The sequence below is a fragment of the Triturus cristatus genome, chromosome 2_2 (assembly GCF_964204655.1).
Source record: "Triturus cristatus chromosome 2_2, aTriCri1.1, whole genome shotgun sequence".
Classification (NCBI taxonomy): domain Eukaryota; kingdom Metazoa; phylum Chordata; class Amphibia; order Caudata; family Salamandridae; genus Triturus; species Triturus cristatus.
In genome coordinates, this window is record NC_140582.1 from 895090811 (window position 1) to 896244243 (window position 1153433).

Below are 1153433 nucleotides of genomic sequence, written 5' to 3' on the forward strand. Positions count from 1 at the left end.
CTTGCTATTACAACGTTGGCGGACGACCCGTCTATTACCATCAAACAGGCCGACAAAGGTGGGGCCACTGTTATAATGGCAACCACTGATTATGACAACGAGTGTTTGCGTCAATTGGGTAATAGGAAGTACTATACACCGATTCCGAACAACCCCACTCAACGTCTAAAAACAACAATTACTGGTCTGGTTGACTCCGCAGAGAGCAACGGTTGGTTAAGTGAGAAGGAGGCTTCCTTCTTAATCCAAAAAGAACCAAGGACCCCCTATTTCTATGTTCTACCAAAGATTCACAAGGGGGTCACACCAGTACCTGGACGCCCCATAGTATCGGGCATTAACTCAATTCTAGAACCCTTGTCGCAGTTTTGCGATCATTTCCTGCAACCTTTAGTGAAACGCACGCCTTCTTACATACAGGACACGACGGATGTTCTACGCCTACTGGACCAAACAGAGGATACCCATAACGTCAACTTCCTCATCACTCTAGACGTGGAAGCCCTATATACTAACATTCCACAAAGGGCAACTCTTGAAGTGATTGAGGAAGTACTTGGAGGTGAACCTTGGGAATCGCCTACTCCAGTGTCCTTCATCATTGAATGTGCCACCTTAGCCCTGACAGAAAACTTTTTCGAGTTTAAAGGCCAATTATACCACCAGACTCAAGGTACTTCCATGGGAAGTACCTTTGCTCCGAGTCTAGCCTGTTTGTACATGGCCTGGTTTGAGGGGTTACATATCTTCTGTGATACGAATCCATACCGTCAAAACATTCTACTGTGGAGACGATTCATAGATGATATTTTGATTTTTTGGTCAGGAGATTCTGGGAGCTACGAAGCATTCTATACATGGCTCAACCATTTGAATCCCCACCTTAACTTCACTATCACAGCGTCCCCCTCACAAATCGCATTCCTCGATTTAACCATTATGTTGACCGAGGGTATTCTTTCCACGACTCTTTACAAGAAGAGCACTGATCGCAATAGCCTGCTGCACTTTACCAGTCACCACCCGAGAGCCCTCAAGGAGAATTTGCCTTTTGGGCAGTTTCTTAGATTGAGACGAAACTGTAGCACTATCGATACTTTCAAAAGTGAAGCAGAAATCCTTTCCCATAAATTAAGAGAAAGACAATACCCGCTGCAAAGTATCACTAAGTCCAAAAAACGGGCACGAAATAACAACAGAGAAGCCCTTTTGGAACCCAGAGGGAACACCACTGCTGTTTCTGACATCCTTACCTGTGTCACAACCTTCTCACCCAACACCAACCAAGTAGTTAAGGTTCTAAAGAAACACTGGAATATCCTTAATACTGGGAAAATGAACCTTGAACCACCTAGATTTGCATACAGACGCACCAAAAACATCAAAGACTTGGTAATACAAACCAGACCTAGACCCAAAATCAAACCCACACAGAACACACTCTGGCAACTGCCTGCAGTAAAAGGACATTTTCCGTGTGGTATGTGTACTGCCTGTACATTCACATCTGTACATAAAACCGTCACCCTTAATACTACTTTTACTTGGGAATTGAGGTCACATACTAACTGCAACACCAGTAATTGCATTTATCTCCTTACATGTCCCTGCAATCTGTACTACATAGGGATGACGACCAGACCAATAAAATTGCGAATCTCTGAACATCGCAGCAATTTTCGGTGCAAAAAACAGAATACCAAAATCAGTGCCCATTTTCTAGAGAAACAACATTCCCCAGACTCTGTCAAATGGCTGATTCTAGAAACCAACCCTCAATTGTCACAACACAGTCTTTTCAAGAAGGAACAGAGATGGATACACCGTCTGTCTTCCAATGTTATTGGGCTTAACGATGATATTCCCTGGGGAGCCCTCAAGCTCTAGCGTGGCATGCTCTTGGCAACTAGTTCACTCTTCTGTCCTGATCTTCACTTATGCTTAAGACTAAATAACAATTGCTGAAACGAGTGTGCTTTTTAGTGTATGTCAAGGTTCACGTTATCAACCACAACCAGTTGTTACATCCTACTGAGGTTGTCTGTGCATCCTGCCTCCACTCTGCGTTCAATTGAGACAATGCAGATAACTTTATTGACACCTCGCTTCCCAAACCAAGATGGCCGACAATGTTGTCCTTCTTTCCCTTATGGAAAGAAATTTACTCACATTTAAAGATTTTTTGACATTCTAAGACTGATTACACTGCGCATCGATACTTTACTGATATACAATCCCAGCTCGAAAAAATAAACCCCTCGCTACTTGACCGAGATTTAGTTCCGATCATGTGACCTTGTCACGTGATATGACCGGATGCATTTAACCTTCACCCAGCGTCCAGGTCGCCACCTCCCAGACTCGGTGGCTCGGGTAGGTCCAGAGACAGAGCGTGAGCGGGGCAGATGCAAGTATTAATACACGGATGCCGTGTCTTCGTATTTTTTAGACCGGTAACTACCTCAGCTTCTCCCAGAGTGCTTGTGACACTCTCGTAATGTCAGCGCGAGCTAGCGGCTCTCCCGCTGACATCAGGCTGTCTGCATCGGGTGAAATAACGATGCTCTGACCGATTCCCCATCCTTAATTGTAACTCCACAATTACTGGGTCCTAAAGCAAGGAACTAGTGACGTATAATTGGGACCTCACTGACATATACTAGACCCCTGCAACACGAGTTGACAGTCTTCAGTCACATGAAATTTTTATTTTATTTTTATTTTCACCTCACATCTCTTGGGATTACAGCCTGACCATGGGGTTAATTAGTCAGCGAATGTCTAGAGCTTGACATTGCCATATGTCCCCAAATGTATCAATTGTGATTATTGCATTATTTAAGCTCGCTATCACCTTTTAGTTCAGACCTACTTGTAGAGGTCCTTCGCCTCACGCTGAGTCCACCGAGCACTGTTGTGGTCTACAGTCCTACTGAATAGGGTGAGTTCAATGATGTTTTCTGCCGCTTTGATTGTTTTTAAATGTCCCACATAGGTGTTTAGCCACTATAGTTCACCTTGTTGGTACACCACTTTTTAGGAGCAGTTGTTGACGCTCAAGCACCAGCAGTCACCACTGTTGCGTTTTAACTATGTTGGAGATGAATCACCTTGCAAGCCTTTTTGTTTGATTTGTATTTCCTGATACCTGTGGCTATATGTCTCAACAATGATCTACTTAATGTACCGTTTTTTCTACAGGTAGCACCAGACCTTAACAGGTATTTTAGAAATAAGTTTTTGTTCACATGACCCACTGTGACTAGGAGACTGTTATATTATAGATAGTCCCCTCTTACCATTGTAGATAGTTTGATAGGTCCTGACGAATCGCGAGCGCACGAGCTCTGAGCGAGAAACATGTTGACCACCAATCCCATGCACTACAACTAGAGACATTACACTCTATCTAGTGCTACATACACCTTTTTAATCAGGGAAGGAGACCTTTAGAATAAATTGATTTTCCATACTGGTACTTTCGACCCTGTTTTAACTCACTTTTTGTATCTACAATAATCAGGCCCACACACCCGCACTTCACCTGACGGCTGTTGGATTAAAAGAACTCCGATAAAGTGCCCCTTTTTAGGGAGCCCGTTAGGCATTGCACCGCCGGCCCGACGAGGAGCAGCCCAGATGATGAAGCATGACACCTGAAAGGGTGTGTGAGGGCATTAAAATCCAACAAAAGGATTACCCACTTTACACATAGTGTACATGTAGTCCTTTTAGGCTCTCTCACCGATTCACCTCCACTCCTCTCTTCTCTCTGAGGAACTACTGGTAGCCTTCTTTCTAAAAGTGACATACAAACACTGACATACTTAAAACCACTGAAAATATTTTTTTTCGGAAACTGGTCTCGCTAGCACGCCTTTGGTACTGCTAATGGAAGGAACTACAGCTGAGGTCATGCTGGTTGTTCCAATGACAAACAAAATTACTTGCAACTCAGTTAATGTCAGCAGTAACTGGTTACATGTGATGACTGGCATGGGTTCCACAACATCATATACGCTCAGCCAGTTTTCTTGGCGACACAGGAGTATAGTGTAAAAGCTCCAGGTGAGATAAAACTCCTTTCTTCTTTTTTGTATGTTTTTGAAGACAATGGCATCAGCTGTAGATCCTTCCATTTACTGGTCTGATAGTAGAAATGATGTTATATCTTGTTTTTAATTTCTGTTGCCATGACAACCAGTTTGCTGGAGAACAATGGCAGTCAAGTGTTGCTGGGCACCAGTAGCATTAATTGGAGTCATTCACCACTGGTGTCCTGGGCTACTACATTATTGAACTCCAATCTGGATAACCAAGAACTCTTTACGACTTGGCTCTTCCAGGGTAGGGAGACAACACAGTCCGAGGCTTACTCAAGGATGTGAGATGGGTTAGACATTCGAAATACAGTTTACACCATAATACCAGCTAGTAAGATCAATGTCCAGACAGTTCTTTACTTTATAAAAGAAAAGTATTTTAATACACACAAGAAAAATATACTGCACAGAAGATACACAATGAAAGGTCTCTATGACTTCTGAGCCAAAGTTTTGACCCCAAACAATATAATAACACATAGATACTAAGCACTATAAAACAGTTGCCATTGGGATTTGCAGACCATTCAAAGCTAGATCAATGGTACCTATACTTGTATACTTGTATTACAGTGATTTGACATTAGCAGTTGTTATGAAGTCAAATGTTCCCGGTCCATCCATAATACTACGTTTTCTAAATTGTTCAAGAACCACAGAGTTAATTTATTTAGAATCCTTGGCACCACAGACTTAATCAATGTGCCAACCAGACCCAGAAAACCATGGTTGTGCTGTTGCAATCCCACAAACCTCTGAGCAATATTTGAGTGAGGTGTGTTTCAGATAACAATTATTCTCATGAGACATTGCAGGTAAATTTAGAGGAACCCCAAATCCTATTTCATTAAGGAGTAACACACTCAAGAACACTAGAAAATGAGGAATACATTTTATACAATCAAATACCTAGTCTAGCGCACACAATATGAATTGTAACCATAATAAGGACAAATAAAATGGAAGCAGCAATGTTTACCAAAATTGTGAAATGGAGAAAACAACCTAACGTGATTGCGGTATATATTTATAGCAATTCTACCCCATATGCTGCTACTTCTAGGCACTAAACTAATTCTAGTGCAGTGGAAAAAAAAAACATTTTGTGTTTCAAAGATGGTTCTCACCTGCATGAGAAAAAGGCTTGTGTTCCATGTAGTAGCAAGCCCCGCTATTCTTGTCTCTTAAGGTCTGCACTCCAGCCAGCAGAAAGACAAAAGATATGTGCCTCCCCAGTACCCTTCAATTAGAGTGAGTGACATGATTCTGCTTGGCCTGTCCCTCAGTCATCTGGCGTGAAGGTCTAACCCTTCTCTCCTTATGCACAGCTTTTATAACATTATTTACCTGTTATAGAAACGATCAGAATATACAATTAGCACAGGATGGTATGATAGCCTTTCACCTATTTTCTTTCTGCAAGACAGTGTTCTTTTGAACAACAACAATAAACAAGAGTTATCCGAAATCAATAACAAATAATACAAGACGTTGAAGACTGTAATAACACAAGATAAGTATGGTTTCTATTAATCACACATATTCACTTTTGATTGATTAATGCATGTAACTCAAGCAGGGGAATACTCAAGGAGGAAAAGAGGTAATATTTATTACAACTATCCCACTGCCCAAAGTAACACTGGTGGTGTCAGAGTCTGGTTAGGAGTGTCTGGTGTCTAGTCACAGTTACTGGAGTCCCACTAATCCAGTAGCCACTGGGCCAGCTGTACAAAGATAGTGAGTGGTCACGATGCCAATGCACCCTGATACCCTCAGATAGTATAGCAATTGGTGAAGGCTTGTACTATGGAGTCCACTGGTTGCAGTCTAGAGTTTCTAACAGTAGGGCACCCACGGCACGGTAGTGCAGGGCAAGCAAGGAGAAAGCTGGATTTATGCAAGTTCTGAGCCAGAGACCAAGGGTTCAGATGGTAAACTCTTTAACTTGGCACACTTTCCCAACTACCAATGGTAACTGGAAGCATCTAGAGTCTCCCAGAACACAGGGGAGGGGATCAGCAGCAAAGCAGTCTTACGTGCAATGACAGTTAGAAGATTTCCCTGTTTCCATCGTTGTTGAAGTGCAACAGATGAAATGAAAGCCTTTATTGTTGATTAATTAAAATCATTACAAACAGGAGGTATTTAAAAACATTGTAACTTGAGAAGTAATATCGAAGATACACCATGTTTCAGTACAGTAAACACACTATATTTTAGCAGCATTTTGAATATTTTTCTTCCAGTTCCTAATTTAAAGTTCTAATGCTAAAGTGCCCATATATATAAACATTACGAAAGTGTCAACCCTCTCGGGTTGACATTTCAATTCTAATATTAGAAATCAGATGTTTCACACAAATAACTATGCTACATTATATATGATTCTAATAATTAAAATATCTAAAATGTTTTGTCAAACATGTCTCTACTACACCACGTTGTAAAATATACAGATAAAAAAAGTCATAGTTAAAATGCCGTAGATAATGATCATTGTACCATTCCTTTTCTTAAAGGAGCCTTTCACAAAGTCTTCTAGGAATTGCATACACTGCCCCCTTTTGATATCAGAAAATAAAGTGCCATATATAAATACCATTGTTAAAATGCCGCTGTGCAATCATTTAAAAGAAATCCTTTCTCACTTTCATAAAAATCTAAACAGTTGACAGATTAAGGTATAGTTGACAACAGCATCTTTGGGGCAGCATCGTTGAGTGAGCCAATAGTTGGTCACAAGCCCCTAACCTCTGGAGGCACACTCAACAGTTAACTTTTTTTCTGCATTGAGACTAAACTTTACAAACTGTGTGGTCAAATTAGTCGATTTCCCAGAGAGACAAATTATAATTGCTTGGCAACATGTCCTCACCCCATTTTCTTTAAAGATGGATTTTAATAGGGCTTTCTGCTCTTCTAGCAGTTGAGGACAAATAGATAAAATATGCAATAATGATTCATTATGAAAACCGCATAACCTACAACTGTTTGAAGACCATTTGTGCACCCATGGGGGGTTCCTTCCTTGGTGGGATTTCTCACAAGTCGTAAGAGCAAAAATGTGTCTCTTATAGATGGTTTTAAGCAGAAAATAAGATAAGATTGTGGCTCCAATGTAATAAATGAATTGATAACTGACCATGCATGACTTTTTTCCACAAACTCGTCCTTATCCAATAAAATCGTTAGGAAATTAGCTGACTGATTTAGTGTCTCTCTAAACTCTGATTTATTTCTAGCTACATCTTCGAAGGGCAGAGACTTAAAATTGCTTAGGCTCTCCGTTAGATAGGATCTCCAAACCTCATCATGCTCATACCCCATTATTTCCTGCCAGCAAGAATTTGCCAGTGTGCCTTGGTCTGAACAAAAAAAGGCTCTCACTAGGGAATACATGCCATCCCTTAACATGGCTCAACCTAGATGCCACAACTCCTTAGATGTCGATAAATGGGAAGTACCCATTAGTTGTAAGAACTGCAAACAGGTTTTTAAGCCTACACAGACCCTTATAGACAAAAATAACGCCACTCTGAGTAGCCTACGCGGTGGCCTCATAAATGCTAGATCAATGTATAAACATGAACTTCACGTCTATGATCTAATTAAAAATGAAGATCTGGATTGTCTTTTTATTACTGAAACTTGGTTGAAGGCCTGGTGCAATCCGGACATTGGGAATTCCCTTCACCCGGGATATCTCATTCAGAGACTAGATAGATCAGAGCAAAGGGGAGGAGGACTTGCAATTATATATTGTAGTACTTTTAGGTGCACGATAGATCAACTACCCAATCTTATAGCAGCGGAAGGCATCAGTTTTTGCTTACAACTACATAACTCCTTGTCATTTTCTGGAGCATTACTTTACCACCCCCCAGGACCACATAAGGTTTTTCTAGATAATATTAGTGAGGTGGTTAGCGCAATGACTCTTAGATTTGCTAATTTCACCCTGTTAGGTGATGTTAATCTTCACCTTGATTTTCAGGATGACCTAGGGGCTATCTGTTTCAAGGAGACAATCGACATACTTGGCCTAAGACAGCGTTCTTTATCCGCCACACACAATGCCGGCCATAGGCTGGACTGCATTTGTTCCAATTTGGAAATACTTATGGCCAAGCATCCGGTCACACAAACCTGGACAGATCATAAATTCATTCCTTTTGAGACCTTGGTAAAAACTAGGACTCCGCCTAAGGAATGCGCCCGGGCTCAACAACAGGATAAGCCCAGGTGGAAAGAACTAATAGCGCATCCAGATCTATGCTCAGATGCTCTGGCACACAGACCCAATGTATCAGGAGATCCTATAATAGACACTCAGCAGTTTGGACAGTGGATACACACCCTGAGAGATCAGTTGGTACCCTCAATTCCACATCATGACCGCCCAAGCAAGAAGCCCTCTGCCCCATGGTTTTCACAGTCTTTGAAATAAATGCAAACTCATATCTGACTCTTGGAACACAAATGGCGTAGAAATTATGAGGAGAAAGAATTAAATAACTTTAAAACAGCACTCAGAGAATATCATGTATTGATTAAGATGACAAAAGGACTCTATTATACTGAGGCAAATAAATCCACTACAACCAACTATAAAGTGATCTTTAAAATAGTAAATCTATTCACTAATTCTAAATCACTACAACAAGAGATTCCTCCCTCTCAACGCCTATGTAACAATATTGCAGACTTTAACAGAAAGTACGGACACTACAAATAGATTCCCATTCCCCCAGCCCTCCATCCGTTAATAGTGAGGTCTCAGCAGACTTGGCCAGAAAACTTATGTAAACTTTTTACCCAATAAATCTGGAAGATTTGCGTCCAGCAATCCTAAATTTGAAATCAGGCTCACCTTTTGACCCGTGTCCCTCCACACTACTACATGCCTTTATTGATATTTTTAACCCTAATATTAATAACATAATCAATTCCTTGCTGGCAACAGCCAAGATCCCAGCAGATTGGAAACTGGCAGCTGTAAAACCACTCCAAAAGAAACAACTGGTGGATCCTGCTACCCTTTCCAATCTACACCCCATCTCACTCTTAACAAGCCTGAGTAAGATCGCAGAGAAATTCATTAATACCCAAATTACAACATATCTGGAAGAAGCAAATCTGCTTCACTCTATTCAATCTGGCTTTAGAGCTCAGCACTGCACAGAGTCTGCCCTATTACACACAGCGGAATCCTTAAGAGCACCACTTGACCAAGGAAAAACAGCAGTCCTGGTGTTGTTAGACCTGTTGGCTGCTTTCGATACGGTCTCACACACCATCCTTGTGGACCGTCTCGCAGATTTTGGCATCTTCGGTACTGTCCTAGCATGGTTAAAGAATTTCCTGCAAGATCGCAGACAAGTGATCACGCTAGGAAAATACAAGTCACAAGAAAAGGCAATATCTTTCGGCGTTCCTCAGGGGTCAAGTTTAAGCCCTACTCTTTTCAATGCATATATGCTTCCACTGATCAGGCTAATATCGTCCTTTAACATTGAGACCATCTCATATGCAGACAATACGCAGCTAATTCTGGTCTTGGACAACAATACCACCTAAGCAGAAGAAAATCTCCGCTTGTGTCTTACCGCAACCTTTGATTGGACGAGGAAACACCATCTGAAGTGTAATTCCGAAAAAACAGAAATTTTACCTTTCGGCAAAGAAAACTTTTTCTCTCCCAAACTCTGGTGGTCAGTAAACACCACCGCTCCTCCTAACACAGTTAGTGTCGATAAGAATTTGGGAATAAAATTTGACACCAACCTTTCCTTCAAACGGCAATCTTTGGCAGTGGCTGGCACATGCTTTCACATCATCAAAAGCTTAAAGAAATGTTTTGATTTGCTGCCCATCTCAGCTAGGCAGACAGTTGCTGTAGCCTTAATTACTTCTAGGCAAGATTACTGCAATAGCTTATATGCAGGCACCAACAGGTCAGTCCTGCACAAGCTGCAGATGGTTCAGCATGCTGCAGCACGATTAGTGCTGCGGTGGCCAAGGAGGGCATCCGCATCGGCGGCGTTACAAAAACTTCACTGGCTGCCAATTCATAAACAGGTCCTCTTCAAGGTCCTTATTATCACCTTTAGATCCTTCCACTCCATGGGCCCTCAATATCTTCAAACCAGATATAAACGATACACTCCCTCTCGTAGTTTAAGATCATCAAACGCCAATCTGTTGAAAATACCAGCTTTTAGATTGAATCTGAAGGGAGAAAAATCACTTATAGTGATAGGCTCAAAGGTCTGGAATAAACTTCCTGTTCATCTTCGTCAGATTACATCTGAATCCCATTTTAGGAAGGCCTTAAAAACCTGGATCTTTACCGCCTCTGACACCCTGTGCAAGTCTCTGATCTGATTCCCTGTCTGCCTTTATCGTTTGCAGTTAACTGGTTAATTTACCTCTCCGGGTTCCGCACAGCGCCAAGATGCTCCTTGGAGTGAAAGTTGTGCTATATAAATGCCACATTACATTACAGTAAAGAGATTTTTAAAATGCTGATTGTCTTATTAAAGACTGTCTTTTTCAGCCAAATTTCAATTTAACGGTAGCATGCCCGATATTCTTTGGAACTCTAAATACTGACTTAAAAACTTTTATCTGTAGATTATCAAGAATTTTTGAGTCTTTCCCCAGAAATATTCCTGACCCATAGTCCACAAAGAGAATCAACTTAGCTTTCATTACTTTAAGTAAGTGCTCATGATTCGGACATTCCAACGTATCTCTCAGCTTTTTAAAAGCCGTAGCTTTGGCCTTTAAATTAAGAAAATTTGATACCTAAATATTTCTAAAATTTTACAGTTTCAATCTTTAAACCATTGCAATTCAACAGATGTTCTTATTTTGAGCAACTGCCTGGAGTACCCTTGGGCTTCAAAGTGGTTGGCCTTCCATAATTCACACAGATTGCTCATTTTGTGCTGGAATGCTACTTAGTCTTTGGCCTGGTGAGCTGACTCCTTTCGTAAGCTTAGCAAGTTCCTTTCTATGGGTAACCAGTCATGAAGACACCTTCTCAAACCCAGACACTGTTCCCGGGTCTGGCAGGGGAAATGGCAATCCAACTCCTAGTTACACTCCTGGATATCTGCTTACTCCACCCCCTCGGTATGGCTGGTTAGGAAACAAATACAAATAGAATCAAACCACTGGCCGATGGGGCCAGATATTTATCTTTCCTTATCGACAGGCTCATCCGGTCAGTGGGTGTGCTACTTTTGAATCCTGGGTCCCCCTCAAATCCTTGAGGAATATTTCCTGTATGTTCATTGCATGATCTCTGCAGAAGTAGTGGGTCATCCCAGCAAAAGAAGTCTGAGCTAAATCCAGCTGGTTCCTTTCCAAAGTTGCCAAGTTCCTGCAAGGACTACAGAGGGGCATGGAGGACAACTCGGCTTATATTGAACACAATGGCTCACCAATCCGTCTCCGCCCAGTGAACAAACTTGCTTTCATTAAAAACACTTACAAATATATGTACTTACCTGTGAAATTCTGTACCACCATATTCCTGTACCATGATATATCTTGATGATGTTTGTGTCACACAATATATTTGCGATAATAATGCGTATCATTTATTCAGGTATTGTTCAAAACAAGGCATTAAGGGGCGATTACGATGGTGGAGGGACTGGAGTCTGTCCGTCATCGAGGTGGTGATCGGGTCCGTCCGCAATGCATGCGGCAGTTCCGCACACTAAATTAGGATGCGACTGCCACCATGGCAGTCACAACTTGCATTTTAACTTTGCGGCAGGTGCTGCTGACAGCAGCACCCACCGCAATGTTGAAAATGCATGTTGCGCATCTCACTGCACTACGTGACAGGTGCCTGCCACTTAGTGCACTTCATGGTACCCCCCCAGTGCACAAACACCTCCCCCCGAAACATTGGGGGCCCACGCATCGTAAAATGGTGGACGGTGCCTGATCGGCTTTGCCACCATTTTATGGATGCAGACCGCTCTGCCAGGCATCGGTAGGATTGCCTGTAGCGGTTCCGTAGTGGACGTTCTTTGCATATGCCAAAGTCGCAGTCTGGATCCGTCATCCATCGTAATCTGGCGGGCGGTAAATCCACGTTTTATGGCGGACGGATCACCACCGCACGGCAAGCGTTGGCTGTCCTTCCGCCATCATAATAACCCCCTAAGGTTGCAAGTGTCATCTCTCCAAAGACTGAAACACATTCTCTTGTGCCTGGAAACTGTAATTAGTGAAAATTGCAAATCCATTTATTTCACAAAAGGTTGAAGAGAAGGGCATGCACTACAGAACATGTCCAGGAGTCACGGGAAATAATTTTTGTTATGAAGGCAGGGTAATTTGATCCATGCAAGTGTATAAGGATTGAGAATTTGCTCAAACCTCTTTTCCAATAAATTAGATTTTCATTTTGTTTTGCTGAATTTTGTTTTCTCAGGGCATTAAGTGCATTTAAAGACAGCCCATTTTCACAGTTTAATGAACATCAAGAGCTTGAAATCTGGATTTGAATGTGGACATTAGCATTAAGGATTGAAAGTGATCTCTATAAATATTACAGGAAAGAAATGCAGATATGGCAAGTGGATACTTCCGATAAAAGCCATACTGAAGGATGTTGTTGACGTTATGCAAAAACTATATAGTGGGGCTATTAGATTCAGCAACATACTGTCTGTCTATAGAAATTTCGAAATGTAGAAGAATTATAAGAATAAGATATTTCAGGATTTGACACAGGCAGATTTTGAACCACAGATTCTAAATATTCTTATAAAAAGGTTCTGAAATGGAATTTTTCTGGCACATAACTAGCTGTTGTCTAAAAAATGTAATCACTCATGGACAAAAAATATAGAACTGGAGGGGGATTCCACCAGTAAAATTGAAGATTTGTTTTTTGAGATGACTAAGCTGACAGCATCAGAGTCAATGTTGGAAAATAGCCCTCCCTGAAGGGATACCCCAAACGTTTTGCCTTCCTCCTCCTCTTTTTGTGACCTTGTTTTTGGTGGTTTTAGGACTTTAGGCTCTTTACCACTGCTGACCGGTGCTAAAGTGCATGTGCTCTCTCCTCTAAACATGATGGTGCATATCTGATTGACATATTTGTTATACTGATAAGTCCCTTGTAAAGTGGTATATCACATACCCAGGGTCTGTTCTTCAAATGCTACTAGTGGGACTGATGCACTAATTGTGTCACCCACCTAAAAAGCCTTTTAAACGTTTTAAACCTGTCTCAATGCAGTGCCTGTGTGTGCAGTTAACTGCCACTTCGACTTGGCATTTAAAACTGCTACCAAGCTTGAAACTCACCTTTTATTATACCTAAGCCACCCCTAAGGTAGGCCGTAGGTAGCCCTAAAGGCAGGGTGCTGTGTAAACGAAAGGAAGGGCATTTACTGATATGTTTTGCATGTCCTAGTACTGACAAACAGAATATTTAATGTTTCACAATTGAGAGGCCTACTCCTCTCATATGCTAGCATTTGGAGTTCTGTAATACACTTTTAAGCTGTGATTCCTGATCCAAGAAGAGTAGCTTTTTGATCTTCCATATGTTTGGAATGGTAATGACAATTCCTCCATACTGGTGAAGTTGGATTTAACATTACTATTTTAAAAATGCCATTTTTCGATAGTGGACATTTCTCTGTGCTTAAAATTCTGTGTCCTGTGCAGTCTGTCTCCAATACATGTCTGGGTTGAGTGACAGCTACACTTTGTGCACTCCCTCTAGACAGCCACAAACACAGGGAGGTGAGGCTCTTCTGCATTCTGAGGACTCACGTGCATTAATTTGCATTCTGGTAGGTCTTTCTGGGCAGGTAGAAATAGGAAGGAGATGAAACCTGCACTTCAAAAGGCAGTGTCCTGTCCACAAACAAAGCACTGATTTACCCCCAAGGGTCAGCATTGCAGACAGGACTAGGCTGAAAGGGATTGTGTGCATTTCAGATGCCAGCCTTTGATGTCACCTCCACTTCAAATGCACATTTGGGTATAACTACTGGATACCTGACTGACAAAAATCTGATACTTCTGGATCTTGAACTGAACCTCTGTCAGAAGGACTGCTGTGTTGCTTAGAGGACTCAACTGGACTGCTTTTCTGGAGGGCTGTTTTCTGCTTGTTGACTTGCTGCCTGATGCTCCCTGACTGCTGAAGGAGAGCTAGACTCTGCCCTCCAAGTGATCTCCATGGACTTGCTGGCTTACCTCCTGTTTTCTGAAGTCTCAGGGACACAAAAGACTTCTTGAAATTCTGCTGGTGCTGTTGGACTCTGCCTTCTGTGAGTCCTACCCTTGCCTGATGTTCGCTCTCCAAGTTCTGGGCCTCAGAAGTGAGTTGTGCAGCTGGTTTGCTAAACAACGGATGCATCGTTCACCTTTGTACCAATCAGAACCGACACATCGCCCTTCGATGGCGATGCATTGGCTGTTTGATGACAGAGGTTCTACTGCCTGTGCACCCAATGACAATGGTCTGCGCAGCTCGACAACAACCCATTGCCTTCATCTCAGCGAAGCTCGATGATGCAGTTACACGACTGCTTGGAAAAGATCGACGCATTGTACCCTCAGCATCAATGCTTTGCTACATCCAAGGTACTTTCTCAGTGGGCCCTTCGTGGGTCCTGGAGCTGGCCTGCTCTCTATCAAGGCAGGCCTGAACTTTGGATTTGCAGTGGTCCCTCATGACCCCAAGTAACCTTCTGAAAGCTAGTGACTTCTAAGCACTGTGTTTGCATTTAATCTTTAAACTGATTTTTTTTGGTTGTTTTGGTCTTATTTTGCTCTGATAAATAGTCTCTATTATTCTAAACCTGTGTGAAGTTTTTTGGTGTCGTATTCATTATGTTACTGTGTGTGTGTTGCACAAATACTTTACACTTTGCCTCTTATATATGCCGGACTGCTCTGTGCCAAGCTACCTGAGGGTGAGCACAGGTTATCTTTTAGAGTGTGTCTAGCTTACCCTGACTTTCTGCCTGGCCTGGGTGCATACCTCAAGCAACCAAGAATCCCAATGTTAACAGTCATCTTCTAACTGAAAAAACGGACTACATTCTAAAAGCATTATCTTGAAATGCATGAATGATTCTATATTGTGATATCAGACATGATTGACTTTGCGACATTTTCAATATGTTGTATATCTTTAGTGAATATAAGATAAAATATGTATTTTAATATTTTAGATATACTTTCACATCCATAAAATATTTTATCGATAACATTGCAAGGCAGTGTATGATTGTTCTTACATTTAATTGAAAATATACAAGTGAAACTTGCTATTGTTTCAATACTTGTCATCCCAATGAATGTTCTTCTGAAATTGCCTATGAGCCTAACATGTTATGATGATTTTCAACTCCCCTTGTAACCACATATTGCAGATGTTCTAATTGAAAATATGCAACCACATTTGGATTTCTGAATGATTATATAATGGTGTTCTATATCTTTCCTTACCATTATTGTTTATTCTTCCACATATTCACCCGTATTCACATACCGCCTGCTTGAATTTTGAACTGTTTCCTACTTAGATCCTCATTACGAATGGCCCATTAATTGGTTTGACAATGCTGGCTACTGGGATACTGGTACTGGTTGCAATGGGATCTCTGGGGGATGTGAAAACCCTGAACGTCCATTTAGGAATGGGGACTAATCCAAACAATTGGATTGAAGATACCTGATTCCCCTGGATCTTCCTCATTCTTGTCCAGATTTTCAACCTGAGATTTATTCTGCTTTGAGAAGCCAGAATCTTTGGGGAAATAGTGTCTGCAGGGTTTCTTCATTACTTGTAATCCCAATTGCCATGGTAACTCCTGCTATTAGCCCAATACAATATTGGAATCACTGACAATGAGGCCCTTAATCTGTAATAATTGATGCACAAATACATTTCAGTTTGTTTCAGCACATGTGAATATGTCAAAATATATTTGCTTAAAGTAATGGGGTATCACAAATGAAATTTGATGCGAATGCCCTGTGTTTTCCATATATAGAACAACATAGAACCAGCACACATTTTAGGACAGATGCTGACTAAACATAATGTGGAAGACATAACTTACACGCAATCTAGCAACAAAAAATGTGTTGCATACACCACTTTCGGCAGGCCCTTTTACATCCACCACACAATAATTAGGTATTAAAGTTCACAAAACCTGCCAAAGGGTCTGATTATGTTGTAGGTCAGATCACAACCGATGGCCTGCCAGTTATGATCCAACCGATATCTGCCCCTGCATACCGCCTGCCGCATTATGATGCGTGGGTTGGAGGCAACATGTGGAGGAACTGACTGCTGCTGTTCTAATGGGTTCAGGAGCCTGTCGGCCCAGCCGTCAGAATGTAATCCCTACAATAAGGGTGGTGCCTTCACAGGGATTATGATGTCTCTTTCGGTCTGCCTTTCTATGGCGCTCCGACCGCCATAACAAGGTAGATGGAAATTGACTTTGGGAATCCCTAGCAGGGGCCCCGTCTCTCTGCGGCCCCTAAGAGGCCTGAGGTGCCCCTCTGGTGCTCCCCAAACATCCATGCTCCTTGTGGCAGGCACGATGTGGTACCTGCCACAAGGTGCATGGATGTTTGCAAACATCCATTTTCCTAATGCGGATTTTGCAGCAGCCCTTTTCCGCCCACTGCAAAATCTGCGTTGTAGGTAAATGGATGTTTATGTCGTCGGATGGAACTGCCAACTGCTTGTCAGTTGGTTTCCATTCGGACATGACGCCGGTCGGACTCTTGTCCAACCAGCATCATAATTACGGCCTGTTGGAGATGGCCCTTTTTGCAGGGTTAGCCCCAAACGTTTTGCTTCTTCCTCCTATTTTTTCCTGACCTTCTGTTGTTGGTTTTATGACTCTGGGCACTTTACCACTGCTAATCAGTGCTAAAGTGCATATGCTCTCTGTAAATTGTGTTATGGATTGGTGTTTCCATGATAGGCATATTTGATTTACTTGTCAGTCCCTAGTAAAGTGCACTGAGTGTGCCAGGGCCTGTAAATCAAATGCTGCTAGTGGGCTGCAGCACTGGATTGTGCCACCCACAGAAGCATCCTGAAAATGTAACTCTGGCCTGCCATTGCTAAGTTTAGTATGCCTGAACTCAGAATCTAAAGATGCATCTATAAGTAAAGCTGATTTTTACATTCTGTGTTTGAAAATACCACTTTTAGAAAGTAGGTGTTTTCTTGCTTAGCCATCCCGTATTGACTGTCTGGGTTTGGAGTGACAGGGGCTGGGTAGGAGCAGTGGCTCCAGAGAGTCTAGGTGGGTCAGGGATGGGCTGAATAGACCTGGGCTGCATTCAGAGTAGTGGGAGGAGTTGTCACTAGCACCTGAATAGGCCCGGTGTGCATTTAGAGTGGTGGGGGGAGATTTCCCTAGCACCTGAAAAGGCCCTGTCTGCCTTGGGCAATGCTGTTTCCGCCTCCTGCTGGGAAGCTGGGCCAGATAGAACCAAACTGGTTTGCACTAAGCACAGACATTCTGTGCCTGAGAGGACAAATTATTTTGGACTATAAAAGGTGCAGCCCTTAACCCCTAAACTTTAGAACTCTTTTAGAACCAAGCTGACTGCCAAAAAGAAGAGCTGGAGAAGCTGTGAGGAGGAACTACCACTTTGCTGAGTGCTTTGCTGTGGTGACCTGCAGTGGCTACTTCTGTCTTGGGCAGTGAATGGACTTGACTGAACTTTCTACAACTTCTTTCTTTGAGTATCTCCAAGGGTTTGAGGTAGAGCTTGCCCCATGTTAAAGAAGTCTCAGGAACACCAAAGACTTTAAGTTCTTCTGCCCTCGGCACTGGGGACTGTCTGTTTTGTGCTGCAAATGAAGAAACGTTTATGGAAACATTGATTGAAAAGTGGCTGAAAAAATTAGCCCAAGGCAGAAACAGGGGTTGCGTCAGAATGGGGGACAATGCATCTAAGTCAGGGGAGGCAGTTAATGCTAGAGGGAGCAAGAGAATGTGTGACCATGGACACATTTCGATCAGGATAACAATAGTTGTTTATTTTCAATAGTATGCAAGGAATAATAATAGTTCAGGTACTCACATAAAAAAGTGACAACAAGCATGGGGTGCTCAGTGAGGGTGACTTTAAAATATGTAGAAGCAGGCTATGGTCCTCGCTTCCATAAAAGGCACGATGAATGGTCTCCACGGAAGTGTGAACCACAGCCCGCTCCTCCCTTGGAAGACTGACTCCGATGGTCTTACCACTAAGTGTCTCTTCAACGGAAGGAATTAACTATCCTCCGCATACAACACGGCTGTGTTGTTTCTTGAATCACCTTACTAATCATAAATGGTTGAATTTAATTCAGGCGCCCTTCTTTATTGTACTGGCACCAAGCAATTTTCCGCTAGTCCCGCACTGACGATATCCACGCCCCGCCTGGGCCCATAACACATTTGAGCTAATGTCCGCCCCAACGCTCGCATTAAAAGTTCTCCCTCTACGCCTTTATTGCAGTTACCCCTACTCATCTTGCAACTGTCCCACCATCCGTTTTATAATTCGGATTGCTCACATATGCCATGTCCTGAAGATGATCTCTAAATAACTGAGATCGAAACGCCGTCAACCCCCTACAACCTGAACTCCATACATTCTATATAAATTCTTTCATAAGGAGTTCACTTGTGTGTTGTCAATGTGATGTACATATTTTAAAGTAACCCTCACTAAGCACCTCACGCTTGTTGTCACTTTTTTATGTGAGCACCTGAACTATTATTATTTCTTGCATGCTATTGAAAATAAACAACCATTGTTACCCTGATTTAGATGCATTGTTCCCCAGTCTGACACAACCCCTGCGTCTGCCCTGGACCATTTTTCGGGCACTTTTGAACCATTGTTTCCATAAACATTACTCCACCCCAAGTTCTAATATTGGGGTACCCTTGTTTTCCTTCTACGCAACAGAAGAAAAAGCAACCTGACGCCGACTACGATGCTGCTGCCGACTCCGTATCCTGAAGGCACCACAGAGGGCACTACCGCAATGACACACCGTGACCCTGGTCTCACCGACGATGCCATCTGATGCCGCCACCAAGCCGCTGCTCGCACCGTGACCTGTGAGCACCACGATCCGCACCATCTCAATTCATGACGCCGCCTTGGTATCCCCGACGACGTTGCTTCATGCCGACATGGACACCGCTGCTTGCTAGGTGGTTCAAGGGCACCGCTCGTAAAGTTATATGATGCACAGCCCTCATCCCGCACCGTAGCCTTGGCCTACCGACGCCAGCATCATTGACTCCAGTTCGTCAGCCGATGACAGTGCTTCAGCTTGCATGCTTGCACCATGACCTGTCAGCACCGCGATGAGCACCGCATTACTTCGCACTGTGACCCTGGTCTCACTGACGACGCCATCTAACACCACCATCGAGCTGCTGCTCGCACCACAACCTGAGGGCATCGCATGCTGCACCGCTGCACTTTGCACCACAGCACCCGATGCCCGCCGATGCCAGCGCTCCTGACTTCAACCATGAGGAGTTTGATCTGCAACCGGTGTGACTTTGAGGGCACCACAACTCCTGCACCGACCTCCGGAACCGAGGCCTGCATACCCTGTTGCTTTCAGAAGCTCCACAAGAGGTCGCCGACACCCTGCATTTCTAAAGGTACTGTTTTGCGGGTCTCCCCGATACCGTAGCTAGCCCGCAGCACAGCAGTCATCCAGAACTGTTTGGATTTGTTTGTTCACGACGTCGTGATAGCCCCGGTCGGAGCCATGGACTTCAAGGAACTTTATTTCAAGGTAATTTTGATAACTGAAGATTTCTAAGTATTGTATTGTGGATTTTTATCATTCTTAGTCTTGTCTTAAGTATATAAAAATATTGGATATTTTTCTAAACTGGTGTGGTGTCCTTTTGTAGAGCTTACAATGTATTACTGTTGGTTATGTGCAAATGCTTTACACACTGTCTCTAAGATAAGCCTGACTGCTTGTACCAAGCTACCAAGTGGGTGAGCAGAGTTTATTCTAGGAGTGTAACTCCATTATCCTGACTAGAAGGAAGGGTCCCTACTTGGACAAGGTGCAAACCATTGCCAACTAGAGACCCTCATTTCTAACACGGCCAAAGTGATCACTCCTCCACTGAAAGTGATCCACTCTTACTTCAACAGAAACCCACAACCAAAGTCAGATAAAATTGTATTCGCTCAACTCCTCAATAAAAATAATAATAATAATTGACCAAACTAAAATGCTTCACTCCTTCATGAATATGTGAAATCAAAGAGAGCATCATGTTATCACCCAACAAACAAAGTAATGCTAAAGAATGCACATCAGAGAAGATTTTATAGAGCTGAAAGCTTTCTTCAGTGTATATGAAGACCTCACATATGCCTGCAGACAACATGTTCCTCAAAAAGAAACTCAACAAGATACAATATCACAATGACAACACTAAGCAAACCACTACCACAACCCCTTTCACAGTAGAGAATAAACCCAAATTATTTAACTTATTGGTACTCTCAAATGTTGGTGTCTCTGGCATCCATAATGTCATCACGTTTTCTCCTCAAAATCAGCCAATATATTCAGAATGCTAAAGTAAATCCCCCTTTCCCATAATTATTTAGCTATCTGCCAATTTATACTCGACCTGCCATTTATGAGAAAGCGAATCGCAAGAGCACACCCATCTAAATACATCATTAGATGTAATGGAAATCATTTTCTTCTTGACTATCACTGAAACTCTAGAACTCACTGCAGAACAGAGATTCCGCAAATCATTTATCAACATCCTTCCCATGATGACATTTGGAAATGCCCTTGATCCTTTGGCTCTCTGATGCCTTTGCCAAAACAGTCCCTCAAGCACCCATGATAATCTTTTCCACTCATATTTGATTCACTGTCACCAATCTTCTTTGATTCTCATTCCATTTTTCTGAGCCTCAATGTCATTACACTATCTGGTAATGGGGAACCTCCAATTCCAAATGAAGCACTGCTTAAAATATCCTTGTATTACCACAATTCCCATAGGTCAAAGGATATATAAAAGAAATAGACAAAAAAGCTAAAACAATAACTATATGGGCCTTAAATAAGTTCAAAATAGGGAACATGTATTTACTGATTGCCCCAACAAATTAAAACCAATCAATATTGTTGAAGAGGATAAACTGTGCTTAACTATTTCAATTGAAGCTAAAGTGAGCTCCCTTGAAACTCATCAAAAACAGTTAGTAAATTGAAAGCAGAATAAATGGAAGGTATGAGTGCACATGGCTAGATAAGAATATTGGGTTGTAACTAGTGAACAGACATAGAGGGATCCTTATGTGGAAGACTGCATGTCCGATTTGGAGATGTTTTCCTGGCATGTGCTCTCAGTGCAGCCACCTGTGCAGCAGGTGCACTAAAGGCAAGGAACAGTGTATGGATTGTGCCATATTTGTTGCACCCACTTAGAAAAAGATCATATTTTTCAAAACAAATATGCCTGGCACCTTTACTATGACCTGTTGGCCCAGTAGCAGATGGACTATTAGGTCAAAGACTTCTGATCGTAGAGCCAAGTGATATTCCTCTGTCATATTCTCTGTAGTTCCCCCCACTTCAAATAAGATGAGGAAATTCAAGTTTTGCTGATGGGGGAATCTATCATTTTTGGGGATTCCCCAAATGCTGTATCTTAAATGACTACCTTAGCTTTTGACATTTAAATCCTGACCACTGGCCCACCAGGTCAGTAGAGGTTACAGCTTCCACTCTCATGTTGGTGGTCAGCCCACCCTTTTAGAGAACCCCACTTTCCTGGTGGGGATCTCTAAGCCTAAGAATGAAATGTTGTTGCACTCACCTGGCACACTTTTTGTGAATTTCAAGAATAAATCCCCAGAGCGTAAGTGTGTACTTGGAAAACAAAATAAAAACAATGGTCCTAATGCACTGTTTTATTTCTGATATTGGGGGTATTTATTAATTTTTCTGCTCTTGTTCAGGATTGTCATGCTTTGCATGGTGGTCCCAAACAGGGAAGTGTACGGATGGTCGCCCCACCCTGAAGAGGGCAGAGTCACCTTCATTATGACCTGGCAGCCCAGACATGATAAGAGGTCAGAGAGTTAGCTAGAAGAGTCAGCAGAGTCTCTAGTGGAAACCCTGTGCGTCACTTACTTTTAACTGAGGTTTGGTGAGGCATGCACCGTAATGGAGGTGACTTCTCTGTCAAAATTTAATGGAGTGCCCAAGACTCTTTTTTGATTAAGACTATTAACCAGAAAAATGGGTTCAAATACATCATCTGGAAGGAAATCTGTGAGGTTGAGTAGGCTAGCTTGAGGACCAGAGTGAAGAAGAAAATAAATGAAGTTTAAAAAAACACTAAAGACAATGTAAGGTGGCACTTAATGACCAATGATTGATTCCATTCTACGTTTACAGTCAGCAGACACAGAAGCCTAACTTAAGGGTTTAAATGTGAAACAGGTCAGACACTAATGGAGTTCTTGTAACTTTGAAATAATATGAGTGTGGCTCCAGCATAAAAAACTACCCCAAGTGTAAAGAAAAGGAATGAGGAAAGGAAGATGACGTGGGTAGATTTTACCTGAAACAACGTTTTTGAAGTCTATTGAAATAATACCTTACACCACTTTTGCAAGTATTTAACCCCTTCAGTGCCCATGACGAGCTGGACTCGTAATGGGCTGCGGTGGCGCTGTGCCCATGACGAGTCCAGCTCGTCATGAACTCCGCCCGCTAATACAAAGCGCGGCACTGGGCGGGGAAAGGGGCGGGCATGCAAGGGGTTAATGCTCTGCTAGAATGTAATGGAAAACTGTGGAAACCATTGACTTTAGAAATGTGTTTTAAACAAAGATCCAATCGAAGTTGCAGGACTAGAGTATCCCAGATATTTAGGGAAAAGACTGAACATAATGAACCCCACCATAGGCCTGATCATTTAAATAAACGGACCTGAGAGATTATTGACTTCTCTTTTTAACCTAGAATAATGCATTCCCTTTCCTTTTGGTAATATTTAGATGTTTTATATCTTCAACTGAGGATACCTGTAGGTGTAGCTGACTATCATAGGCATCATAATTAGGATCATGTAAAAAGAACATCCTGTGATTCAGGGCAAATCACTTAATCTTCCCGTGCCTAACAAAAAATGAATGTGTGTCCTCATGTAACGTAACTGGTGCTATGTAAAGCGCTCTGATACCCGATTCGGATTCGGGTCAAGTTCACGCTATATAAAACTCTGCAAAAAAAAAAAAAGAAAAGTGAGGCTCTATCTGTACCAATTAACAGTATTACAATTCCTATTCTACTCAACTGACAAGCTTAAGACCTACTCTGCTTTTGGCGAAAGAGACCATCTTCAAGATACTGCAATTGTCATTTCAAGACTAAGGATAAGGTATGGCCACATTATGGTTGATATGTAGTATTAAAACATACAGCAAAAATCAAAAGGTGTCCCATTTACCTATCTCTGAGTTCGTCCTCATAATGCACAGTGCAGGCGATGGTGATATCTCTTATGACAATGCCACTACAGGCACTTTCTCCATGGATCACCATGGGATTGTGATGCTGCACATGAGAAGGCCATTGTAGAGGGCACTCAATTAAGAACAGAGCTCTAAAACATCATTTCTGCCAGCAGACATTCTATTTGGACTTCCATTGGATCCATGTTTGTCCCACGAAAAGAAACCTTATCCTTAAAACCCACATGCTAGTAGAAAACATTTAGCACATCGATAACATTACTTATGTGAGTCCTGAAACGGATCCTGTCTTTGAGGATCTAGCTCCAGGGAGGCACATAGATGGCTGAATGTTTCACATTCTGACATATGAAGCATGCCAAATTTGATATGTGAGGGTTCATCTTGTAATAATATATTATGTTCCCACAGGTAAACCCTAAAGAAATATTTGGCATCTAGGTATGCTTTACGTTGGGTATGTTATGGGGTAGATGTAATTGGCAAAATGTGCTGTAGCATAATTATGTGAAATTAGAGCAAAATTATATTACACTACACAAAATTATGCATGAAGCATAACTCTGCATTTAGCACTATTTACTTGCTTGCAAATGAACCTGAGGATGGATGTTGCTCTACAAAAATAGGGATTTAAGCAGCTGAACCGGTACAGCTGCAGCCAGCAGCTACTCTCACTCTGTTTCTGTGCACTTTCGTAAGCATTTATGCCCCAAATTGCTCCAAAATATGGGGCCATTGCGTAATTTCATACCTTTTGCATCACAGGAATATTGCAAAATTACTGAAATTACTCTGATTACTCCTGCATAATTAACATTTTGCCGAGGTCAAAGAATGTTTAATTTACAGTAAATGGAGGGCATGCTACATTCCCTCATTTGGCATCTAGGTGTGTAGTACTCTAGATATGTTTGGGGGTGGGTGTAATTAGCATAATTTGCTGTAGCGTAAATATGTGAAATTACAGAATAAGTATGCAGAATTATGCATGACGTGTAACCCTGCACGTAGCACTATTTTCTTAGTGCCCAAATCACCCTCACATGCAAAATGAACCAGAGGATGCATTTGCGCTACGAAAATAGGGCTATGTGCAAGATGAACAGCTGCTTCCAGCAGCGCTCACTCTCTGTTCCTATGGACTTTGATAGGTATTTTTGCCCCAAATCCACATTATGCCAAGGGGCACAATCGTGTCAGTTTTGGTAATTTTGTGTAACAAGAGTAATGTAAAATTTTACTGCATAATTCAAATTTTCCCCAGCCCTAGGTATGTTCAATTTACGGTAAAAGGAGAGTATACTACATTCCGCTAGAACTTCTCACTCCTCTCTAGGAATATAAAGCTATAAGTCAGAGACTCACCTACAGGGGATTAGTAGATAAGAAATTAGGCCTAACTTCCAGATCCATTCTGTTGCTACACAGATTTCCATATACAGACCTAACCTTACAGTAGAAAATGTATCATGACAAAAGACAATTACTTATCATATGATGATGAAATGGTAAACGGTTTAGCTAGACCCTCACTACTTAGGGGCAGGGTTTCAAACGTCCCTTAGGTAATGCAATCTAAATAAATGGGAAGTTTTGTGACCCCGAAAGAGAAAAATATAAATTAAAGCAGCCATCAAGGGCAATAATGACAGAGAATGTGAGAGAAAAGGTGGCCTCTGATTATTTGTGACAATTGATCCCTGAATGTTCCTTCATCAGGTGGCATTCTGAAGAGAAGAGTCACAGTTTAAGACTAGACAAATGGAAAAACAGTTAAACTCCAAAAAGATATCAATAAGTTCAGCAATGAAACAAAATATCTTTTCGCCAAAGATGACTACTACAATCAGCACTTTTAAGTAGACAACGCACCTTCCTTGAGTTCATGCGGTCTAGTGCCGGCACTACATAGAGTGATGTAACAGAAGTACAACTCTACCTCTTCAAAATTGTCCGCCATAGTTACACTGTGAGCTGATGCATCTTTGAATGCATTTTCTATGTTTAAAGTTTATTTATGCACTCTCTTGAGAAACTGAACTATCGTGTGATCAAGACACCTTGTGGTGTCGAAACACGTAGCAGTTGACAAGATTAAAATTTATGGTGTAGCAACTTAACCTCTGAGAGTGCGTCGGATTACTTTGGTGAAATTTTGGATATTCATACCCGGCCTTGGGTTTCGCCGGTGGACGCATCACCTGACTGTGGGACTGATCCCAGGAAAACCCAACTTGACTTTATTTATGTATATATTTTTATATATATTCAGTAAAAAAACATAGGCTTCAGGCACGTTATAGTTAGAAATTGAATTTAAAAACCTTAGAATTTCACTGAAAAAAACATAGGTTTCAGGGACGTTATAGTTAGTAATTAGCATTGAAAAAACCTTAGAAATTCACTGAAAAAACCATAGGTTTCAGAGACGTTATAGTTAGTTGGACATTTGACTCATATAAAACCAGAGACATTCGCCTGCTATAGTTAGTTGAGCTAACTATAACTTGCGTGCTCGCAATGCACTGCTGATGACATCAGATATTACCTCACTCATGACATCTCAAATGACATCACTGATGACATTATCCAGTGAATGTGTGTTTCTGCAAAGTTTAAATATTTTTCTTATATATCTATTCCAAGGTCTATTGAAGAATGAGTCGAAGTATAAGTGCCTGAATGGATTATTTAGTAGATGCATGACTGACTCTATAGGTCACTGACTGAACGTATGTTACTGAATGCATGGATTAGTGACTAAACTGTGTGAATGTCTCTATTAGTCTCTCAGTTGGTGTGTAAGCAGGTGCAGGGGTTGGTGAGTAGCTACATCAGTGTCTGCATGGGTTATTGATTGTTTGTATGAGTATCTGTATGGGTGTCTGAGTGTCTATCTGGGTGGGTGGGGGTGTCTGACTCTGTGCATACATGTCTGAATAGCTGTTTCACTGGTTCTATACATTCAAAACTGCATCTCGGAAGGGCTGTATGGGTAGCTAACTGTGTGTACAGGTGTGTTGATTAGTGAATTGATTTCTCAGTTGTATATATGTGAGTAACTATATATCTTTTAGACAGTATATGTGAGTGTTGGGGTGTATAATTAACTTTATGTGAGAGAGAGTGATTGCAAGAGTGTCTACATACATGAATGTGTACTAGTATTAGTGGTTGTATAAGTGAGTAAGTATGTGATAGTATCTATATAAATAAGGGAAGTGGTATTTGTATAAAAAAGTCAGGTGGTGTGTACATATCTGCATAGGTGATTACATGGATGTGTGATTGATTTTTGGCATGACTAAGTAGATGTGTGAGTAACTCATGGATCAGTAGCACTGTGTGAATGTATGTATAGGTGTATGAGTGGATATTATACTGATGTAATGATGAGTGACAGCATGTAAGAGTGACTGTATCAGTGTATGTCCGGCTCACAATATATAGATAGGAATCAGTGGATGGGTATCTAGTATCTGGTATTGGTGTGTCTATGGTTTCAAAATGGTAGTATGTATTTTAGAGTGGGTGTATTAGAGGTTATATTAGAGAGTGAAGAGGTGTTTCAGACTATCATCGGGATGATGTCATCAGTGATGTCATTTGAGATGTCATCAGTGATGTCACTGACCATGCCATGAGTGATGTAATATGTGATCAGCAGTGCATTGCGAACGCGCAAGTTATAGTTAGCTCAACTAACTATAACAGGCAAATTTCTCTGGTTTTATATGAGTCAAATGTCCAACTAACTATAACGTCTCTGAAACCTATGGTTTTTTCAGTCAATTTCTAAGGATTTTTAAATACTGATTTCTAACTATAACGTCCCTGAACCCTATGGTTTTTTCAGTGAATTTCTAAGGTTTTTTAAAATGCTAATTTCTAACTATAACATGCCTAAAACCTGTGGTTTTTTCAGTGAATTTCTAAGGTTTTTTAAATGCAAATTTCTAACTATAACATCTGTAAAACCCATGTTTTTTTCAGTAAATTTCAAAGGTTTTTTAAATATCGAATTACTATTGTGCTATTTGTCATTACTACTGTTTTTTCTAGCTTTTCAACTACATAAAATAAACTGCAAAACTATCATGTAATGTAACATATTTCACAAATTACAGTGAGTTTTAAAATAATACAAAATATTTTAACATTCAGAAAACGATTTTTCTCCTTTTTTTGCTGTCATCAGCTACTACTTAACTTCACTATTCACAGTGATGTCAGAGTAGTTTCATCATAAACAGCAGGGGAAAAAAAACAATCAACTAGATTGTTAAAAAAAACCATGGGGCATATTATCAAGAAACGGCGTTAAAATTATCGCCGCTTTAGCGGCAGAAAACTGCCGCTAAAGTGGCGATAATGTGCTTGATAATATGCCCTTGAGAATTCCCATAGAAGCAATGTTCTGGTGTCAACATGGGCTTCTATTGGAATTCTCTGCGACACATTATCAAGCCCATTATTGTCGCTTTAGCTGCAGTTTTCTGCCGCTAAAGCGGCGATAATTTTAACGCTGTGCTTGATAATATGCCCCCAAATCCCTAATTCTCACAAATATAATACAAAATCAACACAAATAACACATCCAATGCTATTTCCAATCTTTAAATCTTACCTTTACTTCGTAGTTTCTGTGAACATTTTCCCAATACACCAAATAATGTATCAAAAATTTTGCTTTGAAAGCATCCAGTATAAATTCCTTAAAGTATCTTTACACCTTCTCACAAAGCCGAATGGTGTATCTAAAATCTTTGTTTCAGAAATATCAAGTATAAGTTGGGTAATTCATAAGGCAATCCTCGGTTTCATTTCCAAGTGTGTATCGTTGCAGTGACTCCAACCATTATTACACTTTAAATAAACTGTATAATGTCCACTTGTGATAGTACTTCCAGCATGGAAAACAATAGCAACTGTTGCAAAAGTTCTACCAGAAATAGATACTTGACTAGCAACAAAATGTTTAATTTTGGTTTACACTTTTCTTCCATGTGGTCTACAGCGTTGTAGCATTATAATCAAACATTTTCCATATCTTTGTAGGCATGATGTAGATAGCATTGTTGATTTACGAGAACAGATCATCTCATGATCTGCTTCTTTTAGTAATTTAGAAAATGGTACAGATTTGCAGTCAGGTATTGTCAAATATAGAAATCGTTCTCTGTCAACTATAGTGCTTGAAGTTAACGAACACTGTTCACATTCAATCAATCAATCAATCAATCAATCAATCAATCGTGGCATTTGTAAAGCGCACTACATGCCCGTGAGGGTCTCAAGGCACTGGGGGGGGCAAGCTGCTAATGTTCAAAGAGCCAGGTCTTGAGGAGTCTTCTGAAGGCCAGAAGGTCTTCGGTCTGCCGCAGGCGAATGGGGAGGGTGTTCCATGTCTTGGAGGTGAGGTGGGAGAATGATCTGACACCGGCGGTCACTCTTCGGATGCGGGGGACAGTGGCGAGGGCGCAGTCTGCGGAGCGGAGCTGGCGGGTGGGGGTGTAGAGGCTGAGTCGGCTGTTGAGGTACATTGGTCCAGTGTTGTGGAGTGCCTTGTATGCCTGGGTGAGGAGTTTGAAGGTTATCCTCTTGTTGACAGAAAGCCAGTGCCTGTTTCTCAGGTGGGGTGTGATGTGGCTGCGGTGAGGGATGTCGAGGATCAGGCGTGCGGAGGCGTTCGGAATGTGTTGAAGCCATTTCAGGAGGGCTCCTGCTTAGAGTGCGTTTCCTTAGTCCAGTCTACTGCTGATGAGGGCCTGGGTGACTGTCCTTCTTGTTTCAGTGGGGATCCACTTGAAGATCCTGCGAAGCATGTGGAGGGTGTAGAAGCAGGAGGAGGAGACGGCGTTGACCTGCTTCGTCATGGAGAGGGTGGAGTCGAGGATGACCCCTAGGTTGCGTGCGTGGTCGGTGGATGTTGGGGTGTTCTTAGTGCAGTCGGCCACCAGGAGTCGGCCACCAGGAGTCGTCCCAGGCCGAGGGGGCCGATCCAAGGATGAGGACCTCCATCTTGTCCGAGTTCAGCTTCAATTGGCTGTTCCTCATCCAGTCGGCGACTGCCTTCATTCCTTCATGGAGGTTGGTTTTGGCGGTGTGGGGGTCCTTGGTGAGGGAGAGCATCAGCTGGGTGTCATCGGTGTAGGAGATAATGTTGAGGTCGTGCAATCGTGCGATGTGGGCGAGTAGGGCCATGTATGAAATGGGAACATTTATGTTCCCATTTGTAACTTAGTCCAAATAAACTCTCAATCTGAATTCCTTCATCTTCTAGTACTCCAAGCATAACCATCAGAAATTCTTGTGCATCTTGCTGTATATTAGCACTGAACGTTAAAGATCCAGTACATGTATCCAACAGTTGGCGAATACCAGAAGCAGAATGAATATTACTTCTATCAGTTCGCAATTCTTGAAATAAAGTGTAGAGTGCAGAACATAAAGTTTTTTCTTGACTTTCCATAATTTCACCACAAACATCTTCACGATAAAATATAACATTTAGAATGACATTACCATAGCAGTTGACACCAGAAGCATTTTCTAATTGGTATCCAACAACATCATCACTTGTTTGTATTTTCTGCTTCTTTACATCTTTTCTTTTCTGTTGATTTTCTTTCTGCTTTTCAACCATAGTTAACTCTTCAACATATTTGTGTTTTGAACACACAACACGTTTCTTATAAATAGGATATTCACCTAAATGGTGCGAAAAAAGCCTTCTCAAACTATTATATTCTCTTACACAATTAACATCAGCACTAACCTTGTTCTCATCAAAATCAATTAAATACAAACCAGACAACGTTCTAACTCGAGATAATGCAAAATATACCATTCCCTCTTTAAACACAGTTTTTTCAACATTTACCAAAGCATTATCTACATGTAAACCTTGTGATTTGTGAATAGTTATTGCATATGCTAAACAGAAGGGAAACTATTTTCTATGAGCATACAAGCCTTTTACAAGCAAAAAACGTGCGGCAGAACGTGCAATCTGTCTTACCGCTGCAATCTGATCAAATTTAACTTTCAAAAATTCAGTTCCATATCTATTTTGATATTTCACAAAATCAACAACTTTCCCCATTGCTCCATTCACTAAACCTTCTTCTACATTCAGTTTACACTTCAAAATTACCCGACAGTTTAAACATACATCTATATTTTTTCTATGCCAGCAGTTTTTGATACAGACTTTTCCAAAGAATCCAATTTAGTCTGTAGTTTTTCTGAAAGAACAATCGTTATTCCTTGATGCTCTATTTTATCAATAGTTTTTTTCCAATTTCATAAGCTCTTTATTAAATGTATAACACTCTTCCACTGTAGACATTAAGCAAACTATAGACTTTTTTTCTTTCAATTTCTTGTACATTACTTCTGCTGGTGTGTTTTCATTTGCAAACAAGTTCTTTAGTAGACGACTTTGAAAAGCTTGTTTACCATGTTTGCTTAGAACACTAATTCTTACATCTTTTAGAATATTTGCATAATCTTCATCTCTTGCTTGTCACATATTCTGAGTGAGTTCTTTATATTCAAAATTTAACCACAGATTCACATTTCCAATACTTCCCAGAGATTTCTTTGTGTCTTCATGTAGAAGAGTTTAAAACACTGGTTCTCCTTTTACAGGTGTTAGTTGTAGCAGATCTCCAAATACAATTAAATGTTTCCCCACAAAGAGAACGTCGTAATCTGTTTTTAATACCTGTTGCATTCTTAAGTGTACAAAAGCAAGCATTAAGTTTGAAACCATGCTCACCTCATCAATAATTAAAAGTTTCATTTTCTTCAGAACTCTTGACACTTCTTAAGATGCTTCTCCAGACAACTTCTGATATACTAATTTATTAGCATGCTCCACTGGTAACATCAATAATCTATGCAAAGTAACTCCTTTAACATTGCGTGCAGCTAATCCAGTTGGAGCTGTTACCACACAACATAATTGTGAACCAGTAGTTTTTTTAAGATAACTGGTCATAACTTTTATTAAAAAACTTTTACCTGTCCCAGCTTGACAACTAATGTACATCAGAAGAGGTTTAAAAGATAAACACAGATATTCTTTTTTTTCATGCAACAAACCATGTTCTATCCGTTCTCTCCTTGCACATATATTTCTTTCTGTTCAACATTTTCTTGTTCCTCTAACTTTTCCAATGTTATATTCTCCTCGTGTGCTTGTTCCATTGCAATTTCGACTTCATGCAGAGCAATCGCTGCTTCATTTTCCAGCATTGGTTGTCCAAGAGGATCTTGACTACATGGACCACTACTTTGACTATCTTGAGAACTTTCATGAGCTATTTTAGCTATAATAGTCTTCTCCTGTTCAACTTCATCATTCAACATTTTTAAATATGTAGGAAAAACTGGACATCGAATGCTATCTTTACAAGCATTAACAGAATCTTCGTAGCAGTCAAACTCTCCAAGTAATTAACTTTTGCTACGCCATGGTTTAAACAGCTGCAGAAGTGCTAAATAGTAAAATTCTCACTTATCTGGAGTTTCACAACCAAGGGGCATATCAACAAGGGCTTTATCTCTGCTTTTGTGGCTTTAAAAGCCAAAAAAGGAGAGATAAAACTAGCGCCCTATCAACAACAGGGTGCTAACATGCAAATTTGCATGTTAGCACCCTTTTACTCTACGCTTCCCCTTGCATCTCTAATGAGATGCAAAGGGGGCGTTCCAGAGTAAAATAATAGGAGAAATGTCGCTAAGCGACATTTCTCCTATTATCAAGAATGTCGCTAACCCTGTTAGAGACAAAAAAAGCAGCGCTAACCGCGGGTAACGCTGCTTTTTTACGTCAGGTATTTTTCAGACTTAGCCATGATATCCTATGGAAGGAGGATATCATGGCTAAGTTTGCCTGTCCCTATCAACAAGGTAACGTGTGATTATCGCTGGGTTTCCAGCGATAATCTCACGTTAGCCTGTTAGCGTGAGTATTTTTATCGCTATTGAGATAAGCATTGCTAATAGCACGCTATCTCAGCAATAAAAATTCACGCTAGCCAGCGATAATTATCCTAGAGCTAAGTGCGCTTAGAGATAATTATCGCCGGTTGTTGTTGATATGCCCCGAAGTTACTTGTGGTTTATAAGATTACCCTTTGCATGTTTTACTAAACAACCATGACATCCAACTACTGCAAAATTTTCTTCTTTTAAATTCTCTTTAACATTTCTTTTGAAGCTGTAATGTTGAAGTACTTCATACAGACATAGCTGTACCACATATTGACTCCTTTTCGGATAGTATGTGTCCAACATATTAGTTTTAAGAATGTCTGTACTATCTGGCTCATTTGCTGCTAATTGTTCAATTTCCTCCAATGATTTCAACACTCTATTTCATTTACAGGCAAGACCTAAACTTACCCAAATGATTCCTCGTGACTTTGAATATAAACTTGAAGAATACAAGCGGTCTGAACGATCCAATTTCTCGGTGGGAAAGCATTTTCTAACTACAGCTGTACAATTTTTTGCCAAGACTATTCTCTTGTGCAATTTCTTCCCACATTTGTTTCATCTCTGTTTTCTCAGATTTTGTTATGTACGATGTAGCATAACGTGCAACAGCAATTGAGTTATCAGCAACATACTGGATGTCCAAGTTCGCATTCCACATTTATAAAATGACTGGATTGTAGTCATTGATATACTTTGACCCTTCTGTTATTTTTAAGTTGTAGGTATTCTTTGGAGATTTCTAAGTTATTGTGTGCCTCACAGAAGACAAAAAAGAATTTACTCTTCCATTACAAATGACTGGACAGGGAAAACCAAACCGACATTTGGTGTAAAATTTTCCTTTAGACTTGTATTTTCTTCTGCAATACTTTCCGCAACGGTGACTTTGGAAACTTAAAACTTGCTGTATCAAGCTTCTATCTCCTCCTTCTCTTGGAATCTCACATGTCACATACTGTTCGATGAAAGACAATACTGTTTCATCATAAGCATTTCCAAATTTAGATGCATCCTTGACCTATAGTAGCATATGTATATGAGGTGCATCTCTTGTTTGAAACTCCTTTCTCCAAAAGAAATCGGTAACTTCTCCAAGAGGTGGGTTCTTTTTATTACAGATAAAATACATCATACCTTGAAACTTATGATTAAAATAACTGCACTCATTTACAGGATCCAATGAACACAGTTCACCAGGAGTCTTTATTTCAAATTTTTTTATATTAGAATTCGCTTCGCTTAAAAACTCAAGCAAATCTTCCCATGCATACTCTGCACAGCTAAGTGTGATAAACAATGTTGGTGTACCTAAGTTCCGTAACATACACTTGAGTTCTCCATGACGATGATACCAATACTCATTTGTTCCACGTTGACATGCCATCAAATTGATTAACTGTGCTTCTAAATTTTCATCTGTTTCTTGAACTTTCTCCAAAACATTATTTTGCAGAAAGAAGTGATTCATAAACTCCAGTTTTAAGTATATAATTCACTGCATACAAGAGAGAAGACAGATCACTTTCAAACAAAAGGTGAAATATGTATGGAATGCACTGTCAAAATCTAGGATCTTCAGAATATAATTTTGTTGACCGATATTCTGAAGCTGGAATCCGTACAGGTCGGTCATCATATCGTCCACCTTCTCCAGTAGGAAACAACTGTGGAAAACAACGAGCTTCCAAGCTTTTCTCCCATACACTCATTGGAGTTCCCTGTGCTTTTTCATTTGAAATAACTCAATGCTGCTTCCTATCACTTCTTTTGAATGCAAAGGACATATTGATTGTATAATGTTCATATATCTCTTCAGTCCTTGACGTATCCACTTTCTCTATTTGACCACTTGAAATTTCAAAATCATCTTCTAAACGTATTACCTGTTCATCCACATTTACATTTTTGTAATAAATATTGTTCTCTATAAGATATAAGGTAGCCTTTTCAACTTTGTTAACATCCACAAATTCTTGCCATATTGTCCGACTCTTTGTGGGTACTCCATTTACTAAAATAACTACTGCCTCATCTTCCTCTTTCTCTCCAGCAATAGTTTCAATGTTTTTCTTAAAATCCAAAGGTAAGTACACCACTCTTCCTTTCAGCTCTCTTTGCAAGTCTGTTGGAGGCAGTTTACCTGATTTAGGCTCCATCCGAATTATAGTTTGAAAAGGATGAACGGATTGAATTAGAACCAACTCATATGTATTCAATTTGGCCAGCTCCTGCGGAATAGCTACTAAATTCAACTTATTATGCACTGCTATAGCAGGCATTTTGTTCTCTTCTAATTTGTTGTAACAATATTTACATATACATTGATCACTACCTAACTCAAATCGACCTTCAACAAACAAGTTGCAAATTCTTCCCACTTACCATTGTTCTCCTTTTCACTTTTCAAATACAAATCAACATTCCTACATTGACTTTTATAATGAGTACATCGACAACAAACACAAACATAGTTTGGTATTTCAGAGCACACTACATTAAACTTTCCAATTTCTTCTTCAAACTGATCAGTGCTTATCACTTTCTCATCTCCTTCAACATCTGTAATTGTCAAACTTTCACTTTCTATGAACTGCTCTTCTGAACCAAAATATTGCATTTCAATATCATCACACTTTTTCTGAACATCTGATAAAGAACCATATAAAAGACTCAGTTCACTTAAACTTAATGCAGGACTTTTTACATAGTACAGTTTCTTTACAAAGTTCCGCATTTCTGAATGGTGTACTGCTAACATCCTCAAATGAAGAAAAACACTTTTACAAACTTTTCTTGAAAGACAAGCCAGAGAATGCCCATACTTCTCAGTATATTTTCTTACATTACATGGATCTAGTCCTTGTAACAACTTAATCTTCTGTTTTATACTTTTCTGAGTTTATTCTTGTAGCAAATTTCTCATTATATCAATGGATTCCTGTCGAATACTACAAATGCTACTACAATTCCACTTATACACAGGAGCTCGTGGACGATTCCCTTGCACTTCTTCAGCTATTAACACTTCTGTACTTTTACCAACCATTTCTTCCTTTGGAAGAGGAACACCATCCTGAACTTCGTAGCAATGACCTCCAGTATCAAATGCAAATGATAAACTATTTTCCTGGAAGTAACTTTCCTCATTAAAAAAGGCTCACTACTAGAAGTATGTCTCCAATGTCCACTAAAGATTTGACAAAAGTTGGTTCTGTTCACAAGTCTTTTTTTCTACTTTTGTCTTTCAATACTTTGACTATTTTATCCAATATTTTCATTCTCTGTAAAATCAAAATGAACAACTTCTGTTTCAAATTGAAAGCAATATCCTCTATACTTTCAATACGCTGCTTCACTTTGAATTGAAACATTCTTCTTTTATATTTGCAGCATGTTTTCAATAAATTCTGAATCACTCTAGATCGAAAAAGTCTCTGACGAATTTCTTGAAATTGTTTTTGTCTCCAAGTACCAGATACTATTTCTTTATCATCTTTCCTTTACCTCGTATTTGAAATTGAACTCTGCTTCACCTTACTTGAAAAATTCTTCTTTTTGTTTTGTGTGATGTTTTTCTCATTAAATGTTCGTAATATTTTTTTCAAAAATTGGCTTTTGCTTTTACTCAAACAAACAGTTTCTCTACTAGTTGCATTTTTTTACTTCAAGATCTTTCCTTTTCGTCAAATATATCTTTTTCTGCTCTTTTCTTTTATTTCACTTCTTCTAGACATTTCCAAATTTCAATCCAAACGAAATAATTTTCTGAAAAACAAAAAATAGAATCAATTATTTTTCACATGTCTTCACTATGTTAAAATAATAACATACATTTGCAAAACTTCCACTAACAACTTACAGACCCAGTGCTGCAATGTGATGGAGCACGACAGATGAGCACTAGGATGACAAGTAGTGCCATAGAACATACAGCAAGTATTTATTTAAATATTTACATACTCCTTTACAATTTATATATAACTGCACTACCTCATACTTTTCACCTCTCCGCCACACCCCACCACCCCACACCACTTTCTCTGCAACCCACCACACACAACTTTATAAATAGTATTTTTGAAAATTTTAATCTATGCACACATCAAAATTTCCATTATTACCTAACAATTTTATCAACAACTTCCTAAACATAACACTGCACCCAGGGCTTTAAGTGGAGGGGGTGCCTGTGGGGATGTGACCACCAGCACTTTATTTTTGGGAGCCTCGAAACGGGTCTTTATAGGGCTTTATTTTCCGACCTCACAAACGTAATCCATTTTTTTTCTTTATTGCACTGCAGTGACACTGTGAGAGCATGCACATTGCTCACTACTTAGAAGTGCAGACATCATGCGAAGTGACTCGCATTGTAGGAGAAGGGAAATCCTTTAAAGAGAGCCATATTCTCTCAGTATTTCCCTTCTCTTTTTGCAATGCACCAGCAACATCATCATGGGGTGATTAGCAAACAGACCACCAGGCGCTCAACGCCCATTGCCCCAGACTCTCTGACACAGCTTCCCGGGCGCACACACAGAGCCGCACCCGATTACTTCACCGTTGTTCAAAACATAATTTTTTTGTAAAGGAGAGTCTGTTCTTTTTCACCCCTTTTTACAACCCGTACATGCCCACTCTGCCTATTGCTGAAAGAATTAGGCTCCCCTGAAATTTCCCTCTGGTTGCGTCTCTGCAAACGACCACAAGGCAACTCCAGCACGAACCTGCTCTCACCTTACACACGGTCTTGTTTTAGTGCTACGAAAACACACACTTTGCCTGCCTCACTAAGTTCTCACTCCCCCTCTTTAATATGAACATAAAAGCTTTCCAATTACTTTTATATTCCTATACTGTACTTCACATGGAAATATAGAACTCAAGGTTCTCACCACCCCAAATTAGCTCTCTGGTATACTTTCTCAAGTATAAGAAGTGCAGGTATTCGGTATCTGTCAGTCACGGCCACTTTAAAACAGTGTACCTATAAACAACTCGACAAAACGTTATGTTTCTAAATTATCGTATTACACTTAAAAGCTCCTTTACACTTACACTTAAAAGCTCCTTTACATTTCTTTCGCTTGATTTAAAACACCACCAGGGAAGGGTGTTGAAGTATGCTCCACAGAGAGTAACTCAAAGCTTTGTTATTCTTTATTAAAAAATCTGCCTGTCAATGCTTTTTGCAAGCCTTTTCAACACCTTAAGAGGCTAGCTGGATGAGTATAATACGTCGTATTTAAGATTGGGGCAGACAATGCACGGAAATAAGAATGTATAGTTGAATAAAGGGCGAGTGGATGCATGGCCAGATGCATCAATGGATAGATACATAGATCAACGTATCAATGTATGGATGGATGGAAGGATGAATGAATGCAAAGACCAGTACTTACGATAGATGGGTGGGCTGATAAATGCTTAGGGTTGATTCTGGGACAGATATATCTATGCATATATAGGCGTATCGCTGCATGAATGGCACAGTGCTTACTATAAGCGAGTGCCCTCATAGTTGCTTAAGATAAGCAGACAAACAGATTTATGTATATATATAAGTAGGAATATATGCATCAATTAAAAAATGGTTGAATGGCGCAGTGCTTAGGATGCATGGATACTGTGCTTTACTTGGGCCGGGTCTGGGGACCGGCACTTATTTTCAGGCAGCCTCCAACCGACTCTCTACCAGGCTCTATTTTCGGCCCTATCAAAGATAGTCCAATTTGTTTTATTTTATTACGCTGCAGTGACAGCATACACATCGATGTATGCATGCTTATTTTGCTCACTACTGAGAACTGGAGACATCACACTAGGTTACCCACATTGTAGAAGAAAGGTAAATCCTTTAAACAATGTTTTTTTGCGAACCTACGATTATTGGAGAGGATTTTCTAAAGAACACAATGATACTTATCTTGATTTAGCCCACCCCCAACTTGCATAGCCCACACCCCTTTAAGAGCTTTGGCCCCATCTTTTAGAGCACCCCCACTTTTTCTTCTCCCACTTAAAACACTAACTACACCATAGTAACAAACAAACAGTGTAACCTTCCATTAAAATCTACAATGGCACTAAGTTTCATAATTTTCCATCAATGCTATCAGCCTTCTACCACAGTACAAGAGTGTCTATCAGCACGAAGATGTCTTATCCACAGAAAAGTTGTGTAATTTCTCGACCTGTCTGCTGGAACACTCATCACCAAAATGTATTAAAACATGTGAATTTGCCAGAAAAACATATACCATGCCATAAACCGATTCACGGCCACTGCATCACCCTCTTCCGCATCCTTCCTTAACTTCACAAAATTAAAGAAAGAGCCACACCAAACCTAGTAAACACACTATACCAATACAAGAACTTAATTTCAACAACCGTCTACCGGAACGCTCATGAGCGAAGCATATTAAAACCTACAAATGTGCGGGTAAAACATGCCATAGGGCACTTTATAAGTGCTTCCAGTGGTACTACATCACCTTCAGTAGCTCGACATCTGCACATTACTAAATTCTGTGTTTTAATCAGAAACATACCCACCTCCCACACACCAACCCCCGCCCTTCCTTAACCATATGAAATCAAACAGAAACCCCACCATTCCTAGTAGCACCACTATACCCATACACAGACTTAATTTTAACAGGTGTGTGCTGGAACACTTATAGACAAAAAGTATTCAAACATGCAAATTTGCGGGAAAAACATAAACCATACCACAGCACGGTGAATAAATAGGCCCACTCAAACTACATTACCTTTACTAATGACACATGCCCACGTTACAAATGTCCGCCTTATAATCAGCAACATACGCACATCCCCCACCCCACCCATACCCATGCTTAACTTTACGAAATCAAACAATGAGCCCCTGCACTCCCATTACCGCGAGTATAGCCATAGATAGACTTAATGTCAACAGGTCTCTGCCGGAACGCTCATCAGTAAAAGCTGTTAAAACTTACAATTTTGCAACTTAAACATACATCGTACCATAAGACGGTTTATAAATAGTCACAGTACCACTACTCCACCTCAACTCCTGCCCTTGCTTAACTTTACGCAATAAAAGAAAGAGCCCAAGCAAACATAGAAGTGCCACTATAGCCATACACAGCCTTAACTTCATCAGATGTCTCCTAAAAAGCTCATCAGCGAACCGTATTAAAATATGCAAATTTGCGGGAAAAACATATACCATGTCATAGGGCGCTTTATAAGTGCTCCCAGTGGTACTACATCACCTTTAGTAGCTCCGCATCTCCACATCTCCACATTACTATATTCTGTATTTCAAACAGCAACATAACTACCTCCCCCACACCCACCCACGCCCTTGGTTAACAGCACGAAATCAAACAGAAACTCCCCACTCCTAGTAGTGCCACTATACCCATAAACAGGCTTAATTTCAACATGTGTCTACCTGAACACTTATCAGCAAAAACTATTCAAACATGCAAATTGGCAGGTAAAACATAAACCATCCCATAGCACTGTTTATAAATGGGCCCAGTGAAACTGCATTACCTTTAGTAACTACACATTCCCACGTTACAAATATCAGTCTTATAATCAGCAACATACGCACCTCCCCCACCCCCACCCATCCCTTGTTTAACCTTATGAAATCAAACAACGAGCCCCAGCACTCCCGTTACCGTCACTATAGCCATACATGGACTTTATGTCAACAGGTGTCTGCCGGAACGCTCATCAGCAAAACCTATTAAAACCTGCAATTTTGCAACCCAAACATACACCATACCATAAGACGGTTTATAAATAGTCACAGTACCACTACACCACCTCAACACTCGCCCTTGCTTAACTTTACGCAATAAAAAAAAGAGCCCCAGCAAACGTAGAAGCGCCACTATAGCTAAACAGAGGCTTAATTTCAACAGATGTCTCCCGAAACGCTCATCAGCCAAACTTATTAAAACATGCAAATTTGCGACTAAAACATATCCCACGCTTTATAAGTGCTCCCAGTGGTACTAGATCACCTTTAGTAGCTCGAAATCTGCACGTTACTATATTCTGTGTTTCAATCAGCAGCATAACCACCTCCCCCACACCCACCCCCGCCCTTGCTTAACCGTACGAAATCAAACAGAAACCCCCACCATTCCCAGTAGCCCCACTATACCCATATACAACGTTAATTTTAACAGGTGTCTGCCGGAACACTTATCAGCAAAAAATATTCAAACATGCAAATTGGCGGGTAAAACATAAACCATCCCATAGCACAGTTTATAAATGGGCCCAGTTGAACTACACCACCTTTACTAGCCAGACATCTCTATGTTACGAAAGTTGTTTAAACCCTCTGTAGAGTATATAGCAGGGCATGGGGAAAGTAAACAACGTTCTAGTTCCCAAACTTTTGATATACAGTCCTTTTACTGTATCTATATTAAAGATATTAAATGGAATGAATAAATTGACAGGTGTCTCAAAAGGGATAGTGAAGCTCACCATCAGTAAAACACGAACCACTTCAGCGACACAGCCTGACAAATAGTATCACTTATAATCACATGTAGTTCTCTAATGTCAACAAAGTCATACAGAAAATATACCGCACATTTACATTTTTTTTTTATCTCTCACACATTTATAAAACATCTCTTCTAAAGAAGCACTCCCCAACTACTTCTATTCCATAAGAACAGACAATAATTAATACGTTTACTACCATATATTTTAGTATATCTACCTTTTTATTATTCACTAGTCAGAAACTACAAAAACTATTCACTATACCCAAATGCAAACCAGAAACCATATTCATATTTATCTCAACTTAGGATCACATGATTCAAACTATGCGTACATATAAAAGGAACGCATCACTTTTGCTATCTCCATCTCCTCTCCATGTAATCTCCAAACACTGTACATGACCCCACTGTGCAACAACCTACCCTGACTTACATTCAAACCTACCTCTCAGTGTCAAACATAAGACCACAACCTGCCCACATAACATTTCTGCATTTCATTTTATCGCTTTTAGCTTAATAACAAGTACGTCTCCTACCACCACCCCCACCCCACTATTTCCACAAAAAATATCAGTTGCAAATCTGCGACATTTTCTTTATCTCCCCAAATACATTACAAACTCAAATTAACGCTGTACCTCATTTTCAAAACAATACAGTCCTATAAAGATGACAAACTACACTTCTTCTCTGTGAAAAATTCCTTAACATATATAAAATACTTATATTAACAACAGCTCAAATTTTATGCATATTTCATAACCAATATCAAACACCACACTTTACTAACACTATATTACTTTGAAATAAAAAATACTTTCAAAATTAAAAACATCACCTCAAATACTTAATCAGTACTATAAAACATATAACACACCTTGTTCATTTCTAACTCACCTTTGTTATCCAGATTTAAAATGACACACACATTCAATTCTCTCTTTCTCACATAGTACATGTAAAGCTCCGACTTCATCAAGAATGAAACCAGGAATGGCACAAATTCCCTGTCGCTCCACACATAAATACATGTAAAGAACAAATCAGAATACTTCATTCCTTCAACGACATTCCAAAACTTACCTCCATTGGTTAATTTTGAATTTTCCTTCCGAAAAGCTACTTATTATTCAGCGCCACATACAGGTCACAAGTTCAACCTATTTTATCACCACACTTTCTGGAGCCTTATGCGACACCTGCAGGTTAAAAGTTCATAATTTTTTTTTAACCTGACGGTATACTTTTGCAACATTTTATCGAACATTTAACAGCACATGCACGTTAAAAGTTCACAATAGGGGTCAGTAGTTCATCAGCTTTATTCACAACTCCAGCAGCACCTCACCTTACGCCCCCAGCGCCATCAGACCTGTAGGAGTCAGTGCTTTCCACTTTCCAAGTACCAAATTCATTTCATACACACAAATTTACCTTCGCACTCCCTATATAACACCCCCTATGCACCATACATAAGTTACAATGTTCAAAACAAAAGTTCCTCCATGTAACTATAACTACATGCTCACACTACTTGCACAGATGTAGCAAAGCGGCCATAGCACATGACTTCACAGCATATGACACAAAGTTTGGGCTCATGCTTTCATCCCCGAGTCCAGCAGCAGCTCAGCTTAGCAGCATGAGACACTACACACTACCTCACATATTTTCCGTACCCCAAAACTTTCAGACCAGTACTGTTCAGTAGTTAGTCCTAGTAGTTATAAACACATGCTGACACACTTCCACAGCTGTACTGCAGTGACCATGGCACATGACTTCACAGCATAAGACACACAATTTCGACTCACGCTCTAATCCCCGAGTCCCGCACCACCTCACCTTAGCAGCATCACACTCTAGGCAATACCTCACTTAATTTTCGTAGCCTAGCACTTTCATACCGGTAGGTATGATTACTTCACTTCGCACCCCCTCTATAGCACACACTAAACACCCCACAGAGGTTACAGTGCTCCTACCCTCCTATTTCCCACTTCTTTCACCCTTTCTTCCCCTTACTCACTTAAACGGAATAACAAAATGGCAGCCAATACTTCCTCCTTACATGAGACTCTAGACAATACCTCACATATTTTCCATACCAGGACTTTCACACCATTACGGGTCAATAGTTCATCCTAGTAGGTATAAACACATGCTGACACTACTTCTACAACTGTACTGCAGCAGCCAGGGCACATGACTTCACAGCATAAGACACACAGGGTGAGCTCACGCTTTAATCCTCGAGCCACACACAACCTCACCTTTGAAACATCACACACTAGCCAATACTAAGCCTGGACAAAGCACTACGCTACGCTTGCGTAGTTTGCGAAGTTCGCGCTACTTCGCACTACGTGAATTGCACGTAGCACAGTGCGAACACGCGTAGCGTAGTGTTGTGTAGTCCTGTGGTAATTTTTTGCTTGCTCGCGGTCCTCAACGTCAAGTTGGCGACCGCGAGCAAGCAAAATTACATCCCGGCAAGACTTTTTCCTTGTTCGCGATCAGCAACATCAAGTTGGCGATTGCGAGCATGGAAAATAAACCTCCCGGCGAGATTCCCAACGCGAGGAGGTCAGGTATCTCATTGCGAGTGGTTGCGTATGCTCGCGACCGCTCGCGATGAGAAACTACCAGTTCGCGTTGAGAAAGCTGCCGCTCGAGTAAAAATCTGCTCGAGCAGCAGAAAACTACAGCTCGCACTGTCCAAGATGCCATTTTCAATGATTGCACAGTGCCGGTTGCTTATCCGCACTGTGCAATCATTGAAAACGACATCTGGCACAGTGCGAACAAGGTACTACGCAGTTCGCGAAGTGCTACGCGTAGCTCGCGTAGTGCGAACTGCACTTTGCGTAGCTTCGCGAAGTAGCACTTCGCGAACTACGCCCAGGGTTAGCCAATACCTCACTTAATTTTCATAGCCTAGAACTTTCACACCGGTAGGTATGATTCGTTCACTTCGCACCCCCTCTATAACACACCCTAAATACCCCACAAAGCTTACAGTGCTCCTACCCTCCTCTTTCCCACATTTTTGGTGCTTTTTCCCCCTTACTCGCTTCAACAGAATCACAAAATGGTGGCCAACACTTCCTAGTTGCAAACGCTCACAGTCAATCAGCAGTAAGCTTGTTCTCGTAACACCTCAGCCAATCAGATGGCAGTATTCCCAAATATCGATATCTGTAAATTTCAATATTTCTCAAAAACTACTGAACGGATTTACACCAAATAAACTAAAGCGTGCTTTCTAGACCAAGACCCTTCTCCCTGCAAAATTTGGGGTAATTCCATTCACCCGTTCGACCTGTAGTCTTGTCTAAAGTTTCCTATGGAAATTAACATGGAGAAAACACGTTTAGGGACCCCCTTTTTTCTTGGCTCCCCTTTGATGAATCACCCCCAAACGTTCACCATAGGAGCTGATATGAACAAAGAATTAGTGTGGAAAATTTCAGGAAGATTCATCCAACGATGTCAAAGTTATAAGCAAAACAAAAAATGCTCTTCCTATGGAAACTTGGTCCTAACTATAACTACCTACTGGCGACCTCCAGTAGGCAATATATATATATATATATATATATATATATATATATATATATATATATATATATATATATATATATTTCATGTATTTCATTTGCTATGAATTGTTTTATTGCATTTAATGTATCAATCTGTTCCATCAACCCGGTTACTTTTGTTTCCGACAGATTTTCGGCATCTTTTTGAGTAAACACACTCTAAGTTGCAGTATTTCAGTTATGTCTATTAACACTGAGCATTGTGATTGGGTGAATCTTATTTTAAATTGGATGGTCCGGCACCAGCGCGTCAGGTGATCAAGATCGCGGAGGCGATCGAAACGCGTCTGAGGCGGACACTTGTCTGACAATGAAATAAAACGTCAGAATTGAAAAATTTGGAATCGTTTGCTGTCTTTACTTTTGGACGTCAGCATTGTGCGTGGTGAAGAGGTCCTTACCTGTTTGCAGCTCCCTTTGTCTTACTGGGGAGTTCAGGACTTTGTTTCTATACAATTCCTTCCGGATATCGGCTGAACTCCGGATTTCTGGACCCTCTCCCTGTCTAAAGTCTAGTGGCGTGTTCGTGTTTGGCCGGACATCACATCTGTGATACTACGTGACTCGGCAGGAGTAATCTGGTCACGCCCCCCGTGCCTCGCTACAGTGTTGCAGCATGTCTCCGTAAGCCAGGCGAGGAAGTTTGTTTCTCTGGAGTCGGCGGACCCCGGACGGCTCTCTTCAGTCGCCGGTAAGGAGTGGGACACTGTCTTTAAAGAGGTCATTTTACGGGTTGGGAGATCCTTGCCGTTGCTTTAAATTTGAATTCTTCGTCCTCGACCAGCAAAGAAGCGGTTCCATTTATCCAACGCACTTTAAGCTTGCTAGCTTTCAATGTCAGCCCAGGACGCGCTGCGTGACCGGGAGGCTGCAGCAGAAGCGCTATTTGTTGATTTACCGACTGCCAATGTTACAAGTGAATCGCTAACCCATGAGGGCAATACAAATGATGTAAGAAGTTTACTGAGAAAATTGGAGAAACTTCAGAAAACCGAGCTATCCAAATGGTGGGAGAGCAAGTCCCTTGAGAAGTATTGTGATGTTGGCAGGGTGCCACGGGGGTTGCGAGTCATGATCGCACCGTCTTATGAAAATCCGCACCCTGAGATGCTTTCTGAATGGGCCACGAATAATCTCCAAGCCTCTATGAACATGGTTCACATTCTGATCAAGTACGCTGTAATTGACAGAGAGAGGATTCTTAAAGAGATTAACGAATTAAATCAAATTCTTGATGCTCATGACCAGAGGGATACTATTGCTAAAGGCAGAGTCTTGATAGCCAACAAACTGAAACAGTATGAAGAGACTATCAAAACCCGCAAAGCCTTCAAGTTCGCCAGGGACCGTGACGATTATCTGGCGGGAAGGGTTTTCACGTTTTCCCGCAAATTCGACAACGTAAAAAGGAAAGCCCTCACGGAGCAAGTCCAAGGGAATCGTGATTATGCTAGCAATGACAACTCTAATACTCCAGTGGACTCTGATGTCAATTCTCTGACTAGTGGAGACTCGGATGAAGGTCCTAGTACAGGGGTCACATCTAGTACAGTGGCCATTAAACATACTTTGGGGGAGGAGCTTAATTTTTTAACTATGGACAGGCGAGCAACCCTCCGCCCCAGAAATCCTCAAAGCCAAACAACCGCAGCAAACGGCGGAGAGAGAGGCGCAAATGCCGCCTCAAAACCATCAAGCAGGGGCAGAGGAGGACGGAGATGGAAACGCTAGAACCACCTGATAACACAATTATCAACTTGACGGACATTATGTTAACAAATGCTGAGCAACAACTGCTAAAATTGGGGCTATCATTCTGTCCGGAGTCCAATTTTTCATATAAACAGTCTCGCATAGATGTTTACAAGTTCATTCGAAAAATTAAACTAAAAAAATTCTTCCAATTAAATAAATCTATCAATACGGCCACTTCTTCTGACTTGCTGTTGGATCCACTGCAAGTTCGGGACTCTGAGACACTTCAAATCATGCAATCCTTGGCTAAGGAGAGTTCGGATCTTACTGCATCTGGTATTGTACCGGAACAAGTAGAAGGAATTAACACAGGATTGGCGGCTGCCAGTCCATTTCGTCCTCCTTCAAGTTTTTATCCAATTATGCCCAAGGACTCTGTTGATGTGTTCAGTGACATGGTAATTAGTGACCTCAAAAGTTTGAATCTGTCCACTTTTTCCAAATGTAAACTAATAAATGCAAAAGTGAGAAATTATTGGGCACTGATCAAGAAAATTCGTGGGAATGGTCAAATTGTGGTAATGGGTGCTGATAAGGGCGGTAACATAGTTCTCTGGCCCAAAGAAGATTACTTACAAGAGGCACAACGCCATCTGTCCGACACTAATTGTTACAGCAAAGTAGGTCGGGATCATTTGGGTGAGATCAAGAAATCTGTGTCCTCCCTATTAGCTCAATGGAAAAGAATGGGACTCTTGTCTAAGAATGAATATCTGTTCCTTAAAAATGATTTCCCAACTACAGCTACCCTTTACTTTATTCCTAAGGTCCACAAGGGTACTCATCCGGTACCAGGCAGACCTATTATCTCTGCACGGAATAATCTTTTGGAAGCTATGTCCAAATATGTAGATTACTTTCTCCAACCCCATATGACCGCTTTGCCGTCCTTCATTAAGGACACGGGGGATTTTTTAACTAAAATCAAGGCAATTGGTTGGCAATCTACTTTTGTTTTAATCACACTTGACATAGCTTCCCTTTACACCAGTATCTTACATTCACAGGGGTTAAATGCTGTCAAACATTTTCTAGATTCCCGTTCCATTAACTTCAAAGACCACAACACCATGCTCCTTCAAATGATTGAGCTCTGTCTCAATAACAACCTATTTTTGTTCAATAAAGTTCTATACAAACAGTTGAGGGGTGTGGCTATGGGGGCATGTTTCTCTCCAACCTATGCCTGCCTTCTGGTTGGGTGGTGGGAGGAACATGTCCTCAGGGCCAACCATAAAGACATATGGGATGCACACATCCGGTATTATGGCAGATATATAGACGATATTTTTATCGTCTGGGAAGGTTCCAAAGAGGAGGCCTCCTCATTTGTGGCTTCTATTAACAACAACTCAATGAATTTACAATTTACGGCTACTATTAGCACTGAGAGAGTGGAGTTCCTAGATGTGGAAGTGTTCATTATGGACCAACACATAGAAACCAAACTGCATAGGAAATCCACTGCTGGCAACTCCATCTTACATGCCAGCAGTGCACACCCACCACATCTCATACGTAGCATTCCCTACGGGGAGTATCTCCGTCTACGTCGCATCTGTAGCCGTCAATGTGATTTAGAACAATGCCAACAGGAGGCCACCAATCGGTTCCTTGCCCGTGGGTACAAACTAGACAATCTTAAAAAAGCCCTTGACAAAGCTAATCTTTGCTCTCGGGAAATCTGTCTTAGTGCCGGAAAGCCTCAAATTATTTGCCCAAGTTCGGAGGTGGACACAGAGGTCATTCAACCCATCAGACTCATTACCACGTTTTGTAAACAGCACAAAAGCCTGCGACATATTATTTACAAACACTGGCCTATTGTTTTAACCGATATGACTCTGAAATTTCTACTGCCTAATCTACCCGACATCACTTTCAGGAGAGCTCCCTCAATGAGGGATGCGTTGGTTAAATCCAATCCTGAAGTCACGGAAAAGATCACGTGGCTAACACGCTTTGGCTTTTTCAAATGTGCTTCATGCCGTGCGTGCAAATTCGGAATTAATGTTTCTGAATATTGCACTGCATTTAGCAATGTTCCGGTACAAATAAAACAACATTTCACGTGCCGCACTGATTTTGCGGTTTACGTGTTAGAGTGTACCTGTCACTTAAGGTATGTGGGGAGTACTAAACTACCGGTTTTCAACCGCATCTTACAACATCTTCGTGCGATTGTAAACTCGGACCCCACTTATCCCGTTGCACGACATTTTAAAGCCATTCATGCCAATAAGGTCAGTGACCTGACTTACTTTGTGATTGGGGCGGTACCACCTTCAATTCGGGGGGGCAACAGAGAGAAACAATTACGCCAGCTAGAATCCTCCTTCATCCTACTATTAGATACCAAGATGCCGAATGGGATGAACACGAGTGAGGATTTGCATAACTTTCTGTAAAATATGTTTCTTTTGGGGTTGTTTATCTTTACTCTGAATGTGGTTATTCCAACAGCACTTACAACTTCAATTTAGCGGTTTTTCTGTGACTGGCAGTCTTTTACAGTATGAGTATTCACTCTAATGCTTTCTGCTCTAGTTTCTTTGTTTTTCTTCCTTTCTTGTATTTATTAATTTTCTTCATCCCTATTTATGCTTTTTAACTTTTATTTTTTTTTTTCCCTTTAACTTTATTCATTGAGAGTGTGTTATTTGTGGATAAAAAATGAAGTATTGTTGTCGTTTCTTTCCAAAACATGCGAGCCGTGGTTAGGATTTGAGAATTAGCATTCTAGCATTCAGGGGCACTAGCCGTGTATTTCATTTGCTATGAATTGTTTTGTTGCATTTAATGTATCAATCTGTTCCATCAACCCGGTTACTTTTGTTTCCGACTGATTTTCGGCATCTTTTTGAGTAAACACACTCTAAGTTGCAGTATTTCAGTTATGTCTATTAACACTGAGCATTGTGATTGGGTGAATCTTATTTTAAATTGGATGGTCCGGCACCAGCGCGTCAGGTGATCAAGATCGCGGAGGCGATCGAAACGCGTCTGAGGCGGACACTTGTCTGACAATGAAATAAAACGTCAGAATTGAAAAATTTGGAATCGTTTGCTGTCTTTACTTTTGGACGTCAGCATTGTGCGTGGTGAAGAGGTCCTTACCTGTTTGCAGCTCCCTTTGTCTTACTGGGGAGTTCAGGACTTTGTTTCTATACAATTCCTTCCGGATATCGGCTGAACTCCGGATTTCTGGACCCTCTCCCTGTCTAAAGTCTAGTGGCGTGTTCGTGTTTGGCCGGACATCACATCTGTGATACTACGTGACTCGGCAGGAGTAATCTGGTCACGCCCCCCGTGCCTCGCTACAGTGTTGCAGCATGTCTCCGTAAGCCAGGCGAGGAAGTTTGTTTCTCTGGAGTCGGCGGACCCCGGACGGCTCTCTTCAGTCGCCGGTAAGGAGTGGGACACTGTCTTTAAAGAGGTCATTTTACGGGTTGGGAGATCCTTGCCGTTGCTTTAAATTTGAATTCTTCGTCCTCGACCAGCAAAGAAGCGGTTCCATTTATCCAACGCACTTTAAGCTTGCTAGCTTTCAATGTCAGCCCAGGACGCGCTGCGTGACCGGGAGGCTGCAGCAGAAGCGCTATTTGTTGATTTACCGACTGCCAATGTTACAAGTGAATCGCTAACCCATGAGGGCAATACAAATGATGTAAGAAGTTTACTGAGAAAATTGGAGAAACTTCAGAAAACCGAGCTATCCAAATGGTGGGAGAGCAAGTCCCTTGAGAAGTATTGTGATGTTGGCAGGGTGCCACGGGGGTTGCGAGTCATGATCGCACCGTCTTATGAAAATCCGCACCCTGAGATGCTTTCTGAATGGGCCACGAATAATCTCCAAGCCTCTATGAACATGGTTCACATTCTGATCAAGTACGCTGTAATTGACAGAGAGAGGATTCTTAAAGAGATTAACGAATTAAATCAAATTCTTGATGCTCATGACCAGAGGGATACTATTGCTAAAGGCAGAGTCTTGATAGCCAACAAACTGAAACAGTATGAAGAGACTATCAAAACCCGCAAAGCCTTCAAGTTCGCCAGGGACCGTGACGATTATCTGGCGGGAAGGGTTTTCACGTTTTCCCGCAAATTCGACAACGTAAAAAGGAAAGCCCTCACGGAGCAAGTCCAAGGGAATCGTGATTATGCTAGCAATGACAACTCTAATACTCCAGTGGACTCTGATGTCAATTCTCTGACTAGTGGAGACTCGGATGAAGGTCCTAGTACAGGGGTCACATCTAGTACAGTGGCCATTAAACATACTTTGGGGGAGGAGCTTAATTTTTTAACTATGGACAGGCGAGCAACCCTCCGCCCCAGAAATCCTCAAAGCCAAACAACCGCAGCAAACGGCGGAGAGAGAGGCGCAAATGCCGCCTCAAAACCATCAAGCAGGGGCAGAGGAGGACGGAGATGGAAACGCTAGAACCACCTGATAACACAATTATCAACTTGACGGACATTATGTTAACAAATGCTGAGCAACAACTGCTAAAATTGGGGCTATCATTCTGTCCGGAGTCCAATTTTTCATATAAACAGTCTCGCATAGATGTTTACAAGTTCATTCGAAAAATTAAACTAAAAAAATTCTTCCAATTAAATAAATCTATCAATACGGCCACTTCTTCTGACTTGCTGTTGGATCCACTGCAAGTTCGGGACTCTGAGACACTTCAAATCATGCAATCCTTGGCTAAGGAGAGTTCGGATCTTATTGCATCTGGTATTGTACCGGAACAAGTAGAAGGAATTAACACAGGATTGGCGGCTGCCAGTCCATTTCGTCCTCCTTCAAGTTTTTATCCAATTATGCCCAAGGACTCTGTTGATGTGTTCAGTGACATGGTAATTAGTGACCTCAAAAGTTTGAATCTGTCCACTTTTTCCAAATGTAAACTAATAAATGCAAAAGTGAGAAATTATTGGGCACTGATCAAGAAAATTCGTGGGAATGGTCAAATTGTGGTAATGGGTGCTGATAAGGGCGGTAACATAGTTCTCTGGCCCAAAGAAGATTACTTACAAGAGGCACAACGCCATCTGTCCGACACTAATTGTTACAGCAAAGTAGGTCGGGATCATTTGGGTGAGATCAAGAAATCTGTGTCCTCCCTATTAGCTCAATGGAAAAGAATGGGACTCTTGTCTAAGAATGAATATCTGTTCCTTAAAAATGATTTCCCAACTACAGCTACCCTTTACTTTATTCCTAAGGTCCACAAGGGTACTCATCCGGTACCAGGCAGACCTATTATCTCTGCACGGAATAATCTTTTGGAAGCTATGTCCAAATATGTAGATTACTTTCTCCAACCCCATATGACCGCTTTGCCGTCCTTCATTAAGGACACGGGGGATTTTTTAACTAAAATCAAGGCAATTGGTTGGCAATCTACTTTTGTTTTAATCACACTTGACATAGCTTCCCTTTACACCAGTATCTTACATTCACAGGGGTTAAATGCTGTCAAACATTTTCTAGATTCCCGTTCCATTAACTTCAAAGACCACAACACCATGCTCCTTCAAATGATTGAGCTCTGTCTCAATAACAACCTATTTTTGTTCAATAAAGTTCTATACAAACAGTTGAGGGGTGTGGCTATGGGGGCATGTTTCTCTCCAACCTATGCCTGCCTTCTGGTTGGGTGGTGGGAGGAACATGTCCTCAGGGCCAACCATAAAGACATATGGGATGCACACATCCGGTATTATGGCAGATATATAGACGATATTTTTATCGTCTGGGAAGGTTCCAAAGAGGAGGCCTCCTCATTTGTGGCTTCTATTAACAACAACTCAATGAATTTACAATTTACGGCTACTATTAGCACTGAGAGAGTGGAGTTCCTAGATGTGGAAGTGTTCATTATGGACCAACACATAGAAACCAAACTGCATAGGAAATCCACTGCTGGCAACTCCATCTTACATGCCAGCAGTGCACACCCACCACATCTCATACGTAGCATTCCCTACGGGGAGTATCTCCGTCTACGTCGCATCTGTAGCCGTCAATGTGATTTAGAACAATGCCAACAGGAGGCCACCAATCGGTTCCTTGCCCGTGGGTACAAACTAGACAATCTTAAAAAAGCCCTTGACAAAGCTAATCTTTGCTCTCGGGAAATCTGTCTTAGTGCCGGAAAGCCTCAAATTATTTGCCCAAGTTCGGAGGTGGACACAGAGGTCATTCAACCCATCAGACTCATTACCACGTTTTGTAAACAGCACAAAAGCCTGCGACATATTATTTACAAACACTGGCCTATTGTTTTAACCGATATGACTCTGAAATTTCTACTGCCTAATCTACCCGACATCACTTTCAGGAGAGCTCCCTCAATGAGGGATGCGTTGGTTAAATCCAATCCTGAAGTCACGGAAAAGATCACGTGGCTAACACGCTTTGGCTTTTTCAAATGTGCTTCATGCCGTGCGTGCAAATTCGGAATTAATGTTTCTGAATATTGCACTGCATTTAGCAATGTTCCGGTACAAATAAAACAACATTTCACGTGCCGCACTGATTTTGCGGTTTACGTGTTAGAGTGTACCTGTCACTTAAGGTATGTGGGGAGTACTAAACTACCGGTTTTCAACCGCATCTTACAACATCTTCGTGCGATTGTAAACTCGGACCCCACATATCCCGTTGCACGACATTTTAAAGCCATTCATGCCAATAAGGTCAGTGACCTGACTTACTTTGTGATTGGGGCGGTACCACCTTCAATTCGGGGGGGCAACAGAGAGAAACAATTACGCCAGCTAGAATCCTCCTTCATCCTACTATTAGATACCAAGATGCCGAATGGGATGAACACGAGTGAGGATTTGCATAACTTTCTGTAAAATATGTTTCTTTTGGGGTTGTTTATCTTTACTCTGAATGTGGTTATTCCAACAGCACTTACAACTTCAATTTAGCGGTTTTTCTGTGACTGGCAGTCTTTTACAGTATGAGTATTCACTCTAATGCTTTCTGCTCTAGTTTCTTTGTTTTTCTTCCTTTCTTGTATTTATTAATTTTCTTCATCCCTATTTATGCTTTTTAACTTTTTTTTTTTTTTTTCCCTTTAACTTTATTCATTGAGAGTGTGTTATTTGTGGATAAAAAATGAAGTATTGTTGTCGTTTCTTTCCAAAACATGCGAGCCGTGGTTAGGATTTGAGAATTAGCATTCTAGCATTCAGGGGCACTAGCCGTGTATTTCATTTGCTATGAATTGTTTTGTTGCATTTAATGTATCAATCTGTTCCATCAACCCGGTTACTTTTGTTTCCGACTGATTTTCGGCATCTTTTTGAGTAAACACACTCTAAGTTGCAGTATTTCAGTTATGTCTATTAACACTGAGCATTGTGATTGGGTGAATCTTATTTTAAATTGGATGGTCCGGCACCAGCGCGTCAGGTGATCAAGATCGCGGAGGCGATCGAAACGCGTCTGAGGCGGACACTTGTCTGACAATGAAATAAAACGTCAGAATTGAAAAATTTGGAATCGTTTGCTGTCTTTACTTTTGGACGTCAGCATTGTGCGTGGTGAAGAGGTCCTTACCTGTTTGCAGCTCCCTTTGTCTTACTGGGGAGTTCAGGACTTTGTTTCTATATATATATATATATATATATATCCAACAATACTCCTTCCCACGAAAAGAGCAGAAGCCACACAGGGGAAAGTCGAGGAAGCCCTTTATTTCAAGGTAATGGCGAATGCATTTCGGCAAATTGTTGCCTTCTTCAGCGCCCAAGAGTTTCAGGAGGCTTTCCTTTGCACTGTAAAAGTCCTGCCGCCCTTTGATTTGTTCAGGCATGCTCCGCCCCCACAAATGTCAGCTCACCTGTTTCCAGTCCTCGGTTCTCCTATGGACTGCACAGCCCAGAATGCACTGTAATGCTTTCAGGTAGGTGGTGCTTGGGGGTAATTCTGCCAAATGGTCGCGCAGGATGCGAGATGTTATGCAAAGTTTGAAAACCATTTTCCTGCTTGTATTCAATGATGAAAAGCGCCTCCTCGGGTCCCCAACCGCCTCAGCCTCTGGGTTCAGGAGTCCAATCAACGGGGGCAAAATGACAATGCATGCCGCCCTGCGTGAGGTGGAATACCTCACAACCGCATTTTCCTCTTCCCAAACGTTTGAGGCGTGCCCAGACCATCCGATACCTCGGAAAACCAAAAAACTGTCAAGACAGAGCCAGTGAAGTCCGGGCCGCATGTGAAGCAGGGGCCTCTGTACCACGTCTCTGGCTGACGTGGAACTATATCCAACAATACTCCTTCCCACGAAAAGAGCAGAAGCCACACAGGGGAAAGTCGAGGAAGCCCTTTATTTCAAGGTAATGGCGAATGCATTTCGGCAAATTGTTGCCTTCTTCAGCGCCCAAGAGTTTCAGGAGGCTTTCCTTTGCACTGTAAAAGTCCTGCCGCCCTTTGATTTGTTCAGGCATGCTCCGCCCCCACAAATGTCAGCTCACCTGTTTCCAGTCCTCGGTTCTCCTATGGACTGCACAGCCCAGAATGCACTGTAATGCTTTCAGGTAGGTGTTGCTTGGGGGTAATTCTGCCAAATGGTCGCGCAGGATGCGAGATGTTATGCAAAGTTTGAAAACCATTTTCCTGCTTGTATTCAATGATGAAAAGTGCCTCCTCGGGTCCCCAACCGCCTCAGCCTCTGGGTTCAGAAGTCCAATCAACGGAGGCAAAATGACAATGCATGCCGCCCTGCGTGAGGTGGAATACCTCACAACCGCATTTTCCTCTTCCCAAATGTTTGAGGCGTGCCCAGACCATCCGATACCTCCGAAAACCAAAAAACTGCCAAGACAGAGCCAGTGAAGTCCGGGCCGCATGTGAAGCAGGGGCCTCTGTACCACGTCTCTGGCTGACGTGGAACTATATCCAACAATACTCCTTCCCACGAAAAGAGCAGAAGCCACACAGGGGAAAGTCGAGGAAGCCCTTTATTTCAAGGTAATGGCGAATGCATTTCGGCAAATTGTTGCCTTCTTCAGCGCCCAAGAGTTTCAGGAGGCTTTCCTTTGCACTGTAAAAGTCCTGCCGCCCTTTGATTTGTTCAGGCATGCTCCGCCCCCACAAATGTCAGCTCACCTGTTTCCAGTCCTCGGTTCTCCTATGGACTGCACAGCCCAGAATGCACTGTAATGCTTTCAGGTAGGTGTTGCTTGGGGGTAATTCTGCCAAATGGTCGCGCAGGATGCGAGATGTTATGCAAAGTTTGAAAACCAGTTTCCTGCTTGTATTCAATGATGAAAAGTGCCTCCTCGGGTCCCCAACCGCCTCAGCCTCTGGGTTCAGGAGTCCAATCAACGGAGGCAAAATGACAATGCATGCCGCCCTGCGTGAGGTGGAATACCTCACAACCGCATTTTCCTCTTCCCAAATGTTTGAGGCGTGCCCAGACCATCCGATACCTCCGAAAACCAAAAAACTGCCAAGACAGAGCCAGTGAAGTCCGGGCCGCATGTGAAGCAGGGGCCTCTGTACCACGTCTCTGGCTGACGTGGAACTATATCCAACAATACTCCTTCCCACGAAAAGAGCAGAAGCCACACAGGGGAAAGTCGAGGAAGCCCTTTATTTCAAGGTAATGGCGAATGCATTTCGGCAAATTGTTTCCTTCTTCAGCGCCCAAGAGTTTCAGGAGGCTTTCCTTTGCACTGTAAAAGTCCTGCCGCCCTTTGATTTGTTCAGGCATGCTCCGCCCCCACAAATGTCAGCTCACCTGTTTCCAGTCCTCGGTTCTCCTTTGGACTGCACAGCCCAGAATGCACTGTAATGCTTTCAGGTAGGTGGTGCTTGGGGGTAATTCTGCCAAATGGTGGCGCAGGATGCGAGATGTTATGCAAAGTTTGAAAACCATTTTCCTGCTTGTATTCAATGATGAAAAGCGCCTCCTCGGGTCCCCAACCGCCTCAGCCTCTGGGTTCAGGAGTCCAATCAACGGGGGCAAAATGACATATATATATATATATAACATGTTTCGCGCCAAGCTTCGCGAATCTGTTTTTAGGGATGTGGGAGGATGAAGTACGGAGGGACCCTAAGTATGCAATACACCTCAGCAAAGTCGACACATGGTTGAGATATATCGATGACCTGTTTCTAATTTGGACAGGTAGTGAACAGGAGGCCATTGAATTTGTGAATCTGCTTAATGATAACCCATATAACATCATTCTCACTCACAACTTGCAAAAAGAGGAAGTAGAATTCCTAGACATTAAGATTATGGCAACAGGGAACACACTGGAAACAAGACTGTACCGTAAGGAAACAGCGGGTAACAGTCTCCTCCATGCCCTCAGCAGCCACCCTGAAACACTCAAATGGAGCATACCTTATGGTGAGCTGCTGAGGGCAAGACGAAACTGCAGTGAGATGGTGGGATATCTGGAGGAAGAAAAAACTATGTTATGCAGATTCAAGGAGCGAGGGTACCCAGATTGGGTGCTTAATAAAGCCGTATCCAAAATCAGGAATATAACAAGAGAAGAAACTCTAGGAGCTAAAACCCAGGAGAATATCGTAGAGAGTAAAGAAACGAGAGTGATCCTTACCTTCAACAAAGAATCATCTAAGATTCAGAAAATACTCAGTGAAAATTGGAACATTTTACAAAATGATCCTATTATAGGTCCCACAATTAGTACTAGACCCAAAATAACATATAGAAAAAGCAAAAGCTTACGGGATATACTAGTACGTGGAGATGTCACTGTTAACAGAGACCTCAATCAACACAACCTGAAGGGTTTTCATCCCTGTGGCCATTGTAAGGCCTGTAGAAACAGCAAAATGGTGAACGAAATTAGCGTACCAGGAAAGAAAGACAAGAAATCCATAACACAGTTTCTTACATGTAGCACGACATTTGTCGTATATGTGTTGGAATGTCCCTGTAAAAAGAGGTATGTAGGGAGCACTACCCATATGGCTAAAAAGAGAGTTCTGGAGCACCTGAGAGCAGTCAACAATAGGGACCCTCATTATCCCATTGCACGACATTTTGCAGAACTACATTCATCTAACAGCAACTTACTCTCCTACTTTGCAGTAGAACAAGTGAGAGTAGGGCGACGAGGTGGTAATAGGGAACTGACCCTAAGAAAACGGGAATCAAAGTGGATTATGGATCTGGAAACCAAGTTCCCAAAAGGCCACAATTTGGATGAGGAATTGGCAACTCATCTGATAGAAGACTAACTTGTGCAATTACCATGTTCTTCTTCTTCTCTTTTGTCTTCTTTTTTCATTTACGTGCATACTGTATACAACCTAGGCTGGTTTTTAATGGAAAATACTGTTTTGGTAATATTTTTAATACTATTTTTCTTTTCCTTTTCTTTCAGGAGGAAAGGAAGGGGCCCCTTATATCTTCACGAGCACTTAACGGGCTCCTACCCTTTTGTTCATACTCGCAGATAAGAAATCTGAAGATGAGTAGATAAGATATCACTTTTTTCTACACTTATCTTTTTTCACAAATTTCTGTTCTGTGTATGCACATTTTGTGTAGGTGGACTTATTAGATGGTCTATAGTCAGAAAACTGTATTAGAGGCAAAATGCTTTTCCTTATGGTACCACCACTATGGTGCAAGTATTGGTTAGACGAAGATATATGAGTACATGCATTTGTGTCTATACTTTATGGCCATATGTCACCTTGAAGCATAGAATGTTGGCTACTTTTTACTTGTGATTGCTGAGATGTGGCCACCCTTAGCGTGATCCCCGGAACATGTATCTGGTTGTTTTGTTTGTACACGAGTCACTATGACGAGCTCTAACAATGTTTAAAAATGTTACAGGCATTTCGTACAGTTACTGGTCCTCCCACCACTATGGTGTAAGTATGGAGCCATGAAAAAAACTTTTATCAAAAATTGTTATCAGTAAGTGTACGGTGTGTGTATGTACTGGCCAAAAGTCACCAGGACGTGAACAGGATTATTTTACAGTATGAGCACGCGTTTAAAGACGCCAACCTAAATAATGTTCCCGGTGGCCTTCCGATGTTCATTAGTCACTATGACGAGTCTTACGAGTTCTGTTAATGCACTGTGCTTTTATCAAAGAAACTGACTACAAGTAACATGTTTGCTTCCCTTTGCATATTAGAATGTACTCACTATAAGATGGCCGCCAAAGTTACTTCTGTTTGCACATGACTATGATCCCGAGTCCTATGACTATGTCTACCATTATGTATGCACTTATAGAGGATTGTGTTCGAAAATATCACTGTGTGACCAAGGGAGCGCGACTCCCGAAACGCGTAACAGTGTGTATTAAACTCGTTACTCGTGACTGCTACTGAGAGTGCGTGGCTTATTTGCATATATTTTGGATTAATATATATATATATATACATATATATATATTCACTGAAAAAACCATAGGTTTCAGGGGTGTTATAGTTAGCTGGACTTTTCACTTGTACAAAACCATTGAAATTCCCCCGTTATAGTTAGTTCAGCTAACTATAACTCGCGCGCCCGCAATGCACTGCTGATGACGTCACATATTACATCACTCATGACATGGTCAGTGACATCACTCATGACATCACTGATGACATCTCAAATGACATCACTCATGACATCACTGATTACATCATCCAGTGAATGTGTGTTTTTCTGAAAATTAAATATGGTTTATATATGTATATCTCAAGGTCGATGGAAGAATAAATGGGTATATAAGTGTCTAAATGGATGATTTGTTTTTGAAAAATTGATTGTGTAACTGACTGATTAAGTGTATCATAGTGAATACATGGCTTAGTGAGTAATGTTTAAATATGTAAATATCTGTATCAGTCTCTCACTTTGTGTATAAGTGGCTGCATGGGTTGGTGAGTAGCTACATGGGTGTCTATATAGGTTATTAGTCGGTTTTTTGAGTATCAGTCTGAGTGTCTGCATGGTTCGGTGGGGGGTATTACGTAGTGCATAGGTGCATGAATGAGTGACTCACTGTTTGTATGTGTTGAACACAGCATGTGTGCAGGACTGTATGGGTGGATGAGTGTGTGTATGGGTGTGTTAGTGAGTGAATGACTGTCTCAATAGTGTCTTTATGAGTAACTACATATGTTTTAAACTAGTATATGTGACTATTGGTGTATATATGTGAGTATATGTGAGAGTGAGAGATTGAAAGAGTTCCTGTATGAATAAGTATGTGTTTCTATAAGTGATTGTTTAAAAGACTAAGTATGTGTAAGTTTCCGTAGAAGTAAGTATGGTGGTGTGTGTATAACTGTATATGCAAGTAAATGTATGTTTGATTCTTTATTAGCATGAGTGACTATGTGTGTGAGTAACTCTATGGATGAGTGGCATTGTGTAACAGGATGTATAGGTGTATGAGTACATATGATGAGTGAGTACATGTATGAGTGACTGTATAGGACTGTTGGTGAATGAGTGGATGTGTATGTGGATCTTAGAATTACTGAAGAGGTTGTTGTAACTGGTATTGGTATGTCCAAATTTTAGTCTCTATTTTTGAATGTGTGTATCAAAGGTTATATTAGGGTGAGAGGAGGTCTGCCACTCTATCACAAGGATGATGTCATCAGTGATGTCATCAGTGATGTCATTTGAGATGTCATCAGTGATGTCATGAGTGATGTCACTGACCATGTCATGAGTGATGTAATATGTGACGTCATCAGCAGTGCATTGCGGGCGCGCGAGTTATAGTTAGCTGAACTAACTATAACGGGGGAATTTCAATGGTTTTGTACAAGTGAAAAGTCCAGCTAACTATAACACCCCTGAAACCTATGGTTTTTTCAGTGAATTTCTGAGGTTTTTTAAATGCTAATTCCTAACTATAACGTGCCTGAAACCTATGGTTTTTTCTGTGAATTTCAAAGGTTTTTTAAATGCTAATTTCTAACTATGCCTACAGAGATAGGACATGTGAAGAAAGAAGAAAAAATGCACAGAAAGAAACAAAAGAAGTGCAGAAAGAAGCAACAGAAGTCCTCAAATACGAAGATAAGTGCAGGAAGAAGGATAACGTGCAGAAAGAACAAAAAGAAGAGCAGAAAGAAGCCTTGTTGCAAAATCATCCTGTACCCTCAACTTTTTCAGACGGATACTGGTGGTAACTGAGTCTGACTAACCAGTCCTAGAGCCAGTGCTATGTTAAAAGACACTTAGAATACAGTGAAAACACCTACATACACTAGGGAACATTATGCGTTGGGGTCCCCCTGTGATTAGCATGACCTCCTCTGTAAGCCCCTAGTGTATAATAGGGCATGGGGATTAAAACTACCTCTTAAAACAGGCCACAGGGCGTTTTTGCACACGTTAACTCAGGCCCCGTCCCCTCCCTTCACCACTGTGTAAACACGCCCTGTGTCCATTTTTAGTTGGGAGATTAAGTTAATTTGAATCCTGAGGGTCCCTAGGGTCCAACTAGCCCACTAGGTACCTCCAGTAAGTGCCACAGAGCTGCGTTGCAGAGAGGTGTAAAAAGTGGCACGGCCTGGACCACCTCTCTGCAATGCAGCTCAGTGGCGCTTACTGGAAGCACTTGCTGGGCTAGTTAGCCCCCAGGGGCCCTCAGTATTGAAGGGAAATTATATCCCCAATTTAAAACGTGCCATAGTGCGTGTTTGCACACGTCACCTCAGGCCCCGTCAACTCCCTTCACCACTGTGTAAACGCGCCCTGTGGCTGTTCTAAGTTGAGAGATTAAGTCCCCCTGAATCCTAAGGGTCCCTAGGGTCAAACTAGACCACTAGGTACCTCCAGTAAGCGCCACAGAGCTGCGTTGCAGAGAGGTGTAAAAAGGGGCTTGGCCTCAGAACACCTGGCTGCAGCGCAGCTCCCTTGCGCATACTGGAGATGCCTGTTGGGGGCGCGTTTGCAGAGTGCTGCACGGAGGGGGCATGGCCTCCGGCACGATGCCAGTCTTTTATTTATTTTAGTTTTTTAAGAAGGGGGGCTGTTTGGTTCCCCTTCTTATTCTAATTTATTGGCCCTGATGACCCCATCCCCCAGGGCCAGTCTCCTAATTATATTTTTTTTACCCCAATCCCCAGGGCCGGCCACTGTTTTTTATTATTTTTAAAAAATATATATTTATAGACACACCTAGGACATGCTGGACAAACCGTACGTACCTATCACCATGACGATTTGCGTGATATTCATTAAAAGGCGACTATGCATGCAATGAATCCACGTGGAATGTATTTACACCACTAGTGAAGCTCTGACATGTCTGATGCCCTACCGTGCCTAATCCTGGTAGACACCCTTGTCGTTTATTTATACAAACATGGGTAGCTATTGACGGGCACATTTAATACACATGCACACCAAGCCATTCAAAGGGGATTCGACAAAAATTCGACCAAAACTATGCAAGAAACCCCCCTCACGGTTAATAAAACACACATCCACTGCCGGATGTGTAATACTTTTTATTTTACTCTCTGGAAAGGGGACGAACATCACTTGAGAGTCACAGCGTGCTCCTGACAGAGCCCAATGCTGTGTTACACCCACCATTGCCTGCCGAGTGCCACACACCTCTGTGTTGTATTCCACTAGCTAGTGCATATGCTATGACACTCTCTAGCCCATGTGCACTGTAACACCACCCCGTGAATATGTCATGCCACACTTGTCTTCGCACGGGTTATATTGCCCCATCTAACGTGCCTTTCTCGATGCCTATGTTATAACGCACAGTGCTATGCCATACATATTACAATCTGGGATCCATATCTTTGTCACAGTGCATATGCAACGTTACACTCCCCAGCACATATTTTATATTACAACTTTAGAGACTAGTTAGGTTACACAACACTGCCCTGTGCATATTACACTCCAAGGCGCATATCGCATAGCACGCGCTAGTGCCTGTGCTATCTCGCGCTCTCCAATGAATCTGTCATTGCGCACAATGTATTGCATATTATATTTCACGCCCGGTTCATCTTATATCACACTTTTTGGTGCATAGTTTATACCATACACTATATCTAGTTTTCATTTTCAATCGTGCTCTCAGGACTATGTTCTATATAACACTGTGTTCACCTACCCTTTTCACGGGCATTACATTTTGCGATAGGGGGTGGAGGGTCAGGGGGTGTTCCTGCCAAGTGAGCTCGGAGTCACAGTCACAAACGTCCTCTTCTTCCTGAATAAAAGTGAGATTATGCTGCATACTTGTTCATATTTTAAGTAGTTCGCACAGACACAATGTTTTAAAAACAATAAAGTTCCTAATACCCGCCTTCTCTGAACAGTTAGCTTGCTGCCCCATCCCCTTCCTCCCTATCCTCTGTTGTGTGAATCCATGGACTAGCCTCCTCCCTCCTGCCATGCATGGTCTGATGTGCTGCCACTGCCCTCAATTTAGTATGATGTACCAGTCCACTCCTCCTGCCCTCCATTGCCCAATTCTATGCCCCATCATTGACCTCCTGCTTAAACTCTGTGCTTAGCTTGCTGCCCCTATTCTCCTTCCCCCTGCCCTCCGATGTCTTTGTGCATGCCCCTGCTCCATCCTTTTTGCCCACCATGTCCCATGGACCTGCCACTCCTATCTACTCTGAGTGTTCTGTTGAGCTGCCACTCCCCTCCCACCTGCCTAGCATTGTCAGATGACTGTAACCTGTCCCTGTCACCTCTACCCTGCCTGTCCACATGCCATGCCCCTATCCTCTTCCTCCTGTCCTACATGGTCCATTGTACTGCCACACCCTTCTGCCCTCCCTGGTCTGTTGTGCTGCAACTGCTCCTCCTGCCTGCCCCGTGTGGTCTGTTGTGAGGTCCCTTCCCCTGAACTTTCTTGTCTGTGCGCAGGTCCTGACCCTCCCTTCTATCCTCCATCGTCCTTTGTGCATGCCCCTCCACCCTCCTTCTTGCCCATCATAGCCATTGTGCTGCCACTAACCCTCCCACTTGCCATGCATGGTCTTCTGTGCTGCCATGGCCCCTCCCACCTTCCCTGTGTGGTCAGTTAGCTGCCCCTGACCCCCTCCCACCTTCCCTCCATGGTCTGTGTGTATGCCATCACAGTCTCACTGTTGCTCTTCATGGTGTGTCTTGCTTCTAGTGCCCATCCTGCCTGACCTCCATGGCTATCTTGCTGCTCCTGCCCTGCCCCCTTGCCCCCAGCCCTACTCCCTCCCTCCTGGCTTGTCTGTTCCATTGTAATGCCCCTGATCCGTCCCTCCTGCCCTTTATGGTCTGTTATACTGCAGCTTTCTCTCCTGTCTGTCCATTATGGTCAGCTAGCTACCATTGCCTCTTGCCCCTCTGTTCTCTGTTGTCCATGTGCATGGTCCTGTCCCCTCCCTCTTGCTTTCTATGGATTGTTGTGCTGCACTCCCGTCCTGCATGCCCTGTGTGGTGTATTGTGCTGCTGCAAACCCTGATGCCTGCCCTGCAGGGTCAGTTTGGTGTACCTCTCCATGTCCCTCCTGTCCTCTGTTATCCAAGTCCATGTCCCTATCCCATTTCCTTCCATGATCCAATGTACCATACTTGCGAACATTTTGAACTTGGTAAGAGGGAGATTTTGGAAAAAAACTGGGGTATTGATTTTCCCCTTTGAGTTACATTGAAAAAGAGGATATTGTAGACAGGAGACAGATCAAATAAAGCCCATTTGAGCTTAAAAACATTGGACGTTTCCTGGCTGAATCGGGTCTGTTGGCATGTATGGTTGTACTACCATTGCCTCTTCCTTCTGCCCACAATGGTCTATTACATTGCCACAGCCTTGAAGGAGGGTAGATTTTGTATCACAGGGGGCCCCTGGCCCGTTCTGTCCACACCTGAAGTATGAGACCCTTGTCCTTGCCCTGCCAGCTGCATTTGTAGGCCGTATTAAATTGACCAGCGGGTCCTGTTTTGCTATATAATTATCCTGAGACATCCTTACCACTCAGCCAGCATAAAACCCCTGTGTAGGCCCTTCTGTTCAATATGTAGGCCTCTTTGTTAAATTGACCATAGCTCTGCAATTTTAGTGTATAGCAGTCTGAAGGCAGGTCTGCGAGGCCTTCTGATCCAAACTAGTAGCCCCCACCCTACCCGAGTGCTCCGTGCTCGGTATCAAAGTTCAACATCCCCCTGAAGCTGTCGACATACAGTAGGCTGCATCCTGGACTGGTACTTGCTTCCTGGGCAGGTTTCCCGCTTTTAAGGAAGTGGCAACCGCAGAGCGTCAAGTTAGGAGAACTGAGGAGATTTTATACATGAATAATTGAATTCCCGTACAATACCCATTATTTTCTGCTTGCTCTATGGAACTTACGATAAGCGATTGGCCTGAGAGACTGACCTTTTCACCCAGTCCATTGTCAGCATTAAGTGGGTAAATGACGAAATGTCTGGTAAAATCTGCAGACGAAGCTTTTGGGTAGCATACGTAGGTAGATGTAGCGTGCAAAGGAGCCCACAAAATGATATAAAAAGGGAGCACCCACAGATATCGACGGACTACCTCGCCGTCTGTATGTAGGTTAACAGGCAGTGCAGGTTTTCCCCAAGAGCTGGGAGCTCTTGTCTTCCTTTGCTTAAAATGTCTTGCTCTGCTTTGCTTGAAGTATCTTATTCTATTTTACCTATATGAAATGTCATGTTATGTTTAACCATTGTTCTCTTTACTTTTGCATTTAAAAGATTTTGTATTGTAATTGCAGGAATGCTTGCTCTAAGAGTAAACGTGAGTGTTCCTAGGTAACATTTTCCTTGGTGTAACTTGTTTCTCATGATGCATTTATAGATGTGTTTTCTCTCTCTCTCTGTCAGTACATTAATTGAGATACAGAGAATATTATGACAGCTGTATGATTATCTGGATTCTGTATTTTGTACTTTATGTCTCTATTCTGCGGTTTCTTTGAAGTTGCATCTTCTCATTAAACTGCCATTGTATTCTGCCTCCAATTCCATGTCTCATATGTCTGTTTCCTTCATTTTTGGAGCAAGCGTTCCTAGGCACCCCGGCTCAAATTAAGGTGCCCCTTTTGTCCCTGACTCACTCTCCTGCTCAGTTCTGTGGTGGCTCCCGGGGATCTGGGGACCGCCCCTAGCTTCCTTGACCCGTAATAGATCTTCCCTCCAACAGCCTCTCTTGCAAGTCCTGTATTGTTGGTTTGTTGCCCCTGCCCCCCTTTCCACTGCCCTCCATAGTCTGTTGTGCTTCCACGGCCCTTCCTGCCTGCTCAGTGTGGTTAAATTGTTGCCTTTGCACCCTCCTACCTGCCTTCAATTTTCAGAGTCCGTGCCCCTGGCCTCTGCCTCTCAACAGTATCCTAATGAACAACTAGATTGCTAACATTCTATATTTATTACAAAAGTGTGGAACGCCTGACATCATCTTGATGTAATCAAAACTGTAATACCTAGAGCATTTCCTTTAGAAATTACATATATGAGAGGGTCTTATTGGCATCAAAATTATGGTTAGTGCTCTAAAAGACTAAAATAAGGACATATTTTCTGAGTTTTCAAATAGCGACAAAGCACTTTTAAATTATTTGTTATCTTTATGTTTTTTTATCCAGTTGACCACTTGATTAAATGTTGCACTTAGGGGAGAGGATGTGGTGTTACTTCCAGAACTGCAGACTTTGCAACTGGGGAACCAGGTTGAAGTTTCTGCTTCAGCTCGACATTCTGTGATTCTGGTCAAATCACTTAGTCTCCCCATGTCTACAACCAAAATGAATTTGTTCTTGTGTGATGTAACCAATGCTCATGTAAAGCACTCCAATACCTGACAAGTCTGCACTATATAACACTGCAAAAACACAAAATAATAAGTGTTTTGCACACTTCTGTCATTGGGCTATATTTGGGCTACATCTGGGTGATTTTGGGCTACATTTGGGCTCTTTTGTCTCCGGTGGCCATCTTGGGAGACTTATTTGTTATGAAGTTTCCTAATTTCCTCATTTACTGCAGTCTCCTCAGTAGGAAATACTTTCAGTTTTTTACTTTGATTCCATCAAGAAGGCATTCAGATGTGTCACACATTTGCCATAAATTCAGAATGTTAGCACTCTTTTTGCTCATTAGATCACTGTAGTAAAGCTACTGCTCACCAGGGAAAACTGCTGCTGGTATTGAAAGTGCATGTTTCAGTCTGCATGTCAGAATTTTTTAATGAAATAGAAGAGGATTTGAGAAGTCACTCAAAATGTGCCCTAATTTTTCTTTCTGCAGCACTAATCATACTTTTTATGGAAAAATGAACCCCCTCATTTTGTTCCTTTTTAAATTAAATGTTTTAAGAGTTACCACTTTAATCCAAGCAAGATGGCTTCAGGTGTGCCATACGTTTATCATAAGTAGGACTGTTAGCGCTTTAGTAGTTCTTTGGAACACTCTGGGAAGCTGCAGTAGAACACAAAGAAATCAACTGACAGTCTCTGCCCTTGTTGGATGTACATGTTTTACTGAGAATGTCAGACTTCATTCTCACATGACTGAGTAAGATAATGTGAATTTACAGAAAATAAGCTCTCAGTTTAGCCTATAGATCACCTTCCAAACCTCTGTGGTAAAAGCATGAGAAAATATTTTTCTCTCAATCATGATATCCCAGCAGAAGGCTTTTTCACATGGTGAAATCACCTTAGAACATACCACAATTCCTAAAATGAGTATGGTACCATCAACAAATGATTTATAATGTAACTAAAGTCTTAAAACCTTCTATTAACTGCAATGCTTTTTAATGAGGTGCTATCATGTATATTGGTCCCAAGATGGCTGCCAACACTTCTTGGATGAAGTGCTGACAGCCAATCAGATCTCAGGATGAGATGTGTGGTTAGGCTCCGCCCACATATATATATGCTTTTAAATGCTATTTTCTCAGGAAATACTGAACAGATTTACACCAGACCTGCAAAAGGCACTTCCTTGACCTTATGGCTACCTCTCTGCCAAATTTCAAGTAATTCTGTTCAGCCGTTCGGGCTGTAGCTGTGTCTAAAGGTCCTATGGAAAAATGCATGGGAAAAACGCGTTTTGGGACCCCCCTTTTTTCTCGGCCCCTGCTTGACGAATCACCCCGGGACTTTCAGGGTAGGAGTGGAGCGTAGCGCCCCACCTATTTTGAAAATTTCGCGAGGATTCGTCGACCGGCGCCAAAGTTATTCCAAATAGAATGTTGCGGATTTCCTATGGAAACAGGGTCCTAACTATAACTACCTACTGGCGACCGCCAGTAGGTAATATATATATATCCAACAATGAGTTGCCTGCTGTTAGGAGGCCACACACAGGTAGGCTCAGTTATTGAATAAAGGAAAACAGTGTTCAAGCAGCGGCAGCGCCTCGTGTCAAGTGAAATGTCCTGCCCAATGCGTTCCGTGATAACAATCACTTCCTCAAGGGCTACGGGCATTCTGCGAAGAAGAAGCACGGCAGTCTAAATGCACCCATCTTTAAAGTATTTCTCCGGCCCTAATGGACGTGGCCACCCCGTGGCCTGCTGGTCTTTGGAGTGCAACTCTATTCGTCCCAGTGGATCGCCGTGTACTCCATTCAATCTGCATAAATGAAAGTCTCCGGTGGGTTGCGGCACACTGCAGATGCCTGTCATGCCTAAACAATCCTCCATAGGCAATCCTGTTCCTATAGCCACAGCGTCGATTGGCACTGTAGCAGGACTGCACAGAGTGCAGCTGGGCACTCCTCGTGGCTCAGGCGGGGACGCCAATACATCCACTAACGAGTTGCCTGCTGTAAGGAGGCCACACACAGGTAGGTTCAGTTACGCAGTCATTTATTGAATCAAGGAAAACTGTGTTCAAGCAGCGAAAGCGCCTCGCTTCAAGTGAAATGTCCTGCCCAACACATTTCGTGATAACAATCACTTCCTCCAGGGCTACGGGCATTCTGCGAAGAAGAAGCACAGGAGACTAATTGCACCCATCTTTAAAGTATTTCTCCGGCCCTAATGGGCGTGGCCACCCCCGTGACCTGCTGGTCTTTGGAGTGCCACTCTATTCATCCCAGTGGATCGCTGTGGACTTCCTTCAATCTGCATAAATTAAAGTCCCCAGTGGGTTGCGGCACACTGCAGATTCCTGTCATGCCTATACAATCCTCCATAGGTAAACCTGTTCCTCTAGCCACAGCATCGATTGGCACTGTAGCAGGACTGCACAGAGTGCAGCTGAGCACTCGTCGCGGCTCAGGCACGGCCGCAAAAACATCCAACGAGTTGCCTGCTGTAAGGAGGCCACACACAGATAGGTTCAGTTATGCCGTCATTTATTGAATGAAGGAAAACAGTGTTCAAGCAGCGGCAGTGCCTCGCGTCAATTGTAGGAATACCTTGAGACCTGGCGGAGGAAACCCACTGCGTGCTGAGCCAACGGAAATCGGGCAGTGAGGTGGTTTCAGAAAAATGCAGAACATGGTGTAAGGTCTTTGATGGCCCTGGGACCTCGGTGGAGAGCTGGGGGCAAGACAGCAAGCCCTTGAAGTCACTATGGGGTGTTCTTGGTTCTTTGTCAGCGGGGCAGCGCTCAGCAGGGCAGCTCAAGTAGGCAGAGTAGCCCTCCCTTGAAACAGTCAAATACAGCAGGATAACAATCCTTCAGCATGCAACCTTTACTCCAGCATAGTGTTTTCCAGGTCCAGTCGTGTACTGATTTTATAGGGTCAGAGCCCTTATACGTATGCTCAAAATTGCCTTTGATGTAGGGGGTGCTTTCAAAAGAGCCTTCTGAAGTGGACCAGGATCCCTTTCACTGCAACCCTAGTTCTAGACTACCTCTAGGGGTGAAACCAGCCCTTTGTGTGAGGCAGGAGACAACCTATTCAGATGTAAGTGTGAACCACCCCCCGCTCAGGAAGGCTATCAGAATGTAGTTGTATCCCCTGTCACTCCCAGCCCTTCCTGAGTTGTGGCTGTCTGGAGAGTATGCACAAAGTGTATCTATCACCCAGGTCAAACACGGATTGGAGACAGGCTGCAGGCACACAGAGCAATGTTAAGAGCAGAGAAATGTCCATTTTTTAAAAGTGGAATTTCTAAAATAGTAATGAAAAATCTAACTTTATCATTACTTTCCAACCATACCAAACATAATAAACCTACTTCTCTCTGATCAAGAATTACCACTTAAAGATTCCCTATGCTAGCCTATAAGAGGAGTAAGCCTCACAGCAGTGAAAAAAGAATTTAGGTGTTTGTCACTGCCAGAATATGTAATGCATAAAGGTACATGTACAACCTTTTAGAAACACAGCACCCTGCCCTTAGGGTCACAAAGGGACTCCCGTAGGTGTGATTGAGGTACACTAAAAGGGTGGTTTGGGGCTTGGCAATAGATTTGAAATGCCAAGTAGCAGTGGCAGTAAACTGCACACCCAGGCCCTGTAAAGGCAGGCCTGAGACAGGTTTGAAAAGTCTACATGTGTGGGTGGTATAATAAGTGCTGCAGACCCACTAGTCGGATTTATTTTACAGACCCTGGTTATATGGTATACCACTTTACAGGGGACTTACAAGCAAGCTAAATATGCCAATTGTGTAAATAACAATGTTACTATGTTTAGGGGACAAGCACTTGCACTTTTGCACTGGTTAGCAGTGGTAAAGAGTGCATAGTCCAAATGTCAACAAAAAGATAAAGCAAAAACAAATGGAAGCAAAGGCAAAAGGTTGGGGGGAAGACCACCCAAAGAATGACAGGTCTAACAGTCCAAGACCTGAGAGGAACCACTTAGGGGCCAGGAACTTGCTGAAGACAGATCCAAGAGCTGTTGCGGAGCCTTTTATGTCCCTGAGGTTCGGGTCAAGAGGCTAACTGACTAGCCCTTCAAGTCACTCTGGGGTCCTGAGTTCAAGATTGGGTTGCAGATCCAGTCCATCCTCCCCAGGCAAGAGGGCAGAAGGCAGCGGGCCAGCACTGTAGGGCAGCAGTTCCCTGTAGAGCAGTAGTCCAGCAGAATGGCAGTCCTTGAAGCAGTACAGCAGTACTTTTTCCTGGTAGAGAATCCACAGGCTCTGAAGCGTACTGAAGTGGTGGTAGCTGTGGTCCATTTTTTACACACAGTTGTGCCTTTGAAATAGGGAGAAGCTTTTAGAGGCATGTCTTTGAAGTGGACAGATGTCTTGTCTTACCTGCCCAGGCTCCAGAATAGCTACAGGGGTTATGCAGCCCTTTGTGTGGAGACATGATGCAGCCTATTCAGGAGTAAGTGAGGCTGGGCCCAGCTCCTCCCTCCCATCCTGCCAGTGATTGCCCATCCAGTCACACCTAAGCTCCCATTTTGTGTGACTGTCTAGGAGGAATACACAAAGCCCAACTGCCACCTCCACCCAGTCATGTGACCAAGAACAGGCTGCAGGCACCAATAAGCTAAGGCAAGAAAATGTCAACTTTCCAAAAGTGGCATTTTTAGAATTGCAATTTAAAAACTAACTTCACTGTAAGTTAGGATTTTGAATTGTGATTCCAGAGACACCAAACATGAACTGGTTATCACTTCCCATTAGTAAATTACACTTATAAAGTGTAATAATGCAACTTCAATGTTATGTTATGGGAGAGATAGGCCCTGCAGTAGAGAAAAACAAATGTAAGATTATTTCACTACCACAACATGTAAAACTTAAAAGTACATGTCCAACTTTTTAAATACACTGCAACCTGCACTTGGAACTCTCTAAAACCTACCTTAGGGGTGATTTATATATGTATTGAAAAAGAAGGTTTGGACCTCTCAAAAGGGTTATTTTGCAACAGGTTTCATGGCAGGTTAAAACTGCGCATACATGCTCAAAGGGCTACTTAAGTGGGTGATACCAAAGGGGATGATGGACAGAGCGTTTGAACAAATCAAACACTCACCCCCAGTCAACTGATCTGGGTTTATTCCATCATCATTCTTTAGCTCACTCCACCACCCCAGTTCAGACATGACCATATGCAAATCAGTCTGACCCTGTGCCTCATGGGAACAGTCCAGCCCAAACTGCCAAGCCATGTCTTCCCTGGACCAGAAACAAGCATCCTGGGACCGGTTTCGGGTTCAAAACCATCATCAGCCATGCTATCTTGAATCCAGTGGCAAAGTGAGCAAGGGACCCACGTCTGGGCATACCCTGCCAACTTAGGGCGAACAAAGCGATACCAAAGGGTATGATGGATGGAGCGTGAACAAATCCAACACTCACCCCCATTCAACTGATCTGGCTTTAATCCATCATCATTCTTTAGCTCACTCCACCACCCCAGTTCAGACATGGTCATATGCAAATCAGTCTGACCCTGTGCCTCATGGGAACAGTCCAGCCCGAACTGCCAAGCCATGTCTTCCCTGGACCGGAATCAAGCATCCTAGGACCGGTTTCGGGGTTTCACCCCTCTTTAGCCAGGATAGCTTGACTCCAGTGGTGTATAAATGTAGAAAATGTATGTTTTCATTTTTAACTTTGAATGGTGCCATATATTCAGTTAATCATTTACCCTTGGCACTGAGCCTTAAATGCAAAAAGACAGAAATGTTCAAGTGTAAGTTCCAGACTCTGGTTAAGACCACCTGAAGAAGACAAACTTTGCTTTTAAAAATTACAAATAAAAGTATCTAAGTTGGCTTTTCTGCATTCATGAAGGAAGGAGCATTTGCAGTAGTGTACACTTTCAAGGGTTTGGCCTTACTTATTACTGTGAGCACCCAAAAATCCATACACTTTAGCGTTTAACAACCTAATTTCAAATAGTTTCCCATTACAACAAAAACTCAGAATCTTGCTCTTGTTACAGGCAACTGTGGGGAATATTCTCAACAACGTGTGATAACTACCGCAAAATCAGCTTAACGCAACTCTTCACATCGCAGTCTATCGCGGTAAAATAACTCCTTGTTAAAATGGTGTTCCCAAGCCGGCGGCACCATGCGATAGTCCCACGACAACGCGCAAATGACTGCGCTAAAATCCATGCGACTCCACAAAAAAGCAAAACACCAACGCAAAAATAGTAGAGATGAGGCCATCGCGATACAAAAATCAGCGATAACCAGCGATAGGCCTGCAATTCCCACGCGTCATGTGGGAAAATGCACCATAAAAGCAGAGTTCAAAAACGGTGAGATGACAATGTACGAGCACAACCCCACATATGTGACGTAGAACAAATGACCATTGTTCCGCATCACATAGGCATCTCCTCACAGTCACAATGTACATTGACATGCAGTCTGCATGTAAATTGCACCAATGCAGACACATGTATGAAAAACAGAGTGAAACCCCATCTTCCCTTCACACTGCAGAGGGACAAGCAACTCCTCCTGCACACAGACGTGTCATGCCCATGATCAATCAATTATGACAGCGTGGACGAATGTAGGGGCAGTGACTCCCGCTTACGTTCATGTTGCCCATTTTGTGGGACTTGAGTCACAGGGGGCATCCCTGCACCATGGTGGTACATAACTGACCCCAAAAGAAGCCCTGTTGTCACCTGTAGGTCACAAATGGCATCCAAAATGGAATGATCTTGGACACATGTGAAACGCCGAAGAGTGGGATACCCTACTAACTGTGACACACAGAACTGGCAGTTCGAATACGTGACACACCCACCATCCATGACCACATCATAAAATCATTATCAACACATGTCGCACTCACACTAGTCTGATTGATGTGCCTGTACAGATGAGTGACATGCACTTAGGGAATGTCATTTTGGAATGCATTTATTTGCACATGATGTGCCTGTGGCTATCCTGTACTGTCCCATGTTTGCCAAGGACTGTCACAATGTGACATGCTCATCTGAAGAAATTTGCAATGATGGTGTCCCTGTGGGCTATACCTGCTGCGGCTGCAGTGGGGTGTGGTCCACCTGCCTCATCTTCATCATCAATATCCAGTGCCTCTGGAACTGGTATCCATGGTGCCTTGCTACGTACACATATGTTGTGCAACACACAACATGCAATGATCATCTTGCACACGATGTCTGGGCTGTACAGGATCCTGCCCCCTGTGACGTCCAGGCACCTGAAACGTGACTTCAACATGCCAAATGTGCGTTCCACGATGCCCCTGATGCGTTTGTGGGCCGCATTGTACTGCCTCTGGGGCTGTGTGTTCGGGACTCGGAGGGGTGTCATCATCCAAGCGCAGAGTGCATATCCTTAGTCACCTGTGACAATGCAGAGAGACATGAGTCAATAGTTGGTTCTGCATGATGTGTTGGCATGCTCACTGGTTCATTGGTGTGTGATATGTGTGACCTTGTGATTCCTGTATGACATGTACTGCTTGTTGCAAATGAGCTGCATCAATGTGTATTATGTAGCCTCACTGCTCCTCCTTCCTCCCCTCAAGCCTATTCACTAGTGTGTGCAGCGCGGTTGCATCACTTGCACCCCTACGGCACACCATTGTCATGCCCGTCTGCACATGTCCACAAGCTTGACAATGACACAATGATGTTGTGCACTGAAGGTGTGCAGCCACGTGTGTGTAGGCCTATGGTAAGGACAGGGTGGACACAGATGTAGAGTTCATGCCTGGCTGAACTCGCTCTGCGGTTGAGGGTAGACCTTTGGCTTATGCTGCGGAAATAGCGACACACACAACAGTTGGCATGTATGAACCCGGACCCCGTGGGCTTGCTCACCCTCATGTACCCCTCGGCCAAGGCCACCCTCCATGGGCATGCTACATAGCAACATTGCACATTGCGTGACGGGTGGCGCAGACACTACACCAGAGACACATGCATCAGTTACCTCATTGTCAAGGCCTAAACTCAACCACGCCCAGAGACACGTGTCGAATGACCCCACCCTTACGCTGTACTGCCGTACGCCGGTCCACTCACTTACGCTCACAGGAGGGTCCGACACAGCCACATGTCCCAGGTCTAACCCACTGCCTTAGGTGACAAGGTTGCGCATGCTGTACACAGCACAATGTGATGTGGTATGCCCGGGGCCCTCATACATACATAATGATCACACGGACACACTAAGATAATTTGTGGAACTGGCTATGGGCACAAGCGCCCGGCACCTTTTATTGCCAGGGTCACATGCCCAGTGACGCCTGTGCTGGATGGGTGTTGGGTAGTGTAAGCAATCCCTCAGGGGTTGGTTGGTGCTGGCAACAACTACAACAGTGATCAGACAATCAGAAGTTCAAAGTGCAAACAGCAAGGGCCCATGACTTGAGCTGCACAGAGTTAGTGGCCCCGGATGCACTGAGGCCGGCACAGGCACACCCGCAAGGGACGGTGACTTGTGGTGGACTGAGATAAGGCCACGAGAGCTGAGCGGGTCCTTGTTGATGCCCAAGGAGAATGTCTCAGAGTGTTACGGGGGACAGTGGAAGGTGTCCATTTAGGGCATGATGCAGGGGGCAGAAGCAAGCAGAGGAGTTGAATGCTACAGTCTCCTTTTTCCCACCGTGTCAGTATTAGCCACATGATGAAGACAACCCCCAGGCCATAGACTCAAACGCCAACAATGTTCAACGGGAGAGTGCCCATGACTTCCGTGGCACAGAGTTAGTGGCACCAGAGCTGGAAGGGGACGCAGTCTGCGATGATGCCTGTACAATGATATGAACTCTGCAATGAACAAATCAAGACTCAGTTCCAATTGTGTGTCCTACTCGACCGCAGTGTGTGCCGGAGGCAGCGGTCAGCGTAGGGCAACCGCTGTGCAGCCAGCTTCTCCTGGATCTCTAACCCACGGAGTTGAAATGGAGAAGATTCCTGGTTGATGGAGGTGGAGGTACCAGAGCTGAGTGGGTGTGCACCCTGCGATGATGCTGTGTCCTGCCTGGGACAGACTGTATTGGATTTGTCTGAGGCCTGATGGACCGGTGTGTAGGCCTAAGGCAGAAGTCTGCAAGGGCCCATAGACATGTGCTGTTGGAATGCTATGCACAGAGTTGGTGGCACCACATCGAAGGGAGTATAGGGATTTAAATGATGCCATGAATATGTACTCTGCCATTGTGTAATCAAGACTCAGTTCCAAATGTGTAACCTACTTGTCCGCTGTGTATGCCGGTGGAGTGCGTCAATGGGAAAGGAGTACTGTGAGCCTTGCTCGCAGAGGCCGCGATGGTCTGAGGAGGCTGCCAAGGTCATGGGCCTCTGGCTTGGAGCTAGCACAGGCATGTGGTGGGTATTCTTAGAGACATGCTGGTGTCAGCAGGTGAGCAGTGAGGCCTGGATGCGCCGGGGCAGAGAAGACTGGTTCGGAGACAGGTGGGCCAGGGTGCAGCAGGCACACAGGATCGCAGGCACCGCCGCACACGGTGTCGGCCTTGTGGCGGGGTGAGAGGCGCCACCCTGGCAGACACATTGGCCATTTTGGAAGAGAACCACGCCCAGGGCTTTGTGCTTTATATTCACACCCGTACGCTAGCCTGGTGTACGCTGGGTAATCCCACTCTGCACACGCTTACTGGGGGGACGTAACAAGCTACATTTCTGTGATCTTCCCCACTGGCTGGGGTGACATGGTTGTGTCCACTGTCCACAACACTACCAACAACAGCATTATGTGTCGACATGGATATGTCTGTGGTCTGCATACTGCAGTCTGTCCAGCACATCCATGCCACACTTGGCAATGTGTGCATTCTCATTCATGGGTCACTTGCCTCCTTCGCACATACCTGGTTGCCACCTGCCTCCACATTCCGCTGGTTTGTGGCTGATGTGCCATGCCATTGGTGGCTCATGTACATGGCTAGCCCAGGTTGCCACAGTAAGTTGTGCTGTCATGTCTGGTGGGTGGGCATGTTGTTTGGCATGTTGTTTGTGGGTTTGTAACATGTGTATTGCCAGAGTTGTGAGTTGCATGATTTTGATTTGGAGGTGTGTGGTGTGTTCATTTGGTACTTCCCAACAAGCACTGTATTTGCATAGGTGCCATCCTGGAAGCGCCGGTTGATGATGGACTGTCGGAAGATGTATGAGTCATGCACACTGCCTGGGTAGTTGGCGACGACATTGGTGAAGAGTCCCCGGTGGTCCACTTTTGCTTGCACATTGATGGACTGTGTGTGCTTTCTGTTACGGTAACTGTGTGCAGTGTCGGCAGGGGGCACAAATAGGACATGTGTGCCGTCAATTGCCCCCAAGACATGCGGGAATCCAGCTATGGCGTAGAAGCCTTGCTTGGTCTCCAGCTGTTCATGCGCAGTGTGGGGGAAGTATAGGTACTGGGGTACCAAGCTGAGGATGGCATCCAAGACAGGTTTGATGAACTTGGATAGAGCTGGCTGTGAGACTCCTCTGACTCTGGCAGTTGTTGGTTGGAATGTCCCAGAGGCCAACAGGTGCAGCACAGCCAGCAGCTTTGTCGGCGGAGGGATGTTGATTGTCCGCTGTGTTGGCCTGTGGGCCATGATGTTCAGGATGTGGAGGATGGTTGTCCTTTTGAGCCTGTAGTGGGCAACGACATACTCTGGTGTAAAGTCTGTGAGGCTGGTGCGTTTCCTGATGGTCCGCTGTCTTTGTCTGCACTGCCTCTGTGGTGGTCGGGGGCGGCGGTGGGAGCCAGGAGGGTGGCAGTCCTGGGGGTGGTGGCGGTGGATGTTGTGGCCCTGTTGGGGCTCCGAGCTGCATGATGAGTAGCTCCATGGCATCTGTTGTTCTTGAGGTGTGGCTCTGGGCTGGGCTCCCTTTATGCTGCAGGTTGTCATCGGCTTTGCATCAGGTCAGAGCAGGTGTTAATTTTCTGCTGCTAACGTGCCTTATCGCATGTTTTGTGCTCTTATCGACGATCTGGCTGGTCATTGAGAATGTTGCGGAGTGGTGTTGTCACAGCTTTTTGCTCTGGAACTCCTACTCTGCATTTCATTAGCGATAGTTGCCGGTCTCATCCGTGGCGATGTTTTTTGAGGATGCTATCGCCGGAAAACTTGTGAATGTTGCGATAAATTTAGCACGACTTTGGCTGTGCTAAAGTGCCGATAACTCGGCGATAGACCCTTGAGAATATGCCCCTGTGAGTGCTCTCTCAGGGACTCATTTACAAGGTCCTGTGGGATAACAAGCCATCACTTTTGTTGACGTTCCAACGGCACACCGTGCAGTGCCATCTCTACAATGTCACCTACAGCCACCCTGCATGGCTTTTCATGGCCTTGTAAATATGGTGTGAGGAAATGGAGTGCAAGTCGCTGAGTTGCCTCACACTGCGAGGGGGAGGTATGCCATGGGCGTTGCTGTGGGTGTTCCCACATAACACCCGTGGCATTTGAAACACATTCTCAGATTTACAACATTTTGTTAACCTTGGAATGCGTCAAAAGCCTACACCTCCCCAGGGGAGGAGTAGAGGAAGCACAACGAGGAGAAAAAACTTTATTTCTCCTCATCTTTCCTCTTTCTATGTGTGCTGCATTCAGCTGCCCTCTGCCAAAAACTTGAAAATGAGACCCTCAGTCTGAAAAAGAGTAGAGAACACCATATTTCTTCGAGGTAAAGGGTAAGGATTTATCAACATCAAAACATATTTCCCTGAGAAGAAACAAAAATAAACCGTGAGCAATTACAAATGTACACATTATTTCCTCAAATGAAAATTTGAATCTGTCCAGACCTAATCAAATAAATTTTTTGCATTGAGGTACTCTGAGACATCTATGACTGGCAATTTTAAAAGATAGCTTTAGGAATCTTTGTGAATCCCAAATGGAAGAGTAGTCCTACCCTGTGAATCGATACTTTATATCAATGCTCGTTTTAACGGTGACTTCTATGCCCAGATTCTGAAAGGTGTCACGCAATGCAGCGCAGCACCCAATGAGGCTAAGCTGCGTGACAGTGAGAGAGCAGGAGAGTGCCATCTACACAGAGATATGGCTCTCTCCTCCCCTTTCCCTAGCACTGGCGCTAATTTCAGCTGCTGTGCGCCAGGCACACACCTTGGCGTCAAAGTGCTAGGGTGCGTGCCTGAGTCTACCATAGGTTTTGTACAGGAGGGTTATGCTTCGAGCACAACATTTTATGGCTAGGCAAGTTTAAAACCTTTTCCTACTTTGTGTGTGTGAGAGGCACAGTGGAGCAAGCATGCAAAGTAGCAAAAGAAATGAGAAATTACAATATTTCTCCTTTTATCCCCTGCTTTACAGCAGTGTTCATTTTTGGCGCTAAACCCTGTCTACCAATATTAGTGAATAGGGTTTAGCGTCAAAAAGGATGGGTGGTTGCATTGGAACGCCCAAGTACCACCCATGTAACGTCCCCTTAATGCAAAGTAATGCAAAGGAGCGATTCGCAGTGCTTTGCTCTGCATTTCCATACAAACCAACACAAATACCACATTGCGTTGGTTTGTTAATCCCAAAACATGTTTAGCATCGGGTTTGCGTTAAAAAACAAAGCTAACCCAACGCTAAACGTCTGAGAATCTGGGCCCAGGTTTGCATACTTGCCAGTTGTACTTGGGGGCTCAGAAAATTCACAATCAACACATTCCTGTTTGTAGCATTAATTTGGGATTTATTCCCCGTTGTCATAAAATGAGGACTCACATTTCACGTGCAAAGTCAGTATCTTTCTTCTGGTTCTGCGGCGTAATAGACAAAAGTTACTGCTCTCAGTATCACGAGAAGCTCGTCCTCTGTGTAAGATTTGTTTTACTGCAGAGCGTCTGGGAAAAATAAAGGCCAGGCTGCAGGGAAGCATAGATCTGAGACGCTCCCTCCTTGTTCCTTCCCATTTCTCACCACCACTTACACTTCACCAGTATATTTATCTTTCCCTAATCACCATCTCTGGAGCTCTTGGTAATCAAGTAACATAGCAGGAGGAAGATAAAATAAAAGCAAATAAATACAACAGTCAAGCCATAGGCACTGCATTAAAAATGTGTGTTCTGATTGAGCCCATTCTTCAGAGGGCCCTTTTCAACTTCCTCTGCACTTGTTAAGAGAGAAGGTTTTCAATGGCTGGGATTTATCTCAAAAAAGCAATTCTGTGTCTTGCAATCCTGATTTTTTTTTTCAGTTGAAACAAACAATTGCATTACGGCTTCAGCAATGCGTTCTGTCTATCTGATTAGCCGTCTGTGCTTGTATCGCCCACGGAGCCCATGTGTCACTTTGTCTGGGTATCTTCCTACCTGCTGGACGGCTTGCATAGAGTCTGGCAGCCTGCCTTTGTAACAGAATCTAAGGGCCTGACTTTGAGCAGGGTGGCTGTGGAAGTTTGCAGATTTCGGGGGGAAGTGCGACTCTGAACAATAATATAAAGCTAGGATTCCAGAGGATGGGGTTCTATTCAGTCAGTCTTAAATATGCTGTTGGTGATTGTGTCTGTGTCTCATTGAGAGCTATGCACTGCCTCTTCCCTCGTTGGAACAAACTTTACACAGGGGCAGTGTTCCATGTATTTCATTATTTTTAAGAGTGTCAAAATGTCTAGCTTTGTCAATATTCTTCTCCGTTTTTAAGTGTATTCTGTGCAAAAGTTTAATGTGATTTTTGAAGGTCATACATGTCACTTATTTACCCATTCAATACATATACTTTTCAAGTTCATCTATGTCTCTGCAATGCACAGGGCATCCAATGTATCACTACACACTTGACCCGTAGCACTGGCTCATATATGCAGCACCTCAGGATATCTGAGCTATAAAGAAACAGGTGCTGCTTTATTATAAAAAAAAACAGCTAATCTGTTGGAGGGCAGCAAGAGAATCATGGGGTTCCCTCACGAGGACAGCTTCCCATTTGCAAATCAGTTTCCACTCGCTTTGAGGTGTAAGTATCTTTTCAATGGTTAGGAACTGGAATTGCTGTCACAAAATATTGATACATACCATTTTGAATTGCAATTAGGAGGGAAGCCCCTTACATGACTCCTCCTAATTGCCATTTGAAATGACTTTCAAACCTCCTTTTGGGAGCCCGAAAGGCTTTTTAAACTTCCAAAAGGGCTTTCGTACATGTCCAAACACCATTTTGTTGTCACAAACATCATCATCGATGAACTTTATTTTGATCACTATGGATCATAAAAGCATAACTAACAAGACAACCAACATCACAAATATACATAAAAATACAATATAAATAACAATAAATACAGCTAGAAAGGTACACAAAAAAGGGCCTTTAAAATGTGACTTAAAAAACTGTGTGAAACCACAAATTTGATGGACACGCAAACACTAACTGTAATGCATAAAAATACTTGTTTTTTTAAAAACAGCGCCAAAAATTAAGGCCTACAATAATATTACACACCAATCACAGTATTTCATAGGCATCAGATCATTCATTTCATGAATTGGAAACTGACTGTACATTTTTCAGGCGCTTTATCAAGAATGCCATTAAAAACTTGGCCAGACAACAAACCACGACCCGGCTGGTATCGGACTGCAGTAATCTAATGTTTCCTGGTACTTCTTACTACTCAAGTTTTTGCAAAAGGGAACAATCCATTTTACACACAGTTAGTTTTAAAGGGGGCAGAAGAACAAAACATGAAAAAGGGATTCAAGTCCTCTTTCACAACCTTCACACAGATCATCGTTTGGGCCACTATCCTGTTGCCATTTGCTGGTAAATGATTTTACAGGTTAAGTTCAATACCTAAACTGAAGGTAGAGTTTCCTAGCTAAGGAGGAATAATGTCATCGATAGTACTTTCATAGAGAGCCATTGGTTTGTGATCAGTAAAGGCCACGAATCGGGAGCCCTTGCACTGCAGAACATTATCAATTACAACACTCTCCCGAAAAATTGCATTTATGCTGGCTTTGTCAATTAAACACATGCTCTCTGGCAAGACCCAGTATTTATCCAAATTCAAATTCCGAAGTAGTGCCTTAACCCCTTCAGCGCGGCGCGGATTACCGCGCCGTGCTGAAGGTTCGTTGCGCGGGCGGGGCCGTGACGGAGCGGTTCCGTCATACGCACAGCGCGACGATGCGCATGACGGAACCGCTCCGTCATGCGCATCGAAAGGGTTAACAGTATAAAGCCACAGAATTTCCCATGCACACTGTGGGATCAAATGTCTTTAATACCCTCCTGATAGGACCCAAGGGCGGGTGTTGCCCATAACCAATACCAGTAGATTGACATTCTACACTCAATTTCTTGAGCAATTTTCTTTTGGGCCAAATACAAATATAGGGGAGTCAGTGGTGTACTTGCTAGGAAATTCAATTGAGGCCTTATGAACCTGTGCTCCACTGTGGAGAGGCTCTGGGTTTGTGAACAACCCCATAGCTTTACTCCATATAAAACTGCCGCTAGTACCTTCACATTATAGATTTCTAATGCTGAAGCCACCCTTCTAAATTAGATTTTTCTGTTTATTTTTCCTACATGTGCAGTGTGTTGGACCAGGGACAGCTGGGCTTTTTCCACCTGTGGTTCCCAACATAGATTCTTTGTGAGTTTGATACCCAAGTACTCAAGGTTTGGCACCACTTCTAGGGGGGTGTCAGCAACTAACATCCTCCCCTTATAGTGAGTTGACTTCTGTCTAGAAAAATCATGCATTTAGTCTTGGAGCTGTTAAGCTCCAGGCCTGGCTCAACACAAAACATTTGAAAAGAGTTCAGGAGCTGTAGCGACTTAGACATTGACAAGGTGTTGTCCTCAAAAAGGAGTGCAGGGACCCTCTGCCCTCCTATTTTGGGTGCATCACAGCCCTCCCTATCTAAAAAGTCAATTACATTATTAATATATAGCGTGAAGAGAGTAGGCTCCAAGACACACCATGCCTTATCCCCCAGTCAATGTCAATGGAGTCAGTCCGGGCCCCATCCCCATCTCTCTCTCTCTCTCTCTTTCACTCTCTCTCTTTACCGAATCGGTATTTACCGGATCAGTGAATGCAATGTAGAAAGCACATAAAAGAGTGCTTATGTGCTTAAAGAATTCGCTAATTACCACCAACTTCAAGTTGGTGATAATTAACGAATTCCTTTAAAAATTCACTTTTGAATTTTGTTTTAAGTGCCATGTGGCACACATCCGCATTTCAGGGGTGCAACATGGTGTCCTTTGGACACCCTGGCACCCTTGAAATACCTCCCGGTATTACCGATTCGGTAATACCGAATCGCTAATACAGAATGGCTTTACATTCATTCCTATGGGCCCCCAAGCCCATAGGAATGAATGGATAGGTATTCCTTATTACCGAATCGGTATTACCGATTCGGTAATAAGGAATATTAAGGAATCTGTATTTTTTACCGATTCATTAGCTACATAAGAAATACCGATTTCTTAATACCGAATCGGTAAAATTCGGTATTAAGAATTCAATATTTATGGATTATCTACATCTGGCCCAAAGACTCCTTGATCTTGTCATCTTGATGTCTGAGGGAAGCTTTCTGTCGTAGGACATTTCTCACCACCACACTCGTTGCGTAGAAAAGGCGCCCATACTTGGAGGAAGAGGTCAGATTGATACTGGAGGTTGTGTACTACATTTATTTACATCCCACCATAATTTGCTGCATGTATGTTTGATCCGCTGCATCATCCCAGCAAAAGAGTGCTTTTATGGTTCAAAGAGATCAATCAGAAAAACATGAAGTTCCTTTTACCTTCGCACTGAACACCCTTTCTTTTTTCCTTCCATAACCTCCATTGCAATTTTGTCACACACTATTTTGACACATTAATAGTGACAAATAGAAACCAAAGATACCCCAGCCTACATGAACTTATTAAATATGCTTTAAAACATGCCCCAGAAGTGTGGGCGCCATATATAAATCTTTTATGCAATGCAATTGCTAGGGGACAACCCATTACAGAATCCTGGAAGGGCGCGGAGATTGTCCCGATTCATAAAAAGGGTAGAAGGGACGATCCCGCAAATTACAGGCCCATACACCTGATAGATATAATGCAAAATGTTTATGCCAAGCAAGTCTTGGATAAGCTAAATGAATGGATAAATGAAAAAGATGTACTTTCGCCATGCCAGGCTGGTTTCAGAAGGGAAACTAGCACAATATATCAAGTCTTCAGACTTGTAATCCTAGCCTGGAAATACACAAAGTTGAGAGCCGGCCACATATATGTTTTTTTTATTGATTTAAAAGCAGCATTCGATTCAATTCCTAGGGGTCGACTATGAAAAAATTTGCTGCAGCAGAGGGTACCGGAGGAGATTCTACTCCAACATATAAGGCTACTTGAGGGCAATTTCACAAAGGTGCGCTGGGCCAAAGGGGGGGAACTCACGGATGAGATTCCAGTCAGGAGAGGTGTGCGCCAGGGCTGTGTCCTGGCACCAACCTTATTTCTTTTGTATGTTAATGATATGCCAGACAGTTCCTTCAAAAATCCCAACATGATTCCCCAAAGCTTGGAGGGACACATATTTGTGCGCTAACATTCGCAGACGATACAATTTTGTTGTCCCAAACACCAAGGGGATTACAAAATCTTTTAAATACGCTTAATGACTACTGTAAATTAAAAGGTCTGGAAATAAATCTTGTTAAAACAAAATATATGTCCATGAGACCACATAAATGTTTTAAAAACAATATATCATCGAATGGAGTGTCCCTGGAACATGTTTCCAACTTTGTATATTTGGGGGTTACCATCGATTCAAAACTCTCATGGAACCCACAGATAAAGAAATCAAAGTCTATTTTAATGCAAAACTCTGCCCCTATTGTGAAGAAGCAATACTTGACTATGTCAAAGGCCATTACCCCGACTCTGGAAGTTTATAAGTCCAGAGCACAAACTGCTGCCCTGTATGGCTTAGAGTTGTGGGGAGGTGAGACCCTCTACCCTTTAATTGTGGGGGAAAACAAGGTTCTAAGAAGGTTTATGGTTCTTTCCCAAAATACCCCAGTGAATCCTTTAACGTATGATTTGGGTATAAAACGACTAGAATACCAGGCTATCTGGAGAAAACTGTCATACTGGGTTAGAATCTGGTCTACAGTGGAATTAGAAACATACAGACAAACACTGAGGGGTCGATTCCGATTCCGGCCGTGAAACATACCGACCGACACGGACTGTGAACGGAGGCCGACCGACACGGACGGCACCATACGACCCACGCAGTACGATGCAACGCGTGTGAATTACAACCCACTCACATGGAACACGAGCCACATGACCGAACCGTACGCAAATCAGTGATTCGCCCGTAAAATGACCGGGAATCGTACCGACCGACTCGCATCAGGAATTGATGTGACCGAAACGTTCCCGCGATGCACGAGTCGCACAGTACGATGCAATACGTCTGAATTGAGACTGACTCGCATGGAGCACGATCAGGAAAACCGAGCTGTACAGCAAATAGTGACTACCAAACAACAGACCCCTCTGCATCCGACGCGTACACCAATGTCGAAAAACAGCAGAATGTCAGTGTGACCGACTCGGGTTAGCTCGCGCAAGCCACTGGCAACGTCCAACGTGGTCAAACGAACGTCTCCATCATGCACAACAAAAGCAAAGGAAATGTCACAAAAAAGCACCAAAGACACACCCACAACTCCACCTATATAAAGGCAAGAAATCCCTACCATGATCCTTTGCAAATTACAGGCATAGGACAGCAGATACCACCACCACACTGCAGAGACACATCACAACTCACACAAAACACACAACAACTACACCATTTGCACCACTCAAAAACTAAATCACATATTCACTGACAAACTCACACCCACCACACTCACATATACCCCTACACATCAATCCCCACAACCACCCATTACCAAGCCCCCCAAGAAGAATGCAAAGTTCACAGATAGTGAGTTGGAAGTCATGATTGACGAAATACTCAGGGTAGAGCCACTGTTGTTTGGCACATTGGTCCAACAGACCCCCATGTCACAGAAAACCAAGATGTGGGAGAGAATTATCGACAAGGTCAACACACCAGCACCTTGTTTGCGCACAAAGGACGATATACAGAGCAGGTATTATGATGTGCGCAGGAGGGTCAAGAAGCTCATCGACAGGGAACACACCCCGAGCAGGCAGACTGGCGGTGGCCCTCCGGCCAAACCAACGCACTTCAGGTCCTGGGAGGAGAAGGTGCGGGCCATCCTACCACCGGAGAGTATCCATGGATTAACAGGAATACCAGAGCCTGGTGAGTACACAACCAATTTACTCAAAATTGTCTGGCAACAAACATATAGCACTGGCAAGGGCACTGTGAAACCAATTACCATTAGCAAAGCCATAGCAACGGAAAGGCAAGTATCCTGTGAAGTGTATATCAGTTACACAAACACAATACCTGCCATCCCACAGTACTATGGAATTACGTCCTAACATGCACAAACCTAAAGACTAATACTGCAAGGCATGACCATAAATAACCAACAAACACTGTCATCCATTTTGCCACCACTGTCACACCACCTCACAGGCAAGCTGAGTCAAAATGAAGGAAGATTGGGATGCTGGGAATGTGCATGTAGCAGAAAGCATGATGCGAGTTGCATTCACAGCCACCAGTTCCCCACCCACATGTCCCTGCAAGCTCACACTGAACAATGCTCACCTCACAGGGAGTGCAAAAGTACTGCCAAGATGGCTGACACTAGGCCCTGCTGTGGAGAGCACACGGCCCAGCTGGGCCTTGGACTCTAACTGACAACAGGACACCAATGCCAGACAGCCTGAAAGGTGACTACTACTCCCTTGCAATGGAAGCATGCTGCATGGTGGGATGTCTGGACTGGGGGAGGAGGACTGCCAGCTTCGACTACAACTACCAGAAGGCACTTGCACACACACACACACACACACACACCCCTTAACACAAACCACACCCAACCCACCTGGACTAATGCAACCCCTCTGATTCCAAATAAATATCCCACAAAGATTTACCACACTGGGTTTTGCTGTGTGAAGGACATGGGCTTGTCGGGATTTGAGTGCGAACAAACACCAGGACACCACTGCCTTCCAACCTGTCAGCACAGGCACACCACCACATAGGGAAAAAGATTTACAGGAAGGAAGCTCAGGTATTGTGGGAAGGTGGGTGGAGCCAAAAGCATGATTGAAGTTGCAGTCGCAGCCACCAGTCCCCCACCCACATGTCCCTGCAAGCTCACACTGAACCATGCTCACCTCACAGGGAGTGCAAAAGTACTGCCAAGATGGCTGACACTAGGCCCTGCTGTGGGGAACACAAGGCCCAGCTGGGCCTTGGGCTCTAACTGACAACAGGACACCAATGCCTGACAGCCTGAACATAAATTGTGACTCCCTGCAATGGAAGCGTGACACATGGGGTATTATCTGGCCTCTGTGGGTGAAGGAGGTCCTGCAATGACTCAAAATGCCATCAATGCAGCCTCAAAGCACACCTTCTCAGCCACAACCCTTGGGACCAATCACTCCAAAAGTAAATACCTTGGCAAGATGGCTGACACATGGTCATGATGTATGAATTGGTTGCAAGTCACACCCATGCACTGGCCAACTCAAACACATCTACACTCACAGCCATTGGAACTGTAGGTATCCTCCCACTCTCTGGAGATGCAGTGTCCCTGTGGTGTCCCCTGACCTGGCTGTGAAGGTGTGTCTCGTAGTTGACAAATGGGGAGATGTAGACATAGTACATAGCAACAAGCACACACAATGTCACCTATACTTCATTGACAGTGGACACCTGACAGTGACTAGAATGGACACTCACATATAGCTGACACTGTAGCATGGTGTCATTCACAAAATGTGCAGTTGTGAGCTGCATTTCAATCCCACATCGGTCTGCGTTGTATGCATCATTCACACAACACATCATTCACTGTTATGGACACCGCAAACACAATGAATAACTTGAACTGCATCTGAGGAGGCATGCAACTCACAGCCGCTGAACTGAAACACACACCTCTGCCCATCACTGTCATGAGCATGGAAAAGCAAGAGAGCCTCTGTGCCCAATCCCTCTCATTATAGAGGATTTTGACAAGATAGAAGGCGTTACCATCTACAAAACTCAGCAACAACTTCATTAGCTACACCAACACCATGACTTGCATGAAAAGAGATGCGAACTAGGAACACAGACAACAAAATAGTATCTCATATTGGATCTCAGGCATACCGTACTGCAACCATTTGCACAGACACACCAATGTGATGCACAGAGGAAAGAAAAGAATCACACAACACATGCCACAAGCTTGCTACATACCCCAAGTGCAATTGTACATGTGGCATTGTTAAAGCACAAATGTGGACAGGGATAAAACAGCTGTGTCAGGCATGTGATGGAACCGGAGTGGCAATGGCCAGCTACAGACAATTGTTCAATACATGAGCTGGTCATGCACACAGCTTGATTTGACCATCAAAATGCTCCAGGTTGCCATTACAAAGTGCTTCAACAATATCAACCCCTGTCTGTCAAAACTTAGGACAATGCAATGTACAGATTCTAATAATGATGTTCAGTGGCAAATGTCATGTGTGTGAAACGTTGAGGTCGGTAGAAACATAACATACATGGTATGTCTCCTCCAACCACAGGGGATGTTGGGGACACAGCAGGACCTGAAGAAGAGTCCCAGTCCCAGATTCTGGCGGACCCTGAGCTCCCCAGCGTGGATCACTCTCCGTCCTCTTCGGACAACGACCTTGACCGACCTGGCACCTCTGGCGTGAGTCATCGTGCAGCCCCAGCAGCAGTAACATCAGCACCACCGGCAACCACTCCTGCCACATCTGACACCAGACAGAGTACCCATGCCAACACGGACAGGCCAGGCCACAGAACAACAATGGAACAGGTACACAGGCACCCCGGAAGCAAGGGACAACACCACCGGCGCAAACACTCAAGGGGGCCCAGTGTCGCCTGTGCCGACAACGGCAGTTCCTACCCGTGTGGGTTGGGCGGTGGGAGGGTGGGCAGGCAGAGGACACGGCCTGCAGAGGGGGCTGGACTGCATGATGAGCCACACCTGGAACGCATCATAGATGCTTACCAGGAAAGCACCGGAGGGTTTGGACAGGTTGTGGGGATCCTCAAGGAACTCAAAGAACAGCAGGCTGCCCATCATGCCCGCTTCGACTCCCACATGTCCCGGGTGGAGTCCAAGTGGGACAAATTGGATGAACTAACAGCGGTGCATAGGGACATACTGACATGCCTCCGCCAGATCAGCACCAACATGCCCACACCTCCCTGTGCGCCCACATCTGTTGCCACAACATCCGCAACAGCCACAGGGAGGGAGGAGGACTCTGGCAGAGAGTCCTCAGCACCGCAGCAGCCTGCACATGAGGGTCCTCTGAGAAAGAAGAGGGGACGTCCTGATATCGTCCTTTGTGTGCAAACCAGTTAACCTTGTCGACCTACATCCAAATCACCCACTTGACATGGAGGGTCAAAGCTGTGACAATGCACCAAATGACTGTGGATTTTACTCTGGACATTTCAACTCCCAAGACTACCAACTCACCTGTGAACTTTGGATTCCCATCACATTGTACAGCACTTCAAATTCCGTTCACCATCCTTACACATGTTTGGAAATAAAATCACAATCAAACAATACTTGCCTCAGTCATGATTCCTACTTGGTTTGTGCCATGGCGATGATGAGCTGCTAAGGAACACTGTGCATGCAAACTACTACAGCAATGTGAACACCGTTATGTGAGTCATGTGAATGTGACACATATGAGGGAGACACACCATTAGGACAACACAACACATACTCACCAGGGCCCTCTAACTCATCAACACTGATGTCAACAGGAAATATAGTGAAATGCACACACACAACACCCATCCTGGGTCAGTGGCAAGCAGCACACTGGTACAGGATGCAAATTACTGACAGATGTGTGGACACACACGGAGCACATCCCAAAGTGAAGGGTAGGTTTATTAAACATTCACAATGTGAGAATTCCACAACTGATGCATGTTAACCTCATGTGACAGTGAGCAAACAATTAAACATGTGGTGAACGATGAAAGTCCAGGGGTGTGTGGTACATCATTGGTTGGGACAACAAGTACTTGCACTCTGGAACTAGGATCTGGGACTTGAGGTTCAGATTAAAACATACAGCATCCAAAGTACCCTGTGAAGGACAGACAGAAAACACAATAAAAACCAAGATATACAGCAGACAACAACAATATACATGCCCAAAACAAAACACTAACTACCCAGACACAACCTAACAATCAGGTAAACACTGTTTGGGAGTACAGACTACCAGAAAGGACACATCACAGCAAGCATCCTGACAAGTAGCATACTGCCACACTCAATCAGCACCAGTGCACCACCAACATAGGTCAGGCTGACACAATACTTTGACAACACATACCTGTATATTGACATTCATGTGAAGAAGTTCTGGATCAGCTGGCACCGTACATCACCATCACCCTCATCATCACTGGCATCATGCCCCAGGCCAGGATCCTCCATGGCTGGCAGAGGTTGGTCAACGTCATACTGGATGAGAGGCAACTGCTTCCGCACTGCCAGGTTGTGTAGCATGCAGCACACTATGATGATCCTGCACACCTTCGCAGGTGCATATGTGAGGGCCCCTCCTGTCTTGTCCAGGCAGAGGAATCTGCTTTTCAGGAGGCCAAATGTCCACTCGATCACCCTCCTGGTGCCTCATTGTAGAACATCTCCGCCAGTGTCACAGGGTTCCTGAGGGGTGTCAGCAATCACGGCATGTGGGGTATCCGGAGTCACTTACAGAGAGACAATTGCACATTAGTTGAGTGTCAAAATGGTGCTAATCAACTTTAGCAAACACACACAATGCAAAACAGTCAGTACACACCAACAAGCCAGGAATGCTGGTACTGCATCTGTGCCATCATCGTTGGGATGCGACTACTCCCCATTATGTAGGCGTCGTGTGCTGAGCCCGGGTACCGTGCACACCCATGAGAAATGGTCATGTCCGCCAAACAAACCACCAGAGCATTGATGGAGTGGAAATGCTTCCTGTTCCGGTACGTCTGCTCATGTGCCTGTAGTGGTACCAAAGCCACATGGAGCCAATGACATGTGGCATCCTGCCCAGGGCATAGAAGTCCCCCTTGATGTTAGCGAGTTGTTGTGCTTTGGGGAAATGGATGTACTGGTTGAGGAAATGCAACATCGCCTCCAACACATCACGAAGCACACGGCTGAACATAGTCTGTGACATCCCACCAGCAGTAGCAACAGTGTGCTGGAAAGTACCGGTGGCAACAAAGTGCAGGGCTGCCATCACCTTCACCTTGGGGGTCAGCGCTGTAGGGTATGTCTGGCCAGGTTGCAGATGTGGGGCCAACTGCTCCGCCAATTCTTCGATCAGTGGCCTGGTGAAGCGGTACCGTCGCATGCAGTCACGTTCAACCATGGTTTCAAGGCCAGGGAACGGTCTGTGGACAGCTGGTCTCCTGCAGTACATAGATGAGCAAAGACAGTTTGTCATTCCCCCTATCTATGTGCCAGTGTACATGACAAACAGCACATGAAACTACATTACAGGACACAAGCACATGATGTCTGTGCTGTTGGGTATGGGCACACATGTCAGATACATGCCTGTCATCTGACATCTCAGCTCTACAGGTCCACACAACAAGGTCCATGTTGTGCTGTGAGCAATCAATGGGCTCTCTCACAGCACGAGTGCCACATACCAGACACACACCAGTGACTAGTGAGGACAGATGTCTACCCCACATCACAGGTTTTTGACAGACACACACAGGGACCTTGTGTCGCAACATGGACACCGTCATGATGTAGCGTCCCTTATGCACAGCACAATGCACACATGACACACACATGAAGTGCCCCATGATTTCTTGCCAGCTCACACATGGATGTCTGTGACACACAGACCCAACATTAACTCACATTGACAATATACTTGGATGTTGCGACCGTTTGACATTGAGCACATTCATCTATGCATGGAAATGCACACATACTGTGGATGAACATCACATATGTGGCACTGTGACACCCTGGGAGACACATACCATGCCACTGAAGAGTCAGGGTGTATGTCACATGACATATACAATGTACACCGGGAACTGTGTCCATGCCTCATGCACTGAAATGTACTCTTGACAACCACAGTGGTTATGTCTACAGGCCACAATTGTATCTGTCCCCATGACACCTTGCCCTGCCTGGGAGTGGGTGCCACTAAGTGAAACATCCAAAATCACATGTACACACACAGGTAATGCAGCTTGACATGCACTTTGAGATACTGTGTCACAGACTGTATTGTTGTTGGTGTGCCCATGGGTCAATGGCAAGCTATGGTGTGTGGCACCCCTTGCACATTGATTACTATGGTGACTGGCGCGGGTGACTGATTTGAAAGACGCGTCGGACACCTAGGGAAGGAGCCGCACTTATGCCTTGCACGCACGCCTTGCACATGGACTTCTATGAGGACTGATGCAGGTGACCGATTCGAAAGACGCGTCAGACACCTAGGGAAGGAGCCGCACGCACGCCTTGCATGAACGCCTTGCACATGGACTTCTATGGGGACTGACGCGGGTTACTGATTCAAAAGACGCGTCAGACACCTAGGGAAGGAGCCGCACGCACGCCTTGCACGCACGCCTTGCACATTGACTTCTATGGGGACTGACGCAGATTCGAGCCTGTTACGAATCGGTTACTAGAAAATCCGTTGACTGCCTGCAACAATGTATCAGACTCGTCGGTGCAATGCTTTTGAATATTTCAAACGATGTGGAAAGCTGTATGAGGCGTGCAATGCGATGGATTGGCCAGAGACATAGGATGCAAACGTGTTGGACCTATTGCTTTTGACGCATGGGACTGAATCTGCCTCTGCAGCACAGATATAAGGTTGTCTGTTCCCCTGGGAGCTCACTTGTCTGCAATATATGCTCCAGAGTGACATCTCTGCTACCACTGCTGCTGTCGCTGCATCCTCTGGCTCTAAGAATGGCACGTACTGTAGAGAGGGCCCCAGCCTTCACAGAGGAAGAGAACAAGGCCCTGCTGGACAGCCTCCTTCCACAGTACAGCAAGCTGTGTGGGAAACCAGGGGAGCAGGTGAGTGTGCACTCCACATCCCTTTTTCATTGTGTATGTTGTCTGACTGGCACCAATTACATTGTGTTCACCAGTGTCTAGCATGCTCACTGAGTAGTTGTTACCCCCAAAGTGTGAAGGTACCTGTACTGGGCAGGTACTGTGCATGAAAAGAGCATTTTCACACGGTTGTAATACTCAGGCAATGTTTCCATATTGAAAATGCAAGACAACTGTCAATCACCATATTGCACTTTCTGTGTCCATCATATGCCCTTGCAAAAAAGACATGTATATCCAACTGTGTGATGCACAAACATGTGGCATGTGTGGTGATGGACTTTTTTTTATCCTTGTCATCCTCACGGTTGATGCCCATCAGAAGCAGGAGATCTGGCTGACCATTGCCCGGGCTGTTCGTTCTGTGGGGGTCTGCAGACGCCGTATCTGCAACTGCCAGAAGAGGTGGCAGGACCTTCGTGGCTGGACCCGAAGGATTGCCAGAGTCCAGCTGAAGCTGTCGCCTCCTCGCAGAAGGGGCGGACGACGGACACTGACCCCCCACATGCTCCAGATTCGGGCTGTGGTCTTCCCAGACCTGGATGGGCAGTTAAAGGCCAGACAGCAGCGAGGAGGGGGTTAGTGCATGCATTCTATGTGTACTATGTCTCACATGCTCTTTGCACTCCTTCATCCTGGTTACACTTCCACAGATCTCCTGTCTGCTTGTACAGGAGTCATGTGCCCAAATTAGGTCATGGCCCATCCTCATCTGATATACAGGTGTGCCCCTTTCAGTCTATGACTTGTGTAACTTGGGTTGTGTGTCCCTGCTGTTGTCCAAATTTAAGGTTGTGAACAGAATCTGCTACCGGTGCATTGTTTTGTCTTCATGAGGGAGGCTAATGATTCCCATGTGGCTGCACATTGCCAGCAATCAGACATGTACTCTGTGTGGGCAATTGATATGTGTTCCAATTGATGTTTTGGCACACCATATGTGCCAGGGGTATTTGCCACACAGCCACGCAGCAGGTATGACATTTAGGGGCATCAGAAGAATGTACATCATGTGTTTCACACATGCATGAACACATGCTTGGTATCCAGGGTAATCCCATGTTGCACATGTTCCTGGTCAGGTATGCCTACTCCGGACATGAAGAACACTCTGTTCTTCTACTCCTGTGTGTCAGCCTACATTTTGTGCATTGTGAAATGTGCAAAATGGTGTCTTCCTCGGTGTCATTGTGGAGTGGCCTACCCTCTTAGACTCCTGTGGTGTTGGTTATTTTGGTCTGTGCAGCTAGCTGAGGTGTGGCTAATGGATCATCACAATGGGTTAATGCATAGGTGTGTAATGTCACTTGACAGTGCATAATGTTGCATTATACATCACAGTGCAGGCAGCCTCAATTCGTTCTCATCATGCTGTGATGTCATCATGCTTACATATTGGTGCTTGCAGTCACTCAACTGTTACATTTGTATTACGCAGGCCGGGTCGCTCCCCACACCGCACGGCTCCTCCTGTGCGCTCGTGACTCCACCGTGCTGACTTCCACTGCCGTGAGTTCGCCGCTGGTGTACTCTCCCTGACTCTGTACTGCTTGCTCTGTTTTGCTGCCTCTGATTGCTGATTGTATTTTTCTGCCCATAATTTGTATTTTCCTGATTGCTCCTAGCGCCCCCTTTTCTTCTGTACCCCCACCGTTCTATTTTCCTGTCTCCGCTTCCTGCCGCTGCTCCCCTGCAGCCCGCCCCTTTTTCCTTCTGTGACCCGTTCCCGACGCCCATTCGCCGCCCCGCTCCCGCCTCCCAGTTGCTCCTCCCTCCCACTTGGCCTTATATGGAGGACGCCAAGCGGCAGTGAGTGTGACCCTCGACCCTGCTCGCAGGCCAGGTCGCTCCCCACGCCGCATGGCTCCTCCTGTGTGCTCGTGACTCCCCCGTGCTGCCTTCCACTGCCATGAGTTTGCCGCTGGTGTACTCTCCCTGACTCTGTTCTGCTTGCTCTGTTTTGCTGCCTCTGATTGCTGATTGTATTTTTCTGCCCATAATTTGTATTTTCCTGATTGCTCCCAACGCCCCCTTTTCTTCTGTACCCCCACCGCTCTATTTTCCCGTCCCCACTTCCCGACGCTGCTCCCCTGCGGCCCGCCCCTTTTTCCTTCTGTGACCCGTTCCCGACGCCCATTCGCCGCCCGCTCCCACCTCCCAGCTGCTCCTCCCACCCACTTGGCCTTATATGGAGGACGCCACGCGGCAGTGAGTGTGACCCTCGACCCTGCTCGCAGGTCGCTCCCCACGCCGCACGGCTCCTCCTGTGTGATTGTGACTCCCCCATGCTGCCTTCCACTGCCGTGAGTTCGCCGCTGGTGTACTCTCCCTGACTCTGTTCTGCTTGCTCTGTTTTGCTGCCTCTGATTGCTGATTGTATTTTTCTGCCCATAATTTGTATTTTCCTGATTGCTCCCAGCGCTCCCTTTTCTTCTGTACCCCCACCTCTCTATTTTCCCGTCCCCGCTTCCTGCCACTGCTCCCCTACGGCCTGCCCCTTTTTCCTTCTGTGACCCGTTCCCGTCGCCCATTCGCCGCCCTGCTCCCGCCTCCCAGCTGCTCCTCCCTCCCACTTTGCCTTATATAGAGGAAGCCGCGCGGAAGCGCAGCAGACGTGTGCAGAGGGCGCGCCGCTGGCGTGCCGGAGGCATGCCAGAGGCAAGCCTGTCTGCGCCCGTCCGCACCAGGACCGCGCCCAGTGCCAAGACCACTGGACCCCGCAACCGCTGCAACACCAGACATCTCTACGACACCAGCACCCTCCACGCTCTCAACACCGGTCGAGACCACCGCTGCTTCTAGGCCACCCCCAAATGCACCCACGGCCCGTTCTCCTGCCGCACCTGCAGCTTCACCTGCAACAGAGCCACAAAACCCCCCAGGACCGGGGCCAACTACCTTCGCTGCATACTGCTCAACACCCGCTCAACACGCCATTGAGCTCTGGGACCTGCTCGACACCTCCACCCCTGACGTGGCCTTCCTGACCGAGACCTGGTGGAACGACGCCTCGGCACCCGACATCACCATAGCCATCCTGGACAGCTACAAGATCACCCGCAGAGACCGCACCAACAGGACTGGAGGAGGAATAGCCATCGTACACAAGTCCACCCTCAAAGTCTCCTTCCACTCAGACGACACCCTTAGTACCACCAAACACCTGCACTTCCAGATCCACACTGACCCAAACACCACCCTCAGAGGAACACTCATCTACAGACCACCCGGACCCCGGCTTCAATTCAGCGACTCCATCGCCGACCTCGCCAGCACCTACGCACTCACCTCCACGGACTACATCATCCTCGGGGACCTGAACTTCCACCTCGAGAACAGCAACGACACCAACTCCACCACCCTGATCGACAACCTCGCCAACCTCGGCCTCAGACAACTCGTCACGGATCCAACACACGCCTCCGGCCACACGCTTGACCCTATCTTCTCCACAAGCCCACACGTCACCTTCAACCACACCACCAAACTCCACTGGACCGATCACCGATGTGTCCACTTCACCTACAAGAAGTCAACCACTGCACCAAACAGCTCCCCCGCCGGGGCTGGAGTAAAGTCACCAAGGCCCTGCTGACCACCTCCCTTGCGCAGAACCTACCCACAGACACCACGGACCCAGACACCGCCGCACGCAACCTCAGCCATTGGATCAACAACTACGCCAACACCCTCGCCCCACTCAAGAAACCACCAAACAGCCACACCAGAAAGAAAGCCACCTGGTTCACCGAAGAGCTTCAGACCTCCAAACGGACGTGCCGAAAACTGGAGAAGAAATGGCTACACGAATGAACACCAGACAGCCACGCAGCCCACATGGACGCCTCCCGCAAACATAAATACAAAAAGGAAGGTGCACCAGTAAAAAAGTCCAAATCCCAATAAGTATTCTTGATATTTCTTTTATTCTTGTAGTTCAAAAAGATAAAACTCAGGCAACGCGTTTCATTCTACACAAGAACTTCTTCAGGGCAAAAAGACAACTTTATGACCTTCGGCAGTAAAAATGCAATGTAAGTAGTCCCATGTGCAAGAAAGGTTCATAGATATGACACTCCGAAATAAAGAGATGTTCAACATAAGGTGAATATAGACCAAGACAATGCATCTGAGAATACGTCCATTTGATATTTCATAATGTTACTCCATGATAAGAGTTCAATCAAGAGGGTTCCAGAAATCTTAGGAGTCCCGTAACGCTGGACGCCAACTAAGGGAGCGACGATATACTTGCCAAGTATATCGTCGTTCCCTTAGTTGAACATTTCTTTATTTCGGAGTGTCGTATCTATGAACCTTTCTTGCACATGGGACTACTTACATTGCATTTTTACTGCCGAAGGTCATAAAGTTGTCTTTTTGCCCTGAAGAAGTTCTTGTGTAGAATGAAACGCATTGGCTGAGTTTTATCTTTTTGAACTACAAGAATAAAAGAAATATCAAGAATACCTATTGGGATTTGGACTTTTTTACTGGTGCACCTTCCTTTTTGTATTTATCTTCTTCATCTGGCTCTCAGTGGAGTTATTCTATGACGAACTCCGGAAGGTTTGTGCACAGGACTTGAATATTAATTCGATACATTGGGATTCAAGTGCTAAACTAGGAGTCAGTCGTAGTTTCGTCCGAATTTGCCTCCCGCAAACATCACCACCTCATCAGACTGGCCAAAAGATCATCCCTCAAGAGCCACTTGGAAAACAACGCACACGACAGCAAAGAATTCTTCAGCATCGTGAAGGAACTCTCCAACCCGAGCGCCAACACCAACGACATCCCACCCTCCCAAGAACTGTGCGACTCACTTGCCGCCTTCTTCCACCAGAAGATCGCCGACATCCACGCCAGTTTCGAAAACACGACCGCCCCCACCACATGGGGCCCCAGCAAACACCACCCACGGCAAACTCCTAACTTCCTGGACCAACGTCAACAACGACGAGACACGCAAGATCATGAACTCCATCCACTCTGGATCACCGTCAGACCCCTGCCCACACCACATCTTTGACAAAGCCGACACTGCCATCGACCCCAACTGCGGAAGATCATCAACATCTCCCTGGAGACTGCCACCTTCCCGGAAAGCTGGAAACACGCCCAAATCAACGCCTTCCTGTAGAAACCCAAAGCGGATCCCAAGGACCTCAAGAACTTCCGGCCCATCTCACTGCTCCCATTCCCGGCAAAGGTCATCAAGAAAGTCATCAACGCACAGCTGACCCACTACCTCAAAGACAATAGCATTCTAGACCCGTCCCAGTCCGGATTCCGAAGAAACCACAGTACCGAGACAGCCCTCATCGCAGCCACAGACGACATCAGGAATCAACTAGATAACAGAGAAACATCGGCCCTCATCCTCCTGGACCTATCAGCCGCATTCGACGCAGTCTGCCACCGCACACTACAGGAACGCCCCCAAGAAGCCGGAATCCAGGGAAAAGCAATGGACTGGATCACTTCCTTCCTCTGCGGCAGAACACAGAGCGTACGCCCCCCCCCCCTTCCGCTCCAAGGCCACCGACATCATCTGCGGCGTACCCCAGGGGTCATCTCTCATCCCGACGGTTGTACAACCTCTACATGGCCCCACTCGCACAGGTCGTCTGCCGACACCACTTCAACATCATCTCCTATGCCGATGACACCCAGCTGATCCTCTCCCTCACCAAGGACCCGACCACCGCCAAAACGAACCTCCATGAGGGATTGAAAGCCGTCGCCGAATGGATGAGGAACAGCCGACTGAAGCTGAACTCGGACAAGATGGAGGTCCTCATCCTCGGACCCACACTCTCAGCCTGGGACGACTCCTGGTGTCTGACCGCGCTAGGAACAGCACCTACCCCCACCGACCACGCTCGCAACCTGGGAATCATCATCGACTCCTCCCTCACCATGGAGAAGCAGGTCAACGCGGTCTCCTCCGTCTGCTACAACACCCTATGAATGCTCCGCAGGATCTACAAGTGGATCCCCACTGAAACAAGAAGGACTGTGACCCAGGCCCTCGTCAGCAGCAGGCTAGACTATGGCAACGCACTCTACGCAGGCATCCCAGCCAAACACCTACGACGACTACAACGCATTCAAAACGCCTACGCCCGACTGATCCTCAACATCCCCCGCCGCAACCACATCACCCCACACCTGAGGGATCTTCACTGGCTCCCCATTGAAAAGAGGATCACTTTCAAGCTCCTCACCCACGCACACAAAGCCCTCCACAACACCGGACCAGCCTACCTCAACGACCGACTCAGCTTCTACACCCCCACCCGCCAGGTCCGCTCCACCAACCTCGCCCTCGCCGCAGTCCCCCGCATCCACCGCACGACCTCCGGCGGCAGATCTTTCTCCTTCCTCGCCGCCAAGACTTGGAACTCCCTCTCCACACACCTATGGTGGACCCAAGTTCTCCTCACCTTCAGAAGACACCTCAATACCTGGCTCTTCGAGTAGTAGTAGCCCCCCCCCCTCAGCACCTTGAGACCCTCACGGGTAAGTAGCGCGCTTTATAAGTGCATTGATTGATTGATTGATTACGTGTGATTATCTGATGCCTGAAGATGTGGGTAGCAGTGGGGGTACCTGTGCACTTGACAGCTGCAGGGCTTACATTCTCAAAAAAGTTAATGATTGTGACACAGTGCAGACTGTTTAATTTTGGATGCACTTCCCCTGAGACTGAAGCCAGTGATGGCTGCTTAGCCATACTGGGCCATAGCATGGTATCCCACTTGCTGATGTGTATCCCGCAGTAATGTCAGTTGTACAGCATGCAGTCTATTTTGGCATTGACCATGAAGACATGGGCACCTCATGGTGTCGTGTGAATGAAGCATATCCATTTCACTAACAATGATTTTGGCCATCCATAATCCTGACACATGTACTGAGTCAGTGGCAGGAGATGGGATGTGTGTGTACTGGCAGATTTCAATCACGATTTATACTGTTCTGAGACATGTCTATGTGGTGCATGTGCCCACATTTGAGAAGTGGCATATTACATTCACCAGACAGATGGGAACATGGAGGGGCAGGATATGAGGGGCATGGTTGACTGGCAGACTGACAGGTGTCATTTTCAAGAAATGTCTGCCCTTTTGCAATATTTGTCACTTGATGCAAAGGTGTCCTCTGTGATGTGCTGTACTGACTGTGATGTGTCAGGTGAAACAGGTGACTGATGTGGATCTGTTTATCCCGATTTATTGCAGATACATCTACGGCTACTGGAGGAGACAGCTCCACGGACCAAGAGGAGCCGCAGAGCCAGACTGGGTCCACTTCAGAGGATTTGGAGGGACCCAGTGGCACAGAGGGTGATGGGAGCCACACGGAGGAGACCTCAGCTACTACCACCTCGGCTGAGGAACGCAGCATCCCCAGTGAGGACTCCCTTGAGGAGGCGGGTGTCAGCAGACCACAGACAACACCTAGCGAGTCTGTCCCCGCCACAACCAACATCTCCAGCCTCCCATCCGCTCCCATCTCAGATGTCCGTGAAAGCCCCCGTGTGACGGAACATGTCTCCTTTGGTCCAGGCACTGCACCCCCTGCCCCTGTCTCACCTGATGCCCTTGGTGTGGAGTCTGTGGACTTACTGAAGCAGCTCCATGTAGGGCATACAGCGATGCTGAGTGTCCTCAATTCCCACACTACTCTGTTGACTCAACTGGTGTCCTTCATGGAGGGCATCTCATCCAACATGTCTGCCCTACATCGGACCATTCAGTCCATGGCCTCCACACAGATGGCAGCAGTGTCCCTCCTCCAACAGTCCCTCACCCCTCCTACCTCTGCCACTTCCACAGTCCCCACTACCCTACCTGTCCACCGCACACACACACCGGCACCGGCACACACCACAACAGATCCAAGCAGCACACGGTCACGCAAGTCAAATCGAAAGCCACAGGCACGCACACTTCAGGGACTGATGGCACACACACAGGGGATGGGTCACAGACACACAAACAGGCATTCACAAGCACTCCGAAGACCTCAGATGCCTCTCCCTCCAAAAGCACTTCCCCTGCTTCACCTGCAACCCCCCCCCCTTCCAAGCAGCTCTTCCTCTGTGACCTTGGCCTCTTCTCCACCGATCCATCTGCTCTGACGCACAAGGGGAAGAGGAAGTCACCACGCACAGGGAGGAGCTCCCCTGCCATACAGACACCCTCCCCCAGGCGCACGGACACTGAGGCTCCCATCCGCAAGTCCCCCCGGAGCAGGAAGAGCAAGACCCCCCAATCCCACCACTCAAAGTCACAGTCTCCGTCCTGAAGCCCCAAGGCCACCACTCCAGAAGTCCCCCACCACACCCTGCTCCTGGTTCCCCCATTCAGCAATACCGCATCCCCAAAATGCTTAGGCCTTCCCCCCTACCACATGCACTTCCACCCCACCTCAAACGCTCAGCCTGTTCCTGCCACTGATGTGGGGACCGTGCCCCCCCTCTGTCCTGGCCACCTCACCTGAGCTCTATGAATCTCCTTCGGAGTTTGGCACTGCAGTGGAGACCACGCCCCAAACATCTGACCTGCCCACTGCGGTGGTGCCGGTAACAAGCCCGTCTGACTTGAGCCCTGCAGTGGTGACAGCACCCAACCCCCATTGGAATTGGGCACTGCCGTGGTGATGGCACCCACTGTGTCAGACACCTCCACTGCAGTTGCCAGTGACACTCCTGCACTCACCAGCCCTCCCCTGCCTCATTCTGCTGTCCCCTGATCCTTTCCCTGCGGTGCCTGGCCTGCCACTGTCTATGCCCCTCCAAAGGGAGATGTCCCCTGCCCGTAGTAGTGCATGCAAGCAATGGGTGACAACTTGTCACAAATCCATCCCTGGGAGGACTCCTGATATGGACTGGCCATTGGCCTTTTGACATTGTGACTAAACGGTTTCAAAGAGTTATGTCCCCAGTAAAGTTAATTGCTGTTATCCAGTGTTGTTACATCAAATTTACATGATGTTGATGATGAGTGTCATGGACTGGCTGTTGTACAGATGTTTCAAAGGTATTACAGAATGATTTGTTGATGCGATGTACTCCATGTGGTCCATGGAATAAGTGTACTTTTCTGATATATATCCATGACATCCTTAGCTGCAATTTTAGGGTGTGATGATGGCAAAATGATGTCACCAGGCTTTTCTCTTTGGGTTTATTTGCTACTTCACATCTTTTGCATACACTGTTGCACATAGGTTGTGCTTACATTTGGGCACATAGTAAGATACCCTGACTCTGACCATCTCCACTGGACAGGCATGTTTGTGCATCCATGTTACACAAGTCATCTGTGTCATCAGGCCAACTTGCTCTACATGTGTATTGCGTATGTGCATATGACTGGACGAAGACTCCTGTACACAAGCTTCTGTGACCAAAGCTTTTCTTGTGTTGTAATTGTTGGATCACTAGGTAAGTGTTGTGCTGGCATGACAGAAGCCTGCACAGACAAAGTTTGGCACAGCTGACCTTCCCCAGGAGTGGAGTCCCCTCATGGCATTGTGTCATTCCGTGACATTGCCTGGGCACTTGGTGTGTGTTGTGTGAGCATGTCTGTGTGTGTTCACTTCCGTTTTTTGGACACAAATTGTGTTCCAGACAGATGTACCTGTTTTGTGGACTTGCTGACTTGGCCTGTGTTCATCTAACTTCTTTGCCCTGCCTTTTCTGGGATGTAGGTGCATGAGAAACTACTGGACATTAGGGTGTCATCCCTGGCTATTTCAGTTGTAAATTCCAGGGATGTTGTCCAACGCACGTGGGACACAATCTGGATTACCATTGGCACCTATGTGTTACCAACATCATGTTGTGAACTGCTTCCGGGCGACTCGAATCGGCTTTCGGAGGTACGGCTCATACGGGAAATGCTGCTGGAATTGCAGCCTACGTGTCGGACGGAATTGTGGCAGCTTTGCGCATCGTACTTCATAGCCCGGACGGACCGGCTCCCGGTACGAGTCAGTCGCGAGGTAAGGCTACGGACAGCTCTCGGAGGGCTGTCCGACCCGGATCAGAATCGAGCCCTGAGTGAGTTGCTGTTACTTGATATCCATGTTACTTTTCCCTGGTTTGCCCATATCCGTAAGTGGCTTTTTGACTTAGGTCTGAGCAGATTTTGGACAAATACGAGTCTGCTGATGCCTGATTTCAAGCTTGATATCAAGACCATTTATTGGAATTTCATCTGGCACAAAGTCACCTTAAATAGCACATCAGGAAGGCTTACAACACAATTCCTAATGTTTAAAACAACTCCATGTTTTGAATCGTTTCTGGATGAAACTGAACCCCAACTGGCAAAGACATTATATCTGAAATTTAGATATGGAACACTTCAGATAAAGGCTTTTACATCAAAATGGGAAACGGCACAGGATGGGGATAAGGATTGTAAGTGCATGTCATGCCAATCAGGAGTTAAGGAGGATATAGCTCACGTCTTATTCTTCTGCCCAGCACATGTAAATGCCAGAAGAAAATGGGTAAAACCATTAGGCAGAAGCTTGAATGTTAGAAAATATAATGAAATGCTGCGAATATTAAAAACTGATAGCTCTAAACTCATTGTATTCGGCATTAGCAGATTTTTACTGGCCCCTAATTTTATAAGGAAAAAGAAAGGGCTAGGATTCTAAAAATCTTTCATTTTTTCTTTGTTTTTTTTGTAATCATAACATTTTAACATAGGGGCTGACTTTTGCATTAGTGTAAATTGCACTCGGGTACAAGGATGGGTAATAATAAATGTGTATGCCAGGAGTTGAAACGATTGTAGTTTTAACAAGAATGTATTCATTAATATCATTGAAGTATTCTTAGTATTTTATTAATTGCGTTTTTAAAGAAGTCCCTGTTAATTTGCACTTTGCACTTTTTGGCACAACTTACAAAAAATGTAAATAGGGAAGTTAGGCTCAGTGACAAGATGAATTGAAGATCCTAATTTATGTAATTATAGTGTACCCTCATAAAATGAGGATAGTGCTAAAATGTTAATAATAAGTGGGATAATGTATGGTATGTGTTTTAGAAATGTTTTATAATATTTAAATAATGCTTTGATGATTCAGTGATTCGAATAAAGATCTTTTGTAATTGTAAATATGCTTTATCCCTCAGAGTCTTTGTGTAGACTTTACTATAGCTGCTCTATCCCTGTTTGCTATCACTTCCTAAGCTTGGCACGCCGATCTACAATGCAACAATAGGGACAGTGATAAGTGCCTTTAATATTGGTTCATCTATAAATCTGATGTGTTGTTGACTAACAGCATTTTCTTGAAAGCTTGTCTCTATGGCCTAATTATTAAGATTTGCCTTAATGTCCTTATATTACTGACCTAATTACCACCCAGTTCACTATGACTGCCTGCACACTCGCATTATGCACCTTCCCAGCACTGAAGCATACTGCAAAAATGAAGTCCTGGTAAGTGGGAATTAGGTTTGCAAAGAATCATTGTGTTTCCTTGACTTTCACTCAGTTGAGTCTAATGCAACCCTTCTTGTTTGGCTACTAGGTGAGCCTTCTGCTATTCATCCCCTAAAGGAGAAGTAACACCTCTAAAATTGCCAGAGAGTGATCGGGGCCACTGTATTGTGCACCATACAAATTGGCCCTCCAATTAGGAAGTAGCAATTTTATTCACACAACTCAAACGTGGCACACGTCCAAAACCATTTCAGTCTAATCTTTTTCTTTGACCATTTCCTCTTGTGATCTCACCACCAGCCAACTACATCCATTCTGGATAGATTCTGTGCTACCGAACACAGAAAAGCCAGTCAGACTCACAATCACATTTATTTTATCATTTTATAATTATACCGAAGTACCAACGCCAATTTCTAGTGAAAATCAAGCATGTAATTATATGAAACACAAATTCAACACTAAAGCACCATTTTTTAGGGCAAAACACAAACAACATTATCACTGTATAAGGAGTCTCTTCAACACATTGCAATATTAACTAGAGGAGCATGTAACAAATCCCAATGTAGTTGGGGTTTTGGTCCACAAAAGGAGAATAGAAGCCAAAGGTCAATTCTTGAATTAGAGGGTTAGAACGCTTTGCATACTGAGAAATGAACAGCAGGGTTTTGTAAGCAAATATTCCAATAAAGAAAAACATTCTGTCTGCAACTCATCGCTCAAAAACACACCCATTCAAGACAAACAATGCTTTATGCTTACTTTCGGGATCAGTGAGCATTAGGTCTCACAAAACAATGAGCTAATATAACTTTTGAAAAGGGCTTTCCTGGCTTTCTTGTTCCCTCAATGATTGAAAATAGTAATATAACTAAATATTTCTATGCTGTAGATCAGAGGTTATGTGCTTGAAATATGTATTTATTCGCTTCTCTGAGTGTTCTTTTCCTGAATGTGTAACAGTTTCATTCTTCTATGCTTTTTCTCTCTATTACTTTATGGTACAATAAAAACAAATATTTATATTGCCAATAGGTCTGTCTTTAAATCAATGCTGTATGTTAATGTGAAGCATGACAAGGAAATAGCATGGGAATGGATATGTATTTTTGTGGAAGCAAAGGAATGTTGAATAATGTTGGTGTAGGTGAAAAGCTCAGGTGAAAGTTGCACTTTCGAGCCAGACCTGAACATCCATGTAGGTTATTGACTGCCCTCCACCAATCTGTACTGCTGCAAGAGAAAAACACCATGAATTAGCTAGTTATCTAAGACACTTTAATAGCATTACAATGTCATGTATGTGCTCTTGAAAGTTTAAGCTCAGGCAGCTAGATACGTTATCAAATTTATCAGAGTTGGGTGAAGGGCAGGTACTCTTTGTGTTGAAGCATACAACTTCCAATTAAAACATATACTTCTGGCTTGCAACATGTGGGCTGAGCCAAAGCCCCTCTATAGTGATTCGCACAACATTTGCAACAGCTGCAATAAACTACAAACAGTAGAAGGGCCTGAGGTTGCAGATAAGGACCTGGGTCCCATTAATAAACCAAGGCCATGGTTGGAAATTTAGAATCTGATTACGAGTACGGCAGTCCCAAGACCACCGTACTAGAGGTGGTGGTCCAACCGCTTCAACATTATTGGTCCAACCACCATAACCTCCACAGTCCAACTGCCGGATTATGAGTACGGCAGTCAGACTACAACCAGCCCAATACACGACCGCTAGCACTGCAAGTATCCTGGATCTTGGGTGGTATGAAAAGTGGCAAGGGATGGCGGCAGCACCAATGTCAGCACCGCAGTGCCTATTCCAACCTGCCTTTCCGCCAACATTTTCATGAAGGGGACCCCATATAGGGCCCAATCATTTTCACCTTTGGATATTGTGGCTGAGAGCATATGTTGTGCAAACCTATGGGTGCACTGCTGTGTGCGCACTATGTGCCATGCATGACATGGTGCATGGTAACAGTGCAGGGACAATAGTGCAGGGGCTGCAATGTGGCGGCATTGACTTCAGGCTCACTCTGTGAGGTGAAGCATGCTGCCAGCACCAGACCACCAGGGACACACCGCCAGACTGTTGGTTTTCTTGTAATGTGGCGTCAGAATGCCGCTGGCTTGGTGGCATACTCCCGACTTCTGCAATGGCGGTCTGGCAATTGGAATGCGAATCTTGTAATGAGGCCCTTAGACTTTAACAGTCTTGGTCTCTCTACACATGCTGGTAATTGATTTATTTCACAACAGTAAATAATCATGTGTTTTCGTATTAAGCACACCTGCTTCAGAATTTGGATCATAAGAAGCCAGGGTCTTTAAGAAGTTATAACTGAATATGCATCAAATAGCTAACACTCTAGAATCCTATATGGAGACCAGGGTATCTCTGCCAAGAGACAATGAGCCTGTGCCAAATACACCCCCTTCTCTCTTGTTTCCAGGCCATTGAATAACATTGCTAGGTCCTGGAGTAAACCACGCTTTCTAACATCATTAAGCACAAACAAAAATTAAAACCAAAGGGCCCCACAAAGCAAGCGCCAGTATCAGAGCAATGATCAAATATGAATCATTAGGTCTGAAACCCTTATTGAGCTACCTTCCTACTTTTGTCTCTAGGTACTTTAAGCATGTTCAGTTCTGAGTTCTAAACCTGCATGTGGAGATTGTATTGCACCCTAGTGCTACACAAAAAAGAAGATCTAGAGTTACACTGTGTGTATGATGAGGCATGCGCATGTGGTAAAGGACCACACAGGACTAACACACAAAAGGATAGTTCCACAGATCTTGCATTGAAAGTTAAAAGATTCATGGGTCAATTAGTGTTGGCGGTCTCACCACCATACTGCCACAGCAGCAGTCCCAAGAAGACCACTGAGCGGGGACCTTCCGCCAACCGTATTATGAGTTTTCCTTCGGGCTGGGCAGCAGAGTTATGGTGGTGGCATGCTTCGGCTCTGGAAATGAGCCAGAAGTCAATGCTGGTCATACTATGGTGCCTCCAGCCATTACTTTGGTTAATTACCTGCCTTTTTGACAACTCTTGCATGGTGGTGTCCCCGCCAGGAATATGCATGCAGAAAGGCAAGTTGTAATTGAGCTGGTGGTGACCTGCACAGGATAGCTTCCATGGGCTACCTCTGTCTTAGCTGCAGCAGTAGTGGAAATGTTGGTGGTGGCCGCTGTCTTTTGGCGGTCTCACTGCACAGATCGTAATGAGGCAGTCGGACCACCAAGGAGGCAGTGGTCAGACCGCCAAAAACACGATGGCGGTCACAAGACTGCCGTCATCATAATCAGGCTCCCAGTTCCTGACATACCTTATATACCTTTTAAACATAAAATAAGGACAGAAATTCCTGACAGAAGAGAAGACTACATTATTAATGTTCGTACTAAGTTAAGATATTACAGCAGAATATTGTTAGACCTGACATATTTGGTGTGGTACTCCCCAATACTATGTGCCTTCACTCCTCTATTTTTGCTTAGCTCGTTTTTGCTGGCTTTAGAACCCTGTGCACTTTACGCCTACTAACTAGTGTTAAAGTGCTTGCGCTCCTGACCTTAAACATGGTAAAATTGGGATATATCTAATTGACATATTTAGTTTACTTATAGGTCCCTAATACATGGTACTACCTGTATCCAGGACCTGTACATTAAATGCAACCTGTGGGCTGCAGCACTCATGCCACCCATTAAAGTACCGCTGCAAAACATGTCTTAGGCTTACCACTGCAGTTTGAGGTTCAGTTTTAAACTGCTGTTTCATCCTGGCAAGGTAAATTTTTTGCCAGGCCTAAGCCTACCTTTTTATTACTTATATGTCACCCCAACGGTAGGCCATAGGGCAGAATGCATTGTATTTCAAAAGTGTGATGTAGGTTTAATTTTACATGTACTGACAGTGAAAAACTCTCAAAAACCTTTTTGTAACTGTAGCAAGGTTATCTCTCTCATAGACTAAAACCTAATAAGTGATAACTTCAGTTTGGCAACAGGTGGAGAAAAGCTTCTTTCACTCATATGAATTGAAATTTAAAACCCTCTTTAATAGTAAAGTCAGATTTTAAGTAACTGTTTTGAAAATGCCACTTTTATATGACTTTTTTTGTCTAAACAAAATGAGCCTTTCTGCCAGTGTCCAGGGTCAAATGACTGTGAATCAAAAATATAACAACACCGAAGCACTCTCAAACAGTAATAACGAAGATTAACACTTCCTTGAAGGAATAAACATTCTGGAAATGTGATAATTTTCTCCCAAGGTATATTCTCCACATATCATTTTTTTATTTGAGACTTCTAGTCCTCAGTAAATATATGCAATCAGCAGCCTCTAGGTTTCCAGTCTTCAACAGTTTCATGCGATAAACAGCTAACACATTTTTCATCGGATATAAACTTTCCCAAGGCTGTAATAAGTAGGAAATATGCAATTACTTCAACCTGAATTTTACATATAGCAAAAAATATGTGAAAGTGACTAATTCCCAGTCAGTGAACAAAAAAGAAAGAATATCACCGAGAATTTTGTTCATCAAATTGAGGAAGAAAGGAAATAAAATGTGCTGCCAATTGGAACAGTAATAGTCGTAATAATAAGCTACAAATAGATGCTAGACATCCAGGTGTAGATGATGTGAAGGCAGTGTATTAGCCATTGAATGTCTAAAGCAGATGAGAATTTCAAGGAGAGTTGTGTATTATAGGCATATTGTTATGATTCTTATTGTTATTGATTCTGATGCGGTTAGGAAAGCATTCCCACCTAGGGCCCGATTATGATGCGGTTAGGGAGGCCTCCTAATGTCATTTGCTCTTTCCAAATCAGATCGGGACCGTGTCTTCCTGACCGATGGCCAGATTATGATGCGGTTAGGAACATAGACTCCCATAGAAGTCAATGGGAGTCCAACCAAATCGTATCTGGAAGCATCCGGATGCATCATACTCGGTCGGTTGGACTCTCCCGATCCGAGTTGGTTGGAAACCATTTCCAACCCGATTTGATCGGGAAGATTTCCCACCCACATCAGAATCGGGCCCTAAATGTTGTGATCTGTTAGTAGGCCACCAAGTAGCTCCATAAAGAGGTTGAAGATAATAAGAGAAAGTATGGTCCCCTGGGAGACTCCACAGGTGAAAGACATTTTTGTATCTGGAGGTGCCTATGTGAACAAACTGGTGAAATGTAGGAGGAGAACCAGAGAAGAACAACACCAGTGAATCCCGACTCAAGGATGCATATCAGCGTGGAATGGTCAACTGTACTGGAGGAAGCTGATAGGTCCAGCAATATCAGGTGGCAGGGATCATGCCATCTTTATTTGTGATTAAGACGGCATTGTGTAAGATGTGTAGGGGAACAATCTCCATGCTTTACCATGATCTTGTCTTAGAATTACAGATATGCAGGAGATTGTTAGCATTTATCTGATTTCAGAGATGAACATATACCGCTTTTTCAATTATGTTGCCAATGAATGGTAGCTGAGTGATAAGCCAGTAGTTGGCAACAACAGGGTCTAGCACAGGTTTCATTAGGAGTGGGAGAAACTGGTCCATTTTAGAGCTCTAGGAAGATGCCATCAGTGAGGGAGTCATTGGCAAAGGAGAGTAGGAGGGAAATCCCTCGCCAGAGAAAATTTGATGAGGGATGATGGTAAGATACCATGTTCATATGTAGTGGCTTTGAGGGAGTAGAGTATATCAATGACATTTGAAAGAGATAGGGCTTTGTAGGATTCTATTGGGATGTGTGGGTGTAAGAGATGAAGCAGGCTTGGTGTTGTTGACTTGCTATCAGCTCTTCAGTACTTTATCACTGAAGAAGAGATTGATGATATAGCACTTTTCTGTGGAGTAAGGAATAGGTGTGTGTGGCAGGGGGCTGATGCAGTGCTTGATTGTCTTGAAAAGCATTCTGCTTCTGTTGGTGGCTTCATTGATGGTGCTGGTATAATAATTTGCTTTGGCTGTTGTGAAGATCTGTCTATGTGTTGGACGGAGGGATTTCAGTGTCACAAGGTCATCAGGAGTGATGGTAAAAACATTATTATTAGGACGTCTGGTAGGGGAGAGTGAGAAAGTGTGTGCTATGGGATTGTTCTACCCAACCATTTGAAAGTTCAATTACTATTCTTCCATGTGAGGTGAATGTTTCTATCAGGGTGTTTGGACAAAAAAAATGGGAAAAATAATGTTGTGATACAAAAATATTCATCATCAAATATCTTTATTTCGGTCAACATGACCATAAAAGAGTACATCAAAATACAATAAAACACATTACAGTATAAAAGCATTGCACGATTAAAAAGAAATAAGTTAACTCATTAGATCATCTCTGCTTGAAATTTGTTTAAGAAGGCGTAGGCGTGTGAACCACATCGACGTTAAGAATTTGGCAACAGCGAAGGCAATTGGGGGCGAAAGGTCAGACTTCAATATTCTAAAGGCGGGGGCGTATTGCTTAAAACCCAAATTTCTAAGTAGGGGGCGGAGCCAGTACTTCCTTGCTCTTTGATACGTCGGGCAGAAAAATAGAACATGTAAATCTGTCTCAGGTGTCTGCTCGCAAAAAGGGCATATAGCCGTATGGTCCGAATGTAACCAAAGTGCGGTATGTGCCCTGAGAGGGAGAGTATTGTAGCGCCATTGCAAATAGAGCTTCCTTGTGAGTGTGGGACCCATATCATTAAGAGTCAACTCTAAATGATAAAAGTCTTTAGAGGCCAAAAAATGGGCAGTGTGGGATCCCTCCCTCACATTCCTAATGGCATCTCGTAAATGATACTCCCGGAAGACCTTCGTGATGAGTTTACGAGAGACCCTAGGGCAAGCAGTCTCAGGATCAAGCCACAGCTCTGGTCTATCAAGTGCCTCACAAGTATGCTTTATATAAGTTAACCATGGTACTTGTATTCTGTTGCGAAGGCGCAAGATCTCTGTCAACTCTGCTCTGTATTTGAGGAGTTTCTGGGGAAGACCATATTTTGCACCAGAGGGTTAGGGGTTTTAAGCCCAACTCCTCTGAGATCGGTCTTAAACCCAGATCTAGTCTAAGTGGCAGGAGAGGTGTACTAACAGGTAAAGCTGTCAACTGCCTAAGAAAAGTATTCTCCGTTACCTGTAATTTCTGTGAAGACGTATGCCCCCAAATTTCTGCTCCGTAGGTGACGGCCCCCCTGGCCTGAACTTTATATATTTGTATACGTGGACCGAGGGGCCTATAGGTGAGTCCTTTAGTCATCCTGCCTATACCGCCCACCAGCTGAGTCAACTTCATATTTGCCCTTATTTTGTGTGATTCCCAGGTCATACGCTGATTGATGACTATGCCCAGGTATTCAAAAGTGTAGACCCTCTCGAGCCTAGAGGACCCTATACTAGGGCTAGCGCGTGTGGAAGAAGAAGGGGGGTTGAAGATCATGTATTTGGTCTTAGCGGCATTGATCTCCAATCCACGTTCCACACAGAATCCTGCAAAGCCATCCAGCACCCGTTGGAGTCCCATAGGGGATTTGGAGAGCAGCAGGGTATCGTCCGCAAACATAATTGCAGGGACCCTGCTGCCGTCCAACTTTGGGGCATCAATATCACTCAGGGTGTAAAGATAATCTACAACCCCGTTGACAAATAAACAAAAAAGGGTCGGGGCAAGGACACATCCCTGCCGGACCCCCTTATTAACAGGGAAGGCGTCTGACAGGGTGCTTCCTCTTCCACATCTTACTTTTGCGTAATTCCCCTGATGCAACCTTCTTAAAATTAAAAGGATGTCGGCGGGAACCCCCATGTCCGTTAGCACTGACCAGAGCTTGTCTCTAGGCACCAGATCGAAAGCGGCACGTAGGTCCACAAAAACTGTGTAAAGACTGCCGCCCTCGATCAACACCGTCTTCCATTCGAGAAGATTCAAGCGGAAGATTTGGTCGGTCGTAGAAATACCCTGTTGGAAACCCGCTTGAAAGGGACTCATAGTCGCCGTATCTTCGATCCATTCCTGGAGGCGATTTAAAATGAGTCTGTCAAAAATCTTCTGCGGTACATCTATGAGGCTAATGGGTCTGTAATTGGCCGGGAGCAGAGGCGAGCCCTTTTTAAAAATTGGGACAATCTCTGCCCCCAGCCAAGTGCCCGGGATAGCCATGCCGCCCAAGATGGCATTATAGAGAATCAAGAGATAGGGGGACCAGACATCCGGCTCCTGCTTGAACAAGTCACCCGGAAGCCCGTCAAGCCCTGGTGCCTTTCCTGATGCCAGTCCTCTCAGAGCATCTCGTAACTCCTTAAGTGTGAATGGTTCGCCAGCCTCGGGGGGACAGTAGGGATAGCTAGAATTTACCCCAGCATCCTCAGGTGATTTGTAGAGAGACTGGAAATGGTCCTGCCAAACCTTAGATGAAATATTAGGTTCTATGGCAGATATCAAATCCTCGGAGCCTGTGTTGATACAAAAATATTGTGACAAGGATATCAGGACACCAAAAATATAGTGGACACAAATATCGAAGGTAAAAATTTAATTTTGAATGATGTTTTTAATATTGTTGTAAAAAATATCATTGTAGAAATTATCATTGTTTGGAATATCATTTGCAAGGGATAATTAGGATGTAATGTGTTGTAATGCGTTTAACTGTATTTGTTTAATATTTTTTCTTATTTGTGTTTTTAGTGTGGAATTATTTTACTTATTAATTTGTTGAAATTTTTATTTTTAGTTGTATAAATGTATATAACTAATTGCTGAATATTATTTTTAGTAGCTGAAAATTGGGTTGTTAGGGGAGAAGTGTAGGGCGATTTTTATAAAAACGTATGTTTTAAATTGATATTGTAGGGTAATTATTATAAAGATATGCAAAGTAATAATTTAGTGTTTGCTCATTTATTTTAATATATCAATATTTTTGATATATTTTACTTTTATGTTAATTAAGAGATATATTAATGGTATTAAACATGTTTTAATATTATAAAATATGGTTGACATAATTTTTATAAATAAGTAGAATATTTAGAAACATTTTTATATTAAAATTAAAATGTTCACATTACAAAAATATTTACAGTTCTATAAATGATTTTCTTTTTGTATGAAAATAGTATTTTTATTTTGAAGCATATTAAAAAAAAAAGATGTATATAAATATATTTTTAATTTATGATTGTTAATTTGTCTGTTTTGAAATTATTTTTATTGTATTTTTTAAAGTTTATGAATTGTTGTAGATATTTTGAACAATATGTACATTTTTAGTACTACTAAAAATAGTCAGTTTATAATTTAAAATATTAATACATAAATACAGGTTTATTGTTCTGATTAGTGTGTTTTTAGAAAGCATTTTAGTTAATTGTATGTACAAAATATATGTGAGAGTATTGACTGTGTATGTAATATTTGTATTTTGTAATATTTTATCTTAAATGTTTACATTTTTAAGTGGATATTGTAAATTTCAACTCCTCAGTGTCCAACACCTTCCCCACATTTTGTATAATAAAGGAACGTCACACATTTTTCTATTTTTATTTGTTTCTGATTTTTAATTATTCAATAGTTTTACACTTTGGTGCTGATTATGTTGAAGGTTGGAAAGCCTCCGACCTTGGGTCAGAGGCTTTCCAACCCCCATCGTCGGTTTCAATTCTGACCTGCTCATTATGTAGCAGCCAATCCGAATTGAAACTGGCTGGATTCTGACGGGCTCAAGGAGCCTGTTGGCCAGTCACAACCATCTGGCAATCCCAAAGGGCGGGCCCTACCCGTTTTGGGATTACGATGCTCAGTTTCTGGCATGGTTTCCATGCCCGCCTGTCCGACATGGAAACCATTTTGGAAATCATGTTTGGGGGCCACCAGCAGGGCAGCCTAGTGTGTGCGACCTCCGGTTGGGAGCTGAGGGGGCACCTACAGTACCCCCCTGTTGATACCTGTGCCTCATGGCAGGCACCTTAAGGGTGCAGGGATGAACAGCAACTCTCATTTTCCTATGGGAGCATGTATTATAGCGGGTTTACCAAACAGTGTTCAGTCGCATTCTAATTAGGTAGTCTGAATTGCTAACTGGAGGTCATTCGCGAGCGCTGACCAGAGGCGGTCGGTCCCAGGACTGAGACGGTGTCGGGAGGACTTATAAATAACAATGAAAAATCATATATATTTGTTTGTTGTGCATTTTCAACTCTTATTTTCCATTGATAACAGTTGTTTTACATTTCTTAACTTTTTTTACATATATATTTTCAACATTATTTTAATGTATGTATTATTAGTGTATTAAATAATTGTAGATATTTTATATTATTATTTTATTTATAATTAACAATTTCTTTATAATTGTTTATATCATTGTTTGATATGTTTTACATGTTTAATCATTTTTTAATTTAGTTTTATATATCTTATTTTGTGATATATATTTTCAACATTATTTTACCATATGTTTCATTATCATATATTAAATAAATATATATGTCTAATACTACTGTTATTTAATTTATACTTCAATCAATCAAACAGTATTTGTAAGGCGCAATACTGTCACCCATAGAGGTATCTGGGCACTGTGTCTCCGTCGAAGAGCCAGGTCTTGAGACTCTTTCTGAAGTCTGCCAGCGAGAAAGCTGTAAGGAGCTGGAGGGGATGGTTGTTCCAGGTCTTCGCAATGATTTAGTAAAACGAGCAGCCACCGCTGTGGCTGAAATAGATGCGGGGGATGTGTGCAAGGGTGAGTGAAGAAGAGCACAGGTGTCTAACATGTTGGTAAAAATTCAGTGGATGGTTGATATGCCGCAGACTGTCTGCCTTAGGAGGGCCAATTTAGCCTTTGAAAGCAGGGCTATTACTGGGACAACACGCTGGTTAATATTGAAAGGTAACATGGCAGATGCATACCCACTGTAGTCTTTAATTAACACCTGCAGTGACTACTGTCCCCAGCTTAACTGATTAGGATTAGGGTGCTCAGCTGAGGGCAAAGAGACATTACTAGCAACTACTGGGACCAGAATACACCACAAGTGGTCCCAATTGGCTGGCTTACTGGTGGGTCACTGATATAAATTTCCCAGCAACTGCTAAGAAAGTTTGATAGATTGTCATTTGAACCCATGATTAAGGTCAGGAGACTGAGATGCGTAGTGGAGGCACACACCGTTTCATGTTCCGGCAGCAGTAAAATAACATTGGAACCGCAGTCAAGTGTGTCTCTCTTTCTCCAGGGCAACAGAGAAGTTTTAATATAAATAATTCAATACATTTTAGATATATACATTGTTTGCAGTGAATAGTAAATATTTTGTTTTTGATTTAATATAAATATGTGTAAAACAAGTTTAGGGTTAATTTGATGCAATTGTTTTATGTGAGCAAAAGACACACAATTGATGGACGGAAAGCAGAATAAATCAAAACATTCATCCCCAGTCAAGAGATCTGGGTTAAATCCATCATTCTTTGCTCACCATGTCACCCCAGTTTAGACCTGGCCATATGCAAATCAGTCTTGAACCTGTGCCTCATGGGAACAGTCCAGCCCGAACTGCCAAGCCAGGTCCTCCCTGGACTAGAAACAAGCATCCTAGGACCGGTTTCGGGGGTTTCACCTCTCTTCAGCCAGGATAGCTTGATTCAAGTGGCACAGTGAGCCGAAGACCCACGTTTGGGCATACCTGGCGTACTTAGGGCGAGAAAGCAAAAGACACACAATTGATGGATGGAATGCAGAAAAAAATCAAAATATTCACCCCAGTCAAGAGATCTAGGTTAAATCCATCATTCTTTTGCTCACCATGCCACCCAAGTTTAGACCTGGCCATATGCAAATCAGTCTTGACCGTGTGCCTCATGGTAACAGTCCAGCCCGAACTGCCAAGCCAGTCCCTCCCTGGACCAGAAACAAGCATCGTAGGACCGGTTTCGGGGTTTCACCCCTCTTCAGCCAGGATAGCTTGATTCCAGTGGCACAGTGAGCCCAGGACTCACGTCTCGGCATACTTGGCGCACTTAGGATGTGAAAGCAAAAGACACACAATTGATGGACGGAATGCAGAACAAATCAAAACATTCAACAGGCTGGTTAATATTGAAAGGTAACATGGCAGATGAATACCCACTGGAGGCTTTAAGTAACATCCGCAGTGACTACTGTCACCAGCTTAACTGATTAGGATTAGGATGCTCAGCCGAGGGCAAAGAGACATTACTAGCAACTACTGAGACCAGAATACACCACAAATGGTCCCAATTGGCTGGCTTACTGGTGGGTCACTGATATAAATTTCCCAGCAACTGCTAAGAAAGTTTGATAGATTGCCATTTGAACCCGTGATTAAGGTCAGGAGACTGAGATGCGTAGTGGAATCACACACCGTTTCATGTTCTGGCAGCAGTAAAATAACATTGGAGCATGCAGTCAAGTGTGTCTCTCTTTCTCCAGGGCAACAGAGAAGTGTTAATATAAATAATTCTATACATTTTAGATATATACTTTTTTGTAGTGAATGGTAAATATTTTGTTTTTAATTTAATATGAATATGTGTAAAACATGTTTAGAGTTCATTTGATGCAATTGTTTTATGTGAAACATGTTTTTTTAATCTTTTTATTAATGATTATTTAATGATTATTGATATGTTTATTTAAAGGTAACATTATTTTTGTTTTCAATATGTGTAAAAATCTATATTTCTAGCAACGATATTTGTGTTCTTGATTTTTGTGGTTTTTATAGTTAAGTATACGGAGTTGATTTTTTTAATCAATATTTAATTTCCGATATTTTTCTGTTTTGATATTTTATGGATCAATATTATGTCAGTGATCCACAATCAGTCCAAATGACGTATTCTATGGTAAAATTAGTAAGAAATGGAATAGCATAAAAAAAAGATGTGTCTCAATAAAAGATTCATAACAGGAAAATAAAAATGTCAAAGGAGATTGTAAAAGACATTGTACTTTCACTAATCAACTTCTCTAAAAAATATTCATTCATGTCCTCGCATTATGCGTGTTGATGTTTGTTTTATGATATGGTTGAATTCTTCAAAATGTGAAATGCTGGTGTTATCATAGGATTGAGACTAACATCTGGTTACATTTATTAGGTAAAAGTAGAAGAATATGTATAAAGTTAGTGAGCATTTATGTCACAGGCTAATTCTTCAATATGAGACACATGAGATTTCCAATGGAATAACACAGAACATGATTTTACAAGATCTGACAGCTAAAGAAGTCATCATAAAGGGTAAAGTCTATCCACTGTTCTCTACCAGTTTTATTAAACTGATTGTATCATAGGTAATTGAAGTGAATCCCAAATGTGTGTTTAAGTTTTTGCGATAACAAACTAGTTTTGGAAAAGATTTGGTCATGAAAACATAAAGATTAGCCAATGTGATAAAATCCTTACTCTTGACAGGACATAGATCCTATGATGAATTGAAAAATCAGACAAACACAATTAAAATAAAACACCACCCCATGAACTTGCCATGAACTAATCGTGCCTTTGGATATCATGATTGTCTTCTGTAGTAATCTGAAATATTACTGGAACAAATTAATCTAAAGTCTGCATAGAATATATGACTTCATGCTGAGCAATCACTTATGCATATTATCTGTTGCTGTGTTCTCTTTATTCCTTGCTCATTTGCAAAACAATATTCTATGTTTTGAATCTTTATAGCTTTCAATATTTCATGTGTGTATTGGAGACAATATTCACCACTAAATTTGTAGACAATCACCTAACCATTGCCCCATGGACGGACTGGCTACCGGGCATTTTGGTGGGCTGATTTCACTGAGGTGGAGGCTAATTTTGTTGCTGGGGACCTGCATGTGCTTCTAAATAAAGAAAGCAAAACAAATGGTTTTAAAGCATACTTTAAAGCCATTTGATTTTCCATTGTTTACTTAGAAAGGTCCGGTAGCCAGTCCGGCCCTGCATTTCCCAAAAGTATCATGATTAGTTGGAATGATTCACACAGCAAGATAGAAAATAATGTACTTTGTTTTGTCTCATGTATAAAATAAAAAACAAAATCTTTATAGGTGACACTAAAGACATCTATGAACAGCAAGTGCGGAAGATCAATATCTCACTAATGAAAAGGAATTTGCCCACCAACAACATCAAAGCAACCTTAATTTATGTTGTCAACATGAAAATTCGATGAGCATTTCAATACTTCAGGCTGCAATTTGTGAATTCTGAATTTTAGAATTTCTCAAATATCATTTTTAGCATTACAATGCTTCTTAAATCAGTAATGCAACCCAACACATGTTTTTATTTGTATACCCCACTATGTTACATGAATTATATCTCATGATGCGTATAACGCATTCACTAAATAGACCTAATCACGGACTCATCATGGTACGCAGTGATAAAAATAATAGTTAATAGGTTTATGTAAACAGTGTTGAGGGTGACAAAAATAATATACTTGCCATGCTGATGTAGTGGTAAGCAATGTACTGGATGGGATACAGGCGTCTTCTTTTCTGGCCCCTCGAAATAGTGTCCCATTGCCGGAGCCCGACCTATATGTGGGTAGACGGGCCTTATTCCTTGGGGTGCAGATGCTCCTGTGTAGGGGGGACCTGAAGAAAGGGATCCACGTTGAAATCTGCTGGGAAGAACTGGAAAGGGGTGAGCATGCACCCCAAATACTTATTTTGACTTTTAGGTGTCAGTCTGACCACAGCAGTCGGCTCATCGGGAAGTCAACTCGTGATACAGATGGCGGTATTGCGCCTCCGTACCGCCCAGTGGAAACTGCCTTTCCCCAGACTGCGCCCCGTTTGCCGGTGGTGTGCTGGGAGTGCTGGCGGTCCAGCTGCAGTCTTCACAAAGCCAAATTGCCCAACTTGTAAAACGGTGAACAGCTCACTGCCGTTGGACCGCCACCACCAGGATGGCAGTCCATGGACCGCCGAACTCGTAATAAGGCCCTATGTCTAATGTTTCAACTGTATTAAGTAAATCCATTATTTTGAAAGCTACAAAGTTAATATTACACTATCTCAATTCATTGTTTAAGTCTCTTACATTGCACACCATAAATATGTTATCCATTGCTAAAACGTACTTGAAATGCAAAATTTTGGCATTCCTGGATTAAAGCTGGTATTTTTTATTTTAAATATGTATATCATAATATTGCTTTTTTAATGTTTGAAGAATTGCAGCAAAAATCTCTTCTGCCGCCTTTTGATGTTTCCAAATATGAACTTTTATCTAACTCTATGCTAGATTCTTTTCCTTACAACTTTCCTTCAAATGTCACCTCTCATTTAGAAATGTATATTCAAACAGTAGCTAGTAATTCTCATGCTGTATCAATGATTTATATAAAAAAATAACTATTTTCAAGAAGATCATATTTTTTATCTACATTTTGGAATAATGAACAATCCTTATCGTTGTCTCATGATATATGGAAGAATATTTGGAGGAATAATATAGCTGGTGCTTACCTGTCAATTTGTACCAAACATACTCTATAATTGTCTATGGACTTTGCTAAAGTTTTGTTTCAGGCAACGCTTTATCTTCTTCTAATTTTTGGCATTCAAATTTTAATGCTGGTTCATTAAAACATATGCTTTATAAATGCCATATTGTTTCTAAGTTTTGGAGGGGGTTTGGGATGTCATTAAGAAAATATTGAATTTCTCAGCTATCCTTTTGTATAATATGTAGATTTGTAAATCTCTAGCTCTTTCCACTAACATGTCTGATTTAAATTGCAAACTTCAGTATTTCTTAATTCCTGTAGCTTTAAAATCTATTACTGCTAACGAGTAAAATTACTTGATTATTATCACTTCATACATGGTGGTCATGGATAATATTTACTGGAAGAGGTGCAATCTGGTGTAGTTCATAACAACTCTACTTATAATTTATTTCGGAAACCGATTGATAATTATTTAGCACTTTATGTATAAAGAAGTATTTCTAATGTGTTATATATTGTTCAATATATAAAGAATTTAAGGTTAAATTAAGTAGCTCTAGCAAAGAATATTTGGATCAACGTCAATATATATGTATTCCCCTTCTTTTAATATTTCATTTTATTTTCCATATCATATTAAAATTGTAATTGTATAGGCACATTTATTATATTACTTATCGTGTTAAGGAGAATCCTCTAGGTACCTTTTTTCGTGCTGTTTTGTGTATATTCTTTAGCCTTATTATAGATTTCCATAAAATATTTTTAACAGGAACCTTATCTATTGTGAACTGTGAGATTGCAAGTGTGGATTCCTTAGCTTATTTTCATGGTTTGATACATGCTAGAGCCAAATCCACCTTGGAAGTTAACAAAGGTAATGGTATGATGCAGGTAGGAAATCCAGTAGCCAAGGTTAGATTATAGTTGAGAGATTTATTGATCTTGAAAGGCCTCCTAGTAAGTTCAGTAGTACAGATGTAATCAGCCCCACCAGGAGCAGCCTACCTGCTGCTCAGCCCATGATCCAACTGACTCTCCACCTCACAGCAATCACCACATTCCATTACATCACCATCCACATCAACATTCTACACCACACATTCACACTGGCTGAGCAGCAGAGGCAGAGAAACAGGGAAGATGCATTGTATCAAAACCTAGAAATAACAGTTTTTCAATCATATTTTTGTTTACTAAAGACATAAAGGCATTAGTGCCTAATTTAGAGTTTGATAGTTGGCTTATTACATCGCATACATGATGGACTCCAGTTCACCTTATTACAAGTGCCATAGTGTACTTTTGATAAGATGAATGTGACATCCGTGATGGTGGTGATGGAGTATCCATCTTTCAAACTCTAAACCAGGCACTTAGTGCTAGATGGAGCACTGTAGGCTGATGTAAGACCTTGTACTTCTATTTCTAGTCAGTTTTGAGATTACCTGGCTTTCCACTAGGCTAAACCTAGCTCCCTTATCCTATGTCCTTTCAAATATGCTTTGCCCAAGGCCCAAAAGGTCTATCATGGGTGAACTGAGTCTTCATTTTCAGTCAGGTATGTTGAGTAGAGTTGATTCATATCCACCAGTAGGCTAATCTATAACTGAATGCTAATCATGTCATTGTCAGATACGATGTTTGGTACAACTGAGAAATCAGTTATCCTTTCCAAAATGTTACTTGATGTAAAGAAACAATTGCTCCAAGGATGGTTCTCATGTACACAGGAAGTAAATGTATAACTCCTTTATGCTTGGTCTATTAAACGCAAAGAATTACTGATTCTGAGATATTGCCCTTTAGGATGTGCCAATATAGGTAATGCCTAATATTATGTTTGACCGATTTACCTAGTACTTTGTCATGCCCATGTTCCATTCTCCCCCATTACGATGTTTTTCCAGTATAGAGTCCCATTCTGAATATGGATGTTCGAAACTCTCATTTGTCCCCAGTTTGTCTTGCATTTTAATTTTGGCAAAAATCTATTGTCCAGCTGCGTCTAACGATGTTTGTGATATTCTTACAGGTAGGAATTTCTTTATTCAAATGGCTTTCCTGTAATACGTGAAAGAGCTTGTGTCTGAGTTTGTCTCGTCTGTTTTTTTTGCGATGATCATTTTTCCTATCCATTCTTGCTTTTGTTTTTCATTTTTTGGGGGGCAGTCTTCAGTCTAGTTGAGGCACCAATTTTATGTGGATGCTTGCGGGAATACTCGGTGGTAGGAAATGTGTAGCTCCCCACAGATTCCAGAAATTTCCCTCGGAGAACTGAGAAGAAAATGTGTGTTTTTCATCAAGGTTTGAGGTTTGAAAAGGTTTTTGTGTAAGAAAACCTGGTGGGAGCCACACAAGTCACCTCAGAAATGTTCAGGTTTGCTAGGTTTCCCTAAGTGCCTGCTGAGCTGGGGCCCAAAATACACAGTTAGCCACTGCAAAAAAGGGTCAGTTTTCAGTTGAAAAATGTGATGTGTGTTTTGGGCCTTTCCTGTCATACGCACCAAAGTATGGCACCATTTTTATTGGGAGACATGTGGTAATACAGAATAGCACAATTGGTATTACCGATTGTGTTTCTTTGCATTTGTGCCTTCTATATATAAGGCAATGCATAAAAAAGAAGACATTTGAATAAATTGCCTCAGAATAACATGGTAGTATGGGTACCCACAACTTCAGAGATGCATATGAATTACCACTGCTCATAAACTCTGTATCTGGTGTCTATTTCCGAAATACATTGGTTTCTTTGATACCCTTTTTTGGCACTTTATCCCATATGAATTGCTCTATACCCAGTACACAATGAAAACCATTGTAAGGTGCAGTTTAGTTGTTGGTTCTGGGTACCTCTGGCTCTTAGAAAACCAAAAAACCCAATATATCCCCACAACCAGAAGGGTCTAGCAGAGGTAATGGTATATTGCCTTTGCAAACTGGCCATCGTGACAAGAAGTTGCATATGAAAACGTTGTCACAAATGGTCTATTTTTGTGCTCATTTTCCAATATATTTTTATTTCAAAAGTTAGATTGTTTGGTTAAGCCTTGTGGGATCTACACAAATGACCACTTGCTGAATTTAGAATTTTATACATTTTTCAGAATTGTATAGCTTTCCCGGATAGCCTGCAGGTTTCATTCTGGTTTCCATCAGAAACAGGAAGTAGGTTGGAACACAGAAATTAGGAAAACAGGTTACCTCTTTGAAAAATGCCAAAACTGTGGTAAAATATAGGTTTTTTGATTCTGCTCTGCATGTTCCTGATAGCTGGAAAATTGGGATTTTAGCAATGCAAACCTTTTGTTGATGCCATTTTTAGGAGAGAAAAAACTGCAGCTTTTTGGTAAAAACCAAAGCAAAAACCATCATTTTGCTATATTTTGACAGTTTTCATAGTCCCCTCCAAGAGAATCCCCAGGATGTTGGAAAACAGGGCACAAAGTTTGCCTGGACACCTTGTGTGGAAAACACAATTATGGAGGCCTGAACGTAAATCATCCCAAATAGCTAAAAAGGACTCAGAGTGAGGGGGGGGGGATAGAAGCAAACAAGTTCATTGTTTCTTTCCAGACGCATGCCTGTTACTGACTGGAAAGTTATTTTTCCTCTTTTTGGTAGTTCTGATGCTGAAGTGTAGTATATGCAATTGTGAATGGGATGACAAATCGTTTGCTCTAGTCCATATCTATGGGTATCTGATAGAGAATCTAAGAGGAGGCTGATATGATGAAGTTCAGTGTGTTGCCTTTGGCTATTGATGATTTTTTTTGTATTTCCAGTGTGTTGGGAAATATGTAGAAGACCTCCTACATGTGTTTTGTGTGGAGGTTCAAGGGAAGTTGAGTTTATCAAGGAAACAGAGTGGATATGTTGGATAAAGAGAGAGATGTTAAGGTTTGATATTTCTTCTAGGAAGTGCTTGTCTGGTCCTCATGGTCTGTAGACCAGATGAAAAGGAGCTGTTTTTGAATTTGCAAGCTGATCACCTATCTATCTCTATATTAGTATTGATCTGAAACTACAAAAATACTTCAGCTTTAAGCCTGAGAAGGGGCCACTCTAGACACAAACATTTGCTGTTAACGCTTGCAGAGATTAGTTTTGAAGACATGATCTGCACACACATCAAACATATAATGCTATTTATGTACTCACTATAAACAAATGTTTGTCTTGAATGTCACACAGGAGGGTAGTATTGTACCATTTGAACATGTGCTATCCTGAATAATTTGTTAACTGACTTCAAAACTCTGAAATACAATCCATAGGAATGATTTGAACAGAAAAAGCCCTTTTCACTGTCCTCCCATAATCCGGCTAAAGCTCTTCAAATCTACCCACAACACCATGCTTAAATTGTCACCATACATCCAGCATTCTCACATCTACATAGGCCACGCCTCTGATCCCATAACTTCCATTGCTAGTGAACTATTTACCACAAAAATGATATATACTTTTTTTATGTCTTGGTCAAGCCCAGTGCAATCATGTCACTTTTTTCCTTTCGGACACTCTCTCTCTTTCTGTGTTTCCCATTTACATGTTCTGTTTGTTGTTTCTTATACCTTTCTCTACAATTTCTGCATTTGGGTACCTTGCATTTGTATTACTTTTGTCTGGCCTTATCTCTCAAGATGCATCCCATTCCAAGTCACATTGCATGCATTTTCCTGTCAAATCTAGCAGATGCCCCCCAAAAAGGCATTTTCTGTGTTCATCTTGCTTGTCTGTCTGTCTCTTATAATTTACTGCTGATTTATGCTGTCTTCAGTTTACCTAAAATCCTGTGATGGAATGGGCATAGTCAGGCTCGCGTCATCCACTATTACATGTGCAACATACTCCAAACATTCCCCAAAGCTGTCACTGATATAAACAAAAACCTTATAGGAGCAGCTGGCTTTAGGTGCTTGAGGTCAGACTTAGGGCCTCATTTATTGGGTTTTGACATAGGGCAGCTGTGGCATCTTAGAGTTCTATGCCTGTTGCTAAGTGCTTTAGAATGTGATGATGTGAATAGGTTGTTCTGGCCACTGAGAGCCTAGCTGTGAAACCTGAAACAGCTTGTTGTAACTGCTGCTTGTGGATGGGATCCTTTCATGTGAATAAACCTACTTTCTACATCAAATTGGAGTGACCCAATTCTTACATTTGGCGACAGAGGATGGCTCTGGAAGGATCTCAACACTAATTCACGAAGAACTTCAAGGAGAACAATATTTGAATCTGACCTTCTATAAAACTAAGGTACTGTTTATTTAAATAATTGTGCCTTATGGATTCTCACTACATTCAGAGAGAAGGAAGCTCCCTATCTTGATAAATTTTCTGAATCTATTGTGGACGGGACCACTACATCAAGGAATCGTTGAAATAGGAGAAGGAGGGGAACGGCTCTGTTTACTTTTAAATATGCGTTTCCTACCTTAGAACTCGACTACTCAGCGCGCTCGAGCAGCATTCTCTCCAGCCTCCATTGTTTGCTGCCATTGCGCTGCTTCCTCTGCTTCGTTCCCTGGAAGTTGCATCATCCCGCTGCAAGTTGTCCTGTTGCCATGGTATTGTTCACGCCCTGCACGCATTCCACGACAGCGTGACGGCCATCCTGGAAATTGCTAGGCAACGCGCCGAATTTCTTCAACTCGGCTGATTTTACGTGGTGTACAGGAAAAGTGACACACGCTTGTAAATATTGGAGCGGTTACACGTGTCTTTCTTCACTACGCCTTCTCCTTCAATTTGTAACTCTTCGTGTATCACATCAGTGATACACACACTTTCGAATGATGCAGCTATACACCTTTTGCCAGTGACACGCTCACTATTTCATTTCAAGCCAGTGAGTGTGGTAGCTATAGAGGTTTGTACAAGCAACAGTGACACTGCCCTCTACAAGCCGCAGTGTGTCTTAACAGTGACACACACACTCAGGTAAAACAGCCAGCATGCAACAGTGACACGCACACTTATTCAGTTACAATTGTATTACAATTGGAAATATATCGTTTTCTATGTACTTTTGAACAGTTTGTTTAACCCCTTGAGTGCCCCGCCCTTTCCCCGCCCTGTGCCGGCCCTTTCATTAGCGGGCGGGGTTCATGACGAGATAGTCTCGTCATGGGCACAGCGCAACCGCGGCCCATGACGAGACCATCTCGTCATGGGCACTCAAGAGGTTAATACTACGTAATTATTTCTATTTAAATGCAAAATTTGCATAAAATGTTGACAATTTCATTTACAGCTTGTAGGTTTTAAAAACATACGTTCTAAGCAGTTCTATTACACATATAATCTGCAATTATTATTTAAAAAAAAAAAGAGAGTGAGGGAAAGTAAATCTGTTAATTATTTTTTATATTATAAAACAGTATGCAGAATGTGACTGCACCTCCGTTCTTTTTGTCATCACCTGGTGATCCACCCATTAGATGGCAAAAATGGCGGAAGGTGTTTGAGAGGTACACTAGAGTATGTGGCTCTTCTTTAAGTGCAGAGAGGAAGACAGCTTTGCTGCTTCATTGTTTGGGCTCGGAAGGTCAAGACGTTTTTGATCACCTTCCTGACTTTGAATATCGTGACCTTAATGAAAATGAGATATGCATAGCAAAATTGGACAAACACTACTTACCTAAGGTCAGTACTATCCTTGAGAGGTACCATTTTGGTCGCAGGTCTCAATTAGAGAATGAAAGTATTGAGAATTATGTAACATCACTAAGAAAACTAGCTTCCTCGTATAAGTTTGGTGACACTCTTGATGAGCGAATACGAGACCAATTTATGTTAGGCTGCAGTATTGAGCGTGTTAGAGAAGAGTTGTGACAGAAAGATGAACCGACCCTAGACGATGTTATCGTCATTGCTAATATTAAGAAAAATTGTGAAGTTAAAGATAAAAGCTCGGTCCAAGCAGTTAAAAGTAACACAAGGGAGAATATGCACCATAAAGAGGTCAAGAAGAAAGGACTGATTAATGAAGCACAAAGCAAGTTCAATGTGTCTCTTGTTAAATGTTTTTGCTGTGGGAAAATGGGTCACTTTGCTAATGATAAGCAATGTCCTGGTTGGAAGGCCACCTGCAGCAAATGTAAGAGGAAGGGACATTTCTCTATAGCATGTAAAGGAAAAAACTACAAAGGGAAAGTTAATGAAGTATATTGTGATGTTGATGATGATTATGTACATTTAGGAGAGGTAGACTGTGGACAAATTCAAGTTCAACTCATACAAAATGGGGAAAGTCAAAATTGTCCTACGGATGCAATTCTCGCTGAAGGAAAACCAACAAAAGTTCTATTTAACTCTGGTGCCAAAATCACCATAATATCGAAGGAATTTTATCTTAAGGAAATGAAAGGTAAAACTAAGGTTTTTCGTCCAGACATTAGACCATTTGCTTATGGCGGTGAACCAATACATTTATTTGGTTATTTCTGGGGTCTGATAGAGTACAAAAACAGGTTAACAAATGCCAAAGTGTATATTTCACAGAAAGGTGATAGCATATTAAGTTGGTTTCACCAAAAAGATCTGGGTGTAATAGTAGATCCAATTCCTCACCGTCCATTATTCTGAAAGAAAATGTTCATTCTAAGTCTATCTCTACCATTCATCAAGTTTCAGATAGCGAATTCTCACTCATGCTGAGAGAAAAGTTTCCAAGTGTCTTTTGTGGTAATCTAGGTTGCCTCAAGGGCTACATTCATCACATTCGCTTAATTGATGATGCCAAACGTGTATGCTGTAAAGTATGCAATGTCCCTGTTGCTGTCAGAGAAAAAGTTAAAACTGAATTGGAGCGACTCAAAGGAGATGGAGTTATTGAAGAAGTTGAGGCAACTCAATGGCTTGCTCCGGTTGTGGCCGCCCAAAAATCCGATGGGTCTCTCCATCTATGTGTGGACCTTAGAGAATTGAATAAGAATGTGGTTGTTGATCGTTTTCCTTTACCAAAAATTGCTGACATGTTAATGTTATTAAAAGGGGCAAGGGTGTTCAGCACCATAGGTCTGAGGTCGGCATATCAGATTAGATGAAGAGTCCAAAGATTTAACTGCTTTAGTTACTCCTTATGGCATGTACTGGTTTCTTAGACTTCCTTTTGGCTTAGTATCAGCCGCTTCAGTTTTTCAAAGGGCTTTGGAAAACGTTTGGAAAGGACTAAGTGGTGTTAGAATTTATCAAGAGGACATATTGATCTTTGGTGTGGACAATAAGGAGCATGATGCGAGACTGTTAGATGTTCTGGATAGACTTAGTGAATTTAGATTGACTGTCAAAATTGACAAATGCAAGTTTAGAAGAAGTTCCATTGATTATCTTGGTCACACTATTTCAGAGGGTGGCGTCTTGCCGAAAGAAAGTTTGATTACCACTATACAGAAAATGGTCTCTCCCACAAATAAGGAAGAATTAATGAGCTTTTTAGGAATGGCAGAGTCTTACAGTAAATTTGTTCAGGATTTTGCCTCTTTGTGTGTTAATATGAGAGCTTTATTGAGCAAGGGTTGTGAGTTTGTTTGGGATGAGTCTTGCGAAAAAGAGTTGTGTTTCCTTAATGATAAGCTAAATTCCACCCCTAAGTTAAGCAGTTTTGACCCAGAGAAGAAATCCATTCTTATAACTGATGCCAGTCTGAAAGGCCTGGGTGCGGTCCTTCTTCAAAGAGGCGATGGCAAGGATGATGTTATTCTATTTTTGTTTAGAAGTTTGAGGGGTGCTGAACTGAGGTACTCCGTAGTGGAAAGAGAAGCCCTAGCGATTTACTGGTCTGTGAAGAAACTTAAAAATCTGTTGTGGGGAAGTGTCTTTGAGGTCAGGACTGATCACAAGCCGTTATGTGAGATTTTTTTTAAAAAGGGCATTGATGCCGTCTCTAGTAGAATCACTAAATGGGTTGTGGGTCTACAAGATTACAATTTTGACATCAAGTACCTACCAGGTGTAGAGAACAAAGTGGCTGATGCTTTATCTCGTCTTCCTTAAAGAGGATATGGAAGTTGAAAATTAGCATGATGTGGAATTAGTTTGTGCTGTTGAAGAAAATATCATTGACAATGTAAGATGGCAAAAGGCCTTGCACGCTGGCATTAATTTAATGAAAGTATTGGAGTGTATTAACATAGGCTGGAGGGCTAAACCTAAAGATAAGGAAATTTTAGAGAAGTTTTGGCACGTCAAAGATCAATTGTCTGAACAGAATGGTCTGCTTGTTAGGGGTATGAGACTTGTTCCCCCAAATTCTATCAGGGAAGAGCTTATCTCTCTGGCACACATAGGACATTTAGCGATTTCTAAAACAAAGGAAAGACTGAGATTATCTTATTGGTGGCCAGGGATGGATTTACAGATAGAGAGAAAAATTAGGGACTGTGTTGATTGTGCATTGAGTGAAAGAGTGGCCAAACCCAAGGTACAGCCCATGATCATAAGGGATTGTCCTGATGGGCCCTGGAAAGAAGTAGGCTTGGACATTGTTGGTCCCATTTACTCCTCTGGTACAGACTGGTATATACTGGTTCTTGTTGATTTTTATTCAAGGTGGCCAGAAATAGCTATCACTCATGGAATTGAAACAAAACATGTCATTTCGTTCCTAGAAAAGCTCATCGCCAGGGAAGGGATACCCTGCAGCATTCTTACGGACAACGGCGTCCAATTAGTTTCTAGGGAAATGGAAGAGTTCTTGTCTAGGCATGGCATTAGACACAAAAAATCCTCGCTATATCACCCAGAGACAAATGGAATGGCCAAGAGGTTTAATCGTGTGCTCAAAGAAACCATTAAAATGGCTAAGTCGTCTGGTTTAGATTGGCGTCCTGAAGTTTGGAGGAATGTTGAGGTTTACAGATTATCTCCACATTCTGTCACCAAGAGAACGCCTTTTGAGCTCTTTAGAGGTAGGTGTGCCAACACTATAGTTACCCCTCCATGGGTTAATGAAATGCAACCTGACCGATTTCTTCAAAATGAAAAAAGTAACTGGAAGTTGGCAGAGTCAAGAAAAATGTAATATAGGAAAAGGGTTCATGATTTAAGAAAAAGTGTTAAGAAAACAGTGGTCAAGGTTGGAGATTGGATTCTCATAAAAAATCCTACCAACAAAAACTCTTCTACTGCATTTTTGAAACCAATCCAAGTTATTAAGACTTTCAACAATGCTGTTAAGACTGCTGATCACCGGATCTGGAATTTGAACAGGGTGGTGGTGGTTAGGAAAGAGTTTGTCTCTAATTCTAACAACTCTTCTAGCGTGTCACCTTCAACCCAAAATGTTCCCAGTGTCATTAGAAAGTCTTCCAGAGTATCTCATTCTCCACGTTATTTAAAGGATTTTGTCAAATAGTCATGACTAACTGTTTCTCAGTTATTCCTTTTTGGTAAGCTAGTTCACTTTGTTATTTACTTTTATGCTTTTGAATGTGTACATTTTGGTTATTTATTAAGAAGGGAGATGTGTGGCATCTTAGAGTTCTATGCCTGTTGCTAAGTGCTTTAGAATGTGATGATGTGAATAGGTTGTTCTGGTCACTGAGAGCCTAGCTGTGAAACCTGAAACAGCTTGTTGTAACTGCTGCTTGTGGATGGGATCCTTTCATGTGGATAAACCTACTTTCTACATCAAATTGGAGTGACCCAATTCTTACAGCAGCGCAGTAAGTCACCTTGTTGTGCTGCCCAATGTCAAAGTGCAGGAATCCACAGTATTTATCCAATACTGTGAATTCCTGCCGTTTACCCCAGCGCTGGTCAATGGCAGCTCCTCTGCTAAGGCAGAGGAGCGTCGCCCCTCTGCTTTTCGCAGTGAAAAAAAGGAGAAATAAAATGATAATAACAATGTTATTATTATTTAATTTTTCCTGCTGCCACGTCTTGGTGGGGCAGATCTGCTCTGGTCTCAGAGCAGGGGAGGAGTGGCGGGCACTCTGTAAGTGCACCTGAATGTTTGGCTGGTCCTTTTGGGCCGGCCAAACATTCATGCGTACTTTACATGTTTTCATGAATTACAGCAGCCTGGGTGGAGAAGATGCCCAGGCTCAAATTTCCTAGCTTAGTGCCAAACCACAGTGCCCCGACCAATCACAATGCTGCATTGTGGCATTGTGATTGGCTATGGGAAGCCTGGGAGCCCAGGTGCTTCCTGCTTTCTGTTTGCAGAGAAGAAGCCAGGAAGAGGATGGAAAGGACGGAGGAGAGGCTGCTGCCGGCCAGCTGACAAGCCAGCATGTTAGTGATTGTATTTTTTTTTAACCACCTCCTCCCCATCTCCCCGCCCCACTGCTGCTTCCGGGGAGGAACCGCCCCTGGCGATGGCTCAGTTTTGGCAGCCTCGCACCAGTGGAGGTACCCTTATATCATGGTGCAAGGGTGCCTGTGCTGTCAGCAGGACAGTTTTTGTGCAGGAAGAGGCACATTCCTAAAAAAAAATAATCCTTAGAAGCATTTTCCTCTTTCTAGTGTACTGCATAATGCAGCACACATTGAAAGAGGAATTATGACTCACCTTGGGAAGTGTAAGGTATTGGCACATCTCCACCTGTGGAACTATCAAAATCCATGGTTGTTGTTGGCGAACACCCACCACAATGCCCATGGAATGCCTCCAGAGAACAGAGTAAGGCAATGCAACAATTTGCGCTGCCTTGTCTTATTCCATAGCTATGACGCCTTTCAAAGCCATGCAAAGTGACTTTGCATGGCCTCATAGATATGAGTTTGTAATCTGTGCACCCAGAGCGTCACAAAAAGGGATGCTACAGTAGCTCAGGGGGCTCACAAATAGGGGGGAAATACCTACTCATGGAACAGCCGCAATCCTTGTTAGGGTGAACAAGAAAATGTTACTAAATTAATCTGCGCTTAACCCATTGGAATGTATGGAATGTTCTGCATTCTGTCCATCAATTGTTATTTTTGCATTTGTCACCCCGAGTGGGACGGGTATGTCCAGACGTGGGTCCCGTGCTCACCATGCCACTGGAGTCAAGCTATTGTGCCTGATGAGGGCTGAAAGCCTGAAACTGGTCCTAGGATGCTTGTTGCCCTGGCCTGACAGTTCAGGCTGGACTTTTTCCATTGGGCGCAGGGTCAAGACTGATTTGCATATGGCTGGGTCCAACCTGGAATGGCATGGTGAGCAAAAAAACAATGGATTTAGGCCGAGATCTCTGTACTGGGGTGAATGTATGACAGTGTTCTGCATTCTGTCCCTCAATTGTCCTTTTTGCATTTGTAACCCATTAGTAGCATGGCTGAAAAGCAGTAAGGCTTAGCTTAGAGGCAATGTGTAAAGTATCTATGCAGCACTTAAACAACCCAGCACCATTACCCCTTTGCATCAGGGTTAGTGTAGTACAGGATTTTGTGCTTGCATCAAAGGTTATCATAATTTTTACCAAAGCCAGCGCAGTCATTGCCATATCTCTACACACACACATTTCTGGAATACTCTGTCATCAGTAGAGAATTATTCTGGGGCTGTCACAAATTTCCTCAGGTCAATACCATCCAGGCCATGCACGACCTCCGAAGCTCATCAGCTTGAATGCTCTGCTGAGCCTTTTTAAACAGTAAGGTGGGGTAGGGACACACTGCCTCACACCCCAGGGCCATTGCCTCTTTGCATCCTGGTTAGTGTAGTGCATTTCATGCTTGCTAATTGCGCTATTTGTGTACTGCATTTGCTGGGATGTGAGGCAGTGTCCTTCCAAACTCCCTTTGGTTTAAAAGGCTCTCGTGAGCCAGCAAGCTGACGAGCTTTGGAGATGCACATGTGTGTCTGTGAATGGTACTGTAACCTGAGAGCAATTTGGCACCATATCAATCAACTCCAGGTAACCTTTCTTTGCTCTCTACTACTTCTGTTCTCCACTCAGTAAGTGCTAAACCCAGGAAGACGTGTCTCGAGATATACAGCCATGTCTGCACCAATGTTGGTGTAAAACTAAAGTTAATTTTGAAGTAGGCGCTAACTATGTACTGCATTTACCAGGATGCAAGGGGGCGAACTGTGATGGGTTGTGAGCACTGTGCTCCCAACACGACTTCTGATTAAAAGGCTGCCTTGAGCCATCAAGCTGAGCTGAGCATCGAGCTGTTGAGCTTTGGAGATGCACCTGTGTGCCTGTGAGTGGTGCTGTGACCTGAGAGCATTTCCAGCAACCCCAGATGCGTTTTCTTTGCTAACTACGACTTCTGCTCTCTAACGATGAACGGATAAACATAAAAAAAACAAGTCTAGTGATATACATCAATATCTGCACCAACTTTGGTAAAACACTACAAAAATGTTTGAAGTAGGCATTAATTGTATACTGCATTTACCAGGATCCAAAAGGGGCAAACAGTGCTGGGATGTGAGGTAGTGTACTCTCACCTCTTCTGTTTAAATGTCTCCCTGGAGCGCAAGCTGATGAGTTTTGGAGATGCACCTGTGTGTCTGTGAATGGTAGTGTGACCTGAGAGGAATTTGGCAGCATTTCAAGCAACCTCAGATGATTTGCCTTTGCTCTCTAATACTCTCTACTGATGAAGAACTAAACCCAGAAACTCATGTCTAGAGAGATACAGCAATGTCTGCACCACCTTTGGTGAAAAACGACAGCTAATTGTGAAGTAAGCACTATTTGTATGCTGTGTTTACCAGGATGCAAAGGGGCGAACTGTGCTTGTACACAAGGCAGTGTGCTCCCAATCCCTCTTCTGTCTAAAAAAATCAATATATACATGTATACAGCCATACCCACACATCTAAATATGTACATGGCAGGGACAAATGCTTTTGCCATATAGGAAAAGCCTATTTTTATTTATTCATAAGTCACCCATTAGGTGTGCCTTGTACATCCACTGGGCAGGGTGCAAATATGCAAAAATAGGGCATATTATATATACTTTCACAGTGAAATAAAACCTAAAAGCTATTTTACTGTCTAAACCTTGATAGACTTTGCCCTGAACAGGCGTAGATGGAATTACAATCTGTATTTTCTATCTCTGCTTGGGGAAATGCTAGAACAATGCTTCAATGCTTCAAAGTTATTTCCAACTTCATTTTGCCTTATTTCAAGAATATGGCATGACACAACTAAAGATTATTGCCTGGTTTACAATGCTTTCTTCACCTGAAGTGCCACACACCTCCATGTTAGATGACACTTGAATAGAATAAATAGTTACTGCAATCTTACCTGCCCTAGTGACATAAAGGTTCACCTAGAAATTTAGTTTCTCCTAAGACAAAATCCAAAAGTGATGACCTTTCTTTATCCTTAAGGTGATGGGAGTTTTCTCGCAACACATGCGTCAGAATCAATAGTGGTGGCTGTAATGGAACAGCACTTGCAACACGTTTCACCTGGTCACTCCATGATGGATACTTGACAGATGTATTGCGACCACAGTACCTAAACCACACTAAACCGTAGCCTGAGGATTTGCTTTGGGTAAGGAAAGCCAGTGCAGATATATTTATCCTTTCAGAGCCTAATAGCTGGTGCTAATCATGTAAAGAGTGTGGGTTATGTGTCTTCCTGTGTGTAAGTACCCAAACTCCACATAGTTTCTCTTTGCTGTGATCAGTAAGTCTTTAGTTCATGTCCTTTTGCTGTTTGAGGAGTGTTATTGTTAGCCCAGTAGAAATGGGATACTCACATCTGCACCAGAAATTCCACCTCTTCCATCACCCAGATAGATTGATTAACTCTTGATTGCCCTTCCAGAAACAAAGCTGAAAATCACAAAGTGAATTTATTTTGCTTTTCACAATATTGCCAACTATATCAACATGATACCATCAACCATACCTCACTTTTCTGCCAACACAGGGTTTGTAATTATGCTTTGAACATTATCATTATGGGCTTCAAGCCCCAACATGCAATCTGATGTTGGCTAAAATGTCAGAATTGGCTGACGGTGTCACACATGGCATGAATCCACTTGCCAGGTAGGTTTTTAAATTCTAAACAGTTATCTATTCCGTTTCAAAAACTGAGCTTGTTTCATATGAAAAACCGAAAAATGAGCTCTCTTCAGTCTATCAAGCACAGATAATTTTAGTCACTTTGGCTTTTGTATAGGGAAGCAGCAGGGCAAACCTTCCCAACACAAAGAATGGAAAGAACAGCTAACAGCGGTAAACGCAGTGGTACACGGTTCTGTTACAGGGAAAAGGGAACATATTGCAACCTTGCAAGCTTCCTCTCTGGCAGAATATGCACAATTGGAGCATCGACAGTGCAAGCTTTTCTGCCTCACAGAATAGGTACAGATGGGCAGCAGATGTATAAATGCAGCTTCGCAATCAAACAGGTACAACAGAGCAGCAGCTGTGCATATTCTCTGTTTAACAGGAATGGTGCGACTTGCTCATCAGCAGTGTAAGCTTCTCCCTCACAGGCGAGGCACAACTCAGACAACTGCAGTGCAAGGTTTGCTTCACTGGAGAACAGGCGCAGCATTGGAGCAACAAGCCAAGCTTCCCCATTTAACAGAAGGCCCCTGCAGTGCAGGTTTGCATTCTTGGCCAATCAGATGCAGCACTTCAGTAGCTGTGCAGGCTTCCAGAGTTGATGTCCAGTACAGTTACCTCAAGACAGAATGATACAAAGAAAAATACGCCTCTGTTGCTTTTTTGTAATAAACCCTTCATTGCCCCTCTGGTCTCTATTATTACTTAATGTATTAGATAGCTGCCCTCTATCTTTATCCAGTCTCTTTCTTTCCATTGTCTCCCTTCCTTGTTTTTCCTATATCTCTCTGTTTACTTTTTTTGTGTTCACTTCTTCAGCTTCCGTTCCTCTCTGTTTCTAGTCTCTTACTCTTCACTTGTCTTTTCACTCTTTTTTCTTACATCTGTGTCCCTTACACCCTGCCTCTGTATCCCATATGTCTGAAACGTATGACCTAGTCATATTCTTTTTCTCAGTCTTTAATTTCCTCCCTAACTAGTGGTAAGACTTTTCCATATCTGGGAGTCATGTTTTCTGCCTCTGGAGCCTGTCACCTAGTACTGCACATCATACAATGCAGTTCTCAAAGGCAACTGGCTCATTGTTTTCCCTCCCCTCACCTCGCGGTGGGGGGCAATTGAAAGCCATGTTGCAACTTTATAAATCTCAATGTGTCTCTATTGCCACTTACGCTTCCAAAATCTGGGAGTTTGCAAATTGTGAAAGTTTGCAAAATGAAGAAAATAGGTGCTGTAGGCGACTCCTCAGACTACCAATTTCCTCTACCCATACTATGTGCCATGAAGAGCTAAACTTTCCATACATAACTGATTTTATTAGAGTGAGGCCTTTACTATTTTGGCTATTTAGCTGGAGTAACGAGAAGGCAGCACTTACAAGAGATCTAATAACTGACTGCCTTTCCTGTGATAATGGGCTCTGAATTCCGTGGTTGGTATACAATACATCTGAATTAGGAAAGATTGGCATGTTGGGGTTTTTCACAGAGACAGATTTAAGCCCTAGTTTTAATAAAAGGGAAGTAACTTTTTATGAACTAACGCAGGAAAGATGCCTTAAAAGTGCAGAAGGGAAACCTGTGATCACCTCTTATCTGTCTTTGAGTGTTTCTGCGGCATCTCATGTGTATTTAGGGCAGCCTTGCGGGAGATAGGAAAGCCCTTTGTCATTTAGGTTTCGAGCTGACACCGTCAAATATTTACTGTGTTTTCCGCTTGGGTATCAACCAAACGTCGCTGCTATTCCGTGTCTGTGCGATAATAAGACGGGCCAAACTATGTCACACTTTTTATTGTCCTGTAAATTTTATGATTTTTTTACAAGGTTATTTTTTGATCCCGCTTTTTAAAAGTTAATCCCGTGACATTAGGCAGTGTAGAGCTATGTTTTTATCTGTTATTCAACTGGCCGGCAGTAAAACATGTTTACACATAGGTTCATTTCTGAGACATGCTGTGAGGCACTTGGCACTATATTATTTTAGCAACTTGCTGCTATCTGCAATTTCCTTTTCTGATATATAGAGTAGAGTTATGTTTTTATTTCTTCCTTAATTGTCTGACAATGAATCATGCTAATACGTAGGCTAATTTAAGACATGTTGTGAAGGCACTTGGCACTTTATTTTTTAACAATTTGCTGTTTTTGTTGTTTTTGTTTTTGTTCTCCCTTCTGATAATATTCAATTATGTTTTTAACTGTACGAAATGTCTATTGTTATATTATGTTACTTTTATGGATGGAAAGCCTTCCAAATAAATTGTCAAACTGAAACAGAATCCTCCTCTACACAACATACTGTGCCTATGATGCATTTCCACTTACTCCCGCTGACCTTTTTCCATGCCCCTCTCTTCCACCATGAGTTAGTTGAAGGATTTTACCATGCTAGTTAGGCGCATTTTTTCAGGAGTGCCACCATGCACCAACATCTAGTAAAGCTGAAATATCTGTGACTTGTATTGTAGTATAGTATGACATATCTTTCTGGTGGCAGTGTAGCCAACCACTTTCACAAAGAACTGTTCCTCCTTTCACCTGTCTCACTTCACAGTCTCTTTCACATCCATCTGCACTTTAACTCGTGCTTTCTTTTCATCCCCCTTTATCTTGAAATACATGCTCCTCACTAATTCCCCTTTTTCAGGCTCTCGCCTCTCTTTTCACTCTCATATATCCTCCTCCCTCATGCTCCTATCTCGCACTTTTAATTGCCATGTCCCATTCACCTCTAACTGCTGACACCCAATTTTCTCTCAATCCCTCACATGTTTATCCAGATCAACACAAACACTATTCCCTTCCTTACATAGCATAACATAACATAACATTTGTATTTGTGAAGTGCACGTTTACCCAGAAGTGTATCTTGGTGCTGAATAACAGATGTTCATTGTTACCCAACTTAATGGTACTCATTTTATCGATCTCGGAAGGATGCAAGGCTGAACGGAATCGTCAGGACTTAAACATGTCACTATGACGTCAAACACAGGCCCCTACAGTGGACAAATGAGTCCACTATGCCACCAGTCATCTCAGTTTCTCCTCTGATACCTTCCTTTCTCAGATCTTCCTTTTGCATATATGTTAGTCTCAACTTCTTCTCACACCCTAGGGTAATCCTCTCTGTTCCGAACACTGCTCCTACCATCTCACTCTCTCTTGCCCAACTCAAATCAATTATCTCTGAAACACTCTCTCTCACACACACTTAAGAACAAATATTCTTCTCTCTCTCAAATCTTCCTTTCTCTTGCAAATTCCTCCTAGCTGCCCTTCTGACACACACCTTAATCTTTCTCATACTCTGCCCTTCTCTGCTCACATCCTTACCTGTTTCTCACATGCTGGTTCACTTTTTATCTCTCTCTCTTCACATAGATTCACACTTGAAAGGATGGGTTGTTTTTATGCTTCCTAAAATACATTGGCACGTATTTATAATTTCCTTATTACAGGTGACTTGTGACGTGTAGCCACACAGCTGTAATAACATATTACAGTTAAATTGTGATGTCACAATGCGTGCTGCCAAAGCCAGCGGCCAAGGTTGAAGGCACAACAAAGCTGCATGGTAAGACACCAAATTCTGTCTTTTCCTTCTATTGCTGTGCTTTTCTGGATCAACGATGATAAACAGAAAGAATATATTTATGGCAACATATTTAATGTTTCCATGCTTTAGGTCATTTTATGAATGATAGAATCTCTCTCTGCATGTTTCTACATGTCCTGATTGTTCAGCATTTTTTTATCTCATTTGTAATAAACTGATTCTAATCTTTTGCTTCAAATATCTAATTTCTTTCTAGTGTATACCACATTCTACCACTTTCAGGTGAAAGAGCACCACACCTAACATTCAGGTGTTTTTGGAAATGGGATGTTTTGATTATGTAATATAAGGAATAATGTACCACCAGCCATAAATTATAAGTCGCATGTTACCTCGGGGTTCCATGACCTTACAAAATAACTCGTCCTTCTGCCTTTAACTCTTGGTTGACTTGCAATATCCTTATAATGTACAACAAGGGGTACCTTATCCCATATATAACCAATACAAATGTGGAAAGATTACTTTGTTCACGATTAAACTAGTGAAAGTAAAACTGTGTTCAACAACTTAGTAGTATTGACCTAGAGCCCCTGCTGATGAGTTCTTAAGTGAAAATTCTGTAAAGGATCATACATTTGAATCAATACAATCATGATTTAAAGATGAAACAGGAATATTTAGCTGTGCAAAAAGCAAAGGGAAGGTTTGGGACCTTTTACAAGCTGTGGTACTTTGTGTTGATTGATTGGTTTACCTTGAAAAGTAGAAGAATTGTAACCTATTGGTTCAGTGTTCGTTGGAGCAGCATTCTCTGTGTGTATGGTCTATTGGGCACACCCTTGCCAACCAGTTTGAAAACGATTTGAATGCAAGTGCTCCGGCCGCTGTGAAATTCCTTATCTGAAGTTGCACCTTTTCAAAATGTTGAGGGGTGCTACTGCCAACAGGATCCACCTGGTGGGCCTGGACAGGAACAAGGTTGGTGGAAATGGCATCAGAAGGACCGCCCTTAAGTGCTTCCGATGCCATGTTCGCCAGCGTTGGGCCCGTGGAATGTGTTCCCCAAATATGACGTCCTCTGCTGATCTCTAAATGAATATTGGGAACCATGAAGTAGGTGGACAAGACACCCATCAATTTTTGCCAAATGTCACATTGCTACTCACCCTTAAATGTCATCCTATGCGTGTCAGTTTAATTCAGCATTCAAGTGCCTTTCCCATGTTTATTATTATTGTCAATGGTGGCTGGCCAATAACACATCTTTTAGATTCTGACACAAAAGGAAATGGGTGTCTGGGAATCCTTCGGGAAATGAACAGATAATATACCGTTAAAATAGTTGCAAACCTAATAAGTATATCCAGATTTCTAAACAAAATTCCTTAGTGGCTCGTCCCCCGCTGTCATCTCGAGGCTTTCACCATTTGTACAGGCGTGCAGGAATGTCATGGATAATGCCACACTTGCCTTACTCAGGCAAAAACACTATTATGAAAACATAAAGGGTGGATATGCCACAAAAAGGAATGAAAATTCAACGTACTTCCAGGGTATTTTGCTGATGAATGTGAGATGTGAAAGAGTTGAAGCAGAAACACATAGAAGCAGTAGCGAGGCCGTTTATCTTTAGCAGGTGCAAACTGAATTCAAGTTTTTTTACTCATACTGTCCTTCAAATTATTTAACTTTACTTGAGATTTAATGATGAAGTACACTTAAATAGAGAAGCTTGTTTTGAACATGTTATAGTTTAATTTCCAGTGACAATAACGACAAGCAATTTATTTACAGAAATCTGTACAAAAGCAAATTAAATGATGTAAAATATTTCATAAATAGAAGTGAACTCGCGTACCATACATGTTGCCATGTTTAGCATAACTGCGTGCATAGTGACCAATAATAAACACTGATAAATTGTCTTCTGCTTCACTATCAACAACCAGGCTGCAGAACAATAGTCAATGAGTAATACTACACACACATTTCGTACCACACTGAATGCAAGTTCTTAAGCTGCAAGAAGTTCTTCTTGAGCGAGTACCTAGAAGAAATAGCGGGTTTTGGCTTCATTGAGAGTTGCATGTTCTCTCAAACAAAGACACATAGCTTGACTAAACAACCCCTCTTCTGGGAATTGGCTTCCCGCTCACATTTTATAGGAGAGGATTCATCAGGACAGCACATATCAGTAAATAACATTTGTCCTGCAATGTATTAGGGATTAAATGACGGCATGGCCGCCTCGCAAAACATGTATGTAACAGTAGACACTGTCAAAACACATCTATCCTCACACGTGGTAGAGACGCTTCCAGCCTCACTCATTGATTGGTCTTACAGAACTCACAGATGTGTGAGGAAGTCCAGCGTGAATGCCCTCGTGCCACTTTTTCCAGGGAGTCTTCTTTCTGTATTTAATTTCAGCGGCCTATAGAGTTGATTTGCATACAAAGATTCGAGTGAATGCGCTAGTTCTAGCAATTACAGATTTCGCGAGGACTTACAATGCAGCTGTCTTTTACCAATGGCGATATATTGAGATTACCAGCTGCAGTTTTTCACTAGGTCCAATGAACTGCCCCATTCCCAATTTATGCACCTCAGAATGTGGGGTCATTGGTTTTATCAGTAATAATACCAGGTGCTTCCCCGTTCCAAAGTGTAAAAAACTCGGAATGATACCGTTTTCCTCCCACAATTCCGCCAGTTTACTCACGGAGGAAATCCTGAGGTAAGAACCCCAAAATCCTCAGAACCCCCTTTGTGCCCCAGTCGGTTTTCCCGAAGGAATTTTCCTCTAAACTATACTCAATTATTTGAGATGTTTTTAACATATTGTGAAACTAAAGCAATTTTGCTGAACGCCAGGCAGCAGGTCAGTCTGAAACCACAATCACAGAATAGTTCAGCTCGGTAAGTTCTGTTAATTAGTTCTCAAATATTTTTAGTCCCCAAAATGTGTTTGAAAATCAGGAATATCAATTAAAGCAAACATTCGAATAAATGCATGTTACAGCAATACTCATCTTTAAATTGATAGCTGTGTGGGTGTTGGTGTGTATGTATCTACACACATACGCAAATATGAATATTTGTATACAATAAATAATGTAATCATTGTTTTAATTATTCAAATGTCTGTTTAGCAGTTGCTTCAGGCCAGGCATCACTAGATAGATGTATATTAAGGTAAAATTCTTTCAGTTCATTAGACAGTTCTGATTTTTAAAAATCCTTTCATTATTTCACATTACACAAAGAAAAATTGAAAGCAACAACGAAAAATAGTCTAATGATTATCTTAAATGAACGACAGGACCCTCTTTGATTGCTGGAAAGGCTTGCAACTTTGCTCAGTCATGTGTGATATTTGTGCCTGGCCTCTTTTGTGGGTTCAGCAGAAGGCAATTTTATTTTTTACATTTTTTATAGAGCTTCAAAAAATAAACGGACATAAATTTACAGATTCAAAGTAAGGTGGGAGTAGTGTGAAGAGTCCAACCCAACCACCATTTTACCATAATAACAGGTATACAAGGCACGGTTGTATATTTTGCATTCACTCTTTTATTTTTTTTTACTTTATTTTTTTATTGTATTTTGTTTATTTTGTACAAAAGCACTCTGTATATGAAGTGGTACCATCTTTGACCTATTTCAAATAAAAAATATACAAACACAAAATATATTTCTGTGTCATGCCAGGTACACATAGTAATCAATATATTGTGATGGCTATTGGTCAGTCCAGTGAAAGTTCTGTGAGTACTTACAATGAACTTGTGGTCTTCCCCTTTCATTTTGCATGTAAGTAGATGCAGAATAGTACTGTAGATGTCGATGACTGACAGCAATGCTACTGATGCGGTGGAAAAGTTGGTGTATGACTGCTGATCCACACAAACAGAAGGTCTTCTTGGACCTATATTAGTTGTGGACACTGGAAGTTTCAACCAATAATTAAACTTAGGTTTTTTCAAGATTATTTTTTACAAAAGGTCAGTTATGATCAATGGACGTATTTTAATGAACAACCGTACTGTTTGATACTGTATTCCGTTGGAACATGCAAGAAAAACTTTGTATACTTTACAGAAGTATCTTTAAGAGGCATTTTTTCTCAAGAAGTTCTTGCAGATTTAAAAACACAGAACTGCTTTACATAGTCTCAATTTCAATGTCCTGGTGTAGTATCTCGCTTGCCATTCCAAAAATAACGCCGTTATTATTAAACATATTTTCTCTTTGTATAAACCTGTGCCCATTTAACAAACTCACAATCCGAAAATGATCGGTGGAATGGAGGCTGCAATGCTCGGTGAAAGTGACAGCCCAAAAAGGCAGATGGACACAAAGAAAGATGCAGGATAGAAACAGATGTGGGTTGTACTGGTCTATCGAGCTACCTTTTATGCTAGGATACTCAACAGCATAACTCCTGTTACTCAGCAACGCATAAACAATACCTGTAGCTAAAATACAGGAGAGAGCTATCTGGTCATGCCTTACAGTTCAGTTAAACATCCAGGGAGTTGAATATATGCTTCTCTTCTGAAGCCGTCCTTATTGGGTGGACCGATTGTCAGCGGTAGGCCAGTATGCAAGCTCAGCTGTCCATTCCATTTCTTTGTCATCTGCAGCTTCAATTCTGCACATGCAGAATGCCGTTGCCTCTTAATTGTGCAGCCATGTGTCTCATTTCCTTTTCCATTTACAGTGTGCATGCAAAAGTGTAATAAATGTCACCACTCACTGCTCAGCTGCCATCTTAGGTTAGCAGGTTGGCCTGTTTTTTTTGTATTTTGAATCTCCACATGAGCACAGTGCAACAGAAGTCATCATTTTGTTATCTGCCCTAAATAATATGACAGGGTCATTGTTCTGACTTTTCAAGACCTAATCAAATATTCAGTTTTTTTCAGGCAACCTATAGCAGGCCTTCAACAAGAGCGATGAGCAGTTTGCACCCATTGTGCCATTGGATGCCCTCCTCCACCAACTGTGGGGAAAAGATTTGAATTTTCCTGGAAATAAATATTCCCAAAGTGGAAATTCTTCAGTCCGCGTACCCTTCAACGTCTTTCCTTATTAATGAATTTTCTGAAGTCTGATCAGCTTATAATTCTTTTTTCTTTATAAAAATATTTCTCTAGGTGCAAAAGAATATACGCCGAATGATGAAGCCAGTCAACATTTGCCCTAGATCCTTTGGGCATTCACCTGTAAATTTAACGGGGATAACTGTCTTGCATTCTTCACCTTCATTGACTATGGTGGAGCACAATTCCAGAATAGGAAAATGAGCAAATGTCTATTTGTTTTTGAATATCCAATTGTGCTAGGCAAAGATCAATTACTTAATATCGTAATGTACGGATGCTCTAATCTTTGGCCTTCAGTATTTGTTTTTATCCCAGACAGGTGATGATGAAGATTTTGTTAAAGTCCTACTTGCGACTGGAAAAAATCATATTTAGCAAAATGAGAGCAGAAATGAGTTATTATCTCTCATTTTCTCTGTGTATTTGACTCGAAAGTTTGAATTTTAAGGACAAAATATAAACCTTGATTTTAGGAGTCTCTGTGAAGTACATTGACACTCTTAGTGTGGGTACATTAATATTTTGCTGATACCAGCACCATATATAGATATTAAAGCTGATATTCTTCAAAATGTGCTCACTGGATTTACCTTTGCAGTAATTCATTTTGAAGAATTACCACTGGTTGTGACTAGCAATATTCTGATCAGAGGCGTGAGATTGTATTGCTGATCTATGATTATCCACACTAGGTCAAATGACAACAGGGAAAATCATACTTTTTAAAAATCATGCTTCATTTTAGTGATACAAATGATGTGTAGGGCTCTTCTATTCATCCTTGAGACCATGAGAAACTTGCAACCATCAATCAGGGAAAAGAAAAATCAGTAAAGGGAAATAGGCATGCAAATACCGCAACAATATCTTTACATTGTACAGAATATTCAAACAGGCCATATTATTTAAAAGCCTGATGTGATCGCAGAAGTCGCAGGCAATCTTTTGTCTCTTTGGTGCCCCCACAATTTATTTAGATACATTGTTTTCATTGAAAGAATGTGGCTGGATTCTGGTCTTGTATGAAAACCCTGTTCTTGCCTACAGATAGACTTCCCTTCGTGTTAAAGTGTTGACAGAAGATGGCTTGTAATCCCCTGTTTGAGTAAGGGGAATATCCTCGGGGCTGGCTTCCTCATTTTTGCTGTAGGTAGCTGCACTGAAGGTCTCATATGATGAGGTAACCTTTTTGTTGAGAAGGTTTCTGTTACGATCACCCATCATTGAGGCTTCCCCATTGGCCAGCTTCTCCTGGCTACCCCGTTCATCCACTGGCATAAAAGTGGAAAGTTTTGGCTGGTTCTTCGGCTTCCTTTCGGGGGATGTGTGTACTGGCATCCAGCAGGAATCTGAATGGCCATATTCTCCACAATCCCTGGTGCACTTTCCGGTCAGCGCTACATCAGGTAGAGGCCTTGCATCTGCAAATACAAAGGAGAGAGGCATGTCACACGGAGAAACAACAAAGTGTTTAGAACATCTTCTGACATGGAAACATTTAATGGAACATGAAAAATATAGAACATTCAATGTCGTAAGTAGAAGTAATACATTTTAAAGCCACATCATTTTGTTTACATTTATTTTTTATATAACTCAGGCAAAGTCATATTCGCTTGTCAAAGAGATGAATATTAGAGGTCCTTTGTGCAGGGTTGTTACCAAACGTTTTCCCATCCTCCTGTGTTTTTTTCTGATCTGTTTTTGTTGGCTTTAGGACTCTGGGCACTTTCCAACAGCTGATCTGTGCTAAAGTACATGTGCTCTCTCCTTTAAGCTTGGTATGCTTGGCTTAGACCTATTTGGCATATTTAATTTACCTGCTAGTCCCTTGTACTATGGTATCCTTTATACCCAGGGCTGTAAATTACATACTTCTAGTGGGCCTGCAGCACTGCTTTCGGCCACCACCAGAAGGAGCCTTTCAAATGTGTCTCAGCCCTCTGCCACAGCAGTGCCTGTGTGCGCAGTGTACTGCTACAGTGACTTGGTATTTAAAGTTACTTGACAAGTCTCGAACTCCCCTTTTACTACATATATGTCACCCCCAAGGTAGGCCCTAGGTTGCCCTTGGGCAGGGTGCTGCGTTGGTAAAAGGGAGGACATGTGCCTTCATTGTGTGGCATGGCCTGGAAGTGACAAACAGCCTACTTGGGTCCTTACCACTGTGAGGCCTCTCATAAGTGTGCATTGGGAATTCCCTGATATGTTTTTCTTTCGTAATTTCTGATCTGGAAGGAGTAGCTTTGCCATGATTGGTATGTTTGGAATGGTGGTGATAAATCAGCCCATTGGTGAAAGTGGAATTTTCATTAAAATTTTAGAAATGGCACTATTAGGAAGTGGGCATTTATGTGTGCTTATAACTCTTTGTGCTTTGCAGCCTGGCTCCAATCAACATCTGGTTTAGACTGACAGGGGCCTGTACGTGAATTCACTCTACACAGTGACCCAAATGGAGTTGAGCCCTGCATATCCTGATGGCCCATCAAACGGATAATGGGCCTTCGTGAGCTAGAGCGGTGGGATGAGTTGTCACTGACACCTGAATAGGACTGTCCTCTCACAATGCTGTCTCCATCCTGTGTCCGTGTCTGGAGCTAGGGCTGGGTATTGAATGGAGGTTTGTTTGAAGTTACCTCCACATAAAAGACATTTTGACTATAAGTACAGGGGCTCTGACCCTATGTTTTTAGACATTGCGTGGGACTTGTAACCAGAGGCTGCTGGCTCTACATAATGCACCAGAGGATTGCTGTGCTGTCAATAGGAACCACCATTTGGACTGCTTGCCTTGTTGGACTGGTCTGCTGCCTGCTGATCATTGGGGTGCAGAAGGGACTGACACTTTCCACTTGTTGCCTTATGTACTGGAATGATGCCTGCCTTCTCCTTGTGCCCCCAGTTCTCTCCAAAGGCATGTTGGCTGTTACTACATCTGCACATGGTGAGCGCTGCATTTGATAACTCTACTTGTGCCAAAAATAGTTTATGGAGAGCACTTGATACTTTCCAAGCAGTCAGCGCATGTCAACGCTTCATTGGTGGCAATCTGCTCAAAGTTACGCATGTTGTGCGCTTTCATCGTGCACTGGAGCAGCTTGTGCCCCAGCACTTTGCAGTTTCTTGGGACTAGAGGGTGCCCTAGCCAGCGCAAATGGAGCATGCTCAGCTGACTCATGATCAAGACCTGCAAGGCTCAAGAGACTCAGCCCTTTGTGGGGGTTAGGACGCCACAGCACCTGCTAGATAGCACCCATTATCGACTTCACAACTCCGAGAGCTTTCGCAATGACTTCGGGCCCGTGACCTCTGAGGCTGCCTAACACACCAGTGCTTCTTGCTCGGCTCCAAGGAGTTCCAGAGGCCTATAGAGTTTTTCCTCACCCCTGTGGAATAGGCACTAGGAAGTGCTGTGCTCTGTCATGAGCAGCTTTACCCAGGTGAGCTGGTTGGTTCCCGTGAAAGGCTGCATTTGGCAGCAGCTGCACCACGGGTTCGCTGGCAGCTGCCTTTGACCACTCTTCATGCGGGAGGAACCAGCGAGGCCTCTCGTATATCTATAGTACGGGTTCCTACCTTGGGGGCATTTGTTTGGCAGTGAGGGCATTTCTGGGGAGAGTCCTCATGGGTCCTTGAGTAAGGAAGTTGAAAACTGCTGTATCCCGTGGAATAGGCACACAGGTGCTCTGGGCCCTACTCTTGGTGATTGTTTACCTTATAACCCATTTTAGGCATGCAGATGCGCTGCAACTTATATTCTTTTAGGGATATTTGGTGATCCATGCTGTTATGGTGTTATGGCGATAAGTGATGATTCGTGGGATTTATTTCATAACCTGTTGCCTCTTTGGGCCCTTATGTGAGGAAGTATATTGTGTTTATGCCTTGCACAGTCAGGATAAGGAGTACCAAAGCAGGATTGCCTAGTATGCACAGCATTTATGATTCTATGTGTATTCACCCTCTAACCTAGCTGCTGCATTTCCAGCCCTGATGTTATGATATGTGTCGTCGTTTTATGCCTTGCAATGATAGGATATGTGCTTAAATGTGATTAATTTTGGCCCCATGTTGCAGACCAAGCGTCTCTTGTTTTGTTTTTTACTATTCAATATTTTCCATGTGTAATGCAACCAGTTTTAATGTATGCACTTTTTTAGATGTGATCAATTTGGGCCCCATCTTGTACATCAGATGTTATCTGCTTTGTTTTTTATATGCAATGTAATTAGTCTTGATGTGTGTACACTTTTATGGTTGTTTTACACATACCAAATAAAGGTTTCTTAACTGAACTGACAGGATAACGAGTATTATTTCAGGACCTGCAGAATATGTACAGTGATGGTGTTTTCATGACATGTGCAACATATAAATATTTATCTTATTGGACTAACTGTGATGTTATGGCAATTGCCTAGTTGGCAAAGTGATTTATGGTTTATGTCATGTTTGGTCTATGCGTTATATACAATATATTAGATCTTTTTATATAATATTGTGTGAAGTCTCTTTTGTGGTGTACTTAATGCATCACTGGTGTGTATGTTGCGCAAACGTTTTACACATTGCCTCTGGGATAGGTCTGACTGCTCTGTCAAGTTACCAAGGGGGTGAGCAGGAGTTATCTTGTGTGTGTAACTCCCTTGCCCGGACTAGAACGGGGGATGCTGCTTGGCTTAGGTGCATACCCTAGCCAACCATTTCTAGCACATCTTATTAAAGGTTGGGTCAGAAGCCCCATTTTCAATTTTTTGTTGTTGTCAATAGGATAAATAATGTTAGGTTTAGTTTATTGTTATAGTTCCAAGTCAATTGAAAATAAATCCAAATTTAAGAGAACTAGGGAAGTTTCACAATATTTTCAATGCTATGAGAAAGGGCAGATTTAGTGAAATGTGTGTACTTTTTAAGAACGTGTCAAGAAAAACATGTTTGAATCAGCAGGATGTTGTACTAAGAAATGCCTACTGCAAACAACTATGTGAACAGTAACATAGCAGGTCTCCTGATATTGAAAGTATATAGCTAATTTGTATGCACTTGAAAATTGGTGAATTTAAAAGTCAGAAATACCAAGACACCCCAGTTGTTTTACTAATAGGGATAAATAGGATCTAACAAACTTTGAAAGCACCTCCATGTGCATTTGAAAAGTGTGCGGATGTAGTAGCATCAAATGTAGATGGAAATAGAGACCAATAGCAGACCTGCCGAGCCTCAGTGCAAACCAGTAGCAATATTAACACCATGAAAAAGATAAGCAAAGGCATATTTTAATAAGACTAAACAATAGGCTCTCCTTATACTCAGATTTAAGGTACTCTATCTAGCAGGCCTAACGTGGTCCTTGTATCCGTCTTGTGCTCGATTGTGGTCAGTCTGAACTAGTGACTTTGTCCCAGTCCAGTGCAACCAGATAACCACAGTTCGGGCTTTGTGCTTCTAGGAAGTATTTTCCCTCAGACGTTTAAATTGCATATCTCTGGTTCTACTAACTGGATGTGTGTAATTTTGGTGTTAAATAATTTATAAAATTTTAATCTATTGTTCCAAATTGGTGAAGGATATTTCTTGTGTTGTGTTTTCAATGTATAGCTCTTTGAAGTGCTGCATAAATACTTCACACATTGTCTCTAAGTTAAGCCTGACTACATTTGTGCCAAGATACCAAAGGGTTAAGGACAGGTGAATTAGGGATTTGCCGGTGTTTCACCCTGAAAGAGACTGTGGTTGCTGTTTGACTAGGGCTTCACTCCCTTAACCAGTAAAACAATTTCAAAACCTTCAAATACCCAGCCCCTTCCCTTCCACTCTGTACCAGAGCAGAGCAGTGGTGGAGGCAAATTGCCTGGGGCACACTTGTTTTTCCAGCACACATTCTGCTCTGCCATGGCATCCTCAAGGCATAAATCCTGCAACAGCAGACTGGAATTTAGTGTAGAAACCCGGAAATCTGGGAATTTCTCAGCACTTGCCTCGGTAGAGTGTAAGACATCTGACTGTCCATAGACGTCTCAATAGTAACAGGGTGCAATAGCACTTGTCTTAGTTTTTTTCAGCTGATAATCCTGGCCTTTGGAGCACTCCAAGTGGGTTGCATGTGGATATGTCAACAGTCTATGCCAACCACAAAGCAACGTGGTAATTCCATAATAAACAATCCGTGGGGAGATCATCTATCTTCCCCATCTTAATCCTTAAAGTATTTCCATAACGCTGCAGGTGATGAGATCTAATAGAATTGTTTGAGCTGGCTCTTTTGGACAAAGTCAGTTTAGCATTAACTACACTGTCCCCCCAGTATCTACTCTGGAGCACTGCACTCCTCCCCAACCATGAAAACTCTTGATCAAGAGTCCTGCTAGGTAGTTACTTAGTATATTTTACAAGATTTTATGACAGGTTTTGGGCACTTGACATAAGTTCTCGGAGTACTCTGCACACATTTTCATGGACATAATAAACAACTCAGTAGAAATACCTTCATATTCTTGCTCTGACTCACACAATTTGCAATGAGAACACATACTGAAATCAGTAAATGCTTAGCAGCACTAGGACTGAAGCCACTACCTGTGGCTTTCTCCCCAGCTTTGGATCCAGTGGACGCTGATAAGCCTCCAGAGGGTTTCTGCGTTGAATGTTTTGCAGAGTCATCTAACTTACGTTGTGGGGCATGTATTCTGTAAATTGAGCAGATGAGCTTCTAAAACATGTTCAGCTAGGTTTAATTTACAAGCACAAAGTCAACAAATTATTTCCTTGTATCTAGTGACTCAAGATTTTAAAAGTACCATTCAACCAAGAGACCCATTTTTCAAGTATCTTTTTCTCAATTTCCTTAAATGTTTACTAATGCTCTCGAGGCGTCAGGTGGAGTGTTTACCAAAGCACTCTTTCATCTTTATACTTGGTCAGTCAAATCATCTTTGCACTTGGTCAGCCAAATCCATCTCCAAAATGACGTGTGTTCTTCTGAGAGGCAAACAACTGAATAGGTCTAATGTTTTTTCAATGTGAACTGAGCATTTGGCTCATAAGTACAGATATGTCTGGCCTCAGCCTGACTAGTCCAACCCAAACCAGTCCAACCTAAACTCAACTCACAACCCAGCATATCTTTCCTCATTTCTACTCAATCCAAAATCAAGTACAGAACTTAGGTCAGCACTTATCTTGATTAAGTTTCAAGTATGAATGATTCAGATAAGACTTCAGGGCCAAGCATACTGTACACCATTTATACACCTTACAACTTGCAATGTGTGTGCTTGTGTTTGTGAGCTTGTGTGCTTATGTGTGTGAGTATGTGTGCTTGTGAGTGTGTATGCCCGTGTGTGTGTTACTATTGGTAAAAGCTGCTGTGTACTTTCGGTTCAGACCATCTAACAATACCTAAAATCTTATTTATCCTACCAGCTGATTTTTCTTCGGGCTCATTGTTAAGCCGGTCTACCAGTTAAAACAAAAACATAGGAAAGAGTTGGATGAATGTACATCTCAGGTCTGTAATCAGTGAAGACAATTTTCAGACCTGAAGATCATCCATCAAAAATTGAGAATGTCTACTTATGACTTCCTAAACTGCAAGGTGCCGCTAAATTAATTTGTGCATTTGAGTATAACTTTGTTACATAAACAAAAACATTTACAAGGGCAAATTTTGTACTTCGGAGCTAATGTAGACACTTAAAATGTTCTGGAAGTATAGCCTAATTTTAAATCAACTAAATCTCACAGAGTAAGGTAGCAGCAGCAGGTAGGAACCACACACAGATTCACATTGTGGATGAATTCCGCTTTTGCACGTCATTTCTCATCCATTAAACAGGTGCACATTATATCTGACAAGAGCAGGAGTATTGAATCACTATGAGTACTCACGTGATGGACCAGTCAGCAATAAATATATATTGCTAACTCAGATGATGGTATGCCCTATCTGAAGTATATAGCACCACCTAAGTGTGGGGAAGGAAGCAAGTCCTTTTGATATTATATTCCCTCACACACCTTAGTGGTGTCATGCTTCATCATCGGGACACCCTGACGCCTAGAGGTCAGGGTGGGCTCGACCAATGTTTCAGGGAGCACTTAATATGATGATTTTGGCCAGGGGGTATAAAGATTAAAAATCGGTGTCAGACCCCAGTTTCCCTTTATTCTTGGGATTTGCACTAATATTAAAAACAAAAGAAGAGGGTATCCAGGGATATTATGGTCCTAGGACGCTTTTGCCAACATGTTTCTGTCCTTAATGTCCCATGAAGGGTGCACGGACATTCATCAGGGTATGTACCCCCTGTAAGATTTAGAAAAGTAGAAGGGAAGTTCCCTATGCTAATGTGCAGTAAGGGAAGGTAGCTGCTCCTTATTAAATTCTATCGTTCTGTAAATGAATTCACTCCATCTGTGAAAAACATAAAAGAAGACGAACAACATATAAAGCGCGTCAATTCCCTTTAGCAAAGAAACATATCATCAAAAATAATGTGATTGTCTCTATACTCTCCACATCATCATACGTGAAACCATGAAATAGAATGTGCGCGTGATTAGGGCATAGCCACTCGTATAAGTGACACACAGCATTGTGGCGTATATATATTTTTTTAGGTGGTGGAAATTTTCCGCATCCTATTTTCACTCATACTTGTGGCGTGTGATAATTAAGGTGGCGGTATTATACCGCATCCTATCTACACACATCCATTTGCGTGTAATTATAAGACATCAGTCTTATCAGTCGAACCTTCAGTGCATCAACACGAGTTTAAAACAAATCCACTCCTAATTCATTCCTATGTGGTGAATACGCATTAACACTCTCGCATATGTCACACAATGTCGCTTACCCCAATCTAGGAGAGGATAAACATCATGTGGGACCACTATACGTAGGGTAGCCCTGTAGCCACACACTGTGAATTCGCAACATAAAAATTGTATGCAAACCGGTGCATCCCCGACCATACGACCAAGGTTTTTGACATGACCGTTCATAGCGAGGAAGTCCAGTCCCACACATTGTGGCCGAAATATGAAAGAAAAGGAGAGAGAAGGAAACGAGGCAAAGTGGGCAACTACTCACTCGTAATCATTCTGTGTCTCAACTTGCTGCCTCGTGTACTTAAATCAGACATTCATATTACTCACGGCACCAAGGGTCCTGCCCCGTGTAGACACCTATTCGGTATTGGTTCCCACAGCTTGGAATCACTCCCGCTGTGGGAACCAATGGTGGCGTGAGTAATATGAATGTGTGATTTAAATAGACGAGGCAGCAAGTTGAGTCGGGGATGCACTGGTTTGCATACAATTTTTATGTTGCGAATTCACAGTGTGTGACTACAGGGCTACCCTACGTATAGAGGTCCCACATGATGTGTAGCCTCTCCTAGATTGGGGTAAGCGACATTGTGTGACATATGCGAGAGTGTTAATGCGTATTCACCACATAGGAATGAATTAGGAGTGGATTTGTTTTAAACTCGTGTTGATGTACTGAAGGTTCGACTGATAAGACTGATGTCTTATAATTAAACGCAAATGGATGTGTGTAGATAGGATGCGGTATAATACCGCCACCTTAATTATCACACGCCACAAGTATGAGTGAAAATAGGATGCGGAAAATTTCCGCCACCTAAAAAAATATATATACGCCACAATGCTGTGTGTCACTTATACGAGTGGCTATGCCCTAATCACACGCACATTCTATTTAATGGTTTCACGTATGATGATGTGGAGAGTATAGAGACAATCACATTATTTTTGATGATATGTTTCTTTGCTAAAGGGAATTGACGCGCTATATATGTTGTTCGTCTTCTTTTATGTTTTTCACAGATGGAGTGAATTCATTTACAGAACGATGTAATTTAATAAGGAGCAGCTACCTGCCCTTACTGCACATTAGTATAGGGAACTTCCCTTCTACTTTTCTAAATCTTACAGGGGGTACATGCCCTAAGGAATGTCCGTGCACCCTTCATGGGGCATTAAGGACAGAAACATGTTGGCAATAGGGTCCTAGGACCATAATATCCCTGGATACCCTCTTCTTTTGTTTTTAATATCAGTGCCAAACCCAAGAATAAAGGGAAACTGGGGCCTGACACCGATTTTTAATCTTTATACCTCCTGGCCAAAATCATCTTATTAAGTGCTCCCTGAAACATTGGTCGAGCCCACCCTGACCTCTAGGCGTCGGGGTGTCCCGATGATGAAGCATGACACCACTAGGGTGTGTGAGGGAATATAATATCAAAAGGACTTACTTCCTTCCCCACACTTAGGTGGTGCTATATACTTCAGATAGGGCATACCATCATCTGAGTTAGCAATAGATATTTATTGCTGACTGGTCCATCACAGGAGTACTTATAGTTATTCAGTGTTTACCCACGGGAGGGCGTACTCCCTCATAGAGTTCCTCTCGGCCCCTTGCCTAACTAGGAATCTTTCCTAATATAGGTTTGTGTATTATGTTAAGGGCAGGAGTATGTCTTTTTAGGATGAGCCTGGGCAGCGCATGTGCTATCTGCGAGGCATGCTGTATTAGAGTATGGCCATGAAGCTCCGCCCACTCTGCGCCCATACTTTTCATTGGCTTGTGTCATTGTTCTCGGTAAATGCTGACTTCTGATTCAGTAATAGGCTTGTTGGTTTCTCCTTAGTACCGCCTGGTCTTCATTTGTAACCTCCCATGAGGACTGGACCTTTTGCTGGTGGTGTTACACGGTCTGTTTTATCTCCATCTGTGAGCACTAGCTTCTTGAATGATTTTCAACCTTTCCACCCACGACGTGCTTTCCTAATACTGATGTGCTTTATCACCAGCATAACCAGGCGACGGGAACTTTCACCTTATATTTCAGCCCTGATGGAACATGTCTGCCCAGTTTGCTTTTGTCAATGCTTTATTTGGCACATACAGCTCAGCACAGCGCTCAATTAGAAAGCATGTGTTTTTTATTGGTCCCTTGCCGTAGACAGTAGGCATTGGAGACATGAGGGGGAGAGCGGGTAGCTTTGCCAGCGTACACAGGCCGGGCTCGGGCACGCTCCTCTCATCCCCTCACACTGTCTTTGCCTGCTCACACTCTATCCCCGCAGCTAGCTTTACAGCCCGACATGAGAGGACACCGAAGTGACACTGAGCCAAGGCCTCTAGAGGCAGGCTGAGCAAGCAAACTTTGCACAAAGCTGCTGCAGCTGGAGCGAGTCACCGATACACGAGGCATACAACTGGCTACCAGGGGCGGCTGGTGCATAGGGGCGAATGGGGCGTTGCCCCACCAGCCTCCGGACGGACGAGGATCGGAGGACAAGACACTAAGACACTAGACAGACACCTTGAAACAGTGTTAGCACTGCAGTGCAGCCCAGCCTTGTTGTACAAACACACACACACCCTGCGCATGACGTGTGGTGGACGTTCGTTCGATTTCAATATCGCCCAAGTCACGCATGTGCAGAGTGTGTCTGTGAGGCAGTGGTGAGGGCAAGCAGGCGCTACCTGAAGCAGCTGGTTTTCCAGGACTTCGGTCGGATTTTCGGCTCGCCCTGATCTGACGTAGTCACGTTGCTCAGCTCAGAGAACATTCTTCTAGTTCTAAGATCCCGCCTCCTCCCCTGACTGGATGACGTTGATACAGAGTCATCCTATGACAAGAGGCGGGATTTCAAGTACAGAGTACTGCTTCCTGCGCTGAGTTCCATTTCCCTCCTTCCTTGAACCAGCTTCCTTCAACCCGGTCCGAGACTGAGAAACCCATGACCAAGCAGCTGAAAACAGTGAGTGAGTAGTACTACTTGATTCCCCTTATTGGAGCAGCAGTATCCAGGGTGGAGGGGGTGAGGAAGGAGTTTATTCCAGCGCCGGACCGGCTGTGAGGAACGTTTTTAAAAAATATAGATTTCATTCCCCCGTCCGTGCGCGACCCCCCGCGACTGGCTAGAACCCCCCCCCCTCCTGCCCCCAGAAACGAGAGAAAGAGCACGACCCCTGCCCCTGTATAGATAAAAGCCGCACTTCTGTCTTGGCACGGGTGGCACTGGGAAAATGGGGCCTGTGTAGCTTGAGCCTTCGGTATAACGAGACCGCAGGTGCAGAGATATGAGTTGTATAGTGTGTGATGTCATTGGGTACTATAGTCCTAAGAGCACAGGGATGCATTGGTAAACTAACAAAGCTGCAAATGGTATAGCCTGAGGTGGTCGTGCCCGTGACTGATAGTTGCAGTTTTTCGAGCGTGTAGGTGACTGACATCATTTATTCTTACCCGGCTTGTAAAGTTTAGTGGGAGCAGTTGCACGTCTGTGCTTTGAAGGAGGGTGGTGGCAGGTGTACTTCCTAGGCCTGTGCCCTGATATGCGCAGTTAGTTGGTGCGGCCGGCTGCAGACTGGCAGCAGTTGCACTTTCTGGGCCTGTGATTCACACGGGAGTCGGGCTGGAGGTGTCCCATGTACTGCGTGAGGCCCAGGGGCGGCTCTTGTCATTCGGGGCAGCACAGGGCCCCGAAGACCAGCTCTGCTGAGAGAGTCGAGCACTGAAGACTGGCAAAACCCAGCCACCACTGGAGGAGTTATGCTGCGTCGCACCTCATGGCGGAGAGATGGTAAGCTTTCAGACGGCAACGATGAGTTGTACGGGTCGCATTTGCAATATAATCTAGAGCAAGTTTTTTGCCAGTCTTGGAAATCTGTTTATTTTTGACTGAACTGTTGGAGCCCTGGTTAACTGGGCTCCAACATTTAGATGTAGGGGAAACGTGCAGGAAAGCGCCTTATAAATTCCGAGGGCAAAGAGCGACGTTGGCTTTGCATGCTGAATGTATTCTAGTACATGAACTTCTACATTTAGAGAAAGAACAGATGATGCCTGGGAGTCTAAAAGGTTAGAAGATGGGTATTGGGATAACACTAGAACCGTCACGAAGTACGGAGTACTTTATATAGCGCTGCATCTGAAGTGATTGCACTCCCAAATGGAAGACATGTCTGTGCAAACTGCTGTTTTAAGCTTGGCGTGGAGTGTGTAAGGTTTGATTGATAAGTGTGAGTAGTGTTATGTTCTATTTGGCAATCAGTGCTCGCTAGAAAGAGGTTAAGCTCTGTTGTGTCAAGTTTCACAATTTCGAAAGCTGTTTTAAGCATTTTGTTGGGTTTCACATCAGCATTTGTAAGAGGAGCAAATGCCTAGACTCGCTCATGCTCTCCAGATTGTGTACCCTGGCCTCTTCACTCTCCCAAGCTCCCTCCCTCCGTGCTTCTAGGCAGGTTCTGCTGTTCTGAGGGCAGCTGTGTTTATCTTTACGTGTCATATGCTACGAGACAAATCATTTCTGACAATGTGATTGTTTGTGTGCTGGCAAACAGTAGCGTAGTCCATTAAATTCAGTTTCAGTCCTCTGCCTGCACGAGTTTATTCCAGCAGGAGCTGAGCTCTGCAGTCTGCACTCAACTCTAGAAGGGAGGAAGTGTCATCAGCTGCTCACCTTTGCACAGAAAGAAAGATGTGAGCCTTAAGGCAGCGCAGGTAAACTGGCCTCCCTCCCCTCAACTGGGTAGTAAAGGGCAGCCATAACTGGGATATAGTGCCGCCCCCCACCCATTACGATCCTGGGCCCTGATCCTATTGTATGTGCTACACTATTGATTACCAATGCACTGCTCCCACCCTAACCCCATGGGTGGGTTACACGGTTTGGTGCTTTGGTGAATTCTATGTGACATTCCTTCTTATTTTATGGTTTATTATTAATTCATGTCATTCTATTCTCTTTTCAAGTATTTCTATTTTATTTTATGAGTTCTCATATTATTAGCAATATTGTTACATTCCTGGACACCATGTTTGTTCATTAAGTTTGCTCGCTTCGCTTGCTACATAAGTCATGCCCAAATTTTACGCCCTACCACTTTCAATTGTCACCAGCCGCCACTGCTGGCTACCTGTAAAGGGTGTGCTTGTCTGTTTTCACCACCAGCTTTACGTTGCTCTCGCTCATTTGCTTTACTCCCCCTGCCCTCCACGTTGCTCTCTCTATCCTTTGCTTTCCCATACCCTCCGTGCCCCTTCCCCACTTGCGCCTTCAGTGTTGCTTCCTAAAACCCACGCCATCTGTGTTCCTTCTGCTACCTCCTGCTTGCACCCCCCTTAAAAACAAGCATTTGCAATGCAATGGGTCTCGCAATTGAGAGATTTTGAGCTATTGTTATTGTAAATGACAATGCCTGTTATTTATGTGTTTAAAAACAACACATAAATAAAAGGCATTGCTATTTACAATACTAATAGGTCAGTTTTAAAAATGTGAGACCCATTGCATTGCAAAAGCTTGTTTCATGGAAGGAGATGGGAGGAAACACTGGGTGGGGGTAAAGTGTAAAATGTTTCTGTACGTGGAATGCTATTTTCCCAATGGACAAATGCTAAAATATAGCCTGAGCAATTACAGTTGTGCACCATATTGAAAGAAGCGAAATGTTCAGTTGATCTATAAGATGTTGGAAAGGCATGCTCAGACCCTGCATCTTTCCTCTGCCGACGCCGATTAGGTGTTTCGCTCTTTATCTTTGGGACTGTCCTAAAATCTGGGAATGAATTAATCTAAAATTATGATTTTTTTATTGCCATTCTTGCAACTTTCTGGCGTATAATGTATACGATGTGCACTAAGGTAGACATTTCCAAAATGGGTTAACATTATAAGACTGATCCACGTGAATGAATTAAAGGACGTGCAGCTTTATCTATCATTGTTTCACAGAATAGGGAAGACACATTCACACTCTTTTAAAATATTGCATCCCAACAAGCCTGGCATCAGCCATGTCTGTTTCCACCCAAACCCTAAACTTCAGTTAGTTTGCCTGCGTCAAGAGCAAAGTCCATTTATGATCAACATTCTGTTGCAGCTTTAAATATTTTTTTTTAAAAATGTGAAGTACATACTCGTGAAAACAAGAGCACCCTGAGTATAGAATTATGCATGCCTGCACACGTTGCCTCCATATATGAATTTAATGTATAAATAAATCCTTTGGCATTAAGGCTGTGTGCACTCATTAATGTTCAGCGAGCTTTGCAAACACCTCTGAGTTCCGGCTGCGCAATGGCCCCCCTTGAATCCATCCCCAGTGACAGATGAGAGGGATATTGGCATTTCTCAGCCCATCCATTCCTACAGCGCGCTGGTGTGGGAGTTGTGCTCACTCGGCAGAAACTACAACAAAGGAGTTCCACCTCATCACAGCAAACACAGAATTACTCTTTCTTTCTCGCAGAGCGAAGAGACTAAGATCATTATTCATTATCGCTGCAAACAAGCCGGTATTTTGATTTTTAAGATGGGAGTAGTCATAACACTAGGCTGACATTCGCACTACCAAATGTCTTGAGAATTAATTTCATATTTTATAAATTCAAACTTTCTATGAGAGAGGAATAAGAATCACCATGAAAGCAGGTCAATCAAACAACAAGGCAACCATGTGTATGTAACACATTCGGAAAGCTAAGCCTAACAAACAGGCTCTGTGTTCAGGGCCTTAGACACTAAGGGGGAGACATCGACAACAATCTTCAAAAGACTAAAATCATGTGTTACGCCTACTGCTGAGAGAAATATTCTACCTTTGCTAAATAACAGTAATTTACTTTGGCATCTACTCTAAGCAGGAGTAACTCACTCCTCTTTCTGTAACTGTATTTAAGCATATCTTATGAGGCAAAGCTGCATTTTATGAAAGTATGTTCCACATTAGAGTTTTATGTTTTGAATTGTAGTTCTGAATGTGGAAATCTCTGCACTGTTTCTCTTTTAAGAACATTAGGGTTTTTCGGGAGCCTGTGGGTTTTCTGGGGCTTGTCAATATATCTTGGTACGTCACAGTGCATGAGTGAGTTGATCATCCACAACGTTGGTGGTTTGCAGTAGCCTCATACATTCACATGTCAACCTGGGAACACACACAGATGTGTCTCCTGGTTTGGAGATGGAAGCAAACAGGCCCATATTTAATTTGTTCCTGTTCCAAGAGGACCTGTCCAGATATTTCGAGTTGGACTATTCCTATTGGAGCAGTACCCAGGATTATTTGCATATGACTGGTTCCTATCCGAGGTGGTATGGAAGGCAAGAAAATCCTGCTGGTCTGGCATGCGGCTCCCTGTAATTGCCAGTATCTAAGTTTAATTCAAGCATTCCAGCAATCACTTTTTTCTTTTTTGAATTCAACACCTTAAATAGAATCAACACTGCATTAATCTGATTCTTACGAATCTGTATAAATGGGCCAGTATTTCACCTCACACTTTGAATCAACCTAGTGTAAGTATTGTACCATTCAACAAGAACTTAGCCAACACCTTACAAGACTTCAGAATTTGATGTATGTATTTCCAAAACGGATGATATAAGAATTTTTACCAGGTCACAACTATATTGAGGCATTAGTATATCTGTCTCCTGTAGCACCAAGTATTATTATTTATGGTGAAAACCCTAGCATGTTCTTGAGAAGCCAGACAGTTTTTTGAGTAAGAAAAAATATCATCAACCTGAGTCATCGTGCTGTTACATATTATTGTCTGTAAGATCCTCACATCTCAGACATAATTGTTTCAAATAAGTCTGTGAAACTGCAAAATTCACCAAGTTAGCACCAACCTTTACTGACACTTTGAAGATCCAATTATTCTTTTCAGCAGATTTTTATTTCGAATTCCCGGAGTAGTGTCTGTCCAATGTCCTAACTGTTGGGTACAACCAATGATCTTTTTGCAAGAACGAGAAAAAAGATCCAGAGGAAAGTTTTCACCAATTCAGGTTAGAAATCTTCGACTAAAAATCTACACAACATGAATGTCTACAAAAGCTTTGTTTTTTCACTGAGAGCAGTTAATTGAGTCCAATCAAGGATATTACACCTTGGTTAGAGACCTTATACAATGAGGTAGCTCATCTGTAACAGTCCAAATGAACTGAACAGTGATTTGATTTGTGAATGAGCCAGACCGTATTGTGATTTTTGTTTTAACCCCTTCAGTGCCCCGCCCTTTCCCCCTCCTGTGCCGGGCGTTACATTAGCGGGCGGGGTCCATGACGAGATAGTCTCGTCATGGGCACAGCGCAACCGTGCTCCATGACGAGACTATCTCATCATGGGCATAGAAGAGGTTAATTTCTGGGCAGGATAAGAGATTGTTCCCAGTGTCGCAGGGATTGCGCTCAGGAACAGAACTATGCTTGGGACCACAGAACATCAGTATGTACCGGACTGAGTCACCATACCACCCTAATATCTATGCACCCAAGTCCGACTAACTATAGTGCCTCACTTGGCCTCCTATCCTTTCCAGAGAGACAAGCAATTTTGCACCCCGAAACACAACACTCTCGACCCTCTCAGGGATTGCAGTTACAGGGCACACCCTTTCGCTCTCTCACGCGTACGTGTCCACAATAAGATAAAAAAGAGACATAAAGGAAGTTTACAATGGTTTTTTTTACACCTATTTGCTCTAAGATGCAATAATTGTACCACAATTATTAAACTGATACATATCAATAATTTCATTAACATAGTTAATAAACCATATTCAATGAAGAGCCCTGTCATGTTATCTGACAGATCGGTCTAAACACTCCCGCACTACTAAAGCTAAGAGGTTATAGATTATAGATCTCTGGGTTTGGTGGTGGACCCTGTACCTGGCAAACATAGGTGGATGTTCTACATCTCAGCTGATGCAGCGCTCTTGTCTCAGGACCTTCACTCGGTGAGACTGTTTTCAGAACCTCTGTCCTCAGATATATTACAAGATATGTGTATTCAAAACAGCAGGCTGCATTCTTTTATTATGGTTAGGTGCTAGTGCATTGACCCGAGAGAATAACAAAGGGCAATGTTGTTCAACCTTTCCTATGCTGTTCAGACTAAATCCCAGGAAATGAATAAAATGGGAAAAAATTGCTGATTCTGTGTGAAATGCAATTTGGCACAAAAGCAAGCGTGATATTTTGTAGCATGTGCTCACACAGGAAAACACACAACACCATTGTCTAGTGAAAGAGAAAAAATAGAATTGTCTCAATGTCACTCCATGAGAGCAGGATCTCTTTTTTCAGGTTATTTAGTTGCTCAATGAACAACCTTTATTCAGTGGTAGCTTTGACTTTGCAGAATGGTGTCTTTAGTCTGCATGGTGAGAGGTGGACCTCGATCTGCTGTCTCTCTTGTCTCATATGATGCTTCAGCAACAGTGAAGGGCCTTGCGCAAGACCTTGGTCCATGATTTTCAAGATTCTTCCCAGTTTCATATGCAACACAATGGTTTGGGAAAATAAGGATATCAGGCTTTCCTGAATCAAATGAAGCAATAATTGTCTCATTGTGCATCCATGTAGACGTTTGAAGCCTGTTCAATGTTTGTACAGGGTTCAATTTGACAATTTAGTCCTGAAGATGAGGATGGTGATCACCCCTAATGACTTTAGTCAGGAGGAGGATATGTTAAAGAGACAATATGATTGTTATCATATTAGGGTATGCTGCAGATCCTAGATAGGATGGTCCCCACATATTTCTTAAGGATGGTAGTTTCCAAAGGGAAGGAATGGGAGATTGTGTGAATTGTGGGAAAATGTGAACAGGCTATTTTCGATCTACTGGTGTCAATCAGGATACTGTTGCTGAAAAGCCTGTTGTTCATTGTTAAACATGTGGCTGTGAGGGTTGCTAAAAAATATGCAAATGTATTTTATAAGTTGCTTTCACATGTTTTCACCATTTGAGACAGACTTTGCTAGAAAAGAACGACCCTGCATTGTCTTATGAATTATATTTGTGTTATGAGAGTGAGGCCATCTATATTTGCAACATTCCTGGGACAAAGATTGATTATCATAACTAAAGAAGAATGCACCTGAATGTATTTTTTAGCTGAACTCATGTTGAGAATAAAAAAACACCCAATTATTTTGCATTTGTTTTCTTTCAATCGGAATAGGGGATTTGATGAAGAGAGAACAGACCTATGCTGTGAATTTGAAATTAAATGGGCAAAACACTTAGGAGTGATGAGTGGCTGAATTGAACTGATTCTGTGTCATGCTCGGTCTGTTAAGTCATTGTTAAGGTTAAGCTCATATTCTTTAACGCCTAATAATAAAATGCATCTTTTAATGCTCATATGAATTGTGGCAAAAAAGGAACTTTCTCAGAAAAATGCTATGTAGGCATTACAAAGGTATCCAATCAAATAATTTCAATAGATCAGGGCATTTTATACATAGGTCCACGACTTACTACAATGTGTTTGAATGTAGATGGGTTATATTACAGAATGCTACTCAAAACCTCAAACACTAACAAGAAGAAGAGCTAATTATAAGCGTAATTGGTGCTTACATGGAAAAGTTAAACTACTTATTAAGAGAGTTTTGTTAATGATGTCAAGTACTGGACATGGTTTTGGAACTAACTTACCAGAGAGGATATTGAAGGGAGTTTTCAGTAGAAGAGACTAGGGTGCCATACACAGATTTCACTTTGGAAAGCACATAGAGTAGATTGCAAATGAGACGTTTCTGGGGTGTTAGAAATGGTTTATAAGTAGAGACTGTTATTGGTCATGGGGCTTTAAACCAGTAGTGGTAGGGCAGATGTGGTTGGAATTAACGACCATAAAGGTTTGTTTTGAGATGAATTATAGCAGTGGCTATTTATAAAGCATATGCCTCAAGCTAAGCCCACCCCCACAAGGATGAAACACTAAGTCATTTATAACTCGTGGCCTGGTCTATCAGGGAGTAGTTAAGCTTCGATATTAAATATTGAAACAGGGGCATTTGTATGAGGACCAGCAATTCAGTTCACAAGGATAACGAGTTTCCCCTTAACTATGGCAATACAATCCACAGTGGTGAATCAAGTGTAAAACCACGGCCAGGAATAGAGAAAAGCACACATCATCACTAAATAATATACTTCAAAAATGCTAAAGATGGGATAAAGGGATCAGTGACAAGACTGGCAAAAACAGAAATAATTACAAATGGATATGAAAAGGACAAGATATGTATTGCATTATCCATAGCATCTGACAGCAACCAGCATGGCATTACAATTGTTACTTGAACGGGAAGCAAGTAATCAGAGGAAGACCTAAAGAGCTTGAAAATAGCAAGTTATCTTGAATCAATGCAAACTTCTGTAATGGGGATGTTCTGAAATATTTCAAAGATTTTTTAAAGTTGGACCATGGGTCAGAAGGAAATTCAAACAGGACAGCATGACTCCACTCACATACGAATTGATGTTCATATTCATCTCTTTAACGACTGGAGTTTTAGGAGGCACTCTACTTGGTTCAGGGTACTCTTTGGTCAGCATTTTCCTAGATCCACTACTTAATAGATTTCTTGCACACTCGTGTTTGATCAAGCCCTCTGAGTTGACAGTTATACTACCAGAGACAATCCTAATACTCCTATGGGCTTAGAAAACTGACTGCTTGATCTCTAGAAGTACTGTACATGGAGAATGAACTTACCAAGTTCTGAAGTACATATGAGGCAGGCAGGCAAACATGAAGGTAGAGCTATACAATTATTGGTAGATTAGTAAACATCAGATCACATTAAATGTAAAATAGTGGAAAACACAAGCAGGAGGTGTTAGAAATGGGGTTTCTGGTTGGCTATGGTATGCCCTGAGCAAGGCAGACCCCACCACTCTAGTCAGGGTAAAGGAGTTACACACACAAGATAATCCCTGCTCACCCCCATTGGTAGCTTGGCACGAGCAGTCAGGCTTATCCCAGAGGCAATGTGTAAAGCGCGTGCGCAACACACACACAAACACGCGACAGACTAGGCACACCACAAAAAAGAGACTCCACACAAGGTTATATAAAAATATCCTGTGTATCATTCATAAAATACATTAGATCACATAATGACTTTGCCAACCAGGTGATTGTCATGACATCACTTAGATCATAAATCACTCTGCTATAACTTGCACGTCACAATGAACATCATTACTGTACATATCACGGTAACCCCAGAACTACTGTAATGTGAGACCCCCCTGTGCGCTAGCATCATGGCATAAAATGGTAGCCATCAGTGTACACATCCGTTAGGGCACCCATAAATCACCAGATAACCCTATATTGCAAACATAAGGTAGGGTCCAGGGGCCTCTGCCCTATTACGGGAGTAATCCTGAAATGTGGCAAGTTCCTATGTAGGGGCCTCCGTCAAGTCTCCACCCCATAGTGTCCCCACATGGAACAAGTGCCCCCTGGTAAATGCCCAAGTTAGTGGGGGATCTTGCCTGGCCCTCTCCGTGTGTAGAGGTTGAGGGCAGCAGTCCACAATCATACTGACGAGCTGCTACTGTTAGTAAAACGGCCACAGGCGGTGAGCAGACCTGCTGGTCCCCCCACCACAATGAGAAGGGGTAGCTTTCTTTTTTATTAAAAGAGAAATGTACAGTCCAGTCCTTTCCCTGCTCCAGGCAGGAGCAGCCACTGCAGGCCATCCTACCCCACACATATCAGGGGCAGCACTCCTCACACAACTTCTACAGCTCTCCTCCCAGGCAGGTCCTTGTTAGATATAAACAGATCTTTCCTGAAGTCTTTTGTATCCTTAAGACTTCCAACAGGAGGCCCGCACACACAAGCCCTTGTAGATTCTTCACAAGCAGGATACCACAGCAGGACAAAAAGAGTCAGTCCTTTTCCTCCACCACAGACAGAAGCAGCAAGTGCAGGGCAACCTACCGCTCACTCAGAAAAGTCAGCGCAACTCACACAGTCCTTCTGCTCTTCTTTTGCGCAAGGCCCTCTTGCTCCTGGAAGTAATCTAAAGTCCTGGGGTTTTAGGTGTAATACTTATAACCCAAATTGTCATTGTTCTCTTTGCTGCAAGGGTCTCAAAACCCAGTCCAAACCTGTCCTGTACTCCCTGGTTCAGCATCACCACAGGTGGTGGAGACAGCATTGTGAAAATGGAGACACAGCCTATTCAGAGCAATTAAAACTCCTCCCACAACTCCAATTGCTGACCAGGTCTATTCAGCCCAGCGATGAGTCACCCAGGCAAAGCAGGGCACACCTCAACCCCATCAGTGACTGCTTAGAGTGAATGCACATCCCAGCTCCTGTCACTCAAACACCAGACGCTGAATACATAAACAACCAGAGGCACACAGAATGGTAAAGAAAGAAAATGCCCACTTTCTAAAAGTGGCATTTCCAAGCGCAGAATTTAAAAAACACCTTCACCTAAAGGTGCGCTAATAACTTCTGAGTTCACAGAGCCTATACTCCATTTTTCTATCTTGCCCCTTCTGCGAGTTACACAAGTGAAATTGTTACAGTGCAGCCCCAATGATAAACCTACGGGACAGATAGCCTTTCAATGGTAAAAAACACATTATTTCACAATCAGGGCATGTCACCCACACCAGTTCATGTCTTACCTTTCACATACACTGCATCCTGCCTGTTAGACTTGGGGGTCTCTAGTTGGCAAAGGTATGCACTTGTGACAAACAGGGACCCTCGCCTCTAGTCAGGGTAAAGGGGTACACTCCTAAAATAACCCCTGCTCACCCCCTTGGTAGCTTGGCACGAGCAGACAGGCTTATCTCAGAGGCAGTGTGTAAAGCATTTGTGAACACATACAGTAATCAAGTGACAACACTATAGATGAACACCACATAGGTTTTATATCAAAAATAAGTATTCTTTATATAGATGTACCACAAGACCATAAACGACAAAAATACACAATACTGTTACTTTAGATGGTAGAATTTAGCTTATTTCTTTTTAGTTCTTAAATGCGACACTTTAAGTCAATGTACCTTTTAGATACGACACGCAGGGCAACGAAAGTGTTGCAACGATGTTGATGCGTTGAAGATTTTGGTGCAAAGAAATAAAGACGTGAAGATCCTCCAGATGTGGCACGCTTCTCTGATGTTGCGAGAAGACTCGACTAGATGCGTCAGCTGCAGCGGCGACACACTTTACGCGATGCGATGACAGCAGCTTTGGCGACGACACTCTTCTCCGACGTTGCGAGATGCTTCCGCTCGATGTGACAGCTTGCAGCGGTGACACACTTTACGCGATGCGACGACAACAGCACTGACGGCGGCACGCTTCTTCCTCGATGCGAGACTCTTCTCTTGATACGGTGCAATGCGTCAGCTACGATGGCTGTAATGGCGACGCACTTCTTCGGCGGTGCGAGACACTTTTTCGATGATGCGAGACGCTTACGCTCGATGCGGCAGCTGCAGTGGCGACACACTTTACGCGATGCGACGACAACAGCTGCGAAGGCGGCACGCTTCTCCTTCTTCAGTCGTGCTTCCAGCTCCTTGCGACACGCCGTCCCTCAGAAAGCCCAAAAACAGCAGCAGGCACTTCCAAAGAACTCTGGGGAGCTGGGGGTTGAAGTCTGTTGTTCCTGAGACTTCAGTAGGAGGCAAGCTCTTTTCCAAGTCCTTGGAGATCCTTCACAAGTTGAGCAAAAGTACACACAAAGTTCCTTTCTCCTCTCTTTGGCAGTAGGCAACCCCTGCAAGCCAATCCCCCAGTTTCAGGGATAGTCTCTCCTCAGTTTCTTCTTGGTTCCTCTCCTCAGCAGAGTTTCTTCTGGTTTCCCAAAGTGATCTAAATTCTTGGGATCAGGGTCCCAATACTTATACCACAAAATCCTTTGTCCTCTGAGGGCAGAGGGGCCTTTGCCTTGTTCAAACCGGTTCTGGTCAGTCCTGGAGCACTTTCGTTACCTGACTCCTTCTTTCCTTTCAGAGTGCAGGGCAGAGACATCAGACGCACCACAGGAGGTGGAGCCAGCATTGTGGAGGGAAAGCACAGCCCTATTCAGGTCCCAGGTGCAACTCCTCCCACCCATCTACATAGAGATCTCTCTATTCAGCCCTGTGCTGACTCACCCTGTCTCTGGGAATTTCCCAGCCACCTGGAATTCCCCAGCCCCTGTCACTCAAACTCCAGACAAGGAATACACAGCCTAGCGGAGGGAGGTTTGGATGGTGAGACAAGAAAAGACCTACTTTCTAAAAGTGGTATTTTCAAACACAGAATGTTAAAACTAACCACTAAAAGATGCATTTTATCATTCTGAGTTCAGGCATACTAAACCCGAATTTCTACCATATTCCCTGAGTCAGTTAGGATTATAGGATGTAATAATCAAACTACACATTCTGGCCTATGGAGAACAGGTAGCCTTGCAATAGTGAAAAACGAAAATGGCTGTAATTCACTATGAGAACATGACACACAGACCAGGGCATGTCCTATCTTATACTTACAATGCACCCTACCCTTGGGCCTACCATAGGGGTGTCTGATATGAAGAAAAGGGAAGGTTTAGTGACTGGCAAGTGGGTCCACTTGCCCAGACAGCATGACATTACCAGACTGCACGCAGGCTCTGCAATGACAGACTTTAGACACACTTTTACAGGCTGCTTCTATGGGTGGCACAACCAGTGCTGCAGGCCCACCAGCAGTATTTGTATTTACAAGACCTGGGCACTCCTGGTGCACTGTACTAGGGTCTGACAAGTAAACCAAATCATCCAATCATGGAATCACTAATCCATACATCCATTTACAATAGGGAGAGCATATGCACTTTAGCACTGATCAGCAGTGATAAAGTGCCCAGAGTCATAAAACAGCCAACAACAGGTCAGAAAAAATATAGGAGGAAGGCAACAAGTTTAGGGATGATCCTGCAAAAAGGGCCAAGTCCAACACTGCCCATGTGGATACCTTTGGCCTACCTTAGAGTGCCTTACATGTACAGAAATGGAAGGTTTTGTCCTAGTAAGTGGGTGCACTTGACAGGGCAACATAGCAGTTTACAACTGTGCACACAGACACTACAGTGGTAGGTCTGAGACACATTTACAGGGCTACTCATGTGGGTGGCACAACCAATGCTGCAAGCCCACTAGTAGCATGTGATGTACAGGCCCTGGCAAACACTGTGCACTTTACCAGGGACTTACCAGTAAATCAAAAATGCCAATCGTGGATAATCAATCATATCAGAATTTGTACAGAGAGCCTATTCACTTTAGCACTGTTCAGCAGTGGTACAGTGCCCAGAATCATATAGCCAACAAAACCAGCGTCAGAAGACTAGGAGGCAAAAGGCAAAAAATGTGGGGATAAACCTGTCAAAAGGGCAAGGTCTAACAGGAGGAGTCTCTCACAGCTTCCTCATAACTTTTCATAAATTTGAAGTACATTTGCTGGGAGTCTAGCATGTGGTCAGTAATCCCAGTTGGCAGATTCAATCTAATCTTCAAATAGAGGACTTGAAAGTGTATCAACAGGATTGCAAATTGATAATGTCAGGTGAGGACTTTATCCTGATTGAAGGAAACAATTGACCTTTGGAGCAATGCACTACCTTAAAAAGAATTCAGTGTAAACTAACTACTGATGTACAATTGGAAGGCAAATAAATATTATTTATATGTTTGCTTAATGCCAGAGTTATTCTGTTTCTAAATTGTGTAACTGATTTTGACAGTGTTACAATGCCACTCAAGATATTGACCCTTTAGGAAGAAAAATTTACTCTGTCAGGGTGAAATAAGTACTCATGATATGAAGCCCACTTAGGATACCAAAGGCAACTGTTTGAATTGTTTAGTCATCTTGCTGGCTTTTCTGGGCTGGTTGTTATGGCAGCTAAATACTTTCCCTTCAAGCACAGAAGTACTGAGAACCAATGTTCAGATTAAAGTGTGAGCAGAAGTACTGAGAACCAATGTTCAGATAAAAGTGTGAGATATACATAGTTTAGCTGACAAATTAGCACATTCGTAAAGGTTCTCATAGCTGTAATTAATTTATAATGCTCATGATGCGTCCGGTTTTTGATAGACGTGAATCACTCATGTTTTAGTTAGTGCGAATGGTGAATGGTTCAAGCCTGTTCTTCAAACACGAGAGGCTCGTTTATGGTAGTATCTTGGACGATTGGATGGTGCAGTCTACAAACAATGAGGAACTTTAGATAGAAGATCAATTGATGTTTATCACAGGAGTTTCTTTATCAATTGTATTCATTTGTAAATTCATATGCCTTGTTCTAGAATGCTTTCATGTTCTCAGTTCATTAAACTTACAATTTAATGCAGATCCAGATATTTGCTGATGATATTGTTGGGTTATTTAAAGCCCTGGCCTACTGCGTCATGGAGGTGGGCTGCCACACTTTGAACTAGTAGCATTGAGACTTCCAATAGGAGTGATGTGACATTCAGAGGATGCCATGTTGACAAGACTAAGTGGTGACCACAGCACTGCCGAAATGTTACTTCCCTTCTCTTCAGATGACAAAGGTGGCTTTCTTTATTTGTCTGCCTTTCTGTCAAATAACGCTGAGGAATCTTCAAATGCCACAAATATGGGTGGGAAAATATAAAGTATTGAAAGAATGATGCCGGCTACATGACATAGGAAGAGAAAAGTTTAAAAACAACAAGAGGAGGGAATGTGTATCAGTCAGTCAATGTTTTAAATCAAAATCGTAGTTTATATGACATCCGAGAATCTTTTCAAATCCTTAGACGTTTTATTACTCTAAAGTTCATTGATATATTGCACTGTACTACCAGTACCTTATTGCTTTTTATCTCAGTACATTAAACTATTAATTTTGTGGGCTAAATGTCTCTTACGCCTTCCAAAAAAATATTTCGTCCCTGCCGCCTCCCTTACATGACGTTTACGTTTTCCACCCCAGAAGATAAAAAGCACAGCATCAGATCATTTCATGCATTTCAACTGCAAGGGGCGCCATCTCCCACAAGGGCCAGCATTCTACGATGCCGAGAGCGTGGAGCGTACTGGTCCAGCTGCAAGCATGCTAGCAGAATTCACAGTATGCCTTGACCTCCACCAGAGGTGCTCAATCTGTGCATGTTCAGCAGGTCCTTCAGTCTTTATGCAGTTTGCTGTTATTTTATACCCTAATATCGGTATCTTTTCTGGTGCACGCCTGCCTCAGGAATGTCTTAGCAAGTTTAGGCAAGACAGCCGCCTGCCTCATTTTTGCATGGGTCCCTCTACCTTTTCAGCCGGCCCTGGGAAGACAGCATGCAGTTCATTCATAGTGATGCTTTTGGAACAGTAGACTTCAAGGGACTATTCATTCTATCCAAGAATGATGTCTCATGCCATATGTCTGCACATAAATTTGTCCAACACTCATTGTAGCAGTGTATCCGACAGGGAATGTGACAGAAGATCACCCTTCACGCCAGAATAAAATGGGATGCTCTGCAAATCAAGCAGGCTAAGTGCAATCCTGTATTTCTGGAATCAGTTGCACATCAGTGTTTCAAGTACATTTGATTATATTACTGAATTGAGTGACATTTATATGAAGTCATATTTTTTAAACATTAAACATTCGAAAATACCCCGTGCCCTGATGACTTTAGCATCTGTTACCCATCATGTGTGTCTTTGCCATGTTTTCTTTTTATATGTCATATATTCCTAATAAATGTAAAGCAAGAATATGTTATACTAACCATAAACACCCAAGGTTTTTGTAGAGCACAGATCCTCTACTAAATTACTTCAATGTGATCTCAAAATGGATAGTTAAGGATATTGTTACATAATGAAGTAAAGCGGTAGGCCGTGGCTCACACAGGGGCATATTAACAAGCCAGGCGATAAAATTATCGCCGCTTTATCGGCAGAAAACTGCTGCTAAAACGGCGATAATGGGATTGATAATATGCTCTATGGAATTCCAATTGGAGCCCATGTTAGCTGTCCTTCACATCTAACATGGGCTTCAATTGGAATTCCATAGAGCATATTATCAAGCCCATTATCGCCGTTTTAGCAGCAGTTTTCTGCCGATAAAGCGGCGATAATGTTATCGCCTGGCTTGTTAATATGCCCCACAATTTGGTCATGTGGTTGGAGTGGATTTGAGTCCAGGACTGCATATGGTGTCTTTCATAGAGTGTAGGGGGACAGCCTACTCTCTTCAATTTATCACCAAAGATCAGTGCTTTGTGTTCAGTTATTCAATTACTGTTTATCAATTACGGTTAGTATACAGAGTTCAATAAGTACACTTATTGCACTTTCAATCAAACTTACACCATACACACATGTATATGGGATTCGATAGAGGATGTGGCATAAAGGCCAGGGCTTCCAACTCTGGATTTGGGGATTCGGGGTCGGAAACCGTATTTAGCTCAACATCCTGTGATTCTGGGCAATCAATCTCCCCGTGCCTACCAAAAATGAATGTGTTTTTGTGTAATGTAGTTGATGTTCATGGAAAGTGCTCCAATACCTTTGAGTAGAATTTGAGCTAAATAAATAAAAAAGAGATTCAAAGGTGGACTATTTTCTTTAGAGTGTTTCACAGACACTGATGGTCCAAATCAGAGTCTTAAATTAAGTTGCACTTCAGAAGTGTCTTTTTGAAGAGCTGTAACCTAGTAAGAAAACACTGTAGGGGCTCTGAAGCTGCATTTATGTGGAACGTATTTAACTGCAATCATTGAGGTGTTGATCCTCTCTCAAAATCGTTCTTTTTTCGAAGTCAGCCGAACCAGCAGTAATGTCAGCATACAATAGCATTTCCTTTCTTACCTTACTCTGCTGGCACGCTTGTCTTGTCAAATAGAATCATTTTAGGAAAGGCTCAACACCTCAAAGTCTGCAATTAAATAATTATTAAGTACCGCCCCCCCCCCCCGCCCAAGAGTACGCTCCACAGGTTACAGTGCTTCATAGAGACTTAGGGGACGTGCAGGGTAGCTTCAAAGAGACATGCTCATCTTTTCACACTTCAAAATATTGGGGGGGTGGGATATCATCCAATGTGTCCTCCCACTCAAAAATCTAGAGTAGGAAAACCACTCCACATAAATGCCCACTTGTTCCCATGGTTCTTACGCCCATGATATTAACGGCATATTGTGCGCTATACAAGGGCTACTTCCCAATAAAAAACAACATGTAGACAAAGGTTTGTATTTCAATGTGAGGCTAGTTTGGCAAGCACAATAGTGTGTAATGAAACACGTCATTATTTATAGTACTACACTATCATGGAGCAGTTTTGTAGTACCACGAACAACATCTTTTGGAAACTACAATAGAAGGAAGTAATTTCTTAGTCCTATGAAAGAGGTTACCCGGTTTTTCAACAGATACATGGTCAGGGTGTTGCAGAGTTGATCACATCACTATATTCACTTTTTGATTGTGAACGTCTGAGCTGATGATAGAGATCTGAGATTATTTCGGAAATGCCCCTTCCTGCCACTTTGGCCCTGATTAGGATGGGCGCTCAAATTGCACAGATTCCTTGTTGGAATTTGTTTGATGAGGGTTTTGGTACTTTCAATGTGTGCAGTTTGGGTCGACTCTGAATTGTGCTGTTTTCTATTAAGATGTGCGCAAATGGCCTCTTTGTGGTACTTGACTGCCTGATCAGATTTTACCTGATGAAAATCTGACTTGCAAGAGCAAAACCACCCATTGTGCGCATTTTGGGCACGGGTTATAAGACCAAGTCAAACTCAGATGGAAGTTTGCACCAAATGTATTTGCAGCACACCAATCTGGATTGAGTCATTTATTTATGACTCGTGAATTTAAGGCCAGAACAAAGTTGCCTAAGGTCCTGTTCCGAAATAATTCGGAAATAAAATACTTATGACTGCATTACTGAACACTGAATGTATATCCAATCATCATGCATGAACATTGTTCATTTCGGTGAGACCACAAAAGTTGAACATTCTAGCATAAACAAAGAACGAAAGCTCTGTGGCAGCTTTACTTTATGTTGCTTCTCATTCAACATAGCTACAGTCTATTTTAGATAAAAATGTATTCCTTTTTTCCTCACTGCAGGAAGCATTTCTCGGCTAAATTGCAATCGCTTTGCATGAAAATAAGTTCATTAAACCAAATGTCTTTCGTATTTTCATTTCATTAGATGATATAATACTTGAGGTTTTTCGCAAATGTTTTCTTTTAAAATGGAAGTCAAGAGCTGACTGATTGAGCACCGTAAGAACAGCTACTTAAATGACGTACTTGTGTAGATTAGCTGAAGAGAATCTTCAATGTTTCCTTGATTTAATAGTTGAGCGGATCCCGGCCTCAGAATGAATTCCAGAAACTACCCACAAGGTACTTCACACAGAGTTACACATTGCACCAATGAGGGGGCTACATTTAATGGAAATGGAGGACAGATGACGAGCTACACATTCACTGCAGCAAATTGCTAAATTACAGTAGACTGACACATTTTGACATTCCAGTACACTGTTACAAACCTTAAACATGTTTGAAAGCATCAGCAAATTTTCTTTTGCGCCTAGGGCTTAAAAAGAGTTAAACAGCAATTGAATATATCTCAAGAAGCATATACTGCCCTAAGGCTGGGGCCGCTGTCATTCCGAGTGCAGCGCGAGCTTGCACCCCAGAGATAGCGCATGCCATCTCTAAACCAGTCGTGCAGAATAAATTCAAACATAAATCATCCATTTGAGACAAGGAAGTAGTCCTGGATTAGTCACAGAGACCTTTTGCTTGTGGACAAAATGCAATTTATATGTGGTTTTTAGCGCTTAACCTCTGTGTGTTAGGAGAAGTCCAGACATTTTGAGAACATTATGTCTATTTAAACTTGTCCTGGCTTAATTTGATGCTAAAGTGTGTTGTTCTTGTGGGAATTGCACAAAGCTATCAAATGCTTTTATTGCAACTTCAGATGTCACAAATAGCAATGTATGTGTAGATAAAAATAAACAATTACAGATGGGTGAAATAAAATTTGCTATGTGCATAATATCGTGCAGTAGTATCTCTCCTCTAAGGCAAACGATGTTGTCGATTTAGAGATTGGGGAATTACCTCCACCATCCCGTGGGACCACCTGCTGCCAAATTTAGAGATGTCCACCAGCCCCACAGACTCTCTATAGTGACAGGAACAGCTGTTATGGTGGGTCCTGTCAATGTATGGAATGTTTGACAGACAGTACCGTCAGCTATGACAGCCGGGAGTCAAGCTGTTTTCTCATAGAGTCCGGAGGTAAATTTGTTTTTTCCATTTCCTCACTGACAGGCTTTTCCTCGCAAAGGGACTGGAAAAAAAGCATTAAACTGTACACCCTAATTAGGGCAGACATTGTAATGCCCTTCCCCTGATGGCCCCTACTTTGTCGGGCTGTCGGAGGAAGAGTTCTGTCAACTGAGGCAACGGGGGGTCAGTTGACGCAATGCTTAAGGCCACCTTGAGGCAGGCAGATTGAGGGGCATATTTACAATAGACGTGGCAGAGCGAGGTGTAAGCCTCCTTGGTTTAAAGCCGCACTCCACCACTTCTGAAACGCAGGGCTGCACCATATTTACAATATGGTGCAGCCCAGCGTTTTCGCCTGCGTTGGTGCTACATTTTGTAGCCTAGCGCCAATGCATGCACCCTTGCACCGTAGTGCAAGGGTGTCTGTGCTGCAAGGGAAGATTGTTTATGTGCAGGAAGGTCTCCCTTCCTGCACATAAACAATTTTTAAATGGCGGTTTGTAACCACACATAGAAGTTGCAAAACGTCAATTTTTTTAATGATTGTTTATGTCCAGGAAGGGACACCTTCCTGCACATAAACAATCAATGGCGTTTTGGTGATTCCATGTGTGCTGCACAACGCAGCTCACATGGAAACAACAAAAATGAGAAAAAATTAAACATTTCTCCTCGCTGCGCCAGGGAAAGACCAGGTTGTCCCTGTTCTTAATTTTGGCGCTGCCCCATATTTACGACACCCTTGTAAATATGGGCAGCGACAAAATCAATGGTTTTTGAGGTAGAACGCCCACCACAACACCCATTGCCCTCCGCTTTTATGCTAAGTATAGCTTGAAAGCGTGCCTTATATACAAGGCAGCTTTAAGCCATGGTAAATGGCTTAACGCTGTGGCTTAACACTGCCTTGTAAATAAGGCATAGCCCTTTCGCCACTACAATGTCGTGAAAAGTGACGATGTGGTGGCGATAGAGGCTTTTAAATATGCCCCTGATTGTTTGGCAGGCAGACAGTAGCCTGTCTACCAAACTCTAAATCGGGCTCTATGTCTATGTCTTAGTCAGAATAGCCCTAGGAGACCGTGTAATTACACTGGGGTAATGTGCATACTTCCCCAGGTTTGTACCTCATGAAGTTCCTGAAACTACTTCAAATTTCACATTACACAACTGTGCATAATTCTTGCAGGCAATGAACTTGTTTGTACAGAAAACATCTTACCAAGAAATATTTTTTGCTCGAACCAGATACCTGCCAGTATCTCAGAAGAGTATCCCAAGTTCGTGCTCATATGAAAAAAGAAAAACTAGATAGCAGCTAATCACATTTTGCTCTAAATGGAGAATTTTTAAAAACAATTATGGAATGTTTTAACATTTTGTGGAAAAAAGTATGTGAATTTGCCAACCTTTGATTTGTCCCCAAAATAGTGAGCATCCATAATCAGTTCTTGCACAAAGGTATGTGGGATTTGTATAGTGCTACCTGAGGTACAATGCAACAGGTCTTTTTGTAGAGTGGGGATGCAATGAAAGTAATGTGCTGTGTAAGAAAGGGTTATTAAGGATGCAGCTTTCTCAGGCCACCCCCGCCTCCAGCTATTATCCAATGCAGTGGTCTTCAATCTTTTTAATGCCACACCCCCAGGTGAAAAAATAAAAAATCGTCAGACCACCCCTCAGGATCTTTCATAATTATTCAATTACATTGGCAATGTTTTAATGTCTAGATGTATTTAAATGTTGAAATTAAGTTATGTTACTGTTTTAAAAATGCAACCAAATGCAAGATTGCCAAACATACTATGCTGGTCAGACAGGACTTAATAACGTGTACAATTATCCAAAGTGTGATTATTAGAAATGGGGGTGGGGATTTTGAAGAAAATTTAGAGTCCCTTCCCTTTTGTCGCATACTCCCAGTTCGAATATAAATAACAAAAGATGTTAGTGACGGCCCATTACAGAGATGCTTACTGCCACAAATTTTTTCAGCATAAAACAAAGTACTGCTATCCGTATAATGCTTCTTTTGGCCAGAGTCTGGGGTCACTTGAGGCCCCCCCTAGGGAGGCCCACCCTCCACGTATGAAGAACCCTGATCCAAAGTGAGGATAACAGTTTTAGGAACAACAGCAATGTCCATCTGAAAAACTTCCAGAATGTGACAAGGAACTGATGTTATCACTGCATCTATTTTAACCCCTTGCGTGCTCATGATGGAACCACTCCGTCATGAGCCACGGGCGCCGTGTGCTCATGACGGAGTGGTTCCGTCATGCTGCGGCCGTTGCGGCCGCTCCGCCCACGCGGCGCTGATTCCCCGCCTGTGCGGGCGAATAATGCGAGCGGGCGGAGTCGTGACGGAACCACTCCATCATGAGCACAGCGCGCCCGTGGCACATGACGGAGTGGTTCCGTCACGAGCATGGCGGCGTCGCGCTGACCCCGAACCCCCCCCAGCGCCGCGGCGGAATTCGTGCAGCGGCGAAGGGGTTAAAGTCTGGTCTATAGACTGATTAAACTGTCTGTTAAATACTTAAATGGGCTTTTGATCCACCCCTTGCTCATGATTGGATGTCTTCATCCAATCTCAGTTCCCAGCTCTTGATTCAAAGGATTTCCTCTTTATTCTTGTCCATCACATGGAGTATTTTCTTGCCATGTTTTGATTGCTTTTCTTGCCTACTTTGCTTTCTAATTATTTTTTTTATTATGTTACTTTTTAGAGGGCCTTGCATCAGCACACTACTACAGGACTGCTTTGCTCCTTGTTTGTTCTCTCTTTTCCCATCTCACTGTACTTTTTCATGTATTGTTGCAATGGTAGAGCAGCTGCTCATGCATTCCCTCTTCACCATATTCCCACCCACTGCTCCATGTATATTTTAATCTATTTTCACTATTTTGGTTGCTGCCGGAATGCTTGCTTACCACATTTTGTGCACATGCATTATTTTACGCTTTTAACAGCAAATTAAAAATAAAGTATATCAATGACCACTTTTACGCGTGCGCACACATTGTGGCCAACTTTGAATTAATTCTCTTTTGCTTTGAGAAAATCATTCAAAGATTATGGCCATGCTTGTACACGCATATGCTGTGCAAACATTGAAAGATTTATTTTTTATTTTAAGAAAAATACTTTGAGGGTGTCTAACATGAGTGCACAGGCAAGCAAGTGTGCACAAGCATAAATGGTTATTAGTGAATATTTTTTGCTTTTGCTTTAAGCAAAATAAATTCAAGATGATCGCTGCTTAAGCAAAATAAATTCAAGATGGCCGATGCACATGTGGGCCTAGACACAACAGACATCTAGAGCAAAAAAAGCATTGTCAGGGTTAATACAATTCACAAGTGAGACCTATTGGCGTTGCCAATGCGTGTTTCCCCATCACTGAAACTGCAAAATACACGACAGAGTTAATGAAGACAGAGGGGTGTCACATTTTGCTTGGCACAATTTACATGCAAATAAAGTCAATGCAGATGGGAAGAGATATGTGCTCTGTTTCCCTCAGCTCCACATGAGATCCCAAGAGTGTTGCAGTACTTTCCAAAAACGAATCAATAACTTCATGTATATCCAGGGCTGGACTGGCTATACCGGCTGTACCGGGGTGTTTCCCCAGGATGTTGAAAGGGTGGGGGTGGTTTTGCAGTGGTGAGGGCCAGTTTTGCAGCAGTGCTGCAATATCGGCACCCAGTAACAAAAGCATCAAGCAAGCATCTGCAGCAAGCAAGCATCTGCAACAAGCAAGCGTTTCCAGCCTCCCAGGGCCAACCAGTCCTTCACCAGGGGCTGGTCCAAGAATATTGCCAGGGCTTCTTTGGGTTCCCTGACCGGCCCTGTGTATAGCCTGAAGCAGGGACAAATAAAATGTGTCTGGTGGATGTAATGTAAGTTGAACCCGAAACCTTCGCTTCCTGCATTCTTAGTGTCTGTTATCTAGCTATGAACACCTGATGGGCGCTGTTGTACATGAAGTCAAGCCTACAGCAGTGCTGTAAGATACATTATTGCTCACAACAGGATTAACTAACAGTTACCTCCACCAACTTTCATCATGTTTTACTATCACACGAATGCTTTAGGTTGGCAAGTAAAAATTTGCTCAGATTCAAGGAGGAATCAAAAGAAAGTTAACATACTGCTATGTCCCTTACCAATGGTCTCCTTATGGAATCACCTTCAGTGCATAGGCTAAGCTTTTGGTGCCCAAATGTAAAGGTCCCCGTCAATAAGACTCAATGTGCCCCCACCGCCTGGACGCGGACTCAGACTTTGGTGCATGTGTGATATTGCAGTTGCACCTGTTGAAACTGTTAGTGCTGCACCTTAAATTTGTTGACAGTGACCTTTGTTTGGCGTTACATTTCAAGAAAATCGCATCCTTGTAAACGTTCCTCTGTAAAGTAAAAGCATTTTCCTAAATGCAGAATCATTTAAAGCAGTTATTTTATACATAACAGGGTACATAAAGTAATGTCTTCACATTAATTGTTTGTCTAGAAAAACGTGTGTACAGCTTAAGTAGTTGTACTTAAAAAAAAGGCTTAGCATGCAGAACTTCTTGGCCATCACAAGATATAATTAACTAGTGAATGCTCTATTGAAGCTTGCATATGGCTTATACTATATTGTCGGTGAATGATTATTCGTTTGAGATCTGCCCAGCAAACTTCTGTGCCTGCACCAACCAGTCGCAGGAATGCAGAGAAAGAACTCATTCCAAACTAAATATATCAAAGAATGCACTTGGGAAGGGTTCGCAAAGGTATGCACACTATCGGCATGTTGGGCCACGCAAATCCAACTGAGGTCAAGGAAGAGGCAAGGTTTGGAGACAAGAGGTAAACACAGAATTTTCAGAATTCATAAATATTCTCTTAGTTGCTTCTTATGGATTTGCGGTGGGGTGGTGGAAGAATGATTTTTAACAAAAGCACACCTCTCACACAGCCTCAATCAAGAATCTTTCTTATCCTATAACCCTGTCTCAACCTGAAAGCAGAGGTTTAAACATTTTTAAGAAACATGCACTTTTTTCCCCTGAGTTTTTATTTATTTTCAAAGAAACACACAAAACAGGGGGTAAAAATTGCAGCGACAGCACAAATAAGCCAGACACTCTGAATGTTCCAGAGAATTAAAAGGAGAGACATTGATCTACTTAATGTACAATACTAATTACTCTGTAATTATAGTGGTTGTTATCACAATGTAAACGTGTAAATAGTTACATCCGGCAAGTGGTAGACCAAGACCAATATCAATGATTTTACTCGGCCTGGAATGTAGGTAAACCAGGTCCTCTGGCTAAAGAGTGAGAATGTGGGAAAAGAAAAAGGGAGGTCAGAGGGGGGTAGGTCTAGGGGTAAAGAGGGATAAGGCCACGCTAGGCAGAGATGGTGTAGGGCCAAGAGTAGATCCTAGGGGAGGATGTCACCGAACTGAGAGGCAGATGTAATGTGAATATGATCCCTTGTAACACAAATGGAGATGTGTGGGGGAACATGTATTGATTTATTTTTCTGTAAGTATTCATCATAGGCTTCAAATAGTCATCAGGGGTACGAGGGACCATGACATTTAGAGCACATGATGTAATCAGTGCCTATAACTGAGTATAATAAGTTCTGCCATTTGTCAAATGATGTAGGTGTAGAGGATTTCTAATCAGAAAAGACAGTGTTGGTGCCTAGGGAGAGGAGGGGGTCTGTCAGTAAGGAGTTGGAAGAGTCAAATTTCTTCCATGTTGGTTGGCTTGGAGACCTAAGGTTATAATCAGGAAGTTTTTCTATCAGGATATTATAGTGAATCAGTATAGCAGGTCTTGAATTTTGATCCATAACACTTTTATTTTAATATCAACGAAAAAGGTACACAGTTCCTCAATTTGCAATGAAGAGATGAAGTGAATGTAGGGGATCAACCATCCACTAGCTACCAGAAGGTAACCAAGGGAAGACCAGGGGGGGAATTCCCTTGGTGGAACTAGAGCTCTCACACACCCAGCAAGCTAGGTGTCATGCTTCATCATATGAGCAATGCCCTTCGTCAAGTCGGCGCTGCAATCCTTGACGGGCTCCCGAAACCGGGGCTCTTTATCGGGGATCTTTTGTTCCTGCCGATAGGTGCATGGGAGTGAGGGGCCTAGTGTGTGTAGATGTAGCAAGGAGTGAATTAAAAAGGGTCAGTTAGTCCTAGTCGATATTTTATTTAGAAGGTAAACTACCCTGTTAAAAATGGTGTAGAGTGGCTAAGTGCAAGATATAATGTATCTAGACATGTAGCTCTACTCTAGGAGATCAACATGTTTCATGCCGTATGTGTCAGAAGGATCTGGGCAATTCTTCAGGATCAGAAACACTATCTACACTACGTGGTGGAGCGAAATCTACATACTACGTCCTTGGGTCTGTGACCTGTTGAGAAAATGCAAGATAATTAAAAACATCTCTTCTTCTTATTGACAAGGTATAGTACTGATGTTGTGAGATAAATTCAATAGTGTGGTGACTAACTAAACCACCGTGCTAGAAGTAGCTCAAATTGAAATTCTATATAGTGAAGTACCTCATAGGGCCGTGTGTAAATGGAAAAGTAGCGGGGGTGGGTGGTTAGTGGGGGGAGGAAGGGTGGTTAAAAACAGCTAACTAGCTGCCATTAATACATGGAGAACGCAAGGCCGGACTCACCTAGTAACGTTAGTAGAATTGCTAGCAACAGTTCTGGCGGCAACTAAAAGGACACCGATTGGGTCCTGTAAAACATAAAAAGTACCAAAATAAACTGGTTGGCAATACCTCTAATGATAATGAACAGAATAAGAGTGACATATCCGGGTACTGGGAGGTCCATCAATTGCGAATTATGGCCCACTCCAAAGCAAAAACCCACCGTATCCGGAGCCTAGGCGACTGATGTTTATCGTCGAGGCAAGCGGAGAAGCGATAAGGTCGGCAAAGCGGGGGGGGGGGGGGGAAATGCATAGGCGGCGCAACTCACCAGTGAAGTCCCGAGTACTGCTTACCGGGCTATAACCGATCAAAAAGGCTCCACAGGGAGATTTACTCACCAGCGTGATTTCACGCTAAAGCCGGAAGACCTACCCAAACCGCCAAGAACCGGGGTGGTGAATACAGGAAGTCGTGACAGAAGGATATACTCTATAGAGTATATACGTGGTGGGCGTTTGGCAACGCAATGACGTCTACGGTTGCTAGGTTACATCAGGAGGGTGGCCAACTCGGTGGAGGGCGTGTGATGACGCGGTGACGACTGTAGTTGCTAAGTTACGTAACGTAAATAGAAGGGCGGCTATCTAGGTGCAGGATAAAGGTATTCATCAGGTCTGGTTCAGTGTAGATATCCAAACTGCAAACAATGTTCCGTGGTGACATGAGACAATGGAACAATACGTGAGGGGATGTAGGTGGATCAACTTTAACTCAAATATTCAAATGGAGTCTAACGATGGTGTATATGAAGTATTCGTCATAGGCTTCAAATAGTCATCAGGGGTACGAGGGACCATGACATTTAGAGCACAGGATGTAATCAGTGCCTATAACTGAGTATAATAGGTTCCGCCATTTGTCAAATGATGTAGGTGTAGAGGATTTCTAATCAGAAAAGACAGTGTTGGTGCCTAGGGAGAGGAGGGGGTCTGCCAGTAAGGAGTTGGAAGAGTCAAATTTCTTCCATGTTGGTTGGCTTGGAGACCTAAGGTTATAATCAGGAAGTTTTTCTATCAGGATATTATAGTGAATCAGTATAGCAGGTCTTGAATTTTGATCCATAACACTTTTATTTTAGTACCACACAGAAACAGAGCATAATTGTACAATATGTAACAGTGAGAAAATAAATATTGCTTTATAAGGCCCTAAAAGATGTCTTTCAAAGACAAAGGGTTACTGGTTGAATGGAATATGAGCCCGGGTCAACCAGTAACCACTTGGCACAAGCAAACCCCAAATTATCCTGTGTTCATCCCCCTGGTAGCTTGGCACGGAACAGTCAGGCTTAACTTCGAGGCAATGCGTAAAGTATTGTGCAACACTTCAAACAGTAAAACAGAGAAAACACCACACAAGAAGTACCCCACTGCAGGTTAGTAACATACAGCAGATTTTAATAAACAACACAAGAAGACCAAAATGACAAAAATCCAACCGGTAGAACTGGAGTTATGTATTTTAGAGAATAAACTGAAAAGTAGCGCGAAAAGCATAAAGCATGAACCGTGGCTATCTGGTTGCATTGGGCAGGGTCAAAGTCAAACGTTCAGGCTGCAGGGTTTGCCCTGTTCACCCATAGATAATATTAAAAGTGAATGCATATTTATAATGGTCAGGAGCACATAGAGAGCGGCGGAACAGCTGTTAGTGACAATATACATCATTCATTTGTTGTGCCACATTAATTTTAGGAATTGTGGTGAGTTAAGAGGTTTTCACCCAATGAAAAATAATGGTCCTCTGTTTGGATTTCTTGAACTATCTTTGAGAGAAAACAGTTGTCCCTCTTGATTTTGTCATAGCAATTATGGTTAGTGCTACAGAAGCTAAACTGTGGATGTATTTTCTATACATTTGGAGATATCTACCATCCATGTGAGAAGAAATCTGACATATTGAATAAAACTTGTACTTCTAAAAGCAACAGCCTTGCAATGGATTTCCCAGTTTTCTACTGCAGCTTAACCACAGAGATTTAATGAACAGTTACAGGATAAACATTCCATATTCATGACATCTGAGACACTCTGTATATCAAGTTGCTGTAAAAGGAGTGGGAGAATTGGAAACATATTGTGCGTAGAAGTCTGCAGTAAAGGAATAAAATCAAGGCCTTAAATTTGTTATTGAAATTATGGTTAATGCTCCAGAAAGCTAAAATGAGTACAAGTTTTATGTAAATTCTCAAATACCATCCTCATTCATGTGAGAAAAATTCTACAATGCTGAGTGCACCACATACTTTCAACAGCAGCAGCAATCTGCCAGTTGATTTTTCTGTGTTGTACTGCAGCTTCACCAGATAGATTTAATTAACAACTAAAATCCAACATTCTATATTAATGACAAGAATGAGGTACTACTGAATCTGATTTTGTGGGAGTAGTCATTGTTAAATGTAAAGCCTTTCCTATCAAGCATGCTGAAGTAAATGATTAATAAGGGGTTAATGTCAATATGGAATAAGCTGGGTAAGTGTACAAAATAAGAGAGAAAGAAAGGGTTTTTGTAATTTATAGCATTAAATATTTATGATTATTTGAACATAGTTAATGACAAATCTCTAGGTCCACCATCCCCATCTGTTTTCTCAGACTGTACATCCTCTCTGTCTGTTAGTGTCACCTAAATTTGAAAATAGTAGCGTTATACAAGAAATACAATTTATTTTTATCTTCAATTTAAACAGATGCAAGTAGATTAGTAGAGGCCTATTTGCAGTCTATCTCATGTTTAAAATGAATAAATATTGTGCTCCTAAGGGTAATGATGCCCTCAGAATGTGCTGCCGCTTGTAAATTTCATTTTTTTTTCTATTACCACTTTTTTTGGTCAGTAATTGCATCTTCCTGCATGATTGTGTTCTATCTTAAAAATGTTTTTATTCTGAGTTAAATATAAAGACATAACAGAGGAATCACGCTTTACAACACAGTCTTTATGACGCAGCACCTTTACCATGCACCCTTTACAACACAGGTAATTACCATGCAGGTAATCTAGCTTTGCTACAAGGTACTTTACCAAGCAGGCATTTTGTTTTTAAATAAAATTATTATTTTTAGGTTACTTTATTTTTAAAAAGGTAAAGTGTGGATAGAGGTAACATGGAGGTATGGCTGGTTTTAGAATTAAGACATTGGTTAATGTAAAGGTAGGTAATAATAATTTCCTGGTTTTGGGGTGGGTAACAGTAAAGGAAAATAAGTGTGATTTTAGGGTTATGGGGTAGGTAGAGGTAAAGGTAGGTAATGGCAATTTTAGGGTTTAGTGGTGGGAGGGGGTAAATAAAGGTATGAGTAAATTTAAGGGAGTAAAATGTAATGAACAAACCGACACCAAAATGACAAAAATGGGATCAGAAGATACCAATTTTTCAAACCTTTTTATAAATATAGCCCCGAAATGCTCAAAACATCAATGAAATTCAATTTATGGTGATAGGCCATGACCTAGGCATGATTTCAGGCTTGCCTCGACAGACCTAATGTTTATCATAGTTTCCAAAACTTCCATTTGATGCCCAGTAAACCACAGGATGCACGTCCAAGTCCCCCAGGACACCAGGGAGCACTTGGAGGCTTGCAGGGTATCAGGTAGAAGCCAACACCAAAGTCCAGTTCAGACTGGTCAGCTGGTCATTTTAGAAAAAAGGTTGCTTAATCTTGTTGTTCCCCTGTAGCCACAAGGGAAGTCAGTCAACTGACTCTTGGAATCCAATTCCTTATCCTGAGTACAGGGAGGACAGGCATAGTCGTTCAGGGCTCCTCCCTGGTCACAGACAGCAGGTACAGTTCTCTCCTATTCTTCGAACACCTTCAGATAGCATTCTGAGAAGGTGTCTTCTGTGCCACATTTATGCCTGCCACAAACTAGTGGATGGGAGCAACTCCTGAGCACTCCTTAACCAATGAGGTAAATATTGTTTGGGCAACCCTACCACTTTTTCGGTGGTTCCTCTGCCTTACTGTAAACAGTCTCCAAATGCTAAGTTTCAGTGAATTTTCATGATGGAAAAAGTCTTCAGTTACACTACGCTTGGGCTCTGAGTGGTGGGTATGTGTGTGTGTGTGAAAGTGTTGGGGTGGTGTCATTGACAAATCAACAGTGTTCTGCCACATCTAACACTAAAATCTAGTTTGAAGCAGATACTAGAATTACAACAAACCAGGAGACAGACTGTTGAATGAAATACTGCATGGTCCCTCAGTGCCCAGATAAGAGATATACAAAAACTTTCTTACATCATGCCTGAATTGGATTTTTAAAACCTATTAAAATAATGGTTTAATGATTTTTCAAGCTGGTTCCATTCCGGACCTACAGCACTACTATTTAACATTTTAATCTGTACTCTAATTTTCACATAGGACAGCTGGGCCTGGGCCGCAGTGAAAACATTGCTTGGGCATCGTCACTCTAGGGACATAGAAATGTTAATTTTCTAAATGTCCCATTTTTAAATACCATGCACCCTGATTTGTGGGCTACAAGGCCTACATAAGAGGGACTTACTGATATTTAAAAGGCAGGTTTTTAGCAGTCTAATAGGGATATTTTGACAGGTCATGCTGCAGGTTCTATCCTGCAGTAGTCAGGGTGCACAAAGTAGGCCTGTAGCCATGTTTGCACTGCCACTAAAGTGGATTGGACAATAGGTGCTGCAGTCTACAAGTGGCCTATAGCTTCGAGGCCCTGTCTCGAATGAATGATTGAAGTCATTTTTAAAGCACAACCATTGGCCCTGAGGCATCTTGGCGCTGTGCGAAACAAGGAAAAAAGTGAAACCTCAACTAACCACACAAAAAAACAAATGGAATATATCAACAAGTTGATCGAAGGAAAATAGGTCCTGTCATCAGAAGGGGGTTCTCGTTGCAATATACCAGTTGCTTTTTGTGTGTGTTCAATGACTCTGGGAGAGTGCATCTGGTCTAATAATCTTTCGCTCTCTACCCTTGTGATAACAAACCTCAACTAATATCTACTGTTCAAAAAGAAAGGTTTTTAGCGACTTCCTGAATGCTGAAAGCGAGCTGGCAGCCTTTAGACTGTGAGGGAGGTCATTCTAATGCAACGGTATGCATCTGAAGAAACTCCTGCCACTCCAGGAAGATCGTTTAAAAGATGGCACCACTAAGTGCATGACAGATCTAGAACGTAGGAACCTGTGAGGCACATACCATCTCAGATCCTAACGTATGTGGGACCCTGCCCATGAAGAGTCCAATAAACTGTATATATCGGACTTTGATAAAAAAAAAAATCTTCACTGTCAACCAGTGTAGTTTGCTGAAGGCTGCTGTCGTAGAATGGAATTTAAGAATTTTCAAAAGAAAACACGCAGCCACATTTTGAAGGTTTTTTAACTTATTAAAAGATTGAAAGGTATGCATTTTTTATTTTTATGATCACTTTAAGGGCATGGAACAAGGACAAAGAAACCTTATTGACTTGACTCTCATATTTCAGTTCGTCATCTATCAACACCCCATGATTTCTAACGGGTCCTGAAAGCGAACCCAGATCATCAGGCCACCATGCAGGGGACCAAACAGAAGAGTTATTCCCAAAAAGAATGACCTCTGTCTTGGATGAATTAATCTTTAGGCAATTGCTGTACATCCATCTGCTGACTGTGCTTATACAGTTTCTAAATAGATCACTTGAGTGGGCATTATTTATTTTTTTAAGTGAAACTACTACTTGTGTATCATATGCATAAGACACTAATGAAAAACCAAAAGATTGTATCAGAACAGCTAAAGGAGTTACAAGAAGATTGGACAGTGTTGGGCTCAATGTCAAACCCTGTGGTGCTCCACAAGGCAAAGAGTGGGGCTCAGAGTTGAATCCATCAAAAGACAATGACTGAACCTTTCCTGACAGAAATGATTTCAGCAACCCCAGCGGCTGGACTTCTACTACAAGGCTATGGATAACGTCAACCAGAAGAACATGGTTGACCGTATTGAAAGCTGCATGCAAATTTAGCAAGATGAAGGCAGCATTTCCACCCTCATCTAACACTGATCTGATTTCCTTAGTGGCCACTATTAGCGCAAATTCTATGCTGTGGCCATGCCTAAAGCCAAACTTGGTATCATTTGAGATGATTAACATTGATAATCTTCACTTTCTACTCTATATGAAAGGGACCTACAGGAAAACTAAATATGTCATCAAGTGCAATTAAAATACTATTTTTATAACTTTAGTTTGAAATAAACTATAGAATCAAATAAACCACTGTTTTCAATATATATTAAATATCCAATTCAACAATGAAGTTGGATTTTTGTCAAATATATAGGAAAAGTAACTTTTAGATAATTAAGCTTTCCTTGCCTCTAGCTCCCATAGACTAATTAGCATTATCCAACCTAGAGCCCTGCTACCTGCCAGTGCTTTTCCCTTGTGTAGGTGTGACAATTGCTCCCAGCACAGATTGAATAGCTCATGCCTTTTGCAGGAAGAATAGAGTGTGAGGAATGGGACTCATCCCCTCACAGGAAAGGCAGCTGGAGAGGTTTTAGAAACTTTATTAACTTGAAAGGTACCAGGGTAAAGCCTGCCCATTCATAGTTAAGTGTAAGACCTGGGGAAGTGAGTCTTTTAATCGCAGGGTGAGCTGTAGCCAGCCTGGCATAATTCCAGTGGGAAGGGGATCTGGTCCTACAAAGGTTTGATATGGTTGAGGAGGAGGGAGCTTCCCATTTCCGTAGACACACCTCTGGTTAGTCCACGGACCTCCTCCAGGAGCACAAAGTTCTTGCATATTGGATTTCACACAGAAAGGTGCACCGTGGGATACTTTACTGTGAGACAATCAGGATGTGTTGAGAAAGAGTACAAGTTTGTTCTTGGGACCTTTTTACCAATTGATCAGGGAGTGTCAAAGTGTTATCCCCATCCACGGACTATTGAATTCTACAAAAGGGGCACACTACCCTTAACTCCTCAAAACAAATCTGGATAAGTGGAAGATCAGAGTAGGAAGACGTCTGTTCTCTGTGACCTGTTTAGAAACCTGAAGACTGGGCCTGCTGCCAGTACTGAAATGTGGACTCCAAGGGTCAGTTGCTGCTCTGCTGTGTAACTACAGGGACATCAAACACTGCAAGAACCTTTTCCTGGTATGACTAGTAGAGTGGCAACAAGTGGTCCTGGTCTGAACTGTGCTTGTGACATTCGCTAGAGAGAGTCTTAGATTCGAATTGCCCTAAGGTCCTGGGAGCCTTAAAAGTGGCCAAGAGGAGCTACCCCAGAGAAGGGGACAATGTTGGGACAGAGAAAGATATTCAGCTTCCAGACTTCTGGGGGACCAGGACAAACGACCTAATGCTATCCACCCTTGGAGTGACCTCAGCAGGCACTCTTCTAGTGGCCTTAGCAAGTAGATGCTCCTTGTTGGACATTGCCCTTTCTGAAAACATTTTGCCTTCACCTTCTTGTTTTCTGAAACCATTTTGTGTTGGTTTTTAGTACACTGTGCTCCTTACCACTGTTAACCAGTCCTAATGTGCTTGTGCTCCCTCCTTTAAACATGGTATAAATGGCTTACACCCAATTGGTACATTTAATTTACTTGTAAGTCCCTAGTAAAGTAATACTACCTCTACCCAGGGACTGTAAATTAAATGTTACCAGTGGGACTGCAGCGCTGATTGTGCCACCAACGTAAGTAGAACTTCAAACATGCCTCAGGCATGCCATTGCAACCTGTGTGTGCAGTTTTAAACTGCCATTCTAACCTGGCAAAATAAATCTTTTGCCAGTCCCAAACCTTCCTTTTTAAAACATATGTCACCCCTAGTTTAGGCCCTGGACAGCCCAGAGTGCAGTGTATTCATTAAGATGGACATGTATTTTTTTAAGTATTTTATGTCCTGGTAGTGAATAATTCTTATAGTCGTTTTTCACTTGCTACAAGGCCTACTTCCCCACTAGGATAACACTGGAGTAACCATATCACATTGAATAAACTGTAACTTCAAACTGGGAACAGGTAGACAAGTTGAATTTTGTGCCTAAATAATTGGAATTAAAAACCCTCTTTAAAGGTAAAGTCAGATTTTTAATCACAATTCTGAACATGCTACTTTAAGAAAGTTGCCATTTTCTTGTCTTGCCCATTTGCTTCCTGCAGCCTATTTTTGAGTCACATGACTAGGTGTAGCTGGCAGTTGGTCTTTGTGTATTGCTCTCAGACAGTGAGACAAAGGGAAGATAGGTGTTGGCAGGATGAGCCGCCTCTGACATGATGAGGGGGAGGAGCTGTCATCTACCAGACTTGCACATCAAAAAGCCTTTGCCTGAGCACACTCACAAAGGGTTTGACACTAGTCTATTTTGGCTCCAGATAATCAAGAGCAAGGACAGGGAGGAAGGGAATGCTTGACACCTCTGGAGGACGGAAACTCTATACACTTCCTCCACTTCAAGTTCTGCATCAGGTTTAAATATTAGACTCCAGAATTCAATTCTTCGGTACACTTCTAGACCTGTGTATGCTCTGCCAGGAAGAAGGACTGCTGTCCTGGAAGGACTGACACTCTGCTGAACTGCTGCCCTGCTGGGCTGACCTCTTGCCATGGATCTACATCTGTTTAACCCAAAACCCTAAAGTGACTTCAAGGTCTTGCTTTCTGACATCTTGACTAGAGCCTCAGGGACATAAGGCTCCAACAACCTTGAACCCAGCACCTGGAATATGCCATCTGTGAGTCATACCTTGCCAAGTGCTGCCACCCCAATCCTCAACCTTTTTAAGTAGGCCTAAATGTGTTCTGTCAGCCTATCTGTGGAACCAGTAGAGCCAACGCATCTCCTCTGCTGGGTGGTGCAATGTGAAGCTTCATCAACGCAGGCTCTTGTATCACAGCACCAATGACTACACACGTCACAACCTCGCAGCTCTTCAGAACTGTCAGATTGCTTGGACTGTGTGACGTACCCCCAACTCTGGGCTTTCCCATCTTATGTCCTCAGCTGGCCTGCGCTCCATTATAGTCGGCCTACACTGTTGACTTTGTTCGAGTACAGTCTGACTAGATGTCCACAGTAGGCTCTTTGTGCTTTTTGTTGCTATTTTCACCTACATCTCTAAAATTGCATATCTCCGGTTCAACTGGTTGGATTTTTACCATTTTGGTCTTTTTTATGTACCAGAAAGTAGTCTATTTTTCTTATTTAGCGTGGAAATTTTCTTGTGTTGTGTATTCACTCTATTACTGTTTGAAGTGCTGCAAAAATACTTTACACATTGCCTCTAAGTTAAGCCTTACTGTTCAGTGTCAAGCTACCAGAGGGTTGACCACAGGTTAATTTGGGGTTTGCTTGTGCCTCACCTTGACAGGGATTGCGGTTGCTGCTTGAGTAAGGTTTCACCTCCCTTGACCAGTAACCCAATTTCTTTCAGTCCCCTTGGAAGCACACCCTCTTGGCTATGACATTGAGCTATAGTGTGCCATGTCCAGCTTCAGATCTAAGGTTTGTCCAGCTGCTTGTTTTGAGCTAAAAAAAAAAAAGAGACTACAAACCAATATAGAAACCTTCACTGACCGAAAGGCAGAAAAAGTATGAACCCGATGCAAGGGCTTCTTGGGGGTGAAATGTACATGTTTAACTCACACCTTTTTATGCTAATACCAACAGCTTCAGTGAGACCTCGTCCAATGGCCATCCCACTTCAAGAGGACTTTGCCAGATACTCCCTTCAGCCTTGTGCCGTTGGAGGAATTTGACTTCCACAAAAAAGAATAAGGGCATGATTACGAGTTTGGCGTTCCTTGAGTGGAGCGATGCCAGTGATCTACAGGAGGACTGCCAAACCTGTATTGAGACCGCCCACCGGATTTCGATTGGAATCAAGGTCTGGCGGAGAGTGCTGTGGCAGTCCCACAGCGGTGCCTTTCTAAGGCTCAAAGGAGAGCCTTCCAAAGGCACTGCTGTGGGACCGCCACAGCACATTTCTGCACTGGAAGAAAAGCACCATGGCATGCATCCATTCCCGTACAGGAACTGGGGATGCAAAAAAAGGGGGGCACAGCACGTGCCCCCCTGCATGCATCCCCAAGCACAGAGGTGACAAGGGGCCTTGTAAGGGTGTCCTGCGTTGCCTTACACCACCCTCCCCATGGTGGGCTCACCATCATGGAAAGGATGGCAGTAAGGCAACTTGTAATATGTTCAGAGGTGCCGCAGCGGCACTGCCAGCATATTGTTGCCTCTGACCACTGCACTACCACCATAAGATCATGGATGCCCGGCGGTTGCAGAGTTACTATGGTGGTCCAACAGTCACAGTCAGAATGTGAAGGGCGGTGCTGCAGTGTGGCGGTACTCGGACTGCCACCACGGGTTTGGCAGTTCCATAGACCACTGGACTCGTAATCAGGCACTAAGTCTGTTGGTAAAACCTTTGATTAAGAGACCTGGCTGGTGCATATGACATACACTCCATCTCGGTCTGCTTAAAAATCCACCTTAGTCCCATTCAACCACAGTGACTTCTAATTGGCGCTTTACCTTTTCTTGACACTTTTTGTCTGTATGACTCTGCCACTACCTGACAGGCATGGAAGCACCTCACTTGAGCAGGTGAAGGATAACTCTCTTATGCCAAAAATGTATTTTAATTTCACCTGTAGAGTATGTAGAAGGCCATATCCCTCCTTTCCCCTTCCAAACGCAACATAAAACTCAGAGTTAAATCACTGTATTTGTTTACATTATTGGTAAACCTATTTTCCAGAGTGGAAATTTAATAACGCTGAATTCCGATCTTCTTTGTGTTGTGTACAGGTACCTCTCTTTCTGTGAGAAGACATAGGCTAAGGTAAGTCTGAGGTTTTTCGTCAGTCCTCAATGTGATATGCAAGAATTGGAAAGTACAAAGAGAAAAGAAAGGTTTACTGGTGATCATAGTTGCTCCTCTTGGGTTTGATTGCTGTGTTGAGAATCACAGCCATCAAAAATACCTTCTAAACAGCTAGTGAACACAGTCAAATCTATCCCCCAAAAAATGTTCAATTTAAAATAAAAAAGAACTGGTTTCATTAGATTTATAGTGTGAAGTATGGAGCAAAATCACAACTTTGCAAACTATGTTTGAGTTGAGTGCCCCTGGAGCCGGATTACATAAAAGTCTCAGAGGAGCAATGAGCTTTTAGGCCTGCTTTCTTTGTCCATGGGCAATCTCCATATTCTGACGGGGCCACAGATGTTTGTGCAGCCGTTTCTCTAATAAGTTTTTGCACTACTGCAATGTGAAGAGGGGCTCATTCATCTGCATGAGGAGATGGCCCCTTGCAATTAAGTAAAACCCTCCCCTGCATATCATTGTGAATCAATGCTTTGTTTAAACTAGTCGTAGAGTTAGAATTACACATAAAACAGAGACCTTTAAATTATCATGTTTTTACAATTTAAGATGTTCACATTTTTCATATTTTTCAGATGCCAAAGATTCTCAGAAGAAATGAAGACAGATTTGTACGAGTATTTTTTGCTTGAGTTAGGTGACCCACTTTTTGTATCCTCAATGAAAATGCATGGAACGCTGACTTTAAAGTCACAATATCTTCTTTTAAAAACGTTTTAGTTGCTTTAGAAAATATTTCATCAACATAATATAACATCAGTACAATGTTATGTGTAAGAATTATCTAGATAAAAAAGGATTATTTATTTGTTTATTTAAAATCAGATTTGAAGAGTTCATTAAATGTGACTGTCACCGTTCACAATCATCCTCGCATATTGTATTATGGGGCACAAGCAAATAATAAAAGCCAGAATCTTTTAAAACTATCATGATGTAGATCTCGCAGAAATTCACATTTTATGAGATGTCAAACGTTTCTCAAACCAAGTGAAGACAGATGTGGAGTTGCATTCTTTCCTTGTGTTTTGTGATCCAGTTTCTGTATCTGCATTTATAGTATGCAGAATTTAAAACCCCCCATTTCTCACTGGATTAGCTATTTCAACAAATGCAACATCAAAACAGAATTAAGTAATACAAGGACAATGGTGTGTACATATTTTGTAGAAAAAATCAGTTTGCATTTGCTAAAGCAGATTTAGTGTGTGATTTATTATAAATGCCATTGTTTACGATTATCCTTGCACTTAGTAGTGTGGAAAATAAAGAGTTAACATCAGAAACACTATTTTGAATGAGGGCACAGGAGTCCAAAAGTCTCAGAACTATATAATCAGACACACCTTTTGTGTTAAGTAGATGTGGCTGTATCCTTTCTTTCTATGCAAGTCTGATTGAAAAGCCGTCTTGCTTGCACTCAGCTTGTTCAAGTTTGAGTGTAATAAAAACCTTAATTAACGTGATTGAAAGAGATTGGATTGAGGAAGTTGTTTTTCAAAGCATCCTTGCCGGTTAAATCTAGAATTGTTTTCACTCATATGCCATCACGCATGTCAATTGCCTAACATTTTTTAAGAAACAGACATGTTACAAGTAATATTTTCAAAGTAGTTAAATTAAAGCAGGCCAAGAAATAATCATGAAAGAATGGCAGCAACAGCGGACTTAAATCTTTATTTATTTATTTGAAGTTTTATATAGCATTAGCTAGACCTGAAGGTATCCGAGCGCTTTACAAGTAGTGCGCATAGGATAATTCGATATACATGTGAGGATACGTGTAGTTCCAATGCAGTCAACAGCGGGTATATATAAAGCAGCCGCGGTCGGTAGTGGGAGTAACTGCAGGGCGGTGACGTGGGGAGGGGGAGGGGCAGGGTGGGGGGTAGTAAACTATGGATTACGGAGGTTTACAGGTAAGTTAATATATAAATTAATAAAACGAATTTTGTTGCGTGCACTGCATCCCCAAATGCGATACAGTGCACGCAACAAAATTTGTTTTATTAATTTATATGTTAACTTACCTGTAAAGCTCCGTAATCCATAGTTTACTATCCCCCACCCTGCCCCTCCCCCTCCCCACGTCACCGCCCTGCAGTTACTCCTACTACCGACCGCGGCTGATATAAAACATCAATAAAATAGTGAGAACCCACAAGCAAACTACATAACAATACAGCAAAAAGGTAATGACGTTACACAATTCAGTAAAAAGGTAATGACATTAGTGCCAAAGTAGGGACTGGGTCAGTTGACCAAAACGAGAGAGTCTGTAGAGTGGGGCAAGGTCTTTGGGAATCATATAACACTTGCATGCAGTAGCGGTCCCTGGAGGGAGTTCCGTGGGGCAGTGAGGCGGGGCGGGGAAATGTAAACACCGGAATATGGATGAACGGAGGTAAGTACACATTTAAAAAAATAAATAGAATTCCTTTGTGCGCGCTGCATCGCAAAATGCGATGCAGCGCGCGCAACAAAATTCGTTTTATTTATTTAAATGTGTACTTACCTCCGTTCATCCATATTCCGGTGTTTACATTTCCCCACCCTGCCCATCCCCTGCTCTGCCCCGCCTCACCGCCCCACGGAACTCCCTCCAGGGACCGCTACTGCTTGCATGTGAGTTGAAGTAATAGTTAAGTAGCAAAGATTTGAGGTCTCTTATGAAGCAAGAAAAGGAGGGGTTCCTCTGAGATCTTTGGGGAGTGAGTTCCATATCCTGGGGGCATTTCGGTAAAAGGCTGTATTTCTAGCATTATTTTTAAACAAAACATTTTTCTCATACTAAAAATACACGTCCAAAATGCTACTGAAATGTTTACAGTCCCTAAACTTCATTATGATAGTGATTGGTTGTTTAATTAATTTTAATCACGGAAAATCCCTGATTCAGATATTGTAAAGACCTGCTTCTTCTGAATAGTGCCCTGCACTCCAAGAATCGCTGAACACCTTCCAGTATCTAGAAAGGAAATACATGAGCTGTCCAGGCTAAGCCAGGGATACATTATCCGATTTCTTCTCCTAGAAACGTTATGGATGCAACACATGTCATAATTTTATGGATGCAAATATTGATATCATGAATGAATTAAATAATATGACTTTTTTCCATATTCAACACTTTGTTAAAAAATTTGCAACAACATAAAAATAATTCGATGATGCTCTGCTTAAAACCAAATATGACCGGCCGCTCACCTAGATACACTCGGATGACTTCCTACTTTTTGCTTATTAAGTTCTGGACTTTCTCTGTGAGCAAAGAGCTCCTAACGTGATCAGAACCAACAATGTACCACAGATTTTTAAACTCTGCCAATATTTATTTAATTCCAATGGGAAAAGTCAATAAGATCGGCAGTAACGTTATTATTACCATAACTGGGCAGACAAATATTAGCAAAGGAACTGAGGAATGTCAACATTCTTCTTAGTCAGGTAATTCCCAGCATTACACATTGTTATCCAAAATATGCTAAAAAGGAACATACGAAGGAGCCGAGAGGCGTAATTGCTCATTGACTCCAGCCAAAAAGGTTTTTAAAATCGAAACAAACGGGTAGAAAAAAAAACACACTAACTAAGAAAACATTGGGTGCTCTCCCTTGACTTCAAAGAAGAAATAATGCAAGGTTTGATGTCAGCTCTGCAATGTCCCAGCCTTTTATAGCTGAGGGTGGGCAGAGACTAGATTTCAGGCATTAATGTTTTTATTTATTTTTGTGTCCTTCGTGTTAAAAATCATGCTTTTAATTATGTAATGCCCTGTAATTCCCCATAAGGAGTCACTTGCGCACATCCCTCTTAACTAAAAGTTTGCAAAATATGAGAAAATGTGTGACGCATAGGCTCATACCTATGTTCTGGTAAAGCCTCCCAAGGATCGAGCCTGACTCCCCATCTCTTCAACCTCCCATATGGAGCCCCTGTCTGTGCTATGCAGGTACGTGGATGCCCAGGGCCGCTGGCATGCACAGGATACCCGGATATATCGCCAAGCAGCATCCTTACAAGATGTGGTAAGGCCATGAATCTCTACTGTGCCTATTAATTTAAGGATTGGGGCGCGAATCGATCCCACGGAAGTAACAAGACAATAATTAGTTTGGATTGCTAACTCCCAAACTTTGATTTTCTTTTTTCCTGTGCAGTCCTGGCTCCGAATTTATACTCACGGAAAATATGTTGCACTTGTTGATTTACCATTTCTGGTCAATTCCATTTGTGGTCAGAAATGTCGATTAATCTGGATCTGTCACTTGTGAGAGCAGGTGGCCTTTTCTGTGCACCTGGATGGAACTTTGATGCCCACATTTTGGACCAATCTATTATTATTTACGAAAAATATGGTTTAGGGAAAAAAATATGAAAGTTCATATACCATTATTTAGGAAACATGAGTGCAGGTGTTCACAGCATCTCGCTCTCGAGAGGTAATTATATTTCTACTGAGATGATTCCGTTTTTTAATTTTGTATTGTCGACAAAGGTAGAAAGTTAGTCAACATCGCTGCCTTCTATCTGTAAACCATTACGGAGCTGATTAGATTCCACCACAAGTGGTCTGCTGTAAAGTATTGCCTTCAGAACGTATTGAGTGAACTTTTAAATGCTATCTTGGTTCATTTGAAATCTTATCAACAATGTTAATTTAATGGAAAATATGCGCGGACTCTACTCCGAAATATCCACTTTTCAAGATAGCAGCATGAATATCTGCAAACCTCTGGGTTTTAATTTCCTAAAGTTAGATGTCATTGTTGGCAGCCTTGTTCTCATCCTGCTAGATCCCAGGGTGTAAACCACTGGAGTATTTCTATCAGTCAAATGAAAACAGGCCTTTCAGGAGAATGGTTTGATGTGTCTGCCCAAAGTAGCACAGACAGGAAGATGTGAAGACGTTAAAGCTGTCTAGTTGTCTACTGGTCTAATGATTAAGTGTTAATCTGTCACAATGTCAAATTACACGGGTTTTTATTTTTCCGGTACAACGAATCTATGTTGAGCAAGTCGAGTGAGTCTTCGCTGAAACGACGCATGGTGCAATTAAAATGTCATCACTACGGAAGATGTCTCTGTGAAAGTATGAATCAGAGCTTACATCAACATAATGTTATAGCTAATCACAGTCACATGAGCGTACCTGGTTACTTGGTGCGCGCACAGGCAAGTCATATGGCCCGAGAACCCATAATGCCAGCCCCTAAATCAAGAACAGATTAGCTCTAATTTCTTACACATCCTCTTTTGTTTTTTTTACCTCCATAATTAAAAAAACACATAGCTCTCCTAACAGAATATTCTTTTAATCTTCTAATTCAACCACTTAAGGACACAATAGTTATAAATAATATACCAAAAAGGTCCTGGAGAAAAACAATACCATTTCCGATTCTGATTTTCAACAGCGCTTTAGCAGTTTAACACCATGCACATTCTGGATCACCACCGGTACTGGCATAATATTTGCAATGATCACAAAATGTATTGCATTGCAGTATTTGTAAAGTCCTTTTCTATCCTTCAGAATTTCCCAATGCTAAACCTTCTTAGAGTTCACTGAATGATTGTATCAAAGAAAATTTGAAGAGTGTGATGTCAAATGAGGCTTCCTCTTCCCTTTTTTACCAAATAAGATATTTTATAGAGTTGCTGGCATGCTTCACAGGGACAAATAATTGTTTTGGGTTAGCTCCAGTAGGCTGTTAGCTACTATCATTACCTCTTATCTTATATTAACTCAGAACCTAATTTTAAGGGTAGACCTGCCATAATATCAATTACATTGTCATGCTATAATATTAGGATTTACAATTGGAGAAGGTCAGTAAAAGCCTCCCAGGTGCTGCTGCAGGTACATACACACATACACATGCACACACATGCACACAGACACACACATGCACACACAGTACTGTGATATTAAAAGTTTAAAGTAATCTACTTCTTGAAGATCAATCTTCTTCACTTCATGATGGTATGCATTAAACCGGAGTCCAATGTCGCAGTACTAACGTCCCTAATCAACACCAGGTTTTTCATTTCATCTTGATCGGGCCTGGCATCCCAGAAAATCAACTGGACTGACTCTAGAAATTCTATAAGTTGGTCACAATTCTAAGATTCAAGAGAAAATAACACTTTAAATCAACTCTGTACACATTAGCCCATTGTACAACTATCATGGCCTCAACAACATCTGCTTGACTTACAGATGCCAGGATAGAGTCCACATTACTTCTGCATGAAATTCATTTGCACACACCAAAATTGCCTCAGTGACATGCCAACAGTGTCCTCCTCGCCAAGCTCCACTCCAAATAAATGGACAGAGGTGAAAATCAGATTTCAGTCCAGGCACCCAGACTCTGCAACAATCTTCTGCTCTACCTACGCACCGTTACTGCCCTGTTCTGCTTGCAAAATCCCAGACCTGACTCATCCTCCCACCTCAGAGCCAGACTACTTGCGAAGCACAATGTTTTTCACAAAGTGCTTAATCTTGTGGTGACAAATATTTGCACTATATGTGGTGAGCAAAGTTTGCCAGTGCTAAGATAGGCTCACATTATTGTGAACCGTCAACTTTTTAGAGGTTTTTGTAGCCAATGTTCGTCTGTTTCACAGTGGTATTTCTGCATGCATTTCTTAATTCACACCAAAGAACTTTTGTCTCATTCATATTTTGTTTACAAATCAATATCTATGAAGTTGTTTGTGTAAAAACTTTGTTGGTGTTTCTTCATGATTGGAAACTTATATCACCTACTGTGAACATTTTATGTATGGTGTACAGTTCGAATATAATAAGTAAACAAATATGTCCTGCGCTGTATCTGGTAAAGCAGATTCTAAAAAGGCTGCAGTCCAAACATAACATGAGTACAAATCAAAACTGACATTATATTTTGTGTGTAATTTTAAAACAGTTGACTTGGGGAAAAAACAACATTAAAAAACAATGCAGACAATTTGTATGATGCATTGAGTTTGTTTTTGTGACGTGCCATGGCTCATTCTAACTCCACCGTTAAGGTTGAAGAACAAAGACACATTGTAGGGAAAAAAACAGCAGTTTTATTTGCCTAGAGCAATTCTAATCCAGGATTCCTTCGTTTTTCCACACCTGTGTAATCCTGAGTTAATCACCTCATTCTGGTTTAATACCATAAAAAAACAATATTGGGAATGCTTAGAAACAAGCTATCCCCACCATTGAATGTAGAGTGAAAACTTGACATTTTGAATTAGTACTCCTAACAAATGACTGTTTTAGCTTTATGCATATAATTAGTAAACGTATTCCCTAACCGCTTTTATGGACTTCATGTTTAAAACACAGGGTTCTTTTTAGGTCTCGCCTAGGCAGCGCTTGCGCTGTCTCTTCGAGACATGTTGTATTCAGGTATGGATTTTATGCTCCACCCACTCTCCACTCATCTTTTTAATTGGCTCCTGTCACTGTCCTTTGTAAAGGGCTTTTTAGTCCCTCCTTATTACCTCCTTGTCTTCTGTTGTTACCTCCCATCAGGACATCCCCTCTTACATGTGTTGTTGCTCTGTAGCTTTCAATAACAGCCTCCGGGCACTCTTTTGTTAATGGTCTTTATCCTGCCTCTTTTGCAGGCTGGACACAGTGTCCCAAGATTAATTTTTGTTTTTTAATTTAACTAGCATGGCCAGCACTTATAATGGCAGCCGCATGCCTTTTTCTAAATGTATTTACTTTTTTTACCATGCCTTCACCAGTTCTTTAGCTTTAAACAACTTAAGCTAAAACGTGGGTGCCGTGATTACATCAAAAGCAAAGAAATAGAAAACAAATTACATTTTATTCCTATTTCTTTACTTCTGTAGCAATCGCGGCACCCGCGCTTTAGCTTAAGAAGTTCAAAGCCTAAGCGCGGGTGCTGCCAATGTAACAAAAGTGAACAAATAGAAAGAAAAAAAAGTGTGCAGATGACATTTACCTTTTCTATTTGCTTTCTTTTGTTAGAATTGTGGGACTCGTGCTTTAGCTGTAAACACTGTAAGCTAAAGCGCAGGTGCTGCGATTGGTTAAAAAGTAAAGAAATAGGGTGCCGTGATTGCTTAAAAAGTAAAGAAAAAGAAAAAAAATATATTTGCTTTTTAAGGACTCTTTGCACCCACAATTTAGCTTATAATGTTTACAGCGAAAGCGAGAGTGCCACAAAGGACTTGCATTTGCAAGATTTTGAGGTATTGGCATTATTAAATGACAATGCCTTTTATTTATGTGTTTTGAAAACCTTCAAGCCCGCTTGCAGGTTTTCAAAACACATAAATAGCTCAAAGAATCGCAAATGTGAGATATATTGCACTGCAAATGCTTGTTTATTTGTGACACTGAATTTTAAGAACGTGTCAGAATTAAATATTGTCTGTTTTTTAAAACCTGTGACATCAACGCTAGTACCCATAATACAATCGCCTCAGCATTCCGGTTAGCGTATATTAAATTGCCATCAAATAAAGGAGAGTGAAGCTTAGAAGCCTCTTCACGTTGCACATGCTAACCATCCTCTAAATAATGCAAGGCTCAAGTGCAAAAGTGCAGGAATTTAAAGGAGCAAATAAATACCTTGAGACTACTTGTCTTTTTAAGTAACTGTCAAGAAAAAGTTGCCAAGCTGTATGGAAACTAGCAGTGACCTGAGGGATTCGTTTAGCTTTTACGCTGCGTTAAGAAGCTTCATTTAATTATGTGAAATGCTGTCCGGCAAAAAGAGTCCTAATTATCTAGCCATGATGTAGCTGTGTGTCTCAAATCTGTACACAGGGACTCTGCATCATTCAATAGGTTTAAAATGAAGTGTATATTTCAGCCTCTGCCGGGTTAGGTTTTGTGGAGATGAAAGTAATACTCTCCATAAATTATTTATGGATTCAGTAAAGCAAAATGCCCATTTTACCACACAGAAACGGATGAGTGAAACACAACATGTGTGCAATAAAAATGCATTACAAGATCCCTCCGCAGCCTGCATTAAAAGCAATTTGTATCCATTCACTGCATGAAGAGGAAAGCGCCGGGATAGTCTGGCCTACTCTAAGTAATAGCCCATGACGAAGCGCTGCGGAGCGCTCTGAGCAAATTACAAGAGGAGAAAAAACAGAGGTTTCCTTCGGAGGGAACAAATAAGGAACAGGGTTAGTGAGTCATAATCTAAAAAGAATATACATTGTAAAAATATAGCCTTTTTGACAATAGATTGAAATTGCCCGTATCCATTGAAGTCTTTTTTCACTGCTCTCATTTCAAGGCAACAGAATGGTGCACAATAAAAGCATTCTGTACATGTCACAGGTGATGGGGACTACTTTGGCTGATTACCAAACTGAAGCCAGGAGAAAACACGTTAGTATATATTTCATGCGAACTGACACCCTTCATACCTTGCAGGGACACTAACTACCTCAGTTGCACAGCGCCACACCATACGTCAGGAGATTACCAGCCTGGCAATAAAAAAATGCAAAAAAAGCCAGAAGACAAGCCTTCTCCATCTATGCTGCCAGGCTCTGGACCATCAGCCCAGAGACATCAGAACAGCCTCAAGTCGTCAGCAATTCAGAAAGAAACTAAAGACCCACATTTACAGACAGCACTACAACACAATTCTTCACAAATTAAAATACTGCTTCACTGTTAGCTATCTTAAATCGTAACTCAAGACTTTCACACTTGTTCAGCATTTTGCCACTTTCTAACTATGTTAATGCTATAGAAAGACCTATGCTTACATGCATCATCGCATACACTAGAACTTCTCTCCAGCAATTCACAAGAACTCGTGATTCGCCTGTGACCCCTTTAAGAATGTCCAAAATAATTGGGCAGAATTCACAAAAGTAACGTACACTTTTGAGTTAGTTTACACTTTTGAGTAAGTGTACTACTTTTAAGTATTCACAAACTGCCCTTTTGAAGCGACTTACACTTTTGCAGTAAGTCCAGCACTCCACATGGCCAAGCACTGGTTCTGCAACACTCTCACATAGTAATATTGCGGTAGGTGCTTACTAAAAAGAGTGTAATTTACTACAAAGAGTAAGTTACTACAAAAGCGCAGTTTGTTAATAGCAGCTTCTAAAACATTTTCTAGTACCCGGCATCTTGTGCATGCCATGGTATCCAAGTACATACACCAGTGCCAAGTCAGAAAAATAAAACCGATACCGACAACCCTACTCGTTGAATCTGCTTGTTTTCAATCAACCTTCTGCATATGATGACCCTTCCCTGCTCTTAACACAGGTCATTCTCTCTATTTAAACTTTCATTTTGTTGCGGTGTTGAAAAGACCTTTATGTCTAAATCCCATTTCCACACTTTACATTTGAAAAGTTCTTATTAATGGGCAAAGTAATGTCAATGTTATTGTCACCTTCTCACTGGTATCACCATTTGAGTGTTTCCACAAGAACATTTCTACAAATCTATAGAATTATTGGCCAACCAAGATAACCAGTTCTTTCAAAATGGTTACTAGGGCTCTTCATTGACAAAGAAAATAAGAATGGCCTTCGAGGTTAATATTCAGCAATGTAATTCACTGAGAGTTGTCCAAACTAAATGTATTTTCAGCTGGTGGTAAAGGACTTATAAAGCCCTGGTATATTTTTGGACTGGCAGACACCAAGTCTTCTTTTGGCTAGAGCTTGAGGAATAATAAAATAAATTATGTCACACTCAGAAGGGTATCAGCAAGCACTGTGCAGTCTAGAGCCATTTGATGGTTCTGCACATTCACTTTGTGGGGCATATTTCTGATCAGGGTCCACTAAGAGAACATCATTGGAGAGAATCGTTTTATTCCATTATTTCCTTGTAGTGTTGCCATTTTTAGATGAAGAATATATTCACCTAAAGATATGTTGTACTTTAATACACTACACTAAGAGAGTTTTCCAAATTCACTAACTACATTCATTGAGTAACACTATATTATTTGAGAGGTCAATTACAGAGGATATTCAGCAGTAACTACTTGGAAAGCTCTTCTTTAGTCACAGACCTAATACAGAGATCTATTGATCACTCTTGGCGTGCGAAATGTAACACAGTGTTTTTTATCTTTTCTGTTCAAATTTCACTGTATGCAATTTGAGCTCTGTTGCAAAAATAATTTGGTGGAAAGACATGAAGTCATTTATCAATCAAGCAGGATGTCGGAGAACATACTGTTTGGGAGTCTCAAGCTTGCATTAAATTGACTATTTTTATACAAAGATAAGTTCACCAAAAGGTCCTTTTTATGTTATAAGTTACTGGTGCACAGTGACATTATGGCGATCAATAAGTTAAGGGATTCCGTGAAACAACTATTGGTCAATCAAACAGCTGAAACACATCATTGTTAGAGAAAACAAAGTACTTCCTTCCCGCATGCTGACAAAATTATTCCACTGGAAAACCATGCAGATAAAATAATCTTTTGCTTTCCCACCAACTTCTTGTAAGAATCGCTGTGCCTTCATTGTTTTCGGCTCTTGCAGTGCCTCCCTGCATTAGCATATCATTTTCATTCATATATGAGCTTAGCTGCCTCATTCTGGGAGTCTACAGGTTTGGAGTGGGAACCAATGGATATGGTCAAGATGGTGAGCAGAAAATGAGAAACTTCATTGGGGTTGGGAGGAAGACTCCACAGAGACTGACTGCTGAATAGGTTGAGACAAGTAAAATGAAGCCTGGTCAGATCTTTAGTCAGTGGTACCAGTCCAATTTACACTTCTTTGCAATCTGGTACTTGTGGTCCTTGGGTTTATAATGAAAAACTCAAGGTGACACATAAAAAGAATGATAAGAAAATGAGACATAAATGAGCTAATTCATATGACTGCACCAAACTGAAATCTCTTATCAGATCTTTAGTAAGCAAGGACTTTTTCACATAACTACATTGTGGTAGCCCTAGTTCTGTTTTTCCCATATGGAAATAGGATTTAAATATCCGAGATGAAGAGCACTGTAGACAAATGATACGGGTCTGATTGGACACCTGACTTTAGACATGAGGCCCCTTGAGATTTCTGTCTTATGGGAAGTTGACCCTACAGTCTTCCTCCAAATTGCACAGTTACGGAAAATCTTGCTAAAAATGGCCTAAAGCTACACAAAACCTTCAGAGCACTGTACAGCACCTGATCTGAAAAGTACAATAAAGAAATTCATTTTGACCTCAAATTAAATGCATCTGTGCTGGGATCATAGGTAATGTTGCCTTATTCATTGGCACTGAGGAATGAAAAGAGATGAAGTTAGAGTTAAATATATTGTGAAAGATATGTAATGCACCACTTTCCTCTCAGCTAACCATTGTATAGAAGCTTTGTCTCATTTTCTAAAAATGTCCGCCATCAGAGCCCCTTTCCAAACAGTCCAAATGTTTCTATAATGTCGAATTGGATCATTCTCCCAGCAGTGGTTAACTCTCATTAGCTTTGATGGCATCATCCTCCAAATCAATGGCGCATCTTCAGTAACTTCAAGGACATAGGTCTCTCAACAACAGCCCACCTCCTGTGACGTCAGTGACATTACCTTCCAATGGACCAGTGTAACCATGGAAGCAATGGTGCGTTTCCAATGGGTTCAACAGAATGTCTCTCACACAAACCATCACCAGTGGTGAACCATGGCCTGACTTCAACGGATCCAAGTTATGCATCATCCTCGCAACAACTGTTCACCTCCATTGACATTGATGACATCTAATATCTACATCGCCCATTCAACAACGTTTCAGCTCAATATTAATGGCACCATCAATTGCACTTATCTTTTTCTTTTCGACTTTTTGGGATACAGAAACACTAATGGTAAAATAATGTACATGTATACCCTGAAAGAACTTGGGAAGAGAAGCTGCTGCTACAGATATTAGCCAGGGAAAATAGTATACAGCTGCCATGCACCTCTAAGGCCATATCTTAGCACTTACATTACATGTCAAAAGCAGATTCCCTCAGCAAGCAGTTGCAATCTCTACTGGCTCCAGCAAAGACATCCACTGCCATCTCTACTTACTGGCTGTGGCAACTCGCTTATGGCAGCTGGCCAAGCTCCGTCCTTCAGGCAGACTGAGGCTGGCATGCATCCCCAGAACCCCCGGGGGCTCGCACGGCCGGAAGTCTGCTGGCAGTGACTCATGAACACCACCAGGAACTGGCGCCAGCTCGAAGACCAGACCACTGCTGGGTGGGCCCATGAATGTTTCGAGTGGTGTTTGGTTATTAAATGTGGGCTGTTTAAAGCTGCTCGCTGTGTGGGGCCTTTTAAGATGGTTTCTGTTGATAGTTCTACAATGTTCCCCATCAATGGCATGCCTCATTAATAAAACACCGAAAGCATAGCGCTAAAAATTAAAATACGGCAAAATACTGAAAATACCACATTGACGGGAGTTGGACTCATGGACTAACTATTGTTACACGACAGAACTGGAAAAGTGTTGTTTCACCACAAAACAAAAGCTGTTAAAACTTAAACAGCCTACTGAATCTCATTTTATTTTAAATAAAACAAATACGTAAGCACAGAATGTGAATAGTCAAAAAAAAGCCAGATGACACATTTGATGGAATATCAAATAAATGTTTTATATCCCATTAGTATGAAAGCATATAATTGGAAATAATATTTCTCTAGATCACAGCTAGCTGCTTTTTTGAATCAGACATTAACCGCCCGTTTTGAGTGCAGGCTCCTAAGAGTCACGCAGAACATGAGTAAGTGGCAAAGAAATGTTCTTGTTAAAAGACAGAACACGAGGGCCTGGCTTAGCAAAATGCTGGAAATGGGCCTACTTAAAAAAAATATCTTCACGATGCACTGTCACAAATTATTCACAGTTCAGAGCTACTAATTCATCTTGTCACTACAGCTGTGAAACGCATTCTTTTGTTTTATTTGGTAAGAAGTTTCATGCCTTGTCCTCACTCGACCTTTCTCCTGATTTATTCTTGAATTTTATTTAAGACTGGAGTAAGAAATATGGGTTATGCAGGCATACATTTTCTGCACAGCCTCTTAAAATCTGTGCGTGCTAAACCCTGACAGAAGAAATACCGATGTGAGAAATGTCTGCACATTGTATATTAGCATTAACTGGGCGATTGCAAAGAAACATGCATAGGTGGTCGCTTTCCTCTCTCTCTTGGACTGTGCTCTGTGATGAAGAAATGGGAGAGGGAGGCAGGCGGCTGGAAAAGAAATCAGCATTTCTTCTGCTCGTAAAGTAATGACAGCAGTGCTGTTCCTATGCAATGAGCAAACACAGGCAGAATAAATTGAATAGAGAGAAAGGGGGCTTTCATTCAGGAATGGATGCCTTTTCATCCTGTAATTTACCGGTGAAAAGGCCAGTAAGATTGATTTTAATCATTTAGATTTTTTCAGCAAGGCCTGTGCAATCGTGGTGTGAGATATTGTGCAGCAAGTGGGCTGAAAGCAGACGCCTAATATCAATCTAGTGTGCACTTCACCAAGATTTAACTCATTTGCATGGAACCATTTTTGTTAGACTTTTCTGTGACTGCTGAAATGTGTTAACACATTTTAATTGCTGCCGCGCAGAGAAAACTGCGCCTTCACACCATATTATGTTGTCCAAATTATTTTAGTATTGAATGCAAAAACACCCATGCCTGTGTCTAGGTACGGGATTACTATGCTCTCGCTATTGGCTGCCTGTGTGCTTTGTGCACAGATTTATAGTTCCATAATTGATGTATGCGCACTGTGGGAAAACTGAGGCGCATGGGTCGAACAGAGTGCTGGAAAAGCGAATTATAGAACAATGTAGTGGAATGTCAGGTCTCATTGGGGAGTTGCAGGCCACGCCCACTTCATATCGACATCATCGTTAAATTACTAAATACTTCGGGGCTTATTTATGGGGAATGGGTGTAGGGCGGAGCCACAAGTCTTCTTGGTGCGCCGCACCAAGCCAATGTGAAAGGGCAGGAATGCACCGTATTATTTGCAATATGGTACATTCTTGTCCTTTCTCCCTGTGCTAGCGCAAAATTGGCTGCCCTGCGCCAACACAGGCACCCTTGCACCAGGTTTCCGCATGCTATGCAGGATTGTTTGCCCCTTCCTGCATAAATACAAACCAGAGAGGCATTTTCCTCTTTCCAGAAATAGAAACATTTCTCCTCATTACGCTTCCCCTGAAGAGGCAAAAGGTTTTGGTGCTTCCCCAGGGTCAAAATTCATGGGCGTTGCTAGGGAAAACCCGCCACTGTGCCACTGGACTGTCTCCCTGGCACAGGGTAAGGCAATGCGTTGCATTGTCTTACTCCATATCTACGAGGCCATTCAAAACCAGTCAAAGTGGCTTTGTGTGGCCTCATAGATAAGATTGAGAAGTTTGCACCACCGGAGTGTCAGAAAAAGTCACGCTCTGACAGCGCAAGCCTCTCATTAATAAGTTCTCCTGTTCCAAGTGAAAGAAAGGGACAGATATAGTGGCCAATTTTAATGCCTTTCATTAAGTGAAAATCCATTTATCAGTGCCCCCCCTCAACCTGGGTATGACCGCAACTTTGATTTTAATGTAGATAGTCTGAGGTGGCACGTTCTTGTCCTGGTATACACTAAACAATGGGTCCCGTGCACACTTTATCACTAGGACCAAGCTATATCTGACTGATGAGCCCATAACACTTGGAAAACCGGTCCTAGGTTGCTTATGTTCTGGGTCAGGGTGCACCTGTCTCAGCAGTTTGGGCTGGACTGTTCTCATTGGAGCAGGGTCAAGACTGATTTGCATAAAGCAGGGTCCAAACTGAGGTGGCATGGTGTGCAAAATTATGATGGAATGGGATGCGGCTCGAGTAATTACCAGTGGCTGAGATTAATTCAAGCATTCCCTTCATCACTTTTTGTACACTTTAATACTCTTGCCCTGGGCCTTAGTTGCAGCTTGAGCTGCAAGGAGGAGGAGCCAGGCGAGTGTGATTGATCAGCATCTACCCAAAAGGGGCTTTGGAATAGCACATTTTATATGCGCTCGTGCACTTGCTTTCAGACACACTGCCTATTGCTAAATCCCAGAACGTTAATCCCTAAAGAACAAATGGTGGGGGATATTGTGATTGGTGCTGCTTTCCTACACTGCTTCAACCTTTACAATTGCCATTCTTCAATTAGGGGTAAATGCGCTATCTCTGCCTATGTGCCTCATACAAAGGCAATTGCAAAGCATGTGGCACTGAAAGACAGAAACATTGACACTGGATATGGGTTTAAATTAGAGAGACATGCTTGCATAGGACAGCAAAAGGTGGTATTAGGATCAGAATGTCTTAAAAGGCAAAATACCATAATGAATGTCCTTACAGAACCAAGACGCACCCCCAAGGGCTAAAGTATTTGTGTGCGCTGTGCTACCACGGATGAGACTGGAAACTTTTACGCAAGCGAACACATGCATTGTAAAAATATGTGTTAATTCCTTGTATCTGATCCAGTGATTGAACCTAAGTAGACCTGTATTGTCACCATGCAACACATGTAACTCAATGTAAAGTGCACAGTCTACCTGCATGTGTAATCCTTGGCTTATGTTCAACCTTTGGAAAGAAATGGTTAAATAGAGAAAGAGTGCATGCTGATCCCAGTGGGGAGGACAAACCCTGCTGGTAAAGCACACGTCTGGGTATAAGCCAGCACAATGCCAGTGAACAGAGGAGCATGCCAACAGTTTTCTTGATAGGAACAAAGCAATTAGAAGGCAACAAAAGTAGTGTTTTGGATAAGTATCCCAGACAGAATAACCTGTACATTTTCTTAAATGGTATAATTGCCTACTTGTTGCATGGCTTTCTCTATTCTTTTCCAGACTTGAATGCAGACAGGATAATTCTCCGCATTTATGCAAATCCAGCTTAAAGGAAGTGTGCGTAAAATGACTATGCGACGCTTTCTGTCTGCATACTTTGTGGCGTTGAAGGGCATTCCACCAGGTGCCAGTCTCTTCCTAGTACCCGCCTAAGCTGCAATCTTAGCATTATTGCTGTTTTCATTCTCAGCTCCTTGCAGCTGCAAATACTTCTTAGGATAATGGGTCAAATCCCTTCTAAAAGCTGGTCTCGGAAAGGGAGATGTTCCGCCCCTGCCTGTCGGACATGAAAAACGCTGTTCTCTCCAAAACGCACATCCCCATATCATGCGACCGTGAGATCTCTCTTCAACCGATCTAAAAACATATCTCGTTTCACTTCACTGGCCACACATGCAATAGTCCTGAATAAACCCTTCAACACGCGTCCTCTATGCGAGAGGGCGACCAGAGACGGAGTGGCGTTTGTGCCTCGGAGAGAATTTCGGTGTGCAACGTGCATCTTTTTCAGCTCGCAGACCACACTGACAAACATTTTCAAAACAGTATGTTTACTGGAAGGTGCGGTGCTCTTTTTATAGTTGGTTGTTATAGGGACACGAAGAGCTCAGCATCTCTCTGGGACACCGTGGAGTCATTTAAACTTTTGCTTTTATTTATGTTAGAAAATCGAGGTTTAATTAAACTAATTAATTTCTAAATTCCGAAGGTATATGTGCACAGTAGCACTGCAATTACTTAACTAGCAAGCTTTACATATTTCTATATAACACGAAGCAATTTAATGATTTCCTCAGCCTGAGGGAAAAAGTTCACACCTCGGCTAGTCACCAGGAGGCTCTGTGCCTTACAACTGTCTACACACAGAAATGAATGATGAACGGTCCCAATAATTCAGTGCAGAATTTTCAGAGCAATCATAAAATCCTCTGATCGTGGCCAAAAAAAAATGAAAATAATTCCACATTTGTTACAAGGAACAGATATAGGGCAAAGCAGTGGTGTTCGGCGATGGAGAAAGCAGAAGCCATTAAGCAGACAACAGGAGGAAATCTATTTTTTTACAGACCTGTCTGCTAGTTCATGCTAGATGTTTGGACCTAATATGACCGTAACCAAGTATTTTTTAATCAGAAAAGTAGCTTGGTCCGTGCCATCCGCGCAGATGCGCACTCCCTGGCGCCCTCGCCCGTCCTGGCTTTGCAGTACGGGCCTTTGGTGTGCCGGCCACAATCCCCGGCAGCTCTGGACTCAGCGGATTCCCCTTCAGCTTAATTATCTTCTTATTCTGGAAACCATTAAAAATCTAACCGGTTGCAGAGCAAACCTTAGTCTGTTGTTTATGTTGTTCTATTATCCGTTATTGGTCTGCCAGTGTCACTGGCATACAAGCACAACATTTAATAACAAGGAACGAATACCTCAAATATGTTTCCATTTAACGGTACTGGGGATCTTACTAGACTCCATCATCCCGTCCTGTAAGGCCGAATATAGGTCGCACCAAACTCAACTAAACTCTGCCAATTTACTACACAGCTGGACACTCTCCTCCCTGGTCATTACAGAAAAGGAGTTTTCGGACCCCAGGAGTCAATGTCAGCACCAAATCTGGGGCATATGTACAAGCCCCTATCGCCACGGGAACGTCACTTTTTGTGACGTTCCCATGGCGATAGAGGCCTTGCCTTATTTAGAAAGCAGTGTTAAGCCACTTAACGTGGCTTAATGCTGCCCTGTAAATAAGGCCCCCTTTCACGCAATGCTTAGCGCGAAAGGGGTGGGAAGTGGCCCTATTTACAAGGGCAGCGTAAATAGAAGGCAGCGAAATTAATACCAGGGGAAACATGGTCTTAAGTTAGAGAAACGAGGAGAAATAAAGCATTTCTGGAAAAAAGCAAAAAGCCTTGGATTGTTTATGTACAGGAAGGGGGGCCTTCCTGTACATAAACAATCTTTTCCCTGCACGCAGACACCCTTGCACTATGGTGCAAGGGTGCCTGCGTTGGTCCTACAGTGCCAAGTGTAGTGCCAGTGCAAAGGGGAAACACAAGGCTGCACCATATTCTCGTACATATGGTGCAGCCTTGCATTTCTGAAGTGGCTGAGAGAGGCATTAAGCCATGACGGCTAACACCTCACTCCGCCACTTTTGTTATATATATGACCCCTGTGCGTTGCCTGATGCGTAGAATGCTCCAGTTCTGATTGATTCCTGCTCCATGTTCACGGCTATCTAAACAGTTTCACAGCATTTGAAAACATCCAGCCCAAGTTAACCCCTGAAGATGTTGAGCAGAGACAACGATTTATGATGAGCAAGTCTGTCAGCTGAAGCCAACATAAAAAGACCGCATTGTTGAAGACAGGAGATCAAGCAGTGTTTCAAGAGTGCCATTTTGGGGAGAGGGAAGTCCCGAACACCTTTCGAATGTGGTCCATAGATGGTGATCTCAAAAGACAGCATCAGATTCATGGCACAAGATAACCCAAAATGTGGCAATGTGGAGATGTTGAACCATCATTTAAGTTATTTTACATTACTATATAGCGCAGCATAAACAAAGTTGTGCCATGCTGTTAGAAATGGGAGTCTCTAGTTGGCAGAGGTAGGTACCTTTGTCCAAATAGGGACCATTGCTTCTAGTCAGGGTAAGGGGGATACACACTTTATGGTAGCTTGGCACGAGCAGGCAGGCTTATCCCAAAGGCAATGTGTAAAGTATTTGTACCAACACTCACAGTAACACAGTGAAAACACCACAAATGGACACCACACCAGTTTAGAAAAATAAAATATCTTTATCTAAACTAAACAAGACCAAAACGACAAAAATCCAGCATACACAGTTAAAAATATGACTTTTAAAAGGTTTCAAGAATTTGTACCATAGAAAACTATGGATGCGTGACTTTTCATCAAAGTACCTGTAGATGTGTCAAAGTTCCAAAAGCCAAACGGCCACAGAGTCAGAAAACAAAGAGATGCGACACTCCTGAGGCCCTGAGGAGGCGATGCAACAGTTCTGCGACATGCAGAGGATGAGTTGCGTTGAATCCGGACTCTATGGGGAGTGATGCATCGATTCTTCGTGATGGTTCTGGTTCGCAGGTGATGCATCAGGAAAGCGTGCCACACAGGTACGATGCAAGGAAATCTGGGAAGCGTTGGCGATCAATGCGGCAGCATCGAGCGGCGCTGCGTCGGTCCTCTTTGGCGGCGATCCCTCGATGCGTCGATTCCTGCAGCGGTGACAGGCGCTGTGATGGTATTCGCAGCGGCACATCGATGCGTGTATATTTTTCTCACGTAGTTGAGATGTGTTGAGAAAACAGCCGCAAGAAGAGCAATGCGTCGATTGTAGCAGTTCTTCACGTTTCTTCTTTCTTCCAGCTCCCAAACAGCAGCAACAACCTCCAGAGGCCCAAAACTGGCAGAGGCACCTCTAGGCAGGTCAGAACTCACAACAGCAGAGTTCAGGGGTGCTGGGGGTGAAGTATTTGTGTCCCTGAGACTTCTGAACAGGAGGCCAGCTCGCTTCAGGCCCTTGGAGATCTCCTTCAAGCAGGGGACATAGCACACAGCAAAGTCCTTCTCCTTTCCTTGGAAGAAACAGCCACTGCAGGCCAACCCCAGACACACAGCAAGAGCAGTACTTCTCCCCAGTCTCTCCAGATCTTCTCATTGGCAAAGGTTCTTCTTGAATTCCAGGAATGATCTAAAGTCTGGAGTTTTAGGTCTGATACTTATACCCCACAATATCTTTGTTCTGTTTGTGCAAGGGGCTCTGAGCCAAGTTCAAACCAGTTCTGGGGCGCACTCTGCAAGTGCACAACAACATCTATTGTCAGTGTAAGCCTTGGCTCCAGACACACCACAGGGGGGCAGAGCCAGCATTGTGGAAGGCAGGCAGAGGGCTATTCAGGTGCAGGTGATACTCCTCCCACCACTTCAAATGCAGATTATGCCTATTCAGCCTAGTGCTGACTCATCCAGACACCTGGAGCCTTTGCACCTCACCAGCCCCTGTCACTCCAAAGCCAGACAGTCAATCCACAAACAGGCAGAGGCTCACAGGATGGTTGAACAAGAAAATAGCCACTTTCTAAAAGTGGTATTTTCAAAGACACTATTTAAAAACCATCTTTACTAAAAGATATGTTATTAAATCCTGAGTTCAGGGATACCAAACTCAATTTTTCCATATTATCCCTATGGGAAGATATGCTTTTAAAATGGTATATGCTTGTAAAATGTTACAAAGTATTCCCTATTCTATCCTATGGGGCAAGATAGCCTTTCAACAGTGAAAAACGAAATTGGCAGTATTTCACTATCAGGACATGTTCCACATACACAGGTAGGAAGTGTCGTACCTTTCACATACACTGCACCCTGCCCAGGGGAGTACCTTGGGCCAACCATAGGGGTGCCCTATATGTAAGAAAAGGAAAGGTTAGGGCCTGGCAAGTGGGTGCACTTGTCAAGTCGAAATGGCAGTTAACAAACTGTGCACAGGCACCGCGGTGGCAGGCCTGAGACATATTTTCAGGGCTACTCATGTGGGTGGCACAAGCAGTGCGGCAAACCCACTAGTAGCATTTGATTTACCAGCCCTGGCCCACTAAGTGCACTTTAGTAGGGACCTACTGGTAAAACAAATATGCCAATCAGAGAGAACCAATCACAATAACAATTTACACAGAGAGCATACGCACTTTAGCACTGATCAGCACTGGTAAAGTGCCCAGAGTCCTATAGCCAACAAACACAGGTCAGGAAAAAGTAGGAGGAAGAAGCAAAACATTTCGGAATAACCCTGCAAAAACAGTCAATGAGTGAACTCTGAATAGATATTTATATTGAATATACTGCAAAATAAATGCAGAGAAGCAAAAAACATAGAGGGCATGGAGAGGCTATAACAATGAGGTGAGTATATTCGAGAGGATGAAGATATAGAACTTGAAGAATACAGAGGTTTAAGAAATGGAGAGAAGTGATAGAGAGGGATGACATGAGCAGGCAAAGATAAGAGAAGAAAATCAAAGCAAGTTACAACAGAGATACTGAGCAAACAATGAAAACATATATGAATGAAAGACGAACAAAGTGCAAGAGCAGACTTGAGTGTTAGAAAGGGAAGATGACATTTAGTTCCCTGAGAAACAATTTTGGTATTTAGTTGAATCATGAATGAGAGAAAGATTTAGAAGAAAGAGTAGTGGATAAAAGGATATGTGTAACAATCTAAAGGATGATGAGTGAACAGGAAAGAAAAAAAAATAACTGATGAGTCAGGAATGTGTTTTAAATGAAGGAGACTTAATGATTCAGATGGAGCTGAGACAGGTGTGGTTGAGTTTTTCCAGAAACAAAGCAAGTCCTTAGCACATCCAATGTCTTATTGCACTGTCTTGGAAATGGCCCTTTCTGCAGGGTCACCCCAAACATTTTGCATTCCACCTCCTTTTTTTCTGACCTCGTTTGTGTTGGCTTTAGGATTCTGGGCACTTTACTACTGCTAACCAGTGCTAAAGTGCATATGCTCTGTACTCAGAACATGGTGACATTGGCTTATCCACAATTAGCATATTTAATGTACTTATACGTCCCTAGTATAGTGCAATATATGTGCCCACGGTCTATAAATTAAATGCAACTAGTGGCCACCGCACCGATTGTGGCACCTACTTCAGTAGCCCATTAAACATGGCTTAGACCTGCCACTGCAGAGTCTCTATGTGCAGTTTAAACTCCAGTTTCAACCTGGCAAGTTCACCTACTTGAGAGGCCCAAACCTTCCCTTTTATTACCTGTTAGTCACTGCACCGTGCCTCCCTATAGGCACGGTGCAGTGTATTTAAAAGGTAGGACATGTACTTTTGAGTTTTTCACTACTGCAAGGCCTATCTCTCCCATAGGCTAACATTCGGATTGCCTTAAAACATCTTTTAAGCACAGTATCCAAATGAGAAGAGGTTAACATTTTGAGTTTGGTGTCCCTAGACTAACAATTTAGAATCTCAACTTATGGTGAAGTTGGATTTTATGTTTACAGTCTGAAAATGTCAATTTTTAGAAAGTATGCCTTTTCTTACTTTAGCAATTTTAAGGCCTCTACCTGTCTCTGAACACACGCATATCCTGATGACCCATCACCAGGATGAGGGGTCTTCCTGATTGGTCTTCCTGAGCTAGAGTGGGAGGAGGAGCTGATGTGTGCACCTGAATAGGGCTGTGCCTGTCCCCAACAAACAGCTACCTGCTCCCCAGTAGTGCGTTTGGAGCCACAGAAGGAAGGGCAGGGAAATTGCGAAGTTCAAAGGTCTCTCTAATGTTTGCCTACTTCAAAGACTGAAATGGGTATATGTACTGGGCCTCTGACACCATGTTCCCATCTCACTTTTGGGACCGGAGGAGACTCGGTCAGCATGAGGACCTGTGTTGCAGAATGGCTGCCAGTTTGCTAACTGCTCTGCTGTGTTCGCCTGCTGCCCATTGATTACTATGCTGTAGGAGGGTCTACCACTTTACTACTAGCTCTGCTGCATTGGCTTACTGCCTCTTGCCTGGCAGTGGGAAAAACTGGGTCTTTTCTCTGCAACCTCTACAAAGAGTTAAAGTAACTACACAGGCTTTTTGGCTTGCCTCCTGTTTAAGACGTCTTGGGGTATTAAAATACTTTGTTTCCCCACTCTATGTTGCTGTTGGACTCTGCCACTCATTAGTCTTGCAGCTCAGCTCCAGCGTTGGTTCTCTAACATGCAGACGGGCCCCACAAAGGTCAGCCCTTCGCTTCTCACCTGCACTGAGGATTACAAGGATCAGCGTCCAGTGAAATCTCCATATTGGCTATGAACACTGCTGCAGTCCATTATGACTCTACTGCGACACATTGGCGTGGTTACAAGGAGTTCCCCTAGCAATGCTCGTTGATGCAGCATCAGCAAGAGTAGCACTGTGTACGCCATCACCGGTGGCCCTTTGGAAAGAACCGATGCGGGCCCCAACTATGAGGCCCAACGACTCCCCATCAGCAGCCTCCATGCCTTGGACTCAATGCTTGGCACTGTCGACATTGGTGGCCCCAGACAGCAAAGGTATTGTGCTCAGCGGGGTCTGTGGATTGTTTATAGACGGCCTGCGCTCCTTCCTGAGCTGCTTAAGAACGTGCGGTAGCCCCGGTCCCAAGAGACCAGACTTCTCATTTTTCACTACAATGCCTCTTTGAGCACTGTCTTAATCATAATACCATGTACAAATAGCTATGCCCATCCCCGGATTGGATTTGTGCCATATTTTACCTGGTCTAGCATGACCGTCAGTAAGCTGTGAACCATGGGTGCTTCGTGAAGCACAGTATTTTTATTGATACTTTGGAAATTCATAAATTGAGTACCTATAATTGAATTTTTGTCATTTTGGCCCTGTTTAAAAGTAAAAGATATACAATTTTTCTAACTCAATGTGGAGCCCTTTTGCGGTGTTTTCACTGTGCTACTGCATTTCTAAAGTGTGCACAAATACTTTACACGTTGCCTCATGTTTAGCCTGACTGCTCTGTGCCAAGCTTCCATAGGGTGAGCACAGGAAGATTTAAGTGTGTGACTGACTTACCCTGACTAGGATTGTGGTCCCTATTTGGACAGGGTACAAACCTTTGCCAACTTGAGACCCAATTTCTAACACAGTGAATTCCAAATGGGTAGGACAGCACCAGAGATAGACTGGTTAGGAGCCGAATGATGTATTATTTTCTTTTTTGTGATAAAGTATCATTGTTCCATAAACTTCTCTGACCACCAGAAATATTCAGTAAGTTATGCAGATATTGTTTCATGTAGTGATTTGAGCACACTGCAGGGAGTTTTGAATGTAATTGTCACTTCCAAGAGAGCTAATGCACAGGAGTCATGAAACCAGCCTGACTGACAAGTGAAGAGGAGTTTGTATGGCTCAAGGTTGGATTTTGGCACTTTGACCAGATCTGAGTCTCCATAACAAATACGAGAAAGCACAAGTGCCCAAGCAACCTGCCTGGAATCTAAAGGCTGGAGAAAAAAGGCTTTACTTTTTTTAGAGAGTACATTGTAAGAGAGTACAGTGTTGATGTAACTGCTGAAACTGTGTGTGTCACATGAGAACATATGGCAAGCTGGTTATCCAGCTAGATACCCAGCAATTTACCTACATTCCTGTTGAGGAAGAGAATCCGATTGAGCGCAGGTCCAACAAATACTTGGGATGCCATTGAAGGTCATTAGATTTATGACAGGAAAAATATTCAGTTTATTTCAGGTTTTAGTCAATAAGTTTAGATAGACAGGATGTCAGGCCTCCTGTGTCTTAAAATATGATATTTTCAGATGCAATTGATTAGTATTTACATATTGATGAAATGCAATTTCAGTCCCTTTGAACAATATTCTGAGTGGCTCTATGTATATGCTAAAAATGTAGGGTAGGGTGTAGGACAGAACCTTGACGGTCACCACATAATATTGGAGCAATGCCAGAGCTGAAATTGCCAATTGTCACAAGGTGTTTTTGATTTGAGAGGTAAGATGAGAACCCATGCTAAACTGTTCCTCTGATACGCATGCGCTGATCAAACGTGCAGGTTAGCTTTTGGTGGTTTTCACAGGCTGCCAACAATCCATTACAAACATTTATCAGCACTGAAGATACATGCAGTATTAAGACACGTCAGCAGAGTGGAGCAACTCTGACATGCCTCTTGATAGCCCCCTCACCTTCGAAAGATCATCTGGCTACAGAAACCAGCCATAACTACAGACTGTCAGCTGAATCGGGCCCTCGGTGTTGAAAAGGCTACTAAGAACATTGCTCCCATCCACTCCCATCTGATGAGTCTAAACAGAATAGACAGCACTAAGATCTTTTAAACTGTGGACCATGGTTGCCAACTGGAGGAATTTGGTTCTTTCTTCATTTTTACTTTTTAATTATATATTCCATTTTATTTGGGGTGTTTTGTAGCACTCAGCCCTATGTTTCTTTGTCAGAGACAGTGATACAGGTTGCACCCAACTGCGGGGGAGGCGGTCCTAGCGGGAAGGATAAAGGAGCATGTATGCATTAACTCCATTCCGACCATGAAACAGAGTGTGTAAGTGTCATTCTCCGTACACCATTCCCAAGACCAGCACGAGGCCCGCTGTGCCACACAACAGGGATGGCAGAATTACCAGACAAAGTATTAACTTGAAGTCTTTCTATGTACGTAAGTCATCAAGGAATTAGACCCACTGAATTATATTTACTAAAGGACATGACCAATGTTGTAGTAAGAGAAGTGGTTGTTTCCACCCAAAAAACACAAGTACTGAAACAGTTACATATTTAAATGTGAAAAACATGAAGCAAGAGGTAACTTAGGGAAAGGAAACTCCAAGCCGTCTCGAATACACATTTTCAATCTGGTAATAGACAGGAAAACTGATGAACCCAGTGATGTAAAAACACGATGAATCAATCTACTCGAATGGCTGAATAAAGAAATTGAAGAGAGGCCAAACCTTTTCCAATGCACCAAATACACGTCTCCCACCCTGTGCTGGAAATATATGGGACGTGCTATATGGACCATTTAATTTAACTAATGGGAAATCTTTTTTCTCTAATCAAGCACGCTGTGGCGGCTCCTTGCTCTGCACACAGAATAAATGAGTTAAAGGTTCCCCAGTGACCACTTACTTGGCCGACATTATTGTTCCGCTTGGATGGATTAATGATAAATAAAATCAGGTACCGCGTTAAATGGAGAATATCCAATAATGTAATCTGGCTACGCTTAGGGAAAATACATAAAAAATCAAGATGAGTGTTAGCACACGTTGAATGGAATTATTGTGAAAACGAAAGTGTTTCTGGATGACCCTAGTTTAATTGTTCTTTACTGTCTTCACCAGACTTATGCTAGTTTCTTGCAGTCTTTTCTTCCAAGTAGAGATGTCCGGGACATTAAATCTCAAACTTTGACCTACCCCACTACTAAAAAAGGCAATATTTACGTGACACACACAATGATGTTTTACAAGATCGTAGGTTTGCTATCTCTTCCAAGAAATCACCACATTCGATGTTACCATCGTGTAGGCTTCCAGTGTGTGCATGCAGCAGCCGCAGACTGTGCAGGTAAGAGAAGTGGGGCGGTGGGGCCGGGTTGGGGGGATTCAACAGACAACCACAAGGGAAAATTAAATAAATAATTAATTTTCCCTCGTCGTTGCCTGGTGGAATCCCCACACCCGGCCCCACCACCCCACCACTCTTACCTGCACGGGCCGTGGCTGTGTGCATGTCTAGGAAGTAAGTGGGCAATCAACAACGTCTCCTCCGTCGCCCCACTGCTTTCAATCAATCAATCAGTCAAGATGAGAACCAATGCTGAACTCTTCCTTTGATACACATGCGCTGATCAAATGTGCAGATTAGCTTTTGGTGGTTTTCACAGGCTGCCAACAATCCATTACAAACACTTATCAATCTAACACGCACTGAATATACATGCAGTATTAAGACATTTCAACAGAGCGGAGCAACCGTGACATGTCTCTTGGTAGCCCCTTTCCCTTCAACAGATCCTCCGGCTAAAGAAACCAGCCATAACTAAAGCCCTCAGTGTTGAAAAGGCTACTGAAAACATTGCTCCCATGCACTGCCATCTGATGAATCTAAACAGACGAGACCACACTAAGGGCCACATGCATGAACACATTTACCCATAGACACAGAAAGGGAAAAACCCTTTGATGCATCTGGCCCTAAGATATTTTAATCTGTGGACCATGGTTGCCTCCTGGAGGAAGTTTGGTTATATTTTCATTTTTACTTTTTAATTACGTATTCCATTTTATTTGGGGTGTATTATACCACTGAGTCCTATGTTTTTTTTGTCCGAGACAGTGAAACAGGTTGCACCCAACTGCGTTGGAGGGGGTCCTGGAGGGAAGGATAAAGGGAGCATGAATGCAGTAACTCCAATCCGACCTTGAAACACAGTGTGTTAGTGTCATTCTCACTACACCATTCAAAGACCTGCTTTACATTATTATCATTTTATTTTTAATGTTGCAGTTGCACGGCAACCTGGTTAAGTTACGGCAGGTGGATCCGGGCTCCTGTGACGTCGAGGGAAGCGGAGTGGTGGCTGCACCTTAAGAGTGCATGACGGTTTGCCTGACTGTCTCTGGCCGGCCAAACCAGCATGTGCACTTTGCATGTTCTCCACAGGCTGTTTTGCACAGCCTGGGTGGAGAAAATGCCCAGCCTCCCAGTACCTCTCTGAGCGCCAAAACATGGCACTCAGTCCAAGCATAACGCTGCTGCAAGGAAGCTTTGTGATTGGTCAGGGGAGTCTGGGAGCTTGGGTGCTTCCTGGTTACTGCGTCTGAGGAGAGCGGGAAGCTGGCGACAGCAACTAACAGGTACGTTTTATTTTATTTTATTTTTTCTACACCCACTTTCCCCTCCCCCGCCACCGTTTACCTACCAGCTACCACTGTACGAAAGAATAAAAAAATGCTTCACTTTTTTTAATGCGACCTCCACCTTAATTAACAACAGGATGCATAGCCCTACAATGCACAGACATAAGGGCACCTTGTATATGCCATATAGAGAAAATAAGGGCTCCATTTTTGTGGTGCACAGAGATATTGAATAGCAGCCCAGACCTCTGTCACTGGCTGCTCACAGCCCCTCAATCGTTGAGCGAGACAATAAATGCACATGAAAGTGTGACTGTAGTCCCAGACTGCACATCTCTCAGGAAGGACCCAGCCGCTGTCGCATGGAACCTAAGTGCACGGTGTGTATCCACCCGTTTGCAGTCTGGCACTGGACCTTATATGGGAGGGCAGGCTTTCATGCCTTCTCCCTAAGTTCACCCTTGAATGGGTGGCCACTGCAAAAGTGGGCACTTCTTTTGTATACCAACTCAGGACCAGGAATGACAAATGGCCCCACGCGCCGTTTGCAGAGTCCACACACGTATTCACATGGCCTTACGTGCACACGGATATAAGCAGCCCGCCAAATACTTCACGTTTCGTTTTTTCTTCATAATTTAACGTAGACGAAATCGTCCTCAGAATCTATGATTTAATCGGCATTGTAAAACGATACTTCAGTGGCATTGCAATTAAAGATGTACGAAGGGAGAACGTGTCTACCGCCAGAGGAAACCAAAGAGATATCTCACTCTTACAATATTATGATTAAACAATGTATGCTTTAAAATAAAACGTTTTCCAGTTTCCAAAGTCTAATGTTATCTATGATAAGCAACAACGTAAAAGAAAGATTCGGCAAACCAATTAAACAAGCACGAAGCTTTCACGGCACATCCTGCTTGCATGTTTTTTAATTTTGTATTTCCAAGTGGTTGAAATTGTGCGGCAGACACACTGTTTTTCCTTCTTCTAAATCAGGTAAACATCAGTACTCTATTACTCATCAGAAGGCAAACAGCACTTCATTATCAGAGTCCTTCTCGCTCTAGAGACGCCTATAATTTGAGGGCTGGGACTTGGCTCCCGGCATCAGGTGTGAATTAAGCATACAGCTGCGGTTTGTGAGAAAACAAGAGGAACTGAGCATGTGTAGATAATCACACCCTGAGGTGAGGAGCCCGGCGATGTGAAAAACAATCAGAGAAACTCCCGCCCACATCTGACGGAGAACAATTAAAGAGCCAGGCGCCTTATGCTATGGATATTAGGGTATATAATTAAATAACAGTGGCAAGCTCTCGTGGAACCGTGTAGCGTCTGATTGCAATTTATTTATAAGAAAGATGGAGCAGTCGTTTCTGAAACACAGGAGTGTTGGTGTGCTGGAAGGTTGTGCATACAGTGCAGCACTGTAAATTACTTGTATTTTACCTTAACTCTTTAACAGGAAGTAAACCTATAGGCAAGGTCTGTAGCTTGGTCATTCCAACATGGCGGTTGTGCTAATGGGCCTTTGGGCCCTTTGCGCTTCCACAGGCTCACTTTCGTGTTAGGAAAGAAGCTTGGATGCTTGTGTGACCCTTCTGCAATGCTCCATTAGCAGGGGTACGTTTTGTGTTCTTGTCATGTGTGTTTGGCATTACTTGATTTGCAATGGGGCCTGGGCTGATGCAAATGTGAACATATCTTGCCTGCACCGCTAGGCTTTACTACCAGTACACGGAGGAAAGCAAACAAGCATTGGCATAGCCAATAGGTCTCGCCTTTGGGACCTTATAAGGGTTTAGCCATGCAACAGTTGCATAACTAAATACTTATAAGGTCCCAAAAGTGAGACCTATTGGCTATGCCAAGCGGCAGTGCGGCCGCGAAAGTGATCGCGATCACGATCAAACATCAAAGCGGCCATGCGGCCGCGAAAGTGAAAGTAATTGCGGTAAAGCGCAGCGCGCGCGCCCGCGCACATGCACTGTAGCTCTAGGCTGGCCTGGTAGCACTTTTTGGAGCCCTCTCAATAAGTCTCGCCAGACCAGCGCATGCGCTGGGTCAGGCGAGACCTAAAAAGTGATATATGGAATATTTAAAGATACTCGCTCTTTAAGATCTGTAAGGAATAAATATGTGAAGATCACAGGTGATAAAATTAAGAAACAACCATCATTATGTGAAGCAAATAAGATACCAAAAGCAGCAGGAAACCAAAGAAGGCTGACAGGTGCAATCTCTTTGTGTTTAATTACACTGAGATCACAGTCCTACACTACCAGTGCCAGATTAAACCCTGTGGAGGCCCCTAGGCAGTCGAAGTCTCAGGGCCCCCTGCAAATTAGCTCATAATACCTAATGCAGCACTTTTTTTTACATGACAGCTGCTGAAGATGAGCTTTTAAGAGACAAACTGTTAAATTACTCTGATATCTCTGGTTTATGTACTTGAAGTTGTTAATTGTACATTAATATTGTATTTTTTCTAAAGGAGTCTTTAATGTAAAGATTTTGTTTCTTTGAGTTGATTCATTTTTTTCTATCTTTTGGAATCAGTATTTAAGAAAGCTTGATTGTAATTTTCTTTCAAGATCAAATCAATATTATTTTGATCTGTTGTTGCGGGCCCCTAAAAGAAGTGGGGCCAATAAGTCACAGCCTACTTTGCCTATTTGGTAATCCGGAGCTGAACATGGCAGCTCCTGGGTCATGTCTATGCGTGGCAACCTTTAACTGGAAAGAAATAGCCAAGGCTAGAGTTGCTGAAGAGCTGGAGGTGAAACACCTCAGAACCAGGAGTCATGTGCTCTCTAAGTGAGGAAAGGGCTCCATTGGTTGAGGTGGCCGTTGCTGGGGCTTAAATCAGAAACGGAGATGTTGGAAGGATTGTGGGAACAAATTGTGATTCATAAGAGGACAAGTGGAGCCTTGCATCTTAACTCAATAGAAGAGGGAAAAATGGTCCTGCTAAGAATCAGATCATGCAAAGAGTTAAGACCGAAGCTTTCCCAGATGTATTGTTGTTCTGCTGGAAAGGACAAACAAGAGTGACTGATGTGTATAACCTAAAGAAGAACACATGATGCAGGCATGGAATGTGAATAGGGGAGTGAACCCCATGGGGAGTGATAATGCATATTTCCTGGCAGGATGCTTGGTGAAAGAAAAATGAACAGATAAGATGCTTAAAAGCCCCAGATGATCAGGATCTGGCAAGAGATACAGCACAAGGCCCAACATTTAATTCAAGTTCTGTGAAGAAAAGTGGCGCAAATACCTGCACGAATTGGATCTAATTTTTCATAATAGCAGAAACAAGCCTAGTTCACAAGGTTTCCGAGGACTGATAATTAAAAGCAGCCAGGAAAGAGACATTAGGAATTGTGAGTGGAATTGCCTCCTATTAAGAGACAGTGGGGTAAATTTACAAATATTTCACGCAAAACAATGCAGCAAGACAATTTGTTGTGCTGCATTGCATGAAAGGGAGAGAGCAGAAATTGGCCATATCTAGTAAGATATGGCACATTTTTCTGTCTCCTAGTGCTGGTGCACTTGTGTCTGCCTAACAACAACACAGGCACCTTTACACCATGGTGCAAGGGAGCCTGTGTTACAAGTAGTATTGTTTTTGTGTAGAAAGGAACGCCTTTCTGAAATGCATTTTCCTCTTTGTATGTGTGCTGCTGAATGCCTCACACATACAAAGAGTAAGTAATGAGGAGAAATGAAGAAATGTCTCCTCTTTATGCTCAGGTCATGGAGATGCACCATTCTGGTGCAATCTCAGGTTTACAGACCTATTTAAATTAGGGATTGTACCAAAAGTCATAGGTGGATGCTTGGGAATACGCACACTCCAACGGGCCTCTGCCACAAGGTAACGCAAGGCAGCGAAATGCGCTGACTTGCATTACTTTGGAATGACTACACCAGGCAGAGCCATCTAAGGTGGCTTTGAGTGGCTTAGTAAATCCCAGGTAAGGGCTTGTGTTGCCTTGCATTACCTTGCATGACACAAGGACAACACAAGCCCATAGTAAAACTGTCCCACTGTATGTAGAGTCACAAGAGTAGTCAGGAAAGATTTTTTAACTGTATAGGCAAAGCTCACAATGAGCTACAGGGAAGAAATAGCTGGTTGGCTACACCTAAACCCTGTATCTGCCTTTTGCGCCAATCCTGGTAATGACACAAAAATGCATTGTCATAGTGGATAAAGGATTTGACTCATTAAGAAGTTATATTGTTTACAAATATTCTAGCTATCAAGCTAGAAATAGCTTGAACTGCATTATTCAACCTTTTAAATTTGGCTTTGTAAAAGAACATTATACCCTTCATAGACAAAAAAAGGTAGAAAGTATAGGATGGAGGTAAAATTAGACTTAAACAAATCTTGATTCTTAAATATCCTTAGCTCCTAGAGCTTTTTTTTTTTCCTTTTTAAAGATATTGGGTAGGACCAGACAGAAAGGGCATGTTAATTATTTGCAGGTGGTGAGTGAAAACCATGAGAAGGAGGGATCAGATAAGGTGGAAAGAGAGTACTGCAGTGTCATTTTAGGTTCTTTGAAGGCCGATTGCTCTGTCATTAGGTAATACATGGAGAGTTAAATGGAGTGCTAAGTTGTACGTGTTGTAGAGGAAAGATTGTTGGCAAGCAAGAGAGAGAGTAAAGATGTAGAATTTTACAAGCTAATTACAATGGAGGTTTAACACTTTTATTTTATATTGTATTGCGATATTTATCTAATGCTTACTACCTCTGTGTAGGACGCTGAAGAGCATGCGTGCATCGGTACGATGCCACAATGTAGGGTATGTATTTGGAAGAATGCTGTCTTTGTTTGGATCCTGTGGGGCGAGTTTCCATGCTGAGCATGAGGACCATAAAGATTTGGTTATCGTGTTATGGGATTCAGGGGCATATTTATGAGTGGAGTTGCATTTCTCTTGCACCACACATTGCGGTGCAAAGCGACGCAAGTCAAAAGTGAGATTTATGAAGCCGTGCGAGGCCACTTTCCATGGCCCTGAGTGGCTTCATAAATCTGGAGTAAAGCAACGAAGAGCAAAGCACTGCATTGCCTACTCTACCCTGGGAAGGTGTTCCATGGGTGTTGCAATGCATCTCCAATGGTTTTGATGCACTCCCAGATTTACCCAAAGTGGTAGACCAGGGAATGTGCCAAAAAGATACACCTTCCTAGGGGAGGCATAACAAGGAGAAATATCTTTGTTTCTCCTTGTTACTTCCTCTTTCTATGTGTGCTGCAGTTGGCAGCACACTTAGAAAGGAATATGCCTCTCAGGATTGTTTTTTTGCAGGAAGGTTCCCTTCCTGCACAAAATCAGTCCTGCATGCAACATAGGCACCCTTGCACCATAGTGCAAAGGGGCATGCGTTAGTGCAAGACAGCAAAAATTGTGCCAGTGCAGGGACAAAGGCAGGAATGCGCAGTATTGTTTTAAATACAGCACATTCCTGCCCTTTCCCTGTCACGTAGCGCGGCAGTTAACTAGCTCAACTGCACTGCGCTGCATGGCATTCTCATAAATAGGCTCCTCAGTGATTTGAAGTGCAACAGATGAGGAAGTGAGAGAGAGGGGTGCACACTATTTTGTTTTCAGTAAGCTGGTGTTAGGCCATGTGGTTTCTGGCTCATTGAGATGCATCAAAGCCAGGCAGAATCCACCTTCTTAGATAGGATGAGTACAAAACACTTAACTCATAGCCTGTGTTTACCCTTGTTTAGCTTGGCATAGAGCAGGCAGGCTTATCCTTAGGGTCAATGTGTAAAGTATTGGCACAACCCCCACTCTATCAACACGCTGTGTATGCTACAAAAAGACCACATCATATGTATAAAACACTCGTCTTTGTATTACACACACGTTGAAATCAAAATGACATACACATTGGATATATACTTTACAGTTATATGCACTGGTCAAACTCTTCCATTAGCAGCAGAATGGCATGAACATATATATGCTAGTCCTAGGTATCCACTTGCCTCGTTGTTCCCTCAGCTTCGTAAGCAACATAAGCCAATGTGCTTACTTCCCTGAAGTGTTCACAATCCAAGCAATCCCTCCCACATCAAAAGCAACAGGAACATATAAGAATGCTGTTCAAAGGTATTCCACTTTCCCACTAACATATTGGCATATAACACAACATTACCAACATCGCATACTTGGTATAGTTGTAATGGACAACAAATCGCAGGTTTTGTCTACGCCTCATGACCCAGCCCCTCAAACTCCACCAGCCAACGATACAAGTGGCACCTGCTTGGCAGGACCGCTTAAAGTCGTAGGACGCAGTTACATGTTCTCGTCCACCCACATTAGGTCCTCAGGCACCCAGCAGCACCTTCATGAGTGCAGGATCACTATCCCCATGGTACACAAAAGACTGACACCGGATGCTGGCACTCTTCCAATTGGGAGAATGGTTTCCCCTCAGTTGGAGGTGTGAGCTGGAGTTGCTCCAGGCAGCCAGCTGTGGGTGCACACAAGGCACAATGAGACCCCTCAGGTCCAGTCACAGTATTCTCAACAACAGAGTACCTTGTGGTGTGGATCCGGAAAGAGGAAGCTGGTGACCTCGGACTGAGGTTGCGATGTCAGACACTATCGTCCTCCCGATCTGGAGTTTGGAGACATCCTAAACTGCCTGCTCAGGTCCTCCGGACTTGCCAAACTTCCCACAACACACTTCGGACACCACACACTACAGAATGCAACCTATGATATCTTTCCAGTTATAAGCTTGGGTCCCTTGGACTCAGCAAACTTCCCCCACAAAATTCAAACTCCTCATGATACGGCACTCCAAGGTGGGCTGCTGATCGTTATGAACACACTCCTCGGCATATTGTGAATACTGTACATGTCAGGACGGTCCTTGTCCCACCGACAATCACTTTCCCTCATTTTCGCTGCACCCTACTTGATCAGTATGATCTCGTGGAAATGGGGAGATCCTTTCTGTCCCTGTGGTCTTGTGGACAGGAGGCCAGCCAACCATCTCTTGGAGAGTGCTAAGGGACCCGGGCCACAACAGTTCGCAATTAGCTACAGGCCAGCAGCATCCAGGTAAAATCCACCAAGTGATAGCCCCCTTCCTAGAGCACAACAAGCCTCAGGTCACTACAAGTCTGTGGATAATCATAACTCCTGCCACAATAGTTCCTCTTTTTGATGTCCCAGCATTGAACCAGCGTAGTATGGTTCTAATCCTGAAAGTGTCTGTAACTCCTGAGGGCAGAACCCCAGAAGTTATACCAACAATGACCTTTAAAGATGAGATCAGTTCAGAAGGCCACCTTTGAAATGCATGTGCCCTCTCTAAATATTTTCGTGTCTGCCATCCTACTACAGGAGACTTGATCAATATAGTTAGTGGGGCCAGGAAGCTGCCCCTTGGAATCAAGATACCAATTCCACCCCCTCTTAACCATCCAAGGCAGGCCCCTCAGAGTCAGGGGTCTGCAGTTTACATTGAGCCCCTAGTTATGGCTGTCTTATCAGAAAATGCACAGATGTAGATGTTCCCCCAGTACCCAGCTGTGGATAGGAGACAGACGGACAGGCAAACAGAGCAACAAGCACAGAAATGTCCACTGTCCAAAAGTGGTATTTCCACAGTAGTAATGTCGAATCCACTCACACCACTAGTGAGGATTCACCATTACTAACTCATCGATATCAAAACTCTACTGCCACTCTTCAAACATAGGAAATGAAGCTCAATAGCCTTTCTGCAGATCCCTCATGTCAATCCAATGTAAGAAGAAGGCCCCATCATACCGCACATATCATCCGATGCCATTCACTACCAGGGCATGTATCGCACACATGCCCTACTTCTTCCTGACACCGCACCCTGTCCCAAGGAGTACTGCAATATAGTGAGCTGACAGCTTTGACTAACTTTACTTTTGGTAACACCTCTAATGTCCGTCTAGCCCATATTCAGTATTTGACCACGTAGCGCTGGGAAGCCTTAGGGCAGCCATGCGCTCTATAAATTCTTAATAATAATAATAAGAAGAAGAATAAGATCAAAGTCTATTTAGCTGGTTACTATCTGGCAGCATTCTGATATATTTTGCTTAGAGTTTATGGTTCCTAGCAGGCATATTTCTTAGCAAGGCATGGTGGAGAGATCTGCTGGCATGAACTTTAGTAATATCATCCCATATATGTCTTTCATTATAAAATGTTAAGAAGTAGTCATAGCATGTTGATTGTTGGCAGTTTCAGTGGTGGACTAAATGTAATCACTTTGCGGGCCAGAGAAATGTGGTACATTTCTTCGGTTATTGAATGCCTGTTCATTGGCTGATGGGTGGTTTATTGCTGTAGTTTACTTTAGTACTGAGTGATGGACAGTACCTGTAGCAGTTTTGTATTTATGTGAGTGCATGAGTGTCAAGCAATATAAGAAAAGCATTACGCAGTCTGTATGAACTGCAATCAAATGCCCAATCTCTGCGTGTTATGGTATTGGAATTAATGTGGGCCAAGAATATTATATATTGTATTGCATTGTACTTGTACAAAGTGCTTAATACATCTGATGATGCTTTGAAGTGCTTCCTCTACTTTAATAAATGAAAATACATTGGTGAACATTAAATTAAAAAACATGGGGAGAGCAATCCAAGACCCATACACAATTGTCTCAAAATATGATGAAATCTGAATGCAGTAAGGCGGATCAACTAAAAGGCATGCATAGAGGAAAAGTGCTGCTTGCATTTCACTGTCCACATCTTCAATGGACTTTTCAGTTCATGTGTAGTTCCTAATAGTAGTTTGCCAAGGATTTTTCACATCGCAATTCAACTCCTTTCACCTTCATTGAGCTCCACTGCCAAAAACATTCAGAAGAGGCAGGTAATGTGAATCACAACCCTTACACACAAACCCTACTGGTGAAGATCAAAATGTAAAACACGCACGCGATCGATCCTCAAAGAATTGCAATGCCAAATTGTACTTTTGCCAGACCATTTGTGACCATAAACAATCCCCCGCTGAAATGAGCTGCCTTGGCCGCCGAGGTGCTGGCCCTGCGTGGGGGCTGTCAGCCCCACATACCAGTTCTCGGGCAGGCCTGCACTCACCACCTCCTTCTTGCCACACCTGCTCCTGAAACTGAGTGGAAACCAAGGCCTCGTCCATTTCTGGCACAAACCAAAACCTCAATCGCAAGCTTATCAGTTTGCATTAAAGCCACTACTCCCTTCTTCATACAAAAGCAACAGAGTTGCCAAGAATTGAAAACAGCGTGTATCATAGTTACTAAGACTTTCAGTAAACAGAAAGGAAGGGGTTCTCCAAACGGCTAACCGTGCTTGTGGAAAACACCTTGCTTATGTCAGTGACTATAGCGGCCCACATCGTCCTGCATTGCTAAACACCAGACTATAGGCACAACAACGCACGACAACCCACTCTGACTTGGAAAGGTCCCTACACTTGCAGCGCCTCTTACCGATCCATTACAACAGCACAGACTTACGCAAATTGGCGGCCATGACAGTCTAGTCTTACACTTAATCTAAAACAAAGGATCTTTACAGTTTGAGTTTTATTTTGTTGTATTTTAATACACAGCTGATGACACAGAAGTTGCCAGGCTTGCAGGGCAGTCTATATACATCAAATAGAACCGCTTACATAATCTTTACTTCACAAACATCTTCTGCAAAATGTAGTTTAAAATTCTATTACAGTTTGAGAAAGCATACTAAAACAATACTAATCCCAATTTATTTCATTTAGTATTCAAAAATATCGAACAATAAATGTGTGTCCTCCTCGGTACATACTTCTATTTGCATAATTATTTTGCTATTCAGAATCTTGTATTCAATATTTAAAGAATGGCATCAGTCCGCCTCCCACGTGGTGTCAGCGCATTGGTATTTCAGAGCCCAGTCACTCTTAGGCTACTTCTTCAGGGCAGTGGGTTTTTCAACAGTTTGAAATATCACAATTACTGACACACTTCCCATATTTGAGATGTCTTAAGGATCGGAAGAGTTAACCAGCCTGTGATGCTACAGAAACAATGAGCTGAGGTATATACAGCATCAACCCATTACACAGTTCTGGTTGTCGGTTTCTCAGATATACCTGCACACTCCGGGAGTAAGCAGAAGGAATCTATACCAAACGAACTGCTCCGATGAGGAAGGTGGCGTTGTCGCTTCTGCATAGCGAGTAATGGCAACGCATAAAAAAACGAGATCTCTAGTCAGCCACTTATGATCTCTGTAGATTTATTGAGGGAACGGGCACATTATCATTTCTTTCCTGGATGGATGGACAGTGGCAATTAGTGTGGCAGACAGTGAGGGAAAGGTGATTCGTGGACCAGCACCCTTAATACAGAATGATCTAACATCGATGCACAACTGCTCACAGGGGTTCACAAGAACCTGCCCACATGTTAAAGTGATTGGGCTTGTAGGAAGATTATTGTTTAATCCAATCAATTTAGAATGCAGGGTAACATCCGTGATTCTTGTGTAAACCCTGCCATGGGCTTTGATCCTAAACCTTTTTGGCAATTGAAGTCCAGAGAGTCTATGTCAAACTGCGAATACCAGCTCCTACCATACAATCCTATGCTATGAGGGGAAATATGTTCGGTAATATATCATAGCATAGTGTTTGGTTACAGGAAATACTCAGAGAGGACAACAATTGTCATAGTCTCCTGAAGAGAAAATCCCAGGAAAGATAAAGTTCCTAAAGAGACCTGTCAAGTGATGGAGATGTCAACATAAAGAAGTGCCCTATATATGACCGAATACCATGTTTGGTCCATGGTAATGCTCACATATCATGTTTTGTTAACTGGACTAGAACGTGGTCCCTTTACTGGTATATCACGGATAACGGCAGAAAGATCCTGTGTAGCGCCTCTGAATTCAACTTCGGTGTAAGCATGGCTAGCCTGTATTTGATGGCCAGAAGGCATGCTGTCACGTGGAATGCATAATGCTGGCTTCATGCCTACATTTATACGTTTTGTAAGTGAGCGCATACCTGAAGGTATCGGAGCACCTGTGATGCACAACAAAGAGAACATTTAAGAATGTATGACTTGCTAACCTCGAACCTTCCCATACAGATCCAGCCACGAGTAATCTCTTGAGCCCACTCAATGCCTCAGCCGTTTACCTAATTAGTGATGATGAAATATATTTACTAAGTAGATATACTTGGATCCAGCATCAACATTGGGTATGTGACCATCCTTTTGATGGAGGGCCAATGGTAATATTTACCTATACTTCCGCAGGACATGCCCCCATCCACCAAGATTAAATGGGCCTTGCTGATGTAAGGAGCTGACTCCCTGAGAAATGGCAGGATGAGAAAACTGCTCAGAAGCCAAGACTTTTTTTGTTTTGGCTAACTTTTTCAAAAAGTTGTACATTTCTCGCACAGGGAGGCTGTCCATTCATGAGTAGCGCATGCCGGTGTGTGGGTCAAATTCGTGTGCGACTAGGCTCGAAAAGGTACCAGTATTCCTCTATGTGCTACATTTGCATGCAGAACAAAGACACTTGTATTCTGCAAACATATGTTATCTTGTCACATCAAAGTCATAAGTGTTTCTTTTCAGATACTTCATTCAGAACACGTTCATAAACAAATCGTAGATCATACAAGTTTAGAGGGATATTATCACAACTGTCAAATAGGCAAACATCAAATATAAATGCATAGTTAAAAACTGCTCATTCTAAGAGTTCTTCCTGATATGACTGAACTGTAACTTTTAACAAACGACCTGTTAATCATATCAAAGATGCAATTTTCATCTGGCTACTGTAGCAGCTCAATATTTGTCATTATCTGAATGAGCACTTTAGAGTTCAGCATTCTGTCCAAAGCAAACCCAGTGACAAAAAAATGCAATTCCATTTTCTAAAGACCTTTATGGTAAATAGGATATGACAACTGATTACAAATCTGTCAGCTTGATCAGAAAGCTCAGCAGTTTATTTCTAGCTGTATTTCAAGCCTGCTGGCTCCCTAATCACACAAATGGAAACCCTTGCAGATTTTCCAAGGCGGAAAGGCGACTGAGCAAACGCGGGCTGCCAGTCAGACCCCTGCTCAATACTGAAGCAGCACGAAACCTGTTTGCTGCCTGATTGGCCGGTTAATGCTGTTTGGCAGAAGCAATGCAAACAGAAAGGAGGTAAGTGTTGCTGGGTCTCCCCAAAGCGGCATCAATTGTATTTCTCTTACTATTTCAGGAAAGTCACTTAGGAAGAGGCACAAATATGTGCTTAACAGTTTCTACCTCCCTTTGTGTATCTCACATTCCCTTCTGACCCATGTGCGGTTTACTAGTCTTCAACAACAAATCACTACCTCACTGTCATACACAACTGATCTTGTGTAAAGTGAAGCCTAGCTTTAGTGAAAGTTGGCTAACTTGATTTAAGGTTTGCTTCGCCTAACTTCTTGTAGAAATATAGAATTTTAATTTCATGTTTATAGGATATGTCACTTCTTCTCATGGGCAACATTATAATCAATAAATCACATTCAGTTATTTCTTTTGACCTTGTGCATTGACTGAGAAGTGACATAACATGAAAAGACTACCCCCATCCAGCCACGGTCGGTAGTAGGAGTAACTGCAGGGCGGTGACGTGGGGAGGGGGAGGGGCAGGGTGGGGGGTAGTAAACTATGGATTACAGAGGTTTACAGGTAAGTTAACATATAAATTAATAAAACGAATTTCGTTGCATGCACTGCATTGCACTTGGGGATGCAGTGCACGCAACGAAATTCGTTTTATTAATTTATATGTTAATTTACCTGTAAACCTCCGTAATCCATAGTTTAATACCCCTACCATGCCCCTCCCCTCCCCACGTCACCGCCCTGCAGTTACTCCTACTACCGACCGCAGCTGCCCCCACCCCCTTCCTGGAAAAGGGTTAAAAGTCACCCTGGGTTTTGCCACCTGCTGTGTGGCTCATCGACTGCCTGCGTTCCGTGAGGTCCTGACACAAATATAATGGGTTGATTTGGCTTCGATGATTGTTGGGGTCCGTAGGACAAAAGGACAGGAAAGGCCCCAATAGTGCCCACTGTCATGAATTTCTAAACCTTGGATGTCAGAGTTTTCGACATTGTGTTTTATTTATTTTGAAGTTTTAGTATCACGAACTCGACCCAAAGGTATCAGAGTGCTTTACATGAGCACCAGTTGCATTAGAGGCAGACACATTCATTTTTTTTTTAATTTAGGCACGGTGAAATTACGTGATTTGCCCAGAATCACAGGATGTTTGAGCCTCCCACCAGACTCAAACCTGGTTCTGCAGCTTCAAAGTCGGCCGCTTGTACATTTTGAAAAAATACAAATCTATACCATTTGTTGGGTCACTTCTCTAAACACTGACTACACTGCTGCAACCCTAGTAGATCATCAGTTTTACGTCTCATGTCCCATTTCTGTGCCTCCACAGTCTCAGAATGCACAACGGATTAGTGAGTTTTACTTGCCAGTGCTTTTTTTGTGGCAACAAAAACCTCCAAAAGTTATGGAAGATTCTCAGCAGTTTAAAAACAATTAAATTCTGGATTCTGTGTCTCTTAGTGTTCACAAGCAGGCATAGTAACTTTACATGTCAGTGCCTTTTATTGCTGCTTGTCATTGAATGTAAACATGAAGGGATATGTTGACAAAGAGTTCATGCAGTGCAGCACGTAAATTTGCTATGATGCCCTGCATTGCGCTGCGTGGCAAGAGAAAGCAAAACTGCGTCATATCTACTTAGTAGTGGTGCAGTTCTTCTCTCTTCCTACACTGGCTCAGTTGTAGCTGGCATCTGCCAATGAGGGCACCCTTGAGCCACAATGCAAGGGTGCCAACTTTGTAGTTAGAATCGTTTTTGTGCTGGAAGGGCCTTTGCCAAACCTTTCTGCACAATATCTATGCGTGAGTCCCTTGCTCACTTTGCCACTGGATTCAAGCAAGCCTGGCTGAAGACGGCTGAAATGCCAGAAACCGGTCCTAGTAAGCTTGTTTCCGGTCCAGGAAAAGCATGGCTTGGCAGTTCGGGCTGGACTGTTCCCATGAGGCACAGGGTCAGACTGATTTGCATATGGCCATGTCTGAACTGGGGTGGCAGAGTGGGCTAAAGAACGGTGATGGATCAAACCCAGATCTGTTGACTGGGTGTGAGTGTTTGATTGGTTCTGATGCTCCGTCCATCACCACCCCCTTTTGTACCGCTTTGTAAATCCCAGCATTAAACTTTGCATCAGGTTGCATTAAAAAAGTAACCAAAACCCGATGCAAACTCTTTTTTCATCTGGACTGAGATGTAGTTCGGCTTCTATTAATCTTTCAAGTCTACAGTTTGTCTCCAGTCACAGGGTTTGCAAACACACATGTCAATCTGATCAAAGGTCAGTCACTGAGTTGGGAGACAACAATAATATACGCTGCTCACATGAGCACAAGGTGTTGTGCATCTGAAATGAAAGATATGTTGTATAAAGACAGGCTCAGAAGTTTGATGCCAGTGGCTACAGCCATTAATGCAAAATCTGTTTTTATCCCCTGCAGAACAGTAAAGCCTCAGCAATTATGCAGTTCAGATGCCAGGCTTAGCAGCTCAATACAAGAGAAACACAAGAGTGCACATATTGACACTACCAACTCCTCCTCTCGTCTGAAATATGGGAGCCCTTGAACGTTGTCACTTGTTGGTCTGCTCTGCTGATGCTTGTCATGCCCCCGGTTTCAGATTCCTTCAAAGGAGACTCCCTGCCTTACACTCTCACCTGCACTCTAAACCCTTCAAGGGGGAATTAGCCACGTCAAACATTTCACAGGGCGAATTCAAACTGGATTTCTTGGCAGATAAACAACGGCGCAGCAGCATTTGTAAACCCTATTTGTACGAAAACTTAGCAAACTGTCACGGGGGGGAGGGGGTCGGACTCCTTTTACCCATTTTACCGACTTTCCATTAGCATTTACCATGAGATTAAATCTCGGGAAAAATCTGATTTATTTATTGCTTTTGTTATATATGTCAAACCATAAATACCTTGTACTAAATCGAGCAGCTACACTCTAACAGTAAATTACAGGTCGCTAGTGAATATGTGAACTATCAGGCACATGCATCAATGTGAAAACCGGTCGCAAACGGGCAGATTCTCTGAATCTGCCCCTTTGCGACCGGTATTTTTGCATTTGGGATGCATCATCCCAAATGCAAAAATCGCATTTTAAGGAATCTCTAAATTGCGATTCCTTAAATTGCGATTGCATTTAAGGAATCCCAAATTGAGATTCCTTAAATGCAATGCATGAAAGTGAAAAAATTTGCGATTTCGCTAATAGGGGGAGCAAATTAACATGAAGTTGAACTTCATGGTAATTTGCAAAAACTTTGAAAAATGCGCTTTTGTGCATTTTTCAAAGTTTCATGTTGCGCACACACATGCCCTAGAGCATGTGTGTGTGCAATATATGTGCACAGATCAATTTCAGGGGTGCAATTGGGTGTCATTTTGACACCCTTGCACCCTTGAAATTGCATGAGCAATTTGCGAGTACCTACTGGTACTCGCAAATTGCTCATGCAATCTCCAATTCATTCCTATGGGCCTGGAGGCCCATAGGAATGAATGGGACGGCATTCCTTAATTGCGACTCGCAATTAAGGAATTTGTAGGAATCGCTATTTTTATAGCGATTCCTACATGCATAGGCTTTTGCAATTCCTTAAAAATCGCAATTAAGGAATCGCAAAAGTCTTTGTTGATGCATGTGCCAGCTTGTTCTTAAAGATGATGGCAACTGAACATTTTTGTGAACCAGTTTGTTTATTCTCTTCCTTGATCTTTCTTCACATTTGAACTCTGCAACAGGGTTTGCATTATCTAAATGTAAATGTCAAGGTACTTATAGAGCGCACTGTCACCAGACGGCCACCTTGCGGTGTCGCCTTTGCGGTTTCCTGGCGCTGATACTCATACCGCTGTGGAACCCCTCCTGGCTTTCCCTGTGAAGTGTCCACTCCTGGGCACCCCCAGGGTGAAGCCAGGCATCCTTAGCGCTGTTGGGGCCGGTGTGGAGGCTAAGCAAGCTATTGCCCAGAGTTGCAGCGTGGGGCCCGTGATTAGAATAGGCACCGAGGCGAGAATAGACAGGTCCGAGGAAATTGAGCCCGAGCCCCACCGAGGCAGGAATCGAACCCTGGTCCCTGGCCAGAACTCTGCTTCAGGGTCTACCGCTCTAACCATTGAGCCACACTCCTCCACACAGTGGAGGAGTGTGGCTGTATCTGTGGAATACTAGAGATGATGGACGGCGCGCAAGCACAAGGAGGCATCAAGCAACTGGAAGAAGACTCATTGCCTTGGCCGCCTCAGCCACCCCATCTCTATCAAATAAATACATCTGTCATGCTCTTCTGGGGGTACCATTCTCAGTGTCTAATGTTTCCTGCTTGGACCTCAACCAGCTCTACTACGATGACTGATTCTGCGTCCTCCTTTACTAAGAGTTGCGTGGTCACACGGGTGGCACTGCACAATTTAGTGTGAAACCCAAAACCTTTGTAAAGATTCGGAAATCAGTGCAATGCTTTGTGTCACTTTGCACCAAGTGAGCAACTCCCACAACATGTTAGCAAATACCCCCTTCTTTCACAAAGTCTACTACTATTTTGTGATCTTTTTCACAAAGTTCATAACGATTTTCTACAGCTGAGGCAGCTGATTAGCCAAATACAGCTCATTATGTGGGATTCTTGTTTGATGTACATGAGACCTGTGATTAACTATTCATATTACATAACCATTGGTCCTTGATTGGAAACCAATCCTAAATACTGTCCGATTGACTAGGAAGAATAAACATATATGATTACTAGAGAACAACTCTTTAATTGGTCTGTGGCTTGACGCAGACTGACACCTAAGTAAGTAGCGCTGGATTGTACCATGCACCTCAAGTCAAACTTGAGTCTTCAAACGACAGCGCGCTGTCTATCACCGAATTGTTTTTCACCTAAAAGTCAGTAAAATAAGGGTGATTTAGCAACAATTGAATTTCTCTATATTGATGGAGTATTTCAGTTTGTCAACTTAGTCCACGGTGTGATGTGAAATACAAAGCATTGTGGGGGTGTGAGTTAATTTGAAATCACCCCAATTCCACTAACAGTTGGCTGTCAATTAGCAACTTCTGCAGCTCATGAGCAGAGCCAACTGACCACATTAGACCTAGTTTACTTTCCAGTATCCTTTTATTGTATTCCCTGGTGGCATTATCGATATGGTCATAAATGTCAATGTATTGGAGTGCTTCCATTATTAAGGGACTGATTGCAAGTTTGGCGGTCTTCTTGCAGGTCGCCACTCTAGTGCCCCGCAAGAAGACCGCCATACTTGTAGTCAGACTGCCCACCAGATTACAGGTGGCAGGTGGTGAGTGCTGCAGTGGTCCTATGGCGGTGCCTTTCTAATGGGCAAAGGCGAGCCTTAGAAAGGCACTGCCATGGGAGCATCACAGCACATTCCTGCACAGGAAGAAATGCACGATGTTGTGCATTTCTTCCCGTGTAGGAACAGGAGGTGCAGAAATACAGCGCAGCACGCCATGTGGCCCCTGCATGCACCCCCATGCACAGAGGTGACAGGGGGCACTGCTAGGGCCCCCTTAGTTTCCTTACCACTACCCTTTTCTTGGCAGGCTTACTGCCATAAAAAAAAGGTCAGTGAAGAAACTTATGATGTGCTCAGTGGCGCATTTATTACTTTCTCGGCAGCTGCGCCACTGCTGCGGGATTACGGATCCCCAGTTGTAGCAGCGGGTCCAACTGCCAAATTCGTAAAACGGCGGGTGGACCGCCAGTCTGGCAGTCCACAGACTTCTGTCACACCCGTAATAGGAGAGCCAAGTACACCCCCTCCTCTCTGGGTGCATGAGCCGCTCTCATATTCCCTGTTGAGGAGTTCTACACCTAATTTCTGGCCTCCGATATCAAAGTAGGTCTCTGAATTTTCTATGAAGACCAAGACTATCACTCTACAGTCCTCACTGCACCTCCATGGCATGCACTATATTTTTTCACAACCTCCTTCTCAAATGCACTGCTAAATATTTGACAGTTCTGATGATGATCCTTGGCATAAGCTACCCAAGTAGAAATATTGATTTACTACCAGTGCGTCAATGGGATGCATAGGCTTTTGATGCAGAACTGCTAAGATCACAACATGACTTTGTAAGCTTGGGCCCTTTAGCACAATGTTTCGCTACTTGCAGTTTACATTGGGGCTTATTGGTTTTCCTAATTGCCTTCCTTCATTTTCCATTGGCTAACTCCGTTGCACTGAGCACACCTATGGTCACCTTAACCATGTTATTCAAAATCTGTATATCTTGACTAATTGATTTATCATTTTTGTTTGGAATTAGTCTCTTTTTTGAATGCTCAATTGTTTGAGTTTTGACAAACACTCTCTATTGTCATTACAGGTATGAGTAAAACATTGATTGATTACATTCCTTACAACAGACTGGAACCACTCAATGTACCGTTAAGCCATTTGTAACCCCTATGTTCTAAGTAGGGTGATATAGTCTTGTAGAGTTTCATTTTACAGACCTGCCCCTAGTTTACAGAGCCTCCCAGTATTCCTGTGCATTCACATAGTTTTCTCTTGCACATGCTAATTAGGGCTGGTAACTCATGAACCTTTCCTATACAAGTGCATGACCTTGGTGAGTTACATTTGTTTTTACAAAATTACACTCCAATACAAAATACTTGTGAAAGACCTAATTTCCATGCAAAAGCCCAAGAAACTTTGTAACCTTCGTGAATGTTTCAGATTTTTCGAGACATGTGAAAGAACTAGTTTTCATGCAAAAGCCCGACCCACAAGCAACTTTGCAACCTTCATGAATTTTCAGACTTTTCAAGACATGGGATAAGAGAGAGAAGCCTGGGGGGATGAGTGCATAGAAACAGGAGTCATAGTTGTGCCAGTGGCATGCAATCGAACAAATACAGCAAAGAGCGATTGTTAGGGAGGGGGGAAAGTATGATAGGGAATATATGAGAGCGAGAGAGAAGAGTAAGGATGGGAAAGATGTCAAGAAAGAGTAAAACATCGAGATAGAAAGAGAGCAAGCTAAAGAGAGCAAGTTGTGAGATATGAGGGAGTAAGATGTAAGGGACAGGAAGCGTGTGGTCAGAAATGAACAAGGCACTACACGAAGGTGGGAACGATTTTAGTACCAACGAAAAACAAAGAGAGACAAACAGAACTGAGAAAATATTATAGGCTATTTATATATTTTTTTCAACAGTAAATAAGTTACTGTTCTCAGAAATAAAGAGCTAGGAAACAAAGTCAGTGCGTACTCTCTGCAAATGAAATAGCAGCTGTCCCCAGGGGAAATTCTATTGACATCTCTCGTCGCGGCCTGCGACAAATGTCCTATTTTCCTCTGAGAAAACAATGCGCGTTCCCCCCCAGTCATTCAAGCGGCTGAGACCAGCACAGAGATGCTTTCTTCTGCAGCGGCCCATTGTTATCCTATGAAGTGCTTCCCAAGCCTCCCAATATGGCTTTTGTTTCTTTTCTGAACTGCTGTGCTCGGAGCATGCTTCTTAATGGGCCTTTCACTGAGTTGATGTCTATCTATTACCCTGCCACTGTGCACAGAGGACACAGTATACAAATGCACGTCGATAGACATGCAGTCTTGCGGAGCGACATGCTTAAAATGGGTCTGGAGTTCAGACATACACAGAACGGCATTAGAGATTGTCTAAGCCAAAAAAGGGTGCTTTGTGCAAATTGTGTGGGGCATAATGCAGCGAGCAAATGGCCTATAGCTGTATTCATGGGAAAGACTTCAATTTAAAATTAAAAAAAAACTTTATTATTCACGTAGGATGCAATATTTTAAACGAATATCATATAAAAAGGGGGATCTGTTGCACTTAAATAGATTGTAATGTAGTATGTATAACTTATTTACTCAATGCAGTAAGCTTTACTGAGTTCATTACACTGAGTCGCCAAAATACAGCGGTCACGGGCTATTACATATGACTTGAACCAGAGGAAGGAAGGAAGGAAGGAAGGAAGGAAGGAAGGAAGGAAGGAAGGAAGGAAGGAAGGAAGGAAGGAAGGAAGGAAGGAAGGAAGGAAGGAAGGAAGGAAGGAAGGAAGGAAGGAAGGAAGGGAGGGAGGGAGGGAGGGAGGGAGGAAGGGAGGGACGGAGGGAGGGAGGGAGGGAGGGAGGGAGGGAGGGATGAAGGAAGGGAGGGAGGGACGGAGGGAGGGACGGTTTCTGTGTAATACCTTGAAAGCATAGTCTTTAGCAGTTGTAGGTCTCTAATATAAACTATTTTATGGTTGGCATATGTCAATGTTAAATATCCGTTCTGACGTACCATACTAAGCTCCGGCCACATAGATTTAGGCTCCTGTCCAGCGATGAGTCAGTCATTGGTATACGCCACCAAACAGTAATGGTTGGCATTCCAATGCAAGAACCAACTAAGACTATAATTCAAATGTCTATTTCCCCATTCCATTGTCAGAGTGTGTTCCTATTAAGACCACACAGCCATAATTTGAAAACTAGTGACGTTCGGGGCAGGAGAAGGCTCTCGCCTGTTAGTTACAGAAACAGTAACCGCACATATATCTCCCACTTATCCTCCAATCTCACTCTTCCCAGACCTTCGTTGCAAGGGCTTGTCCAGTGCTCTACAATCTACACAGAGGACTATGGGCCAATGGGTCGATGTTACCAAGAGGTCCAACGAGATTGCAGCTGCATTGTGGGCCGCACATGGCATAAAAAACAATTCACTGGCGTTGAGCACTCCATACTGATGTGTTCTGAACAGATTTCCTTCTCCGCCTAATGCACGTGCATATTCATATTTTGCAAAGCAGTTAATGTCCCAAAGGGTTCAGGAGATCCATAGACAGATATAGGAAACACTTGAAAATAATGCCATCAATGTACAGCATTAATCAGAGATCCAATCAATAACACTCAGGAGGAGTGCCCTTTGGCAGCGGTCATCAGTATGCAGAGCGAGATGGCGGCCGATCCTAGTCAATGTGGCCAGTGCGGCACCTTGACATTTCATCATCTTGGCAATTTTACACACAAATTGATCCTGTCAATGGATTTACTCAGAAACAAGATTCAAAACCAGGAAAAACATTTGTCTCCGTTCTCTTCAAAGTATGACAGAAATACGTTTAGAGAATAAAAGGGACTTGTAACTGTGATCTTGTGCTGCACTTATTGTGCAGCTATATAGTTTGCACCATCATAGATGCATGCGCGTTGTAGACTGCTCTCTGGTTACAAGTGAAGGCATCATCCAATAATGCACAGTGTGCAACGAGATGGCTATAATCACAAGTTAGTGTGTAAAAAAACAAATGTATAAAAAACCCAGAAATAAAATAAATGCGGTGTAGTTTGCACCGCAGTTGAGGAAATATATTCCACATGCTCCCTTCTGCACAATTAGGACTGCACCAGAGGAATAACAGTTGTTAATTATAGTTTGCGCAGTTGTGATCCCAAGCTACAGGTGGGGTGCATGGGGAGGGTTTAATAACTGCCATTATTGCCCCACAGGTAAGGGCAATAAGGCTGGTAGCCCCCCTTCTGGTTACCCCCCCTCAAAATACAAAGCGCTGCTTGTATAGGAGCTGCCTCCCACCTTTATTGACTTGGCAAAAAAGTGGCCTGATTCCCCTGTGGAAATGCCCCTGTTGGAGTTCAATGATCAGGGTCACATAGGGCTGTCCAGGCTGCTCCCATTGCTTTTGTGAGAGGAAAACCCAGGCCGCTAAATAAAAATACAAAACGTTTTTATTTTTTCTTTGGCAAACTGGCCGTCTCTCTCCCTAAAAGCAAACAGAGGAGCTTTGACAGCCATGTGTGTACCCGGCTGGTCCTGGTGCGATGCAGCGGAGGGGAAATGGAGCTGGTATTTTAACCAACCATTAAGGTGCGGGAGACCCTCCTGCTGCCACAGCACTACCTAATTGCACAGAGAACACGGGAGGGATGTTGAGAGCTGGCCTGTTACCTCGTTTTTAGTCCACTACACCGTAAGATATGGTCCGTACAGAGACAACTGTGATTGGCTGGCCAACTTCCAAAGTTCCACTATGGGCGTTAATATGCATTAATCAACTGATACTGTGTACGCTTGCAGGGTTAATGTGTTATTGTATGAAAACCTTGTCCACTCATCGCATAACAATTCATATAAATCGCTTTTTTATAATTGACACAGTGTGATGCAAAGTCAGCTTTATTGTATTGGTCAGGGCATTAAAGATCTGAGGTCATAGTCAGAGAGATGGTATAAATACTGAATTACCAATCATAATCTACATTGCAGGAAACATACGGCGCAAATATGAGGGACCTATGTCTGCTCAACATTTCATCTGCTTTAACCTGCTGATAAAATTGATTAAAATCCATGATTATATTCTTCTGGAAGAAACATGACTTTCGTGTGGCCATACGCACCCAGCTACAAAATCAGGAAACTTTTTCTTTATTTTTTAAATGAAAAGACCTTATCTTTGTGTCTGACGTTAAGAACATTCTGATAATATGTATTTGTCCCTCCAGTTGCATTTGTTTGGTAGCTAAATAAATATCCATATTCTGACAACTGTACTTTTTATCATCTGGCAGTAATGATCCCAGGTGGTTCCTCCTAAAGCAGGTGCATTCATACTGCTGGCAGTTATGCACATTTGCATCTCCAATAGGGTGGGGACCCAGCAGCCCTGTAACTGACCACCCACAGACATGCAGGCATAAGGACGACCCTGATGTTCACCGTCCCAGTTATGTTCTATAGAAGGTGCACATGGGCTCAGGAGCAGACACTGTTGTTAACATATATCCCCTGCCATGTGACAAACCATGAAGTGCCATGTTGCACCAGAAGTGACAGCATGGCACACGATAAATAAGCAGCTGTGATCATACCTCGAACTCAATCACATCCTTGACCCCTCACAATGTGGGTTCTGACCAGGGTTCAGCACAGAGACTGCACTCCTGCCCGTCACTGAGACAGGGGATGGATGCAGGAAGACCTGTGGCACTGATACTATTAGATTTGTCGGCAGCCTTTGACACCATCTCTCACCCAAAGCTTGTGAAAAGACTGCAGGCAATCGGTGTCCAGGGGACAGCACTAAAATGACTGCAGCATTTTCTGTTAGATAGACAGCAGACGATCATCCTAGGTCCATATTCCTCAGGCAAAACGCGCTTGGACAAGGGCTCATGCCTGAGACCCACTTTGTTCATTATTTCTATGGCCCCATTAGCAAAGATCGCAGAGCATTTCGGCTTTGAGATCATATCATATGCTGATGACACCCAGCTGATGTTTACTATCGGCCAAGACCTGGGATTGGAAAAATATATATATCTCGGCAGGAATGCTAGCAATCTCCAATTCGATGACTTGGAACTGTCTCCAGTTAAACCCAGTAAAAACAGAGCTTATGCTGCTTGGAAAAGCCCCAGCCATCCGGTCGGACGACTGGTTGCATCACCAATTGGGTGCTAATCCCGTGCCCAAACAAACGGTAAAAAATCTAGGGATAAAACTAGATCAAGCTTTAACAATGAAAGATCAGATTGCAGATACTACAAGCTCCTGCTACTAAAATATGAGCCTTCTGCGCAGAATTTTCACTCTTCTCCCCATGAATGTCCGTAGAACTCTGGTTCAGGCAATGGTGATAAGTAGACTGGACTACAGAAATGCCCTCCTGGCTGAAGTTAGTGATACCTTGCTCACCAAGCTCCAGGAGTTACAGAACACAGCGGCCAGACTTATAATGACCCGTCCCGCAGGTACTCCTTCTGCGCCTTTGTTGAAAGAACCGCATTGACTACCAGTGAAGAAGCGCTCCCGCTTTAAAATCTGTTGCCTCACGTATAATGCCCTAAGAGGCAACGGCCCACACAATCTCCAAGATGAACTAACGACTTACATTCCTAGCTGCAATCTCAGATCCAGCACGCAAGCCCTTCTGTGCATCCCCCAAAGTCTTCAAATTGGCGCCGGGGGAAAGGCCTTCTCCTATATCGCCTCAGGGTACTGGAATAAATGACCCATTGCCCTCCAAGAGACTCCCCCATACAGTAAATTCAGGAAATTACTATGAGCCTACTTATACTAATCTTCCCTGGTATGCACCTCCTGTCAGGATCCGCAACAGCGCCAAGACGCCCCCGGGTTAGACATGCGCTATAGCAAACTGTTACGAGTCAGGCTTCCTGTACTATGCTTCAGACTACATCTCCCAGAATGCCTTGCGAGTGAAGGGAGTTGTGTGCTGTCCCATACTGCCTTAGCACTGGTCACTTGACTGGGAGGTTCTTAAGTCTCCAGTTATGGTGCCTAAGTGCTTGGCTTTCATCATGAGAACCCTGCCCTGTTCCTTGTTTGGATCACCTTTGTCGAATTCCTTCCCCGGATTTGTGTTATCGTGTTTGTTGGAGCCTTTAACCTCTGGAACTCCTGAATTTTTATTTGCCGCGAGCGCGAGGACGCGCTGTGAGTAACAGCTGAGGTTCTACCCGCCTGCTGACTCCCCGTGCATTCCTACCGATTCCGCAGCGCGAGGACGCGCTGCAATCATACATTAAGTATTGTTTCTTGTGACCTTGGACTATTTAATTTCCCATTTTATTGCATTGCGAGGACGCGTTGACTTTCTCCCCGCTGTCGTCCCTGTAACAGGACGTGCAGTCATTCCTTTTTGTTTGAACGCGAGGACGCGTTGAATCTCATGCCTGCTGCCGCCTCCATTTGCATAAGGCGCAGCTGTTCGTTGTTGTGCAACGAGCGGGCGTTTTGATTTTTACTCTTTGCCTTATTCCGTGTGGGGAGCGCTACCGTCCACTGAAGCTCGTTTTGAGCTGATTTCAATTTCTTTAGTTTTGGCATCATTCTACTGGCATTAGGTACTGTTTAAGTCACCTGAACACTCCATATTTCCCAGGCCGGATACAAGTGCTGCATATTGGATAACGAGCAGAAGTATGCTCTAGTATTTTCTTTTTGTGTGCTGGATTAAGGAATCGCTACCCCACCATCCTTTCTACTTTTTTTAATTATAAAGAGACCGTCTTCTGGGACACTTGTGACTCATCTTAGGAGACAACCCCCAATCTTGAACCAAGTAAGGGGCATATCAACAAGGGCTTTATCTCTGCTTTTTTGGCTATAAAAGCCTTAAAAGGAGAGATAAAACTAGCGCCCTATCAACAACAGGGTGCTAACATGCAAATTCGCATGTTAGCACCCTTTTACTCTACGCTTCCCCTTGCATCTTTAATGAGATTCCAGAGTAAAATAATAGGATAAATGTCGCTAAGCGACATTTCTCCTATTATCAAGAATGTCGCTAACCCTGTTAGAGACAAAAAAGCAGCGCTAACCGCGGTTAACGCTGCTTTTTTACGTCTGGTATTTTTCAGACTTAGCCATGATATCCTATGAAAGGAAGATATCATGGCTAAGTTTGCCTGTCCCTATCAACAAGGTAACGTGAGATTATCGCTGGGTTTCCAGCGATAATCTCACGTTAGCCTGTTAGCGTGAGGATTTTTATCGCTATTGAGATAAGCGTTGCTAACAGCACGCTATCTCAGCGATAAAAATTCACGCTAGCCGGCGATAATTATCCTAGCGCTAAGTGCGCTTAGAGATAATTATCGCCGGTTGTTGTTGATATGCCCCATAGTGTGGGATAGTACACTGTAATGTCGCGATACTCACGTGACACGCACAGGCGTGCGCGTCAGGTCACGTGTTTACAGCGAGTAATAAATATGACGTCATGCGTGCACGTAGGCAGAACGGCCACGGCAGCAGAGACGAGTAACCACACCACAAGTGTCCCGAGTCGTTATTGCCACGTGCGAGGACCAGGGTGCAATAGGCCCCACAGCGTTACCCCCCCCCAAACACAACAAAGTGGCGACGAGGGTGGGCGTGCCCTCGCTCGTGCTCTCGCGTCCCGTAGGTGTGGCGGCCGGTGAGCGTGTCTCGCTCTCGGTACTCGTGCCCCTGCGGCGAGTGCACCGCGTCTATTTGCCCCCTCCTGCAGCGTGGTGAAGTGGTGAGGAGCGCGAGCGCAGTAACGCGCTCCCGACTATAGGCGGAGAAGTGTGGGGATGACAGCTGCCTCGGCGCCCCCAGCGCGCTGCTTGCCACGTGCGTGCTGCCTCTCTGGAATGCCCATAGCGCGCTGAGCGCTTTGTATCTCCTGCTTCCCGGCTGAGGCCTGTCTCCTGGAGTGGCGCTGCCACGTGGTTGCCGGGAATGGTGCTGAACCCACCACCTCTGTGCCAGTGACTACTGTGGATGGCCCCGTGTGTGTGCTGCCTGAGGGGGAGTCACGAGGGACATGACTGAAGAGCGCTGAAGGTCCCCACATACCTGTTACACCCGGGGAGCACAGGAGGGAAGTTCTGACCTAGCCTGAGAGGAAGGCCCCCACCTGCCACGTGGGAGAGGGGAAAGGATATTGAAAGCCATCACAGTCAAGGGCAGGAAAAGGTCTCGCCTAGCGCAAGCAGCGCACGCGCAACATGGCAATTATATTCCACCAATCGAGCCGTTCTCAGTAGAGGGGTCCCCATCAGCAGTGGCAGCCCGATGGAGAGACTGGGAAGATAGAGTGCGCATTTTCTTTGAGGCCACGAAGGTTCAAAGAGACCAAAAACGTGCGATGATAATCCACCTCGGAGGGAAGGAGATCCACAATATAGTTAAGACGCTCGCGGAGAACACTCCCAAAACACACACGACGTTGATAGCGGCGCTCAACGAGTACTTTGAACCGATGGCGAACCGCGATTATGAACGATTCATATTCCGCCAAGCACGCCAACTGCCCGAGGAGTCGCTTGACAAGTTCCACGCTTGTCTAAAAAATCTGGCGGCTACCTGCGGATTTCGGGATGAGACGGAGGAAATAAGAGGCCAGATAATACAGGGGTGCGCGTCAGTCAAGCTGAGGGAAAGGATCTTGGAGGAATCCGGCAAGCCCCTAACAGACATATTGACAATGGGTCGGAAGAAAGAATTGTCAAAAGCGCGTGCTGCGCACATGGAAGCAGCCCTACAGGTGCCTGTGAAGACAGAGCCAGTTAATACAGTGGCAGTCAAACCAAAACAGAGATGGCCCAGAAGAGGAACAGGTCCGGCCGTTCAAGACCAACCCAAATCCTGCGGGTACTGTGGTGGTTCGCCACACACCGCGGCAGAGTGTCCAGCACGAGGGAGGAAATGCATGGGGTGTGGGCGCTTCAACCACTTTGAGAAAGTGTGCCGGTCGAAAAAATTCCGAAAGCCCCGCCAAGCAGTGAACACGGTAGAAGAAGGAGGCCCGGTGGCCAGCGACATGGATGATGATGAGGAGGAAGAGAAGGTGATACAACGAGTACACATGATAGGCACGGCGGTACGCAGGACTAGACGATTCCCGCAATGCAGCGTCCGGGTAGGGTCGCAAGAAGTCACCACGGTAGTAGATACAGGGGCTAGCATTAATATCATGGCCGCTGCGATGCACAATTCCATGCACCCAAAGCCAATACTACACCCGTCAACGATAACGGTGTTCGCATATGGACAGGAGGAACCATTAAAAGTGCGGGGAAAATTCAGGACTACGATATCCCATGGAACGCGGTCAATCACGTCAAATATCTACGTTACAGAAGACGGACAAGGTATGCTCCTAGGCTGCAGAGCTGCAGAAGATCTGGGAGTGGTAACGTTCGCATTTGGAGTACACCAAGAGTCAATACACCACACCCTAGAGGAGTTTGAGGAGATATTTCATGGAATAGGCAAGTTCCGCGGCAAAGAAGTCCACTTACACATTGACCACACTGTTCAGCCGATAGCCTTACGACATCGCCGCATAGCGTTCCATCTCAGGCCGCTGGTGGAAGCCGAGCTGAAGAAGCTAGAGGCGGCGGGAATCATCGAGAAGGTGTCCGGGCCAACCCCGTGGGTGTCACCTATCGTCGTGGCAAGGAAACCCAAACAGCCAGGCGCTGTCAGAATATGTGTTGATATGCGGCTCCCCAACGCTGCCATCAAAAGGGAGCGCCATATCACTCCTACCATCGATGACATCATCGGAGAAATGGCGGGCGCCAAGTGGTTCTCGAAGTTGGACTTACGCTCTGGGTATCACCAACTAGTACTGGACGAAGCGTCCCGGAACATCACCACGTTCTCAACGCATGTAGGTCTAAGGCGGTACACGCGTTTGAGTTTTGGAGTGTCGAGCGCTGCCGAAGTGTTCCAGAACGTGATACAAGAGCTCATCGCTGGAATCCCCGGAGCGATTAATGTCAGCGATGACATCATGGTGCATGCCACGACCGTTGCGGAACACAATGAGAGGCTGGTGCAAGTGCTACGACGCATAAGAGACGCAGGCCTTACACTGCATCGTGAGAAGTGCGAATTTCTGTGTAAGAAGCTCCAATTTTTTGGATACACCTTCTCGGCAGAAGGCGTAAACCCGGATCCGGACATGGTGAAGGATATCAAAGAAGCGGCTGCTCCCACGAACATTACGGAGGTACGAAGCTTCTTAGGGATGGTGAACTATTGCGGCAGGTTCATCAAGGACCTGGCGAACCTAACGGCGCCACTGAGAGAGCTCACTAAAGAATCCACCCCCTGGACATGGAGCAGCGAACAAGATCGAGCATTCGAGGAAATCAAACAGGCACTTTCAGAAGCCACGACATTGGCGTTTTTCGATCCAGCCAAATTGACACTAATTGCCGTAGACGCAGGTCCGGTCGGATTAGGCGCAGTCCTGCTACAAAGGAAAACGAGTGCAGAGGAATGGGCTCCGGTGGCCTTCGCCAGCAGGTCACTCACGGAGACTGAGCAAAGATATTCACAAATAGAAAAGGAAGCAATCGCCATTCACTGGGGTTGTCACCATTTCCACCTGTACGTGTACGGCAAGCCATTCGTTGTAGCCACGGACCACAAGCCGCTGGTATCCCTGTTTGCGGGCACATCCACGAAGCCGCCACCGAGAATCGAAAAGTGGATGTTGCAACTGCAAAATTATAACTGCAAGATCGAGTACCAGCCGGGCGCACGGAACCCGGCGGACTACTTATCTCGCCACCCTCGCAAGGCAACCCCACAAGAGATGAATGAGGCGGCGGAAACAGAAGAGAACGTAAGATGTATCACTGCGCGATCGTGTCCCAGGCCAGTGTCAATGGCCAGCTTGTCGCGGGCTACCAGTGAAGATGAATGCCTGCAAAGGGCTAGAGTGGCGGTCCAAAACAACAGCTGGAACAGAGCCAGAGAAGAGTGGAAGAGTTTGACACCTCGGGCGAAGCAGATAATGGATAGTCTGTACAACGTAAGAGAAGAACTGACTGAAGATGACACCGGATGCTTGTTGAGGGGCCACAGACTGGTCATTCCAACGTCCCTAACCCAGAGAGTGGTGGACCTGGCCCACATTGGTCACCAAGGTATGGTCAAGACTAAGTCTAGGCTCCGCACTAAAGTGTGGTTCCCTCTCATGGACGAGTTAGTAGAAGTCACCGTTCGAGCATGCCATGCCTGTCAGGTAACTGGAGAAGCACCCCAGCCAGCCCCTGTCGTTATGGAACCTCGACCCAGAAGGCCGTGGTCCAAGATAAGCGTAGTCTTTGGCAGCCTGCCGGACGGAAGGCACACCCTTGTTGCCATAGATGACCACTCGAAGTATCCCGAAGTGGAGATACTAGCCGTTTTGAGTGCCAAGGAAGTGATCCCGAAATTAGAGAAAATCATGGCGACACATGGTATAGAAAAGGAATTCAGAACCGACAATGGGTCACCGTTCCAGAGTCAAGAATTTGCAGCGTACCTGCAGGCCTTAGGCATTCATCACCGGCGAAATACCCCCCGTTGGCCTCAAGCAAACGGAGAAGCTGAACGCTTCATGAGGACACTCAACAAAGTGATAAGAATTGCTGACGAGAAAAGCCAGTCTGTGGAGCTAGCAATCTTTACATTTCTCCGAAGCTATCGCCAAACGCCCCACTCTACCACGGGAGTGGCCCCTGCGCATCTGCTAATGGGACGGGTCGTCACCGACACAATACCACACCATCCAGAGTGGAGGCCCGAAACGCCTGATGACAGTGCTATTGATGATCACCGACGTGGAGCTTTTGCTCATGTTGATGCCCGATGACGGGCTGTTACCCCAAACATGGCCCCAGGTGACAGGGTGCTGATCCGAAATCGGATGCCAGGTAGCAAGTTTCGGTTGAATTTTGAACCACAACCGTGGACTGTGGAAAAGGTCACGGGTACGTGCGTGACAGCAAGGAAAGGCGGAGAGAGGATAACGAGGAACATCTCATACTTCAAGAAAATTCCAGTGCCCCTTGGAACGGGAGACAGACATCAAGACATTCCCCAGAGGCGCACGCCACGAGAAGAGAGGTTCTTAGAACATGCTGAGCATATGGACTATGCGAGTGGAGGAGCTGATTCCCCGGATCATGGAGTTGTCGCATCGCAGCAAGGCCACCAGCCAGAGGTGGTGCCACCAGAGGAAGCTGGCGCGCCAGAGGTTGGAGATGATGGCGTAAATGGTGAATCTGTGAGTAGGGGCATGGGTGTTGTGCCGGACCGTGGGGAATCGCGATATGATCTGAGGCCGCACCCTGAGCCCTCCCGTCGCTTAAAGGACTACGTCAAGTAAGACTGTTTTTGTTTCATTTGAGTTGGTTAGTGTTGCAAATGTCTAGAGCGGAGCCGACAACTACGAAGGTATCTGTGGTTCATGATTGAAATGCATTAATATGTTTGGTTGTTGTTTTAGTTTTTGCGTGTTGGGGAGGAATGTAATGTCGCGATACTGACCTGACACGCACAGGCGTGCGCGTCAGGTCACGTGTTTACAGCGAGTAATAAATATGACGTCATGCGTGCACGTAGGCAGAACGGCCACGGCAGCAGAGACGAGTAACCACACCACAAGTGTCCCGAGTCGTTATTGCCACGTGCGAGGACCAGGGTGCAATAGGCCCCACAGTGTTACCCCCCCCCAAACACAGTACACAAACAACGTTTATTAGTTTAACTCTTGATTGTGCTGTATATTTCCTAGACTTAGGTTCTTAAATAATTGTGTTTGTTTTCTTGTCTTTTCAATATATAGACATCCTGCGTCTAGGTGGACTGGACCTTCTTCCTGTTGGTTGCATTGGGACCTTTCTGATTGTCCTCCTTGGTCTCTTCATCTTCTGAAGATACTCGCATTCCTCTAGTGTGTTCTGTTTTGGCACTGTGGAGTCTGTATCTTTAGGAAAGGGAGGGGCTCCCTCTTCGCTCCTGGGGAACGGGTACTTCTGCCTGGGACATCTGTCTCCGTCCAACAGCAAATAATATTAACATAACATAACGAACCCCGAAATCCATGCATCGGGAAAAGAGAGAAATGCTGCAGTATTTTAAGAAAGTAAAGCAAAGGCCAGGCATATTTACATTATTTTACACATAAAAAAATAAGACACCAACTTCAGGTGTGCTCTAACGCAATAACAGAACATGAACTCATTCACACCTCATTATTGACTGAAATCTAAGCTCATGTTTGCCATCACGCTGAAACGCCCAAAGAAAGCAATTTGCGTGGAACATGCAACCAAGGAAGCTGGTCTTAGATAAACAAGTGTATTAAACATTTGCACATCGTGAAAATCGCAATATTCGGCGTCAGCCTGTAAAGTGGCCGCGCGGAGCGCGCGCCTCCCCGGGCCTGCTTTCCTCGGCGTGCCCTGGGCTGGCAGCCCCCGTGTTTGAGCTGGCATTAGCCGATCAATACGCTGCTCCTTCAGCTGTCTCCCAAAGAGGACAGGGGCCGCCACAACAAACACCATCCTGGCAGCCGCTAACGTGCGCCCCTCCGCCTGGTATTTAGACGCTGTTTGCAAAGCCTTTATATGTAGGCCACGTAGCCCTCTGAAAGCTCGCGCTCGGATTTTAACAGAGAGGCTTATTAGACACAGCAATGCTTTAAATTAAATCATAAAACAAAGCCACTTAGAGCTCGTTTGCCACCAGAATGCGCATTGTGCTGCAGTCAGAGTCAAACAATGCCGTGTTGTCACAATTAGAAAATGCTGGCGCCGTAAACAAAACGAGCAGGAAAACAACTGAAAAGACTACGGCGTTCTATGCCGCAGCCTTTTCTCCGTGCACCACTCTTTGGACACAAAGAGGGTGTGCATAGTTGCACAACACTAACATTGTTGTTAAAACACTGAAAGTAAAATGACCATATACACATTACTTGTCCGTTCCTGCATACGTTTTGCTTGAAATTTTGCCAGAAAAGCAGAATAGTTCATTCACTGCAGAGCATGTCACAAAACATGTCTATAGCGCTGCAGGAGCTGCGCTGTTCATATCATCACGTGTCAAGCCTCTTTTTTGCGCTAATATTGCCGATCGTTCCTTTATCAATTCAGAATGAAGCCTTCCAGCCTGCTCCCTGTACTTTAGTGGAGAAGAGCACCACCCTGTGGCCGCTCGGAGTCATGCTTCTCTTTCCTTCACCGGTGCACGTCACCGCAGTACTCTCGACAATAAAACGTTGAATCGAGGCCTCAAATGTTATGGCAAGTAGAAATGCCAAGCCGCTTGCTTACTCCAAACAAATCCTTGATTTATATCCGAGGTGTTAAAAGCACTCACGTTACTACCACTGTGTTTCTGTTTATTTTAAATATACACATGGGCAGCATAGAGCAATTGTCGGGAATTCCTGAAAACATATTTGTGGTTAGCTCGGACACCTGAATAAAATCAATCGGATTCAGAGGGGGAGTGAGGGGGTTCTACGAGGACAATGTTCCCTTGTTTTCTTAGATGTACAAAAAAATTTCCTATACTTTTTTTTATTAAAAACAAACATCCACATCCCTGGACGGTGAATGCCGACCTTCAGATGCCCGCAGATGAAAGGGATGGAAGGGCTCATTGGAAGAAGGGAAAGGAAGCTGTAAACGAAACAACAAGACTTCCTTCAGGGTGTCTGCTACCTGAAAATGTATAAATGTGTGCAATTGGTTCCTCAACTGATGTAAAGGCTGCTTCGGAGCCTGTGTAGGCGTTAAGCCTTACTTGCTGGAGTCACTTAAAGCTTCCATGGTGACAAAGATTTGAGTCTTTTTAATTTACACTTATAAAAAATGTTTGCACTGAGCGCAGCCTGACTCAATTACTAAAATATATATTTTGAGTGTATGTTAAACACGAAGGACCTGATTCACAAAGGTAAACTTACACTTTTGTATAAGTTTACTTCTTTTCAGTATAGTACATACTGAGGGCATCATGTACACGGCATTTTGGTTGTAGTGCAGTTCAGTGCAGCAAGGCAATTTACTGCGCTGCCCTACGCCAAAGTGAAAAGGCAGGAATGCGCCATATTTAAGCAATATGGTGCATTCCTGCCTTTCTGCCTGCGTTGTGCCGCTTTGGCAGCCTAGTGCCAACGAAGGCCCCCGTGCACCAAGGTGCAAGGGTGCCTCTGTTGCAAGTAGGATTGTTTTTGTGCAGGAAGGGGGCCCTTACTGCACAAAAGCAATCCAATGAGGCATTTTAGTCTTTCTATGTGTGCTGCATTTGCAGCACGCATGGAAAGAGGAGAAAACAAGGAGAAATTAACATATTTCTCCTTGTTGCGTCTAACCTTGGGAGGCATTCGGATTTGGCAGCTCCCCAGGTTTACATCACTTTGTAAATCTGCAGCAGTGTCAAATTTCATGGGTGATGCATGGGGAAACCCACCGGAACGCCCATGGAACGCCTCTCGGAAGAAGTGATTTGCACTGCATCGCCTTACTCATGATCTATGAGACCCCTCTAAACCTCACAGGGTGACTTCATAGTTCTGTATGAGACCATGTACCACTTTACTTGGTGAAAAAGTGACACAGGGCTCTAAACTATGCTCCTGAGTTTTACAGCTCTGCACTCCTTATACTTATGTGTGCAGAGTTCTCTGTTCCCATCGTGAAGTCCCCAGGTGCGGAGACCTTTGCACTCATAAGTATAGGGAGTGAGGAGTTGTACAACTCCATATGTGGTTTGTGAATACAAAAAAGTAGTAAACTTACAAAAAGTGGAGTTTACCTTTGTGAATTAGGCCCCAAATGATTATGCACATTTTGTGGTAGCCTAACTTATACTGTCTATGCAATACAATTTAATAAAAAATGGCTTACATATTCATAACAATTTCTGTAAGAGGCTGGGACCTCGTAGCACTTAAAATACACAAGTCACAACTCCCCACTTTCCAACAAGTATTCAGTTCTGAGTCGGTGATGCGGTTTTACAAAAAAAGTTATTTCAACCCCTCGTCATCTATTAACCCCCCTCCCACACCCCGCCGTGCTCTACCTTGCTCCGGCTGCTCCTATCTCAGGGGTTGAAGTGCATAAAAAGAGTGGGAACAATGATCCTGAGAGCAAAGTGGACAGATTAAGTGATGTTGCAATGAAGAACAAAATATTCTGCAACTATTTTGTTGGTCTGTCACCTTCAGGTATCTGCACATAAAATAAGGGACTCCTTACATAAAAAATTAATGTATGCATGTTAATCAGTAAAAAATGAACTCTTTTAAGTTACAAAATCTCAGTTGTTAATGCGATCTCAAAAGATGTGTCTGTGAAACCAGAGAGTCACAGAACAGAATCCTTGTTGGTGAGTGGGGAATTGTAACTTGTGTATTTTAAGTGGTGTGAGGTCGCGGACTCTGACACAGTCGGTGATGAGGCGAGAGCAAGGTTAAGTGGCTTTCTTTTTTTTTAATGTTATTTTAACTCAGTGTCATCTTTTGACTCTTGCTCCCAGTGCCCCACCGTGCTTACCTGCACCGGCTGCTCCTGCTCTGAGCAAATTTACCTTGTCATGCAAATTACAGAAATTCAACTCCAAGTTCCATTCTATTTTAAACTGTGTAAAATAGAAAGCCCTTCATTAAAAATGGTCTCCAGTATCAGGCATGTTTGGGCATTGTCACTAACCGCATTCCAACTGCGAGACCTCTGAGGCAGTGGGAACTCAAAGGTTTCTCTTAGTTATATGTGCAGGCATACTTTTCCTTTTTTGATGCATGTTTATGAATTTTGACACATCATTTCTACATCATGAACCGTTCAGAAGAAAACAACTGTATGACACCAACACTAACAAATAACAGCCACACAGCCCTTTCATTTTTTTCTACTACAAACCAGCATTACTATCCCATATAGCACCATCGTAAAATATTGATATTTAAGAATCATTAACAACTTTCAGATGTTCAAGCCTGAGATGGGAAGTGATGGCTTTTTTGATCACACCACTATTGGCATGTGCCAGTATATTTGTCAAAGAAATTACACAAAGAATAGTCTTATTATGGTGCTATATGGAACAGACACATCATACTACCCAATATGCATATAGACTGGTGAAAAACCTCTGTTAACATGAGAAACTGATGTACCAAAGCACTCAACTTATAATAAATAAATGGTGTTGTCACCATATACAGTGTTGTCCAAAAAACAATATCAGGGAACAGGAGTCAAAGGCTCTTTAAAGAAGCTTGTATTGCAATCCAGAAAACAGCCTAAATGTGTTTCGTCACACAAGTGACTTCTTCAAGGCTACGTAGATTAATATTGTTGTCACGATCCTGTAGATCAACAAGCATGTGTCAAGAAAATATTCTTACACGTCAGAGCCCAGGATGAATATGTCATCCATAGGTCCTCAAGGGTATCCAACTGTTCCACACCGTAGATTGTAAGAAAATTTTTTCAACAGGTCAATGTTCAAAGAATGTTGTCAGCAGTAAAAAAATAATAATCTCAATGTAGTCAAAGTCGATCGGCTATATGAGCTTCCTCATATATGAGCTTCATCAGGTGTCCAACGTTCTCCATGTGTAGAAGAACCAGTCTTATAAAACAACCAATGCGGTCCTGAGACCACTGAATGTATATCTTGTTGATATGTTAATGGATAATACCGTCAAGGAGCACCTTGATAAGCCCCCTCTGTTCCGCGTATCGCGTCTAAATATCGCTCTCGCCGTACCGAAAATAGTTTTAGAAACCTTTCAAATGTTCACAACAAGGGGTATTTCAGCACAGCATAACATTTTTTTATTGTTATCAACTAAATAGTACTCATTTTATTGACCTTGGAAAGAGGAAAATCTGACTGGACACATCTGGTTATGAAAGTAACCATGAGGTCAAGCACAGATTCCTGTAGTGGACGCATTTGTCCACGGAGCTACCCGACCCAGCATTCACAGATGGACCGGGCATAACAGACTCTGCTATAGGTAATTCCTACTGCCGTATATCCTACAAACACACTAAAAGGTTCTGTAAAGGTATATGAACTTTATCATATATTACAGAGAATCATAAAACAATCTGAATAGATTCTTTTTCCAAATTAGCAATCAACACCAGCATGTCCCATTCTGGATAGCAGCATGCTTTATAGAGGGCAAACCATTAACTCAATGCAAGGTAAAGAGTTAGACATGCTTTACAGTCCATAAACATCACCCAGGCAATATCTAGTGATAGAAGGTAGAGCTGTGGATAATTATGCTGCCTACTGCTGCTAACAAATGACTAATGACACTATGAGCTACAGTGCAGGCAATTAAAAAAAGAGGTCAAAAGTGATTATGTTTGTATAAAACACAAAAAATCAATGTGTTGGACACTGGGAGTTTCACCCAGGATGTGGGATCTTTTTTGAATTTTTCTGTGTGTGACCATGTGTCAGTTGTGGACAGGAAAAACTGCATTGCACCTCAAGCCAGGGACCCTGTGGTAGTTGGGCTGCCAGCAGGGAGTTTACAATGGTGCGGTTGACAGTTGCTTCTCTGCAGGTATGTACGAGCGGCTCTAAATGAGGCGGCAGGGACGCAAAGTGGTTAGAAAGGGTCATCTGTCAAATTACTAGTGATGTCCCAATCTGTTCAACTATAAATGACTCCCGAAGTCTTTGGTGCAAATTGATTTAGGTTTCTCATGGATGAGTAAGAGTGAGAGAGCATGTGATTACTCATGCTATAACCTATATCTCTGAGGCAGTCTCTAGATGTTGGTTTCTAGCAGAGCCGTAGCATGGACTGCCAGCACCCGGGGCAAGGCAAGTATAGCGCCCCCTAACCCGTGAACCATTAGCACTTCCTGGTGCAAAATTGTAGTACAAACTTTTTTCTTTTATAAATGTGTGCACCCTAAGAATTTTGTGCCCTGGACAACTGCCTCGTTACCCACCCCCACACTCCCATGCTACGCCACTGATTTCTAGCATGATGAAATCCCGGACAATATTTTTCTTTGTGGACTGTACCAGAAAAGCTGGCTGTACAGCACATTGGGGTTTATTTAGAGTTTGGCAGGTGATCCATTGCTCCTGCATTATATCTAGTCCATGACTTGATTAATTGTGAGACTCAATATTGGTGATACCATGGTTAATGTATAAGTATAGGCGTATAAGTGATGTTAAAGTGCAGTTCCATCTGTGACATTGGCAATGTGTTTTCAGAAATTGTGCTATTGTACATAGTCGGAACTTTTGAAGGTACTGAAGCTTAGCAGAGAATGCCCCATGCTTAATGTGCCTGCTCAGTAACATTTTTTATTAGATTTCAAAAATATATTACCAAATTGGGAGTTCGTTATTGGCGTTCTATTAGTTGCCTCTATGCGTGTGGGGGCTCAATCCCTTTTTTGCTGGTCAGGACCTCCAGGCTCTCTATGGCAGTCCGGGAAAGGAAAAAAAGTATATTGGAACGTCTGTCCCAAATAGGGTGAATGGTCTGAGGTTATTTTTTCAACAAGCCATTCATTATCTGGCAAGCCAACATAAGCATGGCGATTTCCCCCTTTCTAAACAGAGTGGAGGAAGTGGAAATTTGCCACACGAGATATCTGCTGTGTTTTTGATGAAGTATCCCATCCATCGCATACTAAATAAGGCTCTTAATCTAGTTGTTGCCTGTAAAAAAGAACATTAGTTTGATTTGAACACAACATATGACATACCTTTAGTGTCCAGGATTTGGTTGATATCAGGTTGCAGACAGAGTCTGGCATTGTGGCTTACTGTTTTTCTTTGAAGTCTTCCACCTGTAAAATTGGAGAAAGGCGAGTATTACCTATGCAGTGCATCACACCACAATGTCTGGCTAGTAAATGCTATTGTGTGGTCGCATTTTTTGTCCACAAAATTTACAGGTAGAAGACGACAAGGAGAAGACAAAATAACACTAAAGACACAAATAATGTTTTATGTGTTAGTTGGCATATTTCAGTTAACACACTTTATTTGTAGCATTGACAAATAAGGGATGAAGCGAACGCAGCTTAGTGACAGTTACTTAAAGATGGCAGCATTAACAAAATAGAATGTCACTTTATATTGTAAACAAACAATTGAAAACAACAGTGTCCAACATTGTTATAGGATTCCCAGGTCTGTGTCACACATTTATTATAAGATCTGACTAAGTAAATGATTCCCATTTAGGTTAATTACATGTGCATGTACCTCATGGTGATATTCTGAAAATGTGGCATGGGTCTAGAACCCATCAACTAACTTTGGACACACGTGGTCTAATGATTTTCCTGGTAGCATAATTATCGTTATATTATGTTTATTTTCTTGTGTGCTTGAAAGCGGCTCCTTAATCGTTTTGCTCTGTAACCATTACAACCTGTGCCCATGCTTAACATCATTTTGTTAAACTCTACAAACAGTGCATAATGAGTCAGCACATTTAGGAGAATAGTGGACCTGCTCAGTGTAGTTACACCTAACATTTATTGTCTGTAGTCAGAAAAGGCTGTGGGGAGAGGGCAGTAAAAGTCACCACTGCGGGATGGTCACCTTAAAGAAGTACGCAAAATATCCTGCGATACCTTTGGGCTGGGACAGTTTGGGGTGGGTTACTGGTCACATATAGGCTTTGCATGTGCCTTAAATGGTAGAACTCTAGATGGTTATGACATGATACGAGAGAATAACATATTACAAGACTGCTGTCACCTTAAAAATTAATCAGAGACCCAACTTTCCAAAAACAAAAAATGCCTATCCCCAAAAGGTGTAAGTGTTTTTTTGGGGGGAGCACCCGTCATACACAAGGATTTACCCTCTGGAGATCCACTGCCCCCCTTCTCAACAGAGAACCAGAGTTCATAATGTTCAGGCTAAGACTGAAGTTCATCTTTTTCTAGATCCCGTACGAGCTATGATCACACCTGTCCATTTGACCAACAAACAACAAAGAAATTGAATTCAAAATAAATAAAGGGTCGGTAGCATTCTAGCCTTTGAAGGAAGAGATTTTGTCTAGTGGTTGACCCGTTGACTGCTTAACCTGTGGTCCTATGTTCTAATTCCTGCACTGGTAATTAATTAATTCTTGACTGGAACTCTGTGATTCTGGGCAAATCACTTAATCATTCCGTGTCAAACATTGAAACAAATGTGAAATGTGATTGTAAATGTATGAAATGTGTTGGCAATTTAAATATGTACCTTTATACCATGATATACATAATCTTGTGTTACCTTCTTTTCAAGTAATTAAAAGAACATCACTCCGGGGGATTGCGCTACACAAATATCAATGTGTTTGAATGGATTACTTTTAAATGATGAACTGTTTTATATCGAGACTGTGCCGTAAAATTATTTTCTATCAGAATAAATACATTTTTAATTTTGAAATATTTCCAAATGCAGAAATAGCATCCTGATTACTAAATACTATCTTAATATTCATCCTTACTGCCATGTTGGCCGTGAAAAGAAGTTTAACAACGTACGTTTTACCAGTCGTGATTTAGAGGACATTGCAAAACATTAGTGCTACTCTATGACCGACACAGCTTTATTTACATTTAAAATGAGTGTGCACGTGCGTTTTTATTCTTAAGAAGCTGATGGTACACTAACTATTTCGGATCATCATTTTAGTTTGGTGACAAACAATGTTTGTTGCTCTAAGTAGTATTACACTTTACAATGCCTCATTTGGACATGCTCAATATGACGGAGACTGTAACCGGAACAGTTACTCCCTCCAGACATTAGGACCCGCAAAGTACCCCGGAAGTAACACCGGGCGCACTTCCAACAATGTGCATTGTCTGAAGAGCTTTCACTGCAACCCCAAAGGTGAATTGAATACCTTTACCAGTGTACTGGTAATCCTTCACTTTCTTTAACTAGGGTACTTTAAATACGTGAATGTATACATATAGTCCTATACGTACACCCATGCGTACTTACAAACAAGATTCAGGCTGGATACTACAAGCAAAAAGCGACCAGAACAATCCCAGTGGAATAACTTTAAAATAGCCATCCTGTTCTGTGTGTTTTCTAAATCCAGAGAGACTGCTGAAGAGGAGACTTTTGTTGGTAATGGAACGGGAGACACGGTCTAGACCAGCCTAATCACAGTCGCCCTTGGCCTGGAGCCTGAGTTTCTGCTGCTTGAAGAACATTACAATTTCTCCTTCTCACAGCAGCAAGGGAAGATTCCCTGTAACAGAGGGACTGTACTCGGCTCTACCGCTTGTTAGCCCCCGAGACCTGTGGCGTACCGAAGCTTGAAGGGGCTCCCCTATTCAAAGTACTTGGACAGGGCCCCCAGCCTCTGGACCCAGTCAGGAGCTCTTACCTGCCGACATGCACAGAGGGGACCCCCTAGTGCTTGCCCCCCCGCACCGCCTATACTTTTGTTACGCCACTATCAGAGACCAAGATAGGAATACACAGCATGCATGCTTTGAAATATCTATCATGTGTGTTGTGGAGATCTTACGAGCTATATAGTGTTACGCGACAGTTCATTTTATGTCAGGTGATGCTCTGAAATTTGATGCAAGCGTTTTGCGCCATGTTTCCATTGCGCATTACTGTACGGTATCAAGAAGACGATCTCTGCCTGGCTGGTCAGAATTATGTCACACCAATGAATTTTTGAAAAAGTAATAAATGGAACATTTACTATTAATTTAATGAACAGAGTGACTTGTTAATATGTACTTAACGTGTATAATTTAAGTGTTGTACAATGTCCGAGGCGAGAACAACAGCAACAACAATAATGATGATGGTGTTAATAATAATAATAATAACAAAGAACAATAACAGTGATTCTGTAACCTCGCCGCTGTGCATCGATCACTGGGGAGTGTACAGTAAACCCCAACTATTCCAACCATCGCTTTCAAGGACAATTTATTTAGACCTTTCTCTTTAAAAACTGTGGATTTTTTATATCTGGGACACTAAATACATGTAATCACTTTTAGTTGTGATGATGATACTGAAGTCTGATTAAAGCAATCCTCATATTTTCTCTACATTCATGTGGTGGGGCACTTGAAGTTCTGGGGAATGGTATGATTACCTGTAGTTCTTTAAAGGAATCTCTTTATTTGCCATTTCAGTACATGGATGACCAACTTAATGACACTTTGGATCGCCATGAGTGCACTGGCATGCTATCTACTAGTGATATTTGCTCACTCTGAGAAGATCCCGCTATAGACGAGTACAACATTCACTTCTGGCAGGAGTCGCACATTTCTGCTAAAGCGAACAAATACAAAGATGTTGCTGGTGATGCAACTACCCGCCATAGAGTAGGTTCTTGCTGATGTCACTGCGATGGGTCATATTGTTTATAGTTGACCGAGGAATAGTCCAAGTCATATGATTTTTAGTTTTAGGGAATTGCTGGTCACTGTGGTAAAGTATGCACTACTGTTACCAAAATGGCCTTGCTCTTCATTCATATTAGTGAACTGACTTGATATCAAACATATGAGTAGGAAGGTTAGCAATAAAGCATTAGAGAGGAACTTAATTAAGAAAATGAAGATATTTGTGAAACAGGATTGCAACAGGACCTCCTCAGTTTGCAGCTTGAAGTGGAAGGATAGCACCATGACTTCATAAAAAAGCAGACGGCAGTGCAAGTAAGAAAGACTACGCTCATCCCTGCTGCGTTGAGACTCAGGATGTTCTTTATACTTTTTCAGATATGGAACTTCCACCAACAATTGGCAGATGTGCTGCCTCCCTCAATTAAAGTGCATGCACGTGTATCCTCACTAAATAGGGTCTTTTATCTGCACTGTAGGAGGGCAGATGGGATATCAGACATTTTCTGTGGGATGTTCCAAGTTTGTCAATCTCTAAATAACCTCCTGACTTGTGAACACCGAAGCACAGAATTCCTTCAGTCCTGCACTTCAAAACATGGAGACCACTTCTGTCCCTAAAGGTCGCCAGGAAGTGAAAAGACATTCTACTGAGAGATGTTGGAGAAAGCATGTTGGTAAAAATATGTGCAGAAGAAGAGGAATGATTGTTACAAAGAAGGCATTTGTAAATAAGGGTTGGCTCTCTGCCCGCCAGCTTCCCGAATCTAAATATACCAACTAAGTATTCCCAGTAAATGTCAGCTGTTCCACAAGTGCTGAATAATACCTCTGGTTCTGTAATTGATATATCAAAGGGATTGCATAAGAGGGCATAATTTACATATTTTATATGGAATAGGCAGTGATGTAGAAGTTAAAAACTATGCTATACTGCACTAATACTATACTATATTATACTATAATATGCTATATCAAATATTCAAGTCTTTTGTAATATCGCCTCGTCAATCCACTTAACACTGAGGGGTTACACTTCAGGCAATCTTAGAATTTATATAAGAAAATAACAGTTGAACTCAAAAGTGTTACCATTAGCTATTTGTCTGAGTGAAGAATGCCAAATGTATTTTCATATTTTAACCTGAAAGAGTCTTAAAGCCTGATTTAGAGTTTGGCAGACAGGGTGCTCCTTCAAAAACGTGATGGAGTACCTGTCTGCCAAGCGTTTGGTCTGCCGCTTCATTTAGAGACAAGTGACCCTTCAGCTTTCAGTAGACAGAGCCCCTGCTGGAAAGCTTCATCTGGCAGCTCAACAAAGTTGGGGCCGTCGAAGGAAGCACATTACACCGCCCGCCCTATTTAGGGTGGATGGTGCAATGTCCTTTAATGCTGTCCATTAAGGACAGAAAAATAATTAATGATCTTCAGAGTCGGGGAGAGATCTTCAGGGGATGGGGGGGGGGTCATTTTGTGTTGGTTTCCAGAATCAAACTCAAGCTTTGGGAGTTTGTTTTTGAAGAGCAACATTTATGAAAGTTTAGTGAGCAGCATCAAAACCGACAGCAGCCGTCCACCAGTTTGTCTGTATCTTGAAGGCAAACACCATGACAGCTGTTCCCTTCAAGGTACAGAGATGTCTACTGTGCCAGCAGACATCTTTAAATATGGTAGGAGGTAGTTCGACTGGGTGGAGGAGGTAATGTCCTCTGACACCCTGATGGACAGTGCACCATCTGCCAAAGTCTAAATAAAGCCCTATTGTGAAGACAAATTCAAATGTTAAGGTCTGTCTAATGGCAAAAAATATTGTTTGCATTCTCACTATTTCACACTTATAAGTGTGTGGGATGATTTAGAGACCGCTCAATAGTGTTGGTACCCAATTCCTGTATCATTGTCATGCCCCCCAACTCAATCTTGCTCATGTGTAGGCGATTTCACGTGGCCCCCAGGTAGTGCAGGTGTATCGTATCATTTGAAGTGCATAAAATGGAAAGGTGTCCCATGAACCTCTCCTAGACTAACCTGGAAAAGGATCCAGGTTAAGAACAGATGAACCATACAGCGACAACAGTTATATTTTATGAGTTCCCCTTCCCTATTCCCTAGGCCAACGCCAACACACACACACACAAACGTATTGTTAGAGGCTTTTACTAGAGACCAAGCTAGTAAGTACAAAATGTAGGCAAAATTATCGTAGAAAAGACCACAGTTACAATGGCACTAGGAAATAGGCAGAATGCTAATATTATGAAAAAATATAACACACCATTATTGGTATTTTCCGTTCTTTTGAATCAATATTAATGGAAATTTGCACCTAAAGGTCTTTTACTACAAGAAGTGGAATCCATCATTGCATACCTGTTTGGTATGGGCAGGCTGCTTTCAGCCCTCAATGAAAGGCCCTCTCTGTGGTACCTTAGCTGGGTCACCATTGATGCAAGCAATATGTGCCTCTTCATCTCAGAGAGCTCAGGTTGGCATATTTCTACTTTTTGTTGGGAGAACAGTGAGTAGTTGCCCGCGTGATATCTGATTCAGCATGTGAACGTCATGGGAGTGCTAGCAGTCTTATAAATGAGTATACATTTGAAAGAAAACTGCGACTAACCTCATCCCAGTATAATTCATGGCCATAAGACGTAAAGCATAAGCAATATATTGTTGCATAATTATATGCATTGTGTAATAAAAGCAATCAGCAACAGTCACGTGTGGTTAGAAGCTTAGGCCACAGATAAGTGTTGGGCACCAATGCAAAATAATGTATAAACACATGCCAAAATAAAAGCCCAAAGCATCCTTGACGTGACATTATGTTTGGTCTAAAAATAATAGAAAAGTGGTGAGCAATTGTCCATGACATATATTTAACTAATCAGTAAAGGTAACATGCAAATCTGCATAAGAAGAGCATGCTAATCTTGGACTTTAAAGATTTACAAAGCGACTAATTCACAAACAATTTTGCACACTTACATGTAAGTTATCTTCAAAAATATATCAATAAATAGTAATATTCACAAACACCTCATGTAAATTAGTGGAATTATAAACTACACTTATAATAGCAGAAATTCAGCCAATAAAACTATCATCAGTTCACCATCATAGCTATCATTATGTGTTCACAACATTTACTATGGATTATACCTCATTTTCTTTATTGTGCAATAGTGATACGATAGCATAGTGAGGTAAGTGCCTCCTTGTAAAGTACTAACAGGTTTTCATCATTTTGATTTTGGAAAAATAAGAATGATTGCGTTGGGCAATAGTAGCATTTATTTTCAACAACAGCACAGAACTGTAAAGTTATCAAGTGCTTTATAGAAATAAGGTAATGCTAATTCAGCTACATGTTAAAATCCACTGTGAAATTTTATCAGGCCGTACTTTTCAGAACCTTTTAATTGTCTTATAAAAGTCACATAAAGACTCCTAGTTTACACGTTTGCATCGCTATTGCTTATTCATCCTTAAAGGTAAGGGTGTTCTATACACTGATTCGTACTAGTGTTACCTTTAAAAGAACAATCTTTATAATAGCTGTTAAATTAATTTTTTTGTCATCTAAAAAGGCACCTGCAATGGCTGATGAAATGAATGCTAACATTCTTACATGTGTTATTAGTAGGCACGTTTTGATCATAAATATTGAACAATAAGTTACTATTGTTTGAATCACATGAATGAGCTACGAACATAGGACAAATATGAAAACCTTCAAACAGCTGCAGAAAATAAATGTCATTTTTAGGTGGAGCTTAGCAGCGCGCATGCGCTGCCGTGTGAGGCATGTTGTATTTACTTCTATGGGTTTTGGCCACGCCCTCGCTGCCGATTAGTTTAAGCTTTCTTCTGTATGGTTTATTGACCGTCTCTGCCCCACCCTCTCCTATCTTACTCCTCCCCTGGAGTATTGACCTCTTACGGTTTTCTTTCTCGGGAGAGTTTTTCCTTTTGAGTTCACGCACTCTTGGTTTTATGTTGCAGAGTGTATGGACACGATGCTCATGTTACGCGGTCTGCGACCGTTCCACTCCCGCTCCGTTTGTTCTACCCCCTCGCCGGCCTCTCTCCTGGTGTGCTTTCACATCCTCTCAGTCCCCCAAAACTGTTGTTACACATGAGACGCCGCGCTTCACTTGATGTTGTTTAGTTATTATTGACATTGTGCACTTCTTGGAAGTGCCTGTGCCTTTAAATCCTGCAAAAACAACAGTTTATGGACAGAATGCAGAACAATGTCATACATTCACCCCAGTACAGAGATCTGCTCCTAAATCCATCGTGTTTTTGCTCACCATGCCATTCCAGTTTGAACCCAGCCATATGCAAATCAGTCTTGACCCTGTGCCCCATGGGAACAGTCCAGCCCAAACTGCCAAGCCAGGTCCTCCCTGGACTGGAAAGAAGCATCCTAGGACCGGTTTCGGGGTTTCACCCCTCTTCAACCAGGATAGCTTGATTCCAGTGGCATGGAGAGCACGGGACTCACGTCTGAGCATACCCGTCCCACTCGGGGTGACAAATGCAAAAACAACAGTTGATGGACAGAATGCAGAACAATGTCATACATTCACCCCAGTACAGAGATCTGGGCCTAAATCCATCGTTTTTTTGCTCACCATCCCATTCCAGTTAGAACCCAGCCATATGGGCAACTCATCCTTATGGCGGTTGCTTAGGGCTCCACTTTCCTTGTTTTCTTTTTTTATTACACTATTATTGAATAATGCTATGTTATTCACTATTAGTGTAATAAAAAATAGTGTACAATTAGCTGAAATATGCCTCTCCATGGAAGCTGAGGTAAGTAAAAATTGCTTTTAAATGTGTTGTGTGCATCCTTGTGGGTGAGAGTGTGTTTATGCAAGACACAGTGTGTGTATGTGTGAGTGTTTTTGTATGTGTAAGCGAAAGTAAAAGTCAGCTGGTGTGGGATGTTGCATTTGCGACCCCTGGTATTTTGGTGAATTGACGTCCCTGACAGAGACACAGGGAAGTAAAAGGATTGCTGCATCTCAATTCTGACTGGCTGATTTTGCTACCAAATTAAGGCACCTCTTTTTTTTTCTAGGACCAATGGCACCCTTAATATGCAACTGTGGTCACTGGCCTTCATTTGTACAGAAATCATTCTAGAAGTGCAGCTGCAAATGAGGACCTCGTGAATCAGAGAGATAATGGACCATTGTATGTTTCCTCTCCATCACAAACATCCTCCATCTTGATATGACGTTGCACCCCCTCTGTCTAATAAAACACACAGATAGTGCTGTAGATATGAATATTTTGGGTACTGAGCTACCAGAGACGTAATAGTACAGTCAGTCTCTCACAGGGGACAGGGTAGTCTTCATAGCAACACTCATCACCAATTATAGGCCACCCCGTAAACATTTGTATCACGAGTTGAGTGAAAGAGGGTCAGTGGTACCCGGGAAGATGATGCTTTGCATGGTTCAATGTTTTGCATTTATCAATGTCCTTATAAAACACTGATGGTGTATTTCTTACTTCCCAACAATGGACCTTTTTGCCAGTCACCAATCCATTCCGCTTGGTCATGAGTGGACTTGTGTTCCCGCACCTAGATTTCCCAGGTGTTGGAACACAGGACCGGATTTTTCTATGCAGTAATTATACATGGTAAAATCGCATTTTTTTCTGGAGTGTGATCATACAATGACTCTACCTGCAAGAACTAAGCTTCCCCTTCAATCCCCTACTCCCTCCAGACCCCTGCCACACTACACACCCCACCCTGAGCTCCCCACAGTTCGGACTGGACTGTTCCCGTGAGGCACAGGGTCAGACTGATTTGCATATGGCCATGTCTGAACTGGGGTGGCAGAGTGGGCTAAAGAACGGTGATGGATCAAACCCAGATCTGTTGACTGGGTGTGAGTGTTTGATGTTCTGATACTCCGTCCATCACCACCCCCTTTTGTACCGCTTTGTTCGCCATAAGTTGGCAGGGTTTGCTCAGATGTGAGTCCCTTGCTCACTTTGCCACTGGATTCAAGCAAGCCTGGCTGAAGACGGCTGAAATGCCAGAAACCGGTCCTAGGAAGCTTGTTTCCGGTCCAGGAAAGGCATGGCTTGGCAGTTCGGGCTGGACTGTTCCCGTGAGGCACAGGGTCAGAATGATTTGCATATGGCCATGTCTGAACTGGGGTGGCAGAGTGGGCTAAAGAACGGTGATGGATCAAACCCAGATCTGTTGACTGGGTGTGAGTGTTTGATTGGTTCTGATACTCCGTCCATCACCACCCCCTTTTGTACCGCTTTGTTCACCATAAGTTGGCAGGGTATGCTCAGACGTGAGTCCCTTGCTCACTTTGCCACTGGATTCAAGCAAGCCTGGTTGAAGACGGCTGAAATGCCAGAAATCGGTCCTAGGAAGCTTGTTTCCGGTCCAGGAAAGGCATGGCTTGGCAGTTCGGACTGGACTGTTCCCGTGAGGCCCAGGGTCAGACTGATTTGCATATGGCCATGTCTGAACTGGGGTGGCAGAGTGGGCTAAAGAACGGTGATGGATCAAACCCAGATCTGTTGATTGGGTGTGAGTGTTTGATTGGTTCTGATACTCCGTCCATCACCACCCCCTTTTGTACCGCTTTGTTCGCCATAAGTTGGCAGGGTATGCTCAGACGTGAGTCCCTTGCTCACTTTGCCACTGGTTTCAAGCAAGCCTGGCTGAAGACGGCTGAAATGCCAGAAACCGGTCCTAGGAAGCTTGTTTCCGGTCCAGGAAAGGCATTGCTTGGCAGTTCGGGCTGGACTGTTCCCGTGAGGCACAGGGTCAGACTGATTTGCATATGGCCATGTCTGAACTGGGGTGGCAGAGTGGGCTAAAGAACGGTGATGGATCAAACCCAGATCTGTTGACTGGGTGTGAGTGTTTGATTGGTTCTGATACTCCGTCCATCACCACCCCCTTTTGTACCCCTTTAAACCCTGACCTGCGTGTAGCTGTGCTGATTTCACCACTCCCTCTTCCCCTCACACATGCTGGGTGTGTCCAGGCCCCCGGAAGCAGCAGCTCCTCGTCCTCTGGGCGACCAATGAACATGGGGGGCCACTTTTACCCAGAGCACACTATTAATTAAGTATTTGCACCGGGTTTCTGTATCTATTTGGATGTTGACATGTGAGTGACATGTGCAGTTATTGCGAGTTGTTATCAAGATTTCATGGGGTTTAAGTCACCTTTATTTTATCATACTTATTAGATCTGCTGTCTTCTGTTTACTAAATCAACCTGCGCCACCGTGAGCAGAGTGAGGCCGTCACAAGAATTGTCTCTTCAAAACCAAACGTTCTTTTGCCTCTCTTTCTCTTAACCTGCAGTTTTGAGCTATTCAAGGTTAGACGCTGCAATAGACTCTTTGCACTCATACTATCACTGATGTTTGGAGTGGTACTTTTCTCATCTTTGTATTCATTCTTGAGTATTGTGCTCAACGGCTCGCTTCTATGTACTTCACGTTTCCTTTTAATGCACGGTGCACAACCGCCGCACGCGATCTCGGGTCTGGCTCTTTTCTTATACTTCTCACAACTGCTGTCTGAGTAACGCTTACTTTTCTAATAACTGTAAACAATGCTCATGTACCATTAGAGACTTATCCTATTTTCTGCAGTGTATATATATGATCTACGTTCCACAACATTTGTTTATCATTGTTACACAGCCTTGTAAAAGTCACTGTGTGATGAAACACGTGTCTACTGAGATCAATGTATTGAAAACTGGATGGATAGGACCTGTGAAACAAGATTTTACTTGGAAACACTCGAATTACGTTTTTCTATATTAAAGAAAATGTCTTGTTTCAAGACAAATCTTTACTGTTTGGATGTTATTTGTTTTGTGTATACTCTAAGCACAGTGCTGTGGTATTCTTTTCTGCTATATTGGTACATTGGGCCTTCGGTCCAACGTTTACTTACACCTTGGTAGCAATGTCTGGCACTACCTCTTAAGTACCATCTTTTTTAATACTATATCATATATACTTAGCATTTAATTATATGCCCACTAAATGGCATATCTTGAGCATGAGGTGTGATTTCTTTCCACCACTACCCACTCTCTTTTTGCTTCATTGCAAATGCGTGTGGGTTTTTTGTGATTTGTTTCGTGATAAATGCTATTGGGGTGAGGCTCCTTCAAGGAGCTAGCAATTCTCTTACATTCATGCAAAGAAATGCTGTCATTAACTACAATGCAGTGGTGCACAGGACAGCAATGACATTGGGACATGATATAAATCATTAGGTAAAATCTACAGACGAGACATGTTTGTGTTCATTCTTTCAATTAGTGGTAGATTTCAGTCCATGGATATCCACACGTTAATATACTTGAGTACCTGGTGGAAAAATATAAGCCTCACTTTACAAAAATTTTTCCTGTGATTTAATCTAGTAGTACTTCAGAATTCTAAGATGTGGCCAAGAGAACTCATGGCTCACTCCTGAAAATCATAAGTAAAGCAAAAGTACTAAAAGAGTAAGCACACACTTCATCATCCACACATTTTTGTGAATGATTAATTGTCTTTGTTTGTTACAGAACGTCACCAATGGGGTTTACAGATCCCGCAGGAGTAATCATTTCTTGCATGTGGGGGATATATTTATAGTAATTTTCCTCCAGAGTGGAATCATATAAATGTATCATTTTGTTCGAGGTGTAGAATCTGTGATCTCCTTTTGAGAAGCACAGATTTGAATGTTGTCCAGTAGTCTCTGTGCACTATGCAGAATTGTGTTGATGTATATTTTTCATTGATAGGGAGCCATGTGATCACAAATGTGTGGCTGCTCTTTGTTCTATCCCTTATCAGAATTTTGTTTCTAATACTTCTGAGCAAATGGCAGGCATGTAATTCCAATTTCAAATTCATGTATTTCTTTAGCAGTACTCTCGTAGGGGTTCCTAATAAAACTACACATCCACAGAGTTGTTTACTGGATAATGACGAAAGCCCTTGACTCCCTTCACTGGCTGCCAGTTGGAAAAATAATTATTTTCTAAGCCTTGTGTTTCTGTCACCGGAGTAAACAGGGGAAAGGTCCCAGTTACCTGCATGATCTCTTGACCCCTTATAACCCCATTCGGCAGCTAAGATCGACAGGATCTCACCTGCTCAAAATACCGAAGATGAAAAGGGCATGGATGGAAGCATGATCATTTGGCTATCTGGCGGCCAAAAATTGGAACACACTCCCACCTCTGCTGCGCGCAGAGAAATCTGAGTCCATCTTTCGTAGAGGCCTGAAAACCTGGCTTTACGAGTTAAAGTCCTGTCCTCCATCTGGACTCTTGCTGAAACTGCTTCTTAGCGCGGGGACACACCAGTGGGTGTAGCCAAGTGCTTTATAAATGGACTTATTATTATTATTTTGATACTTCATTCCAATGCCAGTTGATTAGCATTCAGTTTAATGCAGCGGGCCCTGATAGCGGAGAAGGACATTCATTTACATTATAGTGGCAGTGTGAACTTTGGTGATCTACCGAATATTGAAAGTGTTTCCAAATGTAATTACCATCTGCTGTAAAATAATGATACATTCATCTGGCAAGAAATATACGTGATTCAAAATATAAATTTCATTTAGTTAATTCCTGAAATTGATTGATTTCTGTGCAATGAATGATCAGAAGAGCACTTTCTCATCTTTTCATTTGTTTGTTCTTGCATTTGTCAAAATATTTTGGTGTAAATTCTCAAGGCACAAAGGCCTTTGGGCCAGATATATCAATATTGAATTTTACGATTCCATAATAGCGAATTTTACCGATTTGCTATTATGGAATTGCAAAATGCAATGTATGTAGGTTTCGCAATAATAATTGCGATTCCTACATATTCCTTATTTACGCCTCGCAAATTGCGAGTCGCAAATAAGGAATGGCTTCCCATTCATTCCTATAGGCCCATAGGAATGAATGGGAATTGCATGCGCAATTTGCGAGTACCCAATAAGTAATCGCAAATTGCGCATGCAATTTCAAGGGTGCAAGGATGCCAAATGGACATCCTGTTGCACCCCTGGAATATGCTTGTATGCACATGTAGCACACATACATGCCCTAAGGGCATGTATGTACGCCACATGGCACCTTGAAAAAAACAAAAAAGTGCATTTTTAATGGAATTCGCATATTACCACCAACTTGAATTTGGTGGTAATTTGCGATTCCTTAAAGGCAGGTCAAAAAATGTTTTGCCTTCCTGCATTTCATTTAAGGAATAACAAATTGCAATTCCTTAAATACATTCACAAAATAAGGAATCGCAATTTTTGCGATTCCCTATTTTGCGAATGCCTTTTTGGATGATACATTCCAAAAGGCTTTTTCCCGCTCCCAAACGGGCTGATTCAGAAACGGGAAAAACGCTTGATACATCTGGCCCTTAGTTTAGTGTAAGCTGCCACATTTCATCGGATGGCTTCAGCGTACAAGTCTGAACATGTGTGAAGTGAGTTGTTATAGTTAATATCACAGGGAGTGGTATTCCATACCTCCATCACAAATACAAAGCCACCATTTCAGTCCCCTGGCCTGAGCAGCCACAACCATTAAAAGTGTGGTATTAGTAATAGAATGTCTTTCTGTTGGTTCCTCATTTTGACCCCATCCTCAAACTCTCAAATATAATTCTCGTCTTTATCCTTCTCCGTTAGAGTTTACCACCGTTATATTCCTTTCAGCCATTTTTTGTGGACTAACAATCCCCACACATCACTTATCCGTACTCTTCTTACCCTCAAAATGTCTTCCTCAATCTTACCACAGCCTATTCACATCTCCTCAAACCATCCCTAAGCCTTATTTCATCAACATTCAGATCAATTTTCCTATATTCTCTGCCCTACATAACTTCTTCCTCCTCCTTCTCTGTCTTTCCTCCTCCATCTCTTGGCCATTTTTCTTTCTCCCAGTTGCCAGCATCCCTTTTATTTTGTTTTGCTTATGTAAGCCAACCTCCACTTTTACTTCCCTTCTCATTCCTGTAGCACTTCATATTCTTCCTTCTTTCAGGCCATATCTTTAGTTCTCCCGCCTTAGACCATTTCCCTCCTTATACTTCCCTAAAGCCGTCGTCTTCATTTTCCAGACATTTTTCTCATCTTCAATCTTCTACCTTATGCCCTTCACTGTTATTCTCCCTGCTCACATATATCATTCTTTCCCATAGCACAGCAATGGCACAAATATCAAATAAAGATACCGATTGGTATTAGCTGCCACCACTATCTTTCCCTTTCCTTCCCCTGGCACTGCTCCTAGATCAAAAAGTCACTGATATATTAAAAAAAGTAAGAATGATCAATTGAAATGAGGGCTTTATTCCTGCTCTTTAGTTGCCATGCTTGATATGTTTCTAGCCTCTCACATAAAATCGTGAGGCTGAATAGGTGATAAGGATGGGCCATAGGACATAAACTGTGGGGTAAGCAGGAAAAAGTTTACATGATATCCCTTCTGTTACCTCTGCAATTTTGCTAAATTCACATGTATGAAAACAGGGTATACTACAAAACTCCAAGTCAGAATTCTGAGGACTAATTGAGCCACCTGTCCTAATATTCTACATGAGTACTATAGTTCAGATAAGGTGCTGCCATCTTTGTCTGTATGCCGCCCCCATATTTACACAAAGTGATTGGTGCGCTTCATTCTTTTCCACCCACCGTTTGCAGACTGTAATTCCTTTACGCAGCTGCTGTCCATATCCCAATCTATCATCTAAGTCAAAAACAGACACCAATGTCTTTGAAATGTTCTAGGTAATGGAAGAATGTTGAGACTCCACTGCCACATTGAATTGCAACTTAAATTCATCCACGTGCTGAGCTTTGCAAAGGTGTTCTCTGGCAAACAGTTTCTCTCCAACTTGTACTTATGCTCGAGTGACATATATGATATTTAATGTTGCAATAATCCACTTTGGAAAAGTAAAAAGGTCCTCAAATTATTTCCTTAACTACCATTGTGAAAAAACAAAACACTGCCGAGTTATTATGCAAGAGCAAACTTTTGCTACCTACATATATATCCGAAATTGGAAAAGTACTGCTCTCGTGACACTTTTACTCAATAATGAATTCTCCTCTCGTGCGCAGAAATTGCTAGCTGCTAGTTTGAGCACGCAACATAAATGCTTAAATAGAAGAAAGTTAAAGGATAAATTGTATTGGGAAACCTTTAATGCTTTTGCAATTATGTCAGAGGCAGCAGGCACGCCGTGTGCTGAATCGTTTGGATCCATAAGTTGTAATGAGCTACATGTAATTATTACCTGGGAAACCTGTGGGTAGATATTTGTCTCCCAGTGTGTTTCGCAAGTTAGGAGAGAGTTGTTGCCTCATAATGACTGCAATGTGCGCATGTCATTTCTGATGGGTGTGGAGGAAAAGTTATAAAGCATAGTAATGACTTCTGCTCCTTGCTGTGGACATCCTACGGTTGTTGTCAATGGTGAAAGATTCAACATTATCCTTTCGGTAACATCCATCATCTGTCTTTGAATCACACAGTCCTTTCCTTCTTCACTGGTTGCTTCAGCATTTTAGAGAGGTGCAGCATTGAGCCTTGGATCAATCACTGTGATGAAGTTTGCAGATTGGGTTCAGAATAACCTGGGAATATCTAAAGGAGTCGTTCAATTTTTAAAGAGATAGGCAAATGCTCTTGAGCTGCATGCGCACTAAACAATTCTAACAAATGCGATCGGCACTGTATCTCCTATCCAAAGTGGGGCTCAAATCTCTGACGAAGCATTCCATGAGCGGTAAATGCCTCCGCTTCACGATACGCAAGCCTTGCCAACATGCGCAGGATACAGGGCAGCATATCGTGAAGCGGAGGCATTTGCTGCTCATGGATTACTTTGTCTGGTGATTTGTGGACCGCTTTTGATATGAGTTACAGTGTCAATCACATTTTCTTTTTAATTTTTAGACATTAAAGTGATTACTGCAGAATTTCTTGTTGGCACCTGTGTTATTTTCAGTTGTGGATAATATGAGACTACTGAGTTGGGGTGGGTGGGGTAAATAAGGTTTTTAAGTCTGCACTGGAAATGTAGAATTTGGGGATTGATAGAGGCTTGAAATGATTGACAATACTGGTCTGATAAGTCACTGATAATTTACAGCAAAAGTGATGGATACAAAGAATTTGTAGAACCATTACTATTTTAGTAATGTCAAGTTGTGCATTCCTGTATGTGGGTGGTCAAGATTGCAGTGCAGGGAAGTGATTGCACACAATTCAAATTCCATTCCGCCATTAGGGAAGGTTTGGTGACTGGGAGGAGTTAGGTGGTAATAAGAAAGAAGCGTTAAAAGAAAAAAAACTTTAATTTTAATGTTTAATATAATCATTTCCATAAAACCATGCACACATTTCTGGTGCAAATTCTGACATTGAACATTAATGATTTAAATAAACCTAGGAAGTCTGGTTCCAACTTTCAGTATTTCAAGCACACATGGGCGCAAATTATAATCCTTCAAGAATCCCACATAGGCAGGAAGAAATGGGGTCAGAAATGTGCTTGGACATAAGAATGACGGTTGCTATGGGGTTGAAAAACCTGCAGATTATTAAATATGAAAGTGATTCCAAGGGACACTAATATCACATCATAGTCTAACTTCAGACTATTGTGAGGCACTGATATGGCTATCACCCCAACTTACTGCCTATCCATTTCATATTATTTTTAAGAGGATTTCGATATAATCATGACACATTTAGATTATTCTGGTAAGTAAAAGAGGGCTAAAACATCCAAGAGATTAGTAAAAAGACACTCACTTAAACTAATGGAAGGTTCTGAGCTGAAATATATATTTGGTGAAACCAACATCCTGATGCACAACAACAAGCCTACAAAAAGTAAATAGCTTTGCAACTGCTGCCTGTGTACATAATTTCCCCCACATTTTCCCAAATGCAAGTTTTAGAGGTAGAGCTGAAGTTGGACATTTTTTCCGACCTTTCTAATTTTTTCATGCACGTAGATATACTGGCTGGCTAATGGATGGTATTGAATGGAAACATTCAACACCACTTCAAGTTTAGCGGTCCAGATCCAGTTAAATTTAGAGAACAAATAAATAGAAGCATAAGTCCTTTATAGTAAACCAAAAGAGTACATGAATAAGTTGCATAATACTCCTTTAAAGCACTACTGATTGGAGTGGGAAGAGATAGATGCTCTATACATTAACAGTATCAACTGTGAGTATGACTGTCTGAAGCTACCACACCAATAGTGGTGGAAAAGACTTGAGAAGAAATCAAGACATTCTCTGAAAAAAGAGCCAATCATGACCGCAGGTAATTATAGGCAGTGCATATGTAGAGAGAATGAAACAAGCTTGAAAGATTTTTTGGCTGGCAGGCATAAAACAAGTGAACAAGGGAGGAAATGAAACGCATCAGGGTAGACCAAAATGCCTTCTCTGTATCACCAATGCTTTTTGTAGCTGTACATGGAGAAATGTATCCACACTACTAATGACATCAATACCATTGCCAGAAACATTGCTTTGTATTTAGACACTGATGAGAATAACATCACTAAAGTATTCAATAGTGTTGATCATTTCTTGACACTGACGGGGTACAAGGACAATCAGTCCACAACTGAGGTGGTGACTTTTGTAACTGCATTATCTGCATTAGCCGTAAATATACGATCAAATGTACATCACAAACTCTGTAAAATATCTAGGCATAGATATCAACACTGGTGTTAGATGTTCACCCATACAAGCACATTCAGAGGGAACAGGCTTAATTTGGACTGATACTGACAACATCAGAGTTAATCTAAAGCTGTGAAATGATGCACAAGTTTTCTCATTTCAAATATCCAATGCTCACTCTATGAAACTTTTTTGTCAATTGCACTATACATCATCCAAAATCCATTCTTGATTTTCCAGTACTTGCCCGAATTGTCCAAGGGGTAAAAATGAGTTTGAGTCTTGGGAGCAAATGCTCATATATTTCCCAGTACTGCAGAGGTTCTGGGAATAACTACAGATCCAATTGGAAGCTCTTATTAGGAAATATGTGATCAAGAGTGCCAAGACAGCTCTCAGTGGACTTGCTTTTTTTCCTAGATTGAAATTGTGCCAGATTGATAATGTGCTTTATTGCAAACCTCTGCCTCCTCAAAGATCGATTGCCAAAAAGAAGAATGATCTAGGAACTCTAAAATAGAAGAATTGGATAGGTGAGAGGAAGTTTATAGCTTCTCAGGAAAGATTTTATTATACAAGAAATGGAATAATAATCAAAATGGCTCAAATAAAGGCACCTGTTTTCTTGTTTTTTTTTAAGCAGAATGGTGAGGGCTGATCTGTCGGTGAATTATGAATAATGGTATAAAGTGGTGGACTTCAAGTGTACGCTAAGACTTCCTTTTTTGTCCATACAGTGGGCTGGTTATTGAATTTTGACATCAACCTTTTGGCACTAGTTATTTATTCATTGTGGTGACACTGAATCTCAGATTTCTTTTTAACACATTTAATTATTACATAAGTTGCATATTTTAAATAGTGTTTGAGTTCAAATGAATTATATTGATGAATTGTTATCTTGTGTATTATAAATATATATATATGTGCAATTTCATCTATATAGCTCAATAACACATGTGTAGTCTCTTGGAACACATGTTCTTCTATTCATTGCTGCACTGTTAGTGTTCTCATTATCTCTGAGGTAACCTTGTGGCCTGTGTTGCTTTTCTCGCCATTTCCATTTGCATGTTTTATTTTGTCCAACCACCTACAATATCCTATTCCGCCATTACTTTTCTGAAATATGTATTATGATGCAAAATATTCCTACTCTTAAATGAACGATTTAGAAGAATATCTAGACCACACTTGAAATGTGTATGATACATGTCTATTCATTTCTCTTTAGCGTTTGACTCCACACAACATAACCTGGGCTTGCATCCATCCACTCATGAATTAAGCCATTTTGTGTGCATTAAATACTGATTATGAATATAGCAATTTCTGCACCACGATCTTTGTCATTTTGGACATTATAATACACTGATGCGAGTAAAGAAGCAATCATCTGTATTATCACACTAGCAGATTTCTTCACCCGCCATACCCTAAATAGTTTGTTATCGTTTTATTACTCCTTTCCATCCTTTTTATACCGCTGAGGTTTAGGGATGCTTCTTATTCTGTTTTTCACCTCTAAAATAATCTTTACTGTACTTTCCAAAAGATCTTGCCACACAAATTTGCTCTGAGAATGGAATCAAGTCACTTTTTCTCTTCTTCCCTTAACTTGCTTTAAGGTTTTTCACCTTGTAGATTTCAGGTGCCATAAAAAGGGAAATTTTTCATAGAAATCTGAGGGCTTAGGAGAGGGCCTAATGTGAATATTTATCATTCCAGCAATAAAATTTACTTTTATTTTATAATATTCATAAACTTTTCTATTTTGTTACCTTCCAATTACAATGGCCATTTTTATCTTTTGATGGTTAGACCTTAGACCTGGTTGTAATACTTGCATTAATAATATTAGTGATAATGACAACAGTAACACAAAACAACTAAAGCATATTATTATTTTAGCTCCGGCTGTAACTGAAAATCTATGTGAATCTTGCTTGATAAGTGTGGGGCGGCCGCCACTCGTTTAATACCTGCCTGTTTTTCGCGGTCTCGTTTTTTCCAGCAAATGTTTTTTTTTTTTAGAAACGACCAATCTACTAATATAAAATTGTTAAAAATGAACCGATGACCACATTCTCTTACATACTGTAGGTAAGATGTGATCATCTTAACTTGAATGTTTTTTCGATGAACAGATGTGTTTTTTCTTTCTCTGTACAAGGTGGTACTCCATGCTGATAGCAGCACAAAAAACAAATATTTATTCTTCAGATACTATTATTTATGGATGTGCAACGGGTGTTTTATCTGCAGAGCGAACACGCCAGGAAAGCTGGTTGGAAATTAGAAAATCAAAGGGGCCTGCTGCCAATTCATACATGTATTGAAGGAGTAAATGGAAAGACCATGTCTGCTTTCTAGAAGATTTCATTTTCGAAAAACACATAACTATCTTCTGCATGTATAATTCAAAGAAACATAAGTGAAAGAACTAGTTTGAGAAAAAATCGTTTTTCTTACGCTGCTTTGGAGAGGGTGCTTCGAAACACAGTACATAATTAAATACCTATGATGGATTTTACTGAGTGGTTAATGCATGTCAAATTTCCTCTGACAATTCATATTTAAAGTCACTTTAGTTCCTATAAATCTTGCAAGAGTATAATTGACTTAACATTTTTCGAGTGCAGGTTAACTGTGGCTTTCCTTTCAATCTGTAATTAAAATTGAAGCCAGGCGCGCAGAAGGGAATTATTGACACCCAAATCCCTGACAATGACACCCTTAGGGAGCACTAGGGCGCGCGCGTGTGTTTATGCGCTTATCACTTGCTTTTAAGGCTTGAATTTGGCAAGAAGAAAGTGTGATACATTAAAAGACTCTTCACTAAATCGAGTGTTATTCATTTTTACCCACTTGTCCCGATGGTTGCATGTTTGTGATAACAGACCCTTCGGCATCCAGTCTTTTCTGTAATTTATAAAACATATGACCTCCAGGAAGAAACTGAAAGATATTGATTTAAAGATCTGTATACAGGGATATCAGAACTTAACCTCCTTGCCTTTTTCATTGTTTTATACTTTTTAAACCTTGACCTCTTTTTGCGTCGCTTTGGCATCTGTAATGGGAAATCTGGTTATCATTAATACTTTTTCTACAAACCCATATGCATTGCTCCTGTAGGAACTGCTATTAAAGAGGTAAAACCACAAAATATATACCATAAAGCGCTAGTATTCAGAACAGATGCAAAAGAGATAAACAAAACCTCACTCAACCAAACATAAATAACTTCAAGACACCAATTGGCAAGGTTATGCCAATTCAAACGCCTCTTTGCCGCCTTACATTAACATACATCGTAAATCTATTCAAACAAAGTTAACTGAACCAGACAACAATCCCACCGAGATACAATCTCACATCGGAAGCATATTCCAGACAAGACATCAATATTCAACAGACAGACAGTGGAGAACTAGAGACCCAGCTCAACACAAACATTCTTTGGCAGACTCACAAACACACATATCACCTTACAAAGATCTTTATCGGGATCAAACTCTTTTTACTCATTCTTACTAAACCACACATTTAGCAAATCTGTACAAAAAAATAATAATGTGACAATCATACACAGAAAATAAACTAAAATACTGGGGCACCGAGGTCAAGAAATTTGTCTAGAGATATAATGTTGGAACTTTCCGTACATATGTTGATAACATAACATAACATAACATGAGATGACATGACAGAGCACATACAGTAATAGAGCTGAATGTTTGCTATTTTAGCCATATTTGATGTGTGCCGAACATAAATACCATATCATTTATTTTCCGAGACCGTGTTGCCGGCCCTTTCAACGTGTGTTTGAGGTCACTCTTTACGTGTGAAATGCCATAAAAATGCATGCTAGATGCAGCCACTTAAGAGCTCCCTCATTTTAAAATTGACACAACACAATTAGTATGTAGCTCCTCAAAGGATAGTTTAGACTGGGCCTTGCTTAAAATTAAATTGATAAATATTTTGCTAACTGGTCTCAAAGTTATAACATATATTGTTATTACTCTATTCTCAAAATTGTAACAGTAGGGGATTGGGTAATATATCCCACTGAGATGTAAGATGAGCTGTGACAGCTAGCTAATTCGCTTCCAAAATATAGCCATATATTTTATTACTAATTTCCCATCCACTCTAGTCATATTTTCCATTTAAAATAGACATAAGCACACCTGTTCTTTCTGTAAAGGGCCTACGGATTAACATATGGGTTGTGTGATGGCAGCTCTAATTTCTAATCTATATAACGGAACAGGAGCTTTATTGCATTTCCTCAAATGCAGCATAATGACATTATGCCAACTTGACTGTATTATGGGTTATGAAATCGTCTGTGCGGATGGACAATAAAGAAGAAGGACTCCCATTTCTTGAAACTTCCTAACCACTGTATATTTTCTATTACCTTCTTTTTCTTTTAGAGCCTGATATGATTCCCTTCCAGCTGATCTCTTCTACAAAACTCTGGTCAGAGACTCATTCCCCGTTTTCTTGTCTGTCTCTTTGTTCCTACCCCAGGCATGCAGCCTTGGAAGAAACCAGGGATGACCCCTAAGAAATGTCCTTCACTATCTTTCCTGCCTAGCTCAGTCATCTGCAAAAATTATAAATACCAGGGGCTTGGTGGAGGCAGTAATTATTGCTTCCCTTTCCCCGTAAAGCCTTTTACTGAACAAAGATTAACTTAGCATTCAAGAGTCTTCATCAGGAGACACATGTGCACAAGAGCTCCCCAGTCCTTCAAAAGGTGACCAGTCCAACAAAATATTTTGATTTACTCAACTGCAACTATGTAACAACATTCTCTACCTTGTAAGGACATCCCTGATTTACAAGTTGTGAGCATGTCTGCCTAAAAGGACCACGGTTATTTCTTCCATGTATTTATTTATTATTTATGTATTTCAATACTCCTATGGAATGGGTGGGCACCTTGCCCTCAGATCACTCCTCGAGGTTGCATTGTTGATCAATTAAGCAAGGCAATCAGATTATCTACCTTGTAGAGTTGGCATTCCCATAAAGTAAATAATTCCTGCCTGCAATGTGGCAATCAGGTAGCTACCCGTAACAGCAATACTGCAAATCTCTGGGAATTGTCTTTAGATGACCTTTTGACTATGGAAATGCAAGGCCTTACTTATGAGAATAAAAGAAAATGTGATTGACAGTATAAATGTTCCCTTTGATTCTTGGTTATGGGTGCCTAAAGAGGGATTTGTAGTATTCTATGTCCCAGGCATCCCAGGCATGTGGGTCTGCCTGAAGAAGTAGACATCCAATAGCAACATAATTCACTTGTTCTAAGAATGTATGCCAAATTGGACTCCACAACCTCATATGGATGTATATTAATTTCTATATAAGAAATGAAACATAGACATATCAAGCATAACATTTAAAAAAAATGGATAGCCATAACCAAGCATAAGGTATCCCGCAGTGTCAAGCATGCTATTCTATTCAATTCTTGCGGATTTCTAGAGCGCATGGCTACCCAGAAGGGACTACTAGTGCTGAGACAATATTCAGGTAATGAGGCCTAGAGCAAACACTCTATCTGAAAAGAACACGTTTCTGGTATTTCCTGAATTTTAATTCTGACTCTGTTCTTCTTACGTCCAGTGGGAGAGCATTCCAGAGTTTTGGGGCAAGGAATGCGAAGCACATGTTCTCCAACAATGAGCGACCACCAAATCTCAGCAGGCCCTTGGATGATTTTGCATCAAAAGATTTTGTGATTTGCAACTCAGTTGATCAGATGAGAACACCAAACAGTATACATGTTCATTTTATTCAAAGTCAAGGTCTATTTACAAAACAAAATTCCTTCTTTACTATTTATTTACTTCAGTTTATTTCTTCAATTTTTCAGATACTTCAGCATAACTCCTTAAATGTCAGTGTGTGTGAGACAATACCTATTTATGCATGGTTTCCCCCATTTCTTGCTCAATTACTGGATTTTAGATGCTGTGCATTGGAGCACTGCTGAACCAGAACACTATTATAGTGTATTAGTACTTTTCGTTTATGAGTGGGCACATTTCTATGAAGGGCACATGTATTCTACATACGAGTTATAGAACTACTAGTGACTGTGGCCTTGTGTAGCAACATATGCCCCCATGGGCTCAGAATGGGTAAAAACTGTTTCATACATCAGGCCCTTTGTTACTAAATAAAGATTATGCACAAGGGCAATACTTATTAACTTTCATGGCCTCAAATGCTGCATAGTTTGTCTCCTAATAAAATGTGACATATCAAATATTTTCCACAGCTGCGACATTCATTTGAATAACTTCTATTACTGTCTATGCAATATCAAAAAGCAGCAATTCTGGTTTCAAGAAAAAACAACACGTTATCTTAAGACACCTGTTAAATTGAAATAGCTGAAGCCTTGAGGAACTTTCCACTGTTATCACTATCGAGCGAGAAAAGGAAATGCTGAGGTATTCTTTTGAGTGGGACGTTGCATGTGGGTCCGGTCTCTCTATTGCATCATTTCAGCTCCATCTGTCATTTATGTGGGCAAATTTATAACTAGAAGAAAATGTTCTCCCTCTTCCATGTTCACTCTGGGTATTAAACTGTCCCCTAATAAAAACGTTCGCTGACTTTACGATTAAACAACTTACGAAATGCTTCTAATTGGAATGTACTAACAAAGGGCACCAAGGTGGGTCATTGGGTACCGCTACAAAATGTTCTCATAAAACATGTTGTGAGATGAGTAGCAGAATATCTGAGGGAGATTCCATCACGATTGCTAATGGAAACCGTGTTTAATAAGTCATAAGTTAGAGTAGGAAAAGTGGAAAGAATTTCTTAGTTCTGCTAAATACACAGCTTACAGACGAAATTATTTTTCTGTTTTTTCATATTAAAGGAGTAAGATGGCACAGTGGATAACGTATCAGCATTAGGGGTGGGCGGAATTTGCGAAAGTGACAAACACGCGGAAATATCGCGAAGATGCAGAAGTTTTTTCCCCGCCCGTTCGCGGTATTTTCTGCGTGGTCGCGGCTCGCCAACTTACCCATGCGGTTGCTCGCGGGCGCGGCCATCTTGATTTCACTCTTCTCGCGGTGCATGATCACGAGAAGAAAGACGTGATCGCGCAACCAATGACATTACTGCAGGCGCGAACTGTCGCAAGACAACGCAAATGGCTACCAACAATCCAACATCTCGTGGAGAACGCGACCGGATCGGGAAAACTTGTCGGCGAACGTGGGGATTCAGGTAAGGCGATCGCGCACGCGCGAGAATGTATTATTTTACAGCGCGAGCAAGAAACAAATTATCGCTAAGCTGTGGAATGCGGAAATTTTGACATTTTCGTGCTCTCCGCGGAACGCGAAAATGTCAAATTATCGCAATTTCTGCGAGCGGAACGGAATTTTCGCCCAGGCCTAATCAGCATTCCATCTCGTTGTGTGTCCTCCAGGAGGCAGGCATGAACCTCAGCTGCCTTTTCTCATCCTTTCATCCTCCCAAATGACGATTTTTGAAGTCTGTTGGACATTTAGGTGGGTTATAAAACAATGCAAGGCAGAGGATCCTATAATTATTTGCCTTCTAGCACAGAAAAAACCATTCCAGCATGGCTGACACATACGTTTGAGCACTCATAGCATCCACCTTGGAATGATTTCTCTCTTGCGTAAAAAAATAATTCCAAGATGACCATCAACCGTGAGTGTGCTCACATGAGTGCCATTGGTGGGGGCGGAGCAGTGGTGTCACTGGCAGGATCTATTGGCTTAGTCAACACTTCTTATGCTACTAAGGGTTGGGGACATTTGAGCACTTAAGTATTTCGAATAACACTGACAAAACAAAAACAGCAAAACGATGCATATCCATCGCAAAGGGTGGTGCATTAAGGGTTCATCCAACTGGAACAGTGGCCAAGCATCACAGAAATGACGTGGCTCTAGCCACAGAAAAGGGTTGTTGTGTTAGAAAAGAAGGGCTAGGGTCTGTGACACAAAACTACAGCTGACTGCATTTCAGAGGGTCGTTGAAAAGGTAGCAACACATCACCCTCCATGAACCATTGAGAGAAGTCCAGGCTTTCATTGAGACTGCAGCAGCCTCCTTTCAGTTTAGGCGCCAAGGGCATGATTTTCTCTCTCACTCGTTTATTTGAAAAGACTCTACTGTCTTCAAATATTCAGATAACCCAGCTGGTCAGTGCAGAGAGGAAACCTGTGCTCAGCTCCTCGTGATGACATGTTACTCAACTACTAATATTGCGTAGAACAATCAAAGAACAGTGAATAAAGACTCGCTAACCACCGGGCTTTAAGAGGGGTGCGCCCTGTCCACTCTCAGATCCAGCAGTAATTTAAGACTGACTTTGAAATGGGCGCCTACTGGGCCCTATGGTCAAACCCTTACAGGCAAAAGCACTGGTCCTTTCCTGAGCAATGGCTGATAAAACCCTAATGTAAATCATGAGAGCGGTGGAGTCCTTGATCACATTCACGTTTTAATTCAACTTGCATTCACAAGAGTATTTGCATTTCTAGTTGTTATGTTTCTATAAATGTATCAGCCAACAGATGACTGTGGTATAATTCATACTGTGAACTGAGTCACATCTAGGTGTCTGAGTGAGTGCAGGTGTGAATGGGTGTTCTTGAGAGATCACCTGAGAAGGAGCTGAAGGCCGTGCGAGTGTCTGACAGTGACTGTGAAAGAGCCATACACACACTTCCAATCTCCGCGGAGTGCAAGGAGCAACAGTCACATATGTGCCAATTGTAATTCCCATTTTATGTAAAAGTATTTGAAGAAGGTACACAGCTTTTAAACATTGACAGTTCCGACTGGAAGGAGTACTATCCTTGCAGATGAGGAAAAAGAATGTGTGAGTGTGTGTGTGTGTGTGTTTGTGTGGATGTGTGGACTAGAGAATGAGAAAATGCATGGTGAATGGGAAGTGATGCAAGGAAATAGATGCAGATGGACACAGTGAAAAGAAAATTATGAAAAGGACAGTTATGACTTGTGCTAAATACAAAAGGAAGAATTTGGGGGAAAGGGGCCTAGTGACAAAAAGAGTGAGAGGAAATTGGCCTGAAGGGGAGAACGGAACTGATTAACACACTGAACACCATTGCCCCTTCTACAGATGTTAACAATGTTTAATTCACAGTGTCTTATTTTAAATATTGACACATTATAATTATTCACACAAAAATATTGTTTTACTCATTTATTTGATACTGATAACAAGCTTTGGCAAAGCCAATAGTCCTATCTCGCTTTAGGTGCATGTTTGTTGTTAGGTGGTATGTCTGGATGTAATAACAGAAACCTTGCAGTCACCCACATACTGGTTGGGGCGTTGGTAGGTGGGTGGTGGTGTGTGAAGCATAGGGGTTGTGTTTCACGTATTTAAGCCATGCCCTTAGGTCACACCTCCTGGAACACATTCTTGGAAGGGATCCACCCACATGTTTCATCCCATTTAAACCACTGACCAATCGCATTGCAAAAGGAGGATGTATAAGAGATAGATGTACTGTGCATCTGTTGGAAAGCAACAATGTGCCTTAAAAACAGGCTGGAGCTGAATTGGCAGAGCCAGGATCGTAAAGTTGCACGTCACCATGAGTTGTTCGATCGTGCGGATAACTGATTAGTTGCTTTTGTGCGCGTCGCACATTTTCTTTGCCAAAAACATTGTTGTGTAGTACCGAGTAACAGCGCTTTCCAAGGTCACGTCGTGACCTCGCGTGGCAAGATCCCAGGGACCTCTTTGTTCCCTGTCAATCTGAGAAAATCTATTTTTAAAATGGGATGTTTGAGAGGCCCGCTGTGTTGGTGTGAAGACGGTGGGAAACCGTGTCACAGTGTCAAACATAGCTGAATTTCAGGTTTCAGATGAGCAATCACTTCGGAATCAATCAGGTTCCCCACGAAATTGTGCATCTGGGATTCAAAAGTTCAAGAGCGGCCCTCTTTCTGAGACACAATGACAAAGGGCACCGATTTTCTAACTACACGGGCAGCATACCAACCAGTAAATCATTTCTCTGTGAAATGTGTAAATCTTCAAAACACCTTCACCTGCGGCCCCCATCTCTACGACACGGCACCGGGGTGTTATGCCAGCGCCATGCTTGGCTGAACCCATTCATGCCGACCAGAGAGCTGCTTACCGCGCACAAAGGGCCCGTTGGTGCTGGCAACCTCGAGCCGCCGGTCCATCGGTGGCAATTTGCTTCGTGCCAGGAAATCCCAAATCCCAAAGTGATGAGTTTCGAGTTTCTTGGGATGCGAACGCGCTCTGCTCGCGAGCGCTGCTAATTAGGATGTGAAACGTTGCGTGTACGCATGGCTGGGTCGCGAGGAGCTGTGGTGTGGTGTGTGCCAGGCAGGGAAACCAACCCGTCGCACAAAAAAGCGCTCTCATGAAAGCCTCCTGCAGAGACGGCCCGGTGAGCACCCCTCGCGCCCGTCTCGCGCTCAGTGTTTCTCATCCTCGCGGATCTACCCTGCCCCATGTCTCAAAACACCCGCTTGTCGAAAAGACGCCCCAGATTTCAACCCTTTGATATATGAGACAAGTGTGTTCGCGTATTGTGTAATGGGTGTGTGTAACAACCTTAAACGTGGCGCACGTGTACACTATCATGCATCGTATGTTTTTGTAAAATAAAGTTTTCACGCGCTATGTAAATGACATTTTAATACAATTGCCACGTGAATACAAGTAACGCTTACATTGTGATTTAAATGGCATGTTATCATTTTCATTCTTATGAAGCAAGGGCCAGTTCATGTATGTTCTTTGGTTAAAACGACTCAATTTCATGGACAGGAGAGTGCATTGCTATTTAGAATTCATCATGCAATTCTTTAGATGATTTTTGTCAAATTATCACGCTGCATATTCCCGTTAATTAACAAGTTCTTGAACAGATTTATTTTTGCGATCCTCACGATTCGTCCAATTGCAGTCTTGATTGAAACCCATTTACACATACACCGGCCCTGTGCTAGGATTCGGGTTGCTTACTTGCTGTGTTCCTTCTAGTTTAGTTGCTAGGTAATAGAGAGTCTGTATTAGAATGTGGGAGGATTGGGGCACTGTACTTGGAGGTGTAAGGACGTGTTCACTGTGGCTCCAGACAATAACGTTTTGTGCATCATCCAAGTTGTCCTGTGTACTTAACACTTGTTCTAAGGAGATCAGAAAAGGCACCAGCAGAAATGAAAAGTAAATGTATTTGAAGCACTCATAAGTTTCCTAAGCACAGGAAATATTGGAGGAACATTATTTTTTTCCCCTCATTTAAATGAGGATGCATAGCTGTCAGATGGAGACTAGGCCAGGTGTGGCATCTCGATGAAGTCTTGGCATCTCAGTAAACATCTCTCTGCATTTGTAAACTTTCCATTTCCTGACCACAGGCCTGGGTTTCTACGGACCTTGTTTGGAAGGCACGGTTGCCTCAGAAGCAAGACAGGCTGCACATATGACTAATGCTATGGAGACTCTTGGCAGCGGCGAGGAACAGGATGTCTTTGCACTTGTCTAGTTTTGTTCACTGCCTTGATACTCATTGGGTTTCTGTGTGATCAACAGCCAAGTGTGAATGTCCAGAGAGAACCACTCACTTCTGAAAGATGTTGATTTATTGTGTTCAGTACCCTAGGCAGCTACAGAACGTTCATCACAGGTGTTGAAACTAATACATTACAGGATCATGGAATTAGGTGTCATCAGAGGCTGTTGCTAAGCTTTCACAACACCAAGCTGAAAGTATCCTTAACGTGGTGTTTACATTCCAGGCGGTCACATGGGTTCAGCTCAAGATTTATACTTCTGCCCCCTTTACAAGGGCTGGATAGGTCCAGATTCGGAGCTGAATCAGGAACTGCAAGATGTCCCGCGTGCCCAATGTTTACTTCCATAGTCATTTTCCTCTGTCAAAGGTCGAAAAATATATCGAGGAAAAATGTTCTGCAACTGAAGATTATCATGTGGCTATAAGTGAGGAAACGCTAGAGGCTATTATAGTCCCCATTGGTTAGGGAGATTCTATGAATAGGACAAAATTGCTGCATGCCGGACGCACCAAAGATATTGGTACTTCATGGTTAACAACACCGAAGTGAGAGTTTTGCAAATGTTGGAATTGGAGCGTTGCTGTTTTACTTTGGAGGACTTAGAGAATGTATGGATCTAATTTTTTATATGGGATGCTGTCACATATAAGTGCAATTTGCATTAATATATTCACTTTTACTTTTGCCTTTGATGTAAACGGCAGCCTTGTTTCCAGATTAGGGCAAGCAAGCTTTTGAGCAATTAACAGAAATAGGAACTGCTTCTTCTCTTTGAGACTCTGCTATTTCAGAAGTTGCGATACTTTCTTCATACCCATATTCAGTTAAATAAAACACATCCCTACCTACACACAGGATTCTTTGATTGACTGACATATGACTAAATGTTGGATTATGTCCACTGTAAAGTAGAAGTAAAAGTGTGGGTCACCTTTCCCTTTAACTCTGGGTCATTTATACAAGTGTGGAATAGGATACTGTATTCCATAATTTAAAATGAATGCCATTAAGATAATAAATACTTTTTGACCCTAACATCACTGCTACCGGCCATGTCTTATGAGAATAAAACAATACATTTGTTCTGTATTTCGATTTTTTAATCATTATTATAAGAAACAGGTCCAATATGTAAATTGGCTTGAAAAGATCAAATATGAGAGCAGGTAAGAGCTGCCTATTTAGTTTTGGTACTTGTTAGATAAGAAATCTTGCATGTCCCTAAAGCTTAAGTTACTTAAAAAGATTTATTGAGAATGAATAGCATCCCCACTTTTAAATGTGGACTTAAGCCACTTAACACCCCTCCACATCTCTAAGTGGCCCTGCCTAAGCCATCTGACAGGCCGGGCACTTCAAGAGGAAGAAACACCAAACTGAAGAAGCTGGGGAGATATTAACATGTGCTCACTGACTAGACCTTTGGCACGAAGGGACAAGATATCACATAACTACTTTCAATGAAAGTCTTTTTCTAAGTCTGTTTCCCTACTCTCTGGAACCTCTAGGGGTAATGCAACAAACCTGAATGCCTCTCAAGTGGACTGAGCTACATTGTTTGGTGACAGATGGGGTTGGAAGCACAAAAGAGTTGCTTAACCATATTTCACTCTTTAGACATGTTGGATTTTAGTTTACTAAAATTGCCAGAAAAAAGAGGGCGGGTACAGTGAGCGAGTACTTTAGTGTTTCACTGGGGTCACCTGCCAATGAAATTTTGTTTCTCCTTCTGAAATATTGTGTTTATACTAAGTTCCTCCTGAACCATCTTGAAATAAGAACGAGGTAGAAAATAACACTTCCTGATAGAGAAACCAGCAGAGCTTCTACTATCTCTAGGTAAATGCTTATCCTTTAGAGTCTGATTTCAAGGTATCCAGCCTTGATGGTGTGGGGGGGGGGGGGGTAAATATACCGATAAATGTTTAATTACAATTCACATTTCAATGCTCTCTTTTTGTGTCTTTCAAGTTATGCACATTTCTTTTCCTTTCATGCTCTTAGTGTCAAGAAAGGATGTGTATGTGTCCTGAGAGGTTAAAATAAAGCTCAGTGAATACATACATCTCCTGTTGGAATGTGTGTGTGTGTCACTTACATGCCATAGGTTAAAATCCTTTAAAAACCAACTTTGCAGTTCACTGTTCTGTTTCCTAGGAACTGAGACACAAGCTGTACCTGTGTTGTACAAGGTCTAGCAGGGGTTTACAACATCGATAAAACAACTGGTTAAATTGATAGTTTTGCTCCTTACGCAAACAAAATATCTATAACTTTTGTGCAATTTTGCCACACACATTATGATACAGTTAATACATTTTCAGTTTTATTCTACCACACATTTTATTGTTAAGCATTAGATAGTAAGAGTTGTTCATGAATGGGTTGGGAGAGTTTAGAGAGAATCACAGAAAGCAGAACTTGAGTGGAGAGGATGGTAAAACTGTCAAGGAGATAAAAAAAAGTGTGGTCATTAGATTAAATAGGTACAAGAGAAGACAGCTAAGAGGGTTTGAGACTGTGGATGTCTTTACAATCAATACAGAAGACATCTAAACTGAAAGCATTGCAAGTAGAAAAATAGTAAATAGCGGTAAAGAATATTTGCATACATCTTTTACTTATTGTACCAGTGATCAGTGACATATCAAGTGGATCATCAATACATTTTTATCTTGTAATGCTCTGTTGCTTGAATATGAAATGCCTTGAAAAAACAAGAGACAAGAGGTGTTAGACCTTTCTTTTCCAGCGGGTTTATCACCAGACGTTTTGGCCTCCTGTTTTGGACCCTATTTTTGTAGGTTTTATGACCCTGGGCACTTTTCCACTACTGGTCAGTGCTAAAGTGCATATTGTCTCCCTGTAAATTGTATTTATGGATTGGTGATTCCATGATTGGCATATTTGATTTACTGTTAAGTCCCTAGTACAGTGCACTGTGTGTGCCCTAGCCTTTAAATCAAATGTTGCTAGTGGGCCTGCAGCACCGTTTTTGCCACCCACATGAGCAGCCGGTAAATGTAACTCAGACCTGTCTGTGCACAGTTTGGTTGTCATGTTAACCCACACACTTGCCAGGCCCTAAATGGCCCTTTTCTTACATTTAACACACTCCTAAGGTAGGCCCAAGGTAGCCCCATGGGCAGGGTGCAGTGTATCTGAAAGGTAGGACATGTACTGAGGTGTGTGGCATGTCCTGATAGTAAAATACAGTGTATTTTGTTTTTCACTATTGAAAGACTATCTGTCCCATAGGATAGAATGGGAGGTGTATTTATAACATCTTATAAAAATAATTTTCCATTGGGACAAGGTAGAAATATGAAGTTTAGTATGCCTGAACTCAGGATATAAAGATGCATCTTTTAGTAAGGATGATTTTTATATTCAGGGTTTGAAAATACCACTTTTAGAAAGTGGGTATTTTCTTGCTTAGCCATCCAGTGTGCCTCTGCTTTGTTTGTGTATTGCCTGTATGGCTTTGGAGTGACAGGGGCCGGGGATGTGAACTTTCTCAGACAGCCACTGGGGTGGGGTTGATGTGTGTCCTGCCTTTCCTGAATGAGTCAGGGCTGGGCTTAATAGACCTGGGCTGCATTTAGAGTAGAGGGAGGAGATTTCCTTGCACCTGAATGGGCCTGGTGTGCTTTACACAATGCTGACTCCACTTCCTGCCGGGAAGCTTCACCAGAGTGGACAGAACTGGCTTTGGCTGGGCAAAGAGCTTCTCTGCCACCAGAGAACAAATTAATTTGTGCTATAAAAAGTGGGCCCCAGGCCCCAGACATTTAGATTACTTCTGGAATTCAAGAGGAACCTTTGCCAAGGAGAAGAGCTGGAGAAAATGAAGGAGAAGTACTGCTCCTATGCTGTGTGCTGTCTGGAGTTGGCCTGCAGTGGCTGTTTCTGCCAAGGAAAGGACAAAGACTTTGCTGTGTGCTGTGCCCCCTGCTTGAGGAAGATCTTCAAGGGCCTGAATTAGAGGTCGCCTTGTTTTCTGAAGTCTCAGGGACACAAAGACTTCACCCCCAGTCCCCACTGAACTCCTTTGCTGGAAGTTCTGACCTGCCAAGAGGTGCCTGCCAGTGTTCTGGGCCTCTGGAGGTTGTTTCTGGGAATGGGAATTGCAAAACACTAAAGAACTCTGAAAATCGATGTGTCGCCTGGGTCCAGCACATCGTAGTGATGCAAGAATAATTTCCGACGCATCGCCACGCCGAAGAGTCAATGCAGCGCCTGCCCGCGGTTAAAGTGTCTGCCGTGCGACGAGTCCTTTGAACCGATCTCCAATGTCCGAGATCACCGCTCCGACTCTGATGCAGGCCCTGCTGTTAAGAACTGACGCATCCAGGGGGCGTGGCTGGGATCTCCGCAGTGCATCCCGGATCTTCACATATCATATTGTCCCGGATTGTCAAGCATCACATCGAGGCACCAGGTCTGTCGTGACACTGGGGGACACAGTAAGAAACCGACGCATCACCTCCCCACATAGTAAGAAACTGACGCATCACCTCCTCTCCCTGTGACCCTTTTCACTTGTGTTTTTGACGCATACAAAGCACTTTGTGTTGAAACTGTCACATCCACCATTTTCTATTAACAGAACTATTTCTACCTTTTAAAAGTCATATTTTGATTACTGTATTGTGGAATTTTGTCATTTTGGTCTTGTTTGGTTTAGATAAAGATGACTTATTTTTCTAAACTGATTTGGTGTTCATTTGTAGTGTTTTCACTGTATTACTGGATGTGTGCACAACCGCTTTACACACTGCCTCTGAGATAAGCCTGTCTGCTCATGCCAAGCTAATCAAGGGAATTGGCAGGGGTTATTTTAGGAGTGAATTCCCCTTATCCTGACTAGGAAGAAGGGTCCCTACTTGAACAAAATTGCAAACCATTGCCAACTAGAGATCCCCATTTCTAACAAGAGGTGTTAGGCAAAACAGAAACAGTTCATTTAATTAAACACTGCGGCCGGGAGAACAATTGCAGACATATGGTCTGAGGACTGTCTCAACTTACAATTGATCTGAGGGCAGTTTATATACAATTCATTGAATGCCATAAATTGTTCTGGCAATTCTTGTATGGTAAGGAATGTGAGTTACCGCCTTTTGAATCGTAAATTTAATTTATTCGATGGGGAATCTAGGTGATTGCATGGACACAATGCGGCCAGTTGGTAACTTATCCAAATGTCCGGCATCTGAAGCACATGATCACTGCGTGTACACTGTGTGCTGTGTCCTGATTTGCTATATGGTCCTTACTTATGCGGCATCTGACTTTAAGGTGTTTTTGGAGTTTGCATACCCTTCCAGTCATGTGTTCTTTATTGGAGCCATTCTCCCTAGACCATTATGATGTCTCTGCACCGATCTGCCTATGTCATGTCAATCAGTGACCTCTGGCCTCAGTCTTAGAGCCTACCTGACTATGTATTTCTGAGTCGGGGTTGACGTGGAGGTCACAACAGGTGAATTTGTAAATAAAGATGCAATCTCATTATATACATAAATGTATCGCTCTTCATATTGACATTGAGTTTCTCAATATTAACAGCTGCATCCCTAGGGAAATATGTGAATCATGAGCTGATCTATTTTTTATAAGAGAAATACTCTTTATAACATACACACACTGAATTAAAATATATATATTTATATCTACCTACAAATGCATTACTTTGGGAAGCACTCAAATTAGTTTTTACACTTCCCAAGTAGACCCAAAAGCCTGTGCAATAAACAGCAGAAAGCAAAGAAAATTGGCACTTGCCTCTACGTTGAACACCAACTTGGCACTCTGTCCTCTTATTGACGGTGGTATTGATTTTTCTGCACTTCATCCGTAGCCCTTGATATGATCCTCTTAATCCTGCATTGGAGACCCATCTGAGCTTGTGCGTCTCTACAGCTGTACTTGAATGTCAAACTGTGGAAAACACTGTATTTCCAGCAAAAGTAAGACACAAATGCTGAATCTAGAGCTGTGGCAGGATTCCTCAAAAATGCCATGCTTGGCATTACTGCTGCCGGATACAAAAGATGGCGAGTGTCTATGGGGCTCTTGTAGGCCTTGTCTGCTGAGGGATACAGCCACTGCATATGCGCCTGTGTGATTGTATTAGTATTTAACAGTAACACACTGAATGCCCTTCCCTGGCACACAACTGAAGCGTGCTATTGACTGGAAATGCAGTCATATTTCTTCAGAAGTGGAAAGTCTTAGAAAAATAGTTTGAAGCATTGACAGCACATGACGCAAACGTTACTGAAACAACACATTTTACATCCATGTTACTTAGAGGAAGATTGACCAATTAATACCTCATGATGTGTACCATCTGGACTTGATGGCACACTGCATGTAATTAAGGACGCTTTTCCCTTGTCTACTGCCGCCCCGCAGTAGTGTATTGTCACATGTGTGGCATTTGCCCATTAAAAAGAAGCAAACCATGATGCTTGCTTCTTCATCTAAGGCCTAACAATGCTCTGGGTCAGGAAGGATGTTATGACCCATTAGGTGCCGAGTGTATACATAAAACCTAGCCTGTACATAAATATTGCATTAAACTATGGCTCTCTCTGTCTCCCCAAATCCCTAGCTAGCTTGTCTTTGATCCTCGTGTCTTATTGCCATCCCTGCTCTGAGTGCATCTATGCCATATCTCCGCTGCTGGCTGTATTCCCTCTGGAGCAGCTGTGCAGCGCTAACATTCCGTACAGAATACCGTAGCAGGGTCTAGTGTAGAGGAGCGAACACCAGCAACCCACAGTCCAGTCTGCCGAACATATTTAAACGTCGGAACACCTGACACTCATTTATGTTTTCTAACTGAAAGCACTCTCATTTGGTGTTAATGTATGAAGCAAAGTAAAAGTAAAAACTACAAGAGAAAATGTGCTCCTATAGCTGAATGCATAAAAACGAAGGTTTCTGTTTAAGGGTAAAAATATATTTTCTTGTTTCTTAACAATTTTTATTTCTGATTCCAACATCAATGCTTTAATTGCACAGCAACACATGCGATTCTGATACATCCTCGATGGTCCTGGTGCACAGAACGTTTCATGACCTTCCCCTGGTAACACTAACACTCACACTCTCTCTCCTTCCAAACTCTGTTTCTGGGACCAAAGATCGACTGCTGCAATTGACAGCAAGATGCACGCCTTCCCCCATACAGCAACACACACACACATGCACACACACGCACTGAAAAGCGTTTATGGGAACACACATCTTTTCATCTCCCATCTAAAAATGCATTCCTTGATCTTTCAGCTGCCTCTTGTACATCCGTTTAGGTTGCAGCTTAAGTGTATTCACCAGAAACATTTTGACCCTATCTTTATCGTTTGTTTGTAAATTATTATTTCCCTAAACTGATGCCATTGCAACATGTGAAAGAAAGTCAAACGATGATGAAAGCTTCGCCACTAGACTGGAAGCCTCCGAAAAAAGTTTCTCTTAGGCTCTCGCACAACACCACATTGGACTCTTCCACATGCCCTCAAGCCCGTGTGAATTCACGGGGCCCTTCACCAAAACAAAAGATTGCTTTCAGTTTTCTTTTCTTTTATGGCTTGTTGAAGACGAAGAAAAACACCAGCCGTCAGCTTTACAGCACACGATTTGGGAAATAATACAACACCTAAACTAAGAATAGCCGGGAACAGTTATCTTGTTCCGACGAGCAGCCGCGAAGAAGCGCCTCACACCTGGCATTTAAAGGCACAGACAAGCCATGTCGCTCGCTGTTAGTCACCATTCGAACACACACTGCAGACTCCATTACATCAAAGTTCAAAGAGACAGACGCTCTTAGATCTGCCAGACGAGGGCTGACCTTACAAGCGCAGACACACTGAAGGAATACTCGGTGACCACCCATCGCCTGCTAATGAAACATACAGCAAAACACAGCGGGGCCCCCGGCAGGAAGCTCCAAAGGACTCCCGTTCCTCTCTGCTTTGATAACATTGTTAATATTGGAGTATGAAGAATGTTTCTTCCTGTCTAATTGCACCCATAGCTTACCCACAGTTTCACAGTACGCCGCCTGCTATTAGCATCAGGCCTATTTACACTGCTTATGGTAACCACTGCAGACAGCGTTCAGACACTGCCCTTGTGCTCCGTGCAACACTGACAGAGGCGGAGAACAAAGCATATTTGAAGAGGTAAATATTTCATACGCCTCAGCTCACACAATTCTTTCTAATTACCAGTTGGAGGGTCCTGGGAGAATGGTAAGTCAATGCCGGTGTTGTCCAATTACCAGTTAAACCCCGTTGAATGTGGAATTACCACGTGGTACCATTTTTTCGGGTCATAAAACCATATAGAAATTCCCATCTACCCACTGCTTCTGGTGATAAATGTATGTGGAGAGCTCAGGGTGGGGTGCCTAGTGTGGCAGGGGTCTGGAGGGAGTAGGGGATTGAAGGGGAAGCTTAGTTCTTGCAGGTAGAGTCATTGTATGATCACACTCCAGAAAAAATGCGATTTTACCATGTATAATTACTGCATAGAAAAATCCGGTCCTGTGTTCCAACACCTGGGAAACCTGGGTGCGGGAACACAAGCCCACTCATGACCAAGCGGAATGGATTGGTGACTGGCAAAAAGGTCCATTGTTGGGAAGTAAGAAATAAACCATCAGTGTTTTATAAGGACATGGATAAATGCAAAGCATTGAACGATGCAAAGGATCATCTTCCCGGGTACCACTGACCCTCTTTCACTCAACTCGTGAAACAAATGTTTAAGGGGGTGGCCTATAATTGGTGATGAGTGTTGCTGTGAAGACTACCCTGTCCCCTGTGAGAGACTGACAGCGCTATTATGTCTCTGGTAGCTCAGTACCCAAAATATTCATATCTACAGCACTATCTGTGTGTTTAATTAGACAGAGGGGGTGCAACGTCATATCAAGATGGAGGATGTTCGTGATGGAGAGGAAACATACAATGGTCCATTATCTCTCTGATTCACGAGGTCCTCAGTTGCAGCTGCACTTCCAGAATGATTTCTGTACAAATGAAGGGCAGTGACCACAGTTGCATATTAAGGGGGCCATTGGTCCTAGAAAAAAAAGAGGTGCCTTAATTTGGTAGCAAAAAAAGCCAGTCAGAATTGAGATGCAGCAATCCTTTTACTTCCCTGGGTCTCAGTCAGGGACGTCAATTCACCAAAATGCCTGGGGTCGCAAATGCAACATCCCACACCAGCTGACTTTTACTTTCGCTCACACACTCACACATACACACACTGTGTCTTGCATAAACACACTCTCACCCACAAGGATGCACACAACACATTTAAAAGCAATTTTTACTTACCTCAGCTTCCAGGGAGAGGCATATTTCAGCTAATTGTACACCACTTTTGATTACACTAATAGTGAATAATATAGTATTATTCAATAATAGTGTAATAAAAAAAGAAAACAAGGAAAGTGGAGCCCTAAGCAACCTCCATAAGGATGAGTTGCCCATATGGCTGGGTTCAAACTGGAAGGGCATGGTGAGCAAAAAAATGATGGATTTAGGCCCAGATCTCTGTACTGGGGTGAATGTATGACATTGTTCTGCATTCTCTCCATCAACTGTTGTTTTTGCCCCAGTGTTCCTGGCACTGATTTTGTCATCTCTGAAGCCAGGGGTCGCAGAGGCAGTGCTTCGGGTTGCAACGGCCAAGCCAGAAATCAAGTTGCGACCCCGGGTGACCCTAAAAGACGTCCATGATCTCAGGGACACTGACCTGGCTGCACTAATAATAGCTTGCCCCTCTGTGATCTGTGTCTCATTTCAGACCTTTTTACTGTTGTATTTCAGGAATCATTATGAATCCAAAGAGCTCCACCAAATTTAATTTAATTTAAAACCATCAAAATATGAAATAAAGCATAGAAATAGTTTGCCTTGCCTCACTAGACAAATTGCTGCAAAACAATTTTTCGGGCTTTCTGATTACAATTTGATCTTTCATCTTACTCGTAATTTCACCAATTCAGACCACTTGAGCAAGTTTTCCTAATTGGATTGTATACAATATTTCAATAAAACATGAATGGCTGTGTTGCTGGGTTAGGCAAGCCGAAGCTTGGAAGATGAGTAGGAGTAAGCAACATCATTAAATGAAAAAGCTTCTTTGCAGCATAGGCTCCAGTGCAGGTGAATTGGACTCCTACACTTGTGCTGTAAGAGAGACTAGAATATTCTTTTCTTGAACAGCTTCCAACACTGATTCCATATGACTTCTACTGCAACAAATATGGATGTGATTCAGACTGCGTGGCCAAAGGTTTTTGTTGGTTTTAACTGGATTCAGCGTGGGAGTCATCTTTATTTCCAAGCAATCATAACTTTTGGTTACTACCAACTTCATGGCACCTAATTAACAATGTTGACAAACTTTTTCCCCACTGAAAACATAGTATGTTTTCTATATTTAGTTACAGCAAATAATGCCTGATGTCTCAAGTTATTTTGACTGGCCATCCAATCCAATTAGTTAGCACAAGAAGATCAAGGTACATATTCTGCAGCAAACAGAAAATACATGACTTCCCACATAGGGGGTGCTCAGCAGATATGCTATGAAAGATGGCCTTAATAAGGGCAGGATTTCCGCCTTCTTTAAGATCACAAGACATCCTAATTAATGGGAAAACATTATTGTCAGTTGTCAGACGGATTTTTAAACCATGTCTCTGAATGGAGCTAAAAAAATAATTATAATGATAAATCATCATTAACATAGGTTTGAGCTAAATCCACAAAAAAATGTGGTCAACCGAATGAAATCCTTTTGATCTGAGTAAGCCACAAAGGGAGCTCAAAGATTGTGCACGCCTGTACCTAGGAGAACTTCTACCAGCAGTCTTACGACTTTAATATTATTAGAGTGGGCAATAATGTTACCAGCCTCAACACAACAAACATAATTTAGTAAGTTTTTGGTGGATAACTTGCCTTCACCATCACGCAGAGCAATAATTCCATAGTTAAACTTCGATGGATAGCATGTTTTTTTTAAGAAGTCCATCAAGATACTTCATTTCCAGCAAATGGAAATGGTCCCTTTTACCAACACAGTTGAACCCAGGTGGGTGAGCCAAGACCATAACAATGAATGGGCTGCCGGGGATGGCTACTTTGTACTTTTTAGGGCCCCGTGTTTCTATAATTAAATATATTGAAATAAAAAAGCAGGCCAGAATAGTTCATCCACTATACAGCAATCACGACCACACCAGTAGGTGATACCAACACCAGGTTTTGTTTTACCCCGGTGAACATTTTAATCTGATTACAAAGTATTTATTGGATTTAAAAACCAAAGATGGGCCCTGCAATAGTATTTGCCCTGGACCTCGGGAACGCTTTGACAAGCCTGAGGTCATCAAACACAGCCCAAAGTTTAGGTAACAGTTTCGAAATCAAAAGTGGCCTCCCACTGGTCGTAGAGGTTAAAGAGATTCAGAGGCTGTGAACTACTTGCCAACACAGCAGTAAACATGGGAGAGGATGTGGCCTAGTGGCCAGATCTGCCTACTTTGGAGCTGGGAAACTCAGTTTGAGTGTAGGCGTTGGCTCAGCATCCTTTCAGTTGGGGAAAATCAGTTCATCTCCCTGTGCCTACCAAAAATGAATGTGCCCTTTTGCAATGTAATTGATGCTCTTTTAAAGTGCTCCAATACCTTCGGGTCGAATTTGAGCTGTATAAAACTGCAAAAAAACAACTAAGGAGGGACTCCCCTGATATGCATAGTCTTCAGCCTGAACCAGTACTAAGCTCTGCTGCGTTTACATAAGTATTGCGTTTTTCGAACACATTCCCATGGAAGGATGCCCTCACAAGAATTCACAAGAAAGCACCGTAGTTTTAGATGTAGTTCTACCGCTTTGTTTTGTGCAATGGAGGTTTTAGATTAAATCAATTATTTATACTTTCTCATGAATCAGCCAATGCCAGCCCTGTGATAAACATGTCTGGCTTTCTGCAGCACCTTAGGTACACATTTCAAAAGAATTATATTTACAATACATAATTTTATGTCTCGATAGAAAAATGCAAAAGAACATAACTCATGATTTTTAAAACTAAAAACATTTGCTTCACAATAAACCCGTAGTCACAAAACTGATTGCGGGTTTTTCATTAAAATACATAAAAACCACAAGACCACATATTAATGTTAAGTTAAATATTGAATCCAGGTCCTGCACCCACATTCGGGGGGAGTGCTACTTTCAGACACAAAAGCAGTTGAACAGCTACTCAGTGTCGTGAGTTGCACACTCTTCTGCACATGTGATAAATATTTGTTTTACTGCAAAATGTACACTTGCATCCAAAATGGACCCAATGATGAATTTAGGACTAAGAAAATAGATCTAAATGCAACAGAACACAAACAGCAGCAGCTCCTCGTGCATGTTAAGTTCATTGTTCCTATGCTGCTGCAGTAGAATCTTTTAGCCAAATTAGTCATAATTACGCGAATGGACGCAATCTTGTATGTTTCGGTAATTCAGTGTCAAAGATTTAAGTGGAATTGCTGAAATTACTCCGATTACTCCAGCATAGTTAACATTTTGCCTAAACCTAACTATTGTGCTTCTAGTTTTGCTTTCAAATGAATGAATAGTGGAAAGGCTATTTTATGAGAAAACAGCAGTAACAACATCAGACAACATAAAACTATGGGAATTGCCTGGGAGGTCATATGTGCTCTAGGAAATACAACATCTACACAAGAAATAAGAAAATATATACATGCACCACTCATCTTTAGAGACTGTAAATCATTGGCTTCAGCCTTACATGGATTTCAGTCCAACAAGAAGTCAAAGATTCCCCTGTCTTTCCCTCAGTCTGCAGTATGCAGCATAGCCTATCCCAGCATAGGGTTCACTGTGCCACTGGAATCAAGCTATCCTGGCTAAGGAGGGGTGAAACCCCGAAACCGGTCCCAGGATGCTTGTTTCTGGTCCAGGGAAGACATGACTTGGCAGTTCGGGCTGGACTGTTCCCATGAGGCACAGGGTCAAGGCTGATTTGCATATGGCCAGGTCTAAACTGGGGTGGCATGGTGAGCAAAAGAATAATGGATTTAACCCAGATCTTTTGACTGGGGGTGAATGTTTTGATTTGTTCTCCATTCCGTCCATCAGTTGTGTGTCATTTGCTATCTGAGCATTGAAGTCTAACATTGAAGGATACCTACCCATAGTATACTTGACGGTAGGATATGAGTATTAAGATCACATAAATGTACAATGTTATTATTAGTAAGAAACTACATGACTCCCTTGGCCAACGATGTCAGATCCCACGGCTGAACATCATATCCTACACCGACAATACCTTGCTCATCCTCTCACTATCAGAAGACCCCTCAACCACGCTGACCAACTTCCGCAAGCATATGACTAACATCGCCAACTGGATGAGAGAAAACTACCTGCAACTCAACACTGACAAGACGGAAGTGCTGATCTTCAGGAAGAACACCTCCCCATGGAACAACGCCTTGTGGCCCCCGAACTAGGTCCCCGTACCCACTCTGACTAACCATGCCCACAACCTTGATATCATCCAGAACAGCAACCTCACCTTGAAAAGACAGATCAGCACATTCTCAGCCACCTGCTTCCTCACCCTTTATATGATCCCCAAGATCTTTAAAAGGCTCCCCATCGAAACCAGCCACATCATCACACAAGCCCTGGTCACCATCCGACTAGAGAACACCAACACACTTTATGTAGGAATCACCTTCACCTCCTCAAGAGACTGCAAACTATTCAGAATTTGGCGGCCAGATTCATCCTAGACCTCCCCAAACTGAGCCACACCACATACCCCCTCAAGAAGCTCCACTGGCTCCCCATCCAGATAAGATGCCAGTTCCTGATGTTGATCTTCAAAGCCCTCCACAACCAGGTACAAGCGTACATCAACCAGTGACTGAATTTCCACCTTCCCTCCAGGCACATGCATTACACTGCCCACTGCCTCGCACACGTAGCCCGCATCCACCGCAGCAACAGTGGAGGACTCTCCCTCTCCTGCCTCACTGCAGAGTCCTGGAACAACCTCCCACATCATGTACAGACCTCATAATTTCTGCTGGAATTCAGGAAAGGACTCAAGACCTGGATGTTCAACTGAGCCTCCTGCTCAGTGCCTTGATACCCTCATTAGTGATTAGCTGAGCTATACTAATCCTTATTGATTGATTGATTGGATATGCCTGATAAAAGTCTCACAAAAGGTTTAATTATTCAGGTTCCTTTAGCATAGTGCTTGATTTAGACATGGTTTGCACTCTATTTCAAGGGGTTTAGAGTTTTGTTTTATGTTCTTGCCACTTTACATATTTTCCTCCATTTTTTGTAGTGGAACACATACGTCTCACTACCTAGTGTAGATTCTTCATCTTACACATTTTTTTGTATGTCTCAAGTAACATAGAAATTATTCATTGTTTATTTCATTAAATATACTCAGCAAGGTTATACTATTTTTAGTTCAAGGATTTATTCTTCTTAAATTTGAGTTCATTCTCTCAGTTAACAGTGACCAAATACAAACCAAATAATGTTTCCATTTATCTAGAGAGCATTAGATGGAGACTGGGAAAGTGTATTCTTTGAAGGTGTTGCAAGCTTTCTGCATTTTTTCCAACCTACAGTGTTCTCAGGCAACACTTTTACAATTGTTTCTCCCTCTATCTTCAATACTCATTTATTTTTCGATTTTGTTCCTTTTAAAAATGTCCATTCTGTGATTCCAGTTGGCCATTTGGCTATTATTTGAGACCATTGTTAATTTTCTTGCACCTATGCGATCACATGCGTTTATCAAGAGAGTGCATTTATGCCTGTGCATTGGTTGTATTTTGAACAGGAAGGGTGCGGGTAACAAGTAAGAAACTGTCCAGAGATTGCGTGACAAAATAAAAAAATATATAAACAGATGCAGCCTGGCTTAGGAGGTCTCTTTCCTAGGCATAAGTCCTTTTTGTGCAAGATCGCACAAAACATATTGATTCTGACTCTTCCATCACTACATTCCAACCAGTAGAAGCACCTCCTTGTGAAAAGTTCATAAGGAGACACAAGAGGGAGAAGTCTAAAGGCATTCTTCTTTAAAGAATAGGGCACCAGGTGTGGGAATACTGTCAATAGAGAGTTTACCAGGCATACTACCTAGGACCGCACGATTTCTGTTTAGAAAACCAATTTTATTACATTTTTTTAGCACATATGTCATGTAGTTCTTTTTCATTTGGAACATCAAAGATTGCATCTTTTCGTATCAACATGTATACAGAAAGAATATAGCAATGCACATTCATAGGACATCACGAGACAGCTGTTATTCTTACGGTAGGTTAGAACAAACAACATCAACTTTATTGGGGATTGGTGGGAGGAGGTGTTTGTGCGAGCGGGTTCTGGTGCCAGTTTTAGCCAGGAGTGTTGATGTGTTGTGGGGATGGATCCAATGCTGCCATCTGTGGGGCCAGTTTAGAGGCTTTTGTAGTGAGGTGTCACGGAGGGCCAGCCTGGAGTCTGGGTCCCAAGCACGGAAGTCATAGGCAAGAAAATCTCTGAGGGGACCTTCTGCCATCCTGTGTAGTGGGGTGGTTCTCCCTCTGATGGCAGGAGGAAATCATTGGAGATCAGTTCTTTGTGAGCATGGACCAGGGCATCCCATAGATCCCAGATGGCTAGTCCCTGGAGTCCTCACTTTTCCTCCCTGCGCAGTGACATGCATTTGGCTTGTGCCCAGTGTGGAGGGCTCGTTGTGAGGAGGACAAAGTGGGAGAGGTTCCTGTCATTTTTGAGAGATGCCACAGCATGCCAGAAGGTGGTTAAGATCAAGGAACCTAGTGGCGAGCCTGGCTCCCTCCGGTCTGGGATAGCCCCTCAAGCGGATCAACATCAAAGAGAGCTGGAGGGGCCTATCTGTGAGGTGTTCAAAGGTGGAAAGGACCCCAGACCAAAATGGCTGCAATTTTGCATAGTCCCTAATCATATGGGTCATGTGGGCTGCCACCTGTTGGCATCGAGGGCAGTTGGGGGACATTGAGGGAAAAAGGACCTGCCATTTCCGGGGAGTTGAATGTACTCAGTGCAGAAGACATGTTTATATAAACTTCAAATGGGCTTTCTGGGGAACCTGTGAGGGGCATTGGACTGCAGTTCACCATTCAGTCTCATTGAAAGCTATATGAAGTTACCTTTCCCAGATGTCCTAATTGTGTGTAGGAGGGTTTTCATGTGTAACCGAATCCTTTTGTACAGTCAGGTCAGTAATTTCCTCCTGTGTTCCATTGTGTGTAATGACTATAGGGCCACATGTGTGGGCAGCTCCTCTGCCATGCGTGGTATAGCGCCTGTCACATCATGCTGTATGTAAAGAACACCCCAGCAGAGAGTTCTATGTGGCTGTTCAGGGTCTCAAAGTCAGAGAGACCATTCTCAAACAGGTCTACCACACTGCATAGGCCTGCAGTCGCCCAGCGTGACAAGCCACCTGAGAAAAGCCACGTTGGTCGAGTTGTCATATCTTTCACTTGATTAACGGGGCGTATGGGGGTGCAGTCTTAGTATAGGTCAGGGCATTGAGCCGGCAGGTACACGGGATGCCTAATAGTAGAGTGGACCTCAAGGAGGCTCTAGTATATGAAAAAATGTAATCATTAAGTATCCTGCTTATAACTGTTCTGCTTTAATCCCTGTTTTGGCACTACGGTGTTCCGCCAGCCAAAGTGTTAGCCGCTGTAGCTGTGCCGCATAGTAATATGCTCGAAAGTCTAAGGCATTTAGGGCACCTTGGCCAATGGAAAAGTAGAGTATGGACAAGGCGATCCACTGTCTCCAAAAGCCCCATATTACCTAGGCCCATATCATGATGGGATTTTCTGGTGCTCTGCAGAGCACCTGATCTATGCACCTGGAAGGCATAAAGCAAATGTATTTAACTCGTTATTATTCTTGATGCTTATTTTCAGATACTACAGCTCGGAACCAGGCAGCGAGATTTGGCTCTTTCTGTTTCTGAGCCGTGCTTTCTATAAATAAAGCACTAACATGGAAAAATGTTGGGTAAATTCAATTTACTTTACGCATTACAGGCGCATAAAACAGAATATGATACAGGCCTAGGGCAATAATGTCTTGAAAACGCAGCACCTACTTCACAGAGCCTTTCATGTATGTAGTTCTCACTCACACATGTAGCATGTAAAGCATGTGTATATGAGTAATGATCCACACCTGAATGAGCTATGTGCATGTGGTGCGCATGAGCAAATGTGTACCGCTACATCACCATTTCACTGGAGAGGAGCATGGAAAAAAGTAATTTTATAGAAAATATTTCCATGAATAAAACTAGCAATTCACATTATATGGTTTCACTTTCATCAAGTATACATCTTGCATTCGAGCATGTATGACTTAATCTTGAATCGGGCAAACATTGTAAAACGCAGTGAAGTTCGGGCTCCAAACATGGGACACAATGACTGAGTAATCAAGGGGCATCCTTTCCTGGAGAGACAGATGACCCGCCTTCTAGTCTAGATCTAAATAACACCCTAGTGACTTACTTTTACATGTCATAAACTACTTTGCAATTATAAAATTACATAGTGTGAGTAGCAAAAATGTATTTTCGCTTGTAAAACAAGTCAACTTCACTTTAAGTTAGCAAATCATAATGGCAATCGGGCCAATTATGTTTCCCTCTTCTCCTCATTTACTGCAGTTTTCCATTGTGTATTTGTAATATATTAATGTCATGTCTACAGAATAGCTGTGCACTTTGTGATTGGTACCTATTGGACAACTAACATTTGACATCGTTACACTGTTCCTGCAGTGTCAGTGTATTGGGAAACCAAAGAAACCTGAAACTCGAGCAACCTTCACTCTCTAATGTACCCACTCTTTCTGCTTTTGTTACAGAGTTTTATACAGCGCGAACTTGACCTGAATCGAGTATCAGAGCGCTTACATACCACCAGTTGCATTACATGAGGACATTCATTTTTGTTAGGCACAGGGCGATTAAGTGATTTGCCCACAATCACAGGATGTTCAGCGTCATTGCCGAGACTCGAACCCAGTTCCCCAGATTCAAGGTCGACCGCCCTATGTTAGGCCAACTCCTCTCCCCAGATTACCGTCCTAGAGCTAATGCCCAGGAGTCATTCCATGGTCTATGAGATGCATGGTTTGAGGGTTATCATCTCTTGAGCGCTGAGGGAAGTGGCCAGTGGCTGCTGACTGCATTTATCGTTTAGAGTCACAACAATGGTGATTAACATTTAGAAGTAGTTGAAGTGTTTATATTTTACGTGTTGATGGTGAGTGCATGTATGCATGCAAGTTGCACCCATATGTGTGAATGTTAATTATGTACATCTGTGCAGCACAATTTAAAGGATGACGGGTTGCTAGCTCACAATTCCATATCTGTTGTCACCCTCTGTCCCCTGCAAGTTCATTCAGCATGAAATTCGTGGCCTGACAGCAGCAGCATGTATTTAAGCTTCTTCTGAGTGTTTCCGCTGTTGATTTATTGTTCCGGATCCAAGATCCATTGCAGTCAGCCTCAAATTAAGCCTAGGTCCTGCTGTTCTGCGAACACAGACTATTATTGGTTCTTAGAGCAGTTTGATGCTATTTTCATTTAAAACTTTAAAAACAAATTTCTCCATTTCCCCTTTATGGATGTGCGCCATTTTGGTGTAATTTTTAAATAGGCATTTGCACTTTTTTCTAATATGGTTTGGGAATTGTATTCATTGGTGTTTCGATTTTATTACTGTTTTTGTACTGCATAACTAATTTACACCTTGCCTTAAGTTTATCTGGTCTGCTCTGTGCAAGGCTACTAGAGGGTGAGCTCAGTTTACTTTCTTGACTGAATCCGGTCAGGTGCAAATCGTTGATAGTGTAAAGCTTACAGACTGCATTAACATATAGAATTGTAGATAGGCAATACAGGGATGTATTTCACTGAGGGGTTCTACATGACATCATATAGACGACAAGAGCAAAGCTTGGGCTGTTATGATGTCACCCAGAGCCCCCAACATGAACAAGTAATGTTTTGACAGGTTAACCTTCCTTAGCAAAATTGGAAAGTCTTTTGCCTAAAATATATGAATGTCTGTTTTAATATGGAGCTTAATGGCGAGATTTCGTAAAAATATGGTTAATGTCACACTGGTATAGTGCATATAGTATATATATATATTACCTACTGGCGGTCGCCAGTAGGTAGTTATAGTTAGGACCCTGTTTCCATAGGAAATCCGCAACTTTTTATTTGGAATAACTTTGGCGCCAGTCGACGAATCCTCGCGAAATTTTCAAAACTAATGGGGCGCTACGCTCCGCTCCTACCCTGAAAGTCTCGGGGGGATTCGTCAAGCGGGGGCTGAGAAAAAAGGGGGGTCCCAAAACGCGTTTTCCCCATGCATTTTTCCATAGGACCTTTAGACACAGCTACAGCCCGAACGGCTGAACAGAGTTACATGAAATTTGGCAGAGAGGTAGTCTACAGGGCAAGGAAGTCTGGTGTAAATCTGTTCAGTAGTTCCTGAGATAATAGTATTTAAATCAATATATATATCTGTGACAGCGCTCCGTGTGCTTACAGTGCGCTTACGGTAAGCTTACCGTACGCGTACGGTGCCGTGCGCAAGCGCGATTCTGATTGGCTGTTAGATCTTAGTAAACATTCGAATCGGTCGAAACCAGGAAGTGGCGGACGCCATTTTCTCTCTCGCACTCTGAGGGGGGGAGGAAAAACAAAGTTTGATAACATGTAAAGGGGCAGGCTAGACGGCTCCTAACCACCTAGCCTTGATTAAGGTGTCCCAAAAGAACCCCCAAGGCCAAAAAATCCATGTTTTTTTTTTGTTGAAAAAACGCCGATTGCGCTTACGGTAAAAATTAATTAAAAAAATAAATTGTCCACATTTCCCCCCCCCCCGCGTGCAAAAGGTGCCTGCAGGGCACCTTTTGTGGATGGCATAGTAAATAATGGAACATTTAATAGATTACCTTTCACAACGAAGTGCATAATATGTCCTCCGTGTGCGGACGGTGCGCGAAGCGCATCGTGCGTACATGGCCCATCCAGCGTAACGTGGGCACGTGGTGCGCGTAGCGCACCGCGTGCCCACCGTGCGTGCACGGCACTAACTGCGTAAAGTGGGCGCGCGGTGCGCGAAGCGCACCGCGTGCTCACTGTGCACGCACGGAACGAACTGCGTTAAGTGGGCGCGCATGCCACGAACGGCGTAAAGTAACTTAGCATTTAAAAAAACGTACAAATTCACTGAAAAAACCATAGGTTTCACACACGTTATAGTTAGGAATTAGCATTTAAAAAACCTTGCAAATTCACTGAAAAAACCATAGGTTTCACACATGTTATAGTTAGCTGGACATTTTACTCATAAAAAACCAATGAAATTCCCCCGTTATAGTTAGTGCAGGCAACTATAACTCACGCGACCGCAATCCTCTGCTGATGACATATGTGTCTTTATGAAAAAAAAATATTTGTAATATATGTATAGCTAAAATTTTATGGAAGAAGACATGGGCAAATAAGTGTCTAAATACAGTATTAGCATCAGCAGAGGATTGCGGTCGCGTGAGTTATAGTTGCCTGCACTAACTATAATGGGGGAATTTCATTGGTTTTTTATGAGTAAAATGTCCAGCTAACAATAACATGTGTGAAACCTATGGTTTTTTCAGTGAATTTGCAAGGTTTTTTAAATGCTAATTCCTAACTATAACGTGTGTGAAACCTATGTTTTTTTCAGTGAATATATATATATATATATATATATATATATATATATATATATATATATATATATATATATATACAAGGTTTGTGCAGTAAACCCTCCGTGTGTGGCAACTCCAAGAGGGCAACCTTGTGCGTACAATTTGATGCGGCTAGTCTGGCCGCGGTGTTGCCCCGCCGCTGCTCGAGCGGATCCAGAGTGTTAGATGCTGCAAACACTCAAGGGAATGGAGGGGCCTGAGCCACAGGCAAATATTGGCGCAATAGCAGCAATGTCGACGAGGCTTTTCACCCGACAGGGATTAATAGTGATTTAAGCACGGAGTCAGCAGTGCACTTGTTTTAATGAACTTTCAAGTCTTGGGGCATTACCAAGATCTATCAAGACCAGAATGCCTGTCGCCCACTTGGGCGGGACTTAACATTGAATAAATTAGAGTTCTCAACCCATCTGCTTTTTCCGTCTTCAGTGCCAGTGAACAAGAGCAGTCCAATTGCTCGAAACGCGTATGGCTGATTTGAGGAGCTAAGGGCATGCTGTCATCGGTGCTACCTGTGGCGGTTTGTGCTGTAAACCCTCTGTGTGTGGCAACTCCAAGAGGGCAACCTTGTGCGTACAATTTGATGCGGCTAGTCTGGCCGCGGTGTTGCCCCGCCGCTGCTCGAGCGGATCCAGAGTGTTAGATGCTGCGAACACTCAAGGGAATGGAGGGGCCTGAGCCACAGGCAAATATTGGCGCAATGGCAGCAATGTCGACGAGGCTTTTCACCCGACAGGGATTAATAGTGATTTAAGCACGGAGTCAGCAGTGCACTTGTTTTAATGAACTTTCAAGTCTTGGGGCATTACCAAGAACTATCAAGACCAGAATGCCTGTCGCCCACTTGGGCGGGACTTAACATTGAATAAATTAGAGTTCTCAACCCACCTGCTTTTTCCGTCTTCAGTGCCAGTGAACAAGAGCAGTCCAATTGCTCGAAACGCGTATGGCTGATTTGAGGAGCTAAGGGCATGCTGTCATCGGTGCTACCTGTGGCGGTTTGTGCTGTAAACCCTCCGTGTGTGGCAACTCCAAGAGGGCAACCTTGTGCGTACAATATATATATATATATATATATATATATATATATATATATATATATATATATATATATATATATATATTCGTCCTCCGTTTGGCGGAGGCTGGTGGGCTGCCAAAACGTCTGTGGTGCCTCTGCGGGACAGGCGAAACACGTCTAGCATTACCAGCTGACATTAAATCACTTTGCGCACAGACATGGCTTCGACTTTTCTGTTTTGGAAGTGTGGCGAATATATATATATATATATTCACTGAAAAAACCATGGGTTTCACACACGTTATAGTTAGGACTTAGCATTTAAAAAACCTTAGAAATTCAGTGAAAAAACCATAGGTTTCACACACGTTATAGTTAGGAATTAGCATTTAAAAAACCTTAGAAATTCAGTGAAAAAAACCATAGGTTTCACACATGTTATAGTTAACTGGACATTTTACTCGTAAAAAACCATTGAAATTGCCCCGTTATAGTTAGTTCAGCTAACTATAACTCGCGCGCCCGCAATGCACTGCTGATGACGTCACATATTACATCACTCATGACATGGTCAGTGACATCACTCATGACATCACTGATGACATCTCAAATGACATCACTGATGACATCACTGATGACATCATCCAGTGAATGTGTGTTTTTCTGAAAATTAAATATGTTTTATATATGTATATCTCAAGGTCGATGGAAGAATAAATGGGTATATAAGTGTCTAAATGGATGAATTGTTTTTGAAAAATTGATTGTATTACTGACTGATTAAGTGTATCTTAGTGAATACATGGCTTAGTGAGTAATGTTTAAATATGTAAATATCTGTATCAGTCTCTCACTTTGTGTATAAGTGGCTGCATGGGTTGGTGTGTAGCTACATGAGTGTCTAAATAGGTTATTAGTTGGTTTTTTGAGTATCAGTATGAGTGTGAGTGTCTGGTTCGGTGAGGGGTATTACGTAGTGCATGGGTGCATGAATGAGTGACTCATTGTTTGTATGTGTTGAAGACAGCATGTGTGCAGGACTGTATGGGTGGATGAGTGTATGTATGGGTGTGTTAGTGAGTGAATGACTGTCTCAATAGTGTCTTTATGTGTAACTACATATGTTTTAAACTAGTATATGTGACTATTGGTGTATATATGTGAGTATATGTGAGAGTGAGAGATTGAAAGAGTTCCTGTATGAATAAGTATGTGTTTCTATAAGTGATTGTTTAAAAGACTAAGTATATGTAAGTTTCCGTAGAAGTAAGTGTGGTGGTGTGTGTATAACTGTATATGCAAGTAAATGTATGTTTGATTCTTTATTAGCATGACTAACTATGTGTGTGAGTACCTCTATGGATGAGTGGCATTGTGTAACAGGATGTATACGTGTATGAGTACATATGATGAGTGAGTACATGTATGAGTGACTGTATAGGACTGTTGGTGAATGAGTGGATGTGTATTTGGATCTTAGAATTACTGTATAGGTTGTTGTAACTGGTATTGGTATGTCCATTGTTTTTAAAATTTTAATTTCTATTTTTGATTGTGTGTATCAAAGGTTATATTAGGGGAAGAGGAGGTCTGCCGCTCTATCACAAGGATGATGTCATCAGTGATGTCATCAGTGATGTCATTTGAGATGTCATCAGTGATGTCATGAGTGATGTCACTGACCATGTCATGAGTGATGTAATATGTGACGTCATCAGCAGTGCATTGCGGGCGCGCGAGTTATAGTTAGCTGAACTAACTATAACGGGGCAATTTCAATGGTTTTTTACGAGTAAAATGTCCAGTTAACTATAACATGTGTGAAACCTATGGTTTTTTTCACTGAATTTCTAAGGTTTTTTAAATGCTAATTCCTAACTATAACGTGTGTGAAACCTATGGTTTTTTCACTGAATTTCTAAGGTTTTTTAAATGCTAAGTCCTAACTATAACGTGTGTGAAACCCATGGTTTTTTCAGTGAATTTGCAAGGTTTTTTAAATGCTAATTTTGTTTTTTTTCTTCTATTTTTTTAAACATATTTTTATTTTAATTTTCTATCCTTTTTTAAAGACTATGGTTAAATTTTTAAAATTCTATAATATGTTTTTTTTAATATATTTTATAAAATAAACATGTAAAATTTATTAGCAATACATTTTTTCCTTTTTTTTAAATTTTTTTTTAGTATGCGTACCGTAAGCTTACGGTAAGCGTACGGTTTACGCAACGTCCGTAATTTATCTACGCTGTTTGCGTATAGTTACGCAATTTGCGTAGCCGCGCGTCCTCCGCGTGGGACGCGTACGCGTGTACGCTACACGCGCACGTTACGCGGAAGTGTCGGGTAGTGACTGTTATGCGCATGCGCGCAAGCGCGTGTCTTTTTTACGCGCATGCGCACTTTTGCCGTAAGCGTACCGTAAGCGTACCGTAAGCGTACGGTAGGTCATGTGATCATGAAACACAACTTTTGATTGGTTGAAACTACTTTCAGTTCTAGAACTCTCCTACACCACACCCATTCCCCTCATTTCTGCTTGTGATCCCTTGGGAGAAGGAGCTGGTTTGTCTTTGGGATACGATGGCAGAACAGCAGAGCTCTTCTGAGAGTGAGGCTAGCACTAGCAGCACTGTCTTGAGGCAGAGATCGAGGAAACAAAAGCCCTCTTATGTATGGGATTATTTTACTTTTCCTGAAGGCCAGCAAAAGGTGAATGCACCCTTAGTAACTTGCAGGCTGTGTCAGCGTGTACTTTCTAGAGGTAATCCTGACAGGAAGTATTCCTTTGGGAATCACACCATGAAGAGACACCTCCAGGATGTACACAGAAGGACACATGGTCATCTTTTTGGAGGTAACTCTTCAGAAAGACAAGCAAGTACATCCACAGCAGCTCAGCCTGGACCATCATCTGCAGGGCTGACTCCTTCTTCTGCAGGTCAGGTGAGCCCTTCATCTGTGGGGGGAGCATCTCCTTCTGCTGGCCCTCTGGAAATTAACCCTCGTTTTCTGAGGGTTGATATTCGATGTGCCTCTTGTCATGATCTAATTTGTCATAGGGAGACCAGTGTTTCCCTAGTGAACAACAAAATAGATCAGCACACTTGTCACAGAGACTAATTTTTCCATGCTTTCTTTCCTCTGTCCCTGCATGAACACAACGGTTCTTTTAAGAGCCAACCTTATCTTTCATCTTTTTTTTACATATGTTTTTAAAAACGTATTTTTTTTTTTTTTTACCGTACGCGTACGGTGCGCGTACTTTTTTTTTTTTAAAAAACACTAAAAATCAATTATCACATTACAAGGTCCTTGAGAGACTACAATTATTATTATTGACTTACCATACCCACTCAAAAAAAATATTTATTCATTTGTTTTTTAAAAAAATAGCTTTAAAAATGGTTCTAGTTTTCGAAATTTTTCTATATCAATCTGAAAAAAAAGAAAAAAGTATTAACATTTTATAATACAGTACACATATTTACATATTTATCAAAAAATATTTTTGCCTTATTTTTGCTGTTTTCAGAATATATTGCATTTCACTATAAATTGTGAAAGCAATTGCATTCATCATTTTACAGCGGGCAAAAAAAAATAACAATCACAAAGATTGTATTAAAAAAGCCCAGAATCTCTTTTTACTTAAACTTAACATTATAGAAATGCATAATATTCTAAAAAAATATCATCTAATACCAATACTTATTTCTTTAAAATACCGTCTGATATGTTTGTTTCAGAAGTATAATCACAATATTATATCTCAAATAACTCCACAATACAACCAGCCTTAGTGATGCTGAATGTATTTGCATTACAGACTGAAACCTGAAAACCCCACTCGCTTGTAAATACTGTGCATGATTATACATGGCAAGCAGCTGGGTGTGTGTGCTAAGAGTCTGCTTCTTCCCCCAAAAAATCGCTCCCCCTTTCCATCTAATGCAACTGTGAAATCACCAGAGCAATACGCAATAAATCTCTGCCTATAATTCCTCTCTGCACACAGAGTCATGTTTTCACATTAGTCCCAAAACGAAATTTCTTTGCCAATTTGAAAGCACACTTACTGCTCTTTTTTTTTGGGGCAAGTGAAAATCACTTTTACAGACTGTCACATTATGAAACCACTTTTTTCGATTTTCTTAAATGCACATGTCCAAACTTCTTTTTCAGACCACCTCCATGTGTAACCTGGGTGGCTGCCTACACTCCAGCAAGGGCAACCAGCCTTAGTGATGCTGAATGTATTTGCATTACAGACTGAAACCTGAAAACCCCACTCGCTTGTAAATACTGTGCATGATTATACATGGCAAGCACATGGGTGTGTGCTAAGAGTCTGCTTCTTCCCCCAAAAAATCGCTCCCCCTTTCCATCTAATGCAACTGTGAAATCACCAGAGCAATACGCAATAAATCTCTGCCTATAATTCCTCTCTGCACACAGAGTCATGTTTTCACATTAGTCCCAAAACGAAATTTCTTTGCCAATTTGAAAGCACACTTACTGCTCTTTTTTTTTTGGGCAAGTGAAAATCACTTTTACAGACTGACACATTATGAAACCACTTTTTTCGATTTTCTTAAATGCACATGTCCAAACTTCTTTTTCAGACCACCTCCATGTGTAACCTGGGTGGCTGCCTACACTCCAGCAAGGGCAACCAGCCTTAGTGATGCTGAATGTATTTGCATTACAGACTGAAACCTGAAAACCCCACTCGCTTGTAAATACTGTGCATGATTATACATGGCAAGCACATGGGTGTGTGCTAAGAGTCTGCTTCTTCCCCCAAAAAATCGCTCCCCCTTTCCATCTAATGCAACTGTGAAATCACCAGAGCAATACGCAATAAATCTCTGCCTATAATTCCTCTCTGCACACAGAGTCATGTTTTCACATTAGTCCCAAAACGAAATTTCTTTGCCAATTTGAAAGCACACTTACTGCTCTTTTTTTTTTGGGCAAGTGAAAATCACTTTTACAGACTGACACATTATGAAACCACTTTTTTCGATTTTCTTAAATGCACATGTCCAAACTTCTTTTTCAGACCACCTCCATGTGTAACCTGGGTGGCTGCCTACACTCCAGCAAGGGCAACCAGCCTTAGTGATGCTGAATGTATTTGCATTACTGAGTCCAACCTCAAACCCTTAAACTATTCTTTTTTTTTCCAGTACACCTTAATTTATTGTGAAAACATACTCCATATTATTTTACATGTTCCTCACATTTAAATTTCTCCCAAAACAGAAAATGATAAACGCAACTACAACAAAAAGAATTTCCATTTCTATTATTCATTTCTTAAGTTACCACATACATCCCCTCTCAAACTCTAAACTCACCTTTAAAATTAGTTAGTTGTGAAAGAAATGTGACACTCAAACAGCAGATTATCAGAGCCAGGATCTCTGTTGTGTTCACCTCTCTCCTCTCAGCAGAACCAGATAATGGCAAACGTTCCCTCTATTTTTCCACACATATACATGTAAGTTTCAAATCTCAGTGCTTCCCCCTTTTTTTCAAATGTAATCACACATTTCTATTGGTTGAAAACCAACCCTTTTCCAAAAGTACCCTGCCCCCAACTTGACTTCTGCCTAGTACCCTTCCCCCAACTTGACTTCTGCCTGCTACCATAGCAACAGCTCATGGAACACTGCTGTGTGGAGTTAGATCAGAAGTTCGCCACACAATGTTTCAATTCCACAGAGCAAGAGTGCTTGACTTTTCAAACCTAACAGCAAATCCATAGTACTGTTCTTTGGTAACACATTTTTTTGTACCAATACAAAACATGCTTCTATTAGTTTACACATACAGCCTAGTTTTTATTCTAGAATGGTATGAAACAGCCAATCAGTTCTTTTTGTTTTGAAAAAAATATGTATGCCTCCATTTCCAAACTGTCTTTCTTTTCATATTGCCATTCTACTGAAAGACACCTCCTGAGTGCATCCAGTTCTCCTTTGAAGATGTTCACAGTGTGGATTGTAGGGCACAGCTATGTCTTCTGGAGTGAAAAGTTTGCAGAGAAAACAGATATGGTGAGAGACCTTGCTTTGCCAAATGTAGACATTAAATGGATTGGTCAGAGAGGGTTAAAGTGGCACCAATTGATGCCATTGGTGAAATCCTTCATGCAAATCCAACACCCTGACCTCATAATAGTGCACTGTGGTGGCAATGACCTAGGCACTTTGACTGGGGTAGGTCTGGAAATGCTTATGAAGGACACCTTTGCACAACTGTTTTCACTTTTCCCTAAAACTGCCTTTGTGTTTTCCAACATATGCCAAAGGCAAAAATGGAACTGGTCCAATCATTTCTGTCCGCAGATTGACAAAGCAAGAAAGCACGTCAACAAATCTGTTTCTGCTTTCCTCCGTGACTATGGTATGGGTGCCATTTACCACAACAACTTGCGTTTTGACATGCAAGACATTTATAGAGGAGATGGTGTGCACTTCAATGATAAAGGGAACAGAGTCTTCCTCTTGAACCTTAGACTCTGGATCGGTACTTACTTGTAGGTACCACTAAAAAATCATTTCATAAACACAACGGCTCTTTTTAGAGCCCCCTAATATCTAAACACTTAAATCTGAATTTCATTTATTTTTTTATTTTTTTTTTCTACCGTACGCTTACCGTAAGCTTACCGTACGCGTACCTCGTGATTTTTTTAAAAAATCAATAAATGTTTTCTTTGTACTTTACAGTCCTTCTTTGACCCCCTCACAAATGTAAGGGGGTCTGTAACTCTCCTCATTGCCCCCTTTTCTTGTTTTCACTCTTTTTTTTCTGAGTGAAACACACAAAATGGCGGCCGCCGCTTCCTGGTTTCGGCCGATTCGAATGTTTACTAAGATCTAACAGCCAATCAAAATCGCGCTCGCGCACGCCACCGTACGCGTACCGTAAGCTTACCGTAAGCGTACGGTAAGCGTACCGTAAGCGGGCTCAGATATATATATTGATTTAAAGGCTATTTTCTCAGAATCTACTGAACAGATTTACACCAAACCTACAAAAGGCACTTCCTTGACATAGGGACTACCTCTCTGCCAAATTTCTAGTAATTCTGTTCAGCCGTTCGGGCTGTAGCTCGTTCTAAAGGTCCTATGGAAAAATGCATGGGAAAAACGCGTTTTGGGACCCCCCTTTTATCTCAGCCCCCGCTTGACGTATCCCCCCGAGACTTTCAGGGAAGGAGCGTAGCGTAGCGCCCCACCTATTTTGAGAAATTCGCGAGGATTCATCGACCGGCGCCAAAGTTATTCAAAATAGAATGTTGCGGATTTCCTATGGAAAAGGGGTCCTAACTATAACTACCTACTGGCGACCGCCAGTAGGTAATATATATATATATATATATATATATATATATATATATATATATATATATATATATATATATATATATATATATATATATATATATATTCACTTAAAAAACCATAGGTTTCACACATGTTATAGTTAGCTGGACATTTCACTCGTGAAAAACCATTGAAATTCCCCCGTTATAGTTAGTGCAGGCAACTATAACTCACGTGACCGCAATCCTCTGCTGATGACATAAGATATTACATCACTGTATTTAGACACTTATTTACCCATGTCTTCTTCTATTAATTTTTAGCTATACATATATTACAAATATTTTTTTTTCAGAAAGACACATATGTCATCAGTAATGTAATATCTGACGTCATCAGCAGAGGATTGCGGTCGCGTGAGTTATAGTTGCCTGCACTAACTATAACGGGGGAATTTCAATGGTTTTTCACGAGTGAAATGTCCAGCTAACTATAACATGTGTGAAACCTATGGTTTTTTAAGTGAATTTGCAAGGTTTTTTAAATGCTAATTCCTAACTATAACGTGTGTGAAACCTATGGTTTTTTCAGTGAATTTGTACGTTTTTTTAAATGCTAAGTTATGCATTTTTTTTTTTTAAGGTTTTTCACTGTGCGCGTACCGTACGCGCACGGTGCGCTTCGCGCACCGCACGCCCACGTTACGCAGTTTGCGGAATTTTTCTGTTTCTACCATACGCGCACGCTACGCGCACTCCGCGATTTTTCGAAACAAAATTAAAAGAAATTTTGGCCCTTGGGGGTCCTTCTGGGACCCCCTGACAAAGGCTAGGGGGTCAGGAGTTGTCCACCCTGCCCCCTTTTCACGTTCTCCAACTTTGTTTTTCACCCCCTCAGACTGCGAGAGACAAAATGGCAGCCGACACTTCCTGGTTTCGACCGATTAGAATGTTTACTAAGATCTAACAACCAATCAGAATCGCGCTCGCGCACGGCAGCGTGCGCGTACGGTAAGTTTTACCGTACGCGCACGGTGCGCGCTTATAGATATATATATGCTTTTAAATGCTATTTTCTCAGGAAATACTGAACAGATTTACACCAGACCTGCAAAAAGCACATCCCGACCTGAGGACTACCTCTCTGCCAAATTTCAAGTAATTCTGTTCAGCCGTTCGGGCTGTAGCTTGGACTAAAGGTCCTATGGAAAAATGCATGGGGAAAACGCGTTTTGGGACCCCCCTTTTTCTCAGACCCCGCTTGACGAATCCCCCTGAGACTTTCAGGGAAGGAGCGGAGCGGAGCGGAGCGGAGCGGAGCGGAGCGCCCCACCTATTTTGAAAATTTCGTGAGGATTCGTCAATCGGCGCCAAAGTTATTCCAAATAGAATGTTGCGGATTTCCTATGGAAACACGATCCTAACTATAACTATCTACTGGCAACCGCCAGTAGATAATATATATATATATATATCCAAGTACCGCTAAGAAAATTGAAGACGACGGTTGACGCCACAACTTCAAATAAAAGGCGGACACGGACCTCCAGTTAAGTGCTAAGGTTATAGGGACATTATAGTTAGGTTCAGATTTCTCTCGTACAAAACCAGTGAAATTCAACAGTTAAAGTTACTTGAGCTAAGTATAACTTACGCCCCCAAAATACACTGTTAATGACCTCACCTATTACATCATTCATGACATGGTCAGTGACATCACTGATGACATCTCAAATAACATCACTGATTACATCCTCCCGTGACTGTCTTTCATAAATGTTTCTGAGACTTAAAGATATATACTAAGCTACAGCATAAGTTAATTACTATTATTTCTGTACAAGTAATTAGTTATACTATTTCTAACATATCTAATCTGAGTGAATTAGTGTGTGAGTGGATGCCTCAGTGGCTGTATGGTATGTGAGTATCTGTATGTATGTGTGAGTGCTTATGTCAGTAGCTGTCTGGGTGAGTGGGTGGCTGTGCGAGTGGCTGTATGGGTGACTGAGTGGCTGTGTGAATGGCTGTATGGGTGAGTGTATGGGGGTGTGAGTTTCTTTATGGGTCATTGAGTGGGTGAGTGAATGCCTGTAATGGTGTATGAGTGGGTGTTTAAGTGTCTGTATGACTGGATGTGTGAGTAGCTGTATTGGTGCGTCAGTGGCAGTGTGAGTGGCTGTGTGGGTGTGTGAGTATCTGTATGGGTGAGTGAGTTTTAGTGGCTGTGTGAGTTTCTGTGTGGGTGACTGAGTATGTGAGTGGCTCTATGGATGAGTGATTGGTTGTGTGAGTACTGGTATGGGTCTGTGAAAGGGTATGTTTCAGGCATAGAGTGAAACATAATTATGCAAAAAAAAGAAGCAGAGAACTCTTGGTAGTTCTCAAGTTTAGGTGGAAAGCAGCTCCAGTTAGAGCACTCTCATTAGAGCTCTTCAGAGAAGGGAGCACCCAGTATAAGTCAAAACAATACACTTTCATGCATTGTGTCTGGACAACGCTATACCTCTCTGAAGAGCTCTAATGAGAGCGAAACACGTGTCAGGGGTTGCTTTTATTCATTTCAGGTTGGCTTGGATGGTAATTTACCAATCCAAAGCTGTAATACTGTGCCTGGAGTGGTAAAAGGCTTTGGCCATTTTACAGCTCGGCATGGATGGCACTGAGCTAATCCTATGCTTAAAGACTTTGCTGCAGGAATGGGAAAAGACTTTGTCCCTTTCTATCTCTACATGGATGGCACTGTGCTAATCCTATGCTTAAAGACTTTGATAGAAAAGCAGACATTTGAGGTGAGAAAATTTAGAGTGTCACTGGTGTTGAGAGTGCTCTAACTGGAGCTGCTTTCCACCCAAACTTGAGAACTACCCAGAGTTCTCTACTTCTTTTTTTTTTCATATGTATTAATAGGATGTTGAGAAAGGCTGGGACCAGCCGAAACACATCAGGATGGACATTGCACTGTGAGTAATAAACAATGGAGTGCCCACCTCTGCTCTTCTCATTGGAGTTTTTGAAGGAATATATATATATATATATATATATATATATATTATCTACTGGCGGTCGCCAGTAGATAGTTATAGTTAGGACCGTGTTTCCATAGGAAATCTGCAACATTCTATTTGGAATAACTTTGGCGCCGGTCGACGAATCCTCGCGAAATTTTTAAAACTAATGGGGCGCTACGCTCCGCTCCTACCCTGAAAGTCTCGGGGGGATTCGTCAAGTGGGGGCTGAGAAAAAAGGGGGATCCCAAAACGCGTTTTCCCCATGCATTTTCCCATAGGTCCTTTAGTCCGAGCTACAGCCCGAACGGCTGAACAGAATTACTTGAAATTTGGCAGAGAGGTAGTCCTCAGGTCAAGGATGTGCCTTTTGTAGGTCTGGTGTAAATCTGTTCAGTAGGTCCAGAGAAAATAGCATTTAAATCAATATATATATCTGTAAGCGCGCTCCGTGCGCTTACCGTAAGCTTACCGTACGCGTACGGTGCTGTGCGCGAGCTCAATTCTGATTGGTGGTTACATGACTGTAAACATTCGAATAGGTCGAAATCAGGAAGTGTCGGCCGCCATTTTCTGTCTCTCGCACTGAGAAACAAAGGTGGGGAACGTGAAAAGGGGGCACCGAAGAGAGTTGCAGACCCCCTAGTGTTTGTCAAGGGGTCCAAGAAGGACCCAAAAGTACGAAAAATAAATTTAATAATTTTTTATAAAAATCGCGGGGTGCGCGTACGGTAAGCTTACCGTACGCGCACGGCAAAAAAAAATAAAAAATAAAATAAAGAAGTAACAATCACATTTATTAAATAAATTAAAGGACCCACAAGGGAGAAAAAAGCAAATGTTACTGTGTAAAAAAAGGCGAGGCGCGCACGGCATGGACGAAGCGCACCGTGCGCGCAGGGTGTGCGCATAGTGAAAAACCAGAAAAAAATAAATAAATAAATACATAACTTAGCATTTAAAAAAACGTACAAATTCACTGAAAAACCCATAGGTTTCACACCCGTTATAGTTAGGAATTATCATTTACAAAACCTTGCAAATTCACTTAAAAAACCATAGGTTTCACACATGTTATAGTTAGCTGTACATTTCACTCGTAAAAAAACCAATGAAATTCCACGTTATAGTTAGATCAGGTAACTATAACTTGCGCGACCGCAATCCACAATGTGTAATTTCAGATGTCATCATTGATGTCATGAGTGATGTCACTGACCATGTCATGAGTGATGTAATATGTGACGTCATCAGCAGTTTATTGTGGGCGCGCAAGTTATAGTTACCTGATCTAACTATAACGTGGAATTTCATTGGTTTTTTACGAGTGAAATGTACAGCTAACTATAACATGTGTGAAACCTATGTTTTTTTAAGTGAATTTGCAAGGTTTTGTAAATGATAATTCCTAACTATAACGTGTGTGAAACCTATGGTTTTTTCAGTGAATATATATATAAATGTGCCTTTAAATACAAGTTGAAAAATGTGGGGGTGCCGATGTGAGCAACACCTGTTGCAAGTTTGCTTTCAATCGTGAAATTATTGGAATTGCCTGCTAAAACTGGAATTAACTGTATAATTAAGCCTGTATAACATAACAAACACATATGATGATAATGGTGTACTTTAAACACGTACATTAACAGGAAGCTTGATTACTGTTTGAAATTTTTTTTATTGTTCACAGGCTGCTTCAAAAAAGTGGATTGTGCCTTTAAATACAAGTTGAAAACTGTCGGAGTGCCGATATGAGCAACAACTGTGGACTTTATTTATATTGTGTAGATGTTATTGCGCACTTTTCAGGTTGGCAAAGGCTTCATGGACAGCCGAAACGCGTTCCTGGAACTTTGGGCAAGTGCTACTTCAATAAATGAATGTAACCGCATTTCGAGTGTGGGCTCCTTCTGGATGTGGAGTGGAGTGTTTTAATATGAAGTAGGCGTGCGTGGCATTCGCCTCTGACCTGCACCACCAGCGGTCTGCATGCCACCAACAAAGCCACACCTTGGATTGTATGTATAAATATTTTCATGTAATCAAGGCTCGTCAGAGCCGAAACGTGTAATGGCTGTTTAATCAAATAAAAAATCAACTGCACAGATATCGTGGTCCGTGCCCGTTTTGTGGATAAATCCTGCGGTGTCGACGGAATCAAATATATATATATATATATATATCTAAATATATATGTGTGTGTGTATATATATATATATGTACACACATACATACATATGTGTGTATACTTTGCGTGTGTGTGTATATATATATCTATATATATATATATATGTACACACATACATATGTGTGTATACTTAGTGTGTGTTATTGGACCACATTTAGATTCACTTCCTGTGTAGAAATATAGTGTGATGTGGCAGAGAAAAAAAATGTGGCCAGAGAGCGTGAGAGAGAGAGTGAGAGAGTGTGTGTGTGTATTTAGAGAAACAGTGGTAAATGCATAAATGCACCTCCTAACTGATGCATAAGTGGAATACAGGATTGGACTAGGTGTCAGACAGAATCAAATAAATACCAATTGTTTGAGGGTAATAAGTAGGCCTGGGCGAAATTTGAATTACGTCAGGGTAATTGTGGTTATTCCATGTTACGCTTTGATGCAGAATTACCGATAAAGATGAGATTACTCCTACTCCCATAATAAGAGTAATATTGGAGACAAAATACTACCACAACAGCATATTTACTGAGTGGCTGCTCATACTCGGTATTCATGTTTTACTGCATCCAGTGCTATTTCTTAACACAAAGTGCATCCTCGCATCTATTTGGACGCAAACTGGAATTTTGCACAAAGAAAATAGTGCTAAATGCTGGGAGTAAATTGAGGGAAAATCCTACCATCCTACCTCAAAAGCACATTTAGAGAGTGCAAGTGGTTGCTAGTGATCGCTACTCATATTCAGTTGTATTTAGTTGTATTCCTTAGCTCAAAATGCATCCATGTGTCCATGTTGGACACAAGAAGGCATCTTTGCCCTAAGAAATAATGGTAAATACAAATTGCAGGTAAATGGTAATTTTGTGTGATTATGCTACACGGAATTACAAAAGTTACTTCCCCCAGTAATAATAAATTCTAAATTTTGAGCTGTTACAACAGCAGGTATATAAGAAAACAAGACTAACTTGATGTTCTTTTTAATGCCACCATAATATATACAAGACATTCATTCTATTTATACACATCCTTTTAAAAAATATCGCTTGATTTACTCTAGTACCTTTGCTCTGTGGCTGGTCGAGTCTTTGGTTCTTTTTCACAACATAATGCAGCACCTCGAACTATGTCAACTGTTTAAAAATCTCTATGTTTCAAAAGGATCCAAACTTGATGACTACAGTATGCTATTCCCATCCCACATCGGTTCGGAAAAATATTTTCTTTAAATTTATGTTTTTCTGTCGAAATCGATATATTTGAAATTTTAATGTTGTTATCATCTTGTTCCACCACAACTACAATTAGTAAGTGATGCCATATTTCCATAAATGGAACACCATAGGTCCTTGAATTCCATTTTGATTACTGATTATAGCATTTGGGGATGCAGGCCCATTCACTTAATGAACAGTGTTTAATGTGTTCTGGTGGGTGCAAGTGGTAGGCACCAAAACACATTTGAGAGGCTGGTGCTTCTTTCTGGATATCCGTCTTTGTCCCAGATCATGAAAGAGAATGGTAGAAAAGAAAGAAAGAAGGAGAAAGAGAAATGGAGGTAAACAGTGAAAAAAGAAAGGACCCAGGGATGAAAAAGAAGCTGAAATAGTAAAGTATATGGTGGTGGAAGAAACAGGCATGAGGCGAAATCAAGAATAGATATTGTTGGTATTCAGAAACCTTGGCATTCAGAAATGCCTGTGGTTGTCTCTTACGAAAATCATTGATTTCTTTTGTTCTTTCTTTCGTTCTTTCTAGCTTTCTTTCTCTCTTTCTTTCCAAATGAATCAAATACTAAGGAGGATATAACATCTCAGAGTTGAATGCCTTGACTATTACAAAGTATATATTTTTTATATTGAGACATGGTTACAAAAATTTATATTTCCATTTTTAATAAGGAAATTATATAAAATATGTTTTGACAGCAATTCAGGAAAAGCCTTAATTTAAATGAAAACAATTTAACATTTACTGTGCAACAAAAGCACACGTTTTACTGCCTAAACACAAATAATTTCCTAGAATGTTTTTTAAATTATTTTTGTCACTGATTTCTCAGTATAGATGTAATCCAGCATCCCGTTTAACGAAGTTGTTTCCAGTTCGATTAAATACTTTAGAAGGGAAAAGTCAGTCGACAGGAATGCTGTATAAATTCTATTTTTGACTAATGACGTTAATGACTTTACAATCAGTTTGCATTATACAAGTTATAAACACAGAATCAATGTATTTCCTTCTTTAACAGAGTGGCAACTTAATAGAGGCCATCCCAGGGCTGTAAGTAACTTGTAAGCCATCACTGGCGTTTGATCTTGGTAAGTGTTGATTGACAGAGGCGACTAGACAAAATCCCCATTTTAACACACACAAACTGTAAACAAAGATATCTATTACCTGACACTAATTAGCCGTGCCCTCTCTACTTGGATCACTGTATCAAGTTTCTACCAAAACAAATAGAGAATATTACTATCGTTTCAGTTAAAAGATAAAAGATAATGGTTAACTATTTGGTAAAGGTGTATTAACCTACTTGCACTGTGTACTAACTACACGGCATAATTATTGAAATATACATTGTATCAAGGCAAACCAGTCCGTTGTCAGGAGTTAAGCGTACATACAAGGACTGTTTTTTAACTTCTCTAAATTTGACATTTCGATTAAAGGCATTTCAGAAGTCGAGTCTGTAAAAATTAGACTTTGCAAACATAATATGATGTATCAACCACTTCGAGCAGATATGAAAACAGTCTCTCAAATTAGTTAAGTGCTCACATTAACATACCATTTTCGAGTGCATATTCAACAAAGTAATTACAGGGATGTCATGGTGAAAGGACAAGTTGTAAAAAAACGTCTTGACATTTGAAAGTATTTTTTACTGAGATGGCTATTGAACAAAAATATTTGTAAAATTGATGCTGACAAATGCTGTGGCATTTAACAGGCATAATTTTTTTTTTACACCACTTCACTTACTAAGAGCAAAATGGCAAATTGATTCCTATGACAATTTAATAAAAGGCCAAAGAACATTATATAGGCCTGTTACTTCCTTAATATCTCCTTCACTTTTCTCAGTTCTATCACAATCTGCAGCAAATAATTGTTTTACATATGCAAACCGAGAAATTGTGCTCTTTCTCTGTTATTATACTACAAAGAAATGTAAGTATATACAATCGGTCACATGTGCTTGAGGCATTTACTAAGAGTAATAGCAAGGTGATAAACAGTGCTGTTCAAAAATTCACAATAAATAAATAAATGCATGGATCTAATAAGACGGACCCTTTATAATAAGTTAAGGATTTTCTTTGATGAATCAATAGTGTGTACAGATATAGGTGAAATGTTAAGCATATCTTGTACCAGTGCTGGAACATTAAAGGTATGAAACTGGATAGGGCAGAATTGGTGAAATTAAGAGAAAATGTTCTATCTTTGATACATTTACAGAAGAATGTGTGAACAAAGGAAATATCATTTCAAATGTTTGTATTGTTAACCAAGTACCCCGCAACACCTTTTAAAAGTTTATTTCAAAGAATACAAATTACACCATTTCTCTTCTGGGTTGACATTTTCATTCCTGAGATCACTACTGCATCTATCATTTGTAACTGTTTAGCTTTTTCCACTTAATAATGATCTCAAATCTCATTTTGGAATGTATTCTCGATGATCAGAAATGGGGGTCTCTAGTTGGCAGAGGTAGGTACCTTTGTCCAAATAAGGACTCTTGCTTCAAGTCAGGGTAAGAGGAAAACACTTCTAAAATAACAATAATAATAGAGGAGAGGAGTTGGCCTAACGGCTAGGGCGGTCGGCTTTGAATCTGGGGAACTGGGTTCAAGTCTCGGCAATGGCGCTGAACATTCTGTGTTTCTGAGCAAATCACTTAATCTTCCCATGCCTCAAAAAAATGAAAGTGTCCTCATGTAATGCAACTGGTGCTATGTAAAGCGCTCTGAAACCCAATTCGGGTCAAGTTTGTGCTATATAAAACTCTGCAAAAAAAAAGAAACCTGTTCACCCTTCTTGGTAACTTGGCAGGAGCAGAAAGTCTTATCTCAAGGCAGTGTGTAAAGCATTTGTGAACACATACAGTAATACAATGAAAACACTACAAATGGACACCACACCAGATTTGAAAAAAAAGTAATCTTTATCTAAACCAAAACAAGACCAAACAACATAAAATCCACAATACAGTAATAAAAATATGACTTTCAAATGGTAGAAACAGTTCAGTTCCAGGCAAATTGCAGCTGCAACACTTTTTACACAAAGTACATTGGATGCATCATGCACACAAACAGAATGGGCTGCAGGGAAGGTGATGTGTCGGTTCCTTACACTCAGGGAAGGGGATACGTCGGTTCCTAGCTCCGGGGAAGGTGATGCGTCGGTACCTTACTGCTGCACAGGGGAGGTGATGCGTTGGTTCGTTACCGGAGAGGAGGTGATGCGTGGGTTTCTTACTGAGTGGGGAGGTGATGCATTGGTTTCTTACTGCATTCACCGATGATGCAACAGACTTGGTGCCATGATGCGGTAATCTGGGACGATGCGTAATTCTTGCAGCTGCACAGCAGGGCTTGCGTCGGAATCGGTGTGGTGATCTCGGACTTTGGCGATCGAGGTGCTACGTTGATTTTCCAGCACACAGCAGAAAACATTCTCTAGAGGCACCTTTTTGCAGGTCAGAACTCCCAGCAAGGAAGTTCAGGGGAGCTGGTGGTGAAGTATTTGTGTCCCTGAGACTTCAGAACAGGAGGCAAGCCCAGTTTCAAACCCTTGGAGATCTTCCTCAAGCAGGGGACACAGCAAACAGAAAAGTCCTGTTCTCATTTCCTTGGCAGCAAGTAGCCACTGCAGGCCAGCCCCAGACAGCAAACAGCTCAGGGGCAGTATTCCTCCTCAGCTTCTCCGGCTCTTCTCCTTGGCAAAGGTTCCTATTGATTTCCCAGAATTGATCTAAAGTTCTGGTGTCTGGACCCCAATATTTGTACTACAAAATCCTTTGTTCTCTGGACGCAGAGAAGCCCTGTGCTTGGTCAAAATCAGTTCTGTCCTCTCTGGTGCAGCTTCCTGGCAGGAGGTGGAGACAGCGTTGTGGAAGGCAGACCAAGCCCATTCAGGTGAAAGGAAATCTCCTCCCCATACTCTAAATGCAGCCCTGGTCTATTCAGCCCAGCCCTGACTCATCAGGCTCTCTGGAGCCACTGATCCTCCCCAGCCCCTGTCATCCAAAAACCAGACATACAATACACAAACCTAGCAGAGGCAAACTGGATGGCTAAGCAAGAAAATATCCACTTTCTAAAAATTTTATTTTCAAACACAGAATGTAAAAATCACCCTTACTAAAAGATGCATTTTAACAATATCAGTTCACGAATACTAAACTTTTCCTACCTTTTTCCCAGGGGTCGTTATGTTTATAAGATGTTATAACCAAACTCCCCATTCGATCCTATGGGAACAGTTAGCCTTGCAATAGTGAAAAACGAAATTGGCAGTAATTCTCTATCAAGACATGCCACACACACCAGGGCATGTCCTACCTTTCCCATACACTGCACCCTGCCCACAGGGCACCACAGGGCACACTTAGGGATGACTAACAAGTAAAAAAAGGGGAGGTTAGGGCCTGGCAAGTGGGGACACTTGCCAAGTCGACATGGCAGTACTAAACTGCACGCAGGCTCTGCAATGGCAGGCCAGAGTTACATTTACAGGCTGCTTATGTGGGTGGCACAATAAGTGCTGCATCCCACTAGCAGCATTTGATTTACAGGCCATGGGCACACAGAGTGCACTGTACTAGGGACTGACTAGTAAATCAAATATGCCAATCATGGAATCATCAATCCATAACAATAATTTACACAGGGAGCACTTGCACTTTGGCACTGAACAGCAGTGGCAAAGTGTCCAAAGCATGTAGACCAGCAAAACGGAGTCCAACACATAGCAAAAACACAGGAGGTCAAGGCAAAAATACAGGGTAACCCACGCCAATTATGCCATGTCTAACATCGATAAAGCAAAATTCCTGTTCTTGTGGCATGCAGTTGTACAAACGAGATGCACACATTGTCCAAATGACCTAAACTTAGGAAAGGAAAATTAAGACACTGGTGATTGCAAGAATGATACTGTAACATAATACAGTGTGATAACAATATGTTAGTGGGAAAATGGAATAAAATATCTATCTATCTATCTATCTATCTATCTATCTATCTATCTATCTATCTATCTATCTATCTATCTATCTATCTATCTATCTATCTATCTATCTATCTATCTATCTATCTATCTATCTATCTATCTGTCTGTCTGTCTGTCTGTCTGTCTGTCTGTCTGTCTGTCTGTCTGTCTGTCTGTCTGCTATCTATCTACCAATTGTGGTGTTGGAAATGGCCCTTTCTGCAAGGTAACCCCAAACAGTTTGCCAACCTCCTCCCCTTTTTGCTTAATTCAATTTTTGGGGCGTTAGGACTATGTGCACGGTATCGCTACTAACCTGTGCTAAAGTGCTTGTGGTCATTTCTCTAAACATGGTTTTATTGGAATGAACCTAATTTGCATATTTAATTTACTAATAAATCCCTTGTAGAGTTGTATGTCATGTACCCAGGGATTGTAAATTAAATGATACTAGTGGGCTTGCAGCACTGGTTGTGCCACCCACCTAAATAGCTCTCTAAAACATGACCGAGGCTGGCCACTGTGGCCTAAATGCAGTGTTCCACTGCAAAACTCCTTGTCAAGCTTTAAACTTCCCTTTTATTACATATACGTCTCCCCTAAGGGAAGGCCCTTGGTAGCCCATAGGGCAGACTGCTGTGTAATTGAAAGGTAGGACATATGCTTTTAAGTTTTACATGTCCTGGTAGGGAATAACTCCCAAAGAAATTTTTCACTACTGTGAGGCCTACCACTACCGCAGGATAACATTGGGGATTCCTTATTACATTTAATAAGCTCCAATTCCTAAATGAGAGAATATAGATCTGCCATGTTTAAGACCTATGGAATTGTAATGACAAATCCTGTTCAATGGCAAAGTCAGATTTATTGTTACAATTTTTTAAATGGCACTTTTAGAACGTTGCCATTTTACTGCTCTCAGCCCTGTGTGCTTGCAGCCTGTCTCTGATTGCATGTCTGGGTGGGGCGACAGCTGGGCTTTGTGTATTCCCACTAGACAGTCACACACAATGGGAGCTTAGGTGTTACTTGATGGGCCATCCTGGGAGGATGGGAGGGAGGAGCTGGACACAACCTCATACTTAAACCTGATTAGGCTACATCCTATCCCCACACAAAGGGCACAATACCCAACTGTAGTGAGTCTGGGACATGAGCAGAAAGGTAGGATATCTGTGAACTTCAAAGGCCCTTCTTTGAAGTTCTGCCCACTTCAAAAACACCACTGAGTATAAGAACTGTACCTCAGATTTTGCCACTTCAGTACACTTCTGGATCTGTGGATACTCTGCCAAGAAGAAGAACTGCTGTGTTGCTGAAGGACTGTCACTCTGCTGGACTACCACTCTAGAAGAACTTCTGCCTTGCTGTGCAGATCGGTTGCCTGCTGCCTCTTTCCTGGAGAGGAAGAACTGGAACTGGAACCCATCTTCAACCTAGGATCCCAGAGGCAGTAGCGGCCCGTGGTGGGAGTGCTGCTGGGCGCTGACGTGGGGCGGGGGAGGGGCAGGGTGGGGGTAGTAAACTACGGATTATGGCTGATTAGAGGTAAGTAAACATATAAATAAATAAAACGAATTTCGTTGCGCGCGCTGCATCGCCAAATGCGATGCAGCGCACACAACGAAATTCGAGTAGAAGAGCTGTGTGTCATTAGTATAGGACAAGATGTTGATGTTGTTTGCACAGATGACACTGACAAGAGGGGTCATGTATGCATTAAAGAGGGTCGAATCTTGAGGTATTCCGCAGATGAGTTTGTGAGCTTCCAACCTATCTATCAAATATATGTAATATTATTATTTGTTTACTTGTTTTATTTTATATTATTTGTATATGTATATGTAATTGTTTTGTATTTTTTTTTACATATTTTTAGTGAATATATTTTTTATATTAGTTTAATTTGGTCATTTATTTGATATTTTGCTTTTTATTTTTTATGCATTTAAATTTATCTCCTCATTTACTGCAGTATCCTCAGTAGAAAGTGCTTTCAATTTTCCACTTCGATTCATCTAAATTCAGAATGTTAGCACTCTAGATGCTCATTAGAACATTGTGGTAAAGCTACTGAGCACAAGGAAGTTAACTGGCAGTCTGCTGCTGGAAAGTGCATGCTTCAGTCTGCATATCAGAGTATTTTAATGATATAGAAGAGCAAGATATTTAGAAGTCATTTAAAATGTGTCCTAATTTTGCTGTCTTCAGCGATAACCATTATTTCGGTGACAAAATTAACCCGCCTCATTTTGTTCCTTACTAAATTAAATGTTTTAAGTTTAACCAGTTTTAGTCAATCAAGATGGCTTTGGGAGTGCCACACTTTTGTCATAAGTAAGACTGTTAGTGCTTTACTTGTTCTTTTGAACACTCTGGAAGGCTGCAGTAAAATCAACCGACCGGCTTCTCCTGATGGAAGTACATGTATTACTGAGAATGTCGGACTTTATTCTCACATGGCTGAGAAAGATAGTGTGAATTTACAGACAACACGCAACCATTTTAGCCTCTGGAGCACCTTCCATAACCTCTACGAGACAACCATGACAAAACAGTTTTCTCCCAAACATGATTCGTGAAATACCAGCAGGTCAGAGTTTTTCACATGGTAAAATCACCTTGGAACACACCACAATTCCTAAAATTAGTATGGTACCAAATGATTTATATTGTAACTAAAATCTGTTATTAACCTTCATACGTCCCCTTTTTGGTGAACCTCAAAACCTGCTATTTACTAGAGTGCATTTCAAAGGGGTCAATGTCCCATAGTTCTGTAACTGCTGCTGCAGCATGTTGTCCATGTTGTGGCCAGCCAATAAAAGAGTGGACCCAGTCAGGGGGTGGGTGTGCTCACTCTTTCCCCTTACATAACTTTTTAGATTCATTTCCAGGACACAGGGACCACGTTCCTGAGTCTTGTAATGGCCGCCAAATACACCATCTGCCCAGATATACAATTCTTTTTTAACCTTAATTTCTCTAAAACTGCAAAACGGATTTACACCAATACACAAAGTGCACAATCGGCAGGCCAAGATCTAACTTTCTGCCGAACTTGGTGTAATTCCATTCAGCAGTTCTTGCTGTAGCCCCACCTAAAGAAGTCTATGGAAAAGGCAGGGATATTTGGCGTTTTGGGACCCCTGTCTTTATCAGCCCCCACTTGATGCATCACCCCAAAGCATTCCAGGAAAGAATTGAGATAGAAGAACTGTCATTTGGACATTTTGGTGAAAATACGTCAAACTGGGCAAACGTTATTAGCAATCCAAAAAAAAGAGAAGGAGAAGGAAAGAGTGAGTGAGACAGAGAAACACAGAGACACATGTTCATAGATGGAAGAAGGTAATCAAGCAACAATCCAGCAACAAAAACACATACTGGATGACGAAGTAATTTAGGAGAATTGCAGAGCATGGAGTATCAAGGTAAATATAGGGTGAACACTTTTAAAAGTCTAAACCTTAATTTTATAGATCAAATAAAATCTGTGCATTTGTGCTAGGAAAACCATTGAATGCCCTAGACAAACAACAACTTTAAATTCCTACTGTTTCTGGTCTTTCAACTAAAGTCATATGCCATTACCAATTTGGCAGCCAGGGACCATTCAGAGTCAATCAATTATAGCTTAAAATATTTTTTGTCAAAAGAAAGATGTCCCTTATGACTTGCTGTAGTCAATCAAGACTGATAAGAAAAGCTGTTGTAATTGTTTCCAATTGTGCTTCACAGTGCTATATGAAAATTGTGGTGAAGCAACTGAGAAATTGAATGCTATTGAAAATACACTTAAACGAAAATGTGGATGTCAATAAAGTTCAATGAATGTATGAGCCCTAGGAGAGAAACAGATGTTCAGTACAGTAAAACTCTAATTATGAGACCAAAGGCCTTATTACGATGGTGTCAGTCACACCACCATCGTATCGGGCAGAAGACCGTCTGTCAATGAGTCGGCGGTCCCACCTGCCCTATTAGGATAGGACCGACATGCAGGCGGTCACAAAATGCTAGGGGAAATGGCCGCAGCACAAGCTGCAGTAGAAAAAGGCACTTTGTGCACATTCATGCACTGTGTGCCAGGCACTATGTGGTGCCTGGCAAACGGTGCATGGATGTGTGGGGAGCACTACATGTGCTCCCAGGGCCACTTATCAGTGGCAAACAGTAGACGGGAGACCTGCTTGGGGCCCCCAAGGTCTGTTTCCATCTGCCTTTTCATGGTGATGGGACAACCATGAAAAGGCAGTCGGAAAGGGTATTCCTAATTCCTACGGAGGTAACTAAACTCAATGGGTATGATAGCAACCGTAAACCTTAAAATGAGTACCACTGAGTCGGGTAACAATAACCATCTTTCTATTCAGTGCCAATATACCCTTGGGTGAATGTACACTTTACAAATACACGTTATGTTATGTTTTATGTTGAACATACCTTTAAAAATATTCCTTGCTGAATTTCAATGATTTCTAGACTATTTTGTTAATTGTAAACATGTTGCTGGAGTATAATATTTAATTATTTTTTATAATCAATTCTTCCTGAACTACAAATGCCCTAATTATATTATTAACGTTTTATCACCATGAGCAAAAATACAGTGTTCTGAAAATAGGGGATAAGGTTTACATTATATGGAGGCTAGTACTGTTCGGCTATCCTCTCTCTTTCTTTTTTCATTCATTTTCCCCTTAGCCTCATTTGCCTGAAGAATCCAATCTGTGTAGGCAGTCTGTAATCCTACCAGACAATGGAAATCTTGAAAATACACGAGGACGTTCCTTTAAGGGCAGTCCAGCTTTAAATGTCTCTCTCTGGCCACATTCTCAGATTAATTATATTTTTATTCACTGGATACCAAAGATGCCATACTTTTAACATAAAATCGCAGACGGAAAATGCATTCTTGCACTGCTCAGTAAAAGTCAAGTATACACTTTTTTTTGTTTTACAGGTTACTTGTTTTCTTACAAAGTTCTTTAGCCTTTTATTGCCTGAGGTTAAGTGGTGGCTTGCCACATTTGGCAAAAATACATTGTTGATTGCATTTAATATTAAACAACAAAAGAGTCACGTTTATAAACAAAGCCAAAATAACAAAGTGTTTTTTACAGCAGCATAACCCTGTAATCTCAATGGGTTCATTCATTGACTTCAGAAACGTGTTGCGGCCTGTAACCCATGGGTTCCAGTCAGGCAGTCGTTAAGGCTGCCTGTTATCCAGCAGAGGTTAACATATAGAATTACAGGTGGGTAACAGTGAATTACAGGGATGTTTTTCACTTAGGAGATTCGAGTGACATCAAATAGAGAGCATAGATCGAGTGGTCTATGATGTCACTCAAAGCCCTAAAGTGAAAAAAATCCCCATAACTAACATTTCACAAATCTATAATTTTATGTTCTGAATGACTTTGAAAATCATCTGCCACTGCTTTCAACTGCTAGGCAGGGGAGTAATAGAAGAACCATACATAACATGGCCTCTCCTCCCTGCTGCAAATGTGAAAAAAATACATTTTCTGCCATCCTTAACCAACTGCCTCCCCGCCACCTTCCTCTCCTGCAACTGTGAATTTTGCTTTCGGTCAAAACAGACACACAGCCCTGCGCGGACAGACTCTCGGGGAGGGTTGTCAATGTGCCTAGAAGGCCTTCCTGACGTAGCAACAGGGGGTGACCAAATTTGTCATCATCTGTTGCTACATCATAGCAGTGAGTTACTTGAGGCTACACAAGAAAGTAATGCATAACAAAATGATTACCAATTAGTTGGGTAACAGTTGTAGTGTCATTAAGGTAAAATACTGGGATAGACATTTAATGAAATTACCGTTGCAGAATGTTGACATCTTCAAAAGACGACATGCTGTACACAATTGTTAAAATGTGTTTCTTTTTTTCCACTTACTGCTATGCATTTGAGTTCTTTTCTGCTTCTTTAAAAGATTTCATTTTGAATGTTGGCACAACGAGGAGCCCTTTTTTTGTTGAAATCATAGATCTTACATTTTAATAATATTCATCATCGTTTGGTTGCCACATTTCAATGCTATTCATGTTTTCTAGTAGTTGTATTATTCACATTTGTGTTTCATGGTTGTCTCCTGTCTCTGTCATTTTCCTCAAATGACATTTTCCTCATTCTTCACCTTAAGCAGATGGTCAACGTGACATGATTTCCAGACTGCTCTATATTGAAATATTCAAAGTATTTGGAGCTATTCGTTGTCAGTCCCTCACTCTAGCCTTCAGGGGATCCTTTTCAGATGCGCGCTCGTCTGAAGCCTTCCTGTTTCACTTCGAGTACCTGGCTGTGCATGGCTCCATTTCTAATGTTTGCATCTACCTCTCTGTTACTTAGCTACTCTCTCCCATTCTATTTCATGTGAAGTGCTCTTACTCTGAATGTGCTGCTAATATTTAAAAGTTAGGCCTAGATTGCAAAGAGGACGGATTTATGTGCGCCAAAAATGAGCGACTGGAACTAATGTTCTATACAGTATTCCCAACACATAAATCCGGATACCAAGAATACTTGTCCCTAGGGAGAGGCTTAGCATGGGGGTGTACATTTACTGCATGAAATATCCTCATTCCTGGGACAAATACCTCTGAGCAGGTGGTAAGTGGATACAGGGGGTGTGGTGTGGGGCAGGTGGCAGCGGGTTGGGATGGGCAGCGCAGGGTATGAGGGTACAAAAGAAATTGTAGGCTGGGAGGGGAAGAGTTCTGTGCTCACTGTTCAAGTAAATGGAGTCCAGGGAGATGGGGCATGAGTTCAATCTGTATTTGCAACCCGAGGCTCATGTGGTTTTACCACCCAGATACTCTAGCTGGTAACATCAGGTTCAATATGTTCACACCCAGGAAATCTCGGTGCAGGAAGAATGGACCAGTTGTAATTAGGCAAAGCTGTATACCACCCCAGAATAATGCTCCAATCAGGACCTTAGTAGAGGGCCCCTTCTTAAAATAAGTTAATTTATAAACATTAAAACAATGCAAGCAGATATTAACAAATAATGCATCAGTTCCCTGTACACCGACATCTCCATCCAGCTTCCGAGAAGCCTTCAGACCATGCAAAACTCCACAGACAGACTCATCCTGAACCTCCCCACAAAGAAACATGTTGTTCCCCTCACGAGAGACCTCCACTAGCTTCCCATCCAGAAGAGATTCCAGTTTAAGATGGTCACGCACACCTAGGAAGCCCTCCGTGACCTGGGACCTTCCTGCATCAACCAGCAATTGAACTTCAATCCACCCTCTGGACACCTGCGCTCCTCTTCAATCCCCCACTCACACCCCCTGCATCTGTCACAGCTGTTTCTGTGGCTGCTCCTTCTCCTACATCGCTGACAAGATCTGCAACGACCTTAACCTCCAGCTCCGTACAGCCCCCTCGCTCAGAAACTTGAGAAAGAGACTCAAGACCTGGCTCTTCAACAGAGACACCGCACCCAGATATGCCTAGGGGTGATAGTGTTGTGCTTTACAAATGCTGATTGATCAGTCATTTTAAGTACCATTTTCAAAGGCACAAGTCTGATCTTTTGTGAGTGTTAAAATACGTGGAAAACCTTGTTGTGCCGGATTGATCTCAACAATTGTCAGTTTGTAGTAGTCTTTATTTTATCTTTCAATGTGTCAAAATGATTGTTTCTTTATTGCATTTTGCTATTCATAGGCTGTCTGAGATTCTGCTCCAGACACAGAAGACGATATGGAAATGCAGGACCGTTTTGCAGAAACAGCTTTCCTCTTTATGTTATGCATTTGCAGTCCAATTGTTAGTTCAATGAAATTGCGCAACATGCTATTATAAGGGGGGGTATTTAAATGTTCCTGTTGTGCCGTCGTTGTATGTTTACATTGCATTCAGTGACATATGCATGCTGTGCTTCATAGTTTCCTATACAATACATGTCATGTGCAAGTTAGTACTGTCCTACTCTTCATTGATCCATGATCCCTGATCATTAACTCATGATTTACATGCTGGTGATTTACAGTCCTAGAACATGAATAGTTTAGCAGTGCCGTTGTTTACCTACGAAAAATACTGAGCCCCATGTGTATTAATTGACAATAATTCATAATATGAGAGCAATTGTTTGTGTTGGGTTGGGAATATTCCCTGCATGATGTACAGTTGTGCCGCCTGCCATGCGTGCCCAAACTGATTACCAGTGATCCTGTATTTTTTTATATTTGGTCATGCCGCACTAAATCCAGTGTGTGTTTTGACTGATGTTCAGTCTTTTGACAATGATAGGTCCTGAACCTAATCCTGAATTGGGAGAGAGGCAGCAATTACACTCTCTTAGTGACAGAGGATTAATATTCCTGATCTGGGTCTCATCTCTGGAGCACAGTTGGAGCAGTGTACGGTATTAGTGAATTATAGTAATAGGATTTTACCCAAGAGACATGAATGCAGTCCTTTTAATCTAAAGTTATGTTGCTCACGATTCACCCAGAATCCTGAATGTGTCATCCCTTGAGTTGTACATGTACATCTGTGCTAGATCTAAGAGTGTGCTGTGCATGAGTGATACAGGTCTGCGGGTTTCATTTTGGAAGCCCACAGCCAGGACCAGAGTTTTAGGTGGAGGAGAGATTACTTTCTCCAGACAGCATATGTGCATTGATGGCATTTCCTAGATGGGTGGTGGACAAAGCAAAGGCTATGATGAGGAAATAGGATACTGGCTTTCCTTAGAAGGGCCATGGCCCTGCCTTATACATTGGGCTGTAAATTACTCTGACTGCAGCTACCATTATGTAGATACCAGGTGGTACAAGGTGAGGCCTGCAGTATCTGTTGTGAGGGAAAGGAATCCTTTGAAGGGGCAGAGATTATTATCTCTCTTCATGATCTCTGCGAGGAGTGGTCATAAATAGCTGGGTGCAGCCTGCTCTCACCTCTTTGTACTTCAATGGTGGCATTCAAACTGGAGATAGATTGTCCTGCTGGGCAGAGCATCCTTGAAGAGGCCATGCCTGGAAGATGGCATGGCCAGGAAACATGAAAAGGGAACTGACCTAAACTGGCTCCAAGGAAGTGGACCTGGAATGCACATCTTCTGTCTGTGAAATGGTTATGAATATGGGAGATTAAAACCCATCACTGTTCGCTGTAGTGATCTCTTCTAATGAGGATGGGGTACGCCACAGTGTCTATTAAGCAGGTATGAGTTGGTCATGCACTGACCGCCAACTACCCAGAGGCAAGGGAACATCACCTGAAGTCTAGTCTAAAGGACCAAATCTTGCACTGTCCGGTGTGCCAAATTATCCTACCTGTAAGTGAGGAAAGGAAGCCCCAAACCTGCACGCCAAGTGGATTGTGGACGTTACTACTGTAATAGACCCTGCCATAGTGTCTGTCTAACAGAGACTTGCTAAGCAAGTGCACCAAAGGACTCGCAATACTGCCAGATCAGGCAGTGCAACCTCAGTCAGCTATCCCCGTCAGAGCCGACAGGCACCTAGAACGGTTTGCCTATGTGGAAGGCCTGACTGAAGCTGAGATAAGCACCTGCTGGTGGTCTGTGTGCCCCACACATGGACTGCATAACTGTAGCACTGCCAAGTGTGTTGTTGGGTCAGGACAAGTCCAGAAGATCAAGTGACCCGAGAGGTGCCTCATGAAGATTTAAAGTCATCGCCTCGAGTCACTGTGTACCGAAGATAATGCCTTGCTTTCATTGCCATTAACAATGGCCATCTGTGAGTGTGTGTCCGTTGCTCTCAAAACGAAGCACCAAGTACTCACCAGAGTATTGGAGTGAGCCACACCATCAATCAAGTACCCACCAGAGTGCAGGAATTAGTACAATCTGCAGCCTGCCACTTGGAAGAGGGCCCCTGACAGAATCTTCCACTCCTGTCATGAGGCATTGAGCATTGCATCACACATTTGGCACCTACGAAGCCCACAGAAGACTGCCATATGCTGCCTGGATGTTTCCTTCTGCTGGTGAAATCCCACTCCCACAGGAGGATTGAAGACAGCCCCCCAGTGCTGCTTCTTTGAACCTGATGAGAAACTGATTGGGCCTCTCAGACTCAGTGCTAATACAATCCCAGGAGGGAAGCATGAGCTGCACAAGTAGACTTAATTCAAACTCTGAACCTGGAAAGGGGAACTTATTGGGAGGGGGCCACGAAAGACAGGTGGAAGCCTACAAGGCAGAGGCCCCTAGAAGACAAAGATTCACACCCACGAACACAGTAGGCATGCATTATTGAGTATGTAGTGGAATTCTATGTTTCCTGCGTAATAAAGTACTTGTCTACTCTACAAAGAGAACCACGGGGCTGGACATGAATCTTATTGAACTGCCAGGAGACAGTACTGAATATTGAACCTTAGTAACCCCCACTACCTTCCCTGAGAAGCCTGTGACTACTCACCCTCGATACTACTGAGAGTCAATTATGGAATGGTTTGCACTTGTCCCAGTTTCCTGAGCCATAGTAGACTTTGCCCTGGGACAGCAGTGGTAAAAGGCATCAGTCCACACACAAGTAACCCCTTACTGCCAGTTGCCTCCTAAATGGGGCTGACAGTTTGCTATTACAATTCATACATTTCTATGTCTCATTCTGTTTCTCTTATTCATTCAACAGTTCACTCTCTCTGTCTCCCTCTGTCTCCTGTTCTCTGTCTTTCTCTAAATGTCTGTGTTGTGTCATTCTGATTCTGACTTACCTTTTGTATCTGCCTTTCTGCATCCCCTTCTCCCTAGTGGTCCCACTCTCTCTGCCTTTTTTGCAGATTAGAGCCCTCTCAATTCATTAATGTATTCTTTCTTTCTTTCTTTCACTCTTTCTTTCTTTCTTTCTTTCTCTCTCTCTCTTTCTCCTTTTTCCTTTCTTAATCAACATAATATTTTCCTAGGCGATTTCATACAGAATGTTAGATTGTTTTCATTGTACTCCAGTGGAGGAAATTCTGCATTTTTCGATATCTAATGAATGTAAAAGACAAAATGTAGTTACTAATGTCCTAGGTCTTTTTCAGCTTTTCAGTGCAATATTATAGACCTGTCCTAAATATAAAGGATAAAATTTAGCTAGAAGTCAAAGAAGTGCAACGCAGTGCAGCAACCAAATGGTTGCTGTGCTACATTGCATGAAAAGGAGAAGGCAGGGTAAGGCCATACCAGTAAGATATACTGCTGTTTAACTCTTCCCCAAAGCTGGTGCACTTTAACCTTCTTAGCGCCACAATTACACCCTTGAATCTTAGGGTAAGATTGTCTCTGTGATATCTATCATAGGTTTTTTAGCTGCAAGTGTTCCCTTCCAGTACACAATACTATGCTTAGAATAGTTTAAATGTTGTCCAACTTTGTATATGTGCTGACCAGACAGCACACATGCAAAATTTGAAACGTTCGGAAAACAAAATACAACTTTACACCTGCCTCAAGAAGGCATACATTTTTAATGCAAAACCCTGTCTGTAAATGTTAGTAGAAAGGAATGTGATACAGAATATTAACCCCAAGAATATCGGGGCACAAGTATTTTACGGACAGAATATCAAGGGACAAAAACTTAAAATGTAAGTACATAAAAGGAAGTATAGATTTACTACTCTTAATTCCAAATGTACGTACCTTGAAGATATATGTACCACATAGACACATACGTCTGGAGTTAGGTATGGAAAATCTAGACTTACTTACCTGTCAATATTTGTTTTAAAATATTCTGTCCTTTATATTGTATCACATCGATATTCTAGAACGGATGCTCATGTTTCACAATGTAGGCAGGCCTTTGCCTCAAAATCTATGTGATTGCATGGGAATGCCCATATACCACACATGCGATGCCCCTTTGACTCTAATTACTTCAAAGCAGCTCATATTATTACTTTACATTTCTTTAGGGCAACTTTCAAGGACAAAATAAGATTTGTAGTTGACAGTAAATCTCAAATCAACAAATTGCACAGGTTTGTGTCATTTTAATGGCACTGCACTGGGACAAAGTGTTGATAAATCAAGCCCAAAATCACACATGGTCTCCCACATATTGTCTTTACTGTTGACTGGCCTTGTGGTGTGATTGAATTTATGTCTCTCTCTCTTTTTCTCTCTCTCTCACTCCCTCTTTTTGAAATAAAACAGTCTCAGCGTTGTTTTAATAACCATATTATATAGAAGTGTATTCACTGAGTCTGAGAAGACTGGAATGAAAATGTTAGATCTGACATCCTTAGTGTGGTATTTCCACAAACCTTTTGCCTTCACTCCTCCTGTTTGCTGAATTTCTTTTTGTTGGCAGTAGGACTGCGCTTTACCATTGTTAGACAATGCTAAAAAGCTGGCTCTTGCTCCATCAGACATGGTAACATTGCCCTACACCTAATTGGCACATTTAACTTACTTGTAAGTCTCTAGTAAATGGTACTACATGTACCAAGGTCCTGTCAATTAATGCTGCTAGTGGGCCTGTGGCACTCTTTGTGCCGCACACTGAAGTAGCCCTCTAGAAACATGTCAGGCCTGCAATTTCAGGCTTTAGTGCAGTTTTAAGCTGCCATTTTGACCTGGCAAAATAAACCTTAATGACAGGCCCAAACCTCCTTTTTAATACATATACGTCATCCCTAAGGGAGGCCCTAAAGACTAATAGGGCAGGGTGCATTTTATTTAAAAAGTATGACAGGTGGATTTAGGTTTAAAGTAGCTTTTAACTGTTGTAAGGCCTATCTCTCCCATTTACTAAAACTGGCTTACCTTATTACATTTAATAAGTGATAACTTTTTAAAGGGAGGAGATACAGATATGTTGTTTACACTCAAAATAATTTTAATGTAAAATCCTCTTTAATGGTAAAGGCATAATTCTGAAAATGACACTTAGTTGGCATTTCCTTGTCCTAAACATTTGTGCCTCCAGCCAGTATCCTTGGTCACATGACTGTGAATGGCTCTGCTGTTGGGGTTTCTGTATTTCTTCTAGACAGTGACACAAAGGGAACTAGGTGTAGGCAGGATGGAAACAACTGTGCCCCACTTACACTTCAAAGGGCTTGCCTACAGCACACACAAATGATACCGACTCTACTCTTTTGCACCCTAGATTTCTTGGATCCTTGACAGAGGAAGGGAAGAACTATCCAGAATCAGATCTGGGCTAATATAGGGAATCCCACCACTTCAAAGGGTGGCACCAGGTATAACTATTGGACCTCCAGAGTCACTTATCAGTAAACCACTGCACAATTGGACATTAGAGAGGAAGGTCTGTCTTTACCCCAGAGGACTGCTCTGCTTCTACCAGAGCCATGCCCTGCTGCTAGAAGACTGCCTTGCTCTCTGACAAATAAGGCTGGACCTGCTCCCTTCATCCCAGGTTAACCTGAATGACTCCAAAGACACAACAAGGTCCACAGGCCTTACTGCAACTGCCCAGCTGACCTTCTGCACTGGATCTGTGTTGGCCTTCAACTGGACCTGCCTTATGCCTTCTGGCCTCTGCTAGGGTGAGTTCCTGATCTCCAAGAGGTGCCTCCCCAGGTTCTGGACCATTGGCTGACATCAGTGGCTCTTCTCCTGTGAAGAAAGGTAAAATCCTAAAATATTGGGCTCATTGTGACTGCAAAAAGGCCTATGTGCCACGCACAACGAATCTTTGTGCTACAGCGACCACCAGCTTTAACTAGCAATGTTAGATCTGCACTTCACGCTACAGCAATGACAGCCCGTGGTGATTGCCAACATGAAGCCGCAGCAATGACAATCTGTGACGCCCAACCAGATATTCGCATTACAGCAATAACCATCCACAAAGCTATGCCTTCTCTTTGCACTTCAGAGACAACCATCCTGTTCCTCGCAGCCTCTTCCACCACGAATGGAGCTCCTGGCTCCAAACTTTTAGGAGGTAACTTTTTCAGTGGCAGTAACTTGGTCCCTCTATTTGGCCTGCACTCAGTCGCAGTTGGCACTGAACTTGTGACTTTACTCCGGTCTAGAACGACCAGATGACCACGAGTGGTGCTTTGTGTTTTTAGGTACTGTAGTAACCTAAAACTTTTAACTTGAATATCTCATGTTCTAGTGACTGGATTTTTGTCATTATAGTATTATTATATTTATAAAAATTTACTCTAGCTTTCTAAATTTGCTTGGGATTGTTCTTGTGTTGTGTTTTCACTTTATTACTGTTTGTGTGCTGCATAAATACTTTACACTTTGCCTCTAAAATAAGTCTGACGCGGGTTACATGAGATACACAAGAGATAGGACAATTTGTTCTGAAGCTGTGCAAATTTGAACTAGTTTTCAACCAATATGTGCAACGTTAAACTGTTACGCAATTTTCCTTTTCCACTAAATGGTTAAAAGGCAAATGTGATTGCAAAATTGATTTACACTCGTGTGAAATTGCCCAGAACCCGGGTTCAATTGAGTGGCATCAATAGAACTCATTTTATATGGGGACAGGCAGCTTTTTGTCAATAGTTTTACGCATGTTGCAGAAATCTGTGTAATATCTGTGACTCAGATGTTTGAGCTACACTAGGTCATGGAAGCCATTCACCCAGGCCAATCATATAAGTGCCATTTACTATACATAATAATAACAATAACATAATATTAACAAGTGCCATTGATAGGACTTCAGAGTTGAAAGCCTGTAGCAGAAAGCATTTTTAAATTGTATGTTATTATTTTTCTCAGTCATGTTTATCTTTAATCCCCTTGTTCTACAACATTTTCCCTGCATTCGTGGCTCCACCGGAAACTTCCTGCTCACGTTAGTGTTATGAAAGATCATAATCGGGTTTTCAATTCATAATGAGAACAGTGTGGAGCCCGTTGTTTGTGTTTTTAATAACGCGAGGCCTCTGCCACTCTTTACTATTGCAAGTTAATCCCCTTCAAATAAATCTGTGAATCTCACTTGGCTAACAGAAGCCTGGGATGCAATTCTTGACACCTCTCGGCAGATTTTCGTCTTATCCTTCCCCGTTGAAAACAGATGTTTAAAGAAATATGGGCTTTATAAGTAAAAACTGCAGAGGCAGATTTTAATCTGCAACAAATGTCTCTGAAGCCTGTGGGTAATCACGGTCCCATGATGCCCTCGTTCCGAGTGTCCCTGCAAAACCAGCTAGTAGTTAAGCATCCGTCATTTCTGGTACTGGAGGTACCTGTTGTTGGAGGTACCTGTGGTACCGTGTCCAGGCATTACCAGGAGATCACAAGCTGTTCCCAGATATTCCCTTATGCATTTGAAAATCAGTATGACCCCTTTGACTTCTCCATATAAACTTGCAATCCCATCCATTTACCGGGTTAACAGGCCTCAAGGAACCACTGCGGAATTTATACTCCGTAACATGTGCAATAGTACCGCTCCTTGAAATATCCCTTGTGAATGCTGGTGGGCCTGGACACGTCATTACCAGAACCACTAGGAACTGCAAGGCACTCACAATGAGCTCCTATGTGCTCTCAACCCGTAAATGTGCTCCTCTTAACTTTAAAAACCATGGAAACCCTGTGAAATCAAGTTGAAGTCACAATGTGGAATACATAGTGAGAGTTGTTTACGAAGAATCGTGGATTGAGCAGAACTTAACAGGTCTCGGATCTTACTAGCTTTCCACCTCTCATCATATGGTGCACTCATTGGCTATTTGTGTACGTGGTTCAAAGCCTGTAATCAAAAGTGAACAAAATGCCCCAAAACGAGTATGATATTTCACAAGCAGCTGCGCTGTCACTCAATGCTATCAGGAGCGGCTGGTGTCAGGGAAGAGTTTCGGGGCGGTGGAGGTTGGGGAGGGGGACAGTGACAACAAGAGACAAAAATAAAAAATAAAAACAATAAAAAAGAACTTTCCTGTCGCATAGCGCTCTTCTACTCCTCCCCACTGCAGGCATAGACTCCCAGACTCCCCTGCGGCCAATCCAGCTGCTGCTCTCATGCTGCTGGCAGCATGAGAGTAGTATCAGGATTGGCCTGGGTACCCTAGATTAGTGCTCCCAGAGAGACTGGGAGCCTGTGCCTGCTGTCTCCAACTCGGCACCACAGCTTGGCTTGGAGACAGCTCAGTGCGCATGTCAGTTTGGCCATTCTGAGATGGCCCGCAAAACCGGCATGCACACTGACAACAGTGCTCACCGCTTCCCCTCCTCAATATTACCCCGATGGCCCCGACCCAAAGACTCGGCAGGGGAAGGAAAAATAAACAATAGTAAACATGTTTTATTATCGTTTCATTGTTCACGTTTTTAGGTTGCTGGCAGCGGGGGGCCGCTCCTCCGCCATGGCAGAGGAGCCGCCGCTGGATGCTAGAGGATTTACTTGGGAGAGCACAACCGTCGACAATTGAAGACACAATTGCTCACCCCCTAACCTTGCAAGCACCATGAACAGCCTTTGCACTCCAATGATGGCAGGAAAGACTTGTTCCACTAGTGCAAAGCCAGAGATTAGAATATTGGCCAGTCCATGGGTACGAGTTTGTTGTTATGAAATTTTAAAAATCACGGTTTTGAAGTGTTGCCATGGCAAATCGGTTGTGAAATCCAATTCCCCTTCCATTAATCGATTGCCCAAATGAATTCCACTTTTCTGATACTTGCACTTTTCACACACTGTGCACTTTAAGGTTTTAAAGGGCAGAGGCCTTGTTATTGTTGTGATCGACGAGCCAGGTTTTGCTCTAGCCAACCTGCAGGGGGTGGGGACCATACACATCATTAAGAAAAACAATAAAAATAGAAAGTCTGCAGACAAAATGCTTAATATACAGTTGAAGTATAATGTAAAGTCCACTGAATTTACAGGCGAGTCAAATCCTCCACCTGAAGGATTTTCTCTTTTGGAGATGCTTCTGCTATGTTGTAGAATGGTGACGGTAATTGTGTCAGTGGAAGGTTTTTCTGCTGGTGGTAATCGAAGCAATGGCTGGGTTAGCACATACTTCCGAAACCAGTGGATTTAACATTCAAATGCCTTTCTAAATTAGGCCTAAAGAAAGGTATTCAGTGTTAAGTTTAGGCATAAAAATGACATAGAGAAGGGATCTAATTCTCGATTGCCGCTGCTTATTTCTATTTTTCTGTCAATTACATTCACTTAGATTTAATAATAAAAACAAAGTCATTCTTTATTCCAAGAAAATTCACTTAGCCGCATCTCTTGCCTCTTGGTTCTTTCTGGATTGCTGTGAGGCGCTCCCTGCCCTATTAAGGGAGGAGGGAGAACAAGATGCTTGAGTGAGATCACGCCTTGCTGACGTCTCCAGGGAGACGGCATCTCTCCTGTATCACAGTACACTGCCCCTTCGGGATCTCATCATTTGTGGAACATTAGGAAGGAATGCCCCCGGGAGCAGTGCGCCTGTCACCACTGAGCAGTAGGTCAGTGTCTTGGAATACATTAGCATAGAAATCAGAGACCCGGACCATATGAAGCCTTCTAGTGCCGGCCGGGAGACGGGTCGACAAGACGGAAGACATGCAATGTCGGTGTTTAGTCACCGAATTCTGCGGCTTGGAATCACCATTCAACACTCAATTCCCGGCAAACATGCCTTTTAATCTTGTCCCCGTCATGTCACCTTGGCGTGCCTCAGTGCCAGGCTTGTAATGAAAAGTACAGTGAACGATGAATGATATTCACGTGGACAGTTGCTGTGTCTTAAAGTGTCATAACGACTGCGCGTGTTACCTTGTCTACCCCTTTAGTACACGGATCTGAAGTGTCAGTTTACGTTCAGCCACAAGAATTGTGCATCCCCTGGCCTGCTCCGGGAAGGAATGGGCATGTCGCCCAAACCTCCTAACGGCAGCTTCCATAGTGGTCCATTTGCAGCAACAGATGCCTTTTTTATACCAAGTTTCATTTAAGCTCAGCTGTATAATGCATCGCCAGCAATGCGAATCTAAAGTCCAACTATACCTGTATAGAGAGACAGTGGCACTACCCTGTGGATAAATCAGGGACTTGTGTGTTGTGATTCTCCGTGTCACTTAATTTATTGAAACTGTTCTGAGCCCAGCACCCTCATGTTCACAATCTTCTTGTTCCGTCAGCCGTGGGTGACTGATGGAGTGACGACCACTGCTCCCTGCTTCGACCTCTGCTGTCTGGACCTCTCACACTTAGCTGCAGGGTTTCTGAATGAGTGTAAGTGCTCTACAGAGCACGATTGCAATTGTAATGGCATTTATATAGCACTCACTACCCCTGACGAGGCATCAAAGCGCTTTTTGGCGAGTAGGACGCTACTCTGGAACCCAAAAAGGATTAGTGGTGAATTAGTAAGGGATATATGAAATTCATGTATATCCCTGAAACTAGACGCGTAGCTCCGTACGGCACCTGTGCACTGGTTTAGGAATGCAGCCCCTAAATTCTTGGCACCTAAACAACAAGGGACATTTGGAAACCCTGCCATGACATATTGCTGAAAACTGGCTCTCATTTTTAAAGGGCAAGGAGGATTACAATGAAAGGAAGGCACTTTTAAATTATCAGCCATCTCTAAATAGACAAGGTAGGAAATGTCAGTCTTTATTTATTTAAGAGGCCTAAAGGCTCGAATACTTATAGATTTCCTTGACATATAAAAATATTTTTCCAAACGACTTTGAATATGGTGCAGAGCATCAAAGTAGAGTCTGTCTATGGCCTGGTGCAGGTGCAGAGCCAATCTCAGTTTGTTTTTAATTTGTGGACTGACAAGACTTCTAGGAGGCATATTTCCACTAGTCATTGAAGAATGTTCTATTACTTACCGGTAATCTTCATTACTCCGGGTCCCGTAGTCCTCGACACCGTCATGGACAAGTGAGATCTACTATCTCACTGACAGAAAAAAGAACGAAGGAATGCTGGACCTACCCTCCCCCTCCCACTGGGAGTACTTAAGGAGTACCGTCCCAGCATTCCTCCTGAAATACCAAGCACCAATGAAGGCCGGCAGACAGGGAGGGAGGGAGGGAAGTCATGACGGTGTCGAGGACTACGGGACCCGGAGTAATGAAGATTACTAATAGGACATTACCCCCAGGTCCCTCCGTCCTCGACACCGTCATGGACAAGTGAGAAATACCAAAGCAAACACCGGCATTCATACCAGAAAACACAACAAACCACCAGGATAGCAAACAAACCCAGAGATTTATTGGAAATAAGCAGAAAAAAACATTTAGGAGCGAACAGAGCTCAACACCCCCAATGCAAAACCTCCATCATCCCCCAAAAGATTGAGGAGACGATAATGCCTGATGAAGGTATTAGAAGAGGCCCACGTGGCAGCCCTGCAAATCTCAGAGAGAGGAACACCCCGAACCTCCGCCCAAGAAGCAGCCACCCCTCTCGTAGAACGACCCTGAACCCCCAAAGGAGGAGGAGAACCAGACAGAGAGTAGGCCAAGGAAATGGCTTGCTTCAGCCAACGGCCGATGGACACAGAAGAAGCCTTACACCCCAGAGAAGCCGCACCAAAGGAGACAAAAAGGGAGTCCGACTTGCGAAATTCCGCAGTTCGGTCAAGATAAATGCGCAGAGCCCTGCACACATCCAACAAAGACCACCGGGGACCACCAGGAGAATCCAAGACAGAGCCCATGGAGGGCAACACCAACTCCTGGCACCTGTGAAATTGCGAAGAAACCTTCGGCACAAAGGAAGAATCCAGGCGGAGGACAACCCCACCCTCCGTGAAAGACAGAAAGGGAGCACGTGCCATCAAGGCCCCCAACTCCCCAAGACGTCGAGCAGAGGTGACAGCCACCAGGAAAACCACCTTGAGGGTGAGAAACTTTAAATCCACCGTCTCCAAGGGCTCAAAAGGAGGACCGACCAGAACCCGCAGGACCAAAGGCAAGTCCCACAGGGGAAAAGAAGGGCGAGGCACAGGCCGGGAAACAGTAAAACTGCGAAGAAGACGAGAAACCAATTCTTCAACATCCGAAAGATTCCCCCACGGGGAACGAAAAGCCCGAACAGCGGCCCACTGGGCACGCAGCGTAGAAACAGCCAAACCCTTCTCGAAACCTTCCCACAAAAATTGAAGGACAACCGGCACGGAACAGAACAAAGGGGAGACACCCAACGCAGAACACCAGCGATTAAAATTACCCCAATGCTGATCATAAGCCTTAAGGGTAGAAGGTCGTCGGGAACGCTGAAGAGCCATCGCTAAATGTTCCGGAAAACCGCGCCGTCGCCAACCCTGCCTTTCAACCTCCACACCGACAACCGCAACCGGAGAAGAGACAGGCACGGGGAAGACCGCAGAGGAGACGGAGACAGGGGAAGAAACCAAGGACCCTGCACCGCCAAAAGCCGCACCGTCGGAAACCAAGACCTCCGAGGCCAAAACGGCAGCACCGCCACCACCTCCCGATCCTCCTGACACAACCGGGCCAGAAACCTGGGAACCAGCGCCAGGGGGGGGAAGGCATAGAGGAGACGCGACGGCCACGGGAGAGACAGAGCGTCCACCCCCCAGCAACCCTCCTGCAGAAACCGGGAGCAAAAACGAGGGAGCTGAGCATTGTGCCGGGAGGCAAAGAGGTCCAGAAAGGGACGCCCAAACCTCCCGCACACAAGCCGAAACGCAACCGGGGTGAGAGACAACTCCAGAGAATCCGGAAAGCACCGACTCAGGGCATCCGCCACAAAGTTGTCCACTCCCCGAAGATGAACCGCCGTCAGAGACAGCAGATGGCCCTCCGCCCAACAAAATAGGGGCACCACCACCGCATTCAAAGACGCCGAACGAATCCCCCCTTGATGATTCAGATAGGCCACCGTCACCATATTGTCGGACCGCACCAACACGTTCCGATCGAGCAACAGAGCTCGGAAACCCATCACAGCCCGGGACACCGCCGTGAGCTCTCTCCAGTTGGATGACCGGCGGCTCTCCAGGATGGACCAACGACCTTGAAGGGAGCGAGACCCCAAGGTCGCCCCCCAACCCAAGGCGCTGGCATCCGAAGTCAAGACCAGAGAAGGAGAAGACTGCAGGGGCAGACCTAAAGACAGATGATCCCTCACAGACCACCAAAGAAGAACCGGGAGGACCACTGGAGACACAGGAATGAGAATCTCCAAAGCGAGGGACCGGGGATCCCAAAGAGACAGAAGGTACACCCAAAGGGGGCGCAGATGAAACCGTGCCCATGCTACTGTAAAAACAGTCGCCGCCATCAGACCCATAAGACGCAACCAAAGGCGCACCGGAAAGGCTCCCCCCGACCAGAAACGATGAGCAAGGGACACCAACGTCGTCACCCGAGGTTCGGGGAGGAACACACGGTTCAGATCCGAACGGAATCGGGCCCCAATAAAAACCATGTCCTGAGACGGAGTCAGTTGACACTTGGGCAAGTTGATCAGGAAACCATGGGCCCGCAACGCCAAGCACACCACCTCCCTGGCCTCCAGCAACAGGACCCGAGATGGAGCATGGATCAACCAGTCGTCTAAATAGGGGTATACCATCACCCCTTGGAGATGAAGCCATGCGACCAAAGGCGCCACCACCTTCGTAAACACTCGTGGCGCCGACCGGAGACCGAACGGCAAGACCATGAACTGGAAATGACGTCCCTGAACACAAAACCTCAGAAACCTGCGGGACCGAGGATGGATCGGTACATGGTAGTACGCATTCTGAAGGTCGAGGGTACACATGAAGTGCCCCGGCAGTACCAACGGAATTATCCTTTGTAAAGTCTCCATGCGGAAAGGAATTCTGGCCACCCATTTGTTCATAACCCGCAGATCCAAAATTAAGCGGAAACCCCCGTGTTCTTTGGAACCAGAAAGACCAGGGAATAGAAACCCAACCCCGTCTCCAACGGGGGAACCTCCTGAATGGCACCTCTTCGAAGAAGGTCCAGAAGCCCGAGAGAAAGATGAGACCGCTTTACGCGACTCGAAGGCCAAGGAGTCGGCCGAACACCCGAGTCCGGAGGCGGAGTCGTAAACTCCAGAACATAACCCTGGCGAATGATGTCCAACACCCATGCTTCTTTTCCTTAAACAATTTGTGTAACTTCGCCTCCAACTCCCCCCCAAACAACATAGTACCCTGAAAGGGCAACCTCAAAGCGCATGCTTTCTGCGCAGAGTCAGTCTTCCAGTCCTTAAGGACAAGACTGCGCCGTGCAGCCACACAAGCTCCCCCGGAAAGAGCCGAAGCACGCACAACGTCAAAGGAGACATCAGATAGCAGTTCCACCTGACGCTCAATCTGCTCCAGCAAACCAGAACAGTCCGTGGCATTATCCATAGACTGATAGAGGGACTTCAGGTCAGACAACAGTGACTGCGACACATAAGTCCCGTAGATGCCTGCTCGTAAGGCCAGGTGGGAACCAGAATACACTTTAAGGAGCGCCACTTCCGCCTTCTTGTCAACCGGATCCTTCAGTACAGCATCCTCAGCAAGGGAAGTACGCCCCACCAAACTAGCCACAAACGAGTCAATAGGAATCGAATCAGGCAGTTCAGTAGCCATATCCTGCAGAGGATAGAGTTTAGTCATGAAGCGCGGAATCGGGATGCGATCCGGATCAGCCCACTCGCGCTTCAAAACATCTCGGATGAAGGGATGGACAGGGACATCGACAGTGGCAGCACTCTGAAATTGTCGCAACAAAGGGCCCCTAGAGGTACTAGGCGCGTCTCCGTCAGGGAACCCCATGTTCTCTTTAACATGCTGCACAATTGCGGACATAGTCTCCTTGTCCACATATTTGCCTTTTAACTCCTCCTCTCCCAAACCCGCAGACTCATCGCCACTAGAGTCCGAAGAAACAGGAGCAGGACACCTGCGACGGGATCCAGCATCACCCATCTCAGACAAAGTCTCCCTGATCAAGCGCTTAATATGCGCATCAGCACCAGTATCACGGCGCCTGGACCTGGCAGGAGAGGGAGACCTGGAAGCACTAGAGGAAGAGGACGACCTCTCCCGGTGATGACGTTTCCTGGAATGTTTTCCCATCACAAAAACACACCAACAACAGCAATTTTACCAGAGATAATAACCGCTATGCGGTACTCACCCCAAACGCTCGTTTTTAAACGAGTTTTCCCAAAGCCGGCAATCACGAGGCGCCTGACTTCCGTCCCCATGCTCAAAAACCGGAAGTCAGGCATGACCACATCCGGCCGGGGAATCAGCTCCATCCAATCAGAGGAGCAGCGCGGCCGCGCCCCCCAGCAAGCCCAGCAGGCCGGGAGAGGCGGCCATCGGGCCAGGAGAGAACCAACGCGGTATTACACCGCCGCGAGGTCCGGAAATGAAGAGGCCCGCGCCACTCCCCCCAAGCCCAGCAGGGAGGGAGAGGCAAACAGCGAAGGGCCGCCGGCACCAGGTAAGACCCAGCAGCCACAACGCCACATCCAGAAAGAAGGCAGGAGCGCCCACGCTCCTGCCGCGTCCTCACACTGTCAGGATGACAGAAAAAAGAACAGGAGGAATGCTGGGACGGTACTCCTTAAGTACTCCCAGTGGGAGGGGGAGGGTAGGTCCAGCATTCCTTCGTTCTTTTTTCTGTCAGTGAGATAGTAGATCTCACTTGTCCATGACGGTGTCGAGGACGGAGGGACCTGGGGGTAATAAGGGCTGTGCAGATACATTCTGCAAGGACTCAAAGGGAGGCCAGCAAGAGAGACCAGGAGTTGGTAATCCAAGATGCCATGACACAAACATTAATGCAGCAACCAATGGGTGCCACTTTGCCGGCACATCTGTAATTACAGTGCAAGCCTAGGAGGTAATGTTGTGGTAATATGAGTTACCCTGCGCGTAGTTTGCAAAGTAGCACTACCCGTAGCTACGCGAAGTGCAATTCGCACTACATGAGCTACACGTAGCTTCGCAAACTGCGTAGTGCACTGTGCAAGATGCTGTACGCACTGATTGCACAGTGCCGGATGCTTGTCCGCACTGTGCAATCAGTGCAAACTGCATGTTGCACAGTGCAAGCGGTCGTTTTCTGCCACTCGAGTAGATTTCTACTCGAGCTGCAACTTTCTCAATGCAAACTGGTAGTTTATCATCGCGAGCGGTCACAAGCATACGCGACCACTCGTAATGAGAAACCTGACCTCCCCGCGTCGAGAAGCTCGCCGGGAGGTTTATTTCCGACGCTCGCGATCGGCAACTTGATGTTGCTGATCACAAACGAGGAAATAGTCTCGCCGGGATGTCATTTTTCTTGCTCGCGGTCGTCAACTTGATGTTGAGGACCGCGAGCAAGCAAAAAATGACAGCTGCACTACGCTACACGTGTTTGCACTGTGCTACGTGCAATTCGCATAGTGCGAAGTAGCGCAAACTTCGCAAACTACGCGAGCGTAGTGTAGTGCTTTGCCCAGGCTTAAATATGAGGACTTCTAACCCTTGGATAACCTTCTAGAGCTGTTACTTTTAAATTACTTCAAGTTCATACCCATGTGATAATATGACGTTTTAAACAATGCCTGCTTTGATTAAGCTGATTTCCATCAGCCCCAAACTGCAACACATATCAACCCCTAATATTGCTGTCACTAAAAAACATATCCAGATTGCTACTTGGACAATTGTATTACATTATTGTATTCCAGAACATCTCCTGGGCAAATTGACATCTGCAGATTGAATAAACTGATAGTATATTAGCTTGAGGGACTATTATTAAAAGTGCATGTGATGTACTATTGTACAAATTCCCATTAGCCAATGTGAATCACTAACTTTAAAGTTTGGTTGTGTTTACATATACATCCAACATGTTAACAACATATACATCAATCATGTTATCAACACTAATGTTAAAGCAAGGATTGATTATGTGCTCTAGTCATTATCAGGTAGACTAAAATACCCTAATATCCCTGGAATATTCTGAAGACTTCATATGTTAGGCAACATATTTGCCCTGTTGCTTTTATAACAAGCATCTGCAAAGCAAAAGGTCTCATATTTACACGATTTTGAGCTATTGTAAATGACAATGCCTTTTATTTATGTTTTGGTTTTTAAAACATAAATAAAAGGCATTGTCATTTACAATGTCAATAGCTTAACCTCTCGCAAATGCGAGACCTTTTTTTATTCCAAATGCTTGAAGGCATTGGTTAGTTGCTCCCTTCTGTCGCCCATGGCCCCTGAAGAGCTCCCTGTTTGTTACGAGTTAAATAAACAAGCCGGTGGTCACAACTGCGCACCAGAGACCCTCCTGAAGTAAGAGAAACTCATTAAAGAAAATACTGCTTACAGACTAAAGACGACGTACCGTGTAATGCCGAAGTAAAAGGGCCAGCCCTCATAGGAGGTGACAAATGAAGACAAGGCAGTACTAATGAGGGACTAAGAAGCCCAATAACGAGTCAGAAGTCAGCATTTACGAAGGACAATGACACAAGCCAATGACAAATATGGGTGGAGAGTGGGCTGGGCTTCAAGTACATACTCCAATACAGCATGGCTCGCAGAGCAGCCCTTCCGTTGCTCAGGCTCGACCTAAAAACGGGTTGAATTAGTGGAAGAATCATATTGAGAAAGTGGGAGTTCCGCCTACACTCACAACTTTCTTCTGTCTTCAGTAATTGGCCTAGAAGTCTACAAGAAAGTAAAAAGGGAACAGCTCTTCTAGTGCTTTGTGGATTTCCAGATAGCCTTTGACTGGACAGACCAATATCTGCCACAACAAACAAGAAAACCTGAGGTAATGATTAAAAATTGGTTGGTGAGTCGTCCAGATATTACGTCATGTTTTCTGCCTAAAAGGAATGTAGATGAATAGTGGTGACCTTCAGCAGGTGTGGTGCGGGCTATTCATAATAAGTTACAAATGTCCATGGTGGGATGGACACAGAACAAGAACTGTTGTGTGAGTGAAGATGCAACTCTTGAGACAGAGAAACCATAAAAGTAGATGATCCTACACCACTGTTGACAGATTTGGTAAGCTGTTTCAGGCTAGACCAACATTATCCCATTAGTAGAGGTTCTCTGTTGAGTGGGGTAACTCGAAATAAATGGCCCCCAGGTAGAATGTGGTGAGGGGTCCCTGAAATGCGCATATCTCACACTTATTTATATGCCCTAATGCTGAATGGAGGGCCTCAAAGGGACTGTAGAGGCTGTTTTACGCCCCTTTGGAACAATGCTCGAAACAGTCTTTCAAACTGACTACTGTCTGAATCCATAATGTTTTGTAAATTAAAGTTGTGCCTTCATTGGAAGGCCCTAAAATACTGCCTAAACATGATTATGTGCCCCAGCACAGTTTATCATTTTTGCAGTTCATGAAATCAAAATAATCCAGAGTATTTATGTGTTAGGCCACACTTGGTTATCCGGCAATTCAAGTCCCTTACCTTCAAGCTGGTTTATAATTTCCTCAATACATGAACCCAAAATAGTGTAGCTCAGTGATTCTTAAACTGTTACCTTCTGTGGAACCCTATGTAATCATTATTGGAACCTGGGCCCCGACCGAACCATTATTTGAAACCGGGGACCCCCTGTTAGTCATTACTGGAAGCAGCGGACCCCAGCCTAAACATCTTCAAAGAGTTGAAGTGCAAAAGAATACACAAAAAATACAGAAACCAGCATTCATTAAACTAATACACAAATGATTTATTTTTTAATTCACAAATCAAAATCAAAAAAATCAAAATTGGAATTGCAATTGGAAGGTTGGAGCATTTCAAAAATTCAATTGCGGCCACTCATCATCCATACTAAATTCTGGTTGATGCACCTGCACTGTTCCCAGGACTCAATCTGGGGGTACTAACTTTGTTTTCAGGCTCCATTATCAAATTCCTTCACATTTACAGAACGTTTTAAAACGGCCATGTTTACATTGTTCTTCTTTAATTATATACACTTTATTCATCTATTAATATTATTTAATTTGCTAAGCAGTCGCGAACCCCGTGAGTCGGCTTTGCAGACCCCAGGGGTCCTCGGACCGCAGGTAACCAACCACTGGTGTAGCTCATGTAAAATAACTTCACCTGAGACCATAAGAGATTTTAGCATCTGAAATGAAATAGCCAAGAGAAACTGCTCTGTGCACCACACACTGACTCGAGTCTTAAGGGTACATGCACTCCCCTTGAAATCAGAAATGCATTTCATTGCACGTTCCCAATTGCCCCCCACAATTCTTCCACCCCCTACCCCCTCCCCCCCCCCCCCCACACACACACACACACACACAGTTGATGACACCGTCTGGTCTCGATTTGGACGGCGTTATCCTTGGGTGCAAAGCAGCCCTGCTGCTGTGAATTGCCTGCGATCCGACATATAACATGCTGTTCCTTCAATACTCGTTTTAATAGACTGAGAGGTTATTTCCAGTGGACACTTTATAGGAAAGGTTCGAACATTAATTGGACTAACGCTGACCTTTGAATGAACTGGGCAGCCTGACAACTGCAGTAAATCCTATTACTCTGGAGGGGCATCATATATTTTCTTTCCTAATAAATTGATTGCTCGGCCATCAATTGGAGGCATACAGTGCCGTGATTCATGTCCGGACTGCGGTAGTCCCCGGGCTGCCTTTTGTGACTCTTAAAGGTAATTACGGAGCGCTGCTGTTGTCAAGGATGTGCCGGGCGCGAGCATTAGGTCTGATCCACGGCCACCGGCAAACAGAATACTTTCTGCTGTAAAAATTATTTTCCCGCTCTCTGCGCCTTCATTGATTTCACATCAGGTGCATGCAAATTCGGATGCGGAATCCCGCGCGTTCTCTTGTTAGGAACCGTGCAAGCATCCTCCAGCGCCGCTGCTATCGGGGCGTCCTATTAATAAACCGCAGCAGAGAATGGAGTGGGTTCCTGCCGAGGCCTGTGAATTACCGCCTCGGAGCCCAGGAACCCGCGACCATTTCTGTCGTTTTCCCAGCGAGGGAGGAATGTTTTATTTTTTTCCCCCTGCAATCTGTTAAGAGCCTGTTCTACCTGCGGATGGGCGCTGAATTACCTCTGCTTTTGTCAGAGTTCATTCATCTCCCCGACAGGGCCGGCCTCAAATGCCAGAAAGGGCGCGGGCGGCCGAGGGCCTCGGCATCAGTGGAAGCAGCGAGGTTCTACCTCAGAGACGGCGGGGGCCGGGAGCCAGCTGGGCCGCGTCACACCGGACTGCTGAACTCTGCGCCTTGGCCTCACCTCGGAGAGTTTACAAATGGATTGACAGAGGATATGATGTATGTAGCGTCGGAGTCTATCGCTGCGAGGACTCACCTCAAACACGCTGGAAGGCGGGGCAAGCTGACCCGCACGGCGACATATGTTTCATACGAAAAAGGGCACTAGAAAAATGTCGACATTAAAAATGCATTTACTAAGAAACCGATGATGTTGGCGCCACTTTAACTATTTAGTCAGTTCAGTTCAGTTAAAAAATGCTTTATTCGGCATGTTTAAACAGCCACATAGCAAACATGAAATAACATACAACATCATACAATAAAACTTTAAAATAACAAGATATAGGCCAGTTACATAGATAGGTACAAAATAGAAATAATTGATATATTGACCCCAAAAGTTGTTTAGGTTACCATCCCCGTATAAAGTGCCAGTGCATGAAGGGATGAACAATATAAAACAGATAAAATTATTCCAGTAGACTTTAAATTTATATGACCAAAGAACAAACATGGCAGTAAGGGTACAGAAAAGAAATGCCAAGTGCAGTGCAAATCACGATTCTGGACATGTGCAAAAAGTCGCTTGTATTGCTCACTCGCTAAAGTGACAATGCAACTTATGGAAGGCCAAGAGAATTACATGATAATAGATTTCCTGGCACACATACATTTCAAAATATAAGTAGCTGTATAAAAACATATATCTGCACTCTCCAGATTAAACAGTAACTGCATTGCACTCTTTGTAGTCCGGACATTGTATTTTACAAAGATAGGTTTTAAAAAGTGACGTCTTAACTATTTAGTCTACGTCGCCATTTCCAACCCGCAGTACAAATGTGCATAACACAAGTCCGACTGCATCATTTCAAACATACATGCAACGCTGTTGTGTATTGTAACAATATACGTTCATTCGGATGTCAGCCTGTTGCGGGATGTTGAGGGTGACAGGAAGTCACGCTTCGCGTAAAGTGTGCACGCACAGACGCACGCTTAGAAATGCTCACTGCATTCTGAAAAGAACCGTTGGCTTCACAGTGCCCTTGAAAACATCGGACGCAGCTCAAGCAAAGTTTGTGTCCTGACACAGCCGAACATGAGTCCGCCAGGCCTAATCAGAGCAGAGATGCACCCTGTGCTTTGTTACCTGTGGGACCGAGGCCAGCGTTGAGCTTCTTAAACCTTTCAGAAACAGACAACTCTTTGTGAGCCGGTTGACCAAACAATACAGCTTAATATTTAGTCGAGTATCCCTCAAATACAGAGTTTCTGACTTTAATTCAGTGTGATATTTAAGTTAAGTTCGAAGTATAAAATAGCAACAATTTGCATAGAGTTTGATATATCACATGTGGAAAACATCGTGAAACTGTCTCCTCTTCTCCTCTTGTCGGATAACATCAAAACCATTGAGTTGGGTAGTAGCCAATAATGAAATATATCTTCAGATTAAGTATTGCAATGACTTGAGCTTGCCTCCTTATACTTGTGGCAAAAGTCCAAACTCAAAAACTAATCAAGGTTCCAATATATTATTAACGCTTTGGGTTGCATTAGCCTTTTTTGCCACAAATTTAAATCTGACGATAAATAATATAATACTATGGCATTACCACTGGACGAATAGACGTTTTATTCTGGGCCTAAGAAGGAACAGTACACAAGTAAACAGGAGGAAGGAGCGCTGGTTAGGAACTCGTCCTAGAGAACCATCCTTACAAGAAGGGGAGCTAGCATTTAGAAAGTCAGGGCACGAGCTCATTTTATAACCAGGCTTCTAAAGCGATCTTTACAGATGGAATTAACTTGTGTGAGAGAGGCATATGGGACGTATGGGAAAATAGCTGTAGGCACTTATCATTTTGAATGTTGTTACAGCTAGCTATGTGTCTTTATACGACAAAAGCAAACAGCCTAGGGCAAACAATTAACTTCATTATGTAAGACCTTTGATCTAAATCTCTGGTATGCCACAGAATTTCAGAGAAATTGACTAACCCACAGCCAATCACCAACAGACTGACCCACAACCCACAGTCCTTGTAAGAAGAACCGGAAATAGAAATTCACTGAAGCCTCTCCAGGTCCACTTGTGCCATTGTCTTGTGTCGTATTGGTGATGCCGGAGTGCCCGGACCCAAACGTTTCCCTTAACTATACTAAGACCTTATTCTGCTGTGCCTTTGCTGGTTCCTTGTGTGTAACTCTTGGAATGTCTGTGAGAACAATGTTGTGTTCATTGTGGATGGAAACCTCTAAGATTTTACCTAAGATTTGTGCCATGTTCTTTTTGTATTCTAATCCTTCACCTAGAGATTGTCTTTGTTTGTGATGACAAACATGAGAACGTCTTGAGTGTAGTGCTTTTAGAGGGTAACATATATGGGAAGACTCAAAAAGAGGTGTGACCAAAGAAGCAATACTAAGAATCGTTTTCAAGAGACGTGTAATTAAGTGAGTGACTTAAGACGTAAATAAAATGCTGTGCTTCACAGTGTATGTACCTTCTGAATAGTATTGAGTATCTCAAAGTGATTTTTAGGTAATTGCATACAGCACAAGAACAGGCATACACTTAAATACAAGCCAGACCCTTTGGCTTTGCCAGTTCATGTTAGCAGTATCAAAAAAATGAGCAAAAACATTTATTTTTGTGAAGGATTAGAATTGAAAATGTTTCAACTCTGAAAATATGGCACGGTCAATTAAACATTACTAAGGCACACTGCCTTTTCTTTAAGTGTGATGATGTTCATATTTTGACAGCTGTAGATCAAACAATTTGCCACAATTCACACATTTGAGACAGTTGCGCATACTGCAGAGGTGCCAAGGATTGGACGTACATATAGTCTGCACACCTTTATGAACCATTGCCAGTCACTTTGAGATACTCGCACTGCCTTCAACAACAGCTTCACAGTTCTCAAACCTGCCCAATCTAAAACACCCACCAACAACTTGAATTCACCCAGGCACCAAGGAGGTCACAGCATGAACTAGACAAGACTCAGATAATGCATGAAAAAAGGTACAGAAAGATAAATAATCTAAGGGAATGCAAGATGAAGTAAACCTACATTGCTCATAGGATTACCTCAAATGCGTTGACAGTCATTATTGAGAACTTGATCAGTGTTTTTACCCATAAATAAAACAAATTACATTGCGCACGCTGCAACGCCAAATGGCGATGCAGCGTGCGCAATGTAATTTGTTTTGTTTATTCATTAATGTACTTACCACTGTTCGCCCACATTCCGTGGATCACTAACCTCCAACCTGGCCCTCCCCGCCTCACCCACCGCCCCCCAGCACTCCCACTACGAGCCGCTACCGGTAATTAGAGCTTCAATGAAAATCATACTGAGCTACTAATATTTTGAGTGTGGTAACAGTAACAAGGTCAGACAAGATTACATTAGTGGCCACACCAGTAGCGGCTCGTGGAGGGAGTTCGGTGGGGCAGTGAGGCGGGGCGGGGGAGGGGCAGGGTGGGGAAATGTAAACACCGGAATATGGATGAACGGAGGTAAGTACACATTTAAATTAATTTGACGAATTTCGTTGCGCGCGCTGCATCGCAAAATGCGATGCAGCGCACGCAAAGGAATTTGTTTTATTAATTTAAATGTGTACTTACCTCCGTTCATCCATATTCCTGTGTTTACATTTCCCCACCCTGCCCCTCCCCCGCCCCGCCTCACTGCCCACTGAACTCCCTCCACGAGCCGCTACTGGGCCACACCCATGCAAGGCTACAAACAGTGATCACCTCAGTGCATCAAGCAGGGTTGTGAAAAAGACTTTATCTGTTTGGAATGCCTCTTCATGGTTAACATCGGACAGCCGAAGCTACAATACCACTAACACCAAGGTAGTAATATTAGTGATATGTCTCCCCAGTGGCGCATGATTTATCACTCAAATATGAGTTGGAAATCCAACCATTTTTCTACAAACATCAGTGTATGAGTTCTGAAAATCAACACATTTTTGTCGAATCACTAACAATATATCGGAACCAAAAATATCGTGTGGACAGAATATAATGTGAGAAATATTGAGGACAAAAGTATCATGGAGGTAAGTGCAAACAGGAAACTATAGATTTAGTATTCTTAACCTCACATCTACATACCCTGAAGATATAAATATTGTCAAGGTACATATATGTTGAGTAATATAGAGTAAAACTTACTACTTATAGAAGCGTACCTTCAAGACCTTTTTGTTCTCGATATTCTTGACATAATATTTAGACACACAATAATTTTGGTTCTGATATGCTGTTTAAACATAATTTATGCTTTGAATGCATGTTTTTCAATTTTGGGTTACACAGATTAATGCAACCAGGCAAAAGCTTTTAATTTAGTAAATGGGGCTGTACAGAGGAGAACCACTTACAGGTAGGTGGAGAGCTACCAGGAGCCTACAAGCTGCTGGTTGGAGATGCCTGGATTAGAGATCAGGGGGTGGCCTGGTATTCATTGACGATCACTTCTAACTCAGAAACTCTCCGAGTTGACTCATGAGTAGGACTTGCGCCAGTTTTTACATCAAGGGAAAAATACTATTTAGTGACTATCTGTCCTTTTTTCTTTCAATGAAATTCAACATTTATAGCAAGAGTGATATAAGTCCATTACTTGCATATTTTCGTAATGATCAGATTATGTTATGTATGGGGGACAAGGGACATTTTACAAAATTCCCTAGAGTTCATTACCTACATTCAAATATTGACCAATTGTAATCATATCTCTCTCTGAAGAGAAGGAGTTCGGTATGGAAAATGATCATTGAATAAAAAACATTATATAAGGCGTTCATTAGCTGAAGCTAAGATTGCATACAAAAAAGTGAAATCCGTATCTTAGCGCCATCAATTCTCCTGGTAAAGAATGATATGTGTACTTTAATGTTCACAGTTAACACCGGACTCAGCAATGGTACAATATTCACTTAATAGTGATTGAATGCGTTGTGAACTCCCAGAAAGGCTTCAAGGCAACAATGGCAGACGAGAGATGCCCTTCCATTCTCCCCCTCACCCCCCCTGCCTGCCCTCCGGCTCTGCTGATCTCAAGGGCACGCCCTAGTGTTGTGCAAATAGTGAATAAATGACTATCTCGCTATCTCCGCGTTTGTCAGAACTTCATGTAAAAAGCACCGTTATTGTAACCGAGGGAAAGCAGCAAAACAAGCAAATGTGAAGGCTTCTTTGAAATGAAGACGGGGGAGGGATGACTGTATTCACAACTCATATGTCGACAGATCGCAACATTCTGTACAGATGTGTTGAATGCCTGCTCCCTCATACAACGCGTAACAATTCACGCCTACACGTAAAGTGCGTTTTACAGCTGGCAGGTCAGGTTCCGTGTAATTTCGCTCATTCTAGTTTTTTGTGCTAAGTCTGACAGAAGAAAATAATGTGGTTTGTTCCAGGGAAATAATATAAAGGCTCTGAGACACAAAGGTGTTTTCCATAGGCGAGGCACTATCTATATAAACAACATTTGTAAAGATGAATTCTTTCATGAGATTGCCAAAGCCACGTGATCGCATACTCTTCAACAGTCCAAACCACTCGTGACACGATAATGATAGTCCACAACAGTTATGTCATGTTGTGTTGTGTTTTGTTATGCTAAGTTGTGGACTGTCATCAGCGTTACCCTTGCGCCTTCTTTCACAGCAAGGCACTATAAGCATTGTTGATCAGGATGCACTTTTTGTTCCCTCAGTTATATTTGATTGTTGCGTTTAGTTGTGTTTGGTTAGCAGACTTTTGTCAGTTGTCATTTTTGTTAATGGTGTGTGTAAAAGTAAAATTAACTTGATCCAAATAAATATCTTTGCGGTGTAGTATGTGTAGAAGGATATGTGCAGGAAAGGACTTTGCCATTTCTTGTTGATCTTGCTGTCTGGCTGTCCATTTCCTTCCATGTGCATATTAATTACTAGACGGGAACTGCTAGTGAGGTTCCTAACTATGATATGTTGTACGAGTGAATGTGCGCTATGTTTAAACTAACCATTCCATCATGTATTTGCGTTGTGAGGGATATGAGGAGGTTGAGCTGGCACCACATTGCTAACTGTGTGGCTTTGGTGATATGTGGGCATATGAGAATGCCAAGGGTCTGCTTAGCGGGTTTTGTTTGGAAAGACAAAACACAGGTGCGATTGGACATATGTTGGGAAATGAATAACGTTAGGTTTAAAGGGTTGTTGGGTGTCCAATGATATGTGATTGTCGGGAGCTCTTGGGTGTCTGATGATAAGTGATTATGTCATGCCCGAAGCATGTTAAGTGTCTAGGGTAAGACCGTTCTACTCCTTACTGGTTTTGGGGTTTTTGCTGTATCTTGGCTTTAGAAGATGATTGCATTATGAAAATACCCAAATAGGCATGTGGAGTCTTGTTTTAAGTGAAATGATATTGTTGTCTTGTGGGAGAGAATCAACACAGGAAAACAAAACAGACCAGTTTAATGTTAATACCTTCAGTGCCTCACTCGCAATGGGACAAAGCACACCATACACACATTGCAGGCTTTGCACATTTTACTCACTTCCTTGGTCCTTGACATAGGGCCTGATTTAGTTCTTGGTGGACGGGTTACCCCATGTCAATGGCGACGGAGATCCTGCCCGCTGACATATAAATTCCCTAGTATATAGTGGAATTCATATTTAGGCGGGCAGGATAACCATCACCGCTGTGATGGAGTGACCCGTCTGCCAAGATCTAAATTAGGCCCTTACCCCAAAATGTTAGTAACATGAGACCCGGTGTCCACAGGTGCTCCCACATGGAGCCCATGCGTGATGACAGAGGAGTGTTGGTTTCCACAGTTTATGACTACCTACCCACATTACCCAAGGGAGCAGAATTGAGATTTCTGAAACCTTAAACAAGTCTTTTATGTCATTGCTTAGAATTACAACCCCACAGGTACATTATGCATGAGAATGAAAACTACATGAGTGGTGAACTCCACCGCTCCTGTACTTCAGGAGCATCTGAGTACACTGTTTGTAATGCAGACGGGAAATTACTGTCTGCTCTCTGACTTGAACCATCTTCTAAAAGCTCGGTGCTAGGTCAGAATTGCTTCAGGAGAACTTGGGGGTTACTGGGAGCACAATTCAAAGTAGCTGCCTCCGAATGAGGGACGTTCTGGAATCTGGACCTACCACATCATTTGCACACTCCAAGTGCAAAATTAGCTTGAAGAGGGGCTAAACGTGTGGGCACGAGTCGATTTGAGCACATGAATCTGAGTCCAAGCATTCTATATAGTATGACATTTCCCTGTTGCACACAATAGAATGCCTAGGCCCAGACTTGTTAACTTTGGTACTCCTTAATGGTAACACTCTTCAAGCCTGAAATGGTTTCTCACAGAGAATGAACAGGATAAATCCTCACTTTAGTTCAAGGTTAGAGCAAGGGCAGGACCATGACTATACTGTAGGAGAAATTTGTAATGATTATATCTTTTCAGATTCAAGAGGACATCACTACTCTGTATTTTGTTTGCACACAATCATTTCCATATCACCCACCACTAGGCCCAGCCAGAGGCCATAGCAACCATCCTACTACGAACAGCATATGCAAAACCATGCCTTGAAAAAGTCCCTATTGGACAAAGCATCTTTGCTGTCAAATATATATGGAAGCAACAAAAACTAAATCATACCAGTAAAATAATTGATTTGATACAAATTCTCGTTCACTCCTAAATGTTTGCAAATTGCTCTAACAGTTGCTTTGCAACAATGGCATGCTTCTAGTTGTCATAAAAATCACTTTACCTTTTAGCATTTACTCCCACTGGAGACAACGCGTACCAGTTATAGCATACATAGTAGTAAGAATATTTTAAGTACATCCATTACTCATACAGAACTGCTCAAGGAGTAGACAATATCACTTTACCTACATCGAAATTGAACTACATTGGTTCCAAATATTTGTACAAGGGACTCTCCGCACACAGATTTTAAAAACATTCTTCTGGCTTTGCAGGGGTGTTTGAGGTGTCTTTATGCCCCGTACAAGCTTAACTTCCTTGCTTTGGAGGGTGTGCAGTTTGTTCTGATTGGTATATTTATGTATTCGATATTACCGCAATATCAATGAAGACACTATTTTTATAACCAATTTGACACTTTTCAGGGTGAAAGGGTTGGAATCCCCTGCTAAGCTGTAAGTTGTTACAGCTGTGGTTTCCACACAGATAGGCTTATGGCTGCCCACTGATTGTGGTGCTCTGCTAGATGTTTCTGTCCTGAAGAAGGCATTTATGATATTGTCAGGCATATGGGGTGAGTAAACTCTTTGGCTCATAATATATTTCTGCCTTATAACGGTGAGCACCATGAACATTGGTCCTGCTTTAGATCCACTTCTGCAAATATTTTGAAAGCGATCTTAACTGTGGATTACAAGGGCACCATCTTCATCTAAAGTAGGTGTTTGTTAGAAAAATAAGATTACTCAGTGTTAATATGGTTCAATGAGTTAAAGGCACACCTCTGGCATCAGATGTTATATGTAGATTAAAAATTAAATCACATTAAGTCCAACTCAGCCTTCTTATGCACCACTGAATTTGATTGGAGTAACATCAGACATGTGGGTACGGAGCACTAAATGAAAGTATTTTAGATTAAAACAGTTCTCATTTTTTTCTTGTAGCTTTCTTTCGGTTGGATTTTAGCAGCAGAGGACAATTTATTCTTGAAATGACAGTAGGAAAAAGAGGTTAATGTATCTTAGGCCAATTTCCAGCACAATATCCAATTTATTTGGTAGACTTGCTTATTTGGTAGTTGCTGGTTGTATTAGACATATAAACACAGTGTTCTTTCAAGCTGTGCCTTAAATGAGAATAAGCAAGACTGTAGGAAGTTAGGATCCTTCTGCATGGTTACACCCATAATTTGCCTGGTGCTGTGATGGTTTCTGAATAGTCTGACTGGGATCCTGCTAATCAGGACCGCAGTCTCTGTGCTTTCTCCCCTAAATTGGTATGGTAAGTACTCAGGTACACCCCAGATTGGATACTGGGGTACCCTTATAAGCCCCTAGTATATGGTACTAAGGTACCCAGGGCATAGGTACCCCAGAGGTCCCCCATAATCTGAAGCATGTATTATACCACCTATAGCAGACCATTCAAACTATCACTACAGGCCTACCATTGCAGCCTGTGTAAGCTGATGCTAGCACCACTTACAAAAGATATAGGTTTCCCTATATCTAGGTTCACTGCACTTAAAACATATAAGTCACCCCTACAGCAGGCCTTTTCAATCCTGAAGGCAGGGTACTTGGTTCTAAGTTTGGGGGTGCCTTTGCAGGAGCAGGACACCCCTGGGGCAGGGCAGGAGCGCTTGCCAGCGCCACATAGTCTACGTGCAGGGCACATTTGGTGCCCTCCATGCATAGTCCAGTTCAAATCTGTTCGGGGAGCAGTTGGCTCCTGCTCTGGTGTGAAACTAGACAAAGGACAAGGGGATTATGCTCCCCCTTGTCCAGCCCCTCCTTAGGGAGGGACCCCTGAATCATCCCAACCCTTTCCTTAGGGTACTTAAGGGCTTACCTGAGGGAGGGTACCTAGATTCGTCATGTGACATGATTCACTCCAGACACCACTTCAACTTCGATCATCTGGACACTCTGGACAATCTGGACTTTGCTGGACTTCGCTCTGGGCATCAAGGCTGCAACCGGGAAGACTCCTGCTGCTTCTGATCTCTTTGCCCTGCTCCTCCACTGCCACGTCCGTGCCTGTGCCCTATAAAAAAAAACTTGCAAGGCCTGTGGGCATCCAAGACACCTGAAGGAATCTCCCTTGAAGTGAAGGAGTCACTTCCCTGCATCTGCAGGCATCACAACTAAGCTGACCGGTCTGCTGATCCTGGGCTCCCACAGACTCCGAAAAGGCTCAGCAACACATGTGGTGGTTCATCACATCCCTTGAGGCATGCCCTGTCCTCTCACAAAGTTTGAGGCCAGTATCCCTCGTCGGAGCCACAGGAACTGAACCCCTGTGCACCTTGTTGACTTGCAGTTGCAAAGGCTTGGTGGCTTGCTTCCACCAAGATCTTTGGGCTACAAGTAGCCCCAACCTTTAGCATCTCCAGTGACCAAGATCTTTATCCTCACCGCATCACTTGCACTGTGGGCCTGCATCTTTGGTGAGCTACTCGAGATCTTCTGCGACTCCATTGCCTCCGGCCTTTTGGTCCTCTTGAGGGTCACCTTTGAATTCTTTTGGGCTCCCTGATTGTTCAAGGCTTGCCCTGATTCCCCTGCTTGTGGCGAGTCTCCTGGACCTAGCTGGTCCTGACATTGCACCTTCTTCAACTTCCTTGTTGGTTGCAGTTGCCAAGGCTTTTTGTCGCCGGACACCGACCCCTCAACTCTCGACATCCGACGTTGGACAGCACGTGTACAGCTTCTGGTCTTCCAAAGCATCGCCTGATCTGCACAGCTGCAGTTTCAAGGTCACCATCAATACTCTGCTGCAGCCGACGTGAGTGGGCATTTGTCTTCCTGCCTCCTGGTCATTCCAGAGTTACATAGACTCTGTCCCCTCTGCTTGCAGGTTCTTCACATCTTGAATCCACCTTTGGATTCCATCGGACACTTTCCCCTTCCCCAGTAGCGGCATCTTCCTGCAGTCCTCCACTGGGTTCGATGGAGGTTTCTGATGCCACTTCACACCTATGCACCCGGCTTCCCCGGTGCAGGCAACCTGGATCTTACGGTATCCACGAGTGAGGTGGCTCTCCAACCTCTAGTCTTCCATAGGGTTTCTTCAGGGCCCACTGGGAAGGGTCCTCTTTCTTTAAAATGACAACTGCAAATTAAACATTGATTTGTACCGAGAATGTGGTTGTGTTCCTACACTGCACACGACCTCTGTGGGGCTCCTAGATACTCACCTTGAGTGGTTCCTTGGGTCCCTGGCACTTCTACGTCCTCTGAGTAGTGTCTTGACTGGAGCCGTGGTTCGCAAACCACTATTTTAGTATATGGTTTGGTCTCCCCTGGGGACCACTGTCTATTCCATGTTACTTATCTGTTTCTATTGCAAAGGATTGTGTGTATTGTGAATGTCTCTGGCTAGGAGATATCTAAATGTGTTAGTGAGTGTCTTATAATAAATAAATATTTTTATAAATACTCTGTGTGGTTCTTTTTCACTTAATCGATACCTACAAGATTATGTTCTGGTAAAACAAGCTGCTTTGCACTCCTTCTGGACTAAGCCTGAAGGCTACTCTCCACAGCTACCACTTAGAGAGCTTTTAAAGGTTGTCTAAGACCACTAAAATCACCAAAAGGGTTGCCTGGATCAGTGCAAGGTGTCCACATACATCATATACTGAGCCAACCTCTCACAGAGACTGTTTAATAGTTTTAGTTAACCCTTAGCCAACATGAAAAATCATGGGTTTTTTTCCAAGCATGTTGGAACATGGTGCATGCGTGGCAAGTTACATGAGAATGCAATGTAACTGAGGTTCCACTGGCTTTAGATGCAGTTTGTCCACATAGCCTCAAAGTTGGTTCAATTGCCATAGGAGTGGACAAAAAGCCACTGTATTGACTGTTAACACAAACCTTTTCTCTAGCTCTGATTTTGCATGTTCTGTGAGTGTATATTTCACAAGAAGGTGTAAAAAGTCACTTTATTGGCAGGCATTACAAACTCTTTCCTTAGCCTTGATTATTAATGTTCTTAAGACTTTATTTACAGAGAGAAAATACAATGAAATATCACTTTTCAGATGAATGATCCTGGAGAAATTTGAAATCAGGACTCATAGAGGAGGGCTAACAGTTATATTTACATCTACACTGACATAAAATCAAAATGTCCACTCTGTTCAGCCTGATACCCCCAGAGAATCATTGTTATCGCATAGTAACATTTGCGTTTTAGCTGGTAAAGGACACTGCCTGCCCTCTGAATTTAGTGAGTTTAAGAATAAAAAGTGCATTCTCAGATAGTAATCTTATTACGCTGTCAGTGAAATTTTAAGTGTTGATTTAATATATTGACGTCACTCTAAAAAATGAGAATATATTAAGTTATCTATCACATTTGGAGACTCCACAAAAAAACATATATTCAAAGGCATAACATTTCTTCTGAAAACAATATGAAACAAACGATGTAAAATGAGGAAAATCAATGTAGATGGAACTGGGTTTTATTGATTGTCCTAGCCTGTGAAGCTCATAACATGAAGAATAAATGTATGGCAAAGGAGTTGATGATTCATCACTCGGGGAAAGGTTACCTCCAGACTCATTTCTGACTAATACAGTTCAAGAAAAGGGATTTTAAGCATGGGTGTTTTACACTATTTCAAATGCGCAGAACAACAATCACATTGATAAGATGCCAATACAATGTCACCTGAAGATTGATAAGGCGCACATTTACGCAGTAGGAGATCGTGGGTGTCTGGTGAGTGCCACCTTCATCCCATTGGAACAAACCGCAATTTAATCTCAGTAGACCTATTTGTATGTCATTGAAAAGTGTATGCTTTTCTCGAAGTTCTGGGTAGGGTGAGCAGATGTTGAAAACCAAAAACCGGTACTTTTAGATAACATAGAATGAGGCCCTAAGGAACTAATTTAAAATCAACTTTTAAACCGTATCCACATGGGTGTCATTTAAATTGTGCTCTGACAAGAACTGCTAACTCATGCTGTCTCTCAGTGCATAAAAACCTGCCTCTTTGTGTCGATCTTTTCTAAAAAAACAGGACATGAGCTAAATTTCCCAAAATCTGTTGAGACAGCTGGTGAAAAACCAGGATTGTCCCAGGAAGTCCGGGACGCTGGTTATACTAGTTCTAGGTGATAAGACATTAGAAATGTTTGAAGAATGTATTTTCGAGAGGGCGCTGTTCTTGTTTCACTGGCGCAAAGATCTGAGATAAGAGGCAAGAGATTGACTGCAGTGTCACTGATAAAGAGCATTCACTAGTTCTAGGCCTACCGCTAAAAGGACAGTGAGGTCATGTAAGGGATTCACTTTAAATCTAAAGATCACTAGGTAATTTAAAACAATATCATAAACAGGGTCACTGGGATTAAGCAGCGGATGGGGACCAAATTGTGTGGCAGTGTTCACTAAATTATGACTCAAGAAAGGGCATTTATGTGGAATAATGTGGTATGTTCTACAGCAATATTATGATGCTATTTTAGCACATATTCATTGCATCTGGGTAAAAGTTCACATTTTTAATACTTACTGACTGCATTAATTGTCATATGAAAGGCGACCTGTCATCCGACGGTTCTGCCATTATAGAGCACCACACCACCCTTCTTTTGTAATTAAAATTTGATCAGTTTGCGCTAGCAATACATTTTTTGTTGAAATTTAAAAATGACGCAGTAGATGGTTGATATTTGGAAAGTGCAGAAATGTGGCTGCAGAATGGCATAATCCCAGTCAAGCTTAACATTGCCTACCAAAGCCTATACGCTATAGTCAATTCGCACTCACAGCATAGCAATACCACTCTTTTTAAGTGTCTCATCTCTCTACAATACCCGACCCACTGAAAATGAATATTAAAGTGAGCCCTGCTCCCTTTCACAAGGCATGCACTGGACAGCTACAGCAGAATGAGGAGTACAGAGCCTAAGGGCCATGCATTGAGTTAAGAGTGGAAGGTGCATATGTGAGAGGGTGCAGTGGCACAACGGAGGACGACCGCGCGCTGCTCTGTGCTTTCTTTCGACGCTCAGCAGCCCCCAGCAGAGATCAGACCGCTCCATTTAAACACAGATAGGGACATACAGACACATTATTTTCTAAATGGCGCTAAATAAATGAATAAACCTGTGCAAACTGGACAATGCACCCGAGGATAACAGATGATGGTTTCGGTATGCTCTGGGCTGGGACTGCAGAATTGAAAATAATGCAATGCAGTATATTGCATTGACCGAGAATATGGCTAGTGTTGAAAACTATCCAATGGCTCATATTCACGATAGGTGGGAGGAACATGAACACAAAACGGAGCAGTAAGTATGCAAAATGTATCAGCTGGTTTGACAAGAACGTTGTTACTTATGGAAAATCGATTTAGGACATGATTTCCCAACACTAGCAGCTCAAATCCAGAATGATAAAGGGAAAGGAGACACATTTTTGCAATCATGCAGAAAAAAAAGTGACAGAGAAACTGAAGCTCTTTATTTTCTGAAATAAGGCCCGCAACATCCAGCAGAAAAACTCAGACGCATGTTTTATTTCCCAAGGTGCCCTATTAGAAGCATATTTTTCAGAGAGCGTGAGTCTATGCTGCCAGGAACACAATAATGTATCTGCCCAGCATGTGGAGGCTCAAAACCAATCACCGTGCGGGTCTTAGGCCTGCTCGAAGATTGCACACCGGTTTAGTGAAAAAACGATCAAAGCGAAAAACTGATCACAATAATCAATGAGCGGAAAAAAAATCATGTAGCTATTTCTTAGGGAATTTACTGGACTTTCTCAATATGTGGATGAAACGCATTTTTCAGTTTATATTATCATAATTCACAGGCAAAATCGGAGTGATGTGGTAATAAAATCTGAGTAAAGAATGGGCACTCTAGATTTCTCGAACAGTTGCCCAATACTTTCAGTTAATACATGGAATATGGAGAGAAACACTGGTTAGCTTCAGAGGTGAAAACGGGAGAGATCTGTGTGGAAAGATGTTTCACGTGCTTTGTTAATTTTATTTTAAAAAACTGCTCCCATGCATTTTGTTTAAAAAACAAGCCTACCATAACAGTTAAAGCCCACCTTCAGGTGTGTCTGCCTTAAAGCAACAAGGTGGGGGTCCTTGTGCTGTGAAGCCAAGCAAGGGACAGAGTGTTAAACATGAAACAACACACCTACCTCACCAGGGTGCCTGCTACCTGAAAGAAATGTAGATGTGTTCAGCTGGTTAACAAGCAAACATAATGGCAGCTTGAAATCCAGGATAGGCTTTAACTGATGGAGTCACTCGAAGGCTCGCGGTGACAAAGAGTTATTCTTTTCAAGGAGTAATACGAGTCTATTCCCAGCCGAGTTGTGGAGCATGTCCTTTTGATGAGTGCTTGCACTGGGTACAGCCTGACAGCATATGAATACAAATATATGTATTTTGAAAGCACTTGTTTTTTATTAAACCCTAATCCCCTTATTAAGAGTGCAGCAGTCCATAGGACCGCCGTACCCGTGGTGGCAGTCCCAAGAGTGCCACACTGCTGCAGTGTCCGCAGTATTACAACGGCAGCAGTCGGACCGACACAAGATTGCCGGCGCTGCTGGGTTCAAGGATCCCACTGGACAGGTGGTCTTTCACCGACAGGAATATGCTGGCGGTGTTGCAGCCGGCACCGCTGAGCATAGTCCGAGTTGTCATTTCACTGCCCTTTTCATGGCGGCGAACCCACCCTGAAAAGGGTGGTGGAATGGCAACAAACGGGGTCCTTACAGGATTTTGGCCTAGGGGTGCATAACGGGTTGGGGCACATGTAGTGCCACCCTGGATTTGCACCCGCCTTCTGCACAGTGTGGCATATATAGTTGCAGAAACTCCATGCCTCTTTTTGCAAATGTTAGATAAAGCAAGTTCTATTTCCATTGCCAACGCAAGTTTAGCATTCTGTTTATTAATGCCCTGAATTCGTGACCACAACAGTTTTTATTAGTGTAAATGACTTTTTATTAGTGTCTAGGAGTATCTACAGCAGATCATTTTACATTAGACTCACATATTTTTGGGGATTGCCATTCTCTCCTTTTCTTACCTAGTTTAAGTTCAATCTATTTCAGTTCTTATTATGCATTTTGTGGTTAGTGCAAAAGGAAATATGGACTGAAATATGAAATCAATATAAGTAGGGCTGGAATTATATGATTCAGACCATCTGCAATACTAGCCTCAAATATTACTGATCTGAAAGCACCCTCTTGCCTTAATTATCTCTAAAGTAAGATGCTTAGCGACATTAAAGTGATTGTGGAATGAAGAGACAATAATTAATGACGTAACACAAGTTATAGGGAAAGAAAGAAATCATACCACGGTAAAGAACATACACCAATCAATGTTACCAATGACATACTAAATGAGATTGTACACCATTTCTCTACTCCACGGATACCATTGCTGCATTGAAGAGAAGTAATTATTGGGATGAGAAAAACACAATGGATGCTTTTCCCAAGACACTTGCAAACCCAAATGACTCACATTAATAGAAAAAATGATAGTTGAAGCCACTGGGGATAAACAAATGTACCTTAAGTTAATGAAGCATGCAAACGCTATAGAGAAGTGTCCATCCAAGCTAAAATATGTGTAAACTTTAAACTAAATATTAAAATAATAGTCCAACTGTATTGTTTTACATGTCTAGGAACGCTCCACCACTACAAAAGCAAACGTAAAAAAGAAACGTCCTCAGGCCGCAGCTCCCAAATCCCTCACTGTCTTCCCCAGAGTTAAAAAAATCTTTCTGAACGGATTCCTTCAAGCGCCCTCTATTTCACCCTTAAAACATGTAAAGATATCTCTTTCCTTTTGCTTCTCTCACTAACCTCTCCCCTGGCTTTCATTGTGTGCCTTTCAACAAAAAATATGCCGGTTCCCCATCCTCTCTTTCAAGGATCTCTTTTCTCCAACCGCCCTGAGCCCAAGTGGAAATAACTACTTGGCTTGTTTGAATTACTAACCTTTTCTGTCATCCTTGACGCACAAATACATTCCTGTCCGAATTCGACTATTCCTCCCCTCCCTCACTGGCTTACCTCACAAGCCTTCAGCTGTTTTTACCATGCACTCGCGCCACCTTATGCAGCTTCTACCACTGTGGATTTACCCCCTCCACGCGTCCTGAAAATTGGACGTCAACTCTCTCAAAGGGAGTTGGGTACAGTCACTGACCACCCCTCACTTCCTTTGCAATTCTACTGATGATGGGCAAGATCCCGGAGGTGGTGAGACTGTGTACAACCTACGCCTCATATCATCTCTGCTCTGTAGGGGTTGGAAGGAGGGCAGAGCAAGTAGATCCCGAAACATCAAGCCTTTACTCAACTCACTCAGTCTGTAGAGACATAAGGGCATTGACTGCGGGTCCTTCTCTGTTCCTGTATACGTAGGTGGCGGGAGCGTACACTTCTTGTACATTTCAACAGTGTACAGACGTTTACAATTGTCTCGGTTCCTTCGATAGCCTGGTACATTAGACAGCCAAACCCAGTGACTTGCTATCGCAACATAAGCGAGCCATGTGCTATACATGACACTGTACCAGGGGGCAACATGTGTGCAATACTGCACAGATTGCGCACATTTACTCTATAGCTACTGTACGTATAGACTTTTCAATGAGCAGGGTGTGGGTGTGTGTGTTTGAACAAACTGATAAATCAATTCCTACAGATATCGGCCTTCAATGTTAATTAACGTCATTTGCTTTGTTCCCATCGAACATACAATAGTTGTAAAGTAATATTTGTTTGCGATTTTACTAGACATAAAAGCAGTAATACGGCGCACAAACGGTGTCCTTTACTGGAGACACACTGGCCTGAATTCAGAAACGGATCTCTTCTCAGTGGTCCCTTTGAACGTTCTGCTACTTACATGAGTGTTTAAAGCCATATGTTTTAATTCATTTTGCGTTTGTTTTAATCATGTCTTCCTCAAACAAAAACATAAACCATTCACCGCCCAGTTGCTATTGTTCGCAAAGCAGAACTGTTTATTTTGAGATAATACTTACTATTTCTAGCATTATTCCTCCTCAGGTGTATTTTAATATACTCACTCCATTTAGAATGGAGGTCATGATGGGATCACTCTTGTATGAAAAGGGGCAGCAGGCTAACAAAGGTCTTAAACAATTTGGAACTCCGATGACGAACTGGACCATTTCAGAGGCACGGGTCAGCTTTTGGGTTTTTTCGATGGACGGGTCAGATTAGTCAGTCCGTCGATGACCTGAATGACCTTCATCTGCTCTCCTGATAGTTCCCCGTAAATTCTGCCTGAACTGCTCTTGTAAGGTTTGCAATTGAAGACATTACTGGCCTGATACACACTGACCCGCGCCATAAAGTCATGTTTGCTCCCTATCGATCTGCGCCATTCATTCATCCTGCCTGCCTTTGTCCTTCCTTTGTGTCTGCGGCTGGCTGTCCTTCTGTATTAAGCCACTTTGTTGAGACCGCGCTCCAAACGATCGCTTCTCTTCCATCTTTCGCCTGGCAGGCGCACGGGGCTGACATGACTACACCGTCCCCCCCGCCGCTCCATGGCAGCGGTGTCCTCGCTTGGCTAAGTCGGCGCCATGACATTGCTTTTAGTGTACAGCTGGGATGCTCAGACGGACTTGGCCGCGCAGTATGGGCAACCAACCTCGACTGTAAAAGCTCGCGGCTGCTGGATGTTTTCCCTGAATTCACCTTTCACTCTGTATAAAGCAAATGAGTTGGAATTAACAGGCCTCTCCTTGCGTAAGTGAACAAGAAGGCTTACAAAGAATTTTACTGATTATCACAGCAAATTAGTCTTGGAGTTCGATGACATGGAAGGAGCGTTGCTGGCACCCAGCTGGAGGACTGGCGGTGCCTTCTAGCTGCGCAGCAGAAAGTGTTATTACTTTAATTCCGATGGAAATCTTCCTTTTAATCAAGTCAGTGCTGACACGTTGTAATCGTTCCTGCCTGACCTTATTTTGAAAGCTGCACAGTTCATGAACATTCATTGCATGGGTGTAAGTCAAGGAGGATATGTTTTACTGCACACAATTGATGCATTTTTTAAAACTAACTTTTACCTCTATTTCTAATGCTGCTACAAAGTTTAGTTTCCTTTTTTTTGTGGCGTGCTAAATCATTTTCATTAAAGCTGGGGTTCGATGCAAATCATTTTGCAGCACTTTAGGAGGAGTATATTATTAAATTAAGAATACCACAGAGTAGTTACCACAGAACATGGTAGCCATGCTTTGCATTTTGAAGTCAGTACAATGCCAACTCGACACAACAACAAGTTGTACCAGGAAATGTTACAGGGGCTAAAACAATATCAAGAAGCGGGTCAGATCTAAAAAGGCGATCAGCATGCTGAGCTCCAAGCCAACTCCCAAAGTGCAGCTGTGCTATAATCCAGTTGAACTGCTGAAGGTACAGTGATGAAGGTCAAAGAGACAAAGCATGAAAGGCAATTGCTGCAACATGTCTTCGTGACCTCAGCACTGCGACTGTGGCACATAATACAAAGTTAATGTTACCAACTCACAGCAACAGCAGCGTGTGGATGTCTACAGTTGAGAGGTAAAAAGCTGTTCATTCTAAAACTACAAATAACTGAAAAATAATTTCAGCGATTCCTCCACTACCCCTTCTTTTTTCCTTCAATCTCTGGCTAGTTTGAAATCTGCACACATAATTGCATTCTTTCCAGGCTTTTTTCTGTAGTTTTTGTATACTCGTTCCAAAGATATCAGAGCGCTTTACATAAACACAAGTTGCATTACAGACAAATTCATTTGTAGGCACAGGGAGAGTAAGTGATTTGCCCGGGATCACAGGATGATTGAGCCTCCCGCCAGACTCGAACCTGGCTCCCCAGCTTCAGAGTCAGCAGCTCTAGCCTTAAACTGCATGCTCCCCCCCTCGTTCTCCTGTGCCCCAATATAGAAGATCAACAATGCAATGTAGAAGGGAGAATACTATTAACACAGCTGAAAAGGGGGGAAGAAAGCATTTATGTACTCAACATCTATGGACCAAACACGGATGACTCCGGTTTCTGGGACGGCATCTCGGAAAGGCTGGAGTCACTCCCACAAAATGACCTAACAGTGATGGCAGGTGACTTCAACATGGCGTTAGACTACACTATAGACAGACAATCACAGTGCCATGCACTACCCCCGGGGGCACACAACGTACTGAAAATTGTATGTACCAGATTCAATCTTAAAGACAAGTGGCGACTTCAACACCCGGACACAAGAGATTACACATTTTACTCAAACCCACACAATTCATACAGCAGAATAGATTACATTCTGATCACAGGTACACACACCCACTTAATAGAGCACACAGACATAGCCACGAGAACTGTCTCAGACCACTCCTGAATCAGCCTTCTACTGTGCGGGCGCCACAATGAGGATCATCCACGAAGATGGAGATTCAACAGCGATGTGGTGACAGACCAGAGCAACAGATCCAAAATAGAGGTGGCCATAAAAGAATACATTAACTTTAACGACACTACAGACACAGACCCAAAAACCATGTGGGACGCTTTGAAAGCCACAATTAGGGGGACAATTATGAACATTAAAGGCAAGATGAACAAGAACGCAAAGGCACAGTTGGACCAACTAGAAACGGATATCCAAAGACTAGAGGCAACCCATATCTCAGACTCAAAGAACGCAGGGGTACTTACAGAACTCTCAAAGAAGAAATACGAATTCAACAGAATTCTGAGCGAAAGAGCGGGTCTGTGGATAAACAAATTTAAAGCAATAAACCTATGCGAGGCCAACAAAGCTGGGAAGATTCTGGCATCCTACCTAAAACACAAACAAAGACAGCATACCATCTCCACAATCACAGACTCACAAAACATCACACACACACACACAACATAAAGAAATTCTACGCAAAAAGTGTATTTTATCAGGAACTCTACAATAAAGACCAAACGCTGGACGAAAAGGGCTGCACCGAATACCTTAACAGACTAAACCTCCCAAAAATAACACCAGAAGACACTCTCACCCTAGGAAAAGAGATTAGTTCAGCTGAAATTGAGATGGCAGTTAAGTCGCTCAAAGCTAACAAGGCACCCGGGCCTAGAGAGAGCTATACTAAACAACCTTGAACCATTAGCACTACTAACAGCCAGTAAACATAAAATGGTAGTAAACCCAATACTCAAAAATACCAGAGGCACCCTACTGAAGGTAGACCAGAAGATGGAACATAGCATAAAAAACTCGAGATGGGAGTCACTATGGGCAAACAATAAGATAAAATACAAAGGCAAACCGCTCTATCCCACCACTTTCAGGACGTTAAAAACCTAGCACAACTTACCAGCCATTGAACTTTATAATTTCCTAAAAATCAAAACAGCACTGTCCAAGTCAAGACTTTCTGCTACCAAGCCGTCAATCATCCAGTATATGTCCAACCTCAATAAAATAGGTCACCAGGTTTCACACATTTATAGACTCCTACGGCCGAACACATCTAAACTTAATGAGAAGACACGTAAATACTGGGAGTCGCAGCTAGGAGATACACTGAGCGAGAAAGAAACCCAGGTACTATGGCCCTCCCCCACACAAAGTAAGATAACCCCGGTACTAGCTCAGACAAAATTCTGGACACTACACAAACTACACTGGACCCCAGCGCGCCTGGTGAACCTAGGCTTGAACACCAATGACCAATGCTGGAATTGTAATAGCGGAAGGGGGGATCTGGCCCCCCCACATATATCACTGTCCCAAAATCAAATCATACTGGGAGAAGATCTTTGCCTTTTTAAACGACATGTTAGGATGTTCCCTGAAAACTGAGTTTGCCACCCTGGTAACAGCCTCTGTTAGGACAGAGGCAGTCCCACAACAAGATAGCGACTACTTGATCTCCTACTAACAGCAGGTGTAAAAATGGTTCCAAATAAATGGAAAGACACCTCCAAGGCATCGTTTAAGGGATGGCTCAATTGGGTGACGTACCTTAGAGGTGCAGATACGGTGGCCCTATGAGACTCACTGTGGAGACAGCCCGCCAGGAAAATGTGTGAATCCCTGGACCAATACTTAGACCCCTATGAACCACCCTGAAGGTGTCTAGTATAACGACCTGGATACCAACCCTTTCTAGACAATGGCGAGCAGGCTTCTTCTCTCTCCGCTCTGGTCCCTTCTTCCCTGTCCCTATCTGTGCTTCCTGTGACCTTTTACGAGAACAGAGGGTGGGGGGCAGCCTAAAAAGCAAACAAAAAATTGTACCTCAACTAGTACAACCAATATGAGCTGCCCTGTAACATCATGCGATACAAAGTGCATGTTTTATGTTTTATGTTTATTTGTATTTGTTTTGTATGGCTTTTGTATGACAAAATCTCAAAAAAATTCTATTGAAATAAAAAAAAAAAGAAATGGGGTATCTAGTTCGCAGAGGTATACACCATGTCCAAGTAGGGACCACCACTCTAGTCAAGGTAATCTAGATACATACTAAAAGATAATCTATTCTCATTCTTTGGTAGCTTAGCACACAACAGTCAAGCTTATCTAAAGAGGCAATGTGTAAAGTATTTGTGCAACACACACACAAACACACACACACACACACAAAAAAACGTAAACAATGAATATATTGTTGCTGGAGTGTGAAATCCTTTGTAAAAAAACTGAAGATAAGAGGTGTTTGGCAAAACAGGAACTGGTTGTTTAATAAAAAATTACCACAGGGAGAACAGTTACAGGCACAAGGTCTGAAGACTGTCTCAATTTACAATGGGTTTGTGTCTTTCTTTTATACTAAACAAGACAGGTTATAAAAGTTTCTGGCGTACGATATTTGGTGAGGAATGATGATTGGGGCCTTTAAATTCATAAATTAATGGTCAAATATTGACTAGAGGAGTGTCTCGACCTCGCATGGACACAGTATGGCCAGTGGACAATTTGTCCGGATGTCTGGCATGAGAAGCACGTGATCACTGCGTGTGCTAGGTCGTGATTGGCTATGTCTTCCTAACTCATGTGGCTTCTGACTTTATGGTGTTTTTAGGAGCATGTGTCTCCCCTCCAGCCATGTGTGCTTTATTGGGACAATCTCTCCTGATCATTGTAATGTCGCTGAAATTATCTGTGGTATTGATCAAGAGTTTCCTGCCCAAGTATTTGGCTGCCAGCTACACACCCTCCCAGCTGTGACCTATCAATCAGTAATCCCGGGACTAGGTCTCATCGCCTGCTTGACTACATATTTGTGAGTTGAGGTTGATGTGGATCTCAGAAGGGGTGATTCTATTATTAAGGATGAGATTTCATTTTTATTGATGAATGCATCGATTTCCATATTAACATCACCACAAAAAGACTCCACCCAGGTTTAGAATAACAGTCAATAATTTCATACATAAATCAAGACGAAAACAACAAAAATCCAATGAAAAGAAGTTGAGTATGAATAAAAAAAATGAAAAAGAGTTCTAGCTCTTAGAAGCAATAAGCGCTTATGGGGGTTATCTGGCCGCGCTGGACCGGGGTAAAGTCAATAGTTCGGGCCAAGCATAAAGGAGCATTGTCCAGCCACAAGGTCCACGCAGGCCCTGGTGTCAAAAGTAGCTTATCCGGGTTGTAACAACGAGATGTCGGGAGCAGTTGAACAATGAGTCGAGTGATGCATTGATGTTGATCCTGCAGGGGTGGTGATGTGTTAGTTCAATAGACAAAGCACAGAGCCGAGGTGCATTAGTTCTAAAGTGTGATGCTCCGGGTTTCTCCACGCAGTCAAAAGATGCATCGATCTCTCCACGCTAATAACGTACAGTTATTATGCGATGGGGCTCTCAAGATGGTGTGTTGGTTCTGAGACTGATGCGCCGATTCGACGCCCACAACCATATAGGTGAGCTAGTTCTGCTACACACAGACTAGAGATGCGTTGATTTCCATGCTGCAAGTATCTGGGTCCAATTCCAGTGAACCAGGCACAGGACCAGTGGTAGAGACTTTGATATCCTTGAGTCTTAAGCAACAGGAGGCAAGCCAACAAGCCCTTGGATAACACTTTAGTGAAAGGCACAGTCCAGGTCTCCTCAGCAGGTTCAGAGAGCAGCAGGCAGCAGAGGAGCACAAGAGAAAAGCAGGCCTTACAGGTCAGCAGAACAGCAGTGTTTCAGTCCTTTATGCAGCACAACAGTTCTTCTGACTGAGTCCAGTTGTAGATCCAGACATGACTGATTTGCACCCAAATGTGATTTTGAAGTGGCGGTGACCTCAAAGAAGTGTCTTTGAAGTGTACACAGGTCCTTTCTTCCCAGACCTGGCTCCAGACTATCAGTAGGGGGTAATCAGCCTGTTGTGTCACAAACAGGACACTGCCTATTCAGGTGCCAGTGTCAGATCCCCCTCCACTCCTGCTGAAGAAGATCCATCAGAATGTAGATGAGTATTCAGACATATCTAACCTTCCTGTGTTTGTGGCTGTTGAGAGGGAATGCACAAAGTATAGCTGTCACCCACCCCAGACATGTATTGGAGACATGCTGCTGGCACTTAGAGCAGTAAGCGCAGAGTAATGTCCACTTCCTAAAAGTGGCATTTCTAATATAGCAATGTTAAATCAGACTTTACCAGTAAAGAGGATTTATCATTACCATTCCAAAGACAGAAAACATAATGCAGATATTCCTTTCCAATCAGAAATTACAGCTTAAAAGGTGTATTAAGGAATTACCAGTGTTAACCTATGAGAGGAGTAGGCCTCACAGTAGTGAAAAACGAATTTGGGTGTTTGCCACTATATGGACATGAAAAACGTTACATAAAAGTACATGACCTCCCTTTTACTTACACAGCACCCTGCCTAAGGCCTACTTTAGGTGTAACTTATACATATTGAAAGGGGGCGGGGTTAAGGCTTGGCAGGTAGTTTTAAATGCCAAGTCGAAGTGGCAGTAAACTGCACAAAGAGGCCCTGCAATGGCATGCCTATGACAGGTTTGAAAGGCTACTTGTGTGGGTGGCCCAATCTGTGCTGCAATCCCACTAGTACCATTTAGGTTATAGGCCTTGGGTTTATGGTATACCACTTTACAAGGACTTATAAGTTAACTAAATATGCCAATTGTGTATACACCAATGTTATCACGTTTAGAGGAGAAGCACATGCACTTTAGCACTGATCAGCAGTGGTAAAGTGCGCAGAGTCCTAAGGCCAACTAAAAGGAATCAGCGAAAACAGGAGCTAAGCAAGCAAAAAGTTTGAGGGGGAAGTCCACACTAAGGATGACAGGTCTAACAGACGATATACATCACACAAATGTTATACAGAGACAATAAATCCTATGTACATAAATTAGTGAATAAGACAATGAGGACTACAACGTGTAGGAGTCACACGTCATCCATACCAGAAGGCATTATGTTTTAGGAGTGCTTGCTCTGAAGAAGCACAAACTGAAGATTTAAAACATAACACAGTGGTTGGGGTTGTGTACATATTTCAATAACATATTTCTTCACTAATTATTCTAATACACATGTATATGTGTTCTCAGTCCACTGTGCAATTACTAGACTTCTTGAAGTAATTACTGGAAACGTTAAATTTGTTTTGATATTTTGATGCTACCATTCAAAATTTTTACAGCTACTGCATTAATCTCAATATAGGCAAGGACTCTGTAATCTAGGAAGCATTTTTTAATTAAACAGAACTCTTACAACGTTGAGTAGCTATCACGTCTCCCAGAGCTGTAGGCAAAGCCTTTCATTGAATTGCGGCTGGATTCCCAAAAGACAGAACTCTCACCTTTTCTTATTAGAATCCTCAACAGACCTTCCATATTGGTTGTCGGATTCTGAAAGCTATGTGCATGCTTAAGTGCAAATTAGATGCTCAATTAACTTAATTTACATGGCTAATGTAGTATTTATCATTGACAGAACTAACAATGGTGGGATTTGGCTCACATGGAAATTATCATTAGTTTGCTGAAACTTTCATTTAGGAAAGTTTAAATCCCATGATTAGGTTGTGGCCGTTCGTGAGTTTTTCTGCCAGTAAAGAATGTTGTACATTTGTAAATGTGTTTGTGAGAATTCATCAAACATTTGAATGCAATTTCGTAGGCAGAAGTAAGTGTTTATTGTAAAAAGAGGAGAACACTATAAAAACTAATGGGCTGAAGGGACAGGGATTTCTCCATGATGAATATAATTTGTCACCTAGTAATAGAATTATAAAGTTTCAAAATGCAAGCATATTCTGTGCTACAGTTCCTCGTGCAGAAATGCTCACATATACACATATTTCTATATACAGAAATAATTTTTCAGTTGAGTACTTTTGACATTTGGCAATTATTACAGATTTTAAAGCTGCACATCTGGAATCCTTTCTCAAATTTACACCAAAAACGGACATAATAACATTGCAGCCAATTTCCGACTTTTCATTTGAGCCTTTAGAAAATCTGCCCTTGATGATTTCTACTGAAACAATTTCAACTAAATATTAGATTGGTAAACACTATACATAACCGTATACAGAACTAAGGCTTAATTTCTATACAGTTTGCAAAAAATGAGTATTATGCTTTTGTTTACTCTAACTTAACTAGTGATTTGACTATAAACTACAACTTCTATCACATGAATTCCTTTAAATCTCTCCTATTACTTTTCTTCAGTCACAGCTACAGCTTTGCCAGGGAGGCAATCTGAAATCTGGCCTAGCCACTTAATTGATATCTGGCATAAAATGCATTTATTCGTTACTGCATGAGGAATATAGCTGAATTTAAAATTACCACAGGGTAGAGTAATGATTTACAACACGTTGGATAAAAAAGAACACTGCAGTATCAGCCACATGTACAAAGATTTCCGTTTTCGATTTCCTAATAGCAATTGTTTGTAATTCGTTATTAGGAAATCACAAACAGCTATGTACTACAGTGTGTTTAACACTGCTTGCAATTCCCAGTGGGTCGCAATTGACCTACCTCATTAATATTCATGATGTAGGTCGCAATTTGTGACCCATTTGGAACCAATAAAAAACACAGGGATGGTGGCCTGCTGAGGACAGCAGACCTCTGTGTTTGCTAACAACATAAAAAAAACATTTGAGCCTGTTTTCCTTTAAGGAAAATGGGACTGGTTTAAAAAAAAAAAAAAGTTGTATTTTCATAATTTAAGAGTAGGCAGTGGTCTGTGGGACCTCACTGCCTGCTCTTAAAAAACGTTTTTGCATACATTAACAAAGGGGAAGGTGTCCCATTTGTGAATGGGTTAACACCAACTTCAAGTTGGTGGTAAAATGCAAATGTTTTGCGACCGTATACCTGTCATAGAACATTCATATATGCCCTTTGAGTCACTATTAGGAAGAGACGCCCTACACACACCACTTCCTAATGCCAAATCGCGAACCCACTTTGCGATTCCGTAATAGGTTACTGAATCGAAAAAGAGGGATTGGTACATGTGAAAAGGCTTTTTTAGTCGTCGCAACCAGTCAAACTCTGCAAATCGGGCAGTTTTCAACAGCCACAAAGAGTTGTACATGTGGCACTAAGGGGCATATTTACAAGCCACAACGTGATGGCGATAGGGGCCTCGCCTCATTAACAAGGCATGGTTAAGCCACTTAATGTGGCTTACTGCTGCCTTGTAAATAAGGCATCCTTTCATGCTGTATTTAGTGTGAAAGGGGAGGGCAATGGGTGTTGTGGAGGGCGTTCCACTGCAACACCTATTGATTTTGACACTGCCCCCTATTTACAAGGGCAGTGTAAATAGGAGGCAGTGCCAAAATTAACACCAGGGAAAGGCAAAACGAGGGGAAATGCTTTATTTCTCCTAATTGTTGCTGTTTCCATGTTTGCTGCCTTGTGCAGCACGCATAGAAACAGCAAATTGCCTATGATTGTTTATGTGCAGGAAGGTACTCCTTCCTGCACATAAACAATCATTTAAAAAAGAAATGCCGTTTTGCAACTTCTATTTTTGCTGCATTAAGCAGCACACATAGAAGTTGCAAAACGACATTTAAAGATTGTTGCCCCTTCCTGCACATAAATAATCTTCCCTCCAATGCAGACACCCTTGTACTACGGTGCAAGGTTGCCTGCGTTAGCGATAGGCAGCTGAATTCAGCGCTAGGGGAAACGCAGGGGTGCGCCACATTCTTGTGAATGCGAAACATCCCTGCATTTTGAGAATGGAGAAGCAAGGCATTAGCAATGTTTGCTTAACGCCACACTTCTCCATGCAGCTGTAAATATGCCCTTAAGTTCCTTAGATAAAGACATGTACTCAGGCAGATCGCTAGTTGAAATGTTTGCTGTGTTTGTGAGTCTCTGGTGTGTGTGTGGGGGGGGTGGGTGGGTGGGTGGATGGAAAAGAAGATGATAGCTCAATAGTCAACTGACTATATATGACATTGTTTTGTCACAAAATGGACAAAGAATATATTTCTATGGGTTATAGATTTGGATATGTTTGGTAGACAGCCCCTTTCCACTCAGATGGTTGTATGACAGAATATCTAGATCAACAAAATTCGTACACCAGAATATTGTGTCAAAAATATCAGCTACAAATATAATGTGGAAGAGAATATTATCAAAAACAAGGCAACTATAAGGTAAGAATATTGAAAAAAATTATTAATATGTGTGTGTGTGTATATATATATATGTATTCACTGAAAAAACCATAGGTTTCAGGGGCGTTATAGTTAGCTGGACTTTTCACTCGTACAAAACCATTGAAATTCCCCCGTTATAGTTAGTTCAGCTAACTATAACTTGCGCACCCGCAATGCACTGCTGATGACGTCACATATTACATCACTCATGACATGGTCAGTGACATCACTCATGACATCACTGATGACATCTCAAATGACATCACTGATGACATCATCCTTGTGTTAGAGTGGCAGACCTCCTCTCCCCCTAATATAACCTTTGATACACACATTCAAAAATAGAAACTAAAATTTTCAAAACAATGGACATACCAATGTCAGTTACAACAACCTATTCATTAATTCTAAGATCCACATTCACATCCACTCATTCACCAACAGTCCTATACAGTCACTCATACATGTACTCACTCATCATATGTACTCATACACCTATACATCCTGTTACACAACGCCACTCATCCATAGTTACTCACACACATAGTCACTCATGCTAATAAAGAATCAAACATCCATTTACTTGCATATACAGTTATACACACACCACCACACTTACTTCTAAAGAAACTTACACATATTTAGTTTTTTAAACAATCACTTACAGAAACACATACTTATTCATACAGGAACTCTTTCAATCTCTCACTCTCACATATACTCACTTATATACACCAATAGTCACATATACTAGTTTAAAACATATGTAGTTACTCATAAAGACACTATTGAGACAGTCATTCACTCACTAACACACCCATGCACACACTCATCCACCCATACAGTCCTGCACACATGCTGTCTTCAACACATACAAACAGTGAGTCACTCATTCATGCACCTATGCACTACGTAATACCCCCACCGAACCATACAGACACTCAGACACTCATACTGATACTCAAAAAACCAACTAATAACCTATATAGACACTCATGTAGCTATTCACCAACCCATGCAGCCACTTATACACAAAGTGAGAGACTGATACAGATATTTACATATTTAAACATTACTCACTAAGCCATGTATTCACTAAGATACACTTAATCAGTCAGTTATACAATCAATTTTTCAAAAACAAATCATCCATTTAGACACTTATGTACCCATTTATTCTTCCATCGACCTTGAGATATACATATATAAACATATGTAATTTTCAGAAAAACACATTCACTGGATGATGTCATCAGTGATGTCATCAGTGATGTCATTTGAGATGTCATCAGTGATGTCATGAGTGATGTCACTGACCATGTCATGAGTGATGTAATATGTGACGTCATCAGCAGTGCATTGCGGGCGCGCAAGTTATAGTTAGCTGAACTAACTATAACGGGGGAATTTCAATGGTTTTGTACGAGTGAAAAGTCCAGCTAACTATTACGCCCCTGAAACCTATGGTTTTTTCAGTGAATATATATATCTATATATATATCCTTCACCACTTCCAGACTCCACTGATTCACCAAAAATACACCACCGCAAATCGAAGGTAGAATTCCAAGCGTTTATTTTTCTTGTAAGACTGCTACTCGTTTTGGCAGGGTCCTCTGCCTTGCTCACACAACCTATATATATATATATTGCTCCCATGAGTAAGTTTGTGGTCATTCTTGGGTTTCTCCTCTAGTAAGGATTGTTGTACATCTATAGACATGTTTGTGAGTATTCATCAAACATTTGCATGCAGTTTCACACCCTTTGTCATAGACAGGAGTAAGTGTTTATTGTAAAAAGACAAGAACACTAGAAAAACGAATGGGTGAAGGGATTTCCACATGATGAAAATAATATATGTATTACCTACTGGCGGTTGCCAGTAGATAGTTATAGTTAGGACCATGTTTCCATTGTAAATCGTATTTTGTCATGCCTATAGCTTTGGCACATGTTAATGAATCTTCATGACATTTTACAAAACAAAGTAAGCTATTAATTCTAGTAGTGCATGGAACGTTTCAGGTTGATCCATGAAGCAAGGGCTGAGAAAAGGAGGGGGTCAAAAAAATTGCATTCCCCATGTTAATTCCCATAGTGATTTTGAACATGACTACAGCCCAAACTGCTGGACAGAATGACATAGAATTTGGAGGAAAGCTGGCTCTTGGTCCAGAAAGAGTGCTTTTTGTTATTTGGTGTAAATCTGTACAGTCCTTTTAGACTTATTAAAAGAAATAAAACTGTATATATAGGGATGCGGATACTCCAAGGCTCTCACAACCCGTGCTGATATCTGATTAGCTGGCAACACTTCAACCAGGACGTGTTGGCAGCCATTTTGGGACTTGGTCCCAGCCAAGTCCCCCAAAAAGTTAAAAAAGAAAGAAAAGGGGTCAGAGTAAGGATACCCTGACCCCCCTAGCTCTGGTGCTGGGGTCCCCTAGGGATCCTGCCTGGGCAAATAAGCATTTCTTAAAAAAATATTGCTTTGAAATTGTGATGGAGTAGCAAATCCAGAAAAATGTAAAGAAAAACAAGAGCAGCCTTCTGTGCTTGTTTCTTTTTCAGCCCCATGGTGGTCCAGGTCCTGGGGGCATCCATTTTATCTACAAATGTGGAGGGGGCCCATGTGGCCCTTTCCATAAGTCTAGATTGAACCCTGGGCCCTGCCACCTCTACGGGGCTTTATTTATTAATTTAGAGGGGGGCATGCAGACCCCCCTCCTCAGGCCTTCAAAGGCTGTGGCGACCACCACCTCCCCAGGGCTTATAAATTGTAAAAGAGGGAGCCCCTCCTTCTACTTAGTAAATGCCCCGGGAACTGCCAACTCCTCGGGGCACAAAACAACTGAAAAAAGGAGGGGGCAATGTTGCCCCACACCCAGGCCATATTTGGCTCGGGAACCATCACCTCCCCAGAGCATGACAAAATTGACAGAGGCTGTGTGGTCCCCTTCATGGGCCATATATGGCCCTAGAGAACACCTCTTACTCAGGGCCAGCCTGTGCATACTAATGAAGGGGGTGCCACACAGCTAAACTTCTGGAGCCATTCATGGCCCAGTGCACCGCCACCGCCGGGGCCTTCTATCTCCTGATGTGCCCACCCTTGGGAGACCGCTGTTCTCCTTTGCTTGCGGGAGCTGTGGCTACTCATGCCAAGTGAGAGCAAACACTAACTCCACTCTCAGCAAGCGGTAGCTGTCAAATTGCTCCCACTTGCTGGGAGCAGATGTTTCGCTGTTTTCCAGCCCGCTGTCATCCAGGCAGGTAAACAAACAAAAGGATTGCTTCCACATGCAGGGAGCAGCATTTTTAGGTGCTCCCTACGTTTGGCAACAATGCCAGTTCCCATGCAGTGGAGGCACCCATGCACCAGGGTACAAGGGTGTGTTTGTTGGTGCTAGGCAGCCCATTGTGCGCCAGTGCTGGGAAAAGACTAGAATGAGTTGTATTGTGATAAATACGGGGAATTCCTGCCCCTTTCCTATAACGCAGGTCCACAGCACAGCCAAACTCATAATAAGGCCCTTAGTATTCACATACCAATCTAAGCAACAGTAGGGAAAGTGTTGGACTTTTGAGATTTACAATTCTCATGCAACCTAAGCAAAAAGAGGAAAAGTGTTGGAAAATGCAAATGTTAGATGTGCCATTCCAATTCCTAAACATTTTAAAAAAACATTTTAATATCTAACATCAAAATAGTGAAACATTAAAACTAGAAAATATATATCCATTAAACAATTATAAAACAAAGTAAATATTTTTAAAATTAATACCCTTCTCTCCCCACTACCCAAAAAACACAAAAAAAATAAAACTTTAAAATAATTGATAAATACAAATATTAACATTAAAATAGCACTAAAAAAACAAATAACATTAAAACAACAAAAATATGAAATTCATTCAAAAAAGCTTATTAATAAATACTTACCACTGAATAAGCAGTTAATTAAAATACATGTAATTGACATAACAAATACTCAATTATACAATTTACATAATTATTTGCCAATTAAATATGAAAAAAAAAATTTTTTTAATGCTTTTTTCTAGATTAGCTATTTCCCAAACTGTTCTCCTACAACCCCAACAACCGCTAACACATTCTAAATCTGTTAATAAAGTATACAAAATATAATTACACCTAATAAATCACAAATAACATTTGAATATTATAAAATAATAATACATCAATGAAATTAATTAAATATTTAATTTACATCAAAAGTGAATGTAAAAAATACAAAATTATAAAGCAATAATTTAGATACCGTCCTCCCTATTCCTCTACAAACACAACCTGCTTATACATTAGAAAATTGTATTAAAACTATAGAAAATTAAAATTGCACATTTAAAATCACAAAATGCACTTACATAATGAATCAAATAAATAATTTAAATAATTATTAAGCAAATAAATATTCAATTAACATAAAAATAATGTAAAATATAAAAATGCATTAATTCGAAAACTATAAACATAAAAACAATTGTCTTCCCTTCATATTCCATTTCTCAATATTTTTGACTTCAAGATGTTTTTGTCACAATATTCTTAAAACTCGACATTTAAAAAAAATAAAATCTTGTAATTTACCAGCTATATGGGGCTTTAGTGATCAGGTCCAGATGTGTCAAAGTAGAAACTACTGAAAGGAGTGCAGTCCTGGCGAGACCCTCATCACATGTACAATGGGCGAAGCTGAATGCGAATCAGTCACCTGCGGCATCAGTCATTTCACAGGGACATTTAACTGTTCTGCTTACTGTGCGCGCTCCAGATGGAGGCGCTGACACATCCTCGCTGCCAGCAACCATATTTCACTTATTTTTAAATTCGCATCTGGTGTCAGTGTTGCTTTCTGGATAACTGAATAATGTGAGTAATTAGCACATTGCAAATAAATAGGCTTATTTTTATTCGAATACTACACAAGTTGATGTTACTAGCTGCGTGTCTGTAAAAATAATTTCGAAATAGCTGCTGTCAGCATAGAACACTTCGAGAAACAATTTGTTTTTAGACAGTGAATTTATGCACCACAAACAAATGATGTTAACTTCACTTTGAATGCTTCTTCTAGGTATTAATCCTATCATAGCAGCAAATTACTGAGTAGTTTAATTGGTTAATTATGATTTTCATTATTTTATTCAGAATTGACTTTCACCTTGTGCTGCTATGGTGGAACCCCGCCCCAAAAGGCCAATGGACAAATTCACGAAGAAGTTCTTTTTTGTGCCATTATGGATTTCTTTCATTCTTGAAAGCGGGATTTATATTTTTAAGTGCATACACCCACCCACCAGCATAAAAAAAGCTGTAGGATGACCCTGGCGAATCACATATGCTGAAGCTGTCAGTGGCTACTAGCAAAAATAATGGTTCTCTTAGAATGAGATTGGAAAGCTTATCAGTCCTTCTAATTATACAGAACTCTCCATTTGTGCGCCGGATTCTGAGTTCAAGGTTACTGCCCATGGGCTATTTCACCTCGAGGATGTCAGAAATCTGAAGGGCTCTTTCTGAGCCTCACTGCCTTGCTGTGCCTGATCCCTTCTGTGAAACCCTCTGACCCACTCTGCCATTCGGAATGCCCTCCTTCAGATAAAATACTGAGAAATTGAGAATAAGATTTTAAAGTGTGAGCAGAAATGGAAAAGCCTTCTTGGTGGTGCTCAGGTGGGGGGATTTGTATCAGGAATGGCCAGGCTGCTGCTGTGATGGCACTCGAATGTTTACTGGCGCTCACTTTGACAGCAATCCCCAGGCCTCAGTCCATGCCAGCCACAGAGTCTTTACAACTATACAGAGCTGCCAGAAGCACCAGCAAATACACCACGCATTAGCATGCCCCCAGACACAAATCTACCCAGGGGCAGCAATAATACACAGGCAGGCAGACAAGGATCATAGACACAAAACTTGGGAACACCAGTTGCTCCCCCAAAACGACAATGCTCCTCTGCAACTGGAAGCCACTCCCCATCAGCTGCCTGCTCATCGGCTCATATAAAACGGAGCAGCAGCACATGAACTGAGCAGGTAGCAAGAACTGCTGACTCCCACCAGCAGACTGGCTACTAATAAAAGCAGCAGCTCTCCCTAAAATCGACATCTCAGTTAATCCATCTAAGCTCATCCCAACCTCTTGCCTGAGCCAATCTGCCTACAACTAAACATCCTCACGTCGAGAGTGGCTCACAACAGAAGTACTTCCTTTGGGTCAACTTCTTATAAACTCGCCAGCCATCACATCTGAGTAACTCAATACAAGTAATTCAATTCGTTTAAAGGGGGAATTGAAAACTGTTCCATAAAACTTTATAAGACAAGGGCCTAAGGAGCAGTTAATTTTAACTCATCAGCGTGCTTTCTAATGTGCAGGTATTTTTGACTTCCACTATGCCGCCACCTCTCGTAAATCCAGTAGCTCGCCATAATCCCTGTAGCTTCTTCTTGGTCACTCAGACAGCACTCATACAGCTCTTGATTTCCCTGGAGTCTCTATCCCGCAAGTATAATGTTAACTAAACTACCAGTTAGCAAAGAAACTAGCTTGCGAAGACAGATATGTTTGTTTGTAAACGTAACACTAGAAGGATGTAAATATGTTTTCACATATTGCTTAACACTGTCATATATATTAATACATATATTAATAAATTGGTCATCCCATAAATCTCCCCTAGTGACTCCTCCCTTCACTCCTGTAGCCTTCACTACCTCATCCTGATTTCTTATCTCCAAGTATAGGCTCCCAGTCTCACATGTTGTAGCTATCTGGTTCTCGTAGTAAGGGGCCTGACAACAGCCCTGTTAAAGATCCTGCTTGCTTCTTCTGTGTTTTTTTCCTGGGGTAATAATATATGGTGTGAACTTGACCCGAAGGTTTCAGGTATCAGAGCCCTTTACATGAGCACCAGTTGTGTTACATAAGGACAGATTTATTTTTGTGTGGCACAGGTAGATTAAGTGATTTGCCCAGAATTACAGGATGTTGAACGTTGTTGCAGAGGCGCAAACCTGGTTCCCCTAGCCGTTAGGCCCCATTCTCTCCCTCTTGAATGCTCCAGCACCCGCTCTCTCTTTCTCGTTCTCTGCGGTTGGATTGGTATGCTCCATTCCTAAGCGCCATAGAGATCAAGACATTGACACAGAAGAAGAGCTGGCATAGAGGGAATGCTTCAGGATCAGGGGTGTGTGTGTGACTGTGTAAAGAGAGAGAATGCAGGGGCTGTTTGGGCTTGTCTCTGTATGTGTCTGTGTAGATTGTATAAGAGTATTTAAGCCCCATTGCACCAAGTTGTGTGCAAGTAGAAACCTTTCATCCACTTGTACATAAGGGACCATTTGATTCTTGATCTCTGGATTTCTTAGCATATTATTCCATCACCTCCACCTGGACCAGAAGGCCTTGAACCACGAATTAGTCAAAAGGCATTAAATCAAATCCTGTGGGGAACTGATAAGACTAGTGTTGATCTTTCAAATTTGTCCAAAACTTGTCCTGATCTAGCCTGGCAAATCTCTGTTGGGACAAACGAGGCCAGAGACAACTGACAGTCTGTCCCCACCAGGCCATGAACACTTCTGAGTATAGATATCTGCATTTGTAGATGCACAATAAATACACAGCAGATTTTGTCAATGCTGCAGTGTCCTCCCAAGCTAGACGACAATTGATCTATCATTGTTTCAATTTGTTGTAGCTGATGTTGCTTTTTGGTCTTATGGGTGTGGCAAGACCATTTCTGGAGCCTTCTGGCGCCCATTTTCTCTTCTCACGGTGATGCATTTGATTTCTCTTTTGCTTTGCAGACAGTTATTAAGTGTTTTTCTTTCCCACAACCTCTGCATGTCTGTCCTATGGCTGGACATTTACATTCATGGGAAAATGAAAATCCACATCAGAAACATAACTTTGATTTCTTTAAAGAATCAACTTACTTGCATCTTGTTTTCGCTTGTGCTTGCTTTTCAGAGTCAGGGCCTATTCATGATGGGCCACTCCAGCTTTCATATCAGCTGCTTGTTGATCTGCTCATTCTTCTGTTCTCCCAGCGATTAGCACTTTCTCCAGACTGTGTGTTTCTCTCAACATGCGCCATCTAAATTAATCTGAAGGGGAGCCATCGATATTTCTGAGATGCATGACTTCTTCATTGGTGAATTTACAGAACTTGCAATGCCTAATGAGTGTATTAAGTCTTTCAACAAACTCACCCATTATTCCATCATCCTGTTGATGTTCTTCGTTGAAGATGTATCTTTCATATTCGACATTCAGCATTGGCTGGAACTTGGCTACCAATGCTTCTATTATCTTTTGGTATGATTTTGCTTCAGTTGGCAATACTTTCTTTACCATTTCTTTCACTCCATCAACATCAAGGTTCTTTAAGTATTCTTCTTCTAGTAGATCTATGAAGTCATCAAATGTTTCAATCCGTGCAGTCCATCTGGCACCAATATTCTGCTTCTTAGCAGTGTTGAATGGCGGTGATAGCTTCAGAAACATGGTAGCATTGTATTTAAGGCTCCCTTCTGTCGCCGCTGTAAGTATATGCTGTTCCGGCAGAATTCATTGCACTGGATGCTACATGCAAGTTTGCACCTATCAGCCTCTCACGTGGAGCTGGGTTGTCATGTCCAATTTGAGGTCCTGTTGCACTTCACTCTTTTGGGCTGGTAACTGAGATTCTGCTTTCAAACCTAGTTATCACTGCATTTACATTTGCTTTGCATAGATGATAGCCAGGGCTTTAAGTGGGATGAAAAAACTGGAGGGTCTCTCAAAGGGGCGTGTCCATTGTAATTAAGGGTGTGGCTTAAAAACACTTCAACTAAAAAATCGGTGCTTAGCATAGTGCGCCGCCCTACTTGTATTTTGCAGTTACTTTCATTGCATCTAGATATATGATACAACAAGTAACATCATACCTAAAAGAAGTCAGGACTATTGGCTTTGTCAGTGGTTGTTAGTTGCATTAGATAAATAAGCAGCAACTATGGCTTGTTGTATATAACATTGAAAAAGCTTCTACTTAGAGCCCTGGTGACACCAGGACTGTGTTGCTGCTCCCGAGTTTCAAAAAGAGAAGGGAAATCCAGAGAGAAAATGACTCTCTTTAAAGGATTTCCCTTCCCCAACAACGCTCACCTGGCGTCATACCGTAACTTCTCCACTAGTGAGAAGAGAGCAGTGTGAGCACACGCACATCATGTGTCTGCTGCCACTGCAATACGGAAAAAACACAGACTGCAGTGACAGCAGGCACAAAACAGAGCCCAAAAGAGGCCCTTTTCGAGACCCCCTTTAAAAAACTGCCAGTGTTCAGACCCGGTGAGAGCCGGCCCAGGCCCACTTAAAAGCCCTGATGATAGCTCTATGGTATTGCACAGATGCATGATTAAACAACTACAGCCTAAACCATTAATTTCTTAAACACAAAGCTAAACAACGAACAATCCCAAACCACTACATTTTTTACAACGAGTTCCTAAACCACAAAAAAATATTTAAATTGCTCATTACACATTTACACCACTTTTTTCTTTTAAATCCACATGTTTTTGACATTAAAAAAAATAAATGGATCAAAAACCCTAAAAGTTAGATTTTAGGTTTAAACTTCTTTAATAAATTTAATTGACCTACCTGACATCTTTGACAAAAAGCCTCATCTGCCCATCAGATAAACCACAATCATGATTCAGACATTGGCTGAAGCCAGAGCATTCCCAGAAATACTGTGCCCCCAAAGTACTACCAAGCTGGCAGGATGAAAGCTAGCTTTTTCCCTGCGCTCATCAGAGCCCGCCTTCCTGGTGATAGCAGTGCCGAGTGAGTCATGCCAGTGGGCCATGAACATGTCAGGTAAAGGGGGATGGAATAAAGAGTATCCAGTAACAGCACATCATCCTCACCTCCCACCGTGTCAGATGGTGCCACGCATTACCAAACTGGCAGGATGAAGGCTGTCTACTTCCTCGCGCTCGTCAGAGACCGCCTTCCTGCTGATTGCAGTGCTGAGTAAGTCATGCCAGGTGGCATCAGCATTTCAGGTTTGTTGGGGGCGGAGATGTGCCACGCATTATCAAACTGGCAGCATGAAGGCTGTCTTCTTCCCCGCGCTCATCAGAGCCTGCCTTTCTACTGATTGTAGTGCTGAGTGAATCATGCCAGAGGGGCATGAGCATGTACAGTTTTTGGTCGCGGAGACGTGCCACTCATTATCAAACTGGCAGCATGAAGGCTGTCTTCTTACCCGCGCTCCATTGCCGAGTGAGTCAAGCTAGGGGGGCATGAGCATGTCAGGTTTTTGGGGGGCGTAGAGGAGTGTACATGAGCATGTCAGAAAGTTGTATTGCCGAGTGAGTCAAGCCAAAGTGATGGTTTAGGAAAGTCGTGGTTTAGGTTTGGTCATTGTTCAGGATTCGTTGTTCAGGTAAATCGTTATAAAAACTTCGTTATTAAGGATGTTTCCCATACTGCACAGTGCAATATGTCTTCTTTAAGCCTTAACTGCAGATTCTGGTGGGATTTCCAAATGTGCTACTCTGCCGGGCCTCCAACTTCTTCTAGGGCACTTACGGACTGGAGCGTGGCTTTGACTCCACATATGCCGACCTCAGACTGCTTTACATCGAATTAGGGAGCACATAGCACAGTAGCGGTCCATGGAGGGAGTTCCGTGGGGTGGTGAGGTGGGGCGGGGGAGGGGCAGGGTGGGGAAATGTAAACACCGGAATATGGATGAACGGAGGTAAGTACACATTTAAATAAATGAAACGAATTTCGTTGCGCGCGCTGCTTTGCAAAATGGCGATGCAGCGCGCGCAACAAAATTTGTTTTATTTACTGTTTTCGTAACTTACCTGAAATCGGCCGTATGCCGCATTTTACAACCCCCCCACCCTACCCCTCCCCCGCCCCATGTCACCGCCCCGCTAACACGCCCTATACGGGCCTTGGCTGGTGTATACCTGACAAAAATTCCCTAACTCTTATGCACATACAAAGGGACTGTTAAGGGAGAAAATAGAAGTCCACATTTTGTAAGCTGTGTCATTGTAAATCCCTGGTTCCAGTGCATACTTTAAGATTAGAATTTGGGTTAACAAGCATTTACGTGGAAAGTTTGGCCAGGCTGGTCTCAGGAGGATTCCAACTGTTGACAGGGGAGGTAAATTCTTTAAGGGGTTTTATGCGTACAAGTATTTTCGAAGTCAAGAAAGGAAAATATTTGTTTTTTTGGGAATTTGAACTATGAAATAAATCTGGTCGTATATCTAGCTCAAAAGGTTTTTGAAGCATTTTTCCAGTATTATAAGTCAACCTTTAGATCTAAAATACAGTGATTTTAAGAGAAAATTTGATATAATAACTGCCTCTTGTCGGTTACTGGAACCACAGCAGTATTTATTTGCTGTGGAACCTCGAGCATGGGGTTCGTCGTTTCTGGACATCGCTACGCTTGAATTTAATTTCTATAAATGTAATATCCGTGAATTGGTCTAATTCTTTGGTTGAAAATATGTCTTGCAATATTTCCCTTATCTAGGATTTTCATCATGTATTATTGTTTGCCCTGCACTGCACTGTTACTGTTTTTACATTTTGAGGAAGCTGCTTTTGAAGGCAGCTGAAGCTGATCAATTTCTATTTTGCCCTGTGAATGAGCTAATTTGTCAAACAGTTTTTACATTGTTTTAATGCTTCTTAAATATGTATTAATTGCATTTCGCTCACGTTGTGCTTCACTGTCTTCATGAGGACCTCTCTTTGAGTTCCAACTCTTGAATAAAATAAAATTTGAATTGCATCTGTTGTTCTTTAGATTGTGCCTTTATTCTTGTTTCATTGACCTCAATTTGCTATGTTTGAGATTGTAACTGATTTTGGCTTTTCATTTTCCATGAACTATTTATTTCATATTATCGTTAACACTTTTGCTTTGACTCATGCTGAACATGTTCTCTTTTAATGTTACAAATACGAGGCGGGCAGAATAAGTTAGTGAAAACATCCTGTTTGTCTAATACAGCCTCGAAAACCCAGGGGAAACAGGTGAAACATTCAACAGAAACACAGTGGGCCGGATTTACATAGCTATTTGCATGTAAGTTTACATGACATATAAAGAAGCATTTTTTTGTAAGTGTAAAACCCCTTTTAACATTCTTTACCTCGATTTTACACTTGCTCGTACAAGTATGTATTAACCGAAATATTTTCAGATAGGAACATCCACTGCTCTGGATGTGGAGTTAGTGGAAAGTGAGCATTGTGAGGCTGGAAAACTCAGAAAGATTGTGAGTATTCCCAGAGTGGAAGCGAGAATGGAGAACTCTTATTTTGCAGATGGTGTAGCAGAAGGGATTCCTCTGCAGCAAACATACTGTTCCCGTGTTGGAAATACAGTCGAAAAATCACATTTGCATACATGCAAGGGCATTCCAACATACACAAGTGCACACTAAGTAAAACACGGAAGATCATTTGCGGCTGTCAGACTTCCCAGGCTTACATTTTAAATTAAAATCTATTTTGTTGGTACCAACAGACAGTAGCATACGGATATCAGATGTTGGCTACATCTAAAAAATAAAAATTCTGCTGCCCTGTACACCATGTGGTACAGATGCCCATGCACACGTTATCATGAAATGCACAACTAGTACTGCGTAGTTTAAGTTCACAAGCTTAAAGCAAAACACTCTTATCAACAAGCGAAAAAAATAATACAATCGCAGAACACTCCGGGTATCTCGTGTCCTTCGTGTTTTTTGGAGATCGAAATGCCCAGGCTTGTGAACTTAAACTACGCAGTACTAGTTCTGCATTTCATGATAACGTGTGCACGGGCATCTGTACCACTAAACTAAGGGCCTTGTGTCTGTTTGATGGGTTTAGGGTTATACCTTCGCCTGTAGCACCGTACGATATTAATATCATCTATACATATATACGTACACGAGTAGGCGCCATCGCATACCGCACAGTTTTAAACCCTTCTTTCGCATTCTGTACACCATGTGTCTGCACGTTCTATGCAATAAAAATCAACAAACCAAGCTGTAAACACCCAGAGCGTCAGGCACTAACTACTTTAAGGCACTGAAACCCCCAGGATAACTTTGTTAATACTAAAATTCTGCATAAGTCTATCTCCCTATGGCAACTCTCATTTTATTATTTGTATCTGAAGAACGAAGGGTGAAGGAACAGAAAGGGGAAACAAGGCTAAAACAGCAAAAATCACAAGGCATATCCAGGACCAATTTATTTCAGCCCTCTCTCCCCTCCCCCAAGGAGTACCCCCTGCATCAGAGCCCAAAATCTGGCATTGGACCTGGTCCTCCATAGAACCATCTTATAAATGAAACGAAAGAACCAATGTCCAAAAGTGACCTACTGCCAAGATGCAGATCCATTAAAGCCATAAATTAAGAAAGTGGATCAGGAATCCCCCCGAGTCAGTCCTCTTTGTTCTCCGGTCTTTTTAATCTTCAACAGTTCCTTCTTCCACACCAGGGCATTTTCACTCATATTCGAAAAGAAAGTAATCTGTCCTTGTTTACTCTCAGCACTTTAACGGGCAAGTAAATAATCTGGTTTCCCATGTCCTGTAGCAAGACCACGACCATTGCAGTTCCACCCCTGCCCAATGCACCACCTCTGTGCCTTGGAGGAAGACAGTATATTCTCCTAACCACTAAAGTGGTTCTTCCCTCTGGCCTACCCAGAGGAACACTTGGGGCAACCTTCCTCCAGTCACTGAGAGCTCAGCTCATTATCTTCTTAGTAATCTGAGATTCTTTTCCCTCTGCACATTATCCAATACTTCTAAATTCAATTTGAACCTCATCAAGGACTTAGTTGAATTAACTTTGAAATTTAACATCTTTCATCTCATTGATGGTTGCTACGTTCAGGTCCTACAATGCCTTTAATCTGCCCAAAATATATACAGTTCTCTGTCCCCCCATTACTGTTCTTCCATTGAGATTCCACAGCTGCTTCTTCAAATATTCAGCCACAGTTTCCATAGACCCAATCTTCTCAAGAAGATCCAGTTTAAAGACCGAGAATGAGCTCAACAATAGCCCTTCGCCAGTCATGATCCCCTCGCCACCACACACACATTGAAAAAATCCTATTCCCCTTTCTATTTTGCCACCATGTATGTCCTTCTACTGGTCACCTGTTCTTGACTCCTCCACTCTTAGGTTGTCCTCAAAGGAGATCTTGCTGGTCTCTCTCTGCCGTATGTCTACATGCCGCAACCTCCACACTTAGTTGCCCCTCCGGCCCGTCACTGGGCACAGCCAGAACTCCCACACACCTTTCCCTCTGAAGCCCAGATGACCATCGTAGCGTGTTGTGAGGGGGAACATGTCTGGTGGCCAAATGACCATCTCAGTTGGTTAAGGGGGGACCTCCCTCTCTGTCAATCACTCCTCCCCCAGAGATGGCATCACTTCTCATGTGCCAGCTAACCATGCGGCTCTTCCAGTCTCTGATGTTGTTTCCCTTTGTCTACTGCGGAAATATTGCCACCTCACCACCCCTTGCCTTTTTTTCATCAGGGAGGATGCTCTAATGCTTGTCACCACTGTCGCCATGTGTTATTCTGCACTTCAGTGCATCCTCTCAATCTAGCCAAAGCTTTGCGGCCCAGTCACCCCTGGATCGATACCCCATGAGTACAGCTTAGTACCCACTGCTCGCACCAAGCTAAAAGTCTCTGGCCCTCTACCCATATCTCAGTGAGCAGAGAAAAGAGGAACTGGTCCAGAGCTCCAAATGATGGCAGTCATCTTGGACTGCACCCCCAGTCGTACTCTTTAAAACTTTTGTGGATTGCAAAAAATCTGAAATATGCACCTATGCAAGGTCATAAACCTGAGAGTGAAGTACTTGGTGAATGGAACCCAAAGAGTCATGCCACGTATGTTTTTATATTTTTGCAATAAGAATAATTCTAGCCATGGAGACATAGTCTAGTTAAAAGTACATTATTTGACTCTGTTGTCCCTATGTTTATATCTGTCCATTTTGAGAACCAAGCAAAGGCCTCAGTGTTAAGCTGCTGCCGATCATGTGTGTGCCTGTGCTGTTTATTGGACCTCTGTTAGGATTATGTGGTTAGTTTCTATCCCTTTGCAATCCCAATAGGCTATACTTTTAGGCCATCTTAGTCTCATAGCAGGATATACATGTAATAATCTACTACACGACTACTTAACCTAGTAATCACATAGGGCCCGATTCACAGAATTAACTTAAGACAAAATCCTAAACTTACTACTTTTGGTATTCACAGAATGCACTTACTACTTTTGGTATTCACAGAATGCACTTACTACTTTTGGTATTCACAGAATGGATTTACGACTACTAACTTTACGTCCGCACTCGGGCCGGAAATTCCGGCCAGGAGGCGGAGCTTCTGGCCCGGAGGCGGAGCTTCCGGCCCAGAGGCGGGATTCCAGCCAGTGGCGGAGATTTAGCCATGGCCAAAATCTCCACCTCTGGGCCGGAAGCTCCGCCTCCGGGCCGGAATTTCCGGCCCGAGTGCGAACGTAAAGTTAGTAGTCGTAAATCCATTCTGTGAATACCAAAAGTAGTAAGTGCATTCTGTGAATACCAAAAGTAGTAAGTGCATTCTGTGAATACCAAAGGTAGTAATTCTAGGATTTTGTCTTAAGTTAATTCTGTGAATCGGGCCCATATTGTCACCACCAATATGTTTAATGAGGGATTACAAACTACTTTGACAATCAAAACAGACCTCTAAGATGGAATGTGATGTGAACATACAAGGGACAGTGTGTAGTTTTAGCCCCCTCCCGCCATTGAAAGTCTAGTAGATGTGTCATCCGTTGACCTTTATTGTTTCCTACAGGTAGAACCTTTATTGTTTCCCACAGGCAGAATCATATTTTACCTGTGTTTTCCTATCTTACATTCTCTCTCTGCAAGAGCACAAACACTACCACACTCAAGCCTACAGCTTTCAAAGCATTCAATATAAAAAATCATGTCCCGCAGCCAAGCATACTGTTCCAACATGTAACACTGAATCTTTGATAGAAGGAAAGCAGAGAGGCAGGATTTGACATTCTTGTTGACTTTTTTAGCATTTTTTTCCCTATATATTGGAAGACGGCTCTTTATATGGTATGCCAAAAAGAAGTATACCGTGCAAAGAGTCCAGGTATTCCCTTACCAGTGGACAGGGGCTTGCTCTAGCAATCCCAGGATGCTCTTCTAGGGGGTAGTGTGGCCGAGCAGCCTTAGGCTTGTCAGCGAGAAGTGTTAGACATCTGCACACACACAATGGTCAACATAATTTTAAATAACTTTTAGGCACTAAGATCATCAAAATTAGGTACGTATTTTTTTAAATAGCAGGTTTGAAGCAAACAGGTTTTTGAAATTTTAAATTGTAATTGAAGCACTTTGCGGTAATGTTAACTTAGGAAGAAAACATAGGCTGCATGCAGTCATATAACACCGACTTATGGGACCCTTCCCAGAGTCTTAAGGTGAGTAAGGGGCAAGATCTGAAACAACACCTACAGGTCACCTTGGGAGGCCCTGTGATGTCTGGGTGCAGAGGTGTGTTTTTCAGCATCAGATTATTTTGATACTTTAAATCATAATGAAAGCACTTTGTAGTAATGTTAACCTCTGGAAGAAAAACATGTATTGCATTTGAGCACTCAACAGCAACTTACAGGACCAATCTTCTGGAATTTGGGTGAGCTTCGGGCAAGGTCAAAGGCAGCACCACCTGTTCACTTTAGGCATCATGAGAGCAGCCGGGTGCAGACCTGCCTTACAGAGTTGCGTGTCTCATTCAAGTCTATGGAAATCGGTCTGTCGGAAAAGAGGCTCAACCAACAGGGGCGTCCAACTCTTGCGATGCTCAGGGATACCTTTGGTCCCCTTCTCCAAGAGTGATGGGTACAGAGGTGTCTTCAGGCATTGGATTTTGATTACCGGGAGCCCTCAAGGTAGAGGGGCCCAGCAAACAGAGGCTGCAGGTGAGTCAGAAAGTCCACAATGGGCAAATCCATGGGGGGCTTTGCTCTCTGGAGGTCCGGTAGACCATGTTGGTACCGTTGGCCCACTTCAACTCTGAAGCACGGGTGCAGTGGAGTTTAGCTGTGGTATGTTATTCCGGTCCGGACACCTCACAGTCTTCTTTGAGGTGCCTGCCGGAGGCAGGGAAGCAGCACTTCTGCTCTATGATAGTTCTAAGTATTTATTGAAGGGAGGGAGTCCTCCCAGGCCTTGGAGGCACAGCAGTTGCAGGACGAAATGTCTTTGGCGCAGCTTCGATGAGTAACAGCAGACAGGCCAGCAGGGCAGGTGCCAAGTCAGTTGCTCTTCCTCGGTCTTCTGCTTCTGCGGCTCTTCAGTCTCCTTCTTCTTCATAGGTCATCAGGATCTCGGGACCACATTAGCACCGTTGGCCCACTTCAGCTCAGGCTAGGCAGCGGTGCTTTCAGGTGTCGGGTATTTGCAGTCTTGCAGCCGCACAGCTCGGTCTTTGGTGCCTGCAAGGTGCAGGGGAACGGCTCCACTGTTCTAAAGGAGTTGCTGAGTCTTTGAAGAAGTGCTGGCAGTCCTCCCAGGCTTTGGAGGTTCAGCAGCTTGCAGGGCAAAACAACTTCGGTGCAATTGTCAAGAATAGGCAAACAAGCTTGCAGGGCTGGTGCCAAGCCAGTTGCTTCTCCTGCATTTCTTGCTTTCACAGCTCTTCGGCCCTTCTTCTTCTGACAGTCAGCAGGATCTGATTTCCTGGTGCCAGGGGTCCCCTAAATACTGAATGTAGGGGGTTAGGGGGCATTTGGGAAGTAGCCAATGGGCTACTTACCTCTGGAGTGACTACGACCCTATATGACCTTTTCCTGGGGGAAGTGGGCATAACCCTGTCCCACAGATTCTGAATTTGCTATCACCAAGATGGTCACTTCCGAAGAGTAGCATCCACGTCAGGTAGCCCAGTTCAGGGGGGGGTGCTTGGCTGGGTGTGAACAAGCATGTGTTGCCTAGCTAATTTTTCCAGCCTGTCCAGGTGCCAGGGACTCTGGACAAAGGGGGCCAGTTTCCTGTGAGAGAAGCCAGATATCATACCAAAGGTGGGGGGCCTCTTTGAAGCTACCCGGCCTTGGAATGCTAATTCGTAGGTCATCCTGTGGGTGGGGGTACAAGGCACCTCCTGCTCTAGCAGGCTAGTTTTATGGCCCAAAACAGCAAAGGTCCTCACTCTTGGGGGTCATAAACTCATCTCTGGTGACATGCTGGTTAGAACCAGTCAGTCAGCACACCATTGGCATGTAAATATTCAGGGGGCACCTCTAAGGTGCCATCTGTGTGCATGTATTACTCTCTCCGACACTGGAATCAACACAGGTTTATTCATACGAAATGCTTTTCAATGAAGCCATCAAGTTGCTGGGGATCTCGTTTCTATCAATGTCCAGCACATGCTTGTAAAATTGCCTCCCTGTTCATTGTACTGGCAGCAGTGGAACTGACCAGCACAGAAGCATACCTGCTCTTGTAGTGATGCCCTCACATGTAGTATAGTGCACCCTGCCTGAGGGCTGTAAGTCCTACTGTAGGGGTGACTTACCTATATTGCATGCAGGGTCAGTATGCATGGCACACATGCCATATTGTGTTTTCACTTTAGTCTGCACCAAAACACGCACCCTGCAGTGGCAGTTTGAAAGAGCTCGGTGCAGGGGCCCTTAGGGTGGCAAATTTGTGCTGCCACCCTTTGGGACCCTCATTAGTCCCTCAGACCCTAGGTACCAGGGATACGATTTACTAAGGAATTTCAGAGGGTACCAAAGGTATTGCCAATTGGGGAAAACAATTATATGGTTTGGGCAAGAGATCTGGCACTGAGGGCCTGGTTTGCAGAACTCAGTGACCTTTTAGTCTAATCACATAAAATACCAGGCTAAAAGTGGGGGCGACCATGTCGAAAAGGGTGCTTTCCTACACTATGTTTGGTTCATCCTTTTGTGACAGCTTTGCCAAACTCTGGATGGTGAAATATTTTCTTTTAGCAGTGTGGGATGATGCTTTCTTGAACTGTTCGGTGAGATCAAGAAGGGACTGTTCAGCTGCACTACACAACAGTTTCCGCTGGTGGCCTCCAGATGCTCAGAATCACTGCTTTGAAAGTCAGAATGAGACAAATGATTTAATAGCCATCATTTTATAATGAGTTTAGTAAAACACTTCCAGAAAACCATTCGCTACCCACACATATTGGATGTGACTTATTTCGGAATAGATCTACTTTTCTACAATTGCCAACGACAAAAAAAGTAAATCAAGTTTGAACATGTAATCAAACTTTGCAAGTACTCCTATAAAGCCACAGTTTCCAAAAATCAGCACCAACCTTAGGCCAATCACACTTTATACCGACAATTTACCATAAAAATAATCTTTATCAGTAGATACAGCGATTAAAATGTTACTTTGTTTTGCCTGCCTGTGATGCCCATTCTTCATATAAGAGCTTTTCGTAGATGAAGTCCCAAATTTTCGATCGTACTGTAAACCCTCATAAAAGGATATATTTAAAAAACTGAATTGTAGCGCTTTGTACCCATGACGAGACACTTAAGCGCTTGTGGTGGATGGGTAACATGCTACTTCTGGATTTTAGACCAGAATGAATATAGACTTTGACTACTTTCAATTGATTCATTCCGAATTGTTTAAAATTTGGAATTGTTTTGGAAAGAGATATCAATTATCACTGTTGATTCTTCTAAATAGCCATGTGACCGGAGGCGTGCATCCGTGTCATAGAGTAGGTACATTAATTTGCAGCAGGAGGTCGCAGCTAGGATCCAGTTTCCTTAGTGAAGTCTTCCTTGAGAGCAGAGCGAGTGCGGCATGTTGGATCTTCAGTGCTCCAGAGTGCTACTCTGCTGATCAGGGAAATTGCTGTCTGGCTGCAGAGGGAGCCCACGCTGGATGCACAACATTACTTTTCTGATTAATGTTCCTGTTTCCATTGTAGATTCATGTCCCCATAGAGTCACCGTTGAGTCATAGGCATGCATGCATACTTCACACAAGCCTGCGCCTGCGCAATGTTCCATGAGACCATGGTCGAGTGATTGCTGTTCGCCATCTTCTCATAAAGATCCAAATTTATGTTATGATAAGCAAAAGCAAAATCCAATACACAGCGCACAAGAAATCTTGACATGTCATCTCAGCCAATGCACACACTATAGAAACCATTGCTTTGCATTCATACCTTAAATTGTATTGCAGAAGCAGCTTGCTGTGACTTAGTGACGCAGAGATAAGGCAAAATGTACTCAGAGAGGCATGACAAGCAACTGAGGTTTGTGAAATTGCTGGAAACCAACGGGTTATCCAGTCCCACGACACACTACTGAACACACAGTATGCGGGCTAAAGAGATGCATCTATATATAAACAAATATAAACTCCAAGATTACAGGATTTTTTGGTTCAATACTCAGACGTTTTATTAGTAATCCATCAACGGAAGTTACTTGAGCATCTGAATATTGATCAGCAGCATCCCGCACAGGCAAAAGTGGTGGGCCGAGTGGGTTTGGGAACTTCGACAGACGACAACGAGGGAAAATTGATTATTTATTTAATTTTCCCTCGTGGTCATCTGTTAAATTTCCCCCAACACGGCCTCACCACTCTTACCTGCACGGGCCGCTCCTGATATTGAACCAAAGGATCGTGTAATGTCGGCGTTTATATTTGTTTATATATAGATAAATCTCTTTAGCCCATAGGCTGCGCATTTAATAATGCCTCTTGGGCCCAGATGACCCGTTGGTCTCCAGCTATTCCACAACTGTGCTTGTGTGTTGACGGACACAAATAAAGTGGAAGCCTTTTTTGACTGAAGTCCGCATCATAAAAGGAGTGCAGTTTTCGGTGAATTGTTTACATTAGAAAGTTTGAAATTGCATCGTATTTAAGAGTTATTTTAGGGAAAATGTTAGACGAGGAAAGATGCAGACATTTATAAGGGTGTAAACTTCTGCACATAGTAAAATAATGTTATCAGTGATTTTTTAATAACCCTCACGTCTGATATAAAAGAGAGAGTCATGAAATATAAAGTAAATAAAGACACACTGAGTGGATTCTGGCATGTTTTGTTCTTTAACAGACAGTCTTTTTGAATTTGGGAGTGTCTCATGTTGTCCTTTTCCAATCTGTATAGATAACTCAGCTTCCATCTTTAAGCGAACACTTCGTATTGGTGTATTTGGAGACGCTATCTAGGAAACACTTTCTTTAATAAGATAGATAAAACAAATAATATTTAGCCATTAAAAAAGGCAAAAACAAGCCATAAAAATCATGCAGAATTCTTTCGCACTAATAATGAAAGTGGAAGTTGTGTGAGAGGATATTCCAAAAGGGCAGAGATTGCCTCCTCATGTAAAACTACAAAGAGCATGGGTCCCTGGGATCTAAGTATTGGTTTGTGTGGCGAGGAAAAGTGAACTCAAGAGAAAGAGTGAATTGATTCATTCTTGTACAGCCAGGGAAGCGACCTAATAAGCATGTCATCACTCACCCTCGCTTGTGCGGAATGCCATTCCGGCTAGCGACTCAAAAATGGCACGGCTAGGTCTCACAGACATTAGGGAGACTTCTGAAACATGAGAGGGGCATGGGTTGTGAACTCTTTCTCAAGTGTTTGGCCTCCTTTGGCGTAGCAGGAAACAAAAGTGAAATGTGGACATATAAAGAATTTGCAGTCTCTTCTTAGGTTGCCAACCTTGATTGCTCTTCCACTTCCTTCCTTGCCCAGCATTTGTATTTGTACAGCAGTAGGCAGTAACCATGTCTTCAAAAAGTGGCGCATGGCTACTGCTCTTGTCACCAATTTCTATTCTTGCCACTTTGACATCATAACATTATTTGACAACATCTCTGCTTTGCCTATGTTGCCATTTGGACTATTGAACTTTTTCTGATTGCCATCTTCTTTTGGTCTACATGCAGGTAACACTCCGTTGCTGCACTGGATAGGTTGATGTGTACAGCTCCCTAACTTTTTTTAGTTCTTATACTCCCCCCTCCCCTGACTGGGAAACCTATCATTATTTTGCATGCTTTTCTCTCACTTTTGCCCCTCCATTACACTAACAGGTCTTGTGCTCCAAGAGAATAGAAGAACCCTTCTCTCTTCACTCACACACAACATCCGACTGATTCCCACAGAAGAGCACAAATAAGTTACTTTGCCAAATATGCACTACCCCAGGGTGTATCATACTACATATTTGAAAATGTGCCACAGGTCCTGCATCAGGGAATGAAAAGGTATATAAACTGTGCTTTGGTGCCGCAAAGTGGCATATGAAGAGGTATATGAATGATAAAATACAATATACTCATTAAAGAGCCCAACGTTTGTATTTTGAGGCTCCATGACAGCTAGCTTCATTGGTTGGAGAAAGAGCGAATACTTGCATTAACATGCTATTACTCCAAAGGACTGGAAACCTTAAATGGGGGCTGCATATTTCTCAATGCTTATGAAAGCTTCAAATGTTATGTGGTGTTAAATTTGTTTTTCCTTTTCTTACATGATCCACCACAAGACCTGCAAATATTTTCAACATCAGCAAGCCTTCATTTATGTACACATGTGACAGTCTCATAACCAGTTCTGCCTAGAATTCTCAAACTTGCCATCAAAGAGAATCCCATTCCAACGAAGAAGAGCTTGGCAAACCGCTATTGGATAATAGATGAATTTAATGCATGTTTTAGGACCTCTATGATTTTGATCTGTGAATGTTTCATCAGCAAATCTTTCAAGTATGAACTGCATCATCCAATTCCAGTGATACAGAAAATGAAGTTCTGTATCACTGTGATGCCCAAGGGAGACATGGCAACTGTGGTAAGAATGAAAAGCTTGATCTCAGGGCTTCAATGACCACAAATCAGGTGGAGCAATGTACTTACTGATATGATACTCTTGTGGATAAGAATGGCAATGGCAATGGCAGCACCAACACTTTGGATCTCGTGCTTTGCGAACTTATGACCACACAAAAGCAGAACAGGAACAAGATCAGTAAAAGTGAGTCTAATGACGAACAGTGGCGTGATGTCCTGCTAGCTCCCTATCCTGACCATCTAAGTAACTCTCAATACTATCATTGGAGCATATGTGGCTACGAAGATGCGGCAATCTGATGGTGGAAGGAAGGTGTGATTTCTACAGCTGCAAGCTTGTTAAATTCCAGAACAATGCACTTAACAATTATGTCAGTACTAACCCCAAGGAGTTGTGGAACTCAAGGCATGGGAAGTGCAACTGTATGTAATGCTTCTCAGAGCCTTCAATGATGTCTGTCAGACTATGTAGAATGATGTCCAAAGTGCAGGCAGGTAGCAAATGTCTTCCAGCAACACAGCTAATAAAACTAAGCTTGTTAAATAAGACTCATGCCCACAAAGTAATGCAGGAAAGGCAATTTAGGTAGGGCAAACCAAAAGAAAAGAGTCACAAAGATTATCCCAAATAATCCCCTAGCTTCACCATCATGACAGGGAGATCCTGGCCTGCACCCAGGACAGCAGTATGTTGCGTGTAGTGAGGAGAAGCAATAGTTATTGAAGCAATGACCTTACAAAAACATGTTGAGTTGCTGGTATCTGTCTGTCTGTCTGTTTGTCTGTCTGTCTGCCTGTTTCTTTCATTTCTTTCTGTCCATCTATCTAGATACACGTAGAAATGTATTGCACAAAATATATTGCCCTGTCAAATACCAAAAATAATTATTAGGTCCATGTGGGACATGGGTTTCATCATCATAATTACAGCCACCTAATTCCTCTGCAGAGCTTTCCATTTTCAGACCACTAGGAACATACTGCAATGGAGGACCATATTTTGAGGCAGAGTTTTTTAAATAATGCAACAAGAAAATACAAATTATGGGCTTCCTGCAGCACATTATCTGGTAGCATTATTCTAAGTTATTTGAACTGTAAGCAACATTTTCGCGACTGCAGTATGTCCACCATTTGGCCACTGTGCTTTGCAGCAAGTTCATCATTCGGCTACCGTGCCTTTTTTGATTTCTGCCTGTTTTAACAACGCACTAATCTTTTTCCTAAGTTAAGACCAGTCATCCCAGGAAAACCAAGGTGTGAGTGTGACCTACAACTCACTTTAGGTTCGCTTTGAGACAAGGAAACATTCTGCTTGGTGATATCAGAGCCAACATTAACTACTATGGTCAGAAGGGCCATGGCTCTTCTTTCAATAAATGTAAATCTGGGGAAACAAGCCTATCAAGTCCCACTCAGCACTGTCACAACCTTGCAAGAGTGTCCAAGAAGACTTTGATGGATTGTAACAATAGTCAATACTTTGCTTTATACCTTTCCTTCCCCATTTGATTATGCAAATGTTCATGCAATCTCACTGCTGAGTTTTCCTACAAAACCACTAGTGGGGACATTAATATCAAAGTTGCATAATTACACTGAAAGTTATACTATTCATGACCATTTTCAGGCTAACTTCAGTCTTTGTATGAGCACCACGGGAGCTATATTTAAGTGCTCACTGACGTGAGGAAAATGTATGGAAGGTGTTTGTGTCTGCGTTCTTATAATTTTATATCTGCTGGAACAGTCTACCATCTGCTCCTGCAGAAAATATCTGTCAGAAGTAGACATCCAGAGAACATCTGTAAAATGTGAAAGCAACACCTTTGATGTTCACTCCAAGTAAATTGTGATCCGCTCACATGTGCGTAGTGCAGTCGAGTGATGCATCGGTGTCGGCCGCAATTGAGGTGATGTGTTGATTTTCTCCATGCAACTGCGGTGATGAGCTGATTCTGAAGACAAAATTCAGGTTCTGAATTGCGATGGTTTCGAAGGAAATGCACCAGGTTTCTCCACACAGTCGAGGAGATGCATACATATCTCTGCAGTGGCAGCGATGCACTGGTTCCAAGTGAAATGCACCGATTCTGTTCCCACAACAGTGACAATGCTTGAATTCCGGTCTTACAGCAGATGATGCATAGGTTGCGCTGGAGAAAGCACCTGGGTCCACTTCTAATGGGCCAATTACAGGAGCAGGGTGGAAGACTTTGATGTCCCAGGGTCTTAGAGCAGGAGACTAGTTAGCTAGCCCTTGGATTCACTCTACATTCAGTGATGGAGTTTCAGTCTTTACTCAGTCAGAGAGAGCAGCAGGCAGCTGGGCAACACAGCAAGGCAGCAGTATTCCATAGCAGCAGTCCAGCAGAGTGGCAGTCCTTAAACACAGCAGGTTATTCTTCCTGGCACAGTGGGTCCAGGTCTAGAAGTATACTGAGATGATAATGCCTGATGTCCCGTATGTATAACCAGTTGTGCCTTTGAAGTGAAGGTGACTTCAAAGAAGGGTCTTTGAAGTGCACAGAGGTCCCTTCTTAATGCCCTGGCTTCAGACTCACTACAGAGGGTGGGTATGTAGCCCTCTGTGTGTGGATAGGACACAGCGTATTCAGGTGTAAGGGCGAGGCTGTGCCCAGCTCCTCCCTTCCATCATCCCAGGAAGATGCATCAAGTCAGTTCCCTTTGTCTGTGGCTATCTAGAGGAAATACACAAAGTCCAGCTGTCACTCAGCCCAGCCAGTGATCAGAGACAGGCAGCAGACACTAAATGGCCAAGTGAAAAAAAAAATGCCTTCTTTTTCTTAAAGGGGCATTTTCAAAATAGTAACAATAAAACCAACTTTAACATTAAAGAGGTTTTATCATTACCATTCTATAGGTACTAAAAACATGACAAAGCTATGTTCTCTCCATTAGGAATTACAGCTTATTAAATGTAATAAGAAATCCCCAATGTTAACCGATAAGAGAAGTAGGCTTGGCAAGAGGCTTTAAATGCCAAGTCGACATGGCATTGTAAACTGCATACACAGGCTCTACAGTGGCAGGCCTAAGACATGTTTAAGGGCTACTTGAATGGGTGGCACAAGGAGGGCTGTAGTCCCACTAGTAGCTTTTTTTTATTATTTAGAGGCCTTCGGCACATGTAGTGCACTTTACTAAGGTTTACAATAAACTAAATGTGCCAATTGTAGATACATCAACTAGACCATCTTTAGGGGAGAGAGCACATGTACTTTAGCACTGGTCAGTAGGGGTAACGTGCTCAGAGTCCCAAAGCCAACAAAAAGGAATTATCAAAATATGAGGCGAGCAGTCAAAACTTTTGAGGACGACCACCCTAAGGCTATCAGGTCTAACACAGCAAAACCAAAGGGGATGATGGACGGAGTGTTGAACATTGCAAGCACTCACCCCCAGTCAACTGATCTGGGTTTAATCCATCATCATTCTTTAGCTCACTTCGCCACCCCAGTTCAGACATGGCCATATGCAAATCAGTCTGACCCTGTGCCTCATGGGAACAGTCCAGCCCGAACTGAAAAGCCATGTTTTTCTTGGACTGGAAACAAGCATCCTGGGACCGGTTCCTGGCTAATCAGGTCTAAAACTTCAATTCATGATATTCTATTAGTCGATAGTGATGGTACAATACTCTTGTGCTCTTAATTTTGACATGCAACCTCATTTCGAGAATTAACTGTAAGATGTACACATGGATAATTGCTTATTTCATGAGCAGGAATCACTTGTCTATGGATCTAGGTTGATGAAAAAATGTTCTATTCACATATTGCATTCTGATATAGAGTTCCTAGATTTATAAATACGGGATGTCGCCATCTTTCATTTGTTAAAAAGTCAAAAGACCCTTGCCATTTGCCGTCAGAATCATGGCATACCACACAACCTTTTGTAAGCTCTGAAAGCAATCGCATGTTGAGAGTTTCGCATCTGCTATATTTGTATCTGTAAAGTTGGTTTCATTAGCAGCAGGGTGTCTAGGTTGTTGAGTAACCCAATACATTATCCAAGGGATTCTGATATACATGTGAAACAGCTTTATGGGGTAGAGAACCTCTGAGGCACTACAGAGGCTAAGAAAATATGAGTTTATCGCATCTGATATACTTTCTCTTCATTGGATAACATTTATGGTGCATAACTGATTCAATTCTCTTTATATTGAGAAACGTGCATCATTTACTGAGAAAAAATCACAAAATACCTCACTTGAGAGCTCCCACAGTTTGAAACACCAGTCTGCCATACTGTATAAATGGGCTAGATTTGGTGGTCAGCTTTTCGTAGTAACAATACAAAAAAAGGGTGGGGCCAGAGGAGGTCTAAAGACCAGCAGGGATTATCACCCCAAATGACAACAAAAGACACAAAAGAAACCCTGGGTGCACTGTATTTGAAGAATGCTAGAGGGTGTCCCCTTTAAAGGACGGTTTCCCTCACCCACCAGCAGGTGGCATGCTTCACCATAGGGCAACCTCCTCGCACCATGAACTTAGCCATAGTTTGGGCTATAAACCCCTCTCTGAGAGGGAGGAGCTCAGGGACTTTTTTTGTGTTTAAGAGGTATTCTAAATACCGTAAGTAAGGCCAATGTGGTAAAGGATGCTCAACGAAAAATAAATGTGAGTTAAAACTAGTTTAGGGGTGCGGAATTGGATTTATTGAGGCGTCCCCAGACCAGAATTAAAATGGGACTACAACAGGGAGGAATTAAACCTGTCATTGAGTGCAGTGTAAGTCATTTATTTTTCGCTGAGCGCCCCTTACCAGCCTTTCATACTACCAGCCAGATCTCTTTGGAACTTCCAGAGCATCACTTTGCACATTAAAAATAAGCACTTCAAAGTCAGTAGTGCCATTAAGCCTTATTACTCAATCTACAATGAGCCAAACACTACTGCATTATTAAAACTCGTCAGATAGGTAAAAAGTGCAATGGTAGAAGGTGTGAGAGTGTACAATGCCCAGCAAATTCCTGACTCAGTAGTTTAGTAAATATTTTAAAAAATCAAATAAAGAGTGCTGGCCAATATTGTAAAGTTGATTTTAAAAAGCTGAGCTTGACACGTTTAGCTGCATGCACTACTTTCCAAATTCTAAAATGGTTGGTATCAGCAGATTTGTCCTCATAGTACTGGGTATTGTTTTTAGCGTGCCATGTTTTAAATATGGGTCTTCGCTGAATAAGAGCTATCAATGATAATTGCCCTTGACCTCCTTCTCAATTTGAACCCTGCCTTTGGGAGTCTGACTGCAGCCGACAGGTAATTATCTAGTGATAATGCCTGCAACCGTGGGGACTACCGCTTCATTGCATTTTGCTGTGCCTCCTCAATATCTTCCAAATTAGTCTAAAATTAATTGACATTCATAATGAGGACTTTTTGCACACTGGCACAAACAGGCGTATGCGAACTTTACTTTGTAAAGGAAGACTGTTTATTACAAATAATTCACAGTTTTAGCACAACATTAAAAACCTCTAAGAACTGCAAAATATAAAAGAAATGAAAAGATAATTTGATAGATAGCACTCTCACTTATAAGGCTCAGTCCTTACATACACACAATAATCTGGAGCTGTATTGATACGCAAGTGTATCTAGCAGCATTTCAAATAAAAATCCCCAATATAATTTGTGAAACATATGCTAATTAATTTAACCATCGCGGGACATGTGATTGTTTGGTACAAACACGTTGCTTCATCCTAGAAAAACTAACTCAAGGGACATGCTGGACATGAATACCTCAATAGTTTCATTCTACATTGTCCATAAAGCACTCCAAGTGTGTTTAGTTTGCTAATTTTCCTGCTGCTAGGATTTGTTAGGTCGAGCCTACCAGACAATGCAATCTGTCTGGTTTGCAAAAGACGTGCTGTGGGCTTACCAAGCACTGCTTAAAGCTGTTTGGCTTTAGTGTCTCTCTCATTAGCGTGCCCCCCGGGTACCAGTCACTTTCATGTGCTTCTCGCTCTCTCAAGTGGTTTACCTCCTCTGCGTTCTTCTCTTCCCCACCCTTATGCATTGTGTTGTTCTTTTATCCATGTGAGCTTCTCCCCACCATGCACTGCTCTCTCCCTCATACGATGCTACCCCATTTGCTCCTCCGTTACACTCCCACCCCCCACATTTGCACTTTTACCCTAAAAAAATAGTCATTTTTTAATTCACTGATCCAAGTGGTGTCCCTCATCATGGATAGCTAAATAAAAAATGTAAGCAAATGGCAGATGCGTCATTCTGTGGACGCTCATATGTGTTCTGATGTTTGCACATGCAAACGTCAGCACGCATGCGTGCGCCAGAGGAATGATGCGACCATTAGCAGCAGTCACGTCATTGCATTTTTTTAAATATATTTTTTTGATGATGCTGCACAGAGCTGGGCAAAGCCTGATTTTGGGTGGAGAATCCCAAAAAGGCATTGGCAAAGTCAATAGGTCACACATGAACAACCAATTGGCTTTGCCAATACTTGTTTTTTAAAGCTTCTACCTTGATGTTGCCTGTTTCTGGTACCAGCACTTTTTTACAGATGCTAGGTCAAAGCAACAAACCTGAAAATCGTTTCATAAGTATAATGTTCACCTATTTTGATAGTTGTGGTAACTACATCTTGCATTTGGTATCAAATAAAAAAAATGGTAATGATGGAAATATCCGACCAACAACATGCTTCAAACCTCTTTGTTCACACACATTTACATATATTTGACTTTAAGTCTATTAAAGTGAAGAGTAAAATACGGTAGAAAAATATGTTGAGGTACAGTGCGTCGTTATGCTATTTAGGTTTATTACAGTATTGTTACCATTTAGTAATATTAGTACTGATTTCATTAAAATTAGCTTGAGGGTAATTTCCAAGAGGCTTTCTTTTTAGTACGGGTTATCAGTTTTAAGTAAGTGTACATAAAAGGCGCTACGTTACCTGAAGTGCTGGCAATCAATCTTTTGAAAATTATTTAATCAAATTATTTTTTTGCTATTTATAACAAGATTAATTTGCTTTCAGTCATAAAAAAATTTATTTCGACTTAGATGAGATCAAAAAAAATATTTGCTATAAGGGATAAAGTACCCCCTGCCATACTTTGTAAGTATATTAGAAGTCTCCAAGGAATTCCATAACTGTATAGAGGAACAGGACCAAAGCTGAGTTCCTTTATAAGGTCATGGAACTCAAAGGTTACTTGCAATATCCTTATCATGTATGTCAGGGGGTACTTTATCCATTATAATACGTGGTCACAAATAGAGAAGAAAAGCTCTTTTGTTTTTGTTGCTTTAAACAGCTGCTATAATTATGCTCAAAGACTTGACCTGCCTTTCACCTCGGCTGCTGACTCTGGCAGCTGGCAATGTGACATCAGAACTCCAATGTAATAACATAATAGTTGAGTTCTGAAGTTTTATATTTATAATCAGCGATTGGGTGCCTCAGAAGTCGCCAATTATAAAGAAATTAGAGAATGGCATCTGTACGTGGATTACAGAAACTCATGTTTTATCAATTGAATTAGTGGACAAATTAAACCAAAAAGGGCAATATAGTGTTCAGCATGTTATGATAAAAATTCATAAATTCCCGCTACTTATTTCCCAAATAATAGTGTGTAGATGACCGAAGGAGGGTGTATGATCATTTATAAAGCACATTGTTTACAGGTATAACCACCTCTTGGCAAAATTCAATAGACTTGAATATAGTTGTACTTTAGCTTGATTTTTCATGTACATCTATTTTGCTGCTATTGCACAATCTAAAATACCTTGAATTTCAAATGGTTTTAATGAATTATGCCATTTGCACAATTCAGAAGCTTCAAACTAAATTCCTACTTTCCTCCTTGGAGACCCAAATTTTAATTTAGAGTAAGGCACCAGATTTCAGGTTTAATTCTGGAGGAACATGGAAGGATGCAAGCATTGGGGTATTCTTTTTGGGGGTGGATGGGAAATAATGCCAGTTATGGCTACATGTCTCTGTGACAGGATGCCGACTATTGTGCTTAGTTAGAGCAGGATCCCACGTTATAGCATGTTCAAAGGGAGGCTAAGCGTGTGTTTGTCTGTGAGTGGAGGATGCACCAACATGCTAAGTAGCGGTATTAGTATATGGGGAAGAGAGCAAAGGAAGTATAGGAGTCATAAATACATATATATTTGTGTGTGTGTGTCTGTAGTTGTATAAGCCTGTGTCTATGACTATACATGTGTGTTTGGGAGTAGGCCAGGGTACCATGTCTGATTAATGTATGGATGGGTGGAGAGGAAATGCCAGGTATACGTCTATAGGTAAGAGAATGCAACTCTGTCATTTATGGGGATTGCTTAGGGATTGGGAGGTGGAACAGAATGCAAGGAATGTGGTTTGTTTTGGGGGAGATGAAGGATAAAAGCTATGTGTGTATCTTTGGAAGTGTCAGGTAGGGTAAGATTCTTGATGGATTTGGGCGCAGGATGTTACATATGGAGTATGTGTGGGGATGAAAACAGGAAGGGTGGTCATGTCAAGGTAGGTGTCTTAGAGTGATGGCAGGTCGAGAAAGCCATTTAGAGAATTTGGTGGTGGTGGCCTGGTTCACCAGGCATGCTCTACGGGAATTTCTGGGGTTGAAGAGGACAGGAAACATTGTATGGTACCGCTTGTGGAGAGGTGCAGGATGAATCTAATAGGAGTAAGGAAAATACACTTGGGTATGTGCATTTGGAAGTTGTCACCAGTTATTACAAGATTACCCCATGTCAGTGGGACTGGAGGCCCTGGACCTTTGTTGAAATAACATTGTATCTTTACAGTTACAGTTAAAGTTTTAGTTCACCGCAAAGAAACTGTTTGTGGTGACTGGAAGCCTTATACAAACCCTAGAAATGAATTGATAGCAGCCTTATAGAAACTCTAGAAATGAATGGGTGTGAAGACAGTAGAGGTGGCAATCAAAAGGCAGCACATATGACTTAGTTATTGTACCTTCATTGAAAGTAAGTTTGACAGCTTTGATGTATTGCTGTCACAGTACATTTGCAAATCTGCAATTATGACATAACTGCTTCTGTGCTACATAGTAATTGATGTCTACATACTAAACCATATTTTTAAGGCCAAGGTAAGAGCTCTCTTCAAACAAGCCTTCATCATCATCATCATTCATTTGGACAACATCTTTTGCATTTCCACTCATTTTATCCTTTGAATTAAGTGCAATGTGGCTTAACCATGCAGGTTCTGAATGCCATTTTAAGACAGAAACACTAATGTGCCACCATTGTGAATCCTTTTTGTTAGAAAAAAAGCAGTGACTCAGGGGCATATGTATCAAGCCCTTTTCCCGTTCGCAAAAGGGCCGATTCTCAGGATCGGCCCGTTTGCGAACGGGAAAAGGCCTTTTGGGATGTATCATCCCAAAAGGGCATAGTAAATTAAGGAATGGCAAATTACCACTAACTTCAAGTTGGTGGTAATTTGCGATTTCTTTGAATAATTCTCTTTTTTGCATTTTTCAAAGTGGCATGTGACACACAGACATGCCCTTAGGGCATGTATGTGCGCCACATGTGCACACATACATATTTCCGGGGTGCAACAGGGTGTCCTTTTGACACCCTGGCACCCTTGAAATTGCATTCTCATTTTGCGATTCTCAAATTGCGAATCGCAAATTGAGAATGTCTTCCCATTCATTCCTATGGACCTCATAGCCCATAGTAATGAATGGGAAGGTATTCCTTAATTGTGATTAGCAATTTGCTAATCGCAATTAAGAAATGCCAAGGAATCGCAAAACATTTGCAAATTATTTGTTACATCTCGTTTGCGATTCTCAAATAGCAATTCCCTAAAAATCGCTATTTGAGAATCGTAAATACGGTATTTGATACATATGCCCCTCAGTGCCAAATTTCAGTTTTCAAAACATCAAATACCCAAAAGCAAAATAAGTTAGACAAAGAAAGTAGATGGACTTCAAGGGAAATACGTGTCGGCATATGACATGGGTGCCCATCATTTGAATCATGCCATTTATTTACAAGATCCCAATAAGATAAAAATAAAAAAAGGGAATTTAAATGTGAATCATTTACATTTTTGTTGCTAGGTAGTTTCTTGTTTTGGTTGGTAATTCCTTTATGAGATATAAACATATGGAAGATTAACAGAAGATCATTCAGGAAATGAGGGGGACTAGCACACAGATTTATAATGATGTTCACCTTTCTGTCCTAGGATAGGTGACAGGATGAGCCTGATTATATATAGTGACTGTGGTTGAGAAACTTCTGTGGATAAACAACTTACAATAATGTAACATATCAGCCATCGTTAGGTACATCAAGAAATACCTATATATTAATTTGTTTACTTATTTTATTTATATTGCTCCAAACAGACTGAAATGTATTCAGACAGAGACCCAACAAGAGAAAAGTCCAGCAAAACCTGATCTAAAAAAAGAGCCATATTATTGTCTGTTCCTGTCTGATTACTAGAAAGAGCCAATTCCATACTCTATCACCCAAGACAAAGACATTTCCATTCCCATCTATACTTGCATTTCATCCGAGCAACCATTATAAGAAGTTGGTTAAAAAACTGAAAAGTCTGCTCTGGTTGATACCAGTTGAGGTTTTGGTGAAAAACACTTTTATTCTGATATCAACCCAAAGTCAATATGTGATCTTTTAAGACCAGCAATATAATTACATTTCTTCACCACGTTATCAATTGATCAGCTGCGTACTGAAGGTAATGAATTTGAAATCGAGGTTCAACTGGTACAGGAAATTCACATGCACTGAATCAGTATTTTAAACAAAACCCATAAAAGAACAAAACAATTCAATAACCCAAATACATCATAGCTAAAATCTCGTAATAGATAGCAAGTGTTTTATAATTCATAAAATAGTTAAAAACATACTAGTAAACACGTTTTTTTCCCTAAAAGTTAATTGAATTGGTTAATGATTGGCACAGTTTAAAAAATTACCAACTGATGAACACACCAAAGGAGTAGATAACATACACAAAAAGCAAGGTACCGGTCTGTACTGAAAAAATCTATTGACTTTTCAAAATTGGGCTAAACGGTTTGCGCCCAGGAAACACATAATACTTGCAAACAAATATAAAATGTGTCAGAGACTGAGGGGACATCGCATCCCACGGACAAATTAAAATAGGCTCCGTGTCATATTGAACAAGGGGGAAACCTAGATGACTTCTAATAGTGCCTAACCCAACTACATCCTTTCCCAGGTATTCTTCACAAAATCTAAATAGGGTTCTGTACCATGACAGGTCTGAATCATGACATAGTCCCTAACGGTAGATTTTTTATATTCTTCCTCTTCTTGATTTGCCCTATAAAAAGACATCCATACATTTTTTGACACCTTCAGCATCTCCTACAACTATCAGGTAAGGGCAGATAAACAATTCAGGTCTGTCCGATATTTTGGTAATTCTCCTAAAATAGCGGAGCAGTTCAATTTTATGCCACCCCCACCCCCTCAGACTAGACAATCAGAAATGACTAAACAATTAAAGATAGCCTGCTCGTTTTTCCAAATGGAAATCTGGAGGAGGAGTGGTGCTAGCTTGACAGAGTCCTCAATATAAGGGAGGCCCAACTCCGAATGTATTTAAAAAATACAGAGAAGAGGGTGGGAGTCCTAACAGCTGCCTACAGAAGTAGTTTCCCTCCTGTTGCAGTTTAGCACATTTTCTGTAGCCTCAGATGGCTGCCCTTTATGATAAAACTGGGAAGCATTTGCATTTATAGATTTCCAAAACAGAAAGCACCGGTTTGTTTCCTACCTTTCTGACTCAGTCAAATACGGTCCCCACAGAGACGCCTGTGTGAAATACAAGATAACCAAGAGCTCCGTGTGTCGAAAGTCACCCCCAGATATGAGAAATCATTCACTCTTGTAATAGATTTTCAATTGATAATGATTTGCCTGGCCTTATGACGTTGATTACCACAGACCATATAATGAGTTTTAGAGATGTTTGTTTTGAGGCCTAGATTGTCCATGAACTTAACAAAATTATCAATGAGGCTTCTCACACCATTGGAGGTGTGGGCTAAAATGGCGTTATCTGAATATGGCAGTGTTAAAATAATTTGAGATGGATCCCACGCTTGGTAGGTCCTTGCCATTGGTGATCAAAAAATCACTCGGCCTGTTGATACATTGATTTAATAATCAGTAATAATAATAATAATAATACCCATCACAATGAGAAGCTACTCTTAGACAGGGAAGCAGACTGAAACATGAAGACAGAAAAACTAAACTTGAACAGAGAGACTTGGACAGTTTCACTGAAACCAGGAACAAATGAAGCATGTACTATCATAAACATACTCATGTGCAAACAGACATTGAAACTGGCACTGTGAAGACGGACCCTAACATAAGGACAGTAGAACACAGTCCTAACTCAAGGACAGTGAAAGCCAGACATGCAAACTTAGGAAGATAGTGTCTTACATGCATATGTATGTTTAACTCTGTTTAACTCTGTGCTTCCTGACTACACTTACTCAGGTTTGGTGAAGAAGCACAAACTGAAATGTATATGTATTTCTGGAATGGGATACACAATTATTGCATTCCTTCTGCCTGTACACAGTCTTAAACTGAAAAATGTACTGTAATTCTGTATATCCAGGTTAGGAAAACAAGTCACTGGGACGGAGACAAATGTTATAAGGCTTGAGGAGAGGTGCAACTAAATAAAATCACAAAAATCAAAATACACTAATATCAAATTATCCTGTTCCCCTCTGGCAAAGCCAGGAAAACTGCAAAGTGCAAGTCATACCACTATACCGTGTATATTGTGTCAAAGGCAAGTATGCTGTCCTATATTTAGTCCATTTAGAAAGACATATACAAGATCTAAAAATAAAAAACACTCTAATCATTTTTATGTTTTCATATACGTACCCAGAAGATAATTTTATTTATTTTTAAAGTGACATTCATCCATCAGAATTTCTGGTGGCATGCTTCATCATTGAGTACTCACCATACCCTCCCTGTCTGGATGAGCTCTACCTTGATTGCAAGGGAGCAATTTATAAGGACATGGAATCTAATATTAAAAATTTCTAATGGATGCCACTAATATTGTCCTTTATTAAGAGGCCAGCTGGCAAGATTAAAAACAAGTTTGATGCTTGTAGATATATGGAGGAGAGAATTAGTTACTCCATCATTTATGCATCACCGGTCAGAAATCTCCTTATGGTCTAGTACATGGAAAATTGTAGAAGTTTATTAAACTTGAAAGATTTAGTAAACATATTTTATCATAAAGATTAATGTCAATTTCATATAATTTTTAAATGTAGACCCAAAATAAAAAGCTACAGAAGTGTTTAACTTAATCTTAAATAAAATATTTAATTAATTTAAATATATTACATTACGTTATTTTTTTTTAGCTTTAAGTAACCAACTTAAAATAAAATGTTTTTATTTAATTGTTATGAATTCAAAATATGTATGTACAATATTAATTCACATTAATGTCATTGTTTTTTTTATAAATTAAAGTTTCAATTATTTTTAATACGTTATTCATATTGAAATGTTTGAACACTGAAATTATTGTATATATATATATACATATATATTAAAATGAGTTAATGTATTTAACATTATTTCCTGTATGGTTCTATTTTAGGTTCCTGACTCCTTAATTTTCTAGGGAGGGGGTTGCAGGATCAGTGATTGGCTGCACTTTACACTCATAAATAGTGAATAGCCAGAAGTACTAAAGTTACTCAAGAGCATAAGAGCAAACATGTGTAACTTACTCAGAGGTGTAAGTTACCTCTATAAATAGCTGTTTGTTTGGGACAGCTCTTTATCAGTAGACTTCAGCACTGAGCACTCAAATGTATCAAGAGGCAGTAGACTTGGCAGTCTTTTGATTTGCTATAAATATAACACATGCAAATACACCAAGGCTTTAAAGGTAGTACGAAGCCCATAATAGAGAATGGTACTCTTTCTCACTTCACAAAACCATAAGAGTACCTTTAGGTGTGGGGTACTGCAGCATAGATAAACGGGGACGTCTCAGTATAGCTTCCTGGCTAGGCACAAGAGCATTCTAATACTGGATTAACAAGTGGTCACTATGACCAGCAAGGTGTAATTTATTGTTGCCCTTCTAGAAGGTCCATAAGAAGGTCATAGTCACCTTGAAAATGTTATCCCGTGCATCAAATAGTGAACAAAACATATACCAGTACACCAATGTATGCTTTACATTCATTGTGACTGTAGTCACATGTATGTTTATTAAATTTTCTATAATGAGACATATGCCAGTCAAAACAGTGGTTCCATCTTTTGTAAGGCACAGGCAACAATGCAAATGAGGGAACTCCCCTAAGTGAATGCATCATCTGAATAACTCCACTGGCATCATCATATTGTATGATGTACCATGTTCCATTTGTGTAATGGAGAATGACATAAATCCACCCTTTTAAGGGATTTGAACAACCTGTCATTCTCTCACAGTCTATGAAATAGAGGTATGTTTCGTTTAATTGCAGCCTTCATTTGACATTCTCTTTTCCCCCTTTGTTCCTCTTTTTTTGGCACTCCTAACAGGTATTTTGAAGTGCTGAAGTTAAAAAAAGAGCCTAGTTTGTAATAAACAAAACACGTTTCTTTTAAACTATCAAATAGAAAGCAAGAAATTTACTTTTTGTGACTTGCTTTTGCATTCAAATTGTGATATCATGAGCTGATGATTATTGACTGAAATTCAGGCCACATTATACCTTGACAATCAAGAAGCAATGGGAAATTCATGTTTCCATTGATGTGGAAACCTTATTCTTCAAATTAGCATCTGGAATGTCTAAAATTTTACTTGATTTAGATTTCTTTTATAACCTATTCAGGCTTTAATATGAAAAACCACTGAATAGCTAGTCATTTGCACTAATTTCTGTTCTTGTAACATTGTTCAGCTATAAAAGCAAATATACAAAGAGAACAGTTTGGAGAAAACTAATATGAAAAAGAGCAATAGAGTTATTGTTTCAAATGTGTCAAGTTAAAAATAGACGTTGGAATGATATATCTAGTTAACACTGACAATAATAAATAGAACTTACATGGATTGCACTGCTTTTTTTCCCCCTTCTGAATCAGTGGTCTATTATTTGAGTGCTTTAGGTAAACAATTATTATTATATTTGACTGCTGCAGTTCATGTGAATACTTGGTGTTATCCAAACAGACAATTGCACATACAGGGTGAATGTAATGATGGGTCAAAACTATTCATACCATCCCACTTTTGAAACAAAAATGCAATCATAGTGACAATGGTGATATCCTGGTGATTGACTTCAGACACATATGGAACTTATCATCAATTAGGGGAAATAAACATGGTGTTGAAGGTTTACAGTGTTCAAAAAGAGTTTCACATTGACATTCATAATATACCATCCATGGAAGAAAGAATATATATCTTAATTATGAATATGAGTTTGATGATGCAACAGAGCTGGAGGAAAAGCAAACTGGCTAATTATTTTTACATACCTTGTGTGCTTGAATCAGTTCTATCTGGGTAAAAATCAGTATCTGAAAAACAAATTGTGTCAACTGTAACAGTGCTGAAAGTCTGTTGACAATTTTAAAAGTTGATAAAAAGTGATTACATTCAATTCATAGCTGTATTGTTTTACACCAGTTGAATATGAATTATCATTCAATTGCATTTTAAGACTTTGGGTTTTAGAGTTCACAGGTGAGATACTTTGTCACAATTGTGGCGGATAACCCATCTTCTCTATTACATCATCCGCCAAACTCTAAATCAGCCCCTTAATGCCACTTCAGAAACTCCACAACACAATATACCAATTATCAAAACACAGAATATTTTCTCAAAAAGGGCTCAAACAATCAGGCAGCAGATACCTCAAGAGAAGGACACTGGTGTAAAGAGGATGGATTGTCAACTGTTTCTGCAGGACGATGTATCAATGGACCTCAAATTCATTTTCCAGATATCAAAACATACCAGGTAAGAACAATGAAACAGTATTTATTTAATAGAAGAGAGGTGTCCCTGCTTTCCAAGGAATGCTATCCCGAGCTCCCCTGATGTGCTTATGGAGAATAGTATAAGTCACTAAATTATGCAATGAGGTAGCAACATGAAGATCCATATAATCAGCACTATAACGGACAATGAATGACTCAACATATTTCATTATTTATTGCACACAAATATGTATATATTAGTTTGGGTGTAAAATTCAATTTAATGTTATTTGTGATAGAAGAAAGTCATATGGCAAAGTACTCAGGAAACAAGTGTTCTCACTAATTAAAAGCTCAAAATTACATTGCAGATTGCTGCATATACAGATTATGCCTTGCAGTGGGCTCGGTTATTTAACAAACAATCGAGCACTGGTCTGATTAAAATCTGCCCATCCACCTTGAGAACTGCATTGTGAGAGCTGCTGACTAGCATATTGTCTTTATTAGTTTAGTGGTAGGGGCAGTGAGAGCAGTTGTTGCTGTACTTAATTGCAAAATTGTTGAATTGGTATTTGTTCAACTATAAACTTGTATTTTATGTTAGATATGGCATTCATGAGAAAGTGCCACTTTTTACATAGTCATTCCCAATTTTTTAGGACTGATGCTGCAGGTTTTTTAACTCTGCACACTGGCACACTGCTGTATGTCCAGTCCCTAGTGTATATGCTCTGTCACCTAATGTATAGTAAAACCAGCTAACTCCTAATCGGCATATTCAACTTCCCAGTAGGGCTATAGTATATGGTGCAAGAAAAACATCAATGTTATGGAAAAGCTAAATGTAACCTGTGGACTGCAGAACACGGAAGGCTAACAAAGGAAACATGGTTTCAGGCCTACCTGTGTACCCTGACCACGGCAGATTTTAAACTTGCAAGCAAATCTGTCAAAATAACCCCTTTTGACAGGAAATAACCCAAATTTTAAATATTAAATGTCATTCCTAAGTAGGTTTTGTAGCCAACAAGGTAGGATGCCTTGAATTTAAAAGAGGTACTATTGGACTTGGCCCTTTTTGCAGGGTCATCCCTGAATGTTTTGCCTTCCTCCTGGTATTTTACCTATCAGTCCCTAGTAATGTGGTATCTCATATGCCCGGGGCCAGTAAATTAAATGCTACTGGTGGTCTTGCAGCACTGATTTCGCCATCTACCAAAGTAGCCTTTCAAACCTGTCTCAGGCCTCCGCCATTGCAGGGCCTGCACGTGCAGTTTACTGCGCTGTGACATGACACATAAAGTGGGTGCCACATCTGTGACTCCCCTTTTACTACATATCAGTCACCCCTAAGGTAGGCCCTAGCTAGCCCTATGGGCAGGGTGCATTGTAGGTAAAAGGTAGGATATGTGCCTTAATTGTATGGCATGTCCTGGTAGTGACAAACAGCCATTTTGATTTCTCACTACTGTGAGGCTGCCCTCTCATAGGAATGCATTGGGGATTCCCTGATATGTGCTTCAGTGGTAACTCCTGATCTGCGAGGAGTAGAGTGGTCAAGTATGGTATGTTTGGAATAGTGGTAATAAATGCTGTACACTGATGTTCACAGATTTATTATCACTATTTTAGAAAGTCCACTTTTAGAAGTGGACATTTCTGTGTGCTATGTACCTTTGTGCCTGTCTGATGTGTATTGCATGTTTGGCTCTGGAGTGACAGGGAGAGTCAGCACTAGGCTGAATAGGCCAATCTGCATTTGGAGTGGTGGACGGAGTAGCACCTGGGACTGAATGGGACTGTGCCTGCCTTCCACAATGCTTGCTCTGCCCCCCTGTGGTGTGTCTGGGGAAAGAGCCTACACTGACAAAGGGGGTGATGGTGCACCTTTAGAGAAAGGTGTGAGTGCCCCCAGTACTGGTTTGGACCGGGCGCAGAGCCCTGTGGCATGGGGAGAACAAAGACACTAAGGGGTATAAGTATTGTGGGTGTGATCCCATGAAAATGTGCTGCTGGGTGCTTACTTGAAGCCTGCAGCCAGCAGGCTGCTGGAGCAGGACTGGAACAGAAGAGGCTGCGTGGGACTGGAACTACACCTAGCCAGAGGACTGCCAGGAGGAACCACCATCTGGACTTTGCCTGGTGTGCTGATCTGGAGCCTGAGGGCTACCAGAAGGTATGGCACCTTCACTGAAGCTCCCTGATGTGCTGGCCTGCCTACCTGCTATCCCGGTGCAGGTGTCTCCAGTCACTCTGAAGAGAGGGGACCCTGCTGCTCGAAGCGCGTCGTGAGCGCTTCACCTTTTTTTGTTGTTGCTGTGTGCTCTTTACCCCCTTGGATTTCGAGGAAGGAAGGCTCCTGCTTCCAACACAACGGTAACAGGAAGTCAGGCGGCTATTGCCTGACTGTGGGAGGGGCAGAGGAGAGCCATGTGCTTGTCCTCACAGCTTAGAGCAAGGGGCAGAAAGTTGCTACCGGGGGAGGAGCTGTGACAGATGAGGGCTCCCCCCTAAACCCCAGCAAGTGTGTGCATTTGGGGACGAAGAAGCCACAGGAAGTTAGGCGTCTGGCCTGGTTGTTGGAGGAGCTTTGTCCCAGGAAGCCTGATTGCAGGCAGGGCTGCTGGAATGCGATGCCAGGGCGAGAGAGACTCCCAAAGTGTTGCTGAACAACCAGTGAGCCCGCCGGAAGTCAGGCAAGTCCACGCCTGATTGTGGGCAGGGCCCTGGTGCTGAGTAGGAGCCGGAGCCTTGCAGGCTCCACTTCACGACTTCCCACCTCCCGGCGCCTGGAGGAGAGCCGAGGAGGGCAGACAAGCCCTGAGGGGCACAGCAGCCGCCAGGTCAGTGGGAGTAGGCAGACTAGAGAATCCCCCGGGTGGAGTTTTTCAATCGGGCCACTGTTGCCAGCCAGAACATTGGAGGGGGCATTTTGCTGCCTTTTGGGGACATTGCGAGACTGCCTCAAATCTTGGGTGGGATCGTGATCTTGGCCCCACTCAGAGCCACAGCCCGAGACCGGGAGAGGTTTCCTACACGGGTAGCTGACGATTTTGGTACATGGTTGGATCATTTTGGGAGTGGCATCACGGGGCGAATCCAGTAGGGGTCCTGGATTCAGAGTTGCCACACATGTCCTGGCTGCACCTGGGGAGCTTGGGTGGAGACTTGCTTGCCTCATGACCAGGGGAATAGGCTTCTGTCAATTGTAGGCTACTTTGCGAAGGGGTAGTATTGCCAGGGCCGCCTGAATTAATGGTGTGTCACTGGGTGCAGTTTATGCCCTGAGGTGCTACAGGAAGCCTGCGAGCTAACATGCAAGTGATGTGTACCTGGTGCACTGTAGGCATGATGTGATGATAAAGTGTGCACCTAAGGAATGCGGTTAGTATGTTCACTGCTATTTAGGAAGTTTGCCTGATATCCTTATGCTAAGTGTACCAGTAGTTTCTGGTTGTTCTCACTAATTGTGATGGTTATGCCTAAAATGGGACTGATGTAATTATGACGTTCATGCTCAGGGTTTATGCATAATGTGATTGATGCATAATGTGTTTATGCTAGGTGCCTTAACCAGTAGTTACTGGTTGTTTTGTTACTTACCTGTTCTGATGTTGATGACAGTGGCCCGATTGGCCCTGTAATGTATATACTCCCTGTAAAGTAATACCTAGTGCCAGGTGGAACAGTGTATATATGTGATTGGATTCTAATGTGTTTTATGAGGAATACAAAGGCTATTTTTTATATAACCTTGTTTGGAGTTTCTTTTGTAGTGTGTGTCGCGTAAATGCGTTACACATTGCCTCTGGGATAAGCCTAACTGCTCGTGCCAAGCTACCATGGGGGTGAGCAGGGGTTATCTCCGGTGTGTGACTCCCTTGCCCTGACTAGAGTGGTGGTTTCTGCCTCCCTTAAGCGCTTGCCCTAGCCAACCAGAAACCCCATTTCTAACAGGTACATGCAAATATTTATTGTTGGCATGTACGTACAGTGACTAGCCCCCAGAAGCTACTTTCATAGTAAAGGTCTGAAGCTATAGCAGAATGCTGAATATAATCATAACCCTGCAATCGCCAGTTTGGAACAAACTACTGGAATACACCAGTTTTAATGTTTATTAACATTTAAATTCAATAGTAAAGTTAGATTTTTAATAAATATTTAGGAAAAGTTGCATTTAAAAAATACACTTTACTTGCCTAGGCCTCCATAGGTTAGTTAGGATTAGCCTTCTTGCAGATAGGACTGCTATTACTTTCCTTTTAAGAGATGCAAAGACTGTTCCCAGAGCAGAAACAATCACTTAAGCCTTTTCCCAGCAACACCTGGGTGTGAGGTATGTGATTCAGCCCAGGAAGGACAGCTCCATGTACTTTATTAACTTGAAAGGGACCAGTATGAGGCATGACAATTCAGAGTTAAGTGCAAAGGGAGAAGTAGGGAAGAAATTCTGTGTGTTCCCTAGGCCCTTTATAGCCGGTTGGGCGCCAGAGAGGAGGAGTTGGCTCAAAACAAGGTTTTTGTAGGTGAGGAGAACAGAAGCTCCTTTCTGGGGGAAAAAGAGTCTGACATGTGCTCAAAATAGTGCACTGTGGGCTGGTTTGCAATAAGGCAAAGAAGATGTGCTGTAATAGTGGAAAGGATTACCTCAGGGAACTTTTTCCTCATTGATTAGAGAGTGTCGAGGAGACACTCCCACTGACTGGCTAGTGAAAACTATAAAGCTGGTACCTTGCGTAATGGTCTGTAGATGCGCAGAAGAACAGGAAAGACCTGGGCCTGCTGTTTGAGATCTGTGTGGAGACCGAATGGCTGGACATGCTCCCACTTCCATCCAAGACAAAGAAGTTAACTAAAAAGATCAGTTGGCTGACCACCTATGTGGCTACAGGGATACAGCTAGCTTCAAGGGACCCTTTTCCTGATGTACTCAGCTTACCAGTGACAAATGGAACTGGACTGGACACTGCTGGTGGCCTCTGCTGCAGCCCTTGCCCATAAGTGCTGTGCCGGAGGTCTTGGAAGCCTACAGGTAACCAAGAGGTGCTGCGTCAAAAACTCTGAAAAGTTGAAACTTAAAACATGGTTTAAATTATTAGTCCTTCAGAGCTTCAGTGGGCCCTCACAGTAAAGTTGTCCAATTTCGAAATGACCATGCCAGATACAGCTACCCCTCTTGCTGGAGGATTTTGAGTTCCATAAAGAAAGACTAAGGTCCTAATTAAGAGTTTGGCAGTCCATAGGATCGCCAAATTTGCGCTGGAGGTGTGGTGGCAGTTGGACCGGCATAGGACCGCTGCAAACGCCAGGGATTCATGATCTCTGGCGCTGGCACTAAGATCTGAGAGCCACAATATGCTGGCAGTGCTGCTGCGGCGCCACCAAGCATATTGCAAATTTCTCACCGCCACAGATTTCATGGTGGTGAGCCTGCCATGAAATTTGTGGCAGTACGAAAACTAAGGGGCCCCCCACAGAGCCACCTATTCCCTCATGGCCTGAGGATGCATGCAGGGGGGCACATGGTGGGCCCCCTGTCTGCATGTGCCCCCATTCCTGCACGGCATAAACTAAACAGTCCATGCCGTGCAGGAAAGGCTTTTGCATTCCCATTGCAGTGGCTTTTTAATAGGCACCGCCGTGGGAATGCTAAAGAACTGCCCACCAGACCACAAAAAAACTCGTAATCTGGTGGGCGGCCATCTGTAAAGTTTGCTTTTGTGGGAGCGGGGCGGTGGCATACCGCCCCGCTCTCACACCAGCAAACTCATAATCAGGTCCTAAGTCCAAAAGTAGAAATACTGACTAGGTGAAAGCATGAAAATATCTGCCCAATGTGAGGACTTAGTCAGCTGCGAAATTGTAATTATTCCTATTCTGAGTTTTGCCCTCCAAAACCAACAGGTTCAGAGGACATCATCCAGTGGATATCCAGCTTCAATGTAACTTAGGCAGATACAGCATGCAACCTATTCCCACAGGAGGATTTGAACTTCCATTTTAAAGACTAAGCCAGAAGGTAAATTCTTTGACTGTGAGGAACCCAATAGATTTATTCGACTAGCGTTCCATCGCAGTCAGCCTGAATTCACACCAAGGTCCCTGTCATCTGCAAACAGTGACTACTAATTGACACTTTACTTTTTCTTTTTTCCCCTTAAACCTTTAAAAATTCATATCTCTGGTACCGCTTACTAGTTTTTTGTTGTTTATGTGCCATTTTACTCAATAATGGCTTGCTCTATTTTTCTATATTACATGTGTTTGACTTTTTAATTGTTTTGTTACCGCTAAATACTTTACACATTTTCCTAAGTTAGGCTTGTCTGCTCTGTGACATTGCAACCATGGAGTTGAACCCAGTTTTAAATTAGTGAAAGTGTGTTTTATCTTAACGAGTTTGTGGCCTTATTCCTTGTAGTGGACCCCCATCCACCCCAATTAATATTCCACTTTCTTACAGCTTTGTATATAGCACACACCAAACCCAGGAGGCAGCCAAGAGCTTTTCATAGGTGAATACAAAATAAAAAATAACAATATACAGCATGACTTTTAATACAGGAAATTTGCACAAATAGACTTATGGTCCTATTCACAAATGGGAATTCAATCATAAGAATACATTTGCAACCAAAGTTAAATTTTTTGCCCCTCCAGCAATTTCATTTGCTGGTGGGCATAAACCCATGTATGGGGATAGAGATCTTTACCTAGACTGCGGAGATCTCTGCAGTCATAATTTCCATCAAGAGGTGGGAAGTGAGCATTCCAAGGTTTTGTTTGCCCTGGAAGTTTGGAAACATCTTAAAACATGTATGGGTCTGGACATACACAAACTCCTTTCTGACCCTTACCCACTCTTGAAATGTACTCCAGCACTTTACTGGAGTAAGTCCTCTACCATGGTGGGAAGGGTACCTGATCACCTCCCGATTGGCTGACTGTATTTTTGCATAGGGGAGTCTATTCCTCCTGTGTTGAGTTCTCTGTTATGAAGAACTTTGTACATCGGGAATAAGAATCTGCTGGAAAGTCACCAGACCATCCCAGGAGTATGCAGAGAAACCTGTGCGTTTCAGAGATTTCTATGAGAACTATTAGAAATGTTTAAGAATAGCAAAAAGTCAGAAAAGTATGAAACAGATTTCCACACTACTTTTCTGTCTTTTTTTTAATAGGGCCCATAGAGTTTGCAAATCTTCAGGACACAACACATGTACATTTTCATTTTTGTACTCTTATTCTTTGTCATCCTAGCCCATAAAATTACAACAATTACTTTATTTTTGTTGATTTATTAAGAAAAGGGAGGCCGTTATCACACTCTTTCAAAACAAACTGCCGAAATGAAGTTCTATTTACTTATTATACAAACGTGTGATGCTACCTGTGTGAGCACTCAGAGAGACGTTTTAAATATATTAAAAGCACGTAAGAGTGGACCTAAAGAAAACAATTTGTAATATCTTTTTTTGTATGTCACAAATGGAGAGCTTGCAAAGTACGAGTAAATGTACACACGAGTGCCCCAACTTTTGCCCTTCTATGTATTTTTTGTGCTAAATATCATTTGGTAGAATCTTGGCCTACTTTTTGTATTCAGCATTAGTGACTAAAGAGTGCATTTTAAGCACTGTTCGAACTCAGTCCACAGAACATAACGTTCGCACATTTGAATAACCACAGACTCTCATGTTTGCCTCCATGTGTCCTTATCAAAATACATCTCTCATGTTGCAGATTCTGTCTTCTTAGCCTCACATCTGTACCATACACTTGCTTTTGTTATTATTATTATTACCACCAATGTTGAAATATTTTCCAGTTAGAAACTCACTGAATATATTGCTGAATACGTAGCTTTTATAAAATTCTCACTTCATTTTGGATTTAATTTGTCTGCATATGTTTCAGGCTTTCCAATAAACAGACAGTGCAGGTGACACTGCAGATGAGGGCCATCTATGAAACCATACTTTGTAAGTAGGACTGCTTGTTTCGGTATAGGTTAAAACACCTATAGGGAAGAGCTTTGCGCAATTCCTTCTCCTCATGACACTACGTGTTACTTCAGAGTGGGGACCAGTTTAGTACACAAACTCCTTCCCCGAGCTTTAATCTTTTAGCACTCCAATGTGTGTAAAAAAAAGTTCTTTGATCGCCCATTGCTTTCAAGACACCAGGCAACAAGAGGAGAATTCCAATGCCTCTATGACTCACCGGTGGCTGATGTGGTGCCTTTTAATGGATAGTTGTAAAGTGTCAGAGACTAGTAAAGTATCTCTAGACAATCATCTGATCTCATTCCGTAAGGAATGATAGTTCCCGTAAGTTGACTACTCACCAAACCACGAATATATTAGTTAAGGGCCTGCAAATATTCTGGCAATATAGTGAACGTTTCAGCATCTGAAAAATCATGCACACACTCCCTGTCTGGTTGTGTTTTTTTGCCACTTACAATACGTTTTATCCATCTCAGAAATGCTCAGCTCTATCTCTGGCTTGCAGCTTTTATCAAATAACTTCTGTTGCACAATATTCCATACATAACAAATGATATTTATTCGAAATATAACATTATCCCCCCGAAATGCAGAGGGCCAGATTTACTAAAGTTTCATGCAATGCAACACAGCGAGGGAACTTGCTGCACTGCGTTGCATGAAAAGAAGAGAGTATAAATGTGCCATATCTACTAAGATAGGGCGCACGCCTGTTCCCTCATTGTGCTGGTTCACTGTGTGCTGCCTAGCACCTATAAAAGCATCCTTGTGTCATGGTGTAATATTTCTCCTTGTTATGCCATCCTCGGGAGACACAGTATTTTGGCGCAATCCCAGGTTTAATGATATTTGTAAATCTGGGATTGCTTTAAATTCCAGTGGAGTGGATGCACAGAACCCCATGCTCCATCCATAGGATGCCTACCACTACAAAAGTAGAGCAACGCAGCACAAGTCACAGCATTGTGTTACATTTCGTTACAAAGTGAAACAAAGCGAACCAAAGTGCCACTTGAATGACTTAGTAGATATCACTTAAGGACTTGTGTTGCCTTGCACAGACTTTGCGTGATGCAAGGACGATGCAAGTCTATGATAAATCTGGGCCAGAATGACTGTTGTAGTGCAATAAATGCCTTTTGTGTGTTTTAGGAGTGTTAATGTTATTTGGAAGAAAAGTAAGCATAATAATGATATCTAATGCTATATATTTTTGGTCGAGCCTGGTAAGTGCAGGGGCTGCTCTGGGAGACATGCTGTATTCAGTATATCGTATATCGGCTTTCAAGAAAAGTAAGCATAATAATGATATCTAATGCTATATATTTTTGGTCGAGCCTGGTAAGTGCAGGGGCTGCTCTGGGAGACATGCTGTATTCAGTATATCGGCTTTCAACATGCCGAGCGCTTTTGGTTGGTTGGTTAGCCTACCTTTCAAAATTCCTTTACTTTGGGCGGTCAATATTGTCCATCTGTCCTGTCTTTGAATGCATGGTTCCCTCCCAGCGGCCATCACCGATTGATTCTTTTTGTTTGCCAGCTCTGGCATCTGTTGTCTGCTTGCTTACACCCCCTCCCCCGTCGTTTCTGCTGTCCTTCCTGCGCCGCTGCTGGTTTTTAAAGCGAGTTTCCTTGCACTGCTTTTTGTTGGCCATCTCTGGCCACCTGTTTCCTCCTAACTTGCACCACCTCCCTCCCATTGTGATATTTGCTAAAGAAACACTGTGCTGTGGAATTTTGTGGCATGATGGGCAATTCTGTGGTGTGAGTGGGATGTATGGGTGTGTTGTGTAATTGTGTTGTTGAGTGGAATGTGTGGTTTATTGTTGAATTATGGGATATGGATTGGAAATGTGTGGAGTTGAATTGTGTGGTGTGGAACTGTGTGGATAGCTTTGCTTTTTTGGTGATGAATAAAACAAATAGGTAGGAGTCAAGCTCCAGATCTGTGTTTTTGGGTATTAAAATAAACAACAAAAAAACATGCAATGCACTGAAGCAACGCACTTTATAGTGCTTTAATGTCTAATAAGGGTAGTATATAAACACAATACTAAAATACCTCCTTCCAAGCGGCCCAGAACATTTAATATATGTACATACAAAAGAACAGAAAGTTTGGTAATAGTGTGAAAGATTGGAGCCCCTCCCCCTTTTTTTCCCAATGTTATATATAGCATGCTCGACCGTCCAAAGTTAATTGCATCTTCCTTCTGCCCCTTGTTTAAAAGCACATATAGTCTAACGATGTACCTAACGAGAAAGATGAAGGTGCTTCCCAAGCTTTTGTTTTTCCGATCTTGCTAATATGCCATAAAATATACCCATGTGATTAAAAAACAGGTGAAGAAATAACATCATTGGTGGAGGGAAAGCTAACGGTTGGAGGCTGATGGCAGACCGTGGTGGAAGCGCTGCTATGTGTGATTAATGGGGTGAGAGGGCCAGAGTGCCGATAAGGGGGCTGGTACTGAGCTATGATGCATTCACAAGTCAGAGGTCCCTCACTCCGAAATCTGAGGAAATCAGAAAATAATCTGAGAAGCAGATAACCGAGGGAAGCGAGAGGGTGGGAGAAGAAGGGAGGGAGGGAAGAAGGTTGCACAAGTACTGGCCACACTCGAGAACAAGAAAGAGAGTTGCACAATACTGAATGAATAAATACATTATCACGAATGACTCAGTTTCCTGCGTATATTAAACGAAAACCACCTTCATGTAGCAGAGGCATGCATAGAACCTAAAGTTTGTGTGCACGCAGTGATAACTGCTGTTTAATAAATAGACATCAATGCACGGGCTTCCCTGAAACATTGTGAACAGCTGAAGAAAGCGTATTATATACTCTCTATGCTATCTGCTGCTTCTGAACATCCCAATTAAAGATAAATTACCCCATGGCCTCTTTTTATATCGTTCCTCGAGAAAATGATGGAAGTTTTCGATGTTTTAAAACAGGAATTCAATGAAACCGTCAAGTGGCATGTGCAAGCGCAGCACTGAAACAGGGATCCAACGACACAGTAGGATCAAAGTCAGTGGTTACAATAACTATTTCATGAGTAATGCACAAGGCAGCCGACATTATTCATGCAACGTCTCCTTGTCTTCTTCATGTTATAGATTAGCTTACAAGGGCCAATGTCTGTTTTTAGTACACAAAATATGCTTCACCTTTGCAAATATGACAATGCACTGCAGAGGTGGGCTGCTAATGGTGGTGTTGTGCATGTGTTAAGGTTCTAAGTCACACAAGTGACACTCAGAGTCCTATCAAAATAAACCATTCTCGCAAAAAGGCTGATTGCCCGCAGTGCTCAGTTCATGCGCCGAGTAACATGATCAGACTTTCAAGGCTGAAAGCCGTGTGATGCCTAGGACAAACAAGCTGGCTCCGAGGAGCCGACGGGGGGGGGAGGAAAAGTGAAGACGTGCGATGCGCACGCTGATAGGAGATGTGCATGCGTACGGAGTGCACATCTCCTGTCCGTACGCGTGCACATCACCTGTCCGCATGTGCCATCTCCTGTCCTCCTTCGGCACAGAAAGCGGCAACAATAGATCTCGCCAAGGTGAGCAGTGCACAGGCGCTGCGTCGCTAGGCGAGACCTAAGAAGAATAATAATCAAAAATTAGTTGAGTCAGTTAACTTCTTCAACCTTCTGTGGACAGTTGTAGGAGTGAAAGTACTCGCACTGGGAGGACATCTGTATATCTTGTCCTTTCTCTGTGTCTGTGGATGACTGTGTTTTTAGGTCGAGCCTCAGTCTGCTGCCATAAAGAAAAGAGTGAGGTTTTTTTTACGTGGTACTTATGCCACACTCGACATGCTGACACCTTGCCAACAGGACAGACTCCTCATTTTACGACCTCTGCTATAGTCTGTCTTCTCCTGTAGACCACAGCGGCCATTTTATGTCAGCAGCCACTGCTTGTTTTTTTGATAGTGTGGTGACACTGATTCTCGTACTCTATAACGTTGCTCCTTCAAAGCGCTACATCTGTTCACCATATCTGGGACACATTGTCGCAATCTGTACCTCACAGCTTTTTCCCAATTGCTTTCTTTCTCATCCTACTCCTCCTCCTCTAATATCCCCATTGTCTTTCCATGCCTTCATAGATGTCTGTAATCAAGGATTTTCATCCTTGCAGCAGGGCACAATTAAAGGGGGTTTTACACATATTTTCCCAGCAGAGACTTGATTTTGCTATCTTCATGCAAAAAAGAAGCATTCTTGGAATTCCTGGAACTAAGCAGCATCTCACTCCACAGGCAAACTCGTGGTCACCTGAACCATAAGTAAAAAACATTGCCCTTTATAATGCCAATAGCACCAACAAATAGAACACCTATTGCATAAGTAAAAAACTTTGCCATTTCCAATGCCAATATCCCCAACTTCAACAAATGCAAGCCCTATTGCATTTCCAATGCTTGTTTTATTTCCAATTCTTCTTAAATTTCCTATTCTATTTTATTATTTTTTCATTTCAAGTTGTTTTAACTTCCTCTAAATTCAGAATGTCAAGTGACTTTCTTAGACATGTTAGGGAAGATGTAATGCAGAAATAGAGCAGGGATGTGTTCATGTTATTTGTGGTCGAGTGAGCCTTGCTAGAGGTGAAGCTATAGCAGCCATGATTTATTCTCTTTATTATGTGCGCCTAATATACCAAGTTGGAAAGATTGGTTGTAAACGGCTTCCTGAAATGCTCTCAGCAGAGGGTCAAGAGCATTCGAGATCCCGAGATCCGGAGATCCTGGTCTCTATGGATTGATGTTATTGGCTTTTGATCTTGTATTGGAAATTGTTGGAAATTTCATCATTTGGACTGGTCTGGATGCAGAATAATGGACAGCCAGTTTTTGCAAACACTTTGCTCCAAATAGTATTAATCAGGGTAGAGACAATTTAAAACTTACTTCTAAACTCTTCACAGAGATTTAGTAGTGGGTTTGATTTTACCATTTTTACCAACGTGAAGGTCAATTTAACTGACATGTGTTGTCCTCGGTGCAGCCTGTCGGTGAGCTTTTTAAGGATGTGAGTCCACTGGACAATACAGCAATCTAAGCAAGCCAAATCTCGGTTTCTGCCTAGCTCCACCTGGTTGTTAATTAAAAAAATGTTAAGAGATTTAGAGCACAGATCTTTGGATGGCACTTGTCCTTTGTTGTTCTGCTGGCTGGTGTGCTCCCATAGAATAGGGTCTTTTGAATGATAATGGTTTGTCGTCTATGGTGGCCAGTGCAAGATTAGTATTTTTTGCACTATTGATTGAGAAGAGTTTCATTTCATAGAGTGATACACATGAACCAGACAGCTTCAGACATTAGCCTGACTAGTCTTTACATTTTCCAGCATGAAGCAGCTCTAGGTGTGAAGTTCTTCGTTCCCTTTAGTAATGTCCTATGTTCTATTATGTTTCAGTCTGTGGAGAGGGCAAGTCGAACGATGGTTGCCTAGTGTCATGTGGGGTAATGAATAGATACTTCGTGGATGCATCGGCATTGTTTCGGCTCCTCACATAGGCCTGAAGCCTATTTCGTAATCACGAAGCAAATTATGTTGCTATTCTGTCTATAGTTGGTTGGAATTAGATGTCAGCTCTAAGTTTATTCTGGGCTCTTTTCTTGAACAATTTGTTGAATGAGTTGAAGAATCATACACTATACCTAGAGATTATGTTTTACTTGTGACTACTACATAAGAATACAAAAGAGCAAACTAGAAGCCTAACTTTTGTACCATTGCTAGAAAAATGTTTGTCAAGAGATAAGCTACAATGAAAAAAACACTGCAGTTGTGTGCTAGTTGTTTTGTAACCATAACATCGCCCACACGAGCTACTTACCTAGAAATATATCAATAGCATTGGTTGTTCCAAACACCTTTGTCCTCAAAGTTAACAGAGAGGGAACATATCACCAGGTAAACTGCCAAAGAGTTCTAGATTGTTTCCGTAAGCATTGTTTCTCAGGATGCACACCATCTGATATAGTGCTCGACGGTATACTATCACAGTTGCTGAGACAGAGAGCATGTCCGTCCCAGCCAGTGAGTTCGCTAGATAATGTTTGTAGCCCAATAGGCAATTAGGTAAGAGTACATTCTCCAAAATAATAAAGGTGCATTTGCAGAAACTTCTGCAGATGGCAACCAACAAGAATGAATAAGATCCCTCCCACTTGTTCTGCTTTTGATGGCTTGTGTAACAAAGTCCATGTAATATAGATAGATCCCTGTGCACTCCACAAGGGTACTCTCCAAAGTTGAAAGACTTCACAGTAAATATTATCATAAAAGGTTCAAACCCTTGCATGTGGTACTCTTCGTGATTGTTGGACTTGGCCCTTTTTGCGGGGTCATACCTGAACTTTTTGCCTTCCTGAAACAGAAAGAGGTTCCCCACTGCTGTCATAAGAAGACACTGAAGCAGAAGTTTAAAAAACACAGAGGCCATGTCTGAAACCCGTGGAGAGGAACGCAGGCCCAACAAGCCTATCACAGAGCGGCTTAGAGACCCCTTTGGCGTATGTGTGGATGCGGTTGCAAATGGCGGAATGATGGTTCTCTTTTTATATTCTGCGCGGCTCTCACTTTATCTGCCATGGAGTCATTTCAGAATGGAAGATCGGACTACTTCAAATGCTTCGAATTTTCCAAATGCTCTAAAGCACTTCACTGTTTCTCTTTTAAAGCTGTGAACATGTTCGAAGACACTTACATATCTCACGTGGAGAGGGGAGTACTTCAGCTAATTACAGGAATGCAGTCACCCTCAAAATTGTTTTCAAATTAACACATGACTAAAAAAAACATGTAGCGTAGAGTGGGATGCGTTTTAACACATTTGGTGTTTCAACCTCAGTTGCAAGAACTTCATTTGGAAAAAAACGCCAATTAGGTCTTAACTGTACAGCTCCATTTTTCCCCGAAAAATAACATTAAAATGTTGTTGTACAACCTCAGTAGCTAAGCGTGGTCACGCATTTCAGGCTTAATGGCTAGAGTTGTTTCAAAATGGAACGAAAGTAGCTATCATACAGGAAAAAACAAAAACAATCTTATGCAGTTGCAAAAAGAGAACCTGCGCCGAGCAGAGTTTCCTACACTGGCTGCAGTACAGTTTGTACATTTATATGCAAAGTGTTTTACTTTATCCTATCCACTTTTGTTTGAAAATGTAAAATTTCTAAATGTTCTCGATCTCATTTGCATAACCCTTTGCCTGACATTCTGTCTTTTCTTTCCTTCTTTAACTTTTCACTGTGTTGCAGAAATAGGAGAAAAATACCTTCCCTCACAAAGAATCAATTAACATTTTCCTTCTAACTGCGAGGCACAGAAAAGATGGTTCCCTAAAGATAATCTGCACACAGGAAAATATTTAACTGTGCAAACAAAAGGCTGCCCTAACCATATATTAGCAAAGAAATGCCTTTAGGGTAAAATAGCTGCCATTTTCTTTAGCTGCTTCCAAGAGAAGTGAAATCCCCTTAACTCTAAATCGAAATACGGATTTAAAGATGCCTGCATTCTGAGGTCTTTTTTTGTACTCTACCTACCTTATAAATAATTACGTTTTCATATATTTTTTAGGTAAGGGACATGGAATATATTTTCTCCCAGAGTTTCTCACATAATTGTATTTCTGTGTTGCACGTAGTCCTACCAAAGGTGACAAGTAAAGAAGCATCTATATTTCTTTATAAATCGTTAATGTATTGTTCTTTTTGACATATGTTGGTATATGTTTTTCATATTCTGAGAATATGGAATTCCCACTCACACCAGATTGTCAGAAATAGCGTTGTGTTTTACCATACTGTTTTTTTTCTATTCTATGTTTTTTCTAGTCTATTCTTCCACTATTGTAAACAAGCAAATCACAGACAAATCTGCTACGGTGGAGGAGCATCGCCCCACTGCTTTTAAGCAGTGCGTGGAAGAAAAAACATAAAATGATAATAACGTAGAGTTATTATCATTTTATGTATCCTGCTTCTCTGCGGGCAGGCGGGCTGCTCTGCTCTCGGAGCAGGGCAGGGGAGCAGTGTGTAATGACTGTTTGGTCGGTCCTCTTGGGCCGCCCAAACCAGTCATGCAAACTTTCCCTGTTCTCCATTGAGGCTGCATTACAGCCTGCATTGAGAAAAACCCCAGGCCCCTATTCCCTGGTAGAGCATCGAACCACGACGCTCAAAACCAATCACAATGCTGCATTGCAGCGTTGTGATTGGTCAGGGGAGCCCGGGGCTCGCCAATCACAACGCTGCATTGCAGTGCTGTGATTGATATGGGGAGCCTGGGTGCTCACCAATCACAACGCTGCATTGCAGCATTGATATTGGTCAGGGGAGCCTGGCTGTACTTCCTGTTCCTGTCTAATGAGGAGAAAAGACGCAGGACCCGACGTGGCAAGGTAAGTGTTTTTTCTTATTATATATATTTTTTTAATTGCTCACCGTTCCGCCCCCGCACACGCCCCGCAACCTGAGAATCATGCCGGCCTCCACTGGACAAATCTAGTACGAATAACATATAAAACACAATAAGTTCCTTCTGAATAGATGAACAAATCGTCATAGCATGCTCATATAGATTAACATGGTTCCTCTGTCAACATTCTAATCACTATCAAGCAATTAGTCAATTACGCCATTGTGCGTATTGCCTCAATAAATAAGGGAACAACCTTTACTGTCTGAGCCACAAGGAAACAATTAGGAACTCAAGCTTCTCCTGACACGTCCACTGCGGTCGCAAAACCCCTCAAGGAAATCAAAGCAGTCCATTGGTCATTTGGTCACTCATGACATCATCCCATTACTGTCTTCTAGGGAAACCTCAACATTCATCAACAAATTCTGAAGCACACAGACCACCCAGGAGTGGAAAGAGTGGCCTTAGGCTCCACGCATTTCGAGCAATGAAATATGCTCCCTTCTTTCAGACACCGTCATCTTCTTAGACTAGCAGATTACCTTTACCAGATCCCCAGAAAACATTATCCAGAATGTAGTGTATTCATGTAACGTAGCAAAGTATCAGACACAGTGTTTTCGATCAGATCCATCAACTACATAAACACACCTCTACTTTACCATCAAGCAGCATGTCTCATTAAGTATGTCTCAGCGAACCCTTTGAGAACCAATGACCGTTCATACAACTCAATACTAAATAAAACCACACACCATGTGGTGAGTCCTGGTCTGCTTGAGCTGACTCTAAGATCTGTGGCATTAATAAACAGTGCATCAATCAATGTTGTTGACAGCAAGGCCACATGTTATATGCATAGTAAGGACAGCACAGGCAGTAACCTTCAAATTCAACGGGGATCTGAACTTGACTCTGCCTCTTGCCAGGGGTTCCATGTTGGAATCATCTCTTTCGACATACTTACTGCTGAATGCAGCCAGTCTATCACATTCTGATCCTGGGGCATCTGTTTGGGATCAATCTTTCAAGATGATCGGTATCCTCTCTATTCCCTCTCCTTGCATTGGTTGAGGGTATGACATGTCCATGTTAGTACAAAGAAATGTCCCAGATCTTCAGGCCATGGCACTCTCTGTTTTAGGTCTATCATCAGAAGCATCATTGCTGGTTCCAGACGGCCTATGGATTTGCGACCTCAGTGCCAATAATGTATTTCATTTTAGTCTGGGGTCTTTTGAAAAATCTGCAGACATTGATTTTTTGGGGAATGTGGGTGAGGGGGCCTTTCTGTTGCTGAGCCATTGCTATTACTAGGTGTGCTTTGCAATTGTATAAGAAGCAAGCCTTAATTAGCATGTGTGTGTCAGTGGTCCTAGAAGGTATCCTGTGGGCCTTTTGAAATTTCATTAGTGCTTGGAAAGGTTGCTTGATCAGTTCTGGCAGCAAAGCTGGTAGGACGACATATCACCAGATGCCATGCACCGTAACACTCCACTGAAGTTCACATTGTTTCTGATGTTACAGTATTAAATTTCCACCAGCGTCCAGTACGTGTGCCATATATTCCATCCCAGAACTGGACTGGTTTCTAAGCTGGGGTACTTAACTCTCTCTCTCATCTACTCTTTGATATGTAGTGTTCAATTGGAATAGAATAAAGGCAAGGTAATTTCTCATGGATTTGACTTATGTCATTGTGGTCAAAGTTTGCTCCCTTAGGGCCTCATGTAGGTAGCCCAATACCGGTCGGTAACGGCTGATTTTCGGTAAATATACCGTTACCGACCGGTATTTAGGCTTCTGATATGTAGGGGGACCATTTCTGTATTCGGTAATTTACCGAATCGGTAATTTTACCGATTCGGTAAATACCGAATACAGAAATGAGATATAGGGGGAGTGTGTGGTGGGTGTGGGGATTCGTTATTTACCACCAACTGACAGTTGGTGGTAAATGACGAATGTCTCAGTTAAGGCATTATTTGGCCCTTAGATGTGTGCAATGTGGCAGACACACATGCCCTCGGGGCATGTATGTGTGCCACATGTGCACACATGCAGGAATCAGGGGTGCAACAGGGTGTCAATGTGACACCCTGCCACCCTTGATTGAGCTCCCCCCATTACCGATTCGGTATTTACCGATTCGGTAATGGTAACTGGCTTCCCATTGATTCCTATGGGCCTCCTGGCACATAGGAATCAATAAGATACAGGTTACCATTACCGAATCGGTAAATACCGATTCTAAAATACCGACACTTACCGAATCGGTATTTTTTTACCTACATTACATTTACCGAATCATAAATACCGAATCGGTAAAATTCGGTATTTAAGAATCGGTAAATGTAATTTACCTACATAAGGCCCTTATTGAGCACATCATACCCTTAATATATGTAACTTCCTGAAGCAATGCCTCAATTGTAACGTTGGCCATTTTGCTTTGTTTCTCTTTTGCCTTTTCTTTTCCAGCTTCAGAAAGTAGAAGTTGCATGGAGTATTTCTGCCTTGAAATGTGCCTATGTCACTGTTGTTCGTATGGCGCAGCAAGCAAAAGCAAATATATGTTCTAGGCCAGCAGAATGCGCGCATAAGATGCCAGTGTCCTTGCATTTCCAAGAGCCATGTGTATCTTGGTTCATGTTATTGAAATCATGACCTGAGAAAATATGGGCTCCACTGCAGGTCTGCTGTGTTGGTGAAAATAAAGAGAAATGTGTTACCCCATCTGAGACTTTCCGAGTGAATCTGAATGTTGCAGGTATGTTTGATAGAAGATACATATAAGAAACTTGGTAACTGATTGAGTTGGGTGGAAGCCCTACTCAAGCAATAACCACAATCTTGTCAGGGTGAACCAGAAAAGTCATACAATTAACATGTGCTTAATCCTCTGATAACTTGACTTGAAGCAGTCAGGCTTAACTTACAGGCAGTGTGTAAAGTATTTATGCAGCACACAAACGGTAATAAAGTTAAAACACAACTGAAGGAAAATAGTGAAAATAATGACAAGGAGTATAAAGTGCCACTTATGGTTATCTAGTTGCGTTAGACCAGGGGGAAGTCAAATGTTCAGGCTGAAAACAATGGCGCGTGAGTCAGATTCAGGGACCAGGTTAGTTCTGCTGATGAGTTACCTTCTCAAGTCTGACGCAAAGAGTTCAGTTTGCATTGGAAGTGGCTTTTGGTGCAACGAACCATGTCGAACGTCGCTGACAATCGTTGCTGTAGAGCGAAGAGCCAGTCACTGCTGGTGCTTTGCATTTGTGGTCATCATGGACAGTCGCTGTAGCGCGTAGAGCAGATCTCACTGGAGCTTCGTACATGCGGTCGTCTTGAGCGGCAAGAGCGCAAATCTTCTGCATTTACACCTTTTTCTTGAGGAGTGGCTCTCTCTGATGACAAGGGTCCAGGTCCTGAGGGGCACCTCTCAGAGATCAGGACTGACTCCAGCAGAGGCCAGCAGCAAATCTCAGGCAGGTCCAGGCAGATCTAGTTGGTGCTGGTCAGCTGGGCAGTATCAGGGAGCCCTAGCGGACCTTGTTGTGTCCATGTAGCTCACACAGGACGTCAATAAACTGGCCCTTGGACTCACACTGAGTATCCTATGATGAAGGCAAGCAGGTTAAATCTTTCTTCATCGTGAAGCAAGGCATTCCTTCTGGCAGCAGGGCAGTTCTTCTGGCAACAGGGCAGTCCTTCTGGCAGCAGGGCAGTCCATCTTGTGAATCTTCCACAGGTCCAGGAGTGTTCTTATGAGTGGTTCTGATGGTCCTATGTTATACCTGGTGCCAGCCTTAGTGTGGGAAATTCTCTGGCCTACCCCCAAAACTGGTTCTAATCAGTGCTTCACCTTCCCTTGCTCCTGTCTCCAAACGGTCTGGGTGACAAAGGCAGGGACAGCCTGGAGTCAGGTTCCTTTCTGTGTGTTGTGGGCAGGGTCCTTCAAAATGTCATCTGGGCAAGGTACAGCTCCCCCACAGCCATCCTGCAAGAAAGACCCTTTTCCAACTACACCCAGGTCTCACTGTTCACTGTCTGGGCCCAATACACATTCTTGATGGGATAACCATTAACAGACCCAGGCAGCTGGAAACTCCTAGACAGGCCTGAGAAACTTTGAACGGGAAAACTTTCTAAAAGTGGCATTTTTAAATCCATTATCTGAAAGCTGCCTTTACCATTAAAGATAATTTTAAATTACAATTTGAGTGTAAACAGAATACCTCTGGCTGCTCCAAATCTGAGGATATCACTTATTAAATTAAATAAGGTAACCCACTATAGCCTATGGGAGAGATAGGACATACAACAATGAAAAGCGACTTTAGGACTTTTTCATTGTCAGGACATGTAAAATGTAAACACACGTCCTACTTTTTAAATACCATGCACACTACCCTATGATTCTTTAGGGCCTACCTTCGGGGTGACGTAAAAGTATCAAAAAGAAGCGTTTAGGGCTGGCCGCGTATTTATTTTGCCAGTTCGAAATAGTACTTTAAAACTGCACTACAGGCTGCAGCAACAGGTCTGAGTCATGTTTAAAAAGGCTACTTTTAGTGGGTGGCACAATGAATGCTGCAACCTACTAGTAGCATTTAATTTACAGGCCCTGGTTACATGTTGTACTATATTACTAGGGACTTACAAGTAAATTACATGTGCCAATTAGGTGTAGTCTAATTTGACCCTATTTAAGGAGAGAGCACAAGCACTTTAGCATTGGTTAGCAGGGGTAAAGTGCACAAAAATGAGTTCAGCAAAGTAAATGAGTAAAGGCAAAAATGTTATGGGAGTACCGCACCAAGAATGTCAGGTCTAACACTACTTATGGGTAATACACTCTCAATATTACAGATCTGCAGTGAAGGAATGATGACGAACAGCAGCTGTTGTGGGAAGAATTAGTTCCTATTCCATGCCAAGCATGCTGCTATTGCAGATGTTGAGAGCATACATCTGGGAATGGGAAAGAAGTGAGCAGCATTTCTTTATTAGGGGCCAGTCATACTCTTCCCTTAAGTCACAAAAAGGTGAGGCCTCTCGTCTGGGACAGGAGAATAACAGTACCTTCCAAATAGTGTCTGAACACGCTATTCAAGAGCCCTCTGGGCCACACACACCTTAGTACGTCTTCTCTCATTGCATTGTTGTTCCTGCTTCATAGATATCACAGGATCTTCACTGGGGCAGCCCACCCCTACTCTATAGAGAGCAATACGATATAGCGTTGGAGGCCTCTTGGAGTACAGGCGATCGGGGTCCACCTGACCCAAGGATAGCTCATGCCACTGCCCAGTTGTGCACCAGTGTTTTAAATACTGACCTTGGGCTTAGCAATGGAAGGGGGAGTGATTGGTCTGATTCTACGGCATGCCGAGGTCGAGTTCCACTGCTGCGTTTCCCAGGTATTCCTCCACTAGTGTGCTAGGAATCTATCTGCCTCAACAGGCCTTTCTGCACAGCTACTCTTACTGTTGCCAGCTGCTTCTAAACAGTGAGGATGTGAAGATTTCAGGGAACCTGGGGGAAGTCACTAGTACTTTTCAGACAAAGAAGTGTCAGCAGGTTGGGATTGCCTTTGGTGCATGCTTTGTAAAGGCGGTAAGGTGGTGGGGTGAGTGTGAGCTATACTTCATGTCGGACATCTCGACTCATGCTCAGCCTTGCCTCATCACCAACCACGTTCAGTAGTTCACAATCCATGGAAAGCAATTAGTGTTAACATCTTAATAAAGGTGTAATCTGGACAGACAATGAACACATTTGAGACCATAAAGCAATCTGGTCCTCAAATAATAGATCCAAAGGCCAAACTAGAGTGCCTTGCATTCCACGCCATCATGCCCTATTGCATGTCTACTAGTTTCTATCAAGCGTGGACTTGATACATGTATTCACCATATAGCCAGAAAGTGTGGAGCCTTTCATTGGCCATTTGCAATTTTGAACATACAACCTTCCTACTTTTGAACTGATATCAATACTATGCTCTTCACATGAACCAGCATAAATTGATTAGACACCAACTCTTCAGTACACTTGTGGGCCTACAGGCTCTGCCAGGAAGAAGGACTGCTGTGCTGCTGAAAGGACTGCCAATCTGCTGGACTGCTGCCCTGCTGTGCTGACCTGCTGCCCTCTCGCCTGGGTGAGAAGGAATGGACCTGCAGCTCTAAACCCAGGATTCCAAAGGGACTCCAAGGGTTAGTTGGCTGGTCTCCTGATTAGAAGCTTCAGGGACATAACATGCTTCCAACAACCTCGAACCCAGCCCCTGGACTCTGCCATCAATGAAGCCTACCCTGCCATGTGGTGCCACTCCAGTCCTGGACCCTTGGAAGTTGGCCTGAAGGTGGTTTGTCAGCCCATCTGTGGATCCAGCAGAACCAATACACCTCCCATGCTGCGCGGTGCAACCCCGAAGAGAGCTGATGCATTGCCTCTACTGTGTGGACTTTTCCAGGGCAAGGACTTTGCATCACCCTCACATTCCGCAGCCTTATCTTAACCACCGCTGTGTGAAGCATATGCAACACAGGCACTTCCATCACAAGCCTCTTGTTGACAACGGCCACGACAATGACGCATCGCAAGCCCCGCAGCTTTTTCGGAAAAAGCCAGTGTCAAATGCATCCTTGATGCAGAACTTGGGATCGAAAGTCCCCTCTTCCACGCCATCCGTGAAAATAGCATAGGACCTCACATTGCAGCCTTGCAGCTCCTCTGAAGTGACATTGCATAATGCATCTCTGCCCAGGACCTCGCATCGCCTTGGCTGTGTGGTGCAACTCTTCGCAACCAGAATTTAAGATTCTCTTGTTCAGTGGGCCTAACTGGATCCACGTAGCTGACCTGTGCTCCATCAGCCTGAACTTTAGGCCTTGTCCCTGTCTATTGAGACAAGATATCCACAGTTGGTACTTTGTGCTTTTTGGGGCTATTTTCACTTATATGTTAAAAATTTCACATCTCTGGTTCTACAGATTGGATTCTTGCAGTTTTGGCCCTAAATTATTTATTACATTTTACTTTATGTTTCTATATTTGTGTGGTATTTTTCTCGTGTTGTGTTTCACTTTGTTACTGTTTGAAGTGCTATATACATTTATGGCACGTTGCCTCTAAGTTAAGTCTCACTGCTCTGTGCCATGCTACCAGAGGGTTGAGCACAGGTTAATTTGGAGTTTGCTTGTGACTTCACCCTGGCAAGGATTGTGGATTCTGCTTGATTAGGGTTTCGATCCCCGCAACCAGTAGTCCACTTTCTTACAAAGGCACAGTCAGGAAGTAACATATCCTATGTTAAAAGTGGGTGTCTGTTATTGGTACCATCTGCTTAATATAAGGCTGTGGCAGCACATGTCAGCGCACCATGCACAATTGAAATGCTTTTTGCATGGCGCACGATTATGATGTGCTATTTTGCATGGACATATTTCATATAACACCGGCTCTTATATTATCTACATTCTCCTCTATTTTTATGCTAATGTAGAGCTCAAAGTCTGCTTGGAGAAATTAAACAGCTGCTGCCAACAAATACAACAAATTCTTATCAGTTGGGGGAGAGGGGCTTCGCATTGCCATAAACCATTCATAAAATAGGCAGGGAGGAAAACAATTGGGTTTGATGTAAGCTTCAGAATAAAGTTAATACTTGCCATGTATAGAAACAGTACATGATGATGTGCACCGCAAGCCCATGATCATAATTACATTTGAACATGTGATGGATTGTCAAACCGCTGCTTATCTCCAATTTAACGAGCTAACGAGAAAAGCTTCAAAAGAGATTCATGTTTCCTCTCCCTCGATGCAGACGTACTAGTGTGCGATTGCACGTGCCATGTTTGAAATGACCTGCCACCGCTTCTCGCGTTTAGTTAGCTGTGTACCACAGGTGACAATTCAAGCCACCAATTAATAGCCAGTTCCCACACTGCACCTGGCGAGCAGAGAGCGCGCGCGCCCGCATTCCGAAGGACCTAACCCTCTGATTAGTCAGTGGATGCCGGCAGGAAGGTGGCGAAGACAAGGTACCAGAGCCTAATTAATTTTATCCTCGAATGAGAATGTTCGGGGTTGCCTCGCCTTTGCTTAATTTTAGTCACCTTAAGTGAAAATGCATTAAATTGGAGCCCGGCTTGCGAATCCGGATGACAGAGCCTCGTTGTGAAGACGCATTAAGGAGTAAAGGGAGCGTGGACCGCTCCATTATCCTTGAAAGGAATCAGCAGACCTCATCATTCTACCGCGTGCCGCCTGGACCGGCTCATTAGCAGGCTCTACTGCCCTCCAACTTTGTGCCTCATTTTGCTCACGCGAACTGGACAAAGATCCCGACACTGAAAGTGAAAATGGCAGCTCATACCACTGATTAAACCGCCAGAGTAATAGTCATAGAAAAGCGCCATCTGCCCGCTTGGTACAAGCGACGTGATAGGACGTGAGGCACAAGGTCGCATTTCAGCGAGTGATGGGCACACACGCTGCATAGTAAGCAGCTATTTCCATGTCTTCCTTTCTTTTCCGTGCCCCTATGCGTCCAGGTTGTGGTGTCTGTAGGAATGTTACAATACACAATACATTCCACAATTCTAGATTGTACATAAGATTCTAATGCAATGAAATACAGCCTACCTTAAAGCAACATACTACAGTGCCCATTTTGAGAAACGTACAAGTCTCGAGCCTCACCATGGGGAGGGATTACTTAACCGCTAACTCGCGCGCTAGTCAAAACACTTGCTTTATGTTGCTGCTCTGTCTGATCGCACTGCTGTGCGGCTGATGGTAAGCTAGAGTAACAGACCTCCGGGAGTCAAAGATCATATTGATTTCAGGGCACTAATTAGGTCACAACAAATCCATTTTTCTTAATTATTTCCCTACTCGCCAGCCTGCATTTGCTCTCGATTGAATGCTGCCTTTTCTATTACGTTATCCATTTCTGCACAAGCACACACATTTTAAATCATAACTGTACTTGTTAAACCGTCTTGTTCTAAAATTAGCGAGCAGTGGGGAGCTGGGCATTGCAGCTTAGGAGCACGTTGTATTGTCAAGCGTATGGGATGCTGCAACAAAGGGGATAGGAATGCATCTGTAGTGCGGGCTGCAACCAGAAGCCCACCGCTGGCTGACTAAACTAAGCAGGGCCTACTTTCCTGTGCTGATTTAGTGAACGGTGCCGTAAATTATTAAAGGGCCTGCCATCGTGTGTTCAAACCCGTCTTCCTCAATCCATTAGGGCAATGTTTGCTTCCATTTTGTTCCCCTTTCGCGAAATGAAATATGCATTATGTATCTGAAAGCATTCAGAAGTCACAAAGTACCGTCTACTCGAATCCTGTAGTTTCATAGTGAAGGCTTCTGACGGGCAATGCAGGTATCACGCCAAGGAACCAGAAATATTTTTCATGCAGACTTAAATCACTCATCCCAGAGGCAGTGTTCTCCTTTGCTAGCTTCTGTTTTTTCAACTAAAAATAGTGAGGCTCTTGTTCTGCTACACTGTTATACATTTTTGGGCAGAAGTATTATTTTGTGCCCCACTTGATATTGCATGTAATGCAATTATTTTGCATTTGTAATTACCGTACCAGGCTTTCAAAGGACACGTTTGGCCAGGTAAAACCTTGCAGTATCTGTCCCTAGTAAACGCAGGGGCGGCACCTCCATAATGGTGGAGGAGTGTGGCCCTACTGGTTAGAGTCAGTCACAGAAACAGAAAAATAAAATGATAATAAAAGAATAATATAATTTTATTTTTCTGTGACTGGCTCTGGCTTAGGCATGCATATGTGTAGGTCAGGGCAGGGCAGGCCATGACAGGGAGGAGTGGTGGGAACTTAAAAGGGCTCATGTCAGTTTGGCCGGCCATATTAGGCCGTCCAGACAGACACGCGCACTTCTATTTCTCCAGCCCAGCTGTGTTGCACAGCCGGGTTGGAGAAAAGCCGCAGGCTCCCAGGTGCTGTCTGAGTGGCAGACCAGGCCGCTCAGTCCAATTCTGGCTCTTCCTCATAGCATGAGAGCAGTGGGATTGGGTAGGGAACCTGTGCTTTCCCAGTGACTGCCAAGACAGAAGCACCGAGGCGGCCATCGCTGGCAGCGACAGGTAAATTATTCAATTACTGATGGAATGTAGTGTGGGCTAGTACTACAATTCACAGGTACTCAAAAACACTCACTAAGTCATTGTTCAGTGAGTGATATTTCTTATAAAAAGGAAAAATATTTTATTGCTCTCATTCTACTGAACCCTACACATTAATAGGTAAACATGCACTAGTAGACAGATGAAAATACCTATGATGACACACTCCAATAAATTCACCCCCCTGAAGAGCCCTGACTCCTAAGACCACAATACCCACTATGTATCTAAGGTCCCATACAACGGTGGTGTAGCTAACTCAGGGAAGGCCTGCTGGCTTTGTCAGTTTCTCAATACAGTAATAATAACTGAAATAGATGATGCCAAATTGATGTAACACTATTAAAATCAATATGGAAGGTACAATTTTATAATAGTATTCATTACGTACTGTCATGACTCCCTGTTAACCTTGAGGTTGTCAATAAAGTATTTCAAAAGATTGAAATGATTTTCGTTAACACATATAATAATTGACTATTACGTTTATGATTGTCAATAAATGTATTTTATGACTTTGATTATAGCATTTAAGTTTCCTGTTGGACCTGGCCCTTTTTGCAGGGTTATCCCCAAACTTTTTGCCTTCTCCCTCCTATTTTTTCTGACCTGGTTTTGTTGGCTTTAGGACCCTGAGCACTTTCCCTCTGCTTACCAGTGCTGAAGTGCATATACTCTCTGTGTAAATTATATTGATGATTGGTTTATCCATGATTGGTGTTTCTGATTTACTAACAAGTCCCTAGTAAAGTACACCAGGTGTGCCCAGGGCTTTTAAATCAAATGCTACTTGTGAGCCTGCAAAAGACACACAATTAATGGACGGAATGCTGAACAAATCAAACATTCACCCCCAGTCAAGAGTTCTGGGTTAAATCCATCCTTCGTCCGGGTATGCCCAGAGGTGGGCCCCGGGCTCACTGTGCCACTGGAATCAAGCTATCCTGGCTGATGAGGGCTGAAAGCCCGAAACGGTCCTAGGATGCTTGTTTCCGGTCCAGGGAGGACCTGGCTTGGCAGTTCGGGCTGGACTGTTCCAGGGTCAATGCCGATTTGCACATGGCCAGGTCTAAACTGGGGTGGCATGGTGAGCAAAAGAATGATGGATTTAACCCAGATCTCTTGACTGGGGGTGAATGTTTTGATTTGTTTGGGCTGGACTGTTCCCACGAGGCACAGGGTCAAGGCTGATTTGCATATGGCCAGGTCTAAACTGGGGTGGCATGGTGAGCAAAAGAATGATGGATTTAACCCAGATCTCTTGACTGGGGGTGAATGTTTTGATTTGTTCAGCATTCCGTCCATCAATTGTGTGTCTTTTAATTGTGAGCCTGCAGCACAGATTGTGCCACCCACACGAGTAGCCATGAAAACATGTCTGAGACCTGCCACTGCAGTGTCTGTGTGTGTAGTTTTAAACTGCCATGTTGCAGGGCCAAACCTTCCCTTGTATTACACCAAGGCACTCTAGGGGACGCCCAAGATATCCCCATGGGCATGGTGCAATGTGCAAAGTTTTACATGTCCTAATAGGTTATCACTGGAGCTGCTTTGTAACATCTTACAAGTGTATCTACTGATTGGGAATAGATAGAGATTTGTAGTTTGGGGTCTCTGATCTCAAAATTTAAAAACTCATCTTTTGGTGAAGTTGGTTTTTAATAGGCTTTTTGGAAAATGCCACTTTTAGGAAGTGGGCATTTCTTGCTTAACCATTCTGTGCCTCTGCCTCTAGAATCAACATATGGGTTAGGATGACAGTTGGGCTATTTGTGCATTTACTCTAAACAGTCACATGAAGGGAGCTGAGGTATGCCTTGCATAACCTGATGGCCCATCACCATTCTAATGGGTATTGGTGGGAGGAGTTGTCACTGACACTTGATTAGGGCTGTGCCTATCCTCACACAAAGCTGTCTCCAACCGCCTGCACTGTGTCTGGAGCCAGGACAGGGAAAGGTAGGCTCTTGTGCACTACAAAGACTTTCCCTTGAAATCTGCCTACTTCAAAGGCAGAAAGGGGTATACGTACGGGGCCTCTGACATTCCCAAATCATAACACTTCTGGACAGAGGACATTCTGCCAGGAAGTAGAGCTGTATGCTGTAGGCGGGACCGTCACTTAGCATGTTGTTTTGTTGTGCTGGCCTGCTATTTCTGTCCCGAGAGAGAAAGGACTGGACTTTGTTTTCTGAATCCTTCTACCGAGGTATTCCAAACGTTTGTGCATGCTTGCCTCCTGTTAAGTAGTCTCAGGGCCATCAAAGACTTCACCTGCATCTTGCTAACAGCATGTGAAATTCTCTTTTGGGAGACCCATTTTCCAAGTGGTGCCAACACCATTTCCTGGGCTCTTGGAATCATGTGGCAGGTGCTGTAACAGTCGAGGGCACCTCCCATGAAGATCATGATGCACCGTTCCGGCTTACACTGCAGCCCTGGTGTTGCCGACGAGAGCAACTTATAAACACTGACATCGTTATCGAAGCTGCTGTCTGCACCGGAGCCAAGGGCACCACTTGTGAAGTGAGAGACCCACTGCCCGACACACACCACAACCCTGACCTCGCCAACGATAGCGCTTTGTACTGACAATGCACTGATATCTGCACCGGAGCTGAGGGCACAGATCATGAAGAGCACAATGCACTGCCCTGACTTACAAAGCAGCCCTGACACCTGTTGATACCAGCGCCACCACCACATAAACGCAGAGTTGATAACCGACGTGGGTGACCTCCCAAACTAATCGACACCACACCATCGTGAGGAATCAATGCACCGCTGCCGCTTCACCTTCCCTGCAACAGTAAAGAACCGATGCCTCCCCTATCCTGCACTGCAGTAATCAACCGACACCTCACCTACCCTGTGGCAATATGGAACCGACGTTGTACTGGCACCAACGACGCTTCACCTCCCAACGTGCCGTGTAAGGTCTTTGTTTTCATTGCTTTCAAGGTAGTATTATTGGGGGGTCCATGTAACTCCGTAGCATGCCAGCGCTCCTCGCAGTTGCCTCTGAACCACTGGATTAGTACCTTGTGTGACATCGAGATAGCCCTGGTTGAAGCGATTGTTTTCTAGGACCTATATGTCTTTACAGTAATTTTTTTTAAAGTAATATCTTGATTTGTGTATGTTGGATTTTTGTCGTTTTGGTCTTGTTGATTTAGATAAATATTGGCTATTTTTCAAAACTGGTGTGGTGTCCTTTTGTAGTGTTTCCACTATGTTACTGTGTGTGTAAATACAAATGCTTTAGCCATTGCCTCTGAGATAAGCCTGTCTGCTTGTGCCAAGCTACCCAGGGAGTGAGGAGGGTTTATCTTAGCTGTGTAATCTCCTTACCCTAACTACAATGAGGGTCCCTTCTTGGACAGGGTACAAACTACTGCTAACTAGAGACCCCATTTCCAAAAATTTCATAGTAAACACTGTCACTAGCCTTAAACATAATTTTAATGCAATGTGCGCAAGAGTATGTATTCTACCTTTACCTTGCTGCCACTACAGCTTTAGGACCAACCTGGAGGGATCCACACACTGCAGAGTCTTTGTGCAAAAGCACAAGCTCCAGGAGTACTTAAAAAGGCAAGAAGTCTCTCCTATGGAGAAAAATATAAAACAACTAGAAGACTTGGAGCAACTTCTATACAGTCTTCTGTAGGGGTTACTGCGCTTCCTGCAACATCCAAACAGCTTTTAAAACTCAGTTTGCATCCATAGAAACAGTTTGCTAATTTTTAGCCCCTTGCATTAGCTTATGGGGTGCTCCATCGCCCGAGATGGGGAATATTATCTGAGTGACTTTGCTGTTCTAAAAAATATGATTTTACTTTACTTAGAGAAAGGCAGGCTAGCACTGCATCTATTTCCGAAGTAAGGTGCCCCTAACCCCCCAAAGGGGCACTCAACACACAATGGCGTTCAGTGATGTACGAGGAGCCTACTCCTGCATCACCGAACTGGCTCCCCACACTGCTTACACTGTTCTGTGTCAGTACCGGAGTCAGCATCTCTATTTTCCTGCCATCATCTGAGCCATTGGTTCATTGCTGTGCTGTGCACTCCCTGCCCTCCATAGATACAAGTAAGGGCATTGAAGGAAAATCGCCTGACTCGCCAGGCTCTTGCTGCCCCGGGTGAGTGGAAAAGACTGCAAAGTCACTCATTATTATTCACATTCCTTAGTGCAGGCCCTACATCAGTTCTCATGGATTCAGATCTTCTTCAGGAAGGGACACACACACCCTCCCATATTTTCATAATTGCATTGATTCCCGGGGCCTTGGCCCATCCTTTGGGTATTTTAAAAAATGCAGCAGATTGCTACATAGTTCTTTTCTCTCTTGACCCTCCATCAGGATTAGCCTTCTTTCTCTATTTTCTCTGGTCCCAATCAGCCAAATTTCATGAACGAGGTATTGTTTTGCACCTGGGGGAGGACTTTGGTAACAAGGAGTATTTTCTTCAGGCGACCTGGCCCCTATACTTTACTTTTCGTCCTAGAGCTTGCTTTCACTGCTCTCCCTCTGATGAGGTAGGACCCAGAGCCTGCCCTTCTGCCCTTTAACGTCTGATACTGGGCCTGTTCTCTGTACTCCTGACAGCTGCCTTTACCCGGAGTCTTCCTCAGAAGTTCCTCTCCAGCCCTCTTGCAGAATACCTTCCCTCTGGCACACCCTAGTGCCCACGTTCTTTTTTTTTTTTTTGCTGGACACCTGTGTGCCAGCAGCAGAGTTAGTGCCCCCCTCCCGATAGAGGTCATTCATCTGCAACACCAATATATAAGTACATATGAATATGGCATTTCTATAAGCAGTGGAGCAAGGTACGTAGTCAAAGACAAGCTCTAAGTCACTGAGTGATAGGAAAGGAATGTTGCTAAAAGGGGCAGAGTGCGTTGTTCAACACTACGGTGTTGGACATTTATTGAAAAGTCTTACAGATCTCATTTATTGTGATAGATTTGTATTTTACTCATATGTTGTCAAAAGAGAATCCTCTTCTTTTATTACTTGTAGACATATGTTTTTTATCTCTTTGCCCAACGACCTACCCATTTACAGATCCAGTGCAAATATGTGCTTCTTGTGATCCAGTTCTAACACTAGATCACTCAGACAGCGCCATGGTCGGGGTGACTATGCGGCGTGACGGCCCAAATAACTAAGTGCTCTTGACTACAGGGAATAAAGTCCCTGAAGGAAGGGATGCAAGCTACAGAACTGGATCAGTCTAACATTTTTCTCTTTACAGTTCTAGAGGAATTGTACACAAGAGGTTTTGAAAGGGGTTAAGTATTTTACATACTATAAATCGAAATATTTTCTGGTAAAGATGGGCACAAATCGTGGGCGTAAAAGAGATCCCTGCATCCCCTTCGGTGCAAGGCGGTTCCAAGGTTCCTGGTCATTGGAGGCTTCCTCAGCCACCTCTAATCTTTGACCTAAAAGTCTGTCTGGGCATGAGCAAAACACCTACATGTGTTTTGAATGAGGTGGGGCTGAGGGTTTGTTACACTGCTGCAAATCTGAAAAACTCACATAGTTTGCAATTTCTATTTGGTACAATTATCTTCTAGAAGTTTGTTTGGACATTTTCTAGATTATTAAAAGTGAGTAATCTACTATATGATATAAACCACAAATAATACTGAGAGTGAGAAAATTCTCAGCATATCCAACAACACATGTCCTACAACGACCTCTGGATGGCTCTTGCTTCCGCTCAAAGCTTTTATTTTATAGGCCAGAAAGCTTGCATCAGACTACCTAAACCCTCTACCCTGTTGACTTCTGGGAATCCTTCTGAATCACTACTGGAAGCATTAGATCCCTACCTAAGCAAATTCTCCAATTTGAACCTCCAAAGAATGTGCAAACAATACAGAAACAAGAATGCATCAAACATACCCAAAACATATGAAATATTTTAATTAATTCAAAAAAACACCAGTATATAAAAATCAAACTTTTCATTTTACTGGAAAAGCTGAAGCTTTTTAAAATTTGATTTTGGTCTAAAAGACAAAGCAATATAATAAAGCCTGGACTATCACTTTGTTTTTTTGTGCTCCTAATGCGTGTTCAAATTTGTTAGCACATTCGAGTGCTTCAATTAAGGCCATTAATCGTCAATACTAGATTCTGTTTGCTGTATGTACTCTGCTCCCACAATTAAGGATGCCAGCTTATTTTTCTGTTTCCAGTTTCAAATTCCTTTACATTTGCATCGCATTTAACATTTTTTCTTTGTTACATATACATAATTTATTACGCTGTTATTAAATTCTTTTAAACAATTGTGAACTCTCTGAGTAGGCTTTGCTGGACCCAGATGGAGAACAGCTCACCCACACGTTTTTAATAGGGCCTTGCAACTCGCTATTAGGAAGGGACACCCTTGAAAAGCCCCTTCCTAATACCGAGTATCACACCCTAGCTTGCAAGTTGGCATTAGGTTACAAAATAGGGTTGGTACATGCCACAAGATTCTCCCTTTGCCACTGCTAAAATGCTTCGTACACGTTGCTCCCTATTTAGAAAAAGACAATATTTAGAACAGTTCCTCGGAGAGAGGCACGCGTATAAAGCAACGCAAACTGTGAATATTTACAACTAAATGTGTTTAGGAGGTGAAAACAACACGAGGCGTCCGCACAGGAGCGAGTTTACAGCCTCCTAGGAAGGGATGTGTTTGCAGAGCTTAGCTCCATCTTTGTAGCGCGGCTCCCCGCCCTTAACTGAATTCCCTCCCTTGGTATCTGCCATCGGTCCCTCACTGCTGTGTCTATTTATCTCCATGTCTTCTCCTGATATTTCACAGCAGTACACGCTGACTTGGGGCAAGCCATTATAACAGACCATTTCATTCCTGTCAACGCGCCGAGTGTTGGAGTAACAGCTTCTGGAAGCTGAAAATCCTTCCCCGCCAGAAGCACGAGATTAAAAGAAAAGGTCCAGGCTACCTGGAGACAACGCTCCCCGCGAAACGCGAGAGGCTGACATTTAAGGGAAATAGAGCATGCAAGATATTCTTAGCAACTGATGATAACTTTATTACAGGGCAGATATCTAACTGCACAGCTGGAGGCTCTCTCCTGTCAGCGCCTGAAACTTTAAACCGTGCATTCAGATTTAGACCTGACTGTTCATTATTATCATGCTGCTGTTGTTCTTTTTCACAAAGTTCGATAGAGGATGCATGCATCAAGGCATCTGATTAATAAAAATCACTTTTCATATGATGCTCTAAACTTGAGACAGACATTGCATTTTTTGCAATGTTGCACAATTGTATTTGTATAGAACATTATACCTCTGACAAGGAGCCGAAGGGCTTTTGGTGGCTGATGCATGCTGTTTGGATTGGAGCCAGGAGTAAGCACTCACAGGGGTGAAATGTATGCACCCTTTCCCCCAGGGACGCAGGGCTGATATCCGGCCTCTGTGAGGTGCACGTTCCTATCCAAGTACATCACCAACAATGCATTTACCAGGAGTTGTCTGGCATCAAGAGCCCCATGAAAGAGAACACATGTGACATATTTTACAGTTTGTTTTTAAAATGACATCCAGCTTCTTAAACTGAAGGTGAAAGAGAGGGAAATTAGACACCTGCGCTCTTCATAGAATAAAAATGACTGTTGCCCATACAAGAAAACACACAAGAGTAGGTCCTTAGCACCCTGGATGAGCGCCAGACATCAACCCTAATCTTTCTTCAATTATGACTGTATTTTATAGGTGCACTCGTGAAGTTAAAAGACAAAAACCCAGTTTTAGAGAGGTCTGGAGACACATCCTGCCCCCAGTTTATGAACTAGCTGAGGCTACTAAAAACAATGAGGAATGGAGGCAGCCCGCTGAGGGCTGAAAGCCATGTTCAGCAGGAGCTGGACAACCACAGTGAGTTGGGCACAGATCCTAGGCACCGCCAGATGTTATACCCAACCCCCCACTGTGCAAGGTCAAAGGCCATGGTTAATTCCAATGGTTCAGAACAAGAGTACTCTATTATGCAATAAAACCAGTAGTTTACGTTTGTAAACTACAATTTTATTTGAAAATGTTCACAGTCGCAAGCATTCTGGCTTGCAGCGTACATCTATGCAAGGTTGGAGCACACGTTCTAGAGCTTCCGAGCTCTCAAATCCTCCACTAGCGAATATGTTTAAAAAACGTTGTTTTACATTTTGTAAACCCGCTCAAAAAACCTGACAAATGCACGAAGAAAACCACAAAAAAATCATAGTTAAAGTCAAAATATGCTTAGAAAAAAAACTAAAATCCCCTGAAGTTCACAGTTATGTTTACCTACATTAGCCTTTTCACAAACCCCTCACACAGAGCTCACGTACTCAAACATGACATCAGTGATGACATCTTAAATACATTATTGAGGATATCTCAAATGAGATTATTGATGATATACCACTAATTACATTTTGCATATATTCTTATTGATTTAAAAAAAAATTCTTTGTATGAAAAAATAACTGGGGTGTTACCAACCTGTGGCCACCTTGTTTTCACATGCCATCATGTGATTGAAACTTCACCCCTGCCCATAATGTACAATAAATTGGATTTCTATTTGGCACCGTTTTCTATTGTGGCAATCTAAATATTTATCACACAGGAACAAAGTAACAATTTAACACACAATTGAAGTACTCATTCTGTCACTAGTCTTACTGTTATTTTTTTAGATAACATTATGCAATATAAATAGTCTTATTGTTATTATTTTAGACAACATTCTGTAAATAAAGTACCAAGAAACAAATGCTGCAAACACATACAAATCCATATCACAAGATTGCGCCTAACCCTGAAGAAATGTGAGCACAAAAATCACATCTGTAAATCACTCCACTGGTGGAAAAAAGATCAACATTAAAGCATTCTGAACCATGTACATGTCCTTGTTTTGTAGCTGCCAAATGATCAACCTTAGTCAAACACCACATTGCAGGTTTACCATGTGTGTTTGAGATCAACATATCTCTGAACATCCACTACAAGTAACTTGAACAAAAAACAACGTAGAAAAATCTGGGCAGAATTGCCCTTGTTCTTGAACTACGTCAACCTCAGCTTTGTCTTTGTCTAGCTACTAAATATTCTACCATCCTGAAACTGTCTTTGCTGGAAACCAACTTGGCTGCTAGCAATACACAGTTGAACCACCTCTCCTTTCCTAAGGAGCGGAGCCAATTCCCAACGTGACACAATTTGAACTGTACTCGACTCCCATTCCTCAGTATACATCTCTGATTAGCCTAAGACAGGCTTCTCCAACGAGTAGCTTGTGAGCTACTGGTAGCTCTCCAGCTACCTGAAAGTAACTCTCCTGTGTCCAGCCCAGGCTACGGATGTAGAAGTTTTTGTTTGGTTCAATTAATAAATATGTATACCAAAATTGAAAAGCATTTAGTTGAGATGAAAACGCATGCATTCTCAGATCTTAAAAACTGAAGTTTGGATAAAAATGGTTGAATTTCGATTTATATATATTTAAAATCATATCTCAATGATAAAACTTGGCGTTGAGGAGATTTAATATTAATTTCATGTCCTTGGTACCAGGGGCACTACAACTATGGCTGTTTTTTGCTATCCATGTAGAGCCATTCCACATTGATAAAGCTTTTTTTACATCTCTCCTGACAACCAAGCTTGATGACCTGAGGCGTCCACTGCTGGCAATCGTGCATATGGTGGCCACTAAAATAATTATGTCTGATCCGGTCACCATTCTAACACTAATTATTTCAGTAGGTCTGGATGATTTTCATTCAACATAAGTAGTTCCTAGCACAGGAAAGGTTGGAGACCCCTGGCCTAAAAAGTTCTCCAAATACACAGAACGGCTATACAAGTGCTCTGCTCTGGGCATGAAGCAAATACATGACAAAAATTGTAAACAATAAACCAAACAAAATAATCTGCTGGGCTGTATGTTAGTTACGGGATGTGACTGTTTGAAATGTGGTTACCATTAACTATCCATCCCCTTATACGTGACAACAGTTCTAAAATAGTCAGGGGGTTCTTGCAATTTTGGGATCAATGAAAGAAAAATGTTATTTTTCCTTTTTATGTACGGGTCAGCAGCGGAGCTGTGACGTGACCATGTCACACTCCCTTCCTTGCTACAAGAACCCCGATGCTCAACTCCTACTACATCCTTCTCCTACATCTGCTTGACAGTAAATCATCCTCCCACTCTGCGAATAAACTTACTCTCTGTAAAAACTGCTCTAACGCCATAAGAATGCCAGTGGATTTTCACTTCTTCTATTAAGAAATCCCATTTATTCTAGCTCTAATCACTTTCAAAATGTTACCTTTAGTTTCTGCTACCTCTGATCCACAGATGTACTTAGTTAGCTCTTATGTTTTTTTTGTTTTTTTGGCAGATTTATATAGTGCGAACCCGGCCCTGTAGGTATTTGAATGCTTTACATGAGCACTAGTTACACTACACAAGAACACATTCATTTTCAGTTTTAGAACCAGGGAAATTAAGTGACTTGCCCAGAGTCACAGTATGTTGAGCCGACACCAAAATCAAACCTGGTTCCCCAGTTCTAAAGTTGGCAGCTCTGGCCATTACCCCATATCCTTTCACCTCTTATTTCATGCATTAAACAGACCCCCCAGGATATTGCGGGATGGATTCACAAATTTAGCGGCACAAATATGGAAATTTAGCAGCACAAATATGGAAATATAGCGGCATTTTTGCGGCACTTTATTTTACTCATAATCATTCATTTTCAGTCTTAAATCAATGGAAACTGTTTTAGCAGAGTATTCCATTTTGAAATAGACATGTTTAAAGTTCTGCAGCTCTACGGAAGCAGAGCTCCAATCCTAACCTCGTGCCTGCCGGGAGACCTTTTTTGCAACCGAAATAGTACATATCGCAGCCATCGCTCTACCCAGCTGATTTCACGACTTGTTTTGTGAATCGCGAAATGCTGGAGGGTCTCGCTAAAGCTCTCTAGGTGTTTCTAGGTGTTTCCCTGTTGTTCCTAAATACTTTTAGAGTGATTCCCTCTTATATTTGCAGTTTCAATTCATATTTCAAGGGAGAAAGAAAATACCTGATTACCCTGATTTTCTCTATTTTGTTTTACCCGTCTTGAAAAAGAAATGATGGGCAGGCTGGTAAAGTACTGGCCAGGTGACAGTCATACCTATATGGGACAGCAGGCACCCCATGCCAGTGCAACCAATGAGAAGCTGTCTCTACTGTATTGAGGACAGAGAACACCTGTCCTTTGAAGTTCCCGCTTCGTGCCTACACGACACAGCGTTGACTCTGATTACAGGTCTAAATTTCCATATTTGTGCCACTAAATTTGCGAATCCATGCTGCAATATCCTGGGGGGTCTGTACAATATGACCTGGGGGGTCTGTACAATATGATGCCACAGCTGTCCGTTATGGCATTCTTCAGCCAAATATAGCATGCCATTGCAAACCAAAAACCAGGCGAACAAACAGGTGATAAAACATTTTTAAGAAGTTTAAAATGAAAATCACACCAATGAAATGGCATCTAAATGTGGGATTTCGATGACCATGTTATTAAATTGGAAATTATTCAAATAGTACAATCCTATTTAATAAGTGTCACAAGCAGGCGTTGGTTCTATCTGTGGTAACAGTTACTGGAGAAATAAAATGTGGTTTCACCTTTATATCTCAAAACAGTATAAACGGCAGATGAAGTCACCGAAGTAGAAGGCTCCTCCTTTTAACCAAACCTCGCATGATGAAGTTTGAGTGGTATTATAAACATATGTTTACCTCTGAACCCATAAATCACAGTACTATTTGATCATCAGTCCTTATTATTAGTCCAATATATAGATGGCTATATATAAAAACCAGTCTAGCAGAGATCCTGAAAAAACAGGGATAGTGGAAATAACTTCCCTTTTTTTCCCTCCCCTAAATAACAGGAACCTAATAAATATAAGGTTACCCCATGCCTGAACATTGAAAACATTGTTTCTGACTCTGCATAGGACCAGCAAAATCCAACTATTTTGAGGAACAATTAGTTTAAGGTCCCAAAGGTGAAAAATATTGGACTTTTTCATATAGATTTGAAAAAACTAATGGTGGAGAACCTAGTTACATAACGTCATATTATTTGTTTTTTGTATATGTTTGTGTAAAAAATGTAAATATTATGTACAGGATATATGTGTGAATATTGTAAAAAACAAAGGAGCCTATTGTTGTAGAGTTTACCCTGTATATAGAAAATTGTGAAAAAAGCAAAATGACATTGGTTTTCTCAGTCAATAAAAAGGACTGATGATCAAATAGTACTGTGATTTATGGGTTCAGAGGTAAACATATGTTTATAACAGTAAATTGATTCTGGCCTCTGTTACCCTTATCGAATCAATCCCCTATTTTCATATTCGAAGTTTGAGTGGTGGCATGTCGGCACTGCTCACACATTGCGAAGTGTGCTGCACTGCACTGTCCTATGTTCTGTGGCTATTTGTGTATAGCCACTGATGACAAACGAGTGCTTTCTCTACCCACTCGAGTGGAAGCTACCAGCGGCTGACATGTTGGCACTATTATAGCCTGCATTATGAGCCGCTGTCACGATGAAACCTTTCAACAACTCTTCCACCATTTTTCCGTCTCTAGGGAACCCTTCAGGAGCACCATACAGTTATTCTGTCGAATGTTGTACCAGTGATTTCAAGAGTGAAGGTTTTATGCATAATCTGCTCCTTGGTTTCGCAATACTACTTTGCCTGTTAGTTTACTTTAAGGGTAACCCTAATGAAAGTCCGTCAAGTCGTCCTTAGTGCGTTTGTAGATGTGGTTTCTGTCGGTCTGATTGTTTACAATTGAAAACTGTTCTTTGTGTCCTGGAGGAGCACAGTGCAAGTCTTGACACTCCAACTCAGACTGGGGGCCGGAGGATGCTGAGTGCGGTACCAATCTTTCTCTTTGATGACTCCACACAGCATGCGCTCTTCTGAGGGGGGCCTAGCCTAGCCAGTGTGTGTCAGGGTCCCTAAATGCATGGAAGGAAATCAGTCTCGGCTGCTAAGGCTGTACGGAGACACGTAGTGACGTGTTTGCGTACAGCCAATAAGAAGCCACCATTTTTCTTCATACCTGCCGGGTGGCCATTTTTGCGGCCGAAATAGCAAATATCGCGGCCATCGCGCTACCCAGCTCATTTCGCGATTTTTGCATGAATCGCGAAATGCTGGAGGGTCTGATTATATCACACTACTTGGAAGACTGTTGCTTCCTTGTCCTTTTATCTGTTAATATTCCAAGCCAATTGGGTCAATCCTCAGGTATGTAGGAAACTCTCAACAACTCCACATGAGGCACTGACTCAGCATTCTTCGTCCCAAAATTAAACAAAGGGCCCATGGCTGACAACCGGCAATGACAGAATTGCCAGTAAAATCAGTGCCGCAGACATGAGCAATTTGTTGTTAAATAGATATACTGCATTCAGGGCTGGTGCAAAGCTTATTGCAACGACCCTTTGCCAGTTCTATGATAACTCCTCCACAAACACCTTTAGGAAATGCCTTCTCATAACTCAGTAATTTCTCCTATAGCTGTTTATATCCTTCTCTGTCTGCAGTTCTGCCCTCTTCATCACCACTTCCGAGTCACCTCTCGCCATGCAGATTGTCCTTCCCTGTCAAACCTTTCATCCTGCATCACTGCCTTTTCTCTCTGTTCAGCAGCTTGCTCTTATCGCTCTCAATTCTTCTCTTGCAGAGTATCTCCTTCCTCTGACCTCTAACCGTCAGTTGGCTGCATTTTTTAGGCTTCTCCCTGAAGTATTCTCTCCTCCCTATCACTTTCGTTAAAATTCTTCTTCTCTCTCAGCCTCTGCAGATTTTTCCACACCATCTCACCTCTTCTGGGGATCTTCCTTCTCTCTCTTATCATGCCACCTGATTGCTTTCTGGCATCCTGTCGTGCTTGCAGCATTTTCTCCTACATTTCACCAGTTTCCACTGAGCTCTCTCTTTAGTAATTACTTCTCTCCTTGCTGTTTTATCTTCTCAGTGTCACCTTTCTTTTTGTGTCTTTCCTTTCCTCTACAGATTTCTTGTGCAATGCTCCCATCTGCCTCTCACATCATCCCTACTGCTATCGCTTCTTCCTGACCTCTCTTAGATGTATGTCCCTTATTCTCTTCTGCTTTTCCCTGTGGTTCTGTCGCCTTCCTCTTAAGTTCCTAGAAAACCTCACATCTCCCTCACCAAGTGCAAATCCACTCTCTTCACTCCACCTTACGTGAAGCTTTCATTTCATCATTTCACCACTCCTTGAGAAAACAATCTCCCTCTCCTGTCCCCTGCATCCTTTCCTCCTTTAAATCGCATAACAACACGTTTCATTCTAGCTTTTTCCAGTTCAATCCTGTCCTCCCATCTCCAAGCCAGCATTCTACCTGGCTCACCCCCCTTTTCCCACTGTTTTTGCAACTCTTCCTCTTTACTCTCGCCTTACATACCTGCTTTCATCCTTCCTCTTCGGAACACTCCCCTACAACTCTCCCTGCCTCCAATGATTGCACTATTGAATATCAAGCATATAAATATTGTGGTATAAGAATATCATGGACAAAATACCAACAGCTAAAGAAGGTCCAAACTGGTAACACAAACAAGCCCTGGCAATTCAGTTGGACCGGCCTGTGGGGGCGTGGGGGGCTACAGGCACAGGGAGGGCTACTGAGAAGCAATACTATTGCTTTTGTAACACCGGGCGATGTTGCAACACTGCTGCAATACCAGCCCCCAATAACAACAAGCATTGGCATAGCCAATAGGTCTCGCCTTTGGGACCTTATAAGTGTTTAGCCATGCAACAGTTGCATAACTAGATACTTATAAGGTCCCAAAAGCGAGACCTATTGGCTATGCCAAGCGGCCGTGCGGCTGCGAAAGTGAAAGGGATGGCGATCGCGATCAAACATCAAAGCGGCCGTGAAAGTGAAAGTAATCGCGGTCAAGCGCGGCGCGCGCGCCTACACACATGCACTGTAGCTCTAGGCTGGCCTGGTAGCACTTTTTGGAGCCCTCTCAATAAGTGTCGCCAGACCAGCACATGCGCTGGGTCAGGCGAGACCTAAAAACGGTCCTCACCACTCAAAACACGCCCCCTCCTTTCCTGGACCACCGGGAAAATGCCTGGTGCCCACTAAGGCTAGTCCGACCTTGGACCAAAATATCGAAAGGTAAGTGCATATAGGGAAGTATAGATTTACTATTCCTAACTCCGCATTTACATACCTTGAAGATATTCATATATATTGTCACGGTATATACATATGTGGAGTTAGGTATAGAAAACCTTAACATTCCTACCTTTCAATATTATTTTGGTGTTGTTATTTTGTCGTTAATATTTCCACACCACGATATTCTATCTTCGATATTTAGAGGGCCACGCCCTTTCAACTGCATCAAACTTCTGTTGGAAATCTCCCTTCATCGTCCCTCTTTTTTTTTCCCCTATGTGTTGATGGTCTTTCATCTTCAACTTATTTTTATTCGTGGATCTCGCAGCCAATGAATCTCTGGAAACAGTGTTTGACCAGTGGCGACTGGTAGGGAACAGGGTGGTGAGACGGGGACAGCCGTGGTCCATGCAGGTAACAGCGGTGAGGCTGTGGGGGGGGATTTCAAGGGACGATGCTGAGGGGAAAATAATTATTTATTTAATTTTCCCTCTGCATCGTCCCTAAAATTCCCCCCAAACCCAGCCCCACCGCTGTTACCTGCATGAACTGAAGCTGGGCGGGGAGGACATGGGGGTGATAAATATATATATAAAAATACTTACCTCTAGTCGCCTGCTGCATCTCTCCTCCACAGTCCCCGACCCAGGAAGCACCCAGGCTCCCCATAGGCAATCACAACGCTGCAATGCAGTGTTGTGATTGGCTCCACTAAGCCAATCACCACACTGTAATGCAGGGTTGTGATTGGTCTGAGCACTGTGGATCGGCACTCAGATGCAGACAGGTAGCCTGTGCATATTCCCTAGCAGGCTGTCCATTACAACCTTAGTGGGGAATATGCAAATTTTGAATGACTGTTTGGCCAGGCCAAGACGGCTGGCCATGCAGTCACACTTAGTGTGCACAGTCCACTCCTCCTCCCCTAGCCACCAGCCCCGCCATACCATAAACCAGTTCCACAGCAACGAAAAACAAAATGATAATAACCTTGTGGCAACGCTCCTCCGCCTTAGCAGAGGAGCCGCCACTGAGTTTGACCCAATCAGAACTGTGAGGGCCAGCTCAGTCGCCCAGCTTTCCGTGGGCATAAAGAGGAGTACCATTGATCTGCATTTATTACAGGATACTCTTGAGTGAAATCGAGGTTTTAAACATACACGGGGCATATTATCAAGAAACGGAATTAAAATGATTGCCGCTTTAGCGGCAGAAAACTGCCACTAAAGCGGCGATAGTGGGCTTGATAATACGCCCTTGAAAATTCCCATAGAAGCCCATGTTCTGGTGTGAACATGGGCTTCTATTGGAATTCTCTGCGGCATATTAGCAAGCCCCTTATCGCCGCTTTAGCTGCAGTTTTCTGCCGCTAAACCGGTGATAATTTTAGCGCCGTGCTTGATAATATGCCCCCACATTCTGTTACTTAGGGGCATATTATCAAGCACGGCGTTAACATTATCGCCGCTTCAGCGGCAGAAAACTGCCACTAAAATAATGGGCTTGATACTATGCCGCGAGAATTCCAATAATGTTGACACCAGAACATGGGCTTCTATGGGAATTCTCAAGGGCATATTATCAAGCCCATTATCGCCGCTTTAGCGGCAGTTTTCTGCCGCTAAAGGGGCGATAATGTTAACGCCGTTTCTTCATAATATGCCCCTTAGTGCTTCCTCCAGCAGCTTTGTTTAAAGTGCCTCCCCATTCTCTAGCAGCAATGGTGTTGACTCAGGAAAGCCAGGGGACTCAGCTCCTTCCGAAGGTAGACAGAAAACACCCCCGGCGCCTGCCGCCAACCTGCTACCACCCACTGATTACTGCAGCTCTAAGCCAGCGTCTACAATTGGGTACGGTTGTTGTGCATCGTTCACTTGCTGTTTTTTGCATGTGGAAAACGTTACAATGAAGTCTGCATTCTGCAGGCCGCCCCACACAAATTTTACTGAAAATTGATTTTAAAAAATAATGACACGTGGCATCTTCGGTTTCAGAGATTGAATAAAAAAAACGTAAAGAGGTTTTAATTCACGTCTTTCCTCGTGTAGACCATAAATCCATCACTCCACGGCTTGGCGGTACAACTGGCTTCTGTCTGACAGTAAAAGCTTTGTGCCGTGGGGCAGCGGCGCGCACTCGAGTTTCTGAAAGCACTGCGCACTCGAGAATTCAGCGTCTGAGGAAAATCCGCGTGAGGAGGGAAGCCTCCTGCAAACCAATATCTCAAGTGAGGTAATCACGAGAAGGAAGAGACAGAAAGACGGCTCGTCACTAAATACCTGAGCGTAACCCAAGACCCCAAAGACCCTTATCGTATATGCGCATCTCGGCGTGGCGCATCACTCGGGGCCCTTTACTCGAGGAATTCAAAGAAAAGACTCAAACCACCCACTGTCTGGACCGCAAATTGCTCATGAGTCGAGGCCCCCTTATAAATCTGTCTGCGGAAGCCGAGCAAGGGAGTCTTTTGTGCGCGGTAAACGCACACATTAGAGACCTCTGTACTTTCAAAACCGAAGACAAAACTGCGGCTGTTGAAGCAATTTTGCGAAAAGGGGAACGGGTTCAATAGGTTTTTGAAGCACTGCTCCTAAACCTCTGCATAAAAGTGTTCATTTTCAATGACAATGGAGGCTCTCTGCAATTACTGGAAGGCTGCCTCGCCTGATAAGACAGGTGAGAGGTCATTTTCCCAGAGGTGTGGGCCTTGGGGAGCAGGAAGAGACAGCTGTGGCTGCCGGACAGGAGGCTGGTTGTTGAGATCACCATCAGTGTTAGCCTGCCACTGGCAGAGTACTTCGGTTCTCATTTCAGGGATGACCTAGTTAGGCAGGGCTTTAAGTGGGATGAAAAAACGGGGGTCTCTCAAGGGGGCGTGGCCAGTGTAATTAACGGTGTGTCTTAAAACAAGTAAACTAAAAGTTTGTGCTTAGCGTAGTGTGCCACCCGACTGGCATTTTGCGGTTTCTGTCATTGCATCCAGATATATGATACAAGAAGTAACATCATACCTACAAGTCAGGACTATTGGCTTTGTCAATGGTTGTTAGTTGCATAACATAAATCAGCAGCAACTGTGGCTTGTATATAATTTCGAAAAAAGCTTCCACATAAAGCCCTGGTGACACCAGTGACACCACGACAATGTTGCTTCTCCTGAGTTCCGAAAAGAGAAGAAAAATCCAGAGAGAAAATGACTCTCTTTAAAGGATTTCCCTTCCCCTATAACGCAAAAAAAAAAATGGACCGCCTGTGCCAGAGCACAAAACAGAGCCGGATAGAGATCCGTTTCGAGCTGGTGAGACCCGGCCCACTGAAAGCCCTGGAGTTAGGAAAGACATTCCATTGCCAAGGTGAGGTTGTATGTGTGTAGAGGTGGATGTGTGTGTGAATGTCGCCCCATATACATCCATACAGTGTACATCTCTCTCTCTCTCTCTCTCTCTCTCTCTCTCTCTCTCTCTCTATATATATATATATATATACATATATTCACTGAAGAAAAAAAAAGTTACAGTAGCATTATAGTTAAGTGAAATGTTCAGTAACAACATAACTTTTTCAACTCAAAAGCCCCCAGAAATTCACCACTTATAATTATCGCAAGTATCACTTGCGCCGTACAGTAACTATAATAACTTGCACCCCACCATGCACAGCTTTCCTATCAATAATTTAATTGCAAATCTTGTAATGATATTATCGATGATGTCATGATTGATGTATTATGGGGAATAATTAGCAGCGTATGGTAAGGGTTCAAGTTATAGGTGCTTTTAAAAAGTGTAATGGCCCCGGGGTGGGGTCTCTGGGGTCTCTTTAAGGGTCAGGGAGAGGGTCCGCACGCTTCTCCTCCCTTCCTTTAATTACTCAGCCCTGGGGGATAGGGTCCGTGGGGCCTTCTTAGGCTTGCAGAGCAGGCCACATGCCCCCCGCCCCCCTATTTCAGCCTTGGGGGACAGGTCCCTGGGGCCTAATTAGGCTCCGGGAGGGGGGGCACATGCCCTCCTCCCATATTCTATGACCTCTATCCCAGGATATAGGGTCCCCGAGGCCTCTGAGATGCTTGGGTGGGGGCTACATGCCCCCTCCACCATAAAAATAATAAGAGTTGCCCCCGGCTCCCAGGTCCTGGCTTACCCTGAGGATTTTATTTTTGGGGTTTTTTGCAGCAATTTGTGGATCCCCTGCAAATTAGCATCATAATTTTTTTTTCAAATGTTGGGCCCCTCTGGCACCCCAATACTAGGCCTAGAGGGTCAGGCTATCACTACCTTGCCCTTTATCTCAGAAATGAGTGCTAAGTCCTAAGATGTCTTCCGCCACTTCCTGGTTTATGTGGTGGCAGCTAATTAGATCTCAGGAGGAGATCTGTCGCTTTCATGGATCTTTCACTGTGTGATATATACATTTTTTGTTACCATAATTTCTCTAAATATACTGAATGGATTTACACAAATACACTAAAAGCATTTGTTTTGGACCAAGAAATAGATATCGGTCAAATGTGGTGTAAATCCATTCAGCAGTTTGGGCTGTAGCTGTGTCTAAAGTTACTATGGAAAAAAGTATAGGGAAAACAAATTTTGGGACCCCACTTCTTCTCTACCCCTGCATGACGGATCATCCTGAAACTTTCAGTGCATACACTACTCAAAAAGTTCCACTTTTTTTGGAAAGTTTCATGGAGATTCGGCAAACGATACCAAAGTTAGTAGTAGGGGTGCGTGGAATGTTCAGTTCTGCCTGTGGAATTGGTGGAATTTTGGCCACACTGCGTTACACTTTAACACCAGGTTCTGGCCATACACTGCTAGTCACCAAGTGGCGGACTTTTTCTCCCACGAAGATCCAGAATATGTGAGCTGGCGAGCGCAAGTAAGATTTGGCGTCACCGTGCGTGATTTTTTAATGCTGGCAGGCATTTGAGTAGATTTTAGCCATTCAAGTAGATTTTCTCCTTGAGCGGCAGGAACATCAACTCGAATGAGCAAACGCTCTTGCACAACGCACAGTGCCATTCATACTAATTTTCAGTGCTACAGTGCTACATTGTAACGTGAGCTGCAAATCAACTGCCCGCTCGTGGACTTTTTCTGTAACTCCAAGGAATTCCATGGAGTGAAACTCTTTGAGTTTCAACCACCCCTTTTTATTGCAACACAAAAAGGCATTTCCTTTGGAAACATGATCCTAACTATAACTACCGGTGGCATCCACCATTGGGTAATGCATATGTACATATAGCTGCATAAATATATATATATATATATATATAGTAAGAGAGAGAGAAAGGTAGAAAGAGAAAACTGTATAGATGTATATGGTGGGGTATTCCAATACACAGCCACACACAGAGACACACACACATATGAAAACCAGTGGTGAATGTGAAGTTAAATCTAATTTGGTTATTAGACCTTATGTGCCTTTAAAAAACTCCAGACATTAACAGAACAAAAAAAAAACAATCAAAAAGTTACTCCCTTATTTATGTAAGAAGTGTAGGTGAAATAAAGCACCTATCATTACAACTCATTGTGGAATATAATTAAGGCAGAAGCAAGTACCTAACAATGAATAAATAAATTTAAAGCAGGTACAAACACAAAGCAGTTGCTAGGGAGATGCTAAAAAGCAAGTCCCTGAGATAGCAGTCTCTTAAATAGTTCGAAGCCAAAATAAAAGCTACTAGACATTGGTAGAGGCTGGCTGATTATGTGAAAAGATCTCCATTGTAATGAAATAAATTAGAAATCGTGGGGAATGTCAGCACATCTAAAGCAGATACGGGCTGAGTGGTATGTGGTCATTTGAAAGAGAGTCTTTATCGCTGCCTTCTAGACTTGAGGTCTCTGTTGGCTGCAGTTCACATGAGAGCATCTGATGACTGCTCGCGAAGTCCAAGCATCTTTGACACACTATGAGATTCACACTTTCTCATCTTGTGCTCTGGGGCCCTTTGTTCTGGTGTGTGAGTTTGAGGTCAGATGCTGGAAGAAGCGACTCTAAGACCTGCTACAGCTCCTAGGAGATTCTCGGACTCTTAGCACCATGCTGAGGATGTATGTTTTAACGAGAGCCTCTGAGGGGGCCTGGTGGAGCTAGGGGTCGTGAGGTCGAATCCTCTTTTCTCTGCTGTTAGAGCAAGGATTTTTGACCTTCTTTCCTGAGACATGTTGTTCCTGAAAGTGTCTGAAGTGACAAACTCTAAAGCTATTACATTTGATTATAAAATAAGCAGAGCTTTATTAAATGTATGTCATAGACGTACGAGACACTTGCAGTGTAACCAGAAATCAAGACAGATTCGAGAACTAATTATAAAAACAAGAGGGTGGCATAATAAATGACGGCGCAATAAAAATTAAAGCTAAATAATTTCAATGGTTACCATTAACTATGCATTGCATACTGTTCTATATTTATAGATATTGTCAAGGAAGTAATAAACAACCTAACACCAGATCATATTTACATTCCAAACCTTCACACTTTGCTTCACATGAGATCAGAGGCAATCTGGGATGGCCAACATGGATGAAACAAATCGGTTAAAGTCAAGCATTGTCTTTTATTATGTGAAAAAGTATTCCAGCCTATTTGTTCCTCTGCAGTCTAAAGATATTGTCCTCACTAGACCAGCTCTCTGAACGCAAGCAGTGAACCATCGTGCAGGTGCAAGCCTGCCACTCTCAGGCAACTTGAGTCACTCACACTGGGGAAAGCGGGGGCGCCTCTACATTGTTTGCATCTCCTTGAAATACCATAACTTAGCCAATCCTATTACCTCAACTGAAATAAATGTAGGTAGTTAAGGAAAGTGCAGTGGTAACTGAAGGGAGAGTTTTAGGTTTGGGATAGGTGGAAATGTGAGGGCAAGAGCTAAGGAAATGTTTAGGGTTAGAGGTGAGGAGGAGTGATTGGAGTGTGGTTAGGGTAAGTGTTAATGTAGGGGATACGTTTAGGGTTAGTGCCGCGTAAGGGCTAGTGCTGAGGTAAGAGTATAGGCATGGTTAGATTTAGGGATATGGAGGGGTAAGTGCCACTGTGAGCTAGCCATTTGTTGTGAAGTGCGGGAACTTTGCAGTATATCACGTGTTGGGCATAACTCAGGTTAGAGCGGCCTTTACCTGCAGTCTCCCCAATTCTTAGGTCGTCGCTTTACTTCCAAGACTGCCTAGGCTTGGGGGGGGGGGGGTACGTAGGAAGGTAGTTTAAGAACTGCAGCGATGCCATCAAAAATCGGAAGGTCAAAAGCCTTGTAATTCATGAAAGAGGGGATCATTCATGTCCTAACCTTATTATAATGATGGCCAGACCCCCTCTACCCCCTACATTTCGGATCCCACAGAGGGTACTACCTCGTGAAGCAGTCCTTGAGAATGGAGAAGGCACGGAAACGTGATGAGAGAAATCACCAGGTCAGTAAACACCGGATGAAAAAGAAAAGGCCAAGAAACAAGCTTTAACATTTCCTCAGCTCTCTGACCCAACAGCGCGTCTACACGCAGGGGTTTACCGGTTACAGATGGGGCCGCTCCACGTATCTGTGATGTTAAGTGCAACAGACGGAAACCGAGCCAAATTGCAGGACAAGAATGTTTAGTTTGGAAAATCACCTTCCTGGCACCAGATCTGCATAAAAAACGTGCGGTGGCAATTACAAGAAGAACATTCTAATTAGCTGACAAGTTCTCCTGGCGTCTCTGACACCCTAGTTTACTACTGGTGAACCCACTGCTCGTTCTAATGAGACAGCCGCTGCCGGAGAGAGCTGTTCCCTGATATTATCGCGAGCCCGCGGCATGTTGGGAGCAGAGCGGTGCCACGCCCCTCCCTGTGAATGGAAATTAGAGCCTTCTTTCAGCTGCCACCGAGTGTTTACTAGTAGGCAAGGGTGCGCCCTGTGAACCAATCTACGACAGATCTCAACAGGGCTGGGTGGCTCCCGGGAGCCATGTATCCTGCCACTCCCTGGTAATTAGGGAAAAAGAGCGTGCATTTAAATTGGATTTTCCCATTTCAAGGTAGAACCATGCAATCATTTGCAAAAAGTTCTCCCAAAAAACGCACCCGAAACACAAACTCAATACAAGTAAATCGCAGCCCTCTGTTACCCACTGCCTATATTAACGATTTCGATTTAAAGGCACGTGGGCATCTATACCCAAGTGCACCAAGATCGAAGGTCCCACAGGATTGCCATGATGATTTTAGACAATTGAAAAATATATAAATATGGAGCACGTGCTGATGATCTCAGCTTTCATTTTCTATACCATGGACATCAAGTGCGAATATATTTTTCTAAAAAGTGACAATCATATAGCGCAATATATATTTGTTTCATTGATTAATAATTTACAGGTTTTTTTGGAAGTAAATCGAGTGGCAATTATCCTCACACATGGCCTGCACTCTGACTCACAGAGCTGTTCGTGTGCATACTTGTAACATAGTTCAGGCATAGCTGTGACTTGAACTTTCAGAAGAAAGAAATGGGTACTCAAGGGAAACATGTTTGAGAAACAAGTCCAGAGGTAAGAGTGGATTACGATTAGCAATTTATGAGCGGGTCACAAATAAAACACTGATTTATGAGGTATCCCTGACACCCAGTGGAGAGAGCACCATAACCAAGTAAAGGCACTTTCAAATGCTCACCTGCTCACGATCCGATGATGCATTCTTGTCTGACTCGAAAGTGCAAGTTACTGTAACTAACTACCATTCCTCTGCTGAATGACATGTGCTTTCTATACTCCAGGGCTTTACAGGGCATCATTATCCTCTAAACAACTGCATTCACAGCAAGTACATATGAGTGGAGATGACGCTATTCAGTTTGTGGTGGGAAATAAAAGTATGTTTTAGAAGAGCTGTCTCCTGCTCTCAATGCTGTGTATTCAACAGTCCGCTTGTGACCTTCGTATTGGAAAACATTTTAGGCCCACGTTTGTCCAAGTACTCAAAAGCAAGAGCTGGCATGGGGTGACTGGAGCAGTAGGAGGTATTCAATGAACTATTTGATGGTTTAACATGTTTGGTATTGCAGCAAGCGTGTTGCCACGTGGCCAAGGGAGAGCTCTATTGTGCAAATACACCATGTGCCAACCAAAACAGTTGTCCAAGGAAAGCTGCTTACATTCAATGAGGATAGTTGATAAGTGACAGCTGGGATCCGTGCTGTGCTTTTTATCAGTGGTAATAGAGTAAACATTGGTTTCAAGGAGTTCGAGTCATTTGGAGGAGACAGGTAGGAATATCCATTGGGCTTTTGTTGGCCACTGAGCACATGCCAATTAGAGGTGGCCATAGTCTTCTATGAGCCGTGCAATTTTCCTGATTATCCTGAAGTACTGGGGATTCTGTCGAATTCTGAATCATGGCTCCAGAGCATCAGTTAATGACTCTAAGTCCAAGATATCTAATTGTTTACATTATATCCTTATACCCCGCTGCCGAGGGCTATAGCAGTTGTTAAAGACTGATACCAAGTTCGGCGAGGGCCTATTATGAGGAAGAGGGCCTTTAACAACCGATCTAACTTGAGGCAGGAGGGCTATAAGGCTCTAAGAACAGTCTACCCCTTAAGGGTAAATCGGGTTCTGAATTAAAACTGGAGAAACAAAAAGACAAACATTGGAATGTTAAGTAGAAGGCTCATACAGCAGTGGTTACTGGCATCGGGTGTCGAGCCCCGCCCATCTAGATTTTAGGTTATGTGGATGGTAATTGCTACCAGCAATTGCCTTCCCCTCAACACTTTATAAACTATTTAAACACTCTGCCGCCCTCAGGGCCTGGCTGCCTCTTGTGGCTCATGTTTTTGCTTCAGAACACAAAGGGGAAGGGATCTCTTGAGGACCCCTACCCGTTTTCAACGGGTTTACCGCTTATTTGAAATTGGTGATAACTGTGATTGTTTTGCAACAGCATTTATGGTCGCAAAATAAACGTACATCCCCCTGCGACTCACTATTCTGAATGGACGCCCTTGGCAAGCCCCTTCTTAATAGGGACTCACAAACCTTATTTTGCGCGTCGGTAAAAGGTTACCAACTCGCAAAATAGGGTTTGTACATGCTACAACCCTTTATAGCGGTCACAAACGGCCCGATTTTCTGTTCGCGACTGCTAAAAACGGCTGGCCCCAAATCTGTGAGATTAGTTCCCATTCCGTGAGGATGGAATCAGAATTGAACAGGATTTATGGAGTGTTTCTGAACGGTATTGGTGGGAAGCTTCCATGCTGCCAGTAACTTTCAACTTTTATTCAGGCCTTATGTCTCCGTGCAATAAATGCCTTCAATTTGAACATTGAAATGCTACTGTCCTCCTCATAATCCTTACTGTGGAGTAATTTTTCATGAATTTTTGTATTCTCCATAGGCCCGCTTTGCAGTTTCAGTTAGTTCTCTTGATTAACTATTTTGACTCCGCATTAACTGCTCTGTGCTAAATTGGAAGCCTCAAAAGTGTTTTTTTTTACCCCGTACTCTGCCAACTGGCAACTTTTTGAAGTGTCAGAGAAAGCTGCATTTCCATGTATCCATGGCACTATCATATGTCAATCTAGGCAATTTCTTTTGAAATGTGGCAAAGGTCCTGGGTGAGCTCGGGCTTGATAAAGGCAGCCCTTCCAAATCACACAGTGCTACTGTGTGTCGAACAATATCAGCTCCCTTCACACGGTCCCCCAGTCAACAGGCAATATCACGCAGTTTGCACACAACTAACTGGAAACCCCTGCAGACAGCAGGCTTCCAGTGAATTGTTTAGAAGCTCTGGGCAGCAAGCCAATGTCCCTTATGGGGAGTGAAACCTACCCAAGACATTGGTGGCAGCTTTAAAAGCTGTGTATTTTAGATGTAAGAGAGGGTAGGAGGTGTATTTAATGGGCCTCAGGCTGTGCTTGGGGCAAAGCTCTGCCCCTCCAAGGCCCGGCCCCCTCATCATGCGGTGAAACATTGTCGCAAGTTGGCAGGCATGCAAAGGCTCAGGACGCTCAGTCTCCTGCACAAGGGCGTTCAGCCCTGGCAGACACCCACAGTGTCACTGTATTCGGTCCCAGCATGTCCTTCTAGGTGTAAGGTCACTGTCAGAACAGTGCACTTGGAGGTATGAACTAAATGCAGTGTGCTGCATCTCTTAATGAAAGGAGTGCAAATTAATTTGCAATCCATAAGCCGGCTCATATTTATAGGCTGCCCTGTAATTCTGTTGAATAGCTCGAAATCGAAGCACCGATAGCTTCCATTTAATAGACACCAATTATCCTCAGCCTGCCGAGGCAGAACCACCGTCTGTGAACGGTGCCAACAGTTGCCTGTTTCATGTGCCAGGAAGAGGTGAGCTGCAAGGCTGCGGACTCGATAGCATATTATCGAAAGCGGGGATGTGGTCAGGCTTTGCAAAATGTAAATGCGGCTCTCAGGAGCTCACGCAGCAAAGCTCTGCAATACAAGGTTAATGTAGCATGAAGAAAAAGCCTTTGTCCTTTGCAGGTTGTAGGACCCGATTATTCCAAGAGAACGTGTTCACAATGTAGAAATGTAACATGTTCAGCATCAAAATGCCTTTTCCCTTCACAAATAAAGCAAATACAGAAAGTGTGCAGTTTAGTTGATAATGGGCATTTCTACAGTTCTCAATAAAACATGATTGTATAATCTGTGCTTTTCGGTGGCAAGTCTGTACAGCCTCCTAACACTGATTAAGAACACAAACGTTTCCCACACAATTGCAATGCAAATTGGATGCTCTGGAGGACATAACATTAGCTTCCAAGTTTAATACAGCAGGTCCTTAGGAAAATGGAATCTCTCCGAAGAGGAACGTGAACAATTGAACTGTCTGAATCTCCTTTTGATTAGCATCGTTTAATATAAGTGTTATAATTGATGTAGACATGCTTCGGAACTAACATACAGAATGCTGTACCTCTTTTACAATCAGCACAGTAGCACTGCATTCTTACACCTTGAACGAAGGTGTCTATATACAGTTACAGTGGCGTAGCTAGGCGGGGGTGGTCTGCCCTGGGCGGCACTATTTTTGGAGGCGTCGAAGGAGAGAAAGCCATGTCTGTCAACTACCACCATCCCCCCCAACCCCAAGAACAAGCCCCCCCTTGAACAAGTAGTCCGTCGGCCGCCACCCCACCACTCTTACCTGCACCGAGCCTGGGTGGCAGTACGTCTAGCTACGCCACTGCACAGGTATGCATGTATCTGAAAACGACTCGATAGATAGGCAGTGAAATTGCATTCCATTTTGTAGTGAACCAAACAATGAATGCATTGTAGTCTTTGTGTGCAGCCAGCAAGTTGGGCTCAGATACCATCTAACATAGACCTGATGTGCTCTAAACACAACAAGCTGATCCCATACCACACAATAACGTCTTCTGCGCACCAACAATCCCAAAGCAGAGAATAGAACCGTTCGAACAGCTGGATTTATGAATAACCTTACTATGATTAAGGTTTGATTTATCATCGAGGAATTCACAGAACAACAGAATACATGTCTTTTATAAAGCATTTGTCTCATTCCGTGATAACAACAGGATTCAGGTGAACACATATTTCAATAGCCCCTTTCTGATACACCGTTTTCTCAATACTGGAGTCAATAAACCATTAACAGTGTGTGCCAAGGGGGTTAGAAGAATTGGACAATGAAACATCTTCTAATAGATTTGGTATTTAATTTTAAATAAAATACATTTTATCTTTGCTAAAAGGCTTTGCCACAATACTTCTGCCTTCATTCATAGGCCAAGCTTACCTTACAGTACAAACTGTCTGGCTATGAAAGACATGTTGTGGGCTTACCAAGCACATACAAGGGCTTGCATCCCGCCTTCTGATTACCATTTGTTGGCTTTACTTTCACTCTAATTTTTCAGATTCTTATTTGTGGACACTTGTTAATTTTGTGTTTGTCACTCCCATGGAGCATAAACTCATTACCATCTCTTTGATTGACTGGCTTCCATGCTAACACTTCTTGCATTTTTTTCTTTTTTCTTAAGCACTTCACAAGAGTGCATGTGTTTTCCAGCTATCTCCCTGTGTAATTTTCTCCCCCTCCTCATTACATTCTCTCGACCATGTGCTCCTCTTCCCTTACCCACAGTCATGTTGCAATCTCTCACCTTTTTATTCTTCCCTCGTCTACCATGTTCCTTGCTTTTGATTATGTTACTTCACCCTGCAACTGAAATGTTCCTTCTATTCCACCTGCCTTTTTGCTTTTCCTCTAGCCCCTCCCTCAACCTTCTCCTGCAACCTAGTCATCCTTTTTAATTTGTGAAAAAACATGTACAATAGTTTTTAAAATATATAGATGCATCTTGGATTGTTAAATAAAATGATAAAAACGACCACCCCATTTTTTAGGCACGGACTAAGCAACCGCATCATTGCTTTTAAAAAAAAAAAGTTGTCTTGCCCAATAGTAGCGATGTTGTGCACCATGGACAAAAAAGATTGGAAAAGCCGAAATGTCTAATAGGTGAGACCTATTGGCTGTGGTAATGCCTATATTTGCAAGGACACATTAATTGTATCCTTCTACTTCTCCCTTTTGAAGCACTACATTTTTCTTTTGGCTAGGCACTCATAAAAGTGCATGGGCCTAATTCACAAAGGTAAACTTACACTGTGTATTTTTTTGCTATTCACAAACTATGAGTTAAAAGTTTACAATTGCAGGGACTCCACAGTTGGGACGGAGAACTTTGTACATAAAAAAATAGGACATGTCTTTCACCCGCGCGCCGTGAGAGGTACTATACCTGATAATTTTTGGCAGTCTACAGCACCCCGCATACGTACCTGCTCCCTGCTGACGAGAGGCAATTACCTCGAAACACGTGTCCAGGGATGGCATTTTAAACTTTTTACTCGTGGCATAGGTGTACCCGCCGCTGTCACTACATTCTCCAGAATCCTATGGGGCTATTTGCTAGTATGACGAGCGGTGTGCGACCCACTTCGCATTTTGTATTTAAAGCTCCCTGAGCTATGGGTTGACGAGCCCGGATCCCGCACCCGCGCGCCGTGAGAGGTACTATACCTGATAATTTTTGGCAGTCTACAGCACCCCGCATACGTACCTGCTCCCTGCTGACGAGAGGCAATTACCTCGAAACACGTGTCCAGGGATGGCATTTTAAACTTTTTACTCGTGGCATAGGTGTACCCGCCGCTGTCACTACATTCTCCAGAATCCTATGGGGCTATTTGCTAGTATGACGAGCGGTGTGCGACCCACTTCGCATTTTGTATTTAAAGCTCCCTGAGCTATGGGTTGACGAGCCCGGATCCCGCACCCGCGCGCCGTGAGAGGTACTATACCTGATAATTTTTGGCAGTCTACAGCACCCCGCATACGTACCTGCTCCCTGCTGACGAGAGGCAATTACCTCGAAACACGTGTCCAGGGATGGCATTTTAAACTTTTTACTCGTGGCATAGGTGTACCCGCCGCTGTCACTACATTCTCCAGAATCCTATGGGGCTATTTGCTAGTATGACGAGCGGTGTGCGACCCACTTCGCATTATGTCTTTCTTTTTATGTATGGAGTTCTCCAATTCGACTGTAGAGTCTCAGCAGTCGTAAACTTAGTACTAATTCCTGGTTTGTGTGTGATTATACAATTATTATTGTACAGATGTTAATTAGTTTTTAGATAAGCTGCATATTGTGGTAGGGTATTAAGTCTAATATAGTTGAAACAACAGCAAATAAAATCATATGCCCTGCTGGTCAGAGAATTTATATTATTTATTTGTATATGGTTGTGGATACATTAATCAGGTTAGAGAATGAAGAATATATGATATGATCACTCACCCTAAGCAGCTGAATTCTATCTACCCATCATTAAGTTTGTATTATATTGGATACACAATCAAAGGGAAAGAAACAATGCCCCCTACAGCAAAATACTCTCAGGCTGGACCAGTTCTTCTTGAGTCCTAAAAAGGACCCATATGCACACATTTGAGAAAATGAAGATTGTCCTGTCTGGCATCTGTGACAGCGCTATGCTTGCTTCCACATTAATATCCATTAGATAACTCTCTTGTATCCAACTCAAGATTTCCTTACATATGGATAAATACCTTCTCAATGGGTTAAGGATAGTTGGCTTTTTAGATACATTGGCTATCAGATACACAAAGTATTCTTAAAATTCTCGCTGTCCTCTAACTGCTCACTCATTCCACTAACCAAACCTAAAGTCCTCCCATTTCTATGTACAGCACATCCTGATCCATTTCCAGGTGAACTATTCAGTTTTGCGGCCTGCTTTGTAATGTTATGAAAAACAGACTAAGAGACCAAGTACCAGGTATTGGTCATCATCAGCTTTGAATTCTAGAACATGAATCATCCATAACTGTTTACCAATGACTTGAAATGGCTCAACATGTATTAGGTGATCTATGAATAGCCACTGTTGCACACAAGGCTCCAAATTGCAGTAATATGCTACTTCCAGTGCATTATGTTTAATGCCCTGGAAATAGCATATTACTGCATATTATTGCATGAAAAAGGAAAGGAAATCTTCTCCCCCTACTCTAAATGCAGCTCAGGTCTATTTAGCCCAGCCCTGACTCATCAGGCTCTCTGGAGCCACTGCTCCTCCCCAGCCACAGCCCCTCACACTCCAAACCCAGACAGTCAATCCACATCCTAGCAGAGGCACACTGGATGGCTAAACAAGAAAATGCATACTTCTAAGGTGTTATTTTCAAACACAGAATGTAAAAATCACCGTCACTAAAAGATGCATTTTAACATTCTGAGTTCAGTTATACTAAACTGTATTTTCCTACTTTGTTTCCAGGGGCAGTTATGTTTATAAGAGGTTATAAACAAACTCCCCATTCTGTCCTATGAGAACAGGTAGCCTTGCAATAGTAAAACATGAATTTGGCAGTAATTCACTATCAGGACATGTCACACACATCAGGGCATGTCCTACCTTTCACATGCACTTCACCCTGCCCACAGGGGTACCTTGGGCCTACCCTAAGGGTAACTAACATGTAAGAAAAGGGAAGGGTAGGTCCTGGCAAGTGGGTACACTTGCCAAGTCGACATGGCAGTACTAGACTGCCCAGAGGCTCTGCAATGGCAGGTCTGAGTTACCTTTTCAGAGCTACTCATGTGGGTGGTACAATCAGTGCTGCAGGCCCACTAGTAGTATTTGATTTACCATGCCCGGCACACTCAGTGCACGTTACTAGCAACTGACCAGTAAATCAAATATGCAAATTAGGGAGAACCAATCATAATAACAATTTACACTGGGCGAACTGGCACTTTGACACTGATTAGCAGTGGGAAAGTGCCCAAAGCATCTAAGCCAGCAAAAACTAAATCCAGGACAGCATCAAAAATACAGGAGATAGAGGCAAATAGTCTGGGCAAACCACGCTAAAGATGCCAAGTCTAACAGGCAGTTTAAAACTGCACATACTTAGTCTGAAGTGTCAGATCTGACATAGGATTAAAGTGCTACATAAGTGGGTGGAACAATCAGTGCTGCAGACCCAATAGTAGCATTTATTTACAGGCCCTGGGCACCGATAGTGGCACTTTACTAGGAACTTACAGGTAAATTAAATATGACAATTGAGTGTAAGTCATTTCTACCATGTTTTAAGCAGAGGGCACAAGAACCTTAACACTGGTTTGCAGTATTAAAGTGCTCAGATTCCTAAAAGCCAACAAAATCGGGTTCAGAAAACAGGAGGGTGAAGACAAAAAGTTTGTGATGACCTGGCAGAAAGGGCCAAGTCAGTGACTAAGCTTCACCTGCTTCCATCTTTCCAAGTGTCAGTGAGTTTCCATTGTACATTTTTAAGAGGCATGCTCTCTATTTATTAAAATAACTTTAATCTACCTATGTCTATGCCATTCAGGATACAGAGAGGATCTCCTTAATTGCTCATCTTCTTAAACATGAGGACACTCAGAAATGTGTTCCAAAGTCACCATCTATGGTTCTGTCCCAGTGTTGATAACATAGGTTCCCATTCTATTTTGTTTGTCACAAAATACTTATCTAATGCCTTAGCTTATGTATGAACAGGACTGGAGTAGTTGCCTTAGAGATGTAATAACATAGTAAACTAGACTTTGATGTCTGAGTGACCGTCGCCTCTCATAGCGGAGCCCCATCTGTCCCTCATAGCTTTTTTGAATCCATTATGTTTTTCTAGGCTATAGAATATAATTTATGCTTTGCCTGAAAGAAACAGTATAAACATGTTTTAAGTGCTTTTTTGAAAATTAACAATGTCAGCAATTAAACACCTGCTTCTGATATTTGATGTTATCTGAAGGCAACACGTTTAAAAATTAGCAAAACAAATTCAGCTTTATATTGTTCTGAGGTCAATAAATTGGCAACTGTTAAACAGCACTTAGAAATGGAAACAAAAAAAATAAGGTGAATAATGCTACACAAAAAATCAAGTTATTATGTCCACCTGTATGTAGCACACTTGGTCCTCAGCCACTGCTAGAAAGCCATCCTCATGGACATCGGAGAACTGCTTACTAACAATACACCGATGTTCCAGGATGCAATTGACCTCCCATGGCCTTTAATATGGTTGATTCATTCATGCAACTATGCCACCTCAAAGGTTAGCATTGCACTATAACAGTACTCATTTGTAACCTTCTCCAGTGATAATCAACTTAAACTGATATCCTTCCTGGTTACTAGTATAAGTAGGAAGTACACCAGGAGTCAAGTTTCATTATCAAGGTTTTTCAGTGTTTATATAACCGATTTGGCTTAAATGCTGGGCAACAAACTACAACGTTTGCTACAATATGTATGTTGATTTGACTTTATTTCATCTTGATACACAAGTGAGCATGAACGTCCTACATATTAAAACACAAATTAATATAGACAGTGTCTGATTCAATGTTGCCAAGGGGGAGTTAATCTTTGGTGTTGTCAACAAAGTCCAATCACTTTTGTGTGCCCAATCATGCTTGTGTGTCCACCACATATGACACTATTGGCTAGATCCAACCACCAAAAACAAAGTTTGCAGTCAGGGGCTACTTAAGAATCAAACTGATCTTCCATCCTGCAAGTCAACGACGGCCTAAAGTGAGCCTTGTATCAACAAAAACTGCTAAAGATAACAAGCACACTTCTGCAAGAAAATACCAGGAAAATGACCTTCAAGCGGAGTGGAGCTCTAACCCTCTCCATTTTATCGACTACCTGGTGGATCCAAACATTGAGATGGACAGGCTATAAAAACTATTCTATTGGATACATGAGTCCAAACATTGGCAAAGCCAATAGGCCTGTATTCAATGAGTGAACGGACCTGGTAATTGATGGGTGGCTTTGCTTTTTCCTGAGTTGACTCACCCACCCATTGATCATGGCAATGGGAACAATTTTATGCGAACAAAAAAACCTTGGATCTTTCAAAGTCATCCTATTGCTTGCCAAACCTGTTAACTGCACAGTGAAACAATAATGTCTCCATGGGTTTTCTGTGGAATGCCTCGAAACGGAAGAATTTGTAAGCCAAATAGAGCTGGCCTATAACATAAAGTGCAATTCATAAGCTTTGGCTTTGCCAATGCTTTTTTAAGAATCAATTGCCCAATGCTGCTTATATCAATATGTGTAATCGGTATAGTTTTTTTCATACACTCACCGATATCAGCACTGCATCATCCAAAGTTGCAAGTTTGAATCTTCCCACCATTAATATATATCACCTACAACCTTTAGGTGTCAGTAACACCCAGGACCAGGTGAACCATCAGTTACCAGGCAATTGCATGACATTTCAAGAAAGATGTTAGACTACTAAACGATGCCACATTTCAAATACTGTGTTTAACCGAGTACACTGAAATGTAAAGAGGACGATAGTAAGAGGAAAAGAAAATAAGAAATATCAATCCTTACATTGCAAGATTATATCGGATGGTCATACAATTCGCAAGAAATCTATTCTCATCAATAAATATTCTCAACTTGAAATATATTAAAGGTTCTTCCTAACACAGCAGCCGCATCTTTCATTTTAATTTATGTCAACATTATGGATAGCAAATCGATTAAAGCACTGGCTTGAGATAATGAGTTGACAAAGTGTCAACACCCTTAAATCTATTCAAACAGTGTCAATATTGCGTAGACCTCCTTGTCACACATTGCTGCACAAACAAAAGTACAAAAACATGCAAAGTAGTTGGGAGATTAATAAATATTAGCATTGAAAATCAATGGCTTATTTTATTTGAAAGTAAGATTGCTCTACATTGAACCTAAATGCTACATTTGTAGCTTCTTGTTTTGTGCACTTGCATTTCCATTATATTTGAGGTAAAGAAATACATTTAACAATGTAGAAGGCAAGATGAGCATGTTTTGTAGTGTTGCAGAGATGCTGGTAGATATATTCTCAAACGAACCATCATTTAATTGAATAAACAAATACATTTCACTTGCAACTGTACTGTTTACCCACTCCTTTAGTGCCTTTCATGCTGTAACATGTTTTATTATTTGCTTGTAGAATATCAAACTATTGGCCCGATTCATATTTCTGAGGAAGGCTCATTGTTCTACCATGGGGACAGAGTAGATGACTGCGTACCCATGGTGGAGGGACTGCCCATCAAATTTGTAAATTACCGCCAAGCCGGTGGTCATTTAGAAAGCATTGGCAAGAACCACCGACACAGCGGTTCCTGTCAATGCTCTTCGCTGTTAGGTGCAGAGCTCTGGCTGCATGAAGGAGCCCTACACCAAACAGTTGTCTATTTTATTTTTGAAGAAAAAATTCCAAAACAGGATTTTCTTTTTGAAACTAAAAAATAAAATGCCTCCTTCACAAGGAAGTCATCTCCCATGGCGAGGGGGCGTTATTGTTTTTTTCCTGCCCCATACCGCCAGGTTTTGCCTGGGAATGGAGCGCAGTAAAAAAATGGCTATGTCTACCCACCCTAATTGAGTGGGCCTTTCTCTGCCAGCTCAGCGGAGAGGTATAGGTGATGGAGTAGTCACCTCGATTGCCAAACCTATGGTTCTCTTGCATCGAAATCAGGGCAAACCATTATCTTGGTGATAAGCTTACTGAGATAGAAATCAGGCCCTATGGCTGATGCAGGGTTACGGTTGAGACACTCACGCTAAGAGCTCCAGAATGGCTGGGGGGCTTCTAGAGTGTCCAATTGTTGTGAGTGTAAAAGCAACTATATAAGAAACAAACTTGCAGTGCCTAGGTAATCTAGGCTGGCAACTCCCATCATAAAATAAGATTAGTATTACCAGTAGCATTTTACTAACTAGGTGGGAATTTAACATGCATTCTGACTGTGCTCATCCATGTGCATTGCAAAGGTGTTCATATTTCTGTCTAGGACCTTAACTTCTTCATATATTTTTGCAAGTTGAGCCTTTCATATGTTACTTCAAAGTACTGGACCATTAGTAGCCAGTAGAAAAGAAGGGAGTTCACAGATAGATGTAATGTGGGAAGGATATTTTGCTTTCCATTGGATTTCTGTCGCACTTTTTCAATGCAAAATAGAACCCATGTTAGTCCTATTGGCGCCAGGTACTGCAGGAGGCTGAAGCTTTTTTAGTAGCTCGTGCTTGCAGATTTTCTTTGTTGCTTGGAGGGTTGAATCTCGCAGGGTGAGTTATAGGTTACAGAGGTCCATAAAGTTGAAGAAGAGACCCACCATATTAGTCTTTAGGTGCTTGAATCTCTGGCATAATGTTGTTGTCACAAAGGCTGTTTTCAGGAATGTAAATTCTTCATACTCCTGAAAATTGAAGCCTTAGAATTTCATTAGGTCTCACTAGGCCACATCACAAGCAGCTGATTGGCTTACCCATTAAAACTCACTGGCACAGTCCAAGAAGAGAATCCTCCTAAACTGAGACCTGACTGCTCGCCTTACCACTGAATAGTTCCTGCAAGCATGTCAGTCTGAAAAGTGAATGAAACTCCCTATAGATCTGACTGTAAACAGCTGCTCTTGCATTTTCTCGAAGGCTTGAATGCCTGTCTCCTGCTAGCTTCCGAGGATTCACTTCCTGTCAATAAGGCTGTTTGCCCCTGTAGATGTTTTCTGCCGGGGCTGGTTTAGAAGGCCATAGGACAAGCGACACTGCCGCTTGCCTAGAAGAATGCCAGTAGATAAGTTACAATGCAATTTTCCTTTGTGCCCCTATGAAATCAAACTCCAGTGGCAGGAAGGTGCCAAAGGTCCTGAGGACAGATGAAGCTGATGCATATGGTAAGACATTCATGAGTAGGTATTTTTGTAGTTTGTCCGGCTTGTCCATTGGAAAATTATGACACTCCTTGTGCTCCATTTGTTTTAGAGATATTGTGAACATTTTTCTGTTGCCATTTCTGAACTACTTGAACAATCAGCTCCCTTCCTTTGTTAATTGTATTCAAATGTGTTTCACATTCTCTGAAATTAATGCAGCACTTTATGTTTTTTATATCTTACCTTGTGTTACAGTTGAGCAGTTACACAGAACAGATACATTTTATCTAGGGTTTACATAGCTACCAAGCACTAGTACTCTCAAATCTGTATGATGGTAATGTCCTGCTTCATGTCCTCCCAAACTCAGCACTAGAGCCTTTTAAGGGCAGCCTACATGCAGCTGCATGTTTGATCCAGGGCCCAAGGAAACATTATCACATCACCCCAATCCTGATGTACCGCCATTGGCTCACCCTACTAGGCCACACCATCCTCAAAACCAGCTGCATCATATACAAACCCATCACAACCAGCAACCCCTCTTATCTTACAGACAAACTCATCATCTCTGATTGTACTAGGCACACACCATCAGATTGCAAACCGAGACGTGTAAAAAACGGAAATACAACACAGCAGGCCTTCTCCATCCATGCACCCAGGATCTGGAGCAACATTCGCCTATCAGCCAGGACTGGCAAAATAATGCTCCAGTTTCGGAAGGAAATGACTCATAAATCAGCTTTCTCTCCTAATACTAGTAGACTTTATGCTCGTGTTTGCCATGTGCAGTGCTCCTATGCCTTATACCTAGGTTTGCACTATAAAAACACCATACACATACATACCAAATGAAAGACAAGGAAATCTCAGGAAAACTTGCTAGGTTGGTGGGCTTAATGGTGGGACATCACGCAACAGGCTAGAATTTCCCTTTATGGTCAACTCCGCAGACAAGACAGGAGGTAGAATTTTTGACTTAAGCCATTAAAATGGAAAAATTTCCAGCTTGCAGTGCCAGCAATGTCATCCCACCATCAAGGAGCCTTTTCCAAGTTATATGTCTACAAAACTGAATCTGTTTTAAAAAGTCACATATTTTAGACTTAATTTCTCCTCCTAACTCTATTAATAGGTGAATACACAATGTCAAGGAATTTATGTAAGCTCTCTCATAACTCTATCACTCTAGTGTTTAAATATGGTTATTTGATGATTCATGCTATTTGGAATAGTTAATAAGCATTTTTTCTTTTCAAGATAACTACATGGTATACTTCAATATTTTCCAATGTAAACCAATATATTGCGCCCACAGTAAAATGGAAACATACAGTTTTGGTGCTACTGGTAATATATAACTGCTGCGCCTTTGTTTAAAAATCAATCAATCATAGGTTAACCGCGACTACTCACCCGTAAGGGTCTCAAGGCGCTGGGGAGGAGAGGGTTCAGGTTCCAGTCTATCAGGGAGGGGGTTCGTCGAAGAGCCAGGTTTTGAGGTTTCTTGCGAAGATGGGAAGCGATGTAGTTTGCCTGAGGTGGAGCGGAAGGGCGTTCCAGGCTTTGGCCGCAAGGAAGGAGAAGGAGCAGCCTCCTGATCTGGTTCTTCTGGTGCGATCGTAGGGTCCTTTGGGGTGCGTGGAATTTGAGTCAGCTGTTCAGGTATGCTGGTCAGGTGTCGTGGATGGCCTGGTGTGTGTGGGTGAGCACCTTGAAAGTGACTCTTGCCTCGATGGAGAGCCAGTGGAGTGTGCACAGGTGCTGGGAAATGTGGCAGTGTCTTGGCAGGTTGAGGACCAGTCTTGCAGCAGCGTTCTGGAAGTTCTGTAGCTTGCGGGTGAGGTTTTTGTTTATTGCGGCGTAGAGTCTGTTGCCTAGTCGAGTCTGATGGTGACCAGGGCATGAGTGATGGTCTTTCTGTGTTCAAGGGGTTTCCATTTGAAGGTCTTATGTAGGAGACGGAGGGTGTGGAAGCAAGAGGACGAGACAGAGTTGATCTGGCGGTCCATCTTGAGCTTGGAGTCCAGGATGATTCCCAAGTTGCGTGCATGGTCCGTGGGGGTGGGCGGGTTTCCAAGGGTGGGGGTCAACAGGTGTCATTCCAGGTGTCGGGGTTTGAGCCCATTATGAGCACTTCCGTCTTGTTGGTGTTTAGTTGTAGGCAGCTGTTTTTCATCCATTTGGCGACTGCTTCCATGCCTTCTAGAAAGTTGTGTCTGGCGATGTTGGGTTCGTTGGCTAGGGAGAGGATGAGTTGAGTGTCATCTGCGTATGACACAATGTTGAGTCCGTACGTTCTGACGATGGGGGCAAGCGGGGCGATATAGACGTTGAAGAGCATAGGGCTGAGGGAGGACTCCTGAGGGACTCCGCTGGGGGTTGGTGTAGGGTCTGAGATGAAAGGGGGAGTCTGACCCGTTGCGTTCTGCCGGAGAGGAAGGAGCGGATCCAGTCCAGGGCCTTGTCCTGGACCCCTGTGTCGTGGAGTCTGCGTATTAGGGTGCGGTGGGAGACTGTGTCGAAAGCCGCTGAGTGGTAGAGGAGGATGAAGGCTTTTGTTTCTCCTTTGTCCAGTAGGTGTAGATGTCATCTGTTGCAGCGAGGAGGGCGGTTTCAGTGCTGTGTTTTTTTTCTGAAGCTGGATTGGGAGGAGTCGAGTATGTTGTTCTGTTCGATGAATGTGGCGAGCTGGCTGTTGATGGCTTTCTCGAAGACTTTCGCAGGGAACAGGAGTAGGGAGATGGTTTTGTAGTTCTTGAGGTCGGTGGGATCCGCCGAGGGTTTCCAGTTGTCGGGGAACGAGGCGGTCGCCAGGAAGCGGTTGATGGTGTGGTGGAGCATGGGTGCGATGGTGTCGGCGGCTCTTTTGAAGATGTGGTAGGCAGGGGTCTGTGGGAGCCTCAGAGTGGATTGATTTAATCGTCTTCAGTGTGTCTTTGGTGGTGAGGGCTGCCGTTTTGTCAATCGCTGGCTTCAGGGTGTCTGCAGTGGTTGGTGGGGGTTCTGTGTGTTGGTTGTTTTTGTTGAAGTTGTCATAGATGCTCTTGATTTTGTGGTGAAAGAAGGTGCTGAGTTTGTAGCAGAGGTCTTGTGACGGAGAGATGTCAGTCGACTCGCTGGTGGGTTGGGCGAACTCCTTGATGATGTTGAAGAGTTCTTTGCTGTTGTGTGCGTGTGTGGAGATTCTGTCTTTGATTGCTTTTTTCTTTATTTTTCTGATGAGTTGGTGGTGGGTGTTGGTAGCGGCTCTGAAATTGCTGAGTACTTCTGTGAATTTGGTGTTCCTCCAGGCCTTTTCGAGGCGGCGGCAGGTGCATCTGGACTCTTGAAGTTCAGTGGTGAACCATCTGGCTTTTTTGGCGTGGGTGTTGTTGTTTTTCTTAAGGTGGGCTATGTTGTTGGCGCTGTCGGAGATCCATCTGTGCAGGGTTCGGGCGCGGTTCGGGGCCGTCGTTTCTTGCGATGGTTGGGGTGGAGTTGCTGAGTGAGGAGGTGAGATGGTCGTCGGTGATTCTGGTCTAGTTTCTTCATGGGAGCAGGTGCTGGTGCTTGTGGATGGTGGGTGTTTTGAAGGTGAAGTGGACGCATCGGTGGTCGGTCCATGGGAGTTCGGTGGTGTGGCTGAAGGTGATGGAGTTTCCTATGTGAAGAGGGGGTCGAGGGTGTGTCCTGCTGAGTGTGTGGGTTCAGTCACAATTTGTCGGAGTCCAACGTTGTGGAGGTTGTCCAGGAGGGATGTGGTGTTGGGGTCCAGTTGGTTTTCGAGGTGGACCTTGAGGTATCCCAGCAGGGTGTAGTTGGTGGATGCGATGGCATACAGGGAGATGATGTCTGTGATGGAGTTGGTGAACGGTTCGCGGGGTCCAGGGGGTCGGTAGATGAGGGTTCCTCGGAGGGTGGTGGTAGGGTTTGTCAGTATCTTGAAGTGTAGGTGTTCCATCATATCTGTGGGCTCGTCGGGGAGTGTGCTCAGGCGGAGGGTGGATTTATGGACGATGGCGATTCCTCCTCCTGGGCGGGTGTGGCGGTCCTTCCTGGAGATCTTGTATCCTTGGGTAATGGCAATGGCGATGTCCGGTCCTGAGGTGGTGTTGGTCCAGGTTTCAGTGAAGAACGCTACGTCTGGGATAGTGCTGTTGAGGAGGTCCCAGATTTCGGTGGCGTGTTTGTGGAGTGATCAGACATTGAGGAGGATGCATTCCAGGGTCTTTGGTGCAGGTGTGTTCTTGCGGTCCGGTTGTGCTGAGTCCGAGTTCTTGGTGGTGTTGTAGGTTTGTCGGCAGTGGTGACAGCTGAAGAAGGGTCCGTGGGTGTCAGCTGGTGAAGCTAGCTTGCAGTTGTTGTTGCGGCCTGGGTTGAGTTCGCGGAGTGCTACTGGGTCGTACCGTTGGCAGGGTGAAGGTCCAGGATTCCTGGCGCTGGTTGCTGACGGGCGCAGATGGGCTTGTCTGAGGCGCGCCTTGGGCGCGCCAGCAGCGCAACCGCTTCAAGCGTCCACTGCGTGACCGTGCAATGGCCGCCATTAAGTAGGGGAGGGGGGAGGGACGGACAGCTGGGAGGCGGGAACGTGTGTGGGCCAGGGGGAGGGGCCGCAGGGGCAAGAGTGGCAGGGAGAGGGAAGCGAGATGCCAAATGAAAAAGAAATTGAAACAGGGGGCACAGAAAACGAAATGCTAATTACAGAAAGAAAAATACAATGCAGTAAAGATAGCGCAGCTCAAAAAATCAAGGGGCACAGATTAGAATCACAAACAGTGATACCGGTCACACAGCGGAGCAGGCAGCGGCCTCGAACCCCTCCAAGGAGGGTGTTGAGTCTCAACGGCAACGGCGAGGCAGATGGCATAGAGCTGCGGGGAAAGAGCAGGCAAGTAACCAAGGTCAGAGGTCTTACTTGCGCTCCCCCGCAGCAGCCACCATTAAGTAGGGGAGGGGGAGGAAGGGACAGCTGGGAGGCGGGAACGTGTGTGGGCTGGGGGGAGGGGCCACAGGGGCAGGAGCGGTGGGGAGAGGGAAGCGGGATGCCAAATGAAAAAGAATTTGAAACAAGGGGCACAGAAAACTAAATGCTAATTACAGAACGAAAAATACAATGCAGTAAAGATAGCGCAGCACAAAAATACAAGGGGCACAGTTTAGAATCACAAACAGTGATACCAGTCACACAGCGGAGCAAGCAGCGGCCTCGAACCCCTCACGGGGGGGGGGTGTTGAGCCTCAACGGCAACGGCGAGGCAGATGGCGTGGAGCTGCGGGGGAAGAGCAGGCCTGTGACCAAGGTTAGAGGTCAAAAGCCACATTAAGTGAATTTGATGTCTATTTTTTCAAGCAATGCCATTTAGAACAACTCTTTGTAGAACACAAATTATGCATCTAAAAATGGCACTAAATGTCCAGTTCCAAATAGAATACATACTGATAATGGCTCATTGACAGTAAAGACCCACCTTCATTTGCTAAGAGATCGTACTTGGTTTGCAATCTGTCACACTAGCTTCGAAAGAACACTGCAAAGAGAATTTGCAGAGAGGTAAACATCTGGACCTTTTTCATTTACATTGGTTGATTCGATGTGCTAGAACTGACATCCTTGGTGTGGTATTGTCTAAACATTTGACCTTTACCCCTTCTGATTTCTGAATTCATGTATGTGGGCTTTAGGCATCTCTGTGAACTTTACCACTGCCAACCAGTGCTAAAGTGCCTGTGCCCTCTCCTTTTAACATGATCAAATTGGACTACACCTAATTTACACGTTTGATTTATTTGTAAGTCCGTAGGGAATGATACTACTTGTACTCATGGCCTATAAATTAAATGCTACTAGTGACCTTGCAGCTCAAATAGTGCCACTCACTAAAGTAGCACTTTGAAAAATTGTCTCAGGTCTGGCACTGCAGCCTGTAGGGCAGTATTGAACTGCTGGTTCGATCCGGCAAAATAAACCTTTTGCCAGACTTAACCCTTCCTTTTTAGTCCTTATAAGTCACCCCTAAGGTAGTCTCTAAAAGCTCATAGGGCAGAGTGCATTGCCTTACATCTTACAAGTCATGGTAGTGATTAACTCTCAAATTAATTTTTCACTGCTGCAAGGCATATCTTTCCCATTGGCTAACACTGGGTGACCCTATTTAATACATTCTAACTTTAGATTGGGACCAGATAGAGATATGCGGTTTACACTCAAATTCATTGTAATTTAAAATACTCTTTAATGGTGAAGTCCAATTTTACGTTACAATTTTGAAAATGCCAGTTTTAGAAAGTGGGCATGTTCTTGTCTCAATCAACTGTGCCTTTCTACCAGTGTCCTGGGTCACTTGACTGTGAATGGCTCTGCTGTTGGGGTTTGTGTATTGCTTCCAGGCAGTAACATAAAGGGGGCTTAGGTGTGTACAGGATGGGCCTTCATGGCATGATGAGTAGGGAGGGACTGCACCCAGCCCACTTATACGTAAAAGGGCCTAGCCTCTTTCACACAGAAAGGAACCTGAAACCAGGTCTGCCCTGCCTTTTGTCACACCCAGATAGTTTAAAGCCTTGACAGGGGAAGAGGAAGACATTTCCAGAGCCAAATGTAAGGATAGGACAGGGAGTCCTCCCCACACAAAGGTTGGCAACGGATATGAATATTGGACCTCCAGAGTCACTCATCAGAACACTCCTGGACCTTAGGAAGTTACAGGAGAAAGACTGCCCTGCTGCCAAAGAACTTTCCTGCTGCTTAAAGGACTGCCTTCCTGTCTGAGAAGGAAGATTGGACCTGCTTGTCTTCATCCCAGGTTAACCAGAGTGACTCCAATGGTCAGTTGGCTGACCTCCTGTCAGAGCTACAGGGACACAACAAGCTTGAGAAGCCTCCCTGCAACTGCCCTGCTGCAGCTGGACCTTCCTGGAGCTGCAACTGGAGCTGCCCGAGCCCTGCTGCTGGCATTTCTAGAGTGAGTCCTAATCTACAAGAGGTGCTTCTCTAGGCCCTGGATCCCTGGCTGGCATCAGTGGAAGCTCCTCCTGAAAGAAAAAGTGAAAAACCTGAAGTTATGGCTCCTCGCGACTGTAAATGGGTCTGTTCACACAAAGAATTTGCCACCCACGATGACCACCAATGCGAAGTTCAGGTGAAACCTGCTCTTCACCCTGACAACAACTGTCTCTGGCAACTGGCAATACAAGACCTACCCTTCGCACAACAGCAACAACAGCCTGAGATGATCGCCAAAGCAAAGTTACAGCAACGATCATCTACGATGCCTGACCGGCTCTTCGTAATACAGCGATGACCATCCGGGCGCCCAACCTGCTCTTTACGCTACAGCAACAACTGTCTGCAACACTGAGCCTCCTGCTCGCAGCCTCCACCAATGTGAACGGAACTTTTGTACCAGACTTAGAAGGTAACATTTGAGCTGGGCTAACCTGCTCCCTGTACATGACCCATGCTCCATCATGGTCATCTTAAAAATGTGACCTACGCCCTGTCTAGCGTGACCAGAAGACCACAAATGGTGCTTTGTGCACTTAAGACTTCAAAATTGAATATCTCTGGTTTTACGGATTGTATTTTGTTGTTATTCTGATATCTTATTTATTAAAATGTACTGTATTTTCTAAATTGGTTTTCTTGTGTTGTGTTTTTGCTTTATAACTGTTTGTGTGCTGCATAAATACTTTACACATTGCCTCTAAGTAAAGCTTGACTGTTTTGTGCCCAGAGGGTTGAGAACAGGTTAATTTAGTGACTTTTATGGTTCACCCTGACAAGGATTGTAGTTGTTGCCTGAGTGGGGTTTCCAGCCCTCTCAACCAATAACTGTTTCTTACACGATGGATTTAGTCACAAAGAAAGTGAATAACAAAAATTACTTGCAAATCTGAATGATAATGTAAACTCTTTTTTTGTGTAAAAATGATGCTGGGCCCTGTAACCTTTTCTCTACAAATGGTATCTCATTGTCCTAGCGACAATGTGTTCTTTATATACTGTCATTGCTATTCCAGCTAACCGAGAATCCATCCCTGTGCTAAAGAGCTGTTATAGGGCATGTGAAAGGATTAAAACAATCCTACCTGTATTGCCTTTAGTTACTCGTGGAAACTAGCACTAGGTTTCAGCTCACACACTAATGCAGACGCAACAAAGTAGCACACCAAATGTTCAGCCTTACTCCAATACTCGGCTGGTTTCAGGTCCAGGACTGATTACAGCAGCAGGTCCCGAGGTATCAGGTGGTTGTCTTAGAGGGGGAAAGTAGAAAGGCTGGTCTGGTGGGTGGGGTGTAGGAATGAGAAGTTGGTGTGATGGAGAAGCATGTGAGAATGGGCCTTGACATGAGATATTTGAGTGGAAGATCACAGAGGACGCTTTTGCAACTCCAATCATGTTTGTAGACTGACTGTTTTGGTGAAACTGGTGGTGACTGTGCAAGGATAGCCAGGGTAATTGTGGTCATTTGCAAGAGAGTCTTTATCGCCTGCTTCTAGAATTGAGGTCTCTGTTGACTGCAGTTCACATGAGAGCATCTGATGACTGCTGGCGATGCCCAAGCATCTTTGACACACTATGAGATTCACACTTTCTCATTTCGGCTCGGTCAGAGGGTTATCAATTTCCTAAAACCCTGGCAAATCAAAGTATGGATATATATACTAGACATCCTACCCAATAACGGGAATTCCAGCTGAAACCTGTTTAATGTTGCAAAATGCAATAAAATCCTGATGAATCTACCATGCATGCATGGCATAGGTGATTAAATGCTTTATCATCACTCATTCACTTTTGTCAATCTATTGAAATGCCTTCACAGTTTACTGTATTGAATATTCCAGCACCTCTGTGTCCTCTCTGGCCTCTGCACACAGACACCTGAATATACAGTCCTACTGTGTGGGCAAAACCTTATTATAAATAAGGCTATACAAGAATCCTTCAAACCTTGGTGTTCACCAACCTGTGGATCCATGGCTGTATTCCCAGGAAGGTGCAAAAGCCTCACGAAATACTTGTAAGAAAGTCTGGAAATGCAACTTTCTTACTTTAGCACTTTTACTGGCGGTTTACAAGCACAGTTGAAATGCATAGAAAAAGTATAAGAACTGTGACCTTGGTGAAAGGATCAAAGGCATGACTAAAAATAACAAAATGTTCTCTAATAGTTCGTCTTGTTGGGTTTTTTCACCCTCCAGTAACTGCAGATAAAATAACACATACCGTGAATGTAATACAAATGCATTTAAAGTAATCAGTGGAAAATGCACTCTCTCAGACTATGAAACCTCCAATGGTTAACACAATTACTGCAGATGTCTGTGAGTGTGACCAGGTGTCACAGAACTGAATCTTGGTAGGTACAGTGGGGATTGGAGGCTTGTGTATTGATAGTGCTATGTGGTCCTAGCTGGTAACTTAAAGCACTGTGAATAAGAAGTAATTATTTTAAAACTATATTACACACAGTGCAAGATAGGCTGCCACACAATTATTACATGTTTAAAATAAAACAAGTACTTTCAAATTATATATTTAGTAACAGGTAATCAGACTGCACCTAGTGCAATCATTTTAATAAGTGTCCATTAAAAGGACACTTTCAAGAACTCAATGCCCTTATGTCACCTTTCAAAAGGAATAAACCTTTGACATCATAACACTTAAAGTGGCTCCATCAATTAAAGTATATCCTGGCTCCCAATCAGCCTTTACATTTGATAATTAACCAATTTCACGTTTTACATTTCTTTTAGGTAGCTGGCACTTAGGTGAGAAGGCCTATTTCTTCTTAAGCACCCTGTCCTGCCCCTGGCTTCACAGCACATGAGCCACCCACCCCTGCCTTCTTTCCCTTTCACCCAGCAGCACCTCAAGGTCCACATTATTAGTTCAGGGATAGTTGCTTTTTAACAAAAAGTTGGGGAACTGTTTCTGTAACATTTGCACATCATTCTGCATAACCCCTACCCACTTTGACATGCAGATGTCCTTCCAAGTGAGTGAAGGGATCGCAGGGAGGCCAGAAAGGTTTCCTTCAGAAGCAGAGCCCTGATTGTCCAGAATCCTGAGGCCTCTGAGTAATGGCCCAGGAGAGAGCGAGGAAAGAAGTGAGATCCGTGGACAGTGTCAAAGACATGTCCCGTAGGAGGGGGTGCTATCTGGGGTCTATTTAATTTGTCATTTTTGTAACTGAAAGGTCCATCAATAACATCAGTTCAGCAGGTGCAATGGCACTGGAACAAGGGTATGAGGGGGGCACTGCAACCCAATTATGCTGTCTTACTTGGAAAAAGAGCCATGGGGGCATTTTTCTTGCTAGTATTAGAGCCCAAGCTATCCTTGTTGCACAGGGCCCAATCAAATGGGGGGGGGGGTGAGCTGTGTTTTCCCCCCTTTCTTATTACAAAAGAGGCAGACTGCCTACTTTGGGCTTCAGGCCTAGAAGTTATGGCCCTGTGGAGTGGGCAGGGGAGGAAAAGTGCTTTGCAGGGCTGTAGGTATCATTGGTGCTGCAGGTGCATTTGGGCCGAGGCCCAGGATTGTGAAAGGCCAATTAAACTCCATTTAAGACTGTTTTACTATATTTCCTTGTCACATTAGGAACCCAGTGTGCTCTTGCTGTGCATGTGCCAGTGTTGCTATGGGCCTTATACCAATACCCCAATGAAGGGGAATATTGAAGCAGAGGAGACTCCTTAGCTTGGGCATCATAGAGACGACAGAGAAGGGGATGGGGCAAGATTGGGGCCCATGGTTTTAACGATGAGCCGAGGAGACTGCCTGCTTCACAAAGCAGTAGCTATCCATTAGTGAAGCAGGTATAGTGCCACTGGGGCCCAGTGGTGTGAGGGACCCACTGCATCACATCATCTTTTTTTTAACATTTATTTATTAACTTTTTAGTTGCACATAATAGATTACAGCAAACATAGGATACAATCTGCGTAATAACGACAGTTCAAATACGTTTACCTGCAGCACACTCTTAGCAACGCAATTGTGATTGAGTATTCAAATATCACATTAACACAATTAGTACAGCAATAAACATTGGTATACAGCAGTGATATACGACACATGTCATGCCTAAAAAAGGAAAAGCTTGGGTAATTGAATGAAAATAAACATGAGAGAATGTCAAGGGGGCAAACGTCGCAGATATGTAGACATAATATGGCAAACAACCTTATGCAAATCACATGGCATAAAAAATAAAGTGGGGGATCAGATGTCACTCCCATTATTCATTGGAGGCTCAAGGAGATATGTTTGGAGCGGTCCCCAGATATTTCGGGGGCACGAAGAGGCCGGGAGGAGTTCAGCATATGTATTTGTTTGCTCTTGCCACAGTAACAGGTCCTCAATCCACTCCTTAAATTTAGGAGCCCGTCCACGACCCCACCTGCAGGCTACCCTCCGTCGGGTCAGCAGTAGGCTAAAGGAGGCAAATTTACGATATGCCACTGGCATTTGTTCGGTATACCCAAGTAATGCCACGAGAGGGGAACACTGGATTGACGTAGAAATCATCTGACCAAGAGCTGCAAACACCTACTGCCAATAAGCATTGACCAAGCAACATTCCCAGGCCAGATGTAGGAAATCAGCCCCTTCTGCCCGACACCTGTTACACCTATTTGTGTCCCGTAGCCCACATTTGTGTAGTTTAACCGGGGTGTAGTAGGTGCGGTGCAGAAATTTATAATGATTACGGCACAACCGACTGCTAAAAGAAGCCAGTTCCGTCTGCTTACAGCAGTATACCCACTGATTATCTGTGAGTTCCTGACGGAGTTCTGCCGACCATTTATCCTGAGCTGCACACGGGGAATATTCGGTGTCAGTGTCAAGGTTATGATAGAGAGTAGAGACTAGGTGTGAGGCGGTGGTCGCACGCAATGCGAGGTGTAAGGGGGAGACCATTGGGGGTTCTTGAGGGAACATCGGAGTGCAATCTTTAATCTCTTGGCACAAATGAACATAAAGAAAGGTCTCCATAGCAGAGGGGGATGGGTCCGAACATAGTTGTTGGAGTGTGCGAAATGTGCCATTCAAGTATAGGTTGCCCCAGCAGCATATCTGACGTTGAAGTTTAACTCTTTTAAAAACGCCTTCTTGCAATACAGACAGTTTCGGATGGTAAGTGAGCGGAAGCAACGGGGAGTATAGTCTGGGAGTGTGTAGACGGTTCGCGATGCAAGTCCATGCCTTAATTGTGCAGTCAACAGAGGACGGATGAGTGGCTAGCATGGCCAGCAAGACCCCGTCCAGAGGGATTGGATCTGCCAGCCAGTGCTCAGTGCAACATGTGGTGTGTATATGGGAGGGCGAAACCAGTAGTGCGTATAATGTGCCTGGGCGCACAAATAATATAATTCAAAATTGGGGACATCAAAGCTACCCTGGGAGTACGGTCGCGCGAGTGTGTCCCATTGAATACGTGGCTGTTTGCCACCCCATACCAATTGGAGCAATTCCGTCCGGAGTAAGGAGAAAAAATGTTGGCCTGGGTCATACGGGATGTTTAAAAACAGGTATAGGAATTTCGGAAGAATTACCATTTTAATAAGGGAGATACAGCCCGCCATATTGAGGTGAAGTGCGTTCCACCTAGTTATACATCCCGTTACGTGGTCAAGTTTGCGCCCTTCGTTGAGCCTCATCAGTTCCTCACGGTCTGTGGTGATATGCACACCCAGATACTTAACCTCAGTAGAGCACCATTCTATGGGGTAATCTGTATCAAATGGTATCACCGAGGAGGTTAGCGGAAAAATCTGAGATTTGGCCCAATTTATATGGATTTATATGGATACCAGAAATCCCACCAAACCTGACGAATTCTCGCAGGAGCGGATTAAGGTTCTGCTGGGGGTCTTTAACATACAAGGTGACATTGTCTGCATATAAAGATATGAGAATCGGGCGAAGGAAGCATCGAAGACCCTTCTCATGATGATGTTGACGGATCTTAGCAGCTAAGGGTTCTATAACAAGGACAAATAGGAGGGGGCATAATGGGCATCCCTGCCGGGTGCCGCGGAAAAGAGACAAAGAGGGGGAGACATGCTCATTAATCAGAACTTTCGCCTTCGGGGAGGTGTAGAGAAGGCGAATATACGCCAAGAACCCGGTGGGCAATCCCATGCATTGAAGAATAGTAAAGAAATAATCCCACTCAACCGAATCAAATGCCTTTGTGGCATCTAGGAAAACCGCAACTAATTGTGGATCAACATTTTGGAGAATGGAGAAAAGCGTCCGGAGATTATGAGACGTCGCCCTTCCAGGTATGAATCTGGCCTGGTCCTGCAGAACAATTTTTTCCATCAGGTGACTGAGGCGGTTAGCCAACAGTTTAGCAAGTATTTTTGCATCGGTATTGAAAAGGGAAAGGGGCGGGAGGAGTCGCAACGATCCGCCGGTTTACCAGGCTTTAGGAGCGAGGTGATGAGTGACTCCCTCATTGTCTCTGGGAGAATTTGAGTCTCCTGGGCTTCGAGATAAACCTCTTTTAACACAGGGAGTAATTGGTCAAGGTATGTTTTGTAAAAATCAACGGGCAACTCGTCTGACCCCGGAGCTTTCCCCAACTTCATTTGCATGATAGCTTTGCGGCGTTCATCGTCCTCGAAGGGGCTGCTAGGAATTCCCGCTGGTGATCTCCCAGCCAGCCCAGAGCAATATCTTCAAGGTAATGAGAAAGGCCTGGAGGAGGAGTATTACAGGAACTGTAGAGATCAGCATAAAACTCGGTGAACGTTTGCAGGATTTCGAGCGAGTCCCTATGGCGTACCCCAGCTCCAACCACAACTTCTATTACGTAATTAGAGAAACGGGGAAGTCGAATTTCAGTTGCTAGAGCCCTACCGGGTCTTGACTCCTCCCCATTCCGCCGAGCCACAAAGTATTTGCCCCAGAATTTGGCTTCACGATCGGCTGTGGTGGTGCAGTCAGTGAGTTTATCCCAAAGTAACGCTCGTTGAGCTCCCGATGTCTTGTTCCAGAGACCACTCTCGAGGTGTTTCAACACCCACTCCAGACGTCTCCAATCACGGCGAATATCTCGAAAGACTCCGAATCTTTTTGACATGCACGTGCCATGCATCGTGACTTTGAAGTCCCCCCCACAAAACATGGGTGGACCCCACCTTAAGAATGCATCCCCAGAGGGTAGTGAAAAAATTGGTGTCATCCTTATTCGGCCCATAGCAGCAGGCCAGCATTACGGACTGTGTACCCAATGTGCCCCAGAGCATGCAGCTTCTCCCCGAGGGATCGCTGTAAGCACCACCGAAAATGAAGGGGGTGTTTTTCTTAATAAAAAATAAATGTGCCCCGTGAAAATGTGAAGTAGGAGAAAAACACTTGATCAGAAGTCCACCTGTTTTCAAAGCAAGGAGAGTGACAGGGATCAGTGTGTGTTTCTTGAAGCATTGAAACCTGCTCGTGATGCCTATCAAGGTATGCAAGGACTTGCCTACATTTGCGTGGGTCTCCAAGGCCCCTGACATTCCATGTAAGGAATTTTAATCGCAACCGATCAGGATGTGGGAACATTACCAAGTACAAAGAGCTGCAGGAGTGATGACACATTGTGTGGTAGTTTTGCAGATCGTATAGCATGAGTTAACATGGCGATCTGCTGATATGACAAATATTCAATAAAAGAATGCAACAATCCCGAACAACCCCCCACCCTACCCAAAAACAGTACCTCAATGAAGGTGAACAGAACCCCAACCATGCAAGCAGAGTATTGGTCTCCCAAAGACAAAAACCACCCCCACCCACAACAGCACCCCAAACATGCTGGTACTATGAACCCACCCAAAACCCACTGAAATCCTGACATTACAGTTCTTTCAAGAAAAAAAACCCAACAAAAAAACAAGTAAGATGGGGGATCACCCATTTGGGGGGCGCCTGTGGGCTACGAAACCCTCCCGTTTCCCAACATCAACTGCAAAGCAGTTCCCCGCTAGTGCAGAGGTAAAGGGGGAAGAGAGAAGGAGGGAGGGCGCTTGGCAAAGTCCAGAACAGTCCTACAAAATGCAGAGAGCCTACCAGACAGGTACATAGAAAACATGGGTCATTTGATACACTTATCTGTCGACAACCATTTGTAGGAGTATGAGACCAATAGGAGAGCGTACAATGTCTCACTTTAGTAATGCAGGCGATGACTGCGGCAAAACCAAAGGGGATTAAGGACGGAGTGTTGAACATTGCAAGCACTCACAACTGCGGCACCTGAGAATAAACAGGCCGGAGAAGACATCCCGAAGGCAGAGCAGACTAGGAGCTGAATCCCAATGTGTCACCATCCGTTTCTAGAGTCAGCTTCCTGGAGGGGATGGAGACCTGGAGGCGCGGTCGCCAGGATCATGATGCGGTGACCGGCGTTTGACAGTCTTGAGAAAGTCTTCGGCCTGTTGCGGGCTGGTGCAAAGGATATTCTTCCCCTTGTACGTAATTTGTAAGCGAGCCGGGTACATGAGGGCATATTGAATTTGGGCCTTGCGCAGCTTCTGCTTGACCTGCAAGACCCTGCAACGCGCCTCCTGTACCGCGAGCGTGAAGTCAGGATAGATGGTGAACTCATTGCCCTCGAAATGTAAGGATTTGTGTTCTTGGGCCTTTCTGAGGGAAGTGTTGCGGTCTCTATAGTTCAGGAGTCTGGCCACAATAGGACGTGGAGTGCTGCCTGGAGGGGGACGGGGGCCCAAGGAGCAATGTGCACGCTCCACAATGAGTTGTGACGAGATGGCCTCCACCCCAAATGCGCCTATCAAGAGGCGCTCAATGAAGTCCTCCATGCGGCGCGTATTAGTGCTCTTCGGTATGCCCACAATGCGGATATTATTATGGCGGCTGCGGGCCTCCAAGTCTTCATTTTTTGCCGCAATGCCTTTTAACAGCTTGTCCATTTGCGACAACTGTTGCTGCATCTGAGAGGTAGCGTCTTCAGTGTCCGATATGCGTCGCTCGGCCTCTTTAATTTGCTCATCGTGCTTATCGACCTTCTGGATGAGAAAGTCAAGGCGGCTATTCATTGTGTCCATCTTACCAGAAAGGTCTGTAAGGCTATGCTACATGGCCAAGAGCAGAGTTTTTAATTCATTTTCTGGAGCAGCGGAGGGCGTCTATGACTGTTCAGGGCCCGTTTGGCCAGAGTCATCTGAATTAGATTGCCTAGTGGCCTTTTTAGGGTCGAAGACGAGCTTAGGTTGGTGGCCGTCTGGCTTCCCCATGCTGAAAAATAGGGTGAAGTTCAGCGTGCTCAAATGCATGACCGTTTCTGGGTAGCACAGCGCAGGGAGCTACTGGAGGGGGGGATGGATGAAAAATAAAACAACGAAAAAACTACTTCAGGTCACTGAGTTTGCCGCCGCCACCAAAAAGGAGAGGCCACGCATCAGAGAAAAATAGAGCCAGGCGCCTACAGCAACTCCCAGTGAGGCCAAGGGCAAGCGTGAGTAATAGACCAAGTTGCAATGTACTGTGAGGGAGAAGAGCAGTGGGCCCCACAAAGTGCAAAGACAGGCTGCTACGAAGCACCGTGACCGTGCGCCAGATGTGGTTACGCCGAAATTAGCTGAAGGAGGGCCAGCCAGGAAATCATACCATCTGGCAAAGGGAGGAAAAGGGCAGAGCAAAAATGGCGCACTGAGGCCCAGTAGCAAGATGACACGCCTGAGGTACAGGACAATCGCGTGCAAGCGTAGTATGCAGCAACAAATAGGCCAAAGGTATGGGGAGGAAACAATCCGTAAAGCGATCCAGGCAAGCTGCACAGCCCAACTTTACAGCAAAAAGACAAAGTCCCCCGCAGTCCCCACGACAACAAGCCGCAGCACAGAGCAAGAGATACAGGAGGACACAAGGTGTCCACCAGCAGGTAGAAGTAATGTTCCCCAATGCACTCACGGGCAGCGTGGCAATCGGCCTGAGGATGCAAGCCAAGGTGTGATACAGGTGAGGACAAATGGCGGTGTGTAGGGTCAGCGAGTAGAGTCTCATGTAGCCCATTAAATGTCAAGGGCACAGCAATGTCGCCAGCGTCGCTGCACCAGCAGTCTCTACGGCCGGGTATGCAGTAGGTAGAGAGGCCCTCAAAATAGAAAAGAAGAAATGTCTACCATGCTGGACAACAGTTCAGTCCTGGAGATAATCGGAAGCAAATGAAGTCCGATGTGCAGCGGGGGGGGGACAGCGGGGCAGCGATGTGCCGCAGGTGGCTACAGATCTGAGTGGCGAGAGAAAATGGCGCATATGCAGGCAAGTGTCCACTTACAGGGCAGTAGTCATCTCACTACAGTCTTCTGGAGCAGCTGCTAAGCCCCGCCACCTCGATCATTGTAGGGTTTTGCAACACAAGCCACAATCAGGAATGAAAGCCGTTCCCCAACCGAGAGGCCTGCCACCACGCAGAGACCGGGGGGCTCGCGTAGTACTGTTAGCCGCGCTGGTCTCCAGGAGCGTTACTGTACCTGTCTCTCGGAACGCGCCTGGAAGTCGTCCGTCGGCCCGGAATGCCTCGTCCTTCACTCCAGCGCCGCAGGATATCCTCAAGAGCTGCCCCGATCTGCGGAGGGCACTGCAACACAAGCCACAGCTAGGAATAGTGAGAGCCGTTCCCAACCGAGAGGCCTGCCGCCACGTGGAGACCGGGGGGCTCGTGGAGCGATGTCAGCCGCGCTGGTCACCAGGAGCATTACTGTACTCACCCCTCGGAATGCGGAAGCAGCCTTGAAGTCATCCGTCGGGCCGGGGAGCCCCGTTCTTCACTCCAATGCTGTAGGATAACCCCAGGAGCAATTCTGGCAGGATTCCTGCAGTAGGACTAAGGATAAATGAAGAATATTGCTGCCAAGCAGCCAGAGCCTCACAGGCATGCGGTCATCTTGGTTGTGCGCCACCTAGCGCCCCCACTGCATCACAATCATACCTGTCTTACTTTCTTGAAAAGGCCATGGGCCTTGCAGCATTAGAGTCTGTGGAACGGATAGACAATCTGTTTCACGATTGGAATGATAGCAAGAAATTGTGGGGAAAGCATGAAAGAGGCAGAAAATACATCTTACTACCCAGGTCTGCAGCTATTTTAGTGCAGCAGGTGCTATTGCACTGGGGACCAGGAATGTGAGAAGCCCACAACACTCCAAATATTTGGAGCAGTGTTTTTTAATCAATTTCTGTTTTTACATACTTGCTATTTTATAATTATCACACTTAGTACAGATTTTGTGTTACTGAAAAGCCCATCTCATATTATCTCATAAGCCCCATCCCCCTGCAATCAGACTTGCCTCTCCCATTTTCCCAACTCCTGTCATAAAGTTTTGGAGGGGGACCGCACTTCAAAACATTTTGCTTAGAGGGGCTCAGAGCAAAAAAGTTTGAAAACCTATGAGCTATACTGTGCATGAGTCTTCAAATATTAATTAAAGCTTGATAATTATAAGTGGTTGTATCGCTGCAGAACTGAAAGCTTCTTTATTAAACATCAGTGCTGGGTAGTAGACAAAGATTTTGGGGCACATTGCCCACACAGCAGAGGCTACCTTCAGGACACATCAGACAACTCTGGCCATCAAGCAAGTTGATTGTGAGGGAAGGAAGGCATGTGGCCCAAACTTCAGTGCTTTTGAAAGCTGTCCGCAAGACCCTAAACCTGTGAAACAAGTGACTTGAAGCGGTACTATGAGACTTTGTGTGAATACACATCTTGTTTAACATAACACAACTGATTCAGGGGTATAATCAGTAGATGCTCAGAAGCTATAACATGAAGACTATTTCCATGGGTTTCCTAAGGTCTCTATTACCTTGAATCAACCATTATTGGCAATTTTAATTAGATTTATAAACAGTCTGTTCATTTTAGGGTACATATACTGTAGGAACATACATGCAACAATCTTTTTCTCTTTGGTCCTCCCTAAAAGAACTGATCAAAAGGATAGAAAACAAGCTCACAAGTTTTCTAGTAGAATGAACTATTTAAAACGAAAGGGAGGAAAAAGGAGAATAAAATAAACAATTCCCGAAGAAGGAGGCAATGGAAAACATGATAACACATTCTAGATCTTAGAGCCAATAATCTAGAAGTCCATTTGTGGCACATCTCCATAGTCAGCAAATTGTGAGGCAGAGCAGAGCTGTGTCTGTTATCTTAAAAGCAAACATAATTTTAAGGAACTGAAATTCTTGAAGCATAGATTCATAATGGTGACCTTTTATGGGTCTAAAGTTTTGATTAAAGTTCAATTCTAATAAAGTGGCAAACTGTTGAATATTAGGAATGCTACTTAATGTTAATCTATTCCTATTATTGCTAAAGGCTAACGTGAAGGTCAGCTCAGATTGCAGACCGCATTTATGCTAACAAATAATGTCAATTTCACATGGGGTCCAGAGGTTTTTCACTCAGGACCACCACTTACGTTCACAGACCATAGCACTTGTGTCCTTTTATTTGTGCCCAGATAGCGGAGTCATGGAACCCCAACTAATAGGCTTATGTTGTTGGAGAAACTGTACATGACCACACTGCAAAACTCAAAAAAGTGAAAATGTTACAAATGGCACATGCTCAAAGCTGAAGTCTATTTTTTAACACTATTACAGCTTACAACTACTGCTACTACCATGTCAGCGGATGCTGCTACTATTACTACTGCTACTAGTACTACTAATGTAAATGTGGCTCCTACTACTACTACTAACAATAATAGTAACTATGTGTGTCTTTTTGTTGTTGTTAAAAGTATTATGATTATTTAATTATCATGCTTATTTGGGTTATCATTAGTAGTACTAGTAGCAGTAGTAGTAATTGAAAAAGTCATAGCAGCAGTATTGTTAGTGTTAATATTATTATCGTTTGTATTTGTATTTTCATATATACATTTCTACAGCATTGTTTGACATTGTATAGCACTCTAAGTCATAGAGCTATTAAAACATAACTGAAATAGAGTCAATGTATCACCCACGGTTTACCATACCAGCCTTATTATACTCTCAGCTATCAATCAATCAGACCTGCTTTTCTCAATTATATCATTCAAAAATCCAATAGTCAAATGGCACCTAATAGTGCAGCCCTGTTTCTTATCGCATCTCCTCAGAGGGACATTAAGGCACTATACTGATGCTGAACCTGCAAAAGGTACTGTACCCAAAGCTTGAGGACATTTCCTCATTGGCAGGTATTCTGCACACTAAGCTCATCAGCCAACTTCTGTCAGGCAAATAATGTGCTAGAATGCTGCATCTGTCTTGGAGTGCTAACACAATAAATCTGGCTTTGCTATTCCCCATCAAGCTCTCTCAAACGTATATATCCTACAATTGAACTCAAAAATATTTTCCCCACAAAATTGTCTCTGCAGTACCCAGTGATCATGTAAATCCATATTACCACTTTCCAATTTTACCCCTTCAAAATTTACTCAAAGTTCTAGCTCCTAAAACTGCACTAAATTACTCCTGCCTCAACAATGCCATACAGTACAACACCTGTAGTGCTCCTCAGAATTGCTCTATACTTCATTCTGTTCATTATTTTTGCAAAGTGCTTTCTCTGCAACGTAGCTCTGTAAAGAAGCTCCAAGGCACTTTCATTTCAATACTGCTTTCAAGTACTTTATACTGTGCATGTTCCAAAGACTACACTCAGAAGAAGCCCTATAAAAAAACTTCCAAGTATTTTGTGTAGGAAACGATTATTATTGGCATGAATTCTCCCCAATTTTGCCCTGTTCTACTGAAATTAGAACTCTGGGCGCCTACATTCCCTGCTTAAATTGGCTGGCACCTAACTGACATATTTACCTTGCCTATAAGTCTCTAGTATATGGTGTAAAGTGCACCCATGGCCTGGAAGGCAAATGCCAACCGTGGACCGCAGCACATATTGTGCCAACCCTATGGTTGGTTGGCCTGTAATACAGTGTGTCAGGCTTATCATATGTAGCCTGACTGCAGGGGCCTAAAATCCTCCTGTCAAAAGTGCCAAAATTATGCTTTTTGACAGGAGGAAACCCTGCTTTTAAATATTTGGAAGTCATCCCTTAGTACACCTTGTCACCCGCAAGGTATAATGCCTGAGATTTAAAAATGCAGCATGTTCCTCCAGTCACATGACCCCAAAAGCTATTTTCACTGGCCAGGCTGTAGCTGAATCTTAGAAAAAGGCAAAGTACAGATTTGAAATTTGAATCTGTAACTTTTGACAGAAAAGTTTAAAATAGTCATTCAAAGACTATTTTTCATATTTATTAAACATCAAGTTAATTGTTGAATTTGGATTATTAGTAAATATTTCTAATTAACTAACTTTTAAAAAGTTACATTTTCCTTGCTTGAAGTTCCTGGAGGCTAATTTGCAATTACCTTAATGTGGTGTGGAAACTTCTCACAAAGTAGAACAATGGCTTAGGCCTGGTCACAGGATGGACTTGGGTGGAGAGTGTGATCTTCATTAACGCGAAAGGGATAGAGGTGAAGCCTTCTCATTCATAGTTTAGTTTGAGGGGAGACCTAAGTAGAAGACAGGCTTTTTTATTTAGGTAGCCATTTGGACACCAGCTCAGTGGGAGGAGGCATCGGTCCCCAACCCACTTTGTGGTAGCTGAGAAGGCGGGGACTGCAATTTTCCTAAATACACCTCTGACAGGCACCCAAGCTTCCTCCAAGGACAGAAAGCCTGTGCATTCCTAGATGTCCATTATTATCACATATCAGTACTACATCACTACTGCATCATAATTTATTAACTACCCACATCTCAGCTTCCTCTACTCTTACCTTACTCATTTACTTAATACTTGTCTTTGACCAAGTAAAGAGCTCAGCTGCCTTTTTTTTAAGTTCACTCTATAGAAACAGCATATACTTGCATACATACATACAATGATTGCATTAAGGTAAACTGGATATGCTGCATAAGTGAGAAGACTGACTCTGGGAACTCTTCCCCCATTGGTTGAGGAGTGTCTACCAGTTACCATCACCCACTGGCTGGTGCAAACCATAAATGTGACACCCTAAAGATTCCTCCTCAGAACACATTCTGTACCTATGGTGGATCAAAAGAGGACGGTAGAAGAAACCTATGACCTAAGAAGAAACCTAACAGATTGGACGTGCTCCCTCTTGCACCAGGACTGAGATGTGGACTTCAAAGATCAATTGGCTCACCTCCTGTGCTGCAACAGGGACACAAACAGCTGCAAGAGGCCTTTTTTCTGAAGTGACTAGCCTACCGGTACCAACTGGACCTGTACTGGACCTTACTGGTGGTCTCTGTTCGAGTGAGTTCTGATACTCAAGTGATGTCCCTGAGGTCCTCAGAGCTTTAGAATTGATCTAGAGGAGCTGCCCCAGAAACCAAAAAGAGTTAGCATAATTGTTGCTTGAAGGGGGCAACAATGCACTTTAAATAATAATCCACTTTGTTATAGTGTGTTTATCACTGCCAACATGATATACGATTGCCAAGTGTCGGCACTTATCCCTATCTGTCTGCTAGCAACTGATTCAACCTCCTCCCATTTGTGCATCTCATCAGCAGCGATCGAGTGAAGAGTGGTAACAGGTAACGCTGAAATATTCTTCATTATGTGCCAACAATCACCATACTGTCTCAGGTTGCACTCCAGCATAGAGGCTGACTCATAGGTACCAAAGAAAGTTGTACGTGTCGCATCTGATTATAGTGGCCTTGAATAGGGTCATCAGAGGTGGGATTTAGAAACTGTAACCATATTTATCTGCAAACAGTAAGTACACATAAACAGTGAGAATTGATAATATCAGACAAAAGGCTTATGTTAGTAGTTGGGTGCTGCAAAGTAGAAGCCGACGACTGTCTTTCAGAAAACTCTCATTGCAATGTTACAAACTAGGGAAACAGACGTGCACTTCTTGACCACATTAATCATCATTTTGGTTTTGGCTCTATTTTTTGGCCGATCCGGCCTATGCTTTACATGTAAACATTTTGGCTTATTATTGGAGCACAAGATCTTTATTAAATCTTTTAAGTGCAATAAATCCCATATATCACATACTTTGCATTTTTTGCTAATCGTGATTCATTTGCAGTTTTCAGACTTAAGATGGCAAACTTGCTTAATCATTTGCATGCATGCTATGAATAAATTCATCTGAAGTCAGAACCTTAATAAAAACAAAACCTTTTCAAACATAAACATAATCATCTCTAGCTGGCATTGGTTAGAGTGTGTTTTCCAGCTAACCCTCAACAGACAAGGAATGCTGACTGCGACACCCTAATCGCCGGATGTTCGCTCCTAGTCACGTCTGCGCAGTCACGGGGCGTACCCTAGTCAACATCTGGCATGATGCTCTGCACTCGCAAGTGGCCCTCCTCTGCCTGACTGGATGCAGGCCTCGCGCCAGAGGAAACAGTGAGTCACTTCGAATCGCATCAATCTGATTACTGTTCCATTGGCCGCCTTCGCTCTCCCCTACGAGCGCGCGCCGCCTTCTGCACAACAAGCTCGACTTCCCAACATGGAAATGCTTCGCATGCAGTTGCTGACTTTGTTTTATTCATCATTTTTTTTTTAGACTGGCTATTTACATAACTGGATACGGGAGGTGGTGATAAAAGGAATTCATACTTCTAATTAAAAGGAGCTCTCAGCGGGTATAATTGCTGGCCTGACCACCATAAACTCGGCATGCAGTCCGGCTCTTTATCACCGGAGCCCCCGCCGCGCTGTCACGAGCTCAATGGAAATGAGTCAGACACTAAACATCAGCCAATGACTACCAGAATAAACAGGCCCACAGGACTGAAACAGAATGGAAGATCATTTTTGAGCACAAAGACGCGGCGATAAATGACTCAAAGGACAAAACAAAAAAAAATAGTCTTGACAGTCACCGCAGTTAACAACATTTAATTAATTCAAAAGAAAATGTCAACTTCAAAGGGCCAAATTTGCATTAACTTTCCGATGAAACCGCGACGTTAACTTCCCGGAATAATGCATTCAAAATAACAACCATGGATTTATTGAAAGCCGCTAATTTTTTTAACGACTGTGAAAGATGTCATATCAATATTACTAATAATCACTGGCATTTCGAGATAAACTAATTGCAACTATTTTATTCTGATGGCTTCGTTTTGCTTTGGAATGAATGCATTCCAAAACCACGATCGAAATACCTAGGGTCAGATTCTCAAAAAAGTCGAACATTTACTCCCATATAATCTAATTTCCTATTTTCTTTAGGGAATTCTCAGAGGAAGCAAGCCTGGAGTACGACTTCTGGTAGCTGCAGCATTTACTGTTCTCCAAGAGTAGTTTTAGAGTTCTTGAAAGAGTCCCAGGCCATTACCTTGAGATAGCATGTTGACCTGTGTCAGTGTTGCACATGTAAATACATCCATACATAAACAATTGTGCGAGCAGCGTTGTGATTGGTCGGGACGGCGCCCAGACAGGGTTTATGGGGTGGGCATGTTCTCCATGCAGGCTGCATGGCTTATGGGGTGGGCATGTTCTCCATGCAGGCTGCATTGCATTGCAGCCTGCATGGATAAGGGCAGAACGCGCACAATAGGTTTGGGTGGCCCGAGAGGGAAGACCAAACAGTCTTTGCGCACTCAGGAGTGGGCACACAACTCCTCCCCTGCCCTGCTCGGAGAGCAGAGCAGCACCGCACACCCGCCCATCCCCAACACAAACATAAAATGGTAATAACTAAAAGTTATTACCATTTTATGTTTCTGCTTCTCGCACTACGCAAAAGCAGTGGGGTGACGCTCCTCCGCCATAGCAGAGGAGCCGCCCCTGTTTTCCTCCCGGTTTTCATAAAACACTGTTGGGAGGTCACCCATTTGCTGTGTGTGCCGCAAGACTCTGGAAGTCCCTTCCCTTGCATGTTCATCACGTCTCCTTTCAATATTCTTTTCGCATTTTGATCACAAGTTGTTTTTTTCACAATAATGTTTCACCCTTCCGATTTCTTGCCTGTATCTTTGTGGCCGGTCATTTAGCGACTGGACACACAGTTTGAGTAACTGTTTGGGCTATGTAAATACATTTTTAGTCATTGATTTGTACTGTCGGAACTTGCCTGTCAGAAGATAGTTTTTTCCCACAAATTTGAGGTTTATGAGTGTTCGCTAGTTTAAGCAGAAATCGCTCCCCTGCAGCACCCAGCATTCTCCCTTTGTATAAAATGTTATCAAAAGTAATGTTACACCATACTTTTGTAATACTACATGAGTTATATGGCATAAATTACCCTTTGCTGTAAAGCAGGATATTGCAAGTCACCAATATGTTCTGTGACCAAACAGAGGAGCAAGACCAAAGACTGTTATTTCACAAGGTCACGGAACTCTTAGGCAATTTATAATATCCTTTGAACTTTTGGTAGATTTTATTTTATTTCCTAGATTACATCGCACAAAGATGCTTCTTGCTGCTTCGAATAAAAGGCATAATAAGGATGTAGACATTAAGAAAAAAAGCAAAATCCATAGAATGAAATTTAACACACCAAGGCGAAATTAGTAATTTGTTACAACAACATTTTAGAAGCAATATAAATCAGATTAAATAAATACTGCAGCCCAGACTGAATAGTAACATGCTGAGAGAGTCTTTATTTTCTTTAATGAACTATAGCATACAAAAAATAAACGTATTGTCATGAATATATCTATTCTGCTGAACACCTTTTATTTTAGAAGTAGGTTATTAAAAATGAACCTTTACACAATGTTCTTATTGCAGGTGACTAGAGACGTCACAACTCAACTGAAATGAGAAACTCAAGGACACGTTTTTATGCAGGAATGGCAGACATCCATGTATTATAATCCAGCTACGAGAGAAATATCATATTTTCTTCAAACAATTACTTTATAGTTCTAAACTGAGGAGATTGCACTCCAGCATAAACACAGGTGCACAGATAATCTTGTGGATCCTGCTCACAAGATGTAACTTTACATTTGTAAATTGATGTATTTGTGAACCTGATTTTAACTTAAAAGTGCAAACATCTTTGTGAATCAAAAGGGTTTTCATATGCCTGTGCCACATTTTGAGCAAATTTCTGACTTTTTAAAACTCATTAAGAATTTCTGGGTTTATCATATGATACAGTGACGGTTTCAGCTTTCCAGAAGTACTGAGATGCATGATCATTTCTACATGCAGAATTGTGTGGATGTTCTCCTTTCTCACACTATGAACGGATTTATTAATACCCTTGACAAAATAACATGTATGTCCATTTCAGGATAGAACGCTACCTGCAAATGATTTGTGAGTGCTCAATAAGTTACAAGCTTGCTGGTGTTCACTACCTTTGCAATTGTCCTCACAATGAAAATCCATCACATTGCCCCATGATAAGATGTACATAAACATGATTAAAATCCCTATATAAAAGTAAAGTGGAAATTCCTTTTTTGGTATTTAGTTGTGCTTGAAAATGTGTGGTATTCGTACACCTAAGTGTCATTTAGGTGGGCAAATAACATTCCTTATTGGGCCCCAAAGGAGCAGAAACACTGAAAGGTTCAAATGCTGTAGGTAAGAATTAATTTGAGCTGCATCTGTTTAAATATGTAGTTTATACAATTGTTGCTTTTTTTGTGAATTCATTTATTATATGTTTTGTTTAGAAAATGATCTCAATTATAGCGATTAATAATCATCAATTTTCTTTTGATTGAATTGATGCTGGAATCTGTGTTGGTATGTGACAGACAAGTTTGGCTGGATCCTAAAGTATTCTTAAGTAGCACTATTCCATGTTATTGGTGAAAACCTAAAGCAGTGCTTGATGCAGACACCTTTTACCATTGTATAAAGAAAGCAGATTTCTGTAAGTGAAAATAGGTGAACGAATGTCTGTGCACATTTGTTTTGTGATACATAGCAGTAGTAATGTATCTTCTTGTATTTTGCACTGCTGTATTTTTGTGTTGCATTATTGCAATGTGATCTTGGGCAGTACTTTGGTTGCTGCTTTGTCTTCTGTTTTGGATGTTTTGTTGTATTGTGCCTTTTTATGTTTTAGTTATGTTGCTATGTTAATGTGTGTATGTTCTTGTGTTGTGTTACATTTCCAGTCAAATGCAGCCAATGCCATTAAAGTTCCCATGACAAGCAGTAATTTACCACTCTTCAGGTTATTAAAGTACCAGTGCCTCAGCTCTTTAAATATTAAGACATCACTCAGCCCATGACTGGCAGAACTGTGTTTTAACTTAGCACTTTGCAATGCTCACCTTATGAGATATGGCCCCATATAATAATAGATAATCTCCAACCAGACCGCAGATGCATTTCAGATGACCCTTCAACCAGCCTTTCTAGAACAACAACACTACTAGTGGGACAACATGTGGCCTTATTTTGCATTCATTCGGACCATGAAATTCACACTTCAGGTACCTTGTTTATTCAAATGGGTTACTCCTACACGCAACCTGTGCATGTTGCAACAATGGCTCAGGAGTCCTGCAAATATACATATTCCTGCCTCTCCTTAACACCGGGTTCTGGTAGTGCGAGTGCTGTCTCAGTGACTTTCGGCGAGGACTGCTGTGGACCGACCCGGCTGCACATATTGTTCAAGAGCAGATGCAATGGATACTAATGCGAGACAACATGTTATTGGACGCCAGAATACTTAAAACATTAAACAAATACTCCTCTAATCTAAGTGTGACTAAAATGTATGTTTTATCTGTTTTTAAAAACGTTTATTTCATTAATTACACAGATTGTGTTTTTTTATTTCTTAACACAAAGTTTATTTTAATATGCATAAGTACTAGTGTTTTATGAGATGCTTCGAAATACAATAACACTATGACCCAGTGACGTTTCTTTGAGCTTTGCAGCCTGCAATAGCTATTTCCACAAAACAGCTTTCTTTTTGATCAGTATATTGAAATAGAAATGTTTCAATAAATGCAAGCTAATAGTAGCACCCCACTTGCATTTAATAAACGAGCCATAATGTGTGCCACAAGCAGACAGCAATATTCGTCTCATTTCAGAAAATTGGCCCCAAGAGAAAAGCCAGTGACGTCTAAGGGAATTGGACTACAAGCAGCTGTAGGTGCATCAGCCAAAGTAAAATCGAATTAATGAAACATGAAGCACGCACAGATTTCAACTTACCTGGGTAACATTTTCCATTTTTATTCAATGCCTCAAACTTTCTATTGTCTATTTGCTTTCTTCTGTTTCTTGTTCTAGATTATAAACACATTTACTCGTGTTAAGCTGCATAACCAGTGGATCTTTAGCGGAAATTTGATAGAATTTTCATATTTTCCACAATGATTGCCATATTGATTGGTAACATTCTTCTCTCATGAGACCCGAATTTAATGAAAAGCATCATAAACGAACAGTGAAAAATTATATTCCATCTATGATACTTGATAAAATTAATGTGTATTTTAAAAGAAAATAATATCAGATCAGCAAAGAATGTTAAAACTTGTCTCTCAGTTAATTTATAAAATGCAGAGCACAATGTTCTTGAATCACAAAGATCTTCAATACGGTTAGCTCCATCCTTTGCGCTGAAATAAGTCTCAAAACGTTATTTAATGAATTGGAAGGTGCCTGGAATCAGTTTTGCATCTCATTGTGAGTACTGTTTAATGCTTTAACAGAGCCAACATGGGACAGCAAACCTCTATCTCATTATAGTTTAGAATTGACTATACATAGACAGACCACACAATGCCAAAGGAAGTGACTCTATATGAAATGGACTTTGGGTAGAGACTTCAGTGGCATATGGGAACACTGTCTGCTTCCCACAATCTTTGTGACCTGTGCAAGGAAAGTATAGGTTATCAGAAAATGATAGCTTAACCCTTTAAGCTTGACACTGGGAAATTAGGCCCGGTTGAAATTTTCCTTACGCTGGTGTAATCTAGTGCAATTTGGGTAATTTTGTGTTACTATTATTATGCAAAATTTCCACAATTATCCTATAACACCACATCTTGTAACTACGCAACATTTGTGTTAAAAATTTGCAGCAAATGTGCCATTCTCAGTAAAAATTACAGCAAACACAAAGGAACAATGCAAACAGCTGAATACGGCTGAACACAAGTGACTTTTGTTAATGGTGCTTTTACATTTTGTGCACTGTTTTGTGTGAAATGCATCCCTATGTCAAATGTGGATGCTAAAATACAAAACCAAATGCCAGTTTTAAATTTTGCATAATTGCACATAAATTCACATATTTTTTCAAAGTTTTGTGTAATTACACAAAAGCAAAAATATGTAAATTTCTCACAACCCTTTCGATAACCAGTTCATGTTATCTGGATGCATATATATTTGAAAAACATACATTTAAAGTCAAAAGAAGGGTGAAACATCCCTCTCTAACTGGAAACTTGGAAGGATTTGCAAATGAGAACATTGTGATTCACACTGGCAATTGCGAATAGTAATAGATTTTAGTGCATGCAAATGAAGACTTTACATTCATGAAGTCAGTTGTCCTGGCTTTGCAAATGCAAATTCATTTGTTAGGTTAATTACACCTATTAACGCATCTATTAAAAGGAAAATATCAAACCCATCTGGAGTAACATTTGCAGGGCACTCTAACCTGTAAACCCTACATGGTATTGTCAAGTGTTAATCTGCTGGGTCCGGTACATCATTTTTATGCCAGTGGTTTAACATTGCTTCAAAATATGCTTTGAGTGAATGAACAACTATATCTCTTTTTTGGTGTGCCTCTCCCCACACTAGCCTATTCCTCTCATCTGTCCTGTTTTGCTAAAATATTGTACTCTGTGTCCTATTTGTTTTATCATGGACTGTATGACTTAAAAGTTGTAAGTAGACATTTATGTTAGTACCATTTTGCCTCCCCTCAATTCTGGCCCTCTATTCCTGCATTGGAATATCATAGTAAAGGCTGCTACCTTCAGTATTGTTCGCTAGTGGTGCAGGGGCAACTGGGAAGTTGTATATCTTGGAGCCCCCCCTCCCACCCCCCCCGGCCCCCAACTTAACTAAAGGCCAGTTCAGATTTTACAGTCATCGTCCGTTTCCAATTAACTAAGACCCCTCAGTAGAGTTATGGAAGAGAGCTGAACAAATAACAAGCTGTTCTGCTTTGACCTGTAATCTCTGTATCTTCAAGCTCTGAATTCTATAAAAGCTGGTCTAGATTTTGTAATATAACCAGTATTTAATTGCATAGACTCAATGTCAACGACAAACAGATTATACCGTCCTTGCAAGCAACTAAGATGTCTGACGGAAAATGAGATACTAACCCTTTTGCTATCATATGAATCTCCCTCAAACCTCCCACTAAGTTAGACAAACATATCATTCAGTCAGTCCCAATTAACGCAAGCAGAACTGCAAAGACTAGCCATAGAATGCTAAACTTCAACAACCTAAAAAATGTGATCTTAATTACCCAAAAGCATGACTCGTTAAGGATCAAACCACAGAAACCTATTCTGTGTCTACTACTCAACTGTCGGTCAGCAAAGAAATATGCCGCAGACATAGCCGACTCATCTTAAAGCAGGAAATCAACGTAACTATCTTAACAGAATCATGGCTATCTGATTTATCCTCCCCATGCCTTGATCAATTAGTCCCTCGAACTACAGATTTGTGAGACTAGACAGGCTAACCAAAAAGGGCGGAGGCATCGCCTGTATACATAGATCTGACATTGCCATTACGAATGTACAATCAGACCCCTTAGTGTCATGTGAATACCTCGGCTTGTCCTTAAGATCCTTAGACAACCAAATTTGCAAACTTCACGCATTTTACCACCCCCAGGCAAAAACACCATGTTTATAGACCAGCTGTTAGAAATCATCACAGCAAACTCTACTCCCCATTACAATGATATTTTCCTAGGAGACTTCAATCTTCACTGGGAGGATCTTACTGACAATCAGATGAATCTGCTTCAAGCCTTCCTTGAAGATCAATCGCTGGTTAAAGAATGCCATCTACCAACCCATTCTAAAGGCTCTACCTTAGACTGGATCATCTATAAAGAAAGAGCTGTTGATAAAATCGAGATTATCCCTTGCTACTGGTCTGATCGTCACATCATTACCTTCCAAATACCCCACATAAAAACGAAAACCTCCTCGCAATCAATAAAACACAGAAAATGGGGTTGTGACACCAGAGGGCTTAATATTGAAAAACTTGCAGCACACTGTGAGAAAGAACTGCAACCTACTAATAACCTGGTAGACGTGAGTGACCTCAGGGAATATTACAACAATACGATGACAAGCATAATTGAGGATATAGCCCCTTTAAAACTCAAAAGGGTCCCTGACAAAGATAAAAACCCTGGTTTAAGGGATCCCTCAATGAAGAAAGACGATCACTCAGACCCACAGAGCGGAAATGGAGACAAAACCCTTCCTCACCCCATTTAATCCAACTAAGACAGGCCAGAAATGCCTACAATAAAAGCATTCTTAATTCAAAAAAAGACATCTTTAGAAAAGAAATGGATAATGCAAAAAACACACTGAGGAAACTCTTCGAACTGCTAAAAGATCAATCCAACAAAACAGCCAAATCTGCACCAATAGCTACAAAACTGAACATAAGCAGCGAAGAATTCTCCTCCTTCTTTACAGCCAAAGCCAAATCCATGGAGGTGGAGCTCAAAAAGGCTGTGGAGAGCCCTTTGTCAAAAAGAACACCCCAGCTAAGCCTCAATATCAACCAACTCTGGAAATGCCTAAAAATAATGCTTTATGGTCAAAATTCAAGCCCTATGTTGACATAGATATTGCAAGGATTATTTCAAACATAAAACCAAACAATCGCTTCCACAATCCTCTACCTGCAAAATGTTGGTCTACAATAAACCGTCTGCTCATTCCCTCATGGACAAAGATTATTAATGCTTCGCTATCGCAAGGCTCACTACCTGACTGCCTAAAAACAGGGCAAGTCATTCCAATATATAAAAAGAAAACGACATAGAACCACTCAGACCTTAACAACTTTAGATCAGTAACAAACATTCCCATGCTAGCCAAAGTCTTGGAAAAATGTGTACTACAACAACTGAGCCAACACATCTCTGAATTCAAACTGCTGAATGACTACCAATCAGGATTTACACCAAAGCACATTATTGAAACAGCAATTCTGCACATCGTGGACGATGATCTACTTGCCCTTGACCGCAATGAATCCTGTCTCCAAATCCTGTTCGTCCTCTCATCGGCATTCAACACTGTAAACCATGCCAAAATACTAGATGGCCTGAAAGAAAGGATGGGCTTAGAGGGTACCATCCTAAAGTGGTTTAGTTAGTTATTAGAGAACAGATAGCAAAAATCCATAGTGAACCAAACATGATCTGCATCATCCAGAAATCTTATTGGAGTAACACAGAGCTCAACACTATCACCTGCTCTATTCAATCTTTATGCAGAGCCACTCGCAGAAATCTTACAGCAAGCAAACATCACCTTCCATATGTAAGCAGATGATACATAGCTTTACATCAAGATCACATCGATAGAAGAGATCGGTATCATGAACTAGGCACTAAAGAGAACCGTCCATTGGCTAACTAGTAATCACCTCAAGCTTAACCCGCGTAAAACTAAATTCCTTCTGATTTCCCCCCAGAAAAGCACTAAGAATATCTTGGAATGGACCAAGCTGATCATGGCGCTAAACTATACTCCGAGGCTTGTAAATTCAATCAAATCCCTTGGAATTATGCCACACAAAAACCTGAACATGCTAACACACATTAACACGATGGCAAAAAACGCCAGTTTCCATTTAAGCTACCTCAGAAAACTGAAACTTTTTATAAATAACTCAGAAGCTAAAACAGCAGTCCAGGCATTAGTCATATCGAGGATCGAGTACGGTTGCACAACTCTAGCCAGTCTACCCAAGATTTCAACAGCACCACTGAAAGCTTGTCTTAATGTGGCCACAAGACTTATAACAGGCTCCAGAAAATTAGACCACATGTCCCCTCATCTGAAAGCGCTCAACTGGCTGCCTTACAAATTAAGAATACAACTAAAGATGGCATGTATCACTCACAAAGCGATACACTACCAAACACCAATGTACCTAGCCCAGGAAATCACACTATCAGGAGGATGCAGAGTTTCCTGGAGTCATGGAGATCTATCACTGAAACCGGCCCTCCTCCGAAAGAAAATAACTTATGACCGAGCTTTCTCTGGTGCAGCACCAAGCATTTGGATCGCTCTCCTCCAAACATTAAAAGAATATCATCCATTTCTACTTTCAAAAATGAAGCTAAATCCTTTTTTAAAAGCAAATTCCTTCCATAATTTCAGCAGACTAGACTTTATCAGATGACCTTGTTGTTAACACACATACTACCACACATCGACCCCTATCGGTTTGGACTTGTATATATGAGCGTGAAAGCACAAATGTTTCTCTCACAAATCAATGTATAATTACTTAGGACCTTGTAACATAACTTTTTCTAGCAACTTGTCGTACGCTGATTGTTTTGACTGAAAGTGCACGTCGAACGTGTTGTTCTAAGTTTAAAGCTACGTAAAGGTAAAGAACTCTGGTACCTTATTTAGGGTCATGTTCACGATATATAAAAGACCAAATCAATAAATAAATAACATAGGCAGTTTGGGGCCCACTACCAGCTGTACTACAAATAAACTGTGAGCATACAAGTTATGGAAGTGTGACTGCTCAAACCTCAAGTGAAATGGAGAGGTGCCAATTTAGCTAAATTAGCTGTGAGTAATGCTACTGAAAACTGTGGTATCCACCAGCAAAGTTATCATGCATTAGTCAAAATATCAGCCTCACCTGTAGATATAGATGAGTGTATTATAGTAGAATAGTAGGCCATTGTTGAGGAAGCAATGTTGATCATACCTCTTTGTTCTTGACTCACTGTTACAAATGCACTAAAGAGAAGTCCCACAAAAGTGATGCAACAAGGGATTGTCTTATTCTGGGTAATCCATTTACAGGATTTGTACATTTGCATGCTTTTCAATTGCACTGAAAAAGCAGGACTCTTATAGTTTGTACCTCATGAAGACACGCACAACAAGGTGTTGAATGAGCTGGGTCCACTTGTTGCATCTCCGGGTTGACTGTTGTTAAAAAAATCCGATTGGTTTCAGATCATTATGAAATTAAGAGATGGGTGTGAGAAATTGGAATTCTATATTCATGACAAAACTGAGGCATATTCTGTGGAAGAGGAGATATTGGCATATGACGAAGCTCAGTGTCCCACAGTTCTTATAGGTAATCTCAGAGAGTGACTTTATTTCTGCTGAAGTTTCCTTGCCATGATCTCTTAGAATGTGTGGGCTTTGATTAGGAAAGAAAGTACTCAAGGGTTTTGGGATAGTGCAGACTTTGAACTAATCTTTGTTTTGAGGCAATAGTTATTCCCTATCAATGCCCCACACTTTGTACATATGGATAAGTATGGAACTGCAGACCAGAAATGGAATTATAGAATTGTTGCTATTGATTGTGTTTTGACCTCCAGTGAAAGATTTGTTTAGTACTTTTGACTGAGGTAGAGGCCCCACTACAGTTAGTAAACAAGATGTTTTCAGATAATAAGATGTTCATGTTAGCAGACTGGAATGAGATGTTAGATGTACATGACCATAAAAAGCTACACTTACGATTTTTAAGAGCAATAACTGGTTGTTAATACCTCAGAACCTACATTTAAAATAATGGTTGTAAACAAGTGGGAGAATAAACTATTTTTTGAAGTGCTCTGAATATCTCCAGGCTGAATGCTAGGGTTTGAGTTTTTTCTTGTAAAGATGTGATAATTTCTTATTCAGTCTCAAACACTTCTGAGCCTCTTGTTCATCGTAGAGTCCTCATTATCTTAGTGAGTGAGTTCTGCCCCCGGGATAAGCTAGAGAATAGCCACCAACCACAATTTTCTATGTCTGCTTTAGAGGCTGGGACACTGCATGTTTATAGGAAATTGTGACAGTGTGTCATGGACAAGCAAAAGATCATGAACAAATTGAAAAAGGTTTATAATCCAAGAAAAGATTAGACTGGAAGCAGCTCTGGACTCTTAGAAACATCCCTGGGGATGTGAAGTTGCTGCAAAAATGGTTAAACAAGCATAGAATGGATTATTGAAAACATGAAAAAGAGAAGGTTTTGAATCAATAGTTCTCATGTTGGAAGTATTAGTGCAACACTTAAGGAGACTGGTATGAGTGAGGACTACTGGTTATAGTGATCGTAATTTGCAACTCTGAGACTTGGCAGACCATATTGAAATTCAGTTTGAGGCTTGAACTTGCAGTGGCGAGAAAGAATTTGTGACACCTACCTAAAGGATAGGGACTGTTGGGAATTCCCTTGTGATTGCTTGCATAAAATATTCAACAAAGTGTTGTGTGCCCACAGTCCAGACTACTTATCAAATGATGCATTACTAGCTCCACCAATAGGAATATCATTTCCGTGGAGAGGTGTGGTGCAGCGGCCAGGGCGGTTGACTTTGGAGCACAGGGCTCACGGTCAGATCGCCAGCTCCGGAGACAGCTCACCTCAGTACTATGTGACTCTGGGCAATAGCTCACTTAATTTCCACTATGGCCCCCAGCGCATTAAGACCCGTAAGGGTGAGTAGTTTGCGCTTTACAAATACGGATTTACATATATCTCCTAGAAAAAAATCTTTCTTTTTTTTTCCATCTACAAATAACGGGTACTAAAGACCCACAGAAAAGTACTCATCAATGTGGGTGGTAAAACCTTTGCAAAGATGCCTTGGAATAGCCCCCAACACGTATATAATCTAAAAAGCAGATATTCAAAATATAGTGGTGGAGATTCGTCCTTTCATCTTTCCAAGGTTGGATCATTTCTCAAATTTTTTCTCTATTTTTTTTTCAAAACATTTTTGACAATTCAAATCTTTCTACAGTCGTTGGCTGTGTTGGACTTGGCGCGTTTGACAGGTTTATCCCCAGACGTCTTGCCTTTTTGCTTATTAATTTTCTGACCCTATTTTTGTTCATTCTGTGCTATGTGCCACTGCTGATCAGTGCTAAAATGCAAGTGCTCCATGTGTAAATTGTAACTATGATTGGTTATCCATAATTGGCCTATTTGATTTACTGATATGTCCCTAGTAAATTGTGCTGTGTGTGCCCAGGGCCTGTAGATCAAATACTACTGAGCGGCCTGCATCACTGGTTGTGGCGTACACACAAGTAGCTTTTCAAATGTGTTTCAGACCTGCCACTGCAGTGTCTGCGTGCACAGTTTTTAAATGTCATGACAACCTGGCAAATACACCCACTTGCCGGGCCATAACCATCCTTTTTCTTACATGTAAGTCACCCCTCAGGTAGGCCCATGGTGTCCCCCTGGGTAGGGTGCAGTGTGTCCTGAAGGTAGGACACCTACTGGTGTGTTTTACATGTGCTGATAGTGAAATACTGTGTATTTCCTTTTTTACTATTGCAAGGAATAGCTCTCCCGTAGGCTATCATTAGAGCTGCACAGTATCATTTTACATGTGTAACTTTCAATTGGGAACAACTAGAGATTTGGAGTTCAAGCTCTCTGAACTCAGAATTTAATAACACACCTATTACTAAAGGTGGTTTTTAAATTGTGTGTTTGAAAATGCCACTTTTAGAAAGTGGGCATTTTCTTGTTTAACTGCCCTGTGTACCTCTGCCTGTTTGTTTATTCATAGTCTGGTTTTGGAGTGACAGGAGCTGGGGATGTACATTCACTCTTGACAGTCACAAGGGAGGTTTGACGTGTGTCCTGCCTTTCCTGGGTGACTCATAGGCAGGCTAAATAGACCTTTCTGCATTTACAGTGGTGGGAGGAGTTTTACTAGCAACTGAATAGGCTGTGTCTACTATGCACAATGCTGTCTCCACCTCTGTAGTGAAGCTTGACCCGGGAGGACAGAACTGTTTTTTACTGAGCTCATAGACTCTTGAAACAAAGACTACAAAGAGAAAATGAGGCATAAGTAGTGGACCTAAAATCTCAGAACTTTAGATTACTTCTGCATTAAGAGGACTCTGCCAAGAAGAAGAGGTGAAGAGCTGTCAGGAGGAGTACTGCCCCACTGCTGTGTGTTGCTTTGCCGGGTTGGCCTGCAATTGATGCCTCCGTCTGTGGGCAGTGGAAAGGACTGGACATTTGCCTTGCTCTGGTATCCTGCTTAAGAAATTCTCCAAGGGCTTGAAGTAAAGTTTGACTCCTGTTCTAAATTCTTCTAATTTCTGGACACAAAGACTTCAGCTGCAATTTGCTAAACAGTACCTGAATTCCTCTGGTGGACTCCTGACCGCCAAAGGGTGCCAATTCCTGGGCCCTTGGAATCATGTGGCTGGTGCTGCAGCCCAAGACATACCACACCCGACGCTGTCAGCGTCGCTGCCAGTGATGCCGCGATCTTTACCTAGGCAGTGGGCACCGCTCGTGAAGTGTACCATGCAACCCCCCAGCCTGCACCCCAGCTTCAACACCCAACTACATCGCCGACGCCTGCAAGTTATCGACCTCCCTAACGCCTGTCACCCCCAGAACCTGCATCCCGTCATCGCAGAGCTGATAAATGACGTGGGTGACTTATCGAACTCATCAACACCACACTGTTGAACGGAACTAAAGCCTCACTGCTGCTTCACCTCCACTGCCATCCCAGACTAAATGCCTCACCTCCTTGCAGACACGATGCCTTGCTTCCCCTGTGGTAGTGAGGAGCCTTGGCCCATCAATGCCTCTGTGACACTATGCATCATTCGTTGACTTCATTTTCCAAGGTATGTTACCTGAGGGTCCATATGACGCTGTAGTCAGCCCACGCACCTTGCGGCCGGCACCATACCTGGGATTTGTGCTTGTCATGAAGTCGTAAGAGCCCCAGTTGGATCTATGTGTTTATACAAGCATTACTTTTGCAATAACCATTTTAAAAGTGATATTTTGATACATGTATTCTGGATTATTGTTGTTTTGGTCTTGTTTGGTTTAGATAAAGATCCTATATTTCTAAACTTGTGTGGTGTTCATTTGTAGTGTTTTCACTGTGTTACTGTGTGTGTTATGTACAAATGCTTTACACATTGCCTCTGAGATACGCCTCTGTCTGCTCATGCCAGGCTACCAAGGGGTGAGTAGGGGTTACCTAAAGGGTGTAACTCCCTTATCCTGACTACTAGGAAGGGGCCCGTGCTTGGACAGGGTGCATGTATCTGCCAACTCGAGACCCCAATTTCTCACATTGGCTGCAAGTGCTATTTTTAAATAAAATAGTTTTTGATCACTATACCCACTGTCTTTTAAGTTTTTCCCCTCCATGTATGAACAATTCTAGTACTGTATGGGCAGCTGATGCAAACAAGAGAGCTTACCAGTACTGCATAAAAAACAGCGACACACCACTGCCCAATAGAAATCAGATCAAGGCTGAAATTGACAAAACGATGGCAATTTGTTGAGCAACATAAAATCAGACTTCAGTATGCAACATGAACAAAAGAAAGTAAAATCAGCTGCCATGTTGTAAAACACGTGAAACATCGCGGTAGCTTTCTGAAAAGACACATTCTCAAAATAAAACAAAACATAGCAATAACTGTTTATCACGACTCTTTTTTTTTTTGTCCCTTTAAGAAATCCATTCTTCTCAGTGTAGAGGCTACTATAAAAATCCTGTGCATAATGGTGTTTATACGTTTTGTTACATTCTTGTGTTTTGGTCGCCCATGGAAATGTTTTCTCTCCCAATACTGATGCAAAAAAATAATATTTTTTAACAAACTAAAAAGAGCGGAAAAGACTTGTGTTGTGCTCTCCCCAAACATTTTGCAGTGCATCATGACTACAACACATGGAAATGTACATGAAATGTAGCCTTCGATTGGAACCCATGCTATCACTTTATTTACTGCAGTCAACGCTTCAAGCATATGGCCCCCTTGCAAATTCGCATCTGTTAATCCATGAGACTAAATGCTTCCATTTCTTTTGGAACCCATGAAAGTGTCAACAAGAATAACTATGAATGACACACAAAACCAGGCTGAATTTTTCAATTGTCTCCGAGTCACAGTAAGAGCACACTAAAGAGACCAGAAGAAGCTGAGCATATGGGAGACAATTTTCATGATATATCTTTTCAATTTGTTTTTATTGTCATCCTCCATTATGCAATAAAAACATGTCAGCTTCATTATTGTAGAATATTAGACAACAGGCATGCATAGCAAATGTAACAATATAAAAACATCACAAAGTATTATATGGCCAATGTCAGTGCAGACATTAAATATGACACTTAAAAGAAGCTATACAATTCGTGACCTTGACAAATACCTCAGTCATTGTTTGCTCTTATCAAGCAATAAATACAAATATAACGTTACAAAAATGCATTTGGTGTGCTTCAATTTTTTCCCAATCACTTGTCATATATTAGCGGGAGTAAACATTCCTCACAGTTTCTCACTAAAAGAGGCAACTTAAGTGAGGTACACAATTCGTTCAATTTGAAGAAAAACAGCATAGCAAGACATTTTCACCAGAACAATACCTTGTATTTTTATATAGCACTGCTTACAAACATGTCATTCGAAAAGGCTATAAGCAACAGCTGTTACTGTTATCAAGTTTATAGTCCTCATTCCATCGACCTCGGAAGGATGAGGGCTGAGTGTGCCAAGTCACAATTTGACCTTGTGACCTCCAAACTACGGTGTCGATTAAGGGTGATCCTTCAGCGCACTGAATCATCCTGACAGCTACTCTGACATCTAAAACTTCCCTCCAGTTCCATCATCAAGCACATACTTCAGCAACTTAAAGCGCTCAAAGCATGACCAGCGTATTATTTCCTCCCCTTTGATCATTTACCTTATTTACATCTGTGTATGAGCTAGGCTTTTCTCTGAATCAAAGCTCTGACACACATGTCTGATCCATGTATGAATCAGCTCTTATACGAGATCTCCTTTCAATATTTGATGATTCACAAGATGACTAGGTGGGTATTAACCGCATCCGTCTGGAAATGTCCCTCAGCCCGAAGACTCATTCGGTCAGTCAGGAAAACGGGTGGATGCCCATCCGTGTGGTATTTATTATTTCCATCCTGAATTAAATCAGCCTCAAAATGCCCAAAGGAATACCTAGCGGTCTGAATCCAGAATGCTGTGTCTCCAGAGTGCATGTATTGCCCTTCTGAGAAAGTGTAATGCTCACTCGCGTGCTCTCACGTGCTTTCAGCTGCACCTCTCCTCTGAGAAACCTTGCTTTTTTAGCTGCTTCACCCCAGAGTTAGGCTGAAGATTTACACTCTGCTACCTGAGCCTCTGATTATTCATTGATTAATGGTTTGCTTTCCATTTTAATGAGGCCATTTTGCGCTGTTGCTGTAATTATGGTTTTATCTTCTTTTCTAATGCAGAAGCACTCTTCAGATCTAAACGACTGTTTATCTGTTGTCATAACACGGGGGGCATCTAGAGATAAACTGCACAGACAACAGGAAACATGTATTTACATATTCCGCGGGCCTTCATCTTTAAAGCCAATGACGACAAGCCAAAGTAGGGAAAATGAAAAACTGCCATCCTCTCTGCATCATTTCCATCAAAATTACACTTCCCTCCGTCTGCTCAATGTATCACTTATAGGTCATGTTTCTGCAACACTTGAAATTCTAATTATCTCTTTCCACTTCCTAAGTTTTAAATGGCTTATTCGAGAATTATTGTGTTTTTTGTGTGACAGAACTTTAGTTGGATTTCTCAAATTGCAGTTTTTTCCTAGCTTTTAATATTTCATTGTCTTTTCACAACGATTCCTTTTTGCAGTTATTTCACTATTTGCAGACATTGTAAGGCCATTCAAAGTCTGTTCTGTGAGAAGTGAACTCTATGGGCGGAGGGGAGGACATCAAGAAGGAGAGAAGGGAGACAATGGGTTGTGAAGAAGAAAACCCGAGTGCTAGTGTCTAACTTCATAAACAGAGAGCAACCCAAGACAGAACAATCAGTTCTATTTGTTTCAACGATGTAGGCCCACCAGAGGTTAATTCCATATAACTGAGTAAAAGTCTCAAAATATTTGAAGTAGTAATACATGTAACATGCATGTATCTGTGTACACACCACCAAGATGAAATTCCTGTTATTTACCCAAAACAATCAAAAATATTACAAGCCTGTCTTGCAGATAGAATCTTGTTTGCTTTAAACCCCAACTTTCACCAAATGTCAAGTAACTTGGATTCACCATGGACACCCACCTCACACACAAACTACACATTGCAAAAAAACGTGGCCTGGTACAAGATAGCACTCCTAAAGCAAGGGAAATTGTTTCTTCTAGAAAGCAATTTCAGATCTGCCATTCAAGCCTTTGTTCTCTTGCATATGTAGGACTCCAGGGCTTTCCAGACTCTAATTTGGCCCCAATAAGGGGATCCTACACACATAGGATCACACCACCCACACCCCGTTGCTTCCTGATCAGCCAGGACAATCTTAAAAATACAGCGGCATCCTTTACAATGCCGTCACGACCAGCACCCATGCTTATCTTGCAGACAAGTTTACTATCCCTGGTGGCTGATGACACATCTGCAGCCAGGACACCATGATTTTTTGGTAAACCTTTTTATTGGATTTTACAGTTATCATACAGGTTACACAGCAAGCAGTGATGTTAATCCTGGCGTTGCATTCATCATTGAAGCCAGGACACCATGATATTGGACATTGAGAGGTGTAGAAAAGAAAAAATAAATCACAAGGAGATTTCCGTCTTTGCATCCAGGATCTGGAACAACAACCCCACTTCAATCAGGACCAGCCCAATGCTGCCCCAGTTTTCGGAAAAGTTGAAGATGCACCTTTTTGAAGAACACTACATCAGAATGCGGTCACAGTACACTTTTGCTCCCAGACCTCAACTACTTCTCCTACCACTCATTGACTGAATGCTTGCCTTTGACCTTGTTCAGTGATCTGTTGCTTTTAACTAGGTTTACGCTATACAAATATTACATCCATCCATACATACGTACATGCATGAATGCATACATAAATACCCACATACATACATACATACACCATGAGTCCAAAAAGAGGACAAGACCCACTGTACTGCCCCCACTATGACCACAGCCAGTGAGTCCACCACAGCACCTCCAGACAAGAAAGTGAGAGGTGAGCATTTGGAGTGTGGCTGAAAAAGGGGTGCCCCCCACCCTGTTACCAACCAAGTTGGGTCTGTTGTGCAGGGGGCAGTAGGAAGCTGGACATGTCAATACTTGGTTCCCACAAATTTGCTTTTTATTTGCCAGTTGGTGTCGGCATGCTTGATCTCCACCTAAAAAATTCAAATGCCTGGTACCTTAGTGTCTGCTTGTAGACTTGATCTCATTACATGTGTTAAGAGGTTTACATCCAGTATCTACTCTTGGACACAAACGCCCATCCCTTTCTACCAATGTTATGAGTGCTGAATAGGTGGGGGTGGCCATGGGCACTTAACCTCCCAAGGTCCCGCTACTTTTAACCTCCAAGTGTCCTATGGGTGGGGGGGTCACTTATCTTCACATGTTCTGATGGTGTGCAGTACTCCAATATGGTCCTGTGATGACTTTGAGGCACTGGATATTGCTTTTGAACTTGCCACCTGTACAGAGGCTCTGAGAGAATTCAAAGGTGTGGAGGAGGGAAGGAGAAGTGTAGCACTCATGTCTTTAATCCTAGTGGCCTGTGGCCAAGTGTTCCCTTTGCAGCTGTTTCCTGTGGTCTCTTCTCCAGGTCTTGTATGCGGGTGGTATAAAGTTTTGGTTATATGGATGAGGTGTGTTATGGTTGCCTGGGACCGGCCCCCTGCACCCGCCATGTGGCTGCTCTGCATGCTTCCACTAGACCTCACCCTGTTCTGAATGGCTATGGTTGTACAGGGGGTGGGGTGTTTGTTTGGGTTTGATGCATGCGCTAAGGTAGCCACTTTTCTCCCTGGCAAGTTCTCTTCCATCCTGAAGGGCGACTGCATCTTTTAATGGTTGATGCGGTTCCAAAGTAAGTATATATGTCCAGATTAGTTTCCTCTCTCCTTGCACACTACACTTTTTTATTTTTTTATATTTTTTCTCTGATCATTGCTGCACTAGCGCAGGTCGCGCTGCCAGCGGGCTTTGATATTTTTAAATACCTTAGTTTATCTTGGCTGATTTTCGTTTTTTCCCCTGATTTTATCCATCGCTCTGCTGGGCTTCTGTCCCCTTACTCGCATTTAATTTGGTGAAAACTCACCGCCATTTGGCGGGTCCGGGTCCTGGGGCTGGATAGCTGTGGGTGCCATCTTTGATTGGGGTGAGTGTGTCCTTGCGCGGGCGCCATCTTGGAGCGTCCCGACGCTCGTGCTGGTTGGGGAGACGCCTATTTAAGGCGGACTCACACTGTTAAGTGTTCTGATCATTGCTGCACTAGCGCAGGTCGCGCTGCCAGCGGGCTTTGATATTTTTAAATACCTTAGTTTATCTTGGCTGATTTTCGTTTTTTTCCCCTGATTTTATCCATCGCTCTGCTGGGCTTCTGTCCCCTTACTCGCATTTAATTTGGTGAAAACTCACCGCCATTTGGCAGGTCCGGGTCCTGGGGCTGGATAGCTGTGGGTGCCATCTTTGATTGGGGTGAGTGTGTCCTTGCGCGGGCGCCATCTTGGAGCGTCCCGACGCTCGTGCTGGTTGGGGAGACGCCTATTTAAGGCGGACTCACACTGTTAAGTGTTCTGATCATTGCTGCACTAGCGCAGGTCGCGCTGCCAGCGGGCTTTGATATTTTTAAATACCTTAGTTTATCTTGGCTGATTTTCGTTTTTCCCCTGATTTTATCCATCGCTCTGCTGGGCTTCTGTCCCCTTACTCGCATTTAATTTGGTGAAAACTCACCGCCATTTGGCGGGTCCGGGTCCTGGGGCTGGATAGCTGTGGGTGCCATCTTTGATTGGGGTGAGTGTGTCCTTGCGCGGGCGCCATCTTGGAGCGTCCCGACGCTCGTGCTGGTTGGGGAGACGCCTATTTAAGGCGGACTCACACTGTTAAGTGTTCTGATCATTGCTGCACTAGCGCAGGTCGCGCTGCCAGCGGGCTTTGATATTTTTAAATACCTTAGTTTATCGTGGCTGATTTTCGTTTTTTCCCCTGATTTTATCCATCGCTCTGCTGGGCTTCTGTCCCCTTACTCGCATTTAATTTGGTGAAAACTCACCGCCATTTGGCGGGTCCGGGTCCTGGGGCTGGATAGCTGTGGGTGCCATCTTTGATTGGGGTGAGTGTGTCCTTGCGCGGGCGCCATCTTGGAGCGTCCCGACGCTCGTGCTGGTTGGGGAGACGCCTATTTAAAGTCGTCTTCCCCCGCGCAGCGGGAACGCGCAGTGGGACGCCGTCGCTTAGCCGGAGTCGTGCCAGAGTCCTGCCCGTCTGCGCTCGTCCGCGTCGAGGTAGCGGGTACGGGCTATGGACTCTGGCTTCCTGCCATTGTACCATCATGTGTAGCATAGCGACACTCAGGTACGGTCGTGCTGATCTCTTTTCCATAAGAGACAGCCTTTTGGCGTGTAACTCTGTCCCTGTACCTCCTCTCTCGGGACCTTATGACTGTTCTTGCGGCAGTTTTTCCCTGGCTACTCCCAATGGGGTACGACTTGCTGTAGGGACTGCTCGTGGCATTCATACGGATTGCACCGAGTAGGAACTTAATATATGGAGCTTGAATGTTAGATCCTTGGTCAAGCACCATCAGTCACTACGGGACATGATAGATACGGACCTTCCTGATATCATTTTTCTTACCGAAACTTGGTTACAGGACGCTGACACTGCCATTATAAATCTGGCTTTCCCCTCTACCTACACGGTGTTTACCTTGAACCGTTCGACTAGGGGAGGTGGTATAGCCATGGCGATTAAATCCTGCTTCCCAGCTGAGTGGAAGGCTTTTGATCTTCCAATGTGTGAAAGCGCCTCGTTTAAGGTAAGGGTTAGTCATCAATTTACCTTCAGTGGTGTGCTTATCTATCGTCCACCGGGGAACGACACTGCTTTTAAGGCTGCCCTTGCGGATGTGGTTGGCTCGCTGGCTCCTAGGTGTGCTAACTTTAGCATAGTAGGTGACTTAAATATACATCTTGATCAGACGTCATCTCTATCCATCAGCTCCTTGTTAGCGGACCTGGAAGCGATGCAATTTAACCAACTAGTCACCTCCCCCACCCATATAGGAGGTCATATACTTGACCCCTTTTTTCCACCCTAGTTCGGGCTAGATCATCTGACCCGATGGTGGTGGGTTGGACTGACCATCTGTTGGTCAAGGTGTCATGCCCCCTAGAAAATCCGCAATTTAAACCTGTGGATAAACAGATCTTAAAGCGCAATTGGCGTAAACTCAAGTTGGAGGAGTTTGTCAGGATATTGGAGGCACAACCCCTGGGCAAACTGCAGAATGTGGAACAGGGATATGACCAGTATTGCAACTGGGTCCTTACTGCCCTCGATTCTCTTATACCTCTGCGCTGGGCTAAATGTCACGTAAAAAATCACAGCCCTTGGTATAATGAGACTCTTGCCGAACTTAAGAGAACTTGCAGGCAAGCTGAGAGGGCCTGGCGAAAATCCTTTGATCCCACGTTAAAATCACTGTACTTTGCCCAGCTTAAGACCTATCACAGAGCTATCTGTCAAACCCGGGCCGCTTACTATGCAGCTGAGTTTTCCAACAGCCCTAACCCTTCTAAGTTAATTTTCAAGGTACTCAAAGACCTGATGGGGAAACGGGCTACCTCGCAAGAAATCTACACGGACTCTCACTGTGAAAGTTTGGCATCCTTTTTCGTGGGGAAGGTGCAGACAATCTATCGAGGATTTATACCATCTGTCTTCGGGGATGCTCTTATTTATATGAAGGTCCCGGTGTCCGAAACTCTGTCCATCCTGCCGGCTATGTCTAACGAGGTATTTGACACTCTGAGCCTTAAAATTAAATCTGGCTCCCCCTTAGACCCATTGAAGCCGGAGTTCCTTATTTGTCTCCCGCCTCTCTGTCGTGAACCCATTTTGGACGTGATTAATCTTTCCCTCAGTGAGGGCGTGGTCCCGCCATCCTGGAAGCAAGCTGTGGTCAGCCCCATTCTGAAGAAATCCAACTCTGACCCCTTGCTCCCGGAGAATTACCGGCCCATCTCCCTCCTGCCTTGGACCGCCAAGGTCACTGAGGCACACGTGAATTCCATCTTGTCTGCCCACCTCTCTCGTAATAACATTCTTGACGAGAGTCAAAATGGTTTTCGCGCCCAACACAGCACTGAAACTGCTTTGCTCTTCATGACCGAGCATTTGCGGTCAGTGCTGGATGCGGGGCAGACTGCGGCACTCCTATTGTTAGACCTGAGCTCCGCGTTTGACACGGTGTCTCATGACATTCTGATGCGGCGCTTGGAGGAAGTGGGTATTGGGGGGAAGGCTCTTCAGTGGTTCCGCTCCTTCCTCTCGGACCGGTCTTTCAAAGTAGCCATTCCACCTGGCCAGTCCTCTTTCCATTCTTTGGAACTGGGAGTCCCTCAGGGTTCTGCTTTAAGCCCCACATTGTTCAACTTGTATGTGAAACCGTTGGCCGCTGTCGTCAGGCAATGTGGCCTTACCATGACATCGTATGCCGACGACACGCAGCTGGCGGTGACACTCAGTGGGGACCCTGAGGTGACTGCGCCCAGGTTCCGTGCAGGACTTATAGCTGTGGCTAGCTGGATGCGTAGAAACTGCCTACAGCTTAATGCTAAGAAAACCGAGGTCCTGGTTGTGGGGAAGCAGGCGGAACTTTGGGGAGACCAGTGGTGGCCTTCTGAACTCGGGGTGTCCCCCATTCCAGCGGCCGAAGTTAAAAATCTGGGGGTGTGGCTGGATTCCAATCTTTCTTATACCAGCCATACAAAGAAGACAGCAGCTACCTGTTTTGGTATTCTGCGAGGGCTGAGGTCAGTCCTCAAATTCTTTGACCCCCCCACTCGGCAACTGGTGGTTCAGGCCTCTATTCTTTCCCGGCTGGACTACGGGAGTGCCTTGCTTCTTGGAGTCAACCAGGCTGAGGCTACTAGGCTTCAGAGGGTGCAGAACGCTGCTGCACGGGCCATTGTTGGCCTTCCGAGACGAGGCTCTGTCTCTGCTGTTCTGACCTCCCTTCACTGGCTTCCGGTCAGACAGAGAATCAAATTTAAGGCTCTCTGTCTGGCATTTAAGATCCTGAAGCTTTCCTCTCCCCCTGCTTTGGCGGGCCTTATTTCTCCTTACGTCCCCACGCGGTCTCTCAGGTCTGAATCTTACCATCTGGCGACTAAGCCTAGGTTCAGGCTGAGTAGGATGGGAGGACGCTCTTTTCGTGTTCTGGCGGCTGATCTATGGAATTCCCTTCCTTTACATATTCGCGCCCTAAACAGCCTGACTCTTTTTAGACGCGCCATTAAAACACATCTGTTTGCCCCTGCTATCTGATTTCTCTTTTCTTGGCCTTGACCTGTTGTGTTGTGTACCTGATCAGGCGCCAGGACGCCCCTTCGCTGGGGCAGCTGTGCGCCTAATAAAAGTGAATAACATAACATAACATAACATAACATTTGCAGTAAGGATTTGGATGTCTTTTTTTGTTCAGATCGTTTTCCTGTTAGGTACTAGCAAGCGCCAAGATGCAATTGTGATTTGTTTAGTTTTATTGACCTTTGAATGCTGGCAGAGCCAGGTTGCATAGACTTCTGCATTTTGTGTGCGGTGCTTGTGCTGAGGTATTCTACTGGCAAAGCATGCTGACCAGCAGAGCTCATTTATTGCTAGTGTGCTGTTTTGTTTAGTTGGGGAACCATTTAGTCTGGTGTATTCATCGCATTGCACAATTTATGGTTGCTATTTCACAATCCCATAAAGATAAGGTGTGTAACACCTATGCGTTCAAGCATTTGGTTGCTTATTCTGTGTAGAATTGTAATCTTGGCAAGTAGTGAACATCTACCCCCCATTCTTTTTCCCTTCCCATTTAATGGTTTTGTATACCAGTGTATTGTTGCTGGATGGGTTTCTGTAACGATCTGGACTGGAACAGTGTAGTTTTAATTGTAACAAAGTAGCTCATGTGTACAAATAAGGTTGGAGGTTGTTCACTGCAAAGAAGGTACAGAGAGCAAGCCAGTTGCGTGGAATGAAATGTCCCTAGGTAGGGAAGGGGATTTTTGCAGTGCCGCTACTGCTGCCTTGAGATTACACATTAAGGAACATAGCCTTTCCTGATCTACTCCCTAACAACATAGGTTGAGCTGAGGATGTCACTTCTTGGCTTGTAAGCTTACACTCTTCTCTTTTTTTGGATTTCCTAATGACTATGAATTGAATCATCCAATGCACTTGCACAACGAGCTGCAAATCTTTGTTGTGGTACTGGGCCATAAAGGTATATATGCCAATGCCTTGCAAATCCTGGTGTTACCCTAAATCGGATGGAATTACAAGACCGACCGACGGGATCACAGGGGATCTGAGTGGTCAGATCTTAATACCCTCACACACCAAGTGGGGTGCCATGCTTCATCATATGGCGATTCTCGTCAAGCCGGCGCTGCAATGCCTGACGGGCCTGGGAGCTCTTTATCTGAGAGCTTTTGATCTGTAGACACTGTAAGATAAGTGCATGTTAGGGTGTGGTTTAGTGAATAGGGTGGAAATAGGGTTTGTGTAAAATAGTCTAGGTTTACCCACTAATTCATATAGGGTAGGAATAATTCGGTCTGATCCTGATGAAATGCCAATTGACACTTCTGGCAATGTGGCATGAAACATGTTGACCCCACCTTATTCCTCATATTTGTAGCTATCAAGGTACATTGTGACTTAAGGATAGCAGCACTATTTTTACTTAGACAAGGGACAATTATCCTATAAATATTCCCTTGGTTCCCTTAGACTATTTTACATGCACCCCTATCACCTCTTTGCTGTGTTGGCCTGCTGCTTGCTGCTTCTGTCTTGGGCAGGGAAAGGACTGGATTGTACTTTCATCATCCTGCTTTTAGAGTTTTTCCCAAGGGCTTGAAGTAGAGCTTGCCTACTGTTTTTTATGGTATGCTTTGCGTTGATGTTCTCTTTTACTGCAAGCAACTTTCATCCCTGGTAGTTGTCCTCTCTTTGAGGTAATGGGGGTTTCACTGCTGGCACATAAACTCAACTACTGCACCGTTAATTTCTAATCAATTGCTGTCTGGCTCGCTGAATACATTTATAGAGTGGATAATACCAAACAAGCATTGACTAAACTAGTAGGTCTGGTTTAATGTGCTAGTGTACATACAGACAGGAATACAATAACGTGCCTTTGTGCATGCTTGGGTTAGCAAATGAGCAGCAGGGTGATGTGAAATAGTCCTCCGGTCATTGCAATTCATGCACTCCATTGGATTGGATGAGGAAACATACATCCAAATAGCCACTTACATTAGGTGAAAGAGTGAAAACACTCAGGATTAAGCCAAGAAGTGATTGACAAAGGCTCAAGCTTGTGATTGAAATTGATCGCTCAAAGAAAAGCTAATGGTTGAGAGGGACACACCTAAAGCAATTATATTCAGTGTTGTCAGACACAGAAGTAAAACGTTCTGTTTGCTTGGCTTTGATAGGAGAATGCGGGTCTTAGGAATTGTATTATGTCAAAGGTATGAGTTGTTTAATATAGAGAGAAGTGAGCATTGCATTAGATCAAATATCACACTAGTTACATCAAAGATTGTAATAAAGATCCACCAGAGTAAACATCTATACATTAGAGGAGTCAAGCTACACATGTGCACCAAATAAAATGAGCTGCTTTCAGATGCTATGAAAGAGCACGCACATGTACCATAGGCTGAGGTGGCACCCTTAAGGCAGCTAGAAAGAGCCTTATCATGGTTCATGTTATGCACATGTATTATATTGCAAGATGAGGATACTCTTCGCAGAGGCTTATTGGGGTTTGGATAAATATGTACACCACAGGGTCAGCATGTGGTGTGTTTGTACACAGAGTCCTGTGTAAGGCTGAGCAACAAATGTGCATCAAAGTGTGATCTTGCACACTTGAGGTGGTTACATACTATTTCATTTTGAATTTAGAAGATAAGCCTGTAGTGTGGAGGAGGCTACACAGAGTCAGAGATGATGGAAGTGGCTATATTTGTGCATCCAAAAGTAGGCCAGCATCTTGAGGTAGCTACACACAAACATTGGTGTCTGTTAATAAACGTGCAAATGAGGATGAGCCTGAATTCTGTGGAAGGTGCACATCATGGCCTTTAAGGCTGCGGGTACATGCATACCAAAGGGTGACCGTGCACCTTGGTGTGACTGTATTTAGAGATATGTGGCAGTCTAGTGTCATGCTGCTTTTATCATTACATATGTAGCCCAAATTGGACCTGTACATTTGTTGAGTTTTTGCTATTCACATGAACCGAAAGCAAAAACATGGGCCAACCTGCAACCCTGGGAACCTGGGAAGTATATTAAATCATAAACAAAATTGGTTCCCTAGGGGACTCCGCTGGCTGCATAAAATTAACACACACAACAGAGTTATATGTTCAATACATTGATTTCTTTAGTAGATCACACAGGCAAATGTCCAATAGGTTGTCCAAAAAGAATCTAATTGACCTCTATGCAAGTAGTGATGTTTTTTATAAAAAATAAAACAATTGTAAAATAATATTTCAAAACAGTACGCAAGCATATATTACACTCATAGCGTCAACCATCTCAGAAACTAAACATTCTAAAAGCGTCAATATTGAATCACATAAAATAATTGGCTCAATCTTACAAAAAACATAGATGCCTCCTAAATATTTTAGTGAATGGGACAATCTTCTGTGTTACTCAAAATGTTTTAGTGTAACATCTGTGGTCTCTTAAAATGAAAACTGCAGCTACTAGCATAAACCTCAGAGAAGTTGTTGATAATGAGGACTATGCTTCACCTTACAATGCTTCAAAATATTAGGCCATTTTCGGTGGCCCATTAATTTGTGGGTATGATGTGGGACCAATATGTGAAAAGCACATTATTACTGCAGGGCAGCACTTGCACTTTAAATAGATGATATCTTTTGAGGCTGGATGATGAGACAGCAAACTGCCAAAGCTCAATTTGTTTTAATATACACTTTTTTTAGCAATCAAAGTGGCTTGGGAGGACAGATTTGCATATTTCTTTGACTAAATTCAGGCTAGGGTTAGGATAGCTGCATTTTATGCAGTGTTTCTACTGATAGTTAGTCGGTCAGTCAATTCATCTTTATTCTACTATTTTATACAGCCATAAAAGTACATAAATATAATTAAAACATCATGATATAACTTAAGTAGAATAAAGTGCATAATTCCAGATAGTATATAAATTCCACAATCCAAAATTAAAACATTATTTACTAATTACACAGCTAATAAAATCTAATACATAATATTCTTCGATAAGTCAACAGCAACAGTAAAACACACTAATTCGTCATTTAAAAATAACAGAAACTGCAAGGCCTCATTATAATTACTAATACTCTGTGCGACAAAGATGGATTTAAGATAGTACTGCCGATACCCTGTATAAAAACTACAAAATAGCATTAAGTGCTTTGTGCTCTGCTTGCTCACTCCATCACGTGGACAAGGAGTCGATTTTGAAGGGCATACCTTCATAGAGGGCAAGGCTACCAGGCCGCAACCTAGTTAGCACATACCGATGTTGATTATTGGTGACACAGGACAAATAATATTGCTATCCGTCCTCCAAAGAAAGAGACATATACCTGCCGACTGTTGGTTTCCTCATTTTCGAGTCTTTCCTGAGAAATGCCCTAAAAGGTAACTTCAACCAAATTCTTAGTAAGTTTCAGAAGCGTTAAAGGATCACCACACACTGACAATTTAAAAAGAGTACTAAAAGAGGAATTAATATACGACAGCCAAGGGATGCGAAAAGCGTTATCCAGGTTCAGACAGTCTGTGACGATTGATTTGTCGAAACCAGTCTCCACTTTTGACCAAATAGAAATCCAAAGAAGTAGGGTTTGACCAAAAGCAAATCTTCTAAATTTTGTAGTCCAAGCTCTTGGTGAGCAATAAAATTAGAAGCAGAGTAGGGGAGACAGAGTAAATACTTAATAAAACTATTTTCATCAAGTTGCAATGGCTTATTAGGGGAGTAACCCCAAAGACCGACCCCATAAGTAGCGATGGCCACAACGCTAGCCTTATATATCTCTACCATTTCTTTGATTGCCCAACTTAGATGAAAACTTAGGAAGTGAGTTCAAATTTCTAGCCATTTGGGATTAATAGTATTTAACAAACAGCATTATTAACCTGTTGGGCCCAACAGCCATTGCTTGTGAAGAGGTCTCACAGATAATAAAAATAATTTACCCTGTTAGTTATTGTTCACCACTAGATGAACACTTTAACTTCTCACCTATACATTTTCTTTTTCAGCTAGCTCGAACTATAACACTGCTTGGAGTGGGATGTTGTATCCAATCTTAATGGATCTAGATGAGTACACTCTTTATTTTTCATAGTTTTTTTACTCCGTGTATTATGAAGAGTTCTGGGTTTTCAAATTTTGACATGTATAATACGGGTTTTAGCACATTTTCTGTTTGCTATGTCCATTGGTTTCATTATTGCAAGGCGGTATAATTTCAATGCACAGAAACATTAGCAGACATTATAATGCGCATGTTTTCTAAAGGTTGAACAGTAATGACAGAAAGAAGTGATTTTCACAGCGGTGTACCGTCTGCTGTATTGTTTTACCATAAATATATATCCTGGTAAAACAATACAGCATAAGGCCTGACAATGGCCTTTAAATATTTTATCAGCATAGTTCCCCCTGCTAGCCTCCATTTTCACAGAAATGCTTTGTGCAGCCCTCTTTTAACAACATTCTCCTGTTGAAGAACAGTGGGCCACTATTCTGTTTTCAATAGCTTCAGGAATTTTTGAAGCCTTATTATTTTAATTTGAGCTGACACTATTATATACTCTGAAAATTGTTCCTGTACTAGAGCGTATGATTGTTCCTAAACTTGCTTCAGAAACACTCCACCAATTTCCCCATATCCTGCTTCCAGGGCAGAAATCAATGAATGTTGTCTCTGGTGATTGGATGTAGAGTTGAAATTAACTGAATGCAAACACAGTATATAAAAACATCAACTGGTAGAGTGTGATACTGGGCACCATTGTTATGCTCACTCTATGCTTCTGATGCCAAAGAACGAGCACTATTTTTGCATAATCCTCACACTAAAGACGTTATCAGGATGCAGGCCTGTCATTTCAAAGTGATTTGATTTATTGATTTGTAAAGCGCACGTATGCCTGAAGTCGTCTTGGCGCTGGAATTGGCCGGAACGCTGAAGTTTGGCAGGTCCTGGTGATTCTGATATAATATATGAACAAGTCAGTTGGCGAATAGCCATGTTTTCAGCAGTCTTCTAAATGCCATGAGCGACGTGCTGCTCTTTATCGGGATCGGTAAGCGGTTCCAGGTCTTCGCTGTCCCTAATAGGAAGCTTTTGCCCCCCCTGCGAACCTGCTTGTACCTGGGTATTAACAGTAGTTGTGATGGGCTGACCTATACATAATCTGGGAGAGCAGGATTACTGAATGGTGTGTCACATAACAAGAAGGTAGTCTGTATTTTGTCTTCACATTGCCCCACGTGGGAGAGATGTTTCTATTTAACCAACAGGCCCAGGCAAAATTCCCTCTCCCAAAAATATTTTCTGCTTGAACTTGCCTGCTGATGATATCTCGAGAGTCTTTTTCACGCAAGGTGCCTACTTGCTTAAAAGGGTCATGACAGATTCTAGTAAAGCAGGTTTCACTATCAAATAATACATTTTTGTTATTCTACAAAATCAGAATGGAGTTTTATGAAGTTTCTTGTGAAATAAATAGGCAAATTTGCTCATCCCTACCATGAATCCCCTCCTAATTCTCTCCGTCTTTTAAACTACAGGTCACAAGTGATGAGTAGAAGCATTCGTTTTCATTATTCTTGCATCATCTTGGCACTAATGGGCATTTGGTGTTAAAGACAATTTGCATTCCAAGCTATTCGTTCAATCAAATTAAATTCTTTTAGCACCAGAAAGCTAAGGCAAAAGTAATGGCAAGGCTGTTAATTTTTGGGCTTCTGGGATTAGGTTGCGTAGATGGTGCCAGTGTTGGACACTTTTGCCTGGTGTCTATGATGTTTTTCTCTAATAGACTAGTGTAAAATTTCGATTTTGCACTAGTTGATGTCCTCTTCACAATCGTACTACAATTACAGATGGCATCCAATATCCCCTCCTCTTATTCCCTCCCAGAGATTGTGTTTTCTTCTACATTTTTCTCTTTTGTTTTCTTGACTACTCATTATAAACGGATGTGCACGTCCCTCGCTCTCTCTACTGTGGGGTACATTTCCTATTTCTATTCACAGTTCTCCTCTGTCTGCTGGGGCATGGCCTGTGCTTTTTAAATAAAATACCCGAATAAGTAAATAAATCAATACATAAATAAATATTTACATAAACAAAAGAAATCCATTTCGGGCCATCATTTTAGTGCAACTGCATGCCCAGCTATTCGGTTGATCCTTTTTTTCAACCACCAAAGTTAGAGGCTACTTTCAGACCTTGAAAAAGGATGTCTGATTGGTGCTCCTGGTGGCAGAAGGAGAAGAGAATGCCCAATCCTTGAAGCTGGAGCATTATCTCCTTTTCGCTACTCAGACTATCAACAAAGCAGTTCAATTTTGTTCAATTTGATTTTTGCGATATTGTTTTTATAGGACACTTCATCCAGGCTTCGGGCTTTTATAGGAACTACATATGACATTATCTGAGTATTTGCTACTTTTATGATACTTAGTTTACCAAGCTCGGAAGGATGAATGTCTGCAGTGACTCTTGCGGGATTCGAACGTGTGAACTTCAGATCGCTCCAGACCCAAAGGTGAGTGATAACTCACTGAGCCAGCTTGGTGGCAAGATGAACCTCGCCCTGTAGCTAGAGTACACTCTTCTTCTACTGGTGTGCCGAACAAACGTGCAGAAAAAGCTCTATTTTATTTCGTATTGTGTGTCTTTTATGTTACATGGTTGTAATCTAAGCAGCATGAGCCGTTTCCCTCCCGCTTCACAGCTCCTTGTCCGGTGAGAAAAATGCCTGGAATTCGGTGCAAATATTTAACTTCAGCAGTGATGGAGAGGCCCATCGCCCTGTGGTACCTGCTTATACTCGTGAATTCATCCAAACCATCACTCTTTCTCGTGCAAGTGCAAATTCTGCCTGAAAGTAGTTTGCTTTTTGCTATGGACGCCCAAAAGACATTTTCATTGCATCATTTTTGCCTCATAAACAAGCAGTTAAAAACAAACATGTAAAATGTAAAAACAAAGCGGAATATCAAAACAAAAAATTATTCCCAATGAGCCTGTTTACCGTGAAAGAGTGCACACATTATCAACTCCGCTACACAGGTTGAGACTTGAGAGATGACTTCCTTCTTTCACACTTAGGAAAGTTTGAGTAACCGAGTACTTAACTACCGACACATTTTTTGACTTTTTATTTACTGAGGCAATCGTCGCCACTCACTCTTCAATACAGAAGGCGCCGAATGAACTGCTTTGAAGGCACATTCATTCATTTACTCTATAAAGCATGGTAACATTATTATGAAGTTGGCTCTTACCCTACGTCATATCCCACTACAGAATGTGCGCACCCACGCCTCCCTGGGGCAGCCTTGCATGTAGGCCACAGTGGGCGAGAGATAGAATGGGCCCCGCCCCTCATGGCCGCCTTCCCTTGGTCGGAGCCTCTGCCAGCATCCCGTCATAGATGGCTGGAGTTTCCCAAATGCTAGATCAGGAAGTGCTACAAGGGGTGATATATCTGGCTTGGGAGCAAAAGCAGCGAACAACCCGGTCTTTAGGGAGGACGAAGTCCCTCTTGAAGGACGATGATAATAAGGAGGGGCCTAAGGCTCCCGCTCATGACCCATCCATGCCACGAATGGGCAATAGCAAACTCTTTCTGTCTGTGTGCACTAACTGCTACAGGGAAAAGACCTAAAACAAGGAAATGGCCACCGACAGCCCACATGTGGGCTGCACATTACTAGTGGGCCTCTGCTGTCCACAAAGGCTCAATATGTCCCTAATCTCTGGTGACAAGAGATTCAAAAGGAAAATCCGGAACAGGCCAAAAATCGAAATAGGACTAACGGGTGACAATGAAAGTGGAATGGGCATACAAGAAAGTGTGTGAGCACACACCACACACACAATATGTTGGCAGTGACCTTCAAACCCTCTGAAAACTGTTCTGAAGGTTGCAGGTTAAAACAGTTTTTCCATACTAAAACTCTGGTACTTTTACACATGTACCGGAACAGACCTATTCAAGCTAGTTTTACCTATAGAGTACGCTGGGTACTTTGATAAGCATCCTGGACCTGGTGCATCCAGCAGAACGATGGCCAGCTCGCTCCCAATGTTTTAGGCTCTTATTCATTTGAAATCTTAATTTTCTTACAAGACTTCATTTTTAAAGCATAAGCTATGGCGGCACGGGATGACTTCCTCAGGTCCCTCAGTCCCCGTCTTCTCTTTGCTGGGAGCAATAACTGAGGCTCCATCTGACCTTTTGTGACCTTGCGTAATGTAACTGGTGGTCATTTAACCCCTTCGGTGCTCATGACGGAACGGTTCCGTCATGAGCCACGGTTGAGCTGTGCTCATGACGGAACCGTTCCGTCATGACCACGCCCGCGCAAGATTCCGTCAGCACAGCGGCGGAATTTGCGCAGCATGGAAGGGGTTAAAGCGCTCCAATACTTTCGGGACGAGTTAGCCCTATAAAACTGCGAGAGAAGAGAGATTCATCACTTAAGTTGTTTCAGACTTCAAAGGCGTCTGTGGAAGCGAGGCCATATTCAGCCTTTCCATGCTGCTACTGGGCATCACCCAACCCTCTTTTAAAAATCCGGGACATGCACTTAAAACTGTGAACAGCATTGGGACACCGGGACAGACCTCTAAAAACTGGGATTGCACAGGTAAATCCTGGATGTCTAATTACCCTACCCTAATCATTTTTAGAAACATGGTTTGTATTCAAGATATTTCCCAAAAGAAAGCGGGGAGGTAGAGCAAAACAAAGAAAATAGAAACAGAAGAGTTCGTCCTCCAAATCAAACACATATTAATCATATTGAGTCCCTTTGTTACAAGAAGGGTTTTTTTCTTTCCACTTTCATGTTTTGTTTGAAAAACAATGAGTTTTCCTTAGATAACCCTCACCCACCAAAATTACCCCTTGGTGGCATGCTTCCTCGTCGGGGTCTTCCGGTTTTGCTGCAAGGAACTGGGCGTGCTTTGACCTACGTTGACATGGGAGCACTTATAGTTGGTACAATGTGTAGATGAAGTGTTGAGGTATGAGTGGGGGGAGATTCCTGGTGTCACTCTTACAACTCCTAATAGTTAGGAGGAAAAACAAATATGTAAAATATGTAAAAATAAATGTAATAAATGACAGAGACAAAGACAAAGGCGTGCGCTCCCCTTTAAGCAAGAGAGTAGCCTTGAGGGAAACGTGCCTACAGGCTCCCTTCCCCCGTACGGTGTTATGTTACGATTAAGAGGCAATTAAGAGGCAACTAATATTTGATACCAATCTATCGGGATATTGACACAAATGGGTGCTGTATACATTTATTATATTTATTTTTTACAAATTTGTTTTTCCTCCTAATCGTTTGGAGTTGTAAGAGCGGTACAAGGGAATTAACTAATCTTTGGTCCTGATGAGTCTTGAGGTAGGGCTAGTAACATGTCGACCAGTGGTACTAAGACACATTACCTCTTTTAAGTTCCAAATTTTCCCTATATTTTAACCATACCGCATAGAGGTAATAGTAAAAAATCTTTTCCTATTAGCCAGGTGTTTTAACTTTTCTGCCCCTCACTCATACCTCAACACTTCATCTACACAGAGTACCAACTATAAGCGCTCCCACGTCCCCGTAGGTCGGTGCATGCCCCGTTCCACAGTGGAACGGGAAGAACCCGATGATGATGCATGCCACCAAGGGGGAACCCTGGTTGTATTCAACATATACAGGTATTTTGACTGAATAAATGCTCTGTTCATCAATCCGGTCTAAAGGGGCCATTGGTAATAACTGTGGCTATTTCAAGATGATGCAATTTGGGTCATCATTGTTCCAGCAGAACGGAATTCTAAAGTAAAAAACCTTTTAGAAAGCAACTCTACCATATTCTGCCTTAGAGCAGCTCAGTAGAAAGTTTAAAGGGAAACATATAAGCAGCCGCGGCCCGTGGTGGGAGTTCCGTGGGGCAGAGAGGCGGGGCGGGGGAGGGGCAGGGTGGGGGGTACTAAAAACCGGAATATGGATAATTGGAGGTAAGTAAACAATTAAATAAATATAACAAATTTTGTAGCGCGCGCTGCATCGCAAAATGCAATGCAGCGCGCGCTACGAAATTCGTTTTATTTATTTAATTGTTTACTTACCTCCAATTATCCATATTCTGGTTTTTAGTACCCCCCGCCCCTCTGCCCACGGAACTCCCTCCACGGGCCGCGGCTGCATATAAGGTATTGCTTTGATTACACTTACCTACTACATTCTGAATAATAATTTGCTGTAATATTGACTGAGCTAGCTCAGTGGGTTAATGCAACAACTGCAGAAAGTCTTGTATTAACTAGAACAAAATAGGAACGAGTCCTGGTAAGGACAATAAAGCCTTTCAGTATTTTGAGCTCCATGGTTGATGTATATTAGCTCTGTTGCGAACTTCACAATTATCTGTGAACAGGGGGTGATTGTGAGCTGTATTCTAAGAATTAGTTTTATTATATTTTCAGTGGCGGCTCGCTGAGCAGTTGTGGAATTTGACAGACGACGGGCTAAGTAATATTAAATAAATGAAAAATAAAACCACTCAATTTGCGTTCGCCATATCGCTGACGCGGCAAAGAGGCAAGCGCAAAATAAAGTGTTTTTTATCTATTTATTTAATTTAATATTACTTAGCCCATCGCCTGTTGAATTCCACCACCCCCCACCCCGCTTCACCGCTCTTACCTGTGCGAGCCGCTACTGTTATTTTATCATGTTTGTATGATTGAATCACCTCTTTAAAACCGTGTCGAAAAATAACTGTATTCAGGCTAAAGTGCCACGAAAAGACGTGTACCTCATGAACCGACCTCTATAAACGTACTCGCACAACCTCTTGCAAGGTTCTGACGCGATATCTAAGGGTTCTGAATTCGGTGCAGCTGTCGTTCAACACGGCCGTACCGTACAGTGCGAGGGATGAGGGGGCTGGTTTTCTCTCAGAGGTGAACCGGAAATGACAAATATCTAACGTCTACAACCTGTACCAGCTTGCACTGTCTGCAGGCCATAGGCCCAGCCCCAAAAACGCCCTGGAGGATTTGAGCTTGGAATGGAATGTTGTTGACTTGAGAACCCAGATGAGCAAAACATGTCTCTTGCTAAAAAAAAAAAAAAAACACGGAGCCTATTTGAAATGCACACGCACACCAGTACTGTGTTTGCTTCTTTTTATTTAAAATCAGATTCAAGGAGGCCCTTTCGAAGAGACTTTTATCAGAGTGGGCAATGAATATTCATGCCTCTGAGCAGAAACAGCGAATAACTGCCACACGAGAAGCGTGGAATGCAAGGACAATAGGTCCAAAGGATTTTCCTATCACTTCTGCTGCATTTCACATTAACTCTACCGAAAATGCTACAACGTCAAAGGGCAGGATTCAAAAGTAGGCGAACGAATCTATGACAAAACAGGAGCTTCAGTTCTGAGCAGATTAGAATTCCTGAAATAAATATCAGTCAGAGATAAAGTTCAAGACAGCATTTATAAGAAGTAGCTTAAATGCCGAATAATTATATGTTGCAATAAAGGACATTTCACTCTAGAATTATCCATTAATTGCAGTTGGAATTCCAGACACGCTCGATTCACGGTGGGGGTTGTCATATTCAATGCACCTTTGAGCAAAGCGGGAGGGGGGATCTTAATGAAAGCATTTACATCTTTTCCTTGGTTCCTCAATATATATGTTGATGCTGCTTACACCCATTAATAAGATCATTTATAAGGGGAAATGATATGTTCTGAATGCAAACATTTTTTATTTATTTAATTTATTTGAAGAGTTTTATATAGCGCTGGCTAGACCCGGAGGTATCAGAGCGCTTTACATGAGGAATCACGAGTTACAAAATTACATTTTTTACTGGAGCCTAAAATACCAATAGGATAGGAAAAGACAGTGTTACACAGTAACATGAGTTCTAAAGTAAAACATAACAAAGACCAAATGTCTGAAGGGGCGTAGAGGGGGAGAAGTAAAAAAGGGATTGGAAAGACGATCGGATCAGGCAGACCCGCGAGGGGGAAAGTATTTCAGAGAAACCCAAAGTCAGACAAACGGGCAGGGGACCAGCATTCACAACATCCGGTGTCGCAGTGTCTGAACAAGTTGAGAGGGGTGGAGGGGACCTGAAGCGGGGGGTTGAAAAGAGGAAACAGATTTTCCAGAGACACAGGGACCAGTCCAGTGGTTGACGTCGTCAAGATGGAGGATCCTGGTTACGGGTACCGATAAGAAACACAAAATGGTGGGAGGCAGATAAACCAATTCCAACCACCACAAAGGGGGTTAACTCCACGGAGCAGGATTAGGAAGGGGGGGGTAGTCACAGGATTGAGGAGGGATGAAGGCTGGTGGACGCCGATCTCAAATGGGTCGTCAATGTGAGCTCGCTGGGGGCGCCTGGGAGAGGGAGGCAGCAGCTGGAATCCAGGGGGCGCTGTGGAAATTTAGCGTGCAAACTGAACATTATCTGCGCCATCTTGCCTCTTCCCAGCGCCACGCATAGCAAATGCACGGCCGCCATTTTAGGCACCCCACTCTCTCTCCCCGCTCACTCTCGATCGCCAGCGCTTTCCCCCGGCGCTGCGAGCATCCCCCGCGCGCCGGCCACCCCCGCTCTCTCATACAGGCCATAAACCCTCTCCTTCTGCGCGACCCTGCTACGGAACCACTTCCGACCGACAACCCATACATGGTCATGCCTCTCCTTTGATAACCCCCTTCCTCTGCGCCCCATTGTCTGAACTGGTCCCAGGCCATCACCTAGCCCTGCGGATGCAGTTTATTGCCCCTACTGTAAGGGAAACACCCCACATCAAAGGGATTACAGTAGAATCAAAGCCCCTACCCCCTGAGACCCGGCCGGTTGCACACACCGCCGGGAATTAGCGGAATTCCCTGCTGCGCGATAGCCATCTCCCACTGCGGGTAGGGTGGGAACCTCTACTGTAACCATGTGTGGGATCGGATCTGAGCCGGGGCTTCAGGGGATATTTCCCCGCACATCAAGGGAATCTCAAGAATGTACTATGTGTAATAAAGCAATAAACCAGTGTATAAGAGACCAGGTCTCAGAGATGCAGTTAGAGCACCTCGTGACGATACCTTGCTGTCTGATCTGATGTGTTCTGCTCCGACGGAATAAAACCTTGTTTCCTGCCTTCCAGTCTCCGGCGCCTGCCTCTTTTATTGGTAAATTATCGAGTGGTATGAGAGGCGATTACCGCCGGGCAAATATTTGAAAGGTTATCGACTGAAACTGCCGCTACCATTTAACAATTGGCGTCCCAAACGTGGGGCCCATCAGCGACACGTGGATCCAGTGGGAGAGGTCCCGACGACAGAGTGAACGACTGCAACGATCGGGAGAGCTCCTGCCCAATAGACCCTCGTCTGGCAGCCGATCATCCGAACTTCACTGGTTCTGAGCAGACCTCTCTCGAGTGATCTACGGTCCTGACTGGGAACCATCAGGAGTGCCGCGGCAAATACGGAGAGTAGAGGACGATCGGGCGCTGGAGGCGGAAGACGAGAAACTGTCCACGCGGTCCGGGTAAGGTCGTGATACACGACAAATTGAGAAATAATTGATTGATTGTTTGACGCTTTTGAAATACTAGTATTGCTCATTGATTGTGCTCATTGATTGTTCTCTTTGAGATATTCGCTGTCTACAAACGGGGAGGAGTAGAAATACTCTCTCTCTCTCCCTTTGCAGATAGTGAAGGGTAGGTAACGCAGACTTTTGTCCCCGTTGAAACCCGTCGTGCCTATCTTTATCTCCCCATTGATTGATTGTCCGAACATTGATTGTTTTGAAGAATAGTGCTTTTTGAGATATTCTCTGTTTGCAAATAACGTAGAATAGGAATATTCTGTCTAGTCTTTGCAAATAGTGAAGGGTAGGTAACGCAGACTTTTGTCCCCGTTGAAACCCGTCGTGCCTATCTTTATCTCCCCATTGATTGATTGATTGATTGTCCGAACACTAGTTGTTCGATATTGGTTCTTTGGAGGTATTCTCTGCTTACAAATAACGAAGAATAGAGATATTCTGTCTAGTCTTTGCAAGCAGTGAAAAGATAGGTAGTGCTGACTTTTGTCCCCGTTGAAACCCGTCATGCCTATCTTCTCCCCACTGATTGGTAGTTGGTTCTGCCCGGACCGCTTATTAGAGGTGAACCACCCGGCTCCACTGGAAGGCACCCCTAATAAGGACATGTTCACTAAATATGGACTAGTCGCCGTAGCTTATAGCAAGCTGTGGCATAAATATACCAAGAAGGACCCCGAAAGTCAGTGGCCACTGATGGGATCCTTCGACGACCGCAAGATAGAAGCGCTAGAAGTAGCTCTGCGTAGCAATAAGACGACGCCTACTATGCTTGACAGTATTGGCATGTGGCGCAAAGAAGCGACGCAACGGAAAAAGAGGGAAGAAGTAAAAGCAGAAAAGGAATTACGAAAGGCAGCTCACCTTGCCGCTAGAAAGTTAGAAGAAGACATAAAGGAGAGAAGGGAAACTAAACTAAGACAGGAGCCCGAAACCTCAGGCCAGTACGCTGTTAGGACCCCTTCTTTGCTCTACCCTGAGTTGTCCTCCAAGCAGCGAACGAATGACGAATTACTGTTAGGTCCCCGATCATTTACATGCCCCCTCCGTATGCACCCTCCCAATCAGTAGTGCAACACCCACAACCCCCGAACACGAGCATAAGCAGTACAGGGGCCTCGGCCCTCACGGCCTCCGCGCCGGCTGAGCCTCTTGTACTGAACCCAATGTCGACTACAACGCTAGATGACCATGAGATGGGAAAGAAAGAGTCCACCAGAATGAATCGATTAACTAAGGATGAACGAACAGGAATCGACAAGATAGTAAAGGCACTGGTAGGATCCTTTTTGACCTTACAAAAACTAAAATAACGCTAGGAGTTAGCCCTTTGTGGGACATATGAAACCAAGGGAAGGAGTCAAGCTCACGGTCGAGACGACCGCGAGGTAGCCCGACTCCATTACTCTCGCTACCTAAACATGTCTGCCCTACTGCCCACCCCGCCCAATAAGCATGACAAAATCCCGCACAAACGGAAGCCTGCTGACACCCACCATCAACGTCACCAAACTAGGGCTAGATCGCGCACAATTGAGCTATGTTATTTTTCCGATTGCACAGTAACCTTCTTGTGCTCGTCATCAGACTACAAATATGTACAAACACTCCAACGAAGCCATGTAGTTATAACATTTTAATAACTTATAGGATACAACAAACACACCAACAGGGTAAACAGGTTAAAACACGTTTTAAAACAACTATTTACATGACAGTCTGCTGCAACCTCCATCCCAAAGCCTTAACGTCCACGTGACACCGTCCTCGCCTCTCCTTCCTCGAAATTGCAACATTGGCCTGTTTTGGGCGGTCCCTCTTAGTTGACTTTGGGCTATAAAAGCCATGCAAAAATCCATCGACATCAGTGGCGAGCGATTGTGCGAATAGGCCGGAGGCTATACGAAGCGCCGAAGTTCTGGCAACACCAAGGCGGAGCCCGCCACGCTGTGCGGGCCTTTCCGCTTTCTCTTCTTCTTTCTTTAATGAGGGCTGGTGCCCTGGCGGGGGGAAGCGACGCGGACGGGCCTCCCCCACCTCCCCAGGTGGAGGCTCGCCGGGCACCCCAACCGTCTTTGACTCTCCGGCCAGCTAAGCTGCACCCAACCGTCTTTCACTCACCGGCCAGCTAAGCTGCACCCAGCCATCTTTTTCATCGGCCTGCTGAATTTCACCCTGGCACGCTGTGCGGGTCTTCCCAGTCACTTCTTCCTTCAATAACGGAGGGTGCCCTGGCGGGGGGAGGCGACGCGGACGAGCCTCCCCCACCTCCCCAGGTGGAGGCTCGCCAGCAGATGAGGGCACCCCAAACCGCATCTTTCACACGTCAGCCAGCTGAGTTGCGCCTTGCCACTTCATTCGCCGTTCGGCTGAGCCGGCACCCCTGCACGCGGCCGCCAGGCAACCACCCAAGCACCGGGTTCACCAGGACTGCCGCTAGCACCCGACGTGAGGAGTGGGCCCCCGCAGCAAGGTAATCGGGGACCCACCCCGGTGGTGATACCATCCAAACTGCTGTCGTCACTGCTACTGGGATCTCCCCGGTGGCAGTACCATCCGAACTGCCGCTGTTACTGCTACTGGCTCCTCTCCGGTGACTGTACCGAAGAGCTGCTGCTACTGCTGCCCTTGAACTCCGGCGGTTGACCCCTCCGGTTCCAGGCCTGGCCCACCGTGAGACAATTCTGGACTCGAAAGCTTGTTTGCTAGGGCATGGGCCCCACCCTTGACAGAACGCTCCCCTCAGCCTTGCAGAATTGGTTGGAGTCATTTGACGTTCGACTCCTGCGGACTTCCGGTAAGGACAAAACCACCACCATTGCTCTTTTTGCCCCCGGGCGGCAGCCACCTTGCCTCCGCTTGATACAGTGAGACAGTAAAGCGTCGGCGGAAGAACCCGCCTGCTGCCCCGCCCTAAGAACAAACCGTGGCATTGCTACAAGGTTGCAGTGACGCCATGCTGACGCAAAGTTGACGCTAACGAAAGTTCTCGAACTACCGAAAGGAATTCTGGTTCAGCTGCTAATTCATGGAAAGACTTAGACTGTGCACTGGCCCGACCCCGCCCTAAGATGGCGCTGATGTAGGAGTGGCCTACAACTCCTTGTGGCGTTCCAGTCACGTGACATTCGTGTTAAAAAGAGATATATATACATGTATGCGATGCTTTCACACATGACGATGGGGGAGAGGGGAGGAACGATTTTTATGTTAATCCAGTGTTGCTCATGTTGCTCGACGCGTCTCACACCATGGCCGGTCTATGGCGGCTGTAGGCCCGTACTTCCATACTGACATTGTTTTAAATAAAGGGCTTCTTAAAAAGGAATTACGAAATCAGTGTCATGACTAATCATCTGGGTTGTTGAAAGTTTTTTTCTTTTAAATAAATGATTGTTACTCCTAAGCGAAAGCATACAGATAACACAGACACAATTTGCCTAAAAATCTTTTTGTTTAACGGAATTTGTACCCATCACGCCTGCCCTTTTTCCAAGAATTGTCAAATCAATAATGAACTATAACTTAAGGTATATGTCGCATGCAAGGTATGGTATCCTGCACCATGATACACGACCAATTGAGAAATACATGCACGACCAGGGAACGCGAATTTAGGAGATGAATGAACTAGAGCATCTTTGCCTCAAACTAAAGAATAATGGGTCCGTGGTATTACCCACCCCTGCGGCTAGCCTGGTACCTGGTAGGTAGAACCTTTCGTGTCTGCGCGCGCTGGGGTATTTTGAATACTGCACCTCCCCTCCCCTCTTATTTCCCCTCTATAGGTCACGACGAAGTTCCGACTGAAGAGTGGAGTGGACATGGACCGCACCAAGTTCAATATCAGGGAAAACATAGACAAACGTTGTGAGATAGTGCGTAAAATTACAGACCACCATTGGGAACATGAAAAACTGTATGATATGATTGTGCGTGTGTACTACGATTATACGATATGAATGTGTATGCATTTCATGTTCGGATCACTTGAAGAGAGCGTCATTGTATGATTGAAGTGCGCGTCCACCGATCAAAGGGAGGAGAATAAAGGGTCAGACAACCCATAAGATGAACTAAAAAATACTGAAGGTGCGCAGCATGCATAGGAATAGAGGACAGGAAAGGAGAGGTCCCCGTGCTCGACGCAGCCCTGAGTCTCCGTCTTGATGCATGTACTGTCACACCCTATCCGGCATTTGTGTTTACGTGATCACCGAATTTATGTCTTTTCCCCGCTTGTGTTTTCTTACATGGAACAGACCCATGCTACTCCATGTTGTGTGTGCACCAAGTGGCCTATTATCTTACCCATCTCTCTCTCTCTCTCGTTTTGTGTCGTATGTATGCCAAAATAGCCTACTTGATGCACACGTCTCTCTCTCTCTCTCTCTCTCTCTCTCTCTCTCTCTCTCTCTCTCTCTCTCTCTCTCTCTCTCTCTCTCTCTCTCTCTCTCTCTCTCTCTCTCTCTCTCTCCCCCTGCCTCGCAAAAGGCTCTCTCTTGCCCTCTTTTCTTCTTGAATAAATTAACGACATACACCCCTTTGGTAAGTGTATAATTGGCCTGAACACAGTGGTGTTCGAACAAATTGACAGAAACGAAAACGACCATACTTTACCACGTTACTACCTCTCCTTTTTACAAACATTAAGCCTAATCGGCTGAGAAGGAAAGGACAGGTAAGACGACTGATGTCTCCCAATCTGACCCTCAACACGGGGACTATATGTCAGTGGTTTTTGTTCTTAAAAGACACCATCTCCACCACCCAGAATTACCCCTGACCAATTAGCCCGAAATAGAATGTCTAAAGCACCCTGTTCTCCCAGAGATAACTCCAGCCCTATACTAAGCCGTCTCAGAGTATCCCGAACGAAACAACTGATGGCCCTGTTTTAAACTGATAAAGGGTCACCTACTGTATGAAAAGGATACTCGTGAACGCATGACCATAGCACCTCGCACTTACGGGTATTACCAAACCTTGTATTATAAGGCGCAGAAACCGACACCTAGAAGGCCAGACGATGGACAGGGACACCCACAGAACCCTGCACCACAGCAGTAATTAATAGATTAGTAACACGCACATTAACATCAGAGTTAATAGGCACCAATCATGTAGTAACAGATAAGAGCATTTCCGCAACTACTCAGTGGTTGGGAGAGAGAATGAAGTATGTAAATGTCTTCCCTGCCAAGATCTCTAAGACTTTCGTTTCTTATAACCTATTCAAGGATAACCTGCAGCCATCGGAAGAGAGGGGTCGGACGTGACGCACAGTCTGGCTGCGGATCATAAAGCATCTATGACATCGACCAAGGGGGAAGCGACGAAGCAACAAGGGTGTGAGACGAGACACCATTATCAGAACGATGAGCACGAAGGGCTACATCGAGGCCCCTGCTCACTGACCAGCGTGCCTGAAGTCTCAACCCGTCGGGCCCGATTGATGGGCCCAGTGCTGAAAAGATTCTGCCCCCCCCCCCTTTGGTCTGCATTTTTGATCCGATCCCATGCCACCCCATTCTCTCTTCCTCTTTCATTTGGACTATGACTTTGACCTACTACCGAGGAACAAAAGGCCGGCACCCTGTCTCAAAAGTACCTGTGGTGAACTGTGTTAAGGAACAGGACTGTGATCAAAGAACAGTGAGTGGTCACACCCTGCCACGTGAAGAAATCGGATTTGAGCTGGACCTTAGTTCCACCGCCGGTGCTCAACAGTGCCAACGAAAGAAGAACAACAATGAGAGCTTACCAGTGATAGCTCTTTATAAAACAAGGACACTGGAAAGAAGAACCCATGTCAAAGTTGAAAATCCTCTCCCAACCACCTTATTATATTAACTATCTTCTTATCAAGTTTTCATGATGTTGCATCAATCACTTCCGACTATACACTGAGAAGTTAAGAAAATGTAACTTTGTATAGTAACATTCATACAACACCAGCCATGTACACGACTATACTGCAACTTTGAATGTACTTCCTCCTCGCCTACTTTATCAAACTGTATGAGACAATGTACAAATGTGTCAGATTACTCCAGCCTACCCTAACGACTCTGTATCTTTAAAATGTGTGACGAACATTGACGATACTGTAACTGAAAGGCTAACAAAGGTGAATATTGGCCGGACAAGCTGGCGAGATATGTTAAAAGGGAGGACTGTGGAAATTTAGCGTGCAAACTGAACATTATCTGCGCCATCTTGCCTCTCCCCAGCGCCACGCATAGCAAATGCACGGCCGCCATTTTAGGCACCCCACTCTCTCTCCCCGCTCACTCTCGATCGCCAGCGCTTTCCCCCGGCGCTGCGAGCATCCCCCGCGCACCGGCCACCCCCGCTCTCTCATACAGGCCATAAACCCTCTCCTTCTGCGCGACCCTGCTACGGAACCACTTCCGACCGACAACCCATACATGGTCATGCCTCTCCTTTGATAACCCCCTTCCTCTGCGCCCCATTGTCTGAACTGGTCCCAGGCCATCACCTAGCCCTGCGGATGCAGTTTATTGCCCCTACTGTAAGGGAAACACCCCACATCAAAGGGATTACAGTAGAATCAAAGCCCCTACCCCCTGAGACCCGGCCGGTTGCACACACCGCCGGGAATTAGCGGAATTCCCTGCTGCGCGATAGCCATCTCCCACTGCGGGTAGGGTGGGAACCTCTACTGTAACCATGTGTGGGATCGGATCTGAGCCGGGGCTTCAGGGGATATTTCCCCGCACATCAAGGGAATCTCAAGAATGTACTATGTGTAATAAAGCAATAAACCAGTGTATAAGAGACCAGGTCTCAGAGATGCAGTTAGAGCACCTCGTGACGATACCTTGCTGTCTGATCTGATGTGTTCTGCTCCGACGGAATAAAACCTTGTTTCCTGCCTTCCAGTCTCCGGCGCCTGCCTCTTTTATTGGTAAATTATCGAGTGGTATGAGAGGCGATTACCGCCGGGCAAATATTTGAAAGGTTATCGACTGAAACTGCCGCTACCATTTAACAGCGCGCTTCACCAGGCTCGAGAACTTTGTTGTGTTCATGAAGAAGGTAAAGGAAAGGAGAAGGGATACCATGGAACACTTGCCCTGAAAAGAAAGGAACTTTTACAATGATCATTGAGTTTGCTCTTATTTTAAACATATTTTATGTTTTAAAACCAAGTTCTTTACTCAAGAAATTACAAGCCAGGCTTTAAAATAAAGCAATGGTCTTCATACCTAGATTGCCCCACAACCATCCCTGGTCAATTATTATGGTACACCCCTGGTGACACCCTTTATGGTGATGTCATAGAAATGTGAGTAAAACAGACCCAGGAATATGCCTCATGGGCAAAACATACACAGAACTCTACAGAAGATCTAAATCTATGTGCCACCAGGGGCAGAAATTAAAGTAGGAGAAAGTATAGTACAGACACTGGCACTAGTCGACAAGGTTGAAGTGAATTTCACCTTACAGGTAGTGAAACCTATCTTAATGGCCGGAAAATGTAGGGAGTGAATGGGAATAACCTCTGCTATAGTGCGTAACATGGTATGCCAGATGACAACTCTTTAGTGTGCAATTGGATATTTCAAGGAACTCACTCATTTATTTCTTGTATGTATTTGTATTTAGAACAGTTCCAAAATGACACTCTTGGGCTACCTCAAGTATTATAAGACACTATTGTTAATAAGTGAATTCATGAATACTTCCAGCTTTTATGTCTGGAAACTGAGTAGTTTATTTCTTGATCTTTCTCTTAAATCTACTTAGGAATTTGCAAGGTAACTCAGAATTAAGAAAGGCAAGTTCCTTGTCTGTTTATTTCTGTTTCACTCTAAGTCTCACAACACCCTGCTCCCAAACCCTTTTTTATGATGTTATCTTCCCATTTCTTGTACATTCCTGACCTTGATTGCTTTCTTTAAACATAACTCTCCACTTCACCTTCCCTGTGGATCTACCTCCCACTTACTCTCTCTCTCACCATATCATTTATGTCTCTGTTTTATCAATTTACAAATTGTAAGGCTGCAAGGTAGTAAGGTTTGGCAGGAGTGGTGGCATCGAGCAAAGCAACAGAAAGCATTGCATTGCTTTATTAACCAGGATGAACACACTTGGGTACAGAGCTAACTTGTGTGGTGGGGGTGGCATGCAAGCACTCGCACGCGAAGTATATCACACATGCAAAACAATGCAGGAACTGTTGTATTACGTCTTTGTTGGTGTTTCTATACTCAGGCAAGGGCAGGCTCATATTTTCAGGTAATGTCCTGCATTGTTTTGCATGTGTGATATACTTCGCGTGCACTTTTAACTATCCATTGCGCAATTTTGTTTGATGACATAGAATGCACAGACATGTGCGCATTTCAAATGCAATTTGACACCATACTTCCTTGGAAACACACCATTCCAACATGTCTGCCATGTATTTGACATTGCAGTCTGACATATTTACTTTGTCCCCTTTTTGTTTTCATGCTTGTGAACTTTATCAGTCACTGTTGTATGTGCACTAATTTCACGTGAACAAGGCTTTGCAATAAGCCGAAACACGTAGTGAGATTAAACACCTTACGAACTTGGATTGATGTTGAGTCCTTTTATTTACTGAGAGCACATTGATTGGGACTTTCTTGGACATATTTACAGCCGGCGTGCTCCGCCGGCATATGTGCCACCTCTCTCAGGTCCCCGCAGTCAGAAGGAGCGCTGCTTTTGTGAGATATATATATATATATACATATGTATATATATATATATATATATATATATATATATATATAGTATTAAATATTATTGACATTTATTTCATTTACATTATATTAATGTTAAATATTACAATATTTAAGATTTACTATTTTAATCTATATACATTAAAAAACGATATATATATATATTTTTAAAGTTATTAGTGTGGAACAATATTTTTTCAATATATATGTACTTACCATTATAAGTAGGGCTCCCGGTTTTCCGTTTAAATGGATTTTTACATATAAATAAAGACGGAAAACAAGTTTTCCTTTGTCTGTATTTATATTTAAAAACGGGAAAATACTAGCACATTTTGCGGGGCTGCTGTGCTCCAGCAGAGAGTTGCCTCACAACGCCCTCTTCCTGACTTGCAGAAAACCGTGACTTCTCTTTACTCACAAGTATTGTGCCATGTGATGTGTGCGACTTTGGGATTCTTGTCTGCCATGTCTTGCTACTGGCCAATGTGTGGGATCAATGTGCATCACGTAGCCTCACAGCTGCTCCTCCCCCAAACATTTATCCTGGTGTGCGCTGCGCGGTAGCATCACTTGCACTCCTACGGCATGCCATTGTCACGCCTGTCTGTGCATGTCCGCAAGCCTGACAACAAAACTCTCCTGTCTTGCGCTTTGAACTCTCATGGTAGCGCTTCCATGCGTGAGTAATGGGAGCTGCCCTTTGCTTTACAGTGTTTGTGGGAGGATGGAGCAGTTTCCCGTACAGGGGAGAAGTGAGAATCGAGAGTGGGCCACTCTCCTGTGTGCAAACAGGTTAAATTGCATGGCGAATATAAAGTGTCAGGGCAGAATCCAGCATGCTCATCAAAGGGGACACCAGGGCCGTCCCTCACGCCTGTTTTTACATTCCCTACTAACGGCAGCTCACTTATGTCACACTGTCAAGACTGCTGTGGCTTGCGGGGGGAGTCCCATACTTGGTAACAGTTTCCCAGGGCGTGACATGCTGCAGCAAGTTCCTTACTCCGCCCACGCATGGGAGTTTAGGTCCTACACTTTGGCCTTCCATTCCGACTCTGACAGCATAATTCAAACAGTAGAGCAGGCACAATGCCCTTTTATTCCAACTGGGTTTGGCCCTCAGTACCGCCAGAGACACGTTCCGATTGCAGTTGCATTGGACTCTGAGTCAGATACAGTCGCTTCTTAACACTGACATCCCACTTCATTGTGGGGGACTAATTCACCAAATGTGCAATGCATCCGAGACGACAGGCCTTGCACTTGTTTTTCAAAATGTGTGGCATCTTGCATGGTCTGTACTTTTCAGACTATATTCGAGGTAATACCAGCTTTCATTCATTCTATTCATTCCAGCATCTTCGGCGGGTGGCACTTGATATTGGAGCTGGAAGCTGGTGTCATGCTTCTCCTCTTTGTGCTGCGTGATGGCCATTACCGCAATCACCTGAATGAGGCTTTTGGATGCTTGCCCTTAGCAACGATTGGTGTAAGTTACGACTTTTTTTTCGATTTCTATACTATCCTTGCGTTCAACCTGTGCTGCATTGTAAGAGATGTCCTTTCTCCTGGGAGATGGAACTTTGCTTATCGAACACGTGGTGTCCAATCCCTGATTTCAGCCAGTTGATGGTTTCCTTGGAGGAGCATGACCAGGCTTGTTCTGTGGATGGTCAGATGACACGTGCAGCTTTACTTGGAATCTTGGCTCAATGGGATATCTGTGCAGCTGCGCAGACTTTCCTACAACGTAGTTTCATTGAATATCACGCAAGTCTCCCATTTCTGGTTTTGGATGCTCCTGCATAATAGGTACATGTTTCTTCCTTCGACTTGTTTGATTGGATGTCATCGCTTTTTTTTAACAATGACAAAGATGAACTGTTAGAGAGAATTGCATTTCTTTGCACACGTACCATCATGGATTAACTGCTTGGGTCGTCACGACTCCGCTGTCTGCTTCATTTACTCTTTTTTCAAAAGCTGAATGTGCCTTTGGCTTTGTCTACGGACTTTCAATTTTTTCTCAAATTTTGCCTTTTTCACAGTCTTTATGAAATGACGAGTCCTTTTGTATTCTATGGTAGTGTTACAGTGCTGATGATTGATGATGCGGGCTTCATGCATTTTGATGCTGCTAGGCTTTCGCATTCTGTATCATGGATCACTATGGTGGAAATAAACATTTTCTGACTTATTGGGTGACTCTGAATATTCTTATGGTGGACAAGTACGAGAGGGCAAAGGATTGTCTTGTTCGGGACTGCCTCGGTGGTGGTCCGGGGGGGTTGTTATGGGGGTGGGGGTGGTCCTGGGGGTGGTGGCGGTGGGTGTTATGGCCCTCTTGGGTCTCCAAGTTGCATAATTAGTAGCTCCATGGCAACTGTTGGTCTTCAGATGTGGCTCTGGGCTGGACTCCATTTCTGCTGCAGGTTTTTGTCCTACTTAAGACCAGGAAAAAGCAGGTCTTAAGTCCCTGCTGCTAACGTGCCTTATCGCCTATTTTTGCTCCGCATCGCCGATCTGGCTGGTCGTTGAGAAAATCGCGATGTGGTGTTATCATGAGTTTTTGGATGGGAACGCCTACTCTGCATATGATTACCGTTAATTGTCACTGTCGACCTTGGCGCTGTTTTTAGCGGCAGCTATCGCAGGTAAAATGGCAATGTCGGCTGTTGGCGCGGGCTTATGAATAGGGCGATGTATCTAGCGCCTCTTTCGTGGCGGAAGGGGGCTGCTAAATTGGCGATGCATCCTTGAGAATATGCCCCTCTGAGTTTCTCTTCTCAGTGGGGCGGTATGGTGTTCAGTATGGGAGAGGATCTGGCACTCTCTGCCAATGACAGAAACTGCAAGGCTCTGAGACAAATGGCTTGTGATAGCATTTTTAAACCTATTTGCACCATTCTGCGAATGGCAAAGTTTTCAGATGAATGTATTGTGTTGACCAATAACAAACGAGTGCATGTGTGCATTGTCTATTTAAATAAATGTGGAAAAATACTAGCTGCAGCGTCGTCTTTTACTTGTGGCAAAAATAAATGTGGATGAATACAGATAAAATGGCCAAAAAATAAATATGGATAAATACAGACGGAAATGGCAAAAAATAAATACCATAAAACCGGGAGCCCTAATTATAAGTATAGGGAGACGATATTTTTGCAAACGATATTTTTGACACAATCTTTTTGTTACACAGTATTATTGTTGTTGTTATTGTGTTAGTGATTCAATGACCACAGTGTTTTGCAGCTTTCATTTCAATTAATAGAAAAACATTTGAATTGCCTCCTCTGTGATTTTTTTAATACTATTTTTGGATCACCTATTTACAATATTAATTCCTCATATTAATGAATTTGTTGTGTAAAGTTATTCAGCCCTCAGGCTACATTGCCAGAAAACAGATTTCCTTTCTTGGCTGGACTACTGCAATGCTTTTATATTGGGCTTCCAAAATACCAGCTGTATGAACTATAGCTGACACAAAATCTTGCTGCATGCACTATGCAGTGTTCTCCTAGAAGCACTCATATTTTCCGTATCGTAAGTGATGTTCATCGGCTCCCTATTTACAAAAGAACATTGTTCAAAGTCTTTGCATGTCCACCGTGTGCGTCAACAGCAGAGTTCCACTTATTTACCATTGAGAGTCTGCTGCCACATTCCACTTAGGCCTCTGAGCTCTTTTACTGATCATATTGTAACTATTGTCGGATATAAAAAGGCAAGACAAGAGGCTTCTCTTTCTTCGTTCTTGCCCCTAGGATTGGAAAGCCCTATCAACTGAAATAAACCATCTTGCATCAGGAAACATCTGAAGTCGTTTCTTTTTTGGGAGTTTTATATAGCGCAAACTCGACTTGAAGGTATCAGAGCACGTTACATGAGCACCAGTTGCGTTACAGACAGACACATTCCTTTTGTTAGGTACCGGGAGATTGAGTGATTTGCCCAGAATCACAGGATGTTGAGCGTCCCTGTCGAGGCTCAAACCTGGTTCCCTAGCGTGGAGGTTGAACGCTCTAGCCGTTAAATTAGTTTTTTTACACACTTTAGATTTTTTTGATTTAGCACTAAGACACTCTCGGATAACAGTGCAGTGTAGGGTTTTTTAACAATTCAGGAGTCTAATATACTTGTTGTGCAGTTCCCCCTACAAACAGAATGTGGAAATGTAGAGACAGCTTGTGTAAGGAAGTGCTGAAGTTGAGTTTGTAAGACCCATGCCTGCCACGTATACATTTAGACAGTTTCTCACAGAGGTGTTTTCACAATGTCGTCTCAAACTCCTGTCAATAATGGAAGAAATAGACTCATATTCAAAGATGTCATACAAGAAGTCATTGAGGTGGAAAGATAGTGGCTTAAAACATTATTTTTTTATGGCAAAAAAGATGAAAATTCTGTTGTCCAAGTTAATGGTGTTCGATCCAAGTGCTCTAGTAGAAGCTTACAAGGTAAGCACAGGGCATCTTCCACTTCAAACGATTCTAAACAACGAATACATAACAATGCGGTCTTCCCCATGCGGTAACACACAATGTAGATAACCACGGTGCGGATTCAGATTTCGTGCTCAAGTTGCACAAGAAGGGCTCAGGGAGGGCCAACGCCAATCCTCAGGGAGCCACGGGGAGCGTGAGAGGAGAACCAGGAATACGCAAAGATGTAGTTACAGTGCTCCATACAGAGCCAAATGGATACCCGTTGTAGCAATTTTTTAACCCCACTAAGTGAGTCCCTAGCATTGCTACATTAATTACCAGAGAAACATTGAGCTTGGGAGGCAATTACATACAAAGTAAGGATGTGAGACTGATGGCACATAGGCGGGCCAGCTCAGAACATCTAGCATGACATGTCCCAGAGAATCCTAGGACAGCGACATGGGACCTGTTGACGACCATGGGTTTTAATGTAGACCCCCGTAAAGTCTTAGTTTTGCCTCTATTACCACAACTAGCTTCCTTCTTGTGAGAGCTGAATATCCAGCCCATTAAACAAACATTGTTCACATCCTTCTGTAGTAGAGCTGCTTCGGCTCAGGGTCTCAAGAGACAGTAAGCCCATAAGCACGCACAAAACATGTAAAAAAGTAAGGAGAAAGCATAATACCAAAGACAAAAATAGCTGAAATAGGACCCTGAGCCTCTCCTTGAACCATCTGTAATCTATGGTTACGCGGCCACATGATGAATCACATATGTATGGGATGGTAATTCACACGCCTTCCCCCTCACGTGTTTAGCATTTTGAAGAAAACAGCATATGGGCTGTGCTACTTCTCTCACTACCTTCCCTATAAATAGAAACATCTGCTTACCAAAAACACACGGAGCAGAATAGTGCTATATTAACAACATTACAGGACTTGGGTGGCTACTCTCAGTTGACTTCTGTTTTTTACAAATACAGCTGTTGAAACATGAAATGTATCTTTATTGAAACTATGACGTGTTGCTATTCCTTCAGTGAGCATTCTACTATATAAATCTCATATTTAAGGGGGTCTTTCTTCCTCACCTTCTGCTCTGAGACACCTGCACTTCCTACCGCACATCATGCCCCCATAGTGCCCTCAGTCCTGTGATTCTGCACAGGATACCACCCACCACTGCTTTGATGCACACCATCAGATGTTCACCTGATGCATAAGGGCCAGTGTTTTCCAGATGCACGGCATTTGTTGCTCTCATGATGTACGCTGCCTAGAGCTCCCATGAAGCAGGGGCATACCGCAGGCCTCTGCAGCCCCTATGGTGTAGGGCGGTCCCAACCCTTCAGGCCGCCCCCTTTCAGCCCAAGGCCAATAAATAGCTGTGAGATTTGCGGGACTCAGAGGCCCTTTATCACATTCTTCAGGGGGGGGCTGTCATTTTGCGTTATGCCACTGCAAGAAAGCCAAGTATAGGTTCTCTCCTAAGTAAGTGGACACAAAGAGGTACATTTATTAAGACTTGTTGCCACCTTGAGGTAAGGCATTGATATGTTAATTACTTTCCAGAGCAAACTTTTTTGTGCTGGAAAAGTGCCCTTTTGTAGCACCAATAAGTATTTTGATCGCCTTTGAGCTACTTTGCATCAAGAGAGCTCCGCTGGTGGTACTTGCGCATTCCAGGGAGCTACCCATGGCTTTTTGACACAAAGTCCTATCTCGTAAAATTGTTAGACCGGACTTTGCATCACATAATAATGACTCCTTGCACTGTACTGCACTTGTTCAATGTGTGAAATGTCAAGGTGTACACTTTTGTCTTGGAAGCATCTCGTTCCAGTGCTAAGCGTATGCTAGACAGTACTCACACACCTATACACTATAGTGCAATGGTGTGTGTGCGAGGCAGCCTGAAAGAATGCCAGGGCATGGAAAGAGAGCAGCGGGAAGCCATATTTAGCAAATAGGGCTCAGTGCTGCTTTTTTCCGGCAACACACTGCAGTGCAGACACTTTTGCTGCTGTCCTGTGTTGCCCGACTTTTTTTTCTAAATCTGAGCCAAAATTTGCTTTTCGAATGGGCAAGACCCACTGCTCAACTAATGTTCATGAACTAGTTTTCTCTTGGAACACATAACCCCTTTCTTCCCTTGTGCACATCCCAGTGACGCAGCACCTCGCACCTTCCTAACGCACATCACACGAAGCGCCATGCTGCACACCACTGAGTGACACCATCCTGTGCCTTCTGCTTCTTGCCCACGTCTGATTGTTGGCTGTGCTCACTGATGCTAGTTCATTTGTTGCTTTGGGCACCGAGGATCCTTAATGTCTCTTGAACATCTGGAAAATAGTTGTCAGTGGGTGTGCTTGCTTGTTTGTGTGCGCATGTTGATGTTCTATGTTGATGTTCTATGTGTTCACAGGTGCCTGTATGTTTTGCTAATCTGAGTGTAATGCACCATCAATTATCAGCACAGCATTTTATAGGAATATGAAATGCATCCATATGATTGAAATTGGTACTGTTTAACAGTGCATTATATGTCCTGTAGTTTAAAATCTCAGATTTTGTGGCAGCGATGTCATGAATCGCCAGATAATGTCACGGAATGTTGGGTCAAAACATCTTTTCTCACTATCAACATAGAAATGGGGGGAGAGGGCCTTCCTGAATGATCAAAGTCTGACTCACAAAAAAGACCATTTATCAGTGCTCCATTTAATGGGTTCTGTGTCACATGACCAATCCGGTCACTCTGATTAATTGTCAGTGAGTGACAAAAACACAATTTTATGCACGGAAAATCGGATGGCACTCACAGAGTTAATGTGCAACAGGAAGCCCTGATCCTCGCGTGCAGAAGAAGGATAGGCCTGGGATAAGCAAAGCAGCCTGCGCGAGCCTCCTCCGCGCGCTTGTCGTAACCTGTTTTACAGTAGCAATGACTAAGAAACAAATCAACCCTAAAGCGCCCTGCAGGGGCACTTGTTCTTTTTATTGAGCAATCATGATTACAGTCCTTCATGAGCATGGGAAGAGGTTAGAAAGTGAATCACGCTTCCTGAAGCTGCCTGTACACGAGCTACAGGGCAGCGCGTGGTCGAAATATGCTGCTGCCGTGTCTCATGTCTGCGCCGCTCCTGCACTGGGCTCCTTTGTCCGCTTGGATCACAGGCGAAGAGTCTATCAAATGGAAGCTCGAAGGAGTCTCTTGAAGATTACACACAGCGCTATGCAATGGGGGAACTGCTGCTTTCATGTTAGAAATCCTACCCAGGCATTGTTTACATATGTGCAGCGGATCTATGGACTGGAGGATGTGTACCGAGTGAGTCTTTCCAGAGTAGCAGATTTCACATTAGCTTAGATTGTGTCTTCACCCCCATCCAAAAAAATAAATTATATATATATATATATATATATATATTCACTGAAAAAACCATAGGTTTCACACATGTTATAGTTAGCTGGACATTTTACTGATAAAAAACCAATGAAATTCCCCCGTTATAGTTACTGTAGGCAACTATAACTCACGCGACCGCAATCCTCTGCTGATGCTAATACTGTATTTAGACACTTATTTGCCCATATCTTCTTCCATTAAATTTTAGCTATACATATATTACAAATATTTTTTTTTCATAAAGACACATATGTCATCAGCAGAGGATTACGGTCGCGTGAGTTATAGTTGCCTACAGTAACTATAACGGGGGAATTTCATTGGTTTTTTATCAGTAAAATGTCCAGCTAACTATAACATGTGTGAAACCTATGGTTTTTTCAGTGAATTAGCAAGGTTTTTTAAATGCTATTTCCTAACTATAACGTGTGTGAAACCTATGGTTTTTTCAGTGAATTTGTACGGTTTTTTAAATGCTAAGTTACTTTACGCCATTTGTGGCGTGCGCGCCCACTTAACGCAGTTCGTTCCGTGCACGGTTTTTATCAACTTTAATAAGCCCTGTACATTTGGTGGCCTTCGGCCACCAAAAGCACAGGGGGTGAGGTCAATGTGGATAGTGTTTTTTTTATTTCGATTTTATAATTTCATGTTGCCAAAATTACGTTTTTTTTCTCTATTAATAAGCCCTGCACATTTGGTGGCCTGCGGCCACCAAAAGCACAGGGGGTGGGGTAAGTGTGGATAGTGTTTTTTTTATTTTTATTTTTTTACCGTAAGCGTACGGTAAGCTTACGGTAAGCGTACGGTAAGCGTACGGTAAGCGTACCCCGCGAAATTGCCGAAAAAAAAATAAAACCGTTTTTGCTCTTGGGGGATGTTTGGGGACTCCCTCAACATGACTATGTGGGAGGGAGTTGTCAAAACAGCCCCGTAACATGTTTTTGGCCATCATGTTTGATAAACAACACTCAGTGCGAGAGACAAAATGGCGGACGCCGCTTCCTGGTTTCGGCCGATTCGAATGTTTACTAAGATCTAAGAGCCAATCAGAATCGCGCTCGCGCACGCCACCGTAAGCTTACGGTAAGCGTACGGTAAGCGTACCGTAAGCGGGCTCAGATATATATATTGATTTAAAGGCTATTTTCTCAGAATCTACTGAACAGATTTACACCAAACCTACAAAAGGCACTTCCTTGACCTAGGGACTACCTCTCTGCCAAATTTCTAGTAATTCTGTTCAGCCGTTCGGGCTGTAGCTCGTTCTAAAGGTCCTATGGAAAAATGCATGGGAAAAACGCGTTTTGGGACCCCCCTTTTATCTCAGCCCCCGCTTGACGAATCCCCCCGAGACTTTCAGGGTAGGAGCGGAGCGTAGCGCCCCACCTATTTTGAGAAATTCGCGAGGATTCGTCGACCGGCGCCAAAGTTATTCAAAATAGAATGTTGAGGTTTTCCTATGGAAACGTGGTCCTAACTATAACTACCTACTGGCGACCGCCAGTAGGTAATATATATATATATATATATATATATATATATATATATATATATATATTTGTTAGTCGTCAAGTCACGATAAAACACACTCTCAGGCTCCAAAGTAAGTACCCAGTGGGATGTTTATTTCCACGCTACGCGTTTCGGCTAAACAGCCTTGATCAAGGCTGTTTAGCCGAAACGCGTAGCGTGGAAATAAACATCCCACTGGGTACTTACTTTGGAGCCTGAGAGTGTGTTTTATCGTGACTTGACGACTAACAAATATTGGATTACCGGGTGCTCTTCCGGAGTACACACCACCCTCCACGGGTCCGTGGTCTCACAAGGAGCGTTCTTCTGGTGGATATATATATATATATATATATATATATATATATATATATATATATATATATATATATATATATATATATATATATATATATATATATTTATATTTATTAAATGCTGCAATTAAACCACAGAACAGCCCTAGCAGAAGTAGCAAGCCACAATATTTACTGCTGATCCCTATGTATTGATTAATTTAGCATGACTGCCCGTATGTATGCTGTCTTGAATACATCCAATACAATCATGTCATGTATTAATATCTATATTTGAAGGAAGAACAAAATGTAGCCTGTCAGAATATAAGCACGCATGTTATATTTTTATTAATCATTTTTATATTGATTCCAAAAAGATTTTAGCAATAAGAACATGTGTACAATGCAATAGAAAGTTGTTTGCGCCCCGTAGGATGGGTAGATTAGAGGTACGTCTTTCTTTATGTTCCCAGCAGTCAGAAATTTCAATAGCAGCCAGGAATTAATGTACAAAAGAGTATGGGGTCAGGCCCAGTTTTGGAATCAGGCCTCACCTGTCTGGATCTCACAGGTGAGGTTGAAGTGTCCTCCAATGCCAGGACAATTGGCCTTCACCCTTCTTTTAGAACAAAAAACTATATTTGGTGTCTAGTGCATTTTCTGGCACCCTTGAGGATCCGATTTTGGATAAATGCCTCAATCTGCCCCTGCAGGGGAGAAGAAATACTGTTTTGGCTCCAGAAGTAGGAGCTGTGTCATGATGCTAGAATACGCCTTCCCAGACCATCTTTTTAAAAAAGAAAAAGCAATCTTGGATGTCAAGTGCATTTTCAGCCTGCCTGGTGAATTTTCCACTCTACTGCCCAGTGGGACATTAAGATGGTTTGGGCTTCAGAGGTCAGGAGTGGCCTGATGCTAGAATTGGCCTGTTCCTACCCCTTTTTTACATACAACAAAATCAATTAAAGAAAACAGTCCCTGATTTCTAGTCTGCTTTCTGCAGAAGGGCAGAAAGACCCTTTATCCTTTAGATATGTGAGGATAAGCAATAATGCTTACCCTATACCATTATTTTGTTTATGCCAAAACCTAGTGTTTAGGAAGCATCTGCCCCCACACCCAGACTGGGCAGATTCGTGTAAACTCCCAATTAGCCCACTGTACATGCTGGCAAACCTAGTTGGTGGGTAAAGTATTTGCCCATGCCTCAGCAGCTGCTCTCCCCCTTCAACTCCCTGGTGTCACCTGAAGCCATGCCCACGCAGGTATCCACAAGGGGAACCACCATTAAAAAGTGATAATATCCCCTTTCCGGCAGTGCATCTCTCCTTGTGGTTGGTGCTCTGAATATTGAAGTGTGCCCCAGAGCACTGAACATAGTGAAATGAGAAGGAGCTTTCAACTTTGACCTCCAATAGTGTACCGTTCATGCAGATAGTCATTCACAAAATATGCCTCAGGCTGCAGAGGAAGCTCTTTCCCAGTAGCTTGAGCTAGGTGCCTAAAAAGGAAATCCTTCCGGGGTGAGAAGCGGAGGGTATCCCAGCCCTTAAAGTGAGGATGTGATCTTCATGTTGTCTACACTTTGAAGGTATGTGGAGAAAGTGAACATTGCGTCCACTGCACTTAAGGACTTTATAGCCTTTTTACCCACATGCAGACTGACGTTAATAAATATTTCTTGCCCGTTGATGTATTTTGCACCGTCCCCTTGACCTAAGCCCCTAATTACAGGGTAAACAGTTAAACATGGTTAAAACTTTCTGCAGAGGGCACTTCTATTCCACATTTTTTTATATTTCCAGACATACCTGCTAAGGTATTAATATGATAAAACTCTTTACAATCCTTTAGTGCCCGATTACCATGTAATATAGTATCCAAAAAGCAAGTTAACATCTACCTTCAACGTTTCTCGACTATTTTCTCTGAAATATGGCACCTAGCATGTCTTCATTCAATTAATGCTATTCCTCTTTTAGATTGGCCCGTAAGATAAATGTCTAAAGCTAAGCCAGAGGCTGTACATTGGTAAACAGCAGAAATACCTCTACTATAGGCAGCTTTCATAAGTAATTGGATGAACTCTCTGCATGCATCAATGGGTTTCCTCTCAATGTATTTGAATGGTTTTAGTATCATGACATTAAAGAGTCACTGCTAGCTGTTGTGTAAGATCCAACATCAGCTTTGACTTTGCTACAAAAGTTGGTGGTTAGACCTATTCTCATTCTTGCATCAATTTGGTGAACACTTTGTGTCACTTATATGATTAGCCCGCAGTATACTTTTATTGACAGTTCCCAGTGCATACATCGTTCAAAAGCCCACCAATGTCTGCCCTCATATCGATTCCATCATCGACTAAGTCAGTTCCTTAGCCTAAAATCATGTCTTCCTATCTTTTTTATCAATAGCCACGAGTTTTAGATTTGTTTACAGATAATATTATTTCCATTTATGAGGAGAGATTAAAACAATCCCAATAAGCATGTCGACATGGTCTAAAATCATACAAACATACCTTATGCAATTTGTTCAAATCAAAGAAATTAATTTTTATTTATTAGAGGCATTGAAAAATGATGCAATAGACAAAACCTTTATCTATAAAGATAGAGTCCTTTAAGCAAGTGCCAAGAATGCTTCACGCTCTAGGAGATATTGGACAATCCGATTGAAAGTTGGTCATAACACTTCAAACAAACCTTCACTCCAAGTGGATTTTGAGGCAAAATGCAATTCTATAGCTAATGTCTTTGACGTGTTTACCTCTTCTGGGAAACAATTGGTCTCTATGAAAGCAATTCCAATTACAGTTGAACCCAGAGAGACTTCTGAATCTTGTGAATACAGAGCATCTTTCATAAGTAAGAACAAGAAAAAATATTTCTTTCACAGGAGAGGGAACGTTGCAAAGCCAGAAGCTAGAATTCGTAGGCAGTTCGTAAACAATCAACTCCTTATTTTCGACCCAAAAAAGGTGCATGTTGCATGTGCCTATGACAATCTTCAAAACTGAATGATATCTAATCACAGATTTCTACAACAGACAAAGCATTTGAAGACAGGAATTTAGAAAGAGACTTTTAAATCTCACAAGTATTATTCCATTCTAAGCTCTTCATCATCTATTACACGTGTGACCTTGTTTAGAGATTTTTTAAACTTTAAACTTTGGCAGTCTATTATAAGGGATTACAGTCATCTCTCCTGGAAATCCATAATTCAGATATTTTGGAAGATTAGTTTGAAACTGGGTGCAGTCTTTTGACGTCATCCATTTACAATATCAAAAAGAGCTGCAGTTATTTTAAAACGGAAGACATTTCAATTTACAGGCATTTCTTTCTGTTTTTTCTCCCTACCATTTTACAATGAAGTTCAATTAGATCCAGAAGAATTTGTTCTGGTATATTCTCATGATAGAGTGCAGTGTTCAAGAGGCTCAATGTAACTTGCAACCACTTGGCATCTGATGGCTTGATGTCAATTTCATGTACATCTCTCCAATGATTTAAAGATTTATAAATCGAGAAGATGATTAATGCATAATAGTTTCAAGCTCCAATTCCATCCCTCATGTAGGGACTCAGCGATGTTATCCAACCCAGCAGCATTAGCGTAGTTGCTGAGATCAGCATCCTTGCTGTATATTGCTGAGGAGTATGAAGAGGATGGTCACATTACCCGCCAGTGTGTCAAATGACAACCACTTAGCATCACTTGCAGCTCAACAATGTTGTCCAAGGAGCTCTTTAGAGACCAACAATAAGTCCCCCTTTTTGAAACACCACACCACAGACGCAAATCTTCTGGTGACATCCGGTCAGTGACCCAAATGATATCACTGGCATTTTGAGAGCTCTGTTGAAGACAATGAAGTGGCCCAGAGCCAATAATGTCTGGTACAGAATTTCTCCTCCAACAGACCAATGTTTGTCTTTCAGTTTCTCCATTTTTATTTTATAACATTCTACCCCCAGTGCGTGGAATGCTCTAATAGCCTCACCGTCCCTCTGCCTCAGGTTTTACAATTGCTAAAGGCCCCCACCCTCCTCATAGGCTCTAGTCTGTGTGTTGGCACCATCATTTAGTTTCAGAGCCACAACAACCATTAGTACCTTCAGTAACAACCTATAACATCTATGTATCTACAGCACAGTAGAATGTACCACACAGTGTACTCGCGGTGTGAATTCTACTACACCACCGCCCTGCTTAAGTCGCTCTAATCATAACTATATTATTATCTTCAATTGATTCTCTGATCACTCCCAAACCTCTATTACCTACCTCTCATTGATGTTTCTTAGCAATGAAACATCAAGCTCTGTCAATATCTCATGGTTTTATCAAATTGTACTTTGTTACAATTTTGTTGTGTGTTACCATTTCGAAGTTGTATTGATACAAAGAAGCAATTTATTATGAGAAGGGCTGAAAGGCAAATATTTCTTCTACTATTTCTTTCATTCTTTTTCTTATCCTGTTGTTCTTAATGGAAATGCCAGAACATGCACCAAATATTTCAAATTCCAAAGGAAAAGGATGTTACAGAAAAATCAAAATAACAAAGCTTTTTTTGTGATTAGTGGTACACCTATGAGCAATTCCTTCCCAATCCATGGAATTATTCCTGGCTATTTAGGTCATATTACATGTGTGAGCTGAAAATATGGAATGCTTAGGTATATCAATGCCAACAATGAATCATGCATCCATGAATCGGTCAAAGATACGATCAAGACTTTAAAATACACATCGATGTGTCAAAGACTCTTTCTAGCATATTAGTGAAAGTATACCAGCACCGCTTGGGCCTGCCTTATGAAATCAATTATTTGTAGTGCATTCACAGCCATCAGAGATTTTGGCTTGTCCTCCTTTGAGGCTTCCGAAGTAATGAAAAATTAATTAAAGCATCTTTGAATAAATCTGAATGGAACATTGTGTTTATATCTATGCATAACCGCACAAGTTTCTTGGAATGAAGGCTCTGCCCTGATGTTATTTTGCTGCCTACTTTAAACTGCAGATGAGATGGATGGATGATGTGTGCTTTCTCAATACCTACATTTTATCCTTAATGGCTATGGATTAGTGTTACGGTAAAGATGAGGGAGAATACCTATACTGAAGGAGAAGGTGCACATTTTTAGTTTTTACCCATATAATAATTATCGTCCTAAAAGGGAAACACCATCACGGTCATCTCAGATTTTTTGATTAGTGCAGAGGTATTACAGTAATCATGGTAGTTTTCTGCCCCTTAATTATTGTTTGTTTTAATAGAATGTATTGAAAAATGAAGTTATAAGGTGAATTAAATGTGCTGTAGCACTGTACCGATGTGTTATGCATTTCAGAGAGGCTGATTACGACTTTGGCGGCATGGGAGCAGGGTCGTCTGCCAGATTAGGAGTTTTCTCCTGGTCTGGTGGCAGGTCCTTTGGTGTTCTCACGGCGGTGCCTTTGAAAAAGGTACTGCAATGATAAAGCGAAAGCAAGTTCCTGCTCGGCATGGACTGTTTAGTCCATGCCATGCATGAACTGCCGTGTATGAACCGTGCATGCACACAGGGGGTGCATGCATCCATATAGGGCCCCCTTTGTTACCCTACCATCATCCTTTTCATGGCAGACTCACCGGCATGGAAAGGCTGGCAGTGGCGAAACTCAAAATATGGTTGGTGGTGCCTCAGTGGCACCGCCAAGCATTTTGCTGCCGCCGACCGTAGCGTCACGGCCAGGGAACGTGGTTCCTTGGTGGTTGCGGTGGTCTCAAGATGGTCTGGCCACTGTACATGCAATACGGCAGTTGGACCACTGGTGCTGCAGTCCTCGACCGCCACCGCACCTCCACTACGGGTTCAGCGGTCTGGTGGACTGCCGAACTCAGAATCAGGCCCTAAGTGCTGATAGCCAATAGCTGGCTGGGGATGTTATGTTCAAGAATTATTGCCCTTTCGTCAGGGAAATCGTTTTACATAATTGTTTACATCTTAGGGCATTGCCGGTCAAGTACCTTGTTTCTGTATGTAGAAGGGATATAAGTATGAGCTCCCTGACTTGAAGCAACTTGGTGTGAGCATTGGAAATGTTATCTGCATGTTGCAAACAATTTAGTTTTGAATTACTGGACAGGTAGGAGAGATTGCGTAGGTTTGCTATTGTACAGATGCTGCATGCCTTTGTAGTGTCTGACATTTTAAGTCATATTCTTGGGAGGAGAGGGCAGCGGACATTTCAGGAGCAGAAGACCACTGCCACGACTTGCAAGATGTACGTGCGGTAATACTTGTTGGTGGGTATTATTCAAGTATTCTGCGTTGGAAGAGTCCAGTAGTCTAGCCTATCATGTGCAGGGTGCGTTATCTGTCATCTCCAAATCAGACAGGGCTCCTAAAAGTCTCAGGAACAGGAGCTTATTAGAGGCTGGATCACTTTCTTCAGTCCTGGTTGTGAGAGGGAGCCTTTCGAGGCATCCCTTTTAGAGGCTCCATGAGAAAAAATAACATGAAAGGCAATTTCATCATCTAATCGTTTAAACGTGACAAATGCAACATACATCAACAGCGCTTCTGGAGACGGTCCAACACTGCCGAGTATGACACCAAGGTCCTGCCACAAAATGGGAGGTTTTAGTGGGAAACTTGAAACAAGAGCATCACTTTTCAGGACGCAAAAGCAAATGACAATCTCTTCAACTCGTTTCCCCTCCTCTGCTTTCTGTTTTTTTTTTCTTTTCTGTGTTACAGCTCAAATATTTAGTCTGACATTTAGACTCCGGGGAGATTATTAAAGATGTTTAGGGATAATATGACAAGTGTGGTATTAAATTAGAGGACCAGGACTTCTCCAGATTTTCGCAGAAGAAAATAACATTAAATGCAAGCAAATACTGCTGTTGCGGTAAAACGATTGTGCACAACGTCTGCTATAAACATCTGATATAAGAGTCGAAACTGGTTTGTATGTGCTTGCCTTCACTGCGAATATGGCTGTTTTGTTTTCAAATACTTCCGCACAGAAGAGAACTAAAATGCATTCATAATTGCGGCGCACATTTCTTTTCGCTTTTGAAAGAATCGTGGCGGGTGTGCACACCTCGCGACGCTCCCTGTTATGTCTCCCTTCACATCACTTGCAAGGGCTCTGACTGTCAACACACGGATTCTGCGTTAGATACAGCACCGTGTTGGATTTCTGATAACTGCCGTTTCACAGACATATTTTTAGACATTGCAAGTATAATTAGGAAAAATGTCACCTTTCCTTCGCAGGCTAACAGACAGGAGATGTTAGTTTGTCACACTTATAAAAATATTATGATTTTTTTTTGTTTCCATCACACAATGCAAAATCTACTGTTCAGCACCCTCTTGTGGGCATTCGATAGAAGTAATTGCAGCAAATATTCTGATGCTGCAGTAGAAAATTAATATCTGATTTTGTCGGAATACGATTAATATTTTTTTTTAATGTATTTGTTATACTTCTCTATAAATCCATGCTCATTCCAAAACAGCTTTACAAATGACCTGAATGTACATGTTTAGTATCCTACGTTCAAAGTGTGAGTTTTTTTTAGTCGAGGTACATTTTTCATAGACCAGTTAAGCATGTCGATTTCAGCTCTTTACACAAGACTTCTAGATTAATAAAACACGCATTTATTTTGACGCCATACTTATATTTCTATGCATTTTTTTCACCTACTGCACACATTACATTGTATACTCATTTTAGAACTACTTGTATCAAATTACCAACTCTCCACAACCTGTGATTGTGCCCAATAAATTATTTTCAATATGTGAAAACGACATTTTAGGAACTGTAATGAAAGAAGAAAGTAAATGTACCTAACATAGAGGACATAAGGAAAGGTGCTACAAGCATTATGCCTTTTGCATTCTGCAGGTCATCTGTTCTGCGGTCACTAAAAGCTGGATGCATGATTCATGTACCTGTTCTTTGAGCAGCTCTTTCTACCTGACTGTTTGCCACTGGAGACACAGTGTAGCTGAACTTAGACACGAACCGATGCAATATATCCTGATTCTAAACCCATCACGTTAACCTTTAGCAAAAACCTGCTGGTCATGGACTGATTCAAGTGGCAATTATGCAGACTTTGTTAGTTTAGTCAGGAGAGTATGAAAAGTAGGCCTCTTCAAACTTTCTAGTGAATTTTTGTAATAGAATTGGTTTTAAACGGTGATAAAAAACATATTTTTCCTACTGTAGAAAAGCTTCAGGCTTTGCTTTCGTGTCATGAGTAAAAATTATAGAATCATAACCTCATTTTTCAGCATAGAGAGGCAATCAAGGATTACTTCAGATGAAGGACCAGATGACAAGAAGTGTTTAAAGGAGAGTTATGTATGAGAGAACAATATTTAGAATCGTGGAGTTTTTATGCTAGAAAGTGATTCTGGAAAAGGTTTCTGTAAAACTAAAGGCATCAATTCAAAAGCATGCAAAGAAATACACCAAGAAGACATTAGCACGATCTTATGCACCTTTCGTAATTGGTTATGACACCTGTTCTGTGGGCATGTTCGACTTTATTTGCAATCTGCCAACAGCACATTACCTGGTTTGATAGGCTGCCATTTTACCAGTTGTTTGTCTGACTGTGAATAAAAACAATAGGAAAACATGGGCTTTTCTATACTCCTAATAGTAGAGTTAATAGAGCAAGTCCATATTAATTTCTCTATTTGTTAATGTTACTATTCTGTTTAACAAATATAACTAATGGTGGGCGAACAATTCCACTCCGCTGGTGAAGTTTGCTGAGTTTTACCCACTCCACTCTGAGCGGAGTTTTGTTCTTTCGCACGGCTCACCAACGTTAAATTGGCAAACGCAAGCAAGAGAAATTGCTCACTAGACCACCTCCTGGCAAGATATCTGAATGTGGGCAGTCGGTGCAGGTCGCTACCGCTCGCATTGAGAAAGCTGCTGCTCATATTGAGGAAGCTGCCGCTTGAGTAGAAAATCTACTTGAGCAGCAGAAAGAAGCAGCGCCCTTTAGCATTAAGCGTGACACACTTTGCACTGGTTTTACAGTGCAGGAGAAACGTCTGGTGTTAAAAATCAGTGCAACGTACCAGAGTCCACTTGTTGCTGACCTCAGCGTAGCGTGGCAGTTTTTTTGACACTTAACGGAGCTCTGCACACCACCCAGGCCTACATTTAACCATAATGAATAAAACGGGTCCCGTGGTTGCAATTTGCCAAATCAAATGATATTTTGCAAACCAAACTTTGTGCTAATTGGTCTGGTTGCAAAATTCTGAATCGTAGTGAGTTGCAATTTGACCTACTTCATTTATTTTAATTAGTTAGGTTGCAAATTGCGTTGCAGTGTGGAAATGTGGATTTTCCTGGTCAGTTATGTCCCCTATCTTGGACCCCAACGGTTCTATATGCATGTTACAAGTACATGTATGTTCCCTCCAGTTCCAGTTTCTAAGACGCAAACATATGTGTGTCTACCGTCAACATGTTCTCTGTCAGATCCGCCATCTATGGGCTGGATATTCGATTCCTAGGTATGAAAGGCCACCGACTTTACATGGCTAAGTTACTCCATTTTTACAGTTCAGGCGAGTAGGCCCGATTCTGTCCTCAAAGCCTTTCCCTGCTCCCAGCCTCTGACAGCTTCAGCTTGAGCTCGCATCTGTATCCATGAACTTTGTCCTACTCCCTGTGCAGCTAACGGTGCCTGCCTCGGCCAGTTTTCGCCTGTCTGCCAAGAAGCTGTATTTCACCTTCGAATTATCTATTTTCCCCCTCAGCCGATGCATTCCTGCCTAGTGATTTAGGTAAACATTTCCTTTAGCTCACAAGCAAAGGACTCAGCCTTTCCGTCCTCCTGCAAGTGATTCATAGCCCTGTTGCTATGGAAAGTTTTCTGCCCCTCGCATCTCATATAGACACTTAGACGCTTGTACACGCACATAGTCAGTATAGAATAGATTCTGTCCGAGAGTCTCTTCCTTGTGGATAACATAGTTCTTTAAACATAGGATGTTAGATATGATTTGGGATTAGGTTGACATAACCCCAGACTTCTCGTCTCCACATGTAGAGCTAAATGTCAAGTCCCCTTCACCCCCTAGTTACACGTCAATTACACGTCATGCTGCTGCGCGCGCATCTATGCCAAGTATTATCTTATAGATCCACCTATGTCTGATAATCCTAACCAATCATGTTTCTTTTATTCCTTATTACGCCTAGTTTCGATTATGTCACTGTCACGTCATTTTTCTTATCAAATGTTACGCCTTCTACATTCGTTTCATTGTAATGTACTTATTATAAAAATACATGTCTATCAATAAATTATTGTACTTCACTTCCTGAACCTTCGTGGTGACGGAACCTGAAGGCCGCCACTCGAGTCGGCCATTTTGAATGGAATAAAGCCCATTAGAGAACCTCTTATACCACGGATTCTGCCTCTTGTTATTTTGAGCTATTTTACTTTATTTTAAGACTCCGTACGAAATTCAGTCAGGTAATATTTATTTTATTTACCACATAATGGCGCCCGAACAGGGACACTTTCTCATCTCACGCGCCGGCGGTGCGTTGCAGGCCCGGTCTCCTGCCACAGCTGGACGGACCATAAACGCGTACCAGCAGGATTTCCTGTAAGCTCCCTCCGGTCAAGCGGGGGCGACTGAGGCTGCGATCAACCCAGACGAGGCGGTGAGAAGTGCGAAGTATCCCGACCAGAGCCTAGCTGAGAGAGCAAGATCCGAGGTATACAGAGGCCCACCAGGTTTTCCGAAATCCCGATGTGCAGAGGGTCCGATGTCCACAGTCGTCGAGTCCTGTCCATTCTCTGAGGCCTTCCGTTTCAAGGAGCTACTCGGTGAGTACCATCGCCGGGGAGGCATGTTGACGTGCACATAGGTTGTGCCGGTCAAGACGGATTTGGGTACACAAATCCGGTCTGCACTGTTTAGCAGTGTATATGTACTGTTTAGCAGTATATCAAGTATTCCGAAGTATTCAGTTATTGTCAAGAATTCAGCGTGGTGATTAGTTAAGCAGACTGTCATCATTGTCGACCATTATTAAATGTTTGATGTTTAATGTTTAAAGTATTCAGAAAATGTCTTGCATATTGTGGTATGAATGACTGTTCATTGTTCACTGTTCATTATTGTGTTTCTCGTATTAAGTAAGTTCAAGAGTAAGTATCAGATCAGTTGTTAATATGCCGCTCTTCTCGAAGTTAAGACAGATTACCACCAGAAAAGGGGTGCTTGAAGAAGCAGTTCCTATTCCTCCTAGAGACACTCCAGGACATTTCATGTACCATAAACATGGCTTAGATGCCATATTGTTTCTTGATCTATGGGTAGATTATACCAAGGGATTACCGGAAAGTCAAAGGTGGCCCGCAACGGGAACCTGGGATGCAGAGTGCATCATGAAAGTGGAGGAAGAGTTATGGAAAAGAAAGGTCAGACAGTCACAGAAAGACGCTATCGAGTTATGGCGTAAAGAATCTCATAGACGAACAGAAAAAGCACGTAGACAAGAAGAGAGGAGTAAAGAAAGTTCAAATAAAGTTCAAGAAAATCTATTAATTGAGGAAGGGATCCGAGTGAAATCAGAACAAGTAAATAGACAAAGTAATGCTCTTATGAATGGTATGTATCCCCTTCTAGCCGAAGGACTACCTAAGGCTGCTCCAGAGATGCCAAAAGACTTGCCACCCCCATTATTTCCAATTAAGGTACATCCAAAAGGGCATCCCAGAACCGCAGAAGACGTTTTCCTTTCCTCATATCTAGATGATGCAGCCCCCGAGTATGCTAACGCCACACCACATAGACCGTCTGGCGGAGGGGTTCAACGTCAGGATCAGGTATCTGTCCCCGTGCAACAGCAAGTCCCGACGCAAGCTTCGGCAAGCACATCTGTTTCCGCATCTGTCTCCGCAGTCGACTCTACAGGGGTAACAACACCCATAGTTGCTGTGTCACGTTCAACGAACCCATTCACACCCGACGCCCCAGATGGGGCCACGGGAGGTGCTAGCAGTACTTTTACACCACCTAGAATAAAAAAACTTGTCTTTCAAGAGTCAGCACATTCACGTACACCTAAGTTCGTAAATGAACGTACGCTTAAGGAACTCCTTGTAAATTGTAGATATGACCCGGTGGTTGGTAAAGAGGATGAAATGGTTCTGGCATCATTACGTATCAGGCGAGCCGCAGAGTATTTAGCAAGGTTACCAGGGATGATTACGCATCTGGATAACATATATCATTTTGTTCAAACAGGACGAGATCCAGGATGTATTAACAGAGCTATGGAATTCCAGAAAGTAGAGATACAGGGGGAACTGTTGCGTTTTCTCATAAACTGTGTGATCAGAAATCAAGATCGTCCGGGGGTAGACCCGAATGCAATGCTTACTCTTACAAGATGGAGTCAGAATATATCAGAAGGGAGACACGATAAGCAAAATTGTATAATAGCCATGTGCCGAAAAATCCGTAAAGAAATAGAACGTATTCATGAAGAGAGATTGGGAACAGACGAGTTTGAGCAAGATGAAGTGTCCGAATCAGAGAATTCCGCAAGACAGTCAGAGACCATAGCCTATGTAGGCAGAGGAAGATCCTGTGAAAATTCTAGATGTTTTTCTGATCCCATACATTCTGTATGTCCAAATAATAGCAGAACGTATCCAACGCCTGTAATAAATCTGAAGTCTCCCGAACATTCGTTTCAAGCCGCAGATAAAATGCTACGAGAACGAAGGGGTTACCACCTCCTCGATTCCATGGATGAGCAAGAATTAGCCAGATCAGCCGTTCACTGGATCGTTAGTCCTGAAAAATATGGTGATGAGACCGTAGCACACACGTTTCTCAATCTCAGTACAGATGAACAACGTTTAGCTGGAATCTATATGATTCAGCAACTCCTCATATTATATAAGAGCCAACATGCTGATCCTGGTCCTTTACCTGATATATTAACGGAACTACTCACGAACAGATGGAGAGGTTCTAGTAACAAGTTAATTAAAGAGATATTAGTGTCACGTAAACAGTATGTCCTTTTTGTAAGTCCGGATTCTCTCTCGCTGCCCCATAGAGAAAGAACGCCGTACTATATGGATAGACAAAATCCTTTACGAGAAGTGCACCCAATAAAAGGCGAAGACAATGAGTTTCACCGTGTATTTGTTTACACACCTATATCAAAAATGGAATTATTAGAAATGAAGAAAGTAGTACCTAGCCATGATAAAGACCCAGCGGGTTTCCACCGAGAAATTAAAGACATGTTACTGATGGGAGAGTACACCTTTCCTGATATTATGACGATATTAAAGGTGCTTTTGCCTGCTGGCATTTATGAAAAACTGAAAGAAAAAGAGTGGGAAGTGGGAGACCAAAAGATAGACTGGACAGCATTAGCAGAGGAAGAAAGGGGCCGAACTGCAGGTTCGGGGCTCGGGGATAAAGTTAAACTGTTACCAGGTTTACTAGTACAGGTACTGCCACGTTTATTAACTACAAAAAAGGAAGATTGGGGTGCAATCACAGCCTGCAAACAAAAGCAAGATGAAGACACAAGCGATTATTATGCTCGATTTGAAAAATGTTTTGGTATAAATAGTGGTATAAAAGCAAGTAGTGACTCATATCCACATTTATTTGTGACAAAATTAGTGGAAAATGCATTACCTCCAGTAAAGAATAGAATATTGAAATTCGAGAGTACCTGGCAAAGTAACACTCCGTCGCAAATGCTACAAATGTTACAGTATCATCACAATAGAATTAGGGATGAACAAGAACACGAGCATAGACGCATGAAGGATACAAAAATGAAAATGCTAGTTTCTCAGACAGTACCAGCAGATGGTCACAAAAAGGGTGTGACACATTCTGGTGATTCTGCAGTTCCTGTAAAAGGAACCTGCAATTACTGTAAACAACTGGGCCATCATGTACACGATTGTCCAGTCCTGAAACGTAATATAGCTACAGGCATTACAAAGGAGAGACCACGATTAGTTAGACAAGATCAGAATGAACAAGGAGCTATGCAGCATGGACAGTCCATGCCAGCCTCACAGCAACCCATACAGTTTGTGCCAGCTGCACCACCGTTGCCTGCTACTGCCACACAAACCGCAACACGACAACTGTATCAGACTGCACAGTATGAATACCCTGAATACCAGCGTTACGCATGAACCAGCCTAGAGAGGGAAGTTGACTTACCACTTATCGAGATTCCTGTAGATCAAGAAGGACCTTATGTACATAGTGAATTATTAGGTCAAGATAGAAAATTCTTACTCGATACAGGGGCAAGTCGAACAACTATAAAACGTAGCGAAGTCCCAGGGGCACCCCTCTCAGGCTCTCAAAATGTTTCCCTTGGTTTTTCAGGAAAACCTATTGTTAATGAAGTATCAAAGCCTCTACCACTTACAATAGGACCTTTGACACGAACTACAGATTTGTTGCTTACTAAATCATGCCCAGAAAATTTGCTAGGAATTAAAACTCTGAAAGCACTAGGAGCCATAATATGTTGTTCTCCGGAAGGAGTAAGGTTGTTTTTACGTGATTTTAAAGGTCACTATGTGTCTAGAGACATGGATCCCCGACTACAGACTTTACCAGTACATCTATGGGCACAAGGCCCTACGGATGTTGGCTACATGAACATTACACCCTATCGAGTTACATTGAAAGCAGGAGTGGTACTACCACGAATGCGACAATACAAGTTACCGCATGATGCTGTAGTGGCTTTGTTGAAAATCATTGATGAACTAATTGCCCAGGGAGTAGTTGTAGAAACAGACTCCAATGTATGTAATTCACCGATAATTCCGATTCTTAAACGAACTGATCCTACTGCTCCACCAGTGTACCGATTGGTTATTGATTTGCGTGAACTAAACAAGTGTATTGTACCACAATTCCCTGTGGTCCCTGATATATCATCATTGTTGACAGCAATTGATTCCGAAGCAACATTCTTTACTGTAATTGATCTCAAGAATGCCTTTTTCAGCGTCCCAATAGATCCGGAAAGCCAATACTTGTTCGGATTCAGTTTAAATGGGCGCAGCTTTAAATTCTCACGCGCTCCTCAAGGATTTACAGAAAGCCCCAGCATCTACAGCCAAGCACTGAAACGAGAACTTGACAGTATCCACATGCCAGTCAATACTGCACTGCTTCAATATGTCGATGATCTGCTGATCACCGCGAGAAGCGAGCCAGAATGTGAAAAAGCTTCTCTGACAGTTTTACATTTCCTAGCCGACAAGGGGCACAAGGTGTCCCCTTCTAAGCTGCAATTCTGTGTTCAGCGAGTTATTTATCTTGGTCACTCGCTGTCCAAGGAGGGAAGGCAGCTTACACCAGATCGCATCCAGTTAATTGCTAACATGTCAATACCCCAGACACAAAAGGAGGTGCGGGCTTTCATAGGCCTCACTTCATATTGTAGACAGTGGATCCCTCAGTACGCATTTCTAGCAAAACCACTCATTCAGTTAACCACACAGGAGGCAGCCACATCGACTGTTCTCCCTTGGACTCAGGAACATACACAAGCTTTTGAAAGCCTAAAGGAAGCTTTATGTCAAGCACCTGTTTTAGCAACACCATGTTATAGCAAACATTTTACACTCTTTGTTACAGAACGCGAAGGTACTGCCTTATCAGTACTCACTCAGGATCAAGCAGGATCACGCAAGCCATGTGCTTATTTTTCCAGTACATTAGATCCCGTAGCTCAGGCTTTGCCTGCATGCCTGAAATCAGTGGCAGCGACAGCTTTAGCAATCAGACAAAGCGATGCCATAGTTTTAGGACACCCATTGACAGTACAAGTACCACATGCAGTAGAGGTTCTTGTGAACCGAACACAAACACAACACTTGACCATAGCAAGACTTACCGGTTATGAACTGACATTGTTTCAACCACACATAGAGATCCGACGGTGTAATACATTGAATCCTGCTACACTATTACCTGTAATTGGAACAGACCCACTAGCTCATGATTGTGTTGAAATCATTGAAATAAAGACGAAACCTAGACAAGACTTGACAGACGTTCCATTGTTAGATCCAGACCTGACGTTGTATGTAGACGGATCATGCATGAGAGCAAGTACAGGAGATTTAGTGGCCGCGTATGCAGTCACAACAGACACTGAAGTTATTGAGACACATTGTATAGATATTCTGTCAGCCCAAGCAGCAGAACTTATTGCTCTAACGCAAGCATGTATTCAAGCCACAAATAAGAAAGTTAATGTATACACTGACTCACGTTATGCATTCGGAGTTGTACACGACTTCGGCGTGCTGTGGCGAGAGAGAGGTTATTTAACTTCCCATGGTGCCCACATTCAGCACGGACCCCTCATTCATGCCTTGTTAGACGCAATACATCTACCCACTGCTATATCAATTATGAAATGTAAAGCACACACGAAGGTTACTGATACCATTTCTCAAGGCAATGACTTAGCTGACAGAACAGCTAAACAGACTGCTCAGAATCGCACATTAGACATGACAAAGCCAATAGTTCAGACACCAACACAATGTATGACAATTAAGGATCCCGCACTTGACGTAATTGACATACAGACACATGCCACAGCAGAAGAAATAAAGAAGTGGACTGAACTAGGAGGGATCCAGACAGATCAAGGATGGATGACGAAGGAGAAATCTGTATGGTTTCTCCCTGATTCCATGGTTCAAGCCATTATAGCTACAGTTCACAGTCCAGCACATTTAGGAGAGAAGGCTATGCTAGACAGCATTCAGCACATTTGGTTCAACAAACATTTACGAGCAGCAGCTAAACAAAAAGTTCGTACCTGTATGATATGTTGTCAGTTTAATCCAGGAAAGAGTGTTCCCGTAGAGCAGGGTGGATTTCAGCCTCCTGACCATCCTTTTGAAGTCCTCCAGATGGATTATATTCAGATGGAACGTTGTCGAGGATTCAAATATGTCCTCGTAGTTGTCTGCGCTCTCTCCCGTTGGACAGAGGCGTATCCCGTATCAGATTACACTGCCCCGACTACTGCCAAGCAGCTAGTTCGAGAATTCTTCCCACGGTACGGTTTACCACGTGTTGTATATTCAGACAACGGCCAGCCTTTCTCATCCGAATTAATGAAACATGTCTCACTTTTGTTGGGATATCAGTGGAAATTCCACTGTGTCCGACACCCCGAGGCAGCAGGTCTCGTGGAACGACATAATCAACTTTTAAAAATCAGATTGTCTAAAATATGTCAGGAAAAAGGTGTGGACTGGATAGTAGCCTTACCAGTTGCGCTATTCTACATGAGAATGGTAGCACACTCTCGAACAGGGCTATCCCCGTATGAGGTGATCTTTGGTAGACCACCGAATATGTGGGGGACGCCTATACCCCGTAAAATAACTGATGTTGACTGTAATATGCTGACAGATTACCTGGCTTCCTTGATGTCTGCACTACAATCTTCTCGTTCACAGGTGGTCGCAGCTTTTCCTGACAACACTGAGGTGAAACCCCATGACGTGGTCCCCGGGGACTTTGTCCTGGTTCGGAATTTTGATAGGAAAAGCCAATTGGATCCTAGGTGGAAGTTGCCTAAGCAGGTCCTGCTGACGACCAGAACAGCTGTGAAGATCGAAGGACGGAAAGGATGGGTGCATTCCACCCATATAAAAAAATTTCATGGACTTCCTCCTGACACAAACAGTACTTCCCGTGTGTCTTCCCCCATTGACTCAAAGCTACCTTTGGCTGAGGCCAGTAGCACCGAACTCTATAAACAGAAACTCAGGTCCAGATCTAAACTGTCGGACGATTTGATTGTTTAAGTCCTCTCCAAGGTGAAGCGGTTGAATCTGTCCCGACATGTATCCCTTAGGTCTGAATGATGTAGAGTCCAGAATCATAATGAAACGACATGCTTATTGTAAATTACTGCGTAACCACTGTATTGTGACTTTATTAATTTTGTTTTCCTTGAGTTTTTTAATAGTTATTGCAAGTATATTGTTGCATATGTATTATCCTGTTTCTAAACGTGTTCTCAATATAACTGATGAACATTCTTTTAGTGACCTACCGCCACATGAGTTGTCCTATAGACTTGCGCTGCGCAATAACACATTCATTAGTATGTTACATCATTCCCATCAGACTAGTAATGCCACCAATTGTTGGGTGTGTGGCCGACTCCCTCCCTATCAGAATAACAAAGGAGTTCTGCCTTTCTTTCCACATCCATTTACACGCAATGGCTCCTGTGGAGCATGGTTTAGTTTATTAAATTCCATAGACCCAGACACAGCAGTTTATCAACAACATTGGATATGGGGAAATCTGAATCTAGTTTTATTCAAAGTCTGTCACCCTAATAAGGAGGGTCACCCCAGTAGAACAGGAACTGATTTAGAAAATGAAGTGTATAAATTAGGTAATTTTACGCCTAATCTTATGATTTTGAATGTCAAATCCGAAGTTGAACTAATTCTGCCCACTATGTCAGTATTTCCAGTTAAGGGTGAATTATGTGTGAGAAAAGTTGGTTCCATACATATGGGCCATAGCCAATGCGTTACTACAGTAGAATATAGTGATCAAGGCAAATCTTCATTTAGAGCTTCTCGCCATTCTTACTTTATATGTGGTCAGACTGCATATATGCGTCTGCCTCTAGATTGGGATGGTACCTGTTATATAGCATTCCTTCTGCCACCTGTTTTCCTAGCTCCCCCTGATTATTATCGAAATGTTCATTTAGTACACAATAGAGAGCGAAGAGATCTCCCAGTTGTCGATTATACTGAGACGGCATGGGACAAGTATGTAGATTTCAATAAAGGTATCTTTCCCTATATAGGTACAATATCAAATAGTAAGCTGATACGCAGACTCACCAAGACTCTTGAAGCTGTAGTAAACGAGACTATAGCCGCCCTAGGCAATCTGACAGAGGAACAATCAGTGATGAGAATTGTTGTTCTCCAGAATCGTCTTGTCCTTGACGTCATCCTGGCCGATAGGGGCGGAGCTTGCAGGGTCATCGGATCCAGCTGCTGCATATTCATACCAGAAAATTCGCCATCTGTATATAAAGCTATAACACGCCTTCATAAGATTGTAAGCCAGATACACGAAAATCCAGGCACTTGGACGTGGTCCGGGTGGTTTTGGAATGTGATATCAGCCTGGGGATGGAGAGTTCTATCTTTCCTAGGTATTGGCCTTCTTATGCTCTTCAGTTGTTGTCTATACCTGCAATGTGGACCAGCGATTTGTGGTCTGTGTGCCACATCGTGTATTCCACATCAAGGTTTTGGCTCAAGATCCCGGAAGAAGAAAGAAGAAGAAATGATGCTCCATGAGCAAATCGATGGAATGATGAAGATTAATATCTCTTGAAGGGCAAGAAGGGGACAAGGAGGGAATGTGGAAATGTGGATTTTCCTGGTCAGTTATGTCCCCTATCTTGGACCCCAACGGTTCTATATGCATGTTACAAGTACATGTATGTTCCCTCCAGTTCCAGTTTCTAAGACGCAAACATATGTGTGTCTACCGTCAACATGTTCTCTGTCAGATCCGCCATCTATGGGCTGGATATTCGATTCCTAGGTATGAAAGGCCACCGACTTTACATGGCTAAGTTACTCCATTTTTACAGTTCAGGCGAGTAGGCCCGATTCTGTCCTCAAAGCCTTTCCCTGCTCCCAGCCTCTGACAGCTTCAGCTTGAGCTCGCATCTGTATCCATGAACTTTGTCCTACTCCCTGTGCAGCTAACGGTGCCTGCCTCGGCCAGTTTTCGCCTGTCTGCCAAGAAGCTGTATTTCACCTTCGAATTATCTATTTTCCCCCTCAGCCGATGCATTCCTGCCTAGTGATTTAGGTAAACATTTCCTTTAGCTCACAAGCAAAGGACTCAGCCTTTCCGTCCTCCTGCAAGTGATTCATAGCCCTGTTGCTATGGAAAGTTTTCTGCCCCTCGCATCTCATATAGACACTTAGACGCTTGTACACGCACATAGTCAGTATAGAATAGATTCTGTCCGAGAGTCTCTTCCTTGTGGATAACATAGTTCTTTAAACATAGGATGTTAGATATGATTTGGGATTAGGTTGACATAACCCCAGACTTCTCGTCTCCACATGTAGAGCTAAATGTCAAGTCCCCTTCACCCCCTAGTTACACGTCAATTACACGTCATGCTGCTGCGCGCGCATCTATGCCAAGTATTATCTTATAGATCCACCTATGTCTGATAATCCTAACCAATCATGTTTCTTTTATTCCTTATTACGCCTAGTTTCGATTATGTCACTGTCACGTCATTTTTCTTATCAAATGTTACGCCTTCTACATTCGTTTCATTGTAATGTACTTATTATAAAAATACATGTCTATCAATAAATTATTGTACTTCACTTCCTGAACCTTCGTGGTGACGGAACCTGAAGGCCGCCACTCGAGTCGGCCATTTTGAATGGAATAAAGCCCATTAGAGAACCTCTTATACCACGGATTCTGCCTCTTGTTATTTTGAGCTATTTTACTTTATTTTAAGACTCCGTACGAAATTCAGTCAGGTAATATTTATTTTATTTACCACAGCAGGACAATTCACTGCCAACACAGGAAGGGTGGGCTGCTGGGGTCAGCATATCACCACTGTGATTGCTTTTAAATAAAGTAAACTTTTACATTTTTTTTTTAATTAAAAGCTTTACAAAGTTTTTTTATGACTTGACAGTGGCCATTAAGATCACTGGCTACTCTTAAAATTTTTTTTTGTTAATATTCACAAAGGGGTACCCCTTCTTGTTTGTGAATAGGTTACCACTGCCTTACTGTAATCCGCAAAATAATGTTTTGTGACGGGATTTAGGTCGCAAAACATTACTACATCCGGTGGTGAATGAATCACTATTTGAAAGGGACACCCTAAACACCCCATTTCAATCAGCAAATCTTTATGTAATCGCATTCCTAACTTGTAATGCAGTAGTATGTTACCAAATCATAATTTGAGTTTTGTGCATACCACCTGCCCATTTTGCGGTTGCAAAGGCTCTGATTTTGCAGACTAAAAATTCCTTTCTACATTGAAATCATAGATAGATTTCAAATAAGTGTTACTCACAGAAGCCCAACCTTGACATTGCACAGACACTATGTATTACACTACTCTTTTCTAAGTCTTCCAAGTCTGTAATGGTCAACTGCACAGCGTAATCAATTGCCTTTGTTTCTTATTGTGTGCAGGTTCATTGCTTTTTTTCAAATATAGCGAGCAACATACACCAAACGACTGTCACAACTACTTTTAGGCCAATCACGTGACAGCACAATGCTTTCTCCGAGTTATAGAACTTATCTGAACCTATCACTGCAGAAGGGCTCTCCGCACCAGTGAACCAACTCAACGCTGCAGGATGAGAATCACTCAGGACCTCCTTACAGAAATGAAGGAAATCCTGATGTGGCAGATAAAGGGGAGTTACCAACTCAATAGGGATTTTGATTGTTGTTAGAACAATGCATCTCCGCTGTTTCCCCATTCACATTTCATGAGGTAAAACCTAGTAAAATTTGAATTGCAAAAAGTGCCCGTATCCATGTTAGAACTGCAGGAATCTGTGCAGAAACACAAAGTTCCATAGTTACTGTTCTTTTCATTTTGGAACACTTATAATTTAGAGGCAATTCTTTTCCCTAGAATTATGAATTCCTGTGTTAGCAGCAGCCCGGGTGAAGGGATTCTGTCCCGATTACCAGGCCACTCGTGGTGAATGTCTAAATGTAAAGGAATCCCTCTCAGAACAAACAGCCTTTGATAAATTGATGCTCACCCTTTAAGAGATTTGACGTTTTGTGGTATATGGCTGAAGACTGTGTAAAGGTGTGGGCCCTAGGACCACATGCAATGGAAATGATCGACATAGACCCTGTCTTAAATGTTGGTTAACTGGCCATGAGCACTCAAGCCCCTTCATTAGCAGGCCCGCGTCACTCGTGAAGGGTGCAGGCCCGCGTCACTCGTGAAGGGTGCGAGGTGTGAGTGTGGCCGGCCCTCAAGGGAGTGGCTGGTATGTGTCCAGTAGGACACTACAGACTGCTTGCCATTTCCTTTTAGATCGAGGCATTCAATCTCAGTAGGGACAATGATCACAAGGTACTGTTTGGTAGTGGACTAGAAATAATGTTTCAATATTATTGAAATGTGAAATGCAATGCTTTGTTGCAGTCTGGTACCTGCTAGTTTACCATTCATCAGCCTGCGTTTCAACTCTATAGACATTGAACACTTAGAAGCTATTTTGCATACAACAGGCACACCGCATAACACCAGAAAGAGAAAAAGAGACAGCGCCTCACAAGAAGCGCATAGAATCATAGATCAAGAGAGGAAGTGGAACATCAAATGCCAATGCCATAAAGTATGGAGCCAAAAATACGATACATGCGAATAATTTCGTTATAAGCGCAGCATGACTAACACCCTGTGGAGGGTATAAACAGGTCTGTGAGAATGAATAGGGATACACAAGCGTCAAACCAGCGAGTAAGCGCCCGCTGAAGTGTGTTGACATGGAAGAAGGAAAGGATGATTGCAGAGGTTCGAGGTGGACACTTCTATCACGAGATAATCCATCTGAACAGACCCCTCAAGAAGTTAAGGCTACTCCATCTACTGCCACAGAGAAATCCGTGTCAATGGCCATTACTGTTTATCATGGTACTAATGTTTGCACATTCAGAACAAAAAAGAAAGTATTTCACAGCTATAGGTTATTTTTAATTCCTCATGGTGTTAATGGAAGAGAGCAGTTAATAACTTTAACTAGGTAGTGAAACGTGTAATGACTTCAAAGCTTAGTCTGGAGGTATTAAAAAAGAAATACACACTTGAGACGTATTCATTTACATTGTAGATGCGCTCACGTTAAAATCGAAAAGCAGCGGTTAGTATTCATGTGCTAAAGGTACACACCAATTCTTCCAGAAAGATGTTCAACTGTGTCTACTTCGTTATCCGCCTAAACATATTTAAGGTTCTAGAGCTTGTGTAAAGTGATTTTTCTAGTCCTGCCAAAGGAATCCACATTCAGCTGGTCCTGCTCTGCATCTGAGATAAGCTGAAACCTAAGACTAGAATTCGAAATGTCTGCAGGCTGGAAAAAAAGTGTGTCTGCAGAAGTCTCAGACAGTAGAATTGATGACATGGAAAGACTCTGAAGAGAGGAGGGCAGGCAATTTAGAGATATAGTGGTAAACCAGGTCATGTAACTTACTGCTGGCTGATGCACAATTGTATCTGTTGGTAAAGGCCACTTGCTACAAAGTGTTGCTAAGCAGTCACATGTAAAGAGTGGTGTGGAGCACATGTAATACATGGCTTCGTGCAACAAACACATGGAGGAAGGTTTGTACTGCAGCAGGGACGTGTGATAAATGGTGTAGGACAGTAGGTTCATGTATGAAGTAACGAAGTGGAACAAGCACATGTGAAGAGTGGTGTGGAGCTACAGGCACATGTAATACGTGACTTGGTTCAGCAAACACATTTAGGAAGTTTTGTACTGCAGCAGGGACGTGTGATAAATGATGTAGGACAATAGGTTCATGTATGAAGTAACGAAGTGGAACAAGCACATGTGAAGAGTGGTGTGGAGCTACAGGCACATGTAATACGTGACTTGGTTCAGCAAACACATTTAGGAAGTTTTGTACTACAGCAGGGACGTGTGATAAATGATGTAGGACAGTAGGTTCATGTATGAAGTAACGAAGTGGAACAAGCACATGTGAAGAGTGGTGTAGAGCTACAGGCACATGTAATACGTGACTTGGTGCAGCAAACACATTTAGGAAGTTTTGTACTGCAGCAGACGTATGTAATGGTGATGAGGGACTACAGGCTTATGGAATGAGTGGCTTGGTGAAGGACACGTATTCAATACATGGTGTAGCACAGCAGATGCATTTAACCAGTGGTAAGATGCCGATGCATATGAAAATTGTGAATGAGTAGCACTAGACGAGAATGTGATAAAAAAAAACTGCTGTCTTTCTCTTTCCATCGGATAGCATATGATCACAAGTGGGTATGCTTGTAAACAAATATGGGTCTAGTCAACAGGGAAATAAATTATCACTCAAAGTAATCTTTAAGGTGAATGCATTGCAAACACTTCTGTTATGCCAAGCACGGGGAATTCATAAAATGTATTAACAAATATCACTGTATAAACATATGTCAATGTTAGGCCTGGCATCTTTTGACATGATTTCCCCAGTCTTATTGCTTCTGACCTCCGGTTTTTGATGTCTTCTGAACTTCACTTTTACTGTTTTTAGGACTCTAGGCACTTTACCACTGCTGATCAGTGCTAAAGTGAAAGTGCTCTATGTCTAAAGTATGATGGTGATTGGTTTCTCCATGATTGGCATATTTGGTTTACTCATAAGTCCCTAGTACAGTGCATCAAGTGTGCCCAAGGGCCTGTAAATCAAATGCTACTACTGGCCCACCTGCAGCACTGATTGTGCCACCCACATAAGTAGCCCTTCAAACCTGTCTCATGCCTGCCACTGCAGAGCCTGTGTGTGCAGTTTTAAACTGCCATGTTGACCTGGCAAGTGCGTGCACTTACTGGCCTCAAACTGAACTGCACCTGCATAGTGCTTGCACCTGAATAGGGCTATGCCTGGCCCCTCACAAAGCAGTCTCCACCCTCATGTAGTGTGTCTAGAGCCAGGGCAACGAAGGACAGGGTCTTGTGCACTACAAAGACTTTTCTTTGAAATTTGGCTACTTCAAAGTCTGAAATGGGTATAAGTACTGGACCTCTGACACCATATACTTAAAACACTTTTGGATTGCTGCTTCTGTCATTCAAGTCAAAGGACTGGACATTGCTTTTTTTATCCTGATTTCCAGATTTCTCCAAGGGCTTGAATTGAGCTTGCCTCCTGTTGGAAGTCTCAGGGTCATCAAAGACATAATCTGCCAGCGCCTGGGCTCCTCGGCTGAGAGTACTGCTCTGCCAACTGGTGCTAATTCCAGTTTTGGGCCCTTGGCAGTGTGTTCTGGTGCTATAATAAGAAAACCACGCTTCGACTTTAAGCGTCGAGGCAAAATCGGCACACCCCTGCAAGAATTGCCACATCGCAGCTGCCTGCACCAAAGCCATTGTCCCCGCTCGCCGAGTGCGTGACGCACCAACCGCTGTTTACAATGTAAGCTCTGACTTTTCTGCAGGGCCCAGAAGAATCGCCACAGCCTAAGTCTCGAGCACGGTATCACCGATGTCTGTGATGCACCACTCTGAAGCAATACCAGTGGTTCAACATCGATGCCGCGGAATCGACGCATTGCACTGTGACATCATCTACACCGCACGGCCTTTCTGAACCAAGGTATCACTCTCGCAATCGATGCATCACCTCCCCTGTGCCTTACACCGTCACCAGGCATTAGCAGCTCAGCGACCCTGCACTGCCTCCAGGAACCGACGCATCGCTTAAAACAAGCAACACACCACCTCTGTTGTGCAACACACTGTCACTGAGCACCAAAATGCCGACAGCCTGTATCGCAATATGGAAACAATGCATCACATGCTTTAACGATGCCTCACCTGCCCTGTGCCACTCATCGTCTTTGATTTTTGATGCATTAAAGGTACTTTGTCCTGGTCAAGCGTGACCATTGAGTTCCAAGTTCTATAACTTTATTTAACTTTTGGTGTTTATATAAAATGTAAAAAAATGAATTAACATTATTGGCATCTTTAGTATTCTTCTAAGTTTCAATGTAATTAATCATTGTAGTAACTCAGACAGAGGCCTATTTGGCAAGGTGCAGCTTCAAGGTATTCCTCTGATGTGACATACGATTTGGTCCATGAAACATTAACGGAATGAGGCAAGTCTGAAAGAGTAAACTTCGAAGTGAGCATGGACTGTGAGCACCATAACTTACAAGAGTGAACAAATGAACGTGCTCAGTAGAGACTGCTTGCTCATTTGATGGTAGAAAGCTACATCAGAGCAACTTAACTATCATACTTCTTGGGTGCTAAAGCCAGAGAAGACCCATATTCCTTCTCACAAAATTCATACCCTTCCCAAATTCCGTTACTGGAAACACTTGATGGTAGGTAAAGTTAAGGGTAGTGTTGGAGGTAAGGCACAGAGAAATGATACACGATTAATGAGAAAAGACTGAGGTCCATTTTGAAGTGCAGACTTTTAAGAGGTGGCAAGCAAAATAAGAGGAAAGGTTGCTCCTAGTGACAAACATATTACATGACATAGAAATGCAGAGGAGCAAGCATTCCTGTGCTAAGGTAATTCAGAGATGTGAAGGCATCATCTCAGAATTCAACAAATAAGCATGGCTGAATACGAGAGAAGAGAAATTAATAGGCAGCAATTAGTGCAGTGACCATTGCTGACCTGCACCCTGAATTTACTAATGGATTATATTCTGTATTATTATTATTATTATTATTATTATTATTACTATTATTATTAATATTGTTGTTGTTACTATTATTATTGTTATTATTGCTATTATTTTTATTAGTGTTGTCATTATTATCAGCGTCAATAATTATAATCATTATTATTAAAATGATGTTATTATTATTATCGTCATTGTTGTTATTAATACCATCATCAATCATTATATTTATACTCATTATCATTATTATTATTAATAGAATTTCTTATGTAATGTTCTGAATATATTTTAAAAGCAGCAGTATCAGAGGGGTCATATTCAATTTCCAACATAAAACAAGATATTATCTAGCACATAAACTAGAGGAAGAGGTGGTGCTGTTCTCTATTGCATGGTATACTGCTCCCCTACAAGTGTGTTTAGGAACCATGCACAGCCTACTGAGAACCATCACGATCCATTTTAGGGGTCAATTTCCTGTCAAGAGAAGTGCAATCCTGTATGGAATTCCACTTCGTCAAATCAAACATTTGCTGATTACGGGTACACTAGCTGTAGCTGTGGTTTTATCAACTGAGAAAAAACAGCAAGTAGAATCTTTTAAGTCTTTGGCAGCAACAGCAGCCAAACCACTGTCCCTGTGACCCAAGCATTGTATTGGCAAGGAGGACACATTGTCAGAAATGGGGTTTCTGGTTGGCTAGGGTATGCACCTAAGTCAGGCAGAACCCACCACTCTAGTCAGGTTAATGGAGTTACATATCCAAGATAACCCCTTGCTCACCCCCTTGATAGCTTGGCCAGAGAAGTCAGGCTTAACCCAAAGGCAATGTATAAAGCGTTTGCAGAACACACCCACACCAGTGACACAATAAATACACCACAAAAGAAACTCCACACAATATCATATGAAAATATGTTTCTGTATTGCATATAAACATAGACAAAATGAACCAATAATCACTTTGCTTACTAGGCAATTGTCACAAGCATCACAATGGGTGCAATAAGAGAAAGGTTTCTAGGTGGCACATATAATCAGAACACCATCACTATGAATGTTCCACAAATCCTGAAGAAGTGCTCGCTATCCTGTCAGTGCAGGGATTAAAACAATATATATCATAAGAAACATTCAGGGCAGGAAATTCAGCAGCAAAAACACATTAATCAGCAATACTGCACAAATTATGCAATTACTGTGACCCTGCCAGTGCAGGCATCAACACAACATATGTAACGGCCTCGGGGGAATTTAGCAGTAAAGCTTGAGACATCACATTCCTTCATAATTCTGCAATATCGCCATTACACCGTGGGTGCAGCATCCCAGCACTCCTACCGAGCTTTATACGGTAAATCAGGCACACTTTGTAGGGCCCAGAAGCACCTATGCACCTATTACTGGAATACAGTAATCTTGTGAGTCCTGCCATGAGGCAAAGCCACTCTCTGGTAAGGGACAGGGCCTCCTCTGAGGACCTGCCCAATCTTGATAGTGCGGGCAATGCACAGAAAAGAAAAGTAAGATTGCGACCCCCTCTGGGCCAACCACAGGACTTGAACACCACAGGCCCCTTCAGGCGCCGGATGGAACCTCTTTTCAGCTGGCATGACCAGAGTGAAGTCTCTGTCAGTTTCGCTCTCTTCACTCCAGCCTTCCCTGATGGCTGGGCTCCGCTCACAAGGGCATTGCTAGCCAAAGTGGGAACCCTGGACAGTTGATGTGCGGAAGACACTCACCGGTTGCCAAGGAGAGGGACAGCGCGTCCACACAAGCTGATCCTGGCAACTCCTCTTGGCCAGGGATGTACCCCCTCACACTCTTCCTCAGCAAAAAGCTCTCTACCCCCGCTGCTCTGTCCGGACATGTGGGGAGGAACATGAAGTATTCAGTACACAGTGAATTAGTGCCACAGAGAGGGATCACTCACTCCGCAGTGCCATGGAAGTGAAGCACTCGCCGCACTAGATACACAAGTGTAGAAAAAGCCTTATACACTCTCCATGTGCTATGTTCAAGAGATTAGGCCTGTCATCGTCAGTACCCCACAGCAGTCCCACTGGCACAGAGACTCCGAGGGAGCAGGGGTCTTTCAACAAGCCCCTGGAGAACAACTGGGGAGAATGAGAGCTGGGAACAAGCAGCAGAAGAGCACATCAGGGTCCTTGAGCAAAGTCGCTGTCCTTCTGGGAGCCCAGCAGGCCACAGGTCAACACAACAAGCAAGTCAGTCCAATGGCAGTTTTTCCTGGCATCACAGTAGTTCCTTCTGGCAATGTGTAGTCCGTAGAGCCAGCAGCTTCTGGTTACAAGTCCCACACACTGTCTAAAATCAAGGGGTCGAGAGCCCCTGTACTTATACTCAAAATATCTTTAATGTGGAGGTAAATTCAAAAGAAATCTTAGAAGTGCACAACACTTGCTTTAAATTTTAGCCATGGCTCCAGGCATCAGTAGGAGGTTAACAAACCCTTTGTGCGAGGGCAGGTCCCAGCCTATACAGATGTAAGTGCGCCCCACCTCCCTCTCTCCCATCCCGGGATGACTATTCAGTATGCAGATGAAAGGGGGGAGGATGTAGCCTTACAGCTAGAGCCATCAACCTCAAAGCTGGGGAACCAGATTCAAGTCTCAGCAGGGACGCTCAGCTTCCTGTGATTCTGGGCAAATTACTTAATCTCCCCGCACCTACCAAAAAAAATGTATGTGACCATATGTAACAAAACTGATGCTTATGTAAAGTGATCTGATACCTGATATCTTCAGATCAAGTTTGCGCTATATAAAACTCTAAAAAAAAAAAGTGCAACCCTTCTTGTGTGATGGCTCTCTGAAAAATATACACAAAGCCTAGATGGAAATTATGCACAAAGCCTAGACGTGGACTGGAGTCCGGCTGCAAAGCACAAACAGCCATAAGCACCAATAAGCAAGATTTATCACCACTATTCCAAACATACCAAACATGGCAACGCTACTCTTATTTCTCAGAAATTGCCATTTACAGACATATCAGGGAATTCCCAAAGCAAACGATGAGAGGAGCAGCACTCCCATAAAGGCACATGTCTTACCTTTTACCTACTTAGCACCCTGCCCATAGGGCTATCTAGAACCTACCTTGGGGGTGATACATGTAGTAAAATGAGAGTTTCCGGCTTGGCAAGAAACTTTAAATGCCAAGCCACTGTGGCAGTAAACTACACACACAGGCACTGCAGTGGCAGAGGCCTGAGACAGGTTTCAAAGGCTACTTCTGTGAGTGGCACAAGCAGCACTACAGGCCCACTAGTAGCATTTAATTTACAGGCCATAGGTATATGGGTTACCACTGTACAAGGGACTTACAGGTAAATTAAATATTCCAAACAGGTGTAGAACAATCATTTCACGTGTAAAGGAGAGCATGCACTTTCGCACTGAATAGCAGTGTTAAAGTGCACAGAGTACTAAAGCCAACAAAAACAGATCAGAAAAAATACAGGAAGAAGGCAAAAAGTTAGGAGATATCCCTGCGAAAAGGGCTAGGTACTACAATCATGTAATGATCTCTCCTACCAGGGCACTTTTTCCCCTTCCCTGTTCATCACTCCCGCTCCCGCCATCCAGTACCTACACACAGCTCACAATCACCACCTGCATAAAGCTGCTTAATCTGAATGTTAATTCCCCTCAAACACGGAAAACCATGCAGAATTCTGTCCAGCAAATCCAGGCCTAGCAGTAATTCTCCTGGGGAAATAAACTCGTAATTGCACAGTGTTTGTGGGATGTATCGTGTGCAGAGTTTGCACGCTTGCACTACCGAGTAACTCTTAGTAACATAGTAACTCTTACACATTAGAGAGTCAGAATAGACCACCAATCTCACAGGGCCATCTGTGCTCAAAGTGGCTCGTGCACTGTAGTGCAGTATCAGCCTTCCCATATGGCCCAGTGTTCAGTATACGTTATGACTCAGTACAGAACTCAACTCCCACAACACAGAGACTGTACACAATGAAGGTGGAAGTTGGCCCTGTTTTATGTATAGGATCCTTGTTGTTGACAGGAAAAAAATAGCTATCAGAAAAAATGAAGTATTCCTGCCAAACAACACGCAGTACAGATGCTTTTCCTGAAGCATTTGCCACATTCCACGTGCCAGTCCTCAGATTTGCAAACAACAGCGACCTAGAGCATGCAAACTGCACATAAAATCAGAACAAGAGGGATGCCAACAGTTAAAGTGCTGGAGGTCATCAAAGACAGGGGGACAATCCAGTTAACAAGGAGATGTGGTTCATGTCAGAATCCTGTGACAAGGCTTGGAATATTAGACGCTGGCCATAGCACGCAACGCTGGCCATAGCACGCAACGCTGGCCATAGCACGCAACGCTGGCCATAGCACGCAACGCTGGCCATAGCACGCATGGTGGTGGCACAATCAAGAAAGGTATTGTACATACATAAGGGAAAATAGCAAAGCGACAGCAGATAAACGCCGAAACAAATCTGTGTTTATGAGCACATGTAATTTAGCAGACTATAGGCCCTGGAAGGTGACTGCCGCCATGTTCTAAATATCAATATTTAAAGACTCCTGTTCATCTCGCTCACCTCGCCAATGGAGCTGTGGTTATTTTCTGTAATGAAAGAAAAGGTAGACACTTTCAGTAAAAGTCAGCGTGGAAGTGGTTTCCACTGACTGGGACTCCAGCCCTCAGTGTTTCCTTTTCATTAATATGAACAGGGCAAGACTTCCCCATCGAGAAGCCAGCCAGGCCTTGGGGAGATGGAGGGCTGAGAGCCTGCAGGCTGGTGCTAACCCCCATGGGTTAAAGGCGGCTGCTCCTTACATTATTCATCCTGCACCCTGAATAATTTAAGAGCGAGCGACCACTGCCAGTGCAGGGTCGTTGCTAGGCTAATTCTTTTTATGTCAACTTTCCAATAGAGTAGAGAGCTCCAGCAACTAAGCAGAGAACTGACACGAGCAATGGCCGAACCGTGCGTCACTGCAAGGACCACTCGTCTAACGGGGAGTTAGAGGAACACACTTAGAAATGACGCAGCATCACGTGACCGGCATGACCCCATGTACCTGGGCAGGATTTGTATCCACAAGCAGGCATCTTCATTAACATAACATAATGTAGAGTAGGCGTTCCGCCTACAAGAGGGAAGCGGCAGCCACTGTGCTGATGACGCACAGACGCACAGACACGCAGACACCTGGGGCCGCAGTGGGCTGGAGAGCTGAGAGCAGCTGCCAGCAGTTTAATTAAGGGTAGATGACTGAGAAGAAAGGGTCATTCAGGTGTATTTCGGCACAAAACAGGAGCTCATCCATGGGAAAAATACTTGTTTTCTTGTTTAGGTTTCAGATAATCCCCTAATCGCAAAGTTACAATAATAGCTCTGGATCAACTACGAAAGAACATGTAAATAGGCAGCTGGATAACGTATGGCAGAGCAACATGTTGCTTCAAGGAGCTGGAACAACAAGTGCCACTAATAGTCATCCCAGTGAGTCAGTTCACACTAGCACACTGAAACTGAAACTAGCTTAAAGTTTGCTGATTTCTATTAAGCAGACTATCCCAAGTGTCACACATCATCTGATTCATAACTCCAGTCCTAATGTGAGGGTTTGATGCCTTGAGTGAAGCAGTGTATCTCTGGTGAGGGACATCCAGGCCTTATTGGGATTTAACTACATTTGCACTTGACTGCTTGCTATGGGTTCTTTCAGGGTCTGTTTGACCATTGACTAACACAGCTGTTCAGCTACCCGCAAAAGTGAAATTGCTATAGATCATCTCTCCCAGCTGATCATCACTACCATCTGCTACTGACCTGAGCTGCAGAACTATCCATGTATGAAGCAGACGTACACTGGGCGGGCACTCACATCTGCAGCATACATTCATGAAGATGCGTCATCTGTCAGTCAATAGCCTGTGCCCCGTGTAGCATGTGTGGGAGCAAAACACTGTGCCCCAAAATCAAAACACTCAAAAATTTACCTTTATCAGATCTCCCACATTAAACTAGATCGGAAGCAGTGTTAAAACTCAATTTCATGAGGAAATGTGTCCCGCACTAAGCCACCTCCCAAAACATTAGTATCAATAAAATATAGTTTAATAAAAAAATTCCAATTTAAGAAAATTTTGATCCCACTCAATAACTGAGTTCTAGATCAATTAAAAAATCAAAGGGTTTAAAAAAATCAAAATAAGTGGTACAAAGTAAATGTCATGACAGCTTTTAAAAGCAGAGTTATACAGTAAGTTTAAGTATACAAAAACCAGAAAATATTTCATGTCTCAATCTGCAGCAATATCAGAATGGAATCTGGCAGAATCGCTAGTAGAACAGGAAAGTCTTCTAATCTGGCTCAGCCTCTAGCAACAGGTTTCAAAACCCAATTCTTACATAAAATATAAGAGCTTTTGCAGAATCATCTGTGTGTGAACAAGTGTATAATTTCTTCAGCAAATTAGAGCACACGAAAAACATCTTAACGCTTATGCACTAACCTATTTACTGGAATAATAAATAATTCAACACCGTCTATGCTACTGTAATCTGGAGATGTTCGCACAAACAAGTTACATTCACAGTGCCACGTTATTTGAACAAATAATTTCACTGTAGCAGAAGAAGATGTGGTGCCATGTTGCCAGTTACATCAGAGTTAGAGAAGTTCACCATGAGCAGAACAATAATGACAGTAAAAATAATTTTTGGGACATAGAGCTTGACTGTGTTATGCATGCTTTTTTTTTTTAAACTTTATATTTTTACCATAAACAACAGAAATGGCTGTTCTTGCTATATACTCACTAGGTACATATGTGTGCGATGCAATTGTATACACTGTGTTCTTATATCCAACTCTAGTAACATTTTAACAAACTCAGCCCTTCCAAACGATTTTTGCTTTATATTTCTCAATATAAATTCTTTCTCCGTCCCGCCTTCGTAGGGCTCCTCTTCCCTCCCCCACCGTTATTTAAGTGTCACTCATTTGCGTGTGTCAAAAGTGTGCGGTTGTGCTCTTGAGAGTGGGGGTGGCGAATATCTGCCAAGGTCATGAGGTACTGTCTCAGTGGATGCCAAATGTCCCTTGGCCTGGTTATAATCAGTTGTAAGTTTGCGTATAATTCACTATTGATGATGCAATAAATTAGGCTATTGACTCATGCCTTTTGTGTGGGAGCATGCCTGCTATCCCAGTGTATTGCTATCACTCGTTTGGCAAGCAGCAGGGCGATCACAACAAAACGGCGAATGGATTTAGGGACCTCACGCACATAGCCCATTACTGCCATTTCTGGTGTTGCCATGATGGTGGGGTGTACCATTTGTGATAGAGCTGTACGTATTTCCTGCGAGTAGCGTTTATTTTTGGCACAGTTCCATATCATGTGTGCGAACTCTGCATTCGCCTTGTGACATTAGGGGAATGTGCGCGCTCAGGTGGATTCTATGGTGTGCAGGTTGGCCAAGGTAGCATAGGCTCTTTGAAGTGAAGTAGCTTGTGTTTATGGTTATGGGACACCTTTCTGGTCTGCTCACATCAATAGTTCCACTGGGAGTCTGGGATTTGGCAACCAAGGTCACGTTCCTATGCCTTCCTAGTTCTGGCGTCTTTACTGGGGAGCAGCTTTAGACTGGTCTTGTATAGGTTGGATACTAAGTGCTCTCCTCCCGTATTGAATATGATTTGTGTTAAGGAGGGGTGTAATGCAAAGTTTGTGGGGAGATGTGTGCAGGGAGGAGCACTGAGCGCATGACAGAGACAGCTTCCATCTTAGTTAAAATGGCAATTGCACAGAAATTAGGCCTATCAAAAACATATGTGTGTGTGTGTGTGGTATCATCGATAAACAAACTGGTCTGAGAGTTACCAGTCTGTTGGAGACTAAAACTAGCCCAATTCATTCACAGGTTTTGAATGATGAATCATAATGCAGGCATTCACCTGCAATGCATTGCTTGCCCCTTCATCTTGTAAGGATTGACCTTCTGGCTCTAATGCTAGAAGGATAACTTTGTAAGATGTGATCTGATTATGATGACTAGCTGATAGAGAATTCTCTTCATATACACGAACCAACAGGGCAGCAGATGAAGGTAAGTTGGTTTTCTGAGGGTGGATTAAACATTTGTGCACCATGCAAGAGTGCATATATCTGTGATGTGGATACAAAACTCCATTCTGCAGCAAGAGTACTCAAGAATTGCGATTCTCATAATAACATGTCTAGAGAATCTGGATTTCATTAAAAACACGGAGGCTATCAGTATGCATTAATCTTTTAATGCAGATCACAAGCAGCCGCACTACATCACAAAGAGAAAACAGTTCTAGAATGCGGTGAGCACAAGGTGTAAATGGCAAGAGACAGAAACAGACTGCCTCTTTTAAATGTAGCGAGGAAAGAGAAGTTCAAAGGAGAAATCCAGCTTGATCTTGAGACTGAAGATGGAGAGAGTTCTGAAGCAGGATAAGGAATGCAAGAGGACATCAGGTGGAGCTGTCTGAAAAGAAAGATGAGAATGTAAAATACGTCATAAGTTAACGCAGAATACAAAATATGAGCATATGCAAAGGTGATCAAGCAAATGATATATAATACAGTTCAAGGCTACTCCGTCCAAGGGAGGGACGGGTGGGATAATGATAGCCTCCGTGTCTTTAATGAAATCCAGATTCTCTAGACATGTTAATATGAGAATCGCAATTTCATTACAAGACCGGAGGCTACATTATGCATATTGGTAGCCCTGAAGGACAACATCGGACATATGCTCAATAGGTTTACAGTAGTGGTAAGCGAAGGTTGAAGCATTAGACAAGTCAGCCGCTTTAAGGATATCATTCAACTTACCACCTGACCAAAAGGATATGCTTGCCATAGCACCTCTGAGAGAATGTGCTTGGAATTTAGAGAGGTCAATGCCAGCTAGTTTCATAACTAATTTGACCCATCTAGCAATGGAGGAGGAGGCAACTGGTTTAAAAGGCTTGACAAAAGACATAAGGAGTTGATTAGCATTTAAAGGGCGAAGGTCTTTCATTCTCGAATCGTATTCTTTCATACAGTCTACAACACACAGCCTTTTGCAGAGATAAAAACGAGGGTAGTAAATAGAATCTGACATGGTTTTAGTCCTTCTATATATATCGAATTTAACCCCAAACATATCATAATGTCTATAAGAAATATCTAGGCACTTCACATCTGAAACTCTACGACAGGAGATTAAACATAAAAGAGTAGCAAGTTAAAGAGAGAGGCATTTCCTATTAAGAAAAGGATTATCGGGCCAGGAAGAGAAATGGTCTACTAAAGCTTTAACATCCCACAAGGACTGGTATTTAGGTCTAGGAGGTCTTTTGAGTCTAATGCTTTTCATAACTCTACAGATAATAACGTTTTTACCTACCGTTTTATTATTGACAAGGGAATGTCTGGCGGAGATTGCTGATCTGTAGCAATTAATGGATCTATAAGATAAGCCTCTATCGAATTGTTCTACTAGAAAGTTAACTATATTGACGATAGGATCTTCCATGGGATCTAGGTTCCTCTCCATGCACCAACAAACCCATTTTTTTCAAATGTTGTTGTATCTATAGTGTGTTCCGGGAGCCCATGATTCACCGAGGAGAGAGAGCTGATGACGAAAGGCCAGACAGTTCATTGGATTGCCTGACACTTTCCAAGCAAGAAGGTTCAAATTCCCTGAAATGATTAGGTGATGATCTTCTCCATCTGTGTTGGAAACCAGACCCTTGCTCGCTGGGATGAGAAAGGGGATGTCGCAGGAAAGTTCCAGAGTTGTCGGGAGAACCATGCCTGAGAAGGCCAAAAAGGGGTTATCAGAACCAGAGTGTATTGGTCTATTCTGACCTTCTGTAGGACCCTTTGGATCATAGCAAAGGGAGGGAAGGCGTAGCCCTGAAGGTTCGACCAGGATTGGAGAAAGGCGTTCACGGACAGAGCGCCAGGGTCTGGCATCCAGCTGAAATATTTCGGAAGTTGGAAAGTCAATCTGCTGGCAAACAAGTCCACATCCAGTGGACCCCTAAAGTGAAAAAGAATATTGAAAAAATTCACATTGAGTTTCCAATTGGTGAGGTCTGAAAGGAATCTTGAGTTCCAATCCGCAGAAAGATTCGACTTTCCGGGAAGGTATTCCGCCTTCAGAGAGATCTTGTGTTCTAAATAGATCATCAAGAGTCTCTTGGCTAAAGCGGATAGGTCTGCAGATTTGGTACCGCCAAGGTGGTTGAGATATGAGACTGCGGAGATGTTGTCCATCTTCAGAAGAACAGATCTCTCTTGAAGAGAATGTTTGAAGCTCATTAGAGCGTACATGCCTTTGGTAAGTTCTAAAAAATGTATGTGACGTGAAGATTCTGCGAGAGACCAAGCTCCACCAGTGTTTTGGACGAGGAGGCGAGCACCCCAACCGTGTAGGCTGGCATCTGATTCCAGAATAAATTCCGGCGTAGAGCCGAAGATAGCTTTCCCATTCCAGGCATCCAAGTTCTCCAGCCACCATGAGAGTTCTCACCTGGCTTCCTGATCTAAGGTCACCAAATCTCCGTACCAAAGACCACACCTGAGGGCCTTGAGGGCACGGTAATTCAGAGGGCCTGGAAAGATAGCTTGGATGGAAGAGGAAAGTAGGCCTAGAAGTCTGGCTAATTCTCGGAGGGTTCGAGATTCTTGCTTTAAAACATACCTGATCTCTTTTCGAATTTTCGTAATTGTCTTGGTAGGGAGAAGGAGAAGGCAGTTCGAGGTATCTACAGTGAAGCCCAGAAATTATAGGGATTTGGAGGGAGTTAGGATAGATTTTTCCCTGTTTATAATGAAACCAAGACTTTCGATAAGCTCCATTGTAGAATTTAGGTCTTTCAAAAGTTGAGAGTAGAGCCGAGACATGATGAGGATGTTGTCTAGATAAATGATGAGGCGAATACCCCTTTCTCTCAGAAGAGAGACAATAGTCCCCATGATCTTGGTAAAACACCAAGGGGCAGAGGAAAGGCCGAAAGGAAGAGCTTTGAATTGAAAAAGGCGATTCTTCAATATAAATTGGAGAAAGGGTTGGTGTTCCTTGGCAATAGGGATGGTAAAGTGAGCGTCTTTTAAATCTAGTTTGGCCAACCAATCTCCTTTCAAGAGAAGATCTCTGAGAAGGTGAATGCCTTCCATTTTGAAGTGTCTGTAAACTAAGTACTTGTTCACTTCCACGAAGGTTTATGACCGGTCTCCATCCTTTTTCCTTTTTTTGAACAAGGAAAAGGGTGCTGACAAAGGTTTTTAGTGACCATGGCACTTGAATGATAGCTCCTTTTTGAAGCATTGAAGAGATTTCCTCTTGTACAATCCTTTGGTGTTCTTCCGAAAGTGTTAGCGGTTCTGGGGGTTGAGATTGAAAAGGAATATCTATAAAGTCTATTTTGAAACCTTGGACGGTCTCGAGAACCCATGGGTCTTGACTTAGCGATTCCCAAATATGGTAAAAGTATTTTAGTCTGCCCCCTACTTGGGAAGAAATGGAAGGAAGAGGAAGCCTTCTTTGAGGATTGGAGCTGTTGGCATTTCCTCTGGATCTGTAGCCTCTGTTCCGTGGGCCTCTGCCTCGTTGTGGATAAAATTGCTGGTAAGATGGGTAGAAGCCTCTACCGGTACCTCTGAAAGTTGAGAAGGGCCGTTGGTTGCCACGGCCGGAAGAGCGGCCTCTTCTTCCAGCCTGTCCAAAAAGGTTGGAGCTGAAAACTCTCTTCATGTTGGCTTGAGCCCTATCCAGAGCAGTAAAGCTTGCCACGTATTTGCCAATAGATTTCATCATGTCCTCTCTGAAGAGGAGCCCCTTAGGGTTATCGGAGGGTTCTTTTTCAGCCAAATCACTCAGTTTCGGGTTAATCTTGGTGAGGATAGTTCTCCTTCTTTCGATGTTGAGGCTAGAGTTGGAATTGCCGAGGAGAACTATGGCCCTTTGGCTCCAGCCTCAAATGAGGTTAACATCAAGGGGGGTATTTGAAATATGTGATTCTTCGGCTAGGTCGAGAATTCTTGTGAGTGGTCCAAAGATGAAAAGTAGGCGGTCTTGACATCCTTTGAGAGCTCTCTCTAGACCTTTTCTAGGGTCCTTTCCCAATTTAAATAGAAATTTAATAAGGTCGGGGTCAAGGTTGGGGGTTTGGGAGACCTTATCTTGGATAGAGGGTCTTGGACACTCTGATCTCAGGGTGTTTCTGGTCTCTCTTTCTAGATAATTTCTAAGCCACCTGGTGATAAATTTAGAGACGTGTTCTTGAGGGAACCATTTGGAGCTATTGGGGTGTAAAATATTAAGGGGGGAGAACATTTCCTATCCTAGGGGGTTGAGGATAACATTTTTAGATGAAGAAGGGGAATCGAAGTCAAAGGGGTTGTTGAATTCCTGGTCCTGGTCGTCTAAATCTAGTACGAATTCATTGTAGGGGATATTAAAATTTTCTTCCTTCCTCGGAGTCAGAGACTGCATCAGACTGCTTTGAATTCGAGTTTGTGCCGCGAGGGACACCCATCAAGTTTGTGCCGCTGGGGACACCCACCATATTTGTGCCGCGAGGGACACCATTGTCATTTGAGGCGCAATGGCCTCTCATCATAAGTGAGGTGCTACAACCTCCCAAATCAATTGAGGTGCTACGACCTCCCAAATTTCAGTCAAAGGGGGATCACAGTTTTTTGATTTTTTAGTTTTTTTACGTGGACTACTGAGGTCATCGGGGAAATCACCATGTGGAAGGGAGAGAGATCTTTTAGAGGACATAACTTCTTTGAGGGTAGAGAGCATGCAGGATCTCATTTCTTTTTGCAAGAAAAGTTTAAAAGAATTATCGTCGTGAATGGGAGAGCTGGCGGTAGCCTCATCAGAATCTAATTCTGACATATTGGGAAAGGCTCTTGTAAGGTTGTGCCTTGAAATAAATTAAAAGATTAAAAAATTTGAATTCTCCCCCTTTTTTTTTTTTTTTTTTTAGAAGTATAAGTTCAGAGATTTTAATTTATTTTATTTATTATTATTTTTTTGGAATGGTATTAATTTTTTGTTTTTTTTGTTTATTGAAGACCTTGAAGGTTGATGGTAAAATATTAATAAGAATGCCCTGCTGTGATTAGGGCAAGTAAAAGCTGTAAAATTGAATTAGCTAGAGAGCTAAAATAATTTCTTTGATTTAAATGTCCTCACGAGTTCTCCGGCAGCAGCTGATCATCAACGCGAAGTAACTGAAGGCTTCGCTTTAGGTCAGCTGCTGCCGGTGAAGAGTTAGAGGAAAGGCTATAGGGAGCGCCTTGACGTTTTGCACCGTTGCTAAGGTGCTTTCTGAAATCAGAGGGGCTCGCAACGCGCTCGCGAGGAAGAAGCGAGCGCGTCGAAAAAAAGGCATCAGGATTTCCCAAATTTAGTCATGTCGACTCGGAAGTGAGTCGACACATGTGGGAAAGGAGTGAAGGGTCAGCAAGAGGCAGGAGCGTCGCAGGGAATGTCCACGCACAAGGAGAAAGTGCTCGAAGGTAGAGAAACCACCAAGGGGGGTAGGGAGGGGCGGGAAGGTTAACCGACAACCTCAATAGGAAGTCGGGTCAGGGGGTGACGGCGGGGGGGCCCATGGTCACCCACAGGGCGAGGGAGAAAGCAAGAGCCACAGAGAAAAATACAATTGAAAGTGTAAAAGACAACTAGAGAAAGAAGAGCAATCTAATTGAAAAAGGCATGGCAAAATTGGCAGATTAATCAAACAAACGATTAGATAAGAAGCAAGAGGAGATGTTACTTATCTGCTTGTGAGCCGCATTTAAAAGAGGCAGTCTGTTTCTGTCTCTTGCCATTTACACCTTGTGCTCACCGCATTCTAGAACTGTTTTCTCTTTATGATGTAGTGCGGCTGCTTGTGATCTGCATTAAAAGATTAATGCATAATGTAGCCTCCGGTCTTGTAATGAAATTATATTGATGCAACTGCAGTATTTATGTATCTGGACACCCGTGGGCGACTTCAGCTCAGTTCTAGAAAGGGGCTTAATTTTGGTTTTCTGTTTCCGTGCTTTAATTCTGCAAACAGCAAAATAAGAGAAAATATCCTGAGTCTGGATCATAGGAGCTGCAGGTGCTAGCAAGCCATCCTAGCATTTAATTGGCATTCTAACACCATAACAGTACCCTTGTTGCAATGTCGAACCAGATTGGGATTGGCATGGTGCTTGCATCAATTGACCGGTGACAGTATAATGGTTCACACGCAAGGTGGTGCTGCTACTAGACTCCTTGATTTTTCAGTCGGATGATTAGGTGAGCCCTGTCAAGATCTACCTGTTGCCTGCTACCTTTCTCACTAAAGAAGCCAGAAAATGACACATGAAGGACTACTGCAGTGTTAAGGGATGAGAAGAAGCAGTCATTGTAAACCTACTCAATGTAGTATTGAGATCATCTCTGCATTGTTCTCTGATAACTATATTAAAAGTTCATGAGCCTCTGTTTCGTAGTCAAGTTGCAAGAAGGTAAAATATAAATCTCTTCCTTTTTGTTCACTGTTTCCTCATGACTGAGTTAGTATTAGATGTGTGTCTATGGATTGTGTGGATTGTTTATCTGGATAATTACTAGGAGTCCATATGAAATTCGAAATGCTAGGTCCTAATTTAAAGGGATCTGAGATAGTGTTGTGCGAACACGAAGGATATCATTCGATCACTGAAGTAACGATCCTTTCATGCACTCATTATGAGTAATGAATAACCCTCAATTCTACAGGAATACTTGCATTCGCTCCAGTACAAATCATTAATAGATGATAAGTGGCTGCAAGGCATGTGACTCCCAACAACCTGTAGATAACATTGTCCATACATTGTGGAAGTGGTTGTACTTAAGGAGATGCACCCTAATTCGCACCTAGTCCGTGTGTCAGCTCAGAACAGAAAAACATTTGTAAAAATCTGAGGATAAGTCATTCAAGGATTTTGCTAGCTGCAACTGATGATGTAATATAAATAGCTGTAAAGCATTAGGGCTTTCTAGCTAGCGTAAATGTTCCTGGTTCTAGGACCGACCCTGAACTATTCGGATGCTTCATTAGTTTCACTTTACAATGTCCTTTAAACCATGGTATTTCTGCAAATATATTTGAAGAAGTTTGGTGTAAAAAGCTAAATCAAGGGCATAGTGAAGCATCTTCTATATCACGTTCTGAGGGTGCAAGTGTGACAAATTTGGTTGCTTGTATGGCCCTTTTTAACTTTGATATTTGACTCACTGATCACAAAAGAGAAGATAAGAAATAATGCAAGAATGGGGATGTCAGGACACAGCTGTGGGGTGGGGGCCAAGGGTTGCCAGAGAAGTCAGACTCAAAGACAACGAATAAATAATACAATGGGAAATGAAAAGTAAATAAGAGGGTATAAAGAAGGAACAAAGAAAATCATCGAAAGATAAAAAGAAAGAAAGATAGAATAAATGAAACCGAATTAATAGACTACAGAAAATAAGTATTGCAGGTAGAAAAGAAAGATGGAAAAGAGGAAAGTGAAGAAAAAGTGAGTGAGAAAGAAGAAACTATTGAAAGAAGAACAGAAATGAGAGTAAGTTGTTTGAAGGACATCAAAAAGTGAAGTAGGAAGGAATTAAACTGAAAAAAGGGTGGAATGAGGGAAAAGCAATGAAATTGAATGAAATACAGAAACAAATTAAACAAGTATGGAAATGAAGAATGATAGATGAAAGGTAAGAAGGATGATGCAATGAGGTAACGAAGAGAGACAAATATGGTAAGGAATGCTTAAAGAAACAATGATGGCGAGAAAGGGACAATGATGAATAGGGGGATAATTAGATGGACTGAAGAAAAAAGAATGAAAGAAAGAAGAAATAATAGAATGAGGAAAGAAGTTGAAATAAGAGTATAATGAGGAACAGAAAAATTGATAGAAGGTGAGATGGAATGTAAGACGACTGGACAGAAGTGATGAAAGATGAAATAAGGAATGACAGTACATTGAAAAGAAAGATAAAAGAATGGAAAGCATGAATCAAATTGTAGGAAAGATGAAAACAACAAAAGACGGAGAGATGGAACAAATGAAGGATATAATGAACAAAGAATAAAATGAAAGAGAATATGGAAAGAAGGAACAAATGAATGAAAGATATATCAATACTCGTAAATGTCTATTTTTGTGCATATTTCTGCTAATTTACACTGTAAAATAAATTATTCTGCACCATTTGTTTTCCCAGTTCCATAGGAGAATACTTTCTGTTTGCCTTCATAGAAAGGGTCAGTATCGGTCACTTTGCTTGCCCATTTAGTGCCACAGTGTTAGGAGTGAGGGATGTTTTAATTTTGTGGCCACTGCATTGTGCAAAATGCGGTATTTGTTTTCATATTTTCCAAAAACATTTTGCGTTGGAGAATCCCCAACATAAAACTTTTCTTGGGGGTTTGGCTACCCTCGTTATGCTCGGTCGACAATGTGTGGGGCTCGTATTAGTTAATTGCCAGTGCTGTTTTTGTGTCATACTAAGGCTCTCAACATGGAATAAAAGATATTATCCTAGCAATGCCAGAGATCACATGACATTTATTTTCTTCTGCTTCTAGATATAAAAGTGCAAACAATAATTATCAAATCCAATAGGTCAGGGGTTTGGCTGCCAGCGTTTTGGCACTGTCAATGTTTGTTTTGTGAAGGTTTGTGCTACATTTTCTTGCTGGCAAAACATCTGGGCCTTGGATAATGAAAAACAATGTCTAAAAGAAAAAGAAATTGACCTCAAAGAGAACTCATTACCATAGTAATCACTGGCACTCAGGGAACTACTTTGGGAATAGATGCTCTCCTTGTGAAAGAGAGGAATTCCACCACTCACAGAGAAGTTAGACAATTGGTGAAAGGGGTTGATTCACCTCCTCATGCTGTATGCTGCAGTGGGCAGAAGAAAAATGGGAATGACGCAATAACAGACGTATCAAAGGCGCCATAAGTAAGTATATTATGCATATCATTTCAGTAAAATCGACAGGTCTTGGTTAACTCAAGACCTAAAAAGTAGCTCTTTGCTGGCATATGTAGGGATCACTTTCAACACAGGGATGGCATCAAAGCAAAGTTCAGCTGAAAAAAGGGTTACAAACATGATACTGCTGGTAATGAAGAATGGTCTCTCCTATCCTCTTTTACCTCTTACCCTAATTTTAAGCACTGAGTACCAAAACGTGTTACAAAACAGCCTGGTAATTTACTTAGCTTAAAGTTGTTTTCATAGCACAGAGATTTTTCAATAAGCCACCATGTTTTTTTATTATATGTAATAAAGAATATTACTTAAACAAGGAAGGATATAAAGGATAAACGGCGTATGTGTTTGTGTATGTTCATTGATGGGGTGTCAGCATGTGACAGATTGTGTATGGGGATAACATTTTCATGATGCATTTTAAAGCTGTATCAGTAGACCATTAAATATAGCAAATCCTGGTTTTAATTCTGTGTAAAGATCCCCTATGCTCTTTTGGAAACAGATAGTCGTGCTCCTTTTCAAATAAATAATTAAACAAGATATCTGTTATGGTTCAGTGTGTGTGTGTGCGCGCGCGCGTGTGTGTGTGTGTGTGCGTGTGTGTGTGTGTTATGTATGTGACTTTTCTCAAGATACGAAGTTATTGAGGGGACTGTGACTTCTTTCCATTGCCAGCAATCAGGCGTGTTTTTCCTATTGTCAATTGTTAATGAGCATGTGAGTTTCATGTGACTGGGATTTAGCCATTGGTATTTTACTGAATACAAAAATACAACTTTTTATCGGACTTTTTAATGAGAAATCACACTCAAGTAATACATAATTGAATATGCAATTAATTCAGCATTTCAGAATTGGCGAGACAATGTAACTCTCATATATCAGGTTAGACTTAGAAAAAGTCTCTAAGCTCAATAAATGTGCCATGGAAACTGCACTTCATCTTTGTGATAAAAATATGAGATATTGAAAAAAACTCGCACAGCAGGAGGGATAACAGAGAAAAGCAATATCTATCCTTCCTAAAATGTTGGAATCATTTTTAATTGTTGCTTGCAGTAACCAGAGGAAACATAATCATATGTTTCACCACTTTGGAGATGATAAAATGCTAATGAGAATTCTTGGTTTAGTATCGCAATGTGTATTATCTGGAACAAACCAAACATTTTCAGGAGGTTTCTACAAGCAGGGTAATGCAGTCTGCCCATAAGAACAACCTAAATATATTGACACTTTCTGTTTCTGTTATTTCAGAAGAGATGTCTTCTCATGCGTTTATTATTTAACCTGTCCAAAAAACAATATTTATAGCACAGTCTAAAGCCCCCCCTCGTTAAGACTCCTTTCTTTCCTTCTGTCAGTAAACACATATTTTATTATTTTTTCTATACATATGGAAAGTGTTGTCAAGTCATAACCTGTTTTAATAGCCAATGTACATACTTGCTTCAACCTGTTATACATCTATATGTTACCTTCAGGTAGCATTAATGCTGCAAATTAGTTCTTACTGGTTGTCTGTAGATCACAATCTTTCTATGCTATAACCACTTTATATGTCTGAAAGTTGCACTTATCCTTCCCAAAGGCTGCTCAACTATTAGATACTTTAAATTTGCAAGATATGATCGCTAACACCAACATGATGCTCATTTTCATACTTTTTGATGTGTTCTCTCTTCAGGGTTTTGACACTATAAATACATCACTTTTCATTTGTCAGCATTACTACTTCTGATTACACTTTTTCAACTATGTATGTTTCTTTTAAAATGCACTATGCAGAACTTAATTGCACATAATCCTTTGACTAATTGAGAAATCAGCCAATGACAGATCCTTGAATCATTTGCAAGGGCACTTATTCATAAAAACATTCAAGAGAAATGAACCCTGGTCCCTCAAATAAGTACATACCGCCTCTTTTTCTTTAGCATCAATTTCATTAATTAGAACGCTTCCAAGTGTTTTTATACCCCAGACAATTTTCCAGAAAGTGAAGGACACTTGGACATTGCGAGAATAGAAATTTGTGTCATTCATTAAAATAATGATAGAATAAAAATACATTGAAACTGTGATTCGGGCATCAGCAAGTATCAAACATGTATAGATAATTTAGAAATCAGTTACAATAAAGAACAATGACTGGTCCCTATTTTATAAACCTGCATGTACTGGTGAATCTGAAAAGGACAACAAAAATAACTCCTCAAATGAGTTGCTTTTTGGCCTAATTAAAACGTATTACCTTCCATGAAATTCAATGAAAAAGAAGGGTAGACTCACAGGATTTGGGTGTGTGGCCTTCTCAAATAGTAAGGAGTAAGGACTGGAGGTGGCACGAGTGACAGGTTTAGAAAAAGTATAAAAATGGATAAGTAAGATTGAGGGTCAATACAGGTTTCTTTTTTGAAGAAATTTGAAAATATAAGTGATTGGGAGAATTCATTTATACTCACAATAACGAATAGGCAAATATTTTCTGTAAATATAAGGTAAAATAGAAACAATCATCAATGCTGTGAATCCAAAATCTTTTAAATAGGATTACTCTCCAACATCTGGCCACTCATGATTAGGAGTTACTAAAAGGGACTATACCAGGAAAGGTATAGATTCCCTAGCCTATGTGAAAATGCATCGGGAGGATGGTTTCTATTGAATAATGGGCACAATGTAGGAAGCTACATTGATCCAAAACAGATGATATGAGAAAATCACTTAAGATAATGACTACCTCTACCATCTATATTTTTCATTGATAATTTAATAACTTTCAATAAAGGTCATATCTGTTTGACTTCACAATTGTTGTGGAGCACGTTGAAAAGATTGCCTTGGATAATCTCAATTCTCCAAATAAAATGCCTTTTCCATGTTTACCACCCCTGGTATTTGAGAGAGAACAGCATAGCCTATTGCTTGCAGGAGCAAGTGCATTTAAACCACAAATATTCTGTCAGAAATAAAAACATCTGAGTTATACATTTTTGAATTTCCATCGATGAATATTGGGCCATATGAACCTCCACTTATTGTTCATTTAGTTTATAAAGTGTTTTGAATGTGGGGTAGCCACAGAAACAGATTACATAATAGTTGTCAGAAAAAGAAAGATGGATGTTAGAAAAAGAAAGTAGTTTTATGGTTTATCTTAGCCATTTGAATATAAATAGGCCTAGTTTATGGGATATGGTGGATAGAAACTACAGGGCTTTTTTTATATATAAGTCAAACCCATCTAAATCTAATGTATTGCTTTTTCTCCAAGACTCAAAGATAGTATGAGATGACCTAAAATGAACCAAACCAAATCACTCCTTGGCAAGTTATGTTTTAAAACAGTTGAACAATTGTAGGAATGGAATTACAAACTTTTAGTAAGAAAGTTGATGGTGTCTACTCTTAGGGGCCGATTCCGATCTGGGTCGAAAAGCCCTCCGACCGAGTCGGATCCGGAGTGTTTTCCGACCGAGCCGGACCCCTTCAGTCCGACCGAGCGAGTACGATACGCACGTATGCTGTCGGACTCGGTTCGGTCGGACTCCCATAACAGTCAATGGGAGCCGGTCGTACGACGCGTACATGGGCTCCCATTGACTGAATGGGTACGTCTCGAACGAGTGCACCCCCTACAGTGGGTACGCGTCGGTGCCATCCGCACCGTACATGCCTGTGGTGGTAGGTCTCCCCCTGTGTCCGAGTCGTAGGGCTGCGGGTGTCAGGGGGTCCGACGCGGACCCCCAAAGTCTGACTATGGGAGCTTTTGCGAGCCGGACACTCCAGCTCGACGCGTGCATCGTACTGGCTCGGTTGTAAATCGCATCCATTGCACGCCACGGTTAGCTTCCGACCGGGACGTACGGAGCGGCTCGGACCCGGAAACAACGCGGTCGGTGAATTTCATGTAGCTCGTAACGTACTTGCTTGCTTGTACAGCTGTACGAGTCAGCCGGAAAACACACGTACGGCTCGTAGTTTTTCCAGCCGAACCCGATTTGGTGCCCTTCCGACCGAGATCAGAATCGGCCCCTTAGTGGCACATTTCTCTGCCACTATTAAGACTAAGAGCCTTTACAAAATGATATGTGCTGATCTAGTATTTGATTTTTTTAGTAAATTTCCATTAGTCGGAATCCACCTTTTTTGAAAACTATTAAATGTTGACATCATTCATCTGGGGGTTAAAGCTCATTAAATTAGTAATTGGAAGTTACACGGTAAATTGCTGAAGGTGGAGGGGTAGAGTTGTATTTAAAGCTAAACATGATTTTTTAGTAGATTTGAAATAATTCCTGAGATTAGTTGTTCCTAAGGATAAATAAGTAGGATTTTACAAATCACATATCAATAAGTGTAATACTAAAATTGGTATAATACCACATTATTTATTCATGCTTTATACTACCATATTGTTATTTCTGAATACTGTGCATACTAGGTCCTAGTATCATTAATTTAATGAATTCTTCATTTTTGGATCTTGGAATGATGGCCTTAGTTTTTCTTTAACATGTATCCTGCACATCACCTTTCATGTCATGGCAACCAATGAAATCACTGAAGCATTAATATTTGCAAGCAAGGTTCAAACATTTTTTAAATATTAGATATTGCATTCTAGTGAAGATGCTCTACATTTAAATGGAGAAGTTACATCTTCTTCAATATTTCCATTATAACATAATCTCTATCTCTCCAGGGAATTCAAGCAAGAAGATTAATGTCACTGGAAAGCCACTAGCATTGTACAATGATACCTGCTGCATTTTGGGCTAAAACACAATGGTTGATTTTATAACTAATGGTAAATCAAGATTTACCTTGCTCAGAATATGCAGACATCCTGATTATGATTTTATGATTAGGATTATAAGGTATGTGTCTAACTATTTTCTATGTTAGAATTTGTGATTTTATGGATGACAAATATTGGGTCATTTGATTAAGGAAGATTGATAAAAACATTGGTTGAATATGCATTACCTCTCATGGACTGTATGTTTCAGCTTAAGGTTGTACCTTTAAAATAATATAAATTACCTCCCAAAATGTCCTTGCATATCTCAGGTGTTATAGAGAAGATGTTATATTTCAAAATAGTTTCTGGTAATGCCTTACTGTAACTCTCTACTTGAATTTAAAACAGGGCTGAAAAGAGATGGATACATTTTATAGTATATGTTGGCTCCCTGCTGACAAGCAACAATTACAATATTGGTTATTGATAATCCTTTGGCTCAAGATCACTAATTTCCAAAAACTGTCATAGATACAGATCCAAATTACATCAAACTAGGATTATAGAGTAGTTGCTTTGTAAACAGGAGTGCAGATGGCAAATGTGAAGGTTCATGATGAAAATTAGTGAAGTAAATGTATTTATCTCAGGGCTAAATCCATACACTAGAATCGGGTAGCAGTATTATTCAACTGAATAGCTTTCATGCTTCAGCAGGTTGGAACAGGTATCTGGTGAATATGCATCTGGCATGTTTAGAACACTTTGCCAGTGATAAATCCAATTGTCTCCTGTCACCCCTGCGTGCACAGCCAATGGAAACTATCTTGCTGTGGTTGTGCTACCATCCAAACATGTACTTTTTGTTATGCCGATTGGACACTATCTGCTTAGAACTGCCTAGTCCTCATGCAAGGCTCAATTTCCAGTACTGTATCAATTATTACTAGTTTGACCCCCATCCCAAAGTCCTACAGTATTGCTGTGATTGTCACTAATTTTCTATATGATTGTAAGCCACTTCCAACCTTCTGAAAGTCGCATACCTTTACTTTTACTATAACTACCTTTGAATATTTACAATCTGAAGTACTTTTTAAAAAAATAAAGAGTGAATTCATACATTTCCACATCACTGATATCATCACGATGCACATATTTGAACCTGTATTAAAAACCTGGCTTTTTTGTTGGGTAATTGTAATTCCTTCTTTTAAATAGGTAGCTACAGTTAGTTTATATGTATACATCAGGTGAAAAAGTATTCCATGATGATAACATTTTCCTGGAGACACAGAAATATTTTCAGATATTCCACGATGTGAATTTTTCTACAGGCCAGCAGTAGCATCTACCTCATGATGCTCTTAATAATGGCTCATAAAGATATTTCGTCATGTTCTCATATGGGATTTCTCATCAATTCAACTGAATCCATAGGGCTGGGTACATACTTCTGCTTATATTAAACAAGACTGGACACATTTCAAGGTTATATCGCACCTAACCTAAGTGTATGCAGCTCATAAATCTGTTTCTAACTGTCCCTTTTCTTATGCAAGTTAGTGTAAATCGTGTCTTTTGGTAAAATCAAACCACCTGTTTCATCTCCTCCTTACTAAAAACTATCACAATGGCTCGTTGAGGTTGATGGTGTTAAATCTTCTTGAACAACTTGTGTAGGCCCAAGAGTTGACTGTAATCACATGCTTGTATCTGATCCAGCCAACATCTCAAGCGGTAGCTGCAATATATTGAACATAATTCTGAGCTTTAACCAGGCCCAAATTCAATTAAACTATTTGAGTTCAGAGAACTTGAAGATGGCAGTCTTTACCTTGTCTGCAGTCATAACTGGTAACTGGATCCCCTTATGTCATCTTAGGTTCAATGGACGCTACAAAGTTCCTTTTTTTTCAAAGAGACATTTTACAATAATATCTTTACAATTATAACAGTTTTATCAGACACCACTTCCAAGACAGTAGGTGGCAGTGGAAGAAGGGGGTTTGCAAATAGTTTATAGGTCCAGAAACAGGACCATCCACTGCCCATTTAATAAATTCATTGAATGTAGCAAATAGTTGGCAGTGCCAAGAAAGAACATTTTTGTAAGAATTTAGGAAATGGGGCCTGTTGTATATTAGTATAAAAAGTTCAAAAAGTTCAAAAACTGTAAAAGTGTAAAAGTTTGAAAGGTGGCAGATCCACATAGATTGCTTTCAGAATTGGAAACAGTTGCATTTGTTACTTTTTAAATATTTTATATTTGCAGGAACCATATGTAGAGGAGGCTGTCTCTTAAAACAATATTTTTCTATCTCTACCTCTTGGTTGAATGATTATTGCTAAGCATCTGGGGGTAGTTTATGTGCACAGCAGTCTACCTTCTATGGCCTTGAGACTTGTGAAGTTCACCTTGTTGCAAGAAATTATAAGCGATTCACCTAGCACTCATTTCCACTCCTTGATACGGCTTAATATTGATAAGTATCCCAGATATAGGCAAAACAATAACTTTTTAGAAATTGCGAGGCTTCTCTCTTGCAAACACAGCCATAAAGATCTGATGTTTACTGGAGTTTTAACGGTAAGCACATCAAATCGTCATCAGTAGATGACAGAACAGAGTAGCATGATAGCTAATAGATAATTCATCCCACATCTACTTCATGACAATGGGTTTCAAACTGGGAAAACATTTTTAATTCAATACACACCCTTATTTTAAGAGCCATGAATGGGAAATCAACAAATTTCTTAAAACAACTGTCCTGTGGAATGCCAGTTTTGGAAAATATGTTTTTCTCAGTGTGTTTTTGTCACTTTTGCCAAGATTGAATTCATAGCAGTACAAGGTAGCAAAACACTTTCTTTAATCCTTTCTTCTGAGCATTACATGGTCTGCATCCTTGACTTGTGTCAGCAGAAGGGGATTGTAGGATTAGCACCTCCACCTCGAATACGGTTGAGAGCTGAGAACAGGGTGTGTGATATTTTTTTCACGACCACTGAGTTTTAATAATAACTATTGCTCTTTTAAACGCAGATCGGAAAGCAATCACTTGCAAAGTAATTAAAATACTAGTTCTCTCTCAAAGTCTGCTAAGTTGTATCTCTTTGTGACGATCATGATTATGGGGCTTGTAAAATGTGCAGGGCCCTAGGCCAGTGTTCTTTAAACTGTGGGGTGAGCCCCCCCAGGGGGGCACGGCACCATCTCAGGGGGGGCGCGCACTCCTCCCTAAAATCTCACCTTAGTTTGTTTTACACTGTCCCAATCGATAGGGGCACGATGTGCCCCTACTTTGGTAATTTGAAAGAAAACCACGAGCAGTTTGCTTTCGGTTTCACAGAACAGGAGGCTCCGTGCCTCGCACTGCAGACAAAACATTTCAGCTCTCGGAATTAACAATTTCGGATGGTTAGTTCTTCACACAAAGGAGGCAAAGTTGCTCTTTAAATTGTGTAAGTATGAGCATGAGAAACACTCACGGTTTTATTGCAAAATTATAAAAGTGCCTATTCACAGTTGTCATTTTTCATGCTTCTTTAACACATCATGTTCTCTGCAGGTTGGTTTGGCAACTCACTTGATAGGTCTTCTTATTTTATACAGTTAATAATAACTTTTTCCTCTGAGCAGTTTTCTCTAAGCTGTGGGCAAATAGCATTCAGTGGGCAGATGCTCAAATGGCTCAGCAATTATAATAAGGTGGGGGTGCAAAACTTTTCACTTCCTCAAATTAACATGGGGTTTACATAGAAAAGATTTGCCATGCAGGATTCCGAAACCACAAAATTAAAAATCCATCAAATTTTAATGGCGAAGCATTTTTTTCAACCATTGAGTGTTCATTCAGTTCTTGGTTTGGTGAATTTTCACTCAGTTCTTTTGGAGATGTAAGCAAAAATGTAATTCTCCATGGCACGTGCACGAACTATGTTTATATCTGATATGGATCACCATCACTGGAAAAACAATTATAATGCACCTCTCCTCTGTGGTCTTCAGCATATTGCGCATGAGGAGGTGCAGGAGCAGGCCTCTCACTGTTTGCAATTTACACCTGGTCGCAGTGGCAGCTGGTAGTTCCACTTCTCTTTGGTTCGTAAAATCCTGTGGGCCCACTGGACCCGGGCACCGGGCAGCTCTCCAAGTACCCTGTTTGTAATTGTGATCTGGGCACTGGGTCCACTCACTCCTCCACAGTTCACAGCACATGGAAGAGAACAATTTTAACATAGATATTTCTGTATAATAGGCTGAAAACAAATGGCTCAGGGGACAATTTTGTTTATTTTTTAGAGTTTTTATATAGCGCAAACTAGATTAGAAGATATCAGGTATCAGAGCGCTTTACGTGAGCACCAGTTTCATTACACAAGGACACATTCATTGTTGTTGGGCACGGGGAGATTAAATGATTTGCCCAGAATCACAGGATGTTGAGCATCGTTGCCGAGACTCGACCCTGGTTCCCCAGCTTTGAGGTCGATCGCTCTAGCTGTTAAGCTACATCCTCTTCCTGGCTCATCCTACTGTGCAGTTTCACATCTGAAGTTCCCACACATGACAGAGTGTAATCAATTAAGCGTTTACCGTTTTATTTTTACTAAGTGAATGGAATTCAAGTAGAAATGCCACTGGGAGTCTCCGAAGGCAAATAAAAGAAAGCGAGAGCTATGAAGAAGTCCATTCTCGTCAGTGACAAGGTTGACATGCTTTGAGCATATGACCCTGAACCTAAATATTCAATGTCTTTTTTTTTAGCATTTACATGTACAGATTGTGCCATGCTCATTTTGGGCCAGCAACAAATGGCCAGTTATGTGAATTGCAAGTGTGGCTAGTTCGCACAATTTGCTGCTGTCACATTTTGCTCCCAAATAGACGCTTTATCGTGATCCCGCAACAAAGTTCCTGGAAGGTTGGGTGTCTCCAGTCTTGTGAAAAGGCAGAACAGGGCGTTTTATGATGAGAAATTTTGGCAGCCTTCTCGTGCCTGTTTTGAACGGAAGGCTTTCTAGCAATGTATGCAACTCACACCTTATATTATTTTTCCCTTTAGGACCTCTGTAAAGTGCCACTTGTTGCCTGACTGTATAATGTCTGCACTTTATGCGGCATGCAATTATATAGCAATACAATCAGAAGCATAAAGGCAATGGACACAAATGATAACATGATTAACATTGCAGTGCATAAGCAGCTGTGGCGACTGGGCCGAGGGTTCTGGGGCAAAGGGCGATCTTACGAATAGTGCTTCCAACCAGTCCATTCCTGATCAGACTCCACATGTGGGCAGTGCTTCCTTGTCGCCATCTCAATTGCTTTGGTAACGCTCAACAATTAGAGAAGGTGCAAAAACAAGTCTCGGACTAAGTGGCTCACTTCCATTCAAAATGTTTATGAAGAGGTTGGTAGGTATTTGCCTGACTTGAGGGTACTTACTTAGTAGGTGACAGGGCTGCTCCAGAGAACACTGTCCCATTATGACTCAACGATATAAGTAAAACCCTAGTAAAAACAATATGCTTGCATTTTATCTTGTAAATCTTTTATTTGAACTGTCTAATAAGCCTCTGTCATTTAACCACACCCACTCACAAACCTGCAGTTTACTAAACACTCTTACTACATTTAACATTATTTGTCGGATATGGCCTGGGATATCCGAATGGCGGTCGATTATGAGGTGTACCACATTCCAGAAATTTCTGTCAGGAGGTGGGGGGCCCGACATTTAAAAAAAATTCAGCTTGGGGGGGCTCAACCTAAAAAAGTTTGAAGACCTCTGCCCTAGGCCCTCATGCACACTAAATGAATATACACAGATACAGTACTGGGATGGTACAACTGGCCAAGGGCACGTGCGCCTGGACCCTTTTATTAACAGGGTCACATGTCCAGTGACGCCTGTGCTAGATGGGTGTGGGGTGAGGTGTAGGCAAGCCCTCGGGAGTGGCTGGTGATAAAGCAACTAGACCAGTGATCAGCAGGGCTATGGCCCAAATAAAGTAAGGAAACTTACGCATAAGTTTGTATGTAGCAATGTGAAAGCACCATCTGAAAATTCAGAATTATTGAAAGCTTAAAACAGTCAAATGTCTCCACTGACTGTTAAATGATGGTAATTGGATCGACACATATTATTCTCTTTCATGACATTTCGGGCAGTTGATATACTTGTGGCATAGACAAGGAAATGGGCAAAGAGAGAACTTTGCCCTAGCAATATGGGTCTACTCATACACCTCTGGCACAATATGCTCATAGCGTTGTTATTCTTCTGTTCTCAAACGTTGGTTAGCATAAATCATTAAATGCATTTGAGAAATACAACAACGTGCATTATTTCTTTCAAACCTATTGGTTAACGCTGTGCTTGGCGTGTCTTTCTTCTACTGTTGGCCTAACCTATCACCTTCACAGGATCACTTTACTGAATACTAAATTAACTTAAGTGAGAACAATGGAGTATCCCATTACCACGTGAGCATCCATGGATCAATGCACTTTGTACAGAGCATGTGCTCAATATGTCAGCATTAGCAGTGTGTAAACACAGACCTCCATTTGCATGAAGAGTATTCTACTCCAGTCAATTTTAAAATAAAGCTAAACTTTGGAAGATAGTCTGATATCAGTCTGTTGGAAAACGAGGCACCATCTGTGAGGCCTGCACAAATAACATGACTACATTTGTTCTTCACTGGGAACCAAACCCCCAATTGTAGCGCCTGACTCTCAGAGGGTAGCGTTGCAGAGCAGTCTGAGGCTTACTCAAGGGAGGTGGTGTGGGCTAGTAATAGCCATTTGCAGGTGCACAAAAATAACACTCAATAATTGATTGTCCAGTCTGTACTTTGCTTTATAAAAGTAAGAGTACATTTATTAAACAAACACGCTACTCAATACTATGCACCAATTTACAAATATACATAAGCTGTAGGAATTACTTTGTGACATTGCATAACATCTCCACCCCTCCCGCAGGGGGGGGGGTCTAGTACCACCACTCCCATGTATGCACATCAACTTGCCCCCAATGCAGTTAGTTCTTGAGTGATGGGGTGTAGTGGTAGCCCCTAGGTACCCTAGGTGGGCTGGGTAACTGACCCAGTGGAGATCTGAGTGGGGGCGATGTGCTCCCTAGTTTCCAGGAAAAGGGTTAGTGGTGGACCCTGAGGTGTTGGGGTCGGGTGGCCGGTGACCAGTCCGATAGGTCCAGTGGGACTTGAACCCCAGGACCAGGAGCTGGTGGAGGGAACCTGAAGTGGTGGCTGGGGTGATGCCTAGCCGGTAACCAGTCAGGTAGGTCCTGTGGGACTTGGACCCAAGGACCAGTAACATGGGGATGTTCCCCTAGCTCGAGGCAGGAGGTGAACTTCTGCCAGGTAGTACCACCCTGAACACAGGTGGGGCCTATCTTAAGTGAAGGGACCCTGCTCTTCATAAGGGGTGGTGCAGGCCATCCAGGGACCATGTAGGTCCCTGGGCGGTCTCCCAAGGCGCTGCAGGGAGACCGGGGAGAGCCATGAGAGGTGGGCCTGGGTCTAGCTAACTCTGGACCCACAGGCTCTCTAAGGGTACTCCGGGAGGAGAACGCGCCTCTCGGAGGGAAGGGTACATAGGCCCTGTTCTCGCAGCGGAGAACAAGGAAGGGATCTAGGTTCCCGGGGTAGTTTCTGTGTGGAGCTACTGACGGGGGGAATGAGCTGTAGGATGTCTGATGAGGCACCCTCAGTGTTCCTCCCTGGCACTGCCAGTGTGGTGGTGAGGCTGGTCTGAGGTCCTATCAGGGAGCCAGGCCAGTGGCCAAAGGGTGCTTTTCTGTGTGGGGAAGCATAAGTGGCTGTGCTTTCTTTAGGGAAGCCAGTCATCCCGAAAGGGTGGTGGCAGCAGAACGAACTCAGCGGCAGGCTGAGGGTGAGGGTCCAGAGAGGTTGCATCTTTGGGGTGCAAGGACCAAACGGAGAGAGGGTACTGGTTGGAACAAACTCTGGAAGGGAGACCAGCTTATGACCCAGGGGATGGGATTTAGACCTATCCCAGAAGACTGCATCGGTGCTGTGGCACTGGACCCTTGTCCAGAGAAGTGGTAGGCATAGTGTTGCATGCCCAAGGGCAAAGGTGCACCTAGTTAGGCTGAGTCCATGTAGACCATGAGTGACCTAGAGGTATCTAACCTGGAGCCCGGAGGGTTCTTAGGGTAGTCTGGGATCCCTGTCATAGATGGAGATTTCACGGATGGGAGGAGTAGGTGGTCTGAGCGGATAACTGCTAAGTAAGGGGGTCTGGTCAGAACCCCTTATAACTAGTTATCGCTGACTACGGGAAGTGTAGCCATGTAGAGTGGCTACTTCTTCCCTGTAGGAATCAGCTGGGCGCGGCGTATGTTAGAAGGTGGTTCTGACACTATGGGCCGCCCAGATTTTTCGCTTTTTGAGCATCTAATTGTTGAGCTTTTACTGTGGGGGAGCCTCATAATTTGGGACTCACCCACAGTGAACTCAGGAGGTAAGAGACTGCATGGGGATTTTACTGGTGTCCCCCTGGCTTGACCTGGCCACTGCGCAGCAGCTGGAGTAAGGGACACCGGCCTGGTTACATGCAGACACATGTGTACATGCGTGTGCACACGTGTATGGGCTGCGCAGGGGAGATTCCTAGCGTGCGCAGTCCAGGAGCAGCTACAAAGTGAATGGTGTGGCAGGACTTATGTCGTATTGGGTGGTGACATGGAATAGGCTTTATACACTGGAAAGAAACATGCCAGGGAAAGTCAGTGTGTTTTACTGTGTTTTCACCTCATTATTCCCCTATGGGGATGTGGGGCCCATGGCTAGATTAACTTCCAGTAGGCCTACAGATAAGTCCAATGTAGCGAATGTGAAAAGAAGTATTTTGCAGTGTCCAAAGTCATATTTGTACTGCTTTTGGGTCATCCAGAACTGTCATATTTCTCTGAGCCAGCCTGACCAGACCCAGGCTGAGGGCTGACCTCAGCTGGATGGATTGATAACCTTTCTTCCACAAGCTAGGGCCTCCTCTCCACGAAGAGAAGATGGGTGGGGCTACAGGCCAATCCATCAACCGCTGTCGCTGCGTGCCAGGCACCAGGCTGCACCAAGGAGGGAAGGCAGCGTGGGGGGAAGGGGCTTCCGAGACATGTGGCCAGAGACACTGGACGACGCCATTTTGAACAAACCCAGAGGCTGGACAAGAAGGAGGGAGCAGGGGCAGGGACGTGATGTGTCGCTGTTTGATCGGACCAACAGAGACTTCCTGCCAGCCCCCTACTCAACTTTTAAAAAGTGCTTGCACAGGAAGAGAAGCTCTCTCTGGGTTGTGGTCTGCTGAGGCTGAAGGTGCTGGACCCTGGCGCAATGAGCAGTTGGAAGGAGAGACCCCCTGACTGCCCCCAGGATCCTAACAGCACCAGTAGAAGAGCCCAGGACCGGTGCGCAGAAGCAGTAGCCTCTGCGCAGGGAGAAGAGAGGCCAAGGAGGAGAGCCAGGCGAAAGGCTGGCACAGGGAGCCAGTGAAGACAGCTCCTTGGTGAATACACCCTCTCAGAGACCCAGAGGGTGGAGGAGAGTGTTCCCAGTGGCTGGGGCTGGTAAAGAGGAGCATTAAGCGCCCCATTATGCCTTGCCAGGCATTTGGAAATCTGCCGTTTTGGTGCTTTGTGGCACCCAGAGGAGGGGGGTCACCCTCACTTGTTAAAAGGTGCTGGAGGGAGCTGCTGGAGAAGCACAGTCTCCCTTCCCCCAGCACGAAGAAAAGTCCCACCCTCAGTGTCATGGGGACCTAAAGGAAACTACCCCTCAAGGGCTCAGCTAGCATTTAAACACCTTCTAGGACGGAACTTTTGTTCTACAGCTGAGGGTGTGTGGAGAAGTGTATCATGAAGTGAAGGGCTGAGTTGGGGATGTGTGGAGAAGTGCATCCCCTGGAGGTGAAGTGGTGTAATTGCACCGAAATGCATTTACTAGTGGTTATTTCTTTGTAGATGGACTGAAAGTCACATGTGTAAAGTGAAGTACCTGTGTAAGGTGATGTTAAGCTAAATGGAGTTATGTTGCTCGACCTTCCTGCTGGGGGGTCTGGCTATATTTACGTAATCCCATGCTTTTACCTGTGATTCCTTTTAAAGTGAAGAGGCGCACTGCAGGAGAAGTGTAGTTGCCATGAGTACTTCTTTTGAAGGGACTGTAAGTCACATGTGTAAGGAGATGTCATAAGCCAAGAGGGGTTATGTTGCCAGACAGTCGTGCTAGGGTGTCTGGCTGTATATGCGTAATCCTGTGATTTCATCTGTGATGCCTTTAGGGGCTGTAATTACAATGCATTCAAATGATCAACCAAGGTGATGAGTACTGTCATTCTAAAGTGTGCGTAAACATGGATTCTTGCTGCTGCGCTTAGGTGAAGACCCCAGACTGCTAGCCCTTAAGATATAGAGGTGCATACTTTATGGTCAGTAGGAGATGCTCAGTCAGGGTCATGTGTCACCAAGGCAGGTTTACCCCTTTTTAATGCTTGTTGAGGTAATGGGGTGGGTCGCCACAGGGATGGTACCAGTGCGCAGGGCCCTCGCTCCAGGTTATGTTCAACTAACTGCATTGGGGGCAAGTTGATGTGCATACATGGGAGTGGTGGTACTAGACCGCACCCCCCCTGCGGGAGGGGTGGAGATGTTATGCAATGTCACAAAGTAATTCCAACAGCTTATGTATATTTTTAAATTGGTGCATAGTATTGAGTAGTGTGTGTGTTTAATAAATGTACTCTTACTTTTATAAAGCAAAGTACAGACTGGACAATCAATTATTGAGTGTTATTTTTGCGCACATGCAAATGGCGATTACTAGCCCACACCACCTCCCTTGAGTAAGCCTCAGACTGCTCTGCAACGCTATACTTTGAGAGTCAGGCGCTACAATTGGGTGTTTGGTTCCCAGTGAAGGACAAATGTAGTCATGTTATTTGTGCAGGCCTCACAGATGCTGCCTCGTTTTCCAACACAGTCTGACACTGAAATTCTTTACAAGTAACAACAACAGTAACAATAGATTAGCAGTGTAAATCTATGTAAACAACTGTTTGATTGATTCACTTCTGAATGTATTCAAATTATGTAAAGAACTTACTGACTGATAAACCTCTGAATTCGTTCATTCACTGGCTGCATAGAAAGAGACGTAATGAACAGGCACTCATACAGCACAAAGAGCAACTCCTTATGGACTCCAAACTGAGACATGGGAGAGTTGGACATCGAAGAAATAACATGTTTTTCCAAGATTTTTCTGTGCCTCCTTGCCTTTATTTTCTCATGAATTGGAAATAAACGTCAGCTGCTAACCGAGCCCAGATTATGAAGAGTAAAAGCCTTTTTAGTGGCAGTTTGTAGAAATAAAACCTCTTATTCCTGCTCAAATCAAATCAGGTCACTCGAATTACTGAAAGGAATGTTTCTGCTACTTTATTTGCCCACCTTAGGATGGTTTCAGTTCACTTTGCCCATTCACCACTGTACCTGTTGCAATGGCGGCATGCTGAAAAACCGTGTGAATGACAGGTTGGTTTTATTTCAAACAAATTTGCTAATTGACGCCACCAATTTTAATCTTAGTTTGAGATTTATTATTGTTGCATCTGCAAGAATAAAACTAGCACGTTCCGTTTGCTTCCCCGCCTTCTGCTTTCTATTCATAATAGTCACAACATCCTACTGCCGTCTATCAATCAATATGTGCAGCAAAACACATTTCAGTAAAAAAACATGGATTCATCCCTTGCACAGTTGTTGACTGCAATATGCTGTTTCTACAGATGGAACCAACCCACTCACCCTGCTGTTGTACTAGTTCATGTTTCTTTTCTTTTTTTTCAGAGTTTTATAAAGCGCAAACTTGACCCGAAGACTTCAGGTATCAGAGGGCTTTACATGAGCACCAGTTGCGTTACACAAGGACACATTCATGTTTGTTAGGCACAGGGAGATTAAGGGCATATTATCAACGGGCAGCGATAATTATCGCTGGCCGTGCTTAGCGATAACTTTTATATCGCAGGCTATCTCTGGAATGTATCGCCCTGGTAGCGCGTTATTAACAACGCGTTTCTCCAGGGCGATAAAAATCCCAGAGATAGCAAGGTTATCTCCGTTTTGCAGGGAACATCGCTGGTTTTCCAGCGATGTTCCCTGCAAAACGGCGATAACCTTGCTGATACGACCCTGAGGTCGTATCAGCATAATCCACCCCCTATGTAAAGCATAGGTAAGTCTGGATTTTAGCAGACGTTAGTTTTTGGCGAAAATGGCCGTTTTCCCCTAAATCTAACGTGTGCTAAAAGCCTGTGGGCTGTCTTGTAAATATCGCGATGTGAACATCAGCGATATTTGCAAGGTAGTCCATCTGGGGAACGCCCAGTGATGCCCACTTGGCATCTCATTAGAGATGCAAAGGGAGGCTTTGGGAAAAAGGGTGCTAACATGCAATTATGCATGTTAGCACCCTCTTGTAAATAGGGCGATATTTTTATCTCCGTTTTTTTAATCTTTTTAAGCCAAAAAAGTGGAGATAAAGCCCTTGTAAATATGCCCCTAAGTGATTTGCCCAGAATCGCAGGTTGTTGAGCGTCATTGCTGTGACTCAAACGCGCTTCCCCAGATTTGAGATTGACCGCCTTAGCCGTTAGGCCTCATTCTCTCACGTGTTAAACTATCGCACTGTCTGAAGCAGGCAATTACAGCAAAAGCCTGAGGAAAGTGATCTATAAACTACTGAAATTAGGTTGAGTAGATGCAGGCCTGTCCATATGTTGCACTGTGGGCGCCATCTTGTGACTATCAGCCCTGCAGATCCGAGCTTGCGCCAGAAGCTGGCAGTGGCGAATAATTGTATTTTCAAACTTTAAAATGAAAGTAAATCCTATCCAATTAGACGCAACTTCATTATATCACTCCGCTTAGAATTAAATGGTAGATATGAGACATAATAACAATTAAAGGCCAGGATAGATTCCAAATTGCCCGCGCCATGGCAAATCCAAATGAAAATCCAATACCAATCCTGATTAAAACCTAACCAAGCAAAACACTGTAGATTACCAAGACTCCAATTAAATGTGACAAATGAATACCTGACAGGTTTCAATTCCAATTCTATTTCTGTCAGAATGATCCATTAATACTCAAAGCGGAATTGGTCAGGCTAAGATGCAAGTAATACAATTGGTACAGGAGCAGGAGATTTGTGGGCCTGGAGCGGAGGGCGGGGAACTGCGAAGGAGTTACTGCGTTTGTCTCAACCTACATGAATAGCATATTAAAAGGGTTCTGCGGACTCTAAGGTCAAAGCACAGTGGAAGAAAACATGTTAATAAATATGACCTGAAAAGTGGAAAGTGGCGATTGATGGGTAACGACCCGACTGTCAAGGAAGGCTCCAGCCTAATAGGACTGCCAATTTGATGCGCTCTTATCCATATATAACGGTGCTGCGCTAAGGATTTTTCATTAACATTTCTTTCAATTGGTTTCATTTTTTTAAATACCAAAAGCCTGATTTTTAAAAATATTGTTTGTTCACGGCAAGTACCCTTGAAGTGCCAGGAACTTAGATGAGGATTCAGGACGACAAGAGGGATGACATTGTTTTCAAGTGGAATTATTACTGTGTAAGCATTGTACGTTTTGTACTGAAGACCATGGGGCTAAAGCGGCGATAATGAGCTTGATAATATGCCACAGAGAATTCCCATAGAAGCCCATGTTGACACCAGAACATGGACATCTATGGGAATTCTCAAAGGCATATTATCAAGCCCATTATCGCCGCTTTAGCTGCAGTTTTCTGCCGCTAAAGCGGCGATAATTTTAACGCCGTTTCTTGATAATATGCCCCCATGTTCAGTACTGTTTTAAAGTAATTTAGTGCTTTCCAATGCGGGGGAGCTATTTTAAAGTCACATCAAAATATTCGTAATAAAGGACTACAGATATGACTCGTTTGACGAATCCAAATTCCTTTGAAAACAAATATTCATAAAGGTTGCATTGAAATCAGAGAACGCTTCAACAGTATTCATTTAATAACGCCCTTCTGTTCTCCATTTACGGCCACATTACAACAGGCGCACCACTTTCACTCTAATGCAGAATAGAGTGAAGAGTTTTTGTGTTTCCGCGGATGCGCAGTTCTGTCAAGGTCTAGGGTGCGCTATTGTCTTGAGCATCATCTGTTAGATCTGTACACTTGATCATTACAGATAAAGCGCGTATTTGTGAGGCGTAGGCGTAGGTTTTTGCTCTATATTCTAGTCACTTTTTGAAGAACAGTTTCCTTCAATAGAAGAGATATTTCATAGCATTAACATTCATTTTATGTCAAAAGAACAGACACCCAGGCACAAATGAGTAGTTTCCAAATCACTAAAGGAAAAAGATTGATAAAAGAATTCTACCAGACCACTAACTAACAGCTTCTAGGAAAGGTATGCAACTTTTAGACATTATAGGATGATTACAAAAGAAAAAAACAAGATAAAAAAAAAAGATTTCGAACTGGAGGTCACTTTGGCATATGGCTTTCTTTTTATTTCCCGCATTTGAACATATTTTAGAGATTCACGTTTTTAACTAATGTATTATGTTCATGCAAATAGAAATACAGAAGGATTATAAAAAATAAAAAAAATAAGTGATCTTTTCAAGCATTAAGCAATTGGAAATGACACAACAATCAATTGCACAACCCCATTTCCCAGAAATCTATGACCTTTGGAAGTATAGTGTGTTTTATTTCCAAGCCTGTGCAGAGGCATAGCTATGGCAGAGCTGATTTCTCAATCTATAGCATTATATGTTGGCAGAGTCACCATAATTGATGCATTTCTTTCTATGTAGCATATAACATACTTTTTGTGAGTTAAATGCGTTTGGAAATTGTTAATATTTTCTAATATTTCCCGATATTGTTTCCTTAAAAACAATCTTTGAAACAACTCTTGATCTTATTGTGTATCCCCTCTCCTTATGCCATTTTGTAATTAGTGACATGAACATGTTTTTCGGTAAAAATCGGATCCTTGGCAGACACTGGGAGTGCGATCAACTATTGTAAACCTGCCCCCAAGTATTTTAGTGGCTGTGGGCAGAGAGCACTCATCTCAACACAGGTTCTGCCTGTGAGCCCACCTTTATAAGCATGGCACAGAGCTGTGTCCGGCCATTCCACGCAGCACGTCGATGTTTTCAGTTTAGCCTTTCATCACTAAAGATACCCTTTATTAAAAAAAAGACTATCTCAAGACAATCTACATAAGGATCCCCCAAAAATGTTACCTGTTTCGACTGCAATGGTTAAATAAATTGAAATGTAATTACCATAAAAACCCTCCAGAAGCGCACAAAGGAATTGAATGGCATAAAAAAGAACTTTCTCTAAATAAAGGCTTGAAAAACTTTGCGGCCAGAAGTCACGAGGCATTATAAGTAGACTCCTCCTAAACAGAGCACATTCAGACAAATAGTTTAGCAATCAAAAAGATTTCTGAAATAATTGAAAATGTAACACCTTGTTTATATCCTCAGTATAAGAGGAGACAGCCCAGATATGCTGCAGTCTAGATGTTTTATTCACTAATTTATTCAAGAAACCAAACCCCAAAATAGGACCTATTGCTCTGAGAGCTTTGAGGGCTTGTGGTTTCCCCCAATTACTACCTGCTGTTAGCCCCAACTTGACATGTGCAGTGCTACACACAAGGATTTTGCTTTATACTGCACGTCTGGCGAGGCCTTCCAGTCACTACGTCATGCAAACGGCTTTCCACCAGGTCAGCTTCTGTGCATCTTTTGGTATTGTCTTATATTGCAAGGTTCTCTAGGCTTTTATGTTTTACAAATCAAAGGGATAACAACGGCCTTCGGGTGCCATGCCTTGTATGCAACTCTGTATGAAACAGCTGATTGATTGATTGACTGATTGCCCATTGAACATAATACTTGCACAATATCTCACAAAGTTGTAAAGAAGTGATGGGGTCTGCATTCCTTATTCTGAACTACTACGTCTAGAGTACTAACAACTGACAGTACATTATCAACAGGTTTCAACCCGATAGGTGTTGCAGCCAAAGAAGTAATGTTGCATAACTGGATTAAAGCTGAACCCGCTGCATATAAATCACCTGTAACTAATATAAATGAGGTCTAGGATCCACAGGTCTCACACAGGAAACTTTCCGTATGTTGCTATGCCCAAGGCTCACGCATAAAATACAGCAAAGACCGTTTACAGTAAATTGGCATTCAAGGCCTTTTCAAGCTCATTAACACTTATTCCTGGTGACAACAACAAATAAAAACACATAGCTTTGTGCCATGTTTGCCAATACCAAGGCCCATTTCATATTTTTTCTCACTGCAGTGCAGCAACCAAATTAGCTATGCTGCACTGCATAAGGTAGAACACTCAGCACAGGCTAATAGCTACTAACATTGGCCTGCTGCTACTGTCATCCTGCATGCTGGTGCTTTAAAAGTCAGCCTTGCATGATGCATCTTGCAGAGGTGTGTGTACACTGGCTAGCATAGGATTTGTACTCAACAAATATCCCCCCAGTACAAATGACTATGCCTACTCATGCATAGAATAATCATATGTACTGGATGTATGCTGTGCACTTCAGCACACATGTAATGTGGGAGAGGATGTAGCCTTACGGCTAGAGCGGTCAACCTCGAAGCTGGGGAAACGGGTTCGAGTCACGGCAACAAAGCTCAACATCATGTGATTCTGGGCAAATCACTTAATCTCTCGGTGCCTAACAAAAATTGAATGTGTCCATCTGTAACAAAACTGGTGCTCATGTAAAGCGCTCTGATACCGGTTGTTTCGGGTCTAGTTCACGCTATATAAAACTCTAAAAAAACAAAGTGAAAAAAAATTCAAATGTGTGAGTTTTTCAGAGAAATGAAACCATTTCTCTATGTTGGCACCTGCTTCAAGGAAGCGTTACCTTCTGACATAAAGCCTGATCTGGCTATCTTAGTAGATCGGGCTTTTGCACCAACACCTATGGGTGTTCCTGCTGATCCACCCAACTAACATCCCAGTAACACTTCCTGGACGCAAATTGACTCAAAGCAAGGCAAAGTGCTTTTTGAGATGAGAAAAAAGCACCTTTCCAGAGCAAACTGTCTTTTGCACAAGAAAGTAAAAACCATGCTCCACTTTGTGTTGCTTTGCTCTGGCATAGGGCCTTAGTAAATCTGTGTTCAACTTCTCAACTTACCTTTGTTTTCTGAGATTTCACCTCAGGAATGGAAAAAAGTGTTGTGAAGCCATATTTCTTGGCTGATGATTTCCAGGGCCGGACTGGCCGTAGCAGGCACTGGGCATTTTCCTTGCGGCCCAGAATGGTGGCGGCCAGTATTGGACCGGTGGGCCGTTTTTGTTACTGGGGGCCAGTTTTGCAGCAATGCTGCAAAATCGGCCCCTGTAACAAAAGCGGAGCAGCAGTGATTCCAACCAGCATCCTACCCCCAGCCCCCTCGGAGGCCGGTCTGATGTAAATGCCATGGCTGATTTACCATCCCAGTTCGGCCCTGATGATTACTGATTTTCCTGATAAAGATTTTCCAAATCAAGGTTCCACAGTTTGATGAGTATTATTGCCACATTTAATACATTATGTTAATTACTCAGGATGTTTTATATAGTGACCTTACTCTATTTAAGCAAAATAACTTTTCCGCTCTTGTGGATTTGAGAGTAAAAAATAATTAATTTATTTTATCTTACAGTTCTACTCTTGAGTAAAACATGGTATGGTAGAGCATGTATTACCATTGACTAGAGTCCCATTCTTTTGCCTGTATAGCACATAGATATTGTATTACAATCGTTTTTTGCAGTGCAAACAAAATGAGACATTTTAAATCATATAGACCAATGGAGATTATTTATATATATATATATATATATATATATATATATATATATATATATACACATACATACATATACACATACATATATATATATTATAAAATATATATTATATATTTTGTTTTCCCAATAACTTGGACATCGTTTGACGAATCTTCACGAAACTTTCAAAACTAGTGGGGTGCTACGGTCAGCAACTGTCCCGAAAGTTTCGGGGTGATTTGTCAAGCGGGGGCCGAGAAAAAAGGGGGATCCCAAAACACATTTTCCCCATTTTATTTTCCATACGAAACTTTAGACAAAGCTACAGCTCGAACTGCTTAATGGAATTACACCAAATTTGGCAAAAAGGTAGCCCTTGGATCAGAAAAAGCCCTTTTTGTTAAATGGTGTAAATCCGTGATTGGCTGCCAACACTCCAAACCAGGAAGTGTTGGCAGCCATCTTGTGACTTGGTAGAACCGAGTCACAAGAAAACAGTGAAAAAAATGTTTAAAAGCAAGAAAAGGGGGGGAGGAGCGTAGCGCTTGACCAAGATGGCCGCGTGAGCTTTGAGCTCCCGGGACCCACGCGCCCTCCGTCGATTATCCTCTCTTAAATCCTGTTTTATATGCACGGCATCTTGCAGATGACTCATTGCTGAGGCGATTGATGCTGCCCGGGCTCGGATCGCCCACCGGGAACTGGAGTTATGCACGGCGGAAGATTGAGGCCTATCTCCGAGGGATGCCAGGGGCTGGCGTTGGCAGGATGCCCGGCCTCTAATTGAACAACAGCGGCCTGGCGAGGTGTGAACTGGTGGACGGAGAACGCCGTACTTTCACTTTCACTTTCTCGCCCTTTGTTTGCCTTGGCCCGGGAGTGTCTTCAGATGCTTTATTATCCTCTGGACGCCTTGCGCCCTACTCTGCCTGGTTATTGCAGATCTGGTTTCTCCTGTTCCCTCTGACTGAGAGAGGGTCGTCTCCTTGCACCGGGTTGCTCGGTGCCAGATATGTCGGGTAAAGCAGAGGTGGATAGGCTGAAACCCAAGGCTACCAGGCGGGGAGCCTATACCCAATCCAATAATATGGATCGCTATGCCCAGCAGAAGGGATCGCCTGGTGGATCGGGCCAGTCGCTGGACGTACAGAAGGCTTCCTCATCCCCGACCTCGGAGCTCTCGTTGCAGGATGTCATGGGTGCGCTCGAGGGGATGCAGGCCTCGATTGGGAGACAGTTTGATGCCCTGGCGCATAAAGTGGATACTATCTTGGTAGATGTCAACCTGATCCGCGCGGATTTGGGAAAAACTAATGAGCGGGTTAAATCCCTTGATCTCAAGACCACAGGCCTCGCTGATGATGTCTCGGAACTTCAGACCGAAGTTCGTAAGCTGCGGGCCGAGAACGACCTCTCCGCCCGTCGGCTGGAGGACTTTGAGGGCCGGGCCAGGCGCAACAACGTGCGCATTACTGGGGTCCCAGAATCCTCAGACGAGATCTCCGCAGATCTGCTCGTGGAGGACTTGGTGCTTAACCATCTGAAGCCTAAGGGCCTTGGAAATTTTTTTGCAGTCGAGCGGGCTCACAGAGTTCTTGGCGGGAGGCCCAGAGCGGGAGCCCCTCCGAGACCGATTGTCGCCCGGCTCTTTCACTTCCGAGATCGGGACGCTATCCTGCAAGCATCGCGGGTGACGGGCCCGGTCCCTTATCAGAACGCGTCAGTGAGTTTCTATCCGGACTTCACCCAGCTGGTGCAAAAGCAAAGGCAGAGTTTCCTGGGGGTGAAGAGACGTCTTCGGGAGCGGGACCTGAAGTATGCTATGCTTTTCCCTGCCAGATTACGTGTGGTGTATGAGGACCGGACTTTCTTCTTTGAGTCGCCTGCTATGGCCGGAGACTGGTTGGACGCTTTGCCCCGACGACGGACTGGCGGGGATGCTGCCACAGACATGGAGGGTGACCGGGATGGGCAGGGTTGATGCCTTTGGGGCCAGTCTGACTTGCTTTGGTTCCGGACAACGACTTGAGTCGATTGCAGTAATACGGAGGGTTGCAGGAGGAAGATGGGAGCTCTTTCCTCCCTCAGGGTACTTTTTGTAGTTTTGCGTTATGGTAGGGCGACAGGCACACTGCAAGTTGGGGGGGCTTTGTAAGCTGCAGCAGGGGTTCAGGGTGGGGGGTGGAGTTGGGATTTTGGGGTTGTTGTTGGGGGGTTTGTTTTTGCAAGGCGTAGTAATGTTTGTCAGGGTTGTTTACTGGTGGCACTTCGGGTGTGGGGAGGGCCTCTTTGTGTGTGGGGATGGGGGGTAGGGGCTTCAATATTATTAGCTGGAATGTTAATGGCTTGGGAGATCGTATTAAGTGGGGGATAGTCTTGCAGTTCTTGAAACGGTCTTTGCCGGATGTGGCCCTACTGCAGGAGACACACCTTATAGGTAATACTTGCCATGCTCTTAATAGAAAAGGTTACAAATTCATCGCTCACTCGGGATTCTCCTCAGGCTCCAGGGGTGTGGGTATCCTAGTTAGAGCTTCACTACCTTTCGAGGTGGACTCCACCATTGTTGATGATAGGGGGAGGTTTGTGGCGGTGGCGGGGAGGTGGGAGGGAAGAACGTTGGTGTTGGTTTCGGTTTATGTCTCTCCTGCCCTGCAGGCCTCCACGTTTGCAGATCTGGGCAGGGCCCTGTTGGACCTCCCGGAGGGTATGCTAGTTGTGGGGGAAGACTTTAATGCTGTCGGCTCTGGGTTGCTGGATAGGTACCCGCCCAGGGACACCGGGGGGGGCTCAGAAGTGGCTTCCAGACTTTATAGATACATTCGGTTTGGTAGACTGCTGGAGGCTCCGGCACCCCACACAGAGCCAATATACCTTCCACTCCGGGGCGCATGGTAGTCTCTCCCGGATTGATTATCTGCTCACTCTGGCTGCGCACGCCTCATTGGTATCTGAGGCTAGGCATATGGCGCGGGGCATATCTGATCATTCGCCAGTGTGGGTCCGGCTGGATGTCGGCCGCGAGGGAGGGGGCAGGGTTGCTCCTATTAACCCCTGGTACTTCCGCGATCCCAAGATGCGTAGTGCGCTGCTGAAGACAGTTGATCACTATTTTAAGGACAATCAGGGTTCCGTTGACTCGGCTGTGTCGTTGTGGGAAGCATTTAAGACCGTGTTGAGGGGGGAGGCCCTCTCCTTGGTAGTGGCCGCCAAGCGACAGAGAGATGGCGAGGTTATGCAGGTTGAGGATGAGATCGCGGCTTTAGAGGTGGCCCTGGAGGGGGAGGTTACAGCGGCCTCACTGCATGATCTGAGCTTGAAGCAAGCGGAATATAGGGACCTGGTGACGAATGCCGCCAAGACCCTCGGTAGGGAACAGCAGGGTCGCTTGTACGATGTTGGCGATAAGGCCGGGAAACTCCTAGCGTGGCTGGACAAAATAGAACGTGTTAATAGAGTAGTGCCGGAGCTGACGAGAGAGGGGGGAGAGGTGGTTGTTGATCCCGAGGGTATAGTACAGTGTTTTTCGGATTATTTCCGTATGGTTTACACTTCGGTTTCGGATAGGCCAACTGAGGATTCGCGTGACCTCCTGCGTGATATCGCTCTGCCCTGCCTTTCTGACGTAGATAGAGATGACCTCGATGGAGATATAACGGTTGATGAGGTGGCGGGTGCTATCCGCGCGCTGCACTCGGGCAAGGACTCAGGCCCAAATGGTTTGCCGATTGACTTGTATAAGCTGTTTCCGGATAGGGTCGCTCCTCACCTGCGCGCCATGTTTGTGGAGGCGCGGGGGAGTGGGTCCCTTACGTTGGACCAGCGACTGGCGACGATTGTTGTGATCCATAAGGATGGTAAACCCCGGGATAAGTGTGCCTCCTATCGGCCGATATCACTCCTTAATGCTGAGCCGAAAATTCTGGCTAAAATCCTTGCGGGCCGCTTGGTCAGGGTACTTGGAGACCTGATCCATCCGGATCAATCGGGTTTTATTCCACACCGTAACACTGCGTTAAACCTTAGGCGACTTCATGGAGTAATTGCCAGGGCGAGCACGCTGCGTGAACCAGCTATTGTGGCGTCTCTTGATGCCACGATGGCGTTTGATACGGTGGAATGGGCATACCTGTGGGCGGTGCTTGCCAAGTTCGGCTTTGGCCCTGGTTTTGTGAGCTGGGTGAGGTTTCTTTATGAGGGTCCTCTTGCGAGTGTTGTGGTAAATGGGCGAGCGTCGACTCCGTTCCAGCTTGGGAGGGGCACCCGGCAGGGTTGCCCCCTGTCGCCTTTGTTGTTCGCCCTTGCCCTCGAGCCGCTGGCGGTGTGGATACGCTGGCACCCGGATATACGTGGACTTAGATGGCCGCCTGATCACGAGGACCGTATTTCGCTCTATGCCGATGACATCCTGTTATATCTCGCCTCGCCCAAGAACTCGCTTATAGTGGTTTGTGATGTTCTGATGTCTTTTGGTAAGAACTCTGGTCTCGTCATCAATTGGAGTAAATCATATTTGTATGTTCTGAGCGGCGACGTCCCACCTGTCCCGCGAACTTGTTCGATTCAGATCGCCCAGCAGGGCTTCGTGTACCTGGGGATTTTTATCTCCACTGACTCCACTTTGCGGTATGAGAGGAACCTGCTCCCTCCCCTGGCGCGTTTGCAGCGGGATGTTGCGGCCTGGCGGAGGATGCCGGTCTCCCTCCTCGGACGCGCCGCGTTGTTCAAAATGATGTCTCTTCCTCGGTTCCTCTACGCCTTGCAGAATACTCTTGACTGGGTACCGGCCAGTTACTTTCGGGAGGTTGAGAGCCTCCAACGATCGTTGTTGTGGGATGGGCGGCCGCGCATTGCGATTGCTAAGTTGACGCTTCCGTGGTACGACGGGGGTATTGCGCTTCCGGACATTCGACGCTATTACTGGGCCACCCAGTTGAGCGCGATTAATCATGGTTTCTATGGTCCGGCTCTAAGCCCCGGCTACGCCATGGACCGATGGTTGTTGCGCGGCGGTAATTATCACCGAGCGTTGTACTCGAGATCGCTGGACTCGTCCCTCACAGGGCCCACGGGGGTGGCGGTGCGGGTGTGGAAGTTGGCGACTGACTCGCTGGGCTGGAAGAATAGGCTCACCCTTGCTACCCCGTTGTTTGAGTCTGACAAACTAGGGAAGCTTTGGCATACCAAAGGTTTTGAGAAATGGGACTTGATCGGTATCTCCAGGGTTGGAGATTTGCTGATCAAGGGGAGGGTGAAGTCCTTTGAAGAGCTGCAGAAGGAGTATGAGTTGGGGAAATCTGAGTTTTTCCGCTATGTTCAGGTGCGTCATGCCCTGCGGTCAGTTCTCGTAGAAGGTGAGAAGGTGCCTGAATCCTCTCCATTGGAGGACCGGATCCTCGATGGCCATATGCCGGAGAGTACGATCTCTCTTATCTATAAGAAATTGATTAATGTTCGGGCTGACCTGCTATTGGGGCTGCGGGATCAATGGATTAGGGACGGACTTGAGCTGGATGACGAGGACTGGCAGTCTGCGGTTTCCTCTTCTAAGGAGGTTGCGATCCCGTCGCGTCTGCGGCTGGTGCAGCTCAAAATACTCCACAGAGTCTATGTTACGGGGCCGAGGTTGGTTCATGGGATTTTCTGAGGAGGGCTTATGTAGGAGGGGCTGTGGTATGGTGGGTACCTTCCTGCATATCATTTGGGAATGTGGCGTCATCATGGAATTCTGGAGAAGAGTCCATGCGGTAATGGGGGAGGTGACGGGCACTGTTATGCAGCCGGAGGCGCGGTGTTGTCTCCTGTACGTTTGGGGGCCTGCTGATCACAATGAGGCACAGACCCAGTGGGTGACTCTGGGTAACATGGTGGCTAAGCGAGACGTCGCGCGCCTGTGGGGCTCCGCGGGACCCCCCACATTGGCTGCGTGGAAGGAAAACATGGACTGGAATATGTTCAGGGAAAAGACGGTATATTGCGCTAGAGGGCGCCCTCGGAAGTGGCATGCCATTTGGGGGCGGTGGAACCAATATAGGGGGGGGGCATATGCCTTGCCCCTGATCTGGATCCCCCCGAGGAGCAGCTCTCTCCTTAGCATTCTTTCCAGCTCTGCACATATGTTTTGATTGTTAATTGACTTCTTGGGCATCTGCTTTTCCCCTTTTTCCTCTTATCACAGCGCTGTGACTGATAGACGAAGGGGGTCCGGTCTCCCCTGAGGGGCAATCACCAGGTGTATTCAGTGTACTTCGCCTTGCTTGGGTTTGGTTTGTGTTTGTGTTTATTTAAAATAGAACCTTTTTGTTTCTCCTTCTTATGTACTGTGGATGCTTCTTTGTATTGTTCTCTTGAAGCTGCCGTACCTCCGGGTTGTCGGCTGAATAGCTGTGTCCTTATTTTTTGATGAATAAAGGTTTTTTTTTTTTTTTTTAAAAAAGCAAGAAAAGGGGGCAGGGTAGAAACACCCTGACCCCCTAGGCCTGCTCAGGGGGATCCACAAGGACTCCCAGAGCCACAAAAAGCATTTTTTTAAAAATAATTTCCGCGGAATTCGCATTGGGGTCGCCAATCCCGCTGAAAATATTTACAAAAATGAAGTGCGGGCTCCCGTGCTTTATTTAAATGAGGCCCCCGGGTGGGCCAGGTCCTTGGGGCATTGCCCAATTAATAATAACGTTGGCCTGCGGGGGATGTCATCCGTGATATCATCAGTGATGTCACTGACCATGTCATGAATGATGTAATATATGACGTCATCAGCAGTGCGTTGCGAGGGCAATGTTTTTTTCTGAGAATTTCTAAGGTTTTTTAAATGCTAATTTCTAACTATAACGTGCCTGAAACCTATGGTTTTTGCAGTGAAAATATATATATATATATATATATATACACACACACACACACACACACATACATATACACTTATATATACACATACATACATATACATATATGTATGTATATTTACATTTGTATATATATATGTATATATATATATATATATATATATTCACTTAAAAAAACATAGGTTTCACACACGTTATAGTTAGGAATTAGCATTTTAAAAACCTTGCAAATTCACTTAAAAAGCCATAGGTTTCACACATGTTATAGTTAGCTGGACATTTCACTCGTAAAAAACCATTGAAATTCCCCTGTTATAGTTAGTTCAGATAACTATAACTCGCGCGACCGCGATCCACTGCTGATGACGTCACATATTACATCACTCATGACATGGTCAGTGACATCACTCATGACATCACTGATGACATCATCCTTGTGATAGAGTGGCGGTCGCGCGAGTTATGCACGGCTATAGATATTTATGTACTTTTAACTGCAATTTTCTCAGAAACTACTGAACAGATTGACACCATATATGCAAAAGGCACATCCCTGACCTGAGGACTACCTCTTTGCCAAATTTCAAGTAATTCTGTTCAGCCGTTCGGGCTGTACCTTCGACTAAAGGTCCTATGGGAAAATGCATGGGGAAAACGCGTTTTGGGACCCCCCTTTTTTCTCAGCCCCCGCTTGACGAATCACCCCGAGACTTTCAGGGTAGGAGCTGAGCGGAGCGCCCCATTAGTTTTGAAAATTTCCTGAGGATTCGTCAACCGGCGCCAATGTTATTAAAAATAGAATTTTCAGATTTCCTATGGGAACTCGGTCCTAACTATAACTATCTACTGGCGACTGCCAGTAGATAATATATATATATATATATATATATATATATATATATATATATATATATATTACCTATTGGCGGTCGCCAGTAGGTAGTTATAGTTAGGACCACGTTTCCATAGGAAATCCGCAACATTCTATTTTGAATAACTTTGGCGCCGGTCGACGAATCCTCGCGAATTTTTCAAAATAGGTGGGGCGCTACGCTCCGCTCCTACCCTGAAAGTCTCGGGGGGATTCGTCAAGCGGGGGCTGAGATAAAAGGGGGGTCCCAAAACGCGTTTTTCCCATGCATTTTTCCATAGGACCTTTAGACAGGGCTACAGCCCGAACGGCTGAACAGAATTACTAGAAATTTGGCAGAGAGGTAGTCCTCAGGTCAAGGAAGTGCCTTTTGTCGGTTTGGTGTAAATCTGTTCAGTAGATTCTGAGAAAATAGCCTTTAAATCAATATATATATCTGAGCCAGCTTACGGTGCGCTTACGGTACGCTTACCGTACGCGTACGGTGGCGTGCGCGAGCGCGATTCTGATTGGCTCTTAGATCTTAGTAAACATTCGAATCGGCCGAAACCAGGAAGCGGCGGCCGCCATTTTCTCTCTCGCACTGAGAGTGATTTTTAAAATATAAAGCCCAAAAACATGTAAAGGGGCTGTTTAGACAGCTCCCACACACATAGCCATGTTGAGGGAGTCCCCAAAGATCCCCCAAGGGCAAAAACGGAATTTTTATTTTTTCGGTAATTTCGCCGATTACGCTTACCGTACGCGTACGGTAAAAAATTTAAAAAAATAAAAAATTATCCACACTCTCTCCACCCCGTGTGCAATTGGTGCCCGAAGGGCACCAAGTGTGCATGGCTTATTACACATGAGATAAACTAAAATATTTAAAAAAAAAATAATAAAAAAAATAATTATCCACACTCTCTCCACCCCGTGTGCAAATGGTGCCCGAAGGGCACCATTTGTGCATGGCTTATAAAATATACGAAAAATTAAAATATTACCTTTCAAAACGAAGTGCATCATATGTCCTCCATGTGCGCACGGTGCGCGAAGCGCATCGTGCGTACATGGCCCATCTAGCGTAACGTGGGCACGCGGTGCACGTAGCGCACCGCGTGCCCACCGTGCGTGCACGGCACTAACTGCGTAATGTGGGCGCGCGGTGCGCGAAGCGCACCGTGCGCGCACGTAACGAACTGCGTTAAGTGGGCGCGCACGCCACGAATGGCGTAAAGTATCTTAGCATTTAAAAAACCGTACAAATTCACTGAAAAAACCATAGGTTTCACACACGTTATAGTTAGGAATTAGCATTTAAAAAACCTTGCAAATTCACTGAAAAAACCATAGGTTTCACACATGTTATAGTTAGCGGAAATTTTACTGATAAAAAACCAATGAAATTCCCCCGTTATGGTTAGTGCAGGCAACTATAACTCACGCGACCGCAATCTTCTGCTGATGACATATGTGTCTTTATGAAAAAAAAATATTTGTAATATATGTATAGCTAAAAATGTATGGAAGAAGACATGGGCAAATAAGTGTCTAAATACAGTATTAGCATCAGCAGAGGATTGCGGTCGCGTGAGTTATAGTTGCCTGCACTAACTATAACGGGGGAATTTCATTGGTTTTTTATCAGTAAAATTTCCGCTAACTATAACATGTGTGAAACCTATGGTTTTTTCAGTGAATATATATATATATATATATATATATATATTTACATTTTACTTCTTTGGAAGGTTTTGTTTGTTAGCAACCAGAATTAGCTCCCTGTCAATGCACTACACCGTCGTTTTGGTTGGCCAGACCCTTTCATGCACAAGTTGTATATGTACACAAATATGTGTGTGTGTATATATTTCTTATAAAAGCTAAAATTATTATAAATGTTTAAAACCAATTCATCACATAACTTTTAACACAATTAGTACACTTTAAATAGAAGGAAATATATAATGTGTGTAAATTAATGGTAAACAAACTGAGAAACCACTTTGCAGGAAACCAAATCATGGAAAACCTATTTTAAGGAAGGACAATTTTAAGTTAAGACAAAAAAATATAAAGTTAAAGGAAACATTTTAACTGAAAGATAATTTTAAGGAAAAATCCTAAATTACATTAACATTGGATGGAGTTTAGGACTACTGTGAGGTTTTTGGGTTCAGGGATGGCTAATGTTTAGGGTGATGAGGATTTTTTGGGTTAGGAATACTTGAGGTTTAGTTATACAAAGGGATTTTTAGGGTTCAGAGATTGGTGGAGTGTAGGGATGGTGTGGGGTTTTTAGGGTTGATGGATGAGTTGTGTTCAGATATGTGAGTTTTTAGGTTTCAGGAATGGGTGGAGTGTAAGGGTTTGATGAGTTTTAGGGTTTATGGATGAGTGGAGTTTAGGGCTGGTGAGGGTTTTTAAGGTTCAATTATGGGTAGGGGCTGGGGTGGTGAAGAGTTTTAAAGGTTCAGGATGGGCTGGAGTTTAGGATGGTGAATGGGTTTAAGGATTAGGGATGGGTGAAGTTTAGATGTACAAAGGGGTATTTAGGGTTCAGGGATGAGTAGTTTAGGGTGATGAGTAGTTCTTATACTCTGTGTATGGCTTCTGTTTCAGGATGTTGAGGGTGGTTTAAGGTTCAGGGATGGGTTGAGTTGAGTTTAGGTGTGCTGAGATATTTTTGTGGGTATGAGATGGGTGGGGTTTAGGCATAAAAAAGGGGTTTTAGAGTTCAGCAGTGGATGGAATTAAGGGTAGTGAGTGATTTTATGGTTTAGGGATGCTGGATTTTTGGGGTAGAAAGGGTTTTAAGGCTTCAGCGATAAGTGTAGCTTAAGTGTGGTGAGGGGTTTTAGGGGCAGGGATTGATGGTGTTTAGAGGTTGTGATGGGTCAGCAGATTACGAGCATCTGAAGTAGTTGTTTGACAATTAAAAGATTTAAATATGAAATATTGTCCCCTGAAGTAAGTACTGAAATAAATATCTCAGAGACCCCAACCTATGTGTGAACAGTTACTAATAGAAAATGTACGCTCTTAAATCCTGTTATCAGAGGCTCACCCCCTGGTGTGAGGGGGTGGAGCCATGTAAGTTTACACCTAAGTTTCAATCATCACGCGGAAATGGTGAATAGAAACAAAAGTTTCACCTAGGTTAGGAAGCAAATATATAGGTGTAATTACATTTGGAAACAAGGTCTATATGTGAATAAATATGCATGTGTATATTTACCTAAAATTGCATCTCCAGTGAAACACAAATGTGAAAACTGGTCTACCACGCTGCAGCCAAGCTCAATCTCTCATATCTGGCTCACTGAAGCTTATGACAACAGTCCCATGCTTCTCTATTTTACCTTCTGTAAACCTATTTATTACCTGTGTTGGTTGGATATATTAGAAAATATTGCCTTGTGAAAAATAAGACACAGAGGACGATAAATAAGTCTGTAGTTTTTTTGTTGACTCTGCTTCAATTTTAACCTCTCCACCAAACTTTGTGATCATGGAAAAAGTACTTTCCTTTCTTATCTCTAATTTAACCAAGTGCAGCATTTTGGAACATTTTTAATTTCTTCAACTCAGAGAGAGTCTTCTAAATTAAAACTAAATTAAACAATAATAAAGTTGTTTTAGATACACTCAGTGATTAACTATCTACAAAGGTCACACCAAAAATGTAATTTTCTCTCAGTCTATGTAGAAAAATCATTAAGGCTAAGGCGTAATTTCCTAATTATATACTATACACTTAATGACTTTTGGAAATGTTATTAAATGAATTCTCGTAATGTAAAGCAATACACATCTAAAATTGAGTTTGGATTTCAAGTTGTCATATCTTTGCACGAGGAATGAGGACTGTGTATGTACATACAGAAACAAGTTCAGAGACTACATCAAAAGCCGCACAAAAAACAGGACTTTTGAAAACATATGGGCACATGCTGAATCCTCAATAAGCCAGCCCGTTTGCAGCAACACTGGAATGAATACTTTTAAGTGAAGGTTAAAAATAATTGGGTGGTGATGTGCAATACAAGTACAATAGTAAACGCTTTAACAAGTAGGGACGGTGTGAAAGTGTTTACAAAAACATGTAGAGAGCTAATTGTTGTCTTTTAGTGTGACTCATCTCTACACTGGATGGGCCTGTTTGTTGGTGTATAATAGTTAATGATAAAGAGAACAGTTTCCATGATAACCAGAACAGTTATATTCAGTGCCCAGTTGCATCCCTTTTGTAATTAATTGCATACAGTGTAAGCCTCGTAGTTACATCGAGCAATATAAAATGTTTCCTTTCATGTGAAATGATAGATTTGTAGTCGGGTTGATTGGAGTCCGTTTATTTAGAATGGTGTATCTTTTGTATAAAGTCTTGTTGCCGAGTAAAGAAGAAAACAACAATTCACGAACAAATTACTTTCTGATCATGTCTTAATTCTGCATCTCTCACATTTGAGTAGTTTTGTAATACTCTCTTTTTATTAGAATAGATTTCTATCATCTCTCGACCTCAATATCAGTCAACTTTAAGAAGCTAAATCCAGGTGTATTCACACGGTATTACTTTGTTGATAAACATTCATATGTCTTGGCTGATAACACTAATATTTCGAGCCATAATTGCAATAAAAGAAATAAGCTTCACATTTTCCCTGGGAGTTGTGTCTTGCTTCAACAACGCGCGGTCCAACTGAAACAATATTCTTGTTTAAAATGTTCCTCTTTTTGTATCATGACAATTCCATTTGATAGTTTTCCTGGTTTGTTTTAGGTAGCATGACCCATCCAAAACGTTTTCCAAATAAAAGTAGCTTTACCTCAATTCATTTCAGATTTTAACATGTGTCAGATAGCTTTTAATGCCCCCCCCCCCCCCCCGACACCCCTAACAATTGTGGAGCAACTTCGATGAACATGGACCCAGTGAAGATGTTTCTTCTCTGCCTGGGACTCCCATGACAACATGTCACCCCGAACTACAAAATGCATTGCATGCCCTGCCTTTGAGATGGCTGTCAGCAGTCACCAGACTACTGCAAAGGTGTGTATAACAGAGAAGTCGACTAGGGTACTGACTTCTAAATGAGGGATGGGAGAAAAGAGAAGGGTGTGTGAGGAGGCTGCCATTTTCTGCAAGTTTCACAATTACCGCCGATATTTAATTAGTAGACAAGTTGCAAAATTCTGAAAGTATAGTGTCCTTGATTCTACAATGTAAGGCTGGCTGGTCAACTGTTATATTCTTGTGTGTGTATGTTGCATTATGTTACATAACATTATAAAATTATATATTACACATTTTGCTAAGCATCTTTATGTGGGGGGGAATTAGGAAAATCCACACATCATGGAATTTAGGAAAACCATGGATGGTGAAATGGCCATGTTTTCAAAGCTTTGCAGCAATTGAGATAAGTTGCAGCATTTCTAAGATGCTTTGGCATAAACATAGGAGGTAAAATGCAGCAAATGTTTAAGAGATCTCTTAGAATATAGTGAATGACTCAACAATCTGCACCTGTTGTGGAAGTCCTAACAGCCTAAAGTCTAACAACACAATAACTGCAAATTTGAGGCAATCCTGAAGAGTAATTTTCCAGTAAATGTGCCAATCTGAAAAAAACACATACTGTAAACTTTCATTGTCTTTCACCATTTACTAACAAGGAGGATGCCAATCAGACACTTGTGTAAGTCCAGTATCAAGACCATCCACTAATATTCCAGAGATCTGCATTTCATTTTTTTGCCTCAGTTACGGACAGCTTCAGCTGTCAGTTGGCAAGGACTGTAATTTCCAGTACATTACATTCTTAGACTTGGATTAGGATCAATCCCTTGCTTATGACTGTATAGCTTTGTTGCCTGTTGCATTTGTCTACTCTTGATTCTATGACTTTCTTCTCTTTTTCTGAGCTTGTCCTCCACAGAATCATTTCGATCTCATAGTGTTACGATTGGATGTGTTGTATCCGTTGTATCCTTTGTTTCTAAGCAGTCAGTGGGAGTTTTTGGGTCTCCCTGCTCTTCCCCAACTTTTACCACCTCCACTGCATGCTGTTTCTTAAGTTACTGACTCACTGATGCTCCCTACTCTATTCATTGTCTCATTTTCCATGCTGTTCCCATGTTGCATTATTTTTATTAATTTATTTTCAAAGACCTGTTAATTGCTGTTGGACACTCCCTTCCTTTTTCTGGGCTTTGAGTGTCGTGGTTTTCACTTTTAAAAATTTCACCATTCTAATGTGGCATTCTCAAGCCATTGACAAAAAGCATTGCAAAGAAATAGCTCAGTCTTTTACAGCCGAGACCTATTGGCTTTGTCAATTCTTGTTTTCTTATGTTATAATATTATTGTATAGCAATCATTTATCAGCAGAGTAACTGGTTGGTGCTTTCTCAGACAAAAAAGTACAACACAGAATATCAACTTTAAGACATAGGATTGGATCAGAAACATTTTTGACCGGTGCTAATACATGTCCTTGGTGGACAGCAAGGCTGTGCTTAGAGCAAATACCTTTTATCACTATATTGAGAGAGCAGAATTGTGAAGGTGAAAATGCATGACCAAAATGTTTGTGCATAGTTGTTGTGTTGTATTTTGTTGTGTTAGTGACATGGGGATTTGTTTTATGTGCTTTTATGTTTTTGTGCTTTATTATTGAATTGTATTGTCCTTCTGTACTGTAGTAGTTGTTTTGTTTTCTATCGTGACTGTTTTGTTATATTGTCATCTATTATGTTATGATGTGTTATGTTCTTGTGCTGTTCTCTGTTGTTTACTCAGCCGCTGTCTGTGCAGGTAACTGCGGTGGGGCCACTTGCGGGGGGATTTTGAGGGACGATGCTGAGGGAAAATTAATTATTTATTTCATTTTGCCTCTGCATCGTCCCTCGAAATCTCCCCCAGGCAACCCCGCCGTCCCACTGCTTTTACCTGCACGGACTACGGCTGTGTTTACTAAAAGATGTGCCATCAAATGCAGTTATATTTCAAGCAAAAATCAGCACATTCCATTAAGGTTCTAGTGACAAATACCAACTTTCTACTGTTCAAGAAGGTAAAATAACACTGCTTGAGCTCTTCAACTTTTTAAGACATTAGTCTACACAAAACCTTGGCAGAGCCCTGTCTTAAATTGGCATTTTCAGGGCTAATGTTTTGTGCTATGGTCTGTGTCACTGTTTTGGGCTGACTGGAGTCCTAAATACTTGAGCTGGAGCAGTTGTATTTGTCACTAGAAATCTTTTACCTTTGTTGTATTGTTTTGCTGTACCTTTAGCAACATTTGTTTAAATCACTAATGTGATCATAGAGCACAAAAGAAAACATTGCAATGATGTAACACAAAGCAAATTAGAAAGTTAACAAAACGTAATGAAACATAACAGGCCAATATTCAATATACCAGTCAAAACAGAAGTTGCTTTTGGCAGCGACCCACTGGGATAATCTTCCCCAGAACACAGTCGTAGTCAGCCGCGGCTCGCACAGGTAACTGCTGTGGGGTGGTGAAGCGGGACAGGGCAGGGTGGGGGGTAGTGGAATTGGACATACGACGGCAATGTAAAAACTAAACATATAAAAGCACATAACTTGCGCTCACCGCATCGCAGACTTCAGCGATAATGCAAGCTCAAGGTAAGTGTTTTTATTGATTTCTTTTGTTAGTTTATACATTGCCGTAGTATGTCCAACTCCACTACCCCCCACCCTGCCCTGCCCCCACCCCGCCTCACCGCCCCACAGCATTTACCTGTACGAGCCGCGGCTGGTCGTAGTGACAGATTTATTAGCATTTTGGAGACAGTTGGAGACCTGGCTGTATTCACTTTCAATCAATCAAGCAATCAATCAGGGAATTGTAAAGCACTCTACTCACCCGTGAGGGTCTCAAGGCGCTTGGGGGGGTCTGTAGATCTGTCTAGCCGAAGAGCCAGGTCGTGAGGGTCTTCCTGAAGGTGCTCAGGGAGGGGGCTCGTCTGATGTCTGCTGGTAGCTTGTTCCAGGTCTTGGCTGCAATGTGGGAGAAGGATCTCCTGCCTGCTCTGGCTCTGTCAATGCGTGGGGTTTCAGCCAGTGCGAGGTTGCAGGATCGTAGGTTTCTTTTGGGTATGTGGAAGTTGATTCTGTCATTAAGGTTTTTGGGTCCGTTGTTGTGTAGGCACTTGTAGGCGTGACTGAGGATTTTGAAGGTGACTCTCTTATCCACGGGGAGCCAATGGAGTCTTCGTAGGTGCTGGTTGATGGGTTTGTGCTGGGGGATGCCGAGGATGAGTCTGGCTGCGGTGTTCTGTATTGTATGAAGTTTGCGGAGTAGGGACTTGTTGATGCCGGCGTAGAGTGCATTTCCGTAGTCCAGTCCTCTGGTGATGTGTGCGTGTGTGACTGTCTTCCTTGACTCGGGGGGGATCCACTTGAAGGCCTTGCGGAGGATGCAGAGGGTGTTGAAGCAGCTGGAGGTGACTTCGTTGGTGAGTGCTGAGTCGAGTATGATGCCAAGGTTCTTGGAGTGGTCTGAGGGGGTAGGTGGGTTTCCGAGGGTGGTCGGCCACCATGTGTTGTTCCATGCGGAAGCGGTGGTACCGAGGACGAGGACTTCTGTCTTCACGGAGTTGAACTTCAGGCAGCTGTTGGTCATCCAGACTGTGACGTCTTGCATTTCTTCCTGGAAGTTGAGTTTGGTGGTGGCGGGGTCTTTGGTGAGGGAGAGGATGAGTTTGGTGTCGCAAGCATATGTACGATGTTGAGGCTGTGTTGTCGGACGATGGCTGCGAGAGTGTTGGGCTCAGTGATGATCCCTGTGGGTCTTGATTGGATCTGGCAATGTAAGGCCCAGTGCTGGGATAACCCTTTGGGGATGAGGGTGCACTCTATAAATATTCTAAATGAAAAATGAAATGAGAGGAAAGTGCTTGGAAGTCTATCTATTTTGTTTCCTCTAAAGTGAGTAACACAGCTAGAGATTCCCTCTCTATAAAATCAGGAAAATTAGAATGTTCAGTGCCTCAAATCCACCCTAAAATCTTATAAGCTTGTTTCCAAAAGAAGGCAATACCGGGCTTCCTGTTTCGTACCTTCCTGTGTCCACCAAAAAAGTTCCAGTTTGTTTCCGTCTCAGAAGTGGATTTAAAGCATACTAAGCTTTTTCCCATTCAGGCACCTTTACTCTATTTGTGATATCCTCTCAGCCCACTAGAAACCCTAGGGATTAGAAATTGGAATAAGTAAACTGAAAATGGGGATAGGGATATGGCAGGAATAAGGTGATCAGTGGCATAGGTTCGTTTTGAAATTTAGTATGAATGCTTCTATTTTGCCAGGATTCAAAGGTTAGCAGTCAATCCCTCATTAATTGTAGGAAGGAGTGTAGTGGCGACTTTATCTGCTTTGAACTTCAGAATAATCTGTGGATTGTCCTTGTGGATATTACACTAAAGGAATCAATTTTTGTGGCTGTAACCTGGATCTTGACATGTAATAGAGTAAGAGATATCAGAATGAGTGGGTGATAAACACCACTGTCTTTCTAATGCCAAATTGCATTATTTTTATAAATGGCATGAGTCGTGATTTGAAAACTACAGTTTACAGTAGGACGTTTTCTTGGCAACCTTATTAATAATCACATACACATTTTTAAAGGGTGGAAGTGCTCTTACCTTGATCTGAACGTCAAGTCATACTTTGCATTCGTTATTTTCTCATCAACACTTCTGTTTGAGAAGCACGAAATAGTAATTAACCTCAATTCAAATTCTTTTTTTTGTTGTCCCCCGCCACCTGTTAATTGTACTATTAATATGTAGAGTTACTGTGCATTGCATGTTTTGACTTCTGGGGTCTTATTATATCCATTACTGTCACCACTTTGTGCAGTTATACAAAACGTTCTGTTAGTCACGCAGGTGAACATTTTGCACTTAACCTCTAGGGGTTATCCCACTATTTGTATGGGGGTATTGGCACATGCAAAAAAAAAAGGAAATGCACCCATGCCAAATTTCTGGTGTTTGCTTCTTGACAAACATGTTGCCAGGAGGTGCTCAGACTGGACACCACCTACAAAATGGCACCCTATCACAGCATCTTTTAGGAGAGGTTATTAGGTCCTCCCCACCTAGGGCCGCTCCGCTAGTGAGTGTAGCTACACACTGCACTCACTTGTGTGGTGCTCCTGCCCACTCATAGAGTATGACTTGTCTGTTGCCTGTAGTGACAGTTTGAAACAAGCAGTCCATCTTTCACTGTAGCACATCCTTCAGTAGCAATACATTTGCACCTAAGCTGGGAATAGCACAATTTGTTTTTATAGTTTTACACACTGTCCTGGTCTGCTCCGGGTACAACAAATACAACCGGGAACTGCCGCCACATAACTAAAGCATGACTCACAATAGAATGGTATGGCGAGGGGATGGAAACAGATAATACAGCACTGGTTTTCAATTTTAGACAATCTGACACAAACAACTGCTCCTGCTTTTACTTCTCCAGTTACAGAAATCGCTGACCATTCTGTCAACGTAATGTCACGTAATTATGGGTACAGGAATCAATTACATTGGAAATTACATATTACAGCACACTAAAATGTTCACAATGGGCAAAGACCTGTCGGAGGCTTACTTTTGCTTTAACGATAACTGTTCTGGATAATGGAAGCAAGCGAGCATTTTTGACATTTGTATCTTTTGTCAATTAATCAGTTCCCCAAACATTGAACTGTGATGCAATGTGTTGGAGAAATATGTGTTATTATTCACATCCAAGCTCACAACTAGAGTCTAATGTCGCCCAGCGTGTCTTCAGTAAGCTTAAATGAAATAGATGATACATAATAAAATATACTACAGGCAGAATCATTTAACATGGTTTTAGTGCAGCCATCATTTTATTTTTAGTCAATTAATCTGCAAGACTCCAGCTTGCCAACTTTTAATGCATTGCTGAAAGGTAGCCTTTCAGCTAAAGCTGACGCTGCACCCTTCGTCATTCATACATATATATCATGTTTGCCAATTTCCTGACCACAGTAAATGAGCTGCACTCACTGGGTCAATATGCTCTAATTATTTCAAGGGAAAACAGGGATGTGCATTACCTACTAATGTACCAGTGTTTCTGAGGATATCCGAGGGCCAAATGCAGAAATATCTGGTTGCGAAATACTCAAGGCAAATTGGAACCCATATTTGTGCGACTAGTAAACATTTTTAAGAACCAGCCTATGTACTAAAAGGTTGATTCCTAAACACCAGAATTGCAGAGCATTCCAATCTGGCCTACCTCATGAATATTAAATTGTGACTCCCTGTAATTGGAAGCTATCACAGGGTGGTCCGATAGGCCCAGCAAACTACAAAGTGTGTGATTGTTTAAGTTCTAAAAAAATGTAAAATGCCGCCCATATTCCTTAAAGGAAAAATAGGGATGTGTTTAAAAAAGGTTTTCTTTTTTTTTTTTTTTTTAAATAAAATGTGTTTAAGAGTGCTCCCACTGCCTAAATTGAAACAAACACATTTTTTACATTCACAAAATGGAAGGCGTCCCAACAGGACCCCGTTCCTTTTACAGACGCATTACCATCTCCTTTGAAGTGTGGGTACATTTTCAAACCGTTTTGGCGTCACTTCCAAATACCAATTCAGAATTTGGAAGGGTTGCCTAAAATAAATCCTTTCCAGATACTAAACTGGGATCCATTCAGAATTTTAGGAGTCCGAAAACCGTTTTTGACTCCGAAGAGGGAATTAATACATAGTGAAAAGCATTTTAAGGGTTACAAATGCTCAATTAGAGCATTTGCAGCCGTTAACTTGCTTGGTACATCTGCCCGTTAATTCAGCAATAAGAATGAACAGAATACTGACATTAATAACTGGAGAAACTTTTAAAAAATAGTCATAACTAACTCGCAAGTACTAGTAATGTTACAATCCTGTACCTGCCATGTATCAGAGAAATAAAATGGTGCCAAAATGGGAAGCATGGTGATAATATCGTTTTCCTCTTGTTAGCTAAATGTGATCCTTTTGTTTGCAGTATTATCTTTGGACATTCTCTAAAATATCTACATTAACAAAGTACATGAATAGTTTTTCTTGAGAGAGTAACCAATCATGGTGATCTCTAAATAAATGACTCCTAATCGGGGAAGAGTAACAGTGTTTACCACTCAACTACCATTAGATCCTATGGACCCAATTCACAGAACTAACTTAAGATAATATCCTAAACGTACTACTTTTGGTATTCACAGAAGGCATTTAGTAGTAGTAAAGTTAGGATTTTGTCTTAAGTCTCTCTTAAGTCTGTCCAAAGTTTGTCTTAAGTTTGTCTTAAGTCTGTCTTAAGTCTGTCCTATTAATTTTGGTATTCACTGAAGGCATTTAGTAGTAGTAAAGTTAGGATTTTGCCTTAAGTTTGACTTAAGACAGACTTAAGACATACTTAAGACAGTCTTAAGACAAACTTAAGACAGACTTAAGACAGACTTAAGACAGACTTAGGACAGACTTAAGACAGACTTAAGACAGACTTAAGACAAAATCCTAACTTTACTACTACTAAATGCCTTCTGTGAATACCAAAAGTAGTAAGTTTAGGATATTGTCTTAAGTTAGTTCTGTGAATCGGGCTCTAAGGGTTTGCTTCTGCCCCACTCGCCCAATCAATGCAAAATAGTTTCCCCATGACCATACCATATATTTCTTCCACTTTATTGCAAATCTTCTGTGTTTACCTGTGTTGTGTAGTTCCCACTATCCCAGACATCTGCATAGGCACCGAGACAGCCCTACCCAGAGAGAACACTTTTGTCCTACTTCAAAAAGTGATTTTCGGATCTGACTGCTACAGCAAGTATCCATGCTGCAATCTCAAAATACTGAATGCCAACCTCAACCACATGCTTGTATTTGTTTTCCCCAAGACATACCACAAATGTATGGGTTCTACACATCAAACTCAGTAGCATGTATGATCCTGCTTATAAAACAACAGTTCCTGAAGTTTAATGAACTAACCTTGTCCCCTGTAAGCAGAGATGCATAGTGCATTATGGCATACACATCTCATGAGGAAAGGCAAAAAAACGTAATTTAAAATACATATCATAACAATATTGCACTCCACCTAGTTATGTAAATAAAACATACTAATTTTCTGTCCCATCACAGCTGTCTACCAAGTCTTAGTCCAGGTATTTTTTTTATCCAAGAGAGAATACATTTGCACTATTGAAGTAAGGTGCCAAAAATTACACCACTGCCAATTGTAGCGTGTTTCAAGGAAAAAATATTTTGGGTAAAAGAGTGTAGACTTAAATTCTGAATCATGGATTGGGGTCAAGATATGTGTAAATATGACCTATATGAAGCCATAAGCAGGTTGTAATCCTACAGATTCCTAAAACTGACATGTTCAGAAAAAATGCTAACATAAAACACACAATGTTTCAACAATGTGCAGTGTTTATTGGCTATAAGAAAATAGTAGAATGTACATTTTCAAGGCTATTCACAAAGGTAACTTACACTTGTGAGTAGATTTTAAAGGTCGAATATAGTCTTAACCTACTGGGCAACTTTACAAATGTTTTCAAAAAACAATCAGAATGTAATATAACTCAAAAAGTGTGACTCACATGTCTCCACTCCAAGAAAAAGGGCATGGAGCCTAGTGTAAGCTATTAATAAAACAAAACAAAAATAAGATGTTGTACATCTAGCACCATTCATAGCCAACCCTTGGTATTTCAACACTATCCCATGGAAAAGATGGAGGTAGGGCCCTAAAATAAAACTGCATAGGAAATGCTATAAAATCGAACTAAATTATTTAAAATTGTTAAAATATAAATAAAGATAACTTGATGTTAATATTAATTTATAAAATAGTACAGAATATTTCATGAAACTTTAAAAAGCAAAATTTTAAAATAAATAATTAGAATAATAAAAGGTAAGCTCCAATTTCACATCAATTAATTATCTCAAGATTCAACTTCAGTCGAGGCAAACCCACCATTGGGAAACCTCCTTCTAGGCATTAAAACTGAGTATAAAAAGCCAGCTGTCAGAAAACATATAAAAGGAGTTTCCAATGTATTTATTACTGCGAGCGCTTGTGAGTACGAGTTTAAACTCAGTTTCCTCAGCAATGGGATAACAAATGTTTTCCTCTCAGTTTCATAAAATGAGCAGAAGAATAAAATATAAGAAATGGATTGAGTTGAGCACTTATCGCATGGACAGGGAGGCAGCTGGTTAAAAGAATATACTCGAGGCATGTAAGCAACCATTAAGGGAAAGAGATTCAGTCTCAGCATTATCAATAAAAAGCGATGCATGTTATTGTTAACAAATGAGAGATAAGAGACATCTCCATATGCCACCTGAGGGAGTGTGTAATAGGTTATCACTGAGGTTTTGTCACTTTCAATAATTATTAATGCATTATCGTCTATACTTAGGTTAAGGGGATTTATTTTTTTAATTTAAATTTCTTAAAAATAATGTTAATTTAATTCCCTATATTCACATTAATTAGATCGTTAAGTCAAAATAAGTTCATAATGCTGTTGGATTGTTCATTTAATTTAGTTCTTTATTTAAAACAAATACATAAATTAATTAACATTAATATTTAACATAAAATAACATGCATTTTTTTTCTAATTTCAATAAACCTTTTTAATTTTCATGTGGTGATCTCCAGCCAGACTGCAGAGTGACCCTATACTAAAGTATAGGGTAAATGCTCTGCCTGCTCCTCACTTATTGTGCCATGAGCAAATTGGATCCTTGTGGTTTTAGATTTTAATGTAGTATATTTCTAATAACACAACAGCAAAAGAAATGTGTGATGATTAACTGGACTATCAGGGCATATATATTTCCATTATACCTTTAGCTACCTATAAGAAATTACATTATTAATTGGAATGCATGGTAGTCCATCACAAGTACTAAGGTCACTATCTTGTTAGGTCCATGTCAAGATTTGAGTAATTTAAACCTGAGCTCACCCCCTGGTAGCTATGGCACAAAGCAGACAGGCTTAACTTAAAAAAATGTGTAATGCAGTTAAACATATCGAAAGAGTTAAAAAGTCAAAAACACAATGTAGTCTTTTTTACTGGAAATCAAAATTCTTCGGCAGGGCAATCAGCGGACTCCACAAAGTCAGATAGGCATTAGACAAGGTCCCCGTGAAACCATAGGCTTTGGTGGAAAAAGCTCTGAGTGTGAAAATTAGATTTCTCACCCATGGAAGTCCTCTCACTAGTTGGAGTTTTTGGCACCTTTGTACGGTCAAGATGTTTGCCTTCAGACTTACTGTCTTTATAGGAGCTCAGAATTCTCAAGCAGGGCAATAATTATCAGAAAAGAGTACCACAAAGCTGGACACCTCCTCCATGAGGTCTCACAGAGATGGATTTGCCATTCTAGTCCTATTTCTTCAGCCCAGCTACAAAGCACCTTGGGTAGACCAGTTTGGCTGGCATGTCCCGTTTCTTCGGGTGTCTGAAGTCCAAAAATCTTCTAAGTACTATGTTTTTCAGGGAATTTAGAAGAAGTCCAGTTAAACACAGGCAAGGTGTCTAGGACCTCAGGAAAAACACTTGGTGGTCTTGACTAACTCCAGAAGTGGCCACCAGCAGGGTACATGTCAGGTTGAGTTGCTACTGGTCAGGAGGGCATTTCAGGAAAAGGCCTGTGCAGCTTGTTGTGGCTCTGTAGCTTAGACAGCTCAGCCACAATATGCTCTTAACTTCTGGTCCTTACTTCTATAAGGAAATAATATACTCTCTTTCATAATCCAACATCATATTTGTCAAGTAAACACTTGTAGGAATTAATCTATATGTGGAAAAACATTTCTGTTCACTGTTTGCACTAAGCATTTCCTCAACAGTCTAAAATATTATGCAAAGTTCTATTAATGTTAGCATAGTTTTTCCATTCATTTTTAATATCTATTTAAAAATTAAGCACTATTGTCCTTAACTGCTGTCAGTGAAGGCTGGTAATTACCCTTCCTGAAGTTATGGGTCCAAGACGCAGGTGAAGGAACATAATAACAACTTAGGGAAAGTTAATAGGCGTTATTGCCCTGCAGGTAAGAGCAATAGGGGCAGTGTGAGTTTTTGGTGCTCCCTCAGGCTCTACGCAAATCCTGCAGAATGATAAATATCTGGCTAGGCTTTTCCCTTTGTTTCACTCTGATGTAAGAGAAATACCATCAGATAAAGAAAAAAACGATTTTTTCATTTTCTTCTTCCCTCGGGTGATTGGAATTCATTAAGATGGAGAGCAAGGACAGTCACCTAAGAACCTGCCATGCTTGAAGATAGGCTGAGGTCGTGGCACAGGGGAATGGAGCCATTGTGTACCCAAACCTTCTAGTGAGAAGCTGCCCCTTCTCCTGCAGTGCTCCATGTTTCTCCACAACACACCAGACGAGTCTTGGGAGCTGCTAGCTACAGGATGGTTCCTTTTTGGGGCCTGGCCTGTAATATTGCATATAGCCACAAACAGGAACATTCTGATTGGTTGGTAAGCTCCCAACATTCCAGAACATGTGTAAATTAAAAATATTGCTTTGCTAAGAAATTATTAGAGCTCTTAGACATATGTTTTAGGAAAATGATTTCCTCTGATTATATCTAGATGTACAAGAACGAGAATTAATTGGTAATATATGGAGAATGTAAGGGATTATTTTAAGTAGAAAACTAATGCTTTAATATCCTTCTTGTGTTTTTCATTTTTGTATTGAACTCTTGGTGCTTTACTTAATAATACATTGTTTGAACAACTAAAGGCACTTAGGTGCAATGAGCAGACCACAGTGGTGTTTTGATGTATTTCTCATGTAATTGGAAGGCAGTTGGGATTTGAGGAGAGAAGGGCAAGGTTATACTGTTCAGTGAACGCTGTACCCTCGCTCCATGAACGGGTTGGAAGATCACTGCATGGAAAACAACGTTTTTTCTGCACATCTGCTGCAGAGAGCTTGTTAATATAATAAAAGCTGTGTTTACAAAATATACTTTCCAGGGGTTTATAGTTTACTGTACTCAAAGAACTGATAGTGGAGCCCATATCACACTTGTAGCAACGGGACATTATAAAATAGAACAGTGATTTTACAGCTGCAACACATTTTCATAATGTTTCCAAATAATAATTTACTCAAATTTAGCTTTCATTCTAAACATCATAGTGTAGAACAAGACATGGCGGTTCTGTCTGCATATCTTCTTCGCATATTAAAAATAAAGCATTAGTTAGGCAGAACACATTTGAAACAAGAAGCTGGACTGCATAGTGGGGTAGAATGTTCAAGTCTAATGAGTGAATTCTGTGGTAGGACGAACTCTTTAAAGAGAAAATAAAGGGGGCAAAGTCACAAGACAATGTTAAATATTTAGAGTATTACAAAAGAAAGACCTTTGAGATGGGTTAAGTTCTCAGTGAGGTCATTCATTTCAGCAAGATTCCAAGGTACAACTTTGATCAGTAAATGTAATTTTCCATGGTCTTTATTGTGGTTCACGCAGGTGAGTTGCCTAGCAGGGATCCCAACGTACCTCTTTGGGCTGTAAAGATAATTTACAGGGCTTATGATGACGCATGAAGTTCCTTTGAACTATGCATGTCTTCGAAACTTAGAGTCTATAAATAGCATAATTATGGTCTAGATCTGTGAAGATTTCTCTTAATGTGTTATGCAAGTCAGGAAGTACCAAGTAATGACAACCTGAGGAGCTCCATATTGGTGAAGTATCTGGTAGATATATTACATTGCTATGGATAGGTCCAATAAGCATATATGAACAGTTTGGGGCCTACTTAATTTATACACCCAGTCTGACCTTTCCACAGGATGTCTTGTCATGGATCACTAAGGTGAGCATGTGTGTGTGTGTGAATTGTGTCTTTTCCCCTACCATTTTCCATATGCTCTGCCTCACCAACACTTCCATCTGGTGTAGTCCTCTCATAGTTGTCCTCTGGGAGTGGTAGGGCACCCAGCCGCGGACCCGACGAGCTCTTACTGCTTGGCGTTTCAGACTCCTCCAGACCGCTGTCGTAGCAGCTCTGCAATGACCCTTGGTGTGGGTCCTGAGGCTGACTCACAACAGAAAATGTCACTCTACGAAAGGGCTGCAAGAAGAAAAGATTCTGGATGTCACTGGGAAGTAAGGCTGCCAACAACAATTATGTAATCAGTCATAATGCGAGGAACCGAAAGTGAAATTACACTTTATCTGTTTATGAAAATACATTGATTCTATATAACACAAAATAAGTCTGTTTGCATTACGGCAATATAAGCATGGCAATCAAATGCATATATTTAGCTGGTAAGTCGTAGATCATTTGTGTTCCTTGCCCAACATATTGAGGGTTGAAGGGACATTTCAGAGATTTTTCTCCAGTACCACACACACAGATTCATAAATATTTCTTTGTTTGATAGTAATGTTCTAGGCTTTTGTAGGTGAGATGCACTTGTTCCAGTAAACATGTACTCTATAAGATGATATAAAGCCTTGTGTGCAACTACTCGAATAACAAATAAACAGTGCTCCAACACCTAAACAATCATAGTCACTCCTTCAGATAGCAATAATTAACCCTGGGTGGACAACTACGCTACGCTCGTGTAGTTTGCGTAGTTTGTGCTACTTCGGACTACGCAAATTGCACGTAGCACAGTACAAAAATGCATAGCGAGGTGTAGTTGGCATTTTTTGATCGCTCGCGGCCCTCAACGTCAAGTTGGCGACCGCGAGCGAGCAAAATGACATCCCGGTGAGACTTTTTCCTCGTTCGCGATCAGCAACATCAAGCTGCCGATCGCGAGCATGGAAAATAAACCTCTCGGTGAGATTCTCAATGCGGGAAGGTCAGGTTTCTCATTGCGACCGCTCGCGATGAGAAACTACCAGTCCGCGTTCAGAAAGCTGCTGCTCGAGTAAAAATCTACTAGAGCGGCCGAAAACGACAGCTCGCACTGTGCAAGATGCCGTTTTCAATGACTGCACAGTGCGGACAAGCATCCGGAACTGTGCAATCATCAAGAACAGCGCACTAGGCAGTTCGTGAAGTGTATCTCACGTAGTGCGAAGTGCACTTTGCGTAGCTACGCATAGAGCTACTACGCAAACTACGCCCAGGGTTAGCAATAATACTCACATTCGCATAGCAATAATACAGGCAGTATGCAAAAATGGTAGCTTCAAACACAATCCTTCCAGACGCATGCCTGGTTTATGTGATGTACCCGGCAGAAAATCATGTTTAGTTCTTGCTATGATATGGAGCCTCACGAATATTATCCTATAAGGCTAGAATAGGTCACAGGCGTTCTTTACAGTTACGCAGCTAACACAGACATCGTCAAGAATGATCTATTCATAAAAACAAGTCAAAAGAAGCTAGGTTCATGTGAACAAGGGCACTGAGTTTAGAAGGAAGTTGCTGTGAGTTCCAAGCCACCTCAAACTGCACATTGCAAGGAAAATGCATGTCTTCCACTGCAGAATGTTAAATTGAGAACCTCATGTTATTGTTTTTTCCAAGAAGCCGCTGTCCAACTGTCTTACACACTGGAGAAGCCTCACCATCAAATGCACTAGGATGAAATTTGAAAGCAGGTATCAGATGCTAATATGGCAGAATAGCGTTGTTTAATTCACGCGAGGTATGCAGTCAGCTCTCTTTATACACTGTAATCATTTTCTTTTTTTCCCTTTTGATGAATACCACTGAGAGAGGTCAAGAAATGGCCTGCCTCTAGATTCACTGGAGGAGTTGCACAATAGTACAGTACGAGCTTGAACAATAGTTGCCAGGTCTGCTGTTTCACTTGAATGATGCATCAAATCTAGAATTCTGAGTTTGATCTCATTGTCGGAGATTCAATTCTCAGAGGGTCCACTCAGCCTTTTGTCCATCACAAAGTTGATAAAAATGACTACTATTGACTAGCAGAATTAGTGTCTAGATGATACAGGGAGCTAATCTGCACTTTTCAAATATGCAGTATGTTAGAACTTTCAAGCTTTTACTGTAGAGTATGAAGCTGTTTCTCATCTATTTGAGGTCAAAATATTTAGTTAAACTGGCTAATAGAACATAGTACCACATCTACTCAAGGTTTTAGCAGTCGCAAATGGAGAATCAGGCCATTTGCGGCCGCTAAATGCCTTTTGACATGTACTAACCCTATTTTTTGAGTCAGTAACCTATCACCGAATCGCAAAATAAGGTTTGTGAGAAGATATTAGGAAGGGATGTGTTAAGGGTGTCCCTTCCTAAGAGCGAGTCTCAGAGGGATGTATAAATGCTGTGCGACTGGAATGCAGTCACAAAACCTTCACAGTTTACCAACAACTTCAAGTTGGTGGTAACCTAATCGCAAATGGGAAGGGGCCCCTAAGGAACCCCTTCCGATTTGTGAATCTGGGCACAAACATTGCTTAAGAGCATAGAAGAAAACGGGCCGCATTAAAAAAAAAATCTTTATTGAGAAAGCAATCACAGACATGGTGTTCTGCCGACCCCAGCATGCCATAATCCTTGTGATTGTGGCCATTCCCAGTGGGTCGCAACTTGTGACCTTCCTTTTGGATATTGATGAGGCAGATCCATTTACGACCCACTGGTAATCGTAAACAGTGTCAAACACACTGTTGTACCTTGCATTTTGTGACTTCCTAAGTGCGAGTCAAAAAAAGTCACAATTACGAACTTGCAAAATATAGCAATCATACATGCGACCCTTATTTTCTGCTATTCGCGACAAATTAGCACCTGTTTGCACTTATCATCCACCCTACACAGCTTTGCAATAAAAACTGGTAATGGCTCTAATCTTTATCCCATTTCCCTGCCATTGGTTTAAGGATATTAAGAGTAAAGTGCTGCAGGTTTAGATGAATTTGTGCCCTCATGTTGGCAGAAGGTGACTGAGGGCTTGACTTGTACCCTCATTGCAGCAGGACCAATACTGCCTGGGAGGAAAAGAGAGCATATGGACGGGCCCAGTGAGCCCAATGTTGCCTGGGGAGAGGAAGGGAGAACATGGTTGTAGATGCCAGTGGGCCTGTGAATGGATAGTGGTTGGGAGGAGGGTCAGCAAGCTTGCAGATCCCCAGGTTTCCTGCTGCTGGTGGGCCCATGGATGAACTTAGTATTGGGGCAGCAGACAGCATGGCCCTCATTGCTGAGTGGTGTGGGTAGAGAACATGTCCGCAGGCCTATAGGTGCCGGTGGGACTGCTGGTGAAGGAGGTGGTCGGGAGACGTAGTACCACATATCTGCGGCTACCCAGCTGCTCTTGAGTCAATGGGAGAATTATGTAGTGGGAAACCACAGGCAGCATAGCCGCAGATTGTGGGATCTGGGGAGTTCAAGCCTACTATGCCAATGGTGGCAGACTCGATAATGTCTGAGGCAGAGCGCATTTTTTCTGGCCTCTCAGAGCCCAGGTGCCAACGTGCCCTGATCTGAATTTAGCTGTGGTAGTGGTACGTAGCATGGCAGAGGTCCCCTTGGTACTAATGTGCAGGTTGATCCATGGAGGATGATGATGGTGGGGGTCAAAGGTCAGGCAGCATGCCTCTTGGTGTCCAGCTACCTGAGCCTGTAGGGACATGGGGATTTCTGGTTGTGAGAATGAGAGTCAGTTTGCCAAGAAGAAACTGCTACTAAGAGTTTCCTGCTCACCAAACAGTCTTTTCTCCACCTTGCTGGGAGGAGCGGTAGGCTGCGAATGAGGGAGGCAGGTGCACAGTAGTTAGTGGCCTCTTGGTGGCATCACTTGCAGCAGACTGTGATCAAATAAACAAAACAACTGCTGCTTCCTCTCCAGGTACTGCTGGGCCAATAAAAAGAGGGGTCATATATTTTGGAATCTCGTAGATATTTTTGTAAAAAAAGACGGGACTTTTTACAAAAGCGCAAATGTAGTCATAACAAAATCCTGGACGGTCTGTTTATAGATGAAATATTAAAAGTGAGCACAATATATACTAGGGGCAATTCACAAAGGCATGTAAGAGAAGGTATAAGAGTACACTTGTGCTACCATTTTATGTAATCCTAAATGCCTTTGTGAATTGGCTCCAGAACATCTAACTAAGGTAATAAAAAGGAAATATTTGGGTCATAAACATGTACAATCAGTGCAGAGTGAAAGGACTGTGACTTCTTTGCACTTTTGCTAATGGGGGGTTGGATGTTTCGGGCTGATACAAAAAGCCATGTAAGAGCACACAAAAGCGTACTTTGTCGAATTGCTTCCCATCATTTATTTTGGGAACCAGCCCCAGTCTTCCTTTGTCATCTTAGTAGGTGCCTACATATAAACTTTATTCTGTGCTAATTGAACAAAAAGAACCCAAGTGACATCCTGAATATTTTTGAAATTCTACTACCAGATTTTTAAAAAAGCATATTAATGGACCCTAATTTCTGTGATAATTTTATTTTTGCCACCATTGTTGGCCTTTCCTGGAGACATCAACATTCATCTTAAGAATTAGACCTTTGCCTCTATTAATCATATTTACGCCAATCGGCATTATGTCTTACCATTTCCTGTTTAAATTTAATACAATAAGAATTGCTAGTAACAAAAATGCAATGCTATTGTTATATGACTAAACAATCAGCCAATAAAAACCTTCAGTTAAAACAATCTTCGAGAGTTAAGGTGATGTGGAGCAGCAAAATGTTCCTTTCCACGCATTTAGGACTGAAACACTGCAAGCAACTCGGCCTGCTGCCTCTGAGTGATGGCGAGTGTATTTTATCCCAGATGCTACAAAGGTCAGTGGCCATTTTTTGGGCATTTATCACTGATTTTTTTTCCCTGTTTCCCATGGTCTTACTAAATCAGCTGTGGTAAGTCTACAATCTCCTTAAAGCCACACAGCCAGTCCCCTGTTTGTCCGCCCAGCGAGATCTGATGTTTTATCACGTTTTGCCTCTGCAGCCTGGCTTCCAATTTATGAGCAGGCTCTCTCCAAGGCTACTGCTCTCGCAGGCATGGCCATTCCTCATTCCAGGGCTCTTTATCTTTTCCTCCTTCAGTGCTCAACACTGCTTTCCAGGGCTCTGTAAAGAAACTCGAATGCCACATCATTCTTGAATAACTATTTCCAGTTATTAAACCTTCACGCATCTTTCTACCCATTTCTCCAAAGAACATTGTTTAAATCTTGTAGTCACACTTAAATCTTTCCATTCAGCTGTATTTTTCAGGGGACAGGGGGAGCCCTTGTCCAAGCTGCATTAAATCAGGGCCTCCCTGCTCCCCATCAGCAATGGCATTCGTAAAGAGCACTTGGTGAATTATGGTTCGCGAGTCTGTTGTGCCAGCTATACATTGTGGTCTTAACCATAACTTGCAATTTTCAGTACTTTTAAAAAAAATGTAATTCAATTCGTAATCCTAATTCCAATTTTATTATGGTTTTGAAGTAAAATAAAATTCGATATATATTGAGCTCTTGAGCTCCCAGGACCCTGGTGGAGCCCACCCAGATGTATCAATTTTCTGGGTGAGTGGGTCCCATGATCAATAAAAATGCCATGACACATTCCTGAGTCAGGACCCCTCAAAAACCTTATTAAATTTACCTAGGCAGGGCTAAAGATTCACAGTGTTTCTTTCACAATTCATGTGTTAGGCTTACCTTATCCCTTATTCTTTAATATATGACAGCAGTCCGTACCAGAATAGTTTCCAATGTTTGGATGTCTGCCAGTGCCGTAACAATATCTCAGGTAGTAGCGGCCCGTGGAGGAAGTGCCTCTGGGCGGTAGGGCTGGGCAGGGGCAAGCTGGTGGGTAGTAAACTCTGGCTCACAACCGACTGGAGTAATGTAAGTAAATAAATAAATAAAACAAAGTTCATTGTGCGCGCTGAAACACCAAATGCGTTTTAGAGCGCGCAATGACATTCGTTTCATTTATTTATTTACTTACATTACTCCGGTCAGCCATGAGCCGGAGTTTACTACCCCGCCCGGCCCACCACCCCTCGGCACTCCCTCCACGGCCTGCTACTGATCTCCGGTGGTGCGGGGAGGTGAGTTCCTGGGGGCCCCCACCGGCACTGTGCCCAGGTGGCGGACCTCTGGGCTGAGAGCTCCTGGCTGGGTCCGGAGCATCTTGTACTTTGCAGGGGGCCCCCTTAAGTTTTGTTACGCTACTGATGTCCACCATTGTGCTGAAATCTATTTACAGCAGAAATTCACCCAGATCCCTGGAAGGTGAAATGACCTGTTTCAATGCAGATTGCCATGAGCTGTGTATGTAGTTCATAGATCATGTTTTTAAATACTCTTAAAAGAAACGCTTGCTGTACATCCAATAACAGAATGAAACACACTCTCCAACCTTCTTTTTTATGGACATTCTGGCCTTATAACCTCCTTTATTGCCAAACATACTTACAAGTAAACATCAGTGCCAATTTGAGAAGGTGGTCTTCAATCCCGAGGCCCCTGAGGCTCTTCAAGACATCTCGCATTAACCTTAGAACATACACTATAGAGAAAACCCAGTTTAGATTGCTACATAATGCGATCTTCCGCAATCGTTTCATCTACACTGCACCACGCAGGAATGCCGCATGAGATTAAACTCTGGTGGTTATTGCACTTATAGCTACCCGAAGGGCTAGTCTCTAAAGGAGTACATCCATATATCCCTTAATGGGGGCACGTCTGTGCCCAACCTCTGTGCTGTTCTCTTATTGCGAAGCCAAGTCGCAGCCGCTTGCCGTATCCAGAGCAACGGCGGAAAAGATGTATGTCTGCTGCCATTTGTTTTCAGCAATATTCCAGGACTCTATCTCTAGGGATCATGTACAGCTCACCATTTATGTACCCACCTCCAATCCATTATACCTCTATTATTACATTATGTGCTTATACATTACGCAGGAAATAAATGCCTATTGTGCCATGTGTTAATAATTCACAAATGTAAACAATATAGTTTTCAAATATGATCTTGGTGCATACTGACACAATACTATTAGTGTTTAGGGGACAGAGACACGTTTTGTTTTGCTTTGAATTTGACATTTGCCCCTGAATTGGACCGGAAGTAGGCCCAAACTGGATTTTTCACTGCGCTCTTTCTGAACTAGATGTCTCAGCACAGCCCATTATGGACAAGAGAAGAAAGAAACGATGTAGGGCACCCCTCTGTCACTGCTGTGTTGGTCCAGGTGAGGCAAGGATGTGCCTCTGCGCCTCCTCGTCAGACGCAGGCAATCATGATAGTCTACATAATTGTGTTATTGTGTTTTCATTAAAAAAGTGGTCTTTCAATTAGTATCATAACTATTAAAATCAAGAGACAGCAGTAAAAGAAGCAATCTGAATGCGGCTTTGAAACTTATCTGCATTTATGTTTCTCCATGGGAGCATCTCTTTTTCAATTCACAACTTTTTCTCAGGTTATGTAATGTGCAGAAAACAGGCAATGTTGATGTAACAGTGCCGCACAAAAGCAAGTTATTAAAGTTATTATCTCTATTTTCATGTTGTATGTATTTCCAGTTATTATTATAGACAGTTTCTCTACAGTGTGCACATTAACTCACTGAGTCTGTTTCCAAAATCCCTCCACACTTATTAGAAACATCCATATCAGGTTCTCTTTTCAAGCTACAAAGAGGGCTAACAATACGAAAATTAAAAATTACACTCCCCCCATGTCTTTCACGCATGTATCAATAGCACTAAACAGCAGTATACACTTATCTTTCAGTTCTATATGTGGACCTTAATTTGAGCCTCCCCTTGTAACGAAATTGCTTGGGGGTCATTCTATTGGTATGTTTGAAAGAAAGCAATTCAATGGTGGAGTATCCTAAAAGGTATATCTAGTTAAGAGAGTGTTACTAATATATGTCAGCAGTTATTATGCGATACAGAGTGGGTGGGAGAAATATGAGTGCTCCTGTATAGTTTCTACTAAACCATAACACAAAGTGCATGTTGTATTATAAACATAAAGTAATTTCTGCGATTCCTTACAAAAGCTAGTTCTGGCTGTCTCCGTCCATTAGAACCCTCGGTGAGAGTGATAACATCCATCGCCTTTCATTACTCAGCCTTTGATAACCTGTAATTTTTCCTTGACAGCCTGAAGCAGAAATGCCTCATCCCTCAGAAATGGCCCGCCCGTGTGCATACCTCGGGCTCGACATTGTTTCTTGGGCGTGGGCGCGCCTGATGCCCTGAGGCACTTTGATTTCACCTCAGATTGTTTTGAGGCGGCAGGTCGCGTGCCGCGGGAATCTGCATAGGAATGAAAGACTATCAGATCGGGGAACCGCCTCTGCTCTCAGGGGTGGCGCAGCTCTTAGATTAGATGCATTTTATCTCCCAAGTGTGGGGTTTTACATTCCCAGCTCCAACAATCAACCAATCATTGACCAATATGTCATATCATGGGTGCCAATCGTATTTCAATGATGGCGGCAACACTAAGAGCACTGAGGGGCCTCTTATAAGAGTGATTCTATTGGTTGCTGCAGGCTCCAATGAAAATGACCCGGTGGCTGAAGAAACAGATGCAAGTGTGCTTAAAAGTAAACTTTTCACTCACTTCCCAACATAACATTTACAACTAACCAGCTAACTTGAAGAATCGTTTTCAGTTTTATGGCCAATCATAACTATAGTATATTTAAATTTGAGGTTGTCTCATAAGAAGTAAACTGCTACAGCATTGTTAAGAACTTTAACGCGCATACACAAGATTTAAACAAAATCTGAGCACACTTAGCATCGTCCCCATTTTAAAAAGCACCTGGGATATTATCACTTTTAAACAACTTTAATGTGAGCCAATGAATGCTTCTAATCGATTAACCTTACTGTTATTAAATCCTATATTTTTTCCATATAATTTGCTACCACGACTTTTACATTTTTTATTGCACTGCAATAGTGCTCGTTTTAAAACCCTCTGAAGTATTAAGAGGCTTAGGCAACGCAGCCTGGAATTAAAACGGGGACTTATAGTTTGCACAGACCTCTGCAGGTGGTTATGATACATCTTTGTAAAATTCCTAAAATCTAGATTTGCAGAAACCAATTGTGGAGCCAGTAGGAGAAGCATATGGAACTTAAATGGGGGTGACCGAGCTTTCCATCCTTCCAAAGTTCACAAACCTTTCTAAGATTGCGCACAGTAAGTTGTTATGTATGGTGGACAACCAAGTCCTTTTAGCATCATTCTTGACATAAGGTTCTTAGAACTGTACATAATAGGGAAACTGCAAGTCACTGTTGTGACCTGTGACCTTGTTGAGGCATGAGGCTGCAGGTTGAGTTGCCTTACAAAGGTACAGAGCTCAAAGGCGACCTGCAACATTGGTTTCATTTAATGTTTAGGGGTGAGAGAAATGTATGTAATTTTTACCTGCGGAGTTATGCAAAACTTTGGCAAAATTACCCAAAATGATGTGTAATAATGCAAAATGCAAATCTTTCATTTTGTGCTATTATTTTAGCGAAAAATGCGTCCTTCTGTCAATCTTGCCACAATACTCACTTCGCACTAAAACTTAGTGCAAAAACCTTAAAGCACCGCAACACAACAACTGCGTGCATTCTGTTGTTTCTGTGCGTTTGTGGTAGATTATTGCAATTCATTTGCAGTCGTTTTTAACTGTGAATGGTGCATAAATACGTGAAGTGGCATAATGGTGTATTTACTTAATTATGTAAATTTTGTTCAACAAGTCTCACGCAAAAGTCCCCAAATTACAGCGTAATGTGAATTTCTTCTAGTATTTTATTTTTTTAATGCATAGGTATTCATGCAGGACCCAACCCAGGGCGTGCAATGTAATTTGTTTTATTTATTTATTTATTTACTTAACTCCATTCGGCCATATGCCGTAGTTTACTACCCCCCCTCCCCCCACCCTGCCCCTCCCCCGCCCTGCTGCCCAACCGCCCCTCAGCACTCCCACGAGGAGCCGCCACTGACAGTGGACCACTGGGATGAAGATATATGACAAGGTTTGCATCCTGCCTTAGCTCGCTGAACTTGTCACTTAGCTAAAAACGTATTATCATCAATCTGCGATACACACAGATCTCTGTGTTACGTGGATTTACTAAAGCTTTAGGTCTGTGCTATTGCATGTGACTTTAACTTAGATACAGAGGCCTGCAGTCATTATGATAACCCACAAAAGACTACCACAAAAATGAAAGCTACAACGCACAGAGCCTTTTAATTACTGTTCGCTTTTTAAAAATCTTTTCATTCGTCTTCCTTTTTCCTTTCCCTGGTTGACCCATATTAATTCCTTCCTTCCTTCCTTCCTTCCTTCCTTCCTTCCTTCCTTCCTTCCTTCCTTCCTTCCTTCCTTCCTTCCTTCCTTCCTTCCTTCCTTCCTTCCTTCCTTCCTTCCTTCCTTCCTTCCTTCCTTCCTTCCTTCCTTCCTTCCTTCCTCCCTCCCTCCCTCCCTCCCTCCCTCCCTCCCTCCCTCCCTTCCTTCCTTCCTTCCTTCCTTCCTTCCTTCCTTCCTTCCTCCCTCCCTCCCTCCCTCCCTCCCTCCCTCCCTCCCTTCCTTCCTTCCTTCCTTCCTTCCTTCCTTCCTTCCTTCCTTCCTTCCTTCCTTCCTTCCTTCCTTCCTTCCTTCCTTCCTTCCTTTCTTCCTTCCTTCCTTCCTCCCTCCCTCCCTCCCTCCCTTCCCTCCGTCTTTCACATCTCTTCTTGCAGTTTCATTTAAACCCTTTTTCTACTCTAATCTATTTTTCTGACATTGCTTGCTCTTTCACTTTTCTATTCCTTCCTGCATGCCATATAGACAAATATACGTTTTATCTTCTTGAGGGGTTACAATCAGAACCATTATTCAGACTATTCATAATCATTTAAAGATTTATCACCTATTATGAACCAGTGCAGCTCTAAAGGTGTGACTCGAGCCTTCATCTGAAAACTGTAATTACGCCTGATCAATTAGTACTTCAGATGTTGATGACTTGGCTTACTTCATTATGCCATTCAAATGGCTTTAATATAACATAGCTATGTACAGTGATATCACTTAGTGCGTTAGAAAAATCCCATTTACTTTATCAAGGGCCTTATCCATTTCAGTTAAATAGTATTGCCAGAATCCCACTGACTATCACGCTCATTTTAATTAAACTCACTATGAATATGAAAATATAAATTCAAAACGTGGATCAGGGCTTTCCTCGCATTACGCTGGCAGCAAAATTAGTTAGTGCTTTCTGACACAATGTTAAAATCATTGCACTGACATGATTTTTATCTTGTAGTAGAAAATTAATTCCAGAAGCTTAGGGCATTATTAATTATGATAAAAGGCTTAGTTTAAGGAAATTCCACTAGGCCATCTGTGCTGTCAATCATGCACATTCCTCGATGAACCACTGACTCTGAGAGCTCTGCATACACACGCACACACACACACACACACACACACGCACGCACACACACACACACACCCATGAGCAGAGAGTGCACCTTTGAAAAAAACATCTAACTCTTTAGCAGTCCAAAGTAATGGCAGGTTGCATGCAAATAGTACGCTTCAGATGAAACATTGATGCATGTTCTATAAATGAACTCGATTTGGTATGAGATGCAAGTGTCTACCACAAAATTATACACATAATTCAAATTGACAGCTTACTTCTGGATATCGTTGACTACAGCATGCAAGACCAAAGGCCTGATTATGAGTTTGGCAGTCCAATGGACGGCCAAACCCAAGGTGGTGGTGCGGCAAGCGCCGCACCTGTGATCCGACTTCCGTATGATGATTACGGTGGACGGACCAACATTGGAACACTACAACTGCCAGGGATCTGCAATCCCTGGCGGTGATGCGGTCTGAGGGTCGCAATAAGCTGATGGTGCTGCTGTGGCACTGCCAAGCATATTACTAGTTTCCTTATCGCCAGCGCTCTCCTGGCGGTGATCATGTCATGAAAATGCTGGCGGTGAGGAATCTTAGGGGGCCTTACAGGGACCCCTGTTCCATCAGGGCCTGTGGATGCATGCAGGGGGAATATGGTGTGCCCCTGTCTGCATGCATCCCCTGTTCCAGCATGGCATGGAGTTTATAGTCCATGACATGCTGGAACACGCTGTGGTGGTCCCATGGCGCCGCCTTTCTAAGACTCTCCTGAGAGACTTTGAAAGGCAGCTCCGTGGGCGAGCTGCCACAGAACTGCCTGCCCGGATTACAATTTGTAATCCGGTGGGCAGCTAGCTGGGGAGTTTGGCGGTGTAGGTGTGGGGCAGTGGCGTGCCGCCCTGCTCCCACACCACCAACCTCATAATCAGGCCCGTACCATTTTTCTATGGGACAGAATGAGTATTTAAAAGTCTGGCAAACATCTCTGAAGGATTGCATCTTAGAGTTAAATGTCATGCATGTGTTTTATTTTAATGTTTATCATGTGCAGACTGTTGCGAAGTCAGGCAGATGCCATGTCCAGATGCCAAATATATTCAAAGAGTCCACTGGTGTGTTTAAGAGGTGATAGAGATTCTTATTATCAGGTGTCAAAAACATACTAATTTCCATGTGTGGTTAATATTCTGACTTTCTAAACAACATCTATTAAACTTTTTTAATTTATAGAGTGCAGTGATTTGGCTTTCATGTGCCTCCAACATTGCCAAGCGCGAAATATAAAGAAGCGCGCACTTAGGACTCGGCCCCCCGGGCACCCGGTCGCGCCCCTCCCCTTTGGTGGTTATTGTCCTTGGAGAAAGCGGGATTGCAGCAAGAAGTACTTCCGGGTCAGCAGCGACGTGACGTCACTTCCGTTCAGAGCCGGCGCCTCGAGGGGTGAGAGGGCGTGGGCCTATTTAGGGCAATTTGCCCTTGTCCTCGCCCTCTTTCTGACTGCGCCGGCCCCGGTATGCAGGGGTCTCCTGTAATCTTATAGCGTGGTCTCATGACGCCAGGGAGAAATTAAGAGCCACAATTATGGTTAGATGCCCTGTTAAATTTAGGCCAAGTGCTGGGAAGGCTGGTATGGCCTGGCGTTGCCCTGGGTAGGGGGCCTGCTTGTTGATGCAGCCGAAAAATGGGGATCGTGGGGTTCACTGCAAAGGTGGGCACAGGTATACCTGGGATCCAGGAGAAGGAATCCAGGCATTTGAATCCGACATGGCTCCGAGCCGGAGGATTGGTAGGAAATGAAGGATCCAGGGGTTGCCTGGTGGTGGGGAGGGCGAAGGGCGGTCTGCCCTGGTCCCCCTTGTGGCGGTAAAGAGGCCACATAAATTGCCTTTACATTGTTAAGGGGAGTCCTCCTGCATACTCCTTAGGCCAGCACTGAGGTGGAGAGACGGTAAGCTCACCCCAGAGAGAACAGGACACCGGCTGGGGGCAAGGGCGCCAGTTTAAAATAGGGCATGGGGCTTCCGCCCCTGGTTATTCCCTACGAGCCCCGATGGGCAGCCTGGTGGTGGAGGGGTGGGCCCCTCAGGTGGCGGACAAGGACCAGATGGCAGGGGCTCACCCCTCAAGGACACAGGTGGGTTGCGCCTTGCGTGGTTCTCAGTTGGTTGGGGGACGCGAGCCAGAAGGCCCCTTAGTGCTGGAGCAATTTTATTAACGATTGAATTTGATAAATCCATATCGTATTAAATTGTATGAATTATATATTGTCATGTTTGTGTGATGATTTGTAATAAACATGGCCTTTTTAACCCACAGCTCTGGTCGTCAAGCATTGCTTTGTGGGTTTGGTTGGGGGCAGGGCCGGGAGCCATCCTGGGTGGTACGAGTCCTATGCCAAGCGCGAAATATAAAGAAGCGCGCACTTAGGACTCGGCCCCCCGGGCACCCGGTCGCGCCCCTCCCCTTTGGTGGTTATTGTCCTTGGAGAAAGCGGGATTGCAGCAAGAAGTACTTCCGGGTCAGCAGCGACGTGACGTCACTTCCGTTCAGAGCCGGCGCCTCGAGGGGTGAGAGGGCGTGGGCCTATTTAGGGCAATTTGCCCTTGTCCTCGCCCTCTTTCTGACTGCGCCGGCCCCGGTATGCAGGGGTCTCCTGTAATCTCCCACCCACCCGTCCCTAAAGTTAGAGCTTGGGGAGGTGTTGCATGTGGAATATTCTAAGCGGCGGTAAAGAGGCCACATAAATTGCCTTTACATTGTTAAGGGGAGTCCTCCTGCATACTCCTTAGGCCAGCACTGAGGTGGAGAGACGGTAAGCTCACCCCAGAGAGAACAGGACACCGGCTGGGGGCAAGGGCGCCAGTTTAAAATAGGGCATGGGGCTTCCGCCCCTGGTTATTCCCTACGAGCCCCGATGGGCAGCCTGGTGGTGGAGGGGTGGGCCCCTCAGGTGGCGGACAAGGACCAGATGGCAGGGGCTCACCCCTCAAGGACGCAGGTGGGTTGCGCCTTGCGTGGTTCTCAGTTGGTTGGGGGACGCGAGCCAGAAGGCCCCTTAGTGCTGGAGCAATTTTATTAACGATTGAATTTGATAAATCCATATCGTATTAAATTGTATGAATTATATATTGTCATGTTTGTGTGATGATTTGTAATAAACATGGCCTTTTTAACCCACAGCTCTGGTCGTCAAGCATTGCTTTGTGGGTTTGGTTGGGGGCAGGGCCGGGAGCCATCCTGGGTGGCCGGATTGCACCGTCATACCTTTAACATCTATGAAAGAGTTTTTACACTTTGCCACTACTTTTTCTCTCAATACTAACTTCGTATTTATGCAATGTAATAATCTATTCTAATATCTCGGGTTTCAGTCAATATAATATATATCGTTGTATGCAATTAGACTTCACTGGACAGAACTTCACATTCAATTTTATACAAAAATATCATTTAAATAGTTCACAGAATTAGAAAAATCTATCTATCTATCTATCTATCTATCTATCTATCTATCTATCTATCTATCTATCTATCTATCTATCTATCTATCTATCTATCTATCTATCTATCTATCTATCTATCTATCTATCTATCTATCTATCTATCTATCTATCTATCTATCTATCTATCTATCTATCTATCTATCTATCTATCTATCTATCTACCTATATATCTACAGAGTGTAATATGCTATTTATTACCATTGTTGAGTGTGGCAAGGGGCTATATGAATCACAAGAAGCGAAGCCTTGAGTGATTCATGATGCCCCTCCCTTCAATTAACAATAATATTAAACTATACATAATACTTTACACATATGCATATATCATTTACCTCATTCTATTTTTATAACATGTACTTGTTTAAAAAAAGTTATTTTATCAGAAATGGACAGTAAGAAGTAAATTTTGTGCAGCAAATTATAATCATATTGAAAATACCTTTTTAGGATGAGGAGGGCCGTTTCCCTATGTAAAACAATTGTAACATGCAATCTTGAGTTAGTAAAAAAGCGCTATCCGTTGTCAAATTTGTGGTATTCTGCTAATAAACTCAAATTAGACTTTTGCACAGTAGCAATAAATGCATGAATATGTGTTGAATAGTGCAGTATATTATTATACTTACGACTGAATTTTCATTGGAAAAGCGTTCTTTTGTTTTGCTAGTAACTTTGGTGCTGTTTGTTGAATCTTCATGAAATTTTCCAAACTAGTTTGCTACTCCCTTCAGGTGCTGTTTGGAAAGTTTTGGGATGATTCATCAGGCAGGGGCTGAGAAAAGGGGGTGGGGGTCCCAAAACTCATTTTTACTATGTAATTCTCCAGAGGGATTTTGAACACAACTACAGCCCAAACCAATGAATGGAATTACACCAAATTTGGCAGAAAGCTAGATATTGGTCAAGAAAGAGTATTTTTTGTAATTTTGTGTAAATATGTTCAGTAGTTTTCAAGTAATTTAAAAAATGTAGGTATATCTAATGATGTGGGGTGGTCCATGGTCCGACAGGTCTCATGGTGAGATCTGATTGGCTGCCACCACTTCAATGAGGAAGAGGTGGCAGCCATCTTGGGACTCCGAACTCGGCCAGAGTCCCAAGAGCAAAATTTCAAAAATGCAAGAGGGCAGGATAGGAATACCCTGACCCCCTATGCTCTGGTGATCAAATATTTGTAAATTGATTTTGCCGCAAATTTGTGAAGGATCCATGGCAACATCTTTAAAAATAACAAGCGCAGTCTCACACATTTGTTTTTCTTTTGCCCCCTGGGTGGGCCAGATCCGGGGGATTCATAACATTTATATGCTGTCTCCCACTTTGAGCCCCGGAGAACCCATTCCCTGGGGCCTAGCCGCAAATTTGCAAGGTCGAGGAGTCCCAGAGGAGCGGTCTGTGTGCCTACTCCTCATTTAAAAAGATGCAGAGCTCCAGGGCATGGGGTCCCTGGGGCCAAAATCAGCCTTGGAGGGGGATGTGTGCCCCCTCCACTTTTAGAATAAGCCCAGGCCCTGAGAGATGGTGTCCCCGGGGTCGAAATCAGCCCTGGGAGGGGGATTGAGTGCCCACTCCCCCTGGTGAGCCCCAGGGGAGGGGGTCCGTGGAGCCCAAAATGGCCCGGGGAGGGGCCACATACCACCTCCCTAAAAAAATGCATCTGGGGATGGGGTCCCCAGGGCTAATATCAGCACAGGGAGGGGGACACGTGCCCCCTCCCCTCACTAAATGTGATGGATCCCTGGATATGGGGTCCCTGGGGCGAAAATTCGTCAGGGTAGGGGATGCATTCACCCCTCCCTCTTTAGAATATGGCCGGGCGCTAGGAGATGGGCCCATGGGGCCGAAATCAGGACGGGGAAGGGGGGGCTGCATTTCTCCCTCCCCATAAATATAATGGTGGGCACTGGGGGATGAGGTCCTTGGGGCCAAAAGTGGCTAGCGGAGGGTTATTCCATGCCCGCCCCTAGAAAATGCACTAGGCCCAGAGGTATGGGATCCCTGGAGCCAAAAGTGGCCCAGGGAGGGGACGCATGGTTTGGCTGCCGTTGGAGGTTTACCGCAGGGTCTGGCCAGAAGGCCATGCCCTGGGGCCAACCCACGCCACACACAGCCAAAGGCCGTGTGTGGCAGTGGTTGGATTAACATATGGTAATTTAATATTACTTTATGTTAAAAATAACTCGAAATTCACAGAAGAAGATTACGGTCATTGGGATGCTATAGTTAGAAAATAGAATTTAAAAAAACTTTAGAAATTCATTAAAAAAACAAAGGTTACAGGAACGTTATAGTTAGGTTCAGATTTTACACACACAAAACCATAGAAGTTCAGCAGTAAGAGTTAGAGTTACCTCAAGTAACTATAACTTGTGCCCTAAGGTAACTATAACCGCATGGCAATATATGCCCATATTACACATTTACCTGTGGCTCATAACACATTAATTAGAGCTAATGTGATAATAAACACACTTTCACACATTTATCACTACAATGAAAAGAGCAAATATTAGGATGGTTCAACAAAATTTACATTAGAAAAACAATGATATCCGCTTATCACATTGCATGCAACAAATAATTTACAGACTTCAGCAATGTGATTGTACCCTATTGCTCAAATTTAATCAGTTGAATCCTGGTTTGGGTTCAATACTTTCTTTAAACAAATACACATGAAATAATACCATGGCATTAATACTATATGACAATGAGTATAATATGTTATTTATTAATATTGAGGGAGATGCATCTTAACCCACTTGAGGCTCTGCCTCTCAGGAGCGATGTTCCATATCCCCACTAATGGCAAGAGCTCTGATCGTGTGTATATGTGTGTGTTTGTGTGTGTGTGCATTGTGTGTGTGTGTGTTTGTGTGTGTATGTGTGTATATCATGCAATAGAAAATGTTGGATATTGATTGCAGTACATGAAAAGTTATTTCTTACCTAGAATGTATGTGTTTGTAATGGTATTTAGATGCAATTCCAAGTTGCACTTCCGAATTGCACCTAGATTGCAGATCGGATGCTTGTTAGTCACTAATAAATTGCAGTTCCTAATGACCTTTTATGTAACTGCATTAAGTCTCCCGCATGCAGTCACAGGGTAAAAATGCAATTTGAATTGTGGGAAATTGCTAAAAATATGTTCTAAATGAATAACGAGAGTACAAAATGACCTATGGAGTAAGTCATCTTTCCCGTAATGAGCACAAGTTTTATCGCTTAGAAAAGATTAAAAGCTTGGAATATGCCACGCCATGCGAGTACAGTGATCTACAGAGGCAGCCAAAAATGAATTACAGGAAAGGTAGATGTAAAAATGTTTTGAACTTTTGATGAGTACATAGAAAGTAATATTTGCTGTACTTTCAAATTACCTGTTCTGTTTTTCTTAGGCTACTTTTAGTTAAATGCCCCTTTTTAAAGGTAATTTATTCTTTTTTTGCTTCCATATGAGTGAACAATATCACTTAGAAAAAGGAGTATACAAATGTGTGTAAGTATGCACAAAAACCCCATCTTATATTGCAAGAAACCAACTTACACACATGTGCAAAGAAAAACGTGAGCTGTTTTGCAAACCAAGAAGTCTACTTCACGGTCATAGATTACTCTTTAACTATCATGTGAATGAGCACTTAAGAAATATATTAATGATCTTAGACAGCTTTTGAGGGCAGCTGCGAATGGAGCATGGCCCCGTACAAGGACCAGGTTAGTCCCACTGAAAAGTTTGCCTTCTCAGTCTGGCGCAAAGAGTTCCGTTCAATGTGAAGAAGGCCGTGAGAAGAAGAACGAGCTTTCCGGACAGTTGTCACTGTAGTGCTAAGAGCTGGCCTGGTGGCAGAAGATGTCGTCACAGTAGCATGAAATGCCAGTCAGGCATCATAGTCGGTCATTGCTGGAGCTTCACGTTAGCAGTCACAGCAGGTTGTCGCTGTAGCAAAAAGTGCAGATCTCACTTTGCTGGTCATCTCTGCTAGTTGCAGTAGGAAACAGACCCTTGGAGTAACTCAAGTTAGCCTGGGATGAAGAGAGCTGGTCAAGTCTTTCTTCTCAGAGAGCAAGGCAGTCCACAAGCAGAAGGGCAGACCTTTAGTAACAGCAGAACAGCCCTCTGGGGGGAAGACAATCCTTCTTCTCTAATGTCCACAGTTCCAGGAGGGTACTTAAGAGGTGCTCTGAGGGTCCAACATTTAAACCTGGTGTCAGCCTTGGTGTGTGGGAAGAACACCATGTCCTGCTCCCACAACTGGTTGTAGAAAGTTCTTCCCTGCCCCTGTCAAGGCTCCAAGAAGTGTGGGGTGACAAAAGGCTAGTGTTGGGTACCTGTGTGTGTGCTGGGGTCATGCCCTTTGAAGTTCAATTGGGCCAGGGCATAGCTCTGCCCCAAGCCATCCTGGCAGGATTGCCCATCCATCCCACACCATATCTCCTTTTTGTCATTGTCTGGAAGGAATATACAATCCCCAACAGCAAAGCCGTCCACATTCATGCGACACAGGATACTGGCAAAGACACAAAATGGTTAGGACAGAAAATTGCCAACTTTATAAAAGTGACCTTTCTAGAATTGTGACTTAAAATCCGACTTTACCATTAAAGATGATTTCAAATTGCAAACAATTTTTATTCTAGACATGACATCTCTACCGGCTCTCGATCCAAAGTTAGCACTTATAAAATGTAATAAGGTAACCCACTGTTAGTCAATGGAAGAGATAGGCCTTACTGTAGTGAAAAACTACTTTAGACATTTTTCCCTACCGGACATGTAAAATTTGAACCCACATATCCTATTTGTTTAAATGCTATGCACCCTGTCTTATGAGCCTTTAGGCCCTAGGTTAGGGGAAACTTATGTGGACTATAAAGGAAGTTTTATGCCTGGCAAATGGTTTATTTTGGCAGGTAGAAATAGCTTATTTAAAACTGCAGTACAGGCTGCAGTGGCAGGCCTTAGGGATGTTTTCAAACGCTACTTGAGTGAGTGGTACAATGTTTGCTGCATGTCCACTAGCAGCATTTACTTTACAGGACCTGGGTACGATATAATAGTGACTTACAAGTAAATTAAATGTACCAATTGGGTAGGTGCCAATTGTACTATGTTTTAGGGAGAGACCACAAGCACTTTACCACTGGTTACCAGTGACACATTGCACAGAGTTTGAATGCCAGCATAAGAAGGTTCAGCAACAGATGCCAAAAAAACCTGGGGGAGACCCTGCAAAAACGGGCAGATCCAAAACAAAACAATTACGTTTGGGGAAGGGGTGATATTTTCTTTCCCAATTAAGGTGGAAAAGACTTTTTGAGACTATTTGACCTCAAAACACCTAAAACGGGTTTCAGAAAATTGTGTCCTTTAATTGAATAAATGTCATACATCTGTATTGTGTTCTTTTTTCACAACAATGTCGGGGATTAAAGTCTAAGAGGCCTCAGATGTCTCCCTGTTTATCCAGTTGATTTCAATGTAGTTGGAAATAGTGTCAGCATTAACAACAATGACATACAAAATATTGCGACCATTGTGAATTCTATAAACTGTTACAATTCACATCAGTGTCTGGACTTGTAACACATTAAAATACTTAGACCTATGTAATACAATAAGCAATTCACTGATAAGCAATATTTCGGCAGCACTACCCCATCAGTGTGTATGGCCCTAAGATAGAAACTGCTGAGATAGATATTAAAGTTCCATACATACGGCAGGGGCATTAGCACTGCCACATGTTTAGAGATGCCCTGTGTACCTCTTGGCTTTTTTATTGCAACTACAGCACTTGATTTAGTGTTCAGATGCTCTGTAAACCTTAATGAATTTCTCTCATAATCCCCATTAGCCATCCTCCTTAGGGTAGTGCACAAATTGTATTTCTTAATGGAGAGCCTCAGACAAGGAAACTGCATCTCCACAATGAGCCACAGAGAATAAATCAAAAAACTCTCTTTAGTAAATATGAAGGCAGACTATGCTCATGTGTTAGAGTTCAACAGCACAAACCTCTCCACCCCCTACCCCTTGGGTCGGCATTCCATCCTTTTACAAAGTGAGGAAGAAAACAAACCCTTCAAATACATGGTTCTCTGCTAAGGCGGAGGACGTTCCTCTACCAAAGTGAAAAATCTGCAATAGCCAGTGACACTTTTAAGGAGAACAAAACTAGCAGAACATCCAGCAATTATCATCACAGCTCAAAGACATTCTGCCAGAAATTGTGTGCACTTCAATTGTAACCCATCCTTGGGGGTCCATTGTGAGAGTCTACCATAAAATCCATCATTTATTATCATTGCTGGCAGAGTATCTGGCAATAAATGCAGGCAATGCAAATGTACCAAAAACGATGTGTAAGTGCCCACATATGTAGTATGCTTCATACCTTGGGGGGGGGGGGGGAGGGGTGTAACCAGCCTGTGAAGCACAGTTGCATTTCTTTTCAAGTAAAAAGTCACTTTTTAATGCACAGGGACTTTCATGGCAATCATTTTAACAGGCATTGTGATAGTCTTCTACTCTAGATCGGTTAGCTGTTCTAGTGGTATTACCTGTGTCTAATGGTGGGACAGATGGTGAATCTAAAGAGCATCCACTGGCGCGAGATGAGCCATCTGCTACAGTAAATAGGATCCTTCAGGCGTGGCTGGTAAATATGAGCTTTTGGTTGATCTTCTGTTGCAGCTCTCCTCTAAGATAGATTACAGATCGGTTGATCTTTTTGGTATTTTTGAAGTGGGTTTGTGCAATATGTAATAGGGTTGTAAAGCCACAAGTTATCACTCAAAGTCCATGTCAGATGCTGTCCCAACACATTTAGGACATAACAGTCTTTCAGGGCATCATTTAAGAGTAGTTGTCAGGAAGACATAAATCAAGCCACTAAACTGCTCTTCTTGATTGAAAAATCTGAATAGGTAAAAAGTATTTTGTTTTATTTGTCCTACTTCCTTGATAAATAAGGTACTGCTTTTATAACTCAATTAACAAGACATAGGGCCTTATTTGTCGTTGTTTGCTGTCCCAACCCTGCCACTGCGCTGCTTATGTGTCACTTGTAGGCATACAAACAACATTCACAAACAAAATAAGCATTGGCAAAGTCCAAATGTCAACAACCAACACTATGCCATGTGGCTTTCCAAAGACTTATTTTGTGGCAGCTTCAAATAAGAAATGAAACAACTATGCTTCTATAGAGTAAACATTAGACAAATCATTATAGTCCAAGGCAGACATGGGGAAAATATATTGTTAAACTAGTGCTCTATTGATTATACATTTGTAACTCATGTAAAAAGATATTTAAGGGGGGAAATCTGGTCCATGATTACATTTTTAAGGAAATTAAACTAATTGAATTTCCCTTAACATTCATTCCATCTGGTACTTGTAAAACATTTGGATGAAGTGTCTGTTCCCATAGGTCTGCAGTTGGTGAAAAATTATCCAATTTTTAATATTGTGGGCTAGACTGGCTTGAGTTGGATATTCTTTCAGTTTCTGTAGGCCATTATAAATGGCTGCAGGAATTTCCTCAAAGATAGCTTGTATGATAAAGGGCATTGTACCAGGGGGTGCTCTTCGTGACTTAGCACTGCCTCCAGTACTTGGGGGCTTTTTCACTACTACCCAACTACCAGACAGTTTGGAGTGTAACCTCCTCATTTTATATTCCCTCTCAAAGTCAGTAAACCATTTGGCATTGTCATCCCCCTCAACATATTTAGGGACAATCCCTTTGGGGATTTTGGGATCGAAAGTTCCTTCTCTCTTCTTATTTACTTTTTCGCTGCCTCCACTCAGTCTAATCTTTTTTTGTAGTTGGGACCTATTTATAAAATTTTAAAAAATTCTGAATAGTCTTTTAAGGCCTAACTAACTAGTATACTTTTTAAATTCCTAGTATAAAAGGGCTGCGGAACTTAACACAGAGCCTTACAATTCAAATTAGAAATATTTGCAAAAAATTGAAAATCGAAAGTCTTGTACCTCAACATTGATCCACCAATGTAGGAAGCTGGCTTCTTATGTATTCTATTAAAATGAGGTACACAATGCAGAAAGTCCAGACAACGCTTATTGGTTTACAGGGTTTAAATTAATAATCTCAATTCTCTCTATTGTGGTAGTGTGAGCGAGCAGTTTAGGCTAATCAGAGGGCAGTGTTAAGCATTTTTTGCCCAAACAGAGTCAATAAATGAGACACACACTCAAGAAGAAACTCAAAACCAATTTAGAAAAATAACACATATTTTTATATAATTTCAGAAAACAAGATCATGGGAATCGGGTAAGTACTCTAGACGATATCAAATTTTACAGTAAAAACAGTACAAAAAGACAGCTGTCAGATTTGAGGCATGAGCCTCGAATGTAGTAATGTTATCCCATGGGAGAAACATTCACTGTATAGGTACACTTACAGATGTCTTACAGGACTGTTCTTCTGGACCAAGGCAAGTCGGGTCAAAGGGCAAAGAATGCACTGTCTGAGTACAGGGGTGCTTTACGCAGTGGTAGCCTCAAATGCTACATGCAAAAGTCAATGGGGGAAAATACTTGTAAGAAAAGGCTGCAAATGGGGACTGAGGGACCAGTCTGGCAGAACCTAAGGAGGGGCTCAGCCCTTGAGGGTCTTAGGACCACAGAGATACCGTCAGTTTATGTGAGCCCAAGCTGGGGCGCTCGAGTGCAGAGGTGTTTGTCCGGTTGGGCAGTGAGTTAGAGGCTCTCACTGTTCTTTGTGTGCCTGAAGGAGAGGGAAACGAAACACAGCAGGGCTGCTCTCACTGTGGAATTGGCCTTTCTTGGAGTCCGTCGACGTGCAGGTATGTTTTGGCGGTTGTGGCGTTCCGACTAAACACAAACAAGACTCTGTGCTTGCAACTGGCTCCGGTAGTTAGGATATTGGTGCAGGGCGGCTCCTAGGGGTTCTGGCATATCTAAACTTGGAAGGGAGATAGATCTGACCTCCCGAATCATGTAAACCTCTTGCTGGGTTGCTGCTCCCTCGGTGGACCCGGGTTGATGGAACGATGTCATGGGCAGTTGCAGTCGGTGCCTGTTGGAGCAGGGGAGAGGCCCCTCCACTCCAAGGGAGATGTTGCTTCTGGATGAGTCGGTGTCAGTGATTGTCAAGAGAGCAGCAGTCAGCCAGGGTTTTGCGTCAAGGTAGATGCTGGTCCACAATTCTCACATCTTTGGCTCTTCTTTGTCCTTCTTCTTCTCCACAGAGGAATCTCAGTTCCTGGTGTCAGGGGCCACCAAAATACTAAATGTAGGTACATTAAGGATAGTAAAGGGTAGTAGGCAATGAGCTACTTATCCCTGGGGTTAATACACCCCCTATATGACTACTTCCTGTAGGGAGTGAGCATACCCTGTCCCAGAGTTCCTCATTTCACCAAAAACAAGATGATGGAACCCTTCTTTCATGGAACACATCAGGTAGCCCACCTTAGGGGTGTGACTAGCCTGGAGGTGCAACACGCCTACTGCAGAGCTAATTTCCCACCTGTCCTGGTGACAAATGGGCATCAGGGCAGGTGGTAGCATCTCCCAGGTCTGGGGGAAGCCGGGGTCGCTTATCAAAGGCAGCTTTGAAGCCCCTGGCCTAGATATGTTAAATCAATAGCCATCCAGCTGGAGGAGGTGTGAACACCTTCCTCCAGAGCAGGCAATGGTTCTGGCTCAGGAAGTGTGGTCTCTCACCTTCAGGGGGTCAGAAACACATCTGTTGTGGCAGGCTGGTCAATACCATGTTGTAATAAACATTGTACTGGCAACAGTACAGATTTATTAAGACAAGATGTTTGATACCAAACACCATAGGTTTCAGTAAAGCAATCATACAGCTGGGGAACTCGTAATGACCAGTGCCCAGTACATGCACTTAAGATGGCTTCTCAGTGCACCTGTACCATATAGTAATTGAGACAGCACAGGGGCATTTCTGCTCATACACATGTAATATAACGCACCCTGCCTTAGGGCTATAAGGCCTGCTGTAGGGGGTTCCTACATACATTAGATGCATTGAGTGTGGCATGTCGTGTTTTCACACATGTAACCCAGCTTGCATGACATTTTAATGGGGGTCCCCTCAGGGTGGCATAATACATGCTGCAGCCTCTTAGGGACCCTCTTTAGTACCCATACCCTAGGTACCACTTTTACTATTTACTGTGAACCAACAGGGGAGCTAAGTGTGTGCCAACTGTAACACAATGAGATCATTTTACCTTGTTTTTATTAAGGAAAGAGCACAGGCACTGGGGTCTGGTTAGCGGGGACTCAGTGCACATCAGTCACAAAACATCAGTACCAGGGGCAAAACTTGGAGGTGAATAGGACAAAAAAAGGCACTTGCCTACAGTGAGTGAATGTGTGAGTAGGTGTCTGGTTCTGTGTTTTTTATTTGGGGTTTGGATCCACAGATCCACTGCAGAGCACACAGGGGTATGCATTGAGCGCCACTGTCAATATGCAGACCCTCACACTCTAAAAAAACATGTTTGCACAATTTCTTGCCCATGACGGGTCCCACACTAACCTCTACCCTGACCCCTTCTATCACATTTAAATTTAAAATGGCAGCTGCAACTTTCCTCTCAGGTTGTGGCCGGTCACACTATTGCTTTTGGCAGCGCCAGGATGCCTGATAGGTGATAGTGTGCTCTATAAATGCAATAAATAAATAAATAAATATTGATCTGCTGTGGTGATCTGAGGTGGATCTGTGGTACCAGGTATATATATATGTTTTTTACTTCAGTCACTCCAAAACTGCTAAACAGATTTACACCAAATTACAAAAAGGGACTCTTTTTGAACCAAGATCTAGCTTTCTTCCAAATTTGGTGTAATTCCATTAATGGTTTGGCCTGCACGTATGTCTAAAATTCCTATTAGAAATTGCATGGGAAAAAAATGTTTTTGGACCCCCCCCCTTTTTCTAAGCCCTCGCTTGATGGGATCACTCTGAAACTTACGAGAGAGCATCTGAAGTGTATGGCAAACTAGGTTTGAAAATGTCATGAAGTTTTGTTATATGGAGCCAAACATATATATGCAAAAACAACTTCATTAGCCAAAATAAAATAAAGACTGATTGTTAAAGATCCTTAACAAACTAAGCATGGAGTAAGTTGGGAATTACTTAGAAGAATGTATCAGTAAATACAAAAATATCGCGGCGTGTCAAAGCTATGATATGGCTAAATGTGTAACAGCAAAGCACTAACTGCATGACAAGCAGGAATTTTTAATTAATCTGTCAGCTTCTAGAGAGTAGATTTCTGATTCGCCCGGACGATGGAATGCTTTCAGCCAGTGTAGCCAATATGCACTGGAGAACAGAGCTGCTTTAAACCTCATAAACCTGCTGACCTTCTTAGCGCAGAACAATCCGGGAACACCGCGTGTCGCAGTGGATTATAAATCGCAGGTCAGTGCTATCAGAAATTATTATCCTAATTGAACTCCCTGCTAAAATGACAATCTTCAAGCAAGAGTCAATGACAAAATCTGATAGGGAAATTTCTAAAAATATATCCGACAGTTTGTAAGCAATTTTAACAGCCTGATTTTATTTTATCGGTCTGAGCACCTTCTAATAAACTATTGGCTCTTTAAAGGAGAGATTAGGAGAGGGATTTAAGCTTACATCACCCCTCACGCCTAAATTCACCGATGATAGGATGCTGTGGAGTTAAGACAGTTATTATCGATTAACTCCTGTGAATTCTGTATGAGCAATATTGCTTTTCATTTGCACCACTTTTAAACATGAATAGAGAAATCAGCAATTGAAAGATCATCAATTAACATTTGACAACGGCCCGCCACCGCACAGAACCAGCTGTTCAGTATCTTTGATCTGTGAGCGCTAGAATATTATTTTTGATGAAATCTAGCAATTATGCAGCTGATAGTGGATTATGTGGCAAATCCATAATTACATTGAAGATGCTGTGACCCCAGAATCACAAAATTCCAGCGACTTCGCCTGTAGGTAAAATGAAACATTCCCTCTGTGTACAAAATGGGCCATGATATTGTAGGAGAAGACATCTGCTAATGTCAGTGTGAATTTATTAAGCGCCACATTCATGAGTATAACAGCTACATGGAACTAAATGCTGCTGAGAAACAGTTTACCAATCAATCCATCATTCATAGAGAAAAAAGACATCTTTTGAGCTGTTATTGAAAAGGTGCAGGATAAGCCATCAGTATTTTTTTGTGTGCAATATATACTTATTTTACACAGTATAGTGGAGAAGCATGTTTGAGGAGAGAGGGATGATATTGGATGCTTTCCAGCTGCGGCAATCAAAGTACAACACTGTCTAGATGAATTCCCAGTTTGGTGTCTCAGAGGAGAGCATTTGGTGAACTGCAGAGGTATGCTTTGGTAAGACAAGATATATCCCATGTTGGCTTGAAATGTATAGAGGTACACCAAATTTGCAGCAAAATATTTTCACAGGTATTACAGTAAAAAAAATCTTGTTTACTTTAGCTGCCTCAAAGTTCGCTCTCAATCATCCATGGCCCATTGGGCCGTGAAAAAAGACGTGGCAGATCCCATCCCATTCGGCATGGCACAATGGGTTAAACATGTAGCTAAAAATAATATAATTAACAAAAGGTATTTCAATCCTTTCAGTCTCTACTTATTAAACAGACATGGGCTAACAAAAAAACCTAGAAATCCGTAGGAAGTCCTTACTCTCATGTATAATAAAGATGGGTTTGCGGGTCCTCATATGGAATTGTGCCACCTATGTGCACAAGGACGAGTTGCAAATTAGCCCTGTACAATGAAATCCAAGCAAACACTGTGTAGATGAATTCCCAGTTTGGTGTCTCAGAGGAGAGCATTTGGTAAGCTGCAGAAGTATACTTTAGTAAGACAAGATTTGTCCCATGATGGCTTGAACTTGATAGAGGCACACCAAATTTGTTGCAAAATATGTGCACAGATTTTACAGTTAAAAATCTGTTCCTGATCAGCCATTCTCATAGTTCAAAGAAAGGTCAACATGAAAAGAGGACAACTCAGGCTATGATTCAGAGGTCATGCGCTTTGAGAGCTGCCACGTGCTCACTTTTCTTTCACAGGATTTTTATCCTTTGAGAGATTTAACTGTTGTTTCTTGCACATCTAGTCACATTTCACCAACATACCATTGGAGAATGAGGAAATACCCAGAACTGATGATGAAATCAGCTGAAGATGCTAGAGTACGGCTTTCTCTTCATTTCTGGACTATAGGTAATTAAAACAATTAAAACCTGACTTTTTTTAGAATAACTAATAGAGTGTGAGCACTTCAGAAACAGAAATGTGATGGAAAAACTGAGAGTCTTTCACATCTTTATTATGGGACAGATTTAGATCTTGGCGGATGGGTTACTCTGTCAAAACAGTGATGAATAACCTGTCTGCAGATATATAAATTTCATTATATCCTATGGGATTTATATTTCAGCAGACGGGATATGTGTTACTGTTGTGATAGAGTAATCCGTCCACCAAGATCTAAATTAGGCTCTATGACCTTCTGTACCGTCCTAGATGCCATCTAGGGTTTGTAATACCAAATAAATTGCAATATATAACTCACCAATAACTGATTTATAATGTTAGAATGATATTCATCACACTGTTTTACTAATATTTTTGAAAAACTTGTTGTTACTTTTGGAAATAGGTACCTCCAACATACCATCTATGTGGAATTTTATGTGCCATATCATCTTTCAAATTATGGACAATTAATAAAAAGTGGATGTATGAAATTGGAAAAATATTTCGGGTGGGTGACTGGCCACCTCAAGGAATAATAACACTTCTTGTCAGGGTGAACCCTCAAAGTCACTAAATTGGCCTCAGCTCAATCCCCTAGTAACTATGACACAAAGCCGAGAGACTTAATTTAGGGTACTATACAACATTTTTGCAGTACCAAAATGATAATAAAGTAAAAACACTAAGCAATAAAAACCCCAAACCTACTTTAAATTTTAAGTAGAATTAACATCAAAAGCCAGTTAATGTCAGTGATAGCCTATGAAAGTGGCAGCCTGAGACCTAGGCACGGTTCAAGGCCAAATGCAAAGTAGCCCTGGCCAAATACACCAAGTGGATTGGTCTTGGTGAAAGTCTGTAAGTCAAAAACTTTTACAAAGTTTCCAAGTCCCACTTCAGAAAGGTACTTCATCACTTTTTTGAAAAACTTTATACCTAGATCTTGTCACTCATGCCACCCACCAACATGTAGCTCAGGTAAACTTGACGCTTTGCGCCACAGTGACCACCAGCGGCACACTGCAACACAAGGTCTGCACTTCACGCTACATGATTGACAGCTTGAGGTGACTGCCAATGTGAAGCTCTAGCAATGGCCATTTGCATCAGGATCTTCACTCTACAGCAAAGACCGTTCGCTGCCCTGACCTCTTCTTTCCCCTACATCGATGACCATCTGCAACACTGCTCCTTCCCACCCTCCTCCGCCATGAATAAAAACTCATCGCGCTGACTTTTGAAGGTAACTCAGGTGGACTATCCTGGCCTCTCTATCTTGCCTGTGCTCCATCACTGTCATCCTGAAGGTGTGACTTTCACCCAGTCTAGCATGACCAGATAACCGCCAGAGGTGATTTGTGATTTTATGTGCTATACTTACCTGACACCGGGGCCAGCCAGACTATGGGGGTGGAAAGGCTGGTTTTTCCACAGCAGTACACTGGTCAGTCAGGTGTGGAGGGTAACTCAGGGGCAGTACTTTTTCTGCCCCATGGTCCTGGAATTCATGGAGTGCGGTGGGGAGGTGCCCCAGAGTAGGGTCATGGGGAGTTAGGTGATCCTATGTCAGGAAAGCCAGGTGGGGCAACTGCCTGTGGTGCCCTGACTTTTCAGTTTCCTTGGGTACCACTCCCAACCAAAGCGTATGGGAGCCCAGATGGAGGGGGAGGGAGGAGTCACCCCGTCCCCTGTTCAGGTTCAGAGTAGAGACTTTGGGCTGAAAAGCCAGTCTCAGGATACCACTTAGTTGAACTCGCCGCACAACTCCAAGCTTCATCAGGACTGAAACCGAGTGACATGGAGCCCTGCAGAGCTTTGCCGCACAGTTGCCAGACTCAACGGTATCGATGCTGAGTGACGCAAATCCTCACTAAGCCTTGCCACCCAGCTGCCAGTCCATTGGAACTGATGCGATTTGATACAAAGCCTCAGAAGACCTTGTCGTACAGCTTCACTGGAACGAACACAGTGCAACTCAATCTGACACAGGGCCTCACAGCTCCACCGATGCGGGGTCATGCGCAGCTTCACAAAGCGATACCGCACAGATCGCGCACCAGGGTTTAGGATACATTGTTCAGTGGGCCTAACTGGGTCCCAGCACCTGGCCAGGCTCCATCGCAGTCAGCCTGAACTTGGACTTTGTCCCAGTCCAGCGTGATCAGATACTCACTTTTGGTGCTTTCTGCTTTTATGGATTGTTTATACCTAAATATATGAAATTGCATATCTCTGGTTCTACTAATTCAATTTTTGTTGTTTTGGGCTCAAATAATTTATTACATTTTACTTCATAATTTTAAATTGGTGTGGCATTTTTCTTGTGTTGTTTTCTCACTTTATTAGTGTTTGAGGTTTGGCATAAATACTTTACAAATTGCCTCTAAGTTAAGCCTGGCTACATTTGTGGCAAACTACCAGAGGGTTAAGCAAAGTTTAGTTTAGTGTTTGCTTGTGTTTTACCCTGACAAGAACTGTGGTCGCTGCTACAATAGGGTTTCAATCCCCTTAACCAGTAACATAATTTGCAACACCTTGCTTTCCAGTTTCACTCTATTGATGGCACAATATGTGATACAATCCACAGGTGGCATTTAGCTTCCATTTCCTGGGTTCCTTTTCTATGCCACATCCTAGGGACTTATAGACAAGTTAAATAAGGCTATAACGGATAAGCCATTTTTACAATGTTTAAAGTGGAGCACAGGCACTGTACTCCAATTCAGAAAGATTAACAGCGCATCTGAAATAGGGGCCAAAAAAGGCAAAAAAGCCTTTCTATATACCTTCATAGAGTGAATGACCGTATTAGCTTGCATATGTTATTGCCAGTGAATCAGATATTAGGCCTTATTTCCAAAATCTTTTTTCTGATCTGCAATACTGCAGATCGGGAAAAGGCAACGTTTATGCATGTACAATTTCTGAAGAACTCTATGTGTGCAAAATGGAATGTTGGCGTGAAAATTGGCTTGCACATATGCATCTTGGTGCTGTCCTAATATGGGTATCTGGGTGTCTCATGAGATCTGGTAGGCACAGATTCCAGTGAATCTCTCCTTCAAAGAGGATGTTTTGAAATTTGCACCAGGCACACATTAATTTTGCCCTATAACAGCCCTCTGGTCTTCAAACCATGCACCTATTGCTCATAAAATGAATGGATAATGTATTACATATTTACATTTTATTTCCCAATTTAGTTATGGAAATATACATTTAGTCACTGCCATATGTGGGCTTTCAAGGCCCATGTATGCCAGTACGCCTCCATGGGTGATTTAATGTAGAAATCTGACACCATCGGTAGAACCCAATCACCAATCCTACACAGGGGTGTAGCTTGGCCAGTAGGATTGGATTGGAGGGGGGGGGAGTAATGAGCTTCAGATTTTCCAAAAATCACGCTAGCATGTAAAAATGCATTATAGGACAAGCAGGGTGCATGTGAGCGTTTAAAGGGACAGTGTAAATGGAGGTGAATGCTGATCAGCAGGTGCTGCAAGTGAGAGAAAACACACTATTTAGTAAAATAAACAAAAAAAATAAGGCTTTCAAAGCTGAGAGTTATAGAGTGCTTGTGCGTTTTTGTCTCTGTTTAATGTAAAAAGTCTTGGTGAAATCCGACAAACACTACACCATACCCGGCTGAAAGTGCCTGTACCCAACTGTTTGCCAGAAAATACCTTTATTAGGGGGGTGTAACTCCCCATACACCCCTGATCCTACATCACTCATGGGAGCCAATGCATAACAAAGCGGTCCATGGCCATGTGACTACATTATGCGGAAAAGGCCGCAAGTGCTGCTTCTGCGCCCCTTAAGTCTACAAAGCCCCAGTTGTGAATTGGGGGCTTTGAAAATGAAGCCACACAAGTGCAATGGATAAAATATATTTGCCAAATACAAGTATACTTCATTGTTCGGGAGCTCCAAATACATAGACATAAAGGGATTATCCTCATATCAACCACTTATTGTTTTAAAATTAAGTTTGTACATTCTTTATTGGAAAATAGAGAACATATTTTCTCTGCGGAGTTGTGTATCAAATTGATCTTATGTCAAAAACTTTCTAATTTGATCTTCCCTCACAAAATAGTTCAAGCTGGGGTATCAGTGATGTGTCTTTCATCCATCGATCAAACAAGAAAACATGTTCATAACAAATAAAGAATTCAGGAAATGATTAACATATGTATTGGAAATGGACAATTGATAACCACCTCTAATTTTGCTTAGCATGTTTGAGACTACTGAGGTGCAAGCTTTCCGAGAGAGAACCCCTGTTCCATGAGACAGTTCTGTTTGATACTGTCTCTGTGAAGTAGAAGGGATTCCTGCAAACACTGGAACTATCTTGGAAGCTTTATTCAGAGCAAAAAGGCCTCTGATGCGCAGGTTTGACTTTTACTGCAGCACATCCTTTCAGCCAGGTCTTTGCCACTAAAGCTTCACATAAAAGGCTGCTTACAGCACCAGCGGCGGTGTAAAAGCAGGGCCTTGCATTCGGCTGTGCAAAGCAGGTAAGCTGGAGGGATCTCTGGTGGATGCCTGCCTGAGCCGGCCATAAGGTAATGTTCTTTTGCAGCACAGCTGGCGCCCCTGAAAGCAGCATCGCGTTAATGTCCTCGGAGAGCCATAGCAGCCTATCAATCCTAACCTCAGCACTCTGCTGGTGCAGAGTCTAGAGTTGAATCTGGCTCTCCCATTTGGTTGCATCTATCGCTGCCAATGTGCCATCTGGCCAATAAAATTAGTTTGCACTGTATCAGCCTAATGTTTGCCACTTTCACATTACAAACATTTGCATTTGAGCTTTGTCCAAGCTCAAATGAGATAAATGAAAGTCGGCGATGCTTTAGTTTCAACCTAATTATTTGTTTTGTTTGTGATTTTAATTATTTACAGATGGCAATGCCAAAGAGGAAGCCTTTTCTAGGCCTATCTTTGCAGGTACATTCAAAACGGAAACTCATATACTATGAAATTAGCATAAGAATGTGGCTCAAATTGATTCCTAGATCCTATTAGCTGTAAATAATCAAATTCATAAACTTAGCGTTTTTTCTATTTTTACAATAGCGCTATTCCTCGCATAATAAAAACAATAGAAATCATCATCGTCATGCTTGGAACAATCAGCATCTTCTTGTGACACTTTGAGAGGAAGGAATAAAGGCGTGTATGATGTCTATCAGTCCAATTAGTCGTGCTAATTGTTGCTATTGCACGGGTGGTGGTGAGCAGTGTTGGTAGTGGTCTTGAATCCATTCTTCAGAAACAACACAGAGCCCTGCTGGCTAACATTTCAGAAGAAAACTGCTTAGGAAAATGTAGTAACATGAAAGGGGTCCTTGGACTGCCATGATCCAGGTCATTCAGAAAACCCTGCAGTAGTTCCCAAAGTCCACCATCAACTGTGGAACCATCACAACAGCCCAGAGGCAGTACAAAGGCATCCCACCACAACTCCCCTGCTAATACCAGGACGCCATGTGTGTTAAGTTGTACTGTGCACCAGCCCCAGTTTTTACCCAGAGCTTAACTGAAGTGCGACTCTCTAGTGGCACATAGGTTTGGTATAAAAGTGGGTCTCAACAATAATGACTCAGAAGCATTCCTTGGACATTTATGATCTACTGGGTGAAAACAATAGCCAATATTTGGACTAATCAAAACATGGTTTGGTCATAAATCAATCCTGTCCTACAATGATTGCTCTCTATATTCTTTCAAATATTTCACACGGACAGGGATTAAAGGTGAGGGGATAAGGTAGTCTGAGTTCACACCTCTGTCTTAGCATCCAAAACAGCATCATATTAACTTCTTCCCATCCTCTGACTGTGGAATCACACAATCCAAAAGTATTATGAACATCTTGATCGGATCTACTGCCGGTAGTAATTTGTTCCTGCATGGTTTCCTGGGATTAACTCTTAGCTTGCTGAATGTAGCCAACAAAATGCTGGTCTTTCTTTATTTTAGGCTGAATCTAAACAGGTAGCAAAACGTCTTAAGAAATCAGTGACAAGAGGTTTCAATCATGAATTTAAATAGCCAGACAAGGAATTAGTATTCATGCATGGTTTTGAAACTTCCAATGTACCAGTGCAACCATATTTCTGGACAGCATATTCTGGCAAATTCCTTCAAGTCCTAAACGGGCTACACTAGTAGACACTGCAAGCCACTGTAGTACTATAGAAGCATCAAAGCTGCTGTCTTTGAGGCAATGTACAACACAATAAGAGACTACATCATCTAATACCTGCGGCATCGAGATTTTACCTGAATATCTGTATCACAACATCAGTGAACAAGCTCACCTCTCTCAGGGCTAAAAAAACAAAAACAGATATCTAACAAACAAACAAATGAAATAACCGGTGTCTGGTTGGGCAAAAGAAAATCGGGCAGTACCTTGAATACCTATGGCACAAATAACGGGTGAAAAAGGCAGACGAGTCAGAAACCTATGAATAAAGTCAAAAAGCCCACCTTACTAAACTCATATGTGAGGCCAGAAACAATACAAGGGAGAGCTTCAAACTCTATGAGAAACTGGTCAACACGATTACTCTGCAAATTCTCCATATGTGACCATACAGCATTATGAGGAGATTGTAAAACCACTCCACGCCATGAATCATAAACCAACGTAATACTACTGACAATATCCAATTTACATTTTCCCAACATGATCATGGAAAAGGAGGTCAAATCCTACATGCCTAGCACCTCATGTTCTACTCTGCATATTATCAAATACTAGGGAAGATCACTTGCATCCTTGGATGCAGAATAAGAGTTTAGCTGTCAAACCAATATATCTCTCACCACCCTGGAACGCTGTGGACCCTAATAAATAACTTTGGAGACTCAAGGAATATTATGGAATTATAGGATTTGCCTTGGATTTGATCCAACCATGCAACCATAGCCTATTTGTTCAGATTGGACCAATTCCATCATCCTCAACCAGCAGGGAACATTATCAACCTGCCAGATTTTCGACAGTAATGTGCGTCCACTTACAAAACTCATTGAGTAAAACGAGGTGACTCTCAAGTGTATGCAAAAAACACAAAATTATACTTCTAAATGCTAAACAGTACAGATAAACTGACATTAATGGTAGCAAGCTTGCAACATGTTTTATCAGAAAAAAAGCTCTGCCTTTGGTTGGTTGGATCTGAGACATTCTGGTGCTTGGAGGCACAGAATTAAACCTTGCCGTCAATTGGCTTTGCAACCTAGTAGCTACACTAATGAACATATGAGTCCTATTTGATCCTGACCACTCCTTCACTCTCCCAGTCAAAACAGTGCCTGGTCACCAAGGTTAACCTACAGCTGCTGCTTCTATGAAAATGTCTTCAAATCCTTAATGCAAACCTTCTTGTGGAGTTGATGGTACGCCTACTGATGTCATGCCTAAACTACTGTAAAATTGTTTACACTAGGATCACAAACAAATACATTTATAGGATGCAAAGGAATAACAGTCAAATAGTCAAAATACGTTTGATTGTATGGATGCGTGACCTTATTAACCCAGCCTTGAAAGCTCTTCCTTGACTAACGGCTGCGTGAAAATTGAATTTAAGGTTCTCTGCGCCATATATAAAGTTTACTGAAGGAAACGTTGGTCTGTTTGTAAAAAGAACATATAAGTGCACCTAAACCATCTAAATCCTCTTTATACATTTTAAGTATGCTTGCATGCTATTTGGGGTCCATGGCCCAGGCTGTGGAATAAAATAAACCCATGCCTGAAAGCAGAACCCAATTACATATACTTCATGTAAGACCTTAAGAATGAGCTATTCTGACACAGATTTGAATTTCACACAAATTGAGAAGTGATTGTAACACAACAGTTTGGGGGAATATCTGCACTAATTGGACTCTACATTAACCACTCAATATGGGATACGTGACATTTCTAGTCTTCTGAACTAACTTTAAGGTAGCACTCAGTTCTTTCCAAAGAACAATGATAAATAAGAGGTGATTTAGTCACAAACATAGTTGCACTTGTTTGATTAGAGGGTGAAAATTCTGTGCTGCACTGATGGAAATTGCATTATTAAATCAAAGAGCTATCATAATTGCCTCAGGACGTTATTATATGAGGTGTTATTGATCTTTTTATTTGTTTGTTAATATATGTATTGAGGTATTACCATTATTATTACTTGTATTAATATTATTATTATCTTTATTATTATTATTAGTAGTAGTAGTAGTAGCATTAGTAGTAGTAGCAGTAGTTGTAGTAGCATTTTTTTATTTGTTATTAGAGCCTGAGCTGATACTAATATGGCATTGGATGAATGGGTGTAGTTCTTACTGATTATGTATAGTATTGCTGTTTAAATGAGGAACGTAATTTGAGATTGTATGCCTAGATATCTTACTATGACCTCCAGAAGATGTCTATATGCCAGTATCATATTTAACATTTCCAGCTGTCATTTGCTAGCTATAGGTAGGATATCCTTTAATTTCTTGGTATACCGGCTGGATTCAGATAAATTATACCCATTACGCCCTAGATCCTCTAGGTTTCAATTTTCAAACACCTATCAAAACTTTGTTGCAATGAAATCATCCATATTGATGGTTCATCCAGGACATTTAATTGTTGATTTTTACTTTGTAAATATTGGGACCGATTCACAAAGCCATTTATGAATAAGGGAAGTAGTACTACAGGTGTACTCCGACATGCCTTTGGTAATTGGTCTCAACTTCCGATTCACAAAGCCATTTATGAATAAGGGAAGTAGTACTACAGGTGTACTCCGACATGCCTTTGGTAATTGGTCTCAACTTCCGATTCACAAAGCCATTTATGAATAAGGGAAGTAGTATTACAGGTGTACTCCGACATGCCTTTGGTAATTGGTCTCAACTTCCGATTCACAAAGCCATTTATGAATAAGGGAAGTAGTATTACAGGTGTACTCCGACATGCCTTTGGTAATTGGTCTCAACTTCTGATTCACAAAGCCATTTATGAATAAGGGAAGTAGTATTACAGGTGTACTCCGACATGCCTTTGGTAATTGGTCTCAACTTCCGATTCACAAAGCCATTTATGAATAAGGGAAGTAGTACTACAGGTGTACTCCGACATGCCTTTGGTAATTGGTCTCAACTTCCGATTCACAAAGCCATTTATGAATAAGGGAAGTAGTATTACAGGTGTACACCGACATGCCTTTGGTAATTGGTCTCAACTTCCGATTCACAAAGCCATTTATGAATAAGGGAAGTAGTATTACAGGTGTACTCCGACATGCCTTTGGTAATTGGTCTCAACTTCCGATTCACAAAGCCATTTATGAATAAGGAAAGTAGTACTACAGGTGTACTCCGACATGCCTTTGGTAATTGGTCTCAACTTCCTCTAGGTAATTGTACAAAGAGGACACAGTCTTTTCTATTTGAACTAACTGCATATGAGTATTCTCTAAATTATCACGTTTTCCCATTTTAGATCTTTTGGAGCTAATTCACAAACGCATGTCAGAGTACGTAAAAGAAAACTACAGCGGTACTACTGCTTTTTGGGGATAGGTGCCGCTATGTCTGATTTAGACCTGTAGGCTATCAGTGTAAGTGTTGCATTTTTCAATGCAATATGCAATTTATTTAAAGTAATTCATCTAACAACAAATTTCATCATATTTTTCTGATTAAATTGTATGCAAATACACTGAGTTTAAACCAAGTTAGAAAATTAGTTTCCTAACCACTTTTAAGCGCATTGAAGTAGAAAAAACATAATGTTCTACGAATGACTCTCTTTTAGACGTCAGCTAAATAAAGATATCTCATACTAGAATCATACGCAGTATGTCAACGTAAATACGGTTTTAGATGCTTTACTATTAATATCGATTTGGTGGAAAACACTGTATTTATATTTTATGGCACATATTACATATATTTCACAGAATTCCTTTACGATTACTGACATTCCTTGCAATGTGGTCAGTGCACCACCACACGCTATGCTTTGAAAGTACTAGGTAGCAGTAGGAGATGCTATGCCCTTTCATATACTGAGTACATATGAGCAATTCTAAGAACAGTGAACCGTTCATCTTCAGAACTGTATGTACATTATTACATTACATCAGTCAGAGGTTTCAATGTACTGCCCAGACTTAGACACCCTCTAGAGAGAAACTGATTCTGCCTTCATGAAAAATAGCCTGGTTGAGTCCATGCTATACAATTTCTCACATTTTCTCAATAAATTCAGGTAGAGCATAGTGCTCCATGTAGTTTTACACCGTGGTATACTTGATTGTCTATTGGCCTCTGGGTATTTCATTTTGTCTGCTCACCTGCAAAAGTTAGTTGCAGCATTTCAGCCTCATATACTTTTTGGTGTTTTACCTGGTTTTACTGCAACCAAAATGTTATTGTTTTTCAAGCAGAAATCCTGAGAGGGTGATGTACTTTCTGTAAAATGGTTCTATGATTACCCTAACTCGAGCAGTCCATTTGGAAATGGATTCTGCATTTCACAAGTTCCTTTTCACATTACCTTCAGGTTCTTTCTCTGCATCCTTTCTCATTATATGCTGATCTTGTTGAATTTCCAGCCAGTTCTTTTTGCCTTATTCTTCGCCCTTATCTGTTTCTGGTTATGGCTCATCAGAGTGATCAGATTTTCATAGACTATGTTACTTTTTTTCAGCATAACCTTCTGATGTATATTTTCATTTTAGTTTTGTAGTGGGGAGTTCATTGTTGCTTTGGTAAGTTGCAAAAGAATTTCCGATGGTATATTTAAGAATTTGTTCTTTCGGCAATGTGAGTTTGATATTGAAACACTGGTGTTTTCAAATATCATAATCTGTTGTTCTTATGAATCTGAGTCTTCATTGCTTTACTTTTTATTTTTTATTTTATTTTTTGGGTCAAATCTGATTATTATTTACACTACACTTCAAAAGCTTTATTCGACAGTAAGTCTTAAAAGCACATTGGTACATTAAATACAAACAAAATAAATATCACAGGACAATCCACACACATTAAAAAACCATTAAATCCAATTGATTACTGTCGAAAATATAGTTAAAACCTTATTAATAGCTAAAAATTCACTGAACATAAAAGGGAAGACTTAATTCATGAAGGTCACTAACTAGCAGCAGGTTGGATGGAAGTTCGAGTGCGTATTATCCAAGTCCAACTTAAAAATTTAGCCACAGCCACCGCTATGCAAGGTGAACAATCAGAGCCCAGTATCCTTAGTGCTTCTTTGAGTCTTCGAATAGCTAACCTGAGACAGATGGGTCTAAGCCATTTGCGACGCGGAGCAACATAGAGAGGGCATACAAAAAACACACGTGCTACAGATTCAGGCATGTCTAGGCAATTATGACATCTATCATCCATAGTAGAGGACCATTTACTTGTAAATGCCTTGACCGAAAGAGTACCTACTCTAAATTAAAAATATAACTTCCGGTCTTGAGGCCTCTCAATAATGTCCCAATATGATTCACATTTTGGGCGTAATTTGTGAACTAAAAACCGACCAGTTAAATTCGTGGCCATATTAACTCTATGGGATTCTAACTGGACCATTTCCCAATATTTTTCTTTTATATGTTTTTTTGTTGGGAAGATTGAAAGGTCCGGTTTATCCCATAAGATACTCAGGTCTAGCTTTATTAAAAGAGACCTAATTTCCTTTAGCCACTGGATTTTATGAAATTGGTCAGCCTTATTGTTTACAGTCGGTAATGTGCAGCAAATATCAAAGGAACTCTCTGCAGAGTATAGTTTTGAACAGTGTGATTGCAAACTAAGTATCGAGCATGAATCTGTCAAAGTCATCATTAAAGATACAAAAGGAGGTGTAGGATGCACTGTGCAGCCTTCAATCAGTTGAAAAAACTGGGGATGGGAATAAGAACTGTGGAATAAGGGAGAAGGTGAGAAATATCAAAAGAAAGGTACTTCGTCTCGAGTGCTCTATGATTCCTGGATGACAAATTACAATATACAAAGCCAGTGCTCTCATGTTGCAGGCACGTAATAAAGGCCAGTGTAGCGTATGTATTGCCACTCAAGGATTTCATGTTTTTGGCTTTGGTACCTGCCAGACATGCCACTGAGGGGGTATACATAGGCCACTGGGTTACTATAGGCAGGGTGTGTGGGCGGGTTATCATGCATGCAGGAGGGTGGGCAAGAGCGGAATATGTATTGGGGTCACAAAGAGGGTGGCAAGCTATAATGTTGGTGGAGTATTGGCATATACATTTGGTCATCATGTAGTTGTGTATCATGAGCGCCACACATTCAGGGCGGCAGGCCGTCGGTTTTGGCTTCAACCACTAATAAATAGCTTTTCCAGCAGTCGCCCCCTGTGCGATCATCACCCCTCATTTTGAGTAGTCTGAGATTGTGTGCCTTAATTAGCTGAAGAGCTGGAGTATTGCTTCTTTCCGACTTAAATGTTATGTTATTGGTGATTTGTAGCGCGCACGGCTACTCAGAAGAGTGTCCCGGCGCCACCCAGCAAAAGTGAACAGAGAAAAAAAGAAGGAAAACAGGCTTAATTGAATAGGAAAGTTTTACGTTTTTTCCTGAACTGAGAGGGGTTTTGAAGGCTCCGGAGCTCCGGGGGGAGAGAGTTCCATGACTTATCCGCCAAATAAGACAATGAGCTGACCCCCATTCTTTTCAGACGGATTTTGGGTACGTAGGCCAGGCACGTGTTCGAGGAACGCAAGTGTCTGCCCGGGACATAAAACAAGAAACTTTTCCTCAGATACGTTGGGCCATATTCATATAGTGCTGCATGGGCCATCACTAAAGCCTTGAACAAGACCCTTGCTTTTAACGGCAGCCAGTACAAATTATGGAGATGTTGCCTCATGCTAGTATGTTTGGGTAGGTACAGCAGCAACCGCGCAGTGGCATTCTGCACCACCTGCAACTTATCCATAAGGTAGCCAGGGAGACCTACATACAATGCATTGGCATAGTCAAGACGGGAGGTGACCAAGGTCCTTATTACTGTTTCTTTGGCGGAAAGAGGCAACAAGGGCAGAAATTTTCTGAGCATCTTCAAAATGCCGAAACATGTACCTGTCAATTTGCTAATCTGATTGCCGAAACTACGTTTTTCATCGAACCAAATCCCCAGGTTCTTCACAGGATGACCCGAAGGAGATGGTCGCAGGGCATCAGCGGGCCAGCAGTCGTGAAAAAACAGCGAAGGGAATTCCCCAAAAAACAGTATCTCTTTTTTTTATCTTCATTGCATTTGAGCTGGGCCGAAGTAAACCAGTTGAACACCGCAGACAAACAGGTTCTAACGTGGTTCGTACTGGACTCGTGCTTTTTCCAGGTGAATAAAAGCTGGGTATCATCAGCATATGCTACTACTTTAGCCCAAAAGTCCTCAGCTAGCTGGATAAGAGGGGTCATATATAGATTAAATAACAGAGGTCTCAGTATGGATCCCTGAGGGACCCCTGTTTGCACAGCTTGGATGGTCGATGCGAAAGGGGGGATCCACACTTGCTGGGTTCTACCGTCAAGGAAGGACTTTAGCCATTCCCATGCGGCACCAATGCTACCAAGCTTCTGCAATCGGGCCAGGAGGAGAGCATGGGGGACAGTATCAAAGGCGGCAGATAGGTCCAATAGGACCAAAACTGCCCTGCCCCCCGCGTCTAGCGGCTCCCAGATGGCCTCTGACATTTCCACTAAGGCAGACTCAGTGCTGTAAGAAGCACGGAGACCAGATTGAGCAGGGTGCAACAAGCCGTGTTGTTCAATATAGGAGGTCAATTGTTTGTTCACTAGTTTCTCACAGACTTTGGCCACACCCGGAAGCAGAGAGATAGGCCGATTGCTGGAGGGAATGTGAGGATCCAGCATCTGCTTTTTTATGAGGGGGACCAGCATGGTCTGCTTCCATGCGGAAGGGACCGAGGCCGACCCTAAAGATGTGGTAATGAGCTGGTTCACCAGAGGATTAATGACTTGAGCTGTGCGGGCCATAAGTATTGAGGGACATGGATCAAGAGGGGCACCAGACTTTAAGGAGGTCAAGGCAACCAGAGACTCCGCAAAGGGGTATGGTTGAAAAAGAGGAGAAAGTTATTTCAGTGTCAAAAGCGGAATTGAAAACCGCAGGCACCTGCATGGTCTGGGCTGCTGGTGTATTAAAGAGCAGTTGAAGTGATCTAACTTTAGTCATAAAAAAGTCAGAAAGCTCTTCGCACCAAATAAGAGAAGGTGTATGTGCATTGTCCAAAGCTTTGGGAGAAACATAACTTTTTACAATGTTAAATAGTGCCTTGGCATTATTGCCCGACATGGCGATACGATTAGCGTAATAACAGCGTTTCGCTGCAGTGATCGCCGTATAGTAAGTTTTTTGGGCTTTTTTCAATTCCATCTTGTCAGATGTATTGTAGTTCTGTCTCCATCTTCTTTCCAGCCTTTTGCACTGCTGTTTCTGGGATTGAAGCAAAAGCGTAAACCAGAGTTTGGACAGTGGCATATTAAGGCGTTGAGGTCTGACCTGAGGCGAAAGATCACAAACTACCTTCTTGATCCAGTTATTGAACTGCCCCCCCAAGTCCAAATCCTCCAGGAGATGTGGCAGACAGTCGGCCAGCGCGGTGCCCTATGGGTAGCGGAAGTGGTAAATGGGAACTTGTCCCAGGAATTTTCACAGCATGTGCTGCTTTCGGCAGGACCAGTTGCAGCATTTGTTGACATATCTAAAGTAAGTAACAGAACATAACAAAATTCCATTCACCTAGCAACATAACAACGCAATTAAAATGTAACATGGCAATATCACAAGAAAATAATCAGGCCTAAATGTGAACAACAACTGCAGTACAACACAACAATCCAATTTACAATAATACAATACCAAAAACATGGCAGCCCAAAAAACAACAGAACACATCCAGACCACAATAAAGAAATTCCACATTACAAATGAGGACAAATGTTCTTGTCACATATTCCCATTTCCAGAATATTATTTTCATATTAGGGTAGTAGAAGCTGTTTAAAGTAAGCGCCAAATTAAGCCACCACCAAGGAGATGAAATAGCGTCAGTCAAAATTGTTTGTGATCGTGCTCAGAATCGTATACATTTGCGGCTTAGGAAGAAATGTATGTGAAGTAGGCTGCATTGACTCGCTTCACTAACACCTCAACCTGAATAGTCTTAAAACGAAAAGAATGTGCAGAAAGATGTAATATACACATACTGGAGAATTCACAGTGAACAGTTTTCGGCTTTATCTGCTGTGAAGTTGGATGAGCTATGAGGATCAATGAGTACCAGAGACTGAACCGAGGTGGAATTGAGCCATAAACAAAATAAGTCATCAGTATTGAAATTCCTTAAGTAGTTTTCAGAGCCTAAAAGTCCATCAATAAAACTGTATCTTGTAATCAGCCATCTCTTTACGGTAAAACACAAGGTTGGCTTTCTGCAGCTGATAGATTCCGTGTCCTTTGGGATTTCTAGTCAGTTTCCTCTTCTCTCAGTACTCTTCCTACATGAACTGCTGTGCGGAGATGGGGGTCACCGTCCATGATTAAGGTAGTTTTAGCATCTAGTTGTGGACATGACTTTGAAACTTCTTTATTCTCAGAGCAAAATCTACTAAGAAAGAAACAAAATATTGTCTTCTGCCATATACGCACTATGAAAGCAAGACACGCCCCCACGCCTGTCCCCACACTAAAGATCACACCTAACTACTATTAATGTAACCTACCACATAGAAACTGGAGTAGATGCCATGAATGGATTCCTTAGGGGCCACGAGCCTAATCGGCATATGGACTGGGAAAGAACTCTAACTCTGGGTTCCGTAGCAGCATGCTGCCCAGCGTAAAGTGCTTCAGCGTCTCATCGGGAGTAGGAGGCCCTGTATACATTTAATTACAATGTAATACAACCTATGTCCAGCTAAGTCTTTCAAAATGCCATGCCCATGAAATAGCAAGACATGCACTGTTTATTCAGCACGTTTTAGGCTTGTTTTTTTTCCCATTGAACATTTGTACAATCTGAACTCTATCATTGGCTGATATTGTCTATTTAGTCACAAAGAAAACGAGCGTGCATTCCATCTAGACATTATTGACACTGTGCAGCTCTGGGGCTTAGCATTTGGGCTTAAACATCCTATGAAAACTGAATCCAAGGGACCGTTTCGTTTGGCAGCAGGGAAATATAGCGCCAGCTATGGGATTTATTACGCTGGCATTAACTTCGCCTAACAAGTCACTTGTGTAACATTAATATTTAAATGAGCCCGTGTTAAAGTTTACACCAGGGGATCCCTGCTTCAAAAGGCTCAATCGAGCATTACAGGCCATTGATTTGCTGGCACTGCAAGCACCAGCGAGCAGACCCCACTGCAACACACTGGAAAGAGAACTGAAAGCAAGCATCCGAACAGCGCACGATCAAGGCACAGGCATCGCCGCTGTTCGCTCAGAAGCAAACTGCGTTTTTAAAGGAGATTATGAATTTGGCAGCGTTCAGCCCTTCAAATCCATTAAGTAATTTTGACTTCATCTACTGCCGTTTTTGCGGCTTTCTACAGCCTTTATAGTCCCGGAGTTAAACGTGTGTTTACTGCACACATTTATCATAGCAATAATCCACTTGGTAACAATTATTTTAAAACGTCTTAATATCAGGTAAACCACAGAGCTAAATAAAGAATAAAAATAACACGATTGTGCTGTTGTTCAGTGGGCGTGTCGGTTTCCACTTAACCAAGCATTGAAGTTTGTATCTTCCCCAGCCGGCCCAGGGCAGGCGCTCGTTAGCTGGAGCCTTCAGTTTCACTCGGTGTCAGGCACCTGTCACCCCTTGAATGGGCCGTTGTGGTGCACAAGATATGGAGCCGATCAATACGTGTGCAAGCTTGATTAAAAAAAAGCGCCTTGATCTCGGGGAGCGATGTACTCATGCGGGGGCCCCCTCCCAATTCCCGTTTCTGAGAAATCTGTCCAAAAAACACGGATGAAAAGGTTACAGTTCTACCTCGCCGGTACCCGCGTGAAATTGCTTGTCGCTGTTTTGTGGCAGTGATTGCCGGGTCTGTGCTCCTCGCGTTAACCATGCTGACAGGGCAGACGTTTTACGGATGGCGGTGGTTGCCCGGCAGATTACTGTACAATGTAGATTTAATCTCTCCACTGTCCTGACAATTTCAAGCGAAAGGTTGTGAAATATCCAACTGCTGTCCTCTTCGGGGCGAATGGGAAAATCAGATTACTTGTTCCGGCCCCTAACAAGGAAGGGGATGGATTAAAGCCGGGAATTGCGGCTCTAGCCACTGCAGCACACAACGGAGCATAATCACTCCGGAGCTCGGGCTCATCCCGTTTAAAGGATTACACACAATTAAAGATATTATTAATAAATAGTCGCACGCTGAGCCGTGGCACGTGCCTTGGAACAGCAACCGCACACCGGCTTCGAACCGCTGAAAAATAACCATACCAATCCTGTGTTTGTTGTTTCCTTGAATAGTTTCAAAATTCAAAATTAAGTCGAACTCATCTGGTAGAATGGAAAAAAAAGCAGTTTGAAAAATGTGTCTTGAGCTTTCTTGCAAGATGCATAAGTATGTCACAAATGACAATCAGAAACAAAATAAATAAAATAAAAAAAAACGAAGGTTCTTTCCTTTGGTATTTGCTGCTTTAATCTAGGCTGTGATCCTCTACTTTATAAAATGCTAGATTTGTTGAAGGAAAGCTCAGTTCGTGTTTCTGCAGGCCTATCAAGCTTCAAGGGTCCGAGTGAATAAGCCCTGAGATGTTGCCTGCGACCGTCTGTTAATTGCAGATGCATTTGGCCATGTGGAAGCGCCTGTCCAAAGCTCATATGATTCACTGGAGCAGAGAGGCGCATTACACATTCCAGGCAGGTGAACGTGCGAACATTACAGAGACAAACCTCTGTCCAGCTGACCAGAGACCACTGGCACACGTCCACACAACACACACACACACAAGAACACATTACTCAACTTTACTCTCTTGTAAAACGGCATAGTTTAAGGACATTGACAAACAACATGTCTTCATGCATATAGGGAGGGACACAGCAGTGAACTGTAGGTGACAGAAGTGTATAAGCAGCCAGAACCCCTACAGTGGCGCAAGAGGAAGCCTCATCACACGTGCACATACCCAGGCACAGATCTTCTCAGACTATCAACGAGTATGCAGAAAATTATAAAAAAAATGTCACGAGATTAAAGCTACAGAGAACCGATAACAATGGCAGGAAATGGGACACACTATAGGAATCAACATTACCAATACAATAGTGTAGCCAGTGTGTCACGGACCCTAATGCAAGAAAGGATATGGGCCCCTGTGCTGTTTGAATGATAAAATACACCAATAATCGGGGTTCAGTGAGCACTGGAGGCCTCTGGTCCCACAGCCACTGAAAGCTGTGTGTACAAATATGAGACTTGTGCACAGGCAGCATAGAGGCGAAGTAGGAAGTTACACACATCAGAAAAGCGGAGCACCACACAAACACCATTGTGTATGTCACACCACCACCTTTGCAACCTGTTGTATGCGCTATAGTACAAACCATCAAAACTACATTAGACACGTACATCTTGCTCATGATTGCAAAGTGGCACCGCGAAAGCAACCACAACCTTACAGAAAGACTACAGCAGACAGCGGCTCCATAGCCAAGACATGGCACAATGGCCCTAGCAGGCACTAACTACCACGTCTAACAACTTTATACAACCCAATCACTATACGTCTCCGTGTGCATATAGAGCCATCAGAGAAGGGCATGGGCTACTGTCAACTGCAGGCTTGCAGGCAACATGCAAGCCATAAGAAATGTGTGAGCAAATTGACTCTCCGATTTAGAAACTTGCTACTGTGATCTGTGGGTCACAAGACAATGGAGGACTTGAGCCATAAACAAATTAAGTCATCAGTATTGAAATTCCTTAAGTAGTTTTCAGGACTTAAAAGTCAATCAATAAGAATGCATCTTGTAATCAGCGATCTCTTTACGGTAAAACGCAAGGTTAACTGCCTGCTGTAGCAACCACATGACTGCATCCACAACGTACACAGGAATAAGACGTTGCTTTTAGAAACATGCTTGGTTCAGCGAAGATGAAATAATTATCTTTCTCAAATTGATGAAACCTTCTTTATTATTCTACATCATTCAGAACAAAAGATGCAAACCCTCAACAAAGCACCAAGGGAGGCCATAATTGATTGATTTTGTGTCCGATCACAAAACAGTTGCATGGTGGTACAACACTTAAAAAAATCCAAATAAGCATTACTATCAATAAATGCCTAGGACATAGGCTGGAACGATGTGTACTAGTACTTGACCACAAAAAACTCTAGCGGCATGACATCAAGTAAAGATATTGGGGCAGATTTACCAGCCCCTTGCAACACTTTTGCACCGCCATTGCATCACTTTTGTGATACAGCTGCGGTGTAAACAATGCACCATGTTATGACACATTTACAACATGACGCATCTAGAGATAGAGAGATGCGTCACGTTGTAAATCCCTACTCCACATTATACCTGTGTCAGGTATAATGTATGCAGGGTGGGTGTTCCGAAGCAAGAACGCCTCGTAAAAGTGACAGTGTGAAATTTACAAAATTTCACTGTGCCACGTCTATGACACCACCGCATCAAAACCTTACGCCTGCTTGAAGCAGGCGTAAGGAGTGACGCAGCACAATAGGTGTAGGCCTTCCTGAGCGTTGCTGGAGTTGCCTCGTGTTTGTGACACGACTCCAGCAATGCGTGACCTTTGCGCCAACAGATGTTTGACTCATCTGTCAATCCTTGCACCAATCGGTCATGCAAAAAACACTTGCGCCACCATGGATGCGCCTCATTTACAATGCAGTGCATCCATGGTGGCGCAAGGGTTTTTTGCGTGATGCAAGTAAACTGACGCATCTCTGCTATGATGCAGAGATGCGTCAGTTTCTTGTAAATCTGCCCCATTGTTTATTTCATACTTGTAGGGGGAACCTGTAGTAGGTGAGAGTTTGCTAACATCATAGAATGTGTATGATTATTAAGGAGTGTAGTGTGCAGATGGGCTTATGGTCTGTATGTCAGTTCCGCAGTATTCCTTATGTGGAGCACTGCAACTCATATGGTACAACAGCACACATATGAAGGACCATTATTGGCAGGTATCATTTCCCAGAACTCTGTGTTAAGTTAGTGTCATGTACTACATTAGTCCCAACAAGGGTCCTAGACAATGCACAGTGAAAGGATTACTCAGCTGTAGGCCCACGTGGAGAATGCAGTGTCCTTGAACTTCTATATTTCTGCATTGTTGCAGTCATATTGAACTATTGAATGTACACTTGTATGTCAATAGGGAACAGATTTGAAACCACATGTGGTATGTTTAGCATGAACTTGGAAGCAGGGTGCAGCAGGGTGAAATGTCCACCACACTGGCACCCACTAATGTCCTGCTAGCAGTCAGTCCTTTAGCAATGTGAACAACTGACGAGAGCTTCTTACACCTGAACACCATGTAGAGCTATGAGAGAAATATAAGCTCATGTTGTTTCCATACTCCTTCCAAATATTTCACAACAGCCTCACACGATGGTAGCAGCCATGATTGACTCAAAGGTGTAAATAGTACATCAGCACTTGCATCGCAGTAGATTCATATTATGGCATGGATTGTGCACCATGCAATTGCCATCCACCTGATGTAAAGGTATATTTATGATGTAGTTGTATAGTACAACCTATAAAAAAGGCAGGGGAGAAATGTGCAGGACCAGAGGCAGAGATACAGACAGGGAGAGATATTTGGGGGGAGGTTGGGTTAGCATCATGATATAGTATTCTACAAAGAATTAGAATCGTTAATGCATTATGATGTAGTTTTCTATAAATAAGTGTGTCTTCAGCTCTTTTATACTTTTAAGTGGGGTAGGGGCAGTAGCCATACATGCAGGGATATTGTTGCAAATCCTGAGAATGTAGGATCCCGGTAACCTGGATCTTTCTCTTTTGAAATTCTTTGTCCCCAGTCTTGTGGTGTCCTGAATACAGGTATGTACAGAGCCACTGTAGATAGGGAGCCTGACATTAAGATATGAGGGTTTCCAAATTTAAGAGCTCTGTAGATGATGCAGCAGGACTTGAAGGTGGTGCAAGTTGGCAAGGAGAGCCAGTGCTGTTCCATTAGTGCGAGAGTGTTGTAGTCACATTTCTTTAATCTCGTATCAAAGTATGCTGAGTTACAGAGACGAACTTTAGTAGATATTACTGGTACCTTGCCATCTTGGGTTTTTATTGGTGATGTGTTCACTTAGGGTGAAGTTGGTGTTGACTGTGAATCAGAGTGATTTGGCATTTGGTCAAAATGGGGTTTGAATTTGTTCAGGTTCATGTCATTAAAGCAGGTTTGAATTAGTGCTTGTTGCAGTTGAATAGCAAGAATATGATATTGGTGGAGTAAGTTTCTAGTTAAATACAGGACACAGTGATCGAAGGTGCATAAGGTATTGGATTTCTAGAGCAGAGAAGACTTTCAAATATATTTATTAGTTGTCAGCATATTGAAGGACATTGATGGTGTTTACGAGGAGCAGGGCTTCCAAGTAGCTCGATGTAGAGGTTGAAATTGATGGGGGATAAAATGGATTATAATGGGGAGCTTTTGGCATCTGGACAAACCAATATTGGTTAAAAAGGTAAAGGATATAACTAGTGATTCAAATTTGAGAGAGGATGTGAATGTGGGTGGGATGGTCAAAAGCGTGGAAGGCAGATGAGAGATCTAACGATATCAGATTGCAAGTCTGGCTGTTATCTGAGGTAAATAGAGCTTTGGCTAGGAATTTTACATTAGCTGTTTCTGTGTGCTAGCATGATTGGATACCAAACTGTACTCAAGCATGAGATGTTTGGCATTTATGTGATGCTGCAGTTGTGCATAGTCTATCTTTTTGATGATCTTGGATTTGAAGAGTGGGTGGGTGATTGTCTAGTAATTAGCTTGGTCACCATGGTCCAGTGTGGATTTCTTTAGGGCTAAGAAGTTCTGGACTCTCTTTAGAACTTCTGAGAAGATGCCTTAGGTTAGTATGGTGTTGGTAATGGTGGGAAGTGAAGAGGTAACTTCTTCAGAGAAGGCTTTGCTGAAGGGCAATTTTAAGACCTCACTGTGGTATCTGTGCATCACCTATGTCACTTGCACTGAAGAAGATACCAGAACATTGTAGAAGAGACTAGAAAAGTGGAACAAAGTTCTAGAATGTACAGTGAGGAGCCTACGCACACCTGACATGGCAGTTGGTATGCTGTGGTTGAGGTGTATGGATTGAGCCTGATGCTTTTCTTTACTCTCTTGTCTGCCTATTGCGTAATCATTGTATCTTACATTGGACACTCACCTTCATAGGAAGTGGACTTGAAGGCGCTGATAAATTTATAAGTTAGGAAGGTTTGCAAGAGTCAGGTTTGACGGATGACTATTGTGGAATGCTACTCAGAGTGGTAGTATAGGAAGGGAAGAAGGCTTAGTAGTGTTGATATGTTGTCCGGTCTTCAATATTTTGTTGATGGAGGATTATTTTGATGGCCCAGCAGTTGCCAGTTGAGTGTGTGATAGTGTGTGATAGTTGGATCTGACTTGAAATGCCTGCTAGCCTTGAAGAGCATTAGGATTTGTTGTGTTGCTTCATTGATGTATGTTATATTGCGCAACTTTGGTTGATGCGATGAGTTCTTTGTGCGTTGAAGAGAGTGATTTAAATAATGCATTAATCTCAGGGCTTCTAATATTCTTCCATGTTCTTTCCATTCTGTGGATAGAATGATTTTTGTAGGGGAAAGTGTTTGATATACCAATTTTCTGAGGGTTTGATTTAAACTTGTGTGTTTTAATAGGAGTGTGGGTCATCGAGTGGCTCTCCAGAAGTGAGTAGACATTGCTCACAATGATGATGACAGTAGAAATTAGAATGATACTGGAGTGTGATTGATGTGTTCATGTTTGAGTTGCTAGTAGAGAAGTATTTAATGCATCTAAAGGTTTATTGTTTGGTTTTGTCTTGCCCTTGGTGCATTGGTTCAGTGCTGAACAGAGTGATATGGTTGTGTGGTGATTGGACTCCACCAATCGTACTATTTTTCAAGCCAAAACAGATGACATCCATGCCATCACCTGTTCTTAGGTGAGGATGCCCAGTTTAGGGGTACTCTTTGAGAAGAGGTCTTAATGAGGCAGGAAGACAGAAACCACTTTGATTGGTTGGTGGAAAGAAGGGGATGCAGGAACAATGTGCAGTAAGGTCTTCTAGATGTTTAGGGCATGTCTCTTCCTTTGCAGGCTTCATATTGCTGGTACGGGAAGGTAAGGCATAAACCACTCAGATTGGTCAGGTCTTGTGGATGCACTGGTTTACCCAACAGAATGCACATCTACATCCTAAGTTTCCTATTGTCTTTAGAGCAACATGTATTTTTGACTAGTTTTCCAGCAGAAATGTGGAACTTCCCTTGGCACGTGCCAAAATTCCAGTGCATATCATTAGCCTTATAAACATTTTAACTCTGACATATCATCTCAGACATCATTTTACTCTGTTTCACCAAGCAGTGTCTCTTCTAACCACGGTACAGCAGCCAACCCTGATATCACAGTATGGATGAAGTGCTTCCTCGACCATCAAGTTGTGAGATGCAAGGAGGTATGAGAGTGCTACAAGGAAGTTGCCAGGTTACTGGCTTAAATCTAGGTGATGGTGAGCATGATCAGAAAAATGTGGTAACACTAGCAATATGGGGTGCTATGCCACATATTTATCTGAGGTTTGACATGGGCCTTTATTATGCATAACTGAATACTAATGATGTCCATGGTCTACCAGAATCTTTTTAGAAATCCTACTGAGTGTGAGTTTTTTTCTCATGATGTCTGACATGAGTATGAATACCCATTCGAGCTACATGCCAATGGTGTGGTGCTCATTATCTAAGTTATAAGTGTTGGGGCAATCTACAGCGTTCACCTTTAGATGGGTATTTGGCAGCAGTTTATCAAGCGTGTGTTTGTTCTTTTATGAAAAGTGTATGTGTGGCGTGTATATTCAGGTGTACATCAAACTGTGGCTTAAATAGAAATGGTTATACCGGTGGAGTTGTTTTCATTTAGATGTACACTGCAGATTTTCCTCTGTGAATACTCACTTTTATTCTACATATTTCTGCACCATGTTTTTTAGTTTTAGGCTGGGTTTATTGGTAGAACGTGCATTTAATTTGAATAATATAATTCGTCTATAATGGTTATTTTTTTGTCCTCTTTGCTGCGTTTCCTATTGGTATTGCCAAACAAACGCGCTTAACTTCACTAGAATTAGGCCCCCATTTAATATGAAGTATACTATGCAATCTGGGCCGGGTGTTATTTGTCTAATGTGCTATTTGCTTTCTTTTTCTGCCTACTGAGTTGAATACAACTTCAGCGCTCACTTAGAGGTATGAAGTAACCCAAAAATGTCACCATCTTGGTGTCCCACCTTATTTAGAGGTAGTAAAATCTTTCGACGGCAGAATCCCAACTATGTAATTGAAAACTACCACTATCTCCATCGGGTTGGAAGGCCAAATCCATAAAGAGGCTTCCAGTGCTATTCTTTTCTGATGGTTGGACTGATGGAAAGGGGTGGAGTCGACATCTTTGTCACCCTGTGACTTGGTTGCATGCCTGTCAGCCCTGACTCTTAAAATTCCCCGGAGATAAAATGCCTCCCATTTTCATGTAATATGCACACACACAAAGATTGAACATATTGGTCGAATCCTACATTCTGAAAACTTTCAGAAAAAAAGGATGATATGCTGGCTTGTAATATTTATGTTCTTATTTAACAGAATGTATGCACATTTTAAGTACCCATAGCACATAAATAAAGACGTTTTAATTAAATAAATCATGTTCCAAAAGTGTTTCACAAATTATAAAAAGCATAAAAAAAATCTGAAAACATATTTTAGAAAAGTAATTCATAAACATTAGATTTCATATAAAAGTGGAGAATAATCGGAAATCTAGTCTTACTCCCCCAACCCCCGTGTTTGAATGGTGGCTCGAGTGTAAAAGCTTAATATTGATTTAAATTGCTTTTTCCGTAGTTGCTTGTAAATTTGATGAATCTAGTCTTTTAATATATGGGCATTGTGCATTTTGCTCTGAATGACTGAATTCCTGCAGTGCGTTTTTCCCCAGGGCCCCTGTGAAAATGAGAAAATGATCTCAGAGGGTCATTTACCTCATTCAATGAGAATAAAACGGATAAATGTTAACTTTTAGATTTTGTCTGACTAAAATGGTTTTGATCCTAAGCATTGCTCCTAAAGGAAAATGGGAAATATGTTAGCCTCTAAATGTGAAACTGCAAAAACCTGTGTACATAGGGTAATTCTGATATGTGCAAAAGTGTCCCCAAATGTAAAAAAGAAGACAATCTTGGTTTAATTGGATATATTCTCGTTTGCAAGCGTTTTTCCAGAATATGATCGTTCATTTATGACTAGGATATTTACATTCAAACTAAAACGCTTGTAGTAAAGTTCCTTGCTTAAAGTATTTAGGGACATATCAGCAACAACCGGTGATAATTATCGCTAAGCGCACTTAGCGCTAGGATAATTATCGCCGGCTAGCGTGGATTTTTATCGCTGGGATAGCGTGCTATTAGCAACGCTTATCTCAAAAGCGATGAAAATCCTAGCACTAACCGCCAAACGTGAGATTATCGCTGGAAACCCAGCGATAATCACACAAAGTTTGGCGATAGCTTGATGATAGGGCCTCACATACTTAGCCATGATATCCACCTTACATAGGATATCATGGCTAAGTCAGTTTCAAAGCAGGCGTAAGGAAAGTAGTGATAACAGAGATTATCGCTACTTTTCTTGTTGCTATGCTGCTTTGCGTGAGGCTTGATAATAGGAGAAATGTCGCTTAGCGACATCTCTCCCGTTATCCTGGGGAGTAACGCCCACTTTGCATCTCATTAGAGATGCAAGGATGGGCGTTAGGAATTCAGGCGCCAAGGCAAGGTTTCACGCGATATAATATAATATAGCGATAAAATTATCACCGCTTTTCGGCCTCAAACGGCCGCAAAAGCGGCGATAATTTTATATCGCCACCTTGTAGATATGCCCCTAAGTGCTGCTGTAGCAACCATAGACGGACAGAGAAACAACTTGAGAAAGACACATAAAAATGCAGTGACTAACAGATAGATATATAGACAAACAGACAGAAAGCCAGATAGATAGATAGACAGACAGACAGACAGACAGACAGACAGACAGATAGACAAATAGATAGATAGATAGATAGATAGATAGATAGATAGATAGATAGATAGATAGATAGATAGACAGACAGACAGATAGATAGATAGATAGATAGATAGATAGATAGATAGATAGATAGATAGATAGATAGATAGATAGATAGATAGATAGATAGATAGATAGATAGATAGATAGATAGATAGATAGATAGATAGATAATTGAACCAGTGGAGGGAGAAGAGCAGAACAGAGCCACATCTTAGTAGAGATGGAGCTGTTCTGCTCCTCCCCTTTCATGCCATGCAGCACAGCAACTTTACTTGCTGCGCTGTGTTTCGTTACTTCCACCTAACTCTGGGCCTCGGTGTCTTAATGATGCTGTTGGAGAGTTCCTTAAAACCAGGAATTCATTAATAACATGAAACCACGTTATTCTGTGGCTTCCTTTTACACTCTAAGTTAGCATAAAGAGCAGGACACAGAGTTCACAGAGTTACCTATAAAATATACTTAAAGGCCCTCATTTATGGGGTTTTGGCGTAGGGCAGCGCAGCAAGTCACCTTGCGGCGCTGCCCTACCTCAAAGTGAAAGGTCAGGAATGCACTGTGTTAATCCAATATGGTGCATTCCTGTCCTTTCCCCCTGCACTGGCGCCGTTTATGCAGCCCAGCACCAACACAGGCACCCTTGCACCATGGTCCAAAGGTGCCTGTGTTGTCGGCAGGATTGCTTTTGTGCAAAGGGCACCTTTCTGCGCAAAAACAATCCTGGGAGGCTTTTTTCATCTCTCCATATGTGCTGCATAATGCAGCACACATAGAAAGATGAATAAACGAGGAGAAATAAAGTTATTTCTCCTGTTTATGCCTCACCTCAGGAGGTGTATGGTTTGGGCACATTACAGGGTTACATAGTTTTGTAAATCTGGGGAAGCACCAAAATCCATGGGTGTTGCGTGGGAACACCCACCACAACACCCATCAAATGCCTCCAGAGCGCAGAGTGAGGCAACAGTCATTAGCACTGCCATGCCTTACTCCACATCGATGAGGCCACTCAAAGATATGCAAAGTGACTTTGCGTGGCTTCATAGTTATGATTTCAAGGTTTGCTTTGCCGGATAGACGCAAAAAGTGACCCTTCGAAGGTGCAAGGGGCTCATGCATATTCCCCATCGTTTTTGGTGGTACCATGTTAAACAAGTGCAAATATGATGTGTCACTCACCTTCAATGGTAACTTTAGAGCATAGCAGATAATTTCAGTCACTGGATATTGCTCAGCCAAGTACTATGAGCACCAACTGCCTGCTGTAACCTGCGTTATTCTTGTCTTTGACCTGATAGACTATTATTCGACCTGATTGGAAACTTGCCATCTTTGAAATCCTACTATGTTCTTTGCACTTCAGGCCTTATCAAATGCAACTACAGTAGTGCTCTGTGTCCATTCTGGATCATGTTTTCCTCTCTGGCATTTGTTTATACTCTCCTGCCTTGCTACTTTACGCCCAGTGACTGTCTCACCATCCCTCACCTACTGTTGTTTTTTGCTTTTCATCTATTACAGTCTCCGGACATCTTAGACAGATTCCTTTGAAAACTTAATCTACTGAAAGTGCTTAAACACGGCGAATGTGAGGTGTGCAAAACTGTCATAAAAGGATATTTCTCATGTACTTGAATCCTTTTTGTGACTAACACTGCTGTTACTGTGCTCTCAACTCGCAAAAGCATGTTAGCTCTGCTATCTTCAAACATAGCACAACTCCATGCATGTGTTCCTAAAAAGAGACAGTTCTATATTTTAATAATATTGTCATGTGCATGTTAAATAAAATACACCCCGTCAGGCCATCAGCTAGAGAGACTTTTGAAAAGTCCAGACAATGTCAAAGATTCCTGAAATACTCTCTGTTATGACTTCCCTCAAGCTCACCTCGGCACCCACAAGGATCATGAAGTACTAAGGCTCATCATTGGTCCTGAGAATGTGGGTACAAAAGACCAACTCAGAATCTTGAAGAATGCTCTTGACAGAGCTGGCGAGCATGATGCATGAACTTCCAGGTCTCAAATGGACATTTAGCAAGATAGGCCTCACTATCCTGGCTCATTGAATTTATAAAGTTGATGGAGGCACACTCTTTTCCTCCTGGTACAGCACTTTTCTAAACATACACTACTCAGTTTGCAAATGAAATTATTTTCTGTCTTATTCACAGCAGGCTTTACGGTTACTTCCACAAGGATCTCCCACAACAGCAATACTTTTCGACATTTAGCTTACTCGTTCTGAGATAATTATCGACCATGACGTCCCCTAACACTTCTAAGTTAATTACACATATCACAACCCCAGCTTGTCAATTCAGTGAATTATAAGCCACTGTGCCTAAAACTAACATATCCTTTCAATGGAGTTTAGAATCATAAAACTATAAAGTGTGTCTAAGAATACAGATCCAATTATTTATTGTTTTGCAGCCAAAATGTGTCAATTTCAAACTGATTCTTTAAATGCATGTACATAATATCCATACAAAATGCTAATACATGTGCTAGACTTGGCTTTTTCTTCAGATACATTTGGACATTTTATTTCTGACTGAGACATGGACGGCTGCGGGAATGGAATTAGAGCTAGGGCTGGCCTGCCCGCCAGGATACAAGATCATTCATAAACCTAGGACCATAGGACGAGGAGGAGGAACAGGGATCATCTTTAAAGAGGAGCTAAATATTGCTACCTTAGATGTCGATACGGTTTCATGTGCTGAAATACTTGGGATATCGATCAGACATGACTCAGGCCACTGCCTCACGAGCCTAATCTGCTACAGGACTCCGGGACATATCAACGCAACACAACAGCAGGAATTGATTGCCGTCATCAACAACATATCAATCTCACACAGCAAACTACTGGTACTAGGAGATTTCAATCTTTGGGATAATGACCAACTACACACGGCCTTCCACAATATCACCCACTCTTGGGAAAACTTAGGGCTGAAACAGTGGATAACTACCCCCACACATAAACAGGGAAATACACTGGATCTAATATTTGCTGCAGAGGATCTTATTACAATGAGAACAACGCTCCCAGTAGATTGGTCAGACCATCACCTCCTACTTTTCAACATTCACACCTTGACTAATACAGGACCTACTAATACACAGAGCAGATCCTTTATTGGACGCGATTGGAAAGGCCTGCTAAAAAGGAAAGAGAAAGGAAAGTTCAATCTCCATCACATTGGGATTTCGTTCAACCCAGAGAACGACATCACCACTAACTATCTCACGCTGTGTAAAGAAGTAACCAAAAAGCTCGACGATACTGTACCCCTGAAAGAAATCAGGAAAAGAGGAAGACCCTCCGCGCCCTGGTACACGGATAACCTGAAGGCACTGAAAAGAGCCTGTAAAAACGCCGAAAGGATGTGGAGAAAAAATTACTCGGAGCCGGAGAAACTGATATGGAGACAAACCATTGTAAGATATAAAAAAGATATCATCGCAGCCAAAGCTAACTATTTCGCCGACTTACTACTCCACAGCTCTAATAAGTCCCGTGACACTTTCAGGATAATCAGAGAGTTATCCAATCCGGATTGTGCGAACAGTCAAATTAAGCCCTCACAAGAATTATGCGATGACTTAGCTTCCTTCTTTCAGGAAAAAATCACTAAAATCATTGAGGGAATGAAGGGTGTTTCCATCTCCTCTGAGCAGGATATTAGTAACCCCGAGAATAGGGAAAAGAGCGAAGACAACGCAGGACGACCCAACCCAAAGGCTACTTTAGAACATTTTAAAGTCCTTACAGAACAAGACTTCACAAAAACTGCTCTTAATACAACCTCAGGGTCCCCTCTGGACCCTTTGCCTCACAAAATAGTAAAGGAGTTCAGGGATGACCTTTTCCCAGTATTGCAACAGCTTTGCAATCAATCCCTCATTTCTGGCACAGTACCAAAAGAATGGAAATTGGCGGTTGTTACCCCCCTATTAAAGAAACCTAATCTAGACCCGAACTGCAAAAAAAACTACCGTCCTATATCGCTCCTGCCATACCCTATAAAGATCATAGAGCGATGGGTCAGCACATCCCTTGCCCTCTTCCTAGAAACCAACAACATCCTGGAAGAGGAGCAATTCGGTTTCAGACCAGCTCACGGAACCGAGTCAGCTCTGCTGACAGTTCTGGATGACCTGCGAATGAGGGCGGACAGGGGGGAATCAGCAATCCTGATTCTGCTGGACCTGTCCGCCGCTTTCGATACGGTGAGCCACGACATTCTGCTGACAAGACTAAAAAACATTGGAATCGGCGGAGTGGCGCTCGATTGGTTTCACTCCTATTTAAAAGACAGATGGCAGGCAGTAGCCATTCCCCCTTATGAGTCGGAATTTGTTAAAGTCCCACATGGCGTCCCACAAGGGTCCGCAATCAGTCCGATACTTTTTAAATTTATATATGCAACCCCTGTTGGGCATTATCAAGGCCCACGGTATTAGCGTGATCAACTATACGGACGACACGCAGCTGATGATTTCCCTTGATGGTGCCCAGGCCAACTCACTCACGGCTTTCCATACCTGTATGGCAGAAATGACACTCTGGCTAAACCAGAACTCACTACAATTTAATAGTGATAAAACGGAAATAATGCACTGCGCAGTTGGCAGAATTACCAGAAGTCTACCCACCGATTTCTGGCCCTTGGACTCGGGGGAGTCATTAGCCCCAGTGAAATCAGTGAAGAATCTCGGAGTCAGCTTTAACAACTGTCTGAGCTTAGAGACCAATGTCAACAAGCAGATGAGTAGCTGCTTTGCTTTAATGAGAGGACTGCGAAAGCTGCTACCCCTCCTACCAGCGCAGGTCAGAACCACCATAGTTAGGAGCACCATTCTCAGCCGCCTGGATTACTGTAATGCTCTGCTTCTGGAATCCCCGGCCTATTTGATCTCCAGATTGCAAAGCATCCAGGCGGCAGCAGCGAAGCTGGCACTCTCCCGAGAGCGAAGATCCTCTACCACCCTCGCTCTAGCCGATCTTCACTGGCTACCTGTACATCAAAGGATCTGCTTTAAATCCCTCTGAATTGTCTTTAGGGCAGTACACGAAATGGGCCCCCGACCACTTCAAAAGAAATTCAAATGGTATATACCCACACGGTCCCTCCGTTCCTCATCTTCCAACCTGATAAGCATACCCAGGATCAGGAAAGCCACTTATGGTGGCAGAGCTTTCAGCATAGCCGCAGCCCATCTGTGGAACAAATTGCCTATCGACATCAGGAAAACAGACGAACTGATGGCTTTCCGTAAAAAGGTGAAAACATGGCTCTTCCCCAAAGTTTAATCTCACCAGAACTTTATACTATCCCCCTCCTCTGATGCACAGTATTTTCAGCAATATGTACACAGCGCCAGGATGCCCGTAGGGTTGCAGAAGCGCTATACAAATGCTATAAATAAATAAAATAAAATAAATAAGATACACCACCAGAATTTTAGCTTTTTGTCCTCCTGTTTTTGACCTTGTTTGTGTTGGTTTTAGGACTCTGTGCACTTTACCATTGCTATTCAGTGCTAAAGTATATATGCTCTCCAATAAATTGTGCATGGATTCGTGTTTCCAGGATTGGCTTATTTGTTTTACTGCTAAGACCCTAGTAATGTGCACTTGTGTGCCAGGGCCTGTAAATCAAATGCTACTAGTGAGCCTGTAGCACTGATTGTGCCATGCCCAAAAGTAGCCTTTCACTGCAGTGCACAGTTTTTAACTGCCATGTTGACCAGGCAAGTGCACTCACTTGTCAGGCCAAAGCCTTCCCCTTTTACATGCAAGGCACCACTAAGGTAGGCCCAAGGTATGCCCATAGGCATTTTGCAGTGTATGTGAAAGGTAGGACATGTACTGGGGTGGGTGACGTCCTGATAGTGAAAGACTGTGTATTTTGTTTTTCACTATTGAAAGGCTGTCTGTCTCATAGGCTTAACATGGGAGCTGCCTTGTAACATTTTATAAACATAACTGTCCATTGGGATAAGATAGAGGAATGGAGTTTAGTATGCCTGAACTTAGAATTCTAAAGCACATCTTTTAGTAAAGATGATTTTTATATTGTGTGTTTGAAAATATCACTTTTAGAAAGTGGAAATATTCTTGTCTAACCATCCTGTGTGCCTCTGCCTTTGGTGTATTAGCTGTATGGGTTTTAGACTGACAGGGGCTAGTTTGTGCATTCACACTACCCAGACACCAGGAGGTGGGGGTGTTTTCCTGCCTTTCCTGGGTGGCTCATAACCAGGCTGAATAGACCTGGCTGCATTTAGAGTAGCGGGAGGAGTTGTTGCTTGCACCTGAATGGACCGTGTCTGTCTTTCATAATGCTGTCTCCACCCCCTGGAGTGAGCCTGGCCTGAGCCAGGCAGAACAGGATTATGTATGCCAGTGGAACTTTGTGCCAACTTCAAAGGAAAATATGGTGTAAATATTGGGGCCTGACCCCAGAACTTTATATTATTGCTGGACGAAGGTACCTGCCAGGAACAAGAGCTGGAAGAGCTGTGAGGAGAGACTACCACTTTGCTGTGTGCTTTGCTGGGTTGGCATGAAGTTGCTGCTGCTGTCTTTGGCAGTAAAAAGGACTGGACTGTGCTTTCTGCATCCTCGGTATCTCCATGGGCTTGATGTAGAGCTTGCCTCCTGTTGGAAGTCTCAGGGAAATCAACTCCTTCTGGGTGCTGGCTACTGGAACTGGATGTTTCAACTGCCACAGAGGAAAAAGGTAACCTGACGCCACCAATGACCTGAAGGCACCACAGAGGGCACCGCCGCACTTCGCACCGCAACCCTGGTCTCACCGACGATGATGCCCGATACCACCACCGAGTCGCTGCTTGCACCGTGACCTGTGGGCACCACACACCGCATTGCCCTATCTCGCACCACATCCTTGGGTCTACCGATGATAGCACTTCAGCAACGATGACGAAGCTGCGTGCACCATGACCTGTCAGCACCGCAATGAGCACCGCCCCACTTCGCACCGCAGCCCTGGTCTCACCAATATCGCTGGACGACCATCAACAAGCCACTACCTGCACCATGACCTGAGGGCATCACACGTCGCACCGTCTTGCTTCACACTGCAGCCCCCATGGCTGCCAACACCAGCGCTCCTGACTTCAAACTCAAGGAGTTCGACCTGCAACAAGTGTGACTTCAAGGGCCCGATGACTCCTTCACCGACTTAAGGAACCAACGCCTGCCGATGCTGCTCCTCCGGACCTCACCACAAGGTCCAATGCCCTGTATCTCCAAAGGTGCTGTTTTACGGCTCTCCCTGACACCATAGCTGGCCCGCAATGCCGCAGTCAGCCAGAGCTGTTGGATTTATTTGGTCACAAGACCCTAATAGCCCCAGACAGAGCAATCGACTTCAAGTAACTGTATAAAAAGTCAATTCTTGCTTAATTGGTATTTGGATCACTGTATGTTGGATTTTTATCAATTTGGATTTTGTTTTACACAGATAAATATTGGATATTGTTCTAAAACTTTTGTGGGTCCTTTTGTAGTGGTTTCACTGTATTATTGTTTGTTACGTAGAAATGCTTTACACATTGCCTTTGAGATAAGTTTGACTGCTCGTGCCAAGCTACCAAGGGGGTTCTAACACAATGGCACTGCAAAACATGTACTGGGAAACATTTACATATCAAACATTGAGCTAAAAAATATCATTTTAAATATTTTGCGCAAATAGTTTTCAAAATAGTAGAATAATGAATGTGCTGCTGAGTGCAGTAGAACCAGAAACCTGTGTTCAATTGATTAAGGAGTGCAAAAACAGTAAGGGCAGAAGGTTGTACGGCATAATTTCATAATAATAAAAAGTAAATGAAATGCAGGACTGAGAAGAAGGAGGTCGGAGTATTTCCTACTATTATGAAAATTCAAGATAAAAAAGAAAATCACTAACCCTCTTTCTCCTAAAATCACAATCTTTAACAAACAATAAAAATGATCATTATAAATCACATCAAATATTTTACACGTGATGTTAACACAAGAAACCACTAAAATGTGTGCAACTTATTGGGCATTGGATTTGTCAGATCTCTCTCTCACTCTTGCTTTCTCTCTCTTTATCACACATTCTGCAATTATATTAGTGCCTTACTTTGCATTTTTGTTTATCATACTGCTCTCCCTGCTCCCTCCCTCTCTATCTCCAACACCCTCTCTATCATTCCCTTTTCTTCATTGCCCTACCTGCCTTAAATTAGATATGCAAAGATTCTACATTCTTGAAAAGCTTGATTTATTTTAGTAATACATATGAATTTAACTGTGAAATAAATTTATTGCACCTCATTACGAAATGCTAATGACCTTCTCAAAGCAGGTAGTAATAGATGTATGACAGAATTAGTTAATATGTACAACTTAATTGGTGCTTTGAGCCCTTTTCAAAAAGCAAAAATAGTTAGCAGATCCCCCAACACCACTAAATTTATTCTGATCACTCAGACTGCTCCAATGCTATTTCTGTACAATGCTGATGTTCTTAGACAGATACCCTTAGACGGATGAATTGTCTTAAGACATTATATACATATAATATTACCAACAGTATTATTAATATTAAGAATAATATTTTGTTTCCCCCCGGAGTTTTATATAGCGCGAACATGACCCAAAGGTATCGGGGATCAGAGCACTTTACATGACCGCCAGTTGCGTTACACAAGGACACATTCATTTTTGTTAGGCACGGGGAGATTAAGTGATTTGCCCAGAATCACAGGATGTTGAGCGTCATTGCTGAGACTCAAACCCAGTTCCCCAGATTTGAGATCGACCGCCGTAGCAGTTAGGCTACATCCTCTCCCCAATTATTATGATTATGATTATTAATATGATTATTATTATTAATATTATTATTATTATTATTATTAGTAGTAGTAGTAGTAGTAGTATTTTATGATGATTATTATTACAAGCCAAGTCATGAGTGACACCAGTGCATTAACAGACTGTTAGGAAGGCTCCATGCTGATGTACATTGAGGGCAAGGATAGGCAGCTACGTCTTCACACGAAACGCCATATAGTGCTAGCCTTGTGACATTAGAGTGAGTTTATCTTGCTAACCAATGCCTACAACATTGTCATCAGTTCTTCAGTGAAAAAATACAGTTTCAAAGTAAAGACATAAGCATAGTGGACAATTGTTTTATTTACCTTCCAAAGGTATACTCAAACGTTTGCGTGTTTCTTATAGTAATGTACAATGGCGTTCATGTACCCAACAACAGGGACCGCATTACAGACAGTGCCCCCGGGCTGCAATGGGAGCTTGCATCAATTTTCTGCACCCTCAAGGCACTGTTGTATTACAAAAGGGGCTACAGATGCTTGTGTGACCCCCTTAAATAAAATTGATAAGACTAAAACACATATAGCACTATTGATATCTTCAGAGAATATTCCCTCATTTGCATGGGGACATGGCTCAGATGTGAAAGCCTGCTTACCCACACTATATTATAGACGCGGGCAAAGAGGCGATCAGGCACTGTACTGTCTGTGCCACAAAAAAGGGGCACACAGACAGTGCCTCCTGAAGGCAGTCTTCTGGAGAGGCTGTAGGAGTCCCATGGAGCCCCATCAGAGATCTGGAAGCAGTCACTGACTGCACCGACCTGCAGTGGGATCGCTGTCCCCCTTTTGATGCACAGGTGGCTCATGCTCCTGCAGCGTGAAAGACGGAGTCGCTGGTTCAAGTAGCCGCTCTATCTTTCACTAATGCGATGCCTCCAAAGCAAATGCACAATGGCAGATTTTCTAGGAGCAGCACATTGATGGTAATAGGGCACACTAGCCTAGTCTGTGCCAGGCGTACCTTGTTAAAAGTGCCCCTCGGCACAGACCAGGGTAGTGCACTTTTAGCATAATGCAGCAACAGGCAGTAAATCTGCTAATCCAGTTTGCTCCATAATCTCTTAAACTGCTCCATAAAGCACTTTACATAAAAAGCACCACAAGAGCTAGGCCTGCAAGTCAGAAATGTTACAAAGGTTGTATTTTTCAAAGTTTAATATGCTGCATGTACAGCTGTGGAATGCAAATGAATGTGCTGCTTTGTGAACAGCACAATAAAGCCAGTCTCTGTTGCAGTGGTGGAAGGCTTTATGGGCATTCATCTTCAGCTCTCATGCTTCTCCTGCCTGATCACGGTTAAAATGATATATTCATTTCAATAAAGTCCTGTTTGCACATTTGCACAGTGAATACAGATGTACGTAAGGCAAACACATCACGTTCTGGTCCTCGGCTATGGTAGGCCACATCACGCTGCAATAAACCAAATTGAAACTCCCACTCCTACTCAGGATTACATTATGAGGTGAAAGGGAAGGTTGTGCCTCTTACATCAAATTTTATGTACAGCTGATATCTACACACTATGCTTATGAATCATGTTTGCCAGTAAACTCGAGACGTCTGCAAATGTCATTTAAAACCATCATGGATACGTGTTGCGTTAGATTCTATTGTGAGTCAGGCTCTAAATCCGTACCAAGTGGTACAACCATGTATAATGTATCTACTTTTAGTTTTTTTTATAAATGACATCAATTAGAATTATACAATAGAAGTGAAATTCATATTAAACTAAAATGGAAAGGATCGGAGTACTAGCAATTATGAAGAAGCTAGTTGGGAAGGTGTTCCTTGAATACTGTGTGTCCCACACATCTGTAGAAGGAAAATCGTCCTATAAATGCAAGGGAGCAGTGTATTCATTCAAGCTGTCTTGGGAAATTTCAGTTGCTATTAAGAGTAGTGCTGAACCTAATTATATGGCTTATGTATTTGCACCCTTTTCATGTAATTGTTTTGCAGAAAGTTTCCAAAAGAGCAGACATGTAAAGGATACAATATACATTATTCCTATTTGTTTAGGAAAAATGACCTTAACAAATAATTTCCGCTGTGACCTCATTACATTACATTACAATCTTTTCTCTATAAATTCATCATCTTTCCTATGTGTACAATCTCAGTAAGGGATAGCCCGTCAATTAAATAAATAGGTACTTCATGTCAATGGAGCAGGTACATATAGTTTATTTCAAATTGCTTAGTTATTTTGAAGACATATCTCCAGGATGAGGGTGATCCAGTGGAGGTGAGTCAGGAGTGTTAAATGTCTCTTACGTGAGGACCTGAAGCAATACTATATAATTTTAGCATGGAAGAAGTGGTGTTTTTAGTTGTGAAGGATCTGAGTCCTTCACAAGTAATAGGTAAGCAATTATCTTATTACTGGGAATCAAGTACCCCATTGTAATAGTTGATTCTCTCAGGGTAGCCAAGCAGAGCAGTCTAAGGCCTATTCAATGGCGATGGTGTTGTCCAGTAATCTTAATTCACTGACACACAGCAACATACTCAATAAATACTCAATAAAGTATTGTCCAGTCAGAGCTTGTTGTTTTAGAAAAGAAAAAATTACTTTTATTACGCACGCACCGGTTAATAACACACATTAAATTACAAATATGTTCCTTGGCTGAATGGAAATATCTTTAGTGACACCTTCATATCACTTTCCATCCTTAGTGGGTCCTTAGCATCAGTATCAGAATACCCCCACCTATACCAGATGCAACATTATGATATAAATGGGGGTGTCATTTTAAATTAAGCTGGCCTACTGCTTTCCCAAGGGGTCACCCGATTAATAATAATGACCCCATGTTATGGTTTGTCAAGGTAACACACCATAATGGGTGCTAGTATATATAATGCAAGCCTACAGGCTTTGACAGAGTATCGCCATATTGATAAAATCTGCCAGAGGTCATAAACCAACCTTGGATCACCATTGAAATCAATAGAACCAATCATAATAGGCATTCATTATAACAACAAACGTTCAGTTTTTAATCACCATTGTTGTTAATAAAGCAAAACAATTCAACATAACATATGTCAAAGTCTTTCTTCACTGATTTAGGCCACATAATGCAGCCATCAAACCAACCACTAGGGTAGAATAGGCACCTGGACACCTAGCTTGCCACTTGCCTGTGGCCACAAGTTTCTGTTTGTTCCAGGCTGAATCAGTGACACTGCAACTGCCCAGATTTTCCTGACTGGGTTTTCCCACTCACCATTCTTCCCACTAACAGAAGCCCAGGACCTACTTAATGCAGGCTGCAGCGGAACCACACAGCAGATGTGCCGTTGGCATGCTGAAGGCACACCAAAGGCAAGGCCATCTGTGCCTGTCCGCACCTGGACCACGCCCAGCTCCATGACCCCTGACCCTCATGCACCCTGAAAATACACCATTGGCAAGCTCTACACCCCAGACGCCGCAACAAACACTGCCACCGCAGTGACCCACGCTCCATGGTAGGACTTTCAACTGTACCCACTGCACACACACCAGCCCACTGACCAGCCCCACCTCAAACACACCACAGACACCACCTGATCAAAAACACCAACTTGCATGCGGACTTCTCAACACATGCTCACTATGCAAGCATTCCACTGAATTCTAGGATCTCATCGACACCCTCTCACCCAACATCGTCTTCTTTACTGAGAACTGGCTCAACCCAACATCTGCCCCAGACATTGCCACAGTGAGCCCAGACAGATATAAAATCACTCACCAGGACCGCACCAACAAACAGGTAGGAGGAACAGCCATCCTCCACAAGGCGACCATACAGTGCACCACTACCACGTAAAACACCGCCTTCCCCATGTAACATATCAATTTCAAGCTCCACATGAACGACAAGACAACCATCAGAGGCTTTCTCGCCTACCGACCTTGACAGCCCATGCTCCAGCTTCTGCAACACCATCACAGACTTCATTGCACCCCTAGCCTTAGGCTCCAAGGACTACATCTACCTTGGTGACCTACATTTTCATATTGATGATCCCAACAATAAAAACACTGCACACCTTATCAACAGTATGAGCAGCCTTGGATTGACCCAGATCGTCCACAACACTACACATACCTCAAGAGACACGCTGGAGCCAATTTTCACCTCCAGCAACTGTGTCACTCACATGGTCTGATCCCTCCATCATCCACTTCAGCATCTCCAGCCCCTGCACCACTTCCCCCACGATGATCAATGCCCCCCACTGGAGATGGGACAAAATCTCAGAGACCAGCTGGGCAAACACCCTCATCACCTCCAACCCAGCTACCACCACCATCCTTGAACAGGCAGTAAACAATTCAATGCCTGGGTCACCAATTGTTCAGCTAGCATTGTCTCCATCAAGAGCAACATGCTTAGAAAATCCTCCAAAAACGCCAGCTGGTACATCCAAGAACTCAGAACAGTGAAACGGGACAGCCAATAGTTGGACATGAGATGGCACACCAGCAAGGACACCTCCAACAGGGCATTCTTCAAGACCTCAACAAAGAAGACAGCCCTTGCTGCAAACATCAAAACCACATCAAGGAACTTTTCAACATCGTTAAGGAATTCTCCAACCCGGCTGCCAGTGAAAACAACATCATACCCTCTCAGGAGTTGTGCGACAGCCTCGCCCACTTCTTCCACAACAAGATCGCAACGATATACAGAAACTTTGAACCCCAACCCACATCTATGGACTTCCTCGACAGATACGCCGCCACCACCGTAACCTACATGAACCACTCACTGACCACCTGGAACATCCTCTCCACCCAGGACACCACCTTCACCATACAAGCCATCCACTCAGGATCTTCCACAGACCCATGCCTGCATCACATCTTCAACCTCAGAAACCAAAGTATCGGCCAGGAACTCACAGTCCTACTCAACACCTCTATCACCACCGCAACATTTCCAGATGCCTAGAAACACGCTGAAGTCAGACCACTACTCAAAAAACCCTCCGCTGACTCCAGCAAACTCATAAACCTCCAACCAATCTTCCTGCTCCCATTCCCGGCGAAGGTACTAGAAAAGATCATCAACAATCAACTGAAGGCACACCTGGAGGAGAACCAGCTACTCGACGCCACCCAATCCAGCTTCCTGCAGCAATCGCAGAGCCAAAACCACCCCGATCACAGCCATCAATGACATCCGAACACTCCTCGACCGAGGAGAAACAGCAGCTTTGATCCTCCTCGACCTCTTGGTGCCTTTGGCACTATACCCACTACCCACCGATCGAAAGACTCCACCACATCGGCATCCAAAGGAACACGCTCAGATGGATACCTCCTTCCTCACCGGAAGATCCCTCAGCTCCGCACTCTTCAATGCATATATGACCCCATTGGCCAGCATCATTAAATTCCATATGCAGACGACACCCATCTCATCCTCTCATTCACCTATGACTCCACCACCAACAGAACCAGCTTCCACAGATGCATGACAAATGTCGGCAATTGGATGAAGAACTGCCTGCAGCTGAACACAGACAAAATGGAAGAACGCATCTTTGACAGCTCTTGGTGGCCATCAGACCTCGGACCTGCACTCACTCCCTCCGACCACGTCAGAAACCTCAAAATCATAATTGACAACATGCTCATCATGAAATCACAGATCAACACCGCCTCCACTGCCTGCTTCCTCACCCTGCGCATGCAACATTAGATCTTCAAGTGGTTGCCCCTGCACATTAGACGCACTGTGACACAGGCCCTCATCTGCACTATGGCGATGCCCTCTATGTAGGAATTGCAGCACACCTCCTACAGAGACTTCAGACAATGCAGAATGCCGCAAACAGACTCATACTTGGCCTTCCCCAATGAACCCACCTCATGCAACTCCACTGACTCTCCGTACAGAAGAAATGCCAATTCAAGCTGCTGACCCCATGCACACAAGGCTCTACACAATAATGGGATCTCATACATTAACCACTGTCTGGATTCCACCAACTGTTGAGAAGACTACGCTAAGCCTCCCTTTCACTTGCCCATACACGCCGCATCTACCAAAGCAGAAGTGGAGGACGCTCCTTCTCCCACATCACAGCAACAACTTGGAACAGCTTTCCCATGCACCTTCGGACCATTACCTCACTTCCGGAATTCTGAATGGCCCTCAAGATCTGGCTGTTTGAATAAACCTCTGGCACCTGCAAGCACCTGAATACCCTATCAGGTGATTAGCAGCACTTTATAAATTCTGATTGATTGATTGATTGATTGATTGATTGATTGATTGATTGCTTGATTGATAGTGGATCTCGAGAGCCCACAAGCAAAAGCTCCAGATCCAAGAGTGCTTGAAAATAAGGTAAGCTTCTCTTGGGGTCCTCAATTCAATAAGCTCCAAAACCTAGGGCAACCTTTAAGAGCAATCTGTTGTGGGGTGGTTGTTGCACTTCCTGAATCCCCTGACAACACATTGGAAAAACATTGGTAGTAACCTTGCCCAGATTGGGTAACCATAGAGCAAGAGAAAATATGTAAATAAAGCCCCCACAGCATATTATGGGGTGCTCCAGGAGCAGTGAACATTTTATAGATGGGTTCATCTGCTTTGCATCTTTGGATTTTATGGGCCCTCGCACAGCACAACATTTTTGTTTGCCTTTTAAACGTCTGCGTGTCCTGGTTCCACCTTTCTTTCAAACAAATAGCAGTGCAGTGAGCATACTCCTGTGCTTTGTGGTTGGTCTCTCTACCACCTATGCTCCTTCATCAGTGCTCAGGGAGAACAGGCTTTCTCTCTCCCGCCAACACTCCACGCTCTGGAGACTCTGACCTCCCTGGAAGCAGAGAAGAGTGCGTACTGTGGTGAATATATCTGGTTTCCTTATAATAGACCCTTCTCTCTCTCTGTATCAGAGTCACAGGGATGGAGTCTTGGGCCCTAATCAATTCAGTGTCGGCCACTTGGGTGATGAGGGTCCCAGGTGCAGTAGATAGAACAGGGAGAGAGTCCCATGCATGTTCACTCCCCAAAGAGATGTAATTAAAAATTAAATAATCATGTGCCAACCCTTGTTTGTAGTTTCAATAAGATATGGCTATTCTCTAGTTCCCGTGTTTCAAAAGTCATATCTATAATGTGGCATAACTCTGACCCTGCTGGGCTGGTTCTCTCCATTTTTGGCTCATTTTACTACTGGTAGCCAAGCCAGCTGATCCAGAGAAACATGGCAAATTCTCAAGTCCCTTAAGATGAGGATGTCATAAATTCAAACTCAGCGTGCATTTTTACCTCAGTTTTAAACCTGGCTGCACCCTGTAGGCCTATGAGAAGCGAAACTGTACTTTAGGACAGGTTTAGTTTACATGAATAATGCAGTGAAAACACTACAGATTTATTAGTGAGCCCTACAGACCTACCTTGTGATTTCCTGATCATAAGGCAAATGAAGGGACTCTGCAAAGATTGGTGCTGAACTCACAGATACCAAGCTGGTACAGAAGTAGTGTTACATTCACAGCCCACACATGTGTGTGCTCCCATGCTCACGTGAAACCAGTCCAGTGTCCCTTCCCTTAGCTGAGCAGCAGAGACCTTATCTTCAAAGGTAGACACTGTCGGTTAACACGCTCAGTCTAATTACCATGAATTTATTGCAAGTGAGACTCAGTTAGTGAAATCCACTCACTGTAAAAGTCCGAAAACTGGGTAGTCATTTACAAAACATCCTGGTGGACTAAATAGGGGAAACCCATTTGCTACATACGGCATTTTATGAATTGAGCTTTAAATAATGACTAGAGTTGAAAAGAAATTCTCAACAATGGAGAGAGTGGTGCATTGGTCGTTAATAAATTTGAATACTTCAATGTGGCTCTCCAGTAGATCGCGAAGCAACCTAACTGTAGTTCTAAGAGAAAGCTGGGAATTAGGAACTTGAGAAGTTCAAACTTGGCATGGTGTCATAATGCAACACCTTCTAAATAGTTTAGAACAAGTGATGAAGGAGGCCTGTTAGCAGTCATTTGCATTAGCCCAACATGTAATGGACTAGTGCGTTAGGAAGATGTTGGTAGAGTGACATACATGCTGAAACACACATTGTGACAATTGAGCACATGGGAGGCAAAGGTGGTGAAAATGAAGAATCTCATTTCAATGGCAAACTAGCCTCTTAGAATTTGAGCCAGGGATATTGGATTATTTTACTAAGGAGTGGGATTGGAATGTTTTTAAGTCTAGTAGATAAAACAAATCAGATTATTTTGAATTTTACACAAATTAGTAAATGCCAACAATAATTTTGTGTAGGTGCTGTGCCATAAAAGTGACCCAAACCTACACACAACTTTAGTAAATCTGGGCATTGGTCCTTAAGGGCAAACATTAGAGATATAGAGAGAGCAAAAAGTGTGGAAGATATTTGCTGGAAATTGGATTATGATTCATGGGCATTGATGTTTTTGATTTAAAGCAGATAACAATCTGATAAAGAAATTATTTTGGACAATTAAGAGAAAAAAGAACATGATGCAGATGTGCTGGTAAATGGACAGAATAGATGCATTTCATTACAAAAGACTGTACTTGCTTTATTAAAAATAAATGCCGAATTAAGAGTACCCAACAGTTTTACATACACACAGTCTTCCCTTCTACATGTTCATAATCGACTATGTGCTTTTGTATTTTCTACCCTGAAAAAATGAAATATGTCTCTACTCATTTTCATTCTGCTCAGGTCTCACTGACTTGCAGAAGCTAAAGCTATTGCGGCGAGTAAGCCTGGGCGAAAGCCTAAGTCAGCCGCACAAATTCAGCAAAGCAGAAAATTAGGTCAAACTTCACAAAAAGCCACAGACCGCACGCAGCAAACAAACTGACATTTAAGAAAAGAGTGACTATTAGTTGTACCTCAAAACGACCTAATGTTTTAAAGAATTCCATTATGTTAAGCTCTAATACCTTACCCTGGTATCAGAGTGTCACTTTAGTAACGCAAACGTATAAAATTAATAGACATAATTGTCCCTGATTTACATAGAGTACAATGACCACAACCTTTTCAACACTCACAGGTTATTATGAACGTGTAATGGCAGGAGATGCTGGCTGGATAACAGGGTCCTTGAGGGAATATAATGGGCGCTTTTCATCACTGAACTGCATACCTAGCAGAGGCATGTTCTTATTATTTTCTGTCAAGAGACAGCTGCACAGCTGGTGCATAGGCCAGATGATGGACAAAACCAAATATACCACCGCCATTTTATTAATAATAACAATATGCAGATGGTACATTTCCTAAGTTTATTAAATTGCATCAGCAGCATTCACGGTTATATGCCTCTTTATTGCTCTGATATGTCTTCCTGTCTTAAAAAGAGGCACAGTAAGACCTAACTGCACTGTAATTGGGCAGAGATTGACAAACTGAACATACATTTAAAGGTTAATGACGTATTGGCAACATATACATAATAATGAATGTTTTTCATATTCAAGAACTTTGCAATAAGTAAGCTTCTTCTTGGACAGGTGCCTATCACTACACACATCCGTCAGCGCCTGAACATAACAACTCTTGGGCAGCCTTATTAAGAGATGGCGATGACAAAAAGAAAATCCAATCTAAACATCAAGGGAGACAGAATCAGTTCCAGGAAAAACTGGAATCTTGAAAAGAATTCAGTTGCTACAAAGAAACCTTGGATGATGTTCAAGCTTCAATGGATGTTTCGAATTGCTCTTGAAATTTTCTCATATGAATATTGTGCTTGTTAAAACAGGTTTGTTGCTCAAAAGAACGCCGTGTTGCTTTTTGAATATGAAAAATACAGAACAAATTGTATACATTGGAAAGTATGTAATGTATTATTCAAGATGGCCTCACCATGGTATTTTGGAAAATGGGAAAGGAAGTATTTTTAACACAATACTGGTACTGACAAAAAATGCGTAATGAAATTCACAATTTTACGAAGCCACCTGATGCCCTGCTGAGGGCTTTGTCTGCAGCTGACCCCCAAGGACTAGATGGGTCTCTCTAGGGCGGAAGGCGGTGGCTCCTTAGGCCTCCTGAGGACCAGTTGGGGTAGATCTGGACTGCAGTATCACCCCAAGGGTCCTGCAAGATAGCAAGGAAGCTCTGGAGATTGGGAGTTTGGGCAGGAGGGTGCTCTGCTGGCTGGTAATGGAGGTGTTGTGAAAGATGCCTCCACCAGCAGGAGAGGAGCACCTGGAGAGGAGAGGACTGGTGAAGGGAGCTGGTAAAACAAGTTCCCCACCAGCTGCACCTTAGTAGAGGTCATGAGGCAGATTGAAGGTGCTCCCAGTTGATAGAGCCCACCACCAGGGGTAAAATGAGACCAAGACCTATGAAATTAGCCCATTGGGCCAGAGTTATGGAGTTATGCACCACTAGCATATTTTCTGAGTGTTGTAAGGGTCTGAACCTCCTGATCATACCCATACTGATACCACAACTGTAGGGATGCATTAAATGGAAACTCTCTGTAAATACTAAAGGACATGTGTGCAAACATATGGGGTGAAATTGGGTATAGACGAGCAACTCCCTATGACATAATATACTCATTAATTTTCAGATGATGGAGGAGCAACCTCAATGTAAACAACAGCCAAAGAGAATTCTACATGATTGATTTTTGAATAATGTAATATCTCTTGCACCTGACAACAATTTCCAGCAGGAACAAAACAAAGTCCATCTTTCCATCTCAGTCCAAACATCTGCACTCAATGATCTCCATTATCTGGGAAAAGATCTCCATGTCAGAAGTGACATGTAAAGGCCTTGTGACATGGATATGCCATGTATGTAACCAGAGAAATTCAAACACTTCAGGCAGCAATGACATATTACCTCCCAATGGAATTCCAAATTCAGAATGCAGCTGTAAATACAACTAATACCAGCACGTGGCCATCTACACAGCACTGATTCCCATGGTCCTACAGCACTTGGGGATGCAACTCAAGAAATCATATTCACAATAAATCACACCAGTGAGACCAGCTTCTCTAGGAGTTATCACTGAGTGGCTACATCCAAAAGGCACACCAGAGTTAGCCAGGCATGACCTTCTAAGTTGCCAGTCTTCACAAAAGAAAAACTGCTATTCTTTAATCATGAGGCATCACAAGTGAAGTTACTCTGAAGTTTAGCAATAAAGAGAGACATCTTCAATATCAAATGCAACAACATCCGCAACTGAGTCTATGTCCAAGCGCAGCACAGAAAACTGGTTGCATATCTAAATGTTAAGTAATGCTAGATAGAATTTCCAGTAAAGCTCCTTCTTCCAAGAATGATACAAAGGAAAACCACTGGCAAATATCAGAGGTACCGAATGACAGGACAGAATTGAAAAACATGACAAAAGGTTTCACAAATAAAAGATTAGGGTCTTGAGGCCATAGGCTAAGATCTGGGCTTGGTTTTTAGTATACGAAGTGTACTGGTGAAAGGCTTAGCTGTGAATACGCAGCACCTGGCAGGCTCATGATGTAGCAATATATGAGGGTGTCCATCATTGCCATTAGCAGGACATGTATTTTGAGCACGCAACCAATACCTACATGCCACATTGAGGCCACAGTGTTTCTATACTTCATTGACCACAATAGTTTGAATTTCAACTACATCTGACAGCTGCAGAGTATGGGACAAGAAAGGGAGTAAATATTAATAATGCAATGAATGACATCATTTTTGTTGTGGTGTCTCCATTTTGATCCTGGCTGATTTTGCTGGCTTTGGAACTATGTGCCCCCTACCACCACTAAACAGTAGTAAAGTGCATGTGCTTCCCCCCATAAAACAGCTGTACAATAGAAATTCAATTTTTAGTCTAATTAACTTCACAATAGGTTCTTTGGGGATGGTGCTTTAAATGTACCTAATAACAAAGAAAAGCTAGACATTTTGTATTTTGTTTATTATTAGTATTTTACTAATGCTTCTCTACATGTTCCTAGATTTGGTCCTTCAATTTGATTGTTATGATTTCTATGGCTACCTTTTTGCTTTTTCTTTTCACTTGCCCTAATTGGCTTTAGGTACCACCCAATATACATATTTGTTTTGCTTGGAAAGTAGCTCTTATGTTATCTACATGTTTTCAATTTGGTTTTAGGTGCCAACCGAATGTCTTGCAAATTGCACTATTGAGTTTCAGTTTTTCCCCTACTCTTTATGCAGGACGCACGCTTGGCTCTTTACCATGACCCTTACTGGCAGTATAATGGTTTACTCAACTCTGTATGATGTCTTTTGTGCACTGGCGAGTGTTAGTCCAATTGAGTCACTGTTGTATGATGCACACCTCTGCATGCACATCTTCTATACGCCTGCCTTACCCTGTATGGCAACTTTTGCACACTGACATGTTTAAGTCCATTTGAGTAACTGACGTATGGTACAAACCTCCGTGTGCACGTCTTCAATATTACGGCCTACTTTTAAACTTCTAACGTCGGCACCTAATCTGCTGACACGATTCCTTCATGCTCTCAGTTACAGCTGCTATCTCCAACCTATATTCATTTCTTACAAGTAATTCTTGCTGCTTCACTTAACAGATTGATTCCCTTGATTATTGCTGTTAGACCTCTCATCCTTAGGGTGGTCTTCCCATAGAATTTTCTCCTTTTGCCTCTCAATTTTGCTGTTTCTTTTTGTTGGTCTTTGGACTCTGAGCACTTTACCACTGCTAGCCAGTGCTAAAGTGCATGTGCTTCTCCTCTAAAACATGGTGACATTTGGGTATACCTAACTGGCATCTTTGTTGCACTGGTAAGCAACTTGTAAAGTGGTATATCATGTACCCTGGGCCAGTACATCAAATGCTACTAGTGGGCTGCAGCACTGATTGTGCCACACACTGAAGTAGCCTTTTAAACCTGTCTTCAGCCTGCCACTGCAGTGCCTGTGTGTGCAGTTTACTGCCACTTCGACTTGGTATTTACAACTACTTACCAAACCTTCCACTCCTCTTTTACTAGCTATATGTCACCCCAAAGGACAGGGTGCTACGTAAGTAAAGGGTAGGACATTTACATTTATGTACATTTATGTTTTACATGTTCTGTGACAAACAGCTTATTTAGTTTTTCACTACAGTGAGCCCTACTCTTCTCATAGGCTAGCATTAAGAATTCCTTCATAAACTTTTAAGCTATAATTCCTGATCAGAGAGGAGTAGCTTTTTCATGTTTAATATATTTGGAATGTTACCTGTCCTTTCTGTCTGGGCTTGCGCTGTTTTGGCAGCCTAGTGCCAATGGAGGCACCCTTGTACAATGGTGCCTGGGTGCCTCTATTGCAGGATTGGTTTTGTGCAGGAAGGGGTACTTTCATGCACAAAAACAATCCTACAAGGCGTGGAAAGAGGCAAAAACAAGGCGAAATAAACATATTTCTCCTCTTTACGTTTCCCCTTGGGAGGCATATGGATTTGATGCTTCCCCGGGTTTACATCACATTGTAAATCTGAGGCAATGTCATATTCCATGGGTGTTATGTGGGAAAACCCTCAGCAACTCCCATGGAATGCCTCTCGGGTACAGAGTAAGGCAATGCAGCGATTTGCACTGCGTCGCCTTACTCATGATTTATGAGGCCACTCAAAGCCACGTGGTGCAAAAGTGATGCAGGGCTCTCATAACTAAGCCTCTTACTTTGCAAGGTATAATACATTTAAATGAACAATAATTTCTGTCATCTTTTATTCACAACTTAAATTAATATGCTATTGAGGACATTATTAGTGCAGTGAGATCTGACATATTTTTAACAGTGTTCTCCAAGATCAAGACCACATCTTTCAAAATTCATATTCTTCAATCTGTAGGGAACACAAACATCTGGACTGTAGTTCACTTGTCACAGTGACACTTAAATTGCCGAGATTAATGTTATTGAACGTTTATTTAATAAAAGGGATAAATCTCAAATTTTTATATTAAGTATTCAACTGAATTGTCAACTACTGGTAAATTATACTATTGGTTTATTATTGTTTTTCTTTGTTGTTTTTTATTTGTTTAACCCCTTCGCTGCTGCGGACATTCCGCTGCAGCGCTGGGGGGGGGCAGGGGGGCAGCGCGGTGGGCCTGTGCTCATGACGGAGCCGTTCCGTCATGAGCCACAGTTGAGCTGTGCTCATGACGGAACGGTTCCGTCATGACTCCGCCCATTTGCGTTGTCGCCTCGCACAGGCGGGGAAACAGCGCCGCGCAGGCGGAGCGGCCGCCAACGGGAGTGTCATGACGGAACCGTTCCGTCATGAGCACACGGCAACCGTGGCTCATGACGGAACGGTTCCGTCATGAGCGGGGAAGGGGTTAAGCCAGGAAACGTGCATAACACACAGATAAACTTATTGAGCCTTGGATATGGCAGTGGCAATCAACTTCACAGAACACTCTGTTCACCTATTGTACTAAGGCACTGAGCTGCTTTGATGCGTATCTAAAGACAGCAATATGAAAAGGATATATTAATCATTTTGACTCTATCACTGATGTGTTAAGAATTCAGCAGAATGCAATCTTGAGAGGATAGGTATGACCTGTACATCTTTCTCATCTTGTAAACTCTTATCTGAAGGTTGAAATGAATTTTGTAATTTGCATTTTAATAATAAATGCCCATTTTCTCAAGTCTGAGGGAAATTTGATTAAATGACTGACATCTATTTGCAGTATATTTACATTATGCCTAATTCTAATAATCATTGAGCTATCTATGCCTTGCCGTCCCATTGTTCAGGCAAGCTAGGGATCTATGTTGAGCTCCTTGCTGTGTGGTATTATGCTTTAAATGCAGCACATTTATTTTCATTTTATAATATAATTGTAGTGCACCACCCTTAAGGCAACGAAGAACTTCACAGCGAGAACTTAGAAAGGAGGAAAAGAACATTTTAGATTGGACTAAAGTTTAATTTTAACTGATCTTCAGATGGGCGCTGATTCCTAATTCTTTGAGAGAGGAAACATATCTGCGACTATATCACAATCTGGCATAATCGTTGCACAAATTTGTAGCAGTGTCCAATTACAAAACAAATACATAAAACAAAGACTGAAGTATTCTTTTAGGCAAGTCTAGTTGCAATTGGAATATATATTTTGCCTTTATACAGTGGTTAGGCACAGCATAATGCACAGATTTATAAGACCTTGAAAGTACCAATATGTGAAACCTACATCGGTGCTACTTCAAGAAAAACTTGGCAGTGATTGTTGGTTGATTGATTGGTTTGTTGCCCTTCATTACATGCAAGAGACTGAGAAGCCACCTAACACTATTCAAGAGTTCCTCCCAGTGTAGAAGACTCAACATATCAGGATCAGTTGAGAATACATCATAAGAGAGGAGATGTAATCTAGTGGTATCCATGTGGTATGTACTACATGGAGAGGCCACTAACCCTCATATATGAATTTAGCTGTAAAATGGTGCAATTCCCAGCAGTTAACTGTCTCGGATTGTTGATAAGTAAAAACAAAAGCAAAAACACAACCATGGCCTCTGTGGTCAATTACTGTCTCAAATATAGTTGGGTCTTAAACTATTGTCTTGTGGAAATATGGATTTTCCTGATCAGTTATGTCCCCTATCTTGGACCCCAACGGTTCTATGTGCATGTTACCAGTACATGTATGTTCTCTCCAGTTCCAGTTTCTAAGACGCAAACACATGTGCGTCCACCGTCAACATGTCCTCTGTCAGATCCGCCATGAATGGGCTGGATATTCGATTCCTAAGTATGAAAGGCCACCGACTTTATATGGCTCAGTTACTCCATTTTGCAGTTCAGGCGAGTAGGCCCTGATTCTGCCATCAAGCCTTTCCTTTTTCCTCTGCCTTTGACAGCTTCAGCTTGAGCTCGCATCTGTATCCATGAACTTTGTCCTACTCCCTGTGCGGCTAACGGTGCCTGCCTCGGCCGGTTTCGCCTGCCTGCCAAGAAACCGTATTTCACCTTCGAATTATCTACTTCGCTCCTCAGCCGATGCATTCCTGTCTAGTAGTTTAGGTAAACATTTCCTTCAGCTACCGAGCAAAAGGCCCGGCCTCTCTGTCCTCATGCAAGTAATTCATAGCCCCGTTACCATGGAAAGTTTCTGCCTCTTGCACCTCATATAGACACTTAGACGCTTGTACACGCACACACAGTCAGTATAGAATAGATTCTGTCCGAGAGTCCTTCCTTTGTGGATAACATAGTTCTTTAAACATAGGATGTTAGATATGATTTGGGATTAGGTTGACGTGACCCCCCAGACTTCTTGTCTCCACATGTAGAGCTAAATGTCAAGTCCCCGTCACCCCCTAGCTGTACGTCAATCACACGTCATGCTGCTGCGCGCGCATCTATGCCATGTATTATCTTATAGATCCACCTATATATGACATCATATGACCTCATAACCAATTATGTTTCTTTTTACTCCTCATTACGCCCATTTTTGGTTACGCATGTAAATTGTCACTTTTCTTATCAATTGTTACGCCTTCTGCATTTGTTTCATTGTAATGTACATTCTATAAAAACGACTGACTATCAATAAAATATTGTACTTCACTTCCTGAACCCCCGTGGTGACGGAACATGAAGGCCGCGACTCGAGTCGGCCATTTTGAATAAAGCCCATTCAGAAACCTCTTATACCACGGATTCTGCCTCTTATTTCACTGAGCTGTTTTATTTAGATTCCGTATTAAATTCAGTCCCGGTAATAAAATATTTACCACATGATTGGCGCCCGAACAGGGACACTTTCTCATCTCACGCGCCGGTGGTGCGTTGCAGGCCCGGTCTCCTGCCACAGCTGGACGGACCATAACGCGTACCAGCAGGATTTCCTGTAGCTCCCTCCGGTCAAGCGGGGGCGACTGAGGCTGCGATCAACCCAGACGAGGCGGTGAGAAGTGCGAAGTATCCCGACCAGAGCCTAGCAGAGAGAGAGCAAGATCCGAGGTATACAGAGGCCCACCAGATTTCGAAGTCCCGACGTCCAGAGAGTTCGATGTCCGCAGTGTCGAGTCCAGTCCAGTCCCATTTCGAGGCCTTCCGTTCCGAGCTACCCGGTGAGTACCATTGCAGGGGAGGCGTTCTGACGTGCACTTAGGTTGTGCCGGTCAAGACGGATTTGGGTACACAAATCCGGTCTGCACTGTTTTAGCAGTGTATCTGTACTGTTTAGCAGTATATCAAGTATTCCGAAGTATCTAGTTATTGTCAAGAATTCTGCTTGGTGATTAGTTATGCAGACGATCATCATTGTTGGTCATTTTAAAGGTTAAAGAAAAATGTTTAGTGTTTAATGTTTAAAGTGTTAAACGTCTTGCATATTGTGGTATGAATGATTGTTCATTGTTGTATTTTTTTGTACTAAGTGTGTTCAAGTTCAAGTATCAGATCAGTTGTCAATATGCCGCTCTTTTCGAAGTTAAGACAGATCACTACGAGAAAAGGGGTACTTGAAGAAGCAGTTCCTATTCCTCCTAGGGACACTCCAGGGCACTTCATGTATCACAAACATGGCTTAGATGCCATATTATTTCTTGATTTATGGGTGGACTACACCAAAGAATTACCAGAAAGTCAGAGATGGCCCGTAGCTGGGACCTGGGATGCAGAATGTATTATGAAAGTAGAAGAAGAGTTGTGGAAGAGGAAAGCTAGACAGTCACAGAAAGACGCTGTTGAGTTATGGCGTAAAGAATCGCATAGACGTACCGAGAAAGCGCTAAGACAGGAAGAGAGAAGTAAAGAAAGTGCAAATAAAGTCCGAGAAAGTTTATTGATTGAAGAGGGTACACGAGTAAAAGCAGAGCAAGCCGATAGGCAAAGAAATGCCCTTATGAAAGGTATGTATCCCCTTCTGGCCGAAGGATTACCTAAGGCTACTACGGAGATACCAAAAGACTTGCCACCCCCATTGTTTCCAATAAAAGTACATCCTAAAGGACATCCCAGAACCGCAGAAGATGTTTTTCTTTCCTCGTATTTAGATGACGCAGCTCCCGAGTATGCTAACCCCGCACCACATAGACCATCTGCTGGGGGGGCTCAACGTCAAGATCAGGTATCTGTCTCTGTGCAACAACAAACTCCGACACAAGCTTCGGCAAGCACATCTGTTTCCGCATCTGTCTCCGCAGCCGATTCTACAGTTGTGTCCACACCTGTAGTTGCTGTAGCACGTTCAACGAATCCTTTCGCGCCCAGTACCCCAGATGGGGCTACCGGAGGTGCTACTAGCATTTATTCTACGCCACCCCGAATAAGTAAACTTACTTTTCAAGAACCAGTACATACCCGTACGCCCAAACTTATAAATACCCGCATGCTTAAGGACCTTTTAGTAGATTGTAGATATGACCCGGTGCCCGGCAAAGAGGATGAAATGGTCATGGCATCATTACGTATCAGAAGAGCTGCAGGGTTTTTAGGGAAGCTACCAGGAATGGCTATGCACCTGGATAACATATATCATTTTGTCCAAACAGGGAGAGATCCTGAATGCATTAACAGAGCTATGGAATATCAGAAAGTGGAGATACAGGGGGAATTGCTACGTTTTCTCGTAAATTGTGTGATCAGAAATCAAGACCGACCGGGGGTGGACCCGGAAATAATGCAAACTCTTACGAGATGGAGTCAGAATATATCAGACGGAAGACATGATAAACAAGGAAGTATAGTAGCCATGTGTCGGAAAATAAGGAAAGAAATAGAACGTATACATGAAGAGAGATTGGAGACAGACGATTTTGAACAAAACGAGGTGCCCGAATCAGGGGATCCCGTAAGACAGTCAGATACCATAGCCTATGTAGGTAGAGGAAGGTCCTGCAATAATACTAGATGTTTTACTGATCCGATTCATTCGATATGTCCAGATAATAACAGAACTTATCCGACACCTATCATAAATCTGAAGTCTCCCGAACATTTGTTTCAAGCTGCTGACAAAATACTCCGAGAACGAAGGGGTTACCACCTCCTCGATTCTATGGATGAGCAAGAATTAGCTAGGTCCGCCGTTCATTGGATTGATAGTCCCGGAAAATATGGTGATGACACAGTAGCACACACGTTTTTGAACCTCAGTCCAGATGAACAGCGTTTAGCTGGAATTTACATGATTCAGCAACTTCTTATATTATATAAGAACCAACATTCCGATCCTGGTCCTTTACCTGACATATTAACTGAATTACTCACGAATAGATGGAAAGGTTCAGGTAATAAGTTAATCAAAGAAATACTCGTATCCAGAAAGCAGTACATTCTTTTTGTAAGCCCAGATCCTTTCTCGCTGCCTCACAAGGAAAGAACGCCGTATTACATGGATAGACAGAATCCTTTACGAGAAGTCCACCCAATAAAAGGCGAGGATAATCAGTTTCACCGTGTATTTGTATATACACCCATATCTAAAATGGAATTGTTGGAAATGAAAAAGGTGGTACCCAGTCACGACAAGGACCCAGCGGGTTTCCACCGAGAAATTAAAGACATGTTACTGATGGGAGAGTATACCTATCCTGACATTATGACGATATTAAAGGTGCTAATGCCTGCTGGCATTTATGAAAAACTTAAGGAAAAAGAGTGGGAAGTGGGGGACCAAAAGATAGACTGGACAGCATTAGAAACCGAAGAAAGAGGTCGAACTGCAGGTTCAGGGCTTGGGGATAAAGTTAAAGCACTACCAGGTTTGCTAGTACAGGTACTGCCACGTTTATTAGCTACGAAAAAGGAAGATTGGGGTGCAATCTCAGCCTGTAAACAGAAACAAGATGAAGACACTAGTGATTTCTATGCCCGATTTGAAAAACTTTTTGGTATAAATAGTGGGATAAAAGCAAATAGTGAGTCATATCCACATTTATTCGTGACAAAATTAGTGGAAAATTCCTTGCCTCAAGTGAAGAATAGAGTATTGAAATTCGAGAGTACATGGCAGGGTAACACTCCGTCACAAATGTTGCAAATGTTACAGTACCATCACAATAGAATTAGAGATGAACAAGAACACGAACAAAGACGTATGAAGGACACTAAAATGAAAATGCTAGTTTCCCAGACAGTACCAGCGGATGGTCACAAAAAGGGTGTGACACATTCCGGAGATTCAGCAATTCCTATAAAAGGAACATGCAATTACTGCAAACAACTAGGTCATTATGTACACGATTGTCCAGTCCTGAAGCGTAATATAGCTGTAGGTATTGCAAAAGAAAGACCACGGCCACTAAGACCGGATCAGAATGAACAAGGAGCCCCGCAGCATGCACAGGCCATGCCAGCCGCACAACAGCCAATACAGTTTGTGCCAGCTGCACCACCGTCGCCTGCTGCTGCCACACAAACAACAACACGACAAATGTATCAGACCGCACAGTATGAATATCCTGAGTATCAGCGTTACGCATGAAAAAGCCTAGAGAGGGAAGTTGACTTACCCCTTATTGAAATCCCAGTAGATCAAGAAGGACCTTATGTGCACAGTGAATTATTAGGTCAAGACAGAAAATTCTTACTTGATACAGGGGCAAGTCGAACAACAATAAAACGTAGTGAAGTTCCAGGGGCACCCCTCTCAGGCTCTCAAAATGTTTCCCTTGGTTTTTCAGGGAAACCTATTGTTAATAAAGTATCACAGCCACTTCCACTTACGATTGGTCCCTTGACACGAACTACAGATTTATTGCTTACCAAATCATGCCCAGAAAACTTGTTAGGTATAAAGACATTGAAAGCCCTAGGGGCTATTATATGTTGTTCTCCGGAAGGAGTAAGATTGTTTTTACGAGATTTCAAAGGTCACTATGTATCCAGAGACATGGATCACCGATTACAGACTTTACCCGCACATTTATGGGCACAAGGCCCTACTGATGTTGGTTGCATGAGCATTACACCATATCGAGTCACACTGAAGGCAGGAGTGGTATTACCACAAATGCGACAATACAAGTTACCACCAGATGCTGTAGTGGCTTTACTGAAAATTATTGATGAGCTCATTGCCCAAGGAGTGGTTGTGGAAACCGACTCCAATGTATGTAATTCCCCGATAATTCCGATTCTTAAACGAACTGATCCAATGGCCCCGCCAGTATATCGACTGGTTATTGATCTGCGCGAACTAAACAAATGCATTGTGCCACAGTTTCCTGTGGTCCCCGATATCTCATCATTACTGACAGCCATTGATTCACAAGCTACATTCTTTACAGTAATTGATCTCAAGAATGCCTTTTTCAGTGTCCCAATAGATCCGGAGAGCCAATATCTGTTCGGATTTAGTTTAAATGGACGAAGCTTTAAATTCACCCGCGCTCCCCAAGGATTCACAGAAAGCCCCAGCATCTATAGCCAAGCACTGAAACGAGAACTCGACAGTATCCACATGCCAGCTTGCACTGCACTGCTTCAATATGTCGATGATCTGCTGATCACCGCCCGAAGCGAACCTGAATGTGAAAAAGCATCACTGACGGTTTTACAATTTCTAGCCGAAAAGGGGCACAAGGTATCCCCTTCTAAGCTGCAATTCTGTGTACAGCGAGTTGTTTATCTTGGTCACTCGCTGTACAAGGAGGGAAGGCAGCTCACACCCGATCGCATTCAGTTAATTGCTAACATGCCACCACCCAAGACACAAAAGGAGGTGCGGGCTTTTATAGGCCTCACTTCATACTGCAGGCAGTGGATCCCTCAATATGCATTTCTAGCAAAACCACTCATTCAGTTGACAACACAGGAGGCAGCCACATCGGCTGTCCTCCCTTGGACTCAGGAACATACACTAGCTTTTGAAAGCTTGAAGAAAGCTCTATGTCAAGCACCTGTTTTAGCGACACCATGTTACTATAAACATTTTACACTTTTTGTTACAGAACGTGAAGGTACTGCTTTGTCAGTGCTCACTCAGGAACAAGCAGGATCACGCAAGCCATGTGCTTATTTCTCCAGTACATTAGATCCCGTAGCTCAGGCTTTGCCTGCATGCCTGAAATCAGTGGCAGCAACAGCTTTAGCAATAAGACAAAGCGATGCCATAGTGTTAGGACATCCGTTGACAGTACAAGTACCACACGCAGTAGAGGTTCTTGTGAACAGAACGCAAACACAACACTTGACCATAGCAAGACTTACAGGGTATGAACTGACATTGTTTCAGCCACATATAGAAATCCGACGTTGTAATACATTGAATCCTGCCACACTTTTACCTGTAATAGGAACAGACCCACTAGCTCATGATTGTGTTGAAGTTATTACAATAACAACGAAACCTAGACAAGACTTGACAGACGTTCCATTGTTAGATCCAGACCTGACGTTGTATGTAGATGGATCATGTATGAGGACAGGTACAGGAGATTTAGTGGCCGCGTATGCAGTCACGACAGATACTGAAGTCATCGAAACAAACTGTATAGATACTTTGTCAGCTCAAGCAGCAGAACTTATTGCTCTGACACAAGCCTGTATTCAAGCCACAAGTAAGAAAGTTAACATATACACTGATTCACGCTATGCATTCGGAGTTGTACATGACTTCGGGGTGCTTTGGCGAGAGAGAGGTTATTTAACTTCTCATGGCACCCACATTCAGCACGGGTCCCTCATTCATGCTCTGTTAGACGCAATTCATCTGCCCACTGCTATATCGATTATGAAATGCAAAGCACATACGAAAGTCACTGATATCATTTCTCAAGGCAATGATTTAGCTGACAGAACAGCTAAACAGACTGCTCAGACTCGCACATCCGACATGACAAAGCCAATAGTTCCGACACCAACACATTGTATGACGATTAAGGATCCCGCACTTGACATAATTGACATACAGACACATGCTACCGCAGACGAAATAAAGAAATGGACGGAATTAGGAGGGATCCAGACGGACCAGGGATGGATGACGAAGGAGAAATCTGTATGGTTCCTTCCTGATTCTATGGTCCAGGCTATCATAACTACAATTCATAGTCCGGCACATTTAGGGGAGAAAGCTATGCTAGACAGCATTCAACACATTTGGTTCAACAAACATTTACGAGCAGCAGCTAAGCAAAAAGTCCGTACCTGTATGATATGTTGTCAGTTTAACCCAGGAAAAAGCATCCCCGTAGAGCAGGGTGGATTTCAGCCTCCTGATCACCCTTTTGAAGTCCTCCAGATGGATTATATCCAGATGGAACGATGTCGAGGATTCAAATATGTTCTCGTAGTTGTCTGTGCTCTTTCCCGTTGGACCGAAGCCTACCCAGTATCAGATTACACTGCCCCGACTACTGCCAAACAGCTAGTTCGAGAATTCTTCCCACGGTACGGGTTACCACGTGTTGTCTATTCAGATAACGGCCAGCCCTTCTCATCCGAACTGATGAAACATGTTTCACTCTTGCTAGGATATCAGTGGAAGTTTCATTGTGTCCGACACCCCGAGGCAGCAGGTCTCGTGGAACGACATAATCAAACTCTGAAAATCAGATTGTCCAAAATATGTAGGGAAAAAGGGGTTGATTGGGTAGTAGCCTTACCAGTTGCACTCTTTTACATGAGAGTGGTAGCACACTCTCGAACAGGGCTATCCCCTTATGAGGTGATCTTTGGAAGACCACCTAATATGTGGGGGACGCCTATACCACGTAAAATAACTGATGTTGACTGTAATATGTTGACAGATTACCTGGCTTCCTTGATGTCTGCACTACAATCTTGTCGTTCACAGGTGGCCGCAGCCTTTCCCGACAATACTGAGGTGAAACCCCATGACGTAGTTCCGGGGGACCTTGTGCTTGTGAGAAATTTCGACCGAAAGACTCAGCTGGAGCCCAGGTGGAAGACACCCAAGTTGGTCTTGCTGACCACAAGGACAGCCGTGAAGATCGAGGGCAGGAAAGGATGGGTGCATTCAAGTCATATCAAGAAATTTCATGGACTTCCTTCAGATGTAAACAGCCCACCTCGTGTGTCCTCACCTATTGACTCAAAACTACCTTTGGCTGAGGCTACCAGTAAAGAACTCTATAAATTAAAACTTAGGTCCAAACCGTCGGACGATTTGACTGTTTAAGTCCTCTCCAAGGTGAAGCGGTTGAATCTGTCTCCGACATGTATCCCTTAGACCTGTATCATGGAAAATCGCGAAAAATGTTGAAACGACATGCGTATTGTAAATTACTGCGTAGCCACTGTATAGTGACGTTATTAATTTTGTTTTTCTTGAGTTTTATAATAATGACTGCAAGTATATTGTTGCATATATATTATCCTATTTCTAAACATGTTTTTAATATAACTGATGAACATTCTTTTAGTGACCTACCCCCGCATGAATTGTCCTATAGACTTGCGCTGCGCAATAATACTTTCATTAGTATGTTGCATCATTCCCATCAGACTAGTAATGCCACTAATTGTTGGGTGTGTGGCCGACTCCCCCCCTATCAGAATTTTAAGGGAGTTTTGCCTTTCTTTCCACATCCATTTACACATAATGGTTCCTGTGGAGCATGGTTTAGTTTAATCAATTCCATAGACCCAGACACAGCAGTTTACCAAGATCATTGGGTATGGGGAAACCTGAACCTAGTTTTACTCAAGGTCTGCTACCCTGACAAGGAGGGTCGCCCCAAAAGAACAGGAACTGATTTAGAAAACGAAGTATATGGATTAGGTAATTTTACACCTAATCTCATGATTCTGAATGTCGAATCCGAAGTTGAACTAATTTTGCCCACCATGTCAGTATTCCCAGTAAAGGGTGAATTATGTGTAAGAAAAAGTGGTTCCATACATATGGGCCATAGTAAATGCACTACTATAGTAGAATTCAGTGATCAAGGCAAATCTTCATTTAGAGCTTCTCGCCATTCCTACTTTGTATGTGGTCAGACTGCATATATGCGTTTACCTCTAGATTGGGATGGTACCTGCTACATTGCATTCCTTTTGCCACCTGTTTTCCTAGCTCCTCCTGATTATTACAGAAATAATCATTTAGTACACAATAGAGAGCGGAGAGATCTCCCAATTGTCGATTATACTGAGACGGCATGGGACAAGTATGTAGATTTTAATAAAGGCATCTTTCCCTATATAGGTACTGTTACTAATAGTAAGCTGATACGTAGATTAACTAGAACCCTTGAAGCTGTAGTGAATGAAACTATTGCCACCCTAGGCAACTTGACAGAGGAGCAATCTGCGATGAGGATTGTTGTTCTTCAAAATCGTCTTGTCCTTGACGTCATCCTGGCCGATAGGGGCGGAGCTTGTAGGGTCATCGGATCAAGCTGCTGCGTATTCATACCAGAAAATTCGCCATCTGTATATAAAGCTATAACTCGCCTTCATAAGATTGTGAGCCAGATACACGAGAGTCCAGGCATTTGGACTTGGTCCGGGTGGTTTTGGAGTGTGATATCAGCCTGGGGATGGAGAGTTCTATCATTCCTAGGTATTGGCCTTCTCATACTATTCAGTTGCTGCTTATGTCTACAATGTGGACCAGCGATCTGTGGTCTGTGTGCCACATCGTGTATTCCACCACCAAGATTTCATTCGTCACGGAAGAAGAAAGAAGAACAAATGATGTTATATGGACAGATCAATGGATTGATGAAGATTGATATCTCTTAACGGGCAAGTAGGGGACAAGGAGGGAATGTGGAAATATGGATTTTCCTGATCAGTTATGTCCCCTATCTTGGACCCCAACGGTTCTATGTGCATGTTACCAGTACATGTATGTTCTCTCCAGTTCCAGTTTCTAAGACGCAAACACATGTGCGTCCACCGTCAACATGTCCTCTGTCAGATCCGCCATGAATGGGCTGGATATTCGATTCCTAAGTATGAAAGGCCACCGACTTTATATGGCTCAGTTACTCCATTTTGCAGTTCAGGCGAGTAGGCCCTGATTCTGCCATCAAGCCTTTCCTTTTTCCTCTGCCTTTGACAGCTTCAGCTTGAGCTCGCATCTGTATCCATGAACTTTGTCCTACTCCCTGTGCGGCTAACGGTGCCTGCCTCGGCCGGTTTCGCCTGCCTGCCAAGAAACCGTATTTCACCTTCGAATTATCTACTTCGCTCCTCAGCCGATGCATTCCTGTCTAGTAGTTTAGGTAAACATTTCCTTCAGCTACCGAGCAAAAGGCCCGGCCTCTCTGTCCTCATGCAAGTAATTCATAGCCCCGTTACCATGGAAAGTTTCTGCCTCTTGCACCTCATATAGACACTTAGACGCTTGTACACGCACACACAGTCAGTATAGAATAGATTCTGTCCGAGAGTCCTTCCTTTGTGGATAACATAGTTCTTTAAACATAGGATGTTAGATATGATTTGGGATTAGGTTGACGTGACCCCCCAGACTTCTTGTCTCCACATGTAGAGCTAAATGTCAAGTCCCCGTCACCCCCTAGCTGTACGTCAATCACACGTCATGCTGCTGCGCGCGCATCTATGCCAAGTATTATCTTATAGATCCACCTATATATGACATCATATGACCTCATAACCAATTATGTTTCTTTTTACTCCTCATTACGCCCATTTTTGGTTACGCATGTAAATTGTCACTTTTCTTATCAATTGTTACGCCTTCTGCATTTGTTTCATTGTAATGTACATTCTATAAAAACGACTGACTATCAATAAAATATTGTACTTCACTTCCTGAACCCCCGTGGTGACGGAACATGAAGGCCGCGACTCGAGTCGGCCATTTTGAATAAAGCCCATTCAGAAACCTCTTATACCACGGATTCTGCCTCTTATTTCACTGAGCTGTTTTATTTAGATTCCGTATTAAATTCAGTCCCGGTAATAAAATATTTACCACAGTCTCCACTACATCCTTTTCGCTATTATCGCATCGACTACCACATAGCTGCATGTACACAATTGAGATTTAATTTGTACTCATAGAGCTCACTGTTAATCAGGGGTTGGTTGTCATGAAGCCAGATAATGAAGTAAAACACTGTACAGCAGAGTTAAACAGCCATAATAAGGTGAATGGTACGCAGTTTTGTGCCGGTAATAGGATCAATTATCAGTCTATGTTGTAGGGGAAGATTGTTTCAATCCTTTGCCCTAATAACTGAAAAAGTCTGGTCACCTAGTTTTGCACTTCTGTAATATGGCATAGCAGTAAGTTAATGACGTAGAATGCGGTAAGCTAGCAAGAAAGTACTGACTATAGCATTTCCTGCAATAAAGTAGAACCAAACAGTCGACAGATCAGTGAGATAGAATTGATTGATTTTTAATTTTATATAGTGCTCGGACGCCGAGAGGCGACTTGGCGCTGCTGCCATGCCATTCAAAAATGGAAAGGGGGGAAAAGATGGCGGCTAATAATTCCTATTGATTAAATACCCAAGTCTTTATTAATTTTCGAAAAGCCAAGAGATCTGAACATTTTCTTATAGTAATCGGAAGAGCATTCCATAACTTGCAGCTCTTAGAACAAAGCTCCCAACTCCCCAGGATGTGCGCCTTATCCTTGGTAGTGTTAATAGCATTGCATCTGAGGATCTAAGCTTCCTATTCAGGGTATACCAGACAAATTTTGAATGAAAGTAGATCTGTCCCGTATATTTCAGTGCTTTAAATGTAGCAGAAAGTCTTAAAATCCATACGTCTGGCTATTGGAAGCAAATGTAGTTTGTTCAAGGCCTGGGGCGCTGACTGATGTTGAGGAATTCCTGTTAGGAGTCTAGCCGAAGCATTTTGCAATATTTGGAGTTTTTGCAGGGATTTTTTCCGAATGCCAATAAAAAGGGCTATGCCATAGTCTATTTTGGCAAGAACTAAAGTGGAAACTACTGTGTTTTGAAGATCATAGGGGATGTAGAGGAAGATTTTTCTGATTATTTTCAGGGAAAAAACACAGAGGATGTGAGTGCATTAACATGATGTTCAAAATTAAGTTTGTCATCAAAGACGATTCCTAAGTTCCTTACTTTCTGTACTGGTGTTGGTAATGGTCCCATGTCCTGAGGCCACCAAATTGGCGACCAGAAGTATTTATCTTTTCTGAACTGAAGGACCTCTGTTTTTCCTGCATTAAGCTATTTGCTCTCATTCATTGTTCTATTTGGGTCATACAGGAAGTAAACCTGTGTCCAACTTCAACATAGTGGAGAAGTGTGGCTCACTGGTTAGAGTAGGCAGACCTGGAAGCAGAGGTCAGCCCGGGACCAGGGTTCAATTACCGGCACGGCTGGGTCTTGAGTCCATAAATTGTCCATGGACTCGATAATTCTCGCTCCAGTGCATACTCGATTCATGGGTTCACACTCTGCGACTCTGGGCAATAGCTTGCTTAATCTCCACAATGGCCCCTCGCGGCGGGATGTCTGGCTTTCACCTTGTGTATGCCCTGCTGGGTTATCGCACAGGGGAATACCAGGACGGGTTCCCTAAGCAAGCGCTTAGAGACCGGTTGGTGATTTGTGCTATATAAATATCTGCACATAGTCTCTAAATATTGACATCACAATTTGGGTGTCATTGACGCAGGACACCACAGAGAAACCCATTGTCTTTATAAGTTTAGCCAAAGGGGGAACATAAAGATTGAAAAGGGTGGGTCTCAATGAAGAGCCCTGAGGTACGCCACAATGCAAGCAAAATTGCTTTGAAATAAATTCACCCATTGCTACATTATTTGTTCTATTGGTAAAAAAAAGCCTTTAATTACTTCAATGCTGCACCTCTTATTCCTAGTTCCGCTAATTGGTCAATTAAGATAGTATGGTTGACCGTATCAAAGGCCGCGGAGAGATCAAGCAGTATTGATACGGCCTGGCCTCCATTGTCCATGACACACCGTAATTCCTCTGATGCGGTAAGCAAAACCGTTTCTGTTCTGTGTGCCTTCCTAAATCCATATTGGGAATGATCCAGTACATACAGTAGAATTAAAGCCTTGAACAGGTAGTGTCGTGGAAGAAAAGCCATTGTAAAATCTTAATATGGATGGTGATATCGGAATGTTTTTTGAAGTAAAAAATTAACCTGCCATCTGCATTTTGAATATGCTGGATTGTGTCTAATAGATGGGAGGGAATACCAAGAAAGTGAGAATTACAGTAGTCTACTTGAGAAATTATTGAAGCCTGAACCAGATCTTTCTTGCATGAAAAGTGAAAGAAATGATAGAATTCCACTTCATTTGTTGAAAAAGAAAATACACGAAAGACAATTTACTGATGTGAGCTTTGAAGGGCAGGCTAGAGTCAAAGATAATCTCCAAGTCTCTTGCCGAATCAACAAGTATGGGGATCACAAAGAAGAATTGCCATCGGGTATCAGTTTTCTATTTTCACTAATTAAGGGTTAGTGGGTTGACATCCATCCAAACCTCTATGCATGAATACAGTACTGAAATAGATTTCAAGATTTCACAGAATTATTTTTGAGCTGAATAATCAACTGTGTGTTATCATTGTATGCGGAAAAGCTAAGAAGCAAAAAAAAATCAATGTTAGGATAAGGATAGGATAACTATAGGCACTATAGTGAAACAAAAGGACCAGCAGGAGATAGGTGGCCAGTAGAAGGACACTAAGATGAGAAATGGCAAGTTTTCAGATGTCGAAGAATGTAAGGCTGAGGGAAGACTCGTGAAGAACCCTACTCAATACTATTTTAAGTTAAATCAATATGGCTTGGGAATTGGTCAGATAGAAAATGATCAGCCAGCCTAAGCAGTTTCTCTCTTAATGCACAACTTTATCAATAGCTACTATGATATGCAAACGGCCATTGGCAACCTGCACCCCTTCGTCTAGAAGCATTACTCATGATTTATGAGGCCACTCAAAGCCACGTGGTGCAAAAGTGATGCATGGTTCTCATAAATAAGCACCTTAGTTTGCAAGGTACAATACATTTACAGGAACAATAATTTCTGTCATCTTTCACTCACAACTTACATTAATATGCTATTGAGGACATTATTAGTTCTTGCTGAAAGTCTGTTTTTACTTTTTAATATATTTTTAATATACTTGTGACTTCTGCTTCATCATTTATAACTTATACACTGCCATAGTCTAAGTATTCTAGCGCTCGGCCCCCGCGGTTCCCGGAAGTACTTCGGGAACCGCACTGCACTGGGGTTGACGCTCTAGTTGTTCTGCTCCGCCTCCACTATATCTGGCACGCTGGAGCGTCCGCGCAGCGTGTAGGTAGCAGGGGCATTGGTCTCATTGCTTTGAAGGTGAATCGCCGCGTATTTGCACATATATCACCTTAAAATAGCTGCTTATTTTAACAGTTCTTGCTGAAAGTCTGTTTTTACTTTTTAATATATTTTTAATATACTTGTGACTTCTGCTTCATCATTTATAACTTATACACTGCCATAGTCTAAGTATTCTAGCGCTCGGCCCCCGCTGTTCCCGGAAGTACATCGGGAACCGCACTGTACTGGGGTTGACGCTCTAGTTGTTCTGCTCCGCCTCCACTATATCTGGCACGCTGGAGCGTCCGCGCAGCGTGTAGGTAGCAGGGGCTTTGGTCTCATTGCTTTGAAGTTGAATCGCCGCGTATTTGCACATATATCACCTTGCACTTTACTTTCTATAAAATAGCTGCTTATTTTAACAGTTCTTGCTGAAAGTCTGTTTTTACTTTTTAATATACTTGTGACTTCTGCTTCATCATGTATAACTTATACACTGCCATAGTCTAAGTATTCTAGCGCTCGGCCCCCGCTGTTCCCGGAAGTACATCGGGAACCGCACTGCACTGGGGTTGACGCTCTAGTTGTTCTGCTCCGCTGGAGCGTCCGCGCAGCAAGCCCGTCTGCGCCCGTCGGCGCCCGGAGCGCGACCAGCACCAGGACCCCTGGACCAAATGGACTAGTAAGATAAGATAGGCAGGTTTTACTGAATTTAAGGTCCACTTTATGTGTACCCCACAATCTACCCATACCTCCGGGCACGAGAGTTGCTGTTGGATGCCTTGAGGAACTTTCGCGCAAATGTTAATGACTCTCCTGGAATCATATACTGATCCCTATTCTCTTACGGTCCTGGGAGATTTTAACTATCACCTGGAATTAAATAATAATTCAGAGACCGCTAGACTTTTAGATAACATGGCGGCTTTCAATCTCGGGCAGATAATAACTGGTCCTACCCATATGGCGGGCCATACTTCGGATGGGATTTTCACTAATGACTCAGACATTACTCTCGCCAACCTATTGGACCTGCCATGGACCGACCACACTTAAAATTTCCAAAAGGCAGTCCATAGCACAAGCAAGACTAATCAAAGTCCCTATTAGACGCTGGGACAAAGTAAAGGAGGGAGCCTTTGAGTCAGCCTTGGGCTTAGGCCCTACTGTCTTAGACCGTGATAATAACACTGCAATACAGCACTTTAATGACTGGCTTCTGGGAGCAGCTGATAAGACTGCACCAGTAAAGTTAGCAAAAATAAAGAAAGGGAAGACATCATCTCCTTGGTACACCCTCAAACTTAAAAGTTTAAAGATTACCTGCAGAAAGGCGGAGCGCCTCTGGAGGACAGATTATGATAACCTAAAGAAAATTCTATACAATCTCTCCATTCAAGCATATAAGGAGGCAATAGTGGCTGCCAAAAAACATTTTTTCACAGCTAAAATTAAGGATGCGGGTAATTCTGCCAGAGAACTGTTTAAAACAGTGAACTCGTTGATTAAACCCCAACAAGTTGGGTCCTCCTGAGGCTTGGGCCGGGAGTGACATAGGTGGGGTCCGACAGATTGGATCTTCTTGCAACACAACGGATAGAATTGCTGCTATTATTGTTCATATTTGAACATATCTTCAATCTATCTGCCTATTTGCACGTTTATTGCGTATATTTGCACAATTTGTGAGGGGGACATTTTAAAAAGAATCAATTTTTTCGTTTTCAAGTGGGAGCTCAAGGTGCACATTGTTTTTAATAATACTGTGACATTATTGTGGGCTTTAAAAACACTCTGCACTAAAGTACCCTTACCTGCTTCTGTTCTTGGGAGGTTGACGCATATGCGTTGCAGGGCTTCCAGGCAGGGGGCAGACATCTTGGGAGGGTAAGGTTAGCGGACTACGCCTCATGCCCCGGACATCACTAAAGGGAGCGCTGGCGCGTCCGCGCCGGCGGCGCGCCAAAGGCGCGCAAAAGGCAAGCCCGTCTGCGCCCGTCCACGCTTGTTCCGCGCACAGCGCCAGCCCCCCTGGTCGAACCATGAGAGATAGGAACACTATTTATTATTCCAGTGAATGCCTAAAACACCTTAATCCTGTTTTATCAGAGCGGAAATATCACAAACTCCGCATGGAGGTTATACATCCTCAGGAGAAAGAGCTCTGTCTAGGCTGCAACTCATGGTTGCCAGAACTTCTGATAAAACCTATAAAGACCACACGGGCACAGAATTTAATAACCCTAGCTGATGGATTTCATTCCGCTCGGAAACTTGCCCTATTAAATGCGAGATCATTGGTCAAACACAGTCAGGAATGCGCTTCCCTTATCGAAGATGAAGGGATTTTGGTCGCATTCATTACAGAATCCTGGACGGATGATGCCTCTGGACACGACCTGGTCAAAGCAACACCTCCCAACTATCAATGCTATATATTGAATAGATGCCACAAAAAAGGAGGAGGTCTGGCTATTATCTATCATAACTCAATTTCGGCTTCTTTCACCCCTATATTTATAGAAGGTTGTGAAGTCCTAGAATTGTGTCTCAATCTATCACATCACTGCTCGTTTAGAGGCTCTCTCATCTATAGGCCTCCGGGTCCCAGAGGATGCTTCCTTACCCAAGTTGGTAATATAATTGAAAGAGGTATTAACCTTGACTCCTATACCATTTTAGGAGACTTCAATTACCATTTGGAATCCTCTTCGACTGAATCAATACAGCTAATAGAGCAAATGAAAAGTGCCAAATTAGAACAATTGGTGAGTGAGGCAACTCACAAAGCAGGTCACACATTAGATGGCATTTTTTCGAATAATCGGAACCTAACTGTGCTAAATACTCTACCTCTGGCATGGTCAGACCACTCAGCAGTTATTATTGAATTTAACCTGCCCGCCCATGGTGCTCCAAAATCATTGAAAAAAAAAAAGTTCAGTAACCCGAGCCTGGAATAAGATAAATTCAGGAGAAATACAACAACATCTCACCTCAACACTACCATCGGCGCTAAGAAATTTAGATGAGGCTACTAATATTTATACAAATTGGCTTACAGCTGCAGGAAATAAATTGGCCCCTTTGAAACCTCTTCGCCTAAACAGACAACAACCTTCGGCCCCCTGGTATTCTTCTGAACTCAGAGACCAGAAACTGGTGTGTAAGCACTTGGAAAGAAAATGGAGGGCGGGCTACAAGGATAAGGCAAATCAATTTATAAAGCTAGCCTGTCAACATATAAACATTTATTGCAAAAAACAAAACAACACTATTTTACAAATAAAATTAACACAGCTAAAAACTCCTCCAAAGAGATTTTTAAAATAGTAAAAACCCTAGCCCAACCGCGTGCCCCACCAATTCAGGCCAGTCAAGAACTGTGCCAAAAATTTCTTTGAAAAGGTAAATAATATTTTTGTATCATTTTCTAACTCTATTAAGGAAAATACTCAGAGCTTAGCCTCTTCACAATTTGATTCCATGGCTAACAGTCCTCTCTTACAGAATTGTGCCCCTCTAACAGAATTCGATACATCTAAGCTAATGTTGAAGACAGAGTCATGTTCCCCCTATGACCCATGTCCTAGTAGGGTCTTCTTATTAGCAGTAGAACCTATCTCAAAAATATTGACCCCCATTTTTAACAATATGTTTTTAGACGGATACTTCCCAAAAAGCTGGAAACATGCGTCAATTTTGCCACTTTAAAAAAAAACCAGTTTAGATGTCAATGATCCAAACAATTTTAGACCCATATCAAGAATTCCATTTCCAGCAAAGGTCATAGAGAGGAATATCAATGCCCAACTAAACAATTTCCTTCAAGACCATCAAGTCCTGGACCCTACACTATTTGGACTTGGAGGGGGTCACAGTACTGAAACTGAGTTGCTAAAATCCACTGGAGAGATCAGGAACATCCTAGACCAGGGAGGGAATGCCGCCCTGATCATGTTGGATCTCTCAGCGGCTTTCAATACCGTTCATCACCGTATATTGATGAAACGCCTCATTGAGATAGGAGTTAAGGGTTCAGCTTGGAATCTCCTCCAATCCTTTCTTATGGATAGAGTACAAACTGTAACATTGGAGGAGTTCCAGGCAGAATCATTTTCTCTGCCATGTGGAGTTCCCCAGGGATCTTCACTGAGCCCGACTCTTTTTAACATATATGTTTCCTCTTTGGCTCCTCTTGTGGAATTATTTGGGTTCACTCTAACCTCCTATGCCGACGATACCCAAATAGTGGTCAACCTGCTCCCAGGAAACTTCGTACATACACCATCAAAACTACAAAATTGTATGTCCGTGGTGGGAGACTGGGTGGCAAAAAATTGCCTAAAGCTTAACTCCAACAAAACAGAGGTTATTATTTTTGGCAACAACCCTAACTTATGGTCTCCTGGCTGCTGGCCGACAGATCTTGGCCAACTCCCTACTCCGGTAGGAAAAGTAAAAAATCTCGAAGTATGGCTGGATGACAAACTGAGTGGCAGGGATCAAGTGAATAAAGTTGTCTCCACAACTACTTATATCCTCAAATCTTGCAAAACAATTATGCCACTACTCCCAAAAGCAGTCCAGCAAACGGTTATTACTGCTCTCATTATGCCAAGACTGGACTATTGTAATAGTCTTTATTTGAGGATACATGAAGGATCCCTAAATAAATTACAGATTCTGCAGAATGCGGCCGCCAGACTGCTCACAGGCACACCTAGGACTGGCTCTATTTCTACCCAAATCAATGCCCTTCACTGGCTGCCAGTGAGGCAACGTATTCAATTCAAAGCTCTGACACTGGTCTTCAGGGCCCTTCACGGAATAGGACCTAAATTCCTAATACAACAACTCCACTGGTACTCTCCTACCAGAACCCTACGATCCTCGGACGCCAAATTGGCTATAGTTCCTAGGGTAAAGAAGGCCAATTGGGGTGGTAGAGGTTTTACGGCCAATGCAGCCAAAGCCTGGAACGCTCTTCCTCTATCTCTGAGAAGTATGACTGATCTCCTCCCATTTCGAAAGTCATTAAAAACATTTCTTTTCAAATATTGATCTTTCTCATTCTTCATCTTTTTCTCATCCGTCCTCCCGTAGGTCTTCTCTAAGCGCCAGGACACCTTTTTTGGTAACAGTTGCACTCTATAAATGCCCATAACATAACATAACATAACAAGTTAGCATTTTCAAGCCAGACCAAAATTTCTGCAATGCCCTTGCGGATCATTTCCAAGAGAAGGTTACAGGAATTCATGATAAATTTTCTAAAACTATACAACCTCGGGATACGTCGGTGCCCCCCACACAGCTTTCGAACAGGCTGATCAGCTTTCAGCCGATGAGTAAAGAGGTGGTTAATAACATCCTGCTTTCTCTGAAATCTGGAGCCCCGACTGACCCCTGTCCACCTTCCTTTATGCATCGAGCAGCCGATCCGATCTGTGAATATCTTACACCTATTTTGAATCAAATTATAAAATCTGGACAGTATCCCACTATCTGGAAACGGGCAGCTGTCATCCCCCTCTTAAAAAAAACAAGTTTGGATCCGGGTAATGTTAACAACTATCGCCCCATTGCCGGCCTTCCTTTTGCAGCCAAGGTTCTGGAGAAATACCTGAATAAAATGCTCACAGCCTATTTAGACACTAATGGCTTTTTAGACCCTTCCCAACATGGTTTCTGGCCACGACATTCGACAGAATCAGCTCTGGTTAGGCAGCCGAAGAGATTTGCAGAGCTGTGAGAAGGCGATCTTGGTACTCCTTGACCTGTCAGCCGCCTTTGATACCGTCAACCACATGGCTCTGGTGCAGCGGCTGAGGGAGATTGGGATAGGAGGAACAGCCCTGTGTCTTCTGGTCTCCTTTCTTGGAAACAGGGAGCAGAAGCTGTTCTGGGACGGTATGTCATCGGATGGCTTTCTCCTTCCTTGCGGAGTTCCGCAGGGGTCAGCCCTATCTCCTACGCTGTTTAACCTGTACGTGACACCTTTAGCTGACCTCGTCAGGAAACATGGCTTTGTTTTGGTCTCGTATGCTGATGATTCCCAACTTGTCCTATCTAGCAACAATCAGCTCGGAACCATAGCAGGCAGATTTCACTCCTGCCTTACAGAGATCATGTCCTGGATGGGTCAGAATTATTTAAAGATAAATACAGATAAAACAGAAGTGATGGAGTTTGGGCCAGGTCTGCTCATGTGGAATAAATCATGGTGGCCATCAGAGGCGGGATAATGTCCGTCCCCAGTAGAGAAGGTAAGAAATGTGGGCGTCCTCTTTGACAATAAACTTAATTTGGAGGCCCAAGTTAACAGTCTTGTGTCCTCTTGCTTTTTCCTCCTGAAGATACTGAGAAAAATGTTTCCTTTCATTCCATCAGAATTACAAAAAACAGTGATGGTGGCTCTTCTTCTTTCTAAGTTGGATTACTCCAATGCCTTGTTTCTGGGGATCGATAAATGTCAACTGTCGAAATTGCAGTCATTACAGAACACAGCAGCTAGGCTTCTGCTGGGTTTAAGTAGAGGACAGCCAACTTCAGCAGGGATACTATCTCTCCATTGGCTGCCTATAAAACAGCGTATAGAATTCAAGGTGCTTACATATGTGCATAATGCAATTTATGGCGGTGCTACAGAGGATCTGGAAAGTTTCTTTGTACCCTGTGTTCCTGCACGCCCCCATAGATCAGCCACTCAGGGTCTTGTTAGAGTCCCAAAAATCAGAAGAGTACGCTGGGGCGGTGGGACGATTACATACTGTGCGGCCAGGCTGTGGAACAACTTGCCTCAGGCTATGAGATTGCAATCCGACCTTCAGGTATTTAGGAAAGTATTAAAAACTCGACTCTTTGAAACCATATCAGTGATCTTTCCTTATGTCCCCTGTCACCACACCTCAGCGCCAAGACGCCTCGGCATTCGAGCGCTTAAGAAATATATCAACATAAACATAAACATTAGTGCAGTGAGATCTGACAGATTTTTAACAGTGTTCTCCAAGATCAAGACTACATCTTTCATAATTCATATTCTTCAATCTGTAGGGAACACAAACATCTGGACTGTAGTTCACTTGTCACAGTGACACTTAAATTGCCAAGATGAATGTTATTGAACGTTTATTTAATAAAAGAGATAAATCTCAAATTTTTATATTAAGTATTCAACTGAATTGTCAACTACTGGTAAATTATACTATTGGTTTATTATTGTTTTTCTTTGTTGTTTTTTATTTGTTTAAGCCAGGAAACGTGCATAACACACAGATAAACTTATTGAGCCTTGGATATGGCAGTGGCAATCAACTTCACAGAACACTCTGTTCACCTATTGTACTAAGGCACTGAGCTGCTTTGATGCGTATCTAAAGACAGCAATATGAAAAGGATATATTAATCATTTTGACTCTATCACTGATGTGTTAAGAATTCAGCAGAATGCAATCTTAAGAGGATAGGTATGACCTGTACATCTTTCTCATCTTGTAAACTCTTATCTGAAGGTTGAAATGACTTTTGCAATTTGCATTTTAATAATAAATGCCCATTTTCTCAAGACTGAGGGAAATTTGATTAAATAACTGGCATCTATTTGCAGTATATTTACATTATGCCTAATTCTAATAATCATTGAGCTATCTATGCCTTGCCTTCCCATTGTTCAGGCAAACTAGGGATCTATGTTGAGCTCCTTGCTGTGTGGTATTATGCTTTAAATGCAACACATTTATTTTCATTTTATAATATAATTGTAGTGCCCCACCCTTAAGGCAACGAAGAACTTCACAGCGAGAACTTAGAAAGGAGGAAAAGAACATTTTAGATTGGACTAAAGTTTAATTTTAACTGATCTTCAGATGGGCGCTGATTCCTAATTCTTTGAGAGAGGAAACATATCTGCGACTATATCACAATCTGGCATAATCGTTGCACAAATTTGTAGCAGTGTCCAATTACAAAACAAATACATAAAACACAGACTGAAGAACTCTTTTAGGCAAGTCTAGTTGCAATAGGAATATGTATTTTGCCTTTATACAGTGGTTAGGCACAGCATAATGCACAGATGTATAAGATCTTGAAAGTACCAATATGTGAAACCTACATCGGTGCTACTTCAAGAAAAACTTGGCAGTGATTGTTGGTTGATTGATTGGTTTGTTGCCCTTCATTACATGCAAGAGACTGAGAAGCCACCTAACACTATTCAAGAGTTCCTCCCAGTGTAGAAGACTCAACATATCAGGATCAGTTGAGAATACATCATAAGAGAGGAGATGTAATCTAGTGGTATCCGTGTGGTATGTACTACATGGAGAGGCCACTAACCCTCATATAGGAATTTAGCTGTAAAATGGTGCAATTCCCAGCAGTTAACTGTCTCGGACTGTAGATAAGTAAAAACAAAAGCAAAAACACAACCATGGCTTCTGTGGTCAATTACTGTCTCAAACATAGTTGGGTCTTAAACTATTGTCTCCACTACATCCTTTTCGCTATTATCGCATCGACTACCACATAGCTGCATGTACACAGTTGAGATTTAATTTGTACTCATAGAGCTCACTGTTAACCAGGGGTTGGTTGTCATGAAGCCAGATAATGAAGTAAAACACTGTACAGCAGAGTTAAACAGCCATAATAAGGTGAATGGTACGCAGTTTTGTGCCGGTAATAGGATCAATTATCAGTCTATGTTGTAGGGGAAGATTGTTTCAATCCTTTGCCCTAATAACCGAAAAAGTCTGGTCACCTAGTTTTGCACTTCTGTAATATGGCATAGCAGTAAGTTAATGAGCAGACGTAGAATGCGGTAAGCTAGCAAGAAATTACTGACTATAGCATTTCCTGCAATAAAGTAGAACCAAACAGTCGACAGATCAGTGAGATAGAATTGATTGATTTTTAATTTTATATAGTGTTGGGACGCCAAGAGGCGACTTGGCGCTGCTGCCATGCCATTCAAAAATGGAAAGGGGGGAAAAGATGGCAGCTAATAATTCCTATTGATTAATTACCCAAGTCTTTATTAATTTTCGAAAAGCCAAGAGATCTGAACATTTTCTTATGGTCATCAGAAGAGCATTCCATAACTTGCAGCTCTTAGAACAAAGCTCCCAACTCCCCAGGATGCGCGCCTTATCCTTGGTAGTGTTAATAGCATTGCATCTGAGGACCTAAGCTCCCTATTCAGGGTATACCAGACACATTGTGAATGAAAGTAGTTCTGTCCCGTATATTTCAGTGCTTTAAATGTAGCAGAAAGTCTTAAAATCCATACGTCTGGCTATTGGAAGCAAATGTAGTTTGTTCAAGGCCTGGGGCGCTGACTGATGTTGAGGAATTCCTGTTAGGAGTCTAGCCAAAGCATTTTGCAACATTTGGAGTTTTTGCAGGGATTTTTTCCGAATGCCAATAAAAAGGGCTATGCCATAGTCTATTTTGGCTAGAACTAAAGTGGAAACTACCGTGTTTTGAAGATCATAGGGGATGTAGCGGAAGATTTTTCTGATTATTTTCAGGGTAAAAAACACAGAAGATGTGAGTGCATTAACTTGATGTTCAAATTTAAGTTTGTCATCAAAGACGATTCCTAAGTTCCTTACTTTCTGTACTGGTGTTGGTAATGGTCCCATGTCCTGAGGCCACCAAATTGGCGACCAGAAGTATTTATCTTTTCTGAACTGAAGGACCTCTGTTTTTCCTGCATTAAGCTATTTGCTCTCATTCATTGTTCTATTTGGGTCCTACAGGAAGTAAACCTGTGTCCAACTTCAAAATAGTCTCTAAATATTGACATCACAATTTGGGTGTCATTGACGCAGGACACAACAGAGAAACCCATTGTCTTTATAAGTTTAGCCAAAGGGCAACATAAAGATTGAAAAGGGTGGGTCTCAATGAAGAGCCCTGAGGTACGCCACAATGCAAGCAAAATTGCTTTGAAATAAATTCACCCATTGCTACATTATTTGTTCTATTGGTAAAAAAAAGCCTTTAATAACTTCAATGCTGCACCTCTTATTCCTAGTTCCGCTAATTGGTCAATTAAGATAGTATGGTTGACCGTATCAAAGGCCGCGGAGAGATCAAGCAGTATTGATACGGCCTGGCCTCCATTGTCCATGACACACCGTAATTCCTCTGATGCGGTAAGCAAAGCCGTTTCTGTGCTGTGTGCCTTCCTAAATCCATATTGGGAATGATCCAGTACATACAGTAGAATTAAAGCCTTGAACAGGCAGTGTCGTGGAAGAAAAGCCATTGTAAAATCTTAATATGGATGGTGATATCGGAATGCTTTTTGAAGTAAAAAATTAACCTGCCATCTGCATTTTGAATATGCTGGATTGTGTCTAATAGATGGGAGGGAATACCAAGAAAGAGAGAATTACTGTAGTCTACATGAGAAATTATTGAAGCCTGAACCAGATCTTTCTTTCATGAAAAGTGAAAGAAATGATAGAATTCCACTTCATTCGTTGAAAAAGAACATACACAAAAGACAATTTGCTGATGTGAGCTTTGAAGGGCAGGCTAGAGTCAAAGATAATCTCCAAGTCTCTTGCCGAATCAACAAGTATGGGGATCACAAAGAAGAATTGGCCATCGGGTATCAGTTTTCTATTTTCACTAATTAAGGGTTATTGAGTTGACATCCATCCACACCTCTATGCATGAATACAGTACTGAAATAGATTTCAAGATTTCACAGAATTATTTTTGAGCTGAACAATCAACTGTGTGTTATCACTGTATGCAGAAAAGCTAAAAAGCTAAAACAAATCAATGTTAGGATGAGGATAGGATAACTATAGGCACTATAGTGAAACAAAAGTACCAGCAGGAGATAGGTGGCCAGTAGAAGGACACTAAGATGAGAAAAGGCAAGTTTTCAAATGTTGAAGAATGTGAGGCTGAGAGAAGACTCGTGAAGAACCCCACACAATACTATTTTAAGTTAAATCAATATGGCTTGGGAGTGGTCCGATAGAAAATGATCAGCCAGCCTAAGCAGTTTCTCTCATAATGCACAACTTTATCAATAGCTACTATGATATGCAAACGGGCATGGGCAACCTGCACCCCTTCGTCTAGAAGCATCCATATTTTGCTCATAGTTGCCACTGATTCTGAATCCATACCATAGGAGGACCAGAAATCAGTAAAAGAGGGTTCAAGTATACTGTTCTCTTTTTCAGTTTCGCCTGAAAACCTCGCTTTGTTAATAAAAAGAAAGGTTTAGAAATGGGCTCAGAGTCAGCCAATTGCCATGTCACTCTCCTTTCTTTACTATTTACTGGTCACACCATGTCCTTCCACCCAGCTGCTTGTGTCCTCCCTCTTTCTTTCTGGTGGTTTTTTGTACCTGCCATGGAGCATTAACCTATCACACCTTCCTGTTTGCGGCCTGTGCTGTTCCACAGGCTGCACGCTGTTCCAGGTCCTTTTTTAAAAAACTTTTTTGCCATACACTCCAAAAGAGTACATGGCACTGTACGGTCCCTCCCACATTACACCTTTCCTCCTGCTTCTGCTGTTGCTTACCGTGCCCCTCCCCCACAGCTACCTCATATTGTTCCCCCATACTCTCTTCCCACTGTCTGTTGCTTCTCCATCCCTCTTCCCACACACCTCCCTGAAGTTGCTTCCTTCCCGTCCGCTGTCTGTTATTTCTGTTCCCTCCTCCTCCACCACAAGTGCTTTTTTCGACATATTGCACATGGCTTTAAGGGGGAAAAAGTGTGATGTCACTATTAATACTGGCCACATCATAGCTCTTCTTTTCTTTACTTTAAGTCATGTTGCTTGTTGATGTTCCTGCTACAATTACGATATTCTGGGCTTCAAATGGAGCTAGTTCCAGAACATATTACATTGATAGGAAAACGTACAGTATCCACCTCTTCAAGTGGCACTTTAATGTGCTTAGACAAACCATGCTGCACTTGAAGGTAAAATGTATAACGAATTAACTTGGCAAGAATGAATATTCAAATTAATTATAAAGCCTTCATGCACAGCAGTGGACATGATTTGGTGACTCTAGAAAAGCTTTCCATACTGTGTTGATGCTGCACCAATGGGGCTTTTGCACCTAAATGTGATTTGGCTCCTAAAGATGATAACACACTCAATCGTATTTTTCACTAAGGGTGATTTTGAACTGAACTTTGATTTTGCACATATAAGTGATTTTACAACTGTCTTTTTTCGCCTTCATAGGATTTTTTCTAGTACCTGTGTTTTCATACTCCACTTGATGTTGCCCCTAGGCTGATTTTGCAGTTGTGTGTTTTCTACTAAATATGATTTACACACTAACAAGAGTTTTCAATCTCTTGACATGATATACCAAGGATTGCTTTCTATCTTTGTGAACCCCTTTGCTGCACATTGCAGTTTTCTCAATAATAATCAGTTTCTTACGATCATTAGCCTACATGTTTTTTCTTGTGCTCTTATTTCGGCCACCACACATTAACAGAGAAAGCATTATATTAGATTAGACTTCTGAATGCATGTTACTAGATACTATTTCCAACTAGTCTATCCAAAACTACCACCAAATGCCACAAACTTTGACTTCTAAGACCAACCTAGAAACTTTTTCGGTGAGAACTATATACTGCACTCTCAGACTGGACTCCATTAATACCAACTACAAATATTCTATCCTGTACAAATGCACCATGTTTTTTCGTCTTAGTGACTAACACAAAAGTCCTTTTTGGGATCAAACGTACTATCCTATACTCCTGTAATCATAAATGTGAGCTTGGCATTACCATGTATGAAAATGAGAGGGCAATGATCCTATTCACAATAGAAACCTCCTCAACTTCACCACATTGTTTGATAGTCTGAAGGCCTTACAATCTTCTAAAATGACCAGTGACATCAATTCTAAAACCAAGTCTTCCATCTCTACTGACTATGACATCATTCGCTCACCCTTCTCCACCCTACCCATCTCTATATCATTACTCACTCATCCATGGGAGTGAAACCAAGTAGCATAATGCCAGTATAGAGCAAGTTAGCCTGGTTTGCAAACAAACAAATGCTACGCCTGAAATGGCAAAACCCAAAATATTGTTAAGGATCAAAGTCAATTCCCTTCTTAGCCGTCATCACCCTGAATTGGGCCTTCCTCTGTCAACCAACGTACAGATCCAACAATACGCAAACTGAATCTCCACAGGGAAATACGACAACCCGTAGGCACAATCCATATGGGGTCCAGGTACTCGTCTCTTACTTGTTACAGCCATATACTACTGATCAGAGCAGAAATCTGCTGTCCACTCCCAGAAAGTAATGCTGGACATCAGAGTGAGTCTGGATCATCTGCATAAGAGGATGCAAAGTCTACAATCCACACTCCACTCCACATATCTCTCTCACATGCTCTCTCTTTCCAGGGACTCCTACAGCACCCAAAGAACACATCAATTCCAATGCTCCAGACCTTTCCCCCTTGTACATTACCTGTAACGTACCACCCCCACACAAAAACTATGGGGCTTATCAGCAACGAGGCGATATCAAATTATCACCACTTTTGCGTCCATTTTCGGGCGAAAAGCGGCGATAATTTTATCGCCTAATTAGCAAGGTCACGCTATCGCGTGAAACCTGGCATTAGCGCCCGGATTCTTAACGCCCAGCTTTGCATCTCTCATGAGATGCAAAGTGGGTGTTCCTGACCTGACATGACTGGAGAAATGTCGCTAAGCAACATTTCTCCTATCATCAAGCCCCATGCTATGAAGCATAGCGGCAAGAAAAGTAGCGATGACCCCAGTTATTGCTACTTTCCTTACGCCTGCTTCAGGACTGACTTATCCATGATATCCTATGGAAGGTGAATATAATGGCTAAGTATGTGAGGCCCTATCATCAAGCTAACGCCAAACTTCGTGAGATTATCGCTGAGTTTCCAGCGATAATCTCACGTTTGGCAGTTAGCGCTAGGATTCTTATCGCTTTTGAGATAAGCGTTGCTAATAGCACGCTATCTCAGCAATACAAATCCACGTTAGCCGGCGATAATTATCCTAGCGCTAAGTGCGCTTAGCGATAATTATTGCCGGTTGTTGCTGATATGCCCCTAGGTGATTGTAGATCCCACCACAAACTATATTAGTACACTCCCGAAAACTAGGTATCTTAAACACAAACATAGATCTGACCAAGTAATCTCGGACGAATATCCTCCTCTCTCAAGTCAACGACTCGTTTCCTAGGTATCACATCAAGGAGGCAATTCTGAACTGTAGGCTTGCAGTCTTAAACACTTCCTTATCTTCCCTCAACCATGATTTTAAACTTGACTCTTTTGTACCCATGGACGCCTGGTTCCAATTGGTCTCAGTACCACTATCTCACCACTGGGATATGACATCCTCCAGTTCAATCGAAAATAAAAGAGATTGGGGTCAGCCTTTATCTGCAATGAGCCAATTAGTTGTAAAGGCGGGTCGCACGAGACACAAGACACGGCTTCAATAGACTGTGTGAATTTGTGCACGCCTGCGTTTGATGTGTTACCACATACAAAACAGACCTTTTGGCTTTACCCTAGATTTTTTTGCAAACTAAGGCGTATGCAAAAAAATCAGCAATAACATATGCGGAATTTGAATGAAGAATGCTGCAGAGTTGTGTGTTTGTTGCCTGATCACTGATAGTGAAGACATTGTTGAGGACGAACAAAACGGACATCCTGAGATCCAAACTTTGAGAACCCTCTAATGAGCCTGTTTTTTAAAACCCATTTTCACCATGCCCACTGTGTTTTTCTAGGATTTATTGAAATGCTCAAGCACATCAAATGGTGAAACAGCGGATGTCTATCTTCTTCATGCATCTGTTAAAAATAAACATTATACTGAACCTACGCAGGAAGTGACAATGCTGCATACCTACACATCCCGTTCCATATGATTTATTTAGTGTGTTCAACATTTTTGTAGATTCCATATTTAAAATGTAAATGAAGAACAACAGATAACATTCAGAGAGCGAATATTATGATGCATGATATTTTCGGAGCATTTGTGGCAACACATTTGTGAATTCTGTCTTGACTATTAAGTCTTCTGTGTCTTTAAATATTCTACTTCGTGTGGCTGTTACTGTTGACTACAATCTGCAGCACGCAGGCTGCCCTCCTGCATCTGTGCTAAACAACAGCTCTGGCTGAAATCAGACGCCGCTAATTACAGCCATTTAAACATCAGCCTCGAACCAGTAAGTACCGAACGGTGGATGATGCTTCATTAAAAAACCATAGGGGAGTCCTGACCATTAGCAGCATAGGCGAGACCTAGGCCTTTTCAGATGTGTTTATAGTTAAATGTTATTTCCTTTTAATTACTGGACGTACATGCATTACATTTCGACATCAAATCATAGACAGTATATAATTGATGATAAACAAGTGTTTGCTAAAAGATCCAGACCACATATTGGTTTGCATCACTAATGAGATTTAGAGCACATATGTATCAGATAGCATCATAGATGCAGAGCATTACATTACAGTGTACACAACAATGGCCAAGATTTCCTGTTGGTATAGTGAATGTCAATGGAGCCTTCAGGTCAAAGTGCGGCAGTCTCTCCAGCTAGGGTGACTTCAGTGTAGAGGAAGAGATCTGTGAGTGTTGTTATGAATTCGGTAGTGCAAGTACTAGGCCATGGACTTAGGGATCCTGCAGTTCAAAGACATGGCAACGTGGGGTTTGGAAGGTGGGCTTTGAGCATTGTTTTGAAGATACCTGTGTAGGTGATGGCCACAATGATTTAGTTCATTCCAACAGAGGGGTGAAAAGTACCAAACCCAAAATACCAAAACCTAGACTAGGCATGGGGACATTTAGGTTTAAGGAGGTGGCCAAGGATTGCTTTTCAGAATAGCCTTAGTGGTTTGAGAGAGCTCTGCTTCTAGAGCTATAAAATTGATTGTAATAGAGACTCTTTGGAATTCCCCGTGGATAACAGTACCGTGACTTTGTAATGGATATGCCATAAGTGACATTTGCCAAATAATGTCCTTTGGATGTTCTAATGGGGCATGTTCCTATCATGTGCGTGGGAAATTAATTTTCCAATATTTTGGAGGTTTGGATTCAAGAGGACGTCTGCCCAGCATGGACAAAGATAAGACAAGAATGTATGCTTTGGCTTTTGTTCATGTATGGTGTTTGTAGCCAAATTAAAAGACTGTTGGCTTTGAGTGTCTAAGAAAATCGTCCTGTCATTCAATTCAAAATATAGCCACGAGGAAAGTTGGGTCAAATAAGGATGTTCCTTTCTATGGTTTGTTCTTAATATTAATTTTTGTAGAGTGCTCTTGCTGCATGGGGTCATCATGCTGCTATGAACAACAACAGGCAGGTCGGGCAGCTCCTAGATCAGAGAGAATCAGCAAAGGTGTTGTTCTTTTAGCTTTTTAAAAATTAGCAAATATGCGATTAAATGCATCTAGACTGACAGATAATTCCAGAGTTTCAATCTGACCTACAATTATTTCTATTGATGATGGACAACAGATCTGAATCTCCTAATGGAAAATGGAAAAGAGCAGCATCAGAGAGAAACATTTGTCAATGTGATAATGGGGTCTCTGTATGTAGCAAAACACCATAGAATTAATCTGTTGCTTAACCAGCAGATACTGATGTGCGTTACTCAATACAGACATGTGATCACATTTCCGGAGATCACATGCAAGATACACCCTGTTAGAAATAGGATTTCTGGTTAGCTGAGGTATGCACCCAGGCCAGATAGGAATCACCACTCTAGTCAGGGTAGGCTAGATACACACTAAAAGATAACCTGTGCTCACCGTCAGGTAGCTTGGCACAGAGCAATCAGGTTTTTCTAAAGAGGCAATATGCAAAGTATTTGTGCAACATAAACACACACAGTAACACAATGATTACACCACAAAAAATAGATTATATTCAGATCAAAGCAAAATGAAAACAACAGAAATACATTGTATTGAAGTTGAGATATTTGATTTCAAAAGAATAAAGGCAGTCACGTGCTTAGAAGCAAATAGCGCTAAAAAGGTTACTTTGGGTCCCACTAAATTGGGATGAATCCAGAGTTTAGGCTGACCGCGATGGATGGCAGCCTGCCTACAGAACTCAGACAGGTTCCACTGACAAAGTACCCTTGATGAAGCAAGCGTCAACGTCAAAGACTTGATCCAAGGAGTCGAGGGGGCGCTGCGTCGTTCCCAATTCCATGGATGACGACGAAGCATTGGTGCTGATATGTGCAGGTAATGAAAGCTTTGGTGTTGAACCCCTTTATGATACAGGTGCTGGGTTGAGGTCGAGTCATGCTGTCTGTTGATGTTAAGCCATGCAGTCTGTCGAAGTGAGATCACATCTTAAAACCTGGCGTTTTAAAAACGAATCCTTCTCTGCATTATGTGGTCCGCAATGCGCCTAGACACCTACGGGTAGTAGTGCGCAATATAAATGGTTATAACATAACAAAACATGTATTCGATCGGCTCCTGCATTGGCGTCAAAGGGCAATGCGTCAATTTTGCTCGGCGAAAAGGCATCACTGCGTCAATTTTGAAGGACAAACAGCAGCAGAACCCACTTTTGAAGCCCAAGGCTGGATTGGCACCTCAGGAAAGGGAGGACTCACAGATGGCAGAGTCCAGCAGCTGCAGCAGAGTTGAAGGAAATCTTTGATGGCCCTGAACCTTCAAAAACAGGAGCAAGCCAACAAACCCTTGAAGATCACTTTTGAATGACGGAAGAGTCCAGCTCTCCTTCAGCAGAGTCAGAGTTCAGCAGGCTCCCCCAACAACAAACAGAAAAACAGGCCTTCCAGATCAGCAGTTCAGTTGGATACTTTAAGCAGCACAGCAGTTGTTCTGGTAGAGCTTCAGTTACAAATCCAGTAGTGTCTGATTTTAGGAGGTCGGAGACCCAGTACCAAAAATTCCTTTGATGTGGGGGTGACTTCAAAGCAGCTCTCTGAAGTGCACAACAATCCCTTTCAACCCAATCCTTTCTGCCAGGCTATCTGTGGGAGGTAATCAGTCCTTTGTGTGGGAACAGAACACAGCCTATTCAAGTGAAGTGTGGGCCTCTCCCTTCCATCCTGCACAGGCAAGACCTTCAGAATACAGGTGTATGTAGATGGGTACTCAGAAACACCTATCCTTCCTGTATTGTGGCTTTCTAGAGGGAATGAACAAAGTGTAGCTGTCACCCACCCCAGACATGTATTGGAGACAGGCTGTCAGGCTCACAGAGTGGTAAATGCAGAGAAATGTCCACTTTCTAAAAGTGGCATTTTGAAAGCATAAAGTTAAATTCAACTTCACCAGCAAGGAAGATTTGTCATTAACATTCAAAACTTATGAAACATGAAAAAGCTACTCCTTAGTATTCAAGAATTAAAGCTTAAAAGTGTAATTCACAACACTAGCCCAGGAGAGGATTAGTTCTTACAGTAGTGAATGAAAAAGGCTGTTTGTCACTGACAGGACAACCAATACAGGAAGGTACATGTTTTATCTTTTTCAAACATAGCACCATGCTCTTAGGGTTATTTATGGCCTACCTTAGGAGTGACTTACATGTAATAAAAGGCTAGTTTGAAGCGTGGCAAGTAGTTTGAAATGCCAAGACGAAGTGGTAGTAAACTGCACACACATACACTGCGGTGGCAGACCTGACACAGGTTTGAAAGGCTACTTGTGTGAGTTTTACAATTTGTTTTGCAAGCTCAATAGGCGCATTTGAAGTACAGGCCCTGGGTATGTGATATATGACTTTACAGGAGACGAACCAGTTCATCAAATATGCCAATCAGGAATACACCAATTTACTCATGTGTAGGGGAGAAGCACATGCAATTTACCGCTGGTTAGCAGTGGTAATGTGCTCAGAGTCCTAAGTCCAACAAAAAGAATTCAGCAAAACGTGGAGGCAAAAAGCAAAAAGTCTAGTGAAAGACCACCCGAAGGATGACAGGTCCAATGCACCCCACCTTATTTTTCAATTACTGTAGCTTCCCCATCTGGTTTTAAGCAGGCCCAGGTAAACAGTTTTATCGTTGAGCAGCAAAAGGAAATCATTGTCCCATTGATTTTGGTGCGGCTCTACCTAAGAAGAAATTAGAGAATATTAATCAGTAGGTTCATCCTCAGATCACAAGAAAACCTTTCCGATTCTGGTCTGAAATGTAAGTTATTGTTCTAAATGTGATGTCCAGGTTTTTTGGCTTTGAAGCAGAAATAAGTAGACTACCCAAAATATTAGGTCGCAGTCTGGTGAACCAGGCAGAGGAGTCACCTCCCAAAAACAAAATTGTGGTTTTATCATAAATGATCTTTAAAAAGTTTGATGGCATCCAACTATGCATGATGGGTGAGTACTGTCGCAGACTCCAAAAACTGCCCAAAGACTGATGATCTAATTTCAGTAGGTGTTATGTGTCTTCAGCATAGGAGAGAGCTTTTAATATTAAAGACGGAATCAATTCTTCCAACGGCTGAACATATAGATTTAACAAGGTGGGCAAAAGGGCAGAGACCTGGAGGGCATCACAAGTGATGGATTGTACGGTTCTTCAGCAATAGGGAGTAGAATTGTCTGAGTCTGCTCACCAAGAAAGGTTCTGCACTAGCCTAAGGCTAATCTGATGAGCCCTGCTGCACCTAAATAACCAATCCAAATCTCATGGTCGACTGTTGAACACTGTTGTGAGATGTAATAATAGGTCCAGGTTGCACACCTTGACACTTGTGTTCCTCGTGTCACGTAGGGCTGTTATTAAACTGGCTTCCATGCTATGCTCAGCACCGAACGCTGCCTGGTCCTTGCCCAAGGCCACCGATGATTCAATGGTATTGAAGATTGGAAATGTGCTACTTTATCTTAAAAAATGCACCCACAAGGATAAGGAAGAATAGAACTATGTATGATGAATGACGTTTCAACTGAGGCTGCTCGGTTTCTTCCATCAACTGCATGCTATGTTCTTTTTGTCAAACAGCCTTGATAACGAAAGAAAGTGGCCATTTATGTGATTAGGTTTATACATACTTCCATATTATTATTATTAATATTACGTGATTTCAGTTTAATTAACTGGGATCCCACCTTGTAACATATTTGTTTTAAGCATAGTTTTGCCCCATTTTATATAAGGATCATTGGTAAGTTCAGTTGTCAGTACTTTTAAAATAACTCAGTATTGTATAAACCCCCAGAAACTATGGCTTATTCTGCTTTAGAGAAATGGTGCAGAATACTCCACCCCTCCCCCCCCCCACTGTCTCCACGCATAATAAACTTCTCAATGGCTGAACCAAGAAATATTGGTTTTGATCGATGCTATGATGCACTGCATGTGAATTAACGATCTCGAAATATATAGAAATGGAAAGTTTTCTTAGCACAAGATGTTCAATATACATTTTTCACAGTCAGTGGCACAGACGGATGAATATTAGTTCTGTGAGCAGGGGCCTTCTGATTTAATGCGACTGTGAGTTATAATATTTTGATACAGCTTCATCCGCAATCCATGGCAACATAACATCTGGATGTTAGAGTCCTGGGCCCCAGCAGGTTTGGCAATTCCAAGTGTAAAGAACAGAGATTAACATGATTGTGCCGAAGCTCCAAAAAGTGAAAATACAGTTATCAGTCATGCAAGATCAGAGGCAAACTGAAAATCCCAAGGAGAAGTGTGTGCAAAAAAAGGCGTATGGCAGCTGCCAGATGTTCAGCCACAAAGCTTGCCTGTCCCGTGTTCATTATACACAATGTATCAATTAAAAAAACAATACAATCAAAAATATATAGGTTATAAACAGCATTCCTTGTAAACTAAATATTATGGGCCCTATTTCAAAATAATTTCAGGAATGCTAAAGAGAAGCTGCAACTGTTACAGTTTCCCAGAATCAAGCCTACAGGCAGACTCCAACATGGATTCTGCCATCAGAAAGGTCAGGCCAGAGCCACCTACTTAAGAGAAGAATTAAGGCAACAGTGATTGATGGGCAGTTCATGCAAGTACCACAACGCATGTACAATTTACAACCCATATTGTACTCAAGCAACGTGAGTCAGGCTCCACAGCTTCTCTCTCAGACGGTTGTATGATGGTACTACGCATGCCACAACAATGCATGCCTGAACCACACGGTCTCAAGCACGACCACGTCTTTACCACACATGCCTTCATCACGTAATTTTGTGGCCCCCTCTGACTAATATACTATCTTGCAGAGTGACTGACATCAGATTGAAGCTGACCCATCCAGATTGGAATAAATTCATCAAGGAGCATGATACATGGTTGCTCCAAGAGACATGTGGTACAGACCCTTTCTATAAACCTGACTATTTTCAATATTATGTGCCTTCAAAAATGAGTTTAGTTGGAGGAGCCTAGGGAGTTTTAACCACTTGGGTCCGAGCCTCACTTGGCTGTAATTTCAATCAGTTAGATATTGACTCTTTAGACATTTTGGGGATTCTATTAAGGTTTAACAAGAATGCCTGTGTTGCCCTGATTAATATTTATGCAAGAAGAGAAAAGGGTGATCTAGCATCGAAAACTGTGCAAGCCTGAGAGCATTATCCAGAATGACATTACCCCCAATATCACCTCATATTAGCGGGGGACTTTAATACCATTTTTGAGCCCTTTGATATTGATGATGCTCAGCTGACAAATAAGAGGACGAGATTTGGGAAGTCCCGTCCCTGGAAATTGCTCATGTTAAAAGATGGACTCAGGCTGCTATTCAATGGAAGGGCTTCATAATCAAACTTGGGGTTAGGGCCACTAATGGATTAACTAAATCAGATTCTATAGGAGCATTTACATTTAACAACCCTAACCACACTTGTCCAATCGACTATATTTTGGTTGATTTGACACTGTGGCTTCATGTTAATTATATGGTTATCATGCACACGGTTGAGAGTGATCATATTCTGCTAACTCTCTCAATGAAAGCTATCTGTACCACCCTCCATTATGGTTGTTGCCCCCATTCTCTAACCAGTGATCTTGAACTTACATCTGACATGCGTCATTTGAAATGGTGACAAATAGCGACCCACCCGGACAATTTGACCACTATAAGTCACTGTTTGCAGGATATGCATGATAAAATTCATGATGGTGCCCCTATTGATAAGGGCTACAAGGATATTTGTTTTTTTAACAAAAAAATTTTTCAACACATTTAACCATATTTTAAAATTTCTGTCACAAAATTTTAAAAAACAGTTACCAAGTCTATTTCTTGTTACAATGGGGAATGTCGGCAGCCCAAAAGCCTTTTGGTGCAATGTTAGACTTGGCATCTTTGGTGTGGTTTCCACTAACATTTTGCCTCAAACCTCCTAGATTTTGTGACTGTGTGATGGATTTTGTTTTTGCTGGCTTAGATGCTTTGGGCACTTTGCCACTGCTGATCTGTGTCAAAGTGCAGGTGCTCCCTGTGTAAACTGTAATTATTATTTATTGTCCATGATTGGCATATTTGATTTACTGGTAAGTCCCTAGTAAATTGCACTGCGTGTGCCAGGGTCTGCAAATCAAATACTATTAGTAGGCTTGAACAACTGATTGTGCCATCCTCAGGAGTAGCCATGTAAATGTGTCTCAGACCCGCCGCTACGGTGTCTGCAAGCACAGTTGTAGACCGCCATGTTGACCCAGCTGCCAGGCCCTAAGCATCCCTTTTTGTACATGTAAGTCACTCCGAAAGTAGGCCCAAAAGTACCTTCATGGGTCAGGTAGAGTGTACGTGAAGGGTAGGACATGTTCTGGTGTGTTTTACATGTCCTGAGAGTGAAATACTCTGTTTTTGTATTTCGCTATTGAAAGGATTTCTGTCCCATAGGATAACATAGGAGCTGCACTGTAACATCTTACAAGTATCACTTTCCATTTGGACAATATGAAGAAATGTAGTTTAGGCTCTCTGAACTCAGAATTTACTAACACATCTTTTAGTAAAACTGGTTTTTAAATTGTGTTTTTTGAAAATGCCACTTTTAGAAAGTAGGCATTTTCTTGTTCATACATTTTTTGTGCCAGGAGCTGAGGATGTGCATTCACTCTAGACAGTCCCAAGGGGGAGTTGAGGTGTGCCCTGCCTTTCCTGGGTGACTCATAGCTGGGCTGAATAGACCTAGTCTGCATTTAGAGTAGTGGGAGGAGTTTCACTTGCACCTGAATAGGCTTTATCTCCTTTGCACAAGGCTGTCTCCACCTCCTGTAGTGAAGATGGGCCAGAGAGGACAGAACTTGTTTGTGGGGGGGCTCAGAGACCCCTGTGAAAAAGAGAACAAAGAGAAAATGGGACCTTAAGCCCCAGAGAATTAGATCACTTCTGGATTTAAGAGGAGCCTCTGCCAAGGAGAAGAGCTGGAGAGCTGTAAGGAGGAGTACTTCCCCTTTGCTGTGTGTGCTTTGCTGGGTTGGCCTGCAGTTGCTTCCTCTGCAAAGGAGAGGACAAAGACTGGAACTTTGCTGGAATTTTGCTGTGAACCTGCTTCAAGAAGAATCTCCAAAGGCTTGTGTGTGCTTGCCTCCTGTTCTGAAATCTCAGACCCACAAAGACTTCAGCTGCACCCACTGACCAGACTCCTCTGTGGACTCCTGTATTCAAAAGGGTGCCAATTCCAGTTCCTGGGCCCTCAGAATTGTATGGTTGGTGCTGCAAAGCAAGAAGAACAACTCCGACGCCCTCAGCAATGCCCCAACTTGAACTGAGGCTAGGGGCTCTGCCTGGGAAGTATACCATACACCACCTTGTCTGTACTGCAGCTCTTATGCTCTTCAATGCCTGCCAACGCCTGGAGTTATCAGCCTTCCCGATGCCTGCGCTTGCACTGACGTCGTCACAGCCAGCGCCAGGTGTCACATTATAACCGGAACCGACACCTCATCAGTGATGATGCCTATTTTTCCCTGTCTTGGATTCGACCCCTCGCCTCCTCAAGAACTCGATGCCTCGTCTTCTCCATGGCAGAAACAAACCGGCTTCACCTCGGCATGACACCTCATCTCCATGACGCCGTGCATTGTCTGTTGACCTCGTCTTCCAAGGTACTGTTGTTTGGCGGGTCTGTGTGACTCTGTGCCATGCCCACACGCCTCGTGGTCGGTGCCGTACTTTGGATTTGTGCCTGTCACAATGTTGTAATAACCCCAGGTGGAGCTATTTGTTTCTTCAAGTTCTATTTTTGAAGTAATTATTTTAAAAGTACATTTTGATACCTGTATGTTGGTCTTTTTCAGTTTAGATAAAGATACTATATTTTTCTACACTGGCGTGATGTCCAATTGTGGTGTTTTCACTGTGTTGCTGTGTGTTTTGGTACAAGTACTTTACACATTGCTTTTGGGATAAGCCTGTCTGCTCATGCCAACCTACCAAGCTGGTAAGCAGGGTTATCTGAAGTGAGTAATACCCTTACCCTGACTAGAAGGAAGGGCCCCTGCTTTGACAATGGTGCATACCTCTGCCAATTAGAGACTCCTATTTCTAACATAGAGGCCATTAAGGCTAAAGATGTAGGCCAAATTTGTATCTATAGGAAGGCGTATAAAAAGTATATCATTAATTCAAAAAGGGTCTGGGATGATCAGAGGTGGCAGAATCACAAAGACACGTCCTCAGCTAGGTACTCAACCACATTTGGGTACTGGTATCGAAGGGCAGCCATCCTGTCTCTTTGGAACATAATAATTATGTTTCTCCGCCAGAGTGGTTTGACCATTTCAAGAACCTTTACTATGATGGCTCTATGAGCATTGATGACAACCTACCTCTGTCTCTTCCTCCTTTGAGCAATGGTGTGCCTCTGACTTACATCCAATAGTTTAGATTCTCTTAATGCTATGTCAAGTGGCAGGGCTACTGGGCTGAACAGCCTTCCAGCTGATGTATTTTTTCCGCGACAATATTGAAGCATGGTCAAAATACATCTTAACTCTTGCTAATGCTATTGCCAGGGGAGCCCCAATTCCAGAATCCTGAAAGGGTGCTATTCTGTTACCAATTTTCAAAAAAGGTAATAGGTCCCAGCTGGGAAATTATAGACTGGTTAGCCTAATAGACCATAAGCAAAATATTGTTAGTTTTTGCATATTATTAAGGATCCAAGAATGGAAAAATAATAACAATATTTAAGTTGTATTCAGGCATTGGTTTTGGAAAAGAGTGTCAACCACTGATAAAGTCTTCTACTTTTTGTTAATTTACGGGAAGATGGTTGTAATATAGAGGGGCACACTCTATGTTGCCCTTGTCAGTTTAAAAACAGCCTTTGACTTGGTCTCTCATTCAAAACTATGGCAAGCACTTAATGACATGGGTATGCCCTCTAATGATTTGACCATTGAAACTTGTTTACATGATAGGAATTATGAATTATATGAATTATGCTGGGGTAAGCAGAATGAGATGACAGAGAGAGTCCCAGTGTCCAGAGGTGTTCAGCAGGACTGTGTGCTAACTCCAACTTTGCTTTAATTGTTTGGAAAAGTCGTAGTACACTGTTTATCTCTACCACCCACCGACATCCCTTCTTTAGCCAATGTGAAAACCCCTATTTTGCTTTATACCGATGATAGCTTGTTGAATTCCAAGATACTGAGTGGACTTCAAAGACTCCTGAATCACTTTGGTGAGTTTTGTCACACTCAAGGGTTGGAAATCAATGGTTTTTAATCCACATAGATCATTCAAAGAAAATTTGGTATTTGAGGGAGGGCCTTTAGAGAGGGAGGATCTCTTTGCTTATTTAGGTGTTTCTCTGACCACTACCATGTCTTGGAAGCCCCATGTTAGGAAAACAGAGTTTTGGTAAATACAGATAGTGGGGGGCATTTCCAAACAGCCCCAAGCCTCCTTCAGTAAACCAATAGCAATAGCCCATCAGATTTATGAGGCGAAGGGATTGGGTTTTGCCCTTTACTGGGCGAAGCTGTGGGGATTTGCTAACAATGAAAGGCTAACATATCTGAGGATAAGTTCCTAAGAACCATTGCCCATTTACCATCTAGCACTCCCCTTTATCCTCTGACTTTGGATATGGGTGTAAAAAGGGTAGAATGAAAATGCAGATTGCGTCTGCTGCTGTTTTGGTGGTGTTATTGGTCCACTCCTGAGTTAGTCCATTACACCATTGCACTTCAGGATAATTTAAACCGGTTCCACAAAATCCATTGGCTTAATTATTTTAAAAGGTCACTTATTTTCATAGGTTTAGCCAGTCTCTGAGAGAACCCTCTTGGGGACTCCATAACTCTCATAAGAATCCTTGAGAAAGACCTATTGGTCAATATATTGTCTGACGAAGCCCACAAAGCTGCTAGTGCTACCCTGACTGTCGGATTTCTTGATTTTAAATCATTTTGTGTTTATGAGCAGTTGTGGGACACTATTACTGTGCCAACGGATAGAAAGATGTACTTTCAGTTTAGAGTGGGCACCTTACTGTTAACATTGTTTACCTCTATTTACCTCTAAATCGGTGGCCTCAGAATCCCTGGTTTGCCCTGTACGTAACTCTTCAAAGGAAACAGTTCCCCATATCTTTTTTGTTTTCCCGGCTTACGTTCCTGTTGTCTTGTGCCTTGATGTAAAGAGTTAGGCATGAGAAGTCACAGCACCGCTCTCCGTATACTTAGATCGCAATCCTTGCTGTATTTTGCACATACTCTTATGACTTTTGACAGCCAACATAAAGTTAATTTGATAAAGATATAATTTATCACAGAAGAATTGCCTCTGCCTCTATAGGTATGTGGATGCTTCCATTATGATCACTAAATCACACGAAGCTAATTGAGATACCAGACCCTGGCTCCTAGGGTCTCTGTTACCTAAGGGATACGTGTCAGTACATGGTGTGCTGTGCTTAGGAGGTAGCTTAAGATTAAAGATTCCTGCCAGACATAAGTAAGCTGAAAGCCCTGAAGAGGTAGTTACGTCTATCAGTGTGTTAATGTAATCAAACAATACCGGGAATTTAGTGTTCAGAATATTGGTGAAATCATTATTGTAAAAATGTACTGGATACAAGCTTATGTGGCTCTTTAGTACTGCAGCTTATGTGGGTCTTTAGTAATGCAACATGATAATCAAAACCAGTCCTGACTCACCACACACAACTAAGTGAACTATGCTCCAAGCACTGCCGGGCCAAGCTATAAGAACATAGGACAGAGAGGCCATATAGAAAACATATCCATTCTCTCAGAACATGGATGATATGATACACAGTAAAATAGAGCAGCAAATATCACTCATAATCCATCTGTGTGGCCTCTTTGTGGCTGCATCAGTTGCATTGTTAAAAATCTGCATAAAAATGGCAATGACCAACATGCAATGTTTCACTGGAGCAAAAAGCAGTAGGTCAATATTCAACACCAATATTTGGCAACTTTCAAATAAGGACAGCTAAGCTCTGAAACTAGGAGGGGTCTCCCTGTCACATGCAAGCTTGGGACAGATTGCCAGAGTTTCACCTACAGGGCTAAATACATTCACAATCATAAAACTGGAGTTTGCGCATTAAACAGTGTAGTGAACCATACAGCTCCACCCTACTGACCAGGAACTATGTTCCTCGTGCTTTTGATGATAGTATCATGTAACTTCTGGTTTGTTGAGCTTCTTGCCAACCTATGCCATTGTGGGGACTAGTATCTTTTCATCTAGGCTTGAGTGCCCTAGGCTAAAGCTGGTGACTGTGAGCTGGTTTCAGTCAGTTCTGAACAACAGATATGAGTAAACGGCAACAGGAGTTGCTGGATGTTCCTCTCTTTAACAGATGGTATTAATTGTGTATTTTTTTCGTATGTTATATACCTAAGAATTCAGTCCTTCTTGTATATCCTCACCTCTGCTGAGACTCCATTGATTTCTACACCCTTCCCGCATGATATAGTCACATAAATACACATAGTGAAGCCTCGCCTGAATCTAATTTCTCAGATAGGGATCTACCTAATCTTATGTTGGTAATACTCTTTTGGTTTACTGTCTCAGAAAGACACATGCAGTTCATCGAAAAAATACACTTTGCACCAACAAGAAGCCTGCAAATGGTGCTGATGTTGTTTCACTGCTGTGGGAAGATGCATATGGGTGATCCTACCAATATTGGGGTCTGTGAACATTTTGAAAATAAAGTTTATAATTTTGAGCCAGAACCTGTTACTGACCCACTTCAAGACGAGTACATTTTGACATTTTACTCCACTGTAGAAAATGATGCTGGAGCTATGTCACTATTATCATACGGAATGCCAGTGGACATCCTACCAGTTATCTCCAGTTCACAATTGAATGCGCAGTATTGCGGCCAACATACTCGTTCCAGCCAAAGGGGAAAACATAGTAAACACACTTTTCTATTGGGGGGCAATGAGCCTAGCACTACATTATACTCGTTGGAGGTCCTGTAATTTTATGTTGGATATAGACACTGAGGAGACATATGTACTAGAATGCACAATAATGTACCTTACACTTGAAGTCCGGGAGCAGGTTGAAGATCAGAATGTCGATGTAAACATAAATGTGCGTTATATTATGTTATGTTTTCTTTTGTTATGCTGTGTTATGTTATGTTATGCTAGAGCAGCACAAATACGTATGTATGCCTGTCCTATGTCTTGGCTGGAAATAGGCTGTTTTGTGTCTTTTCTGGACTTGAGATGTTGCCCCATAGGCAGGTGACCTGGACGCAGAGAGTGTGACCTGTAAATCTTGCCTTGGTGGCGGAAGGAACTGTGGATTTATTTGCGGTTATAGCTAGACATTACTAATTATCTGGTAGATGGTTTGTATCAGTAAGAGGGACTTGTTTCATTCTGATCAGCAAGGAGCACAAGTAGTAGCTAGTAGTCATCCTACCAGTCTGCTATGAACGTAGCTTGTACATATATTTCCCATGCTGTGAGAGATAAATGCACACAGAAAAGTAGGCTTTAGTACCACAAGTTTTTGTTTGGGTGAATGCAGGTGTGCAGCTCTTGATATACATCCAGTGGGTGGAAATCAATTTCTGAATTAAATGAACACTTTCGCCAAATACAGCAAAACTTGCAATCTGAAATTGATTGGAGTACAGCAACAGAGTTTGTCATATACAGAAATAGGGTGTGTTCACGCAATCTTTAAAAGGTTTAAGGTAAATGGGTTGAAATACATGGCTCGGGCTGATTTCCGTGCTCGGTATATTGTGGAGTAGACCATGTGATAGAGCACAAATATGCAAAATGTGATGTACATCTGATGTGGTGGTATGTGCTACATATCTGATGTTTGATACATGTTAAAGTGACACAATGTCTTTTTCTCACCTGACACAAAGTATAGCGGTGGTGTGATGTTTTTACTGATCGACTTCCCATCCCAGAAATTGTGTTTTACTGTATTGAATCGTTTGTACACGAAAGCAATAAAAACATATTTTTAATAGGTGACACTTTTGAATGTATGTCTTTAAAGGGAACGAATGGTGAGAACGCACAGAAGAGCACTTTTGGCTCTGGTAGTAGGCAAAGATGATTTGGATGGATATTGCGAGGGTTCTATTTTCAGCATGTTTTTCCCCAAGACAAACCTGAGAAGCCTCCAAAGTCCTACAGAGTCATTAGAATGTAAGTCAATATCTTCTCTCTGTTGAAATATGTACACATTTCATAGATTTCAATAGACTCTTTTAGCTATAAGGCAATTAAGTTCATGAGATATTATTGGGGTACTATAGGTGGCATCAGACATATCTCTAATATTTCTTCCATTGAGAGTCAGCTAAATTCCCAATACATCAACCTTTGAACACATTTGACACAATTGGTCATTGACCAAGAGCATCTATCTAATTCTCTCCTACCAACCCAGACAGAACACCATCATTAATTGACTACATTGAGTAAATTCTATCAGTTCCTCAATCACTAGAATCACTGCCCCCATATTCCTGTATAATATTAACATCCAAAAATACATACAATTTTCTGGGATGTTAATCAGTCTTTGCAAACAATTATTTTACAAACCTTCCGAAGACAGATGTCGAGGACACATTAGGCACTTCGGTGCCTCGTCAGGGGTAGTAAGTGTTATAGAAAATGGCTTAATATACATCCCAATACAATTAGACTGAATACTTTACAACAAGGACCATAACATGTGCATTGTCTACAAAAATGTCTTGATCGGATTACAGAACCACCTCCTTCACCTTTAAAAATCCTAATGTACATTACAGGGGCACAACCAGAACTGCTCTGCCCTTCAGATCTTCTAATGTAGGCATGAGTGGACCTGAAGACTGCCTCAACTTGATCACTTCACCCGACCCATCAATCTCATGTGCAAGAAACTTCATATCTCGCAGGAATGTCGCAATCATGACTGTAATGCAAAAGACAACATCATATGTGATCATCCCCATCACATATGAACATTTATGCCTTGATTATAAATATCCCAGTAATTGCGGTATGTGCTATAACCATATATATTCGACTTACAAGTTTATGTCACACAGCCCACCCGCAACATTTTTCCCTGGGGAATTTTATTGGTCAAACCAGCTGAAATTTACCAGGGTGAAATACCTTGTAAATTGCAGAACAAGTGGATTTTAAAGCGGAAAGAACCAAATTCCACAATCTGTGTGTTACTTTAGGGCAAACAAATGAATGGAGCTATTTATCACACCCCATAAATTTCAAAGCCTACAGTATTGGTTTTGCTTGGTGAGATCATTATCAAATCCTGCACTGGAGCACTTCCAAATAGGCCAAAGATGTCACCTGAGAAAAACACAATTCCCTGCTTTTCAGCCATGCTCTATGCTGACTCCAAAAGCACTATACATAGAACAGATCTACAATCTACTACTTCAAGTATAAGATCATGAAAACCACAATAAAATATTGTATTTTAAATGTCTACAACATTAAAAACCTCAGGCAAAGATAAGTCATTTCCATTCCCCTACAGGACTGGATCAAATGTTATATTTTATATTTAAACATTGTTGCCAGGGGAGTTTACCAAGCTCAGAAAACACATCTTCACCTCCTCACCTGCTATACAATTGGCACAGGTTTTGTCCCAAATACCATTTAGTGCATTATGCTGTAAGACACTATTCTATGAAAAGCCTAGTTGGGAGTCACAGTACTACATTGCATGTCATCACCTGACAAGTGTTTCCCTGCAGACTCTTATGTCCCATTGAGAAAATACCACTATTGCTGCTGGTGGTAAAACAAGACAATGCAGCCATGTTTACCACAGTGTTTGCTTAGATCCACTTGTTTCAGCAGGGACGCTATTCACCAAAAGAGGTGTAGAAGATTGTCATATCCTAGCCACCAGGCTGTCGTGACCCCCAGTCGGTATATGTGCACTAGTCTCTGGAAGACAATAATGCTGGTTCTGTTACACTTGCAATGGTGCAGAAAGTAGCGGTAGGCATTGGAATTGGGTGCCCACAGACATAAATAATGATCATAGGGCGCCCCACTAGTGAATTGGCATTGCTCTGTTGAGTTTATACCTCTGCGGTGTTGAAGGGTGTAGACTAGAGTCAACGGAACGCACCGATTCGACCTCCACATTATATCCATGGGATCAGACAGTTTGGAACTTTCGGTAGCAGACCCCGGCAAATTCAAGAGCAAGACCATTTTACGCCTCAGTAAAGAAGGGTAGCACTTTCTCTCTACAAAGCGCCAACTGCTCGTCTGATGTGTTTCCGCATATTTATTTTAATGGTGTTCTTCTACCATTTTTACGGAGCTGGCAGTTAGGTTGGAGCGATGCATTTTGTGCGCAGAAACATTTTTAATTTGCACGGGGCTCTACGCTACTGCTTTTTTAATGCTCTGGATAACCTGTTCCTCTGTGGTAGGTGATGCCACCCAAAAGCAACTTGGGATTGCATAACTCCGACATCTCCAGTGCCCATACAAAAATGGGTGGTTAGGCATTAATTACTGCCGCCACTCACTCCAAGCGATGGACACCATTGCTTTGCTACACGAAACGAACTGTAATATTCAGGGGTGTCACTGGTGCCACCTGAATGCACTTCTGCTGACCCAATGGATGATGACGTCAGCATTGCCTTTCAGGCGAGGCAGACTTTTCTCCGGAAGGCACATCCTTACAGAAATTAGAAACTGAATTTTCTCCGACCCAGACATATCTTCAGATATACTTTTCTAAACTGATGTGAGTTTAGGTCCCTTCGGCAACATACTTTTGTGCTAACATAGATCATTGCGCCACACCAATGGGACAGGCATAAAAAGTAGGCCATTATATGTTCACTTTGATTGCCACAGCTATTGAACCTATGAGGAGAAGGCCTGCCTGGCGGGTACATGGCATTGCTTTCCCAGAAATAACTTTAAAATTGTGTGTTTAGTGGGCTGTGTCTGCTGGAAAGCCTGTCTTCCAATTCTTGTTATTATCAAAAAAGCCATTTCACCGAGGAAGTGTCATATTTAAATCTGGGGGATTTTTATTGTAATCTCAGCAGTATCTGGCTGTCGGCAAAAGGATGGCATATGGCATTGTAATCATTTTGCACACAGTAAGGATGGGGCTCGCGACGGCGCCTCGTTGCAGGTGATGCTTCCTGCAGAGTCGGGAGCAGCAAAGGGCAGATGCTAATAAGAACGCTGCAGAGAACCGCCGGTGACGTCGCGCTCCCAGGAAAAGGGAACAGCAAGCTCAGCACTTCCGCCGCGGCTAATAGAACCATTTCAGCCACATGTCACGCTATGAAAAATACCGAAGGACAGGGGCGCTGCAAGGCAGGAAAAAACGGTTTATTACACACATATTTTGGCAGAAGTTCCAAACCCCGGATTCAGCCCGGCAAACAATGCCATTATCTTCGCTATATATGAGCAGAAAATGACAGCGCGCAGGGAAGCCGGTAGAAAATATTCCGCTGCTTTTGTGAATTAGGTAAATATGTTTCTTGCTGTGAGGTGGCTAGTCCATTAATTTTCATAATTTCAATTCGAGGCAGACTTTCATCAAGGCATCTGTTAGTTTCTGCTGACAGAGGCAGGTTTCTACTCATTTTACGGCTGCGCGTAAATCACACAGCAAGGCAAATGAAGACGACTGCGAGGCATGAATCATATCCCTGATGCTATTACAAAGAAAATTAATTCCTAGGTGCGACTCGAGGCGGCCGCGCGGCAGCCAGAGCGGAGCGCGCGTACCTGTCAAAGTTTCATTTCTGCCCAGAAGCCATCAGAGCCAGAAAGCTTTTCCAATAATTGCATTTGCAATTGAATTATTTATCGGTGTTTAAGGTAAACACCCCCTCTCGTCTCCATTTCCTACCATGGAGCGCGCTTTGAAGATTGTGTAGCTGTACCCATACCGCAGCAAATAATTTAACATATGCAACGTTTTATTATTAAAATACCTTTTCCCTTGATAATACCAAAGAGACACGGTAGGAACTCATAGTCTCATACTGTGGTGCGGCGTGACGTTTGGATGACGCGTAGGGTTACGTAGACATAGATGACTGCTTTTGGTGCAATGCTGCTGCAATGTTGGCCGTGCATTAATAAGAACTATCCGGTACAGCCATTGTAATATCTCCGAAAGAGCGCCATGGAAGATCTCGGTGGGAGGTTTTGAATGGCGAAATAATTGTTAAAGAATTCATAAATGAAAGAGCGCAGTCCAATAAAGCCACAGACGGGCACAGAATAGAAATGGAATGATGGGAGGGGGGGAGGGGCGAGGTGGTGGGGAAGGGCGAAAGTGCGTTCGAACGCCCCTCCGCCCGGGTTCCGAAGTGATTAAATACAGCTACCGATGAAAGCAGAGCGGGGCGATGTGGCCGCGCTGCAGCATGCCTGCAGTAAAGGATCCATTCAGAAAGTGAAGCGACTTGGGACGTGTTGTACATTCAGAGAACCTCGCATCCCCCGTACTTCTAAGGGAAGGGAAGGCTGGGTATGATTTTTGTTGAAATCATCAATTTATCAGCAATTAATAAAAAATGAACACTCTGTAATGTGCAAAAGCTTCTAAATGATGCCTGTGAGCTACGTGTTTCATCTTCCGAGCTGCCCTGCTCGTATTGCATCAGTATGCGGCAACTCTTTCACCGGGCCTCCCCAGACACTGCAATTTTGATTCGAAGCTTTTTTTTTTTTTCAATCTGCCTGCGCACTAGCACCGAGGCGCTGCACACGAGCCAACTGCAAATGGATGTGCGTTCATTAAAGCGGGTTTATCATGAATGATTCAAGACACCGCTGATACAGAACCAATAAAGAGCAAAATAGAAATGGAACGCAACGCGCCCGTAGGCGCGCGCAGCCATAAAACAGCAGCTCGGCATGGTAATCTTGGAGTGTGGAACGCACTCCGTTTCGGCACGAGAAGAATGCAAATGTTTATTTCCTAAATAACTACGAAGAGAAAAAGTGGGATAAAAATGATCGCCACGCCAGGTGGTGAGGGGGAAAGACACTATTTGAAGATAAATTGACATGTTGGACAAAAACACCTGGCAGTAAAAATCATGGACTTTCTAAAAAACAAAAAAATGCTAAAGGATAGCCGACTTTTCCTTTTCTGTCCTCCCCTTGGAATTTTCTGCCATTCCCAATAATGCACCTGGAAAGCGGCACATGTGGTTTTCGAGCATGCTACTGAGAAAGAGATGTGACTTTTCCCAACGTTGGTATTCCCACAGTTGGAAATTCTACGCACAGTAGAAGTTCTCGCTGAGGAAGCCTCACCTATGTAAAAAAATATAAAAATGTGTAATTCCATCAGGAAAACATTTTTTTTGTACGGAACACCCTTGCAAAACACCCCCCAAAGTTTGGGGCTAAAGAATTTATCCTTACTATGTATCCCTTTGTCAATAGCTAGCAGGTGTAAATCCAAGGCACACGTTTACTTCTTAATATGCTCTTGTGAATCAGTCCTCAAATGAGTTTCTGGTTTGAGAGATGGAGGAGATATGCTAGGGCAATCCGTTCACTGATTCACATTGCACTACTCCCCCTCTCACAGTGCATGTTTTTCTGTTCTCACTGAATATGGTTTCTTAGATACTGCCCACCCCAAATACACTGCATAAACAAGATGCAGCATAATGGCCGGGGGTGCCTTGACATAAAATCTTCACATGGATCCTGCTTAAACTCAAACAAGTGCTTGCACTCCTATAATAATGCATGTGAGTCTAAACCAACCAAGAAATTTAGTAAAATGGTTTGCCATGACAAGGAGATCATGCACCCATAAACTTTATTCAAACTTATATCTAAAACATCTAAATTCATGTCAGCATGTTTATTCTGCTAAAGGATGGTTGAGATCAAGCACCCAGGAAGCCCTGCAGGATGTAGTCATCTAAATGCTGGCACGCCATACCCAGATCGAGGGCTTCTGGAAGAAGGCCAAGGGCATCTTGAAGCTAGCCAGGAGGACAATAAATGGCGGTATGACCAGAAGGCCGCTCTGGTCGAGTTTCGATGTTGCCAAAAAGTGTGGCTGATGGAGCCTGTGAGGCTCAGGGCCCTGCAAGACCACTAGTCTTAGCCCTATGAGGTGAAAGAACACAAGTGTGAGGTCACCTACCTGGTGGAACTCAAGATCCCGGGGAACCTTTTACGGGCTTTGCTTGTCCATTGCCTCAAACACCAGTTTGAGAGGACCGAGGTTGCCATGTGCTTGGTCACGGATGATGGAGTGGAAAAGGAGAGTGAACCTCTCCCAACCTCCTTTCTTCCAAGGAGCGGGATGGGTCAGTGGAGGGTGTCAGCCTGTCCCCTACCATGACTCCAGACAGCAGAGGGTCTGCCATCGATTGTTTGGTCAGTTCACCCCTCCTTTATCCCTTATTCTAAGACTCACTACATGATGTACCCATAATATCTATACTGGAGATAGTATGCTTGTGAAGAGTAAAATCTACAGGCTATCTGACAAGGTGAGAGCCAGCATAAAGAAGGAAGTCTCCAAAATGCTGGGGCTAGTGGTCATTGAGCCCTCATGCAGTCCTTGTTCCAGCCAAGTGGTGCTGGTCCCCAAGGCTGCCCCTCCAGGTACACCGGTTCTGCGAGGATTACTGGGGACTCAATGCAATCACCAAGACTGACACACACCCCATTCCCTGGGCTGATGAGCTCATAGATCGGTTGGGAGTGGCTGTGTTCCTCAGCACATTTGACTAAGCGTCTGGGTACTGTCTGACAGCCTTGAACAAGAAGGGACAAAGATAGGTCTGCATTCCCGACTTCTGAATGCCCCTTCCAGTTTTGTGTGATGCCCTTCAAGTTGAAGATTATCTCTGCCACCTTCCAGAAGTCAGTCAATCAGGTCCAGGCTGGGATGGAGAACTTCCGTGCCGCCTACTTAGACAACATTGCGGTCTTCAGCTCCACTTGGAATGACTATTTGTGTCACCTCAGGGAAGTGCTTTAGGCTCTAGAGAGGGCAGGCTTAACTATCAAAGATGCCAGACAGGGCAGGGTTCAGTAGTCTACTTAGGACACCAAGTGGGAGGATGGAAGGAGCAGCTGCCTCTCCAGGTCAAAATCCAAACCTTGCTGGCTTGGAACCTCCTTAAGACCCAGACCTGAGGTGAGGGTCGTCCTGGGCCTCACATGGTACTAAAGAAGATTTGTTGAGGGGTGTGGCACCCTTGTTGCCCCCTTGGCAAAACTGACCTGCAAGATACAGTCCAGACAAGTGATCTGGATGGAGGCGTGCCAGAACACTTTTGACACCCCGAAGAAGGCCATGTGCACCGCACCCCTGCTCAAGTCCCCTGAGTTCTCTATAAAATTCATTGTTCAGACATATCCCTGAGATCATGGTATAACGGCCAAGCTTTTTCAGCCAAACAAAGGGGGCCTGGTTTAACCTGTAGCCTTAACTAGCAGGAGGTTACTTCCAAGGGAAGAGCGGTGGAGTGAAATAGAAAGGGAACCATCCAGAACGCCGCAGCCAGACTCATCCTCGGGACACCACGTCACAAACACATGACTCAACACCTACGAGACCTCCACTGGCTCCCCGTCAAAAGAGGGTCACCTTCAAACTCCTCACCCACACCTACAAATCACTCAACAACATCGGACCCAAATTCCTCAACGAGAGATTATCCTTCCACGTACCCAAGAAAAACCTCCGCTCCGCCGACCTCGCCCTGGCAGAAGTCCTCCGCATCCGCAGAAACGGAACAGGCGGGGGCGCCTTCTCCCATATCACAGCCAAGACCTGGAACGAGCTCCCTATGAACATCAGACACTCCCCGAACTTGCACGCATTCAGGACGGACCTCAAGACCTGGCTCTTCGACTGAACAGGAGCTGCCCCTCCTCCTCCCCCCAGTGCCTTGAGACCCTCACAGGTGAGTAGTGCGCTCTACAAACTCCTCATTGATTGATTGATTAATTGAAGCCTTTGGAGTGATACGTACACTGAAGAAGTTGACACCATACATGTTTGATGCTCACTTCCAGGTTCAGACAGACTACAGATCCATCAGATGGCTAATGCAGATGAGGGGTGAGAATCACAAACTGTTGAGGTGGTCCATCTCCTTATAGAGAATTAACTTTATGGTGGAGCACCGCCCTGGAACAGACTACCACAATGTAGATGGTCTCTCCAGGTTTGTCAAACCTTAGTGATGAGAACTCCCAAGAGGTTTGGTAGTCCTCCCCACTTTCAGCTGTTGGAGGAGACACATGATAGACCTGGCATCCTTGGCATAGTTCTCCCCTAACTTTTTGCCTTCAACCCTCCTGATTTGCTGACCTCGTTTTTGCTGGATGTAGGACCCTGTGCCCTTTACCACTGCTAACCAATGCTAAAGTGCTTGTGCTCTCTCCTTAAAACATAGTGGAACTGACTTACAGCCAATTGGCCTATTTAATGTGCTTATAATTCCATAGTAAAGTGGCATTATATGTGTCCAGGGCCTGTTATCTAAATGCTACTAGTAGGCCTGCAGTACTGATTGTGCCACCAACTTAAGTAGACCTTTAATCTTGTCTCAGGCCTGCTATTGCAGCCCCTGTGTGTGCAGTTTGAAACTGCTATTTCAGCCAGTCAAAATAAACCTTTGGCTAGGTCCAGACCTTCCTTTTCAATGCATATGCAACCCCTAGGTTAGGCTAAGAACAGCTCAGAGTACATGGTGCAGTGTATTTACAAAGTAGAACATGTATGTATATGGTTTACATTTTTCTTATAGTGAAAAACTCCTACATTTGTTCTTCCCAACTGCCATACCAACCTCTCCAATAGGATGATATGTGAGTTACCTTATTAGATTTAATAAGCAGTAACTTTCAATTGGGAGCAGGTAGGCAGCTAGAGTTTAGTGTCCAAAGAATTGAAATTAAAAGCCCTCTTTAATGGTAAAGGTGGATTTTTATCATGATTCTGAAAATGCCACTTTTAGAAAGTTGGCATTTTTTGGTCCTAACCGTTTGGTGCCAGCAGCCTGATCTTAGGTCACATGACTAGGTGTAGCGGGCAGTTAGTCTTTGTGTATTGCTCCCAGACAGGGAAACAAAAGGTAGATAGGTGTTGGCAGGATGGACCACCCTGAGTTAGTGAGGGGGAGGAGCTGTCACCTACCACAATGGCGCACCAAAAAGGCCTTGCCTGAGCACTCCCACAAAGGGTTGTCTCTGGTCAATTGTGAAATCAGACAAGATGGGGCCGGGACAGGGACGAAGGGGATGCCTTATATCTCGTGGGGGGGGGGGGGGTTAAACCACAAGAAGCTTAATTAATTTCAAAGTGGCCACCAGGTACAAATGATGGACCATTAAACCCTACTCTTCAGTACACTTCTTGGCTATTGGACTCTGCTCAGTTTGGCTACTGAGCTGCTGAGAGGACTGCCACTAGGGTGGACTGCTGCTGTGAAGGACTGCAACTCTGCTGTGCTGACATGCTGCCTGCTGTCCTCCTGCCTGGGCGACAAGGACTGGATCTGCATCTCTAAACCCAGGACCCCAGAATGACTCCAAGGACTAGTTGGCTGGTCTCTCAATCTGAAGCCTCAGAGACATAACAATCTTCCAACAACCTTGAACCCAGCACCTGGACACTGCCATCTGTGAGTCCTACCCTTTCCAGTGGTGCCACCCCAGTGCTGGACCCTTGAAAGTGGGCTTGAAGGTGCTCTGCCACCCTATCTGTGAACTTAGCAGAAAGCACATATCTCCTCAGCTGCACGGCACAACCCCGAGCAGAACCGACGCATCGCCTCTGCTACGTGGACTTTCCCGGGGTGACTACTTTGCATCACCCTCTCCAGCCCGCAGCTTCTTCGGAATCATTCAGAGCACAGCATATTCCGGAAGCAGGCCATCACATTGCAAACCTCTCGACGACGACAGCCTCGACAACAATGCAGAATTCTGCATTGCGAGCTTGCCAGCTTCTTCAGAACCATCCGGTGTGCAACTCATCATTTAGAGCATATAATGAAAAATGAACCAAATACATAGAATAAAATTCATTTTATTTGCAGGACAAAACGTTAAAAAAATCCAAGAAACAGAAGTGCAAATTAAGAGCAACAAGCTCTTGTATTAGAGAGACAACTCATTTATCGGTGAGAAACTACAGAGAGGCTACCAATGGAATAGCCATGAGAAGAACAGTCTAAGGATATTTAGTGCAGTATTACAAATGAATAAAAGCTACAACATATGAGATTCTGGCCAATAATAAATAGAGTTTTTATATCTGTTTTATGAGCTACAACACTTTAATGTGTGAATGCTCTGCTTAAAAAATAAATTATATTGAAAATAAAGAAAATGAGAGCAGTTTAATCAAAACATTCTCATTTGATTTTCATTTTAAAATTCACTTATATCAGACATGGGGGACTCAAGGGCAACGTATTTGGTTCTAAAGGGACATTGATGATTTTAAATGCATTTGTCACTGTCAAAGAAATCAAGGGCAACAGTGCTAACGTACATTTAATGGCTTAGATCTCTCTTAATCTTTACCAGTTTGTTTTACTTAACTGCAGAGGTATAACATTAAAAGTGATTTGTACATCTTTCCATTGTAACTGGAAAGACGGTCAATTTAATGTACTTAAGCATCCAACGTTTCAACAACCACATCCTCGTCTGTAGTTAATTAAACACATATTTTTACAATACCCAAACAGCAGGAAAATATAAAGAGGACTGAAAATGCGGTTCCGTAAAATGAACCGTAATACAAATCTAATTATATTCAGAGTTTAATATTGTTTCTTTTATTAATACCATAAACCGACATGTAACCAATGTTAACATAGTGCAAAATTGAACAAACCTCACTGCATCCATCTTTGCATATGTTCTTTTTGATGATTGATGACAAGTACTATGTAATGATGTTAGAAATGGGGTTTCTGGTTAGATAGGGTATGCACCTAATCCAGGCAGAACCCACCACTCTAATCAAGGTAAGGGTGTTACACACCCAAGATAACTGCTGCTCGCCTCCTTGGTAGCTTGGCAGAGCAGCTAGGCTTATTCCACAGGCAATGTATAAAGGTATAAAGCATCTGTGCAACACACACACACACACCAGTGACACACTAGGCACACCACAAAAGAGACTCCACACAAGATTATATTAAAAATATCCTTAGTATTATACATAAAATGCATAGACCACAATCAGATAAACCATTTTGCCACTAGGCAATGGTCCTTGCATCACTTGTAGTGCACTGACTAAATACTCATAAATTGCACACGTTAGAAAACATCATGAAAACTCTAGGCATAACACTTTACACCAACACTGTACAATATGCTGTTCTTGCAAGTGAAACTTTTTACCCTGTCCCAAGGCATAAAATGACACTTAGTAAAACATTAGGGCATGAACCAAACACAGCAGTTCTAGTTCTGGTAGTGACTCCCACATACCCATGCTGGTACCCATGCTGGTACTGTCACCATACTTAAAAAGGCCCAAAAATTACGCTGGTTGCCACATTAACGAATGAATTATTAAAAGCACTGGTGATCAGTACTATTGATGCCTCCATCGAGGTTCCACCCACCCCTACAACCAAATCGCCGTGCCCCCATGGTACGTGTCATGACGGGATGGGCGTACTACCTCGCTCAACAAGTGACCTCTTTGGGTCCCCCGCGTATGGCCAGAAATGCCCAGTCTGTTTAGGGCAGCGGCCCACTGCCACACAGGGCAGCTGCTACAGCAGGTAAATGAAGCTGCTCGTACTCAGCTCATGGCCCAGCCACCCACGTTGGCTGCGAGAGCATGGATGGGCCTTACCTCTGTGTCCCACCTGCTCCCGTGATGCATCCGAGGTGTGGGGTTCTCTTCCTAGGGGAATCCGAGGCAGGGCAGTGTCGTCGGTCTCTCCCCTGGGCCTGTGTTGTTGTCAGAGGTGGGGGCAGCTGGGAGTGAGTATGGCAGCTTTCCTGTTGGAGGGGCCCCATTGAGGGGTCCCTGACAGCCATCACACTGGTCTTAATTTCAGGCAATGGTGCCAGGGGAAGGCACTTTTCTCCCACACCTGGGCACGTCAGAGGCTCCTGGTGGGTGGGACCACCCAGAGGTATTCCGCAGGCTGACGGCAATGCAAGGGTAGCACTCCAGGGAGCAAAAGTGTCAGCGCTCATCACGTGCCAGTCTTGCACAGAAAAAGGCTTGAAGGAACACATATTCCCATGTTGTACTGCAGACTGAGCCACCACCAAGGCTCAAGTAACCCACACAAAGTGCTCCACCTGCGCTTATCCTTGATGAAAGGGAAATAGCTAAATACAGTGCTTTTACACTTTTACTAGATACCAAGATGAAGAACACAGCGCCCACGCACTGTTTGGACTATTTTTTAAAGAACAGTCCATTCCTTTCTTCTGCTCCAGACAGGAGCAGCAACTGCAGGCCGACCCATCCCAAAACAGGGGCAGCACTCTTCACACAGCTCTCAGCCCTCCTTCCAAGCAGGTTACTCTTAGATCCACCCAGGACCTTCCCTAAAGTATTTTATATCCCTGAGGCTTCCAACAGAAGGACAGCACACATAAGCCCTTGGAGAATCTCCACAAACAGGATATCACATCATGGCAAAATGAGTCACAAATTTCCCTCTACCAAATACAGAAGCAAAAACTGCAGGCCAACCCACCCCTCACACAGAAAAAGCAGTGCTCCTCACAGAGTCCTTCTCCTCTTCTTCTTGGCAGGGTTTTCTTGTTTCTTGAAGTAATCTAAAGCCTTGGGGTTTTAGGTCTCATAATTATACCTCTTTTTTTCATTGATCTCTTTATGTCAAGGGTCTCTGAACCCAATCCAAACTAGTCCTGTCCTCCCTGGTGCAGCATGACCACAGAGGGCGAAGTCAGCATTGTGAAAAGGAGACACAGTCTATTCAGGTGCAAGCAAAACTCCTCCCACCACTCTAAATGCAGACTAAGTCTATTCAGCCTAGTGATGAGTCACCCAGGGAAGGCAAGATACTCCTCGACCCCCCTGACTGTCTAGAGTCAATGCACCTCCTAAGTCCCTGTCACTTCAACACCAGACACTGAATACACAAACAGTCAGAGGCACACAGAATGGTAAAGCAAGAAAATGCTTGATTTCTAAAAGTGGCATTTTCATACACACAATTTAAAAACCACCTTTACCAAAAGATATGTTAATAAATTCTGAGCTCAGACAGCCTAAACTCCATTTTCCTATCTTGTCCCTATTGAAAGTTACACATGTAACAAGGTTGAAGTGCAGCCCCAACGATAAGCCTATGGGACAGACAGCCCTTCAACAGAGAAAAACAAAATATATAGGATTTCACTATCAGGACATCACACACACTAGTACATGTCCTACCTTTCACATACACTTCACCCTGCCCATGGGGTACAATGGGCCTACTTGAGGGGTGCCTTACATGTAAGAAAAGGGAAGGTTTGGGCCTGGCAAGTGGGTGCAATTGCCAGGTCAACTTGGCAGCTAACCAATCACATTTACAATTCATACAGAGAGCACATGCACTTTAAACACTGATCAGCAGTGTTAACGTGCCCAGAATCCTATATCCAACAGGGTCAGAAAAATAGGAGGCAAAAGATACAATGTTTGGGGATAACCCTGTAAAAAGGGCTAGGTCTAACAAATGACAAACAAATACAGTTTCTCTCTTACTGTGACCTGCATGCAAATCAACCTAACTGTTGTGCTTTATGAAGCATACTCCTATAACCGCAGAAGGCTATCACACAAACCTCTTAATGTATGCCTTCCACACAGGAAGACACTGCCTTTCATAAAAACACATTTTGACTTTTTTTTCCAGAATCGCTAAACATCCCAAAACGTGTTACAACATCAATTGCCTATTTGATGTTATCTCGTATTAAAAAGTTGTCACTTCAAAGATTTTGTCATCATATTTCTCCTATAATGAATATTTCTAAATATATCATTTTTTTCATAAATTATAATTCATATAGGGCTGCATTTTATCATTGGGATCTCTATGGCATTTGTATTAATCTAAAAGCCTATGTGTCGATATTATAATGTTTTATTAATTATTAATGTGATTATCTGAAGCCTACAAATTATTCTAATGAACGTATTTTACATAAACCACCATAACCCAATAATTTCCTCTTTTGCTGTGTTTTGTCTTTCAACTTCAAGTTTGCCGGATGTGTTGGTGATCTGTTTTAAGATGCTGAGAAGGCTCGTTGTCTTCTGATCAATCATTAACATGTTTCTGAATACCACGGATGACCAAATAAGAGTTTGTCGCCAATGGTTTGGAGAATGTAATTTAATTTGCTGTACCTGTGCATGCATAAAAGTGGCTCAAGTTTTAAGGTAAAATCATGCAAAACAACACAACTTCTGTTTGCAGTAGAAGAAATTAATTTGCCATGTTTATAAGGCACTGCATGGGCTTGGGCCTAAAATGCTGCAGAGCAAATTTGGATGGTATGTTCCTACCCGCACTCTTCGCTCTTCCTAACCTGGTAAAAATACCATGGATCAAAAGAGTAAATTCAGGGGGTAGAGTCTTCAGTATTGCAGCTGCTAGGCTATGGAATGGTCTGCCACTCGAACTGAGACAGGTGCAGGACCTGCTGCTGTTTCGTAAGAAAATTAAAACCTGGCTCTTTCCGAGAGGTTAAGCAGGTCAATCTTGCATGTTCTGCAGCTGATATGACGATAGTTTATATGTATCCCAGCGCCAGGATGCCCGTAGTGTTACAGTGCGCTTTATAAGTAAGAATAACAATAGCAATAACATGATAGTCTAGATACCACAACCCTCTGCAATCTTCTACACGTGAGGTATTTATTCCCAAAAAATCTGTTCAAAAGCAGAGCTGTCCATATTATCATTTTCCGTAATGGCTACTTGCTTTCTTAGTTGCACATTAGTTCCTCACCAAAATGTGCAGGTTGGCCTCTCTGCATGCACACCTAGGTTCACAGAGCAACCTGTGGGCAGGGAGAGGGACATGTTCTTCTGTATTTCCTATGCAAACATTCCATGAATAATAAAGCTGTGGGCGTCTGACCACTTCTTTAATATTCATAGATGCCAGTGTGGCACCTGGGTGGCGAGTGAGGAGTCCGATCACAGAGCTAGGCCAATGTCCTTTGATTTGGTCACCTTAAGGGTCCAAAACAGCATAATGTCAAATATTTCATCACGTCCCATAAGTTAAGGTTAGAAATGAAATGCTACACGTAAGCGATCTGGCACAGCATGAGGCTTTGTACACGAAGGCCTGAAATGGAAACAGCAGCAGTTATTAAGAAGAGGAGCAGTCCAACAATCACCTGGGACCATGTAAAGACATAGAAAATAACGATTTTGAGTGGAATCGCGCAATTCAAATGTAATCAACACTGGAATAAATCATACACAGTAATGAAGACAAGTAAAAGAAAAGGGGGGCTGATTAACTCAATAAAAAGTATATTGTTTGGCAATGCTTTTCTCAGCAAGTGCCGTGTACTCATGTGATCACCCCGTGAATAATACCAAAATACTGTAAAAGTGTGTGTAAAATGTAGAAGACAACAAACACTATTGAGAGTTATGGTTTGATCAATTCTCAGGTCCAAGAGTTTGAACGTGAAAACCGTCCCTTAATGTAATGTTAATTTTGCAATAGTCTTGGACGCGTTTTGGCCCTGTGTCATTGAATGGTCACCATCAGGACTAACAACATGTATATGATGAAAGAGCAGTTCATGGCATGGGCATCCAAGGAATCAATTGAATAGTGATTTAGAGAAAATCTTGTGTAAGGGATGCCGTAATAAATTCGACTAGGGTCCTTAAAAGATTTGAGGATCACTAAAGTGCAGAAGTTCCTGTGGATTGAGCAGGAACGTCCTCACCAGTCGGTGTCCCTTGCACCATCTCGAAGAATCAATCGATATTGATCAATCATATTCCAAGGGTGGTGTGGAGCAGCAGATGATGTGGGTCTCTGATGGGGATGGGCGTCCCTCCCAGGATGCCACATGAAAACCTAGCTGGGCCTAAGTTCAGCCATTGGACCACTCACCTTCATCTTTGCCCCGTGCATTCTCATATGGGGGCAAGCCCACCCCACCCTGCTTTAGCCTTCCAGTCCTTCCGGTAAAGGGAAATAGTAGGCAGGTGGTCCTACTGCTGCTGGAGATGGGAGTGCACAGGTCTCATGCCAGCCCAGGTATGTCTGGGCCCGGTACTGAGCTACAAGACATGAAGCAGACATGTCCAGGAGACAGAAGTGCACATTGTTCCCCTGCATCCCTCCAGTGCACGTATGCATGGGTAGAGACACTCTCTCACTCATGCATGGCTTTTTGTGTCTATTGTAAATAGTTTACATTTTTTGAGATTATCAAATATTTAATTTCAAATGAACTCACTTTTACGTACACTCCATTTCAAAATGTCAATTTTAGTATGATGAAAGCATATTTATATTCTCCAGAGAACACAATATGAGATTCTGAAAACCGAGTTTAGGGGTAATATCCCTTGAGCTTAGGCTTAATATCCCTCGTTGCACAAGGAGTGTTATATACACTCATGGTTATCCAATGACTTAAATGTAATGACACTCAAGTAATGGCATACATTTGATATGCAACTATAGCAGAAGTGATGCACTTCTCTTTGTCTTCCAAGTGATGCACAGATTAGACAAGGTTATCACCTGGTCTAGTCAGCACTTTGTCTTTTAAATAAAATTCTTCCTTAGAGGTCATTTAGCCAGAAATGTATCAGCTGTAGTTTGCAATATGGAAGACAAAACCTTTATAAAAATGTGTGGCACTTTTAAAAAACACACCTTTACCATTTCTAATTCCTATACATAACAGGTGTTGACCCCTGCTAGCGGTATGTGATTCCCCCAGAACATGCGCACGCAAGCAATTTACAAGTGTAAAATAAACAGCTTCCAAAAGGGAAGAAGGGAAGGCTTATGGTCTTCTTTGGGTCGATATGTGCTTGCACGTGGTGAAAGTGTCCACTTCACCCCCATTGTGGAAACACATTCCGAAGAGCCCGGTTCGCAGGGGATTAGTGCTGTTCCCCTGTCCCAGGAGTGATTTACAGATGAAAAACCGAGGCGCCTCAGGCTCATATTTCTCAGTGTGTCTCAGAATGAAATCTTCTGCATAACCTCAGTTCAGCTGAGAATAATCAGTGTGCTCAACCCCTGGTGACATGTGTCGCTTAAATACTTAATCCACTGAGAAGAAATCCATTGAACACACACATTTGGAAATTTGTCTTTCTGATTGGGTTCACGCATTGCTAAACATTGAGGAGGGCGCGTTGTGTGCCCATAGACTTAAGCCGCCAGGTTTCACTTGATATGTGACAGGAACGACTTCAGAGTATTTCTAAAGCTCCCAGTGAGGCAAAGCAAAGCTCTGCATGAACAATCCAGGAGGAGAATAGGGTCACATAGGATGGACTGCTGTGTACCACTGTCCCCTCGACTTACCAACAATCACCCCAGCTAAAGCAATTCAGCCATTTAATGTGACTGAGTGGATGAAGGCAGCACGTTCAATTCACAATTACCACCATACTGCCCAGTGAAATACCCCACTGGAAGCAGACGTTCTACATGAACATAAGGCACCGATCTGCGAGTCTGTCGCTGTAGAGTCATCCTAGTCACCGGTAAGATATTCAGTCTCAGTACTGGAGGTTATATATTAATGATTTAAAGCTAAAACGTAGAGTCTGTGTATGTGGGGACCCAGTATCATCCATTCATCCCAATCGCTTCACTCAGTCGCTGAATAGACTAAAGTGTTAACCATTTGACCCACCCGCTGTTATATAAAAAATGGAAAAAATGATTGGATATTTTCAGTCACTTCAGCTAAGAATTTAATTTTTGGATGTTTAACCTTATATGCAAAAACCTAGGGCCTTAGTTAGAGTTTGGCATATGGGATACGCTGTCAAAACATGATGTATATCCTGTCCACGGTATTATAAGTGTTGCACACTACAAAGCACTTGCAATACGCTGAACATCCCCCACATTTGTGATGGAGCATCCCATCCAGAAAACTCTACATAAGGCCCATAGCGTTCATATTCTTCCTGTGTATTCTTTACCCATCAGTGTCGGCTCCTCTGCTATGGCAGAGGATTGATGCCTCACAGTTTTTTTTCAGTAGTTAAGAAAAAAATCGAATTGATTTTATTTCCTTTTTCGAGAACAGCAGCTAAGCTTTGTGAGGGAGGCGGGGTGGGATGAGGATGACAGAGCAGCCGAGGAGCCCCCACTTCTAGGTGCACATGACTGTTTGGCCAGCCTTCTTGCGCAGGCCAAAACAGTCATGCGCACTTTCCCTCTTCTCCATCTAGGCTGCATTGCAGCGTGAGTGGAGACCATGCCCAGGCCCCCATGCCCATATGAGCCCAGACCCACGGTGCTCAGACCAATGACAATGCTGCATTGCAGGGTTGCAATTGGCTCAGCGGAACTTGGATGCTTCCAGGCTGCTTCATCTTCCTGCCGGCAGGAGGAGGTGAGACACGACCAGGAGGAGCGGCAAGGAGGACGCGGCAAGCAGGTACGTTTAATTCTTATCAACAAAAGGAAACCAAGCAGGCATAAATGCTTGTACTAATTGTAAAGGTTCACCAGGACTACAGAGATAAACTCCAGACAAGGGATGGAGAATTGCGGAGCATGGCTTGGTTTACCTTTCGAGTCTGTGAATGACTAGAAATTGGACATTTACAAACTGTTGTCTGACTCCTTCAAAACCTTGGTTGGAGATTTTCTCTATCAAGGGGTCTAGTTGACATTGTTTCTCCAGTGAAAGATAGTTTTTTTTCCACTGGAAAAAAAAGTTGTGCTGCATATGCATTTCCATATTGGGGAATTAGCATCTTGGAGAAATGTTGCACAACATTATCAGTAATATGCCTTGAAAGCTGATACTGTTGAAGCTTTCTGACATACAACTGGGAATACATGTGAACTATCAACATTTATAACTCTCTATCTCTATATAGGAGAACATATATGGGTGAAGGTTCATGGATTTTCTTTGTGAATCAGTTCCCAGTGCCCAACCTGTCTCTTATGCTGTAATTCCTAAATACTGATGATCTATATATAGTATAGAATAAACACTATTTTAAACGTATTAGATTCAGACACGTTTTTCATTTACATCTATTCTGTTCCAGTTTTGGCTCTCTTGCACTGTGACACTTGGTGTTGCCTGTAAGAGCTTGCCAACCAGATCATCATTTAGAACTTTGTCCCAGAAAATAGAACTGTTTCTAAAATTAATAAATTGATTTCATCAATCAGTATTTTGAAGCAGAGATTTTGTAACATGAGGGATACATACTGTTCTCAGAGGTCTGATCCAAGGGTTAGGCTTACTTTGCTATCCTTTAGTCTGTGGGCTCTCTGTAAGCTGAAGAAATAGCCGTATATCTGTCATTGGTCTGTACCTGTTCAATATATATGATTAGAGGACTAGCAAGCTTTAATGTCAGATTCCTCAGCACGTGGAAGCCCTGCACTATGAATGACTTTCCATGCAATCTTACTAAAAGGATGTGCACAGACTGGCTGCAAATTGACATGGATGACCTGGAGGTCCTGATAGTTGGGGATGTTCCTCCGTGTGGTCTTTTCATCTCTGGCCTTGTTCACTTGCCCCTCTCACTTGTCCCAGTTAGAACATCAACATTTTAGGAGTCAAAGTTGAGTCGAGATTAAAGATGGCCATCCTAAGGTCCTCTGTTGTTTCTTCATGTGCGTTCATTGTGTGCAAACGTGAACCTCGCCTTCCACTTTTATCAACTGGGAGCATAAAATCAGCGCTTGCATATGTGAATGGCTTAAGACGTGTTGTAAAGCTCTGTACCTTAGTGTTAGCAAAACACCCCGACAAAGACTGCAATGTATTCACAATCTGCATCTCTGCTCCCCGCTTCCCTAAAGCTAAATCCGCCCTCGTCTAGCTTCACTGGCAGCCTGCTGCAGCCGAGTCCAATTTAAAATACTATGCCTCATACATAAAGGCTGCTTGATTCTTCCTGCAAATATCTACAACTATTCCCCAGCTTGCTTATCCATTGTCTTGACTTCAACTTTGAAAGCCACCCTGGTAAATCCTCCTGTGCAGCTGCGGCCTCCTCATTGTGGGCCCTCTCTTGCGGAACTCCCCTGTTTGAAACCGAGCATGTCGCATATTGCCTTCAGGAAAACACACAAGACCCTCATTTATCCTCGATAAGATTCTGCTGTGTTCTTCCGACAAACTTTTGTGCCAACAGGCCTTAGGGCGTATTAGTATTTTTATAAATACTCAAATTAAATTAAAACCCAAAGTAATTAGATACATATCCAAAGTCTCAGAGGACTCAGCTCAGACCATCTGCGTAGCGCGTGGGTGATCTCCTATTCTTGATGCACGGTTCTCTCAGCGCTATGAGACCAGACGAGCAGCCGCATTGTCTATGCGACCTGAGCGATGACGAAAAGGTTGTGAAAACTGCCCCCTGAGGGATAGATCTGCTCTTAAAGGCCCGGTGCATCTAAGTCATTTGGAACCTTTGAATTCCGCAAATAGCTTTGCTCTTTACAGCATGATTCTGTGAGATTCGTGCAGTCAGAGAGAAAGCTCTTCTGTATGAAAACTTGCTGTGCAGTGTTAAATCTTATAGGGAATTGGTTTGCTGCATGGAGCCTGCGTAACACATAGGGTAACTATGCTGCCTAAGTCAGAGCCTGTAAAATGCTTTGAACCAGAGGGACACATCCGAGGCCTAGGCCTATAAGGTCTCCTTTACCTGAGAGGTTGCTGCCTGGGTCTGTAAGATGTGCAGCCAAATTCATACTTTGCTGTGCAAACGTGTAAGCTGCAAGATCTGTTTAACTTGATATTACTTTACATACTGTGCTAGCAGCCTGTCACCTAACAGGGAGATGTGATGTGCGAAGCCTGTCACAGAGGTCTCTGTCCATAAGATACTTCTTAACTTTGCAGCAGGACCTAAGCATCTCTACACTCACAACCGCCCCCACCCCCCTCCCTTGGAGGTTCCGCTCCAACACCTGAGACTATCTGAACTTTGAACCCTGAATGATTTTTATCTTATGCTGAAAGATATGTATAAGCTAAGTATAGTTTAGTAGGAATGACAAAATATGTACTTGAACCACACAGTTCCTCTTAATGCGCATTGGAACTTGGTGTTTCAACAGTGATACTGTGAAAGTAACATTTTATTAACAGCATTCCAAATTATGTATTTCAATATTGTGGATATAACCACATTGGCAACAAAGTATTTTAAAAGTAAGTGAACACAGTTATATACAGGTGAAGGATAACAGAAACAATAGCCTTATGCATCTAAGTACAATCTAAAATGGTCACTTTTTGGTTCTTTTGAAATGTTGTATCGAAGGTGTTTGAATCATAGCTTTCCATACTTAAGCATAGCTGTGGAATGCGTATTTAGGTGTTGTGGACTTTTAGGGTTTGACATCTCTAGTAGGAAGTTAGGTGTGCTGCCAGTGTTTCTCACTCTCCTCTGAAGATGTGCAGTTTGTTTTCAGATAGCTCAGAATTCTGAGACATGGGGCCACATGTATGAAGCATTTTTCCAGTCGCAAACGAGCCGATTTGTAGGATTGATCCATTTACGACTTGAAAAATTCTTTTTGGTCTGTACAAACAAAGCCCAAATTGCAATTTGTTAACTTGTTACTGAATCCCAATCTGGGGTTTGCAGTTCGGTATTTTGAAGATCGTCTTTAGGGCGTTAGTTCTAAATGCAGATTTGCATTGGTATGCACACATGTTTTGTAACTGAAATGAAGTCACAAAACATTCACATTTTGCCACCAACTCAAAGTTGGTGGTAACCCATTGGCAAAGGGAAAGGAGTTCAGTGCTTCGTTTGAGCTGGTGTTTTACGGTGCTCTGCAGCGGCACTTAATTGTCAACACCGGGGCATATGATAGTCTGACACATGGTGTCTAATTTAGAGATGAGCAAAGCAACAGATGTTTATTAATAATTATAAATTAAAAATGAGTACTACCTGCTGCCGAAGAGATTCTTACAGCTTTGGGGGCCTGATATAGTCTGACTTGTCACACTTTTAGGAGTGTGATGGTTAATAGTTTTGTTTTGGCAGTGCTGGCAGCAAGAAAAGGTGATGCCAGCTCTAGCCGAGCATGTATTTTATTACAAATTAAGCACTGGAACAGGTCCCTAACGAACCCACTCCCCTTTGAGAATGGCTTGTAAAATAATTTGTAGGAGCAGACAGTGGTCCACTGGACCACTACCTATTCATAAAAATTAAACTTCAAAGTTTCATTTTTTTCTTTTTAAACACATCCCATTTTGCTTTAAGGGAAATGTGATGCGTTTAAAAAAAAAAGATTGTTTATTGAAAAGTAGTCACAGACATGGTGGTGTGCTGACCCCAGCAGACGACTATCCCATTGAAGGCAGCGAATCGTAGTGGGTCACAAATTATGAACTACTTAATTAATATTCATGAGATAGGTCTATTTGCGACCTACTATGAATCGCTAATGAAACTCGAGTTTCATTCATCAGGAATAGTGATTTCCTAACTGTGAGTCCCAAAAAAGCACAATTAGGAAATTGCTATTTCTATTCTTTGTACATGTAAACCACAGTGCTTTATGAGTGATGTGAGATATTTGAAGTAAATTCTTGCTTCAAGGGGGGCCTGTTCTCTTTGTACACGCATGATTTAAAAAAAAAATGAAATCATCTCTTGATACAAGGCTGATTGGTTTCTCTTGTAGCATCTCTATTATGTTTTTACATTATTTCTATGTTTACGCTATGCAAAGATGTATTTAGAGACACGGATACTCATCCCTGAAGGGGCAACAGCAACACCACCGATAGCAATTAGTAGGTACGAATAACAGTAATTACCATCCATTGCAATAGGATAACATTTTTGCTGTCAGTAAAAGGTGCTGCACCGTGTTGCTGTTGGAGGTCAAATTAACATCAGGCAGTAGAGAGGGAATTACTACTAAGAATCTCAGTTGCTGAAAAATGGCTGAGTAGAACTGTTGAATTTTTATGCACAAAATGAGACCAGTTCTAAATCCCATAAATTAATTCTGAAGCATGAAGCCTAATTCATGGGTTGCAACTGCACACTCAGACAAATACAAGATGTACTGTTCAGCGAGGAAACAATACTGCCTCTGAAATTACTGGCAGTAGCTTTAAAGGTCATTGTTACATGTTTACCTCAATCCCAATTCATAGGCTGCTATCTGCCTAGAAATATGTACCTGCTTCACGTTTGAACCGGCTATCTTAGTGGTATTTACCCTCAGCGCTGTAGCGGAATGCTGGGCAGAAATCCAGGCAGATTGTTGATTTAGGCACTATATGTAATTCCAAACACATCCAAGAACTTTAGTTAAAATATATTGATAAACGGACAGTACCCAACAAAAATAAAAAAAAAGATCATGTTCTTATCTACATGATTTCCAGTCCTGGCTGTGGTTGGTGAGCTTGTCCATGAGCTAGACATGAATTGCGAAGTAGTGGCTAGCTGGATTTGAAGATGGTGCAAATTGGCAAGGGGAGCCAGTGGGAATCCCCCAGCGTGGGGGTGATGTCATTTTTCTGCAGGCCCTTGATAAGATGTGCTGCGATATGTAAGATGCGCTCCATGTGGGCTAGTATGGTTTCTGGGTAGCCTTGGATCAGGACATTGCCAACACCTTGATGCAAGTTCACAAAGCCTTGAATTGAAGTTCTGAAATCACTATCTGGGAGTAAATGTATCGCTTTCTTTGGTAGGCAGGATGCAAGCTTTAGAACCTGCATTACTACACACTTCAGGTTACAGGGAGAATCTTCAACACATGCCTGACAATATTGCTCTTGAAACAGATGAACGAATTATGGGAGAAGATTGGTACACTGGCTAAACCTCTTCATAAATCCACCAGTTTTTCAGCCGCTGCCCGTGCAGGTAAGAACGGTGGGGCCTAGTGTGTGTGTGTGTGGGGGGGGTTTCGATAGATGACGACGAGGGAAAATTAATTATTTATTTAATTTCCCCTCATCGCCGTCTGTCGAAATCCCCCCTCCGCCCCACCCCTCTGATCTGCATGGGCCCAGGGCAGCAGTTTTTATAGCCATATATGGGAATCAGCATCAAAGGCATGATCGAAAAGAAAAACATGTAATCTTACAATACGAAATTAGACAAAAACATGAAATAGAAGATGCAACAATTTGTCTGAAATTTGATGAAGATCGATAAGTGAAAAATATTTTGACTCTCTCGTAAAATTTACATGGTGAGGATACACCACTCAAACAGGTGTACTTGGACCCCCTACCATTTTTGAAGATATGAGAATTTAGCAAAATTCAAACTTAATTATCAGTATTGGCAGTGCAGGGCGTATCGACCTATGATTTGGTTCCTGACGCTACTCTCTGCACTGCTAGTGCAGTTCCCACTTTAGTGCGAGACTGAAGCTGTACTTATGTTCAGTGAGTAGAGGGTAAATAATGGAGCAGATACCACACATGCAACATTCCCCAAAGCTACAATCAGATCCATCTCACAGCACCTAGAGGGCCATGCATCTGCACCATCTCCTTAATTGAACCCAATATGCAGCAGGTCAGATTGCGTCAGAGTTTTCTCGTATGTGGACTCTTACTAAGCATTGAGCCAGGAGAGGATAAGGAGTGAATGTGAATCCTTCACAGGAGGAATACCCTGCAAGCTTCATCCTCATACAGGGTAAAAACTACTCCTCAACTAAGATGGTGGATTACTGCAGCCCGAGTAATGAAACTCTTCCTTGGTCAGAGGTTGGAGTGTTATCATCGACCTTACATTTTGTCCCTGCCCTACAAAATGGCAAGAACAGAAAGGTGGGGTGAAAGGGGAATAACATGGAATGGGGAAGGAGAGAAAATGTTGGTCTCTCCTCCAGCCTCAGGGATGGGTTTATCAGACTAGTGTCCAAAGATTGTTTAAAAAGTGCCCTCTGTGGTGCAATGAACTTTCAGTTGGGCGCAAAGTGCCCGCTAAGGAAAGCCAAAATGGGCACACTGAATTTGATTGTACACACGCAATCCAGAGAGTGAAAACACAGAAACATCAAAATCACAAGCCTTCTGTGGAGTCTGTTGAGGAAGGAAAGGGGGAGGGGGAGCATATACATGCTCCACCATTAGAATTAGCAAAAAATGGTGGTAGAGAGCTCGGCTGCAGCTGCAGTTAGAACCTCATATGATTTTCAAGGCCAGGCTAGAAAAACGGATCCGTTTCAACTACACACAGAAAAAACGGGTTTGGAAAATCTGACTCACTTGGACTCAGACAGAGTGGAATTCAATGAAGTAATTCCACTCTGCATGGTTTGTAATCTGCCCCACAATCTATATGCACACCCATAATATCCAACCTCAACTATGCCAACCCCCTCTACCTCTAACTCCCCCAGTTCTATCACACACAAAAGGCAGCTCATTCTTTCTCCACCCCATTTCAGAGAACACATGATACAAGTCCTAAAAACACTCCATGACTACACATAGCTAGAAGAGCAATGCTCGAGACACTTTGCATCATTCAGAAAGATTCACGAGGAAAAGGACCACTTTACCTACAAATTAAATGCAAGTAAAACACACAAAACGGAACACTGTGGTTCAGGCTTGCACCTCGGACGTATCTTATAGGGAACCTGAGCACAGGAAGATGAGCTGAAATCTCCTTGCTGCCTTTCCATCAAGAATGTCCAACTGTGGTCAACATCTGAAGGTTCCTGTTAGGAATATGGATGATTACTACTAGACCTTTCCAATAATGTGGGATATCTTGGCAGTAGCTGCGATGATAACTTATTCATAGCCACTTACAGTTAAATTAGATTCCCAGAGACCAGCCATTGCTTGTTGAAAACACACTCCATTCTTTAAATAAGCATTGGCAAAGCCAATAGGTCTGGCATTGGCTGTTAGGCTTTTGGCTTTGTCATTGCTTGTTTGGTTTTTCATGATTTTTTGCAAAACGTTAATGCTGAGGAAGCTTCCTGACCTCTTAAATCCAAACAAAACGTTGGCTAACAGAAAATCATACATTTCCATAGTAGTCTCAGGTACTGATGGGAGCTATTTTCTAATGAATCGTCATTTCCTGGGAAGAAACGTGCTCAGAAATTAATAGGATAGAAGGCCTTATACCAGTTTAAAATAATTTAGCATTTTTAAGTAATAGTGACTGTTCAGCTAGGCAAAAACACTTGACTAACTATTTTCCCTTCAATTGATAATTTGTGCCATACGAGTGGTTATTCAACAGCAAACTGCGAACATGTTCCAGCATATAAAATTGGGTATGAAATATTTGAGAACACATTGTAAAAAATGTTCACCGTAACTGTTCATAGTGAAATATAGATTACTTTCACACATCTCTTCTGCCAATAGTATAAGGGTACATAGTTGGAACTGTGTCTTTACAAGGTTAGTCGCGTTTTTCTTTTTTGTAAAAATTGGCAGCTCCCACATAAATACTGATATTATTCTCACAGTTAACAATTGACTTTTTCAAATCATTCACAGTGAAGGCGCGCGCATGCAACCCATCAATAACCCATATGGGATGGTGAAAACCAGAAATCAAATGTGGAATGACCTTCTTCCAATACAGGCTTGTTGTTGTTATTCAGGTCACACAAGGAGGACGGAACAAAACAAATGATTTCAGTCCCATTCATAGATGGGCACTCCTGCGGAGCGTGAATGAGACGCGTCCACACACAGAGGCAAGGGGGGAAGAAACTCGAACACACAAACAGTCTTTATTTATGCTCAAATAGAATGCTGCAATTTATCATTAAAATAGTCAAAACATCACCATGGAAATACAAAGGTTTCCTTTCAGAGCAGGGCCTTTTGAGGGGATTGAGAAAGGAACATGAAGGGGGTTCAGACTGCAATCTGCTGACCTCGCCCCCATAATGCCAAGGAGTACTCAGATAACGCTTCTCGTTCTGTCGCCCTCCAGTTATTTTCAAGCAAACCCCTTAAGAAGAAAAACTAGCATGAATCTGTGAGGTCAGGAATCTTAATTGAAAGCAATTTCTCTCTGACTTGTGTGATGCATGAAGTTTCGGCTTGCCGCCTCAATCTGAAGTGGATTGGACTGATATCACCCAGGATTAGCAGAACGAGTTTTGAACATCGCCTCACGTCAGGAATTGGGTTAAATATATGTGTGAAGCTGCCCAGCATTTCCTACCGCCTTAATTATGAACTGTTTTCAAACAGCTAGCGTTTTGTGCCATAATTAAGCCGTCGCTTTGAAATGTTGTGCATACATATGGGACACGTTATCTTTCTGTCCTTGTTGTAAGTGTTCTAATTAAAGGACACTTTGCAAACAGAAATGGAGTACAGCTCTTTACAGTAATGTGAAATATGTATTTCATTAAGTCTTTGTGAGGATGGGTGACGCACTGCTGTCAGAACACGTTCGGGCGGCCGCAGTGCAGACAGGGGCTTCGGACCCCAACAACCTCAACCGGTTGAGGACTGTGGTACTATGTCTCTCTCTGCAAACTGGGACAAGAACCACCCTTTCTGCACTTGAGTTTAAGGGCAGTGAGCAGTAACAGGCTTCTAAGGCAGGAAAATTGTTATGAAAGGGACCCGAATTCAGTAACCAACCAACAGAAACAAACACAAAATAGCCTGTGAGTGCTTGTTTTGTTGAGAAAGAGCAAATACTTTAAGCACACAGCATAACTAAATACTACCCAATTTAGAACCCTACTACGATGTCGGGTGGGACCGACCGACACCCGGCCGGCAGTCCCGGCTGCCTAATTAGGATGCGACGAACACTCTTCGGTCGCATTCCTGTACTTTAAAATGGAAGCATGTATTCCGGCCATAAACCGGCCTGAATGCATGATCCCATTGTAAAATAGGAGGTGCCTGCCACTGGGTGCAGGGATCAACAGGGGGGCACCTAACCCTCGGCCTCCAACCTGAGGCTGTGCACCCAAGGGGATCCTGCTAGGGGCCCCCCAAAGTCGACTTCCGACAGCCTTTCTGTGTCCGAAAGGCCGGCACAGAAAGGTAGCAGAAACCCGACATCTTAATGCCAAGGGTGGAAAGAGCTGCTCCTTGGGATTACTGGCCGCATTCCGACTGGTGGACAAGCTCTCCTAGCTCATCGGAAGCCAGCCGGAATGACCATTCAGATTCCTTTCCAACCACCTCCATCATCATGAGGCGGTCACAAAGGAATCCGACCAACATATTACGATGCGGTCAGAAAGGCTCTAATGGTCGGAGCTTTTCTGATCGCATCGTACTAGGGCCCTAAATGTTTAGTATTTGGATACAGGGTTGTGTCCCTGGTTGCACTCTATAAAAGGTGCCATGCCTTGCTGCTCTGGTATATATACCCACTTGCATAATCCTAGCTAGAGTCTTCTTTCTGTGTCTAGTGGTAGACGTATGAATTCAGCAAAGGTGCAGATTATCGCTGTTTCCTGCATGGGCCTTGGAGCACAACTCAGTCAGTTCTTACCCTTGGTTTACTTTGGGCAGGAAATCTCAAGTCTTCTTACGAATGTCTTTCTTGGGCTGGTCTCCAAAGCCTATGTGTAAAGTGATGCTTTACACAGCAGGTGTCACTGGGGCAGTCTCTAAACAGAAGCAACTACCACATGGACACTCTGGAGACTGACGGCCTGATTCAGGAAGGGCTTCCACCCCAAGTTCAGAGACTCCTCTAAGACTGCAGGACCTCCACCATGAGTGTGGAGGCCCTTTGTGAATCAGACCTCTTCAGGTTAATACATCTGGCTCTCATCAACCTTTCTAAAGCAGTAATGAGGGACAGCTAAAAGGGCATTCTTGACCTCAACTTGAATAAAAGAAAATGCTGTTCCCTGTTCTTCCCTTACTGTCTACCAAATGACAGTGCTCATGAGGAATTAAGCAGCAGACCCAACAAAATCGTCTTGGAATTTCTAAAGGTAACATTGTCTCCATCCTCCTCACTTCAATGACTGGATCTCTCTCCACCCTTCAGCCACAGAAATGCACGTAACTCTCCACTGTCTGTTGAAGCTGTCCTCATCCTTCATCTTCTACACGGGAGCCCGACCAAGCTCATCAAACGACTACAACGCATCCAAAACGCCTCGGTACGACTGATCCTCGACGTACCACGACACGGCCACATCACCCCCCACTTGAGAAACCTGCACTGGCTCCCCGTCAAGAAGAGGATATCCTTCAAGCTCCTGATCCACGCACAGAAAGCACTCCACAAGCCCGGCCCAGCCTACCTCAACAGACGGCTCTCCTTCTACATCCTCAACCGCCAGCTACGCTACGCCGACCTCTCACTCGCCACCATCCTGCGCATCTGAAGAACAACCACCGGCAGGAGATCCTTCTCCCACCTTGCCGCCAAGACATGGAACACCCTCCCACTGAGCCTACGACAGACCCAAGACCTGCTGACCTTCAGGAGGATACTCAAGACCTGGCTGTTCGATCAGTAGCGGCCCCTCCCCCAGCGCCTTGAGACTCTCACGGGTAAGGGTGCGCTTTACAAATGATTGATTGATTGATTGATCTTCTGCCATGCACAACCAGCGGTTTCAAACTAACACAGATATGCTACTCGCTCTATTAGCATGCTATACAATCACACTCACTTGACTTACACATGGTATGCCAGCATAAGGTTCTGGGCTACACACAACAGTGGAACTTTACAGAAGAGCGGTCAGTAAATCACATTCGCATTGATACAGATAAAAAGGTCTGGTCATACTAACAAGTCTAAAAACACCATATGCTGCCACCACTGCTTTATATGCTACACCCAGGACAAGGACTGTAGCCATCCGTCCACTACAAAGGCATGGTTGGTGCATTTTTTCAGATTTAAGAGAGATCCTGGATCTCACATTGTCCATAACAGGCCTTTGAACACATGCTAGATTAGTGTGATGCCAGAGCTAAAATAAAAGTGAGGATACCAGAGCTGAATGAGTTAACATACCCATATACTATGCAGATAACGTTCACATCACAACAATAACAATATGGGCTTTTGCTAGGTGGCTTTATATTTTTTCAACAACACTCTATTTTTTTCTTACTGCGTGTGTGTGTATGTGAGTGCTTGTGTGTGTAGGAAACACTTAATATACAACTGAAACACATGCCAACTGCATCATGAATCAAAGTGGGGAGTAACCATAGCTATGCTCACTTTTGCAGTTCATTTCTAAGGTATCAGGCTTCTTTCTTAATATATAGTGCAATATTTGGACATGGAAAGTAGTGCAATACCTTTCTAAATGTAGCTAATGTGCCATCCGCCCACATCAGTGTTCAAAAGACTTATTAGAAGTGAACATGTGGATGGTGTTCCTAATGCTAGAGTTTTCACTGTCTCTGATGTTGTGGTCACTCTCATGGCATTGATGAGAATGGCATTCTCTTACCTGACCCTAATGATAATGGACATGAAAATCTCTAGCATTTGCAATCTGCATTTAGCAGCTTAACCAAACAGTGCCTTATGCTTGTTTTTTTAACAGAATGTGCTTAATAGTATTTTACCCCTCCTCCCTGCCATTGAAGGAATTATTCTCATTACTCATGTAATATCCTCCCACATAGACTGTGTCAAAAGTATCTACACAGAAATGTCCCGATATTTCCTGGCTTTAGAATTTAGCTGACAAACTGTACTCGGTACCCCGTTTATCATTGTCATTTTATTTCTGTCACTGGCCTACATGGGACAGGTTAATCAAATTTATAGAACTTTGTACAGCCCATCTGCTTTGTTATCCAATTCAAACCAGTCTTTCCTGATATCTAAAGTACTCTATTCAAACCTTGTCCAAAGCATTGTGAACGTTGAAAATACATTTCTCATAATCCTTATTTTATAAAGTGTATGCCTTTGTGATGGTGATTTACTTTTGATAATTGCAACGAGATAGTACTATTGTACTTCAGAAACAACTGACCTCAGAAACATGTTTTTTTCCATTTCCTGATTAATTGTGAGCACTCAGATCCCTTCAAGCATGGATTACAGCACAAATATCTCACTTCCACACAGTAACACTTAGGGCCTGATTATGAGTTTGGAGGTGTGAGAGTGGGCCACCACGCCACCGCCCCACTCCCACACTGCCAATCCCAATTACCGCCCGCCCGATTATGAGTTAATACATGGTCTGGTGGGCAAGCGGTTGGTGGTTCCTTGACGGTGCAGTTTAAAGGCTCATAAGTGAGCCTTTGTATGGCACCACTCCGGGACCGCGAACACATGTTCCTGCACGCCATGGACTGAGATTTAGAACTGCACCGCTGTGGGACAGCAAATGCACGTTACTGCATGGCTGGACTGAGCAGTCCGTGCCATGCAGGAACAGGGCTGCATACACACAGGGGGACAAAAAATGGTGCCCCCTTCTATGCACCCTCATGCACAGGGGCAATTGGTGGCCTTACAAGGCCCCCTTTGTTGCCTAACCACCAGCAGTTTCATGGCATGAGAACCGTCATGCGACTGCTGGCAGTGAAGAAACTCATAATATGCTTGGTGGTACCACAGCAGCACCATCAAGACCACTGCGCCAATGCCAAGGATCCACGCCAGGGATCCCATGGAAGTCCGACCGCCGTACTCATAATACTGTGGTCGGACCTTTGGTGCGGTGGTCCCTGACCACCACTGGACCTCCACCCCGGCCATTAGTTTTTCGGAAATAGGATAGTACACATACCTTAGTACTCCCTCAGAAAATTAAAGGAATCAGAAAAACATAATGGTGTGTTATCTCTTTAGACAAACACTATATTACATAAAGTGTTTGTCTGTACCCAACAAATAATTACAACAAATTCTTGTTTTGTATTCTGTGTTTGAAACCACAATGGTGTCATTAGTAAGTTCTGTAAATAACAGGTGTAACTATTACTCAATGTAATGATGCTCTATTTACTGCCCTTGGATGACTGCAGGTTTTGTTGGCCTTGCCGCCACTCAAATTTGTGATATAGATATCAGAGCAGAGATTGTACTACTGAATATAGACACAAAACATTTTTTGGCATAAGAATATCAAGAATTAAATATTGAGGGAGAGCATTTCAAATGTTACGTGCATATAGGATAGTATAGATTTACTATTCCTAACTCCACTTCTACGTACCTTGAATATATATGTACCATTTGGGCAAGTATATGTGGAGTTAGATATAGAAAATCTAGGCTTACTTACCTGTCGATATTTATTTTGCTATTTTGTGCTCAATATTCTGTCCACCTTATATTGTTCATGGGTCATACCCAGAGCAGATATCAAATATAAGCAATATCTTAGTTAACCTTTTAGGGAGTGTAAACAATCCAATACGGAGGCAACACCAAACTGCTAACATGTAAATAAAATAAAAACACATTCTCGCACTGTGTTTCTGTGTCTGTATATGTGCACATTGTGATAATGTATGTTTTTTGTGTGTTAGATTAATACAAAGCTAGAGGTCAATAATAACATGTTTCTCCATCTTACCTGCCCCCGATAAGAAGCATGTAATCATAAATTAATATCAATTTGTGGTTGGGAGGGCCACAATAAACAATAGTTCTGCTTTGTGAAGCTTCTAAGTTATTAATAGACAGTGATCCTTGACTCCCCACACACAGACGTAGCAACTGCATTTCAATTGCACACATACATATGAGAAACAAAAGGTCACAAGATCATATTATTTTGATGTTATTTCGTAACACTACCAACTATTAAGGAGAAAGGAAATTAAAAAACATTAAGGGCGTCATTTATGAGGGATGGGAGTAGGGCAGCGCTGCAAGTTTTCTTGCTACACTGCCCTACGCCAATCAGAGCCGGACTGGGAACCAAAACCGTCCCTGGCAAAGTGCTCGGCCGGCCCCCGGGGGCTTGGGGGCGCCGCCGAGCTCTTTGCGAGGGCCGGTTTTCAGACGATTTTGTTACAGGGACGATTTTGCAGCTATGCTGCAAAAACGGCCTGTAACAAAAACGGCCCCCAGGGTCCAAAAACCGGCCCCCAAATCTGCGGCGCACCGGGGGATTGCCCGGTGCCCGCTACGGCCAGTCCGGCCCTGACGCCAATGTGAAAGGGCAAGAATGCACTGTAATTAGGAAATATGTTGCATTCCTGTCCTTTGCCCCTGTGCTGGTGCACAATTTGCTGCCTAGTGTCAATGTAGGCACCCTTGCACCATTGTACAAGAGTGCCTCTGTTGCAGGCAGAATTGTTTTTGTAGGGGTAGCTTCCTACACAAAAGCAATCCCAAGAGGTGTTTTCCTCTTTCTATGTGAAGCACACATGGAAAGAGAAATAAACGAGGAGAAATGCAAATATTTCTCTTTGTGACGCCTGCTCTGAGGAGGTGTAAGGTTTTGGCACTGCCCCAGGTTTACGTGATTAAGTAAATACAAGGCAGCATCAAAATCGAGGTGTGTTACATGGTAAAACCGACCAGAACGGCTTTGGAAGGCCTCCTTGATGCAGAAAAAGGCAAGGCAGCAGCTTACGCTACTTTGTGTTACTCCATATCTAAGAGGTGATGCAAAGCCACGCAAAGTGGCTTTGCGTCGCGTCATGGATATGATTTAGAGGCTCACTTCGCAGGAGCATCAAAAAAGTGACACTCCGGTGGTGCAAGACTCTCATAAATTATCCTCTAAGTCTAATCAACACTCCTATGCAAGCTGGTATCTTTTTCAGAAGCTGAGAAATAACAAAAATAACCCTTAATTTCATTTTAGAACGTCTGAGTTGTGGAAATAAGGCAAAATGCACAAATGAATTCACTAAATATTTATACTGTTTTGTCATTGTTTTGTTTCATGAAATAGATATTTTAGCGGATGTGAAAAGATTTAATTATCTGGATAGGTTGCACTAACTGTATTGAAAAAAAAAAACATAATTTTGTGGCTATTTATGCTAGGGCTGGAGTATCAACTTAATGATATAGTATAGTTATAATTTAATAATTCAATGAGGAAATAAAACAACTGCATAATAAATAGGGGCAACATGCATCAAGCTAATTACCGGTCGACCGGTAATTAGCCATTTGGGGTGCAGCAAGCCCAAACCCAATCGCAAACTAGTTAATCGCAGAATTTGAGATTACTTATTTTACGAATGCATTTAGGGAATCGCAATTTGCGATTCCTTAAATGCAATGCAAGAAGCAATCTGGGATTGCGATTTAGCATTAAGGAATCGCACATTACCACCAACCTCAAGTCGGTGGTAATCTGCAATTCCTTTAGAAAAATGCAGAAAATTGCATTTTTCTAAGTGCCATGTGGTGCACACCAATTCCTTAGGGCATGTGTGTGCGCCACATGTGCACACATGCCAGTTTTGGGGGTGAATCAGGATGGCCTTTCGGCCCCCAATCACCCTTGAAATTGTATGCGCAATTTGCGATTACCTTTTTGGTAATCGCAAATTGCGAGTGGCTTCCCATTCATTCCTATGGTCCTTGAGGCCCATAGAAATAAATAGGAAGGCATTCCCTATTAGCGAATGGTAATTTGCGATTCGCTGATAGGGAATGTCTAGGAATCGCAATTTATTTAGCGATTCCTACATACATAGGGAATTGCGAGTCCTTAATAGCGATTCTTTAATAATCGCTATTAAGGAATCACAATTCCTCACATTAATGCATGTGCCCCATAGAGAATTCCATATAATGAATGTGTATATGTTAGCTATAATCCTCAATAGTAGTATCCATAAGTAGTATACTTTTTAGAATTGAATCTGTATGCGGGCTTGTCTTTATTGAATGGGAAGAGATCAGGCCCGGACTGGTGCTTTCGGGCACCGGGCAATCCCCCGGTAGGCTGGATGGGGTGGGGGCTGGTTTTCCAATAGGGGGCCGGTTTTGTGGCTGGGGGGCCGATTTTCAGTCCGACCGTCGTGGGACCGTGAGACTGTCTGACTCTCAGTCCGACAGACTGAAGTCAGTCAGACTTTCAAGTTCCCAGCAAAAGCAAGACTACTACTCCGACCGAGTCCGCTCTCTGAGTGCAGCTGCAGGGAAAACAGCAGCAAGCCTGATTGACCCGTGCAGTGTGCAAGTGGAACCGAACTTTCAGGAGGAGGAGGTGCCTCTGCGCAGCGCGCAGAATGATGCACTGACTCCTCCTCCGCCGCGTCTGCGCGCCTCTCTAGGGTGCGGCTGATGTCATCCCCGCATGCGCATTGGGCCTCGCGCGATTTAAACTGCGCGCCTGCCTGCAGCATCGGGAGTGACGACGAGCAGAGGTCCGCACTTCTTGATCTTTGGCGGCCATAATTTAATTATTTTATCCTAGGCTAGCCCGCCGACGTAGCCCCCCTGTGTCTACAGACTGCCACCAACAGCAGGTGAGTACGTAACGTTTTTCTGGCACCAAATTAATTAATATGACATTGATTCATCATGGTGGGTGGCACAAACAGTTGGCGGGCGTCGCGCCTCGTGCAGTGGTGGTGACGGGTGGTGGTCTCGAGATTCCATTACCGTGTATGCACAGCTCTGTCCTCTGTGTACATGCTGAGGCCTCTCGCCTGCTAGCGCCTTGTTTAACCTTCACTGAGCTACCCATTCCAGCTCAGCCTGAGTTGTGCGCTCAGCTTCTCACGGGACCTTCGCGGGTGCAGGCAATAAATCAAAATGTGTAATTATGATGATGAATCAATCATCATCATGATTACAATTTTTGATTTGGTGGCGCGCATGGTGCGGGCGGGCAGGCCGCGATTAAAGTAGGAGAATTTAACTAAGCTAATGCAACAGGCTGGCTGGCTGCTTTTTTCGTTCTCCTACTTTAATCACGGCCTAGGCATGGGTTTGATTAATATTAGTGATCAGCAGTTGCTGTAACTTTAAGGGATTGGGCATGAAATCTGTAGGCTGCACCGAGCTATTTTTGATCTTAGTTTGAGAAACTATTCAGTGAGATGCAGACACACTTTAATGTGGTAAATCACTGGCAGAGCTATGCATGAAACCTTTTTCCTGGGCATTTAATCTCACTGCTTTCCTTTGATCCATACCCCATGTCTAAACCTTTCCCATGTCAACTCCTCCTTTCTGTCCCTCAAAACTTACACCTGTTTGTATCTCTTCATATTTTCGTCTCCCTTTCTCTCCTTTGCCAAGTCTGTCTTACTCTCCCCTATTCAGTCTCTTCCCCCTTTTTTTCCTCTCTCTACCTCCGCTCAGTTGCTTTTCTTAATTCTCTTCCTCTTGAATTTATAGGGGTTCTTTCGTCTCTTTTCCCCATCTTTACCTCTCACTGCCTCCTGCTTCTGCATCACTGTACCTTCCTTCCATCTCATTGGCGACTGGTGGCTCGGAATTTCGTAGCTATTTGTTTCTGTTTTTACACGAATACAATGAATAAAATCGTGTTTCTGTGCCATCACAATACTTTTGCAATGTCTTCTCTCCCCCTTTTGAGCGGTATGTCAAGTCATACATTTCCCTATCTCGTTTACAATTGAACAGGGAACCCGCTGGCCGCACACAATAAATTAACTGATTGGTAAGGTTGGCAGCGTGTGATCGCGCACCAGAGCTTGCTCTCGGTTTGCCAAACAAGTGACCTACTGTATAATCAAGGCCCAGGAGGAGCGCTTGCACTGCTGCTGGTCCCCTGTGCGCACCGGTATTCTCCCTGTCTAAGGAGAAGCTCCAGTCCTCCAGGAGAGAAAACTGATAAATGCTGGAATTCCATAACGACGAGTACCGGCCCATTTAAAACACAGGTCATGATGACCAGTCGGCAGGGTTTCTTGACCCTAGGCCATCATTGTAGTACAACTGTACCCAGCGGTGCATCCTGTAAACCTGACCCCATGGTGTCCATTGAAATTGCCATATCAATCATGGGCCTTAGTGATAACTCCTAACAGTGAAATCTACTTATTTTTGACTAAAAACCGGAGGTAATCGTATGATCACACATTTGTTTTGCACTTTGAGGAGCAAAGGAAAGTGAGGCTGACAAATGTGATGTAAAAAAAGTTGTCTGTTACTTTGGATCTGCTGCAGTTTACAACAAGTTTTTTGAAATGCTGACTCGGAGGGGTCCAAGTTTGGTCCAGGAAGGCTGGATCCTTGGCTGGTGTTGGGATAAGCACAGACTGTGTAATGCGTTTCATTTCAGACTCGGTGGATGTGCATTTATCTCATGTCAATAACCTTTAAACGTCTCTATGACTATGGACCTTTTCGGTTAAGTGTTGCCTGCTGTCAATATTGGGACGTGCTCTGTCTAGCATGCATGTTGCCCCATAGGTGGCTGAAGTGGAGCCAGTCGGGGTGGAGAGCCTACTTGAGTGTGGGTAGCAGTGACTTCGTTTGGAGAGCCGATCATGCAGAGAATGAGAAGGCTACTGTGATTGCTGCCTCAGCCTCTCGGGACTGCAGGGGGATGGGGGGGGGGGGGGGGGCAGCCGGGGCCACCGAAAGTAAATCACAGGCCCAATTAAAAAATGTTTAGATGTTTAGATTACTCCTCTCAAAATCGGAATGGTTGTATTAAAAATGCAGAAATGGCTGCTGTGTTGTGGTCGCAAATTAAACTCAGAAGCCACATAAACGTGATTTGCCTCAGTAGTTCAGCTGGTGGGGAAGAAAGATGCTTGTGCGACCAGATACCGTACGGTGGCTGTAATAATGGCAGGCCAGGCTTAGACATACAGGTGTTTCACTGCGTAGAAGGGGTGGGGAATGAGAGATTGGGAGGTAATGTGTTTTTGTTAGTGTGTGAGAGCGAGACAGAGGTGCAAATCTGTGTTTGTGTGTGACAGCGAGACAAAGTATGTATGTATTTACATGTGTGCAAAAGCCATATTGTTTCTGTTCGTATGTTTGAGTGGGAAGCAGAAACACGCATACACAATGGGGGTGTGTGCGTGCAAGCGAGAGTGTGGGTGTGAGAGAGAAGATTAAGGGGAGACTGTGTGTGAGAGGGAGAAACAGAGAGAAATACGAATTGATTTTTTTTCGTTCTTTGGCTAGGGGGTTAGTTTACCTCTGTAAATACCCTTATGTCACCTTCCACATTCTGCCTAAAGTGGTATTGAAAAGTGTGCCCATACCCTTAAAATAGTGCAGCACATGAACCTACAAGCAGTGTTTTTATAGTTACACACGGTTACATGAAACGCTTCGACAGCCACAGTCCCCAAATGTGAAGTGTATGTGTGTGGGTCTTCCTGGGAGGTCGTGCCACTAGACAATGCACACACTGCAGGAGTGAAAGCGACCAGAGAATGTTTACTAACATGGTGCACTCCATGAGACTGCATGCAGTGTTCACTATTTTGATATGAAAACGTTTAACAGCCAGACATGCCCCCAAACATGCAGTCATGAGTTGTCACTTCAAAGCAGCTGAACATATGTACTTATCCTTCCTTCTAGAACAACTATGCCATAACAGAGTGGCCATGCATGTGATTGCCCATGTATAGTCTTTGTGACATGTCTTGTTTGCTGTGGGTACCCGTTTCTATCAGAGAAACCACAAAATGGTCTGGCAGGCATATGGGAGAGAGAACTGCCTTCCCAGCAATTCTAGCGCCTACACATTCTAACTTCTACCTGCTGCAAGTGCGTTTTTTGCTGAGAACGCCGCCCAACCAAACTCCTGGTGAAAGAGCACACTGGGGGAGTGGGTGGAGGGGGAGCTCATTCGCACTGCCTTCTACATCTATAGAAACGCAGGGGCCATGCCCTGCTGCAGGCTGGAAGGTCTGCTGTCACGCGCATCTGTTGGGCACACGGTACTGCGGACACATTCAAAGGTGTAAACTGTACACAAGCACTCTCGCGCCTGCCAGTACAAATCCCCGTGCCAGGGACTCTGCTCACTACAGAAGATGGCTTGAAATACCGCACCTCCAGCCTGCGCAAGATCTGACTGACCCATCCACCTTTCGATGTCTGTAATTGTGGCATGGGAGGAGGGGGGGCACTCTCTCCCCACCGCATATCTGATGGAACCTCGTGCATATAACGAACACCCCAGCGTGCCCTGTCCTTACAGCAGGGGTGAGCCTGTTTTTGCCAATTCACTCTGATCCCACGAGGCACACAAGTCAAACTGTGATCGCTTTGGCAATTCTGACAAAATAAAATAAATGGCTTGTATTTTTTTTCTTGCATTGTGAGCAGCCCTCCTTTTAAATGTACCTTTTTAGAGAGTGGCTGCCTGACTGTAAACCCAGCAGGTACAAGCAAATCTCCTTAAAAAGGAGGGGGGTTCCCGCTATTACCACATTGCCACTAATTAATCTCCAAAACGCCTCTCGCAAGAGTAGTAACGCAAGATCTGGGCTTGGCGCGTGTGCTCGCCGTTGTGTTCAACCAGGACTTCTCAGTGATGCAGACGTGACCTCAATTTCCTATTATCTCAGGTGCATTACATATCTTATAAAAGGTGGCTCCACCGGATACACCCATCGCACAATAACGCACTAGCTGGAGTTTGTGAGCCCACGGTTGTGCCGATTCCAGTGTATAAAACATCTGTATGGTCTAGAGCGCCTTATTCGTTTTTATAGCAGCTTTATATTTCCTTGTCATATGAATGCATTTTTAATGCCGGCGTTCCTGGAATATTGAAAACCTAAAACACAAAAAAGAACTATGTTTTGGAAGGCACACCTCTTATATTTCGTAGCACTGTCCCTGGACAGCATGAAAAGATCTCATCGGTTTATTTTGATTGCAAGTTTCATCTACATTCAGGGGAAGAAACCACAAAAAGGCAAGTACAAAAGGGTCAGAGACAAAGAGAAGGGACCGAGAGTGAAACAAAAAGCGAAAATCAAGGTGGAAGAGAGATGAAAGTAAGAAGAAAAGACAAATGCGGACAAAAAAGGGAACAGTGTGATCGCTCTCGCGCCCTCTCTCTCTCGCGCTCTCTCTGGCTCCATCACGCGCTCTCTATTTATCCCTCTCAATCTCTCTCTCTATACCTGTCCCCCTATCGCTCTGTCACTCTCGCCCCCTCTCTCCCGCCCCCTCTCTCTCCCTCCCTCCCTCGTCCTGATGTTCTTTAAGGTCATCATCTACTATTTACTGTGCTTTGAAAGTTGATACAATTTGAATATGTAATGAAAAATGTGCTGTAAAATTCACCATTTTGGTCTGTCGTTTTCCCAAATTTTCTTGGAGACCATGCCCCCCCCCCCCCCAACCCCCCCCTAGTGGCGGTCGGGCGCGCTCGCGACGCGCCGGACGGGGGCTGGTCTGGCAAAATTTGCCAGGGCTGCTTTCAGTTCCCAGTCCGGCCCTGGAAGAGATGTCACTGGGTTGAGTTCTGGGAAAGAGGCGAGGATGCATAAACCCTGCACTTCCATTCAGAGCGTTTGCATGTCCAGCGCTATTCCTCAGCAGTCGGTGTTCGAGGCGCCGTTGCGGCGATTGGAAAGGATACGGTTGTTATTAATTCTGTTCCGAAAGAAAGGTGTTATTTGAGTGATTCCTTTGTTTGCCGCCAGGCCCTTAGCTCCCAATGTGACTCCTCCAATTTCCCATTTACCTTTCTTGCCTTTGCGTCATTCAGGTGAGGCTCCGCTTTTATCCTCTGCACACACAGTTTCGCTGTCATTTGATCTATTCAGAAGACTGAAACCGGACCCTCTTTTACCACGATTAAGGGATTGTCTTTTGGGTCACTCTAACCTGCTTCTATGTAAATCGATCATTCCTATGTAGAAATCACGTTCGAAGCTTTTTTAATATACCCTCTCAAGAAATATAATACTGCACCGTTAAATAAATATATATAAAAAATACAATTCGAATCCCGTCTGTAATGTGCATGCCGATTGTAAACACCAGTACAATGTTTACACAAAATGCAAAACCAAATTATTAGAGCGACATCTAACTTCAACTAATGCATTGGGGCCTCCAGAAGAATAACACTCATTATTATCTGTTTATTTTGGTGATTTTCGGTCGCAGTAACAGATACAAAGGGTGTCAAAGCGATTATCAAGTTCTATGAGAGTGTGTTAAAAACACAGCGAAGAGAAAGAGAAACATATTTATTTGATGAAAGCATAAGGAAGACTTGCAGCGAGCTATAAGAGAGATCCTTATAAAATATTACCTAAACTTAAACAAGTACCTTGTGTAAAATAGCGGTAGATGCGGATGCCGTATAGCTTCGGAAAAAATTGTGGTAAACCCAGCTTCCTAAAAGAATAAGTTGCTGCTACTTCGATGATGTGCACGTTTAATAAATTACCCCCATGTAGGACTAACTGGTGTTGACAATCAGCTTACATCAACGCACAGAAAGCTGCTTCAAAAACCCATCTCCTATGGAGTATACACGTTTTCCAGTGCTGTCATGCTCGTGGATTTTTGTGTAATTGTGGTGCTTATGTCATAACCATCCTGTGGTTGGCAAAGATATGGCAATGTATGCCCATTGGCGGCAGGCATGTTCGGAGGGGGGGGGGGGGGGCACAATTTCGTTTTATAATAATGAAATAAACTTACCTTCCTTTCTTTGCAGAGCTACGTCCTCCTCCCTCAGGTGTCTTCAGGAAGCTCCTGATACAGGAAACTGCTCTACCCCATCCTGGCGCTGCTTTCACAGCGTGACAGCAGCACCAGGATTGGATAGAGCAGGCTCTTCCAGAGCTCCTAAGAGCCCTGGAGGCCTGCGCTTTCTCTAACCTAGCTGCCTGAGACAGCTAGGTTGGAGAACTTTAAAATCCGCATGTCTCACTGGGCATCCCAAGACGGCTGACCAAAAAGATATGCTCATTTTAAAGTGCACAGCTCTCTGCTGCTGCCGCCACTGGGCAGCACTGGCCACGCCCGTCTTGGCACTAAGGGGCTGATTAGGATGGCGGCCACCCTATCCTAAATGGGACTGACCGACAGGCTGTCGGCGGTCCCACCAGAGGCATTAGGATGCAACTGCCACCACAGCGGTCACAATGCCTATGTTTTAAATTGCAGCTGGTGCTCCTGGCTGCAGCACACGCCGCATTTCAAAAAGGGGACACTTTACATATGCGTGCACTATGTGGCAGGCACAATGTGGTGCCTGCCACATGGTGCTGGGATATGTGTGGGGGCACCATGGGTGCCCTCCAAAACCCACAGCTTAGGGTCAGGGGGGCCTGCTACGGCCCACCAAAAATCCCTTTCCGCCTGCCTTTTCATGGCAGGTTAACCACCATAACAAGCATTTGCAATGCAATAGGTCTCGCATTTATAAGAGTTTGAACTATTGGCATTGTAAAATTACAATGCCTTTTATTTATGTTTTGGTTTTAAAACAAATAAAAGGCATTGTCATTTACAATGTCAGTAGCATAAACTCGCATAAAAGCAGCGTGTGGAGTGCAGCAGTGTGCAGCGTGCAGCAGTGTGAGGCGTGCAGCAGTGTGAGGCGTGCAGCAGTGTGAGGCGTGCAGCAGTGTGAGGCGTGCAGCAGTGAGTGGCATGCAGCAGTGAGTGGCATGCAGCAGTGAGTGGCATGCAGCAGTGTGTGGCATGCAGCAGTGTTTCGTGTAGCAGTGTGAGGCGTGCAGCAGTGTGCGGCGTGCAGCAGTGTGCTGCGTGCAGCAGTGTCGTGCAGCATGCAGCAGTGAGTAATGCAGCACTGTGCAGCAGTGTGTGGCGTGCAGCAGTGTGAGGCGTGCAGCAGTGTGTGGCGTGCAGCGGCATGCAGCAGTGTGTGGCGTGCAGCGGCATGCAGCAGTGTGTTGCGTGCAGCAGTGTGAGGCGTGCAGCAGTGTGAGGCGTGCAGCAGTGTGAGGCGTGCAGCAGTGTGAGGCGTGCAGCAGTGTGAGGCGTGCAGCAGTGTTTCGTGTAGCAGTGTGCGGCGTGCAGCAGTGTGCAGCGTGCAGCAGTGTCGTGCAGCATGCAGCAGTGAGTAATGCAGCAGTGTGCAGCAGTGTGTGGCGTGCAGCAGTGTGCGGCGTGCAGCAGTGTGTGGCGTGCGGTGGCATGCAGCAGTGTGTGGCGTGCAGCAGTGTGAGGCGTGCAGCAGTGTGAGGCGTGCAGCAGTGTGAGGCGTGCAGCAGTGTGAGGCGTGCAGCAGTGTGAGGCGTGCAGCAGTGTGTGGCGTGCAGCAGTGTTTCGTGTAGCAGTGTGAGGCGTGCAGCAGTGTGCGGTGTGGAGCAGCATGCAGCAGTGTGCGGCGTGCAGCAGTGTGCCGCGTGCAGCAGTGTCGTGCAGCATGCAGCAGTGAGTAATGCAGCAGTGTGCAGCAGTGTGTGGCGTGCAGCAGTGTGCGGCGTGCAGCAGTACATTCCGTATGACTGCCCTCCTCAAATCTGTGCTGCTGCTAGAGACAAACAAACATTGTAAATTATTTACTTATCTAAGACACATTATCATTACAAGGCCATGTGCTTGCCCCTGAAAGCTCAGGTAGCCATACTAGCTAACCATTGAGTCACGTCTTGAGCCAATCAGGTGAAGTTTTATAAGTCTTGCTGAATGCTGTTCCTCTTTATCAGACAAAGTAAATTCCAGGACAGAACAGATGAAAATGAAATGTGTCCTTCTCCGATTGGGTAATGTAGTAGCATATAGTCACATATAGTGTTTCCTTGAAGTGGCAGCTCAGCTGCAACTTAATCAGAGGAAAGCCTCTGAATGAAGTAGAGAGTATGGGCATTACTCAAAGGAGCGACCTGTGGCTCTCAAAAGAGCAGACACCCCGTCAACAAACAACCCTATCATCTGCTGTTCTTCGTGGTAACTAGTGATAAAGTAAACATAATCAAACACCGCTCCATAAAAAGAGCCTCAGAGATGCATATTGAGGTGGTTGGGGCAGGGGAGTTTAAACCTGTATTTGTAATCACAGCTCGGAAAATATGCTCCCTCGATAGCAGGTTTTGAATTGATTTTTGCTGGATAGTAAAGTTGCTGGCGTGGGCAGGCAGAGGTTTCTTCCAGTCTGCTTGTGAAAGTCAGAAACCGTGAGTAGATAATGCCTCTTGTTCTCTCTAAAGTTCATTCTTTAACTCGGAGAAATTCCAGGTCATAGTGATGAATATTATATGCCTTAGATGCAAAAAAACAGGCGCTGGGCTCTGCACTGAACCAGCTCAGCACCATGTGGCCCCAGAGCTCAAACACAGCCCAAGAGCACAGAGCGAAGCAGAGTGCGTCCTGCGATGGGAACCCCTCAATGGTAACGGGTCCTTACTCCCAGGGAGGCACTACAAGGTCATACCAAGAGCAGAACGTGCGCTATACTACTGGGTGCAGATGACATAAATACCATAGCTTGAGTGTGACACATGACGAGTGTCAAGTAAAGTGAATTATATTTAGGATATGATGCTTATATAGAACAAACGTGAATAGTTAGATAGTTTTCATTGCAGCCCCAAATCCTTGATGTTTACCCATATGGCTTATTTCTTTGTGAATGGTGCCCCATTCAATCTGTGAAAGCCTGTTTTTTGGTGCAAAGTTCCTGTATGGCCTGCAGACACGCATTGTGCAGCTATAAAGATTTTTGCATGTAACTATTTACTTGTATTTTTTTGCAAAGTACCCGAGGAATGCGGCTTATATGAACATGTAAATAAACATTAAAATGAGGGTAAACGGCTGGATAGCAATAAAACGCATGGAACGCATTGTCTAGGGCTGTTGGGATAGACTCGGAGGAAAGGAGGTTGGATTAATCTCACTTAATGACGATGCATTGTTTCAACGGAGCAGTACTGAATTATTTCCTTTTCTACGGCTCACTGTGCTCCTTTGTAAATGATAGGGTTGGGTGTGAAAGGCTAGCTCTCTTAAAACGCTCGGTGTTAGCACCATTGTTATCAGAGACGCTTGAGCCCCGGAGAGGTGCGGAAAAAGTAGGTGTGAAGAGCTGGAGGTTGCTATCTTTATGACACGCACGTGCTCAGGGTCACTGATACTGAGAAAAGAACCCGACAGAGTCACAGGAAGAAATAACGGGCGGCGAGAGGTGAGGCAGCGGAAGGAGTAAGTAATGGCAGAAATAAAGTGGGGATGGGCACAGACACCGTGTTCTAGAGCCAGGCGTGCCAGGGAGGGAACATCTTAATGCTGTTTAAGGATCGAGATGGGTTTAGCGAGGTTCTTCCCATTTTACACAAAAAAGGAAAACCAAAGTATGTGATAGAATGATTTGCCGAATCATGCGGGAAATACGAGGTAAATGATACGGTGAAGAAAAGCAATTTATGCAGCCCCTGTGATCAAAGGCAGATTATATGGCATGTTCTGTTGCATTACTGTATGGTAATATATACATTTTAATAGCCGTTTACATATAAATGGATCTCAACGCTATAGAAAAGATCTTTCCCAACAAGCAGGAAGTGGGATAAGGGAGGGGGTGGCAAATGGTGATCACTTTCGCGGCCGCTTTGATGTCCTCAGTGGCCGCGGCTCACTGAGGACATCAAAGGGGCTGCGAAGTGATCAGGCAGTGCTTTTCAGGCTGCCAAATGGTGCGCGCGCCCAGGGCACATGCACTGTATTTGGAGGCCTGAAAAGCCACTGTTTGCACTTCCAAAACTCGGTTACTATAAGTCTCGCCAGAACAGCGCTAAAGCGCTGTCTCAGACGAGACCTAAAAAGGCAGGCAGAAAGGGACATTGCCATCCCTATGGCTGTGCCTGGCAGGCATGCAACCATTGTAGGGAATACAACCCACTCCGCCACACTCCATTGAAATATGGCGGGTGGAGAACCTGGTTCCAATGGTGGTGGCACTGCCACCGATGGGCTGTCGGTGGCAGTCTCACAGTCATTGTAATCAGCCCCCAAGTTCTGGACGGGTTGCTGAAAAATAAAATAGTAATAAATAATCTTTATTAATGTTTTATTTTTCAACTCTGGGCTTGTGAGGCGACGCATCTCTGCTCAAATGGAGGGGCCGCCCCTGTCTATGCCATTAAAAAGAAAAGTAAAATTCAACCTGTCTGGGTAAAAAAATTGGCACATACATGAACACACACACATTTTTGAAATGCGTGTTATTGGAAAATTAAATAAATATGTCAATTGTTGTCCCCTCAATATTTGATTTGCTTTGCAGCTCGGATTTAAGTATGTTTGTTGACGGCCCATTTTACCTACAGCATCGGAGATGACTGTAAATTGCTAGCGCATCATATTCCCTTTTTCTATCATCGTTTTTGCTTTGAAATTGTATAGATTTCATGGAGAATCATATTGCCAATGTCTAATCCTGAGAAACATCACAAACTACTGTATTTCCAGAAAGTCCTGATGACGCAACCTCAAGAAACCGATGCAATCAAAACAAGTTGTGACTGATCTCTGAATCTGTGTCTTGTAATGTGTTACTTTAATTAATCAGAACAGATTCACAGGCACCTAAATGGGACTGGAAAATGAGAAGTCAATGCATAAGTAGTCAACAGTTTAATAAATAAATTAAATTCAGTCTCATAGCCATTGATAAGGTTCTGAGGAGCTAATCTATGTAATAGTATCAATCACTATTTGCATATTGGGTACCATGAGCTGAGTTGTGTCTTGGTGCTTAGTGACTGACAGCAATATCACTCAACTAAATGGCACTTTGTTTGCTAATTTTAGACAAAAGTAATGCCTAGTTGACACCTTCAACCTTGTAAATGTCTAAATACCTCACTGTGCTATATACTTTACTGTTTTAAGGAAGAAAACAGAAGGTGTATAACAAATGTTACTGGGGCTGCAGTGACCTCCATTTATGCACATTGCTATGTCAGTTTGATACATTTGAATGGGGATTTGCATCCCTTCCTTGGTTGCAATTTTCTATGTATGCACGCTATGATTTTCCAGTCTTTGTCATTGGCCTTAATCACTGGAGTATTCACTGGAGTATTTCAATACACGTTACTTAACATCAATTGGTAACATCTTGCTGGAAGTCAGAATAAATAGGAATTGGATCTGGTGAGCAGCAGTCAAATAAGAACATAACCACATTTGAATACAGAAGTTTTTGACAGTTTTTCCACACATGAAAATTTATAGTAGACAAAGAAGCTTTAACCCACAGAGATCAGCTGCAGAGTACCCCAAAGATCATCGCTCAGCCCCATGCCCCTCAACATCGACATGGCCCCCCTTGCAGCCAACGTCAGATTGCATAGACTCAGCATAGTATCCTATGCCGACGACACTCAGCTCCTCCTCTCCCTCAGAAAGAAACCCAAAACCACTAGACTCAGCTTCCAGGAAGGAATGAAAGATGTTGAGTCCTGGATGAGCAGCAGCTGCCTGAAGCTCAACTCAGAGAAGATAGAAGCCCTCGTCTTCGGACCCAACCCATCCGCATGGGACAACACCTGGTGGCTCACCGCCCTCGGCAACCCCCTACACTCATGACCACGCCTGCAACCTCGGCATCTTACTCAACTCCTCCCTCACCATGATCCTACAGATCAACGCCGTCTGCTCCACCTGCTTCAACACCATCCACATCCTCTGCAAGACCTTCAAATGGACCCCCATATCCAGAAAGACCGTCACCCACATACTCATAACCAGCAGATTGGATTATGGAAACGCCCTCTACGCTGGAATCAACAATTCCCTGCTCCAAAAACTCCAGACCATCCAGAACACAGCTGCCAGACTTGTCCTCAGCATACCACAACAAGACCACATCACCCAGCACCTACGAGACCTCCACTGGCTCCCCGTCGAGAAGAGAGTGACCTTCAAGCTACTCACTCACGCCTACAAATCCCTCCACAACACCGGACCCCAATACCTCAATGAAAGAGTCTCCTTTTACGCACCCAAGAGAAGCGTCCGCTCTGCCGACCTTGACCTTGCTGAAACCCCCCACATCCGCCGAGCCAGAATGGGTGGAAGAGCCTACTCCTACATTGCATCAAAGACCTCGAACAAACTCCCAATCAGCATCAGACGTTCACCCACTCTGCAAGCCTTCAGGAAGAGCCACAAGACCTGGCTCATTGTGTGAGACAGAGCTGCAGGATTCCCCCCAGCGCCTTGAGAACATCACAGGAGCGTGGGGATGCGTTTCACAAATACCTGATTGATTGATTACCATTGCTTGTCGAAAATACATTGAAAGTAAAAACGGATTGGTGAAATGTGACTACACATAGAGAGAGGCTAAAACTAAAATTACATGTGAAGGTGCATCAACTGCCTCAAATTAATAATTTGTGAAACTCTCAAGGGCAATTGTAAAATCTTAATGGCCTGATTCAGAACGATCGGTTCATCTAATCGATTGCTACTGCCATTGCCAGGTTCTCAGCAGAAAGAATGATGTAACTGCACTACATCTAGATCAAGTAATTATCATCAGTATCCATAAAGTGGACTACAACACCTGTGATAAAGGGTATTAAACCCCACATCCCCAGGCCCGCCGAGTGAGATAACGGGAGAGCTGTACTGTCAGTTATTGTAGTCTACGACTCATATGTTATTACGGTTGCCTACATAAGCCAGAAATGACTAAGTATCAAAACAATGTTGCTCCTTTCCATGTCAGGACCTGGCATTATTGCCCATCTGAATAATGCTGCTCTGCATTCTGGTAGACATCTTTCACTGGCCTTGTCAATTGTCCTTTGGAAGCTCACCAAGGTAGCTTTAAAATATTATGCCCTTGCAACCAAAGCACACTTTCTCTCTCTTGCGACTTTCCACTGTTTCTCCTCCTGTTACCCCTCTTTTTTTCCTTTTCATCCACATGTTGTAATATGATCAGCGTGTTATCACTGAATGCAGCTTTGTCCATGTTATAAATTGCCTAACTAACGAATGGAGAGATATATGTATTTTTAAATTACAGTTCTATGCATTGTTCTCTTTTCATACTAAAAATCTTTAAGAAAAAACCTTTTGAATGAAAAGAACATGTATTCTCCAGCTCAGATTTGTTATACCACCCCTTAACAATAAGGATTTCTATTGTATCCGAAAGTCAATGAAAAAGTAACATGATCTATAAAAAACACCCAGCCTACATCAGGGTAACATTAAGCAAATCCTGATCCTCAGTAGCCATAGATTGTAATGTTCAATTTCAAGCCAAGATAAGAATTGCAAAAGTGCAACCATGACCTACTCACATAAACCCTCTACAGAAGGTCAGATTTTGTGAAAGAGACCAATGAGTCTATGAAGAAATACATTTCTGATCAGGAAGATGAACAGTGGTTCATTTTTTTCAACAGCTAAATGGGTATTTAGAATGCAGGCTGTTAGACCTGGTTGGCACCTAGGCCAAATAGGGACCCGCAGTTCCACGTCCGGGAAAGGTAGGTCACCTTCTGAGATAGCCCCGCTCACCCCCGCGGTAGCTTGGCACGAGCAGCCAGGCTTATTTTCAAGGTAAATGTGTAAAGTATTTGCAACCACGCTCACAACCCAATGATGACACCACAAATAGACTCCACACGAGTTTTATAAAAACGAGTTTAAATATTATATAAAAAGATATACGATAAGACCACACGATATATATCCAACATATGAGTTTGTGTACTATTTCTCCTGGCCGGTTGTTAGGCCAGCCCTTGTAAGTTATGGCGGTATTATCGGGCACTTCTAAACATTCTCCTGTAATCCTACTATCATGTTATACAGTTCGTAATGCTAGAATCAGGCACTTTTGCAATGTAAAAATACTGTAAGGCGTAACGCAGCAATCAGACACTCAGCAATGTAAAAAGAATGCAATGCGCAATGCAACAATCAGGCACTTTGCAAGGTAAAAATAATGCAATGCATAATACAACCAGCAGGTACGTCATTATGCAGAAATAAGGAAATGCGCAATACGCTAATCAGGTAGTTCGTTATGCAGAAACAATGCAATGCGTCATACGACAATCAGGTAGTTTGTTATGCAGAAATAATGCCATGCGTCATACACTAATCAGGTAGTTCGTTATGCAGGAATAATGCAATGCGTAATACTCTAATCAGGTACTCCATTATGCAGAAATGATGCAATGTGTAATACGACAGTCAGGTACTCCGTTGTGCAGAAATGGAATAATGCGTAATACACTCAGGCACCGATCACTGTGCCTTAGGCGGTCTCTCCGCCTCTCCTTCTGACTTGAAGTCAGCCTCTCAACAGTTGCCCCCAGCACGGGTACGATTTAATCAAAAAGTGCAGCTCCACACTCCAGCCCCTGTACTGCCACTCCCTTGGCAACACGGGCCACGATACGAACCGAAGCAGAGGCTCGCGCTTCTGGAACGAGAGAGAGGCTGATAGCGTCCCCCTCCGAGCCCACACCCCACCCCAGGAGTCGACAAACGTTACCTGGGGGGCTCAAACTCACTCACCCCTCCTCGTCCAGCGGCTGGGCCTCCAATGCAATCTTTGTGAATTGGCAACGGCGGGCTCGGGCCAGCGGCTCAGCTACTCCAGGGCTGCCGGTCCGGGCTGCTACAGTTACGAAGATCTCAGGCTGCCACAGGGCACACGCACACAGCATCGCTGAGACTTCCTTGAACTCTGGGTGCACGATCACTGGGCACTCCACACGAAGGTCTCAGGCTGCACAAAGCTCACGCGCACAGCGCCGCTGAGACTCACTTTAACTCCGGTGCACACGATAACAAGGCAAATCCTCATGAAGGACTCAGGGTGCACTATGCACCCGCACACAGTGTCGATGAGACTCACTCGGACTCCGGTGCACACGATAACAAGGCAAATCCTCACGAAGGTCTCACGGTGCACAACACACGCGTACACAGTCCTGATGAGACTCACTTGGATTCCGGTGCACACGATAACAAGGCAAATCCTCACGAAGGTCTCATGGTGCACAACGCACACACACGCAGCATCGATGAGACGCACTTGGATTCCGGCGCAACGATAACTGGACAATCCTCACAAAGGGGTTCAGGTTGCAATAAGCACACGCACATCGCGTCACTGATTCTTGCTTGGACTCCAGGTGCCCACGATCACAGGGCACACCTTACGAGTGTCTCAGGCTGCAACAAGCATGCCCACACAGCATCGTTGAGACTCTCCTGCAAACGTTTGTGTACCTGTGTTTCCGCAACAGGGAGCCAGCTCACCTCGGGCCCTTGGGGATAAGTTACTTCAGGACACAGCACAGCAAAGTCCTTTTCAAGCAGGGGGACACAGCACACAGCAAAGTCCCTTTAGCTTTTCCTTGGTTAAAACAGCAAACTGCAGGACAGCCCCAGAACACACAGCAAGGGTCAGTCCTATCCTTCAGTCTCTTCAGTTGTTTCTTCCTTGGCAAAGGTCCTTTTGACCACGAAGTAGCTCCAGTCTTGTTCACACTTGATCAAGCCATTCTCCAAAGTTCAGGGGCTTCAGCTCTCATAGTTATAACCCTCAATGGCTTTGAAGTCTTTGTGTTTCAGGGGGTGCTGACCCCTGTTCAAACCAGTTCTGGGTGCCTCCCTGCCAGTGACACCTTCTTCCTTTGATTAGTGGGGGTCTGGATTATCGATCACTCAGCAGGAGATGGGACAATTGTTTTATAGTAGCAGCCCAGGCCTCTTCACCTCTAGGGGCTTCTCCTCCCCCTACACTTCAGATGCAGGTCAGCCTGCTGCTGTCTCACCTCCTCCTCTGGGTCAAGACATTCCCCAGATCCTATCGCTTACAAATCCAGACAGTCACACAACAGCCAGGCAGAGACACACAGAAATGTTAGAGCACAAAAACTCAGCCACTTCTAAAAGAGTGGCTTCTAAACACACAATGCAAAAAACATCTTCATAAAAAGATGTGTTATTACATTGTGAGTTCAGGCATACTAAACTTCACCTCTCCATCTTAAGCCTTTGGGAAGATAGGCTGGAAAACATATTACACAGCCTTCCCATTCTGTTCAGAACAACATGGCAGTTTAACAAACTGTGCGCAGGCACTGCAATGGCAGGCTTGAGTTCCCCTTTTAAGGCTACTTGTGTGGGTGGCACAATTAGTGCTGTAGGCCCACTGGTAGCATTTGCATTACCAGCACCTGGCACACATAGTGCACTTTACTAGGGACTCTACTAGTAAGGCAAACATACCAATCATGGACAACCAATTACCATTACACTTTATACAGGGAGCACTTACACTTTGACACTGTTTAGCAGTGGCAAAGTGTCCAAAGCATATAAGTTAGCAACACCGTGTCAGAAAAAATGTCTAGGGGGAAAGCAAAAGGTTTAGGGACCTTAGCCAAAAAGAGCCAAGTCCTACACAGGCACACCACCAGAGGTGTAAAGGTTCCCTTTAGTGTGCTTCACTGGGCAAGAAATGTAAACAACATGAACAAAGAGCCAAGCGATATAGGCGGGGGCAATGTACTCCACCAATTAATCTGGTCCCACTCAGTATCTACAAGAGCACCTTACCACTGGTAACTATAGTGGTACTCAAAATCCAAACATCAGAGTAACATTGTTCCTTTCTCTGAGGGGGGTCTTCCAGAATTGCTCACCCTATCCTTACTTTTCCTCTTTCAGTATTCATGCTTTTATTGATCTTGCACAGCATAGATCAAACTGGCCCATGAAGGGAAGAAGAAGAGTAGATCCTAAAACCTAATGTGGTGGGAAACTGCAGTCTGAAAGTTTAAGGTGTTTTATGACAAAAAGTTGACCACAATAAAATTGCGGTACAAAAGTTTGTGGTCAATAAATCTACTAAAAAAATATCACATCTAAGGGCCAAATTGCAAATTTGTTGGTCCATGGGACCTCTGAACCCGTGGTTTTGGCCCCTGGACCGCCAGACTGGAGATCTAACTGCCGTATTACAAGTATGATGATGGGACTGCCACAGGACCGCCGCAAATGCTGGGGATCCCTGATGCCATGGTGGTGGCACAGCGGTGTGAGGCTGTAATATGCTGGTGATGCCGCTGTGACACCGCCAAGCATTTTACAAATTTCCTCACCATGACCCTTTTCATTGGAGTGAGCCTGCCATGAAAAGGGTGACAGTAAGGAAAGTAAGGGGCCCCCTGTTGCCTCTGTGCAAGAGTTGTGCCCCCCTGTAGTTTTTGCACCCGCTGTTCCTGCACGGACAGAAAAGCACTACATTGTGCATTTCTGTCTGTGCAGGAACAGGATGCAGAGCTCCTATGGTGGTGCCTTTCTAATGCTATCCTATGAGCATTAGAAAGAGACTGCCACCACAGGACGGCCTGACAGAATGACAAATCATAATCTGGTGGGTGGACTGACTATGGGTTTGGAGGTCTTGGAGTGGGGTGCTGGCATGACGGCCTGCTCAAGGACCAGCAAACTCGCAATCAGGCCCTAAATATTTATAATATAAAGTAGAGATCATCATGGTGCAAACTATTGTGGTCTAAAATATTGACTTTATAATGGTAAGAATATGTATAGAATTGTAATTAAATAATATTATTTAATATTTTTTTTAATGTATTACTTAAAAAATATATGACTTACAAATATAATGTTTCATGCCAAGTTATAAATTACAATACATTTGTTGTACACAAAATATTACTTCTCAGATTAAAATATTCATAATATATAGTTAACATAATTAAGAATAATGCAACTTAAAATATAATTACGATTCATTTTTTTTTAGAAATTATGACAGCACATTTTAAATTCATTCAACCATTATAAATAATATTTCAAAAGATATAAAAATGCTTTGAAAATAAAAATTAAACATGAAAATATTTTCAAAAGCACAAAAGAAAATTAATCTGAAGAAATACATTACATAAAAATACATAACATTTTAATTCAAATATATTAAAAAAATCTTCACAAATCCTAGATAAATGAGTATGAAGTAAGCCAACTTCAATCAAAAATGATTTAAAAATGAACACATAAAAAGAAATAATGTACACTATTCTAAATACAAACTTACAAAAGGAAAATTCATACATTCTGGGAGGATGGAGGAATCAAAAGTATTAATCTAACGAGAGTCTTATAAACATTGGGGAGAGTGCATATAATGGGGATTGAAGAACAACACACACAAATTAATATTAAAAATTATGTCATTAATGTCAATCCCAATTTTATAGAACCTAAAATAGCAAATATATCAAAAATTCACAGCAATATTAATATGTTTTTGAATAGATAAAAAGAAAAGAAAACAGTATTGCTTAACTATCCGAAAACTAGCACAACATCAGAAAATGAAAGTAATCAATCTGTTCTGATTAAAATACATTTCTATTTAATTCTAGTTTAAATGATTAAAATAACACACTGGGTTCCCTAACGGACTGTATACTGTTAAGAATCATATATGCAATTACACATCTTAATGAAAGCAATATCAATCATTAAACATTTTAAATACAAAATAAGCAACACAAATTAATGCACCATTTAAAAATTACAATATGCACCAAAATACCAATATTCGACACTATCCATAAAAATGCATACAAGATTAAAACCTATAAAATATATTTGCAAACTATAAATAAAGAACCTGTAGAAAAACATTCCACATAAATCATTTCCATTATTAATAAATTATTCAATTACTATTTACTTCTATATTTTGTTTTATTTAAACACTATCTATCCATTCCCCCAATATACACCACAACCCAAAATTAAAAATGTATTGAATAATTTAAATTTAAAATTGAACATGTAAACAAATAAATACAAAATAATGAAACAAATTACCATTTACAATTAATAAATATTTTACAAAATACTCACTCAATCTCCCACAAACCCATTAACCCACATACAAAGTTTACATATTACACTAATATTATTTAAAAATATTTAAATAATGAAATACAAACTATAATTCAATAAAATAAAACAATATAATAAAAAGCATATACTACAAACATATTTTGAACTTTGATGCTATAGTAAATAAGTAAAAAAAAAATAATTTGCACTTTTCTTCAGTATTTTTGTTGATCATATTTTTGTAATCATGATATTATGGACATGGTATGGTTAAAGAGAATGCTTGAGTCAATATTTAGGGAGAACACCACCTAACCCCTTCAGTGCCACGTCCTTTCCCCGCCCTCTGCCGGGCGTTACATTAGCGGGCGGGGTTCATGACGAGATAGTCTCGTCATGGGCACAGCGCAACCGTGCTCCATGACGAGACTATCTCGTCATGGGCACTGAAGAGGTTAAGGGGTATTTAAAGGTATAGCAGTTTAGAGGTAAGTAGAGGAGAAAAGACATATTATTTGGAAATAATGTAGCTACTTATTTTATCTTCCATAAAAAGATTTTATTTTAAATTGATTATTGAATGATCACAAATATTTTTTTTTCTTGTTTTAAACCTGAAGCTAAATCTAAAAGATAGTGAACTTAATTTTTCATTGACAAGTCCTAAACACTTTCAAGTATATGCATTTAAAAGAATGTTTCATACGCACCAGATACAGATAGGGATCAAAATACTGTCATAAGTAAAATAATGCTGCCTTCTAAAACTATATTAGTACTATTGTTTCAACTCATTGTACAGATAGGGATCTATGTATTTCAGGATGGGAATTCATTTGGATATTGCAGGCTTTTCCTGTTACAACATGTGTTCAAGAGGTCGTATGAATAACATTGTAGCATATAGCCAAAAGGCAATTAAAATAATAAATGTTAAGACAGATCATAGAAGATGTTGATGGGTAAACTATTCCAAATTGCATCTTCATCTATCAAAAAAGATGTTATGTTGGTGAATACAGCTGCTGACATAAAATACATAATTACATTTTCTATGAATTAACTTCAATTGAATATTGCAGAATACCCCAGAGGAGTCATACACAAAAAATGTGAGATGGGATTGTTGCCTCTTCTAGATACAGAATCTTTTCATACATTTCCACTAAGCAAGAGAAACAGCAAACAACTAATGATGCATAATTACAGTACAATTAAGTTGTAGACATTTCAAAGGGATGTTTCATGATTACTGTTTGTTTCACTATGTTAAGTAGTTTCAACTGTAACAATTGGTGTAACCTCATTTACATTAATTTCACTGCTTTGATTTCTGCAGTATAATGCTTAAAATGAACCAACTCTCAGGTTGAGCTGTAAAGTTGTCAATAGTTAAGCATTTATTGCATAACAATAAAAACCTTTAAAATAAAGTGTTTAAAAGAAACAATTCCATTGACCAAGGGATGCATTATGTTACAACATCACTATTTCAAAGTGGTTATTTCTAACAATATGATACAAGAGCATTAGCATTTTACTAATATTGTTATTCTAATGTATTTCAGCTTAGATGCCTTAGCATAGTTGCCTTTCTTTACAGTTCTTCTTAAACCATTCGGATTCTTTCTCAGCCTACTAAATCATGCTGCCTACTATATGTAAAAAGAAATGTTGTCTTATAAACATGTCATATTTATTTGTGCATATTGTCTGTCTGCTGTAGCAGCTATTGATGGATGGATGGATTATTGGATGGCTGGGTGGGTGGATGGATGGATGGATGGATGGGTGGATGGATGGATGGATGGATGGATGGATGGATGGATGGATGGATGGATGGATGGATGGATGGATGGATGGATGGTTGGCTGGATGGATGTGGGAATTAAATGGTGAACATACAAATAGAAAAGTATGAAAAAAGTGTGAATTACTAAATGAATGAATGGCTGTTTGGCCTTAGTGTAGATAATCAGGAGAGTGATTACTGAGGGTATTAGATTTCAAACTATCCCCCTTTAGATTGATTACAGCATCTTTACTGGATTAGGTTTTCTTTGAATATTACTCTGGCAAAGTGTTGCATTTTCCTATAAATTGTATTATAGGCTGTGGAAAAAAAGTGTTTAAAGATTTTTGCACTAGTCAGAAGTCGGTGAAGTGATTTAATGATGTGGGAGAAGGAGTATTTGATTTTTTTGTGATGATGAATCTTGCTAGAGTGCTCTTGCAGACCATGAGTTTAATAATGAAAGTTGACATTTGCAAGTTGAAATGTGTTGATAATTCTCTCACATACTGTAACGCTGTCAGGTGGAATGAAAAATGTAACAGATGCAATGTAATGGTACATGTTGAAAGTGCTGAACAAAGACCAATTCTTGACATCTAGTGCCATTTTTCAGATGAAGGTGATACTTTTGACCTTGGCAGACTCCTAGGGCCTCATTACAATGTTGGTTGGAAAGCATTCCGACCAACTCGGAATCTTTTCCAACCGACTCGGATTCGGGGAGTCCGACCGGCCAATTACGATGTTTCTGAACACTGTTCAGTCGGACTCCCATTGACTTCAATGGGAGCCTGTGTTCCGACCGACAACACAGGCTCCCATTGAAAAATGGGGTGGGTGCAGAAAACCTTGCATCCTGTGGCGGGCACCCCATGGTGCCTGCCACACTGTGGCATGGTTGGAAGGAGGGGACCGCTGGTACCCCCAGTGGCCCCAACCAGAGGTCTCTGGGTGAAGTGGGCCTGCTACTGGCCCCCAAAGTTGGATTCCGAGAGCCGATCCGTGTCAGACAAACCAAATCAGAAAAGCTGTCCAAATCCGATATCATAATGTGTTGGTTGGAAACGCGGTCTATAGACCTGTACGATTCAGCTACGACCAACTCGGTTTCTCCAAATGCCAATTGGAACCGAGTCGGAAGGATTGAACGGTTTCCGACTATTATAATTGGTCGGTCGGATGTGTTTCTGAGTTGGTCAGAAACGCAGGTTCCGAATTAGATTCAGACAAACCGATTGCCATTCGGAGCCTCACCGACCGACATCGTCATCGGCCCCTGATAGTTGTTTGCCACTGATCATCAATTATTTGGTATTTGACTCATTTATTGTCAGGAATTTCCTGCTTTTGATATATAAGTGGTAGGTAGTCAGGTTTCCTGCAGCTTGGAAACACACATATAAGGAATGTGTGTCCATTTTTTAAAGAAATATTGCTTCAGAAGTGCAGAGTCATTTCTTGAAAAAGACACACACACCTGTCTTTTATTTGTCCTGTTGTGCTCCGAGTGTGGAAACCATCTTTTATTAGAGATACCAAATGTCTAAGATTTTAGGCCCTGATAAGTTGACATAAAATCATCAGACAAATGCTTGTACTTTTCTACAGCTCAGAAGTAAAGCTACTTTTGTAACGCACGGCTTGCCCAAGAAAGACACGAGTACAGCACTGGATGCTAGCTTAGCCGCAAGTATTTCAGCATATCATATTTAGAAATAGTTCTGGTATGTGCTAAGGTACAGCAATTATTTGTACGGAAAAGTACCAAGGCTAATCGATTACATTACAGTGGAAAGTCCCACAGCTGTCACATATTCAGGACACGTGGTCAGCAACGGTATATTTCGGACCGTAAATGTTATAAACGCAGTCTAGGCCTTTCTTGGTTGGACAAATCTTTAATGCTTAGTTTGTGTTACGTGCATTATGATGCTGTTTCCTCTGTGGTTTGTGTCAATAAAAGCTGTCAGAAACGTCACCTCTTCGGACTCTCAGCGGCTTTGCTGAATGTCTTCGTGCTGCACATATTTTTATTGTCTTTTCTTCTATATAAAATGTACTCTATCATATGTGCTGATTGCTATTATTTCATTAAAGCTTGAACACTAGCAACAGCACATGCACTGCAAGGATGTTTCATGAAGAAATGGACCCAATCTTCATTCTACATTTGAGGGCACTAGTACCTATTTATCCCAGTAAAGGCTTCATGTCATTTGAAAACTAACTTCTCCACTGAACCCTACAAAATTAGTCTACATTAGTAAGAGCCCTACAGTAATTAATCACTGTATGGCCATGAGAGGATCTTGAATTTGGGATAAGAACAGTGGAGGGCGGCACTGATAGGGGTTGCGGGGAAGTGAGTCAGAGGTGGGGCTGTTAGGGGAAAAATAAAAAACATAAAAACCTACCTCTTGTCCGCATCCCACATTTTCCCCGTCGCATCTCTCCACTCCTTCCAGGAAGGACACCAGAAACACCCAGATTCCCCAGAGCCAATAACAAAGGTGCTATGCAGCGATATGATTAGTCTGAGCACCGTATTTCGGCTCTCAGATGGGGAAAGGTTGCCCTGGCACGTACTCCACCCAGGCTAGAATTCAGCCTGGGTGGCGAACATGATAAGTGCGCATGCATATTTGGCCAGCATGAGATGGCCGGAAAAACATTCATACGCACGTAGGGAATGAAAACCCCTCCTCCCCTCCCCTGCTCCTTCGGCAGGGCAGCCCTGCCCCACCCCGCTTTGCAAAGCTGCCGCACCCAGAACAAGAATAAATTAAATAATAATTACATTGAGCTATTATCATTTAATTTTTTTCTTACACTGCTGAATAGCAGTGGGGCAACACTCCTCTGGAGGAGCCAGCACTGGATAAGAAGGGTGGGCAAAGACAACAGATGGAACAGTATTATATAAAACTGCAAGCTAGAAGATAATTGTATTGACAGACTTGGGGTGTCCTACCCAATGGAGCTCCGAAAAATCACGAGACCTATAGTTTCAATGCAGCTCAGGTTCCAATGTTTATTCTACTTGTTTTCATACATCAAATGTTAAAAATGCTTTGATGAGACCTCTTATCCCAGCGTTCTGACTCCCCGAGGGAGTGTTTTCAATCAGAAAATAATTCATCTTGCAATTTGATGATCTTTGAAATGAGAGAACAGTTTGTCCTCCGAGTAATTAAAATAGACAAATGAGTGTGATTTGATAGGAGGATTGTGTTATGTGGATCTGTGAATGTGTGACACATATTGAGGCTCCACTGCAAAACATTGTACTGTGTCTGTCGCTTTATGTTGTTGCATACAAGGGAATTTATACTCCAGAATCTGCTTCCTATTAAAACAACATAAAACTGTTTCTTAATATAAAATATGAATTAGCGGACACAAATGGCCAGACCTGCAGTACTGTACGTAAAGCAGCCTCACCGATCAATAGGATGGGTTTTGTAATGACTTTGGATCGATTTTAGCTGCCCTTGGTTTGGCTTTTGACAGTCTCATGCATAATCAATAGTTCTGTTAGACCTTTCTTTATGATGCCACCTGCCTTTGGAAATTAACGTGTTAGTCAACATTTAAAACAACTACAATATTCCAATGACGATTTAAATGAAATACAGATTTCAATGTGGGATAAAAATGTTTGTAGTGACTGGTTGAAGTTTAGTTATTCTATTTTTCCTATGTACTAAGTATTGAATCAGACAACTTAAAGAAAGCTCAGCCTTGCAGAGCTCACATATGTGCGATTTTCACTGGCTGGCTATGAACTTGGCAGAACATAAGAGTTACACAGATACCCCCCATTGTGTGTCGCAAAATAGAGTATAGAAAGCAATGAATGCACAATGCCAGAAGTGATAAAGCATCTCTGTACTACAGAATCATATTACGCAAGTTCCTAATGGCATGCATACATTAACCCCTCGCACAAGCTGGTACAGAGCGGGAGAATGTGACACCAATGTGACACAAATTACGAAGAAAATTATGGTGTAAATGAAAACTAATTTCTGTCCGTCATCGACACAGAAATTGCACGTGCCAGTGGCTAAAACAGACACACTGTGCTACTGTATTTGGGGAGAAATAAAAACATCTGCACATAGGACACACAAAGAGAACGTTCTACCTAACAGAACTGACTAATGCGTGACAGTAAATACAATTGTATTTCTGTTTCCTAAACTCAAGAGTGTATCTGCTTTTTACACATGAACTTTCTTAGAAGTAAACAAAAATATCGGTGGTGGTAAAGCCACTTTAAAAAGTATTTGAAGACTGCTCACTGCTAAAAAAATGTGTCTGGATAATTTCAAAACGTCAGTGGTCCAATCGGATATAGAATAAGTCCCTGCCAAGCAGTCTCTGGGCTTCTTCCTTGTAAGTGTGGACTAGAGACCGCCATAGCTCTCTCTAGCCTCATATATTCTAAACAAAAATATATATCCCTCTTCATTCACAGGTCTGTTCCAGTGTCATTCACATTTGGCACAACCTGAATGGGGCATTGGGAAATCATCCTTTAGCTCCTTGTCCTGTGACTGCTGGCATTGTGCTCTATCACATGCACACAGTCACATAAAAGGAGAGCACTTCAGTGCCAGGGCTTGCCTGGAATGGTGGTCCACTCCTATATGTGACATTGTTTGCATGTTGCATCTTTGTAAAATATGGAAAAACCTAACTTGCTACGGATAGACCTATTGACTTTGCCGATGAGTGTTAGTATTTGCACGCCATGAATCACCTTCCTGCTCTCCCACGTGTTTATTCCATTTCCATTTTCATCTTTAGTAAAACAATATCTAAAGGGCTAGTATCAGCAAAGAAATCTAAAAAGAGGAATATCAACAAAACAATAGACATGATCAAATGATGGTTCCTCCTCATCAAATTAAGAACTTCCCAGATTTGCATAGAAGTGAGAGATGTCATAAGAGAGGTGGTTAATGCAATAAAACGAGAATAATATAAAGCAATGAATAAACCTTTTTAGGTCTGGATTGACAGCTGAGCTGTCAGCAAGACCTGTTGTTATCTATTCTTTTAAATGTAAATAGACTGAGCTTTTCACTTCAGACAGAGGAGTATTACTGTCTCACCTCATGCTATTGTCTTTTGTTGTATCATTTCGCCTTTTAGAAAGTGCATTCACTGGCATGCATTAGAGACTATTTTACATTTGAAAATACATCACAGCGATTTTAACATTCAGTTCTTTGCCTCCTAGATGCATTTTATACAGAAAGTTATCATGTTCTGCTATTTGTCTTCAGTGTTGGCAAAGCCTATAGGCCTGACCTCAATGTGCTAAACAGCATTTGTGCATGCAGTACATGTAAATAGGATTTCTGTATGCCTATGTATGAATGTGTTAGGACATTAAAACCAGACCTTCTGGCTTTGTCAATACTTCTTTAAAGGTGCATTTGTCTGCAGCACAGAATGGTCTGAAAGCAATTCGTAGTTGCTATCTGGTCGTACTACAATTTCTTGTGAAAAAAACAATATTAGGCACAGCCCACATTAGCCAACTGCATATCTATATCCCATCTATCACTGCAGTTCTCAGGTTTCTAAGCTCACAGTTCATCCCTACATCAGGGCTGGTTTTCTTTTCAAATTTTATGTAGACCACTTTCAGAATTGTTAACATTTCATTGATATTTTGTTTGTAATTGTGTGTGTGAATGTGTACTTTTACATGAAGAGTAATGAGTGGAAACATTGATTCCTGAGTTCTCTAGATGGTGTTTTATAAAGATGGGCTTACTCATCCTTTCCTGTGTTCACATTTTTAACAATTTCCATGTTTATGGGCAAAGCGGCGCTTGCCTTTCAGTATCTGGTGGATCAAAAAGGTGATCTACCCCTTGTCTACACCATGGTGTCCTCTTATATGAAGTCTAATGAGAGAAGCACAGAGCAGTGTCACATTGATATGTTAATGTCCAGGGATTCTGGAGAGTGCTAACCAACTGTTCATATAAGGTACCTTACCAGCAGACGGTACACACATTCAGTCGGCGGGCCTTCTCTGTCAAGGCTTCCATTGAGGGCATTTCCTACGCTAATCTCGGGATTCAAGAATTTCATACACTATCCCCAATTATAGATGGGTACGTCCATTTACCTTTACACTTCCTGCTAAGGTGGTACTATGTATCCTGTCAATCATCTCTTTATTACCACATCACGATTAGTTTATTGTAAGGTTATTTAGGGTATTTTTCAACATTTTATTTACTTTAGTGACTTTTCAAATTATCCTTACCCTTTTTTTTGTTTTGCTACACAAGAATGATATATATATATATATTTTATTATTGAAGATTGTCTAGCTTATTTTATTTTTATCAGTGAACTCCTATACAGTGTGGAAGTAACATGTTCTTGTCTTTCTATCCAAACAGAGTTAGGTTCCCTAAGCTAAATGACTCCTTATCAGTCTTTATGTGAATTATCTGAAACTTCTTTGAAAGTAAATTTTGTTTTGAGGTGATGCTCAGGACAATCTCGTGCACCCCAACATCTTGTCCCTCTCGCTTAAGGTCTTTTTTATTATCACTCGTTATCATGATTTTAATTTGGCTAAATAAAAGGTTCACTCCAAAGCCGTGTTCAATTAGTAGCAATATTTTTTTTTTATGTTTTCACTTTAGAAATCTATTTTCCACTTTTTATTTATAATGAACTCACTAGGCCAACTCTACCAAGTATATTGAAATGCACAACTATTTACATTTTGCATCAAGCTATGAGTGAGCCTCGCATATTAACAAAGGGGTAATGTGGAGCTGGTGCCGTGGAGCTAATACGCTGCACACTGCTGACACTTTGTCAGTGTGTGTTGTATGTGAGGACACCCTTAAAGAAGGGGATAGTCAGAAATGACACCCCATACTTTCGAACTTCATCTTCCTCTCCCACCACCCAAACACGAGACACGAGACTGTAGTATATAAGTCCTAGATAAGAAAAATGAGAACATTAACTACACCCACATTCTAGAGCAGTCCTCACTGGCAGCTTTGGCAAGATCCGTATTGTAAAAGTGCAATTGTAATTCGGCCTTTTTGCTCCTCTGTCTTAATAGAACACGCCGCATTGAGCATGTTACATATACACAAAAGCTAATTCAGTCTATAATGGCGGAACATTCACAAAGATATATAGCTAATATCAAAAAAGATTTAAAAAGGGATCATTTTAAAGTGCATACAATAGCAGAGAATACGTGCTCATATCCATTTGGAGATGAACATTTATAGTTAAGAAAATTCAAAATATGTCAGACATGTCCATCGACTTTCGTATCAATTCTCATGCAATTTAGACAAGTAAGCTCGCTGCTGACAGCCAGTTGTTAGTCCGAAAGAATAGCAAGTGAAAAAAAAATCATAAAATACCTAAAATTTAGATTGTGAATCCCAGCATAGAAGTACGCAAAAACTGGGCTCCATCTCTATCGCGTGACCAGAAATAGATTGGTGTTTACATTAACTGTGAACTGAATTTTTTTTGAGGAAAAACGCTCATAAAACTAGAGTAATTTCAACCTGATGAGCAGAGATTAAGCCCAGATTTTCTACCCTGCTACTACAATTTTATAATTGTGTAAAACTGTATAAATCCTAAACCCCTCCTGTTAGACTTGATCCTAAGGATTTCCACCTTCCCCTCAAATTACAGAAGCCATATGGCGATCACATCACCGCTGCTGCATGCGCTGCCCAATTGCTCTCTAATCACCCTTTGCGAGATAATTCCTAATCCCTCTTGGAAAATGGGGCATGTAAATAATTGCGTATTATTTTGATTGGTGAGGTGAGAGATTGGCTCGGTTTTCATTGCATTTTGAAGCCCGGCACTGCAAGTCTGACCTCTTAGAGAGGGGCGGCCTGGCTTTCTCCTTTAATTAGTGGGGATAAAATTAGTGGACTTCGTAAAATGATGGTAAGACAAAGTGGTGCAGTGTTACAGGCACTAGGTTTTGGGGCCACGGAAACAGATGTTGTCACCTCATGTGATACAAACATTGAGAGAACTGTAACGATGTGTGAAGGCTGCATGTTCCCATGTAATCAGTTCCTTTGCATAATAGCGCTGCGTACACTGCCAGAAGCTATCTCATGCCTATGCAAAGGGACATAAAGTCTTCTTTATGCAATGTGCAATTTGTAAAACGTGTTTTTATTTTTCCGTGTGTATTCATCACTAGATGTAAGGACCGCAACTGACTTTTTTGACATATTAAGGTCTGGCAAAACAGAACCGCAGTTCATTATCATGAGGCTTGTATCAAAGTAGTGGAGATTTTCAAGAAGATCTCAGGAATGCCAAAGGAATGTCATTTTCTTTAGATTCTCCCTGAAGTTGGGACAGCATCATTGGCATAATGCCAACAGGATCCATCATTGATGCAGTATTTGAAGGAAGCCGGTGACTCTGTAGTCGCCATGGTATGGTGAGCCCTCCAATGCTCATTAAATCAGTGGCACCGCCGGAGACAGAAGTAGATCGAATCGGATCTCAATTTCCCATGCTGTTTGCTATATTTGCATTTTGTTAGTTCTTGTGTCAAGCCTCTTGGAGCTGCAATATAGTGATTGTACACCAATGCCACCCATGAACCACTTCACCAGCAGAGACGCTGCTGCTGGTGCCTCCTCAGATCCTAGTAACATTCAGTGATCCGCCTCGATTTTAGCGTGATACAATGTGTTTCAAATGTAAGGAAGACAATTATTTGCAGCCACATTTAAGGCCAAGAAGAAGCTGGCACTTGCTCTATACATATAAATTGCTCACTTGATATACCTTCTCTCCATGACAGAAAACCTAATATACATTATCCTCTATGAAGTTCAGAAGTGCCCTTATGTGCAAACTTGATTTCAGCAAGAGTGCCATAATGTTATATGCTGAATGTCACTCACCAAATTCACCTATTCTGTTCAGAAATGTGATTTTTTTTCCTCAAAAGGTTTACTTGAAGAGATAAAAAGAGAAGTTGTAAAGGTGTACGACTCCACTTGATGTGAGAACACACTACATTGGATGAAAGGGCTTTCATCGCTACTTCCGGTTGCCATTGTGACGAGAAAGGTCGCAGCAGCAGGAGACAATAAACACACAGGATCGTTTTCTCCGGATAGATTGCACGACAACACGTTGAATTTCAGGGTGACAAGTGCAGAATCGTTTGCGCAAGACCCCTGCCTTTAAGGTTTTGTACTGCACGTGTCCAACGTGTGTGTATGCTTGCTCACAACAGACCCCGACAGGCTATCCTTGTGTGGGACAAGGTTTGTGGAAAGGAAAGTGTGCAGGGTTTAAGCCATAACATCTGAACCGAGACAAATATTTTTAAGCTGACCTAAAAATATTCCGTGGTGGTGGCTAATTAGGACATTTTACCAATTTTGACTAGCCTATCTGTTTTAAGGTGTTATTAGGGCATTGTATTAATAGTTTAACTGAAGGCGAGGCGAAGTAAAAACGATGCTACTGGTACAACAAACATTGTCGTTTTGAAAGGCGGAGTAACTTGAGAGGTTTTTTCATCACAAAACGTCTGGTTTTCTCTACATAGGACAATTGATTTGGTTCAAATTGCAAAGGCTTTTCACTGCATAAGGCTTGAGGTGTGTGAACAACGAGTTTATAAAAGGTATGCGATCTTCTTATGTATGTATGCATGGCCTTGAGGGAGGCTTAGGAGTCCTCATTACACTGGCTGTTAATCGTGCTAAGTGCTTCAGACATGCATAAGTGCAGCTGCGCGCTAAGACTGAAGTGGAGCAGAAATATAGCGATTAACATTTTGTACCACTTGTCTTGTTGATGCAATAAAAGGTAGTATAATAAGGTATGGTTGGCCTATGCTATGACCGAAATACTGTGTACCAGGTTTTAAACACCTCACATTGCTTTTACTGTTTCTATGATAAGGTGTAGCTTGGCTGGACTATCCTAATATCAACAAATTGTAAACTGGAGCAAAATTAAGTAGAATTATTTTCCTGCATCATTCTGATAAAGCACACAACTTCTACGATACTCTTTGTAGAGTGTGGCAACAAGGGTAATCTGTTGAAAGGAGGAGCATCGATCTAGTTTGGCAACAACATGCACGTGCACGACAACAGTATTGTTTTAGTTAATTATGAGTATATGCACCTGGACTGCTGGTTGGGAGTCTGTAGGACACCATGAGAGGAGAAACATTGGGTGTATAAGATATTCATCCTCCTCATGCCTCCTTTGACCACAGCATACTCTAAGTCAAATGCATGTTTGCCGTAATCCTTATTACTGTGTTTCTGCAAATTTCCCACACTTCATTTTAAGGATCACATCTCCTTTAAAAGTCATATCCCTGCAACCCCTCAATACCAAATCTCCTGGACCTCATCTATTAATACCTACAACAATTTGCATGATTTCACGGATCCCCCCCCACTTAAAAATCACACCTATATCCTGTTATTTTTATTCACCCCTTATAAACTGGAGTAAATGAAGGGAATTCTTTCCTTAAGAGGACAAGACTATCCCAATAACCACAGACAAAATCACTAAACGTGGGTTCAAGAGGCATGCTACCCAGCAGAAATTGCTTCAAAGCCTCATCAAGGGCAGTAAGTGCTATATAAATGCAATTACACTACAGTGAAATACAATGTATGGACCAAACAGCCCAGAAATATAAGCTTCTCAGAGGGTGAGAGAGATGGGGGCAGAACAGGGCAGAGTGAGAATGAACAAGGGCTTTAGTTATACAACTATTAATGCATGGACAAACAACCACATCCCCACAACCTCTTCTCTTCTTACTGTTCATTAACAATTTGGTAGATATTGATTTACTATAACTCCTCTCTTTCATTAGGTATATAATTACCCTGTTTACAATTCCACTTTCTACTTTGTGTGGCACTCACTGCAGTTGTTCATTCTCCTTAAATTTGCCATCACACAGAGAAGTGCACAAGGGATACATAGGGAATAATAAATGCTGACATGCTGGTTTGAAAAACAAGCATCGTCCTTAAGTAACACTGCCACTTCAGTCATTGACGTTAGGATATTTCAGCTGCCAGCCAAAAAACATGAAGTAATAGAAGAAAGTACGGTAAAGGATATGAGATGCCTCCAGGGAAAAATAATATGTACGGAAAACTGGTAGTTCACATGCAGGTGAACAAAGCTGTTGTCAAACTAAATAAAATGTGACGTGAGTATGAACAATAAAGTGAATCTGAGGAAAAAGAGAATAACTGAGCTAAAAATCTCAGGATCAGTTGAGTGTCCCTGAGGCACAGATCCTTCACCACATTTACAACATTGCTTGCTCGTAACTTGTATGCGGCTTCTCATGAGAGCTTTTCAACAAAGGCAAGTTGGATGATTGTGTCTGTCTATAAAATCTGTGATCATCCCTTCGGCTTATATACATGCAACAAATGTCAACTGAAAAGGATGAGGATGTATTTTTATAAAATAAAACAAGGCATTTGGATCAGACATGTACTGCAAAATTGGCAGGTGCAGAAGAGGAATTGTTAGAAATGGCGTCCCTGTCCAGGTAGTGACTCTTATCCTAGTCAGGGCAAGGGGACTACACACCTAAAATAACCCCTGCTCAACCCTTTGGTAGCTTGGCATGAACAGTCATGCTTCTCTTAAAGGCAATGTGTAAAACATTTGTCCATACACACAGTAATAGAGTGTAAATGCTACAAAACTGAGTCCACACCAGTTTAGAAAAAAGACTTAAATGACAAAAATCAAACATACATAAGCAAAGATATCACTTTTAAAAGGTGAGCTTCACCTCCTCCTAGGTGGTATGCTCCAGATCGCTCCCCAGCAGACAATCCAAAGGCATGGATGGGCTCACAGCTACTCTCGAGGAACCTGAGATCCCCACACACAAAGGGAACCTGAGCTACTTTACAGAAGCACTCACTGTTGTCTACTATCACAACTTGGTGAAGTACATCAGGGACTACTTGCTCTTCAGACACCAGGTGATACCTGACAGTAGTCACACTGGCTCCGGTGTCTCTCAGAGTCTCCACCCTCTGTCCATAATGGTCACCTATTGCCTCTACTTCTTAGTGCTATAAGGCATTAGGATTCTCTGTACCATCTCACTCTCCCCTAGTGAGACTAGGGTCATCTCAGCTGTATCCCCACTTCCTCCTGGGACCAAATCCACCCCAAGCGCTGCACTAGCCATCACCCATTACTGCTCACCGGTGCGGGGCTGTGCCCTCTTTGGACATTTAGGGTCCCTTCGCATGTGACCCTTCAGATCACAAGCATAAAATGTCCTAGTACCCCTCTCCCCAGGCTTCCGTGACGAGTTTCATGGTTTCTTATCACCTGGGGGGTGGGGATATTTACCCTGAAAACTAGATTGGGGCCCTTTAGAGAACTCCTGCTGTTTACCCTTGTCCCCCCACTCTTCTGATGGGCACCCTACCTACATTTGGCCGAATCTCCTTCATACACCTTCCTGTGTACCTAGTTGTCTGCCTTCTGAGAAAGTTTCCTGGGGTCAGTAAGCTTGCTGTCCATCAGGTGCTGGCACAGCTTTGGAAAGCACAGATCAGACAAGTACTCCCACGCAATCAAATTGTACAGCCCCACATAATCTGTTCCATTGTTGCCCTTCACCCAACCATCCAGTGCTCTGCAAAATAATCCACACACTCTATAGCCATATCTGGGATCCAATGTTCTTACTCTATCTAAAGTGATCCCTGTATTACTCAGGGGTAAGACCATACTGTGTAAGTAGGGCTGCATTAACATCTAGGTAGGTGATGTCCTCTGCTCTCCCTAGGGCCAACATTGTATTCCTTTCCTCCACTGTGAGGTGATTCCATATCCCTGTCCCCACTGCTTCACAAGGACCCCATTCATGTGAAGTTCTGCCTCATAACCTTGAAACCATCTCAGGATATCATCCCCCTTGATGTACTCTTTCCCTATATGCTTTGGCAAGTGCACCATTCTCTCAGATTGCATGGATGAAATGCTGACAACTTTTGTGCTGGACTTGGTCTTCAAGTCCAACTCCTTTAAACTCAGCCCCTGAGCTAGGATAATTTTTCTTTCCTCCATAGCCAACTTATCCTTCTCTATGGCTAAGGCATCCTTTTCTGCCTCCCTCTTGAGTTTAGCTACTTCCACCTGGAGCTCCATTTCATGCTTTAGTTCCAGCCTTTCCAGCCATGACTTTCTAGCTTCCAGCCTGTCCTCCAGGTCCTCTGGGGCCAGACTCTTAGAGGACACACTGTTGCCAGTCCTGGAGGGTGCCCCCCGAGGCAGATCAAAAAAATTCTCATGCTGGCTCTGTACTTTCACATCCTCATTCGCAGCCTCAATATGCCCACCAGTTTCTCCTTCTGCCCACCAAGCCCTCAGAACCTTCTGCATCTTCTCTTTCCTAATGGGAATTCTATCAGAGCATTTGAGGTCCTTGCAGTCCTGTTTGAGTTGAGGCATTGGATAGGACTCTGACCTGTCTATCTCAAATACAATCTCTGTAGCTCCAACCGCTGGCTCACCAAACTGAGACATGATTTATAGACAAAAAACTGAAGAGCTGTCAACAAGAGAAAAAAACAGGATGTGGTTGCGTAATGGTCTGCGCTATGAAGTAGTGTAGACCTGTCATTGTATGTAAAGTACAAAAACAAGTCCAATACTCACCACTGACCACCAGCGTTAGAAATGGCAGTCTCTTGTTGGCAGAGGTTTTCACCCTGTTCAAGTAGGGACCCCTATCCTAGTCAGGGTAAGGGAATTACACAGCTAAGATAAACCCTGCTCACCCCTTTGGTAGCATGGAACGAGCAGTCAGGCAATGTGTAAAGCATTTGTATATACACACAGTAATACAGTGAAAATACTACAAAACTGAGTCCACACCAGTTTAGAAAAACAACTTATCTTTATCTGAGTAAAACAGGACCAAAATGACAAAAAATCAACATACATAAGCAAAGATATCACTTTTAAAAGGTTAAGCAATTTCAAGCAAATAGAAATCTATGGATGCGTTTGTTTTAGCACAAACTACCTTTGATGCGTCAAAATAAGAGACGAAAAACAGACACAGGGAAGGTGAGACGCCGGAAACCCAATATTATGTGTCGATTCCTTAGTCACAGGGAAATGGAGGCGTCAGTTTCTTCTGTATGGCAAGGAAGTGTTGTGTCAATTCTTTACTGCAAGTGGGGAGTGAAGCGTAGATTTTTGGACACAGCCTTGGGTCCGGATTTTGGAGCTATGTCGATGAAGAGACATCGTCGAAGTATGATACGCGGAAAATTCAGATGCACTGGGTTGATGCAGCAATAGCTTAGCAGGCGCTGCGTCGATTTCCCAACTGCAAAGTAGGTGATGCGATGATTCTTCAGCCTCTCAGCAGGGACTGAGTCGAGGTAGAAGCGGGTTCCATGGACTGCAGTCACGTGGTGTTCTAAACGCAGGCTGCGGTGATCTTTCAGGCGCTGCATCGATTCTTTGGCCGCACAATGGTGATGCATTAAGTCTTCAACTGTGCGGCGGTGCTGCATCCGAAAATCGGGTGCTGAGAGTTAAAGCATGGATTATCGTCTCTCTTTGCCGTAAGGCACCTCCAAGGGCCCAGAACTGGAATTGGCACCACTTGGCAGGTCCAAACCACCAGCAGAGGAGTTCAGGGGCTGCAGGTGGAGTCTTTGATGGCCCTGAGACTTCTTAACAGGAGTTAGGCACACACTAGGAGAACCTTGGAAGCAGGATACAGAAAGCAATGTCTAGTCCTTTCACTGTCTAAGACAGAAGCAGCAAGCAGCAGGCCAGCACAACACAGCAACAAACAGAGTGGCAGTTCCCCTCCTACAGCTTCTCCAGCTTTTCTTCTTGGAAGAATCTCTTCTTATAATAGAAGAATTCTGAAGTTATGGTGTCACAGCTCCAGCACTTATACCAGTTTCTGCATTTGAAGTAGGCAAACTTCAACGGAAAGTCTTTGTAGTGCATAAGACCCTGCCTTTCCCTGACCTGGCTCCAGACACATTAAAGAGGTTTGTGTGAGGACATGCACTGCTCTATTCAGGTGTCAGTGACAACTCCTCCCATCACTCTAGCTTAAGAAGACCCATAGTCCTGGTGATGGACCATCAGGATATGCAGGGCACAACTTAGCTCCCTTTGTGTGACTGTCTAGAGTGAATGCAAGAACAGCCCAACTGTCACCCTCCCGAAAACGTGGATTTCACAGGCACGCAGAGGCACAGAATGGCAAAGCAAGAAAATTCCCACTCTCTAAGCGTGGCATTTTCAAACACACAAATTAAAAACCAATATCACAGTAAGATGTAATTTTTAATTTTGGGTTCACTAACCCCAGACTCCAAATCTCTAGCACTTGCACTTTAGCACTGGTCAGCAGGGGTAAAGTGCCAGAGATCTAAAACCAGCAAAATGAAATGCTGCACACATTCACAAACAGGAGGACAGAAGCAAAAAGACAGGGAATAACATGCCAAAGCTGCCAGGTATTACATGAATACATACCAAATATTCTGGAATCTCTTGTTAGATGTCTTAATGCCCATGTGGCTTTGGAGTGCTAACTAATAGAAGAATCTCATTACATATTGTTAATACTCAAATAATGATGTGTATACACTGTCATAAAAAATTGACAGTTGCAAATATGTATCAGCAATGGCAATCTAGAATTTTTCTAATTCAGTGCACTCAAATGTCCATGGTTAATCTGTGAGTCACTCATTCAGTTCAGGTATTTCCATAGCATTCTGGGACTTGTAGTCATGTTTTATCCCATTACAAAATCAAGACTATTGCCATCATCTACAAGGCCACAATCCACTGCACAACATCCCCTGACGACCTGACCAGATAAAGGAACAGCTAAACTTCCAACTCCACACAGACGGAAAAGCCAACACCAGAGTCACCCTTGCCTGTAGACCATCAGGACCCAGCCCCAGCTTCTGCAACAACATCCCAGACATCATCACCCCCCACAATCGACTCTGAGCACAAAATCTTCCTTGGGGATCTAAATTTCCACCTCGATGACCAACCTGATGCCAACACCACCGACCTCCTAAATAGCATGGACAACACCGGCCTCAAGAATATTGTCACCGGTGTTACCCACATCGCTTTACCCCATTATTATCTCCCGGAACATAGTCAGACAGAACCATGTCACTCAACTCACCTGGTCGACCACTACAGTGTCAACTTCACCGTTGCAGGATCCACCCACTCCGGTACCATACCTCCGAGATCCATATGCAGAAACTGAAAAACTTTATCAGAAGACCAGTGGAACAACGCTATCCACTCCCCAGACTCTACATACAACCCATACAGCCCAGAACAAGCAGCCACAAATGTCTCCCAGTGGATCACAGAATTTGCCGACACCATCGCTCCCACAAAGACAGTCAAAGTCAAAGGACCAACCAAAAGAGCATGCTGGTTCAACGAGGAAATGCACTCCACCAAATGTAACTGCAGGCAACAAGAAAGGAAGTGGCACATCGGCAAAACAATGGAAGACAGCACCTCCCTCAGGGTCGCTCTCAGCCAATACCACCGCCTCCTGAGAGAAACCAAAAAGAATGCCCTGACAGACCGCATTGAAGTAAGCACAAACCACATCAAGGCACTCTTTATCATTGTGAAAGAGTTCTCCAGGCCCACAGCCATCACGAACAACATCACACCCTCCCTGGAACTATACAACAACCTTGCTGACTTTTTCCACAACAAGATCTCAGCCATCTCTGAAAATTGTGAACACCAACCCTCCCCTGCCAACAGCTTCAACCAGCTGACAACCACAAACTTAAACCCTGAACGCCTGCTAACCTACTGGAACTCTCTCACCACGCAAGACACTATCTCCATCATGAACTCCGTACACTCAGAAGCACCCACAGACCCATGCCACCACCACATTTTCAACCTCAGTAGCAAGACAATCAGCAACAAGCTCAGGAAGGTCCTGAACACCACCATCATCGCAGCCTCCTTCCCAGAGGTCTGGAAACATGCTAAAGTGAGACCCCTCCTGAAGAAACCGACCAAGCCAAAGCAAGAACTACTGGCCCATCTCTCTGCTCCCCTATCTAGCTAAAGTCCTTGAGAAAATGATCAACTAACAACACACACAACACCTAGATGACCACAACCTTTTGGACCCCTCCCAATCTGGATTTTGAGCTAACCACAGCATGAGACAGCCCTGATCGCAGCAATGGAGTACATCAGAGCCCTCCTGGACCAAGGAGAAATGGCAGCCCTCATCCACTTAGACTTGTCCGCCATGTTCAACACTGTCTCCCATCACATCCTGATAAACAGACTTCACCGCATAGGGATCCAGGGAGATGACCTAAGATGGATCACTTTGTACCTCACTGGTAGAACCCAGAGGATCCACCTCCCACTGTTCACTTTGGAGCCCAAGAAGATCATATGCAGAGTCCTGCAAGAATCGTCGCTCTGCCACACCCTCTTCAACGCCTACATGGCCCCCCTGGCCAACACCATCGGGCCACACAGAATCAACATCATCTCCTACTCCGACGACACCCAGCTCATCCTCTCACTGGCAGAAGATGCCTCCTCCACCAAAGCCGACTTCCATAGCTGCATGATGATCATCATGGACTGGATGAAGGACAATTGTTTCAAACTCAACATGGAGAAGACGTAAGTGTGCCTCTTTTGGAGTAACACCTTGCCAAGGAGAAAACACATGGTGGCCCGTGGAACTTGGCCCAACCCCCGCCCCAACAGACCATGCCCACAACCTCAGCATCGTCCTGGATAGCAAGCTATCCATGAAGAAACAAGTCTCATCTGCCTGCTTCAATACCCTTCGCAAGCTCTGTAAGATTTTTAATCTTCGATCCACTTCTCTCTCCCTCGCAGCCTAATCCACTGAGCCACCAGTATCATAATAACTAGAACAATGACCTACACTGGACACAAAAGCAGCTCAGACCACCTGATCAGTTACGATGGTCTTGGTGTTGCACATAAAGTAATGTCATGTCAGCTTTATCTCAACGGAAACTTTGGTGCCATGTGTTATTTTTTACACTTTATGCTTCACCCCTCTATACTTGTGATACATTATGCTTGAAGTTCCTCTCCCTTATGAGTCCTATTTTGATTTAGTGTTTACTGTAAAGATGAAATTGTCTCTTGATTTATCCTTGCTTTTCTATAATAGTTACATTGTGTACTACTTTCTTTTGCGTAACTGCTTTCAATGCGTCACTCCTCTTCTATCCACCCCCCCACATGGGCTTGGAATGTTCTACAGAAACATTCTAATACATAGAAGAAATACACCACCTGGGCTTCGAAAGTGCATCAGAAAACCACAAATAAACAGAAGGAGTACATAGGATTTATATGGCAATATATTCTAAGGAGCTTTTTGTCAATGCTTTCAACAGAAAATGTTTTTTCGGTTCTCTTTACAGGAGCTTCTTTGTTAAGTTTTAAATTAGCATAACTCTTTAGCTTCCACTGTACAATTGCAAATTAACAACAATGAAGAACGTAATAATGTGTTACATTTAATAGCAAAAAGGAATCTTTAGCAATCTATTATCTCTTAAACATAGTACTATTTCATTTTCACTCTGCCTCATTCTGATTCGCGATCATTCCAAGGCTTCTAGAAATCCCCGCATCCAATTTTTCAACGTTGTCACTTCCCAGAAAAGCTCCTTAAATTAAGTAGTTATTTTGTCAGAAAGTCGAACAAACATATTCAATAAAATGCATTCTATACTGTGGCTTCCACAGGATTTTAAACTCAAAGTAGCAAGAACATGCAGAAATAAATTAAAAGCTTTCTATGACAGATTGGTTGAAATCCATAAATCTTTTTCCAGAGATAAAGCCAGCATAATGACATCACTAATTTCTCAAAATAATCGGATTACCAAGTATATGTTTTCACCGTAAGAAGGTCATTAACTATTGAAAGTAAAACATGTCCACTTTGAAGGTCGTGAAGAAGATGTTTGCCACCATCATTCCACATTCTACACCAATCTGTACCATCTCTGTTTTCACTCAAAGACAGTAAGCCTAAAACAACGCTACACAGGCGATGGTTTGCATGCCTTGACCTAGTGAATCATTTTTTTGGCTGAAAACGTTTTTGAACAGGAAAAAGAAGCTAACAATTAACATAGTCCTAATCGTCTAGGTGGGCACTGTGGAGGTGTATAGCTGATAGTCTGATTCACAGATTATCGAACTGGTTATGCAGTTAAGTTCACTGCATTATTCATAATGCTGTTCATATACATTCATATACGGCTCTTTTCCAAACGCATTTTAAGGTTGTGAATTGAGAGAGTGAGGAAATGAGAGAACTATAAAAAAAAAACCTTTCTACATATATTGTATGAAGAAAGACGTTCCAGGAAATGTGTTTCCTTCCCATTAACACTTAGGAAAGTGGGGAATAGCGATGCAGTTTCACACGCATACTGACACACACACCTGGATCATTCAGGGAGGGGTTTAGGAGCGCAGATGAGGGTGGTAACTCATCGAAAATGTTTGTGAATACCCATAAAGTTAAAACTCTATGGGTGCTCATCTTACTTGCATTGAATCTTCCCGCCCACTCGATTGACACTCCCCCGGGAACGCCTACACCAGTTCTTCCAGTTGTCATCTTTAAATGCAGAATCCCGCAGACACATGACTGTTTACACATCCGTAAGTGATAACTCTGCTTTCGAAATTGGCTTTGTGACTCACGTCCTAGTTTTGGAAATGTATTCCTACTTTTTCTTCACTAAGTATGTCTTTTGCGCAGGAGAATCTTTATGAATCAGAAGCATACTCTTTATATCTGATAAATGTGTACCTCATAAGATGCACTTTGTTTTCAGAGCTTTATGCACTTTTGTTTTCAGAAAAACACTAATACTGCAATTTACCTCTTGACCCATTGATACTCAAAGTACGGCCAGGGGGCCGCATGCGGTCCCCCTGACCTTTACATGTGGCCCCCTTGTGTACAGCAGCACTAAGCTGCTGTTTACTACAGAGATACTAACAATGGCAAATATGCTAAATGAACAGGAAAGTATTTATTTAAAAGTTAATTGGTGCCAAAGAAAGGAAGGAACTTCTAAGGCCTGTACCACTTAATTTAAAGCCACCTTGCAGCAAAAGTGTAAAATATGATAAAGTCTCTTAAATTCAAAAACTGTATTTAGTTAACATACAGAACATTTTCAGTTTAGTACATAGGATTATATCAGTGCATTGAGAAGAATTTTTTTTAAAGTGATGGTTTTTAAACATGAATTTAGTAACATTAATTCTTTCCTCCCACTCTGACAAGAATGCCAATAGTGAACTAACGAGCCAAGTAAGTTGTTATGTGCACTCTTTGGGTGACCAGGGTTCCTATTATACAAGTAAAACATTAGAGTTTATTAAATCAAACGCAGGAGGTTTTGTACAGTGCACATCCTGAAGTCAATAATTTCAAGGTTCTCGCATATCTGTGATAATGAAGGAAAAGGAGGGAAAGTGAAACAAAACTATTGCCTAGAATTACACAGCTTGGTAAAACGGGGAAGCCCAGGATTTATCCCAGGATTTTTGGTTTCACGTTGTGCAATTCAGCAACTAGATGTATATGCTTTGCTTCCCTAACACCGACCTTACCCCTAATGTCCCAACTCACACCGCAACTCTGGCCCGGCCACACCCCACTGGCATCAATGCAGCCCTCCGTCACTTCACAGACCACAGCTTTTGGGCCGTGGAAAAATGTTTGCAAGTACCCATGTCTTAACCTAACCATCACAGCAATAAAACTACTGTTTTTATGCGTGTTTCGTAATTGAATGGTTTAATTGTACATCCAAATCCACACTGATTCCAAAACTGTGTCGCAAGGGAAGATATGTGGTTTAGTTGATTTAATGCTGATTTTGGACCTGGGGCCATATCCCAATCCTATTTTTAGTTAGTGGTAGGCAGACTCAGATCGGGCCATGTTTTGTTCTGAAATTGCTCACACATTAAATCATGGAAACATACAAGTTAGTGTATAAACTGAAGACAGCACAATTCGGAAGCACAGAGAGGCAGATGCAGCTTTCTGATTCCAAATTCTGTTGGCTACAACTCCTAGACTAACTCCGAGACTTTCCAATTTAATGTATGAACAGTTTGGAAAAAACAACCACATGGACCAGTTCTGCTTCTACTTGGAGATAAAACGGGATCATAATATGACCTATGACTTCAAAACTCGGCTTAAGAACCAGGCCAAAATGTTGTGAATCTGCACAAATTACTTAAGGCCTCATTCTTTTGGATGGAACTGAAACTCCTCTAGTTTCTGGAGGAACCTTAAATTCAGAGTAAATGTCTTCCACAATGTTATGTTTATGGCAGGGAAAATTCAGCTGGTGGATTCTAGACATCTGCTCACTTTTGGGGTAGCAGAAGTGACATCATACACCTTTTGACCCCCAATGACATCACTGTGTTGAAACGTCCCACAGTTATTCCCTCAATTAACTCCTATTCTGTTGATAGGAGGCTAAGAAAATGACAATAGGAAATCTTTGGGCCCTGCTACTTTTTATTCATGTACTGACCATGATCACATCTCCTCTAAGAGAGGAAGCAGAGAGGGCAGTGCCAGGTGCACAAACGAGCTATTTCCCCCTTGCTACCACAGAAAACTCTATTGTCTTCCACATTACTTGAAAAAACTATTTTTTTTAATTTGTCTTTCTTGGTTACCCAACAACAATCGCTTCCCATCCCCAAGATGAATGTTATAAAGCAAGAGTATTCTCAAAAGCATAGATTGGCAAGGGAGATCAAAATACAGTATAATGTGTTAGTTAAAGAAATAGTGGCACGTGTGGTTACACGAAGCCCAATTTTTTGGGGGGCTTTTTCTGATAAGCCACCTTCTTTGCTGCCACACACCAATTCATATCATTGCCACACCCGGATACACCTTGAAGTATTGAGTGGGCTCAGTAAGGCTCTATTCTCCTCAAAGGTAAGCAAAGGCCTCAGTTACTCTCATCTTACACTGTTCAGGTCTCAAGTGCCAAGTCACTTATATCCAATGTGTGTGCTTTACAGATATATCACCTCAACCAATCCACAGACCTATTCCTGGTTGTACCTGTGTGAAAAAGGTAAATGCTCTCAAAACGAAAAGCAGAAGGAAGCACCCTCATTGTCATTACAATCGTATACATACTTATCACATTTTTTTACCTCACCCAACAGTGAAACTAGAATATATTTAATCGGGGAAATCACTAACTAAACATCGTAAGAAACATGAACTCGGATGTGTATAGACCCTTACTAGCGCACATATTGGCCTGCTGATTGTTTTTGAAAGTGTTATCATTTTTCTAAATCACCAGCACTGCTGATAATATCTGTTATACCAGCCGTGGTCAGTGCAGGAAACAGCGGTGGGGCCAGGTTAGGGGTGATTTCGAGGGAGGATGCCAAAGGAAAATTAATTATTTATTCAATTTTCTCTCTGCATCGTCCCTTGAAATCCCCTCTTACTCGGCCCCACTGTCCACCGCTGTTACCTGCACGGACGGCGGCTGTGTTATACACAAACAAACGTAATTTAATGATCAAAGTACATATCCTATAGAGTACCAATCAGCGGCATGCCACAATAACGGTACACATTAGCATCAAGTGAACCCCTTTATAAATGGAAAACGTGGGAGCCGGCGTGTTTCATTTACTCAAAGCAAGCTTTTGTTTTAAGCGAATGAAACACTCCTGCTCCCGAATTTTATTGCATTTTCCAATAAATAATTAATCATAAACTGCAGACGTCATAAAAGAATAGAAAGGCGAGGGTTGCCTCAAGGCTATCAGAAGCAAATGTTATTTCAGAAAATGGAGCATGAGAAGAATGACGGGAAAGAGCAGTTCCTGCTTCCTAGTGCAGCAAATATACAATCAGCTGTGTAAAATATCCTATACTGCCTCACTGAAATTGAGTTGCAGTTTTCCAAGTTTGGAAATAACTTGCTTAAAAAAGTTACAGAATAAAAATCCTACTCAAAGCTGAATTTAAAAAGCACTGTCAAATTGTGAACAATAGGAGGACTACTAACAGATTTACTGCGCCTATTAGTTAAAACATTCTACTGAAAACTCTCGATAACATAGTTCACAGATAATAAGCTGCATTCTTATAGAGATTTGCTAAACATAACCAACGCCATGGGGATTAAAACGCAAGATCATGCACCTTATTGTAAGTGGTATCTGAATGTTGCTCATTATTGCACTGCTGCCTGCCAGGAAGCAATCTTTCTTTAAGCTGTTATTCAGTCTGAATCCTCACATCTATCCAAATACAAGTCTTCTGCAAATCAGTGTATTTTTCTCTTAATTTCCAAACATTTTCCTCACCATGTGTTTTGCACGGAAAGCTGTAGGCTTTCCCATTGACTATTTTACAGTGTTTACAGTCATTTGCTTACAGCCAAAATGCATCATCTAGTAAATGATTAGCTTACGTCCCTCTGTGCAGGAAGCAATGCGGACATGCCTGAAACAGATAGAATACTACCTTGGTTGCCAGCATCATTCTGGAAGGATTGCAGATCATCCGTCTAACAGTTCCACAGTAATAGCCCAAAAGGGATTTGGGTGGAAAGAAAGGAAAAAAAACATAGAATGGATTCAATATGCTTTCTGAAAACTCTTTTGGGTGACATAAATATGACGATAGTTTAATATGTATACCAGCCAAAAGGAATACATACTATGTGCCTGATTATTAATGAAAATAGGGAATTATAATTTGTCTCATGAAACTAGAATAAGTATTGTTCATATAAGAACACTCACATTGTTATATGACTTTGTTTGCAATTCAAGAAGGAATCTTGACAATTGCAGTGGTCCAACACACATTTCAAAATTGGATCAAGTCTTATTCATGTTTAGCAGAAGCTCATAATATTCCATGCACAACTTCAATGTTTTACATTTTCCAATAGCTGAGTTATGAAGATAGTTCTTTATTCATGTTCACATACTTCTTCTTTTTTATAAAAAGGGATAACCACAGCAGCCAACACGTTTCGTCCTCTTCAGGGGTATATTCAGAAATAGGTTCCTTTTTAAGATTGTATTTATGTATAACTGATGAATTTCCATGAAAGGACTTATCTTTTCGAATCCTGTAGAGCAAACGCGTTTCAAAAGTGACCGATTTGAACTTGGCGCTGACAATGTTGTCCTGGCTCATTGGTAAGTTTTTTCATAGCATTTCTGTGGTTCGAGTGCTCCGGACTGTATATCAGGTAGCAATATGTGCGGAGGCGAAACTGAGTCAATGTAGCCACTCAGTTTAAACAACCCGCTACTTTGTAAAACACCTGTCTCCAATTCCACATGTGATCATTCTCTCACGAAACATTGTGGGCACCGTCTTTAATAGAGTTTTATATTTTAGAATTCTTTGTTATTCAGCACTGACTTCTCTACAATGTACCAATGAGCCAGGACAACATGTTAGCGCCAAGTTCAAATCGGTCACTTTTGAAACACATTTGCACTACAGGATTCGAAAAGATAAGTCCTTTCATGGAAATTCATCAGTTATACATGAATACTATCTTCAATAGGAACCTATTTCTGAATAGAGCCCTGAAGAAGTCCAGCATGACGAAATGCACTGGCTACTGTGGTTATCCCTTTTTATAAAAAAGAAATAGAATGTGAACATGAATAACAAATTATCTTCAAACCTCAGCTATTGCAGAATATGAATCTTTGAAGTTCTACATGGAATGTTATGAGCTTGTGCTAAATTACCGTGAATAAGATTTAATACCATTTTGAAATGAGTGCTGAACCACTGCAATTGTCTACTATCGGAATGTTTTCCTATTGAAAGTTGAAAGAGGTTGAACTTCTGTTTCAGGGCACCTTCACAAGCATTTTAATAATTTTCCTATGGTAAGATTGGATGCAGTAGTATATTGCCTCAACATTTTTTGTAAATTAATTTCAAGAAGGAATCTTGTACAGATAATAATTGTGTGTTTTTAAATATGTAATGTCTAAGCTAAGTAAAATGGATCCTTAGTCCAAGGATCAGAACCACTGCACATTTGATTGGATTGGCTGCGATGGAAAAGCTGCTAATTTAGCGATAGGCTTCAACCATCACCATAAGGACTGGTGGTCAGACTGTCCCTGGAATAAAGATATCACCTCTCCTCATACACCTCACATCATACAATCTTTGATACATGTTAGACCCTCTATATCATCCAATAAGAAATGTTTGGAATGTTACCTTAAAGCCTGCCTCATTTGCTCTTATTTACAGTAGCATGTCCTTTAGTAACCTATATCCTGTCCTCTTAGCCTGTGCATTATTCTTTTCTTGGTTCTCTTTAGGAAAATCAGTCAGCCTGTCCTCATTATTCCATATCACACTTAAGGCTCTACCTCAGAGATACTAAAAGCACAGAAGTCAGACTAAATATAATTTTCCCTCTTATCAACTCCTTCCAGATATCACTTCTTCTGACATGACTCTCCAACTTCACTTGAGCACGTTGTTAAGAATGAAGAAGGTATGTTTATGTCAATCCTATATCACAATCCCCAGAATACATATAAGAATATTCTTAAGGTGACTAATCTTTCAAAATTATGACTGCCACAGCTTTTCATTTCACCATCTCACCCATTGTACGAATGGCATGATCAAAGTGCATTTATGTTAGCTTTCATTCATTCATTTTCTATTGTCCATCCACCAACATATAACTGGGTCAAAATATTAGGTGCTAGCATTCAACATTTCAGGGCATGTTCGTGATCACATCTGTCCATCATTGACGAACATAAGCACCACAGGGATTCATACATTTTCATCCTTCACCATGTCAGTTTAATGTCCAGCATGTGAAAAGATTGAAGCTTTATTTCCCCAGGGGGAGGTCAGCTGCATGACCAACTACCATACCTGATGAAAAAATAATAAAGACACCCATGTCAGAGGACTGAACTCTGCCTAGGACATGGCTCTTGTCACTTGCCCAGTTGGGGTGCAGCATGTTAGGCTTAAGAGGATGTCACAATTTAAGTGGGCTGTAAGTTTCACGGTGGGCCACAGAGTTGAGGTACTGATACTATCAGACTTCTAGAGGGCAAACTCCTTAGAGATCAATGAACATCAATGTATGATTCATGAGGGTACGGCACAGGTGATGACATGCTAGGGCTCTTGATGTCCCAAGAGGGGCCACCTGTGAGATTTATGATCATAGGCAGGCAAACCAGCATATCCCCTGCATAGCAATAATGAGGACAGCAGTGCTCTATAGGAAGACAAGCCCTATGCCCTTTACATCCATACTGGTGAGCACCTTGTGAACCTTTTGTCCAATATATATTCCTATATTTATTGTTAAGTATTGGGGAACCTCTACCGAATGTGTGCAGTCTCTATTGCCTGCTATAATGACCTATCCATCAGCGCTTAGCAATGGTTCTGTTGATGTAGATTAGAGCGTATTTTTTACAACTGCATTGGTACTGCTGCTCTCTGTAGGAATCTAGTAAAATAGAGACCACGTGTGTTTATAATTTTTTTCCCCATGATTATAGTTTAAGGGGTTTGATGACATTTTTGGTTCTTCCCAGAGGAAGGAATGTAAAAATATGAGCCTAGAAGCAGACATTCTACCTTGTTCTTTGGCCCTTTGGCAGACTTTGCCAGAATAAATCGTACATTGAGCTGCTCTTCCGCAGTGATTCCAAATGTTTACTCTCACCACTCTCTAGAACGTTTCTAAGGGAGAACACCTCTGCAGCCCTTGTCTGTTTTGAACAACTTCCTTTCTCACTTCATGACCCGGAAGCTTTGTTAAACATTTGACATCAGCGATTCTATGCAGAGTGGATTAGACCCACCTTCCTTCCAGCGACTCATCAGGACCTGACTTATTATATGCCTGGTTATCATTTTAAAATACAGTTAAAAGGCTTTCTTCATTGAGATGCATACACTCCTTTTCCTGTATCCATCTGCTTATTCAAATAAATGCTTGTTTTTTGCTCTACGCTGTATCTACCTTCAATGCAGTACGAAGTAAATGCCATTATAGTTGTGAAGATATGTATATTTCTTTCTGTGAGCTTTTTAAATCCCCCAGCCCTCCTTCTCCCTTCCTAAAACAATCACATTGTCAGATATACGGAGAGTGTGTGTATTCATATTTAACGTCTAACACTATGCCAGCAAAAATACCCTTCTCTGCTTCCTGGTTTACAGTGAACTGTCCCTTTTGAGTAGGGCCAGGGCTGATATGCTTGGTTAATTTCTGCAATAACAAGACACGCTAGACTTGTATGGCGCCCAAAGAACATACAAGCAATTGCTTTTGAATCAAATAGTTCCATCAACTTTGTGCTTTCTTACTGATTTACCCTAAGTGGGCGGTGTCGCCAGACTTGAGTCCAAGGGTCTAAGGCCGGGTAAAGCCAAAATGCACCCAAAGATGATTTCCTTTCTTTCAGAGGAGAAGCGGTCTGACAGTCAGAGGGGAATCTGTATTTTTGGGGGTCAGACACTGCCTTGCGTTTGGTTATCATTATCAGCAGCGGCAAAGCTGAGCTAAATGTCACCACATGGAAACGACCTGGACCAGTGACTCAGATGTATGCGAGCACTTGCATCCTTAAAAATAGTGATGCTCTTCTTTTATGGGCAAGACACCAACCCAACTCATTAAAAGAAGGAAGCGTCTAATTAAAAGAAGGAACCGTTTACCATCTTTTGTCCCGCCCATAACCGTTACTTCTACCTCATTTTGCAAAGTCAGCATGTTCTCATCAAGCAGCTATTCACTCACTTCTTGTTTAAAGTGACTAATCATATTATTATTAACAGAAACTAACAAGATTCGAAATAGAAACCGAAGAGCCATACGCCTCTAACTACATATGGATTGGAGAACATTCCTCCATATGTAGAAATGCCAGACATATTGTTACAAGCAAATCTATAGCTTACCCCTTCTGAATTATTAAAATTATCCTAAAAATGATAAGACATTCCAAGTAAAATGTCTTATTTCACAGAACATTGGCATAACTTGGGGATTCATTGATCACGTGCAAATTATAGGCCTGAGATAAATGTGTATTGATGTCTTCCATTAATTTACAGATCAAGCAACAACAGACCAAGATGAACGGCTGATTCTGCTTTTATGCACTTTCATTCACTGGCCTCAGTCAAGTTTGTTGCTAAGAGTGTCCACCAATTCAATTATTATCGAGATTTTAAGATTCATGCTCAGTTGCCAGTATAGAAGTAGACTAAGACCATCAGGTCCATTAAACAACTCTAAAGTAAGAAAGATTTTTTTCGTTTCAGAGACTGCATATAAACGGATGGCTTAAAAGTGAAAGATTATTTTTCCTAGTTTCAAACATCATTGCATGAAACTATAAACCCCTTAATGCTTTCAGACTTTTAAAACAATGGTCTCAAATAACGCATCTATTAGCACAATATGATCATGTTTAATGCTCTTAGATATACACTATAACCACACTTAAAGGCAGGGCTGTAACGCAAGCCCCTGCAGTGGCTCTCAAACCCTTCAGGTGCGCCCCCATTCAACCCAAGGGCAATAGATATCTGTAAGATATGCGAAATTTAGGGGATCCTCATCACAAACTGTGGGGGGCATATTTTGCTTTATTTGCTGACTTACATGTTTTTCTGTTATGTAAAAATAGGCTTGAAATGTCCTTCTTATAACTTACAGCATTGCACCTTCTCTAATATTGTGCAGCGTAATGAGGTGCCTGCTCTATACAAACTTCAGATGGGCAATAGCAAAGTATCTCCTGTATAATAAGGAGCATTATTGTAAGAAATTATTGGTTGAGGGGGATGAAAGCCCCTCCCAGGCAACAGCCAAAATTCTTCTCAGGGTGAACCGCAAAAGTCACTAAATTAATCTTAGTTTAACCCTCTGGTGGTGTGGCAGGAAAGCAGTCATGCTTAACTTAGAAGCAATGTTTAAAATATGTATGCAGCACAAAAACAGTTCTTAAAATATCGTTCTTGAATGTGTTCAAATAGGATGCTTAGAGGGACTGTTTTTATGGTGTATCAAAGTGTAGATTATACTCAGATTTTTGATGCACTTCAAAGGGAGAGGAACACAGGAAACATGCTATAAAAATCAAATGTGAGCTCAGGATATATTGTTTGGCAAATAAGCATCTACGTGAACAGTCATAAAGGTAACATACAAAAGTCTAAGAATTATTGGAGGCAAGGATTAAATGTCATGAAACAGGATATGTGAATTACTTTTTTAGATGACCAGAAAGTGATTGCATACCATTTCATAGCTGTGGTTAGAGCAAGACTGATGTTATGCCTTATGAGAGACTCATCTTTAGCATCCTGTCATATTCCCACATTTCTAAAAGGTTGAGATTAAACTGAGTGTGATGCAGTGATAGATGTTGTAGTAGGATGAAAGGACATGGCTCAATAACTTTGCACGGTAGGCTACAGCGAATGTGTAGTGTCAATAAATCTAAGCTTCCATTTGTCAGAAACAAAGTTATTAATTTGGGAAGGGGTACTCCGACAAAGTCAATAAACCCATCCTGATAAGGTCAAAACACTGTTCTGAGAGAATCTTCTCACCCCCAGTAGCTATGGCACAAGCAACAGACAATCACCAGAGAAGTGCTTGCTAAGTTCAAGCAGTAGCAACAATTTCAAAGTAAAGAATACAATGCAGTAAAATTCCTATAAATAACTTCAGAATAATAAAGCATATACTAATGAACAAAAAAAGCATCAAGATCATCAAATTAAATTAAAATGAACCCCTAATGAGATTTAAAAAAAATGTTTAGGGCAAAAAGTACCAAGAAAATGTAAAGGGCCAATAAAATGTCAATGGTAGTCTTATTTTATGGAAGTCGAAATCTCCAGCTGGGCAATATCTGTGGCCTGCGAAGGTCCCTCGAAGTCAGATTTGTGGTCATCAAACTCACACTGAAGCCACTGGTTTTGGCGCCAAAAGTTCTGAGCGTAACAAACCTGGATTTTATTGCCAAAGGGGGTCACTTCATAGGTTGGATGATTTTGCTGCCTCAATCTGGTCCTTTGAAATGAGGCTGTTATTTAAATTTCACGGGATGGGTAGTCCTTCAGAAACATAACGGATTTTCTGTCAGCCTTATGATTGGAGCATTGGAATATAAAGCACTTTAAAAAAGGAAAACATGACATATCGAATGCTTGTGACAAAATACCCATCTGCCAAATTCCATAAAATGCCCTTAGTTGCTTTTGGAAGTCAAAATCCATCAGCAGGAAAGGAAGCTATGCTGGGCTTTTCAAAGCGATATAATTTTACTGTGATGTTCCACTGAACCAGTTTTTAATAGACAAAAACCTCTGAACAGGACAAACTTGATTTTTTTGCCCACCTTGTGGGCAACTCCCCTGGGCATACTTGCAAACTTGTCAGTGTCCTCAGGAAGTAAAAAAAATGTTAGTTCTGGTAAAGTTCCTCCTGATCACTACAGCAGACCCAGTGCTCCTTAGGGCAGTGTCTCAGGCGCCAGTTCTCTCTCCAGCCAGGTCTTCTGCAGGGTGCCATCCTCAGCGGTTAACTGGACCTTCTTGGGATCAGGAGTCCTTTTGCTTTTTGTGTCACCGAAGCAAGAAAACAGGATGCCAACCACTTAACCCTTTGAGAGTAGTTCCAGTTCCTAGGTGCTAGCAGGAGCTAGGAGTCCTTGGGTCTCTATGTGAGTTCCTTTATTCCACTAGGAATCATGGGGCATATCATCAAGGCCATGCAATAATTATCGCTCAGCGCTCTTAGCGTGAGGATAATTATCGCCGGCCAACTCTGAATTTTATCGCGGAGATAGCGTGCTATCAGCAACGCTTATCTCCAAAGCGATTAAATTCAGAGCGCAAGCCGCCAATTCTGCGTTTATAGCTGGAAATACAGCGATAATTGCACAAGATTTGGTGAAAGGTTGCTGATAGGGCAAGGCATACTTAGCCATGATATCCACCTTACATAGGATATCATGGCTAAGTCAGTTTTGAAGCAGGCGTAAGTAAAGTAGCGATAACAGAGGTTATCGCTACTTTGCTTGTCGCTCTGCAGGTTAGCGTGCCCATTGATAATTGGAGAAATGTCGCTTAGCGACATTTCTCTAGTTATGTCAGGGCAAGAACGCCCACTTTGCATCTCGTTAGAGATGAAAAGATGGGTGTTGGGGGAAAGGGCGATAATGCAAGGATTCACGCGATAGCATGACCTTGCTGATTAGGCGATAAAATTATCGCCGCTTTCCGTCCGAAAACGGATGCTAAAGCGGCGATAATTTTATCTCCGGGGCTTGATGATATGCCCCCATGAGTTTTAGTGCAGCAGGGCCTTCTTCATCATATAGTCTTTCCAGTTCCAGAATGTTCTGGCGAGATGGCGGTGGAAGTGCTAGATTTAACTTGTGCACTAGTCAGTGATTGGAGAATTTTTACCACCCAGTTCTAAGTATTTTCTTGCAGTCCACCCATCTGCTTTTACAGACATTCCTCTTTGTCTTACTGTAAAATTATCCAGCAGCCACTGTTTCAAGGTGATGAATACCAGTTGCCATCAAGCAGCCCCTAATGGCCTCCTCTATTTAGATAAGCTCTTCTCCCTGCTGATGGGGTCAGAAATCCCCTTTTCTATGACTGTTACTGAAGTCTGGTTGTCTGGGAAGATCATATTAATGTATATGATATGCCCTCCTTGGCATAATCAAGTCAAAAAAGGTGGTGCTAAGTGGAGACAGGGAATTAGGATTTAATCTCCTCTTAGCGTACTTAGGGAAAAGTCCACCAGCTTTAAAAAAAATATTTCACTTTGAAAGCGATCCAAGTCCAATACGTAGTATGCACTAGTTTGCTGTATTAGTACCCTGTCCTGTGGGCTCACAAAGAAAACTTTAAGGATGACTTATGTATATATATAGAATAGTATTTTCCTACATATCCAAGGGATTTTTATCTGCCATGTGCAACTGAACTACATTTGAATCACTGCCCAGACAGAGCCTAGTATGGCTCCACATATGGCTTGCCATATATATCGGTGGTGCAGCCCACATATGACGTTTAAGTTCACATGTCATATGTGCACATTAGATACTATTTACAATTCACTTCAAGGGAAGTACAGCATCTAAAAATAGAGTTCCATAGTACAGCACATGCTTTAAAGGAGAAGCACATGCACCTAATACGTTTTTAAGCCTCTAAATCCAGGCTTGCAAACATTGCTTGTAACTTTGGTGATGTTTTTACATTTGCAGTAATCATTCCAATCAAATGACAAAACATACTTTCTTCCAGCATGTTACATTTCCTACACATTTATCCAGGGAGGGGGTAAACAAAGAGGTGATGTAAAAAAAAAGGTGCTTCCTACATTAATTTAAAAGGCAAAATGTGTTTGCCGCTAAAAAGAGAAGCTAACATGGTATAAAACTAGAACTTTACTCGGAGGAGTTTGCTTTGTTTGGTTCAAATCTGATCAATAGTTTCGCATTACAAACATTTGGTGGGTCGACTATGTAAGCTTTAATTACAGAGATATCTTGATGAAAAGTCCATGAATAATTCACAAAACTGGATTCAAGGACTGTTCATAGAAACAGATTATATTTAAATAAAATCTGATTGCTTGGTGGCAACCTGTTGCAGCTCGCATTGCAGGCCATGAGGTACATTCCCTGTGTTCATAAAAATATTGATTCCAAATTTGAGGGCAGGATGAGCACAGCCTGCTCCAGGCCTAAACGGGCATGGTCCAAAGAGACCTCCTCTAAAATGAAGAAAAAGAAAATAATAACAAATTGGGATGATGTGCTGGGTTTTTCAAATCAGTTAAGAGTTTACAAACTCAGAGCAAGTGATGGATCCCCATGCACTAAAGCTCCTCTTAAAGTTTGTGAACTCAATACTGAGTTTCCAGACCACAATGTATGGGACCCATTTTGGGTCCAAAGTCAGATTTTGAAAACTATGCAACTAATTAGTGGACTAGGAAACTTGTTTACTCATGTAGGAGCACCAGTCTTTGTGAACTTTGCCCTGAGTACATGAATCATACCGTTGTGGATCAAATTGGAGGCCTGGTAATGTTTACCAACTCTGAGCAAATTTTGTGGGCTATACCACCATTACTGGGTACAGGTTTGCGTTCTCTATTTGAAGTCCCTGAAATCCAGACACATTTTGAAGCTGTTTGAAAATTGTAAATATATTATTTCTTCACTATATTGCTTCTTTAGGAGTGGATTGGGGTTCCATTTTATTTTAGGAGGTGTGTCTATAGTGAACTCAGTTTAAAAAAAGAAGTCTGTAGGCTCAAATCTGAGTCCACAGGCTCTGCACGACCAGCAACAAGGGCGTAATTTCCTCTAAAGTCTAAAGACTTTCAGTGGGGTCAATTGTCATTTTGGGAAAAAATAAAGGCTCTGTGAGCTTTTCTGTGTCTTTCTTCTTTATATATACTTCCATCACAATAAAGTGCCTGTTCCACAGCAACAGATGGCACTTCTACCATTTTGCGAAGAGTAAGAGAATGTGGTAGAGCCTGCAAAGGAGGTTCTAGGAAGAGAAAGAAGAAGTGATCCGCACTGGGGAAACTGTGGAAAAAGAAAAACAAAGATTCCATGGAGCAGGAGTTTTTTTCTCTCATTGTTTCAGCAGGAGACAAAAAAAATCAATTAATGAAGAGTAACCTACAATGCTTTTGACCTCCCAAAATGTATGCCTATGCGTAAAAAGAACACACACTCAAAACGATGAATATGATCCTAGTTGTCTCACTGAGAGTGTTAATGTTAATTCTATCTATAATCGGACCTGTGAGAACGTTTCTGTCGCTTGTAATTACATCTGTCACATTAAGGGCGGTGTCAAGAACATCTCGCTAGGCGTACAAGTTATGTTTAGCATGTCTGTGAGTGAGTTGTTTATTATGGAGCTAACTATAATTGTAAATGTCAGGGTTATTTTTTATTTTAAGTCGTAACCTTAACATATTTGTTTTTTGTTTTTTTTAATGAATTTTTGAGGTTTTTTTAAACACACTATATATACTAAATATATATATATATATAGTGCTTGAAAGTGTGTCCTTCATTTGTGATTAAGATCTACTAGCTTAACACAGCAAGAAATATGGCATCTGCATCGTGATCAAGGCTGGACATAGCAACCAAAATACATATCACTTCAGCTAATAATAAACTGAGGAACTAGTTCCCCTGGATTGACAGTCTCATCTGTGAGCAAGGTGAGATACATATATACGAGTGCCACTAGGTAATATATATATATACTATAACTCACGCGACCGCAATCCACTGCTGATGACGTCAGATATTACATCACTGTATTTATTCACTTATTTACCCATTTTTCTTTCCTTTAACCTTTAGCTATACATATTTAATAAATATTTATTTTACAGAAAGACACATATGTCATCAGTGATGTAATATCTGACGTCATCAGCAGTGGATTGCGGTCGCGTGAGTTATAGTTCCCTTTACTAACTATAACGGGGGAATTTCATTGGTTTTTTACGAGGGAAATGTCCAGCTAACTATAACATGTGTGAAACCTATGGTTTTTTAAGTGAATTTCCAAGGTTTTTTAAATGCTAATTCCTAACTATAACGTGTGTGAAACCTATGGTTTTTTCAGTGAATTTGTACGGTTTTTGAAATGCTAAGTCATGTATTTATTATTATTTTTTTTTTTTTTTAAGGTTTTTCACCGTGTGCGTACCGTGCGCACACGGTGCGCTTCGCGCACTGTGCGCGCTCTGTGGGCGCGCGGTGCACTTCGCGCACCGCGCGCCCACTTTACGCCGTTCGCGTAATTTTCACGTTTCTACCGTGCGCGCACGGTAAGCGCACTCCGCGATTTTTCGTAAAAATATTAAATCATTTATGGCCCTTGGGGGTCCTTTGGGGACCCCCTGACAATGGCTAGGGGGTCAGGAACTGTCCACCCTGCCCCCTTTTCATGTTCTCCACCTTTATTTTTCACCTCCTTTGGACTGCGAGAGACAAAATGGCGGCCAACACTTCCTGGTTTCGACCGATTCGAATGTTTACTAAGATCTAACAACCAATCAGAATTGCGCTCGTGCACGGCAGGGTGCGCTTACCGTACGCGCACGGTGCGCGCTTATAGATATATATATGCTTTTAAATGCTATTTTCTCAGAAAATACTGAACAGATTTACACCAGACCTGCAAAAGGCACATCCCTGACCTAAGGACTACCTCTCTGCCAAATTTCAAGGTTTTCTGTTCAGCCGTTCGGGCTGTAGCGCGGACTAAAGGTCCTATGGGAAAATGCATGGGGAAAACGCGTTTTGAGACCCCCCCTTTTTCTCAGCCCCCACTTGACAAATCCCCCCGAGACTTTCAGGGAAGGAGCGGAGCGGAGCGCCCCACCTATTTTGAACATTTTGCGAGGATTCGTCAATCGACGCAAAAGTTATTCCAAATAGAATGTTGCGGATTTCCTATGGAAACACGGTCCTAACTATAACTATCTACTGGCGACCGCCAGTAGATAATATATATATATATATATATATATATATATATATATATATATTTCAAAAGAGCCTCCGAGCTTTTAGAGACGCACTCCGCAGTGGATTGGTTCACTGAACTTTATTGGTAGAGAACGGTTGCACAGACCCAATTAGTAAAAATCCCTGACGCGTTTCAATGCCTCCGGCATCTTCATCATAGGGAATGCAAGAAGGAAAACCAGTGATGGACTGCCACATCTTTTTCCCATCATGCACGTGCTTTCCAGTAAACAGCATGCAGGGAGTAGTAGTCCCAATTATTCCCCTTCGGTGGGGTCCGTTTTCCAACCATAGTTTTACTGCCAATGTTCATTTTAATAGCTTTTTTGGAACAGTGATGACACGGCGCCTCCGGCCGTGGAAGCAAGCACCGCCTCCTCAATTGGACAAGGTCTGTGGGGCTGAGTATTCGACTGCAGCCTCCATGCAGCACAAGGGTTTGCAAAAAAGGAAAGCGGTTGAAATGGCCTGAGGCCCACCGGAGGGCTGTGAATTTAAAGTGACTGAAAATCGGCAGAAAAATCGCTGGCATATTAATGACTATACCTGAATAGAAGAATTGGGACCTCTACTCCCGGCATATCGCCTACCTGAAAGTGAGTGCCATAAGGGTAATAAACGTGGAAGTCCATCTCATGTTTTGCCAGCTGCCGCCCTATGATTACGGTGCTTGAAGCACTGAAACGCGTCAGGGAAAAGGATTAATTGGGCCATTTTCGCGCCGCTTTCATCAATAAAGGTTGTGTTCAACTTACCTTTGTGGAGTGCTGCTTTAAAGCTCGGAGCTTTTTTGGAACAGTGATGACACGGCGCCTCCGGCCGTGGAAGCAAGCACCGCCTCCTCAATTGGACAAGGTCTGTGGGGCTGAGTATTCGACTGCAGCCTCCATGCAGCACAAGGGTTTGCAAAAAAGGAAAGCGGTTGAAATGGCCTGAGGCCCACCGGAGGGCTGTGAATTTAAAGTGACTGAAAATCGGCAGAAAAATCGCTGGCATATTAATGACTATACCTGAATAGAAGAATTGGGACCTCTACTCCCGGCATATCGCCTACCTGAAAGTGAGTGCCATAAGGGTAATAAACGTGGAAGTCCATCTCATGTTTTGCCAGCTGCCGCCCTATGATTACGGTGCTTGAAGCACTGAAACGCGTCAGGGAAAAGGATTAATTGGGCCATTTTCGCGCCGCTTTCATCAATAAAGGTTGTGTTCAACTTACCTTTGTGGAGTGCTGCTTTAAAGCTCGGAGCTTTTTTGGAACAGTGATGACACGGCGCCTCCGGCCGTGGAAGCAAGCACCGCCTCCTCAATTGGACAAGGTCTGTGGGGCTGAGTATTCGACTGCAGCCTCCATGCAGCACAAGGGTTTGCAAAAAAGGAAAGCGGTTGAAATGGCCTGAGGCCCACCGGAGGGCTGTGAATTTAAAGTGACTGAAAATCGGCAGAAAAATCGCTGGCATATTAATGACTATACCTGAATAGAAGAATTGGGACCTCTACTCCCGGCATATCGCCTACCTGAAAGTGAGTGCCATAAGGGTAATAAACGTGGAAGTCCATCTCATGTTTTGCCAGCTGCCGCCCTATGATTACGGTGCTTGAAGCACTGAAACGCGTCAGGGAAAAGGATTAATTGGGCCATTTTCGCGCCGCTTTCATCAATAAAGGTTGTGTTCAACTTACCTTTGTGGAGTGCTGCTTTAAAGCTCGGAGCTTTTTTGGAACATATATATATATATATATATATGAAACCAGAATCCCAGTGAACAACCGCAGCGGGCCAAACAAGGGCACAGACTACAGTTGAAGCTACAATGAATCAGTTTATTGCTTTAGCATGTCAGTATGAAGCGTTTCGACCACAAGCCTGTGCACTTTGCAAATGGACATTGTTTTTATAGTATCTATTAGTGACTCTTCTATGTTTATTGTGACATGGCAAAAACGTGGCAATTTTGCAGCATGCAGTAAAACTATCATGTCATCAGCAGATGACAAGGCGCAAAAATGACAAAGCAAACGTCAGTGACATGGCAAAAACGTGGCAATTTTGCAGCATGCAGTAAAAACATCTTGTCATCAGCCGATGACTAGGCGCAAAAATGACAAGCAACTTCAGTGACAGATAAAGACAAAAGACTAGTGCTCTAGATAACAGTGCCGATGCCCAGCATTCTGTAACTCCATTGATGCGCAGTGTGTTAACAGGTTAGCAAGTGTGGGAAAAGATAGAGGCATTGTCAATGTGTGTAAAATGGCGTTATGATAGTCTCCCAAGATGTATCAGTGATAGAAACTAGTACTATAATTAGATGAGATAACACGAGTATACGTTCCTGAAAACCATTGTGGATTCCATTTGGCACGGGTAAAATTCAAGGAACCTGGTATGCCATCATCACTGACTTGGGAACATACAATGAAGCGCATCTAATGCAGCCTTTACGTGTTAGTGCCCATGCGGTAAACAATTATGCGCAAGCGCATTTGAAGTCATGTTGCTATGTATGCTAAGTGCGGGTACTTAAGTGGGCCTAAGTGTTACAGGAGTCATATATAGCATTCCGTAGTCTGCGAGTGATATGTGTTGTTCACTAAATGGCTATAAAATGTGAGTACGTTAATCTACTAAACAACGTGGTCACTAATGGATAATATTGAAAATAAGTGAAGTGAGACGGAGGAAAGTGTTGATGTGCCGTGACGTGCGAGTACTAAACCCTAAAGTTGCTCCAAGAACTGGCGAGCCTGGTGCAGTGTGTTAAAACACTTTTCCTAATCGTGAGAACAAGAAATGCAGTGGGTTAAAAACTGGACAACCAACTAAAAGTCAGCCGACTTTTAGAAGTCAAATGGGCGAAAGTGTGTAAACGCAACTGTGGTAACTTCCTTTTATAGGAAGTTGTAAAGGTCTTCACTGAGATTCAGTCCTCTCGGTGCCTTTATGTTGAGTTCAATTATATATTTGGACTCCAATTGTCTTAACAATTTCTCTCTATTTCCCCCATGTCTGAGTGGTGGGATGCAGTCAACTACACAGAATTTAAGGTGGTCCAAATTGTTATGATGTGTTTCTTTAAAGTGCCTGTGAAAAGGATATGCTGGGTCACTGTTGACAATTGCTCTAATGTGTTGCAAGATACGTAGGTGCACCTGGAGCTTAGTGCTCCCTACATACCTGAGCCCGCTGCTGCAGGTAAGAATGCAAACTGCGAATTCCGTTCTGCAAGTGAGTTTTTGTCGGATCACTATGGGTTTGTTCCTGAACTCCGCCACGATTTGGGTGGTGTTAGCTCCAAATCTGCATGCCCTGCAGCTGTTGCACTTAAAAAAATACCTTTGACACCTGATGACCAATTCATGGTATTAGTTATTTCAGGGCTATTTCTAACAACAGCATCATGCATGGAACTAGCTCTTCTATAGGTGATGTCAGGCCAAGGGGCAACCATGGGTCCTAGTGAGGAATCAGTCTTGATGATGCCCCAGTGTTTGTTGAAAATGGATTTGAGTGCACATGCCTCAGTGTTGCGAGGGATGATTAGGCACTTGGTTACCCAGTTTTCAGTGGTCAGCTCCGGTTGAGTGTCTGTGTTGTTAGTAATGTCAGCGCATGTGCCCTGTAGTAGCGCCTTTCTGGGAAATGAGTTAGCTTTGGTAATCGCTGCCATGATCATCTTTTCAGTGTACCCTCTTGCCCTGAATCTCATGTGAGACTCCCATTGGCACTTGGTTAGGTCTGTAGTGTTGCTGCATATTCTGCGCAAGCACTGCATCTCCCCATAAGGAGTGCTTTCTATCAGGTGTTTCGGGTGGAAGCTGGTGGCGTGTAGGGTGGAGTTCCCTGCAGTGGTTTTTCTGTGGAGGGTGGACTGTAGTGTGTTATCAGAGACATATACTTTTACATCCAGAAATTCCACTGATTCTGTGCTTCTGGTGGCATTGAACTCCAAATTATAGTCATTACAATTGTTCTCATTGATGAATGTCTTTGCACTGTCAATGGAACCCTTCCAGACCACGAATATATCGTCTATATAGCGTAGCCAACAGAGGATGTTATTGGACCCTGATGTTAACTTATGGAAGAGAACATCTCGGATTGGCTAATAATGGCTTGCAATTCTCATGCTCCACTTACTAAATTTACTCGCGCTCACCATACAGATGCCCATAAATGGTTTACCATCAAGCTAAAAAAACAAAAACTCGAGCTCCGTCGAAAAGAAAGAAAATGGAGGCTAACATACTCCATTGAAGACAAACTGCAGTTTTCACTAGCTCGTAAAGAGTATAAGAAAGCCATATTGGAAGCCAAAGCGGCCTATTTTTCAGCCAGAATATTAAATGCCCATAACAAGCCTAAGGAAATCTTCACAATAGTTAATGACCACTGCAAGGGAACACTTCCCAATCAGACACCTACCCAAGATTTATGTAACTCCTTGAACAATTGTTTCTTGGACAAAATTTCCATTATCAAAGCTAGCATCCCCACTACTCTGAGCATGGAACATCTGGACAACCTGTCAACTAATTCAGCCACCATGGATCACTTCCCTGTCATTTGTCCTCAGATCCTATCAGATTTAATGACTCGCATTAAATCTGGTTCCCCTAACGACTGCTGCCCACCTCACATTCTAAGGGATGCCTTTTCGGCCCTTCCATAGTGTGCTTCCCTTCCGAAACGGGTCTCTTTAACAGGGTAAGATTCCTAGTGCATTCAAGAACGCAATAGTGGTCCCTCTATTAAAAAAACCAGGGGCTGACCCCCAGAATCCTTCCAATTATCGCCCCATCTCTCTCCTCCCCTTTTTGGCCAAGATTCTAGAGGCCCACGTTGCTAGGTGCCTCTCTAATTTCATCCAACAGTCAGAACACCTAGAGCCAAACCAAGCTGGCATTCGGTCCGCTCACTCAACTGAGTCTGTAATCCTCGCGGTACTGGACACCTTGAGAGCAAACGCAGACAAGGGCGTCCCTCAGGCCTTGGTGCTCCTGGACCTGTCGGCCGCGTTCGATACGGTCGACCATAAAATTCTGATGGACCGTGTTGAACAGGCCGGCATACAGGGCCCCGTATACAACTGGATTAAGTCCTTCCTTGAAGGTAGAACACAAGCAGCACGACTTGGCCCTTTCACTGCTCCTAAGATCGCCACCACATGTGGGGTACCACAGGGCTCGTCCCTATCCCCACACTTATTCAATCTCTCTTTAATGCCCTTGATCAATTCCTTCAAAAACTGAAAGATAACCACCTTCAACTATGCTAACGATCTTCAGCTCGTCTTCACCTTGGACTCCACGGACTCAGTCCTTGGATTCCAAGCCACTATGCTTCACATTCAGTGTTGAATGGATCTTAACCACCTTAAACTCAACCCGGGCAAGACCGAACTAGTCTTGCCAGGGAAGAGTGAGATCTCCTGGGGCCCACACTATTGGCCGACAGAACTAGGACCCCCCCACTCCCACTCCTTCCGTTAAAAGCCTGGGGGTCACCATAAATGCAGATCTTTAGCTTAGAGGACAGGTGGGGACAGTGGTCTCCACCTGTTTTCTCCAATTGCGTAAAATCAGGAAGATCGCCCATCTGCTGACCCATTCAGCCCTCATACAGATTGTGATAGCTCTGGTACTCTCCCGTCTCGACTTTTCAAATTCTATTTACCTCGGCCTGCCTCTGTTCTTACTCAAACGCTTACAAATAGCACAGAACCAGGCAGCCAGATTAATCTACAAACAACCTAAATGGCAATCTGCTAGACCCTTGCTATCCAAACTTCACTGGCTACCCATTGCCTAATGTGCAGCTTTTAAGACAGGATGCTTAATCTTCAAGGCTTTGCACTGTAGGAGCCCCAAATTCATTAGCTGCATGATTGTAAAGCATGCCCCACTCTGCAACCTACGGTCAGCCCATCTCCAACTACTGACTACCCCTGTCATTAAACTCAAACGTCAGGGAGGGGGCAGGTTCCCCTACCTGGCCCCTAAATTTTGGAACTCCTTACCATTAGCAATTAGGATGCGCGACAACCTGTTGGGGTTCAGAAACGCGCATAAGACTTGGTTGTTTGAGCAAGTCTACGCATAGCTCTTCTCGTCCTGACACTACCCAAGATCAGCGCCATGAAACCTTCTAGTGACCGTGCGCTTTAGAAGTTCCTGTTAACATAACATAACATGACGTGCTCTTGCAGAAAGTATTCAACATATTTAGATATGTTTTCGCAGAGGCTTTTGCGTGCCAAGATGATGGGTCTCCCAGGCACCGGTAATGTCCCTTTGTTCACCTTTGGCAGAAAGTACAGGATCGGTAGTACAGGAAATTCGTTGTTCAGAAAATTGAACTCCTCTTTACTGATAATGCCTTGCGTTCGGTAGTTATTGAGGCTCTTTTTGAGTTCTTTGCCACTAGCAACTACTTCCTTCATGGTGGTACATATATACACACACATACATATATATGTATATGCACATGCACACACATACACATAAACACAAAATAATAATATTTTTAAAGGTTCTTCCTTTTCAGAAGCTAACTTCTAGCCCGTATGACAATTTGAATATGTTATCGACATTCAAGCAAGGCTGGAGCCACCCATTCATATTGGATGAAAATGAGTCAAAGGTTTGAACAACCGGAGATACACATGGTTGCGTCAAAAATCCAAACTCCGCTCAAAAGATAAGTGTATCTCTACATTTCTCACTTAGAAACTGTGGGGTATTAGATGGGTGTACAATCTATAATATCCGAGGGAATGTAAGACATCCAATAGCTCATGAAATGCACTTGTTTTTTAATATACCATCAAAGCACACATTATGTTTCATTGGAAAAAGTATCAGTGCATGTATTTTCAATATCTGAAGGTCCTTTAAACTGTTGTCTCTCGCATGAAATACCAGTCAATATTTAGCATCTGGCCTTAAACTTTTAAACATTTCTATTAAATACAATCACTAGGTATATAAAGATTTTGACAAGCTAAACTTCAGAACAATTAAAATCAGAAAAATGCAGTATGCGGCCTGATCGTATGCCATTAACAAAACTAGTAAAAGGACAAATCACTAAGACTATACATTTTGTCAGTAGTAACATTCTTGCAGATATTTTAGTGTACAAAACGATTTTATTCGCTTTTTCATGGGCCCAAGGGTACAAATTCATTTTACGTCAAGTACAGTGGTCTACACACCCACTCTCCTCAGGGAAAAAGAAGGAGCATAATTAGGGTTTTGAGTTGGTGGTTTGAGTTATTTACCTGGACACATTTCCTACTTCAAATTTCTTTCTCTACTGTATAGGCATCACTTTTCATCAACAAATTTGACTTGCAAACATTATATACAATATGGAGGCTAGCACAACGACCCTTCAAGGAAAGGAATACCACCTTGTTGTTTGTGATTGTATCTCTATTTAGCTCCTAAATGCTTAAAAAAGAAAGTAACTTGACTAAAACCATATGCTCTTCAAGTGACAGTCTTGGATAATTTCTTCTTCAGAAGAGTTTTTCCACTTGTGACTTTGAATATTGTTTTTATTATTTGAGTTGTACTTGTTTTCGTTAAATATAGTCAAGCAATGCGTTGTGGGCCCAATTCGTACTTCGTAAATGCCAATATCCTGGCTCATAAAGTCAGGATCTGCAAACATTTACACCTTCAAATAAAATTGAGAATTGCAGACCATGCAGACGACAGTATGCATCCACAGACTCCTAAATATTTGTGTACAGTAGTTGCACAAAGATTGCAAAAGGCTAAATATAAATCAGTCCATAAATGTGATATAAAAACTAAATGCCCTTGAACACAAAAATTAATGTGTGTTTAGAGACGTATTCATACCAATATTTCTATCTGTTAAGGGACCTCGTTTGGTTATAATTTGATGTCATATTTGCAAAGTATTCATATTCATCAGTCGCAAGCCCTCCTGTGTTCAAACTGTAGTTAGAGTATAGTATATGTTGAGGGTATGCCCTTTCTCCATCATGTGTGTGCAATGGATATATTGTTTATTGTGTTTGACTGAGTATAGTTATATTTTAATCCATTAACATGGAGACCTTGCTACACACAGGGCATTTGTTTTGTGTAATCTATGTGTAGTTTGCATCATAAATAATGTGATACACTTTGAAGTGTACAAAATGCCACAGCAAGGCTTATTCTGAACATCCCACAACATCAGTCCATCAGACGAGGACTTCAAGAAGTACACTGGCTTCCTGTCAATTCCAGGATTAAGTTCAGCACTCTCCTGATCACTCTCAGAGCCCTCCACAAAAGGGGTCCCAGATACATACCTGACCTGCTTCATCACTATTTTCTTGCAAGAACTCTCCGGTCCTCCAAGCCCAACCTCCTGTGTATCCCTAGGTATCGCAGAGCAAAGGCAAGGGGCCGATCTTTTGCAGTTCTTGCACCAAGCCTCTCTCCCTCCGGTCTCTACCAGACAAGATGCAAATACTCACTAAGGTTTGTTATTGTTTTGCTTTAGGTACTTATGCAAAATTCAATAATTGGTTTTAATGAGGTAGGTAATAAGGTTCTGAGTCCTGATCTCATTGTGTTCCCTATTTTGAGTATGAGGTATGTTTTGCCCAAGTAATTGTAGCAGGTGAGGCAAAATGCTCAGAATGTCATCTGTAGTGAGGAATATCCTGTTGGTTTAAGAGGTGGCTGACCAGATTACCTACACCCACAAGAAAGCAGCCCTTATCACTAAGTTTAGTGTTACACCATAGAAATACAGCTTAAGGTTTAGGGGCAGTCACAGACTTACTGGCCCGTCTTCGGTTGATTTTCTGGACTTCTCCTGTAAGGCACAGAATAGTTGGGTGAAGAGTAGCCAACTGAGTAGCTATGAAGTGCTGTATGATCTAATTTTGAGAGGACACTTGCTCAGGAACTGTTTCACACAGTTGTGCCAACACCTGGTTGACTGCAAGCTTACTAACGCCAGAGAGTTTGCAAAGAAGGGAGACCTTTGGGTTAGTACCAGAGTGTTTGGGAAGGTACTCAGGAGTGATCTTGAGGAGGGTGGTTCAGGTTCCACCCAAACACTTGGGGGGAGGTACACAGTGACCCACTCAGGTCCCAGTATAGTGAAGGGAAAAAGGATTCCCATGCCCCTTCAAAGAATAGTAAGGGAGGTTATGGGGGCAAGGCTCAGGGTTCCCCCATTTCCAACACTGATGCTTAGATTGCTCACAGTTGAAGCACAAGCAAGAGTACCTATTCTATACCAAGAAACCATTCACTGGTAGGAGCTCCACAGTGAGAGCTGAGAGTGGCAGCCACCCATGGCATCTTGAAAGCTCAGTTTTCTGGGGGTACCACTCCAAAGTGGAGGGTATGGATGCCCAGATGGAGGGGCAGGGGGAATGGCTAATCCGTGTCAACTGTTCAGCCTGAGGAGACAGACCATGGGCTAAAAAGTCAGTCTCAGGATACCATCCCTGAACTGGTGGGAGGTAGAGTGGAAGTAAGGTGGCTACCACCCCCACTCTGAGAAACCTCAGAGGTCAAAAGAACCCTGGATGGCCATCAGTGGCCTCTGGGAAACAGCCTTCAGAATAAGGTAAATACATCACATGCCTTTGCCTCACATTTTTTAGCATGCATCTTTTTATTGCGAATATGCATTTGCATCACATGCCAATACCATGTATTTAAGGTACGTTGGGGGGTGGGGAGACTTAAATCTAAAAACCATGCATGGTATTGTCATGCCATGTGAAAGCATAACCACGGTAAAAACATGCGTGCTAAAAAATGCGAGGCAAAGGCATGCGATGTATTTACCAGCGTTTAACCGTCGTACAACCGTGGCCTTTGTATGTTCCTTTCCTAATGATCCAAGGGATGGAATGGATTACATCACTTCGTTGACCATGGTGGTACAGTGGTCCTACGGGGATATATATGTGGGCAAGTTAATATAAGTGCTTCTCAAATGAGTAATGAGATGTATGTCCCATGGGTCAGTTCATTAGCTCAGGAGAGTGTAGACAGAGGAATCCAACTGAGCAGAGAGAGGTCTAGAACTGACAAGTGCCCATGCATAACACAGCCTTCATCCATATTCTATCATCTAAGCAGGGAAGTCCATCAAGGTGTTGATCAGTCTACTCTGACTTTTGGCTGAAGGGGGGACATGTTGGACTTGGCCTTCTCTGCAGGGTCATCTCCAACATCTGTGCATTTACCTTCCTAGTTTCCTAATCTGTTTCTGTTGGCTTTTAAGACTCTGTGCACTTTACCACTGCTAACCAGTGCTAACGTACTTGTGCTCTCTCCTTTAAACATGGCGAAATTGGCTTAAACCCAATTTGCACATTTAATTTACTTGTATGTCCCTAATAAAGTGGTACTACATTTACCCAGGGTCTGTAAATTAAACACTACCAGTAGGCCTGCAGCATTGATTGTGGATTGCACTACCCATTTAAGTAGTCTTCTAGACATGTTGCAGGCCTGCCATTGCAGCTTGCATGTGCAATTTTAAACTGCCATTTCGATCTGGCAAAATAAACCTTTTGCCAGGCCTAAACCTTCCTGTGTAATGCATACAAGTCCTACCTATGATAGTCCCTAAACAGCTCATAGGGTAGGGTGCAATGTATTTTAAATGTTGGACATGCACTTTTACTTTTTACATGTGCTGTTAGTGAAAACACTCTTACATTTGTTTTACATTACTGCAAGGCCTACCTCTCCCATAGGATAACATTTGGGAGTCTTATTACATTTAATAAGTGCTAACTTTCAAGTCGGAGTAGGTTGGAAAGTCAAGTTTGGGTCTAAAGAATTGTGATTTGAGCCCTTCTTTAATGGTAAAGTCGGATTTTAAGTTACAATTCTGAAAATGCCACTTTTAGAAAGATGGCATTTTCTCACCCTAACCATTTGGTGCCTCCAGCTTGTTCTTGGATCACATAACTGGGTGTAGTTGGCAGTTGGACTTTGTTTATTCCTCTTAGACAGCTACACAATAGAGGGATTGGGTGTGCCTGGATAGGCCCTTAACTGGTAGGATGGAGACAGAGCTGGGCACAGCCCCACTTGCAACTGAATAGACTGTGCCCTTCCTTCACACAAAGGGCTTGTCACCGCTGCATTGTTCATGCAGCCAGCTTCGAGCCAGGACATGGGTGGCAGGAAACTTCAAGAACTTCAAAGAGAATTCTCTAGAAATGTCTTGTACTTCAAAGAGGGCACTGGGTATAAATAGTGTCCCCTTAGACCCAACTCTTCAGTACAACTCTGAACCAATGGAAGACTCAGAAGGACTATTGTTTTACTCTGCAAGAAGGACTGATACTCAGTTGCCCTGCTGCCCTGCTACCCGAACGATCTTGATATGTGTATGTGTAAAATTCATTGACAAAACAATACTTACATTTTTACACAGAATACACATTCCTACACATTTCAGAAGACACCATATAGAGTGCTTAATGGAATGTACTTGATTTCTTTTTATTAATATGTGCAGTTTTTATTGAAGCACCATATTTATTTTTACTCAATTATGGCTCACATGCCCAGTTCAGCATATTTTATCAAAGAAGGATTTTGTATAGGAAAATTCTGCGTAGGACACAGATAACTACAGATTGTTGCCACACTCAGTTATTTTATTGCGCGCTCATTTTCATTTTTAGTGATAGGCATGCCACAAGTTGAATTTTCCGTTTTTTTCGTCCTAAACAATCATTGAAAGGAAACAGGAAAGATTCTCTCTTCTGTGAGATGATTATAATGAGAAACTTCCTCCTCCAGACAAATGATGCAACATTTTTAGGGGCACTTGAGACTTGCACATATTTTCTCCTCCACTTTACCTTTTAAAGAACGTATGCAAACACTTCTATAGAAATCACTGTTAAGCATATGAAATTCATACTAATATCAACACAGACATGCTATTCACACAGTCAACAAACACCTGTGAGTATGTTACACGTGTAAGTTTCGTCTTACACTTTTGAGGAGGAACTTTTCTGCTTTTTGGTATTCCCAATTTGAGAGTAATATGCTTGTGGTACATCTCGACTGTATGTTGATCTGTGAAGAGCTTTAATGCCCCAGGAACATGTTCACTATGTAAAATTAAAAAAATAATAACAATATTAAAGTGAAAAATAATGATACGATGCAATACCAGAACTAGGGAAGTTTGCTGTATGTCAATGAGTGCATGCTTATTTTGGAAGTCGTTAACATTTAGTTACCTTCAATTATAAATCATTGCGTAATCTAAAAAACTAACAAAATACTTTGTTCTTAAAAGTATAGAAACCTTAACATTTCAAACTGTATTCAAGAGACTGACCTAAACCAACTGTATCTTATGCTCTGCCGATCACAATTGTTCAAAAGTATGCATAATTCCTATTGCCAACTATAAGGCAAACATAAAACAAAATGTAAACATGTAAATGTAAGGGCAGAGAAATCTTCAGGAAGACATAACAAAACATTAACTTTTTTGGCAATAATAATTGTAATAATTTATAGGAAAATACCGCAAGATCACCAAGATTCCTAAAATTGTGACTCTGTTTGATATCCAACACGAACAATCTTTTTCAATATTGTGCATATTTCTCAATAATGTTTTACTGCATCACCTTCGTTTCTTTATAGCTGCAAGAGTACAAGATTTATCTTTTCGGAGTATTGTTTTTTGCAGTGTATGTGCATTTTTCTCTTATCAAAGAATTACAGTTTATAAATTTAAATGCACAACTTTTAAAAACACACAATTCGGAAATTCTCGAGTCTCATCTTTTACAAGGCAGGTGGTTGTAGAGCTATAAATCAATCATCGCGTGCCAAGTAGGATCACTGTCAAATCAAATCCTGCAAGGTGTAAAGATGCCACAAGATATTTTTAAAGCCTATCCGATGTTCATTAATATGAAGGGCGTTGACATTCAAGGTGTAAGCAATTGTTTAAGACAATGTTGTCCGAGGTGTACAATAATTACATGATATGGTCACAATTTATGTCCAGAGCAATTCCTGATTCACCCCAGTGGTCAACATTTATTTATTTTCTCTTCAGATCCCTTTCATCATGGAACACAGGACTGCGTTTGATATGTAGCATCATAGAAAATTAATCGCTTTGTTGAATTTAGATTTGCTGGACTGAGTCTTTGTATGAATTAATGTGTTCCTAATGTAATTCTGTATTGTGGGCAATCTAGACAGCACTTTCTTCCTGTTCTACGTGTTCATTAGATCATTTCTTTAATCATTTGCATTTGTTGCCTTAACTCGGATGTGGAGATTGCCAAGCAAAAGGAACACAAGAACTAACAAGTATTTTTAAACCCAGTAGGTTTCGTTTTTGTGACTTATTGTGTTTGCCAAAGCTATGCAGCATGTGTAAAAAGCGTCATGCAAAAAAGGAAAAAACCTGGCCACTTTTGAAGGTATCACTAGGCATTAACACATCTATGAAAAGATATGAGTGCATTGTTTATTTATCAATTCTAGATGGCAAATGCCATTGCGTCTATAAATAAAAAAATATATTTTTTTGTAGTGCCAAACTACGTTTTACTTTCTGTAGCAGTTTGGCTGCAAATGGCAGCTATTTGGAACTCCCCAAAAAAATACAATTAATAAAAATTGAAATTTCAGACAGTCTGGAAGCAATGGAGGAGCAGTGGGTGGTGGGGATGCAACGGGAATAGGAAGTGGGCAATAGATCAACAGAGGTGCTTGATGCTGACATAGGGCAGGTCAAAAACAAATTAATAAAAGCCAGGGAGACAAGAAAGCAATGTGCGAGCTTGGGGAAAGGGAACTATACAGAGTCCATAGGTCAGATATTTGAGGAAGGGAATGAGCACATGAAACAAGTAGTTCCATAAATGTGAGCAGTGGAAGGATACATGTTGGCCAATCAAAGGGATATTAAAGAGGCTATGCTCCAGTTGTTGATAAGTACAAGGAGAGGAAGGCATGCTTTAGAATAAGTAGCAAGCAATCAGAGTGGCAATAAAGCCAACCAATGGTAAGCAATAAGCAAGCTCTAAGTCCACCATACGTTTTCTAAATGAGCCACTTGAGGTTATTGCTACATATGGACAAAAGCTGTATGGTAGGCAAGACATAATAATATGCAATATTAAGTTGCAGCAAGGTTAATTGTAATGAAAGCATGGTTAAATTATCGATTTAACCTTAAGAGATCTGCTGCTTCCTATTAAAGAAGGGCAATCTCCAACTGATGGTGAACACTTCTTTACATTGTTATTATAGATTGCGTTCACCAGAATGCAACGGGGAACCTTTGCTGAGATGCCAGCACTTGGATTTCTGTCCCCGTGCATGGCATGGCTAATGAATTATTTTGCTGAATTTTGATTTCCTTGTGTGAGACTATGTAAAAAGTGATTTGTTTATAATATAATTCTGTATTATGCGTATTTATAAATGTATGCATTCAATATATTCTACCTTTCTGTCATTGTGTCTCACCAGGCCTTCTGCATTAGAGAAAAAGCTTCAGAGACTTGTCAGGTCCCATCTGTGATACCATTCATGCAGGTAAACATTTTGTGTTCAGGTGATGACAAGGAGCATGGCCCCAAGTGAATGAAGGAATTCCTTTGCAGTGTAGTACAGCCCCATTCACTTTTGGAGAAGGAATCAGGGGTACCATGGATATCCCGGGCTGCCCCTGAAAGCAGGTGCATTCACACACCTAAACTGAGTGGAGGCATATCTCAGCTCTCACATTGATGCTGGGCGTCCTGTAGTGAAAGGCAGATTAGTGGTTTGAAACCTCTAGTCCACGTTTCACTGGTGTGCTTTCCACAGTGCAGACACAAGTTGGTAAGAGCTCTTTTTTGTAAGATTGTGCATGGCCCTGGTATGTTCGAGGCATACACAATGAGGTATTAACAAACTTCTCAATAGTCCATTCCTATCTTGGACAAGGTCAGATATTTACTTCTGCCAAGGGCACAGCAAGACCGGAAACCAAAATCATCTCCGACCAGTATTTGCCCTGGGGGCATGGTTGTGTCATGGAAGCCCCATTCTTCTCTTAAGCCAGCCCAATGCCAGAGTGTCAGAAAGGCATGTTCAGCCCAGATCAAAGGCAGGAGTTAATGTGTGCCAAGGGTGACAAAGGGAAACAAACATTGGTAGGGCATTAAGAATTAGATGTTTATTTTTGCTTGATTCATTAAAATCTTTGCAAATACATAACACATTTTTTTCCATTGTACACAAATTATTACATTTAAAAACAACATTAAAAAGGATCATCAATAAAACATTCCCAGTTTGTGAAATTGGCTGTTTTAAAAGGCAGTACTCATAAATGTATGTATTTCAGGTAGTGCTGAACTGACAATAACTACCATTAATTTCTAAGCTGCATGACACAGCTTAACCAGGTCCATTGTTCAAATTAGAGGCTTGGTAATTTAAAGTGCGAGTGCAAATAAAGTAAGATATGAAGTTAATTTTGCATATGAGAAGCATTTTCTTATCCTTTGGGCAATAAGTAAAAAGCACTGGTACAACTATAAAGTATTATTATTCATTTTCCATTTTTCAGAGCTCCCTCCAGAAGCCCTTGTACTCTTATCTTTAACGTATTTCAGATAACAACAGGTTTTTAAGTCTCTTGGTTACCGTCTCAAAGAATTTTATTAGCCGACAGTTAAGCTGGACGTCAACAGGGTTGAAGCAAAGCTTCACTGCGTGCCTACAGGACCGGATGCCGTAATACCTGAAAAAGGGACGTAACAAGGTGCATCTTATATCCTTTAAATTGGGACAGTGGCAAATTACATGAATAATTTCCTCCTTCCCGCTTCCGCATAGACGACAAGTCGGAAAGCCTCCTTTCCTTTCCCATGGTGGGAGATGGGGTTTAATCGCAATTATCCCCAAACGCAGCCTTAGGAAGATTTCCTTCATTCTTATTTTGATTCCTGCACTCAAGTAGGCTTGGGGTTTGGGCCTTGCATAGTCACTATGCACTATCCAGCCGTGTGCCTTTTTAGTAAGAATTGCTTTGTCTTCTAAAACCGATCACATGGATGTTGTTTTTTTCACTGCTTTTTTGAAGGAAAGATGATCTGTTGGAACGGCCAAGAGATCAGACAGGCCCAAAAACTGAATGGAGTCAAACAATAATCCCTAGGGAGCATATTTCTTGATGAAGTAAGGCGTTCCAGAGGTGGGAGTTTAGAGATCCTGCCTCAGCACTTCGGATTTTATGGCAACTTTTAACATAAGCACTTCTTCTTTCCACCGTTTGTCTTTGGACCCCAAATTCCAGCCGTATTTGAGCCGGAGAGGCATATTTTGGAAGATGGAAGACTGCTCTATAGGAGTTGGCTATTATGGCATCTAGAACTGCTGCGTCTTTGCCTTTAAGAGCCTCACTCCCATATGTCAGTGTCGGCAACAATTTGGCCCTCAGGACCTATAGAAAAGGATCAAGCGTGAGGTCGGGGAGCCGTCTCTTCAGTGACTTCAGTGCTAAATATGTTGTAGTTCCCTTTCTCCGCATGGACTCTAGCTGAAGTTTGAATGAGCTTTTATGATCCATTAGTATTCCCAGATATTTATAACTCTGTACTTGATCCAGACGTTGGCCATCTAGGAACCGGCTATTATTATTCTTTTTGTGATAGTTAACCGCCATCATTTTGGTTTTCTTGAGGGTTAGTTTGAGGGCTTTCTGGTGAGAGAAACTGCTTGTTGTATTTAAAAGGTGCTGAAGACCAATTGGTGTCCGACTAATTAAAACCAGGTCATCAGCATATAGCAAGTTAGACAATAGCTTGTTTCTTAATTTTGGAGTGTGGGATACACAGCTGTCCAGCTCCCCTGGCAGATCAGCTAAAAAGAGATTAAAAAGAAGCGGAGCAAGGACACACCCCATTATCTAATGCCCTACCAATGTGTGGTTCCCTTTGTCACCCTTGGCACACATTAACTCCTGCCTTTGACCTGGGCTGGAAAGGCCTTTCTGATACCCTGGCATTGTTACAATAGGCTACGATCTAGGGGGCTGGCTTAAGAGAAGAATGGGGATTCCATGACATAACCATGCCCCCGAGGCAAATTCTGGTCAGAGCTGATTCTGGTTTCAAGTCTTCCTGTGCCCTTGGCAGAAGTAAATATCTGAACTTGTCCAAGATAGGAATGGGCTGTTGAGAAGATTGTTAATACCCACAAACGCATTATCATGTAGGAGTGAGCAAACTACCTAGGGCATTCAAAATTTGGAACATCCGCTCATGCCCCTGGGGAAAGATTAACTCAGACAAGATTCTGTGTGCAAGCATAGCCATGCTTTGGGAATATTTAACTTGGACTTGCACTTGTAAATTGTGTCAAATGCATCTAAGTTGAATTCGGGTGTGCATATGGCTTTGTTAATCTGGTCATGCATTGTATTGCCCAGCCCAGGGTTACAATAGCCTATGTTAGTTGTTGGACTTTAATAACAGTTACAAGACATTCTACTTAGCTCTCTGAATGAGGCCATGTGACAGAACAGTAAATCTATTCATCATCATCAAACATTTATTTGCATGTTTTCTGGAAAATGCACATGTACAGTCCTATGGGAGCTACATTGCTATCAAACACAAAGCGTGTTTAATTCTTTACCTGAATGTTAACCGATATTCCTCAAAAAAATCCTCATACAAGTAAATGCTGAATCTGCTTGCCTGCCCTTGCCTTAATGAATACATAAGTGATAGCACATTTTTGGTATCAAGCTAAGTGTCTGTCTATCTATCTATCTATCTTTCTGTATGTCTGTCTGTCTGTTTGTCTACCTATCATAGATAGTCACTAGTAACTTTAGAGAAGTAATTTCAGCTTGAGATCTTGAATCCTCTTCTTGCCCCAACATATTAGACAAAAAAAGGTTGAGTATGAAAAACATAGTTTTCCAATTTTGATATCCAACATCCAAGGATATGTTGGAATTCAGATAATTATCTGTAAATTAGCTAAATCCCAAAATTGAATTATCTTTTTAAACACATTTTCACTGCACATGTTAAGTATTCAATTACAGAATGCACAGAGAGATTGGGTACAATTCATGAGAACAATAGAAAAATATAAATGAGTTCCACTCACTTGTTACTGATATAGCTGTAATGTCTTAATTGAATATAATATTTATTAGCATTAAGACAAGTTTTAATGAAGGGTGTATTTGGGCTTTTTAAACTTCAGCTGATTATATAATGCATATTCTAAAACTTGGCCTTTTTCCACAAAAAGAAATGTAGGAAAGGCCTGAAATAGCTTCCTAACAAGTCTCCATTCCATTTAACAGGAGTCCCACTTTTACCATTAATACAATCTTATATCAGTTCTTTGGAAATTAACATTTCATGATACGACTGTTGTATCAAATGATAATGTTCCAGAGGTGAAAATGGCATACCCTAATTTATTTGAATCATTATGACTGTGTAGGTAAGGTAGAATGGTAATAGCAGAGGGGTGATTGCAAGAAGTCAATAGCTGTAAATAGAGCACTTATGTTGTGTTCCTTTGTTATGCCCTATTACATGGTGTGCAAAATATGCAAGTGTTAATAGCACCAACGTGGTTTGTGCATGAAAAAATTCTCAAATACTGCATTTTGAGAACGAAATTCGTCAGATTTTATGAAAAAACAATCCACACTGCTAGCCCTTCACAGGGTCCTCAGTGACAGCAAAGTTGGGAAGGAAGAAATCAGCCTCCATCTGAATATTCTTTCATTCCAAAAATAGACCTATCAATGGGGCCTTGGTCACTTCTGATTTGTTTAGCCAACACATACATAAGTTCAGCAGACAGAGTCTACACGGTCACAGATCTCAGTGATACACATTCTACCATGCTTTGATGTTGTGAGCAATAAATAACTTAGTTACAACTTTGATTTTTTAAATGTACACTTGATGAAAGTCTCACTCACTAACACATACATAGGCCCCAAAGGACGTAGAACCATTGGACTCGATAATACGGACTATCCCCTGCCATCCATGGTTGGTACCGATCTGGGACTCAATAACACCTACCACATTTCAACATTCACGCAAAATCTTCACTGGCTTCCAAAAAAGGAAAGAATACACTATAAAGTTTCCTATATAGCCTGCCGGAACCTAAAAGAGTTGCACCGGCATGCCATCACCATTACATTTATACCTGCACAAAAAGAAGCTGAATGGTGAGGGAAGGAATGTATGGGTTAAGCCGTTAAGAGTGCATATAAATATTGAGATGTGCTGATAGGCGACTGGAAGGCAACCCTAGCTAAGTTGAATAAACATGTAAACTCAAAGTGCCAGTTTCACACATACTGTTGAACAGAATTTGCAAAGATTTAACGATGCAAAGAGCACAAATATATGTAGAAAGTCAGAAAGAGTGGCTACATTTCCCACAGTGATTAGATTAGGAAAGACTTTAAAACATGTTAAGATTGTAAAACCTATTGGAGTACTCACAAAATCCACACATCAAACTTCAATGAAAGAATGGAATAAGAGTTCAATTAGAAGAGGACTGTGCTCAAAACAAATATTTTTTAAATGGATGGGATTTATACAAATCAAAAAACTAATTTCCATCTAGAGTAATTTAGAATCACACCTGTAGAAGCTTAAAATTAAAGACAAAAGAAAGGAAGGATTATGTCCATGGACAATAAATGTGAACTCTAAACATTTTATGGAATTATAAATGTAGTGAACAAGAGTTTGTGAATCTCAAAAGATTAGTAAATCTATATTATCTTTTTTCTGTGAGAATTGGGCTAAATGACTCTGATGACTACTTCAAGTTTATATTATTTTTCAAACATCCATCATCAAGAGTTTGACCTCTCAACTAGTGTGTTTTGCCTTGCGGACCAACTTCTTCACCATTGAGAGTAATAACAGTCTTGTATGCTCCAGTTGTAATAGTACACTTCACCTTTGCGATTTGGATGTAATGTAAAGCACAGATAATGTGCACATTTTATATATTCAAATTGATTCTGTTGTCTATTTAGAGATCTTTAACCCCAACACTGAAGTAATGTAAATTGAGCCTTTTCTTTATATATTTATTTAATTTCTTAATTATAATGTGCCACAATTGATGTGTCAGTGAATGTGTACTTTGTTTTACTATAAGCTGACTTGTTGGCTAGTTTTTTGATTTGATTAAATTATTTGTAGTAAAACAATGAACTACAAAAAGTTGTTTATTCTTTCCAGAGCTGGACCTTATCAACCCGAAATAGTAAAATCTATAAGAGTCTGAGGATATACCGAATTCTGTATGTAGAAAATACATATATATAACATTGATGGATATTTTTCACATTTTGTTTGGTCATTCCATTAACCAAACAAATTTTTATTTTATGATCAGTGAATGCACCTACATGAATCTAAACATAAAAAAGTATCATTTAAGTTTCTGAAAAATAGGTAAGAGGAGTTTATAATCTGCGGATTATCAGTGCTGATTGTCATGTCATGTGTACCTGCACACGTCTATGACAAACCTAACCCTATTAGGAAACATGAGCAAGGTGATTCCAAAATTGCAATCCTCTTGATTATGTAAATGATTAAGATGCTCAACTGTATGACCAATGGCGCATTATGTTTTTAAAATAAACAACAGATAAGATGTTCTCCAAGTGGGGAAGAGAGTAATTATTAGTTCAAGCAAATAAATGTTAGAAAAGGACCAATAAAATTAATGCAACTATCACAATTATATGTATTTTAATTAAATTATGTTTGCATTTTTATTTATGATATTTAATTTAAAAAAAAAACATTGGGGTGTATAAACAGAAATGTAAGTTAAATGGGTTATACGTAAGTGGCCATTTTATTCTAAATGCCAGCAGTTAAAAGTTAAATTGCTCCATTGCAGCTCAAAGATAGTTTGCCCTTATTATGGTGTAAAGTTACACTTTCTAATGTGACCTTCGTGCCTAATTCCAAAGACTTTGCAACTTATCATCTCTATGATGCTTTGAATATACAAGCACAAAGAGGGAATTAATTAGGAGCATTTTACACATACACACAGAAAACTCTTAGTGAACCAAATAGTAAGAAAGAAGGGTATTGTGTGGCATTTAAAACACAGCTGAAACTAAACCAAAAAAGCCAAACCATAACATGCACACCAAATGCAGCACTAGTAGGCTAACATTTGATATGACAGATGCAATCACAAATGTCATAAATCATCTTTCATATGCAATTACATGTCATGTTACCCTATGAAAGAGTTGATTATGAATGAATGTAATAATAATTAATCAGTTCTGTTTATGTTGTTATTTAATTATGTTGAGGTTTTTAAGTATTGGTACTTAATGGCATAAATGTTGTGAACATCATGTTGTGAAATCATAAGTATGCCTTTGGTGTGCAAGCTTTGATTTTAATGGCTACTCTGCAAACTATGGATTGCGGCCCTGATCAAAACTTTCTAATTTGAGGTATTTTTCAGTTTTAATGTGCAAAGATAACGTCACCTAACTGTGTTTTTTTCAGTGAATTTCTTAAGTTTTTTTTTAGCCTAGATTTAGGTGTTATAACCAAAGCTAACTATGACCTCACTTTACCATTTATTTTTTGCAAATGAACGTTTGTTTGTATCATATACCACATCCAACTGTTTCATGCTCCAACCTTCCATGAATGATCAACCTCTGCTACGCATAGGGGTAGGCAACGGAGCCAGTATTTTGCCCAGGCCTTACGCACAATTGCCTTGGGCAGGTTATTCCTACTATGTACTTCTTGGCTGAATGCCCTTATTGTACTCCTGGCTTAGTTATTCGTCTGAGTGCTACAAGGACAGCCCACACCTACACTTAACATTTTGAGGAGTCATGTCTAAAGTTCCTTTAGAGTAAGTGCTGGAAAAAGACTTTGTACTACTTTAGATATAAGGTTTAGTGCCTTATCAGTACCACTGTCATGTGTGAGAATATGTTTGTTTCTCAGGAGTGTAAAGGAAGAGTTCTTAGTTTCCTGATTAGTAAACACTTATTACATACAGGAGAACTTGATTAGGCTGCTGTTCAGTAGGTACAATTCATTATAGTAGCTTTTGGCCTGATTTAGAGTTTGGCAGTCAGGTTACTCCATCACAAAAGTAACGTATATCCCATCCGCTGGATTACAGGTTCCATTAGATATAATGCACTTGTAATATGGTGGATGGAATAACCATTGTGTTTGTAATGGAGTGGCTCATCCACCAAACTCTAAATCACATCCTTTGTCTGATTTATTTAAAATACACAATCAAGTGTGATATTTTTATTAGTGGGTAATTGTTGAGGGTAAGAGGTTTGTATGGAGTGTGTGACTTGGAAGTTCTACAAACAATGTAGCTTATTTCCTGAAATGTCAATGGGGTTTCAAATAGGAACATATAAATTGTTCTACCAATATTTTTGCTTTGTTAAGTGGATGTATAGTTCACGCAAGTGAAATGAATGTATAAATAATAGAATATTGAACCATGTTATCTTCTTTAATCAATATAAGTTTTCCAACAAAGGATCATTTAGTTTGAGTGATAACGTAATGAGCTGCTTTATGTATCCTGGACTTATTTTTCATCATTAGTGGATATGATGAAAATATAAGTTACTCTAGATTGTATGATAGCAGGTGTGAATGCATTCTAACATTAGAACTGCAACAATATGTAATGAAGGATGGTTAATGCATTTTTGAAGTGATCAATTCTGGTTTGTGAAAAGTTATCCAGTTAATGATATTATTTCCCTTGGGTATGGGAATAATAGAGGAAAGAGACATATGACACCAAATTATGGGTCTCAAATATGATGCAGAATGATTTTCAGAATTATGTTTTATGTGACCTATATGAGGCATAAATTAAGAAATTACAATTATTTGGCTGTTTCGCACTGTGAAGGACAAGATATTAACAAAGTAGCATTGTAAATTACTTTAATACTGTATGATGATTCACACATCCAATAATTGTCATCAACTCTCCACTGGCAGGATACTTTATTTTGGGAGCCATTATGGACTGTGCATTGAATAGACCATCAGATGTTAAGTCAATCCAGAAGAAAGACCAGGTCTTTTTCTATTTATTTCCTCTCATAGTCTTTGTAAAGTTTTCTATTTTTACCTAACATGTCATTTAGCATCGAACTGTATTTTGTTAATTTCCCGATATGAATGAAACTTCCTTTGCTGAAGAATTCAAAGGATCACCTGACATGCATTTGGTGTGTGAGGTATCCATTGGATGATGGCTATTATTTAATCCTTTCATGGCTGCCATGTTCTGTGAGCATCTATGAGAAGGAAGTTTATGAATCCACATTAACAGTTTACTATGCTTTATACATTGTGCCTTAGGGTCTGCTTCACTTCTGTTTGTTGGTATTCTATTTTTTTAGTACTTCGGATTGACTCCTGAATTTCAGAAGTAAATAAGGTTTAAGCCAGAAGTACTCTGGATAAGGCACAGATGCAAATTGCAAACCATGGTGTCCACCCTACAGTGTTTGCTCTTCTTCTATATATTAAGCACCAACATGAGGCATTTTCTTTTCATGCTTATGATTGTGGTATCATTATTGAAACTATACCATGTTAGACTCAGCCTGTCTGGTGACTCTTTTCGGATGGATAAAGGCGAGTTGTTTTTAAACATAATGGTCCCGAAACGAATATCTTTAGAGTCGTAAATCACTTTTGGATTGGGGGCTCTGCAGAGCCATATATTGATTGAAATGGTGTCCAAAATCACAAATTTACGTTCGAAGATAGGTTTTGCTGTATGTGACTGTTCTGTTTGGTTGTAAAGGGTCAGTTTGACTGCATATTGATTACATGGTCAGATCAAATATCTGTGGTGTGCTGTTAAACACAAATGATGTACCACTAAATGATAAATTATGTGTTTTGCTCTAGGATGGACTGTTCCAAGGTGTACTACATGTTAGAGGGTTGGGTCAATTCAGGCTGACAAGTGGAAATTCCATAGCAATGTCAGCAGGTTAGGTTTTGCCATGATCGCATTGGATTTCACTAACACATTTGCTTTATTAGCACTAGATTCTGGTGAGGCAGACACACAGTCAGAAGAATATCAGTACACAAGATGGTCATGCAGAGTTTATTAAGGTGCACCAAGGTCCATTTTCAAACCTGTAAAAAGTATTCAGTACATTCTCTACAAAAAATGTGCCATTCAACATAAGTTCAAAGTACAGTCCAGCCAAAGTAGGTAAAATCCCAAACTGAATTCAAAATGCTAGCCCTACAGCCCAAAACTTATAATTTCACCAGGAATAGGTCAATCTAATGTGTAAAAAAATAGGTAATAGGAGGGCTAGACACAACTTTCTTAAAAGCATGTATGGTGTATATATATTTTAATGCTATGTTGTATTGCTGAAATATTTGCACCTATCCTTATTGATGTCTTTCAGAGGTAAAATCAGATTAATCAGTACCCTTAATTGGCAAGATCACAAATGTAAACAATCCTGCCACTCTGGCAGATGTTAAAGTCAAAACTTCATAATTATGTGACAACATTTCTCATTTTGTACTCTCCTCCAAAGAAAGTATCTCGAATTGTTTGCTACTGTTGAAAAGACAGTGCAAAACTTAGATGTTCATAATCACCATATTTCTTTTACCTTTTTGGTAGTTTCTCCAGTCACATGGTAGCATATATCTTAAAGATTTGCAAGCATTTTGTATAACAAAGTGTTTTGATGTTAATTTCAATCAAATGTGCAATTGCTTTTATTCATTTTTGTAACGCTCTTGCTGGCCTATTATATACTGGACATGCTTCTGACAAAATCCCTCTATTTCATGCTTTGGCAATGTTTATGGATTGTCAAATGATGCTCTCAATCTGAGAAATAAATACAGGCACAGGAATGCATGTTTGCTCGATAAATGTGTTTATGACTGAAGTAGTAACATAGTGTAATGTATGGTTTATGGGCATTGCATTTATTTGTTTGGAATGATAAATTTCATAAAAAGGAACATGCTTATGGTAAGCAATCAATGTAAAAATGTTGATACTGAGTACTGAGTTTATCAAATAGTTTTGAATCATTAGTTTTGCAGAAGGTTAAAATGTCTCTATTGTATTACTAAGCTGTGTTATCAGGGTCTGTGTACAATGTATTCAGTAAGCAATTCTAAGAAAGTGTCTTAGAATGTAGAAATCTATCAGTCTGATTCACTATTAACAATCCTATTGCTCTAAGTGTGACTTACTCTCAACTAAAATGTGATTTACTGCAGATATTTTGGATGTAAACCCTACTCACAAAAATAAATCTTTGTAAACTGGCCTCCCTACCATTTCAATACTTTAAATGGTTATTCCACTAAATTAGGCTACTTTATTAGTTTTTCATGCAAAGAAGAGAATTTGTATGCAATATACATGCCAAACATGTATCCATATTTGTTTTATTTTGTTAAAGAATACAGTTACTTTAAAAGCATCCAAAATTGTGCTTAGTGCCTACTTGGTTGTGTTTATTTCACACTCTTTGCAATTGTTGTAGATTACCTTTTAGAAAATTATTTGAATGATTATTTTACCTTCATGTGTGGTGTCGAGGAAGTTTGAACACATACATTTGTCAGTGAAATAGTACTGTTTATCAAGGCAAATACTTAAACATTCTTTTTTAAAGAAAAAGTTAACTTGTACTTTGGAGTTACCATACTGTTGAATGTCATATGTAACCTGATATTCAGTTCCAAAGATTTTCATTTGGGCAAAATATTTGGGATGTTGTTGGGTAATTGTCCACCATTGGGTAGTTCTGCTGAAAGAACAGTGTGCCTAGTATGAATTATCATTGTTGGAATAACATTTAATGATTGATAAAACAATATTCTGAAGGCCAAAGGGAAATCCTTACTAATCTTGTTCAATAAACAATTCACAAAATATGAATTTGAAGCTATTATGAATACAACATTGTAATAGAAATATTATAATCTGTCCTTGATAATTTGCATCAAAAGTAAATTGTGCAGTCTCAGAAATATTTTAAAAAAATTTGGAACATATTTTGGTGACATAAAGTATAAAATACATGTGTGGCATTAATATTAAATGCATGGTCACATTGCAAAGTAACTTTAAATAGAACACTTATGGGCATTATAAATCCAATACTTTATGTATCTGTAAAATTCAAAACAATATGGGAAAACTAAGCAATAAATTACCATTTTATTAATAAAATTCTGGACATCAAGGGAAATACAGCAGAACCCATTTTCTTTTATTCTTTGCCATTAATTATCTATTTAGCAATACAGTACATTTTATAAGCACAGTAATGCATTTATTTTAACATGCATGCCTTCAGATCACATTTTTTCTGTTGTAGTTTACCCAAGTGAATCAAAAACAGTAAATGTCCCATTCTGTTAAGTAAATATACACATATAGTAAATATATTTGTAACGATATGCAAATTTTCAAGCACTTTTGGTAAAAAATATATCTTATTTCTGGAGAAATAGTCAGGCTCTCCAATTTGTGGTCTTTAAAGTCCAGTATGCAAGAGGGCATATGTAATAAATCACATTGCCATTACCATACAATAAAGTGTTCAGTAGCAATAGCACTTACAAACATTAACATAGATTGTAGATCTAATAAGACCCATAAGTAATAAATACAGAATATAGTGTGTTACCACATTTTAGCGTCTTTCTGCTTCTTTTGATTTTCCAGGTCTGACTTCCACTTCACAGTCCTTTTAATCAGCTCGTGATTGTTAAGTATCTCACTGTGCAAAAGTTATTAAATTTTGTTTTAATAAATGATTGGTGTCAAGGCTTCCCAGAGTTCCAGATGAAAATGACTTGTTGATCTCGTCTGAGCTCTAGACAGTAGTGTACAACTACTACCATATTTTATCGTCACTCCATATGCAAAGTTGTCCGAAAAGTACACTTTCTATCTCAGTGAGAATGATATCGTTCACGATCACGGCTGAGGTTGAAAGGTTGAGTGTGCAGTGACCTGTGAATAAATAGAGGTCTTTCAGTTTCAAGCGTAATTATCCTCAACAAATGAGGATTCACATTTTGATATAAGAATTATAACATGTCATGTAATCAATTATTGCCATTTCTGACAGTCAGTATTACATTTGCAAAATCACTCTTTAGCCATGAAAGCTGAATGCTGTTACTTAGCTCAAGCAGAATGATGTAAATATTAAATCTGTAGTTTTGGTAATGATGCAACAGCCAGTATCTGCAGAGCCAACTTTGCAAATGGTGACAGATAAAGTTTCATAAACAGTGGTAAGTAGCGTACATGTCAGGAAACCAATCATAAATGTTATCTAATTTTAAAGTATCTCAGAAAATATCTGACCCTTGGTATTAATTGAATATTTTAAACCACTGCCCAACCTGAATGCAGTTGTATACAGAGCCCATTGTGAATTGACCAATTATCTGAATTAAAAATTTTAAACATAAAAGCCAAAGTGTTATATGTGACATGCTTGCAAATTATCATATTAGTCAATCATAATCAATTTAGAATCATGGTATTAAACATATATGAAAATAAATATAAGAAAAAGAAAGCGTAGTGTTTACCATCCAAAATACAATAAAAGCTATAAAAGTGATTCTGCGTGATGTGGGTAATGGAAAAAATAGAACAACATATTTTTCTTTATTGCTAATTATATATTTGATCTTTACATTTCTCACTAAAAAGATAGGTGGACCTTGCTGCAACATAAGATCGGTGCTAATTGCCAACATTTTTAAGAAAAACTCAGAAGTGGCAATATATTTTTTGTTTAATCAGATTCCCACTTACTTTAAAAAATTGCTCATTTGTGTCTGTCATCTACTCTAACTTGAATAATGTAGCAAACAATACAGTATTCTGGGAATTGTGAGCAGCTAAAAAATGTTTTTTTATTAAGATGTATTTTTCAGAAACAATAATTGATTTCACTGTACATCAATTTTTACCTTTCAAATTAGGTTTTCTATAAGCAATCATAATTTCTGTTACTTACATTACACAAACTCCTTAATTGCCTAAGTTATGCCTGTCGTATTATTAAAAATCACCCAACTTTAGAAACACTGCACTAGCCAGCAACACCTATTAAGTAGACTAAATCGAACAAAGTGCATTAGGATGTGTCAGTTCTCACTAGAAAGAGATTATCAAACCTATACTTTGTGGTAAAGATGTGCTTTGATTTATCTTCATTTAGTGTAGCATGTTCCTTAGTTAAACATTAAATATCATTATCATGGTTAAATCTGTTAGTTGGTTTCCTGGGGAGTGTACATCAGCCAATGCAAGTGTGTCCTCCAGCAGACAGATGATTTAAAATTAAAATCTTTCATATGTCACTGGAACAAAAGTAGAATCCAAGATCCTTATATATATATATATATATATATATATATATATATATATATATATATATATATATATATATATATATATATATATCTCCAGTTGTCTAAACCCTACAATCTACATTAGTTTATACATTGAAACAACTGTTCACCACTACTAATAATTATTTATACTCCTTGCAAGCACCCTCATCCTCTACTATAATCTTTCTGTATCTTATTGTGCAACTGTAATATTTTAAATAAACATTATTGTTATAAAATGTATAACAGTCTTTGTGAAACTTTTATTTGCACATTATGCTAAATTTCTCAAAAGATCAATGTAACACATTATTTTAACCCTGTGAGGTCAACTCATCATATCAAAAATTTATATAGATAACATGAGATGTCGCAAAGTGACATGCATTTTGGAATATAACCAGGAAACAAACTTGTGCAACTGTCCTTTTTCTGGCATGCATTTCAATTTGCTGCATGGACCACATGATCCATTATCTACAGCAAAGTTTGCAAATTTTGCTGAAGTCATTCTAACTAACATGGCTCAAACATGATTACATTTACTGCATAGTAACTTACAATTGCTACATACAACATGAAATACTGACATAGAGACGTATTGGCAGTTAGTTAATCACCTTCAGCTGTTGCTTAAAGCAATTAGCCATTTAAGCCAGTGTGCCCTGATTATATAAACATTCCCATTTGCTGGGCTGGTGGAGGGGCTTTTGTCTTCAGCAGGAAATACAAATCTTAAATAACTTAAACAAAACTTAAACAGGATCAACAGAATGATTCCTTTTTTATCAAGGGTCTCCTAATCGCACCATTTTCACTAATTCATTTTCACATCACAGACACTGCTCTCAAAGCTTCAGTTATATCCTCATAGCACTCAGACTTTACATTGCATTTCTTTTTAAGACCCCAAGTCTTGAATACCAAAGCATCTGCCATTGGCGTACATACATAAATCTAAAGTGTAAAACTCTGTTTTGAAGAGCGATTTTATTTTAAAAGAGGTGTGGGATAGTTACAGTAGAATTTAGGAAAGTTTGACATATAATTTGGTCCTATCCAGGTACATAATTCAATTGGCGCCTAGTTTATTTTTACATAAAAAAATGGTATTGGTATTAATGAAAGTGCTTACCTTGATTATGAATCAGCTCTTTGCTAGTTGATACAAACCTATTTAAATTTTGATTGAGGTTAATACATGACATTGAATTACACTAATATTGATGAATAGCTAAGTTTAAGTATATTAGGAATTAAGGATTTAACAACAAATACAAAAATACAAAGGATAACAGATAAGATGGTAGCATTGGATTGTGAGTCAAAATAGTATTAATGTCCCCATATTATTAAAGGAATTTGAAAAAACTCATAGTGTGATAATTGCAAACTCACCACTGTGATGAGACAAATGCTGAGAAGTAACGATATTGATGAATGACATATCCCAAAAAGTTTTATTCTTTCAAATCACCACAAAGATTCCAGTTTGTTAAACTATCATGAAAAGCTGAATAAACAGAGTACTTGGAGAACATAGAAGAAGAGAAAAACAATCTTATGGCACCAGTAGATAGAGCATTGGTGAGCTCCATAGATATGTTTTTCAGTTTTGGGGGAAACGTATCTAGAAAGATAATGGTAGTTAAGTGAGAAGCAGACAGATGGTGATCAATAATATATATAATTTCTGCTGTGATAGCATTATGAAAAAAGGAAGGGCTTGAAGAGCATAGTTTTTCAAAGATCAAGGGAAGACATTTTTTTAATGAGGCAAGGCAGAAACAGAATTTTCAGCAAAAGTGGGAATGAGGCATTAAAGAATCATATAATAAAATCATACATAATATAGAGATTGTTGTATGTCAGCAGCAATGGATACTGGGAGATGAGAATAACTTTGGGAGCTTAGTTGTAGCTGTCAATTTGAAATATTATGAATAACTATAGAAAAACATCCAATGTTACCATTATAAAAAGGTAATTGGAGTCAGATGGTGGCATAGCAAAGTTTCAGACTTTTCTGATTTGCCCAGAATGTAGGCTGTTTTTTATGTTTTTACCTTCAAGGTAGTGAAAGCAGTATTGATTATCAAATCTAACATACATGACAACCATGATGGGGTGCTGATTTAAGAAGAAGTATGTTCTTCTTGAAATGTTTGAAAATGCATCAGTTTACTAAACATATAGGCTTAAAGTTGAAACTGCTGTGAGGTAATTTTATCAACATTAAGTACCACATTCAGGGCCCAAAAGATAACTTTTTGTTTCATATGTTCATATCTTTTAAAATAAAATAAAATCTATAGTTCATCAAAGGTTTAATGTTGGCTACTTATTGATGGTTATTATGTATGAGGCAAAACATAAGTATGCAAAAAATGGAAACAAACCAAATCTCCAACTAAAGTTCAATCTACTTTCAATGAAAATTCTCACAACACACTCAGTACATATGTCAACAATGTCTTTCCCTCACTTTTTCAGTGATCTTTCATTTTCATTTACTATAACACATGCCTCTTGTTTTTAATAATGTAACTAATTTTGTCAGTGATATGACATTTCCAGCATGCAAAACAGGTATGGATTCTTTGTGTTGTAATTTTTCATAGAGACAGAATCATACAATGTAAAAATGTAAACACAGTTTTGAAATCAGGCTATATAAGTGCTAAACAATGCAGTGCAGTTCACCAAGAGAGGGAGAAGACAATAGCGAAATGGGGTATGGGGAGAAATCAAGGTGCATATAGAACTAAGAACCAAGAAGACCCACTACCCCATTGCAGGTCTTTCCTCCATGGGGCAGGTGCAGAGGGGCCGTTGGGGTAGGGGGCCTTGAATGGAGAGAGTGGGGTCCGGGTAGACAGTACCCGTAATGAAGGGGAGGAGGAAGGTTGCGTCTTCTGCGACTGCATGATGGAGACAGAAGGGCCAGAGGGAGGGGTAGCACATGTTAAGGGAGGAAGGATCCTCTTGTTACCAGGTCAGGGAGTTCTTACACCCACTGCCTAGAGCAGGCGTATCACCACCAAGAGGTATAGCTGGTGATGCTGGGGATGCAGGTTATTTTGTCGGTTTGCCATATTGAGGGGGGCACCGGGCCTACGTGTCTGCATGTACGGGGGGAGAAAGGGAGAGGGATGGGTAAAGGGAAAGGGGGGGCGAAGGCATCAGGAAAGAGGGGGTGAGGGAAGGGGCAACATGGTGGGGGAAAAGATGGGGGAAAGGCTAGGGAGGAACAGTTATGGATTCTAATGTACTTTCAAGAACAACAATGTTTAAAATACTGACTGACCTGAAAAACTAATTTTCAATAAAAATTTGTGCATTTACAACTTTAATCTCCAACTTCAACATATACAAAATTAACTTTTGTTTTCTGATACTGTCTTCGATTTAGGATATCAGTATCTCCTCAAAATATCTTTTGCAACCTCACTACAACCTGACACCATCTCAGTTCCATACTGCATTACAATTATATGCCATTTCATCATTTTAGCTTGTTATTGACTAAGGAATTGTATCCTCATTGGCCATCTCTTTACTTTCCAATATATTGAGTACAGTCAATATGAGCAAAGTTGGCAATTCAAGCAAAATAAACTGAACAGCCTGCCAAAACAGACAAACAAAATTTAAAAAGCAATACCCAAAAGATTGGTAGCAAATATGAAGGACATTTACACAAAAGGATATTTTCATATCAGTGCCTATATTTCAAATTGAAATAATTTTATGGTTTTAAGAGATGATTCAGTAGCATTTGCAAAATCAATATATGTGTCGATTTAGTTGGCTATCCCTGGAAAATTGAAAATATAATGGATATATTTAGAAGAAGGAAAGCACACAAAATATGTCTGTTGTTCCATCTGTTTTTGTGATAATTAATATAGATCACCCTGTATGGTATCGTGGTCCTGTACAAAGTTAACTCTTTTCTGCAAGGAGATCCTCAGTCAAGTTAGGGGGAAATTGGGGTTCTCTTATAGTGAAGACCAATAGACGGGTGCTATATGGCCTGCCATTGTCAGACTTGAAAAATATCTGTAAGCCTCATACTGTAAAATGACTTATGGCCTGAGCAAGGCAGTATGGGACCTGAGACTGTGCTACATCTTCAGAAGGATGTGATTCATACGTTTTGGCACCCATTAATTGTTCAAACTTAGTAATTTGAGAATGTGTCCATTCCAAATAAGAGCATTACAACCACTTGATTACAAGGTATGTGGGATAGAGTGATTCCAGGGAACATTTGGCTAATGCTTGGTGGTTAGACCGCTTTACATCTTTTTAGGTGGGCTTCTTGGAAGGAGGTGTTGGGAAGGGGTGGGGGTGTTATGTTGATCAGTTTAGCTTGTTGATTGCGATCTTGCCTTTTGAGTCAATATTTATTTTCTATTGGAGAATGGAGAAAAATTGGTGCATTACTATTGACTGTACAGCATTCAGTAAATTCATATGATAATAAGAAAAAAGAAAAAAATTTAAACGAAGATGCACTTCTCTTTGTTTTATCTTATAAGTTTTGTGGAGGTTTTTAAATTACAATTATTCATGTTATACATATTTTAATGAAGACTGGGATTAGATGTATAAGGCATATTGGATTTCAATCACCTTACAATGATATATTACTCACATTTTCCAACTACGCCAAATGTTATGAACGTATGTATACATATGTATATGGGCTCAAGCATATATGTGAAAACTACAATAATTTACATAAACATTAAAACATACAGAAAGACTATGCTATCATTACATAATATGTAAGTCTAAGAGACTAGGATAAGTGTTAATTAAGTCTTAGAAATTTGTGAAGTTCCTGAATTTAGTGGTGTGGATTTGTAAAAAAGAAAGTGCATTATTGAATTTTGTGTAATTTATTTATATAAAAGGGCATCCTATGTTTGAACGTCTTGCTAGATACCACTGGATGACTAACTAGTACAGAAAATGCTTCACTGAAAGATATTTTCTACTTGAATGAATCTCCTGCCAGGATCTCTTGAGACTTTTTTACATAAGGTATGCGCTTGGGTGCAAAATAAGTGAAGGGAGATACCGGCAAATCTTTTGCGCCAAAAGCATCACTTTGTGCAATTTTATTTGCTAAATTTTGCTTTGTTATATTATTAACACTTATATCGCGCACGGATACTTAAGAGTGTCCCGGCGCAGGAGCATGCAACGGAGCTGAGGGGAGCTGTGGATTAATTCAAAAGCAGGGTCTTTAGTTGCATATTATAAAAGGAAAATTTACTCGGTTTTCCAGGCCATGATTTTTTGTGCTGTGTAAATCTCTGATTTGAAATATTATGTAAATTAAAATAAATAAATACATTTGGGAAAAAAGAATAAAGAGGCATTAAGTTCGACATTGAAGGTAAGTTGCTTTGAAAAAGCAAGTGCTTCTATAGGTCACACAAAACTCTAAAGAAAGTAAAGATATCTGGTGAAAAAGGATATAGTCTGTGGACATGGCAACTGTCAAAACTCAAACTCCAGAGCTGGCTGCATGGTTTGATAATTGAAGCAATATTGTTAATCCTGATGTGTTTTTCACAGAAATACAGAAGGTTGTTTAGAGAGTTATGTAGCAAAAGGCTGCAAGATTCTTCAAAAGAGACCTTGTAGAAAGGTATGTATTTGTTGGCAGGAGTTAACAAATCACTATACCTACCTTGATATAAAGTAGCTGAAACATGTACGTCAGCCACCAACCCAATGGTAAGAGTATTTACATATACAAGTTTTATTATCATAGGAGAGCACTTCCATATATGTGAGAATGTAAATGATAATAGAGTACAGAATCAGTGGAACAATAATGAGGAGTATTCGAACAGTAGTTGTAATTCACAAGTTCTACTGTACTCCAGATTCTTTATGGACTGTTAGGATCTAAAGCCACTCTCTTCTGCAACTTTCACATACGTACATGTAACAGACAGTCTTCTTTGGGAAACATAGGACTTTTGCATACATTTTAGTTCTTGTTGAGTATAGTGGCACTGTGTGTCTACATATGGTGTACACATTGAAGAGAATAGGTAACAATTTGGAGAAAAGACATGTACATATGATTTTGTTTTAGTTGCATTTGTTAATACTCTACAGGTGAGTATTTTACTGAAAACGTCCAGGTGGAAATGTATCAATTCAGATCCTACATTCATTAGCCCTACCAGCTTTCCTAACATCTCTGCTACTTAACAATGACTAAAGATAACTAACCTCACCTGGATGTCCCTTGATGAAGTGCACCACACTAATATGTTGGGCACATTGAGACGTTCCAAGAGCATGGAGAGTTGGTTTGGTATATCACAATATAGAGTAGACAAACCCCTTTGAAGTGAATTGGGTCGTTGACCGCCCTGTTCCTGTGGTGGCCAGTATCTTTAAAAAATATTCATGTATGCAGAGTGACTATCTAACTAGGGTCCTGATGAATGTCTCCGGATCTCTTTAGGGGACCACCCTATGGCAGAAACATGTTGACCTATCTCTAGGGATATATTGGTTTAATCCCGAGTCCTCTTGCATTTTAACTGTGTCCCTGCGACCAGCCAATAAAGATTTAGTGGACCCAGAGAGACACTTCTAATCATTCACACACTTTTTTACACTCTGCCCCTCAGTCACCACCATTCATACGCTCATCTTGAGAAAACACCTCAGCTCCTCCCCACTGGGAGTGGTAGCCCACACCTTGGTTTGCGGAGAGAACCCATATGATGACGCATGTCACCTAACGGTGAGTGAGGGTTCTTGTCCTGAAGGTAACTTCTCCACCTGTTTTTCTTCTTCTGACATCACACAACTCCTATCTTCCTCTCTCCCACATTTAGCCGGATGTACTCTGTGTGAAAATAAACATTACATTTTGCAGACAGTGTATACCCGTTATTAAAATTCTAAAAAATAAAATCAATGTAAATGCAGGTACTGTGAGTATTGAAAAGTGTGTTGTGTTGACGAGGATTTTAATTTGTGTGTCTCATTCAGGTTGTGACTAGGAGGCTCATTAATTATAAATCTTCTATTCAGAAAGTCCATCAAGTTCTCCATTTTTTTTTTAAATAATCAGATTGGAGCTTCACAGTAAACTTTACAGCTTTTTTTCATTAAACAAAGCCAAAAACTACATTGAGCCTAGTGAGCAGAAACCTGATTGTTGTCAATCATAGAAATATATATTTTGAATATTTAGGAGTGCATTTTAAAAAAATACTGGATGATCTTTCATATATCTGCATTGGGTGTAAATAGACCCACGCAGTTGCCCTTAACATACTATGTCTTTGCAATTCATGCCTATGTGTAAAATGTTCAAGTGTGTGCTTCTCCACAGAACATAAACATCTTGGGGGCCAATTACGATCTCGTCCGGAAAGCCTTCCTACCGAATCTGTCCTGGAATGCTTTCCAGACGACTCAGGTTGGGTGAGTCCTATCAAGCGATTTGGATGTATCTGGATGCTTCCGGATACGATTCAGTCGGAGTTTCATTGACTTTAATGGAAGCATGTGTTGTGAAGGAGAGCACAGGCTCCCATTGAAGTAAAGGGTGGCTGGGGAAAACCTGCACCCTGTGGCAGGAACCCCATGGTGCCTGCCACACTGTGCATGGTTGGAAAAGGGGTTCCCCAGGTGAACGGGGGCCTGCTACAGGCCCCCAAATACAGATTCCGGCAGCCGATTTGTTCCAGAGAAACCGATTTGGAACGGCTGTCCAAATCGGTCATCGTAATCGCTTGCTCGGAAAATGAGTCCATAGAGCTGTATGATTCGGCTCCGAAAGACTCGACCCATCCGAATGCCTTTCAGAAGCAATTCAGACAGACCTATTGGTTTACTGGCATTGTAATCGGTCGTTGGAAACTGTGTGCGATGTGGTCGGCAACAAGGGTTCCGAACCGGATTCTGCAAACCCAAATCCGATTCTGATACCTTCCGAACGGGATCGTAATCGACCCCTAAGTGTGGTTTCAGCTGCTCTGGTGTCAATGTGTACTGGAACTGTGCCCACCAAAAACAGCAAGCACATTCCTGGTTGTGTCATAGTGCAACCAGATCTTTTTGTGTCTAGGGATCTGAAAGACCATCATTGGAGATCATAATGACATATGAAGCCTCTTGACTCATTTTCAAAGTATAAATAAGAGTTTGTGTCAACTATTTCCTCAGGACACATTCACTATTCATACATATGCTGGGAGCATTAAATCTCACGAGGAAAATGGCATTCACCAGTAGCTGTTTTCTGCTTCCACCTACAATATTACAACAGGAGTCTCAAGGCCCTTTTTGCAATTACTATATATTCTGTTAGTATGGAAGGCGATGCAAACAGTTTACACTTTTGGTGCAATGGCACACATAATGTAATATCCCCACTGAGGTCGAAGGTTCACTGACACCATTGCCTGTATTTGAGAATTCCTTTAGTGTGATAATGAGAACGCGTAAGAGGTTTGTGCTCCGTTATTATTAACTCTTTATCAAAAACAGTGATCATCAGAATCTGTCCAAACACTTTGAATTGGTTTTAGGTAAAAACACAAGCTTGTCTGTTAGAATTCAACTAAATCGAAAGAGGACACTTTGCTCAATGACAACAATATCTGCATAGATATAATTGTCTTTGAGCCTATAAATAGGTATATCTGTGAGAACATTGTTGTTCATCTCAGATTCGTTTGGCATCTTTTTACATTTTAAAACGTTCCATTTTAAATCACTGTCATTAATGTATTCTGCATACTTAGATACAAACCTTTTATCAAGAATGAAAAACTAAAAATATGACACAATCCAAAATGAATCAAAAATACTTTCTGACAGTTAAAAATCAAAAACAAAAACAAAATGTTGCCTTTAAGTCTGCAATGGGATTTTTTTGTGTTGAATGAAGACGGATAATGATCCAGAAACACGTGTATAGAGATGGCCAGTACAACTTTGTAATTACTCGAGACAATCCTGCAAGCACACACGCTTGGTGAACTGCATTGACCACAATGCTCAGGGGCGACCCGCTGTGAGGTCAAGCAGTGTGATCCCACGTTGGTTTCCTGTTTAAAAGGCTCCCTCGAGCCGGTTGAGCTGACGAGCTCGTCGAGAGTCCCCTGCACGCCTTGAGAGGTACTGTGACCTGAGAATACTTTGGCAGCCTGCTCAGCAACCCCAAATATTTGATGCCTAATCTCTACTGACAACGGATAATGATCCAGAAACACATGTATAGAGATGGCCAGTACAACTTTGTAATTACTCGAGACAGTCCTGCAAGCACACACGCTTGGTGAACTACATTGACAACAATGCTCAGGGGCGACCCGCTGGAAGGTGAAGCAGTGTGATCCCACATTGGTTTCCTGTTTAAAAGGCTCCCTGAAGCCGGTTGAGCAGACGAGCTTGTGGAGTGGCACCTGCATGCCTTGAGAGGTACTGTGACCTGAGAATACTTTGGCAGCCTGCTCAGCAACCCCAAATATGTGATGCCTAATCTCTACTGACGACGGATAATGACCCAGAAACACGTGTATAGAGATGGCCAGTACAACTTTGTAATTACTAGGCCTGGGCGAAAATTTCGTTCCGTTCGCAGAAATTGCGATAATTTGACATTCTCTCGTTCCGCGGAGAGCGCGAAAATGTCAAAATTTCCGGTTTCCGCAGCTTGGCGATAATTTGTTTCTTGCTCGCGCTGTAAATTAATACATTCTCGCGCGCGCGCGATCGCCTTACCTGAATCCCTGCGTTCGCCGACAAGTTTTCTTGATCCGGTCGCGTTCTCCATGAGATGTTGTATTGTTTTTAGCCATTTGCGCTGTCTCGCGACAGTTCGCGCCCGCAGTGACGTCATGCGTCGCGCGATCACGTCTTTCTTCTCGCGATCATGCACCGCGAGACAACTCAAAACAAGATGGCTGCGCCCGCAAGCAACCACATGGGTAAGTTGGCAACCCGCAACCATGCAGAAAATCTCGCGAACATGCCGGAAAAAAACTTCCGCATCTTCGCGATATTTCCGCTTGTTTGCGATAATTTTAAACATTTTTGCGATAATTTGCGAAAGTTAATTTCGCAAATTCCGCCCACCCCTAGTAATTACTCTAAACAATCCTGCAAGCACACACGCTTGGTGAACTGCATTGACCACAATGCTCAGGGGCAACCAGCTGGAAGGTGAAGCAGTGTGATCCCACATTGGTTTATTGAATGAAGAAGTGACCCTGAAAATGTGGGTGGACAGACGGGACCACATTTATTCTGCTCCATGGCTAACATAACATGTGGAACTTGGCCCTTTTTGGTTAAAGTTCCCTAAAATGTTTGCTTTTCCTCTAGACCTTTTTTCTGACATGTGTTGTCAACTTAGATGCTCTGGAAACTTTGCCACTGCTGAACAGTGTCAAAGTGCAAGCGTTCCCTGTGTAAAGTGTAATGGTGATTGGTTGTTCAATACTGGTATGTTGGCTTTACTAGTAAAGTCCCTAGTGAAGTGCACTATGTGTGCCAGGCTTAGTAATGCAAATGCTACTGGTGGGCCTGCAGCACGTATTGTGCCACCCACTCAAATAGCCTTGGAAAGTGAACTCAGGACTGCCATTGCAGGTCCTGCAAGCAGTTTCCTAAACTAACTGGTAATCCCTTTCCATACACATCAGGCACCTCTATGGTAGGTTTAGGGTACCCCCTGGACAGGGTGCAGTGCATGTGAAAGTTGGGACATGTACCACGGTGTGTGCCATGTCCTGGCAGTAGAATAATCTACATTTCGTTTTCACTGCTGAAAGGCCATCTTGCCCATTAGAATAGAATGAGGAGGCTGTGTAATATGTTTTCCAGCCTATCTCCCCCAGGGCTTAAGATGGAAAGGTGAAGTTTAGTATGCCTGAACTCACCCTGCAATAACACATCTTTTTATAAAGATGGTTTTTGCATTGTGTGTTTGTAAGTCACTCTTTTAGAAGTGGCTGGGTTTTTGTGCCTTAAACATTTGTTTGTGTCTCTGCCTGGTTGTGGATTGACTGGCTGGATTTGAAAGCGATAGGATCTGGGGGATGTCTTGACCCAGGGGAGGAGGTGAGACAGCACAGGCTGACCTGCATCGGGTGTGTAGGAGGAGGAGTAGGCCTAGAGGTGAAGAGGCCTCGGCTGGTGCTATAAAACAATTGTCCCATCTCCTGCTGAGTGATTGAGAATCCAGACCCCCACTAATCAAAGGGAGAAGGTGGCACTGCTAGAGAGGCATCCAGAACTGGTTTGAGCAGGGGTCAGTGCCCCCTGTAACACAAAGACTTCAAAGCCATCGAGGGGTATAACTATGCGAGCTGAAGCCTCTGAACTTTGGAAAATGGCTTGATCAAGTGTGAACAAGACTGGAGCTACTTTGTGGATCAAGAGGAATCTTTGCCAAGGAAGAAACAACTGAATAGACTGTTGGATAGGACTCCTCTTGATGTGTGATCTGGGGCTGGCCTGCAGTTTGCTGTATTAACCAAGGAAAGGCTGTAGGAACTTTGCTGGGTGCTGTGTCCCCCTGCTTGAAAGACATTGCTTACTGCTGTGTCCTGAAGTAACTTTCCCCAAGGGCCTGAGGTGAGCTGGCTACTGGTTTGGAGACACAGGAACACAAAAATTTCCAGAGAAGAATCTCAGATACACCGTGGGTGCGTGTGCTCTGTCTAGCCTGAGACCTTTGCAAGTTGATCTTGGTCACCGGGAGTTCCAAACAAGACTTAGAGATGCATTGTGCGTGTGCTCTATCTAGCCTGAGTCCTTCGAGAGGATCGTCCTGTGAGCGTGTGTACCGAGGAGCCAAGTAACTCTCAGCGACGCTGTGTGCATGTGCTTGGGGGCAGCCTGAGACTTTCATGTGGATTGGCCCATGATCATGCACACCAGGAGAGCGAGTGTGCCTCAGCAACGCTGTGTGTGTGTGCTGTTCACAGCCTGAGACCCTCGCTGAAGGTGCCCTGTGATCTCAGCGGCATGGAGTGCGTGTGGTTTCTACTACCTGAGACATGCACAAGTTGTGCCTTGTGATCGTGGGCAGAAGAAGATCAAGTGTGTCTCGGCGATGCTGCATGAGTGTGTCATGCGTAGCCTGAGACCCTCGTGAGGAGTTGTCTGGTTAACGTGCACCCGGAGTTCCCGTGAGTCTTCGTGACTCTGAGTGCGGGTGTAGTGTGCAGCCTGGGATCTTCCCATTGCCCGAAAAGTCAGAGATTGCATCAGAGGCCCAAGTCGCTGGACGAGGCGAGGAGAGTGGGTTCACACCCCCAGGTATCGTTTGTCGACTCCTGGGGCAGGGCGCGGGCTCGGAGGGAGATGCTCTCGGCCTCTCTCTCTGTTCTGCAGTGCGAGCCTCTGCTTCGGCTCGGATTGAGGCCTGTGTGCCAAGGAAGTGGCAGCACCAGGGCCTGAGTGCGAAGCTGCAGTTATTGTGTTCTATCTTACCCGTGTGGGGGGGCAACTGTGGCTGGAGACTAACCGCAAGCCAGCACGAGTGGCGGAGAGACCACCGGAAGCACCGTGAACAGTGCTTGAGTAACTTACGGAATGCATCATTTCTGCGTAGCGAAGTATCCGATGATTGAATAACGCATTGCTTTATTTCTGCACAACGGACTGCCGGTTTTGTCGTATTGCCCATTGTATTATTTTGCCTAACGAACTGCCTGATAGATGTGTTACGCCTTGTTTGAATCCTGCACCACGATCTGCCGGATTGTCGTATTACACATTGCATTAGTGTTGCATACCGAACTGCCGGATATATGTGTTCCACATTGCATTAGTTACGCATTGCATTAGTTACGCATAACGAATTGCCTGATAACTGTATTACACGTTGCATTGCTTTTTCCCACCAGAGTACCTGAAGGGGGACCGTACGCATTGCATGACGGGGGCATAACAGTTCACCACGTTGTTGCTTTACGCATTGCATTACAGTGACAGTACGAATCGCCAGATAACCGTATTAAGATCTGCATTATTTTTATGTTGTGAAGTAGCTGACTGTTGCATATCGGACTGCATATTACGACATTAGGATTACGTAGGAATGTTTAGTTTAGCTCAATAATAATAGGCCAGGGGGAACATTACCCCGACGCATATGTTGGATTAGTATTGTGTGGTCGCATCGTATATCGTTTTATAAACATATACTTGTTTTCTATGAAACTTTTGTGGAGTCTATTTGTGGTGTCATCATTGGATTGCTGTGAGCGTAATTGCAAATACTTTACACATTAAGTCTTGAAGATAAGCCTGGCTGCTCGTGCCAAGCTACCAAGGGGGTGGAGCTGGGGCTATTTCTGGAGGTGACCTGTCTTTTCCCTAACGTTGGGGCTCACGGGTCCCTGCTTGGCCCTGCTTGGCCTACGGTACCTACGTCAGCCAACCAGGGATCTTGGGAATTCTAACAGAACAGATATCAATTTACTTTAGCATTACGTTCTGCAGAGAGCAACAGAAAATATCAGCACCAATAGCAGAACATAATGACACCAAATTACATTTTACAGATCAATTTTTTGTAGGCCAATTGAAAGTGTGACTTTTTTGCCAGGGGAGCAATGGTGGCTCCTCCGCTAAGCGGCAAAAGAAAGGAAAAAATAAAATGATAATAACGGAATGATATTATTGTTTCATTTTGTCCTCCTGCTGCTGCAGCATGCGTGAGGGGGCTGGATGGGGCTGCAGAGTAGGGGAGGAGTGGTAGACCACGCCTGTAGGCAATGCCTGTTTGGCCGACCAAACAGTCATGTGCACTTCCCTGTTCTCCATTCAGGCTCCATTACAGCCTGCATGGAGAACATGCCCATCCCTCCAGCCCCTGACTGAGTGCCGTGTCATGGCGCTCAGACAAATCACAACGCTGTATTGAGATTTGTAGGTGAGATTTGTATTACTGTACTGAAGTCAAGCACTTCATGAAATTCTGCCATGTATATAGAGCAATGTTATGATAACTGTTTACATGGCGCACAGTGACTGATTGCGATTGATTAATAATCTGTCAGACTAATTCTGATAGATTTTAGAAACCATGGTGAATACATTGAAAGAAGGTATCTCAAATACAGACTAATTAAAACCATGATTAATATGCCGCTTATTGCAATCCACTAAGCATTGGGGTTCAACAGAACATTTCTAGAAGACCTTCAATTGAAAAAATATACCACTTTAATTGAAATAGATGCAATTCGTGCCAGTTTACAGGCACCACATGAACACTCCTTTAAAATACTTCATACCTGTACAAGAGTTAAATAGCTGCAATTCTGCCAATGCATTTTTTACACCAAATATAAATGATATCCCATGGTTCATGGAAATATTTTGATCTCCTTGAGACATGGAGGATTGTAAAATGAAACAATTTTTCAGATTATCAGGTAGTTATGCAACAGAGGGTGCATATCTCTCAAACGTTACACATGGTGCTTCACTTTCCAGAGCTAAAGTTAACCGATAGGTATACATGTGATACACAGAGGGTTGTGAAACATAAGTATTTAAAGTTACTAGATTCTAAAAACAACATAAACACTACCCTGCTAGTAATTCTAATTTATCCTACTTAATCTTGATTTTAAATTGTCTTTCCTTTAAACATGGTAAGTAGTTCAAGGATAGATGTATGTGCTAATACAGCACGTGTTAGAAATACTCATGCCTAAAGCAAAGCATGTTGCTTGTAGTCTACGGAAATATGTTATTCAAACTGGAGCCTGAGAAAGGAAAGACGCGAGCATGCATGATGGGACCCTGATCACATTGTCAAATAAAACCAGGCCTCTTTTTCAAAACGAGATTTTTTTTTTGTACAGTGAGCCTTGCTTATATTTTGATAGCAGGCTGTCCACAGACATTTATTTTATTAATGATGAGGAGTGACAGTTACAACCACAACACCATTCCTCAAGTTACCAAATAAAAGATTTACTAAGCAAGTGCATACATTTTAAATTAAAGCATATAAATGAAAAGCAGTTAAAGTTTTATTAAAGTGGAAGAAACGTTGAAAACAAAACATCTTCTAAATTATAAACAAGGTAGAGTTGGATGCTAAAAGTTTGTGGATTTAGAGAAATTGGAGCAATAATGACAAACAACCTGTGGTGAGGTAAGTTTTTACAATAATATGCACTTTTTATCAGGATCAACCAAAGGGGTATTCTCAACCAACAAGTGCAAACAAGAGCATGGCTTAATCCCACTGAGCAGGTTAAGACTCCTGCCAGGATCAAGAACAAAAAATAAGTTGGGATATTTTTGATAAGGCGGTTACTCTCAATCACCTATTGAATTCTATTAAAAAGCACTCCAGTTATTCTTACCCATCACGCTGATTGATCCTTTTACGTTTGGATAAACACATCCCTCTCCTATAATTTGCCAGTCACCATCACATTGTACATGGAACCCTCATAATTCTGCTTGCCAACAATGGGATCAAAGTTCATCAATATGATGAAGATGCTCACATGTATTGTAAGGTTTCTCAATACAGAGACCATTTCAAAAGTCCTACCTATCCATTATCTTGACCAACCCACTCTGAAATTAGCAATTTTGTAAAAGCCATCAATTCAGCCAATTCAAAGAATGATTCAATAGCCCTCAAGTCAGCCGCGGCCGGTTGAGGGTGTTCCGTGGGGCGGAAAGGCGGGGCGGGGGAGGGGCAGCATGGGGGGGTACTAAAAACCGGAATATGGAGATTGCGATGCAGCACGCGCTACGAAATTCGTTTTATTTATTTAATTGTTTACTTACCTCCAATTATCCATATTCCGGTTTTTAGTACCCGGCACGCTGCCTGTCCCCCGCCCCGCCTTTCCGCCCCACGGAACACCCTCCACCGGCCGCGGATGCCTCAAGCTGTTGGCTTCTCTCCATGTCTCAGCGAAAACAGAAACTCCCAAGGCTTTGTATTGAATTCTGACTCACTCTTCAATATGTAAAGAACTCAGGGGCATATTATCAAGGACGGCGTTAAAAATTAGCGCCGGTTTAGCGGCAGAAAGCTGCCGCTAATGCGATAATGGGCTCGATAATATGGCCTTGAGAATTCCCATAGAAGCCCATGTTCTGGTGTGAACCTGGGCTTCTATTGGAATTCTCCAGGGCATATTATCAAGCCCATTATCGCCGCTTTAGCAGCAGTTTTCTGCCGCTAAACCTGCGATAATTGTAACGCCGTCCTTGATAATATGCCCCTTAGGGATAACATTGTACCAATGCTCCATCCTGTGGTTAGTCACTTCCAATGTACCGCATGCCTTGATGCTCTCCTATCTGAATGATGACTACAAAAGCATGCTACAAGTTGTCCCATGATTCTTCAAAGAACTCAGAAAATGCAAACACACCACCACATTGCCTGCCACTTCAAGCTGTTGGGATCCCCATAAACGACTGTATTAGTCGATTACCTGTGATACTGTGTAAAGGGTTATTGCTTGTAATACTAAGCCTTTTAATCATGACTGAGGTGCTTCCCTAATGAAGGACACCTAGTAGCCACGAAATGCATTGGAACTGAATTGAGGGTGTTTCATGCCCAATATCAATGAAGTTATGGAAATTAAACAGATTAAGGGATACACAAGAAATGACAAAAAAACTTTTTCCCAAAAAGGTATACATATTTTCTAGATGCAGGTTGTACAGAATATTTTGAAAACTTAATACCACAGGTGGGTAGCATCATTCATCTTTATACTGGGCCCCAGTCATGAACATACGTTTAGTTTACGAGTGTGGGTGGCTAAGAGCTTCTCAGTCAAATGAGAACAAAATGTGGATAAACATTAGGGAATTGCTCAAAGTAGCTCACAGAAAACAGTTACTTCTGTTAATTCTGTTAAATTTGCAGACTACATGCTATGATGATTCATGTAAATGAATGAACTATGTATGATCTTATTCTAACTTATCATTGTTTCAGTTCGGCATGATTCTCCAAACGTTCACAGATACATATCATGTAATCCATTTAGGAAAATTAAAAGTTTAGAATGTAATCAAGTACAGAGAATGATAGTTCAATATTATGTATTACAAGGTCTTTTTCAAATGACTGGCACTTAATGTGATGAGTGAATTATCAGTGCAAAACTGTGAGATGCATTGTGGCAAAATACATAGCTAAATTGTCACCATCAACCATCTGTTATGTTTGTCACCAAAAATGTATGCATGGTTTACAAGTCAAATTCAAGTCAATTGTATGTTTCTTTCTTGCCTCAGCAAACTTTCACACACACAGAAGCAAATTTCAGGCAGTTGCATTTATTACAGCAAAGACAGTACAGAATTCAATAATATTTGTTCACATTGTCTAAAGATATTTTTGTTAGTACTGTGTGACCCGAGCTCGCAAAGTTGAAAAGAACACCTGATTACATTTCTTCTTTTATAAATACCATTGCCATGATTACTGAGCCTCCGCTGCGACAGTGTAGGCTCTTTGTGAATCACGCCCTCAGTCAATTGCATGGAGTGATACATGGGATAACCAAATGAACGTTTTAACTTTGCCATACCTAAAAGATCAATTTTAAGTAGTCCAGCACTCTAAGATCAGGCACCCTTTCATTGGAGCCAGTATTAAGCCACAAATAGGAGGTCTATTGGAGAAATTCTGTAAATTTCAAATATGATACAAAGTGGCAAATTTATCACGTATTCACACAGTGCAGCAAGCCACCGAGCCACCGAGTATAGCAACAAACATCTCTGTAATACGGAGGCCATTATGGTTAGTAGTCGGTGCCATAATTGGGATATGTTCATTATTGGATGTGAGTGGGCTCGACTGGTGCAGCTGGACCTTAGGCTGCAAGGACGTAGCACAACAAAGTGCTAATGGTAGTCAATGGTTGCTGCACCAAGTAGCTTGATGGAGGCAAGTTACAAAACGTACCAGCCTGAAAAGGGCCTTTGTCGTTTTTCTGAAGAAAAACTCTTCTGTGAACTGGACAAACCTGAAATTCTGTCTCACACCATGAAACTGGCAGTTGGATACTTTTCAAGGTAGATCCCTTTAAAGCTTTAGAGCAAAAAATTCAAAAAGTTCCCAAACTTCTTTTGGTTTGCAAGCATCCACACAAGTACACTTCCTAGACCTCCAGGACCCCGGGGAGGGTTAGTGGGGCACTTAGAGGCTCTCATGCAGCGGGCAACAGCAAAGTACAGTCCATGTACAATTGCCACTAATCACCTGGGAAACGTCACAGGAATGTCCTCTTCGGCTTTTTATGTTCCTGGAGCCACCAAGGTCTATCAACCTTATTATCCTTAGAGATCTATTTGTTCTTGGATTTAAAATGGAAGGCAGTTCAGCCTCATCAGGGCCTTCGCACAGGTCAAAGATATCAAGTGCAGCAGGTTCAGTCCACCTGATATCCTTCTGCAAGCCCAGCAGTGCTCTGAGGAAAGCAGGGAGAGGATCCTGCATCACACGGTTCACCTGCCTGAGGATTGGGGCAACCTTAAGACACTCCTAGTTCCTCTCTGACAATGAAGTAAAGGTTCCCAGGCTCTGACCTACCTACTTTTGCAGTAGTTCCTTTTTGCCTTATTGCATACAGGCCCAAAGTCATATGTCTCAAGATGATGATAAACCAAGTTTTATATGTTTTAGATGTCAGAGCACATGCACTGGGCATTGCACAGCAGAACACCAGTGTGCAAAGTCTAAAGTCCTGCAGCAACCATCAGCACAAAATGGGGTGATGATGCAAAAAGGGGCCTTTTCTCTCAGTTCTCAGAACAGAGAAAGTTACACACTTATTACATGTAAAGAACTCACATCCTTTGGAACTAATAACCCAGTTTCCTGCAGTTGGTATGTGGCAGGCTGGGTCTAGTTCCCTTCAGAAGCATAAGAATCAGCACTTCCCTGTATACTCACATTGATATTTGAAGGTGCCATCTCTCATTAGAGGAAACAATTGTGCTGATCATCATTGGTGATATTCTGCAAGGATTTTGTACCGCAATTGCTTTTGATTAGTTGGCTGCTTTAGAGACGGAGTTTCCGATCAGGTCATGTAGACGACATCATGGGCCTGATTCACAAACTGCACTTTGTAGTAAGTTCTGCACTACAAAACATACTGCAAAATGTATGTTTTGCCTAGACTTAAGTGTGTAGAGTTCTCCAACCTGACTGTAGATTCTCTCCACAAGTAAGTATAGGTTTTAGAAGTGAATGTGGGAAGAGCACAAGAAAGTGGGCAGAAAAATGTGAAGACTTACTCCTTAAGGGTTGGGGTTATGGAGAAGTAAGAGGTGGTTAGGTAGGGTCAGGGATGGGTATAGGGAGAGATGTCACCCACCATGCAAAAGTAAACCAATTGTTTAATTCTCGGGGAGGAGACATGCAACTTACACTTTTGTAGTAAGTTAACATGCGGAGTATGTGAATACCGAAAAGTAGACTTACTCTATGGTTTAAACTCACTCACTGTAAGTAACGTTTACTAATCAGGTCCCATGTTTGTAATTCTTTACTTTAATTTTTCAAGACACTGTACTCTGTGAGTTGTTCTCACAATTGAAACCAATTTGGGGTAACACACAAGACAAATGAATTGTAAAAGGAAACCCATTGGAAAAATAGTGCCACACGGACATGCAGCATTATGGCAATCCTAGGTAGTATGCATAGGATGCACTGGCCGCTCAAAATCTGCTTAAATTGACTCTGTCTAATACCCATTATCTTTTATGCTTAGCCTTAGGCCAATATTCCTAGAAGCATGAATCCATGGGGCAGTGCTGAGAGGTTCAATTCAAGTGCAGAGTATCTTGATGAGGCACTTATCTGTAGGGAATACAGTACTTCTGATGGTAATGTTTGTCTGGCACACAAGGCTCTTTTGTATGTTCATTTTTACAAAAACACATAATTATTGTTGTCCACCATTTCTCCCGACACAGTATTTCTGAGGAGGCCCACTGTTACTGACTGAGGGAATAATTGAAATTACTAGGGGTGGGTGAAGAATTCAACTCTGCTGGTGGAGTTTGCGGAGTTTTGCTTGTTCCGTGATCCATGCAGAGTGCAGAGTTCTGAAAAACTCTGCAAAGTAATGTGGAGTGGAGTTTTGGTTCGCAAGCGGCTCGCCAACTGTAACTTGGTGAGCGCATGTGGCAAAAATAATGCACTAGACCTCCTCCTGGTAAGATTTCTCATTGTAGGCGTTTGCGGCAGGTCGCGACTGCTCGTGTTGAGAAATCTGCCATTTGAGTTGAGGAAGCTGCCACTCGAGTAGAATGTCTACATGAGTGGAAGAAAGCAGCAGGCACGATGCGTAGAGACGTTTGCACTGATTTTACAGTGCGTGATAAACTACTGGTGCTAAAAATATGTGCGAGCAAAACGGCGCAACAGACTCTGCCACTGGCGGCATTCCGCGGAGCGTGGCAGAGTTTTTCTGGCACTTCACTAAGTTCAGGGGAATAAAGCTCTGCGAACTTCACCCAGGCTTAGAAATTACCCAAACTGAACATAAAATGCATCTTTCACAAATATTCTTCTGTGAATCTTGCAGTACTCCTGAAGTCCATGAATAAGCTAGACATAATCCCGTACTACTCCTAAAATTCATGAGCTATGCCATGGGTACAAAAAGAGTAATTTACACTTTCTTATACGCCAATCTTTGTGAATCGGTCCTTATATGTTTCTAATTGAAATACAAATGTTTTTGTATTAAGGAGCAATTAATACAAACTATTATTGAAATTGTAAAGTGCTCATTGACTTCTTGTAGTCACTATCAGATTTATCTTTTTGTATTTTGGGGGGAGACTGTGCATAGGCTAACCCGGATAGTAACGACTGAAATGAAATACATTGCAATCCTGGAAGCAACAGCTCTTCCCTTAATTTTTTGACCCAATTTTCTTGGCTTCAAACTTTGAGAACTGGAAGGAATTGAAAGGGAAAAGGCAAGAAAGAGGTATAGAGAAGGAACAAGAGAAAATTTGCCAGTTCCAGCATTCTGTAGACTCTGCTCTGTGGCAGAACCAGTTATTTTATGGCTGTTTCAAACTGGTGAGAAGATTTTTGTGGAGAGATGTAATAATACCTAGAAAGGTAAGGCACAGCAGCCAAGAGATCATCTGACTCATTTCACAGATGCACTGATCACTGGTTCAGTTTGAGTTACAAACTATTGTACTGAAAGTGGAATGATTATTCATGGAAACAAAACCGAGTTCCTAGTCCTGTGGTTGCTTCTGATTACTTTAATTGCACAAAGAGGCCAACTTTAAAGAGAGTTAGCTCTGTGTAAATGATATTGCCTTGGCACACCTATTTAGCAATGTATTTGCACAATTAGGTTTAAGATGTACAACACAACCTTGCACTGTTATCACACGTTACCACTAAATGTGTTTAGCCCATTTAGTACACTTGTTTTTACGCAGCAGTATCGTTTCTCTCACTGCCTATGCCTTTAGTGCTGTGACATTAAGAGCCAGAAAATTGTCCGAGCACCACTGTCCTTGACTGACATACTTGAGAGTAGTAATGCTGACTCAGACAGGTTTCAATACCTTTGTTGGAGGCCTTTGTGTGCTTTATTTCGGTGGTTATACTAAGGCGTGTCACAGTAGAAAAATGATTTTACATTTGCCTTTACGTGAATTGATCTTCTGATATAAATAAGATGTCTGTGGATGATGGTAGAAATTGTGCAGTATTCCAAAGCAGAAATGAATGAAAAGATCTTGAGAGTTTTTTTTCTTTTTTCAGTTAGTAATGTGCAGTTTATTGCTGTGGACTGGTACAGTACTGGGTGGTGGACATGACCTATAATAGTTTTGTCTTATGTTGGTGCAAGAGTGTAAAGCTTTATTTAATATGCATCTTGTATGCATTAGAATTGGCTTAACTTCGCACCTCATAAGATGTCACTGAGGAAAGAGACTCAGCACGTATGCATCCAGAAAAGTGTGAGATGTCCATGTGCCTAACAAAACAGCACAAAAAAATCTATAGTATGTAATAATGATATTGGTCTCTGATATGCATTATTCCAGGTGTGATTTCTTTGGTGACTTGGCAGTATATACACTTTAGAAATGGCACTCCTCCTTCAATGGCACCTAATGCCATACCTACTGAACTTTTGTATGCTGGATTCAATGAAGCAAAACCATTAGGTCAAGATTGCAGGTCAAAAAGCATAGAAAGAAACAACAGCACTTAGTATGCAGTGTCAATGAAGAAACGCCCTGAGTAAAGGTACATTGAGAGCTTTATCCTCTGTCCTCACTCTTCATGTTAAAAATTACTCAACGCGTGCATGCCTAACCAAGAAACCCTCGTTGAATCCTCTAGACAGAATACAGTATTCAATGGCGCATTAATGGCAGGCTGGCTTGAAAGTGTGTTGCATTACACTGAATGCAAAACAGACAGACATGCCTAAGCTGTGGATATCCTCCAAACCAAACACACGTGCCAGAGTCAAACTCCAGTGGAGAAACACTCTTTTTTCCAACAAATTTAGAGCCATAAATCGGCAGCTCGTTCATGAAAAAAAAAAAGCAGAAGCGCAAAGCATTGGTAACTCAAGTGAACATAAAAACAGAATGGTAAATTACTACCATCAAAGCTGAAGTCTTGCTGGGAGATAAATCTAGTTGTATCTTTAAACTACTAAATACACCCCTACTGACTAGATGAGAGTTATCAACTTTATACGTAGTGCAGAAATTAATAAAGGGTATCCTATGTATATGCAATACCATACAATAACACGGTAAATCAGATATTTAGGGCATTAAGGGCAGTGAAGAGCATTTCAGATGTAATGAACCTTAGATGCCATCAGTCAAGGCTGTTCTCGTGCAATGGAGGCTGCATATGGGTGACCACTGACACGTCCATTTCAATGCAGTACACCTCTAACACTCTCGAGATTAACATTATAATCCTGCGTGACTGATCATTGGTTACTTCATCCTGAAGGCATCTGTTGTGGCCTTATAGCCCTTTAGTCCAAGACTAGGTCATCCACACACGATGCTGCACCTACATCTTGCTAGATGGAAGACTAGATAAAGCAATATATGTTGTTGCCTTATATGTAAGATATTGATAAATACTTAAAATGAGCACATGTACCACAGATGCATATCCACTAGCACAATTTATCCTGACTGTATCAAGTAGAAAACTGCGGAACGATGACTTTGAGCGTTGTTTTTTTGATATTGTTAATTGGTTGATTCTGCCTCCTGTGCACTTTAGATTTGGGGGGGGGGGGGGTCATTCAAATGTAAGATTACATAGAATGCATTTGTAATTGATTTTGAGACTGTGCTTGGCCACAACCTCAGCTGCTGATATGTATATTGGAATTTACAGCTACACGGGGGTGGGCTAAATTGAATTCTTCCATACTTGACATTCCACAGAAGAAGCTTACTCTTCTTAGAGGGGCTGTGGAATGTAGGACCTCACCTTTACATCCACAGCTATAACAACACCCATTATCAGATTTGTCAGAAGACAAAACAATTGTATACGTGTTTTGAAGCATAAAACAAAGCCTGCTGATATGCAGTAAGCTTAATGTTTCATGCAAGTAACTCAGACAAACATCTAGGGTATTTTTGTTAATTACTTGGTGTACCAATGCAAGCAAAAAACAAAGGTTAGGAATCAATGATATCAAAGGTGCAAACCAAACTGCATTAAAAAAAATATATTAACTATGCAATGCCACAAGATGCAGAATAAAGTAATAATTGAGAAAATAATGAAAACAGTTCCTAAAATGATTATGACTGTTTTATTTAAGTGGTCACCAAAATTTTAAATATAAAACAAAAATTCTTAGAAACCACAAGAAAGAGCCTATTTATGAACAAACTCAACAACAATTTACTTAGTAGATGAACGGAAAGGATAGACGAAATTAGCAGGAAAACATGTTTTTATAAAATTAAAGTGTCCACTGGAAGGTGAGGGTGCACAAGAATATTCAGTACTTGGCCTTAGGAGTGCCAGGGATGCCCAAATATTCTGATGAGATGGCATGAAGCCTGTTACCTTGAGTGATGTATGCTGCTTCCCTGTGACACCTCAAGACAGAAGGAACCCCACTGCCCAACCCCCGGGCCTCTTGCATCTTCAAGACTAGCTGCATTCACTACAAGGTCATCAGGAATAATATCCCGACACATCTGGCAAAGAAATTAACCACTTTGGGCAACAAAGCATCACGAAAGCAGACACAACATTACCAGATTGGAGACTAAATGGTGCAAGAAGGAAAATACCAGGTACAGGCCTTCACCATCTATGCACACATGATTTGGAACAGCAGCCCCATTTCAGGAAGAACCTAAAGGCACATCTCTTTATCTCTTCATCTCATTGCCACCATGCACACTAGTTTTTACCATTACCTACTTTCCAGCGTTACCACTCATTGGACTCTTGCCCTTGGTCAGTGCTACATGGATTCCCTCCTAGATTCATGCTGTACAAGTGCATACACATTCATGCCACTAAGTGGGAGGTAGTTGAACATTTCCGTTCTTATTTATGAAATAAGGCATAGGGACATTTTAAACTTCACCCATGAAGCTGACCAAGTACAGAACATTTTTCATTCACAAAACGTGGGCACAGTTTATTACAGCAGTGGCGAGATTTAGTCTACCTGGCCCACCGCAGGCCAAGAAACGGTGAGAGTTTGGATGCTTCGTGTTTCAAGAAGCATACGAAAAGCTTAAAACAATTTATCTCAACTTAAAAGACAAAAGTTCTCTCAACTTTATACATCCTCAGATTGAATGAGAAGGACTACTATACTATAGGATCAGAGAGCCCTCAGATTTGAGGAGATCCTGCATACTGCACATTTTAAAGATACTTATTTAAAAGTTAAAGCAGGGAAACATTCCTTGTTCATTTAGCTCCACCACAGGGAACATATGATGTATGCATCATAGTTTAAACCCTGAATTGACTTTCTTCATGCACATCTTTTTCAAGTTGAAACAAGCATTGGAAAAGCCAATATGCCTGCTATTGGCTGACAGTCTTATGGCTTCGTCAAAGCAAATTGTGATTTGTTAGGGTTTTTGCAAACCGTTATTGTTGTAGAAGGCCCTTCATCAATCTAAAAATACATTGACTAGAAGAAAAAATATTTTTGGTCTCAAAAAAGCACATGTTTCCATAGTAGTGCCCAGTGCACAAGGGAACTACTTTGTGTGTGGATGTGCTCCTTGTGAAAGGGGTGAAGCATGCTGTTACTTACAGGGGAGTTTGCCAATGGCTTAAAATGGCTGACACATTGCTCATGCCGAATGGGCAGAAGAAAGATGTTATTTATACAATACCAGACCAATTAATAATGTGTTCTGGCTAAAATCTACAGACAGTAATTTAGCAAAATCACCTATATTGTACATATAGTTTTAGTATAATCAAAAGGTCTTGGCTAAGGCCGGACCTAAAAATAAAGAAAACATGAGAGACATTATTGAGTATGAATTGGCCATCCTTGACATGGGTCTGAACGCAGCAATATTATACACTAAAATAATTGTAGAAAACAGTGCTCCTAATTTTAAATTCCATCAAAAGTTTTTTTTTGAGTCTGTTCGAATAATATTGCTACAGCTCGTGTGCACACAGTGGAAAACTCCATACGACCCTTCATGCGTACACAGTCAAGTGTTAATTACTGTTAAAAATATTAATAATGAAAGGGAATGCCAATTCTCTGAAATTCTGGAAGGAGTTAAATTTGCGAACAATATAGGTGCTGAAAGAGGGAATACGCCTATTTATCGTGAATATATTCCAGTCTCAATGAAAACATACTGCAAGTGATACAGGGTACAATAGCAGTTCATAACTCAACAGAATTAATAAGGCTGGAAAAAAAATCAAACCAAAATAGTGTCGAAATAATAATCTCTTGAACATAATATCAAATTGAGGGCATTTTCCTCTTTGTTTTATATGCAACAAAGGCACATGATGTATATTTGTATAAAAATGTCTTTCAGAACATGAATTCGGAGTGAATGGCGTGTGTAGCATCCATTAAATATGTTTTATGGCTAAATAAGAGTTGTTTTCTTACTGAAAGATTAATAATTTCATCCTGCAATCAAATAAATAAATATAATTTATAAATGCAGCCAAACATTTGAAAGCTCAGCATCGCTTATTTTAATGCTTAGAGTGGTACACTTGCCTTTTAAATTGCCCGTGCTGCAGCATAAGTCAGGAAAATGGAACTGTCTTTTTGTGGGGTGAAGATAAATCCTAAATCAATTTCAGTGTGTCAATAGGCTGATTAAAATGATTAAACACAAAGCAGACCTCACAGTAGCCAAGCACGCACTCGGGATTCACACCAGCACATAAATACGCCTTTGTTGTTTGCATTTGAAATAAATAGAAAACGAAAAAACTGGCTTGAGATATGAAAAACTTTGAAGCACCTGACGATATAAAGAGCTAAGTGACCAGCACCCATTACAAGCACACATTGGTGCGGTGGAACTTTATCCCGAGGCTACTGAGACCTATCAATTACCTAGTCTAATTATATTAATGTGAATGCTATTACTTTCAGCAGCTGAATTGCAGGTCAGGAACCCTGATAGTTGCCTATTTACTAGTCATTTAAACAGCGTGGACATATTCTATTACCTCTACACAAAACCACCTGTCAATACCGAAACAAGATGACGATCCAAGTGCTCCCTGCATGTTCGCTTTAATCCTGAATGCTCATTTAACTCCCTTTCTACAGATAGAGAATCCATGGAGCCTGGGCCAGCCTTAGTGCAGGTGGCACCCGGTGCGGCAATCCTTTTGCCCCCCCCCCCTCCCCTCCCCATATGACCTCCTCATCGGATTCCCTCACTAATGCCCTGCAAATGTGCCCCTCGTCTTGCCACAGCCCCTCTGTCAAACTAATTTCACTTGTTTGAAAGCGCTGGTAAAGGCTGGCTTTACTAATCCACTCAGCTATCCACATAAAACACAGATCTGTTCTTTGGAGCAGGCACATTAACCCTCTGCTCTACCTTTATGGAGAGTCAAAACTGCCACTAGACAAAACTCCTATCTCTCTCTCTAGCAGGAACATTAATCACCATAGTTACAAGACATCTGTATTGCTGCCTGTGGGATGGACCTACAAGCAACTCTGCCGCTGGTGCAAATCCTTCATTATTGCTAAACACAGCTCCCTCCCTGAGGTCAGTGCCCTCCCTCCATGCCAGCGCCCAGTAGGCCACACCCTAAAGCCGGCCCTGCTTGAAGCCGACACCATGCTATAAACGCATGGCTGCGTTATTGGAATCTTTAACTAAACACCTCATTGTGATCACTAGTGCCTTGTACAGGAAGTTCGTACTAAAACTTCCACCCACTCAATTGCAATATAGCCCTTGCATTTCCATATGGTGCAACTTCGAAAGAAAAAAACGAGTCAGTAATGTAAGTTGATGATCGTCTTGCTAAACAGAATACAGCTTGAACATGTCGACAGCGCATCAACAAAGGGGACAACATCAAGGCAGCCACACATACAACAGGATAAAAAAACTGTGAATGGTTCAGGTTGTATATTAAAATACATTCTATTTCCCGAAAAAACGTAGTATTATCTGCCTAGGGTAAGACTCTTTCTGTGACTGCTCAGTTGACTATAAAACGATGGAATGGTAATTTTGAGTAGATAGCAAGTGTTAGCTCAAGATTTTGCAACGTCGCTTTATTATAGCTTTATGAACATCCCAAAGTGGAAAGAGCTTCACCAGGCATAGATCCCTTATTAACCGTGCCTAGGTACTCAAATTGCACCTCACCAATGATAGCAAAGAGGGGCAAATGTATCTGGAGTTCATTTGTACCGTGAGGTACAGAGAAATGGCCACGGTTCATTTTCAGTGTGTCAGTGAAGGTGGCTCAAGCATTTTGTCCCATCACTTTTTTATTCTCACACTTCATATTAGCGCTAAGCATCGCAGCATCCTTCTAAAGTCGTCACAGTTTACAATGTGTGTTGCAGACTATATAGAGTTTGTCAGTCAGGTTGTCAAGCCGTCATTGTTCGAGAGGCTACGCCTTCGTTAAACCAGCTTCCATCAGGCTGCCAGATTTAAACATGTCCACCACTGCATGGTACGAGCTGCATTAGGGAAAAAGTACTCTGGTGGCATATCTGCATGCCATCATCACACGGTGGAACTATTGTTGCTAATGTGGTTCCTTGAGATCCCACAATGTAGATCCATTTCTAGGAATCACATAACAAATGCCCCAGACATGCTGGGAGTGGTTTTAATGCAAACTGTGGGTATTTAAAATATTTACTATCTAACATTGCCATAGTGTCAAGTCAGTCCTAGACAAAAGGCCTGCTGGAACAACCAGTGTGCCACCCAGTAGCGGCTCCTCCATGTAGGCGGAGGAGCGTCGCCCCACTGCTTTCTCGCAGTGCGAGAAGCAGAAACATAAAGTGGTATTATAAATATTATTTTATGTTTCTGCTTCTCGAACTGCGAGAATGTAGAAGAGTTTGGTTGGGGGCGGGTGGGTTGGTGGGTCTTCTCTATGGCAGGGGAGGAGTGGCTTGCCCACTTCTGAGGGCACTGACAGTTTGGTTGGCCCTCTGGGGCCGGCCAAACCAGTCATGCACACCATGTAGCCTACATTGAGAAAAAGGCCTCCCCATAGACGCCTGGCTGGTCGGCGTCCTGACCAATAACAACGCTGCCATTGCAGCGTTGTGATTGGCTTAGGGGAGGGGAGAGAGGCTGCCTGCTTCCTGTTCAGGCGAGGAGCAGAGAAGCAGAGACGACACAGGACCAGGCCAGCGAAGGCAAGTTAACTTTTTTTTTCATCAAACCTCCCCCCCCGTGCAAACCCAACCCCGCACAAGTGGTTATACCGGCCGAGACTGGTGCCACCCTTATTTGGGTAGCTACACTGCTGCTGTTCCTCCTGGAGCTAGGATCGCCTAAAGTGTGTTCTCAATTACAGATGTGTCAGTAGCTCCGTCATCAAGAACATCTCAAACTGCAACACTCTGAATGTCCCAGCAGCGCTCAAAGTGGGTGCACCGGGCAACTATTTTATATACATTTTCTTTTAGAATGTTTAATATTTTTCATGTGCTAGGCTAATGGCCTACTGTCCCACAGGCTTTAAACACCCTACTCCAAAGTCCAAGGAGCCTGATTCACAAAGGTAAAACTGAGAAGAAAGTATAAGTTTAGGACTTTTGGTATTGACAAAGGGCATTTCGGAGTAGTAAATGCCCTTTGTGAATACCGAAAGTCTTAAAGTTAGACTTTCGTCTCATTTTACCTTTGTGAATCGGGCCCAATGTGTTTTCCATGGTAGAGCTGCACACACAGGGCCCGATTCACAAAGGCAAACTTACACATTTGTGCAAGTTTACATTTGTTTTAGAATTCACAAAATAGCATTTTAGTAGTAAGTTTACGACTGCAGAGACTCCACAGTCGAGCAGAGATCTGCCACATAAAAAGATACAGTATGCCTACCCTTTTATGTGCGGAATTCTGCTCCCCGACTGCAGAGTCTCCACACTCGTAAACTTACTATTAAAATGCTATTTTGTGAATTCCAAAACAAACGTAAGCTTACAAAAAAGTGTAATTTTTACCTTTGTGAATCAGGTCCTCTGCAGTTGGAGACCAACTCCATTTTTATTAAAGACTCTTTAAAGATAATATTTACTATTCTTGATATTTTTATTTTATTAGTCATTCTCTTCTGCAGTGAAGAATCTATTCTTTGACATATTATTTCATCACATTTCTGGCCTATATTGAACTATGCTCTTCTTCAGGAGAACACATTGAATAACCCTGAAAGATAATTGAAGCATTGTCTGCCTGTTCAAGGAGCTCCGAGACACACCTGCCTACTCCCCCACCGACAGTCACAATGCCCCTTGGACAGGTAGGCCATGCTCCAAATATTTTTCTCTGCTATCCAATGTTCCTCCAAAAGAAGAGCATAGCTTAATTGGATGACAGCTCCAAATAATGGTTTCCAACATGGAGGTGCGGGGTGTGTCCAATCAATGCTAGACAGTGCAACTACTCCATGCCTAGGGTTCTTGTGAAAAAAAAAAGGAAATTTATTTTAAATGGAAAAGCAACAGTCAAAGATTGAAATTCCATAACACTCTAATCACTGAAAAATAATGTAGACTGCTGTGGAAATGTTTTAGGTTAATGATCACTACTTTGAGCTTTCCTAGTATGAGTAAGACTCTCTAGTCAATAGTAAATCCAAGCAAACAAACAATATAGACTTATGATACATGAATATTTTTTTTCAATATTATACCATACTGATTAACATGAAGTATGTAAGTTATTGAAAAGATTTAAAAAATACAAAGTTGAAAGCTCACTGTGGATCATGAAGTTGCAGACGACTCACACTAGGTGGTATCAATTCTCTGCAATTATATTCTAAAGTGTAGCTTTCATCCCTCCCTATTTAAGTATAACATTTCCCCCTCAATTTGTGGAATGTTGCAATAGTATTATATCCTTTCTTCTGAAGGCTTTACTAATCATTTCTTGCTCTGCTTCTTACAGACCGTTGCGGGTGGTCCAGCCTTTAACCAGGGCCACTAGAATGAAGCCATATTGCAGACACCTCGATTTCTGCATAATTATGCATTTCAATAAATAATCACCTGATGCAAAATTTGAAGTAATATCTGTTTCTTTATCAAGCAAATCAAATGTTCCTCAAAAAGCAGCACTGAGATGTGCTGAGAAGTGCTATTTGTGCAATAGGAATCACAAACAAAACATGTCTCTCCACACTTTCCATACTGTATGTTGGACAGTGCATTCATAATATGCATTCATTTCGGTTGGATTACAGAGTAGCTGCAATCTAAATTATATATTTTTATTCAGGAGTACAATATACCTTTGCTTCAGAGCCTTCTAAATTAAATATCCTTCAAATATTACCAGGCATGTGAGATATGCTATTAGTGCGAAGAACAATGCTAACAATGCTATTCAAAATACTTTTTCAAAGAAAATGTTCAGTAAAACTAAGTGGGATAACAAAGCTACTAGATCCCTGATGACTGCAGAATGAGAACATTAGGTCACTGTGTGAAAGAGCTGCGTTCCCTCTGACTTCTCCTTTGGACGTTGTAATCGGCCCCCAAGTGTTACCTTGTAAGGATTTAAATCTAATTTATTATCAAGCATTAGCAAAGATGATTGGGAAATTAACTTCACTGCTTCTTTTGTAAACAGTAAGATTAATATACTAAACCTTCTATTCTTACATGAAATATCCACAATCCTGTATTTATCACCTGTGATGTGGAAAATATATAAGACTGCCTGTGGTGTACAGTAAGGCAAAGAGCATTGTTGTGTTTATAAATATGACAAAACTCCCTTATAACACCAATGGCACGGCATTAACTCTATGTAATCTTTTATTTCTGTTGCAGAAAAGGGACGCGGCAGGTCTGGGAAGGTGGAGGACCATTGATCATGTGATTACAGGTAAAGTATTGACTTGTAATGATGTCTCAATGTACGTTCAGTGTTCACAAAGAATCGTACACAATGCAAAGTCAATTACGCATCGCTAAATTTATTTGTAAATTTAAGGATGTATTTATTTGGGAGTATATTGATCATAAACATTGTGCATAATAGCAATTTAGTGTAAAAAAAGATTACTAATAATGTTTGTTGAAAGTAAAAAATGTATAATAAGTTGAGAGATTGGCAAGAGACATTAACCATGCCACCGATTGAGTACTCTATATATATTTAGAATGAATTACAGAGATATTTCCTGTGTCAATGCAGGGCTTCATATAAGTATATTTTGGGGCAGAATTGGTGTTGGTTTGAGAGGTGAAAAGTGCCAGAGAGAACATGGGTAGAGGAGATGTGATTTAAAATCTATTTTAATTCTCGTAGGGATGGAGTGTATCTTGGTTCAGCTAGAAGAATGTTCTTGGAGGAAATCAAAGGCCTGATTTACAAAGAAAGCCCTTTTGAGATCGAAAGCTGTGTGATTCACATCACAGAGTCTGCAACAACAAAAGTGCTTTTTACAATCTACAAAAGTCAGTTTAATTCACAGAAAAGTCATTGAGTCTCGAAATGGGTGTTGTGACCCTGTCAGAATCACAAATTCAAAAGTGACGTGCAGGAGGTGCCCCCCTTCTATTTGTGATTCATAAAGGTATGTCTGAATTGTTTGTGACTGCAATTGCGGTTGCAAACTACTGATCAGTTACAACTCTTGAGTTTGAATAGTTACTGATTTGTGAATGTGAAGCGTTGTGGGACAGCTTCGCCTATTGTGCGGTGGCCACAGGTGTGCAGGCAGTAATTCAGAAGCCAACTGCCTTTACCCCTTAATACATTTATCAGGAGGGAGTTTGAGCAGGGGGGAATTAAGAGAATGAACATTGTTTTTCTAATTCTGTTAACTTTTGCAATTTAATTATATAGGAAAGTCTCTGAGGGGTGGGAAGGTTACAATGAGCCAAAGAAGTTGAACTTAGTTTATAGAGTGGACAGACATTCTGGGTACAGCTAAAATGAAGGCCTTAAGTCTTGACAATATTGTGCTTTGGGCAGTGCTTAATTTGAGCCGGAGCTTTCCGGTGCTCAGCACCGGCACTTAATTGGATTCCGGTGCTTGCCACCGGCACCTAATTGTCAACACCAAAATTAGGGCAGTCTGCCACAAGGTGGCGCTGCTCATGTAATTTAGAGATGAGCAGTATAACAGTTGTTTAGGAAAACAATATACATTAAAAAAATTACTAATACCTGCCTCCCCAGCCATTCCTTTAGCTTTGGGGACCTGGAATAATCTGAACTGTCACACTTGCAGGCGAGAGAGATGGCTAATAGTTGTTTTGGCAGCATTGACAGCGGCGATGGGTGGTGCAAGCTGGAGTGGCATCCTGGTGAGAGCCCTGGCACTTAATATTTTACAAATTAAGCACTGGCTTTGGGTCTCATAATAGCAGTAGTGAGACATGCAGATACGGTTTGTGTTGCTTAATAAGGTTAATGTGTGTTTTTGTAGCTTGTAAATGCATGATGGCACGCTAGTTTTAGAAAGCACATATATAAATATATCCAGGACTGACAACTTGAGGGGAGATAGGCTGCTATAAATTCTTGAGTTATGTTGAGTATCAAAGTAGAGCAGAGAATATTATCAAATGCATCAAAGGAATCAAAATGTGCCCTTAAGTCAGGCATTTGTGGATACACAAGGATGGATCTAGGGTAACCTTTTTGCTGAGAGATGGCTGTAAGGTAGGTGACAGGACTTTTAGTAACACAAGGAAGTTCAGTTTATTGGCAGGCTACTGACACATCTGGAGTCTGATTTATTATTCCTTCACACAATGCAGCAAGGGAACTTTCTTCGCTGTGTTGCATGAAAGGGAGAGAGGAGAAATATGGCATGTCTACTAAGATGGCACTCTTCTGCTCTCTACCAGCACTGGTGCACTTCAGGCAACTTAATGCCAATCCAGGCACCCTTGCACCAAGGCACAAGGGTGCCTGCATTACAGACAGGCGTACCTTCCTGCACAAAACAATCGTTAGAGGCATACTCCTCTTTCCATGTGTGCTGAAAACTACAGCACACATGAAAAGATGAAGTAATGAGGAGAAAAAAAGATATTTCTCTTCGTTATGCCTCTGATGGGTAGGCGCACTACCTTGGTGACACTCCTGTTTACAAGTCTATGTAAATCTGGGTTTTGCATCAAATCCCATGGCTGGACGCATGAGAATGCCCATGCTCCACCCGTTTAATACCTACCTGAGGCAAAGTAATGCAAGGCGATTCTATGCACGACATTGCGTTACTTTGTATTAACTAAACCATGTAAAGCCACGCAAATCTACTTTGTGTGGCTTAGTAAATGGGAAAATTGATTTTGCAGAAGGGCTATGCCACAAAGGTGATGCAACCCTGATGCAAAATGTTATTAAATCTGGGCCTGAACTTTTAATTTTGTTTTGGAATTGTTCTAATAAATACAGGGCTGTGTAACATAAGTCTGCCTTTTGAAGTAATAAGTAGCATACATGCTGAGCTGAGATTTTGCCATAGACATTTTGAAGGTTTTACTGCAGAGGAGACTTTACTCTTGGGGAGGCAGTTAGTCAAATGGAAATCTATGTTGTGGTTTACAAGGGCTTGCCTATTGTTTGCAAATATTACTCCAACTGTGAGAAAATTCCCCTGCCAAAATATTCCTTTTAATAGAGGATAAATATGCCTTTCAATTATTAATAAGACACCCCTGTGTAGACGTTGTAGCCCACACGGTTGGGTGCATGGAATTTTAAATTGGTGCATGTAGAAATGTAATGTTACCAGGCCCCTGCAGTGATAAACCACCCTTAAACTATTTTTGAGGTGGAAGGTGGAAGGCTGTGAATGTCCAATGAAAACAGATTAAAATAATAACTCTGCTATTTTGAATATTGGACCAGCTAGAAAAATAATCCAGCAATTCTTTTTAATATTAAATGAATGACAAATTCAAGAGTTAGGTTGAAATGTTTTTACATATTTAGGGAATTTAACTTTTATTAAGTTATCTTTTACCTTCCTGAACTCCTGTAGGCTAATCTACACTAGCAGCGATTAATCTGGTGTGTGAACTTAATGAGGTCTAAAATTCCACCAGGAGTTGCACAATAGACCACTATGATTGGAAGGCTGGCCAGAATGGGCAGGGAGGAATTGTCTGAGCTAGGCTGGATCTTCAGTGTGGGAGTGACTACCCCTCATATTGGCACCACATTGTCAAGTCCTACCCGGCAGATCTGCCTGATACACATGTAAAACGTTGGTGCCTATTTAAAGGATCAAACAGGACCAGAACACAATTCTAGTGAAACCCCGTCTGGTTTCTGAATGCCTCTGCTTTTGCCATACCAGACATCTGTCTCCTGATTATTTGTGGTTCCAGCATGGCTTCAAACTGAGTTTTAGTGTTAGATGTGGAAGGACACTAGTGATTTCCATAGTACCTGCCCATATACCCCCCCACCCAAGATTAGTGTGTTTAAAGACTGCAACCATCAAGGCATTGCCTTGGCATATGGCAGTTTGGGCCTATTTGTAGTAAGGCAAACAGCAACTACTGAAAATGTGGTAGGGTTCCTTCTAGGAGCTTGCTGGGTATGCATTGGGTATGGAGTGCCCATGAGTCATCCCCACCCTCTAGCTAGTGCCAACCATAACTGTGGCATGGTAAACCATCCTCTTTAGAACACTGTCTTGACATGTTGGAGAACATAAGGCTGTTTTAGACCTGTGAGGAGATCTGAAGAGTTGGAGTCCTTCCAGTTGTACCCAGGATAAAGAAGTGGACTCCTAGGTTCAGTTTCGGGACCTCGTGTGCATTGAAAAGCAAACACCAAGCTGCAAGAGACCTTTTCCTGAGAGTGCCTAGCTGACCAGCAGCAATGGAACCAGAACTGGAACCTTCTGTAGGCCTTTGCCTGATACGGGGAGAGTTTCTAAGTGCCTACCCTGCTGGCCTTAGGAGCGGTAGAGGTGTACTACTGTGGTTGTTTGGGCACCAGACTACAGTATAGAATTTTTTTTTTACTTTTCAGCCAGAGCTTTAGGGGAACCCGCTTGCAGAAGTATCCGACTAGCTGTTCCAAGGTGTCACATTGAATTCCTGGTTTGTCCCACTCAAAGGTTCTGCACCTCTGAAAAAATGGCTAAATCACATTCTGCAGAGGGATTTAAAAAATGATCAGTGAGAAATCCCCCGTGCTCTATAGCTCCAGTGGCACCAACCTGTTGTAGTTATCTAGGCTTCAGTAGTACAGCTGCTACTATTTCAGTGACAGCCAGTACTGGGAGGATTTTTCTTCTCAAAAAGTGAAACAGTCCCAGTCTGTATTGGGACTTAGAAGAAATTCATCAAAAAAGCAACAAAGTCCTTTTCTGAAGTGGGACTTATAAACCTTTTGGACTTCTTACCTCCCAGCCTTTCACCAAAACCAATCCACTTGGTATATCTGACCTGGGCTCCATCGAGGTCGGCCTGTAATTTTGACTTGGCCCCGGTTTACCGCGACCACTGACTTACATTGGGCAGTTCAGTTTTATTGGTGCTTTTTCCACTTAAATCTTTAAAAGTATATCTCTGGTTACCTTATTGGGTTTTTGTTTACCGTTTTGGTACTTGTAAATGGATTACACATTTTCTCTATGTTAAACAGGCTTGCTCTGTGTCACAGCTACAAGGGGTTGAGCTGAGGTTTACATTATTGAAAGTTTGACTGGACCTAACAGGTCAATGGCTTCCTTACTTGTGGTGGACTATCATCCATTCTAACTAATAATGTAATTTTTTACAGCTATCACTTTTGTGTTAATTTCGTAAAAACACCCTAAATGCAATGGCTATAACCAGGCATGGGTCCTGTGCTCACTGTGCAAATCAAGTGCATCTAACGGATGAAGTCCAAAAAAGGTTCAAACTAATATGAGGCTACTTTTATCCCATTTAGAATGGCCATGGTGTGTCTGTTAGGATTCGGCTATGTCTACTGGAGCAAGTCCAAAGCTACATTGCATACAGAAGATCCCAGTCTAAAGTAGCCATGGAGTCCAGAGCATTTGCCAGTGGCTGAGATTAAATAAAGCATGTAACCCATCATTATTTTCTTTTATGCTTTATCAGTGACGAGCCCATCAGCTTGTGTAGTCTCCTCCTCCATAACATGTTATCAACTCTTTTGTTGACTGTGTATAATGAGGTGGAGGCCATTTGTGAAAGGGTAATACAATTTGTTGAGTGGCGATTGGTGATATGATACTAGAAGCTCTAATGTGTTCCACGTGCTATCTCAGCATATAAAACTCTATGCATCTCTTTTGTTTCTCATGGTATTGTACCAGAATGTTCAGTTTTGAATATTGTGGTAGAAAACCACAATACCCAGAGTTTCAACAACCAAAACATTTTAAAGGTAAGTATATATATAGATAAGTATATAGTTCCTATTCTTAACTCCATGTACATATACCTTGACAATACACATAACCAAAGCTACATAGATGTTGGGTTAAGAATTGTAAATCTATATTTGCCTATATAAAATTACCTTCAAGGCATTTTGGTAGTCAATATTTTGAATATGATATTTTTGTAGTGTAATTCTTTTGTTCTCCATGTGCTGACATTGACTTGTTTCCCACACTGTGTGTTCTTCAACTTGATTTTGATCTTCGGATGTTTTTGCATGGGTGTTCATGGTTATAATAATGTAAATGACAGTGGTGGGTGATGGACGCGATTCCCTCATTGGTTATTATGTGAATGTGAATGTTTCAATTGTGTGTATCGCTTTACTGTCAGAATTGCTATAGTAGACTTTAACAGATGTCACTGAAATTCTTACATTTGGCTACAGGAGAATGCATTTTGTGAGTTAAATTTCATGTATTTGTTTTTTAATCTTTGAGGCCCATATTCATCAAGTTTTTTCCTTGCCCTTGCTCCACGGAAGGGAAATGCAAAACCGAAATGAGATTTATCAAGTCACGCAAGTCCACCTTGCGTGGCTGGGTGGCTTGATAAATCTAGAGTAATGCAAGACAGTGTAAATCACTGCCTTGTATGACTATAAGGCAGGGAAATGTGCGATGGGTGGAGTGTGAGTGTCCCCATGCATCCAACCATGGATTCCGAAACATTCCCAGATTTGCTAACATTGTTAGACCTGGGGATACATCTGAATTGTATGCCTCCCCATGAGAGGTGCAATGATGATAAATATCTTTATTTCTCCTCGTTGCTTCCTCTTCCTAAGTGTGCTGCATTTTGCAGCACACTTAGAAAGAGGAAAATGTCTCTGAAGGTTTCTTTTGTGCAGGAAGGGGCCCCTTCCTGAACAAAAACGATCCTGCCTACAGCGCAGGCATCCTTGCACAATGTTGTAAGGCTTCTTGGGTTGGCGCTAGGCAGCAGTTTGTACACCAGTGCAGGCAGAGAGCAGGAATGCACCGTATAATGTTGAATACTGCTCAATCCTTCCCTCTCCCTTTCCTGCAGCGCATCAAGGTGGCTTGCTGCGTTGCATGAAATATTGACAAATATAGGCCTTAGTGTTTACAATGCCACCTGTCCAGAATGGAGATGCTAGCAAGGAAACGGGGACAGGAATGTGATGCTGATGCAACTTTCAATGGAACAGCTCAATTGTAAGAAGTACCTGCCAGCATTAATTAGCCAACGCTGGTGTTACTCGCCCGAGCCGCAGGGGAGGACCGCTAAGTACGGGGGGAGTAAGTAACTGCTTCTATTGCTCAGTAAGTAGATACAAAAAAACTATTATCATTATCACCTCTGACCCGAAAAGGGATAGCAGAGGGAAGTGGGGGTCCATCCCTTGGACTAAAGAGTGTGGAATCCACCACACCTTGGTCAGTACTGGAAATGTGTTTTCTGTACCACAACAAAGCTCTGGTTCTCTCTCTGGGAGTGCAAGTCACAGAAAGTCCATTACAGTGAAGGTACAGTAGCAATTCTCTATATGACCACCCAGAAACTGAGTGCAGCTGTACAGCAATACATAGACCCTAGATGGCCTTTTCAGCCACGTTGTGCTGGAGTGGACCTCCCTTTGCCAATGGTTCTAGTGGTTCTAAAGTAAATCAATATTGATGAGGAAGAGGGTAAGGAGAGACCTTACGAAGCAGTAGTGGTTGAATTTGAATCGAACAAGACAAGCTGCACCAGGGATAAAGAGGTCCGACAGCTACTGCTGATGATGATGGTGAAAACATTTTATAGAGCGCAAGCTACTCCAAGGAGTGTCCCGGCGCCAAAGCAACTATACTAAAGATGGAACAAGATAAAGAGAGGCTTAAGCTTGTGCAAAAGCCACATTTTCTATTTTTTCTTAAATAATGCCACATCACTGGTAGCCTTCAGTTCCAAAGGCAGCAAATTCCAGGTTATAGAGTGAGCTTTTATTGGTAGTTACTGGCTGCAAAGCAGCATTCTCATTGGTTGGACAGCTTCTAATGGTCCATTAAGAGTGCAAATAAAAGTTATTTCCATATAGAAGACGTGGCTGGCTGGGTTTTTATATGGCTGAACTCCTATTGAGGGATTGGTGGAGGTCAGCCTTATATGTCTTCAGACCAAGACCACCTTACTTGTTCGACTGCTGTTATAGTTTGACAACGTTCCATACATTAAAGATGTTGCGGGCACATTAGCGAGCAGCAGAGTGGGCAGATTTTTAAAACAGGAATCTGTCTTGATTTCCCGTTTAACTACTGTAAGCTCCTTTATATATTTCTACAGTTTTAATTGTAATGAGGTTGTGTAGCATGTGTTCGGATTTCATAATCCCATATAGGCAATAAGAAATAAACACCATGCCTTGATCGAAGACAAATGGGAAAGCAGAAAGAGAAAAAAAAAATCTCTAAACGGAGGTTTGTCTTTGCAAGAGGGGGTGCAGGTATGTTTTATCGTGTTATGCATGTATGCTCTCTTCAGTTCCTGCGTTTGCACAGCACCTATTGGAGATTAAACATGTCAGCCCATCAAGAATTGTTGTCAATATTGAAAACCATTCTCTTTGGTTCTAATGAATCGGTTTAGGAAATAAAGATCTGTGACTCAAATGTGTAGCAGCTTTGAGTCACAACAGACACGTATGAGGTTGTATGGATCGACGTGATATCAGACCGCTGACTAAGACACGCGTGGCTCGAGAGGCCTCTTTCTCGAAGTGTAAAGTATGAATCATAGGCAAGATCCGGGATATTGCTCAATGTGACTACTGGTGTGATCACAGCCCAAGTACACCGTGGTAAGGGAGCTTGAGACGTTCACTGTCGGAGAGTTGGGTCTCTTTACCTACATTGTGCCACAAGTGTACTTCAAGTACCATCCAAGCAACAGCGAGGAAGGCGCCCCTGTTTATGATTGCCACCTTCTCCAAACAGATCAACTGTTTTGTCAGCCACAAGGAAATAAAGCTGAGTCCCACTGATAAATGATGGCATTTAAAAGGTGGTCAATCTCAGAATAAGATTGAGTTTCATTTTTTTCTGAGGGTTTGCGGATGTCAAGTGTTAAATACCTCATTCTTATAATATAATCTGTCATGAGCACTCATTAGCCAGGTGAGGCTGCGTTCATAGACCAGCATACCTACTACCCTTGTGACCACAAGCTTAAAGAGTGAATCTGATTGCTTCACCTGTGGTTGAATTTCAGGCCCCATGCATGCCTGAATGTTAAGCTACCGATCTGCCTGACTATCCATATGTACTTCAATGTGCCAACTCATAGGCAAACTCATCTGCACATCCATTAACTCAACATCCACCTAGTCATCAATCCAATGCCCCATCCATCCCTTATAATCAAGGAACCAATCCATTCGCTCACAGATATATATCGTTCGATCCATCTTTACATTTGCTTAGCGACTATATCGCCACCCAACCAATCATCCCTTTATCTCTTCATCGTTGATTCATCCATCCACTCATTCCTCAATCCATCCTTTCCTGTATCATAATCACAATCAATGTGCAAGACTGATCTTTCTAGAAAATGTTCAATTCTTCTTACTGCTCACAATTGCTTTCCATGTGTCCATCTGGCTACCTTTCTTGTCTCCACTGAAATAGCCACTAATATATGCACCTTTCCTTCCCATCAACCTAGTCATCCAGTCTTCAGTCTATCATCTGTAGGTCCGCCCTACCATCAGCTGGCCATCCATCCTTACATCCCTCCATCTGTCCGTTCATCCATCTGACCATCTATTATTTCACTTAAACCATGCCCCTTTAGTGCCCATCAATTTATGAGCCCACACACACACACCCTAAGTAGTGCAGTATTATTTTCTAACTGAGATGGGGAACCTCGCTCCTTAGGCACTAGAATCCAGGCCCGCTGCTGTGCAAGCTTGTATTACATACACACCAAGGACATGATCTGAGAGCTGGAGTGCATTACAGTACTTAGGAAAGTTTTGAATCAGACACACAAAAAGTCGTGTGTAATGACAGTAGGACCTAAGGAAAAATATGTGTTAAAAAAAGTCGTGAAACAAGCAGATGTCTTGGAGGAGGTAAAGTCCCATCCCTGCAGACAGCGTGTGCTGTGGTTTCTGTGTGCATCACTATTCTGAGGCGAACAATTCTTAACCAGTGTTATCTTAAGGTTTTGGGAACCCCAGGAAAGAAACATTTTATGGGCCCCTGTTCGGAACAACTTTGGATTTTATCACCCATATCTACAAATGTGGGCCCTTTATTATGAAACAATATTGATACACTGAAGGTTGAGATACAGAAATACACTTAAGATAAAGTTCACCCAGGAGGTGGAAACTGGGGGGCCTTGGCAATGACCCCCTATGCCCATGCCTTAGAACGCATCTGGAATGGACATCCAGCAACTTTAACCAACAGGGCCACCTTTTAGGCAAAAAAGAAGCTCTGCGGACTTCAGACCAGGACTGTCCTCAGTCTGGTGCCTCTCCTTTAACCGGTACATTGAAAAGAAACATGTATGTATGCTTTCGGGGCAGGAGGTTAACTCTTAAAAACTGTGCTGCTACAACTCACCAAGGAACTGGAAATCACATAGTTACAGAACGTTGCTCCTACCCGGGAGTCACGGGATACGAGGAGCACTTTCAAAACTGAAGTGAATTTTGAAGGTGTTTAAAAATGATTGGGGCGTGTTATTATAACACCAACTACCTATTCAAACTCACTAATTGAAGTGTGTGCAAAGAGAACATGTGATGATGAAAATACACTGTGCGCAGCCATGTTGTGGAATGGCAGTTCAAGTGGTCTGCATGGGTGTTGCCTGTGTGTAGTGCTCTGTTGGTGTGCTAGACAAGACATGACCACCTTTGCATGACTGAACGTCAGTCACAGTTTGGAGGGGTGGGGGTGTGAGTCACCACCACTTTGGAGCAAACGTCCTAGGTCAAACTGCTGTCCCTAGATTAGAAGCACTAAATGGTTCACAAGACATACTTTTATATCGCAAACCTGGAAAATAACAATTGTTCCTAACTAAATGTGCATTTGTATCTGATAGCTTGCGGTTAGAGAGTCAAATAAACCAAGTGTGAAACAGGTTAAATCAGTAATTCAGTAAAACATACTTTGATGGGGGCTGGGGTTAATATTCAGATAGCGGTGCTTACCTGTTTGCTGTACTTGTTATTAGTTTGACAACTATACTCGGAACAGTGGTCTGATCCGATTGAAATATTGTCTCCTGCGCCCACAAAAGTGTTGGCCGGCGGCAGTTCCTGCACGGCCTGGTGTTTCTTGCCCGCCGTGGGCGACTGGGGGTGCAGCTGGACCGTGGGCAGCGGGGAGCTGGACTTGTAGTGCCTGGCGAGGTCCGGGCTCCCGGGGCCGCCGTTCACGGACCGGTACCTGCCCATGCTCGGGCTGTCCGACAGCTTCTCGTTCACGCTGTCGTACCGCTGCCCGTTTGGTTTGGAAGCTTCCACAGTCACAATGCTGCTGTAGAGAGGCTGTTTGGACTTTTTGTTTTTCTTGTCCTTTTTGGGCTTTTTGGACTTGTCGTGCTGCTGCGGGGTGAAGAAGTCCTCGTGGTCCTTCTTCCCGGCCTCGTAGCCGTTCTTTTTCTTGGAGCGGCAGTACCTGGCCACGACCACGATGAGGATGATGAAGATGACGGTCATGATGCCGGCCACGACCCCGATGACAATGCTGAGCCTCTGCTTGATGGTCTCGTAACTGGGGTCCCCGGCTATGTCCTGGGACAGCGGGGTGTGCAAGCTCCGGGAGATTTGAGCCTCCACCACCGTGGCGTTGGACACGCTCTCGTTGACAAACACGTGCACCAGGGCGGTGGTGCTCTGCGAGGGCTGCCCGCTGTCGTTCACCTGCACCACCACCCGGTGCAAGCCGTAGTGGTTCTGGGCCAGCTTGCCCACCAGGGACACCACGCCGCTGGAGGAGTCAATCTCGAAGAGTTTGAAGGGGTTCCCCCCCACGATGCTGAAGTTGAGGTCGGCGTTGATGCCGGTGTCGCTGTCGCCGGCTAGGACCGTGGCCACCACCGTGCGTATGTTGCTGGTCGGCGGCAGCACGGTGTACGAGTTGTTGGTGGGGAAGGTGACGGTGGGCGCGTTGTCGTTGTCGTCCATCACTGTGAGGGACACGGTGGCGGTGGAGGACCTGGGGGGCTCCCCTCCGTCCACGGCCTTCACTCTGAAGGTGTAGGTGGTCTGGTGCTCCCGGTCGAAGGACACGGTGGAGTAGATGGTGCCGGTGTCGTTCTCGATGGAGAAGATGTCGCTCTCCTCCTCAATGAAGAGGCTCATTTCCGCGTTGCGCCCCTTGTCCGCGTCCATCACGGTGACCATGCCCACGGCGCTGTTGGGCTGCAGGTTCTCCTTCACGTAGAAAGTGAACACGTCCTGCATGAACTTGGGCTCGTTGTCGTTCTTGTCGGCCACCTGCACCACCACCGAGGCGGTCCCCTGCAGCACGGGCACCCCTTTGTCTTTGGCCACAACTTTAAACTCGTACCTGTCAGTCTGCTCTCTGTCCAGGACGATATTGACGGTGATGTCCCCCGAGTCTTGGTCTATTGAGAAGACACCAGAGACAGACGAGTCCAAGGAGTAGGCGATCTCCGCATTCTTGCCGCTGTCCGCGTCACTTGCCAGCACGGTGGCCACCCTCTCCCCGGGCACGTTGTTTTCCGGAAAGGGCACCTCCACCACGGCCTGTCCGAAGATGGGTGGGTTGTCGTTGGTGTCGCCCACTTTGACGATCAGGGAGTTGTTGCTGGACAGGCTGGGGCTGCCCGAGTCCACGGCCACGATGATGACATTGTACTCCTTGGTGGCCTCGTAGTCCAGGGGCGCCGATGTGTGCAGGAAGTACTTTTTCTTGTTCTGCTCGCCCTCCGTCTCGCTGGCGGGCTTCAGCTGGAAGGGCACGTCGCCCACTACGGTGCAGGTCACCACCCCGTTCTCGCCCTGGTCCCGGTCGGACACCTGCACTAGCGCAATGGGGGTGTCCACCAGCACGTCTTCGGCGACGGTGGCCATGCCGTCCTTGACGGGGATTCGGCCGATCTTTCGTATGTCGATGAGGGGCACGTTGTCGTTCTCGTCCTTGATGTTGAGCACCACGGTGGCCTTATCGGTCTTGGGGGGCTGGCCCCGGTCCCGGGCCGTGACAGTGAAGCGCAGTTGGTTCACCTCTTCCCGGTCGATGCGGTGCAGAACGCTGAGCCAGCCCGAGGTCTCGTCTAGCCGCAGCAGGCGCCGGACCGACTCAGTTGCAGCCCCGAACACATACTCGATCTGCCCGTTGACCCCCACGTCGAAGTCGGTGGCGCGCAGCTGGAGGATAGGGGTGCCCGGCACGCTGTTCTCCGCCAGGTCGGCCTCGTAGACGCTCCGCTCGAAGCGCGGGCTGTTGTCATTCACGTCGGTGATGAGCACTCGCAGGATGGACTGCGAGGAGCGCGGCGGGTCCCCTCCGTCCCGCACCCGCAGGGTCAGCTCGTAGGAGTCCCGCAGCTCGCGGTCCAGGGCGCCCTTGACGATCAGCTGCGGCTGCTTCTCTCCGTCGGGGGTGTCGGCCACCTGCAGCTCGAAGACGCTGCTGCGGCCGGGATCGACCTCCATACGCCTCTTGCCCCCACTCTCTGACACCCCCCGGCGGCCGGCCAGGTAGGAGCCCTCGCTGGGTTCCTGGATCAGCTCGTAGCGCTCGATGCCGTTGCGGCCGAAGTCGCGGTCGGTGGCGGTGGGCAGCAGGTAGAGGGTGCCCACTGGGCGGCTTTCCTCCACGGTCAGGGTCAGCACGGGTGAAGGGAATGTGGGTGTGTTGTCGTTGATGTCCAGCACCACCACCCGGCCCTCGAAGAGGTCCACCCAGCTCTGCAGCGGCCCGATGACCGACACCTCGAAGTCCAGGAAGCACTCGTTCTCGTCGAAGATCATCTGGCACTGCGGCAGCTTCTCGCGGTCGATGCGGCGCTCCGTGGTGCTCAGCTCGCCCGTCATGTTGTCGATCTTGAAGTACTCGGAGCCGGACTCCAGGCTGAAGGTCACCTCCCCGGAGCCCGTGACGATGCCCAGGTCCGAGGCCACGTTCCCGACACGGACGTCGGCCGGGCCCTCCTCGGCCAGCCGGTAGCGCAGTACTTGCTTGGCGGCTGCCAGGGTGAGCGAGACCCGCAGGAGCAGCGCGTAGAAGCCCACGAAAGTCCGCATCTTCCCCAGTGGCCCTGCTTATGGGGTAAGGCTTGAGACCAGGGACCGCTGACCTTTTCTGCGGCCCTCTGGAAACTTATTTCATCCTCCGGGCAGTCAAGAGGATCATGACGGCTGCTTTCTTCGTGGTTTCAGTTCACGGGACAGCCCTGTCTGTGGTCGGTGATGCACCCAGTCACGCCGGAGAAAAGCCCCCCTCCTTCAGGGGCTTTAGGCACTTCTCAACGGGGTGGGCAATACAATTAAGTTGGGCCGTGGGTCGCCCTATGCGCTCCGCTAGGGTTACGAGCCACTCACTGCTGCATGTCAATAAGGTTGGAGCAAAAGCCAGCGGAAGCGCAAACAGAAAAGGTGAGATTGCGTGCATCCAATGGCTCACGTGAAAAGCTATGTCAGCTGAAAATGCTTCTTGGCAAAAAGTGATATTAAAGCAAAATCCACATCTGTACAGATCCCCCTTGGATCAAAAACCCGCTCTTGGGCTCAATTCCGTTCTCAAGAGAAAGCCATCAAATCCTCCTCGGGAAACGATAAAAACATTTCAGATATTTGTCGGTGATGGCTCTTCGTGCATCACTCCCAAAGATCACCATCAAAGAAAAAAGCCCGGGGAAGTGGTGCGTGTCCCCAACGCGTGGAGCTGTACGTCCCCAAGTTTGTCCTGCAGCCCTGCAGTTTGTGCCGGCTACCTGCATCCGCACTGCATGTTAGTAATCTGTCTGCAGTACAGTGAGCGATCCTCAGCTGATATTGCAGTCTCTGAGCTCAGCTCCTCCCGAGCCTGTCCCACGCTGCAGGTAGGTAACCGGAGCCCTCGAGGCGAGCCCTGTCACTCAGTCCAGATGGGAGCTACCCTAGCTGTCTTAGGTGATTATCCTGCAGGTTAATGTAACCTGCGGCAGCGAGGAGCAAGCTGCAACAGGATCCGGCGTGAAAGGACTCATCCGGTAAACATCCGCATGCGACAGGGGCAGAGAAAGAGCAAGGAGGGGAACGGCCAAGATGCGTAAAGACGCCCCAGTTCCGTGTGGTGTCAAGAGCTCGGGTTGCAGCACACCTCGCCGGACAGATGTCACGCCTGTGTCAGGAGCGCTGCTGCTTCTGGTGGGGTGGCAGAGGGGGCACTGTGACTGCCTTCCCCCGCTCTGGGAGCCCGGCGAGCTGCAAGTTTCCTCTAAAGTGTCTGTGCTGGTTCTGCTGCCTGCGCGCGCTTCCTGACGCGGCAGAGGCTGGCTGTGCTGCTGCTGGCGCTGCACTAGCTGCCAGGGGGTGGGGGAGCCGTTTCACTTCAGGAGCCCTCCTCCCAGCCCGCGCGCGCTCTCTCTCTCTGCTGCTGCGAGCGGGATAGAGCTGAGCTCAGTCTGAAAACACCAGCGGCCCCCCAGCTCTCCATACTGCAGGGGGCTCCTCGGCGCCCCTCCCCGCAGGCGGCGCTTCGCCAGTGCTTCCCCAATTCCCAGGTTCGGCTTTTAGCGCACCTCACCCCACCGCACACTCTGAATTTTCAATGAACAGTGGAGGGGAAAAAACATATATCCGAGACTCGTCTTACACCAGTCTCATCTTCATTTCATTCCCCACATTGATTTTCTTCCTCCGGAGGTTCTGGGGCTGCTACGGTGTGTTTCATTCACTGAGTTGTTGTTGTAATGAAAACCAGAGCAGCGTGCGGTGCCCTCCGCAGCACACTGCCACGAGGGCTGCGGCGCACTACACAACTCTGCACTGCCTGCGAGGGATTTGTTGTGGAAACGTTACGTTTTGTGTATATTACTATTTATTAACACGCGATCTGTGCTTCGCAAATAGAATGTGCCCGGGACAGTATTCCCGGGCGAGTCGAATTGTTGAATATTTGTTCATTCATCGGGGTGCGAGGAGTTTGGGAAAGATCCTTTGCCATGGCCCATGTGAACTACTGCCCTCTCCCTAGGGCAGCGCCCCCTACCCTCCCCTCGCGGCTGTGCTGATGCAAAGTTTGCCCGCAGAGCAGGCATCTCCTTGTGGCTTCCTCTCACTGCATAACTTCCGCATCCTTTCCCCATTTTTCCATAGTACCCCCAGGGGCACCCCGCTTTCCCCCCTCCCCCCAAATTAGGTTACCCAAAGAAGACACAAGAAACAGTTGTAAGTGGGTAACAAATGCTGCAGGATTTATTACATAATTCCAGGATATGTAATAGGTGGGTTATCTTACGGGCGATCCAAGGGCAGGCGGCCATCTACTTCACCTGCCCCGCCTGATGAGCCGGGCAGCACGGGAATGACCCGCAAGTGCTGCCCCCCAAGTGATTCTTTTTTCGATCACGTGCCGTTGAAATTCTACTCACACCCCCCCTCTCGGGGCGGAGCGTCGCATAGCAAGCCCCCGGTTGTTCAGGCCCACAACCGCCCGCAGGCCTAGCGGGGCGCCGACCGGCTTCCGGGACCTCTCTGGAGGCTCCTCGTTTTGGCTCAGGCACCACGTGGTGCCGCGCAGAGGTACCCTTTGTACCGGCCTGCTTCCAGATCGCCCTGTAACTCCGCCTGCAACGAAAAGGAAAACATTAAAACGTTCAGCAAAAAACTCCACCCCACCACACCTACGCCGGGTAAGCGGTAGGGAGGGTAAAAAGGCGAGGTGGGCGACAAAGAGGTCGCCAGTGAGGGTGGGGGAAGGCTAAATAGCCTTCCCCTCACACCTGGGCCCGGAAGTGACGCGCATTGCGCGTCACTTCCGGCCCCCGACACGGAGGGGGGCAACAGTCAGGATCCCTGCCCCCGCCCCCCCCGAAGGAGGGAGTGGGGAGGGGTGACCGGGGCCCCGGGGCCACTAAGGCGCCGACCGCCGAGTGGCCCCCTGCGGGGGCCGCGGTCAGCGGCATAGTACCCCCAGGGGCACCCCGCTTTCCCCCCTCCCCCCAAATTAGGTTACCCAAAGAAGACACAAGAAACAGTTGTAAGTGGGTAACAAATGCTGCAGGATTTATTACATAATTCCAGGATATGTAATAGGTGGGTTATCTTACGGGCGATCCAAGGGCAGGCGGCCATCTACTTCACCTGCCCCGCCTGATGAGCCGGGCAGCACGGGAATGACCCGCAAGTGCTGCCCCCCAAGTGATTCTTTTTTCGATCACGTGCCGTTGAAATTCTACTCACACCCCCCCTCTCGGGGCGGAGCGTCGCATAGCAAGCCCCCGGTTGTTCAGGCCCACAACCGCCCGCAGGCCTAGCGGGGCGCCGACCGGCTTCCGGGACCTCTCTGGAGGCTCCTCGTTTTGGCTCAGGCACCACGTGGTGCCGCGCAGAGGTACCCTTTGTACCGGCCTGCTTCCAGATCGCCCTGTAACTCCGCCACAGCCCTGGAGGCGGCTAACCGTCGCAGCCAGGGCCCCCCACCAACCTAGCTCTTTACCTGCACCCTCTATTCACCAATGCTTCGCTTAAATCCAATAAAAACAGGTCCATGCCTATTTGGGAGAGGTGTACTCCATCCAAGTCGAAGTACCCCTTTACATTCCCCCGAATCATCTCATGGCGAATAAAGCCCAAACCCCTTTGGGATGTGAACTTACGCATTGCCCCATTAATGCGCCTCCTGGAGTGCTCTACCGCTTCTAAGGATTTAGCTCCCCGCCAAGACCTGCGGGGGATGATCTCCGACCACACGATCTCACACTCGCCCAGACGCTTGCAGATTTCCCCTAAGTCTCTTTTCATGGCTAATAACAGCAATCGTCTCCCTAGGGTAACAAGGTCGTTTCCACCCAGGTGTATCACCAACAGGTGGGGCAAGGTGGACCCGTGTGCTCTTAGTCTCTGCTCGATCTTATTCCTGAGTTCGAACCATCTCATCCCCGGCACCCCCATCCATTCCACTTCAGTCTGAGGGAAGTGTCGCATCCAATTCCGGTGCGATGCCCATTGGGCCGCCCGGGCGACAAATGAATGCCCGATCACCCACACCACTCGTCCTAATAAAGAGGAGACATGGTGTACACACAAGTTATTTAATCAGAAAGGGTGATTTCAACGATACACACTATAAAATCACAAACACATTACTAAAAGCTGCCTCACGGGCGAACATATATCTTATAGCAATCAGATTCCCAACGCCCCAATTTCTTCACCTGAGCGGCCTCTAATCCCGCCAGGTGAGCGGCGGTGGCAGCGCCAATGCGGAAGGAGTGGCTGGAATACCTTCTGTCCGGCCGGGCGAGCCCCGCCTTGGCTAAGCTGGCCCTGATTACCTGCTCGAACTGGTATCTAGTTACGGGGGTACCATTTGAATGCAACAGAAGATAACCAGGGCCGGGCGGTCTGTACTCCAACAACGCCTTTACCCATTGTACTGGGCAGAACCTGGGGTCACCTAGGGGCTGAAGAACCACCCTGATCCCCCGCCCCGCCTGGTCAGTCTTGGACTTGCGTAAATGAATGGTCAGTGACCCGGAAATGGACACATCTGAAATTGCCAGCGCATCCCCTGAAAAGTCGACCTTGGACCTAGCCACTAACTCGCTGACTCTGAATGCCCCAAAAAATGCTAAGCAGAACGTGGCTGAAAACAGCGTGGCCTCGTAATGAGAGTAGGTGACTAGCTCGAGAGCCCCTAGCATGCCTTTCAGGATTTCGAAATCAATGGGGGCCCGATTATCAGGGGCCCTGGGCTCCTCCCTAGCCCAGCCCTTCAAGGCGGCCCGGATGGGATAGGAGTTAGTGGGATCCGCCCCGCCAGACAACTTGGTGTCGTGGCTTACGGCCGCCAAGTGGCTGCCTACCCATGAACGGCTTTTCCCCTGTCCCCTAGCCCACACCAGAAATGCTCGGACCTGGGACACCAACGCAGCCCCTGAAGTACCCAGCGCTACAGAAGTTGCTCTGAATGTTGCCATGTGGGCGCTGTAACGCTTTCTGGTACCTGGGGCCAGAGCTCTTTCTCCCATCTCCTTCAGGCTCAGTCCCACTGCAGGATCTTCCATAGATGGTCCGGGAATGGGGTCATCTGCGCTCTCGCCCGCGGCCAGGCCTCCCTGAATCGGAGCCACTGAAAACGAGAAAGAGCGTCAGCTGCCACATTTTGAATACCCTCAATGTGCCTGGCTTTAAACTCGACATTGATGCGCAGGCATGCCCGGACCAACTCCCTTAGTAAGCACAGCACCAGCCGGCACCTAGCGGACTGGTTGTTAATTGCCTGAACAACCGCCATGTTGTCAGACCAAAATACCACCTTCCTATCTGACAACGCCGCCGGCCATAGGTGTAGTGCAACAACAATCGGGAAGAGCTCCAGAACAGTCACATTTTTGGTGATCCTATGCCTGCGCCAAACATTGGGCCATCCCTGCGCGCACCATTCCTCGCCCAAGATAGCCCCGAAACCTTCCCTGCCTGAGGCATCTGTGAAAAGACAAAGTTCCTGACTATCAATCCAGGGCTGCTTCCAAATAACCGTCCCATTAAAGCAGGCTAGGAATTCGCTCCATACCACCAGATCCTGCTTCAGACCTGTCCCCAGCTTGACCCAGTGATGTTTCTTTTTTATACCAGCGGTCGCCCTTGCTAACCTGCGTGCAAAGACCCTCCCCATGGGTATGACCTTTACCGCAAAATTCAGGGTCCCTAGCAGGCATTGGATTTCACCCAGAGTAGCCTTGTCCCTACCCAGTAGATCGCAGATCTCCTGACGCAAGGCCTGTACCTTATCCGCAGGGAGTCGGGACACGCCCTTTACCGTGTCCAACTCGATGCCCAAGAATATCAAAACCTGCGCCGGACCCTCGGTCTTACCAGGAGCTAAAGGTACGCCCAAGTGTCCTGCCAATTCCTTGAAACATTGCAGCGCCCGTGCACAATCTTGCGAGTCAGCTCCCCCGATGAACAGGAAATCATCCAGGTAGTGGGTCACTCCCTCAATGCCATACCTGTTTGTTAAGGCCCACTGTAGGAAGGAGCTGAACGCCTCAAAGTACGCACAAGACACCGAGCAACCCATGGGCATACACCTATCATAAAAGACCTGGTCCCCCCACTTGAAGCCCAGAAGGTGTTGGCTGTCCGGGTGTACTGGCAGGAGCCTGAAGGCCGATTCGATATCAGACTTGGCCAACCAGGCTCCCTTCCCTGCCCTCCTGATCATGTCGACTGCCAGGTCTAGGGAGCAGTAAGACACTGAGCATCTACCTTCGTCAAGCCAGGAATTCACGGAGTCCCCTTCAGGGTGTGATAGGTTATGAATAAGACGGAAAGCCCCTGGCTCCTTTTTTGGTACCACCCCCAGGGGAGAAATCACAAAGTGGGGCATAGGGGGTGAGGAAAAAGGGCCCGCCACCCTGCCCAAAGACACCTCCTTCGCTATTTTATCCCGCACTACCTCCGGGTGCTCCCTAGCTGATTTCTGATTCTCCGCATCCCTGCTCACTAAGGGGCCTTGATAAGGAATGCGGAAACCGTCTAAGAAGCCCTCAGAAATGAGGGACCCTTCCCTGCTAGTGTATCCGCGGAGGGCACTGAGGAGGTTCTTTACGCTGATGGGAGAGGGCCCTTTCACATGGTCGTGTGGGGCAAGGGCATGCGCGCTAGCAGATGTGTTCGCGGGGGGCCAAAGCGCGGGAGGGGGAACCCCCCCTGGGCTACTTGCTCGAGGAAGGCTTGTCGGGAGTGTCGCGCTTGGAGCATACGGTGGCGGCATGGGGTGCCCCGCACACACTGCAATTGTGTGAGAAACGGCATGTTTTGTCCCAGGAGCAGAACCCTGCATTAAAGAGCCTGCAGGTCCCAGAAGACCGTGCCCGAAAGCCAGGCCTGCGACCCCCCCCACGACCGCCCCGAAAGGACTTCCTGTTCTGCCATTTCCTCTCCTGTTTATCCTCTTTCTCTTTGCTCTTTACACCGCTCTCTGTACCTGACTTCGTCGTAGACCCCTCAGTATGCTTGCCCATGTGTTTTACCCATAAACGGACCTCCAACTGGTCCCACTCAAGATCTGGGCAGATTGCTCTTTGTCTACGGAAGTCACAGTCGTAGTGGTACCATCCCATGCCCCCACCCTTAGCAGCCTCTTCTGTAATCACGCTTGCATAGTGGAAGAGACCTGGCCCTTCATCTGGGAATTTCTCCACTATTACTGCCGCAAAAATGGCAAAGGCCTGACCCCAAGTCACAATATTTTTGGTGGGATATAAATGATACCGCACCCTCTTGTCCTCTTCCTTGTTGCCCATCCTCCTGGTATCTACCCCCTCCGCCCCATGCATGAGAAGGGTGAAGATATCGATAAATTCCCTGCGCCAAATCCCTTCTTTGGCCACTAAAGGGACCATCCAAGCGAGTGAACAGCGGCCCGATACTAGCGGGGCCGTGGTAACTAGAGGCTTAGGTGCTACGGCTAGTGTTGGTGCCGGCGTCGGTACCACCGGGGGAACCACTACTGCAGGATCGACCGCACTTGCCGCGCTCTCGGCCACAGCAGCAGCTGGGGGTGGGGGCCGCGGAGGAGGTTCCAATGCAGCCGGCGGCTGACCCCAGACCTGCGTGAAGCCCCCCGGCGCCGGGGTCACACTCGGCGGCGGTGGAGCGGACGGGCCGACCCCTAGGGGTGACCTGGCAAGCAGAAGACCGGATCTGACCTCAGCCATGAAGTCTTTTAAAGTGTCTGAAAGCTTACCCAGATCCTCTGCTGAGGCAAATGTCGCCTGGGGCGGGCAAGGCAGTACGTTGTGCGTCCCCGTCCCCAAGCTAACCGCCGCCTGGGGGGTCGCTGAGGCCCTGTGAAGAGGGGCCGCTCTATTTCGAGCCGGTGGTTGCTCAACCGGAAAGTCTTTGCTCGTGGGGCGGCGGTTTCTTTTCGACCGTGACGGGCCCGCAACCTCCCCTACATCCTTATCCGTAGCCGGACCGTCCATCGATATCCCAGAGTCTGGGGGGGTACTGGCTTTCAATAGTTCAGTCGCCCAAGCTAAACCCTTGGCCCTCGTCAGCTCCAAGAATGCGGCAATCCGGGCTTCCTCCGAAGTGTCCGGCACGGACTCCTCAACCTGTGTCCCTGGTGTGAAAAGGGGGGGGGATAATCCTTGGCTGTCCATCACTTAGCAGTTGTTCTCTCTTATCTGCAATTGGGAAAGAGAGAAAGTTAACCGCCTGTTCGCCCCCTTTGAGGCTGATTCTTCGCTCCTGAGTGCCACATGCTACTCCGAACGGTACCCCCGTCCCCCACCTGCCCGTACTTACTCCCGTCCGAGCCCCGAATACGGATGATGTTTGGCTCGCGTCTCTCTGTCGCCAATTAATAATCCTCCAGTCACCGAAAGCGGACGAATGTACTGAAAGAGAAACCAGCATAAGCACAAGAAATATGCATACACGAAAAGGCGTGACTGAACCGCAGAAAAAGGGGGGGGGGGGGAGGGGGGGGGAGGACACAGGTGCTCATACAAATCACTTTTAACCATGCACACCCTGATCGCGTCTGCCCCTATCCCCACCTTGAACCTGGCAAGCAGCATGGTGCTCCCCACCCCCATACTACTTTCCTGGTGCCCATTTGCCCCAAAATCACTGTCTCGCGTGAAGCGAACGCGTCAAATCTCCATTCATTCGCCTTTATATAGCGTGCACTACGAAATTATTGGCGCGCTTTACATTACATATTCAGGCACGGGGGCCAATTCACTGTCCGGAAGTGAAAATTGTACAGTACCCGCGCTGCCCAAAAAAGGGAGACGCGACCACGAGGCGCAGCCTGCTTCCCCGACCTAGGATGTCCGTTACAAATTTCATTTCGACTACAAAGCAACTACGCGATCCCCTGCCGGTGACCCGCGCGCGCGCGGCATTTCTGCACACAAATGCCTTTGTTTAGGTTGCCGCCTCAATATTGCATGAAATACGATGTACTGACGCTACTACGTTACTCAATTGTATTCATTGTGTTTATTAGCCTCTGAAAGTTGAATTGGTTAGAACCTGCCTTGCCGAGATTCAAACCCAAGAAACCCGTGAGCTCACTGCCGGTGTTCACACATATCGCTTTTAGGGCTGGTAGTGCGCTGGCGGGGGGGGGGGGGGGGGGGGGGGGTCTGGGTGGGGCGCAGCGTGACCGCGCTGAGCGAGCCCCTTGAGCTCGCACGAACAGAGCCATCTCTGAAAAAGCGCAGCGAAGTCCACATTTCATAGGACTATGTCTGTGTCACACACACTTAATTGTCCACATTTGGCAAAACTAAACACGACGTTTGATCTTGGACAAGCACCTGCGGACCTCAGCACACAAATATGTCCGACATTGAGACCCACGAACAACCGGCCAATCGCACGTTGGAGCATAAATGCTGTATTTCTATACCCCCCTTTATCGAGCCATTGTCACCTATGTAATGCCGCGACGCGCGCTAGCTAGGCCCAACGTTAACCAAGCGCGTTAAATGAATCGTTACACTTTCCACCTCGTTCGATTCGATAGGCCTGACATGCATAAAATGGCGTGCTCGACCCGAAATTCTCGGAGCTCAAAAAATCGTATCCGCATTCGAATGGGCCTGTCATGCGCACGCGTGCCGGCCCCCGCATCGAGGGGCGCTGTAAGCAGGGGGCAAAAGGAGGCACCAGCCCAGCGCCTCTGCCACCAGTCATTGGTGCCCCTGACCCGTGTCCGGGGGGGGAGACGAACCTGACCCGGACCGTCGAAGGGCATGAACATACCCAGCTCCCAGTGCCCGCCGACACACACGCCCCCCCCACCTATTCGGAAAAGCTATCCCCGCACGCCAGGCGAAGCAGCTCTGACCACTCGGCCACGAAAACCTTTCCGCGAGGCGCCAATAACATCCCAATGTGACACGAAAACATAACCATGCATGCTTCTGTGCCCCCAAAAACAGCGTCCCTCCAGGAGCGGTACGGTGCGCACTAATCATTAGGCCCTCCCTCAAACAACACACAGCCAGGGCGTAAAACGACAATAATTTCGTTACTCGGCACATAACAGTCGCACCGGTAAACAGAACACACACGCTCTCTAAATTACAGGCAAGCGGACCGAAGAGGTCAGAGTTAATATTCAAACCCAAGCTGGGTTGTACTCTACTATCCGCAGTGGTATACGAAACCGCGAAACGTTTCCTAAGCGCCTTCGACTGCTCCGTTATGCGCATTAGCCCACTGAGCTGTCCTGCCTGCTCAGCCCACTCGCGCCTCGCTGAGCCCTAAGAGCATGCTGATATCCCGGATCGAAGCGCCGAGATGCCCCGTGAGCACCCGCCGGGGCAAGGGGGAGAGGGGCCGACAGACGAGCGAAATTCCCCCCCCCCAGCCATAAACCCCAGTAGAGGTTAGCCCCTTAACGCTTAGCACGCAAAGGACAACACCGCACACAAGGCCCCGAGCCATCGTGGCCCAACTTGCGCCCTCCCCGCCCGCGGCCATCCGGGCCACAGGGCCCCGTCGACCTGGTACTGCCCAGGGACGGGGCCGGGGCGAGAAGGGTTAAGCAAGACTCACCTAAGTACTAAAATGGTGGCGGCGGGACCCGCGAGGCGAAGACGACGGACCGATGCGGCGAGGTCAAAGGCGAGGTGGGCGACAAAGAGGTCGCCAGTGAGGGTGGGGGAAGGCTAAATAGCCTTCCCCTCACACCTGGGCCCGGAAGTGACGCGCATTGCGCGTCACTTCCGGCCCCCGACACGGAGGGGGGCAACAGTCAGGATCCCTGCCCCCGCCCCCCCCGAAGGAGGGAGTGGGGAGGGGTGACCGGGGCCCCGGGGCCACTAAGGCGCCGACCGCCGAGTGGCCCCCTGCGGGGGCCGCGGTCAGCGGCAATTCAGCAGGAACTGCGGGCGCCACGCACATCACTGCAAGCGCATCACAGCGCCCTGATAGGCAGGACCGGGGCGATGAAAAGGGTAATTAGCACGGTGCAGACTGTGCCCTTTCGGTGGAGTTGTTGTGTTCGTGTGTAGTAGGCGAGAGGTACCCAGCAGCCATGGGAGCATCAAACCCTAAAATCGACTGTGCTCCTCTGCAGATAGGCGCTCGGTGTTCAGTTCATACGATGAAATGAGCATGTAAAACAACTGCTCTAGACAGTAGTCTGAGGTAGTGTACTCGATTGATGTGTTGCACCCCTCACTTTCTTATCACCCCATTGTGGGGGTATGGGAGCGGCCGGCTAACGGTTGCACATACTGCGTAGAAAGGGGAGTGTGTTGGATAGGGGGCTCTGCGGTTGGCCGGGGGGCGGCCCACGCGCTTCAGCTCGCGCATGTCGCTCCGGCACCGCCGGTTTCCCCCCACTGTGTCGGCGCGAGGATCAGGCGCGTGGTTTATATCTGCAGCATCTGCTGCTCGAAGTCGCGCATGCTCAGAGCCCACAACCGCAGTACAGGACGCGGACGGAGGCGGGGCTCGTGCACTCACCGGTGGCAGAGGGTTAAACGGAATTAATAGAAAATCCTCATTATATTATATTTTTTCTAAATAACACCAATTGCTTAGAATTCTGCCACAATCCCCCATGAGGTAAAGCTGCCTGCAGGGCACTGCTATAATCGGAGCTTGCGAAATGCACCCCTGCACGAGGGCAGCAGACCTGCACCACTGGATGCAGCCTGCTGCAAAGAACGGAGGGGACCGTCGCGAATGCAGCACTCCTATGCACCACACATTGATTACAATAACACATGCCAAGACGGATGAATGCACCGGGTGAGACCCTTGTCCGTCTTCCCATCAATTCCCAACCTCCATCCATTTACAACGCTGATTTCCCCCACTCGCACACAACGCTGATTCAGCCTCCATCCATTTACGACGTCGATTCCCCCATCCATTTGCATCGCCGCTTCAATCTCCATCCCTTTACAGGGCTCATTCCCCGACCCATTTACATCGCTGATTCAACCTCCACCTCTTTACAACGCGGATGCCCCCACCCATTTACAACTCGGATTCCCCTCGAGGAGCCGATGTCCCCGTCCTGTCACTGTCTGAACTCGTGTCCACTCGCTGCCACCTTGACGTGTTGTCTGTGAGCTCCCACCCCCTCGCGCACACAAACACCGCCCTCGCGGCGGCAGGGCTGCTGCTGCTGCTCGTGCAACCGCGAGCGGTGTCTTCCCGGATCCGAGTCCGCCCTTCACAGAGGATGGTTCCTCTCTCCTCTCCGCTGCGACCGTGGGAATGGTCCGGACGTGAGGCGCATCCCGATGGGGCGAGAGTCAATGTGTGTTCGAGGAGCGCCCGCCAGCCGCGGCGTGAGGAGAAGAGGGTTTGGGGGCCGAGGGGGAGCAGGCACAGCCAGAGAGGGACCAGAAACGGCAGGGAGAGAGGACACAGGGAGCGCCGACAGGAACGGAACAACGTCGGTTTACAGTAGAGCATAGACCCAGTTGGATGGGACATTGCAGGGAGAGAGTATGCATAGACCGAGAGGGCAGGGAGACTGCAGAAAGAGAGTACAGAGCACAGACCGAGAGGGAAAGGACACTGCACGGAGAGAGTACTGACCATAGGCCGAGAAGAAAGGGACACTGCACGGAGAGAGTACAGAGCTCAGACCGAGATGGATGGGACACTGCAGGGAGAGAGTATGCATAGACCGAGAGGGCAGGGAGACTGCAGAAAGAGAGTACAGAGCACAGACCGAGAGGGAAAGGACACTGCACGGAGAGAGTACTGACCATAGGCGGAGAAGAAAGGGACACTGGAGGGAGAGAGTACAGAGCACAGACCGAGAGGGTAGGAACACTGGAGGGAGAGAGTACAGAGCACAGACCGAGAGAGACGGGACACTGCAGGGAGAGAGTACAGAGCACAGACCGAGAGGGAAGAAACACTGGAGGGAGAGAGTACAGAGCACAGACCGAGAGGGAAGAAACACTGCAGGGAGAGAGCACAGAGCACAGACCGAGAGGGTAGGAACACTGGAGGGAGAGAGTACAGAGCACAGACCGAGAGAGACGGGACACTGCAGGGAGAGAGTACAGAGCACAGACCGAGAGGGAAGAAACACTGCAGGGAGAGAGTGCAGAGCACAGACCGAGAGAGACGGGACACTGCAGGGAGAGAGTGCAGAGCACAGACCGAGAGAGACGGGACACTGCAGGGAGAGAGTGCAGAGCACAGACCGAGAGAGACGGGACAATGCAGGGAGAGAGTGCAGAGCACAGACCGAGAGAGACGGGACACTGCAGGGAGAGAGTACAGAGCCCAGACCGAGTGAAGGGACACTGCAGGGAGAGAGTAACAGCATAACAAAAAGAGAGAAGAGAGGAACAGGAAGACGGTACAGAGCATAGACTGGAAAGACCCACTACAGGACGAGAGAATTCAAAGCATGCACCCCGAGGGAAGGGACACTGTAGGGAGAGATTCCAGAGCACAGGCCGAGAAGGAAGGGACGCTGACGAAGAGAAGGCAGAACACAGATCAAGGGGCAAGGGAGACCGCAGGGAGAGAGTACAGATCATTGATAGTGAGAAAGGGGCCAAACTACAGGGAAAGAGTACAAAGCACAGACCCAGATAGAGAGAGAAGGGGCACTGCAGGAAGAGACTACAGAGCACAGACTGAAGGGAAAGGACACTGCAGGGAGAGAGTACAGACCATAGGCAGAGAAGGGGCTCAGGAGAGACAGAGTACAGAGCACAGACGTAGAGGGGAAGGGCCATTACAGAGAGAGAGTACAGAGCACAGACGTAGAGGGGAAGCGACACTGGGGGGAGAGAGTACAGAGCACAGAAGTAGAGGGGAAGCGACACTGGGGGAAGAGAGTACAGAGCGCAGACCAAGAGGGAAGCGACACTTGAGGGATAGAGTTCAGAGCACAGACCGAGAGGGAAGCGACACTGGAGGGATAGAGTACAGAGCACAGACCGAGAGGGAAGCGACACTGGAGGGATAGAGTACAGAGCACAGACCGAGAGGGAAGCCATGCTGCAGGTAAATAACTGAGTCCATAGGCCCAGAGGGAAGGGACACAACAGTGAAAGTGTACAGAGCACAGACGTAGAGGGGAAGCGACACTGGGGGGAGAGAGTACAGAGCACAGAAGCAGAGGGGAAGCGACACTGGGGGGAGAGAGTACAGAGCACAGAAGTAGAGGGGAAGCGACACTGGGGGGGGGGGAGAGTACAGAGCACAGACCAAGAGGGAAGCGACACTGGGGGGAGAGAGTACAGAGCACAGACCGAGAGGGAAGCGACACTGGAGGGATAGCGTACAGAGCACAGACCGAGAGGGAAGCGACACTGAAGGGATAGAGTACAGAGCACAGACCGAGAGGGAAGCGACACTGGAGGGATAGAGTACAGAGCACAGACCGAGAGGGAAGCGACACTGGGGGGAGAGAGTACAGAGCACAGACCGAGAGGGAAGCGACACTGGAGGGATAGAGTACAGAGCACAGACCGAGAGGGAAGCGACACTGAAGGGATAGAGTACAGAGCACAGCCCGAGAGGGAAGCGACACTGGAGGGATAGAGTACAGAGCACAGACCGAGAGGGAAGCGACACTGGAGGGATAGAGTACAGAGCACAGACCGAGAGGGAAGCGACACTGGAGGGATAGAGTACGGAGCACAGACCGAGAGGGAAGCGACACTGGAGGGATAGAGTACAGAGCACAGACCGAGAGGGAAGCGACACTGGAGGGACAGAGTACTGTAGTATGCTCTCTTCACCTTCAGAGCATACAATGAAATACAAGTACAGAGCACAGACCGAGAGGGAAGCGATGCTGTAGGTAAATAACTGAGTCCATAGGCCCAGAGGGAAGGGACGCAACAGTGAAAGTGTACAGAGCACAGACCGAGAGGGAAGGGGTACTGCAGTGAGAGAGTACAGAGCACATACTGAGAGGTAAGAGACTGCAGTGAGAGAGTACAGAGCGCAGACGTAGACGTAGAGTGAAATGGACGCTACAGGGAGAGAGTAAAGAGCACAGCCGGAGAAGGAAGGGGCATTACAGGCAGAGAGTACAGAGCTGTGTGTGAAGAAACGAAGCAAGAGCAAAGGTGGTAGAGCAGGAGAGAGAAGGCAATGGGAGGCTGAAATAAAAGGAAGCGAAGAAACAAAAAGAGCAGTTGAGAAAAAAGGCCGGGGCAGACAGAGAAGAGACGTTGAATGGCTTCAACTTCCCTTCACGGAAGTGCTCCTGGCAGACGGTGCACGCTTGACCCTCCCTTGCTGCAGATGTCAAGTCTTCATTCAGCAGGGGTGAGGCTGCAGTGCACACCGCTCACCAGCCTATGGTAACGCGAAGCCTCCGTGACACCCTTCACTTAGACTGTAGACAAAAGCCGACCAACCTAACAGAAAAGCACACCGTCGGGTTAAGCAATGTATTAAACGGGCGATTAATACCTGCTTCTGTAGAATGAAAACACTTTCACACAACAGGGAAGCCGCAGACCTGCTGCTACCACGGGCTGCCGATAAAGACAAGCATAAGAGCGGTTGCGTTTGGACTATGGGAATAATGTGACCACCTCGGCTGTAAAAAAGAGTAACTTTGACATCTGTCCTGCTCTGCAGACAAGGTTAAATACAATAAACCCACCACGTTCAGAGAAGCAAGCAAAAACTGAAAGCTGGAAGCAGGAACTGTAACTCAAGAGCTCCACCTAGGGACGGACTAACGAAGTGGAGGGGACGCTGTACTTTCCGATGACCTTTCATCCCCACACAAGAATGGACAAGTACTACTGTTGCGTTACCTACACATTGTTTAGGTTTAGGACATATAAAGACTGCGAGGAGGGGACTTTCAATTCAGCCTTCTTTAACAATTTGCTGGTGTACTCGCAAAAGCTGTTCTTCATCTCCCACTGCATTAACACGCTTCTGTGGTTAAAGCGCAGACTGAAATACCTGAATTATTAATCGCAAGAGCAGCCTTGTTGGTGGAAAGTAAAACCCAAGAGTTTAAATACGGAAACCACTGACTTCCTCTTAACCAGGAACAACACTACCCGCGAAGGATTTTAATGTATTCAAATGGCCCTAACAAACTTAAACGAGCTCTCCTGCTCAACTCGTGCAACCTTCCATGAGAAGAAATAAACACAATAAGGTGTAACCAAAAGCCACAGAGCACTTGCAACGCAACAGCTGTGCACGCAAAGGAAAACACGAACCTCACTACTGAGGACCGTGTTACATTACACGTCGGTGTGGAAACAGAGCTGACCGGGTATTTGAAACGCAGACGCAGTTAAACGCAAGGCAGCAGAAAGCATGTATACAAGCTGCATTTCTGCTTGAACTAAGAGTTGAATATGTAAATCAACGCCTGTCCATAGGCAATTACATTTCACGCGTCTTATGAAGATCTGTAACCAGTGCACAAGTCCTAAAAAAAGAAGTGAAGGGATTAACCAAGTTAGGCAGTATGCAAGTGACATCATGGTGCGTGACATCGCTCGCAGTAACACCACCTGTGTGACATCACACCTAGCATCACAGGAAGTGGCATCACAACCCATGAGCTTACAGGAAATGAGATCAGATCTTAAGACTTCACATATGTTTAGCAGGTCTATCATGAGTACATTTGAGCACATTACAATATTTAACAAATAGACTTTTGCATTGGGGAATTGTCGCAACCCAGACACAAAACCTGGGCCTCAATTAACACATTTAGGGGTCTATTTACTTGTCCCGTGTGCCGCCAGTGCGTCAATTTAACCATGGGAAAAAGTGACATACCGACGGTGCAATGTGCTTTTCGTGTACATGAGCGCCTTATTTTTTAAAACCCTGCCACAAAGAAATTGGCAACAAGGAGAAATGAGGCAGTACATTTGTTCTGCTTAATTGATTGCAAAGTCTGTCTTTTAAAATATATTATGGGGTTAAGGCATCTGCTGCAGAGATTTTTACATGCCAGCTAAATCTCAGGGAATAATAATAATGGTACAATAACTCTGGAGGACAACACATTTGCTAGAAAGATCTGTTTTTTGTTTATTCCCAGTTTTGAATCAAAGTTGCATAGAGGGTTAACATGTCTCCTGGAAAGCATATTATGGAACACATAGATGACAGGTTTTCATTTTATGTAAATGGGTAAGTGGGTTACTGCTTTTAACAGAGATCCTTTTGTTATTTGCAGTTAATTTTTTTTAATCCTTCTAATATATCACAGTGAGCTATGAAGGACATGTGGCTCCAACACATTGTAACCATCACTGTCTAATGTAACACATCCTGCACATCATACACGCACATATGTTTGATTGTCTATGTGTACATATGACACAGAGCACTCTGACACCCTGCATTGGGAATAGTAGTGCTAAAGCACTTAAAAAAATAAAACAAATTAGTGGCATTTGTGTAAATACTGGGACAGACCAACATATCTGACATTCTTACAGTGCATGGATATCTCTTATAAACAAGAACAAATAAAGTCAAAAGCATGCCCCTCTTACGCATCTGTGAAGTGATAACAACCTGTGAGCCTCTGTTTCCCTTCCATTAGATCTATGTGCGAGACTCTCATAGACTCCAGCCAGGATGCTCCAACAAAAGGACACCTGATGGCCCCTTAACTTTGGCTTTTGTTATGGGCAGAGTTGGAATCTGATAAGCCCCTTTCCTCTTGCACGTTGCTGCTCAGAACAAAAGCAGACAACATGCAGGCGCTGTCTGAAAATTACAGCAGGATTTAGCATATTTCTGTGGGGTCCAACATTTTGGCAGGGTAGACGGCATTCACCCTGTGAAAATAGTGGATAGATGCCATCTACCTGCGTGTGCCCCCGATTTGTGTCCAGCCTGTAGTCCAGATCACCCTTTGTGGAATCATGGAGGCCTTTTTTCCTTCATAAATCTATTTAATTTTGGTCCTTAAGTCACACCTAAAAGAGGTCTAATGTGACTAAGTGAGGGAAACACAAGCATGTTACCATAAAAATAATGCACAGAGCCTTCATATTCAATTTACGGTAAATCCTTTTTTGATTTTTTTATACAGATTGAACTAATGCTATATCTCTATTTAGTGAACACACTGTACTCATTTAGCTCATGATTAAGGGCAGGTGGTGAATTCAGGTCCGCCAGCAGAGTTTGCAGAGTTTTGTCAACTCGAAGTTTGGTAAAAACTCGGACTCCACCACATAGCAGAGTTTGCCCCTGCCGCCCACCCCTACTTAATTGTTAACTGTATCTGCTTTCTCCTCCCAAGTTGCCATTAGCATTGAAGATAGAATAGCATGGCCTGCTCGCCCCTCACTGACATGGTGGGGGTCACGCATCGTCACTGCCCTTCCCCACCAGCCGTTCTGCCCCCAGATCCCAGATTCTCGGCGCTGAGTAAGAAAGAAGTGACTGAGCTCAGCAGAGAACTAGGCTCAATGTATGGACTGGCGACCCCACCCTTGGAGGGCAGGGGTGTGTCTGAATAAAGTGAGGATGGAGGAGGGTCATACGGCACCTCGAGTCACCACATTCACCAGACCATTGGAAGAGATTCTACTCTTTCAAAGTCAACCCCTGACATTCTGTTTCCCTCACTCCTTCGCAATACTTATATTGCCTTCTGGTGGGCCATCCTACTCCACCCCAATATCGCCCCAAAATCAATAGCGGCACACTGTCACATGTTGTTTACATCAATCCAGAGTCTGTATTATCCACATCAGTCGCCATCCATGATCTGTACAGACCCCAGAGGCTAAACTGCCATTTCAGGATATGTGCAGCTGCAAACTTAAAGGAGACCACATCATATGTACCACCCCCACAAGTTGTGTATCTCTCTCCTGCGTTATGACACCACATACCTCAGCACTTTTAGTACACTTACTTTTCTAGGGCGGAGTGGAACTCCATGGAGTTTAATGCAACTCAGCGGAATTCTGCTTAGTGCAAGTCCACAAACTCCACCCACCCTTACCCATGATACAACCATTTCTTTAGTATACATATCAAACCAACATATTTCTTGGTGGACTCATGGCATTATTGTCTGGGCACCTAGATGTTTCTGAAAGTCTCAGGGCCTCATTTACTATATTTTGATAAACGGCACCACAGTTGCTATGTGACAAAATAAAAGAGCAGGAATGTGTTTTAGACCTGGCACCATTGGCGTGAGTCTCCCTTCCATTTTTTCGCTGTGTCTCCTCTGTTTTTGCTGGTTATAGATGCTCTGGGCGCTGTGCCACTGCCATTCAGTGCCACAGCGCGAATGCTCCCTTTGTAAAGATGACATATGAATTGGTACATCCATGATTTGCTTATTTGGTTTACCTGTTAGTCCCTAGTAGCGTGGCCTGTGTGTACCCAGGGCTGGTAAACCGAATGCTGCTGGTGGGCCTGCAGCACTGGTTTGTGCCACCCACAGAAGCAGCTTGTAAAGTGTGTCTCAGACCTGCCACTGCAGTGTCTGCGTGCAGTCCAGAACTGCCATCTTGGCTGTGAAGTGCACCTACTTCCCAGCCCCTAAACCTTCCCTTGGCATCCTGTAAGCCCCCCTTATGATAGGGCGCATTGTATGTGTAAGGTAGGACATGCCCTGATGTATGTAGCATGTCCTAGTAGTGAATTACACCCCATTTCGTTTTTCACTACTGTAAGGCTACCTGTTCTCCATAGGCCAGAATGGGAGGTCTGGGCTATTACATTCTATAGTCCTAACTGACCCACAGAACATGGTAGAAAAATGAATCTAGTATGCCTGAGCTCAGAATATTAAAATACATCTTTTAGTGAAGGTTATTTTTATATTCTGCGTTTGAAACTACCACTTTTAGAGTATAGGTACTTTCTTGCCTAAGCCTTCCAGTTTGCTCTGCTATGATGTCTATTGGCTGTCTGGTTTTGGAGGGACAGGGCAGGCTGAGTCAGACCTGGGTTGAATAGAGCGACCTGCCTTGGTGTGAGGGGAGGGGTAGCTCCTGCACTTGAATAGGACTGTGCCTGGCAAGGTGAATGCTGGCTCCACCTCCCACTGTGCGTCTGAGGCAGACCCCCTCTTTCTGAAAGGAAGGATGCAGCCTGATCAACAAAGTGCTCCAGGGCTGGGCAGAACTGGTTCTGGCTGGGTTCAGAGACTTGGGACCCCTAAGAACAAAGACTTTGGGGGTATAAATATTTGTGCACAAACCCCTACAATTTGTATTGCTCCTGGATAACAAGAAGAACCTCTGTCCGTGGGACTACAAGAATCTGCAGGAGAAGGACTGTCCTTGTGCTTGTGTGCTGTTTCTGGGACTGGCCTGCAGCTGTTACTACTGGACTTCAAGAAGAGGAAAATAACTTTGATTGGACTTCTATTTTTGTGCTACAGCAATCACCCAAGGGCTAGGAGAGAGCTAGCCTCCTGCTGGAGTCTCAGGCACATCAGACTCCACCATCAGCCTCCTGTTTCCTCCCAGCGAGGATTACTATCTGCAGGTGAGGCTCCTGTGTGTTCCAGGGCCTCTAGTTCTACTGCTGAGAAGAGAGCGCTGAAGATCGTCGCAGCACCTGTCTGCGGGCCTGAAAACGCCCGCTATCCGAAGATCGTCGCAGCACCTGTCTGCGGGCCTGAAACCGCCCGCTATCGGGAAATCATCGCAACAGGATCATCGCAGCGCGGACGCCGAGCGTTCGCCATTTTCCCCGCATCGAATCTGGATCGTCGCTTCCTCGCGGAGCGCCATCTTTGTCAACGCAGCAAGATCGCACACGCAACAGGCTCGGTGCATCATCCTCCCTTCGTGGCAAGGATTTCATTGCATCACCGGCTTAGCGTGAGGAAGTTTGTCGCTTTGTCCTGCCCGCAACCCAGCGCATCATCCTCCCTTGCGATAAGGATTCAACGCATCGCTGGTTAGCGTGAGGAAATTTATCGCTACAACGCCTTAGCGACATTTTTGTTGCTTTGCTCCAGGAACCAGATACTTTGTGAGTAAAAGGGTCGCAGAGACCACTGCCTTGAACCAAACATCATTTTGTGCATCCTGAACTATTTTTCCTTGCAGCATTTCTAAAGTAATTATATTTTTATAGTATTGTGGATTTTTACTGTTATTGGTCTTGTGATTAAGTCTATATAAAAATACCTATTTTTCATAACTACTTGAGTGGTGTCCATTTGTAGTGTTCCTCATTATATTACTGTGTATGGTCATAAATGCTTCACACACTGCCTCTGAGATAAGCCTAGCTGCTCGTGCTACGTTACCACAGGGTTGAGCAGGGGTTGTCAAAGGGTGTAGGCTGCTTACTCTGACTTGGGAAGAAGGGTCCCTACTTGGACAGTGGCCAGCCATTGCCAACTAGAGACCCCATTTCTAACATTGGTGGCAGCGGTGGGATCTGGACTTGCATTTATGATTGCATACAGTAATTATAGTGTACACTACTAGTGAGTGCAGACCATAACATAACCACGTGGATTTTTTGATTCTATTTTTGATCGTTATTGCCAGTTATTGCCACAATGGGCAAGCCCAGATCCAATGCCTCTGAGGATCTCTCCTGGGAAGAAGAGAAATTAGACACCTACAATGCCAAGCAGCTCAAATATTTTTGCAAACGCTTCACAGTCCCTATCACAGGTCTCACTAGAAGGGAAGAGTATTACAAGGCATTGCAGGCCTGGCTAGAAGCCAGGGATGCCCCTAGGAATAAGGAAGGGCCTGTGGAGGGGGGAGAGAATGCAGGAGAGCAGCAGGAAGAAATTGTAGATTTGGTAGGGGATAAAGCAGTTTCCAGCCCGGGCACTAGTGTGTCCTCAAGGGGTCTGTCTCCAGAAGAGATGGAGGACAGGGAGAGAGATAGGCGGCATAATATGGAGATGGCTAAGCTCAAATTGGATGGTCAGAGAGACCTAGAGAATAAGAAGTTAGAAGTTGAGATAATGAAGATGAAATTTGAACATGAGAGAATTTTGAGGGAGTTGGAGATTAAGGCCAAGAGTATTGAGATCTCCCCCTCTGGTGGCAGCATACCAGTAGTGCATACTGAGAGTAGAGTGTATATACCTAAAGAGGTTATTAAGGATTTTCATAAAAGTGAGGATATTGGGCAATGGTTTGCCGCTTATGAATTAGCTATGGTGTCCCACCGGGTCCCTGAGAAGGATTGGGGAGCGGGGTTGTGGGGACGCTTTGTGAGTGAGGGGAGGGATACCTTGTTGGACCTACCCCCAGAAAGTAGGAAGATTTATGCCCACATGAAGGAAGCTTTGATTACCCGCTATGGTTTGACCCCTGAAATGTACAGGCAGAGATTTAGAACCTGCAAGAAGATAGAGGGTACCACGTGGGTAGAGTATGTGTCTTTTTTTGGCAGAGCAATGGAGCGCTGGGTAAAAGGCAGCAAAGTAGAAACTTTTGAGCAACTGTATGACTTGATTGCATGGGAGCATTTTTCTAGTAACTGTTTTCCTGAGCTACGCCAGCATCTGATAGATTGCAAGCTGACTCACCCTAGGAAGCTTGCTGAGGAGGCGGACCGCTGGGTGAGCACCCGGGTTCGCAAGGGTCCAGTGGGAGACTTCGCCATTTCTAACAATGAGCCATATCTATTGAAACAATAGGAGCACTCAGGTTGAGATAAGAGAACCAGCGGGCACGGGTTGTATATTGATACCCGGTGCGGACACCCAAGCACAGAATAGGCGGGCCCCCTGCTGGCTTTCTCACATCCATTTGAAGGAATTAAAGAATTGTTGTATCCCCGGCCATTTAAAACATCAGCAGTGATTGCATCTCCTCTGTAATGACCCATTTGGGCTTAATACCAACATACAATTAGTTGTGAAATAGAAACCTGTCTCTCAAAACTGAGGATAGGGATCCATTAAAGTAGCAACAAGATTGACACAGAACTTGCTGCATCTATCCCTTGCTGTTATTGGGAAGCACATCACTGATTCTGAGTTGACCTACAGTTAATTCCTCCAAGAGGAAGGTTTTAATCCCTGATACACATTTTGTCCTGAGGAAGGTTGGGTTGACAGTTCCAAGACCACTGAAACGCGTTGACGCTGTAAAATTATTGAATTATTGATTATTGCAAAAAAAAGAAATGATGGACAGCAATAATGACATGAACTCTATGTGAAAAGTTGAATCAGGTCTTGCAACAGTACCTCCTTGTCTGTGCAATAGGGTCTCCCTGTTAGGTTTTCATGTTTTTAAAAAAAAATATTAATGTATATTTTTGTGTATAACGCATTTTGATTAAAAATCGACATACTGTTTCTATGATTATTATGCTTGTCATAATCAGTGCAACTAATTGGTTTTAAATGCATATTGGATTTATTGTGTTTTGTATGAATTGTTTTTAATACACATGAGATTTATTGTGTTTTTTAAGAATTGTAGACAGTTAAGGTTTGTAAATGTAAATTGTAATTGTAATGTTTTCAAATATGCATCTAGTTTTCTTTTATATATATCTGAATAAAGCCTCCGACGCTTCATGTTTGGGCCTGGTGGCATTTTAGTTGAATGAGTCCAGTATATGTGCATTTCCCATTTGTTGGAGCCTATGAGTCTGAGTGAAGCTGTATCTGTGTGAATTTGAGTTTTCCCTCCTCTCCAAGGGACACCTCCCTGCACATAAACAATCATTAAAGGCAATTTGATCCTTCTATGGGTTCTGCAGAATGCAGCACACATAGAAAGAGCAAAAAAGAGGAGAAATGAAAGTATTTCTCCTCTTTGCACCACTCTTATGCATCCCCTGGGGAGGCATAGGATTCTGTTGCATTTCCAGGTTTACAACACTTTATAAATCTGGGAATATGTCTGGTTCCACGGATGTTAGGTGGGAACACCCACACCAACACTCATGGATCACCCCGTTCACGCAGAGTAATGCGTGAAAGGGGCCCATATTTACTAGGCCATGAAAAGTAATGTAAGGTGACTACGTGGACTTGGAAGTATGGACAGGCACACTGCGCAGCTGGCAAGTCAAAAAAAGTGATGCACCGGTGGCGCAGTGGGCTTGTAAATCAAGTCTATGTTTAACAAGAATTACTTTCGATAAATGCCACTTAGAACACTCATCATCATATTAATTTTTATTCAGTCAATCTTGACCATAAAGCACAAAAAACAACATATACAGAGATTTCACACTTCAATAAAAATGTAATGGAATCAAATGTAAGCTGAAATATTTTAACTCCTTAAATTCGTAAGATGAATTAATACAAAGATCTACAGAGTTGATCATCCACAAATTTCGCATTACCTATAGGTATGCCTTTATACCAACCAAATCCAAACTAAACAATCAAGTGGAACCTGCATCCAGGACAGAAACACAGATCGCAATGCATATTTTTTCCTTAAACTCAGTGCTTGAGTAATAAAATACAGAACTGCAAAACATATTAAAGGAAACTTAAGACACTGTAAATAATGCAAGCCCATATAATGAGTATTAAAAGAAACCCAACTGAATATGGGATGGAGGAATTGGTTTCCAAAAGAGGTGTACAAGGTTCGAAATAGCATAAATTGCTTAGTTGACTGTAGTGACCTCCCATTGCGTGGACAACATGGAAATGACTCAAACCAGTAGAGATAGAGAAGGTCATTAAGTAATGAATTGTGTTCACTCCTAATTGTGTAAGATAAAACCTAAGTTCTGGTGCCCTTATCCATGTTAAGTATGGCTCCATCTCCTGGGTAGTTGAGAGCAGGACGTATGGCGAAATGGTCACCAGATCAAGAGCTTTCATGATCCCAGCATCCTCTTTTTTTTAAGGAACTGTTTCATGATCTGGACCTTATAATGTGCATTTATAATACCCAGATTTTCAAAAAGATGACTCAATCCTATCTCTTGAAAATAGTTTTTAACATATTTAACAGTAGGTATAAAATAAATTCCCTTTGGGACACAACAATAGCATACCAAACTTTTCACTCACCAGATTCAAAATCAATCGCCTAGAGAGTATAACAGTAGCCAAAAAAGCCCAATATAGGAATGTTTATTCATTAAGTAAATACAATTGCTAAAAATGTAATTTAAAAAGAGTTTATCCACTCTAATATTAAAACCACAATTTCATCAGAATTTTTTCAAAATACAGAGCAAAATATAAAACACAGTGCAAGTCAATTGTATAATTCCAAAACCAACAATGATGATCAATTCAACATTTGATAATATTCTTTTCTTATTATGTCTGAAAGAACACCATATGGTATATACAAAATTATTTTTAAAGAAGACAAAGAAGCGACGCGTTTTGGTGGTATCAGCAGGTCCAACCACCTTTTTCAGGCTTCAAATCTATATGAAATAAAAATATATATAAAAACAAACGCATTTCAAACTTGTTCAATTTTATATGCTATTAAAAAAAATGTTGTTTATTTTTGGCAAAACATTTTAATTCTTCAACCTTAAGAAAAACAACCGTATTAAACTATTGGCTCTGTCAGATGATTCTCTTCGTTTTCACAACTCACGCACATTCATTCTCCGAGAAAGTAAAAAAAATATATATCAATGTTCATACACACTCATTCATCTGAGGAGCATGTCTCTCATTCATCCCCAGGCTATATGATAGGCTCTGATCAAATAGTTAATTGTAGGGCATAGCGATAAGCACACGTCGTATCATAGTTTCAATGAAATCTTTGAGGACCATATCTCTCACTGGTAACTCTGCTATAAAAATAGCTTATGACCAAATCGTTATCCCCAGTGCATACATGCTCGCACTCGTCATATACTATTTATGACAACCTATTCACCAGACTATAAGAATAGTTCTAGAGAGAACACCCACCGTGATCTAGGCGTATCGGCTGTCTTGCGGGTAAAACTTTGCTCCAGATATCAATTCTTCCTAACCATAAAATCACAGACTTGAACAGAAATTTCACAACATCTTCTAGAATAAAAAGAAATAACACCATTGTGGGCCAATAGTACTTTATACTATAGGTATATCCTGTAACTATTTATGCCGCAACAAAGGGCTACATACCCCTGAAACGTAACAAAAAATGACTGTCACAGCGTGTTGCTGTTCTTCCCACAATGTACTTTAGGGGATATGGTCCATGTACTTGATAATCCCAATAATAATGTCCTAAAGTAAACACCAAAACGTGATTTTTCTTTTGCCTATTAATTATGCTATAATGCTTTTAATCTGGCCCTCCAAAGGAACCCAAGGGTAACCATTGTTCTTATTATGACAATATCGAAAAAATAACCTTTATTGATAATCACAGATTCCTTATTACATTTTTTGAGGGTGGGCTCATTGCTATCCTTCCCTTCTATTGCAGCTGTCAGTGCTGTTTACACCATTGTATTCATGTGCAAAACCAAAAGGCCTACAGAAAAAAAGTATTCATCATTTATATCGTCCTGTCTAGGTTTAGTTTATTATTTTAGGAAAGAAGAGCATTTATGATTATATCTAGCACTATTGCTAGCAGCCGCATTATAAATCCAATTCAATATCGATATTAACTTGAACTGCTTCTTTTTTTAGTTTATCTGAAAGAGTTTTTTTATTTATTTTGTCTGGAAAATGTATTTACGATATTATATGCTTGAACAAAACATTGGCAGTATACTTATAATTACCCCAACCCCACTTATGTCCTGTAAGATGGGCAAAGTGAGGAGGAAGCCACCATTCATATGAATGCCATCAACAAGTGCCCTCTACACTGACCCTGGCCCGTCACCTTCTCCTACGGCCTTGCCCTGCAGGCGTCCTGCCTAAAAGCATTGGGTGGCAAAAAGGAGAATGTCAAGAATGCTCAGGAGGAGTACATCAAGAGAGCCTTGGCTAACATCTTGGCTAGTACGTTCCCAGTGGCCAGGCTGGAGCTGCGACTGGCGAGTCCCTCTTCGTCTCCAACCATGCCTACTAAGACAAGCTTCCACATAGCCTTCCTCTGGCTGCACCCGGTGCCACGCGCACCTGCATATGTCGCTCCTTCCATGTGTCTCCCGATGCCACCCGTTTCACATGTTTGCCTCGTACTCCTCCTGGAATGTCTGCCCCGATTGGAGTGGCTCCCCTGACTATGCCGGCCGATGTAGTTAGGTCAAAAACATCTGGAGGAAGATGGAGGGAGAAGGAGTGAATATTGGCTAGAAGCCTCAAACTCTTCTTACCAGTTCCTAAAATGCCATCTGGCCCTGCTGACTGGTATCATGGAAACAAGGCATCCTTTCTAATGGTTGGCAGCCCACGCTCCCCTGGGTCGCCACTGTGGCTAGCTGTTACTTGCACCTCCCGTACAGTCATCGGTCCACCCATGGGTGGCACGTCTGCTGCAATGCGGGAGCAGTGGTTGCACTTGTCTGTTATTGTAATGGTTGTGTATTGTCATGCAGGCCTCTGAGCTTTAGGTCCTTTCCATTTCCTCCAACCTAGTGGTGACAGCGCTTCTGGTGTTCCTGTGATTTCCATCTCACGCCGGCTCTGAGTCTCACGCGTAGTGTTGTGGGCTCTGTTGATAAAATTGTACACTATTCTATTGTGTGCGGTCCTAACTGCTTTAAAAAGACATTGTTTTAATTGGGGAAATTGCATTGCATTCGTCAGTTTCAGTCTTCCGCATTACGGTGGTGCTAAGCACTGATTGGCTGCTTCTTGGCCAATCAGATGCTAGATGGGTGGAGCCTGTTTGCCCACCGTCTACTTCAAGCACACCAAATGCAGCCGCGCAAAGTTTTAAAATCTTACTCACGTTCTGATCTTTTATCCTTAAATAGTAAAGGCCCGACCGGCTGTTATGACTCCTGGTCTCCATCAGCTGGCCCCTTTAAGTGCCGACACTGTGTTTTTCAAAGTGAGGCAGTTGGAAGAGGTACACCCAGCCCTGACTTCATTGATTTTAAGTTCCTTAGTTTGAATTGTAGGTCGCTAGTCAAGTATCATGCTGAGATCTTAGATCTATTAACCGATGAGTCACACAATGCATTATTTTTGTCTGAGACCTGGCTGACACAGGATTCTGTTGCGGAATCATGGTTGGCTCTCCCTCAAGGTTACTCTATGAAGAATATCAATAGAAGTGGAAATAGAGGTGGGGGGATTGCACTGATTCATAAGGAGCGGTATTCAAGTAGTCTAAAGAAGGAGGACATCTTGGACTGTGAAAGTGCATATTTCCAAATCATGTTAAATCATAATTGTATGGTCTCTGGTTTGTTAATCTATCGACCACCTGGCCCTTCAAAAGCCTTTCGAGAAGATTTAGCTAACAAGATTACTTCATTGGCCAGTAGGGCAGCCAACGTCACTATCTTAGGAGACCTTAATGTTCATTTAGAAGATGGGGTAAGATAGATATTGCCAATTTTTTGGCAGATTGGGAGGCCTGTCAGTTGTCTCAGTGGATACTGAACAGCACCCATATTGCGGACACTTGCTGGATCCTATATTTTCCAACTTGGATTCTCTGTCTGCCACAGCCCCAATTCCTATGGTATGGACTGATCATTTTCTTATTCCCTTCTCTATTCGATGGCTAGGAAAACCGACCCAGAAGGGTTCTATGCCTATTTTAAAACGACCTTGGCATAAGTTAAACGCTGATGAATTTATGGAATTACTAGTTAAGCAGAAACCATTGATTCCAGCGAATATAGAGTCCGCTGTGGGGCTTTTCCTCAATTGGCTGTCTGATATCCTGGACAGCTGCATTCCCGCTAAGCTTTGTTCGTCTAAAAAAAGAGAGAAATCAAATCCCTGGTATAATGAATCCCTAAGCAAGGCAAAAACCAACTGCAAACAGTTAGAGTAGCTCTGGAGACGTACCTTTGACTTGAAGGCCAAAAACAAGTATCGGAAGGCCATTAATTCTTATCATAAACTAATTTGGAGAGCCAGAGCTGAGTATATTGCCAGGAAAATTTTGGAGATCAAGAATGCGCCAAAAACCATTTTCTCCCTGCTCAAGGTTATGAAAGGCTCGAATTTGAATCTTGACTCTCCTATTGCCTCTAGTAATCAATGTGATGTATTAGCCAGGTATTTCATTCAGAAAGTGGAAAAAATTGATGATAATTTTTTCCCCTCTGCTAATAGTGGTGGGGATTATCAGGAAGTCAGTGGCACTCTTAGGGAAGTGAACTCTTTGTGTTTTCTTCCCCCACTATCCTTGACTGAGACTGAAGCTTTATGCTGGAAGATTAAATCCGGTTCTTCTGCTAAACCGTTGAGACCATCCCAGTTCCGTCAATTTCATAATGTTATTTTCCCAGCTGTCCAGGAACTGTTCAATCTCTCGCTGTCCTCGGCATCTCATCCACTAGCCTGGAAACATGCCAAAGTTATCCCTCTCTTGAAGAAATCATCTTTGGATTCTTTGGAACATGGCAATTACCGCCCCATTTCTCAACTCCCCTTCTTGGCCAAAGTAGCAGAATCTCACGTCAATACCATTCTCACTGAGTATGTAGAGCGTAATGCTTTACTGGATGCCTCTCAAAATGGTTTCAGGTCCCGCCATAGTACGGAATCTGCCTTAATGGCGTTGACCAAAGAAATCCGCGGCAGTCTTGATGAGGGGAATTCGGTGGCCTTGATTCTCCTCGATTTAAGTGCCGCATTTGATACGGTGTCACATGAGATTTTACTGCGCAGGCTTCGGGAGATTGGGATTGGGGGTCTGGCTTTAACATGGTTTCGATCCTTCTTAGAGGGCAGGACCTTCCAGGTTCTATGCCACCTTATTACTGCAAGGAACATACCATTAGACATGGGGTGCCGCAGGGCTCTATTTTGAGCCCATGCTCTTTAATATCTATGTTCAGCCGCTGGCATTGGTGGCCAGGAGCGGAGGGTTGCCATTGGTGTCGTACGCCGATGGCACCCAACTTGTCATCGCCTTCTCCAAGAATCATGAACTAAACCTTGTCAAATTCAAGGATGATCTGATGGCAATTGCTGACTGGCTGACAGCAAACTGTCTGCAATGAAACGCCAGTAAGTCAGAAATTCTTCTGCTTGGGAAAGACAGTGATATGTGGTCAGAACAGTGGTGGTCAGAGAATCTTAAACCTGCACCTATTCCACGCTCAAATTAATGATGAATCAAATTATACTTATTGAAGTGCGAATATTTCCCTTTAAGGGAACACTACCACCACTGTTTCTATGCACCTATTCCGAAGGAGGCGGTTAAGAACTTGGGGTCATATTATCAAGAAACGGCGTTAAAATTATAGCCGCTTTAGCGGCAGAAAACTGCTGCTAAAGCTGCGTTAATGGACTTGATAATATGCCCTTGAGAATTCCCATAGAAGCCCATATTCTGGTGTCAAGATGGGCTTCTATTGGAATTCTCTGCAGCATATTATCAAGCCCATTATCGCCGCTTTAGCAGCAGTTTTCTGCCGCTAAAGCGACGATAATTCTAATGCCGTGCTTGATAATATGCCCCTTGGGCTTTTGGATTGACAAAAGTCTGTCCTTTGATACTCAATTGAAGTCAGTTGCAGGCACCTGTTTTGGGCTCTTGCAAGGTCTGAAACCTATTTTGGGGTTTTTTGAGCCCTCTGTTCGTCAGACCATTATTCAGGCCACTATTGTAATGAGGCTGGACTATGGGAACTCTTTATATTTAGGGGCTAGTAAATCATATACCTAGCGACTTCAGAGAATTCAGAATGCTGCAGCCCGGATTCTGCTGGCACTTCCTAAATCGTGCTCAGTATCTAGGTCGCTATCTAAACTTCATTGGTTGCCAGTGGAGAGAAGAATTCAGTTCAAGGCTCTATGTGTAGCCCATAACATTTTGTCTCATCAAGCTCCCTCTGTTCTAGCTAACTTGTTAGTTCCATACAGTCCGAACCGTCCTCTCCGGTCATCGGGTCTAAGACTGGTCTGTATTCCCCGTGTCCGTAGAGTTAGAGCAGGCGGTCGGTCCTTCAAAGTTCTGGCGGCTAAACTTTGGAATTCTCTTCCCCCTGCAATTCAAGGACTCCAATATCACCTGTAGTTCCGTAAAGCTGTTTCACTGTCTGTTTTAATCATGTTTACTTGGTAGTGCTGGGACGCCCTGTCGCTGGGACAGCAATGTGCTGTATAAATTTCAGTAAATAAATAAATAAATAAATAAATAAATAAGATGTTATCAACAGGACGTCTTAAAATCAGTTCGCAATCTCAGTTCTATTACCAAGAATATGTATGCTCAAAATTATTTTGGGAACTATTCAAATCCAGCTCAACATCAATATTAAAATGGAGCACTTCATTTCTCTATTTGTCGAGAAGCGATCATAGTTATCCCACATAAGTTGGACAACGGTATTATATTAACACAGGGGACCCTTTGGAGCTCAGAAAATTTAACTCGCAAAGTTCCTTCACAATCTATATTTTATAATCTAATCTCACTCCTTTTTCAAATAAATGCATGCCGAGCGCTGCATGTAATCAAAAATGTGCTCGCAATGACAAACTTACCGGGACAAAAAAATCTCCGTGTGTGCTCGTTTACTCGTTCTCGCAATTTCTAAGTCTACTGCTGATGCCTGTTTATATAAGCCTTCCGGCATCCACAATAACGCGCCATACTCACCAATGTTAAACATAAAAATAGGACTTATGTTGGTCATTCATGGCTGCCATCTTAGTATGGGGAAAATACTGGATATTCATACTTGGTTCTTATAACCACTTCCCACTCGGTAGTAACCAAGGTAGCGGAAATATATATATTTTTTGCGGCAGCCATTGTAAAATGTATTAGTTACCCCCAGGGCCAGTTCCCATTTTATCTCAATCAAGCTACCAGCAGCACCCACATATCCGCTGCCAAGTTATTATGAGTTAGTTATCCAACCCCAGTACTCTGCCGAAATATGGGGTGACTTGTACCATATTTTACTCGCATTGTAGGGAATAACATTTTTTATAGGATTATGCAGAGAGAGATGTCTCTAAATCAGGGGGACCTTTCTCTTTGATGTTCATAACAATTCTTATTAATACATCTATATGAAATAGGCTGAATTACTGAGCCGTAGGATTTGGTTATACTTTAACAATGCCTAGATATTTATTCTCTCTTGTGTTGTAAAGTTTAGATTAAAATTATTTAACCAATTTTTCCCAATCTTCTCAAGTGTTGAGCCCCTGTCTTCTAGTATTAAGTATAGATATATACCATTGTTCTCTTGCTTTTCGCTTCTCCTCTATATTGCCACCTCTTTTATTTATATTTACTGTTTCCAAGACAAACCATGCGAACTCTGTCTCTTTATGTCCGCATTCCACAAAATGGGACACTAGTGGAGCATTAAGCTGCTGGGTTTTAATTGCCGATTTATGTTCAGCTAGTCTCACCCTGAGTTCACGGCTCGTTTCACCCACGTAGGCAAGGCCACATGGCCAACCCAGAAAATATATCACATTTTTACTACGGCAATTGCTTAAAGTATGTGCCACTATCGTTCTGCCATTATGTGTCACCTCCTTGGCCACAATGCATTGACCACACATCAAGCAGTTGCCACAGCGCGTATTGCCTTTAGCAGCCGAATTGTCCAATTTTGTTGTCTGTTTCTTGGTTCCTCTCTGTAAGTGTAGACTAACTGGTTGTGTAAATGAGTATTTTTCTTAAAGGCAAATAACCTTTTTTTCTATTTGATATCTTCCTGATCATTAAGAATGTTCCAGTGTTTACATTTTTTATTTTGTTGCTAATACTATTAAACTGGCTCACAAACACAACTCTCGAAGTTTCTTGTTCCTTTTTGGATTTATTCAAGATCGCATCTCGGTCGTAAAACCTGGCTCGTTTGAACGAGTGGGATATGAGTTTTTTTGGGTATCCTCTGTCTTTTAATTTTGCTTTTAATACTTCTGAATGTGCATAAAAGTCATTAAGATCCGAACAGTTTCTCCGTAAACAGAGAAACTGGCTAAAAGGGATGTTATCCTTTTGTGATTTTGGGTGGAAACTGGAGTAGTGGAGTAAGGTGTTTTTTGCCATCGGCTTAGTAAATAACTCCAGTGCCAGTCTCCCTCCATTTGCTTTTGTAGTAATATCCAGGTAGTCCACCCTTTCCTTACTCTGGTGGGCGGTAAATTTTAAATTCTCATCTCCCAGATTTAACCAGATGAGAAACTCAGCTAGAAGGTCAGTGGGACCAACCCAAATAAAAAATACATTGTCTATGAAACAATGCCACTCAAGCGAGTTTTTGTAGAACGGTGCCAGCTCGTTATATATGTGGCATTCCTCAAAGTCACCCACTTATAGACATGCCAAACTGGGGGCACGGGTGGCCCCCATGCTGGTCCCTTTCTTCTGGCTATATAGTTGGTCCTTAAAGAGAAAGATGTTATTCATGAGGACCATGTTTGTACATTGGATTACGAACTCTTTATTCACTCACTCAAAGTGTGGAATTTTCAAGAATTCTTCTTATGACCTCTACCGCTTGCTGAGGTATGTTCGTGTAGAGCGACTCAATGTCCAGAGTAACTAGAAACTGAGTCTCTCCCACAAATGGTTTCTTTTCAACCAAGCCAATAATATGTGAGGAGTCCCTAACATAGGATTTCAATTTACTAACAAGCGGCTTCAAGAAAAAATCAGCATACTTGCTCAAAGGTTCAAGTAACAAGCCCAGAAAACTAACGATGGGCCTCATCGGGGATCTATATTGTTCTTGTGGATTTTAGGCAACCCATATAGGGCTGGGATCTTAGGATTCTGATTATTCAAAAATCTAAATTCCTCTTCACAGATCCTATTCTGCTCCTTTGCCTCCAATAAAAAGTCCTAACATTTCTTAGTTAGATTCATGAATTCACGGTCATTTACCTTCTCATAGTGTGCCGGTACATCCAATAACTTTAAAATCCTCTTATCATAATCAGAAGTATCAAAAACCACTACCCCGCCGCCCTTGTCGGCGGGTTTGATAGTGATTGAGACTTCCTCCTTCAAAGTGCTAATCACTATTCTTTGATTTTTAATAAGATTCTGTTGTTGGGGATATTACTCTTTAATGATATTATAAATGCCTATTTCTACTGCCTTTTTAAAGTGGGCTATCGAGGGGGCGTATGTTGATTTGGGTTTAAAACCAGTAATATTGTCTGACTCTCTAGGTGATCTGTTTTCAAAAAACCTTTTTAGTCTAATCTTCCTAAAGAAGCGCCCCCCCATCTGTTTTTCTGTTGTTCTAAAAATAAAAAAACGTATTCATCATTAAGCCCTCTGCCATTCTGTTCCTCTCTATGCCCTTGTTCTTCCTCTCTGCTGGATCCCAAGATATCGGAAAACGTAACACCTTTCCCCCCCCTGGTGAATCTTGATCTCTTATAAGGATTCCTATCCCAACCCTGGTCATTTTTCTGATCATAATAATTATCCTTAAAAAAGGGATAGGCAAGCTCATTACTAAATCTACTTACGTCCTTTTTCAATTTATTGTTTTTTTGTCTATTAAATAATCCCTATAGCCATCAACATCTTTGTAATCTCTTCAAGTTTTAGTTAGCCTCCTCCAGGGCTGTTTGTCCCTTCAATTCAGCTTCCACTTTTTCTATTGTCTCTTTTTCTATAATAATTATTTCCTGAGCAGTTTCTGTTATTAAAAGCATCCAGTCGCGGTTGCATTGGTTTGAAATCTGAGACCAGGTTTCAAGGAATTTTTTATTTTCGACAAAAACCCCACGTTCATTACGGATTTGTAATCCGATTGGTATCACCCCTGACTTAACAAATTCAATTAAAAAGTCTGCATGGGCCTCTGTTCTAATGAGTTACTTTTTCAGATTTAGTAGGGTACCCCATTTTTCACTTTTGCCGGTGATAACCGTGAATTTATTTCCTTTTCTAGATGATTCTATTATTTCAGTTGTAGGTCTACTATTAATCCCCTACCTCATCGTGAAAGCTTAGCTTTTTCAATCAGCTTTTCCCCCACTAATACCTTCTCAGGAATCTTAATATACCTCCCCCCTGGTGTATCGGCTAATTTTTGTAAAGATCTTCCAGATATCGTCGCTAATTTTTGCGAGTCCCCTACCTAATTTCTCCATCATGGGTGACTTTAATATACATCTCGATGAATTGACCTCTAATGCCACTCTTGAGTTCATCGAAGGCCTGGACACCTTTCAACTCAAACAAAAAGTGATCGGCCCTACCCACGATCTTGGTCATTTGCTTGATCCTGTTTTTTCTAATTTGCAAAACCTCACGGTGATGAACCCTATTCCGATTCCGTGGTCCGACCATTTTCTACTTTCAATGACACTGACATTATCTGACCCCCTGTTGCCACTCACAAAAATGAGAAAATACAGCCGTATTTGGTCTAAATTACCGGTAGGAAAGTGGATTACTGAGTTAAATAACTCAGTCCCCCTACCTCAGGTCAATCCCATTATTGCCAATAATAACCATAATAACTGGTTTGAATGCTCTCTTGATTCAGTGCTTCCTAGGAAAGAATCCCTTCATCGAGTGGGAATTAATAAAAAACCCTGGTATTCCCAGAATCTGAGGCAACTGAAACAATCGTGTAAACAATTGGAAAGAAATTGGAGAATGGATGACTCTGTGAATAAAAAAGTCAAATACAATTAAATTGTACAAAAATGAAATAAAGGCTGCTCAATCGAGCTATTATCGTGAGAAGATTGTATTGGCAGCCAACTCTCCCCGTGAAATTTTTAAAATTACAAAGTCTCTTCTTACTCCGCCTAGCCCTATCCCTGCCCCCTGATAACTCCCAGCAGCGGTGTGACGAAATTGCAGAATACTTTTCCTCCAAAGTCCAAACAATTTACAATACCTTTTCACATCTTAATCTTTCTGACGACGGTGTCATTGTGGAAAAGCAAATTCTGTTGGAAGTGTTTCCTCTTCTCTCCTTACCTTCCACGCAGGAGCTCCTCAGACAATTGAAATCGGGCTCTCCCACAGACCTCGCCCCTCCGTCCATTCTAAATCTAATCCCTGACATAGTTTCTCCAGTCATACGGGATGTGATAAATTCCTCCCTCCGTAGTGGAGTGGTGCCTCCTCTCTGGAAACAGGCCAGGGTCAATGCACTTTAAAAAAAGAGTAATCTTGACCCGGAGGACTGGATGAACTACCGGCCCATTTCCTTGCTGCCTGGAATCAGAAAATTGGCTGAAAAACATGTAAACTCGGCCTTTTCTTCATTTCTTGAAGACATTAAGTGTTTGCATCCCTCTCAGACAGGCTTTAGATGCCAACAGGGTACTGAGACCGCACTCATTGTTGTTATTGAAGAGACCAGGAAGATCTTGGATGACGGAGGCTGCGCGGCTCTAATATTGTTGGATCTTAGCGCAGCCTTCGACACTGTCAATCACCAACTTATGATTCAGAGACTTACGGAGGTGGATGTAGCAGGATCTGCGCGTGACTGGCTCCAGTCCTTCCTTGAAAATCGCTATTTCTGTGTCTTTGAAGGCGAAGTTGCATCAGAGAACATTCCTTTGCAGTGTGGAGTCCCCCAGGGATCATCTCTAAGCCCTACCATGTTTAATATTTACATGAGTTCTTTAGCTCAATTGGTGCATCCTTGGGGGATCCAGATCGTCACTTATGGTGACGATACACAATTAGGGGTTTCTCTTAGCCAGAAGGGCAAATCAGAGCCTGGTCTTATATCATGTTTGGGAATGATCTCTGATTGGATGGACAAGTCATTTCTGAAGCTAAACGGAGCAAAAACTGAACTTATGCTTCTTGGGCACACTGTTCCTACCAGTATTGATGTTTCATGGCCCAGCTGTTTGGGTCCTCCACCTGTACCAAAAACAAAGATTAAGAGCTTGGGAATTTGGCTCGACTGCAAGCTTGATTTAAAAGAACAGGCACTTCAGGTTGCAGCTAGCTGCTATGGACAGAATAGGATAAGGAAGATTCTTCCTCTTCTTCCTTTTGATGCTAGACAGGTGTTAGTCCAGGCGCTGATACTTTCGCGACTGGACTAAGCAAATGCAGTGTACCTTGGTGCACCCCTGGGGACTACCAACAGGTTACAAATCGTCCAGAACTGTGCTGCCCACCTTCTAATGAATATCCCTAAACACAGTTCAGCCAAACCAGCACTTGTTGCCCTGCACTGGCTTCCTATTCAGGCTAGAATCAGTTTTAAGGCGATGTGTATTACTCACAAAGCCATCTCTGGGAAAGGTTTCCCTCTGATTCAGTCGCTGATTCAACTCTATCACCCTAACAAGATGTTGAGATCTAAGCATAAATCCTTACTCATAGTGCCTATGATTAAGCGAGTTCGATCAGGAGGTCGTCGGTTCTCATACAATGTAGCCAAGCTATGGAATAGTTTGCCTGAGCATATTTGCTTGGAACCTACCTATTTTAGCTTTAGGAAACAGCTGAAGACCTTCCTTTTCCCCTGAGTTGTGCTTGCTGAGTGAGGCGTCATAGTAAGCGCTGGGATGCCTACGGGTAGCCATGCGCTATACAGATGCGTATTCATTCATTCATTCATTCATTATATTGATCATCATTAAAACCAAACATTTTTAACTGATCCATCTGCTCCAATATGCTAGGATGGATGCCGCGTCTAATGCGCACACTAGGAACTAACCCTAACTCTCCAGTCACAAGGACCATGCTCAGAATCTCAAAAAAAGAGAGGGGTCCCACTCTCCAAAGGGACAGGACACCGAATTGACACTAGGTCTAAAAAAATTTCCCTTTTAACATATTTAAGCCATGGCATGGCTGTTCAATTCTTGCACACTAAATAGTCCTCTACAATTCTGCGTGGAAAAGCCAACTCAGGAGTGGACAACATTTTGATCCATAATAAAATACGGTCCGGGCCTACCCTATTTTCTAGGAAGCTTACCCTAATTCATTATGTGTATGAAGCTTGGAATAGATTTTGGAGTTCCCAGTAGCTTATTTACATCTTTATTCTGCATCACCTGTTAGGGTGTAGCTGCCAAGTACCCTGAAAAGCCATCCGCATATGTGCCGATAGCGAGGCTTTTACTTTTATAAAGCATGGTCATTTCCTTTGGAGGCTTATGTCCTGGTTTCTTGGCAAACCTAATAGTTGATTCACACAATGCCTCCATGGACTGAGCCCTCTGGGTTAATGATATTTTCCACCTCATGTTGTCATTGAATAAAATGCCTAGGTATCTAGAACTTTTTGTCTTTAAAATTGGAGTCTCACCAATAATTTTCATTTTTGACCTGGTATTTCTTGGGCTACAGGTCATAACGTGGGATTTAGTATGGTTACCTTCAGCTTCAGTTTCTTCATAAAAATATTAAAACCATCTAAAAGTGTTTGTAATTCATTTGCTGTACAGGCTAATAAAACCACATCGTCTGTATACAAAAGCACAGGGACTAGGTGTGAACCAAATTTGGTGACATCTAGTGCGCAAGAAGTTAGAAAGGTATCCAGGGCATTAATATAAAATAAAAATAAGAAAGTAGTCAATATACAACCCTGTTTGACACCCAGACTGACTTGAATAAGGGGTGTGTGATCTCCATTTTGGGTATAACATATCCTCATGCAAATATCACAGTGACACAAAAGACAAATTGTTAATTAGAAGGTGCCCCTTCCTGCACATAAACAATCAGTAATAGAGATTTGTAACTTCTATGTGTGCTGCTTACTTCCATTCACCCAACCATCCAAAGCCTTGCTAGATAAGTCTAAAAAAATGCTCCCAAGGCATTCTGTGGGGAAACACTAAATTTTCATTTGAGAGCCTCCTTAGCGGGCATAGTTACCTGGTCGGCTGAATCTAGGGCCAATATTATAACACATCAGATAATGGGCATGTTCATCCACAGGCAAATCCCAGCAGTTCTCCTCTAGGACTCTATGCTTAAGCTCAAAAACATTTATCAATGTCCCTACTACTTACCTAGGCATCAGGTGTCTTGATATGCAGACTCTTTGTTTACCATGCGTAGGCAGATCTGCATCACTGCCACCATCATCACTGGACTCAGAAGCCCTTTGGAACTTCAAGTGCATCTTATGCTAGTTCCTCTCATGTGCAATCAGGTCCTTCTTTTCCTCTAACTCCACCTTTTTCTCCTGCAGGTTTGTGGGTGCCTTTTGCTATCAGCAAGCAAGACCAATGTTTTCTACTCCAGTGCAGTTTTTTGGGCTGATGTTTTCTCCTTAGCAACCAAGGGCATAGCTGCCTTATTCTCCTCAGCAGTGATCAAGGGGCAAGGGTAGCCAGCTGCAATATTAAGGTCATTTCCACATGCCTGTCTTCCAGTTCTGAGGAAGACGAACGGTGAGAGGATACACTAATTCTTCAAGCTCTTCTGATGGGCATTGTAGCTGACAGACCTAATCCCAGGCTCTGAAGAAAATTTGATAATCCTCCTTCCTAGACTCCCTGTACAGATTCAGCCCTTGTTGCTTGCTCATGCTCCTCAACTCTGCCATACTAAGGCTTTCCACGTTGGAAATATCAACCTCTGTATTCCCAAAAATATAAGGTACAGAAATTGACTGTAGATACAAATTTATAGAAAGTAAAAATGATCCAATTTAAACCAAAAGTCAATGAAAATCCCAAAAAGTCAAATTTGTTCTTTCAAATGTGAAAACACAAGCTTTGGATCCCCATCACTTAACACCAATGTAAAAAATTAGATCATTATTCGGGGTTGGAGACGGCCCACCATAAGGAATAATAGCCCTTCTTTTCAGGGTGACCCCCAAAGTCCCCAAAATAACCTGCGCACAGCCACTAGTTAGTTATGGTGCAGAGTCAACAGGCATATCTTAGGGCAATGTGTAAAATATTTGTTCAATATCAAAACATTAATAAAGGCAATAAAGTCAAAACAAGCAATACAGATCACAACCCAAATTATAAACATAGCGTACAAACTAATCAACAAAAGAACATCAAAACATCAAAAATTCAATAAGAGGAACTGAAGATAAAAAGTTTTCAGTAGATATGGTGCCAAAGATATGGTGCCAAAAAGCAATAAGGGGCTGATTACGAGGTTGGCAGTGCAGCGGCGGGACCTCCCCGCTGCCACACCGCCAAACCCACTTGAGACCCACATGCCAGTTTTAGTCATTGGCAGGCGATTTATTGGTATTCCCTCAGCAGCGACTATAAATAGGGACCCAATGAAAATGTCAAAGGAAGTTCCAGCATGGCATAGATTGTGAAGTCCACGCCACGCTGGAACTGGGGGTGCATACACACAGGTGACATATGGAGTGAGGCATAAGTGGGCTCTGTAAAGCCCCCTTTCTTTCCTCACCACCACTGTTTTCATGGAGGAAAGACCTCCATGAAATCAGTGGCAGTGAGGAAAGTCATAATATGCTTGGCGGGATTTCAGCAGTCCTGCCAAGCTAATTACTTCCTCAAGACCTCTGTACCACCACCAGGGTACTGCGATTCCCTGGCGGTGTCGATCGTCCCAGGGCGGCATGACCACCAGGGTCATAATGTGGTGGTTGAAAGACCACAATTGCTGTCTCACCACGAGTCTGGATGTCTGAGGATTGCCAGACTCGTAATTAAGCCCTTAGTGCCATTGATTGTCTATTGAAGTGGTAGACTGAGCTCTGTGTATGATTTGAAGCTGATCGCAAAGGAGCTCTGTCCAATTTTGCAGCTACCCGAAAAGAATGAAGGAACAATTAAATACAAAGAGTGAACAAAAGCAACTTTGTTTCAGTCAACAGCTAGGTCATTCAGTGATGGCTCCTCCACTAAGGCGGTGTAGCGTCGTCCTACCGCTGCAAAGCAGTGAAAGAAAAACAAATACAATGATTATAACTCTAGGTTATTATCATTGTATTTGTTCCTGCTGTGCAGCTTTGCGGGGTGGGTGAGGCTGCTGTGCTCTCAGAGCAGGGGAGGAGTGGTTTGCCCATTCCAAGTGTGCAATGACTGTTTGGCCGGCCCTCTGGGGCCATCCAAAACAGTCATGCACACTTCGCATGTTGTCCATGCAGGCTGCAGTACATCCTGCATGGAGAACATGCCCATGCCCCCATTCCCTGGCTGAGTGCCGATCCACGGCGCTCAGACCAATCATAATGCTGCACTGCAGTGTTGTAATTGGCTTAGGGGAGGGAGCCTGGCTGCTTCCTTTTCTGGCCCCAGAGAGGAGAGACTAGGACGACGTGTGGGAGAGCAGCGAGAAGGTACGTTTTTAACATATTTTTTCTTTTTCCTTAATACCCGCCGCACCCGCCCTACCTGCCACTCCCGATTCGTGCCCACCTCTACTGAGGTAAGTGCACTGGACCTGTTGTTTGTACTCAAAAGCCATTAGAACCTTAAACAACAATTTGCTAGAACAAAGCAAAAATACGTTTTGGAACTGCTGTCCATAATACTATGATGAAATAAGGAGAAAGTCAAGTTGAACTATGTAAGTGAGTGTTCATTGAGTCCAAATGTTATAGTAAAATACTGAAAGATTTAAATCGCTGTGGTTTAACTGGTGTTTATTGTTCTCTAGCCTTACTCTGTGAATAACCAAGTGAAGTAAGAATCCAAGACTCTAAGCAGAGTGTGAATTATAATCCAAGACCCGAGGCAGAGCCTTGAAAACTCAAGATATGGAACAGAGCCTGAAGACAGGAAACTCAAAGTGATCCACCTTTCACCTTCTCTAATCCCAAATACCCTTTTCTCTGGAGCTTAACATCCAGTACTCTGATTCGTGTGATGAGGGTTAGGCTTGAGGTGATTGAAAGGAATCACTTCGCTGCTGTAGAACCTTGAGCTTCAAGTGAGTGAACCTTTAGAAAGGTCAACTAACTGACTGCAGGAGTCAACTTATTTGTCCTGGGTATAAGAGAGAGCAGGTCCAGTCCTTGAGGGGGCTTCTTAAGTCAGAAGACAGCAGGTACAGTCCTCTTCTGACTTTCTGCAGGCAGTAAGAGTACTCTAAGGATGGTGTCTTTGGGTGCCACATTTATGCCTGGCACCAGCTAGTGTGTCTGACTCCTGGCTCTTCCTTAACCAACAGGGTTAAAGCTCCGATGGACAACCTACCCACCTTTGCAGCAGTCCCTGTTTGGCCTATTGCAAACAATCCCACAGTACATCTTATCCACCAAATCCAAGGTGGAGAAATCCTTCTCCCCTTGTGCAGCCCGTGTGCCCATACAAAGGTGTGACTGGGATAATGAGCAGTCCCTTCCTCTGTGGTAAAAAACATTTCTGCTGGAAGCTTTATTCCCACTGATTTTGCTGCCATCCTAACTACTGGGGAAAAGGCTGGGGCCTTTCCAAGTGTCGCCTGATATTTACTTGTGACAGGGCAAGTCCCTTTGACTTAATTTCCTGGTTTTCTGCAAGGTTAAGTATCTCCTCACTCCCAGGCTATTGTCGCTGCTTTATGAGCAGTTTTCAATTCTCTTTCACGCCTCAACAGGTCAAGTACCAGTTGGTGGAGAACTGATGCAAAATGGATCATAGCTGCTTCAGGCAGGGTAAAGGTAAGTTTATAAAAATTACTTTCCCAATATATTTAATACAAATCTGACTTCATCATTAGATTATATATTTAGTAAATATAAAATAAGTATTTGAATGCATTCTGTAGTTGGTACAAGTCAAAAGTTATTTATTAAAGTCTATATTCTGTACTTTGACTTTTTCCATGGGCTAGCTACGGCCTGTTACAATTTTGTTTTGGGCCTAGTCACTGGAGGAGCATAGCATTTCTAATGTCATATACTTTGTACTCTTAAATATTATGCACCTTACCCTATGGTCGACAAGGTTTGCTTAGGGATGGCTTACTTATTATTTAAAATCAGGTTTTCCTGTCTATTGAAAGGGAGATTTTGAAAGGTCTTTGTAGCAGTAATCAAACTGCTCTTGTCAGGCTACACACGTTTGACCTGAAGCCATGTTTTCAATGTCACTATAGTGGATGGCACAATAGGTATTGCAGCCCACAGGGACATTTAACATTCTATGCCAGGGGTGTATTTCTGCACCGAATACTAGGGTCTTATAGAAAAGTTAAATGTGCCAATAATGTTTAAGCCAATGTTAACCATTCTATGACAGAATAACAGATCAAAACAATACAGACTCACCAAAATATTGCCAAAATACTTCCGACTGCAAAAATATTGTCATCCTATACTTAACTAAAAATAACACAAATATCGATTTCTAAAATATAATTGTCAAAAACATCTAAATGAAACTATATATTAATTATATAGAGCATACAATAATTAAAACAAGAAATATTTAAACATATACACAATATCAAACATATTGTAACACACAATATTGATTACAATAATGTTGGTAAGATAAGGAAATATATTTTACATCATAATAAAATACTTCAAAAAAATTAAGTATATATAAAATAACTATAAAATGAATAATACATCAAAACAATAAGCTAAATCAGTCACATAAATATAGTCATATATGTTTGACATTCATTTACTATTAAAAATAAACACATTTAAAAAAAACAAATCATTAAACTAAAATAAATATTACACCACACAAAATAAATAACATATATTTTTCATTTCAAACCATATTAATAATGCAACAATCCAACACATGCACACGTTTAAAAGTGAAACAAAAACACTGCTTAGCATCCACCAAAATGCTAATAACTGAAAAACAAATCAAGCAGCACACAAAGTAGGTAGAAAATTTCACACAAAACAAACCAGCCAATAAAAATACAACTATTTTATAGTGTTCACGCAAACATAATTACCTAAACACTATAAAAAGAGCATTTTACCTCACTAGTTTTCACAGAAAAAGTTTAACGACTGTAAGAAAATGACACGCAGCTAGATGGCACAAAGAAAATCCAGAAGGAAAATTTAAGGAAAATAACAACACACCTTTGTACGTTTAGACATGAAATAAACTACAATGCAACTTGACATAATTTTAAAACACAAATTCAAAAATACATTACTAAATTAAGTTCTTTCTTATGTATAACAGTCTTTAGATATTCAACAAGCACTTCAGCAAAAATGAAGCACTTCCCACTGAAAAATACTAATCTACACTCATGAACCTGGACAAAGGCACTATCAATGTAAATAAAATAAACTTAGTTATAAAATAAAGCAAACCCTTTAGCTCAAACTTAAAACTAAAACCCCAACAGAAAAGCAAACAGTTGCTTTCCCACATGGGAGTCACACACAGTTAGGAAATTTCAAGCCCCAAAAGTGTGTATTGGAAATGTACCAATTATTAAGCAAATTCTTGTTATAGGAGGGCTGCAACAAAAACAATATAGTCTTTAACATTTGAGAACACAACCACCCTCCAAATGTAACAGAAAAGAAGTAAGGCGCATACTTCAACATTTTGAAGAGGCAAGCACTATTTTTCAAAGCCCACTACTATAGTTTTAAAAGATGTACCTCCTAAAGTACCTAAGTACATTACAGGTTTGCTACCAGCATTTCCTACTGCAAAATTACTCATATTATGCACTAAAAAAGCCAAAAGTCACATCCCTGCTGCCTCTACAAAATACCAGGATTTTCAAATTCCAGAACACTTAGGCACTACATATAATGAAAAACCCTTCCTCCTACACAACAACCACAATAATGACGGAAGATTGTTCATATTTTCAACTGAAAATACCCTCCTATAACTAAGCCAATGTGAATCTTGGATGAAGCGTTTAAAATGTGCTATCCACCATTCACACAGATATACACCATTCATGGTAAATATTATAACCTTTACATCCTCCGCATTAAAGCAACGCTGCTTAGCAAACAGAGTGCAATGTACTATGGACTTTTAAACCAAAGAAAAGTAACAACCTCAACTACTCTCCACAGAAAATCAAAGTAACAACCTCAACTACTCTCCACAGAAAATGACACTAGACTTTGAACAAGCAATGATACAAACAATACTAATAGGCCTATTACGATGACAGTGGGAAGTGTCTCTGCCGATATCTCAGCTCTCATGGCGGAAAAGGCAGAGGCGGCCTCTGGAGGCGGTCTAGCGAAGCTTCCTGCCAGCCCAATTAGGACCTGCCTTTTTGATGACCTTTTCCTGGCAGGGACACCGCCATGCGAGAGTCAGCGGAAAAGCAGGTAACGAGACGAAAAATGGGCTCAAGTGCGAATGTGCCATGGTCGAATGTAACTGGTGCTCAAGTTTTTCCCTCTAATGCTTTTGAGTCGGGTGCACACACTATATTTCTTGCACGATGTAATGCAAGGAAGCAGTGTGCCCAACTGGCTGGAGGCACTGTAGCATGACTGACAATGGCTTCAAGCCCATTACCAGAGCTGAAGCGGGCTGCTGCCATGACTCCACTGCCCACCCAAAGCCAGCCCCACAGAAAACTCCGGCTACGGCAGAAAGAATACCGCCAGCTTGGTGGCATTTTCTGGACCACGGTTGTGGCGGACTGGTGGTAAAACCACTTAAGTTGCAATCGGCCACGTAAACTATACCTGCAGATATCCATGTAAGGCTTCTTTTACCACTTTAACCAAAGAATTTAGAAATATCTGCAGAATATGCAACAAATTGCATTTGAAATTAAACATTTTGTAGCACTGGCATATGTATGTGTCACAAACATAGCTACCTACTAAAAAATGTTAATAAAATCCCCATTTTATCAAAGAAATTAACACAAATTAAGTTCACTAATGGACTATGTCAAAAACACTTGGGGCCCCATTATGATGGCGAGCCGATCGTCACCTCCCGGCTGGCGGTGGCGATCCATCCGCCATCACAACTACGTTTACCCCCGCCATATTTCCATGGCGGGGGTACCGCGGTGGACGGAAAGTCTGTCTGCCGCTTTACCGCTGGTCGGCAATCATCACGATTGCTGGCCAGGCGGTCTCCGGGCACAATATGGCTATCCGTAATATGATGAATGGCGGTTCATGCCAAGGCGGGCAGGAAGTGCTGTGGGGGCGTGTTGCGGGCCCCTAGGGGGTTGGGGGGTCGGGGCTGCACTCTATATTGCCATGCACAGGGTGGCAGGCACCGCACGGTGCCAGTCACTTTGTGAATGGCAATGCACAATATGCATCTGTGACATTGCGGCAGGTGCTGCTTACAGCAGCACCCGCCGCAATGATATAGATACGGGATGCAACCGCCAGGGTGGCGGTCGCATTTTAATTGGCGGTGTGGGACTGCCGCACCGCCGTCAGCCGGTCCCAACACTACCATCCTAATGGGGGCCTGAGATTGGCAGAAGACATCGCTCTGGACACAGACACCAAAACAAATTCCAAATACCATGGTGGAATGTCTACAACAGCACCATGGCTCAACAAGACAAAACCAACAACTCAGTGGAAGTAAAACACAATGCCTTCCTAGTCTCATTAGAAAGAACCCAACCAACAGCCTAAAAATTCATAAAAGCACCTCAAAAAGAACAAAGCAAACAATAACCAAAGAAGTATCATTCAGTAAACCAAATCAATCCTAAAATAACTAAATAAACCAGGGAAATGCACGAAAAGATAAAATTCAAAGTCAGAATCTTTGAAAATAACAAAGTAGTTGACTACCTATGGTAGCTAAATCACTATTATAAACCACTTATCTACCAATTTACATACAACTGAAATAGAACACAACATAACACCACTATAACATTGGCAATATGAAATAATTATTAGAATAATAATTTTTATAAATCAGTGTATAACAAAAGTATATTAATAAAGTAAAAAATAACACTGAGAAATAAAAATAATTAATTTTGATATTTAAAATTTAAAACAAATATAAACAAATATAAACATAAACAAAGGAGCTCCACAATTAAAGCACACAAACACACAAAATAAAATAAAAATTGCATTGAAATCAAAATACACTTCTGCCACTCCCACCCATAGGGGACCTGTTGCCCATCACTCCTCCCACCCCCACCCATAGTGACTATGTTGCCCAGCACTCCTGCCACCCCCACCCATAGGGGACCTGTTGCCCATCACTCCTGCCACCCCTACCCATAGTGACTATGTTGCTCAGCACTCCTGCCACCCCACCCATAGGGGACCTGTTGCCCATCACTCCTGCCACCCCCACCCATAGGGGACCTGTTGCCCAGCACTCCTGCCACCCCCACTCATACAACAACAACAGCACCATGGCTCAACAAGACAAAACCAACAACACAGTGGAAGTAAAACACAATGCCTTCCAAGTCTCATTAGAAAGAACTAAAAATAATTAATTTTGATATTTAAAATTGAAAACAAATATAAATATATACAAAGGAGCTCCACAATTAAAACACACAAACACACAAAATAAAATAAAAATTGCATTGAAATCAAAATACACACACACATTAAAATATACATTTCCCCACCCAAATATAAATAAAATAGTCATACTTAGGGGCTGATAACGATGGCGGAGGTACCGCCACCGCCGGGCCCGTCACTCAGCCATCTGCATGCCCATTTCCCCCCACCACATCAGGATGGTGGGGGAATTGTACCGCAAGTGTGGTGGGCGCAAAGCCCGCCCGCCATGCTTCTGCCACAGGCAATCGTAATGATTGCCTGGTGGAGTGGATAAGACCGGGATATGGTGGCGGTGCCTCAAAGGCACCACCCGCCCGATCACAATGCTGGTGTCAGCCAGCCTTTCCATGGTGGTGGAACGGCCATGGAAAGTCTGGTGGAGGCTGGATTCGGTGTTGGAAGAGCCAGTTGTGCACTGCGGGGGTACCATTTTCATTAACTGCACGGTGCCTGCCATGTTGTGCATGGAAATACACAACATGGCCATTTAACAGTGCGGCGGGTGCTGCAGCCAGCAACACCCGCTGCAATGTTAAATTGCTGGATGCGACCGCCTCGGTGACGATCGCATTGTAATTAAGGGTGCGGGACCGCCGCATTACAGGTGGGCAGTCTCGATCTCGCTACGATGGCGGACGGACTGAAGTTCACCCGTTATCGTAAATGGCCCCTTAGAGTTGCATATATGAAATTATTAATCCACTGCTATGCCGCAAAACTCCAATCCACAAAAAAGTAAAAAACTAAATGTAAGAATCCCCCAAAAATGCAAAAATGGAATGACCAAAATAAATGCACTGAAGTAATACATAGTCACTGGAAACTAGAAAAAAACCTGAAACATTTAAAATAAAAAATGCTCAAGGAAATATGATTAATGAAAGGAAATTTATTATAATATAAGTTTAAACTAAACCAAATCACTGTCTTTTTTTAAAGCATTAAAAATAGCTGCAAAAGTTCCACTCCTACTTTGTAACTTGTAAAATGTTTTTACATTCATAATATATATTTCCCAAATACAATGCATAACTATGGGCCTCATTTGGATGTCGGTGGGACCACAACCGACAGGCCGCGCTGTTGGTCCTACCGTCATCCAGGCCATCGGTTCAACCGCTGCATTACGATGGGGACGTTCAGACCACAGTGGTCTAGGGGACAGACTGCAGCCTCTGACAGGATCAAGAATCCTGTCGGGACTGTGGTCAGACTTCTATCCTTACCAGGAGGATAGTGCTGATGCAAGCACTGACGTAGGGATTAGGATGTCCCTTTTTAACAGCCTTTTCATAGCTGTCCCACAACCATGGAAAATCGGCCGGAAATGGTCTTTGGGGGCACCAAGCAGGGCCCATCACCCATGGGCCACTGCTAAGCAGCAGGGGGCCACGTTTAGTGCCCCCCACATATCCATGCACCATGTGCCAGGCACCACTAAGTGCCTTTTGCTACTGTGGCTTGTGCTGCTGCGCAAGCTGCAGTAGAAAAAGGCACTTTCTAACCACCTGCACCTAATATGATAGGGCAGGTGGGACAGCTGACTCATTGTCAAATGATCAACTGCCCATGGCGAAGGTGGTCCGATGCTCGTCTGACCGCCATTGTAATCAGGCACTATGTTTATACTGGCATACTACTACTACGACTACACTATAGTTCGGACTACCGCATGACACTACATAATAACAAAACACAAAATACTTCTTAGCAAACTTACTGAATAAAACTAATAATATTAACCACGCTAACTAGAAATACCAACAGTTCCCTGCTCCAAAACCTTTAATAAAAACTTAATAATGGTCTTACCTTGAGTGTCAAACAGCAGAACAGCAACAGGGAACTGCGACCGATGCAAAAGAAATCCACCTTGTATTACTCTATTAGCGTACTAAAAACATGCAACGATAAAAAAATGGCAGAAAAATTAAAATCGAAAAAAAAGATTCTTCCTATAAAAATAAATAGAAATATTATAAAAACTTAGTAAAAAATGTTGAGTATATGTAAAAGTATATTAAAATGCTTAACATTTTTTAATGATATAGTCAATAAATACAAATATATATATGAAAAGTATAAATTAAATTGCACTATAAAAATATAATTCTGTATTAAATAGTTTAATTAATAGATACTAAAATTTCATTTTTCAAATGTAAAAATACAAGGTACTATGAATTAAAAATATGTGAATGAAAAAATAATTATGTAGCATTTGTTATACATTTTGAAAATAGACACCGTAAAACTGTGCTAAAAATACAGTACATGTGATACTACAGCAAAAAGTACATACAATATTGTACCGCTGTAACATGGGAAAATAATGCACTTAAATTAAAGCTAAAAATGTACATTCATTAAGCTAAATAAAATACATAAATAAAAAACATGCAAAAAACCTGACATATAGTGGGTATTTTTGCGAAAAAGTACCATCTACTAATCATTGAGAGGAATATTTTTGACACTTAAAGGGTAACATTTACTATTTCACTCCAATATAAACCATATTGTGGAAGGTGATAGACACAAAGGGGTTACATTTACTATTCCCCCTCCAATCTACACTATTTTTGTGAAGGTATTGGACACTAAGGGGTCGATTACGATCCGGGTCGGACAGCTCTCCAAGAGCTGTCCGTAGCCTTATCGTGCAATGGACACGTACCCGTAGCCGGTCCGTCCTGTAGATGAAGTACAATGCGCATAACTGCCAAAAACCCGACCGACATGTAGGCTGTGATTCAAGCTTCATTCTCAGTCCAAGCCGTAACTCCGAACGCCGAACCGAGTCGCCCGGAAGCAGTATCCATAGCAGTTTCCGCCCTGACAAGTACGATGTGTACTTCCTATGCGCCGGATGGGTCGCCACGTACGGCACATCACCGCATCCGGAAAAGAAGCATATCAGGTACGATTTGCACCACAACTCAATCCACGGCTACGAGACGGACCAGCTTGCAACGGGTATGAGACTGAGCAACAAGCAGCGTGTACGACACGAACACATCATGAATCCCATCGCGCAGGTCATACCAGTACTCTACATCTATGACAGGATCAGGAACCAACGCCGACGGCGCAGACGGTAAGTCAGACACCTACCACACAAACAAACGACATGTGCCTGCAAAATGGCACACACACAGGGGATCCACATCCTGGCCACTAACAACAGCCCACCATAGGGGTTGTATGGCCAGCACCACTACCACCCCCACTCATAGGGCTTATGTTGCCCATCTCCCCTGCCACCCCCACACATAGGGGACCTGTTGCCCATCACTACTGCCACCCCAACCCCTAGGGATTATGTTGCCCAGCACTACTGCCACCCCCACCCAAAGGGCTCATGTCGCCCATCAGTACTGCCACCCCACACATAGGGTACCTGTTGCCCATCACCCCTGCCACCCCCATTCATAGGGGACCTGTTGCCCATGACTACTGCCACCCCCACCCATAGGGCTCATGCTACCCATCACCCCTGCCACCCCCACTCATAGGGGACCTGTTGCCCATCACTACTGCCACTCCCACCCCTAGGGCTTATGTTGTCCAGCACTACTGCCACCCCCACCCATAGGGCTTATGTTTCCCATCACTACTGCCACCCCCATCCATAGGGAACCTGTTGCCCATCACCCCTGCCACCCCCACTCATAGGGCTCATGTTGCCCATCACCCCTGCCACCCCCACTCATAGGGCTCATGTTGCCCATCACCCCTGCCACCCCCACCCATAGGGGACCTGTTGCCCATCACTACTGCCACCCCCACTCACAGGGCATATGTTTCCCATCACTACTGCCACCCCCACCCATAGGGCTCATGTCGCCCATCACTACTGCCACCCCCACTCATAGGGGACCTGTTGCCCATTACTACTGCCAGCCCCACCCATAGGGCTTATGTTGCCCATCACTACTGCCACCCACACCCATAGGGAACATGTTGCCCATCACTACTGCCACCCCCACACATAGGGGACCTGTTGCCCATCACCCTTGCCACCTCCACCCATAGGGCTTATGTTGCCATCACCCCTGCCACCCCCACTCATAGGGGACCTGTTGCCCATCACTACTGCCACCCCAGCCATAGGGGACCTGTTGCCCATCACCCCTGCCACCCCCACTCATAGGGCTCATGTTGCCCATCACCCCTGCCACCCCCACTTATAGGGCTCATGTTGCCCATCACACCTGCCACCCCCACCCATAGGGTACCTATTGCCCATCACTACTGCCACCCCCACCCATAGGATGGGTGATGCACCACACATCCATCATACTCCAACATTATGTATGTCAGCAAAATACATCCCCCCTAACATCATGACAACAGTGTGTAGTCTGTGACAAATGCCCACAACAGTGATTATGACTTTGAACACACAATGTTAACTAACAGCACATGTGTGACCAACAAATGAGTGTTCTCTACACAAGGCAAGCGTCACTATAGCACTGTGTCAATGTAAAACTAACACCCCCTCACTGTCTAGAACAAAAGTTAAGTGTGGGGTTCTAAACTGCAGCAGATGTTGAGCATTGTGGTGATGGGGTCTAAACCCCCCATCATCACAGTGACCAAAAGGTATGTGTCATCATCGTCAAAGTTGCAAATAACAAACAGCATGTATGATCCCTGCACCCAACACATTAAACACTTCTGGGGCAAACTAGTGGTTGTGTCCCATACCCACATAGATGTGGTGAGGCTAACAGTACAGTGAAAACAAAACATACTCTTGGCCATGTGCAGACAAGCACCACACATGGGGGCTGACAATGCATACAGTGTAAAATGACACAAGAGCAGAAGTGACCATCACAAAGCATACACACATCTCGAAAATAGACACACTAATCAAAACAACCTGTGTAGACTGTAGGTGTCAGCTCACAAACTCACATTCCATGCCAGCAATGGCACCTAAAAACCAGGATGAATGTGCACAATGATGTGATATGACTCACAGGGACTGCAGGGAAAATCACAGAAACAGCATCCAGACAATGTCCAACAGCAATAACAATGCACTGATGCAGATGCACAAACACAAACAGGCAACCTCACACTGCACATCTGACACAACATCTGTGTGTGTGTGTGTGTGTGTGTGTGTGTTTGTGTGTGTGTCTCAGTATCCCCAGGCAAATACACAACACATGAGGGGGGCTGAACCACAGTGACACAGATGTGGACACAGTGGCATACAAAAGTAAACCATCATTGGGACACCCTTAGTGGGCAATCAGGCATTGTGAGATGAGAGGGAGCACAACAGACACATGTGACACAAGCTGGAATGAATACCAACTAACACAGCAAGAGACTGACACACAACAGCACTACCCCCAGGGACCAGACATTGGGGTGACACAAGCATGCATGACACCTCCACTGTGATGACAAAGGTAGATGTCGTACAATCTGGGAAACCCAGACATGTGTTCTGTGCCACAAACATACATCACACCTACACAAACACAAATCACTCAGCATGGCCCCTCATCCATGGACAAACGGGAGCTAGGGGCCCATCCATGCAAACATTTACATCAGTCCACCCTCAACACCACACACCCTGAACTGCAACAATGTGCATCTGTGAAGCACACATGGACAGGTGACATTGCACATGCACCCATGACAAACACAGGAATGTTGGGAGGAACTAAGGTGCACAGACTCATCACACAAGGACAGTTTACAACCCTGGTGAATGACAGACATACTGCACAGTATGTGGTACACGCCCATGACGTCAAAGCTCATGTAACCTTCCGAATACCTGCCACAATCCCAGGGCAATGCAGAACCCAAGGAGAACCACAAGGCACACATGCTGACACCTGCAAACATTACAGCCCTGAACCCGACAAGTGGGAGCAGTGACACACACATACACATGTCTCAATCACTGAAAGGTACCACCTAGGGACAACTACATGACATTGCAAACAAACAAGTGTCTTGGGTGACCCTGACTGTGTCCCATCTGCGTCTGACCACATCATCACCACTCATAACAGACAAATCCCAATGATGAAACACCAATTAACAGTAGTGTGTCATGCACCCACACATCTGGTAGCCCATGGCAAAGTTGTGGGATGAACACAGTACCACTCAGCAAGCATCAACAACAGGAACATATCAAGGGAACACTGCCTGTGTATGAAAAGGGATGTGGACACACACACACATGCTCATTCAACACACACCATGGGCACAGGCTATGTCATGGGACAACACATTCGTGACATAGCCTGAGGGGACCCAAATCCTGTGTAAGTCCAGCTGTGCCAAACATAGTCACAGCACGTCCCACTCATGTCAGCAGAACACTTGGTCAGTCAGCCATCAGTTACCACACAATGAAGGCTCTGGTCACAACAGCCTGGGTACGTGAGTCTCCCCTAAGTCATCTGCACATACTCAACACATATGTACAGCAAGTTGCACAGAGGACCCAGTTGCTCCTATACCAATGATGCCCACACCTGTAGGTCCAGTGGATATGCGCCCAAAGTCAGGGAAATAGACAAATTGGACAATGGGACGCACATCATATGTGCATGGGTGCAAGCCACAGATGTGACCATGTAAATGAAATGTTTACAGAGATGTTCTCAAATTGTTAATCATGACACACTCAGTTAGCTGCAAAGGATGACATGGATACCGACCAGAATAGGATACATATCTCAGGGACCACATGGAGTACCTCACATCAACACCTCAGTATTCAACATTGGAAACCAATCATTACAGGTGCAAGGGCATGCTAAACATCATCAACCTAATGTACAGCTAAATCAAGTTCACAAGGATAAAGAAAAAAGCTTTATTCACAGATGAAAATTGAAACGTCCGTTCAAACAAAAGGCCAATGGCCAGTCCACCATCAAATTACAAGGAGTGACCTTGAGTGACAACTGTCACACATTGCTTGCCTGCACTGGAAGGACAGGGGACATCACCTCGGAGGGGCATGCATGGGGGCAGGCCAGGCATTGCAGGGACAGGATCAGGGCGCAGCAGAAGGAGGCAGTGAAGGGGTGGTGGATGCAGGAGAGTCACTAGCAACTGCAGTGGAGCTGACTGAAGTGGTGGGTGCAGTCACAGCTGTGGGGCACAAGTCAGATGGGGTGGGTGCCGGCACATCTTCAGTGGGCAGGTCAGATGGAGTGGATTGGGTCCCCACTGCAGTGCCCAAGTCAGACAGGGTGGTCGTGGACTCCACTGCACTGCCTAAATCCATGTGAGTGGAATGGGGTGCAGGTGAGGTTGGCAGGACAGAGGGGGGGACATGGTTCCCAAATCAGTGGCACTAACCGTCTGACCGGGTGTGGAGGAGCAAGTGGTAGGGGGGAGGGCCTCAGCATTTTGGGGATGGTGTGTCTGTGGGTGGGGGAACCTGGGGCAGGGTGTGGCGGGGGATCATCTGGAGTGGTGGTCTGGGGGATGGAGGACGGAGACTTTGCCTTGGAGCTGGGTGGCGGCGTTTGGGTCTTGATCTTCCGGCTCCAGGGAGACTTGCGGGTGGGGGTTTCAGTCTGACTGCGCCTAGGGGAGGGTGTCCGAGTGTGAGGGGCACTCCCCTCTGTGTGTGGGGACTTCCTCTTCCCTTTGTAATCTGGATCTGCTGGGTCAGTGGGGAAGAGGCCAAGGTCACAGAGAAAGAGCTTCTGTGGAGATGGGGTTGCAGGTGAGGCATGGGAAGTGGGCTGGGAGGGAGAGGTTTTGGAGGACTGCAGAGTGGTTGTGGTTGACTGTGTGTGTCTGCAAACCATCCCCTGTGAGTGTGGTATCAGTCCCCTGTGCTTGCTTGTGTGCATGTCTAGCCCTTGGTTTGGGTGTTTGTGTGCTGTCCGTGTCTGTGGCCTTGTGAGAATGTGCAGGTGTGTGTGTGCTTGGGATAGGTAGGCTGCTAGGAATCATGGGTGGTGCAGGGGTAGGAGGGGTGCAGGACTGTTGGAGGAGGGACACTACTGCCGTCAGGGAGGAGGCCACGGACTGATTGGTCCTCTTTAGGCCAGACATGCCCGATGAAATGCCCTCCATGAACAACACCAGTTGCGTCAACAGAGTGGTGTGTGCATGGAGGACACGCAGCATTGATGTCTGCCCTACATGGATCTGTCTAAGTAAGTCCACAGACTCCTCACTCAGGGCAGCAGGGGACACAGGGGCAGGGGGTACGGTGCCTGGCACAAAGGAGACATGCTCCAGAACAGGGGAGCCTCCACGGACTTCTGGGATGGGAGCTGATGGGAGGGTGGGGATAGTGGTGGTGGGGGCGGTGGCGGGGACAGCCTCACTAGCTGGGGTTTGGTGGCTGCTGATACCCGCCTCCACAATGGAGTCATCCTCAGAGCTGCTGTGGCCCTCAGCTGGGGGGGTGGTGTTGACGACTCCTCAGTGTGGCTCCACTCGCCCTCAATACCACTGGGTCCCCCCAACTCCTCTCCCTCTGTCCCTGTCAGGCTCTGTGGCTCCTCCTGGTCAGTGGAGCTGTCCCCTCCTGTGGCCGTGGATGTATCTGGATAGGAATAGAGAGAAAGAGAACAACATCAGTTACCTGCACTGACTGCACACACCACAGTGACTACATCACATTACAGGGCAAGCCCTGGCATCATCAGCTGAACACTGGTCAAAGTGCCAACACTGTTTAGAATAAGCCAATTGTCTTTCTCAACATCAACCATGGCATACATATCCCTCCTTGACTTGTACCCATATATCTGTTGCATGTTGGATGCTAATACCCCAATGTCCCTACATGCACCACCCACACATCAGTTGGACATGCAAGTGAACATGTCGGAGTATGTCACTATACACACAGCACATCTCTTGCCACTGACTCAGTACAGGTGTCCGGATGAAGGGATGGGCAGAGACTCATTTCACATGCTTGTGATGCATGCCAGCAACACACACTATGATGTTCTCATGTCCTGATAGTCAATGCCACAATGGCGTGCATGGTGCACACTTGAACTCAATGCAGGCTCACTCATAGCAAATTAAATGCCATGGCACTGGCATGCCTGGAAAGTCAGTCAACACTGTCTCCTGTCACAGGGGCAGGGCATCCAGACAACAACAGTATGCACTGTCTCACAATCATAGCTCAGGGGTAAGCTAACTCTGCAGCTGACAAGTGCACTTGCCCATCACCTGCAAACAACATATCCAGGACCCAGAAGACCCCATATCATGCAAATCAGACATATGTGTCTCTGCAAACACAACTCCATGTACATTAGCATATCACAGTCTTCCGTGCATGTAACCCAGCTGCCTGAAGTACACAGTTGCATACACCATTGTTCGCTGTCAGATGATCACACACCTATATGTCACACAGGTCTTGTCTCTCACAGTCACATCTCAGATGTCCTGCTGACCCTCATAATCATGGACACCCCAGTTGTACGTAACAGGAAGCCACACCATAATAACACAGAGGCAGACACCTGAAGGCACATGTCACGAAGCACAACCTGTAAGTTGATACACAGGAGTGGGATTACAGAGTGTGTCTAAATGCCCTTGAGGAGGCATTACTGCCCAGGTCTACGTAAAACAGTGTTTTGTCCTGGACAGTAGTCAGGTGGCAAGTGTGACATACTTGATATACATACTCCTGAGGCACACAAATTGGAGTCCCCTGCTGCATGGGTTTGTTTGAAATACCCCATGCACATGTGGCAAGTCAGACCAACAATTGGAACACATGTCAAGGGCCCACACAGATCACATGTCAGATAACAGGCATTGGGCAAACAATTGAACCACCCATGAAACACACAACAGAGTCATGGGAACAGATGCTGTCCGGTAGCTGAAGCATAGCTGACTACAGGGACACAGTGCCCTAGTGACACAAGCAACAGACTGTAGGGGTCACACCTGTGGAACAGATGAGGAGGGTGCATCACACAATTGAGGGACCTGAGTATTGAACTACAAGACCTACGTAATGTGGAAGTGTGACCAGGCCAAAAGACTGCAATTCTCATGTCAGACATAGTACACAGATTAGGCATGGACTTACCCCCTTCTTGCTGCTGTCTGGCCTTCAGCTGCCTATCCAGTATCCGGAGCATGTGGGGGGTCAGGGTCCAGTGTCCGCCTCTCCTGCGTGGAGATGACAGCTTCAGCTGGACTCTAGCTATCCTCCGGGTCCAGCCCCGAAGGTCCTGCCACCTCTTCTGGCAGTTGCCGATCTGGAGCTTGTAGACCCCCACCGAACGAACTGCCTGTGCGAGGGTCAGCCATATCTCCTGCTTCTGGTGGGCATTAACCTGTGAGGATGACAAAGTTAAAAGTACATTAACACATATGCCCCATATTTGTGCTGCACACATTTGGATATACATGTCATCATCACAAAGAGAAATGAGTTACACAGGTAGTGCAACCACGGGTAAGGACAAATCACCTGCATGTCTGACATGTTAACAATGCCTGGGAAGTTTCATCTTACACTAATGTACTTTAGCAGCAGAACACCTGTTCATTACATGCCCCTACACACTTTGGGTGATGAAAGTAGTCAGTGAGAATGCTTGCCACTGGTGTGCACACTGCTAGTACTGCTAGTCAGACAACATGCACAATTAGGAAGGCAGTGGACTGCACACTCACCTGCACCCCTGGTTTCCCATACAGCTTGCTGTACTGTGGAAGGAGTCCATCCAGAAGGGCCTGGTTCTCTTCCTCAGTGAAGGCTGGGGCTCTCTCCAGAGTATGTGCCATAGCAGGAGCCAGAGGATGAAGAGACATCAGCAGTGGTAGCAGGGATGTGGTCCAGGAGCATGTAGTGCAGGCTAGCAAGCTCCCTGGGGGCCAGCCAGCCTTATATCTGTGCTGCAGAGGCAGAATCTGTGCCATGTGTCCCAATTGATAGGTCCAACACGGTTGCATTTTATGAATCTGGCCAATCCATGGAAATGTATGACTCGTGCACGCCTTCCGCATCGTTCAAATCTTCACCTTCATGACACACTAGTAATTGTAACATTGTTGTAGGCACCCAACTGAATTTCCAGCGCACAACTCATACAAGTTTTTAATCCGCATCCGTCTCCATGACAGTCCAGAGCCAATGGGTGCGTCCGGCTCGGTCAACTGACTGTACAACGCGTATTTTGAAAATACACATGCACCCGTCTCCATACGATTCAATGGCCAAGGCGTACGCCTGTCTCGGACCATGCCTGCCCGACGCGTATGCATGATAGTCACCCCCGTCGGACCTGATTGCAGTCAATGGCAAAGCATACGCACTGCTCGGTCATGAACCATGCAATGCGTACGCATTGTCACCCGCGTCGGACCTCATTGCAGTCAGTGGCAAAGCGTACGCGCGGCTCGGTCATGAATCGTGCAATGCGTACGCATTGTCACCCACGTCGGACCTTATTGCAGTCAATGGCAAAGGGTACGCACGGCTCGGTCATGAACCGTGCAATGCGTACGCATTGTCACCCGCGTCGGACCTCATTGCAGTCAATGGCAAAGCGTACGCACGGCTCGGTCATGAACCGTGCAATGCGTGCGCATTGTCACCCGTGTTGGACCTCATTGGTGTGACTATTCGACGGATTCTCTCAAAAACAAAGAGAGGGTGAGGGACTATCACTCTTGTTCCCCCAGATTAAATCAATTAAACAACAAAAGAGTGACAAGGGGATAGGGAGCAAAAAAGAGGCACGGGCAAAAACCAAAAATATTTGTTAAAAGAACCCTCACTCACCAACCTAGTTGGTGACATGCTTCATCATCGGGTTCCCACCAGAGAGGCCGAATGCCTCTCTGGTGTGCTGCGACGCCTGTGTTACAGCGGAGCGGGTTTCTGGTTGTGAAGGGGAGTGAGATTAAAAGGTAAATGATTTTAACCAATGACAAGTTTATTCTTGGCAAATCAAAAACCGATAAAAACGTGAATTGGGCAAGGTCTGGCCAGTGATGTTGACCAGGGCTTGACCAATTTTTAGGTCGACATGTTTCTGCTTATGGTGCCTAATCGGCTAAGCTTTCATCAGGACCAAGGGAGTCCCCACGGCGGTATGCACACTCTAAGGCGCACCCTAACCTGTGGAGATCAAATGGTAAAACTCACGGTTTTACCCGGGAGCCTCCTATATATCCGGGGCTCAGAAAGTCTGAAATAGAAATAAGACAGACAAACCACATATAAAGAAACATACATAGACAAAACATTGTTGGATTGCAGTTTTTTTAGAAAAGTGCTTGAGTGAACAAACATTTAATGGAACCGTGCTGTACAGCGAGAGTGGGTGTCTTGGTAGCAATATTAGCTAGCAAGACCGCAGTACGAGTGATTATTTGTTGTATCTAACTTGTGAAAAAGTGGACTGGTATTCACAAGCCAAAAAACACTATTTGTGTCTAATTACGATTACTTCAGGTGATGTCAGCATTATTGACAAGGTGCAATCGTAGTGGCTAATTGGCCGGAGTGAATGTCAAACATAAAGCGAACTCGTGAAGTGGCAGGCATGCTAAAAACAAGCGTCTGTGGTGTTTGCCAGGCGCCGTTGCTCCAAAGCATGTCTAACATTAAAAAATAGCTGCATGAAAGAACCAAAAAGCCCTCTTACTTATGCTGTTGTTGTAACTAACATCATGGGTCCGGGAGGGGGGTAGTGGGCTATAGTATCTGGCGAGATAAAAAAGCAGATCGTAACTGTTATCATCTGCTTTTGGAATGAAATTTGGAAGGAACCTAATGCGGTGTCTTAGCGGTTCGTCAACTTACTTCCATGCTCGCACACTCCCGCGATCAACCTCGATCTGTCCTCCTCGGCCCGGATCTTGGTAATTGTGCGGGGACTACGGAAGTAAATACTTCCTGGTTCTAATCACGTGATGGTTTCCAAGTACGTATAAACCAATGGGGCGGGTGAATCCGAATGCGGAAAATGCCTAGCCATTGGTTATGTCCTCGTGATTAGTACAGAAGGAGGGGCGGGTAATGACGGGTGTAAGCGTTGGATTCCTATTGGCTCTCCCCAAGAATAGGAGGTTCTTTTGGGTTGGTGCGTTTTATCTGTCAAATGCTACCATTAGAGGCATATACTATCGATGTCTGATCCCCGGTTGTGAATTCTTACGTGCATATGCGAGTGATGCAGATAAACACTCTTTTCTTGATGTTAATATACCCTGGTTGGTATATATCGCATCGTGCGGAAAATCTATGGGCAGCATAAACGGAGGAGTTGGTGTAAATATGGTAATTTATGCTGGCAAAACACACAGGATGCAGTGTGTGCTTAAAAGAACTACACGGAGGCTACTAAGGAGTTGATGTCATGTATGATGGAATCAATTTTTCAATATGGAACCCCATGGAATATTATCATTCAGTCCTTGGAGATGAGTAGATAAGCGGTAAACCCAACGTTGTTCTTTCTCAAATAGCAGTTTTTGGTTATCTGCTCCAGGCCTGAGTTTTTCGATGATCGTCCATCTCATGTCATTTGTGGTGTGGTTCAACTGTAGATAATGTTCAGACAATTTAGTGCTCAGTTTGCGACATCGGATGGTGCTGCGATGTTCGCAAATTCTCTGTTTTATCTTTCTACTCGTCATTCCGACGTATCTCAGTCCACATGGGCAAGTGATCATATAGACCACATCGGTGGAATTGCAATTGGTGTGCATTCTCTGTATCCATTGTTTTCCTTGTTCCAGTAGTAGGTACTTAGAGGGGGAAGTCAAATGGCAGACACTGCATGACCCGCAGGGGTAGTGGCCCACAATGGGCGAAAGGCCCCACGTACTGGTAATGGACTGATCTTGGTTTCTTTCTTGAACTTTCGGACGGGTATGTACAAGGGAGTCCTTAATACTTCTTGCTCTCTTATAGGAGAATAGTGGCTTCTCCCAATCGTGTTTATTACTTGTCAGTATATGCCAATTTTTCTTTATGGACTTGCTCACTGCGTTGGAGGCTGCGTTGTAAGTTGTGACGCAGGTGAGAGGTGTAGTGTCCTGATCACCTTTCTCACAAACTTCCAGAAGAGCTTCTCTGTTCTGGTTGCGAGCTTGTTTGTTACTTTTTGCCAGTATTTTGGTAGGGTATCCCCGATCTTTCAGTTTGGCAGTAAGATCATTGGCTTGTTTTTTGTACATTGAGACCTCGCTACAGTTACGACGGAGCCGTAGGTATTGTCCAAATGGCAGGTTTTCCCTCAATGGTCGAGGGTGGTAGCTGGTAAAATGCAATAAATTGTTTTTTGCAGTAGGTTTGTGGTGGGTTTTAGTTTGAAGGATATCGCCTACCCTGGTAATTACCACATCCAAAAAGATCATTTCCTCTTTATTGTGAGAATGTGTGAAATTTAAGTGAGGATCGCATTCATTCACCCAGTTGTAGAAATCAAGGAGGGAATCCTCCGATCCCTGCCAGATGATCAAGACGTCATCAATATATCTTTTCCAAAAGAAAATATTGGACGAAAAAGGGTTTTGAGGCGTTAGGATGAATTTGCTCTCAAAATCAAATACATACAGCCCTGCTACCGAAGGCGCAAAGGTGCTGCCCATCGATGTGCCGGATGATTGTAAAAACAGATTGCCCTGGGGGGTCAGGGTCCAGTGTCCGCCTCTCCTGCGTGGAGATGACAGCTTCAGCTGGACTCTAGCTATCCTCCGGGTCCAGCCCCGAAGGTCCTGCCACCTCTTCTGGCAGTTGCCGATCTGGAGCTTGTAGACCCCCACCGAACGAACTGCCTGTGCGATGGTCAGCCATATCTCCTGCTTCTGGTGGGCATTAACCTGTGAGGATGACAAAGTTAAAAGTACATTAACACATATGCCCCATATTTGTGCTGCACACATTTGGATATACATGTCATCATCACAAAGAGAAATGAGTTACACAGGTAGTGCAACCACGGGTAAGGACAAATCACCTGCATGTCTGACATGTTAACAATGCCTGGGAAGTTTCATCTTACACTAATGTACTTTAGCAGCAGAACACCTGTTCATTACATGCCCCTACACACTTTGGGTGATGAAAGTAGTCAGTGAGAATGCTTGCCACTGGTGTGCACACTGCTAGTACTGCTAGTCAGACAACATGCACAATTAGGAAGGCAGTGGACTGCACACTCACCTGCACCCCTGGTTTCCCATACAGCTTGCTGTACTGTGGAAGGAGTCCATCCAGAAGGGCCTGGTTCTCTTCCTCAGTGAAGGCTGGGGCTCTCTCCAGAGTATGTGCCATAGCAGGAGCCAGAGGATGAAGAGACATCAGCAGTGGTAGCAGGGATGTGGTCCAGGAGCATGTAGTGCAGGCTAGCAAGCTCCCTGGGGGCCAGCCAGCCTTATATCTGTGCTGCAGAGGCAGAATCTGTGCCATGTGTCCCAATTGATAGGTCCAACACGGTTGCATTTTATGAATCTGGCCAATCCATGGAAATGTATGACTCGTGCACGCCTTCCGCATCGTTCAAATCTTCACCTTCATGACACACTAGTAATTGTAACATTGTTGTAGGCACCCAACTGAATTTCCAGCGCACAACTCATACAAGTTTTTAATCCGCATCCGTCTCCATGACAGTCCAGAGCCAATGGGTGCGTCCGGCTCAGTCAACTGACTGTACAACGCGTATTTTGAAAATACACATGCACCCGTCTCCATACGATTCAATGGCCAAGGCGTACGCCTGTCTCGGACCATGCCTGCCCGACGCGTATGCATGATAGTCACCCCCGTCGGACCTGATTGCAGTCAATGGCAAAGCATACGCACTGCTCGGTCATGAACCATGCAATGCGTACGCATTGTCACCCGCGTCGGACCTCATTGCAGTCAGTGGCAAAGCGTACGCGCGGCTCGGTCATGAATCGTGCAATGCGTACGCATTGTCACCCACGTCGGACCTTATTGCAGTCAATGGCAAAGGGTACGCACTGCTCGGTCATGAACCGTGCAATGCGTACGCATTGTCACCCGCGTCGGACCTCATTGCAGTCAATGGCAAAGCGTACGCACGGCTCGGTCATGAACCGTGCAATGCGTGCGCATTGTCACCCGTGTTGGACCTCATTGGTGTGACTATTCGACGGATTCAACACACAATTACTTGCCAGGGACACCTGTGCACACCTACCGCACTACAGCATTGGCCACACAGTGTCCCATGGCATGTAAGGCTGCATTCCCTGTGTGTTGGGGGGCACATGTGGTTTGTTGGGTGGCACTTTTGTTCAGCCACTCCCAGGCTGTGCACATGTACATGGGGGCAGAATCCTTTGTGTGTCGTGCACATTACCACTGTGATGTGCAAATGTACAGTAATGGGTATGAGTCACGGACACAGTTTCATGTTGGATCTGTTTAGGACATGTCACGTACACCCTGAGTCCTGGGGGTGATGGCATGTACGTCACAGTGAGACCTGTAGCCACAATTCTGATGTGCACCCACAGTCTGTCTGCATGTTATGTCTCAGGTGTGGCTGATCAAATGTGCCCAATGGGAGACAGTCTCCACATCCATGTGGTATATGCATCTACCTTGATGGTGTGTGTGTGTGTCTAAGAGACGTACATGTAGGGCCTGCAGGGATAACAGTGGCCACTACCTGTGGGACTCACGCTTGCCTTGTGGCGTGTACGTGATACGCCATGTCCATGGCATTGTCGATGTGGCAATACAGGGACCCTGGGTATCTGCATGGCAAAGATCTGTGATGCCTGGGAGACATCAGGCCTCACTTGTCACTGTGGTGTGTGTTTGTAACATCACAGACAGTACATAGATGGGGTGACACAGCCAGATGATTGGCCATTGCACTACATGGGACTCATGTGGACATGTGGAATTGAGATGTGAGGTGATGGTCATGTAGGTGACATATGTGTCCATGCCCAACATCACACACCTCAGTAAATTGTGTAATGTCATGATCTATCATGTGAGGTTGAGACTGGTCATGGCTACATGGGTGGATGAACCGACAATCTTCCTTTGTTCATCTCTGTTCTGCAGGGCACCAGCTGTCCATCGCCCGTTCCCAGACCTTGCAACCATGCAGGAACGTGACTGCATCCGACGGTACCGCTTCATCAGGCCACTGATTGAGGAGTTGGCGGAGCAGTTGGTGCCCCATCTGCTACCTGGCCGGACATACCCTACAGCACTGACCCCAGAGGTGAAGGTGATGGCAGCCCTGCACTTCTTTGCTACTGGTACCTTCCAGTACACTGTGGCTACAGCAGGTGGTATGTCGCAAACTATGTTCAGTCGTGTGCTACGCGATATCTTGGAGGGGATGTTGCATTTCCTTGACCTGTACATCAAGTTCCCTTGCCCAGCTGAACTCCCTGAAATAAAGGATGCCTTTTATACACTGGGGAGGATGCCGAATGTCATCGGATCTATTGATGGGACACATGTGGCACTGATACCACCACAGGCACATGAGCAGGCATACCGTAACAGGAAACATTTCCACTCGATCAATGCTCTGGTGGTATGTCTTGCTGACATGTGTATCACACATGTGTGTGCACGGTTCCCTGGTTCTGCGCACAATGCCTACATAATGAGGAGTAGTCGCATTGCAACGCTGATGTCACAGCTGCCAGCTCAGCATTCCTGGCTTGTCGGTGTGTACTGACTGTTTATCATTGTGTGTGTTTGTCAATGTTGTATTCCGCACTCCTACAAAACTCAGCTACTTGTTCATTTTTGTGTGTGCAGGTGACTCCGGATACCCCAACATGCCGTGGTTGCTGACACCCCTCAGGAACCCTGTGACACCAGCTGAGATGCGCTACAATGAGGAACATGGTCAGAGCAGGAGGGTGATTGAGTGGACATTCGGCCTCCTGAAAAGCCGCTTTCGCTGCCTGGACAAGACCGGAGGGGCGCTCCCATATGAACCTGCAAAGGTGTGCAAAATAATCCTTCTATGCTGCATGCTACACAACATGGCAGTGCGGAAGAAGGTGCCTCTCATCCAGGATGACGATGACGATGACCAACCTCCGGCACCTGTGGAGGATCCCGGCCTGGGCCAAGATGCCAGTGATGATGAGGATGAGGGTGACGTCCGCTCACAGCTCATCAACAACTTCTTCACCTGAATGTGAGTTTCCAGGGTTGTTATGTCAATGTAAGGAGTTAGCCTGGAATGTGTTGTGGCTCCTCTGTTGCTGTTTGAGTGTGTCTGTGTGCCACTTGACTGGATGTGTGCAGTGATGTGTCCATTCAGGTGGTGTGTACTCCACAATAGGGTAGTACTGCTAACTTGTTTTTGTGTAGGTTTATTGTGACATGTTTTGTGCATGTGTATTGCATTTCTGTTTTGCTGTGCTTCTGACTGTGTCTTGTGTCTGTCCTTCACAGGGTAAATTGCCTGTTGTTTGTTCAACACTGACCCCCAACACCCAGAATCCGACACCAGTGTGGGAGTAGTCAATTGACACACCCCTGGACTACAATTCTCAGACACTCTGTGACCGTGTGTCCACCGTAACGTACAAATGCCTTGCAACTATTTTTGAATAAACATGTTGCTGATGTGTAATGAACCTGTGCTATGCTTTGTTAGGTGTGTTGTCTGTATGCCCACATCTGAGTGATATTTGCTTACCTCACCTGTGGACTTGTTACCACTGACTATGGATAGGTGTTGTGGTTGTGCATACCAATGTGTTTCAGGTCAACATCATTGCGTGTGATGAGTAACATGGCCATGGTGAGTATGTGTTGTGTTGCCATAGTGGTGTGTCTCCCTCACAAGTGTCACATCACCATGACTCACCTGACGTTGGTCATATTGTTGCAGTATTTGGCAGGCACTGTGTTGTGTAGCAGATCGACATCTTCATGACACATGACAATTTGGAATAACAACAGAGGCAAGTATGGTGTACTGGTGAGTTTATTTTCAAACATGTGTGAGGAAAGTGTGCAGGATGGTGGGTGCTGTACATTGGTTTGGGAATCCAAAGTTCACATTAGAGTTGGAAGTGCTGGTAGATGAAATGTCCAGAGTGAAGTCCACAGTCATCTGCTACATTGACCCAACATGAACACTCCATGTCATGTGGGCGAGTTGTGTGCGATTGGACAAGGGGAACAGGTTGCGCACAAAGAACATTGTCCATAACAGATTTAGAGGCCCTGGGGGATGTGCTGGGACATCTGCCTCTCACATGTCCTACTTCGGACGACCCCTCTTCTTCCTGGGGGGATCTATGATGCGTGCCAGTTGGGGGTCATCAAGCAGTCCAGACCCCTCTGCAAGGCGCGCCCTCTGCCTCCCACCCCTCCCAGCACCCCGATCCACATGGGCAGGACCAGTGGCAGGACGCACAGGTGACACTGGGACCCCTTGGGTGGTGTTACTGGTAGTGTTTGCTGTAGCTTCCGGGGGTCCTGTGTCCCAGTGCTGTGGGTGTTCAGTTGCCTTGGTCTGTCCGTGTTGGCGGGGGTGCCCTGTCGGTGTCCAGATGCTGGAGGCGTGGGTACAGGGGGTGCAGATGTTGGTGCTGCTGGTGCTGCATGATGACTCACACCGGAGGTGCCAGGTTGGTCGCTGTCATCCGAAGAGGACAGAGACAGAGTCAAACCAGAGAGCTCAGTGTCCACCAGAGTCTGGGACTGGGAATACTCTTCATTTGGTGCTGTGTCCCCAGCACCACCTGTAATTGGAAGAGACACACAATATGAGTTATGTTTCTACAGGCATCAATGGTTCACAAACAAGACATTTTCTACTGCACGAACAGATGCCTGCCTGTATACTGCTTTTTTTTTCCAGCTTGTCATGGACAGAGTTTAATATTGTTGTTGCCCATTTCCCAGCAGGGCCTTGTGCTCCCCACAACAGAGCCCAGTGTCAGACATCTTGTCAGTCCCTTCACACTCCCTGTGAGGCGAGCATGGTTCAGTGTATGCTTGCTGGGCCATGTGGGTGGGTGTGGATTGTCTGTGACTGCAACTCCTCATCATGGTCTTGGCTACACCCCCCTTCCCAACATGCCCATACTTCCTCCCTCTTGACTCTGCTTCCCTGTGAGGGGGTGTGACAGCAATAGCAAGATGGCTGACTGTGAAATCCTGGTGTTTGTTGTTGTCCATTTCCCAGCATGGCCTTGAGCTCCCCACAACAGAGCCCAGTGTCAGGCATCTTTTCAGTCCCTTACCACTCCCTGTGAGGCGAGCATGGTTCAGTGTATGCTTGCTGGGCCATGCGGGTGGGTGTGGATTGTCTGTGACTGAAACTCCCATCATGGTCTTGGCTACACTCCCCTTCCCAGCATGCCCATACTTCCTCCTTCTTGACTCTGCTTCCTTGTGAGGGGGTGTGACAGCAATGGTAAGATGGCTGACTGTGAAATACTGGTATTTGTTTGGCTACAAGTACAAAGAGAGCCCCTGTGCTTCACACAGTAGAACCCAGTACGGGGTATCTTTTGCTGATATTTCACTGAGGTGTGGGTCAATGCATTCTACCCGGTGAGTTGTGTTGAGTTTGCGTTGAGGGGGTGGGGGTTGTGTCTCCACATGCTGGTAAGTATGATCAGAGCTGTCAGTCCTCCTTCCCACCCGGCCAGACATCCCATCATGAAATGTGCTTCCATTGTAGGGCGTGCAAGTTGTCTTTCATGATGTCAGTCAGTGGTGTCCTGCTTCTGATTTGCGCACATGCCCTACCAGGGCCTTGTGCTCCCCACAGCAGGACCCAGTGTCAGCCATCTTGTCAGTCATTTTCCACTCCCTGTGATGTGGGCATGTTTCAGAGAGGTCTTGATGGGCCAATTTTGAGGGGGAGCATTATCTGTGACTATAGACCCCATCATGCTTTTGGATACACTCACTTCACCTGGCTCCCCTCTATTCCTTCCTGTCAGTCAGCTGCACTGTGAGGTAGTGTGTTTGTGGTGGCAAACTGTCTGGCAGTGTCAATTTAGCTTTGTGCCACTGCCTTGCTCTATTTGTTTGTAGGTTGGTGCATGTCATGACACAGTTCCAAGCCACTATGAGATGGCAGGTATTGTGATTGTCTGACTGGCATACACATCTTGGGATGATTATCTATTGGTTACTGTGGCTTTGCTTGCGGTGCATGGTTTCACTGTCCCCTTGCCACACAATCTTGGGTATGTTTGTATACTCATCAGGCTCTGGTATGTCTGTTAGCCCATGGATGCTCTCTGGTGGTATGATGTCCCACACCTTCTCCTCCCAGATCCTGAAGTAGACTGGTTTGGCAGGAGGGCCACTGCCAGGGCGTGATCTTTTTCGATGAGTTTCTTGACCCTCCTGCGCACGTCATACCACCTGTTCTGAATATCGTCCTTTGTGCGCCTTGCTGGTGCTTGAGCATTCACCTTGTCCACAATCCTCGCCCACATCTTTGTTTTCTGTGACATGGGGGTCCTTTGGACCAATGTACCAAACAAATGTGGCTTTACTCTGATGATCTCGTCTACCAGCACTTCTAACTCTCTATCTGTGAACTTTGGATTCTTCTTTGGGAACATGGTGATGGGTGGTGGTGGTGAGTGATGTGTGTGTGAGGGTGCAAGTGAGGGTGGGTTGGTGTTGGTTTTTCTGGCTGTATGTGCTTTTGAATGAGGTGCTGATGGTGTGTGAGTTGTGTGATGGGTGAGTTATGAGTGTGTCTGTGGTTGCTGTGTAATGGTGTTTGCTGCTGGCTGTGTCTCCTGTTTGCAAGGGATCATGGTAGTGATTTTAGTCCTCTATATAGTTGGAGTTGTGGGTGTGTCTTTGTCCCAGGTTTTTTTTATTTGATATTTATTGGCTTTGTCATTGCTTGTTTGGTCCTTTTTTTTGTCATTTTTCCTTTGGGTTTTGTAGGCATGAAGGAGACGTTCATCTGATGGAAACGGACACTGCTGTTGTCTCGTGCGGGCTTCTCTGCCTCGTTCACGCTGCCTATCTTCTGTGTTTCATATGTGTCGGTCGCGGAGATCTCTATTACTTGTGGGTCCAGTTTTCTGTGCGTGTCGGTCGTGCAGCTTGTTCTCCGTGCGAGTCGGTCTGGTTTTACACGCATTGCATCGTACTGGGTCGGACATCGCGGGTACGGGTCAGTCGGGTTCATTCCGGGTTCGTGTTGGTCGGTGAAAATCGCGTCGGTTTTCTGGCCGGTTCACTATTTTCCCTATGGCTTGGTTGTACGGCTTGTATTCCGTATGTGTCGGTTGTAATTCACGCACGTTGCATCATACTGCACGGGTCGTATGGCACCGGTCTGTGTCGGTCGGTCTCCGGTCCGGGTCCGTGTCGGTCGGTATGTTTTGCGGCCGGATTTGGAATCGGCCCCTAAGGGGTTTTGCGGCCCCATGCATCAAACTAAAAACTGAGGCTCATAATCTGCCCTTTTGTGACCGTTATTTTTGCATTTGGGATGATTCATCCCAAATGCAAAAATCGCAAATTGCGATTGCATTTAAGGAATTGCAAATTGCGATTCCTTAAATGCAATGCTAGAAGCAATTTAAAATAACGATTTTGCTATCAGGGGCCACAAATTACTGAAAACTAAAACAGGTCGGTAATTTGCAAAAACGTTGAAAAATGCACTAAAGTGCATTTTTCAAAGTTACTTGTTACACACACACATGCCCTTAAGGCATATGTGCGCGCAACATGGGTTCACATTACTATTTCAGGGGTGCAACAGGGTGTCCTTTTGACACCGTTGCACCCTTGAAATTGCATGCACAATTTGCAAGTACCTAATGGGTACTCGCAAATTGAGCATGCAATTCCAATTCATTCGTTTGGGCCTATGAGCTCATAGGAATGAATGGAAAGCCATTCCTTAATTGCGAGTCGCAATTTGCGAGTCGCAATTAAGGAATTTGTAGGAATCGCTATTTCTTTAGCAATTCCTACATGCATAGGCTTTTGCATTTCCTTATAAGTGAATCCTTATTTTTCGCTAATAAGGAATCGCAAATGGCATTTTTGATGCATGTGTCAGTAAATGTATTATTCCTACTCCAATATGAACTATTTTCGGGAAGGTGTTTGACATTAAAAAGGCAACACTTACTATTTCCACTGCAATCTAAACAATGGAAAAGTGTTGGACACACACAATAGGACATTTACTATTCCCCATCCAATGTAGCCCACTTTGTAGAAGGTGTGGGACACTAAAGAGATTATTACATTTATTCGGACCACTCCAATCTTAAGCATTTTGGGGATGTGCTGGACACTAAAGGTATGAGATTGACTATTCCACTCCAATATAAACTATTTTGAAGGGCGGTGTAAAATACTAAAGGGTTTAGATTTATGATTTCCACTGAAATCTAAACAATTTTGAGGAAGATGTTGGGCACTAAATATGCCCTTTAAGTTATACAATTAGTATAAATGTAAAACGTACATAAATTAAATAATTATTAAATAACATAATTTTATCAAACATTAACACAACATATACATATAGTATCTACATATACACACACACAAGTAGACTTATAATTTAAATTCAGAAATAAGTTTTTGTTTTTAATTAAAACATCATATGATAATGAATGTGAAATTATAACTACAATTTTATCAATTACAAAACAAACATTATAATTTTTTTTATTTTGAACTGCAATATTTATTTAAAAAAATTGCAAATGCAATACTTAAAAAATAAAACAATAAATACATTATAAATCTATTGACAAATAATTTAGAAATCTCCCCACCCTACTCCCCTATCTATAAACCCACCTCCCTGCTAATAAAATATTATTAATAATTTTATTTAAAGTAAAAATTATATATATAAAAAAACATATTATTTTCTCTCAAAAATATATAAAGAATACACATTTTTATTAATAAAAAATATAAATAACATTATTTTTTTTAATATTTGTATTAGAACATGTGAAATAATTGACAATTTAAAATAGCACCTTCATAAATGTTCAAATAATACATTAATACGTTAAAAAATATTTCCATTTTACTTATCATAAAAGCAAATATATACATAAATTAATGTAACATAAACATACAATTTTATAAAGAACTACATTTAATACAGTTTAGAAATAAGACATTTTGGGACATAAATTTATAACCAAAATTAAATAAATGACTAAATTTAAAGATGCAGACTATTCCGCAGTGCAAGTTCATTACTACTCAAACAACAATCCTTCCACAAAAAGAGAACTGATTGCAGAGCCTTCTCAGGGATTGCTCCGAAGATTTGGAACTCCCTACCTCCAGTGGTTCGCGTAATCACTTCCTTTATACCTCCTTTAAAAAGGAAGTAAAACTGCTCCTACTGAACAAATTCACATCCTAAAACTGTAATTCTATGATGACTACCAGTATCCTATGCTACCCTTATACCACAGTCTACCTCTTTTGTACTGAATGACGTATATCGAATGTATGCATATTACCTCAACCACCTAATATATAATAACCTGTGTATTGGAAAGCACTCTGATTCCCTCTTGGATCATTCATTAATAACTACTATTCTTCAATGCGAACCATATACTCCTATCTACCTCTTTTGTACTGTATGGTGCAACAACTATATTTTGTAAAGTGCTCGGATACCCCCGTGGGTCATGTTTGCTATATATAAAACTTTATAAATAAATAAATAAATTATCAAAAACTATAAAACATTTTTCCCTTTACACATATATATACAATTGTAAATTTTTAAATGGATAATTGCAATACAATAAAATTACCTTTTAGATAAAAAATATATTTACACATACTTTTTTTAATTGTGTATTGTGCTGCGGCCCTTTTCTGGGCCGCAGCACAAGCTGTAATTTAAAAAGTAATTTTTCTGACTGCCTACACACGTTTGCATCCTAATCTGGTGGTGGGGCCACCGACTACTTGTCGGCTGCTCCCAATCCCGCAACTGTGGTGGTTGGATGCTTGTCCAACTTTAATCGCAATGAGGGCCTAAATTGCAAAGGGGCAGATTATGACTTTGGTGTTGTGGGAGCGGGGCTGCCACACCGCCATCCCACTCCCACACTGCTAATGCCGTGTGAGCACGGCCCACCAGATTACACGTTTTTTTCATGTCTGGCTGGCGTTTCTTTGGCGATCCGGCAATGCTGCCTCTGAAAAAGGGTACCTCAATGGAAGCGTCAAAGGCAGCTCTTGCATGGCGTGGACTCTATAGCAAATGCTGGATAGGAACTGGCGTGCATGCAACCCCCTGCATTCACCCAAGAGGCCTAAGGCAACACAGGGCCCTCTAGGGCCTTCTTTGTTTCCTCTCTTTCACAGTTTTCCTGGCAGACTCACCACCATGAAAACTGTGGTAGAGAGTAAAATTTTAATATGCTTGGCGGTGCCAGCAAATTCTGACCTCACGATGGTCTCAACACCATCAGGGACCTCTGATCCTTGGCAGTTGCGTTGATCCGACAGCCCAACTTGTAATAGGACGGTCTAACCACCATTGTGGGCCGCGCCACCACCGTGGCAATGGCAGCCCAACAGACCTCCATAGTTGTAATCAGGCCCAAGGTGCCTCTATGCTTCAGTAATTACACATTATTTTAACAAAAATCTTGAAGCACTCCAGAGCTTCAGAGGTACTTGCCACAAAAAATTCTGGCCAGCAGTTCCACAGCATCAGATTGAATTTCAGATTTGTCCCGTTACAAGGTCCTAACACTTAAAAAAATTACCCATTCTGCTTAGGGAATTTTTTCAACAAAAATCCTTAAGAGTTACAGAGCTTCAGGGGCACCAATCTAGTTGATGTGTCTGACCATAGCTCCATTGTGGTCAGCCTCAAATTGTACCTATGTCCTAGTCCAATTGCCCTTTCTTCTATTTGATGCTTTATTTTTCTAAAACTTAAAAATCCATTACTCCATTTCCAAATGTTGGACTGTTAGATTTGTTTCTCATTTTGTTCATTACAATTCACTGTTTGTTTTCTGTTTTTATTTAATATTTTAATGTTTATGGCTTTGACTTAAGTACTGTTTTTGACCTGCATAAATACTTGACAGTTTGCACTAACTTAAACCTGGATGTTTCAGTGCTGTATCTGGAACAAGGATGAGTTTAGGTAAATATAGTGACTTTGAGAGTTCACCTTGACACGAGGTGCTATTTCTCGAGATGGAAAGTCACCCACCCCAAATAATTATCCAAAGTCTTACTTCACTCTTTTTTTTTACACATCTTCTGAAAAATGAAACTTGCTATGTTATGGTGTGGAATGTCCTCTATAAATCCATATCTGGGATAGGATGGGTTGCAAATGTAACATACATTTAAAATTGTTTCAGGGATAATAGAGCCAGGAATGGAGAGTTAACAAAACTGGCTTTCCACAGTTCAAACACACCGTTGCTGCTCCAACCTGTGAAACTACATTTCGAATCACAATGCTCACTGGGGCCCATTGTTCGACTTTGATTTAGAGTATGATGGACAGCTTTGTTAGTGAAAACAGTAAAGGAAACCCAGGCCCTACAAAGAAAATGATAATAATAACAATGAAAATGATAATAATAATAATAATAATAATAATAATAATAATAATAATAATAATAATAATAATAATAATAATAATAATAAAAGCATTGAGGATCCTCAATTTGATCAGATGTGGATGTATGCTCTGTTGAAGAGGGTCTAATATCTCAACATTAAATCAGGCCAGAAATGTTGTGAAGTATAGCAAATATATATTTTTCAATAATAGAGTATCGTTTAACCCGTTCCCCGCTCATGACGGAACCACTCCGTCATGAGCCACGGGCGCCGTGTGCTCATGACGGAGTGGTTCCGTCATGCTGCGGCCGTTGGCGGCCGCTCCTCCCACGCGGCGCTAATTCCCCGCCTGTGCGGGCGATTAGCGCAGTGGGTGGAGTCATGACGGAACCACGCCGTCATGAGCACAGCTCGCCCGTGACTCATGACGGCATGGTTCCGTCATGAGCACAGCAGCGCCGTCAACCCCCCAAATCCCCCCAGTGCTGCGGCGGAATTCGCGCCGCAGCGAAGAGGTTAATGACAATTTTTGGGGGGGCTTTTAAAGTTAGCCATCTAGATCACCAATAACAACATCAAATCTGGTAGTCAATACAGCTCAGCCTATAGAAACATCTTTTGAAGCCTTCAGTGGGAGTAGCTCTCATGACAATGAAGAACGTCTGGAAGAGCAGCCGGCCCCTTGGGATTTGTGTGGCCTACATATGTGCTCCTCCATCAAGACTATAGACACAATATGGGCAGCACAGTCCTGTCCCATTAGAAACATTTCTTCATCCACATGACCCCTGTGTCCCCACACCACCATCATCTGTGACCACCTCTGACCTGACTCCTGTGACAACCACTGCCATTACAACTGCTGTGCTGCCAGGAAAGACAAGACCTGTGGCTGCCCAATCAAGGTCACAGGATTGGTTCGATAGGGCTGGGTTAGGACCTGCTGTGGGGAGGAAGGCTCAGGGCACAGCTACATATGTTAGCACCAGGAGACAAATCATGTTTGCTGCTACGACATTGCACAAGGAACAGCTGGCCCAGATTATAGAAAATCTACAGGTCCAGAATGATCTCCTGAGGGCCCAGAATGCGATCCAGATGGCCCAAAATTATATTCTGGAGCGGCGCATAAGTGAATACACTTTACATTCTGGGGCGGTGAATGATGGCATTAGATCATTATCTGCAGGGGTGTCAAATTTAACAGGCCCTTCCCACGGTCATGCAACATTTGCTGTCAGCTTGGTTTTATAAACCTATCTAGCTGGCAGCTCCATGTGAAGAAGGACACTGTTGCACACCTGATACCATCCAGGCCATTGTCCAACGGCTGGATTATGATACTGGCAGCCGGAGTGCAGAACTTGGGTGAAAGACCCTAGCCTCCAACAGGATCCAAGTTCCCCCTGGGGCAGTAGTCAGAATCCTATGCCTACATTGGAGGCGGTGCCTGTTCAGGCACTGCTTTAGGCATTTAGATGTTCCTTTTCAACTGCCTGTTAACATCGGTCCCACCACCATAAAAAGGCAGATGGAAACAGACTTTAAGGATCCCCAACAGGGCCCCGTGCCCTCTGGGCCACTGCTAAGTGGACTGGGGGGCACATGTAGTGCCCCCCCCAGAAATTCATGCACCACGTGCCAGGCTCCAGATGGAGCCTGGTACACTGTGCATGGATGCGCACAAAGTGCTTTTTTCCACTGCGGCTTGTGCTGCAGTCTTTTTCCCGGGCCGTAGCACATGATGCAGTGTCAAAAAGCACTTTACAACCGCTGTACTGGTTGTCTCATCAAAAGTGGTTGGGCGGGGCCACCGTCTCATTGTAGGATGGTCTCCTGATCGATACGATGGGGGTCGACGGTCTGACCGACCGCCATCATAATATGACCCAATGTTAGTTGGGACATTACTCTAATACATCGAATGGTGTGTTTCATAATATTTAACACATGCCAAATGTGTAATAAAGTTAGCAATTGAATCACACTTTTATTGGCAGCACACAATCAAAAATTTCAAAACAAATAACAAAACAAGAAATTACTTGCATCTCATTTGTTAGAAGTTCAGCTATATATATATTATTCAATTTATATGAATAGACTACCTTTTGTTGTATAAAATGTCCCAGAAAGGTAGAAGGATCCTTTATTTAAGTCTACAAACACTTGTCAAAATGGAAACCATGCAATGAAGACACAATATTATGAGGTACTGAAATAACAATTGAATTGGATACACAATGAAAGAAAAAATAAAATAGGGGTCAAAATAATCAAAACAGTACTGCTAGAACCGGGGTCCCAGGGACCACTGACACCGACACGGTAGCTTGGCGCGAGGCAGGTAGGCATGCCGAGGCTATGTGTGAAGTATTTGTGCAGCACACCCCCACACTTACACAATAAAGCACACACAATAAAGAGACACCACTCCAGTTTCGTTTAGGAGAACAAGTTTCTTTATCTACCTTCTAGTCAGGGTTGAAAACGTGAGGCTCGCACAGTATGCAGGGTGAACGTTTTTTGTATCCATATGTCAATGCAGGCACAACTCTGTTGCAACTATTCAGTACAGGTCACCATCCTTAAGTAACGATTCAATGCAGGTGATCATTTTTAAACATCTATGCAATACAGGTGAACATTCTTAAGCCTCTATTCAATACAGGGGTTCAGGCTCATTCAGATATGCCATACAGGTAACAATGCTCATTCAGATATGCAATTCAGGTAACAATTCTTATGCAGATACTCAATACCGGTGGCAATTCTTAGGCAGAGATTCAAAGCAGTTTCAAAGAGGAGATTTCCGCAGAGGAGGGCATTTCCCAGGCGGTTTCACTCTCATCAGGCTAACTTACCCCGGTATTCAGGCCCCAGGGGCCCCTGGGGCTTGCCCTGCTGTCAGTAGGACAGGGCCTCTGCGTGGGCGTAGGCCCCAGATCTCCCTGACTCACCAGTCAGTCCCTGCGAGGGGGAATTCAGTCAACGGAGCAGTGCCAGGTCTGGCAGGCGCAGGGCACCTCTTCCCAGTCAGCCCGCTCCTCCCTTCACTCGGGGCTTTGACTGGGGGGCGGATCGACTCTTTGCCTTCACCGGGCTCTCCGCTTTCAGGAAGTCGGTTGGGGAAACTCAGGGGCTCTTGCGATTGCCTGGGGTGAGCCCCGGACCTCCGGGATGGTACTGGGTCCAGGAACCAATCAGGGCGCGGCTTCCTGGAGGCACGGCCGATGACGCGGAGGGGGTGCCCCGGTTGCCAGGCGACACTCTCCGTCACGCGTGCTCAAGCTCAGCGCGGCCTCGGCGGCAACTGCAGCTGCCCTCGCTCCAGCTCAGGGGGGGCCGCGGCGGTGATCTCGGCCTCCACGATTCTGCTCCCAGCAACTCAAGGGGCCGCGGCGGTGATCCCGGCCCACCGCTTTTCAGTCACAGCGCTCACATGAAGTGTCCCGGCCAGTGGCGGTGAGTCCCCCATGCCTAGCGCTTCTCCTCTTCACAGCGCGGGGGCCACGGTGGTGATCGTGGCCACAGCGCTTCACGGGCATTGTGCTTAAGCTGAAGGTCAGGTTCTGGACACGGCAGCACTTCGAGAGCTCAGCGCACAGGGTCAGTTGCAAATTCTGGTTGTAGAGCGCTTCGCTGGCACAGCGCTTAACATTAGTTCCAGATGCTAGATGTACAGTGCTTCTCAGTACCTTAAGGGTCTCCAAGTTCACAACTCTTTGTAGTCACAGTGCTGGTAGTGGGTTTCAGGTGTCAGCCGTAGGGGCAGGGAATATGGCAGTCCTGGGCAGGCACACTGGAGTTGGTATCCCTGGTTCCCCTCTCACAGGGCAAGATCAGCAGGCAGGCAGGGTAACTCATCTAACTTGGGGCAGCAGTTCCTAGGACCAGTCAGCCTCAGTAGTGCAGCAATCCCCCTGGCTCAGCAGCCTTCACTCCAGGTCCAGTGGTGCAACTGGCTTATCAGGTTCCCTCCTTTTCTTTTATACCGCTAGGTCAGGCGACCCTCCAAAAAGGCGGCATAGTCTGGCGGCAGCCTGGGGGGTGGGAAGGTTCTAGAAGAATCTGGGGACTCTGTGGTGTCTGTCTATGGTGACAAGAGGCGGGACGGTCAAGGTTACTGTAGCATCAAGTCCCAGCCTTATCCCAACTACTAGTGCACGGATAGGACGGTGGCCTCACCGCAGTGGCAGGGGCCTGTAGCAACCATGTTGTTAGGAGAGAGCATCTGCACCTCAGTACTGTTCAGCAGCGGTAAGGCGCCCAGAGTCCTATGTCCAACAAAAGTGGCAGTCAATAACGAGGCAAAAAGGGAACAAAATGTAGGGGAAGACCACCCTAGGGCTGACAGGTCTAACAAGTATGCCAAATTTGAAGAAATAAGGGGCCGATTATATAGCGGGAACCTGTAATGCAGCGGTTCCGCACCCCTAATCACCATGCGACCGCCACCGCGGAAGTCGCATCCAGCAATTTAACATTGCGGCGGGTGCTGCAGCCGCAATGTTAAATGGCCATTTTGTGCATTTCCATGCACAACATAGCAGGCAAAGCGCGGTGCCTGCCACCTTGTGCATGGAAATGTGGGCGGGTATCCTGGGTACCCCCCAGTGCACAACTGGCTCCCCAACACTGAGGGGGCCTGCAACGGGCCCACAAATCCAGCCTCCGCCAGCCTTTCCATGGTGTTTTACCACCATGAAAAAGGCTGGCTGACGCCAGCATTGTGATCGGGCGGGCGGTGCCTTCGAGGCACTACCCTCATATCCCCGGCCTTATCTGCTCCGCAAGGCAATCAGTATGATTGCCTGTGGCAGAAGCATGGCAGGCGGGCTTTGCGCCCGCCATGCTTGCGGAACGAATTCCTCGCCATCCTGATGTGGTGGGGGAACTGGGCATGCAGAACACAGAGGGACCGCTACTGCCGGCCCGGCAGTGGCAGTTCCTCCGCCATCATAATGAGCCCCTAAGTCATTATTATAGCAACTAGTCCTCCAAATATAATAGCTGCACTAATGGGAGTCTTCAGCCACACCCTGGGCATGACCTCATGTTTTTCACACATGTTATCCTCGATTGTAATCATACAAAGCATCAGAATTCAACAGATATGCCATACATGGCAGAATCAAGAACCGAATCTAGAGTTTGAGATACACACACCTTGTGTAATTTACCTTAGATTAAATTCAGTAACACTGGCATCACTCCATGACTGAGAAGAAGCCTGCAGATATTATTCACAAACACATGCAACCAATGTTCAGGTAACATACAATGCAGCTCTCTTCATTATCTGTTTCTTTGCAAGACTACTATATACCTATTAATGACTTGTTAGTGCAGATGACACGATGGAATGACCTAGGAAGGATTAAGCAGACATATTAATAGGTCTACGAAAAACTCTTGCCTTTTAAAATTCTGTGAGTAATATATGCCAAATATTTAATGTCAACAGCTATTTCATATATAATCTCACATAACATGCCCATCTTTATATGTCACATTTCAAGAATATCATAATTTTATTTAATGACATAAAACTAAAATTGTTTTATTTATGTACACAAATTTATTTTTCACAAACACTGGTAAATAATTTTAGCTTTAGTAGCATACTTTCTAAAATAGGATATGCACATTTCAGCAATAAAATCTCATTGTACTCACTATATTCACTATATTCACTTACCATCATGCAAAGATGTTTTCAATGAGTTCACACCTGAGGTTACTGCCTTCATCTTCATCACTGTCCTCTTGCTGATGCATCTCACCACCAGCACCATGCGATACTATGAGTAGTCTTCAACAGGGATTAATAGAATGCTCCTCCACAAGAGAGCATTGTGCAGGATGCAAAATGTCAATTTTGCACACCTTTGCAGTCAAGTGGAGGAGGGCCCATTCAGACCTTTCTAGGGACTGGAACCGGTCCTTCAGTACTCCAGAAGTCAAGTCTAAATCTCCTTGTTTGCACATGGGCTCCATGTAAGCAGACTTCTCCTGATGTAGTTGGGTTGTGAAGTGCTGTGCAATTAGGATAAGCTAGGTCCCCTGAAAAATAGATAATTTACTGAAAGTTTTCCGTTTTTATTTAATATTTTAATGTTAATGGTTTTGACTTTAGTACTGTTTTTGTACTGCACAAATACTTGATACTTTGCACTATGTTAAACCTTGTTGCTCGGTGTCGTTCCTAAAAGAGGGAAGAGCTCATGTAAACGTTGTGACTTTAAGCGTTCACCTTGACAAGCATTGTTATTTCTTGAGGTGGAAAGTCACTGACCCCAAATAATAATCCACAGCCTTAATTCACTGTTTATTTTAAAACATCCTCTGAAACCTCTGAAAAATCAGCTTTGCTATTTTACAAACATGACTTCAATTATGTCTGAATGCCAAAATTTGAACAAACAATTTCCCTAAAAAACACTAATATTAACACTAACCAATATGCCAGGTGCTTTTCGCTGTAAGATGTGCTTTCTGTTGTGGTATGCCATTGTTGAATAGCACTAGTGACTCACCAGTTGAGCCAGGATCTCTTGCATCTACAATGAGATAGAGATCTGGTATGCAAACCAAGAGCTCATCCATGGACTGGAAATGCTTCCTATAGCCGAACACCTGCTCTCCGTCATGAGGTGGCACCAATGTGACGTGAGTTCCATCTGTCGCATCAACAGCACGTGAAATGCCTCTCAAAACATAAAACTCAGCTTTTAATATAGTTCAGTGTAGTATAATCCATAGGGAATTGGATATAATCATTCATTCATCAGAGCATAACATCCAGACATTCAGCTGCAATATCCCTGTAGTAGGGCCACAAACACCACCACAGTCAAATAGTGCTCTTTCAGTGTTTACAAGCGGTAGCATGAAGTGTTGTTTAAATGTAAATCAAAAGATGGGGAAAAGCTTTTTGGCTTCTCTCCGAGTTATATGGCCTACTTCTCTATTGGTATCCATGTTCCTGGTTTTTCCAACTTTCCTCGAGAAGGTAGTGACCTTGGACTAAACAAAACAAGCACTGAGCCTTTAAAATATTTTCTTCAAGAACACACCTGATGCCACTTTCACTATCTTTGTGTATTAGCCTTCCGTTAGATTAACACCCTTAAATCAACTTCCAGTGCAACAGCCAGAGCTGGCCCCAGATCACTTCTTCCTCTCCTCCGCTACAGGCTCTCACTATTCACCGAGCCAGCCCCAAAATACACAAATCAATTGCCTGCAGCCATGACCCTGCAGTAGGGTTGTGGTGCCCAGGTCTACAGAATCTTTCTCCTTGAGGTTGCTGGGCAGTTTGAATCTTCCCACAGCTCCTTCTTCCATCTCGTCCCTTTGGGTGCCAGACACTGTCTCCTCTTTATTTTCCTTGTGTCATCTATGCTAGTATCCTTGTACTGTGTCTGAAAGGAGAAAGGGTGAATGGCTACAAACCATTGTACAATCCAGGGATAGGTATCCTTATTCTGAGCGAACCAAAGCAGAGGTGTATGGTCCATGAATAACAGAAATGAGCGCACCAACAAATACTGAAAGGCTTCCATGGCCCACTTGATAGCTAAGCATTCCTTTTCACTGATATACACCAAAAGTCTCAAGCCACCTTTCTCATTTGGTTGGGATAAAATGGCCTCAATACCCTCAGCCAGAAGCATCAATCTGCTGGGCAAAAACTTCTTTAAAATCAGGACACTGTAAGACTGGATCCTGACACAAAGCATCCTTCAACATTGTAAACTGCAAATTTGTTCCGCTGTCAACTTTTTAAGATTAGCAACCTGCCCTGAGTGGAGCAGATCAGTCAAGAGGCTAGCAGGTCAGAAAGTTTGGAATTAATTTCCAATAATACCCATTAAGCTCTAGGAAAGACTATGGTGCCGATTAGGATCCTGGAAAAAATTTCCCCATACGACTCGTATCCGGTCTTTTTACCGTACGAATCGTACAAGTGCCGTACAAACTGCCAAGTACGATTCGCATGGGAAAAAGTCCATACGAATCGCATTGGGAATAATTCCCCACACGTCCTCGGGTCGGAAAATGTATCCGACACGTCCCCGGACGATTTACCATACAAATGTGAAAAGTGAAGTCCGACCGCGCAAGTACGATCCATCCCGTGCGTCCGATGTCACAACCGTATGGAAAATGCACCGTACGGACCGAACTCCCATAGCAACCATGGAGACATGTGCCCGCATACGCGCCGAACACCCCCCCAGCCACCGTGAGTACGCGCCGTACCCCCCCCAGCCCCCCTGAGTATGAGTCATACCCCCACCCGTGTATGTACACCCGTGTACGTATGAGTCGAACCCCACCCGTGTATGTACACCCGTGTACGTATGAGTCGAACCCCCACCCGTGTACGTACGAGTTGAACCCCCACCCGCGTACGTACGAGTCGAACCCCCACCCGTGTACGTACGAGTCATACCCCCACCCGTGTATGTATACCCGTGTACGTACGAGTCGTACCCCCACCCGTGTACGTACGAGTCGACCCCCCACCCATGTACGTACGAGTTGAACCCCCACCCGCGTACGTACGAGTCGAACCCCCACCCGTGTATGTACACCCGTGTACATATGAGTCGTACCCCCACCCGTGTATGTACACCCGTGTACGTACGAGTCGTACCCCCACCCGTGTACGTACGGTGCGTCACGTCGGAGCATTCCCGGATCACATTCGTATGTATATTTTCGTCGGTCGGTGTTTTGTACGACTCGTACGGAAATGGTGTTTCCGTGTGAATCGTACTTCCATGTTTGTAATGTTTTTGTCCCGGGTACGAGTCGGACGGAGAAAACGCTCCGACCGACGGTTCGTACCCGGTTTTTCCAGGATCCTAATCGGCACCTAAATGTTCTGTGCAGTTTGAGGGTGGGGTATAAATTTGATCGCCTCAACTTTATTCACCAGAGGCCAGATGGTCCCAGATTTAATCCAGAAACCCAGATGCTTGATGGAATCAGTGGCCAGCATACTCTTTCAAGGGTTGACGGTTAAATCAGAAGTGATTAAGGCAGAAAAAATGTGGTTAAGATGTTGCATATGCGAATCCTAAGAATGTCATCTAAATATGTAGCCCCACACTGTTGATGAGAGCATAACAGTTTGTTAATTAATCTTTGAAATGTACCGGGCACACCATGTAACCCAAAAGGTAAGACTGTAAAATGGTACAGTCTAGAAGGAGTCACAAATGCTCTTTTCTTCTTCACTCCAGGAGCTATTGAAATTTGCCAATACCCTTTGGTAAAGTCTAGAGTAGACATGATTTTAGCCACCCCCAGATTGTCCAGTAACTCATTCACCCATGGCATGAGACAGATATCAAACTTCAAGATACTATTGAATGTCCTAATATCAATACAGAGCCTCAGGCTCCCATCAGCATTAAGGACTAGCACCACTGGAGAACACCATGTGGTTTTAGAGGGTTTACTAATATCAGCCTTTAACATTTTCTCAACTTCTATTTCTAATGCCTTCCTTCATGCCTCTGGTAGTCTATGCGGATGTAACCTAATTACCCATTTGCTCTCTGTGATTAGGTCATGGTGAACATGGTCAGTCGTCCTTGGATTTCCTGAGAATGTGGTGGAGTATTTCTGCATGAATCTCATTTCCTTTTCCTGATCTTTGTGCAGATGGGGCATATTCCCATTAGGGGTGTCTTCTCCTGTCTTCTAACTGAGCCCGAGGGATACTTCTAAAGGCTGAGAATCAGTAAGATAAAAGGTTGTTGTGTTCAACGGTGGTGATATGGTCTCTTGTGCCTTCCACTTCTTTAAGAGGTTCACGTGATATATCTGATCCTCCCTAAGTTTGTGAGGGATAGTGACTCTGTAAGTTACTGGGCTAATTTGCTCCAGGATAGTACAGGGGCTTTGCCATTTTACCAGAAATGTATGTTCAGTAGAGGGAAGTAGGATAGGAAAACCTGATTGCCTAGGCTGAACTCTCTCACTTGGTATTGTTTCTCAAATATAGATTTCTGGCATTCTTATGCTTTCTCCAAATTTTCTTGAACTTGGTCCCAAAAGGATGTGTTTTTTTTTCAAGACAACAACATATTCTAAAAAGTCCTTGCTGTCATCCGTCTCCTAATTCCCAGTGTTTGGCCACCATGTCCAGGAGCCTATCGGGCTGTCTCCCAAACAACAGTTCCAAAGGAGAAAATCCAGTCGAAATTTGTTCATGGCACCAAATGGCAAACAACACTAGAGGAAGATTCATATCCCAGTCTCTGCCACTCTTCTCAATCAGTTTCCTTACCATATTCTTGATGGTACCGTTATAAAGATCTTCCAGGTCATCAGTTAGTGGGTGATTGACCGGTATACGTACCTGTTCTACCCCAAATATTTTACATACCTGAGTCATGAGTTTAGACATGAATCGGGTCCCCTGGTTCATCAGCAATTCCCAAAAAGTATTCATAGCTTGGGCCACTACTGTGGTGGTCATACTGAGCAAGAGAATAGCCTTGGTGTACCTGGTAGCGTAATCTACCACCACAAAAATGTACTGATGTTCAATAATAAGGGACTCACCCAGTCCATGCACACTCTATGAAATGGGATATCATTAACCGGCAGTTGGTGCAGTGCAGCTTTAATGACCCCGAGGGAATCACCAATTGTCGCTGCTCACAGAATGCACAAAATCATCAGAGGTCACTGTAAACCCTATAACATGGTTTCAATACAATACTCCTCAGTTTTCTCCCTTCCGTAATGCTTTCCTCCTACCTCATGTTGGCAATCTGTAGTACTTGTGTGTGCAAAGGCTGAGGGGCACTGAAATGAATCTTTTTCCTTCCTTCCTTCCCCACCACCCGATAAAATAACCCCCTCTTTACTAAGAAATAGGGGTTACCTAATCTTTCTTTGTACAGCTGGCTTGTTCCAAGCAAAATTTTAATTGCTGAACTCCCTTTCTGCTGCTCTGAAGCTACCGTGGTAGTGTCAGCCATGAACTTTGGATAAAAACAAATTAATTGGGTTATTGTGGGAAATCCTAGTAAACACATGTTTCTCTCTATATCTATCTTGCCTTGAATTTCTTTCTCCGCCCATACCTATCCCAATCTCTGAAGCTTGGCAAGGAGCTTCCCTCAACCAGTCTGCTTACTGGCATTTAGTACCTTGGAAAACTATATACTCATGGAACACTGGATGATCTGTTCCTGTTCCCATGATAATATCTGCCATCAAGTTCCCACTCTTCTCCATTTAGTCCCAAGGGGATGATCATTGTAGAATACGTCTTCCTATCCCCATGAACACAAGCTATGGACACTTTCTCTTCTCCGTTTTGATTACGGGGTGCATATTTCTGGTGTAAGACCAAAAAACGACACCCTGAATCGATTAATGTTTGAATTGAAATACCATTAACTGCTGTAGTTTTCTGATGTACCTCATACGGTCCCTCCATAAATAGCACACTCCCTCTAGTATACCCCAACTTCATAGTTTCAGGATTCTGCATTTTCTGATGGCAATGCTTTGCAATATGGCCCCACTCTGTGTACTGAAATTTTGGGGACCCTGAGTTGATCTTTCGCCCACTGGTTTTTATCATTGGTTCATTATTGGGATATATTTGTGACCCTGGCTTTGGGAATAATTTTGTGCTGGAGTTGAAAGTACCGGCCCCCTAAGAGAAATTTGATTTATATTCAGGGAAGGGATGATAAGCACAGACTATTTCTATAGCCATAGTAACAGGGAAGTTTGTGTGTGTTGCTGAATCCAGACTCAAGTACTTACTAGTAGGGCTTCCAAAAATTGCTCTAAAAATGTTTTATTGACTCCTTCCTCCATTGTGGAGCAGGTAGGTTGTAACCAGTGATTCTCCAAGTATTGTATACTGTAGTAAAACGCCCGAGCATTATACCAGTTGGTTCATTTTTCTTTTCTAAATTTCACCCAATAGTATTCTGTTTCATATCCTAGGTGCTCCAATATTTTTTTTCTAATCTTGGGATACGGTGTATTGTCAGCAGGATAAGCAGCCTGGTGGACTGTTTGTAATTCCCCCAAAGGTAAGGGGGCAACATATTGTCCCCAGCATTCTGTAGGCCAGACGGCGGTAGTGGTTACTCTCTCAAAGTTTCTAAAAAAGTATTCAGTATCCTACATCACCTGATATTTTAGCAGCGCAAGGTTCTGGACATGTTTGGGTGAACCCTGGTGTTGGCTATTACATCAGTGAGGTGTGATATGGTCATAACCTGCACCTGTTGATTATTAGTGTTCAATATAGCCTGATCTTATAAAGTGGTTTTTGGATTCTTCCTGTCTTGCTGCGCCATTTTTGCCTTTCGTTCGAGTACAAGCTGCAGATGTTGTTGCCTTTCTGCCAGTTGCTTTATCGTATTCTCAATAGTGACATGTTGGGTCATGATCGTGGCCATAAGCCCACTTCGGAAACCACTGCAGTAGGGCTGAAAATACCACAATAGTCAAATAGCGTGCTAACATGAATATTATTATTTACAAAACGCTTTATGAAAAATGTAATGTGCAGAATGTACGTGTAAAAATGAAGCTGGGTAAATGCAAAAAATTGTAGTAGGCAACAATACTTAAAACCTGTAGGCCTGGAACCTAGTAATGAAGCCTGGTTTCTTAGCTTGGCATAACTGAAGACACCATGATTTCACATGACCCATTACTACTGAAATGCTTGTTCCTTATTTTAAACAACTGATGTACAAGTTGTACAAGTTGTTTATTTCTCCTTGCTGCAGATGTTGCAATTTTGGAAGCTACTGTTTTTTAATTAATGTATAGACATGTGCTGTATTAAATAGTGAGGTTCTCATCGCAAAAGATGTAGGCGACAAGGAGGATGATTTATGGGAAGACTTTTTGGAAAACAAGGATGTGCTGCAACATTCAAGTACACATAGTTAAAAGACAATTGTACTCAGGTGAGAAGATGGGGGTAAACCTGTTCCCAGGAGCGCGCTCAAATCATATTGGTCAACATGAAGAAGAAAGAATATCAATGTTGCAACATAAAAAATGTGTGGTTTTTTTATAGATTCGTGTTTCTAGACTAGGTAAGACAGATTGATTCAGATTCTGCAGGAGATTCTGATTTGCAGCAGTTTGTGCATGTCCCTTCTCCTGGACTCTTTGAAAGGAGACTCTTTACTGAGTTTTTCTTGAACATTTCTTCATGAGAATTGTTAGGGCCTGATTATGAGTTTGGTGGTGTGGGAGCAGGCTTCACCACCACCACCCTATCCCCACACCGCAAAACCTTACCCCGGGCCGCCGACCAGATTACGAGTTATCTCGTGGTCTGGTGAGTGGTCCTTTGGCGTTCCCATGGTGGTGCCTATTAAAAAGGCACCACAATAGGAGTGTCAGGGGATGCATGCAGACAGGGGGGCACACCATGTGCACCCCTGCATGAATCCCATGGCCCTGAGGGAACAAGGGGCCTTGTAGGGCACCCTAAGTTTACTCACTGCCACCCTTTTCATTGCAGGCTCACTGCCATGAAAAGAGTTTATGTGAGGAAACTCATAATATGCTTGGCGGTGCTTCAGCTAGCACACCAGCATATTGTGGCCCTCAGTCTACCACGCCAGCGCCAGGGATCACAAATCCCTGGAGGTTGCAGCTGTCCTATTGCAGTGTGACTGCTGTACTCGTATTATAGTAGTCAGATCACTGGTGCAATGGTGAATGACCACCAACGCACCTCCACCGGAAATGCTGCAGTCATATGGACCGCCAAACTCATAATCAGGCCCTACGTTTATTTTTTGATCTGCTGTTATTAAACCTGAGACTATATTCCAGCTTAATCTGCTAAAGCTTTCTTCTAATACTTGATTCTTTCATCAGAACCCTTCTTAGGTATCTGAACTGACACCTTTAATCCTTCTCCCATTTATCTTGACTTAGCTTAGAATAGGGAAGTTTCTTTATGGAACACCCTTGTTACACATAACTGTATTGATGTTTTATTTGACTTTCTAAATCAACAAAATCCGGAAAATAGTACATAAATTGAAGAATACATTACTGAAATGCTTGAAAATAAAACCCTTTAGCTCACACTAAATTCTCTTTATTGACTGAACATAAACTAATGATAATTTATTACAATTTAGATTTACATAAAAGATCCCTGGTGATGAGTACGTGACAGTGGAAGCCCGTGCTCCAGCAGTTGGTAGCAGAGTATGGTTCATGTCTCGAGACAGAAAGTGAAATAATGACCCTCAGTTTAGAAATGCCTGTGTCCTTAAGCCCAAAGCCCAAACCTGAAGATTGACGGAGTTGCGGTTTTAAAGGCAGTTGCAGTGGTGTGTGAGTATAATTAGGGTCATGCCACGCTATTGTCTTTTTTGAGATTTATCATATTGTTGTGCTTGAAACTAATTGGTTTGTAAGTGCTAAATGTTTAGCAGCTGAAGTGGTATCGGACTCAAAGTAGTCTAAGATCCTGGGATGGCTAGATAAACTGTTGACATTTTGTTGCTATTTGTCTGCTAAGATTTGTGGTGTATATTCGTAAGATACCATTGAAGTGCACAACTGAGATAGAGACTATAATGTTGTGACTGTACTAATGTTGTTTGGTGTTGGTGGAGTCTATTGCACAAAGGGGAAGCTACATCCATTAGATTGATTTTCCTTTTGTCGAGATTTCATATGTGTGTGTGTGTACAAGAGTAGCGAAGGAGGGTGTTACAAATCTTATTTCTGATTGTTTTTTTGAATGAATGAATTACTTAGAATTTCTTTGGTGGAGCAGAAAAAAGTTATTTTTTTGTGTTAGCTTGGAGCTGTAGAATTTGTTTAAGAGGAAATTGTAAAGGAGGGTGAACTTCTGCAAGGAGTGAGAAATTTGTCATGGTGTGCCACCCTGAGATTGGTTGGTGTTACTGTCATGCAGCTATTGGTTGATGATGACACACAGTGCCCTGCTGACATAGGTAACATTTATTGTAAAAAGGAAATGGTTTAAAACCCTTAGAAACTTGATGAGGGTGATGTTAGAGTCCCAGTTATGAAGGAGAAGAGGCACCACCAGAGGGTACACCAGCTCAATACATGATGACAAATGTAGAACTACATACATGTTTGTGGCTTCGTCAATGGTGCAATATTACTGAAATTTAGAGTCCATTGAAATTTCATTATGTACAGTATGGTAAATTCAATTTAAAAGTTATAGAACATTTAGGGAGACGTGTTATGAGATGAAACCACCTTCTAGGCCCACATAATATAAAGCATTAAACGTGTGGAAAGAACAGCTGATGGTAAAGTGCAGGAAAAAACAGAATATGGAAAAAAAGGCTGTGCGAAATTATGCAGATGCTTAATGGTGCGAAGGACAGTAAAGGTCGAGAAAATGTATTATCGAGGGAGCTAGAAAGTACCCAGTTATAACCACAGAGAAGGTAAAAAAGAATTGGAATGATGAAGAAGCTGCAAAAAACCAGACAATGATAGTGATTCAGGGGGTGATATTCTGATGCTTTCTTGGCTTCACGTCCACCACCATATGTGGCCCCTACAACATTGACTGATAGTGATGCAACATCCAGTGAGTGGCTACAGCTCCTGTTAATCCAAGTATGATTCAGATTGAAAGACTATTTCCAGCCCTTCAAATTTCGCCTGCACTGAAGTAATAACTCCAGGTGTGACTGTTCCTGCACCAGTGTCAAACGTTGTGACAGCACAGATATTGACAAGGCCAGTAGCAAGTGCCCCAATGAATATGGTACTGAATCCTGAAGCTCAAAGAGCTGTAGGAGGAGTAGCTGTGACAGGGTTCATCCCGACATCGCTGAATTAACAGATTGTTGCCTGTATGCCACCGCAAAATGAGCGAAGGCAGAAGGATTATCTTTATGACACTAATTGCAAAGGGAGAGACAGGGCAAATTGAGGATTTTTTTTCCCCATGGTTTGAAGAGACTTCAGAGAATAAGAGAGTGGAAGTATCAGAGGCTACCTGTTAGTCAAGAAAAAGGCTAAACCTTTAGATGTGCCGATATTAAAAGAAGAATTAGTAGAAATTATATGGGGTTTTCTGGATATTTCACATTTGGAACATTATCAGGAAAATTAACTGATGTTTTTGAGCAAAGAAATGTATAGCTGCAACACATGACAGATTAACTGAATTGGCAGGAAAGTACAAAGTTGATCTTTTAGAGTGTTCCATTGCAAAGAAGCTTTAAGGCACACTTAGATAATGAAGCTATTGTGACAATGCAAACTTCAGGGATGAGGTTACACATTGAAGAATTGGTAAAAATGCATCAACAAATAGAGGGATCTTGACCGATAAGAAAGCAAGTAGGCAATGAAACAGGAAAAGAAAATTAAACCGTTAGATGCAACAGAGGTTAATAGGAAACCACCACCAGCACCTCCAGATTCAGATGTGGCATTTAACTTTCCTATGAGGGAAATAGCAGGTGGACAGTAGGTGCATGTAACATGGAGTAGAGGTGATGTTGCAACCTTTACAATTGTTTTCTGAAATTGGGAGAGAATCCTGCACAGCTGTATACAGAATTTGACATTTAACATTTCTAAAGTTTTGTGGACAGATTTGATTACTTTCTTTGACTTTGCAGTGCTGAGTGATTTGTTGGCTCAGTGTAGATAGTTGTACAGTAGCTACATTCTGAACCTCAGAGAGATGCACTTACTCATGCACCCTTACCTGTGGTAATGACAAAATACAATGAAGTGATAACCTTGTGAAAGGAAAAGTTCCAGCGAGAGACATTGATTGGCGGAAAATCAATAGAAATACACAAGCGGGAAAGGAATCAGTGAATGCTTCTTCTGAGCGATTTTTACAAGTGTTTAAATAGCACAGTTGACAGAAAATCCTGAGAAAAGTGATAGTGAAAGTTTTATGTTAAAATTTGTTCTAGGATTACGAACTGAGATCAGTATGCACATTCAGCAAAATGTGATCTGTTGGCAGACAAAACCATTAGATGAGATCCCGATGTATGCAAAATACTGTAGTGATGAGCAAAAAATGAAGCAGAAAGAACTGATGGAGAAATTTATGCTAACATAAGCAAAGTTGGCAGATAAAAGGATACCAAAATCCATCATTCGGACAGAACGTTAGTGGAATGCAAGTTGTTGGTTTTCTAGCTGAAGGTCAGGTTGATCAAGGAGCAGTTGGTGTTTCACAGGGTAGAGGTAGAGTTGCTCTAAGTGATCCAAATTCTGAGATAGACATTTCAACACTGAAAATGTTGATTCCTTGTCATTATTGCAACACGATTAGGCATTGGAAGAGGGAGTGTAGACAGAATCCAAATAGAGTGGAAATGGGCAAATGCAGGGAGTAAATCAAATGTAAATAGAGCATATTCCAGCTCAGTTGCCTGTACAATTAATGCAAATGCCAGAATTGTTGCGGGTTCCTCTGATGCAGGTTCCCCAAGCTCCAATGGCCCCACAAAACATAGGAAATCATAGATTTAATATGAATCAAGTAGCAAGAGCAAATCCAAACCCATTTCAAAACAGTTGGAAAACAAAATGTTTGACTCTGATAATTCACCGTGAAGGTTCCTAAGGGGGGTGGAAGATTAGATCAGTCTTGGACCAGAGTGGACTATTTGTAGAAGGAGAAGTTAAGGGCCACCAAGTGCCATTTCTCATTGACATCAGAGCTACCCAATCCACTATTAAAACAGCGGAAGTCCCAGACCTACTCCTTTTGGGAAAGAAGTTCCCAGTTGTAGAAGTTTCGAATAAACAAATAACAAATCCTGTTTCAGAGTGAGTGTCTGTAAAAATATGTTCATTTGAAGCGAATTATACATTTGTAATGTGTGATTATAGTCCTGTAAACCTGTCAGCAAGGTATCTTTTGTGCAAGTTAAATTGTACCATTTACTGCACACTGGACAGTGTTGAATTTGAAATGCATAATGAAGATGCTGAATTTGAAATGGCCCAATAAGGAAAAGCCTAGGGATTGTACCCAGTGAGAACAGCTGAAGATGTACTCCTAATTCAAAAGATAAAGTGAATCTAGAGGCATGCGACTTTATAGAAAAGGATATCAGACAAATTAAAGGTATTGAACCTGTCCGAATTATAGGAAGGCAAAATGCAATTTTCCCACCCTGCAATTTGACACCAGAGACAGTTGCAAGAATAACACCAGTGTATGAGAACATGCTAAAACAGTGAGTTGTCAGTAGCCTTTGCAATTCACCTATTATGGGTTTACAGAAACCCAATGGTAAATACTGGATTGTACAGGATCTTCAAAAGATTAATAACATAGGGGCATATTATCAACAAACGGCGTTAAAATTATCGCCGCTGGAGGAGCCTAGCGCGCAACCAAGATGGCCGCGTAGGTGCGAGGCTCCCGAGGACCTCCGCGACCTCCTATGACTATCCTGAACATATCCTGTCCCAGATGAGGGGACTGTGTTGGTGAGCCCGAGCTGAGGTGGCGCCCGTTTTCCGCTTCCAAATCGGACCTCGGACACCGACTTTAGCACCGATTGAGGTTTGCGGCCTTCTCCTAGCCGAACCCCGGATTTGCGTTGTGGGGCGATCCAGTGACGAAGTGAACAACAGCGGCGGACAAGGCTTGGTGGCTCGCGTAGCCCGCACTTTCACTTTCGCTTTCGCACCCTCCTTGCTGTCTATGCGAGGTTGGGTTGCGGGGCTTCGTGTGTTGGTGTGGCCTCGCTGGGGGACCCTGCCTGCCCGCCGGCTGTGATCCGCCCCGCAGATCTGGGGTGGCACCCCCCCGGAGCCCGTGGATCGGCTTGCCCGCCTTTCACGACGTGGCTGGTGCGATCGGGAGACTGGGACCATGGCCACGAAACAAGATGGCGATCGGGCAAAGGTAAAATCGACCCGGCGTGGCGCAGCCCATCAGTCCAACAGCATGGATCGCTATACCCTCCAGAAGGGATCTCCTGAGGTGCCACGCAGGTCCCCTGAGGGCCCTACTGATGCCCCCGATCTGCCCACGGATCTGACTCTGCGGGATGTCATGGGCGCCATCGCCGAGATGAAGGCCTCTGTGGGCCAGCGTTTTGACACACTGGCGCAGAAGATCGACTCGGTCCTCGTAGATGTTGGCCTGATAAGGGCCGATCTCTCCAAGACCAACGACCGAGTCGATTCTTTGGCCCACACCGCATCGGGCCTTACGACAGATGTGGCGGCCCTGCAAACGGAGGTGCGCCGGCTTGCTCGGGCGAGTGCGCTGATGGATCGTCGCCTGGAGGACTCCGAGAGTCGGGCCCGGAGGAACAACATCCGTATCATCGGGGTGCCTGAGGGACGTGAGGAAGCGGCGGCGGACCTTTTCGTGGAAGACCTGATTGTTACCCATCTCCAGCCACGGGGGCTGAGTAAATTCTTTGCTGTGGAGAGGGCCCACAGGGTTCCCGGGGGAAGGCCTAAGGTCGGAGCCGCTCCGAGACCTCTCATCGCCCGGATTTTTAATTTTCGGGACAGAGACGCTATCCTGCAATCCTCCAGACTACAGGGACCGATTAGACTTGACAATATGGACATTAATTTCTATCCTGATTTCACCCCTGCGGTCCAGAAGCAGAGACTGAGCTTCCTTGGTGTCAAGCGCCGTCTTCGGGACCTAAATCTCAAATACGCCATGCTTTTCCCAGCTAAGCTGCGAGTGGAGATGGAAGGTCGCACACACTTTTTTGATCGTCCCGAAGCGGCCGGAGACTGGCTGGATACTCTGTCTGGAGATCGGGATCGGGGTGGCGGGGGGGGAGCGGCCGGGGGAGAGGGCTCGCCGGATCAAGACTGAGGGACTAATAGTAGGCCTCGCTCGGGACAAAAATGATGCCACTTTTGACTATACGTCGGCTTGCTTAAGTTCCCCTCCTATGGAGGTTGTGTGGGGTCTCTTGGGGGTTCTCCCTCCTCCTCTGGGGGTCTAGTTAGTTTAACTATCTATGGGGCGACAGGCACACTGCACGTTGGGGGGGCTGTCTGGGCTCATGCAGGGGTGCAGGGAGGGGGGAGTTTTGTTGGGGTGGGTGGGCAGGGATGGGGTGTTGTTCGTTATTATCACAAGGCAACCCTTTTTTTGTGTTGGTTCTACTGTGCTCTCGGGGGGACGAATGATGGTTTCTGTGTATGATGGGGGTAGGGAATTAACTTTGTTGTCTTGGAACGTCAATGGACTGGGGGACAGGATCAAACGAGGTGTGGTCCTACAGTACCTGAAGCGACTCTCGCCTGATGTGGTCTTCCTGCAGGAGACACACCTTATCGGCAATTCCTTCCGCGCCATGAATCGGCGTGGCTACCGCCTCGTGGCCCACTCGGGCTTCACGTCAGGCTCGAGGGGTGTGGGTATCATGGTAAAGAACTCGCTCCCGTTAGAAATTGATGAGGTGCTCCACGATGACAGGGGACGTTACACTGTCTTGGTGGGGAGAATGGAGGGCAAAGTGGTTGTCTTTGTGTCAGTGTACGTCCCACCGGGGTTGCAGTCGACCACCTTTGCAGATCTGGGGCGCCTCCTCCTTGGCCTTCCGGGGGGGCTTCTGGTGGTGGGGGGGGGATTTCAACGCGGTGGTTTCTGGGACTGTGGATCGTCACCCCCCTAGGGACCTCCCCCGGGCACAGGCGTGGCTATCCAGCCTCTTGGATACACTGGGATTGGTGGACTGCTGGCGCTTAAAACATCCCACGCAGCTGCAATACACTTTCCACTCGGGGGCCCATGGTAGTCTCTCACGGCTTGATTATGTCCTTGTCCCGGCGGCCCATGTCGGGAGGGTGGGGGAGGTGCGCCATTTGGCACGGGGTATCTCGGACCACTCCCCGCTATTGTTGCATTTTGATGTCTTTCCGAGGGCTGAGAGCAGGGTGGTCCCAATCAATTCCTGGTACCTGCGCGACCCCACCATTCGCGCTGACTTGATTAAATCCCTCCAGCGCTATTTTGAGGAGAATGTGGGGTCAGTGCCTTCAGCTATCTCCCTGTGGGAGGCCTTCAAAACAGTACTTAGAGGGGAGGCCCTATCCCTTATTTCCCACGCCCGGAGGCGCGAGCGGGAGGAGGTGACCCGGGTGGAGGCTGAAATAGCTGAGCTGGAGGGTAATCTAGAAGACGGGGTGACGGATGCTGCACTACATGTCCTCCAGCTCAAGCAGGCGGCTTATAGGGCCCTCGTTACGGAGGAGGCCAGGGGCCTTAGTAGAGAGCAACAGGGGCGACTGTATGATGTGGGTGATAAGGCTGGTAAACTGATAGCGTGGTTGGATAAAAAGGAGAGAGCGAATCGTGTGGTCCCGCTGATTGAGAAAACGAATGGTGTGTGTGTAACTGAGCCAGAAGAAATTGTCTCCTGTTTCGCGGAGTATTTCCGCGAGGTGTATTCCCCGGTCTCTTCTTGCTCGGAAGAGGATTCCCGTGCCCTGCTCAAGGACATCGCGCTGCCTTCCCTGTCTGGGGAGGACAGGGTGTCGCTGGACGCCGCTCCCACCTCCGACGAGATCGCCCTCGCCATACGCTTGGTCGCTTCTGGCAAGGCCATGGGCCCGAACGGTATCCCTATCGAGCTGTATAAGCTGCGACCGGATACATTGGCGCCTCACCTCCGCGCAATGTTCCTTGCGGCCCACTCGCTGGGCTCCCTCCCGCTTGACCAGCGTCTGGCTACAATCGTGGTGATCCACAAGGAGGGGAGACCTCGGGATCGGGTTACTTCTTATCGGCCTATCTCATTACTGAATGCGGAGCCTAAAATTCTCGCTAAGGTACTCGCCAATCAGCTGGTCGGTGTGGTGGGAGATCTGGTTCATCAGGACCAGTCTGGCTTTATTCCCTATCGCAATACAGCCCTTAATCTGCGGCGTTTACATGGGGTGCTTGCGCGCGTCCCATTTATACGGGAACCGGCCATTTTGGCGTCCCTAGACGCCACCATGGCGTTTGACACGCTTGAGTGGCCATACATCTGGGCGATGCTTGCGAAGTTCGGATTTGGCCCAGGATTCATTAGTTGGGTCAAATTGTTGTATGCGGGCCCATTGGCGCAGGTGGTCATGAACGGAAGAGTATCGGCCCCGTTTGAGCTGGGCCGGGGCACGCGACAGGGCTGTCCCTTGTCGCCGCTCCTTTTTGCGCTTGCCTTGGAGCCCCTGGCGGAGTGGCTGCGGTGGGAGCCTTCCATCCGTGGTCTCCGTTGGACCCCCGAGTATGAGGACCGCGTATCCCTATACGCAGATGACATCCTTCTGTACCTAGCCTCCCCACGTAAATCACTTATAGTGCTAGTTGATGTTTTACACTCGTTTGGTCGTAACTCCGGTCTCATCATCAACTGGGCTAAATCGTGTGTGTATGTTCTCTCCGGGGAGGCTCCTATTCTCCCGCGGGGCTGTCCGATCCAGATCGCCCCGCAGGGATTTCGGTACCTGGGTGTCTTCATTACTCTGGACCCGGAGGCCCGGTATAAACGGAATCTGCTTCCCCCCCTCCAGCGTCTGCGGGTAGATGTCGCACGCTGGCGGCGCCTGCCGCTTTCGCCGCTCGGCCGGGCGGCATTGTTCAAGATGATGTCTCTGCCGCGTTTTCTGTATGCTTTGCAGAACACTATGGACTTGGTCCCGGCGCGCTACTTCCGTGAGGTGGAGAGTCTGCAACGCCGCCTGTTCTGGGACGGGAGGCCGCGCATTGCTCTGGCTAAGCTGACGCTCCCATGGTTTGACGGGGGGATTGCCCTCCCGGATATTAAACGGTACTATTGGGCCTCCCAGCTCGCTGCCATTAACCATGGCCTCTACGGGCCCGCCTTAAACCCGGCATTTGAAATGGACAAGATGCTCCTGCCAGGTGGCGACTACAATTGAGCGCTCTACTCTAGCGCGCCCGACGCTCGTCTGACGGGCCCCACGCGTGTCATGGTGCAAGTCTGGCACGCGGCCAATGCAGCTATGGGGTGGAAGGACCGTTTGACCCGGGCATCACCACTATACGCGTCTGAGCAGTTAGGTTCCCTGTGGACCTCTAAGGGCTTCGAGAAGTGGGACATAATAGGTATCAGTAAAGTGGGGGATCTTTGGACGAGGGGAGGATTTAAAACGTTCGATATGCTGCAGACGGAGTTTCAGTTGCAGGGCAGTGAATACTTTCGGTATTTGCAGGTCCGTCATGCGCTGGGCTCCGTCTTCTCGGACGTTGCCTCCATCCCGGAATATTCCCCCCTGGAGGATAGAATGCTGGATGGGCACGTCCCGGACAGCACGATCTCACTTATATACAAAAAGCTCATAAACGACCGCTCGGGCCTGTTGACTGCCCTTCGTGCGGCTTGGGTTGCCGACGGGCTGGAGTTGGACGACGAGGACTGGACCTCCGCGGTGGCCTCCCCGAAGGAGGTGGCCATACCGGCTCGCCTTCGCTTCGTCCAGCTCAAGATACTCCACCGGGTCTACATGACGGGGCCAAAGCTTCTGCGTATGGGCTACGCTGGAGATGGGTTGTGTAAGCGTGGGTGTGGTGCTTTGGGGACCTTTCTGCATATTTTGTGGGAGTGCCCGGAGGTGGAAGGGTTCTGGCGTGGTGTACATGAGGTGCTGCGACTGGTTACGCATGTGGCGCTGTTGCCTGAAGCTAGAAGATGCCTGTTGAATGTGTGGGAACCGACTGATTACTCGGCGCCGCAGACGTGGTGGGTGACTCTGGGATACATGATAGCCAAGCGTGATATTGCTCAACTGTGGGGGTCCCAGAGGCCCCCGACGGTCTCGGCCTGGAAAGAACACATGGACTGGTGCATGTTTCGAGAAAAGGTGGTGTATGTGGCGAGGGGTAAGCCTGGGACGTGGGTGAAAGTATGGGGCCCCTGGAATGCCTACCGAGGGGGTATCTGTGCACCTCCGCTGCTGCTTGATGCCTCGCCAGCCCCGTCCCCTTAGCCGACTCATTCCCCCGCTGCCGGGCATTGGGTTCCCCCAGTCCGCGCTCTGTTCTCTTCCCCCTCTTTATACTTCTGTGTATGGTTCGGGATCCCCCCTCTAGGGGAGCACGTGCTGCTATTTTTGATTGTGGGTTGCCTTGTGGGTGTGGTTTTTATTTTTGTTGTTCTTAATTTAAAATGAAACCGCATAATGGGGCCTGGATGATGTGGCTTTTGACATTGTTACCTACTGAGAAATGCTCCTCCTGTAATACCACGTGCTCCATAAATGTATGTTGTATGTTCCTACCATTGCTAGCGGCCGGCCGGAAGGTTGTGGGCCCATACTTGTATACTTTTAAGACTTGTAATAAACGGATTAAAAAAAAAAAAAAAAAAACGACTGTCCTATCCTCGTAAAAAAAAAAAAAAAAATTATCGCTGCTTTAGCGGCAGAAAACTGCCGCTAAAGAGGCGATAATGGGCTTGATAATATGCCCTTGAGAATTCCCATAGAAGTCCATGTTCTGTTGTCAACATGGGCTTCTATGGGAATCATCTGTAGATTTAAATGGCAAAGTTGTAAAAGAGGATTAAGATCAAGTGTGTCCAGTGAGAGTATACCACCTACAATCATTGAAAAAACAGAATCCAGTTGTATAAGTGGCAAAGAAGAGGATCAACAGGCACTAAGGAGATACAAAAGAGCAAGAGTACGTTGTCGAAGGTATTTAGCACCTGAATGGACCTACAATTCAAGAAACATGCCAAATGGTTCAAATCAAAGTACAGATGAATTGAGCTCTGAGTTTTTCCCCTCATGAGAAGTCACTTTTCCATTGGTTTAATGCAGCATGTTTAACTACCAATAGGAAATTGATGGTTGTGCTGAAAAATTGCCCACATGTAGCATGTGAGGTTAAGGAAGCTAGGATAAATTATAAACAGGTCCTTGAGGAAAGGAAATCTGAGATTAGAAACAAAGCTTGGGAAGATCTCAAGATGGCTTGGAAATTGTGAGATAGTTCAGAATTCTGGGAAGTGGTTAACAGGCCTTTTTTTAAGGAGTTGGATGCCCCTAGTATTGATACTGTATTATCGGTGGATGCATCGGATTCTCATTTTACAGAACCTTTTTCACCAGGAGACACGTCCATGTCACAAGAGTCCAACCGCATTCTGGCTATTGAGCCCGCCTGTGACCTCCAAACCTGATTGAAGTCCATGAGGTAATTGAAGCTCTAAAAAAGGGTATCTCAGGAACACCTCTGGGACTGGATGGTTTCCCAGCTGATATCTTCAAATCAAATATCTATTTGTGGGATCCACTACTCACATATGTGTTTAGATCAATAGTTTGGGCCCCTTCCCAAGTCTTGGAAGACTGCTACTGCAGTCCAAATATTCAAAAAAGAGGCTCAGTCTCAGCAGACTTGTTATCAGCCAATCTATCTAATATATTACAGTGCAAGATCCTAAGTCCAGTACTACTGTCCTTCCTTGAAGATTGGGCCCTGGTTAATAATGTTCTATCTGAAGTCCAATTTGGCTTCATACCTGGCAGAGGGACATTTGATCAATGCCTAAATTGTTATCTAATAGTGGGGCAGTATGCCAAGGCAAAAAAGAGCCTTGTGAATTTGGCTTTCAGTGAATCTCTCTAAAATGTGGGAACTAATGGGTAAAATGGAAGTGGAGATTCAACTCCCAACTCTTATCAGGCAATTACACTAAGACCTCACAATAAGGGTGTACTATGACTCTTTGGGTGAATGTTCTCCCTAAATTAGCTCCATCAGGGGTAACAGGAAGGGCCGCATCCTGGCCCCATACCTTTTCCTGCTTTATATAATTAGGAGTAACAATAATTTGGTGGAAAATTTAAGGCCACGTATGGGGAATAAGCTATCCCCATCCTATGATATGTAAATGATGCAGATTTGATTGCCCGTACTGCAAATGGCCTCCATATCCATCTAGATTTGTTTTTCACATATATGAAAGCCCTAGATCTTCATGTAAATTACTCAAAGTTATATAATATGACATGTGGTCGCCCAAGTCAAAGCACTTTAAAATGGGAGATTAAAATGTTGCAAAGGTGAAGAATTTTAATTGCTTAGGGATTCTTTTTAATCAATCACTTAGTTGGACGTGACTTTTAATGCTTAGAATTCAGGCTTTTTGTAGGAATATTAAAGCTATATTTCGATTTGCCCATAGGTAAAAAAAAACCTGTACAGGAATTAGTGCATCACAGTGGGAGCATATGGTGCTGGTTTATTGGGCTACAACAAAGTGGGTACCCTTCAATAAGGAAACAAATACAATTTATTCGCAGACTACTCTCAGTCTTATGAGGCACAGACACTTTTATATGTAATCAAGAACTCAGGATGTCATTCTTGGAAGATCTGATTGGGTTAGCCCCTTTACTACTCAGGGTCAAAATCTGCGGCTCAACTGAGGCTGACCTGACCAGAATCTACATCATTGGCTGCCTGTCACTTGAGAGGACAGACCAAATATCTTGGCTCTCATGTCTGAAGGAAATATTTAATAGTTTATCTTACTGGATTTACATGAAAACCCTCACAAATTGGGCCAAAGCATAAGCTACACATCAAAGAACGATATCTGGAATATTGTATGAATAAACATTAAGAAACGGTTCAGGTAAAAGAAACGATTGTTAAATAAGTCCAGGTGTCAACAACAAGTTGTATAGAGCCTTATTTAGGGTGGATTACGAACCCCACACATAGTTATTGGCTCACTCTTTTTAAGCTGTGCACACTGCACTTTTAATTTGCTGTCCCCATGCCAGGGTCCTGGAAACAGAATTCACCACGTTCTGGGTGCGATAATATTTCAATGCAATGTACTGACCACTTTATTCTGTTTTGCACTTTTTAGTCAGGGCGAAGATATTCTTTCTTGGCACAGATATTGTGCAAGTCAAATTACATGAAAGGGTTATTATTCCTGCAGTCTCTAGGGCCCTTAGAAATCCGTGATGTTACATTTTTATAAAATCAGCTTTCTATATCAGGAAAAGATATGAATCTTAATAAAGCACAGTTAAATGGATGATTTTAAATTTTATATGTGTACCTCAAACCTGCCTTGTGTAATTATTTTTTTATAAAATCAGCCCTTTATGGGCAACATATGACTCCCAATACAGTATAATTTCTAAGCTGATTTTAAGCCATAAATGTGCATCTTTTTTTCTAACGGATCAGCCCTTCATATTGTGAAATTGGCATCTATTTAGGCTTCTCAAAAGGAATCTTGTCTTAACTTTCACTCAACAATCTGTTTCTTAACTCTGTATCTTGACTAATTTAACTCAAAATTGTTACATGGGCACTAAAGTTGAATTTTAATACATCCTGTTTTTATTGCCTTTTCTGAATTTATGGCTCTGTTCGAATAAAGACTTGTTTGACTTGACTGGCTTCATCGCCGAGTTGTTTAAGCCTCCATGATATGTCACACTGAGTATCAGCAATGATTGATTAAAACAAAATATTTGGGATAAATATTGCAACTAAGAACTCGAAGAACTTTAATATTCGAACTTGAGATTGGAAGCAGCTTCAAGGACAAGTGGTTAATTGTGTTAAAAGTAAAAAAGATGGAAATAATAAAAATAACTAATAAAGCAATTTAAAAGCTGTAAGAAGAATTCTCCAGGTCCACAGTTTCAGAAGAAGAGTAGGGCTAACATTTAGGGGTCAATTCCGATCCGGGTCAGACAGCTCTCCGAGAGCTGTTCGTCGCCTTACCTTGCGACCGACTCGTACCCGGAGCCAGTCCGTCCAGGCGAGGAAGTACGATGTGCATAACTGACAAAAATCCAACCGACACGTAGGCTGTAATTCAAGCTTCATTCTCGGTCCGAGCCGTACCTCCGAATGCCGAACCGAGTCGCCCGGAAGCAGTATCCACAGCAGTTTCCGGCTGGACAAGTACGATGCGCAAATCATACGTGCCGGACGGGTCACCACATACAGCACATCACAGCATCCGGAAAAGAAGCATATCAGGTACGATTCGCGCCAGAACACAATCCACGGCTACGAGACTGACCAGCTTGCAATGGGTACGAGACGGAGCAACAAGCAGCATGCACGAGACGAACACATCATGAATCCCATTGTGCAGGTCATACTAGTACTGTACATGTATGACCGGATCAGGAACAGACGTGGACGGCGCAGACGGTAAGTCTGACACCCACCACACAAACAAACGACACGTACCCGTAAAATGTCACACACACCCAGGGGATCCATATCCTGGCTACTAGCAACAGGCCACCATAGGTGTTGCATGGCCAACACCACTACCACCCCACCCATAGGGCTTATGTTGCCCATCACTCCTGCCACCCCCACCCATAGGGGACCTGTTGCCCATCACTTCTGCCACCCCCACCCATAGTGACTATGTTACCCAGCACTCCTGACCCCCCACCCATAGGGGACCTGTTGCCCAGCACTACTGCCACCCCCACTCTGTTGCCCATCACTCCTGCCACCCCCACCCATAGGGGACCTGTTGCCCATCACTCCTGCCACTCCCACCCATAGGGGACCTGTTGCCCAGCACTCCTGCCACCCCCACTCATAGGGCTTATGTTGCCCATCACTCCTGCCACTCCCACCCATAGGGGACCTGTTGCCCATCACTCCTCCCACCCCCACCCATAGTGACTATGTTGCCCAGCACTCCTGCCACCCCGACCCATAGGGGACCTGTTGCCCATCACTCCTGCCACCCCCACCCATAGTGACTATGTTGCCCAGCACTCCTGCCACCCCACCCATAGGGGACCTGTTGCCCATCACTTCTGCCACCCCCACCCATAGGGGACCTGTTGCCCAGCACTCCTGCCACCCCCACTCATACAACTGCAACAGCACCATGGCTCAACAAGACAAAACCAACAACACAGTGGAAGTAAAACACAATGCCTTCCAAGTCTCATTAGAAAGAACTAAAAATAATTAATTTTGATATTTAAAATTGAAAACAAATATAAATATATACAAAGGAGCTCCACAATTAAAACACACAAACACACAAAATAAAATAAAAATTGCATTGAAATCAAAATACACACACACATTAAAATATACATTTCCCCACCCCAAAATAAATAAAAAAGTCATACTTAGGGGCTGATAACGATGACCGTGGTACCGTCACCGCCGGGCCCGCGGTGGCGGTCACTCAGCCATCCGCATGCCCATTTCCCCCCACCACATCAGAATGGTGGGGGAAATTGTACCGCAAGCGTGGTGGGTGCAAAGCCCGCCCGCCACGCTTCCGCCACAGGCAATCGTAATGATTGCCTGGTGGAGTGGATAAGACTGGGGATATGGTGGCGGTGCCTCATAGGCACCGCCCGCCCGATCACAATACTGGTGTCAGCCAGCCTTTCCATGGTGGTGGAACCGCCATGGAAAGGCTGGTGGAGTCTGGATTCGGTGTTGGGGGAGCCAGTTATGCACTGCAGGGGTACCATTTTTGTTAACAACGTGGGAGTGCCTGCCATGTTGTGGATGGAAATACACCACATGGCCATTTAACATTGCAGGAGGGTGCTGCAGCCAGCAGCTCCCGCCGCAATGTTAAATTGCTGGATGCGACCGCCGCGGTGATGGTCACATCGTAATTAGGGGTGCAGGACCGCTGCATTACAGGTGGGCGGTCTTTATTTCGCTACGATGGCGGGCGGACTCAAGTCCACCCGCTATCGTAATCGGCCCCTTACAGTTGCATATATGAAATTATTAATCCACTGCTATGCCGCAAAACTCCAATCCACAAAAAAGTTAAAAACTAAATGTAAGAATCCCCCAAAAATGCAAAAATGGAATGACCAAATTAAATGCACTGAAGTAATACATAGCCATTGGAAACTATTAAAAAACCTGTAACATTTAAAATAAAAAATGCTCAAGGAAATCTGATCAATGAAAGGAAATTAATTATAATATAGGTTTAAACTAAACCAAATCAATGTATTTTTTTAAAGCATTAAAAATAGCTGCAAAAGTTCCACTCCTACTTTGTAACTTGTAAAATGTTTTTACATTCATAATATATATTTCCCAAATACAATAGAAGCATTATACAATGGATAACTATGGGCCTCATTTGGATGTCGGTGGGACCACAACCGTCATCCAGGCCATCGGTTCAACCGCTGCATTACGATGTGGACGTTCAGACCACTGTGGAGTAGGGGACAGACTGCAGCCTCTGATAGGATCAAGAATCCTGTCGGGTGGTGGTCAGACTTCTATCCTTAGCATAAGGATAGTGCTGATGCAAGCACTTACGTAGGGATTAGGATGTCCCTTTTTAATTGTCTTTTCATAGCGGTCCCACAACCATGGAAAGGCAGCCAGAAATGGTCTTTGGGGGCACCAAGCAGGGCTCATCACCCATGGGCCACTGCTGAGCAGCAGGGGAGCACACGTAGTGCCCCCCACATATCCATGCACCATGTGCCAGGCTCCACTAAGTGCCTTTTGCTACTGTGGCTTGTGCTGCTGCGCAAGCTGCAGTAGAAAAAGGCACTTTCCGACCACCTGCAAGGCGCACCTAATATGATAGGGCAGGTGGGACAGCTCACTCATTGTCAAATGATCAACTGCCGTTGGCGATGGTCGTCAGATGCTTGTCTGACCGCCATTGTAATCAGGCACTACATAATAACAAAACACAACCTACTTCTTAGCAAACTTACTGAATAAAACTAACAATATTAACCACGCTAACTAGACCTACCAACATTTCCCTGCCCCAAAACCCATAATAAAAACTTAATAATGGCCTTACCTTGAGCATCAAACAGCAGAACAGCAACAGGGAACTGCGACCAATACAAAAGAAATCCACCTTGAATTATTCTACTAGCATACTAAAAACATGCAACAATAAAAAAATGGCAGCTAAATGAAAATCAAAAAAAGAGAATCTTCCTATAAAAATAAATAGAAATATTATAAATACTTAGTAAAAAATGTTAAGAGTATATGTAAAAGTATATTAAAATGCTTAACATTTTTTAATGATATAGTCAATAAATACAAATATATATGAAAACTATAAATTAAATTGCACTATAAAAATATAATTCTGTATTAAATGTTTTAATTAATAGATACTAAAAATTCATTTTCCAAATGTAAAAATACAAAGTACTATGAATTAAAAACTATGTGAATGAAAAAATAATTATGTACCATTTGTTATACATTTTGAAAATAGACAGCTTAAAACTGTGCTAAAAAGACAGTACATGTGATACTACATCAAAAAGTACATAACATATTGTACCACTGTAACATGGGAAAATAATGCACTTAAATTAAAGCTAAAAATGTACATTCACTATGCTAAATAAAATACATAAATACAAAATATGTAAAAACCCTGACATACAGTGGTTATTTTTGCGAAAAAGTACAAACTACTAATCATTGAGGGAAATGTTTTTGACACTAAAAGGGTAACATTTACTACTTCACTCCAATATAAACCATATTGTGGAAGGTGTTAGACAAAAAAAGGGTTACATTTACTATTCCCACTCCAATCTACACTATTTTTGTGAAGGTATTGGACACTAAGGGGTTTTGCGGCCCCATGCATCAAACTAAAAACCAAGTCTCAGAATCTGCCCCTTTGTGACCAGTATTTTTGCATTTGGGATGCATCATCCCAAATGCAAAAATCGCAAAGTGTGATTGCATTTAAGGAATTGCAGATTGCGATTCCTTAAATGCAATGCTAGAAGCAATTTAAAATAGCGATTTTGCAATCAGGGGTCGCAAATTACTGAAAAATAAAACAGGTCGGTAATTTACAAAAACTTTGAAGAATGCACTAAAGTGCATTTTTCAAAGTTGCATGTTACACACACACCTGTCCTTAGGGCATGTGTGTGCGCAACATGGGTGCACATTACTTATTCAGGGGTGCAACAGGGGATCCTTTTGACACCCTTGCACCCTTGAAATTGTATGCGCAATTTGCAAGTACCTAATGGGTACTCGCAAATTGCGCATGCAATTCCAATTCAATCCTTTGGGCCTATGGGCCCATAGGAATGAATGGAAAGCCATTCCTTAATTGCAGGAATTTGTAGGAATCGCTATTTTTTTAGCAATTCCTACATGCATAGGCTTTGGCAATTGCTTATAAGCGAATCCTTATTTTTCGCTAATAAGGAATCGCAAATGGCATTTTTGATGCATGTGTCAGTAAATGTATTATTCCTACTCCAATATGAACTATTTTCGGGAAGGTGTTTGACATTAAAAAGGCAACACTTACTATTCCCACTGCAATCTAAACAATGGAAAAGTGTCGGACACAAAAAATAGGACATTTACTATTTCCACTCCAATGTAGACCACTTTGTAGAAGGTGTTGGACACTAAAGAGATTATTACATTTATTCTGACCACTCCAATCTTAAGAATTTTGGGGAGGTGCTGGACACTAAAGGTATGAGATTGACTATTCCACTCCAATATAAACTATTTTTAAGTACGGTGTTAAAAACTAAAGAGGTTAGATTTATGATTTCCACTGAAATCTAAACAATTTTGAGGAAGAAGTTGGGCACTAAATATGCCCTTTAAGTTATACAATTTGTATAAATGTAAAGCATATAAAAGTTAAATAATTATTAAATAACATAATTTTATCAAACATCAACACAACAAATACATATAGTAACTACATATACACAAACACACAAGTAGATTTATAATTTAAATTCAAAAATCAAGTTTTTGTTTTTAATTAAAAAAACTCATATGATAATGAATGTGAAATTATAACTACAATTTGATCAATTACAGAACAAACATTATTAAAATTTTAATTTCGAACTGTTTCATTTATTTAAAAAAATTGCAAATGCAGTACTTAAAAAATAAAACAATACATTTATTATAAATCTATTAACAAATTCTTTAGAAATCTCCCCACCCTATTCCCCTATCTATAAACCCACCTCTCTGCTAATAAAATATTATTAATAATTTTATTCAAAGTAAAAATTATATATGAAAAATAAAACCCATATTATTTTCTCTCAAAAATATATGAAGAATACACATTTTTATTAATAAAATAAATATAAATAACATTTCTTTTTTAAATATTTGTATTAGAACGTGTGAAATAATTGATAATTTAAAATAGCACCTTTATAAATGTTAAAATAATACATTAAAAAATATTTCCATTTTACTTATCATAAACGCAAATAAACACATAAATTAATGTAACATAAACATACAATTTTATAAAGAACTACATTTATTACAGTTTAGAAATAAGACATTTTGTGACATAAATTTATAACCAAAATTAAATAAATGACTAAATTTAAAGATGCAGACTATTGCGTAGTGCGAGTTTATTACTACTGAAACCACAATCATTCCACAAAAAGAGAACTGATTGCAGAGCATTCTCAGGGATCGCTCCGAAGATTTGGAACTCCCTACCATCAGTGGTTCGCGTAAAGACTTCCTTTATACCTCCTTTAAAAAAGAAGTAAAACTGCTCCTAATAAACAAATTCACATCCTAAGACTTAAATTCTATGATGACTACCAGTATCCTATGCTACCCTTATACCACAGTCTACCTCTTTTGTAGTGAATGACGTATCTCGAATGCATGCATACTACCTGAACCACCTAATATGTAATAACCTGTGTATTGGAAAGCGCTCTGATTCCCTCTTTGATCATTCATTAATAATTACTAGTCTTCTATGCTACCCATATACTCCTATCTACCTCTTTTGCACTGTATGGCGCAACAACTGTATTTTGTAAAGCGCTCTGATAGCCCCGTGGGTCATGTTCGCTCTATATAAAACTATAAATAAATAAATAAATTATCAAAAACAATAAAACATTTTTCCCTTTACACATTTATATACAATTGTAAATTTTTAAATGGCTAAATACAATATAATAAAATTACCTTTTAGATAAAAAACATATTTACACATACCTTTTTCAATTGTGCATTGTGCTGCGGCCCTTTTCCGGGCCGCAGCACAAGCTGTAATTGAAAAAGGAATTTTTCTGACTGCCTACACATCGTTTGCATCCTAATCTGGTGGTGGGGCCACCGACTACTTGTCGGCTGTTCCCAATCCCGCAACTGTGGTGGTTGGATGCTTGTCCAACCTTCATCGCAATGAGGGCCTAAATTGCATAGGGGCAAATTATGACTTTGGTGTTGTGGGAGCGGGGCTGCCACACCGCCACCCCACTCCCACACTGATAACGCCGTGTGAGCACGGCCCACCAGATTACAAGTTATCTCATGTCTGGCTGGCGTTTCTTTGGCGATCCGGCAATGCTGCCTCTGAAAAAGGGCACCTCAATGGGAGCGTCAAAGGCTGCTCTTGCATGGCGTGGACTCTATAGTAAATGCTGGATAGGAACTGGGGTGCATGCAGCCCCCTGCATTCATTCAAGAGGCCTGAGGCAACACAGGGTCCTCTGGGGCCCCCTTTGTTTCCTCTCTAACACAGTTTTCCTAGCAGACTCACCACCATGAAAACTGTGGTAGAGAGTAAACTTTTAATATGCTTGGCGGTGCCAGCAAATTCTGACCTCAAGACGGTCGCAACACCAACAGGGACCTCTGATCCTTGACAGTTGTGGCGATCCGACTGCCCAACTTCTAATAGGGCGGTCTAACCACCATTGTGGCTATGGCAGCCCAACAGACCTCCATAGTTGTAATCAGGCCCAAGGTCCCTCTATGCTTCAGTAATTGCACATTATTTTAACAAAAATCAGAGCTTCAGAGGTACTTGCCACCAAAAAATCTGGCCAACAGTTCCACAGCATCAGATTGAATTTCAGATTTGTCCTGCTACAAGGTCCTGGCAATTAAAAACAATTACCCATTCTGCTTAGGGAATTTTTTCAACAAAAATCCTTATGAGTTACAGAGCTTCAGGGGCACCAATCTAGTTGATGTGTCTGACCAGAGCTCCATTATGGTCAGCCTCAAATCGTACCTCTGTCCTAGTCCAATTGCCCTTTCTCCTATTTGATGCTTTATTTTTCTAAAACTTAAAAATCCATTACTCCATTTCCAAATATTGGACTGTTAGATTTGTTTCTCATTTTGTTAATTTCAATGTACTGTTTGTTTTCTGTTTTTTTCAAATATTTTAATGTTTATGGCTTTGACTTTAGTACTGTTTTTGACCTGCATAAATTCTTGACAGTTTGCACTAACTTAAACCTGGATGTTTCAGTGCTGTACCTGGAACAAGGATGAGCTTAGGTAAATATAGTGACTTTGAGAATTCACTTTGACATGAGATGTAATTTCTCGAGATGGAAAGTCACCCACCCCAAATAATAATCCAAAGTCTTACTTCACTCTTTTTTTTAAAACATCTTCTGAAAAATGAAACTTGCTATGTTATGGTGTGAAATGTCCTCTATAAATCCATTTCTGGGATAGGATGGGTTGCAAATGTAACATACATTTAAAATTGTTTCAGAAATAATAGAGCCAGGAATGGAGAGTTAACAAAACTGGCTTTCCACAGTTCAAACACACCGTTGCAGCTCCAACCTGTGAAACTACATTTCAAATCACAATGCTCACTGGGGCCCATTGTTCGACTTTGATTTAGAGTATGATGTGAAAACATTAAAGGAAACCCAGGCCCTACAAATGTATAATAATAATAATAATAATAATAATAATAATAATAACAATGTTAACCCCTTCCCTGCTCATGACGGAACCACTCCGTCATGAGCCACGGTTGCGCTGTGCTCATGACGGAGTGGTTCCGTCATGCTGCGGCCGTTGGCCGCCGCTCCGCCCACGCGGAACTAATTCCCCGCCTGTGCGGGCGATTAGCGCAGTGGGCGGAGACGTGACGGAACCACTCCGTCATGAGCACAGCTCAACCGTGGCTCATGACGGAGCGGTTCCGTCACAAGCACAGCGCCACCGCGCTGCCCCCAAACCCCCCCCAGCGCCGCGGCGGAATTCCTGCCGCGGCGAAGGGGTTAATGATGATAATAATAATAATAATAATAATATTAATAATAATAATAATAATAATAATAATAATAATAATAATAATAATAAAAGCATTGAGGATCCTCAATGTGATCAGATGTGGATGAATGCTCTGTTGAAGATGGTCTAATATCTCAACATTAAATCAGGCCAGAAATGTTGTGAAGTATAGCAAATATATATTTTTCAATAATAGAGTATCGTTTAATGACAATTTTTTGGGGGGCTTTTAAAGTTAGCCATCTAGATCACCAATAACAACATCATATCTGGCAGTCAGTACAGCTCAGCCTATAGAAACATCTTTTGAAGCCTTTAGTGGAAGTAGCTCTCATGACAATGAAGAACATCTGGAAGAGCAGCCAGCCCCTTGGGATTTTTGTGGCCTACATATGTGCTCCTCCATCAATACCATAGACACAATATGGGCAGCAGAGTCCTGTCCCATTAGAAACATTTCTCCATCCACATGACCCCTGTGTCCCCACACCACCATCAACTGTGACCACCTCTGACCTGACTCCTGTGACAACCACTGCCATTACAACTGCTGTGCTGCCAGGAAAGACAAGACCTGTGGCTACCCAATCAAGGTCACAGGATTGGTTTGATAGGGCTGGGTTAGGACCTGCTGTGGTGAGGAATGCTCAGGGCGCAGCTACATATGTTAGCACCATGAGAAAAATCATGTTTGCTGCTACGACATTGCACAACGAACAGCTGGCCCAGCTTATAGAATATCTACAGGTCCAGAATGATCTCCTGAGGGCACAGAATGCGATCCAGATGGCCCAAAATTATATTCTGGAGAGGCGCATAAGTGAATACACTTTACATTCTGGGGTGGTGAATATTGGCATTTGATCATTATCTGCAGGGGTGTCAAATTTAGCAGGCCCTTCCCGTGGTCAAGCAACATTTGCTGCCAGCTTGGTTTTATAAACTTATCTAGCTGGCAGCTCCATGTGAAGAAGGACACTGTTGCACACCTGATACCATCCAGGCCATTGACCAACGGCTGGATTTTAATACTGGCAGCCGGAGTGCAGAACTTGAGGGAAAGACCACAGCCTCCGACAGGATCCAAGTTCCCCCTGGGACAGTAGTCAGAATCCTATGCCTACATTGGAGGCGGTGCCTGTTCAGGCACTGCTTTAGGCATTTAGATGTTACTTTTCAACTGCCTGTTAACATCGGTCCCACCACCATAAAAAGGCAGATGGAAACAGACTTTAAGGACCCAACAGGGCCCCCGTGCCCTCTGGGCCACTGCTAAGTGGACTGGGGGCCACATGTAGTGCCCCGCCAGAAATCCATGCACCATGTGCCAGGCTCCAGATGGGGCCTGGTGCACGGTGCATGGATGCGTACAAAGTGCTTTTTTCCACTGCGGGTTGTGCTGCAGCCCTTTTCCTGGGCCGTAGCACATGATGCAGTGTCAAAAAGCACTTTACAACCGCTGTACTCGTTGTCTCGTCAAAAGTGGTTGGGCGGGGCCATCGAGTCATTGTAGGATGGTCTCCTGCTCGATACGATGGGGGTCGACGGTCTGACCGACCGCCATCATAATATGACCCAATGTTAGTTGGGACATTACTCTAATACATCGAATGGTGTGTTTCATAATATTTAACACATGCCAAATGTGTAATAAAGTTAGCAATTGAATCACACTTTTATTGGCAGCACACAATCAAAAATTTCAAAACAAATAACAAAACAAGAAATTACTTGCATCTCATTTGTTAGAAGTTCAGCTATATATATATTATTCAATTTATATGAATAGACTACCTTTTGTTGTATAAAATGTCCCAGAAAGGTAGAAGGATCCTTTATTTAAGTCTACAAACACTTGTCAAAATGGAAACCATGCAATGAAGACACAATATTATGAGGTACTGAAATAACAATTGAATTGGATACACAATGAAAGAAAAAATAAAATAGGGGTCAAAATAATCAAAACAGTACTGCTAGAACCGGGGTCCCAGGGACCACTGACACCGACACGGTAGCTTGGCGCGAGGCAGGTAGGCATGCCGAGGCTATGTGTGAAGTATTTGTGCAGCACACCCCCACACTTACACAATAAAGCACACACAATAAAGAGACACCACTCCAGTTTCGTTTAGGAGAACAAGTTTCTTTATCTACCTTCTAGTCAGGGTTGAAAACGTGAGGCTCGCACAGTATGCAGGGTGAACGTTTTTTGTATCCATATGTCAATGCAGGCACAACTCTGTTGCAACTATTCAGTACAGGTCACCATCCTTAAGTAACGATTCAATGCAGGTGATCATTTTTAAACATCTATGCAATACAGGTGAACATTCTTAAGCCTCTATTCAATACAGGGGTTCAGGCTCATTCAGATGTGCCATACAGGTAACAATTATTATGCAGATACTCAATACTGGTGGCAAAAAAAACGGAACCTCCTGAGGCTTGAGCCGGGAGTAGAGCGATTTTGCATATTTTAAATAGAAAGTGACAGAATTTCTTTGGTCTTTTAAAAACTTGCACTCACCTGCACCGAGCACTTCGCGCTTTCACGAGCCCTCTGACAGCTGAGATACAAGCTTCCATTGGCGAGGGTTTGTTTTAGTTTCCCTGCCGCCATTGCCCAGGACATAGGCCACGCCCACCCGGTCAGGCCACGCCCACCCCTACCTTCCCGCGCTATATAGAGAGCGCTGACTACAAGCGCTGCATCTTAAAAAACGGAACCTCCTGAGGCTTGAGCCGGGAGTAGAGCGATTTTGCATATTTTAAATAGAAAGTGACAGAATTTCTTTGGTCTTTTAAAAACTTGCACTCACCTGCACCGAGCACTTCGCGCTTTCACGAGCCCTCTGATAGCTGAGATACAAGCTTCCATTGGCGAGGGTTTGTTTTGGTTTCCCTGCCGCCATTGCCCAGGACATAGGCCACGCCCACCCGGTCAGGCCACGCCCACCCCTACCTTCCCGCGCTATATAGAGAGCGCTGACTACAAGCGCTGCATCTTAAAAAACGGAACCTCCTGAGGCTTGAGCCGGGAGTAGAGCGATTTTGCATATTTTAAATAGAAAGTGACAGAATTTCTTTGGTCTTTTAAAAACTTGCACTCACCTGCACCGAGCACTTCGCGCTTTCACGAGCCCTCTGACAGCTGAGATACAAGCTTCCATTGGCGAGGGTTTGTTTTGGTTTCCCTGCCGCCATTGCCCAGGACATAGGCCACGCCCACCCGGTCAGGCCACGCCCACATCTCATCCCCCCTGCCAGCTATAAATCATGTGCCTATACAGGAAGCGCAGCGGACGAGGGCAGCGGGCGCGACGAATGCGCGCCGAAGGCGCGCATAAGGCAAGCTCGTCTGCGCTCGTCCGCGAGCGTCCAGGACCAGGGGCCAAGGACCCTGCGAGCCACTACACTTATACTTCTGCTGAACTACAGGTATTGCGCCCAACCGCCACGTCGTGTCCACCTGTCCCTTATCACGCAGCTAAACGCATTTCTCACTTAGGTATAGGCAACTCTGCCTCCCTCACGAACGCCCCTGCTCCTGAGTACTCTATGCGCACGACCACACCCTGCTCCACCTACACGTTCAGGTGTATCTATCTTAACACCCGCTCCATGATTAAGCACCAATCTGATATATTTCTGCTACTCATGGACAAACAACCTGACATGCTGCTACTAACGGAGACCTGGCTCACTCCGGACTCACTACCGGATATTTTAGCTGCCCTACCTGCAGACTACTATATTCTATCAGCACTCCGCCCAGGCGGAAAAACTGGGGGAGGAGCAGCAATAATCGTCAATAAAAAGTTCCAACTCAGACAGCTCCCCTCTCTGCCTTTACCTAATACTGAAAACATAGTCGCCAAAATAGACACCCCCAATGGCTCACTTATATTGGTCCTATTATATCGCCCTCCCCAAACCATGGCTACATTCCCTTCCGTTCTAGCTCAGCTACTGGCACCATTGGTTACTAACCATCCTAAACTACTCCTGGTTGGAGATCTAAATTTCTGGTTCGACAACCTATCGTTGGACCCCCAAGCTGCAGAGATGAGCGAACTCTTCTGCGATCTTAACCTGACACAACACATCCACACCGAGACCCACCAGAAGGGCCACAGCCTCGACCAAATCTGGTCTCTGAACCTGCCCCTATCTGTATTAGACATAAAACCCTGTTGCTGGTCCGATCACCACAGCATAAGTTTCTCTTTCCAGCTAGATAAGACAACCCACTTTAAACTACAATCCAGCAAAACCATCAGGAAATGGTCCTCCATGGATATGCCAGCCTTTCTAAATTTCTTGGGTAACTCCCCCCCCCTCGACAGCAACAATGTGGATGAGGCCGATAGCCGGCTCAATGAATGGCTCACTGAAGCGATTAACATCTATGCTCCCCTCATGCATCTCAGCTGCTCAAGGAGCCCGGATGCACATAAATGGTTTACACCCGAACTAAAAACACTGAAATTAGAAGTGAGGCAAAAGGAAAGAACCTGGCGCTCCCAGTACTGTCCACTGGCCAAGGCCGCATACTGCTCAGTCAGGAAGACATACCAAAAAACTCTACAGAACCATAAAACAACCTACTATTCATCTAAAGTCCTCAACTCTACCAACAAGTCAAAAGAAATTTTCAGGATTGTGAACGACCTTTGCAACGACGATAGAACTTCCCCCCCGGTAGTTCCCTCACAAGCGTTATGCAACTCCCTGAACGACTTTTTCCGTGATAAGATCTTAACGATTAAGCAGAACATCTCCACACTCCCATCATCCGCCCCAGTGGATGACATCTATTTCAATCCCTCAACTTTACATTCCTATCCCCTTATTGATTTGAAAACTTTCTTGACATTATTGTCTAGAGTCAAATCAGGATCCCCTATGGATGTCTGCCCCCCCCATATCATGAAAGAAATTGGTCGAGCTATGCCCAACAGCATGATATCCCTACTCAACGACTCTCTCACGTCAGGGACAGTACCTAGCAGCTTCAAACAGGCCTTACTGATTCCCCTCACCAAGAAGCCTGGCATCGACCCGCTCGACCTTACGAACTATCGGCCCATATCTTTGCTACCTTTTCTATCGAAAATGCTGGAGGCGCACGTCACCAACTGCCTCTCTAACTTCGTGGAGGAAACAGAATATCTCCAACCCAACCAAGCAGGCTTCCGACCTGGTCACTCCACTGAGGCAGTAATATTGGCAGTCCAGAACACCTTGAGGTCCAACGCTGATAACAACCTTCATCAAGCCTTAGTACTTCTCGACTTGTCCGCGGCATTCGACACGGTTGACTATTCCATTCTGGTCAACCGTGTCGAACAGGCGGGTCTCAGAGACTCTGCCCTAGCCTGGTTAAAATCGTTCATCTCCGAACGCACCCAATCGGTTCGCTTAGGCTCCTTTTCTGCCGCCAAGGTCAAGTCTTTCTGTGGGGTGCCCCAGGGCTCCTCACTATCCCCCTTGCTGTTCAACCTGTACATGCGGCCCCTCCTCTTTGCCCTGAGTAAGCACAAAGTCACTGTATATAACTATGCAGATGACTTACAGCTTATCTTTGTTCTCAATTCCCCTAACGCGGTGGAGGACTTCCAAGCCACCATGACTCTAATCCAGAGCTGGATGTCCTCAAATCACCTCAAGTTAAACCCAGGGAAAACTGAGTTGATTCTGCCCGGCAAGAGCGAAATCAGTTGGAGCCCTAACTTCTGGCCGTCGGACATGGGTCTTCCCCCTAAGAAATCTTCCACTGTAAAAAGCCTGGGGATAACCATCAACGGGGACCTCTCGCTAAAATCCCAAATTGGTACCGTGGTCTCCTCTGGATTTTTCCAACTAAGAAAAATCAGGAAAATCGCCCATTTCCTCACTCCCTCCGCCTTAATCCAGGTAGTCATGGCCTTAGTCCTTTCCCACATTGACTTTTCTAATAGCCTATACCTAGGCCTACCTGCAGGACAACTCAAAAGACTACAGTACCTGCAGAATCAGGCCGCTAGGCTGATCTGCAAAGTACCCAAATGGGAACCTATCAAACCAGGCCTGGAGAGTTTGCACTGGCTACCCGTGGCTCAAAGAGCCGAATTCAAAGCCGGGTGCATTATCTTTAAGGCTCTGCAAGGCAAGGGACCCCTATTTATCAGACAGCTGATCGGTAGATATGTCCCCTTACGGAACCTAAGATCCGCCCACAAAGACCTTTTAGAAGTTCCTCGTTTCAAGAAAAAACGACAAGGCGGCAGCAGCTTCCACTTCCTGGCAGCCACCCTATGGAACTCTTTACCACTAGCCCTCAGACAGAGTAAAGACCTCCTTGCCTTTAGAAAGGCTTTTAAAACTCACCTCTTCACAAAAGCTTACCCGAAATAACTCTTCCGGCAGACTCACCTCTTGTTATGTTTTTTATCTTACCAGCGCCAAGAAGCCCTTGGGCGTACGCGCGCTTTATAAATTTTTAATAACATAACAATTTTTAGGCAGAGATTCAATGCAGTTTCAGAGAGGACATTACAGCAGAGGGTGGCATTTCCCAGGCAGTTTTATTCTTATCGGGCTAACTTCCCCCAGTATTCAGGCCCCAGGAGCCCCTGGGGCTAGCCCTGCTGTCAGTAGGACAGGGCCTCCGCGTGGGCATAGGCCCCAGATCTCCCTCACTCACCAGTCAGTCCCTGCGAGGGGGAATTCAGTCAACAGAGTAGCACCGGGTCTGGCAGGGGCAGGACGCCCCATCCCCAGTCAGCCCGCTCCTCCCTTCACTCGGGGCTTTGACTGGGGGGGGCGGATCGACTCCGGGACGGATCTGGGTCCAGGAACCAATCAGGGCGCGGCTTCCTGGGGGTGCGGCTGATGACGCGGCGGGTGCCCCGGTTGTCAGGCCACACTCTCCTTCGCGCGCGCTCTAGCTCAGTGCGGCCTCGACGGCAACCGCAGCGGCCCTCACTCCAGCGCAGGGGGGACGCAGCGGTGATCACGGCCTCCACGATTCTGCTCCCAGCAACTCAAGGGGGCGCGACGGTGATCTCGGCCCCTGCACTTCTCAGTCACAGCGCTCCCATGAAGTGTCCCGGCCAGCGGCAGTGAGTTACACTGTGTGGGGCTTAATGGAGTTAATACGTGGGCTAGTTGCCCCCTTAGGACCCTCAGCAGTGAAGGGAACTTCATCCCCCAACCATGAATGCACCAGGATGCGCGTTAGGAGAGTGGTGGAGAAAGGGGGTGTGGCCTGCAATCAAAACTCAGCAATCCTGCTGTGTGGGACATCCACATAATCTCTGAAGCACCTACTCACACCTCAATATAACCTTTCATACACCTACTCCAAATTTCAGACTACCATTCTGACACACCAATACCAGTATGTGCATTCTCACTCACTGATTCATAGGTCTACACACATATACACTCACTCACCCATACAGCCACTCTTACACCCAGTCACTCACCAATACAGCCACTGATAAATCCACTAATACACCCATACAGACATTCACACACTGTCAGTCACCATAGAGCTACTCAAAGACCTAGCCACTCAACCAAAGAGTCAATCACACAGCCACTAACTCACCTATACAGTTATACACATACCACCTCATGTATTCACATAGATAGTAACACATACTTACTCACCTATTCAGTCACTGACCATAAAATAATAATAAAAAAAGAAAAAAGAAAACGGCAACTCGCCGTAGGCCCCGCCCCCTCCCTGCAGCACTCTGCAAACACGCCCCCTGGTGCGCTTCAAGTTGGGGTATTAAGTACTCTGCATTCCTGAGGGTCCCTGGGGGCCAACTAGCCCACCAGGTACCTCCAGTATGCGCCACAGAGCTGCATTGCAGAGAGGTGGTCAGAGGCCATGCCCCTTTTTATGCCACTCTGCAAACACAGCTCCTGGTGCACTGCTGCTCAGGAGATGAAGTCCACTTGTGTCTTGAGGTCCTCAGGACACAAGAGAACCTCATCACCCCACCAGCAGTGTGCCAAGAGGTTCGTTTGCAGAGTGGTGTAAAAAGGGGCGTGGCCTCGGACCACCTCTCTGCAACATAGCTCTGTGGCGCATACTGGAGGTACCTGGTGGACTAGTTGGCCTCCAGGGACCCTCAGTATTCAAGGGGAATTAATTCCCCAACTTACAACGCGACAGGGAGTGCGTTTGCAGAGTGCTGCAGGGAGGGGCGTGGCCTCCGGCGAGATGTCCGCTTTTTTTGAATTTTTATTTCTTTTACCTTTTTTTTGCCCTGGGTACCCCATCCCCCAGGGCCTGACCCCTTTTAAAAAAAATTAATTAAAAGAAGGGAAGGGGGCCCCGTGACCCCCCTCCCAAGGCCAGTTTCAGCCCCGGGGACCCCATCCCCCAGGGCATGGCCATATATATTTATTCATTTTTTATTTTTTTATTTTTAAGGAGGGATTCTGCGTGGCCCCCCTCCTGAAGCCATTATTGGCCCTGGGGACCCCATCCCCCGGGTCTGTGCCTCTATTTCATTTCGTTTTGTTAATCAGGGAAGGGGGGCCGGGTGGCCCCCCTCCCGGGCCACTTTTGGCCCCAGGGACCCCATCCCCAAGCCGGCTCTGCAAACATGCCTTCTGATACGCTGCTGCTTGGGAGATTAAGTTCACTTTAGTCCTGAGGCCCTCAGGAGGCAAGGAAGCCTCATCACTCCAGCAGTGTGCCTCTCAGCAATCCCACTTTGTGGGGCTTACTGGAGGTAACAGGTGGGATAGTTGGCCCCTAAGGGCTTTCACCAGTAAAAGGGACTTCATCCCCCAACCAAGAGCATGCCAGGAAGCGTGTTTGCAGAGTACTTGACAAAGGGGGGCAGAGCCTCCGGCGAGTTGCCGGATTCATATTATTATTAAGGGAGGCTGTGTGACCCCCTTCTCTTCACCCTTTTGGGCCACGGAGACCCCATCTACTGACCCATTTAAAAAAAAATTTATGAAATAAAACGGGAGAGGAGTGCAAGCGCCCCTCCATCTCCTGGCCTATTTTGGCCCTGGGGACCCCATCCGCCTGAGCAAGGCTTTTAGTTAAATAAATAAATAAATAAAGGAAGGGGGTCGCATGGCCCGCCTTTCCTGGCCAGTTTTGTCCCCGGGACCCCATCTCCCAGGGCCTGCGCTAAATTTATTATTTTTTAAATTTGGGAGGGGGGCCATGGGACCACTGTCTACTCTCACACAAATCTTTGAAGTGTTTGCGCCTTTTCCTTAAATTTACCCCCGTTTCCTGAAAGGAAAATCGGCTGCAAAAAAACCCGCTAACACATTGTAAATGATGGACTTGTCCCTCTCTCTCAATAAAACATACTTATCACTCAGTAACCACTTCTCAACTTTAGCTACGGGTCCCATTTTCTATACTTAAGGAAATTGTTAAATTGAGGCCCTGATACATCTGTTTTGGATGAATGTTAATGTTAAACAGAAAACTCTCATTTAGAGGATAAAAGCCTGGATTCTGTGCAATGCTAAATTAATAAATAATACCTTGCTGTAAACTGTGTTTCTTGTCTTGACAGATTTACACCGCGTTCTTTACAGAGTTTGGCTAAAGCTTAGGAAGAATGAATAAATTATTAGTTTTTCTGAAAGAAAAAATGTTCTGATAGTTGTAAATCTAGTCCCATGTGAATTAAAGGTGTTTGTTTTATTGAATCTACCTTCATTTGTTTAGTGTGCTCTTGAAACTGGATTGTGGAACTGGCATTATTTTCCAATGTTAATGGTCATTTCACTCACATTGAAAGGATTTCTGAAGACATAAATAATTGATGACAAGGTGATATAAGGCTGTGCGAGAAAGCCATTGTCCTCGGTGCAGAGTCGAATAGACAATGCCCGTTTCTTCAGACGGCAGAAATTCAATTGTGAAAAATAAACCCAACTCTTTCATTTTCGAGAAAGGGGAAGAAAATCATATATCAGACCTCATTGATAAAACATCAGTCAAACTACATTTAAAAATACAGAATCATTAATTTACGTTCAAAGATTCGTTAGTCACAATTAATCAATCGAAAAATAGGGCAATATGGAGTTGTATCAAGTTTAGAATGGGTGAGATAATGGGTATTTCCAGGAAAGGGGGAGGAGGTTGGACATTAGAAAAGTGGGGTAATCCAAGAAACATAAATATTATGAGTATTCAAAACATTTTCAATTTGGGCACTCAATAACGGTGCAGAAAGCGTAATTAGTTAACAAGCATTTGCAATGCAATAGGTCTCGCAATTGCGAGATTTTGAGCTATTGGCATTGTATATGACAGTGCTTTTTATTTATGTGTTTAAAAAACCTGCAAAAAAGGCATTGTCATTTAAAATACTAATAGAAGAAAGTTTCTAAAATGCGAGACCTATTGCATTGCAAATGCTTATTGCTTACAAGCGCTATGAATAAAGAGGGGCGTAATTACGCCCCAAAACCAGTCGCACAGCAACATACACAAGTCCGCAAATATTTAAATTAATCCGTGTTTTGGTGATTGTTCGATCAATTTTCTGCTTCAACTCAACTCCACTTGCTCCACACTTGGAGAATCATACAATTTCCCAGGTTTCCTATGTTTCTGATGAGACCATCCAGACTTCTATCACAAACACGATAAACGCATGATTCATCCCAGGCGTGTTCTTTTTATTAAAAACCCAATGCATTTCGGACTGCGCGAGTCCTTCGTCAGGGGTTACTACAAATAAAACATGTCGTAATTAATAATCAACAGGTACATGTAGCATGATACATATCTTCAACAATATCCTATGTCTAGCGATAATCTCTTATACTCCTCAAATTATTGTGCACAAATGTGAAAACAAAAAAATGAATAAATGAAATATGCAAACATCCCCCTTATTATCTTGCCCCCGTGAACATCCCCTTCTGCTTTATACTGCGGAGTTTCTTAGCTAACTACCATATCCCATGTATATGTTTAATAAAATCCCTTTAATGGATAGCCACTCGCTTTAAACTGATGTGAATTTCCCCTATCTATCGCGCTCTATTACTAAAACATCAGTGAGTATTACTCCTGTGAGTGATTTAACGCTCCTAAATGAGGCATTCCGCCCGTGAGGTCCTGACTCTGTTACACCTCCCTCTATTTTCCCTGTTTCAAACGATCATGCCCTATTGCATTCAGCTGAAGTGCGCACGTACCTGCCCCGGGATGTTACAAGCTCTCCGTCCTCATCTCGGATAAAATGTTAACCCGCCTGCTAAAACACTTGGTTTTTAAACCTCGCGTGAAAATTGAAATCCCTCTCTGGTGCGTGCGTGTGCTGATTAATCACCTGGTCAGAGCCTTTGCTACTCCGCAGTTGATTGCTTACAAGCGCCCCATGCTGCGTTTTCATGTTAATAGAGGCCACACCCCTTTCTAAAGAAAGGTCCTTGGCCGCTATTGAAGTGAAATCGCGGTATGGGCCGCTTTTACCACAAAAAATAATTTGTTTTGTCAAGTTGACAAACAAATGCTTTTTTTTGTAAAAGCACCCTATGAAAACGCACATGGCGCGCTGAATGTTGCAGGAGAGCATGTAGTGCCTGCAGTAGGAGAAATGCATTAAAGAAAATTATGCTTACAAACTAAATAAGGCATACTGTGTAACAACCAAAGTAAAAGGGCCAGTCCTCATGGGAGGTTTACAAATGACGACAAGGCGGAACTAAGGAGGGCTAACAAGCCTATTAACTAATCTGAAGCCAGAATTTACGAATGACAATGAAACAAGACAAAGACAAATTTGGGCGGAGAGTGGGCGGGGCTTCAAGTCCATACTCCAATACAGCATATGTCACAGAGCAGCGCATGCGCTGCCTAGGCTCGATCTAATGATTTGAAGTAAAGATTTGTATAATGATGGCTCACCTCAGAGAAGAAGAATAAAATGGATAATAAACTTGGTTTTCTAACTCCAGTCAGGCGTCGTCATGTCTGGGAAGTTTATGCGTATAAAGGACGGGATGGGTGGGCGGAGTGGCTAAGTGATAGAGTTATGGAAAAGTCATAACCAGCAAGAGAGCAAACATGAAAGTTAAAGGGTGTCTTCGACAAGGCATCTATTTTATAGGTACTTGCAGCTCAAGGCTTTGAGTTAATGTTTTAATTTTTCACTGCTATCCCTATAATTTGTAAATAGTAATATTAGCAGTGTGGACTGTCATGGTCTGTTTTCCATGACACTTTCAGGTATACATTGTCAAAATTCCATTCATGAAAATGGCTACATGATTCAGCAAAAGAAAAAAACTCCAAAGCACGCCTGAAAATACCGGAGGGCGTGGACAAAACTTGACAGGACAGCCCGCTTTTTGGAGAATATAATCACATTTCTGGCTTGCAACATATCAATTTAGTCAATACGTTTTACACTAGAATTACCCGCAGGGCCATGGGGAACCTCTCCAGCAGGACCCGGAAAGTACAGACTGTCCCATCTTCCACTACGTCCCCCAGGCTATGTATTTGTGCCTTGCGACACACCTTTAGCTCTACCTGTTTGGTAAGTATTTTAAAGACGGTTAAAAACCACAGCGGCAGTTCAGGGGCACATGCAGCTCCGGTGCGGGTAGGGGCTAAAAGGAACAACTCCTCATTCATTATTAAATGGACTGAGCAAGAAAGATTTCTGGAGGAAAGAAGAAAACACTTTAAACATGGCCAAAATGTAGTTATGTGGATTACTTTGTCAGTTAATGTCCCTGGCTTCTAATTGATTTGTAATATTCAATACAAGCTTCAGACTGCATCTCTTAAAGAGAAAGAAAAGAATATCTAGTTACTACAATAAGGTAAAGATTGTGAATATATTTATTTTCTACACAAGCTCAGACTTCTTAAAGAAAGGTGGCTTCCCTACCAGTAGCTTACCTGCGGTGTCCCAGATGGAGATATTGTTGGGTCCCCACTGCTTAAGGTAGAAGGCTCCCCCCACTGTGCTGACCGTGTCCTGGAACCTCTTCTCCACGTACATGTGCAGAAGGGAGGTCTTGCTTACATGCACGTCGCCCGGCAGCACCACCTTCATGTCGGGCTTCTTCATCCTGCTGCCAGCGGCAGGGTGAGGGGCGGCCACACTGGAACTCACCCTCTGCGACTCCATACTTGTGCTGGGGGCTTCAGCACCCATCGTGAGAGAGGGTCGATTTTATGTCATAGGGTGCCCCAGGCCAGTTCTCTCCACACCTGAGGTATGAGACCCTTGTCCTTGCCCTGCCAGCCTAATTTGTAGGCCGTGTTAAATTGACCAGAGGGTCCTGTGTTACCATATAACAAATACCCTGGGACATCCTTACCACTCAGCCAGCATGAAGCCCCTGTGTAGGCCCTTCTGTTCAATATGTAGGCCTCTTTGTTAAATTGACCATAGTTCTGCCATTTTCCTGTATAGCAGGCTCAAGGCAGGTCTGATCCAAATCGTATCCAGCTCCTCTTTCTGTGAGGCCTCCTGCTCAAAACTAAGAGCCCCCACCCTACTCGTGTGCGAAGTTCACTGTCTCAAGGTTCAACAGCCCCCTGTTCTTTCGACATACAGCAGACTGCATGCTGGGCTGGTACATACTTTTGGGGAAGTTGCCACCGCAGATGTGTCAAGCTAAGGAACACAGGAATGTGAAGATTTAAATATGTATATACAGAGTCCCTTTACAATACACATTTTTCTAGCTCACGTACCACAGTTACTGGAAGGGGCGTCACCATGCATGGTAAAATATTAGAACCATGCCGTAAGTCACGAGGTAGACGTGGCATGAGATGACCATACCGTAGGCACTTCTGACTGCCTTAAAGTGTATAAGAAGGGAGACCACAGAGACATCTTTGGACTACCCCACCCGTCTGTTAGTAGATGGCAGGTGGGTGTGGGTGGTTCCCAAGAGCTCTTGTCTTTTGTTTTTCAGATACAATTTGACTTGCCAATATATTTGCTGTATATGCTATGTATGCTATTTTGCTATGCTATTTTGTCCCTAAATTGGTGTTTTCTTATTGAGCATTTCATACTTGTATTACATTTACAAAGCTGCTTTCTTTTAGGTTTTAGGTAGGTACGTGAGTATTCTCAGTATTTTAGATCAAGTGTGTTTTGCATTCTGAGAACATCTTCCTTGATTTAACTTACGTTTTTCATAATGCATTTATAAATGTGTCTTTGAGGTTTAGTCTTTCTCTCTCTCAGACAGTACAATAGTTTTAATACAGAAATGCCATCTTATGCATGGGACTTTCTGGATTCTGTATTTTGTATTTTTATTCCTTTGTCTTGCAGTTTTTGAAGTTGCACCTTCTTAATTAAACTGCTAAAACTCTCAATATCAGTTTCCATGGCTCACGTGTCTGTTTCCTTTATTTTTAGAGCGAGCGTTCCCAGACACGCCGGCTCAAATTAAGGGGCCCCTTTTGTCCCAAACTCGCTCCCTCGATCACTCCGTGAAGGCTCCATGAGCTTTGTGCTCAGCCCCCTGCCCTCTTGACCCTTAAATAAAGCTCCCTCCAGCAATCAGAGCCTGAGGAGTCTGTTCACACACACACTAGAGGAGCAGCTCGGCTGCTGTTTGGATACACCGACCACCCCGCATTCTTCCGACGCCTTACTCCGCGACGACCACAGACACACACCGCTTTACATTGATCTTTCGTCAACTTTTTATGCAAGGCGTTCGCCTTCCTTGTTCTTTTCAGCCCACATTCCCAGAATCTTCATTTTTTTTGTTTGGCTTTTTTGTTCTCACTTAGCGCCACCTTACTGACGTTGTTGGGTAGGGCAGAAAGCAATATGGAACCTCTGACCAACTTTTATCCTGATCTGGAAGCTGTCTCTGTTGACAGTTGCGATAGTTCCCTTCTCCAGTCAGAGGGGGCGGAGCAGAAAGCATTTTCATGCAGCCGCAGCACATCCCACTACAAACAAGCATTTGCAATGCAATAGGATTCGCATTTACGCGAGACCTATTGCAATGGAAATAGGACTGTGGGCAGGCAAAACAACATGAACGGGAGTGCAGGGTGGTCGGGGGGCCGAGAAGTCACAGACTGCGGGAGGGGAGGGGAGAGACATGGCAAGAAAGTAGTGTTGAAAGTAAAGGGGACAGTAGCCATGGAAGGATACAAATGACGACATGCTCGTCATAAGGAGGGACTAACAAGTCTAAAACTAATCGACAGCATTTAGGACATAAGCCAATAAAAAAGATGGGCGGAGAGTGGGCGGAGCTTCCACGAAGCTGCCACGCTATACTGAATACTGCATGCCTCACAAAGCGAGCACCGCATGCACTGCAACACTAGGCTCAACCTAAAAATGAACATTGGGTGTAAAACATCCATATATTTACAGTATGCTTGGGAAATGGGAATAATCGTAGTCTTTTGGACAGTCAGCATGAGGAAGCATAGTGAGCAGGGGAACTTGGGGAAATTTGATATGTATTTCCATGAGCACACACAAGAATTTTTGTAAATTCCCCAAAAGTTATAAATTGACTCTAATCATAGGGGAAAATCTGCAACATATTTATTTTTTTAACCATATTTTATTGCCATTTATACATTGACAGTGCATACAAGGCATACAATTGTACGTATCTCGGTTCAGTCATTGATGTGCCTTCATCCATAACCCTTTCCCAACAAAACTATCCCCCCTTGAGTTGCTTGCTAATAAGTGAAATGTGGAAGGTGTATGCGAAGAGGTGGCCGGGTTCTAGGGTCCTAATAAGTGACTATTGTCTCGCTGTTTCTCTCAGGTGTGTGGGGCTGGTTGCTCCTCTTGCTCGTCGCCCGGGCCCGGTGTTGCCACCCTCGGGGTGTTTCCCTCACTGTCAGCATCTGCGTCAGCTGCCACTAGTTCCCCTGCGAGAGCCTCTCAGACTCTGGCTTTCTCCATCTTGCCTATTCCCTTGCTGGCTTCCCGGAGTAGCAGTTTCCCTTCCGCCCCCGCCCATCTTTCGAGCTCGTTCCTTTAGGTAATAAGTCTTGGCCCGCCCGGCGCCTTCCAGTTCCTGGCTATCTCCCGCTTAGCTAAAATATAGGCAAGGTCCTGAAACTTTCTTGTCACCCTGTTTCTGGCTGTATGAGGGAACCAACCTAGGAGGAAGTGTTCAGGGGTCTGTGGGAGTTCTTTGTCAATCAGGATGCTTATGATCTTTCTGAGTTCCCCCTAGAATGTTTGCAATACGGGGCAGCTCCAGAACATATGGAGTATGTGCACCTCTCTTTCTCCACATCTGGGGCAGGCTGCAGAGTCCACGCCAAAATACCTCCTAATGCGAACCAGCATTAAGTATGCTCTATGCAGCACATAGTAGTTAATTAATTTGAAGCGCACGTTCCGAGACACTTTCGGGGTGCGTTCTAGGAGTTTGTCCCAGTCTTTCTCAGGTATTTGTTTACCGAGGTCCTCCTCCCATTGTGTTCGCAAGCGCTCTAGCGGTTGTTGCATATCCCGCTGTATTGCTTTATAGAGGCAGGACACCGTCTTGATCCTTCCTGCTGATAGCACAACATATCTACATCCCGCCAGTGCTCTCAGCTCAGCGTCCCCAGTCTTCCAGTGCGTCCTAATCCTGCGCGTTAGGGCTCTATGCTTCAGGAAGTGACCCCCAGGCAAAACATATGCGGTTTGCAAGTCTGCAAAGGGAAGGAGCACAGAGTCACGATATAAGTCGCCCATCTCCCGCAGTCCTGCCTTTACCCAGTCATCCAGTCCTGTCCAGTGTTCCCCCTGTGGGAGATAGCGCAGCATCGTGAGTGGTCAGGGGAGTAGGGAGTTGCTGCACCCACTTTCCTCAGATACCTGGTCCAGGAGCGCACTATCACCTTAGTTGCCGTTGCGTCCTCAGCCGAAGTGTGGCGCACTCGGAGGAAGATTCTCGCCAGCGTGGGTGTGTCTGGCGCAGCAGGACAATGCTCCCTGTCCGGGTTACGATCCGCCGCTAGCCACTGTATTAGCCAGTATAGTTGTGTTGCTAGGTAGTAGGCCTCGAGGTCCGGTACCGCCAGTCCGCCGTCTGCCGTGGGGCGTCTCAGCATTGCCAATGCCACCCTCCGTCTGCCTGTACCCCAGATAAATGATATGATCTTTGAGTCTAGCTCCTTGGACATACGGGATCCATACCGGCAGCGTTCCGAAATAGTATAGTAAGTGCGGTAGTGTCACCATTTTCAGGACTGCCACCCTTCCAGCCACGGATAGTGGAAGCGTTCCCCAGAAGTCCATTGCTGTTTTCACCACCCTCATAGCCCTTCCTACATTACCATCCAACAGGTCTGCCGCACCGTGATATATTTTAACTCCCAGGTGCTGCAAGCAATTGGGCTCCCAGCACAGTTGTTCTAGCATAAGCGGTGGGTGGGTGTCAGGTGCCAGTAGGTATAGGCTGGATTTTTGCCAGTTGACCCTGAGACCAGACATAGTGCCGAACTGAGCCAGCATGCTGCGCGCGCCTTGCAACTCCTCAGCCGTGTTGCGCAAGAATATCAGGAGGTCATCCGCATATAATGCGATATTATGCTGCCCTATCGCTGTCTCCAAGCCCCCGAAATCCCGGCCACTGCTGGCCCTGCTTGCCAGCGGTTCCATGGCCAGGGCAAACAGGAGCGGGGCGAGGGAACATCCCTGCCTCGTGCCCCTCTCCACCCTCAATCTAGTTGAGATAATCCTCCCAGTGCGCACGCGGGCTGTAGGGGACGTGTAGAGGAGCCTCACCTATGTCAGGAATCCTTCGCCCAGCTCCATCCTGGTTAAGATCTCACATAAATATTGCCTCTCCAGGCTGTCAAACGCTTTTTCAATATCTACTGTGAACACTGCTGCCTCTTGTTTGTCATACCCATCTGAGTCCATTACTGCTAGGAGCCACCGGATGTTTATGGCTGTGTTCCACCCTGGGATGAATCCCACCTGATCGGTGTGCACCAGTAGGGGCTTGTGCGGCAGGAGACACGTCGCTAGGATTTTACTTAGGATTTTATAATCCATATTCAGTATGGACAATGGCCTGTAGGCCGTATATTCATGAGGTTCCTTCCTGGGTTTAGGTATGGGGATAATAAGGGCTTCTCTGGCACTCTCAGGCAGCTCTCCCAACTCTCAGGCCCCCTTGTACATCGCAGCCTGTTGGGGAGCCAGCTCGTCTGTGTATGTTGCATAAAATTCGTCCGGTAGGCCACCTGTGCCTGGAGGCTTATTTCGTGCCATGCCTTTGATAGCGACCCATATCTCCCGCTGCGTAATATCAGCCCCTAGTAATTCCGCCACCCCAGGGTTCAAAACTGTCAATGGCAGGTCAGTTCGATAGTCCCTGATTTCTGCCAGCTCGCATATGCACGTATTCGTGTATAGGTTAGAATAGTAGCTCGCAAAAATCTCATTAATCTTATCTAGCGTAAAGTTTCTGGTCCCCCCTTCGTCCTCCATCTCCACCAGAGGGATGCCCCTGGTTGTCGGGTTCGTCAGCCACGCCAAGAGTGAGCCTGATCTGTCCCTTTCAGCATGCGTGCGCTCTAAGCACTTCTTGTAGTCGAAGCTTCTAAGCCTCTCCGATTACTTCGCCACTTCCTCTTTAGCGTCTAAGAGTGCCGCATGCAATTCCGGGCATCCCAGCCTCCTGCGTTCTATCTCTCTGAGTGCCGTCTCTGCCTCCTCTACTTCGCACGTGATGACACGCCTAACCCCTGTGGCCCGCGTTATGCACTGGCCTCTCAAGACCATCTTGAATGCATCCCACTCTACATTCCGCGACACAGCTGTACCCGCGTTGGTTTGGAAATTGCGTGGTATTTCGTCTCTGATCTCCTCCCTGAAGACCTGGTCCTCCAGAGTGTCTGGGTGGAGCCACCATGTGGGGATCACTGCTGGCGGGTGCACTCATCTCAGGGACAAGATCAGTGGATTGTGGTCTGAGATGGTGTGCGTGAGGTATTCTGCACCTGTGACAAGGGGTTGGATGACTACTGAGCTAAGGAGGGCGTCTAGATGAACGTGTACTTCATGGACCGCAGAAAAGTAGGAGTAGTCCCTCCCTTGCGGGTTCAGGGTGCACCATGAGTCTATCAGTCCCCAACTTTGCCTCCACTTAGTGAATGCTTGGGAAGTGCGCGCTGCCTGAGAGTTTTGCAATGGGGACTGGGACCTGTCTAGTAGTACATCATCCACGCTATAACCGTACCCGCCAGATAGTGTGCTAGTCTGTGGTTCAGTGTCGCGAAGAAGGCAGGTTGGTCCATGTTAGGGGCCTAGATGATAAGTAAGCTAATTTCTCGGCCCTCTAGTCTCCCTTTTACTGCCACGTATCGACCCTCCGGGTCCACCGCTGAGTTTAGCAACTGGAACGGTACCCCCGCTTGGATCCATATTAACGCCCCTCTCGCATATGCCGAATAGGTGGTGTAGTAGGGCTGCCCCCTCCATCTTTTGTGTAGTGCCTGCCCTTCTTTCTGTGTTAGGTGTGTTTCCTGCAAGACAGCTATCTGGGCTCCCCATCTCCTGATATAAGAGAGTACCTTGTGGCGCTTTAACATTGTGTGCATTCCCCTAATGTTCCACGTCATGCATTTATAGTGTTGTTTATTAGCCATTGACTTTGGATTTGGTGAGTCAGTTGCTACCTAGGCCGGGCAATGCCCTCTGCCTGCCCTCCGCTCTCCCTGCCATATAATTTGTTATACAGTGCAACTCAAGGTTTCCCCCTTTGTGAACAGTGAACATGTTCCCCAACTCCTGCTCCCCAGGATAAGTAGGAAAACCCCTCCCATCCAAACCAGTGCAAAAAGTCTACAAGTGACTGCTTGCAGTTCGATCAGTCAATCTCCAGGGGTGGCCTCTTGTCGGTGTTCTCCCAGTCTCTGCGGCCACCATCACCCACTGAATCTTCAGTGAACCGCCCCTCAGCTGTGCTTCCCCTTCTACCCCTCTACCTTAATGATGAAACAGAAGTGTCGCTCGGCAGTCTATTTGCATTGATCGTCGTCTTCCGCTCCCCGCCATTAGATGATGCCATCCGCTGTCTGTGGGGTAACAGTTGGCAGTGTCAGGCTCTGCGCTTCAGCTGGACCCACTCTCCGAGCCCGTGTCCGGCAGTTCTTCACCACTCTCAGGAGGACCCGGATTTTCAGTTCCGCCACTGATCAGGGCTACCACCTGCATTGTACTCTGCCATTCTAGTTGTGTCTCCTCCTGTGAGGGTGCCATGGTCTCTTTCCCGTTCTTCCAATTGCGTGAGCGAAGTCCTCGCCTTCGTCCCCCCGGCAGATTCTGTGCATGCACCGCTCCTCCTTGTCGGTCTTTCCATTTGGACGCCTCCTGCGGTGTCCTGAAGAACTCTGCACCCTCTGTTGTGGTAACCCATAGTGTGGCCGGGTATTGCGTCACGTATTTGTAGTTCAGTTGGCGTAGTCTCTGTTTCACATCCCGGTACGATCCCCTTCGGCGTTGTACTTCATGGGAGAAGTCCGGGAAATGTGTACCACAGAGTTGTGCACTTAGATGTCGCCTTTGAGCCGCACCTGAGTTAGAATGTGATCCTTGTCCTTGTAGTGGAGGAGTTTTGCTATCACCACTCGTGGCAGCGCACCTGGTATAGGCGGCTTGGCAGGGACTCGGTGTGCCCTTTCCCGGGCGAAGAAATTCGACAGACCGGTCGGCGCCACTTCATCCCTGAGCCATTTCTCTATGTAGTCCGCCATGTTGCAGCCTTCAATTTTCTCTGGCAGACCCGCAATTCTCAGGTTGCTTCTGCGGGATCGATTTTCGGCGTCCTCCGCCCTTTCCTCCAGCATCCGCACTTTGGTTTCCAGCATAGTCATTCAGTGTTGCACGTCTGTGACCACTGGGACAGCCTCAGCTAATGTTCATTCATTTGTCGTGACCCGATCCACTAGTTTCTTATGGTCCTCCCGGAGCAATCCCATGTCCAGGCTGAGAGAGTCGATTTTCCCCTCCAGGCGGTTGCTGGAGGTTGTGATGGCTTGCAGTATGTCCTGCAGCATAGGGTCTGCAGGGTGTTCCATCCCCGTTGCGGACTTCTCAGCCTTGTCTAGGGGTCTGCTTGCCGTGGGTTCCTCCTTGTCTCTCCGTTTCAGGGGCTTCCCCTTGGTGTCCTCCCGCCCCCCGATGCATGTTCTCATGAGATGTCATCCGCCACCCTCGTGGACCGCGGCCCAGACTCTGCCCGCCGGCTCTCCTTGGGCAGCTCTTATGGTGTGTCAGCCGTCTACGTCCCCAAGGGCCTCCGGGCGTCACTGCCGAAGGGGGCATGCCGCTTTGGGCTAATTCAGCGCCCAGTGTTCTCCAGCCCCTCTGCTCCTCCATCCCTTTCTCTGTTCTGGGCTGTGCGCAGGGCTCCCAGTGTCCACTTCCAGTGTGGCAATCCCCACGCTCCTCGGGGTTCAGTCCAAAGTCCCTGAAGGTCTCTAAGCCGCTCCGCTCAGTGTACCTGCGTCTTTCAGCTTGTGTGGGTTGTGTGGTCCACCCGCAGCTCCATTTCCTTATCTCCCCTCCTTCAAAGCGCTGCTTCCAGTATTCGCTCCAGCGGCTGGAAATCAGGCCGCGCAGCAGTGGTAGCGCTTCGCGGTTTCCTGGGGAGGTCCTCTGACTCCGTCACCGTCTCTCCTCCTGGTGGGTCGTCCCGCTTTCCCCCGCTATCTTCACCTCATAGGCCCCAGGACCCGGTGCCGGTTCGTGCCCGGGGGCCGGGAGGGAAGCACTGCAGAGCCCATTCCGCGTTGCAGCTGCTCATCAGGCGCCTCCGCCATTTTGTCTAATTCTTGCCACCGCAGGCAGTGCGTTCGCTCTCCCTCTATTAGTGCCTAGGGGGTCCCGCCAATCAGTACCTTATGGTCGGTGTGGGGCCGATGAGGGAGCTCGTTGATCCTCTGCTCACGTGGTTCCAAGCTGGCTCTCCATGCGCACTTCGAGTTCATCAGCACCTGCTGGGTACCACCTTCCTGGCCTTGTCTCTGGGCGCATTCGCCGCATCCGCTATTCAGCAGCTTTCCCCCCATCAGCCTAATTTCAGGGGCTGCCAGGCCCTGTGTAGGATAGCGCTCGGGGGGGAGGGAAGAAGCACCACTGGACCCCAGCCGCTCCGTAGCAGCCCTTCAGGTGCCTCTGCCCCGGCGCGCCACCATTTTATCTGCTTCTGGGCACAGCAGGTGGTGTGTGTACTCTCCCTCTGTTAGCGCTCTTGGGGATCCTCCAGTCAGGACCTTGTGGCTGGTGTGGGGCCAACGTGGGTACACGGCAGTCCTCCACCCTAGGCATCCGCGTTGGCCTTTCGCACGCTATCTGGGCTCGTCAGCGCCCGCTGGGTGCCGCCATCTTGGCTTTATCCCCGGGCGTGTCCGTCGCACCCGGTTTCGGCAGATCCTGGCCACGGGAGAGGTTCATTTCACCTCCAGTGCATCCCTTCTGTTCTGACCTTTGTGGGGATGCTTTGCGAGGTTTCGGGCCCCATGTGGGGCTTCAGGATGGCTGTGAATGGCGGCCGGCCGACGAGAGCTCCCGAGCAGTGCTGCTCACTCCATCGGCGTCAGGCCACGCCCCTCCCTGCAACATATTTTTAAGCTTCAAACAAAAGGTTGCAAATTAACCGTTTTGTATCTATTGCTTCAGTTGAGACCCTAAGCCACCACAGTGTAATCATAGGCAATTGGAGACTTATCTCAAACCTAATATTGCTGATAACAACATCCTGCCACCTCATCACCAAGATTCTCAATTACAAAGATAGTAATTAAACAGTCACCCAACCTTCTCCCTTGATCCATTCCATATACTGAGACCTTGAAAGCTAATTGTATGTAAAATTGTCGAGGACAAAAATGTAATGGGTCAAAATATCAATGCTTTAATATTGAGCACTAAATGATAATGAAGGTAAGTGTATAAAGGTAAGTATAGATTTACGGATCTTAACTCTACATCTACATACCTTTGAGATATATATGTATTGCCAAGTCACATATATAAGAAGTTAAGAGTAGTAAGCCTATACTTACAAATTTATATGAAAACCTGTACTTTCATGCTATTTTGGTCTTTGATGTTTAGGCCACGATGGCCCTACAATATTCTGTAGTCAATATTCTGATGAAATACCAAAAAGCCTCAGACTTTGAAAACCTCTCTGTAACAGTTGCCATCAGATGTCCATTTGCTAGCCAAGTACCCATCTTGAGTCAAACATATTACAGTCAATTGCCCACTACTCCCACAAGACTGTATCTAAGAAAGCCATCCCCTATTTTGAAACAAACCAGCCCCTAAAAGTGGGTTTCGACAATAGTCAATTATACTTATGGTTCTCTAACTGAAATATGATGTCATGTGGTAAACAGCTTCTTAGGGCCTTATTTAAAGTTTGGCGGACAGGATAAATTGCGTCAAACCCTGTCCGCTGAACCTGTGCTTCTCAAAACCATTTTGAACTAGGCAAACTTTAAATTTTTCTTCAATGGAGTTTTCCTTTGGCTTCATCAAGGGGATGTGGTTATTTTTAACATCTACTAGGAGATGTCAACTAACGAAGCCTCAAGAGCACAACACCCATGACAGAAAAACACATAGAGGTCTTCTTGCTGTTCTTTGAATCTAAAATTAGCAAAATATGTGATATAATCTTTAGCAATCTCGAGCCATTTCCTTCTCCACCAGTGAGCCCCGCAGTTGACTCACTTCTCCTTTGCTACCTTCCATCTAAATGACCAAAGAGGAAGGTTGGCCCAAGATGACAACACCTAACATACCTGGAATACCCTGCATAGTGACATATATGAAACAAGTCCTCACTTTCCTTTAGATAGATCTCACACCTGTGAATTATATATGCCCCCCCACTGAAACATGGCAATAACAAGCACCATTTGCTAAAGCAATCATCCAGCACCCACTAGCAAAACGCCAACCACTTTGACCACTACCTCCTCCAGCACTGATTTAGGCATTCTGAATCACATATTTGCCACTTAACTGACTCACTACCATCCATTGGCCAGACCCATAGGCAAAATCCCATTCTTCCCTATACTTCCTAATTCATTTTCTGTTACTATAACATACTCATTCCTCCATTCTAGCATTAATTCAAACTATATGTTTTCTGAAAGCTTGCCACTTTATTCTACCATAATTCTTAAAGTTAATGGCAGTCCTTTGAGAATCAAAACACTAGTGTATAGTGTTTAGAGACCTCAACATGCTACTCCTAGTCAGGAAGAATTATCAGCAATGAAGATAAAGGATCTCACTTTTAACATTTTCACCAACAGATCAGTCCAGGATTCGACTGCCTATTAGCAACACTTATGTATCTTTAGGCAACCTTACTTTGCTTCACTTTACCTCATATCTTTCTCCTACAAACAATGTTCATTCCTTCCCAACTCTGCCATACCCTATTGATTGCTGGTTGCCCATGAAATCTTTTGATATACGTTAGAAATTGGGTCTCTAGTTGGCAGAGTTATGCATCCTTTCCAAGTAGGGACCATCATCCTAGTCAGGGTAACCTAGATACACAATAAAAGATAACCTGTGTTCACCCTCTGGTAGATTGGAACAGAACAGTCAAGCACATCTAAAGAGGCAATCTGAGCAGTATTTGTGCAACACACACACATAGTAGCACAATAAAAACACCTAAAAAAGAATCCACACAGGTTTAGTAAAATAGAAGATATTTATTTGAGTAAAACAAGACCAAAACGACAAAAATCCAATCAGTAGAACTGCAGTTTTGAACTTTTTAAGAATAAACAAAAAATTGGGCTCAGAAGTCAATAGCTCTAAAAGGTTACTTGATGTTGTGCTAGAGTAAATACACAATTTAGGCTGACCACGATGGAGGGCAGGCCAGCTACAGGAATAAAATTCTGGAAAAGTACCGTGGATGGAGAAAAGGGTCATCATCGAGTGTACGATGCTTCGATTCCGATTCACACAGTCAGGTCGCAATGTCGAAGTCGAGCCTTGTAGTGGGGACCTTGGATGGGCGCTGCATCATCATCAAACCTCTCCCGTGGGACCTCGCAGTCAGGACCTGTGTCATAATAGAGCTGAGCAAGGATGTCTTTGGATTGCACTGTGTCTGCGTCGAAGGGCACTGCATCGGTTCCGATTGGCGCAGTGGTGATGATGCATCAATTTTGTAGCAAAACAGCTGCAAAACCCATTTCTGACGTCCAGGACTGAAGGGGGCACCTCCAGCAAGGATGGCAGTATAGTGTTGACATTGCTAAGTTAGCATGTGTTGGTACACGCTTGGCTGCCATGTTGCCGCTGTTGCAGAAGTTTCTACATGACTTCGTTTTCACCACACCAGTGCTTGGGCTCGTTCACATAAGAACTGTCTACCTTTCACTTTTGCAGTGCTCTGTGGGTTTCGTCTGCACATCGTGTTCAAGGTCAGTCCCACGCATGTTATACATAAAACACACACAGCTGCACTACTGAAAATTGAGTGCTTTTAATATGGCATGGCATGCATGTTAGGCACTTAAAGAAAAACCTTTCCAGAGAGAAGAGCTGTGCTTGAACGGAGATGTAAACTTTTGCATCTAAACCTAGAAGTATGGGGCCCCCCCTGACAAAGCCCAAAGGTCTTCTATTTCTATAATAGACTAGTTCCTAGCACGGGGTGGGTGGCAAGGCACGGTAGTCCTTTTTCCACTATCTTTATGGAATTATATCCCCGTTCATTTTCTATGGAATTGTAGCAATGCTTACTACCTTGTGCATTTTGCTGCTAGTATTGGCTGGTACACTGCATTATCGAGCATGTTAGTTAAAATAAACATTTTAAACTATACAGTGTCTCTGATTATTCACATTGTGGACAAGTATGAGTAAGTGAACGAAAGAGTGTTCTTGCTCCTGTGATTCCTGGGAGAATCTGAGTTACATGTTCTCGGATGTCTAATCATTGGTTGCTTCGTTGTAGTACGGAGAACAAATGAGAGACTATAGCTAGTCGGATTGGGGTTCCGGGCACTAAGGTGGGTTGTTGGTGCATCACTATACACTGAGGTCCTGGTTTCCTGTGCATAGTTCTGTATATGTGCAGAATCCCTGCAACATGGCGCAACCAACGTTTGGTCTGGTTCTTATCTGTGAGATGCTTGAGTAGTGCTTGTGCTTGTCCACTATCCCCTCACTTCTGTTTCCGGAAACAACTGTGATGGTGTAACCTCCTATAATGATGTTTATATAGGTTGTGTCAAGCTTGATATTGTTAAAAGGTGTTTACTTTTCATTGTTAACCCTTTATTGCGCGGCCACGCATTAGGTTGTAGTACTTTCTTTTTCTTCATGGCTGAAGTTGATCTTCCGGCGCATAGCCGTGCGGCGCTCCGTCGTCAATGACCAGTTATGGAGTGCCTGACATGGGTGTCGCTCTCATCTTTGTGGTTGGAGCTGACCCGGCTTGCCACTTTGAGGTATTTTATTCTTGGGTCATTTGTTCCATGTATACACTCCTTCGGCCCTTCCTAATGTATATCGGCCTTATAGAACTCTTGAAGTTCCGTTGTCGGCATGGCAACACCACATGTTGTTTAATGGTGCCCTCCCTCACCCAGTGACTCCGATCCATTTAGGCCCTTTATCAATAGATGGGACCACTTGGCCCATTTTGGCTGGGTACACACCACATCCATGGCATCTAACAGTTCCTATAGCGGAGCTCCGCGTCTTGCACACCTCTTTGATTCGGGTGCACAGGGCTGTTATACAATATGTCTCTCGCAACGTCCAGGTTACTGCGCTACCAGCTGGACCTGGCGGAGTGACTATCAGTCCTGTTATGGTTAATTCGGTAATGGGCAAGCGACCACAGAATAAGGATGATTTACCTTATTGGCTTGCTGAAAAATGTGACCAGCTGGAGACTGTATTTCCGAATACCTCTCCTGTGGAAAAACCCAGGATTTTGACTATTAATTTGCAGAAAGACTTAATGCCCGAGTTAGCTGATTGTAACAATTGGGGTAAGGTGTTCGCGTCAGTATATGCAAAGTGTTTCGGCACTCCCTCAATGACCGTACTCCCCTCCATGATTAAGCGTGTTTAAAATGAGCACGGCCCTGAAGTGGCAGTTGAATTAGGGATGCGGTTGGTGGGGGTGTTCGACGTGGTTGCTGATCTCATCCTTGCAAACGTGAAGGGAGATGCAGTGAACTTTCAAGTAGCTAATGCTTTGGCTCTCGTACCAGAGGATGAGAAGTCTCGCAAATTGCCAAAAATTCTTGCACAGGCTTATAAATCTATTGGCCACAATAGTTTGGGTGTTAAGCCTTTTGCTAAAATACCACCACAAACGCAAACACAACAGAAGTCTCAGTCTGATAAGGACAAGTGTCCAATATTTTCAAAGAAAAATTGGCGAACTAAAAAACAGGGAAAGCAACAGCAGAAACAGGGGTCGCGTGCTGCGTCGCCGAAACCCGTGTCTTCTGAGCGCACTTATGATTTGCGCGACCGTGCGAGAATTAGGTCTCCTGATAGGTTTCAGGTTCCTGATCAGGATCGCGGCAGAGGACGGGCTGCACCACAAGGACGTGAGCAGCCTCATCAGACTGACGGAAAGGGAAAACAAGACGATTTTCCACGTCCGCACCCTCAGTTTCAGAAAAAGAAAGTTGCAGCTTTAACAGCGAGATATGCCACAGACGGTGAGAACCCGACTTCTGAATTTAACATGGGCAGTGACTCTGCTCAACACCGCAGCGGAAGTCACCATAGTGCGTCAAGCACTACGTTCATTTCTGGAGGCGACAGCAACTGAAACTTTCATTACAGTTGAAACCGCTGACACTCGAGTGGCTCCACCTGAGAGACTATATGACATAGTTTTGTGAATTGAAGTTGACGTACCGCGTGTCATTAAAGGGATTGTTTGGGAAAATCTAACCTCTTCTTACGACATTTTATTAGCAGAGACAGATGGGCCCCCACCTTTAGTTCTTGCAACTCGAAAAGGGGAGGAGGTGATACTTCTGAGTTTTTAAAAAACACGTTTCCAAGGAGCATGCAAACGCTTTTGCAGAGGAGTGGGGTTTGGTGCTTGCACAGGCTCTGTACCATACTCAGGTGGGCTGGGATAAAGATTCCCCACCCCATGAGATACCATTGCAGTCAATGCCACATTCACAACCCCAATATCCCCTCCGGCGGGAAGCAAAGGGTCCCGTTTCTGAGATTCTAACACAATTAGAGTATCAAGGGGTGATTGAGACATGTGTGTCACTGATGAATAACCCTCTTTTTACCCGTTACTAAACCCGATGGGTCGTACAGCATATTTTTGGATTACCGGCAATTGAACTCTCATTGTAACACTTTTGCTGTATAAAATACCCACAGTTCTGCTCTTGTATACAGTCTTGTTCGTAAAAAATATAAAACTACACTTAACATTTCAAATGGTTTCTTCAGTCACAGCTTATCTCCGGCATGCAGTCAATTGACCGCATTCACAGCCGGCGGTAAACAAAAACAATTTAGGTGACTAGCTATGGGCAACAAGAACAGCCCTGGAGTTTTCGCCACACGTGTTGTCTCAGACCCAGATGTGTACTCGTACATTGATGATATTTGTCTCATGGACGATGAATAATTGCCTCATCTGTGCCAAGTTGACCGCATCATTATTTTGTTTGCGGACTACGGTTACAAATTCAACTTTGCAAAATCACACATTGCTGAGTATACAGTGTTGTTTTGGGCTATGAGCTCAATAATGAAGGTAGAGGCTTGGCGACTCACTTCCTGGAGAAATGCGCACATTTACGTTCTCCTACAACCCTGAAAAAACTTTAATCAATGCTAGGATTTTTAAATTTCATTTGCACTTATATTCCCAAATATGCCCAGCGTATAAAGCCTTTTTATACTCTGATACAACCAACATTTTCTAAAGCCTGCTGGCTTCCGGAACATTCGACTATCCTGCAATCTTTGCAGTCTGATCTTCTTGAATCTAAATACTTGTTAACTTGTGATAACCCCACAAACCTGGTAATAAGAATCGTTCCAGGTGCAGTTGCTTACAAACCCCATTTATACACTTCTGCCGAGTTGCGGTTTTCCACTGTAGAAAAAGTCTTGACAGCCGTACAGATGGTGATCCTGAAGGAACGCACACTGGTGCAGGGGAAACGTATTTTGGTGGTGACACCATACCCTGCTCTTGAAGCTGTGACTAAGGCAAGTGTACCAAACTCTCCGGATGTCAAATTTATCTTTGACTCCTCTCTTCAGACTCAGGTGTTCTTGCAGTATGAGTTTGTTCATCCTCCTCCTCTGTCACTACGCCTGCTTGAGGAGTACGCTTGTATCATTTACACCGATGGTTCGGCGCAACCACCCACCGGGTCTTAGCATGCTTATTCGGCAGCCTGTGCTATAGTGGCAGGTACCATTGTGGATGGTGAGTTCAAGTCCAGTGTCGTACAGACACAGGCGCTTGGTGACTGTACCGCCCAATTGGCTGAGCTGCGCGCTTTGGTGCTTGCTCTCAAGTTTGCTGCTCCTAATGTCACTACTCTCATTGTGAGTGATTCTTATTACTGTGTTCAGTCTTTCAATGAAAACATATTCTTTTGGTCTCAGAATGACTATTGTGATTCCAAGGGCAGCGCGATTAAGCATAAGATGCTTTGGGTTCGAGTGGCACATGTTAAAGAACGTCTGCCTCTCAAACAAGTGATTTACACTCCTGGCCACCAGCATATAGGGACACACGCTGTCAGTAACTGTTTGCCTGATGAAGCAGCCAAATCAGCAGTAGTCACATGTCTAGTTGCAGCCGTTACAAGATCCATGACTCATATTGATAATGACATTTTGGCAGCTTTTGCTGCTACTGAGAAGGGTGGAAATTACCCTCAAGGGTTCCCTTCAAAGTACTCTTATTATTTAAGTCCCGATCAAGTTCCTTATGTGAGAATAAATAACGTTGGTGACAGGTTGATTCCCAACGCGGACCGCAGACTTTCTTTGATAACAGCCGCACACGAGGGCATGACTTCGGCACATGCTGGCGTGCCTGAGACGGTTTCTATTTTGCAGCAACGTTACTGGTGGCGTGGTTTATACAAACAAACCCGTAATTATGTACTTTCTTGTGACATTTGTCAGCAGATCAAACCATCCGCAGACGTCCACCGCAGACGTAGCTCTGCATTTCTAATAAGCCTTTTGGTTGTGTATATCTTGATCACTGCAGTCCATTATCTTCAGATACTGCTTATAAATACATCTTAGTTGCAGTTTATTCGTTCACACGTTTCGTGAGGGTTTTGCCACAACGCAGTGCTGACGCTCGAAATGTCATCAGGGATTTGCGTGTCTTTGTGGGAATTTTTGCATGTGGCACCTTCCATTCTGACCAAGGTCCAGCATTCGCCTCTAAGGTGGAAAAGGATGCGATGAAGTCTTTGGGGGTACTGGCAAAATTTTCATCTCCATACAGGCCTGAGGGCAACTCAGTTGCGGAGCGAATGAACCGTGACTTAAAGCAATCCTTGACAGCTAGAGTCTTAGGTACTTGCAGGAACTGGCTAGCCTACTTGTATAGCGTGCAACGTGCACTAAAAAATCTCCCTAGAAGATCTCTGGGTGGGAGGACCCCATTCGAAATGCTCTTTGGCATAAAAATGATTGTTCCAGACCTTGATGGTCCAGACATGGCGGTGGCAGCCGCTACCTTTGACGTAGATAATTATTCTAAGTGACAGGACTTACAAGAGACCTGTTTTGCAAAAGAACATTTACCCTTGGCCACTGATGCGGCACTACAGATTCCCGTAGTTGGCTGACTACTGAAGGTTGGAGATCTGGTCCAAGAGAAGGTGGAGAACAAAAAATAATTTGGCCCCTCTTATCGTGCACCGGTTCCAGTGCTTGGCGCGAAGGGTACCCGCACAGTCATTTTACCACCACTTCCTGGTCGCAAAGACAACAGATACATCTCAGTGGACAATGTCAAGCTACAACATCTGGCTGATTCTAAATAGTATAACGCTGGCTGCATCATGTCCAGCAATCTCAAAGACTCTTGTCATTGGCGCCTCTGACACAGCGCAAAACGACACTGCCATCGAGATAAACTCTGTTACTAATCCCTTGCTGATCCCACCTGCCTCCACCTGTACTGAGGAAACTGAATGTGCTTATCCCACAAGCGAGTCTTTGCCTGGTTTGCAAACAACTACTCTCAACTAATCATGTTTTTCTTTCTTTGACTCGACTTTCACCTCACCATTTGACCCTACAAAATTCAGTATTTTTGTCTCCTGGTTTAAACAGACTTATTTGGTCCCTCCTTGGACATATATCTGGTTGGTGCTGATCCTAATTTTTCTGTTCATGTCCATTGGTTTTGTGACAGTATTTTTCTTACTCATCAATGGTCACTACTTGCCAGAACGCCTGCTGTTCAGTTGGTAACTGGAACTTTGGCTCTGCACTCATCTTCCCACATCATGAAGCGTGACCAGACTCTTCTCAACATTTCTGCCTTTCCAGTCGCTGATGGCATAGTCTGGGATGCTGTGGATTTTCAAACTCATGGCCCAACAGAGATTATTAATGTACCAAATGTACTTCGTTTATCAATGGGTGATGTAGTGAAACAGAACATACGTTCAGATGATTGGGATGTGCAATTAGTGCAATCTTTATTTTCAGATGTGAAGTATTATGCTGAATTTGATGTTGAGGATTTGTATTTAAATACTGCGAATTATGCCGATTTATATTGTTACCAGCATTTTGGACACCATTACCTGCATAATACATTTAAAAATGTTTTCAATTACACATAATGGGAACATTGCCCAACTCCATTAGAAGGCAGCTCCAAAACCCTGTTAAAGAAATTTACATATTTTACAGATTTTGATATGTCCAACCCAGAGTCCTTTTATTTTAAATTAAACATTTAATCTACTCCCAACGTGATGTTGACTCACACGAAAATTGTTGTATTGCAATTTTTTTCTAAATTGCTCTCTTATCAGTGGGTGGCTATGAACATTGGAAGGCCACCGTTGATTTGAAATCTGTCTGGGGTTCTAGATCCTGGCAGGTTCGCAGCACTGAAGCTTTGCATCCTGAATGCCTTGTCCCAACACAAATCCTGTTTTTGAATGATTCCATATATCAGACAATCTGTTTTGGTCTAGCAACTACAAAACAGATGAATGCCCCGACCATCCCTACTCTGGCTCAATATCATAACTGGAGCTTGCATACTGATTACTCCATTGAGGAACTGCAAGCTTTGTTTCAGAATATAACATTTAATGTCTCCAGTTTAGAACCCCTAGGTTGGTTAGGGTGGCAGACGACTTCTGTTGCCTGCCAGTTACGTTTCCATAACGCAGTCCCTGGTTACAAACAGGTTAGACCTGATCCACTTTTTTCAAATACACATTCAGTTACCACGTATTCTGTGGGTAAATTGTGTGAAAATTGGTTACAGCAATCATCCCTATTATCCGTTAAACAACATTTATTGTTGTTAACCAATAACATTGATTTTGCCGACCTTATCAAGGGCCCTACTGGTCCTAGGAAAAAAAGATTTAATTACGCTGCTTACAATGAAATTTGGAAGCTGTCTCAACTTGAAGCCGCATTACGCTTAAGGGAAATAGATCAAGCTAATCTAGAAAAGGTGCTTGCAGTCGTTGACAATAGTATTAACACACTGTAATCCCGCATTTACACATTGGATAACATTGTTCCATCTTTGGTGGATATTGTACAAGATGATGTGTCTGTGTTATATCATGGTCAGAATCAATTGCGTTCAGTAATGCAGTTTGCGTAGATTCTGCAAACTCTGAAGATGGGAAAAGTGCCATGGGATTATTTAAACCCATCTGCTTTGTTTCGGCCTTTTAATTTTACTGATAAACAACAGTTTGTGTCCATGAAAGATGCAACATAAACCCTCTTGCATATCGAGAAGATAGACCCTTTACCATTCTCCGTGGCGGAAACTGACTCTGCTGTCTGGCTCGTCCACCGGGTTTTCTCTTTACCATTCATTTTGTTTAAATTTAGCTCCTGCATGAAGCATTACCCCATAGGCAGCGCTTTCCTGCATTAGGTGTCGTCCTTGCCTTTCACGTACAGATGTTTCTGAGATGACAATGAAGTATATCTCACAGGGGACTCTTGTGATTCTACAATAGGTCGTTCCCTTGTCTTCAAAAACATACAGTTACATGGGGCATGCAGTGTTACCGCCCCAAATCTTGCATATGTTTTAAAAGGTATTCCAGTACCAGCTATCAAACCCACTTTTACCCTGCTTGCTAATTGTAGCTATCTTCTTTTAAATAACGAAGAATGTTGTGGTTTGCAGGCTGACATACCGTACATTGTAACAGTTTCACATTGCGTAGTTTGCTGTAAAAATTTGCTTTTTCGGCCCCCGCATGGGAAGCTCAATGCCTTGATTTGACCTTGCATTCCAACTTTAAAAACAGACTTCAATAAGTGGTGCAGAATAAAAGCGCTATTATTTCAACAAGAGGTCCCGCTCACTTCTGCGCGTGAAACATTTGTCTTGCAGATAGCGAGTACTAATTCTGAAATTCAGGCCCTTTTAAATACCAACCTCCCACTACATTTCAGTGAATTCATTCATCGTATCTTCAACGCACGGCCTGGTATATTTTTGTAAAGTGGTTGGCTCTGGCCTTGTGACTTTTTTTCAAACTATATTGGTGTGATACCAGCCTTTATTCATTCTATTTTTTCCAGCGTCTTTGGAGGCTTACCTCTGTTGGTCACCATAGCCGCTGGTGTTCTGCTATTGATTTGCCTGCTACGCAATGGCTGCACCTCTTGCGGTCCTACACCACCCATATCGGCTAAAGCTGCTTCATAACTGTATGCTTCGATTCTATGGTACACTGCCGCTGGCCACACTCAGCGTAGCTTATGGACTGTCTTTCCGCTTTGCGTACTACACTTGCACGCAACCCGTCTTCTCCTGCTTGGAATGCTCCTTTCAATGGGCATTGGATCTCTGCCTCTCCAATACGTCATCTCCCGACCCGGATTACGACCTGTTGATGAGTCCCTTAGTGGCCCATGAGCAGGTATGCTCCGGAGTGGGTTTTATGGCATGTGCGGCTGCACTTGGAGTATTGGCACAATGGGATATCTGTGCGGCTGCACAGGATCTCCTACTACGCAGCTACATTGAATATCACGCACGTTGAATCATAACAACGAAAGAGTGTGTCTTTTTGAAAGTAGAGCACAACACAAGAATCCAACTAAGTTCTTAATAAAGCCCTCACTCACCAACCTAGTTGGTGACATGCTTCATCATCAGGTCCCACCAGGAGAGGCCGAGTGCCACCCTGGTGTGCTTCAACGCCAGAATTACTGCGGAGCTGGTAGTGTGTGTTCAGTGATTAGTGAGAGTGATTTAAAAATGTCTCGATTGTGTCAAAAAATAAATTTTATTAGGAGCCAATCAGACATGTATAAAAACAAGGTGTAGGACATTAGTACTGAATAAATTGTTCAGCAGTGTCCACTAAAATGTGGTCAACATGTTTCTGCCTATGTGTAATGATTAATCAGGCATTCGTCAAGACCAAGAAAGAGGTGTAAACCCCGGCGGTATGGGCGCGCTAAGGCCCACCCTAACCAGAGGTTATAAATGTGAAAAATTATTAAAAACAGTATAAGTCTGGTGACCCTCATGTTGAGAGGAACCGAGTTTATTCTGGATTGAGTTAATGATCAAACATACACAGACAAACATAAAAGAGAAAAAAGACATGCAGTAGTTAGGCATGGTTGCATAAGTTTGTCATTGTTGGACGTACAGACACTGGTGCTCTGCGTGGTGCACTTAGACGGTAACACTGACCTTGCATGCTACCGTGAGGAATTAAGTGCACTCAACAAGATAAGTCAATCTCTATCGTGTGAAAATGACAAAAAAAAGTGTGGAGGGGGGTTATGCCCATCATGGTGTCTATCGATAATCAAGAACCTGTGTGGTAAAACACTATGCATATAGTAGTCGAAACACAGTGTTGCTGGGCACACAATAATCGTAAAACCAGATAAATTAAAATTAAAAGTATCTCACATGAGGTGTAGTCACTAACTACACCATGGGTCTCGGGAGGGGGGTGGTAGCAACAATGGCACACCCTGGGAAATACAGAGACAAAGAACGAGAGAGTATTCAGTCGCGTCATCTGGACAAAAACCCCCGTTACTTATCTCTAGGTAGTTGTAGAACTCACGCCTGCACTGCTAGGCACCCGCTCGGCACCTGCACGATCCCTCTGTAACCGGAACCCGATGGTGGTGCTACAGGGCAAGCCGGCTTGTTTTAAATGCGGGGAAAGTGTCCTGAGATTGGAACATGCGATACATCACTGCGTGCGTCATCGCGTTCACGCCAATGATGACACGCGCGTGTAGCCAATGGCAGCGGTGATGACTAAATGCCAAAACCAGATAGCCAATCCTGTTAGAGGTAACGGAAAGGCGTATGACGGTTGCTGTCACAGTGATTGACAACAAAGGGACGAGTGGGGGTTCCGAAAAGGCAGACTGGTATTTAGAAGTGAAAGCTGTGTCCCTACCAGTGTCCGGTGAGACATCTCGAATTTATGGATACGCTCGAGAAAACTTTAAAGAAAAGGCATACATGTTACTCGAGCGAAGTTCATTTAGATGTTCTAGGCTATTGCCAGATGAAATAAAGGGGTACCATGAAATTCACTCAAAAGTGGATATTTATTTAAGGCACAACGAATACAATACTATAAATAAGGGCTCTTATTTTAAATGAAAGTAGTTCACAGGATGGCAGCGGGGCCCGTGTCCACGGGTCACAACATGGTTCCCTGCCAATGTGTCTATGGGAGTTTTTAAGTACCCACAAGAGGGAAGGAGATCAATATACTCGTACTTGTTTCTGTACCTCTCGCAACGAACTTCCTTAGGGGAGCAATAGCACCAAAGTCTCACATTAGGCAAATAAGTAAGTTTAGTGGTTGACTTATACACATTACTCAATATATAAGAGAACCAGTGCACTCATAGTCAACATTTTAAAACTGTTGCCCATGGAATATTATCATTTAATCCTTGTTTGTGTGTGTGCAGCCTGTACACCCACCTCTGTTCTTTCTCAAAGAGGATTTTTTGAGTATTGTGTTGCACTTGTACTTGCTCAATTATTGTCCAGCTAAGATCATTTGTGGTGTGGTTGTGCTGTATGGAACGTTCGCTCAGATTGGTAGTGACTCGTCCACAACGGATGTTACTCCGATGTTCACACACATGCAATTTCACTTTGCGTGCGGTCATGCCCACATAGCTTAACCCACACGGACAGGTGATCAAATAGACCCCATTTGTGGAGTTACAATTAATGTGGGCTCTCTGAGTCCAAGTCTTTCCTTGTTCAAGATCTAGTACTTTAGTGTGTTTGGTAAGATGACAGATGCTACAGTTGGCGCAAGGAAAATATCCCGTAACTTTTGGTAGACCCCATGCCTCTGTTATGGTTGGGTGGTCTCTTACAGGGTTGTCTCTCGGGCGAGTGTAAACTAAAGTATCATTGAGACTTCCTCCCTTTTTGAAGGAAAAAAGGGGTTTTTCACAGTGTCGGTTGTTGCTGGTGAGTATACTCCAGTGTTTGTTTATGACTTTCTTCACAGTATTCAATGCACTGCTGAAGGGTGTCACACACTTCAAAGGTAGTTCTTGTATTTCCTTGGGTTTCTCTTCAAGTTGTGCTTCTCTGGGCTGGTTACATGCCCTTTTGTAGCCTTTGTTGAGGATCTAATCTGGATAACCCCTATGTTTCAGTTTCGCGGTTAAATCAGATGACTGTTTACGGAAGTCGTCCAGATTACTGCAGTTCCTTCTCACCCGTAGATATTGGCCATAGGGTAAGTTTTCCCGTAGAGTTCTCGGGTGGAAGCTTGAGAATTCCAGAAGATTGTTTCTAGCCGTGGGTTTATAGTGAGTTTTAGTTGTAAGACACCCATTGGATTTTGAAATGACTACGTCAAGGAACACTACTGCCTGTGAACTGCAAGTATGGGTGAATTTCAAATTCAAAGCCAGGGTGTTGATCCATTGCTAAAAGGTCATTAGATCATTCTCGGAACCGTGCCATATTAAAAGAACATCATCTATATCCCTCTGCCAGAAACTAATGGAAGAGGAAAAAGGGTTATCAGCACTTTGAATGTATTTACGTTCAAAATCATGAACGTAAAGGCCCGTTACTCTAGGGGCAAAAGTGCTGCCCATAGATGTACCAGTTGACTGAAGAAAAATGTCACCCTTGTATTAAAAAAATTGTGTTTTAATGCCAGGGTGGCACATTCCAGAATAAATGACTTAGGTGTCTGGTATTCCCAGTTGATGTTATCCAGAGCCTCTCCCAGTACTCTGATGGTATCGTCCTGGGGAATACTTGTGTTAAGCCACCCGATATCGAGAGTCACAAGTATGGTAGTATGGTATGTCAATAGGTAATTTTTGGAGTAAGTTGAGGAGATTTTTGGTGTCCTTAAGATAGGTTGGAGTCTGCTGGATCAAAAGTTTCAAAAATAATCGCAGAAGCGCGACAGGGGCTCCAGTAGAGAGCCAATGCCTGAGACAATGGGGCGTACCGGAGGGGGCATTCGGTTTTTGTGTATTTTTGGCAGCGTGTAAAAGTAGGGCACTACATTGTCCCCTGATGTCCAAAAGTCTGCCTCATGTCTGGTGATATGGCCATTTTCTTCTGCCTCTCTCACAAGATTTACAATGCAAGCCTTGAGCTCTAGGGAAGGATCCATGGTAAGTGGATGGTAGTTTTTCCTGTCACCCAAAAGGCGTTGACATTCGTTGTCATAGTCCACCGTATTTTGTATCACAAAACCCCCACCCTTGTCAGCAGGTTTTATTATTATCGCAGAATTGGCTTTGAGATTGTCAAGGGCCTCAAATTCTGACGCGCTTAGGTTCGTAAATTGCTTTGGTTCGTCAAAAGTCTTGATTTCCAGGAAGACTGCCTGCTCAAAAGCAGTAATTTCTGCTGGTACTGCATGAGGGTGCGGTGTGAAAGTAGATTTAGTTCTGAAGCCAGTGTCTCCCTCGCTAGTATCAGATGCTATGTCTTCTTTTCCTTCAAAGAAAGCTTTCAATTTAAGCTTTCTAAAAAAGTTGGCTAGTTCACAATGGAGACAAAATTTGTCCAAGCGGGCAGTAGGCACAAACCCCAGGCCTTTTTCGAGAACTTGCTTCTCTAGTGGGGATAAGGTTATGCTGGAAAGGTTGACAATTAGACTCCCTGGGCACTTTTCTTCATCTGGCAATAGCCTAGAACATCTAAATTAACTTTGCTCGAGTAACATGTATGCCTTTTCTTTAAAGTTTTCTCGAGTGTATCCATAAATTCGAGATGTCTCACCGGACACTGGTAGGGACACGACTTTCACTTCTAAATGCCAGTCCACCTTTTCGGAACCCCCAGTCGTCCCTTTGCTGTCAATCACCGTGACAACAACCGCCATACGCCTGCTACCTGGTTTTCGCATTTAGTCCTCTCCGCTGCCATTGGCTACACGCGCGTGTTGTCATTCGCGTGAACGCGATGACGCACGCAGTGATGTATCGCCTGTTCCAATCTCAGGACACTTTCCCCGCATTTAAAACAAGCCGGATTTCCCCGTAGCACCACCATCGGGGTCCGGTTACAGAGGGATCGTGCAGGTACCGAGCAGGTGCCTAGCAGTGCAGGCGTGAGTTCTACAACTACCGAGAGATATGTAACGGGGTTTTTTTGTCCTGATGACGCGACTGAATACTCTCACGTTCTTTGTCTCTGTATTTCCCAGGGTGTGCCATTGTTGCTACCACCCCCCTCCTGAGACCCATGGTGTTGTTAGTGATTACACCTCATGTGAGCTACTTTTAATTTTAATTTATCTTTTTTTACGAATATTGCGTGCCCAGCAACACTGTGTTTTGACTACTATACGCAGAGTGTTTTACCACACAGGTTCTTGATTATCGATAGACACCGTGATGGGCATAACCCCCCTCCCCTTTGTTTAGTCATTTTTACACAATAGAGAGTGACTTATCTTGTTGAGTGCACTTAATTCCTCACAGTAGCACGCAAGGTCAGTGTTACCGTCTAAGTGCACCACGCAGAGCACCAGTGTCTGTACGTCCAACAATGACAAAGTTATGCAACCATGCTTAACTACTACATTTCTTTTTTCTCTTTTATGTTTGTCTGTGTATGTTTGATCATTAACTCAATCCAGAATAAACTTGGTTCGTCTCAACACGAGGGTTATATTGTTTTTAATAATTTTTCACATTTATAACCTCTGGTTAGGGTGGGCCTTAGCACGCCCATACCTCTTTCTTGGTCCTGACGAATGCTTGATTAATCATTACACATAGGCAGAAACATGTTGACCACATTTTAGTGGACATTGCTGAACAATTTATTCAGTACTAATGTCCTACACCTTGTTTTTATACATGTCTGATTGGCTCCTAATAACATTTATTTTTAGACACAGTCGAGACATTTTTAAATCACTCTCACTAATCACTGAACACACACTACCAGCTCCGCAGTAATTCTGGTGATGAAGCACACCAGGGTGGCACTCGGCCTCTCCTGGTGGGGCCCGATGATGAAGCATGTCACCAACTAGGTTGTTGAGTGAGGGCTTTATTAAGAACCAAGGGGCATATTAACAACGGCCAGCAATAATTATCGCTGGTCGTGCTTTGCGATAAATATATTATCGCAGGCTATCTCTGGAATGTATTGCCTTGGTAGCGCATTATTAACAATGCGTTACACCAGGGCGATAAAAATTCCGGAGATAGCGAGGTTATCGCCCTTTTGCAGGGAACATCGCTGGTTTTCCAGCGATGTTCCCTGCAAAACAGCGATAACCTTGCTGATACGACCCACAGGGTCATATCAGCATAATCCACCCCAATGCTGGGGATAGGTAAGTCTGCATTTTAGCAGACGTTAGTTTTTGGAGAAAACAGCTGTTTTCTATAAAAACTAACGTCTGCTAAAATGCTGGGGCAGCCTTGTAAATATTGCGATGTGAACATCAGCGATATTTACAAGGTTGTCCATCTGGGGTACGCCCAGTGACGCCCACTTTGCATCTCATTAGAGATTCAAAGGGAGGCATTGGGTAAAAGGGTGCTAACATGCGATTATGCATGTTAGCACCCTCTTGTAAATAGGGTGATAGTTTTGTCTCCGCTTTTTTGGCTTTTTAATCCAAAAAAGCAGAGATAAAGCCCTTGTAAATATGCCCCCTAGTTGGATTCTACTGTTGTGCTCTACTTTCAAAAAGGCACACTCTTTCGTTGTTATGATTATACTTACCTGGTGGACTGAGAGTGCTCCTTATACAATTTCCCTCCCTCTCTTGTTGTTTTCAGCTTATCACGCAAGTTGTCCTGCGGTGGTCCTGGAAGCTCTGAATTGTGATGACCATGCTTGCTTGTTCTGCTTGCTAAATTGGATAGCATCTCTTTTTTCTATCGATGACAATGACTTCCTGTTGGGGCCATGGCAGTTTACTGCTCATACACTCTAATGGATTAAAATGGCCTGTATTTTTTAACATTCTTTTTTGTGCACCTGTTTACAAACCGATAAAAAAATAAAATATAATATTTTTTCCCCATTTTTTTTCTCACAATTTGGTAGACTATAGACGCTCATAAACTCTGCTCACGCTTCTTGAACTCTGTGTGTTCTATGTCTGCATTCAATCGACTTACCAGGGGAGGGTGTAGTGAGGATACGGGATTCACTGCGGACATTGCTAAGTTAGCATTTATTAATACACACTTGGCTGCCAAGTTGCCGCTGTTGCACACGTTTCTACATGACTTTGTTTTCGCCACACCAGTGCTTGGGCTCATTCGTATGAGAACCGTCTACCTTTCGCTTTTGCAGTGCTCTGTGGGTTTCGTCTGCACATCGTGTTCAAGGTCGAAAAACAATGTCTCTCGTTAATCTGCTTTGGTCAGTCCCATGCATGTTAGACATAACACACACACACAGCTGCACTACTGAAAATTGAGTGCTTTTAATATGGCATGGCATGCATGTTAGGCACTTCAAGAAAAACCTTTCCAGAGAGAAGAGCTGTGCTTGAACGGAGATGTAAACTTTTGCATCTAAACCTAGATGTATGGGGTCCCCCCTCACAAAGCCCAGAGGTCTTCTATTTCTATAATAAACTAGTTCCTTGCACAGGAGGGTGGCAAGGCACGGTAGTCCTTTTCCCACTATCTTTATAGAATGATATTCCCGTTCATTTTCAATGGAATTGTAACAATGCTTACTATCTTGTGTTTATGCATTTTGCTGCTAGTATTCGCTCGTATACTGCATTATAGAGCACGTTAGTTAAAATTAACATTTTAAATTTTACAATGTCTCTAATTACCCACATTGCGGACAAGTATGAATCAGTAAACAAAAGAGTATTTATGCTTCCGCCATTCCTGGGAGAATCTGAGTTACATGTTCTAGGATGTCTAATCATTAGTAGCTTTGCTGTAGTACGGAGAACGAATGAGACACTATAGCTAGTCGGATTGGGGTTCCGGGCACTAAGGTGGGTTGTTGGTACACCACTATACACTGAGGTCCTTGTTTCCTGCGCATAGTTCTGTATATGTGCAGAATCCATGCAACAGCAGAGTCTAGCAGCACCAGCAGAGTTGCAAGAAGTCTTCAATGAACCTCATACTTACTAAAACAGGAGGCAAGTCAGCAAGCCCTTGAAGTCACTCTGGGCTCACGTTAGATGGGTCAAATCCTTGACCTCAGCAGGGCAGAGATCAGAAGGCAGCAGTCTAGCTCAGCACAACAGTGAAGCAGTTCCTTAGAACAGTCAGGCAAGCAGAGTTGCAGTCCTTGTAGCACAGCAGTCCTTACTCCTGGCAGAGTTTTTCACAGGTCCAGTAGTGTACTGTCTTAGTAGGGTCAGAGCCCCAGTACCTATATCCAAATGTGTCTTTGAAGTGAGAGTGACTTCAAAGCAGCTCCTTGACGTGCACATGTTGCCTTTCATCCCTAACCTGTCTTCCAGTCTATCTTTGGGGAGTAATTAGTCCTGTGGGATGCGGCAGGACACAGCCTTTTCAGATGTAAGTGTCAGCTCCCTAGCTCTCTTTCTGCCCAGGAAGGATATCAGAATTCAGATAAGTCCTTTTTCACACCCACCCTTCCTGTGTTGGTGGCTTTCTATAGAGGATGTGCAAAGTTTATGTAATAATGAAAGATGTCTCGTAGACAGGCCGCTTAGAACAGGTTGTAGGTTTATTTGACAGGTAACAAAGTCCATATAAAGATCATCAGTAAGGCCTCAGATCTCCAGTAGAGCCCCACCAGGAGCAGCCTCCCTGCTGCTCAGCCCCATCTCTTCCAACTGCCAACTCCCCAGTCCCTCACACCCAACATTCTAAGTGACATCACTCATGGCTGAGCAGCAAGGGACAGAATAGTAATAAGGAAGATGCACACAACACAACAGGTTATAACACATCTCCCTTCCTTACAAAAACAAAGCATAAAGATACAAATGCATAAAATCAAGATAACACCAAAATACCATTGCATACATAAACAGAAAATTCATTATGCAAGTAAACATACAACAGATCAGAAAATACTTGCAAGAAAATCCATAACGAACCCTATCCCCCTCCCTAGGGAAATAATTAGATGGTAAACACCACCAACAAACGAACAGCAATGGGGTAAACACACCACCCCATAGGGGAAAACACCTCCCATAAACTCGGAAATAGGGAAAATAAACTTCCCTATGATACAAATTACAGAAATAGGGCAACAACTACACCCTATAGGGGAAAAACACCTCCCTTCGACACAGAAATAGGGAAAATAGACCTCCCTATGATACAAATTACAGAAATAGGGGAACAACGTCACCCTATAGGGGAAAAACACCTCCCTTAAACTCAGAAATAGGGGAACAACGTCACCCTATAGGGGAAAAACACCTCCCTTAGACACAGAAATAGGGAAAATAAACTTCCCTATGATACAAATTACAGAAATAGGGGAACAACGTCACCCTATAGGGGAAAAACACCTCCCTTAGACACAGAAATAGGGAAAATAGACCTCCCTATGATACAAATTACAGAAATAGGGGAACAACATCACCCTATAGGGGAAAAACACCTCCCAAAAGACTCCGAAATAGGGAAAATAAACCTCCCTATGATACCAACCACAGAAATAGGGGAACCCTATAGGGGAAAAAACACCTCCCTTAAACTTAGAAATAGGGGAACTACGTCACCCTATAGGGGAAAAACACCTCCCTTGAACTCAGAAATAGGGGAACAACGTCACCCTAAAGGGGAAAAACACCTCCCTTAAACTCAGAAGCAAAACACAGAAATAGGGGAACAACCCCCTATGATCCAGAACAGTGCATTTAGCTCCCAAACGTCACTCCACACAGCTCCACAACCCTACCAAAATAATGGGTACTCACCAGCATGAAAGCCAGAATTAGAGCACAACCCAGTAACATGACACAACGCCCTTGAACAAGAACAGAGAACACACCACCCCCACAAAACAGTAATATAGCAAAGAAAATAAAGAAATAGGAAATCTCATACTCCGGTGAGCGATCTCTCACCCGAAATTGTCACCAGCAGAAAACTCTTCGTTATGAGTTCTATGCAGCTCTAGGGAAGTTGTCCAAGTTCCTTTTAAAATCCACTAGATGGCACTCTTGTAAATGGATTCACATCTAAAAAAAAAATCGGTGGTCCTCTTGTAAAGGGATTAACATCTTCAAATCAACACCCATGTGACACTTTAACTAATAACTAGTCTTTGTGCTGGGCCATTTAAAAAGTAATGTGGCACAAAATTGCTGAAGCTGTGTGAAAAGCCAGAATCACACTTGTAATCACATCCATGAACACACAGCCTGCAACGGAACTGTCAGTGCCTGAATAATTGAAATAGAATATAACACGAGCATTCTCTCACCTTTTGACATCCAGTGTGTTTACTTTGACCCTCGGTGAGATACAAAAGAATTTCCGCGTTACGAAGTGTGTCGTAAGTCCCATTACTATGGGAACGAACAACGTTAAACGCTGAGTTGCGTTGCTCGACGTCGCGCTAAAAGAACTTCACTGACCATAGAGTGGAGAGGAGAACACCAAACATTCCACAAGTGACGAACATGCTGCCTCTCCGCTAGCACCAACTGAAGATTCTACAACGTCATCAAAGCACAGATGGCAGCGCCACCGAAGCATCACTCTGCTGACTAACGGTAACAATTTCAAATGACACCACTGGGACTCGATCCATGCCCCCGACAAACAGCTGAAGGATCCTGAGCATGTAGGCAGACAGGTCATATAGCAAACTGAAATTGTGCCCACGTCGAATTCTCTCACCTCCAGGTGCCACACCAATAATTTACAGCTTGTCTCAGGATCATATTTAGAGCTCTTGTTTAAAATTTACATCATTTATCTTGAAAGTGTAACGCAGTTCATTAACACAAATTCCCCAGCACGTGTTGCAGATGCTAAATCAATCGAAAGGTCAGCCGGGGTCAACTCAGTGCCTCATCAAATACAAACGTTACACAGGCATTTTTAACAGGAAAGTCAGACCTGTATAGTGCCGATTTCTCTCAGAATACGTCACTCCCATCACATCACGTCATGGCTCACATAGTCAGTATTCACCTCAGCAGCTTATCTCCACAGGTTTAAAAGAAATAATAGTCTCTGTTTTTTCTAATTGTCACAGATCACAGGGTTGCTGGTTTTGCCCAGCATGCATTGCTGGTGCCAATTCCCAAACACTCGTTAGTACTGCCAATCACAGAAAGGACAGCAGGACCTAAGAAACATTACCAAGGCAACATGTAGGTTCTGTTTCATTCGAAGAGAACTATAGATTCAACAGAAACTGGCACTTACATATTAGGGCGAACGATGGAGTGGTCACTGGTGGGGCTCTTGAGTGCCAGCTTCCTGAAAATATGCAATTTCACTTGAAGTTTCTTTACTTGAAATTTCTCTTGAAGTTCCTTTTCTCTTGAAAACCATAATCCATTGAAGCACACACGTAAGTTCTTTCCAGTCGTCGCCAGTGTAATAATGAAAGATGTCTCGTAGACAGGCCGCTTAGAACAGGTTGTAGGTTTATTTGACAGGTAACAAAGTCCATATAAAGATCATCAGTAAGGCCTCAGATCTCCAGTAGAGCCCCACCAGGAGCAGCCTCCCTGCTGCTCAGCCCCATCTCTTCCAACTGCCAACTCCCCAGTCCCTCACACCCAACATTCTAAGTGACATCACTCATGGCTGAGCAGCAAGGGACAGAATAGTAATAAGGAAGATGCACACAACACAACAGGTTATAACAGTTTAGCTGTCACCCAGCCCAGACGTGTATTGGAGACAGGCTGCAGGCACACAGAGCTATGTTGAGAGGAGAGATGTGTCCACTTTCTTAAAGTGGTATTTCTAAAATAGTAATGCTAAATCCAACTTTACCACGAAAGATGATTTTTGATTACCATTCCAAAGATATGAAACATGATTTAGCTACTTCTTTCAAATCAGGAATTACTGCTTTAAAGTGTTTTGGGGAATTCCCAATGCTAGGCTGTGAAAGGAATAGGCCTCACAGTAGTGAAAAATGAATTTAGCTGTTTGTCTCTACCAGGACATGCAGAATGTAAAAGTACATTTCCTAACTTTTAGTTACAGGGCACCCTGCCCTTAGGGCTACCTATGCCCTGCCTTAGGGGTGACTTATGTGTAATAAAAGGGGAGTTTAAGGTTTGACAAGTGGTTTTAACTGCCAAGTCAAAGTGGCACACACAGGCCCTGAAATGGAAGGCCTGAGAGAGGTTTTAAAGGCTACTTGTGTGGATGGCACAACTAGTGCTGCAGGCCTACTAGTAGGTCTTTAGATAACAGGCCCTGGGTATATGGCATACCACTTTACAAGGGACTGACATGTAAACTAAACATGCCAATTAGGTATAGAACAATTTCACCATGTTTAGGGGAGTGAGGACATGCACTTTAGCACTGGTCAGCAGTGGTAAAGTGCTCAGATTCCTACGGTCAACAAAATGATACAGCAAAAAGTGGAGGTAATCAGGCAAAAAGTTGGAGAAGACCACCATAAGTATGTGACACCAATTCTACACATTTACCATTGACCGACCACCGATCTCTCCATTAATGTTGTCCTTTGCTTGTTAGTCTATTATAACGTCCATTCAACTATCGGCTTACTCCTCTCTAAAAACCCAGCATAAGTCCTCCTGCAACTTTCATATTATCATCGCTAATCACAGGTACTCTTATCCCTCCACCTGTCATTTAATGCAAAAACAAATCATTGAGATCACTGCTTACTTACTACCACCACAACTAAGGTCAATAGCTGCAAAAGGTTTGCAGTTAAATATATATTAAAGATACATGATACCATTGCCTCTCACTTCCTTGTTCTACAGGTCTTGACTAAAGCTTAGCTGAATAGCCCTACTGCAGCTGAGCCCCTTGAACCGGAGAAGTTTACACACAGTGCTGGTGTACTGGCAGTTACAAGTAGAGGTGGGCGTAACTAGAGAAATTTGACACAGCAGAATTCTGCCGAGTTATAGAAAAACTCTGTGAAATTCCACCAACAGGTGTAAATAGACATTGTGTGTGATTTAGCACTGGTAGTGCATTCTGTGCTAAAAAATCAGTGAGAACAGCAGAACGTGTTGATTTTGCTGCCACTGGAGTATATTTTCTACTCAAAGGACAGCCTTCTGACTGTGAACGCTTGAACTTGACCGTTTTAGAAACATCTCGCCGGATGTCCTCCTAGCAACTGGAAATCATGCTAAGGGATGCCAATTCTCAGTTGTGAGCTTCAAATGACCACTCAGGAGCCTTGAACAAGAAAAAATTCTGCCATGCGGCGATTGGCTGAATTTGGCCAGAACTCCGCATGACAAGAGTAACGCAGTCTCTAAATTCTGCCAATTCCATGGTTGTAATAGCATATTCTGCCCACACCTAGCTGCTGCAAAAAAACAACTGATTCACAGAATACTGCACAATGTCAACCATTCACCCCAGTACAGAGATCTGGGCCTAAATATATTGCTTTTTGGCTCCCCAAGCCATTCCAGTTCAGACCCAACCATATGCAAATTAGTCTTGACCCTGCTCCCTATGGGAACAGTCCAGCCCGAACGGCCAGACCAGGTCCTCTCTGGACTGGAAACAAGCATTCTGAGACCAGTTTTGGGGCATCACCCCTCATCAGCCAGGCTAGCTTGACTCCGGTGGCATGGAGAGCACAGGACCCATATCTGGGCATACTCGTCTCACTCGGGGTGACAAATACGAAAAGAACAATTGATGGACAGAATTCTGTAAAGTGTAAAACATTCACCCCAGTCAGAGATCCGGTCCTAAATCCATCACTTTTTTCTTCCCATGCCATGCCATTTCAGTTCAGACCCAGCCACATGCTAATCAGTCTTGACCCTGTGCTGCATGGGAACAGTCCAGCCTGAACTGCCAGACCAGGTCTTCCCGGGACTGGAAACAAGCATCATGAGAGAGGTTACAGGGCATCACCCCTCATCAGCCAGGCTATCTTTATTCCAGTGGCATGGCGAGCATGAGACCCACGTCTGGGCATACCCGTACCACTCGGGGTGACAAATACAAAATAGTCCATCTTCTCTTTGAGTTTGCTTTGTTTGCCCTAAGTTGGCAGGGTATTCCCAGACGTGGGTCCCTTCCTCACTTTGCCACTGGATTCATGCTAGCCTCCTTGTGTTTGCTTTTTTCACCCTAAGTTGCAGGGTATGCCCAGACATGAGTCCCTTGCTCACTTTGCCACTGGTTTCAAGGTAGCATGGCTGAGGAGGGGTGTTACCCCCAAACTGGTCCCAGGATTCTTGTTTCCGGTCCAGGAAAGACCTGGCTTGGCAGTTTGGGCTGGACTGTTCCCATGTGGCACAGGGTCAAGACTGATTTGTGAAGTACTGGGTATTTTAAGCCCAGCGGTGCAGGGGAACACACCCTATGACTTCGGGGTTCTTCCTGTTTCAGACCTACAGAAACACAGAGTCTTCTGGGTGAAGTCAAAGATCAGTTTATTGGCTGCAGACCAATTACAGGCGTCCTAGAAGTACAACAGCGTGTATGTTCTCAGGAGACTGCTAAAAATCACAGAAACGGGCTTCTTCTTAAATACAGATTTTCCTGCCTCAGGCATACATTCCTAGGTTTATGGCATGGTCATTCAAAGTGTACATTACAAACGAAAAAGCAGAGTCATGATGACCATCCCACATTCCAGTGAAGCCAGCCCGCAATTATTTACACAGTAAAGCTCAGATCCCACATCAGATATCGATAGGCCCCAATAAACATGAGCATCTCCTGTTTTAGGAAACAAGCCATAAAGCAGGAACAGCAATGTGTGAAAGAGATTAGCCGGAGGCTTGTGTAGGATGAAAAGACTATATGGTGTGTCAAGCCCTGATGCTAATCACAGGTGGCCAGAGGACGGGGAACTCGTGAGACCAGTTTGACCTGGGGCAGCGGAGCCGAGCTGCCCAGGTCACAGAAAAGTCAAGGAAAGGCACATGTGCTCTAAAAGGCCCGTTTTAGCTTCATGCTATATAGCCTATGTGAGGGCAACCATAAGATGGCCACCGATACAAAATGGAACCCACGTAGTGATGTGAAATAACGTATACACAGTGCATTCATAGCTAAAACGTTACAGAAAGCACTCGTACATACTGCATTAACCATTCGCGGTTCACTATTACCGAGATAGACAGGGGTAGGGCCCTGTCTCCTACGCGGTCCCAAATTCTAAAGTACGACAGACCCTCCTTTTGCCCTTACATAGGCAATAACTATACTTATTTCAATCCGAGTCTAGGTCAATATTCACGAAGTCATGGAGATGTTGCTGTAGCATCATCCTATTACTTAGCTTGTCCCTCGATACAGGTTTCCTTACACATAATGTAGCACAGAGGCCACATATCGCAGGAGCACACTGTATGCACAGACAGAATAGGAAAAGGATGGCTAAGATCATTCCAATGACCATCAGAACTTTCCAACCCCAGGCAAATATCAGTTCCCAGAACCATCCCACCAGTGACCAATCTCCTTTATCCACGTGTCTGGTATGAAAATGCAACAACTGGATTGGATAACCTTACATACCCCACCGCGGTCTGCAAGTATGACGTCTAGAACCATGCGGTTCTGCAAAGTCATGAGGCGATCCGCTTGGAGCTCAGCTGTCAAATTACCAAGGGCACCAGCCGTAACATTAACAGTGGATTCAACCACACGAGTCAGCTGTCTCAGGTTCCTACTATTAACCATAGGTCCCCAAAACGGCAGGAAACCCAAAAAGAAATCTCCCGCTTCCTGACCGGCAGTATCCTCCTTACTAATCACGCCTCTCACAACTCTGGTCGTGTGATAGTCAGAGGCGGCAGTAAATGTTGGCGGTAGCAGATTTGCAATATAACATGTGCCCGAGAAGTCAGGGGGCAACCATGTATATGCTCGGTCATTGCAGATAAAATATGTACCCTTGGCAGCCAAAAACACTGGGGAAAACTGTGACGGAAAAGTGTACGTTTCAGTAAGTCACTTCTTCCAAGTTGAGCTCTAGGATTCTGACCATTACCTTGCAAACAGAACCGACCTATGTGGGGTACGACCCAGATTGGGGATGAGATTTTCCGCTGTCTTTTCCCCAGACTAATACTATACCCCGTTGTGTTCCACCCTACATAAGCTCTCAGCTCTTCTTTGGGAATGGATGAGTATGCATCGATATCTCTACTCATATCGGCAACTCCTTTCACTAAAGCTTTGTTATTGGTGCTAGGTCTGATGGAACGCGGTTGTCGCGGGGAGTACGCATCTAGTGCATAGAGAAACATCGTCTGGAATGCCCATGACGATCCATTGTAACTATACGGCAGCACCAGATAGGGAATACCCTTATTAATGGTATGTGGCATTAAACCGCACACCCAACAATTCGTCGTATTCATGACTAGTTGGTGCTGGTGCAGGAGTTGAATAAACGAGTTATTCACAAACTCAGATCGTCTAGCTTGTTCATGTTCAGGCAGAGGGTGAAAAGAGTGTGAGGAGATAGTAGGAGGAGGTGTAGGCTGTACAGTGGGTGCAATGGGCTCTTGAGAGGAGAAGAATACAAATCCTACAGTAAACACTACCATACTACATAATACAAACAGGCATAATAATACAAAACATTTGCGTGTCATGATTTTACACATTCTTGTTTTAAAGTTCATTTCCTCAGTGAGTCTCTCCATCTTACAAAACTCCATCCTCTAATCGTGCCGCTCGCGGCGGGTGAGTATCTTCTGCTAAGGAGTACGCCTGTCAGTCCAGGGAACGCCCTAGACCAACCAGAACCGTCGACCTAACGTCTTCGGCCTGTACCCCAAAGTCTTGGCACCGCGACCCTGCGGCTGAACCCGGATGGTGGTTCGAAAAACAAAAATCAAGAAAGTCCTTCAGCTGGGAGAGCTCTGTTTATCAAAAAATAAAAAGGTAAAGAAAAAAGAATATTTATTTGTCCGTGGGCCTGGGCCTCAGATTATAACGGAAACGGCCAGGCACTGTTTGGTCTTGGAACAAGAGTTCAGGCTCTGTAGTGTCCAATCGAACAGACGGTGGCACAGCTTCTTGCAAAATATCGTCACTTTCCTGCGCTGAAGCTGTACCTTTTATGCGTGCATCACTGAACGGCACAAAACGAGGTACAGTGTCTGCTTCAGAGTCTGCGATACCCTCCTGGACCCACTGGTCATACGGCAGAGGCAAAGGAATCCTTTTGATGTGGGCGCCGTGGATCCAGTTTTTCTTCCCCTTCACTCGAACAGCTGATCTTGTCGACAGCAGCACGAGGTGAGGGCCAATCCAGCGGGGCTCCTCGTTGGTCTTCCGCTGAAAATTCTTCACAAGGATCCACGTGCCTGGTTCGATAGGGTGTCCAGGAGCTTCAGAAGCCGGGGGGAGAGTATCATGCACCTGTTGGTGTAAAACACGCAGTTTAACTGTCAATTCGTGCAAGTAATCGAGTAACACTGGATGCTCGATCTCACTGAATCTCATCGGTCTTGGCACACCCCAAACATTGGCCGGGCGGCCAAAAACGACCTCGTAGGGACTAACTCCCACTCGTGAGTGTACGGTCATTCTGGTGGACAGGAGTGCTAGAGGCAGAGCGTCAGGCCATTTAAGACCTGAGCTCGCTTGGATTTTGGCCAACTTGAGTTTGAGAGCGCCATTGTAGCGCTCTACTAATCCAGCTGATTGGGGGTGGTTTGCAGCGTGGAACTTCTGCCTTATGCCTAGTCCCTCACACACATTCTTCATCACTTTACCCACAAACTCACTTCCATTATCACTCCACACCATTCTTGGCATTCCAAACCTAGGGAAAAATTCCTTCACAAGGGCTTTGGCTGTGGATAGAGCAGTGTTATCTTTTAGAGGATAGGCCTCTATCCATTTTGAGAAAGCGCAAACAACCACCAATACATATTTCAGGTTGTTGCACCTTTCCATGTGGATAAAATCTAGCTGCAAAACTTCAAATGGATATGATGGAGGCGCAAAATGACCAGCTGGAGTTGGGGTTCCCCTACCAGGGTTGTACTTCAAGCATACCATACAATTCTTGACCACATTCTCTGCACACTTAGGAATTCCAGCATTCTGCCATACTGGAGCCAACAACTTACAGATTCCTTTCGTACTGATGTGTGCCATTCCATGTGCCATAGTAACCACTGGAAGCACATATGCATCAGGTAACAACCATCGCCTATGCTCTGACAAATCAATCCAACAACCATTCTCATCCAACTTACCCATACTTTCTCTCCACTTGCTTAACTCTTTCTCTGTGGCTTCAGCTTGAAGGGACTTTACACTCTCTATTGTGTTTTCACACATTCCAACATCACCAACCCATCTTGCAGGGCCTGCAACATACATTCGAGTCTTCACATCTTTTGCTGTTTCTTTCGCGACTTCATCAGCAAACGCATTACCACGACCAACATCATCAGTGATTTTCTTGTGCGCACTGCATTTCATAATCGCGACTTGCAACGGTAGGGTCAGTGACTCAAGGAGATCATTCACCAACTTGCCATTCTGAATCTTAGCTCCATGCGAAGTCAGGAACCCACGTTCCTTCCACAATCGCCCAAAACTATGAGCCACGCCAAAGGCGTACTGGCTGTCTGTATATATATTCACTCTCATTCCTTCAGACAACACGCATGCTCTCGTAAGGGCAATCAATTCTGCTGCTTGCGCCGAATTGTGTGCACGCGTGCAGTTTCCACAATCGTGTGCAATGTCGTGATAGCATATGCAGCAGTCGTATCACCATTCAGAAGCTTGAAACACGAACCATCCACCCATAAAGTACCATCACACTCAGTCAGGGGAGTATCTTTGAGATCTACTCTCCCTTTAGTTTCTTCTTCTGTTCTGAACAGACAATCATGTTGCTCTATCTCATCTAGGTCTGCTGGAATTGGTAATAGTGTAGCTGGATTCAACGTCTTACATCTCTTTATGTGTATGTGATTTGCTAGCAGTGTCAGCTCATAGCCAGATAATCGCGCACTAGTTAAGTGCTGCTTCTTGGTCCTGTTTAACAATGTGTCCACAGCATGCGGAACCATAACAATCAATGTATTATCCATTACTAGGCCAGCAGGCCGTCGAATAGACATGGCTGCAGCGGCTGTGGCTCTCAGACAACTTGGCAATGTCCTCGCTACAGGGTCCAAGGTTGACGAAAAATACGCGCATGGACGCGGTCTGTCGCCAAAAGGCTGTGTTAACACTGATAATGCACAACCATCTTTCTCATGAACATACAATGTAAAAGGCTTGCTGTAGTCAGGGGTACCCAACACAGGAGCTGAACACAATGCATTACGCAATTCCAAAAAACTTTTCTGACACTCTTCAGACCATGGGATAGGATTCGGTGTGTCTTTGCATGTTAATGCCAACAAAGGTTTTGCCAACAAAGAAAAACTTGGTATCCAATGCCTACAGTATGAAGTGATGCCCAAGAAAGCACGCACTTCTCTCTGTGTTCTTGGCACACTCAACTGTGCAATGGCTTGCATTCTTTCTGGGGTCAGTTTCCTTCCCTCCTTCGATAAGAGATGACCTAAGTAGGTCACTTCTTGTCGACAATATTGCAGCTTTGAGAGAGACACTTTGTGATGGAAGGCAGACAAATGACGCAACAATGACAAGGTAGCTTCTTTGCAAATCTTTTCAGTATCCGCGGCGATCAGTAAATCGTCGACGTACTGAATGAGGACAGCGCCACTGGGTAAAACCAGTGCATCAAGCTGCGCTTTTAAAGCCTGACTGTATATTGATGGACTCTCACAGTAGCCCTGGGGAGCGCGTTTAAAGCGGAAGCTTCGGCCTCCTAAACTGAAGCCAAAAATGTCTCTGCTCTCCTCTGCAATCGGGATGCTAAAGAAAGCATTCTTTAGATCGATCACTGAGAACCATGCAGCGGAGGCTGGAATCATGGTTAACAAGGTAGTTATATCAGGGACAACTGGAAACTGTGGTATAACAATCTTATTAACCTCTCTAAGATCAATCACAAATCTGTAAACAGGTGGCTGTGAAGGGTCCGTTCGTTTTAAGACAGGTAAAACAGGACTATTGCAAACGTTGCCTCTTGTCTCTTCAATTACACCCTTTTTAATCAAATCGCTGACAATTGCTTTCTGACCTTCATTGGCGATCTTATACTGGGGAATACGTGGCTATCTGACATTGGCTTTTAAAGTGACCACATATGGCGGTATTTCCAAAAGACCCACATCATTGGGACCAGTAGCCCAAAGGGCATCCGGAAGGGATGACAATTCAGGTGGCATTGCATTTTTGGACAAATACATCGGGGAAATCACTTTCTTGCCTAATGTAAGTTGTACTCCTGAAGGAGAACAATATAGCGTTGCATGCAATCTTTTTAACAAATCTAAGCCTAGCAAATTTTCACCACAACCTGTTGTTAGAATGAGGGGTGCTTTCAGCTCACAAGGTCCAACAGAAAGTGACATAGGACTAGAAATCGGGTTCCTAACTGGGGCGCCAGAAAAACCTACTGAGACATTCATTTCGCCAGACAAAGGCGCGCCAGGGAGTTTTGAATGCATAATTGAACTCTTTGCAGCACCAGTGTCCAGCAGAAAGGGCTCCGTTACATTCGCTGTAGTTACTTTAACATAGGGTCCACTCTGATCCACTGGCACTGAAACAACTCCCTCTCTCTGTCTATGGCGATCCTAGTAATCATCATCTTCTACATTGTCATCTTCTGCATAATAATCATTACTGTAATACTGAGCTGTATTACCAGTCGCGTTGGCTTGCTGATCAAAGCTATTTATGGTATTTTGAGGCGGAAGAGGACGCGCGTTCCGGGGAGCATTTCCACGCCCTCTGCCTCTAGGAGCTTGCTGACCACCTCTACCTCTTGCGCCATACGCATTACTCTTACGCTGCATCAATTTAGGGCAACTATATTTAAAATGACCTTCCTCTTTGCAATATGAACATTGGTTGGGCCCTACAGGGATTCGTGGTTGATAATACCCATTCATTTGCTGATTATTCTGAAACTGTTGGGGCTGCTGATAGACACCTTGTGCTTGCCTATAATTATTCTGTCCTCCACGTGGCGGGTAGGCCTGCTGCAAAAGGACCTTTGTCTTTAGTTCTTTCGTTTTCTTATCCGTTCTATCCTTCTCATCTTTGTCTCTATTCTCATAATACTGTGCAGTAGCCAGTATTTGCGCTGAAGAGGAAACAGCCCAAGAACTTTCTGAGTCTTTAAGTTTCTTACACAACTCGGGGAGTAGATTCTGTACAAATTTATCGACAAATAACCGTTGGCCACCTTCAGTGCTCATGTCTTGACCACTGTGGTCGATAAAAGTTTCTTCAAACCTGGTGAAGAAATCAGACACTGTCTCATCTTTCTTCTGCTTACATGCGGATAGTTTGTCCCAATTTATGCGCATCGCGGGCATTATGGTCTTCATGTAGTTAATAATTCTGCCAGGGAGCGCTGCTATGAGGGGCTCAGGTTTTGCACCACCAACTTGTCTAGCGTCTGCGGCAACGATATTAGCCCACGTGTCGCCCAATTCTGCAGCGTGATCTAAATTACGAATGGATCCCCATAAAGGCTGCGGGACCACATTCCCAAACAGCATATCTATGTTGGCTAGATTCATTACACATGATTCTGCAGTTTGTGACAACTCCTTATAATATCCTGCAGGGTTCTTACGGGGATCAGGCAATGTCTGTTTAAGTGCTAACACCTCAGATCGCTTCCATGGGACATGCACCCAAACACGCTGAAAATGTGCTTGGACAGCTGGATTAGCATTCGGATCAGCAGGTCTCCAAACTGGGGGAACCTCACGCATCGGATATTGGCGTGCTTTTACCTCCTTCCCCACAGGGAAATCCTGGTCGAACAATGATTGCTGACAATCGCCATTTCTGAGGGACAGTAAAGTCGCAACTGCTTTATCTACATTGGGGCCCACAATTACACCTGTTCCGAAATCAAATCGCACTCGACACAATTCCTGTGGGTTTGGGTTTGCACCCTGATCCTCCAATTCCTCACAGAGGAATTCACACATTTTATCAAAGACATACCTCTGTTTTGGGGCATCCCATTGGTAAAAAACGTTAACAACCTGTTCCACATCATAGAGTGAAGGGAAACCAATACACCTACGTGCCAGATGATCTAACACCTCTTTCTCTTCGGGACCAGGTAGCTGACTACGCAATTGCTTACGCTGTAAACCAGGAGTCGCACTAGATGACCCAAAGAGAGGCGACATTAGACTAGTAACTACATTAGCTAGTCGTTGTCGTGCTGAAGGAGAAGTTGAGGCGAAAACAGGGGGATAGACAGAGGGAAGAAAAACAGATTCAGATACAGGTACTGGGGTAGTGTAAGAAGGAGCGCCAGGGGAAGCCACTGGCGCGCTAGGCAAAGTCGCAGGAAGCGCGGGGGTAACAGGTAGCAAAACTGGCGACCCTTGAGAGGGCTGCATTGCAGGGATAGGAGCCAGCTGAAGAGGAGCTGGCGGCTGCGAGAAGGCTTGCGGCATATTTACTAGAGGCTGCGCATTTACAAGCTGTGGAGGTGCTGTGGCATTTTGCGCATATGGGGGTGGCGAACTTAACAAATGGGACATTAGGGAATCATTTTCTTTCTCTTTTGTCTCATCTTGCACAAGGGGTGACAAAACAGGGTAACATTTATCAATCCCTAGTTTGCGCTGTCTGTGCAACTGTTCCTTCATTTGTTCCTCCTCATCATCTTTAAATTGCACAGCTGCTTGCATCACTGACATACTTCTTTCTCTCTTATCCCTTTTCGCTAGCTTTATTTCCTTCTGTTTGGCTTCCTTTCGCCATAGGCGGAAAGAATCAAACATCGCCGGCCAGGCTTTCTTTTTAAACAATTTAACTTCCAAATTATCTAAGATATCTGTATCGAAACTACCATTTTGGGGCCATTTTAAAACACCGTCCTTTCTGGTGTATCGGATCCATATTTCATTATATGCAATGGGGCCCACGCCATGTTTTACATAAAGCTCATAAGTAGGAGTTCCAATTGGAGGAACCGGACATGAATCCTCTAATTGGAAATCCCTTCCACAACCCAAACAAAACAATCTACAAAATACACTAGAACCAGGCATCTTCGCTCACTAGTCTAGTTTCAAAACGTCAAAGGATTATCGAATACGATAGTCTCGTGAATACACGAGTCCTCTGGCTTTGGGACTTGCAAGCACCAAATCGAAATGATCCCGAAGGATACCAAATTCAAACTGGGAGACGCTCCACTTATACTTAACTGAATATTGATGATCGATGGCGTCACCAGAAGACTCTCTCGATTGTTTTGCTCTACCAAAATCGTCAAGGGTCCAAAACAGGGCGATTAATCAGGGCAGCAGTCCTTCGTAGCCGTCGGGACGCGGAGAACCTCGCAGAAAAGACCTTCGGACCAGGGGTCGATGAAGTGGCGGCCTTCCTCCAGAATTTCCACACGAAGCTCCTCACGAACCTCTGGCTTGGACCGGTACCGCTGAAATCGCGCCGAGTTGGGCGCCAACTGAAGTACTGGGTATTTTAAGGCCAGCGGTGCAGGGGAACACACCCTATGACTTCGGGGATCTTCCTGTTTCAGACCTACAGAAACACAGAGTCTTCTGGGTGAAGTCAAAGATCAGTTTATTGGCTGCAGACCAATTACAGGCGTCCTAGAAGTACAACAGCGTGTATGTTCTCAGGAGACTGCTAAAAATCACAGAAACGGGCTTCTTCTTAAATACAGATTTTCCTGCCTCAGGCATACATTCCTAGGTTTATGGCATGGTCATTCAAAGTGTACATTACAAACGAAAAAGCAGAGTCATGATGACCATCCCACATTCCAGTGAAGCCAGCCCGCAATTATTTACACAGTAAAGCTCAGATCCCACATCAGATATCGATAGGCCCCAATAAACATGAGCATCTTCTGTTTTAGGAAACAAGCCATAAAGCAGGAACAGCAATGTGTGAAAGAGATTAGCCGGAGGCTTGTGTAGGATGAAAAGACTATATGGTGTGTCAAGCCCTGATGCTAATCACAGGTGGCCAAAGGATGGGGAACTCGTGAGACCAGTTTGACCTGGGGCAGCGGAGCCGAGCTGCCCAGGTCACAGAAAAGTCAAGGAAAGGCACATGTGCTCTAAAAGGCCCGTTTTAGCTTCATGCTATATAGCCTATGTGAGGGCAACCATAAGATGGCCACCGATACAAAATGGAACCCACGTTGTGATGTGAAATAACGTATACACAGTGCATTCATAGCTAAAACGTTACAGAAAGCACTCGTACATACCGCATTAACCATTCGCGGTTCACTATTACCGAGATAGACAGGGGTAGGGCCCTGTCTCCTACGCGGTCCCAAATTCTAAAGTACGACATTTGCATATAGCTGAGTCTAAACTGGGGTGGCGAAGTGAGCTAAAGAACGATGATGGATTCAACACAGATCTGTAACTGGAGGTGAATGTCTCAAAACTTTCAGCCCTCCGCCAATCTTCTCCCTGATTTGCTTCACCCCTAGTTACAAGTGCCTGTGAAGCTGGCCAATTCATCTACGAGGCACAAGGCAGCACACGCCTCTCCAAAGTTATCCCCATTGAGCCTGTCAAGCCTGCAACCAATGGCAGTGTGCAGGTAAAATACAAGACATTAGGGGAAAGCACAAGCAGTTAGAACAACAGGCACTCAGACCTATCTACTGAATACACCCCTCAGTGAGATCAAAAATGAGACCAGCCATCCTCATAGAAGTACAACAGTCACAAATGACAGCTCTCAAATCCAGGAATCTCAGAACCAGGACCCTATAAATAATAGTAACAAGTTGCAGCTTAGTAATATGAAACAACTTCAATCTGGGTAGCCTGACCAGTACACAACAAACTAGAAAGGCAGCACAGAAAGCAGTGTCAGCTCCATCACTTTATCTCATCCAAGCACAACCTGAGCATCCAGGCCAATTTTCAAGATCAATTTCTATCAACTAATAAAGAGCGACAAACACAGGAGGACTTCTAAACACAACAAAGGGACAATGCAGCTAAAATATCAATATCAGTTGTGTGGCCCCCAAGAGTTTCATAACTGAAACAATATTCTCAAGTTCCTAAAGACCCCCCAATCAACTTTCCATTTTTAGGGTGGATGATCAGCAAAGTGGCATTCTTGCCAAGAAAGGATAGCAAACTGAAGAGACAACCAAGTTAATGCTCAATTCAAAAGAGGCAGCAAGCTGTGTCCATGAGCAAAATAGGAACATTTCAAAGGTGGGGAACTGAACCTATGAAGCTCGAATCAGAGAGATACCCAGCTATTTTTAAACCATCCATTAATTCCCTTCAACGGCACACTGCACAGGGGCTATAAAAACTCGGGCAGAAGGCTAGGAGTGGGCGGAACTTGCAGAATTTAAATCCATGGGATTCTATGGAGTTACATAGAAACTCTGTGAGATTTCAGAGAGTTCTGCCAGTGCTGGTGTATTGACCATTCCATGTAGGGGTAGGCAGAACGTTCGGAAATTGACTTGAATTCTGCATAGTTACATAAAAAATCCACAGAGATCAGCCAAAGGATAGATTAGGCATGTAGTGCTGCTCACACTGTCATTTAGTGCCGGTAACGTGCTCCGCACTGAAAAGTCAGTGCGCTTGACACCAAGCAACAGGGTGCAGATACTCAAGTTGATGTTGCTGTTGATCGAGGACATTTTCAACAGCCTTCTCACTGCAAATGGTCACAACTGCCCACTACTGCCCGAGTTAGAAATGTCTTGCCCGTATTCATCCTAGTGACTGAAAGTCTCGCTAGGGGATGCCAAATCTCACTCATCAACTTACCGTCCTGGAGCTGCATGCAGGAAAAAAACTACACCACACGTTGAAGCTCTTTATTCACTAGGGATACGTGCTCTGACTTTGAGCCAGAACTTTGACAGACCGGCGGGCCACACCTTCTTGGTCCCTAGACCTGTGGCTATCTTGGACTACACCTTTGTAGCACTGTCTCTTTTTGAGCAGCTGACTGCTTTTCCGAATGACCCTCAGTAGAAAAGTGATCCCTTTTCCAAAAAGACTGTGTCAACACAGATTCAAGGTTGTAAGATAAGCCCGGGTACACAGTTAGGAGAAAATGCCACATCTCTAAGACTAAACTGCTTTAATTGATCCTTCAACACCAGAAAACTCCTGGTAGGTTGAATGGATAGCTAAAGTGCGGAATGCTCCAATTATCTAAACTACATCACAATTGATAACCAACTCATCACCTGTTCAACTTGGGATTGTGGTATGTTCAAACTACACTCTGAGCTAAACAAAACAACAGGCAAACGAGGGGGCATATTATCAAGACAGGAGATACAATTATCGCCACTTTAGCGGCAGAAAACAGCCGCTAAAACGGAGACGATGGGCTTGATAATATTTTCTATGGAATTCCAATTGAAGCCCATGTTAGATGTGAAGGACATCTAACCTGAGCTTCAAGTGGAATTCCATAAAGCATATTATCAAGCCCATTATCGCCGGTTTAGCGGCAGTTTTCTGCCGCTAAAGCGGCGATAATGTTATCGCCTGTCTTGATAATATGCCCCTAAGTAACTATACGGGTGCTCCAGCAACTGAGGAAACACCATGGTACACAACTAGTGTGTGTATCAAAAAGCAAAAGGGAGCAAAGATGTCAGTTAAATCAGCAGTAGATTAAAATGGTGCTGAACAATGTAAAGCCAAACTTCATCCACTACAAATCCAATGTAAGAAGCTGGTCTGGGAAGCTAAGTAAGTGGCTCAAGAACAAATCAGCTCTTTCATATTTAAAGCAGCAGAATCTGCTAATAGTCACCTTTTCTGGAAGTTGGTAAATCTACTCAGAGTGCCATCAAACCGACTGAGACATACTGATTAGATTGCCCGACATAGGAAACTTATCTTGCCTTTTTTATGTAGCACTCAATCTGATGCTTCAAATGTGCCTCCAACGTGTCCTAAGCAAGTAACACCATTGTCACGCCCTGTAATCTCAGTTGAACCATCGTTATGCCACAGTCCCATCAGGACTAATCCCGTAGCTATCAAAAAACTCATTATTGGTGGAAGAAGCAATGGCGCCCAGGGACCAAATGTCTTGCCTACAGCAGTCTTTAAAGTAAATCACCAATTCTGGATCCAAGAAATGAGCAGTATCTTTAACAATGTTCAGCTTACTAGTGTGGTCCCCACTTCCTGGCATATATCATCCCAGTTGATAAAAGGGGGAGTAGGGACTGTCCAGAGAATAACTGGTTTATAACCCTGCTTGACATGGATGCTAAATTCTTTCCTTCATTAGTCCTTCAAGAACTGCAAGACTGGACCTCCAACAATATTATAGCACAGGCTCACTCAGGGCCCGATGTAGGTGGCTAAATACCGTTCGGTAACGGTGAAATTCGGTAAATTTCACCGTTACCGACCGGTATTTAGCCAATTTCAATTTTCGTAATACCGAGTGAATTCAGTAATAAGGAATCGGTAAAATAAGGAAAACCAGTTACCGACTCCTTATTACCGAATCGGAGATACCGAAATCCCCAAATACCGATTTGGTAAATAAGAATCGGTAAAAGAGATGTACCAAAAATTGGTAATACCGAATTTCATGAAATTCGGTATTTAAGAGTCGGTAATTACCACTGACTCAAAGCAGATGGTAATCTTGTGCACAGCATTCAAACAGCCCCAAAATGCAACAGTCTCAACACAATGGCGGCCCTCTACGTTATTGCAAGGCGGCTACGACTACAGGCAGCAGGAATGAGGATCTGGAGAAGGGAGGAGCGCATATGCAGACAGCGCATCACACTATTTCAGCTCACTGAGGCAGAAATTCATGAAAGGTACAGGCTACACCCCCAAACTATCCTGGACCTGATACAGGACCTGCACCCACTCCTGGAGCATCCTACACCAAGGGTGCACGTTATACCACCACATGTCCAGGTGCTCTGTAGCCTCCACCTATTAGCATCAGGAAGTTACCAAGGGGTGATAGCTGCGGCAGGTGGTGTGTTGCAGAGCTGCCTGTCTAGGTTCCTTAACAATTTCCTGGATGCCATGATGAAAAGGATGCATCACTACATACACTTCCCCACCACACAGGCCGAACTGCAGAAAACAAAAACAGACTTCTACCAAAAGGCACAGTTTCCGCATGTTATAGGGTGCATTGATGGGACACACATACCTATCTGCCCACCTGCAGCCAATGAGTACATCTACCGTAACAGAAAATCCACCCGCTCCATCAACGTGCAGGTCATCTGCGATGCGGCCAACATCATCACCGACATCGTGGCAAAATTTCCTGGGAGTACCCATGACTCAAATATTCCGCAACAGTGGGATATTTCACACGTCTGGCTGGGGGAGAATTTGGAGAAGGATACCTGCTAGGTAAATAACTGTGACACACCCTGATGTATACTGCTGATGAATGTGTTGGTGTTTGTTATGATGGCACTTTCTTTCTCACCTAGGTGATAGCGCATATGCCGTGCGGGCATTCATCCTCACTCCTCACCTGAACCCATCAAACCCCAAGTGAGAGACGATATAATGCTGCGCACAAATCAACACGCAACGTGGTGGAGCGGACGTTTGGACTGTTGAAGAGCAGGTTCCGCTGCCTCCACAAAAGCGGAGGCGCCCGTCAGTACCAACACATCATCTGCTGCAAGATCATCGCTACATGTGCTATGCTGCATAACCTGGCAACTAAGAAAGGGACAACAGTCGATTAGACCGACTCTGAGGACGATGACTGTCCACAGCCAGAGCTGTCAAGAACTCACTAGTAGCCGTTGTTACCCCCTCCCCTAAGAAAATAAGAAGAAGAATGATTCCTCGTTCCAGGTATGGAAGAGCTCCCGACAAACCGCGCACTTCAACTGAAGTTCTCGGCTGAGAGCAACGTTTGTTTCCTGTTTCTGTTCTGAAGAGAATTTCACCTTGTTTACTTCATGATTTTTTTCTCCGCTGTTGCGGAAAGGATGTGCACATCGGGAACGCTGTTCCCAGTAACGATTTAGTTTTGAATCTTGCGTTTTTCCTGAGAGAAGTTCTCGTCAGGATTTGAAGAGGTCTTGAAGTTCGAAGAATTCCCAGAAGAGACTATCATTTCTTGAACTACCAATCTACCAGAGATAAGTAAGACGAATTGTCTTGTGAGAACTACTCCGCTGGAACTGTATCCTTTGAGGTTTACTTGAACAATTGACAGCTATTCCAATTCTTGAAGAGACTTGGTTATATCGAATTTTGAGTATATTCAGGATGTTATAAAAGTCAAAGGTTACCAGTAAGAGAGAAGCTAGTCTGCAGTGTTCCTCAGGTAGCCATCAGTTTCCCAGAGGGTTAAGGAGGGAGTTAGTAGGGCAATGTAATTTGAGGCATAAGTTTGTTCTTTCATCCTCTGCAGGTCCGGCCCGATTTCCTCACAATCAAATTCCTTATGAGGAAATTCCACTTGAAGATTTCTAATAGAAGAGGTTGGGCAGTTCCTAAACGTGCAGCAGTCTCTCTTTTCTTATCCAATTCCCCTTTCCCCCTCGTGAGTGTCAAGTTCAGAAATCTGATTTGGCAACCGCGTAGGGGATTTGGGAGCTATCATCTGCTTCTGTGGAAAAACTCTGGCACAAGGTAAGAGATCTTGACAGATTGAAGTGCCGATTGTTTCCACCCAGGCAGGATGGCAGAAGGATTGGATGTTAATGCCTTAGCAGCCCTAATTGAAAACATGCAGCAACAATTGACCCTAGTGTTAGAGGAAAATAAGGAATTAAAGGAAGGGGTTCAAAGGTCTCAGATTGAAAATCAACAGCTCTTACAGAAGTTAAATGCCTATACCCCCGGTTCCTCATCTCAGACTAGAGGACCTGAAAGGAAAGATTTCCCTAGCCCCAATTCCGAAATAACTACTCAAGTCATACATTCCATTTCCCCCATAATTCCTTTAGCCCCACCAGAACGCTTTAATGGGGATCCTCAAAAGGCACAAATCTTTCTAACCCAATGCTCGTTACACTTCCTTTGTAGACCAATCATTTTTACTGAAGACCAGTCCAAGACAGCGTTTGTATTGTCCTACTTGAGTGGTGACGCAGCCTCTTGGTCCATGCCTATTGTCTCCCGTAATGATCCTGTGCTGTACAACTTTGAAGATTTCAAAAGTGAATTCCTCCGGATCTTCGACCGTCGAGCCATTTCTCAAGCGACTGATAACGAGTTACTTGAGTTAAGACAAGGGAATCGAGATCTAATTTCCTACTTGGCTCAATTCAATAAATTGATAGTAGAGACTGAATGGCCAGAAGCCAAAAGAGCAGCAATTTTCTACAGAGGCCTTAAGGAAGAATTAAAGGACGCCCTGGCTCAAATTCCGGATAGACCCACGGAAGTTTCCAAGTTAATAGATCTAGTATTACAAATAGACCAAAGGTTGTTTGAAAGAAGATCAGAACGAAAAAGGGAATATAGAACCATTCCTCCACGATTTGATCGGGGCAAAACCGACAATGCCAAGACTCCTGACTTGCACTCTTCAGAAGAACCCATGCAGATTGGAAGTGTTCGAGGCCCCCTTTCCAAGGAAGAAAAGGAAAAAAGAAGATCTGGAAATTTATGTTTGTATTGTGGACAGTCGGGGCATTTTGTGAAGGAATGTCCTAAAAGACCAAAGACAAATAATAATCCGTTAAAAGAGAAGCTCCATCAGTGAAAAGAGTTGCCCTGATGGATCATCAAATTAAGTCAACTCCTGGATATCAATATTTGGCAAACACCCTACAATCAGCTTCTCCGCATCTTACAGTACCATTTGATTTGAGTTTTGAAGCCAACAAGATCAAAGATGTTTCGGTGATGTTAGATTCTGGAGCTACGGGTAACTTTTGCGACATACAATACGCCAAAAGAATTGGAATAAACTTTGTTAAGAAGAAGACCGCCGAACTAGTCCGAGCAGTGGACGGTACCAACTTGACTTCAGGTCCAATTACATGTGAAACTGAATTGGTGGAACTAAAGCATAATCAAGGGCATTTTGAAAGAATTTCTTTCAATCTTATTGATGCTCCCCAGTTTCAGCTGATCTTAGGTTTACCATGGCTTACCGAGCACAATCCAGAAATAAATTGGGAGACCAGAACAGTGAAACTTAATTCGAACTACTGCCACCAGCATTGTTTCAACCTTTCTGAACCTCAACCTCTGACCTCTCCAGTCAAGTCTTTAGCCACCAAACCGAATGTGATTGGAGCTATTGAAACCGTAACCTTTCCAGAAGTTTATGAGGATTTAAAGGCAGTATTTGACAAGTCTAAGGCTGAAAAACTCCCACCACACAGGCCATATGATTGCAAGATCGAATTGGAGCCAGGAGCAAATCTGCCCTGTAGCAGAATTTACGCTCTCACGGAGAAAGAAAATCAGTTCTTGAAGGAATACTTAGACCAATATTTGGCTAATGGCTTCATTCGTCCCTCCCAATCTCCTGTTTCCTCTCCTTTATTCTTCGTTCCAAAAAAAAAGAATGCTGAGTTAAGAACGTGCATCGACTATAGGGCATTGAATCAAGTTACGGTAAAGAACAGATATCCTTTACCACTCATCTCTGTGCTTCTAGACCAGGTGAAAGAAGCAAAAATCTTCACGAAGTTAGATCTTCGTGGGGCTTATCATTTAATCAGAGTTGCTGAGGGAGATGAGTGGAAGACTGCCTTCCGGACTAGATACGGGTTATTCGAATACCAAGTAATGCCCTATGGTTTATGCAATGCCCCAGCCGCATTTCAACATTTTGTCAACGACATCCTGAGAGAATACCTTGATCGCATCGCAGTGGTCTACATAGATGACATTCTGATCTTCTCCAAGAATCTACAGGAACATGTACAACATGTTCGAGCAATTCTTCAACGGTTATTAGAAAATAACTTGTACGTGAAGCTTGAAAAATGCGCCTTTCATGAAAAAGAGGTGGAGTTCTTGGGATTCGTTTTATCAGAAAAAGGAATCTCCATGGATACTGCTAAGATTCAGGCAATTTTGGATTGGCCCTCTCCCAAGAATGTAAAGGAAATCCAAAGTTTTCTTGGGTTTGCCAATTTCTACCGTCGTTTTATTCAAGAATTTTCTAAACATGTAACTCCCATCACCAGACTATTAAGAAAGGGAGAAACTTTTCATTGGTCCAGTGAGGCTGAGACAGCCTTCAAGTTTCTCAAAGAAGCCTTTACCTCGGCACCTATTCTCCTTCACCCCGACATTGAAGAACCCTTCTATGTTGAAGCTGACGCCTCGGATCTGGCTATTGGAGGTATATTATCCGAAAGACATAAGAAAACGGGACAACTCCATCCAGTGGCATTCAGATCCAGAAAGTTGACTCCTCCTGAAATTAATTACTCGATTGCTGACAAGGAGCTATTAGCAGTACGAGACGCCTTTGTAGAATGGCGCCATTATTTGTTGGGCGCTCGGCATGTGGTTACAGTATTTACAGACCATAAAAATCTTCAATTCTTGAAATCAGCGAAAACCCTCACTGCCAGACAATTAAGATGGTCGCTTTTTTTTGCTGACTTCAATTTCACGATCACTTACCGGCCAGGGGCAGCTAACGGAAAGGCTGATGCTTTATCCCGATTGGGAACAGTTCCTAAACTAGAGGAGACCCAGAAGAAACCAATCATACCTGCCGAAAAATTTATATGTGTTCTACAATTTTCTGAAATAAAAGAAAAGGTTCGAGAATCAATGTCTGATGAAGAAATTCTGAATTGGGCTAAGGAGGACGAAGAAAGAACTGTGATCGACAATCTTCCCTATATGAAAGAGACTTTGTATCTGCCTACTGAAGAAATTCGAGAGTCTGCATTGCAAGCTTGTCATGATGATCCTTTGGCTGGGCACAAGGGAATTTTGAAGACTACAGAATTGCTAAAGAGATACTTCTGGTGGCCCACCATGATCCCTCAAGTGAGACAATACATTCGCTCTTGTGACAAATGCATCAGGGGAAAATCCAATAGACAAGCCCCTGAGGGAAAACTCCAACCTCTCCCCACAGCCCCTCATCCTTGGCACACTGTCACGATGGACCTTATAGTAGATTTGCCAACTAGTCAAGGGTTCAACACCATTTTGGTATTTGTAGACACCTTTTCCAAAATGAGTCATTTTATCCCTTTAAAGAAGCTTCCCACCGCTCCCCAGTTGGCCAAACTATTTTCTCAACACATAGTTCGAGCACATGGAATTCCAGTAGTTGTAATTTCTGACCGTGGAACCCAGTTTGTTTCTCATTTTTGGAGGGCCTTCATGCAAGAGTTGGGAATTGATTCCCGATTCTCGACAAGTTATCATCCAGAAACAGATGGTCAGACAGAAAGAGTAAATCAAGAAATTGAACAATATCTTCGTCTGTACCTTCTAGACCAAGAAGGCGAATGGCCAGACCTCATTTGGACAGCCGAATTCGCATATAACAATGCGGTTCATGCTTCCACGGGGTTTTCTCCATTTTATTTGAACTCTGGAAGACATCCAAATATAATTTTGGGAAGGTCAGAAAGTAAGGTCCCAGCAATTAAAGATCTTAAAGATAAGATTCAAGAAACTTATCAATCAGCCAGAAAAAATTTAAACTTAGCAAAAGAGACTTACAAGAAGTATGCTGATGTAAAAAGAAGGTCGAATCCAAATTATTCCAAGGGAGAATTGGTTTGGTTATCCACTAGACATTTGCATCTCAAGGGAAACAGGAAGTTCTCACCTAGATTTCTGGGCCCCTTTAAGATCAACAAGATTATCAATCCAGTGACAGTTAAACTTACCTTACCTCCTCAAATGAAAATTCATCCAGTATTTCATGTTTCTCTCCTAAAAAAGAGTCCAACTAATGTCAGACTAACTACCCCTCCGAATCCAGTCACAATAGATTCTCATCCAGAATTTGAAGTTAAAAGAATCTTAGACTCAAGAGTTAAGAGAGGAAAGTTGCATTATCTCATAGACTGGAAAGGTTATGGCCCCGAAGAAAGATCTTGGGAACCAGCAGATAATGTTCACGCAGCTAGATTAGTGAAACAATTTCATGACACTCACCCTAACAAGCCAAGGTTGGTGGGGCGATCTTTAGAGGGAGGTACTGTCAAGAACTCACTAGTAGCCGTTGTTACCCCCTCCCCTAAGAAAAGAAGAAGAAGAATGATTCCTCGTTCCAGGTATGGAAGAGCATTGCAGCACTTATGGATCTTAATGCAGAGATTGCTCCTCTTGATTGCTGAAACCGGCGTAGAGGAAATCCAAGATGGCGACAACCCTCGAGCGAAATCTGAGCGCTCTAGTCTCTGGGCTAAGGTCTCGAGCCCAAGCGAATCTCTAGCGCGAGCTCCCGACAAACCGCGCACTTCAACTGAAGTTCTCGGCTGAGAGCAACGTTTGTTTCCTGTTCCTGTTCTGAAGAGAATTTCACCTTGTTTACTTCATGATTTTTTCTCCGCTGTTGCGGAAAGGATATGCACATCGGGAACGCTGTTCCCAGTAACGATTTAGTTTTGAATCTTGCGTTTTTCCTGAGAGAAGTTCTCGTCAGGATTTGAAGAGGTCTTGAAGTTCGAAGAATTCCCAGAAGAGACTATCATTTCTTGAACTACCAATCTACCAGAGATAAGTAAGACGAATTGTCTTGTGAGAACTACTCCGCTGGAACTGTATCCTTTGAGGTTTACTTGAACAATTGACAGCTATTCCAATTCTTGAAGAGACTTGGTTATATCGAATTTTGAGTATATTCAGGATGTTATAAAAGTCAAAGGTTACCAGTAAGAGAGAAGCTAGTCTGCAGTGTTCCTCAGGTAGCCATCAGTTTCCCAGAGGGTTAAGGAGGGAGTTAGTAGGGCAATGTAATTTGAGGCATAAGTTTGTTCTTTCATCCTCTGCAGGTCCGGCCCGATTTCCTCACAATCAAATTCCTTATGAGGAAATTCCACTTGAAGATTTCTAATAGAAGAGGTTGGGCAGTTCCTAAACGTGCAGCAGTCTCTCTTTTCTTATCCAATTCCCCTTTCCCCCTCGTGAGTGTCAAGTTCAGAAATCTGATTTGGCAACCGCGTAGGGGATTTGGGAGCTATCATCTGCTTCTGTGGAAAAACTCTGGCACAAGGTAAGAGATCTTGACAAGAGCCCAGCGCAGCAGGAGCAGCACCAGCACCAGATGGGAGACAAAGACGGGCTGAGATTACACAGAACTATTTCTAGGTAAGTAAGGAGACACAGCCAGTAATTGTGTGTGAGTAACATAGTTTAATAGCATGTCACTACGCCACATCATGAAGGGCTTAACATAGCATTCCCAATCCCAAACAGTTTACAAAGCTGTCATGGGTTAATTCACCCATGTATCAAAAACAAGTGTGCCTGGCATTACCTCCTGCGCCCACGCACAACAGAGCTGCTTCCTCTGTGTACACTGTCCTCACTGGCAATCTGTCCTGTGCCACCACTTTGCCTTCCGCTGCGCCTCCTGGACTCTGTAACAGGGGGCGTTTCACTACTGCGGCTATTTGTCTCCTCACTGTCCGCCACATCACCTGCACCAGTATTGACAGTCAAATTATTTTGTAGCACTTCAAGTGCAGTGGTCACTGTCACCAGCTCCCTTGCCACATCCTGGCTGCAGTGTGCCATCTCCTCCTAGATGGCCACCGAGCGCCTGCAGAGCAGAGAAGTGGCAGTGGCGAGGTGGTTCAACGCCTTGTTGTAGTTCTCCATTTTCTGCCTCTCCCTGCGCATTGCCATTCTGTCATTGTCCATCTTGCTGCACAGCAGCCTCACTGAGTCGGACATGTCCCTCATGCCCTCAGCCATGTCCCTCATTCCCTCAGCCAGTGTTGTGTTCATTGTGCAGATGCCCTTCTCTATGCACTGCAAGTGTGCTGTAATGTGCCCCATCTGCCGCTGAACTGATCTGATCGCCTTTCCTTGCAGGTGCTGCACCTTCAACATGTTCACCTCCAGACCTGCATAGACACTCTGATCCTCACCCTGCGAAGCTGGACTGTGTGCCCTAGCCCTGCGGCGTCTGGCAACTGTGTGTGGTCGCTCTGTGGGGGACTGTGTACCAGCATTATTGCCATTGTCTGGCACCGTTGGCTGTTCTTCCCCCCTGCAGTCCTCGGCGGACAACTCCATCTGTTGGAGGCTGGCAACTGCATGCCTCCTGAGTCTTGGAGATGATGGCATTGTTGACGCTTGTTAGACCCGGCCTTGTGGCATGGCCATCCCTGACCCCTGGCCACACCCCCTGACCCGTACACCTCATTCAGTCCCCCAGTACACGGCCTAGCCGGTCCTGCCCACCAGGATCCACACACACCCGACCTGGACTTCCTGGTCCGTGCCCTCCATCTTCCCAGCACCACCGGGCCCGCGTGCCCACTTCCTGCACCTACGATGGCCGCCCGGCCCCAGCACAACCCCGGCCTAGAGGCGCCACCCCGGCTGGGGAACATCGCGCTCCCATAGAGTGAGAGAGGGAGGAGCAGTTTCCATCACACCTCTGGCCTCCCCGAGGGAGATGGGTTTCGATCGGTCCTCTGGCCTCCCTGAGGGCTGGCTCCATGCCTGCTGGGTGTCTGGGACTCCTCCCGACCCGGCCCTGAAAGGATCAAAGGACAACATGGCAGGAAACTCCAACGAGCGGCCCCCAGGTGCTAAGACCCCTGCCTACACGGACCCCGGATATCAAAGAGGAGCTGACCTATATCAAGGGGTGCTCTGGGGCTATCTGGGAGATTCGACTCTGGAACGACGAGAGCCCTGCTGACATGGTCGCGGCTCCCTTGCAACCTTGGAACCTCTGAGCCCTGCTGAGTGACTCGCGGCTCCCCTGAAGATCGTAAGACCTCCGAACTTGTGCTTGAGCCCTGCTGAGTGACTCGCGGCTCCCCTGAAGATCGTAAGACCTCCGAACTTGTGCTTGAGCCCTGCTGAGTGACTCGCGGCTCCCCTGAAGATCGTAAGACCTCCAAACTTGTGCTTGAGCCCTGCTGAGTGACTCACGGCTCCCCTGAAGATCGTAAGACCTCCGAACTTGTGCTTGAGCCCCGCTGAGTGACTCGCGGCTCCTACAGACTCCTCTGGTCCGGCTGGACCGCAGCGTATCCTCCGGCTCGAGGATTGTGAGCTGTGCGTTGGGTACGCCCCTGCATCTATCCGGATCCCCCAAAGACTGTCCCGCTACCCCCTTCCCTACCGAGACTCTCTGAGCCCGTGCTCTATTTTGTACATATCTACCTTGGTGATCATAAAGATCTGACGAAGCTGAATAGATAAAGATCTGTTCCCAAGAACCTACCGTGTGGTGTCTCTTTGTCGTGTGGTGCCGTGTGTGCGATCCTAGATACGAGACTCTTCCCCCTGAGGAGTCTCCCGCCAGTGCCCGGCTACGATACCCCGAAGGTAGGTCTCAGGGTGTTCAGGTAACCTCCCTGACTCCTCTGAGGTCACCTTCTAACATTGGTGGCAAGCGACGGGATTCGGGCCCATCATCTAGAGATCGTACCATAAGCAGCGGACGCACCACCGGCAAAAACGGCAGAAGAAAACGCCATGAGCCTCACAGAAACCAACGTGAGTGCGGTGTTCCAGGCGGAACAACTGGAAGAGTACACGCACAAAGAACTGAAGCAATTCTGCAAAGAACTAAAAATCGCTACCACTGGTCTCAACACCAAAGAAGATATGCAGAAGGCACTGAAAGCTTGGGTGGAATCCGGAGCCCCCCGCCCAGAAGGAGCGGTGGAGCTCCACGACGAAGCTGGACTCTCCCCAAGAGAAAGCAGCAGCAACCAGGTACGAAGCTTCGTACCAGACGGGGGTCTATCCCCGGAAGAACTCGCAGACAGAGAGAGAAGTCGTAATCACGAACTCGAACTGGCCAAACTGAAAATTGAGGGCGAGTTGAAATTAGCTGAGAAAAAGCTAGCAGTGGAACAAATACGAGTACAAGGCGAGCTGGAAGAGAAGAAACTCCAACGAGAGCACGAAGGACGAAGACTTCAACTAGAGCACGAACGAAGCTTGAAAGAAATCGAGCTCAAGGCAAGGAGCGAAGAAACTCGACCCTCGGAGAACCGGGGGGCTCCACCACAGGTGGAACAGAAGGTCCACATCCCCAAAGATGTGGTCAAGGAATATTACAAGAACGATGACATCCAACAATGGTTCAAGGCCTACGAGGTCGCCATGACCTCCCACCCAGTCCCGCAGAAAGATTGGGGGGCCGGGTTGTGGGGCCGATTTTTGAGCGAGGGGAGAGACACCCTGCTCGACCTACCATCCTCCATGCAGACCTCCTACAGCCACAGGAAGGAGGCCCTCCTCACAAGGTACGGCCTCACCCCGGAGACGTACCGCTAGCGGTTCCGGGACTGCAAGAAGATCCCCAGCACCACGTGGGTGGAGTATGTGAACTTTTTCAGCCGTGCATTCGACGGGTGGATTAAGGGCAGCAAAGTAACCACCCTGGACGAACTAACCGACCTCATGTTATGGGAACACCTGGCGGCGAACTGCTTTGTGGAGCTACGCCAGCATCTGCTCGACAGCAAGCTCACAGATCCGAGGAAGCTGGCTGTTGAGGCGGATCACTGGACCAACACCCGGGTCTCCCTGTAGGAGAATACCCCCGAGCCAGTCAGGTACCACCCCGCCACAGAGGGGGGGGGACCAGGGAGGGCAGAGGGAACCCCAGTCCAGCCCCCCAAAAAGCCAACCTCCGCTCTTCCTGGCACCCCCACCAGCAGTATCCGGTCCACCCGTGAGACGGGGGCACCGGGTGACCATCACTTGTTTCCGTTGCCAGAAGCCCGGCCATTACGCCAATGACCCCGAATGCCCCATGCCCTGTGCGTCCCCACTACAGCCCCCCCCCCGCCAGACAGATAGCCAACGTAGCCCTAGGGGAGGAGATTGAGGAGACCGTAGAATGGGAACCTGCCGCCATGGCCTTGGTATCATTAGGAGACAGAGAAATGGTCCCTGGGAGCCTTCTGCCCTCCAAAACGAAGAAATATGGGCAGCTAGTGACGATCAATGGCCAACAGGTAGAGGCCCTTCGTGACACCGGGGCGAGCATCACCGGTGTCCTCAGCCACTTAGTCCGCGAGGACCAGATCCTCCCCAACCTATTTTGCCCTGTAATAACAGCCGACAACACTGAGTGTCTCTGTAAGGTAGCCCTGGTGCCTTTTGAATGGGGCAGAGTGGTCGGTAATTTGAAAGTAGCAGTGAGAACCTCCCAGACGGTCGACTGTCTCCTGGGGAACGACCTGGAAAGGTCCCCCAGGAAGCAAGTCGAGCGCAAGGCCCACCTAGGGATGATGGGTCTCCCCGAGTGGGTGTGTGCCACCACCCGATCTATGGCGGCCCGACTGTCCCCCCTTGGGGAAGTCGAGGACGCACCTGCCAACGAGGACAGGATTGTCCCAGCCGAGGCCCCCCACATCTCCCCACGTGGAGAACCGGTCACCAGCAACGAACCCCTACCGTCCGACCCCGCACAGATCGCAGAGTTAGGCGATCTGCCCGAGTTGGCCCAGTGGCGCCACGAGGGAGGCCCCTCCTGAGAGGAGTTCTGCCAGGAGCAAGCCACCTGTCCCTCCCTGGTCGGAACACACCGGCTGTATTGGGAAAATGACCTTTTGTACAGCGAGCAGAAGTCGGTGGAGCTAGGATCAGCCCGGGTGCTGGTGGTACCCCTACGCTTCCGAGACTTCCTCTTGGGCTTGGCTCATGATGCCTCCCTCAGAGGCCACTTGGGCCAAGACAAAACCTACAGCCGCCTAGTGACTCACTTTTACTGGCCTAAAATGAAAGCAGACGTAGAAACCCACTGCAAGTCCTGTCCCACATGCCAGGCTAGTGGGAAAAGTGGAGGAAAGCACGAGGCTCCCCTCCAACCCTTCCCGGTCGTCAATACCCCGTTCGAGCGGGTCGGGATCGACATCGTGGGGCCACTGGACCCCCCAACCTCACAAGGTCACCGCTTCATCCTCGTCCTAGTGGACCATGCCACCCGATAACCGGAGGCCATTCCCCTACGCACCATCACCGCCCCTGTGGTGGGCCGGGCGCTAATGGGGATCTTTTCCCATGTGGGCTTTCACCGCGAGGTCGTAAGCGATTGTGAGATGAACTTTATCTCCAAATACATGACGTCCCTGTGGAAACAATGTGGAGTGTCCTATAAATTCACCACACCGTACCACCCCCAAGGAAATGGCCTAGTATAGCGGTTTAACCAGACTCTGAAGGGGATGATCGCGGGCCTGGAAGAGCCCCTCCGGCGCAAGTGGGACGTCCTGCTCCCCTGCCTCTTGTTCACCTACCGAGAAGTTCCCCAGAAATCCTTGGGGTTCAGCCCCTTTGAGTTACTCTACAGGCACCCCGTCCGGGGGCCCCTCAGCCTGGTCAAGGAAGGATGGGAGGCGGCGCCCCGAGGCCCCCCCCCGAGATGTGTTCCGATACGTTCTGACCCTCCGAAACCAGACGAGGAAATTTCGAGAACTGGCCGAGGCCAACCTGGAGGCGAGCCAGGAGGAAATGAAGCGCTGGTACGACCAGAATGCCACTCTGGTCGAGTTCCAGCCAGGCCAGCAGGTATGGGTCATGGCCCCCGTGAAACCTTGCATCCTCCAGGATAAATGGACCGAGCCCTTCAAAGTCGTTGAGCAGAAGAGCCCGGTCACGTACTTGGTAGACGTCCAGTCCCCTCGGGACCCCCTTCGGGTCCTTCACGTGAACCGCCTCAAACCCCACTTCGTGCGGACGGAGCTGAGTCTGCTGCTGGCCACCGATGACGGGGCCGAGGAGGAGTCAGATACCCTCCCTGACCTCCTGTGTACCAAGGAGAAGGATGGCTCCATGGAAGGAGTGAACCTCTCTCCATCCCTCACTTCCCAGCAACGCGAGGAGTGCCGCCAGCTCTTAGGGCAGTTCCCCGACTTATTCTCCCTCGTCCCCAAAGTCACCGACTGGTGTGTCCATGATGTGGACACCAGGGACAGCCCGCCAGTGAAGCAACGAGCCTACCGAGTCCCTGATCGAGTCCGGTCCTGCATTCAGGCCGAAGTCTCGAAGATGTTGACCTTAGGAGTGATCGAACCCTCAGACAGCCCCTGGGCCAGCCCCGTGGTACTGGTCCCGAAAGCAGCGGCCCCCGGTGTCGCCCCAGAACTCCGATTCTGTGTGGACTACCGGGGACTCAATGAAGTCACCCGAGCCGACGCTCACCCCATTCCCCAAGCAGACGAGCACATTGACCGTCTCGGGCCGGCTCATTTCCTCAGCACATTCGATCTAACCTGCGGGTACTGGCAAATTGCGCTCACAGAAGGAGCCAAGGAGCGGTCTGCTTTCTCCACCCCGGATGGGCACTATCGCTTTCGCGTGATGCCCTTCGGGATGAAAAATGCCCCGGCCACCTTCCAGCGACTGGTAAATAGAGTCCTGGCCGGTCTGGAAAAGTTCAGCACCGCATATCTGGACGATATCGCGGTTTTCAGTTCCAAATGGAGTGAGCACCTCCAGCACCTCCGGAGGGTGCTAATGGCCCTGCGCCAGGCAGGCCTCACAGTAAAAGCCAGCAAGTGTCAGATTGGGCAAGGTTCGGTGGTCTACCTAGGGCACCGAGTCGGAACCGTGTAGGTCGCCCCTCTGCAGCCTAAGATCGACGCCATCCTAGCCTGGGAACCACCCACTACCCAAACGGAGGTCCGAGCCTTTCTGGGCCTCACCGGCTACTACCGGAGATTCATCCGGGGGTACGGCAGCCATGTCGGTCCCCAACGGAACTCTCGTCCAAGAAACAGCCCAAGAAAGTGCAGTGGACCTCTGCCTGCCAGGAGGCATTCGATGCCCTGAAAGCGGCCATGTGTACTGCCCCTGTGCTCCAGGCCCCCGACTACTCCAAGGAGTTTGTGGTACAAACTGATGCCTCCGAGCATGGCATTGGTGCAGTCCTGTCACAGGTGAATGACCAAGGCCTAGACCAGCCCGTAGCCTTCCTCAGCCGAAGGCTGTTACCCAGAGAACAGAAGTGGAGCACCATTAAACGCGAGGCGTTCGCCGTAGTCTGGGCCCTCAAGAAACTCCGACCCTATCTGTTCGGCACCCATTTCAAAGTCCAAACCGACCATCGCCCCCTGCGATGGGTCATGCAGATGCGAGGGGAAAACCCCAAACTATTGCGGAGGTCAATCTCCCTCCAGGGGATGGATTTCACCGTAGAGCATCGCCCTGGTACTGACCACGCCAACGCTGACGGCCTCTCCCGGTTCTTCCGCCTCAGCGAAGAGAACCCCCAAGAGGATGGGTAGTTCTCTCCGGCTTTCAGCTGGGGGGGACGTGTGTTAGACCCGGCCTTGTGGCATGGCTATCCCTGACCCCTGGCCACAACCCCTGACCCGTACACCTCATTCAGTCCCCCAGTACATGGCCTAGCCGGTCCTGCCCACCAGGACCCACACACACCTGACCCGGACTTCCCGGTCCGTGCCCTCCATCTTCCCAGCACCACCGGGCCCGCGTGCCCACATCCTGCACCTACGATGGCCGCCCGGCCCCAGCACAACCCCGGCCTAGAGGCGCCACCCCGGCTGGGGAACATCGCGCTCCCATAGAGTGAGAGAGGGAGGAGCAGTTTCCATCACACCTCTGGCCTCCCCGAGGGAGATGGGTTTCGATCGGCCCTCTGGCCTCCCTGAGGGCTGGCTCCACGCCTGCTGGGTGTCTGGGACTCCTACCGACCCGGCCCTGAAAGGATCAAAGAACAACATGGCAGGAAACTCCAACGAGCGGCCCCCAGGCTCTAAGACCCCTGCCTACACGGACCCCGGACATCAAAGAGGAGCTGACCTATATCAAGGGGTGCTCTGGGGCTATCTGGGAGATTCGACTCTGGAACGACGAGAGCCCTGCTGACGTGGTCGCGGCTACCTTGCAACCTTGGAACCTCTGAGCCCTGCTGAGTGACTCGCGGCTCCCCTGAAGATCGTAAGACCTCCGAACTTGTGCTTGAGCCCTGCTGAGTGACTCGCGGCTCCCCTGAAGATCGTAAGACCTCCGAACTTGTGCTTGAGCCCTGCTGAGTGACTCGCGGCTCCCCTGAAGATCGTAAGACCTCCGAACTTGTGCTTGAGCCCTGCTGAGTGACTCGCGGCTCCCCTGAAGATCGTAAGACCTCCGAACTTGTGCTTGAGCCCCGCTGAGTGACTCGCGGCTCCTACAGACTCCTCTGGTCCGGCTGGACCGCAGCGTATCCCCTGGCTCGAGGATTGTGAGCTGTGCGTTGGGTACGCCCCTGCATCTATCCGGATCCCCCAAAGACTGTCCCGCTACCCCCTTCCCTACCGAGACTCTCTGAGCCTGTGCTCTATTTTGTACATATCTACCTTGGTGATCATAAAGATCTGACGAAGCTGAATAGATAAAGATCTGTTCCCAAGAACCTACCGTGTGGTGTCTCTTTGTTGTGTGGTGCCGTGTGTGCGATCCTAGATACGAGACTCTTCCCCCTGAGGAGTCTCCCGCCAGTGCCCGGCTACGATACCCGAGGGTAGGTCTCAGGGTGTTCAGGTAACCTCCCTGACTCCTCTGGGGTCATCTTCTAACAACGCTGCTGGTGATGCTGGTCATGATGCCGGTGTTGATGCCGGTGGTGGTGGTGTTGATGGTGGTGGTGTTGATGGTGGTGGTGTTGACGGTGGTGGTATTGTGGTGTGGCCCTCAGGCAAAATGACATCTTCCTCCTCCGCTCTATCTCTCCGGGGTGCCTTTCCTGCCTTACCTGGCACAGCCCTGCGCGATGTCTCGCCTGTGGAGACAGATTGTATATTAGTTTACTTGTCTGGCAGCAATTGCATACAAATAAATTTCATGTCTGCCAATAAATCTGACTGTCCTCTTCTTGCTTATCGCTGATGTGCGTCACATGCCTTTGGGTTCAGTGGGCTGACTGTTACGATAGGGGTGACACTGACTACATCTCCCATAATGCATTGCTGGTGTTTAGTAAAACCTGTACTGGAGTGGGATTCACACTGCCTCATTGGGGAATGGGGCTAGGGAGTGGGGGGCGCAGCTTGGTGTGCATGCACCTTACCTTGTTTGGTTGTAGCTCTGGCTGAGCTGCCTGCATACCCGATGCCGCTGACACTCTCAATTGGTGGACTCCACAAGCAGTTCCAGGGCAGTCGGTGCAGGTGCTCTATTTTTTCCTCAACCTGTCAGGTTTGCTTGCTTTTTCCTTTCAGACATCCTCTTCTTCGGCATACTCCTGAGATCATACCACCTCTTTTTTAGGTCGTCCACGTCATGGTGTGTCACACCTATGGAATAAATGAGGTCCTGAATTCCAATCCATATTTTTCTTTTTTGTGACTCAGGCACTTGTAGTGATTTTTTACAAAATAGCTTGGTGTGTTCCTTTGCCACCTCCTCAATTAAGATCTCCAGCTCCCTATCACTAAATTTCATTTTTCTTTTCCTTTCTGCACCATCAGTTTCCCTGTCCTGGCTGTCCATTCTGGTGTTTGATGTCAGGTAGTAAAGTTGCTCCTGTTTGACTTTCTCTGCTGCTAGCCTCTCCAACAGCTTCTGGTTCAGTGCAGCTGCTTGGGTGTGGCCACTTCCTTGTTGGGAGTAAATAGGATGCACAGGATTGGCTGATTCCTCAATTGCAGGAATTGTGAATTACCGATTCAGTTTTTACCGATTCGGTAATTAAGAATCGGTAATACCGATCGGTATTAAGGATTCTGTATTTTTTTCTCGAATTTTACCGATTCGGTAAAAATTACCGAATTTTTACCTACATCTGAAATACCGATTTCTTAACACCGAATCGATAAAATTCGGTATTAAGAAATCGGTATTTGACATTTACCTACATCTGGCCCTCAATCTTTTCAAAGCTGGCTAACAAATGAGCTTTGCATGTCTGCCTTAATTGACTACAATAAAGCCTTTGACAACACGATAGGTAAAAAATACTTAAAACCATCATCGCCCTTCATTTGAACAACTGAGGAAGGTGCCGTGTTGAAAAGAGTATCAATTAACAAAGCGCTAAAGCAGAGCTCTGTTCTAGCCTCCCTCTTTTAACATAGTTACAACAGACACAGAACCCACTTTGATAAACCCAAAATTGTTCCCCCTGAGACTTAACAATCAATCCCTATTCATTATTCAATATGCTGATGCTGATGATAGAGTACTGTTTTATTTTTTGGACACTAGGTTGCTATCTATTTATTGTATCACCAACAGGTTACAAATTAATCCGGAAAAAACTAAATTTTCACTTTTACAAGAGCAAGCTAGTGGCATCCTGGTTTTGGATATTAGGAGATCATATCACAGACAAGACAAATTCCTTAAAATATCTTGCCATTGAGTATCATTCCTCAGGTGTCTCAAGTCTCCATATGGAAGCCCTGCTGGGATAGGTTTAAGTTAAGTTACCAAGGCCCCTCACTATTGCTGTTTTTGCAAGTTATAAATGCTACGCGCCTCATTTAGATCTTGGCCATAATGCTCCCACCGTCACTTTTTTGATAGTTTCACCACCTGCTTATTTGGTGGTCCGCACGCTTGATTTAGATGTTTGTAGGTCCATGGAAGCAAGACCGTCCTAGTTTTGCTTACTCTGCTAGCATTTGCATAACTCCTTGATGGCGTCAGAGGCAAAAGCAGTTCTCAGAGGGAGTCCAGCCAGGATTACTGTCAGCCTAATCATGTGGCGAGGAAACCTCCTACTTTGAGTTAGCAGATTTGACGGAAACGAGGTAAAAACGTACCTTTCTTTCTGTTTCTGTCTTGAACCCCATTATCCAGGTCCTTCCTTCGCTGCTACAACTTGACCACTACTCCAATCCACTTTGTTGTTGCTAGGATCAAAAGTAAGTATCTTTACACTTGTCTTACTATGAATCATGTGTTAACATTTTCTTTAGCCTCGTGTATTTTTACAATACTCTTACATGCAATGTTTTTATGTGTCATTGTAGGAGAGTAGGATCTGCTTCACATGGGTAGCCCCAGTTTTTGCTGGCGTTTCACTGTTTTTTTACCTAAGTCTGGCTGTGGCCCTGCTAATCAGGACCCCAGCCCAGCTGCTTCCTCTCTAAAATGGTTTCCATGTACATTAGGTACATCTCTAATTGGATTCTGGAGTGCCTTATAAGTCCCTAGTATATGGTATACTATGTACCCAGGGCATAGGTACCTCAGAGACCTACCAGGGCTGAAGCATGTATTATGCAACCCCTGGGAAGCAGTCCAAAATGACACCACAGGTCTGCTACTGCAGCCTGGGTAAGGGGGTGCATGCACTCCTTACTGTGGTATAGGCTACCTATATCACTACCATTCCACACACATATAAAACCTATAAGTCACTCCTATGGCAGGCCTTAACAATCCTGAAGGCAGAGTGCTTGGTTTTTATGTGAGAGGGTACCCCTGCATGAGCAGAGCCCCTCTGCAGCATTCGGAGTACCTCCTCTGATGCTGTTTGTGGTGCAGCCTGACCATATACTCTTAAGTGCATTATAACCTCGCGGTAAATGCTAACTTTGGACTGGCTGCACGGAAACATGTCGTGTTTGGTGTCAAACACTTTGGAATACTACCCTCCGCCAGTTCTGGTGGTGGGGTAGCATTTCACCCTTCGAGGGGGAGAGACATGTTCACACTGGTCTACCTGGTAAAGACTTTCTAAAGCCCTGGCATCACAAAATGGATGCCACAGACACAGGTCTGGCCTCCTGCTGCAGACTGAAACTCCGGCTGGGGAGGCCTGGACAATAGGTTTCCTGTCCCAGGGAGGTGTAACCATCTCCCCAGACAGGCAGATGTGTATTGGGGCTGGGCGGGAGCACTCTCTGGTGCTTTGAAATCCTGCAATGGGGGCACACTTGGTGTACCTGTGCATAGTCCAGTTCAAACCGGTTGCAGGGGCTACCTGCCCCTGCTCTGGTGCGAAACTGGACAAAGGAAATGGGGGTAACGACCCCTCTTTCCAAACCCTCCCATAGGTGGGTTCATAGAGTATGTCTAACCCCCAAACTTAGTATAAGTATGGGAACCCAGTCCTTGAGATTTTAGATTACCCTGGACGAAACTCTGCAACATATATCCTGGACCTTTGACATTCTATTTCGACTAGAAGACTGAAGAAATCTCCCTTGGGGTCAAGGAGTGACTTCCCTGCTCGGCAGGCACCAAAGAAGCAACTGTCCGGTCTGCAACTCTGATGCTCCCGCCGGACGCCGAAGTCTTTGCATCACCAGAGGTGGATTTCCAGACTTCCCAGAGGCTACCCTGAGTTCATAGCAAAGCTGAGGCCCGTGGCTATCGTGGGTGACGTGGAACCATGACCCCTGAACACGCGATCGCTAGCCCGTTGGCTAGTGGGTCCCCACAAAGGCTACTCCTTTTCTGCTTGGGCTTTCCTGGTTGATCCAGACGTGCCCTGACTTACCCTTGCTGGGTGAGTCCCTCAGACCTTGCTGGTCTGCACCGACGTCCTTCTTCTATTTCCACGTGACTTGCCGTGCCCAAGGCTTGTTGGGTCCTTCCTGGTCGCCGACACCGCAGCACTTGACAGACTTCATGGGAAAGCTAGAATCCAGCTCCTGGTCATTGTCAACACCTCCTGGTCCTCGTGGCTGAAGAGTCAAGACACCCGTCAACTCACCTGAAGCACCCAACATCTGTGGGCATTGGACTATTGTGCCCTTGGTCACTGGTAAGTGACACAGACTCCGTCCCCTCTGCTTTTAGGCTCCTTCCATCCTCGATCCAGGCTTGGATCTCTTCGAACCCTTCTCCTGTTCACAGCAGCAGCACTTCTTTGCCAGCTTCCATTGAAAACGACGCCACGACCGACACCATTTGACACCTATGCACCCGGCTTCCGTGGGTGTTGGCCCTAGACACCTCTAAGTCCAAAAGGGTTTGCTTGTAGTCGTCCTCTAAGCATCCTTAAACTCTTAATTTCCAACCGCGACTTTCCCCATAGAAGTTAACGGCGATTCACGGCTGTATTCTCACACTGCACGCGTCCCCCATGGGTCCCCTGTGTCACTACCTTGGATGGTTCCTTGTGGTCCAAGCACTTATACAGGCTCTAGGCCTTGTGTCTAGCTCAGTCGTGGTTCTTATACCACTTTATTGGTATATGGTTTGGTAGGCCCTTAGGGTCCAAACGTGTATTTGTGCTTTTACTGTTGAATACTGAATTTCAACTTAAGTACTTCAAGCTCCAGCCTCATAAAGAGACTAGAGGGGTGTGTTTTATCTTAAATACATATATTTTAAATATATAACTGGTGTGGATGTCCTTTCATTTGGTCATTCAAGAGATTATAGATTGGTGAAACAAGTTGCTTTACATTCCTTCAAGACTTAGCCTGAAGGCTGCTCTCCATAGCTTACACTAGGATAGCTTTCAATAAAGGTTGTCTTTAACCTTTAACCTAAGGGGTTGATTGACTGGTACAAGGTTCCCACTTTAATTAGTGGACAGCATATACCAGTCCAACTTCTCACAGTCATGCATTAGTGCTCATCTTACAACTTCTCATGATGAAATGTACGCATCTGTATTGACATTTGTTTGGTGTTGGTGGCTGTGGGTGTTCTGCTAATGGTGCCTGTGGGTGTACATTCAATATTGTGTGTATGTTGTTGATGTACTATGCTATTGAAAAGGGCATTATACATAACCTACATATACATTTTAACCATTTCATAACTTATATGTGGAGTGAGGCAATTAGTAGTACTTCCCCTTCTCCACACCACCAGGAACTCACTCTGTCTGGAATCTGCAGTCAGGAACGGGGACATCTTAATTAGCTTGTCCCCAAAACCACCGACCTGATGGAGACAGAGTACTCTCAGCCTGTAGAGAAGAGTGCCAACGTATCAGGACACAGTTTTTTGGTGCCACATATAAATATGACGGACAAAACACCGTCAGCTCGATGGAGTGCTTGGAACCACTGCAGCAGCCTTAAGATTTGTCCCTCACTGTTATATGAACTAGAAGATTTTTTTAAATAAATTTGGGTGGTGGTTAAATCAGCAGGACTCCCAAGTTCCTCCCGGGAATCGCAGATCTGATTAGAATTCAGCCTCATAGACCAAAAGCTTCCACAGAGGGACAGTTTATTGAAACTGTGGTTCAATATAAGAAAGCAGATGCCTTCACTTTCACATTTCACCTTGGCCAAGAGATGTTCAATTTGCTCTCATCACCCTGGCAAATGGTTATTTGGAAGAATCTGATTGATCTACAAATGACCCTTCCTTGGGCTCTAAATATTTAGTATGACTTATTCAAAGGCCTCTTACGGAGGATTATCAAAAGCCAGTAAGCAAAAAATGCCATTCTCATACTACGAGCTAAGTCTCAATACCAACTTGTAGTAGTAATGTATGGTGAGCTGAAGCCTCAACCCTACCTGACATGCCCTTTGTCCAACTTTGCAAACTAAGGTTTCTACAATTACGGATCAGCCTATTTGATGTAGGGGAAGTAGCTCAAAGATGGACATTTATGCAGGCAGGAGTCGCCTGCCACTTCTGCCCCTACATGAAGTAATCAGAGGTGCAGGTTTTGTGCATCTGTCCTAGATTTGAGGTGGAAAGGCGATTCCTGGTTAAACCATTATTTCATTAACTGAACACTCGCCTATGTCAGGAGGCAATTGAACACTGCTTCCAGGTTAGGGAATGGAGTATCACTGCATGCTTTGGGAAGTTCATGGAAAGAGTGGTCTGCGGACAGGTTGCACAGGGCCCTTGAGCTTGTGAAACTTGCATTTTGAGGTAGTGTACCGGTTAGGTGGTAGTAGCATCTCCACAGCTGGAACCAATCAGATCCAGAAGATTGTATAAGGTGCTGGTAAACCAGCCCTGCAGGGCTATGCCCTCTGCACCCTTATCCCTTGAACCCATGAAGCTTGCACCCGATGGTGGTCTACCAGGCAGACAGTACCATCCCCTTCCCAGCCAGGCCCTTTGAATCTATAAAGCTTGCATGCCATGCTTGTACCTAGTGAGCGATGCTGGCCCTCCTCAACAGGACACTTAAACATGTGAACCTTGCACATAGTGGTGGTGGTATCAGGTGTGTGGTACTTGGCCCACCACATCAGGGCTCGTTGAAGCTTTGAAGCTTGAGCCAAATGGTGTTACACCAGACGGGCAGTACTAGGCACTCCTGCAACCTGACGTCTTGAGCCTGTGAAGCTTGCAAATTATAGTATTGTACAGAGCAAGCAGTATGAGCCTCTCCACATGCTGTACCACATAGTTGCATACTGGTAAGGGTGTATTAGGGTCAATGTAGCCGAGCCCCAGAAGTCTATGAACATTGCACTCCTTAGTGCTAACCAGGTAAGTCCTTGTAGCACCTCTGTAGACAAGCCCCTTCAGCTCAAGAAACATACACTTGGGGTGGAGGAAAGGTTGGTATAGCATCTTTGTAGTTGGGTCCCTTGAGCCTGTGAAGCTGGCACTTAGTGGTTGTGGGTGGCACAAATGCTTTTGCAATCGGGCACTTTGAGCCTGTGAAGCGTGTACCCCTTTGTGATGTGTCAGTTGGGTGGTACTGGTGACACTGCAGCCATGCCTCTTAAGCCTATGCAGCCTGAAGCAGGTGCTGGTGTACCTGATGGGCAGTGCTAACCATTCCACAGCCAGGCACCTTGAGGCTGTGAAGCTTGCATCAGGTGCTGGTGTACCAGATGAGCTAGAGCTTCACAGTCAGACCACTCAAGCCCTGCATGTTTCCCCCTTGTACAGGGAATGCCGTATTAGTGTCTCCCAGCTGGGTCTCTCAAGCCTATGATGCTTGCACGCAGGGTGCCTTGAGGCCCTGAAGCTTGCACTGTTTAGTTTTGTTAATGGCGGGCAGCACCAGCATCCCTGAAGCAAGGCCACTTAAACCCCTTGGTGGTGTACTAGGTGGGTGGTAATAGTGCTTGTGCTGCCAGGCCTGTTGAAATTGTAAACCTTACAACCCTTAGTGGTATACCAGGTGGGCAGTACTAGCACCTCTACAGCGAGTCCCCTTGAACCTTTGACGCTTGCACCCTACAGTGATCTACCAGATAGGAGGTGCCAGTGCTTCTGCTTCAGGGCCCTTTTAGCCCATGAAGCTTCAACTTGGTGGTGTACCTTGTGCGTATTATTGTGTCCTCTGCTGCTAGGATCCTTGAGTCAGTCAAGCTTCCATTCTCTGGTGATAGGTCAAGCAATCAATATTGACCCCTTAGAAACTGTACAACTTGAGCCTGTGAAGCTTGAACCCCTTGATTAGTCACTTCACAACTGGGTCTATTGAACCTGTGAATGTTGCACCTAGTGGTTATATTCCAGCTATGAGTTAGTAGCCCCCCACATCAAGTTTCCTTACTCCTGTGAAGCTTGCACACTGTGGTGATGTATCGGGCTGGCGGTACTAGCGATTCTACACTGAGACTTTGAAGTTTGCATCCAGTATAGTGTACCAGTCAGCAGGTATTTGAGCCTCTGCAGTCGGGCTTCTTGAGACTGTTGAAGTTTATTGGAGGTGTACAAGATATTTGTGTAATTTGTTTTGGCATGATTATGCAAAGCTTCAACAAAATTAGGCAAAATGCAAATCTGTGATTTTGTGCTATATGTTACAGTGAAATGCATCCTTGCAACCATTTTATGGCACAAGAATGCGTTTAAATAAAGCACCAAGATCAACAGCCGCTCATGTTTTATTGTTCGTGTTCATGGTACATTTTTACTGTGAATGGTATGTTTTGCAATAATATTAACAGTGAATGGCGCATAATTAGGTAAAGTGGCATAATGGTGATAATTTTTCAATTTTGTAAAAAAAAGGGTAACACAAAAATTACTGACATTACACCAGAATAATTGGAATTTTCCCAGGCTTACAGTAGCAGTGCCCCTTGCCGGTAGTACTACCCCACTCTGCATCCAGCCTGTACAGGGCAGATAGTTCTTGAGCCTGCGCAACCAGGTAACTTGAGCTCTTGAAACTTTCTCTCCTTGCAGCTTCACTGGCCGTGCAGTAGTAGCCGCTCCACAGTTGTGCGCATTGAGCCTTCGGAGCTTGCACTCAGCATTCTGTACCAGGCAGAACTACCCCTTAATAACTGGACCCCATGAGCTCATTCAGACTGCACCCTTGGGGGGTATAGCGGGAGCAGGGACAGCTCCTCCGCTATGGTGGAGGAGCATCACTGCCCCTGCCAGCACCCTTTAAATCCTGAAAAAATAAAAGGTTTTAAACCCGTTTTATAATCGTTTTATTTTCCTTTCTCGAGTCTTGGGGGTGGGCCACAGTGATGACAGGCAGTGAAGGGAGTGGTATGTGCACTCCCTTCACTGCAGATGCCGGTTTTGCAGGCTGTTCAGTCCTGCCAAAACATCATGCACACTGAAAGTTCTCTCCAACCCAGCAATGCTGCTGGGCTGGAGAGAACAGGCACAGACTCACAGTCTGTCCTGGAGTGCAAATTGAGGGTGCTCAGACCAATTCATGCAATAGCAGCTTCAGGATTGGGCGCAGGGCAAGCTGGGAGCCTGTGCCTTCCGATGGAAGAAGAGAGAAGTCGAGTGCGACACAAAGGCAGCAGGTATTTTTTTTTTACATTGATCCTTCTCGTCCCCTTTTACACCCCCTCAACCCCCCCACGCCAGCCCGCCTCTTTTCTGTGACACGAGCCACAGCTGAGTGGGAGGGCGGTGTAGTATCGAAGCCACCCGGCCCAAACCCTACATTCTTTCACCCTGTATCACTGCAGAGGGTGGGTATGCCCAAAGGGAAAAATAAACTTGTATGTGTGTGTTATTGAAGCGTCAGCATCGGCAGCAGGCCGCTCTGCGTGGTGCTGAGATACACACAGCCTAGACTCACCACACTGGCGATGAGGCGGGTCTCACCCACACCTCCACTGCACCACATGAATGCCCCTACATGGAGTTCGCAGTGGCAGGAGGAGTGGCATCCAAGCAGCAGCTCTGGCATTGCAGAGGTGCACCTGAGGGCGACTTGCATCACAGTCCAGGCAGTGCTCTCGCAAGCCACCCTACCTGCCTTAAATTGAAGATGCTGGAGGGCTGATCAGCCCGTGGCAAAAGCCGCAAAGTTAGGCGCAGTCGCATCCGGGGCCCGAAGATGCCTGCCTGGCAGCGGAGGAGACAGCTCGTCTCTTTCTCTCGCTCCCCCTCAAGGTCAGTGTGCAGCTGCATGAAGCACACCAATGGGTGCTGCCACCACGTGGCCCTTGTTTTCTCTCTTGCTCTTGCCTCCGCCCCAGCTGGCCCTCCTCCTCCTCCTTCACAACGTCAAGAGCAGGCACAGTGCCCTGCTCACTAACTGCTCTCTCTCTCCCTCTTTCTCTCAGTTTCCCCCACTCACGAGGACTTTGATGACTAGTGAGGGCGGGGGCACCCATAACAAAGGAAAGAGTACAAGTCATGTCAATTGGACAAATGCACTACTAAGCCACGCAATAGAGAAGCCAAAATAAAGAAAAAAAACTACACATATCGAGGGTGGCACAGACCAGCAGGACACGCACAACCTTGTGCCCACTTTCAGACACAGGCTGAGGTGTGCAGCACAGGCTTGCACTCCCCACATTGCGAGCACAGACAATAAGGCATACTGAAGGCAATGGCTGCCTGGACAAACAGGCCACAAGGAGCAAGGGGCCCACGTGACAGCATGAGCACACCAGGTGAGGAAGGAGGGGAGGGCCCTCAAGCAGCTGCCCCGCAGCCAACACAACAACCCCGTCAGCATCACGGCCACACGATCATACCACCTCTTCCTCCATTCAGAGAACTGGCGGACCCCCCCACAGCTACTCCACGCTGAAGGTCATGGATTAGCCGATTGATTTACTACTTTACCGCATGAGGGAGATGGACGGCACGGTCAAGCGATCGCTGCTCATGTGCTGTGGTGGAGGAGAACTGTACAACCTATTTGAAACACCCCCAAACACCAGAGCCAATCATGACTACCCCGCCAGCCCCAAGCTAAGGCCTAGGAGTGGATGACAACAAGGCATTTGTGGTGTTATTCGCAAGTCGTGTTGGTACGTGCCGCAGACCACATCTCATGTGCTCGATATTCATAGCAGGATCCAAGGTTCAAGCACTCATTGATACAGGAGCGTCCTCGAATGTCATGGACAGCCCTTGATACAAATGTCTCTCACCACAACCACAGCTGTCGTCCTCCAGAGCAAAGATTTACACATATGGAGGTACTGAACCGCCCCCCATGAGGGGGTATTCGAGGTAGAGGTGGCCAGTGAAGGACATAGCATCCCGCAAGAATCCATGTCACCAAGGGGAAGAGCGGCATCCTCCTCAGCTGCCATACAGCTGAATTATAGTAGCAACGGGGTAACCCAGTATCTTTCAGAACCAGGGCAGTCGTATACAAAAGTAACAGTTGGTTCTGTCGGGTGAAAATTATTTCTTAAAGAATTGAACCAATCATTGGTTTATTCATAGTAAACGACAGTCATAAGGAACACAAACAAAAACCATGTGGCGTATTAAAAGTTTTATAAATTGCGTCATTTATAAATACCCAAATTACATTTTGCAGGCTGTCAAGGCACAAAGTGAAATCTAATTTGTGACAAGGTGACATGTGGTGCTCAGTGATATAGTGGTAGTGCGTAATATATACAAAAAGGATTTTGACGGTTTTTTAAAAAAAGGCCAGAGAAACAGATATTGAAATAATTCTGCGGACTGAGTAAATAGGTCTTTGCGCAGAGTCTTTCAACTGGTCATGGGGATAATAGTCGACGTTTCAACCCAGAGTCTGCACCACTATCTTAGTCAGTGCGGGTCTTCATCAGGACAAGGACAGGAAAGTGACAGCCTGTAGGTAGTAAGGTGTTTGGTCAGATGTGTTCCAATTGTGCAGTGCTAAAACTAATCAGAGCACGCAAAGTGATGACTCACCTAAGAAAGCCCAATAAGGTTTACAGGGCATGTTAGAAACTCCTCGTTTGGTTGGCAGATGCCATTGTGGGAGCATGGGTCTCCTACACAGTGTTAAGGCCTCCTCTGTGTGGGTTTCTAGATGAAGAAACGAGAAAATGTAAGGACGTTTTAAAAACTCGCCCATTAATGCGAATATGCAAATATTAGATTGGTTCTAAGTCGATGTAACATTACGATGACTCACTCAGTCTTGAGGTGCGATCACTCTTTAATCTCTCAATCAAGGTTCTAAGGGGAAGTAGTAACCTCAATCGATGTTCTAATCGATGTTGCAATGTAGCCTAAAATTCATTGTAGGCTCACGAATATTCTGAGATTAATACAGGCTAACGCGCTTGGCACACATTACGTCCACCTTGAGTATTAATTACTTGCACGAATCGTGTATCGTTACCAATGGTTGCTTAGCAACCAGTCCTGCCGCCTAACCCATGACGTAGCCGCACACCACGTTCTACTTGTTACCAGGCAACCAGCTAGACGCGGTTGCTCCATGTATGCGCAACGTACACGCGCACGTCCAACATGCCACAACCGGTTCATTAGGCAGCCGTACAAGGGCTTAGCTGCCGATATGATCAGAGGAGACAGGACACCCGCCTGAGCCCCTCCACGAGCAACCGGAGCCTCCGTTTTGGAATTCAAAGGTGAGCGTAATAGAAGGAGAATATGGAATACTTAGTTCCCCGACTTGTATGCGATCTGACTTATATGCGATCTGCCTAGAAGAGGCTAACTAATTCCTCCTTCCCCTTAGAACCTTGATTTAGAGATTAAAGAGCGATCGCACCTCAAGACTGGGTGAGTCAGCGTAACGTTACATCGACTTAGAACCAATCTAATATTTGCATATTCGCATTAATGGGCGAGTTTTTAAAACTTCCTTACATATTCTCATTTCCTCATCTAGAAACCCACACAGAGGAGGCCTTAACACTGTGTAGGAGACCCATGCTCCCACAATGGCATCTGTCAACCAAACGAGGAGTTTCTAACATGCCCTGTAAACCTTATTGGGCTTTCTTAGGTGAGTCATCACTTTGCGTGCTCTGATTAGTTTTAGCACTGCACAATTGGAACAGATCTGACCATATACCTTACTACCTACAGGTTGTCACTTTCCTGTCCTTGTCTTGATGAAGACCCGCACTAACTAATATAGTTGTGCAGACTCTGGGTTGAAACGTCGACTATTATCCCCATGACCAGTTGAAAGACTCTGCGCAAAGACCTATTTACTCAGTCCGCAGAATTATTTCAATATCTGTTTCTCTGGCCTTTTCTTAAAAAAACGTCAAAATCCTTTTTGTATATATTACGCACTACCACTATATCACTGAGCACCACATGTCACCTTGTCACAAATTATATTTCACTTTGTGCCTTGACAGCCCTGCAAAATGTAATTTGGGTATTTATAAATGACGCAATTTATAAAACTTTTAATTCCCCACATGGTTTTTGTTTGTGTTCCTTATGACTGTCTTTTACTATGAATAAACCAATGATTGGTTCAATTGTTTAAGAAATAATTTTCACCCGACAGAACCAACTGTTACTTTTGCCATACAGCTGAAGACTTGGAACTGGTCTTCTTTGAAAACCAAATCCACGATCTACATGCAGATGCAATCCTACGAGAATTCCCCATGCTGTTCGAAGGCCTTGTATGGCTCAAAAGCAAACAATTTCAGTTATACATCGACTCATCAGTCAAGCTGACTGCCTTGAGGCACCGGAGAGTAGCCTTGCACTTAGGCCCACAGGTCAAAGAAGAACTGGGGGTCATCGAAAAGTTCTCCGGTCCCACATCATGGGTGTCTCCGCTGGTTGTCACCCCCAAGCCGAAGCAGCCGGGGCAATCCGACTGTGCATCGACATGTGCCTTCCCAACCATGCCACCACTTCCACCTCTACCTCTATGAACGTGATTTTAGAGTGGTGACAGACTACAAACCTCTGATCCCCCTGTTTGCAGGAACGACACAGCTGGCTCTGACAAGGAATGAAAGATGGGTAGTACAGCTCCAAGCTTATCACTTTGAAGTGGTGTTCCGCCCGGGGGTCAATAACACTGCGGATTTCTTGTCACGACACCCTATCATGGCGAGACCTGTGGCGCCATCCATGGATGAGGAAAACACTGAGGAAATGGTGCAAACGATATCTCAAGAAAGTGTGCCCCAAAGCACTGACCCAGGAAGAGGTAGGAACCACTCTGGATAAGAAATTGGTCAAGGTTAAGGAAGTGCTGACTGACAGGAGGTGGCAGCACTTTTTGGATGGCGCCCGAACACTGAACACAGAAGATGAAATGACTCGACAGCAACTATGGAGAGCCCACAGTAAGCTCAGTGAAGGGCCCCAAGGAATAGTGCTGAGAGGCACAACCATTGTGATCTCGAGGAGTCTTCAGCAACGAGTAGTCAGTCTTGCACATGTAGGACATCAAGGAATAGCCAAGATGAAAGCCTGTCTCCGCAACAAAGTCTGTTTTTCCGGAATAGATGCCATGGTTGATGACACCATCAGGGCATGTCACTCCTGCGCCATCACCAGCAGTGATCTGGCACTGCATCCAGTCCTCACTGAAGAGTCGTGCTGAGAACCATGGTCACAGATCAGCATGGACTTTGTGCCTTTCCCAGGTGGGCGAAGCACGATTGTTCTAATAAACTCTCATTCCAAGTTCCCACAGCATTCCCGCAAGTCAAGGCCACTCTCGACCAGACATTTGCTATGATGGGCCTCCTAGAAGACATATGGTCAGACAATAGACTGCCCGTCCAGGATTATATGGCGGCCCATGCTGTCCGGCACCGCAAGATAACACCACAGTGACCGCAGGCCAATGGGGAGGTGGAGTGTTTTATGAGAACCCTAAATCGGGCACTGAGGATTGGGGTGGAAAAAGGTGTAGAGATGTTAGAATGCCTGCAGCGCTTTCTAAATGCATACCACCAGAACCCCACATTGCACGATCCGATGCACTCCATTACATCTACTATTTAGGCAGGCCCTGCAAGACAGTATACCAACAGATACTGCCTGGAGCCCTGAGAATCTTGACGGTGAAGCCACCC

The 1153433-nt window shown here is 43.2% G+C and overlaps 1 protein-coding gene across 4 annotated transcripts; it reads right to left on the bottom strand.

Moving 5' to 3' along the window:
• Nucleotides 1-141868: 141868 nt before the first annotated feature.
• On the bottom strand, nucleotides 141869-952703 carry PCDH7 (protocadherin 7). Of its 4 annotated transcripts, XM_085642301.1 has the most exons (5): nucleotides 948280-952703; nucleotides 661256-661472; nucleotides 424878-424919; nucleotides 258858-258941; nucleotides 141869-144840 (listed from the first exon to the last, which is right to left on the bottom strand). In XM_085642301.1, exons 1-5 carry the CDS (start codon nucleotides 951343-951345, stop codon nucleotides 144461-144463), a joined length of 3789 nt encoding a protein of 1262 aa, XP_085498427.1. In that variant the 5' UTR covers nucleotides 951346-952703; the 3' UTR covers nucleotides 141869-144460. The 4 variants fall into 4 exon arrangements, with proteins under 4 accessions (XP_085498427.1, XP_085498428.1, XP_085498429.1 ...); XM_085642302.1 differs by lacking the exon at nucleotides 424878-424919; XM_085642303.1 differs by lacking the exon at nucleotides 258858-258941.
• Between the last annotated feature and the right edge of the window lie 200730 nt (nucleotides 952704-1153433).

Excerpts from the sequence above, each read along its gene's own strand:
- PCDH7 (XM_085642301.1), bottom strand. The coding sequence starts at position 951,345 with ATGCGGACTTTCGTGGGCTTCTACGCGCTGCTCCTGCGGGTCTCGCTC. Across the intron at positions 661,473-948,279 it reads ATAACAAGTACAGCAAACAG|CCCTTTCGTAGAGTGACATT; the intron begins GTAAGCACCGCT and ends TTCTTCTTGCAG. Across the intron at positions 258,942-424,877 it reads AACTGATTCAAGCACACAAG|GTGGAAGACTTCAAAGAAAA; the intron begins GTATGTAAAAAT and ends CCAATTTTACAG.